Genomic DNA, 1087832 nt, shown 5'->3' on the forward strand with positions numbered 1-1087832 from the left:
GTGAGACCCTATCTCAAAAAATAATAAAATAAATAAAATATAAAATAAAATAAAATAAATGAAGGGGCATGCTGGGGGGTGGGGGTGGGGGGCAAAAAAGCAGAGGCGCCCTGAGCTCACTTCTTCTGTTCACAAGTTTCCACCTGGAACCTCACGGGGCGGACACTGAAGCCTTATAAACATCACCATTTACAAAACGTGAACTAAGAACCCTGCCGTACACAGTTGCTTCCACCTGCATGCAATGGTTCTGGAAGGACGCCTAAGGCAGGAGCTAACACATCTGCCTTTGAGAAGGGAAGCCAGGGGGCTGGGGGATGGGGGTGGGGGGCAGATTCCATGGCCTGCCTTTTCGAACCTTTTAAATTCTGAACTGCAAGGCGTGGGCTTGTAGTAAAGATAAAGCACGCTTCATATTAAAACTGTGAATGAAAACACCAAGAATGCAAATCATGCCCATCGCCAGTTATCAAGGGAACTCTCCTGGAGCACTAGAACGACGCCACCCAGGGAGGGCCAGTAAAGGAACTGGGCGTTTCATGAACTTCAGCACCAGAAAAAGGCCTGGAAAGCAAATGCTAGCCCACCTTGCACAGCGATGGGAAGGTGTCACCCGGGGTCCTCAACGCCACATTTGTGAACTGGCAGCCTACACAGGGAGATGGGGAAGTCGCACTCAGCTGGCCGTTCCAGCGCCTCCAGGACACAGCTCTCCAAGTCCCACAGGTGCCAGCCCTCTGCTGACTCCAGGCCACCACGACCAACAACCTTTGTTTCCCTGCCCCCAGCTCTAGCCAGTCCCCAAATTGAAACGTGATAACTGAAGTTGTCAGGGATCCTTACCTCCACAGCTTCCACTGCCGCTGCTTCCTGGAGGGCTGTAGGGCCCTGGGCCCTGCAACTGGACCAGGACTGCCAGAAAGAGCCAGGGACACAGCCATGGCTGGCAGACCACACCCCCCCACAATCACCATGAGGAGCTGGGGGTCCCGGGTCAGCCAGCCAGGCCCTGACTCCCCGCACCCACTGACCAACAGAGCGGGCTCAGGTGCATCCCCGCAGCAGGCACAGGCTCAGGGCTCCAGATGTTTTCTCCATCAGTCTACAGATGTGGCTGTGACAGTGAGGAGGCCCCACCGCCTGAGTCCTGGCCACCTCAGAAGCCCACACAGGGCAGGAGCTGCTTCTCCTTATTTTACTCCCTAGGATGGAGAAGGCGGATGGGTTCCCAGGACTTACATAGGAAGAACAGCAGATACTTTACCCAAAATAAACAAGAGAGAACAGTCCTTCTGCCAAACCAACCTTTTAATATTATTTAGGCTGGGTGTGGTGGCTCACTCCTGTAATCCTAGCACTTTGGGAGACGGAGGCAGGAGGATCGCTTGAGCCCACTCATAAGAGACCAGCCTGGGCAACATATTAAGACCCTGTCGTTACAACAAATGTAAAAACTAGCCGGGTGTGGTGGTGCGTACCTGTAGCCCCAGCTCCCTGGAAGCCTGAGGCAGGAAGACTGCTTGAGCCCAGGGGGTCAAAGCTTCAGTGAGCCATGATCCCGCCTGCACTCCAGAGCCTAGGTGACAGGGGCAGGCCCTGTCTCCAAAATAAATAAAATAATTTCATTGTTGCTTGTTCCTCATAGTCTCATGCTACCAAGTGACCAGGCCACTTTAATGGATGTGAGGAACTGACAGAGGCCACATTAATTAACAAACCTTTTTTTTTTTTATTGGAGATAAAAACAGCGAAGTCCCACATACCATACCCTACAAGACACAAGGTGCACAGACGAGCCTTGGCCATGTACCGGCGCTGCAGGAAGAGGCTGTCCGCCGGGCCTGGGCTGCTCCAGCTACACGGGGAGGCGGCCCCATTGCAAAGTGCAGTTTCTCCGCAGAGGCGGCGGCGGGTCAGTGGCAGAGGGCCATGGTTTCCATGTTAAGGAAGCGGACGTGCATCTTGGTCTCAATGTCGATCCCCTGCCAGATCTGGAAGGGACGGAGCAGCGTTAAGGGCACATTCCCGCCGCCACCTCACACCTGACCAGGTCCCCGGTCTTCAGCCCTTCCCCACCTACTGTCTCCTGCCACCAACTGTGATGTTCCGGGCAGGTGAAAACCAGAGGGCTGTGTTTCAAGACTATGAGCTAAGTGAGGACAAAAAACTTCCATCTGTCTTTTTTGCTGGTTAATTTGGCTCTGACATTTGGATTCTTTCTGAGATTGTCACAGCAAGTTATTATTAAGTACTGAATCCAAGCTCTTAGCTCCAAGTCATTTGAATCTCACCCACCACTTCAGGTTCTGTGATTTTCATGCAAATTACATAACCCCATTAAGTCCCCTTTCCATGAGTACAGTGCGGGACCCCCAACCTGTGCCGCCCACTTCACAGAATGCTGGGGGCTCTAATGGACCCGTCCTCATCATGGACACATTTTGTAAGCTGTTAGGGGCTGTGTGGTCACAAGGCTTCACTAGGCCATCGTCATCAATTTAAGGATCTCCACAGATCTCTTACGACCTCTCTGGGATAAGGGATCACGTGCATTCTAGAAAGACAAACTCAAGCCCAAAAAGGTCATTTCTACCCAAAGATCACATCGTGGCCCCGTTCCTGGTGCTGGTACTGCTGTTACAGTCCAGCCTGGCCAGGGCCCTGGAGTGGACCTTCATGCTACAAGGCTATGCCCACCAGCGCCTTAGCAAGTCAGGGCCCACGGGGGCCGCAGATGGTAGGATGGGGGGTGCTCACAGGAACGGAGGGACGTGGTGGGCGGGTGACTTCTCACTGCTTCCCGCTTATGTAAGAACTTCAAACTCTCAAGCTGTCACTCTCAGCATCTCCAGGGACAGCCACGAGGCTGGTAACGGGGGAAAGTCAGAGCCCCGTGGGCACCCAGGCGACAGGGAGGCCTTGGGACATTTCTGGCCGCAGCCCCCTGGTACTTCCCGCTTTCCTGAGCCTGCTCTGGGTGTCATGGGGTGTGCAAAGACAGCTCTGGTTCCAGTCGAGCGGCCTCATCCTTGCTGGGTGCACGAGGCGTTCCCAGGGTAACACACATGGACACTCACGGTGGTTTCTGCTAAGAGCCAGGTGGCAACATGGTCACTGAGGGCATTGGAAGGAATCAGGGAACAGGAAGGGCTGGCTGGTCCCAAAAGAGCCCTCAGGGGTACAGGGACAGGCTTGGGGAGCACTAGGGGCCTGGCAGAGGCCAGCCTTTAGGGGAAGGAAGTTGGTTTCGGAGGCAAAGAAATTCATTCTACTCAGCCTGAAGCAGCGATACTTCCTCCCCAACCCTCCCTCCCTCCTCCACCTTCTAGCTCTTCATTCTGTTGTCTTGCTCTGGCGGGCATCACCTTCTCCGGTGACCGGGTCCCCAGCATAGGCCAGAGTGAGCCTTAAGCACAAGTGCAAATTCTGCCTTTTCCCAGTCTGTCCGACCTGCCAGCCCCAGGGTGGGCCATCTGCACGGCAGTCCGGGGTGCCTGCCGACCTCCGCAGTCTCCTTTCAGCCTTTCATTACAGCCGGGCCCTGCTGCCTGCCTCTCCTCTCTCCTGCCGGGTCTAACCGTTGGCTGCCAGGCTCGGCCTCGGCTCCATGGGGCTGTGACCCTGAGGGCCCAGTCCCCCAGTCCTGCTCTGGGCTCCTTGGCCAGAAGCCGTGATCCTTCCTTCCCTAATCCTCTCTCCCCTCTTGGTCTCTTGCTCCCCTGACTTCCTTGTCTTCCTCAAGTCCCCCGAAAGCACTTGGGAACACGGTTGTGATGCCCAGGGCCGAAGTGTGGGGAGGGGGATGGGGGCGGGGGTCCTCTCCCTGCCACTGGGCATCTGATTATCAAAACGGCCAGGAGCAGGTCTTGATTTGCAAGGCCAGCACTGGCCTAACCACCATCCACTAGCAGAGGCTGGAGAAGCCATCAGGGAGGAGGGCAGAGTGGGCCGCTTTACGAAAGTGACATCTTAGGACACAGCGAGGAAGGCCCGGGTGCAACGTGTGCAGTCAGCTCCAAACTGAGCTTCAGAGAAACACTATTTCTACAGACACGGGAAGTTCCCAGAATCCTTGTTCCAACTACAACAGGGCTTTTTTTTTTTTTTTTTTTGAGACGGGGTCTTACTCTATCACCCAGGCTGGAGTACAGTGGCGTGATCTCAGCTTACTGGAACCTCTACCTCCTGGATTCAAGCAATCCTCCTGCCTCAGCTTCCCGAGTAGCTGGGATTACAGGCGCCCGCCACCACACCTGGCTAAGTTTTGTATTTTTAGTAGAGATGGGGTTTCACCATGTTGGTCAGGCTGGTCTCAAACTCCCGACCTCAGGTGATCTACCTGCCTCAGCCTCCCAAAGTGCTGGGATTACAGGCGTGAGCCACCGCGCCCAGCCTACAACAAGGGTTACTTCTGAGAAGTGGCAGTGGGACCCCAGGTGGGAGAGAATTTGGTTTACACTATATACCCTTTTGTACTGCTTACGTTGTTTTGACTACATGTGAATATTACCTTTTCCATAAAAATAAGAAAAACCAGTTTAAATTGCTTTAAAGGCCACGCCCAGGTTGACCCCTTCCTACTGAGATGTTGGTCACCCAGGAAGCCTGTCCCTTGCCACTGTAGGTAAAGAGCCATGTCCTCTCTTGACTAGTGGGCCACATGAGGTCTTCAAGGGTCCCCCGAGGCTCCCACGCCCAGGCCACTCACCTTCAGGAAGTCCTCGAAGGTGATCCCCTCGTACACCTGATCAGGCTCCTGAGGACGGAAGCACAGGGTGGACAGTGAGTAGCATGGGTCCCCACACAGCTTCTGCAGGGGGACGGTCCACCGGCCTCCCCTCCCCACCAACACCCGAATGTAAGTGGTTGAGGCTGTCTGGGAGGAATCATGAGAAGAGGAGAACGTTCTGGATCGTCTGCCTCCAGCGTGGAGACGGTCACCCTGAACCTCCAATATCCTCACATTCATGGGCTTGAGGGCGGGATGGGAGCCAAGTGTTGCTCACCAGGGCCCTGGCAACATGTGGCTCAGAGCAGCCTCCCTCCCCTCCCCCAGCCCCCCAGGGGGAATCCGAGGTGTGGGTGACACAGGGGCACGGGGCTCTCCTTCCCCACTCAGCCCACCTCACCACCAGCCCCCCAGCAGCTGGGCCACCAAGATGGCTCCTGTACCCCCCCAGGTCCGGCCTCCTCACGCCTGTGCTGTGCGGATAAGAAGATTCCAGGCTAATCTAAGCTCACAGACCTCGGGGGAGAGGTCAGGGAAACACAGGGCCAGCCTGTGAGGCCCACGCCACATGCCTCGTTGAGTCACCGTGATAACCCAGGGCCACCGGGAAGGCAGGGCCAGAGGGTGGCCGCAAGGAGCCTCTCCCTGCTGAGTGGGTTTGGCGATGCCAGTCTCCATTGCCTCTGCGTCCTCCCTGCTCTGGGGATGACATCAGGCACTCCTGCCCCTTTCACCGATACTCTCAGGATCCCACCGACAAGCCTCCAAAAACCTCACCCTGCAGCACGCTTTGTGACAGCGAAAACCCGCTGACATCCCAGGTGCCTGTCAATAGAAGGCGAGGGACATAAATCTCGGTCATCCACACTATTGATTCCCACACAACCATTAACCGTTTATGCCTAGTGTTCCATTACTGGAACGCTAAGCTATGGGATTTACTTATATCCTACTGGTCAAGGTCATCGCCAAGGTCCGATTGCAAAAATTCAAAAAGCTGCAACCTCAGGCAAAAATGGGTTAAGAAGGGGTTGATCTATATGTCTCACTATGGAAAAGGCTCTGAGATGTGTACCCAGCAGATAAAGAACAAAAAACAAAACCCACCAAGCAGAAAGATGTCTGCAGGTCTGTGCACGCAAACCTTTCCTCAGACTGATAACCAGACCCCCACCATCTGCCCTGTGGGTGTGTGGGGTCATACGGAGAAAATGGGAAGCCACGTCAGTTCGATTATGTTTTGCATAAATCAAAAATAAAAGACATGCATGTATACATTGGTATATGTAGGAAAAAACCACCAAGAGGGAGTCCCTTTAGGGAAGAGGACCTGGGCTGGTGGGGGAGCAGGAGAGACTCGAAGCTCTGTGACTCTCTGAAATTCTGTACAATGTGCATTTAAGAACACAGGAGGCACACTCTAAGCATGTTATGCACCAGGCATGTATGTCCCAAGTGCCTTCCAAATGGTATTGTTTTGTTTTCATTTGTTTTGCTTTGTTTTTGAGGCAGAGTCTCGCTCTGTCGCCCAGGCTGGAGTGCAGTGGTGCGATCTTGGCTCACTGTGACCTCTGCCTCCCAGGTTCAAGTGATTCTCCTGCCTCAGACTCCCAAGTAGGTGGGATTATTACAGGCATGCACCACCATGTGTGGCTAATTTTTAAATTTTTTAGTAGAGACGGGGGTTTCACCATGTTAGCCAGGCTGGTCTCGAACTCCTGACCTCAAGCAATCCACCCGCCTGGGGCTCCCAAAGTGCTGGGATTACAGGTGTGACCAAATGCTATTGTTAGCATTTAATGATAGATGCCAATCTCACGACCTGCCCTGAGTTGGGTTCTAGTCTCTCTCCCGTATTACAGATGAGGGAAACAGAGGGGAACTGCCTGTCCAGCTGGGAGCATCTAGCTGCCTCCAGGTCCTTGAGGGCTGTTTCTACTGGCAGGACTTTGCAGGCTTTTTAGTTTCTTCTTTATACTTAAAAAATTTTTGGCCAGGCACAGTGGTTCACATCTGTCATCCCAGCACTTTGGGAGGCCAAGGCAGGAGGAGTGTTGGAGGCCAGGAGTTCGAGACCAGACTGGTCAACATAATGACATCTCTTTTTAGCAAAACATCTCTTTTTTAAAAAACTTCAAAAAATTAGCTGGGTGTGGTGTTGTACTCCTGTAGTCCCAGCTGCTCCAGAGGCTGAGGTAGGAGGATGGCTCAAGCCCAGGAGATGGAAGCTGTAGTGAGCTATGATCATACCACTGTACCACTGCTCTCCAGTTTGGGCGACAGAATGAGACCCTGTCTCTTAAAAAATAAATAATAAATTAAAAAAAAATGAAACCCAGCAGTTCTCGGCTAGCCTGGGCCAGCCCTGTCCCTAATGGCTCCTTCCTCCCTGTCTTCCCTCTCACGGGCACAGTGGCTACCCTCCCTGCCGGGCCACCCTAGGTTCCCAGGCTGGCCAAGGGGAACTAATTATAGAAAAGGCTCCCGTGGCCAGAGTCTGGGGCTGGAAAGGGGGTGATCGGTGCAAGGAAGGAGGGCGGGGAGTCGGGGAAGCAGCCCCGGCTGAATGCCCAGTGAAGCAATTCCCCCATCAAGCATCCACGGGTGTGACCTCCTGAGAAAGCACTCTCAAAAGATCCGCGGGCCAGCGTGCAGGCTTATGCCTGGAATCCCTGCACTTTGGGAGGCTGAGGTGGGTGGATCACTTGAGGTCAGGAGTTCGAGACCAGCCTGGCCAACATGGTGAAACCCCGTCTCTGCTAAAAATACAAAAATTAGCCGGGCGTAGTGGCACATGCCTGTAATTCCAGCTACTCGGGAGGCTGAGGCAGGAGAATCACTTGAACTCAGGAGGTGGAGGTTACAGTGAGCCGAGATGGTGCTACTGCATTCCAGCCTGGGTGGTAGAGTAAGACTTGGTCCCAGGAAAAAAAAAAAAAAAAAAGAGAGATCCCGCCTCAGTCAATAACTGGCTTTGGAAGTCCATTAAAGTGGGGACCATGGATTGTTTGTCTTCGGCGGATGGCACGGTCAGAACGGGAAGTGTCCTCAGAGGCCGGGCAGGATTGAACCGATGCAGCTGCCCCTTGCCCCCAGCTCAGGACGCATACACAGCTTGGTCCGGGTTTATCTGGCCGAGGTTTACACCAGAAGCTATTTTAAAAGCGCCTGGAGGACCCATGAGTGAAGAAAGAGGTGGAGATGAGCCCTCGGCCTTGCAGCCGCCTTCCTGGTTCCGGGGCTACCTCCACCTCATGGGGGCCGGTAGGCAGCGGGTGCGCCCCGGAGCCCGGCCTCCGCCCCGAGATGCCTCTGCTTCCCAGGCTGCGGGGGTTTTATGCAGATCAGCAGCTGGCAGCTGCCAGCAATTTCACTACAGCAAATTAAGAAAACTGTCGCCAATTGAAACTGGAGTGGGACAGGGAGCAATTTGAACAAGGAGAGTGTAATTAAATCAAATGGGAATTTGGCCCGACAACCCGGCGGGGGATCCCTGCTCTCCCCACCGAGGTCACCAGCCCTCTCCCGTGGTGGTTAATCTGCTGAGTGTGGAGGTTTCACCCAAGCCAGAAGCTTCCCCCTGGGCTCCAGAGACAGACAGACAAAGTACACGTCAGGAAACCAACTGACCACAGCCCCCGCCCCTGGGGGCAGGCCCGGGCCGGTGGCCTCATGTCCCTCAAGGACAGGCTTGGGGCACAGAGAGCAGGATCCAGCATGCATGAACACCCTCCACTCCAGGCTGGGTAAACACAAAGCCATCAGGGTGTCTAGAGACACAGCCACTTTAGACACACAGGGGCAAAGGGCTGACTGCATCAGAGGGGCCATCCAAACCCCTCAGGGAACATACAACACCCAGGTGGTCACCTGCCTGCCTGAGTGGTCCCCAGAGGCTTAGAGCCTCAGGGCTGGGGGCTGGTGGGGCTGCACCTGTCCTTACAAGAGGAAATCCACCCTGCACAGGAAAGGTCGCAAGGTCTAGAGGATTCTCTATGCTCTCTGAGCCTCAGTTTTCCCACCAGTCAAAATGAGGCAAGATGTAAGAAACGATGAACATGGGAAGGCCACTTCCCTCTCTTCTGTGTCATTTACACACCAGCCCCCACCTCGGCTCCTCCACCTGACCCCATGCCATCGGCTCTTGTCAGCCCCCAATAGGGCTCCCTACTGACCCCTGCTTCGAGGCCAGAAGTCGCCTCTGAGTCATTTGTTAAGAAATAAACTAATTAAGGCCAGTCTGTGCCATGTGCTACCCAGGCCTGGCCCCAGGGCCAAGTGCTGCTGTGAGCACTGACTGAAGCCAGGGTGGGGGGTCAGGGGGCTATGCAGGTGGGGGCTCCTGGACCCCAAAGCCTGGGATCTCGAGCTCTGCTTCCCTGCCTTGTGCAGCTCTCTGGGGATTTGGACCTTCAGTCTCCTGGGGGACAGGAAGGGCTGGGAGAGGTTCCTGAGCCCCACAGGCCACAGGTAGAGCAGGTGGCAGAATACACCTGGCCCCTGCCCCGTGAGGCTTTCCAGAAACGCAGACCATAAGCGGGAAAGGCACTGTGCGTCTCGGGAGGGCTGCAGGGGCGCTCACCATCTGCCCCATGCACACGCTGGCTGCCTCCATCATGGCCCCGTCGGCGATGGAGCGAGCGGACTCCTTCTCGATGTGAGGGTTTCCCGAGAGAAGCTCCTCGACCACCTGCCAGGTGGGGCGGAAACAAACGGTGACCTTGGGCCTCCATCAGGGTCGTGGGGGGCGAGGGGGAGGCGCCAGGAGCCCAGGGCGGGCCAGAGGAGCATACTTTACATTTCGATATTCTTCCAGAGTGATGCGGCCATCGCTGTCCGAGTCGTACATGTGGAACAGAACTGGGGTGGCAGGGGAGAGAGGGGACTCCGTCAGGCGGGGCCTGGCCCCTGCCACCCCCGAAATGTACACTAAACCAAGCAAAAGATACCAATAACCAAACCTCAATGCCAAAGCCAGAGGGGTCAGGGCATGAGCTGTGGGACCAGACTGACCACTTCCTACTGGGTGACCTTGGGCCCATGACCTAACTTCTCTGAGCGTCAGTTTCCTCATCTGTGAAATGGGAATAACAACAGTGTCTACCTCGTGGCCTTAGGAAGGCTGGGAGCTAGCGCTGTGGCGTTAGGGCCTGGCAACTGCCCCGTGAGCATGAATATGATGACAGTAAGCATTACCCGTTAACACAAGTAAAACGGTGTCAACACAAGTAAAACGGTGTCGAGTTCAAAATATTGTTCCCACAGCCCCTGGAGGGCACCATCGTCTCACCCATGGCAGGTCATGGTCCACAGTGCTTCTGATCTGGGCCCGACTGATCTAACATGGGCAGCCCCAGGCCTGGCATCAGGGAGGCGCTGGCCGGGAGGGGGCCTCTCCATGTTGTTCCCAGCATGGCCTTGGGAGCTGGAGCTCTCCCAGGTCTTCTGTGTTGGCATTTTTTTTTTTTAATGTATTTATTTTTTCGAGATTTAGTCTCACTCTGTCACCCAGGCTATAGCGTAGTGGCACGATCTGGGCTCTCTGTAACCTCTGCCTCCTGGGTTCAAGAGATTCTCCTGCTTCAGCTTCCTGAGTAGCTGGGATTACAGGTGCACGCCGCCATGCCCAAGTAATTTTTGTATTTTTAGTAGAGACAGGGTTTCACCAGTTGCCCAGGCTGGTCTCAAACTCCCAACCTCAAATGATCTGCCCACCTCAGCCTCCCAAAGTGCTGGGATTACAGGGGTGAGCCACCGTGCCTGGCCAGCATTTATTTATTATTGTTATTATTTTTTTCAGAGATGTGGTCTCACTCTCGCACAGGCTGAAATGTAGTGGTGCAATTGTAGCTCACTGCAGCCTCCATCTCCTGGGCTCAAACAACCCACCCACCTCAGTCTCCTGAGTACCAGGGACCACAGGCATGCAGTACCACTATGCTGTGCTAATTTTTTTATTTTGCAGAGGCGAGTGTCTTTCTCTCTGTTGCCCAGGCTGAGCCCTGAACTCCTGGCTTCAAGTGATCCTCTCCACTCAGCCTCCTAAAGTGCTGGAATTACAGGCATGCACCACTGAGCCCAGCTGGCATTTATTGAACACTGACCAGATGCCCAGGTGTGCAAAGCGCTTCACAAACCTCTCAGTCTCCCTCTCACCCCAAGAGGCCAGGGATGCCTGAGCCCTGCCTCCCAGACAGACTGTCAAAGCTCACGGAAGCATTAAGGCGTTTGCCCACGGCCACACCACTAAAGGACAGGAATCCAGGGACTTGGACCTGAGTCCGTCCTGTTCCACGCCCCTTGGAGCAGACAGGAAGCCAGACTCACACCAGGGACGCTCCCCCCGCCCCGGGCTGTTCCCAGCAGCCCCACATACACATTCCAGTGCTAAATATAGTGAAGTCCCATGTTTACATTTTCTTGATGAGGAGGCTGACCTGGGGCAGGGCACAGAGGGATGTCAGGAGTCATGGGAAAGGCCATGGGAAAAGGAGATGTGACTTGGGCCGCTGCCTGGGACCTGTGCGGCTGGCCAGCTGGGACCACAACTGAACCCACTCGGGAGCCAGAACATAGTGGGGCTGTTCTCAGGAAGCCAGCAATAGCACAGCCCACGGAGAAGGGACAGGAGGAAACTGACTTTAGGGAGCACTTCCTGCGTGCCAAAGGCTGACTGTGTGATCTTACCCAGCGCTCAGAACCATGCATGATCGGCATACCCACGTTCTGGGTCAAGGTTCAAGGTCACATGGCTGGTGAGAGGGGCCACATTGGAACCCAGGTCTTTGCATCAAGGGCCTTGTTTCACATCCACCGCACAACCCCCTTCTAGTCCCAGGAAGCCACAAGCTGCTGAGGAATGTTTAGGATGAGGGCGCTGGGAACGGGAGACAGCAATGCCAGCCTCACAGGTATGAGGGCTGGTGTCCCCAAGCCCTCCAAGCCCCCAAGCCAATGCACATCCAGCCTCCTGCTGCAGGGGCGCCTTGCATTCTGAGGACTGAGGGGAGGCTGCACCCCAGGTGTGAGCAAGCGGACTCAGTGGCACGCACATCTCAGCTTCTCCTTCCGGGACAGCTCCACCTGTTCCTCGTCCATGGTGGTGTCGATGGGCCGGAAGTAGGACATGATGGTCAGGAAGTCCTCGAAATTGATCTCATCAGCCAGGCCACTGGGTCCCTTGCGCAGGTTCCTACGAGAGCAACAAGGAGGGTGTTGGAAATAAATGAAGAACTGGATCTCGTCCTCTTGCTACCATTAGCTCCCAAAAACTCCGCTCTCAGGGTGCACACTGGACCCACGATGGCTGCTCTCGCCTTGAGTCTGTGCCCCAAGAACCTGCTTTGTGGTGGAGCTGAGGGCTCCGGAAGCTGAAAGCTCAGCCCCTGCCCTGCCCTCACGGAGCTCACCATCAGGGAGGTGGAAGAGAGAGAGACAACTGCATGACTGTTGATTCGGGCGGGGACAGAGGGATGCATGGGTGTGTGATGGTGCACACAGGCGAGCACTTATGAGGAAACCAAGCAATCCAGTAACTCACCAAGTACATCTCCCGATCCTTTCCTTTAGCTCAGGGGTTGGCAAACAGCCCATAGGCCCAATCTGGCCTGTCATCTATTTTCATACAGCCCATGAACTAAGAAGACTTTTCGGGTCAGGCGCGGTGGCTCACACCTTTAATCCCAGCACTCTGGGAGGCAGAGGTGGGCAGATCACCTGAGGTCAGGAGTTCGAGACCAGCCTGGCCAACATGATGACACCATGCCTCTACTAAAAATACAAAAATTAGCCGGCCGTGGTGGTGTGCACCTGTAGTCCCAGCTACTTGACAGGCTGAGGCAGGAGAATTGCTTGAACTCAGGAGGTGGAGGTTGCAGTGAGCCGAGATCACACCACTGCACTCCAGCCTGGGTGACAGAGGGAGACCCTGTCTCAAGAAAAAAAAAAAAAAGAAGACGACTTTTATCTTAATTTTGTCAGAGTCAGGGTCTCACTGCATTGCCCAGGCTGGAGTTCGGTGGTGCAGCCTCAAACTCCTGGGCTCAAGCCATCCTTCTGTCTTGGGCCTCCCAAAGGGCTGGGACTATATGTGACAGCCATGTGCCTGGCCGGTTTTCACATTTTTAAATAGTTGAAAAAATGCTTGCCAAAAAAAAAAAAAAAAGTCAAAAGAATAGTATTTCATGACAAGTGAAAATTACATGAAATTCAAATGTCAGTGTCCATAAATAAAATTTTATTGGCGCACAGCCATGCCCATTCATTTATGCTTGTCTGCAGAGCTGAGTAGCTGCAACAGAGACTGCGTGGACCGCAAAGCCTAAAATATTTACTCCTTGTCTTTTTACAGAAAAAGTTTGCCAACCTCTGCTCGCTCTCACTAGTTAAAAATTTTAGGATGGTGATTGGCTGCAAGCATCTCTAAGTAATCTGTTTATACCCAAATACAAAGTTTGCCAATGATTGAAAGTTTTGTGATAAGTTAGGGCAGGTTTGAGGCTGGCCATAAAAATGTGCTTTTTGGAGGAGGCAAGAAAGGGCTGGTGTTCCGGGGGATGGGGACACAGGGAGTTCATGCCCCATGCCCGGCACAGTGCCTGACACCCAGATGAGGGACTCAGAAATGTGTGGTCCAGCTCGGGTCTTGGCAGTTGTTAAGAAAATAGCTCGGAGGCCAGGCGCAATGGCTCACGCCTGTAACCCCTGCACTTTGGGAGGCTGAGGCAGGCCAATTGCTTGAGCTCTGGAGTTCAAGACCACCCTAGGCAACAGGGAGAAACCCCGTCTCTACAAAAAGTTAGATGGGTGCGGTGGTGTGCACCTGTAGTCCCAGCTACTTGGCGGGCTGAGGTAGGAGGATCGCTTGAGCCCAGGAGGCCGAGGCTGCAGTGAGCGAAGATCACGCCACTGCACTCCAGCCGGGGTGACTAAGTGAGACCCTGTCTCAAACAAAACAAACAAAACAGCCTGGAGATGACTCCAAACCCAAGCTCCTGACCCACTGTCGTCAAACCCTTATCGCTACTGGACTGTGACCGTGAGCGCCCGAGGCTGCTGGGGCAGGCTGTCATATGGCTGGCAAGCTCAAAGTTCTGCCACAGCCTCTCACTGTGGCCCTTTGGAAGGGGCAGTGCCTAGCTGGCCCAGGGTGGCTAACAGTTAGTGGTTAGTGCTTGGATATGTTACTTGGGTCCCACCCAGGGCATGACTGCACCTCCATGTAAAGGAATACGTTTGCAATTCTCTCTTTAGAGGTTCATCTACTACTCCTTTTCAGCACCCAGCAAATACACTAACACCCACATGACAGCCTCTAAGTGTCCCGGGAACTCCCGCTTTTTTATTTTTCTCTTCCAGGAGATTTTCCAGGGAGAGGTGGGGTCCCAAGTCTGGATTAGGGAAGGCGGATCAAGAAACTGCCCATCTGCGGGATGAGATCCATCCTTCCCTGGGCTCAGGAAGCCCCATCTTTATGTGTTTTCACAGGTCTCTCTTCTCTCTCTTATCGCATGAAGCTCCCCACCGCTCCTGCCACAGGCTTTAATAACCTCGAAGTTCTCACTGTGGGCGGCACAGACCAAATTTACAGAGCATAAAAATAGCCCCCGGACTTATCAGGCTGCTCTGAAAGCCCTTCCCACAGCGACTGGCTCACACGTCCTTCCCAAGTGGTTTAGGCTGCAGCAAGAGGGATTAAGATTAGCATGGGTGAAAATGTGACAGGCTCCTGGGGAAGGCAGGTGTGTGTCCTTCTCTGGGAACGTTGAGACCTGCACTGCTTCAGCCTCAGGACCCAACTCAAGGAAGGAGGGTCCCTTCCCTTCCGAGTGCTCCCACAGGTCTGCAGAGACCAACATTCTGGTCTCCAAAGGCAATGAGAGCCAGCGCCAAGGAAACCCAGACAGAGCACCTGGAACCAGCCCGACTTGCTCTCCATTCCATTTTTTAAATAAAAGTTTTTTTTTGTTTTTTTTTTAAGAGATGAGATCTCTCTATATTGCCCAGACTGGTCTTGAACCCTGGCCACATGCAATCCTACTGCCTCAGCCTCCTGAGTAGCTGGGATTACAGGCGTGTGGCATCACATCCAGCCCTCTAACTCCCATTTCTAAAATGAGCACCAGGATGAAGATCAGTGGACAGAAAACAGGGGCTACATCTAAATCTGCAACCCAGCAGGAGGGCGGGCCATTTTCACTCTTTTTGCAAAGATGCCCCCTTAACTTTCCAATTCCCCTGTAAGGAATGGGGCGCCGGAGGTGGGGATGGGCTCTGCTCAAAATACCCCTTCCCTAAGACCTGTTCCCAAAGAGTCTTAGGAACAAAGGCTGAGGCTTGTATTTCTTGAAAGGAAAATCCTGTTTCCAGCATCTCCTCTGAAATCCTCCTCCAGCTTCTTCTCAGCATTTACAGGATGTGACGTGAAGCCCTTTTCCAATAGCTACAGGCTCCCAGCTATAGCCCACGAAGTTGTTCTGGGTGCAGGCCAGAGGAAACCCTTTTTAAAATCATCCCCTCCCTCGGTGACTTCTGGGCCAGCCTTAGTCACTGGCACCTCCCTTTCTCCACACCAGGTTTCTCTAAGGAGCAGCCGGAGGCCGAGGTCCAGGGACCTATAGGGGAGGCTCTCACCACCCCATACCTGGCCACTGCCCTCCACTTCCGGCTCGGCCCAGGAGATCCCTGGCCATCTTTCAATGGCAGCTCTGTCAGGCAGGCACAATGACAGCTGCCCTCAGCTCCAGACCTGGAGTCTCCTGGATGCCCCCCCACACCCCCACGCCCAACCCACCCCCAGGCTCACACCTCTAGTCAGTCCCCCTGGGAACCTTCCTTTTCTCTCCTGGCCTCTGCAGCTGCCTGGCCCAGACCCCACCTTCTCGTGCATTCCAAGTGCAGCCGGAATGAGCTTTGCAAAATGCAAATCGCAGCCTGTCGCTCCCCTGCTCAGCACCCTCCTGGGGCCTCCCCAGTTCTCCTGGTAATCCCCAATCCCACCTGGTCTCCCAGGCCTGCAAGGTGGTCTCAGCCACCCACACCAGCCCAGACCTCACCGCCCCCTTCCTGCCTAGCTCCCTCCTGAGTCCCCACAGGCCTGTTCCGCCCGGAGTCCCCCTGAGACGTGGCCACTTGTTTCAATGTCCACCTTCTGGACACTCAATATTCCCCAATGACTGAGGTCCCTGCCCCCCTCCTTCGGGGGCACCACGCCTGTGCCAGTTCTCCCACGGCTCTGGCCTAAATCAGACCCTCCAAAGGAGAAGGAGGCTACTGCCTCCGTCTGCCTGTCCCTAAGTCTGGCAGTGGCATGCCCAGTGCACCCTCTTGTCTTCTGAAAACAGAGAGGCGTCTGCCCCAGCCCTTTCCCCACACCCTGTCTCCTGGAGAGCGGCTGTTCATGGAAAACAGCCTGGCAGGTGCGTGAATTCCACCCCAAGAGCCGAAAACACAACTTCTAGGTCTGTCCAGGATCGTGAGGCAGACAGACCCGAGTTGGAATCCCAGTTCCTACAAGTGACAGCTGACAGCCAAGTGACCTTGGGTCAAGTTTTTTTTTTTTTTAAGGGATAAGAGCATACACTAAAATGCACAGATCTTGTGTTTGGACGAACATATGCCCTTGTAAAATCCACCTCTCATCCACCCCAGAAGTTCCCTCTTCCAACTTCACAACTGGCCAAAGTTGCACCCAAGCCTTCTGGAAACAAACCTCGCACCTACACACACCCCTACACGTGCACACATGCTCCCTCTGATGTGTGCATGCGCGCGCGCGCACACACACACACACACACACACACACACACACACGCGCAGGCACCCCCTGGGCTCTGGTCCCCTGTACCATCTTCCTGTCAGTGCCTCCAACTCTAGGTCCCCTGTCAGGGGCAGCGCCTCCCACCCTGACGCCTGCTCTGGCTCATTTGGGGACTGGCCTAAGACGCACTGCCCACCTCTGAGTCCTTTCTCTGAGAACCAGGATTTAAAAGGAGGTGAGGGCACCAGATTCCACTCTTATCTTTGCCACTGACTGTGCAACTTCACACACTTTACAGTCACTTAAGCTCCACAGGCCCCTCCTCTTTGGCAAACATGACAACTGGCTGTGAAGATTCCTGCAGTACCAGGTCTCTCATCCCAACTCCCGGATCCAACCCTTCCTCCTCATCTATAACCTCCCAGGTGGCTCAGAGCTGCCTCCTGCTCCCCAGATCCTCAGGGCACCCCGACCCAAGGGAAACCATGATTCACTTCTCCCTGGCCTCCACCTCCCATTCTCACCCCTACAACCAACCAGCAGCCACAGCACCCTCTACAAAGTGCAAACCTGGCTCACCCACCCCCTCACACCCTCACCTTAAAGTCCATCAGCGCCCCCCATCTTGGCTCCAGAAGACCCCTGTTGCTGGTCCACAGATGCTGTCCGATGCAGCCTGACCTCCCCACACCACACTGGCCTCTCTCTGATCCAGCTAGGTCTGCCTCTCAGCTCCCCAAGCTCCCTGTGCCACAGGGCCTTTGCACACACAGTTCCCATCGCCTGGAACCTTCTCTCCCTGCTTTTCCGGTTTAACTCTTGGTCACTCTCTCGCCAGGCCTTGCCCCATGGGCCACAGAGGAAGGCCCCTGCAACTCCAGGGGCAGCTGAAGGACCCCTCTCCCTGTGAGCAGCACCCCCAGTTTCCAGTGGGACTCAGGGAGGCTCAGCACCTCGCCCAGGGTCCCACATCCCTGGCAGAACCAGGGTGAGTGGTTCATCCCTGCACAGCTCAAGACCCATCAGGGAAGCTCCATGGTCTCATCACCACACCACACCTGTTCCCGTCCTTCCTCTTTCTGGCCATCCTCCGTTTCCCAGCCATCTTTGCAGACATAGGGACATGGGGTCAAACAGGCTGGTGGGCCTCAGTGTGTCTGCCACAGGCCCCAGCAGCATGGGGAGGGTATACCCACCCCTTCATCCCCCGCTAGAGTTCCAGACACCTCTAGGCTCCATCCCGGTCACCCAGGTCTTTCACCTTAAACAATATTGGACACTGGGGCAGGAGCTCTGGCCTGTGCCTCAGCTCTGGGACAATGGCCAAGGTGCACACCTCTTTGTCAGCCACGGCAATGAACATATGAATAGCTTTGTAAGCCACAGCAATGAACATATAAATAGCTAACCTCACTTCACCACACATCCCCTCAGTGCCCCTCACAGCAACCTGCTAGGCAAGTGCTATGATTATCTCCACTTTATTTTATTTTGAGACAGAGTCTCATTCCGTTGCCAAGACTGGAGTACAGTGGCACAATCTTGGCTCAGCGCAACCTCCACCTCCCGAATTCAACGGATTCTCCTGCCTCAGCCTCCTGAGTAGCTGGGATTACAGATGTACGCCACCACGCCTGGCTAATTTTTGTATTTTTAGTAGAGACGGGGGTTTTACCATGTTGACCTGGCTGGTCTCGAACTCCTGACCTCAAGTGATCTGCCAGCCTCGGCCTCCCAAAGTGCTGGGATTACAGGCGTGAGCCGCCGGGCCTGACCGATTATCTCCATTTTAGAGATGGTGAAACTGAAGCATCCTCCCAGATGGCCCCCCAAATCCCTGCCTCCGTAGTCATGTCCCTGTGCTGTCCCCTCAAGACGGGGTTGATCTAGTGACTCACTTCTAACGAAGAGACACAGCAGGAAGGGCCCAGGAGATGCCAGCAGCCAGCAGCCGCAAGGCTGAAACAGAGCCTCCCTGGCTGAGCCACGAGGCAAGACTTCAGCCCCAGCTAATGCCTTGGCCTTGGCTGAAGCTCACGAGGCTTTGAGACCCCCAGCTAATTTGCACCCAGGTTCCTTTCCTGACCCAAAGAAATGGTGAGATAATAAATGCTTTCCAGTTTTTTTTTTTTTTTTTTTCTTCTGAGATGGAGTCTCACTGACTCTCACCCAGGTTGGCAGTGGCACAATCTCGGCTCACTGCAACCTCCGCCTCCTGGGTTCAAGAGATTCTCCTGCCTCAGCCTCCTGAGTAGCTGGGATTACAGATGTGCACCACCACACCCAGCTAATTTTTGTATTTTTAGCAGAGACAGGGTTTCACCATGTTGGCCAGGCTGGTCTTGAACTCCTGACCTCAAGTGATCTGACCACTTCAGCCTCCCAAAGTGCTGGGATTACAGGTGTGACCCACTGTGCCCTGCTAATTCTTTTATTTTTAGTAGAAACACAGTTTCACCATGTTGGCCAGGCTGGTCTTGAACTCCTGACCTCAGGTGATCTGCCCACTTTGGCCTCCCAAAGTGCTGGGATTACAGGCGTGAGCCACTGTGCCTAGCCTTGAATTTTCTTTTTTAAAAAGTCTTCCTCAACAGTTGTCTTAGAATGTTTCTAAGAGAATTATTCTAATTGTTATTTTTCATTTTATTATTTTTTAGAAACAGGGTCTCACTCTGTTGCCCAGGCTGGAGTGTAGCGGTGCGATCATAGCTCACTGCAGCCTCGAACTTGTGGCCTCAAGTATCCTCCCACCTCAGCCTCCCCAGCAGCTGAGACTATAGGTGTGCACCACCATGTCTGGCTATTGTTTTAAACTACTAAGTTTTGGGGTAATTTGTTACACAGCCAGAGACAATGAATACAGAGGCCTAGAGAGCTTGGGTGAGCTGCCCAGTCACCCAGCTATGAATCCAGAATGGTCCAACCCCAAACCTGTGCTCACCCCTACCCAGCTCAGCCCCCTCTTCTGGGCATCAGCTCAAAGGGCCATTCTGGGCAACGAGTACCACGAGATGTTACACAAGACAAGGGTGCCTGCCACTGGGCTGGTTCAGGGGAAAACGCCCACCTGTTGTCGAAGAAGGCACGAACAATTTTGGATCGGATGGGGTTGAGCTCCAGGTCCGGGACATTGTTGAAGTTCTCCTTGCTGGTTTCCAAGAAGGAGAGATACCGGGAAAAGAGTAAGGAAAGACAGCAGATGTCAGCTGGCATTTTCATCCTGTATCAAGCTGTATTTTGGATCCCCAACAGGTCCCCACAAGAATAGTTCAGAGTTAGGAGACAGAACTGGAATACGCTTCACTTATCTGCCCCTTCCTCTAACCTTTAGACTGGGCAAGGGCAGGGAGGATTTGGAGGCTCAAGATACTTTTCCTTTTTGAGATAGAGTCTCACTGTCACCCAGGCTGGAGTACAGTGGTGCGATCATAGGTTGCTGCAGCCTCCACCTACTGGGCTCAGGCAATCCCTTGCCTCAGCCTCCCAAGTAGCTGGGACGACAGGTTCACGTCGCCATGCCTAGCTAATTTTTAAAATTTTTTGTAGAGACAAGGTGTTGACATGTTGCCCCGGCTGGTCTTGAACTCCTGGGCTCAAGTGATCCTCCTGCCTCAGCCTCCCAAAGTGCTGGAGTTACAGGTGTGAGCCACTGGCCCAGCCTTGAGATACTTTTGAGAATCCAAGAGGTGGACTGGACATTCATCTCCAAACAAATGCAGAGATGTGGGATTTGTGTCCATTCTGGGGATTCAGAGACTGCCTGAAGCCCATCCTCAAATCCCTAGGTCAGTATTTAGAGCAGTGGAGTGCTGGCTTGGAGCTCTGGAAAACAGTCTGGCAGGTCCTCAAAGGTTAAACACAGAGTTAATAGACGACCCAGCAATTCCACTCCTAGGGATATGCCCAAGAGAAATAAAAACCTGTGCGTGAATTTCACAGCAGCATTGCTCACCCATAAAGCAGAAACAACCCAAACATCTGTCAACTCATAATTGGAGAAATAAAATGTGGTCCATGCAATGGAGTTTTTTTGTTTGTTTTTTGAGATGGAGTCTCGCTCTGCCGCCCAGGCTGGAGTGCAATGGTGCAATCTCGGCTCACTGCAACCACAATGGAGTATTTTTTAGCCATAAAAAGGAACCAAGTACTAACACATGCTACAACACAAATGAATCTAAAAAACATGATGTTAAGTGAGGCTGGGCGCCGTAGCTCGCACCTGTAATTCCAGCACTGTGGGAGGCCGAGGTAGGCGGATCACTTGAGGTCAGGAGTTCAAGACCAGCCTGGCCAACATGGTGAAACCCCATCTCTACTAAAATACAAAAATTAGCCGGGTGTGGTGGCACACATCTGTAATCCCAGCTACTTGGGAACCTCTGGCACAGGAGTTGCCTGAATCCGGGAGGTGGAGGTTGCAGTGAGCCCAGATCTCACCATTGTACTACAGCCTGGTAGACTGTAGTCTCAAAAAACTTTTGAATTTTGAGACTCCGTCTCAAAATACAAACAAAAAAAAACCATTATGCTAAGTGAAAGAAGCCAATTCACAGATGACCACATATTACATAATCTGGAATAGGTAAATACACAGCGGTAGAAAGGAGATTGGTGGTTGTCAGGGGGTTGGGGAAAGGGGAATGTGGCATGCCAGCTGAGGGTACAGCTTTCTTTTGGGAGTGATGAATATGTTCTAATATTGACTATAGTGCTGGATGCAGAACTCTGTACATACAACAAATGTCACTGAATTGCACATTTTAATGGTTGAGTTGTATTATGTGAATTACATTTCAGTAAAGCTGTTAAAAAAAAAAAAAAAAAAAAAGCCAGCCAGGTATGATGGCATGCGCCTGTAGTCCCAGCTAGCAATCAATGCAGGAGGCTGAGGCAAGAGGACTGTTTAAGCCCAGGAGTTCAAAGTTACAGTGAGCTATGATGGTGCCACTGCACTGCAGCCTGGGTGATACAGTGAGACTTCAATCTCTTAAAAAAAAAAAAAAAGGCAAAAAAAGCTTGGCTTGGGACAGGGGAGGGTGAATTTCACAGGAGAACACCCTGTAGCTGGCACAGGTATTGCTGAGTCCTAGAGGCTGCAGGTTTGCAGGCAGGGGCGTCAGCCACTCCCTCACCTGCCTGCCCTCCTCCCCTGCCCTTCACAGAAGGCCATCCTGGGTTCTCTCAATCTGCTTCCTGCTCACCTTTTCCTTCTGCTCCATGGGCCTCCACGGGCAGTGTCTTGGGAACGACCCAGCGCACAGGCTGGTGATCCTAGGGAAAAAGGTGTCAGGCCCAGGTAGGGAAGGCGGAGGGTATCAGCCCACTGAAAATGAGGACGTCCGGGTGAGAAGTGATGACGGGACAGTCATTGGGAGTGGGATTCAACACTGGGACAGACAGATGCTGGAGAGGAGGAGGCAAAACAGACGCAGGGGATTCTACGCTGTTTGGGTTGGAAGATTTCATGAACGCCTCGTGGCCCCTGTGCTGCCCCGCCTTACACATTGGAGGGGTGGGGATGGAGGCATGGAGAGGCACAGCAGGACCTGGCCCCGATTCCCGGGTCCCTCTGTGTCCCTGGCATGGCCTCCTGTCCCTCCCACCCAGGCCTTTCAGCTGGGCTCACTCATGGCCTCTGGCCAAACTCAGTAGCCGTGTCAGGGCAGACCCATGTTTTAGATTCCCAGGAACCCAGTTCCAAAGGAGGCAGACTCGGGACAGCTGGCCCAGAGAGATGGGATGTCATTTGGCCATGAAAAAAAATAAGATTATTTTTTGGCCATAAAAAGGAACAAGGTTTTTTGTTTTGGTTTTTTTGAGACAGAGTTTCACTCTATTGCCCAGGCTGGAGCACGGTGGTGCGATCTCGGCTCAATCTCCATGGGCCTGCTCCATGGTGGATCTCGGCTGCAACTTTCACCTCCCAGGTTCAAGTGATTCTCCTGCCTCAGCCTCCCGAGTAGCTGGGATTACAGGCGTGTGCCACCACGCCCAGCTAACTTCTGTATTTTTAGTAGAGGTGCGGTTTCACCAGTTGGCCAGGCTGGTCTCAAACTCCTGACCTCAGGAAATCCACCCACCTCGGCCTCCCAAAGTGCTGGGATTACAGGTGTGAGCCATTGCACCTGTCCAGGAACGAGATTCTCATCCATGCCACAGCACGGATGTACCTGGAAGACATGATGCTCAGTGGAAGAAGCCAGACACAAATGGTGTACGATGCCATTTATAGGAAACATCCAGAAAAGAAAAATGCAGGGAGACAAAGTGGAGAGATGCAGTTTCCAGGGGCTGGGGACAGGGTGATGGCTAATGGGTGCGAAGCTTCTTTCTGAGGTGTTCTAAAATGGACTGTACACTTTCAATGGGCGAATTTTATAATATGTGAATTACAGCTCCATAAAGCTGTTAAAATTTTCTAATAAGTCTTTAAAAAAACAAAAAAGAACCACTGTGCTACTGCACTATGACTCCATTTATGTAAAGAACAGAAAGTGACAACACGAACCTCTGCAGTCGGGGTGATAAACCGCCCCAGAGTTCGGGGTGACTGAGAGGGAATATGGGGGCCTTTTGGGAGCCGGGAACATTCTGTTGCATGTTCCGTCTGTGAAAGTCCCTCTGTGTGTGACACACGCTTTTCTGTATGCAGGTCACACCCTCACTGCTCGCAGACAGCTGGATGCCCTGCCCTTTTTCCTCATTAGTGGGAGGCGACCACAGGAGGGGACAGAATAGAGAGACCAGAGCCCTGAATGAGTCAAGGTTACCAGGGAGATGATCTACGAAATCACGATCAGATGACAATGACAGCTACAGCTCACAACCACGCAAGCGACTTGGCCGCAGCCATCTCGCTTCCCAGTGACCCCACAAGGGCTCCTATTATCCCCAACGCTTGAGGCTCAGCACAGACAGGTTCAGCGACCTGCCCCAGCTCACCCAGTGAGGGCGTGGAAGAGTCAGCTTGGAAGCCAGGTAGCGTACAGCCATGCTCTCACCAGACACCTGCTGCCCGACTCTCCCTGGCCATCTGAACAGAATCCATTTTCCAAGGCCCAGATCCCTGAGAAAGGGACCACATGGAGCTCCAGAGGGAATCTGGGAGAACAGAGAAGCCACTGGCTGCTATGCTGCTAGCCAAACCCTCTCTGACTTTCACTGGCTGTTGCTAATCCTTCCTGTCAGTTTTCTCGTCTGTGAGGAGGGCATACTGATACTGACGGAGGATAAAGGGTACAGCCTCTGGAATCACACTTGGGCTCTACCCTGCTCTGCTACCTGGGTCAAATGGTGTTGCCTCACCCAGCCTCCGTCTGCTCCTTTGCAAACAGGAACCTCACAGGGTTGCTGTACAGTTTAGAGGAGATAAAGTCCGCAACATGTTCAGCACAGTGTCTGGAGAACTGGGAGTGCACCACAGATGGCAGCTTGCAGGATGGGGACCCTGTGATGTCCACAGCACCCCATCCTCAACGCCTTACACTGCTGGGCTTGGCAAGGTGATCAATAAATGGTTTGCTGAGTGAATAATGAAGGTGGCTGCAGGCAGGGCTTGCCTCTTTGTCTGGTCCATCCTGAGGCACTGCCCTTCCCCAGGTGCCTTCCCCAGGGCCCAGGTGTCCAGACCCTGGAAGGAGAGCAGACCCCAATGTCCCAGGAGAGAGGGAGGAGAGGTAAGGGAGAAACCACCTAGAAGAGCCTGACCCATGTGCCTGAAGAAGAAATTAACTCAACACAAGAGGACTGTCCCCATCCAGCAGCAACAAGACATGCTTGACTTGCTGGGAACTGAGCTAGGGACACAGTGTCCCCAGGTGCTGGCTTCACAACCCCCAGTGGGCGTGTAAATGGCTCTGAAGCCCGCTGCCTCTGCTCTCTCTCTCTCTCTCCATAGGCACCTGCTACACCCACACCTGACTCTCACCTCCCCCTCACCACTGGTGCCTGACTCTTGGAGCCTCAGTTTCCTCATCTGTGAGATGGGTGCAGACCTAATCCTTCCCATATCAAAGGGGATGGTTCAGGGTCAAACACAAGATGGGGAGAGGGGTGCTGGCCCAGGCTCTGCCCCTTACCAGGCACATGGTTTTGAGTAATCACAGCACACCTCCAAGCCGTGATTTCTCTCTCATCTGTAAAATGGGGATCACAGGAATATCCAGGTAACATGATGGGGCTAATGAGATGATCAAATGAGATAAATCCACATAAGATGTTGAGCAGACTACCTGACACAGGGTGAGCTCTTCATTTTAAAATAATAACAGTAATAATGGCGGCAGCAGCAGCAGTAACAGTAATCGCTGCAGCAGTATTAATAGTAGTAATAATAATAATGTAACAGCAGCTAACCTATGTACCCTCAAAATGGAATGAACTATTTTAAGAGCTTTACATTATTACATAGGGCTCACAACAACCCTATAAAGTAGGTATTTATGCCCACTTTATTTTCTTAGTTTATTTTATTTTTTGAGACAGAGTCTCACTCTGCCACCCAGGCTGGAGCGCAGTGGCGTGATCTCTGCTCACTGCAACCTCTGCCTCCTGGGTTCAAGTGATTCTTGTGCCTCAGCCACTGGAGTTGCTGGGATTACAGGTGTGCGCCACCATGCCCAGCTAATTTTTGTATTTTTAGTAAAGACGGGGTTTCACCATGTTGGCCAGGCTGGTCTCGAACTCCTGACCTCAGGTGATCTGCCCTCCTCAGCCTCCCAAAGTGCTGGGATTACAGGTGTAAGCTACTGCACCCGGCCTGTGCCCATTTTAAAGATGAAGAAACTGAGGCAGAGAGATGAAGCCACTTCTCATTGTTAAGAATGATACTGGCGGACCCAGGCAGTGGCATGGTGGTGCCTGGCCTTCAGGGACTTTCCCTAAAACCTGCCAATGTCCGTTTTCAACAAGGAGAGTGCCGGCCTTGAGTCCAGTGCTTAGGACGGGCTAACCTTTTCATTTCATCAGTTTCATGCTCCATCAATACTCGTGTCAGTTTTGTTTTCCTTCCTCCCCAGGTCCTCGCCAGGCTGGATGAACCGGCTCGGCTAAAGGTGTCACAGTCCAGGCTGCAGCCATGGGAACGGGCTCTGCCTCACCTCAGAGCCCAGGGCTGATGGCAGGTCACTGCCCTCAGCCAGAGCCGATTCTCAGTGGCCAGTGGTGCTGCCCCAGTGACCATCAGGGTAGAGGGGATTGCCCAGTAGGGCTCCAGGGCCACACACCTTCCAGGCCTCCTGCGGGACAGCTTGAGCCCTCGGGGCTTCAGAATGTCCCCCTGGAGTCATGAAGGGCTCTCGCGACATCAAGCTGTGCTAAGCACTGCAACAATCACCCCACATAATCATGAGTGGCAACAGTGATGATCCTATTTTACAGACCAGAACACAAGGCCCAGAGAGGCAAGGAGACTAAGCCCCAGTCACACAGCTAGAGTTGGCGCGGAACTCCAGCTCTGTCTCCAGGCTGGCTCGAACCATCTTGCGCTTCCTCACTCTCACCACTTCCTTCCTTCCGGTTGTGCATTTTTACCTTAAACAGAGAAAGAGTGAGGCAACTGCTCTCACCCAGCACCCAGCCCCCAGCCCGAGAGGCCCCATCTGGGACCCAGGAAGAGGGCAGGACAAGCATCAGGCTGACAAGAAGGGAAGGACCAGGCTCAAAAAACCGCCGAGGACTGTGCCAGGCTCTTCCTCAAGCCTCGTGGTGTGGGTTGGTTTCCGGCGGCTTTCGGGGCCCAGCTCAGTTGCAAAGTTCTCTCTAGGGGTATTGAGCGTGGAGCTGCCCAACCCCCACCAACCACTGCAAGGCTAACCGACCTCCAAGGTGAGGGTGCAGCCAGGCCCCAGATTCTCAGGCTGGAACTTCCACCGCTCCAGGGCTCCCCGCACTGAGGGAGGCCACTTTGCCGGGCTGCCTGCCCAATGTCCCTCGGAGTTCCCCTTCCTGCACTGCCTGCCCAGTGCCCCTCTGATTCCCCTTCCTGCACTCACTGTTCAGCATTTGGTGTCCCCCACAGTGGGGAAGCTGAGGCCCCATGGGGACTCTTGAAGGCAGAGACTGCGTGTCGCTCAGCACGTGTCTTCCCAGTAGCCAAGATACTCAAAGTGTGGTTTCTGGGCCAGCAGCATCTGCATCACCTGGAGCTTATTAGAGATGCACCATCTCTCCCTACTCCAGACCTACTGAATCAGAACCTGCATTAATACGGTGGTGCATTCATGGCTCACTGCAGCCTTGAACTCCTGGGCTCAAGTGATCCTCCTCAGCCTCCTGAGCAGCTGGGACTGCAGGTGTGCACTATCACACTCAATTTATTTTTGGTAAAGACAGGGTCTCACTATATTGCCCAGGCTAGTCCTGAACTCCTGGGCTCAAGTGATCCTCCCTCCTTGGCCTCCCAAAGTGCTGGGATTACAGAACCTGCATTTTAACGCAGTCCCCAGGGCATTCACGTGCACGTGAATGCATGAGAACTGCTGGCCTCTTAATCTCTCAATGTTTCAAAGCACCTGGAATTGCCCAAATGTACCAGGAAATTCTCCTATCCACATTTTTGCACAGAAGATTCTGGCAAGAAAGGCCTGGTCCTTTTTGCTCCTGGCAAATGCTTCTTTGAAAAGCTGGACAACATCGCCAAGACCATTCCCCCGGGCACACACCTTCTCATCCCTGTCCCTGCCCCATGTCAGTCCCCCACTTTCCCTGACACCTGGCATTGACTTCTTACAGTGAAAGTAACTCAGTGACAAGTATTCGAGCCCCTTCGAGGAGCCAGGCACTGTTCTAGGTGCCAGCTGCAGAGGTAAAGACAGACATGATCCCTTATGGGGAATCTAGGAGAGCACAAAAGAGATGGGAAAGAGTATCTCAGGGAGTGATGAGTACTTTGCAGAGAAATTCAGCAGAGAAAGGGAAGGGGACTGCAGGAGGCTGGTACAAGTTTAAATGAGGCTGACCACAGAAAGGCCACAGGGAAAAAAGTGACATTTGAGCAGAGACCTGAAGGAGGGGAGGTTCTCGACTCCCATGTGTCCAGCTGGTGGGGAGGGTGGGTGGAGGCCAGGGATGCTGCTCAGCACCCCACAGTACCCAGGACAACCCCCAGCGAAGAATCATCCAGCCCCAGAGCCCAAGCTCAAAAACCCTGCTCTAGGGGAAAAGCATTCTAAGAAGAAGGAACAGCATGAGCTAGAGCCCTAGGGTGGGGAACAGAAAGAATGTTCATGTAACTTGGGCAAAAATAATTGGGGAGATGGGTGTAGCAGGGGCCCAACCGTACAGGGGCCAGAAGGACACTGAGAGGCCTCAGCGGTGGCTCTGACTCCCAATGGGTGAGACAGAACATCTTCAGCAGAGAAGAGACATTCTCATAGGACCCTCCCACATGGTACTGTGAGCCTGGATGGTGGACGGGCAGTGAAGACAGACACAGGGGGACCAGGGAGGAGGCTGTTGGGGCAGCCCAGGCCAGAGACCATGGCAGCTGGATGAGGGCAGGGGTTGGGGGAGCAGAGGAAGAAGGGGAGAGAAGTAGCAAATCCCGGGCTTGTTGGGAGGTAGAAATGGCAGCGTTTGCTGATGAACTGGAAGCAGGGCTGAGAAAAAGGGAGGAATCAAAGGTGACCACTGCAGGGAACTGTGAGGCTGCTGTTCACCGCAGAGGAACGGGGGGCCTCTGGGAGGGAAGAGGGGGTGCTTGCTTTGAAAGGGGCATGTTAAGTGGCATGTCTTTTGGATATTAAGTGGATGGGCAGTTGCTACCTGAGTCAGGAGCTCAGGGGAGAGGTCCTGGGAGGACATACAGATGTAGGAGCTGGCCGGGCACAGTGGCTCACATCTATAATTTCAGCACTTTGGGAGGCTGAGGTGTGTGGACTGCTTGAGCCCAGGAGTTCAAGACCAGCCTGGGCAACATGGCAAGACCCCATCTCTACAAAAAATACAAAAATTAGCTGGGCATGGTGGTACATGCTTGTAAGTTCCAGGAGGCTGAGATAGGAGGATCGCTTGAGCCTGGGTGGTTGAGGCTGCAGTGAGCCGAGATCGAACCACCACACTTCAGCTTGGGCAACTGAGCAAAACAGCAACAAAAAAGTAGGAGCTAACGTACAGCTGGTGTTTCAGGCCACATCTGTGCATTTTATTTCAAGGACAAAAGGAAGCCCAAGTCATCACTAGGGCAAAGGCAAACCCTCTGTGATCTGCCCCCAACTCTCCGATTCTCCTCATGTGCTGGGCCCTCTGCCTGGAGCTCCCCTCCCTCTTCTCTTCACACACCGGCTCCTTCTCTCCTGGTCTTATCCCAGATGTGGCCTCCTCAGTGGCACCTTCCGTGACCACCTACCCCAAGGACCCTCTCCTCCCCTCTCCTCCCTAGGGTTCCAGGGGATGGCTGTCTGCCCTGTTTCCTTCCTTTAGCGTGTGTGTGTGTGTGTGTGGTGTGTGTGTGTGTGTGTGTCTGTGTGTCTGTGTGGCAGGGCTTCACTCTATCACCCAGGCTGGAGTACAGCGGTGCGATTTCGGCTCACTGCAGCCTCCACCTCCTGGGTTCAAGAGATGTTCTTGCCTCAGCCTTCTGAGTAGCTGGGACTACAGGCGCCCGCCACCACGAATGGCTAAATTTTTTTTTTTTTTTTTTTGAGATGGAGTCTCACTCTGTTGCCCATGTTGGAGTGCAGTGGCATGATCTCAGCTCACTGCAAGCTCCGCCCCCGGGTTCATGCTATTCTCCTGCCTCAGCCTTCCGAGTAACTGGGACTACAGGTGCCCGCCACCACGCCCGGCTAATTTTTTGTATTTTTAGTAGAGATTCACCATGTTAGCCAGGATGGTCTCGATCTCCTGACCTCATGATCTGCCTGCCTCAGCCTCCCAAAGTGCTGGGATTACAGGCATGAGCCACCGCGCCCGGCCTAACTTTTGTATTTTTAATAGAGATGGGATTTCACCATATTGACCAGGCTGGTCTGGAACTCCTGACCGCAAGTGATCTGCCCACCCCAGCCCCCCAAAGTGCTGGGATTTCAGGCATGAGCCACTGTGCCCAGCCAACCTTAGTATATTTCTCGTGTTATAGCATGAACTGGCTGATGTGCTAGTTTTCTCTCCGATTACCCCTCACGCACGTAAGCCTCAGAATAGAAGCGCCCCAGGAGGGGAAGGGGAGCCTCCCCTTCTCAACCCTGCAGGATCATCAGCTCTAAAACCCATCACGGAAGGCCCTGGACATTTGCAGGCTTGTAAGCAAGAACCATGTCAGTATCAACCATCCTGGGAAAAAAATCTCTATAAAAGCTTTATATGTGAGTACCTGCTAATAAAACTAAGACCGTTTAGAAAGCTGCCTTTTGCCTCAGGAACGCCTCCGCACCTTTTCACACCAAACTACCCCCTTGGTGGCTCTCCTCACGTCTGCCTTAACGCTCTCACCTAAGCAGATGTGCAAGTCCAGCTGCCTCATGCCCGCTGTCTTTTCTGGGCATCTTTACAGCTACCGTAGCAGGTTTTCCTCTTTAAGTGAATGTGCATCATCCTAGCTGAGGCTTTTAAAGGGAGGCCTCCCTGCCTCTTGGAATATATTAAATTCTGATGGTGGAACAGCCTGCTGAGCTAGGTAGGGCCTCAGCAGCTTCCTTATGAGTATAGTATTTCTAAAAAAAAGCTGTTGAGGCCAAGCATGGTGTCTCATGCCTGTAATCCTAGCACTTTGGAAGGCTGAGGCAGGAGTATTGCTTGAACCAGGAGTCCGAGACCAGCCTAGGCAACCTAGCAAGACTCGCATCTCTATGAGAAAAACAAAATTTTTTTTTAATTAGCTGGATGTGGTGGTGCATACCTGTGGTCCCAGCTGCAGCTCAGGAGGCTGAGGCAGGATGATCGCTTGAGCCCAGGAGTTGGAGTCTGCAGTAAACCACGATTGCACCACTGCACCCTAGTCTGGACAACAGAACAAGATCTTGCTCCCATCCCCTCAAAAAGTGGTCATATCATAGACAGGTTAAAAGCAAAGCAAAGTGACTGGGTTAAAAGGGGATTTAATTCTGGTGAAGAGCAATATCACTGCAGTGGTTTGAGGCTACACCTCTTGCACCAGCCAGCTTTACTTTTGAACTGAGGCCCTACTGTGTAATTTTAACCTCTTCAGCCTCGGTTGCTTAATCTGCAAAACGGGGATATTAATGTCAACCTCAGAGGGTTCCTGAGACCATGTGAGCGTTGAGCCCAGTGCCTGGCACACGTTAGCACTCTGCTGATGGCAGCTGGGCTCCCGTTTCTGCTCACAACCCTGTGCTTTTTTTTTCTTTTTGAGAGAGTCTCGCTTCATCACCTAGGCTGGAGTGCAGTGGCGAGACAAGTTACTGCAGCCTCATCCTCCCAGGCTCAAATAATCCTCCCACCTCAGTCTCCCGAGTAGCTAGGACCACAGGTGCATGCCACTATGCCCGGCTCATTTTTAAATTATTTTTGTAGAGACAGAGTCTCACTATGTTGCCCAGGCTGGTCCCGAACTCCTGGATTCAAGCAATCCTTCCACCTCGGCCTCCCAAAGTGCTGAGATTTTACGTGTGAGCTACCACACTGGGCCAACTCTGTGGTAACTTAAAAAAATGACAGAGCAGTGGTAAGAACACTGCTGAGGGGCTGGGTGTGGTGGCTCACACCTGTAATCCCGGCACTTTGGGAGGCTGAGGCGGGCAGATCATCTGAGGTCAGGAGTTCCAGACCAGCCTGGCCAACATGGTGAAACCTTGTCTCTACTAAAAATACAAAAATTAGCCAGGTGTGGTGGTGGGTGCCATAATCCCAGCTACCTGGGAGGCTGAGGAAAGACAATCACTTGAACCTGGGAGGGGGAGGTTGCAGTGAGCCAAGACTGCGCCACAGCACTCCAGCCTGGCTGACAGAGTGAGATTCTGTCTCAAAGGAAAAAACAAAAGGAACACTGCTCAAGGAAGAAAAACAGGACCTGGAGTTAGGACACTTTGCTGACGCCCCGCTGTCTGGGCTATCAGGACATGGGGCTGCACGTTGATGGCATTCGACATGGAGCATGGAGTCCCTTTTTTTCTCTTCCCTGTGTACGTCTGTGGTTGCATTTACCTCCGGAATTACTCCACATTCAATGGCTTGATGAATCTAAAAATATTTTTTGTAACGTGGCTTTATCTAATCATACCTCCTAATGGCCTGCACCATTACGTCTGAAGTATTCCATAGCGTCTATTTCTGGCATTTATAAGCCTGCCAGCATGCTATCAGGAAATTAAAAATTGCTGTTTAAAACGTTTACCAGTTCAGGGGCCCAAAAAGAGAAAGAAAAAGTGCAAGAAGCCATTTCTGTATTTTCTTCATTATTTAAAATTCTGACCTTTTAACAGGTTTACCTGTGGAGGTCTCCTCTGCTAGATGGAAAATTTCTGAGGACAGGGGAAGAGCCCCCCGCATGGTAGGTGGCTAATGAATGTGTTAGAATTAGATAGACATTCCTTTTTTATTTTTCTATTCAGGCATTTTGCCGAGAGGCCACAGAAATTCAGTGCTTTGTGGTCTGGATGAATTCAGGTCTTGAGGATCCTGAAGCATATACAATTTGGGGGTGCCCTCTTTTAAAAAGGGAACATAACAAAATGAATTTTTTTTTTTTTTGAGACAGAGTCTCACTCTGTCGCCCAGGCTGGGGTGCAGTGGCACGATCTCAGCTCATTGCGACCTCCCCCTCCCAGGTTCAAGCGATTCTCCTGCTCAGCCTCCCGAGTAGCTGGGATTACAAGCACACACCACCACGCCCAATGGATTTTCGTATTTTTAGTAGAGACAGGGTTTCACCATGTTGGCCAGGCTGGTCTGGAACTCCTGACCTCAAGTGATCCACCAGCCTCAGCCTCCCAAAGTGCTGGGATTACAGAGCGAGCCACCGCGCCCAGCCAACAATACGAATGTCTAAAAAATCAGGTACTGGGCTGTGTAAAGAACCCACGCAAAAGTAAGGCCTTTAAGTGGGACTTTCAATGCCACAAGACAAACTCTCCCCTAGATGTCCTGAGATGACTTCTGGAAAGAGATGGGACCAGGCCCAACACAGATAAGAAATGGTGGCTTAAAAATAAAATCAATTTTGGTCCATCAATTGCCTCATGAGAGTTTGTAAAACTATATTCAATTTGTCAAGCCACACATTTAGAAATCCAATTCTTTAAACTTTTAAGTGCAACTTACAAATCTTATTCATCTGCATCTAAAGCCTGTGGTTCTGAATGATCATTTTTAAGGGGACTTTTGCATTCAAGGTCTTCACGAGCCTCCTGTGGGATCCTCATAAGCACGTGGGTCCTTCGCTGTCTGAGCAGGAGGGGGCAAAGGAGGTGGCACCCTCTCCCCCATTGCAGATTGTAGTGGGGTGCCAGGGGCCTTCACTAGGAACCCCAATCAACGCCATTTCCATGTGGGGGAATGTCCCCAGAAAGAAAAGGAATTTTGTCCATGCTCTGAAAACTCAGCACAGCCCAGGGCCTGCTGGACAGCTTCCAAGATGTGCCAGGGATCTGAGAGGTTGAAGACCGGGCCTGGGATCACTTAGAAAACCCCTGGCAGAGAGGGGACAGCACTGGGGCCCAGTTCCCAAGCCAGGGCTGCTCAGGGGAAGATGGGCAGGAAAAGGCCAGGGGAACCTTGAAAAGCTACCTCATCTCCCTTCTCTAGGCCCTGGAGGGTGGATTAGGATTAGGCAAAGCAGTTCTGGGAGGCTGGAAGGAGGCCCTTCCTGTAGGCCTGTTTGCATAAGAAGCTGTGGTCAGTCACCTCCTTCCTGCAGGCTGGGCTGGGGCTGTCACTATGTGCAGCTGACACGAACCTCGAAGCCGACTCTGAAGCTCTGAGACCAGGGTGGTGGTGACGGGAATTATGAACGCACCTCCCCCACCCCCAATAGCAGGGCAGGGAGACTGAGGTCCTCAGAGATCACTTGCAAATCAAGGCAATGCCCCTGGCTTCCTGCAGCAGAATCTTGGCACTGGGTTCAAACCCCAGCTCCTCCACTTATGAGCTGTGTGACTCAGGGCCAGGTACATGGCATCTCTCTCTAGCCTTACTTTCCCATCTGTAAAACGGGGAGAGTGAGCATCCCTACCTCTACTTCCTACCGGGTTCTGTAGGACTGAAGTCAGCCTGGGCGACGTGGTAAGACCTCATCTCTACAAAAATACAAAAAATGAGCCAGGTGTGGTGGCACACACCTGTAGTCCCAGCTACTCAGGAGGCTGAAGCAGGAGGAGCACTTGAGCCTGGGAGGTCAAGGCTGCAGTGAGCCAAGATCGCACCACTGCACATCAGCCTGAGCAACACACGAGACTCTGTCAAAAAATAAAAAAAAGATTGAAGTAACACACTCCTGCTGTGTAGCACATAAAACACGTTCAAATAATAAGAGCTTACACTTGTGAGCTGTTTCTATGTGCCAAGACTCCTGCTGAATTCTTTCACCTGGATTACGTCAACCTAACAAGGAAGTACTATTAATGACAACAGGCCTCACGTAGGCCATGCTTCCTGTGCTGGAAAGAACTCTGTTAGTCATCATATTCACTCCTCATTCCTTTGTTCTTTCATTCATTCATTTATTCATTCATCCCTTCACTTGTTCATTTGAGCACTCTCACAGCACCTACTGTGTTACAGGCCCTGGACTCAGCACTTTGGCCAAGGAAAAAGGCGATCAGTTCCTGCCCCCCAAGAAGCCACAGTCTGCTGGCGTAAGGGGATGTGGGGGCAGTTATAATTCTGTGCTGGGAATGTTGGGATGGGGCACCCTGGGGTAAGGGGATGAGGGGCAGTTATAATTCTGTGCTGTGAGTGTTGGGATGGGGCACCCCCAGGAGGAGGCTGTGGGGCTTCAGGGGGCAGGAGACGTGCCTTGGAAGATGTGGTCCACACTGAGGCCTCAGCAAAGCAGAAGCCAACATCTACACACCTGTGTGAGTCCCACATAAAGAACACAAAGATGACCTTGATGACACTGGGTAGCCACAGAGGGCTGTTGGGCAGAGGCTGTTCACTGGCTCCTTTGAATGACCCTGCCAGGCAGGCACACTGAGGGCTTGTGCAAGGGTGCTACATATGAGGTCCTGGGGATGGGTGTGCAGGAGAGGGGCAAACAAGGTTTGGGGTGGCAGGGCAGGACCAACGGCTCACATTTCTAAGCTGAGCCTGGGCAGGTGAGGCCTGGGAGGTAGGAGCCCGGTGCCATCAGCACAGAGTGGCCACGCCAGCTCAGCTCCTGCAGGAGGAGGACGCTCCACCTACTCAACCATGGAGGACCTACTGTGTGCTGTCCATGGTGCTGGGCAACGGAGGCACTTGTTAGAAATGCAGAGTCTCAGGCCCCACCCCAGAACTGCAGAAGCAAAACCTGCATGGCAGCAAGATTCCCAGGTGATTCGAGCACACTCAAGTTGGAAAAAAATTGTAGGGAATGCCATTTTAGTACGTCCCCTCGTAAGCCTATGATGGGGTGCTAGGCAATGCATCAGGGCTCAGTGCCTAGAACCTAAAAGTGGGAGGGGCCTCCAACGGCATCATATCCTCCTCCTCACACAGCACCTGGGCCCCCACCACACTCAGATTAGACCCTCAGGATGGGGGTGGAAGAATAGCCCCATTTGCCAAATGCCTATGAACCCAGCTTAGATCTAAATTGCTCTGCTTGCACCTGCTTTTTTTTTCCCTAGAGATTGGGTCTCACTGTGTTGCCCAGGTTGGGCTCAAGCGATCCTCCAGCCTTGGCCTCCCAAAGTGCTGAGATTATAGTCGTGAGTCACAGTGCCCGGCCCACTGCTCATTTTTAATGCTCAGATCAAATCCCAAGTGACCATGCTCACTTTCCAGATGAGGAGACTAGCTCAGCAAAACAAAGTGACCAGCCCGAAGCCACACAGCCAATGGCATGAAGGATTCTAATACAGCTGGACTCTGAAGCCTGGGTTTTTGCCTCTGCATCTCTATGCATGTAGAATATGAACCTAAAGTTCACCACCCAAGGTTGGATGGATCTAACATCAGATGCATAACAATAAGTCCAAGGCAGTGTGTTACAGGGCTGGGGGCTCCACTTGCTGGAAAACTGTCTTGAGGACAAAGGGGCTCTGCCTTCCCACATCCTCCACTGTGAACTCCATAGTGGCTGCATCTACCAGCATAGGTACCAAGCACCTGGCACAGAGCAGATGCTCATGACCTTTTTAAGAGACAGGGTCTTGCTCTGTTGCCCAGGCTGGAGTGCAGTGGTGCACTCATAGCCCACTGCAGTCTTGAACCCCTGGGTTCAAGTGATCCTCCTGCTTCAGCTTCCCAAGTAGTCAGAACTACATGTGTGCATCACCAGACCTGGCTAATTTTTAAACATTTTGTAGAGAAAGGGTCTTGCTATGTTGCCCAGGCTGCTCATTAACTTCTGAAGGAACAAGCAAAGCATGCCATTGACACTATTTTCCAACATCCAGTGTCCATATATGCCACCTCCCCGTTAGATCTCAGTGCCTGTCTGACTTGTGTCATGCTACACACTCCTCAGCCTGTGGCCCAAAGAGGTTTCATCTTGCCCTGGTTGAAACCACCCGCCCTCCATCCCTGTCCTTGGAGGAAACTGACCCCAGGCCCCATGCCCTTATAGTTCTAGGGGAAAACATTTGTATGTCTGGTCTTTGGCCACGGCGATTGGCTCACTCAGGCCCGTGACCCCATCAGAGCCAATGAGAAGCCAGCTGACTCTTCCGCTGGGCTCAGGTTCTCTCTCCTCCACTGGGCTTGGTGGGCAAGATGTGTAGAATTAAAGGTATAAATCTTAATTGTCTTTAAGTCGGCCTTGGATGCAATCAAACTGAGACCAGAGGCCACAAGAATCATGAGACCGTCAGAATCTGAGCTCTTGAAATTAAGAATGAAATATACTGGATTAACAATATGCTTGTGTTTAGACACACAAGAGAAAGTGGACATTTATATGTCAGTTTCCATAAAACCTAGGGGAAATTTAAGTCTGTTTACTAAGAAGGAAGTTTTCCTGGAGTATTAAAAGGTTTGTTTCAAAGTTCCAACAAGCTGTAACCTTGAGACTCTGAATGCTTATTTTAGGAAACTACATCTGTTAGAAGTTTATGGTAGAAATTTGTTCAACTTGAAGCTTCCTCATGAACTCTGTGACGATCAAGTCACTGACAAGGACCTCTCACTAACCTAGCTGTAAGTAACTCAAGCAGCACTCGCTTGTAATCCCAGCCACTCAAGAGGCTGAGGCGGGGGGACTGCTTGAGCTCAGGAGTTCAGGACCACCCTGGGTAACATAGCAAGACCATGTCGCAAAAAAATACAAAACAATTAACAGGTCTGGTGCAGCAGTGCACACCTGTAGTGCCAGCACTTTGGGAGGTAGAAATGAGAGGACTGCTTGAGGCCAGGAGTTTGAGACCAACCTGGGCAACATAGTGAGACCCCCATCTCTACAAAAACTTTTAAAAATTAGCTGGTGTGATGGTGCATGCCTGTAGTCCCAGCACTTTGGGAAGCTAAGGCGGGAGGATCACCTGAGCCCAGGAGTTCCAGACCAGCCTGAGCAACACAGCAAGACCCTGCCTCTACGAAAATAAAAATAAATTAAAAAATCAGCTGGGTGTGATGGCACATGCCTGTGGTCCCAGCTGCTTGGGAGGCTGAGGCAGGAGGATCACTTGGGCCCAAGAGGTTGAGGCTGCAGTGAGCTATGATCGCAACACTGCACTCCAGCCTGGGCGACGGAGCGAGACCGTGTCTCAAAAAAATTAAAAATACCCAAATAACAAATAATTCAACCAGAATACAGTTTAAGGCATTCCTCTTCATTAAAAAGCAACCTAAAGCTATCTAAAAGATTAACAAAACATAATGCAGAAGGTTGATTTTCCTTAACAGAAATTTGAGGCGGCCACCCCCATCTTGCCTGAGGCTGGAACTAACCCTAAAGAAGGAGAGTCAAAAGACAGAGGTCCTGATGACAGCCCGAGCCCCTAAGTCGGGCTGCACCACAACTGATTCATCTTTGTGTGCCCGGCAGTTGGAAGGATCCTGGGATTTAACAGGTCCTCCATATGTGTCTGAGATTCCAAGCACATTCCATCCGAGGAAGTCAGGGTGAGGCAGGGGGTGGCTGAAGAGCCCTTCCTCGCTTCCACGCTAGTTATAATTTATAATTGCGGGATCCTCATAGAAACAGAAGTGGTTCTTTCCTTACTGTTTGGGAACATCTTGTCTTAGAAGAGACCAGAAGCATTAAAACAACTACAGTTGGCCCGGCGCGGTGGCTCATGCCTATAATCCCAGCACTTTGGGAGGCCGAGAAGGGCGGATCACAAGGTCAGGAGATCGAGACCATCCTGGCTAACACGGTGAAACCCCGTCTCTACTAAAAATACAAAAAATTAGCCAGGCGTGGTGGAGGGCACCAGTAGTCCCAGCTACGTGGGAGGCTGAGGCAGAAGAATGGTGTGAACCCAGGAGGCAGAGCTTGCAATGAGCCGAGACAGCACCACTGCACTCCAGCCTGGGTGACACAGCGAGACTCCATCTCCAAAATAAATAAATAAATAAAAAACAACTACCCCTGCCACTCAGCACTCAAGGAAAGAAACAGGACAAGAAATTCACAAGGGCATGGCCCCACCCAGCACCCAAACCCGCTGCCAATCTTACCGAATGGTAGGCTGGTCTCCACTTAGCTGCTTAAATCTCCGATGGAGCTGCTCGATCTGATCCGATGAGACTGAGAAGTGGGGGAAAGAGAGAAAAACAAGACAGAAAAAAAACATCACTGACTGTCAGAGGGAGGCTGCAGATATTCTTCCGCCCCATCCCCACTGGCTGCCGCATCCCTTCTCAAAGCATCTCCCACCATGGCAAAAGCGAGTGCTGGGTGAAGCAGCAGAGAAAGGATTTCCCGTTCTTCCCAGAAACGGCTCTGCAGTGATCAGTTCCAACTGGCTTAGTAATAATAATACAACTATTACTAATAGCTCCTGAGACGGGGCAGTCACGAAGCAGGCCATTCTCCCAGCCTCTGACCTTCCCCAGCCCACTAAAGAGAAACTTTGTTTTTCTGTGGCAGGGTTTCACTTCTATCACTCAGGAAGGAGTACACTGGCATGACCTCGGCATCTCAGCTCACTGCAGCCTCCACCTCCTGGGCTCCAGGGATACTCCCACCTCGGCCTCCTGGGTAGCTGCAACTACAGGCAAGTGTCACCATGCCAGCTAATTTTTGTGTGTGTATATATATATACACATATACATATATATACACACACACACATATACATATATATATACACATACATATATATACATATATATATAGCTAGATAGATATAGATATCAATTTTTTTTTTTTTTTTTTTTTTTTAGAGATACAGGGTTTCACCGTGTTGCCTAGGCTGGTCTCAAACTCCTGGACTCAAGCAGTCTGCCCGCCTCGGCCTCCCAAGGTGCTGAGATTGCAGGCATGAGCCACCATGCCCAGCCTAGAGAAAATTGCATCTGGTTGTCTGACTCTTCCTCTTCCACTCCAGAAGATGAGTTTTATCCTACCTGAGAAAGGGGCTTTTTATAGTCACAGACTCAGAGTCAGATGAGTAGCGAGAAGAAATAAGGGTTCAGGCTGGTGTTGAACATGATCTGGGAAACCTATACTGAGAACTGTAAGGAGAATCTGGTGGAGCAAAGAAATGGAAGGACTCCAATCTGGGTGACGGGGTAAGACCCTGTCTCTAAAAAACACATAATATTAAACAATGATCTGCATTTCTCACTTCATTATCAAAACAACTCAGTAAGTGAGTGGATATTATCTCAGGTGTTTTGTTTGTTTTGAGACAGAGTCACACCCTGTCGCCCAGGCTGGAATGCAGTGGTGCAATCTCAGCTCATTGCCACCTCTGCCTCCGTGTTCCAGCGATTCTTGCGCCCCAGCCTCCCAAGTAGCTGGGATTACAGGCACGTACCACCACACCCAGCTAATTTTTGTATGTTTAGTAGAGATGGGGTTTCGCCGTGCTGGCCAGGCTGGTCTTGAACTCCTGACCTTGAGTGATCCGCCCACCGCAGCCTCCCAAAGTGCTGGGATTACAGGTGTGAACCATCATGCCTGGCCGTTATCTCAGTTTTATAATTTGAAAACTGCGGCTCAGAGAGCACTTAAGATCCCACAACACACAGCGGCAGAGCTGGGACTGAACTCTAAGTCTGTGCGACCCCAAGGCCAGCCTTCACCACGAAGGAATATTGCCTGTCTGCCCAGAGTACCTTGGCGCTCAAGGCCTTTAGGTCTGGTTCCTGAGGACTATATACAGTTCACGCAAACCTTTCCAAAACACAGGCTGGACTGCGGAGCTGTGACCTCCCACCTCAGTCCTCCCAGCATTCCCTACCCCTAAGCACTGTTTTGCTCCTGTTACAGAGGCAGCTAATTTCTGGGGCCAACTGGTCACCTCACTTCCTGCTCATTGTTTTTTGGCCTCAGGCTCTTCAAGAATCAACAGCTCAGTATTCTCAAGAATCAACTGCTCAGTATTCTCAAGCATCTCCAGCAGCTCATTAAGGCTGCCAACCCAGACTGAGGGCTCCCTACTTCCTGTGGGCACGGCTCCAATGATTAGCTCATCTCTTCCTCCCAACACTCTAGGAGGGGGCTGTATCCTCTTGTTACAGATGTAGCCACTGACACTTGGAACAGTTAGGTGAATCATCAAAGTGCAATTTCTACCTTTCTGCAGGAAAATATGGCGATTTATATCATAGGTGTCTCAGCAAGGACACTGGCATACTTCATGGCCTAGCAATTCCACTCCTAGGTATATACACAAATAATGCATACTTCTGTTCATCCAAGCATGCGTACAAAGACGTCGTGGCGGTGCCACTGGAATCGCCCTAAACGGGAAACTACCCACATGCCCAACAATGGCAGAGTGCTAATGTGTAGTATAGTCAAGCAATGGAATACCACACAGCAGCGAGAATGAACAATATAATCACAGACAAAAGCAACCAGACAGGAAACTGTACATATTTTATGATTCTATTTGCATAAAGTTCAAAAACAGGCAAAATTCAACTACAATGTTAGAGGTCAAGATTGTGGCTGCTCTTAAGGGAGGCATCGTAGATGATGCTAACATTGTAAATGACTTTTGGAGGATGAGATAAGCAGGAGTAACTTGAATGGAGTGCAAAGGGGAGCTCTGGGTTCTAGGAATGTGCCATTTCTAGATCTCTGTACACTTTACATAGTCGTGTTGTCGGAAACCTCAAAGAGCTGTCTGTATGCTTATGAGTGATGCACTGTTCTGGATGTGCACTATATCACGACAAAACATTTACTAAAAAAAAAAAAAATGTTATTCCTCCCTGACTAAAGGAGATCTGGGAAGAAAAAAGAAAAATGAATAAAAAGTTTTTAAAATTGTAATTCCACTAGGCAGGAATGTATCCTAAAAACAATAGATGCAACAGGTACAAAAACATGAATACATAAATGTGTTCAACTTTGTATTCTTTAAAATAGCTTAAAATTCGACTTGCCCTAAGTGACCATCAAAAGCAGATTGGGGCTGGGCACGGTGGCTCACGCCTGTAATCCCAGCACTTTGGGAGGCTGAGGTGGGCAGATCACTTGAGGTCAGGAGTCTGAGACCTGGCCAACATGATGAAACCCCGTCTCTACTAAAAATACAAAGATGAACCAGGCATGGTGGTAGGTACTTGTAATCCCAGCTACTTGGGAGACTGAAGCAGGAGAATCGCTTGAGCCCGGGAGGCGGAGGTTGCAGCGAGCCAAAATCACGCCACTGCACTCCAGCCTTGGCAAGAGAACAAGATTCTGCCTCAAAAAAAAAAAAAAAAAAAGCAAAAAACAGATTGGTCGAACACTTTTTGGTATGTTTAGCCAATTTTTTTTTTAAAGTATACCTTTAGAGTGCAAGATGGAGAAAAAAATTGTTTTTAGGTATACTGCCTTTAATAGTGACAGTTGTGTATTTGCAGAGAAATACATTCCACATATACTGCCTAAAAACAGCTTGCTACCGAGACAGCACAACTCTATGTTGTGGAAAAGACATAAAAATATACAAATGTGTTTAAGTAACTTAAAAATCCTATTTTCCCCAAAATAATAATTATTTCTCATCTCAATACCTGGATTAAAGACTGTTTTGCTTTTGGTTCATCTATATTTTCCAATTTTTCTCTAATGTACAATGTATATGTATAGTCTTGTGATGAAGTTTTTCAGCCTACATGATCCTATCTAGATGGCTGAGAGATCTCATAAATATCGATATTAGTAAGTCATTCACTGGCTGAGTACTGTGTCCCAGGCACACATCATCTTCTTTAGTTCCTTCCATGACCCTATGAGGGACATACTATTCCCATTTTATAGAAGAACAGAGGCTCAGAAGGGATGTAACTTGCTCAAGGTCACTGACCTTGATAGAGGCAGACCCACAATTTGAACTCAGTCTGGCAGAAAACGTGTAGTTCTGTGTTTTGTTTTCTTTTTTTGTCTGTCTCCTTTTGTATGATCACTTAACCCCCAAAACACACTGATCTGATGATAAATGATAAGAAATTACAGCTAAACAAGTGCACCTAAACAACCACTATTAAAGATGAGTTACGGCTGGGTGTGGTGGCTCATGCCTGTAATCCCAGCGCTTTGGGAGGCGGAGGCGGGTGGATCACTTGAGGTCAGGAGTTTGAAACCAGCCTGGCCAACATGCCGAAACCCCATCTCTACTAAAAATAAAAAAATTAGCCGAGAGTGGTGGCAGGCACCTGTAATCCCAGCTACTCGGGAGGCTGAGGCAGGAGAATCACTTGAACCCGGGAGGCGGAGGTTGCAGTGAGCCAAGATGGTGCCACTGCCCTCCAGCCTGGGTGACAGAGCCAGACTCCATCTCAAAAAAAAAAAAAAAAAAAAAAAAAAAAAGCGTTACCTTGAAAGCATCCTGGTGTGTGAAAGAGGCCACTGGAGAGGACACACATTGGATGATTCCATTTGCATGAAATGCTCAGATGGACAAATCCTTAGGAACAGAAAGTACATCAGTGGTTGCCTGAGGCCAGGGAGGGGAGGGGCTGGAGAGGGAGAACAGGGGGACACTGCTAATGGGCACTGGAGGTTCTTTTGGAGAGAGATAAAAATGTTCTAAAATTATATTGTTTTGATGGTTGCATAACCCTGTGATTATACTAAAACTATGGGGTTCAATTTAAATGGGGGTGAATCTAATGGTGTGTGAATTATATCTCAATAAAGCTATTTTAAAAATAAATTACATGCATAATCATAACAAGGGCAGACATTAACGAGCATTTACCGTTTCCTGGCCTCTGTGTTCAACTCTACTTGGATAAGCCTGGGCTGGTACAACCCTCTCCTGAGTTCTGTTAGGTAGGTATGATTCTACGCCCATTCTAGAGATGAGAACTCCGGGATGTGCCCAAGGTCCCACAGCTAGGAAGAGGTATATAAATCATCCTAGATGAAGTTTATCTAATGAAGAGTTTCCAGTTAACGGCATCCAAAGTGCATGCAAGGCTGCGCGCGGTGGCTCACGCCTGTAATCCAGCACTTCGGGAGGCTGAGGTAGGTGGATCACTTGAGGCCAGGAGTTTGAGACCTGCCCGGCCAACATGGTGAAACCCCATCTCTACTAAAAATGCAAAAATCAGCCAGGCATGGTGGGGCACATCTGTAATCCCAGCTACTTGGGAGGCTGAGGCAGGAGAATCACTTGAACCCGGGAGGCAGAGGTTGCAGTGAGCCGAGATCACACCACTGCACTCCAGCCTGGGTGATGGAAAAAAAAAGAACATGCACACACATGCAAATTCACATACACATACTCCCTCTGTCCTGCCTGATTGAAAGCAAAGGATTAGGAAGACAACCTCCCACCTTTGGGGCCCTCTTTTTACCCAAATCCCTGGAGCCAAGGGCTCAGCTCACAGCACAGGCAGGACTCCTCCGGCACAGTAACTGAGAGAAAGGATGATTTCTGAAGCCTCAGGAACTGACTTTCAGAACACCCCAGGCTCTGGCAGGTGGAGCTGGTCTAACCCAACATGACTGGTGAGCTGCTTCCTCCTAACCGCGCCCCCCCACCACTCCTTGCCCGCCCCCACCCCTGGGCTGACCGTGGGCCAACAGGGCCCCTCGCGTAAGCACCTGATGCATGTCTGCCTGCATCAGGGCCCCAAAGCCCACGGAAGAACCTGCCTTTTCCTCAAGGGTTCCTGGGTTGGAAGCTTTTCCAGCTTCCTTGCTCCTCACCTCTGAGCCCTTCTCCAGGGCCCTGAGGTCACAGTTCCCATGGGGATGATGGGCAGAGATGGGCTTTGGTTCCTGGCAGCTGGACCTCATTATTTCTGGTTTTAGATTTCAACCTGAGGGAAATGCACACCAGTCCATGGGGCTGGTGGGAGTTTAACTGGCCTAATCTTTTGGGGATGGAAGTGAACTGTCACTTTGTATCAAAAACTTCAATGTGAAGGAACACACCTGCCTGTCCAAGTGGCTGCTAAGCCCTTGAAGGTGGTGAGCCCAGACTGAGATGTGCTGAAGTAGAAACCACACACCAGCCTGCCAAGACTAAGTACAAAAAAGAACATAGATGACTGCAATAACTTTTGATATTGATCGTATGTTAAAAATGATATTTTAAATATAATGGGCTAAATAAAATACACTATTAAAATTCATCTCACCATTAATTTCTTTGTCTTAACGTCGCCATGAGAAAATTTAGAATTACATTACATAATGTAATTACATTACAGCTACTAGAAAATTTACCATGATTACACCTCACATTATTATTTGTGTTGGGCAGCGCTGGTATATACCCTTTGAATCAGAACTTGATCCCTAGGAACAAATCCTGAAGAATTAAGACAGGCGTATAAAGATGAACAGACGAGGGTAATCATGGTTGCCTGTTTAGAACAGTAAGAAATTGGGGGGCTGGGTGTGGTGGCTCACTTCTTTAATCCTAGCACTTTGGAAGGCCGAGGCTGGTGGATCACCTGAGGTCAGGAGTTTGAGACCAGCCTGGCCAACATGGTGAAACCCCATCTCTACTAAAAATACAAAAATTAGCTGGGTGTGGTGGTGCATGCCTGTAATCCCAACTACTCAGGAGGCTGAGGCAGGAGAATTGCTTGAACCTGGGAGGCGGAGGTTGCAGTGAGCCGAGATCGTGCCACTTCACTCCAGCCTAGGCAACAAGAGCAAAAACTCTGTCTCAAAAAAAAAAAAAAAAAAAGAAATGAAAAAAATTGGGGGAAATGGGCCAGGTGTGGTGGCTCATGGCTGTAATCCCAGCACTCTGGGAAGCTGAAGTGGGAGGATCACTTGAGCCCAAGAGTTCAAGACTAGCCTGGGCAAGACAGGAAGATTCTATCTATACAAAAAAAAAAAAAAATTTCAAAAAATTAGCTGGGCGTGGACTAGTGAGGCTGAGGTGGGAGGATCACTTAAGCCTGGGAAGTTGAGGTTGCAGTGAGCCAAGATCGCACTCCAGCATGAGCAACAGAGCAAGGGGCTGTCCCAAAACAAAAAGAAATTGGCTGGGCGCAGTGGCTCAAGCCTGTAATCTCAACATTTTGGGAAGCTGAGGCGGGTTCATCACCTGAGGTCAGGAGGTCTAGACCAGCTTGGCCAACGTAGTAAAATCCCATCTCTACTAAAAATACAAAAATTAGCTGGGCGTGGTGGCAGGTGCCTGTAATCCCAGCTATTCAGGGGGCTGAGGCAGGAGAATTGCTTGAACCTGGGAGGCAGAGGTTGCAGTGAGCCGAGATCGTGCCATGACACTCCAGCCTGGGGGACAAGAGCGAGACTTTGCCTCAAAAATAAAAAAAGAAAAAAGAAAAGAAATTGGGGGAAATGCTGAGCCACAGAAAACAAGACAGATTAGTCCTGGTACATCCTGAAGTCGGAATACTACACAGCCTTTATAAATATTTTTTAAATATTGTGGGACATCGGAAAATGTCATATGGCATGTTGTCGCATGGAAAAATCCAACAGACCAATATCTCATTTACACGCGAAAGTTCATATTGATATACACATGTGCACAAGAAAAAACAGAAAAGGGTATACAACAAAATAATAGTAGTTGGTTGTTTTCAGATGGTAGAATTACAGAACATTTCTTTCCTCCTCCCTTTGACCCTAAATTTGGTTATCTGTCCCTTAACTTTTCTGCAATTTATGGAGATTACTTGTATAATTGTATTTGGGTTAAAATCTTTTTAACCATGATGACTAGAATGATAAATAAAAGAAATAATAGATGTTGATGAGGCTATAGAGAAACTGAAACTCTCATACATTACTAGCGAGGATTTAAACGGTACAACCACCATGGAAAACAGTTCGGTAGGTCCTCAGTTAATTAAACATAGAATTACCATGTAATCCAGCAATTCTACTCCAAAACAATTCTTTTTTTTTTTTTTTTTTAAACGGAGTCTTGCTCTATCGCTCAGGCTGGAGTACAGTGGCACAATCTCAGCTCACTGCAATCTCCGCCTTCTGAGTTCAAGTGCTTCTCCTGGCTCAGCCTCCCCACACTGGGTGGCATGCGCCACCACTCTTGGCTAATTTTTGTATTTTTAGTAGAGATGGGGTTTCACCGTTTTAGCTGTGCTGGCCTTGAACTCCTGACCTGAGGTGATCCACCCACCTCGGCCTCCCAAAGTGCTGGGATTACAGGCGTGAGCCACTGCGCCTGGCCAACAATTCCATTTATACCCGAGATAAAAGAAAATGTTCGTCCACACCAGAAGCCTGTAACCAATGTTCAAAGCAGCACTGTTCACAAGTGCCAAGAGGTGGAAACAATCCAAACGTCCATCAACAAAGGAATGGGTGAACAAATGCGGCACATCCAGATGACAGAATATTATTCAGCAAAAAAAGAAATGAAGCATTGGTAAATGCTACGGCATGGATAAACCTTGAAATAATCACACGATGTGAAAGAAGCCAGACATACAAGGCCACACAGTGTATGATCCCATTTATACGAAGTGCCCTGAACAGGCAAATCTAGTGAGACAGAAAGTAGATTGATGGTTGCCAGGGGCTGGAGGGTGTTGGGGGAATGAGAAGTGACTGCCAATGGGTATTCTTTTGGGGGTGATAAGTTATTCTAGAATTAGGTAGTGGTGGCCAGGCACTGTGGCTCACACTTGTAATCCCAGCACTGTGGGGGGCTGAGGCGTATGGACCACGAGTTTGAGACCAGCTAGGCCAACATGAGACCCCGTCTCTACTGAAAATACAAAAATTAGCCAAATGTGTTGACACACACCTGTAGTCCCAGCTTCTGGGGAGGCTGAGGCAGGAGAATCATTTGAACCCAGGAAGCGGAGGTTGCAGTGAGCTGAGATAGCACCACTGAACTCCAGCCTGGGTGACAGAGCAAGACTGCATCTCAAAAAAAAAAAAAAAAAAAAGAATTAGACAGTGGTGATGTTTGTATAACTTTGTGAATATACTAAAAGCCACTGAACTGTACACTTTTAAATGGTGAATGTCATGAGCTGTGAATTAGGTGTCAATGTAAAAACTGTTTAACCTTGAGGATGAAGGGGCAATAGAAGCCAGTTCCTTCCTCAGATGCTGTCAAGGTGGGGTTGAGAATTTCAGTGTCTCCAGGGTCAGAAAGGCATGAAGTGAGAGAAGGGGCCCGTGCAGGCATGAACTGGAGCCCCACCCTGTCGAAGGGGCTGCCACCGTTCCCTCCAGCCAGTTGCTGCCATGGGAGGCCAGATTTTCCCCTTTCATTAAAAGGAGGCAGAAATCTGCTGGGTTAAAAAATATTGGCAATTGACTGCAAAGGGTTCTGAATGCTGGGTTAAGCACATTGCCTGCCTGGCTCTGGCCTCCCCCATCAGGCTGTGGGGATCTGCTTGCAGCCCTGCAGTGCTGAGCAAGGCATCACCCATGGGAGGAGAGCCACATAGGGTAGGGGGTCAAGGACAATGGTCCAGAACAGGGAGGATGGGAGGGGCCCAGGGGCAGAGAAGCAGGCCTGAAATCCATCCTGGAGTCCAGCCTCCCTCCCCTGACTCAGGAGGAAAGAGAATGTCAGCACACGCTCCCATCCATTTTGGGGCACCAGGACTCTGTGAGCCTGTAGTCCCAGGACCCAGGTGAGGGGCATGCACACCATTGCCTGCTCTTCCCACAACCCCTGCTGGCCCCCGGGAGTGTGTGGGCCCTGAGGGGCACCCCCAAGGCCCCACCTGTGCTTGCACAGCCCTCTGAGCACCTCTGGTTTACTAGGTGCTTGCTAGAGGCCAGGGAAGCAGATGCAAAAAGCGTGGCCCCATTCTGCTGGAAATGCACATCCCCTCGCCAGGATCCAGGACGGTAAACGCTGCTTCAACTGGCCAAGGGGCACCAGGGTTGCAGTGGAGGTTCTAGGCCACGGGGATGGGAGCAGGAGATGATGCCCAATGGGGTTCTGGGGTGGGGTGGACAGGGCTGGCAGAGGGCATAGCCTTGGCAGGGGCAGAACACACAGGGCTCAGGGAGCCTCGGGCTCTTCAGTGTGGGTGGAAGACAGGCAGGGGTGGTGGGGCGTGAAGGCCTCATCCATCAGGCCAGGACATTTGGACTTGCCCTGAGTCTACAGAGGACGCCAAGCCAGGGAACGAGCTCTGAAGTGCCTGGCAATAGACCGTGGGTGTGGATGAGACTGAGAGACAGCAGGTGCAGCCGCCCAGGGTTAGGGTGGGAAAGGGGGAAGGTGGAAGGGCTCAGGGCAAGGCCCCGCTGGAAGAAGCAAGCACAGCTGAGAGCCTTCTCACATGCCCCAGGGACTTCCCAAGCCACCCTGCCTCCTGCTGGCCCCACTAGCTGTGCCAGCCTGGATACCAGCCCCAGGACACCAAGGGGCATCAATGGGAAGGTCTCAGTAACTTCCAAGACCCCCAGCTCTCTCCTGCTTGCCATCTCTTGAAAGATTGGCCAGGACTCAACCCAAACATTGGGGAAATCCCAGAATACAGAGGCGAGTCAGGCCGGATGGAAAGGTGAGCTCCTGACAGCGCTGCTGGGGGAGGCTGCTGTGAGTCTGCTACGCATCCCACTCAGCTGTCACCTTGAACTCATGAGGCTGCTTCTTCCTCCGTGATACAGAGGTGACAACGGGACTTCCTCCCTCGTGACGTTGTTCATGCCATGAAAAACCACCACAAGCTATTCACAATCACAACCACCAACGTGGCAACTACTCAACGTCCAACAACTGGTGAGTGCAAAAACAAAATGGGTATATCCAGGTGATGAGATGTTATAAAGCAATACAAAGGGAGGCAGCCCTGTCACACTCCAAGAAGGGATAATACTAGATATACAAGGCGGGCCTACTGCAGGATGCCATTTACATGAAATGCCCCAACAGGCAGATCCACACAGGCAGAACGCAGATTAGTGGTCACCAGGGGCTGGGAGAGGAGGAAATGGAGAGTGACTGCTAATGGGTATGAGGTTTTTTGGAGGGCGATGAAAATGCTCTAGAAATAGATATGGTGATGTTTTCATATCATTGTGAATGTACTTAATGCCAATGAATTATACACTTTAATTTTTTTTTTTTAATAGGGATGGGGTTTCACCATGTTGGCCAGGCTGGTCTCAAACTCCTGACCTCAAGTGATCTGCCCACCTCGGCCTCCCAAAGTGCTGGGATTACAAGCATGAGCCACTGCTCCTGGCCTGAACTGTATACTTTAAAATGGTTACAATGTAACTTTTTTTTGAGTCAGGGTCTCTCACTCTGTCACCCAGGCGGATGGAGTGCAGTGGCATGATCACAGCTCACAGCAGCCTCAAACTCCTGGACTCAAGTGATCCTCCTGCCTCAGCCTCCCAAGTAGCTGGGACTACAGGTGCACATCACAGCACCCAGCTAATTTTTTTAATTTTTCTTTTGTAGAGACAGGGTCTTGCTATGTTGCCCAGGCTGGTCTCTAACTCCTGGCCTCAAGTGATCCTTCCACCTTAGCCTCCCAAAGTGCTGAGATTACAGGTGTGAGCCACAGTGCCCAACCTAAAATGGTAAATTTTATATTACATGAATTTTGCATCAATTTTTAAAAAGATCTAGCACAGGATCTGGTAGAAGACGTAGGAGACGCAGGAGACGCTGGGGTTGCCAGGACTGTTATTATTGTCCCCTAAGTAATCCCTTGATACCATCGTGGCTGTTCAGCTGGATCCAGGCTCACCAGGGACGCAGCAACTTGCATGCCTCCTGTGGCTACAGCCAAAACAATGACTAACCCTGGGCCTTGGGAGGGAGACAGGGAGGAACAGCCTCCTTAGCCTTGCAGGGGCCACTCCACAGGGGACTACCCTCTCATGCCTGGCACATGCTGGGCGCTTCATGATGCTGAATGCCAGCTCCTCTCCTTCACCTGCCTTTTCCTTGGATGCCATGTGCTGAACTCGTATACATCATAGATCACTCTTAGCTGCTGGGATGTTAAAATTAACCAAAGATGCATTTGGGTGCACTTGGCCTTGAGAAGGAAGCTCTCAAACCCAATTCTGTCCTTCAGAGCAGCAGCAGCAGCTCGAAGATTAATTGCTGGCATTTATGCAGCACCTTAATACCCTTTTCACGCCAACTTCAACCCACTTTGTAAGTGTGAAAGCCAAGGAATTCCTGGTAAGAGCTGCCTCAGGCCCACGTCAGCAGTGTTTCTTTCAACCTCAGATACCAAGGGTCCTGTTAGGATCTCTGTGGGTTTTTTCCTACCCTGAATGAATCCTCCAATTCTCAGGATTGAAGGGGAAGCTGGGACAGAGTGAATTGACTTTAGAATCTACTCTTCTCTCATGAGCAATAAGGCAACTGAGAAAGCTGTCAGAGTGGGTGCTCGTGACTTTAAAAATCACAGTCTGTTTTGCTCATCTATGTTCCCTTCCTACAGCTATGCTCTGTTCTTTACCATGCGCCTTATAGCAGCAATAATAACCACCACGTGCTTTAGCTGGGCGTGCTGGTGCACGTCTGTCATCCCAGCTACTTGGGAGGCTGAGGCAGAACCGCTTGAACCTGGGAGGTGGAGGTTGCAGTGAGCCGAGATTGCACCACTGCACTCCAGCTTGGGTGACAAAGCGAGGCTCTGTCTCAATAAATAAATAATAATATAATAACCACCATGTGTTAACATTTACCCAGAGGCTAGGAATCAGCCAAATGCCTGGAATTATCTTAGTCCTTGCTTTTAGGGTGCCTCCCTTTAGGGCCGTGCCTCCCTTTTAGGGTGGTAATCACACCCATTTTATAGATAAAGAAACTGAGTCTCAGAGAGGCTAAGTCACTCCCTGAAGGTCACACAGCTAGGAGCAGCAGAACTGGGATTTAGACCAAGGTGCAGGACTTTAGATTCTATTTGCATAGCCATTGGCTAGGCTGTATGCCCAAACTGAGGAGGGATGGAACAATAAATACATATCATTTATGTAATTAGAGAAAAATTTCTCCATTTTAATAAAAAGACTAAAGATGACGAAGGGGAAAAAAAGCAACAGTGAATCAGGAGAGATTTTGAGAGTGGGCGAGTGGGTGTCTTTCAGAGCATCTAAGAAACAGGTTTTCACAGCCTTCCAGAACTATCTTCAGTTCCAGATTTATCCTGAGGCCAAATCAAGTAGAAACAGGCTTATCTAAAGTACAAGGTTGGCTGGGCACAGTGGCTCACGCCTGTAATCCCAGCGCTCTGGGAGACTGAGGCGGGTGCATCACTTGAGGCCAGGAGTTTGAGACCAGCCTGGCCAACATGGCAAAACCCCGTCTCTACTAAAAATAAAAAAAAAAAATGCCTGTAATCCCGGCTACTCAGGAGGCTGAGGCACAAGAATCACTTGAACCTGGGAGGCGGAGGTGGCAGTGAGCCGAGATTGTGCCACTGCATCCCAGCCTGGGCGACAGAGTGAGACTCTGTCTCAAAAAAAAAAAAAAAAAAAAAAAAAAAAAAAAAAAAAAAGTACAAGGCTTACTTCTTACTTCAGTAGGACACTTAGATCAGGAATTTCAGGTCCTGCTACTCGGAGCTAATACAGATTCTGCCTTCCATTACAAACACTGGATAAAACAAGAAACAAATGTAATGTCCAGCTAAATGGAAGGAAAGGGCAACACCCAAGTGCCAGGGCCAAGGAAGAGACCAGGAACCAGCAGGGTTAGTGACAGATGCTGCTGAGGTGGCCCAGGTGTTAGAATGGTTTCAGGCTCCAACAGCTAAGGGTCAGGGCTTTAAGTCCACTGAGTGACAGAAGAGGCCTTGGGTCTGCATGAGCTGGAGCTGAGCCTCCTCTAAAAAGCTGAAATACAAAAGGCTGCCTCTGCACATCAGGTGGGTCAGAAAAAACGTTCCCCACTGGCCCGGAGAATAATAAGAAAGCCATCTCTGCTAGGGAGATGGCAGGGGAAAGAGCAGGCTTCTGCAATGAATCCAAACTCCAAGACTGAGCCACACATTGGTGAAAAATCCAAGTCTTTGTGGGGCAGGAGACCCAAACCGAGGAGTTAATGTGAAAAGTGTTTTCAGACTGGTGAAAACCTTGAGATACCTAGCACAAGAAATTCAAATGCACTGTGTAAGGCTCTTCTAAAACCCAGGGCACACAGGAATCCTGTGGGGTGGTAGGGGGAAGGGCCAAGGGGAGTCGGGAAAAAGCCCAAAGATGAGCTTATAATCAAAAACCAAACCATACAAGCAAATGAACCACCATAAGGGAGAATCAGCAGACACAATTAACAAAAGGAATAGCACTCCAAGAAGGCAAAACAGAAGAGACTATATAGTAGGCTTTAAATTATTACAAACAACAGAAGAAGCATACCCTATGAAAAAGAGGTGAATTTGAAAACTATATAGCACTTATAAACATTTTTTTTACAAGTCATTGCAATTTTTTGAAATTTAATAGGTTAAGGCAGCAAGGTTATAATAGCTGAAGAGAGAATTAGTGAACTGGAAGATGGATCTAAGGAAATGAGCCAGCATATGGCACAGAGAAATAAAAAGAAAATACGAAAGAAAGATTAAGAGGCATGCAGACAGAATGAGATGAACCAACATTTTTCTAATAGGAATTACTAATGAAGAAGATAAAGAGAAAGGGGAGAGATAATATTTTCATAATGGAAGATATGAACTTTCTTTAGAATCAAACAACATAAACCATTCCCAGGATAAATAAAAATAAATCCACACCCAGACATAGCATGTACAAAACACCAAAGACAAAAATTTTAAAACAGGGAAAAGGGAAAATAGGTTTCTACAAAGAAATGTCAATTAGACTAACAGCTGATTTCTCAACAGCAACAAGACCAAAAACAAATCACTGAAAAAAAAAATATCCAGCAACCTTACATTTTACACCCAGCCAAATGTTCATTCATGCATGCCTGCAAAATAACAATATTTTCAAAGTTTACAACTCACAGAGCCTCACTGAAAAATCTACAGAAACATGCATTAAATAAGAAAACTATATCCATAAGGAAGAGTGGTTGCAAGAATTAATAGTGTCTGCATAGAATAATAATGAATATGTAGGTTCTTAAATACTATAGAGTGATACAAATTAAAGTACATTAAGGTCCCCAATTATGAGCACAAGGGCAGAGATGGTGATTAAGTTTCGGCATGTCCAAGATAGCAGACATATAAAAAATGAAATGAATTACTAAAAAAAGTTATAGCATGCCCTTTTAAAAGGAGATACGTAGCCAGCTCCTGAAATGCTCCCAGCTGAAATGATTAGTAACTGCCAGTAACTCTCAAGCACTGAGGATGGGTCACAATAGCAAAGACTTGGAACCAACCCAAATGTCCAACGATAGACTGGATTAAGAAAATGTGGCACATATACACCATGGAATACTATGCAACCATAAAAAATGATGAGTTCATGTCCTTTATAGGGACATGGATGAAACTGGAAAACATCATTCTCAGTAAACTATCGCAAGGACAAAAAACCAAACATCGCATGTTCTCACTCATAGGTGGGAATTGAACAATGAGAACTCATGGACACAAGAAGGGGAACATCACACTCCGGGGACTGTTGTGGGTTGCGGGGAGGGACAGCATTAGGAGATATACCTAATGCTAAATGACGAGTTAATGGGTGCAGCAAACCAACGTGGCACATGGATACATATGTAACAAACCTGCACGTTGTGCACATGTACCCTAAAACCTAAAGTATAATAATAAAAAAAAGAGCTTTGCCCAGATTCTAACTTAATCCTCGCAACATTCGGTGACACAGGTTCTATTTTTGCTGTCATTTAACAGATAAGGAAACTGAGGCTCAGGGAGGCAAAGTGCTTTGCCTAGACAGTAAGAAGCAATACCATGATATAAACCCACATCTATCTGCTGGAAAAGGACAGGCGGTGAGAAGCCACCTGTGTGCCATACTGGGACTCTGGCTGAGGTCCTTGGGGGAATGCAGGCAAGGGCAAGACAGGGGACCTCCTTAGAACTACCAGGTGGGTGAGGCCTGCAAAGTGCTGGGCATCTGCTCAGGGTTCTCTAATCATTGGGATCCTGGCATAGGTGCTCAGAAGGAGCTTAGGGAACCCTGTTCCAATCTCAGCACATGGGGCAAGCTGGCCTCTACAGCCCCCCTTTGGGGACTGCTGTCTCCGGCCTGGCCACCTGCCCTCCCTCCTGGAGGCACCTGGGCCCTGAGACCTCCACTAACCTGCCAGGGAACAGTGCCAAGAACGGAAGGCTTGCTCCTGACAGAGTGCCGGTCTGCAAAGGTCACACCGCTGGGACGACAAAGAGCCTTTTTGTCCTAGTGCTCCGTGGCCACCACCACCAGCGGAAATCACCCACTCGACCTTCTGGTTTTATAAATTAATAATTAAGCTGGAGCAGGCAACAGGAAGGCTGGCAGGACCAGGGGTGCCCAGGCCCTCACCCTGTACAGTCACACCAGCATGGACAAAAGAACAAAAGAGGCCCTGACTTTTCTTCCCAGAACCGTGGGCCCTTCTGAGCCGAAAACACCTCATTCCCTCAGCTTGAGATAACAGATCCTAAAGTGCTTTGCAAAGCGAAGACCATCTTATCAACACCCAGGTTATTCTGTTTGTCTTACTGGGCCGTATGGCGTGTCTGAGCATTGATTAAATTTCCACGATGCATGCTGGAGACCATTAACTCACAAAAAATTATCCTGCCAGGGTGGCGGTAGAGGAGGCAAGAAAGAAAGATGCATCGGGGATCTAATTACCACTAATCTGCGGAGCGAGGACACCTTGGAGAGGACTGCCAGTGGCTTGCACAGAGAAAACACAAATTCTTCTGAAACAGACCTGAGCCCACCCAGTGAGACCCTAGGAAACAGAGGGGGCAGCACCCTCCTGCCTCTTCCTCCCAGCTGTGGTCCCCACTCCCCTCCCACTGCCCACTACTGAGCTTGTTCTCCCTGGGGGCAGCCCACCTAGATTCTAGAACTTTCCACATCACCCAGAACCAACCCTATCTGCCTCAAGGTCCAGTTCTCCCCTTGCCGACTCGGTAAACGATGTGTGGAACTCTACTGAGGAGGTTGTGGGGTAACAGCATGGCCTCCCGCAGATCATACAGATACGCCGACTCTCAGAGTCTCCGTCCTGAGCATGTGGGGTTCCAGGCATGCAGGAGAGGCGGTTTCTCCCAGCACTTGCAAATCCCAGTAGAAGGCCTGGTTTTGAGTCTAGGTTCCCTAACCCGGCAACTAAGTGACCTTGGGCAGTCATTTCCTGTGTCCAAACCTCAGTTTGCCCATCTGTAAATTGGCAGCAATAGTCCCACCCTCAAAGGGCTTTTCGGCAGATCAGATGATTGACAAGTGCTCAAGAAAGAGCAGCTGTCGCCTCATTCACAGCTGCCTGCGTTTTTTAAGAAGCGGGATTGGTGGCTCAGAGAAGGACACAGCCTGGATGAGACATCTGAGCAAAGTGGCACAGGACGGCTCCAGCGCCGAGCTCAGTGCACATGGAACACCAGCCTCCAGGGTCCTGCTCTGTGGCTGCTGCAGACGGTGAGATGATGGGGCCCAGGTGAACAGAATGAAAAATACCAGCACGGGCTAGAGCAGGCAGGTGCCTTTGTTTGATCCCCAGCCCTTTGGGAAGCTTCCACAGCGGGCCTTCTCCTGCAAATTTCCCCTGTGAGCCCCCATAGAGGAGGGCAGGGGAGGCCTGGAAGCCCCCATCCAATCAAGGCAGAAAGGGTTCCAGAGGCTGGGGGTCCCGTGATCTGGACCACTCTGTGGATGACTCCAGGCCAGGATCCGCCCCCTCCCCTGCCCCAGAGCTCAGCCTACAGGACTGGTCCTCCCCCACCCCCAACCCCTGGTTTCACAGACATATTCATTCCTCCTCTACTGAGGAGCCACTGTCTGAGGAGGGAGCCTGAGGTGGGAGGATCACTTGAGCCTGGGAGTTAGAGGCTACAGTGAACTGTGATTGCACCACTATGCTCCAGCCTAGGCAACAGAGCAGGGCCATCTCAAAAACAAATTAATTTTAAACAATCAATAAAAGTAATTGTTTGAATCATTTTCTTACTGAGGCATGATTTGCATACAATGGAAAACACTTCACTGTTTAGAGACTCTGATAAGGGCAGAGGGCCCTCCCTAGAGGCACTCAGACAATTCCATATCCTATTTAATGGGGTTCACGGACTCCCTGAAGGTCCCAGGGGAAAAGCCACAACCTAGCCCAGACGAAGAGAAAAGGTGCGGGTGACTTTGGCTGGCTGGCTGTTCAGCTTACCAAGCTTTGGTGGATGACGAACAGTGTGGAGCTGGCTGGTCCACCCCGGCCCATCAGACCCTTCCTCCCGCTATGCTACAGTTGTTGGGGTGCTCCCCTGTCCCCCTCGAACCCCTGAGCTTCTGGAGGGCAGGGACTGCATCTGGTCCACCCTGGTAGCAGAATATGGCAAATGGTGAATGAGCCAAGGCCACGGTCTGGGGCCACTTAAAGACTTTAGGACCAAGAAGTATTGCCCAGGGGTGAGAATGCAGTGGAAAAACCAGCGCCACCCCCACCAGCCACGCTTGGCCACATCAGTCCTCCCTGCCATCTCTAGTTCCTTCTCCAAATGAGATTAGACCAGGAATGCAATCCGACTCTCTACTTCTTTTTTTTTTTTTTTTTTTGGAGACAGTCTCACACTGTCACCCAAGCTGGAGTGCAGTGGCACCAACTCCTGGGCTCAGGTGAACCTCCTGCCTTGGCCTCCCAAAGTGCTGGGATTACAAGCATGAGCGACTGCACCAGCCTGTGACTCTACTTCTCATTATGATGCCTGTGGCCTTGGGCAGTCACCTCCTCTCTTGAGCCTCAATGCCTGCATCTGTAAAATGGGAAACCAACCGTGTTCCTGGGAGGATTCCATCAGCTACTGCGGATACGCTGCCTGGCTCAGCTGAACGTTTGGCAGATGCCATGCGCCCGAGAAACATTAGCTCTTACCATCATGAGGTCTGAACTCTAGGTCTGGAGATTTTGTTTTTTTGTTTTGTTTTTCCTTTTCCTTCTGGCAGCTTCTTGGCATCAACATAGACATGCCTGAAGAGCTGTTTTGGAGCCTGAAGGAAAAAACAGACCCTCCACCTTTCCCAGAATCCTCTGTCTTACTACTTCCTTTCCAACTCCAGGAGCAGACACGAATGGGGGGGGGGGGGGGAACAGGAAGTCGGGCCACCTCCAGGCCATCCAGGCCAGCTCAAGGTGGTGAAGGACAACTGACTCAGGTGAATGATTCCCAAAGAGCCCTTCTCTCGGTCAGGGCCCACTTTGTACCTTGGTCCACACACCAGACACCACTCGGCTCCTGTCACCAAGGGTGCGTGGGGAAGGTGAGCTCAAACACACCCCCGGGACGCCTTCGCTCGGGCTTTTCATATGAATCTTAACAATCTAGATGTGAGCTTTCTTGGCTCAGAAAAGATTCCTGGGAATACTCGTTTCTGGTTTAAATCAATCAATGAGAATCTAACAGGCAGGGAGAAGGAAGGTGGGCACGCAGACCTGACGACGCCCTGTGTGGCGAGCTGCTGCTCAGGCGTATTTTTGGTGGGGCTGGCTCACTGCTGATGCCAAAAGGGTTCATCGCGAAGGGAGGGAACCGGAGATGCTGGGAGGATTGGCAGCCGAGGACAGCTGGTGAGGGTGGCACCGGGTTTTCCAGTGGCTTGCCTGTTCCTGAACAATACATCTTGAGTTTTAAAGTCCCCAGGGACTGCGCCCCTTTAACGTGAGCCTCTTGTGTTCTCACTGAACCACCAAGTGCATACAAAGGTGAACAAGACACGTTCTTTCTGCTCTAGGGAGCTCCAAGTTTTGAAGGGGTGGCAGGTGACAGAGTTGACAAGTATAACATGGTGTGATGCCTGCTATTGTGGGAGAGAAGGAAGGAGCTCCAGGAGCCCTGAGGATGGGTGTTTAACCCTTAAAGGTTGGATGGAGAGATGGCTTTCTGGATGGCAGCAGCAGGTAAGCCAACCCCTGAACAATAATGAGCATTCGTTTCATAAAGAGACAGGGTTAAGGCTGTGCGTGGTGGCTCACACCTGTAATCCCAGCACTTTGGGAGGCGGAGGCAGGCGGATCACTTAAGGTCAGGAGTTTCAGACCGCCTGGCCGACATGGTGAAACCCTGTCTCTACTAAAACTACAAAAATTAGCCGGGCGTGGTGGCGGGCGCCTGTAATCCCAGCTACTCACAAGGCTGAGGCAGGAGAATTGCTTGAACCCAGGAGGCAGAGGTTTCAGTGAGCTGAGATCGCGCCACTGCACTCCAGCTTGGGCAACAAGAGTGAAACTTCATCTCAAAAAAAAAAAAAAAAAAAAAAAAAAAAGAGAGAGAGACAAGGTTAAGAGGAAAGGTTTGAGTTTGTTTTTTCTTGTTTTTGTTTTTTGTGAGGCGGAGTTCACTCTGTCGCCCAGGCTGGAGTACAGTGGCATGATCTCAGCTCACTGCAACCTCTGCCACCCAGGTTCCAGCGATTCTCCTGCCTCAGCCTCCCGAGTAGCTGGGATTACAGGCGTCTGCCACCGTGCACAGCTAATTTTTGTAGTTTTAGTAGAGACAGGGTTTTACTATCTTGGCCAGGCTGGTCTTGAACTCCTTACCTCATGATCCACCTGCCTCGGCCTCCCAAAGTGCTGGAATTATAGGCGTGAGCCACTCCACCCAGCCTAAACCTTACCCTGGGTGGAGACAGAGAAAGGCTCCCATGTGTAAACACCTAATTGTGCACATCAAATGAAAACAGTGCTCCAGTAAGAGGAAGAGCTTTTGTGCAAAGGCCTGAAGGTGAGAAAAAATACGGGCAGTCTTTTCCTATCCCTTCTTGGTTCCTAGAAATTCAAGTAGCAGCTACACACAGTGAAAGCATGCTGGCAGTAAGAAAGCAGTCTTGGGGCCAGGCATGGTGGCTCATGCCTGTAACTCCAGCGCTTTCAAGAGGCTGAAGTGGGAGGATCGCTTTGAGGCCAGGAATTTGAGACTAGTCTGATCAACATGGCAAGACCCGTCTCTACAAAAAAATTTAAAAGTAGCTGGTGTGGTGGTGCACACCTGTAGTGGTAGCTACTAGGAAGGCTGAGGTGGGAGGATTGCTGGAGCCCAGGAGTTTGAGGTTGCAGTGAGCTTGATCATGCCCCTTGCCCTCCAGCCTGAGTGGGAGAGCAAGACCCTGCCTCAAAAACCAAAAATTAAAAAAAAATTGTAAAAAAAGAAAGTAGACTTGGGGATCCTATGACCTCCAATTCCTCCCCTTACCAGCTGTGGGACTGCAGGCAAGCTGGTTTACCTCTCTAAGCCTCAGTTTCCTCACCTGTAAAATGGCCCTAACACTGCCTTCCTGGGGGATCATTACTATAAAAAGAGTGTTATGCAGAGAGCACCAGCGTGGAGCCTGATGCTCAGCAGGTGCTTGGGGAATTATGTTCATTATCACCAGCCTCAGCCTGACCTTCTGGTCCTTTCTGGATGGTGTTCTCAGAAAGGGACCAAGCTGATTCCTCCCCAGGAAGTCAGAGGTCATCTTGGTCCTCAGGGAGGTGGGGGAGTCAGCAGCCCTGTGGGCTCAGTCTATCCTCTGGCCACCTTACCCTGAGGCTCTTCTCCCTTTTTCTCAGGGAAGATTCCCAAGGGAATGGCCTTGGAGGAAGGGCCCTGCCTGACCCACTGGGTCTCTGGGAGCTGACGTTCCCATGCCAAGCCAATCGCCTCGCATACATATGTACGTAACCTTATTGAATCCACACGATGACTTCAGGATCCAGGTGGGGGTACTGAGGCTCAGAGAGGTAAGATGACTTGCCCAAGGTCATGTAGCTCAGAGAGATGGGACCAAGACTCAACTCTCAGCTATGGCTCGGAGTGACCAGGACATACAAGAGTGTTTAAAGCATGGTCAATAACAAACACGTACATGTGTTTGGTCTAACTACTTCATGTAGATTAACTCAATACTTCCCAACGACTTCAAGGGAGGTACTATGACTATACCCATTTTATAGTAGATAAAACTGAGGCTCAGAGAGCACAAGTGACTTGCCCAAGGTACCTGGCAAGGCCCCTGAAGCCAGGCTCCTGCCACAGCCTGAGCCCTGACGACAGCTGTGTCCTCATCTCATGCATTCTCATTTACTGTTGCTAGCTTGTCCCTGCCACAGGGCCTCTGCATTCGACGTCCCCTCGGCCCAAGATGCCCTTTCCACTGATTTGCACACCCCTGGCTCATGCTTACTTGGATTTCTGTTCCATTATCACCTCCTCAGGGAGGCCCTCCGGATCCACCCTAAAGCTCCATTCTCATGCCACCCTGCTATGCCTCGTTCACAGTTTAACACCTGTGGGGCATTTTGTTTACTGTGTGTCCCCCTTCAGGAACAGCAGCCTCTCCGAGTCATCTCTAAATCCCCAGCCCCTGGACTATAAATATTTGCTAAGTGGGTAAAAGTGACCGAATTATGCAGTCCCTTTCGGAGGACTGGGGGCAACTTTCCACCTACCTAAAGTTCCACCTGCCTACTCTGGTCTAACCTCAGAAACTCCTCTCCGACCCTCTCTATCTCCCTTGGGTTATGAAATCTGAGCTCTGGGCAGCAAGAAGGGAAGCCGCTGAAGCTACATCTAGGAAGGTTACAGAGCAGGAACACAGCATCTGTCATCCCCGTGGGAGGCTGGACCCAGGAAACTGACAAGACTCCCAGCATGCTCTGCAGCCCCTCCTCCCTGTCAAACCCACAACCAGGCGGAATTCCCGAGTGCCCCGTGGGCTGCCAGAGAGCCCACCCTTCCAGCGGGGATCCCAGCCACAGAGAATGCCCATCGACACCCATCCAGATTCAAAGCAGTGGGAGGCGAGGAGAGGGCACGAGAGAAATAATAAAACCAGGGGAGACCCAAGCAAGTAAGAGCTAGAGGAATCCTTCCTTTCTCTCTCATATTAGTCTTCGGATTGAAGTGCATAAAACTTTTTGAGTAAGTAAAATATTCAACATAGTTCAAAATGAACATATAAAAACGTTTACAGAGAAAAAGCTCACTCTCCCTTCATCCCTTCCACTCTCCCTGCAACCCCCACCAAGCATCCATTCGTACTTTCTGGTGGATTCTTCCAGTCTGCAAATATAGCAATTACAAATGTATACTCTTATTTTCCCGTTTTTACATTTTCTATTTCTTTTTACTTTGCAGCTCCAGCTCAAAGGATCCTTTTTTAAAAAACAGAAAAAAAGGATACCATATTATATATGCTGAGCCACACCTTTTCCTTCCCTAGTTGGATATAATTCTATATCTCTACACAGAGATACAGATATAGATGTATAAGTGCGTGCATACACACACCAGTTATTAATGGTTTTCTGCAATTTTCATCCAGTTCTCCTGGAAAGGGGTATTTAGATTGGGGGTCAAGAGGGGTTGCTTTTCAGCTGACACACAAACAGCTGGGCCACCCTTCTTGGTGATCAATACTGGACGCTGGTTCTCTGCACTTGAAGCAGGTGCCAAGGGCTAGCTCTTTCCCAAAATATCTGCAGCTCCCATTTCCTGAGCGTCCACGAGGTACTAGGAGAACTCTTACAACAGGGAAGGAAAGCTGAGAATCAGAGAGGTAAAGTGACTAGCCCAAGGTCACACAGCCAGGAAGTGGAGCTGTCAGGGTTCACAGCCGGCCTGTCCCTCGCCAAAGCCAGTTTGCCCACACACCTGGCCCCCGCGGTCTCCAGTTCACACCCTGGTCCACAGCTAGAGGCAGAACTGGCCATGCCGAGTTCAGGACCCAGGGCCAAGTCCCCAGCCCGGCTGAACTCGGGCAGACAAGCGCTTTCTCCGCCATTTCCCTGCGGGCAGCTCGGCCGGGCCGATGCGGGGCGCGCAGCCTTTGCTGGTCCCGGGAGACTCAGCGAACTCGGGGGAGGACGCTGGGCTCCAGGCAAAGTGCTCTGCGGCCGCTGCCTCGCTAAAGCCTCCCAGCCACCCGCGGGGATGAGGCCTCCTGAACCCATTTTACAGATGCGAGGACGAAAGCAGGCGCGGGGAGCCAGCTCTCCCGACTAAGGTCACCCGGCCGGGGAGCGTCGGAGACCGGTTCCCACCCAGGTCCGCCGACTTCAAAACTTTCCGCTCTTGCGCTCACGAATGCAAACGACTCTCAGGTGCGGGGCGCGCGCACCAGCCGGGCTGCCTGAGGGACTTGCCCGCCCGGCCCGAGGCACCTGCCCTGCGCTTGGGAAGCCTGGGCCCCGCTCCCTCCCCGGTCCGCAGTCCCCCGGCCAGGGAGTTCCCGGGCCAGTCCGAGGCTGAGCGGCTGCGGCACTGAGCGTCGCCGCGGAACTCCTCGCCGCAGCCCGCGAGGTGGCCGGCGGGGACCCATTTGAAAGAGGAGGAGACTGAGGCGCAGAGAGGGCCCGCCACTGGCCCAAGGTCACACAGCGCGGCGGCGGGCCGGGGCCCCCAACAGTGGCTGTTCGGAGGTCCTGCCCCGGTCCCCGCGCCGCCCCCCGCGGGTACTCACAGCCGGTCTTGCCCTCGAGCTCCCGCACCTCCTCAGACGCGGAGTGGGCAGCGCCCATGGTGCCCGCGGCGGGGGCCCCGGGGCGCGCGTCCCTCTCAGGCCCCGCACTGTCTTCGGCTGCGCAGCAGCGGGACTGGCCTCAGGGCTGGCCTCGGGTCCGACCTCGGGTCGGGACGCCGGCGAAAGCTCGGAGCCGCGGGTTCCGCGTGGGGCTGGAGCGGGGCCTCATATAACGGCGGAGGGCGGTGCGCCGCGGTCCTAGCGCACGCCGGTTTCGCGCACTGCGCGGCTGGGGGAGCGCCCCGCCCCGGCCCGGAAACCGCCGGAAGGGGACCCCGGAGCCCACCGCTCCGGGTTCCCAGTCCGTGCAGCAGCGGCCACGCACCTCGTCCCTTCCGCACCCCTGCTGGATCGGGAAGGAAGCAGGTGTGAACAAAGTTGGGGGCGTGGGTAGGAGGGGTGGGACCCCTGGGAGGTGCTATGCCCACTCCCAACCCATCCCACCTTACATCCTGCAGATCTTAGGAGGGAAACTCCACTGAGATAGTCAAGGAAGTCAGCGAGCATGAATTAGCTCTATGGCGAACAACAGTAATAATAATCCTATTTGAAAATGCACCATGCGCTTTGGTTTATTCCAGGAAAGCCCCAGCACCTTCCGAAGTGAACACACCCACGTGGCGGCCCGTGTGGGCCCTGCACAGCCCGGTGGCTGAGGGGCACCTCAAACCGCAGGAGCGGACTGGGCGCGGTGGCTCACGCCTATAATCCCAGCACTTTGGGAGGCCAAGGCGGGCGGATCACTTGAGCTCATGAGTTCGAGACCAGCCTGGCCAACATGGTGAAACCCCCGTCTCTACTAAAAACACAAAAATTAGCCAGGCGCGGTGGCACATGCCTGTAATCCCAGCTACTCCGGAGGCTGAGGCAGGAGAATCACTTGCACCTGGGAGGTAGAGGTTGCAGTGAGCTGAGATCTTGCCACTGCACTCCAGCCTGGGCGACAGAGCAAGACTCTGTCTCAAAAAACAAACAAACAAACAAAACTGCAGAAGCGGGCCCAGGAGGCTGCATTTGGGACAAACTGCTGGAGAGAAGGCAATGCCGGTGGTCCCCATGCCCATTAGGGAAGTTCTGGGTTAAGATGGCTTAAGGGGTTGGCTCTCCATCCAGTTGGGGTGACTGGGGCTGATGCTGTTGCCTGTGTAATGTGATTCCTCCTCCTTAAAATAAGGATAAGTTAATGAGATGTCCACCAGAGGGCCTGGCATGGACACAGCACATGGCCACAGAGGCTGCTGGGCGCTATGGAATCTTGTCCCCTGGAGAGGCACACAGCCAGGGCAGAACATCAAGGTCAAGGCTCTCCTGAAGGCTTTACAGTGCTTAGTGACACCACCATCAGTGACCATCAGGTATCAGGTCTGTTCTGAACGTTAGGCTCGATGATAAATGTTGGGGGGGAAGGGGGACAGGGTAGCGGGCAGGAGTTTTTCGGTGCCCACAGAGGGGACTTGGGTAGACCTACCTCCATCAGTTTCACAGGCTGCTGGGAAGGGGGCTGCTGAGAACTGCTGTTCATTCCTGTAGACTACCTTGGCTCAAGCCAAGGGTCACAGCCCTTTCCAGGGGCAGGAGGTGTCTTTCAGAGCCCGAGGTAGAGGGTGGGAGTTGGTCCTAAAACCTCCTAGAGCAGCAGAATCAGCCCCTTCCTGGTTGCAAATCCAGCTTTTGGCCAGGTGCAGTGGCTCATGTCTGTAATCTCACCATTTTGGGAGGCTGAGACAGGAGGATTGAGCCCAGGAGTTTGAGACCAGCCTGGGCAACATAGCAAGACCCCAGCTCTACCAAAAATTAAAACTTTTTAAAAATGAGCTGGGCACAATGGTGTGCGCCTGAAGTCCCAGCTACTTGGGAGGATGAGGCAGGAGGATCGCTTGAGCTCAGGAGTTAGAGGCTGCAGTGAGCTCTGATTGCACCACTGCACTCCAGCCCAGGCAACAGAGCAAGACCCTGTCTCTAAAATGGAAAATCCAGCTTCCTCTTACACTGCCTGTCTGCACTCGTAGAGCTAAGGCAGCACCTGCAATCTGCATTTTAAAGCACTCTCCAGAGGGCAGTGCAAGACCTGATCAAGGTGGAAAGATGTTGGGTGTGGGTCATCAGCTGGTCTGAGCCGGCAGGACAGCTGACCTAGGGACTGCATTTCGGGTTAGAAGGATTCTGGAAACAGGCAGGCCTCTGGGATCAGGAAAAGGATCCCCAGTACCCCTGTGAGTTCTGGGAACTCTGAGCCAGCCCATTACATACAGCTGCTGGGAGCAATTTTATTCCATCTTAAAATGTCAGTTCCTGGAATTGTATTATATTAAACTAGTCAAGGATTAAATGATGGAGCTCTCTGATGTGGGGGATAGGAAGTGGCATTCTCTGGACATCAGCCCCTCCTGCTTGGCACAGTTGCTTCGGTGGGGACAAAAGCCCTGGGACAAGGAGAAGGGCACATGGCTTCACACTGTCCCTTGGCGATCTCGAGGAAGCCCCTGGTATCTAGGATGAAGGGAGTCTGTCCTACCCGATCACCTGTCTACCCTGACCCACTGACCGCTGTTAGCTACTAGACAAGCACTTGTACTTGTTCCTTTTGCCGGAAACTTTCTTCCACTCCCGCTTCCTCTTCAGACCTCAGTGGAAACTCACATCCTCAGGGAGGCCTTCTCAGAGTCCTCATCCCCTCTCCTGGGTCCACAGCCAAACAAGCCACCATCACCAGTCAGCAGGGAGCTGGGAGGGAGGAAGTCTTGCGTAGGATGACAGAGGAGGATTTATTCCTAATTGCAGGGCTTGGAGAAGTCATCAGGAGATCCTTGGAGCAGCACGAAGGCAGGAAAAACCAAGGCACAATTTATGCATTTGTTCAATCATTTATTCATTGCACATTTATTGAGCACCTACTATATTCAGGGCTCTGGCTGGGTCCTAGAGCCACAGCCAGGAATAAGATGCCACCTTTGCTCCTGAGGAACTCCTGGTGGGGTGAGGAGACAGACACACGGGCAGTGACAAAGCAGATGGGTAAACAAGGTCTGATGTGATGGAGCCCACAGAGAGATGGAATGTTCAAACCAGAATGGGCCCCTGGAAAGATCTGTCATCCCTAACGCTGAGCTTCAGGAAGTCCAGGACTGTCCCCCAACTATGGTCCCGAAGGGATACAGCAAAGCCAAATTCTTGGTGGACAGATGTCTCTGTGTGGGCCCCTGCAGTGGCACCCGCCATCTGCCCGGGCTCTGCCCTCCTCTGGCAATGATGGGCACACCGCAGGGCGCCCTCCACGCAAAGCCAGCCGCTGCCTGTTCCAGGACGTCATGGCTTTCATTCAAACCTACCAATGGCTCTGCAGGCGTCAACAAAGCAAGAAGCAAGAATGAGGTCTGCAGCTTTGCATGGGGTCTGGCCAGGGCTCATTGGATTTTTTGTCTAGAGCCCTGGAAGAGGGGCACTCTGTGGGGGGGCAAGCTTTTCCCCCCCCAGTAACACAGTATGACTTTTGGAGGACTGGGAAACACTTGAGTCACCAAGCAACTGCGTCTTTTCTCCCAGAGGACCTCCTCCCGGAGGAGCTGATTAAAATTGGTGGCCGCAATTCATATAGTTGGTCCCTGTGAAGCCGCAAAGGGCAGCTGAGCCCAGAGATGGCCAGGACGGTCTTCACTTGGCTCTCCCACCTTCCTGTCACGGAGGGCTATGAAACCATACTTGGGCAAGTTAACCTCTCTCATCCTCAGTTTTCCCATCTGTAAAGTGGCAACAACATTGTGAGGGTTAAATGCAGATTCATATATGTAAGGTGATTCATATATGTAAGGTGATTCATATATGTAAGGTGATTGTGAAGGTTAAATGCAGATTCATATATGTAACATTGTAAGGGTTAAATGCAGATTCATATACTGAAGGTGCTTAAAACTGCCTGACACCGTTAAGTGCTAGCCAGTGGTGAGCTGGTAAACAAGTTCTCTGAAAAGGGCAGGAGCGGGGGAAGTCCTAAACTGTAGCAGTTGCCAATTTCTGTGTGTAAATACTCCTACCGTAGTCAATTTCAAGTTACTGATAATTTAACAATAGGCTTGCAAAATCCCTGAACTTTGTTTTTTACATATGAGGTCTCACTGTGTTGCTCAGGCTAGCATCGAACTCCTGGGCTCAGAGGATCCTCCTGCCTCAGCTTTCCAGGTAGCTGCGAATACAGGCATGTGCCACCATGCCCGGCTTAAAATCCCTGAATATTTAACCATTTGCTCTTGCAAGCTAGTCAAGACCAGGAAACTACTACCCAGTTGACTGTCATATGTTCGTTTATTTGTTCATTCATTCACTATTGAGTGCCAGGAGTTTGGACACTACAGTGGAGACAGTCCCTGACCTCAGGGATCCCAAAGTCTGCAAGGAAAGAGATGTGAACAGAACATCATGGTATGCTAGCCAGTACCAGTCACTGCAGGGGCCTGGAGGAGAGGGACCCAGCACATCTGCGTTTTATTGATAGAAAAACCAAGATGTTCCCAAAGGATTGTAAACCAGAATCAGAGCGTAGACTTGAAGGTGTCTGAATAGCAGTTTCTGTAATTCACCTGCCCCTTCTAATGGTTTAGCTTGGGGTAACTCCCAAGGTATGGTAATGTTCTAGGAGCAACAATACATTTTTCTTAGCATTTGAGCCACTGACCAAGAGATTTATGGGGACTCCAAGTACCATTGAGACTGCCTTTGCAAAAATTATAACAGAAAGTTATGACACTGAGAGAGATCTGATCTAATCAACCCTCATCTTGCCTTGTAACTTTCAAAATGCCCTTGGTCATTCCTGGGCTTGAGCCAAGCTAACTTTGGGAGAAATTTAATTTATAGTTTAAATGAGAATAGCCCTTCCCCAAAACTAAGCTGCCTTCATAAAACTAATGAAAGGCTACTGGGTGACCGGGCACAGTGGCTTAAGCTTGTAATCCCAGCACTTTGAGAGGCTGGGGTGGGAGGATCGTTTGAGCTAGGAGTTCAAGACTAGCCTGGGCAACTTAGTGAGACCCTGCCTCTATAAAAAAAAAAAAATTAGCAGTGCATGATGGCATGTGCCTTTGGTCCCAGCTACTCAGGAGGCTGAAGTGGGAGGATCACTTGAGCCCAGGAGTTTTAAGCTGCAGTAAGCCGTGATCACACCACTGTGTTCCTGCCTGGGGGACAGAGTAAGAACCTCTTAAAAAAAAATGAAAAGAAAAGAAAGGCCACCAGGTTAGGAGGATGAGAAGGGCCTGAATTTCGCTAAGACGCAGGCATAGTTAAATGACAACCAGCCATTATTCCAGAGGACACAAGATTTGCAACTGCCCCAATTCACTATTGCGGAACCTAAGATTGGCCTTTTGAGATGTCTTTACCTGCATTTCTGATGACCGGATGGCCCCACCCAGACCTTCAACTCTTGGCTCAGCCGGTCCTGGGGACCCCGTCCAGAAGTGGACTCAGTGCACAAGGACCATTTTCCACTCCCTTATGATTGCACCCCCAACCAATCATCAGCCCCCATTCCCCAGCCCCCTGCCCACCAAAGTATCCTTTAAAAACCCTAGCTTCCAAATTTTCAGATTGATTTGATTTGACACAGGGGTGCCCAGCCTTGTGTCAATTAAGCTCTTTCTTTATTGCAATGCCATCGTCTCAGTGAATTGGTTTTTTCTGTGCAGTGGGCAGGAAGAACTCATCAGGTGATTACATCATCTTGCTTGGCCTCTTAAAGAAGACCGCACCTAAACCACATCAAACAACCAATGTGTGGTGATGCTGTCATAAAGTAGGTCCAGGGAGAGGGAGACCGCACAGGTGGCCTGCATCAATGATTTGGCTCTGACACAGACGCTTTTTCTCATAAGGTCATTCAGTCTCCTTAGGCTGGTTTCATATGTCATGGTCTCTTGGTTTTCATGTCAATGGGATCAGAGATTTATCTGCAATTTGCATTTTGAAATTAAAGTTATCGTTTTGATTTTCTTTTGAACAATCTTTTTTCCCCGAGGCACCCTGATCTTCCCCCCCATAGCCGTGGGCATGCTATAGATGGATTCAGATCTGAGTTGAATCCTGGCTCTGCCCACTCCCTGGCTGTGTACCATTGGGTTGGTTACATTGCAACTCCAAACCTCAATGTCTTCATCGGTATAATAGGCCTCACAATCCCATCTTTGAAGAGTCGGAACAAGGGTGAAATGGGTGGCATAGAGCACACCCTTCCCAATTGTCTGTTCCTTTTTTGGGGAGGATAGTTGGATATCAAGGACTTTATAGCCACCCTGACTCTCCTGTCTCTTCTAGCCTCCCGTCTCTCCTGGCCCCGTGACTCCCAGTGCGACACATCAATGAAACTCAGACTCGAATCTCTGTCCAGCTCCCACTTCTTACAGAATCAGGTTTGGTCTTGGGAGAATGATCGCAGCAAGGGGGTTTTAGAATAGTTCCTTCTCTTCATTCTCTGAGAGCTTTAAACTCAACCTTGAGTTAGAAAATCACCCTGGCCCCTTCCTGGGTGGCACAATCACTGCTGTCATCAGCATCGTTGCTTCAGCCCATGGCTGGAGCTGAGTGGCCCAGACCTCAGAGGGATGCTGCCCTATAGGAGGGCAGGCTGGCTGCCTAAAAATAGGAGAAGGAGACTGGGCTTTTGGGGAGGGCAGCTTAAGCTTGTTTTTCTATTATTTATATAATTATAAATAGTGACCAATTACCGGAACTTGCAGGGGGCAGATGGAATGTTGTCCCTGGATGGGCTTCAAACTCTGCATTGTTGTCCAAGAAACAAAGTTACCAAGCAGAAAGAGGTGGCAAGGGCCCCAAATCTATTTTCACTTCACCATCACTTTACATCAAGCCTGGTGGAGGAGGCTGGGCAGGGGCCAGGGGGGTGGGAGCTGTCGAAGAAGACAGGAATAATCAGCATTTGGAAGACTCTGCTAGGACCTCTTCTCAGGTAGAAATGCAACAGCCCTAGGTAGAGATGCTTTTATTTATTCATCATTTGTGATTTGAGGAGAGGCATCCTACACCATTAGACAGGACTGTGTGGTAGGCAGAACGTGGCCCCCAAAGACGCCCACGTCCTAATCCCTGCAACCTGTGAATATGTTAGGTTACATGGCAAGAGGGAATTAAAGGAGCAGATGGAATGAAGGTTGCTAATCAGCTGACCCTGAGATGGGGGAGATTACCCTGGATTATCTGGGTGGGCCCAATATAATCACAAGAGTCCTTATATGCGAAAGAGGAAGGCAGGCTGGGCTCGGTGACTCGTGCCTGTAATCCCAACACTTTGCGGGGCTGAGGAGGGCAGATGGCTTGAGTCCAGAAGTTCGAGACCAACCTGGGCAACATGGTGAAACCTCATACGTACAAAAAAATTCAAAACAATTAGCCGGGCATTGGTAATGCATGCCTGTCGTCCCAGCTACTCAGGAGGCTGAGGTGGGAGGATCACCTAAGTCTGGGAGGCGGAGGCTGCAGTAAGCCATAATCATGCCACTACACTCCAGCCTGGGTGACAGAGTGAGACCCTGGCTCAAACCAAAACCAAACCAAACCAAATCAAAGAGGAAGGCAGGAGGGTCAGAGTCAAGAGTGATGTGATATGAGAAAGACTCAATCGGCCATTGCTGTTTGAAGATGGAGGAAGGGCACCAAGGAAGCTAGGCAGGCTCTAAACTGGAAAATGCAAGAAAACACATTCTCCTCTAGAGCCTCTGGAAAGAACACAGCCCCACTGACACCTTGATCTTAACCCAGCAAGACCCATTTTGGACTTCTGACCTCCAGAGCTGTACTTGGGCAATTTTTTTTTTTTTTTTTTGAGACGGGATTTCGCTGTCCCCCAGGCTGGAGTGCAATGGTGCAATCTTGGCTCGCTGCAACCTCTGCCTCCCAGGCTCAAGCGATTCTCCTGCCTCAGCCTCCCGAGTAGCTGGGATTACAGGCAGGTGCCACCGTGCCCAGCTAATTTTTGTATTTTTAGTACAGACAGGGTTTCACCATGTTGCCCAGGTTGGTCTTGAACTCCTGACCTCAGGTGATCCACCTGCCTCGGCCTCCCAAAGTGCTGGGATTACAGGCGTGAGCTTTTGTTTATATAAGCCACAGAGTTGGTAGAATAATTTGTTGCAGCAGCAACAGGAAATGAATACACACACTGGGTTTGCACTTGGAAAAATACAGTGCCAAGGAGACAGCGTTGACCAGACTGTCTTCCTACAGGGATGATTTTTTTTTTTTTCTTGAGACAGGGTCTCGCTTTGTTGCCCTGGCTGGAGTGTAGTGGCATGATCACAGCTCCCTGCAGCCTCAGACTCCTGGGCTCAAGCGATCCTCCTGCCGCAGCCTCCTGAGTAGCTGGGATTACAGGCACACACCACCAAGCCTGGCTAAGTTTTAAATATTTTGTAGAGCCAGGGCCTCGCTATGTTGCCCAGGCTGGTTTTGAACTCCTGGCCTCAAGCAGTCTGCCTCAGCCTCCCAAAGTGCTGGGATTACAGGCCTGAGCCATTGGCCCAGCCCTAAAGGGATGATTTAAGTTCTGTGTGCATGCGATCACCTTGGTTCTTATTTAAATTCAGATTCTGAGGTCCAGGTGTTGTATCTCAGGAGGCCCAGGAATTCATTTTATTTTACGTTTTGTATTTTTATTGATATATCATAGTAGCAAATATTTTGGGGGCATGTGATATTTTGATACATGTATACAATGTGTCATGATCAATCAAGTTAATTGGGATATGCATCACCTCATTTTTTCTTTGTACTGGGAACAAATTTTTCTCTTCTAGCTATTTTGAAATATAAATTACTGTTAACTATAATTATAATTCCCTACTTACTATCAGATTCCCTACTATCAAATACTAGAACTTATTGCTTCTATCTAATTGTAATTCTGGACCCATTACAGGAATGCTTTTATTTTATTTTATTTTGAGACGGAGTCTCACTCTGTTGCCCATGCTGGTGTGATCTCGGCTCACTGCAACCTCCACCTTCCAGGTTCAAACGATTCTCCTGCTTCAGCCTCCTGAGTAGCTGAGATTACAGGCGCATGCCACCATGTGCCTGTATTTTTAGTAGGGACAGGGTTTCTCCATGTTTGCCAGGCTGGATTCAAACCCCTGACCTCGGGTGATCTGCCTGCCACGGCCTCTCCTCTCAAAGTGCTAGTATTACAGGTGTGAGCCACCGAGCCTGGCTTTTTTTTTTTTTTTTTTTTTTTTAGATGAGATCTCATTCTGTTGCCCAGGCTGGAGTGCAGTGGTACAAACATGGCTCACTGAAACCCAACCTCCTGAACAACTAGCACTAGAAGCCCACCACCACGCCTGGCTAGTTTTTTAATTATGTGTAGAGACAAAAGCTCACTATGCTGCCCAGGCTGCTTGAACTCCTGGGCTCAAGCCATCCTCCTGCTTTGGCCTCCCACTGTGTTAGGATTACAAGCGTGAGTCACTGTGCCCAGCCAGGAGTGCACTTTAAATGAGAACTCCAGGTGATTTTGATGGAGATGGTCTTGTGTGTGTTGTAATGGCTTTGAGATATTACCCACATACGACACCTCTATTTAAAGTGCACAATTCAATGATTTTTCGTATCTTCAGAGTTGTGCAGCCATCACTACAATCAATTTTAGAACATTTTTGTCAACCCCCCAAAAAACCCCATACTCCCTGTCACCCCTCAATTCCCCCATCCTCTCCGGGTTCTGACAACCACTAATCTCTTCTGTCTCTGTGGATTTGCCTATTCTGGACATTGCATATAAATGGAATCATACAATATGTGGCCGTCTGTGTCTGGCTTCTTTCACTCAGCATAAGGTCTTCAAGGTTCATCCACATTATAGCACCCGTCAATGCTTCATTCCTTTTCATGACTAAGTAATATTCCACAGATAAACTGCATTTTGTTTATCCATTCACGGGTTGATGAACACTTGGGTTGATTCCACCTTTTGGCTCTTATGAATAGTGCTGCTGTGAACACTAGAGTACAAGGGTCTGTTTGAGTCCCTGTGACAACCTCATTTTGACACCCATGGACACAGTGGCTGGGGAGTCATTTTCCTTTCTGTATGCATCACTTCCAGAGCAGGGACAAGGGGAGTGAGTACAGGGAATCACTGGATGAGGAGGTTCTATACGTGCCAGTAACTGTACAGCTTCCCTCAAAGTATCTCACGTAACTGTCATGGCCAAAGATAGAGGCTTGGGCAATTAATCACACTGTGTTGCCAATGTGGAACCAGAGACTCATGGAAGCTCAAATCACTTACTTGAGTTCACATGGTCTGCAGATGACACAGCCCTGGTGGGTCCAAGCCCCTGACCCACAAAGCAGTGATACTTCTCACAGGTGCCTATCTCCACCGGAGGTTACCTGGCTGGCAAACAGGAAGAAAGTGAAAAATCCATTTATTTCATCTGCTGGATTGGATGACCACAATTTAGCTTCGAGTAATGACTGAAGAATTCCCCTTTGCAGATTACTAAGCACTTTCTAGATTCTATGAGCTTTTCTGCCTCCTGAGACAACACTACAGAATGTGCATTCTTCACATCTCTGTTATGAGCACAAGGAACTGAGGCTTGGCAAAGCGACCCCAGGCTGCCACATTGGTTCTCAAATGGTTTTGTGCCGTAGGATTCCTTGTGTAAAAGGGGGCCCAGGAACCTGCATTTTAACAAGGATTGGCCAGGTGCGGTGGCTCACGCCTGTAATCCCAGCACTCTGGGAGGCTGAGGTGGGTGGATCACCTGAGGTCAGGAGTTCAAGACCAGCCTGGCCAACATGGCGAAACCCTGTCTGTACTAAAAATACAAAAATTAGCCGGGCATGGTGGTGCACACCTGTAATCCCAGCTACTTGGGAGGCTGAGGCAGGAGAATTGGTCCAACCCAGGAGGCAGAGGTTGCAGTGAGCCAAGGTCACGACACTGCACTCCAGCCTGGGTGACAGAGTGAGACTGTCTCAAAACACAAACAAGGACTGCACCGGGAAAGGGACGGTTAAGAGCCCCCTTGGACTAAGACGCTAGCTTCTCATGGCCTCACTGTCCCTGGACACCTGCAGGAACAGACTCCACACTCAGGTGCAAGGAGGGAGATCCTTCCTAAAGGGCCACCTCTGTGACCACAAAAGGGCACAGACCGGGAGGAAAAGCTATGACTTAGCTGTCCCCTCGGCTGTCTGGCCTCCAGGCAGGCCCACACCTCCAGTGTGCTAGTTAAGTGACAGGGCTGGAACTGAATGCTAAGTTGGCCGCCTTTGGGGACCATGAGCTACCCCATGGGGCGATGCAGCTGGCTGTGGAGCTGTGAGCCAATCTCAGCACCTCAGTCACCCTGGCACCTCCCCAGCCAGGGAGGCCCAGCCCCAGCCATCTCCTCCCTCCCCCACTTCCCTCCTGGGATGACTGCAATAACCAATGAGACCGGCTGAGTGCCTGGGAGGCAGGGATGATAAATATATGTTGGGGTTCACAGTTGGTGCAGTTGATAATTTGGGGCTTACTTGGGAAAGCAGGCAGCAGGCACCTACCATTTTGACCAGCTGGGGCAGGCAGCTGGGGTGGGAGACTGTAGAGGTAAGAGGTGGGGCCCGGAGCCCTGAGGCTCCCCAGCCCTGCCTGGCCATGCTGACTCAGCAGAGCTCAGAACCCACTCTCCGCTGACAAGGCAAGCGTGCTCTTCTCAGCTGGCCGCTCTCAGCTGTCTCTTCAAACCCTCCCAGGAGGGCTGCGGAGAGCAGACACAGGAACCACACCTGGCTTCCTACCTTCATGCAGGAAAACAAGGAGTGGGATGTAAACAAAAGGCGGGAGGCTTCCCAGCTGCCCTTTAAGTAGAAGCTTCACCTGTGCCAAGGAGACCATGTGGTTAGTGGGTAGGGGAGAAAAATGCTTTGAGGGTTTCTGGGTCCCAGCTGCCTGCACAGGCAGGTGAAAGTCCTGCACCAGGTTCGTTATTTTGACCTGATACAGGACCCTTCCAGGGGAGAAAACCTGGAGAGAAGTTCTCCCTCCCTCCGTTCTTTCCGTAGGAGCTGAACAGCTGAACTTCTACTGAAGTTGGGGAACTCAAGGCAGGGCTGACAAGCCCCTCGGAATTGGCTAGTTCTACCCTCTCGTTTCCCTTCGTATTTTTTTTTTTTTTTTTTAAAGAGTCTCACTGTGTCACCCAGACTGGACTGCAGTGGCGGGATCTCAGCTCATGGCAACCTCCGCCTCCCAGGTTCAAGCAATTCTCTGGCTTCAGCCTCCCAAGTACCACCACACCTGGCTGATTTTTGTATTTTTAGTAGAGATGGGGTTTCACCATGTTGGCCATGCAGGTCTCAAACTCCTGACCTCAGGGGATCCACCCACCTTGGCAAAGCGCTGGGATTACAGACGTGAGCCATCATGCCTGGCACCCCCTCTCATTTTCACAGAGGAAGAAACAGAAGCTCATAGTGGTCACCCAGCAAGGATATAACTGGCTGGATCTAGATCAGGTCCTGAGACTCAGACAGGGGCACAGGGGGACTCTGCAAGTGTGGATTCGGTCAGGTTCTCCAGCATTCTAGTATGAAAAGGCAGGTTCCTGGCTGGGTACGGTGGCTCATGCCTTTAATCCCAGCACTTTAGGAGGCCAAGGCAGGCAGATTACCTGAGGTCAGGAGTTCAAGACCAGCCTGGGGAACATGGTGAAACCCCGTCTCTGTTAAAAATACAAAAATTAGTTGGGCATGGTGGTGGGCACCTGTAATCTCAGCTACTTGGGAGGCTGAGGCAGGAGAATCGCCTGAACCCAGGAGGCAGAGATTGCAGTGAGCCGAGATCACGCCACTGCACTCCAGCCTGGACAAAGAGCAAAACTCCATCTCAAAAAAAAAAAAAAGACGCAGGTTCCTGGAACCTATTGAGAGAGAACTACTGAGCTGGCTCCTCTGTACATTCAAATCTGAGAGCCTTTGCTCCAGAGACCTAGACAGATCTGGGGTCAAGTCCTGTCTTTGGCCTTAGGCAAGTGACTTCACCCCTCCAATCCTCGGTTCCCGTATGCGGCCCGTGAAATGGGCACACAGATTTTACATGAAGTGCTGCCATATGGAAGGTGCTCAGTAACAGACAGGTGTGGCCCTGGTCATCGGCTGGCTCAGGGCCTGCTGCTCCAGGTGCAGTTGCTGGGCCTGGCTGGGACTCAGTGGGGAACGATGGCATCTCAGGAGGCTCCTGCACAAGCTGATGAGCATGGGGCACAGTCCACAGAGATAAGTTCTTCTCAGGTTGTGTGCTGCAGGAGATGGGGAGGACAATTTGGTGCCTGTCCCCTGGGGGCAGGTCCCAGCCCCTCAGAAGGAAGAAGCATAGACAGGCCTGAATATTTATGAAGCCTGGGGCTCAACCCCAGCCACAGATATCACAGGGTGAAGAGCGGGCCTGTCCATTTCTAGGTGGAGGAAGGTGGGTGTGGATAGGCATGAACTCAGCACTGAGGCACCCCTGTGGGTAGGTCAGCAGGAGGTGGGGAGGGTCCCAGGAGCAGGGGCGCCTGCAGGAGGCATCCTTCCCAGGACCTCAGTCAGAGGTGCAGGGGCAGAACTGAGGACAGATGGCATTACTGCAAAGTTCCCCTTCCCTCTGTGTCTGTCCACAGAGCATGGCAGAACGGGGGATACCTTCACGCCACTCACACTGAGGCTTCATTTCCTATCCAGGAGGACGTGGACAGAAGGCCCATGGCTTTGGATCAGCCTTGACATTCAGAAGTCAAAGAGAATAGAATTTTCTTGAGATGCATATATATTTAGAAGCAGCAACATGAGGCTAAGGTCTTTCTGGAGGACTCAGGAAGTGAGAGCCCTCTGTCTGCTGAGGTACGGAGAGAGCCCAGGTGCAGGATAAATCAGAGTGGCAGTTCTTGAACCTGGCCTCACATTAGAACCACCTGGGGAGTATGTAGAACGCCTGATGCTCGGGCCACACCCAGACCCCATGTGAATGAAGGCTGAGGGGTGGGAAGGGCAGCATCAGTGCTGTTTTTATTTTTATTATTATTATTTTTTTAATGTTTTTAATTTTTTTTTTTTGGAGATAGAGTTTTACTCTGTCGCCCAGACTGGAGTGTAGTGGCATGATCTTGGCTCACTGCAACCTCTGTCTCCTGGGCTCAAGTGATTCTCCTGCCTCAGCCTCCTAAGTAGCTGGGATTACAGGTGTGTGCCACCATGCCCAGCTATTTTTTTTTCTTGTATTTTTAATAGAGGTGGGGGTTTCACCATGTTGGCCAGGCTGGTCTCGAACTCCTGACCTCAAGTGATCCACCTGCCTTGGCCTCCCAAAGTGCTGGGATTACAGGCAGGAGCCACCATGCCTGGCCAGTGCTGTTTTTAAATCCCCCAGGTGATTCCAAAATGCTGTCAAGTTTGAGGACAGACCATTGTCTCTACCCTAGCTGCAAAAGAGACCAACCTGGAGAGCTCTAATCCCAGGCAGATGAAATTAGAATCTTTGGGGGGGTAGTAGGGGCCCAGGTGGTGGTGTCTTTAAAGGGTATATACAGGGTAGAGAATCACAAATCGAATCAACCCAGTGGTATGATTCTGCACCAGCTGGCATGGTGTGTGTCTGAGTGTGTATGTGCGACAGTGTGTTCTCGGAGAGTCCCGGTGTGTGACCTGGGGCTGAGATCAGGCACTTGGCAGCTGTGCTGAAGCCATAGCTCATTAACCCCCATAACCCAGGGATGAGAGTGGCGCATTAGCCAGGAGCGGCTCACAGGTGGCACCTGCACAACGGCTCCTCCGAGGCTGCCTGTCGCTTGCCCATCGCTGCCTCTTTCAACTCAGGTTGCATTTAGGGCCTCATAGGGAAGAAACGTTTCCTTTCCTCAGTAAATCAGTCTGGAGCTGCTCTCTTTGGGGACAACACTGGTAAAGGAAACCTTCGGAATTTGGGTGAATGCAGCGTGTCTCGCAGGCACATCACTTCTCTGAAGCACTTCCTTCCTTTCTTTCTTTATTATTATTATTATTTTAAATGTAGTTTCACTCTTGTTGCCCAGGCCAGAGTGCAATGGCACAATCTCTGCTCACTGCAACCTCACCTCCTGGGTTCAAGTGATTCTCCTGCCTCAGCCTCCCAAGTAGCTGGGATTACAGACACACGCCACCACGCCCAGCTAATTTTTTTGTATTTTTAGTAGAGACAGGGTTTCCCCATGTTGGCCAGGCTGGTCTCGAACTCCTGACCTCAGGTGATCCACCTGCCTCGGCCTCCCAAAGTGCTGGGATTACAGGTGTGAGCCACTGTGCCCAGCCCTTTATTTTTATTTTATTTTTTGAGATGGAGTCTCACTCTGTCACCCAGGCAGGAGCGCAATGGTGTAACCTCAGCTCACTGCGACCTCTGCCTCCCCAGGCTCAAGTGATCCTCCTGCCTCAGCCTCCCGAGTAGCTGGGACTACAGGCATGTGCCACCACATCTGGCTAATTTTTTTGTATTTTTAGTAGAGACAGGGTTTCACCATGTTGGCCAGGCTGGTCTCGAACTCCTGACCTCAAGTGATCTGCCCGCCTCAGCCTCCCAAAGTGCTGAGATTACAGATGTGAGCCACCACACCTGGCCTGTGTTTCCTTTCTTTAAAGAAGAAAAAAGACGAATCTCCTCTTGTCCTCTTGTCACAGTGCATGTGAGTAAGTGTACTGGGCTCTCTGCAAGTCAGCTGTGATGAATTTTTAAAAGATGACCTATCCACAGATGTGATGCTCGCACCTGGAATCCCAGCACTTTGGGAGGACTGCTTGAGGCCAGGAGTTCGAGACCAGCCTGGGTAACATAGCAAGACCTCCATATCTACAAAGCAAAAAGCAAAAAAAAATTAGCTGGGCAAGGTGATGTGGGCCTGTAGTCCCAGCTATTCAAGAGGCTGAGGTGGGAGGATCGCTTAACCTGGGAGGTCAAGGCTGCAGTGAGCCGTGACGGTGCCACTGCACTCCAGCCTGGGCAACAGAGCAAGACCCTGTCTGAAGAAAAAAAATGACTTATCAAGCTTCTATGTGGTGTAAGAAGGCAAAACCCCACTGCAGAAAGAGGGAAACTGAGGCCTATGGAGCAAAGTTTAGTGTAGCCAGGGTGCAATGTCAACATCATGGGCAGCCATGACACCCCTTAAAAATCTCCTATGGGGACCACAGAGTATTGCACTCAGAGCTTTATGTGCCTAACCAGGTACAGGAAATTATGTGTACTATGGATGGTCAAATGCCCAGGAATGTACTGTGCATAAGAGCCTGCCTATGGCAAGTAATAATCTGAAACAGTATTTTTGTGGTTTTTTAAGAGACAGGGTCTCCCTCTGTTGCCCAGGCTGGAGTGCAGTGGTGCCATCGTGTCTCACTGCAGTCTCCACCTCCCAGGTTCAAGTGATCTTCCCACCTCAGCCTCCTGAATAGCTGGGACTACAGGCCTGCACCACCTCGCCCAGTTAATTTTTTTTAAATGTTTTGTAGAGATGAGGGTCTAGCCATGTTGCCCAGGCTGGTCTCGAACTCCAGGCCTCAAGCAATCCTCCTGCCTTGGCCTCCCAAAACATTGGGATTACAGGCATGAGCAACTGGGCCTGGCCTAAACCCGTATTTTCTATTGACTTTATATGACATTTATTTTTCCAGTTTTATTGATTTATAATTGACAAAAATCGCATATATTTAGGGTGTATATTGTGATATTTAAATATATGTCTATAAGTGAAATGATTATAATAGATAATTATTTCTATGATAATTAACATATCCATTAATATATCCATTTCAAGATAATTAACATATCTATCCCCTTATATGCTATTTGTGTGTGTGGTAAGAACATTTGAGATCTAGTCTCTTAGCATATTTCAGGTATACATTATTACTAATTACAGTCACTAATACAGGCCTCAGCCACCATTCTTAGTCTCAAGAACACACCTCCACCATGCTACTGTGGTCACTAGGTCTCCAGTACCTATTCATATTATGCTGAAGGTTTGTATCCTTTGACCAATATCTCTCCTCTCCCCCTGCCCCAGCCCCTGGTAACCAACATTCTACTCTCTGCTTCTATGAGTTGGACTTTCTTAGATTCCACACATAAGTGAGGTAATGCAGTATTTGTCTCTCTATGTCTGCCTGATTTCAGTTAGAACAATATCCTCCAGGTTCAGCCACGGTTTTGAAAACGGGAGGATCTCCCTTTTTTTTTTTTGTTTTTTTTTTGAGACACAGTCTCACTCTGTCCCCCAGGCTGGAGTGCAGTGGCACAATCTCGGCTCACTGCCACCTCCACCTCCCAGGTTTGAGCAATTCTCCTGCCTCAGCCTCCCAAGTAGCTGGGACTACAGGCATGTGCCACCATGCCCAGCTAATTTTTGTATTTTTAGTAGAGATGGGGTTTTGCCATGTTGGCCAGGTTGGTCTCAAACTCCTGACCACAGGTGATCCACCTGCCTCAGCCTCCCAAAGTGCTGGGATTACAGGTGTGACCACTGTACCTGGCCAAGGATCTCCCTCTTTTTGAAGGCTGAATAATATTCCTATGTGTGCGTTTCACATTTTCTTTATCCATTCATCTGTTGATGGACACTTAGGTTGTTTATCTTGGCTACTATGAATGATGTTGCAATCAACATGGAAACTGATTTCATTTCCTTTGGGTAGATACCCAGAAGTGGAATTGCTGGATCCTATGATAGTTCTATTTTTAATTTTTTGAGGAACCTCCACATTGTTTTCCACGATGGCTATACAAATTTGAAACAGCATTTTAAGTTACCCATTTAAACTGTTACCCTTTCCGTCTTCCCTCACCCCCCACCCCACATCCCTCTAATATCTCCACTAAAAGCCTACAGCTCCTGGTAGGGACCACAATTTAACCTTGGCTTGATTTAATCTTTGCAATCTATCCCCATAATTTATTTCCAGTCCAGAAAAAAGCCAGTGGTCACCTGTTGGGGTTTTGGACAAGTTCTGGGTTGAAATTCTCCTTCTTGTAGATTACAAGAGTTCTAGGCCGGGCGCGGTGGCTCATGCCTGTAATTCCAGCACTTTGGGAAGCCGAGGTGTGTGGATCACCTGAGGTCAGGAGTTCGAGACTAGCCTGGCCAACATGGTGAAACCCCGTCTCTGCTAAAAATACAATTAGCTGGATGTGGTGGCACATGCCTGTAATCCCAGCTACTCAGTAGGCTGAGGCAGGAGAATCACTTGAACCCAGGAGGAGGAGGTTGCAATGAGCCGAGATCGCCTCTGGTGTCGCAGGAAGGGTTGGGGACTTTGGGGTCAGTACCTGTTAGAAACCCCCAGGTGATGGTGAGGTTGGGGTGAGCAGGATGGCAAAATACTCTGCCACCCCCTGCTAGGAAAGGGATCTAAATCCAAGGGCTGCCCAGGGACTTCGCAGCCCCTCCCCTGTGGGCCTCTGCTCTTTGTCCCCATCCTTCTGTTCAGGCCAGATGACCACCCTTCAGCAAATAGTGGGAGGGGGAAGTGGCAGATTAGAGACCTCTAGACTCCAGCTAAGACCTGCTCGTTGGGGTCACCCATCCCTGTCCCACACCTGCCTCAGTGCCCAGGCTGAGTGCCGCCCTCTCTGAAGGAACCAGGGTGGGCCACCTCGGTGAACTGGGGTGAACCGGCAGCTGTGGCTGAGCCGGGAGACAACTCACACTCCCTCCAAGCTGCTGCTGCTGGCTGGAAGCAAGGCTGGGATGCTCTGATGTCACCAGAAAGCACCTCCTGTCAGGCCTCAGCCACTATTCTTAGTCTCAAGAACACACCTCCGCCTGTTAGAAGTCTCTCGACTTCAACAGGCTCTTTATAAATAACTTAGAAACTGGTAGTGTGCAGGCTGCTTGCTAAGAACTTCTTTCTTTTATTCAAGATGTTCCAAGGGCCTCAGTGGTGGGCACACCTCCCTCCCGGGGAGCCCTGTAAATGTTATGATCTCAGGAACGGACACTTCCATCCATGGGTGCTGCCGGCCCAGCTGCGCACTAACTAAACGCCAAGCAGTTTCACAGGCAGTTTCAGAGCAGCTGGACGACCTGGGTTCAAATCCTGGCTCTGCCACTTCCTAACTGTGTGAACTTGGGAAAGTCGCTTTGCTTGTCTTTGCCTCTTTGACTGCATCTACAAAACCAGGGCAATGAGAGTTGTGACAGCCCTGGGCTGTGACAAAGAAGAAAAGAACTGAAACACACAAAGTGCTTAGAACAGCGCAAGCCAGCAGCCATCTGGGTGTCTGCCACTGTCTTACTGTTGCTACTGGTGTCCTTAGGAAGCACTCGTCCAGGAGAGACCTTTATCTCCATTTTATCCACAGGAAACAGAGACCCCTGCCCCCAGGTTAAATGACTGGCCTCATTCACCCGCCCTGTTAGTAGCCAAAGCAGGACTTGAACCCCAGTCTATTCCACTGGGAATCTCACGGTAAATTATAAAACTCTGCTGCCCCCTAGAGCATGAGGCGGATCAGGCACAATCAAGACTAGTGGGGCTTCTCACCTGTGGGAACCTGTGACCAGCAGGAAAATCACTCCCTGGACCCTGCTGGGGAAGCTACCCTCCTCCACCCTCCTCCACCATCCTCCTCCAACATCTTGAGACCTTGGGCAGCTCAGTGTCCCCTCACTGAGCCTCAGTTTCTTCATCAATAAAATGGGTTTATAGTAACAGCATCTACCCTGTAGAGTAGTATGACAATTAAAGGACATGAGCTTTTAGGCCGGCCGCAGTGGCTCACACCTGTAATCCCAGCACTTTGGGAGGCAGACGCAAGTGGATCACTTGAGGCCAGGAGTTCGAGACCAGCCTAGGCAACATAGAGACCCTATCTCTACTAAAAATACAAAATGTAGCTGGGTGTGGTAGCATGTGCCTGTAATCCCAGCTATTCGGGAGGCTGGGGCATGAGAATAGCTGAACCTGAGAGGCAGAGGCTGCAGTGAGCTGAGATCGCACCACTGCACTCCAGCCTGGGCAACACAGCAAGACTCTGTCTCAAAAAAAAAAAAAAAAAAGGGACGTGAGTTTTTATAAAGGCACCCTCTCCCATTTTTTCTCTGGCCAAATTGGGGTGAGTCCCATCAGCTTCCTGGATATGGCAGGCCCCCTCCAAGACCAGCTGATCTCTCCAAGATGTGCCAAGGCTGGGGTCGCTCACGTCTCCCTCCAGGTCACCTTGGGGAGTTCTCAAAACTTCATCTTTGGCACAGATTCTCTGGTGACTTGAGCTGGTTGTTTATGTGCATAAATGTCCCCTTACCCCACTGATGGATGTTAGGGTTCTTCTGATGTCCTCCCCCGAGCAGGTGTTCCAGTAGGGTAACTGCTGAACCTGATGTTTCTCCTCCTCCCCCTCACCACCCACCCACCCCTAGTCATTGTGGAGCCACTCACTTGGCGTGGAGAAGCACCATCTGGTGGCTTTTTCCAGGCGTTTTCCATATTTGCTATGGGACACCACGCTTGGTTGAATTCACAGGAGGGCCAATGCCTCTGGGGGCCTGGAGGTGACGTGCTGGTTCCAGGAGGGAGTCAGGAATAGGAGATCTCCATTTCTCGTGTTAACACTTCCTTGCCAGGCCCCTACCAGACAATGTAAGAGGAGGAGCTCCATTGTGATGCAATCAACAGAGGGGTGCAGCCTGCTCAGAAGGCAGGGGAGGCTGGGCGCGGTGGCTCAAACCTATAATCCCAGCACTTTGGGAGACCAAGGCAGGTGGGTCACTTGAGGTCAGGAGTTTGAGACCAGCCTGGCTAGCATGGTGAAACCCCGTCTGTACTAAAAATATAAAAACTTGCCAGGCATGGTGGTGGGCACTTGTAATCCCAGCTACTCGAAAGGTTGAGACAGGAGAATGGCTTGAACCTGAGAGGCGGAGTTTGCAGTGAGCCAAGATCGCGCCACTGCATTCCAGCCTGGGAGCAGACCAAGACTCCGTCTCAAAAAGGGGTCGGGGGGGAAAGGCAGGGGAAAGCAAACAGTATGCCTGGGCTAGTAATTTATTCATCAGACTAGAATGAATTCCCTTCACCTCACTTTTCACCCCTCTCCTGTTGGTGCATCCTACAAAGGCCAGTTTTTTAAATTCTCCTTTTTGGAAATCTCCCACTGTCCTCAACTCACAGCAGCCTTTTCCTTCTCTGAAATGCTACAAGAGTAAGAGTAACAGGAAGCTGGGGGCTGCAGGATCAGTGGGTGCTATGGAACAATATATCTATGGGTCACGTCCTTTGCAGAGGTGGTGGGGGAAGAATTCAGGAGAGAAGGAAGCAGTAAAGGCAGATGGCACATTCACTCGTAAGGCTAAGAGGAAAAGGGAGGCCTGAGATTCACACTGGGGAAGAATTAGGATTTCTGTCATCAGACCCAGGGAATCTGGACTTTGAGAGTACTACCCCACATGGAGGGAGAAAGGGCCTTGATATCTGCCATCAGCACAGTGACTATAATTAGGGATCAGCTGAGGTCCTTGAAAAAAAATCCATTCTTCCTTCCTGGCCAAGCAGCAATCTGCAGCGTTGTGTACTTGGTGGGCACCGCCAAGTTTCTCAGGATGGCATGGTGTTGTCCTTAGTCAGAATCTTTAACCCCAGAAGGTTTAGCATTAAGTACAGAAAGGATGAAGTAATGCAGAGTCATAGCTTCCTTTTTTTTTTGGTCCTGTATTATATTGAAAAGTAATCTACGTATATTGGTATACTTTCTATTTTAGGGGTTTGAAATGTTTAAGAGAATTTGGCATCATCTAACAGAAAGGCCTTGTGATTCCAATTTCGAATGAATTGAGTAATCAATTATGGCCAGATATTTTTGTAAATTGTGGTAAAATATACACAACACAAAATTGACCATCTTAACCATTTTCAAGTGTGCAGTTCGGTGGTACTAAGTATATTCACATTGTTGTGTCAGCCAGATTTTAAGCTGGAAGTTATATGAGAACTTAATATTAAGTTTATAAACAGAACGCTGCTCTTTAAGAGAACTTAAAATTTGCATATTTAAAGTTCAATTTATTAGATGTATAAAAATTCATAATGAAGTACCTAGGAAGGTTCTGAAAATTGCTTAAGAAGAAATCATATTAAATATATATGTATATTAAATAAATATACATATAAATATAATAAAATATATTAAATTCCTTAGTATACTTAAAGTATTTAAGGGAATTTATTGAAGTAACTTTAAAAAACCCTTTAAAATGATTGTAAACTACAGTCTATTTATAAAGAAAATAGGGATATTCATAAATTCAACACAAAGTATTAGGGAAGAATTGGTGTTTCAAATTTATATTTGTAACAAATAGAATATTAATTGAAAAAAAAAAAAAAGGCCAGGTGCAGTGGCTCACGCCTGTAATCCTAGCACTTAGGGAGGCTGAGGTGAGTGGATCACCTGAGGTCAGGAGTTCGAGACCAGCCTGTCCAATATGGTGAAACCCTGTCTCTAATAAAAATACAAAAATTAGCCAGGCCTGGTGGTGGGCGCCTGTAGTCCCAGCTACTCAGGAGGCTGAGGCAGGAGAACTGCGTGAACCTGGGAGGTGGAGGTTGCAGTGAGCTGAGATCACACCACTGCATTCCAGCTTGGGCGGCAGAGTGAGACTCTATCTCAAAAATAAAATAAAATAAAATAAATAAATATTTTTTAAAAACTATAAAGTATCCCCTGAATAATCTTTCACAACAGGCTTTGAGAGCCGAGTGTGGTGGTGCTCACCTGTAGTCCCAGCTACTCCTGAGACTGAGGCAGGAGGATAATCTGAGCCCAGGAGGCCACCCTGGGCAACACAGTGTCCCTGTCATCAGACCCAGGGAATCTGGGCTTTGAGAATACCAACCTACGTGGAGGGGAAAGGGGCCTTGAAATCTCACTATAATTAGGGTTTACAATCTCACTATAATCTCATCAGCACTATAGTTGGTTTTTAAAAATTTCTTTTTAAAAATGGAAAGCCATTAAGGCCACCAGTACCCCATGCTGACAAATCAAGCCATTTGTATATAAAATACCTCATGACTGAGTGGTTCCCAAACTTGAGTGTGTCTCTCAGAAGCCCTCGGAGGACTTATTAAAATACATGTCACTGAGCTCCAGCACCGGGGCTTCTGATTTGGTGGGGCTGGGTTCAGAAATCTGCATTCCTGACAAGTTCTCGGGTGATTGCAGTTGGTCTAGGAAGAGACTTTGAGAAGCACTCTGCTAAATGCAGAGAGGTCGTGTGTTTCCACCATCATTCTCTGTTATCTGAGCTGCCTTTCTTTGGGCCTTAATTCTCCTATCTCTAACTTGAGAATAAGATAGTAGCACTTACCCTGCGGGGCTGCTGGGAGGATGAGAGATATGTATGTGAAGTGCCCGGCATGTGCTGGGCTCACTGTATATGGTAAATATGTGATATGGTTTGGCTGTGTCCCCACCGAAGTCTCACCTTGAATTGCAATAATCCTTGTGTCGAGTGCAGGGCTGGGTGGAGATAATTGAATCATGAAGGCAGTTCCCCCATACTGCTCTCGTGATAGTGAATAAGTCTCATGAGATCTGATGGTTTTATAAATGGGAGTTCCCCTGCACAAGCTCTCTTTCCTGCTGCCATGTAAGACGTCGCTTTGCTCTTCCTTTGTCTTCCGCCATGATTGTGAGGCCTCCCCAGCCATATGGAACTGTGAGTCCATTAAACCTCTTTCCAAGTTACCCAGTCTCAGGTATGTCTTTACTAGCAGCATGAAACGGACTAATACAATATGACTTCATTACTGTTACATGCCCAACATGGCTAAATAGCCTGGGTGTCTGTTATATGTTCCATGCACCTAGCATACTGCTATGCACATGGTAGGAGCTCAAAAAATATGAATGTAGGTAGAGTGAGTTCCAGGCAAAGGAAACAGCCTGTGCAATGGCCCAGAGGCAGGAGGGTGTAGGGAAGTCAGGGAGCCTCTAACTTGTGGCAGAGGCAGAGGCAGAGTCTGTGTGCAGGAGGGTAATACACTGTGCTTAAAAGTTGGACTTTGTTCTAAGGGCAACAGGAAGCCATCAAGCAAGGGAGTCATTCCAAGAGATACAGATTTTAGAAAAACCAGGTAGGAGGCAGGTGAACTTGCCAAGGTAAGGGACAGTGGTGGCTTGGACCAGGGTGGTGGTGGCGGGGAGGCACAGAGGTCCAGTGTGGTCCCTAGAGCAGGACAAGGTGATGGATGATCCTTGAAGGGTGAGAGAAGGGGTGAGCCCCAGGGCTCATTTTGATGAATGAGAAAGAGGTTTATCTTCATTCAGGAACTCAACGGACTCCCTTAGGGCCTTTGCCAGAGTGTGAGGCCAAATAACTGATTTCTTTCCTAAGGCCCTACCAGTCTACTCAGTGAGTCAACCTCCTCGGGTGTTAGAAACAGCCACCAATGTAGAAATGGTAAGTTGCTCGCAACCTGGATGGTTCTAGGTCTACGTGGGCATAGCTGGTCCTGATCCATGGGCAGCAGGAGGAAAGTCCAGGTTTGGTCTACAAACAATAGCCCCATGGCAGTATTTCTGAAGCCACAGCCCTTCTCCCAGCCTGCTGTGTTCTTGTGGATTGCTGGCACATTCCACCAAGGCAGTAAGCCATGGCCGAACACCTCATATCCCATCCTGAACCCCCACACCTCACTGGGCCACTAAGAGGCGGGAGCATTTTAATTTAAAATGAAAGGACAGCAGACCATCTCCAGGCAAACCAGGGGGCTCCAGACAGATAATGAGGCTTCTGAAGTGGGGAGAGGGAAGTGAATCTTGAAAAGAATAGATCAAGGGGTTGGGAGAGGAGACACATCTCCCTCAGCCTTTGATCTGTGCAGCCCAGCAATGACAGAAGTAGTAACACAAGCTGGGAACACATTTTGCTTTCATATGACTCACTCAGGAAAGGAAAATGGAAAATTACCACTCTCCTCTCTCTCTTTCCCAAATAGGAACAGGTGCTTTTCCTTGGTGGGGAAGCTGGCGGGATACCTGGGCCATCTCGTGCAGCCACTGGCTCCTTTCTCGCTCTCTTGGTGCTCCCTGTTCAACAGAGGCTTTTCCAGGCAGGGCGCACACAGCCAGAGCTTAATGAGCTTTTAAGATTAGAGAGGCTATTCGCCTGGGGTTGCTGTGCAGCCTAGACTGAGGGTGACTCATGCCGAATATATCCTGCCTAGACAGTGACAATTCGCAGCATCTCTCACTACTAAACTACAAAATGTTGTTCCCTTGCTCTCCCTCACCCTGGGCCATCTGTTTGTCTCTATTACTGGGTACACAGTACTGTCAGGGGACTTCTGCCCCCTCCTACATGGCTCACTTCAGGGCTGCCACTCCACACATTACAAACCTACACATCTAAGACCCGGAACCAGCCCTTCTGTTCAGCAGCAACATGTCCACTCCCAGCTCCAAGCTGGGGAGCGAATTAAAGTGATTAACAAATGGTAAATGGTGCTCAACGATTTCAATGAGTAATTAAGAGAAAGAAGATGGAAGACCTAGCTGCAGAGGAGATATTAGGTATTGATATATGACATTGTTATAAACTGTCACATCACTGTCACCTGTCACATGTCACCTGTCACTTTCAACCTGTCACCTGACTCATGCCACCTGTCACTGTCACCTGTTACATGTCAATGTCACCTGTCATTGTCAACCTGTCACCTGTGACTCATCACCTGTTGCTACCCATCGCTCTCACATGTCACCTGTCACTAATCTGTCACCTGTTCTGTCTTGTCACATTTTGCAAAAATGCTACATGTGGTTAGCATGTTAGCTTGGCACAATTCACAAGAATGCCTGCTGTACTAAGCATGTCACTGGCATGTCACATGTCATTAGCATGTCATAAGTATTAAATGGCACATGGACGTCACTAGTATATTGCAAGTGTCATATATGTTGCACGCATTTTGCAAGCATGTCACATGTTGCAAGCATGTCATGTATGTCATGCATGTCACATCATGTTGAAAGTCACATGTGGGTCATAAAGCACAACATGCTTGTCAAACATGTCACAGAGCACCTATGTCACAAACACGTCATGTTGAAGTGACATGAAATGTGTCAAGACGACATGCTGCACGTCATATGCATGTTATGCCTTTCAGAATCATGATATGCATACATGCATATCATATGCACAACATAGGCTATATGGTACATGCACAATATATATGTAATATATGTGATGTTACATGCAGAACATTTGTAATATACACGTTACATACATGTGTTATATACATATTACACAGAACATGTGTAATGTATAGGCAGGACATAATACATGTATGTTATGACATGCAATATGTAATGTGTGTAGAACATATGTGACATCATACATATGTAATATAAATTCTATATGCACATTTATGTAATATGTGATCTACACAACGTGTGACATATGCATGACATGTAACATGTTTAATGTTACAACATATATGTAATGTGTGATGTTAGATGCACATTTTATATATGTACAATGTTATATATACATGCTATGCACAACATATATAATGCTATATTTTACATGTTACATGTACAACACATCATGTGCATAATATATGTAATGTATGTTACACAACATATACGTTCTATTACACATGTATATGTATATACGTGTATAATATATACATGATATATGTTACATATAAATGTTATGTGTCACACATCTATGTTAGCTATTGATAAATACAAACACACGTATATATATGAGTCACCATCTTGAGAAACCAAGAATTCAACAGGTGATCCTCTGAAGATTTTTGCCTGTCAACTTCTAATTCCTTCAAAGGCAAAATGATAGTATTCATACGAATAAATCATGCTGACACAATGGCACAAAGTTTGCCCTAAGCTTACCCCTCTGAGTTTCACAACTCAACCAAACTCTACCTGCTGCAACTCTGTCATAAACAAGATCACCGAAAACCACAGACATCTCTACAGGGGAGGACTGCCTTCTTCTGTTTCCAGGGAGATGAGGATTAAAGCAAACTCAACCATGGGAGTTGCAAAAAGCAGCTTGGGTTTTGGAGTCAGGCTGAGCTGGGTTGTGATCTGGGCCTTGTTATTCAGTAGCTGTGCTGTCTTTTGTTTTGTTTTTGAGACGGAGTCTCGCTCTGTTGCCCAGGCTTGAGTGCAGGGGTGCAATCTCGGCTCACTGCAACCTCTGTCTCCTGCGTCCAAGCAATTCTCCTGCCTTAGCCTCCTGAGTAGCTGGGATTACAAGTACACACCACCATGCCTGGCTAATTTTTGTATTTTTAGTAGAGATGGGATTTCACCATGTTAAGCTGTGCTGCCTTGGGCAAGTTACTCAACTTCTCTGGGCTCTGGTTTCCTCAGCTGTAAAGTGGAGAATTCCAGGTATATGTGGCTGGCACAGAAGAAGGGGTCAGAACAGCATGAGCTTTACACAGAGTGGAATGTTTGTGCTTTTTGGCAAAGGGTGTCCTGTCACAGGAAGGTAAAGCTGACTTCATCTAACATTCCAGAAAAGTTTGCCTGCCGATTATGTCAGCGGCTCCAGCTCAGGCAGGAGCAGGGTATGAATGCTGACCTTGGGAGGTGGTAACTGACATGCCTCTGAGGTCCGTGGGAAAGAACAGCAAGGCCTTCCCTACAGCAGAAGCCTCATTGGAATGATAGACCCAAGCAAATGGGGTTGGATGAGCTCCTTGTTCCCCCGAGCTGCTGTGGTCTAAATGGCTACTCCATGACACCTTGGCCACCTCGATTCCAAGTCACCCACCACCTGAATGGGATTATCTCACACTTGAGAGGAGAGTTACATTTGGTTCTGAAGCTGCTGATGGTGTTTTCCACATTTTGGGATACAGGTCCTGAAGGCAGGGCAGACATACCATTGCAGAGACCTGTGGCCCCAAGCTGAGCCAGCCACACAAGCCGAGAGACCACTGGCCCAAATGGAGTCAAATGCGAATGAGCTAAGCTGAAGGTTTCAGGAACAGTCTCAGGCAAGCCCCGGCACACAGTATCTCCAGCCCTTATAAGACTCTGATCTCTCAAGACGGATGCCTTAAAGGCTCTATAATCCGGAGGCTCTTGGAGGAGTGTCATGTCTCTGTTTCTGTTATCCAGTGCTCAGAAAAAACAAAGCTCCTTGAGTCCAGAAGTGGGAGGATGGTGTTCAAAAGCATTCAACAGGGCATTACAAGAGACATAGCTGGCTGGCTTTCTTTCTTTTCTTTTCTTTTTTTTTTTTCGAGACAGAGTCTCACTCTGTCACTCAGGCTGGAGGGCAGTGGCACGATCTCGGCTCACTGCAACCTCCACTTCCTGGGTTCAAGCGATTATCCAGCCTCAGCCTCCCGAGTAGCTGGGACCACAAAGCGCGTGCCACCACACCCAGTTAATTTTTGTATTTTTTTTGTAGAGATGCGGTTTTGCCCTGTTGCCTAGGCTGGTCTTAAACTCCTGAGCTCAAAAAAATCCACTCAAAGTGGGTGGATTACAGGCATGAGCCACCACACCTGGCCTTGGCTTGCTCCTTATAAGAAATAGCTGTTGGCACTCATATCAATGGCTACATATCCTCAGTGGGCTGAGAGGGGCAGAAGCTTAAAGGAGGCTTAGGGGTGACAGCATGGACATTTCAATGCATTAGTACAGTACTGGCTCATTCACACCATGAGGCAGGCGCAGAAGAGAGACCGTTATGTTCTTTGCAGATGATGTTGCTGAGTACAATCCTGTCCCATACAGAAATAAATCACAGCCCCCAGAGCAAACTCAGAGGGGCTTTTTTTTTTTTTTTTGAGACAGAGTCTCACTCTGTCACTCAGGCTGGAGTGCAGTGGCGCGATCTCAGCTCACTGCAGCCTCTGCCTCCTAGGTTCCAGCAATTCTCCTGCCTCAGCCTCCTGGGTAGCTGGGATTACAGGCGCATGCTACCACGCCCGGCTAATTTTTGTATTTTTTTTAGTGGAGATGGGGGTTTCACCATGTTGGCCAAGCTGGTCTTGAACTCCTGACCTCAGGTGATCTGCCCACCTCGACTTCCCAAAATGCTGGGATTACAGGCATGAGCCACCGCGCCCAGCTGATGGGCTATTCTTATACCTCAGCCCAAATCATTTCTCTTAGCCATTGCAGTACGTTGAGTCAAGGTCTTAGATACCACTAATTTAAAAAGTAAGCCCCAGCATGCTGGCTCACGCCTGTAATCCCAGCATTTTGGGAGGCTAAGGTGAGAGGATTGCTTGAGCCCAGGAATTTGAGACCAGCCTGGGCAACACAGAAAGATCTTGTCTCTACAATAAATAAATAAAAACTAGCTAAGCGAGGTGGCAGGCACCTGTAGTCCCAGGTACTTGGGAGGCTGAGGCGGAAGGATCACTTGAGCCCAGGAGTTCAAGGTTGTAATGAGCTATGATCATGCCACTGTACTCCAGCCTGGGCGACAGAGCGAGACTGTGTCTCTCTGTCTCTTTTTTTTTTTTTTTTTTTTTGAGACGGAGTCTCGCTCTGTCTCCCAGGCTGGAGTCAAGTGGCGCCATCTCGGCTCACTGCAAGCTCCGCCTCCCGGGTTCACGCCATTCTCCTGCCTCAGCCTCTGGAGTAGCTGGGACTACAGGCGCCCGCCACCACGCCCAGCTATTTTTTTTTGTATTTTTTAGTACAGACGGGGTTTCACCGTGTTAGCCAGGATGGTCTCGGTCTCCTGACCTCGTGATCCGCCCGCCTCGGCCTCCCAGAGTGCTGGGATTACAGGCATGAGCCACTGCGCCCGGCCGACTCTGTCTCTTAAAGAAAAATAAAGTAAGGAAACCGCAAGATTATGTATGGGCCTTTATAAGTGAACTCTGCCATCCCCCTAGTCTGCCCAACTCTGTGAGGGTAGAGCCAGTACTGACCTAAGGAAGACAGGGACGAAACGCTGATTCCGCGGGCTCCCGCTGAACTTCGATGAAAAAGGATGATGCCCCTCCCTGTTAAGGCAAAGGATTTAAAGACATTGTTTCCAGCTGGGCGCAGGGGCTCACGCCTGTAATCCCAGCACTTTGGGAGGCCAAGGCAGGAGGGCTGCTTGAGCCCAGGAGTTTGAGACTAGCCTGGGCAACATGGTGAAATTCCATCTCTACTAAAAATACAAAAAATTAGCCGGGCATGGTGGTGCGCGCCAGTAGTCTCAGTTACTTGGGAGGCTGAGATGGGAGAATCACCCGAGCCAGGGAAGTCAAGGCTGCAATGAGCCGAGACTGCACCACCACACTCCAGCCTGGGCAAGAGAACAAGACCCTATCTCAAATTAAAAAAAAAAAAATTGTTTCTACCGAATTTTATATCTGTAGCAAGAGAACATTTTGGAACCCCAGCTTACCTGCAATAGCAGATATTTTGTCAGGCAGTTGCAGGGTTTGCCTTGGGCAAACGGATTTAGTGTTGAGTGATTTTAGCTATCTTTTCTTTTTTTCTCTTTTCTTTCTTTCTTTGTTGTTTTTTTTTTTTTTTTTGAGACAGAGTTTTGCTCGTTGCCTAGGCTGGAGTGCAATGGTACGATCTTGGTTCACTGCAACCTCTTCCTCCCGGGTTCAAGTGATTCTCCTGCCTCAACCTCCCAAGTAGCTGGGGATTACAGGCATGCGGCACCACACCTGGCTAATTTTGTATTTTTAGTAGAGGCGGGGTTTCACCACGTTGGTCAGGCTGGTCTCAAACTCCTGACCTCAGGTGATCCACCTGCCTCGGTCTCCCAAAGTGCTGGGATTACAGGCATGAGCCACTGCGCCCGGCCTTACCTGTTTCTTTGACAACTTCTACTCTATTGATTCCAGCTATGAACAGGGTGGTATTCAGAAAATTGAAGTGCTGTAAGGTTCTATGATAAAACTGGTTGATCCTCAACATCCAGTTTCGTCTTATTTAGGATGCACTGTTTGCATCACTATTTTCTTAGGTATGATTGATACTGTGCTTAGGTAGGGAAGTGCCCCTGTTCTTAGGAGATGCATGCTGAAATATTTAGGAAGCAGTTTCAAGCTGCTTGAGACACTTTCGAATGGTTCAGGGAAAAAGCACACATACAGGAAGAGGGAGATAAAACACAACAACTGCTGAGTCTTGGGGGTATCTTGGTTTCCATTACACTATTTTTTTTTTCAATGTTTTGGTGTTGCTTAGACGTCTATTAAAAGAGCACTGTTTAAATGAACTTTACAGTAGGGGTGAGGACACTACAGCCTGTGAGCCTAACCCAGTCCACGGCCTGGCTCTGGACATAAAGGTTTAAGGAACACGGCCAAACTCACTCGTATTGCCTATGGCTGCTTTCCCGCTACGATGGCAGAGCTGAGTCACTGCAACAGAAACCATATGGCCCGCAAAGCCCAAAATACGCACTGTCTGGCCCTTTACAGAAAAAGTGTGCCAACCCCGGCTTCAGAGGAAATTGTATTTTCAGAAGCAACTTCCTTTAGAAGTCTTTGTAGGCTTAGAATAGGTTTTCCCCAAACTTCAAGAGCGCACGTTGCTGAGATGGTGAAGGATAACACTTCCTCGCTTTCCTTCTACAAAGTAAATGTGAGTGACAAGACAGAGTGCTGTATCTGGCCAGGAGGCTGCCATGTACAGTTAGTGAGAAAGAAATAACAAGGCTTGGCAGGGCGTGGTGGCTCACGTCTGTAATCCTAGCACTTTGGGACGCTGAGGCTGGTGAATCACTTGAGCCCAGGAGTTTGAGACCAGCCTGGGAAACATGGCGAAACCCCATGTTTACAAAAAAAAAAATTTTTTTAAGTAGCTGGGCATGGTGGCACATGCCTGTGGTCCCAGCTCCTCAGGAGGATGAGGCAGGAGGATCACTTCAACCCAGGAGTTGGAGGCTTCAGTGAGCCTTGATGGTGCCACTGCACTCCTGCTGGGGTGACAGAGCAAGACCCTGTCTCAAAAAAAAATAAATAAAAATAAAAATAAAATAAAATAAAATAAAATAAATAATAAAAGAACAGGCTTTGAATCATTAAAGGATGACATTGTTAGCAAGACATTTTCTGTAGGACAAGAAAACCCTACAGAGAAAGCAATCTGGGGCAACAGAAACACCCCTGTGATCAAACCCAAAGGCCCAGGCTGGGACCCAGGTCTCAGACATTGGCCAATCAAGTCACTTAACCCCTCTGGGCCTCCTTACTTGTATATGTAACATATCAGGAATGGATGCTCTAGCAGTTGATTGTTAAGGGGCTTTCAAATTCTCTAATCTTTTTTTTGTGTCGCTCTGCCACCTAGGCTGGAGTGCAGTGGTGTGATCACGGCTCACTGTGCCTCAAACTCCTGGGCTCAGGCGATCCTCCCTCCTGCCTCTGCTCCTGAATAGCTGGGATTACAGGCGGCTGCCACCACACCTGCCTAATTTTAAAATATTTTTTATAGATGGGGGTCTCACTATATTGCCCAGTCTAGTCTCAAACTCCTGGGCTCAAGTGAACCACTCGCTTCAGCCTCCCACAGCATTGGAGTTACAGGTGTGAGCCACCACGCCTGGCCCAATTCTCTAATTTTGTGGCAACTATTGAGTAAATAGTTCCATACAAAAGTAGTCATTACTGCCAGGTGCGGTGGCTTAGACCTATAATCCCAGCACTTTGGGAGGCTGAGGCAGGTGGATCACATGAGGTGAGGACTTCAAGACCAGCCTGGCCAACGTGGTGAAACCCCATCTCTACTAAAAATACAAAAATTAGCCTGGCATGGTGGCACACGCCTGTAATCCCAGCTACTTGGGAGGCTAAGGCAGGAGTATCGCTCGAACCCAGGAGGTGGAGGTTGCAGTGAGCCAAGATCATGTCACTGCACTCCAGCCTCGGTGACAGGGCGAGACTCTGTCTCAAAACAAACAAACAAACAAACAAATAAACAAACAAAGTAGTCATTACCTAGGATGTCTTGTAACGCACTTTCTTTTTTTTTTGAGATGGAGTCTCGCTTTGTCTCCCAGGCTGGAGTGCAATGGCACGATCTTGGCTCACTGCAACCTCTGCCTCCTGGGTTCAAGCGATTCTTCTTGCCTCACCCTCCCCAGTAGCTGGGATTACAGGCATCTGCCACCATGCCTGGCTAATCTTTTGTATTTTTACTAGAGATGGGGTTTCACCTGTTGGCCAGGCTGGTCTCGAACTCCTGACCTCAGGCGATCTGCCCACCTCGGCCTCCCAAAGTGCTGAGATTATAGCCGTGACAAGCAACCATACCCGGCCTTATTTTTAGTAACAGATTTTAGGAGATCTGGGGTGGGTCAAGTCAATATAATAAGCAAAGATTACATGTAAAAAAAAGTCTTTGGAGCATACATTTTAGCCCTTATAAGCGACAGAAATGTACTTCTGCATGTACTACAGCTCCTGGCACCAAGAAAGGTGGGTACATTAAAAGGCACTCAAAGATACCAATGGTCAACCAGTGAGCAAGAACAGAGAGCAGCTGTTCCCAATACTACCGCCCAGGTGGAGCTTGCATTTTCAAAGAGGCAATATCGCCCCCAAGGGGGAGTGAAAAAAAGTATGTGTATTTATGCTTTTAATGTATAAAGCATATATATATATATATATATATATATATATACACACACACATATATAATACATAAGCAGTTTAGTTTATCTTTGGCAGTAACATTTCATGGAGCTGTGCACAGTGGCTCAAGCCTGTAATCCCAGCACTTTGGGAGGCCGAGGTGGGCGGATCACTTGAGGTCAGGAGTTCGAGACCAGCCTGGCCAACATAGCGAAACCCCGTCTTTACTAAAAGTAGAAAAATTAGGCCAGGTGCAGTGGCTCACACCTGCAACCTAGCACACTTTGGGAGGCCAAGTCGGGCGGATCACCTGAGGTCAGGAGTTCGAGCCAGTCTGGCCAACATGGTGAAACCCTGTCTCTACTACAAATACAAAAATTAGCTGGGCGTAGTGGTGTGTGCCTGTAATCCCAGCTACTCAGGAAGCTGAGACAGGAGAATCGCTTGAACCCAGGAGGCGGAGGTTGCAGTGAGCCAAGATCGTGCCACTACACTCCAGCCTGGGTGACAGAGCAAGACTCCATCTCAAAAAAAAAAAAAAAAAAAAAAAAAAAAGGAAAAGAAAAATTAGTTAGGCGTGGTGGTGCACACCTGTAATCCCAGCTACTCAGGAGACTGAGGTAAGAGAATCAAATGAATCCAGAAAACGGAGGCTGCAGTGAGCCAAGATTGTGACACAGCACTCCAGCCTGGGCGGCAGAGTGAGAATCCATCTGAAAAAAATAATAAAATTAAATTAAAAATTAAAAAAAATCATTTCATGGAGGGCTCACAGCAGCACTATTCACAATAGCTAAAAAGTGGAAATAGCTCTAATGTCCATCAGTAACTTAATGGATAAACAAAATGTGGGCTGAGGCAGGCAGATTGCTTGGGCCCAGGAGTTCCAGATCAGCCCGGGCAACATAAAGAAACCTCATCTCTACAAAACAAGTAAACAAACAAATAAAAAACCAAAACAAAATTAGCCTGGCATGGTGGTGCACACCAGTGGTCCCAGCTACTCGGGAGGCTGACGTGGGAGATCACCTGAGCCCGGGAGGTGGAGGTTGCAGTGAGGCAGAGGCTGCAGTCAGCCATGACTGTGCCACTGCACTCCAGCCTGGGCCACAATTTTTATTTCAAAAACTAAAAATAAAATAGACCAGGTGTGGTGGCTCACACCTGTAATCCCAGCACTTTGGGAGGCCGAGGCGGGCAGATCACCTGAGCTCAGGAGTTCTAGATCACCCTGGGCAACATAGTGAAACTCCATCTCTACTAAAAATTCAAAAAATTAGCTGGGCGTGGTGGTGCGTGACTGTAGTCCCCGCTACTCGGGAGGCTGAGGCAGAAGAATCGCCTGAGCCCAGGAGGCAGTGGTTGCAGTGAGCTGAGATCACACCACTGCACCCCAGTCTGGGCAACAGAGCAAGGCTCTGTCTCCAAAATAAATAAATAAATAAATAAAAAGAATAAAAACAAAACAATGTGGTGTATCCATAAATATTTAGCCATTAAAAGGAATGAAGTGCCAATACATGCTACAAAGAGGATGAACCTTGAAAGCGTGATGCTGAAAGAAACCAGGCACAGAGAGCCACCTTGTGTGTGATTCCATGTATATGAAATGCACAGAACAGGCAAATCCAGAGACAGAAAGCAGACTGGTGGGTGCCACGGGCTGGGGGAGGGAAGAATGGGGAGTGACTGCCTAATGGGCACGGGGGTTTTATTTTAGGGTGATGAAAATGTTTTGGAACTAGAGGTGGAGGCTGACAACACTGTGCATGAAGTAAATACCAGTGATATGGTTAATTTCATATTAGATGAATGTCATCTCCATAAAAAAAAGTCAAAACAATTTCGCGGGGGGGGATTAGGAAAAAAATAGCCTAAAAAGGCTCCTGGAGCAGGCAATACTGGAAAGAAGGTTGAGAAACCTTGGGGTGGAGGACAGCACAGATACTGGGCACAGAGCCCTCTGCACAGTAACAGACACAACTGGGAAAATCGTCCTACAAAAACTGATAAGATTATTAAAGAATCCTAGGATTGCGAGATTATAATGGTTTAGAAATAGGAAAACCATAACTTTCATTCAAAGTATGAATTTCTCCCAAATTCAATAACTTGAATATGAACATTTCTATAAGAATTCTTTCATTTAAAAAGTAGGTGGAGAGCTGGGCACAGTGGCTCATGCCTGTAATCCCAGCACTTTGGTCGGCCTCCCAAAGGCCGAGGCAGGCAGATCACTTGGGGTCAGGAGTTCAAGACCAGCCTGGGCAACATGGTGAAACCGCGTCTCTACTAAAAATACAAAAATTAGTCGGGTGTGGCGCCACACGCCTGTAGCCTCAGCTACTCGGGAGGCTGAGACACAAGAGCCCAGTAGGCGGAGGCTGCAGTGAGCCAAGATTGTGCCACTGCATTCCAGCCTGGGTGACAGAGTGAGACTCTGTCTCCAAAAAAAAAAAAAAAAAAGTAGGTGGAAATTCTTTTTTTCTCTTTCTTTTTTCTCTTTTGAGATAGTCTTGCTGTGTCACCCAGGCTGGAGCGCAGTGGCGCCATCACAGTTCACTGCAGCCCCGACCTCAAGCAATCTTCCTGCCTCAGCCTCCTGGGTAGCTGGGACTATAGGCGCAAGCTATCACGCCTGGCTAATTTTTAAATTTTTTGTAGAGATGGGGGTCTTGCTATATTGCTCAGGCTGATCTCAAACTCCTAGCCTCAAGCGATCCTTCCACCTTGGCCTCCCAAAGTGTTGGGATTATACAAGCCACTGTGCCCGGCTGGAAATTCTAACCATGCAAGGATTCTATAATGAGACTACCTAGTTCATTCTCCCAAAATTTCTCCTTTCTGTATTCTGTGCAACTTCCTTCCTTGCATTTACTAAACGACGTGTAGCTCTTCCCACTCCCAAAGACTTGAATCATTGTTCTTAGTTTTTTTTTTTTCTTAATTGCATGGCCAAATAGGAAGTAGAACTTCCTATGGAAATACTAGCCCACTTTAAACTTAATGATGATAATAATAATAAAAAACAAACAAAACCATTGAGAGGGGCACCACTGTATAAAAACCCTAAACTCTATGGTGTTAGCCTAGCAGTCAAGTGGGAAGGAAACACCTCCTGGGGAGGCCGGAAGGCTGGAGAGCTCTGTTTGGGGATCAGACTTGGTAGAATTGTGGCTTTCAGTTTGCAAGCTGGAACCACTGGCCCTGCAGCCAGTCTAGAGAAAGTAGCCAAAAGAGACAAGGAATACAGTGTGTAAATTGCTCTTTGTTGTTTATCACCAGGGAAGACAAGAAAAACAGGAGTGAAGCAAAAATGTGCTGGTTTGAGAACTAAAATGGAAAAGAGACTGAAATCCCAGGTGTCCTATGTGGAAAAGGCCACTGCTTCTACACACCAACAAGAGAGGAAAATGAAAATCGGCCGCGCAGGTAGCTCACGCCTGTAATCTCAGCATTTTGGGAGGCCGAAGCAGGTGAATCACTCAAGGCTAGGAGTTTGAGACCAGCCTGGCCAACATGGCGAAACCCCGTCTCTACTAAATATACAAAAATTGGCTGGGAGTGGTGGTGCACACCTGTAATCCCAGCCACTTGGGAGGCTGAGGCACAAGAATCACTTGAAGCCAGGAGGTGGAGGTTGCAGTGAACTGAGATCACGTCACTGCACTCCAGCCTGGGTGACAGAGCAAGACTTCGTCTAAAAAAAAAAAAAAAAAAAAGCCAGGTGCGTGGCTCACACCTGTAATCCTAGCACTTTGGGAGGCTGTGGTGGGTGGATCACAAGTTCATGAGATCGAGACCATCCTGGTCAATATGGTGAAACCCTGTCTCTACTAAAAATACAAAAATTAGCTGGGCGTGGCGGCACACGCCTGTAATCCCAGCTATTCGGGAGGCTGAGGCAGGAGCATTGATCGAACCAGGGAGTCCAAGGTCGTGCCACTGCACTCCAGCCTGGGTGACAGAGCGAGACTCCGTCTCAAAGAAAATCACCGAACAACAAAGGCCCATTAAATGCCTGTAATCAGCACTTTGGGAAGGCGAGGCAGATGATCACCCGAGGTCAGGAGATTGAGACCAGCCTGATGATTGACATGGTGAAACCCCATCTCCACTAAAAATACAAAATTAGCCTAGGGTGGTGGCACGTGCCTGTAATCCCAGCTCCTTGGGTGGCTGAGGCAGGAGAATCGCTTGAACCCAGGAGACAGGTTGCAGTGAGCTGAGATTGCGCCACTACACTCCAGCCTGGGCAAGAAGAGCGAAACTCTCAAAAAACAAAAAAAAATTTTCACTTAAGCAGCGAGCCTCACCTTTGGTTAATATCAGATGAAGGCAGCCACAATAAGCCACGTTAAGTCAGGGGGAAGGGAGAGCCAAGAGGTGACAAAGCTGGCCACGATTACTGGCACCAACAGGTTAATAGCCTGCTAAGCTTTAGAGGGAATTATTGCCAGAAGAATCGCAAGCTTGTTGTACACATAAGTAAATAAAAGTCTTGGACAGCCCCCTAAAGCTGCACCCGGCAGGAAGTGGAGTGTGAAAGTTGGCCAGCACCCCGGCAGGATGCACCCGACACCCACTTCTGAGGAGACCAGAGAGGATGAGATTTGAGGAAGAACTTCCCAGAGGGCAGGGAGTTCCTCCAGGAGAGCAGTCAGGGCTTATGCAAGAAACGTCACCCCCGGCCATGACAAAGGCAGGGGTCTTAACAAGGTCCCCGCGAGTGGGATTTCATCCCTGCTAGAGACCAGCAACTTCTGTTTCATTCTTTCTTTTTCTCAAATGGGAGTTCTTATTGCAGCTGCCGTCCCTGCTTCACCTCTTAATGGGAATTGGGGGTGGGGGATCCCGGAGGCACCACGCTGGGCTGATGGAGGGAACTTGCACGGCCCAGGGAAACTGGGCTGAGTAGGATGCAGGGACTGCGGAGGGCTCTGGGGGTGAGGCACACACGTCGGTGCCCACCAAACCTTTTCTCTTCCTTTGGGGCGCACAGGAAACCATTTGGCACCTCCTCTGGAACGAAGGCATGGCCAGGCACTTGAGATCTGGCTGTTGAGGCAGACGTAGTGCACGTGACCTACAGGGTGAGGTCTGCTCCCCGCTGCTGCAGCCATCTGCGGTGGAGACCGTGAGTGTACACAGGCAGTGCCGTCTGAAGGGAACTCCGCTGCCTCTATGTGCTACTGAGGCAGGGGTGACTGAGCCGGAGACTGGAGAAATGTGTTCGTCCCCACGGACAGCCTGGCTTAGCTGTCCGTGGCTGTCTCCTGCCGCGGAGAAGCACACTGGAGTGGCCCATGCAGTGGACCAGAGCTTCCACCCACACTGTGTTCTGTCTCCTTTCCTAGAACACAACTGGACATTTCCCGCCTCCGTGCAAAATGAGAGTGGACATAAGGGGTGCCACTTCCACACCTGGCTCATGGAAGCTCCCAGATGGTCTCGGCCCTCCATGCTCCCCGCTACTTCAGGCTGGATAGAGACGGACGGCTCAGGGTGCTCTGTCTCTGATGCCTGCATGAGGGCTGCCCTGCTAGCCCATTCCCCTGCCCAATATTATGGAAGCAAAAAAGTTCTATGGTGTTTGAGCCATTGTTGCTTTTTGGGTCTATTTATTACAGAACTAGCATAGCCCTAATACAGTCATTGCTACATGACCATAATACATGTATTCTATAATTGCACATAATTTTATTCACCGAAGGGATGTCCTTTACTTTCAAGATTCTAAATTTTTCAGAAATGCAACATTCAAGGTTAAAGTTGCTGCTAGACCAAGGCTAAACCATGGCGAGGTAGTTGCTTGCGCCGGAGAGTGTGGGTGTGAACAGCTGGAGCTCAGTGGTTCCTGGCGACTCAGGGACCACCTGTATTCCACATCCGGCTTTCCACCCACGCACACGCAGTATGACCTGGGTTTCCCCTTTATACAGTGGAATGCTAAGTGCCTACACCCTAGCCGGGGTCAGCCAACTATGGCCTGTGGGCATCATCCCGCCTGCAGCCTGTTTTTGTACAGCCCTTGAGCTAAGAATGTGGTTGACACTTTTAAAAACAGAGAACATGTGGCAGTCTGTACGCGGCCTGCAAAGCCTAAAATCTTCACTACCTGCGTCTGCCTTATAGGATTGCTGGGAGGATTACAAAGAGTTTATTAGGCCAGTGCCCGGCTCAAAGTTAGCATGCCACACGAAATAACAAGTACAGTACAGCTATTCACGTCTCCAAAAAGCAATTGTCCCACATCCAAATTTTGCATTTTGTCCAGTTGATGTCTCTCTTTCCCTCCAAAAAAAAAAAAAAAAAGACAAAAACATGAAGAGCTGCATCTTGATCATCATGGTCACAGATACTTTTCAGTTAAAAAGTTGCTGGTAGTCTGAGTTCACTTACTTGGAGTATGGACTAAGGAGGGGAAAGCAAAGAGACACGACATCAGCAGCAGAAAGCCTGCGACACGGCAGCTCTGCTGTTTTCTCCGTGGGGAAAGACCGGAACACTTACAAATTAGAACGGGACTTTAAGTAGATAGTATGCAACGGAAAACTGAGCCAGCAACTTAATGCTGGTTTTCATTAAGTACAGCAAACCAGTACTTAATACTGGTTTTCTCAACAAAATCATTTTGCTGTGTAAATGCGCTTATAATGGGGATCTGTTATGAGTCTCAGGCAGGCGACATGAAAGCCGGCCTTTCAAAATCTGATTAGGTGGATAATGTTTGCAAACATGACGCCTGGCAAAACCGGTCTGATTCTAAGGTAAACTCATTTTGGACATAACTGATTGTCTCACTGAGATAGCTTTTCAAAGCATGTCTGCAAGCATCTGACCCCCAGGGATGGTGCGTGCGTGTAGGGGAGGGAAATTCCACGGTTTAATGTATCAAGATGACACACACGCTGCACACTTCTCTTAGAAAGTCACGACGCACAGTGCTGTGCATTACAGGTATGGAGAAACACCACCATAGAGTCAGTTGACTTTGTTTAACCTATAACCTTTTTTCCTCCCACATAGTAGGTAGTAACATCACACAGAAACAGTGGTCTGGAGACATTTTGGACACATTGTATACAGCGCAGCCATTCAAATCAACGGCAACAGAACGCACGAAGAACCTGGTTTTCTTTCAAAGCATGAGCAGTTCTCATTTTACAACATGTGTTTTAACATAATTCAAAAAGTGCAATCTTTGCATGACAACCAGATAATTCTCAAAGGTTACTAGTGAGCTGATAAATTAACGTCTGGCAAGGAGGTCATGGTTTACAGGTAGGCTGTCCGCTCACCAATGCTCAGAAAAATTCAGCGGAACATACTTTTCATATTTAGATCCAAAGAGAGGTGAGAGACATTCTACTCAAGTCATGGCTGGGCTTTCTGTCCTGAAACGAAATTGGGCAGGCCATTTGCGTGGTTTCTCTGGATAAGTTCCATTTATTAATCATTGTACAAAAAAACTTGGCATTCATTTGGAGAGAAAAGAAGTTGCTATATCCAAATATTTAACATTTTAACATTGTGAAAGTTCAACTTTTATAACAGGGCTTTTTAAAATGGAGAAAAGTTTTGGAAAATTTTTAAAAAGAAACTTATGATTTATTAGAGTACAGGATCCAAAACACGTTTTTAGAAAAATATAAAGTGCCCAAATACCAACTTACACAGGTGATACAGGCTTCCTGGAGCCCTATGAAGCATTCATGAAGAAAGACATTTAAAAACAGTCTAGATACATATTTACAGCTGGGTCAGTAAAGGTAAAACCATCTTTCTTGGCTTTGATGTGTCTAAGAAAAAAGGAAATCAATCAAACCAGAAAACCAACAATTGCAACTCTCGGCATGCTCAGGTTCTTATTAATGCATCTCATTCATATTAATTAATCCCATATTATCAAACTTTCCCCTTTAAATGAGAGTAGTGTACAATCCTCCCAACCTCGGCGGGCCAGGTGCTGTGAGTGGTCACATTTCCAGATGCAGGTTCAAATCCTTTGACTTTGGATTTGACTGATGAGGAACATGGACAGTGGATAATAGCTCATTTAGGCTGGAGGAGCCAGGGGCCAAATCCCCATCTCTTTCTAGTAACTGCTTAAAGCCTTCCCTTGCTATGAAGTGGTCTCAGGTGGCTTTCCAAACCTTGGTCACCCCAGGGTTTCCAAAAGGTAAACAAGCAGCAGGCATTCAACATGGGTGAGAATACTGCATGCAGATGGACAGACAGGTGCACAGACAGGGCCCTAACGCCCCATTCACTAGAGCAACTGCATTATTTTAAACGTTGAGAGCAAAGTAACTAGGTTCTAACTTCAGAAGTTAGCTTCTACCAATTAATGACAAGATTAGCTCGCTTGAGAACTGGCAGGCCGAGAGTTGGGAGAGCTCCAGAGCTGCACGAAGGCGTGCAGTTACTCTGGGCTCAGTTACTGAGAACTTCGGAAAAGAGCCAGTGCTGTCTGAACACACGGTCAGGCTTTCCCAGAAGACGCCACAACAGGCTTCATCCTGCTGCCGTCAGGACCCTGGCGGCTTGGAAAAGCAGATTCCAACACACATATCTCCTTTCACCCAAGTCCAACACTCTTCAAATGAAAGACATTCTCTCTCTTTCTAACCTGCCACATTCGAACAGGCCTTGAAGTGACTCTAAGGAATAACAAGAGGTGTGAAACCACTTTTTTTCCCTTCAAAACCTTTTTTTTTTTTAAGGTTCATTAAATTTTTTTTTTCCTGATTACAAAAGCAAAACCTCATTTTTTGGTCTTTGGAGACCATGGTGTATGACTTCTAAGAGCAAACATTAACATCAGATTTGTATGTCTCACTACAAAAAGAACCCATCACTGATGCAAGACCTACTCATGATACTGAAGTAGATTTTTTAAATTAAAAAATAAAGTAGTCATTTAAAATGGAGGAATTGTAGATGAGTATGGAAAAATCCATTCACAAAGTTCACTATTTGCATTTTCTCAAAGAATTGTATGTAATAAAATAGAAAACTAATGATTTATAGAGATGTGCATAAACTCGAGAGAGGAATACGGAAGGGAAAACTGTGTTATAGTCCCATTTAAAATTAAAAAAAAAAGATAAAACACTTGAAATCTGTGTTTCGCATATTAGAAAAAAATAAATTCAAATGATTCTAATTACCATTAGCTTGTTAATGTCTCCATCTCTAAGATGCTGCCAAGATAGCACGCAACTTTACCTCTGAATATGCAACTAAATTCAGGGTAAAAAGACACACAGTCCTCACTCGGGACCGAACATGTTCCACAGAGAAATCAGAAGGAAATTATTGCAAATGCATAACCCCATCTGTCCAGCCAAGGAAATGTTCTGAGACAAATGCAGACAGACGGGGGAATGGAGTGAATACAAAGAGTGATTACAGGAGCGTCGACTGTGAGACCTCATGAAGACAGAATGTCACAACTGTCACCACAGGACAAGCATACAAGCCATGCCACTGACACAGTGCCTTTCAGATTAATTCACTAGTGTAGGCGGAGAGCAACATTGTCTTTGCAGCTGGGGAAGAGCACACGGTATTTAAACTTAGTAGGAGGCAACCAGCACTACTGGTGGAGTGGCTTTCCTGGTGCAGCGGGTCCCGAGGGCTCCGTGGAGACGTCTTCTTCCGGAGTCCCGTTCTCTTGGAAGATAGCAGCAGCAGCAAAGGTGCAATGTCCTCTCTAGACTTTACTCATCTATGTTCTCTTTCTTTGCACTGTAAATATTCTGCACCGTTTCATAGACAAACTCCAGATCTTCTGGATACCGGATCTCCAGCTCTGCGTTTGGGATGTAGTGAGTGCCAGTAAACTCTGAGAAATAGCGTCCCACGTCAGGGTGTGAGATTTCTTGAGGCTCCACGTTATATTCCAAGTTTTCTGTTGGTAAAGAGGCACACGGGCATTCTCATTACAATGTCCATTGCTGCCACACCTTTCATCCAGAGAACCTCCCATCACCCCTTCCAGGTGGCATTTCTGGGGTGAAGGGAAGACTGAAGATGTTTATGGAGTCAGGAGAGGGTAATGGGAAAAGCGCAGCAAGTGGAAATCAGGAGAAGGTGGGTGGTGGCATGGGTGTCCCAAGAGCTCCCCACGGAACAGCAGGATTTTCCTCATCTCTGAGCAGGATGTCTGGCTCCAGCAAAACTCCAAAGGTCTCTTGGGGACTGGCAAACTAGAGACTCAACAGGTCTCTCTGACTGGACAATGGGACAAGATTATCCCTGCCTGCTCTTTTTTTGGCAGTGGCTAAGTTTCTGAAGTTGCTATGTCACATGGTGACAAGTCTCGTACCTGCCACCCCTCTCCTCTATTCACAGGAGCCCCTCACGCAGACCACACTTTCCACCCAAGCTCTTTCCAACACTGGCCCTTAGCTTCCAACAGCGAGCAGCCTCTTTCCAGGGCTGCTGTGAGACTGTGGGACGAATGGAAGGTGGCTTGCGCCTCCAGACCCCATGTGGATATCAGATGTTATTATCTGTACCATCTCTTGGGAAAACCATGCTACCTCTTCTCTCTGTTCTCTATTTTGCCACTAGAGAAACAGAAAATAAGGCCGGGGGCAGTGGCTTACACCTGTAATCCCAGCACTTTGGGAGGCTGAGGCGGGAGGATCACCTGAGGTCAAGAGTTCGAGACCAGCCTGACTAACATGGTGAAACCCCGTCTCTACTAAAAATACAAAAACTAGCCAGGCATGGTGGTGCACTCCTGTAGTCTCAGCTACTCAGGAGGCTGAGGCAGGAAAATTGCTTGAACCTGGGAGGTGGAGGTTGCAGTGAGCTGAGATTATGCCATTGCACTCCAGCCTGGACGACAAGAGCAAAAGTCCGTCTCAAAAAAAAAAAAAAAAAAAAAAGAAAGAAAGAAATAGAAAATAAGACTGAAAAAATGGAAAAACAAACAAAAAAAAAGAGCCAGGCGTGGTGGCTCATGCCTGTAATCCCAGCACTTTGGGAGGATGAGGTGGGGGGTCATGAGGTCAGGAGTTTAAGACCAGCCTGGCCAAGATGGTAAAACTCCATCTCTATTGAAAATACAAAAATTAGCTGGGCGTCGTGGCGGGCATCTGTAATCCCAGTTACTTGGGAGGCTGAGGCAGAGAAATGCTTGAACCTGGGAGGCAGAGGTTGCAGTGAGCCAAGATCACACCACTGCACTCCAGCCTGGGCAACAGAGCAAGACTCCGTCTCAAAAAAAAAAAAAAAAAAAAAAAAAAAACAAAAGAGAGATAATACAGGCAAGGTATTTAAAAGGCTTGGTTGCCCACCTCCCCAGAACAATTGGAACAAGGTTCCTCCATGAGGCCAGTTAAAGGATGGTGCTTTGTGTGCCCTTCTTTGCCGCCCACGGAGGCCTGGCCCAAGACTGGGTGTGGCCCCTGATGCAAGAGAAGCCCAGCCATGCCCTCCATGACCTGGCACCGGAAGGGAGCTGGGCTGGGCAGATCCTCCTATTGTGACTGTGTCCCCAGGGCACCCCAGTTCCGATCACTCTGAAGCCATCCTTGGCACTGCCCATCACTCTAATGAACGCAAATGGGTCTATGAATTAATACCAGTAAGGCCAACGATAGGCTCACTGACACAAACAGTGTGGCCTATTATTTCTTAAACAGCTGGGTTAAACGTCCTGAAACACAAAGTCAGGGCATCAGAGGCCCTGCATCCCCAAAGTACACAGGATGAACGCAGGCATCTTTCTGAAGCACTGACTTTAACTGGTAGTCTTTGGGGAGAGGGGGAAGGAGTTATAGGACTCAATCTGCAGGGTTCTTTTTAAACCACAAAACAGGAAGAGCTGAAGAAATGTGAGAATATGTTGTTTTAGGCTGCTTCTGCAGACTGTGACCAGGGACAGAACTGTCTCAACAAATCAGTACCGCTGAGGAAGTTACAGACACGTCATGTGCAGAGATGAATGTATGGAGGCTGTTTACCTTAACAGTACTTATGCTAGAAAAATGGAAGAGCAGTGTAAACGTCCAAGTGTAGGTCACTGTGTGAATAAATGATGGCACATTAATTCAGCAAAGCAGGAGGAGGCCATGAAAATGAGCAACCTGTTTGTAAGATCCTCCAAGAAAGGTGGGGGTAGAAAGGCTGTACCACTTAGAAAGGGCCTGGAAGACCATGGATCAGGGGTTGCTCCATGACGTGGCACAGCGGCACAGAGTTTAAACTGGGCACTTACAATGTGCCAGACCCCACAGTGGTGTCACAGGCACCCCTGACACGTAACCCTGGAAGGAGCCCCCTTCTGCTGTTCCGTGGGCTGCCCAAGGATTTAACCCCAGACTCAAACCAAACAGTCCCAATCCAGGGCTGAAGGGAACCAGATGTAAGAAAAACCGAACAGTCAGGAGACAGCGGGCGGGGAGGGGGCTGGGTAGACTCAGAGAACGCCGCTGCCCCCAAAGGGACGCTCCAGCCCACGTTACACACAGGAGCCTGTAGTTTCAGGACCTCCCACTTTTCCCAGAAGGAAACTGAGTCATCCACTAACTCTGATCTCTCTACTGTCACCAGGTCTCTAGAGATGATTTTCTCTTGGGAAAAATCAATAAATGTTAAAAAACAAAATGCTGCAAATGTTTCAAAATGCCACTGGCTAAGATGCCCTTTCCTGTCCACCCACTGCTGCCACCTCCCTCTTCACATCCAGTAACAGGAGGAACCAACTAGCAAAGCATATTTTCCTTGAGGAGGCTTACGGGGACATGACCACAACCTGGTATCTTAACCAGGCCAGCTGCCAGGGCCCTGGCCTTTGGATTTTCTTTTCTTTTTTGTAGAGACAGGGTCTCGCTACATTGCCCAGGCTGTTTTCAAACTCCAGGGCTCAAATGATCCTCCTGTCTTGGCCTCCCAAAGTGCTGGGATTACAAGTGTGAGCCACCATGCCTGGCCATGTTTGGATTTTCTTGCAGAGCTGCACAGAAATAGTAGAGGGAGGGTAAAGAAGCTGGGAATACCATCGAGACAAAAATCCCCTTTGCTCTAAGGGAACCACTGTTACCTGTCATTGGTAAACAGGACATAGGTATCTGAAGTACAGAATTCAAGCAGGTAGTTTAGAATAACTGCTTTGTTGCCAGTTCGTCTGGAGCAGTTCTCATCTGGGGGCTCTTGCTACTAAAGCGACATCTGGTAAGGTCTGCAGACATTTTTGGTTGTAATTGAGAGCTGCTGCCAGCTTGCAGTGGGTGGAGGCCAGGGATGCTGCTAAGTACCCTATAACGCACAGGATGGCTCCCCACAAATGGTTATCTTGACCAAAATGTGACTAGTGCTGGGCTGAGAAGCCCTGCTCCAGAGACCCAGCCCTGTGTTTCAGCATTGTTCCCTTCTCCTCCACTTTTTCCTTTCTATGTATTATCGAGGAACAGCCTGGTGTTGGTAACATTCAGCTTCTGTTGGGAGGAGGAAAGAAGCGGAAACTCAGGTTATCATCCACAGATCTGCCAGGGCAACGTGACCCAACAGCTACTACACAGAATTCTGAACATGGGCCCAGAACAAGATGCATGCGAAGTCCAGGCAGGAACGGTGGGACACCAGGCAAGAGGTAAATGACAGTCCACGAGGGCGCTCCCAGCCCCGCTCCTGGCTGTTAGAGAAGAACAAGGACTGGATTTGGTGCATTTACTGGCCTGAGCTCCTAGCTTGCTAAGAAGCAGAACAGGAAGAAATTAACAACATAATGAAGTTGGCAACTACGTATTATGAAAGAAAAATAAATGCCAATCCACTAAGAAGATTTTCACAAAGTTTACTTGTAAGAAAAATGATAAATCTAAGTAACACAAAACTTAATTGAGTAAAACATGAACCAGGCACCACTTAAAAGTTCTGAAAAATCCTGAGAAATCTTCCTGTTTTCTCTTCAAGTTTTCAGAGAATCTGTCTGCTTATTTTAACGTTCAGCTACCCCAAAATATATGAATAAATACTATGGAAACACTACCCATGAGTCCTGTGTGGGCACCTGTCCTGTTCTGATCCAGTCCTCCTCTCCAAGAGAAAAGCACCATCGGTGCCAGTGTGTCTTTCCAGTCCTTCTCCTATGAGCACACACATAGGCAGCTGGATACCCTAAGTATACTTAAAATTTGGTATTGCTTTATGTGTGTGTACTTAAACAAAGCGTATTCTAACCACTCGCCCACAACTAGCCTATTCAATTGCAGCTTAGGATTCATTCCAGTCTGCATAGACCCCAGGCTACTAGAAGACTCCTTGTGAATGACAACTGTCTTGCTATTTTAAAGAAGGGGCCAAAGGCCTCCTTGTACACGTGTGGAGGGATCGAGGTGGAACTGCTAGGCTGGAAGAGAAATGTGTGCTTGAGATTTTTACAATTTGAAAGTGCGGGCCAAAGCACCCTCTGACATGTCTGTGCCACTTAACACCCAACCCCGCCCCCATGCAGGGGCTCCCCATTCACCTCACCACACTTGCCAGCAGGTACAGCTGGCCATGGACTCTGTGTGTGTGTGTGTGTGTGTGTCGGGCGGGGAGGACTGTATGGGTGGAAAGTTGAGTTTGGAAGTATCAAAGAAGTTATGGAAAAGGGAACCAACGTTTGTCGAGGACATGCCATGTACCAAGCATTGTACAGGTGCCTTACCATTACAGACAAAACTTAAGAACGAGATTTTCACATGGTAGTTGAATTCCTGGCCTTTCAATACGGCGGCTGACCTAGACTCAGGAGGCGGGACAGGAGCGGCACTCTCCCACCCAGAGCCATGAAAGTATCAAAGTGCGCCCCCTAGTGGGAACACAACATTACACACATGCAAGATGCCTGTCATCCCATTAGGGTTTAGGTGAGATAGAACACATTGGGGGAAGAATTCTCTTCATTGTACAAACTAAAACTATTTGAAGATGTCATATATGTATGTGATTTCTAATTCACTCTTCAACTCTCTGTGCAGAGCCAGTAATTAGAAAAGCATTTTGAATCCTGGGCTAATAGGATCACTGGAGTCAAAGGCTAGAAATTTAGATCAGGACAAGTGTTTAAAAAAATACATTTCATAAAAACACATTAACCCAGAAATGTTCAAATATTTAATATGTGTTTTTAAAATCTGGCCTCTCACTGGCTAAAAATGGGCAAATGTGAGCATAAAATTGTCCCATGTGATTGTAACACATTGAATAAATAAAAATCCAGGAATCTATGGCAGAGACAAGGGCAGGGGAGGAGAGATAGGGAGGGGGAAGGGAGAGGCAGGGAGGAAGAAGGCAGCTCTTGTTCATTGAAGTAGAGAGAATAACAGTGGTGGAAAAATCACCACTTGGCAATTCTCATATAAAGATTTAGGCAAGGATTTTCAAAAAGTGCCAAAACCACGATCTTCAAGGTCACTGGGGAACAGGATCTTTTTTTTTTTTATTTTTATTTTTTTTTATTGAGACGGAGTCTCGCTCTGTCGCCCAGGCGGGAATGCAGTGGTGTGATCTCTGCTCACTGCAAGCTCCGCCTCCCGGGTTCACGCCATTCTCCTGCCTCAGCCTCCTGAGTAGCTGGGACTACAGGCGCCCGCCACCGCGCCCGGCTAATTTTTTTGTATTTTTAGTAGAGACGGGGTTTCACCGTGCTAGCCAGGATGGTCTTGATCTCCTGACCTCGTGATCCACCTGCCTCGGCCTCCCAAAGTGCTGGGATTACAGGCGTGAGCCACCGCGCCTGGCCCGGGAACAGGATCTTCACAGGATGCTACAGAGTGACCACGTGGATTTCTTAATTGAAATAGTGAGTCACTATCTTAGCCAAGTGACCAAACTCAGTATCACTCACAGGGGGCCCCTGATGAGACCCAGTGGGAAGCACACAGCGAGGGATGTGAAGTATCCTCCCCAAGAATTCTTATCCCGGTCTTATCAGGACTCAGACTTCACTCCCAGCTGGCAGACATCATACAGTTAAGGAACCAATGAGGCAAATCCAAAATGTTATACAATTTACAAGACAATGGCCAGGCACAGTGGCTCACGCCTGTGATCTCAACACTTTGAGAGGCTGAAGCGGGCAGAATGCTTGAGTCCAGGAGTTCGAGACCAGCCTGGGCTACATGGTGAAACCTCGTTTCTACACAAACACAAAAAACAGCCAGGTGTGGTGGCGCATGCCTGTAGTCCCAGCTACTTGGGAGGCTGAGATAGGAGGATCACTTGAGCCCAGGAGGTTGAGGCTGCAGTGACTCATGTTTGCACCACTGCACTCCAGCCTGGGTGACAGAGCACCCTGTCTCAAAAAATAAAACAAACAAACAAAATTTACAAGACAACCAGTCTGGATTCTTCAAAAAGTCAAAGCCGCCGGGCGCGGTGGCTCACGCTTGTAATCCCAGCACTTTGGGAGGCTGAGGCGGGTGGATCACGAGGTCAGGAGATCGAGACCACGGTGAAACCCTGTCTCTACTAAAAATACAAAAAAATTAGCCGGGCGTGGTGGCGGGCGCCTGTAGTCCCAGCTACTCGGAGAGGCTGAGGCAGGAGAATGGCGTGAACCCAGGAGGCGGAGCTTGCAGTGAGCCGAGATCGCACCACTGCACTCCAGCCTGGGCGACAGAACGAGACTCCGTCTCAAAAAAAAGAAAAAAAAAAAAAACAAAAAGTCAAAGCCATATGAAAAAGGGGGAAAAAAGATGAAGAATGAGAAACTATCTTTAATAAGAGAGACTAAAGAGAAAAAAAAAACAACCAAATGCAGTGAATGAATTCTGGTTGGATCCTGATTTTTAAAAAACAGCAAAAAATAGGCACAAAGTTATTTTGTGACAATTGAGAAATTTGAAAACTATTAGATATTATAAAATAATTGTTATTAGATGTGATAATGTAATTGCGGTTATGCAGAGGAATCTCCTTATACTTAGACATAATTCAGTATTTAGGTCATGTCTGCAATATTCTTTCAAATGGTGCAGGAAAACGGTAAAATCTCTATAGATAAAGCAAATATGGGAATCATTCACTGTTGAATCGACCGGAGAGTAAATGGGGGTATTTGATGTATTCTTTTAACTGTTCCACGTGTGTGCAAGAATGATGACTTCAAGGAAGACGAACGGAAGTGGGCTGGAGTATGCCAGGCGTGGGAACCGTGCTGGGGCTGTAAGGGGAAGGCCAGATCCCTAGGGCCTGGTAAAGCATTCTGGACTGCCTGCTGATGAGAAACTCCTGATGGTCAGTCAATTCAAGCAGCAAGTGGTCTGGTCCAGGGACACGCTAGGAAGATCCTCTTGCTGTTGCTAAGGAAAATGCCTGGTTGGGGACAGACCTGGAGGCAGGTGCCAGTTAGGAAGTAGGCGAGCAGAGACCACCAGAATGGAAATGGGAAACACATGAGATAGCAGTGGGTGTATGGCGAGGGTGAGGGCGAGGGGAGAAGAGCAAGACACGGCCCCCACGTGGTGTCACTAGTGAGATGGGGCAGGCAGGAGCAAGGGGGGTATAGGGACACATTTTCTTTCTTTACAGAGATAATCAAGTTAAAACAATGGGTTCAGTGAGTCGGGGGTAAGAACGTTGGAGAGAAGACCCCTGAGAGCCCTCCAAGCACACATGCCCAGGGGCTGTTACAGAGTTGGGCACAGAGCCCAGAGAAGAGCTCAGGATAGAAACACGGCTCTGGGAGTCATCAGCACATCTGCAGACACCCCAAGGGGGAAGGAGATGAAGGCCTAGAGGAGAGTCCCCTGGAGAGGGAGGACCCTGAAGACAGCCACATATCAGGCATGTTGGGGGAGATCTGCCCCTCAGCCCAGGACTCAGAGTCCCTCAGGAAATGCTTGCTGACGGAGTGCTGATGGAACCGCTGGCAGAAGACGGGAACTATCATAGTGTAGGAACAGCTTTGAAGTTCTACATTTTAAATTCAAGAAGCCAATTTGCTAACATTACCCATCATTTAGTTCCATCTCAATTTAAGAGATGGTAAAACCAACAAGCAGATATTAATTTTTTCAGTAATGACAATTTTATGACTAAACCTTACATTGCATGTTTACCTAGATATGATTAGAGATCAACTTCTGAAGTGAACAAATCACAACCCCTAAAACCAAATACTAAGACCAACCCTAAACACTGAATAATGATGCCATGTGGTAAAGCCATAGACACTGGCCCACCGTGTTGTTGAAAAGAAAATGCTCATTTATTCTTGTGAACGCCACAATGTTGTAGGGTATCAAGCACTTACCAGGTGACTCATGCTGGCACCAGTGGCCCAGTGAATCAGTCAATCATGTCCAAATCATGTGTTGATTTTTAGAGATTGCTTATATTCGACACAGCTTCAAAAGTTACATAACATTACCGTTGGTGCCTCCGTCTGCCACAGGGAGCACATAAACCCCTTACACCGTCCCCATCACACTGAGACAGGGCAAGTGACCTGCAGTTTCAACAAACATTTATCTTGATGCTGCTGTTCCAGGGGATCCTTTCAGTTTCTGATTAACTGACAAAAATCATTATTTTCCAGCCTTTTATTTGGAGATGAGGTCTCACTCTGTCACCCAGACTGGAGTGCAGCAACACAATCAGAGCACACTGCAGATTTCACTTCCCAGGCTCAAGCGATCCTCCCAACCCAGCCTCCTGAATAGCTGGGACCACAGGTGTACACTACTCTGCCTGGTTAATTTTTAAATTTTTTTTGTAGAGATGGGGTCTTGCTGTGTTGTAGCTGGGAACACAGGTGCACACGACTCTGCCTGGCTAATTTTTAAATTGCAGAGATGAGGTCTTGCTGTGTTGCCCAGGCTGGTCTCCAACTCCTGAGCTCAAGCAATCCTCCTGCCTCACCCTCTCAAAGTGCTGGGATTATAGGTATGAGCCACCTCACCTGGCAATTTCCAGCCTTTCAGAAAGTTCTGAGATTTTTATACATCCCATATTTTGATTATTGGATTTATCAGAACATAATATTGAGTTAGGTCAAACCTCAGACATGAGCAGGTACAGCATGATGGATGAAGAGGAGGCTCTGTCAACCTGCCTGGCTTCAAATCGTGTTCTCTAAGTTAAAATCTCAATGGCTTCCCTGTGCCTCAGTTTCCTCATCTAGAAAATGATGGTGATGATGTTTCTCAAATGGAGTTAATATACATTAGAATGATGCCCGTCACAGAATGGCACTACATTAGCATTCACGTTCATTTTTATTAATAAATGTGAATTATTAATTAATCAATGTGAATGCTTTGACAGACACACACTGAATTCATCCTATTAAGTGGAGGTGAAATTCAACAGGAACAAAGAGAAGGAAGACTCACACTGAAGGCATTCTTGTCTCTTACCAGCTTTCACAGGCTCCGTCAGTTTCCACCTCAGCCTTGCCCTGGGCTGGCACCTGCCGGGGCGGCAGTGGCCCGGACGCCTACCCAACCTTACTGCACACTTGCGGGCTCTCAGGTGCTCCCAGGGCCGGCCCTGCGGGCTGCAGTTCCCACAGGTGGCCACACGAAGGCGTCTCCGGCATCAGCCGGCAGCCATAGCCTCGGGAGGCAAGGGGGCACTAGGGGGCCCCTAAGTGTTCACCGGGTTCTCTTCTAGTCTGGGAGGAGCCGAGAGCAGGGTCCAGGAGGCAGGACTTACAGGAATTTGATTGGCATAGACAGTGGCCAATCAGATGTCCGGGCTGTGGGAGCGGAGGCCCTGGGGGAGGGTGAGTGTGACTACTGACCCCTCGCCAGGGCTACACCTGTGCAGACCCAGCTACGTTGAGCTGACTGTGGGCCTGAAGGAGGCTGGCCATGGGGTGTCGGCCGCCTCTGAAGGCACCGATGGCCCACGCCCACATTACCTACCCGAGGGCTCAAACGTGTGCTGAAAACACGCCTGGGGGGCCGCTGGCACAAGCGGAACCCTCCGCTTACCTTGGGCTGCGTATCGACAGGAGCCGTCCTCCACCAGCACGTTATAGAAAGGCTGGTGGTGGCCGTGCGGCAGGCTGTGGACGTTCATGTTCCGGATCCACTCGTGTCCCATCATGCAGGTGGGGTCCCAGCCGTAGATCACACAGTTATAGCCATACCTAGTTAACACAGGAGGCGCAGTCAGTCCCTGCAGACCCGGCCGCAACAACCTCCAGACAACCGCGTGGCTTCTCAGCTCACATCCTCAGTTACCTGCTTTACTCCACGGTGAATCATTTTTCAGGACACCCCTAACCCCTTTTATAAACACCTCTTATTATCAACATAGCACTTTATCTGGAAAAGAATAAACTTTTCAACAAAAAGTGATTAGATGACAACTGGTTACCCAAAAGAAAAAGGTATGGGGACCTGGCCTGACAACAGCACACCAAATTCAATTCTCAGTACAACCAAGACTCAGATGTTTAAATGCAGAACTTCTAAAATAGAAAGTATCTTCATGACTCAAGATAGGGAAGGTTTGTTAAAACAACGCTCTAAAAATACAGCCCGTAAAGGAAAAGACTAACCAATTTGACATCACTAAAACCAAGAGACTAACAAATCCTGATCCAAACATTTAAAAATATGAGACAACTGGGGAAATAGGAACTCTCACTAGATACTGCATGAAGTTAAGGAACTGGGGTTTTCTAGATGTGATAACAAGATGTTAAATACGAAAAGACAGAGAAGGAGAGAGCGCCCCTGCCTTTTAGAGGTACACACTGAAATCGCTACAGGTGAAATGGCACCTGGCACTTGTGTCAATTAACCCAGGGAGGAAGGTCTGGACGGTGCAGGGGAGAGTAAGATTCACCCCGCATGGCAGCTGTTGAGGCTGGATGACAGGAACACCACCTGGTTCCTTGTAGTCCTTTCTCTCTTATAAACCTTTGCAAATTTCCATTTAAAAGTTAAAATAAAATGCAATAAAGAATGAAAACCACCAGCCAAAAACTGGGAAAAGATATTTGCAACTTATCGTCATGTAGAGACTGATACACAGAAGAACAACTACATATCATATTAGGGAGGACTAATAACTCAATAGAAAAAAAAACACGAAATGGGCCGGGTGCAGTGACTCATGCCTGTAATCCTAGCACTTTGGGAGGCCGAGACGGCAGATCACTTCAGGTCAGGAGTTAGTGACGAGCCTGGCCAACATGGTGAAACCCTGTCTTTACTAAAACACAAAAAATTAGCCAGGCATGGTGGTGTGCACCTGTAGTCCCAGCTACTTGGGAGGCTGAGGCATGAGAATCGCTTGAACTGGGAGGCAGAGGTTGCAGGTGAGCTGAGACTGCACCACTGCACTCCAGCCTAGGCAACAGACCCAGACTCTGTCTCCAAAGGAAAAAAAAAAAAGAAAAAAAAGAAAAGAAAAACAAAATGTTTGAAGAGGTGCTTAATAAAAGGAAACTTGGAACTTGGATAGCCAGTAAATATATGAAAAGAACCTCAACGTGTTTAGTAACCCAGGAAACAGAAATTAAAACCACAGTGAAGCACTATTTGCCCTTTATCACATAAGGACATTTTTAAAGGTCTGGCAATAGCACCAGGTGAGAATAGGAACTCCAGGCTCCTAGCCTGCTGGTGGGATGTAAACTGCTCCAATCATTTTGGATACAGTTTAATTTTGCCTGGTAAATAGACCAAGTGCCTACCAGATTTGAAGAGACCGAGATTAAGTGACAAGATATAAGAACAATGAGGAAATGAGAGAAAAAACTTTTGGCTTACAAAGTTACTTCCATGTTCCCACACAGAGAAGGGTCAAACATCTAAAGGCCACTAAAAACACTAGAAGATCTCTCAGGAAAGTAAGTTGCTGCTTAAAAAACACAAAGGTCAAAGACACGGTTCAAAAAGAAAAAAAAAAGAGGTTCAGCTTTCTGTCTTCCCCGCGGTGCGCACTCGGGGGATAAGTGATCCAGTCAGCTCCTCCTCCACTGTGTCCTGGGGGCTCACCAGGTGCATGTGTGTCTCCACAGCCCCTCTGGAACGGACACTGCAGGACAGACGATCCTGGGCACTCACCTCTTATGCTTCATAATGAGCCCGATGGAGTAGCAGACATCTCTGTGCTTCTCATCGGAGCGCAGCTTCACCTCTACGCCCACCTCCTCCTTTTTGCGCTCAATGTGCTCTAGAGTGTGCTGCACCAGGTAGCCCACCGCCCCGTGCTGCCCCGGGTCTAGGGTTTGGATGTGCTGGAGGATGTCAAGCACCTTCAAAACAAGACAGAAAGACTAAAAGATAATATTTTCAGCTAGGCCTTTTCTTTTTTGCGGCGAGGGATTTAGACCTACCTACGTAACCTAACAAAGGACCATAAGGGGTGGCTATGCCCTGATCGCCCTGGCCCAGGTCTCTGGGCCATTCTCTGACAGACCGCCACCAAATCGGCACTGCAGATGCCCAGGGCTGGGCTCTACTGTAACACTGGCAGCTGGCCCAGGACACCCCAATTCAACCACTGTCAACCTGAGGAGTTCTTTGGAAACCAGTGTCCTGGGATAAGCGCTGGGGACGCAGGCGAGGGCCCGCCACCTAGGGCACTCTGGATGAGGTGGGCTCTAACAGCACCTAGCATGCTTGGTCGGCATGGGAAATGTGAGAATCCACATTTTTTCAATACACAGGAACGATTTTCACTTGCCACTCATGAATTCAGAGGGAAAAAAAGCGCTAAATTGCTTTAATCGAGACCAAGAGGATGTTTGACACAACTGCCTCAGTGCTGGAAAAGATGGAAAAGGTCACAGAGTGGGCACCAAAGGGATGCATTCGTTGAGTTTATGAAGCTACACTAGAAGGAGGGAGCCACGTATATCAGAGTTCTAAAATCCTGCTGGTCACTTCAGTGATCTTAACTCATCATGGTATTTGGTATCCAGCAGGCAGCAGGAGAAACTACATCTATGCAGAGGTTAAACTAGTAGCACAGAGTAGCAGGTCTGTCTGACTCCACTATTACCGCCTCTACTGCACACAGTGCCTCTGTGGAAAAAACTCCACGTTTAAAAAGACACAGACATACAATTATTTCGCACCCATTATGTTTACAGCCCTTAGCATAGAATTTCTGACAAGGTTCTCCTTCCAGTTGAGTGAGTCCTGGATTACAGCCTGCTTAGCACATTACAGCAACCTGGACTCTAGGCCCAGATCTGTCAGACTAGCTGGTGTTTTTACCTCTGAATTCCTTTCTTAGCTTATCAAATCATGAGTAATCACTGTCCTATTTGCTGATGCAGTGTGAGCCTGTCAAAGTATTGTGAAAACTCCAGTTTTATGCACCATGTTATTATCTTGCCTTTCAGACTGAGACGTGCTGGACCTCAGCATTTACTGAACACTATTCTCTGCTGGTCACTGTGCCAAGTCCATCAGGTTTTTTGTTTCACTTAATCCTTCCCATTTGAAGGTCAGTAATTTCTTGATCTTCAAATTGGGAGGATTAGGTGGGGAAAAAAAAAAAAAAAAGCTTTTAATCACTTCCCAAACAGGACTCAGGCTTAGTGAAGTGACTTGCCTGGGGTCACAGGGTTGTGGAGAGATGGAGTGAGGCTGTGGCTCTGGGTGTGAAGATCAACTCTTGGTCTCAACCAGTGTCATACCCTAGCAAGAGTAGGAGCATTTTAAATTAACTACTACAAAAAGTTCCAAACACATAAAAATGGACAAAACAGTATAATCTCAAGTACCCCAAACCCAGTTTTGACAAGAATCAACAGACGGCCAATCCCCCTGTGCCTGTAACTCCAGCCGGATGCTTTTAATTCTGGGACACTCTCAGATTTACCCTTTACGTAAACAGGAAGCGCCTACTGACAGTGCCTGCATAATGGCTGTCCTTGTGGCCTGAAAGAGTACCAACAAGCCGCTTTTTCTGCCCCTCCACACACACACACAGCTCCCCTTCTCTCCTAGCAGCCACCTCCCCACCAGATAAGTAAAACGGTCAGAACTTGGCATCGTCACAGAACAGAGGAAGTCTAGATAAGGTCAAGGATAATTACCCCCACCTTCGCTGGATGTGTGGCTGAGAGCGAAGGGAGAGGGCAGAAACGACGACATTGTGCCTCAGGTCCTGGTGTATTTGCAGACAGTGTTGACCCAGGCACCATGCCGTCCCCACCAAATATTCTAGGCCTAGAATGCCCCAAGATCACCATTTCTGGGACGGAGATCCTGGATTGGGGTCTATTACCCATGATGCATTTCCCTATACTGCTCTTCTCCCTCTAGCCTAGGGGTTGGTAAACTTTTTCTGTAAAGGGCTAGAGAAGAGACACTAGGCTTTGGGGGCCACACAGTCCCTGATTTAACTACTCAACTCTGCCACTGTAGCTTGAAAAAAGCTACAGATAATAAGTAAACAAACACAACTTATTCACAAAAACAGGCTTTGTGAATCTGGCCCACAAGCTGTAGTTTGCTGGCCCTGCTCTGTCCCTGAATTCCCGGTTCCCTCTAAGGTTCTCTCGGAAGTTCCTGGCTCTGCTTTCTTGAGATCCACTGTCTATGGGATCCGCTACTTCTGGGGCTTCAGTTACCAGATGCTGATGCTGGGAGCTCCTGCTAAAGGCTGCTGGGCATCTGCACTCGATGGCTTCAGGTCAGGACGAATGCATCATACCCCACACAGAACACTCTCCTACTACCAAAACAGGCCTGCTCTCCAAATACCTACTTTCAGAGTGGCATAAACTGCCCCGCGTTGAAAAATCTGGACATCCTCTTTGAGTCTTCTTTATTCATATCTAATGAAGTTCTGCCACATTTTTTTTGAGACAAGGTCTCACCCTGTCACCCAGGCTGGAGTGCAGTGATGTGATCATGGCTCATTGCAGCCTTGGCCTTGACCTCCCAGGCTCAGGAGATCCTCCCACCTCAGCCTCCCAAGTAGCTGGGACTACAGGCACATGTGCGGTTACTTTTTGTATTTTATTTTGGTAGAGACCGGGTTTTGTCATGTTGCTCAGGTTGGTCTCAAACTCCTGGCCTCAAGTGATCCACCTGCCTTTGCCACCCCAAGTGCTGGGATTACAGGCGTGGGCCACTGCACCTGGCAGTCATTTCTTAATTATTCATTTAAACAATTTTTTGAGCTCCTATCATGGGCCAGGAATTGTGTTGAGAACATGGGAAAGGTGACAGTTAGGAACAAGACCTGGTCCTGGTCCTTAAAGAACATGTTCTAATGGAGATGGATGACGGAGCAGCAGCTACCACAGACTGGACGAAGCTCTAGGAAGGGCAAGCACAGGAACGACGGGAAAACATGACCTGGCCGCACACAGGAACCAGGCCTGGAAGGGGTTTCAGAGGAGGCAGAAGTCTAAGCTGACAGCTGGGCAGAAGTGAGCCAGCAAATGGAGTTGAGGATGAGCAGAGGCCCTGGGCAGAGACGCAGCACATGCAAAAGACTGAAGCAAGACAGCGCAGGGACACAGACAAAGTGGTGGGTGCAGCAGAGGACCAAGGAACTCCACGGGAGGCGAGGAGCAACAGGCAAGCAGGGCCAGACCGCTGAGAACCTAAAAGCCACACGGAGGAGAGCAAGTCTGGTCTTCAAGGCAACAGGAAAGCCACCCTGAGGGGTTTAAGCAGTGAAGGGACCTAACTGATATTTTGTTAAGATTCCTCTGGCCCTCATACAGAGCGGGTTCACAGGGGCTCAGAGTCGAGAGAGGGAGGACAAGCAGGAGGCCAGGGCACTGCTTCGGGCTGCAGAAGTGCTGGTCTCAGCGGGTCGACTTTCACTCGTCTGGGAGACAGAGTCACGTGCAGGGGTGTAGCAGTTGTGTGGATATGCTGGTCTGGAGCCCAGGGTCCAGGCAGGGGTCCAGTGCTCCAGCAGCCACAGCAGACAGGCAGAAACTGACACAAGAAGAGAACTGTCCTAGGGCACAGGTGCAGGGTAGAAGACGTCTAGAAACCATCCTTCAGCCTTGAAGGGATGAACTAGCAAGAGCCTGAGAACCAGAGACCACAGAGCGAAAGTAACTTAGTGTTCCCAGAAGGGAGTAGCCCGCAGTGACAGGGCAAGATACAGAAAGAAAAAGTATCCACTGCATTTATCAACGAGGAGAATGGTTTCAGCCAAAGAGGGTCACTGGCTTCCTTGGCAAGAACAGTGCCTATGGAGGAGGCATGGGAACAGGTCCTGATGTTCTGGGGAGTGAGTGGGAGGCAGACTAAGAGCTTCAGCTCTGGGGGAGGAGGAAAGGTGGCAACCCAGGGAAATTCCTGCAGGGCGGACAGGGAGTTTGCCTTGGGAAATTGGAGGGATACCTTTTCCACTGAAAGGAAGAGAAAGAGGGAAAGGAGAACTATGGATCATGATGAGGACGAAGGCCTGGCAGCAGGAAGGAGGAGGTGCCTGTGTGCTGGCTTCTTCAGAAGCGCTCTGGCCTTGGCCCACTGTACCACGGGATGCCGCGTGGGGTGGGCTCGGGCATCACCTTGCCTGCACTGAACTCCTGGTGCCGTCACGGCATGTGCAGGAGACCTGGCTAAGTTATTTAACTTCTCACTGCCTCGGTTTCATTATTTCCAACATGGCAAAAAGAAAAATAATATCTACCCTATAGGGCTGCTGAGAAGATGGAAGGAGGCGTTCAGTCAGTACTCCTGACTTAAAATCTCACCATCCCGCCCTCTCTATGTCCATCACAGTCATCACAACCCTGGATTACTGTGACAGTGAGCAAGGGGGCTGATGTTTCTTAGCTCTTCCTGATTTAATTCAATTAACAACAAGGCAACCTTCAGGCCTTCCCAGCTCAGGAATGTCTCCCTTTCACTTGATGAAGTCACAGCCTTCCACAAACTGGTCTCACACTCTGTAACAATTTTATACACACATATGTAAAAATACACCTCACACTGCACACTCATCAGCATATAAATCCGTGCTAGGCTGACATCTGCAGGCGCCACACCCTCCCACCCCTGGACCACGTGCAGGCTGTTCCCACTGACTGGAGTCATGTACTTTTCTGCCCTCTGAAGTTGTTTTTCATTTCTCAAGGTCATACCTCAAACCCTTCCTCTGGAGAGGAACCTTGTCCGATTTCTTCAGCACCCCCTGGCTTCTTCCGCACTGGGAGTCCCACAGTTTTCCGTGGCTGTCTCAGGGGCCCTAGCTGGATTATGCATTTATTAAGGGTAGGCAGTCACGCGTGCGCTGGCAATGAGCCACTTTTCTCCCCTAATCTCTGAATGAGGGGTCACCCAGGAGATGGACCCCAGCAGCAAATGTCATGAGGGAAAATGCTCTGCGTGTGGCGATTTTGGAACTAGGGAGGACACCAACGTTAGTCCCCAGTAAGTCTGTAAGCCCAAGTACTAAAATGAGTCCAGTGTGGAAGGTAACGACACCTCAGCTTCTGCAGATTTCCCCCTAAAAGGGGATGTTAATAGCATCACTTCTACAATGACTCAAAATTTAACTATCAAATTTACATTTAAAGAAACTTGCAGGCCAGGCACGGTGGCTCACACCTGTAATCCCAGCACTTTGGGAGGCCAAGGCAGGTGGATCACTTGAGGTCAGGAGTTCAAGACCAGCCTGGCCAACAGGATGAAACCCCGTTTCTACTAAAAATATAAAAATTAGCCAGACATGGTGGCACGTGTCGGTAATCCCAGCCACTCGGGAGGCTGAGGCAGGAGGATCACTTGAACCTGGGAGGCAGAGGTTGCAGTGAGTCAAGATTGTGCCACTGCACTCCAGCCTGGGCAAGAGAGTGAGACTCTGTCTTGAAAAAAAAGAAAAAAGAAAAAGAAAAAAAGAAAGTTGCTTTGCTCTGCATCTCATAAAAACTCCTTAACAAGTCTAAAGTAAAAAGTGTATGTATATCCTGGTATCAAAAATAAATAGGCAGGGGGTGGGTGCGGTGTCTCAGGCCTGCAATCCCAGCACTTGGGGAGGCCAAGGAACGCGGATTGCTTGAGGTCAGGAGTTCGAGAACAGCCTGGCCAACATGGTGAAACCCCGTCTCTACTAAAACAGATACAAAAATTAGTCAGGCATGGTGGTGTACCTATAGTCCCAGCTACTCGGTAGGCTGAGGCAGGGGAATTGCTTGAACCTGGAAGGGAGAGGCTGCAGTAAGTTGAGATCGTGCCACTGCACTCCAGCCTGGGCGACGGAGCAAGACTCCATCTCAAAAAAACAAACAAACAAACCCCCAAATAAATAAATAAATAAATAGGCAGGGTGTGGTGGCACACACCTGTAATCCCAGTGCTTTGGGAGGCCAAGATGGGCTTGAGCCCAGGAGTTCAAGGCCAGCCTGGACAACATGGTGAAACTCAGTCTCTATTAAAAAAAAAAAAAAAAAAAAATTAAAATACATAAATAAATGAAAATAAATGATTACATCTTGGACAACTAGTTGGTAACTTCGGTGGAAAGTTTTCTTTTCCAATAATTCCTCTACCACATTACACAGATATTCTGGGAGGGCATTTGCTATGTGGGCTACTGATGACATCTTTTCTTTTCTTTTTTTTGAGACAGAGTCTCGCTCTGTTGCCCTGGCTGGAGTGAAGTGGCATGGTATCGGCTCACTGTAACCTCCGCCTCCTGGGTTCGAGCAATTCTCTTGCCTCAGCCTCCTGAGTAGCTGGGATTATAGGTGCCCACCACCATGCCCAGCTAATTTTTATACTTTTAGTAGAGATGGGATTTCACTATGTTGGTCAGGCTGGTCTTGAACTCCTGACCTCAGGTGATCCACCTGCCTCAACCTCCCAAAGTACTGGGATTACAGGCATGAGCCACCATGCCTGGCTGACATCTTTTCTTAAAACAGGAGCCTTGGGGTTTTCCTACTGATGCATCATTTCTTAGAACTATTTTAGATCTCCGAAGTTGTGAATCAGTGAGACTTTAAATTTAAGCAATGTAGAGTCACTTATAATATTTACTTTTTCAAGGAAGATTTTACCCCTCTCTAATGACACAGGGAGATGAGTTTATGTTGATGGCCTGTGAGACCTCAGAATTAAATTCTGCTCTAAACAAACAAAAAGGACTATTCACATATTTCCAGAGAAGAGCCAGGGCACGGTGGGAATGTGCAGCTGGCTCCTGCACCATTATACACAACGGGCCTCTCCACGTGCTGCATCCACACAGCTCATGGAGGTCAACACCGCAGCCTTCTGAAAAGGCATGCTGCCGCCCAAAGGGGGCCATTAAAAAACTGAGAAAATTCAAGTGAAGCAAGTGTCAAAATTCAATGGTTTTCAAAGAGTCCTTCTCTAGTCCAGTGGCTGGACTTGAACATATCTAAGATCCAATTTTCCTGTGCAAACAGGAGTACTTATTCATGGCCAATGTAGTTGCTAACAGTACAGCTAGAGGTTGACTATTTACAGCTTTGCTTTCCCTTGCTGAGTGAGGGTGACTCGGAGAAAATGATCTGAGGGCCCCAGTGGTTGAGTATCGGGGACAGAGGCTTTGTGGTTCTAGGGTTTAAGGAGCTGACCACAAAGAGAACAGGCAATTCCTGGCAGTAGAACCAATTTTCCTTAGAATAAGAGAAGTAAAGAAAATCTAGCAATGGGTTATGATTGGGAGACTGAATAAATTTGTCTTTATTCCCCATGTTAACACAAAGATAAGCTTGTGAGGGGCACCCTTCAATCTAGGACTTCCCTTTCTAAGGCAAGTGCAAAGCATCAAAGTAAAATAATTACCTTCTCTGGCCAGATTCCCAGGTGGAAGTAAAGCCTGGCTTGGAGGAGGAGAAGCTGCACCTGGTCCGGGTACATTGCCAGATAGAGATCCAGCGAGTCTCTCAGGAGCTGGTATGACTGATCGATGCCTTCCCTAGCAGAGGAAAAACAATCTTTGTCTTATCCTGCTTGTTTTTTCAGCAAAGACTCTTTTTTTCGAGGCCCAGGTTTTAAATATAATTGACACAAATCCCAAATGATTTCTGATTCTGGTATTTCTTCTCTGCTCAACAAAGAGATACAATGCTCTTAAGAAAAAAAAAATACACAATAAATATAAATCTTGTGCCCTACTTTGGTGATGGGTACAAATTAAAATCAGAAGCATTTTTACTAAGCAGTCACTGCAATAACACTGTACATAATTAAGAATGAATTCTGAAGGCTGGGCGCAGTGGCTCACACCTGTAATCCCAGCACTTTGGGAGGCCAAGGCAGGCAGATCACCTGAGGTCGGGAGTTCAAGACCAGCCTGACCAACATGGAGAAACCCCGTCTCTACTAAAAAAACAAAAATTAGCTGGGCGTGGTGGCGCATGCCTGTAATCCCAGCTACTCGGGAAGCTGAGGCAGGAGAATCGCTTGAATCCAGGAGACAGAGGTTGTGGTGAACTGAGATCACGCCATTGCACTCCAGCCTGGGCAACAAGAGCGAAACTCTGTTTCAAAAAAAAAAAGAATTCTGAGTAGGCGGAGCACAGAGGATATTTTTGGCCAGTGAAACTACTCTGTGTGATACTATAAAGGGGGACACATGTCATTATGTGTTTGTGCAAGCACACAGAATATATGACACCAAGAGTGAACCCTCATGGAAACTGGACTCTCGGTGATAATGATGCATCAGTGCAGGTTCACTGGCTGCAACAAATGCACTGCTCTGGTGCGGATGTTGACAGTGAGGGAGGCTGTGCATGTGTAGGGCAGGGAGGATATGGGAACTCTCTGTACTTTCTGCTCAATTTTGCAGTTAGCCTAAAACTGCTCTAAAAAATAGTCTATTAAAAAAAGAATTCTGTCATTAGACATAAAACTATTACTATAATATACAGTCTACAACTTTCTACTTTCCCTGTAGGACAAATTTCCTTGGACTTAGAAACAAGACAGTTTCATATTTTTGTTTTCTTATCTAACGATAGGAAGGTATAAATTAAAAGACGGCAAAGCATTTGGATATGAGAAGATCTTGCCCTTGAAAAATAATCTTTCCCAGTCTAAGATATTCTTGTTACTGAAGAATGCTTTCAGTACTCGCAAAGAGAACTTCTCAGTGTCTACTGCAAAGATCTCAAAGAAAAGTCACTTGGCACATCTCAAACACAATTCAAGCCTCTAAAGACACGTGCTCTGCAGAAGTACTAGAAAACCAAGAAAACCTTACCGCTTCCCGAGGCTTAACAGGTTTCCCACCATTCTCTGTAACACCTTCTTGACATTGACCACCCCATACAGTGCCGCAGTCACGTGCTGGCCGATCAAGTACTCGCATTCTTTCACTGTCAGCTGCTTGCCTTTCCCAAAAGCATCTATGTAGATGTAGTCAAAGATGTCCAGGGTTGCCCTATCCAAAGAGCCAAATATCAGATGAGAGCTGAACAACTCATTATTTTAAGTCTCCACAATAAGTAGTTCAAATCATGGGCTGAAGGTTGAGACCATAACATTTCTACTTACAATATGAGGGTCTTGTCCAAGTTTAAAATCTGACCCCTTTGTGCAAGCTCTGCTAAGACCACAGCACACTGACATTTAAGAAACAGCACCAATGTATGTCATCTAATAGCGTTCTTTAGGAAGACTAAAACTCACTGCCAGGAGTATATACAAGTTCAGCTAAGATAAAGATTCATGGAATGCCTGAGGCAGTCTGTTAATTCCATAGATTAGCAGCAGGTAACCGTCTGCGGATCCTGGGCCCTGGATGATCTGATGAAAGTTACAGCACCTCAGCCGGGCACGGTGGCTCACACCTGTAATCCCAGCACTTTGGGAGGCTGAGGTGGGCGGATCACAAGATCAGGAGATTGTGACTAACATCCTGGCTAACACGGTGAAACCCCGTTTCTACTAAAAATACAAAAAAATTAGCCGGGTGTGGTAGCACGCACCTGTAGTCCCAGCTACTTGGGAGGCTGAGGCAGGAGACTGGTGTGAACCCGGGAGGCGGAGCTTGCAGTGAGCGGAGATCACGCTACTGCACTGCACTGCACTCCAGCCTGGGTGACAGAGAAAGACTCTGTCTCAAAAAAAAAAAAAAAGTTACAGCACCTCACACCAGAAGGATTCGGCCATCAGTTCTGCTGATACGCTGAGGTGGTCAGAGACCTGCTGAGCCTATCACAGCCTTGGGCTGGGAACCCTGTGCTAGAGCACAGAGAGCTGTGCCCCTGGCCTCGATCACACAGCTCTTCTTGCAGGTCTGCCTTCTGTGACCTGCACTTGAACTGCACTAGTATGCTGGGGCTGGCCCTGGCTAAGCACAATGCTGAGCAGCGGTCACATGATGCAAGCTCTCACTGCACCGCCAGGCCCACTGTGAGGACTCATGGAGGGATTCAGGTGGCTCTGTTTCAGGGATACTAGTGTTTCTTATGAGCTATTGTTTCATCTTATATTTGAAGCCCACTACAAATCATAGCATATTCCTCTCTTTGGTTGCTAAAAAACTCCAATCGAATTTCTTCCTTGAGTCATATTTATAACCTACCCTTAGCAAGGATATGGCTGGGTGCGGTGGCTAACGTCTGTAATCCCAGCACTTTGGGAAGCCGAGGCAGGCAGATCACGAGGTCAAGAGATCTAGACCATCCTGGCCAACACTGTGAAACCCTGTCTTTACTAAAAATACAAAAATTAGCTGGGCGTGGTGGTGCATGCCTGAAATCCCAGCTACTTGGGAGGCTGAGGCAGGAGAATCGCTTGAACCCAGGAGGCGGAGGTTGCAGTGAGCCGAGATCGCACCACTGCCCTCCAGCCTGGGCAACACACTGAGACTCCATCTCGAAAAAATAAAAAACAAAAATAAAATAAATAAACCTATGAGGAAAGCACACAAAAAAATAAGAATTACATAAATGTTCTAGAAACAAGGAACTCTTAAACTCTTTCTATGAGGCTAGAACTTCCTAAGGACAAATGTACAAAAATTTCTAGGCCAAGATCATTTATGAGCTATCATAAATGCAAAAATCCTGGATAAAACATGAGTAAATCACATGCAGCAATGTATTTTACAAATAAGTAATTTAGATGTGCCACAACAATGGAAGGAGAGTTGAACATGAAAAAATCTATTTTGTAACAGATGCTAGGGAGATTGTGGAGAAAAAGGAATGCTTATACACTGTTAGTGGGAGTGTAAATTAGTTCAATCATTGTGGAAGAGAGTGTGGTGATTCCTCAAAGGCCTGAAGACAGCTAAACCATTTGACCCAGCAATCCCATTACTGCGTGTATACCCAAAGGAATATAAGTCATTCTATTATAAAGTCACATGCACACATATGTTCACTGCAGCACTATTCACAATAGCAAAGACCTGGAATCAACCTAAATGCCCATCAGTGATAGACTGCATAAAGAAAATATGACACATATACACTATGGAATACTATGTAGCCACAAAAAAGAACAAGATCATGTCCTTTGCAGGGATATGGATGGAGCTAGAGCCATCATCCTTAGCAAACTAACAAAGGAACAGAAAACCAAATACTGCATGCTCTCACTTATAAGTGGGAACTATGTGATGAGAACACACAGACCTACAGTGGAACAACACACACTGGGGCCTATCAGAAGGTGGGCGGTGGGAGAGGATCAGGAAAAATAACTAATGGGAACTAGGCTTAATACCTGCATGAAATAATCTGCACAACAAACCCCCATAACACAAGTTTACCTATGTAACAAACTTGCACATGTACACCTGAACTTAAAAGTTAAAAAAAGAAATTCTATTACAACAAAAAAATCTATTTCTAAACATATGGACTAAAAGAGAAAAACCTTATCATATGAGTAGACACAGAAAAAGAATTCTGAAAAAAAAAAATCGAATGCCTAGTTATTAATAAAACTTAGCAAAGTAGGAATTTAGATGGTAGCTTTCATAATCCCTAACTGCTCCCAACAGCATGCCTGATGGTGAATTTTTGTTTTCTTTTTCTGAGACAGGGCTTTGCTATGTTGCCCAAGCTGGCCTTGAACTACTGGGCTCAATCAATCCTCCCACCTCAGCCTTCCAAGCAGCTGGGACTACAGGCGTGCGTCACCATGCCTGGCTTTGAAATTTTAAAAGCATTCCATTTAAAGTCATACCCAAGGCAAGAGTCCCTGCTATCTTTGTTTTTATTCAACTTTGTACAAAAAGATCTAGGCAGCAGAGTAATGCAAGAGAAAGAAACAAATATATAGGAGTTACAAAAAAGAAGAAACCAATTTGTCACTATTCACAGATACTATGATTATCCACAGAGAAAAGCCAGGAATGGACAAATTATTAGCACTAATGATTTATTCAGCCAAGGCACTGAAGATCAAAACTGTATCTAGATAGCAACCACATCTCTGTATATCATTAATACTTAAAAAATGTAATCTTAAAAATTACCATTTTCATCCGAAAAAAAAAATACCAAAGGAAGGTACCTAAGAATAAATCTAACAAGATGTTAGCTTGATGAAGAAAAAGATAAAATCTTTTTAAGGCCAGTAATGACAACCTAAACAGAGTAGGTCCATGTTCACAGAAAGACTGATAGTGAGACATTGGCAATGTCCCCCTATTAATCTAGAACTCCAATTCAAAGTAATCCCTGGCTCCAACCAACAGACACACAGGGTTTCCAAAGAACCTGACAAAACTGATTCTAAATCTATATGGAAAGCAAAAGCTAAGAACAGCCAAGGCAATTTTGAAGAACTAGCTGGAGTTTCATCCTACCAGATATCAGGGATAATTATAAAGTTACAGTGCTTAAGAAAATATGGTCTTTCTACAGGGACAGAAAAAAGTGGCCAAAGGCAGAGAGCAAAGGGCAGAAAGGGCCATAGCCCAGCAGCTCCTGCCTTGTCCCTGAGGGCTGAGTCCCTTATGGGGCTCAGTGCTTGTTTCTGTCACGTGTCTGGGGGGTATTAAATTATTTCATTGTTCATTTGCATTATAGTATATGTCCACTGTAGCGCAAGAAGGAAAAATGATGTTAACTGCATACAATCCTACCCTGTAGTAAGTTATTGTGGCAAATGACATGGTAATTGGTGTTTTAAATGTTTTATATTGTACAGAAATCTTTGGTGGATTATTACATAGGCATTTAAGAATATTTTGGAGATACTTGGGGAGATTGGTTGGGTTATTTGGGGAGGGGGAATGGGATGAAAAATCATTTTTCCCACTTAAAATAATGGAAATTGGGTCCCCACTATCCAAAAATTAAACCATCCAGTACATCCTCAGAAACACATATCTGGAACACAAGGGAAGCCTGTACGGGTATTTAAGGCAACATACATAAGTAATGAACCATCAACATTTGCATGGAAATAAACACGGCCAGGCGCGGTGGCTCACGCCTGTAATCCCAGCACCTTGGGAGGCTGAGGCAGGCGGATCACTTGAGCTCAGGAGTTCAATACTAGCCTGGGCAACATGACGAGACCCCGTCTCTACAAAAAAATTAGCCAGGTGGTGGTGATGCATGCCTGTGGTCCCAGCTACTAGGGAGGCTGAGGTGGAAGGATGGCTTGAGTCCAGGAGATGGAGGGTGCAGTAAGCCAAGATTGCGCCAATGCACCCCAGCCTGGGTGGCACAGCCAGACCCTGTCTCAAAAAAAAAACAAAAAAAAACCAGAAATAACAAACACTTTCAAACTGGTGGTTAGCTCTGGAGAGGAGAAAGGGATGAGGAGGAGTACCTGGGAGGCTTCAACTAAATACGTAATGTTTTATTTCTTAAACTAAGAGGTAGGAACAGAGACCAATTGTACTTTTTTGCTATGTCACATCAGAAACTCTCCTGGGTATATAATACACTGGGTGATCTCATTTAATCTTCCAAGCTGCTTTATAAAAAAACATTAATCTATTTTACCAAGGAAGAAACTGAGGCCTCCTCAGAGGAAGGCAAAGTTTGAACCCAGTTTGACTATAAAGCTCTGGTACTTTCTATCACACAATTCATCTAAAGGTTATCAGAGTTAATCATTAAGACAGAGTTTCAAAGATCAAGACATAGGTAAATAACTTTTTTCTTTTCCCCCTAAATTGTAGATTTAATGAGAATATATTTCTACCTGTTGAACTATTTCTTTCAGAAAAGCTAGACTGTAACTGAAAAGGAGCTTTTTGCCCTACAGAGCACTAGGTTTAAAAAAGAACAAAACAGAACGCAGTTACCAGGTCTCTAAAATTCTCATCAGTCACCAACCTTGCCTGAAGGGGAACGTGGCCACCCTGTTCAATCTCCCCTGCTTTCTTTCCCTCCCTTCCTCTCCTCCTCTCCCACTCATGTGGGACAAAGGGGGAGATTTTACGGAAACATGAAAAGAAATAATTTCTTTAAGAACTCTTTGATCTGATCTGCTTTGGAACAAAGGGACTCTGAGAACCACATAAGACCCTGAAATCAGAGTCTTATCTTTTTTAAATTAAACTTTTTGAGATAAAGGTAGATTCACACATGCAGTTTTAAGAAATACAGAAAGATCCAGAGTACCCTTTACCCAGTCTCCCCTGATGGTACCATCTTAACTGTTACAGTATAATAACACAACCAGAATACTGACACTGATACAGCCAGGAAACAAACAGTTCCATCACCACCCTAGTCCATTTTTAACCTGTGTGGTAACACCCAACTTGATGTTGAAAATCAGACTGCCTCTCAGCACAGAGGGACCAAATCTTCAGGACCACAGATAATGTGTCACGGATGCTCACCCTTCTGCACCTTGGCACCACCTTAATAAGAAGTGACTTGGGAAGTTGACAGGCTCCAGTGGGACTCCCAACTGCCGAGCAATTGTCAAATAGAGCAGAGACATGCTGATTGGGATTCCTGTTCTGCGAATCAAAACCTAAAGCAGAAAAAATGCTTTTATTTCACTGGGATGAACTATACGTTCTCATTCTTTCAATAAACATTCTCATTAGGCACCTATTGTGCATTGGGCATGATGCTCATCTGTGAGGCTTAAGTGAGTATTTCACTTATTTAGGTCAGGGGTCGGTAAACTATGGTCCATGGCAATTCCGGTCCACCGACTATTTTTGTACAGCCTATGTAAGAAGAAGTTTTATGTTTTTTAATGTTTGAAAAAATAGTTAATACTATTCAAAGACATATGAAAGTAACATGAAATTCAAATTTCAATGTTCATATACACAGTTTGGACACAGCCACGCTCAGTTGTTTTTATATTATCTGTGTCTCCTTTTACACCACAGCGGCAGAACTTGGTGGTTAACAAGAGAGACCACATGGCCCTCAATGCTGAAATACTTTTTTTTTTTCTTTTTGAGATGGAGTCCCGCTCTGTTGCCCAGACTGGAGTGCAATGGCGTGATCTCGGCTCACTGCAACCTTCCGGGTTCAAGCAATTCTCTTGCCTCAGCCTCCCGAGTAGCTGGGATTACAGACAACCACCACCATGCCTGGCTAATTTTTTTGTATTTTTAGTAGAAACAGGGTTTCGCCATGTTGGCCAGGCTGGTCTCGAACTCCTGACCTCAGGTGATCCGCCCACCTCGGCCTCCCAAACTGCTGGGATTACAGTGTGAGCCACCATGCCTGGCCAAAGCTGAAATAATTTACTGACTGGCCTTTTACAGGAAAAGTTGGTCAAGCCCTGATTTAGGCCCTCCTTCTTCCAGAAAGTATTTAAGACTGTTTCAAGGAAAAGTGTGTATGATATAACAAAATAAAATGAAAGTAGCAGACAGGGCAACAAAATAAATATGAAAATGGAACTAGGCAGAAAGCAAATAAAAAATAACAGATGCAAACTTGACATAGCTGGGCCACAGGTTCCCCCAAATGGCTAGAGGCCAGTGCAAAGAGGACCCTGATTAGTTCCACAGTTTAGTGTTCACGAGATACAAACTGACCAAACAGAGTCAGAGAAATATCTATTTTTAGTCAAAAATTTATCTCAAGGGTTTGCATATGGAGGATACTCCATGAGGAAACAGATAAACTCCACAACAATATCCTTACAGCGGAAGGAAAAATAAGTTTCATCGAGCACTCAGAGACGGAAGGCATAGTACTGACCTTCAAGAATGTACGGTCCATCAGAGAGAAGCTTAAAAAAATACACATAGGATGGGCACAGTGGCTCACACCTATAATCCCAGCGCTTTGGGAGGCCAAGGCAGGAGGATCACTTGAGGTCAGGAGTTTGAGACCAGGCCGGGCAACATAGCAAGACCTCATTTCTACAAAAAATAAAAAATTAGCCAGGTGTGGTGGCATGTAGTCCTAGCTACTCAGGAGGGTGAGGCGGCAGGATCGCTTGAGCCCAGGAGTTTGAGGCTGCAGTAAGCTATGATCGTGCCACTGCATTCCAGCCTGAGCAACAGAGCGAGACCCTGTCTCTAAAAACAGAAAAAAAAATTACTATACCTATATTACTATACCCATATATTACTGTACCTATATTTACCTGATGCATATATAAGTTTAGGGCATTATAGTAATCCATTCGATTCCCCTTGAACTTCAGTTGGTCGTAAAGGACATAGTTCATGGCATCCAGCACCTGGCTCTGGAGTTCTATTTCCATTATCATGGATGATTCACCTGAAACAGAGATCTACTCTGGGACCCAAGCACAAAAAAGGTTGTGACAGGTGCCCCAAACAACTCACAATATGAAGACATTGGCAATGGCCTAACAATATTAATCAAGTGTTGCCAATCTAGGAAGCAGAAGGCAGTATGTATTTGAAGTGCTTTAGGTTCAACACTTCAACCAGGTAAACACGTGGTCACGTCATTTTATCACTTTCTCGTGACATAATGGGAGCACACTAACAAATCTCTCAAATTAACCAATTCCTCTAGATTTTCTTTTGTAAATACAGCTGGATCCAAAGCAATGCCACACCTGCCTTGAAGGCCAAGCTGGGGTGGCGACTGTTTATGCCCCGAAGGGCTTTGCAAACAAGCTCCACGATGCTGTCAATTTGGGCCTGGATGTCTTTGAGGCTGATGTCGGAGAGAGGATTGCAGTACTGGTCAATATATACAGCACCTGAAAATGAACAAGAATTACCAAATAAATTCTTACATTACCCTTTTCTTATTAGTTTGCAATTTTACCCTGGACATCCTGGGACATGGCTCTTTACACTATCCCACTGGATAAGCTTCATGTTTTGGCCACGGACCTTGCTGCTAACACACTGAGAAGGAGCAACAAACATTTTCATAACAAAGTAGCTTAAACTTTAAAAAAAATAAATACATAAATCAAACTTCTCTCAGAAGTCATGGACTAAAAAACTGCGTGGTATGTGGCGCAGTCTCATGTTCTATTACAAAGAGAAGTAAATGACATCAAGGAGATCTTTTCAAGCTACTTCTGTCTCCCTAGCTGTTATAGGTTCCAAATCCAACAACTCTGAAAACTTAATGGTATAAGGCAGTTCCTTTAAAACAAACAAAAAAACAACAACTTGAAAGCCCTCCATGACAGATGTGCCATTTCAACAAATTACACGTCTCAAGGGTGAACAGTAAATGGACTCTGGAGCTAACCCTACTTTCCAATGAGATAAACAGTTATGCTTGGGGAACCTACAGCTGAAAAGCTGTGCAGAACACACTGCAGACAGTCTCTTAAGAATCACTCCTCTTCACAGTCTTAGGTAATTTTGGAAGCAGAGACTGAAGGGCTAACAGCATCATTTGGATAAGGACACCGTTATGTGGGAAGCTCTTGAGTCACCTTAAATTCAAGAGATCTCAGACCAGCTCAGAACCTGGACTCCCTTACCAATGCTCCAGAGCTCAAAGCAGTTGAACGGGTGTCAAGACACCTCGATCCCAGTCCCAGTGTTGCCACCAGCCAGGGACGGTCTCCTGGGCCTCCGTGGGCCGCAGCTTCCCCACCTGGAGGCTGAAGCAGTTTATGCTGCACATTTCTGAACTCCGTTCCTTCCTAATGCTACGATTCCCAGACTTCTTCGATGACATCAGCATTATTCTAGTCAGTCACCAAGGATCAGAAACTTGGAGAGCCAACTGTCATTCACTCAACTACTAAACAACTTCCAATGGCTTCTCAATGCTTATGACACTGATGTGGAAGTTCTTTGAAACTTCTAATGTTGTATTTAGAAAATGAAAAAGGAGTATTTGTTTTCATACATAAGCTACAAAAAAAATACTATTCTTAACTGTGAAATAAACAGAAGATAGAATGCTTCTCAACTCCAGTATACAGATGAGGGGATTCTAGGGTGGTGAGAATTTATTTTCATCAACTGAAACAGATGTTTCATTTCCTTTTGGATGATACTAGGTTTTTATACACTTGATAAGCATTTACACTAAGCATTGTGGGGTATACAGTGATCCTAATACAAGGACCACAACACAAGAAGCTTAGGGACTAGTTACAGAAACAAATGTATACACAGGAAACAAAAAAATGCAAGACAGCTTACTTTTAAATGCTACTGTAGCTCTGAGGTGAGTAAAATCTCCAAGTAGTCAGCGGAAATTTAATGGAAGTGAGGCTTGAGCTGAATTATGGACGGGGACTAGGATTTTCAAGAGGGATTATGAGAAGGAGGGATATCATGAATGAGGAAGTGAAGCCAGGTGTATTTGTGGGGCACCAGTCTAGACAATGGCCTGGCTGGAGCAAATGGGACATCCTGGAGAGTACGGAGCAAAGGTCTGGACCAGATTATGCAGGGCATTGAAAAGCAGGTAGAGGTTTAATATAAAAGGGAAATCAGTTGTCCACATTGCAGGTTTCACATGCAGTGGTGAAGGCTAGATTTCTAATTGGGCTGGCACTGGTATTTTGGCTGACTTGGAGGGAAGAGGGGGTAATGTTCATGAAAGCAAGTATTACTCAGAAAGTTGTTGCCAGGAGAGGTGGCCACAGACTGCATGAGACTAGTTACAGAAGCCAGCCAGGTGTGGTGGCACTTGAGCACAGGAGTTTGAATCTAGCATAGGTGACATAGCAAGACCCTGTCTCTAACAATAAATAAATTTTTTTTAAAAAAGGAATAATAACAGAATGGGAACATGACTACGAGATAACACTGGAATGGAAAAAAATCAACAATCTGGTAAATGACCGGAAGTAGGGAATAAAAGTAAACGACCAGTCATATTTACATTTCATAACCATAACTTATGGGAATGTTTGTGTAATATTGTAGGAATTCAAAATCATGTTAAAAAAATGGAAGTCTCACTTTGTTCCTGTTCAACTTAAGAACAAAAAGATTCTCCACTCCCTTCATCTTGCCTGTCCACTCAACTTCTTCCTTCTCACCTTTCATTATGGACAAGCAGACTCACTGATGCCCAAGAACATTCTGTCCTCAATAAACTCCAGCCCAAGAGGTTAAGGGATTTACTCAAGGTCACAGGGAGACAAAATTGGATACATTTACTTCTGATTTGGAAATGATCATTAAAGCTCGGAAAAACAGGAATTTACTTCATTAGCTAAAGTATCACTCTTACATTTTAAGCCAATGATGCATCTTTAAAATCACTATTTCTTTAGTGGACTTTGATAAAATCTTAGCTCTAATTTTAATAGTTTGAACTATCTCATTGGTCAGGCCCTATAATCCAACCTGCAGAAGCCCACGCAACATGATTTACTTTTCCACTTCTTTACCACAAGGAACACAATTCCCTCTGCTGGTCTTAAAAAACTAATCAGTTACCTACAGAAATACTACTGTCCACATATACGGGAAAAGACTCACCTTCAAGATATGACTCATAGTCATCTGGCTGCTGAAGAAAGGCCTTAAGATTATTTAAAATTTTCTGTTGCCGCAGGTAGTAAAGAATTTTTTTCGCGTAGTATTTCCAGGTCAAAGCTTTTCTGGAAACAAAAAGTCAGTAAGAATTAAGATTTGAAAACTTTCGGTTATCTATTTTTACGTTACACTAACATACCATGTAGTTTGCTTAACAAGAAAAATATAATTGGTTCATTATCTTATAATAATTATAATGGAAGTAGATAGCAGTCTTTGAATTGTAATACAATACTAAATTAGTTGTACTGAAATCTGAGGAACAGTTATCTGCCTGGCTTCAGACGTACTTGCCTGTATCTTTGGTAAAAGGAAACGGAAGAGCAGCCTGAAAAAGGAATTGAGCTGGGGGAGGTTCAGAAGATGGTGAGGCATCTAGAACCTTTTGCTGGTCCCCCTGCTTGGGCCACTTGGGCCTGGGCACTCACTGCCACGGTAAGTTCCTCATGGTTTCACATATTATGAAAACTCCTATTTTCCAGACCAGAGTTCTCTCTTGAACTCTAGACCTGTGTATCAACTACTATCCATCTACTCCACATCCCACTCAGATAGCTGAGCACCTTCATCTTTCTTTCCCTCACAGAGTCATCCTCATCTCAGATCAAGGCATCTCCATCATTCTAGTGAGGCATAAAACCTGCGAGTCATACTGGATGCCTTGCTTTCTCTCATAAGCCATACTTAAGACCTGTCAGCCAATGCTATCAGTACTATCTTCAAATTACATCCAAAATGTGCACACTTCCCAATTACTCCCACACACCACCATCAGCATTTCTGTGTTGCAGCAACATCCTCCTACCTCAGCTTCCCGCTTCAGACCTGGCCCCTCCACAGTCTATCCTCAATACGGCAGCCAGAGCACTCCAGTAACACATAGTCATGTCACCCAATCCTCGCCTCCAAGTCTCCAGCGGTTTCCCACCTTGCTCCAAGAAAAAGCCCAAGTCCTAAGGAGGACTGAAAAGGTCTCTTGAACTCTCGCCCCATTACCTCTCTGACCCCAATTCCTGCCACTCCCCCTCAGTCCAGCCACCCAAGCATTCCAGCTGTCCCTTTACTGTCTGGTGGGTGCTCACCTTAGTGCCCTGCTCCTTCTGCCTGGAACATTCTCCCCAGAGATTGCAGTCTGTTCTCACCTCCTCCTAGGTTTCAACTCAAATGTCCCCTTGAGTAAGGCCCCCTACATTATTTTAAATGGCACCCCCTCACCATTACCACTCCCCTGCCTTCTTCCCCGATTATGTTTCTCTATAGCATGTTTCATTTTCTAACGTAACCAATTTCTTATTTTTCTTAGCGCCTATCTCCCCCACTACAGTATAAGCCCCATGAAGGCAGGGATTTTTTTTGTGTTGTTCACTGCTGTATCCCTAGTGCCTAGAATAGCATCTGGCACATAGTAGATGTTCCATAAGTTGTTAGTAGATAAAATTCTTCACCACATATCCCAAATATATATGGGGATTATAAGAAGGAGGAGAGAGACAGTGATGAAACTTATCTGGCTGACATCATGAAGTAACAGACAACTTGCCAATCTTGAGAGAGGTCAATGAAAATCTGCAGAATGATCTATGTTTCATCTACTTTTTAACCTTTGAGTTGTAAAATATACCAATCTAGAAAATTGTGTGAAACAAGTAGCTTAACGAATCATCATAAGGCACATTCTTGGATCTACCACTCTTGCCAGAAAGAAAACTTTGCAAACAGCCAAGAAGCCCTCCGGGGCCACCCCCCGCAACAATCATCACAAACCACACCTCTATGGTCATCACTTTCTTGCTTTTCTCTTTAGTATTACCATGAAATATGCATCCCTAAACAGGTGAGTCTGTTTTGATGCCTTCTAAATCTCTTAATCTACAGGATCCTCCTCCATCTTTTTTTTCCCTTGCATTTTATTTGTTGAAGAACCTGGGTTGTTTGACCTGCAGTTTCCCATCGTCTGGAATTTGCTGACTGTACCCACATGATGTAGTTTAACATGTTCTTCTGTCTTCTGATCTCCTGTAAATTGGATGTAGAGGCTACATGAGATACAGATTCCATTAATTTAGCAAGATAATTTCATAGAAGGTAGTGCATTCTCCCATCAGGAGGCAATAATGCCTGGGTGTCTCTTTTGTGATGTCAGCAGCACTGCTACTCAATGTCTTGATCTGTTCATTCATCTGAGGTTACGAAGTGGTGATATTAGAATTCAATCAACCCTTCTTAATTCATTAGCTGGGATACTTCTATAAGGAAACCCCCCCCCCCCATCTATTATTTGATCCCCCATGATACAGTACATGGAAAAGGCAGGATAAATGCTCATATCTTCTATTTACAATTTTTCAAAACAATGATATGGGTTTGTTTATCCTTCAAAGGTGACCAATTAATTTTTTTAGTATTATTATGGACTCAGAGAGACAAGCATATTCGACGCATTTCAATCCATTCCTGTTATTATCCACACTGATGCTCTAACTGTCACATCTTTGGCCACTGGAAGCCTCTTCATATTGGTTCCTCAGTACTTCCGACATAAAGTAGTGTCAGTTTTCTTACTATCTGGTTAGGTTTCCAGGATGCTCCAGGCTCATCTTTTAAAATCCTTGCATTGGACATACAATCAGTCTTTCTCCAAAAACCCTGGCTTCTTTTGTGGAAAATGTTGTATCAAGATGACAATCTGGATACGAGGGAAGATCAATTCCACTAGGTTGGTTATTATTTCTAGATCTTTTCAGCAGACAGACCTAGGAAGCCTAGTGTTGATGTGCACGTGTGTGTACATGTACATATGCACATGCACTTACGTATACCTACACGTATTTAAATATAAAATACCTTTTGAGTTCACACTGGCACTTCCAATTCAAAAATATATGGCTCTGACCTTCTTCTATCTTATGTCTTCTTTATTCCAGGAGAATTCTGCTTCTCCAGGATATCACAGGTGATAAAATTAGAATATCACATCATTATTCATTTACTTCATTCCACATCTCTCTCTCATACACACACACTAGCCCTCAGAATAACAAGACTAATGTTCTCATCACTTTTTTTTTCTTTTGAGACGGAGTCTCGCTCTGTCGCCAGGCTGGAGTGCAGTGGTGCGATCTTGGCTCACTGCAATCTCCGCCTCCCGGGTTCAAGCTAGTCTCCTGCCTCAGCCTCCCAAATAGCTGGGATTACAGGCGGCATCACCACACCAAGCTAATTTTTTTTTATGTATTTTTAGTAGAGACGAGGTTTTACCATGTTGGCCAGGATGGTCTCGATCTCCTGACCTTGTGACCCACCTACCTCAGCCTCCCAAAGTGCTGGGATTACTCATCACTTTTATGATTACTGAAAACAGCTAAATATTTTGCATATGTTCTCCCCCACTGTCCATTCATTTTTTTAAACAGATGCATTGTATTTATACTGACATGTCTTATAGACGTTACACATGCAATACTTTCTCCCCTAGAACCCTCATTTGAATTTAAATCTAAAAATACAGATTTAGTGCTCACTGCCAGTCCTTATATCAGTGTTTCTCTGTTTAGTTTTGTTTTTTTTTTTGGGTGGGGAGTGGTTTTTGATCATTTGAAATTCATTTTCCAGGAGATCTCTCAGGAAGGACTGAAAAGTCACTGAATTCTTGTTAAGTTGTTAAGTTTCTGTGCAGTCTTCATATCTGGAAGTCAGTTTGGCTGGATATAAAAATCCTTGGCTGACATTTTCCTTAGATCATTGAGTATCTTAAATAAGTTATTTTTTCCTTTGGCACAAAAAATTCTGTTGAAAAGTCTGATGATATTCTTATTTTCTTTTCCTTATAAATGACTTTACCTTTTCTGCTTGGATGCTCAAACGACTTTCCTGTCTTTAAAATCCAGCAATTTTACTAAAATATGTCTCAGTATTGGTCATTCTGTGACACTTTTCTCGGGTACAATGTATGAATCAATCAATCAATCAATCTATCTATCTATCTATCTATCTATCTATCTATCTATCATCTATCTATCTATCCATCCATCCATCCATCCATCCATCCATCCATCCATCCATCCATCCATCCGAGACAGAGTCTCACTTTGCCACCCAGGCTGGAGTGCAGCGGCACAATCTCAGCTCACTGCAACCTCCACCTCCCAGGTTCAAGCGATTCTCTTGCTTCAGCCTCTTGAGTAGCTGGGATTACAGGTGTCTGCCACCATGCCTGGCTAATTTTTTGTATTTTCAGTAGAGACGGGGTTTCTCCATGTTGGCCAGGCTGGTCTCGAACTCCTGACCTCAGGTGATCAACCCGCCTCAGACTCCCAAAGTGCTGGGATTACAGGTGTGAGCCACTGTGCCTGGCCCAGTGTATGCCCTTTTAATATGCTGTTTCTAATCTTTATTGTAGGACATACTCTTTTTTAAGACCACATAGCACATCATAAACACAAACTGATTTCAAACTGATGCTTTAGCATTTATGGAAACTACATTTTTTCCTTCCCATGCTTTCCATATCCAAACCATAAGCATTTGCCAGGAATGAAAAGAAACAGGGTCCTCCATAAAAACTGGTATCCCCAAATATTTTTAAATGCGGGGTATTCTATCATTTAAAAACAACTTTATTTGTTGGCTCACACTTATAGTCCTAGTACTTTGGAAGGCCAAGGTGGGAGGATCACTTGAAGTCAAGAGTTCAAGACCAGCCTGGGCAACATAGTGAGACACAGTCTCTACCAAATAAAAATTAGCCAGGCATGATGGCACATGCCTGTATTCCTAGCTACTCAGGAGGCTGAGGCCAGAGGATCCCCTGAACACAGGAGTTCAAGGTTACAGTGAGCCATGATTGCACCACTGTACTCCAGCCTGGGCAACAGGATGAAACCCTGTCTCAAAAAACAAACAGGGCTGGGCGTGGTGGCTCACATCTGTAATCCCAGCACATTGGGAGGTCACGGCAAGAGGATCCTTTTTTTTTTTGAGACCGAGTCTGTCGCCCAGGCTGGAGTGCAGTGGTGCAATCTCAGCTTACTGCAACCTCAGCCTCCTGGGTTCAAGCAATTCTCCTGTCTCAGCCTCCCAAGTAGCCGGGATTACAGGCGTGTGCCACTGTGCCCAGCTAATTTTTGTATTTTTAGTAGAGGCAGGGTTTTACCATGTTGGACAGGCTGGTCTTGAACTCCTGACCTCAAGTGATCTGCCCGCCTCGGCCTCCCAAAATGCTGTGATTACAGGCGTGAGCCACCATGCCTGGCTGGGAAGATCTCTTGAGGCCAGAAGTTTAATATCTGCCTGGGCAACAAAGCAAGACTCCATCTATACAAAAAATAGAAAATATTAGCCAGGTGTGGTGGCAAATGCCTGCAGTCCTAACTACTTGGGAGGCTGAGGCAGGAGGGTCACTTGAGCCCAGGGGTTTGAGTCTGCAGTGACTTATGATTGCGTCATGGCATTCCAGCCTGGGTGACAGAGTGAGACTCTGTTTCTAAAACAAACAAACAATCCTTTTTTAAGGTCAAAATATGTGTGTTGGGTAACCTATTTGTATTTATTTCTAAAAAGACTATAATATATGTCTTTACTAGCTATGCATTTTTATCTTTTTTGGGAACCTGACACATAAAACGGCAGTATTTCATTGCTGTTTAACACTTTTTTTTTTTTGAGACGGAGTTTCACTCTTGTCGCCCAGGCTGGAATGCAACGGTGCGATCTTGGCTCACTGCAACCTCCGCCTCCCGCGCCTCCCAGGTTCAAGCAATTCTCCTGCCTCAGCCTCCCGAGTAGCTGGGATTACAGGCGCCTGCCACCAAGTCCAGCTAATTTTTGTATTTTTTGTAGAGACAGGGTTTCACCACGTTGGCCAGGCTGGTGTCAAACTCCTGACCTCAGATGATCCAAGGACTTGGCCTCCCAAAGTGCTGGGATTACAGGTGTGAGCCACTGCACCCGGCCTATTTAACACTTTTTGAATAGTGTATTACAAGGTTTTTTCCATGATTGTTAGATGTTAGGATTTGTTCTTCTGTGAATGCCATCCTCCTAACCTTTGAACATTTTTCAGTATTTCTTGAGTTCTACTGACTTTGTTCATGCTCTCTTGGCCATATAGAAGTGTCTGCTCTTTCACAGCCTCCACACTGTCATTCTTGGTTAAGGTGGTCTCCCTTAGACTACACAAAGTCTCCTATTTTCTTGAGGAATGTTCACTGTGATCATTTAAAAATTTCAGTTGTTTAATTCTTTGGAAAAATGTTTGCATATGATACACGTTTTCCTTTCTTCCAGATGGATATTCAGTGATGTCCAGTACCACTTCTTTAAAAATCCATTTTTTTCCCTCTGAGTTTAAATATATTAAATTATCTTTTATTCTGGGATGCATTTGTCAATTATCCTCTGCTACTGCTGCAGCTATTTTTATTGAATCACTGTGCTGTTTGGACTGTAAGTAGCTTTATAAGATGGCCTAATATCTAGTGATGCCAGTTTCCCATTATGATTACTAAAAAATTGTTTTCTGGCTCTTCTTGTGAATTTAGTCTTCTGCATATATTTTATGACATCCAAATGAAAGGAAAGAAAAAGGCAAAAGAACTCCCCCTGCTCACCACCCCCCACAAAAATACTCTGAATCCTAATTGGAATGACACTAGGTTTATACATTAATTTGGGGAGAACTGACATTTTCTGTGATAGCAAGTCTTCACATTCCAGGACATGCTATCTATTTTATGTCTTTCAATAACATCCTGTAGTCTGAACTGGGAAACCCGTTCCCAGGACTCTACTGCCTAGAAACATCACTCCTCACAGTAACACAAAGTGGAAAAAAAAGTGGTTGTCCATCTATAGGAAAATTTAATGTAGGCCAGGCACGGTGACTCACGCCCATAATCTCAGCACTTTGGGAGGCCGAGACCAGCAGATCACGTGAGATCAGGAGTTTGAGACCAGCCTGACCAATAGGGTGAAACACTGTTTCTACTAAAAATACAAAATTAGCTGGGTGTGGTGGTGGGCACCTGTAATCCCAGCTATTCAGGAGGCTGAAGCAGGAGAATCTCTTGGACCCAGGAGGCAGAGGTTGCCAAGATCGTGCCATTGCACTCCAGCCTAGGCTACAAGAGCGAAATTCCATCTCCAAAAAATTAAAATAAAAATAAGTAACTAAATTATGTAACATACCACAAAAGAGTAAGTAGACATTAACATACCACAAAAGAGTAAGTAGACATTAACAAAAGTGATTTTCATGTTTTACCCAATGAAGAGGATGGATTTCCATAAGGTACTGTTGAAAGAGAAAAAACAATATAGAAAAGTACCTATTATGTGATCCCAATTTTGTGCAATAATGATCCCTTCCCATACTCATCACTGTCAGCATGAAGAATGCAACCTGGGCTGTTAGCAAGAATTACAGAGGTGGGGGCAGGAAAGGACAATGTAAACAGAGGGAATGGGGAGGAAAAAGGAAACAGCAAAAGAAAAAAAACCAGGTCTGTACTAAGCACCAAACCAAAACAACCAACAAAGTATGTATGAGGTCCCATTTATGTATTTTAAAGTACATATACACGTTAAAAAACACAAGTCAGCTTTTATTTTTAAGACTGCACAATACTAACTACTAGATCATACTTCAATTCATTTATAGATAAACCAAAATAGAAATGGAAAAATGACCTCTGCATCTGAACTCATCCAAGATCTAGAATAGTGACACATCTTACCTCTACCCACAGTTTTTCCACTGATAGATATTTCTCTCTCCTAAATCCCCTTTAAAAAACAACAGAAATATTTTATGCCTTGTTTGTGAGATATTTCGCAAAGATTCCTTTTAAGGAAGATGTTAAACTAACATTCTTATCTTCCATCACTAGAAAGTTTTCAGAACTTTTAGAGCAGAAAGTCTTTTCCAGAGGAAAGTTAGGCTGGAAGCCCAGTCATCTTTCAGGGAAAAACTGGAAATTAACCTTCACAGCAGAAAATAAAAGGCATATGAAATTTTAAGCAATAACCAAGAGATAAGGGGTTCTTCTTGATCAAGTAAGTCCCTAAGTACGCAGTGTTCTGACTGGAAGATAAAAGAAAGGCTCACCCAAAGATCTACAGTGTTCAAAGAACAAAGTAGATTATTTTGTACCACAATTCAGAAATTGTAAAAAATCATCCATTAAGACATGCCTAAGAAATTATTATTTTTAAATTAAAAGATTCAATTCATGACAGGCAAATTTGATAGTAAGTGGAGAGGTAATAATGAAGGAAGGATGATTTCTATTACCAGAAGGTTTCTTTTTTTTATGAGACAAAGTCTTGCTCTTGTCCCCCAGTCTGGAGTGCAATGGTGCGACCTCGGCTCACTGCAACCTCCGCCTCCCGGGTTCAAACGATTCTTCTGCCTCGGCCTTCTGAGTAGCTGGGATTACAGGTGCGTACCACCACACCCAGCTAATTTTTTGTATTTTTTTAAGTAGAGATGGGGTTTCATCACGTTGGCCAGGCTGGTCGTGAACTCCTGACTTCAGGTGATCCGCCCACCTCGGCCTCCCCAAGTGCTGGGATTACAGGTATGAGCCACCGTGCCCGGCCTATTACCAAAAGGTTTCTAAACAACACAACAGATACAAGGGTCTGGGGCACAGTATTTGACCCATAGTAGTGCTGAACATTAATTCCATTTTCTTTCCAAAAGGATTTTTGTAAGGTTTCTTTATATGTCAATTGTCTTGGTGTATGTACCTAATATACACAGAACTTTTCAAAACTGTAACTACGACAAGGCGTGAAATATTTGGAATCACATATTCCAGGGTTTAGCCACATAGAAATTACAGCAATTTATTCTGGACTTATTAAAACAAACAAATCCCTGCTAAAGCTATGGCTTACCTTCCTTCCATATTTAGGATACACACCAGTTCATCCTCAAAAAAAATCTCTGGTCCCTCAAGGTTCTCAATGTCACTGAAGCCATTACAAGGAACCTATGAAGAAGACATATACAAGTAGGCCTCAATTATGAGTATTGATGCAACTCTCACTCTCACAAATCTGAGCTGAAATAAAGATGTCCACTACTAAAGACAGTGCTAACAGTTATTCTACACTACCTTGCACTACCAGTCATGGGTAGAAAATAACATAAAGTAACAATAATTTACTGAGATTTTGTTGTTATTTGTAATCAATGATATTTTCATAGACTGGAATTTCTGAAACTGACAACTCAGAGTTCTAACGTAAAGAAAACTAGTTCTGGCCGGCATAGTGGTTCATGACTGTAATCCCAGAACTTTGGGAGGCCAAGGCAGGCAGATAACCTGAGGTAAGGAGTTTGAGACCAGCCTGATCAACATGGTGAAACCCCGTCTCTACTAAAAATACAAAATTAGCCAGGCATGCCTGTAATCCCAGCTACTTGGGAGGCTGAGGCAGGAGAATCACTTGAACCCAGGAGGCGGTGGTTACAGTGAGCCAAGATTGCGCCACTGCACTCCAGCCTGGGCAACAAGAATGAAACTCCGTTTAAAAAAAAAAAAAAGAAGAAGGCGGCGGCGGGTGCAGTGGCTCACATCTGTAATCCCAGCACTTTGGGAGGCCAAGGTGGGGGGGAATCACCTGAGGTCAGGAGTTCGAGACCAGCCTGACCAACATGGAGAAACCCCGTCTCTGCTAAAAATACAAAATTAGCCAGGCGTAGTGGCGCATGCCAGTAATCCCACCTACTCGGGAGGCTGAGGCAGGAGAATCACTTGAACCTGGGAGACAGAGGTTGCAGTGAGCTGAGATCACACCATTGCACTCCAGCCTGGGCAACAAGAGTGAAACTCCGTCTCAAAAAAAAAAAAAAAAAAAAAAAAAAAGAAAAGAAAAGATCTTCTGAGTTTAAAATTCTATGGCTTCTCTCAGTTTTCTTTTTGCAAGTAGCCAGAACATTTCAGGTCAACCTGTGTGCGTTCTGAGAACACAGGAATACCAAGATCCTGGGCCAAAGCAATCACCCACCCACAGATTAATGTTAAGTATGCTCCCGCTGTGTTCAAAGTCCTTGACATACTTCTAATTAAGCAGCGGTACAGGAAAAGGGGGAGCTGAGGAAAAAACACAACAATCCATCATTATTACACAGAGGCACAGACTGTTCAAAACATACACAAAACCAGCTGGACTAGAAATGGAGGTTGCAGGCTCATAGTCCATGACCAACTGCACCAAACATAGCTAGTACCAAAATCTACGTATGTGCAAACACATTCAGATCAGCATTTACAATTTGTGATTATGAATGCTTTTAGCCAGGGCATGGCTTCTCCAAAGTAGAATACAAATTTTGTTTATTCTAACACTAATAAATATTTATAGAAACCAATTACACTAAGGAATGTCTATTTGTATTCTCCATAGAGGAAAACATTCAAATTTGTCCAAAGTTCAAATTTTCCCTTTCAAAACTTGAAAAGCCTTGAAAACATTTCAAATTATGAACTCCATTAACTAACAGTAATTAAAATTAGAGAATCCAAAGGAGTCTTTAGGAAAACAAAAAAGTGAAATAAATCAGATTGGCTCTATTTCTAGAACCCCAACCAGAAATAAAGATCTAATAGTTTGTTGAACTCAAAACATGAGTGTGGATTATTTTCCAGAGTTACAAAAAGGGATCAGGAGCAGATACAGAAACTTCCCTGAGGCCAGGCGCGGTGGCTCACGCCTGTAATCCCTACACTTTGGTTTATCGAGGCCAGCGGATCACTTGAGACCAGGTGTTCAAGACCAGCCTGGCAAACATGGTGAAACCGCATCTCTACTAAAAATACAAAAATTATCCATGCCTGTAGTGCCGGCTACTTGGGAGGCTGAGACATGAGAATTGCTTGAGCCCAGGAGCAGGAGGTTGCAGTGAGCTGAGATTGCGCCACTGCACTCCAGCTGGGGAGACAAAGCAAGACTCTGTCTCAAAAAAAAAAGAAAAAAGAAAGAAACTTCCTGAGACATTTTGAGGAAAGAAAGAAAAAACAACAACAAAAAAACCCAAAAAACCCACCATGTTATTTCAGCAATATTTAAAAAAAAAAAAAAAACTCAAAAACTTTTCAGGGATAATGAATGCAAGACAATTTATTTCAGGGAGTAATAACTCTGATTTATAGGTAGCTTTTAATCCTCTGTTACCTTAACAAATAATGCAGTTCACTACTGGGTAGAACCTGCAAAGCCAGAGAGAAGAACCACATTAATTTCGTCAACCCTTCTGGGAAAACAACCGGGAGAAATGTACAGTGTTCAATCATTGATGATTCCCCAAATAACGTAGGGGTTGCACAAAAATCCGTTGAACCCATTTGAGAAATAATGCTGATCTGGACTCCGTCTACATTGTGCTGCGTGGGTCCCTCCCTGCTCCCTCCACCCCCATTCTCTCTCTGGCTTTAGAAAAGTAAAGCTGGCACAGACAAATGGCTTCGTGTTGTTGGATAGGAGAAAAAGGACACAATGACTCTTGCAGCCATCTAAGTGAGTAAGGGATTGTGAGAGCATTGAAAAGGGAGATACGAAAAAGAGCTGGATGAGCTCATGCCTGCAGACCCAGACACATACACCAGCAAGCCAAAGCTTACAGCCACATCAACAGATCCTTACGTGTTCTGAAAAGAACCTCTTTGAGAACGAGCCTACAATCTTCCGCGCTTCTAACCCAGCTTTTTGCCGAACTTTATACTCTTCCAACCAATTGACGTAGTCGGTGGGGCTGTAGTGTTTCATAAGGGAAGGCCACCTACGAGGAGAGAAACACCCCCTCAGCTTAAGAGAAACTCAAAGGCAGGCGGCCACGAATCCAAGGCAGCCTTGGAAACAGGGACAGCAGTGGCGTCCAGTGGTAAGAGGGACCCCGGCGAGGGACCTAGTTCAAAACCCCACCGGCATTCACTCACTCACTCCCGGTGTGACCTTGGCGTAGCGGCATGAATGATGTCTCCATTCCCCATCTCTAAAATGGGGACAGTTGTAATAACAACAATAATAATAATAATGACAATGACAGTGAGCACTGATTGAGCGCCTCCTAGGAGCCGGGGCCCTGCGTGCGTGCCTCCCGCACATCATCTAATTTAATAAACACGGTGAAAGGTAGGTCTAATGATTACCACCACTCAAAGTCTATGAACGAGGCTCAAAAAAACGACAGTCGCTCCCCCCAAGGTCACAGAGGGAGTGTGCAGGGCCAGATTTCATCCCGGAGACACGCTGAAATCTGTGCCGTCCACAACCAGCCCCGGGATGCTGCGCCCGCCCGATCGATGCATCACTGGGTCCATGTAAACATTTCAGCCCAGAATCGGGCACAAAAGAAGCGCGCAAAAGGGACGAGCCGCGCCGCCGCCAGCGTCACCCTTGACGGAGGACCCGGCTGCGAGGCGCTCCTAAATGCGCCATTTGGGGACTCGGGGGTCTGCCTGGCGTGGCCCCGCAGGGTCCGGGGCCTGGAGCCTTTGTCTGTCCGCGGGAAGGGGTCCGGGGTGGGGTCCGCGCGCGGGGCGGCCGCGGGGAGTGAGCGGGGCGGCTGCCCGGCCCCGGGGGGCGCGGGGCGGTGGGCGCGCAGCCGGGGCGCGGGGCCGCTGGCTCACCTCACCCGGAACTGCTCCTTCCACACCTTCCCGCTGCTCTGGCACAGCTCGCGCAGCCGCCGGCAGGTGCTGGAGACACGGCCGATGTCGGCGGCCGTCAGCGAGCCGCAGCACAGGATGTACTCCAGCACCTCACCAGGCAGGCTGACGAGGCAGCTGAGGCCCGCTACCTCCGGCGCGGCCTCCTCCGCCAGCGCCGGCACCACCTCCATCGCGCTGTCGACTGCTGCCGCCGCCATCTTGTCCGCGTACCTGGGACGCCGCGCGCGCGCGCGCGCGCGAGTGCCGGGGCGCCCCGCCTGGCCCCGCCTGGCCCCGCCTAGTGGTCTTGGGGGCGAGTCCTGAGATCGCTCCGCCCATCCGCGGGCCACACCTCCCCTGCATCGGCCGGGGGCCGCGCGGGTGGCAGCGCCGCGAAAGGGAGGATATAATTGCGCTCTGTGCTTGGAGCTGGCAGCGCAAGCCGCCTCTAGTCCGGGACAACAATAATAGCATTGATTCTTTTAAACGTAATTAATGTTTAAAATTAACAAATAAAAATGGTATCTATTCTCACGCGTGCTGAGCGCTTTCTGTGCGCATTGGACCTTCCCCAATTACCCTACGAACTTTCTCCCCATATTACAGATGGGGAAACTGAGGTTCGGAGAATGAGAGGGCTTGCTCAGGATCCCTTGTCTTGGATTTTTTTTCTCCCTTTAGGAAGGAGTCTTGCTCTCACCCAGGCTGTAGGGCAGTGGCGCTATCTCGGCTCACTGCAACCTCTGCCTCCTGGGTTCAAGCGATTCTCCTGCCTCAGCCTCCCGTGTGGATGGAATTACAGGCGCGTGCCACCACTCCCAGCTAATTTTTGTATTTTTACTTTTTTTTTTTTCTTTTTTGAGACGGAGTCTCACTCTGCCACCCAGGTTAGAGTGCAGTGGCCGTGATCTCGGCTCACTGCAACTTCTACGTCCCTGGTTCAAGCAATTATCCTGCCTCAGCCTCCCGAGTAGCTGGGATTGCAGGCGCCTGCCACCACAGCCGGCTAATTTTTGTATTTTTAGTAGAGACAGGGTTTCACCATGTTGGTCAGGCTGGTCTCGAACTCCTGATTCGAGATTACGCTGGGATTACAGGCATGAGCCACCGCGCCCAGCTCCTTGTCTTGGATTCTATTTCAGATCCACTTGACTTTTGCTTGTCGGTAATCTTAACCATATGATGTAATAATAACAATATTCTTGAGTGGGTGCTATGGTAAGCCCTCTATGATAGTGTAGGGGAGTAATAATAATCCTCAAATCTGTGCCCTGATTTTAGGCTAATAGAGGGCAGGCAGAAAGCTCTCCTGTACTGGTTTCTTAATTGTTTCCAGCTCAACAATCCTTCATATTTGGAGAGCATAGTCTGACCTCCCACAATAGGTACCACAGTTATACCTATTCTACAGAAAAGGCCAAGTTCTTCCAGGTGGCAGTCACTGGTTCAAAGTCACAGAGACAACAGTGCTAAAGCCTGGATTTGAGTCTTCAAAGCGGGAGTTATCACTCAGGATTGGGTGGGTAGTCTCGGGATCTGCACATTTAAAAAAAAATTCAGTTTAGTTCAGTGACAAAGCCCTGTATTGTGTGCCCTGGGGATACAGGGGTGAGAAAAATGGAGTCTTTGCTTCAAAACCTCAAAGTCCAATTACAGTTAGAAGGATCTGTTGTCAGTACATGGAGGCTCCAATGAAGTACTCCTGGCAACTTGGAAATCAACATGCCCCGAGAGAGCTGAACTAGTAAAGTGACTCTCAATGGATGGCGTTGAGCCATCCGTGGCTCCCTATTGCCCGTAGAAATGAATGTGACATCCCAAACATTGTTGCAAAGCAGCAGACTCCACCTCTTCTTACCTATCTGAAGTCTTTCTCTCTCACTAGCCAAGCATACCCCAGCAAGGCTGGTCATCTCTTTCCTCCCATTTCTGGCCCTACATATACTATTCCTGCTGCCTGCAACGCACTTCATGCAGTCCTCCCCCTTCCAGTAGCTCCTTCCCTTCCTCCAGGACTCAGCTTAACCTTTCCAAATGCTCTCCCTTCCCTCGCCCCAGCACCAGCACCAGATATGGCTCCTGCCCAGCATTTTGCAGTCTTGTAATAACTTACAACTATTCAACATGCATCTTTCCCACTAAATCTGAAGGGAGTTCAGTGCTAGGACTGTGTCTGAGTCACCTCTAGAAGCCTAGTTACTTGACCCATGCCCTGCACAGAGCAGATTCTCAATTATCTATTGATTGCAATAGTCTAATCAGCTGTTTGACTAGGGAAGTTACTTAGCCTTTCTGAGGCCCAGTTTTTCATCTGTAAAATGGGAATAATAATTAATAATAATAATGCCTGTCTCCTGGGGCTGTTATGAGAATTAAATGAGGAAATTCATGTGAGGGGCATAGAACCGTGGCTGGTATAGAGAAAATCCTTGAGCTGGATGCAGTAGCTCACACCTGGAATCCCAGCACTTTGGGAGGCCAAGGCAGGCAGATCACCTGAGGTCAGGAGTTTGAGACCAGCCTGACCAACCTGGTGAAACCCCATCTCTACAAAAAATACAAAAACTAGCCAGGCATGATGCCAGGTGCCTGTAATCCCAGCTACTTGCGAGGTTGAGGCAGGAGAATCGCTTGAACCAGGGAGGTGGAGGTTGCAGTGAGCCGAGATCATGCCTTTGCACTCCAGCCTGGGTGACAGAACAAGATGCTGTCTCAAAAAAAACAAAACGAAAAAAAATTGCTTGATAAAACTGTGCGGGAAGCAGGGAGAAATGGCTCAATGGATATGGGTTTTCTTGTTTGTTTGTTTTTTGAGATGGAGTCTCACTCTCTTGCCCAAGCTGGAGTGCAATGGCACGATCTTGGCTCCCTGCAACTTTGGCCTCCCGGGTTCAAGAGATTCTTCCGCCTCAGCCTCCCGAGTAGCTGGGATTACAGGAGCATGCCACCATGCCTGGCTAATTTTTGTATTTTTGTAGAGACAGAATTTCACCATGTTGGCCAGGCTGGTCTTGAACTCCTGACCTCGTGATCTACCTGCCTCGGCCTCCCAAAGTGCTGGGATTACAGGTGTGAGCCATCGTGCCTGGCCTGGATATGGATTTACTTTGGGGTGATGGAATGTTTTGGAACTAGATAAGGTGGTGGTGGTGGTTGCACAGCATTGGGAATATACTAAATGCCACTGAATTGTTCTCTTTAAAATGATTAAATTTTACCAGCATGGTGGCTTAAACCTGTAGTTCCAGTTACTCGGGAGGCTGAGGTGGGAGGATCACTTGAATCTAGGTGTTCAAGGTTGCAGTGAACTATGACTAAACACCATTGCACTCCAGCCTGGGCGACAGAGCAAGACAAGACAAGGCCTCTGTGACTCCACTGTCTCCTGGTTCTCCTCTCACCTCTGGGGTGCACCTTCTCCATCTTCTTTGCAGCCACTCAGATGTTACATGTTGAGGTATCTTGGGCCTCAGCCAGCCCTCTTCTTTCACTATCTTGCCTCTGTCCACAACACGAATGACGATCCAAATCCAATTGAAATATCCACGTTTCTCTCTTCTGCCCCACCTGCTCCTCTGGGATCTAGTCTGGCTTAGCCTGCTCACCTGCCATTCCTTTGGGCCCTTCAAACTCAACTTATCCAGGAGGGAACTCATGATCTTTGTTCTCCACTTTACCTTGTCTTCTCTTAGTAGTTCCTGCCTTAGGAAGGGCTACTCATTCATCCATTCCTATAAAACATGAACTTGTCACCATCCTTGCTACCTCTTTCTCCCTCACCATCCATAACCAAATGCCCAACAGAGGTTAATTTCTGTAAGCCTCAGTTTCCTAATCTATAAAATGGGGATAACAATCAATCTTCCTATTAAATAAGACATATACATCAGTTAGTATTGCTGTGTAACAAATAAACCCAAATTTAGTGACTGCTCTGTTTTTGGTAATGTGGGTACAAAGGTGAACAGGGTAAAGTCACAAATGCCCTGGTCACAGAGCTGAGATATTAGCGTAGGTGACAGTGGATACTGCCAATACTATCAGGACTCATCAGTGCTATCCTTAGGCAGTGATAAGTACTGGGAAGAAAGAGATAAAACAGAGGAAGAATATGGAGAATGTGGACAGTGGCAGTCTCCTTTTTCTTTTCTCTTTCTTTTTCTTTTCTTCTTTCTTCTGTCTCTCTCTCTCTTTCTTTCTTTCTTTTTTCTTTGTTTTATATTTTTTTATTTTTTATTATTATACTTTAAGTTTCAGGGTACATGTGCACAATGTGCAGGTTTGTTACATATGTATCCATGTGCCATGTTGGTGTGCTGCACCGATTAACTCATCCTTTAGCATTAGGTATATCTCCTAATGCTATCCCTCGCCCCTCCCCCCACCCCACAACAGTCCCCGGAGTGTGATGTTCCCCTTCCTGTGTCCATGTGTTCTCGTTGCTCAATTCCCACCTATGAGTGAGAACATGCGATGTTTGGTTTTTTGTCCTTGCGATAGTTTACTGAGAATGATGATTTCCAGTTTCATCCATGTCCCTACAAAGGACATGAACTCATCGTTTTTTATGGTTGCATAATATTCTATGATGTATATGTGCCACACTTTCTTAATCCAGTCTATCGTTGTTGGACATTTGGGTTGGTTCCAAGTCTTCGCTATTGTGAATAGTGCCGCAATAAACATACGTGTGCATGTGTCTTTATAGCAGCATGATTTATAGTCCTTTGGGTATATACCCAGTAATGGGATGGCTGGGTCAAATGGTATTTCTAGTTCTAGATCTCTGAGGAATCGCCACACTGACTTCCACAATGGTTGAACTAGTTTACAGTCCCACCAACAGTGTAAAAGTGTTCCTATTTCTCCACATCCTCTCCAGCACCTGTTGTTTCCTGACTTTTTAATGATGGCCATTCTAACTGGTGTGAGATGGTATCTCATTGTGGTTTTGATTTGCATTCGTGAAAATGGCCATACTGCCCAAGGTAATTTATAGATTCAATGCCATCCCCATCAAGCTACCCATGACTTTCTTCACAGAATTGGAAAAAACTACTTTAAAGTTCATATGGAACCAAAAAAGAGCCCACATCACCAAGTCAATCCTAAGCCAAAAGAACAAAGCTGGAGGCATCATGCTACCTGACTTCAAACTATACTACAAGGCTACAGTAACCAAAACAGCATGGTACTGGTACCAAAACAGAGATATAGCTCAATGGAACAGAACAGAGCCCTCAGAAATAATGCCGCATATCTACAACTATCTGATCTTTGACAAACCTGACAAAAACAAGCAATGGGGAAAGGATTCCCTATTTAATAAATGGTGCTGGGAAAACTGGCTAGCCATATGTAGAAAGCTGAAACTGGATCCGTTCCTTACACCTTATACAAAAATTAATTCAAGATGGATTAAAGACTTACATGTTAGGACTAAAACCATAAAAACCCTAGAAGAAAACCTAGGCATTACCAATCAGGACATAGGCATGGGCAAGTACTTCATGTCTAAAACACCAAAAGCAATGGTAACAAAAGCCAAAATTGACAAATGGGATCTAATTAAACTAAAGAGCTTCTGCACAGCAAAAGAAACTATCATCAGAGTGAACAGGCAACCTACAAAATTGGAGAAAATTTTCGCAACCTACTCATCTGACAAAGGGCTAATATCCAGAATCTACAATGAACTCAAACAAATTTACAAGGAAAAAACAAACAACCCCACCAAAAAGTGGGCAAAGGACATGAACAGACACTTCTCAAAAGAAGACATTTATGCAGCCAAAAAACACATGAAAAATGCTCTTTCTTTTTTCTTTTCTTTTTTTTTTTTTTTTTTTTTTTGAGACAGAGTTTTGCTCCTGTCACCCGGGCTGGAGTGAAGTGGCATGATCTCTGCTCACTGCAACCTCCACCTCCCGGGTTCAAGAGATTATCCTGCCTCAGCCTCCCAAGTAGCTGGAATTACACACATGTGCCATCACATCCAGCTAATTTTGTATTTTTAGTAGAGATGGGATTTCACAATGTTGGCCAGGCTGGTCTTGAACTCCTGATCTCAGGTGATCCACCCACTTCGGCCTCCCAAAGTGCTGGGATTACAGACATGAGCCACCATGCCTGGCTGGCTTTCTTTTTTTTCTTTCTTTCCTTCCTTCCTTCCTTCCTTCCTTCCTTCCTTCCTTCCTTCCCTCCCTCCCTCCCTTCCTTCCTTCCTTCCCTTCTCTCTCTCTCTTCTTTGTTTCTTTCTTTTTTCTTTATTATTTTTTGAGATGGAGTTTCACTCTTGTTGCCCAGGCTGGAGTGCAATGACCAGTTCTTGGCTCACTGCAACCTCTGCCTCCTGGGTTCAAGTGATGCTCCTGCCTCAGCCTCCCAAGTGGCTGGGATTACAGGCATGCACCACCACACCTGGCTACTTTTGTGTTTTTAGTAGAGATGGGATTTCTCCATGTTGGTCTGGCTGGTCTCGAATTCCCAACCTCAGGTGATTCGCCCACCTTGGCCTCCCAAAGTGCTGGGATTACAGCATGAGTCACCGCGCCCGGCCTCCTTTTTTTTTTTTTTTTTTTTGAGAGAGAGTTTCACTCTGTCATCCAGGTTGGAGTACAGTGGCATCATCTCGGCTCACTGCAACCTCTGCCTCCTGGCCTCAAGCCAGCCTCCCACCTTAGGCTCCTGAGTAGCTGGGGCTGCAGGCACACACCACCACGCCCAGCTAATTTTTGCATTTTTTTTTGTAGAAACAGGGTTTCACCATGTTGTGCAGGCTGGTCTCCAACTCCTGAACTCCCACTTCGGCCTCCCAGAGTGCTGGAATTACGGGTGTGAGCCATGGCGCCCAGCCTTCTTTTTCTTTTGTTTTAACTTAAATTGTTTTCCTTGATTTATATTTGCAATATGAAATAGAAGCTTTGCACAAACACACACTCATGCCAGCCTGGGGAGAGAGGGCTAGGGACAAGATCACTTGGCAGCAGGGCTGGTACCCCAGACGCTTAGGATGGCAGGAGGGGGAACCCGAACCCTCACCCAGCCCCTCCCACCCTGGGGTCCATGAAATGTACAGAAGTGGAGAAGGAAGTATGGGATATTGGTGAGAGTGTCCAGGGCCCGGTGGGATTGTATAAAAGAATGGCGCACACACAAAAGATTTATGTACCTATCAAAGGGACAGAGGATATAATTACAAACACAAAATTTCTCAAGGAAATTCTCCAAGAAAGGAAGAAGGGAATGAGTCTCTTTCCTTTTTGGCATAGGGAAAACTCTATTTTTAAATTTTCCCCTGGGATACCCTTTTGCTGAACTGGCCTCACGCCCTGACTATATCCAGCTGGTCCCCTCAACCCTAGTTGAACCTAATTGGGGTCCACTTGACTTGCACAGCAAAGCCAAACACTGACATTGGGATTGCAGCAAGGGAAAGTGAGGCATTTATTGCAGGGCCCCAATCAAGGAGAATCGGGCAGCTCATGGTTTAAGACCCAAACTCCCTGATGGCTTACCGGTAAGAGTTTTTTAGTTTGTTTGTTTGTTTGAGATGGAGTCTTGCTCTGTTGCTCAGGCTGGAGTGCAATGGCGCTATCTCAGCTCACTGTAACAACCTCTACCTCCCGAGTTCAAGCAATTCTCTTGCTTCTCAGCCTCCTGAGTAGCTGGGATTACAGGCATGCGCCACCACACCCGGCTAATTTTTGTATTTTTAGTAGAGGCAGGGTTTCATGGTGTTGACCAGGCTGGTCTTGAACTCCTGACCTCAGGTGATCCACTTGCCTCGGCCTCCCAAAGTACTGGAATTACAGGCATGAGCCACCGCGCCTGGCCACAGGTAAGAGTTTTTAAAGGCAAGGAGGCAGAGGTTACAGGCAAAGCCATAAATCAATTACATGGAGGCTATCCATTGGTTTGACCTAAAAAGGCGGGACATCTGGAAGCAGAGGCCCACAGGTCATAGGTAGATTCAAAGGTTTTTTGTTGTTGTTTTTTTTGTTTGGACAACATGGTGAAACCCTGTCTCTACTAAAAATACAAAAATTAGGCAGGTGTGGTGGCAGGCACCTGTAATCACAGCTACTGGGGAGGCTGAGGCATGAGAATTGCTTGAACCTGGGAGGCGGAGGTTGCAGTGAGCAGAGATCGTGCCATTGCACTCTAGCCTGGGCGATAGAGTGAGACTCTGTTTCAAAATAAATAAATAAATAAATAAAAACTTACTTATTGTCCCTGTCCTTCTTCTGTAATGTGAGTGCTACTGGTTGATCTACCAGAGTCTGCCACGTAATAGGTCCTTATTCTATTTCTATGGAATGGATGAATGAGTCCTACAAGTGCATCAATTGAGCTGACTGTATTTTGTGTGTGGGGTGGACATGAATCATTGGGAGCCAGAGGATGGGCTGTGTTAAGCTGGAAATGATCCCCAAACATGTCCAGTTTCTAATGCCCGAGAATTGTGAATATGTTACCTTATGTGGCAAAAGGGGTCTTTTCAGATGTGATTAAGGAATCTTGAGAAGAGGAGATGATCCTGGATTATCTGGGCGGGTCCAATGTCATCCCGAGGGTTCTCATAAGAGGGAAGCAGGAGGGTCAGAGGCAGAGGATGAGGTGGGATAATGGAAGCAGAGGTCGGAGTGATGCTGGGCTGTGAGTCAAGGAATGTGGGAGGCTTCCAGAACCTGGAAAATGCAAAGAAATGGATTCTCCTCTAGAACAGTAGCAACAGTCAACGAATACAGATTTAATTCATATTTTGTATTAGCTTTCCTTTTTCTTTTTCTTTTTTTTTAAGGAGTTTCTCTCTTGTTGCCCAGGCTGGAGTGCAGTGACTTAGATCTCTGATCACTGCAACTTCCACTTCCCAAGTTCAAGCAATTCTCCTGCCTCAGCCTCCCGAATAGCTGGGATTACAGGTGCCTGCCACCATGCCTAGCTAATTTTTTGTATTTTTAGTAGAGACGGGGTTTCACCATGTTGGCCAGGCTGGTCTTGAACTCCTGACCTTAGGTGATCCACCTGCCTCGGCTTCCCAATGTGCTGGGATTTCAGACGTGAGCCACCGTGCCCGGCCTTAGCTTTCCTTTCTCTCTCTGTGTGTGTGTGTGTGTGTGTGTGTGTGTTTGTGTTTGTTTTGTTCTGAGACAGAGTCTTGCTCTGTCACCCAGGCTGGAGTGCAGTGGCACGATTTCAGCTCACTGCAACCTCCATCTCCCGGGTTCAAGCAGTTCTCCTGCCTCAGCCTCCAGAGTGGCTGGGACTACAGGCGCCCACCACCATGTCTGGCTAATTTTTGTATTTTTAGTAGAGATGGGGGTTTCACTATATTGGCCAGGCTGGTCTCAAACTCCCGACCTTGTGATCCGCCTGCCTCGGCCTCCCAAAGTGCTGGGATTATAGGTGTGAGCCGCCACGCTTGGCTAGCTTTCCGTTTTCTTTTCTCTCTTTTTTTTTTTTTTTTTTTTGAGATAGGGTCTCACTCTTTTTTCCAGGCTGGAGCGCAGTGGTATAATCATGGCTCACTGCAGCCTTAGCCTCCTGGGCCCGAGGGATCCTCCTGCCTCAGCTTCCCAAGTAGCTGGGACTACAGGCGTGAGCCACCATGCCTAGCTAATGTACTAGCTTTCTTCAGTTACTCTAACAAACTACTACAATCTAGTAGCTTCAAACCATGCAATGTTATTATTTTATAGCTCTGTATGTCAGAAGTCCCCAGTAGCTCTTTTCAGGGCTAAAATCGAAGTGTTTAGCAGAGCTGTGTTCCCACTGGAAGCTCTAGAAGGACATCTGTTCTTTGTCTTTTCAGCTTGTGAAGGCCACTCACATTCCCTCGCTCACAGCAGTATCCTTCTAACCGCTGCAGCAATAATGCAGTATGCCAGGGAGATTTTGTGGCTGTTTGTTACTCAGCATTAGTGTGGCAAGAGCTGACTGGTACAAAGAGGCAGACAGGACATACGCACAGACACGTACACAGACAACTATTGCCAAGCAACACTTCCTGGGTGCAAAGTGATTGGTATAGAAAAGCAGCATAGCCAGAGCTATAGGCAGGCACACAAAGGGGCTGTTTGAATCAAACTCTCAGCAATAGAAATGGTATCAACAGAAATAAGAGAGGAAGGTGGGTTTCCAGGTAGTGGGGAGTGGCAGAGGCAAAGGCCCCATGGGAAGGAAAAGAAAAGCTGTGTTTAGAACCACTGGGGTGAATCAGCCCAGAAAGGTAGACTTGAGTGGAGCTGAGGAAGAAAGGGAAGACAAAAAGGGCCATGTGTGGTCACACAAACATTGACTGTTGGCCAGAGGGGCTGGCCCTTCCTCCTCTGATCCCTAGTGGCACCGAATGACTTTGAGCAAAGGCATGACAGGATGAAAGAGATGTTTTAGGAAGGGCAATCTGGGGGGCAGCATGTGCTTTCCAAGGAAGGCAATGCCACCAGCCTGCAGGGAAACGGAACAGGTGTCTCTCTCCCCATAGACTTTGCCGGCAACGTTCTGCTAATAACAGCGTTTCCGTTACAGACTCTTTTCGAAACGTTCAAAACTAAACGGATTTGGTGACTCACTGCACCATGTTTAATTAATGCCACAGATACTACACTTCGAGTTTATTGCATGTCTCTGAGGCTTTCTCAAACTTGTTTTTTTTATTTTGAGATGGAGCCTCGATCTGTCGCCCAGGCTGGAGTGCAGTGGCATGACGTTGGCTCATGGCAACCTCCACCTCCTGGCTCAAGCGATTCTCCTGCCTCAGCCTCCTGAATAGCTGGGACTGCAGGCGCACACCACCATGCCCAGCTAATTTTTGTATTTTTAGTAGAGACAAGTTTTCACCATGTTGACCAGGCCGATCTCAAACTCCTGACCTCAAGTGATCCGCCTGCCTTGGCCTCCCAAAGTGCTGGGATTACAAGCATGAGCCATGGCACCCAGCTGTCTTTCTCAAACTTAATTGTTGCTTTATCTGGTAGTTCCTTTCATTATGAGAAAAGGAATTGAAGGAAAGAGGAGGAGAGTGGAAAACATCACCCCTGAATATCTTAAAATTCTTGGTCACAGTAAATTAGCAAAGGGCCAAGAGAGTGAGGCTTCCCATGTCAACTCCGGGTTCCAGCAGAGAAAACCTAGATGCATGAAGGCCAGGAGATCACTCACCTCTGTACCCCCATCCCTGAGTCTAGTAATACAAAGAAATTTGAGGGTTTTTTTGTTTTGTTTTTGTTTTTTAAATCACTTTACCTGGCTGGGCGAGGTAGCTCACACCTGTAATCTCAGCACTTTGGGAGGCTGAGGCGGGCGGATCACCTGAGGTCAGGAGTTTGAGATCAGCCTGGCCAACATGGCAAAAACCCGTCTCTACTAAAAATACAAAAATTAGCCAGGTGTGGTGGCGTGCATCTGTAATCCCAGCTACTCGGGAGGCTGAGGCAGGAGAATCGCTTGAAACCCAGGAAGCGGAGGTTGCAGTGAGCCGAGATGGTGCCATGGCACTCCTGCCTGGGTGACAGAGCAAGACTCCATCTCAAATAAAAATAAAAATAAAAATAAACAGATAAATAAATAAAACAAATCATCACTTAACTAATTACTCAGGTCTCAACTCTTCTGCTGTCTGATTAACGTAACCTCATTTTCTTCTAGAGGCCATCACTAAAGTGATTTCCTTTTAGTGATGTGTATCAAACACGATATTGATTCACCTGGTTGTAAAGACTTTGCCTGTTTTTGATTTCCTGGTAATCTTGCGGAAGGTACCACAAACAAATAAACACATTTTGACTCTGTAAGGGGCTGTGAAGCTCATATTCTATGTTCATTTGCAGTGACTCAAAGATATTTTTATATTCCCTCCCCCACCACTTGTTTCCCACCTGCTTCTCTTTCTGATTTGTACTTGGGAAGGTTCTGTTTTGGTGTAGACTCAGGTTTTTTACGTGGTTGCCAGGAAACAGAAGCTATTTGGTTGAAATGCATATAATGTTAAATTGTTCCCGACTGCCTCCGGGGCGGAGCCTGTTGAAACTCCAGTGTGTATATAAGTCATGCTGAGATCTGGTTAGACATGAAGACATCCGAGCCTTTCCCTGGATAGGTCAGGGAGATGCCCAGGCACTGGCTCTTTTTTTTTTTTTTTTTTTTTTTTGAGACGGAGTCTCACTCTGTCACCCAGGCCGGAGTGCAGTGGCATGATCTTGGCTCATCACAACCTCCAACTCCTGGGTTCAAGCAATTCTCCTACCTCAGCCTCCCCAGGAGCTGGGACTATAGGCACACACCACCACGCCTGGCTAATTTTTGTATTTTTAGTAGAGACGGGGTTTCATTATGTTAGCCAGGCTGGTCTCGAACTCCCGACCTCGTGATCCACCCGCCTTGGCCTCCCAAAGTGTTGGGATTACAGGCATAAGCCACCGTGCCTGGCTTCACCTGCTTTTAAAAGGAGAGATCCCTGTAACTGCAGGTGGTCCGAGGAGGCCTAAGAAACTCAGTGCTTAAGTATCAAATAACTTCAGGATGGGCTGTTGGAACTTCTAGAAGACACAAAAGCTGAGAAGGCTGGAAGGCACCAAAGCTGGGGCCTTATTTTATCTACCTATTCTACTCCATTCCATTCCATCCTGTCTTGCCCTAAGCATATTGCAAATATTAACTCATTTAACCCTATCGTAAACCAATGGCGTAGAAACAATCAGAACCTATTTCACAGTGAAGAAATGGAAGTATAGAAAGGATGGGTAACTTACCCAAAGTTGCACAGTTAGAAAGTAGAGGAGCTGGGATTTGAGCCAAGACAGTCCGGGTGTCTTAGTGACAGCACGGGGTGGTGGATAGGAATGCAGATTCTTCGGCTGCACAGCTTGGGTTCAAATCTCACCTCTAACATCTACATGCTATGTTGGCCTTGCATAAACTGTCTGATCCCCTTGCACGTCAGTTACCCAAGCTTTAAATTGGAGGAGAGTAAATAGTAACATGTCAAAGCATTCTTGTCAAGACTAGGTTTTTTTTCTTTTTTTCTTTGTTTGCCTGACTCGCTCTGTTGCCCAGGCTGGAGTGCAGTGGCATAATCATGGCTCATTGCAGGCTTGACCTCACAGGCTCAAGCAATTCTCCCACTTTGGCCTTCTGAGTAGCTGGGACTATAGCTACACCTGGGACTATAGCTACACCTGGGACTACAGGTGCACACCACCACACCCAGCTTTTTTTTTTTTTTTGAGACAGATTCTCGCTCTTTCACACAGGCTGGAGTGCAGTGGTGTGATCTCGGCTCACTGCAACCTCCGCTTCCTGGGTTCGAGCGATTCTCCTGCCTCAGCCTCCTGAGTAGTTGGGGTTACAGGTGTGTGCCACCACACCCAGCTGATTTTGTATTTTTAGTAGAGATGGGGGTTTCACCATGTTGGCCAGGCTGGTCTTGAACTCCTGACCTCAGGTGATCCACCTGCACTGGCCTCCCAAAGTGCTGGGATTACAGGCATGAGCCACTGTGCCTGGCTGTATTTTGTATTTTTTGTAGACAGGGTCTCACTATGTTGCCCAGGCTGGCTTGAACTCCCGGGCTCAAGCAATCCTCCCACTTCAGCCTCCCAAAGTGCTGGGATTACAGGCATGAGCCCCTGTGCCCACCAAGACTGCCTTTTAATAACTGTTAGCCCTTCTTAAAATTGGCTAACACATTGTTGTAGGACAGTAAGTATGGCATGGAGTTCCCTGACTCCTGCTCTGTCTCTGATCTTCATCCCACACTTGAACTTAGGCGTGAGGCTCAGGGATGGGATGGAGGAGTCAGGAGTGATGTATGTGTGCAGGTGGGGTGGGCAATGAGTTGAATAAGCTACTTGGTAATTTTAAAAAAGCTGAATGTCGGCTGGGTGCAGTGGCTCACGCCTGTAATCCCAGCGCTCTGGAAGGCTGAGGCAGGCAGATCACCTGAGGTTAGGAATTTGAGACCAGCCTGGCCAACATGGTGAAACCCCATCTCTACCAAAAATACAAAAAAAGTAGCCGGGTGTCGTGACGGATGCCTGTAATCCCAGATACTTGGGAGGCTGAGTCAGGAGAATCATTTGAACTTGGGATGGATGTTGTAGTGAGTCGAGATAGTGCCCTGCACTCCAGCCTGGGTGACGGTGATGGAGGGAGAGTCTGGCTCAAAAAAATAAAAAATAAAATAAATAAAAAAGCTGAAATGTCTAGTCACAGCATCCAAATCGCCATGTCTGGAAGGGCACGATGAAGCCTCATCCCCCTGCATCAAACCCAACTGCTAGTTTATTCCTTTATGGTCACAAACCTGTCAGGCATTTGACATCAGCGCTTCTTCATCTATTCTTTTTTTTTTTTTTTTTTTTTTTCCTAGATGGAGTTTCTCTCTTGTTGCCCAGGCTGGAGTGCAATGATGTGGTCTCGGCTCACTGCATCCTCCGCCTCCCAGATTCAAGTGATTTTCCTGCCTCTCAGCGTCCTGAGTAGCTGCGACTACAGGTGTGCACCACCACGCCCAGCTAATTTTTGTATTTTTAGTAGAGATGGGGTTTCGTCATGTTGGCCAGGCTGGTCTCAAACTCCTGACCTCATGTGATCTATTCGCCTCGGCTTCCCAAAGTGCTGGGATCACAGGCATGAGCTACCGCGTCCGGCCTCTTCATCTATTCTTTTACTGCTTTTGAGGTCCCTTTGTTTTGGAACTGGGCCTGAAACCAGCCAAGAATTAGAGTTTAGGGTCCTCAAGGAGGAGGGCCCTAAATGGAAGAGGACTGAGGGTGAAGGTCCTACTGTTTCTCTGGGGCCCTGGCTATGGATGCAGCTGTGCTGGAGGAAAGGGGGTGTTGGGGAGGAGGGCGGAGAGGATGCTCAGCTGCGCCACCCAGATCTGCACTGGGAATCAGGCACGAGTCCCCTGGCTGCTGGGAGCACCCTCAGCCTTCAGCCCCTTGGGTATGGCTTCTGCTGGTGAGATTTGCCTGACTCAAGACCGACTGATGTAGGGGTCTAAAATCCTGCCTTCCAGTCCCAAATCAGGACACCTCTGAAAGGTCACCTTTAGAATGCCCTGCAGGGCTGGCTGAAGCTTCTGTTGAGATTTATGGCAGCTCAGCTTTGCCTCTGACCAGAGAGGCCTCCTCCCCTCCCCTCCTCTCCCCCTGCCCTTCCTTCTGCCTCCTCCTTCCCTCCCCTTCTCTCTTTTTCCCTTAGCTTTCTTCTCCCTCCTCTTTCCTCTCTTTTTTTTCCCTCCTCTCCCCCCCCCCTTCTGCCTCCTCCTTCCCCTCCCCTTCTCTCTTTTTCCCTTAGCTTTCTTCTCCCCTCCCTCCTTTCCTCTCTTTTTTCTTTCCCTCCTCTCTGCTCCTTCTCCTCCTCCTCTTTTCTCTCCTTCTTCTCCCTCCTCTACCCTCCCTTCTCTTCCCTTCTTTTCCCTCCCTCCCCTCCTACTCCTGCTCCTTCCCTGGTCTTTCTTCTCCCTCTCCCCTGTGCCTTCCTCTCTCCCCTCTTCTCTCGTCCCCTCCCCTCCCCTCTCCTCCCTTACCCTCCCCTCTCACTCCCTCCCCTCCCTTCTCTTCCTCTCTCCTCCCCTCCACTCCCTTCTCCTCCCTTCTCCCCTTCCCCTCCCTTCTCCCCTTCCCCTCTCTCCCCTCTCCTCCCCAAGAGCACTCCCTTGTCAGCCTCCTGCCAACTCCATCTCAGACCAGGCTTCTGGGGCACCCAACCCAGGACAGCAGGCCAAGGTGTGAGAAACTCCAAGCAAATCCAACAGAAGACAGCAGCCAGCCAAGTTGAATCCACTTTTTAATATTGTAACCATAATGCAAACAAGCATAATAGGCTTTTGTTGAATCCCATAAAATTGGAAGATGAGAACTATACAGAAGAAGAGCATGCGACAAACACAGCCTGGACAACCTCGCAAAGAGCGTGGGGTGGGCGTCAGTCCTTCAAGGAAGGTACTGGAGCACAGGGACACTTGGCAGAGATTAGCAGCATCGAGAGCTCAGAGGTAGGGGGGACGGCCGAGTTTCTGACAGCGTGTGTGTGTGTGTGTGTGTGTGTGTGTGTGTGTGTGTGTGTGTGGTGAGATGCAACCAGGTCTGCCCACCTCCCCAGCTTCCCAAGCCCGGAACGGACACTGTGACGTGGGGTGCCCGGCACCACTCTTTGGGCCTTCTGGAAAACCACTGCTGAGCCAGGAGTGTGAGTCTTAATAATCACAACGAGAACACAACAATGAAAACAGTGGCGGCAGAGCACAGGACATGGGAGGGGACTGAGACCCAGCTCAAGAGCACTGGATCTCAGTGGATCTTAATCAGAACCACCACCAAGGACATAGTGTTTTATCAAAACGGACTGCCATCCTCTGTTCTGGCATGGGAGGGCTTTTTTTTCCCCCCCCACAGGGTCTCATTCTGTCAACAAGCTGGAGTGCAGTGGCGCCATCTCGGCTCACTGCAGCCTCTACCTCCTGGGTTCAAGTAATTCTCCTGCCTCAGCCTCCCGAGTAGATGGGATTACAGGTGCCCACCACCATGCCGGGCTGATTTTTGTATTTTTAGTAGAGAAGGGGTTTTGCCATGTTAGCCAGGTTGGTCTCTAACTCCCGGCCTCAAGTGATCTGCCAGCCTCCGCCTCCCAAAGTGCTGGGATTATAGGTATGAGCCACCACGCCTGGCTTGGGAGGGGTTTTTGAAAGGATGCTGCCCTCCCCATGCCCCCTCCCCCAGATATCCTCAAATCCCACTTTGGCAGCAGATAATGGAAACAACCATTGGGCTAGGCAAAGTTTCTGCTGCTTGTTCCGGGAAATCTATAATGAGAAGTCCTGGGGTAGCCAGCAGAGATTCTCTTGACCGTGAAGTACAAGAGAGGGGTGTTGCCCCCTGGGGACGTTGGGCAATGTCTGATGACATACTTGATTGTTACCATTGGCAGGATACTGCTACAGGTATCTCGTGGATGGAGGCCACGAATGCTGCTCAGCTTCCTACAGTGCCCAAGACGGCCCCCACAAGAAAGAATTATCCAGCCCCAAATGCCAATAGTGCTGAGGTTGACAGACCCTGCGCTAGAGTCTCCTAGAACTTAGGAGTCAAATCTGGGCACTTTGATGTCCTAGAGTCATTTTCTAAAAGACTACAGGACGCAGTGCATGGAGGCAGCTTTGTTCCTGCCTGCCAGGGCCATCTCGTTACTAACGGACTGTGTTTTGGACCAGACAGGCAAAGCCCCGCTTGACCAGAACTGTTCGGATATTTTAGAACAAAACAAACTCATATAAACATACTAAGGCCTATTGGCACCTGACCACCTCCCTCGCACGTGGCTTTGATAAGTATTAATAGGAGACAGACTCTCAACAGACGCTGCTTTCCATGGGTGAAAGTGTACCTGGGTCCTTACATTTGGGGAAAGGCAGCTTTTCTTTTGGGTTCCCTTTGCCACAAGGCAGGGACTGGCAGTGGGCCAAGGATAGGGAGTGTGAGATAAAGGGCAGAGGCCAGGCCAGGTTGGCCTCCAAAGGTCAAATCTCTGTTCATGGGGAACATCTGTGTTGACTCCCTGGGAGGCAGGTCCCTTCCCTCAGACCCTCAGACCTGTGTTTCCTCAATCTCAGTGCCTAGTCTTTCATTTTAATTTTTTTTTTTTTTTTTTTAGAGACAGGGTCTTGCTCTGTCACCCAGGCTGGAGTGCAGTGGTGTGATCCTAGCTCACTGTCCCCTCGAACTCCTGGGATCAAGTGATCCTCCTGCCTCAGCCTCCCAAGTAGCTGGGACCACAGGAGCAAGCCACCATGCCCAGCTAATTTTTTTTTTTTTTTTGGTAGAGACGAGATTTCGCTATGTTGCCCAAACTGGTCTCAAACTCCTGGCCTCAAGTGATCCTCCCAACCTCAGTCTCCCAAAGTGCTATTACAGGCATGAACCACCATGCCTGGCCTACTTTTTGAGCCAAAGAGGACATTTGGATGCAGGAGACTATGAAGGTTGGGGACAGCCAGAGGGTATGAATGGGTTATAAAGGAAGACTAGTTAGTGTTTCTCTCTCCTTGTTGCTTCCTGGCAGTCTCAGACTACCTTCCTGATATAGACAGAAGGCTTTGAGGACATGGTGGCCACAGCGGCATGCTGGGTATCTGGGGCAGCGGGTAGGGAAATATACAAGGAAACATGGCTGGCTTAAAACCCAGGCTAGAAGTCCATGGATTTCCAAATGGCATGAATGAAAAGGCTGCATTAGGTGCTGGTGCTGTAGGAGTGAAGGGGCTCAGGCATCTGGATTGCCCATCCTGTCAGGACCATTTGCCCCATGAGCTAGTAGGTCAGGACACCTCTCACTTGTTTTGAGCTTAGGGCAAGACCTGACCTCTTTCAAAGTCCAGAGCAGGCAGCTGCTGAAAGCGTGTTTGGTCAGAAGATTCCGTGTTCTTAGCCAATGTCTACTGGCTGGGGGTCAGTTTTCCCTCCGGGCATCTGGGCATGGCTGGACTTGGGAAGGATTCACCCTGTCGACTCCAGAGAAGCTGACTATCACATCAGCTCTGAAAACTCATCTTTTCCTTGAGCCTGCTCTTCGGAGACCTCTCTCTCAGCTAGGGGCAAGATGTTTTATTTTATTTTATATTTAATTTAATTTTATTTTATTTTATTTATTTCATTTTGAGATGGAGTCTTGCTCTGTCACCCAGGCTAGAGTACAGTGGTACAATCTTGGCTCACTGCAGCCTCCATCTCCCAGGCTCAAGCAATCCTCCTGCCTCAGCCTCCCAGGTAGCTGAGACTACAGGCGCGTGCCGCCATGCCCGGCTAATTTTTGTTATTTTCTTAGTAGAGTCAGGATTTCTACTAACTGGCCGACTGGTCTCCAACTCCTGACCTCAGCTGATACACCTACCTCGACCTCCCAAAGTGCTGGGATTACAGACATGAGCTACCGCGCCCAGCCTGCAAGATGTTTTAATTTCTCCTTTGTTCTCACCCTCTACAATGGATGGGGCGCCAGGTACGCTGATTCAGTTCCTGGAGTCTCTTTATCACTACATCTGCCTGTTTCCTCACTCAAGCCTTGGTTGCAGCAATAACCCCCCAACAGCTCAACGGGCCATGCTCTATACTGTGGCCAGAACTTTCTTTTCCAAGCATAACTCCAGTCGCCTTAATGTCCCCTTTTGAAAAACACTCTTAGGGACTCCCTGTTGCCTTCTGAATAAAGCCTAAATTTCTTGTAATGCCACTCACCTCTCCCCATGGTCTGGTCCCAGCCCACCTTTTCTCACCCTCCAAAGCCCACCTCAATTTATCTTACATGCTCCCTGTGAGTGCCTTTCCTCTCACTCTTCCCAATTCCTGGCCAACTCTTACGTTCCAGAAGCTACCAGTGAAATCCCATCCATTTCTCAAATCCCAGAAATTTATGTCAGTTCCAAGACGGGTGTCTCTCTCCATCAGATTATAACCTTTGGCCAGGTGTGGTGGCTCATACCTGTAATCCCAGCACTTTGGGAGGCTGAGGTGCGTGGATCATTTGAGGTCAGGAATTCAAGACCAGCCTGGCCAACATGGTGAAACCCTGACTCTACTAAAAATACAAAAATTAGCTGGGCGTGGTGGCAGGCGCCTGTAGTCCCAGTTACTCAGGAGGCCAAGGCAGAAGAATCATTTGAACTGGGGGAGGCAGAGGATGCAGTGAGCTGAGATCGCACCACTGTACTCCAGCCTGGGTGACAGAGCAAGACTCTGTCAAAAAAAAAAAAAAAAAAAAAAAAGATTCTAACCTTCTGCACGAGAGGAACTGTGTTTTGCTTATCTCTGCACACTCCCTGGTGCCTTCCACACACGGGAGAAGCAAGACATGTTATAAGTTAAGTGAAAAATTAAAATGCAGTAAGTTTTGAACCAGGTACTGTAACTGGGCATTTCGTGGGCATCATCTCGTTCAATCCGCCTTGTTATACAGGTGGGTATGCAGATCTTAAAAGGTCAAGTGCGCCGCCCACAGCCATCTGCACCAGCAGGGGCAGAATTAGGATTTGCACTCAGGTCGGCTCCCAAAATTCCATTCTGACGGGTCTGAAGTGTCCCCCCGCAAAAGAAAGACACCTGGCTGTCTCACTCCAGGGAAACCAAAAGAAGCCCTCTCTCCTCCCAGGGAGTTTAACATCATCTCTCTGCTCTTTCACGACACAAGCTGCGGGAACTGGATGCATAGCGATGGCAGGTGAGCATGATGTTCCGGTGTTCCTATTTCAGGAGACATCTTATTCCTCCTAGCCAAACTCACTTTTGTGAAACGGGGCTGGAGCTGCTACTGGCCAATTCAGGGGGAAGAGGAAAACAAACAGGCCATAACCCGAATAACCCCCAAATACCTTGTCAGCCCTATTTTGCTTACCCATTGCTTAATTCTGTTTTGCACTTACAGTTGGCTACGAGGCCTGGATGAAAACCCACCACGAGAGGGCAGTATTTCCCCACTCTTGATCTGAGCGTAACTCTAAATCTTGATTCCACTCTGGTCCTTGATAGGTTACTCAACAGAGAAAGGCTTTTGGTATCAGGAATTCTGGCAAATGAAAGAAACACATCAGATTGCTCTCCTGCCTTCTGCCTGGAGTTGTGAAGCAGCTTGTGTTGGGGATTGAAAGGTGTTTACTTAAAAAAAAATCTTTCTGGAGAAGAAGGATGAATCCTGGTTTTATAATCATTTCTTTGGACTCCTTGACAAAACGAGACAATGTTTCTGTCTGTCTGCTACTAGAAGGGCAGGGACATGCAGAAAGGAGGTGCCTGGCACACTGTAAGCTCTTCTAAGTATTTATTCCCTGATGGAAAAGCATTCCTGCATAAAGCTTGACTTAGAGTGGGAAGCACTGACCAATTTCTCTTCAATGGGGATTGGACACAGCAGTTTCCTTCCCTGGGGAATTGGGGAGGCGTCTCCAAAGGTATAAAGGATTGGAAAGAAAGCCTTTGGGAGGAAAGCTACTAGGAGCTGGAAATGGGTTTGCAGGAAAGGAGTTTAGAATGGGCTTCCCTTCAGGATAGAAGGGGTGAGTGTGGGATGCTAAGTGTTTGTTCTTTATATCTGTGGAAGAATGAGCAGGGGAAATTGAGATTAAAGGAAGGCAGGGGAGATTATAGCTGGCATGAAGTCAAGCTCCATGTGGCAGGAACAGGACACCGGTGGGGGCTGCCGGGGATGGTAGAGCAAGGTGAGTCATAGATTGCCTTTTCACTTTAACAGTCTCCTGGCCTGGGCCCTTTGGGGTCTTGGTGCCGCCACTGTAAAGCCCTTTCAAAGAGGGCCAGTGCACTTCCTCTTTAGCAGACACCCAAACTGAACACCAAGATATGCCCATGCACAGTATATAAAAGAAATGTGGTTTTTCTGTATGGCAAGACACAACAAACAGGGTAGAACCAGCAGAACGTTCCCTTTCCATCCTTGGGGACCCTGCAGTCTGGGAGGCCACTAGGATTTCTTGTCTCTTTCTAGGAACTGCCTGACACTAATTTGTAGTATTTAAAAAAGTATACAAAGGGATCCCTTCCCACCATTTACTCTGAGAGAGTAAATTCAACAGGTTGCCTCTTAAGGAGAAATTGCACCGGCCCCAGTTCCTACTGAAGACTTGGCTGCCCATTTTTGATCTGAGTTGAGGGTAATGTATTTGTCAAAATTACTTTAACAGGTTTAAAACTTTGGAGATCAACTGTAGAGGGCAACAAGCCTGAGGGCCAAGTTCTTCCCACCCCAAGTTGCGGTTCCTAGCGAAGAAGCCACGTGGGACCTCATCATGGCAACTCTCTCCAACCTCATCCACTTTAACCAGCTTCCATTATTTCATCCCCAAGGGTGAAGAAGCAGCAAAGCCCCCTTTGGGGGAATAAAAAAATAACAATCACATTGTTACTTGATATTGTTTCCAGGCACCAAAGCTTTAACATTTAATCCATTCATATTCTTTAGGTTCGTATGACATTATGACTAGGAACCATGGAGGACAAGTGACCCATCCAAAGTCACCTGGTGGCAAAGTGGGAAGATCCTTATTGCCACCAGGCTTCTTTGAACCACATAACTTCTGGGCCCCTTGGATGCTATTGCTGGAGGAGGGGGGAGTCAATGGATGTGGCCAAGTGATTCTGGCTGGGATGGGTGGGTTTGGGGAGGGGATTTGCCCAATCCATTGGATGGGTTCATGTCACATGAGGGCTCTGCTCACTGGTATCAGAATCTAAATGCAGCAAATTCTGGGAATGACTCTTTCATTGGGAGACAGCCCCTTTAATCAATTTCCCACTCCTCTCCCCATGCCCTGAACCCTTTCTAACTAGAACAATTATGGGGCTTCCAAATGTTCCAGGTACATGGGCATGGACCCTTAATTTTGGACACACGAGGGATTAATATGGGCCAGGGACATGTTTCTTGGCATTGAGGGTCTCCAATGAAAGCAGTGGCGATCTAAGATCGACACACTTGTGCAGGGAAGAGGACGGACAGAGACCTGGCCCATCATACACACACACACACGCACAACCAAAATGTCATCATAAAAAAGGAGAAAGAGGGACTTCAGTGGCTGAGGGACTGGCTCAGAGAGCTTGTGCCTAGTTCCTGCAGCCTTTCCAGGGGAACCCCAGAGAAAAAAACTCCCACAGTGACGGCCATGTTCCAGTGGTTTCATGCACCCGTGAGTTGCCCTTGTCAGCAAGAGAGGGAGTGGGAACAGAGTTTTGTAAGAGCCACTGCAGATTAGAAAAGCATTGCATTGCAGCAGGAAAACTCAAGGAGTAAACCCAGGAGGGCCGAGGAAACCACTGAGGGGCGAGAACCCCGAGGAGAGAAACCAGGGCACAGCGACAAGGACAGGAGGCAGAGCGAGGGCCACGCGGGGTCCCAGAGGAAAGGTTCAGCAGTGTCTGTCCGCGCTTACAAAACTTGCAGCCGGCCGGGCAAGAGGGTCCAGTTAGGAGCTGAAAACCCTGTGGAAGGAGAGGTCAGGGGGCAGTTAGTGCCGCAGGGGTGAGGCTGCTGTTTCCTCTGAGTGCCCCAGAGAAAATCACCCATGCTCTGGGTTCCGGGGCTTCGTCTCTTTCTATCTTTTTTTTTTTTGAGATGGAGTTTTACTCTTGTCACCCAGGCTGGAGTGCAGTGGCTCGATCCCAGCTCACTGCAACATCCACTTCTCACTGAAATCCCAGCAGGGTTCAAGCAATTCTCCTGCTTTAGCCTCCCAAGTAGCTGGGATTACAGGTGGCTGCCACCACGCCTGGCTAATTTTTGTATTTTTAGTAGAGATGGAGTTTCATCATGTTGGCCAGGCTGGTCTCAAACTCCTGACCTCAGGTGATCTGCCCGCCTCAGCCTCCCAAAGTGCTGGGATTACAGGCACCCAGCCCGTGTCTTTCATTTATTCTGTAGCCCTAGTGTCTTGGACAGGACCCGGCACCTAGCAGGGGCTTGTTTTGAAAGAATGAATGAATGAATGAATGAATGAATGCTCACAAGTACAACTGGCCAGGAAGAGAAACATTTAAAAGGACTTTTTTTTTTTTGAGACTGAGTCTCACTGTGTCACCCAGGCTGAAGTGCAGTGATGAGATCTCGGCTGGCTACAACCTCCGCCTCCTGGGATCAAGTGATTCTCATGTCTCAGCCTCCTGAGTAGCTGGGATTATAGGCACATGCTACCACGCTTGGCTAATTTTTGTGTTTTTAGTAGAGACAGGGTTTTGCCATGTTGCTCAGGCTGGTCTTGAACTCCTAGGCTCAAGTGATCCACCCATCTTGGCCTTCCAAAGTGCTGGGATTACAGGTGTAAGCCACTGGGCCTGGCAAAAGGGCTTTTTTTTTTTTTTGAGACAGAGTCTTGTTCTGTCACCCAGGCTGGAGTGCAGTGGTGGGATCTCAGCTCACTGCAAGCTCCGCCTCCCAGATTCACGCCATTCTCCTGCCTCAGCCTCCCGAGTAGCTGGGACTACAGGCACCCACCACCATGCCTGGCTAATTTTTTGTATTTTTAGCAGAGATGGGGTTTCACTGTGTTAGCCAGGATGGTCTCGATCTCCTGACCTCGTGATCCACCCGCCTCGGCCTCCCAAAGTGCTGGGATTACAGGTGTGAGCCACCGCACCTGGCCTTTTTTTTTCTCTTGAGACACGTTCTTGCTCTGTTGCCTAGGCTGGGGTGCAGTGGTGCCATCATGGCTCACTGAAGTCTCGACCTCCGTGGGATCAGGCCATCCTCTTTCTTCAGCCTCCCAAGTAGCTGGGACCACAGGCGTGTGTCACCCTGCCCTGCTAATTGTTAAATTATTTGTAGAGACAGGGTCTCCTTGCGTTGCCTGGGTTGATCTTGAACTCCTGGGCTCAAGCAATTCACCCACCTCAGCTTCCCAAAGTGCTGGGATTATAGGCCACCACACCTGGCCTTAAAGCCTTTTGACAACCCAGGGACTTGTGGCCTTAAAGGCAATGATACGAGTCTACTGGCCACGACAGTGTGTTTTCGAGACTGCTGTGTCATCGTAAGGGGAAAACAAAGAAGATGCCAAATTCAAGAAATGAGTGTATGCCTTGTGCTGCTGAAAAAAGAGACAGCTGAGTCCCAATTTAAAGTAAAGGGCATCCAGGGGTGGTTTCCAGGGCTTCTGTGGCAGGGACTGGGGCAGGCAGCATTGGGAAGTGAAATTACGATTGAGGTTGCTGTGCCATGGAATTCAAGTAAGGTTTAAATCATGAGACCCGGTCACAGCCTCCTGGTGCCTTAGCCTGTTTCCAGCAATTTCTAGAGGTTCAGTGAAATTGTCAAAATCATATGAACTGTAATTCGTGTTGATGAGAAAGCACCCAGCCATTTAGGGGATGAGAGAGCCGGTGGAAAGGACACAAAAACTGAGTGCCGGACCTCCACCTAGCTCCAGGGGCGATCCCATTCTTCTCCCCACTTTCCTAAATGAGCAACGTTCAAACACTTTTGTAGAAGAAACCCTTGCCCTAAATCTGATGCTAAACTCCAGTAGGTAAAAAACAAACAAGAAAGATACTTCTGGTAGAAATGTCACAGATCCGGCCGGGCACAGTGACTCACACCTATAATTCCAGCACTTTGGGAGGCTGAGGCGGGCAGATCACTTGAGGTCAGGAGTTTGAGACCAGTCTGGCCAACATGGCGAAACCCCGTCTCTACTAAAAATACAAAACTTAGCCGGGCGTGGTGGCGCACTCCTGTAATCCTAGCAACTTGGAGGCTGAGGCACGAGAATCGCTTGAGCCTAGGAGGTGGAGGATGCAGTGAGCTGAGACTGTGTCACTGCATTCCAGCCTGGAGTACAGAGCAAGACTCCATCCAAAAAAAAAAAGCAACTTCCCAGAGGTAGGAGCCATCATTCCACTAGGGGGTGCCCCAAACAGAAGCCGGCACCCAAAGCAGGGGTTTCCTCCCACACTGGACGGGGCCTCAGGGTTCCGCTGGAGGATTTGTTAAAATGCAAACTGCTGCATCCTAACTCCTGAGTTTCAGATCCAGCAGGTCTGGGGTGGCCTGGGAATTTGCATTTTGAACATGTTCCCAGATGCTGCTGATGCTGCTGTTCTGGGGACCCTACCGTGGGAAAGCCAGACACCCCTGCCCAGTAGGACCTAGAAGAGAGGGCTCTTCCCGCCCCTCACCCAGGGACGGAGCCAGCTTACTCATCGGTGTCTTTTTTGCTCTCTTCAATGAAGGCAATGGACTCAGATCTAAGGCGGTTGGTCACTTCGTACGTTCGCAGGGTGACTCCAAATATATCCTCATGGTATCGGTTGTCATCCTAGAGGACAGAAACAGCCAGAAAACAGCTCTCAAATGCCAGATAAAGGCTTGGAGCAGGGGCAGACTCGCCTGACATCTGGAATGGAATATCCCTAAGGAAGGTGGTTCCTAAAGAGATGAGGTTGAAGCCAGTGTCCCTGAGGTACCTTTGATCTCGAAGACTCTGCTCAGCAAAACTGTTCTCTAGGACGTGGGGCAACTGTTCTCTGGGATGTAGTCCAGTTGGCAAAGAACATTTAGGTTGCCATCTGGAAACACCGCTGCTGCTTGGTGGATTCTCAGGTGAAAAGGAGCGATGAGGTCAAATGGAAACCTCACCATTCCCCCTTTCCTCCCTCCCTCCAACGTGCTCCTGCAAGTTCAGGTCTGGGCAAAACTGGGTTTAGTGTGAAATAGCCCATAAGACCAGAAGAAAGGGGAGGAAGGAACAAGCGGCCGCTTAGCACCCAGGGAACTCCCCACAGCTGCCCACAGTGGAGACTCCTTGGGCATGCATGAGTTTCTCTGAAGATGAGCCTCTTTGCTCAACATTGCCCAGAAAGAATCAAGCAAAGAGAAGAACCTCCCTGGAGTCTCAAGAAACAGCCCAAGTGACGACTGACTTGTGACAGCTGAGAATTTACCAAGCTATGGGAGCTCCTGTGGTGGGCAGTCAATATTCTCAAAGGGCAAGGGGATCAAACAAGGGGAAAATGCATCTCAGTGCCGAGGAAGGGCAGTGGTTGGGAGTGTGCATCTGGCAAGCCAGGCATAATCGTGCACTAGGTTCCAGCCTCCCTTGGTCCTGAAGGTTTTGAAGAAAGTCACCCATCTGTAGAGTGGGTTCATTTTCAGTTGGGATGAGTTTTGTTGTTGTTGTTTTTGTTTTTTTTTGGAGACAGAGTCTCGCTCTGTCACCCGGGCTGGAGTGCAGTGGTGTGATCTCGGCTCACTGCAACCTCCACCTTCCGGGTTCAAGTGATTCTCCTGCCTCAGCCTCCTGAGCAGCTGGGACAACAGGCATGCACCACTACGCCCAGCTAATTTTTGTATTTTTAGTAGAGACGGGGTTTCACCATGTTGGTTGGCCAGGATGGTCTCGATCTCTTGACCCCATGATCCACCTGCCTTGGCCTCCCAAAGTGCTGAGATTACAGGTGTGAGCCACCGCACCTGGCCTTTTTGTTTTGTTTTGTTTTGTTTTTTGTTTTTTGTTTTTGTTTTTGAGATGGAGTTTCACTCTCGTCGCCCAGGCTGGAGTGCAATGGCACGATCTTGGCTCACTGCAAACTCCACCTCCCAGGTTCAAGCAATTCTCCTTCCTCAGCCTCCCGAGTAGCTGGGGCTACAGGTGCCCACCACCATGCCCAGCTAATTTTTGTATTTTTAGAAGAGACAGGGTTTCACTATGTTAGTCAGGCTGGTCTCGAACTCCTGACCTCAGGTGATCCTCCCACCTTGGCCTCTCAAAGTGCTGGGATTATAGGCGTGAGCCACTGAGCCCAGCCGGGGTGAGTTTTAAACTCTCTTCTGCAAAATCCTGGGGAATCTTTAAAAGTGTCTCTTGAGGGTCATACTAAAGAGACTGAGTGTGTAGAGGGCTCCACAGTTCTCCTCAGATCTCTTTGTGCAGTGCCCAACCTGCGCAACTACACGGGGCAGTGCTGCAGCTTCTGGGACAGGAGAAGTTAGGTTAGAATGGTTTCTGTCTAGCTACCAGAGGTCCACTCACTCGTTATTTTCACACACAGCCTCCAATCATATTTACTACACCTGCCTGCATGCCCAGCCATCCTTCTACTTTCTCTGTCATTGTTTGGGACCACCTCTACCCTCAGTGGTAAGTGCAACGAATGGGAGCAGGGATATCATCGTGGCTCCCCTAATCATCAAGACAGGTTGGATGAAAAAGGGGGGATAGGAGAGTGGATGTAGGAAAAGGGACTTGCGAAGCCAGCCTGTCACGCACCCTCATCCGGCTGATGAACACGCCGGCGTCCTCTGCGGAGAGCTTCCCCTGCTGGGTCATGATGCGCTGGATGGCTTTGAGGACATCAGCGGCCATGGTGACGTCCCCACAGACGTAAATGTGGCCCCCTTGCTCCTTCAGGGCTTGGTACACAGACTCCGCCAGCTGCTCCTGCAGGATGTCCTGCACGTACTTCTGCAAGGAGCAGACAGCAGTGAGAAGGGGCTGGGCTGTGCAACGTGCCTGCCATAGCCAATGTCCTCCCAGGAAGCAGAGCCTGACTCAGGGGCTTGTGGGCAGGTAGGATCTTTTGTGAGCTGATCCCAGGGAACAAGAGTGAGGGACTGGGAAGAGTGAGATAGGGAGGGCGGGAAAGTCAATTGGAGGGTGAGGGAATACATCGCTACCCTCTTTGGACAACTGGAGCTCAGCTCTGCTAAGGACCCTCCAGGGAGCTGGATAGACTGCTTCTCAGAATCATCCCCCGGAGAGGGGAAAGACGGGGAGCATTCACTACCCACTTCTCTCTCCTGGTGGCCAGTGGTCACCGGGTGTTAACACCTGCACATTTCCAGGAGTGCAGCTGGTTATTGCAGGCATCCTATGTTACAGTGCCAGGGAAGCCCTGGGCCGATAGCAAGAGATGGGGGTGAGGTAAAGGGCCGCCAGCTTCCACCTCTGCAAAGCCGGCTGCTGTAGCGATAGCAGAAGGAAAAGGTGGGCTAAGGGGGTGTGAGGTGGGCACAAGGGGTGTCTAGTACAGCTCCAGGGAGCTCATTTGTTCAGGATGTCTTTAACTTGTCCAGGAAACTCCCGCTCTGAAGCTGATATTCAGCTGGAACAAGCTGGCACAGCTGTAGCGACTCTTAAGACTGACATACTCCCACCCTAGTTGTCAAACAGACACTGCCCGGACTCTCTGAGTGCCCCTGCAACCTGCCGCGATGTCCTGACTCCTTCTCTGGGACCCCCAGACCTCCCCAAGATCCAATGGAGCTTTAGTCCCGTGGCCTGTGTCCATTCTGACTAGTATTGCCTCTTAAGGGCTGTAAAATTTATTTGTTTGTATTTATTTATTTATTTTTGAGACAGAGTCTCGCTTGTTGCCCAGGCTGGAGTGCAGTGGCATGATCTCAGCCCACTACAACCTCTGCCTCCCAGGTTCAAGCCTTCCTCCTGCCTCAGCCTCTTGAGTAGCTGGGACTACAGGCATGCGTCACCACACCCGGCTTTTTTTTTTTTTTTTTTTAGTAGAGATGGAGTTTTACCATGTTGGTCAGGCTGGTCTCAAACTCCTGGCCTCAAGTGATCTACCCACCTCGGCCTCCCAAAGTGCTGGGACTACAAGAATGCGCCACTGTGCCCAGCTAATTTTTATATTTTTATTAGAGATGGGCTTTCACCATGTTGGCCAGGTTGGTCTCGAACTCCTGACCTCAAATGATCTGCCCGCCTTGGCCACCCAAACTGCTAGGATTACAGGTGTGAACCCGGCTTAAATTTATTTTTTTAAATTTCTATTTTAAAATATTTTTAATTTTTATTTCTAATTATTTATTGTTTAGAGATAGAGTCTTGGTCTGTTGCCCAGGGTGGAGTGCAGTGGCATGATCACAGCTCACTGAAGCCTTGACCTCCCAGGCTGCCCTCCCGCCTCAAGCTGCCCACCTGCCTCAGCCTCCCAAGGAGCTGGGACCACAGTCATACGCCACCATGCCCAGCTAACTTAATTTTTTTTTTTTTTTTATAGGGACAGGGTCTTAGTATGTTGCCCAGGCTGGTCTTGAACTTCCAGACTCAAGTGATCCTCCCACCTCAGCCTCCCAAAGTGCTGGGATTACAGGCGTGAGTCACGGTGCCTGGCCCCACATTTTTCATTATGGTAAAAACGTCATGTCACATTTACCGTCGTAACCACTTTAAAGTGTACGATTCAGTGGCATTAAGTACCCTTCTGGGTGTTATGGGATCATCACTATCTGGTTCCAGAACTTTTTTCTTTACCCCAGATGGAAACCCCATGCCCATTTGCAATTACTCCCCATTCTCCCCTCCCTCAGCCCCTGGCAACCACTAATCTACTCTGTCTCTATGGATTTGCCTATTCTGGATATTACATATAAGTTGAATATTATAATATAGGCTGTTAAATATTTTATTTCATCACATCTATATTTTTGAGATGGAGTCTCACTTTGTCACCCAGGCTGGAGGGCAGTGGTGTGATCTCAGCTCACTGCAACCTCTGCCTCCTGGGTTCAAGTGATTCTCCTGCCTCAGCCTACCAAGTAGCTGGGACTACAGGTGTGCACCACCATGCCTGGCTAATTTTTGCATTTTTAGTAGACAGGGTTTCACCATGTTGGCCAGGCTGGTCTCGAACTCCTGACCTCAAGTGATCCACCCGCCTTGGCCTCCCAAAGTGTTGGGATTACAGGCGCTCGGCCTGTTAAATATTTTACATAGATATTTTCCCTATCCATGCTTTCTGAAGTACAGAGCAACTTCATAGAGGGGAAATCGGGAAGCTTAAGAGTGAGGGTGAGGGGTTTCTGAGAGTGGAATGTGCAAGCGTGTACACACATGAGTGTGTACCAGTGTGCATGTGTGTTGGGCTGGGCTAGGGGGTGGGCTGCTGGGGGTTACCTTTGGTTTGTCTGGCTCCCGGGAGTAAGCCGTGTACAGCTCTCTGAAGACCCCCTTGTTCTTGGCCTGCAGGGTCTCTTCCCTGTAGATATGATCTATCTTGGATTGCCGGCACCCGAAGACCAGGACCATGGGGCAGGGGTTCATTCCTGGGGACCAGGAAGACCTTATGTCACTGACGGCTCTCTGCCTGATGTGCAGGGTGGCTGAGGTGCCAGGGATGGGGTACTGAGACCTTAGCGTGCGCCATGCAGATAGAGGCTCATGAACACTGGGGCAGGCAGATGTATGCGGGCACACACATGTACACAGGTGCTCACATGCACGCACATGCACACACATGCACATGCACACACATCCACATGCACATACTGAGGAAGGAGGTGAAGTGTGTTCAGATTTTAGTGGATCTCCCTCCCAGGTCTCAATCCTTCCTTCTGCTCCTTGACTACTTAGGAGCCCCCACCTGATGCCCAGACTCTGGGCCTAAGAGCCCAGACTCTGGAGCTAGACAGCCAGTGTTGAAATCTCAGCTCTGTGATGAATAACTTACTCAACTTTTTTTTTTTTTTTTTTTTTTTTGAGATGGAGTCTAGCTCTGTCACCCAGGCTGGAGTTCAGTGGCGCAATCTCGGCTCACTGCAACCTCTGCCTCCCGGGTTCAATCGATTCTCCTGCCTCAGCCTCCCAAGTACCTGGGATTACAGGCACCTGCAACTGCGCCTGGCTAATTTTTGTATTTTTAGTAGAGACGAGGTTTCACTGTGTTGGCCAGGCTGGTCTTGAACTCCTGACCTCATGATCTGCCTGCCTTGGCCTCCCAAAGCGTTGGGATTATAAGCGTGAGCCACTGTGCCTGGCCTTTTTATTTATTTATTTATTTATTGTTATTATTATTATCATTATTATTTTAAGATGGAGTCTCACTATGTCACCCAGGCTTGAGTGCAGTGGTGTGATCTTGGCTCACTGCAACCTGCAGAGTGAAACCTGCAGAGTTTCACTCTTGTTGCCCAAGCTGGAGTGCAATGGCACTATCTCGGCTCACTGCAACCTCTGCCTCCTGGGTTCAAGGGGTTCTCCTGTCTCAGCCTTCTGAGTAACTTGGATTACAGATGTGCGCCACCACACCTGGCTAATTTTGTATTTTTAGTAGAGACAGGGTTTCACCATGTTGGACAGGCTGGTCTTGAACTCCTGACCTCAAGTGATCCACCTGCCTCAGCCTTCCAAAGTGCTGGGATTACAGGCGTGAGCCACTGCACCTGGCCACAACGTACTCAACTTTCTAAGCCTCTGCTTCCCTATTTGCAAAATGGAAATAACAGGACTGTTGTGAGAAATGAACATGAAACATTACAACTCTGCCTGATACCTGGCAAGTACTTTATAAATGTTAGCTGTTCCGCTAGAATGACAGTTCCATAGGGGCAAGTTTTTACTGACTGATTGATGGATTGATTCATTTTTGTAATCATCCCTCAAATCAATGGAAAGGTTTTCATTTCTATTTTAGTTGTTTTTCTGTCTTGTTCACTGCCATGCCCCAAGGCCTCCAATAGTGTTTGGCACTCATTAGGTGCTCAATAAATCCTTGTCTAATGCATGCCACAATTTGGGTTTCTTTCTCTCTCTCTCCTCCCAGAGCTGATCTGCTGTGTCTTTCACACAGCACTTGCTCTTGAATAACAGTCTTTGAAATAATTACATAAGCATAGCCATTTGATAAGGACTAATGTTTATCTTTTCCAGGCTATTGGATTTTTTTTTGAAGAGATCACATCTTAACAGTCAAAGACATGTCCTCTGGGCCTGGAATTTCAGGCCCCTGGGACAGGCTGTTTGGATTACACCATGAACTTCACCTGTGGGTCAGGTTGGTGCTACATGCCCCAGCTTTTCTGAGGCAGTGACGCCGTGGAGAGACACCTTCGCTGTTCTCTAGGGCTGCTGAGACACAGCTGGACCTCCCCAGGTCCGGGGGTGGGAACCAAGTGGCCGCTGGACTGTAACCCACCTTTGTGTTGGATATCAAATTGCCGCTGTTGCCAGAAACTTCGGAAAGGGGCAATGCCGGTGCCCGGTCCAACGAGGATGCAGGGGACTTGGGGGTTCCGGGGCAGGTGGAAGCTGGGTGCTCTGGGCAAGGAAGAGGGGGTCAGAAGTTTTGCAGAGCTCAAATCCAATCAAGAACAATTGAATCTTAGGTAGACCAGGTGGCTATCTTCGGTAGACATACAATGAGACTTACAGCTCTTCAGCCGGGGCCAGGTGCCCCTTTTCAGGGTGGGAGTCTCACCGATTAGGGGAATTCCAAAAATGGGGGGTCCTCAAGTTCTGGCTATTTCTCCATTCCCCAATTCTTCTCACTGCTGAGCTCAGCAAATTCAACCCAGGGTATCTCTACACTGGCACCACTGTCACTTGGGGTGGACACTCCTCTGTCGTGGCACTGTCCTATGCATTGTAGGGTATTGAGCAACATCCCCGGTTTCCACCCACTAGATGCCAGGAGTACATGTGAGTTGTGACAACTCAAATGTCTAAAGACATTGTCAGATGTCCCTGGGTGGCAGGGGTGGGGTGGAGTGCTGTAAAAATCACCCTGGTTTGAGAGCCACCATTTTTTTTCTTTCCTTTTTTTTTTTTTTTTTGAGACGGAGTCTCACTCTGTCACCCAGGCTGGAGTGCAGTGGTGTGATCTTGGCTCACTGCACTCCACCTCCCAGGTTCAAGTGATTCTCCTGCCTCGGCCTCCCAAGTAGCTGGGATTACAGGCACCCGCCACCACCCTCGGCTACTTTTTTTTTGTAGTTTAGTAGAGATGGGGTTTCGCCACGTTGTCCAGGCTGGTCTCGAACTCCTGACCTCAAGTGATCTGCCTTCCTTGGCCTCCAAAAGTGTTGGGATTACAGGCGTAAGCCACTGTGCCCAGCCCAGAGCCACTCGTTTAACCAACCATGAAATCTTTAAATCAAGGAGTCACAGACTTCAGTGTGTAAAAGAATCACCTGGGGATGTTCAAGGTGCAGATTCCTGGGCCATGAACTACATCTGGGCTCAGGACTCTATGTTTGAAACAGCCCAGAGGACTCTGATGCCAATGATATTTAGATCATTATCAATGGCATGTGGACCATATTGTGAACATTCTAACCTCAATGGTTGAGAAAAATGATTGGCCAAAGCCAGTGTTCAGGTAGAGAAGTTATTGATCGACAAAACAGGTTAACTATAACTGGTCTAAGATCAGCTATAGCCTTTACAGCTGAGTTTGGGAGGAAAAGCTCCAATGAATGGGGGTGATTGGATTTTTTCCATCTCTAGGAAACTGGGACTGATTGGGAGTGAGCAGTAGAATTTGGCTAGAATTTCCACTAGCCCATATGGTCCATGAAGGTGGAGACTGTATTTGCATGGTTTTCCCCGATAGCTCCAGCATCTAGCCCAGTACACGCCCAAGTGAAATGTGTGTTGCATTGACTTGACATTGACCGGAGGACTTGCCTAGCTTGCTATGTTGCTCTGATCTTGTTTCCTTAACAACTAAGAGAGACGCAGGACATTGGTCTCCATCGTGTGTCACCCAGCCATCTCCCTAGAGCCCTTCAGACTGGTCCACCTACCCCAACGTGCGATGTCAATATGCAGATTTGAGGCAATTGCTCATTTTTCTTCACTTATTACTCACCCTCTCACGAAACAGGGGACCACTTCGTCAGCCTGTATCCGGTTGAGCCAGGAGGAGCACACACCATGGTGAATTGGTCCTTCTCCATCTAGCAAAATAACCAAGGCAGTCAGGGCCACCCACTGCTCCCAAGCAAGGCCTCCCCTCCTCCCTCCAATGCAAATGCCCACAGGCCCAGGGCCAAGTTTATCCTTTGGAATTCCTCCCCAGGATCCCTTCCTCTGAAGGGTAAGAGGAAGTGGTATAGCTGGGGTGACTTCGTGCCTGTGCAACCACCCAGGATTCTATTGGGTAGGGGTGGGTTGGATTCGAATCCTTCCCTATTGAAGGGTGCTTTTGGTGGCTTGCTGGGCTCCTGGGACGGGCACTGTGCATTTTAATTGCTTTATCTAGGAGGAAAAATACAGGGCAGAGCTTGGGTTATCTCACTTACAACCAGCTGGGCATGATACAGCAGAGCGCTGTCCCAGGGAGTGAGTAGTGGTGACTTGTTCCAGTTGCTGCTTTGGGTATATTAGGGGGCGCCATTGTAAATACACATCTTGCCTCTTTCCTAATTCTGCTCAGGCTTGGCTCTGCACCAGGGGACAGTTCACCTGCTGCTTCTTCCCCCCAGTTTTCTGGTCTTGGGGGTGAGTTTCTTCCCAGGGATTTGGGATTTAGCCTGCAGGCAGTGGTTTAGGGAGCCCTCCAGAGGCCCCTTGGGGGAAAATGCAGCCAAGGAGGCTCTCCCAGTGCCTCCGCCCACCTCGAGTGCGGTAGGAAACGATGGCCACAGTGAGGTGCACTTCATCAGGGTACATGTCTGGGGAGGAGCTGATGGAATAGTAGCGGGGCTGCAGCAGGGACAGCTGGGTCAGGAGCAGGGTGGCCGGCATCTGGATGGATGGGAACTCCTCCAGCACCTCCACGATGGTGGGGTTCTTGCCCCATTTCCATTCCTCGTACTCCTGCAAACCCTGTGCCAAGGAGATGGACAGAGACAAGCTTGAACCCAGCTGCTACATACTTCCCATGAGGACCTGAGGGGGTCCAGGAAGAAGGCAAAATAAAAGTAACAGTTGGCAGGTGTGGTGGCTCATGCTTGTAATTGCAGTGCTTTGGGAGGCCAAGGAGAGAGGATCACTTGAGGCTGGAGTTCAAGGCCAGCCTGGGAAACACAGTAAGATCCTGTCTTTACAAAAAATTAAGAAAAATTATCGGGATCTGGTGGTGAATGTCTGCAGTACCCCAGTTTCTTGGGAGGCTGAGGTGGGAAGACTGCTTGAGTTCAGGTGCTTGAGGCTGCAGTGAGCTATGATCATGCCACTGCACTCCAGCCTGGGTGACAGAGTGAGACCCTGTTGACAGACAGAAAGAAAGAAAGAGAGAGAGAGAGGGAAAGAAAGGAAGAAGGAAGGAAGGAGAAGGAAAGAAAAAGAAAGAGAAGAAAAGAAAGAAAGAGAGAAAGAAAAGAAAAAGCGAGCAATAATAGTTAACACTTGAATAGTAATTATTCTGTGCTAAGTTTTGATTCTCATGAGGACCTTATGAAACAGGTATTACTGTTTCCCCATTTTATAGATGAGGAAACTGAGGGTCATAGAGGTCCCATGGCTACTAGGTGGTGATGCTGGGTGAAACTGATCCTTGCTCTAGACAGTGTGTCCTCAGAATCTGTGTTCCTAGTCACTACACACTCCTGAAGTCAAGAGAGACGCACTATGGAAGGCAGTCATGACTCATGCAGGGAGTGGCAGGTATTCAGTAGAGACCTGTGATTTGTTGGTTGCAGAGTGTGGAGATGCATCTTTGGAGAGCTTGGGTCATGTTCATGACGGTGAGTGACAGCCCTGGAAAATCAGGTTGGGGTGTGTGGAGGACCATGTTTGGGGACGTGTTGACAGCAAAGCCCAGCTGTAACCAGGCAACAGAGGAACTCTCTGGAGCTCTGGAGTTATTTTTCCTTAATCTCAGAAGATGCCCTAGGCAGTCTCTGATTGCTGGAACAGAAGGCTCAGTTTCTGAGACCAGGGTGCGAGTGCACTGTGTAACAAAGATTTTTACCATGTTCCTAAAGACTGTCCTGGCCTTATTTATTTATTTTTAAATTTTTTTTAAATTTATTTTTTTTGAGATGGAGTCTCACTCTGCTGCCCAGGCTGGAGTGCAACGGCACGAACTTGGCTCACTGTAAGCTCCGCCTCCCGGGGTTCACGCCATTCTCCTGCCTCAGCCTCCCGACTAGCTGGGACTACCGGTGCCCACCACCACGCCTGGCTAATTTTTTGTATTTTTAGTAGAGATGGGGTTTCACCGTGTTAGCCAGGATGGTCTCGATCTCCTGACCTTGTGATCCGCCCACCTCGGCCTCCCAAAGTGCTGGGATTATAGGGGTGAGCCACCGCGCCCAGCCTGTTCTGGCTTTATTAATAGGCGATGGCATCCTTGACATTGTGCTTCTCAGACCTCTAGCTTGACTGGCCTGCAGTTGCAGGAGCAACATGGACCAAGAGCCCTGGCCTCTCAACTCTTTGAAACTGACATCACCTGAAACTGACATCCATCACCCTGTTGGTGCCAGGCCTGGCTTCACACAGGCTGCTCCCTGCCAATAACCAAGCACAGGGCTACTCAAGGACCTTGCTGGGCCTTCCTTAAACTGCACTGCAGTCTAGAACATTCCCGTCCAACCTTTCTTCCTTTTCCTTTGGTTGGGGTTAAATTTGTTTTGAGGTCTGATGGTTCTCCCAGCCTTGTCTGATCCCTATTTTCTGTCACACAGGTGTTTCCCCTAATAAAAATCCTTGCTCATTTAATCCTGTCTTGAAGCCTGCACTTTTTGGAAGAAATGAACTAATACATATGGGTTATATCAAATTCTACTATCTATCTATCTATCTATCTATCTATCTATCTATCTATCTATCTATCTATCGACAGATTCTCGCTCTGTCACCCAGGCTGGAGTGCAGTGGCATGATCTCGGCTCACTGCAAGCTCTGTCTCCTGGGTTCAAGCAGTTCTTCTACCTCAGCCTCCTGAGTAGCTGGAATTACAGGTGCCCACCACCACACCCAGCTAATTTTTGCATTTTTAGTAGAGACAGGGTTTCACCATGTTGGCCAGGCTGGTCCCAAACTCCTGACCTCAGGTGATCCGCCTGCCTTGGCCTCCCAAAGTGCTGGGATTACAGGCGTGAGCCACTGTACCTGGCCTATTTATTTATAGAGATGTGGTCTTGCTTTATTTATTTATTTATTTATAGAGATGGGGTCTTGCTCTTTCACCCACGCTGCAGTACAGTTGCAAGATCGTGATTCACTACAGCCTCGAACTCCTGGGCTCAAGTGATCCTCCCACCTTAGCCCCCTGAGTAGCTGGGACTACAGGCATGTGCCATGATGCCCAGCTAATTTAATTTTTTTGTAGAGATGGGGTCTATGTTGCCCGGTTGGTTCCAAACTCCTGGCCTCAAGCAATCTTCCCATCTCTGCCTCTCAGAGTGCTGGGATTATAGGCATGAGCCACTGTGCCCAAATTCTGCTTTAAATAAGGTAAAAACAGTACAATCTAATAAGGTACCAACAGTGCAATCTATGATCCTTCTTCCTATCAGCCACCCTCCCCCATTAATTAAAAGTTTTAAATCAAAATTATACTTGCAGATAGTCTAAAAAGTTAAATAACTTTGTAAAGCTTATGATTAAAAATAATGGTCTCCTGTTCTACCTCTGCCATCTGCTTCCAACTCCCCGGAGGTAACTACTTACAGCTCTTTAAGTGTTCCTTCTGGTATTTATTTTCACATTTCTAAATACTACGCACTCATTAATTAGCCTCTTCCTTGCTGCCCACCATTCAATCCCCTCTCCTGGACGGCAGAAGAAAGCCAAGCCATCCTGTGCTGGGGACTTGCTTACTGGGAAGGAGCCCCCATTGGGAGCAGCGTGGGTGATTCTCCTGGGTAGAATTCTTACTGAACAAGGCTTTGCAGCGGGCTGGGGCAGGTGATCCCAGGGTTTCTAAGCAAGGTGGTAGAGGCTACGTTTGGTTCATTTTACAGAGACCTCTGATCTCTAGCAGTCCCACCTGCAGCTCCTCTGCATTGGCAAAAGCTCATCATTTGCAGCCACATGCACGGAACTGGAGGACATCATGTTAAGTGAAAGAAGCCAGGCACAGTAAAACAAATTTTGCACGTTCTCACTCATTTGTGGGAGCTAAAAACTAGAAGCAAATAAAGTCATGAAGATGGAGAGTAGAAGAGGGCTACCAGATGCAGGGAAGGGTAGCTGCGAGGGGTGGGGGAAAGCAGAGATGGTTCATGGGTACAAAAATACAGTTACATAGAATGAATAAGATCCAGGCCAGGCGCGGTGGCTCATGCCTGTAATCCCAGCACTTTTGGGAGGCCAAGGTGGGTGGATCACTTGAGGTCAGGGGTTTGATGGTGAAACTCCATCTCTACTAAAGAAAAAACTACAAAAATTAGTTGGCCATGGTGGCAGGCACCTGTAATTCCAGCTGCTCGGGAGGCTGAGGCACAAGAATCCTTTGAGCCCGGGGAAATGGAGGTTGCAGTGAACCGAGATTGCAACACGGCACTCCAGCCTGGGCTAGAGAGTGAGACTCTGTCTCAGAAAAAAAAAAAAAAGAATAAGATCTAGTGTTTCCTAGATCTAGACAAGGTGACTATAGTCAACAACAATTTATTGTATATTTAAAAATAACTAAAAGAGTGGAACTGGAATGTTCCCAACACAAAGAAATGATGAATGCTTGAGGGGATGAATACCCCATTTGCCCTGATGTGATTATTATACATTGTATGCCTGTATCAAAACATCACATGTACCCCATAAATATATATACCTACCAACCAAGTACCCATAAAAATAAAAATTAAAAAAACAAAAAACAAGAAAAAACCTTATCTTTAAATCAAGGCGTGGTGAGATCCTGTTTCTTTTTCTCCTAAGCATGGGCTAAGATGGCACTAATGGAAGCTCAAGGTTCCAAAGGAAGACAGAAACAGTTAGAATAGCAATTTCTGTTGTAGCCAGGGAACTGCTGATTCAAGGGAGTCACTCTTGCTCTGCCAGGCCTTAGAACTGGTGGAAGACCAGCCACGTTGGACCAGCCAATATGGCGACCTACAGCAAATAATGGCCCCCTTGGCTCAAGACTTCCATCTGCTGGAAGCCTGGAAATAACAGTTTTCAATTCTTTAATGACAAGGAGGTGAAAGGCACCCCCTAGGGTTGTGCGAAGCCTGGGGACCCACCTTGCTGAGGACGAGCAGTTGCTGCTTCTCCTTCTCGCTGGTAGCTAGGGAGGCAAACTGCTGCAGCTGCAGGGGCGTTGGCGGCGTAGTGATGTCCAGGTAGTACTTGAAGGCCTGGAAGATGGTGCAGGGTGGGAGGCGGTGCTCGTCTGTCCAGTTACTGATGACACCTGTGGAGGTACAAGGCAGGTGAGGGGTGGGTGTGGGAGGGCTTGAGTCCAAGTCGGGGGTTTAGGTCTGCTCCTGGAGCAGAGGATGGGGCCAGGGGAGGAGGGTAGCTCCAGAGCCAAGCAACCTTCTAGCTCTCCACCTTTCATGCCCGGAATCCAGGGGATTTCATGTGTGCAAGAAGCAAATCAAAAATTAGGCAAATGAATCCAAAAATTAAGAAAAATACATGAAGAGAGGAGAAAAATATTAAAATAGCATGACATAGTCCACTGGCGTTCTATACAACGAGCCCCCAGCTGCGCATGACAGAGATAAGCCTATTTCAGCCCCACGTATCATGGCATAGTATCAGCCTCTCACCCCCTGAATGGGATGTTAGTGTTTGTCATTATAAACACTAACACTTACCTAGCACATTCTATATGCCAAGTACTATTATTAGTATTTTATATTAACTCATTTAATCACCACAACAATCCAAGACAGTGTTATTCTTCTCCCCGCTGAGAAAAATAGAAGCACAGAGAGGTTAAGAAATTTGCCTGAGGTCACACAGCTCATAAGCATGAAGTCAGGCAGTGTGGCTTCAGACCTTGTTCTAACTACTATAATGTACTCCCTCTATATACTCTTCATCCAGTATGTCCCTAAATATAAGCCTCTCCTCCAACAGGGGTTCAATCCCAAATACAAAGCTCTATTTCAACACAGAGGAAGTACTGTCTGGGTTGGATTTATTTTTATTTTTATTTTATTTATTTATTTTTTGAGACAAGGTCTCACTCTGTTGCCCAGGCGAGTGCAGTGGTGCGATCACAGCTCACTGTAGCCTTGAACTCCTGGGCTCAAGTGATCCTCCCACCTCATGCTCCTGAGTAGCTGGGACTACAGACGTGTGCTACCATGCCTCACTAATTTTTTTTTTTTTTTTTTGAGATGAAATTTCGCTCTTGTTGCCCAGGCTGGAGTGCGATAGTGCGATCTTGCCTCACTGCCACCTCTGCCTCCCGGATTCAAGCGATTCTCCTGCCTCAGCCTCCCAAGTAGCTGGGATTACAGGCATGTGCCACCACGCCCGGCTAATTTTTTGTATTTTTAGTAGAAACGGGGTTTCGCCATGTTGGCCAGGCTGGTCTCGAACTCCTGACCTCAGGTGATCCACCCGCCTCGGCCTCCCAAAGTGCTGGGATTACAGGAGTGAACAACCATGGCTGGCCTGATGCCTGGCTAATTTTTGTATTTTTTTGTAGAGATGCAGTTTTGCCACGTTGCCCAGGCTGGTCTCGAACTCCTGGGCTCAAGTAATCTGCCTGCTTCAGCCTCCCAAAGTGTTGGGATTACAGGCGTCAGCCACCTCACTCAGTCAGGATTTATTAAGAGAGGGTATGTCTCAGCCGGGTGCGGTGGCTCATGCCTGTAATCCCAGCACTTTGGGAGGCCAAGGCAGGTGGATTACCTGAGGTCAGGAGTTTGAGAACAGCCTGGCCAACATGATGAAACCCCGTCTCTACTAAAAATACAAAAAATTAGTTGGGTGTGGTGGCACGTGCCTATAATCCCAGCTACTCAGGAGGCTGAGGCAGGAGAATTGCTTGAACCTGGGAAGCGGAGGTTGCAGTGAGCCGAGATCGTGCTACTGCACTCCAGCCTGGGCAACAAGAGCAAAACTCTGTCTCAAAAAAAAAAAAAAAAAAAAGAGGGTATCTCTCTCTAAAGTAGTGCGTTCCTGAGAGGTTTTCAGCAGGGCTTTGACTACATGCTACTTTCACGTTCTATCCTGACTTTACATCCTAGCTCTTTTGTAAAAGTGACAGTCCTGTATTGGTCTGCCAGGTAAGGTCACTGCAGTTCCTTGTACCTGACCCCTGAGCCCACCTGTGCTCCTGGATGAAGTACTGAGACCCATTTGCCTTTGAATGTTCTTCAATATGAATGTCAAGGATGGACACTCAAGCAGGCGAGAACTTGATCTAATGAGGTAAAAAATGTGGGCTCAATCCCTAGTTGGCCATCGAGCTTCCTATAGTACCTTTTGATTGTAAGAGGAGGCAGGATCAGACTTCTGCTGTTATTTACTTGGTGGACAATGGGGTACTAGAGATTTTCCTGAGGGCTAGTGGTGAGGATAGAAAGTGAAAAGAATGGCTACTGCTAAAGTCTGTGTCTAGTCAATGAAGGAAGGTAGCAGCCCCCTTCTCCCAATGGTGAGCCATCAGTGGCCTGGCACTATGTGCATTTATTTGCTCAGCTGGTTGGGCCAAGGTTGATCAGTCATGAGAAAGGGGAAAATCTTTAGTCTCATAGGCTGTTAGCAACAGAGACCCACTCTCCTGCCTGGACTGGTGATTGGGAAGAAAGGGTATCTTCTTCCCCAGGCACCCAGTGCCTCTGCAGCTCCCTAGAGCAGGGAAGGGCCCCCGGGAATGTTACCTAAAGCCGTATTCCGCTCCTCCAGCAGTTCCACTTTCACCATCTGGTTGACAGGGGGCGCGTCCTCTAGTCGCTCGATCAGGGCATTCACGAGGTCCTCGTGGTTGCCAGGGAAGACACCCAGGTGGTCCCCAGGCTGGTACTGCAGCTCCTGATTCCCGTTGGTGTGGAGACGCACGAAGATAGTTGACCGACTGCAGGAAATTGCAGAAGAATCATAGGACGAGGGCCAGCAACTACTTCCTCCTTTTTTTGCTCTTCTGTCTGTCCTTGTTGGCTGCAGTTCTCCTCCTTCCATTCTTGTTGGGGCCTGTGCTAACCAAGCCTATGCTCCCATCATTCTATTATTATTATTATTATTATGATGGTGAGACAGGGTCTTGCTCTGTCGCCCTGGCTGGAGTGCAGTGGTGCGATCACGGCTCACTGCAGCCTCTATCTCCCAAGCTTAATGATCCTCCCACCTCAGCCTCCCAAGTAGCTGGGACTATAAGCAGGCACTGTCATGCCTGGCTAATTTTGGAATTTTTTGTACAGATGGAATTTCCCTATGTGGCCCAGGCTGGTCTCAAACTTGTGAGCTGAAGCAATCTTCCCACCTCGGCCTTCCAAAGTGCTAGGATTACAGGTAAGGGCCACAATGCTCAGCCATCATTCTACATTGAGGCTTTTATCAAGGTCACCAGTGAACTCCTCACTGCAAATCCAATGGCTGGTTCCTAGGGTTCATCTGGATCTGGAAGCAGTATTGGGCATAACTACTCACTTTCTCCTTCTCAACTCCCTTCTTTTGGATTCTAGCACCCCATTCTCAGTACTAATAGGGGTTCTCTCAGTGTCTAGCACTTCACTGGGACCACAGGCTGTGGTATCCCCAATCTGTGAAATTCTATATCTCCTAGGAATTCCAAGCCCCACTCCCTTTGGCAACCAGCGTTCCTCGTATTGTTATGGTAAAGGAAAAAAGACTTAGCTTTAAGATTGGGTTCCTCCTATGCATAAATTCATCAATATTACAAAATTAAGAGATCTATAAAGAAAACACGGAAGGAAACTTATTGATGCCTACCGGGTTATAACCTTTCGGCATTGATTTTCGTGTTTCAAGTTCAAGAGGCCTGTGCTAATCCAACAGCTTTCAAGAATAAACTCTCAGAATGTGATTATTCTGGTCCTTTAAAAAATTTCAGTACAGGCTGGGCACGGTGGCTCATGCCTGTAATCCCAGCACTTTGGGAGGTGGAGGTGCGCAGATCACCTGAGGTCAGGAGTTTGAGACCAGCCTGGCCAACATGACAAAACCCTGTCTCTACTAAAAATACAAAAATCAGCTGGGCATTGTGGCACATGCCTGTAATCCCAGCTACTTGGGAGGCTGAGGCGGGAGAATCACTTGAACCCAGGAGGTGGAGACTGCAGTGAGCAGAAACTGCACCACTGCATTCCAGCCTGGGCAACAGAGCAAGACTATATCCCCCTACCACCACTCAAAAAAGAAACAAATCCCACAAAAACCTTTCAGTACAGATATACTGCATTTCCCACAACACCAGCAAACTCTAGGATCGATTACACTTTGAGAAATCAAATCCTTTGCACCCTTTGAGCTATGATTGCTTTTTCATATCTGCTTTTTCTTCACTGCCAATTAATTTTCAGTGGCTAGAGACGCTTGATATTCAACATGAAGTTTCTATATTCTCTATGGTATGTAAATCAACACTTGAATAGCCCAATGGGACTCGCTATTTAAAGGAGTTTTTGGCTCAACTGAGAACCCTTTTGTGCTACAAATAGCCATCATTTTTAAAAAGAGTTGAGCGGGCACATTATTTCGGGGGAGGAAAGGGTGTCAAGTATTTTCTTGAAGCAAGGCATCCCCGCCCTTAGCATAGTGGGGAACTTAGCGACCATAATTGTGAATGGCAGTATTAGGGTCTGGAGTCCCACTGGCCCTCCCTGGGCACATCTTGCCCTGTCTGGGAACGTGCACGACTGAACCTTCTCAGAGCTCACACCAGTCTTTGGTTCCTGGGGAGCAAAAAGACATCACCTCCAGAGAGCTGCAAGAAGGAAATCGCAGAAGCCGGGGCCAGCAGGGGGCGCTGTGGGGTTTCTAATTTGGGAGCCTCCTAAGTCTACCCAAAGGAAGCCTTTGAAAGGCCCGCAAATCAATTCCCGCTTTCTTCCCAGATCATCACGATTTGTACAAAATAGAAATGCAGAGGACCTAAACTTGCTGAGCTAGCTCACGAGCACAGCCACCTCCCCCAAAGTCCTCTTGAACGAGGCAGAGGGTGGCCGTGCAGACAAGGAGCAGGCAGGGGAACGTGGCTGGCAGGTGGGCTAGAATAGAAGGTGGGCCCAGGCTCTGGCCCTGCTGGGAGTTTAACCAAGGGGACTGACTCTGCATGTCGCTTCCTGAGAACCCAGGCGGAATGGCTGCGGGGCCCCAGGGCACCTTGGTGGACTGGTCTTTGATGCTTTGCTGGGAAGCCGACCCTCTGGGGGATAGCACTGGCTCAGAACCAGTTGTCTTAAATCTCAGTTCTGGTGAGCTTTGTAAGTGGAGAATTTTTAACATTTTATTATTATGTTTTATTTTTTTTTAAGATGGAGTCTCTCTCTGTTGTCCAGGCTGGAGTGCAGTCCACCTCCTGGGTTCAAGAGATTCTCATGCCTCCGCCTCCTTAGTAGCTGGGATTACAGACGCCCGCCACCATGCTCGGCTAGTTTTTGTACTTTTAGCAGAGACAGCGTTTAACCATGATGGCCAGGCTGGTCTCAAACTCCTGATTTCAGATGATCCACCTGCCTCAACCTCCCAAAGTGCTGGGATTACAGGTGTGAGCCACCACACCTGGCCTATTTTTTATTTTTCTTAAAGCTTGGGACACATATGGGCATATGAGAAGTACAGGGAAAGAGGCAATGGAACAGCAGCAGCCATTTGGGCCCTATTCCCTTCTCCCTGAGTGTCCCTCTGTGTACTATTTCTAGCCACATCCAGAAGCATCACATACACACACATGCTTGGTGGTGGCTCAATGATAGGTTTGCAGATAAAAGAATAATTTGCTAATGTCCAGCATTAAATGGAAAAAAACCCCCCAGAAAATGTGCATTCTTCAGTGAAAAGAGTAAATATTGTCAGCTGTGAACTACTCAAGTTAACAAGGTTCCTTCAATCTACACCTATACATTGCGTGCCAGGCACTGTTCTAGCCACTGGTGAGAGAGGAGAAGGACAGCAAAGTGCCCTATTCTCATTGAGAAGTCACTTAAAAGATCTCAGGTGGGGTTGGTGGTGTGGATGAGTGGGTGGTGATGGGTTGAGGGGAGTAGGCTATGTCAGATAGGACGGTCAGGGAGACCTCTCTGGCGATTTGACACTTAAGCAGAGACGTGCAAAGACCTGCAGGCACAGCATTCCAGGGATGGGGAAGAGCACGTGCAAAGGCCCAGAGGCAGAGAAAAGGTGGCATGTTCAAAGAAGGGAAAGAAGGCTGGAGTGTTTGTTTGGAGGGTGCTAGTGGCCAGATCACAAGAGCCTCATGATGACCTGTCATGGCAAGGAGTTTGGAAGTTTCCTGAAGTCCAGCAGGAGACCATCAGGGGCTGTGAAGCTGGGGAGTGACAGGCTTCAATTTATGGTTTTAAAAGATTCCTCTGTCTGAGGACCCGCTCGCATAGTAAAAGATTAGGGTGGGGGTGGCCAGAAATTCACACCCTATACAAGTAGGACACCTAGTCCTAACCAGTTTTTCTCGCCCTATCCAAATGGCATGCCTGGTCCAACCACTATTTTGCGTCCTATGTAAATCAAACACTGCCTCCTCACCAGGCATCTATAAACCCCCCTGCATTTCACCGTGGATCTGGCAACCCATTTCTCCAGGACCCCTCTGTGCAGCAGAGAGCTATTGTTTCTTTTCTTTTTTTTTTTTTTTTTTTTTTTTTGAGACGGAGTCTCACTCTATTGCCCAGGCTGGAGGGCAGTGGTGTGATTTTGGCTGACTGCAACCTCACCTCCAGTTCAAGAGATTCTCTGCCTTAGCTCCTAGTAGCTGGATACAGACGCCCCACCATGCTCGGCTAGTTTTGTACTTTTAGCAGAGACAGCGTTTAACCATGATGGCCAGGCTGGTCTCAAACTCCTGATTTCAGATGATCCACCTGCCTCAACCTCCCAAAGTGCTGGGATTACAGGTGTGAGCCACCACACCTGGCCTATTTTTTATTTCTTCTTAAAGCTTGGGACACATATGGGCCATATGAGAAGTACAGGGAGAAGGGGAAGAGGCAATGGAACAGCAGCAGCCATTTGGGCCCTATTCCCTTCTCCCCTGAGTGTCCCCTCTGTGTGACCTATTTCTAGCCACATCCAGAAGCATCACATACACACACATGCTTGGTGGTGGCTCAATGATAGGTTTGCAGATAAAAGAATAATTTGCTAATGTCCAGCATTAAATGGAAAAAAACCCCCCAGAAAATGTGCATTCTTCAGTGAAAAGAGTAAATATTGTCAGCTGTGAACTACTCAAGTTAACAAGGTTCCTTCAATCTACACCTATACATTGCGTGCCAGGCACTGTTCTAGCCACTGGTGAGAGAGGAGAAGGACAGCAAAGTGCCCTATTCTCATTGAGAAGTCACTTAAAAGATCTCAGGTGGGGTTGGTGGTGTGGATGAGTGGGTGGTGATGGGTTGAGGGGAGTAGGCTATGTCAGATAGGACGGTCAGGGAGACCTCTCTGGCGATTTGACACTTAAGCAGAGACGTGCAAAGACCTGCAGGCACAGCATTCCAGGGATGGGGAAGAGCACGTGCAAAGGCCCAGAGGCAGAGAAAAGGTGGCATGTTCAAAGAAGGGAAAGAAGGCTGGAGTGTTTGTTTGGAGGGTGCTAGTGGCCAGATCACAAGAGCCTCATGATGACCTGTCATGGCAAGGAGTTTGGAAGTTTCCTGAAGTCCAGCAGGAGACCATCAGGGGCTGTGAAGCTGGGGAGTGACAGGCTTCAATTTATGGTTTTAAAAGATTCCTCTGTCTGAGGACCCGCTCGCATAGTAAAAGATTAGGGTGGGGGTGGCCAGAAATTCACACCCTATACAAGTAGGACACCTAGTCCTAACCAGTTTTTCTCGCCCTATCCAAATGGCATGCCTGGTCCAACCACTATTTTGCGTCCTATGTAAATCAAACACTGCCTCCTCACCAGGCATCTATAAACCCCCCTGCATTTCACCGTGGATCTGGCAACCCATTTCTCCAGGACCCCTCTGTGCAGCAGAGAGCTATTGTTTCTTTTCTTTTTTTTTTTTTTTTTTTTTTTTGAGACGGAGTCTCACTCTGTTGCCCAGGCTGGAGGGCAGTGGTGTGATTTTGGCTGACTGCAACCTCCACCTCCCAGGTTCAAGTGATTCTCCTGCCTTAGCTTCCTGAGTAGCTGAGATTACAGGCACCTACCACCACGCCCACCTAATTTTTGTAATTTTAGTAGAGGCAGGGTTTCACCATGCTGGCCAGGCTGGTCTCAAACTCCTGACCTCGTGATCTGCCTGCCTCGGCCTCCCAAAGTGCTGGGATTATAGCCATGAGCCACTGCACCTGGCCCTTTCTTTCACCTATTAAACTTCCACTCTTAACCTCAAATAAATAAATAAATTAAATAAAAGAAAGAAAGGAAAGATTCCTCCATCTGCTCTTCGGAAAATGATATTTTTAGAGAAAAGCTCAGAAACCAAGAGACAAGTTTGGTGGCTATTCCAGTCACTCAGACCAGAGACGCCTATGGCTTTGCTCAAGGTGGTGGGCCTGAGATGTAGTTGAAAGACAAGGCCAAGGGCACCTGCTGAGAGACTGCATGACCCAGGCGAGGGAGAGAGAGGAGTGAGGATGACACTGGAAGTTTTGGCTGAAGCCAAATGTTGATGTCCTCTGTTGAGATGGGGAAGGCTGGAGAGAAGAAATTTTACTTGAGGGGAGATGAGACTGAAGCATTCTCCCCATCAAGAACTCTCCATTGTAATGCCTGCCGTTCTCCCAGACATCCTGGTGCTGACCTGGACTTCTGCTGTTCTTTCTTCCTGGACCCCCCTCCTCTCTCCTGCCTTTCTAAAGCCCACCTTCCCTTAAGAGGTTCATCTCAAGTCCTGCATTCCCCTCTTGCTCCTGACTTCTAGAACTTAGTATCTACACCCCACACATTAGCGATCCATTATGTTCTCTCTTCTGTGTCGTTTGCTAATTGTTGTACGTGCATTAGAAAATTTATTTCCAGGCTGTGATGGTGACTGCGGTCACTCTTCTCTTTAGATTTTCAAGGATCATCCTCAAAAGGCTGCCTACTTCCTCATAAGCACTTTGCCTGCAATTAATGGTCTCTTGCAGAGGGATTAGTGATATCTTGGTTGTGGCCTTTTGGGCCAGACAGCCCAACTTCAGCCTTGGGCGGGAAAAAACAGGAGAGTCATGCTTTTCCACTCAATTATCCTTTTTCTTCTTCTTCTTTTTTTTTATAAGCCTTATGAAGCTGGAAATGGTATTAAGCTTGAAAATAGGTAGTGCTTTTAAAGCACTTTAAGCTTGAAAATACAGAACATGCTTTTTAAGAGATAAACACAGAGGTATGACTGGGTCCTTTTTGTGCTAATTCATAACTTATTTTAATTCTACACTCCAGTTCTAACCTTGTTTGGACTATTCTCTTGCTAGTCACTTTTAGACCCGTAGCTTAGAGTCAGGTGCCTCCTCTGGATTGGCGGGGGTGGGGGCTGATTTTGGGACTTTTGGTTCCACTTAGCATCAAAACATTTGCAAGTTTCCTTGCTACTTATGTACTATGGCTTTTGGAGTAAATTCTGTAAGCTGGTCTTTCACAGTTTGTTGCTGAAAGAAATTTCCAGTAGATTATTAGGCCTTCTCATGCAATGCTACTTAAATCATCCCTTCCCACGGGACCAAAATAAGTAGTAAGAGATATATTTCAAATACGGAGCCCCTCTCTATATCAGGGACCATTATGCTCTGAATTGCACTTAACTAATTATTCAGAGATTAATTTCCCACTCCATTTCTTTAATGTTTGAGAATCTAAGAGAGAATATGAGAGCCCTGGGGCTCTGCTCTGTTGATCACTTTTATCAAAGGTTTGGAAGATTACATAGAAAGCACTCACACTAAATTTGCAGGTGACATGAAGCAGGGATGGATAAGGAATACTGACGGGACTCTATGATATGCTAGTTGCTTTATGTAGCTTATTTTTAATACTCAGCAGCCTTGCAATGCTGGTGAGGCCATCTGTGTAGCCATTTGGCACACTGACTTTGGAGTCAGATAACCAGGTCGGTGTGACCTTGAGAAAGTCACTTGTATTTTCTAGCTGTCATTGTTCCTATTTAAAATGTGTATGATAAGGGTGCCTGCTGCCCAGGCTGATTAGAATTATAAAAGATCCTGGACAGAGGACTCAGCACAGTGCTTGGAACACAGAAAGCTCTAGAAAAACATTAGCAATCTTCATAGCTATCATTCCCATTCTGTAGGTAAGGAGACAGGGGCTCAGACCACCTAAATGACTTGCCAAGCCCGCACAGCTAGTGCATGGCAGAGCTGGAGTTAGGACCCAGGACTGCTCAACTCAAGAGCCTACTCTTAGACATCACATCTCAAATTGATCAAACTGGGTCTGTCCATCCATCTCTCTACTTGTATAAGTAATTTTTCTTTTTCTTTTCTTTTCTTTTTTTTTTTTTTTGAGACAGAGTATCACTCTGTCACCCAGGCTGGAGTGCAGTGGTGCAATCTTGGCTCACTGCAGCCTCCGCCTCCTGGGTTCCAGCGATTCGCCTGCCTCAGCCTCCTGAGTAGCTGGGATTATAGGCCCCCACAACCACACCTGGCTAATTTTGGTATTTTTATTAGAGACAGGGTTTCACCATGTTGGTCAGGCTGGTCTCGAACTCCTGACCTCGTGATCCACCTGCCTTGGCCTCTCAAGGTGCTGGGATTACAGGTGTGAGCCACTGTGCCTGGCCAAGTAATTTTTCTAGCACTAATGAAGGTCTTTGCATTGGTTCCCATTGAATGGAATGTTTTTCACTTTGTAGTTACAACAGAAGATCTTTTCAAGTCTTGATTCTTTGAACAGCATAGTTCACTGCACTACGCTTCGTTCACCGGGTTACCCACCTCTGTTCCCAGAGCAGCAAGGGGGTCTTTATGGCACTTTGCAATGATTGGAAAACAGCCAGTCCTTGGAATCAACAAGAGCTTGTCCTTTATTGTGGGTGGCACCTGGGAGCAGAGGTGGGTAACCTGGTGAACGAAGCACAGCGCAGTGAACTATGCTGTGCAAAGAATCAAGACTTGAAAATATCTTCTGCTGTAACTACCAAGTGAAAAAGATTCCATTCAACAGGGATCTATGCAAAGACTTTCATTAGTGCTAGAAAAATTATTTATACAAGTAGAGAGATGAGCAGACCTGGTGTGATCATTTTGAGAAGACGTGATATCTAAGAACAGCAGTGACCGCTTTTAATGGAAGAGCAGAATGGCCATTAGAACCACGCCTGCGATCTCAGGCAGCATTAGCGCGTCCTGTTCAAATTGGTGATGGTAATAATAACCTCAGCACATTTGGCAGTGATCACATGCTCTCCACTGCACTGTGACCAGGTGAGAGTGACATTTTCAGCAGGACAGAGTGTGTCCTTTTACTAAAGCCAGAGGCTTGGGAAACCATGTCTTAGGAAGAATGACTTGAAGGAATCAGGCCCCACAGGAGACTGGTCAGTGTCGTTGGCTACTTCCAGGTCTCTCATTTGGAAAGAAATAAACTTATTTTAGGTGTCACCAGAGAGTAAAACTGGGTTTAAAATAAAGTACTTGGAAGACATGCTTTGGTTACATTAGATAAAAAGGTATTGGTTATATTGGATATTAAGCTAATTTCTAACACTTAGGACTTCAAAACACAGAGCAGGCTGTTTTGTGAGGTAATGAACCTCCCATCAACCCAAAGAAATTTAAGCACAGGGTGGGTAGCCACTTTTTAGCACTCCATTAAAAAAATTATCCACAATAGGAAATACTTGGACTAAGTGATTTCCAGCTAAGATGCTGTGGTACAATGAACATGTAGCGAATCTACAGGGGTGTGGTCTACTGTTAAAAATTACTCAGAAAACCTTTTTCTTTCCTCTTTTCATGAGATCAACACCATCTCCTTTTCTCATTCCTTCAGGTTGGAGCTGGGCAAAAGGAAAGCAGGAACCCCAGACACTATAAAGCAGCAAGGGGGTCTCTATGTCACTTTGCCATGATTGGAAAACAGCCAGTCCTTGGAGTCCACAGGGCTTGTCCTTCATTGTGGGTGGCACTCGGGAGAAGAGGTAGGTAACCCAGTGAACCAAGATGTTCCTACCTTGATTTAGGGCTCTGGAGGTTTTGACGGCTAAGGAGCCGGGCAGCTGAGACTCGCTTTTTGTGGACATTGGATAGACCTGTGGGGAGAAAAACGACAGTCTTCCTGAGAAGGGGTTGAATGTTCCATTAAAAACTCCCCAGGTGGGGCAACGTGGCTCACACCCATAATCCCAACTACTTAGGAGGCTGAGGTGGGAGGATCACTTGAGGCCAGAAGTTCAAGACCAGCCTGGGAAACATAATGAGATCTCGTCTCAAATATTAATACAAACAAACACTCTGCAGCATTTTATTCACTCTCTACTGACACTTCCACTGCTCTCTGGAGTAGAATGAGAGACAGAAGAGAGGAGATGAGGCAGGTAGTGGTTGGGATGGGTGGGGTGGTTATGGGTAGTGCAAAACAAAAAGAAAATATAGTTGAATTAAGTTGAGAAGAGGATGGTTTGGAAGAACACAGTATATTACTAGAGAGAGAGAGACAGACATTTCCCAGCACTTGTTTTACCGAGTGTGGGAGAGCAGCAAAGTATTCATTTTGGTAGGACTGCACTAAAGGGAGATCAAAGCAATGAAGCCCATCTTCTCTAAGCACCTTCCAGAGGTGAGATCGCTTGCCTTTCCCCCATTGTCATGAATGCCTCCCTGGAAGGGTTGTGGGAGGTACCTTGTGTGAGTTCTGGAGCTTCGGCCACATAGGTGAGGCGGAACTTGTTTCTCTTCCAGCTGCGGTCATTGCTGATGAGGGAATTGTTCGCCTTTTCAATGTTGACATCATCTCCCACACAGAAGACATCACAGGCTGCCTGTGGTGTACACAAGGCTTTCAGTGACCTCTTTCAGCCAAGCGGATCTCCTCTCCAACAGCTCCAAGTCATGGCATGTATCTCTCCATTCACCCATCCATCCATCTATCCAACCATTCATCCGTCCATCCATCCATCCATCCATCCATCCATCCATCCATCCATGCATCCATCCATCCATCCATCCATCCATCCATCCATCCATCCATGCATCCATCCATCCATCCATCCAGCCAGCCATCCATCCATCCATCCATCCATCTGGTAACCCTTCCCTCCTTCCCTTCTTCCTTCCCTCCCTTTCTTCCCTCTACCCTTTCATTGTCTTCCTTCTATCCATTCACCCATCCACTCATCTACTCTTCCATTCATCTATGTTTCCACCCTCCCGTCCATGTATCCATCTTTCCATCCATCCATCCATCCATCCATCCATCCATCCATCCACCCACCCACCCATCCATCTTTCCATGCACCCATCCTTCCATCTATCCACCCACTCATCCATCTTTCCATGCATCCATCCTTCCATCCACCTACCCACCCACCCACCTATCCATCTATCTTTCCATGCATGCATGCATCCATCCATCCATTCATCTATCCATCCATCCATCCTATATATTTTGAGTGTCTGCGATGTGCTGGACACGTCAGATTTGACATTGACTTTAGGACCTAAACTGTACTTAAGATATAATTCTATTGTGTCATTTATTCCTAAAACTGATGTGTGTAGAGGTTTAACATTGAAGAAGAAAGTAAACATCTCGGAATTTCCCAATCCATCTTCCTCTAAATATTTAAGAATTATATAAAGGCAGAGCATATTGAATGTCTGGATGACTGCAAATACATTTTTCTTTCTTTTTTGGTCAAGCTCACTTGTTCTTCAATTTTAACAATTCTAAGAATTGCTGTCCTTATTTATTTATTTATTTATTTAAGACAGAATCTCACTCTGTCACCCAGGCTGGAGTGCAGTGGTGTGATCTTGGCTCACTGCAGCCTTGATCTCCTCCTCAGGTTCAAGTTATTCTCATGCCTCAGCCTCCCAGGTAGCTGGGATTACAGGCATGTGCACCACGCCCAGCTAATTTTTAGTAGAGACAGGGTTTCACCATGTTGGCCAGGCTGGTTTCAAGCTCCTGGCCTCAAGCAATTTGCCTGCCTCAGCCTCCCAAAGTGCTGGGATTGCAGGCACGAGTCACCATGCCCGGCCAATGTCCTGATTTACTTTTTAAGATAAAACCACAGATAATTCAAAATAATAACTTTTAAGAGTAGTTTTTACCATTGTTTGACCTTATGTTGACTTCAAAACAATCCAAATATTCATCAGTGGATGAATGGATTAACAAGATTTGACACATCCATACAATGGAATATTATTTGGCTATAAAAAAGGATGAAGTTCTGATACATGCTACGACATGGATGAACCTTGAAAACATTATACTAAGTGAAAGAAGTCAGTAACAAAAGACCACATATTATATGATTCCATTCATACGAAATGTCCAGCACAGGGAAATCTACAGAGACAGGAAATAGATTCGTGGTTGCAAGAGCTGAGGGTGGGATGGGAGGACAGGAGGTTGATGGCTAAAGGGTACAGTGGCTTTTAACAAGCCTTGCTTCCTGGTTGCTCAGTCAAGGTTGGCTGATGGAAATCAAGCAACAGAATTATCCCAATGGGTATAAAAAGCCATTATCTCATCTCTCTTTGTCTGGGAGGAAATGCAGGAACAGGCTGATGAACACGGCCTCCCCACCTGGAAATCTTTATAGCCCAGGGACCTCAGCTTCCCCATTTGCTCTCTACCTGCATTTGCTTTCAGGATGAAAAGTGCCAATTGAATGACAGAAGGTTGCATAGTACCCTTCCCCCTGGGGTTGCTGAGGAGAATGTATTCCAAGGCTAGGATGGAGTGGGTAAAACTGGCACAGTCTACATTCATTACCACCTCCCACCCCAGAAGGGCCAGTTTAGTCCTCCTCATATGCAGATAGAAGGCCATGCATGGTTCATTTATTCTCCTGTGGCCTTAAATTTAAAACAGCTCTGGCCAATAGGATGTCTTATCATGATGGAAAGGTTCTGCACTGTCTAATAGGGTAACCCCTACCCCTGTGGCTACTGAGCATACAAAATGTGCTTATTGCAACTGAGCAATGGGATTTTTTTAAAAATACTGAAGAAAGATAACAGTTTATTATAATTTATTTTATTTAACAATCTAGGAAGTTCACAGCCATCGGCAGTTCCAGTGCAATTTCAGGTATAACTGGGGATTCTGGAATCTCAGTGGAGCTGTGACTGTAGTGAACGTTGTATGTAAAATGCGTGCCACGCCTGTAATCCCAGCATTTTGGGAGGCCCGGCGGGCAGACTGACTGAGCTCAGGAGTTCATGACCAGCCTGGGCAACACGGTGAAACCCCATCTCTACTAAAATACAAAAAATTAGCTGGGCATGGCGGCAGGTGCCTGTAGTCCCAGCTACTTGGGAGGCTGAGGCAGGAGAATTGCTTGAACCCGGGAGGCGGAGGTTGCAGTGAGCCGAGATTGTGTCACTGCACTCCAGCCTGGGTGACAGAGCAAGACTCTGTCTCAAAAACAAAACAAAACATGTATATTTTTGGTAATATAGGGATAGGAATCGCTCTCTCAAATTAACTTCATTTGTTTTATTTTCAGCAAACTGACCTGGGCCACTTAACTTGGCTTTTATCATTCCTGATATTAGCACATGTTCTATTTTTACAGTACATTCCTGATCATCAGAAGGTATCAATTAGACATGCATGGCACCAGGGACTTCACAGCCACCATAGGCTTTCTCCTCTCCATCCATTATGTTCTAATGAAATTCTACTTTGCTTCCCCAGGAACTTTAGTAGTTCCCTGGTGAGGTGGGGATGCAGAGTCTGTTGCTCTATTCTGTCTGAAGGAAGTCAGGAATGGGATTTTAAACCTGTTTAATTAAATTAATTAATTATTTTTTTAAGCAGACGAGGTCTCACTATGTTGCCCAGGCTGGTCTTGAGCTCCTGGGCTCAAGCAATCCTCCTGCCCTCGCCTCCAAAAGTGCTGGGATGACAAGCATGAACCACCATGCCCAGCCTTATTTGATTTTGTACTATATAGATAGGTATAAATGTAATTCATATAACATACAACTCACTGTTTAAACATGCACAATCCTGTGGCATGTAGAACGTCCACAAGGTTATGCAACACTTCCCACTATCTGCTTCCAGAACATTCTCATCACCCCCCCACACTGAAAAACTTTTTTATCTATTAGCAGTCACTTCCATTTCCCATCCCCATAATCCCTAGCAGCCACTAACCTGCCTTCTGTCTCTATGGATTTTCTGATTCTGGACATTTTATATAAATGGAATCCTGCAATACATATTCTTTTGTGACTGGCTTCTTCCACTTAGCGTAAAATTTTCAAGGTCCATCCATGTTGTAGCATGTATCACCACTTCATTCTTTTTTATGGGTGAAGAATATTCCATTGCATTGATGTACCACATTTTATTTACCCATTCATCATATTGAATTTTAATTAGTTTAAGTTTAAATTTAAATGGCTATGCGTGGCTTGTGGCTACCATATTGGTTAGTGAAGATCTAGTACAAGAGGGGTAGGCTTGTCAAAGTTGGTAGACTGCCAAGATCTTAAGTTTAGTTTGGTTGACCAACTCTGTTTTCTTTGTGTACCTGTACACCAAATGGGAATGACGGATGGCTTCCTCCCAGCCCTGACATTCCAAGACTCTACATAATTTTTTTTATGGACCAACTCCTTGCCCATAATGTAGAATGTTGGATTCTGGGTAGAAAATATGTGTTTTCAGGACACCCAAATTTGTCTGAGCTGTTTAAAGCTGTATCTTGGCTGGACACATGGGAGAGGTACTGAGGGTTCTCTCAAGTTTATTCTCTTCTTGATGGTTTAGGTGCTGTCTTTGGGGGTGTGGGGAGCATTACTTCTTCCTATAGGTCCATGAGATCCAGATTACCTTGAAGACCTTCTTGGCCCAGGTCCTGAAAGCCTCTTCCTGCCCACAGAGCTCATCCCCTTCCCTCATCTTCAGGATCCTCTCCCCTCCCAGTTCTTCCAGGAGGGTGTCCACAGCATGTCCGAAGGCACAAAAGTGAGGGTATGCTCGTGAGCCGAGGCCAAAAACTGAGAACCTGTCAAGGAGACGACAGAATGTTCATGCTAAGGGACTGTGGGGAATGTGGGGAGTGTCTGGTGTAATGGGCTAAACTGTGTCCCCCCAAATTTCATATATTAAAACTCTAATCTCCTTACAACTGTATTTTGAGATAGGGCCTTTAAGGAGGTAATTAAGGTTAAATGAGGTTATAAGGGTAAAGCCCTGATCTGATAGGATTAGTGTCCTTATAAGAAGAGGAAGATCCTGGCTAACACGGTGAAATCCCGTCTCTACTAAAAATACAAAAAATTAGCCGGGCATGGTGGCAGGTGCCTGTAGTCCCAGCTACTTGGGAGGCTGAGGCAGGAGAATGGTGTGAACCCGGGAGGCGGAGCTTGCAGTGAGCCGAGATAGCGCCACTGCACTCCAGCCTAAAAAAAAAAAAAAAGAAAAAGAAGAGGAAGAGACACCAGAGTGCTCTCTCTCTCTCTCTCCTCTCTCTTCTCTCTCTAGCTCGCTGTCTCTCTCTCTCTCTCCCTCTTTCCTTTCTCTCTCTATCTCTCTGGACATAGCAAGAAGGTGGCCATCTGCAAGCCAGAAAGAGAGACCTCACTAGAAAGCAACCCTGCTAGCACCTTGATCTTGGACTTGTGGCTTCCAGTACCATGAGAAAATAAATTTCTATTCTTTAAGCTGTCTGTGAGTTCTAGAATTACAGCCAATACCACTCAGTCTGTGGTATTTTGTTATGGCAGCCTGAACTAATATATCTGGTATCTCAAGAAGAACAGTGTTTAGCTGTTGGTGGTCAAGCAACCCCAAGCTCATCTGTGGAAGGGCACTTGAAACCTAAGGGCTCTCAAGGGTTTCTCTTCCTTTCTTTTGGTCTCTTCTAAGTATCGCCATCATCAGGAGAATATTCTAATTGGTTCTAAGGAGGACGAGTTAGGGATAGCAATGACCTGGAACCACTGGCTGTTTCTTGCATGCTTCTAAGCTGGACCAATTGGGGAAATTAGTCTATGCTAGTGGAAGGCTTGAATTCTACAAGTGACATAACTAGATTAGTTTTAAATATGAAGATAATGAAACTATAATATAATGGTCCTCAGGGACTTGTATTAATGAAAAGACCAGAAGAAATTGTCATCAACACATCAAACAGGTTCTTCTAAAAGGGGATGAAATAGTTATAAATATTCTGGTTCCATTCCTTGTAAGGTCTATGAAATTAATTTGCTTCACAGACCCTCTGTGCATAGATGCCACCAAGAAAATGTTGGTGCTTGAACCAGTGGGGTCAAATTCATGAGCTATTTCTCTACGTTGAGGTGGGGACACTTTGACTGAAGTATGGAAAATAGAGGGCTGTGTCCTAGATGGCTCCTGTAGGGCTGGTACACAGTCCTTCAGACACTTTCTGCTACATTTCCAGAACCTGGTCTTGGCTGTAGGTCTAGACCTCACAGGGACAGGAACAACAGGTTCACGAATGGGACAAATACACCCCATCTTGCCCCAGTTTTTAAGGTCAGAGTGTTCTGCTGTAGACTGTCACCTCAGATAAACCATGGAGTGGGGCTACTTAACCTACTCCATACAGGATCAGGCCCTGCCCCTGAATCTCTTTTTTAGGATGATGGGGACAAAATGGTAACAGATTGAGATGGGAAGGAAGGAAGAAGGTAGAAGTTGGAAAGGCACCCTCCATCATTGGAGTATGAACTTGGGGTGGGTCCAGGTGCCTCACAGGTGAAAGTTAATGTAGGTTAATATCCACTCCCCTCAAATCCACACTCATATTGTATCATTTCATCTTCCTTTTCTTCCTTGCCCTCCATTCCCTAGAATTCCAGAGCCTTTCCAAATAAAGTATGTGGGATTAGATAGCATTTTGCCATTTACTTCTTTTTTTTTTTTTTTAGACAGAGTTTTGCTCTTGTCACCCAAGCTGAAGTGCAGTGGTGTGATCTTGGCTCACTGCAACCTCTGCCTCCCAGGTTCAAGTAATTCTCCCACCTCAGCCTCCAGAGTAGCTGGGATTACAGGCCCCCACCACCACACGTGGCTAATTTTTGCATTTTTGTTAGAGATGGGGTTTCACCATGTTGGTCATACTGGTGTCAAACTTCTGACTCAGGTGATCCACACACTTTGGCCTCCCATAGTGCTGGGATTACAGGCATGAGCCGCCGTGCCCAGCCCGCCATTTACTCCTAACCAATGATCTTCCTGGATCTAAAAACATTACGCTTTTCTTGCAGGGTGGCGGCCTGACAGGTAGACAGAGATGGTGACTGGGTGTGGACTGACTGGAGGGGTGACAGGAAAGGGAAACCCTGCCCAAAGCCACCTGCCTCAGCCTTAGCCCAGTGCAGATCTGGGAACTTCCAGCACTAGTCATGCCTTCTGGTTAAGGTGTTGTTTCCCGAATCTCTGTGATTTATGTTGTGATGTCTGCCATATTCGATTCCGACTGACACTGTCAATCACTCATTTGTGTTTTTGAACTTGCTTTTAATTTTTCCTCACTAGCTCATCACTCCTATGGTCTGAAGGTTTGTGTCTCCCCCAAATTCATAGGTTGAAACCTAATCCCCAATGTCATGGTATTAATGGCCTTTGGGAGATGATTAGGTCATGAAGGTGAAGGCTCATGAATGGGGTTAGTGCCTCATAAGGGGCTGAAGAGACCAGAGTTCTTCCCTTCTGCCATGTAAGGACACAGCTGGAAGGTAATACCTATGAGCCAGAGAGTGAGCCCTCACCAGACACTGAATCTGCTGGCACCTTGATCTTGGACTTCCCAGCCTCTAGAACTGTGAGAAATAAATTTCTGTTGTTTACAAGCCACCAGTTTATGGTATTTGGTATAGTAGCCCCAATGGACCAAGGCTCCCAACTCTTGTGTTCACCAACAGATGATGATTCAGGTGGTTGATTCATTAATATTCTTCTTGGTGGGCCTGAGGACCTAGACTACAGTCACTTCTAGTCACATTTCCATCACAATCTTCAGCTTATGATTTCAAAATACCTATTTTAAGCCTGGAAACCAGGAGTTGGCAAACTCTTTTTTTTTTTTTTTTTGAGACAGGGTCTCGCTCTATCATCCAGGCTGGAATGCAGCAGTAGTGTGATCATGGCTCACCGTAGCCTTGATCTCCTAGGCTCATGCAATCCCCACACCACAGCCTCCCAAGTAGCTGGGACTAAAGACATGTGCCACTATGCCCAGCTAATCAATTAATCTTTTTCATTTTTTTTTTGTAGAGATAGGGTCCCGATATGTTGCCCAGGCTGGTCTTAAACTCCAGGGCTTAAGTGATCCTCCCACCTTGGCCTCCCAAAGTGCTGGGATGGTAGGCGTGAGCCACCGTGCCTGGTCTTGGCAAATTTTTTTTTTGAGACAGTTTTGCTCTATCGTCCAGGCTGGAGTGCAGTGGTGCCATCTCGGCTCACTGTAACCTCTGCCTCCCAGGCTCAAGCGATCTTCCCACCTCAGTCTCCAGAGTAGCTGGGACCACAGGTGCATGCCACCATGCCCAGCTAAGTTTTTATATTTTTAGTGGAAACGGGGTTTTGCTATGTTGCCCAGGCTGGTCTCAAACTACTGAGCCCAAATGATCTGCCTGCCTTGGCTTCCCAAAGTTCTGGGATTACAGGCATGAGCCACTGTGACTGGCATTGGCAAACTTTTTATATGTGGGGGTCAGACAGCAAATATTTTTAGGCTTACAGGCCAAGAAGCAAAATTGAAGCTATTACATAGGTACTTACAAAACAAGAAAGAAAACAAATTCCTGAACATTTTCAACTGATAAAATTAAAAACATAATAATAACAATTAAGCATACTTTAACACAGGTCTACTATGAGAAGACTGGAATTCATTTTTTGGGAGAGAATAATAACATTTTCTTTACTGGGGTTCAAAGGTAATGTTTTCTACCATCAAACTAATTACAAATGTTCATCGGTAAGAAAACCATTATTAGCTCATGGGTTGTAAAAAATATGCAGTGACCAGGCTGGATTTGGCTCACAGGTGTTAGTTTGCCAACTCTTGCCATGATAGACTTAATAAGGGAAAAATGGGTCTGACTGTCAAACTCCAGAACTGACGTTTCAATGTTGAGCTGAAAAAAGTACTGATGTCAAAACCTATAGAATGTTCAACACCAAGAGTGAACCCTAAAGTAAACTATGGACTGTGGCTGATAATGATGTGTCATTATAGGTACATCAGTTCTAACAAACGCACCACTCTGGTGTGGGATGCTGATAGGAGGAGAGACTGTGCGTGTGTAGGGACAGGAGGATGTGGGAACTCTCTGTACTTTCTGCTCATTTTGCTGTCAACCTAAAATTGCTTTAAAACGTAAAGCCTATTTTAAAATGTCCTGGAGGACATAACAGATATTTCAATAGCTAGCAAACCAGTGATCTGTATCATCTACTAAGCATTGCTCTGAGTAATTACGGAGAAGGCTCAGTTAGTGAAGGTCTGAGAGATTTGTGGCCAGGCCTGAAGGTTCTTCCTACAGGGCAACTCACATCAGTCTTGTCTTGATCAATATCCACGAAACCAAGGGTTTGACATCCCAGTTTTCTTTCCTTCCAAGAACCCATTAAACTGAATACACAACTATTGTAATACAAAATATCTGTCCATGTGCCTCCTAAAATTATCTCATAGTATGTGACTATGCCATGAGATAATGTGAGGTTAGGGCAGTATTTGTGAAATCTGACTGCACATTAGAGTCAATTGGAGAGACTTAAAGAAAAAAGCAACACATGGGCCCAATTCTAGATCAATTCCATCAGAATCTCTGGAGATGGGTCTTGGTTATTGTATTAGTACACTGCAAACCTCTCTAGGTGATTTTGAGGAGCCTCCAGGATTGGGAACCACTGGGTCATAGGTTGTCTACAGAAGCTTCTATTAAGTATACACCGTAGCTATTGGGAAGGGCAGCTCATTGAGCAATATCCAGGGATTGATATCCTTCAGCACAAATAATGGGGTGAATCTTGGGTAATGGGGCTCTGAGGGAGTGTATACACGGAAAGAAGTCACAGAAAGGATGAAAAATGGTGCACAGGAAGACCAGGCAATGTGACTTAATGGGTGGGAGGGGTCCCAGACAGCCAGGATGCAGCTGGTTTTATGAGAAATGAATGGACATAGAAGGGAGACTACCTCCCCACAATGAAGAGCTCACTTTGTAACTAGGTCAAGCTCCCCAGGAGCCTTAGTCTTCCCTGACCCCCGACCCCCTTATCCCCTTGCTCACCTCACATTGGCCAGGGGTCCAGCACTCTCAAAGTTGTCTCTGAGGTCAGGCCCATCGCCTGATGATTTTTGGGAGTCAGAGTAGGAGGAGACGCTGTTGAATCGGACCTTGTAGCTCCTGCCAAAACCAAAGAGAACCTGTGAGCTCTGGCCTGGAGCTCCCTCCTGAGGTCAACGTCCTTGATGGATCTTCAAGTGACCAGTCCTGATTCTAGGGCCTTCTCTTGTATGTTGAGTCAAACCATAAAACTCCCATGGCTTCTTCTATAATCTACTAACTTACCCATGTCCACCACAGTGGTAACTGTTCATCTGCATTTGGTCTTACTAGTACTGAAAATGTTTCTGGCCATGCTTAACTCAGGAAACCTGAGACCCATAAAGTTAAAATGATTTAATCAGTAAGAAGTCAGGAACAGAACTAACTACTCCCCTAAACCATGAGACCATGCTTTCTTGTTTCTCAAAAAAAAAAAAAAAAAAATTTTTTTTTGAGACAGAGTTTCACTCTTATCGCCTGGGCTGGAGTGCAATGGCACGGCCTCGTCTCACTGCAACCTCTGCCTCCCGGGTTCAAGTGATTCTCCCGCTTCAGCCTCCCAAGTAGCTGAGATTACAGGCATGTGCCAACACGCCCAGCTAATTTCGCATTTTTAGTAGAGACAGGGTTTTACCACATTGGCCAGGCTGGTCTCGAACTCCTGACCTTAGGTGATCCACCTGCCTCGGCCTCCCAAAGTGCTGGGATTACAGGCGTGAGACACCGCACTGGGCTGTTTCTCAAATTTTAATGTGCACAAGAATCATCCTGGGATTTCCTTAAAATGCAGATTCTGATTAAGTAGTTCTGGGACCTGGCTTGGGGTTCTGCGTTTCTAACAGGCTCCCAGGAGATGCCAGTGTCTCCAGACTTCCCTTTAAGTAGCTAGAAACTAGACCATGCTGTCCAAGATGGCAGCCATTGGCTAAGTGTGGCTACCTAAAGTTAAATTAATTTGAGTTAAATACAAGTCAATGTGGTTGGTACACTGCAAACCTCCCTAGGTGATTCTGATGTGCACTCAGCTTTGAGAACCGCTGGGTCATAGCAGGGTGTCACTTGCACCAGCCACATTTCGGGGCTCCAGAGCCATGTGTGGTTAGTGGCTGCTATAGTGGACAGCACAGATATAGAACATTTACATCTCTCTAGAAAGTTCTTCTGGACAGTGCTGGAGTATCCCATTCAATACTGTCCTTCCATAAAGTTATGGTCCTTAGACATTTCAGGACTCTGTCAAGTTTCATATTTCAAGTAAATATGAACAATGTTCAGCACTGACACCTGGCGTGGAAAGAGATTGCATTTTTTAAATTAAATTATTTTGAAGGTGAAGGAAGATTTCATCAGGACTCAAATCTCAGCATGAGAGGCTCAGGAACCTTGAGATTAAAAAAAAATCCAATTCCTCAGTTTTCCTCTAAAAGTGGTAAGTTGTGCTCTCAGGCAAGGCAAAACAAAGCAAACAGAAACAAATAAAAAATCTGAGACCAAACAAACAAGCAACCAAAACTCCAAAACAAAACCCAAAACTCAAGAAGCAAACCCAACACACAAATCTAATTACAAAAAAATTAAAAAGAAATGAGAAAATGAAAAAAAGAGAGAAAAAGAAGAAAAGAAAAGAAATTGTGCATTCTGGCAGCAGGGTTTCTTAGCTGGATGTTCTTTAAAGTTTTCGCTCCAGCATCAGGAAAGTTCTAAATATATGTAAGTGTATTTTCTGCCCTAAAATAGTCTCACATTGAGTCATGCAATATATCAGGGGGTGGCTGTGTCGTTAGTGTGGGAGGAATGGTTGATGGTTGTGGGTAAAAATAACAGCACGTGCATTTGTATGAGGTTGGAGGTTTTTTCAAATGCTTTCCTTTTTGTTATTACCCTTTGACCCTGCCAATAGGCCACAGAAGTGGGTGGGGCAGAGCTAATTTCTCCCCATTTGGCAGATGAGAAAGACCAAGGCCCACAGGGGTTAAGTGACGTGCTCAAGGTCACTTAGTGAGTTAGTGACACAGCCCAGGTTAGAACTCGGGTCTCCTTGAGACCTAGATGTGTGGCCTGGGATGTTCAGGCATTGGGCGTGCATGCATACACTCGCACACACCTGCGTGTACACACATGCACACTACCTGCGCTGGCTGTCACGGGCTGCAGCCAGACCGTGGACTTCTGTGTCACCACTGGGGAGGGGAGGCCCTTTACGGGGAAAGAAACGCAAGGGTTCCGGGTACCTAGAGGGGAGAATCGATGGTGCCCTATCTCTCCCTGAAGGAGGGGTGAGAGGGAACCTGCTGGGAGGCCATCTAGGATGGGGTGGGAAGGAGAGGGGTAGGGAGAATGAGGACTATGATGCTGGAGTTGGGCGTAGAACCAGGGCTGACCACAAAGGACTCAGCAACGGTCAGTCTCCTGGGTATCAAACTTATGTGAATATGGCAGCACGTTCTCTGCACAAAGAAAATCAGAAGGCATTTTCCGTTTTTCTTTTTTTTTTTTTGAGATGGAGTCTCACTCTGTCACCCAACCTGGAGTGCAGTAGTGCAATCTCGGCTCACTGCAACATCCGCCTCCCAGGCTCAAGTGATTCTCCTGCCTCAGCCTCCTGAGTAGCTGGGATTACAGGCACACACCACCATGCTCAGCTGATTTTTATGTTTTTAGTAGAGATGGGTTTCACCATGTTTGCCGGGCTGGTCTCGAACTTCTGACCTCAGGTGATCCTCTCGCCTCAGCCTCCCAAAATGCTGGGATTAGAGGCATGAGCCACTGTGCCTGGCCCCAGAAGGAATTTTCTGCTTAACACAGCCAATAAACACCAGCCAGCTAGAGCATTTGATGTTCACCTTAAGACACAGGGATCTGCTTGCTCCATGCTGGAGCAAATACTGAGTTGGCCTCATGAAAGGCAGCTCAGTGTGCACACACTGTGTGTCCTATACCTTATGGGGGATGCAAGGGCTTTTCAAGGGTAATTAACAAAAAATTTTTTTGGCAGGCTGTGGTGGCTCACGCCTGTAATCCCTGCACTTTGGGAGGCTGAGGCAGGCAGATCACCTGAGGTCAGGAGTTTGAGACCAGCCTGGCCAACATGGTGAAAGCCTGTCTCTACTAAAAGTACGAAAATTAGCCAGGCATGGTGGCGTGTGCCTGTAATCCCAGCTACTCAGGAGGCTGAGGCTGCAGAGTTGCTTGAACCCAAGAGGCGGAGGTTGCAGTGAGCCGAGATCGTGCCATTGTACTCCAGCCTTGGTGAGTTTTTGAAACTTCATCTCAAAAAATTTTTTTTTATTTTTATTTTTTAGAGACAGGGTCTTGCTCTGTTGTCTAGGCTGGGGTGCCGTGGTACAATTATGGCTCACCGTAGCCTCAACCCCCTAAGCTCAATTGATCCTCCTGCCTCAGCCTCTGGAGTAGCTGGGACTTCAGGTGCACGCTACCACGCCCAGCTAATTTTTAATTTTTTTGTAGAGATGGGATCTTGCTATATTGCCCAGGCTGGTTTGAATTCCTGGCCTCAAGCCTCAAGCAATCCTCCTGCCTCAGCCTCCCAAAGCACTGGGATTATGGGCATGAGCCACCGTGCCCAGCCATCAATGGTAAGTTTGATTAGATGCTTTTTTACTTTACCAAATACCTTTAGAACTCAATCCCACATTAGATGCAGCTCCATTACAAACATATTTTTGACTACAGGCATGTTTTGTCTTACAAGGTATCTTATCTTTCGAACTCAACTTCTAGATTAGCTGCAACTTCACTGTGAGCATCAGACAGGAAGCTTCCAGGGAAAGAAGCTCCATTCTTTGATTTTAACTTTTTTTTTTTTTTTTTTTGACAGATCTGGCTGTTCAGGCTGGCCTTGAATTCCTGGGGTCAGCCTCCAGAGTAGCTGAGACTACAGGTGTGTGCTACCATGCCTGACTGCCTTGCACTGATTTTGAATGTAGGTTCCCAAAGAGGGAAAAAGAATAAGAACAATATTTACACAGTGCTTTTTTTTTGAGATGGAGTTTTGCTCTTGTTGCCCAGGCTGGAGTGCAATGGTGCGATCTTGGCTCACTGCAACCTCTGCCTCCCAGATTCAAGTGATTCTCCTGCCTCAGCCTCCTGAGTAGCTGGGATTATATGCATGCACCACCATGCCCGCCTAATTTTTGTATTATTAGTAGAGACAGGGTTTCACCATGTTGGCCAGGCTGGTCTCGAACTCCTGACCTCGTGATCTGCCTGCCTCGGCCTCCCAAAGTGCTGGGATTACAGGCGTGAGCCACCACGCCCAGCACACAGGGCTTTTACATCTAGTTTGTGATTTGATTCTTACTAATTAGAAAGTCAAGGCAGGTGCTATAATCTCTATTTGATAGAAAAGGAAACTGAGGCATAAGGCTGTGAAGTGACTCAGATACCAAAATATTGGCCCCAGTAGACTGCAGACACCTCACAACTAAGACCCATCACAAATGGACTTCAGAGTACAGCCACCATCCAGAACTCAAGTGTGAACCCCAGGTGCCAAAAGTCAATGTCCAGTTACCCTCAGGGGGTGGCAGGTGACGTCGGAGGGGTCGTTCACTTACTTCCTTTCTTCCTGCACAGAGTTGGGGTGCCTCATTTCCATCAAAGCACAGCCGAATTTCTGGAGGCCAAAACATATGGGTGAAATTAGCACATCTTAGTACATGGGAAATCAGGTGGGGCACTGAGGGTCTGGGGTCCTGGCTGTCAAAGAGGAGACTGATGCCCGGAGGCCAGGTTGTCAGGAGTGGTCAGGGGCTCAGGCTGGACAGTAATGCCTGGGTTACAGACGAAGTGGATACACCTGCTATTTAAATGACTACAGGTGTAGACTCCCTACCCCCAGCACACAACTTCCCTTTGGAGCCTTCCTTCTATAAAAATATTGTACCCACGTCCCTCATCTACATCAGGTGACACCAAGCTCATGATAGGAGCAGCCATTGCAAACAAATAGCTCACTTAGGTGACAATATTTTCACCAGGGACTTGCTAACTAGCGGACACCAGTAGACTGAGTACTTGGAATTGTCCAACCTTTGTATAACGTGGATCCAAATGGAAATTACTGGCTTTGAGGCTCTGGGAGGGTTTGCTACTGAATAGCAGGTGTAGGAAGAGTCTCAACTGTGCCCCCCACTTCTTCCCGATGATGGAACCACACTCTTGAACAGGTAAAAGCTCATCTCACCTCCCCATTCTCAGGGGGATCTCCGTTGCCAAAGGTGCTGGTAACCACGAGGACCAGAGTTTCATGTTCCAGGTGCACGATGTCATATTCTTCCATGGACATCACCTAGGTGGGTGGGGCACAGGTATAGGATGGGGAGAGGAAGAAGGGGATGAGGAGAGAAAAGAGGTGGTAGAGACAAAAAGTGATGGGGGAAGGGGAAGAGGAGAGAAAGGAAAAATTCAAGTCATTTTGAGTCATCTCCTTTGGAAGGAGAACCAAAAGATCTGGGGTGTTAGTATTTCGGTGGACTCAAGTGGGTAGAACCAAACGCTTTTTGGTAGCGTGGGACCTTGCTATGGTCACTGTGGCCTGAAGGGTTGTGGAGCATCTGGAGCAATGGTTCAAGAGATTGGCAGACACTAGAAACAGAGCTTGATGGAATCCCGTGGGATTCTTACAGTCAACTGGTCTTGGATTCTTCTTGACCCCAGTTAGGCTGGGAATGATCTGGCTAGAGCTGACTAAGTCTTCTCAACCTCCTCTCTAATCCTCCCCCCAGCAGTGTGCAGCACCTGGCCAAACAAGTCTGAGATATCTGCCTTCTGGAAAGATGATTGCCCTGTGTCTCATCATCGTCTGAGCAACATTTCTCAAAATAGGTTCTAGAAAATCCCAGTCTCCTGAGATGCTCCATGAAAACAAGTGATCCACGATCAAACATGTTTGGGAAACGTCTATATTCTATCCTTGCCTCTTTTGGAGATTAGAACACATGCTTATAGATTACAGGCTCTGGGAAGTCCTGCCACAGCAATGAAAACCATTGAGCTGGCCGGGTGCGGTGGCTCACGCCTGTAATCCCAGCACTTTGGGAGGCCGAGGCGGGCGGATCATGAGGTCAGGAGATCGAGACCTTCCTGGCTAACACAGTGAAACCCCGTCTCTACTAAAAATACAAAAAGTTAGCCGGGCGTGGTGGCAGGTGCCTGTAGTCCCAGCTACTCGGGAGGCTGAGGCAGGAGAATGGCGTGAACCCGGGAGGTGGAGCTTGCAGTGAACCGAGATCGCGCCACTGCACTCCAGACTGGGCGACAGAGTGAGACTCCTTCTCAAAAAACAAACAAACAAACAAAATCATTGAGCTGTACTTCAGGCAAAGCTTCCCAAAATGACCTCAGAATGGTTTCTTTTCTTATAAACCTCTAACATTTTGCACTAAAGAGGGGAATTTCATTTTGTGACTCCTGGACCCATGGGGAGAGGGATATCACAGTCCCCTGAAATTTATGCATATGTGTATGTGAGCTGATAGGCATCGTCAGATGTGCTTTCATCCTTTGCTGAAGGCTTCTTCTCTGTTGACCCTCTCTCCTCTTCCTGCCTTAATTTACCATGAGAAGCTGGCGGAGCTAGGGCTACCCCCTACCTACCTTGGCATCAAAGGCGTGTTTGAAGATCTCACACAAGGTCTTGGCATAAGCTTGCGATTTGCCTGTCTCCGTGGCATAGAGGATGGTCGCTTTGACCCTCTTGGCCATAGCCTGCCCCATCAGCTTGGCCGAGAACTTGACAGCTCTGGAGGGAAAAGGATGGAGATGAAAAATGGGAAACAGAAAAGGGGAGAGAAGATGCTGGATTGGGACTTTCGTGCAAGAACCAGGATCCATGAAATATAACAGAAGAGAACTCTCTTGATCTTTGATGGCTTCAGGGGTTTCCTCAGAGGCATTTGAAGCCCTTGTGTTTAAGCACCGTATTATTAAAGTATTATTAAATCCTTTTATTTTTTTAACTTCTCTAGAGATAATACTGGACATTAAATCCTTTATTAAATCCCATCAGAGGCCGGGCATGGTAGCTTATGGGTCTGTAATCTCAGCACTTTGGGAGGCCGAGGCGGGTGGATTGCCTGAGCTCAGGAATTTGCCACCAGCCTGGGCAACAAGGTGAAACTCCGTCTCCGCTAAAATACAAAAAAATTAGCCGGGCATGGCAGTGTGCGCCTGTAGTACCAGCTACTTGGGAGGCTAAGGCAAGAGAATTGTTTGAACCCGGGAGGCGGAGGTTGCAGTGAGCTGGGCACCACTGCACTCCAGCCTGGGTGACAGAGTGAGACTCTGTCTCAAAAAAAACAAATCCCACCAGAGCAATTAGTCATGAGTTAAAAGGAGTAGTTAGTTTTGTTAGCTTGCTACTTGATTGATCCCAGGCTTAAGAACCTTGGTTTGCCAAGCTTTGCCTCAAAATATGATTGTTCATCCATTTCCTCTCTCTTTCATTCATCAAACATTTATTAAGTGCCTAACCATGTGTCAGTATTGTTATAGGAACTGGAGACCATAGAGAACATAGCTATGGCATGCAGCTGTCATGGGGCTCATATTCTAATGTGTGTGTGTATGCACATGTGTGAATGAGAGAAAGAGAGAGAGAAATGAATCACGAATAAGTCACCAGGCACTGAGTTTGATGGGATTTTAGAGGTTTATTGGTCCACAAGGGAAGGATCAGGTCTGATTTATTCAGCAATGCATGTCAAGGGTCTTGCACAGAGCCTGATACCCAATAGGCACTAAATAAATACCTATCAAAAGAAGTTATGGGATGGGCATAGTGGCTCATGCCTGTGATCCTGGCACTTTGGGAGGCTGAGGCGGGAGGACCACTTGAGGCCAAGGGTTTGAAATGAGCTTGGTCAACAGAGCGAGACTTTGTCTTTACAAAAAAGAAATAAAAGAAGTTATGAATTTGAAAAGATGCTGCCACTGAGACCCTGGGGAGTCTAAACATCAAATCCAGCCTCTTTCTAGCTAAACAGAGAAGCCCAAACCAGTGTCTCTTCCTTCTGCTCTACTGGGCAGGGCGAGTTCCAGGGGCACGAAGCAGACAGGCCAGAGGCTCAGAAATACCCTGGCTCGACCCCTTAACAAGCCTCCCTGTTGTAACTAGAAATCTCAGTGCAGACAAATCGATAACTTTCCCCCATCTGGGATTATCGGCATTAAGTTCATTATTTTTTAGAATCAGGGAAACCGCCCATGCTGCAGGAAGACTTAGCTTAGGGGAAGAAACAGAAAGGAATAAAAGGTACCTGGAGGGTTCCCTTTGAATAATTTGAGCCTAAAGATGCATCTATAATTAATTCCCATTGTTACTACCCAAAACTTAATAGTGCAATTAATGTTTTAGATTTCTCCCTCCCCTTTCCCCCCAGAGACAGTGGAGCTGAACTGAAGCCAACAATTGCCCTCCCTGAGAATATCTGAGATATGCTTGTTAGGGAAATGGTGGCTGCTGATGTGTTCTTGCTTGGCTGGGGGATGGGATTAGGGTGGAAGGAGAGACAGGGAGGGGAGGGAGGGAGGGAGAGAGAGAGAGAGAGAGAGAGGAGAGGGAGGGAGGGAGGGAGAGAGGGAGGGGGAGGGGGAGAGAGAGAGAGAGAGGAGGGAGAGAGAGAGAGAGAGGAGGGAGAGAGAGAGAGAGATTGATTGATTGATTGATTCTATGGGCTCTATTAATGGAGCCAGGACCTAGGTTTGGGTCCCTGCAAAACCCACCAGTGTCTTGCCTCTGGGGCCCATGGCTTAGATGACACCTGTTGTACAACTAGTTATCATACATAGAGAATCCTGGACCTGAGGGAGCTAAGGAAAGACAGTAGTGTCTTCTGACAAAAAGTTAGCTCCAAACAGTGGTCTTTGGTAAGTGGATCAGTGGGGTTCTCTTTTTTTTGGGCAGAAGGCTGACATCCCCATTAAATCAACTTAGTTAACCCCACCCTACTTGTCAGCTGGTCCCCTGGCTGGTCAGGCATTCTTCAGGAAAATCACTCCTCAGTAGTCTCAGGCCATAACCCCTTCCTTTCCCTCTTTGTTTGAACTTTGTTAATCTCATTCTTTAGCTCAATTGTCACCTCCTCTGGGAAGCCCTCCCTGACCTCCCAAACTCCGTGAACCATTATTATTTCCAGGAACCATTCCTCAATGGTACCTTCCACAGCTGCCATGTTTGCTGTATTTGTTGATTCTTTGACAAAGGAATGGCTGTGAGCTTCATGACAGCAGGGACAGCATTTGTCTAGCTTGCCATGATCCCCTTGAAGCCTCACACGGTGCCTGGCACAGAATCTGAATAGCTAGGACTACAGGCGTGTGCCGCGACACCCAGCTAATGAATGAATGAATGAGTAAATGAATGAATGAGTAAAATTAGGGGTCAGCCCTGAACGAGGGTGCTCTCCAGGCAGTAGTGTGCTGGAGCCAACTAACTCCAGCTCCTCCCTACTCTGGGTTCAGTGACTTCCTAGGCCAGGTGCAGTGGCTCACGCCTGTAATTCTAGCACTTTGGGAGGCTGAGGCAGGAGGATCACTTGAGGCCAGGTGTTCGAGACTAGCCTGGGCAACAAAGTGAGACCCCTGCAGCCTGGGGAACAGACTCTATCTCAAAAAAGAAAGAAAGAAAAAAAAGAAATTGGTCATAGTGGGAATGTTTACATCATGGAAACTGGCAAACATGAAAATCAAGGTATTACTATTACTATTACTGTTATTATTATGATTATTCTTAGGAGGGCTGGTTCACCAACACACCATTGTCCCCAGGACAAGAATTTAGGAAACCGGGGTGAGGAAAGTGAGGCTGAGAAGGAGAAGAGTTGGAACGCCATTCACAGCTCAGACTCAGAGGCAAAGAAGGGCACAGGCAGCCGAAGAAGATGAAGAAATCATTCTACAGAGAGGTCAGAGGGCACAGGAGTCTGCCCAGCCTCCTTCTCTGGGCTCTCTGGGTTTGTGGGCACATCCACCCCACCTGCCCACTGCAGGAAACTTACTCTGCTAGCTTCTTGAAGCCAATGGCTCGCCGCTTTGTGGGGGTCCCGTTGGTGCCTTTCCAGACATGGGTGTTCCAGGGATCAGGCTGGGAAGAGAAGGAGAGGGCTATGGTCACTCACTGCAGTGAGGGCATCTGGCTCCTGTTGGGGATGCTCAGGGCCACCTGGGGCTTGTGACTGCCTGACCCTCGGCCTCTGAAGGGAAGAATTCTGCCCAGTGGTGACCACCATGGGGGAAGGGATGCAGGTGGGTGGGGGGGTCCTTGCCGGGGGGGGGTCCGGCCTTGGCAGTGTCCTGCTAGCTCTTTCCCCTTGGCCCCCAGTCCCTCTCAAACTCTGTCCTTGTGACCCCTGACTACTCACTCTCATTTTATCCCTCTTTCTCTCTCTTAAGAGACGGGGGTCTCACTCTGTTGCCCAGGTGGGAGTGCAGTGGTGTGATCATAGCTCACTGCAGCCTTGACCTCCCTAGCTCAAGGGATCCTCCTATCTCAGCCTCCCAAATAGCTGGGACTACAGGTGTGTGCCACCACACTTGGCTAATTTTCTTATTTATTTTCTTTCTTTCTCTTTCTTTCTTTTCTTTCTTTCTTTCTTTCTTTCTTTCTTTCTTTCTTTTTCTTTCTTTCTCTTTCCTTTTTTTCTTTTCCTTTTCTTTCTCTTTCTCTTTCTTTCTTTTTCTTTCTCTCTCTTCTCTCTTCCTTCCTTCCTTTCCTTCCTTCCTCCCTCCTTTCTTCCTTCCTTTCTTCCTTTCCTTCCTTCTTTTCCTTCCTTCCCTCCCTCCCTCCCCTTCTCTCCCTCTCCCCACTCTCCCTCTCTCCCTCTCCCCTCTCTCCCTCTCCCCTTCCCCCCTCTCTCCCTCTCCCCCCTTCGTCCTCTCCATCTCCCCCTCTCCCTCTCCCTTTCCCTCTCTCTCTTTCTCTCTTTCTTTCTGTCCCACTCTGTTGCCCAGGCTGGAGTTCAGTGGCTTGATCTTGGCTCACTGCAACCTCCATCTCCTGGGTTCAAGCGATTCTCTCATCTTGGCCTCTTGAGTAGCTGGCATACGCCAGGTTAACTTTTTGTATTTTTAGTAGAGATGGGGTTTCGCCATGTTGACCAGGCTGGTCTCGAACTCCTGACTCAGGTGATCCACCTGCCTTGGCCTCCCAAAGTGCTAGGATCACAGGTATGACCCACCATGCTCAGCCTGCTAATTTAAAAAAAAAATTTTAGAGATGGGGTCTCACTATATTCCCCAGGGTGGTCTCAAACTCCTGGCCTCAGGCCACCCTCCCGCCTCAACCTCCCAAATCACTGGGATTATAGGCATAAGCCATCATGTCGGCCTCATATAGTCTCTCTTGTTCTTTCAGCTAGACCTGCGCTGTGCAGTATGGTATAGCCACCAGCCACATGTGGCTATTGAGTGTTCAGAGCGCTAGCCTGGGTTGAAATGAGCCTAAATGTGACACACACACCAGATACAGGACACTTAATATGAAAAGAGGCAGGGACAGGGAAGGACCTGGTATTCGAAGGAGGGGGTGAGCCGGTAGTTGAGCATCTCCTGGTGGAATACAGGGGTGATGCTGCCGGACATGGGGGGCACGATCCACACCCAGTCGGCAGGGCAGCCCCCCCGGCAGCGGTACTCATTCTCCATGTGCTTAATGAAGGACTCGGTGGCGGAGTGATGGTCAACAATGGTCACTTTGTCACTCTGTGGGAGGAGAGGGGACAGGGGTCAGGAGGTATGAGAAGCTGGGGTATTTTGGGACTCCCTCCCCCAAAGAGCAGCATTTCCCAAAGGGTGGTTCCTGAGATGGTTTAGAGCAGCGTGAAGTGAGATGGTGATTCTCTTTGCATTTCTTGTCCAGTCCTTCTACTTAGACTAAGGAGAAAGTCTTTGTTGGGTGCCATTGTGTCTTTAACACCTTTCTTGCTGATCTTGCCAATCTTCCTCTATCCCATCCCACCCCTACCTTCTTTCTTTCTTTCTTTTTTTTTCAGAGTCTTGTTCAGTTGCCCAGGCTGGAGTGCAGTGGCTTGATCTCGGCTCACTGTAAGCTCCGCCTCCCAGGTTCACGCCATTCTCCTGCCTCAGCCTCCCGAGTAACTGGGACTACAGGCGCCCGCCACCATGCCCGGCTATTTTTTTTTTGTATTTTTAGTAGAGACGGGGTTTCACCGTGTTAGCCAGATGGTCTTCATCTCCTGACCTGGTGATCCACCCGCCTCAGCCTCCCAAAGTGCTGGGATTACAGGTGTGAGCCACTGTACCCGGCCTTTTTCTTTCTTTTTATATTTTTTAATTTTTATAGGTTTTTGGGGAACAGGTGGTGTTTGGTGACATGAGTAAGTTCTTTAGTGGTGATTTGTGAGATTTTGGTGCACTCATCACCTGAGCAGTATACACTGAACCCAATTTGTAGTCATTTATCCCTCACCCCTTCCTACCCTTTCCCCCTTAGTCCCCAAAGTCCACTGTGTCATTCTTATGCCTTTGCGTCCTCATAGCTTAGCTCCCACTTATGAGTGAGAACATATGATGTTTGGTTTTTCATTCCTGAGTTACTTCACTTAGAATAATAGTCTCCATTCCCATCCAGGTTGCTGCGAATGCCATGAATTCGGTCGGTTCTACATTTTTAGCAATTGCGAATTGTGCTGTTGTAAACATGTGTGTGCAAGTATCTTTTTTGTATAATGACTTCTTTTAGGTTTTTTTTTCTTTTTTTTTTTTGAGATAGGGTCTCACTCTGTCGCCCAGACTGGAGTGCAGTGGCGCAATCTTGGCTCACCGCAACCTCTATCTTCCAGGCTCAAGTGATTCTCCTGCCTCAGCCTCCTGAGTAGCTGGGATTACAGGCACATGCCACTACTGCCAGGCTAATTTTTGTATTTTTAGTAGAGATGGGCTTCACTATGTTGGCCAGGCTGCTCTTGAACTCCTGACCTCAAATGATCTACCCTCCTCGACCTCCAAAAGTGCTGGGATTACAGGTGTGAGCCATGGCGCCTGGCTAGTTTTCACTATTCATCTCAATTACATCCCTGTTGTCTCTGGCTTGACAGACTTCGTACCAGTCCATCAGGCCACATGCCACACTCCTGAAACCTCATTCTCCATGGTTAAGACAGAAGGGAGGTGGCCTCCTTCCCTCTTGCCCTGTCTCAACTTGTCCCTTCCCTTTGACATTCCTCAGTGCACCCACTCCATCCACATCTGACATGGGGACCTATGGCTTCTATTCCTATCCATCCATGGCTTGATTTAACACATTCATTCTGCTGGCTGTGTGTGCCTCTCACGTGCATCTATGGCGGTCTAGCTGCCTAGACTGGAAGCTCCCAGAGGACAGTGATGGTCCCTATTATAGAGAGCAACTTCTAGTTTCTCAATCTCCTGGTTGGCCCAGGAGAATCCTAATTGATGCCCATTGTCCTGGCATAGTTATTACTAGTGTCCCCCCTCTGGCTCTCAAAAGTGTTGTGGTGGCCAGGCAAGATTCACGCCTGTAATCCCAGCACTTTGGGAGGCTGAAGCAGGTGAATCACCTGAAGTCAGGAGTTCAAGACCAGCCTGGCCAACATGGTGAAACCCCATCTCTACTAAAAATACAAAAATTAGCTGGGCGTGGTGGAAACCCCATCTCTACTAAAAATACAAAAATTAGCTGGGCGTGGTGGTGGGCACCTGTAATCCCAGCTACTCAGGAGGCTGGGGCAGGAGAATTGCTTGGACCTGGGAGGTGGAGGTTGCAGTGAGTCAAGATTGTGCCACTGCACTCTAGTCTGGGCGACAAGAGTGAAACTCCATCTCAAAAAAAAAAAAAAAAAAAGTGTTGTGGCTTAGTTGATACATTTTCCAGCCATCCTGCTATAATGCCATTTAGCACAGCCTCATGCATTTAGAAGCCTATATGTTTCTGATGATGTTGAAGAGTATTTGTCTCTGTTATGTGATAGTCTGAGGCCCTAAGAGATGACAAGACAGAGAGGATGCCTCTTGTTTGAATTCTAAAGAACTCTAAGCAACAAGACAGAACACTCCCCTACCCCTGCCACCATCTGTTCATCTCTTCATCAAATGGTCCCCACCCAAGATCCACACTGGAGAGGAGGGCATGCAGGATGGAAGCTAGACCATACTCATGCACACTATCCCCCCAAAGGTGGTGTCTGGCAGTGAGGCCTCTTGATCCTCTGCCTCAAGGCTCTGAAAGGTTTGAACTCCCATTTGAAGCCTGACCCTCGTGGCGCGGGCCCTGGTGTTACCTGGAAGCTGTAGAGAACCGCGATATTGATCTCCACCAGCGCCTGGTCCTTCCACAGGGAGGAAGTCTTCCTCATGTCTAAGTTCATCTTCTTGGCCACTTCCTGAAAGAGGAAGGAAACACAGATATACAGGCTGGGATATCTGTGGATTTCAGATTGAAGAGGGACAGGTCTAGTGGCATGAAATAATTTTTTCTTTTTTTTTTTTAAATGGAGTCTCACTTTGTCGCACAGGCTGGAGTGCAGTGGCGTGATCTTGGCTCACTGCAACCTCTGCCTCCTGCGTTCAGGCGATTCTCCTGCTTCGGCCTCCTGAGTAGCTGGGATTACAGGCATCTGCCGCTACGCCTGGCGAAGTTTTTGTATTTTTAGTAGAGATGGGGTTTTTGCCATGTTGGCCAGGCTGGTCGCAAACTCCTGGCCTCAAGTGATCCGCCCGCTTTGGCCTCCCAAAGTGCTGGGATTACAGGCGTGAGGCACCTCACCTGGCCAAGAACTTCTTAATTAATTAATCAACTCATTCATAGACTAATTAACTCACTCATTCAAAAATGTTTTATTGATCTGTTGGACTAGGTATGAAATAAAAATGTAAAAAAATTTAAAAAGTTAACATTTTTATCGAGAACCTAGCAGCAGCAGGAAACTAGAGACTTGGCTGGCCCTTTAGTTATTAAGCTTGCGTTGTAATGGGGGAGAGAGACACTTAATATAGTGGTAGATGCTAATTCTTAGGAAGAAAATAAGGAAATGGGATGAAGAGGGATACGGGGGCTGGGCTAATTCAGCCAGGGTAGTCAGGGAAGGCCCACTGTGGAGACAGCATGCAAGGCGAGCCCTAAGTGATGAGAAGAAGCCAGATATTTGCAGATCTGGAGAGGGCGTGCTCTAGGCAGAGGGCGCAGCAAGAGCAAAGGCCCTGGGGTGGGATCAGGCTTGGGCTATCTTAGATATGGAAAGAAGACCAGAGGGTGCTTGGAGGGTGGTACGTAAGGGGTAATTGGTGGGAGTGAGATCAGGACTAGCCGGTGTAAGATCTTGAAAGACATGCCAAGGAGTCAGGATATTATTCCAGATGTGATGGGCACAGGGGGCAGGATCTCTGGAGGATTTTTTTTTTAGACAGAGTCTTACTCTGTCGCCAGGCTGGAGTGCAGTGGCGCGATCTCGGCTCACTGTAACCTCCACCTCCCGGGTTCAAGTGATTCTCCTGCCTCAGCCTCCTGAATAGCTTGGACTACAGGCACACACCACCATGCCCAGCTAATTTTTGTAATTTTAGTAGAGACGGGGTTTCACCATGTTGGCCAGGATGGTCTCAATCTCTTGACCTTGTGATCCACCCGCCTCAGCCTCCCAAAGTGCTGGGATTACAGGCGTGAGCCGCTGCACCCGGCCTCTGGAGCATTTTAACAGAGATGTAGGTCTGTGAGTGCATCATCTGCTTTCTAGTAGGAAAGGCTCTTCATCCATCCTACTCTACCCCCAGAGTGGTCATGACTTAGCATCTAGGCCATGGGTGCTCTGAGCTCATGAGGCTCCTGCCAGACTCTGACACATGGGGAAACTGAGGCTCAGAGAGGTGCCTGGACTTGTCCAACGTCCACAGAACCAGTTGGCCTCAGAGTTGGAGCCCAGGGAGATGCCTAATGTCTAAGACCTTGGAGCTGCTCTCTAAGCAGCTGACGCCTTTGGCAAAATTACTTGCAGAAAAAGAACTCATGACATGCATGTTACAGCCAAGGCAGAAGCAGGAGCTGGTGTCAGGAGCAGGGAAGACCCAATAGCAAGTGCATTAATTAAAGCCCTGCTTTTCACTTCTTCTGTCAATACCAGTCACTGGTGGGAATCCAGGTCTCATTATGGGGCTAGAATGCAGCAATTTCTTTGCTTTGGGTAAACGGCTCCTAGACCCAGCTATCAACATTTGCACATAATGGCAGGTGGAATTGGAGGGTTGGGGTGGGAGAGAGGCTCATTTCAGTTACCTGGAGACTACTCTTTGCAACTGAAATGTAAACAGAGATCAGAGAGCGGACTTATTAACTCACTCTTTGAGGCTGAGGCATTAGTTTCTGCTTGGGGTCTCTACCAGCGACACAGTTGTGGTAAGTAAGACATTTGATGCTGCTTTCCTAAATACATATAAAACTGGAGTGTATGACAGAGGAAAGTGTACACACACAGAGGAAAGTATGTATAGAAGAACAATGCTATTGTTATTCTATAGCATTATTTGCTTAAAAGAATAGAAATTAATTGCAAGGAAAAAAAAAAACTCCTTAAAAAATAATCCCCAAATGCAACTTGAGCCACATCTACGAAAACTGGCTGAAACATTTTTTCCTTCCTGCCAGAAGTTTGCACGCATTAGTGGTTGTTTAGGCTGTGTGTGGTGGCTCACCCCTGTAATCCCAGCACTTTGGGAGGCCAAGGTGGGTGGATCACCTGAGGTCAAGAGTTCAAGACTAGACTGGCCAACATGGTGAAACCTCATCTCTACTAAAAATAATAATTTTAAAAATTAGCCAGGTGTGGTGGTGTGTACCTGTAGTCCCAGCTACTTGGGAGGCTGAGGCAGGAGAATTGCTTAAACCCAGGAGGTGGAGGTTGCAGTGAGCCAAGATTGCACCACTGCATTCAAGCCTGGGTGACAGAGTGAGACTCCATTCCCCTATACCCGCCCCCCCACCGAAAAAAAAAAGAAAGAAAGAAAAAAGTTTGCATGCATCAGTGGTTGTCCAGAAGAATCTCCTGGGGAACTTTGCAAAATGCAGATACCCAGGGCCCACCCCAGACCTATGACATCAGAACCCCGATGAGTGGGATCTGGGCATCACGAAGCCCCCCAGGTACCCTCTGATGTGTGGCAAAGCTGAGGATCCCTGGCATCTGTTTTTCACAGTGATACCGGTGGCTTTTTTTTTTTTCTTTGAGACAGAGACTCGCTCTGTCACCCAGGCTGGAGTGCAGTGGCGCAATCTCGGCTCACTGCAACCTCTGCCTCCCTGGTTCAAGCAATTCCCCTGGCTCAGCCTCCTGAGTAGCTGGGATTATAGGCAAACGCCACCATGCCTGGCTAATTTTTGTATTTTTAGTAGAGACGGGGTTTCACCATGTTGGTCAGGCTGGTCTTGAACTCCAGGCTGTGATCAGCCTGCCTCGGCCTCCCAAAGTGCTGGGATTACAGGCGTGAGCCACCGTGCCCAGCCAACCGGTGGATTTTTAACAACACAAACCTGATGCTCGGTTCTGGGTTCTAATCTTGATTCTGTGTCTTAGCTCCTGTGTGACACAGGCCCGGCTGGTGCTTAACTTCTCTGTTTCTCAGTGCCCTCTTTTGAAACAAATCCAACAGCAGCAGAGTGTTGTTAGAGACATTTGCTGACAAAAACACAGCAATCATGATGCTTTCACCAAAATTGGGCTTCAGGAAGCACCGCTCCAGCACTTTTTAGTAGATACGGATGACTCAGCCCGGGAGGGAATCAGACCCTCCGCCGAGAAATGCTTAGAGTGGGGAACCACTGCCAACCCTCCTCGCTTGTTTTTTAGAAAAGACACTAAATATGTCCCAAGTTTGTCAGTCATCCTCAAGCTCTTCTAACAAGATTTAAGACCGAGAGGCAGTGGAGTGCAGTGGTAATGAACTTGAACCATAAAGTCAAAGTCCCAGCCCTGCTGCCCACTAGCTGTGTAACCTTGAGCTTGTCATCTGTCGAAGGGGGATTCTCATACCTCAAGGTTCAGGTGAGGATTAAATGAGAATGGAACACAGAAACATTGCTTCGAATGGTGTTAGCACGTGCTATGTGCTATGTGTGTGTTTGTTGTTACTTTCATCATTGTTAAAGACATGGATGCCCCTGGCATTTCCAGGGGCTTCTCTGGGATTGCAATTCTATTCTAATCCCTTCAAGTTTCCAAGCCACCAAGCTCGCTGTGGGGAAGGGGACTGCTGGGCTGGCACCCTCTGCTATGTGCTTTTCCCTTGTGGTGACCAGAGAGGGCCCTTACCTCCAGGATATTGTAGCGGGAGTTGTCACAGTAGTCGCGGACACCAATCTCTGTGCCCATGTACCAGCCACTGAAGGGACAGGCGCTGAACTCCAGGCCGCCAATCTCCAGGAGCATGTTGGACACAGCGGGGAGGCCGTACCACTTCAGCCCCAGGTCCTTGAACCACTCAAACCTGCAGGGAGCAACAGGTCTCAGCTCACCTGGAGCAGGTGTCTCATGGGCGGGACAGCTTGAATCTAGAGACGCTGAAATGCCAAGAATGGACTGGGACTGACAAGGTCAGAATATGGTTCCTGGGCCCTGCTTCACATCTGTGGAATCACAGGTTCTGCAGCTGGGGCCTGAGAATGTGCATTTTAATGTATTTCTCAGGGGCTTCGGATGGATATCCAGGCCTGGAAACTACTGCCTTAGGCTGCCGTTTCTCTCCCAAACCCACCCTGAAAGTGAGTCTAGGCGAAAGTGTGGGGACTTCTCTCCCCCTCCCCTTCCCTGACTGAGCACCTTCCTACCCTCAGGGCCTTTGCACAGGCAGCCAAACTTCAGAGCCAAACTCTGTCACCCAAACTTTTTCTTTCTTTCTTTTTTCTGGGGGGTAGGGGAATGCAGTCTCACTCTGTCACCCAGGCTTCCTCCTGGGATCTTCTCCCTTCCTTCTGTGCTTCAGCTCTTACTCATACTTTAATTTTCAGCTAAAATTATGCTTATTCTGGAAAGCCTTCACTGAGGCCCAGCTGGTCAGGGGATTTCATCCTAGGCACCATACATTTCCTTTGCAGCAGTTTATTAAAATTAAGTGGTTATTTGAGTAATTATGTGTGTAAGAACTTCTCTTCCTTCAGATCATAAGCACCATGGGGGCGGGGATTGAGTCAGCCCCAAAAGCTAGCACAATGCCTGGCCTGCATGGGGAACTGTGTTGGATGAGCCAATAAATGAATGAATAAATGTAGGCTACATTTCACCAAGGAACTGGGTGAGTCCCCAGATATCAGGCAGTGTCAGGAGCCTCAGGACACCTGCCTCCTCTCCAAGGCTGGGATTAGGGTGAAGCAGGTGTGGCACTATCCTTGGGTGTAAAATTTAAGTAGGGGGAGCTATTAGGTTGATGCAAAAGTAGTTGTGGTTTTGCAATTACTTTTGCACCAACCGAATAGTTTCCCCCTCTTAAGTTTACTTTTGCCATTAAAAGTAATGGCAAAAACCACAATTACTTTTGCATCAACCTAATAAAAACTCAATAATTAAGATCAACGCTATTATTTATTTATACAATATTTTAAATTAATGCAACATTTAAAAAATCAAAATTTATGTATATATATGATGAACAATAACGTAGGATTCCGCCCTACACTTGTATGACACCTTGTTCATCTCACCCTAATCTCAGTCCTGAGCTGGATTCTATCTTTATTGAAAATGTTGATATATTGTTCATCATGTGCTGTTTTTTTAAAAAAATTAACTTTGAGACCAGAAACTATAAAACTACTAGAAGAAAACATCAGGGAAATGCTTCAGGATATTGGTCTGGGAAAAGACTTTATGAATAAGACCTCAAAAGCACAGGCAACAAAAGCAAACATAAACACACAGGATTATATTAAACTAACAAACGTCTGCAGAGCAAAGAAACAAGCAACAGAGTGAAAAGACAACCTAAAGAATGGGGGAAAATATTTGAAAACTATTCATCCACCAAGGGATTAATATCCAGAATATACAAGGAACACAAACATCTCAAAAGCAAAAAACCCAAACAATTGGATTAAAAAATGGGCACTTGCTCAGAACAGACATTTCTCCAGAGAAGATAGATAACCAACAAATACAGGAAGAAATGCCAACATCACTCATCACCAGGGATATGCAAATGACACCCACAATGAGATAACATCTCATCGCAGTTAGGATGGCAAATTATAAAAAGACAAAAAATAACAAATGCTGGCAAGGTTGCAGAGAAAAGGGAACTCTTATACACTGTTGGTGGGAATATAGGCTAGTACAGGAGTATGCAGAACTGTATGGCAGATCCTCAAAACACTGCAAATAGAATTACCACGAGATCCAGCAATTCCACCAGTGGGCACTTATCCAAAGGAAAGGAAATCAGGCCCGCCGCAGTGGCTCACGCCTATAATCCTAGCACACTGGGAGGCCGAGGCAGGTGGATCATTTGAGGTCAGGGGTTCAAGACCAGCCTGACCAACATGGTGAAACCCTGTCTCTACTAAAAATACAAAAACTTAGCTGGGCGTGGTGGTTCGTGCCTGTAGTCCCAGCTACTTGCGAGGCTGAGGCAGGAGAATGGCTTGAACTTGGAAGGTGGAGGTTGCAGTGAGCCAAGATTGTGCTACTGCATTCCAGCCTGGACTGGAGTGAGACTCCGCGTCAAAAAAAAAAAAAAAATGAAAGGACATTAACATGCCAAAGTGATATCTACATCCCTGTGTTTATTGAAGCACTATTCACAGTAGCCAAGATATGGGATCATATTTGATTGTCTAACAACGGATGAATGGATAAAGAAATGTGTGATATTTTATATATACTGTGCGATAAAAAGAAAATGTGTGATATGTTATATATGCTGACTACAGTCAATAATACCATAATTGTATGTTTCAAAATAACTTAAAGAGTGTAATTTGATTGTTTGCAACTCAAAGGATAAATGTTTGAGGGGATAAATACCCCATTCTCCATGATGTGCTTATTTCACATTGCATGCCCATATCAAAACATCTTATGTACTGCATAAATATATACATACATATATATATATATACACACCTACTATCCACCCACAAAAATTAAAAGTAATAATTAAAAAAAAAACTCTACCAGGTCTGGTGTGGATCAAGTTCAAAAGAAATTTGGAGTCATGAACTCCAAATTAATTCTCTCTCTCTCTCTGTCTCTCTCTCTCTGTATCTCTCTCTCTCTCCCTACACTGGAATACCATTCAGCCATAAAAAAGAATGAAACCATGTCACTCACAGCAACATAGATAGAACTGGAGGACATTATGTTAAGTGAAATGAACCAGGAACCGAAAGTTAAACACTGAATATTCTCACTTATAGGTAGAAGCTAAAAAAGAGTTGATCTCATGGAAGTAAAAAGTAGAACAGAGGATGCTGGAGGCTGGGAGGGGGAGGGAGAAGGGGGAATGGGGAGTGATTTGTTAAAGGATACAAAATTATAGCTAGAAAGGAATAAGTTCTAATGTTCTACACCACTGTTGGATGACTATAGTTAACATTAATATACATTTTCAAATAGCTAGAAGAAAGGATAGTGAATGTTTCCAATACAAAGGATAAGCATTTGAGACAATGGGTGTATTAATTACATTGATCTGATCACTATACATTATATGTATTAAAACATCATTATATATCTCATGAATATATGCAATTATTAGACATCAATTAGAAAAATAAAACGAAACATTAATTTTGATTAAAAAAATATTGCACTCTTGTATTTATCTTATTATTGAGTGTGTTAGCAACTCCCCTTGATTTTATTCAATCCCAGGTTTGGGTCTAGTGCCTCACGGTGGATGTCCTTTACTCTCAAAGGGCAAATGCTGTTTGTGTTGCTGGCCTGAGACCTTGCAGCAACTTCATGACTCCAAATTCCTTTTGAACTTGATCCATACCAGGTTCTGTAGAGTTTTTTTAATTATTATTTTTAATTTTTGTGGGCACATAGCAGGTGCATGTACTTATGGGGTACATGAAATGTTTTGATACAGGCATGTAATGTGAAATAAGCACACCATGGAGAATGGGGTATCCATCCCCTCAAGCAGTTATCCTTTGAGTTACAAAGAATCCAATTACACTGTTTATTTTAAAACATACAATTATGTTATTATTGACTATAGTCACCCTGTTGTGCTATCAAATAATAGGTTGTATTCATTCTTTCTATTTTTTTTTGAGATGGGGTCTTGCTCTGTTGCCCAGGCTGGAGTGCAGTGGCACAACTTGGGCTCACTGCAACCTCCGCTTCCCAGGTTCAAGTGATTCTCCTGCCTCAGCATCCCAAGTAACTGGGATTATGGGCATGTGCCACCATGCCCAGGGAATTTTTGTATTTTTAGTAGAGATAGGGTTTTGCCATGTTGGCCAGGCTGGCCTTGAACTCTTGACCTCAGGTGATCCTTCTGCTTTGGCCTCCCAAAGTGCTGGAATTACAGGCATGAGCCACCATGCCTGGCCTCTATTTTTTTTTTGTACCTCTTAACCGTCCCCATCTTCCCCTCACCCCCTCCACTACCCCTTCCTAGCCTCTGGTAACCATCCTTCTACTCTTCATGCCCACGAGCTCTATTGTTTGGATTTTTAGATCCTACAAATAAGTAAGAACATGTGATGTTTGTCTTCCTCTGCCTGCCTTATTTCACTTAACATAATGATCTCCAGTTCCATCCATGTTGCTGCAAATGACTGGATCTCATTCTTTTTTATGGCTGAATAGTACTTCATTGTGTATCTGTGCCACATTTGGTTTATCTATTCATCTGTTGATGGACATTTAAGTTGCTTCCCTAGTGTTGCAGTTATTGTAAACAGTGCTGCAACAAACACAAGGGTACAGATATCTCTTTTATACACTGATTTCCCTTTTTTTGGGTATATACCCAGCAGTGGGATTGCTGGATCAAATGGCAGCTCAATTTTTAGTTTTCTGAGGATCTCCAAACTCTTCTCCATAGTGGTTGTACTAATTTACATTGCCACCAACAGTGTACAAGGGTTCCTTTTTCTCCACATCTTCACCAGCATTTATTATTGCCTTCTTTTGGATAAGCCATTGTAACTGAGGTGAGATGCTATCTCATTGTGGTTTTGATTTGCATTTCAATTGAGAGAACTGTTTAAAACTCTATCTTGATCATCAGATCCTATAGAGTTTTAAACAGTTCTCTCAATTGAAAATGTGGGTCAGGTACAGTGGCTCATGCCTATAATGTCAGCACTTTGGGAGGCTGAGGTGGGAAGATCACTTGAGCCCAGGAGTCCAAGACCAGCCTGGACAATGTGGCAAAACCCCATCTCTACTAAAAATACAAAAATTAGCCAAGCATGGCGGTGTGTGGCTGTAACCCTGTAATCCCAGCTACTTGCAGGGGTTGAGGTGGGAGGATCACTTGAGCCCAGCAGGTCGAGGCTGCAATGAGTCATGTTTGTGCCACCGCACTCCAGCCTGGGCAACAGCAGCAGACCCTGTCTCAAAAAAAAAAAAAAAAAAAAAAAAAAAAAGAAAAAGAAAAAGGAACAGGAAAAGAAAAAGTGTGCTCACAACAAGACAGTATGGTGCTTCTGCTCTTTCAATGCTTAGGGCTGGAAGAAGGGCAGGTCCTTGTTAATGGCTTAGGAGTGAGATGGTTCAGAAAAGGTGGTGGTCCCCAGGCTGGTCAAAGAGGTCTTTTTGCTCCTTGAGGGAACTCACTCTGCCCAAGCCCGCAGTAAGGACAGGAACCAAGCCCCCCCTTTCCCCTTTTAGCTTCTGTCTGGACTAGAAAGAAAGCCAGGGCGGATGGGGCTGGACAAAGAGGGGCACTGGGCAAACCCACTCACCCTCTCCCACCCCTTGCCGGTCCTTCTTACTTGGGGTGCCTGATGGGAACTTCCAACACCAGCTCTGGAGGAATCTGGAAGAGCTCAGGGTCATTGCCGTTGGCCTGAAGCAGGAGTGGCAGGACATCGAAGCGGCCTCTCGGCGGTTTCCAGCCCTGCTGTATGCAAATCTGCAAGCAGACCCGGCCAGGTAATGCCACTGTACCCCACACCCTACAAACACGACCCTTATGTGGGAAGCGGGGGTGGGGTGGACAGAGATCCAAATGCAAGCCCCCAGGAGACAGTAATTGCGGGTTTTGCCATTACTTTCAATAGCAAAAACCACAATTACTTCTGCACTAACCTAGTAACTAGCATGAGTTCTCATAGGCCCACAGGACAGAGGGCAAACCCTTCCTCTGGCACTGAGCTTTGTTTTCCGGGTCTTCCCTGCCCACTGGAATTCCCAGAAGGCAAGGGCTGAACCTGACTAACAAGTGCATCTGCAGGCTGCCAGCTCCGTGTTTGTATTAATATTAGGTATTGTAAGATACAAAGAAAATCTGCTGAATTTGATGAAGGTAGATGTATTAGAATTACAGTATATAATGCATTTATTAGAGCTGTCCAATAAAAATATAATGCAAGCCACCTAAGTAATTAAAACTTTCTAGTAGCCACATTAGAAAAAAAAAAAGGTGAAAATAATTTTGACTTTATCTTTTTTTTTTGCTAGGCTTCTTCAAATCATGGGAGAAAATGATATTAATAATATACTCATCTTAAAGTTCAACAATGTCCTTGATATTAACACTAATTTATTAATAGTAAATTAAAATATGACTATCATATATTCTAATTATATATTTGACATTAAAATTAAATATGTAACATACTTATTCATCCAATATATCAAATACATTAAATATCAACATTAATTTATTAATAATAAATTATTAATATGAGTGTATTTAAATAATATATTTAACATTAAAAATAAAAATATGCTTATTAATCCAGTGAATCTATTAATTTGTTAATAAATATATTACCCTAATGTATCCATATTATTACTATTTCAACATTAAAAACGATCAATGGGCCAGGCGCGGTGGCTCACGCCTGTAATCCCAGCACTTTGGGAGGCCGAGGTGGGCGAATCATGAGGTCAGGATATCAAGAGCATCCTGGCCAACATGGTGAAACTCTGTTTCTACTAAAATACAAAAAATTAGCCGGGCGTGGTAGCGCGCATCTGTAGTCCCAGCTACTCAGGAGGCGGAGGCAGGGGAATTGCTTGAACTCAGAGTTGCAGTGAGCTGAGACTGCACCACTGCACTCCAGCCTGGCAACAGAGCGAGACTCCGTCTCAAAAAAAAAAAAAAACCAAGATCAATAAGTTATTTCTCTCTCTTTTTTGGACCCAGACTTCGAGATCCAGTGTATATTTTCTCTTATGGCACATCTCAACTAGGACGGCCACATTTCAAGTGATCAATAGCCACATGTGTCCCTATTAGACAGGGCAGGGTTAGAGTGTTTCAAGAGGTAAAATTACATGGTTAGGTTTGGAATGATTCTTTGTGCTTAGTAAAAACAGGAAGCACCAAATCATGCAACAGGAGAACATGTCCCGCTCAGCAAGGTTTCCAGAGATGGAGCGAGAGGAAGAGGTTGGGGCGTTTATGTTCTGGTGACCACGAGGACAAGGTCAGCCAAGTACACAGTTAGCGCTCAGCCAAGTGGAGCAGGGAGTCTGAGCCTGAGCCTGGCTGCCTCTAAAATGGCACAGGTGCAGCTCCTGGTTGCCCTGGTTACAGTCCCCTCCTCATGAGAATAACATTTTCATAAGAAAAGCCACATGCAAATGAAGTCGGCAGCCAGGAGGGAGTGCAGCGGCCCTTAGCCTTGCCAGCTACATCTTCAAGGAGGTACCACCTGGGAGGGGCTTCAGCAAAGGACAATGGTGAAATTCAGCGGGGTATGAGTTGGGTGATAAAGGAAAGGTGGTAGCAGGCCTGTGTGCCTGAGATCATTCTAGACACGGGATGTGCTTGTGCTGTCATGTGGGCATGGTCTGTATAAGCTACCATGTCTTACCTGTGCTACCTGCCCGCGCTACCACCTGGAAGGAACTCTGGGCAGAGAGATGGTGGTAGTCACTTTCCTGGTGGCTTTTATGAATTGACTTGGGCTACCAGTAACTGTAGTGATGCTGGTGACAGACAAAGTCAAGCCTACTCAAAGGCTTGGGTGGCTCAAATTGTTGTATCAACAAATGAATGAATGAAATGAAACTGACATTATCTCGTAACTCAGAAAAGGTGGATGCCAGATATGGCTTCCATTTCTTGGGTCTTCCCTTCCTGGTGAGAGGCAGGAGATTTGGACTGTAGTTCTAGCTTTTCTTCTCTACTCATTTAGCAGTCTTGAGTAACTCACTTGGCCTTGGTGAGACTCGGTCTACCCATCTGTGAAATGGGAGAACAGTTCCCATAAGGAGGGCTGAGTGAGGTAATGGCATGAAAGTGACCAGATGTCCAGCTGTAAAAGAATTAGAATGGGGAACAGCCTGATGGAGAAGCAGGTTTGGAGAAGACTAATCGACCCCATTGGCGGCTCTCCCTGTGATGATAGTATTAAGCCCGAAAAAGTCTGCGGGTAAAAGTCTGGGGACATAAGAGCCCCTGTTAGGGCAGGGTAGGGGGCGGCAACACTCGCACCTCTGTGAACTGCACGTTGGCCGGGTCCCCCAGGGTGGAGCCGTCGGGCTGCTTGTAGCCAGCGTAGCGGATGAGCTGGGAGTTCCAGACTCGGAAGTCATGCTTGCCGTCTGTCCTCTGGGGGAATATGGTGATGGCAGACCTGTGGTGGAGAGAGGGGAACATCCGGCATCAGGGCGGGACTTGCGCTGTGGGAACATACTAAACATGGCGCCACCCAGGGCGACAGCTGCTTGAGGCTCAGAGTGGATTACTTCCGTGCCAAGGTCCCCAGGGCCAATGGAGCAGCGGTCGGAAGGGAGGGGCCGGGCTCTGTTCCTTCACCGGAACTATGGTGTGAGGAAAACGGTGGAGGGGGTGGGTGGCCCCATGCTACCATGCTGAAGGAAAGAATCTCTTTCTAGCTGGAGACTTAAATAATATTGACTTGAGCCAGTCTTCCAAAGAGTTCTTTTGCAGCCAGTCATTTCCATGGAAACAGCAGACCTTGTTTCCCTTTAAGAATGCACTATGCGCCGGGCACCATGGCTCATGCCTATAATCCCAGCACTTTGGGAGGCCGAGGCGGGTGGATCAGGAGGTCAGGTGTTTGAGACCAGCCTGGCCAACATAGTGAAACCCTGTCTCTACAAAAATACAAAAAGTTAGCTGGGTGTGGTGGCACACACCTGTAATCCCAGCTACTTAGGAGGCTGAGGCAGGAGAATCGCTTGAACCTGGGAGGCAGAGGTTTCAGTAAGCCAAGATCACACCACTGCACTCCAGCCTGGGTGACAGAGTGAGACTCCATCTCAAAAAATAAAATAAATAAAAATAAAAAAAGAATGCACTACAGGCCAGGCATGGTGGCTCATGCCTATAATCCCAGCACTTTGGGAGGCCAAGGCAGGTGGATCACGAGGACAAGAGATGGAGACCATACCGGCACACATGGTGAAACCCTGTCTCTACTAAAAATACAAAATTAGCTGGCTGTGGTGTCAGGTGCCTGTAGTCCCAGCTACTCGGAGGCTGAGGAGAATCGCTTGAACCCAGGAGGTAGAGGTTGCAGTGAGCCGGGATCACACCACTGCACTCCAGCCTGGCAACAGAGTGAGACTCCATCTCAAAAAAAGGAAGAAAGAAAGAAAAAAAAAAAGAATGCACTACAGAATACCGATTCCAGTCTTCTCCCAGCCATCATTAATTCTCATCCACTTTGCCCACCCCCCTTACCAAACCAAAGTTTATAGACTTATGATTAAAAAGCAATCAGCTTGCATTTGTATTTACATATATTTATTTAAAAGAAAACTGCAGGTCACCAGCCATTGGCTTCGCCTGCCTAAATAGGCAACAGTGAAGGCTGTATTCTTTTATTAATTGTGGAAAGATGTTGTCTGCTGTGAAGGTCCTATCTGGAGCCCTGGTCTCTCTGTTAAAAGGGAGATCAGCAAATATTAGGTGTTAACAATATCTTAGTACCAAACTGAGCCTTTCTCCTCGACATCATCATCAGGATTGGAAAAAAAAAAAAAAGGAAAGGAAAATAACTTTTTCACGATGTAGTTCAATGTCATCTCACAGCAGGAGCTCTTGCCAGCTGGACTCGTTGGTCCCCCATCCCAGGCTATGGAAACACAGTCCTGGCTTCTTGTGTCAACACAAAGATGGCATCTCGGGTCCAATTCGCTGCTTATAGATCTTCTCACATATACATTTCTGTCCAGAACTGTGTCCCTGCTGATCCCCTTGGCTGGAATCCCCCTCTTCCATTTACGTCCAAGTTCAAGACCTGACTCAAATCTGCTTCCTCCATACAGCAACCCCTGTCTCATCTAGTTTCATAGGGCCTTCTTTCTGAGCACGGTTTTTAGGTCTTACTCTCTACACAAGACAATGTAGCATGTAATTCTGCTGGGGTGATGCATCGCAGCTGAGGGTGAGTCTAGAATCCAGGCTGAAGGCCAAAATCACATAGGGTCAAAGATGCTCTTAAAGATCTCTTAACAGAGGCACCATCTTGGAGATAAACACAGAGTGAGTCAAACAGCTTTCCCTCCAGCACTAAAACACATTGCTGTTTCTCCGGTTGAACATCCGATAAAGGGTGTTTGTGTAATGTATATATTTTAAAAGTGTGTTTAGAAACACCAGAATCACACACAGTGAGTGGGGTGTGATGCCTACTCTATGTGCAGAAACTGAGACCAACAGAGGAACCAGAACACACATCTATGCCTCTACTCTCCTGCTTCCCTGAGCACAGGGTAAACCTGCATCTCTCCCTCTCTTCTTCACTCTGCTGTCCTTCCCCTCTTATGCATAGATTATTCCTATAACGTGATATAACATTATATATGTATATATAATATATATATATTTTTTTGAGACGGCCTCACTCTGTCACCCAGGCTGGAGTGCAGTGGTGCAACCTCGGCTCACTGCAACCTCCACCTCTTGGGTTCAAGCAATCCTCCCACCTGAGCCTCCCAAGTAGCTGGGACTACAGGCACACTCCAGCACATCCTACTAATTTTTTGCATTTTCTGTAGAGATGGGATTTCACCATATTGCCCAGGCTGGTCTCAAACTCTTGAGCTCAAGTGATCCATTCACCTTGGCCTCCCACCTTGCTGGGATTTCGGGCGTGAGCCACAGCGCCTGGCTGCATGGTACACATTCTTATACAGTTCTCATCGCTTTCAGACATGAGGGTTAAAAATTATAAAAAGAGAAAGAATCTGCTGAATGTTTTCTTTAATAGAAGATCTCGCAAAGACCCCCTAATACAGCAGTGAAAAAAGTGGAGGTGCACTGCTGGGACTGGGGTGACCCATGCTCAGAGCCTGCTCAGAGCCCCATTTGAAAACTACCAGAAGAGACTAAGCATGGTGGCTCACACCTGTGATCCCAGCACTTTGGGAGGCCGAGGCAGGTAGATCAGCTGAGGTCAGGAGTTTGAAACCAGCCTGGCCAACATGGTGAAACCCTGTCTCTACTAAAAATACAATAATTAGCTGGGCATGGTGGTGTGTACCTGTAATCCCAGATACTCAGGAGGCTGAGGCAGGAAAATTGTTTGAACCTGGGAGGTGGAGGTTGCAGTGAGCCAAGATCGTGCCACTGTACTCCAACCTGGGTGACAGAGCAAGACTCTGTCTCAAAAAAAAAAAAAAAAAAAAAGGAAATCCACCAGAAGAGCCCATAAACTCTTTGAGGGCCTAACCTTGACCAGGTCCGGATACACAGGAAGGTTCTTTAATATTCTTTAAGGGGTGAGGTCTCTTGGAAAAGAGTTGTCTTGGGAAAGAGACCTAAATACCAATTCCTCATGCAGGCCCAGGCTTAGATTACAGGCCCTTTTCTTACTGGTGGACTCAGAAAATTGGCGAACACCATTTCCTTCTTACGGGAGAGAGGAGACACATCTAAGAAAACTCATATTTCATGCAGAGAAGCCACTTTTGGATGAACTCAGTGAAGCCCGGGGGCTTGTGGGAATATCTCTGCAGTGATCCTGTGTGGCTCCAAGATGGGACTGGTGCTCAGTGGCTGGGAACAGATGCCGTGGCAGCAGTGAGCGAGCAGAGTCAACAAGTGTAGCCGGCTGTCTGTGGGGCCCCAGCTGTTTACTTCCACCTGTCCCTCTCCCAGCTGAGACTTGCCAGCGTGGCCGCCACCAGCCACATGGATGTCTGCCTGCCTCGGCCTGCTCCCTGTGGCTTTGTTCTTTGTATTGGTGAAGAGGAGTCCGAGGCATGGCTTGGCTGGGTGGAACCTGAAGGGGCAGTTCCCATTTTATCAGCAAGAGAAATTGCCTTTTAAACCAAGGGAGATTTGGTTTGGTTTGTCTCCAGGCGACAGAGCAAGACACAGTAAAAGCAGGTCACCGCCAGCAATAGGATTTTCTGATTCCCAGGAATCTCAACTATTTGTTCCCGTCCTCTCCAGGAAGGATACTGAACTGTGGGTTGAACGTGATGTTTGCTGCTGTAGTTTTGCAAACCACACAGGAATCCACTTGCCCCAGAAAAGAAGGAACATGGAATGGTGTATGGAATAAAGATGCCGGGGCCAGGCGTGGTGGCTCATGCCTGTAATCCCAGCATTTTGGGAGGCCGAGGCGGGTGGAGCACTTGAGGTCAGGAGTTTGAGACCAGCATGGTCAACATCATGAAAGCCCGTCTCTACTAAAAATAAAAAAATTAGCCAGGTGTGGTGGTGGGTGCTTGTGGTCCCAGCTACTTGGTAGGCTGAGGCAGGAGAATCGCTTGAACCTGGGAGGCAGAGGTTGCAGTGAGCCGAGATCACGCCACTGTACTCTAGCTTGGGCGACAGAGCAAGACTCTGTCGCAAAAAAAAAAAAAAAAAAAAAAAAAAAAAAAAAAAATGCCAGGACACCTCTCCCAGCTTGGCCCGTGTCCCTGAGATGAGGAGCATTTCCCTGGCAGGTGAGCTGACTCCAGAGTCGAAGTATAATGCTGTGGGGACTTTTGACCCCCTGCTCCCCAGTGCCCAGCTGGTCAGCTCACCTGAGGTTCCCTTTGTTGGTGGCATACTTGACGTGGTTACAGATGTAGTTGAACATCCCATGGGCCGTGGTGCAGTCGCGGGCATCGAATACCTGGAAGAGGTGCAGGGGGGGACTGATTGCCTCTTCTTTCCTTCCCCAGCTCCCCCAGTGCAATCTTCCCATTTTAGAAGAACCCAGATCCCACTCCAGCTGCTGCTCCATTGGTAAAGTGGGCACCTCATTACTGAGTCCCAGGCTGCATTTTATATTTTCTCTTTTCTATCCTAATAACCAAGGCCAATTTGATCAGAAAAAAAAAAAAATCCCCTAAAAGTAGGCATGGCATGTAAGTGAATGTGGGAAAGGAATGGTAAATGAAGGAGGGGGTTTAGATGGACTGGTTACATTTCCTGTTAGGTTACTAGGGATTAGGGATTAAAAAACAGAACAAAAATCAAACAAAACCCCCTGATCTTGATAACAAATCTGCTTCCAACTTTAAACTATTTCCTAAAATAAAATAATAACCAAGGGACACAGAAACTAATGCCTTCAGGGAGTAGGCAGATAAATAAGCGAAGTAGGTGCAAGACAAAAGGGAGTGGTGAGGTCTGTGGTCAACTGAAAAGTATAAGCCCTCCCTTCCAAGAGATATGCAAGTTCATTTTTGCAAAAGCACTGCGTTGGCTAAATAAGACATGATTATCATCTAGAGCTGGCTGTGATCTTGGAATGTGGGACCCCGTGACCATCATCTGATAGGTCACCATGGCCACCAGGTACCCTTGGTAGAAGCTTATCCTTTTTAAAGCTCCATCCACTCCCCTTCCCCTCTTCCCTCATTTAAGGGCTCTTCAAGGTATCTGACTTCACCACCTACCTGCAGCTTGGACCACTGGATCCTGCCCACACAGCGCGAGGCATTCCGCCAGGCGTGCTTGGCCCCATAGATGAGCTCTGTGTCCTTGAGCTGGTAGGTGCTAGTGGTTTCGATCTCTTTGTTCACCTCTTCCAGCCTTTCCATGTGGGCTTTGGAGCCAAATCTGAGTGAAGAGGAAGGGACATGGGAACATCACCCCCTCTTCTGAATTAGAAGTTGGTGGAAGGGGAGAGCTATTCCAAGAGGCTGGAAGCTACAAAAAATTCCAAGTTGATTTCTGGATAAAACAGTTTGATTTCTGGATGCAAGATAAAGCAGACACTGTAAACTCAAATGTCCACAAAGGCTGAACATTGTACATATAACTCAACCAGCTGGGTGGGGACTGTGGCAAACAAGTGAGCCAGACCTTGTCCAAAGGGGGCAGCCATGACTCCACTCCTGTCAGTTGTCACCTGACAGGAGTGAGGGCCCAGGACTGCTAAATCTTTCCAGAGAAACTGGAAATCTGAGTTTTAAAGGGAACTCATAATTTTTAAATGTTGGCAATGAATTCAATTTTAGAAAGTTAGAAAATTTTTTGGTTTACAAAATGGTATACAGGATAATATAATAAACTCCCATGTCCCAAGCCTAAAAAATACTATAATAGTTTCTTGGGGAATACATCCCCACTGTAGCCCATTCTCTCCCCAGAAGTGACTGTTATCTTGAACCTGGCATTTACCATTCTCATGCACTTGTTTATATCTTTGCCACATGTATATCTATCCTTCAACCATGTACAATGTCATTTTGCATGTTTAAAGCATTCATATAGGCATATAGGCCGGGTATGGTGGCTCACACCTGTAATCCCAGCACTTTGGGAGGCCGAGGAGGGTGGATCACTTGAGGCTAGGAATTTGAGACCAGCCTGGCCAACATGGCAAAACTCTGTCTCTACAAAAAATACAAAAATTAGCTGGGTGTGGTGGCGTATGCCTGTAATCCCAGGTACTCAGGAGGCTGAGGCAGAGAATCGCTTGAGTCTGGGAGGCAGAGGTTGCAGTGAGCCAAGATCATGCCACTGCACTCCAGCCTGGGTGACAGAGCAAGACTCTGTCTCAAAAAAAATAAATCAATAAAAAAATTCATATAAATGGTGCTATACTAGATGTATCCTTTTAAAATTTATCCTTTCTTTTGCTCAAAGTTAGCTATGAACATGAACTTCAATTCCATTAACATGCAGAGTGCTAATCCCTTTGATTTTTACGGTTGTATATTATCCCATCACTGGAATATACCATAACTTACCCATTCTCCTGTTGATGGTGTTTATGTGGTTTCTTTCTTTTTTTTTGAGATGGAATCTCATTCTGTTCGCCCAGGCTGAAGTGCAGTGGTGTGATCTTGGCTCACTACAACCTCCACCTCCCGGATTCAAGCAATTCTCATGCCTCAGCGTCCCAAGTAGCTAGGATTATAGGTGTGCACCACCATGCCCTGCTAATTTTTGTATTTTTAGTAGAGGTAAGTTTTCACCATTTTGGCCAGGCTGGTCTTGAATTCTTGGGTTCAAGCAATCTGCCCGCCTCGGTCTCCCAAAGTGCTGGGATTACAGGCGTGAGCCACTGCGCCTGGTCTCTTGTTAGTTCTTTAATTTAATTTTTTCCTGCTATAAACAATGTTTCAGTGAACATTCTTACTGATGGTTTCTTGTGAACAGGTGTGAGAATTTCTTTAGGGTATGTATCTAGGCATGGAATTGCTTGAAATCTTTCAAATTATAAGCAACCCTTTGCAGGTGAAACAAAAGCACTTCTGGGGAACAGATGTCACCTATGGGCAGCCAGTTTTAAGCCTCTGTGTATGGCAGAGGCCTTGTGCTTTGGCCTTGGTTTGCAAAGTTGGGGCTGACATCTTTGTCTCCAGCATGTGATAACTTACCTCAGGCTCCCCAGAATTGACACACACTTGCCTTTTAATTGATGAATAGTATTGATCAATAAACTCTTTGGCGAGAGGGAAGAGCTGTTCTTTTGTGCGGACATCTTCAGGCCTCCTTGTATGCTGAGAAGGATGCATGATGGAGCCCATGCAGATGTACTCAGTGCATCCCGTTTCCTGGACGATCAAGAGATTTGGGCTATTGCTTGGTTTTACCCAAGAGTGGCAGGTGTTAGGCTGTGGGCTTGGATCTCATACTCATGGTTGAGTTTATCTGGCCCTTAATTCCCAGAGGCAGTTTCTCAAGTACCAGCTTCAAATCCTTGCCGGATATGGTCATAGTCATGTTAAGGAACAATAAGTAGCATTTTAAGGTTCCTAAAGTATTTGCTCCATCCATCTTGGGAACAGAAGCTTTTTGGCTAGGAATCAGAATCATTGGTACTAAAATCGGAAATATTTTTAGATCTTGCATGATGATCAAGGAGGAACTAATAGAGTGGCCACAGTAACTCATTTGAATGCATCTATGATAGACTGATTGCAAAACAGGACCCTAATTTTTCCCCTCCCTGTATTCACACCCTTTGTGATGTGGCTTTACAGCAATCCTCCATGAAGAAGTGGAGCCTATCCCTTAACCCCTTGACTCTGGGCTGGTTTTGACCCTTAGGATGTGGCAGAAATGACCCTTTGACAACTCTGAGTCTAGGCCTCAAGAGTTCTTGCATGTTTCTGCTCATTCTCTTAGAACCCTGCAACTACATGTGAACCAGCCCAAGCTAGCTTGCTGGAAGAGGAGAAACCACATGGAACAGGGCTGAGTTATCTTAGCCAGGACCATCCTAGACCACCTTGACCTTAGTTGACCCCTCAGAAGTAACTACAGATGCATGAGAAAGCCTCACCAAAATCAACAGAGTCTGGACCAGATCACTGATCTACCCAGCCAATCCGTAGAATTTTGAAAAATAATACGTAGTTTTAATAGTTGTTTTCAGCCATTAAGTTTCAGGGCAATTTGTTACATTGTAATAGCTTGCAGATACCATTCCTCCAAGAGGCCCAGGTTCAACAAAAATTTAAAGCAATATAGTGGTTTGTTGACTATTAAAAATATGAAATAAAAATATTGAGGACACACTGTGAAATCAAGGAAGGGTTTGTTTAATACTCCACCAGTGGTCAGACTGTGAGAGACAGAGATGGTATTCACAAGCAGCAACTCTCCTTAGATTCTTTTGTGTACTGGGTTCACAAATAAAAAGCATTTACATAAGAGAGTGAGAATCCACCAGTGGTTCTCAAACAGGGGTGAATTTCTTGCCCAGGGAATGTTAGGTAATGTCTTGGAGACTGTAAGAGTTGAAGAAGGTAGAAAGAAACAGGAAAAGTGGCTTAACAATCAGAGACAGGTTTATTTTAAAGAATAAACCTGAGAGGGGCTTCTGGCCAAGTTAGGTTAGGAGCACTCTTTATTTTTTTTTCTTTAAGTTCTGGGATACACGTGCAGAATGTGCAGGTTTGTTACATAGGTATACATATGCCATGGTGGGCACCTATCAACCCATCATCTAGGTTTTAAGCCCCGCATGCATTAGGTGTTTGTCCTAATGAGGAGCATTCTTTTTTACAGGCTAAGAGTATTTAAGGGTTTAGGGTGGTAGAGCTTATCACAAGCTTGGAATGCTTCTGTGTCTCTTTGTCTTGCTTATCTGGGAGGGAGAGTTTTTGTGTCTATTCCCATACATTTTCCTGCAGCTGCAGGCATACCCCGCAAGTCTGCTTTTAGCTTCCCTATCTTAGTGCATCTAAAGGGAAAGGAATATGCTTATTAAGGCCCACTGTTTCACTGGAGCCCATTGTATGAGTGTGAAGTTTGGTGGTTACCCAAGAGACTTTCCCCCCTCCCTGTGTGCCCGAGCTGTCTTATCTGTGTTTTACTATCTGCTTTTTCTGCTTGTTGTTAGAAGGGAGGTGATTTCCTTGAAATACATGAGGTTAGAAAGGGAGCTGGAACTTAAAATGGCAGTGTTTGCCCAAGATGGCAGTGCTCCTGCTCTGTCAGAGACATTTTTGGTTGTCACAACCTGGAAGGGGGCATACTGACATCTAGGGGGTATGGGTCAGGGGTGGTGCTCAACACCCTACAACAGAGGACAGCCCCCACAACAAAGACTTATCCGATTCCAAATGTGGATAGTGATGAAGCTGCCACCCTCTCATCTACACCCTGCTGGGATACTTACCAATGTGCTCTTAAGGTGGAGGGTGTCAGTGAGAACCACGTCAGTCTCCCAGTTCTTGACCTTGAGGAAGCGTGGACACTTGGAGGGGCTGCCATTCTTTGTGGGGGACTGTTTTCCTGAGGCAGGGGGCTGCAGGAGAGAATGAAGGTGGAAGATGAGGCAGGGCCTTGGGTGGACTGTAACACTGTCTCCACAGAGGCTGGGAGAGCCATTGTTCTTCCTGGGATCTGCCTTGAGTCACCAACTGTCTACATGCAGATTAAGATCCAGCCCTCCCTGGTTGACATGTACAAGGTTCCTGGGAACCTGATTTCCCCACCTACAGGGAAAGAAACACCATGGAAAAGCCTCTAGGGCTCTGCTCTGGGGAGAGGGGTCAGGAACTCAAAGGTGGTCTCTCTGGTTCAACTGGTCTGACACACTGAGGAAGGACTCAACGAATATTTGTTGAATGAATCCATGACTGAAAGGACACCATCAGCCTCTTTGAATGATAATAGCCCCCAGCACCGAGGAATCAAATCTAAAGCTGGGTCGATTTACTTGGATTTCTAGGCCTTTCTGTGACAGTCCAAACTCACCATTTCTGGCGAGTACTGAGAAAACAGAAAGATTTAAATTGAAAAATTTTGGGCCAGGCACAGTGGCTCACACCTGTAATCCCAGCACTCTGGGAGCCCGAGGCGGGCGGATCACTTGAGATCAGAAGTTCGAGATCAGCCTGGCCAACTTGGTGAAACCTTGTCTCTATTAAAAAATACAAAAATTAGCCGGGTGTAGTAGTGCACACCTGTAACCTCAGCTACTCGGGAGGCTGAGGCAGGAGAATCGCTTGAACCCAAGAGGCAGAGGCTGCAGTGAGCCAAGATCGCACCACTGCACTCCAGCCTGGGAGACAGAACGAGACTCCATCTCAGAAAAATAATAATGAAATAAAATAAAATAAAATAAAATAAATTGAAAAAATTTGAAGCAAAGAATATTGTCCCCAGATTTCTGGTTTCTGACTTTTAAAACTTCCAGGCTTGTTCCTGCCTCAGGGCCTTTGCACTTACCGTCCCCTCTGTTTTGAATACCTACATGGAAAGAAACCATGGAAGAGCCTCTTTATGGGGACCGTTAGTCTCCCATTTGTCTTCACTCTGCAAATGATTTGGCCAGTAGGTGAGGGGGGATAAGTCTCAGGCTGACCAGTGTTGGCCCATTCATTTTAGACCTCACTGATAAGGATTACATCTGTCTTTTTTTTTTTTGAGATAGGGTCTTGCTCTGTCACATAGGCTGGAGTGCAGTGGTGCAATCATAGTTCACTGTAGCCTTGACCTCCTAGGCTCAAGAGATCCTTCCACCTCACCCTCCGAGTAGCTGGGACTACAGGTACGTGCCACCATGCCCAACTAATTTTTTATATTTTTTGTAGAGACAGGGGTCTCACTATGTTGCCCAGGCTGGTCTTGAACTCCTAGACTCAAGTAATCCTCCTGCCTCAGCCTCCCAAAGTGTTGGGATTACAGGTGTGAGCCATCGTGCCTGGCCTAGGATCACATCTGTCTTGGATGCTCCTGGGTTATTGTCTACCTGCCTGGGCACAGGCACACACATGCATCAGGCAAGCATTGGTCACTTAGTAACTCTAAGGGAGGGGCAGCAGGTGCACCGTGATGCGAAAGCCAAGCAAGATCAGGGAGAAGATGAGCCAATGTTAAGTGACACTCATGCAAAGAGTACATCAGTGCACAGTGACCTTGAGTCAGGGCATTCATACATTCAACTAGTATTTATTGAGCACCTATTAAAATACATGCTCCACAAATACACTGGGGATTCAGCAGTGAAGAATACAGACAGGGACCTTGCCCTCTGGAGTGTTATGTGGTAGAGGTGGAGATAAACAGTAAGTAAACTAATATAGGGTCAGTATAATTCCAGGTGATGATAATAATAGAAAATGGGGAGGTGACTGTAACTAAGTAGAGGGGAGAAGGGCAAGTGCAAAGAAACTGATGTGGGAATGAGCTTGTTAAGTTCAAAGGACCAGCAAGGAGGTTCAGTGTGGCTGGAGTGTATGCATGAGGGCAAGTGTAAGGAGATAAAATCAGAAAGGAGGCAGGGCACTCATCTCACTGGCCTGGAGGAGCTCAGGCTGGTGAGGGTAGCTGTGAATTATGATCAAATGGGCTGGATCAAAGTCCAGGATAGAAGTCACAGAGAACTGCGAAGGACTAATACTGAAAACTAACATTAAATGAGCACTTATTATGTGCCAAGCAACAACCTTATTATCTCCATTTTACAGATTAGGAAACTGAGGCACAGAGAGGTTAAGTTGCCCAAGATCGTAGAGCTAATAAGCTGAAGAAAGGAGTCCAATCCAGGCAGTCTGGCTCCCAAACCATGCCCTTAACAGCTTGACTATCCTGCCTCCTGGCCATTAGGAATAATTCACTCATTTAACATATGTTTATTGAGTAGTTCCTATGTGCCAGGTGAGGCAGCAGAGACCAAGACTACAGTGACAAACTAGATGGATGTGATCTCTGCTCCCATGGTGTCACAGTCCTGTAGGGGGTGATGAAAACTGAATGAGCCATTGCAATCGATTTAGCACAATGGATGCCATTACATGGGACCTTGGCAGCACAGGGGAGGTGGGAGCACAGAGAAGACACATCTAACTTCTAGGTCAAGACCAGAAGATGAGTACGTGCCAGCCAGGCAAAGAAGAGGAAGCAAGGTCTTACAGACAGAGAGAACAGATCATGCAAAGGTCTTGAGTTAAGAGAACTATCATGGCCACCTTTGAAGCCAGTGGAATAAGAGTTCTGTGTTAAAGCATTCATGGCGCCATGTTGGAGCCTGGGCAACAGGAGGTGGGAGAAGAGCGTGCCACTGTTAAAGATTGCTCCGGAAGAGTGCAGACTGTGGCAGCACAGGCAACACATGGAAGGTGCTAGGATTCATAAGCTTCCACGTCTCCCCGCCCTGGCCAGATCTGGTCCTCCTCAGTGCCGGGCACTACCAACCATCTGTGCAGGACAAGCCACAGGTGGGAGCTATCTTAGTCATCAGCCTCTTCTCTATCTCCCACACCCAACTCATCACTGACGCTCCCCCATTTTAGCTTTTTAACTAGCTCTGGAATCCATTCACTCCTCTCCCCTTCCGCTGGCCAGCACCCTGACCAAGTCATCTCTTACTTGGATGATCACGATCACCCCCTAAATGTTAGCCATTGCTTATTATTATAAATGTTATTATTATGTGACTACTAGCCCAATTTACAGTATTAGAAGTATAAGTATTACTTGTAGTACTGCAATACTTCTGCAAGTATTACTACTTGTATTACTTGTATATTATTACTTGTATTATTATTACTACTTGTATTACTATTATTACTTGTATTATTATTACTTATATTATTACTTGTATTACTATTATTATTACTTCTGCAAGTATTACTACTACACTACCACACTGGGAGCATGATAAAGGTTTGGATGAGTTCTTTCCTTTGTTCCTCATTTATACTTTCTAGCCTAAGTTATTGTGCCCATGTTTCCCTAGGAAGTTGCATACAAACAACCCCACTTTGTTCGAAGGCCTGGCCAGGCACCCTAAACACTTCTTTAGGATCCTGTCTCCCCTCCTGTGTCTTCCAGGAGGAGTCTTGGAGGTGATGAAAGTCACATCTGGGCATGGCTTGTAGTAAACACATCCCTCTGATTGTGCCAACAACCTGTATCATTGAGAAAAAAAATAAACAATCCTACCTTGCCCACAGGAAGGCACCCCAGCCATTCTCCCTACATACCTAGTTTCACTCAGCCAGTTTAGAAACCCTCTCGGCCACCCATGTGAACACTGTAGAGGCTGAGGAGCAGCTGAAATCCCAGGGTGGGGATGACAGATGTGGTGGTGACATCGGGTCTGGGCCCAGGACTCAGAGGGAGGGGTCCAGGCATGAGGAGGAGGAGCACGGTGTGGCCTGTGGGCAGCAGCCGACAGTCTTCATCGACAGGGAGGGGGAGGAGCAAGATAATAGGACTAATAAAAGAGGCCATCTGCGGAGGTCCCAGATGTGCGAGGGGTGGTCGTTAAGAGTCAAGTAATTGGCTGCCTGAGTGCGAGCCGTGCCACCCTCCGCCCTGGGTTTCACTGGATTGCACACTTGAAACCAGGCATTAGGAGGCTTCTGGCAGGGCTGTTGTACTTGGCGCTTTGATGTTTTAATTAGCCAGCAGCAATATTAGATGACTCATGAGGGGAGAAACAGGGAGATTAATATAGCAGTCAGGGGCCCTGCATGCAGGATGCAAATGACTTTTCTGAGTGGGCACCAAAGTTCTCCTGGTCAAAATGCAGATTAGCAGCACTTGTGAGTTATTATGTTGGGCACAGGGCACAAGTGGGCTTTGGGCTGTGGCTACATACACCCTTTTCTGGCTTTATGTCTGCAGTGGGGACAATGGAAGCTTTTAGGTGGGAGGAGACATTGGCTCGCTCTTTGTGGACCCCTGGGACACCTGCCCCTGAGTGTGCAAAGGAGGCCATGAGCTCATGGGCATTTTCATAGCCTTGTCAACACCTCTTTGCCTAGGAAGTTTGCAGAGGCCCTGAAGGAATGAAAGGAAATGGTCCTGCAGCCAGGCTCAAAACGAGGCAGGGAGGTGCGGTCATGTCAGCCTGGGCTCTGGAGCTGAGAACGCCACTTCCAAGGACTGCTGAAGCTCTGATTCCTTTTCCCCTCTCTCCTTTTCTCCCTTCTTTCTCCCCTTCAACAAGTGCATATTGAGCACCTACTATATTTTGGGGACTAGTATTCTAGGACTCAGCAGCCACTGAATGACTCTCATCCCACAACTGGGAAAAGCATCTTACAGCTGCTTCTTCTAAAGCAGAGATCTGCAGACGGCATGGCCCACTGTCTGTTTTTATACAGCTCCTGAGCTAAGAAGGATTTTTTCCATTTTTGGATTATTGAATGCAAAAATCAAAAGGAGAATATTTTGTGACACATGAAAGTTATATGATGTTCATATGTTAGTATCCATAAATAAAATTTCATTGGGGCTCATTTGTGTCCATATAGCATGTGGCAGCTTTGACATGACAATGTCAGAGCTGGCTAGTAGTTTTGATAGAGTTCAGGGCCATGTGGCCCACAGAGCCAAAAATATTTATCTTGTCCTTTAGATAAAAGGTTTGTAGACGCCTGATGTAAAGGGTTGAATTCCAGTGGCTGACCCTGATCACTGAGTTTGCTCAAATGCCGTCATGTTAGAGATCTTTCCTGATCATCTGGTCATTCTTTTTTTTTTTATTTTTTTTTGAGACGGAGTCTCACTCTGTCACCCAGGCTGAAGTGCAGTGGTGTGATCTTGGCTCACTGCAACCTCCATCTCCTGGGTTAAGTGATTCTCCTGCCTCAGCCTCCTCAGTAGCTGGGATTACGGGCATGCACCACCATGCCTGGCTAATTTTTCTATTTTTTTTTTTTTTTAGTAGAGACGAGGTTTCACCATGTTGGCCAGGCTGGTCTTGAATTCCTGACCTCAGGTGATCTGCCCACCTCAGCCTCCCAAAGTGCTAGGATTACACGTGAGCCACTGTGCCGGCTGTGATCATTCTTTAAAGCAGTGTCACCTCCTTGTCATTCTCTGCCCCCAATCACCCTTACCATGCTTTGTTTTCCCCATAGCACTTAACACTACCTGTGGTCATCATGAGCATGTATGTACCTGGACATGTATGTGCATATCTACAGTTCTATATCTTGTAGATATAGATTTACATATACCTATATAGGCATTTCGATAATACTTGTTTTCTGCCTACCCACTGTTCAGTTTGTTCTATCCCTGAAACAGTACCCAGCACACAGTACATGTTCAATAAACATATGAGATCTGCATGAGACTGCATTCTGTCCTTCCTCCAAATTTATTTGAAGCCTGTGATAGTTAATATTGTGTGTCAACTTGATTGGATTGAAGAATGCAAAGTATTGTCCCTGGGTGTGTCCGTGAGGGTGTTGCCAAAGGACACCAACATTTGAGTCAGTGGACTGGGAAAGGCAGACCCACCCTCAATCTGGGTGGGCACCATCTAATCAGCTGCCAGTGCAGCCAGAAGAATAAAAGCACCAGAGGAATGTAAAAAGACCAGACTGGCTTAGCCTCCGAGCCTATACCTTTCTCCCGTGCTGGATGCTTCCTGCCCTTGAACATCGGACTCCAAGCTCTTTAGCTTTGGGACTTGGGCTGGCTTCCTTGCTCCTCAGCTTGTAGATGGCCTATTGTGGAACTCACCTTGTGTTCGTGTGAGTTAATACTCCTTAATAAACTCCCCTTTATATATACATCTTTCCTATTAATTCTGTCCGTCTAGAGAACCCTGGCTAATACAAAGTCCTAACCCCCATCCCCCCACCCCCATGTGATTTTGTTGGGAGATAGAACTTTTAGGAGATAATGAAGGTTAAACAAGGTCATAAGGGTGGGGCCCTAATCTGATAGGATTGGTGGCCTTATATGAAAAGGAAGAGAGAGCTCTTTCTCTCTGTCTGCCATGTGAGGACACAGAGAAGGCAGATGTCTGCAAGCTGACAAGAGAGCCCTCACCAGAACCTGACCATGCTGGCACTATGATCTTGGACTTCCAACCCCCAGAACTGTGAGCTGTAAATTTCTGTTGTCTAAGCCACCCACACAATGGTCCTTTGTGATTAAAACCTGAGCAAACTAACACAAGGTCTTAAAAGTTTCAACACTGTAGAGTTCCTTAAATGCTAAGCCAAGGACATTGGCCTTGATTTCATAGAGAATCACGAGCCCTGAAGCTGCCTGCCTGAGTGAGTGATCTTATCTCAGCTGGGTTTTAGGAAAGACATGATTGCAAGGATTGCGGGAGGGAGAGGGTCAAGGCAGAGAGACTCATGAGGAGGATGGTGCAATGAGGCTGGGAGTAGCCATGAGGTGGGAATGCAGCTGCAGGGGCAGCAGGACTGGAAGCGGGGAACTGAAGGTTGGGGGCTCCGGAAGTGGAACTGAGAGTCTCTGGGTAGGAGAGGATCGGGGCAAAGGATAAAGTCAACATGGGTTGGGTAAGTGGAAGGACGGTGGGTTTTTTTTTTTTTTTGAGATGGAGTTTTGCTCTTGTTGCCCAGGCTGGAGTGCAACGGTGCGATCTCGGCTCACTGCAACCTCCACCTCCCGGGTTCAAGCGATTCTCCTGCCTCAGCCTCCTGAGTAGCTGGGATTACAGGCATGTGCCACCACGCCTGGTTAATTTTTGTATTTTTAGTAGAGACGGGGTTTCTTCATGTTGGTTGGGCTGATCTCGAACTCCTGACCTCAGGTATCCGCCTGCCTTGGCCTCCCAAAGTGCTGGCATTACAGGTATGAGCCACTGCACCCGGCTGGATGGTGGGCTTTTTAGCAGATGCTAGGAAGTAAGAAGCAGGTGTGCTGGGCAGTGGACGGAGGGAGATTTTTTAGGCAAGAAGACAGAAACTCAGCACCAGAACTCAGAACACCTAGACACAGAGGCCAAGCACCTGCCCTTCCCCAGTAGTGGCTGTCACTGCCATGAGCCTCACAGTGAAACCAGGACTGACAGCTACACCAAGGGAGGCAGACAGGCACCTCCAAGACATACAACATCTTAGAAGCTATTATGGCAGCAGTCCTCAACCTTTTTGGCACCAGGGACCGGTTTTGTGGAAGACAATTTTTCCATGGACCGGTGGTCGGGGGCATGGTTTCAGGATGATTCAAGTGCATTACATTGATCATGTGCACTATTTCTATTATTATTATATTATAATACACAATGAAATCATTATACAGCTCACCAGAATGTAGAATCAGTGGGAGCACTGAGCTTGTTTTCTGCAACTAGATGGTCCCATCTGGGGGAGATGGGAGACAGTGACAGATCATCAGGCATTAGATTCTCCTAAGTGCAGGCAGCCTAGATCCCTTGCATGTGCAGTTCACAATAGGGTTCCAGCTCCTATGAGAATCTAATGCCGCCACTGATCTGACAGGAGGCAGAGCTCAGGCGGTAATGCGAGCGATGGGGGGCGGCTGTAAACACAGATGAAGCTTCACTTGCTCGCCCGCCGCTCACCTCCTGCTGTGCAGCCCAGCTCCTAACAGGCCAGTACTGGTCTGTGGCCTGGGGTTTGGGGATCCCTGTATTATGGGCTGAACCATGTCCTCTCTCCCCATCCCCATCAAATTCATATGTTGATGTCCTAAACTGCCTCGGAATGTGGCCTTCTTTGGAGTTAGGGCCTTTACAGAGGAAATCAAGTTAAAAATGAGGTCATCAGGGTGGGTCCTGATCCAGTAGGGCTGGTGTCCTTACAGAAAAGAGAAATTTGAAGGCAGATGTGCTCACAGGGAGAACGCCCTGTGAACATGAAGACGGCCACCTACAAGCTAAGGAGGGAGGACTGGGTCAGCTTCTCCCTCCCAGCCCTCGGAAGGAACCAGCACTGCCAACACCTGGATTTTGTATTTCTGGCCTCCAGAACTGTGAGGCAATCCATTCTGCTGTTTAAGCCACCCGGTTGTTTACAGCAGCCCTAGTAAACTAATCTAAGAGCTAATGCCTAAACTTGTATAAAGCAAGTCGCTTCTTATTCTTATGCTATCAGCACCAGTGACAGCTCCTCTCTTAGAGGCCTGCAGCAATCTGCCCTGTTTGGCTTGTCCTGAAATGAGGGCAGCACACTGGGGCTGAGCTGGGCAGAAGGCCATTCACACCAGGGGCCAGACGCCACACACTGTGCCTTTTGCTGCAGCCCTGGGCAGCACCGCATCCACCTGTGGGTACCACCTCTCCCGGGCAGCAAGTGTAACCCAGTTACAAGCTAGGGTAGCTCAGGGTCCAGGCCCACAGACTCACAAAACCAGAAGGTACCCACTTATCCATAGAATTAAAAAATTGCTATGTATAGAACTTAACCAAGTGTATTTAGTACTTTGGAATATAATTTCCTTTAGTGTATTCAAAGCACTATGTCTAAAGTGATTCGTTCCTTAAGATAACTCAATGGAAACTTGACATTGCTGGCCGGGCACGGTGGCTCACACCTGTAATCCCAGCACTTTGGGAGGCTGAGGTGGGCAGATCACCACGAGGTCAGGAGATTGAGACCATCCTGGCTAACACGGTGAAACCCCGCCTCTACTAAAAATACAAAAAAATTAGCCGGGCGTAGTGGCGGGCGTCTGTAGTCCCAGCTACTCGGGAGGCTGAGGCAGGAGAATGGCGTGAACCCGGGAGGTGGAGCTTGCAGTGAGCCGAGATCACGCCACTGCACTCCAGCCTGGGCGACGGAGCGAGACTCCGTCTCAAAAAAAAAAAAAGAAACTTGACATTGTGACATTGCTTACTCTGTCCCCCTCTCTCTCTCTTCTGTAATTCAACAGTCTGTAGAGGGTGATTAAGAAAGGGGGTGCTTGGGAGTCAGACTCATCTCAGTTAAGGATTCAGGGTGATACTGGAGACCTCTGGAGGACCAAGAGGCATCAAGGCTGAATTTTTTAAGCTTTCTCCAAACTGCCGTGATATCACAGTATAGCCAGATGTTACTGGACAACTTTCAGCTTGGTCCTATTACCAGATCAGAATGTATATATACACTAGGAATTAATCTGAACATCAACCCTGTAATTATCTCGTGGCCTGCCCTACGATACTGCATTGTACCGTGTTTGTCTGTTGAAAGCCTTAACTTGCTAAATGCAAATATTGAAAATGCACAACAAGTTGCATGTTTATGTTTTGGCCCTTTTATCTTAGAAAATCCTGGGAACCTCAGGAAATGGAAGTAGGCTGGGGCTGTTGACATGTAAGAGCCTCTGTTTGGTTGGGGGTTGGTTTTGGCAACTAATACCAATTTACAGAGAGGAAGAAAAATGACTTTCACCCAACTTGCCCTTTTTGATAAAAGCATTTCAATATGGGGTGACGCAGTGAAGGAGCATGCAGAGTGGTGTCACTGATTGTGAACCACAGTGTCATTGTCAGACCTGGACAACGGTCGGGACAGCCTGCATTGAATATACTCACTCTTGAACAGTTGGCAAAATATGTGGAAATTCCAGCAGGGCTGAACCCAAACACCAGTCAATTCACGCACCACTTCCTGGCTCTGACCACCCAGGACAGCAAGCTTGGTTGCTGGCCTCTTGGCTCAGTGACCTATAAAGACCTGGGAGTCACTGGGCAGGCAATGCCTCAGGTGGAAGGAAGGAAGATGCCTCTGGGATGGAGAGAGACTGTTCAGTATATATCCTTAGAAAGCATCTTGTTGGGGGGTCTGCTGGTTTGAGGGCACCCTGGGAATGTTGGATCACCCTAGGAAGTGGGGCACTGAAGATGCTTTTGGGAAAATCCAACTTGGGTATCTAGACCAAGGCAAGGGATACCTGACCTAACTGAAGTAGGGGCAAAAATGGGTTGGACCACAGCTTAGAACTAGGGATTTGGGGCATCCTCCTACAGAGGGAAATTAATCTCAAAATGCAAAAGGTTTCTCAAATGCTTCGAGAGAGACTTAGGGAAGGGAGTAACCAAGAAGCACCCTGAGATGTCAGCCTCAAGGGAGCCAAGGGACTCTGCCAAAGCCAGCCAAGGGAGCTCTGTGGGTAACATCTGTGCATGAGTCTATGAAACCCCAAATATCACAATACGATGACTACTGTGTGTATCTCCATCTGTAGTTTGTCTTGAAAGTAGAAGTTTTCAGAAGTTGAGGTGCATATTAAATGAGAAGAGGGGATGGCTCAGCTGTGAACTGCTCCAGGGCAGTGATCATACTCAATTTCATTTCTTTTGAGATGGAGTCTCACTCTGTCACCCAGGCTGGAGTGTAGTGGCACCATCTTGGCTCACTGCAACCTCCGTCTCCCAGGTTCAAGTGATCCTCCTGCCTCAGCCTCCCAAGTAGCTGGGATTACAAGTGTGTGCCACCACACCTGGCTAATGTTTTTTGTATTTTTACTAGAAACAGGGTTTCACCATGTTGGCCAGGCTGGTCTCAAACTCCCGACCTAAAGTGATCCACCTGCCTCAGCCTCCCAAAGTGCTGGAATTACAGGCATGAGCCACCACACCCGGCCTTCATTTCATTTTGAGTAACATTCAGTAAATGCCTATTTGGTGCCTGACCTGGGCTAGGCCACTGCACATCCATGGGCTCATTGAATCCTCATGGTAACTCATTCTTCAGATCAGAAAATAGAGGCTGTGAGAGGTGATGTGGCTTTCCCCAAATTAATGAAAAACAAGCAATAGTGCTGGGCTTGGAATCCAGGCTCTCAAAGTTCCCCACTTTCCACTCAAGGCCCTCCTGCTCTTTACTCTGTGGGTTTCCACAGCCTGGCCCCCAGGAGGCATAAACCACATCTGTCCCATTGGTTTCAATGACTGACAAAGATGACGATGTGGTCATAAAGGGGAAGAGATGCAGCCTTGTCATGACTCAATGGGTGGTCACTTTGGGCTTTGGGTCACTCGTGGGCCACAAGGGTTTCATCCGTAAAATGGGCAAAGTGCTTCTTATCTGCCTCAAATTAGCAATATATTATTTAGCCAAATAAGAACAACAGTAATTACCCCAACATTTTTGAGCATTTATTCTGTGCCAGGCCCTGTAGAGTGGGCTCAGGGCTCCATGGCCTGGGTTCAAATCCCATCTCCATCACTTACTGGTTATGTGACCCTCGTTGAACCACAAAACCCTCTGTGATTCTCAGTTTCCTCATCTGTAAAATGGAGACAATCACAATATTTCATTGGGCTGAGCTGGGGGTTCAGTGAGACCATGGACCTAAAGTGCTTAGCACAGTACTGATATTGCTCAATAAATATATTAGGTCCCATTGTTATGGTTGACATCATTATCTCATATGTTATCTCATTTCATCCTCCCCACAACTTGATGAGCCTATTAGCCCCTATTAGGAAAGGGAGGCTTAGCACAGATGCTATGAATCATTAGTTGTCTGACCAAGGTCACCAGCTAGCTGCTGGACTCCTGGCCTCAGTGCTATGGGCTCGTGAGTCCAAGGGTTAAAATGGCTACCCACCTGCACCGTGATATTATTATCACTGTTACTATTTTTTTATTTTTTATTTTTTTGAGATAGGGTCTCACTCCAATGCCCAGGCTGGAGTGCAGTGGCGCGATCTCGGCTCAATGCAACCTCCGCCTCCCGGGTTCAAGCAATTCCCCCGCCTCAGCCTCCTGAGTAGCTGGGACTACAGGCACACGCCACCAAGCCCAGCTAATTTTTGTATTTTTAGTAGAGACAGGGTTTCACCATGTTGGCCAGGCTGGTCTCGAACTCCTGATCTCAAGTGATCCCCCCCCTCATTGGCCTCCCAAAGTGTCGGGATTACAGGTGTGAGCCACCGCGCTGGGCCATTGTTACTGTTATTTTCTATCCTGACATCATTACCGTACAATGAGTCAGGGCTGATTTAGAAGGCTTCCTGGTGAGCACGCTGGGTTGTCTCCAAGAGGCAGAGCATTTTACTGGTTTGCCTTCATTCAGACCCAGGCCGGCTGGAGCTGGCTACACCCTTTTGGTTTTCAGCAAGGCCAGCAGTAGCAGGCCAGTTGGTGTCACCCTGGTGACCTTGGATCCCCTAAGATTGGGAAAGAAATGGCCCGCAAGCCTGTCCCCCACCTTTCTCATAATTTAGAGCTCTCTAGAGAAGCTGGGGGGTGCTGTCATTTACCTGGAAATAGGGAAAATCTTCTCAACAGATTTTGACATTTTGAAAGCAGCTAGCAAGCCCTGTGTCCTCAGGGGAGAGAAAATGCCATGATCCTGAGGCGGCTGAGCTTGGGGAGTGGGATTTCGATATAACAGTCATCTCTCTATCTGATCGCCTTTACCAGCCAGAGGCTGGAGGGAGGGGCAAGGGCAGTGGGAAGGATGGAAAAGAGGAGAGAACCCCAAACGGAAACACCACTTCCCCAGGTCCAGCCCTGTCCCCACTCGAAGCTCATACTAAGTGTTTGATTGACGCTTAATTGGTATCTGAAAATAGATGTTCCGTCCCCAAACAGGGCACGGTTCTACCCCTTCTCTTTTAGGAAGGCAAACCAGACAGGTAAGGGAAACAGTTGCTTAATAAGAAAGGCAGGCAAGAAGGGCTTGATTTGAATCCTAAGTTTGTGCAGGGAGGATGGCCCGACAGCAGGTCCTCATATTATTTATCTAGGGCAGCTTTTTACTTAAGACGATTATTATGATAAGAGCCTTTAGGATGATGTTAAAACTCAACATGTGTCTCAGGTGGTGTTAGCACCAAAGACAACCTCAGAGAACTAATAATGATCCTTAGCGAAAAAAATAAAAAGCAACGTATCAGCCACAACCATTCCCTTGACTATAATACCTTTTTCCATTTTCTTTTAGGCAAACTTCTACCTGAGCTTCAAAATCCAGACCAGGTGTCACTTCTTGGGGTAAACCTTCCCTGGTACCTGCTTGCTGAGGTAATTATGTTCCCAAAGCATTTTGTGTTCCTCTTTATTTCAGCACTAATTGAACTAATTATATGAGTCTCTCCCCACATGCAGCCGTGAGCGTCTCAAGGGCAGGGAGGTCTGTGTTTGCTCAGCTTTGCGTCTACCCCAGAACTATGCACATGGCAGGTTATCGAGTGAATGGTGACCCGTGAACTGATTTGTTCTATCTACTATCCCAGGCCAGACGCGATTCGCAAGGGGATGGTGAAGATGAGGGTCACAAAGTCACACACACAATGCACTCTGTGACTGGGGACTCGAGTCTCACTGGCCCCACCCACAGTGACCCAGACTGTTGGCAAGAGAAATGACTGCTAGATAAAGATTAATGCCTCAGCCTCCTGAGATGGACTTAAAAGAACATGCCTCTAGGGCTGATTTTCTTTGAATCTTGACAAATAAGAGCATCGAAGAGGGTGGGGATCCCTTCTGGGATTCCCAAGGAGTCAGACCTCACTATTTCCTCCAGGAACTCATAGTCTCCTGTGTCAGGAAGTTCTTCCTCATGTCTAACCTGCATCCGTCCTGCTTCAATTGCATTCCATTGCCTTTTGCCCAGTCCTTGGCAGTTGCTTTGCTGCCTTGCCTAGCTGCTTCTCAACCCCCACCTATCCCTTCCTGTCTCAGGATTGCAGGTAGTGGCTGGGTTCCTCTTTGTGACATTAACAACGCTAGGCCCCCTGTGGATGCTTAAACAAGCCGTAAATGTGGGTTACAACTGGAAGGATAGAAGCTGATTCTGGCCGGCCGGGCGCAGTGGCTCATGCCTGTAATCCCAGCATTTTGGGAGGCCGAGGCGGGTGGATCACGAGGTCAGGAAATCGAGACCATCCTTGCTAACACAGTGAAACCCCGTCTTTACTAAAAATACAAAAAAAATTAGCCGGGCGTGGTGGCGGGCGCCTGTAGTCCCAGCTACTTGGGAGGCTGAGGCAGGAGAATGGCGAGAACCTGGGAGGCGGAGCTTGCAGTGAGCGGAGATCGCGTCATTGCACTCTAGCCTTGGCGACTGAGCGAGACTCTGTCTCAAAAAAAAAAAAAAAGAAGCTGATTCCAGGAGCTCCAGGTACAGTGGCTTTGAGCAGGTAGAGGCGAGGTTAGGAGATAGTCTTTCAGGATGGAAAAAAGAACATTGTGTTTTCTATTAATTTGCTCACCCTGGGAAGCATTTCTGAAGCCGGTGCCTATGGAGATGGCTAGCAGGCAGTAATAGGGCTGTTTCCTTTGCGCTGGAGCTGGGACTCAAATGTATCCGAGCATTAGGGTCTCTGCCTCCTGACAGCTCCATTTCTGAGAGGCATTTGGAAAACTGAATCTCAGACAACAGAGCCAGGATGATTTCGCAGGCCTGTGACTTTTTTTTTTTTTTTCTTGAGGCAGAGTCTCACTCTCTTGCCTAGGATGGAGTGCAGTGGTGCAATCTCGGCTCACTGAAACCTCCAACTCCCAGGCTCAAGCAATTCTTGTGCAGCCTCCCGAGTAGCTAGGACTACAGGTGTGCGCCCTCACGCCTGGGCTCATTTTCGTATTTTTAGTAGAGATGGAGTTTCACCATGTTGGCCACGCTGGTTTTGAACTCCTGACCTCAGGTGATCTGCCCACCTCAGCCTCCCAAAGTGCTGGGATTACAGCTGAGAACCACCTTGACTGGCCTGGCCTGTGGTTTTAAATCTTTTTGGCTCAAATCCTACATTCAGGATTCGATGGTGGGCAAAGATGAACGTAAATCCCAAGCTCTGCTGGTCTATCAGTCATGCACCCAGGAACTCTCTAGGCTAAAACTGCTCGGCAGACTTACTTCACCTTGGAAGAGTCAGTCTTACCCCCTTTCTCCAGCACCCTCAAAGTCCTTCACTTCTCCAAGCAAATGGAATTTCTGTATTAGCAGAGCCTAAGGCAAGCTCTCCATATATCTTCCTTTCCTTTCATCGTCACATCCTGCAAAGGCTAGTGGTCCTCCTTCCAGTGCTGAGTTTGTGCAGGGAGAATGGCCCAGAAGCAGGTAGGTCCTCACGTTATTTATCTAGGGTAGCTTTTCACTTAAGATGATGATTACGAGAAGAGCCTTTAGGATGATGTCAAAACTCAGCATGTGTCTCAGGTGTTGTTAGCACCAAAGACAACCTCAGAGAACTAATAATGATCCTTAGCAAGAAAAAAAAAGCCATGTTATCCGCCACAACCATTCCTTTTTTTTTTTTTTTCAGATGGAGTCTTACTCTGTCGCCCAGGCTGGAGTGCAGTGGCGTGATCTGAGGTCACTGCAACCTCCACCTCCCAGGTTCAAGCAATTCTCCCACCTCAGCCTCCTGAGTAGCTGAGATTACAGGCGCCTACCATCATGCCTGGCTAATTTTTGTATTTTTAGTAAAGACGGAGTTTCGCCATGTTGGCCAGGCTGGTCTCAACCAAACTCCTGACCCTCAGGGCGATCTTCCCTGCCCTTTTGGCCCCTCCTCGGCCCAAAAGTGCTGGGAATATCTCAGCAGTGCGCGGTGAGGTCCCTACCGTCCAGTCAAGGGTTACTGCAGACCAGGAATTACAAACTGATACCTGGAGGTGGTAGGTGGGTAAGCTAAATCAGTAAAGAAGGCTGGGTAACTTCAAAACAGGACATTTAGTTGCATATTTAAAAAGAAAGACTTTTGTATGTGTAGAAATGAAGAATGTTCTTAGGTGCTTTTTTTGGTTTTGTTTTTGTTTGAGACAGGTTCTTGCTCTGTCACCCAGGCTGGAGTGCAGTGGCACTATCACGGCTCACTGTAGCCTCAACTTCCCTGGCTCAAGCGATACTCCCGCCTCAACCTCCCAAGTAGCTGGGACTACAGGTACACGCCACCAGGCCCAGTTAATAGTTTATACTTTTTTGTAGAGACGGGGTTTTGCCATGTTGCCCAGGCTGGTCTTAAATTCCTAGGCTCAAGCTATCCACCTGCCTTGGCGTCCTAGAGTGCTGGGATTACAGGTGTGAGCCACTGTGCCCAGCCAAAAAAATCTTTCTTAAAACATGAACCTCTTGGTCCATCTCTACCTGCCACTTATAAAAATGACATGGGCCCAGGTGCAGTGGCTCATACCTGTAATCTGAGCACTTTGGGAGGCTGAGGCAGGTGGATCATCTGAGGCCAGGAGTTCGAGACCAGCCTGGCCAAGATGGTGAAACCCCATCTCCAAAAAATGTAAAAATTACCCAAGTGTGGTGGCACACACCTGTAATTCCAGCTACTCGGGAGGCTGAGGGGGGAGGATTGCTTGAACCCAGGAGGCAGAGGTTGCAGTGAGCAGAGATAGCACCAGAGACTCTGTCTTACAACAAATAATAATAATAATAAAGACATGGATACAAAAAGATTTAACTTTCCTCCTAGTATAAGAAATCAAAAACACTAATGCTATTATAAATGACAGTGGACACTGGCCTTAATAAGAGGGAGACAATAGGGAGTGGTGAGGATTGTGGCCAACTAGAAAGCCACATCCTGTCTAGAGGGGGCAGCTGCTATTCAGTCTATGCAGATTGTTGCCCCATAAGAATATGGTTGGCTGCACTGACTCACACATATAATCCCAGCACTTTGGGAGGCTGAGAAGGGAGGATAGCTTGAACTAGGAGTTTGAGACCAGCCTGGGCAACGTAGCAAGATCCTGTTTCTACAAAAAAATATAAAAAATTAGCCAGGTCTGGTGGCACTAGCCTGTAGTCCTAGTTACTTGGGATGCTGAGGTGGGAGGACCTCTTAAGTCTAGGAGATTGAGGTTGCAGTGAATAAGCTATGATGGTGCCACTGTACCTTGGCCTGGAAGACAGAGCAAGACCTGTCTCTAAAACAAACAAACAAACAAACAAACAAAAACAGAGTGTAGGCGCAATGTGGTCAGATTATGTAATTTTTTTTTTTTTTTTGAGACAGAGTCTTGCTCTGTCACCCAGGCTGGAGTGCAGTAGTGTGATCTTGGCTGATTGCAACCTCTGCCTCCTGGGTTCAAGCAATTCTCCTGCCTCAGCCTCCTGAGTAGCTGGGATTACAGGCACGGCCATTTTTTTTTTAGATGGTTCCATTGCTTCTCCAAAGTGCTGGGATTACAGGTGTGAGCCACCGCGCCTGGCCATAGATTATGTAAATTTTAAAGAGAAGCTGTAGATATGTTTATGTAAAAATTTGAAACATTAGCAATACATTTAAAATATAGCTATAAATTATCTCTTAATACAATACGGTGTAGACCTAACAAATCAGGTCTGCAGGCTAGATCTGGCCCGAGGCTGCCTCTTGCTGTCTTTCTTTCTCTTGTGAGGGCTCATATGATGACCATACCTCTTTGTTTTCAATTAAGAAAGAAAATATAAAAGAGCTTTGAACCATATTTGTTCATTTAATCATGAATGGGGAATTCTTATTCTTATAAGCATTATTCCTAATGCTTATGGTGTGGTCTTGACTTTTGAGGACAACATAATAAGAGTCTACAGTTGTGCTTTTCCACCAAACACTTCCAGATATCACTGCTAGAGGGACATTTAGCTAGTGGGACCATGGGTCTGACCTACTGCAGAATCCCTGATGTCCTTATCTTCCTGGCCAGCCATCAGCGGCTAAGGAAAGCAGCTGCCACCAAGGCTCTAGAATGTCTCATCCTCCCCGCTGAAGCTGTGTAGAGAACTTTGAGACCTTGTTTAGATGCGCGGGCAGTGAAAGCTGCCATCTGTAGGCCAAGCATCAGGAAAATGAAGCAGGTCATCACTTGCTGAGTCACCTAGGCCACCCCCATGTTTCAACCTCCCACTGGTCACTCCGGCTTCACTGCAATGCAGAGGATGGGTGTGAAATTCACATGATTCCCTAAGGTTGCCCTGGCCTGGCCCATCAGCTTACTGGACAGGTGAGACAAAGGCGCTGCTGATCTCCAGCCAAATCTAGCCACTCTTTGGAAATGATATTGACTTAGCTGTCAAAACACATCTGAACAGATTGGCAGAGACTAAAAAGTTGGATAACAGATGGAGTTGGCGAGGCTGTGAAGAAACAGTCAGTCTCCTAGTTAGCTGGTAAGATTGATCCAACCACTATGGCAAGTACCACCCAAATCACAAATGTATGTGAATTTTGACCCAACAATTCCACTTCTAGGAATTTATTCTATTTTGTTTTTCTGAGACAGGGTCTCGCTCTGTTGCCCAGGCTAGAGTGCAGTGGTGCAGTAATACAATCACAGCTCACTGCAGCCTTGACCTTCCAGGCTCAGGTGATTCTCCCACCTCAGTCTTCAGGATAGCTGGGACAACGGGCATGTGCCACCATGCCCAGCTAATTTTTGGTATTTTTTTTAGAGATAGGGTTTTGCCATGTTGCCCGGGCTGGTCTCAAACTCCTGGGCTCAAGTGATCCTCCTGCCTCGGCCTTCCAAAGCGTTGGATTACAGGTGTGAGCCACCATGCCTGGCCTTTAGGAACTTATTCTATTGATAAGCCTGCCCATGTGCCAAATAAGCACAAGGTCACTCATTACGGCACTGTCATAGCAAAATATTGACAATGGCTCATTATGAAGGACTGATACAATAAATTACAGGATGATCACGCAATGAAATATTACATGGCTATAAAAAAGGAACCAAGATCCTCTTTACCCACCAATGGGGACTAATCTCTAAGATATGTTAATAAGTGAAAAAGCAAGATATAAAACAACATGTGTAATGTGCTCTTGTGTAAAAATATTCAAAAATAATGTGTGTGTTTGTCAATGCATAAAAGACGGCTAAAAGAACACACAAAAGCCATTAATATTGCTTGACTCTGGGGAGGAAAACTATGTGACTGGGATTAGGAACAGATAGAGCTTTTCATCATGTTTCTTTTTGCTTATTTATTTCAATATTTTTTAGAGACAGGGTCTCACTCTGTCACTCAGGCTAGAGTGCAGAGGTGCTATATCACAGCTCACTGCAGCCTTGAACTCCTGTCCTCAAGTGATCCTCCTGCCTCAGTCGCCTGAGTAGCTAGGAACTACAGGTATATGTCATTATGCTCCACTAATGAAAAAAAATTTTTTTAATAGAGATAGGGTCTCACTATGTAGCCCAGGCTGGTCGTCTTTTTTTTTTTTATTTTTTTTTTTGAGACGGAGTCTTGCACTGTCACCCAGGCTAGAGTGCAGTGGTGCAATCTCGGCTCACTGCAAGTTCCATCTCCTGGGTTCACGCCATTCTCCTGCCTCAGCCTCCTGAGTAGCTGGGACTACAGGTGCCCGCCACCATGCCAGGCTAACTTTTGTATTTTTAGTAGAGATGGGGTTTCACCATGTTGGTCAGGCTGGTCTTAAACTCTGGACCTCAAGCTATCCACTGCCTTGGCCTCCCAAAATGCTGGGCTTACAGGCATGAGGCACTATGACCAGCTACCATATATCTTTTATATCTTTTAAATTTGGAACCATGTGAATGCCTTTCCCAGTAGAAACAGAATTAAAATGTGCAAAACGGCAAGCTCACAAACAATACCAAACCACACAAAAACAAAGTCGAGGTCCACGTCCGAGGAATAGCGCTCCTGGTCTTGGCCTCCCAAGTTCTCCAGCCACGGCGGCTGATTTCCATCATGACACAGGTTAGGATTTAGCTTCCCCACCCTCAGCTTCCCACCTGGGAGGGGGTCGAGAAGGCGTGGGAGGCAGTGGTACCAGCTTGGCATCAAGCACTTACCTGCTCCTTCTCTGAATATGGGTTGTTGAGCACGACAGGCACATTGCCTTTCCCCCATAGGTCATTGAAGACTCGGTCGTTCTCCACACCGAGGGGCAGAGGTTTGTGTGACTTGCCGTCCAGCTCTCTGAAAGGCAAGGTGGGGCAGGTGAGGAAGGGGACATCAGGAGGGACTGCTGGTTGCTTTGATCTGGAAGTCCTGAGTCTGTACAGAACCTCAGTGGCTCATTCACATAACTCCATATGAGCCAGCGAGCTTTGGGTACCCAGCCTGCTGCTTCATAAAGATCGACAGTGACATGTGGGAAGGCAGCTCTGGGTGTCAATCACAATGGGAGCTCACCCAAGGTGACCTTGACAGCTGTTGTATCCCTATCTTTGTGGACATCATTTCAGGATGGCAAGGAGAAGGATTTTGCTTGTCCCTCTCCCTTCTTCATTCCATGGATCTGGGAACACAGGAGGCCTGTTTCCTAGTAATACTCCATGTACCATGAACCCCTGGACAACTTAATGCTCATGACACCTACCAGTGGAAAAAGCAGGAAGCAGGAAGGATAGAGAGGTCCTGTGGGCTTTGGGTAATAAGTTATTCTGACCCTGACTAAGACTTTCGGCTTTGAACAATAGCAGCTCAGGACAAACAGAATGATTCGGAAAATAAAGGGAACATAATGACAAAAATAATAATACTATTAATAAGGAGAGATAGCATTTATTAAGCACTTACTATGTGCCAGGGACTTTACATGTGGGTTTTTAAAAGACATTATTTTATTTATATTAGACACAGGTTCTCCCTGTGTTGGCCAGGCTGATCTCTAACTCCTGGGGTCAAGCGATGCTCCTGCCTCAGCCTCCCAAAGTGCTGGGATTACAGGCGTGAGCCACCATGCCTGGCCATGTGTTTTAGTGCATTTAACTCTTGTGACAACCCTTTGAGGCAGGAATGACTGGTTTTTGTTTTTTTTTCCCAGCCTTGTCCTGTCATCCCAGCTGGAATACAGTGGCACAATCACAACTCCCTGCAGCCTTGATCTCTTGGGTTCAAGTGATCCTCCTGCCTCAGCCTCCTGAGTAGCTGGGACTACAAGGGTGTACCACCATGTCTGCCTAATTTTTTTTTTAAATTTTTTGTAGAGATAGGGTCTCACTACGTTGCCCAGGCTGGTCTTGAACTCCTTGGTTCAGGTGGTCCTCCCACCCCAGCCTCCCAAAGTGCTGGGATTACAGGCGTGAGCCACTGAGCCTGTCCAGGAATGATTGTTAATCACCATTTTATTGATGGGGTAAGGGAGACAGAGAAGCTAAGTTGCTCAAGGTCACACAGTGGCAAAGCCTAGTATTCCAGCCCACTCATCACATCCATTCTAAAGTAGGGGCTGTCACTATCATCATCATCATCACCACCACCATCACCATCATCTTTATCACCACCACTACCACAATCATCACCATAGCCACCATCATTCTCACTGTTACCATCATCATTATTGTAATCATCATCATCTAACTTTCCTCATCAGCCTCCACCATAATCACCATCACCATCATCATCACCATAATCACCCTCATCATTGTCATCATCAACCTCATCATATCCTAATCTTCATGATCAGTGCCATCACCTTCATTAGCAGCATCACCATTATCACCATCCTCTTCCTCCTCCTCGGCATCATGACCACGCCAGCATCTTCATGACCACCAGCATCATCCTCACAATCATCATCACATGAGGAAACTATAGTTCAGAGTGGCTAAGTCACTAGCCTAAGTCACACAGCTAGTGATGGTGGATTCAAACCCAGGCTTGTTCTGGATGCTAGAGCCTGACTTTTTTTGGAGACAGTCTCGCCCTGTTACCCAGGCTGGAGTGCAGTGGTGCAATCATAGCTCACTGCAGCCTTGACCTCCTAGGCTCGAGTGATCCTCCCACCTCTGCCTCTCCAGTAGCTGGGACTACAGGCGCGCACCACCCTGCCTGGCAATGTTTTAAATTTTTTGTAGAGACAGGGTCTCACTGTGTTGTGCAAGCTGGTCTCAAACTCCCAAACTCAAGTGATCCTCTTGCCTTGGCCTCCCAAAGTGCTGGGATTACAGGTATGAGCCACCATGCCCGGCCAGAATCCAACTTCTTACCTACTAAGTTTTCCTGGCTTCCTGTCCCTGAACTCTAACGGGCTCAGGATGAGATGATCTCAGCTAGGTTCCACAGGCTGACCACCCTCTGAGATGGAGATAGGAGTTGGCACCAAAATCCAGATGGCCTCATCAGACCTGTCTCACTCTCTGAGTCCTTCTACTCTCTGAGTACTGCCCTCCTACTTCCCAACAGCCTTCTCCTTTTGGCTCTCCTATCCAATTTGACTCTGACCATGGCCTCTGTCTGTTCCCTAACTGGGCAATGCAGCTTGCCCTGTGGCTCATCTTGGTTTGGGTCCCAGGCATTAAGACTGGCCCTTGTCTTGCCCTCTGTTCTATGTTCCTAACTTTGGGGACTCCTCCAACCCCCAATCTGGTACAATGACAGTCATCTGGGATGAATCAGAAGCCACAGTCCAAGCTCTGAGAGCGCGATCCCCAGTGACCCCTCCAGCGGCTCCCTCTGGGCCACCCAGATCCCCTGCCTGCAGTGTTCCATGCCATCCCTGTGGCCCACATCAAAACCACTTCCACTCTTCTGCCTGGAGAGGTTTGCATTCATCAGAGGGAACATTCTGTTTTACCCTCTTTAAAATGTCACCAAAACATACCCAGAGTGGCTCTTGATTACAGGAATTTCCCAAGTCAATGGTTACCTACATGATCATAAACAGAAGTATGGTCTGTTGAGAGTGCTGCTCTAAATGTCACTCAGTTCCCTTTCAGCTCTGAAACTACTGATCCTATATCACATGACCATAAATGAGGATTCAGCAGAGAAGGGAGGAGGTTAATGCATTTGGAGCCTCTATAACACTGCGGGTACTTGCACAGAAGTTATTTCATTTAATTTCAACAGACATTAAAAGCCCCCATTTTACACAGGACAAAACTGAACCCAGAGGGGTTATGTAAGTTTCCCAAGGTCCCACCATAAGCATATAGTACAGCTGGGATTTGAAACTAGGTGTGACTGGTGGGCTGCCAAGATCCTTCCTTTTTTATTTTTGAGAAGGAGTCTTGCTCTGTCACCCAGGCTGGAGTGCAGTGGCGTGATCTCGGCTCACTGCAACCTCTGCCTCCCACGTTCAAGCGATTCACCTGCCTCAGTCCCCAGAGTAGCTGGGACTATAGGCGCACACCACCACGCCCAGCTAATTTTTGTATTTTTAGTAGAGATGGGGTTTCACCATGTTGGCCAGGCTGGTCTTGAACTCCTGACCTCAGGCGATCCACCTGCCTTGGCCTCCCAAAGTGCTGGGATTACAGGAGATCCTTCCTTTTTTAAAACAGAGGTAGAAAAAACTGGTTAGGATGCTCATTCTAAGCCAGAGGCTACAGAGCAAGTAACCCAACATCTGCTGCTGAGTGAAGCCAATTTACAAAAATTACAAGCTACAATTACCTAGGCGACTTGGAAATGATCACATGGTTCGTCTTATGTGAATTTGAATTTGCAGAGAGAGTTTCTTTTAACATCATTTTTAAAAAAAAATCCATTAAGACTTTTGTTTAAACAATGCAGTTGAAGTGTTTTGCCAACAAAAACTTAATTTTGGAGTCCTGTGTGATGAGCACATAAAATTTTTATTATTTTTTTTTTAGATAGTCTTGCTCTGTCTCCCAGGTTGGAGTGCAGTGGCATGATCTTGGCTCACTGTAACCTCCACCTCCCAGGTTCAAGTGATTCTCCTGCCTCAGCCTCCCTAGTAGCTGGGATTATAGGTGCACACCACCACGCCCAGCTAATTTTAAAAAATTTTTTTATTTTTAGTAGAGACAGGATTTCACCATGTTGGCCAGCCTGGTCTTGAACTCCTGGCCTCGAGTGATCCACCCAGGAAGGGTATTTTTAATATGGGACCATGAGAAACATCCAGGTTGAACTATTTGGTTTCCCTTCCCCCAGCAGCAAAATCAGAAGTAGATTTAGTTTGATTCTCAGCCCACAATCTGTCAGTGATAACCAGGTCTGAGGGAAATATCTGGCTTATTGCCACAAATCTGTTCAACCTGGATCCACCTGTTTGCTGGGGTTGCAGGAGCAGTGTAGCATGCTGGTTAAGGATGTGGCTGTGGATTGGGTGGAACTGGATTCAAGTCCTGGCTTTGCTGGTTATAAACTGTGCAACTTTGGATGCTTCATGTCTTACACTCAGTTTACTCATCTGTTAAATAGGGTCAATAATATCTGCAATGATTAAAGGAGGTAAAGCTTATAATACTTAGCAGTGTGGCACCTGCCATCACTCTTACTGCTTATGGAGGATCAGAAAGAAACAGAGAAAGAAACTTCTAGCTCTGCGTAGAACACTGACTCTTCCTCTAAGTCATCACTGTCTAGTAGAACTTCTTGCGATGGTGGAAATGTCTCATATCCGCACAATCTCATGTTATAGCCACTAGACACATGTGGCAATTGAGCATTTGAAATGTGGTTATTATCACGGAGGAACTAAAATTTAAATTTTATTTAACTTGGATTGATTTAAATTTAAAGAGCCATATGTGGCTTAAGGCTATATTGTCAGACAGTGCAGCCGCTGGAAACCTTAATGTCTCCAAAGACTGGGAATCGAAGGCACACATGGCTCCAACCAGGGGGCATCTTTGCTGGGGGCTGGGACACACGTGGGGAAGTCTACACTCAGACACTTTCTAAACTGCCATGTCTTGTTCACAGAGCCCAGGAATTTGATAACTCTCTACTTCCCTTCCAGACTCCTACCTCCTATCATTCTTGGCCCTGATCTCTTGACTCCTCCCTCTTCCCGAGGAGCACACCATGTCCACCCTTACCTTTATACTTAAGCTCCCCAGGTTGCTCTTTCATGTTCCCTCTGCTGAGAGCCAACTCCTACTCAGCCTTGACGGCCCACTTCATGTCCCACCTGTCATGGGAATTTAATGAGATCATGCATGGAAAATGCCTAGCACATAATCGGCACTAACTAAACATGAGTGATGAATATTTCCATTTAGAACTAAGAAAACGGATGCCCAGAGAGATTAGGTAATTTGTCAAAGGTCACACAGCAGGCAACAAGAGCTTGCAGATGAGATGTCTCTTCACTGTTGTCCCAGCTGAGAGTCACTGTGTATAGGGCTTATGTGGGGGGCCTCTGGGAGGGCAGCATTTGGTTGGACCTCATATCTGAGAAGAACCTCAAACTTGGATGTTAGATGTGCTCTCCAAATGCGGTAGATGTGTTGAATATACTCATCTGTGAAATATAAATTTAGTAACTCTGTTTTATTATTATTATTTTATTATTTTGAGACAGAGTCTCAATCTGTCACCCAGGTTGGAGTGCAGTGGCACGATCTCAGCTTACTGCAACCTCCGCCTCCTGGGTTCAAGCAATTCTCTTGCCTCAGCCTCCTGAGTAGCTGAGGTTACAGACGTGCACCACCAAGCCTTGCTAATTTTTGTATTTTTAGTAGAGACGGGGTTTCACCATGTTGGCCAGGCTGGTCTCCAACTCCTGACCTCAAGTGATCCATCCGCCTCAGCCTCCCAAAGTGTTGGGATTACAGGTGTGAGCCACTGTGCCTGGCCTGTTTTATTATTTATTCACCAAAAATATATTGAGAGCTCACAGAAGGAGATGGACAGGGCCTCTTTTGACTTCTTGAGATGTCTGGATGGTAACTCCCCTTTAACAGTGCTCATGAGTCTTGGTCTTGCCCAGCTGCCTGGAATAATCTCAGTTTAGATCAGAGTTTCTCTGCTTCCACACTACTGGTATTTTGGGCCTCATAATTTCTTGTTGCCGGGACTGTCTTGTGCATTGGAGGATGTTTGAGCAGCATTCCCGGCCTCTGCACACTAGATGCCAGTAGCACCCCTATCCCCAAAGTTGTTACAACCAAAAAAATGCTTCCAGATATTGCAAAGTGCCCCCTGGGAGGCAAAATTGTACTCCTAACCATTGAGAGGCACTCTCAGTGGTTTAGATGTGGCTGAGCATCTCAATGCAATGCTTCCAAGTTCCTCCCCATCCTTGCTCTATGCTCACCCAAGGATCTGCAAGGATTTATTTACCAGCTGTCTCTTGTTCCCAAATGGAATTGAGGAGTTCGCCTTCATTAAATGGCCCTCACCCACCCCTCTCAGGTGTCCTTCTCCCTCTGGAAAAGCCATCCCCCAATGAGCTTGGCATTCTGGTGGCCAGTGTCCCCAGGGCTATCAGGTGGTCACATTTGGTGATTCTCAAACTCCAGGGTGCATCCAAATCAACTGAGGGGCTTGTTAAAATTCAGATTCCTGGCCAGGCATGGTGACTCATGCCTGTCTTTCCAGCACTTTAGGAGGCCGAGGTGGGAAGTTTGCTTGAGCCCAGGAGTTCCAGACCAGGCTGGGCAACAAAGTGAGACCCTGTCTATACACAAAATGAAAAAATTAGCTGAGCGTGATGGCACCTGCCTATAGTCCCAACTACTGGGGAGGCTGAGGCAGGAGAATCACTTGAGCCCAGGAGGTTGAGACTGCAGTGAGCTAAGGTTGTGTCACTGCACTCCAGCCTGGGCGACAGAAACAGACCCTGTCACACACACCACACCCCCTTCAGATTTCTGAGCTCTCCTCCTAGAGAGTTTGAGTAGTGGGTCTAGGAGGGAACCCTAGCATCTGCGTCATCAGAAGCACCCCAGGTGGTCCATGGACACACTGGGAGACCCATTTCCCTGGGAACTCTCTGGCCCAGGCTCTAGCAGTAGGCAGCAAGGTTCCTTCTGGGTTAGAGATGTCAGCCTTCCCTTTCTCCTTTCCTTTCTTCACTCCCGTCCTCCTATAAGGCCAGGTGTGGAGCTCTGCCTCCCTCCTGGCAAGCATTTTCTATGCTTTCTGGCAAGAACAAAACTAAATCCTTTTTTCTTCCACTTCACTAGCTGGATGATCATACGCAAGCCAAAAGTTGCTCTTGCATCTCTAAACCTTCTGAGAATCTTTGCCAGATCCTTCCAACTGAGGCTTCCTAAGAACCAGGTTCCCCGACCTCTTGCATGGAAGGAAAAGGGGTCCTGGGCTTGATTCCCCAGGAAGTTTGAAGGTGGGTCGATTGACCCGTTGCTGACCACTTACGGACCCCAAGGACCTGGGAGAGGAGCAGGTGGGCCAGGCCTGTGTGCTGGGCACAGGGAGGCGGGGGCTGCTGCCTGTTCTGGCCAACCAGACAAGGAGGCCGCCGAGGAGCAGCTGGTGCTGGCAGGAGGCCCTGACCACATTTCTCAGCAGACGCTACGCTCTCTCTGACTCCTGCTTCTCCTGGCCCTGCACGCTCCAACAGCCTTGGTTTCTGCCTCCACCTGGTCTGGAATGCTGGGAGCTGAGTTAAAGTAGGAAGACTTGGAGGCTGTGGAGGCTGGGTCTGGGGTCTCTGCAAAGCTTTTCTTCTAGATTTCATCATGCTTGGAGTGGGAGGAGTGGGAAGCTCTTGTTAAACAGAAAAGTATGCTTTATTATTATTAGAGACAAAGTCTCTAAAGTACAGTGGCATGATCATAGCTCAATGCAGCCTCGAACTTCTGGGCTCAAGTGATCCTCCTGTCTCAGTTTCCTGAGTAGCAGGGATTACAGGCATGCATCACCATCCCTGACTAGTTTTTAAAATTTTTTGTAGAGATAGGGTCTTGCTCTGTTGCCCAGGCTGGTTTTAAACTCTTTGGCCTAAGCAATCCTCCTGCCTTGGCCTCCCAGTGCTGGGATTACAGGCGTGAGCCCCCACACCTGGCCAAAAGTATGCTTTCAAGAGGAGGAATTCAACCATGAATGCCGCAGCTGGGAAGTGAGGAGAGGGCCTTTGGGCTCTGTCACAATCATGACTTAATTGCTAATATCACCAAAGCTGGGCAGGATTCTCAAACTCACATGTCTGCAGAAGACAGGCTGGTGAGGTCAATGTGTGGACTGGGCTGTTTGGATGCTGGAGGATAAGAGACCCCACAGTGTCCCCTTCCCAGCTCCTGTCACTGGTTGCCTCAGGAAGATGTAGATTCTGTGTTAACAGTTCTTTGGATTTTTTTTTTTTTTTAAGAGGCTGGAAACTTGATTTTGCCGCAAATTCACTTTTCTAGAAAACTGCAGGCCAAATAAAACTCATGGGAGAACTGTGTGTGGTCCTCAACCTTGTTTGCAACCCTTGCCCTAAAAGGATGTTTTGAGTTCCTCTCTTTGGAGGAATGTTCCAGAGAGGTGGAATGGGGTAGTTCTTACGATCCAGGTGTGGTCTGGCCTGTGATGAGTGTGCCAGCCAGTGGCCCTCACGAGGAACCTGAACACTAGTTCTGGGAGAAACCTTAAGGCTCACCTGGTCCACATCTCATTTTTAAAGATGGGGAAACTGATGCCCAAAGAGGTCAAAGGGCTTTCCTGAAGTACGTAGCTGGTGAGACGTAAAGTGGAAGGAGGGGCTAGAAGCAAGGTCAGTGGACTTAGTCCAGTGAGACCTCATAGGGATGGCAAGAGGGACAGCCATTGGTTAGCCCAGGGCCGGGCCACAGCATTGCTCAATGGTGTTGGTTAGATGAGTGTGGTAGGCTGAATAACGGCCCAAGGATCTCAGGTCCTAAACCCTTGAACCCGTATATGTTTCCTTAGATGGAGAAAGGGTCTCTGCAGATATGATGGGATGTTACAGATCTTGTGATGGGCAGATTCCCTGGAGTTATCTCCGTGGGCCCTCAATTTAATCATGTGTCTTGATAAGAGGGCTACAGAGGGAGCTCTGACTACAGAGGGGATGTCACCACGGAAGCAAGATGCTCTGCTCCTGGCTTTGAAAATGGAGGAAGGGGCCACAAGCTAAAGAATGCAAGGAACGCAGCTTTAGACCCTGGAAGAGGCAAGGAAATGAGTTCTCTTCAAGAGCCTCCAGGAAAGAACACAGTCCTGCTGATACCTTGATTTGATATCAGCCCACTGAGACCACTTCAGACTTAAGACCGTCAGAATGATAAGGGAATAAAGGTGTATTGCTTTCAGCCGCCAAGTTTGGGGTGATTTGTTATGCAGCCATAGGAAGCTGATACAATGAGTGAATGGGGGCGGGGACAGGGATGACAGTAGAGTGGTTGATCGGCCCACCCATGTGTCCAGCCTCACTGCCCACCACTCTCCCTCCACTCACTATGCTCAAGCCCCTCGAGCTTTCTGTCCTTTGCACGTCCCAACCCTGTTCCTGTCTCAGGGCCTTCGCTCCTGCTGTGTCTTCTGCTAGGAACACCCTTCCCTAGATGTCACATGGTTGGTATCTTCTGGCCTCAGTACAAATGTTGTCTTTTCAGAAAGCCCCTTCCTGACCCCCCTATCTAATGCTCTACCAAACCCCAACCACTTTTCTTCAAATTACTGTTTTATTTCCTTCATAGCATGTACCACTATCTAAGATGATTGCATGTGTCTATTTATTTATTTATTTAGCGATGGAGTCTCATTCTGTTGCCCAGGCTGGAGTGCGGTGGCATGGTCTCGGCTCACTGCAGCCTCTGCCTCCTGAGTTCAAGCGATTCTCCTGCCTCAGCCTCCTGGGTAGCTGGGATTACAGGCGTGTGCCACCACACCTGGCTGATTTTTGTATTTTTAGTAGAGACGGGGTTTCACCATGTTGGCCAGGCTGGTCTCGAACTCCTGACCTCAGGTGATCCACCCGCCTCAGCCTCCCAAAGTACTGGGATTACAGGCATGGGCCACTGCACCCGGCCTACTTATTTTTGATTTCTTGTCTCTGATATGATTCTCCAAGGGCAGAGGTTCACCATGGAATTCCCAGGGCTGAGTACAGTATCAGGGGCAGAATGGATGCTCAGTAAACATTCATTCCATGAAAGGCAGTGAGAAGCCCCCAGGTTACTCATCATTTTTGGTGGGCAGGCAGGCTTATCCCATGGCTCTTCCTCAGAATAAAGGGCTGGGTACCCACCTGGCAAGACGGCAGGGACACAGATGGGGAGAGGGTACAAAGCGAGAGTAATCCCCGGGAAGGGTGGATGGGGAGCTGCTTACGTTCAAGTGGGCAAGATCAGAATAAAAGGTGGAAATTCAGGTTGAAGGCTAAGTTACTGGGCTTAGTTCCTTAATTGAAATATGCCCCAGCAGAGGGATTCCAAGCTCTGAGATACATCAAGTGTGGTCTGGGAGGAGTGCTTCTGACTCAGACAGTCCTGGAATCAATACTGCCATTGGTCATGCTGAGGTCAGTTCTAACGGAGAATTCTAACTAGCGTGAGTCCTCTAAGCAAAAACTGAGCCAGTCAGTCATCTTCCCTGCGGTAGAGAAAGCCATAGGGGAACAGAATCTTTCCTTCCTTCCCGCCCTCCCTCCTTCCTTCCCTCCCTCTCTTCTTCCTTCCCTCCTTCCCTCCCTCCTTCCTTCCCTCTTTCCTTCCTTCCTTCCCTCCTTCCCTCCCTCCCTCTCTCTTCTACCTTCCCTCCCTCTCTCCTCCCTTCCCCCCCTCTCTCCTCTCTTCCCCTTCTCCTTCCTTCCCTTTCTTTTTCCTTCCTTCCCTCCCTCCTTCCTTCCTTCCTTTTCTCCATCTTTCCCTCTCTCCTTCCTTCCCTTCCTCCCTCCTTCCTTCCCTCCCTCCTTCTTTCCCTTCCTCTTTCCTTTCTTCCTTCCTTCCCTCCTTCTGTCCCTCCATTTCCTTCCCTCCCTCCTTCCTTCCTTCCCTCTGTCCCTCCTCCCCTCCCTCCCTTGTTCCCTCTCCTTTCCCTTCCTCCTTCCTTCTCTCCTCCCTTTCCTCACTCCTGCTTTCCCTCCATCCTTCCTTCCCTTCCTTTCTCCCTTCCCTCCTTCCTTTCCTCTCTCCTTCTTCCCTCCCTCCTTTTTCCCTTCCTCCTTCCTTCGCTCTCTTTCCTTCCTTCCCTCCCTGTCCCTCCTCCCCTCCCTCCCTCCTTCCCTCTTTTCTTTCCCTCCCTCCTTCCTTCCCTCCTTCCTTTCTTCCTTCCTTCCCTCTCTCATTCCTTTCCTCCTTCCTTGCTTCCCTTCCTCCTTCCTTCCCTGCTTCCTTTCTTCCTTCCTTCCCTCCTTCTTTCATCTCTCCTTCCCTCCTTCCTTCCTTCCCTCCCCACTTCCTTCCCTCCTTCCCTCCTTCCTTCCCTCTCTCCTTCCTTTCTTCCTTCCTTCCCTCCTTCTTTCATCTCTCCTTCCCTCCCTCCTTCTTCCCTCCCCACTTCCTTCCCTGCTTCTTTCCCTCTCTCCTTCCTTTCTTCCTTCCTTCCCTCCCTTCCTCCTTCCCTCCTTACCTCCTTCCTTGCTTCCTCCTTACTCCCACCCTCCCTCCTTCTTTCATGCGTTCTTCCTTCCCTCCCTCCCTCCCTCCTCTAAGGCCTACCCTGGGGTCAAGCTTGGAACTAAATGATGGGGATTCAGAGAGGAATGGAATGTGGTGCTTAAATGGTGAGACCATGGGTGGGAACCAGCCTTGGATGAAGAATGGGCTTTTTCATCCCATCCTCCACCTTCTCTCCATCTGTGCCCCTGCCATGTTGTCAGGTGGGTACCCAGACTTTTATTCTGAGGAAGAGCCATGGGATAAGCCTGCCTGCCCACCAAGGTTGCAGTGAAGAAGAAAGGGCATGAGGACCACAGAGCAAATGAAGGGGCCCTTCCATAAATGGGGGAGTCCCTCCTGTTGCTTGAGTGAAGCTGGGTCTTGGGCATCTCAATGTCGGGCATCCCTCAGGGTGATCTGCATTAGCTACAACAGGCCAGGGGCACTTTCTTTAGTAGATGGCACCCAAGGCCTCAGTTTCCCTTTCAGACTCTGAGAAAATATTCCAGCGTCCTCAAAAATGTGATGGCTAGAAGCCAAGTGCACTGTGGCCAACAGTGCAATCTAGAAATTCAGTAGAGGCCAAGAGTATGAATTTGGGGTCAAGTCCTGGCTTTGCTACTTGCTAGCTGTGTGATCTGGGACAAGTGACCATACCTCTCTGAGCCCTGGTTTCCCCATCAGGAAAACAAAGTGCTGTGCAGAGAAAACGAATTAATTGACATACAGACTGTAGCATGGACTCAGACTCACTTCTAGTGCTCCACAGAGATTGACAAGCCTAATAATGATAAAACTTAGGCTTGCCAGAGAAGGAGCTTTCTTCTCTGCCTCCGACAACTGAGCTGATTCTCTGGGGTTGAAATTGACTTCTGTTCCTCCAGCCACATTCTCTTGCCTAGCATCCCTTTAATATTTTATTTTATTTTGTTATTTTATTTTGAGACAGAGTCTGGCTCTGTCACTCAGGCTGGAGTGCAGTGGGGCAATCTCGACTCACTGCAACCTCTGCCTCCCAGGTTCAAGCGATTCTCCTGCCTCAGCCTCCCAAGTAGCTGGGACTACAGGCATGCATCACCACGTCTGGCTAATTTTTTTTTTTTTTTGATTTTTACTAGAGATGGGATTTCGCCATGTTGGCCAGGCTGACCTCAAGTGATCCACCTGCCTCAGCCTTCCAAGATGTGGGAGTACAGGCGTGAGCCACCACACCTCGCCTGTCTCTTTAGTTCTAGACACTCACTATGAAGCTTCTAGGTAGAACCAGGAGAGCATCCTGTGGCCAGTGCTGTGTGACCCTGGGAAAGTTGTTTACCTCTCTGAGCCTCTGTGGTGGCTGAAACCACACATCCTACTTATGGGGCAGAATTCAGACACTCTCGGAAGAGGCTGACAACTATTGTGAAGAGACTTTGTAAGTAACCAAGTGCTCTACAAGTGGGAGGGGTTATCAGCGCAGGGTGAGGCTGACCTGCTGGTCCAGATGGACACTGGATCGGGGACCTTGGCCTCTTTGGAACCCTCCTTCAGGGCAGCAAGCTGAGTAACCTGGATATTCTTTTACATGCAGCATTTTAAAGTGACCGCTCCAGCCAGGCACAGTGGCTCACGCCTGTAATCCCAGCACTTTGGGAGGCTGAGGCAGGTGGATAATTTGAGGCTAGGAGTTTGAGACCAGCCTGGGCAACATGATGAAACCCTGTTTCTACAAAAAATATAAAAAAATTAGCTGGGCATGGTCTCAGTTACTTGGGGAGCTGCGGTGGGAGGATCACTTGAGCCCAGGAGGTAGAGGTTGCAGTGAGCCATCATGGCGCCACTGCACTCCAGCCTGGGCTACAGAGCAAGACTCTGTCTCTAAATAAATAAATAAATAAATAAAGTGACTGCTCCCAAGTACAGAATGTGCTGAAACTTTGGGATTCACTATCTCCCTTCCCCAAACCCCCTCGTATTGCTGCCACTGCCTGCTGGAGCCACCTTCCTCCTGGGATGAAGGGATAAGACTGTCTTCAGAGTAAACATCACTTCTCCTCCCAAATAAGTACCACCATCCCGAAACTACAGGGACGCCCCATGGGAGAATGGAAGAGACGTGGCAGGAGATTAAGACTGTTGCCAAGAGGAAAGAAAAAAAGAAAATGGGGACAACAGAGCAGGAGAGACAAGGCACTGCTGAGAAGCAGTGATGGCTCCCACCTCAGCTTGGCTCCCCGACTGGCATGTGTGCCCTGGATCTGGGGCTCTGGGACTGGTGGGCTTCACTGTCACCCAAGCCCGTGGGTTTTCTTGGGCCAGCGACTTCACCCAGCATCCAGGATGCCAGTGCTGATGCCCACCTCCACATGCAGCCTGGATGGAGAGGTCACTGGGAGGATGAGCATTTTCCAGGCAGCAGTGTGCTCTAAGCGGCTTGAATCAAGCCAGGACTGCCCGTCACAAGAGTGACCCCAAAGAGCATTCTAGCTCTGGGATTCCAATTCCTGACCTGGGACACTGATGCCTAAAGAGGTCCTTATTTCAGCCCCTAGGAGGCCATTTGGTAATTTGTGGAGGTAGTTTTGGTTGTTACAAGGATGGAGGTGGGGGTGCTCCTGACATTGTAGTAGGAGGGAGGTGGCATTAGGAGTGGTGGCCATCCTGCAACACCAGGAACATGAAGGAAGAGAGTCTTGCATGCCACACGATCTCTGGGACTTCACACATATGAAAGGCAAGCTTATATTCCTGGGCTGAGATCCCAGCTCTCTCTTGTATAAATATGGCTTTAAAACAGACTGAATTTTCCGTGCAGTAAATCCATTGCGTAAATTAAGGAAAGATTGATTTACCCATTGTTTTATCAGGAGTCATTCACCATTTTGGAAAATTGCATCACCAAGGCGATGCTGCTCATGGCATTTGAGTTGCCAAAACAACACACCTGTGTCGGTCTCTGCTTCTGATGCTGTTGTGTTTGCTGCAGTTCTATGCTTAGGCGCAAACATCTGATCATTCCAGTGCAGTTGTGTCTGAGCACTGATATGTTAAATTGCAGGCTTTTGAAATTATAAGTTACTTTTATGAGGTCCCCTTCATTTTATAGTTAATGGCATTATATTAGATTTTAAAAATACGAAGTGCGAGTAGGTTATATGATCCATGAATTAGCATCCAGTTAGTAAAGACATTTAAAAATATGTGTTAAGAAATGGGTGTGCTGGCCGGGCATGGTGGCTCACTCCTGTAATCCCAGCACTTTGGGAGGCCGAGACGGGCAGATCACCTGAGGTCAGGAGTTCAAGACCAGCCTGGCCAACATGGCGAAACGCTGTCTCTACTAAAAATACAAAAATTAGCCAGGTGTGGTGGCACATGCCTGTAATCCCAGCTACTCGGGAGGCTGAGGCAGGAGAATTGCTGGAACCTGGGAGGCGGAGGTTACAGTGAGCCAAGATCATACCACAGCACTCCAGCATGGCGACAAAGCAAGACTCTGTCTCAAAAAAAAAAAAAAAAAAAATAAAAAAAAAAAGAAATGGGGGTGCTTTGAGTCCAAGCCATTGAGCAAGGAGGACACACACTATTATTATATATCACTCATCCTTAGAACTGCTCACCTAAGTGGGTTTCACAGAGCCCTGTACTTGCTCTAAGCCACCTTCTCTAGACCTTGTCTCTCCTCTGAAGCAGGGTTTTTGGCCGCTTTCAGGCAAACCACCTCATCATGGTCACAGCTGAGATGGGTGACTAGTGGGAAGGCCGCAAGGGATGAGGGAAGCTGAGAGCTTGGATGCAGCCTTCTGAGTTGGGAAAATAGGTCTGCAGGGGCAGGACTCCATGGCAGGCCAGCTTGTCCCTCCCTCTTCCTTGGGGAAACAAAGGCAGGAGATTGCTTTCTGAGATGGCGTTTGGAGAGGAGCCCCTTGGTGCTTGGTGACACGAGGGCTCCCATGAAGTCCTCCACATCACACCCAAGCCTAGAGTTCTGCACCAATCCTTGTGTCCCAGACTGTCGGCTGGGGGGGAGGATCAAACGAACTCCCTGGAGGGGAAGGACCCGGCTCCCAGTTCTGGAAGAGACGGTGCACTGGGATCCTCTGGGGGACATCTCCACATCGCATACAGAGATTCAGACTCCTGGGGTTCTGGGGGTGTGGCTGAAATAGAGCCCTTCAGAACTCTGATACTCACCCCTCCACGCCCACCTGATGCCCAGTTGAGAATTGCAATGAAGTGCATGGACATTAGATACGGCTGGGATTCAGGTGCCCATGGGAAGGGGACTCTGCTTATATAAAGTAAGACAGAGCTCCCACTCTGGTGCTGCTCTTCTCAGGAGAGGGAGCACTGAGGGACAGGGAGCACTGAGGGACAGGGAGGGTGGTAGAGGATTGGGAGGCAGAGGTGGTGCTTGGGGGCAGCCTTTTGGGAGGGACACTTCCCAAAGCCTCCTGGCAAACAAGGCCAATGCCTTCCGTTCTGGATCCTACAGCTGCCTTAGGATTTAACTCCATGGCATGAGCTGGACTGCTGGGAGACACAACAAGGCCTCAAGATGCCACCTCCACTGGATGTGCTGCTGGAGGGACCCACGGGCAGTGGCAGCTCCCTGAGGCGCGGGTTCCAGCCTGGGAGGCCTCCTGTGCTAGTTGTGGGTGAACCAGGCTTCAAATCTCCCCCAGCCAGCAGAATCTTGAAGACTAATCCCGGCTACCCACTCTGGAAATGGACATCCAATGCCACAGAGTTCCCCACGCATGCATCTACCTCACTGAGACGTCACACCATGCTGTGAGTATCCGGACCAAGACTCTTGGTCTTCCTCCTCCTGGGGATGAGGACCAAAGGTGCAGGGAGGACTCCAGGCTGTCCCCAGGGAATGTACAGAGGAAAAAAGGAGTAGGTTGGAGGGAAGGGGCTTAAAGGGAGGCCAGTGACCCTGGTTTCCCCTCTGCCCAGGGACTTGTGATGGAGCCCCTGTCCTACTCCTTGGGGGGCTCTGGGGTCTCGCTGGAATTGGCCCCATTTTTGTCCAGGTGTGAGAAGTTAGGAAAACTCTGATGCACTGGCAGGCTGAGGTGGGCTGCCACAGACTGAGGGGCCACCAAAGGGCAGTTTGGGAGGAAGGTGCATGCCATGCAGTGCCTCAAACATGTTAAGCACACTCCTACCTGAGGACTCTGCACAGGATCTTCTCTCTACCTGGAGTGCCCATCCCCTCTCCCACCCCCTAGAAAGCTGCCAGACTCCTTCTCTCCCTTGCTCCAGGCATTTAATTAATTAATTATGAGACGGAGTCTCACTCTGTGGTCCAGGCTGGAGTGCAGTGGTGCGATCTCGGCTCACTGCAACCTCCGTCTCCCGGGTTCAAGCGATTCTCCTGGCTCGGCCTTCCAAGTAGCTGGGATTACAGGCACCCACCATCACACCTGGCTAATTTTGTATTTTCAGTAGAGATGGGGTTTCACCATGTTGGCAGGTTGGCCTCGAACTCCTGACCTCAGGTGATCTGCTCGCCTCAGCCTCTCAAAGTGCTGGGATTATAGGCGTGAGCCACCTTGCCCGGCTGTATTTAAATGTTGCCTTCCTAGTGAGACCTGCCCTAGCCTCCCTATTTAAAAGTTCTCAATATTTCTGATCCCATCCTTCCCTGTTTTTTTTTTCTTTTTTTTGAGATGGAGTCTCGCTCTCGCTCTGTTGCCCAGGCTGAAGTGTAGTGGCGCAATCTCGGCTCACTGCAACCTCTGCCTCCCGGGTCCAAGTGATTCTCCTGCCTCAGCCGCCTGAGTAGCTGTGACTACAGGCATGTGCCATCACACCCGGCTAATCCCTTTCCTGCTTTCTTTATCTCCTTTACATATATCCCTAACAGATGGTCACGCATCACTTAACGATGGGGACACATTCTGTGAAATGCATCATTAGGCAATTCAGTCATTGTGGGAACGTCATAGAGTGCACTTACACAAACCTGGATGGGAGAGCCTACGCCACACCCAGGCTATGTAGCCTATTGCCTCCAGGCTACAGACCTGTACAGCATATGACTGTACGGAATGCTGCAGGCAACTGTAACACAATTGTAAGGATTTGTGTATCTAAACATATCTAAACATGGAAAAGGTACAGTAACAATACAGTTTTATAATCGAATGGGATCCCTGATACATAAGCGGCCCTTTGATAACTGAGACATCATTATGCACCTGTAGCGCATGACCTCATTACATATTTTATATATTTATCTTATTTATCACCAGTCCTCCCCACTATACTGTGAGCTCCCCAATGGCAGGGGATTTGTTGATTTCATTCATTGCTCTACCCTAGAGCGTAGGACAGTGCCTGAGACACAGTAGGGCCTCAATGAACATTTGTTAAATGAGTGAATGCAGGGGCCTGGGGAGCTACCTTAATCCAGGCCCCCAGGTTGTGGGGGGCGGAATGTTCCTGAAGATCTCTAAGTGCTCTGAGGACACTTTGGGGTTCTTGGGGAAAGGGTTGGGAAATCTTGGCCTGGATTTTTTGGTGGCCCCAGACTGAGCCTCCCTCTGGGTATGCTTAGACCCACCTTGGCGGCATTAGGGGCTGTAGCATCAGTGCCAGACCTAAGATGCAAATGGAAGGGGGACAGAGAAACTCTTCTCTGTGTTTTGTCTCCTGACCCATTATTCTCTGACTGCCTGGCCCAGCTGCTGATTTCTCCCCATAGAAGGAGCTAGCATCACCCACTCTGTTGCCAGCTCTCCTCCTGCAGAGAATTGAAAACATTAATCTGGCAAACATAGACGGCTGGTACCCAGTTCTTTACGTTCTAGTCCCAGCTCCCACATAATCCCAGCAAGACTGCGGTTTTTAGGAACCGGGGCCAATTCTAGACTTTGATTCCCTTCTCCTCCTTTAGAATTTTACACATCCTGGACTGGCTGCAATGAGAAGAAAGCTGATTTAAGCTAAGGGTTGCCCAGAGCTCAGCTCTTCCCTCCTGTCTTCCAAGGGTTTTTGCAGAGCCACACACCCCAGGGTGCCATGCACACATGCCTCCCACTTGCTAGGCAACCTCAGGAAGGGCAGCCTCCACTCCGAGCCTCCGTCTTCTCACTTGTGAAACATAGATTGCAAAAATGCAAGTAAGGTTCCTGGAGGATTATAGGGGATAAAGATGAGAAGACACACTGTCTGCTACCATGATGATTAATTCGCTTTGGGTTTTGTGACAAGAGAAGCATCCTAGAAGCTATGATCTCTGGCCTCTTGCGAATGTAATTTTAAGTGAAGATCAAGGGGGCCGTCAAGTGGTTATGCAAAAACAGGTGTCTGAGACAGCCCAGGTTGGCTTCTGGGCTATGAGGCTGAGTCTCAGTAGATGCACATGTACACACACAAGCATGCACACACACACATACACACACACACACACACACACACCCCTGTGGAGCTTACCTGTCCACCTGGATTCCCATATCTTTCATCTCTGCCTTGGCAGGTGTCCCTCCCTTGACCCCTCTGCTCCCACTGGTGAGAAGGCTCAGCACAGGCTCTATCTCCTTGAGCAGTTCATTGTTCTCCCCTCTGCCTTGGAGGCCGACTCTGGTTGCTTTCTTCGCAGGGTCCTGGCCTGGGGGCCTGGGGGCCAGGCCATTGGCATGGGGGAGCGAGCCAGCCTCCTGCCCATCATCGTAGGCATGCTGAGGCCCATTCCCGGGACCTGAGGCCCCATCCACTGCCAGGGGCTGTTCTTTGCCGGCCGATGGCTGGTGGGACAGATCCACGGCTTTGGTGGGGGGACCCAGGGGCTGTGTCACCCGGATGGTCTTGGGGGTCCCGTCACCTGTAAAGGTGGTCTCCAGGTGCGTGGTGAAACCTTCAGGGCCCCTCAGAATGAGGACCACGTGGGTCTCGGAGGCAATGCCTCTGAGTACCTCCAGGGCGCTGTCATAGCTCAGGTCCACCAAGGGCCGGCCGTTGACCGCAAGAATGATGTCTCCGGCCTGGATGAGGCCACTCTGCTCTGCGGCGCCCCCACGAATCAGGTCAGAGATGATCACGGGCGGCTTACTGACCCGCTCCTTCACCAGGAATCCCAGGCCCCCAACTTTGCGCTTGAAGAGACGAACAGAAATGACATTGGGCTGGATTTGCTGAACACCGAACATGTGATCCTCCATGGTAACCAGCTTCCGAGGGGTCCTGTCTGGAGACCTCACGATGCTATCAGGCCAAGATGATTTCACCAGGAGGAGCCAGGCTTCAGGCTACACCGAGAGCAGGAGCCGTGGTGACAGGTGCTGACAAGGCTTCAGCCCTCTCCGTCTTTGACGTCAGCTCAGCGTCACCCACTCATGGCTGGTGGCCCGTCGGTGGCATGATTTCCTGCGTCCGCCTCTCTCCTTATTCTCTAAGGAAGTGATGGTTGACCAGGCAGACGTCAAGAGAGGCGGTGGGATGTGTCCCTAAGGTCAGGCAGAAAGGGAAGGAGACGCGTCTGGTGGCTGTGTCTAGAAGTGATGCATGATAGATGTGAACTATTCTCTGGGTATCTTCATTGCCAGCCTGTTAGATGCGGATCAGATCTGAGGCATCATGAGCTGAAGAGGAAGAACAGGAAGGGGATGAAAAGAATTTAAAAAAAGAGATTGAAGTAGAGTGCCCAACACCACCTTGAAAACTGAGATAGAAAATGCAGCCAATTGACAGTCTAGCCACAAGACACTCCAGAATTCAAGCCAACCTAGAAACAAAATCCTTCTTCCTGGAGGGGCCACCTTTCAAGGTTAGCTGCAAATTACCTAGTTTCACTTCCATGATCAAAGCCCTCTGGGACGAAAGGGTCTCCCTGGGCAAACACGGACATTCAGCCCCAGAAATCAAGTGAGAGAATTAAAAGACCTCTCTTATCTCTTTCCCACCACGAGAAGTCATCAGTCCAACTTGTCAAGCATCCTAGTTGCTCTCTGTGTCTTGTATACATTTTCCATCCATAGCTCAGGGGCTCAGCTGGCACAGATTTTTGGGCTCTCTGTTGCAGCCACTCCCAAAGCCCAGTGGAACGGGAATGACACTGCCTTCCATGGACCCAACGATGACGAATGTCAGTTGGCCTTCATAACCATTTTTGTAATTATTAGTTTGTTCCATGTTCAAAAGGATAGCCTTAGTCACACTACAAACATAAATACTAAGAAGATGGGTCCACATAAAATTGTGGAAGACACTTGTGCTCCACAGACAGCTGAAACTCTGATGGAGAAACCTTAGGAAGAGTAGATTTTATACTCCTAAGGGAAACATAGGAACATTGTAGGCACTCAATGAATATTCGTTGACTGAAGAAGGAAAAACCCCAAAGACTAAACACGGCAGACACTTTTTGAGCATGTTCGCTCTTAACACATATTTGTTATTTCTCCTTTGATCCTCACGATAACCCCTCAATAGAAGAGGAAAGGGAAGCTTGGGAAGGTTCAGTAACTTGTCCAAGGTCACATAGAGAATAATGGCAGGGGGAGGATTTGACCTTGAGCCTGAACTTTTAAACTTATACTCTAGCTCTTTCAAATTTATATTCTCGTACCGGTATGGTGGCTCACACCTGTAATCCCAGCACTTTGGGAGGCTGAGGTGGGAGGATCTCATTAGCCCAGGAGTTCGAGACCAGCCTGGGCAACATAGCGAGACCCTTTCTCTATTTATTAAAAAAAAAATAAATCAGGCCGGGCACAGTGCCTCACACCTATAATCTCAGCACTTTGGGAGGCCAAGGTGGGTGGATCACCTGAGGTCAGGAGTTCGAGACCAGCCTGGCCAACATGGTGAAACTCCGTCTCTACTAAAAATGCAAAAATTAGCCGGGTGTGGTGGTGGGTGCCTGTAATCCCAGCTACTCGGGAGGCTGAGGCACAAGAATCGCTTGAACCCAGGAGGCGGAGGTTGCAGTGAGCTGAGAGTACGCCATTGCACTCCAGCCTGGGCAACAGAGTGAGACTGTCTCCCCTGTCCCCCCAAAAATCAAATTTATATTCCAGTTATTTTCTCAACTCCTAACTTTCTCCCTGAAATGCTGGCATCTTCCAAGTCACTGGCTCCCTCAGGCTCAAAGAAATGGGGTCTGGTTGGGGTACCAAAGGCCAACAGGGGGCCCAGCTGGAGATGCTGTGGCCCAGGTGAGGGGCAAGCACCTGTAGCATGTGCCCACGGGGTGGTGTACATGCACGGTGTGGCACATCTGGGGTGGGGAAGGTGATCTGTGGGTGTGGGTAGGGTGGGAAGTAGCCGCCCATCCCTACTCATAATTATTTGTTTGTTCCAAGTTCAAAAAGATAGGTTTGGTCACACTACAAACATCAATACCAGCAAGATGGGTAGTGGACATCAGAGAACCCTTCCATCTCTTTCCCTACTCCCCACTCAAGTGCTACTTCCATCTCTGTCCCAAAGCCCCTTCCTGCCGGCATCCTCACCATGCTTCAGCACCAGGAGGGAGCCCCCATCTGCCATGACTAACAAACTGACACTCACTTCCTCGTTTCCCTTTTAGCGACTTCCCAGGGTCACCCTGGGGCTGAGGCAGCTGACAAGCTCCTGCTGCCTCTGAGAGCAGGATGTGGGTGCAGAGACCCCTCCCAGAAGGAGGTGCCACCTCCTGGATCCCCTCAATGGGGGGGTGTGTGGGGTGGTAATTAGCAAGTTCAGCCTCCCCTTTGCAGCCTGCATTACGTAACTTTGAAAGCCCCTCTGTGTGGGTGAGGAAATAATGAATCCCCGGGCTCAGCCCGGGCTGCATTCTCCATCTGGCGTTGCTCTGTGTGTGTGTTTCTCTCTGTGTATTCATGCGTCGCCCGCGTGCTGTGTCATTTTTCTGCTGTGTGTGGCCCGGGTGTCGAGCGGCTGAGTGTCTTTCAGCATGTTGCTGCTGGGGTTCTGGTTTGCAGGGAAACCCATCCAGGACCGCTGTGCCCTTCTCTCTCCTTGCTTCCTTAACCCTCCCCAAACCCCATGTCCTGCAGGTACCAAACCCAGGATGCTCACTGTTCAGTTGGTGGCAGAGACAGCCGGGATCTCCAGAGCTCTCTTGAGCATCCCGTTTGGCATTAGGGCTTAATTCTTTAATGAAAGAAGCAACTGAAAGGCCACCTCTTGGGGTGGCAAGGCCCCCAAGCTCACTTCCTCCAGACTCTGGCTTGGGCCAGACCTTACTAAAGGACAGAGGCGGGAATTCGCCTTTGGTGTACTTTGCTTAAGGAAAAAAGAAAACAGAAATGAAGCAATTGGCAACGGCCCCTGGCCACTCTCAGCATGTTCTTCTCTCTTTCTCTGCTGCATCCTAGAATCAGGGAGGGCTCTGGGCTGGTGCTTGGGAAATTGGTGCGCTGTTTCTCTCTCACACCTTGGCCTTAGAAAGGAAACTTGATCTTTGGAAGGAGTTGGAAAGAAGCTGGGCTGGGGAGAGGCAGATATATTTTCTGTCTGCTGAGAGACAGAGACAGACAGAGAGGGAGGCAGACAGCAAGCTCTGGGTCTGAGCTCTGGGTTCTGAGCGCTCTTCATTGTCAATCATCTTCTTTTTTTTTAGACAGAGTCTCACTCTGTTGCCTAGGCTGGAATGCACTGGCACGATCTCAGCTCACGGCAACCTCCGCCTCCCGGATTCAAGCAATTCTCTAGCCTCAGCCTCCTGAGTAGCTGGGATTACAGGCTCCCACCATCACACCTGGCTAATTTTGTATTTTTAGTAGGGATGGGGTTTTGCCATGTTGGCCGGGCTGGTCTCGAACTCCTGACCTCAAGTGATCTGCCTGCCTCGGCCTCCCAAAGTGCTGGGATTACAGGCATGAGCCTTCGCACCTGGCCGTCAATCATTATCTTAATAACAATTCCACAACACTTTCTCTGCCTCCTTTTCCTCCCGCAAAACATCCTCATCTATCATATTTTTCATCCTTACCCTGACCAACATCAGGTTCGGCTGTCCCCCAACTTTACAGATGAATAAATTAAGCTGCTATAAGGACACCCGCTTATCCCGGTTTTTGAATGTCCAGTTTCCATGAGGCTCCGTAGGGAGAGCTGGCCACCTCCTGCCCCAGGGAAGAGTTTTAAGGTCCTTCTTGGTTCTATCCGGGTGTTTCTGGGTGAGTTCTTTATTTTCTCTGAACCTCAGTTCCAAAATGCGGTCATTTTAATCACCTTGTCTCTGAGTAACGGAGAGGGTTAAATGAAACAGTAAATGCAGAGAACTAGGCAATGTCATAGAGTAGTGAGAGCTCAGAAAAGTGGCTTCCTATTATTGTTATGTAATAGATAACGATTTGGACTTCCTGGCTTTTAATTCAGTGCACTTTCTACTCTGTCACTGTCCAGCCAAAGGTACTTCAGGCGCCACGTAGAAGGGGGCCCTTCCCTTGAAATCACACCGAGGCATCTCACGCCGGTCTGGGTGGGGGGCACCGTCTACAGAGAGACGGCTGCTGGATAGAATCGCCTGACAACCCTGCCTCCGCCCTTGGGAGCTGGGATTTTAAACAAATCACATATGCATGCTTGCCAGGGTACATACCATGGAAACAATACTTGGACCCAAGCCTCATTCAAGTAGTTCAGTGGCTTCGGGTGTATTTATTTCATTTACCTTGCTGTGAGGAAATTAGTAGCTGACTATCGGGGATGCCTGCCAGTGAGAGGGAGGAAGCCCAAATAGGCCAGCGTCTGCTACTCCCTCCTCTCTGTGCAACCTTGGCCAAGCCCCTCTCCACCCTGAACCTCATTTCTGCAACAGAAGGAAAGGAAACAGCAGCAGCCTCCTGTGGTTGAGAGCTTACTGTGCACTAAGCATTGGTGCCTGAGCCCTCTGCGTAGGGGTTTTATTTAATTGTTACAGACTATATGAGAGAGAGAGAGAGAGAGAGAGAGAGAGAGAGAGAGAGACAGTCTTGATACTTTGCCCAGGCTGGTCTCAAACTGTGTGCCTCAAGTGATCCTCTTGCCTTAGTCTCCCGAGTAGCTAGGACTACAGGTGCATGCCACTACACCAAGCTAGTTGTTTTCATATTTGTAGAGACAGAGTCTCACTATGTTCTCGAACTCCTGGGCTCAAGCGACCCCCCTGCCTTGGCCTCCTGAGTTGCTGTGTCTACAGGCATGAGCCTCCATGCTGGGCCTTGTAAGCGCCATTTTTATCTGCACCTTATGGATGGATAAGGCAGATGAGGTTCAGGGACATAAATCAAGGAGGTAGATCTGGGTCTAAGTGAGTGGTCAATCACAGTCCTGAAAATAATCTCACAACACTATGCCTCCCTCCTTTTCCTCCACAAAGCACATCCTCGCCTGCGGATCTGGGTCATATTCGATTGCCCCCATTTTATAGATGAGAAAACAAAGCTCCCACAGGGAAGCCTGCTTGTCCTGGTTTACCCGTGCTTTCCATTTTTAGCATTGAAAGATGAAGAATGTTAGGATGAGGAGGAGCCACCAAGCCTATCTAGTCTAGCTTCCTCATTCAGAAATGAGAAAACAGAGGCCTGGAGAAGCAAAGGGCTCATTCAACATGGACCAGCCATAGCTAGAGCATCCAGACCTGTACTGTCCAATATGGCAGCCGTTTGACACACATGGCCATTGAGCACATGGACTGTGGCTGGTTCGGTTGCAATGTACTGCAAAAGTAAAGTGCACATTGATTTTCAAAGACTAGTATGAGAGGTGATGGGTGCACCAAAATCTCAGAAGTCACCACTAAAGAACTTAGTCATGTAATCAAACACCACCTGTTCCCCAAAAAACCTATTGAAATAAAAAATATTCAAAAACAAAAAACAAAGACTAGTATGAGAAAAAGAACATAAACATCTCCACGATGTGGAGCATTTGAAATGATGCTGTTACGGATATATTGCGTTAAATAAAATTATTATGAAAGTTAATTTTCCTCATTGCTTTTCACTCTTCTTTTTTTTGTGAGACAGAGTCTCACTCTGTCGCCCAGGCTGGAGGGCAGTGGCACAGTCTCGGCTCACTGTAGCTTCCACCTCCCAGGCTCAAGTGATCCTGCCACTTCAGCCTCCTGAGTAGCTGGGACTCCAGACACACGCCACCATGCCCAGCTAATTTTTGTATTTTTGTAGAGAAGAGGTTTTGCCATGCTGTCTAGGCTGGTCTTGAACTCCTGGGCTTGAGCAATCCTCCTGCCTCAGCTTCCGAAAGTATAGGGATTACAGGCATGAGCCACTGTACCCAGCTGCTTTTTACCCTTTTTTTTTTTGTTTGAGACAGAGTCTTGCTCTGTCGCCCAGGCTGGAGTGCAGTGGCGCGATCTCGGCTAACCGCAAGCTCCGCCTCCCAGGTTCACGCCATTCTCCTGCCTCAGCCTCCCAAGTAGCTGGGACTACAGACATGCCCCACCACGCCTGGCGAATTTTTTTGTATTTTTAGTAGAGACGGGGTTTCACCGTGTTAGCCAGGATGGTCTCAAGCTCCTGACCTCATGATCCGCCTGCCTTGGCCTCCCAAAGTGCTGGGATTACAGGCTTGAGCCACCATGCCCGGCCGCACTTTTTACTCTTTTTAATGTGACTTATAAAGCCAAACATTACACATATGGCTTGCATTATATTGCCATTGGGCAGCGTGGGTCTAGAGTGTGACCGTTGTTCTTTCTGTAGCCTACCATCCCTGGATCTCCTCAAGAACCTACTGGTAACAGCCAGGCAGAAGACACTTCTTAAAGTTTTCCCTTTTAAAGAAACCAGAAAAATGACAAAGAGGGTTTGCAAATATCACGTCACCTTTTGAAACTGACCTCTGGGAATAGGCATGGTGGGGGTAGCATGGAGAGAGAGAAAATCCACCCAGAACCATATGAAGAGAGAGGTCATAGTAGAATGTTGCCTGGGCTAATAGTCCAGTCTCCAAAATCTTGCTTCCAAGTGTCAGTTGAAATCTAACCCAGGACTGTCATCCCAGCACTTTGGGAGGCTGAGGCAGGCAGACTGCTGAGGCCAGGAGCTCAGCCTGTGCAACATGGTGATATCCCATTTCTACAAAAAATACAAAAATGTGGCCATGCGCGGTAGCTCACACCTGTAATCCCAACACTTTGGGAGGCCGAGGCAGGTGGATCACTTGAGGTCAGGAGATCGAGACCAGCCTGGCCAACATGGTGAAACCCCATCTCTACTAAAAATACAAAAAAGTTAGCTGGGCATGGTGGCAGGCACCTGTGATCCCAGCTGATCAGGAGGCTGAGGCAGGAGAATGGCTTGAACCTGGGAGACGGAGGTTGCAGTGAGGCGAGATTGCGCCACTGCACTCCAGCCTGGGCGACAGAGTGAGACTCTGTCTCAAACAAAACAAAACAAAACAAAACAAAATAAAAATTAGTCAGGCATGGTGACACATGCCTGTAGTCCCAGCTATTCTGGAGACTGAGGTGGGAGGATCAATTGAGCCTTGGAGGTTGAGGCTGCAGTGAGCCAAGATAGCACCATGGCACTCCAGCCTGGGTGACAAAACGAGACCCTGTTTCAAAAAAAAAAAAAAAAATCTAACTCATCTGTACAATAAATGTGTCATTAAAAACAATGAGGCAGATCTCTATCTGCAAATAAGAAATGAACTCCAAGGTATACCATTAAGGTGCAAGCTAATTGGTTCTGTATATGTAAATACAAAGATTATTCTGGAGGAAACGGATATCAATGGTTGCATCTTAAGATAAATGTTAGAAGTCAGTAGGAGGGAGATATACATTGTATTGAATACCTTTTTATCTATTTGAGTACCATGTAAATTTCTGAAATCACATATATATTACCTTTTACATGAATAATATCAAAGAAAACAAAACCCAGCCTGCCTGTGAAGTCTTGACTGTTTTCAGTTTGTACACCCACAAAATCTCTGATGGAGTTTCAGCCCTGTTTCCCATCTCCCTCCAATCTCATTTAAAAACAAACTCCAAGTCCTCCAAGTCTTCAAAAACAAAACAAAATACTGCCACCCCCAACACAAACAAAAGACTGAAAGCGTAAACCCAACTGTGCTCTTTTTAAAAATGCAAAACCACCAACTTCTTTACATTTCCTGAACTGCTAATTTGCAGTCTTTCCCCAGAGAGATCACCACCCAGGAATCAAGCTGAAGTGCTTTCTCCCACACTAGTAAGTCATGGCGGCAAACCCACAAGTCACCACAAATCTGGGGGGTAAGTTGGCATTCTGTGCCTTGGGGATCCCAAAGACACAAGCATCCTGAGTCTCCCCAGCCATGGAATTCCCCCAGTTTCATGGCTACAGTTTGCCTATGATGACGTCAATCTTCCCACCTCTGGTGCCCATATCTCAGAGGTAGTAACAGGCTCAGCTTAGAGTTACAAGCACGAGCATTAATGATTGTTTAAAATGTGACACACACTCTGTTGCCAAGGCTTTGGGAAACCCCACTCTCTTACATTGCTGCTAAATACAACCTCTTTGAATGACAGTTTGACAATATCTACCTCCAAATTTAAAATACATAAACCTTGGCCGACAATTCAAATTTTAGGACTTTCTCCTGCAGGTAACCTGAGACGAACATCCTAAAACACACACAAAACTCTTCTTTGCAGCGTTCTGAATATCTGAATATCAAGAGATTGAGAAAATCTTAAGTACCCATCAATAGAAGACTATTAAATCAACTATGGCACATCCATACAATGGAATTCTGGGCAGGCATTAAATAAGCAGGGGATTAGAGCTAAAAAGACCAGACCGATGAGGAATGATCTTAAAGATACAGTGTTAAATTTATAAGCAAGGTGGAGCTTATCCATTTAGAAATATAATTATATGTCCAACCTACAGCTTCATCATGCATTCATGCATGTTTCCACATAAGCTTGGAGATGCACTGAATAGCTCTGGAAAATTATTCAAGATATCAGTAATAGTGGTTACTTTTAGGAAAGGGGACTGGAAGGCTAGAAATTGGGTGGGAAGGAAGCTTACTTTTTATTGTATATTCCCATATTAGATTGCTTTTATTTATTTATTTATTTATTTATTTTTGAGACAGGGTCTTGCTTTGTTGCTCAAGCTGGAGTGCAGTGGTGTGATCATAGCTAACTGCAACCTCCAAGGCCTGGGCTCAAGTTATCCTCAAGCTTCGGCCTCCTGAGTAACTGGACTACAAGCACACACCACCATGCCTGGCTAATTATTTAACTTTTTGTAGAAACGGTGTCTCACTATGTTGCCCAGGATGGTCTCAAACTCCTGGCCTCAAGCAATCCTCCCACCTTGACCTCCCAAAGTGCAGAGTTTATAAGCATGAACCACTGTGCCTGGACTAAATTATTATTTTTTAACAATGTTTTTTGCATGAATTTTAAGAGAAGAGTAAGGTCTTTGAAGTCAGACTGTTTGATTCTCTATTTGGCTTTGTGATTGTGGGCAAGTTACTTACTCTCTCTGAGTCATAGTTTCTGCATGTATTAAATAGGGGTGATAATAGATAGGGTGTTTGAGGATAGAAAGAGATAATAGTTAATGTTTTCTCTTTTTTTTTTTTTTTTTTTTTGAGACGGAGTCTCGCTCTGTCACCCAGGCTGGAGTGCGGTGGCGCAATCTCGGCTCGCTGCAACCTCTGCCTCCCAGGTTCAAGTGATTCTCCTGCCTCAGCCTCCTGAGTAGCTGGGACTACAGGCACCCTCCACCACTCCTGGCTAATTTTTGTATTTTAATTTTTAAATTTCTATTATTTTTATTCTTTTTTGAGACTTAATCTTGCTCTGTTGCCCAGGCTGAGTGCAGTGGCGTGATCTTGGCTTACTGCAACCTCTGCCTCCCAGGTTCAGGTGATCCTCCCGCCTCAGCCTCCTGAGTAGCTGAGATCATACCTGGCTATTTTTTTTTTTTTTGTATTTTTAGTAGAGATGGGGTTTCGTCATGTTGGCCAGGCTGGTCTTGAACTCCTAACCTCAAGTGATCCACCTGCCTCAGCCTCCCAAAGTGCTGGGATTATAGGCATGAGCCACTGTGCCCAGCCAATAGTTAATGTTTTCTAAGTCATTACAATGTACCATAGACTAGACAAGTGCCCAGGAAATGGATCCTTTTACCACCACTATTACTAATTATCATCACATAAGCAGTCATTTTTTCTATTGAGCATCTGTAGTGTCCGGTGGATGCATTGCTTAAAGCACTTTGTGTTGAAGGACCAGGTAAAAGGTATGGACACGTGGACTGGTCCTGTCTCCCACGGGAGTGGAGGACTCTCACTGGCTCTTTTTCGGAATGCTGCAAAAGCAGGATTCAGTTTGTCGGAACACGGCAAATGAGAGATGCATCCAGAAGCACTGAGGCCCCAGAACTTGGTGGTGAGTCAACACCACTAGGGCGGGATGAGGAGGATGGTCTGGTTCATCATAAGGAGAGAGCTGCAGGGCTGTCATCTCGATGTTAGACTAGATCTGGGGAATCATAGAGTCTTCATTTCAGCTTCGTTTTGCAGAGCTCATTTACATGAGCTAGTTTGGCCGATGGAAGACCAGTATATCCATCCATCATATGACAGAAAATTTCAGGGTTTGGGGCTAAGGTTCTTAAGTTCCTTCTATCCATGGACACTTCAGTGGCACAAAAGCACAAAAGTGGCACAGATGCACTTCTGCCTCCCATCCTTGCCCCTACATACATGCCCCATTGCTGTAAATGCTGTGTGGGGTCAAAGGCATGAATTTGGAGCTAGAAAAATCAGGGTTCGTGACCCACCTCTGCTGCCTATTAGCCTCAGATTCCTCATCTGTAAAGTGGGAACAATTCTGGTTTCTGCCTTAAAGATGGAAACCAATAAATCACGTGGAATAATTTAAATGGAAGTGCATTAGAGGGGATAATTCATCTAAAGCATGTGGTACTGTTGACTATTATTTTTAGAGTCACTTTAGATTACACATCAAGATAATTGAACCATTTCAGGCTAGATATGCAAACATAATCATGGCCAAGAGGACAGCCTCATTACTATAAAAAGGAAACATATTATCAGTGGTCTTGGAAACTTTTCTTAACAATCATTAAAATAAGATGGCACATATTTTCTACCCCCCATCAACCTTATACTCTTTTACTTTTTTTCCTCCCTCCCTCTTTCTCTCCTTTGCCTCCTGTCGTCTTTCCTTTTCTTTCATTCATGCCAACCATTCATTTGCCTACTCATACATAGCCCTCCCCAGGTCAGGGCAGTCAGTGTGGAGCTTGCATTGGGATTACAGGGGTGGATAAGATAGACAGCATCCCTGCCTTCAAGCTTACAACCTAGGGTGGACGTAGTTGGAGAGAAATATTAGTGATAAAAACAATGAGTAGAACAAGAGGGAAAATACAGGGTGCTAATGAGAGCTTGCATAAGGGACATAACATGGTCTGGGTGGTGGTGGTCAGGGAAGGCTTCCTGGAGGAAGAGTCAGGATCCAGAGTTGGCCAGATAAGAAGGTGGATGGAGGAAGTGAGAAGTGGAGGACAGAGACCAGCGTGTGAGAAGGCACTGTGGTAGGATGGAGCTGGCATTGTGGTGAGAGAAGAAAGCCATGTCACGAGATAAAGCTGGAGAGGTCATCAGGGGCTGGATCATCAGGTCTCTTGAAAGGCAAGTTAACAATTTTGGACTTTATTCTTAGAGCAATGGCAAGCATTGGAGGGTTTTGAGACAAGTACAGTGGTCAGATTTAGATTTTATGAAGATTACTCTGGCTGCTGCTGGATGGAAAACGGGTGGGAAAAGCAAGGCTGGGTATGGGGCTGCTGCAGGCCAGAGATGAGCTATGATGGTGGTTAAGGATCAGGTGGTGAAAGGGAGGAAGGAAGGAAGTGGGTCGATTTAAGAGATGTTTACAAGATTGAGTCAACAAGATTTGGTGACTAATTGGATACAAAGCTAACAGAGAAGGAGGTGTCTGCAGTGACCCCCCAGCTCCTGGCTTCCACTAGTAGAAGGAGTGTGAAGGATTTCCTGAGAGAAGGAAACCTGAACAATGGGGTAAAAATAGGGTGAAAGGGCTGGATGCCTGTAATCCCAGCACTTTGGGAGGCTGAGGCGAGAGGATTGTTTGAGGCCAGGAGTTCAAGACCAGCCTGAGCAATACAGTAAGACCCCCATCTCTACCAAAAAAAAAAAATTAACTACGATTGTGCCACTGCACACCAGCCTGGGTGACAGTGCAAGACTCTGTCAAAAAGAAAGAAGGAAGGAAGGAATGAAGGAAGGGAGGGAGGGAGGGAGGAAGGAAAGAAGGAAAACGGGGGTGAAAGAAAGAATAAGAATGAATGAAACTCATTTAATAGAACTGTCTTTCATGAATAGTAATAAGTAATTTAGTTGTGGTCTAGTATATTGCAAGAATCAACATTTCCTAATAACGTCATTTCCATAATTCTGAGAATTCAGCTACAAAAAATATGCTCAATTTGGCTCAATTCCAAGCTTTGCCATTTATAAGCTATTTGATCTTGGATAAGTCATTTAACATTTTGACTCTGAATTTCCTTTTGTGAAATTGAAACGGTAATAACAACTAGTTGCCAAGGCTTTTGTAATGATTAAGCGAGATGGACACTGTAAAGGGGACTTTGTAAACTATAAATGTCAACTATAATGACAATGTTGAGTGTTTATTTTTCAGGGAACATCAATAACTGTTTTCTCCAAATTGCACATCAATGTTAACTTGAAGCTCAACCAAATTTCTCCTCTCATGCCTGCCATGCTTGGGTGCTTTCTGGTGTAGGGGAGCTGAGTCAAAAAGCTGACAAAAGGTGCTCAGGGAAGAAAAAAGAAGTAAGAATAACTATTTTAAGAGAGCAGTAATAATATTTGTTCCCTTCACTTGAAAGTTCCCTTTAAATAGATCCACAACATCCATATAGGCCTGAATCAGTTACAAATGAATTTCAGTAAAGGGAAAACATGTTAAATAGAAAACATAAACTACAATGGCAGAAATAATTCCACATATGTCAGATATACCAGTAATAACAATAAATGTAATTGGGTCAAACTTGAGTAAAAGATCAAGACTCTTCAATTGTATAAAATGTATATGCAGTTGCCCTACCTTAGCATGAATGTGTAGACTAGTACCAAGGACAGGAGGGAAAATATTCATTAAGGCAGGCCTGAGCCTAGTATACATTTGCTGGCCACTTGGAGCTAAAGCACCACAGGTCTGCTTTCATCTGCACAATATAATTGACTTTCTTCTTAGAATATGTTAGCACCTAGTAAGCATGAAATAAGTGTTTGGTGAATAAGTGCTCAACTATTCACACTGAGTACTTATTAGGTTGAAATATATGAAATTAACAGTTTTGCAAAGATCAACTTTTTCAATTTCGTACAGTTCAACTTAATATTTTGAACATTTTTATATGTAAGCACTTTATTGGAAGATCTAATTTTCATTCTTGCAATACGATATGAACGTGACATGACATTATAATTCCCATTTTATAGATGTTAAAATCGAGGCTCAAAGACATTAAGTCATAGGTTATGCAGCTAGTGTCAGTGGTGGGGACTCAAGTCAAGTTTGTCTGAACTCAACGTCTTTGCTTTTCTGATGTTCTAAGTACTGCTATATATTTTTAGATCAATTCTACAATTTTAGTAATTGAAAGTTGAAAGAGATGCTAGGGACTTTCTACTCCAATTCACAATATTGATTTTATAAACCTCCTACAGGGCTCAGGGAACCCTGAAAATCCTGAAATTGTGTGTGCAACTTTTGTGATACGTGCATTTATATGGGGAAAACAGGCCATGGCATTAATACAATTTTCCAAGTATTCCATTACACAATAAATAATAAGGGTAGAAGTCACTGGGTTAACATTACATGTGGTAGATGAGGAGCTACAGGCTCATAGTTAGGAAAGGACTTGCCTAAGATTCTTAGAAACAGAGTCAGAATGAAGATCAAACTTGGGCTATTATGATTCATTCTTGCTTGCTTGCTTGGTTGCTTGCTTTCTTTTTTTTTTTTTTTTTTTGGCAGTGTCTCACTCTGTTGCCCAGGCTGGAATGCAGTGGCACAATCTCGGCTCACTGCAACCTCCGCCTCCTGGGTTCAAGCAATTCTCCTGCCTCAGCCTCCTGAGTAGCTGGGACTACAGACGCCTGCCAGCTAAGTTTTATATTTTTAGTGGAGATGGGATTTTGCCATGTTGGCCAGGCTGGTCTCGAACCCCTGACCTCATGTGATCCGTCTGCCTCAGCCTCCCAAAGTGCTGGGATTACAGGTGTGAGCCACCGCGTCCAGCTGCAAGATGCTCTTTCTGTCTTGTTATGCTGGAGCTTAACAATTTAAATTATTGCCCAAGCAGTCAAATACTGGCTCACCTCCCTTCCTGGTGAAATACCTCCAAAAATTATCTGCCTCCTGAGGATCGATAACAGGGTATCTGAAGATACCACTACAAGTGAGATGAGGGGACAAGGCTAACAGATTCTAGTCACTTGTCAAAGTAAATGTTTAAATAATCAATTTCATAATTAGGATAAGAAGCTTAAAATATATATTTAGTGCTGTAAGGGAACCATAGATGATAATGTACTTTTTCAAATAAAAAATCAAATAAAAATAATGATTATGGTATCAGAGACGTCTTCATTTACTCAGCTTTTATCAAGTAACACTTAGGGCTGGGCTCAGTGGCTCATGCCTGTAATCCCAACACTTTGGGAGGTTAAGGCAGGAGGATTATTTGAGCTCAGGAGGTCGAGGCTGCAGTAAGCCATGACTGTGCCACTGGACTCTAGCCTGGGTGAAAAAGTGAGACCTTGTCACAAACAAACAAATAAACAAAAAACAAAACAAAACAAAACAACCAACTGTGCATAGCACAGGACTTGGCACATAATAGGTACTCAGTGAATCAGGGTCTCAATCTCTAAGTCTACAGCTATTGAATGAAGCAGCCCTGTGAGAGGTGAGAGGGAGCAGTGGGGACTGTAGAGAACTGGAGGGCCCATGCCATGTCTGGAGAGCAGTTCCAGCCAGTGGTTGCCATGCAGAAAGCCAAGGCTGGTCTCACTTCACTTCCTGAAAGCAGCTGCAGGGAGGTGATGGCATGGCCCATTACAAATGAATGAATGAATGAGACTTCAGACACTTGGTTAACAAAACTTGGATTCAGGCCAGGTGCTGTGGCTCACGCCTGTAATCCTAGCACTTTGGGAGGCTGAGGCGGGCGGATCACCTGAGACCAGGAGTTTGAGACCAGTCTGGCCAACATGGTGAAACCCCGTCTCTACTAAAAATACAAAATTTAACCAGGCGTGGTGGCAGGTGCCTGTATTCCCAGTTACTCAGGAGGCTGAGGCAGGAGAATGGCTTAAACCCGGGAGGCTGAGGTTGTAGTGAGCCAAGATCACACCACTGCACTCCAGCCTGGACCACAGAGCGAGACTCTGTCTCAAAAAACAAAAACAAAACTTGGATTCAGAAAAAGGAAAGACAATGTGGGGTGGGTCTTAATGGAGTTTGCAAAACCACCAGCGATGAACATGGTCTAATGCTTTGCTACCCAAAGTGTGGTCTATGCGCCAGCACCATCAGCATCACCTGGGAGCATGTCAGCACTGCAGAATCCCAAGGCCCAGCCCAGACCTATGACTCAGACTCTGCATTTTAGGAAGATCCCCCAGTGGATTTACATGCACACTGGAATTTGAGAAACACTGGTACAGTTTGCTTCTAAAGCCCGGTGTGACTTTTTGTGACCTACACAAATGGCCATTTTAAAGGAAATTTCAATTCCAACTCAAACTATCACCTGTTCTGCACAAAAAAATGCTTCAGATCCAGTATATCACATTCTTCAATCAGGCTCTGGTCAGATTCTATCAAAGACAGCCCATAGGTATACAAATGAATTGTGTTTGGTTAATACAGTTAAATTTTTCCCCCCAACATTTGTTACCACCATTTAAAAACTGGAGGTTTCAGGCCGGGCATGGTGGCTCACACCTGCAATCCCAGCACTTTGGGAGGCTGAGGAAGGCGGATCACTTGAGGTCAGAAGTTGAAGACCAGCCTGGCCAAGATGGCAAAACCCTGTCTCTACTAAAAATACAAAAATTAGCTGGGTGTGGTGGTGCACACCTGTAGTCCCAGCTGCTTGGGAGTCTGAGGCAGAAGAATTGCTTGAACCTGGGAGGCGGAGGTTGCAGTGAGCCAAGATCACGCCACTGCACTCCAGACTGGGTGAAACAGAGTGTGACCCTGTCTCAAAAAAAGGAAAAAAAAGAAAAACAAACAAACAAACAACTGGAGGTTTCGTCAAAGACAGAAATTTCTGGCTTTCTTGGAACCATGGAAGATATGTTTATACTGGGCCTGTGTTCCTGAGTACAGTCCAAACAGCTGGAGTAGGTGGTGGCACCCCACCTTTAGGTGGGGCATGAGCTCTCTGGTTCCCCTGCAAAACCCTGTGGCCCCCATCATTCATTTGTTTCTTGCAAATAAGTATTTCGCTATAGGCCTTTGACTGTGGGACCCCTGCTAGAGAGTGAGTTTTAAAGGGCAACAAGGAAGGTCACCTTCAGAAGCTACTCAATGAAGGCACAGCATGCTCAGTGATTTGGGTCTTGTCCTAGGTGGTCCTAGTCGATCCAGGTGTTTGATGGGATGCCTACCTCCGCATGAGATCACAGCATCCACCCCAGCTTGTGCCCTGGGGCTGATGCTCAACCCTGACCTTATTCTCCCTGGGTTAAATCTACTGAGAGTGATGCAGCACTTTGCACGATCATCATCTTGATGTCTGTATCTGTTTCTTCTTTCACCTTGGGTGTGCACCGAAGCCCTTCCTGGAGTGACACCTTTCTATCTAAATTGGGCTTTTTCTTTTGATGTCAAACCAGTCCTTGCATACTCATTGTAACAGGAGCTGAGTGGAATGCAACTTCCTTCCTCCATTTGGAGGGAAGATTCAGTCCTAGATCCCCTACAGTTTTTTTTTTTTTAGTGACTCTACCTGGGGGTTACCTGAACTGGCTTGGTCTTTATCTCATGTTGCACCAGCACACCTGGGAAGCCCTTGGAGGACACCCTACCTCAACGCTGCGGGACACATCCCCACCTGAGTCAGCTTTACTGAACAGAGCTCTGCAAATAGCCCCTGAAATAAAAATCACAGAAGAGAACGGTGTCACCTTCAACAGTCTATAAGCTGATGTCGCAGAGGTTGGAAGGAAGAGTTAAGGGGGAATGTCACGGTTTAAGATCACAGGCACGGGATTCAAATCCTGATTCTGCCATTTACTGACATGTGAGTCGGTCAAGGGCTTCAGCATCTTGGTGCCTGTTTCTTCATCTATAAAATGGAGAAAAACAATAGTCCTGAATCTACTTTGCAGGGCTCTTGTGAAGATTCCATGAGGTAACGTCATGTTTCCCATGCTGCTCTTACCAACATCATATCTTTGCACCATACCCGTGTCTCACCTATGCAATTATTTATTTAATATTTTCCCTTACAATGAACTCACTTTCTATCTTAGATACTATAGCCTCATCCTAAAAGCTAATATCCATGAAATCATGGTATAAATTTGCTAGCTGCTTTTTTTCTATGATCTATCAAAACAAATATTTAATGAGTAAATTTAAAAAAAAAATGGCTCCTTGATCTAATCATGAAAACACATGGAACAAATTCACACAAAGTGGCACTGTAACTGACCAGTCATCTTCAAAAGTGTCAAGCCCACGGGAGACAAGGAAAGACTGACAAACTGTCACAGATCAGAGGAGGCAGACAGAAATCAGCGCCGAAAGCAATGTGGGATCCTGGAACAGAAACAGCACAGTAGCGGAGAAAGTGGTGCAATTCCAATAGGGTGTGTCGTTTAGTTAATATCATGCCATTGTCAATCTTCTGTTCTTGATAATTAGATTATGGTTATGTACATTAACATTGGGGAAACTAGGTCAGGGTATAAAGAAACTCGTTGTACCATATTGCAACTTTTCAGTGAATCTAAAATTACTTCAAAATAAAAGTTTTTCAAAAAATGAGTATCAGTAAAGTGACTGTTCCCCTTTTCCCCTCTCCTTACCCCCTGGCAACCACTAATCTGCTTTCTGCCTCCGTGGATTTGTCTATTCTGGATACTGCATATAAATGAAATCCTACAAGATGAGGCTTTTTGTGCCTGGCTGCTTTCACTCAGCATCACGCTTCTGAGGTTCATCCATGTTACAGCATAGATCAGCACTTCATTTCTTTTAGTGGCTGAGTAATATTCCATTACATAGATGGATAAGCCACTTTTAGTTTATCCACTCATCCATTGAGAGACATTTGGGTTGTTTCCACCCTTTGGCTATTGTGAATAGTGCTATGAACACACATGGAAAAGTTTTTGTTTGAATACTTGTTTTCAATTCTTAAGAAGTACAAGGTTCCCTTGGTGGGTAATGGAGATGTTTTGGAACTAGATAGAGGCAATGATCACACAACACTGGGAATGTACTAAATGCTACTTTAAAATGGTTAATTTTATGTTACATGAATTTTACCTCAATGAAATAAAACAATAAAAAATGGGTCCCACCAGCGGAGTAACCACCATATTTTGGAAACCTGTGCTTATACAGGACCAGGGCTTAGCATGGTACCTAGTCTGTAACAAGTACATGAAGAACATTGGCTGGTGTTATTATTTATTATTTTGAGACTGGGTCTTGCTGTATTGCCCAGGCTGGAGTGCAGTGGTGCGATCATAGCTAACTGCAGTCTCGAACTCCTGGGCTCAAGGATCCCCCTGCCTCAGCCTTCTGAATAGCTGGGACTACAGGCACGAGACACCACACTTGGTTAATTTTTTATTTTTTTGTAGAGATGGGGGTTTTGCTACGTTGCCTAGGCTGGTCTTGAACTCCTGAGCTCAAGCGATCCTCCCTCCTTAACCTCCCAAAGTGCTGGATTTACAGGCGTGAGCCACTGTGCCTGGCCGGCTGGTGTTATTATTACTGCCAGAGACACACAAACTCTCAGCTCCCACTTCAGAGTTTTTTTCTACAGCATCATTGTCATTTCCACCAAGAAAGTTTCTCCAAGTTTAATCTACAACTCTCCTTGGAAGTCAGCAGTAAAATCTCAGGATGCCTGAGATGCTATCATTAGAAAACCTTGCTTTGAAATCTAAGAACCTTTTGTGCTTTGGTAAGACTTGCATGCCTGGCTAGCAGAGCACAGCACGCCATCGTCATGGGACGATGTGTGACATGCTCAGGGACAATGCAGAGTGGGCATTCAACAGGCACTTACTAGTTACCTGTTGACTGCACACCAAAGCTATTTCAACAGATTATTCAATGAGTCACACCTCCTCAATTAACTGGGTGCTTTATGTAGGACTCCACCCTACAATTTGCAGGCTAAGTTGCAATGCCCTGGCACTGTTCACTTGATTTTATAGTACCCACTCCCATTTTCTCAAAGTACCTTGGGTGTTTGAAATGAAAGCAAATGCCTGATTTATTTTGAGGATTTCTTAAGGACCCTACAGAAAACTGAAGACACACCAGCATGTCCTGGATCCAGGAAGCAAAATGGAGACATTCCAGGATGTCCCAACTCAGGGAAACTTCTTTTTGCTCAGAGCTGATGAACTGGGATTGGTCTCACTCACCATTATTGGTGAGCTCTTCCTCTTTCCCCCCCATCTGTGCTAGTTGTGCTCCATCCTTTGCCCCCAGATTCATTCTCCAAAATTATCTGGGCTCCCGAAGAGGCTGACCTCTATGGACATCAAAAGGTCTCTTGGCCGGGCGCAGTGGCTCGAGCCTGTAATCCCAGCACTTTGGGAGGCCGAGGCAGGCGGATCATGATGTCAGGAGATCGAGACCATCCTGGCTAACACGGTGAAACACCGTTTCTACTAAAAATACAAAAAAATTAGCCGGGCGTGGTGGCGGGCGCCTGTAGTCCCAGCTACTCGGGATGCTGATGCAGGAGAATGGCATGAATCCGGGAGGCAGAGCTTGCAGTGAGCTGAAATCGCGCCACTGCACTCCAGCCTGGGCGATGGAGTGAGACTCCGTCTCAAAAAAAAAAAAAAAAAAGTCTCTTGCCCTCTGGCCATCTGATTGGGTTTGGCCAATGGGACGTGGAGACAGGAGATGAGGGAGAAGCAGAGAGGCCAGGGTATTTCTGTCTCTGTTCTCTCCCTCTCTTAGTGCTGTAGTCTGGCAGGGTCTGCATTCCCTTCTGAGTATAGCTTCTACAGGGACCCTTCCCTTCGCCAGCACCCCCACTCCATTCCATGACCCAAAGGGCTTCGGTAACACTGTTGCTTCCCCCTGCTCTTTCAGGCCTGGAGTGGCAACTGCTGCCCTGGTTGCTAGTCCCTGAGTACTTCAGCACCCCCTTGTTGGTGCCTTAACAACTGTGTCCATAAGCTGCTCCTTAATTAAATTATCTTGGAAATCCCAGCTGCAGGTGCCTTCTGTTTCCTGCTTAGACCATGACTGACAAATCTTCACCTCCATTGCCTGTTGGGAGGAGGGATGAGGAATATCAGAAGGAACCTGGATAGTCAAGGGCATGACATGTCTAAGCCAAGTCATCCTAATCACCAACCTCATCCTTGCCGAGAAACTGATGGAGTAGCCTGCATGTGCCAAGCATTTAATGGTCTCAATAATGCAGTGAAGTGGAATTATTCCTGTGTTTACAGAAGAGGAAAATGAGATTTACAGAGAGATTAAATAATTTGCCAAGGTTACACAGTGAATAAATGGCAGTGGTTGGATTTGAACCCAGCTTTGATGGCTTCAAAATCCTGCCTCTTCTCCATCATCCAGGGGGGTCTAAAGTGTTCAAGAACCTGCTGAGCATGGTGGCTCACGCCTGTAATCCCAGCACTTTGGGAGGCCCAGTTGGGTGGATCGCTTGAGCCCAGGAATTTGAAACCACCTTGGGCAATATGGTGAGACCCCGTCGCCAGAAAAAATTAGCCAGGTGTGGTGGTGCACACCTGTAGTCCCAGCTACTCAGGAGGCTGAGGTGGGAGGATCACCTGAGCCAGGAAAGTTGAGGTTACAGTGAGCCATCATCACGCCACTGCACTCCAGCCTGGGCAACAGAGTAAGACCCTGTCTCAGAAATACATACATACATACATACATACATACATACATACATAGTGTTCAAGAGCCGATGTCATGGCACTGAACACTCTGGAGGGGAGAGGCATGGGCCTGGGAGAAAGCTCGCTATCAGTGAGAAGGAGGTCAGAGATTCAGTTTTGCACAACCCTCTCGAGCTCAAGTGCATTCAGGCACGCCCGGGCTATACCGCCAGCCATGGAAAAACCAACTTTGGAAGCTATTCCAGGAACAAACCTCAAGCTCATTTCTCAGTCCCTCAAGAGGCCCTGAGCCTGTTCTGTTGCTGACAGAGGGAACTGTCGCCTGCTCACTGCTCAATGCCCCTGATGTAATGAGCACCGCCAAAGAGGGCTCGATTGGGATGCTAAACAGCCGTAAATGACATTGTCACCAGCCTTCATAAAGCATGGTGACTCACAGTGCTAATTAAAATGCTGAGGGAAAAATGTAAAGAGAAACTGCCATGAAAAACAGTGACATTCTGCTAAACTGCAGGATTATTTCTTCCAGGAAAAAAGAGGGAGAGAGAGATGTGTGTGTTCATGAGTGTGCGTATATGCGTGTGCACATGTATTCGTGTGTGGGAGGTGAGGGGATAGAAACGAGAGGCTAAATATTATTCTGCTAAGAAACTTGGAAAAATTTAACATGGAGGAAAGTTGAAAGCCATTCTTGCCTCCCAACTTTTTTATGATAAAGTATTTAAACAGAAAATGTAAAAGAATGGTGTTTAATTCAACAGCTATTAGCATTTTCATATTTACCTACTTGTCTTTCTCTATCAGTCATCTATCTATCTATCTATCTATCTATCTATCTATCTATCTATCCATCCACCCACCTACCTATCTACCTACTTACCTATCTACCTACCTAGCTATCTATCCATCCATCCATTCATGTACCTATCTATCTACCTACCTATATACCTATCATCTGTCTATCCATCTATCTACCAATCTATCTACCTACCTATCATCTGTTATCTATCTATTCATTTATCTATCTACCTATCAATCATCTACCTACCTATTCTATCCTCTAGCTATTATCTATCTATCCATCTATCTATCTATCATCTATCTACCTACCTACCTCTCCATCTATTATCTACCTATCTACTTACCTATCTTCACAATGAACCATTTTAGAACAAGTTGCAGAATCATGATGTCTCAGCTCTAAATTCTTAAGCACACATCTTCAGCGTAGAGACAGACTCCCACAAAACCCACAGTACCATTATTACACCTAAGAAAATTAACTATATACTGTACTTGCACAATTTCCCCAAATACTCAGTTAAGGTTGTTTTCTAAACAATGACAATTCAAGTCATAAATCTCATCCCTGTTGGTTAGGAGAGAGAAGCAGACAAGCTGCTTCCCAGAAATAGGTGTCAAGGGTTCTTGCGAAGGAAGAGTTTTAGCGTCGTGGAGGCTGGTTCCCATCATCAGAGTCATCAGATGAAGTACATGGGGCACAATGCTTGACTTAGATGTCAGTTTTGAACCAGATAGGGAATCCTGATCACACCATATTGTTTTTTTAAAATAGCCCTCCTCCAAACTAAAACTAAATCTCCACATTTTGGGCTGGGCTCATGCCTGTAATCCCAGCACTTTGGGACGCTAAGGCAGGGGGATCATTTGAGCCCAGGAGTTCAAGACCAGCCTGGGCAACATGGTGAGAATCCATCTCTACAAAAGCAAAACAAAACAACCGTGAAAAAACCAACCAACCAACCAACCAACCAACAAACAAACGAAAACCAAATTTCTACATTTCATCCAATGTCATCACCCATTTTAGCCAAAAAAAATGTGGCTCTCAATGACTTCTTGCGGTTTCTGAAATTCAACTGCATCCTCAAAAGCCCAATAAGATATCACTAGTAGGGAGATTCAGAAAGAAATATCATGCTTTCTGAAGGCAAGTCTTGAAGAAGGGACCCTCAAGAAATCCTAGACCTTGCCAGCAGCTGGAAGTGAACACATTTATCTACATATATGAGTTTGGCATGTTTGTTACAAAGATCATCAAAATCAATAAAAATATCAAGCCAAGAAACCCATCCAGTCCCATTATTTTATACCATGCTTTGGGAGAAAGAAAGAGATTCCACTGCGGTGACTACCATGATATTAGAGGCAAAATGATAACTGAAGGTATTGCCAGCTAAGACTTATAACGAACAAGCACATAGATGCTAGCGATTGTGTTCATTACCTGATTTCTGGCACATGAACATAATTGGCTTTCATTTTTCTTACTGAATATTCCAGAGCTGAGATACTGCTTCAAAAAAATTAAAGAGAAAAATATGCCCAAAATATGTCAGTTGCTATCGAGTACTATTCTGATTTATCCCCGGAGGTTACGTTTTTTTAATGCTGAAAATTCCTGGAAATGACATAGAGCCCAGTGTGATCCATGTGGCTGTTTTACTGACTAAATAGGATGGACTGCCCACATCATTTACCCCACTACACCTAGTTATTGGTGAGTGGATGCCTGTTTTGGACACCATGAGCTACCTTGAGTGTAGGGACTCTGTCTTCCTTTTCTTTATGCGGAAGCCTCTCTTGTGGGGACTGGCACAGAGCTGGGAGCTCAGGGTGTGTTTGTTAAATGAAGTGGTTAACTTCAATCTCGTTTATGACAAGAAATACTTTAGCTGGGAAACGACGGTTGTACACGGATACTATCTGAAGTTGCGTAAGCTTTTTGAATTCACGATATTCCTTCTTCATTTCCAACTGGAAATGGGTTTCAGAAGGGCTTACCTTTTTAATCCTCATGGTAGCAAAATTTAGCTGTCAGGTTTTGAATAAAGAAGAGATTCTCGAGTATTATTTAATGCCAGTGGGCAAATGTTCCCAGCAGAAGCTGAAACGCTTTTCAGGACACCTCTGAAAATCTGTAGGCTCCTGAAGCATCGTGGATGGTCAAAAAGAAAAGGCTCATCGTTCCCAGGAAATCCCAGTCTTAGTAGGTAACAGAACATGCAAATAAGAGGTGGGAAATGCCCAGGCTGGAAATGGGAACTTTGCCCCTTGCAAAGGACTTCTGTATTTTCCACCTGAATAGGGCCACCTTTCTCTTAGGAAATGTCAGCAGAAATCATAAATGCAATTGATGGATGACAATTGGGCCAATGTTGCTCTCAGGTAAGGCAGAAGATGTTAAAGCTGAAAAGGTCTTTGAGGGAAGTGTGTCCTGGGGTTGTAAACTAAAATGCCTTGAAGGGCCGGACAGGCAAATTAAACAATATTGAATGGCGAGGCTGGTGACCTAAAGGAAAAAAAAATACTCTCCAAACAAAACCCAACAAAACAACACCCCCAATCCAAACAAACAGAAAACAAAAAAAGCCCTCTGCCAGACTAACAGAACATAACTGCACGTCTCTCAAGGGAGATGCCCTTTAGTTCCAACTCCATTTCACAGATAAGAAAACGGAGGCTGAACAAGAGAAAGGGGCTCAGACTACACCAACTGACTAACTCTTTTTATTTTAAAAAATTAATTAATGAATGAATTAATTTATTTTTGAGACAGGTTCTGGCTCTGTTACCCAGGATGGTGTGCAGCAGCACAATCTCAGCTCACTGCAACCTCTGCCTCCTGGGCTCAAGCTATCCTTCCACCTCAGCCTGCTGAGTAGCTGGGACCACAGGTGCACGCCACCACACCTGGCTAATTTTTTTGTAGAGATGGAGTCTCACTCTGTTTCCCAGGCTGGGCTCGAATGCTGAGCTCAAACAATCCTCCTGCCTCAGTCTCCCAAAGTGTTGGGATTACAGGCGTGAGCCACTGCGTCTGGCTGGCTAACTCTTTTTAAAATTTCTTTTCTTTGTTATGATCACTGAGATGGGCTCAATGCTGTTTCCTTTCCAGAGTTATGCACACACACTACCCCATTAAATCCTCCTAACAACCCCCTGTAGTACTTATAATCTCTGCTGTATGAATGACATGCCGGAGAGTCAGAGATGTTAACTCTCTCACTCTGAGTCACAGAATCCACAAGTGCCCAAGCCGGCCTCTGACGTTTCCTAAGATGATTCTCAGTGTGAGGCCCTGCCTTTCAACCTGGCTGATGCTGGCCCGGTTTGGCACCAGGGACCCCATCCCTGAGAGGGTGCCACAAATCAGGCTATGGGCTTTGATGCCACCTCCTCTGAGAAGTCCTCCCTGATTCCCTCAACCACCTGTCCTGGGTCCTACCACAGCACCTCACCTCCACCTCTCTCGCAGAAACTTCACACCAGGTACAGGGCTTGTCTGGTGCTCACCGCTTAGCCAGACTGCAGGCTTCATTAGAATGGGGCTCATACCACCTTTATCTGGGCACCTGCCCTTGGGGCCCAGCACTGGCCTTGCCATTTAACATGTATCATGACACATACGATAAATGTGCTGACGTCTGCTGCCGAACGGCCCATGATAACTGCTGTTCACCCTTAGCATCATATGACTGTGCCAAGACCCACGTCCACTATACCCTGTTAACCATACTTAAATTAGAGACTTAGGGGCACTTTCTGTTGATACATCATTTTCATTTAAAAGATTCGAATGGGCTCAATTTTCCAGCATTGCCGGGTGCTGCTCATCATTCTTCTACCTTAAGAACAGGCATGTGGGCAGCATAAACATGCTTGCAAAGCCTGGGTGGAAGGCCGATGGGCTGTTGAAATGAGCTCAAACCAATGGCTTTGGTGAAATCAATGGTAGTTAAACTGGGTTTATTAGCTCTGTAATTACTTCTTTGCAGAAGTTATACCTGATAGGTCACTTATAAAAGGAATTTTTCTAGGCCTGGCATGGTGGCTCACACCTGTAATCCCAGCACTTAAGGAGGCCGAGGCAGGCAGATGGCTTGAGCCCAGGAGTTTGAGACTAGCCTGGGCAACATGACAAAACCCCGTCTCTACAAAAAATACAAAAATTAGCCTGATGTGGTAGCACATGCCTGTAGTCGCAGCTACTCGGGAGGCTGAGGAGAGATGATCATTTGAGCCCAGGAGGTCGAAGCTCCTTCCCTCTGAAAGAGAGAGATCAAATAGTGGGGCTAATGTCCAAGATTAGATGTGAACTCAGGGCTGACACCCAGCAAGGTCAAGGTGGGAGGAATTATTTTCAGTTTCCTCTGAGCAGTTGGTCTAATTTAGAATGACAACCAGAAAGATGAAATTAAATTTCTTGAAAGTCCGGCATTTACGGGGCTCGTACTGAAGGAAACATGAAGTTATCATCGATGAGGATTGGACAATGAGTCAAGACACTGAAGTTCTATCCCAGCTTTGGCAGTAATGTGCTGTGTGACTTTCATCGAATCACATGCCTTTTCTGGGCCTCAGTTTCCCAATTTGTACAAGGGGGGTGACAGACAAAAACTGAGGGTATTAGAATCTCCTGGAGCAGCCTTGTTAAAAACATAGATATTTGCAGTCTCCCCCCGGGATGCTGATTTGGTAGATTTAGGGTGGGGTCTGGCATCTTTGCTTTTAACCAGTGACTTGCTGTATTCTGACACTAAAGGTCCACTGGGCTGATGTTTGGCGTTTGCTGGATTAGATGACGTTTAAATGTTATCATATATTAGAACGAGGAAAATGGTCATGTCTGTAACCTATGTGGTGTTAACCACACAAGCCCACACTGATCCGTGGCAGGAAACATGCCCCTCTGTTCAAACAGTCCAGATTAAAATGGGTCCTGAAATGCCAAATTCAACTTCCACAAATTCCAGTTTCTAACGGGAAAAAGCCCCAGTTCTCATGTGCACGGATTGTTGCCTGTGGCTTTTAACCACATTCCAAGCCCTGCACAGACCCACAGAACCTGAGTGACAGGCAGCACATGAAGTCTTGTCATAAGACACCCCAAAACATCTGCAGATTGTGAGTGCAACAGGCACAGCCAAACCCATCTGTGCTCACAATATGCAGGCAAATTGACCTCCAAATCTTCCTGCCTCCCGGGAAATCAGCAGCCCCCCAGTGGGGAAGTTTCTGGACAACTGTCTGAGTGGTACCTCAGACAACTCTTCGCATCTTACTCACAGAGACCCACTGGGAGCAGCCTAACCCATCACAAAACCCCCGCCCTCTCACTCTTCTCCGTGCGGTCCTTCCCCAAGGAAGACAGAGACTCCTGGGGACTGGCTTTGGCCATTTGGGAAAAATAAAGAGACAGAAAGGGCAAAAAGCGGGCTGCTCTGAAAGCCACGATAACACTATTGGCCCCAAATGGCTCCATGGGACACTCTTCCCTCTGTTTTGGGTTCCCTTCCTTCCTTACAATCACCAGTCTTGGCATACCAGCATTGTTTCCAGAACCCTTTTCACATACATAATCACAAAGTCTTCAAAACAGCCCCGTGTGGGAGTTACTGTTCTCATTTTACAGATAACAGAACTGAAGCTCAGAAAGGTTAAGTGATCAACCTGAGGTCACACAGCCATGGAGTGAGCTAAGCTTGGCCTGAAGCTGAGGTCTTCACCAGGTCTCTCTACCACATCGCTCACTCTTTCTCTACATGATTTGAGACTTCGGGGAAAAGAATCACACAATTTGTGGAGACAAAGCCATGCCCCTGACCATAGCGTTGGCCTCTGGCTGAACAGATGTTATCAGGAAATACAGCTGTGTGTGCTAAGGCTCGGGCACATGCCAGACTGTGTAGGTGCCCAGATGCATGCAAAATGCCCCCAATTAAGAAGCCGAAAATTGGGGTTGAGGTCTCGGGTAGTGCCACTTACCAGCTAGGTGACTATGGGTAGGTAGTTTGGTTTGCCCCACCTCAATTTCCGCAGCTGCAAAATGGAATTCAGATGGCTGCACTGGCAACCTGAAAGTTGTTAAGAGGCTCCAGGTGAATAATATGTGTGACAGTGCCTTGGAGCTGTCAGTGACAGAGCCATGCGCCCCTCAGGGCGCTTCTGAAATACAGGCTAGTGGAAAGGGGCCGGGGCCTCCGTGGCGGTGCTGGTGGGGCAGACACCCCCTCCTCCTTCAGAGACCTGCCGAGGCTTCTCAAACCATCCGCTGAGATGCCTTGAGGGAAGAGAATGGACGCGACCCCTGCGCACTTGGGGAGCTGCCACAAGAGCCCTTTTCCTATTTTATCTTCAGTTCTGAAAAAATAACGGGGAAAAAAAATCTATGCTCCACAGCTGCGTCAGTGTTCCCTGGTGTTTACGAATTTCTTGCGTTTCCCCGACCCCAATTAGAGAAGCACTGAAGAAAGGGAGCAATTTTCCCTCATTCCTCTCGGGAGGAGCGGTCTGGGGGCTCCTTTCTGCTGTTTCCCAAGGTCCTGGGCCGCCAGAGGTGAGATGAGGCGCCTATGGGCGCGCTCGCCTGCACCGCACCCTTGCCTAGTGGCGTCCCTGGGGACCCTCCTTCTGTGGTGGCTGCGTGCGCGCTTTTCTTAGGCCTGAGCGCAGGGTTTGAGCTGGGCTATGGGAGTAGAGGGAAGAATCCCATGCGTCTTCCCCAGGATTACTGGGGTAGAGATGGAGGCGAGAGCAATCTTCCGCAGCCTGTAGTACCCTGTGGGGTAGACCCCCCAGTTCCTACTGGCGGGAAACCCCAGACCTGCGTGTGAGTCTCCCAGATCCGGATCCAGAGCATTACAATAATGGTAAAATGTATATATATAATCAGCAACACTTCCTGCGTTAAGAACGCTTACCCTGACTTCATATTCACATTTATGATTTTTTAAGGTCCTCACGACAGCCCCACGAAAAAGGTACTGTTTCTCCATTTTACAGATGAGAAACTGAGGCTGGGAAAGATGAAGAGACTTACCGAAGGTCGCGCAACAAGTAAAGGGTCGATCTAGGACCAGAACCCAGGGGAATCACTGGAAAGGTTCCTGCCCTCCTCGACTGCCTTCTCCGTGAGAGCCTCTCCTCTCTGGATGTCTACTCCAGACAGCCTGATGCGGAGCTTGGAGAGCCATGAGCTCTCTGGTCACAGTGCCCTGGGGGTGGGGGCGAGCGTCTGGCGTCCTCTGGGGCGCAGTCCCGAGAGAGCCCCTTCTGGGACCTCGGACGCAAGGCCCCTGAGTGGCCCTGGAAGTTGGATCCCCCGGGGACCCTGCTCCGACCCTCGGCCACCTGGAAGCAACCTCATCGAGCGCTCGTGCCACTGCCCAGCCCCGAACCGCGGCGGAGCGCGCCCCTTGGCCTCCCTAGAGCCTCCTTCGCGGGAGAAGCGCAACTTTCCCAGGTTCTGGAGACGGCGCTCTTACACCCCAATCTCGCCCAGACGGAAGAAGTGAGAGGTGCGGGCGGCCCCGCCATGACCGCGGGAGGAGAGCGCAAGGAGGCTCCTCACAAAGTTGGAGGCCAGGCCGGAGCGATGTTCCGGGGAGCGGAGCCCTCCCAGCCTCGGGCCCCCAGCCGCGGACAGCTGGCGGTGCCAAAGACTCCGCCATTACCTGCGGCTCGCAGTTGTGATTCGGCCGCAGTGTCGGGCACCGAGGAAGGCGTAAAGTTGAGCTTGGGCCGGTACAACGGTCCCCAGGGACTGGCATCCCCCAGCCCGGGCTGCCCGCGGGAGGGTAGCGAGCGGTGCCAAGGGCTCCGCCATTACCGCCAGCGCACAGCTCGGAGCCAAGCGCGCGGCTGAGGAACGACTGGGGTCCTGCAAAGTTGGAGCCTGGGCGCGTAGACCCCCGGACCGGAGCCCCCGGCCTGAGGCCGCCCGCTAGGAGGAAAATGAGGCCGCCCGAACCAAGTTGGGACCCGCAGCAAAGCCCAAGCCTTCCGCGCACACCAGGGGCTCGGGAGGGAGCGGGGAGCCCTGGGGACTGAGAAGGGGCGCGGGACGCCTGGATCAGGAACTCACCTGCCGCCGAGCCGGGCAGCGCCGAGGCTGCCTCTTCGCGCTGCGCACCCTCCCGCCCGCCTCCTACTCCTCCTCTTCCTCCCGGGCGCCCGCGGCCGCCGCGCTCCGGGTTCTGAATCCTCCGAGTCCGCCGCCCCGCGCGGCTGGAGGGCGCCGGTTGCACCCACTCGCCTCCTGGTAGGAGCCGCGCGCGTCCCTCCTCTTCCCCTCCGCTTTGTGCCTCCAAGATCCCTCCCCGCCCCCTCTCCCCTATCCCCCACTCCTCCCTTCTCTTCTGCCCTCCTTTGCGTCCCCTCCCTCAGCCTCGGCGAACCCAAGTTCGGGACGGAGGCTGCGGGCTTTCCCGGCGCAGTGCTGGGCGCTCCGCGCGCGCCCCTGGCTCACCCCGTCCGCTCGGCCGCTGCTCGCTGCCCGGCCGCCCCTCAGAGGAGCCGCGGCGCTAAGTAGCTCCTCACCCAGCGGCTGGAAACGCGGCATAAATATGAAGGGACTGAGCCGTGAGCTCAGCGAGGGTCGTGAGGGGGAATTTATTTCTTAATGTCCCTCCTTTATCCTATCATCGCTGAAACGAATTAGCAGTGACGTCCAACCCGACTGGTTTATGGGTGTGGGGAGGGAGACGTCGCAACCCTCATTAAAAGAGCCGCTCTGGTCTCCAAAGCATACATCTTTTATATAACCTAATTTCCATTTTTTTTTCTATCAGGAAACACACACACACACACACACACACACACACACACACACACACAATGACAATTTCTGGGAAACTGGAGAGGGTTGAATGTAGTAGCCACGCAAGGGAGGGCAGGTCTATTTGTGCAGAGAAGGCCCCATGGGAGGCAGGGATGGTTATTTCTGCCTCTACATCAGGTTGGGATAGCATTCCTTAATGGGACAGTGGAACACACAGCCCCCCAGGTTGGGCAGTGCTGGGAGCCCCTCCCAGGAGCCCGCAGAGGTTGCAGCCTGGGTTCTGGCCTTGGCTCTCGGGTGGACAGACGGAGAAAGGCAGCCTGTTCAGGAAATGTTGCCTGGTTCTGGTATTTTCTGGAGCCACACTCAGGCCTGGCATCTGGGGAGGGGGAAGGATGGAGGGCACATGTTCATCCGTGGCCTGGGAGCCCCACAGGTGTGGAGAGGCCAAGGTCTGGGCTGGAGGAGGGAAGACACAGAGAACGCAGCTTCCCTTCCTTTCTTAGGGGCCCTAACATATGGGTAACCATATAAATCCGACTCAAAAGCTGTCTTTTCCTGGGCAGATTGCAAAGGATTTTGCATCTCCCCATTGCTGTTGCTGCTGCTCACACAGTCTTGGGAAAACGGGGGAAAATCAAGGAAAGAGAGGACAGACACACGTGTGTGCGTGCACACGCACAGACACGCACACACACTTGGCACCTGGCTCTGGATGACTTGATCTTTTCCTCCTCCCCAGCCTTGCCAAGTGGAGCAAACCCACTCAGGCTTCGAGTTGTGCAGAGAAGAGGCAAAGAGGAAAACCACCAACCCCTTTGTCACTAATAAATGCTTTTCAGATCGTCTTGCACATCCAGCAGGGGAGGGGGTGTGTGACTTTGGGGGCAGGAAGAGGGGCGTGGGGGATGAGGAGGGGAGGAAGGAATAAAGAATAAGCTGACGAGGGTGCCTGGAGGTCTATGCTGTCTTCCACATGCTGGAAGGAGGCCTGGAGAAATGCCACCAGCCCCAGGGCTCTGCCACTTCCTGGCTGCCACAAGGGCAAGTTTCAGAGCCTGTTTCCTGAGCCATGGATGGGCCTGGGGATGTCGTGAGGATATACACAACGAGATGATGCTGGTGAAGCCCTTGACATGGTGCTAGACATATAGTAAATGCTCAGGAAACAATTGCCAACAATAATGATGATTTTGATGATGATGAGAATAATGCAGCATACAGGCTGGATATGGGGCGGGTCCCAGAAAATTGAGGCTGGAGCTGAGTCCTTGCAGTCTGGTCCCCTCCTGTTTTGGGTCCAGCGCCCCTTGCCTGAACCATTGCAAAGTTGAGCGCTGGGTTTCAGTGGTGTCATTCTCAGAACGCTGCTCCCTCAATTACCATGGCAACTGGGGAAAATCAGGAAGCCAGGGGAAGGGAAGCTGCTCTTCCACTGGGCTGGCGGTTCACCTGCTCAAAACAGAGTCCACGTCTGCCTATGCGTGGGTCGAGGCCAAAAGAAGCTCAGAGTAGGGGCACTTCCTCTCTGGGAGCACAAGCTGTTTTGAAATTGGGGAGAAGGGTGGTTGGGAGGGGATGCATGGCCACGAGATGGTGGAGATAGTGGGGTCAGGGCCAAGGCTGGCTGTGCCTGCAGAAGGCAGCGTTGGCTTGGGTTTGGGGAGGGGGGGACAGTAACCCCATTCCCCTCAGTTCTCTCCTCACTTCCAGGTGCCTTGGTGGAATTAAAAGCAAAGCATTAGAATGTAGCTCTTGAGACACAGATCTGGGAAGACAGCCTCAGAGCCCACGGGTGGAGCCAGGGAGCATGAGGGGCCCTCTGTGTGTGTGTGTACATGAGAGAGGAAGACAGACAGACAGACACACACTCACACACACAAACAGAGAGAGTCAGAGAAGAGAGAGAGGCAGAGAGATATATAGACAAAGAGAGACAGAGACAGCAGAGGACTGGCAGAGACAGTGAGAGACAGAGATAGAAAAACACACAGACTGGCAGAGAGAGAGAGAGATTGGCAGAGACGGACATAGAAAAAGCACAGAAAAAGAGAGAGACAGAGAGATTGACAGGAAGACAGAGACATATTGGCAGAGACAGAGAGAAAGAGAAAACAGAGGGAGACAGATTGGCAGAAAGAGAGTAAAAGAAGAGAGAGGCAGAGGGATTTGCAGAGAGAGAGAGAAACAGATTGGCAGAGACAGAAAGAAAAAATACACAGAGAGACATATTGGCAGAGAGAAAAAGAGAGTAACAGAAGAGAGAGAGGCAGAGGGAGATTGGTAGATTGACAGAGAGATTGGCAGAGAGAGAGAGACTGGCAGAGACAGGAAAGAGAGACAGAGATACAGAGAAAGATGGACAGTGACAGACAGAGCCAGAGACTTCCCTTCCCTCCCTCTGGTGGTTTCCCTAGGATTAATGGGAACTAGGGACAACACTGGTTGCGGCAGTAAAGAGAACAAGGGCCATCTTCTATTGACCACTTCTCATTTTGCTGGTTTTGAGCCAGGCATTTAATAGGTATAACTCACTGAACCATCATAAAAATGGTAAGAGATGACTCCCTTTCTTATTCCCATTTTACAGAGGGAGAAAATAGAGGCTCTGGAGGCAAAGTGACTTGCTCCAGGTCACCCAGGTAATCGGTGGTAAAGCAGATATTAGAACTCGGGACCCCAAAGTGGAGCTTTTCCTGCCTCCTCGCCACTGTCTTGTGGAGAAAGAGGGAGAGTGAGGATGTCGGAGCCATACGGGGAGTGTCTAGGGTTTGGGGAGAGTGGCTCCTGGTGTCTGGGGACCCCTACCACATGAGTATGGGCAGTGTCTCCAGAGATCCCCAGCAAGTGGAGGGAAGAGACTTTTACCATCAACCAGGTGGCCTTGGGACAGTCCCCAAAATGCCCCTTGGCTGTAGTGCCTTGGAAACTCCTCTGGGCTGTCACAATAACCTGATTCCACCAGGACCTCTCTGGGGTCCAGGGGGAGATGAGGGTTGTGCCACCCTTCTCTCGAGCTAATGGAAGATCAAACCAGCTGAGACCCGTCCAGGCATCAGCGTAGGGCAGGCACTTCATAAATGGTCACCATGATAACAATTATTCTTGGCCCTTCTCTCAGGACCACACCCCTCAACCCCTGCATGGATGGTGGATGGGTGAAAAGGGTGTCCCTTCCCCTCCACCTCCCAGCCATTCTGGACCCTCACTGGTGCCCACCCCTCAGTGCAGTGGTGGACCCCAGGGGAGTGGAGCGCTCTGGTGGAGCCCTGGGCAGGAGCAGGAAGGGAGGAGGCTGGCCTCACTGATGTGGCTGTCACTGAGGGGGTAATACATTATCCAGGGCTAATGAAAACATAATTATCTTCTTTTGGCTGCAGAGAGGGGCTAATTTAATAGGCTGCGATCGAAAGGCATCTGCTGAATTCACCCAGCAGTGAAAACACTTGAAGCACTCCAGTGGGGGAAATGGACAGAGTGCGGCTGGCCAGGCCCGGCGGCTGTGTCCAGGTGGCAGCTCCCTTGGGAAGAAGGGGGTTCCTGGGGGTGCAGCAGAGGGGATGTGGCTGCTGGTAGGTGTCCTATGCACAAACAGACCTGGGCTTCTTTCTTGCCATGAGTTCTCAGGCCACTTATTTCTCTCTCTCAGCCTCACCTTCCTCAGCTGTAAAATGGGCGTTAATCCTACCTTCCTGACATTGACTGGGAGGAGCGGATGAATGATATGAGAGAGAGCCTGGCACAGTCTAAGTAAGTGTTTCACAAAATTGTCATCCCTCTTCCTGGGCTGGCTCTACTCGGCCTTCAAGACTTAGCGTGAACTCCCTCTCTTGGGAGCAGCCCCAAGCACTCTGCACATCCGTCTTCAGAACATACAAGTTCTGTGATATTTACTCGTTCAATGCCCTCACGAGGGCAGGGTGGTCTGTCTCATCCGTCACTCCAAGGCAGTGGTTCTCAAAGCGTGTTCCCTGCATGATGAGGTCAGCATCACCTGAGAACTTGCTAGTGATGCTGATTCCAGGTCCCCACCTCAGACCACCTGAATTAGACACTCAGGGTGGGGCCCTGCAATCTGCATTTTAAACAAGCCAGCCAGGTAATTCTGATGCATGCTCAAGTTTGAGAACCTCTGTTCCCACCAAAAACCGAACAAATGTTTGTTTAAGTAAGTAGAAGAAGAGTTTACTATTAAGCTGGGATTCAGCTATGTGATGACAATGTCTCCCTTATTAGACACCAACTATATACCTAGTCCTCTGCATTATGCCCTTGAACCCACCAAGCCATCCCTTTATCCGTCACTTACCATTTCCCACACTACTTCATCCCCAAGAAACGCCCCTTGGTCTGCCCCATTGTCCTGCCTTGCTGGCCCGTTGGAGGTGTTGGAAGACCCATGGGGTGCCTCCTCTGTGTCCTTCCTGTTCCCATGGTGCGTAGGTCCCCTCTCTCCCTTAAGCAGCCCCGTCCACCCAGGGCTTCTGATTCTGGAAAGGAATTTAGCTTTTGACCCTGTCTCTGGGTATTTGGCTGGGAAAGTGATTTGGACATGCTTGTTGTGAAGGATGGCACCCATTGGTCAGTTTTGCAGTTAGAGTAAGGAAGGGCCCTTGGAGATGGCTGCCTCCAACCTAGCGTTTTACACTGCAGAGGCCAAGATCCAGGAAGGTTTGACAATTCATCATCCAGGGGCAGCAGCCTATCAGTGACAGATCAGTTTCCTGTCCTAACTCCCAGTTCAGGATGCCGGGTCTGAGCCTCCTAAGAGCAAAGGGGGTGTCACTAAAGTGGCCCCGGGGGCATACTTCTGTAGGACTCAGGAACAATGAACAGCGAACAGGGTTGTCTGAGAGCCCAGAACCCCCAGGAGAGGAAGGAGCATTATAGTTTCTGGGCATGTCAAAGACTCCTACAGATATTTACAGGACTCTTGCAGAGAAGAAAGAGGGAAGAACCCTTTAAGGCTTAAAGAAGCAGCCTGAGCATTAAAAACACTAGATTTGTGGCTGGAACACCTGCTTTCCAGACCTGGCACTTCCGCTAATGTGCTATGTGAGCTCAAGGAAACTCCTTGGCATCTCTGGGTCTCAGAAGATCTTAGCCTGAAGATGGCCAAGTCCCTGGAATTATATGCAAAATCAATTGCAAGTGAGTTTTGCTGGGGTAGAAGGTTCATAAGTGTGCAGCGGCTTTTTAAAGGGTGTGAGACCTTGGAAAGGTTAAAAACAATTTCTTGCCTGAGAGCCGGCTGGCAAGTTTGCAGATGCCTGAAGCTCTATGCAGCCAGTTTGGCAGAGATGCAGTTTCCGAAATGACCAACAGATGGCGCGCTAAACCTTCGCTGTAGCCTTCCTGTTTTCCCGGAGACCAGCCAGGTAGGTCCATGGCTTCCTATATTCAGCTTTCAGGACCAGAACCTAGGTCCCCGCTAAGCTGGGCTGACCTGGTGGGTTGAGAATGCTGGATCACCCCAGAAACTGTCTGCATCTCCTGGTTCCCAGCGTCTGTCCACATAGAGAAGGCATTAAAAAGAATGTGAGGGCATAGGCAGGAAACGGGGTGGGGGTTGCAAGCACACCGGAGGACCAAGTAAAACTTTGAGAGGAGTCCTAAGTTTGCTCTTCATACCCTCAATTTAGTCCTTAGGTTCTTCCCTTCACCCTCATTACAGAATTCCCTGGTCATCTCGCCCCAATTAAAGGCAACACATTGCAAAAATTCTCTAAGCCTGGAGTTCTGATGGTCTAAATTGCACTGGGGTATGAATGGCTGGTCAAAGTATTTGCATTTTGAAGGCACTGTTAGGGAGAAGCCAGTGCTAACGGGTGTTGTGAATGTACATACTTGCAGGGAACATGAAGTGGGCTGGGTGGGAGACATCAGGGAGTAGTGGAGCCTGTGGCTAACTGGAGTACATGCCCCTCCTAAAGGCATTCACATTCAGATGTTTCCAAAGTAGCGTTCCATCCAACTAAATCACTTGGGCCACTAGTATAGGAGCTCTGACCAAGGAAATAGGTTTCAGCCTGGTTAGTGGAGCTGTTTGAGTGGCAAAGAAGGTCTTAATCAGAATGTAAAATAGTGACTCCCAAACTCTCAGATGTATAAGAATTCCCTGAGAAGGGGAACACCAGCTCCTTGACCCTGCCCTCAAAGACTGGGAGTCTATAGCTCTTGAGTGGTACTCAAGAGGCTGTATTTTTAATAAGCTCTCCAGGGGAAACTGAGGCAGGTTGTCTTCTGGTTCTAAGTTGGCTACCCTGTGCTGGTAAGGCCACCCCAGTGTGTTGGACTGGGTCCTTACCCTTGCTCAGCAGATAACTGGAGTTCAATGACAGAGCTTCTTAGCACCAGTGACATCCCCTCAAGATAAAAGCAGAGATCTCTTACAATTCCGCCCTCCCCACCATACCACAGACATGTGCAAAAAAGATGACATAGGTTGACTTATTTCTAAGAATTAGGCAAATTCTGAGACCAGTCCCTAGGGGAGGATAATGGGGAGGTGGTTGAAAGAGGAAGAGGTAAGTGTTCTGGAAAGCTCCCAAACCAGAGCCTGGGTACCTGACTTCTTTATTTGACCCCAGCCTCCATCTGCTGTGTGACCTTGGGCAAGTCCCCTCCTCCCTCTGGGCCTTAACTTCACCATGTATAAAATTAAGAAGGGGTAGACTGGAGCACAGTTTCCTCCTCTGTTCTAGGACCACCTTGGGCTCTCCAGCAGTGTCTTGGGGTCTGCCTGTCATGCAGGTCAAGGGGGAAGGTTGGGGAGCTGAGCTCTGAGCTCACTCAGAGCTGTTCTGTTTTTAATCTGTCTGTGTATCTGGCTTCTTCATTCAGCTTTCATTGAGAGCTACTGGCCTGGCATCTTCTAGCATACATATAATCATTCTCTTTCCCCTCTTTCTGGTGGTCCACATGCCTGGCACTATGCCAGGGGGCTGGGGCAACCAAGACCTCCAGGCAGGCTTCTGGCTCATGAAGCGCTCAGTGCTAATGGGGAAGTCAGATGAGCTCATAGTCCATAGGCCGTAACAACCAAGCCTGCTAGTGTGCTGACGCTTTGCAGCCTACACTGCCCAGAACAATGGAAAGGGATCCTGCTGGCCTCACCCTGACTTTTAAAGCCTTAATGAGAGAACCCACTTTCTTCTCCACAGCCTGACAGCCTAGAGCTCTGTTAGCTTCATAGGCTTTGACATTTGATTTATTCAAACAGACATGCGAGCAAACTGTCTTAGACTCTTCTCTAATTGTGTGGAAGAGGGGAGGGCACAATGATAGGGTGTGATGTAAAAGCTTTGGAGTCAGTCCCAGGCTTTGCTACTTCCTAGCTGTGCAATCTTAGGCAAGTTAATTACCCTTTCTGAGCCTCAGCTTTCTCATCTGGCAAAACTGGGGAAAATGATAATCCCTACTTCATAGGATTGTGCTGATTAAATGAGATAGTGGATTTGAAGCCCTTAGCACAGCATTTGGCACATAGTACATGCACAACAAATGGTAGCTCCTTCTCCTCCTATTATTACTAGTGTGAGGGTCTTGCCTCTGTTTTGAGATAAGGAGCTTTTTGAGGGGTAGGAGCCATGTCCGAATCTATTCTGACATTCTCTAGTATGCCTAGCAGTTTGCCAGTACATCCCAGGCATTCAGTTACTGAATTCAATTGCATTGAGGAATTGGACAATTTCTCTAGACCAGTGGCTCTCAAAGTATTTTCCCCAGACCAGCATTACCTGGGAACTTGCTAGAAATGCAAATTTTATGAACCCACTCTAGACCTAGTGAATCAGCAATGCTGGGCATGGGGCCTGGCAATCTGCATTTTGAGAAGACTCCAGTGATTCTGGTGTACTTTCAAATTTGGGAATCAGTTATCTATATCAATTTTCAAACTTGTTTTACCTGGGGCATTAAAAAATATTCTAATGGGATTGTATGCAGAAGCCAGTATATAAAATTGGTGAAAGGGAAGCTATTGAGGAATCATGAAGCAGGGGGCAAGATTCTTGACTGCCCTGTTCTCCTCCGCGGAGCCCCTGGAGCACTTAGGACTTCCAGAAACACAGCTTAAAAAGCACTTCCTCACAATTTTTCATCCTCCTTCTCATCTACCCACCTATCCATTCAGCCACCCACTGGCCCATCCATCCATCCATCCATCCATCCATCCATCCATCCATCCATCCATCCATTTATCCAACCATCCATCCGTCCATCCAGCCACCAACCCATCTGTCTGTCCAACAATTCACCCATCTATCCATCCATCCACCAACCCAGAAGTTCATTCACCAATCCATCCATCCATCCATCCATCCATCCATCCATCCATCCATCCACCCACCCACCCATCCATTTATCCAGCCAGACAAGCCACCAACCCATCTGTCTGTCCAACAATCTATCCATCTATCCATCCACCAACCCAGAAGTTCATCCACCAATCCATCCATCCATCCATCCATCCATCCATCCATCCATCCATCCATCCATCCATATCTGTTGGGAGATTATGTGTCTCTTGCATTTCTCTATGTCTTGCCAGCAGAGGCACTGATTGCCTTTTTTTCAGACTATCCTTTTAAGGATGCTTATATACAGAACATCTTTGGAAGACAGAAATAATGTTTCAATTCAGAGCAAAGGGCAGGCATGTGTACTTTCCAGTATGATAAATATACTATCTCAGGAAAAAAGGGCAGGTTTGTCCAGTATACAGGATGGGGTTTCCTCTCTGGTAATCCAATCCATGTCACCTGATCCTCTTTGTGTTGGGGATTGAGGAACTGGCACAAATGCTGATACTCTGGTTATTACTATTGCTGTGAGTAATAAAATCCTATGTCTCTGACCCAGGAATCTCATGTCTTCTGCCAACATCCATAAAACTCGGCAGCTAAATTGTTGGCTTGCATGTAGGGTAAAGTCTCCAGTCCTTCACACTTCTTGACACTAGTCAGCCTCCCTCCCCATCACTCTTTCATTCCTTCAGCACAGCATGTTGGCTACTCCAGGCATGGAAAAGAAAATCATCTCCTAGCCTCAGAGGGCTTGCAGTTGGCTTGTCAAGGTGAAAGATAGAGACCCACTGAACACTCTAGCCATGCTGTCAGGCAGCAAGTGGGAGCTTTTTGGAAGAATGAGAAGTCTGGACTTGGGAGACAGCAGAATGTTCAGAGGAGGGCACATCTGTGAGGAGTCCACAGGGAAGGTCTCTGGGCAGGACAACAGCATTCTTCTGCCCCTCCCTCTGTCCCCGCACTGCTCTGTGTTCACTCTCATCTGTCTCTGCTTCTCTACCTGGCTGCGCACTCTTTGGAGCAGAGACCACATTTTCTTCATCTCTTGGGCCCCAGCACTCTACCCAGTGTTTGGCACACAGTAGGTGTTTAGAAAAGGTTTGCTGACTCACAGGAAGAATTTCAGGTAATATTAATGATGATGATAAAAGAAATATGATGATCATAAACACTTAGTAGCACTTTAGCACTCACTATATGCCAGGCACGGTCCTAAGCTCTCACCCACATGGAAAGTGTTATATTCATATATTGGTATATTTGCTGTCACATACTTGGTGAGTGATATATTAGCGTATTAGCTGTCACCCACTTAATGAGTGGCAGAGCCAGGATTTGAACCCAGGAAGACTGGCTGCAGGGTCTGTGCACTTAAATGCTACACAATGATTGCTAAAGTTGAAGAGGGAATGATTAGAGGGGGCAGCTTGGGACACAGGAAGATGGGGTAGCAACTAAAAAATAAGCTAAGCATCACTTCATCAATATCACCATGGTTACCATTTCTTGAGCACTTACTATGGGCCACGCTAATCCTCCTTATTCTTCATAGCCACCCTATTAGTTAGGTATTATTGGTCTGTTTTGGGGGAAACTAAGGCATAGAGAGGTAGAATTACTTGCTCAAGGATACCTGGCTAAGCAGTGGCAGCTGCAGAATTGGAGCTCAGGTTGGTTGGACTGCAGAGCCCAGTATTCTTAAAGGGGAAAGTCTGGTTGAGGTGAAGCCCTAGAGGGTTGGGGTGACCTCAAGGCAAGGGGTTCCACTGACTGGACTTTGAGGCAAGGTTAAGCTGACCTAGGTCTGGAGCCAAAGAGAAGAAAATGAGAAAAATGGGTGCCCTTCCTAAGCTTTCCAGCCAGGGTATCTACATCACTGTTATATCCAACTGATCAACGTTATGAAAAGAGAGAGAGGGTGGGCACTGAAGCCAGGCAAGACTCAGCCCAAATCCAGCCTCTGCCTCCAGCTAGCTGTGTGACCTTGGGCAAGTTACCTAATGTCTCTGAGCCCCAGAATCTACCTGCCTGTCAAAAGCCTTGAAAATCACATGAACTAACAGCTCCAAGATACCTAGTATGTACTAGGCACCCAACCAATGTCCATTCCTTTATTTATTCAATAAATATTTACTGAAGCACCTTCTGGTGGTGCCCCACCCATATCACCTTGACACCTACCATTCCCATGCATGCTGATCTAGCCGCCAGCTGTCAGCATCTGCAACTCTTTTGCTAAAAAAAATCATGAAATTCATACTCTCCCACCCCCCTCCTCACCCAAGAACACTTAACCAGTGATTGACAAGATTGGGAATATAAATACCTGAATACTTCCTTGCACCTTGATATGGTTTGGCTCTGTGTCCCCGCCCAAATCTCACCTTGAATTGTAATAATCCCCACCTGTCATGGCAGGGACCCAGTGGGAGGTAATTGAATCATGGGGGTGGGTCTTTTCTGTGCTGTTTTCATGACAATAAATAAGTCTCATGAGATCTGATGGTTTTATAAAGGGGAGTTCCCCTGCACAAGCTCTCTCTTGCATGCTGCCATGTAAGACATTACTTTGCTTCTCATTCACATTCTGCTGTGATTTGAGGCTTCCCTAGCCATCTGGAACTGTGAGTCAATTAAACCTCTTTTCTTTATAGATTACCCAGTCTTGGGTATGTCTTCATTAGCAGCATGAGAGCAGACTAATACACCCCTTGAGTGGACTAACTCTGAGATGTGTTTTCTACATTGGTTCCCATGACTGATAATACATCCTTCACTGGCTCCTTGCCTTCTCTGTCTCACTTCTCCATTCTCCTATCTGTGTTTCCCGAGATCACCTCCCAAAGAAATTCCTTGCATCCCAACCCTCCTCTTGGAATTGGCTTCTGGAGGACTCAAACAAAAGTGAAGCTAAGACATGTACTAAACTCCTATCATATGCCGCTCACTGAACTCCATCTCATGCCTGGATTAACCAGACAGATACAGTCCCTGCTGTCAGGGTGCAAAGACTCAGGCCATCAGAAAAATCAATCACTAAATGAAGAAACTCATAAAGGATTAGCTGGAGGCTGGGCACGGTGACTCACCTCTGTAATCCCAGCACTTTGGGAGGCCGAGGTGAGAGGATCACTCGGGATCAGGAGTTCGAGACCAGTCTGGCCAACATGGGAAAACCCCATCTCTATTAAAAATACAAAAAAATTAGCTGGGCGTGGTGGCACGTGCCTGTAATCCCAGTTACTCAGGAGGCTGAGGCAAGAGGATCGCTTGAATCTGGGAGGTGGAAGTTGCAGTGAGCTGAGATCACACCACTGCACTCCAGCCTTGGCAACAGAGCGAGACTCCATCTCAAGCAAGAAAAAAAAAAAAAAAAAGAATTAACTGCAGGATATGAGGCCCGTTTTCTTCCCTTTCTCTGTCTGTCAGAGAATGTTAAGGCCCCTGTCTTAGGATGCATCTGATTCTTTCCAGAATTGTAATAACTTTTCATGCCTTTTCTTGACCACTCAATGAATAAGCATTTTGAAGCCAGAATCATGTCTCATTGTTCATATTTTTTTTTCCCCTGCAAAATGCCTGGCCCATCGCTTTGTGTTCATTCATATGATAAATATTTATTGAGCATGACTGTATGTCCTAGGCCCTGGGGAGACCACAATGAGCTAACAGAAGCGGACCCAGCCTTCATGGAGCTGATATTCTAGCTAGGGAAGCAGACCATACACGAATAAAGACATCAATAATATAAAAGTCCACCAGTAAACAGATAATGTAACGTCAAATGATGATGAGGACTCTGGCAAAAACACCAGGACAAAGGGGCTGAGAGGGGACTGGGCTGGAGCCAATTTTAGAAAATGTGGCAGGCCCCTTGGAGGATGTGCATACAGTTGGTGCTCCATAAAGTGTTGTTAAATACAGGAAGTATCATCTTTAACTATCCAGCCAGTGAATAATACTACAGATGAGGATAACACCCTTGATGTAAAAGGGAAAAGGGGCCGGATGCAGTGGCTCATGCCTGTAATCCCAGCACTTTGGGAGGCTGAGGTGGGTGGGTCACTTGAGGCCAGGAGTTCGAGACCAGCCTGGCCAATGTGGCGAAACACCATCTCTACTAAAAATACAAAAAAATTAGCCAGGCACGGTGGAGCACGCCTGTAGTCCCAGCTACTTGGGAGGCTGAGGCCCAAGAATCACTCGAACCCAGGAGGCGGAGGTTACAGTGAGCTGAGATGGTGCCATTACACTCCAGCCTGGGCTACATTTATCTGTAAATTAACAAATTTATCTGTAAATAAATAAATAAATGGGAAATGGCCATGTAGAATTTTCCAGTCATTCAGAAATCTGTTGGGTCCCCAGTGCACACAGTTTTTGTGCCAACTGACACCCCCCATCACCACCACCAGAGGAAGGTGGCATTGATAATTGATCAATACTAGTAGGAGAGCTGCCAGAATCAACGAAGGAGCCATCTGAAGTCTCAGGAAACCACAGGCGCTGGTAAAAACAGAGTCTGCAACAGATTCTGTGGTAAGTCTTATGACCGAGAAGTGGCTAAGGCCAGCAATAGCTGATACTTCATGTCTGCGTCCTCTGCTGTAGGCTTCACGCTAAGTACCTTATGAGGGCCGCACCATTAAGGCTCTGATAACCCTGTTAGGCAGCTACTATTATAACCCCATTTTCCAGGGGATGAGGAGATTAGTAACTTGCTCAACATCGCACAGTGACCATGCAGTGTGTTCAGGGCCATGATGGGAAATGGTGGTGAAGGAGGCACAGAGGAGGCATGCCTACCCAGCCTGGGGCAAATCAATGCCTACCTCCTGGACATAACTTCTGAGCTGAAGGCTGGAGAAGGATTGGGGTTGGCTCAGGGAAGGTGAGCAGGGAGGAGGGAGAGGAACTCATTCTAGAGATATGCAAAGATCTGGAAGTGTTGGCACTTTTAGAAACGCCCAGGAGCTTATATTTTGCTGAAGGTGAAATTAACCCCTTGTCCGATAGTTTGTGCAGCTCAGGGCTTGGCTGGATGAAAGTCACGTTTCTGGAGCCATGGTGTAGTCCTAGGCTTCCCCATTCCCCAGGGAAATGCTGTGTGGGGGGTGTGGGCACCTCCCAGGTGATTCTCTGTTCCTTCTTTGGGCAAGCTTAGCCTTGTGCCCGTCTCCCTGGGCCAACAGAGTGGAAGATCTCTGGGGTCAGTGACTGGGCTACTATCATCCCGGCAGCTAGAGGGGTCTTTATACCAGCTTATGGGATTGGCTTGCATCTCTGGGTTATCGGGGGCCTTGGAGTCAACAGCTGTGGTGGCTTAAGGGTGGCTGCAGGGTCTGACAAATTTGTTAGCACATGCTGATGCTGATGCTGGCATCTAGAGCACCTCAACCTCTACCCAGGGCTGCAGCCTCCCACCCAAGCTCACCAACAGGGTTCTGAGCTGTGGTTATCAGCTTAATTAACTATCATACATATAAAGTCCCAAAGGCTCTGACCCCATCTTTCCTTCTCTATAAACACTCTGCAGTGTGAGCCATCTTCCTCGCCTGAGCCATGCCACCAGCCCCAACAGGCTTCCCTGATCCCTGCAATCCAATCTCCCAGCCCAAGTCAGCAAGATCTTTCCAAGGTGCAAATCTGACCATGCCATCTCCAGATCTGGAAGTACTTCAGAGTCCCCAGTGACCTCTGGATAAAGCCCAGATTCTGTAACATCCCTTGGTTCATTTATTCTTCCAACCCACAAATGCTGATTGAGCACCAATATATGATCCTTATTAGGTTTGATGAGGCATTCGCTTCTCAACTGACATCGTTTCATGTTCTTTTTGGTAGGAAGGAGCCTAGTGAGAACATTTCTTATTTTCGTAGGCTCAGCATTTGCATCCTTTCTGCAGCGGCACCCTAATTTTCTTTGGGGTGCCTCCACCCTCCTTCACTCACACTCTTGGGACTCTGGTTCCCGTCCCTGAGGCTCAATTTTTCAGCTTTTCCTCAACATCTTGGTGCTACCTCAAATCCCTCCAGTACACTCCTTCCTCCCTTTGCTGGAGTTTTCCCAGAGTCAGTTTATGGTGCTTGAAACCAAAGGAATCCTAACGAATGGGGCCACCTCTCATCTTTCAGCCTGGAAGGGGCATGGGCAATTGTTGGTTTGCCCCTCCAGGTCAATTCACTACACTTCTGCACTATGCTAGGTGCCCTTGGAGGCTGACTCAATCAACAGTCCTCTCTTCCAGTTGGACTCAGTCAATAGAAAACATTGGTAGGATAATGGGGGGTGGGAGGAGAGTGAGGTTGGGTTTATTCCCTCTTGGGTTTCTGCTGTGGGCTAGAAAGAGCAGTGGCTCTGTCCCTCTGTTAAAGGCTGTCTTTGCTACATAGCTCATTACCAAGTTCTGCTAGGTGCTCTCTCCCTCTCATTCTTTGAGGTGCCCTATGGTCCTGAGTCTTGAATATTCCTTGTTGGTTTCCCTTGCCCCTGACCACACCTTTGTAAACTAGCCTTTCATTCATCTGTCCTCAATTACATGGTTTGAGTGCATATCCCTTTCCTGCCGGGGCCCTGACTGATACGGGGGAGGTCTCTGCCATGATCCATGCCTGCTTAGGATCTAGAGGAGATGGGAAGCTGTGGTGAGTCTCCCAGGCTCCTGGGAGGTAGCAATAGGATAGAAGGTCTGGAGGTAGCAATAGAATAGAAGGTCTGGATGTAGCAATAGAAGCAACAGAATAAGCACCAGCATCAGACAAAAAGTCTCTGAAAGTACATGCAACGGGAAGCTCTAAGTAGAGCTCCACTAGAAAGAGCTTGGAGCTGTAGGTCAGAGGACAGGGGCCCAACACTTCCTTGCTGTGGGGCCCTGGAGAAAATCACCTCCTGTCTCTGAGTCTTATCTTGTCATCTGTAAAATGGAAATGATAATAGAGCCTACAGTATTGAGTTGTACTGGGGAGTTTATGACATCATGTCATTCATTCACTCAATTATTCCTTCATTCAACAAATATGTATTGTGTCCTCCTATGTGTCTGGGAATGTGCTGAGTGCTGGGCACACAGTAGGGAAGAGAAGAGGTACTGCTCTTACCCTCAGGGAAAGAGATGTAAGTAAGCAAAGAGCCGCACAAATAAATATCCAGTTATTCACTGTAAAAAATCCCCTTGCAAGGGGCTCCATTTGGATGGAAAAGTCCTCTCTGAGGAAGTGACAGATGTTTGAGCTGAGTCTTGGAGGAGAAGGTTAGCCAGGTAGGAAAGGTGACCCAGTATAGACAACAGAACATCCCAAGGTGGAGGTGATTGTAGGAGGAACCATGAGTGATGGGGAAGTAGAAGATGGTGGCAGGTGGCAGGAACCAGGCCAGTGAGGGCCTCGTACACCTCAGTGAGGGATCTGTATTTTATTCTGAGTGCAAGGTCTGATTTGTGGCTTGAAGGACCACTCTGGTGGGTATGTGAAGGACAGACTAGGGAAGGGAGAGGAATAGAGTCTGGGAGACCAGCAGGGACTGCCACAGTTGCCCAAGTGAGACTTGATGGTGGCTTAGACCTGAGTATTGGCTGTGTAGGTGGAGGAAATAAACTGAAGCAGAGTTGGTTGTCAGTCCCCCAAGGGTTCAGACTCTCTGTTTCCCTAGTTTATAGTTGTGGCTGGGAAGCAGCCAGAGACTACATTTCCCAGAGTCCTTTGCATCTGGATGAGGTCATGTGACTGGTTGTCACCAGTGAAATGAGAGCAGAAGTGATGGCATCACCTCTGGGCTGAAGTGGTTAGGAGCAGGTGTGTCTTCCCTGCCTTCTCTTTTCCTGTCTGTTAGTTGGAGGCAAAGGCCATAGGGGATGGCAGAGCCATAGATGAGAGTTCCCTACATCCTTGAATCACCACCTGAACCCTTCATTAGATTTCACTTGGTTGCAGAATAAACTCCTATCATATTGAGTTACTGAGATTACAGAGTCTTGTTTGTTACAGCAGCTAGCCCTACTGTAACCAACCTATGGACAGATTAGTTGAATATATGGAACCAGCAGGACTTGGTTATTGTGAATGAGCAAGGAGGTGAAGAATAACTTCTAAGTTTTAGCTTGAACAACTGTGGAGATGGAGTTGATGTTTTCTGAGCTGAAGATGATATCAGAGAATTTGTTTTTTCTTTTTTTATAGGACTCAAGAGTCAAGTTTAGAACATGGATGTTTGCAATGTCTGGGAGACATCTGAGTGGATATATCAAGTAGAAAGATATAAGGATTCAAAAGAGGTCTGGGCTGGTGACGTAGTTTAGGGATTTGTTGCTTGTAGGTAGTATTTAAAGTACTTAGTAGGTACTCAATAAACATTCTTTGAATCAGATGATGTAAATCATCTTTTCCTCACTTCTACCGAGCCTTTGGAAGTAGGTGGGCAAGAATCATCCAAAAGTGATTTAAACGCCCCCCAAAAACCCTGCAGCAAGCTGAAGGACTATCAATTCCTTGCTTTGCTATTGTATGCCCATTGAAGAGCCTCTCTGAGCTCAGAGGAGCCTGAGAATCCAGCTATTCAAAGGCTGAATGAAGGTAATGCTGATGATGCTTAAAACCGCCTTCCCGCTGCATTGGGTAAAACACTCATCTTTGATGCAATGAAAACCACTTGAATGTCTGCCTTTTATTCCTTCAGACAGCTTCACCTCATAGACCAGGATTTGAAACGGTGTAAAAAAGGCAAGGCTGGACTTCACCTGCCTCTGGCGAGGCCTCTTGTCCCCTTCCCAGGCTACAGGTATTTTACTCCATGGGGGTTCTGGTGGGATTCTGGGTAGGCCAGGAAGCAGTGTGGCTAGGAAGAGACCTCCAGGCAAAGTTGACGCTGTCACCCAGATGGCCTATAATCCTAGGGTACTAAACTCAGACGCTTGCAGGAGTCAACCAGTCAATGGGTCAGAGAAATGGGTCACATGGGGACCTTAAGAACCAGAGAGCTCAGGTCATGGATAATTGGTACAATTTGGCTCCAGCCCATTTGTTACCATGTGGAACACAAGTCCAGTGTTGGCGGGTCTTCTGAATTTTCAAAAGAAGCCCCAAATTCAGATTTGATATGAAATTTTCTGAGTTTTAAATGCTGGCAAAGGGTTACATTTTAAAAAGTGCACTGGGGGCCAAACAAAGAATTTGTACATGGTGCCAGTGATGCCTGGGCTTGCAACCAGCCTGAAACCCTTGGGGAGCTGTGGAGCAGACGTGTGCCTCCTTCTCAATCAGTTGTCCAAGGGGACATACCATTTGGGAATTGTGATTGAACCAACACACGCTCTTTGACTCAGCCACAGAAATTGCGAACTATAATTATGGTTCTTTTAATTCCTCCTTTAATTAGGTAAACATTTAAAGTTTTTCAACAAGTGAGAAAAAGAAAAGATAAAGACTGAGAAAGAACTAGAATTCAAGAAAGAGCTAGAATTTGAACATGGGGGCTATGTATGTCTTATCCACTGCTGTAAGCCAGGGCTGGGTGCACAAAAAATGTTGCTGAATAAAGTATTGAATGAAAGGAAAGGTGAATAAAAGTAGAAAAGTCACAGAGTCAAGTTTGCATGTTTCAGGGTGTGGAAGGGTGGCCCAGTGGTTTCCCAAGCCCCACATTTTAGTTCTATTACATCTAAATTATTCTCTGAAGAGGGCGTCTATAGGATGCTGGTGCAATGTATGAATGTACCATGGTTCCCATTGAGGAGCATGAACTTAGTGTTACCAAGGTCTGTGTGTGGCTGACCCGGCATTCTCTTGTCCCTTCTCTCCCCGCTAGAATTCCCCTCCAGCCTTTAAATTGTAGCTCCAGACTGTACCACATATGAAGCTTTTATTGACTCCCTCGGACAATAATAGCAGCAATAACAGTCCCATTTAATGAACAACTACTCCCTGCTAAACATTGTCCTGGATGTCTGTACTGATAACATTTTAGACACCTGGCCATAGTGGTGAGTACACATGACTAAGGCCTGGCCAATCATAGCACCTAATACCCTTCCCCTAAAGTGACTGGTCTGAAAGGTAAGCAAGTGACTCAAGCAGGGCCAATCAGGCCTCTTCCCTGGAACTAATATACTGTTACTGGGTGAAGGAAGCTGTCTTCCTGCTGAGACTGCTAAGCTGAAGCTATTAGTGGTATTGTTACTGCTGCTTGGGAAAGGCTCATCTGCAGGAGAAGAGACTGAGGTTTATACAAATCAAGAGAAGAGACAAGCAGAGAACAGAGGAAACTGTGGATGCAATGCATTCCTTTATCTGTCTCCTTGGAGTGGGGTTTTTGTCATTTACAACCAAAAGAATCCTGACAGATACAGCCCATTATATACATTGTCATACTGAACTGTCTTAAGAACCCTGTGACACTGATATTAATAACCCTCATTTTATAGACTAGGAAATTAAGGCTCAGAGAGGTGAAGGGACTTGCCCAAGGCCACACAGCTACTAAGAGGATGGTTCGATGACTCTGGATGCTCAATTTCCATTGTGTTGCTCTGCCTGTCTTGATAAACCAGTTGTCTGGGTTAGAGCAAGCTAACAACACAAAATATCATTATTATTCCTGTAGGGCAGGAATGTCTCCCCAACTAAGAAATCTACTGTTTCAGGGTTAGAAGGAACTTCAGAGTTCAGCTGAGGTTCTTTGGAAAGAGCAGGGAACTTGGAATCAGGAGGCTTCTAGGGGAAGTTCTGGTTGTTACTAGCTGGGAAAGTCAGTCACTCAATGTCTCTGTATTTGAATGCCCTCATCTGTGAAAAGAGGATAATACTCAAGATAACAAGATTGTTATGACAATTAAAGGAGATAAAGTACACGAAACTGTCTTAGACATGTCAAGCCCTATATAAAAGTAAGGTACTAGTACTATTATTTACCCCATGATGCTTATGCCTCATCTCAGTCTATGCCTCCATACTCCCACATATAGGGAACTCACTGTCCCTCAAGGCAGTTCTTGCCTCCTTTGGACTATTTTGATTATTATGAAAGTTTTTCATATTCCAAGTTGAGATATTTTCTCCTTGGACTTGTGTTCATTGATTCTATTTTATCCCCATGGGTTTCTTCTTTTTTTTTTTTTTTAAATTGAGATGGAGTCTCCCTCTGTCACCCAGGCTGAAGTGCAGTGGTGCAATCTTGGCTCACTGCAGCCTCCATCTCCTGGGTTCAAGTGATTCTTCTGCCTCAGCCTCCCGAGTAGCTCGGACTACAGGCGCATGCCACCACACCCGGCTAATTTTTTTGTATTTTTAGTAGAGACGAGGTTTCACCATGTTGGCCAGGCTGGCCTCCAACTCCTGACTTCAAGTAATCTGCCTGCCTTGGCCTCCCAAAGTGTTGGCATTACAGGCGTGAACCAGTGTACCTGGCCTCCCTTGGGTTTCATCCATCCATCAATCCATCCATCCATCCATCCATCCATCCATCCATCCATCCATTTTCCTCCCTCCCTCTCTCCCTCCCTTTTTTTCTTTCTTCATTCCTTTTTTGCACCCATCAATCCACTGAGGTAAATACTGAAGGAAATTGGAGAATCAAGAAGATACAGTGCATGTCCACACTGGCTTCACCCCACCTATCCAATTCTCCATCCAACAGCTGGAATAATTTTCTAACACAAATATAATTCTGTTACCTCCTTACTTCAAGCCCACCAGTGGTCATCCATGGCCCTCCTGATAGAATAAGCTGCAGACTTCTGTCTGACATGGCCTCTGCCCACCTCTCCAACCTCTCCCCCTCCCATCTCATGACTATCCTCAAACCGAATAGAGTGATCCAGCTGAAAAGAGTGACTGACAGTTTTATTGGGATGGGCCACTGTCTTCCCCCACTGGGCCTCTGCACAAGCTCTCCTCTATGCCTGGAATACGCCCCCCACCACCCCTACTCTTTACCCAGCTCAATCCTACTTATCCTTCAGATTTCAGTTGAGACAGCACTTCCTCCAGGAAGCCTCTCCTACCTCCAAAGACTGGGTGAAATAGCCCCTCTGGTATTTCCAGAGGCCCCTGGGCTCACCTCCAGCCCAGCATAGATCACAGTACAGTTGGTTCCCTGGTTGCCTGTCTGTTTTCTGTCTCGGTGTTATATTGATATCTGATTCTCCAACACCTAACAGAGTCTCAATAAAGAGTTTTAAATGGATACCATCTCTCCTTTCATTTCTGTCTCTTGTCACTTGCCTCCATCCCTCAGGACCCTGTGAATTATAAAGAGAGCTAATGACTCCACTACAGTAGGGATGAAAGGCTCTGGAAGGGGCCCCTGTCTGCAGTAGCTCTAGCTTACCACAGTAGCTGAAGCACTACCATTAGCAAATCATTAAGGTAAGCATTGCCCTCTTCTGAGGGATCCTCAGAGACCCATAATAAGTGAAAGGTGTGTGTGCGTGTGTGCGCGCGTGTGCATGCTCCTCACTGCAGCACTGCAAGGGTCCCAAACTCCTACTTTCCAGCATCAATACTGCCAGGGGCCAGGGTGAGAGGCTGCTCATAGGAGGCTGTGTGGCACAGTGGTTGTCTCCTGTAACTGTGGTGTTGACTTCCTGGGTTTGAATCCTGACTCTACAACTTCCCAGCTGGGTATCCTAGCGTAAGTCATTGAATGCATCAGTGCCTCAGTTTCCCCCTCTGTAATATGGTCTTGATAATAACAATATTAACTTTTGGGGTCAGGATGAGGGTATTCAGCAACACGATGCCAGTAAAGTGTTCAGTACAGAGCTGGGGCAGAGTAAGAGCTTAGTAGAACTCAGTTATTATCATTGTTCTCCTTTAAATTTAAATTATTCTGCTTACCCAGAAGTCCTGGCATCTGGTCCCAGCTCTGCTGCTAACCCTATGGATGGCCCTGGATAAGTCCTTTTCCCTCTCTGCACTTCCCCCTCTTTCTTGAATTCTCCTGCCTCAGAGCTTCAGGTGACTGGGCTTTACTGAGAAGCCGTGAAGTGGCAGTTGGACTGCCTGGCCCTGAGCCTGCCCTTTTATGGGGGATGAGAAGGTAGGCAGTGGGCCTGAATCATCCCAGGATGATTTGCCTTCAGAAGCACAGGAGGGCATGGGTAAAGGGCCTGTAAGCTGAGAGGTCATAGGTGGAGTGACCAACCTTGCTGATGTGCCCAGGACTTTTTTGGCTTTAGCACTGAAACTTCCATGTTCCAGGTACCCTCTCTGTTCTGGGATCAGTAGATGTCCACTGAGCAGGATCATCATGTTTCTGGGAAATTGATCTGGGGATAATGAGGTTGGGACAGGAACTGGAGGCTGGGGAGGGGCTGTCCAATGCACCTGGCACTGCTGGCTGGGGGTACATAGAGGCAGGATATGGTCTCAGCAAAGCAAAGGAGAAAGTAGAGGGAGAGGGGGAAGGGCTGCTGCTACCCTTTCTCTCTCTCTCTCTATATATATATATAATATATATTATTTATATATCATATATTTATATATGATATATATATTATTTATATATATCATATATATTTATATATATGATATATATATTATTTGTATATCATATATATTTATATATAATATATATTATTTATATATCATATTTATATATTTATATATTATATATATTTATATATTATATATATTTATACATATTATTTATATATTATATATTTTTATGTATTATATATTTTTATATATATTATATAGAATATATATTATATATTTTTATATATATTATATAGAATATATATTATATATTTTTATATATATTATATAGAATATATATTATATATTTTTATATATATTATATAGAATATATATTATATATTTTTATATATATTATATAGAATATATATATTTTTATATATATTATATAGAATATATATATTTTATATATATTATATAGAATATATATATATATTTTATATATATTATATAGAATATATATTATATATTTTATATATATTATATAGAATATATATTATATATTTTATATATATTATATAGAATATATATTATATATTTTATATATTATATAGAATATATATTATATATTTTATATATTATATAGAATATATATTATATTTTTATATATTATATAGAATATATATTATATATTTTATATATTATATAGAATATATATTATATTTTTATATATTATATAGAATATATTTTTTTTTTTTTTTATTATTATTTTTTATATATTATATAGAATATATATTATGTATTTTTATATATTATATAGAATATATATTATGTATTTTTTATATATTATATAGAATATATATTATGTATTTTTGTATATATTATATAGAATATATATTATGTATTTTTGTATATATTATATAGAATATATATTATGTATTTTTGTATATATTATATAGAATATATATTATATATTTTTGTATATATTATATAGAATATATATTATATATTTTTGTATATATTATATAGAATATATATTATATATTTTTGTATATATTATATAGAATATATATTATATATTATATGGAATATATATTATATATTTTTATATATATTATATAGAATATATATTATATATTTTTATATATATTATATGGGATATATATTATATATTTTTATATATATTATATGGGATATATATTATATATTTTTATATATATTATATGGGATATATATTATATATTTTTACATATATTATATAGAATATATTATATATTTTTACATATATTATATAGAATATATTATATATTTTTACATATATTATATAGAATATATAGTATTAGAATATATATTTATATATTATATAGAATATATATTATATAGAATATATATTATATATTTATATATTATATATATTATATATAATATATATTTATATATATTTATACATTATATATTTATATATTATATATTGATATATTATATATTTATATATTATATATATTTATATATGTTTATATATTATATATATTTATATATATATATATATATTTTTTGGATAGGGTCTTGCTCTGTTGCCCAGGCTGGAGTGCTTTGTCAAAAACAGGGCTCCTTGCAGCCTGGACCTCATGGGCTCAGGCGATCCTTCCAACTCAGTCTGCTGAATAACTGGGACCACAGGCATACACCATCATGCCCAGCTAATTTTATTTGAATTCTAGTAGAGATGGGGTCTCCCTATGTTTCCCAGGCCGGTCCTGAACTCCCGAGCAAGTGATCCTTCCTCCTCGACCTCCCATAGTGCTGGGATTACAGGTGTGAGCCACCGTGCTTGAGCTGTTTCTATTTCTGCACATCTCCTCCAAGTATCAGCTGCCCTGTGTGGGATGAAAGCGGGGGCTTTTCCAGCCTCTGGCTCTTCCTGTACCCCCTCCTGTTACCTACTTAGGAACTGGGCCCATATCTATATCCTTCCCAGGTTGCCTTGTAGCTCTCCATATATGTTTGATGAATGAACACTGAACCACACTACAGGTTTCAAAGCCTCATTTGACTCTCTAGTCTAGGGGGGACTAGAAAGGTCTTTTGGCAAGACAACAACAATAATAACTAATGTTTGTTGAGTCTTTCTGTGTGCCCGTGAATGTTCTAAGCACCCTACAGCAGCGCAGGTTCTTTTAACTCAGAAAATCGTTGCCGGCCCCAGGTCGTCTCCATCCATCAGTGCTGACGTGGCACTACACAACAGGAAACAGGCTACCCCAGTAATTCTCAACAGGATGACTTTGTGCCCCAGGAGACTCTTGGCAATGCCTGGAGACATTTTTGGTTGTCACAACTGAGGGAGAGGTGGAGACCAGGGATGCTACTTAATACCCTACAGTGCGCATGGCTGCCCCCACCACAAAGAATTATCTGGACCATTATGTCAGCAGTGCAGAGGTGGGGAGACCCTACATGACATGTGTTATCTCCTATTTTATCCTCTCAGTGGCCCCGTGATGTGGGATCACAGAAGAGGAAACTGAACGTCGGGAAGGTTAGGCAAATGCCCAGTGGAGCCAGGACATGATCGCTGGTTGATTGGCCCTCAAATCCCGTGCTCTTAGCCCCTGCTCTGGGGAAGCTGACTGGGAGATGAGGGCAGAGAGGCTGCCTTGGGCAGGGGCAGGGGGGCCGCTCTGCTGGAGGGCGTGGATCCTCCGGATTGCTGAACACAGTCCTGTCTGAGGGTCACTGGAGGGTCGAGGCGTGGCAGAGTGGCTTGTCCAGAGCCCAGAGACAGCCTGTGGGGAATTTTCCTGGCTGGCCAGAGCAGCCACCAGATGGGAGACTGAGCAGAATGTAATATCTGGCCATCTGCAGTCAGCAGCCCCCAAATGCAGCAGGCAGCCCCTCCCGGCGGATGAGAAGATTCTTCCTGCAACCCCGTGTGCTGGATTTGCTGCTGGTCTAGGAAGACAGGACTTTGGGGAATAGAGCGTCTCACATGCGATTGATACATGCATGTGCTCATGTGCACACAAGACACATGCCTGCACACGGCCTCTGCCTGTCAGGTGCCAGGGGCTCTGACGGGCACTGAGACCACTGGTGACCACAACTGTTGGACCATTCACCTCTCTGTCATATGCCTGCTCTTTTCTCTGTGCCTCTCCTTAGGAAACTGTCAGGATTTACCTACAATGGAGGATTTCTTTGCCCCCTGTGCCAAGCAGAAGGGAAAACATCAAGATTGCTATGAGTGGAGGCACGATGCATTCAGGAGGGCATGCAGGGTGGCAAGGGGGCAGGTCACTCTCACCTGTCCTCAGTCTACCCTGTGCCTTCAGAATACCTGTTCTCCTGTCAGTCCTGTGGGTCTTCAGCAAGTGCTCCTCTCCTCTCTGATCTGCTTCCAAGGAAATACAACCAGCTTCACTTTTTGGGACCCAAGAGAGTCTTTATGAGTTACAGAATCATCCGAGAACAATGAGAACTACCATTCACTGAGGATTTAAATCAGGCACCAGGGGCTGTGATGCAATGTCTCCTCCAAGTCTTGTGATAGCTCTGAGAGATGTTGACACAAACCCCGTTTTCTGAAGCTCAGAGAGGTGAAGTCTTTCTCCCAAGGTCACAGAGCAAAGTACATTATTTCAGGGTTTTCTAGGAAGTTGAGACTTGCCGTAGATCAGGCAGAAGAGTGCAGAGCAGGGCGTATGGCAGGCACCCCAGATTCATCTATGTCCTTGTAGGGGATTAGGGAACCCTCTTCAGCGACAGACAAGAGCTGCTCATAACCAGTCTCACACAGGGCTACCTCTCAGGTGTTGGGGGGCACGTGGCTTTTTGCAGTGGTTAAAATACACTCTTATTGTCAGGTAAAGAGGAGATAAACATTGTTAACTCATTTGGTCAAAGCTTTCTTTAAAAATTGGAGCATGACCCACTTCATATGGACTCAACATCTGAGAATGGCTCAAATTCTTGGATTTGCATCCTCCAAGCCTTCACCCAGTTCAGAAATTGCATTCTTCCTTGATTATCTCCCTGATTAACTAAACGTGACTGTGGTCCAAGTCTGAGCCTGGCATGAGGAACACAAACATGAAGGCACGGGGTGGTGGAGCTGTCCATTCACCGAGAAGGGTGACTATTTATAAAGCACCTACTACGTGTTGAGTGGCTTTGCAAGCTCGCCACTTCCTTATCCTCATGGTGGTCCTGTGAGTTTAGATAATCATCACTTTTATTTTGAAAATCAGGAGACTGGGGCTTGGAAGCGTTTTTGTGGCTTGATCAGGGTCCTGCAATCACATAGTGGCAGGGGTGGGATGGGGACCCAGGCCTGGCTGGGGCATAAGTCCTTATCCCTTCTGGGTACGATCTCTACCCACATGTGGAAGACTGCCCTGGTCTGAGCTGGGGTCAGGATGGGGAGGGCCTCTTCATTTGCCTCCTGGGTTACACTACTTAGCTTTGCTACCTTCGGGGGTTCAAGGCTGTTTTCCTCCCAGTGGGATTAGCTCTGTTCTGATTTTAACCCAAATGGAAATTTCTGGCTACAGTCATTAAGGGCCCTTCAAGTCTCCAATGAGACCAAGCCAGACAGGCCAAGGAGTTTGCTCCCCTAGCCCAGAACACCCAGTCTGCCCCAGGCAAGAAAATCACATTACTGAATTACGGTTCATTTGCAAGGCTCCCCTGTGCAGCCAGGATGCTGGCTTCCTGACCCCATTAATCAGATATTCACCTTTCCAAGTGCAGGGCGGCCTACACAGTCCATGGTAGTTGTCCCAAGGACCACGGCCTGACCCTTGTGGACTGAGATGCTAACGCTGAAATCAGGTTTGAATTCCAGCAGCTCCTCCCAATTTTTAGGCAATTATCTAATAACTTCTCTGAGCCTCAACTTTCTCACCTACAAAATAGGGATAGTCATGGTGTTTGGCAGGCTTTTCTTTTCCTTTTGTCTTTTTTGCTTTTTGGCTAGCAATCCGTGTCCCCATATTTTTAAGGAGAGAATTCACCTTTTTCTCTGTTGGATGATCACGGGTTCTGCTCTTCCCAATCCAGAGGCAGGTACTATTCACCCCATGGGGTCATAGAGAGGATTAAACAGGGTGATGCCTACAGTGGGAATATTTGAAAACCTTTCTTCCAGCTTTTTTGTTTGTTTGTTTTTTGAGACGAGTGTTGCTCTGTCACCCTCACCCAGGCTGGAGTACAGTGATGTGATCTCAGCTCACTGCAACATCCACCTCCTGGGTTCAAGTGATCCTCCTGCCTCAGCCTGCTGAGTAGCTGGGACTGCAGGTTCCTGCTACTGTGCCCAGCTAATTTTTGTATCTTGGGTAGAGACGGGGTTGCACCACATTGGCCAGGCTGGTCTCAAAACTCCAGACCTCAGGTGATCTGCCTGCCTTGACCTCCCAAAGTGCTGGGATTACAGGTATGAACCACCATGCCTGGCCCTTCCAGTGATTTTGAAAAGCATTTACCCAGGGCCTGGCACTTGGCGTGGACATTAACTGTCCCTCAGGGGTAGGCAGCCTTCAAGATGCCCCGGCTCAGTCTTGCATATGGTCACACAGCCAGGTATTCACAGCCAGACCCCTTGTGACTCCTTTCCCTTCAAGTGTGGGTGGGACGTTGTGACTTGCTTCTAATGAATTGATACAGCAAAAGTGAGGGGCTGGTACAAAAAGATCGGGTGACAAAAAGGCAGTGGCTTCTGTCCTTTCCTCTTGCCATTGCTCTCCTAAGAGCCCTGGAAAAGCAAGAGGCCAGGTTGTGAGCTGCCCTAGGGAGAGGCCCACGTGGCACGGAGCTGATGCCTCAGGCCTGCAGCCAGAGAGCACAAACCCGAGGCTTGCCAAGAACCACGTGGGCGAGCTTGAAAATGAAGTGAGCTATCTGCTTCCTTTTCCCCACCTTTGGGAGAATAGATGGTATTCTGTAAGCTCTGAAACCCTCTGTGATTTTTGCTATTTTTCTGTTAACTATTGCTCTAGCAACTGCCAGCAGCAAGCCCCACTGGCCACATGCTTTCTATGTGCTAGGCACTGTGTTAAACCCATTTGTCTACTTTCTTTTTGAGACAGAGTCTCACTGTGTCGCCCAGGCTGGAGTGCAGTGGCATGATCTTGGCTCACTGCAACCTCCACCTCCTGGGCTCAAGCAATTCTCCTGCCTCAGCCTCTCGAGTAGTTGGGACTGCAGGCACCCACCACTGCGCCCAGCTAATTTTTGTATTTTTAGTAGAGATGGGGTTTTGTCATGTTGGCCAGGCTGGTCTTGAACTCCTGACCTCAGGTAATCCTCCTGCCTCAGCCTCCCAAAGTGCTGGGAATACAGGCATGAGCCACCACGCCTGGTCCATTTGTCTACTTTTTTTTTTTTTAGTCCCATTTTTACAGAGGTGACACTGAAGCTTGAAAGGGATGAGTCTTGCATATGGTCACACAGCCAGCACATGGCTGAGCGGGGGGCCCAAAGCAAAGTCAGCCTGACTTTTTGGCATCTGCTTCTGGACAGATGTAGGCTGAGGCTTCTGAGAAAGGAGCCCCAAGAAGCCTTTTATGCACTCCGGGGAGCACCCCTGACTGCGGCAGGGTTGTTGGGGGTGCCAGTGTTGTTTTGCACCGAGGGTCATGCAGAGCTGAGACTGTTCTGGAGAGACTCAGAGATTGGGGGTTTGCAGCATCTTCCTCTTAGTTGGAGGACAGCATGGGGGCAGGCCTGCGTGGGGGCAGTGGGATGGCTGAGTTGGCCTGCCTGAGCTTTGGACACTCCAGGTTTCTTGGCCATGCGCTTTGGTTCCTGAGCTCAGAGGCCCTGGCCACAGGCTTCTGGCTATGGGTCTCTGGCGACTCCTGTGGGAGAGGGGCCCCACCTGTGTGACTGAAGAAGACAAGGACCCCCCGTGGTCATTCCCCTTCCCAGGGAACCGCCTCTGAGCCAAAGGTCTGTGGCTGCTGTGACCTCATCCTCTTGCGCCAGTTCCTGCTTCCCTGTAATTTATGGCCACGTCCGCATTAATTGATGCTGCAGAGGCCGTGAACTGGGCTAATTGTTTCCAAATATCAAATTGCAGGGTTTCTTGGCCGATTACAGGGGCATTAGAGTGGAAAGTGGCAAGGTTCTGCTGTTGTGATAATGAATGATGGACCCCGGGGATGCCATCTGCCCGGATGAGACTGAGAGACCTCCGCGTGGCGCAGTCACCCAGCAGGCTGGGACACCTCCAACCCCTGGCCATGAGAGGGGCACATTTCCTGGAAGGAGCTGGGGGAGTTCTTCTCTATGGCGATGTCTTCAATGTCCCCCATTATCCCGTGGTGATAATGGGACAGACAGGGGCCTAGCGATGCACTTCCAGGCCACAGAGGAAGCAGATGCTTGCTAGATCATCAACGTCATCATCATTACCTTATAATAGCACCTACTGCGTGCTAGGAGCTATGCCAGACCTCTCCGTAGAGCTCACTTATTTAATGCATCATCGCTATGCAGAAGGTACTCTTTCCACTGCCATTTTACAATGAGGAAACTGAGGCACAAAAAGGTGACATCACACAGCCAGTAGGTGGTGGAGCTGGTCTTTAACCCTGTGTAGTCTGACTCTAATACACACGCTCTTAACCACCACACCAAGAGTCTCTCCAGGGGGCTTTGTGCCAGCCAGACGAGCTTGTATCTCCAGTTCTGGAAGCTTTGGGGTTGGCTTTTTAAACTCCCCATTGTTTTCTTTTTGCTCTGTGCCCAGGCTAGAGTGCACTGGTGCAATCTCGGCTCACTGCAACCTCCGCCTCCCAGGTTCAAGCGATTCTCCTGCCTTAGCCTCCCGAGTAGCTGGGACTACAGGCATCCGCTACCACTTCCGGCTAATTTTTGTATTTTTAGTAGAGATGGGGTTTCACCATGTTGGCCAGGCTGGTCTCAAACTCTTGACCTCAGGTGATCTGCTCGCCTTGGCCTCCCAAAGTGCTGGGATTACAGGCATGAACCACCGTGCCTGGTTCCCATTGCTTTCTAATTGTTTCAATTTCCATTCATTTCCAGGTCAGCCCCTCTGCACTTCTCTTATCCCAGTTACTCCAGAGCCTTCTTCCTTTCCTTCCTGACTTCTCACCTCCTCAGTTTGGGTGGATTTAGGACAGAGTGGGAAGGAGGGAAGTAAGGCTTACTGAGTTCCTACTACTTATGAATAATTTTGCAAATATGATCTCATTTAATCCTTAAAACCTATGTGGTTATTTTTTATTTTTATAATAAGATAATGAAAAAACTGAGGCTGAGAGGTATTTGGCTTGCCCAAGATTACCTAGTTATAGAAGTGGTAGAGCCAGGAATGGTCTGACCTCGGTCTGTTTTCTTTTTTCTTTTTTTTTTTTTTTTTTGAGACGGAGTCTCGCTCTGTGCCCCAGGCTGGAGTGTACTGGCGCGATCTCGGCTCACTGCAAGCTCCACCTCCCAGGTTCACACCATTCTCCTGCCTCAGCCTCCCGAGTAGCTGGGACTACAGGCACCCACCACCACAACCAGCTAATTTTTTTGTTTTTGTTTTTAGTAGAGACGGGGTTTCACCATGTTAGCCAGGATGGTCTCGATCTCCTGACCTCATGATCCACTGCCTCGGACTCCCAAAGTGCTGGGATTACAGGTGTGAGCCACCACGCCTGGCCAACCTCGGTCTGTTTTCATAGTGACATGTCGCCTCAGGACGATCAGTCTGTTATTGCTTTGCATCTATTTCTAGCTGGGCATTTTTCACAGTGTTAACCATTTGATCAGGTGTGGCAAGTATCTGTCATGTGTACACAACCTGCCCTTCTCATGTCCCTGGCAGACATTACTAGTGGATCACAGTACACTCTCCTGCTGAGCCTGGATCTGCTCTCAACACTGTGGTCTAGGCCATCATTACCAAACCCTTTGAGATAACATTTGGTGTAAAAACCAGGCTGGGTGCGGTGGCTCACACCTGTAATCCTAGTGCTTTGGGATGCCAGGGCAGGAGGATCTCTTGAGTCCAGCAGTTGGAGACAAGCCTGGGCAACAAAGCAAGGTCCCATGTCTACAACATTAAAAAATAAACATTAGGCCAGGCGTGGTGGCTCACGCCTGTAATCCCAGCACTTTGGGAGGCCGAGGTGGGCAGATCACAAGGTCAGGAGATCAAGACCATCCTTGCTAACATGGTGAAACCCCATCTCTACTAAAAAATACAAAAAATTAGCCAGGCGTGGTGGCAGGCGCCTATCGTCCCAGCTACTCAGGAGGCTAAGGCAGGAGAATGGCATGAACCCAGGAGGTGGAGCTTGCAGTGAGCCAAGATCGCACCACTGCTCTCCAACCTGGGTGACAGAGCGAGATTCCATCTCAAAAAATAGATAAATAAATAAATAAATAAATAAAATGAAAATAAAAATTAGCCAGGCATGGTGGTGCATGGCTGTAATCCCTGCTACTCAGGAGGCTGAGGTGGAAGGGTTGCTTTAGCCCAGGAGTTCAAGGCTGCAGTGAGCTATGATCGTACCATTGCACTCCAGACTAGGTGACAGAGAGAGACCCTGTCTCTAAAAAAAACTCCAAACAACAACAACAAAAACAACAACCAAAACAACAACAACAACAAAAAAAACCAAACAGATGCCACTCTTGTGATGGTCATCTTGAGGAAAAGGCAACAACTTCTTATTCCTTGGTCTCCAATCTCAACCTCAAATGGCCTACCAGTAACAAGGGGCAATCAAGAAACTCCTCAATCTTGCTGAAAATAAACCCAACCCAAGGTTTAGCCTCCTCCCCAAACACAACCAGTTTTGGAAGTTGCCCTTTCTGGATTAAATATTACCTCAGTGCTATTAAATTGCAACTCTCAACTTTTACTCTTCAGAGACCTGCAAAGACAGACGAGGCTAAGCATTCTCATGAGTGTTCCTAGATTTCAAGGTTGGAAAAACATTTTGCAGAGAAGTAAAGCAGTTTAGTAGCTTGTAGCCACCAGGGCTGCCAACTCCCACCAGTGACAGCTTCATGGTGTCAGGCATGTTGTGGCTGAAATAGGACAGAAGGTAGGTGCAGTCCCCTGTGTATCTACCCATGGTGAGTCCACGTCCTTTCTTCCTGCTCAGAAAAGCTTGTCAGTGACTGAAAGTGACATTTCTTTCAAGGACCTCCTAGAATCTGCTCTGATTTCTCTAGAATCAAGTATTTGTGTTTCAAGCAAGTATCAAGTCTTGTGTGCTCTGGCACCTCTTGATTGGTCCTGACACATCAATGTCCCACCCCAGCAGTGAGAACCATTGCCCTAAGCCAGGAGGCCAGAAATGACCACTTCCCTCTCTAGTGCCCAGAGTCTCTTCCATGATGCCTGGTACTGAGTCCTACACACCGTGAATACTTGCTCTAGAAGTGAAATGGATCCTTGAGCCTGTTGCCTCCACAGTCTAGCTTAAGACAGTTCCTGAGTTTTCCTGACCAGCTCTATCCCCCCTCTTTCTGATAACGGCACCCCATTTTCCTTGGGAGAACAATTCGGCTTTTATTTTCATGGCCATGGGATTGGTTGAGGAGAAACAAGTGCCTCCAGGCAGGGCAATCAGAGGCAACACACACTAATTGAGTTCTACCACACCCCTTCCAATACTCTCCAATTCCACCTCAATTATAATTGTTTCAGAGCACTTAGTAGGGTCTGACTATTGTCTGCCCACTAGAATGTAAGCTTTAAGATGGCAAGGACACAGTCCATTTTGATTACTCATGATGCCTCCATTCTTACAATGGTTCCTAGAACATAGTAAGTGCTCAATAAAGACTTGTCAAATGAATAAATGGTGACTTGACTTTGGCAAAAGAGAGTCTAAAGGAGAGCCTTTCTTTCCACTGGCGTTGTTAAGGGGATAGAACAAAAATCTGCCCTGAGAAGAGCCTGCTTGAGAATGAAGACTGCGTAGAAGAAAGAAGACCTGAGAGATGAACAGAGAAAGATTCCTGATAACGCTGGTCATCTGGATCCTGCTGTGTCTGAAGCCAGAACTAGAACCACTGCTTAGATGGCTGCTTTCTCATTTATTCTACTATGAGTAATTCACCTGTTAGGTGCTGGGTAACACTTTGGCAAATAAACATCCATGATGCCTGCCTTCATATTCCAGAGGAGGAACAAGACAGCATAAAAGCAAGCAAATTAACAAAAGCTATAACCATTAGCCATGATAAAGGCTGTAAAGAAATGTCATATGATGGCTAGGTGCAGTGGCTTAGGCCTGTAATACCAACATTTTGTGAGGCTGAGGTGGGAGGATCGCTTGAGCCCAGGAGGTCAAATCTGCAGTGAGCCGTGATCATGCCACTGCACTCCAGCCTGGGTGACAGAGTGAGATCTTGTCTCAGAAAAAAAAAACAAAAACCCAAAAAACTTGAAGATTTAGAAGTACCCCTGCTCCACCAATGAAGAGGAGGTGTTCCAAGCAGAAGCATATGCAAAGGCCCTGAGGTTGGAGGAAGCTTGGTATGTGTGAAGATGCCAGAATCCTGGCACGTACAGAGTGAGGGAACACCTGGCTTGAGACAGAGCTGGACATTAGCATATATCTTAACCTAGAACTTGGAGATCAAGGTGAGGCATTTAGATTTTCTCTGGTGTGCCCTGGTAAGTGACAGAAGGATCTGGAACAAGGAATGACAATCACCTTGTGTCTAGACAGATTCCTCTGCCTGCTTAAGGCAAACGCATTGGGACACAGGGTGAAAGAGGACGTAAGGGCTCCAGGTGAGAGAAGACAGTGGACTGGGTGAGCATGGTGATGCTGGACAAGGCAAGGAGTGGGCAGAGGTGAGGACTGTGGTCCAGCTGAATTTTCAGAGGCCTCTCATGTGTGCCCACTCTTCAGAATCATTCTCATAGATACCCTATGGGATGCCCACCCCCCAGCCTGGCCCCGCGTCACACTGAGTCATATCTAATCATATGCTCCCAGGGTGATTTCCTTACCTGCTTTTTTCTGTGTTTTTAAGCTCTTCATTACTTTCTAATTGTCCTGATTTTAGTTCTTTCTTGTTCTTGTCAAATACCCATTTAGAAAATGAGTCATCATTAACTGCATGCCACTCTTCATTTAGAATTAGGCCCATTTCACCCTTTCTCTCTCTCTTTTTTTCCACTTCAAAAAAACTGGGGGATTAAAAAAATTACACTTTTCTGACATCCTTTTTTTTTTTTTTAATCTCTTTTGCTAGCGCAAATGCTATTGGCTGCTCAACTGCCTTAAGGGTTTCTTCTGCAGCCCAAATGAACAGCTTTGTGCTTCCAGCCTTTGAAAGCTCCTGGGGGTGTTGATCACTGAGCCAAACCTCCAGGTCTCAGCCTCTCATAGTGGTCTGCTCAGGCATGAGTCAAATCGAGACCAGACCATCAGAGGACAAGAAGCTACTGCTCACCTTGCAAGTGAAGCTGGCCTGGACTTGAGCCACTCCCTGTGCAGTAATCCTAGGCACTTCTAATGTTGCAACTCCAAAACCCAGCAAGACAGGTGCTAACATTCAGTCAATCAACAAACATGTCTACTGGGTCACAAGGCCTCCACTGGGAGATAGGACAGAGCTAAAGGTAGGCTCTAGATTCAAACTGCCTGAGGCTGCTTTTTTATAGCTGGTAGAATTTGGGACAAATGACTTAACCACTCTGAAGCTCAGTTTCCTCATCTGTAAGTTGGTGGAATATAAACACTCTACTTACAGTGTTGCTTTGTGAATTGAAATGGATGCTATGGAAGACATTGTCTAGCCATGGGTGATGAGATCTTGAGAGAAATGTACTTTACACAGAGGAAGAGGGATAGACATCAGCTAGTGTCAATGGACATGGTCACTCAAGCTGAGTTTTCAGATGGGATGAGAAATAAAAAATAAATTGGTCAACTCTCAAGAAGGGGCCTACGGCACAAAGAGAACATATTGTATGATTCTGTCTTATGAAGTTCAAGAGGAAGAACACTACTGATGGTGGCAGATGTCAGAATGGTGGTGACCCATAAGGGTGGGTTATTTTTTAGTATTTTTCTGAGACAGGGTCTCACTCTGTTGCCCATGCTGGAGTGCAGTGGCACAATCATAGCTCACTGCAGTCTCAATCTCCTGGGCTCAAGCAATCCTCCAGCCTCAGCTTCCCAAGTAGCTGGGACCACAGGCATGTGCCACCATGCCCTGCTAATTGTTTTGATTTTTTAGTAGAGGTGAGGTCTCACTATGTTGCCTAGGCTAGTCTCAAATTCCTGAGCTCAGGCAGTCCTTCTGCCTTGGCCTCCCAAAGTGCTGGGATGATAGGCGTGAGCCACTGCACCTGGTCAAGGGGTGGGCTATTGATTGGGTGGAGCACAGGGATATTGTAGGGTGTGTTGGAAATGCCCTGCATCTTGATGCAGGTGGCAGATACACAGGAGCCTTGTTAAAACCCACCAAGGGTGTACCTTTAATATTAGCACACTTAACTGGGTATAAGTTATGCCTATAACTCTCCTTATAACTCTTGGTATCAAACACCTTATCTGCTGCTTCTACCCAGTTATTTTTCTTCCATTTATCCATCTATTCATCCATCTATCCTTCCATTCACCATTCATTCATCTACCCATTCATCCTTCCTTCCATCTATCCATCTTTCCATTATCCAGCCATCCATTCATTCACTCCTCGATCTATCCATCATGTAGTCATTCACCCTCCATCCATATTTCCTTCCTTCCATCTTTCCTTCCTTCCTTCCTTCTTCCTTCCTTCCTTCCTTCCTTCCTCCTCCCTCCCTTCCTCCCTTCCTTCCACCCACCCATTTGTCTTTTGGTCCATCCATCCACCCACCCATCCATCTATCCTTCTATTCATCATTTATTCATTTGTTCACCAATTAATCCATTTATCCTTCCTTTCTTCCTTCATCCATCCTTTTGCTCCTTCAGAAACTAGTAATGGCCCCTACAATATGCCAGGCATTGAACCAACTCAACTAGGAGGATGCGACGATGAAGAAATCACCATCCTCGCCCTCTTTCAGCTCAGCTCAGGAGACAGAACCCAAATCCACCTCTACAATGCATCATGGAAAGTGCTACAGGGGTGAAATGGAGCCCTGTGCTTACAGCTAGGGAGTCTGGGGAAAGGGATGTGTTTTTCAGAGGAGCTGATGTCTTGGATGAAATGTGAAGGCTGACCTGGTGTTTACTAGGGTAAGGAACGGCAGTAGCATTCCAGGTGGGGGGAAGAGTGTGTGCAAGGCATGGGGGATGAAGGAGCAACTCAAGTTCTAGGACTTGCATATTCAGCCTGCGAGAGTATAAGGAGTGTGAGCAGAAGACTTACAGGTCTTGAGGCTAGCAGGGAGGACCACGTGGTGGAGGATTCTGTGTAGGAGCCAATGGGCCCTGGCTGCATTAACTGCATGGTACTTAGGGAAGGAGGAAACTATTTCTAATGCAGGGGCCAGCCCCAGACCCTTCTGACATATATAAACAAAAGCCCTTCCAAAGCTATACAGGGACATCTATCTCTTTTCTCAAAACCTGAAGATGTCTGAGGTCTGGAGGAAAAACAGGCCCTAGGCCATGATTAAATATCTACGATATGCTTAGTTATGTGTGCAGTTTAGATTTAATAAGAGGGCTCCTGGATTGTATAATAAAATACAAGGAGCATGTTACCAGGTGAGGCCTGATCTTTATTTAATTAGATGCTAGCTTCATGTGGCTTCAGGGAATGAGAAAAGGACTTATGGGTTAGGGGATGAATTTTGCAGTAAGATTTATCTATGTCCCTCTCTAGGGCATCTGTTGAAATTACCAAACGAATATACAAATCAGGGAAAGCCTTTATCATTGCTGGAAACTAGGGAAGATTGGCATCCATATAAATTCATATAATTTATGCAAAATAGAGTGTGGATGAGATTTGACTGAAAGAAGGTCTGAACAGATTTGTAGAAGGTCATGAAGGAGTAAGTCACCTTCCAATTAGTGGAAGAGACCCCAGAGCATACAACTGTCAGGAATGGGAAGTAACAAATAGGTTCATTTAAATCCAGCTGGTGCCTCTGGGAAGGATGTAGTATGGGCCACCATGTTGTGGGGAAGCCCAAGTGAGTGTTAATCCTTGGCTGGTGGCCACGGAGGGAAGCCAGGCTCAGCAGACAGTAAGGGCATTGCTTTCATTATTTCTCTGATTCCACAATCACCAGAGAAAAGACACCATTTGGCCCAAGACTGAGCCTTCTGCTGAGGTTGCCCACGATAACCGTCCCCCACTCTGCTTTCCTCAGGGGCTGGAATCCCCAATTGGAAATGTTCAACTGTGATTAGTCCAGTTTTCCCCTTCTGTTTCTGTTGGCCTTGATAGGATTAATAGGGCTCATGTAACCTTAGAAACATGGAGGATCAATTCAGATATTATGGAAGAGGGAGTAGAACAAAGGGAAAAATAATTTTAAAAAATAGAAAACTTTCTTGAGGCTTCAGTCTATAATTGGCTGAGCCGAGTGAGTACCTCAGCCAAATTGAACAAAAATCAATATCAGGAATTTCAGAATAAGAAAAAATTTCTGCAAGTATTTAAGAAAAAAAATAAAGCGAAACCAAACCCCAAACCCCAAACGACCACCACCACTACCCAGGTGATCTTTATAAAGGAACAGAATCAGGCTTGCCACAGATTTCTAAAACTTGATACCACAAGCAAAAGAAGCAAATAGGCAAAAGAGTTGAACAGGCACTTCATGAAACAATATATCCAAATGACTGGTAAGTAAGCATATGAAAAGATGTTCGAAGTCATAAGACATTAGAGAAATACAAATTAAAACCACAGTGAGCTCTCTCTACACACCTGCAATGGCCCAAACCAAACAAAATAAGAATTTAAACCCTGGCAAATTCCAAGGGTCGACAAGGACATGGAGCAAGTGCAACTCTCATGCATGGATGGTAGGAAATGGTGCAGGCATGTTGGGAAACTCTTTGACAGGTTCTTACAGTGTTCACCTCCTATATGATCGAGCAATTCCACACCTACATACATACCTGGGGAAATGAATTCAGTGTCTACAGAAAACACCTGTATAATAACAGTAATCCCAAACTGGAAACCACCCAAATATCTATCATGAGGAAAATGGATAGACAAACTGTGGTACAGTCATTCAATGGACTAATACTCAGAAAAAATAATTTAAAGGGACAAATTAGTGATATACACAACATAGGTGAATCTAAAAGAAATAAGACCTAGTGTTCGATAGATCAGTAGGGTGATTATAGTTATCAATAATACTATTGTACATTTCAAAATGGCTAGAAGGTAATAAAACAGATGTTCCTAGCATAAAGAAAAGACATAGCCTGGGCAACATAGTGGGACCCTGTCTCAACAAAAAATAAAATAAAATAAATAAAATAAAATAAAATAAAATAAAATAAAAAATTAGCCAGGTGTGATGGTGGCATGCACCTGTAGTCCCAGCTACTCGGGAGGTTGAGGCAGGAGGACCCCGGGGCTTGAGAGACCGAGGATGCAGTTAGCTATGACTGTGCCACTGCACTCTGGCCTGGGTGACAAAATGCCCTGTCTCAAAAAAAATAAAATAAAGAGTCAAGGTGCTGAATATCCCTATTACCCTGATTTAATCTTCACACATGGTATGAAATGTAACAAATGATCACACATATGTGAAAATGTGTACATCTATTATGTATCAATTAAGAAAAACTTAATGTGGAGTAGAATAAGCCAGATGTAGGGTCCAGACTGTGTGATTCCATTTATATGAAGTTCAAGAATAGATAAAACTAAATTGCTATGATCCTCAGGGTGGTTGCACCTGGGGGTGGAAGAATGCCTGCAAAGGAGGATAAGGGGACATTCCTGGGTCATGAGAATCGTATTAATCTGTTTTCATGCTGCTGATAACGACATACCTGAGACTGGGTAATTTATAAAGAATAAGAGGTTTAATGGACTCACAGTTCCATATGGCTGGGGAGGCCTCACAATCATAGTGGAAGTCAAAGGAGGAGCAGAGGCATGTCTTACATGGTGGCAGGCAAGAGAGAGAATGAGAGCCAACCATCAGATCTCACGAGACTTGTTCACTACCACAAGAACAATATGGGGGAAAATGCCCCCCTGATTTAATTATCTCCCACCAGGTCCCTCCCACAGTGTGGGAATTATGGGAGCTACAATTCAAGATGACATTTGGGTAGGGACACAGTGAAACCATATCAGGAATATTCAGATTGTGGTCCAAGAATTCTCCACTCTTGTATTTACCTTTCAGGTGCCACGAATGTATTCTCAGACAAAAACTTGGAAAGTCTGCCACTTGTGTGCCCTCAAACAAAACAAAATGAAAAACTCAAGTGCAAGCCCTTGTTGACCCAACAATAAATCAAAACAAATAATCCAAGAATGGGGAGACCATGGATTTAAAGAACTGATATTGAGCAACAAAACCAGAAAAATGAAAAATAAATCTATGTATATTTTTGTTAATAGTTACTGGCAATGCAAATATAAAAATAATTATCTAAAGTGGGGTCTTTAAATAAAACTATTTTATTAACACTAATAATTTGAATCTAAGCTCCTAGAATACAATGAAAGAAATTCTGAAACTAGGGAAAGGAGAGAAGAAATAAATCTTAAGGAAATAAACAGATACAGGAAAAAAAGATGGATGTTCACGGAGAGTTATGAAGTTATTGACCAGACAGAAGAAATGATCTAAATTTTCATAATGGAGGACTATATGACAGAATATTACACAGTCCATAATATTATGTCCTTTTTCTCATCTGGACTCTTTCAATTATAGGGTAGGTGACCTCAAGGGAGCCTCAGATTCCTCATTTGTAAAATAGGGTCATTCATTCATTCCAAATATTTATTGAGCACCTACTAAGTGCCAGGCACTGTGGAAGGTCCCCAGAACACAGAACGAACACACCAGGGTCCTGCATTCATGTAGCTCACATTCTAGTGTGTAAGGAGGTAATGGTGCTGCAGAGAACATTACGACAGGGTAGAGAAACAGAGGGGGACAGGATATGCTGGAGTGGTCAGCAAATACCTCTTTGAAGAAGAATCACTTCATCAGAGACCTGACAGAGATGAGAAAATGAGAAAATGAGGAGCCCTTGGAAGGCTTTGAGTAGGGGAATGATGTCATCCAACTCCTATTTTAATAGAATCCTTCTATGTGGGATCATAAATGTAGGGTCACTCAAGGATTCATGGACAACGGGGTCAAGGGATTGACAGAATATGGTACACAACCATCATGAAATAAGGGTTTTTGTTTTTGTTTTTTGACACTGGGTCTTGTTCCATCACCCAGGCTAGAGTGCAGTGGCAGGATCCTAGCTTACTGTAGCCTCGAACCCCTGAGCTCAAGTGATTTTCTCACCTCAGCCTCCTGAGTACCTGGGACTACAGGTGTTCACCACCATGCCTGGCTAATTTTTAAAAAAACTTTTTGTAGAGACAGCATCCTGCTATGTCGCTCAGCCTGGCCTTAAACTCCTGGCCTCAAATTATCTTTCCTCCTTGGTCTCCAAAAGTGCTAGGATTACAAGTGTGTGCTGCTACACCCAGCTGAAAGAATATATTTGAAACTCCCCACTGCTCAATGAAATAAAAGAGGATACAAACAAATGGAAGAACATTCCATGCTCATGGGTTGGAAGAATCAATATCGTGAAAATGGCCATACTGCCCAAGGTAATTTATAGATTCAATGCCATCCCCATCAAGCTACCAATGACTTTCTTCACAGAATTGGAAAAAACCACTTTAAAGTTCATATGGAACCAAAAAAGAGCCCGCATCGCCAAGTCAATCCTAAGCCAAAAGAACAAAGCTGGAGGCATCACGCTACCTGACTTCAAACTATATTACAAGGCTACAGTAACCAAAACAGCATGGTACTGGTACCACAACAGAGACATAGATCAATGGAACAGAACAGAGCCCTCAGAAATGATGCCGCATATCTACAACTATCTCATCTTTGACAAACCTGACAAAAACAAGCAATAGGGAAAGGATTCCCTATTTAATAAATGGTGCTGGGAAAACTGGCTAGCCATATGTAGAAAGCTGAAACTGGATCCCTTCCTTACACCTTATACAAAAATTAATTCAAGATGGATTAAAGACTTAAATGTTAGACCTAAAACCATAAAAACCCTAGAAGAAAACCTAGGCAATATCATTCAGGACATAGGCGTGGGCAAGGACTTCACGTCTAAAACACCAAAAGCAATGGCAACAAAAGCCAAAATTGACAAATGGGATCTAACTAAACTAAAGAGCTTCTGTACAGCAAAAGAAACTACCATCAGAGTGAACAGGCAACCTACAGAATGGGAGAAAATTTTCACAACCTACTCATCTGACAAAGGGCTAATATCCAGAATCTACAATGAACTCAAACAAATTTACAAGAAAAAAACAAACAACCCCATCAAAAAGTGGGCAAAGGACATGAACAGACACTTCTCAAAAGAAGACATTTATGCAGCCAAAAAACACATGAAAAAATGCTCATCATCACTGGCCATCAGAGAAATGCAAATCAAAACCACAATGAGATACCATCTCACACCAGTTAGAATGGCCATCATTAAAAAGTCAGGAAACAACAGGTGCTGGAGAGGATGTGGAGAAATAGGAACACTTTTACACTGTTGGTGGGATTGTAAACTAGTTCAACCATTGTGGAAGTCAGTGTGGCGATTCCTCAGGGATCTAGAACTAGAAATACCATTTGACCCAGCCATCCCATTACTGGGTATATACCCAAAGGACTATAAATCATGCTGCTATAAAGACACATGCACACGTATGTTTATTGAGGCACTATTCACAATAGCAAAGACTTGGAACCAACCCAAATGTCCAACAACGATAGACTGGATTAAGAAAATGTGGCACATATATACCATGGAATATTATGCAGCCATAAAAAATGATGAGTTCATGTCCTTTGTAGGGACATGGATGAAACTGGAAAACATCATTCTCAGTAAACTATCTCAAGGACAAAAAACCAAACACCGCATGTTCTCACTCATAGGTGGGAATTGAACAATGAGAACTCATGGACACAGGAAGGGGAACATCACACTCGGGGGACTGTTGTGGGGTGGGGGGAGGGGGGAGGGATAGCATTAGGAGATATACCTAATGCTAAATGATGAGTTAATGGGTGCACCAAACCAACACGGCACATGGATACATATGTAACAAACCTGCACATTGTGCACATGTACCCTAAAACCTAAAGTATAATAACAAAACAAAAATAAATAAAAAAAAGAATATATTTGAAACTCCATTTGCACCTAGGAGACAGTAGAGTTCTTTCTGTTGTGGCAGATGGGAAGGGAGGCAACTAAAATCTTGATTTGGTCCATTGTTTTCTAGTTTTGCTCTGGAGACAGGGCTCTGCCTATGCTGAGACTGTTTCTAATGGACACGGCATGATTTGCTCTGTGCAGCTTCTGCCAAGCTCTCTGCAACCCACTGGTAGAAATGGACTGAGGGGTCCATTTCTACCAACTCCATTGGTAGAAATGACCACGGAAGGATCATTACCACATAGCCTCTGATGACCTTTCTGCAGGCAGAGGGTGACAACACTTTCCTGAAGTCCCCTGCTCTTCCCTGCCTCACCAGCAAAGGTGTCAATGCCTCAGGAGTACTGGCCTGCTGGGACCCCTCCCCAGGGGCTTGGTGAGAAGAGGATGCTGTGTCATGAAACGTTCCCCCAGGGATTCTCCAGAGGTCCAACCCCTTTCTCCAGCCTTCGAAGCCTAGCTGCTCTAGAGCTGAGACTTCTTTAACTGAGACCCCTGCTTCCTCTCTTGCTGTCCCTAGGGATGGGAGTCAGGAGGGTGCCTGGAAGTACTCTCTTCCTTCATTCACTCATTCATAAATTTATTTACTCAATGCCATCTAATGCACAAACTCAACAGGTTTAACTCCCACAGGGGAAGTGCTGGGGCACAATGGGGAAGACCATGGACTCTAGACTCAGCCAGCCCTGGGTTCGAATCTTGGCTCTGCCATTTACTCCCTGGGTAGTGTTAGGGAAGTCACTTTATTTCTCTGTGACTCAGTTTCCTTTTCTGTAAAATGGAGATCCTAGTGGTACCTTCCTCGTAGAGCTGATAGATTTGTGCACATAAAATACTTAGCCTTGTAATTGGCATATGATGATAAGACAAAATGGTAACTATCATTGTTATTATTATTATTATTTTTGCTAAATCTGCCTGAATTTGAATCCCAGTGATGCCAGTTACTTTTGGGTGACTGGAGGGTTATAAAACCTTCTTCTTTAGGGGTGTTAGAGGCGTCAATGAAATAATTCAGGGGAAGTATTTGGAAGAGGGCCTAATATAAGTAAGAAAGTAGTAAGTGTGAAATCAGTACAAAAAGGCCGGCTGGGCACGGTGGCTCATGTCTGTAATCCCAACACTTTGGGAGGCTGTGGCGGGCAGATCATTTGAAATCAAGAGTTTGAGACCAGCCTGGCCAACACGGTGAAACCCCATTTCCACTAAACATACAAAAATTAGCTGGGCGTGGTGGCGTGCACCTGTAATCCCAGCTGTTCGGGACACTGAGGCAGGAGAATTGCTTGAACCTGGGAGGTGGAGGTTGCAGTGAGCCGAGATCACGCCACTGCACTCCAGCCTGGGCGATAGAGCAAGACTCTGTCTCAAAAAAAAAAAAAAATTAAAAAAAGTTTTTAAAAGGGCAAATTTTCCCCCAGTGTTTCATGCCACACTGACACCAGGAGAAGAAGGGCAGAGTCCATTTGACTTGGAGGAGGGTGGAGAGAGTGGTGGTTTGGGCCCCCCACTATGGAAAGAACCCCTCGGAGTGACCTATCTGCTTTGCGCATACCTGTTTGTAACCTTCCCACACCCCGCCCACAGGCCTAGACTGTTATGCAGTCAGCAGAGTTGAAGGGGGCACGGTGTAGCCACAGAGAGCATGGACTTCAGAGCCAGACTGACCCAGTTTGAGTCTTGACTCTGCTGCCTCCTAGCTGTGTGACTTGGACATATGCTGTCACTCCTCTCATCTGTAAAATGGGGACGATAATAATGGTGCCTGTCTGGTTGGGTTGGTGAAGGATTAAATGAGATCATTCCACACTGCCTGCACCTCCTATGGGCTAGGCCTAATGGAAGGCACCAGGGAACATCAGTGAATAGGACAGGTATGGTTCCTGGCCTTGAACAGGGGACACTGTCACAGTCAGCTTTCAATAACCCTCATCAATCATCATAATAACTATATGACGGTGTTTGTTCTCTTGCATCTGCTCCAAACAACACAAATAGCCAAGGGCTGGATTAATCGTCCTCTTCTTTGAACACTTCTGATCTCAGTTTTCCCAGGCTTGTGAGATGCTTGGTGGCTGATCACTGGCACTCTTGTAGGAAAGTCACCAGGCACCAAGATGGCCTGAGACTCCTCTACCAACCTGGCTGCACTCACGGAGGACATGTTTCTTTCCTGCATCTTAGAACCTGTGGCTATGAGACATCTCAGAGCACACAGGCTGTGTTTATTGAACGAAAGCGAACCTTTGCCTGGGAAAGGGGTTCATTGAGAATGGTTTAGGCCAAGAAATTTCAAAGTTTGCTTTTAGACCAGCTAACAGAATTATCGAAGGGGCATTTGGCTGATGCTTAGTATTTAAGCTCAAAAAAAAAAAAGGGTCGTGAGAGTTTCTGGCAAAATCACTTGGGTTTTTCCTGGGAAAATAGACAGGAGGATTGATGGAGGATCCATCAGGGGCTTGCCAGACCTTGGCTACTGATAAATTACAGAGAACTTGGCTCGGAGGGGAGAGATACCTGCCTGCGCCCAGCAGGAGCAGTCGGGCCTCGTTTTGTTTCAAGGACTGATAATAAATTAATAGCCCCTTCTACCTCTACTATTTACCTGAGCTTTCTGACAACTTGTGAGGCAGGCAGGTTAGGCATAATTTGCCTGAATTATAAATGAGGAAACTGAAGCCCAGAGAAGCTAAGGAACTGCCCAAGGCCACATAGCTAAGTAATTGACAGTTTCTTAGCGCCAAATTGCATGCTGGTGCCACTAACTGTGAGGATGCTAAATAAGTGCATGAACTCAGCCTGGAAGGAAAATGTCACTGTGGTACATTGCAAAAATGATGACAATAGTCTGTGACTCCTCCTACTAAGGGGGGAAGTATGTTTCCCCATCCCTTGAATATGGGCTTGTCACGGAACTTGCTTTGACCAGGAGAATACAGCAGAAATGATATTTCTCAGTTCCCAGTGTGGGCTTCAAGAGTCTGTGTAGCTGCTCTCATGCTCCTAAAATGCTGCCACTACCACATATACAAGCTTGGACTAGAAGGCTGGAGGATGAGAGACCACGTGGAGCAGAGATGACCCATCTCAGCTAAGAAATGTTTGGATCAGCCAGGCTGCAGTTGACCTGGTAGCTGATCACAAGCACATGAGTGAGCCTATCTGAGACCAGAAGTACCACTCATCTGACCTAGCCCAAACTGCCGACTTGCAGAATCGTGAACTTAAATAACTTCAAATAACAAGCATTGGCATTTTGGGGTGGATTGTTACACAGCAAATGCTGACTGATACATGGAAAGGAGAGACAGTTTTGAAGGACCATCATTGACCCAACATGTCAGACTAGGAGTATCCATAGAGATAGGACCTTCCTCTCTTGGGAGGTCAGAGCCTCGATACATGCCGTCTTATATTCAGCCTTCTTAGAGATCCCCCAATCTGCTTCCAAAGTTACGACCACAAATGCCTCTTGCACAATGAACAGATGTTTTGCAGCATGCCTGAACTCTACCTGCTAGACACCAGTAGCACCATCCACCCAAGCTGTGACAACCAAAGGTATGTCCAGACATTGCTAAATATTCCTTGGGGGGATACAATTGTCTCTGGTTGAAAACCACTGACACAGCCACCCTCTGATGCCCAAGAAACAGGGCAGAACTTCCTCCATGGCTGAGGACGGCAGAAGGTGGAGAGAGGCAGCTAAAAATAACGCTGCCCAGTCAAGAATTATAAACCCCCGTGAAGAGAGTGCTCTCGCCCAGATGATGCCATCTGTTTCCAAGTTGGTGGTGGAGGTGCCTGGGTAAGCTGGCCTGGAGGGGAAGGCAGAACAGGGAAGAGATGGGGAAAGTGGGGAATAAGTGGAACCAAGGTAGGAGGGAGGGGGATTCGGAAGGCTGAGATGAAAAGAGATAGTGTCTTGGGTTGGTTTCCCCAGAGGCACACTCTGAGATGAAGATTCCTGCCACTGTGATTTACTGGGAAATGTCCTCAGGAAAAATGACAGAGAAGAGGGGGAAATAGAACCATGAAGGGAAGAGAGCCAAGCAAGCCTGTGATAGCAGCCAAGTCCCCTGGAGGCTCAGTCCTGGAGGGCAGTACTGCAGACAGCATAGGCGATACCCCAGAGATGTTCTTGTTAGTGGCAAGGGAGCTGCACCCCCCAGTCACTGAGGTTCACCCTTTACGGGTCACCCATAGAAGAATGCACATTCCTAGGAACTCAGGGTCAGGGTCTCTCCCAGGCAAAGCCTGAGGACAGCCCGCTGCAAAGAGATGCGGCTGCCAGCTGTTGGGAGTAAAAACGCACCAGGAGCTGGTATGTTATGCAAACATGGTGAAGAAATCTTAGTGACTGTGCACAGGTAATGACAGTGTCTGCTGTAGACACCCAGAGAAAGAAGTAGACTGAAGAGCAAGAATACGTATGCAGCTGCCTTTTATCATACTAAGTGCCAGGTACTGTGCCTGTCACTTAATGTATGATCCCAGCTCATGCCCATGATAAGCCAATGAGTTGGTTGTCATTGTTCCCGTTTATAAATGAGCTTCAGGGTAAATGACTGCTCAAGTCACACCTCTGTAAAGTGCCAAAGTAGGATTTGAACTTAGCTCTTCCTGGCACTAAATTCTTTTTGTTATTGTTGTTGTTGTTGTTGAGACAGAGTCTTGCTCTGTCACCCAGGCTGGAGTGCAGTGGCATGATCTTGGCTCACTGCAACCTCCGCCTCCTGGGCTCAAGCGATTCTCCTGCCTCAGCCTCCTGAGTAGCTGGGATTACACATGCCTGCCACCATGCCTGGCTAATGTTTTTTGTATTTTTAAGAAGCCAGGTTGGTCTCGAACTCCTGACCTCAGGGGATCCTCTCACCTCAGCCTCCCAAAGTGCTGGGATTACAGGCATAAGCCACCGTGCCTGGCCCCTGGCACTAAATTCCGACTACTGGGCTATGGGGAAGAGAAAGAGAGATACAGATGAAGAAGTGGAACCTTAGATGAGGCAAAAAGAGAGGCTGGGGCTGCTGGGATCCCAGCCTTTCCTTCCATGTCCTCATTCTCCTGCCCTTGCTTCCTTCTGTCTGGAAAAATTAAAAGCTGCCTTGAACCAGTGTCAGCCAGCCTGGCCCATGCAGAGCAGCTCCAGACCAGCTCCTTTAGGTGAAGGGGCCATAAGGAATGGTTGACCCCCAACCCCGCAGTCCTCAGGATTAGGACCTAGGGGAGGCTGGATGAGCACTCGGGGTGGCAGGAAATAAGGTGACTTGTGGTGTCATGGAGGCTTCCAAGGCAGGGACCCCAGACCCTGATGCCTCTGGGAGCCAGGCTGGGTGGCCCCCGGAGGCATTGGGGTCTGAGGTCATTTACACCGAGGTGCAAATTAGGAAGTGGGTGAGGTTAGGGACTGGAATGAACTGGAGAGCCTATGACCTCATCTACGGTGGGCACCTATTGCTGCCCTTCCACTTTGACTGCTTGTCCCCAGGTGGGAACATGGAGCCTTCAGTGTCATCAGGCTCTCTGATTTTTCACAAGAAGCTGGACACCTAGATTATTTTGTTAAAAATGTGAAATCCCAAATTATAAATCTTGACGGCTAACCTCTAAAAGCAAACCCAATCAGGCAAAACATTACAGTGTACATGAAACATGCCCACCTGAGAGCTACTTACATGTGACAACTGGCTTATTGGGTTGAAGAAATGGGGATAGTTCGATGGCAGTGGAAATGGTGAGACCACAATGGTAAACCTTACTTTATAGGACCCTAACTTTAAGAAAACCAGTACCTCTTTCTCTCTTCATTCCCTTCTCCTCTCTCCAGCCGGCCCCACCCAACCCCTGCCACCTCCTTTTGCCAGAAATTTTGCAACTGATGAACTTTTCACCTTGCCTCAAATACACCACAGTCATTTCACACCTCTGTACCTTTGCACATGCTGTTCCCTTTGCCTGGAATGCCCTCTGTCACCCCCTTCTTCTCTGGCTCAGTGTCTGTTCATTCTAAAGAGGAAATCAGGTGTTAAGCTGTTGGGCCCAGCCCTCATCACCTCTAATACAGAACGTAATTCCTGTTATTGTAACCTGCTGTTTAATGGATTTATGTCCCTCTGTTTTCCCCATCCTTAGCTTTAGGAGGGCAGTAACAATATAGTGCCTGCCACGGAGAAGGTGTGCACCAAAACTGTGAATGAACAAACCACATCCCCTCTCGGTGGCTTCCTAGTGGCTGGCTGGCACAGTGGCTGATCGTATCGTTAACAAGGCCAAGGTGAGGGTTTCATTTCTTCCTTACGTGCTTGGGAACCTATGTCAGGGTAGCTAAAACCTCAAGTGAGCCCTGAAGTTATCTCAGACTCCTGATAACAAACACCCCTGATCATTCTGCTTTTCTGTATTTCCTAATTCATTTACAAAGAATACACATGTATGCAATAAAAACAAAGTCTTGATAGATCTGTAAGTACAGAAAGTCTGGCTGAATTGACTTCAGGAATGAAGGTTCCAATCCCCAAATATAACTAAGAGTCTTTCCTTCTTTGCCTCTGCCTACCTGCGTCTCCCTCCTCTGCCCTCATACCAAGGCGCCAGACTTATCTGTCCATTGTCTGCCCTCCTCCACTTGGCTCATGCTCATTTATCCTTCACGTCCCAGATTAGATCCACCTCCTCCAAGAAGTCCCCCAGGCTTTCCCAGGCAGGTGAGAGCCTTCCTCCATGCTCCCGCCGTGCACTGCCTCATCCAATCACATCTCTTAGGTCCCCACACCAGAAGGAGTCCCTCATGTCTTTCTATGACCTGCCCACAGGTCTTGCCAACTGCAGGGAATGGGGGTCTCAAACCCAGGCATCTGGAATTATCTCCCAATGTGGTTATTCATACAGTCACCAAAATGCAGCAGTAGGGTCCCAAGCAGATGACATTTATCAAACAAGTTTTAACTTCTGCCCTGTCCCAGACTTTGCCAGCTGTAATGCACTATGAATTAATATTTAAAGCGAATCCTGTCACTTTCTTATGACCAGCATCCTCCTATCACGTTGTGGAACGCCGTGCAGCGCAGTCTCATGAGTGCATTTCAAGGATTAAAAATCTAGCAGCGAGTTTGAAAACGCTGTTTTGAAACTCCCTCATTTTTTCGTATACCAGGAGCTTCAGGAAGTGGGAGCGGTCTGGATCTCTTTCAAACTCCGAGAGGCCCTGTTCTTGGTTCCTGCTTCCAATTCCTCTCTGACCATTCAGACCTCCCCCCTCTTCCCCCAGGAGCTGCTTTTGATCTTTCCAGTGCCCACAATGGGCATTTGCCTAACAAAATACAGACCCTGCCCAGGATCGCAAGACTGGTGGTGCCAGGGCAGGCCTCACCGAGGGTTCGGGACAGCACAGAGTCTTGGCAGAAAGCCCCTTCCTACTGGGCCGGATGACTGGAATCTTCCCTGCCCGGGCCTCCTACCTGGCTGAGGCCGCCGAGTCCCTCCAAGGCTCCTCCTTTTCCTCCTCCTCCTCCTTCTTAGGGTCCGGGCAGATCCTGAGGTCACCTCTGCCTGCTCTCCCAGAGGCCTGGCCTTCTCAGGCTCCTGGCAGCCTGGCACTGAGCAGGTCTGACCCCTGGCCTCAGCGAGCCCTCCCCTTCCAGGGCTCTGGGCCGTGAGAATCAGCCCAGGTGCATCCCGGGGCCCTGTCACCTGGGCCCAGCTGTCCCCACGCTCCAGGGCTGCACGTGAGGCTTGGGGAGAAAGTGGAGCTGAGACGTGGCTCACTCACCCCAAGGCTCGTCCGCCCATCACAGATTCCCAGTCTGAATGGGTGTCTCCAGGAGGGTTCCAGAAATCTGTGTTTTTAACAGGTGTACCAGCAATTCTCACAATTTGGCAAGTTAGGCAATGGTGAAGGAAAATTCTGGGAAGGAGCCTGGAACCCTTGAACCCTGTGGGCTGGCCCAGGCTGCTAGCTAGACAGAGAAGTGTCAGGAGAGGTTGGTAGTCGGGACCAGCTAGTGAAGAGTCAGCCAGCCAGGCTACAGCCTGGTTGGTTTCCCTGAGTCTTAGACCTACTTGCAATTATACAAACACTTATATGTTTGTTTACTTTGATGCTGTGCCCTCTACTAGAATGTCAGCCCTAGGAGGCTGGAACTGTGCCTGACTTGTTTGTTGCTCTCTCCCAGGACTAGTACAGTGCCTGGCACATAATAGGTATTCAATAAATACTTGTGGAATAAGTGAATGAATAAAATAATGGATGTGTGAGAGGATGGACAGGCAGGGAGGTGGATAGAGGGATGAATGAGTGAATGGAGGGGTGGAAGGTGGATGGAGAGATGGATGAAGGGAGGGATGAATGGATGGGTGGATGGATGGATGGGTGGAAGGGTGTATGGAGGGATGGTGGATAGAAGGATGGATGGGTGGATGGATGGATGAGTGGATAGAGGAATGAATGAGTGGAAGGGGGATAGAGGGTGGATGAAGGGGTGGAGGGGTGGATAGAGGGTAGATGGATGAATGGATGGGTGGATGGATGGATGGGTGGATGGGTGTATGGAGGGATGAGTGGATAGAAGGATGGATGGGTGGATGGGTGGATCGAGGCCCTGAGGGGCCCTCAGAGCCTTGAGACTGCCTCCACTCCCTCTGCCAACTTGGCCCAAGTCCCTCCAACTTCCCCAGCAGCCTGCCACTCCCCTTGTCCATTTCCAGACAAAGAAAATCTACTCAGAGAGAAAAGCTGCCCCTGGGGTCATGCCAGAGAGTTCTGGGGGCCAGGACAGAGCTGTCCTGAGCAGACCTGGAAGCATCAGACCCAAAGCTGAAGGGTGGCTGGAGGCCAGGGCTCATTTCAGCCACTGAGGCCCCAGGGAACCACCCTAGCCCTGCCTTCCAGCCTCAAAGGTGGGGAGGGTCTGGAATTTTTTAAAAGTACAAAAATGTACAAAGAATAAAAATAACTCTCCCGCATGGTCCCACCCCAGCACTAACCTGGGTTAATATTGTGCATGTTTGCATCCAGCTTTTTTCCTAGGCAAATGCTTTTTAAAATTACATCAGTAGTGTATGAACACATTATCCTCTAAAAACATGACTAGCATTAATTGAATACCTACCCTATGCCAGGAGGTGTTTTATGCATTTTATATAAATTATCTCTTGTCATCCTCACAACAACTCTATCATATAGGTATTATCAGTTCCATTCTACAGATGAGGAGACTGAGGTTGGGATGAATGAAGTAACTTGTCTTGGGGCCAGGATCAGAACTCAGGCAGTCTGCCTTCAGAACCCATGCTCTTAACCACTATGCTGGAAAAGAATTCGGATATTATAGGTAAAGCTAAAGTCCCTTTTAACTCCCAGCTCTGACTCTGGTCCTCTGTATCCCCTCCCCAGCAATGGGCACCAAGGGCGGGGCTGAGGGAGTAACCTACCCTGGTTGCAGGTAATAAGGGGCTGGGCTGTCGGTAGAAAAATGTACAACAATCATAAAACTGACAAAAGTCAGTCTGCTTTTTCTTATCACCATGCACTGGCTGTTTTAAACAATATCAGGGATCAAATATTTCACCCTGAGAAAGTATTCTGTTTGTCTAAATTCTAAACCACTGCTGCATTATTACTAAGTTTTACTAATAAGCTTCAAATTAGTACATTTAAAAAACCGATACATAATATTTGTGCATATGTATGGGGCACATATGATACTTTGTTACGTGCATAGAATGTGTAATATCAAGCCATGGTATTTAGGGTACCGATCACCTAGAGTATTTATCATTTCTGTGTGTTGAGAACAGTTCAATTCCTCTCTTCTAGCTATTTTGAAGTACACAATACATTGCTGTTAACTATCGTCGCCCCACTCTGCTATCGAACATTAGAACTTATTCCTTCTATTGGACTGTATGTTATTATCTCACCAACCTCTCTTCACCTCTCCGACTCACACATCCTTCCCAGCCTCTGATAACCATCATTCCACTCTCTACCACCACAAGATCAACTTTTTTAGCTCCTACATGTGAGTGAGAACATGCGATATTTGTCTTTCTGTGCCTGGCTTATTTCACGTAACATAATGACCTCTAGTTCAATTCATGTTACTTAATTAGCACATTTTTATTAGTTATTCTTTTTTTTTTCTTTGAGACAGAGTTTCGCTCTTGTTGCCCACACTGGAGTGCAATGGTGTGATCTCGGCTCACTGCAACCTCCGCCTCCCCAGTTGAAGTGATTTTCCTGCCTCGGCCTCCCAAGTAGCTGGGATTACAGGTGCGTGCCACCACGCCTGGCTAATTTTTTGTATTTTTAGTAGAGACGGGTTTTCACTATGTTGGCCAGGCTGGTCTCAGACTCCTGACTTCAGGTGATCTGCCCACCTCAGCCTCCCAAAGTGTTGGGATTACAGGCATGAGCCACCACGCCCCGCCTAGTTATTCTTTAATGAACATAGTACATTATTCTACATGGAAGCGAATTCAGAGAAGCCCCTGGTTATACACAGGCAGACTCAACATGCAATTATTTCAAAAGTTGGAAAGTTCAGAACCGTTTGGAATTGTTCAAAGTCACTGAGGGCCCAGTCTGTGTCTTCGGCCTCTGGAATAATATACCTTCCTTTGTTTAAACAATGGATTCAACATACACAGTGATTATAGACACAAGGAAGTAGCACTTGAGTTAATTCTGTCATTCTTTGCCACCACTGGGAATGCTGTTTAACATTTATTTCTGATTAAAATTTAAAATGGTGAAATGGGGTACAAGCTGTGAGGTATTTTTTTTTTTTTTTTTTTACTTTCAACCAACTCCAAAGAAATTTTTTGGGTTTTTTGTTAGGCACAAATTTATAGTTTACACACAATCTATTTTACTGAATTTGAATATAACTTTAACATAGAAATGTATTGTTTTTAAATAATCGGGTTTAAAACCAAAGAACAAGAAACTGAAAAGAATACTTATTATTAGAGGATTATTACTGAAAATAATTTTGTCATAGAGAGGAGGGGAGTGTTAAAAAATGATCCTCTCCAGGTGTCCTCCAATGTCACTGTTTCCCAGAGGTAATCTATGCTGTAAGTTTCCTGTGATCTTTCCAAGCTTGCTTCCTACTGATACATACGAATATATGCACCAGCATAGGATAGATAGCATCATTCTGTAGATGGACGAATGTTCGAGCATATCTACATATTATCACCTTTTAACCTTATTCTACTGCCTCCTTTTCTCACTCCAAAGGATGTGTTTGAGATCGGGTCATGTGGATACTTACAGATCTAGCTCTTTCTTTTAACTTGCCATATGCATGATAGAGACCACATTTTACTCATTTGCTCCTAGATGGGCACTCAGGCTATTTCCGGTTCTTCACTGTTACGATGTGTCCCTGGGGTAGGGTTTCTCTACACATGGAAAGGTCAGAGGCAGACATAGTTCTCAGCTTAATAGATCCCGTCAGGCGCCCTCCTGAAGGCCATCCCAACCTGCAGCTTCTCTCGCTCCGGGGTTATTTTCACCCCTGTCCTTTTCCACGAGGCCCAGGGCCAGGCCAGACCCAGGATGCCTTTCTCAACTGCAGTGGCACCTCCGGCAGATCCCGTGACCCTCACATGTGGCTGTCACTAACCCTATGCCATGAGCCCTGGGATCTGTGCTATTTAGGTAATTATGCATGCATATGTGTGTGTGTGCACGTGCATACACACACACACACACACACACACACACACACACAGACTGCATCCGTTGTTCTCTCCATGCCAATGGGAGAATTCCAGGCCCGATCATATTACCCTGCTCTGTATTTCCTGGGCTGGCAACTAGAGCTGGGGATACCAGGGGCTGTTCCCACTGTCTGTCTACACACGTAGTTTTTCCTCTTTCCAAAAGCATTCCCTTGGCCATTGCCCCAGCCTGGGAGGTACGCCAGGCATGGCTGATTCTCCTCTTCCTTTTATATAAGTGTCTATCTCTCCAACTAGCCTGTGATATCCTTGAGGGTATGGAAAACATCTTGCTCACCAGGTCCCCAGAACTTGGCACAAAGGAGGTTCTGGGTCATTGGAGAATTAACGATTGATCAATGAAACACTTACAGCTGCTGTGTGTGGGGCCCTTATTCTGTTGGGCACCATACTTTTTGTGTATTTTCTCATTTAATTCTTACTTGGCCTTATGAATAGAAGGCTTTATACACTGTTACAATTCTTGTGAGGTAGTAAAATAGTCCTTATTTTGTGGTTGGGAAACCCAAGGCTCAGAGACCTTATGAATTTTGCTCAAGGTCACATAGCAAGTACCTCTGTGGCCAGGATTTGAACTAGTGTGTGCCTAACTTCCGCTGGTGACTAGGTGAAGTTTGGGAGTTCAGAGGTAAGATGGGCATCATTTTAAACCCCAATTCCTCAGCCCTAATTGAAAGCCTTAGACCACCACCAACTCTGGTGAGGATGATGGTGAATGCCTCTTAGCTGGTCTATTGCCTGCTCTTGTACCCCCACTGAAGTTCTTCACAGCAGCCAACATGGTCTTTCTGTAGCATCAGTCTGAATCTGTCTCCCCTTGCTCAAATTCCATCCATGGCTCCCTATTGCCCACCCTCCTAAAGACGGCTGATGGCCCTCTTTGACCGAGACCTGCTTTTGTCTCCAGGCTAATTTCTCCTCATCAGCCCCCTCCAGCCTCCCTAGTCCAGCCAAACCCAGCTGCCTTCAATTCTGTACTTATATTTCCCACTCCCTCACTTCAGGGACTTCGCACATGCTGTTCCCTCTGCCTGGAGCACTCTTCCTTCCTTCCCTTTGCTGACTCAACTTTCAGATCTCAGCTTAGAGACCATGCCCTCTAAGAGGCCCTTCCCTGTCTCCCCTAGACTGATTTGGTGCCCCCTGTACCTCAAGCACAGCACTGATCACATTCTATGGTAATACCCCACTGTAGATATGGGCTGCTAAAAACCATACAGAGGGCCGGGCGCGGTCGCTCACACCTGTAATCCCAGCGCTTTGGGAGGCCAAGGCGTGCAGATCATGAGGTCAGGAGATCAAGACCATCCTGGCCAACATGGTGAAACCCTGTCTCCAAATACATTAGCTGGGCATGGTGGTGCACGCCTGTAGTCCCAGCTACTGGGGAGGCTGAGGCAGCAGAATTGCTTGAACCCAGGAGGCAGAGGTTGCAGTGAGCCAAGATCATGCCACTGCACTCCAGCCTGGTGATAGAGTGAGACTCCATCTCAAAAAAATAAAATTAAATTTAGAAAAAAAGCCATACAAAGATATTTATCATCATGGGCCGTGGCACATAGTAGGCATTCAACTAATATTTAGTGAATGACTAAGTAAAAAATTAAACTCCTGGGCAAGAGTCCAGGAAAGTGAAACTGGGTGAGCTTGGGTAGTTTAGTTCAATCCTTTCCATCTCACCTATCCCTGCCCCCTAACTCCTAGAAATGCCACTGCAAGCCCATTCTCTTAGGCCCCAGTGACCCAAGCGGCCCCTCCTTCCTCCTCCTCTTCCTGGCTCATAGCATCCAGCATTTTACTGCCTTTCCCTGCCCCCGACTGCTGCTTGGTTTCTCACTGAAAGGAGGGTCTGCTTCTTGTTACCAAGGTGTAGCCTCGATCGGGGGTTCAACATCACCTGACTGTCCACCATGGGGATAGCTCTTGTCTCAGCTGAGGGGATGATAGCTCTAGATCTAGATTACGGTTGGGGAAACCAGGGCTCAGAGAGCTTAAGCGTTTTGCCCAAGGCCACACAGCAGGTTCCTCCATGGCCACGATTTGAACTGGGGTGTTCTCCAACAGTGATGTACACACCGGCCACATGGGGGTCTTGCTCACAGGCAGGGTCTGACTCTGTGGGTCTGGGGCAGGGCCAGAGTTCTGCGTTTCTAGCCAATTCCCAGGTGACGCCGATGCTGTGAGTCTATGGCTCCTGCTTCAGGAGCAAGGCACAAGCTAAATGCTTTTCAAATGTAGCAACAAAGCCCCCTTTTTCAAATGCAGTCCTATGCCCTATGCGTCTGAAGAATGCCAATTATTCTGATCTTAAGATCCCTGGTAGGCTGCAGCGAGCCCACACTCCAGCCTGGGCAACACAGAGAGACTCTGTCAAAACAAAAACAAAAACAAACAAAACAAAACAAAACAAAAAACAACACCTTGTAATCTTCTTTAAAAGTCTGTGGAATGAAAAGTAACTCCCTAAAATCAACACACATTTATTGAGAACTTACTATGTCCCAGACCAGCCAGGCAGGCCCATGTCCGTGACCTCTGACTTAGTTTCCCAGGACTGTCCTAACACATTGCCACAAACTTTGTGGCTTAAAACAACAGACACTTATTCTCTAAGAGTTTGGAGGCCAAAAGTCCTCAACCAAGGTGTTGGCAGGGCCAGACTCCCCGCAAAGGCTCACGGGAGAATCCATCCCATGCCTCTCCTAGCTTCTGGCAGCAAGCCTTGGAGTTCCTTGGCATGTAAATGCATCAGTTCAATCTCTGATTTCATTTTCACATTCCGTTCTTCTCTGTGTCCTAAATTTTCTTCTCCTTCCTCATAAGGATACCAGTCATAGGATTTAGGGGCTACCCTTAGTCCAGATAATCTCACCCCAAATCCCTGACTTAATCACATCTGCAAAGACCCTATTTTCAAATAAGGTCATATTCACAGGCACCAGGCATTACATGCATCTATTTTGAGGACACTGTTCAACCCATTTGCAGCCTCTCTTAGCAGGAGGTGGGGCTAGGAAATAGAATTAAAAACTTGCAACTCGGCCCGGTATGGTGGCTCACGCCTATAACCCCAATATTTTGGGAGGCCAAGGGTAGCGGATCACCTGAGGTCGGGAGTTCAAGACCAGCCTGACCAACATGGAAAAACCCCATCTCTACTAAAAATACAAAATTAGCCAGGCGTGATGCTGCATGCCTGTAATCCCAGCTACTTGGGAGGCTGAGGCAGAAGAATCGCTTGAACCCAGGAGGCAGAGGTTGTGGTGAGCTGAGATCGCGCCGTTGCACTCCAGCCTGGTCAACAAGAGCAAAACTCCTTCTCAAAAACAAAAAACAAAAAACTTCCAACTCAATTCTGAAGCCTACTGACTTGGTGACAGCCTCAGGTGACCCCCAGCTTCACCAGGAGACCCCAACAGCAGTGGGTCCAGCTCACACCAGCCTTCCCTCTCTACTCCCCACCCCTCAGTGCTGATTACAGCATCTCATGTCCTGGCAGTTTCCTACAGAATCAAATATCACTGACAGGGCTGCAGGCTCCTGGATAGTGGAGGCTGGGACCTTGGAATGACTTGGTTTCCAACTTTGAACTTCTCTGCTGTCCAAGACCAGGCCAAGAAGAGCCGGACTGCCCCCCTGAGGGTCCAGCTGCATGCTGAGCAGGTGGTTCTGGAGTCAGGGCTTGAGGCTAGGGTGGTGATTGGGAGACACAGCATTCCTTGCTACCTGGGGGCGGGTGTCAAAGGTTTGCACACCTCCAGCATCAGCATCAGCAGTCAGGATGCAGAGACTGGTCACTGCTCAACCTCCCCCACCGCCCCCCGGCAACAAACTTGAGAAAATCCCTTCTTCATTTTCTGGCATTGGGCTGGACCACTGCTGGCTAATTCGAGCAGTGGGAGATAAGGACCATAAGGAAGCACCCCTTGTCCATCAACCTCATTTTGCTTTATTCTTTCATGTTAATTACCCACGCCCTCCACGCACCAGGCACTGGGAGAGATCCGATGGCAACCACAGGCTTCTGAAAGAGGACTGGCGATTTTCAGACCCAATCTTACGTATGGATCCTCTTGAAATTCCAGGGCACTCTTTCCTCCTTGGAGTGTCCTGGTGCAGGGTCTCTCTAAAAATGGTGCCTGCAATGCCACCTGCCACCTGTGATGCCTGCTTGACTAGATTTCATAGGGGACAACAGTTGTTGTCCATCTTCCCACATGGGAAAATTACACAGAAAAGTCAGGCTGACCTTCCTGATATCCCTCTGTGGTAGACCTAGGCCAAATCACAAATTGGTTTAGGACTTGTGGTTGGTGAAGGGCTGAGAGTTCAGGGCACAGACATTTGTCCTTTGGGCTCTGCCACATCCCTCTCCAGAGGTGGGAGAGGCAGAGGCTGGGCTTCAGGTATCACCCTTCCCCCAGCTGCCTCCAGGACACGAAGAAGAAGGGACCCTCTTCCACAGCATGGCCATGTCCAACTCTGAAAGTAGCTCTTACATCTTTCTGGCCACAGTTTTCAGAACTACTTTTAAGAGATTAGTGGGGAGGGAGGTTGGTCGGGAAGCTACAGCTCAAACCCACTTACCCAGAAACCTCCCGGAAACTTCCCAGCTCACCTTCTGTGCCAGACCATCTGCCAAGGATGGTCTGCAGCCCCCTGCACCACAATCACCCAAGGACCTGGTGAAATGCAGATTCCAAGGCCCCACCCAGATCTTCTGAATCAGAATCACGAGCCTGTGACCTGTGCAGCTGCAGTTGCTGTCCTAAAATTCTTATTAGTTTTTGAACTAATTTTCATTTTGCATGGGGCCCTGAAAATTATGTAGCCTGTCCTGATTAGCATCTCTGGAAGTAGGGATCAGAAAGCTCCTTATTTTTTTTTTTAAAAAATAGGCCTCTGGGTGAATCTGATGCATGCTAAAATTTAAGAGCTACTGCTCTGCGGAACCTACAGTAGGCAAAAAAGGAGATTTAAAATTCTCCCATTGAAAAAGGTAAAATAAATTGAACACCATTTTTTTTTTTTTTCCCAAAATTTCCAACAGCTTCCTTTTGCCCACCTGTCCCTGGTTACCCAACTCCCTGGTCTGTGGCAGGGGCAGTGACCATATATATATTATATATTCTCTTTCTTATAAAGGAATCAGCCTCAAAATGCCCAAGTACTTCATGTTCCACTTATTTGAAGAGAGGGAAGGTAGAGAGGGAGGAGAAAGGGGAGGAGGGAGAGGAGGGGGAAAGAGAAGGAGAGAAAGGGGAGGAGGAAGAGGAGGGGGAGAGGGAGGAGAGAAAGGGGAGGAGGGAGAAGAAAAGAGGAAGGAGGGGGAGAGGAACCACAGCAGAGTTCTAATGAAGAGCCTTGTGTGTTTTACTTAGGTTCTGTAAGTTCACTTTTTTTAATTTTAATTTTTAAATTTTACTTATTTATTTTTTGAGACGGGGTCTCACCCTGTTGCCCAGGCTGGAGTGCAGTGGCATGACTTCAGTTCACTGCAACCTCCACCTCCCGGGTTCTAGCAATCCTCCCACCTCAGCCGCCCGAGTAGCTGGGACCACAGGCATGTGTCACCATGCTTGGCTAATTTTTAAATTTTTTTTTGTAGAGACAGGGTTTTGCCATGTTGCCCAGGCTGGTCTTGAACTCCTGAATTTAAGCAATCCACTTGCCTTGTGATATGGTTTGGCTGTGTCCCCACCCAAATCTCATTTTGAATTGTAATTCCCATAATCCCCACGTGTCGTGGGAGGGGCCAGGTGGGAGGAAATTGAATCATGGGGGCAGTTACCCCCATGCTGCTGTTCTCATGGTAGTGAGTGAGTTTTCATGAGGTCTGATGGTTTTATAAGCGGCTTTTCCCCCTTTGCTCGGCACTTCTTCCTCCTGCTGCCCTGTGAAGAAGGACGTGTTTGCTTGCACTTCTGCCATGATTGTAAGTTTCCGGAGGCCTCTCAAGCCATGCGGAACTGTGAGTCAATTAAACCTCTTTCCTTTATAAAGTATCCAGTCTCCGTCAGTTCTTTATAGCAGCGTGAGAATGGTCTAATACACCTTGGTTTCCCAAAGTGCTGGGATTACAAGTGTGAGCCACCATGCCCAGACTGTACATTCATTTATAATCACATTCTCTCCTCTCTCCAATCCTCCTTTCTCCTTATCTCCTTATCTAGCTCTTGACCACTTAAGGAAGGGATGACAGATTCTAAGGCCATTCTTACACATTCCTGAATTGCTGTGAAGTCCCCTCTTGTTATGGGCTGAATTCTGTCCCCCAACCCCCAATTCATATGTTGAAGTCCTCACCTCAGTACCTCAGGATGTGACCTTGTTTGAGAAAATGGTCACTGCAGATGTTATTAGTTAAGATGATGTCACACTAAAGTATGGTGGACCCCAATCCCGTATGACGAGTGTTCTTACAAAAAGAACACCGTGTGAAGAGACAGACATGCATAGAGTGGGGAGGATGTGAAGACGCAGGGAGAAGGAACACTACGAGTTAAGAAACACCTGAGGCTGCAGAGGCAAAGAGGGAGGCTTGGAGAAGATTCTTCCTCATGGCTCTCTGAAGGCATCTGCCCCCGACACCTTGCATTTGAACTTCTGGCCTCCCAGAACTGTGGAAGAAGAAATTTCTGTTGTTGGAGCCACTTAGTTTGTGGTAGTTTGTTAGGGGAACCCTAGGAAATTAATACATCTCTTATCCAAGACGGTCAACATCTCACATCCCAACTGCAAAGTGGATTGTGACTGACCATCACATTTCAGAGGTGAGACCACGGGCACCCGGAGATGCCAATCACATGTCTGGTGTCCCATAGCACCTCCAGGCTTGAGGAAGGGTTGGGCTTGGAGCATGTCTGGGCAGGAACAGCCTGGAATGGGTGGGGTCTGCCTCTTTTCTGTCTTTCTTCTTTGATGCATCCCCTATGTCCCCATGGGTGTAGACAACAGTGGGAACAAAGCATGCAGTAGCAAAGGCTCTAATTGGCAGTAGCTAATTGTTCAGGTGAACCGCCCTGTGGCTGGCAGCCAAGCTCCCAGGAGGGGCCCTAGACCAAAGTCACCCACTACAGGGGGTCTTGTGGCCTTGTGCGTGGGAGGACATCTCTATCAGGCTGTCAGCCTGGTACTTCTTTGCCCATCAAAGTCACAGTGGAGAAAACCCGCTGAAGCGTCACTTCCAGGAGACAAAGCCACTAGGCAACAATTACCAATGACTCTATGGCCCACTGGTTCCTCCTATTATTAGACAGTCTCAGAATTCTAGGAATGAGACTGGCCATCTAATTATGGGATGCCCATGTGCTGTCATTAATGAGTTTGTCTCGCCTTTCTCTGCCACTGTGAGAAAAGCAGTGTGACACTTATCACGGACATGGAGTGCCCTACTCTGGAAACCTTGAAGGACTTTGAGAGTGATGGCCTCAAAGAGGTGAAGCTCAGCAGCCACCCCTAGGATGTGTTCAAAGGCTGAGCACAGAGCATCAGCCGGCGTCACCACAGCCACCTCTAAGATCTCACTGGGGAGTGCTACCATATCCAATGGCTTCTGATCTAGCCCCATGAGCCATCTTACTACGTTTACCTCTGGGTGTGAGTGACAACTGGCCCTAAGTAGAATCCCCTCACATTAAGACCATGACTTCTAGAATTAAATGGACCCAGGTTCAAATCCTGGCTGTGCCACTTACTGAATGACCCTGAGAGTAACTACACCTCTCTGAGCCTCAGGGTCTTCATCTGTAAAATGGGGATTATAGGGGGGATTGCCTCATCTTTTCAAAGATACTAATGCAGTTGAACCTAGAGGACGTTATGGTAAGTGAAATAAGCCAGACACAGAAAGACAGATACCCCATGATCTCATTTATATGTGAAATCTAAAAGAAAGTAGAATACACAGAGATAGAGATAAAAACAGTGATTACCAGGGATGAAAGGGGTAGGAAGTAGGGAGATGTAGGTCAAAGGATACAAAGGGATAGATATGTGGGATGAAGTCTAGAGATCTAATGAACAACATGCTGATTATGGTGTATTGTATTGTGTTGTACTGTATTTGGGATTTTTGCTAAAAGAATACATTTTAGGTGTTTTTGCTACAGGAATAAAAAGGGTAACTGTGTGAGATGATGGATGTGTTTATCTGCTTGACTATCGTAATTATTTCAGTCTCTCTACGTATATCAAAACATCATGCTATACACTTTATTTTATTATTATTATTATTATTATTATTATTATTATTGAGACAGGGTCTCACTCTGTTGCCCAGGCTGGAGTGCAATGGTGCGATCACAGCTCACTACAGCCTTGACTTCTTGGACTCAAGGGATCCTCCCACCTTAGCCTCCCAAGTAGCTGGGAATAGAGATGCACGCCACCATGCCCAGCTAAATTTTTACTTTTGTAGAGATGGGGTCTCACTATGTTGCCCAGGTTGGTCTTGAACTCTTTGGCTCAAGCAATCCTCTTGCCTCAGCCTCCCAAGGTGCTGGGATTACAGGTTTGAGCTACTGAGTCTGGCTGTACATTTCAAATATATACAATAAACTTTTTGAAAAATTGAAGGGGTAGGAAAAAATGCTAATATATATAGATGGCTTAGCATAGTGCCAGAAACACAGGAAATGTCCATGCAATGGTGATGGTTTTTTTTAAATCAATTCACAGATAATTTAGAGCATTTTCTTGCTTGTCCATAGAGAGGCTTTCAAACCAGAGCATCCATGTTGCCCTTGGTTTCCAAAATCCAAGATCACTCAAATGTTAATGTGAACAACTGCATGATTCCAATTTTAGCCCTAAGACCAGGAGGTCTGACCCTGGGCCCACAGAGGTCTGCAAACCTCCTTTGCAAGATGCGAGAAACAATTCAGGGTATGCATGTGTTTTTCTGCAGAGAAAGGCTTTCACTGTTACCAATTCTCAAAGGGATTCTCCATCCACAAAAGGATCAGCTTGTGAGGATGATGTGAGCAGGCTGCTTATGTCCAGGAGCCAGAGGAAGGGACCCACTCTTTACTGACCCTCCTAAGTGCCAGGCTGACGTACACTATCCCCATACGAACAACAATCAGACAACGTAGGCATCATTACTCCCATTTTCTAGATGAGGAAGCTGAGGCTCGGAGAGCTCAAATTAGGAGACAGACACTGAGCTCTATCACTTACCCTACAGCTGGTACAGGGCTGGGATTTCAGCTTGTGTCTATATGATCCCAAGCTGGGTCCTGTCCTTGGTGCCATGCAGCCTCTGGGGAATGGAGTGAGGTGATCTAGCCAGGAGATGCATGCCTCGTCTTCTGTCAGAGCCCTCAGGAAACCAGGCTTTGAAGTTTCAGAGACCACCTCTTTAAATCTATGAGTAACTACTCTCAAATACACAGAATGTCCCACCCAGACTCTGATATCCCCTCCTGGGTAAAGTCTCTGCCTTTCCTCCAATAAGAGTCCATTTCTCTCTTCTCCATGTTCCTCTGGTATGTGGCTTATACCCCTCTTGGTTCCTCTCTCATGGTCTGGCTGTGTGCTATGTCAGAGGCCATGGAGTGGTTAAAAACCTGGGTCTTGGAGGCAGGTAGAGTTCTGGGTCTGCCACTTATCAGCTATGTGACCTTGAATTATTCACTTAACCCCTCTGAGCCTCACTTTCTACACTTATGAAATGAAGCTAATAGGACCCACCTCACATGATAGGGTATGATATTTTTCTCTTGTACTCTGTATCAGGGGCATCCTCTCTTCATTCTCCGTCTACGTCCTATTCTCCTATTAGTTAGAACTTAATAAATGGAAGCAACGATCTCAGCTATTGTCATTGTGTTATTATTAGCTGAGTGCACATTTACATCCGCCACTTCCCCCAGACCCTAAGCTCCCGGAAGGCAGTGATTTTTCATTTCCATATCTCTAGCACCTGCCATAGTTGCTGGAGCATAATATATCCTTAGGAAATGTTTGTTGCTGAATAAGAAATTCAAAAAAGTCCCGCTTACACAATTGATAATATACATGTAACATTCAGAGCTCCAAATCTGCTCCATAAAAGTACAAGTTCCAGGAAGATTCAGAGACTTTTTTTTTTTTTTTAGACAGGGTCTCGCTCTGTCACCCAGGCTGGAGTGCAGTGGCATGATCATAGCTCATTACAACCTCAACCTCTGGGCTCAAACAATCCTCCAGCCTCAGCCCCCTGAGTAGCTGGGACTATAGGCGCATGCCACCATACCTGGCTAAGTTTTGTATATTTTGTACAGGCAAGATTTCGAGCCCATGTTGCCCAGGCTGGTCTTGAACTCCTGGGCTCAAGTGATCTACTCTCCTAGGTCTCCCAAAATGCTGGGATTATAGGCATGAGCCACTGTGCCCAGCCCAGAGATACTTTTGAGTGAAAGATCCTCCATGGGTTACTGGGAGAGCTGGGGAAAGTTAGCGCATGAACTTAACCTCCGGGCTACATGCAATAGGGCCAACTGTTACTCCATGATGTGTGTTTTGATGGCACTTGTCCACTTTATCAGGGAGCAGAGGTCATGTGCCTTCCATCTTTCCAACCGGTAACCTTTTCACCCATTTGTGTATCCATCCCAGCCTTCCAGTTATTTATGCAACCATCCCTTCATCCACTCATCCATCTATCCACGCATTCAAACAACCATCCCCTTCCACCATCAATTCATACATTTATCCACTCATACACTCATCACAAACATCTTTATTGAACACTTTCTAGCTTCCAGGCACTGTGTTAGGCATTGTTGTGACCTAATGCTGAATATCATATGAATTTCATCTTCAAGGAATTTATACTTTAGAGGGGGAGACCATTGAGTAAATAGATCATCTCAATTCAATGATGTAGATTATGATAGGGACGAGTTCAAGAGGCTGTGGGAGGATACAGGACCTAGGAGGCCTCAGGGAAGGCTGGCAGAGGTGCTGTCTATGCCAAGGTAGGAAAGACAAGTAGGGGATGCTGCTGGGGAGGAGAGCTTTCCATGTAGAACAGCAAGGGCAAGAGGATGTCTACTGATCTGGGGAAATTGCAAGTGGTTATATTTGGTTTGATTATGGGAGGTGAACCTGGAAGGAACAGGGTTGGCTAGAGACCAGGGCTTGGTCGCAATGGGCCTTGGGTTGAGTTTGGATTTGGACTTTATCCCAAGGGACTGGGGAGTCTTGGATTGATATCAGAGGCTTGAGTGAAGAGAGCAGGCTTTAGAAAGATCTCTCACACATGAGATTTCTCTTGTAGGAAATAGATTCTCTTTATGAAGCAGGAACAGCACCCGGGAAACAAGTCATCAAACTCGGGAATGATAGCGAAAGCCTTCTTCCTTCTGACATCTGGTCTTGCTGTCTCCTTTTCCAGGACCATTTTATGCCTGGCTGAAAATCTAGTGATGCTGGTGGGAGGGAAGCTAATGATTCGGACAGTCATTAATATTCTCCCTGAAGAAGCTTCCTTGAAGCTCTAATGGGAAATCAGACCCCCAAGGCCAGGAGAATTTCTGTAGTGTGTAACTGCGGGCAATAATAGCCCCCATGACTATGCTTTGGCCAGTCAGTGGGGATGGGCTTGCATGCATCGTATCAGCTCCACTCCTTCCCCTGGCTATAGTGGTGGCTGGGGGCTCATTTTCCAGATCGGCAGCCAGGTTAGCGGGCACATATTACAGCCAAAGGGCAGAGCACGGGACACAGATTTACTGCACACCTAGTATGTGCCATTAGATCCACTTGAGATATAAGAGAAATCAAACCAGGTCCCTTGCTTTCCAGGAGCTTATAGTTATATTAAGTGTACAGGACCTATGCATCAAAAGAAAGATGTCAACATTTTTTCTTTTTTCTTTTCTTTCTTTCTTTTTTTTTTTTTTTTTTTTTTGAGATAGGGTCTGGCTCTGTCACCCGGGCTGGAGTTCAGTGGCATGATCTCATCTCACTGCAACCTCCACCTCCCATGCTCAAGTGATCCTCCCGACTCAGCCTCCTGAATAGATAGGACCACAGGCGTATGCCACCCTGCCCTGCGAAATTTTTTTAAAATATTTTTTGTAGAGATGGGATTTCGCCACATTGCCCAGGCTGGTCTCAAATGTCTGAACTCAAGAATCCTACTGCCTCAGCCTCCCAAAGTGCTGGGATTTCAGCTGTGAGTCACTGCAACCAGCCAGTTGTCAATATTTTGAAATGCAGAGAAAGGGGAAGAACAAAGGAAGGTGAAGCACCAACATCTCATCTGAAATAGTGTGGAGTCAAAATATAACACCTGTAGTGGATGAAATAAGAAATGGAATCATAAAGGCATTTGTAAGAGTTGCCAAGGTAACCAAGGTAGAACTAAAAATAGTGATAAACCTATTTTGAGAGGACAGGGTAAGAAATGTCAATAGATGAGGTCTAAGGTCTGTAAATTAATAAATACCATGTTTTAGCATGGTGCTTAGAGATTTGGAGATAACCACGGAGGAAACAGCTAGAAAACTTAAGAATGGTAGCCCTTGGGAAGCAGAATAAAAGTAGGAAGAAGTGGGGGGAGAACTGTTTCCTGTTGTATGGGGTTCTCTCTCATTTGATTCTTTTTTTTCACCATGTGCATGTTGGTAGATAAAAATAATTTTGAATGTTCAAATAGAAATAAGTCTTAACTAAATGGAATCAGTAGCATGAGGCAGGCAGCACCATTTGATTTGTAGCAAGGGGTCTGTGGATACAATTCAGAGAAGCTGTGAACCTGGATGGGAAGAAAAATACATCTTTATTTTACATTAACCTCTAACTGAAATGTAGCACTTGCTTTCATTATGAACATAGACCAATAGCCACAGTAGTATTATCAGGACCTGTGACTTTATCACCAAAAGAAATCACAAGTATTTTCATATCACCTTACAGTTGTTACAAATATCTTGAAATGTTTATGTTCATTACTACTTCAAAATTATAGAATCTGTTAGACTCACAGCTAGCTTGTTTTTTAATGCGTTAATAAAGAAACACACATGTTGGCTGGGCGCGGTGGATGACGCCTGTAATCCCAGCACTTTGGGAGGCCAAGGCAGGAGGATTGCTTGAGCTCAATTTGAGACCAGACTGGACAACATGGTGCAACCCCATCTCTCCAAGAAACACAAAAATTAGCTGGGCATGGTGGCCCAAGGACCTCTGGTTCTAGCTACTCAGGATACTGAGGCAGGAGGATTGCTTGAGCCCCACTGAGCTGAGCCGCTCCACTGTACTCCAGCCTAGGCAACAGAATGAGACCTTGTCTCCACAAAAAAGAAAAGAAAAGAAAAAAAAATGTGGTACATATAAATTGTGGAATACTACACAGGCATAAAAAAGAATGAAATCACCTTCTTTGCAGCGACATGGATGCAGCTGGAGGCCATTGTCCTAAATGAATTAATGCATTCTCCTAAGCGAATTAATGCAGAAACAGAAAACCAAATACCACATGTTCTCACTTATAAGTGGGTGCTAAATATTGAGTACACATGGACACAAAGAGGGGCACAATAGACACCAAGACTTACTTGAGGGTGAAGGGCGGGAGAAGGGTGAGGTTCAAAAAACTACCTATCGAGTACTTATGTTCACTACTTGGTGACAAAATCGTGTGTACACCAAACCCCAGTGACACACAATTTTCCTATGTAACAAACTTGCGCATGTGCCCTCTGCACCTAAAAAAGAAGTTGAACTTCATCCATGTCCCTACAAAGGACATGAACTCATCCTTTTTTATGGCTGCATAGTATTCCATGGTATATATGTGCCACATTTTCTTAATCCAGTCTACCATTGTTGGACATTTGGGGGGGAGGGAAAGAAGTTGGAAGAGAAAAAGAAAGAAATAAAAACCTTATTCTGAGAAAGAGTCTGTAGGTTTCACCAGACTACCAAAGAGTCTATGGCATAAAACAGGTTGAGAACCTGCATTAGAAAAAGGAGAATAGCTGTGAGGTAAAGGCACTGGACAAAGTCTTCATAGGCAGAGAAGCAGGATTCACATGTTGAGGGAAGCTAGGACCCAGAATGATGGAGAGATAGAGAAAGCTGGTGAGGGAATGATGATGATGGTAACACGTCATCATTGATGATATGAATGAGGTTGATGGTAACAGTAACACAGCAGTTATTATTTACTGAGTGGGTCACAAAGTTTCAGACGCTGACCAAGCCCCTTGCAAACATGATCACATTCACTTTTGACAATAACTGTACAAAGGTGTGAATGCTATTTCTCTTTTACAGCCTAGGAAACACAGCCCCAGATATGTCCAGGGTCTACTCTTGGGTCTCCTAGCTAGCAAGTCGTAGAGCTAGAATTCAGGCCATGGGCTGCCTGATTTCCCAGCTTGTGCCCTTACTCACTTGTCCATTCTGCCAAGTGCAGGGAAGGTCTTATTCTCATTTAACCAATGAAAAAACTAAGGCTCAGAACGAGTAAAGTGAAGCCAAGCCCAGGATCTCAATATGCTTAGGAAAAGCAGCTGAGGTTTCCCCCTTGCTTCGCTGCTACTGATTTCCTTCCTCATCTCTGATGGCACCTCTAGGGCCTGGGCAGCTCAAGGAACCTCATGCCAGTTCTCTGGGCATCACCATCAAAGCTCAAATCCTGCCTAGTCTTCCTTTAACACAACACATGGCTCAGATTCTTCCTTCCAATTTTTTTTTTTTTTTAGATGGGTTCTCACTCTGTCACCCAGGCTGGAGTGCGGTGGCATGATCACGGCTCACTGCAGCCTTGACCTCCTGGGGCTCAAGCGATCCTCCCACCTCAGCCTCCTGAATAGCTGGGACTACAGGAGCATGCCACCACACCTGGCTAATTTTTATTTCTATTTTTTTGTAAAGACAGGGTTTCGCCACGTTGCCCAGCCTGGTCTTTAACTCCTGGATTCAAGTGGTCCTCCTGCCTCGGCCTCCCAAAGTGCTGGGATTACAGGTGTAAGCCACCACACCTGGCCCTTCCTTCCCATTTTAGCCATTGAAGCCCTCCTGCTATCAGGCCTAAATAACGTCATAGCCTCTTAATTCAGCTCCCCAGTTCTAATCCATGCTCCCCATGAATGCGAGATGTGTCTGAACATGAGTTTCTCAAATTGGGGTCCCCTGGGCGTCCACAATACACTATGATCACGTTGTAATTGCTTTAAGTTACAGGATATTACCATCATCCTTTTCTGAATTAACTGATCACTATCTAATCATCATGCATTGCCACATGATTCTGGTGTCTGTTCTGCATTTGTGTTTGTGATGACAACTGTGCTGAACCGTCTCACTTTAATTACTGCACAATGACAAGAAAATACCATGGGCATGATACAGAAATGCTCTTCTTTGTGCCTGGTAAAGGCTCAAGAATGGAGTGTCACGCTGTATGAACAGAAGGTTCACAGAAGTCTGAGAAGGGGGAAGTGGAAAATCACAGAGGTCCTCAGAGAGGCAGGGGAAAATCAAAAGAACTCTCTGGAATAAATACATTTTTAAAATGATATGTGCTGATGAAGCGCTTGAAAAAAGAACTGTCTGTGGAGTGTGTCCACCATTCAGATTGTGAGTGGCAGTTTTGTCTCAGCAAAACATCACCGTGCCCACCACAGACATGTTTTTAATTTGAATTTTATTAGTTTTGTAATTGTGGTCATATTTAATTTGCAGATTTGTTTTTGTTTTATAGTAGTAGATAAGGTATAAGTGAAGAACTTATATCTGCTTTTATGCCAACATACATTAAAAAACATCATAATAGAAATATTTTATGGCGACATTGGCCAAGGGGAGGTGTCTGTGAGAATAGGTACCCTTTAAAAGCATCCCATGTTAGCCGGGCATGGTGACGCATGCCTGTAGTCCCAGCTCCTTGGGAGGCTGAGGCAGGAGGATGGCTTGAGGCCGGGAGGTTAAGGTTGCAGTGAGCTGTGATCATGCCACTGCACTCCAGCCTGGGTGACCAAGCAAGACCCTGTCTCAGTTAAAAAACAAACAAACAAAACAAAATGGCCAGAGGTCACATGGTAGCTCATGCCTATAATCCCAGCCCTTTGGGAAGCTGAGGTATGTAGATTGAGCCCAGTAGTTTAAGACCAGCCTGGGAAACATGGGGAATCCCTGTCTGTACAAAAAAATTAAAAAATTTGCCAGGCATTGTGGAGCATGCCTATAGTCCCAGCCACTGTGGAGGCTGAGGTGGGAGGATCACCTGAGCCCAGGCTGCAGTGAGCCATGATCATGCCATTGCACTCCAGCCTGGGTGACAGAGCAAGGCCCTGTCTCAAAAAAAAATTAAAAATTTTTAAAAGAATTTTTAAAAAGCATCCCATGTTTGGAAGATGCTGACCCGCTTGCCACTTTGCAGATTACATTTACTGTTCAAATCGTCACCCATTTGGAGTTAATGCTTCACGTGCTTCACCTGGCCTCTGTATCCTGCTGGGTTGGTGAACAGATCCTCTGCTTCAGTCAAATGGGTAGATATAACACCCTTTGAGTCGTCTGTGCGGTACTTTCACCTACAGTTAAGGATGGGGTGTGCTGAGTGCTCATACTAGCACCTACAACATTGATCAGTGCCTCCTAAGTGATAACCACTATTCATATGAGCATGGTCGCCTCTTCAAGAGAATGCAGAAAGAGATGTCACATCTGCTGGCATAAACCCCCCTCTCCTGATGTTCCTGTCTCTGCATCTTACAGCCTGATCATGAGAATAGAAGAAAAATTAAGGTAAATGTGTTATCCAAAGTAGAGAAATGCCTGGAAATGAGTTTTGGGAGGCTCCATCATGTTGTGGGAAAGAACATTCTGGATTAGGGAATAGAGAGACTTAAGGGTAGGGCCCAGCTCTGTGTGCCCTTGGACAAGACACCTAGCCTCTCTGAGCCTCTAGCTCTGCTAATGTTGAATAGGACAAAGGATCATTCTAGCCCTGCTCACTTCATGGAGCAGGCGGCAGGATCAATGAGGTCAGGGATGTGGAAGGTGGAAGTGACAGTGACCTGAGGGGCTGCCATTATTATTGCTAGAGTGACAGTGATGAAGCAGAGTTGGAGAGATGCTCAGAGAGCTGGCAAAGGAGGGAAAGACAGAGACAGAGAAGAGTAACTCTATTGCCTTCGCTGTCTGTCTTTTCTCCAGAGCTAACTCAGGCACACACAGTTACTATAAATTTTCCTCCTAGCCTCTTCTCTCAACTGGGTTCAGCTCACACAGACTTTCTAAGGCTGCCTTGGTGGCAGCTGAGGTCCCAGTACAGAAGCTGGAATAGTTACCTTGGAGCACCATAGGAAGAAGAGGGAGGACACGGGTGAGGGGCACGGCTGCTCAGAGTGAAGGGTGCCCATGGCTGAGTTGTGCTCAGCTCAGACCACACTGGGCTCACTGAGGGCCTGCAGCTCAGCATTGACCCTTGGTTCATCCCAGAGACATGTGCCCCAGGAGGGCCCTTCTCTCCACATGTCTCACTTCCTCTGTGGAGGAGGAGATGGAATGAGATGCTCTTTTTAAAGGCACTCAGAATGTGAGCGACTTGATGGGAGTGGGTGGGGAATGTCTCATCCATTTCTGCAGTCTCGAGCCCAGTAAGACAGGATGAGAGTAAATGTTTAATGCATGTTGCGTGAAATAAATGAGTAGATGGAAAGATGGATAGGTGGATAGACGGATGGACAGAACAACAGATGGATGGATACATGAATGGGTGATGGATCAATGCATGAGAGGGTGGACAGATGGATAAAAGGACAGACAGTTGGATGGAGTGAAGGAAAGCTTTAACACAGCAGGTCTGAGACAACTCTCCTGAGAACCCTCCTTGCAAGGCTCACCCTTGGCTCACAGCTGGGAAGTTGGATTTTGAGAGGGTTTCCAAAGTTCCTAGAAATGATAAGAGTAGCTCACTATGGTTTATGTTAAATGTCCATTTGTCTTCTGAGAGTCTGGAATTTTGGTATATTTTAGGCAGAGTGTGCCTACATGGCCCGCCCCCGTAAAAACCTTAGGCACAGTCTCTAATGAGCTTCACTGGCAGAAAACATTTCACAAGTGTTGTCACAACTTGTTGCTCCAGGAATTAAGTGTGTCCTGTGTGACTCCACTTGGAGAGGATTGTTGGAAGCTTGCTCTTGGTTTCTCTGGACTTTACCTGGTGCATCTTTTCCCTTTGCAGAGTTTGCTTTGTATCTTGCACTGGAATAAATTCACGAGTGCAACTGTATACTGAGTCCTGAGTCCTCTCAGAGATTCAACAAACCTGGGAATGCTCTTGGGGACCCCAGTTACAGACAGATGGATGGATGGACAGATAAACTAATAAATGGATAAATTAAAGGTAGATAGATGAGTGATGTCTGATAAGCTATTGATAAATGTATGGATGAGCAGATGAACAGGTGGATGGACAGATGAATAACTAGGTGGATGGATGGACAGAAAAATGACTAGTAGGATGGGTAGATGTATGTATGTATGTATGGATGAATGGCATGCATGGAGGGTTAGCTGGATGGATAGATGGCTGGAAGGATGGATAGATGAATGCAAGGATAGATGGATGGTTGGCATGCATGCATGGGTGGATGGATGGATGCATGGACGAATTCATGGATGCATGGATGGATGGATAGATGGATGGATGCATGGGTGGATAAATGGTTGGATGGATGGATGGGTGGATAGATGGTTGCATGGGTGAATAGATGGTTGGATGGATAGATAGATGGATGCATGCATGGGTGGATGGTTGGCATGCATGCATGGGTGGATGGATGCTTGCATGGATGCATAGATGGATGGTTGGTTGGATGGATGGATAGATACATAGATGGATGGATGGTTTCATGCATAAATGGATGGATGGATGAGTGGATGCAGAGTGGCTGGATGGTTGGCATGCATGCAAGAATGGATGCATGGGTGGATGCATGGGTGGATGGATGGATGCATGGGTGGATGGATGGATGCATGAATAGATGCATGGGTGGTTGGATGGTGTGTGTGTGTGTGTGTGTGTTGGTGTGTGTGAAGGGTTAGAAGGAGTGACCTAAATCTTTCAGATGCTCTAAAGGCCACAGATTTTAATGGCCACGAGAGTTCCTCAAAGGCTCAAGACTATTCATACCTAACTTCGTTGTCAGGAATGAGTCAGAGCCTGGGGGGTTTTTGCTTGGCGAGATCAGAATTTAATATAGTCACTGCTTGTATACTCATATGGGCATCTAGAGGATTAACTATATGTATAGTAGTGCCCGTGATGAATAGGAAGGTTGGTTTGGGGCATAAGCTCAGAATGCAGGAGCAAAGGGAGTAGAAAAATGCGTCTGGTTTCCCAAATCTGTGGGTATTACTGGCCAACAGCACTACCAGCTTCCCAAAGACTGAATTTGTTTTCTCTGGTTTGGGTTTGACTCTATAAAAATATTTGGTCTTTATTTGAGATCTTTTGTTTTCCCTTGCAAGTATTAAATATCTCTTTATGATTCATTGCTCTGGAGGAGTCATGGTGAGCATTGCAAACCCATTTTTTCCTGTTTTCTTTCTTGAATGATGAACTCTACTTTGATTAAACATTTTTATAATAATTTTCCTCTTAATTGAAAAGTGATTTTAAAAATGCATTTGGCAGAGGGGGACAGGGGATGTGTTAAAGTTACAGTCTCATTTATTCCTAATGAAGTGGAAGGGAAATGGAACCCAGGGGAGGAACAGGATAAAAAAAGAATGCTGGAAAGTAATAGAACCGAAGGAGGAAAGAAAGAATGCGATGAATGTGAGTGGGCTTTGAATAGGCATCTTGTTTTGTATGTAAGCACTCCAGTTAGAAGAAATAGAGAAACGAACAGTCGGAGCTGCTACCTGGCCAAAGACCAATTCTCTGTGACTCAGAGGCGCTGCCACCATCTCCCTCTGAGCCCATGGGCCTCAGTTTCTACATCTGTCAATGGGGTGAAGCCATGTTCATATAGCTGCTGAGGGACTCAGGAAAGGATGAATGGGAAAATGCAAGCTGTAGGGTGCCACACGTGGGGTGGGTGGGTGGAGTGAGTGGGGTGAAGAAGGTGGGGTGAGCTTCCAGACTCTCCTAGCCCTAAGAATCCTTAAGTAATGAAAATACATGGGTGTGTATCACACTCACAGATTTATATTCTCTCACACACAGTTACACATGCACACACCTCTCACACGGATTCTCACACATCTCACACAGCCACACCCTCTCTCACACACATGCAGACACTCACTATACACACCCTTCCACACCCATAGACACACCATTAAATACACACACCCTCACACAGATACCAACTCCTCACACACACACCTTTGCACATGCTTCACACATACACACCCCCTCACATGCACACTCTCAACATCACTTCTCACACATACCCTTAAACGCATCTTTGCATGCACAGAACCCTCACACACACACCCTCACACACACACTTTACACCCCCTTACACACACTCCATACACACACTCCCTCACATGCACACTCTCAGCATAGCATCTCACACACACCCTTAAACACATCTTTGCATGCACGGAACCCTCACACACACACAGCTTCACACACACACACCCTCGCACACACACACTTTTCACACACACCTTTACACACACTCCATCAACGCACACACCTTCACATGCACACTCTCAATATAGCCTCTCACACACACCTTTAAACACATCTTTGCATGCACACAGCCCTCACACACACACCTTCACACACATACATCCCTTCATACACTTTATATACACACACATCCTCACACACACTCCATACACATCTTCACATGCACAGTCTCAACATAACTTCTCACACACACCCTTAAACACGTTTGCACGCACATAACACACACACCCCCTCACATGCACATTCTCAACATATCTTCTCACACATACCCTCAGACACACTCCACACACACACACCCTCACATGCACACTCTCAACATAGCTTCTTACACACACCCCTAAACACATCTTTGCATGCACATAACCCTCACGCACCCTCACACACACACCGACACATCCATACACACACACCGTCTCACACACACCAACACACTCCATATACACACATACACCCTCACATGCACACTCTCAACATAGCTTCTCACATACACCCTTAAGCACATCTTTGCATGCACAGAACCCTCACACACACACACCCTCACACACACTCCATATACACACGCACACACCCTCACATGCACACTCTCAACATAGCTTCTCACACACCCCTTAAATACATCTTTGCATGCACAGAACCCTCACACACACACACACACACACACTCTCTCTCTCTCTATATATATATATACACACGTAGGGTGCTACATGTAGGGTGGGTAGATGGGGTGAGCTTCTAGACTCCCCTAGGTCAGTCTAAGAATCCTAAGTGATGAACATACATAGATGGGTATCACACTCACAGATTGACACTCTCTCACACACAGTTACACATGCACATACCTCTCACATGCATTCTCACACATTTCACACAGCCACACGCAGACATACACACCCTTCCACACCCATAGACACTATTAAATACACCCTCATGCAGACACCCCCTTCTCACACAAACACCTTCACACACACACCCCCTCACGTGCACATTCTCACACACACCCTTAAACACATCTTTGCAGGCACATAACCCTCATACACACACCCTCATACATATACCCCATATACATACACCCCTCACATGCACACTCTCCACATAGCTTCTCACACACCCTTAAACACGTTTGCACATACACAACCCTCACACACACACCTTCACACACGCACACACCCTCACACACTATATACACACACATCCTCACATGTACATGCTCAACATAGACTCTCACACATACCCTTAAACACATCTTTGCATGCACACAGCCCTCACACACACACCTTCACACAGACCTCACACATGTTCCCCAACAATCCATCACATGCACACAAACTCTCATACACAGATTACCCACAATCCTCACGTGTTTGCTCACACGTACCCTCACACATATGCACGCAACCTCACACACACACCTCTCACACAAATGCACACACACTCATACTCCTCACGTCCATGCAGCCACCCCCCACACAGCCTCACACACATCATGTCCTTCAAATCAGACAGCCACTTTGAGGGGTTCGGCCAAGCTATGGTGGAGAACAGTGTCTGCTCACTCTGCCACCAGGCCTCTGCCCCATGGATGCCCAGAAACTGCTCCTTCTGGGCTTCCAATGACCACATGGAACCAAATTTCAATGGACACCCATATGCTGTCACTCTCCTCACCTGTGGGTGATGTCGCTCTTTCTTCCCCATCCTTGGTATCTGATGACCCCAATCATGAACTTTGAGCTCCCTGAGCAAAGGGGCCCTTTCTGTCTTATTCATATATGTATCCTCAGAGACCGACGATCAATAACTATTTGCTGAATGAGACGGAACGAGGGTGTGAGGCGCGGAGAAAGAGATGATCTACCTAGGGTAGGGTTTGGGGCTCTGGGAGTGAGGTGCAGGGAGAGGATGTGAGGGTGCCCTTCTCAGCCAGTTTCAAGGCTTCCCTCCCTCCCCAGCTCTCGGCTAAGCCCTAGGCCCCTCCTGAGCCAGATCCTCCTCCCTATATACATCCCATCCTTGCCTCCTCCTGAATGACCCCAAGTTCTGGAAATATTTGGAACCTGCCTCCAGCAGCCATTTCTGACTCACCTCTCAGGGCTTCCCAGGTCCCTCTGGAGTTTGGTGGGAAGGGACCTAGCTTCGTTGGGAACGCAGGCCTTCTGTGATCCAACCCAGCCTCAATACACCCACACCACCATCTTCATTGCCCCAGCAGTTACTACGTGCAGGAACTGGGCTATGTGATTTGCACACAAATCCTCCCAACCATCTAGAAGGAAGGCCCTGGTGGCAGCCACATCCTAGAGTTAGGGAAATAGAGGCTCTAAGAGCAAAGTCTTTGGCTGAAGGTCAACAATGGGCAAGTGGTGATTCTGGGATTTGAACTCGGGCCCCCAGCTCTTCCTGGCCAAGTTTCCTCGACTTCCCACCCTGGGTCTGACACCCCCTTCTGGGCTTCCCCATCCAAGCAATGCACCTTCCTTGCTATCCTCATCTGTCCCCTCACCTGCCTCCCCCACTGAGCCAGAAACTACTCAGGGGCAGTGGGATGGACAACAGTAGTGTCTTTGCTAGGCCAGGGCAATGCCTCAGCTGGGAATTGCCTTAGGTCAGGAAGCTGGCTTGCCTGGGAGATGATGACACCTCCCCCACCTCCCCCACCTTCCCAACTGAGGACGGCCTAAGTCAATGACTGATTGACACAGGCGTACAAAAACCCCGGCCCCCTTTTGTTTTCTGTGTCTACCACCTCATCATGAGGGCCTAGACCAACGCCTGGCACACAGCAGGAGCAGAGTGAATGTTTGTTGAATGAATAAATGAATGTCTCTTCTTCCCCCCACCTAGACATCTGCATTTCTCAATTCCTATCCAGGTCTTCTCTAAATCTTCAAGGCCATCCTCTCCTTACCTGCCAGGTATCCTCACCTGCTTTGTTCACCCCGGCTGGCCTTGATTCCATAGCAAAGTGCTTTGACAGCTGCTTGTACACCTCAGGAATTCAGCTGCATATAGGGGGTGAGAGGGAGTCTGAGCTGAGGGAGGCGGTGAGACCCCCCACCCTAGCTCAACCTGGAACACTCTGCCTTTATCAATTTCTACAAGGTTTTGTTTAGACAAAAGTGCTCTGCGCCTGCAAAGACTGAGAAGCCCTTTGACATGTGTTTTCCTTCTGTCCCACCCACTCCCTTGATGGGGAGCACACCCTTCCTCACGCTGCCTCATCCAAATTTTGTAGAAAATTGCTTCTGTCCCATCTAGGCTGGAACTCCTCAAGGAGAGCTGCAGCCTAGAGGTTGAAAGTGTGCACTCTGGAGTCACAAAGACCTTGGGCAAGTTATTTCACCCCTCCTAGCCTCCGTTTCTGTAGCTGTAAAATGGGAAAGTAATAGAACTAGTATCTGAGCACTGGGCAAGAGTTTAACAAGATTAATCATCTCAGGCCAGGTTCAGTGGCTCACGCCTGTAATCTCAGCACTTTGGGAGGCCGAGGCGGGACGGTCACTGGAGCCTAGGAGTTAGAGACCAGCCTGGGCAACATGGCGAAACCCCATCTCTACAAAAAATACAAAAATTAGCTGGGCATGGTGGCGTGCACCTGTAATCCCAACTACTCAGGAGGCTGAGGTGGGAGGATCACTGGAGGCTGGCATGTTGAGGCTACAGTGAGCCATGATCGCACCACTGTACTCCAGCCTGGGCAACAGCACAAGAATCTGTCTCAAAAAAACAAAACAAAACAATAACAGAAGATAAAATACAAAACAAAAATAATGAATCATCTCATGTGCTAAACGCAGCGCCTGGCTCATGGCAAATAATAAATGGTACCTTCTAGTATTTGTTAAATTACCCAAGCAAGTGCCTTGGGCTTGCCTAGTAATTAATTATCAAAAATTATCATACTTTCCTTTGGCAAAGGAAGTTAAACCATGGATGTACGTGAAGCTCAGTTTGCTCTGGTGTGGTTATTTCCGAGAGGCCTAAAAGGGTATGTGATAGTCATTATCCCTGGCCTCTAGCAAAAGCCACTAATTCTGGGTGGACATTGGAGACATTCTGCATGGTATTGCCAAGTGGGGCCTCATCCTTTGCTACAAAAAGAATCCCATGTCCTGCTGTTTCTTAGGCATCTAGATTTCCACTAGATCCAGGCGTAGCGTGCAAAGACAGCTGAGAAAATTGGAAGAGGCCATGGTTTCTCATATCCCAGATCTGCCCGTGTATCTGCCGCAGCTAGTACGGGACTCACTCATAGTGGATCCTCAATAAATGCCGTGGAGTGAACAAAGGAATACAGGAATAAATGGATTTGAGATCTCCCATGTAATTTCAGCATCCAGCATTAGGTGTTTCTTGATAAATATTTTTGGAATGAATGAATGCATTCTAGGTTTGCCATCATATCCTCAGCGTTGGGCCTAGGTCCTAGCACAGAGGCCTCTGATGAATATTTATAGCAGAAATGAACTAGATCCACTATTTCCCAGAAAGCAGCTGAGCTTCCCTCGCAGTTGCCCCCAACCCTTTCCTCTTGTCTCATACTCACAGTCCTCAGGTCAAGCCACCAGCCTGGCTTGGCGTTAGCCAACTGGGAAAGGAATCTGGGAGAGAAAGCAAGTGAAGCTCCCCAAGATGCACAATTGGGAGAGTCTCTAGCCAGCTCTCCAGGAAGCTCTGGGGGGCGCTGCTCTCGGGAAACACCCCAGATAGACTGAGCTGGAAGGAGCTGTCTGTAGTGATTCAGTGACACTGTCATGGAGCCCTCCTCTGCATGGCTTTGGCATCAAATGCAACCACACACATACCACACACACACACACACACACACACACACACACACACACACACACACACACACAGAGCAGGCACTATGCCCTGCCGGACAGAATGGGCTGCAGGGATGTGCATGAACAAAATGCACCCCAGACAGCACGTGCATGCGGACGGACACTGTCCCCAGGCCAGGCCCTGCCATCCTATCTCAAATACACTTTGCCTCCACCGAGGCAGGCAGTGGCCACAGACCACCAGGTGGCACCACCAAGTGATGACACTGTCTGTCAACACGGGGGACCCTCTCATGGATAACGGAACCTCTCCCAGCCAGGAGCTGAGGCTCAGCGTTTACAGCCAGTGCAGGCCCAAGGACGAGTCATGTGTCCCCCCCCCCCCCACTTCCTGGAGGCATTGGTGAGCTTTCCCTGTCTGTGTCCCGCCCGCCCACATCTGTCCCATGAGCAGGCAGCCACCTCCTCCTCTGTCCCTGCTGGGATCAACTCTCCACTAGGAACCAGGAGGTGGCTCAGATCCTGCAGAGTGGCCCGGTGTGCAGGCTGTACCAGTGTCCCTAAAAGCATCTGTGGGTCCTGGCCAGGGCCCTCCTTGGCCCTCAGTCGTGCTCCAGGACAAGTGGCCCTCTGAAGCGCGTGGCCTCCCCCTCAGCTCCGGCCTCCAGTACGCAGCCTCTCCGTGCCTGCTTCCCACAGGGGTCCCATGCCAGCCGAGCAATGGTGCCACCCACAGCATGAGCTCTGAGGCTGGCAGGTTGGAGGGACCCAGGCTTAGAGTCCCAGACAGGCCAGCAAGGAGAACCAGCTCTGTTGGGGGTGATGAGGGCAGAGCTGAAACCCTAAAGCCTCATCTGTGCCGACTGATCCCTCCTTCACCCATCAGGTCTCCTGACACTGTCTGGGGGGAGCCCCTGCGGCTGCGTGACCAGAAGGGAAGGACACGGGGCTGGCCCGTGGTCCCCTTGGGTACCCTTCATGTGAGGCTGAGGTGACGGGGGTCAGGGATGCTGACGCTTCAGGAAAATGAGCCCTACGGTAAGCCCCCACCCCACGATGCCCAGCTCGGGCGCACCAGGTCCTCGTGCCTGGGGAGCTGAGCCCCCGCCTGGGTACTCACCAGCTCCGGCAAGGCCTCACCCTGGCATGGTGGCGGTCACCCCCTCTCAGACAGTGCTCCCCATCTGGAGAGGCCAGCGGCACTAATCAGCCGCCTGGCGTGGTGCAGGCCGAATGACTGGGGTTTAATTGACACCAGGTGGCCCCTCCCCAGGGGCAGGCTGGGAGGCGGCTCTGCCGGGTTGGGAGGCCAAGCCTTGGGCAGGGGGGTTGCACCCAGACCAGGCCAGTTCAGGCTTCCCTGGGAGAGACAAGGGCAGTCAGGCAGTCGCCGGCCACCCCTCCCTTCCTCTCCTGCCTGCTGCCTCCATGGCATGGCCCTGGCTTCCCTAGGCTCTGACCTTTCTTTCATTTAGAGGTGGCAGCGGCAGTGGCAGTGTCTGCCCAGGAGGAGGGTGGCTCAGGTTTCCCCCCCAGCTGGCTGGGGACAGCCAGGATCAAGTGCACTGTGTCTGCAGGGACCAGGCTGTGCCCGCTGGATCCTGAGTGAGGCCACCGACAGCAGTCGCAAAGGATCCCATGAACTATCTTTTATTGAACACTTACTAGGCACCAGGCCAAGCGTGGTGCCCACACTGCCCCCTCTTAAATCTCATGTGCCCCCAAAAGGTGGGCATTTATTAACCTACTTTGCAAGATGAGGAAACAGAGACTCAGAGAAGCTAAGCTTCTTCTCCAAGGTCACACAGCAGAAGAGCCAGAACACACATTCAGCTGTATCTGACACTGAGTCAGGGATTTTCATGGCCACTTGCAAAGTAGATAATGTCATCCCCATTTTTGAGATGAGGAAATCGAGGCTTAGAGAGGGGAAGCCAGTTTTCAAAGTCACACAGCAAAGTACAGAACGTGGATTTGCCAGTAGGTGTGTTGGGGCAGGTTGCCAGGGAAAGTAAAGTCCACTGCTAAAATATAAGCCTTCTTCTCTGACCCACATGTGTTCCTGCTTATATTAGGGCTCCAGGTTTGAGCCGCAGTTTGGGGTTTGGGAGAAAGAGCACTGGACATAGAGTCAGAAAACCTGCGCCCAACCTGCTGTGTGACCTTTAGCAAGTTACTCCACCTCTCTGGGCTTGGCTGCAGCTGCTGTGAACCTCAAATGGGACATCCCATGGAAAAGGCTTTGTGACTTGGGTGCACAGGGCAGGATGAGGGAGTACCAAAGTAGCCCCACTCTGCCCTGGGAGCCCTTCACAAAGGCCCCCAACCCTGTTCTTTCTCTTTACTGCCAGCAGCGGGACTCAGCAGTGAGGGGCACACAGGTTCCGCAAGTGCACAGGGTTCAGATCCTGGCTCTGATCTGAGTCTCACAAACTGCATGACCTTCAGAAGTCATTTTACTCTCTAGTCTCAATTTCTCCTTTCTAAAAATGCTCCCGGGCGCTCCCACCCTGCCTGGGCTGCGTGAAAATAAATGAGATAACACTCAGCACCTGCCTCCTTATTCAACAACATTTATTGAGCACCTGCGAGACATGGGTCACTGTGCTGGGGATATAATTTGTACAGGAACAAAGTCAGTCGGCCAGATGCGGTGGCTCACACACTTTGGGAGGCAGAGGCGGGCAGATCACCTGAGGTCAGGAGCTCGAGCCCAGCCTGGCCAAGATGGTGAAACCCTGAAAAAAATTAGCCAGACACGGTGGTGGGCGCCTGTAATCCCAGCTACTCAGGAGGCTGAGGCAGGAGAATCGCTTGAACCTGAGAGGTGGAGGTTGCACTGAGCCAAGAACATGCCAAACAAACAAACAAAACAGAAAACCAAAGTCAGTCATTCATGCCCTTGTGGTGGAGACAGACAAATGTAAAAACCCCACAAGAATAAATATGTGATTCCTTGTGTTACGTGCTCAACAAATAGAAGTAGCTATTATTGTTGTTGTTCACGCATTTATTCCACAAAAGAACTCACTGAGCACCTACTATGTGCCAGGTACTCTTCTAGGCATTGGGGATATAGCAGTGACCAATACAGACAAGGCTGTCCACTTGAATAATTAACCATGACAATAAATAGCAATAATTAACCATGACAACATATAGCAATAATAATTATTATATTACTATTCTCAGGCAACCCAGGTTCTCCCCAACACATTGGATGCCCTGGTTTTCTCACTGGTAGAATTACATACTTGTCTGCTGCCATCTGGCCCTCTGGGAGCTCCAAGCTGGAGCATGGGATTCCAGAATGTTCTTAGGGCTGATCTTCAGTGAAGCTCATGGGCTCTTTTTGGTCTGACTTGTGGGCACTCTGGCAGGCGGCTCATCCGCCTGGCATAGACCCAGACCCCACGTGGGTTGGGAGAAGCTGAGCCCGTGACTCAGCCAGCCTGGCTTGTCAAGCAGAGATGAGAAGGGAGCAAGCAGCTGGCTGGGCTGTTAGCCATGGGGCCCTCCCAAGCCAGGCATAGGGCAGGTGCCTGGGGGACAGAGTGGGGCTTTGAGATGACAAGGGAAGGGCTCTAAGCTCAGGTGACTGCACCCTGGTGGTGGTGACTGTCTCTAGTAAAGATAATTTTTTTTTTAGACGGAGTCTCGCTCTGTTGCCCAGACTGGAGTGCAATGGCACGATCTCTGCTCACTGCAACCTCTGTCTCCCAGGTTCAAGCGATTCTCCAGCCTCAGCCTCCCAAGTAGCTGGGATTACAGGCATGCACCACCATGCCTGGCTAATTTTTTTGTATTTTTCTTAGAGACGGGGTTTTGCCATGTTGGCCAGGCTGGTCTCAAACTCCTGACCTCAGGTGATCCACCTGCCTCAGCCTCCCAAAGTACTGGGAATACAGGCATGAGCCACCACGCCTGGCCAAGAATATTCTTATAAGAATCACAGAGTACGCTGCCTTGTAAGGGAATAAGCTTCTCATCAATTAAATAACTCCAGCAGGATGCTATAAAGGGGACTCCAGAGTTGCCTGTTCATTTGTCAGATATATCCATAAGACTGAGCTCTACCTCCTAGGTCTTGTTTACACCATCATACCTCCAGTGTGTGGCACAGAGCACATCACATAGCAGTCAGCAAATATTCCTTATATTCATATATGCACAGATCAGAATGTTCTTTCTGGCTTTGACCACATGAGACTTTGACAACAAGTAGCCCTGCCATTTTATTCATTTGTCTCTTCATTCAACAAATATATCCCGAGCACCTACTATGTGCCAGGCACTCTTCTAGGCACTGGGGATATAGTAGTGATCAAGACTGATAAAAATTTCTGCCTTCGTGAAGTCTACCGTCTCATGATTGGACTTCCATTTTTATTTTTTAGAGATGGGGTATTAGTCTGTTCTCACACTGCTCATAAAGACATACCCGAGACTGGGTAATTTAGAAAGGAAAGAGGTTTAATGGACTCACAGTTCCACGTGGCTGGGGAAGCCTCACAATCATGGTGGAAGGTGAAGGAGGAGCAAAGTCACGTCTGACATGGCAGCAGGCAAGACAGAGCTTGTGTAGGGGAAGATAAAACCATCAGATCTCATGAGACTTATTCACTATCATGAGAACAGCATGGGAAAGACCCACCCCCATGAATCAATGACCCCCCATCGGGTCCCTCCCACAACATGTGGGAGTTATGGGAGCTACAATTCAAGATGATATTTGGGGGAGACACAGCCAACCCATATCAGACAGGGTCTTGCTTTGTCACCTAGGTTGGAGTGCAGCAGTGTGGTCATGGCTCACTGCAGCCTCAAACTCCTGAGTGATCTTCCCACCTCGGCCTACTGAGTAGCTGGGACTATAGGCATGTGCCACCACGCCTGGCTAATTTTTTCATGTTTTTCAGAGATGGGGTCTCACTCATGACTGGACGTTTAACTAGGTAATTTCCACAGGTGTGAATCATATTAATCACAATGATAGCCATTGCCTTAGGTTTCTGAACCTTGGCCCTATTAACATTTGGCTGGATAACTGTGGCAAGGGGCTGTCCTGTGCATTGTAGGATTTTAGCAGCGTCCCTGGCCTCTACCCACTAGATGCCAGTAATAACCTCCCTTCCGCCTCCACTTATGACATCCCAAAATGTCTTTAGACATTGCCAGCGACCCTGAAGGAGTAATAACATTGTCCCTGGTTGGAAATCACAGTCATCTAGGGATAAGCACCAACTATGCGACAGACACTTTGCATTCATTAATTTACTTGATCTCTAAAATAACTCCAGGAGGCAGGGATAACTACTATTTCCATTTTACAGAGGAGGAAACAGAAAAGACCAGTCACTTGCTTATGGTTCCCAATCGGTGCACCTAGCCCTCTGATGCGCAGCTGCCAGCCCCTCCCATGCTGAGCCCATGCGCAGCTGCATAGACCAAGCCTACAGCAGCGTGTCTCTTTCCTGGACTTTTGCAGATTTCTCTTCCGGTTCTACTCTGTGGCCTCTTGCAGAGCACAGGGATTGGGACCTCCAGAGAAGCAGCGACCACTAGAAAAATACTGCAAGCTGCAGATATAATTGTAAGCTTTCTAGTAGCTGCATTCAAAAGGTAAAAAGAAACAGGCAGCATTAATTATAGTAATTAATACACTTCAATCCAGTATCATTGAGAACTATCATGTCGGTGTGTAATTAATTAAAATTTATTAATGAGCTAGTTTAGTCTTTTTTGGCACCTCATCGAAATCTGGTGTGTGTTTTGCACTTGCAACTTGATTCAGACCAGCCACATCTTAAGGGTTCAGCAACCACGTGTGGTCAGTGGCTCCCGATTGAGGAATGCGGATCTGGAAAGTTTTGTTGACTGAGGGAATGAAGACAGGAGGCAGGATATTCTCAGCAAAATGGGCAAGGTGGCCCTGAGCCCACAGATTCTGAGGGTTGCCACACTCTACTGTCACTTTCCATTATTTGTCTCTCTCTGCTGCTCGGCTGGGCTCCTCTGTGTTTATCTGTCTGTCTGTCCCTGGAGCTGAGCTCCATGGTGGGCCTTTGTAGGAGAGGCAGTTTGGAATCAGAGTGGCTGGAATCAGAGGCCAGGGCGCCATCCTGGCTTTATCATACAGGTGCCTGAGCCACAGCCTGTTTCCTCATCTGTGAATTGGGGATGAATTGCTATTCCCTAGAACTTTCTGCCGTAATGGACACATGGACACCAAGGTGGTAGCCACTAGCCACACATGGCTATTAAACACTTGAAATATGGCTGGTGTGACAGAGGAACTGGTTTTCAAATTTTATTTAATTGTAATTAATTTAAGTGGAAGTAGCTGCCTGTGGTTCATGGCTAGTGCATTGGACAGCGCAGCTTCAGAGAGTTACTGGAGGATTAAGTATAAAGCCCCGTGGCACAGAGCAGGCGTTCAGCACCTGGTGCTTTATTCCCGTGGTGGGTGGGTCCTCAATGATTGTTTGTGGAGGTCCCCTTGAGGGTTCAGCTGACTGCTGATGGTGACTGAGAGGTAATTGCCCACGGCTGGGGACACCATCTGAGGGGATTAGAGGAAACAGCCTCTCACACAGTCCTGGGAAGAGTGCCTGTTGCTACGAGCCAGACTGGAAAGCCTCATAATTCACAGAGCATCGGTCAGATTCTTCAGAAGGGTCTTGCCTGAGTAGTGGGAAATAATTAGCCCTAAATGAAATGCAGCCCTGAGTCTGTCTCACACATCTTAAAAGCAATGCTTTAGGAGCGCAGTCTGGCATTCAGACCCCAGCTCAAATCCCAGTTCTGCCTGCTGTATTACCTGCTGTGTGACTTAGAGCAAGTCGGTTCTCTCTAAGCCTCAGTTTCTTCACCTCTCAAATGGGCATGTATAACAACAGTGCTTACCTCATGGGGCCTTTGAGAGGACTCAATGAGCCCTCAGCAAAGTGTTCAATAAATGGTAGCAATTATTGCTGTTTGATTGCAATGGAATGCAATGGAATTTATGTTTAAAAAGCGCTTGGTGGATGGGCTCGTGGCTTGGGCCTGTAATTCCAGCACTTTGAGAGGTCAGGTTGGGTGGATCACTTGAGGTTGGTAATTCAAGATCAGCCTGGCCAATATGGTGAAACTCCGTCTCTACTAAAAGTACAAAAATTAGCTGGGCATGGTGGCATGTGCTTGTAATCCCAGCTACTCAGGAGACTGAAGCAGAAGAATCGCTTGAACCCAGGAGGTGGATGTTGCAGTGAGCCAAGATCGTGCCACTGCATTCCAGCCTGGGCAGCAAAGTGAGACTTCATCTCAAACAAACAAACAAAAAAAACCACACAAAAAAAGTGTTCCTATGAGAATTACAGGAGTGGCTGTTAGAATGTTAGAAGCAAAAGCCTGCAGAGGTGGGGGAAGGGCACACATAAATGGCAACCTCTAAGTGTCCCAAGTCAGTGAGACTAAGAGCTGCGGTTCAAACCCCTGGTATCTAAGTCCAGAATCCAGGGACTCTAAAAAACGTTTTAAAGTTGATACATAGTATTTGCACATATTTATGGTGTAGGTGTGATATTTTGTTACATGCATAGAATGTATAATGATCAAAGTGGCCCCCAAACACTTGTCTATGAACTGCTGTTTCCACCTCACTGACATTTGGAGAAACGAGAAAATATAAGAGCATTTCCATTTTTATTCTTCAAATGAAGGCCGTACTAATCTTGGGGTAATAGCCTTTCTTTTATGAAACAATGTTGATACTAAGTTGGAAAGATCATGTTTTTGTTTTGCTTTGGTTTTTTTAATGTCTTTACTTGGCAAAATAAAAAGCTGAGACAATATATCAGTATCTCTAAACTTTCTTTTTTTTTTCCTTTCATCTAGTGGTCCAGGAAACATGGACTATTAGGCTGCCTGGTTTGTAAAAGGTCTCAGAATATACTTTGAATTTTTCCCATGTCTGAGAGCAGTGTTTATCAAGGCGTTCCACGGAGCATGAATCCACCAAGAAATAGTGAAAAAAGGGTTCTGAAGCCAAGTCAGTTGAGAAACCTACCTACTCTAGCCTCTCCTAAGGGAGTTATAACGTTCATGGGCATATTAAAGACTGACAGACTGGGCACGGTGGCTCACGCCTGTAATCCCAGCATTTTGGGAGGCTGAGATGGAAGGATTACTTGAGGCCAGGAGTTGGAGACCAGCCTGGCCAACATGGTGAAAATCCACCTCTACTAAAAATACAAAAATTAGCAGGGTGTGGTGGGTGGCACATGTCTGTAATCCAGCTTCTTGGGAGGCTGAGGCAGGATAATCTCTTGAACCCGGGAGGCGAAGGTTGTGGTGAGCTGAGATCACACCACTGCACTCCTGCTTGGTCAACAGAGCAAGACTGATATGATTTGGCTGTGTCCCCACCCAAATCTCAACTTGAATTGTTATCTCCCAGAATTCCCACGTGTTGTGGGAGGGACCAGGGGAGGTAGTTGAATCATGGGGGCCAGTCTTTCCTATGCTGTTCTCATGATAGTGAGTAAGTCTCACAAGATCTGATGGGTTTATCGGGGCTTTCCGCTTTTGCTTCTCTTATTTTTCTCTTGCCGCCACCATGTAAGAAGTGCCTTTTGCCTCCCACCATGATTCTGAGGCCTCCCCAGCCATGGGGAACTGTTAGTCCAATTAAACCTCTTTTTGTTTGCAGTTTCAGGTATGTCTTTATCAGCAGCATGAAAATGAACTAATATGAAGACTCTGTCTCAAACAAAAAGTCTGACAAGTCCTGCTGCAAAGAGCCAATTTAACTTAGTTTCACTTAGTGCCCTTTTTCTTTCTTTTTTTTTCCTTTTTTTTGAGATGGAGTTTTACTCTTGTTGCCCAGGCTGGAGTGCAATAGTGCCATCTCGGCTCATTGCAACCTCCGCCTCCCTGGTTCAGGCAATTCTCCTGTCTCAGCCTCCTGAATAGCTGGGATTACAGGCACCTGCCACTATGCCTGGCTAATCTTTGGTATTTTTAGTAGAGAGGGGATTTCACTATGTTGGCCAGGCTGGTCTCGGACTCCTGACCTCATGTGATCCACCAGCCTTGGCCTCCCAAAGTGCTGGGATTACAGGTGTGAGCCACCATGCCCGGGCCCCTTTTGCTTTTTGACCATATTCACTAACCTCTCATGGACACATTTCAGGAAAACGCCAAGTCCTGGATGAAGCCACTGATCTTGGAGCTTAAGGATGTGTGTTTCCTTGTTTGGCTTGTTAGCTGCTGAGATGACATTTTCCATGTTCATAAACCCCCAGGGGAGCTCCAGGAGTTATAAATGGTGCAGGAAAAACAATGACCCAATTGTCAAACACTACTGTAATTTGGAGCCCTGGGAAGGGCAGGGACTTACATTTAGAGCACTCCCAGCTGCCTGCCTGCAGTCATGGAACCAGCAACTCACCCCCAGGAGCAACCATTGCAGACTGCTTAGACAAACAGTTATTGTTGGGCATGTTTTGGAAACTAATGTTAATGTCAGGTGAGGCCTGCAGGGACCCAGCCCCAACCAGAGGGCAGTGGTGGCCAGAGGTAGTGGGGAGGGATTGGCGTGTAAGAGTGTGTGGGGTGAGCAGTAGGAATTTACATGTCCTGAAGTTGGGCAAGTGTGGATGTGGGTGTGCATGTGGATGACAGAGTGTGTATCTCTGTGCACACATGTGTGTGTGCATGTGTGAGCATATGGGTCAGCTCCCTGAAGGTAAGGCGGGGACTTGAGGGTGGGGCCATGTCTGGAACCTGTAGGCATATGAGAAGAGGGTCCCAGCCAGGGGTGAGAGTCCCCGCTTTGGCCAACCCCACCCTTACCTGGAGCTCCAGCCACCTGCACAGGCCATACCTGCCTCACCCTGGACATGACCCTACCTGAACTCCCTGGAGCCTCTTGGAAGATGTATGAAATGCTCAAGGGGGACAGTCTTCTTCCCCCAGAGCTCATTTCAGGATGGGGGAAGCACAGCTCGCACCGTGCATGTGGGGTTTGTATGGCTGACCACATCAACTGACTGGCCGCCTCTGGACCACCACTGCCTATGAGCCTAAGCCCCAAATTTTAGCCTGGCATTCGAGGCCCTCAACAAACGTCCCCCATCCAAGTCCAAATCCTGCTTCCCAGAATGCCCTGAAGTAAAACATGCACTGAAGTCTTACTCTGTCCTAAGCACTGAAAGTTTTTTACATCAAGTCAATGAGGATTCACAACTTTTTGAAATAGGCACTTTCATGATTTCTATTTTACAGATGAGCAAGCCAAGGCTCCAAGAGGTGAAATGACTTACCCAAGGCTACACAGCAGCTAAGTGGTGTTTTGGCCACAACATAAACTCATATTGGGGGTTTCCTGACTGTGCATACAAGATGCTTCTGCTCAGAGGTGGCGGCAGTCTCCCTGAGGTTAGTGTCTTTGGTTTGCTTTTCTGAAAATGTGACCATGCAAGTGACAGGAGACCCAGGTTCAAATCCCAGCTCTGGCCCTTTCTAGCTGTGTGGCTTTGAGCACATAGCACATGTCTCTGAGCCTTGGCTTCTGCAACTACGGAATGGGGATGACTGTTTTCAAGGGTCTTGACTAAGCTGGGCAATGTCTGAATGAATGATCATTAAATGTGTGAGCTGGTAGCATCCCTGGCCCTATGCCCACTGCAAAGATGGTGTTTAGGAACGCTGGCTTGGATTTCAGTCTGTCCCTTAGCAATTTACATCACTTCTCTTGCTGTGTCTGTAAAGTGAAAGCAGATGACTTGCTCTCCAACCAAGGTCTTTCAGTTCTTCCGTGAACACTGTCCAATTGCTCCCCACTGTAACCCAAGCCAGTGTGCCCCCCCATGCCCTGTACTTGCAGGATTTCTCAACCCCAGCACCACTGGCATTTTGGGCTGGATAATTCTTGTCGTGGGGGGCTGTCCCATGCATTAGAGGATTTGAACAGCATCCTGGGCCTCTAGCCATTAGATGCCATTAGCATCCCTCAGTTGGACATTGCCAAGTTCCCTGGGGGGCAACATCGTCCCTGGTTGAGAAGCATTGATTCATTGCAATGGCTTTTCGTTGCCTCTTGTCTTCCCTGGAAGTCATCAAGAATTGCAATTCAGGCCAGGAGAGGTGGCTCATACCTGTTATTGCAGCACTTTGGGAGGCTGAGGCAGGAGGATCACTTGAGCCCAGGAGGTCGAGACCTGCCTGAGTAACACAGAGAGACCTCTGTGTTACAAAAAATAAAAAAAATTAGCTGGGTGTGGTGGCATGCACCTGTAGTCCCAGCTTCCTGGGAGGCTAAGGTGGGAGGATCGTCTGAGCTCGGGAGGTTGAGGCTGCAGTGAGCTGAGATGGTACCACGACACTCCAGCCTGAGCAACAGGGTGAGGCCCTGTCTCAAACAAAATAAAACAAAACAAAATAAACAAAAAAACCAAATTGCAGTTCAGAGCATGGGCCCCAGATTCAAATGGTCTGGGTATGAATCTCGGCTCCACACTTCCCACTGTGTGATGTTGAGGAAGTCACTTAACCTCTCTGAGGCTCAGGAGCTTCATCTGCATAACAAGAACAATACTGCATTTGCCACTTGGGACCATGGTGAGGGTTAAGTGAGATGAGAAATGTAATGTGCTTAGCACTGTTCCTGGGAACTGAATGATGGGAGATGGGAGATGTGGGTGGGCTCTGGAGAGTCTCATTCTGGGCAAAGGTGAAGAGGAGTCCAGGACTAGAGGGGTTTCAGAGGCCTTGTCCCTGCCACCCAGGCAGCTGGGCAGGCACCTCATCTGTGCCTGTGTTTCTGGTTACCAGGCACTTGCCCTGAAGCCTGTGCACAGAGGTTAATGAGCTGTTTAGTTCCGATTACTCACAAGGTTTCCCTCACTCAGCTCAGCACCTGCTGTGCCTGATTGATGGCGACCCCATGGCTGCAGAAGACCACAAGCCAGAACCAGGATAATCAATTAGTTCCAGGCCCCAGGAAAGACTCTTCCCCTTCTCTTATGACTGCAAAAGGAGAGAGGAGGATGGAAGGTTCTGGTATTGTCTCACACCGCCTCCCCACGTCAACACTCTCCCAGAGCTAAATGTCAGATCTGGGCTTGAAATAGCTAATGTGTATTGGTTGTTTATGCCAGAAATTGTGCTAAATGTTTTACCTGCTTTTAATCCTGACCACAACTCTCTGAAATGAATGTAATTATTATCCCAATTCTACGGTAGAAAAAAAAAAACTGAGGTTCTGGGAGTTGATGTCATTGCCCAGTTGGGTCACCCGGCTGGTCTGAGTGAGATAGCCCAGGACAGACATGCAGGTACTGTAGGAGACTTTCACTATTTGCAACCTCAGCTTCCCCTTGTGTAAAATGGGCCAACTCATACACCCACCCCATCTGAATGTGGTAAGTGGGAATAAATCATGCTTCTGGAGGTGGGTCAAAAAGTTTACAGTGCTAGATACCAATTGCTATTCTCTGAGAGATTGAGGGTGAGACGGGTGTGGGGTAACTCAGCAGAGATTCGCATTCTAGGGTGCAGACGGTCACTCATGGTGGAGTTTGCCCTTAGGCAGTAATGTTAGAAATGAACCACAGTCATACTTTTTTTTTTCTTTTGAGACAGAGTCTCACCCTGTTGCCAAAGCTGGAGTGCAGTGATGCGACCTTGGCTCACTGCAACCTCCACCTCCCAGGCTCAAGAGATCCTCTTGCCTCAGCCTACCAAGTAGCTAGGACCACAGGCGCCCAGCACCATGCCTGGCTAATTTTTTTGTATTTTTAGTAGAAATGAGGTTTCACCATGTTGCTCAGGCTGGTCTTGAACTCCTCCTAAGTTAAAGCGACCCACCTGCCTCGGCCTCCCAAAGTGCTGGGATTACAGGTGTGAGCTACCACGCCCAGCCTAGCAATAAATATTCAAACCAGCAACTCATGTATTTAAGAACACTTACTAGGTGCTGGTCACTGCTCCAAGTACTGATGTTAATTCATGTAAGCCTCATAACACTGGGAGGTAGGTACTACAGGTACAATAATTATGCCCATTTACAGATGAGACAACGGAGGCTCAGAGCAGCCAAGCGACCTGGCCATGGCAACATAGCTTGCACGTGGCAGTGCTATTTAACAGAATTAGACTCCAGCCTGTCAATCTGCTCCCTTCCAGCGCATGCTGAGAAGGACTTACCAGGACAGATGAGGCCAGTTCTTCCATCTCTCAGCGGCAGCTCCTCTAGGGAGGGGCCTGGGAGTTCCAGTCAGATTTGCTGGATAGCCTGTTTCTCCATCTTCAGTTATTCTGCTGTTGAATGAGTTGAATAGTCCCAGCCTCACTGGTTTTCCAGGTCAGGTGAGATCTTGTTTCATAAAAGCACTTTATAAAGTGGCTTTTAAAAACCCAAGGTACTTAGAAGCCCGTCATGCTGTGTGTGGCCCCAAGAGGGCTATGAGCTTTGGGTTCTGACCTTGGGCTAGCCAGTTACTTCATCCCTCTGCACCCAGCCTTCCCATCTATAAAATGGAATTTCGTAGTTGTGGGGATTAATCTGGGCACAGATCACACGCTCAATGTGGAGAGCTGTAGTTGTGTGCACATCCGTGTATATTTCTGCATTCACACGACGAATTCATGGACGAATTTCTGCATTTGTCCCTAGGGAGAGAATGCATTTTTGCCCGGCTGGCTGGAAGAATACTTGGCCAGGCTGTGATAACTTGGATTACAGTGCAGGAAACATTCATTTCCTTCCCCCTCCCACTCTGGGTGGAGTTTACAGTCCTGTCCTATTGAAAGGCTCAGTTATTTGACTTGCTTGACCCAATGAAATGTTAGTGCATATGGTTTGAGATGATGTCGTGAATGTGTCTCTACAGGCTGGTTGGCTTGGCTTTTTTTTTTTTTTTTGAGACAGGGTCTTGCTCTGTCACCCAGGCTGAAGTGCAGTGGCACAATCATGGCTCACTGCAGCCTCAACTTCCCAGGCTCAAGTGATCCTCCCACTTTTGCTTCCTGAGTAGCTGGGACTACAGGTGACTGCTGCCATACCTGGCTAATTTTTTTTTTTTTTTTTTTTGTAGAGATGAGGTTTCACCATGTTGCCCAGGCTGGTCTCAAACTGCTGGGCTCAAGCAATCTGCCTGCCTCAGCCTCCCAAAGTACTGGGATTACAGACTTAAGCCATCACTCCCAGGCTTGTTTGGCTCATATGTTCTGATGATCTTTCACGGGAAAAGCATGCCTCAGGGAGTTTCTTCTTCAGCCTGGCCCCTGAAACAGGGAGACATGTGGAGCTGACTTGAACTTGATCTGAAGCCTAAAGAGAAGCCTCTTAGGTAAACCCAACCTAGAATCGCAGACCCACGAGCACGAGGATAAATGTTAGCTGTTGTAAGCCATGGAGTTTGGGGGAGGCTTGTTACACAGCATTACTGTGGTGATAGCTGGCTGATACACTGGCCACTGTCATAATTCGAGCTTCTTTCTGTACAACAGACAACAATAGAATTCAGACCTGTCTTGGCGGTAGTGCAATGCAGTAATTCTCAAATTTTTTATTGGCATAAATAATTCAGACGTTGGTTTCTCACTAAACATTGCACTAAACACAAGAAACAACAGGCTTGCCGGCTCAGAGGCACACAAACTGTCCAACAGCCCAAGTTAGAAATACTTTTTTTAGAAGTGTAGAAAACTTTATAAATGATTCTGTACAAATATACACAGTGGACCCTCCATCCATCTGGCCTTTCTTTCCTGGATGGCAACTGAATAGAGTGTTCTTTCTCAGCAACAAGACATTGGCAACAAGTGAGAAAGAGAGAGACAGAGACGGAGACAGACAGAGATAGAAACGGAAAGGAAAAGAAAGAAGTGGCCCCAAAAAAGAAAACATGAAACCACCTTCTTACATCAACTCATTCTGCAACAGTCGACACAAACAAACATGGAGAAAAGAATATGGACCATTGGTCCGCGTTGGTCTGTACAAGAATTAGTCTTTATATATATAATATATATGTATAATATTTATAGGTCTATATACTTTGTGTATAGAAAAAGATAACAGCATAATTTACATATAGAGAAAGCCTTTTTACAATTGAGGAATTTTCCTAAGGTCAGTAACTTCAAGAGTAATCAATCAAATGAATCATGCGTTAAGTCTGTGGAGTGGATCCTGGTACAAGATCAAGTCTCAGAGAGAGCGAGAAATGAGAGGCTTGGGGTGGAAACGTTGACCACCTAAGTCTGGGATCTTCTCTGCCTGGTCCAGGTATGGTCAAGGGCATAGACGTGATGTGACTTGCCTTATCTGCCCCAGTGAACTTCTGCTTTGGGATCTGGAGGAAGAATGTTCTGTTTCTATGAGGACTTTGGTGGGGTGGGGGCTGGTCTTGCCAGAGACTCTCTCGCATCCTAAGAGACCTCTGCCTTGTAGACAGGGGTAGGGGGTGTCCTTATGAGACTTGGGCATCCCTCCCCATGTTCACCAGGACACAAGTATCTAAATAAATGGATGACACCCACCACCTCTCTATTCTAGTCCCTTATTTTTTCAGGAATGTCCCCCTAGAGGTGGGATTCTGGGGGAAGTTCATTTGCGTGATTGAGAAGAAAAGCCACATTGATGAAGCACCTACTGTGTGCCAGGTATTGCGTAACGTTATTGACATTCATTATTTCGTTCACTCCCTCCAATAAACTCAAGGGTTAGTGATAATATTAAGTGCTCGTGGGCTGCACAAAGCTAAGGAAATTCAAGGAATACTCTGGAGGGGCTGCTGATGCTGAGAAAATGTTGATGAAATCATTATCCACAATAGACAGTGGCTCAAGAAATGCAAATTGAGTCAAGTTGAAGCAGATAAACAAGCCTCGCTAATTTGCAGTAGCCACATACACCCTGGGAGTCTGGCGGTCAGCAAAGATGCTTTGTTTTCTGTCTTTCAAACCCTGACATATATTTATAGGGACAGCAAACACACCATTCCATCAACAGGACTGATACATTCTTTTCCACACTTCAGGCTGTATTGCAGACTTGGCCTGTGGCCCACTATGGCTCCTAGGTCTTCTTCAGTCGTTTCCGTCACAAACCAGCATTTTGCCCATCATACCTGTAATGTGTAGTTAGGGTCTTTCCATAAATACATTTCCACATTCACGCTTGTCCTTGACCTCAACACTTCAGGGGCCTATTCATAGAGTGATATGAACTGTCCAAGAAAGAGGACATGGTAAGACTGCTGAAGGAGGTTTTTTGGTATGGCAAGACAGAACTGGGGGCCCCAGAGACATCAGAAACACAGGTCGCAAGAGTTGATAGAGGGAAAGTAAGCAAAAGAGGAACAGGAATGAAAATGCATTAAAAAGAAGGGCTCATGGCCAACCCATCTATAGCCAAGATGCCCATGGACTTCAGAACCCAGTGCAGGGCACTAAGAAATAGAGACATATCCTTCACTGTGTGGAGGCAAGCAGAGACAGAGACAGAGACAGAGACAGAGAGAGAGAGAGAGACAGAGACAGAGAGAGAGAGGTCTGTAGAGCCAGAGAGGGATGCAGAGCAGGCCTGAAGTGGCCTGAGTACTGGTCTGACTCCAGCAAGCACAAAACTCTCCTCAGACATCTTCCCCCACAGGACACTAAGGCTAACAGTAGGAACCAAAGCATGCTGGGGAAAGAAGTCAAGGTCTCCACGTCTGAGCCTGGGCACCCTCTGTTTGGAGATGGAGCCTCCAGGGTCCCAAAATCAGGCTTTGGGGAAAGCAGGGAAAGGCAGGCAAGTGCCAGGGGGTATGATTTTAGCCACTTGCAGTTACCCTCAATAAATCATGATCTTGCCTCTGAGTCCACACATAGGCTGTTCCTTCTGTCTGACACACCATTCCCTACCATTCTACTCAAATTTCAAGACATGGTTCAGAAGTCTCCTCCTCTGAGAACCCTTCCCGGAGGGTCTTTTTCTGGGTTGGGAGCTCCTCTGGGGCGTCAGGACCCTACTGGAACTCCTCCCTCTCTTCACCGGACTCCTAGTACCCTGAAGGCAGCACCCACTTTTCTCCATTTTTTCCAGAATCACAGGAGGCACTTAACAAATATTTACTAAACGACTATATAAAATGAAGCTTTGGGGAATGAAGGGACAAGGTTGCTCCATGCTGGGCTCTGCTGAGGGTGTAGTGAATGGGGCTGGGGACATGAGCATTTGAAATACAGGGAAGATTTTCTTAGAATCCTTTGGCTGCTCAACTGGAGGCATTTGAAATCCACCAATGTACCCAAAAATAGGGCTATGAGGAAACTAGAGGACCATGGCCCAGAAGCAATGCCTTGTGGAATATGGGACAGCTATGGGAGCTCATGGAGAACAGACTCCAAATTGGATGCCATCTTGGAAGTGGAGTCAGAGAAGCTCGGGTGACACCATGCCTGACATGCCACCATATGGGCTTCTTGCCTCTATGCTCCAAGCCTTGAGGCTTTATGAGGATTGAATCCAGACAGCAAAGTCAGGGTGTGTTTTGTTGGGGTGGGGAGTACAATCTATGATATTCCTTGATAGGTAGCGACCACAGGGGTCCTCAGGAGGAGATAGACTTCTGAAAAGAAGGACGAAGGGGCCAGGCAAAGATTTATGCATCTCGCAGTTGTGCAGAATCCTGACCAAGGGCAGCCCCTCCCTTAATTCTCCAGTCGAGCCAGACTGTCCAGATAGCTTTGAAGGGGCAGGGTGTGCAGTGCTCCCTAGAAGGCTGGCTAGGAGGGAAAGGGGGCCGGGGCAGGGGGCCTCGGTATGGCAGGGCAAGTACCTTAGAGTACCTTGATGCCCATGCTGTAGCTACATAGCAGTTACTTGAACTTACACAAGTTCATATGTACCCATTTAAAAATTATTACTTGTAACACATATAGAAAAATAAGCAGAGGAAAATGGCTAGAATCTTACAGGACCAATACATTACATTAATTGCCCAGGACGCACTTCAGCTGCCAGTGCCCCAACCTGGGCAGGGCTGTGTTGGGGAGAGGTTGACCCCATCCGGGGCAGAGCCCCAGCCAACTCGATTGTCTTCTTGGAAGGTGTCCCAATTCCCAAAGCAATTTTCCAAGATCTGGTCTTTTGTGCCCGACTCTTCCTCTCTGTTACCCTTCCCAATCCTGGGACTGCTGGAAGCCCCAGGGATTTGATTCTAGGGATAAAAGAGCAGGACCTACAGAGGCCATCCTCACCCACTGCCTGTCTCCATGCCCAAATCAGTCACACAGGACTGGACGGAACTGCCACATCTTGTCCAGACTGTCTATGTTGTTGCTTCGTTGCCACCAGAGACAGCCATTCTAACCTGGCCTGACTCTCTTCTTCACAGTGAACTGGGAATTGCAAGGAAGGTAGAAAAGGCCCTTCACTATCTGGGAGACTTTCCTTCCTGGGAAATACAGAAGGGCTTTCCCCGAGTAGCCTCAGACAGCAACACCAAGATTGCTGGATGCAAGTCTCAAGATTTCAGCTCAGCAAGAGGATCTGCTTCTTAGAAGGGCCGTGGAAGGATGGAGAGAATGACTGGAGATTTCAGCCCCTGTCCATGCAGACGGTGAAAGGCAAGTCCACATTCTCCTTACCTAGACAGGCTTCAAACCACTGGTGACGCTAACTAGTGCTTTAAAAACCTATTTCCTTGCCATGTTCACTCAAGGAGTCCCCTCCTTGTGTTTTCCTGCTCCCCTCTGATTTCCTTTCTCCCATGGAAGGTTGCAGATGGCAGGATGCTGGATTTGAATCCTAGTCGTGTGGCCTGGAGACAACTCAGGGGACATCTGGCAATGTCTGGAGATGGTTTTGGATGTCACACTTTGGATGTCAACTGGAGGCTTTTGAAATCCACCAATGTACCCAAAAAAAGGGCTATGCTGGAACTAGAGGACCGCGGCCCAGAAGCAATGCCTTGTGGAATATGGGACAGCTATGGGAGCTCATGGAGAACAGAGACTCCAAATTGGATGCCATATCAGAAGTGGGGGTCAGAGACGCTCAGGTGACACCATGCCTGACATGCCACCATATGGGCTTCCAGCCTCTGTGCTCCAAGGCTTGGGGCTTTATGAGGATTGATTCCAGACAGCAAAGTCAGGGTGTGTCTGGGGATGTTTTCAGATGTCACCAGTACCAGGTGCTACTGGTATCTTGTGGGGAGAGTTGAGGAAGCTGCTTAACATCTCCAATGCCCAGGACAGTCGCCGCCTCAAAGAATTATCTGGCCCCAAATAGCTCAACAGTACTGAGGCTGAGAAACCCTGGCTTAGAATGATCATCTCTTTCTCCTTCTCTTCCTTTAGATCTTGACTTAAATGTCACCTCCTCAGAAAGACCTTTGCCAGCAGCTGTCCCACAGTAGTGCCCTCTCCCATGTTTCTGGTCCCCCGTGAGTTTTCTTTCCATAGATCTACGTGAGTTGCAAATTTATATATTTGCTGTTGGCTTGGTTCTTGTCTCTCTTCCCCATTGGGCTTTAGGCATCAGAACAGATGAGACATTGTATCACTCATCGCTGAATGCCCAGCGTCTAACACATAGTAGATGCTCAACAAATCACCCATTGAATGAAGGGTTGGTGAAGAAATCTCTGTCAGAGAGGACAGAGGTTCACTGAATTCCAAACAAACCCAGAATGCCAGCATCTGTGTGAGGACACAAAGACCTCCCTTCTACCCTGATCATCCCGTCGCCCACCACTCAGAAAAGGCCTCTCTGGTTATTGTTGGCCTGTATTTATTTCCTCCTGATATCCTGGTACCAGCCTTTCCAAAATTCTCACTGTAGTGCTGGAGGTCAGGGTATTTTTAAACTGGAAGAACTAGCCAAGCTGGTATTTTTTTTAAGTGGTGGGAAAGAAAAACTAAGATTTGTTTTTAATCATTAGACTTTCAAATCTAAGAAGGCGCAATGCAAATAGCGTGTTGGCATAAACAATTGCTGCCTGCTCAATGAAGGGAGGGAGCCGTTCTTCTGAGCTAATTTAAGCTAAATACATGGCAGCTATTTTTCATCTCTACAATTGTGCAACTTTCTCCTCAGTTTACAATACAGGGGAGATATTATCGGGCAGAAAGTAGATGGGGGATAAGTGAAGAGGAGAAGGAAAAGAAGAGGCAGCGGACAAGAAGGTACTCTCAGCCACTGAGCTGGTGATTAGAGGTATTTCAAGAGCTCAGGAGTAGAGCTGGTGGTCCAATAGGACCTCAAGATCTTATCTGGGTGGAAACTTGATTTTGAACCTTCCATTCAGGGAAGAAACCGAAGAGCAATTGGAGTCAGGCTCCTTTTCCTGCCCTTTATATGCAGCACCCCCTGACTTTCCAGAAGCCCAGACTGAACTGCAGAAATTTTACAAACCTCCTCAAGAAAGAAAAGCCCTTGCAGCTCTCCTGCACACCACCATGCACACTGTTATTCCTTAAGGCCCCCATATGCCATGACTTCCAGCCCAGCTGTTACTAGACTGGGGGTAGCATTCAGGCCTTGTGGTGAAGCCGTCCCAGAAGATAAATGATTTTTCTCCAAGCAGGCAGATTACCGAGTAGGATCATACACAGAGTCTTAGAGACAGAATCTTTCTTTCTGCATTTTCCAAGTTCCCTGAGAAGAAACATCTGCAAGGCCCTGATAGACTGTCCACCAACTACAGCCCAAATGGCTTGGCTTCTGGAAGTTTCTGAGGCCTGAGTTCTAAACCTACCTCTGCCTCTTAGAAGGGACCTGACTTAGGGGAGTTTATTATAGCTTCCCTCTCTGGGCCTCAGATCCTGCTTCTGTGAAAGAGGAGAAGTATTACTCATATCCATCTTAAGTGGTAACTCGAATGCCCTGAAGCTACATCTGTGATCAGTGGGAAGGCATGCTGTGATGGATTAGCGATGTCTGCCAAGAGTACAGGAGGGGACGCTGGTGGTAGATCCATTACATATTTGTACTCCTTGGACCAGATCTTTATCCTTCTAGATCTTATAGATAGAGGTCCTTCTAGATCGTCAACCCAATGACTTGCTTGAAGATGAAAACTCAGGTAAAAACTTAACTAACCCTTCTGAGGGTGTTACATCTTATATACTTTTCACATTGGCCTCCAAGCCATGGTACGTTGGAGAAGCCACCAACACACAGCAAATTTGACCCCTCCATTGGAAGACACCATCAGCCAGATGTGGTGTTCTTATTCATGGAAGCACTGTCCACATGCATGGAATCGGGGTCTAAGCTACCTTTCTCATCTCCTAGCAGGGTCTACGAATGCTAGTGGTCAGCTCTTTTCTGTGGGCCAGTGCATTGACATTGCCTCCTTCAGTACCATGTAAGGTATCAAGTCTCATTTGCAGAGGTTGACCTTGCTGGAGATTCAGAGACAAGCCTGGGAAAGCTTGGGAAGAACAGCCTCCTATCAGCCATTTAGAGATTCAACCACACAACAGTGTTTTAAAAGTTCTGATAAGTCCTGCAATCAAGAAGTTAGTTTCATTTTACCTAAGCATTTCCAATGCATACTTGTCCCAGGACCCTTTCAATAATGCAAATCCAGCTAGTTTTCCATGGAATGAAAGGTCTATGGGACTTGCTTGGGAATCAAGGGCTTATTTAGATCAGGCACATTCTAGACAGAGTCCGTCTCCTCCAGCTCAGTCCTCAGTGGAAGGAGGGCAGCCATTCTCAACCCCATGAGATGAATCCTTCATATTCTTGGTGTTAGGAAATGGGAGCTGCATGATCCCAGTGAGTGGGAAGCAAGGGCCCTTTCCCACCCCGAGAGGGAAGAGCACTCACTGATGTCCACCTCTCAGGAACACAGGACCATAGTTCAACATCCAGCGGGAGAGAGGGAGGGGATAGGAAGCCTGGAGCAGGGACGCTGGAGGGACCCAGGAGGGGCTCTGCCAACCCAGATGTACATTTCCTGGAAATCCGGGCTGCTGCTGGCAGCCTGTCAGTTTGAGAACATAAGTGCAAGCTTCCGTGCAAACTCCCAGAGGGTCCCTGCCGGCCCCTGCACCCTCCCTTCCACAACTTCCTGCTTTTCCTCTCTCTCTCCTGGTTCCAAGTTGCCATTAAGTCTCAGAGGCTGGGACTGTAACATCCCCATGAGCAGCTGGGCATGAACCCCTCGACCCGGGGGTGGGTTCCCAGGAATGGATGAGCCCAATGACTTATTTTTAAAATGCTGGGTCTGCAATTTGGAGGCTGGTTTCTGTCCCTGTACCACAGTTGCCCCATTGAAATGAGAATAAGACTGCCTATCTCCCCAAACCATCACAGGAATTCCAGCCTGGCATGTAGTAAGTGCTCTGTGAATGGAGGCTGTTCAGGGTAGATTGTTACTCTGCCCCCTAGACATCCTGGGCCACCTGACCCAATGGGTCGCTTCATAAGTCACAGATATTAAGCCTGGCAAACTGGCTGGGCACAATGGCTTAGCCCTGTAATCCCGGTGCTTTGGGAGGCTGAAGCAGGGAGATTGCTTGAGACCAGGAGTTCAAGACTAGCGTGGGCAACGTAGCAAGACCCTGTCTCTACAACAAGTAAAAAATTAGCCAGGCATGATGGTGTGCACCTGTAGTACCAGCTATTGGAGAGGCTAAGCTGGGAGGATTGCTTGTGGCCAGGAGTTTGAGGCTGCAGTGAGCTATGATCATGCTGTACTCCAGCCTGGGTGACAGAGCAAGACTCTAACTCTAAACCACAACAAACCTAACAAGCTCATTGGGGTTGATATGGCGCCCACAACATGGTCTGTCAAAGGGGAATCCCGATATCACCCAGCCCTGCCAATGGTGCCCTTCTAATTCCCTGTGCCAGGGTCTTACTCTTACCCAGCAACTCTCTCTGTCTGCATTCTGTAAACATTTCTTGAGCACTTACTATGTGCCAGGCGCTGCTAAGACAAGTCCAGGAGGCCACTGGGACCGCAGATTCTCCACCAACTTCCTGCCCCACTACTGGTTTCAAAATTCAACTGGTAACAGAATGGGTATGGACTGCAGGGCCTCGAGAAGGGAGTCTGGGCTTTGGGTTAATATCATAGTCAGGCACTGACCAGAGGGGACAGAGGTTCACTGTGGCTCCACATTCCAGGACCCAGACTGACATTTGCTGCCTGTCACTCCCCTTGGAGTTCAAAGTGATTCCCTTGCAGGTGTGTGCAGGTGAGGGGGAGGTGGATGGGAGGAGGCGAGGCTGGGAGCCAGGAAGAGTGGCCACGTCAGTCTGTCTGGGAACTTCCCCACATCACAGGCAAAGCCAAAAAAGGAAACAGCAAAATGTAGCTCATCAAAATCCACTCCTTTGTCAATGAACAAGAGTATAGATAAAATCAGATGCTGTGTCACCAACCGCTTTGGATAGGGTCATGAGGCACATTCAGGGGTAAAGTGACAGTCCTGCTACAGGCAAGCCACTTACACACAGGCTGTTCCCATACAGCCACAGAACTGAGATCCAGAGCTGTTGGAATTCAGTGATGGGACGTGTTGATTGGGGCAAGCTTGGTAAGCATGACAGCAACAGCCTGACCTTGTAGACCAGGAATTCTGGGGAATCTATCTTTCAGGGGACCTGGGTTCTACAGTGGAGGACCAGTCAAGGCACAGGAGAAAACGTCTTAGAGGGTGTTATGAGTTGTGGTCTCCCCAGATCCTTTCCCCAGCAAAAAAAAAAGACATGTTGAAGTCCTCATTCCTAGTACCTCAGAATGTGACTTCATTTGGAGAGAGGGTCTTTGCAGATATAATTAGTTAAGATGAGGTCATACGTAAGTAGGGTGGGCCCCTAATCCAATGTGACTCGTGTCCTTATAAGACGGCCATATGAAGATAGGGACACACAGAGAGATGATGAGGGCAGGGATTGGACTGACATGGCTGCAAGCCAAGGAACGCCAGTATGACCAGGAAAGCACCAGGAGTTCAGAAGCCGCCAGGAAGGATTCCCTTACAGATTTCAGGGGGAGCACGGCCCTGCTAACGCTTTGATTTTGGACTTCTGGCATCCAGATAGGTGAGAGATGATATATCTGTTGTTGCAGGCCCCAGTGGGTGGTGGTTTGCTGCAGCAGTCCTGGGAGCCTCACGGAGGTGAGGGGGGCTTGGGGATATGGTGGCACAGTGGAACAAGACCAGCCTGCAGGGGATGGATGGGTGAAGTGAAGGTGGGCACAGGATGAGGATAGGGAGGGCATATTTTGGGAGTCAAGACTGAGAACCAGTGTGGGGAAAGAAAGCCAGGGATGGGAATAAAATCACGGAGCGTTGGAACCCTAATCTAATAAGATTGTTGTCCTTATCGGAAGAAGAGATACTGGGGATGTGCAGTCACAGAAGAAAGGCCACATGAGGTCATGATCAGAGGGCAGCTGTCTGCAAGCCAAAGAAAGAGGCCTCACCAGAAACCAACCCTGCTGACACCTTGATCTTGGGACTTCCAGCCTCAAGAATTGTGAGGAATAAATTGGTGTTGTTTAAGCCACTCGGTGTGTGATATTTTGTTATTATGGCCACCCTTACTTAGCAAATGAAGAGTTTTAAAGTCCAGGGAGTTGATCCAGCCTTCAGGGCCTGAATTGCCTCCATATCACACAGGCCAAGCAGTCAACACCTGCTCCACCCTATCCAAGGACAGGGAGTTCTCTACTTCCTGAGGCAGCCCACTGCATCTTGGGGCAAGCTGTCCTTCTTCCGCTGAAACAAGTTCTCTCCCCCTCCAACTTCCTGTTCCTCCCCTGACAGCCATATCCAACCCTCTCTATCAAAGGCTCCTGTTCCTCCCCTGACAGCCATATATCCAATCCTCTCTATCAAAGGCTAGCAAAGTTACGAAAGGGCCAGATTGTAAATGTTTTTGACTGTGTGGGCCACATCGTCTCTGTTGCAAATAGCCGGCTCCGTCACAGTTGCATAGAAGCGGCCATGGTTGTGTAAATGGAGAGGTGATTGTGCTCTGATAACATTTTGTTTATTGACATGAAATTTGAATGTTACAGAATTTTCATGTCATGAAATATTATTCTTTTGACTTTTCCTCAATTAAAACATGTAAAAACCATTTGGCAGGCTGGATATGGCCTATGGGGCATAGCCTGCCAGCCCCGGGTTTAGATTTCTCAAGATAATGATTGGCCTGAGCGCTGTGTCTACTACTTCCTCTGTTTGCCTTTGATGATCAGCTGTAGCTGGGGATGGGAATGGTGGAAGGTGAGATAAGGCTGGTTTTGTGTGTTTGTGGGGAGGGGCATGTTGTGTGTATATGGCATGGGAGGTGAGAAAAAGGGAAGAACTAGGTTCCCTGGATACAAAAGTCTAGTGATCAATATCAGTCAAGGGCTTCTATTGACTGACAATCCAAGGTAGCTGTGGAGACAAGTGGATGGGGTGAGGATGGGGGGTCCATGGCAAGATGAAAACTTTCTCTTTGATCAGTAAAAGGAATACCAGGACAAAATGGATCTAAGTAATGACTTTGGGTTTCCAGATTGGCTCTGGGGAGGGGGACACACGGGGCATGTCCTCCCACAGGAGGCCAAGAAGGAAGCTCCTTGGTTTTATGAACAATCTGTATCCTGGAAGAGTTGGGTGAAATTTATGTGCAAATCCACATGCCCTTTAAAGAAAGCTGAGATGTTTCTCTCTGCAAAGCCAAGGCTTCCTGGTGAATCTTCACCCTGTGGACTGGTCCCCTTGGGAAGCCCATGTATATGAGGGTTTGCTAAAAGCAAGACAGACTGGAACAACTCGCTGTTGAGTCAGTGACTTATGTGTACAGGGCACCTGCGTGCAGCTGTGATGGGACAAGGGCAAACACACAAATCTTGGTTGTGTGGATTGTATAGAATGAGTTGCAGGTGAGGCTGGTAATTATGATGTGAAAATATACAACCTCTTTCCTTTTTTTTTTTTTTCCTCCCTGCGTAAGATGAATATAACCTCCTCCCAAAACTTCATCAGTGAATAAAGATGGAAGCCAGCGGGGAAAGCAGTGGTTTGGTTCTTCCTGGATTTAAATGTGTGCAAATTAAAGCTGGTTTCTCAACAAGTCAGGGCAGTGTAGAGGGGACAGGGTAGGGGTGTCAGGAAGGGACTGAAGGCCAGGAGCCTGGCCTGGCTGCAGCAGAGACCAATGCAGGTGGGGACAGAGTAGTGAAGTGGGGAAAGATCGAGAAGTCAAGAGCAAGTGACACAGATTCAGGGATGGACCCAAGGTAGCCTGTTCCACAAAGGGCTGGGTTTTCCCCCTGGATCACTCAGGCCCTGTCCTTAATCCCAAACTGGTGCTCATGAATGAATGGAAAAATCAGCTGTTGGAGACCATGCTAGGCCTTGCAAAGGCTGTGGCTGGACATTTTAGCTAATTCTGGAAATGGGAGAGGCAAGAGTGAGAAGGTGCCAGTTCTTGTGGACATTTCAGCTGCAGGGTAGTAGACCCTGGCTGCCTCTTCCCTTCCTCATATCCTGTCTCTCGGCACAAGGGAACATGACAAGGACTGGAGCCCGTGGACCCAAGAAGTCCTGGTGTGATGGAAGAGAAGTGAGTGGTTGGGTTTCAGGCACTCAGTAGGCTGCTGGGCAGAGCCAAGACAGGTGCAAGTCCAGGCCCAGGGCTGGGACACAGAGTGTTGTGTTGGGATGGGGAGGTGTCCATTGACAAGAGCCATCCCCAGCAACCCCGGAGTGGCTGGGGCTCAAGCAAACATGTATAAAATGCCTCCAAGACACACACACGTCGTCAAGCCAAGAGCCATAGATGTCCCCAGAAGAGCAGTGTCCACTCAGGAGCAGCCCAAGCCGGGGTCTTTAGTCCTCTAGTCCCAGTAAGCTGGGAGAGTTGGAAAGGCAATTCAGGAGGGCCCTTTGGGAAACACAGGGGTTTCCTGTAGCCAGGCTCCTGGGAAGCATGACTGGTCTCACCATTCTTCCCGGTTTGGAAGCAGGTTTGGCCCCCAGAGCATGAACCAGTCTGGGAGCCACACAAGGTGGGGAAGAGATCCCCATAGGTCTATTTGGATTTTGAAAGTAAGATCAGGCAGGGTTTTTGAAGTTCCAGTTCCTCTCTCTGGCTCTCTAGGAGGGAGATGCCTGGATAGATAGTAGCTACAAGAAAACTAAGGCCCAGGTAGTACCCAGGAAATACAGAGGGGCTGTGGCCGCCCTGGGCTTCCTGTTCACTGCCCAGATACTCCTGTTATTGCTCTGCTTGGGGACACATTTCTCTTTTGTGCCAGGTCACATCCAGGGGGTCAGGGCTTTGAAAACATGGGCAAATGACCCAGAGGCTCTCCTCTCCCATCTGCATGTCCAGCCTGCTCTCGGCATCCTTCCTACAGAACACCAGGGGCTTCCCCAACATGGTCAGGAAGAGTCGCCGGCCCAGGTTGGGATCAAGAGGAGGGAGGGAAGGTGGGGCACTGAGGGAACACACACAGGTGAGGGACACAGGCTTCCGACGGGGAAGCCACTTGAGGACCCCGCACCAGGCTAGAGCGAAGAACGCAGAACTGTAACAAACATCCTCCCTTTGTGCTCCCCCAACAGGACTCCTTAAGGGTGACAGGCAGGGATATCTTTCGCAAATGTGTTATCATAGGTACAACCACATAACCCAACATAAACGTATCCCAAGGACCCGCATCCACCTTGGTGGGGGAATAAGCTTCACTGGTGTGAGTAGCAGAGAAGAAGGAAGAAAAGGAATGTCCTAGAACTCCCTGCCCAGAGCCCTGATTTTCTCAGGGACCAGACTTCAGAGGGTGCCCTGAATGACGGTGAGCTCTAAGCAGCCCCTCAGACATCATCTTGGCTTTCCAAATGGCAAGGAGGTGGGGGCAGTGAGGCGAAAAGGGATGCTACTCTCAGAGAACAGGAAAAAACAGCAGAAATGGGGGAATAGGTCCCCCAGAGAGACCCAGAACTCAAAAGACATTCTAACCTTCCTACTGTACTTCAGAGCTCTATGCAAAGGTGCCACACGCCATGACAGGCTTGGGTTGGGGTGTCTGAAAACAGGTATTTCCAAAGGAACGAGCTTAGCCACTCTCGACCTTCCCTACTCGATCTTGGCTCAGTAGCCTTGACTAAGCTGCCACTCGGCTCTGTACCCTTCTCTTAGCTTCCCAGATGGCACAGCTGGAACCCACCACACACAGACAGAACTGAGGGGTGCCCCATCATTGGGACAGTCTGGCTCTTGCTTGTCAAGGTGAAACAAGAGTGAACAACGTCAAACACAGACACACACACACACATAGCCCCGTCTGTGAGCCTGCCCACGTGGGGTCTCCTGTCCTAGTCCCATAGCCCAAAGGCACCACATGCAGCCTGCAGTGCTCTCATTTGTGCTGTCCCCTGGGCCGCACTGATCAATAATGCATCACCCTGGCTGGTCCGGTTCAGTCCTAGCTCGGGGGTCCCCAACACTGCCCGAGGAAAAGGGCTCAGGTCTGAGGTGCAGGGAGGCCGCCGAGCAGTTGTCCAGTGCTCCCAGGTCGGTCGGGGTGGGTGCCCTCTGATGCTGAGTCTCTGGCCTCCTGAGCTGGCAGAGGACAGAGTAGGGAGGGAGAGGTGACGGGAGCCCAGGCAGCTGGGTGCCGTCCCGAAGTCCAAAGGTCACAGCCTGGAGTGGGGAGAGAAGGGAGAGAGCAGCGAGAGGTCACAAGGCTATGATGATATCATCCGTTGTGAATGAGCACCCTCTCAGAGGGCCAGGTGGCTTGAGATGAACTGTTCCTGTCTTCTGCAAGAAGACGTGGAAGAGATTTCTGCTAACTGAGTTCTTACTATATGCTGGGCTCTGCACCAAGTGCCACACACACCTCATCCCATTTAAGCCTGAGATGAGCCTGCAATATAGGCTACGAATATTTTCAAAGATGAAAATAATCAGAGACGAACTTCTATGATGGAATCATACAATTTCACAGATGAAAACACTGAGGCTCAGAGAGGTTAAGTGTTTTGCCCAAGGGCACACTGCCAGGAAGCAGCAGGGTCAGGATTTGAACCCAGAATTTTTCCCACTTAGGCATGGACTAGGAATGGTCATCTAGTGTGTGGGGCTGGGATAAAGCTCTGTAACAGCTAGAGAGGCAGGAAGAGGGCGTGGGAATGGGATCCACACTGCAGCCTCCTGCTATGGGCAGACTTTGCTGTCCACTGCAGCAAAAGGAACTCATTTATTTTGTTGACTGCTGTATTCTCACTCTTAGAACAGTGTCTAGCACATAAAAGATGTTCAGTACACATGGGCCGAATAAAAAAAAAAAAGGAATGAATGGAAGAGGGAATGAATGGAAAATTCCACTGAACCCAGCATCCCATTCTGCTAGACCACAGGGTTTCTGGTCCTGTGTTTTTTTTTTTTTTTTTTCCAGCCCAACTCCACAATAAAATATAGAAAAAGGAACCTCCTGCCTTTGCCTCCAACCAGTAAGCTTTAAGTCCCTCTCTTTAGTTGAACTGCTGGGTCCTGCCTGGAGCTCCAACACTAATTCTCGAACTTGCCAGCACTCCTTTAGCTGGGCAGAGTTTTTGCTTGTTAAAGCTTCCTTCTGTCTGTTTTCATATCCAGTCCATTGTACATCCTGCCAGGCTGCCACAATAGGGCTCGGTCTCCCTCTTGGCAGATGACAGCAGCTGAGCTACAGTGAGTGCCTGCTATGTGAGAGGCACCTGCTACCCAGGTGCTCTACACGTGGCCACATGGGACTTGCACAGCATTTCTGCTAGAGCAGTTTCACTGCCCTCACCTTTCAGAGCATGCAACTGTAGCTCAGAGAGGCCAAGTGATGTGCCCAAGACCACAGAGCTATTACGCAGTGGAGTGGGAATTCCAATCTATGTCTGTCTGTAAAGTTTATGCTCCTTCCAGTGGTCTGGGGAAAGGAGAAGCCCCTGGGGAAAGAAGAGATTCCATCCTTCAGGTTCAGCAAGCTCAAATGGCAGGGGAAGGGAGTCAAAAAGAGCCTCCTAATGTCCACAGCCCCTGGGGACATCTGCTTTTCAGGACGCTGCCTTGGGGAACTCCATGGGAAGACTCTGACAGTGGCTGTGGTACACCACACACACAGGTGGGAGTATCTGCATCTGTGGGTACTGCTTGTCTTTAGTGGGTAAGCCATGGCAGTGCAAGTGTGTATATACACATCTTCATGTAGCATGTAATGTGATTGTGTACCTGTGTGTGTATGTGTCTGAGTCTGCCTATGTATGCAGGCTTCCGTGTAGGGGTGTGTATTCATGGAATGTTTTTGTATATGGACATGTGTGAGTACAGATCTGAGTGCGGCTGTGTGTGAATGAATTTGTATAGAGGTATGTTTTTAAGTACTGCTCCTGTGGCTGCATGAGTGTGAGTACCTGAGAATGTCTGTGTGAGTGTGCCAACCATGAATACCTGGGAGCAACTGGCAGAGCCATGGGGGGCCCTCAGTAGCCTCATCTGGGCCTGTCTCACTTTTACCTTCTAGAGAACTCAGTCATGGAAGCTGGGGCTGGTGAGGGAGGTCCCAGAAAGAGATTCCACACTCATTATCTCAGATAGAGCTACTGATCTCCAGCCAGAAACAAGGGGGAGGGGCATGGTCTGGAGCCTCTTATGAGGAAGCCAGAGATACTTCTGGTAAGAAGCTCAGAGCCTTTCCTGCTCTGGCATTCATGCAATAGAGAATGCTGGAAGCTGTGATCTGCCATGAGAGGGGCAGGCTGCTGGCCCATAAGGAAGAGTTCCAGAAAGCTGGGCCTTGTGGAGGGGTACTCTGAATACCTGACATATGGAGGGCTTGGCAGATTCAGGCATCACCTCACTGCATGATGCTCAGACTCATCGGGGCATCGATCTTCATCAGGAAGAGATAAGCAATGAGAAACCCAGGGTAGCTACCCGAACGAAGACCCATAGGACAGAATCCAGGACCCAAACCCCAAAACAGATTCCACTGAACAGAAACCTAGGAGGGAAGGGTGGTTGCCGAAGGGTGGGCACATGGATAGGAGCTTCTTGGGAGAGGAGTAAAAAAGATGCAGAGGGGATCAAAAAGGTGACAAAGGGCAGAGGACAAGGCAGTGGGGAGAGATGCTAAGGGAGAAAACCTACTCTGCAGACTTCCAGAAATGTCCAGGGTGAGACAGGCGGCGGTTTCGCTTTGGCAGTTTCTCCAGCATGTCCATGAGCTTGGTGAAGGTAGGTCTCTCTTCTTGTTCAAAGGCCCAGCAGAAGAGAAGAATGTCCTAAATGAAACCAATGTGTGGTGATTACACATAAATGGTGATTTCTTGATTACTCTTTGGCATCACATTTGATCTGCCAATTTGTCCACAAATCTGCCCCATTTCCATATTCCTCCATCATCCATCCATCCATCCATCCATCCATCCATCCATCCATCTGGCACGTATCTACACATCTACCCATCCATATCAATTCACTCTTCCATCCTTCATCCATCCATCCACCCATATATGATCCATCCATCCATTCATCCACTCATCCGCCCATCATGCATGCATCTATATATCCACCCATCTATGCCAATTCACTCATTCATTCTTCATCCTTCATTATCCATCCATCCATCCATCCATCCATCCATCCATCCATCCATTTACCATCCATCCATCCTTCTTCCCATGTACTTTCTGAGCCCAAATAACAACCAGGTAAGCTCTATTCTAGAAGGTCTAGGATACACTGAGATCAACAATACTTCCCAGTTTCTTGACATTTTTCTTAAGAGAAGGGACAAAAGGGAAACCTGGGGTCTCCATCCATATCTCAATACTATAAGAGCCCTTCAAAGTCAGAGGAGAAAAGTTACTTTTAGTAATCTCTTCATCACCTAGGTGCAGGTAATCTTTAGAAACATATCACATAATTACTCCTTCTCTGACTTATGTGTCTTCTGATCAAAAGAGAGGATTCCTCCTGCTGTGTTTTAGAGGAAGATTGTTAATATATACCCAGGCTCCTCTGTTTCTGTATGTCTTGTTCTAAGTTAGATAATGCCTTACAATTATTATGTAGATGCAAATAAAATTAGAACCATTAATATTTGTGATGTTTTAATTCATATCTTTTAAAAATACCAGAAAAAGAGGGATATATTGGTTCTACCTAACTCAGCAACCCATAGCTAGGAAAAACCTGACCACGTGTTACTGTGCCCCTGGTGGCAGGTACCTGAAATTGCAGGCACAGTGCAGCAGCCTTGCCTTTGAAGCTTCAAACTGCTACCTGACAAGGTTGCAATGCATATTTTTTTGGTCACTCTATGGGAAAGCATTTGTAACCTTAACACATAATAAAAAGAAGGCCCATGACTGTGTCTGTGTCTCCCCTCATCCCCCAAGTCTGGCCCTATCTTGGGACTTACCGAGATTTCTTTTCCCATGCCAATCTGGCTGAGGTTGGGTTTCATGCCTGTGCCCATTTGCCAGATTATTGCCTCTGCTGGTTGGGTCTTGAAAGGCCATTCCCTGGCGTGGAGTTCATACCAGATTGTGCTGTTGGCAGACGTTGTTAAAGGGGTGTTGGTGTGGTGTGTCACTTGCAACCTTGTACCTCCATTATTAGCACACACCCGCCCAGCCAGTCTCCTGGCACCCATTCTCCCCAGTTTCTTCCTCATGGGGTTGGTATTTTGCCATGTGGGACACACCTAAAGCTTTCTTAATGTCTTAGAAGTCATGTTTATCCCAGGATATCTTCTAATGAATAGTTAAATATAATGTGGTTAGGATCTCTGTCCCTGATTCTACTTGCAATGATTCTAGGAAATCATTGCAAATAAATAATGAGGGATACAAAAATTTATTTATAAGGATATTCTCTAGAGCATTATATATAATATTGAAAAAAGTAAAAATAACACAATTGTCCAGTAAGAGGAATTGGTTATATGCATTATGGTAAATCCATAAAATAAAATGAAATGCTGTATTATTATTAAAACATTTCAAATAAATTTTGCTGACATAAAAAATGCTCAATATATAACCTTAGGTAAAAAAAAAGCAGGATATGAGACTGTATGTAAGGTTTGATATTGCTTTTTAAAAAACCATTATAAATATATATGAACAAGAGAATAAAGTAAAGCATAGCAAAATGTTGAAAATAACTAACTCTGGGTGACAGGTTAGGATTTTTTTTCTTTTATACTCGTTCTTTTTTTCCTAAGTATAAACCATCCTGCGGAATGGTAGAAAGAAAAAAAGAGGTTTGCGAGTGACTTGGGTTCAAGTCCTGATTTTATTTATACTAGTAGTATAACAGGGTAGGTTTCCTGGTATGTCACTTCACTTCTCCAAATGCAGGTTTTCTTACCCGATAAATGAGAATAATGATAACATCACAGTGGAAGGATGTTTATCTGGGACTCCGAATGCCAAAACAAATCCATGCTAGGATTATTCTAGAGGGATTTACCACATTATTTTCTGCTTCATAAATCGTGACATTGTAATTAATGGAGAAAGGATTGCTCTAGTGAGTAGCATGTGCCATGAATAGGGTGATGGGCCAGGTGGTGCCTAAATGATGCTGTGAAGCGTGAATAGCAGTGAGGACCGCAGTGGATGAAACATGATGCTAGGGTGTCACTGAGCTGTACCATGGGGACAGATCTCAGCGCTTTGAGCACAAGTTATAATAAATAATAATGCTTATTGAGGTTTTACTCTGCACTAGGCACTATTCTAAGTTTTTTTGCGGAGGGGGGTCTATTCAGCATGTCTTTTTATTCTGATGCTTTGACTACTTGGGACTCTGCTGACCCTGGAGGGTCTGCCCCTTCCAGGAACAGCCAATTCCTGGAAATAGTAAAGCGCTCACCTGTGAGCACAGCTTCCACAGGCTAATCAGATAATCCAGAGCTCACACTCATACTGCCAACTACCTCCTTAATTGGGCATTCAAGTTCCAGGCCAGTATTCCCCAGCCCCTATATGCCAGAGCCTGCTGAAATCATTCAAACAAGCCAATCCTAAGCCTTCTTGCCCTGCCTCTCCTGCTCCTTCCCAGGAGCCACAACAAAGGCTCTTCCCAATGTTTTCCTCACATTTCCTCTGCCTCCAGACCGACCCTGGTGCTGCCCCCTGTGGACACTGCATGGTGTGGCACACCCCCTCTGGGAACTGTGAGTAACAAACCATCTTTTCAAAGGCTACTGTTGGCCTCATGCTGCCTGAATAATAACAAAACCTACATTTTAAAACAGGAGGCATTATTATTAATAGTATCCCCCTTTCATAGATGAGGAAACTGATGCCCTGAAGGTTGTGTGTCTTTCCCAAGATAACACAGCAAACAAGAAGGGCAGCCAGAAGCTGAACTTAGTCCATCTAACTCCAAGACGGTGCCACTGGCCAACGTGCTATCCTAGGAAGCTTAGACTCCATCCTATTTAAGAGTCCTTTGTAATCAGGAAAGTGCACAATTTGGGAGGTGTGAGCTTGTGGTTGGTGAAGGAGGCATAGACAGACTCATCCACCACTCATGTGAAAGGGGGAAGGGTGTTTTGAGTTATTCCCTGTGCTGGGTACCTTACAAATGTTTTCTCACTCAATTCTTAGAACACCTCAATGGATTTATTATCCTTGATTTACAGTTGAGAGAAATAGGACTTTGAGTGGCAAAATAAATCCCAAACCCATCCGGGCTCTATGGTTAAAAGCTCCAACTCTAGAGTACAGGATATTCCAGGTGAATCTCAGCACCATCATTCATCACTGTAAGGCATGTCACTAAGCCATCTGAAGCCTCAGTATTCTCACCTGTCAGTTGGGAGCAACATGGTATCTGCTTTGAAGGGTGCTCGTAAAAATTGTGAGACAGTGCACCTAAAAGGCTTAACACAGTGCTCAATCCTCTTTAAAAAGTTCATTTTTGTTCTAAGTCATTTCTGAGCACGAGGTTCCCAAGCAACAGGATGCACCTAATTGGCAGGAAACCAGAGCGCCGGGTCCTTCGGAATTCAGCAGTGTCAGAAATAAAAGCCTCATTAAAACTTCCTTTGAAACCCAACTTTCAAGAGAAACTCACTTTAAGGAAAAAAGATTTGCTGAAGATGAAAACTCCAGCAGAAAACCAATTATTCTGGTACATTTTGTTAATCACATTTTTTTTTCTTTTGCTAAATTTACACTAAACTATACCAACTTAATTATTGCAATTTGGTTTCAGATAACAATATCTAACTAGATAAAGATTTGGGCATAAAATAATCAGGCCAACTGACATCCTCTAAAGGGGCCCAAGCAACAGATGTTGAGAATTCTGATCTTCCAGAAATATCTCCTCAGGGTTTTTCAGTGAGGACGCGGTGGGGGCCCTTTTCCAAGGAAGACTGTCTCTGTAACATCTCTCGGTGGTGCTAAGTCTAATTGCACTCATCTGCAGGCCTGCAACTTTCCCAAACAGCTTCCCCAGTGTTATCTCCCCCAGCCCTTGCAACCACCTGTAGACAAAGTTAGGCAAGGATTTGCATGGCCATGGGAGCCTAGAAGCCTTTCTGGCTATATTTTCTCAGGGCACTCTGCCCTGCATCCTGGCACTGTGTCCTGGGCCCTTCTTCTCCTTCTGTACTTCCAAAGACATCTCATTCTGTCTGTGGCTGCACTTACCTATTTTCTGACAAGTCCTAAACCCCTGTTTTCTACACTAGTCATGTAGAGGCAGCTGTGTTTTGGTGGTTCCATTTGTCATCTCCACGATAGCTCAAACTCACTGTGTCTAAACCTGACCTCTTTGCCTCCCTGGCATGCCCAACCCTGCTGCACCTCCATGGTCTCCACCTTAGTGAATGATGCCACTCTCCACCTGGTTGCTTAAGGCAGCTATCTAGGCACCACCCAAATTCAATCCATGATCAAGCTCTATTGCTTCCACCTCCTATGTGTGCTTCTGATGTCCATTCTCAGCTTTCATACCCATAGGCTCTGATTCAGTGAAGGCTGCCAGCATTTCCCTGTGTATTGGACAGCCGGCCCCCATCCTCTCCTTCTTCATTCCAATCTCTACTCAGCAGCCACAGTGATCTGATTGATCTAAAACTCAAATTAGGATTATGTCACTCCCCCTTCCCCCAGAGCTTAATAACCATCAATGGCTGCTTAGTGCACTGAAGATGAAATGAAAACTCCTTAACTCAACCTTTAAGTCCTTAACTCAACCTTTAAGTCCTCGCAGGATTGACCGTGCTTCCCTCTCTCGTCTCTTATCTCACCACCCCCAGCCTAATTTTTTTCCTGACTCTTCATCCATCAGCTCCCTTTCCTCCCCCAACCCTTCTATATATTCTTCCATGTGGGCAATGTGTTCTCTTTTATTTTTGAACCTTTTTGCACATTCTTTTGATCTGGAACACCTCACCCTGCCCTTGTACTCAACCTTTAACTTAAGCTCAGGATTATTATCTCCTGGAAGCCCTCCCTGACCTCCCAGATGGGATTTGGTTCCTGTTTTATTCCCACAGTCCTGTGTTTATTCTCAGAATAGCATTTATCATACTTTGCTAAAGTTGGATGTTTCCTTATCTGCCTTCCACTAGAAAGAGAGAGTAGGGGCCTCTGGTGGTTTTAAATATGTCCAGTATATTCTTTGATATTCCATTATGTATAAGATAGAGCTTAATTCTTCTCCCCTTAGGTGTGGACTGGATTTAGCAACTTGCTTTTAACAAACAGCATATGATAGAAGCAATGATATGTAAATTTCTGAGACTAGATCATAAATGACAATGAGGCTTGTAGCCACCATGTTGTGAAGTCATTCAAGTAACCTATACACAGGCCCAAGGGTTGTGGAACTGAGGCCTCCTTCCAACAGCTGTGTGAGTGGGCCACCATGGAAGTGGATCCCCAGCCTGCTGAGCCTTCAGATGAGACCACAGCCCTAGCCAATATCTTGACTGCAACCTCATAAAAGCCCACTCAGAACCACTCAGCTAAGCCACTCTCAAATTCCTGACCACAGAAACTTGAGATAAGAAATGTTTTCAGTGGCTAAGTTTTGGGGTAATTTGTTATGTAGTAATAACTAAGACAGCACTGAATCTTGTATCCCCTGCATCTGCTACAATCCTAGCACATAGTAGGCAGCCAGCAAATAGCTATTGAGTAAGTAAATGAGTTGGGTAACTTGTTACAGCCACATAATCCATTAGAAACCAGGCACACAAGTTTGTTAGGGTCATTCTTTCTAGCGTGCCCTACTCAGGTTCCTCCATTCTCACCCAAAAACCAGCCACCTTGGCCCTGTAGACAGGTACACCCTGGCCCTTCCAAAAGCATTGAAAGACTTGAGAAGTGCCCCTCTGCCCAGGCTGTGGCTCTCAATGGCCAGGGCAGGGCCCACTTACCCAAGGGCAAAGACATCAGAGTGCTTGGAGAAGGGGAGCTTATCCTCCTCTGTGTCGGGGGACAGCTGGCGGATGATCTCTGGTGCCAGGTGGCACAGCCAGCCATTCTGGATGCGCAGTTTGTCCTCCCGCCTGGAGAAGCAAAGCACAGGATGAACTCTGTTTCATAGCCCAGGGCAGACCAGTCCCCCTGGCACTGACCCCACATCCCTGGAGCCATCTCTGCTGCCCTTCTTGCTTCCCCCATTGAGCACTGCCTGACCACCTACTGGAGGCCGAGACCCAGTAATAGGTGCAGGGAAGGCTTCTCTAGAGAAACACTCAGGACCCAAACCATCATCGAATTCCATTGCCTCTGAGGCACCCACCTTCTTGCCCATCTTCATTCAATGACACTGGATTCTTGTTATTCATGGCAGTTACGTTCTATAAAGTCACTGGAACACGGAATTAGCAGAATACTGAATCATTGCTCCTGGGGAAATATGTACACATGTACACATCCCTCACATAGTTTGTAATTTTAACCCCTAAAAACAACTTATCTGATAGATTCTGTTTTATTTTACATAATAGACTATGGGGCTCAGAAGTGTTAAGTGACTTGTCTGAGGCAGCCCTACTAACAGGTGCCAGAGTTGAGATTCAAATCTCATTCAACTGGCCCCAGAGTTAGAGCTTCTTATGCTACCCCGCGCTGCCCATTCTGTCTCAACCTCCATCCTCAAGGCTTCTCTGTATGAGGCTGAAACAATGAGGCAGAGCATCCTCCTGTTTGACCTAAGCTGGAAACATGTGCATTGAGCAGCTCAAACTTTTCCCCACTCTGCATGTCCCTGAATAACTGTGAAAGTGCTGTGAGTGTTGATTTGGGGTATTACAAATACATTTCAGTGAATCCACAAATAATGATAATCTATTGTGTTTTTCTATCACCTATGATGCCTAGGTTCTGTGCTTGGCACAGAACAAGACCGACAAGGTCCCTTCCCTCCTGGAGCTTGCACTTTGATAGGGAAAGGAGACAACAAATGAGTTCAATACATAGGAAAAACTAAAGATCGTGATAAGCATTGTACAAATAATTAAAATAGAGGATGCATCAAAGATAAGATGGATCTTACTGCAGGTAAACTGTGAGCTAAGATCTACGTGACATAAAGGATCCAGCTATGTGAACAAGGAGGATATCTAGGCAGAAGGGGAAGCTAGGACAAAGTTCCAACAAGGGCCCCATTCTGGGTGTTCCAGAACCCTAAAGAACACCAGTGTAATTGGAACACATCATCCCATCCTATGTATCAAAGTGTATGCAACCAACTCTTTGCTGATGGGCCTTGGGCGGATGGTTCGCTCTTCCGCCATTATGAACAATGCTGCTAAGAACATCTTTGTGTAGATACGGGGAATATCTCCCTTCATCCACGTTAATTTATTCCTTAGGTAAATTCTTAGATGTGGAAGGAGGCTGGCTCCCTTCTTTCACTGGAAGTCCTTAGCAAGGCAGAGCTTTCCATGTGGGTCTGAAATCTAAGCAGATCGCCTCTGAGATCTTCACTGACTCAAGACTCCTAGGAACTGGCTCATTAACACAGGGGAATGGAGCAGTCAGCGGGAGAGGGGGTGCATATCTCAAGTCATCATCAAAAGTGAGGTCATGCAGGAAGACAGCCTCCAGCATGAAGGTCCCTGTGGGGACCTGGGGCTGGCTAGATTTTCTAGAGAGGGTTTCTGAGATATAGAAGTTGTGACATGCTGCTCCCTCAAACACACTCATTCATATCCAACAATCATGATTTTTGCCATATCTAAATACCTTCAAGAGCAGCATTATACAATAGAACTTTCCATTATGACAGAAATATCCTCTATATGGTTAGTGGCAGCCACTAACCACCATGACGATTGAGCACTTGAAATGTGGCTTACAACTGAAGAACTAAACTTTTAATTTTTTTTTTTTTTAAATTTTAGAGACAAGGTCTGCTGAGACAGTCTATCACCCAGGCTGAAGTGCAGAGGTGAGCTCGTAGCTCACGGCAGCCTTGAACTCCTGGCCTCAAGCGACCCTCCCATCTTCAGCCTATGAAGTAGCTGGGATTACAGGCATGAGCAACCACACCCTGCTAATTTTATTTTATTTTTTTTAGAGATGTGGTCTTGCTATGTGATCTTGCTATGTTGCCCAGGCTGTTCTCAAACTCCTGGCCTCAAGGGATCGATCCTCCAGCCTCAGCCTCTCAAAGTATTGCAATTATAGGCATGAGCCACTGCTCCTAGCCCTGAACTTTCATTTTAATTAAAGTTAAATTTACGTAGCCACATCTGGCTAGTGGCCACCAAATTGGACAACACTGTTCTGGACTATTATATATTAAGAAATGCATTTTTAACTTAAATATGTTTCAATAGGTCACTCTTTAGTGTGGCCATAAATGGAGACTAGTGATTTTCTAATACACATTAAAATTAAAATAGAAAATGTTTGTTCATATCCTCCCTCCCCCAAATCAACTTGCAGATTACACCTCTAGAAACACTGGGTGGAAGAAAGATCCCTGAATGAGGCTCCAAGAGTTTAGGGCTCAGGGTTCCAGTGCTGCAGTGACATTCACTAGCTGGGTAGGGCTGGATGTGTCCCATACATGCAATTCTTTAAGATCTCTTTCATTCCCCCCTCCATCTTACGCATGAAGGTAGCATCCATTTGGATATACTTAACTTTTTGTAGAACCCAAAACAGGGACTGTAGGAAAGGAAGCAACGCTGGGTAACTGCTGCAATCACAATTCTTAATTGCATTTGGATGGTGGCTTACCACAGGTATCCCACCCTGGACCACCCATCCACCTTCTGCATTCCCAGGCTAGGAGCAGACTGGCATGCATGCAACAGAAAGCAATGTGGCCAGGCAGACACCATTAAATTTGTTTTAATTTAGGATTTCTCAGCCTTGGCACTATTGACATTTGGGTCTGGGCAGTTCTTTGTTGTTGGGGGACATAGGGGCTGTCCTGGGCATTGTAGGATGTTTAGCAGCATCCCTGGCCTCTACTCACTAGGGGCCATTAGCACCCCCTTTCCCCAAATCATGACAACTGAAAATGTCTTCAGACATCATCAAATGTCCCCTGGAGGGGAAAAATTGCCCTGGTTGAGAATCACTGTTCTAATTTATACAAAATAAGGAAATGGTCCAAATCTCAGTGTTTCAGGATTAATAACACACGACTTACTCCTGCATTCTACACAAAAGACATGATACAACACATCCTGTGCTAGAAACTGCTACTCAAACTCACTAGCAAACACTTGAGTCGGCAGAGTTAAATCAGCTCTTGCTTCTAGAATCAGGAACACCCACAGATGTTGAAGGCTCCATTTGTTGCTCACTATCTATGGAACCTTGAGCAGATCCAAATTTCTATTTTCCTATCTGTAAAATGGGCACATTAATTTGTACTTCACAGAGCTGTTGCAAGGATTAAAATGAGACAGTACATGGCACAGGACTGTGTCAGCTGCCAGAGACACACAATTACAGGACATAATCATTACACATGTATATATGTGTGTGTGTGTATTTTTATCTTGAGGACTCAGAAGTGGAGTTGAGACTAGAGCCCATAGTAGGAATGTTCTCCATGAAAGTCTTTGGCATAGGCCAGCCAACATTCTCCTGCAATGACTGGGCCATTGGAAGTGGGGTGGGTTGGGGTGCCCCTGCCAAAGGGAAGCTTCTCTGCTCCCACCTTTTTGCAAACACCCCTGCCACCTCTTCCTGACTCATGGGGTCAGCAGAGAACTGGCATTTTGGAGCCAGGGCAGGAGATGGAGTGGTGACCACGCAAGAGCCATCAGCCTGGGGTGGGTGTGGTAGGGGGCCGGGAGCCAGGCCTGGCACTAACACCCTGGGGTGCCCCATTCCTATGGCGATGGGCCCACTGATGACAAACCCAAATCATCTTCATTATGGTTATTATGATTAATAACAGGCTTTGGGAGGCTGGCATGACAGCACTGACATCTAAAACGATACCTTTTCTTGACAACGGCAGAACAGCTGGATGCTGGGGTCTGTCTGGATGTGCAGAACACACTCACATCACTGGGCTGCCCCATCCCTGCCTCGGGCTTGGTGGGCGGGGGGGTCTCTCCCTGCTGGGCACCAAGGGCTATCCATACCCCAAGCTCTAACTGAGGGGAGGGCAGGAAGGCAAGTGACTCCTGCTGAGTGCCTACTGTTTGCCAGATTGTCCATCCCACTTAGACCTCATAAGCCCACAATCTGAGGGCTATCATCCTGTTCTGTGGATAAGGAAACAGAGGCTCAAAACATTTAGGTGACCTGTCCAAAGGGACAGAGCTGAGATCTGTTTGAACACGTCTTTAAAACCCCAGGGACTAGGCACCTCAACCCAATTCTACAAGAATTTCTGGAGAAAACCATTAAAGAGTAAAGCCCAGCTGGGCATGGTGGCACATGCCTGTAAGCCCGGGACCTTGAGAGGATGAGGAAGGAGGATTGCTTGAGCCTCGGAGGTTGAGGCTGCAGTGAGCTGTGACTGCACTACTGCATTCCAGCCTGGGTGACAGAGCAAGAGATCCTGTCTCAAACAAACAAACAAACAAAAAAGAGCAAAATGCTAAACTAAGCCTTCCACATCTCTATCCCATTTAATCATCAAAACCTCCCATTTTACAGGTGAGGAAACTGAGGATCAGGGAACCAGGTGTGTGTTAAACACAAACAAGTTTCTGGAATCTATCTCAAAGTATTATAGACTGAATTTTATCTCCCCCAAATTTATTATGTTGAACCCCTAACCCCCAATTTGATTGTATGTAGCGATAAAGCCTATAGGGAGGTGATTAATGTTAAATGAGATCGTAAGTCCGAGGCCCTAATCCAATAAGATTGGTGTTCTTATAAGAAGAGGAAAGACATCAGAGACCTCTCTCTCTCTATTTCAGTGCACAGAGAAGAGGCCATATGAGGACACAGTAAGAAGGTGGCCATCTACAAGCTGGGAAGAGAGCCCTCACTAGACACTAAATTTGCCAGCACCTTGATTTTGGACTTTCAGCCTCCAGAACTGTAAGAAAATAAATGTCTGTTGTTTAAACCCCTGAGTCTGGTATTGTGTTATAGCAGCCCAAGCTGACTAATACATGCACTCCCTAATTATTTGCTGACTGGCTGAGTGAGTAATGAATGAGGGAACTTCCAGGCCTATCTCCTGAGAGATAGTGGCCCTGCTTCCTGCAACGCCCAAAGCCTGGCCAGCTCCCTTCTCTCTCCACTCCTACAATCCAGCCCCCAGGGTGCTGATCAGGGCCATAGATGCCCCTTATTCAAGGGGTATCTCCTGGCCTCTGGCAGCTGCACTGGGGGCTCCAGGCTGCAACGGGGGCAGTTACTAAAGATGCCTTTTCATGAACAAGAGGGAGTAAATGGACCTGAACCCCTGAGGGGACCCTGTGGATCCCTAGAGCTACACTGGCAGTATTCATAAATATTGAGGCAAATCTACTACCTGGGAAAGGTCCTGGGATTCATGGGACACCCCAGAGTTCCACCTCCCTTCATGGTATGCAACGTGCTTGCTTTGGTGGAACCCAGTTGCTACATAAGGAGTTTGATTACCCTGAGACTGCCATGGTGTGAGGAAGCCCAATGTAGTCAAGCAGAGAGGCTGCATGAAGAGGGAAAAGCAGGGAGATGAGAGAGACCCCATCAGCCCCCAGATGTTTCAGCCAGCCCAGCCCAGCTGTGTGAATGTGGAAGCCTTCAGATGTCTCCAACTTCACCCCCCACCCATCCGATGGCACCTACAGGACAAACTGAGCACAAGAGGTCAGCTGAACCCAGTCAACCCACAGAACCATGAGGGATGACAATACCTTGTTTTAAGCCACTGTGTTTTGAGATGGTTCATTGCACAATAATATGTAACTGGAACAAGGATAAAAGCACAAGAAGTCATTGATGGCTACTTGTGGGTGGCCAGGAAATGTGAATTTCTTCTTGGGAGATGTTGCTGAGGGCACTCCCTGGGTTTGTGTTGACAACCTGGCTGGGGCAGGGGTGGGAGGGGCTGCTGTCTGGACAAGGAGACTAGAAGCCACCTTGCCCTTGACTTGGTTGAACTAACTTCCTGGTTGACACTGGGTCTCCATGAATGAGCTAAAGGAAGGGATGCCCGAGGCATTCCATTCCATTCCATTTCTTTTTCTTCCTCTTCTCCTTGTGGCTTCAGAAAGGAAGAAAATCAGAGGTCCTGCACCCCTTTCCTCTACCTCAGGGAGAAGCCACTGTTGATGAGAAAGAGAGAGGTGTGGACATGCCACCAGGAGGGAAGAATGTCTGCTTTTTATAAAACAGCCCAGAAGCAAGTTCGAGAAAACTCTTACTGGGCCTCCTCTTGTCTTGATGCAAATACTTGGGTTCACAGTGAAGTCACCCAACATTGCGTCCTTGTAGTTCCCCTGGGAACTGGGAAACTGGGAAGGGTATGAGTTCCCTGCCAGTGAACCAGGAACTTAACTGCTGCTGGGGAGTCAGAGGGAAGAAGGGATTCTACACAGTCTTGCCCTCCCAGGCTTCTTGGGTTCCAACTGGAGGGACTCTCTCCAAGTATCTATTGATATATTTGTATATTTACTGCCTACTTACTGCCTTATCTTAGGGACTACAGATAGTTTTGTAGACTATGGTTAATCTTTCTTGGGTGGAGTAAAATCTGAAAAAGAAAGAAGCGCCTGTTTGGTCCTCATCACATAGAAACAGCTACGTGAAGTTTTGTCAAATTCCAAATGGTCCAACTTATAACAGATTCAAGGTGTCGTATAACACAAACAAGATTCACTTTGTCCGGGTCCCTGGGGCATTCCTCAAAAAAAAAGAAAAAAAAATCAGTGGTTCTCAAAAGCAGCTGAAACTGAAGTAAAATGAGAGAAACTGTGGGGCTTTCTGGAAAGATGCACCATCCGTTATAAAATGCAGGATTATAAAAAACATGCAGAGGTTTAAAATGAGAGAGAGAGAGCGAGAGAGAGACAGCAAGAGAGAGAGAGGGAGAGAGACAGCGCAGTCCAAATTAAAAGTCACAAGGGTAGACTTTCTGAATTATGGGTTGTTTATTTGAGATCAAGCTGCTTTTCACGTGGCCAACTCAATGCGGCTTGCTCTAGGGTGAGTAGTGGCTGAGAGTTAATTACTTAATGACGGTTAATGATTCTCTTGGGTGATACTGGGAGGTATATGCAAATTAATACTAATTACAACAACTCGGCAGCAGCTACCCGTTGTGGAGCTTTTGAGGTGCATCGGGCCCTGGGTGGATGCTTGATGCGTGTTCTCATTTTATCCTCACAAGAACTGATGGAGGAAGGCATCATCAAACCTACCACTTTTCTTGCAGACAAGGAAACTAAAGTTCAGAGACGTTGTTCGGCTTGATTAAAGTCGCATTTAATAAGTGGAAGAGCTGTGTCAGGCCATGGGTGCCTCTGACTTTAAGTCCCTTGCTGTTAACTGTACTCTTCCTGTACTAAAATCAATTAATTCCTAAGAAAACTTTGAGCAAGGCCTCTTGGGTGATCTCAACTTCCAAGTGAATTACTTAGGGTTACAGGAGAGTCCTCCAGTTAAATTAAAGAGTAGGGGCTTTGAAAGGTCTGGGGATGCTCTGTGTCCAATCACACACACTCAAAGACAAGACAGGTGAGCAAGGTGCTGGCCTCCCCAGGGGGAAACAGCACGGCCTTGGCATCCCGCATCGGTAGAGCAGCTGACCCACTCAGCTCAGCAACCTCAGGACCAACTCTGAGTCTAGGTCACTAAAGCCGTTTGGACTAACTTCCCACCTCCTGACCATCATCTGTCAGGAAACTCTCCGGGCCCTCCGACCACCTCTCACCTGCCAGCCTGCAGCACCCCAGAAATGCTGAAGAGTCCAAAGTCCGTGATGACCACTTTGCCATTGTCATAGAAGACGTTCTTTGACTTGAGGTCCTTGTGTAGGATTCCCTTGGCGTGGAGGTAGCCCATGCCCTGCAAGAAGCAAGGAACAGGGAGTTGCCAGAGAAAAACCTAAGAGCTTGCTGCCACCCTGGCTTGAGTTCACATTCCTTGTCCTGAAGACTTGGCTCCCTAATGGGACCACACTCAACAGTGGCAGGGCCTGGGGTCTGACCGTGGGTCCTGGGGGTGAGGTCGGGGAAGGCATGGCAAGCGGGAACAGGCAGGGCCCCCAAGACACAAATCCATTGCCACTCTCAGACCACAGAAAGGCCATCCCCATTTGCTCATCTGACTCCTGAAGAAGAAACAAAAAGATCCCCAGGGAAAGGAATTCAACCAACCATTTGCATCCACTTCCCCTTTAAAGACTAACTCTTCTACAAGACTAGATAGTCAGATCTACTTAACCTATGCTGCTGCAGAAGGTAATGAGTTCCTAAAGAGATGGTCACAACTGCTCATTAAGAACACACAGAAGAGTCTATCGGAGGCCTCGTTCAAGGGCAAACATCTAGAGTTGTGGTGGTTTCTTTTTTTTGCCTTTGTGAGCAGTCACATCTTTTATTTCCTCTTGTAGCTCAGTCCTAACACCTCCAAATGAGAAATAAAAGCTTGAGTACAACTGACTAATAAGGCACCTGCCAGAAAACACAGAATGTTCTTGTTTGTTTTAATCCAAAACAACATCCAACGATTTGATGTTTCCCTAGCAGCAGTGGAGAGAGATGGTTTCCACTCATGGGAATTCAAGGACTCGAGGGATGGTGGATCCTAACCAAGAGGGCTGAATAGCTTGTATGTGACCCCTGGTCCTTGCATAGGTCCAAGTACCATAGTGATGAGACACCAGATGGAAACCAAACATTGGTGGATAGTTTCTAAAGATCGTATCGAGGCAGAATTCTTACTTACACATGGCCTGGTATTTTTCAGGTCAAGTCTAATTTCTTTTAAGTCCAGATTGGTAGTCTGAAATCCAACCATGAATCTTAGGAGTCCTGGGGTAGGGGGGCTTCTCTGGGGGAAACTGGGTCTTTCAGAGATTTAGGTAGGAGGCCCTAGAGCCGACAGTACCTTCACAATTTCTTGAGCAATCTGCCTGGTTTTGTTGACATCCAAGACGATTTTGGCGTCCCTCACAACTGAATAGAGCGTCCGTCCCTTACAGAGGCTGAAAAGCAAAAGGACAAGAAAAATTAATGGCAGTCGTTCAGAAGAGGATGACCCACGACAGTTACTACAAGTGACAAATGATGGCATAGACTCGTGGACACGCCACTATTGTGCTTATGAGATAATAAGTCTGGGACTGGACTTCAGATCTGGTTCTGGGATGGAGATCTGGGAGGAAGTTCTTGTAGATTCTTTAGAAACTCGGCCAATGTGGCTGACCGACAAGGACACCCACAGAATCTAGCCTAGTCCAGAAATGGGTTTGCCACGTCCAGTCCATCCCAGAGGCTCACAGGTGGAAAGCAGCACATAAATCAACAACTTCTGGGTGCTTGGACGCCACTCAGACAGCATTCTGTTGGCCATTTACGCCAGCTGCACGCACTTGCCAGGAGTCAGTGTGTGAGGACAGTGATGAAAGACCAGCAAAGTGGTGGCTGATGTGTACTAAGTATCATCAGCAAATGATGCAGTCAATTGTTTGGACGGGGATGTGTAAACACCAATAATACCACCCCCAAACCAGACGCCTGTCTAGATAAAGAGTTTTTCAAACTATGTTCAGCCTCATTGAGTTCATTTCGAGGACCAGTAGTTTAAGATGAATGACAGGATGAAAAAGGACATTATGCAGTGAAAGTAACACCTTCTCATTTAGTTGCCTGTATGCTCATCCGTCCTGTTCCTCTGCAGTGAGCATAATTCCCAGCACGCACAGAGCAGGCACCCACAAGCCGCCACTGAATGAATGAATTCTAGATTCATCATGGCACTCCCAGCCCCTAGCACTGTGACTGGCTCAGAGTATCCAATATGCGCCAAAAGAAGAAAGAACGTCACTGTGAAAATCAATTTTCCATCTACATCAAAATCACAGTTTGAATTTTCCTCTTTTAACCTATGATGTTATTGCTAAAATACTCCTGGCATTGTGTTCATTCATTTGGTATTTACTGAGCCCTTGTTGTGTACTGGGCTTTGCTGAGATTGTATTTCCTGTGGCTGAAGTAAGAACGCTGGTATCAGAGGGATCTCAGAGTCCCAGCTCTGCTCCTTACTTACTGTATGTCTTCAGGTGGGTTACCTCACCTCTCTGGGCCTCAGTTTCCTCATCAATCAAAGGAAACTAATAATACTTAACCCTGTAGTTGAGTATGAGGATTGAATGAGATGCAGAGTTGGAAACAGGCCTTGGCATCCAGTGGGAAGTATAGCACAGTGGTTAGGAGTATGGGGGCTTAGAGTAGGACTAAGGGGTTAGAATCCTGATCTGTCATTTAGTGGCTGTGTGACCTTGGGTGGGTGCATTAACCTCTCTGAGCTTCAGTTTTATTATCTGCAAAATGGGGCCAACAGCTCCTGCCTTTCTGGGTTGTCAGGAGAACCACATGAAATCAGGCAAGTAAAGGTGTAGGCACCTCTCTATGCCTAGTACATTTCATGGTAACTTTCCATGAGATCACTGGCTATTATAAAAAGTTGTAAGTGATTAATAAAATAGTAAACAGACACACATACACTTGTACAAATATATATAAGTGATATATCTATACACATATCACAACTGTTTATCTGTCCACCCATCTGTATACTCATCTAAAATGCCACTGATAGCCACCCATGATCTTTGACTAACATTTTTTTCTTCATCTGCTTAAGGCGACAGTCCCCGGGTAGCTGACTCACAGAAAGTCTGATTCATGTGTCCGAGGAGGTTACCCAGCCAGTTGGCAGGAGGCAGCCCAGAATGAGTCAGGGCTGACCCTGCATCCCCCAGGTTGCTGTCCCAGGCAGGGCATTTGCTGTGGCTGCTGGAGCAGAGGTGGAGGAAGGGTGGGCAGAGCAGCTGATTACTCCATGTTGACATTTCAATATTTGAGATCCTGGGCGGATTCCCTCCCCTGGATACTTTGTTCCTGAACAGCCACCTACACTCATCACAGGCCAGATCCCAGAAAATACCTTCCCCACTGCAGACCGCGGAGCAAATCACCACCAACAGGCTCCAAGATTCCCCGGACTCTCCTGGGTCAGGGTAACTGCAGGAAAGTCTCAAGCTTCAGATTTCTACCCGTAGTCTTCTTTCCCTCCTTACATCCTCCTTCCCTTCAGCAGCTGCTGAAGTCTTTGCTTCTCTCACTCCTGTATGGCCTCAGGAGCTTCTGGAGAAACTACTGCACCAGTTTGGCACAGCTACTAAAGTGAAATATACATACAAAGAACCCTGATATGGTTTGGCTGTGTCCCCACCCAAATCTCACCTTGAATTGTAATAATCCCCACGTGTCAAGATGAGGGGCAGATGGAGATAATTGAATTATGGGGGCAGTTTCCCCTATACTGTTCTCCTGGTATTGAATAAGTCTCATGAGATCTGATGGTTTTATAAAGGGGAGTTCCCCTGCACAAGCGCTCTTGCCTGCCACCGTGTAAGACGTGCCTTTGTTTCTCCTTTGCCTTCCACCATAATTGTGAGGCCTCCCTAGCCATGTGGAACTGTGAGTCCATAAAACCTCTTTCCTTTATAAATTACACAGTCTCCAGTAGGTCTTTATTAGCAGCGTGAAAACGGACTAATACAAATCCATAACCAGCGATTCTTCCTCTAAGTAAGTACCCAACAGGTACGAATTCCCATATTCACCCCTACACATGCATTAGAATGTTAACAACAACCTATCAACAACCTATCTGTTGAAATCCCAAACTAGAACCAACCTGCAATGGATCGAATGTTTGTGTCCCCGATTCCGTATGTTGAAATCCTAATCCCAATGTGACGGTATTAGGAGGTGAGGCTTTGGAAGATAATTAAGTCATGAGAGCAGAGCATTATGAATGGGATTAGTGCTCCTTTAAAAGGGACTCCAGCTAGTTCTCTTGCTGTTTCCCTGCCATATGAGGATACAAGGAGAAGTCAAAAGTCTGGAAGACGGCCCTCCCCAGAATCTGCCCATGCTAGCACTGGATCTTTGACTTTTCAGCCTTTGGAACTGTGAGAAATACATTTCTTTTTTTTTTTTTTTTTTTTTTTTTTTTTTGAGATAGAGTCTTGCTCTGTCATCCAGGCTGGAGTGCAGTAGCGCAATCTTGGCTCACTGCAACCTCTGCCTTCTGGGTTCAAGTGATTCTCCCGCCTCAGCCTCCCAAGTAGCTGGGACTACAGGAGCAATTTCTGTTGTTGCTAAGCTACTCAGTCTGCAGTACTGTGTCACGGTAGTCCAAACTAAGACGCAACCCAAATGTTCGTCAACAGAAAAGTGGATAAAATATGATATATACATATAACAAAATATGTTCATGCTGTACTATATAAAAATAACCAAACTACTGCTAACTGCAAAAACCATGGATAAAGCTCACCAACATAATGTTGAGTGAAGGAAGCCTGACACCCAAGACTACTCCATTTATATAAAGTGCATAAGCAAATGAAACTGACCTAGGTGCTGAAAGTCAGCACAGTGATGGCCCTTGTGTGTGTGTGTGTGTATGTGTGTGTGTGTGTGTGTGTGTGTGGTGGGCGGGGGTGCTGGAAGGAGCATTATTAGGGGGCTAAGGGAAGGCAGTGTTCTGTGTTTTGATTTGGGTGCTGGTTACATGGATACATACTTAGTGGAAACTCACTGGGCTGTTCTTTTATGATCTGGATACTTTTGCAGATATGTTATCCTTCCAAAAAATGTTTTCAAAAGTCATAGCCTGGGCAACATGGCAAGACCCCAATTCTACAAAGGATACACAAAAAAACTAGCTGTGTGTAGTGGCACATGCCTGTAGTCCCAGCTATTTGGGAGGCTGAGGAGGGAGGATCTCTTGAGTCCAGGAGGCAGAGGCTGCAGTGCATGGAGATTGCACCACCATAATCCAGCCTGGGTGACAGAGTGAGACCCTGTCTCAAAAAAAAAAAAAAGTAAGCAGGGAAAGAATTAACAATTAATATAATTAATATATGGTGTTGAAATCTGTAAAAAATCTAAAGCAGCACTGATACCCAAGGTATCCTTTTCTAAAGTCTTTACACAGTGAAGAGTATTTGCAGATGAGCAATGTCTACAGAGGAATTTGGGACTCCAGGCCTGGCTGTGCCCACCTGGGTGTTTATCAAGAGCTAAGCCGGAGACAAGTTCAAGACGAAAGCTGAGTTTAAAGATGAGCAGGCCTCAGGCAGATGTCCAGGATGACTGAGGCTAGGATGCTCCCAGCAAGTCAGTCCAAGCGTCCACAGCAACTGCTCCGAGCTTGGAATTCTTCATGACTAATAATGGTGGCCTAAAAGCCACTCGCAGTGTGGGATGTGGGGAAAGGAAGGGAGAAGAGGATGAAAGTTTACTGAGCATGTGCTTAGGACCTATATCACCTCCATGATTCCTTCTAGCAATGCTGCAACCCCTACATATAATAGCAAACCCTATTATATCTATTTTATGGGTGAGGATATGGACACCTAGAGGACCAGCTCATGGATGCATAGCCTTGACGGGAACCCATTCCTGATCTTCTTCCTATCTTCTCCTCCACTGTGTGGGTGCCCAGTTATCAGATATGATTCTTGAGACATTAATTAGGTATCACAGCTAAGGGAACAGAGGAGCACAAACGGAGTCCAAATCCCGACTCCAGCATTTACTACTTGCTGGGTGACCTTCGGAAATGACTTCAACCTCAGTTTCCATGTCTGTAAAATGGGTACAGCAGAAACAATACAAGCTGACATGTCCTGGGCACATTCTATGTGCCAGGCACTAGCCTAAGGATAAGAGCCTTACAAAGTGGGTATTCTTGCTATATCTCATTGATTCCAAAGATGCACCTCTCTAAAATCAGAATGTGTCCCACAATCATTGACAGATGATCATAGTTTCATTGGCACTGTATTTCTTTCTTTGTAGCACATAAAATAAATGGTGAATATTCTTTTCTTTGAGATGGGGTCTCACTACATTGTCCAGGCTGGTCTCAAACTCCTGGGCTGAAGTGATCCCCCTGCCTCGGTCTCCCAAAGTTCTGGGATTACAGGGATGAGCCGCTGTACCCAGCCTAAATGGTGAATATTCTAATTGAAGGTATCTTCAATGATTTAATGAAGCATGGTATCAATCTCATTTTATAGATGACAAAATTGAGGCTCAGCGGTTAAGTAGAGCTGGGATGAATTTAATTTAACATGTAAAAATTGTACATATTTATTGTGTACCACATGATGTTTTGATATATGTATATATGTGGAATGGCTAAATCAAGCTATTTCATTTATGCATTATCTCACATTTTTTTGTGTGCGGCGAGAACACTTAAAATCTACTCCCTCAGCAATTTCAAGTATATAACATATTGTTATTGATTATAATCACCATGATGTTCAATAGATCTCTTGAACTTATTCCTCCTGTCTAAATGAAGTTCTGTGGCCTTTGATCAAAGTCTCTCCACTCCCCACACTCCCCAGCCTCTGGTAACCACCATTTTACTCGATTTCTATGACTGACTTTTTTAGACTCCACATATAAGTGAGATCATGCGGTATTTGTCTTTTAATTTATGTATTCCTTTTGAGACGGAGTCTCACTCTGTCACCCAGGCTGGAGTGCAGTGGCGCCATCTTAGCTCACTGCAACCTCCGCCTCCCTGGTTCAAGTAATTCTCTTGTCTCAACCTCCTGAGTAGCTGGGATTACAGGTGCCTACCGCCATGCCTGGCTAATTTTTGTATTTTTAGTAGAGATGGGGTTTCACCATGTTGGCCAGGCTGGCCTTGAACTCCTGACCTCAGGTGATCCCCACGTCTCGGCCTCCCAAAGTGCTGGGATTACAGGCCTGAGCCACTGCCCCTGGCTGGTATTTGTCTTTTTATGCCTGCCTTATTTCACTTAGCATAATGTCCTCCAGGTTCATTCATGTTATCACACACGATAGGATTTCCTTCTTTTCTTAAGGCCGAATAATACTCTGTTGTATTTATATGCCACATTTTCTTGATCCATTCATCTGTTGATGGATTCGAGTTGATTCCATATCTTGGCTATTGTGAAGAGTGCTACAATGAGCCAGGGAGCACAGATCTCTCTTCAACATGCTGATTTCCGTTCCTTTGGATAAATAGCCAATCGTGGAATTGCAGGAACTGGGGTTTGAATGCAGGCCACCTGGGTCTGGAGGCTATACTCTTAAAACCCATCTTTTGCTTCTTAACAACTTTCTCTGTCATAAGCCCTCAGAAAGTGGTAGCTGTAATGTCACTATCCCCATCGCCTATGGCAATGAAGATTAACAAGGCCTGCTGGTAGTACAGTCCATCCGGAGGTCAGCAGAAAGTGTTTTAGTGGCTCAATAGTGCATTAAGTATCTCTCTGGCTTCTAGTACACATGCACACATGCACCTCTCAGTATCTCTGTACACCAAAAATCATCTTTCTCCAAGAAGAGGGGCAAGGCCTGGGAATTCTCCATCTTATCTGTAGGCTACCCCACCTCTCCCAGCCTGGCCTCAGGCAGTACCCACAAGGCTGCCCTTTGAGCCCCTATCTCAGGTGACACAGAGAGCCTTTGGCTAAGATGGCACTGTGGGTACAAGATGTTTATTATAAACCAACCTAAAAGGGGCTTGTCAGAAGCAATTAGATAAAACCATCTAGAAGGTTTGTCCCTGAAGGCCTCTGTCCAGACTGGCTCATTCTGCCAAAACAGTGGCTGGGACAGAAGTCTGAATGCCTGTGGCAGCCATGTCCTTTCCCTCTTCCAAACACCTCACCACCAAGCCCAGGCACCTGGACCAGGTGTGAATAGTGGGGAGCAGGTGCTTTTTCTGGGAGCAGCCACCTCTGAGGACTGACACCCTGGCTCCCAGCCCAGCTCTGTCACCTCAAGCCCCCATGGTCTTGGGGCACACTGCATCTCATGGGGGCACAGGCTCTGCCTCTATAACCAGGAGTGTGGTGAACTGAATAATGGCTCCAAAGATGTCCACGTCCTAATCCCTGGAACTGGTGAAAATTTACCCTTCAAGGCAAAGGAGACTTTGCAGATGTGATTGAGTCATACTCTTGAGATAGATAGATGATCCTGGATTAGCCAGGCAGGCCAGATGGATGTAATCATAAGGGTCTTCAAAAGCAAAGGGGGAGACAAAAGAGAGAGGCAGAAGGAGATGTGATAGAAGAGGGGGCTGAATGGATGTGATGGGGGAGAAGGACTCAACCCACCATCGCTAACTTTGAAGATAGAGAAGGGGGCCACGAGCCGAGGAATGCAGGCAGCCTCTAAAAAGCTGGAAAAAGGCAAGAAAATTGATTCTCCCCTAGAACCTCTAGAAGGAGCACAGCCCTGCCAACATCCTGATTTTAGCTCCATGAGACCCACTTTGGACTTCTGACTTTCAGAACCATGTTCTTGTTGTTTGTTGTTTCAAGCCACTAAGACAGTGGGGCAGTAAGTGCCGCCTCGTGAGCAGGTGTGAGGTTGAGATGAAAGCACACAAGTGCTTCATCCAGTGTCCAGCTAAAGCGTCTACTCCTTCACCAGCTTCTCATATTATCGCCACTAATATTACCATGAATATTATTGCTAATAATATTCTTCCTGAATGATGACAACTGTTTCTCACTGTCTCTCTGGCTTCCCCAATTCATTCTGCGTCCAGTACTATGAGCAATTGCTTCAAAATGCAAAATTGATCAGGTCACTCCACTGCTACAATGACTCCCCAGTGCTCTCTGGATAGAGAGTCTCCCAGTGCCTGGAGGTCCCATATAGTCTGGCTCCTACACACCATTTTCCCTCTTCTCATATGACTCTCCCTGTCATTCGCGGAGTTCCAATCACACCAGCCCATCTCCGAGCCTTTGCCTCTGCCATTTCCTTGGCCTGCAATGCTTTTCCCACTTGCCTCAAAAGCCTCCCGTGGCCTCTCCAACTAGGTCACTCCCCCCAGTAGGTCCCTGAAGCACTGTGGATCCACCTTTGCAACACCTGTTGTAGTTGTAATTGAACAGGTGTTGCCTGGAGCCTATGATGATGAACTGTCTCCCCTTCCAGACTGTAAGCCCTAAGAGGACAGTTATATGGTTTAGTTGTGTCGCTACCCAAATCTTAACTTGAGTTGTATCTCCCAGAATTCCCATGTGTTGTGGGAGGGGTGCCGGGGGGAGGTAATTGAATCATGGGGGTGAGTCTTTCCTGTGATATTCTCGTGATAGTGAATAAGTCTCACGAGATCTGATGGGTTTATCAGGGGTTTCTGCTTTTGCTTCTTCCTCATTTTCTCTTGCTGCTGCCAGGTGAGAAGTGTCTTTCACTTCCTGCCATGATTCTGAGGCCTCCCCAGCCATAGTGAACTGTAAGTCCAATTAAACCTCTTTCTCTTCCCGGTCTCGGGTAGGTCTTTGCCAGCAGCATGAAAATGGACTAATATAGGCAGGGACTGGGTTTATCCAGTTAATGTTACAAGTGCTGAACACATTAATGAATGAATGAATGAATGAATGAATGGATGCAGTGCCTTAGGCTGCTTCCCACGGCCAGACCTTTCCTTCCAGTATTCCAGGGAGTGAGATCCCCACCATGGTATGACAACCAACAAAACATAACAGCTTCTATGTGGGTCTGCACCTGCAGTCTCCTTTGCCACAGTCCTCACCACTCTGCAGTGTACCACACCTGGTCTACTTCCTGCATTTACAGCACCTACATAGACCCTGTAGGTGTTTAAACACCAGGCCAATGGTTAACAAACCTGAGCAGGCACTAGAATCTCCTGGGGAGCTTTGTTAAAAAAAAAAGGTGGCTGGCCCTACCCCAGCCACCTTTAACTTGCAAATACAGTTTCTGATTTGCATTTCTAACAAGTTTCCAGATAATGCTGATGCTGGGAGTCCAGGGAACCCCACTTTGAGAACCACCACTCAAGCCCACTCTCCTTTTATGGAGGCCCAGAGGTCATCTCTTAAGTTCAAAATCCACTACATGGGTGCCAGAATGGTCCTGGCACAGTGTTCTAGGTGCAGAAGATACTGTACGCACGACAGACCTGGTCCTTAATCCCACAAGCTGAAGGTCCAGTGGAGAAGGAAGGCAATAAACAAATCAATGAGACTTCAGAGAGGTACAAGTGCTGTAAAGAGAATGCAGAGACTTATTGGATAGAGAGCAGATGGAGTTGGGGGCATGTTTAGCCAAGGTGCCCAGGGAAAGCCACTCTGGGGAGGTAACCTTTATTCTGAGAGCTGAATGAAGAAAAAAGCCAGGCATGTGGAAATCTGGGGAGAGAACTCCAAGCTGGGGAAACCAGCCAGTGCAAAGGCCCTGAGGTAGGACAACGTGTGGCATGCCTGAGTAACATGGCAAAGGCCATCTGGCTGGAATCCAAAGAGTGTCTCCCAGTGGCTACTCTCTACAGGTGTTTACCTTCCAAATAAAAGACATAGATAGCTGGGTGCAAATAGTCCCCGGCGCTGCCTGACTTGAGCTCCCAAGGCAGTTGGTTTCAAAGTCAGCTGTTATGTTAAAAAAACACTCAAGCTGTCAGAGGGATTTACGACTCCTCTGCTGCTCACTCCCTTTTAAGCATTCCCCACTTCTCGAAACTCAAATCCCACTTAATTGTCCCATGCTCTTTCCCCCTCCCTTGAGTAAATAAATCACATTCCAAGTTACAGGTCGCACACTCCATCAAATTCCAGCCTCCGGCAATCTCTAACTTCCAAGTTGCTCATGAATCTAACACTCAAGATATTAAACCTTGGGACTCTGGGGCTTTATAATAAAAAATGCCAGGTTAGCTTCCTATAAAAATGGGACATGCCAGAAAGCAAGTGAGAAATGCCAGCTGTCTGCCACCTGCTTAACTCAACGTGTGTTCAGGAAATGAAGAGTTATAGAGTTCCATTAAGTAAGGGGCTGGCTGGGGAAGGCTCACATCCTAGCCAGACAAGAAAGATGACAGTGGCCTGCCAGTCATCAGAATATGCAAAGACAGAGCCTAGCTGCCCACGAGGGCACTGAGCTTTTGTTAATGCATGCCCTCCCTCCCCTCCTACAGCCTCTGATATTGTTGCAAAGCTCAGAAATGGGGAGGGAAAAAGGAAGCGTAGACTCTCTTTCTGTCTTGCTGAATTCTCCCCAGAACTGAATCTGATTTTGCTAAGTCAAGAGGTCAGAGGCGGCTGGGCGTGGTGGCTCACATCTGTAATCCCGGCACTTTGGGAGGCCGAGGTGGGCGGGATCACAAGGTCAAGAGATCAAGACCATCCTGGCCAACATGGTGAAACCCTGAGCAAAGAGTCAGCCCTTCTTGTCACCTGCACACACCATCATTGTGACAATAAGGAAAACATCTTTGGCCTGGCACAGTGGCTCATGCCTATAATCCTAGCGCTTCAGGAGGCCAAGGCAGGTGGATCACCTGAGGTCAGGAGTTTGAGACCAGCCTGGACAACATGGTGAAACCCTGTCTCCACTAAAAATACAAATATTTTTTGTATTGAGACCAGCCTGGACAACATGGTGAAACCCTGTCTCCAGTAAAAATACAAAAATTAGTCAAGCGTGGTTGTGTGCGCCTGGAGTCCCAGCTACTCAGGAGGCTGAGGCAGAAGAATTGCTTGAACCTGGAAGGCAAAGGTTGCAGTGAGCTGAGATCACACCACTGCACTCCATCCTGGTGACAGAGGGAGACTCTGTCTCAAAAAAAAAAAAAAAAGAGGTCAGAGTCTGGCTGCTCTGGGCTCTGCAAAGACTGAGATGTGGGGTTCTGCCCATTAGGGGCTGTCCCTTCTGCCCCGGCCTGTATGACTCCAAGCTGCTGGGCATCTGGGTGACCTTCTGCCCTCTCTGGTCTAGGTTTCATAGGGAGGGAGTATTCCCACCCCACAGGCAGCCAACGGGGAGGCGTGAGCCTCCAGGTCACTCTAGGAAGAATTGCAGGGAAATGGTAACCTGGCATTCCTCTACCTCTTGTCACATTGTGGGGTCCAGCCTGGGACCTGCTCTTGTTGACACTGTCCAAAGATAGCCTGAGACATGCTCTTCCCCAATCCTGCATCATATTTTCTCAGCATCTCCTAAGGGTAGGGCTGCACACATCTCATTCAGTATCCTTCACCTTGCAATCATTCAAGATCCACCCACTTGTATTTATATGAATTTGCCAGATCGGCCAACTCCTATTTATCACTTAATAGCTTTTGATAAATGTACTGCCCTTGGGGGAAAAATCAGTGTATTTTAAAGAGATACTTTCTGTCATTACCTTCTATCATTGCCAGATGGAAAGCTAGAATCCCTAGCCCCAGGTAAGAGTAAAAATAAATACAATGAAAACAAACATATATTAAAAAACAAAGTGAAATCCTAGTTTGGCACTGTGGTCTGCCAAAGGCCCTAAGTTTGAGGGCTCCTCTTTTTGTAAAAAAACAAAACAACAAAACTAGTTTAGCAAGTTAGAGTTACAAGCTAGTATCAAATACTAGCACTGAACAGAGATGTTTTCTTTTTCTTTTTTTTTGAGATGGAGTCTCGCTCTGTCACCCAGGCTGCAGTGCAGTGGCACAATCTCAGCTCACTGAAACCTCTGCCTCCTGGGTTCAAGCGATTCTCCTGCCTCAGCCTCCCAAGTAGCTGAGATTACAGGTGTGTACCACCATGCTTGGCTAATTTTTGTACTTTTAGTGGAGATAGGGTTTCACCATGTTGTCCAGGCTGGTCTCAAACTCCTGACCTCAGGTGATCCACCTGCCTTGGCCTCCTGAAGTGCTAGCATTATAGGCATGAGCCACTGTGCCAGGCCAAAGATGTTTTCCTTATTGTCACAATGATGGTGTGTGCAGGTGACAAGAAGGGCTGACTCTTTGCTCGAATGAGCTGACATTCTCATGGGGAGACAATATGCAAATAAAATAATTGCAAGTTTTAATTAGGGCAATAGAGAAACAAACTAGGTGCTAGGTGCTTCCATGAATAGGATCACCGGGGTAGGTATCTAAGGAGAGGCAGCAGGGGCCCCCTTCCCACTACATTGTGTTCTTTCAAGGCAAAGACTCTGCATTAACTTGTGACAACTTCTAGCATAATACTCCTTATCGAATCCCTCCACGCAGGGCAGCATCATCATCCTGTTTAGGATGACGACCATCTTTAGAGGGCCTACCAGGATGCCAGGTACAGAGGCAAAAGGTTTCTGGGCAGCGCCTCATTACATGCTTCTTATAACTCTCTAAAGTGGGTACAGACCAGGAGACTGGGGCAATAAGTCAGCCTAGTTAGGAGCATACACTTTAGAATCAGAACCACATGAGATAATCTGCCATTTCCTGGCTACGTGATTTTTGGCAAGTTACCTAAAACCTTTGGAACTCACAGTGCTTTGTAACCTCTGAGGTGGGGGCATACAGTCTGAACGGAATTCATATTCCCAAGGGGCTCAGCCTTGCTTTGGAGACTCCCTAGCTGTTATTTTTTGAGGGCAGGCAATAAGCATCTTGCCACTTCCGTCTTTTGCAGAGGTGCGTGTGATTTTATGTCCAATTTTAATGCCCACTACTCGGCAGTACTTGCAGGTTAAATGAGATAAGATGACGGTCTCCGTTGATGGAGTTTTCTCCTGCAAGGCACTGCCCTGAGAACTTCTCACACCATCTCCCCTAGTAGGAGAGACGTGATTTACAAATGAACAAATTCATGTGCAGGAAGGTAAAAATTACCTGCGCCAGGGTCCTACAGTGAGTAGGCAACAGGGTCAGCATTTGAGTTCAGGACTCAAACCTTCACCTCTTTTCAGGATTTCGTAAGATCGCCGGGAAAAGATGACTTAGCAGAGCAGGTGACTCCGGAGATTCAGAGAGCCTGACCTCTGAACCCTCATTTGCTCATTGAGCCCAGCTGAGAGTACCCTGCTCCAACTCTAGGCCTTTCCTTCCGCCCCCAAATTCAGAGCAGGGCCATGTTAATCCTTATGCATTTGCTGCTTCTGTTTGGGAATCCTCAGCTGCTACCCAGAGACAAGCAAAGCAGGCTGCAGGTGGCTAGAGCTAGAAGGTCTCAGAGCTGCTGGATGCATGCTTGTCCACACTGGCCGAGGGGAGGGGCTGAGGAACTGCTCTTAGAATGAGTGCATGGATAAACAGAGGAATGAATGACTCCTATCCTCTGTCTTCTTGGGGATAAGCATCCTGTGTCCGCTGTAGCTCAAGAGGGCTGTGTTTCATGCCAAGTAATACGATTTGGCTGTGTCCCCACCCAAACCTCATCTTGAATTGTAGCTCCCAACATCCCCATGTGTTGTGGGAGGGACCCAGTGGGAGATAATTGAATCATGGGGGCAGGTCTTTCCCGTGCTATTCTCGTGATAGTGAATACGTTTCACAAGCTCCAATGGCTTTATAAAGGGGAGTTTCCCCGCTCAACTTCTCTTCTCTTGTCTGCTGCCATGTGAGATGTGTCTCTCACCTTCTGCCATGACTGTGAGGCCTCCCCAGCCATGTGGAACTGTGAGTCCATTAAATTTCTTTCTTTTGTAAATTGCCTAGTCTCAGGTATGCCTTCATCATCAGTGTGAAAACGGACTAATATACTAAGATACGCCTTTACCTGCTGTCTTAACACATGAAATAGACCATGAGCCAAGCCCAGATCAAATTAGTAATGAACGTTGAGCCTCTTCCATGAGCAAGGTACCACAGGGGCAAAAAGACCAAATAGACCACTGGTCCTGCCCTCTAGGGCTAGACATCAAAGGATATCAAAACACTGAGTTCTTTTTGTTGACTCACCAGAACCACACTTATTTTTCAACTCAACAGTAGCCTGAATTACTGTTTGAAAAACTGTACACCTATATCACCTAATTCATATGCATTAAAAATCCAGTGAGAGGATAGCCCCCAGGGTGTTAGCAGAGCTAGCTCTGGCTACTGGGATTAGGAGGTTTTATAAGGTTTTTTTCCCCCTTGCTGCTTATCTTTCTTTCCTAATTTTTCCTCCAACAAATGCATGTTCCTTTTGTAAATCTAGAAAAAAGGAAGAAATGAGAAAAGCACCTCTGACTTCTGACTAGAGTAAAACCAGACACATATGTTTATTCTGTAGACGGTTTGGAAAATATTGAACCAGTGGGGAACTGAGATGAGAAAGCGGAGTCTGAACCAAATTCATACTCCAAGTAGCTCAGCCTTGCTTTAGAGACTTCCTGGCTGTTACTCTGCGAGGAGAGGAAGCATTTTTGCTCCTTCTGTCTTTTGCACAGGGTTTAGCCCACTCTAGTCCTCTTTGGAAGTGGGCACACAACAAATGCTTGGTGATTACGGAGAAACCTAATAACACTCTTGGCCCAGGAAAGTTCGGTACCTAATGAGGAAGACAGAGTTTACTGCTCAATTTTTTTTTTTTCTAATAACTGTGTAGCTGGTAAGAGACAAAAGGGCAGGCAGATGCGTGGTAGGCATAACCTCCACCTCAAATGGCTGTGTTCTTTCCACCCATGGGCCCCACAGCCCAAAAGGGCACAGGAAGGGAGGCTGAGGACACTGGGAGGAGAGCCTGTGTAAGGCAGTCAGCTGGGGTGGAGTGTGGGGGGCATTGCTCCCTTCTGCTATTGGGGCTGAATCAACCCTGGACCTGTTGGTCAGGTCTGTTCCTTGGTGAAGGAGATGGGGAGATAAGGAGATGGGGAGGGAAGTGAGAGGAAGGGGAGGCTGGGAAGTTATCTGAGCATGGAAGCTACCTGGCCATGGTGTAAAACATCACGTGCAGAAGAGAAAACAGGCATAGAAATGTTTTGAACTCAGGTTGTAGACCAACATTAGAAATTACTGGATCTGCTCCTTTCACAGCGGAGATGGAGAAACCGGAATGCAGAAGGGGGATGGAATTTCCCAAGGTTGTGTTTTGAGTGACACAGGCTGGCTACAACCCAGCTTTGTCTGAAGCTAAACCCAATGCCTGTAGACATAGAGCTATGCTGCCTTCTCAGAATAATAAATGGCATTTGTGAACCTCCCCACGAGGACTCTGCTGAAGGTTTTACGTAAATCATATCCATAGATTGTAATCCTAACCTAACCCCATAAGGCAGGTGTTATTCCTATCCAACAGATGGGGAAACTGAGACTCAAGGAGTTCAGGTCACTTGCCAAGGTCATGTAGCTAAGATATATGAGACAGAACTGGCATTCTACCCTCATTCTATTCGATACTGGGGTCTTATTCTTAACCACTAACCTACACGGCCTCTTTGGAAATGGAAGGAACAGAGGCTGAGGAACAAGGGAATCAAAGTTTTCCAAGCTCCTGAGATAAGCCTTGTACTCATTCTACCCACACAACAGCCCTGAGGGGGAACTTTTCATCCTCCTGTCCCTCCAATGAGGAAGTAGTGGCTCAAGAGGATGAATGACTTGCCCAGTAATCCTCTCTGCCAGGACATGCAGCAGGAGCTGGGTCCAGTTTGCCCAAAACCCCTGGGCCTTCCACTGCCTCCCCCTTTTCTGAGAAGGCCTCGAGTGCTGGGCTTCTGAGGTGGGAGTTGCAAACTATGGCCTGCGGGCCAAATGTAGCCCAAAGCTTGTTTTTTGCATGACCCATTAGCTAAGAATGATTTGATACTCCTTTAAATGGTTGAAACAATTTCAAAAGAAGAGTAATATCTTGTGCCATGTGAAAATTATATGAAATTCAAATATCAGTGTTCATAGTAAAGTTTGATTGGAAGACAGCCATACTTTTTTTCTGCAAATTGTCTACAGCTGTTTTCATGTTAAAATAGCAGAGTTAAGGAGTTGTAACAAAGACCATATGGCAAAGCTGAAAATATTTACTGTCTAGCCCTTTACAGAAAAGGTTTGCTGACCCCTGCTCTAAGAAATCAGGGTGGAGCCAACAGAAATTGGGCTACTCAAACTAGAAGGGCTTTCTTCAATTTCAGCCATTCTCCTCTGCATTGGGGTGCGGTTAAGGTCACGTGGATTTTCCATTCATTCACTTGCTCACTCAGTCAACCATTTGTGCCTCTATGCATGTGCTGAGCTAACACTTCCAGAGGCCTGCCAGGCACTGTGCCAGGTGTGGGATACTGAGTCTGGTGGGCAGGCACATATTACATGAGAAAGTGCCAGCAAGTGTCATAGGTCCAGGGACAAGGTTTTGCTTAGGAGTGAGTTGGGCTAAAGAGGGAGAAGGAACTTGAACTCGGGCCAGTGCATATGCAGCCAAATAAGGGAGCTTATCTGCAAGCCTGTGTTATGCAAGGTGGAGACAGACTGAACTACCCGCTGCCACCCATCAGGGAGGGGCATGCCCCAGCCACACAATCACTCAAACGTGGAAGCATATGTCAAGTCCATGTTTTCTGCCTCTTCCTTTCCCTAATTCCCTGCCCAAACTCCTATATCACATCCTCACAGAGCCTTCCCAGGCAGCTCCTGGACATTAAATTAGCTGGACAAATGTTCACCCAAGTGAGACAAATCCAAAATTGCTTTAGAATGTCTTTCTTACAGGCCACTGACTTCAAAACGGCCATCGGGAGGAAATGACCTGACCCACTGTCGCCACACAAAGAATCACTGTAACTGGATCAAAAGCCACGAGTGTGACATCTGTCTGTGCACACAGGTATTTACATGGGCATTCTTGTTTCTGAGTGCAGGTGTATGTCTGCCTCTGTGACTATTTATGCACACATGAACACACGTAAAGACATGTCAATGCATGCATGTGCATGACTATAGGCGCATGTGTGTGTACATATGTATGTGCATTCACGTGTGTAGGGGTCTTTGCATTTATGTGTACATCTATGTCTATGTATCTATATGTTTTTTGTGACCTGACTTGGGGACAGCAACATGGGTTCCATCATGCCAACTGCAGAACTGGCCTTTCTCATCCCTCAGAAAGCACTCTGGGTCTGCATTTTCCCTGGACTTTGAAATGCTCCAATAAAAAAATCAATTCTTTGTCTAAAACTGGAACTTCAGGTTGCCTAGGGGTGGGGGAAGTTGGGAGGAGCGTAGTGGGGAATGACTGGTAATGGGTATCGAATCGATTCCATTTTTTTTGAGGAGAGAGAAAATGTTCTAAATTAGATTTTGGTGATAGTGGCACAATTTTGTAAATATACGAAAAACTATTGACACTGTGTACACTTTAAGTGAGTAAACTTAGGGTATATACATTATATATCAATAAAGTTGTTTTAAAAAAGAAAAAAACAAATGGAAATTTACAAAAATCCCAACTCACTTTTTGTTGCTTTTGCTGAGGAGCCCTGAGCTGGGCAATGGGTAAAAATAAAACAACCTGATTTCACAGCTTTGTCAACCAGGGAAGGAACTTCTTCCAGTTTCGACAACCCATGCCTCTGCTGGCCTGACAACAAAGAACATTTCTGTTCTTTGCCCTCAGAGCTTTGTAAATAGAACTTGAAGGACCTAGGAGATTTGAGGAGGCCTGGGTGGGCAAGATATTAAGGTGGACATTGAGAGGAAAACAAACTAGCGTTTCATTACCCCAAGAGGAATGGAGAAAAATCGAAGCCAGGGGAGTGTGCTGGCAGGAATCATTTCTTTTAGAAGGAGGAACAGAAATGAGAGTGGAGAGGGGAGAGAACTTATTAGGGGAGATAGTAGGACCTAGAGGTTAGGAGCTTGGAATTGGAAGTCAGAGTCAGGTTTCAGACCCAGTCTTGATACTCTTTACCTATGAGCTTTTGGGAAAGTTGCCAAAATCAATGCAGGTAGACAGACCAGAATCTATGTCATAGGTCTGGAAGGGTTAAATTAGAAGATCCATGTGGTACAGACAACACCAGTGTTCATCAGATCTTGCTCCATGTTGCTTCTAGGCACTTGGGAGACTACACTTTCCAATCTCTTTGCAGTTATGTTGTATATGTGACTGGCCCTGGCCGGTGAAAAGTAGGATGTTTTTATTGGCCTGGTTGGGGTATTTTGAAGTGCATTGCTCAATCCCCACTTTCTTTTCTTGTGCCACCCATGCCCAAGGAGGCTCCAGGATAATATGCAGACCCACTAGATCAGAACAGCCTGAATCCCTGAGTGACTGCATGGAAGAGAGCTGCCCTGGAGGATTGCCCAATCTATAGCCAACTTTACATAAGTGAGAAATAAACGTTCTGAGTAGTGAGAAATAAATGTTCCCAGAGATTTTAGGGTTGTTTGTCATTGTAGCATAAGCCTATCCCATCCTACCTAAAAGGACATGCAAAGAGGTTGGATCATTAAAAGCACTCAATAAATATTGACAATTACGGTTGATTGGTAGACCCCAAAATACAAAGTGAGTGAGGCCATGAGAAGAGAAGCCGGACAGGGACAATAGCAAAATCAGCAAAAATAAGAGACTGTAGTAGCTAGGATCAAACTTCCACAATAAACATCACTATTTTGGGAAACCAAACTCTGGGATGGGAGTTGTATTTTCCCTTGTGTTGAAAAAACATAGTTCTTTCCCAAATGCCCACAAACACTTACCTCTATTTGTACATAAATGGGCAGCACAATGATTTTAAAAACCAACAGGCAAATGGGAATCTGTGCTTGGTGAGATTCAATTTCATTTTTTTGTTAATAGCTTTCTCCTACTTCTCACAGATAGAAAGCAAGCCACTCTAGGGATGTGACCTCACCTCTCAATCATTTAAAAACAGAAAATAAATGTCCAGAGAGATTAAAAACATGGGTTCTGTGCCCCAAAAGGTTGTCATGTGACAATGTTGCATCTTCATGGGAAAGATGAAAACTCCACGTAATCCTATTACGAATATTTCCATTAGCCACCAAGCCTCACCTTGGTAATCTGTTCCAATTGAAAGTCCTGTCATTCCCCAAAACCCAATTTAGAAGGTGCAGGGACAAAATATAAGTTTGTGCCAATTTCTCAAAGATGGGCAAAAATCATCACTTGAGTTCATCTGGGATTCTTTTTTCCCTTAATCTCTTAACTCTGGGGCACTAAACGAATTCTTTCCCAATGTTCACCAAGGTAACCTTGTCCTCTCAGGCCTCCTTAAATTCCATAGGCACTCCAGCTTCTATCTATGAAGTGTGGAGGGTGGAGATATGGGGATCTTAACAAGCAAATGCCCAGCTACCTGGATATCCAAGGTTCCTGTGCTTTTGGATGCTCTGGGAAGGTTAGTAGGAAGGGGTGACTGGGACTGGTGCCACAGTATATACAAAAAGAGTCAAGATCAGCCAGACTGTTCAAACAGCCCAGCACCAGAATCTTTTAAAAAAAACTTTGTTAAAATTTCAGTAGCTTTTGGGGTACAAGTGGTTTTTGGTTGCATGGATGTATTATACAGTGACAAATTCTGAGATTTTAGTGTACCTGTCATCTGAATAGTGTACGTTGTACCCAATATGTAGTTTTTAATCCCACACTCCGCTCTCCCATTCTCCCCATTCCGAGTCTCCAAAGCCTATTATATCACTTGTATGCCTTTGCATATTCATAGCTTAGCTCCCATTTATAAGTGAGAATATATGGTGTTTGGTTTCCATTCCTGAGTTACTTCATAATGGCCTCCAGCTTCATCCAAGTTGCTGCAAACGACATTATTTAGTTCATTTTTATGGATGAGTAGTATTCCATGGTGTATATATACCACATTTTCTTTATTCACTCATTGGTCAATGGACACTTAGGTTGGTTCCGTGTCTTTGCAGTTGTGAATTGGCCCGCACTAGAATCCTGACCTTGTGTCAGTCCTTATGCAGTCCCCTCACCAATGCGGAAGCTATCACATCATATCGACAACATTGAAGGCGGGTGGGAATAGCTGGCCCCATTGTCCATCAAGGAAACAGGTTTAACTCAAACCCTAGAGGCAGCACATGGTGGATGTTGCCCTCCCTCCAAGACCAAAACCCGAACGTTTTGTTTTCACGCCCTTGTATTTTTCATCAGATCACCCCAGCCTCTTGCTCAAACAGAATTGTGCTTCTGTTGCTTACACCCATGGAACCCTGGGCAAATAACATTTCCTGGAGTCTGATCTGTAAAACAGTGACAATCATATTCTCCTCTCAGGTTGCAAGCATCCAATAGTGTAAAGTATGTATAATGTGCTCAGCACACTGCATAGCACCTGACAAGGCTCAACTATCCACTCTTCTTATTACAATTACTCATCCAGGAGAGTCGGGATACATTAGGATTTGGTGTCCCTCACTGCACATCCCCCAGTTGGCACCATTTGCTCCAACTCAACTGAGCTATTTGAAGTTTTCCAAATGTGACCTCTTCTTTCTGCCACCTTCTTGCTTCTGTCTATGCTGTTCCTTACACCAAGCACACCCTTCCTCTAATCCCCATTTCTTCCAAAATGTCTCATTCTACAAGAAACAGCCAATTTCACCACTCAGTCAGTCCCTTTCTCTGAATTCTCTTCATGCCCTTTGCACACCTCTGTTTCAACACTTCTTTCCCTGTATAATGATTCCTGAATTCCTATCTTCCCCATGGCTGAGAGGCTACTGAGGACAAGCATGTCTTATAAAGCACTGCAGCTCCAGTACCTACTACCTCCTGGCTATGTTGGATGAATGACTGGACAAGCGAATGAATGGATACACAAATTATTAGCAAAGTTATTTCTGAACATTTTGATCAGGGGACACAGATCTTGATCCTCTACTACTAAGAAAGAATCTTCAAAGTCAATACACATGTCACCAGTATTGGGCCCAACGAAACATCTTCTCTGTCAAAATTAGGAGCTAAATGTCAAGGCTTTCAGATGCGATTTTGTAAATTATTTCAACCAGGCGGCTTGGAAGAATTAGACTATGAATTTTATTGGTTCTCCATATTATATATTAATACTCTTTTTTGGCAGCCTGAAAATGACATTTCTCTTTCCAGCCAATATCGCCTCTTTCTCTACTTAGCAAACATTGAAATTTTTTTTTCCTGAGTTGTTAATTTCAGGTTGCAATTTCCATCCCTGTTTGGTGCATACATGTGACAGTCTGTTTGCTTCAGAGATTGAGAAATAAAATCCTCTGGGTGTCAGAAGAGTTTTGGGTCATCTACAAGCCTGACTGTTTCCTCCCAGCATAGCTGCCAAGACCACACACCTTTTTAGAGAATAAATGTAGTAGCCAGGAAGTGACAGAGATGGGGTTGCACCAAAGTCTATAGGATTCCAGAGTGCTATGCAGTTCTGACTCTGAGATGGGAGGAAAGAGAAATTTAGTTTGGCATGGCTCATTCTGGGAATAGTTCAGTGGTTCCCAGTCCTGGTTCCATAATAGGATTGCCTGGAGATAGATAGATAGATAGATAGATAGATAGATAGATAGATAGATAGATAATCGATCTATATATAGATAGATTTCTTTATATATGTATGTGTGTGTATATATATACATACACATATATAAATAAAAAATCCACCCCAGATGGACTGAATCAGGATCTTTTGGGGTGGAGGGTGGAGCCCAGGCATCACTTAGAATTCAAAAGCTTCCAGGTAATTCTAATGTTCACCCAAGGTTGCAAACCACTGGAAAAGCTGAAAACACTCATTTTGATTCAATAAAGGAAAAAAGTCTCTCATTTTCATTAAAATCCACCTGAAACACTATTTGCCCCTCACATCTGCTTTGTATTTTTCTGTTTACAAAACACTTTCACCTACATGATTTAATCTACTGCTTGAACTCTGTGGGATGGGCAGCAGCGTGACCGTTCTACACAGCAGGAAGCTGAGGATCACAGAACCCAAGTGACTTGCCCAAGGCCATTCAGCACCCGGATGGCAAACTAGGTCTTCTAACCTCAAATCCAAGAGGCTTTCCTGAAATGAAAGGACCCGAGATCTTTAAGTCACTTATAGAAGGCCGTGGCCATTCATCTCCCATAAGGGAATGAGTTTAAGGGTCCTGGTTTTGAGACTTGACCCCAAAGGACATTCATTCTTTCTAGGGTTGACCAAAGGCTTTTACTAGGCTACTGAAACAGCTAACATAGAGCCAAATGTCAAATTCAGACTGAATGGGGCAGAAAGAGGCCAAGATATACTCCTTAGAGACTATTTTGAGATAAAGCGAAGGCTTCTGGAGTTGCAAAGCAGGGGCTGTGAAGGCTGGCTAGTGTCCTTCTGTCACCAGCACCCCCATCTGCCTTCAGACAGTGAATGTGCTGAGGCTTTTATTCTGATTGGTTTTCTTGAGTGGGTTAAACTACCCCCCTGCGATCTTGTTTGAACTACTGATTTGCTTAGCAAACACTTTGTCTATAAATAATGAGTAAGTAAACTCCAGCCTGCTGCTGATTGCTGATAAATTCTTATGAGTTGGGAGTTAATGGGGTATAAAATAGGCAGTGAGCAGCCCCCACCCCCACTCCTATTGGAAATCAGGCTGAACTACCTCAGGGCCTGCTAAATTGGCACCTTCTCTCCCTGTCCCCATGGCCCAAGCCTATCCTCTTCCCCTCCATTTATTATCACCTCCCGGGCTGAGATAAAAAGCCACCCTCCCTTGTCATCTTCCCAGGGTTATAGACCTCTACACTCATCAGCCTTGAGTTCCACAAAAGTTAGACCCAAAGGGAAGGAAACCTGCAGGAAAAGACAATTCTAATTATTTTAGTCCTGCTGCCTGTATTTTCCTTTGAGGGGGAGCCTGTTTTGTGTTTACATCAGGGAATGTGATCCATAGATGTGCAGTTCACTAAAATTCCCATCTACTGATGCTCCCCTGGACTTATTTGTTGTTGGCTCTAAACACGTGATACCAGAATGATGCTGACCACAGCCCTTCCATGCTACTGGCCATCATGCCTTGCCTCAAGGAGTTGGCTTTAATTGTGACACACTGCCTGCTTCTATCACATCCCAGAAGAAAAGCCCCACTCACAAACTACTAGCACCTGGGATTACACGTTAGAGAGTAAGATTTTGACAACTATTTGCTGGACAGCTAGGTGGCTAGAGTAATGATGGGTGAGTGGATGGGTGCATGAATGGATAGGTGGGAGGGTTGGAGAGCGGGAAGATGGATTGATGGATGGATGGATGGATTAATGGTGATTAGACAGATGGGTAGGTAGGTGGGTGGATAGCTGGATGTTGAACAGATAGATGGGTGAGAGGGTAGGTGAATGGATGGGTGGATGGCTAGATTAATGGTGGGAAGATGGATGGGTGGGAAGTGGATAGGTGGACTGACAGGATGAATGGGTAAATGGATAGGTGGATGTTAAACAGATGGATGGATGAGAGGGTGGGTGCATGGGTGGATAAATGAGTGGATGGGTAGGTTAATGGTGGGTAGATGGATGGGTGGCTGGATAGGTGGTTAGTGGATAGGTGAATTGACAGGATGAATGGGTAGATGGATAGGTGGATGTTAAACAGATGGGTGGATGTGAAGGTGGGTAGATGGATAGATGGGTGGATGGATGTTGAATAAATGAATGGATGAGAGGGCGGGTGGGTGGATGGGATGGATGAGTGGATGGATGGTAGGTGGGCTTATATTGAATAGATGGATGGTTCAAAGGGTGACTAGATGGGCAGGGGGACGGGTAAGGGGTCTGGGGGATATAAGATGGTTGAATTGATAAGACGGTAGATGGATGAGTGGTCATTCACTTCTGAGGGTCCAGCTTAGGTCAAACAGGTCCAGACAAGGAGGTACATGGTCCAGCCAAAGATAAAGCAGACAATGTTATAATCATTTCAAAAACAAGAAAACAGAGCTAGAAGGTTGAAAGGCTTGTCTAGAGTCACATAGTGGTAGAAGAAGAACGTGAACTCTTGGCCCCCTCCTCTATCCATCCCCTTCCCTCTTTGTATTCAGCACCTGATGGAAGGCCCAACCCTCCGAATGCCGGGCAAAAGCACCATGTTTTCACCTCCAATTCAGGAGCCAGGTGGTGAGATAAGGCCTAGGGATAGGCCAGCACCAAGACTGGAAAAGGGACCGAAAGAAAGAGAGCAGGGAGGTGGGAGAGCACACAAACCAAACCCTGCAGAAGGAAGGGCTGCAAGGCCAGCAGAGCCTAGCAACTGCAGCTTATTGACAAGATAGAATAATAATCCACTGAGCTTCAGTCCTGTGTCTCTAGCTATGAGAGCTTGTCAAAGGCAGCCCTTGTTGCTCAGAGAGAGATCAGACCCAGGGAACTGAGACGCTCTGACAGTCCTCAATGGTCTACAAACACTTCCAAACAAGTCCACCGAGAATCCTTGATCTGCGCCTCCAAGTCCCGAAGGGCTGTGCTAGTAACAGCCATGGAGGGACTGGCCTCAGCTGGGGAAATTCTGAGGATGCTTGTGACCCTCTTCTTTGCCTTTGAAGATACCTGATCTGTTCCCTTCTCGAGGTTCCTCTCAGTCTTTTAAACACCTAGAAGAAACAATCTTCTTTTGAAGAGGACTCGAAGTCAAATCTTTTGATTTAAAGCAAGAGTGACTTCTCAGTTGCACACTTTCTACTGCCATCAAAGGGAGAAGATGACAAGAGGGCTGGGGAGAAGGGCCTCTGCTTCTCATCACTCAGTCTCAGAGCAAGGACAGACACTTCCCTGGAGACTACTGAAGGGCTTGAGTCCCAAGAACGGAGGCGCTGACTGTGGGTCCCCTCAGTTGCAGTTCTAACTTCAAATTTTGGTCACCTACACCTGCCAACTCAAGAAGAAAGTTCTCTTCGGCAATAAGGTGCTTATGTATACTTGCTTTGACAACAGCAGGCATGAGCTCAAATCCTAGTTCCATCAATACCAAAAGCACCAAGCCCACTGATATGTGAAAAAAGTCAAAGTGCTTAGAACAGTTCTGGACACATAGTCAATACTTCATAAACTATTATTATTACCACATGATTTAAAAGATTATCCCACATTTCTGTAGTCTTGGTCACTTTATGAAGAATTTTCAGTTTTGCCTAACCACCTAGAGAAATGCACACAGTTACCTCTATTTGATAGATCAGAACACTAAGGCTAGAGAGGTGAGGTGATTTTGTCCAAGGTGACACAGCTAGCAAGTGACAAGGCTAGAACATTCATCCAGGACATCTAACTCCATACCCAATATTCTTTCTACTGCAGCAAAGGACAAGAGTGTTGTATTTACATCACCTCCATTGAGTACCTGTGGTGCAGTGCTAGCAGTAACAATATCTGCAACAGGCCGGGAGCAGTGGCTCATGCCTGTAATCCCAGCAGTTTGGGAGGCCAAGGCAGGTAGGTCGCTTTGAGCTCAGGTGTTTGAGAACAGTGCCATTTCACAAGGAAGCCCTCTTTCATGTTAAAAATCATCCGCCCAAATGACCAACTTCCCTTCCGTATTTCTAAAGGACATTGGTGGCAAACATCAATGATCACTTTGGAAAACAATACTGCTCAGTCCCCAGAGAGGACATGTCTCCTGGAAGTGAATGCATTTCCTGTCTCAGCGACCCCACACTGCCATTCTGGTGAATTTTAGCTCTTTCCTGCTGGGAACTGTTGCTGGGAAAGGATCTTCCAGTTCTGTCCTTGATCCCTCCGATGACTCCGATAACTGAAATAGTCCCACTAACCTGGTTCAGAGGGTGAAGAGCTCCACTCCCAACTGAGAGTGGGAGAACAGGCTGGGCAACATGGAGAAACCCTGTCTCTACCAAAAATACAAAAATTAGCCAGGCATGGTGGCATGTGCCTGTGGTCCCAACTACTCGGGAGGCTGAGACTGGAGAATTGTTTGAACCCAGGAGGTGGAGGTTGCAGTGAGCTGAGATTGCACCACTGCATTCCAGCCTGGGCAACAGACTGAGACCCTGTCTCAAAAAACAAACAAACAAACAAACAAACAAACAAACAAAAATCCGAAACAACAGCAGCAGATGTCAACACTAATCTAGCACTTGATGTGTACCAGGCACTATTTTCAGATCCAAATCTTAAAATTTTACCTAATTCATTTAATCTTCACATTTATCCCACCAGGTAGGGACTGTTAGACTATTACTACCTCCATTGAACGGATGCGGAAACTGAGGCTCAGACAGTCTAAGTGATTACCAACACAAAAGAAAAACTTGTGGGCCGGGCACGGTGGCTCACGCCTGTAATCCCAGCACTTTGGGAGGCCGAGGCGGGTGAATCACAAGGTCAAGAGATCGAGACCATTCTGGCTAACACGGTGAAACCCCGTCTCTACTAAAAATACAAAAAATTAGCCGGGCGTGGTGGCGGGCGCCTGTAGTCCCAGCTACGTGGGAGGCTGAGGCAGGAGAATGGCGTGAACCCCGGGGGGTGGAGCCTGCAGTGAGCCGAGATCGCGTCACTGCACTCCAGCCTGGGTGAAAGAGTGAGACTCCGTCTCAAAAACAAACAAACAAAAAAAAAAACTTGTATTAGCAAATCTGCACTGAAGTTCAATTACTCAAGACCCAGAACAACTAGCAAACCAAGAATTCCCCTACAGGCTTTTTTGGTGACCTTCAGCTTCTGCTTCCTGATGATCCACAAGGCCAGGCACTGGCGGACACACAGGTGCTCAACTCTGATGTGGAAGAACATTTCTTTCCAGTTCAAAATTTCTATATGGCAGAAGATTCTTACAAATTTTACTTTATACCCAAGAGTAAGAGAAGTGGCCAGACTACGGCAGTGACCTTTGAAATTCATCTTGGGAAGGCATGGAGAATAGCCAGAAAGAATAACCAAACAAAGATTTTATGCATTCTTTAAGATGACACAGTACAGCCTGGCAGGGTTAGGACTCAAGCTCTGAAATCAGAGGTCAAGGTTATGCCCTAGCTTAGCCTGACACCAGCTATATGTCTTTGAACAAGCCACCTTACCTCTCTAATCCCTAGCTTTCTCATCTGTAAAACAGGATAACGATTTTAAAAAGCAGTATCTACAAACTCCTTAGCACAGTGCCTAGTGTGCAGTAGTTGCTCAAGGAATCTGTTCCCCTTAATAAATATCCATAGTGCCATTTCACAAGGAAGCCCTCTTTCATGTTAAAAATCATCCGCCCAAATGACCAACTTCCCTTCCGTATTTCTAAAGGACAGTGGTGGCAAACATCAATGATCACTTTGGAAAACAATACTGCTCAGTCCCCAGAGAGGACATGTCTCCTGGAAGTGAACGCATTTCCTGTCTCAGCGACCCCACACTGCCATTCTGGTGAATTTTAGCTCTTTCCTGCTGGGAACTGTTGCTGGGAAAGGATCTTCCAGTTCTGTCCTTGATCCCTCCGATGACTCCGATAACTGAAATAGTCCCACTAACCTGGTTCAGAGGGTGAAGATCTCCACTCCCAACTGAACGCTAGCCCTACACTGGAAATGTACATGGTATGCAATTACAGGTTGAATTATCAAGTTACAGATTGAGTTGTCAAATGTCACTGGGCAAGTGAATAAAGGAAGTCTGCATGCAGTGGTAAAACCACAGCCTAACAAGATGTTAAGGCTGCAAGAATTCTGAGGGACACTTTTCTAGTTGCATCCCATTTGTCCTTTCAACACCAGCCTCTAAGCTGCTGACCACTCCCCTTGCTGGACACTGAGTGTCCCAAGCTTCCATGACAATACCCTCTCCTGGTTTTCCTCAATTCTCTGGTTCCTATCAGTCTTCCTTGCAGGAATGCTCTGTCCTCTTCTCTTCTCAGCTTTTTCTTTCCCCCAACAAAGCTGCTGGTTCTCAAAGTGGGGTCCCCAGACCTGCAGCATCCGTATCACCTGGGATGACTGTTAAACATTGTTAAAATGCACATTCCCAGGCCCCTCCCAGACCTACTGAATGAGAAACTCTGGGGGTAGGACCCAGCAATCTGTGTTTTCAAAAGCGCTCCATGAGCTTCTGATGCATGTTTCAGTGTGAAATCCATGCCTTCTAATACTGTCTAATACCCACGCTTTCTAATACCACCCAGCATGGATGGCTCCCAGGCTAATATCTCCAGTCTAGAACTCATCTCTGAACAGTGAGATATCTAAATGTCTACTTAACATCACCTCTTAATAGACTTAGACTTAGAGGCACCTCACATTCAACATCCCCAACCAAAGTCTCTTGATTTTGCTTCCTGAGCCTAACTTCAGTAGTCTGGTCCCAACCTTTCCCTCCTCCATCATGTCCCACCTTTCCCTCCTCTATTTTCTTCCAGTGACACCAGAAAGCCAAACATAGCTTGGCTTCCCCCATAGGCAGAAGGGATTTCTGGGCACTGGACATCTAGACAACAAAAAAGTTTCTCTTGGAGGAAAACCTCTCCTAGGATTTCTGTAGTTCACCGCCCACCACCCCAAAAAATCGGTGAGTCTGGGGATACTGAGTCATTCTGTCTGTCCTCCCTCCATCTCGTTTCCCTCTTCTGCCAAACAAATTCTTACTTCACAAAGATATATGCTCTCAATGCATATATTAATATATCTATTGATTTTCCTCTTGCCAGTCATTATCAAGATTTATTTATCCTCACAGCTCCCCATTGATTGAGGAAAGCAGTATTCCCAGTGGTCAATCAATCCTGATATACTCCATGACAAGGAGTCAATATCTATTTATTATTTGATTTATGGACTTAATTATCTTAAACATGATCAGGCAGGGGGCAAGGCCAAAGTTGAGCAGTGATCAAGCAACTGGAGCCAGGTTGGGAATACATCAAACCAAAGCCTGGGGCCCAGCAAGTTTCTGAACAGTGCAGACACACTGACTTTGCCCTTCCCACACTCACCACCCCAGCATCTGCCGCTGGGGAAAGGGAGGGAAAGTGACAAGTGGCAGGGTTTCAATTTGTGCCTGCTGCCAACTCAACAAGTCACAAGCCAGGCAGGTTTGGTGGTTTGGACAATGAACCTGATTTGGAGGCAGGTCAGTTGTCCTCCCCAGGGAATAGGACCCAGCAGTGGGGCGTTCCTAAGGTGTCCGTGGGGCATAAGAAAGTGGGATTGACTCAGGCACGGCTAGAAAGGGAATGAGGACGAGAGGGTGGGTGGATACAAGCTTCAGTATGAATCAGACAGTCTCTTCCTAGCTTATGACCTTGGGCAAAATCATAATTAAAAGCTGATTCCCTGCAATCTGACCAACCTGTGTGCATTACTGGTTTTTCTGTCTTTTGAATCCCTTTCACGATCCCTTGAAGTAGGTACCGTTCAATTCCCCTATTTACAGACAAGGAAATGGACTGCATGGTACCTACTTCAGAGGGTTGTTAATTACAACGTTGTCTCCCTATGTAAAGCTGTCCCCATACTCCCAAATCTTTGTTTAACCACTGCCTGCCGGCAACACTGAGGAAACCATTCCTTTGCTTTCTGGAACACATGTTAAGGGCCCGATGTTGCCCACACTTGCCTTCAAAACATGCAAATGCAGCTGGCTATTTTTAACGTTGGTAAATAGTGAAAGCTGTTGAAAATGCCTTCGTTTCCAAAGGCCTGCCAACTCCCTGTTGCTTTCCCCTACGGGAGGCATGCCAAAAATCTCTTAGAACCTAGGGCATTAAAGCCTGCATTTGTTCCTGCTAATGTCTGATTAGGAGCAACACTAACCCTCCACACCATTTTTGGAGGAGGGGAATACATCAACAACCATACTGCAAGCTCTCTTAAGAAGAAGGAATGTCCCAAAGTAGTCTTTATAAAACGCAAACCAGACTGTGTCCCTCCTCTGGTTTAATCCCTGCATGGCTCCCCTGACTGCCTTTGGGAGAAAGGTTCAAGTTCCTTAGCCTGACTTGAAAGGTCCTTTAAGATCTCTTCGGTTTCTCTCTCTCTCTCTTTTTTTTTTTGAGACAGGGTTTCACTCTGTTGCCCAAGCTGGGGTGCAGTGGTATGATCACGGCTCTCGCACTGCAGCCTCAGTCTCCCAGGCTCAAGCGATCCTTTTGTCTCAGCCTCCCAACTCTCTGGGACTACAGGAGCACACCGTCACATCTGGCTAGTTTTTGTAATTTTTGTAGAGATGGGGTGTTCCTATGTTGCCCAGGCTGGTCTTGAACTCCTGGGCTCAAGAGATCTTCCCACCTTGGCCTCCCAAAGTGCTGCCATTACAGGTGTGAGCCACCGTGCCTGGTCGGACCTCTCTAGTTTCATATCTCTTGCTACTCCCCATATACATCCTCTACTCCAGCTCTTGCCCCTCCCCTGGCCTTGCTACCTCCTACCTCTAAGCCTTTGCTTATGCTCTCCCCTCCATTAGGAATGTCACTCCCTTCTTGTCCATCTGCCTAATTACTTGGTTGGATAAGGGGCAGGTTCCAGGTCCCCATGTACCCCTGGGATCTTATTGCAGAGATCACAACACTGTTGGAGAATCATCCCGTTAATTTCCTTGTCTTTGAGTTCCATGAGGGGCAGACATCATGCCTTCCTCTCTCTATTTCCATCATCAGGCACTGGACCCTATACACAGTAAGTGAGTGGGGCAAATACTCCTTTATTGCATTGTTACAACTTACATCATATACTTGGCATCTCTTTTCTTTTCATCACTGTTACTTCTCCCACATCCTATAGTCATCCCTCCAGTGCGTACTATATTTTCCTTATGTCTACTCATTTCTCAGTGATGTAAAAAGCACCATTCATTGTCTGCTGCTACACTTGCCTAGAGGAGCAGGCTGTGCTAATGCGTGTGAACGTATTTTTGTAAACTTATTCATCCATTCAACAAGTATGTATGGAGGACCTAGTATTTTGGGGGCTGGGGATACAGAGGTGAGTCAAATAGCTGAGATCCTTGCTCTCCTGGGGCTTATGTTCTAAGGTGGGGGAGGGGATGCAGGGGAAAAAGTAGGTGAGCAAACACAGAAGAACAAAATAATAATTATCTTGTGATGAGAAGCACCTTGATGAAAATAAAATGCAGGCCAGGCGCGGTGGCTCACGCCTGTAATCCCAGCACTTTGGGAAGCTGAGGCGGGCAGATCATTTGAGGTCAGGAGTTTGAGACAAGGCTGGCCAACATGGCGAAACCCCATCTCTACTAAAAACACAAAAATTAGTTGGGTGAGGTGGCACGTGCCTGTAATCCCACCTACTGGGGAGGCTAAGGCAGGAGAATTACTTGAATCCAGGAGGCGCAGGTTGCAGTGAACTGAGATTGTGCCACTGCACTCCAGCCTGGGTGACAGACCGAGACCCTGTCTCAAAAATAAAATAAAACCCAGCAATGTAATAAGAGGAGACAGAGATGGGAGAAGCTGCACAGCGGGAACAATTTGGGGTTGGCTTCCTGACTTCATGCTGCTCTGGTTGCCTCTACCATCCAGCCACTTCTTCTTGGTCCCCTTGCAGAATTTCCCATCTCAACCAGGCCACAATGATGCAGGTGTTCCGGGCTTCAGGTGCTCTGGGCTTCGTCCTCAGGCAACCCCCCTCTTTTCCCCAGATGACCTCAGCTTCAGCAGAAGTCCATGACTTCCATCACCACGTCCATGCAGATGACTCATACACGGTTATTTCTAGTCCCAACCTTTCGTCCAAGCTTGAGACCAGGATACCTAGCTCCCTACACAAGATCTCCCTCTGGATGGCTCAAAGCTTAGAGAGGTCCAGTAACTTGGCCAGGGTGCAAGCCAGGAGCACAGCTGGGACACAAATCCAAGTAATCAAACTGCAGCCACTGACTCCTATCATTTGATATTATAATAAACACAAAACACTTGCTGTTTGTAGTGTCAAAGATGTTTTGGCACCAGAGAGAAAATATATGACTTCTACCATTTGCTGCTACCATTATTATTATTGTTGTTATTATATCATTATTATTATAGCATCATTTTATAGGAGATAAAAGTTATTGAGCACTCCAGTTACAGGAGGCGCTATGCTATAGTCTTTTCATATACATCTCTAATTCTTATCACCATCTTGCAAAAGAGATCAATGTTATCCCCATTCTATCTGTGGAGAAATTAAGCAGGAGTGAAGAAATTTGCAATAGACCCAAATGCCAAAGGGGAGTGTTCCATACACATTGTTTAGTGAATATAGCAAGTCATGAAACAGGGTTGTTGGTAAGAGTCTGTTGCTCATGGGAGAAGAAGATCTATCCATAAAGATGAATGTGTGTCTCAGAGCTCCTGGCTGTTCATAAATCCCACTGTTTTCCTCCTGAGAATACAGTTAGCTATTTTCCAGCCTTCTTTGCAGTTAGGTATGGCCAACAGACTCAGCACCAGCCAATGGCACATAAGTGAAGTGATGTGTACCACTTGCAGGCGGCTCACAGACCACCCCCTGTCCGTAGGATGTTCCATGCCCCTTCCTTTTTCCTTAGCTAGAGGCAGAGGACTGTGCAGCTTAGAAGAAGGCAAATCCAAAAGATGGACATGGTTTGGATCCCCCCATATGTGGAGAAAAGCCACCTACCATCCAAAAACTTGCATCTTGGACTATTACATGAACAAGAAATAAACTTATATTGCATTAAACCACTTCATGTTTTAAGGCTTATTTGTTACAGCAGCTACCATTACCCTGACCAATACAAAGTGTGAATTTACACATATTCTGGGACAAATGCCTGGATGGATATAACTAAGATGTTAATGTCATTCTCTCTGGCTGGAGGCATTGTGGGTGAATTTCATTTTCTTCTTTCTGCTGATCTGCATTTGCAATTGCAAACAAGTCATTCACTTGTGTAATAAGACACATAATTTTTTAAAGTGATGACAGATGTCACACGTGCTAATTCAGGATCTTTGAGATTTGAGGAGAGTGGTGGCCAGTGGTGAGGTCTTCGGCCATGCAAATCGCAAATCCTCTGCCGCTTATAGGATGTATTACACAGGCGTATGCAATGTACATGAGATGATGCTGATAATAATAATGATAATGATGCTGTACATTTATAGCGCTTCCTTCACAAAAGTCCCAGGGTGCTTTACATTTCAGCACAATTAAAGGCAGCCACAGACAAAAAACCTTTTCAGCTGTGCTTTATAAAGGGAAAGCGATTCAGCTTTTTGAACATAAAAGGAAGCCGCTTCCACTCGATGATGGGGACGGAATCTTCATGCGCTCAGGCCCCCCAACTCCTGTACGTTATATTTAGGACAATCAAACTGGCCTGAAGGGAAACAAAAATCAGAAAGACCGCAAGTACAGGAGTTAACAGAAAAAGCAAGTTGATTGAGCTACCACCTTAACAGAAGGCAGGGTTCTCCATGCGTCTGTCTGTCAAATATAGCAGCTTGGTGCTATTATATTTGAAAGCATGGAAAACAGGAACTGATTTGGAGTTGGAAATAAATAATCTATTAAGTAGTTCCTGATGTTTACTGGATTTAAAAATGCAGTGCAAATGAGGCCCCATGGGATTTCATTACTACCTTGTCCCTAGGAGATGGGTAAGTGCTGGATATTTCATGCACGCGGGCAACAGTTAACCTCACATAACTGAGAAGATGCCTCTCAGACTCTGGGAACCCAGCGAGGGGACTGGTGACATGCGCCAAATGAGAAATTTTTAAAATCATCCTGGGGGGCATGGGGAAATCCAGTTCTTCCTTCCTCTTTTTTCCTGGGGCACACAGTCTGAGCCCCTCAATTACGAGATGTTTAGGTAATGCCCCTAATACCTCGCCCCATCCTACTCCAATTCCTGGGAGAGGATCCTGATGAAATTCACTGGTATCGTTCCTGAGAGCCCCACACAGGTGGAAATGGCAAACTGACAGTCAGGACACCCCAGCGCCTTTTCTCTCGGCTTGTGCCCTTTGGCGCTGGGTTTCCTTGATGCCATCACTATTCTACGCCGTATGCATTTTGACACATTGAACCAACCAGCTGAGTGCAAGAGGAGGTAGGATTTTGGCCATCAGGAAACCCCCAGAGTAGTGTGGGCAGCTTCCATTTAAAACCTTACGTGGGCTTCCCATTGCCTTAGGCTAAACGCTACATTCCTTTCTATGGCATTCAAAGCCTTGCAATTATCTGGCCTCTGCAGGCCCTTTCTAGAGCTCCTCAAACGTACCAATCTCATACCTACCCCAGGGCCTTTGCACCTGCAGTACCTCTACCTGAACCGCTCTTTCTCTGCCTCTTGGCATGGCCATCGCCTCTTCATCGTTAGATCCTAGCTCAAATGTCACTTCCCCTATGAAGCCCCCTCTGAGCCCCTCTTCAAAATAGCCCTCCCATCACTCTGACCCATCGATCACCCTGTCTGTGGCTTTCACAGCATTTATTACAGTGCTTTAATGATCTTATGTGTTTGTTTAACTTGTTATTGTCTGTCTCTTCTGGAATGCAAAGTCCACAGTACAAACTGTAGACACTGTGTTCTGAGTGTCTGTCATGTGGTCTGGCACTGTGCCGGGGTCCGATGAATGTCTGTGGAAGGCACGTTAGTGCAATGTGCTAGCACTGAAGCTAACAGATGGCTCTCAGGCCCCTGGAGGTGCTGATATTGGGTCATTCTAGGCCCTCACCCATTTTGGACTCAGCTGCACACCTCTCAGTAGTGCCTGAGAGAAGAGGTTTCCAAGGTGTGCCCGAAGCTCTTGGCAGTCGTAAAAGCAGTTTGTTCCAGATGGGAAGAAGGACCCACTTTCTTTAAAGCAGCAGGTCTCACAATTGAGCATGAACCAGAATTCCGTATAGGGCTTCTTAAAACCCAGCTTGCTGGACACACCCACAGAGGTTCTGATTCAGCAGGGGAAGGTGGGAGAGAGAATTAACATTTCTAACAAGTTCACAGGTAAGGCTGGTTTAGGGAACCACATGATAAGAAGCACAGATTTAAATAATTTTAGAGTTCTACAAAATGATTTGGGGAGTGGGGAAGGGGGTGAGGTGGGGGCTTCTGTGAGGGACTGTATGTTCTCTGAGTTCTGCACAGCAGTTTTGTGAGTTGCCAATATTTGTGGAATGAGTGTTTTGCAGGGAAAGACAGTGTGTGCATTTCTTTGAGGGGATGTGGGAAAGAGAACAGGAGAGAAAGAAGAGAAGAATTGGTGTGTAATTTAGGGTATATGTGGAAGAGGAGTGAGTGTGTGTGTGCACGTGTGCACGTGCATGGTTGTGCTGGTGCCACAGGAATTTACAGGGTATTGGAGAAGCACATAAACACCAGAAAATCAAAGCTACAAAAATGAAACTCAGTTCTAATAGGCCAGTGGTTCTTAAACTGTGGTGTGAACAAAATCCCCTGGCACTTACTAAAAAGGATAGAGGTCCAAGCTAATTGAAGTAGGATGGGGCCTCAGCCCTGAATTGTGATCAGTTTCTCCAGGTGATTGTGATATGACCAAAAATGCTGAATCTCTGTGCCATGAAAGTGCTCACAGATGAAGCCCATTCCCCTTGATGTAGCTAAGGCAGCCATTGGCAAAGAAGGAACTTACTAGTGTTCAGATATACATTTGCTTATTCCCAGTTCTGCCAGTTATTTGTTCTACGATTTGGGCAAGGGCTCCCTCTGCCTTTCTGACCTCAGTTTTCTCATCTGTAAAATAGGCACAAGGATAAACAGAACCTCACCACGCCTGGTCTGAAGCAAAGCACTTGCTGAAAGCTGATGGAATCTGTGGCTTTTTTGGTTTATTTTTGAGGGCTCTGCCTTGGTTCTACCCCAAAACCAGGGAACTGATTTCAGCAAAAAGGCTCAGCCATGCCACCTAGCATGGCTTGGCTTCTGCTGGTTCAGAGCCTCACCCACTGTCAAAACAGCAACCCTAATATGGTGATCTTCATAACACAGGGTTTGCCAGTCTGACCGAGGGCAGCAAAATGGGGTAAAAGCAAGGACACTGGGTGTCCACTAAGATCATCAGCTCTTTGATTACAATGGGAAGTTTGGGCAGATAAACGGATCATTTCCTTGAACTGTTGTTGCCTTTGCTCTAGGCAAAATATCTCCCTTTGTGCACCCATCCTTTATTTTTGAGGCCTCCTCATTCTTTTCCTCCAACAACACCATGTCGCACCCCTGCCTACAGCCCTCCAACGGCTGCTCACTGCCCTTGGCATAAAATCAGGACTCCTCACTGGGGATTCTACAACTGAGGGTTCAAACCTGGCTGTGTGATGGAGTCCCCTGCACTCTGGACAATGTCTCGGGGGCATTTTTGGTTGTCACAACTTGAAGCTTAGTGCTACTGGCATCTAGTGAGTAGAGGCCAGGGATGCTGCCAAACATCCTGCAGTGCATGGGACAGTCCCCACCACAAAGGCTTTTCTGACCCCAAATATCAGTAGTGCTGAAGATGAGAGACTCTGCTCTGGGACAGGGCCAGGCACTGTTACTGTATTAAAAGCTCCCCTTCCTCCACCAGGCTTGAGAACCCCTGCCCTCTCCAGTCTTGCTCCTGACAGCTTCTCTACCCTCATCTTCTCCCCTTTGCCCTCACCGGCCACCATCACAGTCTTTTTTCTGGAATCTGCATTTTTACACCTTTCCTCTCCTAGGACTCTGGTGCAGGAAGGTCCAGGTACACCATCTTTGAGATGCACTGTTCCCAGCTGCTTCTCAAACACAGCTCATTATCAGACAAGTAAAGAATACTGTCAGAGTTGGCAGGACACTGCGAGGAACATCTGCTTCCACCTGCTCATTTTACAGAAGGAGAAACTGAGGCTTGTGAAACCCTAGGTAGCAAGGTAGAAGGGTGAGAGACACTTTCACTCAACTCTATTGGCTTTCAGATTTCACCTGGAGTTTTTAACATGAGTGATTGTGCAGACCGTCGATAGCTTTGCAATAATCCCATAATGACCCAATTGTGAAACAATTTAGCAATCCTGCTGCTAATAGCATTTGTGGCTATAGCAATTGGGTAACTAGTTGATTATTACTCATTCCCCAAGAGCCACATATATTGCATTTCAAGGAAGCTAATCTTAGAAATACTTGTTAACTTCGATGATAATTACTAAGTAATTGGCTAGAATGCGCCATTGTGAATTGATCCAGAATATGCCAGGTAATTATCTGGTCTTATGTTCCCTGTAAAATAAATCTAGGGTCCAAAAATGGTTCCAGTTGGTTGGCTATTGTCCAACCATCAACCTCTGCCAGCCAATCGTGCGAATGCAAGTGATTAATCAAATTACTCAAATATTTGGTTTCAAACTGAACGTGCAGATAAGAAACCTGGAGAGCCAACAAGTGGACAGTGCTGAACAGAGAGAGGGATGCACAGAGCCCCTCCCTACGATAAATATATAACAACACAATAATATGGAATCAATGCCACTTCTTTGGGGCTCATCTGGCATCCTCACACAAAATACCAAAACACTTCAGAAACCAATTACACATCCCAAAGCTGCAGAGTCTTTATCGTGGTGCCAGGAAAAGGCTGGGCTATTTGTGAAATCTGTAGGCAGTTATGGCGCTTGGGGAGGGGGGCTCAGAATTCTGTACATAATAGAAGAGGGCCGCAAATGCAGCTGGCTTGCAGGATGAGCAACACATTTTCATAATGACCACTCGTTTTTCGAGGATGGCTGCTGAGTTTGTCTATTTCCAACTTGCTAGCCTTTGAGAAGGGGGTGAGGGAGGCATGGGGATGAGGCTCCATAGATAATGCTGAACAGGGAGGCAGGAGGGTGGTAAGGAACTGACCAGAGAGAAAGATGGGGTACGAGCTTAAGATGGGAGCAATGGAGAGAAGGCCAGGGGTAGGGAAAAGACCACCCTCCAACCAGACTTGTGTATCCCAAGTAATAGGCTATTGACTGCTGCTAAAAGATGATGATATATACTGGGTAAGAAAGGGAAGGAAAGTGAGCTAAGGGCCTCTCTGTAGTAAATCGCAAAAATAGCCACAGATTGTCCCCACCCTGCATCCATGTCCTTGCAGCAGGACATTGCAGATCTTCCCAATCAGAAGTAGAGGCTGTGTCTCCATGCCTGGAATCTAGTGGAGAATAGGAGTTGCTTTGGCCAACAGATGTAGGTCTTGACCTCTCGCTGCACTTGGAAACCTGAGACAGCCATGAGAATGAGCCTGAGCTAGGCTGTTGTGGATATCCCCTGACAGTCTGCCAACCAGCAGACACATGAATGAGGGCATCTAAGACTGACTATCCCCTTGTTGACCCAGAGCTGACCATAGCCAACTACAAGAACCCATCTACTGAGTCTGGCTCAGCCCAGAACTATCCGTAGGATAGACAGAAACCACTGAGTTGTGGAGTCATTACTCAGCAAAAGCTTACACTCAAAACAGCTCAGGCCCTGAAGATTACCTGGGCTCATTTCTTCAGAGCCACTTCTGTCTTGTGCAGAGTTGAGAACCATCATTTTTACCCTGATTTAAGGAGGCTTGGAGGCCCATCCCTAGAACTCTAATCTTTTACCAGTGCTTATCATTCAAAGCACGAGTCACTCCAGTCAACCCACCATCTGCATCATCTATGGATACAGAATATAATGTACCTTCTACCAATCACCAAGTTCTTATAAGTGGACTCAAGAAGGTTTTGTCTCACAAGGGAAGAGATCAAAGACACACCAGCCCTTCTCTGAGCCCACAGCATCTGTTCTGGGCCTGCTAAGATGCAAGACTTGTGCATTTGGGGTCTCACTGCTTGAGCTGAGTAGAGGAAGGAGGGAGCTCCTAACGGGCCCTTGGCATCACAGGTCATACTAAGAATGCCACTGCAGAGGCCAGTCCTAATGTCACAGGAGAGTCAATGCCAGAGTTTAAAAACAAACCAAAGGATTGTTTCACAACTGTTCCATCAAAACCAAAGCTATTTTTCTCCCAATGCCTCAAGCCTCTGGGAGAGGCCAGAGAGCAAATCCGAGAAAGTCCGAGAAACATTTTCGCCATGTTAGTTCTTTATGAACAATCCCTTCTGTGTACTCATAGACCACAGATCCTGGATATTCCAAACCAAAAAGACTGCAAATGTGCTCTGCAACTTTCATGAAAACCAGAATAACAGTTATCAGAATCTTGGCTCATGCTTGTCATCCCAGCACTTTGGGGGGCCAAGGCGGGTGGATCATCTGAGGTCAGGAGTACAAGACCAGACTGACCAACATGGCGAAACCCTGTCTCTACTAAAAATACAAAATTAGCCAGGCATGGTGTTGCATGCCCGTAATCTCAGCTACTCGGGCGGCTGAGGCAGGAGAATCGCTTGAACCCGGGAGGTGGAGGTTGCAGTGAGCCGAGATCGCACCATTGCACTCCAGCCTGGGCAAGAAGAGTGAAACTCCGTCTCAAAAAGAAAAAGAATCTTAATCCGGGGTCTGCAGACTACGGCCCATGGGCCAAATACAGCCCACTCCCTGGGTTTGTAAATGAAGTTTTATTGGGACACAGCCCTGCAATTTCATTTGCAGATTGTCTATAGCTGCTTTCAGACTACAGTGGCCGAGTAGAGTAGCTGCTACAGAAACTGTACAACCCACAAAACTGAAAATATTTACTATTGGGCCCGTTACAGAAAAAGTTGGCTGACTCCTGATTTAGTCGAATATACTCATTTCACATATGGAGAAAGTGACTCTTTGAGAAGCTGTTACACAAATACTTGGAATAGAGGGGGAACTAGACCCGATGTTTCTGATTCCCCATTTAGTAGTCTTTGGTTTTGCTAAAGAGTTTTAGCATTAAAAGTATTTTCTGGGGTTAGGCGTGGTGGCTTACAGGCCTGTAATCCCAGCAGTCTGGGAGGCCAAGGCAGGAGGATCGCTTGAGGCCAGGAGTTTGAGACCATCCTGGGCAACATATCAAGACCCCATCTCTACCAAAAAATGAAAAAATTAGCCAGGTGTGATGGCACACACCTGTAGTGCCAGCTATTTGGGAGGCTGAAGCAAAAGGATCTCTTGAGTCCAGGAGTTCAAGGCTGCAGTGAGCTATGATCGCACCACTGCATTCAAGCCTGGGCAACAGAGGGAGACCCTGTCTCTAAAAAAACAACTAAATAAATTAAGTATTTTCTGGAATCTTAAGTCTTAAACCATGTAAGTAAACTGTGCATGGTAGAACTGGAGATGGTCTATTAACCAGAGTGGTCAAGTAAGCAGAAAACCATTTCTCAACCATGCCAGAAGCAGAGTTTCGCCAATCCCTGGGTGGAAGCCCAGGTGGAACTGACCTGGTGATGATGGCCAGGTGAGGCGGGCTCATGCAGGCGCCCATGAAAAGCACCACGTTCTCATGCCGCGTCTGCCTGTAGGCCATCACCTCCCGCTTGAAGGCTTTGAGCTGGTCCTCGTTGTCCCTCTCAATGTCAATCAGCCGGATGGCCACCTCGCCGTGCCAGCGGCCGTGGTACACTTGCCCAAAGCGGCCCTTTCCAATGAGCTCGCCGATCTCCAGCTGCTCAAAGGGGATGTCCCACTCCTGAAGGAAGATGCTGGTCTGGCTGGCCTTGCGTGGGAAGCTCCGGGCCGAGAGGAGGGACAGGTTCATCTCCTCAAAGTCATCCTCTGACTCCTCGGCCTCATCATGGACCTCTTCATTCTGTGGCCGGAGTGCGAGAGAGGTCAGAATTGTGTTTGCCGCTGCCCCAGCCTCCCTCATGGTCCTGCTGGGTCCCGTGCGCATGCGTAGGTCTGGACACATCTCTGCGTGCATTTGGAGCTTGTGCAGACACACGTCCCTCTGTCTCCCCAGGTCTAGAATCTGGTCTAGAATCATACTATAGTGAAGGTGCTGATAAGGGAGATCATGATCATCCACCTCTCTTGTGCTAAACGGGGGGATACTGAGGCTCAGAGAGAAGTGTTATGGGGATCGCCCATTCTAGTTTGCTGGAAGCTTCCTGGTTTTAGCACTGAAAGTCCCATATGTTGCCCTGGGAAGTGACTCACTCCAGGTCATGCAGCCAGGCAGAGGAGGGACTAAGATCCAGGTCTCTGGACTTAAATATCCAGTGGCCTTCCTATTCTTCCATAGTCTTCTGGTTTGGCTGTTTATGTGCATGTGATAAAGTTGACAGGCTAGACAGGCTAAAACAATGGGTACATTGTGCATCTGCATGTAACACATGACAACCGCCAACATGGAGTATCTTTTGCTTCCCCCAGGGAATTTGGAATTGATGATTCAAAAATTGGGAGAGGTCAGAGCTACAATCTAGATGTCTGAGGCTCCTGCAGCAGCTGGGAGAGTAGGAGACATGAGAGTGAGGGGTTAACAGAACGGTCTTAACAATCAGACAAAGGGAGCTGAAATCTGGCCTCTGTATGACCTTGAGCCAGTTGCTTTACTTCCCTGAGGCTGCCTTTCCTCATTGTAAAGTGGGGGTAATAAAATCTGCCCCAGGGCTGGTGTGAGGTTTTAAATGAAGGCCTGTTAAGTTCTTTGTACAGACCTGACCACCTGTATTAAACACCCATTGGGAGGCCCGAGAAAATGCAGATTCCTGGGCCCCACCCAGGCACTATTGGATCAAAATACCAGCAGGCCAGGACCAGGAATCTGCATTTTTATCACGCATACCCACATGACTCAGGCATACTTCGGCGTAACTACCACTAGAGTTAAATGCTCAAGGTGTAGGGACCCACCTTATCGGCATGATATCTAGGGGTGCTTGGGGGCTAATTGCCTCTTGGATTCTCCTGCGGAACTGTGGGAGCAGCAGGTGCCAGGGCCAGCGGGGATTCCCAGAGACCCTGGGACCTGATGAAATAGGCTGAGAAGGTGGCCTCTTGACTGGGTACAGGTCTTCCTGACCCAAAATACCTGAGCAAGCTGCCCCCAGTGGCACACTCAGGAGAAACAATACAGGGGACATTGGTTTCTCCAGGGATCATTTTTCAACAACCAAAATAGTCCCAGAAAAGAACACGATTTTCCTTGGAAGCCCTGACTCGCTTCCTTTCAGTACAAGACACAGTACGGTGGCAGAGCTGAGGGGCCAGGACTCCATGGTTCCCAGCCAGGGCACTTCATGTATTTCTGCAGCCGCTTAGGCAGGTGGGAAGAAGCCCCAGAGCATTCTCAACACTTCCAAGCCCAGCATCCCTGAGGCCCCCACCTCCTCCCACATATTCTTTCCGAAGGCAGTAGGACACATCCCCCTTGGTATTCACCCGGCCCTGAGCTGATCTTTCAACTAAGAATGCAAATCTCTTGACAATTTCCACACAACTGGCTTTTCCATGATGCATGCCATATAATGGCCCATTAGGCTCAGTGCTGGGAGGGGCCACTGCTTGCTAATTGTCCCAGAGTTAGAACATCCATCAGTCAGGGCCACCACAGCCCCCACCTGACCCAAGCCCTCTGCGTCATCCAAAACGTCAGTCGGCTTTGCCAAGTTCTGGGCAGTCCCTGGAAAATGTCGCTTCACTGCTCTCTGATTCTCACCTCCGACGTTGGCTCCACTTCAATTTGAAGTAATGGATTTCCTTCCAAGCTGTAAAGAAAGAAAAATAAACGTGATCCGTAGGTGAAAAGGTAGGTCTATATGTTGAGTTTAGCTATGTACGAAGAACCCCCAGATGGGAAGTCTTCACCACCAAGCCTTTATCTCACATTTCATTTCAACACGTGTGTCTGAAATAATCCATAACCTCGACACACACACACAACACAGTGCGCAAGGACCTTGTTTTAAGTTGATTTTCCGGTCTGCTAGGGCTCATTTTTCTTTATTGCTTTGGTTTCAACTAATCTAGCAGCTTTCTTATAAATTGGCCTAAATGCCCTGGGTAGACAAGTCCTCAGAGCTCTATGTGTTTGCCAGGAAAGAATTAATCAGATCTCCGAAGTTCACACAAATTTGGAATTTCTTGGAAGGATCTCAGTGTTCTTGTTTGTCTGTTCATTCATGCATTCATGCGACTGTTTAATAGATGTGTGTGCCAGGAACAGTGTTAGGCCCTTGGAGGGATATAGAATTGAAACTGGCACGGCTTCTGACCTTCAGGAATATCGTGTTCCTACTGAGGGAACTAAAGCCAGTACGTAGATACTATGCAGGGAGGCTAAAAGTAACAAGGCCAAAAGTTAGGTATGAATTGGATAAATGGAGTGTGGTGGGAATTCCAAGATGAGAGAATTACTGGGTGTATTTGAAAGTTCCCAGTGTTTGAGGTAGGTCTTGCCAATCACATGGAATTAGGATGTGTGGAATGAAAATAAAAAGACCATATTGAACTGGAAGACACAAATGTGTGTGTGTGTGTGTGTGATGCATTCATAAGCTCATGAGCTGCAGTTCTGTTCTTAGTAAGCAAACATGTTGGGTATTATGGGATGTGCTTTGTGCAGGGTTGTCTTGTGTGCATGTGAGTTGGGTGTATACACAGGATGTCAAGGGGGATGCTGTATGCCGATAGTCTAATTGGGTGTGCATTAGAGGTGTGAGGGGACTGTCAAATGCACGTGACATTTGACATGTGATGGATGTTGGGCACAGTGTGCATTAGAGGTGTGTTGCGGGGTTTAGACTTGAGTATGTGCATGTGTTTTTGAAGTGCAACAGGGAGACAGAACTGGGCTATTGAAGACATGGAAGAGCTGAGACAGGTGAGAAAAAAGAATCACAATGAATACCCCACCCCTCCTTTCCTATTTCCCCAGTAGATTCCCCCTTCCCCGTCCTCATTTGGGGGATCTCCCCTATCCTGACTCTCAGATCGCAGGAAGTGGCTGACTCCACAGAGTCAATCCACTTGCTGGATGGGGTCCTGGTGAGAGAGAGTCTGAAAGACCACAAGAACTAAAAGAGAATGAAAGGTCAATTCCAAAGTGGCATTTGCCATGGTATTAACCAATTACTCATAGCACAGCCTGGGAAAGTGGACTGAACCTGCACGATGAGCTGACATGCTGGGAACTTGATGCCCTGGGGGAGACTTGGCTGGGACAATGCAGCTGGAGTCCCTCCTCATGCCCAAAACCAAAACAGGCCACCCTCCTCTCTGCATCAAGGTACAATTCCAGCAGCCAGGGCTACAATTATTTCCCTCTGCAAAGAGTTGCCATCACTCCACGCACATTTAAGCAGATCGCAAACAGCTATTGACTCTGTTTTTTGCTGGTACCTCTGGACTGTCAGTTAATAACCTGGAGTTCATCTTGCACAAATTGTAGAATTGGTTATGTGAAGCAGAGCAATGATCTCGAGCTAGATGTCAGCACCATATCCCTTGGCAAGTTTCTGCTCCTTTGATTTCAGAGATGTACCATGTAAGTCTTTAACAAAGTCCGTAAGACCAGTCAGAAAAGATGAAGCAGTGGGGACCCAGAAGAAAAACTAAGTAGGCACAAAGGTGAGTTAGGAAACTGGTCAAATCCTAGCAAGCCCCAGGCTTCCATCACAACCAAAGAAGTTAAGGAGGTGACTTTGTGACATCACTTTTTTTTTTCTTTAGACAGAGTCTCCCTCTGTTGCCCAGGCTGGAGTGCAGTGGCACAATCCCACCTCACTGAACCTCCACCTCCTGGGTTCAAGCAATTCTCCTGCCTCAGCCTCCCAAGTAGCTGGGATTACAGTTGTGTGCCACCACGCCTGGCTAATGTTTGTATTTTTAGCATAGACGGGCTTTCACCAGGTTGGCTAGGCTGGTCTCGAACTCCTGACCTCAGGTGATCCTCCTACCTCGGCCTCCCAAAGTGCTGGGATTACAGGCGTGAACCACTGCACCTGGCCAGGGTGACTTCACTTCTGCTGCACAAGCAATAAACCACCTGGAAAGAGGGTCTGTTTCCTAAGGATGCTACACACAATGATGTTCATTGCAGCATTATTTACAACAGTGAAACATGGGAAGCAATGTAAAATCCAGCAATAGGAAAATGGTTAAGAAAACTATACTACATCAATATGTCATTTTACAGCCATTAAAAACAATGTCGGACAGGTGTGGTGGCTCATGCCTATAATCCCAGCACTTTGGGAGGCTGAGGTGGAAGGATCGCTTGAACCTAGGAGTTTGAGACCTGCCTAGGCAACATGGCGAATCCCTGTCTCTACAAAAATAAAAAATAAAAAAAAATACAAAAATTAGTTGGGTGTGGTGGCACACACCTGTAATCCCAGCTACTTGGGAGGCTGAGCTGGGAAGATCACTTGAGCCCAGGAGGCTGAGGCTGCAGTGAACCGTGATCACGCCACTGCATTGCAGCCTGGGTGACAGAGTGAGGCTCTGTCTCAAAACAAACAAACAAAAAACAAAAACCAACAATGTCCATGGAGAGGCTAAAATAATATTCATAAAATGTGATGTTCAGCATAAAGATAACAAAGCAAGATGGTAGCTGCTTGCATATAGTGTGGGTCATAACTATGTAAAATATAAATGGAAAGAACACATAGAAGTTCTAACAGTGGTGAGATCATGAGTGATTATTTTGCCTTTCCCTTTTTAAAGAATAGCCCAAATTTTCCAAAATTAGCTTACATTATTTTTATAATAATATAAACCAGAAGTTAGCAAATTTCTTTCTGCAGAGGGTCATAGAGTAGCTATTTTTGGCTTTGCAAGCCATACAGTTTCTATTACAACTACTTGACTCTGCTGCTGCATGGAGAAAGCAACCATGCACAATACATTGTAAACAAATGGGCATGGCTGTGTTCCAATAAAACTATATAAAATCAAGCAGGAAGTTGAATCTGTCCCATGGGCTATAGTTTGCTGATTCCTGGCATAAACCTAAATGAGACTTTTGAAAGTTATTCCATGTGCAGTGACATGGAATAATTGCCCTTTCATTAAGTACTAGCTATCGCCTGGGGAAAGTTGTCTTCCTAATCATATAGGGGGTTATGGGTCCTTAGGAAACGGTCTAGCCCCTGGAAATTGCATTTGACAGGCAGGGGCAGAGACACAAGGCATAGCTGCTCATGAGGAACAGCACTGACTCTCTCTCCACCTCTCTGACTGAGCTGTCACATTCTTTCTCTTTGCCTAAGTTATTCCCTATGTCTCTCTGGCCCCCTTGTACATCTCCCTCTGCCCCCAACTCCATCAGTTGCAGGAAGAGGAGGAAAGAAGACAGGGAACCTGAGTGGATTGTAGGACTGGGGCTGGGAAGCTCGGGGAAGGGGGAAGATGTCTCTGTCCCACTTACATTGGATTCGAGGTCACCGGATGCAGGATGACCTGGGGCGCCCGGGTCGGCGTCTCTGGCACCGGCACCACATCTGAAAACCAGAGATTGGACATTCAGAAAACAAATGTGAAGTCCACAACCCCCACAAAGGCCTGATTCCTGGGTGACATGGCAGCCAATTTTTCACCAGATCTTGGATCTCTGCCCTTGGCCAATCTCCTTTCTCCTTTCCTGGACCACCTGGACTCTACCTGCTCAGCTGGACCAGGGTTCTGGATGACATCCTCAACAAAATTCCTCATTGTTGAGTAGGGGGCTGCCAGAACCCTCAAACATCTAGCCTGAAGCATTCATTGGTCATCTCTGAATCTTCCTTTCTCCTGGGTTCCCTTTGGGATGATAAGGCCCCTTGGTTTCACATCTTCTCAGTACCCAGCTCAGGACCCTATGACCATCTTTTTCCTGCCACATGGCTCTAGACCCCTCCTCGTGCTTGCCCAGTGTTCCAGAGGGTTGCCCAGGCACTCAACCCTCTCAGGCCTTTCCACGGTGCCTTGGGACCTCCTTGGGTCCCACTGTGCCCACTCTTTCTTCTCCACTTCCATGTTCAGCCATTATCCTGGAGTGTGGTGACTCCACTACCCTCTTTGATCTTAGGCACCCCCACAACATCTGCCTCCATTCATCCCAGAAACTCCTGCAACGCAGCGGGGCTTGTTCAGAAGGGGCTGCTTCCAGCTCACATGAAACTCACCTGGGAAGATGAACTGCTGCTTGTATTTGTAGTAGTGGGATGCTTGCAAAAGAAAGAAAACATCAAAGTGAGTGTCCCCAAGGAGACATCCCTTCAGGGACCAAATTGAGCTCTTACGGCCACCACATGGTCATTCTCTGCCCACCTTCAAGAGTTTCCATACTTCTGCAGACATCCCTGCAGACAAGGGACTGCAAACATGTGTAAAGAAACCAGAACTCTCAACATCCATGCCAACCCTCCCATCTGACATCTCACACTCCCTAAAATCAGACTGCTCCAACTCAAACAGACATTCTGACTACAATACCATTTTTGTGAAATGCATAATTACACACACACACACAGAAAAACTCTGCAAAGCCATAATCCAAAATATTAATTTTTTCCCCTTTTGGCAGAATGATTACAGTGGCCTAAAAAATCCCTTGTGCTTTTTCTGTACTTTCCTAATTTTCTGCAACGAGCATCGTATCAGTTTTCTTTTTTGTGGCTGTAACAAATTACTACAAACTTAGTAAAACAACACAAATGTATCCTCCTACAGTTCTGGAGGACAAAAGTCTGAAATAAGTCTTAGAGGGCTGAAATCAAGCTTAGTTCCTTCTGAAGGCTCCAGGAAAATCTATTCCTTGTCTTTTCCATTGTTTGAGGCTGCCTGCATTTGCTGGCTCATGGCTCCATCACTCCAACCTCTGCTTCTGTTGTGCCATCTCCTTCTTCTGCCTTTGACCTTCTTGCTTCCCTCTGATAAGGACCTTTGTGATTATATTTAGGGACTGCCCAGATAAACTAAGATAATCCTCCCATCTCAAGATCCATAACTTAATCATATCTTCAAAGTTCCTACTGTCCTGTAAAGCAGCATCTTCCCAGATTCTGAGATCAAGACATGGACATCTTTTGGGAATTATTCTACCTACCACAAACATGAATTAACTTCTGTATTTAGGAAAAAATTATATAAAAGAAATTTTGTGGACTTCACTGCCAGTTCCCTGACAATTCCTTTTACCTCTAATCTACTTGCCAGAGGCCAGGGGTCTCAGACACTTAAAGGTTTCTAACATTAGCACTTACTCCATTGGGGAACAGTGCCTGGAATAGGGGGCCAAGGGGTGTTGGAGCCAGGGGACACAGAGCTTTGTGTCCTCAAGTAAATGAAGAGGGCAGGGATATAGTCAGATGAGTCTGTATTGGTGAACCCACTTCCAGAAACAATTTGATGACATTCAGGGACAAGCCACCACTGGAGTTGGTTTATCAAATATTAGCACAGTAGCTCACAGCCTAGAGTCTAGAAGCTGATCCCCTGGGGTCAAATCTTTGCTCTGCCCTTGGCTATTTGTAGAAGCTCCAAGTCTCACTGTACACATGTGTAAAATGAGGATAATAACAGTCTCTTCCTCAAAGGGCAAGGACCATCATTACGAGATAAAAGTGTATTGAAGGTGCTGAATTCGTATTAGCTGTGAGATAAATAAACACATTTCTAAGCTCTCTTAACTAATAGACAAGAATGATTTACAGCCAAGAGACAATCACATAGTTCCAAGTGCTAACGAAACCTTCTGCTTTGGGGAAGCAGACGGAACACTCTCCCTGAGGTTGAAATTTATTGATAGATTCTTTCAGGATAGGGAGTAAGTCCTACTATCTCAGGACCTCAAACTCCTGGTTCTGTGCCTTGCACCAATCAGTGTGCAACACACATTTGTTGAATTAACCAACTCTCTTTATCATAGATGAAACAGCAAAAACCTTGGGCTTAGTCCAATTCCAGATTATATCAAATAGTTGAGTCTATTTTTGATTCTGGAAAATGGGATGTCCAGGGCAAGAAGCAGCTTATTCAAGGTCACAGAGCAAAGCTTTAAAAGAAAATCACCCTCCATTACTTCAGGGACCGTTTTACTATTAGATAACACAAGTTTTTTATTGCTTGCAACTACTTTATTAGTCAACAAGGGGCTAAAATTAAAACAGGAAAAACTATCCAAGGCTCTCAAGAGGCTTAGCTGATCTTTTCCCTCCCCAGCTCTGACAGTGATGGGGGATTCGATGTCTGCAGAAAAGGTTCGCTGACAGCTATGTTCTTTTTGGAAGGGAGGGGTTGGGCAACGGAGAGCAGGAGCTGCTTCAGAGATTCTGAGAAGGGACAGGTGTCAGGCAACAGGACACCAGCAAATGCCTCCACACCTGAAGCCAGCGCCCTCCTTGACTCCTCCCCATGTGCCATGGAACAACTCGTTCCTGGTGACTGAAAGGGAAACACATGGCCAGAAGAGGAGGAAAGACATTGTTGGGAGACCTGTTCTTCCTGCTGATGACAGACACCATCAAGAAGTGGCTCTAAAGAACAGCTGGTGACCTTGAGTGGGCTGCTCAGGAGAGCCGAGTGGCTCCTGGCTTTCTGGCATCCAAGATGACTCAGGACCTGGGAGGCTGCAGATGAAGTCAAAGAGACAAGCAGGCCACTCTGAAGGAGCTTCCCCTCTGGAGCTCCCATGCCTACCCTGAGGCCTCCCAAGAGAGCAGCCAGAGTGATCTTCTTAAAGGAAGGAAGAAAGGTCAAGTCGTTCTCTGCCTAAACCTTTCAACTGCATCCCATGGAGTCTCACATAAAATCTAAAATCCTGCCAGGCCCAGACCCTGTAGCTCTCAGTCTCTCTGGAGGCCACTTTCCCTTGTTTATGGCACTCGGGCCCCTTCTTGTGGCTGGGCCTTTGCCTTACTTCCCCCACCTGCAGAACTCAGCCATCCAGTGACCCTCCAACCTAAATCTGTTCTCTTGCATTTACTCAAGGGCTCTTGCAAAGGCTCTTAGCCATCACTGCCTTCATCAAAATCTAGAATCCTATTTTCATGCATATGTTTATTTGGTTAACACCTTTTTTTCTCACTAAGCTATACTTTTCAGGAGAACTGGGGCTGTTGTAGGCAGAATAATGCCTGCCCCTGCCCCCACAACATGTCCAGGTCCTAATCCCCGGAAACTGTGAATCTATTTCATTACATGGCACAAGGGACTCTTTGGATGAGATTACTTAAGGATCTTGAGGTGGGGAGATTATCCTAGATCATCTGGGTGGGCTCAATGTCATCACAAGGGTCTTCCGAAGAGGGAGGCAGGGTCAGAGAAGGAGATGTGATCATGGAAGCAGAGGCCGGAATGAGGAGGGGCCACAAGTAAAGTAATGTGGGCAGCCCCTAGATGCTGGGAAAAGGCAAGGAGACGGATTCTCCCTGAGACCTTCTAGAACAAACCAGCCCTACTGACATCTTGGTTTTTAGCCCAGTGAAGCCCGTTTTGGACATCTGGCCTCTAGAACCGTAAGATAATAAACCTGTGTGCTTTTAAGCCACTAAGTATGTGGTCATTTGTTACAATAACAATAGGAAGTGAATCCAGGGGCCATGTCTGGTTTGTTCCCTGCTCCAAACCTAGTGCCTAGTACAGTAGCTGGCACACAGTAGACGCGTAATAAATACTGTTAACAAAATGAATGGATGAACACAGTCTGAGGGCCAAGAAGAAAATTTCAAGAGAAAACAATGCAGCCCTGGGCAGTGCATGAAATTCAGGTCATTCATTCATTCAACAAACATGTAATGAGTGCCTTCAGTTGCAGGCAACATGTTGGGCTTTGAGTGTAGAGTGGTGACTGAAGACACATTGCCTAGTCTCATGCAGCTGGCATTCTGATGGAGGAGACAGACACTTAACAAGTAAGTATGTAAAAAAGACCATGGCACAGAGTGATGAGCATAAAAGAGGGACTCGGGAGAGACTGATGGAAAGGGGAAGGGAGGAAACACTCTCACAAGCCCACATGGCCCAAGTGAGGTCTCAGAAACCCTGCAAACTCCACCAAAGGCAGATTCCACCTCCTTTCTTCTCCCTTTGAGCCATTAGAATTTGCCATTTCCTGGAGTTGGGTGTGTGTGTGTGTGTGTGTGTGTGTGTGTGTGTGTGTTTCAAGATGGCTCTAGGTGGCTCCAAAGAAAGAAGGTATTTGAACACTCCAGCCTCAGAAACCCATACGACAATCATTTTCAGAGCCTTTTCATCTACCTTGCCATGATGGATGCTACCACAACTCTGCTCACTGGTAGCAGTGAACTAGCCCCATGTTACTGATGAGAAACAGTCCTAAACAGAGGCAGTACAATGCTCAAAATCACACAGCTAGGAAGGAGCAAAGCTGGGATCCAACTCCAGGTCTGTCTGTCCTAGCAACACTCTTGATGTCACCTTATACTGGGCCATGTCCACATGGCCCCAGGACTCAGGGAAAGGCGGATAACAGGAGGTCCACCCAACTGGCAGCACAGAGTCACAAATACCACTGAGGCTGCACACGCCATGCTTGGGGTTCTTATATCCTTTTCACCACATGTCCTGAGGTTAACAGATGAGTTAAATGGCTGGTCAACTCCCCCAGCTCCTTTTGGACAAGAATGTTCTAGATGAATCAGTGCTGGGGACATTGTTATGCCTAAGCTTTAGCTTAAATAGCCTTCAGAAAACTCAACATCTGGCAGGGACCCACAGGCAAAGTTCCATTTTTCATCAGCAGAAGCTCCCAGTCAAGAGTGGGACAGCCAGCCAGATCTTTGTACAAAGACAACAGGTACTCATGACCCTGGGAGTGTTTTGCTAAAACCACCTAAGACACAGAGTAGGTCCAACTGTACTTCCAAAAGGTTCTGTTTTGTTTTCCATTTCAGCACTGAATTTTATTATTATTCGATTCTAAAATGGATGCACACTCATATACATCATAGAAGTGCATGAGATAAAGTCCCTTTCCTCAACAGCCACCATGAAGTTCTTCCAGACTTTACGCACACATGGGAACACATATATACACACTGGTACACAGACATATGTATATGTAAATATTTTACAATAAGTAGAATATTATAATGATGACTTTGCAAATCACTTATTTTCTACTTAAGAAACATTATGGATATCTTTCCATGTCAGGAAATCTGTATAGAGTACTACATTCCTTTGAAAGTTTGCAGAATATTTCATTATACGGATATATATGTGTATTCAACCATTCACCACCCACTCTTGATGGGCATTTGGGTTAATTTCAGTTTTCACTGTTACAATGAAGTCCTTACACACAGATCTCTGCACCCTAGTGTAAGTGTTTCTGTGTATAAATTCCTAGAAGTGATAAAATGGTCAAAGGAATGCACATTTAAAACTTTAACAGGGCTGCGTATGGTGGCTCACGCCTGTAATCCCCGCACTCTGGGAGGCCAAGGTGGGTGGATCACCTGAGGTCAGGAGTTCGAGATGAGCCTCACCAATATGGTGAAACTCTGTCTCTATTAAAAATACAAATATTAGCCGGGTGTGGCGGTGTGCACCTGTAGTCCCAACTACTCAGGAGGCTGAGACAGGAGAATTGCTTGAACCCGGGAGGTGGAGGTTGCGGTGAACCAAGATCGCACCACTGCACTCCAGCCTGGGCAACAGAGTGAGACTCCATCTCAAAACAACAACAACAAAAAACTTTAACAGAAAATGCCAAATTACCTTCCCCAAATGTTGAGTTCAGTTCATACTCCTATGTCAAGGTATATCGGGATTTCATCTTTCATTCTGCAGTTCTGTCTAGGCCCCCATATTAATTAGCAGTGATGATGAGAAATGCAAATAAAGGCAGCCACTGTACTTTATTATTATTGTGTTTAATAATAATCCAAGGAGCCCAGATTTGTTGAGGCCTTCAATGAAACTGTCACCCTGCTAAGCTTTGTCTATGTATTATGACATTTCTTTCTAAAACAATTATCTAAGATGGGTACTATTATGATCTCTACTTTATAGACGAGAACACTGAGGCCCAGAGAGGCGAGTTATTTGCCCAATATCACACAGACATTAAGTGGTAAAGCTGAGATTTGAACCTAAGCAGCTTGGCTGCAGAGCCCATACTCTAACTGCCATGCTGAAGTGGTTTTACCCAAAGGACCCCTTAGCCCAGTCCCCAAAGAGGGCCAGGACCTTGTCATGGCCTGTCATGGAGCAGATGGGGACATAAGGTGGCACGCTAGAACAGCAAATTGTCAGGCACCCCTCCTTGAAGACTCTGGCTGAGGGGAGGAAGGAGCTAAGGGACACCCTGATTACTCCTGGCTAGGCAGGTCTCTTATCTGAAGATGCCAGCAGATTCTTTAAGGGATGAAAAGAGCTGTGGTCCTTTTGTGCCCTTCCCCATCCCTTGGTCCATAAACAAGTGCCAAACAATTTCAGAGAAAATACTCCTGAAGTCAGTGTCTCCAGGGAGTGAAGTGGCTATTGGAAAGCATCGGGCCCACTTCCCCCAAGTGTGGGTGGTCATGGGAAGTCTAAGAGTCTTTTTTTCCCTTCATCCCCTTCTGAAGAAGTAAAAATGGACAACCCCGGAGATGGCGGTGGGAGCCTTCTGTCTGTGGAAATGCCGGGCAATGAATCGGTGGCACTTACTAAGACGATTCAGCTGGTGACTCACATTGCAGTCCTTGATGGCTGCCAGGTGAGTGGCCCCCACACTAGGTGGATATCAGACTGTTAAGTTCAGACTTGAACTTAACAAAAAACCCAAAGTTCCAAGAATTCAAAATATGCGCCATCTCTGTGGACATAACCCAAATCAAAACAGTGTGGGCAGGTGCTGTGATTGGTTTGTCCTCAGATGGATGGATGGTTGCATGTGGGTGCTGCCCAGGTGTGGGGCGGGGCCTCCATTGGCCTCCTGGCCATTCACTCATGCCTGGCTAAGCTTAGAGGTGTGAGCTGTGGCCAAGGACCTGGGATTTTTTTCATAGTGTGAAGCTTGTTGACTCAGGAGGAAATCAGGTGCTAGACCAGAGCATCCAATGGAACTTTCAGTGATGATGGAAATGTTCTACGCCTGAGCCATTTAGTATGGCAGCCACCAGCCACATGTGGCTACTGAGCCCTTGAAATGTGGCTAGTGTAACTGATAAGCTAATTTTTAAATTATATTTAATTTTAATTCATTTAAATGTAAATAGCCACACATGGCTAGCAGATACCATATTGAACAACACAGATGTAGACCCTGGTTCCAACTGGCCATGCCAGTCCCACCAGCCTTCTTCTTGAAGCCAGCTGCAGTGCCTACAAATATGGCTGAGTTGGAAGCGTTCTTAGGGCCCTAGCACAGGAACTGGGCCAGGCTGGACCCTGGAAGAGATGGGGAGATTCTTAGGTCTCATCTACCTGAAGGAAGAAAAATATCCCATTCTTAGGTCTAATGACAAAGGAGGTCAAGAAGCCACAGTGTCCCATGGGTGGCTTCTCTACTATCATCTCATAGCCCAGTGCATACTCCCTGGTCAACAGCCCAGGTGCCTTGGAATTCCTGAGCTAGAGGAACCTTCCAGATCATCCTGTCCAACTATATCTTTTCAGAGGTGAGACACAGCAAGAATGCAATAGACCTGGATCTTGACTCCAGGAGTCCAGACTGCTCAGTGACAGCCCTGTCCTCACATCTGGGTTAAGACTCAGTATGCAGCCCTGCTCAGACATGTGCCCCTAAGATCTCCAGCACAGGATCTTGCTGCCAATTTTAACCAATTTAGCTCATAAGACAACTGTCAGCTCCAGAGCCAATGGCTCCCTTCTGTGATTTAGACTTAGGCGAAGACCCTGGGTTGTAGCTTGCCAAAAGATAGAGTCTCTAAGAGTTCCTGCACCTCTTTGAGCCTCTGTTTCTCCATCTGTAAAATGAGCTGATAATGCTTACCTTGTGGCTGTTCCAAAGATTAAATAAGTGATATAGGGTAATTGCTTAGGATACGATAAGGGTCGGTCCACATACTTCCTTGCCCCTCTCTGGTCATTGACCCATTCGCTTTCCAGCAGAGACTTGCTGCATCGGGGCTGTGGCGTGAACCCACCCCCTCCCTAATCTCTGCCCCTCCAATGCTGCACCCCCATGTCTCCCCAAGCATGGAGGTACCTGGCAGGTTGAAGTTCTTCTGCTGCCGTGTGCACTGCGGGGAAGGGTGTAAGGGAGAAGGCGGCGTGGCACTAGGAGGGAGGGGGGGTGCTGGCGAGGAGGGCGTGGAGGACGTCGTGGAGGAGGGGTTGCTGCTGGAGTCTGGCTGGTAAGGGACAGGGATGTGGTCCTGCAGAGAGAAAACAGGGTAGGAGTCAGGGACAGGCAGGGAAGCAGAGACACAGCAGAAAGAGTGGGCTGAGCAGGAGAGGCCCCCACCCCAGCCCCCGCAACAATTCTTGCCCTTTCCTCAGCCACCAGATCCTTCCGAAGTCCCTCCTGCTTCATCAGCCCCACTGGGCTGCATCCGGCTGTGGAAGGAACAGCCTCTGGAGTCGAATTCCTGTCCACCGCTTGGACCCCAGAGTGAAAGGTGACCACGTAATGAAAACCACACAGGTGACAGCCACTCACCCTGTGCCTCTTTGATTCTGAAAAACCCCATGCAGAGGTGGCCAGAGTACCCCTCCCATTCCAACCCCTCTCCTCCCAAGTGTTTATTAAAGAATCAACAGTCTGACAGCTCCAGAGAGAATGTGAGAGTGAGCCTTCAGCATCTTAGCTCGCGTCACAGCTGGAACCAGCACTGCCTCTCCTCACCCCAGACCAGCTCAAAAACAAGGAGAGATAGAATCCATGTGTGCATTTTTGGAATGGCCAGCTGGGGTGGACTTCTGAGCAGAGTAGTGGGTTGAACGGTGTCCCCCAAAAGACGTCCACCCAGGATCTCTGAATCTGATCGTATTTAAAATAAGGGTCTTTGCAGACATAATTTAAGGTAAGGATCCCGAGATGAAATCATCCTGGATTTGGATGAGTCCTAAATCCAGTGACAAATATCCTAAATCCAATGACAAATATCCGAATCATCCTGGATTCAGGTGAGTCCTAAATCCAATGACAGACACATGGAGAGGAAAGTCACATGAAGATGGAGGGAGAGATTGGAGTGATGCAGACACAAGCCAAGGATTGCCGGAGCCACCAGAGACTGGGAGAGAGGCATGGAACAGATTGTCCTTCAGAGCCTCTAGAAGGCAACCCTGCTGGCATCTTGACATTGAATTTCTGGCCTCTAGAACTGTGTGAGAATAAATTTCTGTTGTTTCAGCCACCCAGTTTATGCTCTTTTAAAAGTTACAGCAGCACAAGGAAATTAGTATCAGCAGGATCCAGAGTCAGGAAAACCTGGACTCAAATTCCACAGCCACCTCTTTTCTGTACATCCTGGGCAAAATGCCCAACCTTTCCGTTCCTCGATTTTGTCCTCTGTAAAATGGGAATAACGATAACACCAAGTGCACAGGGCTGCATGAAGATTAAATGATGTGGAGGAATGGGAGGCACGGAGGCAGGCAGGGCGGAACAGTAGCTGATGTGGAGGCATGGGAGGGAGGGAGGCAGGCAGGGAGGAACAGTAGCTGTATGCATTTGCAGGCATGTTCTCCTGGAAAGGGATAGATTGGTGCCGCCTGAACCTTGAAAAGCATTTCACCTCTTTGGGACTTTTTGCTTTCACCAGATGGCAAGAGATGAGCAAAAGCAGCAAACCTCCACATGACATAAAAGGGATTCCTGCCTCTCGAAGCTAGCAGAGCTAAGTGTTCCCAGGAGAGCCTTCATCTGTTCACCCACAGGGCAGTGGTCACTTGATCCCTCCATTACTCAGAGGTCCACTACTCATGTGGACCAGGTACCCAAAGATGGTTTAGTGTGGTCAACAGGTATGCTTATCTGCCAACTCCAAGAGTAGATGAGGCGAACACCCAATAGCAAAGGAGGTCAAGGGCAGAGGGGAAATGGACATTCTCTGTCTAGATGCTTACTGGGTGTCCAGCCAGGTTGTACATTTCACTCTCCCAAAGCCCACTCCACTGCCACTAGATCCACACTGCTTCTGGGTCATTGAGTCACTCCTTATCCTTTTTATTAATTTTATTTTTATTTATTTATTTTTGTTTTTTGAGACGTGGTCTCATTCTGTGGCCTGGGCTGGAGGGTAATGGCACGATCATGGCTCACTGTAGCCTCAGCCTCCTGGGTTCAAGTGATCCTCTCACCTGAGCATCCTGAGTAGCTGGGACCACAAGCATGCACCACCATGCCCAGCTTTAAAACACCTTTTTTTGTAGACACAGGGTCCCACTATGTTGCCCAGGCTGGTTTCAAACTCTTAGGGTCATGTGATCCGATCCTCCCACCTCAGCCTCCCAAAGTGCTGAGATTACAGGTGTGGGTCAATGCGGTCGGCCTCCTTATCCTTAACATGGGCTAAGAACATCCACTTTGTAGGTCTGTTGTGAAGTTTAAATGAGTTATGTAGGTACCCACCTCCTTCGTATTGAGTAGAGGTGCTTTGTCATCAATAAATGGTAATTATGTTAATGATAGTATGTTTCTATAATTAAACTTTTTATTTTGAGATCATTGTGGCTTCACATGTAGTTGTAAGAAGAGAGAGATCTTATGTTTCCTTTACTCAGTTTTCTCTACTGATAACATCTTATGAAACTATAGTACAATATCACCGCCCAGATACTGAACTGATACAGTCAAGATACAGAACAGATCCATCAAAACAAAGATCCCTCATGTTGCCCGTTTATAGCCATACCCATTTCCTGCTCTCTCCTCACCATCCTCCCCCTATATTTAACCCCTGGCACTTCTAATCTATTCTCCATATCTGTCCAGTATAATAAACACTAGCTGTATGTGGGTTTTTTTGAGATAGAGTCTTGCTACATTACCCAGGCTGGTCTCAAACTCCTGGGCTCAAGCAATCCCATTGCCTCAATCTCCATCCCAAGTAGCTGGGATTAGAGTTGTGCACCCTGGTGCCCAGCTCTATTCTCTGTTTCTATAATTTTATCATTTCACTGTTTTATAAGTGGAATCATACAGTATGTAACCTTTTCAGATTGCCTTTTTTCACTCAGAATAATTCTCCATAGATTCATCCAAGTTATTGCATGTATCGATCGTTTCTTCCTTTTGATTGCTGAGTTTCTTCCTTTTGATTGATTGCTGAGTAGTACTCTATAACATGGATGTACCAGAGTTTGTTTAACCATTTACCCACTGAAGGACATCTAAGTTGTTTTCTATTTTTTGCTATTGTGGATAAAGCTGCTATAAACATTTATTAACATGATTTATGTGAACATATGTTCGTATTTCTCTGGAATAAATGCTCAGGAGTGCAGTTTCTGGATAATATAGTAATAACATATTTAGTTTTAAAAGAAAATGCAAAAACTGTTCTCTAGAGTAGCTGCACCATTTTACACCAGCAATGTAGGAATGATTGATTTTTCTCTGCATCTTAGCCAGTGTTTGGTATTGTCACTATTTGTTATTTCAGCCTTTCTAATTGGAGTGTAGTGATATCTCACTGTGCTTTAATTTGCATTTCCTAATGGCTAAGATATTGAACATCTTTTCGTGTGCTGACTTGCCATCTGTATATACATTTTGGTCTTGATGACTGTATCTATATAAGAAGTCTTGAGATCAGGTAGACTGATTCCTCTCACTTTATTATTTTTCAAAAGAATAAAGCTATTGTAGATATTCTAGTTCCTTTGTCTTTTCACATAACTTTTAGAATAATCGTGTCTTTATTTATAAAAATAATCTTTCTGGGATCTTGTTATAAATTGTGTTAAACCTATATATGAATTTTGAGGAGAACTGACTTCTTAACTATGTTGAATCTTCCAATCCATGAATATGGTATGGGTATCAGTTTCCTAGGGCTGTTGTAACAAAGTACCATAAACTGAGTGGGTTAAAACAACAGAAATTTATTCTCTCAGAATTTTGGAGGCCAAAAGTCCCAAGTCAAAGTACTGGCAAAGCCATGTCTCAGGATCCCTCTGAGACTTTAGGTAGAATCCTTCTTTGCCTCTTCCTACCTTCTGGTGGTGGCCAGCAATCCTTGTCATTACTTGGATTGCAGTTGCATCACTCTAATCTCTGGCTCTGTTGTCACATGGCATTCTCCCTGTGTGTCACTGTTTCTCTTCTCCTCTTCTTATAAGGCCAAAAGTCATATTGGATAAGGGACCACTCTTCCAGTATACCCTCATCTAAACTTGATTATATCTGCAAAGTTCCTATTTCCAAAGATCACATTCACAGGTCCTGGAGGTTAGGACTTTAGCATATCTTTGTGGGGAATACAGTCTGACCCACAGTGGTGTCTGTCTCCATTTCTTTTGATCTCTGTTTCCTTTTGCCAGCATTTTGCAGTTTTCAGCATATAAACCCTACATGTTTTATCAGATATACACCAAAGTATTTCCATTTTGTTCAGCAATTGTAGATGGCATGTTTCCATATGTTAATTGCTAGTATATAGAAATATAACTGATTTGGGCCAGGCACAGTGGCTCACACCTGTAATCCCAGCACTTTGGGATGCCAAGACAGGCAGATCATGAGGTCAGGAGTTCGAGACCAGCCTGGCCAATATAGTGAAACCCCATCTCTATTAAAAATACAAAAATTAGCCAGGTGCGGTGGCACACACCTGTAGTCCCAGCTACTTGGGAGGCTGAGGCAGAAGAATTGCTTAAACCTGGGAGGCAGAGGTTGCAGTGAGCCAAGATCATACCACTGCACTCCAGCCTGGGTGACAGAGTGAGATTCCATCTCGAAAAAAAAAAAAAAAAAGAAATATAACTAATTTGTATTGATTGTGTATTCTGTGACCTTGCTGAATTCACTAATTAGTTCTAAGAACTTTTTAAAAAATATATTCTTTGGGATTTTTGTATTTTCTTTGGGATTCTCTACATAGACGATGATGTCATTTGCAAATAAGGACATTTTTATTTCTCCCTTTCCAATCTGCATGTCTTGTTTCCTTTTCTTGCCTTACTGCATTGGCCAGAACCTCCAGCACTGTGTTGAATAAGAATGGTGAGAGTGGACATCCTAGCTTGTTCCCAGTTGTAGAGGAAAACATTCAGTTTTTCATCACTAAGTACAATGTTAGCTGTAGTATTATTTTAGGTGCTTTTATCAAGTTGAGGAATTTCCTCATTTTTACTTTTCTGATTTCTTTTATCATGAATGGTTGTTGAATTTTGTCAATTTTTTGTATCAATTGATATAACCACGTTATTTTTTATTCTTAGCTTGTTAACATGGTGAATTATGTTAATCGATTGTTCAGATATTGAACCAGTCTTCTATCCCTGGAATAAACTCCACTTGTATATATTGCTGAACTCTATTTTCTAAATATTTTGTTAAGAATGTTTGCATCTATATTAATGAAGAATATTAGTCTGTAGTTTTCCTTTTTGTACTCTGGCTTTAGAATCAGGGTAATATTGGTATATATCATGAATTGGAAAGTATACTCTTCTATTTTTTGGAAGAGATTGTGTACAGTTGGTGTTAATTCTTCTTTAGACATTTGGTAGTATTCTCCGGTGACACCATCTGGAGATTTCTTTTTTCGGAGTAAGATAGTTTTAAAATTACAAATTCAGTTTCCTTAATGTTTACAGGACTATGCAAATTACATATTTCATATTGGGTGAGTTGTGGAAGTTTGTGATTTTCAAGAAACTGGTTTATTTCATTTAAGCTGTAAATGTATATGTGTAGCATTGTTTGTATATTCTCTTTTTATCCATTTGATGACTGCAGGGTCTGTAGTGATGTCCCATCTCATTTGTGACAATGGTAATCAGAGTTTTCTCTTTGTTGGTCTTGCTACAGGTTTGTCAATTTCATTTTTAATTTCTGTTTTATTTTTCCTGCCTTCCTGTGAGTTAGTTAAACATTTTTTAGAGTTTCATCTTGACATAGCTGGAGTATTTTTGAGTGTATCTCTTTGTATAGCTTTTTAAATGGCTGCTGTAGGTATTATATTATATATGCATAACTTATTGCAGTCTACTGGTATTGACATTTTACCAGTTTGAGTGAAGTGTTCCTTTATGTCCTTACCCTCCCCTTTTAATAATTGTCTTAAATATTTCCTGTACATATACACAGAACCACATCAGAAAGTGTTATAATTTTTGCTTCAACTCTCAAGCATAATTTAGAAAATTTAAGAGGAGAAGGTATGTGTACTATTGTATCTAATCACATTTGTACACTTTTTATTGTTTCCTGATTTTCCAAGATTCTTTATTACTTCTTTTCTGTTTAGAAAATACTTTTCAGTTATTCTTTCAGGGTAGATATACTTATGACAAATAGTCTTAGTTTTCCTTCATCTGACAATGTCTTGATTTCTCTTTCATTTTTGAAGAATATTTTCACTATGCATGGAATTGAAAACTTTTCTTTCAGCACTTGAAAAAATGCTGTGCCACTTTCTTCTAGCCTCCATGGTTTCTGATGAGAAATTTGTTGTCATTTGAATGGTTTCTCCCATAGCTAAAGTATTGTTTCTCTGTTGTTGCTTTCAAGATGCTTTTGTCTGTCTTCAGTTTTCAGAAGTTTGAATGACATATCTTAGCACGGATTTCTTTGAGTTGATCTTCTTTGGTATTTTCTGAGATTCTTTAATCTGTAGGTTTATGTCTTTTGCCCCGTTTGGGAAGTTTTCAACCATTACTTCTTCAAGAACATTTTCAGCTCTGTCCTCTTTCTCCTCTTCTCTCTTTCCAGGACACCAATGACACCAATGTTAGATTTTTTATTATAATCCCCAAGGGTCTTTGATACTCTGCTCAGGCAATTTTCTCTCTGTTATCCAGACTGTGTAATTTCTATCACTGTATCTTCAAGTTCACAAATTCTTTCCTCTGCCCCATCCATCTTGTTAGTGAGTCCATCCATTGAATTTTTTATCTAGTTATTGTATTTTCTAATTGTATGTTCTAAATTTTCTAAATGCTTCTTCTTTTTATCTTCCGATTCTTTGCTGACACTTTCTGTTTCTTTTCAGGGACTTCTTATGTTTTCATTAGTCTCAAGAATGCTCATAATTGCTTATTGAAGTATTTTTATAATGAATGCTTTAAAAGTGTCATCAGATAATTCTAAAATCCCAGTCATCTCAGCATTGGCTTCTATTGATTGTCTTTCTTTTTCTATTCAGCTTGAGATCTTTCTGCTTCTTGCTATGACAAGTAATTTTCAACTGAAGCCTGAACATGTGAGTATTATGTTGTGAGACTCTGGGTCTTATTTAAACCTCTTGTTTTTACTGGATTTCTGTGACATTGCTCTAGCACAGAAAGGGGAGGTACTGCCTTGCTATTGCCAGGGATGGGTAGAAATCTAAGTTCTCCATTCAGCTTATGTTCGTCCCTGAAGAGGGGAGGAGTTCCTCATTATTGCTGGGCAGGGGTTGAAATCCAGCTCCCCCATAGACCTTCGCTGATACCACTCTTGCTGGGAGGGGTAAAAATGCCAAAAATCAGGGAGCAGCCTTGTTAATGATGGTGGTGGTAAAAGCTCTGACTCTCCACTAGGTCTCCTCGAATCCTACCTCAGCAGGTGTGGGAGGAAGTGCTGCATTATTGCTGGGTGAGGGGGGTGTTCTTTCCCACCAGCAGGGATGACAGTCCCTACCCAGCCTTCTCTAACACCAGCCTGGCAGGAGGACTGGGATGCCAGGGTTCAGCTTGACAAGGATGGGAGTCTAGACTCCCTACTTGATCTTTGTTGTTACAGGTAGGTAGGGCAACAGATTTTTCTGTGGTGTTTGGCTGGGGTAGGATGGTTATTGGGTAAAAGTATTCTTGCTAAGCTGTCCCTTTCCTGGGCCTTTGACTAGATGGGGCAGGTTTTTGTTGGGGCTTTTTTTGTTTTTACTCATTGACACATCCAGGTTGCCAGCTTCTTCAGTTCTAAGTCTGGGATACATGAAGCTAAAAGAAGTCTCAGGCGGCCAGGCGCAGTAGCTCACACCTGTAATCCCAGCACTTTGGGAGGCTGAGGCAGGTGGAACACAAGGTCAGAAGTTCGAGACCAGCCTGGCCAACATAGTGAAACCCCGTCTCTACTAAAAATACCAAAAAAAATTAGCCGGGCATGGTGGCAGGTGCCTGTAGTCCCAGATACTTGGGAGGATGAGGCAGGAGAATCGCTTGAACCTGGTAGGCAGAGGTTGCAGTAAGCCGAGATTGCGCCACTGCACTCCAGCCTGGGTGACAAGAGTGAGACTCCATCTTAAAAAAAAAAAAAAAGTCTCAGGGAACTCGCCACTGTGTCATTGTTTGGGTCCCTAGCTGGTCTGCCTTCTTCTGCCCTGTTTCAGAGTGGTCTTATGTTTATTTTATATACAATGTCCATTGTTTTTAGATGTACAGTTGACCCTTGAACAACACAGGTTTGCATTGCACTGGTCCACTTATATGTGAATTTTCTTCCACCTCTGCCACTTCTGAGGCAGCAAGAACAACCCCTCCTCTTCCTCCTTTTCCTCAGCCTACTCAACATGAAGACGACAAGGATGAAGACCTTTATGATGACCTGTTTCCACTTAATGAATAGTAAATATATATTTTCTCCTTATAATTTTCTTAATAACATTTTCTTTTCTTTAGCTTACTTTATTGCAAGAATATAACATATAAGACATAGAACATACAAAATACCTGTTAATAAACTGTGTTATTGGTAAGGCTTCTGATCAACAGTGGGCTATTAGTAGTTAAGGTTTTGGGGCATCAACAGTTATATGTGGATTTTCAACTGTTGGGGGTGGGGTTGGCATCCCTCACCCCCACATTGTTCAAGGATCAACTGTACTTAGTGGGAGGAATACGGAAAAGTACAATTACTCCATCTTCCTGGAAGCAGAGTAACTAATATTGTTAGTTCATTTAGTCCTGGCAGCAAACCTGCAAGTTAGGTGTTACCTCTGGAGGGAGAAACTGGACTCTCTCCAGAGAGTCTCCGAGACTCAACTATGATAGTTGAGGGAGACTCAACTATGATTGTGTAAACAGAGAAACGGATACTGGCCCCATGGACAATTAACATTCCCAAGCTATAGAATTTTCCTTGGAGTAACAGATCTCCCCAGTTTGGACTCTGACCCCGCGTGGGAGAAATAAATGTGAGTCCCAGTAGAAGGCAGGGGACATCTGACCACTTGGACATAGTCTTACTATTCTAGGCAAGGCTATGCTCTAGTTCATTCTAACCACATGCCAGGCAAGACCACCTTGAAGGTAACTCTGATCCAACATCAGTAGAAAAGCATCAGGAACCCTTCTCACTCTATCTTAATTTATCTAATGGTAATTGCATTTCCATAACAATGGACATATTAGTGTAAGGAATAATATGTCAGCGACATGTGGAGTGAAGATTTATCATTTATAACTATGATATAGAGAGAAGCTCCCGCTCAGCCCAGGGGGCAGGTGAGGTTTTTCAAGGAAGTTGGGGGCCAATTATATTATATGAGGAAAATAAAGGCATCTATCCACCCTCCCAAGCCTTGCTCTTTGAACTTGCTGGCAAATTTCAAGAAGTTTCCACAGATGCTCTGCAAAAAGATGGTCATTGTCTAACTTTAAAAAAAAACCATATAGGCTTGTACTTCTACATGGACATTTGTCAGCTTATCTGTCTCATCCTCTAGACTAGGCACTCCCTGAGGACAGGGAGTATGTTATATGCATCAGCACTTAGCAATGTGCCAGTCGCATAGTCACATGGTGGCCCCTCAATAAATGTGTGCTGGATGAAGGAAAAAAGAAAGAAATGAAAAGAGGAAGGGTTGTTGGATGAAGAGGAGAGAGGGATAGAGGAGGAAGATCTATTTTCATCCACTAAACTGTTACTTATTCATCTTGAAATCTGCAAAACTAAACAAAGAAACAAAAACATAGGAGGTAACTAATCAATGTTATATGAATGAATGAATGAACTAAGCAATTGAAAGGAAGAAAGGATAGATGGAAAGAGGGAGAGAAGGAGAGAAAATTGGTGGAAGGACTTTATGGTGGAAGGATTTATCTCTACCTCTTTGAGGACAGACTCATTAATACATATGGTACTCACTTTTCTTGGCAGAATTGTTACAACAGGATGGAAAATCTCTTCTGCAGGTCAAACCCAGATCTGTGTCTGAATGGGACCAGCAGCTGGCGGTTGTGTTCCATCAGAAGGAAACTTATTAAACTCTACCAGATCATGCAGGGAAAGGCTAATGGCATAATTCCTCTTTCTGAACATAGATGAGAGCTGGAAACATCCATCAGAGACCATTCGGTCCAACTACTTCATTCTGTAAGAGGGGATGCTGAGACTCTAAGGTGGGAGGAATGGCCTCCTGGAGTCACACAGAGCATTGGCCCAGGTCCCAAGTCCTGGTTCAGAAGCAGAAATACAAGGTTGTGCCAAGTAATAAGAAATTCACATCTGACTCTGGAACTCAAACAGAAGCACATTTATCACCCAGGTTTCGACTTCAACCAGCTGAGCACTGATTTGGACATGGTGGTGATGGTCACTGTTCTGCCATGGACACTTTCTAAGGAAACTGTCCTCGCCCTCCAACCCAACAGCCTTTGTTCGATGGACTGTCCTAAACAGACATACTTGTCTATGACCTCCATAGCCCACTCCCAACACAGGACCATAGGCCAGAGCCTAATGGCAGCTGACCAGTGACCTATAATATGGGATGGAATGATGAGATAGGCCATTAGGAAGAAAAGCAGAGAGTATTAGGAGAAAAGGCTGAGATAAGAGGAGGTTCAAAGAGAACAGGGGAGCCACAACAGGCCAGAAAACAAAGAAGCCAAAGGTCATAAGGAGTAGGAACTATATAGAGATGCAGCAATGATAGAGGAAAGAAAGACAAAAGTAGAAGATAAGGAAACCAGCCAACAGTAACAACACATCAGAGCAGACCCACAAAGAGTAGCTGAGTCAGGGTCATTATGGAAGACCAGAACAATGGCCCATGGGCTTGCTTTGGGTCCAAGGAGCTGGACTGAGCTCAAGGCCATCCTCCATATCTAGTTTCATGAGGCCCAGCTCCTAAATGATGATTTCCCTTTCTCTGAATTGCCCCCATGTCCATCCTTTACAAACAACAACTCATTTTGCTGAGCCAGCCTAGGCGGGTCTCTGTACCTTGCAACCAACCAACAAAAGCAAGCCAACATGCAACCACTTCAAACAGCTTGAATACAGCAGGCAGAGATTCAGCCTCTGCCACTACTGCAGATGGTATTTTTGATGCCTTGATGTGGAAGTACAAGGGTTGTAGCTTGGTCCCATAAGGAACTGGCAGATGCTACTGCTGCTGCTTCTCCTCTTTCCCCCTCCTTCATTCTCCTCATCCACCCCACTCTGTCTTCCTCTTCTTCCTTCTTCTTTCTCCTTCTCTTCCTCTTCCTCCTTCCTTTCCTCCTCCTTCCTTCTTCCTATTCCTCCTGCCTCTTCCTTCTCCTCTTTCTCTGTCTTCTTCATCATCAAGCTACTTCTATGCCCTGAGTATTCAGAATTTGACTAAAATCCTTTATACATATCATACATTTAATCCTGTCTGCAACCCCAATGATACCTCCTATTATGTCTATTTTACATAAAGGAAAACTAAGGCAGACAGATCTTGAGATAACTGGCCCACAGTCATACAGCAAGTTAAACAGCTGAGTTGCAAGCTCAGACTTCCTGACTCCAAAATCTACACTCTAACCACTGTGCTAGGTGAAAAAGCAGCGCCTTTGTGAACCTGGATTGACTGAACTAGACAGGAGACAAGACAAAGAGCAGTGAAAAAAAAATCTTCAGACCACATTGGCTCAGAAATTTATTGCACTAACCACATCATTGCCTGACAAGAAGAATCTGTGTGAAGCCAGTGAGAAGGGAAAGAGGGGAAAAAATAACCCAGCCCTATGATAGATCTTGTCCACCTTCATGTCAAAGCTGCTTTCTTAATAGAGGTTAATTTATTTCCCTTATCAAATTCTCCTGCTGGCAGACAAGCAGAACGATGTCACAGTCACTGATCTATCTGACCTATGTTTCAGTCTCATCTGACACCAAGAGGCTCATTGTACCTGTAAAGCCAGAGAGAAAGGTCTCAAGGTGGTTCTGAGCTCCTTGCCCCTCAAAATGTCACAAAGGAAAGAATGGGTTCTAAGGGATGCAAAATTATTATACTTCCCAGAAGCCTTGCCATTTGAATTTGCTCAGCCCTCCCAGCAGTGGGGATCCCATCTCCTAGAGACCTATATCTTTTGCAAATAACAAAGGAAAAGTGGGCATGGCCTGATGTTTTGATCAGAGGCCCCCAAATTTAAGCTGATAATAATGGGTAGAATCTCCTGGATGTTAACTATGGGCCAGGAAGTACACTGAGTACATTTAAATGTTGATTATTGAATTCCATCCTCATAACAACTATCTGAGGTTGGTGTTCTTATTGCCTGCCACGGGCTCTTTAAAACATGACTACAAATCCGTGGACTCTTCCCACTAAGAGTTGAGGTCTGTGTTTCTTCCTTTTGAATCTGAGCAGGCTTGTGACTGCTTCCATCAGTAAAGTGCAGCAGAATTGACACTGTCAAAGTTCCACCTGTTTGCTAATTCAGTTGCTCTTTGAGCCATGAGCTGCCATGTAAGAAGCTCGACTACCCTGAGGCAGCCATATTGTGAGGACACCCAAGCATTACAGCAAGTCCATATACAGGTGCTCTAGTTGACATCTCTGCTGAACCCAGGCTTTGACTCAACCCAGCCCAGGCCCCAGACATGGAGTGAAAGAGCCTCTAAATCAGGGGTCAGAAAACCTTTTCTGTAAAGAATTTGACAGTAAATATTTTAGGCTTTGCAGGCCATGCAGTCTCTGTCATGACTACTCAACTCTGACATTATAGCAAAAATGCAGCCACAGAAATATGGGTATGGCTGTGTTCCAATAAAATTTGATTTACAAAAGTAGGTTGTGGGCTGGAGTTGGCCTGTGGGCCATAGTTTGTCAATCCCTGTTTTAGATAACTCCAGCCCTTATCTGTGTGAGTCTTCCCAGTTGATTCCCATTATGGAGCAGAGACAAACCATTCCCTCTGCTCTCTGTCCTAATTCCTGACCTACAGATTCTGTGAGTATAATAAAAGGATGATCGTCGTACGCCACTAAGTTTGGGTCATTTGTTGTGCTGCAGTAGATAACGGGAACAGCCCCATTTTACATACAGGAAAACTGAGGCTCAGAGAGATTAAGTTACTTGCTCAGTCTCACAGCTAATAAGCAGAGGAAGCCCTGGCTGGCTGCCAGGTTTGCCTGATTCCAGAAGCTGCTGAAATTATGCCACAAGGAGCCAGATGGTAAATGGCTTCAAGATAAAAATGGCGGGTGAGATAGCTCAAGAGCAAACGGACACACGAGCTTTGTGGGGAGACTTGGAAGGAGAGGTCAGAGATAGAGGAGGCACCAAATTATGCATGGCCTTTCAGGCTGCAGTAGATCTGCTTTGTTTTCCAGATGCAGTCGAAAGCTATTGGATGGTTTTTAAGCAGGGCATGACATAATTCAAATTACATTCATTAAGTATCACTCTGGCTGCTGTGTGGGAAATGGATTGGGAAGGGGGCAATCCTCTCTCTGTGTGTTTCCATTGAATAGTGACTCAGCTATCATGATGTTCCTCTAGGACCTGAACACAGGTCAGTGCCCTCCCGATCCTTGGGCTGATGAGCTTTTTCCACTGACATAGTTTGGATATTTGTCTCCTCCAAATCTCATGTTGAAATTTGAACTCAATGTTGGAGGTGGGGCCTATTGGGAGGTGCTTGGGTCACAGGGGTGGATCCCTCATGAAGAGTTTGGTCCCTTTTTTTGCAGTAATGAGTGAGTTATCCCTCTATTAATTCCTGCTAGAGCTGGTTGTTTAAAAGAGCCAGGCACCTCTCTTCCTTCCCCTCCTCTCCCTTCCCCTCCCCTCTCCTCTCTCTCTCTCTCTCTCATGTGCGTTTCTTCCTTCCTTTCGCCGTGTGATGCCTGCTTCCCTTCACTTTCCAACATGAGTGGAAGCAGCCTGTGGCCTCCCCAGAAGCAGATGGTGGTGTCAGGCTTCTTGTACAGCCTGCAGAACTGAGAGCCAAATAAACATTTTTCTTTATAAATTACCCAGCCTCAGATATTCCTTTATAGCAATGCAAATAGACTAAGACATCTACCTTCAACATAATGCATGCAAGCTTTGAGATGCTTGGGAAATCACCTGCTAGTGTGTGCAACCTTTGCCTCCGACTGTGAGGCTGGGCATACCCCCAGAATAGATTTGGTACAGCCCCATCAGCAGACCAAATAAGGGATGTGGAAATCAGGCCAGAAATTTCTAGGCCACAATTGAAAGAAAGATGCACAGAGGGGCCCACTGCTGACCACCTGTCTGAGGGTAGAAGCCAACCAAATTGCCTGTTGCTCAGAGCTCAGGGCCCCCAAAGAAAACTCACCCATCCAGCCTCTACCAGAAGCTCAGAAATAGACCCCTATTCCTTGGAGGTCTGATCCGACAGATGTGTCAGAAAGCCCAGAACCATCTGCAAAGTTGGTCCTGGAAGATGGTGTTATGGTTTGGCTGGGTCTCCACCCAAATGTCATCTTGAATTTTAGCTCCCACAATTCCCACATGTCATGGGAGGGGCCCAGTGGGAGGTAATTTAATCATGGGGGCTGGTCTTTCCTGTGCCATTCTCGTGATGGGGAATAAGCCTCACAAGATATGATGGTTTTATAAAGGGGAGTTTCCCTGCATAAGCTCTCTCTTGTCTGCCACCATATAAGATGTGCCTTTCGCCTTCTGCCATGATTGTGAGGCCTCCCTAGTCACACAGAACTGTGAGTCCATTAAACCTCTTTTTCTTTATAAATTACCCAATCTCAGGTATGTCTTTATCAGCAGCATGAAACAGACTAATACAGATGGCAAAACCTCTCAAAGGGCAAAGCAAGTGAGGTCTGGACCACCAAGGAAACTCCTTTTAAGTCTTTCCTCCCATCCTTTGTGCCTTCCTGGACACCCTCATCCATTCTCATTCCAACATGCCCTCTCTCTAAATTAGATTTCTGGCACACAAATCTCTTCACTGATCTCTGGATGTCCCTCAAGCTTTACTCAACACAAACATCACAGAATTAGGGGAGCCGAGATGGGCTAGGAGGGAGCGCCATACTCCCAGATCAACCCTTCCTCCCTCCTACCCCTCACCCAGCAGTGCCAGCCCCACATGCCGAGACCCAGCGGAAGCCCAGCCTTACCTTGTTGATTTTGTTGGTTTTGGGGAGCGTCTGACTGATGTGCAGGTCTGAATACCGAGGTGGCTTCCGTAGAGGGTTGTTGATGTCACATGGAACGGACTCTGTCCGGACTAACCTTGCTGGATCCGTAGGGGTAAAAACATTGATTTGGGAGTTTAAGTATCACTTTGTCTTTGGTTATGCCAGGACAGCATAGCTCAGATCCCACCTCTTAGGCCCACCCTCCAGACTGGAGGACAATTCACTAAAAATGATAATCATTCTGTGGTGGGATCAGGGTATTCTCTGCGGTTCGCAACATATTTCTATTGTCCATATATGACTTTTGACAATTAAGATGATAATAATAAAACTAAAGCTATCGGGTTTTTAAAAAATACCATAATTGTTTCATATTAGCAGACTCAAAACTCATTTTAAATACACGAGGTTCCTGATTTCTCAGGGCCTGTGATGAGTGGACAAGCTCCTCACGGTGCCCTGTCCCTAACTTTCTAACCTCTATGTTAGGATCATCTTTCATTCCTTTTGGGATTTCTCAGGCCTAAGCAGCCTGCCGCACATTGAAACACTTTGTCCTAAACAACCTTGGATCCCTGAAAGACAGCTGTTCCAGGAAGCTAGGCACATAGTAGATGCTAAATAAATGCTTCCTGATCCAAATCATATCGCCCAAGCCCCTCTCCCTTCTGTTATTTCTGTTACAGGGAACACAGCAACGGACAAAAATGAGAAGCTCAAAATCAAATTTGATGCCTGGTATTGTTACTTGTTAGCTGTTTGTTTGTTTGTTTGTTTTTTATTGAAGTGGTGAGGGAAGGGTGTTGGTTGAGAAGTTTAAGCTCCGGATTGACCCAGGGATTTCATTTCTCTGCTTAGCCTGAGCTGCCATCACCATGGAAACTGACTATATTTTCAACTTCCAACCAACGGAGAGAAAAAGCAAGAAGCTGGTGGATTTCTGCAAAGTTCAGTTCGCTCTGTATGTACAGACACCTGCCACCTTTGAACAAAAGGCGGCATGGCCTTGAGGGTGGGTGGGAGGGAGCCCTTCTTCAAATGTCAGCCTCTGAGAGCCATCACCTTCCAGCAGGCTGCTTCTGTCCATATGGGAATCAGCCTCTAGCAGAACCCTCTACAGAGGAGAATTTGGTGGGAGGCAATTTTTCCAATGAGGCTGACCCAAGGCAGGTCTCAAGAGAGGTGAGAATTCAGGTTTTAAAAGAGCCTCATTGAGTGTATACAGTTATTCAAGGAACAGATGGTTCTCAATTAAGGATGTGGGGTGGGAAGGGCAAGAGAAGGGAGCTGAAGACTTTGCCTTCACTTGCAATTTTCTCTGTTTTTGGAGATAAACAATGCAAAGATCATCGAAAACCAACTGCCTGTTGGCCTTGGGACACATCACAGTGCTTTCAGCAGCAATTTGCCTCCTTCTTTAAGCTTCCCTTGGGTTCGTTCTAAATTAGGGCAGATTCCCAGGAATATGCACTGATCAAGGCCAGGGGAGATGGGAGTGGGAAAGTGAGAGGACAGGGAAGGAGGACTCAGTGTCAGATTAGCAAGTTGCTGTACCCTAAAGTTGCTCCCTGGTGATTTGAAGGCTCTGTCCATCCTATAGATGAGGGGCTTGCAGGGAAGCAGCCAGCATGACTTTAAAATATTTTAAGAAACTGCTTACATTTAAAAATAAGCATATGGGCCAGGCGCAGTGGCTCACGCCTGTAATCCCAGCACTTTGGGAGGCAGAGGCAGGTGGATCACCAGGTCAGGAGTTCGAGACCAGCCTGACCAACATGGTGAAACCCTGTCTCTATTAAAAATCCAAAAAGTAGCTGGGCGTGGTGGTGGGTGCCCATAATCTCAGCTACTCAGGAGGCTGAGGCGGGAGAATCGCTTGAACCCAGGAGGCAGAGGTTGCAGTGAGCCAAGATCACACCACTGCACTCCAGCCTGGGCAACAGAGAGAGACTCCGTCTCAAAAAACATTGAATAAATAAAAAATAAGCATATGGCACATAAAATTCTCTATTTGGGCTTTTGTTGGAAATGTCAGAAATGCTGGCAATGTAGGTCCACATAGTTGGAGTGGCTGGCTATCCTCTCTAGATGGCACTTGGGTTTTCCAGTGTCCCACAGCCTGCTCTGGCCAACTTCTCTCATTTAGGACATCTACTTGGCCCTCGTAGGCATCTTAGTTTATGTCTGACTCCTGCTCTAGAGCAGTGCTTCTCAACTTTAAGGTGCATAGGAATTCCCTGCAGATCCTGTTTAAAATGCAGATTCTCATTCAGTAGGTCTGAGGTGGAGCCATAAATCGTGCATTTCTAACAAGCTCCCAGGTGATCCTGATGCTGCTGGTCCATGGACAATGCTTTGAATAGCAAGGATCTGGCCTATGATGTGCAGTAGAACTTTCTGCAATCAAAAAAATGTTCTATATTTGTACCAATATAAGCCCTTGAAATGTGGCTGGTGTGACTGAGTAATTAAATTTGTGTTTTTATTTGATTTTAATTAATCTAAATGTAAATAGTCAAATGTAGCTAGTAGCTACTGTATGGGGCAGCACAGGTCCAGAAAGTCCCTCAGAGATAATTTTCAATATGGATAATGGAGTTTGGGGGTGATCACCCCATAGGGCAAGGATCAGGGAACTATTTTGAAAGCTGGACTAAAGAGTTCCCAAGGCAGTGTCCCTTATAAGTAAGCCCTTGGCAGCCAGGGAAAAGCCTTTCCTTCTGTCTTTCCTTCTAGCCAGATTCGTCTTGCTTTTGCAGTGGAATCCTGGTAGTGGCTCTCCCAGGGCTGCTATTTCCCTATGTGGACAGGTTGGCCCAGACACTCCTAGAGCCCCAGGAGATGGGACACAAATGGCCCGATCCAACAGGCTCAAGGCATACCCCTCCTCCTGCCTAATTTTGCAAAGCCAATTTATTAAATCTAGAGAACACACAATGGAAAAACACCCAGCCAGTGCTCTTTTTTAGTGGGAAGAAAAGCAATGGGATTGGTAAACAGAAGAGGCTAGAAATTAGGAGAGGAGACAGGATGAGAGAGTAGCGGTTAAGTGGGGAGACAAAGGGGGCTAAAGTGTCAGAGGGGCAAGAAATAGGGAGAACAGGCATAGGGGAGGATAAAGGAGACAGCTGTCAGGAAGAATGGTGTCAGAGAGAAAGAAACAATGCTGGAAATATGTGGGGATCAAGAGGTATTCAGAACCAACCTGATGGGACAGCTATGTGGGGGACCTGCAGGAGCCCCGCCTCACCCCTACCCCTAGGGCAGTAAGTGTTAAATAGTTACCTCCTCGGTGGATGATCAGAAGATGACAGGGTGGGGCTTCTTTGGTGCATTTGTTGTGGCACTTTAACCTGAGAAAGATAAAGAAAGAGAAAGATGGATAGGTGAATGGCTGAATGAGTGGGTAGGTGGGTAGGTGGATGGATAGATGGATGGGTGGATGAATGGATGGATGGGTGGATGGGTGGATGAATGGATGGGTGAATGGATGGGTAGATGGATGGGGGATAGATGGGTGAGTAGATGAATGGGTGAATGGATTCACGGATGGATGGTTGGGTAGGTGGATGCATAAATTGGTAGATGGATTGATGCATGGGTGGGTAGGTGGATGGTTGGGTGGATAGATTGATAGGTGGCTGAACAGATGGATGGTAGATGGAAGGATGGATGAATAGACGGATAAATGGGTAGGTGGATGGGCGGGTGGGTGGATGAGTGGGTGGACAGATGGACAGACAGATGAATAGATGAATGGATGGGAGATGAATGAACAGATAGATTGATGGGTGATGTGTGGATAGATGGGGAAGTGAATGGATAAATAAATGGATAGATGGATGGATAGAAGGATGGATGGATGGATGGATGGATGGATGGATGGATGGATGGATGGTTGATGGGTAGGTAGACGGATAGGTGGATAGATGGGATGCCCCCAGTGGTCTGGAAAGCTCTGGGTGCTGTGGATACTAAGATGTGAGATGAGATGGGGCAGCTACTGCAAAGGCATATCCTCAGCAAACCAGGAAATTAACTCTGGAGAGAGGCTTCTAGTAGCTGTAGGACACATTCAACCAGGGCTTCCAATTATAATGAAATCGGTGCCAGGTATTAAGTTTTAGAGGAATAAAGTTGAAGAGTTTAGAATGATAATGTCTTCCTTTGAGAGGAGCCAAAGAGTACACCTTGCTCTTTCCCCTGGAGTTGCCTGACTTCACAAGGATAATAAAAATCACAAATTACTGCAGCCTGGCTTTGTCCTTTTCTGTTAGAGTTTTATGTCAATAGGATAGATACACGCTATGGAAGATGCCATAAGTGCCCCATTCATATTCCCTTGGATTCTCTTACCATTTTGCACATACCAGTCTAACTTCCAGCAGCCAACATCTTTGCCAGATGGTGGCCCTCAGGCTGCTTGGAGATTTAGTGTTAAAATAGACGTACACACTAAACTCAGAAGTAGGAACTTTACAGTTGCCCCCTACTCTCTTCCTGATTTGATAGTTCTCTTTAAAATGATGGTTGGAATATGCAGACTCAACATTGATTCCTCCAATTAGTCTAGTTCAGTGGTTCTGAAAGTAGCGTCCTCAGACCAGCAGCATAAGCACCACCTGGGAACTTTTCTGGGGCCCCCATGGCAGTTCTGCTGAATCACTCCTCGGAGGCTAGGCTGCAGCAGGCAGCACTCTGGGTCTGAACCAGCCCTCTAGGTGAATTGGATGCAAGCTCAGGTGTGAGAACCACCAGCCTAGCTGATTGTTTTGGAATATTTGTGCACATTTCCCTAGTTTTTCTCGTTTGGTCTTTCATGGCTCTGATGGGGCTCTGAATTCCTCTCTGAAAAAGTTAGACCTGCGACCACCAAGAGTGCAGAAGGGGAGCAAGGAGGGACATAAGCAATATGAGACAATGCTGAATCACAGGGTGAGATGTAAGCCCCTCTCCAATTCTCTTTCAATCTGATGGCACCAGAGAGGTCTCTCCAACACGTGCTATCTCCAGTCCCAGATTTCGACAGGTAGCAATATCCACAGGGAATTTTATCAAAGATTTTTCCATTTGAAAATTTGCTTTTTCCAGGTTGCCTTATGAGATGGTTTGAATATTTGTCCCTTCCAAATCTCATGTTGAAATGTGACCTCCAAGTTGGAAGTGGACCTAGTGGAAAGTGTTTGGGTCATGAGGGTGGATCCTTCACAAATGGCTTGGTGCCTTCCTTATGGTAATGAGTGAGTTCTCACTCTATTAGAGACCCTGAGATCTGATTGTTTAAAGGAGGCTGGCATCTCCTTCTATCTCTCTTGCTCCCTCTCTCACCATGTGACACCCCTGCTCCCCCTTCTCCTTCTGCTATAAGACCTTACCAGAAGCCAACAAGAGGCTGGTGCCATACTTGTACAGCCTGCAGAACCATGAGCCAAATAAACTTATTTTCTTTATAAATTACCCAGCCTCAGGTATTCCTTCATAGCAATGCATAACAGACTAACACACCTTATATTAATGGCAAATGATGTTGATTTTTCATTTATGATAATGAGATACATTTTCATCTTTCAATAAATTTAAGTTTAAAAGGGCCATAAATAGAAAATAAGTAAAAATGGTAGAGCGGATATGTAATTATGATAAAATCATGACAGAGTGTTAGACAAATGTCTGAGTTAGACTGGAAAAAGTTGACTTAGACATTTTGGAACCTACAAAAAGAGGACACAGCTCTTGGCACCAGGAAGTGTAAGATGGTTGAAAAACATTTGGAAGTGCTGTTGGTCATGAATGTCATAAAGACTGTAGGATGCTGAAAATAACAAGAACTAACACGTATGATGTGTCAGGTAATATCCTCAGTGCTTTACATCATTCACTTAATCCTCATAACAGCCCTAGGAAGTAGCAATTATTGTTAGTCCCATTTTACAGAGTGAGAAACTCAGGCTCATCAAATTTGGATAACTTACCTAAGGTCAAATGGCCAGTAAGAGACAGAGGCCCCAAGCCCAACTTTTAACCACAATGCTAAATGCCTTCATAACTTGCACTCTTTTTGCTTTTACATCTTGGGGGTAGGTGTGGGTAAAGCAGAAGGTTCCTGGGAGCTATAACTACCTGAGTCAAAATGCCCTTCTTTGAGACAAGCCTAAGATAACACCTAACTCTTCCTAATACAAATGCTTGACTTCACAAGGATAATCAAAATCCCAAGTTACCGTGACCTGGCTTTCTTTGTCTTTTCCTTTTCTGAGACCCTCAGACTCTCAGACTTATGGGAAAGGTCCCAGCCCCCATGGGAAAGCTCATGATGCCTCAAAGCCCTGATGCAGAGCTCTGCTAAATGTGAAACGGGCTTTCCATTCATTCAACACTGAGCTTGGCCTGGAGTGCCCCAGATACTGGAGATTCACAATGAACAAAACTAATGCAGCCTCTCTGTTTATGGGGAGGGATGATAAATGTATAAGCAGATAAATCAAATAATTGCAGATGTCATAAAATCATGAAAAAATATTTCAGGGAAATGGGATGGGGGAATGATGGGGTATGAGGGAGGTCCTTGGGTAGGTGTCAAGGGTAGGGGAAGCTGAGTTCCAGCACAAAGGTTTGGAGGGCAGGACAAGTGTGGTGAGTTCAAGGGTCAAAAGTTAAAGGTCAATGAGGCTTTTAAAGCGATGAGAACTTTTAAAGTGAAGAGAACAACACGAATGGTGGGGACACGAGGAAGGGGAGGTGGTGGGGACCCCAAAAGCTAAGGCAAAGGGTCTGCATTTGAATCTGCAGGTGCTGTGAAGCCACTGAAGGTTTCTGAGGACAATGACATGGTCAGACTGATGTTTGGGAAGCCCTGAGCTGTGGGGAATCTGATGTCAAAGGGGAGTCGGTCCAAGAAGTTTCTGCACTTGGAATAGCCAGACTCCACCCCAGAAACTTCAAGAAAGAATTTTTTTCCTTTCTAACACCCTCACCTATAAGTCATCTCTAATAAACCCAGCTGGAAGAGTGCCTTGCAGATGCAAAGAAGCCCTGTTGGTATCTCGTGGGCAGCACTTTGAATCAGGGGCATGCAATTTAGTTTAACCTGTAGACCACTGCTAACCCAAGACAGGACAGGTAAGGCTGCCCACGACCTTGGCCTGTTTCCTGCTCTCCTCCTGGGCATTTTTCCTCTCCAGAGTCCCTTATTGCTTGTCTCTTGCAGTAATGGAAAAGCCCTCCTTGACCTCTGTCCCAGGAGTGGGAGACCAAACACTCTTCCTTCCAGCCAGGGGCTTCAGTGGGCAGCATTAGCAGTGGAAACACAGCCTTGCTCATGCAGAAAACCCCAAGAGAAATATCTCCAATGCCCAGGCACTTAAACCTTGCACGGAGGTTCAGATGTCAAGAATGAGAGCCTGCACATTCAGGATCTGCTAACAGAGTTGGCAGGATTAGACAAGCCCTGAAATTACACAGACTCTGGAGACAGAGGGAAGAGGGACCACAGCAAGGCTTTGCAAAGCACACTATGTCTCACTTAATGGAAACTGTTCTTCCAGCTGGAAATGTGCATCGTTTTCCCAAAAGGTGACTTTTCCTTTTCCCTACCCATGGAAGAAAGAGCTACTAGCATATAATTTACCAGGAGACCACCTGCTTCAAAATTAGATTCCCAGACCTCACTCCCAGGTCCTGACTGGGTAAGTGTCTGTTGGGAATGCAAATTTTAAGCAAGCACACGTGAAACTTGAGAACTACCATATCAGAGGAATACATTCTACTTCCCAGATGAGAGATGAATGGGAGCCTGAATCTTTTGGAATACAATGTTCTCCTCCGAAAGGAAAATGGAGAAAGTATATAGAACAAACCTAGGTTCAAATCCTGATACCACCACTCCCTGGCTGTGATAACTTGGGCAAGCTGTCGATCCGCTCAGAGCCTCAGTTTCCCCATCTGTAAGGTGGAGACAATGGTAGCCTCTTGCCTCTCTGGGTTGCAGTGAGGACTAATGATATAATGCAAGTAAGGTGCCCAGAACAAATATTTGGCACACAGTAGAAACTCAAGCAGTGGCAGGTGCTATCTTTTTTATTATGGTAGTTACCATAATTATTGCTAGTTTGTGCAGCAGCTTTCTACAGCAAGCCCCTAAGATCCTCTGCTGGAGGACTTTCTAAGGCTGGAAACACGGGCTGGCTAGAACACTTGGAGACCTCAACCAACTATAGGTGGGCATTGGTTGATGGATATTCCAGCCCCCTCTCTCATGGGTGGCATGACCCAGAGGCATGCTCATTTTAGGACTGCACCCCAATCCCCCCAAGCACCTGCTCTTTGATGCACCCATTACCAGCTGCCTTAACTCTGTCTCACTTCTCCATTCCTCTATTGGTGTGGCCTGGGATCACCTCTCAAATAAACCACTTGCCCTCACATCCTTGACTCTGGGTCTGTGGAAACAGGGGAGCCCAGTTAAAACACCAGGATTATTAACAGAAATTCAGAGCACAAACGTGGCCTTCCCCACGGCTCTCACACCAAAACCAAGCCTTCTGCCCCCTGGCTCCTCGTGCGTCTCTAGCTGTCAGTCCTTAACGAATTTGGTTCTCCAGGTGCTCCATTCCCGAAGGAGAATGTGAGCCAGGAGGAGCCCCATGTTTCAAGATGGTGGGTCTGAAGGATTCCCAGGCACCAGGGAAGGTCCTATATGGTTCCAGAAATGGTCAAAAGTTTGCGCTGTGGAATCAAGCTGACCTGAGCCTGAATCACAGGTCTGCCCTTCCTGACAGGGCAAGAGAGCATCTAATGAGAGAATGTCTAAGTAGTACCACATAGGCACCAAATAGGTCAACGCTTTAGCAGGCAGGGATATGACCCACTCTGAGCACAGACAGAAAATACCCTGCCACCTCATAGAGCCTGCAAACCTGGAAAGGATTTATTTAAAACTTTCATTGCAAATAGGTAACTTCTTTTTTCTTTTAACTTCTAAGGTTTAATAGGATAAGCTTCAGTTATCGGGAAAAGTTGCTTATGAGGAACATCTCATTCCCCCAAGGGAGTTGCTGGCTAAATGAGACATCGTCTCTGTCTGAAAATTAAATATGTGAATTTATCTTGAGGGCAGAATCTAGGTCTCCCTCATGTGCTACCTCCCTTTCCTTTCCTCCTTCATTGAAAGGTGGCTGGTGCTTATTACCTGGTGGGTAAGTATCAGAGAGATGGAGGGAAAGAGGAGGAAAGAAAAAGAAGAACAGGTGGAAGGGGAAATCTGTCAAACACTGCAGATTTAGAAACATTCTAATCCCTATCAAAACGTTTTTGAAAGGCTTTTTCTATTTCTTATAAATCGTATCCCTCTTTGTTTGTGAAATGCAATGATGCCCCCTCTGCATTTCCTTCTTTCTTCCCTCCCTTCTTCCCAGAGTGGGGCTGCGGAGAAGGATTTGACCAGAAGCAAACTGGATCTCCATGGGAACTGCGGGGGACAAATGGTCTCTTTCACAAGCAGCTCGGCTGTTTTCTTGAAAGATGTGTCATGGCCCCCTGTGAAGCAGTCACAAGCCTAGAGCCTGGCACGGAGCTGGGATCAGAATGCTGGCGTTCACAAGAGGGACAGGCAAGACCCCTCCTAGGGAAGACTGTCACGTCAATTTCTCACTGTTCATTGGGCGATTCTAACCAGCAGATGAAAATTTGCTCTGATCAGCTTTGATCTCTCATTTCTCCTACTTTTTCTTGTTCCATACCAGCTAACTTTACAATAATCTGTTTGAGTAGGGCCCAGTCTTTCCTTCCAGAGTGCGCATGGAACATTTTAAAAACCTGGCTCCTAATATCCAATTGAGGAAACATTAAACAAGCACGAACTTTGAGCCAGGTGCTAAATTACACAACCCGTTTCCCCTGAACAGCAATCTCTTAACAGGTGGATATTGTTACACCCATGTAATATGTGAAAAGTACTGAACACCTAGCTTTTGTTGGCTTACTTTTGTTAATAAAATAGTGGATATCAATTTATATATGGCTATGGAATCACAATATTGACAATGAGAATAGAAATAATAATTATTTCCCTTTACCATGTGAGATAAACTGTGCGAAATGTTTTACATATATTTTAACCCTTATTAGCTTCTGTTTGAGATAACTTCTCTGTTTGTTTACTCTCACTGCAGATCTAATACATTCATTTTCCTCACTCGTTCTTCAGAAAACAGAAGTGATAAATCCTCATAGATGTGCCCCCATTGTGTAGTCATGTGTAATCATGTGATATATAATTCTGTCTTCTATGTGCATGGTTTTAACACCTCAGTTCAAGTTATAGACTGCAATCAAGTTTAAGACTTGAAGTTTAAGACTCTTTTTAACTGTTATTTTCCCCCCCAGTATTTTCTTTTGCTTTTTCACTTTTATTTTAGGTTTGGGGGACATGTGCAGGTTTGTTATATAGGTAAATTTATCTCGTGCCACGGTGATTTGTGTACAGATTATTTCATCACCCAAGTACTAAGCCTAGTACCCAGTAGTTATTATTTTTTTTTTTTTGCAACCTCTCCCTCCTCCCACCCTCCCTGCTCAAGTAGGCCGCCATGTCTATTGTCCCCAGGCTGAAGTGCAGTGGTGCGATCTCAGCTCACTGCAACTTCCGCCCCCAGTTCAAGTGACTCTCCTGCCTCAGCCTCCCGAGTAGCTGGGATTACAGGAGTGCGCCACCATGCCCAGGTAATTTTGATATTTTTTGTAGAGACAGAGTTTCACCATGTTGGCCAGGATGGTCTCAAACTCCTGACCTCACGTGATCTGCCTACCTTGGCCTCCCAAAGTGCTGGGATTGCAGGTGTGAGCCACTGGGCCTGGCCTGTCCCCCTCTTTCTGTCTATGTGTTCTCATCATTTAGCTCCCACTTATAAGTGAGAACATGTGGTATTTGGTTTTCTGCTCCTGCGTTAGTTTGCTAAGGATGATGGCCTCCAGCTCCATCCATGTTTGTGCAAAGGACATGATCTCGTTCTTTTGTATGGCTGCATAGTATTCCACGTACACCCATTTTCAAGTCAAGAAGACTGGGGTCCAGTAACAAGCTCAGTCATTCAGATAGTGATGGGCAGAATTGAGACAATTCATCCATGCAAGTCCACAAGGAAACACTGTGTTCCTCCTCTGTGCCTAGGGCTATGCTAGGCACTGGGAGTATAATAATTAAATAAGACAAGAATTCTTTCTTTAAAGATCTTGCAGTCTAGCAAGAAATTTACCGTCCAAGAATGTAAACCCATCCTTGTGGCTTTAAGCATGAACATCTTTCTACTCATCCTACTGCCCCCAAATTGCCTCTTAGAAATGAGCCCACCTGGATTTGAACCAGATTCGGAGGGCTTGTATTGGCAAGAACCGCCCTCTCTCCAGAGGTCCCTACTGAGATCTACTCAAGCAACAAGTATTTACTGAGCATTTACCATGTGCCAAGCACTGTGCTGGCGCTAGAGGTTTAAACAGTGAACAGTCCAGAAATGAGATGCCCTGCCTTCAAAGAGTTTAAAAGTCCGGTCAGGAAGACAGGCAGGTAAATAGACAAATAAAACATAGTATTATGTAACATCGTGTGACAGAAAAGGGCAGAAGGTGGCACTTCAGATTTGAGGGGAGTCAGGGAAGGCTTCCTGGAGGAAAGTGGTGGCTGAGCTGAGCTTGAAAGATAAATAAGAGCCAGCAGAGGTGTGCAAGAAAGATCCAGGCAGTAGCAATGGGGTGCAAAGACATGTCAATGAGTGGGCACACGGCCTGCCACAGGGATTGATGGCTCAGGGAAGCTGCAGCTCTGGGCACGAAGAGGGGAGAGATGTGAGGGGAGAGAAGAGTAAGCAAACATGGCGCACGGTCTCATCATGAAGTTGGATTTCGCGGAGAGCAAGGGGGAGCTAATGAAGGATTTTAAACGGGCTGGGAATGCTGGCTAAGCACTTTGAAAAGACCCCCTCTGGCAGCAGAAACTTGCAATTAAAGGGCAGCAAAGTTCCCCTCTCATTATCTTCCCTACTCTCTGTACCTGCTTTCCTTTTCCAGGTCACTGCATTAAGTGTTCCTGAAGGCTTCTCGCAAAAAAAAAAAAAAAAAAAAAAAAAAAATCACGAAACCAAATCCTTGCCCCCTTCGCAGCAGGGCTTGGTTCACTGCATACCGCAACTGAGCATTCTGGTCTCGTGTGAGTTCCCCTGTTGTCTCTTGTTTGAACCAATGCTTCTAGAAATGCCTCCGTATGCTCCAAGTGCAGGATATCAAAACACCCTTTCCCTCACTGCTAACAACTCGGTGGGGTCTAGCTCTTTAGCCTATCGCTAACCACAATATAAATGAGCAAAGGGCAGTAGGGAGTATTGACATATAAATCAGACCTTGGATATAAATCAGACCTCAGGCTCCAGGGACATGAAAAATCACCAGGAACCTCCCGCACTTTTCTCTCCATAAGAGGACACTGTAAGGGAAGCTGTAAATGTATTACTTGCTGTACCCTCCCTCCTCCCCTCTCCCTCACCTTCCCTGAAAAAGAAGAAAGTGACTGTAGAGTCTTCTTGGCTCTCTGAACCCAGAGGTGTTCATCAGAACGCAAAGATCCATTTGTCGTCTTTCAGTTCAAGAAAGGATGATGGGAGCGTGTGGCAGGCTGGGGGAGGGATGAGGAAAGCTTTGGTCCAGGTTGGAATCGAGACCAGATTCTTATACTCTCTTCTGCTTGTTTAGTTAAAGGGCAAGCAGAGTGATGTGTAGCATTTGTTGCCAGCCTGCTGTGTAGCCAGCCCTTTGCCCGTGTAAAGTAGTTAAAAGTCTGGGATCTTGAATCAGAGCGATCAGTGGGCTTGAGTAACAGATCCACCCACCGTGACACTTCGAGCCAGCTGTTTACTTCTGAAGGCCTCTGTTTCCTCGTCTGTAAAATGGGGGTAATAATAGACCCTACCTTCCATAGTTGTGGCAAGGATTCAATGAGATCACGCATGTAAAGTGTTTAGCAAAATGTCTGGCACCTGGGTGAGCCCCCAATACATGATAGCATCATCATAATTATCATCATCATTATCACATCTAATCCCACCTCAGCCCCCAGTAGAATTATAAGCATCCCTCAGATACAACTATAATTAGACCTAAATTTTTGCTTATCATAGGTAAAAACGCATATATAGGATGATTAACTCCCATTATAATTATTGCAAAAACTGAAGTGTTTCTATTAATAGAAAAGTAAGTTCAAGATTCAAGCTGGTGATCTCTGAAATACTTGCTCATAATTATATCCTGCCAATATCCTGCCTGTTGTACAAACTCCCGAAGCTTCCAGGAACTTCGCAGCAGCTGCGACATCAGCACTCATCATTTCCCCCACTTTTTAAAGGTCTGGGTAAATTAGTGCAATGGTGGCTCAAACCAGCCATGGCTTACTTCACACTTTTATCTCCTCATCACCTGTGGCTGCAGCCGTTTTGCAAAAAGATTGGACATTTTTAGGTAAAACATATTTTGATGCAAGAACATAGGAGAGCAGAATGCACCGGGCAAGAGGAAACCCAAGATGTGCTTGGTTTTGCTGTGTTATTGGATATTTTCACTTGGATTTTGATGTGTACGAATCCAAGTGAAAAGATCCACTAACACGGCAAAACTCAGTCGAGAAGTGCATGGCGTATTTAAGTAAAAATTAGTAAAGTGATTGTTTACATAAAAAGAAGTAGGTACAAGCATGTCTGGCCAGCTACTGCAGGCAGGAGGAAAGAGGACTCGTATAAAGGCCATGAAAACACCACTGAAATACACTGGAAATCTTGCGCTGGTTAACGCAGGCTTCCAAACACCATGTCTTACCTTACTAGGGGAACGATCATGGGTCTCACTCCTACAGAAGTGGGCAGTGACCTCAACTGGAACATTGGAACATATAAAATGTTTTTAGTTAGTAAAGACCTACGTCTATCGTAAGGTGGCTAACCTAGCCTGACCGAAAGGTTTCTAGGCACTTGGGACTTTCAGTGCTAAACCTCAGACAGTCCCAGGCAAACTGGGATGGTTGACCACCCCCTTGTATAATAGGGATTATAATGCCTATATCACCCTATAATTATAGAGTGGATCAGCCTACAGTTCACCCTATAACCTGAAATATATACAAGGACTCACCCTATAAGTTGACTATTAGAGTAATGAGTCCAAGCTCAGGTCAAGCAACTGCAAGTTGACAATTCTAAAACTGAATAATGCACGCCATAGTCCCATGGCTTAGGAATGAGTAGCTCTCTCCTGGGGGCAGTTTGGACCCCCAGGAGACATTTGGCAATGTCTGCAGATGTTTTTGATGGTCACAACTGGGAGTGAGGAGGGGGTGCTACTGGCATCTAGTGGGCAGAAACTATAGATGGTGTTAAACATCCTCCAATGACAGGACAGCCCCCACAACAAAGAATTATCTGGCCCCAAATGCCAATAGTGCCAAGGTTGAGAAAAACTGAAATAAACCCTATAACATGTCTTCCAAGAAGTTGGCTGATTCAGAAAGTTCTGAAAGAAAAGCAGAGAACAAGAACTACAGAAAAGGAGAAAATGGGCTAAAATTTTCCAGAACTTCGATGTTGCTTCAACCCATGGAAGCGATGTAGTGGGTCTGTTTCTTTTTATACTTCGCATTCATATAAAGTCGGGTTTTGCAATGAAATAAATGCTGAACAATGTATTTAAAGATTCTAATTTGAAAGAATTCTCAAGTCATTATTATCGGGGCATGAACATATCTCATCACATGGAATGAATGTGTTAGCCTCACTGTATATCAGAGAGGTTTAGAAACCTTCCCAGAGTCACACAGCGAGAGAGTGGCAGGGCCAAGACCTGAATTCAGCTCTCTCTTTGCAGTCTGTATCCTTGCTGTTGTTTCACTGTCATAAGTTGAGTTTTGTAGAAGCAGATCCTGAAATGGATATTCTTGCAAATGATTTATTGAGGGAGTATGCTCAGAAGAAACCTATTCCAGCCAGGCACGGTGGCTCATGCCTGTAATCCCAGCACTTTGGGGAGCCGAAGCAGGCAGATCACTTGAGGCCAGGAGTTTGAGACCAGCCTGGCCAACATAGTGAAACCCTGTCTCTACTAAAAATACAAAAATTAGCCAGACATGGTGGTGGGCACTTGTAATCCCAGCTACTCAGGAGTCGGAGGCAGAAGAATTGCTTGAATCCGGGTGGTTGAGGCTGCAGTGGGCCGAGATCATGCCTCTGTACTCCATCCTGGGCAACAGAGTGAGACTCTGTCTCAAAAAAGAAAAAAAGAAACCTATTCCATTGTGCAGGAAGCAAGATTGTGAGTAGGGAGAAGCCAGGCATGGATGTGGTTTCAGGTGAATCCAGTCTCAGCCTGATCCCATGGGGATCTCTGCAGGAAAAACTGTACCATAAAATCTATTTGTCTCAAGGTAAGGAGGCTGGAATTTTGCACCCCTGAAAAAGGTAGTCACTGGCTCTGAACCACTTAGGGAAGGGGGAGCGGCTTAGTCCCAGATACCCAGGTGAGGCAGCTGCAAGGTACGAGCCATTTGCTGCAGCCTCCGTAGCAGCGGCTGGTCAAAGAGATCACTGGAAATCTGATCAGAACACAAGATGGAAGTGGGTGAGGTAAGACTGTGACCATTGGCCACTGAGTTTATAATAACATCCTGTCTTCAAAGCAGAGGAGTGAGCTCTCCTTGGTCCTAGGGAAGAATAAGCCTCAAGCATCTATGAAGTACTCTGAAATCCCTTAGTTGATCAGACCCTTCGAATCTAAGGCCCTGAGAGCAGGTGACTCAGAGAATATCACAACTCCTAGTGTGTGTTCTCACTCTGCCACTCACAGGAAGGGTAATCTTGACACCAGCATGCTCCTCCCCATGGCCCTGTCACTCTTGAGATGATGAGAGCCTGGGTCCAAGATTGCTTTTCCAGGAGTGGGTCTGGATGGGCACAGAGCAATGCCTCCCACACCCATCCTATCCCTGCCTGGAGCCTCAGGTGGCAGCAGCCTGAATCATGGCAATAACTGGCCCACCCTGCAGGTGCAAAGCAGAATCCATCTCTGCTCTCCCCCAGTCCCTGCCTGGTGCAAACAATTGCAAAATATGCTCAAGGCCTTTAACGTCCCAGTCCAAGCTTTTGCTCAGGCTGTTTCCTCGGCCCAGAGCACCCTGACTCCCCTTCACCTGGCTAACTCCTCTTCCTTCAAGACTTAGCTTCAAGGTCCTCCAGCAGAGTACCCTGATGTGCATTACTGCATCCGCCCGACCTTGATGTAGCACCACAGTACTTCCACACTTAAGTACAAATACGAAGTATCTTGGAGGCTCAGTAAAATGCATGTTTCTAGGCCTTATTTATGCTCAGCGCCTGGTCCAGGAAATCTGCAGAGGGGCTCAGGAAGCTGCAATGTTAAGCTTGCACCTTGATCCCGAGACAGGTAGGGCCAGGGCACACCTTGAGAACTGACAGTGACTGTGAGCATCTCGAGGACAAGTTTGTCTTTTTCACCCTCATACTCCGAGTGGCAGCACAGAATCCCCACATGCTCAGAGATGGCTGAACTAACCAGAACCAAAACAATCTGAAAAGAGAAAATGGGTAGCTAAAACAAGCATAGGAGACAGTCAAAATGCTACTTATCCACTGGTGGCTTTGGAAGATGTGCCCCTCTCTTCCACACTCCAGCCCATGGAAAAAAAAAAAAAAGCACCTCCAGCCCATGAGAAAAAAAAACCTCTCAAACTCTCATTTTCTAGAGCAGGTGTCACCCAAATCACTGTTGTCCATTTTCCTGCCAGAAATGCAGATGGGGTAGAGAGGTTTCTAAGGAACCAGATCTTAGCTCTGCAGAAACTTGTGGAAGGACCCCGAGAAGGGGAAAGAATGCAGATAACGCATGATTGAAGGCTGGGAAATCCACCAGCATCTTACTGCAAAGGCAAACTTCTGCCAGCTGAATCCAGTTATCAGACAATATGTGAATTGTGCTGACATTCTACACTCAGAGCTAAACTCCATTCTGCTCTCATGAACCTATTAGATGAAAACGCCTCAATTTAGATAACTGCAAATTGCTTTCGGAGTCTTAATTTCCTATTAGTTCATTAATCTCTCTATTCAGAATGCCAACAAGACAGCTAATGATAATTCCGGAGGAAGTAGGCATTAAATCAGAGCAGGAAGGAAGGGGGTTAGACATGAAGGAGATGTTTCTGGCTTTCTGGGTGGAGGGGTACCCCAAAGTTAATTCATAAAGTTAGTAATAGCATTAGCTTACATTCGTGAAACACTTCTAATGGACTGGGTACCAGGATGAACATGTCATTGAACAATTACCTTACTTGTTTTTTGTTGTCGTTGCCGCTGTCATTAAGCAATCTAGTAAGGTGGATATTATTATCCCCATTTTACAACAAAACTGATACTCCAAGGAGCCACACAACCAGTTGGCAGCAGAGTCAGGGTTCAAATATAGGCATGTCTGACCTGCAGCCTGTGTTCCTATCACGCGTTATCTCTTTTTTTTTGAGATAGAGTCTCACTCTGTCACCCAGGCTGGAGTGCAGTAGTGCAATGTCAGCTCACTGCAACCTCCACCTCCCAGATTCAAGTGATTCTCCTGCCTCAGCCTTCTGAGTAGCTGGGATTACAGGTGCCTACCACCAAACTCAGCTGATTTTTTGTAGTTTTAGTGGAGACGGGGTTTCACCATGTTGGCCAGGATGGTGTTGAACTCCTGACCTCAAATGATCCACCCGCCTCAGCCTCCCAAAGTGCTGGGATTACAGGCGTGAGCCACCCTGCCTGACTCCTAATCACATGTTATCTTTTAGGCTCATCACACCAATATTTACTGGATGAATTTGCTGGGGAGATGATGATGAAAAAGATTCCTATCTATAGAGTGCAGCTAAGGCGTGTAAGAACAGAAGAGCCTGAAAAACCATCAGCAAAGACTTACACAAACATCTCGCGTTATGACATGTCCAGCTGGACAATAAAGCTTGATTTGCTTTTTTAAACTACTACTTCTAATGTAGAGTGGTGGTTTGCAAACTGGGGTCCAAGGGCCAGCAGCCTTAGCATGGCCTGGGAACTTGATAGAAATAGACATTCTAGGAGTCTGCCCCAGAGGTATTGAACCTGAGATTCTAGGAGTGGAGCCCAGAAAGCTGATTTTTTTTTTTAATAAACCCTCCAGGGGATTCTTATGCACACTCAAGTTTGGGAACCATCATCTAGAACATGAAAAGTAGCTCAGGAAAGAAATTTGGAGATCACCTAGAGAAGTGTTTCTCAAATGTTAATGTGCAAAAGAATCACCAGGACTGTATTAGCCTGCTTCCGTGCTGCTGATAAAGACATACCTGAGACTGGGTAATTTATAAAGAAAAAGAAGTTTAATGGACTCACAGTTCCATGTGGCTGGGGAGGCCTCACAATCATGGTGGAAGCCCAAAGGCGGCGAGACAAGAGAGAATGAAAAAAATCAAGCGAAAGGGGTTTCCCCTTATAAAACCATCAGATCTCTTGAGACTTATTCACTACCACAAGAACAGTATGCGGGAAACGGCCACTACAATTCAATTATCTCCTGCCGGGTCCCTCCCACAACACGTGGGAATTATGGGAGCTACAATTCAAGATGAGATTTGGGTGGGGACACAGCCAAACCACATCAAGGACCATCTTAAAATCAAATTCTGATTTGGCAGGTCTGGAGTGGGCCCCGAGAATGTGCATTTCTAGCCAGGTGTCAGGTGACGCTGATGGTGCTGGTCCAGGGACCATGTGTAGAATAGCATGAGGCCAGTCCAATCCCTGTCACCCAGGGAGTTTCCGGCAGTAACAGAACTGGATTTGCTCTGGGTGAAAAAAAAAAAAAAAAAAAAAATTCACTCCCTCCAGGGAAGGTTCAAATCCAGGCTTCGGGAGGGGCTTTCAGAGGACAGGAAATGACCCAGATCACACACTACTACTTTTGCCAAGTTCTCACTCAGGTATGAGACCATCCCTGAACACTTTAATTGAAATTGCAGCCCCCATCCTGATCCTTCTCTGCTTTGTCCATCTTCTTAGCATTTTGCATCATCGTATCATATGACCTAATTTACTAATTTACTTACTGTCTGCCCAACTCCTACCCATGCCCCAGCATAGAAACTAGGGAAGGGATTTTGTCTCTTTTATTCACTCTTGTTTCCCCAGTGTCTAGAATTGTGCATGGTGCATATATAGCAGGTGCTCAATAAATATTAGTTGAATAAGTGAACAGATGGTTCCGCTCATTTTCTACAAGAAGCTGCCGCCCCATCCTTGGTGTCACCTCTCTGAAATGTCACCTGTCACCGCTCTTTATGTGTACACTTTCATTTTGTTGACATTCAATTTCCATAAGTGTGTCTCCTCTGAACTCCTTGACAGTGGGGTCTGTACATTTCCCATTTCTAGCCCTCATCCAACCCTTCTATCAGCTCATAAGTGCATCCAAAATTCTGCCAAACATATAAATAACCCTCTATCCTCACTATAACTAACGCAAAAACTGCAGGAATTTAGTTGTAGAACACATCTCAACTTCAACTGGTGATATTAGCAATGCATGCTCATAATTATGTACTGGAGATAGCTATCAATTCTGTTGTAGTTTCTGCAAGCACCATGTCAAAACTCCTGAAGCATGTCAGATCTTCATGTTTTGAATTTTTGGTTTTGAATTTTGCCTCTTATTTGCCAGGAGTCATTTTTGCACAAGACAGAATAGGGAGGAATGTTCTCTGATAAAACATTGCAATCTGGAGCATGGACATTCAATTGACTCCTTCCAACAGCCCTGTGGTGGGCACTAATGTCACACTTGTGTTGTAGAGAGAGACACTGAGCCCTATGATGGCACACTTCCGCTTAAGCTCACACAAGAGTTTAGTAATGGAGCTGGGACCCAAACTCAGTTCTGGCTGCTTCCAAAGTCTGTGTTCTTGAAGCTTACCCACCGCCCCACCCCATCCCTATCCTTCCCACAACCTCCTCTCCCAACCCTTGGCAGGGCCTAAGGCTTTGCTCATGACTTTTAGAACAGAGAGCACTAGCAAAGGCTACTTCTGAGTTCTGCCTCTAGTGCTGAAAATTAAAACGGCTTGGGAGGTGTTCAGCCTCACTACCCCAGCTACATCCCTGTCATCTAATTACCTGCCTTCAAAGCCTCCACACGGCAGGTATGAGGATGTAAGAGTTGCCATTACCCCCACGGAATGTGGTGGGGCTAGATACAGATGAGACGGGTCTTCAGAGCTGCTGGTGTATGGAGAAAATCAGTCAGCCTGGAGGCCAGACCTAAAGGCCTAGCCTTGTGCCTTTTGTTGTCAGAAAGATCACCTGAGAGCCTAGGTTCACAGAGGACCAAGGAAAGGAAGGCAGCCTTGAAGTACTAATGCTTGGTAATTATTGCCCCTGCTTCTCCTTAAAAAAAAAATTTTTTTTTGAGACAGGGTCTTGTTCTGTTGCCTAGGCTGGAGTGCAGTGGTGCAATCACAGCTCATTGCAACCTCAAGCTCCTGGGCTCAAGTGATCCTCCTGCCCCAGCCTCCCAAGTATCTAGGACCACAAGTATGTGCCATCACTCCTGGCTAATTTTTTACCTTAATTTATTTTGTAGAGATAGGGTCTAGTTCTGTTGCCCAGGCTGATCTTGAACTCCTGGCCTCAAGTAATCTTCCTGCCTCAGCCTCCAGAGTAGCTAGGACAAGAAGCATGTACCATCATGCCTGGCTAATTTTTAAATTTTATTTGTTTGTATGTGTGTGTGGATGGGGGTCTCACTATGTTGCCAGAGCTGGTATCAAACTCCTGGGCTCAAGTGATCCTCCTGCCTCAGCCTCCCAAAGTGCTGAGATTACAGGCATGAGACTCTGCATCTGGCCTGTGCTTCTCTTTATACCAGTGGGGCTTAAGGCTCCCCACAACTCCAGGAGGAAAGGATGCTCAACCTTATCTTCATTACTCAGGTGAGACTGCCAGGTGGAAGGTATGGACAGGGGTGGGGCAGAGTGGGTAGAGTGAGAGCTTGCCCTTGCCACTCTCTTGCTTCTATCTTGGGGCAGGGATGTGGGGAGGCCTGAAAGGGCCTAAATGAGAGGCCTCTGCCTGGACTAGACAAGGAAGAGCAAGCCTAGAGCAGAAAGAGGAGTTCTCAGAATCTTTTAAACTAAATGACTTGTAGAAAGCAAACAGATGCACATTCATTTGTAACTATTACATAAAGTTGACTGTTACTGACTATTTTATAGTATTGGACCTGGAGGGGTATGTAATACGTGTTTACAGAAGGAGGGGGGGGGTGGGGAGAGATTGAGGCCAGACAGCAAGGCACTGCAATTTCTTACAAAGGACTGGACTGAGCCAGGCACTGTGTTATGTCCTCAAGTGTGCTGATTTATCAAATGCTCACTGCCACCCAAGGCAGGCAAGATTATTATATTAGTCTGTTTTTATGCTGCTGATAAAGACATACCCATGACGGGGTAATTTATAAAGAAAAACAGGTTTAACGGACTCACAGTTCCATGTGGCTAGGGAGGCCTCACAATCACGGTGGAAGGCAAAAGGCACTTCTTACATGGCAGAGGCAAGAGAGAATGAGAGAACCAAGCAAAAGGGGTTTCCCCTTATAAAACCATCAGATCCCGTGAGACTTATTCACGACCACATGGACAGTATGAGGGAACCACCCCCATGATTCAATTATCTCCCACCGAGTCCCTCCCATAACATGTGGGAATTGTGGGAGCTACAATTCAAGATGAGATTTGGGTGGGGACACAGCCAAACCATATCAATTATTATTCCTTTCACACAGATGAAAATACTAGAGACAGAAATGTGAAGTGACTTGCCCAAGGTCAGGCAGCTGCCAAGTGGCAGAGCTAGGATTTAAAATCAGCTTAGTCTGACTCCAGAGCCCACATCTGGTGTCTCAGTTTTCTTCTTCCTCCCTACCTTTTGCCAGCCATGACCTTGAATGGGGGTGTGGAAGAGAAAGGAAGCTTGGGGAGGCGGAGCTTGGGCAGTCTGGCCTTCTCAGCAAAACTCCAGACCAATATGATACTACAGAAAGTGAGCAGAAAAGGAGTTAGGGATCTGGGTTCAGGTCCTGACTGTCACTTCTTCACAGTGACTTTTCATTGCTAGACTCAGTCTTCACATCTGTAAAATGGGAGAATTACAACGCTCGTTTAAAAAGGTACCATGAGGAGAGAAAGGCTTGGGAGCCAGGTGCGGTGGCTCCCGCCTGCAATCCCAATACTTATGGAGCCTGATGGGGGAGGATCACTTGAGATCAGGAGTTCGAGAGCAGCCTGGCCAACACGGTAAATCCCTGTCTCTACTAAAATTACAAAAAAAAAAAAAAAAAAAAAAAAAAAAAGCCAGCATGGTGGCTCAGGCCTGTAGTCCCAGCTACTCAGGAGACTGAGGCAGGAGAATTGCTTGAACCCGGGAAGTGGAGGTTGCAGTGAGCCAAGATCACACCACTGCACTCCACCCTGGGTGACAGAGCAAGACTCTATCTCAAAAAAAAAGAAAAGAGAGAGAGAAAAGTAGTTGGCAAATTCTAACTCAGGGATCAGCAAAGTACAGCTGAGGGCCACAGCCAGCCTGCAGTCTGTTTTTGCAAATAAAGTTTTATTAGAATAAATGAAGTTGTCAAGACTGTTTCTGTATTGTTTACGGCTGCTTATGGTCTGCAAAGCCTAAAATATTTACTGTCTGGTCAACTCAAGAAAGAGTTTGCCAACCCCTGGCCTTAGATGCTATGAAAACGAGAAGTACCACTGTGCCTCAGCACACAGCATTAGGCATTTCCAGCATCTTCCATCAGCTCTGGTTCTTATTCAGAATTGCTCTCTCCTGACTGCCTACCCAAACGTAGAGGTGCATTTCAAATCTATTTCTGAAAAACAAAGCAAACAACTCTCCCAAGAGTGAAGAAATCAAACTCCCAAAGGCTGTTTCAGTGCCCTGCACGGTTCTAGCTGACATCGGGTGCTGCGAAAAGTCACTGCAGGGCACCATCACTTACTTGCAGTTTTTACACTTGAGGCCAAAAAGCATCCCTTTCCCACAGACTGTGCACGTCTGAGACATCCAGTACTTGGTGGAAAACCTGTAGAAAAGAGACAGAAAATGTTCAAGGTTAAGGAAATGGCGACTGACCCATCTCTAGAGGGATGAAGTACCTGAAGAGCAAGCACATGAACCCTGGATTCCAGTCCTGTTTCTTCCGAGCTGTGTGACTTAATCAAGTTTCTTAAACCACTGGAACCTCAGTTTCCCCATCTGTAAAGTCCAGATAATAATAGCATTGACCTTGTAGGTTCCTGGGGAGATTAAACAAAGTCAGGCACGTCAAGGGCTTCTACAGTGCCTGTTACATAGTAAGCACTCGATAAATTGGGTTGTGACTATACTATTACCTTGAACTTTCATAAGAGTCATTCACTTCTTTAACAAACATTGCCTGGTGGCCTACTGTATGCCAAGGTCAGTTCTGGGACAGAGCAATGGATAGGGCTGGAACTGCCTGTAGAAAGCTACAAAGCAAGGTGGAGCCTCCTGAGGGACCGGCTGAACCATCTCCCATCACTTGCTGGTCACATCACCTGGGGAGTATCAAAGGGAGCCCTCCCCTCCCGAAAGAGCTGAGACCCCAAACTTTAGTGGCAGAGAAGAGCCCTTGAAAGTGAAAGCCATTCAGACCATCAGCTCACCTCGCTCTCCAACCCCATCCACTTGCTGCAAGCATGGGCAGTTTGGAGGTCTCCTGTGTACAGCTATAAACCAACTGGAGCAGAGGTGCATTCGATTAACTCCTTGGGCACATCTCCCCTCGATATTGCCAGGGTGCTTTCTTCCCCAAGAGATATGAGGCAGCAGCAGGACTGGGCCCAAGAAAAGTACTGAAGGTTGCCAGGTCACAGTTAATTTTAATTTTCAATTTGTGTCACCGTCAGCAGGAGTTGTATCTAATCTCCACTGCCTCAGAGTGTCAAAAGGGAAATCGGAAGTGATTATATAACTTGGAGTCTGAGAATTTCGAGGGAAAGGTTGCATCCCTCTGCTGGACCGTTTTGCCTGATTTGGGTCAGTCACTCTCCAAACAGAATAAGCCACAGCCCAAAGCCTCCAAATCTAAGCAAATAGCAATATTCCAAGCAAAGACGCTTACTGCCAAGAAAACTCTCCCTCTCTGGTTTTGGATATGTGAGTTGGTCAAGCCCCTTTCTCTCCCTTCAGCAGAGCCAGTGAGTTTAGCAGACTCTGTTTTGCAGAATTTGGCAGCTCTGGGGAATGGCGGCGAAGGAGCGTGTATTTCACTCATCAGCCAGCCACACAGGAGTGGCGGGCAGGCTTCATAAGCAGTGGGTGACAGTTTTTTCTCCTTTCCAGACCTCTCTTGTGCTTGGGATCAGCTCTGCCTCTTCCCCAGCTCTGGCTGAAGTGACTCTGATGGCAGCAGATGGGATTTTAATTTCATTTCTTCACCAAGGCTGGGGTGAGTCCAGTTCTCTCTACCTCCTGGCATTAAGCCCAGGGAGAAACACAGGGAGAGACTGAAGAGTAGCAGGTCATCCCAAGTCTCAGCAACTCTGGGAAGACATTCCTAAAATTAATAGGTTGTCTCCCTCCTCTGGGCATCAGCTTTTGAATCTCGGGGACTACCAGAGAGCCTGGGGGCTGGGCGATCTAGGGGGTGGGGCTGAGCCAGGGGCATGGCCAATCCAGGAGCCGAGCTGAGCCAGAGGAGTGGCTGACCCAGGGGTGTGGCCGAGCCAAGGGCGTGGCTGAGCCAGGGGCATAGCCAATCCAAGAATGGGGATGAGCCAGGGGCAGGGCCAGTCCAGGGGACACGGTCGATCAAGGGGCGTGGCCAATCCCGGGTGGAGCAGGGCCAGAGAGCGGTGAGGAGGAAAATACAAAAAAAGGCCCTTGTCTTTGATGCCTTTCTCTCTGCAGCTCAAGGCCTGACCATTGACGTGTCTATCACACACTTCTCACTGCTTCCTCCAACGTTTTCTCATTTAAGTCTTAACAACTATCCCGTCAACATACTTCTTTCAAAAACTGTTGACGAGATGCCATTCCATGAGTCCCCATCGTGAGAATGCTCATCTCCGCCATGCCGCCAGCTATGGTGATGCATCTGCCCCTGATGTCACCCCACCTTGTCACCCTGATCTCTCCATACTGTCGTGGTCTGTTAACTATCTGACCCTCCCCTAGACCACAGGCTCTCCAGGGGAACAGGCCTTATGTCTTGGTCAGAGCTGCAACCGTGGCATAGAAACTCTGTAAATATAAGTGGAAAGAATCGATGAATGAGGGAACAGTTCCCCCAGCGAGTTTACAGAGGCCCCGGTGCTAGGAAAACTCAGCAGGGTGTCAAAAGAACACGAAGTACTGAGGCTAATTAGCTTTTCGACCTATCGGTTAATCTTCCAGGGCCTCAGTTTGCCTATCTGTCCAGTGGCCATGAGCACACTTGCCCCGCTCACCCTGCTAAGTTTGTGAGGAGACTGGAACTGCCAAGACAAAATGGGGAAAGCTAAATTCGGGGAGTTAAAGGACTTCTTATAAGGGATGCCTGGTATATGCAAACCCCCCTCCCCAAAAGGGCAGGTATAGCCCTGGAGAGGTTGTCGCATGCACCCAGCAGGGCTAGAGTTCTGGACTGACCTCCACCACACCAGAGAATGAGCACCTGCAATCTTGTGTATTCTGGGTGAGGAGACCAAAAATTAGGACATAAAGCATTAATCTTAAGAATGATACTGTTTATTAGGTATTTGTTATGTGCCAGGTCCTTTGCTAAGCACTTTACATATATATTATCTCATTTAATCTGCACAGTCACCCTATAGATAGGCAGAATTATCTAAGGAAAAAATTGAGCCTCAGAAAGGTTAAGTAACTTCCTCAAGGTTGCAAAGCGTTACTAGCTGGGATTGGAACACAGGTCAGTCTGACTCCAAAGCCCTGGCTTTTAACTGCTATGTGCTAATTTTACAAGGGTCAGATTAGTAAGAAGCAGATGTCTCAGTGCCCTGGTTGCCACTTTAAAGTTTAGCCTAGCAGAAGAGAAAGGGACATGGTGATGTAGGTGCTGGAGCTCAATAGCCCAGCCTTGTCTCACCCCAGGGCAGCGGCCAGAGCCCCCATCCCTCACAGGGCTGGGAAGTAGGCACCAGTGCACACAGGAATCCAGCCTACCTGTGCTTGATGGAGTTGCCGAGATCTCTGCGAGGGATCTGCGGGGACCAGCGTGGCACTGACAGTGTGTCTACAGAGAGAAGAGAACAGCCTGTTACACAGAGGGTCAGAGACTGGGGTGGGCTCTGGCAAGCCTTGGAAGGAAAAGGGGGGCTCGTCACTCTCAGGAAGGACACCAGTTGCCATCACTTGCTAAACCAAAGCCAAGTGGAACACTGGTTTAGCTTGTCACCTCAACTGACGTAAGGTCCCCTGGGCAGGGCTGCCAGGGGATGCCTTAAATGAAGCCAGCTGTGGAATGAATAAAAGTGAGCATCACTTCCATTTACGGAGTGCTTGGTGTGTGCCAAGCATGTGCTAAGTGATTCACATGCCTTAGCTTGCTACATTCTCAAAACAACCCCAAGAATAGGGGTTGCTGGCATCCTCACCTTACAGAAGAAAAAACTGAGGCTTGGAGAGGGGAAGTCACTTGCTCTAGGTCATATACCTTAGAGGCTGCACAGCAGCTGTGATTTCGGGTTTGAGGAACCTGAAATGAACATGTGCCCTTGCATGAAAGTTAGAGTGCAGTGGATTCCCAGTGCCAGCCATGCAAGTGATGCTTTTCTCATTTCTGCCATGCCTCTGTACAACTGCCAAGTTATTTATTTAACAATTTAGGCTGACTCCAATTTTTTTTATCTAAGTACACTCATTTTAAAAGCAAATCCTATGTGGAAAGCCACATCAATTTCTGTATATTATAGATAATTATTTTAATAATGTCCAACCATGTACCACCTAAAGTTATGCCAGAGTAAGTAGGTGGATGGATGAGTGGATAGATGGGCAGGATGGATAGGATGGATGGATAGGCAGGTGGGTGAGTAGATGGATGGATAGGTGGGTGGGTAAGTGGATGGATGCATGGATAGATGGATAGACAGGTGGGTAGATGGAGAGGTAGGTGGGTGAGTGGATTAAAGGATGGATAGGTGGGTGGGTAAGTGGGTGGATGGATGAATAGATGGATAGATGGGTGGGTGGATGGATAGATGGATGGATGGATGGGTGGGCGAGTGGATGGATGGATGGATAAGTGGGTGGGTAGGTAGGTGGATGGATGAATAGATGGATAGATGGGTGGATGGACGGATAGATGGATGGGTGGGTGAGTGAGTGGATGGATGGATGGATGGATGGGTGGATGGATGGATGGGTGGATGGATGGACATATGGGTGAATGGAAAGATGGGAAGGTGAGTGGATAGACAGGTGGGTGGGTGGATGCATGATGAATGGGAATGAGGAAGAAACAAAAAAGTGACTTCAGATGAGATGCCTGTCCCCATCTGGTCTTTTCTTTCATCCCTTAGGCTAAATCTCAGCAAACTGTACTATCACTCCATTGCAGACTGAGTTCTGGTTTTCCCGCAGACCCTGTGCACCAGGTCCCACCTCCACCCTACTGCCCATTGCCCACACCATCCTCCTGGCAGAGCCTGCAGGGCTTCACAGAGAGCTGTGAAACAATGGCAACAAGGAACTAGTCCTGCCTGTGGAATCTCCACCGGACAGAGAGAGAAGAAGCAAGTGCTTGACCCTACATGCCAGTTCTCATTTCTCAGGCCAGATGGATGGAGCCAGCTCCCTGTTTTTGGAGCTGCAAATGCATGCTTCATTTTTCACAGCAATTGTTATGGAGTGGCTCTCTCTTCGGGGAGCCGGGCATGTCAGAACCCATCACAGAGCATTTAACCCCCAACCTACTTGCTCCTCTATTCTGTCTAATGACACCGTTGGCAGCCGTCTGAAAGCTGTTTCCAGAAATCCCAATTCTGCCCTTGTAAAGCTGGGATCCTTTATGAGACAGCTAATGATTTTCCAAGCCCCAAAGGGCAGAGAAAACCTAAGAGGGAGACAGCATGATTTATCAATCAGAATTATAGCCTGTGGGATTCCTTTAGTTTAACTAAAAACTAAATGTCATCAACCTCAAGCACGTTTTACTACTTGTTTCCATTTCTGAGGGAAATAGAAAAGACAAGAGAAAAAGAAATTTTTTAAGAGAGCATTCTTTCCATTCCTATCTCTTTTGGGGACTGAAGTGAGATGTGGGAGGAGGGATTCCACCCATTAACTCCTTAAGGTGCTTTCTCCAGTGCGAGGGGTGGATGGGAATGGGAGGACGGCGCTGGAGAGGAAGGGTTAGCGTCCTCACAAGGAAATCTACAAAACTAGGAGTGCTAAATGGGTTTCATTTCAGGGGCCACTAGTAGTGGCTGCCCAAAGAAGTGTGTTAAAATGGATTCTGAGGCTCAACAGGAAAGGGCACTGAAACCGATTAGCAATGTCTGCCACGGGTGAAGAATAAGATTGTACCAAAAGGTCCACATATATTTTCCACCTCTGCAAGAGCTGGAACCACATCTCATCTTTCCATCACCACCTCAAAGAGTAGTGCCTGAAACAAAGTACTTAATACATGTTTGCTGAATCCAAGATTATTATAATAGAAACACCGAGTTTATTGATTACTCAATAGGTGCTGGGCATTATGCTATGCATTTTATACCTGGAAGCTATTCCTCTGTGTGGTCAGGCTATCATTATTTCCATTGTGCAAAGGAAAACAAAAGGAGCTCAGAGAAGTGCAGTGACTTGCTAAAGGCCACACAGCCAGGCACCTGCAGATTCTCAATGAATAACTCTGCAACTGTTTGAAAGTCTCCCAGGAGCCCCTGCACCCCCGTTCTCAACCAGAGGAGTGCTTTTCCCCCTAGGGGATATCTGGCAATGTCTGGGGACATTTTTGGTTGCCACACTGTGTGTCTGTGTGTGTGTGTGTGTGTGTGTGTGTGTGTGTGTGTGTTACCAGCATCTGGTGGGGAGAGAGCAGGGATACTGTGTAACATCTTATAATGCACAGGGCAGACTCCCATAATAAAGAATTAAACAGCCCAAAATGTCAATAGCACCAAGGTAGAGAATTCCTGATCTAGATGTTTCTCTGCTTCTCTAGCCAACTCCCTCCCTTACTACCACCCCTCCACCAAAAATCCCCCAGATGGTGCTTCTGAGGCTCAACTCAGCAGAGAACAAATCCTCTTTTATTATAAGCACATCTCACTATCAGGTTCATAGCCTAGTTATTCAGTTATTCTCAATTATAGCTCCTTTTCAAAAAATAGATGTAATTAAGTTTAGTAGTTTGGTCTCATTTCCCAATATCTGGTTGAAGGGGTGAATTCTGTCAATTACATTAAGCAGCTGCAGCATCATTAGTCTCAAGCAATAATAACCTCCACACGGCTTCCTACGTGGGCGTGAAGATTTGAACTTTGAGATCCTCTCTTTGCTTTCTTCGTTTGGATTTTATTAAACTTGCCAATGCAAGCCTTAAAGCAATGGAAAACTGTTGAAAGGGAAGGGGAAAAAATATATGAAAATCCAGGCCTTATCATAACAGAGAAGGCAAACAACATTTACAGCAATTAAACCGATACAGAAACTTCTGCTTAACAATCAAAGCACCTATTAAGATGTCTCCATAGCTGAACAAAAGCTTCTTTTCTACTCTAATTTTCTGATAACAAGTCATGCAGACACAGAGGCAGAATTTTGTGCATCCCTGGTGCCTACGGTCTCAGGAGTAGAATAACAGACATTTTTCCGTAGACATTTTCATTTCTAGTGCACAGAAAGAGAGAGAAGTGGAAGGAGGGAGGATTCTTCTCCCCTTGCACACGTCTAGCTGTTGATGTCTTCCGAGAAATGCATCTGCCCAGAAGGGGCTTTGCACAGAAGAGGAAAAAGCCAGGAGCCCTGGTCTTTGGAATCACCTTAGCAGTCAGAGGGACAAACAGAAGGCCCAACAGAAGGAACCAACATTAACAAAGCATCCACACGACACACAACTTCTTGCTGAAAAATCAGGCTCTGACCTGGTGAATTTGAAAGCTCCCTGATGGATGAGCTAGGCACGGGAAAAATACGTGAGGATACACACAGAGACACAGGTAAAAATGGGTGATGATGAAGGAAAGGAAGAGGAGGAGAAGAAAGAAGAAAATAAGAAATAAGAAAAACATGGCTGGGTGCGGTGACTCACACCTGTAATCACAATACTTTGGGAGGCCAAGGCGGGTGGATCACCTGAAGTCAGGAGTTCGAGACCAGCTTGGCCAACATGGTGAAACCCTGTCTCTACTAAAAATGCAAAAAATTATTTTTGTATATGGCGGGCACCTGTAATCCCAGCTACTCAGGACGCTGAGGCAGGAGAATCACTTGAACCTGGGAGGCGGAGGTTGCAGTGAGCCAAGGTCGTGCCAATGCACTCCAGCCTGGGCAACAACAGCCAAACTCCGAAAAAAAAAAAAAGAAGAAAGAAAGAAAAAAAAGAAAGAAAGAAAAATAATAGTAGATCTGCTGTCTGTTGTGTTACCGTGTGCCAAGCACTACTGTCAAACAGACCTTTGACATATATTATCCCATTAATACAAACATACAGAGTATACACACATGTGGCGTATCAGCCATGATCATTAGTGCCATTTCAACAAGGAAATTAAAAAGTTATCCCTACTGCCCAAGGTAAATGCAAGTAAATGCCAGAACAGGGATTTTTAATTGAGCTGTAGCTCAATTAATGGAAGTAAATTTCATCTCCCTTTCACAGATGGGAATATTGAGGCTTAGAAGCAATATGCAATTGTCTAGAGCTGATAAGTGACTGAGTTGGGATTTAAACTGCAGACAGAAATAAACTGGATGCTTTTAGTCCAGACTTCCCTCCAACACCCTGCTCAACCCATCCTATACTGCCAAGGCCTCCTACCTATCTCTGTCTGGGAAGGACCAAGGAGGCCTGGGAAGTGATGTAATAACATAATGCTCCTCTCCCACCCAAAAGATGCCCATGTCCTAATCCCTGGAACCTGGGAGTATGTTATCTTATCCAGCAAAAAGAGATGCTGAAGATGTGATCAAGTTAAGGATCTTGAGATGGAGAAGTTACCCTGGATTATGCGGGTGAGCCCAATGTCACCATAGGGCCCTTATAAGATGGAGGGAGGAGGGTGAGAGTCAGAGGTCAGAGAAGTGGACGTCACAGTGAAAGCCGAGGTCAGAGGGATGCAACTGCTGGTTTTGAAGGAGGAGGGGGGACAGCAGCCAAGGCACATAGCTAGAAAAGGCGAGAATGGATTCTCCCCTAGAGCTTCCAGAAGGAACCAGCTCTGCCGACACCCTGATCTTAATCCCATTGGCATCCATTTCGGACTTCTGACCTCCAGAACTGTAAGATAATAAATCTGTGTTGTTTTCAGCTGCTGAGTTGGTGGCCGTTTGTCACAGCAGCCACGGGAAACTGACATAGCACCTACCAGGCATGGTTTCAAGGGGATATGGTGAACAAGATAACCATGTTTTCCAAGTTTAGAGTCTACAGGGGGAAATCAGAAAGTAAATGAGCCAAGAAATAAGAGTCCATGAGGAAAATGAAACAGTACCGACGCTAGGGTTGTTTTAAGGCAATGGGAGCCCCCATGCGCCTTAGAATGGAAGAAGCAGGACACTGTGCTGGGCAGTATGGATTTATGAGCTCCCTCTGGCGGGCGAGGGGAAAATAGCCTGCCAGGCCGTAACTGGAAAAAACAGGGAGGGCCTCCTCACCTCCCTGTCCCCGCATCAATGCTCCATCACCCCAACGCCTACCCAGGTCCAATGCTACAGCCCTAACCCCGACAAGACCATTCCTTCCCAAGGTCATTCTCCCAGCCCAGGCCTTTCCCACTGGAGCTGTCATGATCCCACCCACAGCCTATCATAAAAAATGCACATCCGATCACGCCTCAATGTCCCCGGGAAAAGCAAAGGGGGTGTACTCATTGGCCCCACAGCCTGTATTATTTTTCAGAAGCTAACAGAGTATTTTTACTCCCTTGGCCGTAAAGAAGAGCTTTGTTCCAAACCTACCAACTTGTAGCACTGGAATATCTGCTGTGGCATAGACTGATCTTAGAGGACAGTTCCTGAAGAAATTTTCATGGGATTTGCATTCCCAAACCCAAACAGGGGAGGATAAAAAGGTAGCCATGGGAAGAAGGCAAAGCCAATTTTAAAAAATTATTCTTTGCAATTTATCTGCTATGGGGACAAACGATACTAGGCTGGGAGCTTTGGGGGTTTGGGCCTGGGTCTCATCTGTCACTGTATCCCCGAGTGTCGAGCTCAGGATCTGCTCAAAGAATATTAAATGCGTGTTTAATGGACAAATGAATGAATGAACAAATGAATGGACCGATAGTCAAGTCCTGGCTGAACCTGGTGTTTTTCTGGTTAATGAGAAACTTACATGGCCCTGGGAGATCTTAGAGATAAACTTTATCAGACTCAGAGCAAATCTGAACTTATTTCTCCTCAAAATACTCTGCGCGGTAGGGAAGAAAGTACACATTATAACTATTTCACAGACGGCAAATTGAGGTAGATGTGGGATGTGACCTGCTGTATGTCTTTGGGCAAGTGACAACCCCATGAGCTTCAGTGTTATCAGGCAAAAACTGTGAATAAATATCAATGCCCACTGTACCTCATTGTGTTGTTTGAAGACTAAGTGGGATAATGCACACAGAGTATTCTGAGCATGAGAGCAATGCTCAGACATATTTATTGTATGTATCTTGCAGCTATGTCTTCATTTAATCCACACAATCTTATGAGTTTGTATCCCCAGTTTACAGATAACGAAAGTAAGGATAACTAAATTGTTCAAAGTCATATAGCTAAAGTTCACCACATATCGTGAACTCTAGAGTTGAACCCAGTTTCCTATAAAATTAAAGCCTTCTATCCAGCTCCATACCATGTCCCCTTCTGAGATAAATGTAAAAATTATCTTAAAAGCCATGCCAGTCTAGAGTTGAAAAGGACCACAAGAAATAGTTTACTGCAGTCTTTGAATCTCTAAACCCTGTTGGATAAATAAGGAGCTACTCTACCCTAAATGTTTCCATGGAGATAAAGACCTCTGAGCACATAATATTATTAAAAATAATAGCTAACTTTTATCAAGTACTTACTACACAGTGGGACCTAGATTATGTGATTTAGATGTATTATTTCACTTAGTCTCCATAATTCCCTTTTAGGTGCTAAAGCTCAGGTTTGAACCCAAGAGCTCATCCTCAGAAATACCACAAAGGAACTGGAAGTTCCAAACTGCCCTTAAGCTTCCAGCCCAGGGACATGACAGCCTGAGTGAGAACTCAGCAGAGGTGTTGCATTAAAATCAACTAGCAAATTCATTGAGCCTAAAGGTAACTGAAACTAATAAAACTTAGATCATTAAACTTTTCTTTGGAGTCACAGGCCAGTCACCAGCTAAAATCCCACTGATTTATCCAAGGCGCCAACCAATCCTAGACTAAAGCTGCTCATGATATCATTCACATAGCAGAGGATAACTCTATTTGCTTTAATATCCAACTCAAATACATCAGATCTGAAAGTATTTTAATTATGTGCAGTTTCTAAAGGTTACAGCTCCATGTTGCTTCAGGGCCAAGCGTTTCTTCATGGAGTTGGACACAATTTTCTCCCTGAAATAATGACAACTCACCTCCCAAGATTCAGACATCATCATCTGGGGCCCTTGATGGCTATGGAGGCTTCCATGGAACCCCTTCGCACTGGTGAGTGCATAGACCAGGGTGGGCTTTGGTTTCATGTCATCGGGGAAGAAATAAGGCAGAAGGGACTGACAGTGATACGAGATGCTAGGGGTGAGCAAGGATTCTTGATGGAAGGGATCATATACAGGGATTTCAGAGAAGTTTCCTGGGGCCCCCATGACACTGAGACAAAACAATGGGCAATGGCTAAGCTATTGAGACTATGGCCTCAGTTCCTGTCCATTGCAGGAATGCAAGTATTAGGGTCAACACAATCCATGCATGTGTGGAGTTTAAGTTAGAGACAAGACCTTGAGTGTGGACCTCCTCTGGAGACAGAGTAGCATACTTTATTTCTGAACAGGAAGGGCCTCAAGGGCAATCAGCTTGCCCAGTGGAGTGTGGGAGAGAGAGCATGGGACTTTGACGTGAGCACACCCGTGACAAACACCAGCTCTGCCACTTACGAGCTATGGGATCTTGGTACTTTTACTTTTCTGAGGCTCGATTTCTCCTATAAAAAAGAGATCATTGTATCTCCCTCATAAGATTGGTAGGAGGATTAAGTGGGGTGATATAATTGGAACAGTGCTCTGCCGAGTGCCTGATATAGTATTGTTATTATTGTTTTTGTCATTGTCATCATCACTCTGCCTCTTGAATTTAACATATCAGTTAGAACATGACAAAGCTCTGTATGGACTATGACGTAGAGCCAGAGTTGGCAAACTTGACCCTCAGGCCAAATTCAACTCATTGTCTCATTTTATAAAGTTTGATTGGCACACAGCCACACCCACTCATTGACTTTACTGTCTATGACAACAGGAGTAGTTGTAACAGAGACAGAATGGTCCACCAAACAAAAAATAATTATTACCTGTCCCTTTAAAGAAAAAGTGTGCCAAGTCCTGATTTAGAGCTGTGAAATTCATTTTCTTGGCTAATCAGCAGAAAGATTTTTTCCATGGAGCCAGAAGACCAGGGTTCAAGATCCCCTTCTGCCACTTACATGGTAGGAATCCTTGTCTCCAAGCCAAAATATATATAACCACTTGGTGTCACCCCACTGCCCACTTAATCCTAGCACGCTGTGAGGTGAGTTGTTTTGATCCCCGTTTTGCAGAAGAGAAGAGCTAGACAAGGAGGACTTGCAAGCAGCCCAGTCAAGATGATAGCCCAAGACTGTGTTCTTTCAATCCCTCACTGTCTCTTGGTAGAATAATCCATGAGGGGGCAATGTCTCTACATGCAACTTCTGAAATCTGGGTCAACTCATGTGGGCAGAGGAAAAGAAAAATTAACTCTCTCCTCTCACTGCTTCTGTCTGGATTAAAGAATTTGATTTTCTAGTTGTCACTCTATCAAAGCAGAGAGAAGACCTGGAGGAGTCTTCCTCCAGGGGAAGGAACATGCTGATCCCAGGCAGAAGAGGAAGAAATGCCCCATGCATCTGATAAAGCAGCATGACATAGCTGAGACCTGGGGGAGTCTTCTCTCTAAGTTACAATTGGAGGCAGTGGTGGTGGTCACGGATGAGATGGAGATAGAAGATGCCCTGCCAGGAGTGTCTCCAGGTAGCAGCTGATATTGGTAGGACCAGTGAGTGGTGAGGGCACTGCACCAATGGCAGCAAAGCAGATGAAGGGCTGGTATGTGGGGGCTAGAGGTAGGACATTGGAGAGGATGTGAGGGATGACATCACAGGAAAGGTGTCATCACCACTCTCTCCATCACCCATTCCACCTGGTCCCACCCCTGCTTAAAAAAAAAAAAAAATGATGCAGTGGCTCACGCGTGTAATCCCAGCATTTTGGGAGCCAGAGGTGGGCGGATTGCTTGAGGTCAGGAGTTCAAGACCAGCCTCACCAACATGGCGAAACTCCATCTCTACTAAAAAAGAATACAAAAGTTAGCTGGGCGTGGTGGCTCATGCCTGTAATCCCAGCTACTTGGGAGGCTGAGGCATGAGAATCGCTGGAACTCAGGAGGTGGAGGTTGCAGTGAGCTGAGATTGTGCCACTGGACTCCAGCCTGGGCAACAGAGTGAGATTCTGTCTCAAAAAAAAAAAAAAAAAAAGATTATACTAAACTAGAAACACCTTCAGGATCTAGTGAGGATATATGAATGTATTTATTCTAATATTCACATATTCACCCTCAGAATCACTTTCCCCCCAACTTTTTTTTTTTTTTTTTAGATGGAGTCTCACTCTTTCACCCAGGCTGGAGTGCAATGGAGCAATCTCCACTCACTGCAACCTCCACCTCCCAGGTCCAAGTGATTCTCCTGCCTCAGCCTCCTTAGTAGCTGGGATTACAGGTGCCCACCACCACGTCCGGCTTTTTAGTAGAGACAGGGTTTCACCATGTTGGCCAGACTGGTCTCTAACTCCTCACCTCAGGTGATCCTCCCGCCTCGGCCTCCCACAGTGCTGGGACCACAGGTGTGAGCCACCGTGCCCGGCCCACTTCCCCTTTTTGAAAAGACTACCACCACCTCGTGTCTGAGTCCTGGCAGGTAACCGTCAAGCTGGGATCCCCTTAATTTGCACTAAATCAAATGTGTGGACAGTGATAACATCCCTCCCTCTCCCAATGAGAAATGCAAATCCTAGAGTCATCACCTGTGATTTATTTCAGCCTTTCTCAGATGGCCTCAATTAAGTTTCATTGCCGGCAAAGAAAGAAAAGATGGCTGAGGCATTTAATTACAGTTTCATAATGTGCTCACTGCTGAATTTATTAAAGTGCATCAGGGATTTTTAACCTTGTAACCAAACAATGGGAGACCTGGGTGCCATAGGAGTAATTATCTTCCTTGTGGGGATGATGGATGGAGAACCCAAGATGTTAACAGTAGGTTGGGTAGGCATGCAAGGGGCGTGGGGATACTGGTGGCCAATCAGGGGGTGGAGCACAAGACATCATCCCATGGATCAGAGAGGGGAGTGTCATTAATTATCAATCTTCATTTGAATCTAAAGATGAGACATGTTTGAAAACTTATCTTTCTTCCCTCTCCTGGCCCCACCCCCCAACCTTCCCTTCGAATTTCCCCTTGATATAATTTTACCGCTATGGTCTGGAAAGAGGAGGGGAATATGGTCTGGAAAGAGGAGAGCAGCCCTGAGAATGTGCGGAGGCAGCTTGGAGACCTGGAGAAGCATGGGGCCTGGCTAGCCATGCAGAGCCATCTCAACCCACACAGATACAGGACTGTCTCCTTGACCCAAAGGAAAATGCTAATTGAAAGAAACTGGCTTCCCCTGCCTGGCTCAGGCTTAAATGAGGACAAAACAAGAGTTGACAGAGGCCCCACACTGCCATCACTGCAAATGTCCCTGTGAAGGGAGAAAAACAGCCAGCCCTGTGCTCCATCAATTTCCATTGTAAATAGCCTCACGTTGAAATAAACCAAAAGAAACAGCAGTAGCTTGACAGGTGCGGGGTTGGGGGAGACGGGAGACATGCAGACCACAGCCTGGAATCTGCAAGTTGGGCTTGACATTTGGACCCAGAAACTGGTCAAGACTTGTTTGTGGATTGCATGTTCCCAAATCCAGGCAACTGGGGGGACGCAAACCCCCTCTTTTGCCTGAGTTGGAATGGGCAAAATGGAATTAATTTACAGATGCAGGCCTGAGTCAGAATTCTAGCTCTGTGCTTGTGTGTCCTATCATCTGTTTCTTTCCCTCTGTGCATCTCCTCCTCTGTAAAATGGGGGCAATGAAATCCATCTTGCAGGGTTTACCTGAGGATCAGACACTGGGAAATGAAGCAGGTACCTGGCAATGGTAGGTGTGCATTAAGAGGCAGATGGCCCCTAGAGCAATTCAGCTGCTTGTTTTTAGCATTTCTTAGCTGTCTTTCTTCCTGGCTGGAGAAGACAAAATAAGGGAAGAGACTCTTTTGGGAAGGAAGCCATGACTGTAGAGAGAAGCTGCAGTGAGTTATGCAGAGGACAGAACTGTCTAGGTCCTTCTGACCATTTATTCCCCTTCTATCATCCTGTTCTCAGAGCGTGTCCACAGCCCTTGCCTGCCTGGGTGTGATGGATGGGTCTTAAGTTCCTCACACACTACATCATCAATTACTTACATATTTATCGCCTTGAACTGAGTTTATGGATCTTAAATCAGAGCCATTCGGAGTTGTCTGAGCTAAAATTCTCCCCTGATGGAAATATGATGTTTCTCATTATGTAGCCACCCTCTAGTTAATGTTCAGTGGAAGTTAATTGTCCGGAGAACAAAGGGCTGCTGAGACGTTCCCCCTCCAGAACCATTCTGTGGAATTTACTGCCTGGATGGACTGCTCGGGGACAGACCAGACAAGCTTCTTGCCAAAGACCCCAGCCAGGCTTTCAGAAACCCGAGACACCAGGCATCGTGGGGCTCTGAACTTCAGGCAATAGATTGCCTCTCTCAAGTGCCATCCGAAGAGATGTCACGCTGTCTGTAGTTTGCAGACATGGTGGGGACAGCCTCGTGATAAATAATATACAAGTTCAAGACTGGGTGTCCATATTCCAAAGCCAATCTTTCTGAAGCACCCCCAAGTGAGGCCAGGAAGCCTGCTGAGGTGACAGGGTTGTGACAGGTGCTGATTGCATCCCTGAAAGTGAGACCTCTGGAGCAGGATACCTCTGCTGCAACAGGGCTACGGTTTATCAGTGAGAGGTGTTATCAGTAGAGGGAGGATACAGAGAGTCCCCATACCCCCAAGAACTTGGAGATAAGGAAGGAATTCCCCCCCAACAAGAGTTAAACCAGCCCAACCCCTAACACATAAACAAAGTTAACCTAGAGCAACAGTTCTCAATCGTGAGCACTGTTGACCCCTAGGGGACATTTGGCAATGTGTGCAGACATTTTTGGTTGTTACAACTTGAGGGGGAGGAGTGGTACTGGTATCTACTGGGTAGAGACCAGGGATGCTACAAACAAACAGAACGGCTTCCTCCAACAAAACATTGTCCAGCTCCAAATGTCAATAGTGCCTAACTGGAAATCCCTGCCCGGAAAGACAGGAAGGGACCTAGATCTCCATAGCCTGACACAATCCATTAAATGCATGGACAGTTCTAAAAACAGGCTCAGTCACCGTCAAAGGAGAGGCAGAGCCTGACCCTCCCAGCTCATCCAGGGGACAGAGCTCTTTGGCTCTGGACACATGCACAAGCTCATGAGCCCATTCCTCTTTCTTCAAAACACCTACCTAGACATCACCTCGCAGCCCAACACAGTGACAGGGCCTTCTCGCTATCGGGTCTCCTACAAAGAAGTTTATTTATTTACTTACTTACTTATTTTACATATTCTCCTGGGTATAAACAAATTTACACTAATTAATTCACACCAGTGCCACAGAGCCCTAAACATTGCTAGATCAAATTCTAATGTGACCGTTTAAAAGCAGACAGTGCTCCACTGGGTTAATACATCATAATTAACTGACAGACAATACTTTGAAGACCACCTGATTAAAATCTCCTAGTAAGCCTGTCCCTCTTATCAATTACTTTTGAAGAAAGTAGCAGCAGCCTGATTTTCCACTGGGAAACTACCGTTCCAATGTCCCATAGCAGGCTGAGTCCCTTCCAGTCTCAGAAGAGGGAGTTTGACCAAGGCTTGGTAAGGCCACAGCATTCTGACCACGGTGATTGGTTCAGGCAAAGACATAGGAACGAAGGGCTAACACATCATTTGAGCCCCTGGAGCTTCTCCAGTTACCCACCCACCCTTCCTTCCTGCCTTCCTTCCTTCCTTCCTTCTTTTTCCCTTCCCTCCCCTCCCCTCCACTCCTCTCCCCTCCCCTCTGTTCTCATGCTGCCAATAAAGACATATCTGAAACTGGGTAATTTATACAGAAAAAGAGGTTTGATGGACTCACAGTTCCACATGGCTGGGGAGGCCTCACAATCATGGCAGAAGGCAAAAGGCATGTCTTACATGGCAGCAGGCAAGACAGAATGTGTGTAGGGGAACTCCTCATTATAAAACCATCGGATCCCATGATTCTTATTCACTATCACAAGAACAGCAAGGGAATGATCTGCCCCCATGATTCAATCACCTCTCCCCGGGTCCCTCCCATGACACATGGGAATTATGGAAGCTACAATTCAAGATGAGATTTGGGTGGGGACACAGCCAAACCATATCACCAGGCATCTCACTCTGACAACCAATGGGTAGTGTCTGCCACTTCCCACCTGCCATAACGCACCAACGAACACCTACCCAGACATCGCCTCGTAGTGAAACAGTGTCAGGACCTTTTCACTATTGGGTCTCCTACAAATGAGTCATTTATTTATTTATTTATTTATTTTACACATTCTCCTGGGTATAAACAAATTTACATTAATTAACATCAGCGCAACAGAACCCAAAACATTGGTAGATCAAATTCTAATGTGGCAATTTAAAAATAGACAATGCTCCACTGGGTTTATGAATCATGATTAACTAAGAAACAATACTTTAAAGACCACATCATTAAAATCTCCTAGTAGGCATGTCCCTCTAATCAGTTACTGCTAAAATAAGGGTCATAACAGGAGGAAGAGCAAGCACCATGCTCACTGTTGCTTTGATAAAGCCCTGCATTACTGGACTGCTTTGACAAAGCACTGTGGTTCGCAGATAAACACTTCATATCTTCCCTTCAAGTTACTGAATCTTTCTTTTTCTGGAATGGTGATTTTAGCCTCTTCCGTACACCGTTTTTGGGCTTAGATTTTTTTCTCCATGGCCAGTACTGCCTCCTTTTTCTTTCCTACGTATCTCCCATACAAGGGCACGGAAAACATCATCAATGTAGTAGTGGTATGCAGCAGATGTCTCAAACAAGAGACAGCTGAATTCTTGGGTCAAAGCCAATCCTTCTTCCTTGGTGACCTGAGGAGTTTATTTATAGAGTGGCTAATGACTTTAGTCACTGTGGTAGACTGAATAATGCCCCAGCCCCGCCAAAGATTGCAGATGCTAATCACTGGAATCAGTGACTGTTATTAGGTTCATGGGAAAGTAATGGCAAAAATCGCAATTACTTTCACACCAACATAATACTTTATATGGCAAAAGGGACTTTGAAGATGTGATTAAATAAAAGATCTTGTGATGGGGAATCCTCCTGGATTATCCAGGTAAGCCTGAGATACAATTATAAGGATCCTTATAAAAAAGAGGCAAGAGGATCAAAGGAAGAAGACGGTGATGTGGCCACAACAGGGAGGAAGGGAGAAAATGTGAGGCAAAACCATGAGCCAAGGAAGGAGCGCCGCCTCTGGAAGATGGGAAAGATGTAGAGGCTCATTCTTCCCGAGTGCCTCTGGAAAGAAGCTGCTGCCCTGCCAATACCCTGATTTCAGTCCCCGCAAGACTTGTTTTGGAATTACGACCTCCGGAATGATTAAAAAATATGTTTGTGTTGTTTTCAGCCACTGATTTTATGACAATTTGTTGCAGCAGCAATGGGAAACCAATGTAGCCATGTACTAAATATTCACCAGTTACTTTTGCATCAAGCTAATATTACTTTTGCACCAACCTAATACTTCCCAACTCTTTCAAATAACATGCATAAATGGACATTTATTTATCAAGCTCCTATTCCACGCCTGGTGTTCTATGTCCAGGATCCTCACAGCAACCTGAGGGTTCAGGACTATCTCCCGTTTCACAGGAGAGAAAACCAACCGGAGATCAGAGAAGTTCAGGAACTTTCTCAACACAAGGAGGAGTGGGGAACTTCTCTTTTTTTATTTCAATATATTTTGGGGGACAGGTGGTTTTTGGTTACATGGACAAGTTCTTTAATGGTGATTTCTAGATTTTGGTGCACCCATCACCCAAGCAGTGGACATTGCACCCCACCTGTAGTCTTTTATCCCTCAGCCCCCTCCCATTCCCTCTGGGTCCCCAAAGTCCATTATATCATTCTTATGCCTTTGCATCCCCATAGCTTAGATCCCACTTATAAGTGAGAAGATACAATATCTGGTTTTCCATTCCTGAGTTACTTCACTCAGAATAATGGTCTCCAACTCCATCCAGGTTGCTGCAAATGCCATTATTTCATTACTTTTTATGGCTGAGTAGTATTCCATGGTGTATACATATATACCACATTTTCTTTATCCACTCGTTGATTGATGGGCATTTGGCTTGGTTTTGTATTTTTGCAATTGCGAATTGTGCTGCTATAAACATGCATGTGCAAATGTCTTTTTCGTATAATGCCTTCTCTAGTAGGATTGCTGGATCAAATGGTGGTTCTACTTTTAGTTCTTCAAGGAATCTCCATACTGTTTTCCACAGTGGTTGTACTAGTTTACATTCCCACCAGCAGTATAAAAGTGTTCCCTTTTCACCACATCCATGCCAACATCTATTATTTTTTGATTTTTTGATTATGGCCATTCTTGCTGGAGTAAGGTGGTATTGCATTGTGGTTTTGATTTGCATTTCCCTGATCATTAGTTATGGTGAGCATTTTATCATATGTTTGCTGGTCATCTGTATATCTTATTTTGAGAACAGTATATTCATGTCCTTTGCAGAGGAGTAAGGAATTTCTTGCTACTTTCTTTTCAGGAATTTCCCACAGGAAAAAAAAAAAAAAAGTCTGCTTATCCTGTATGTGACCTAGCAGCCTGAAGTGATGGGTCTGCCCTGGTAATATCTGTGAGTAAGATTCAATATTCCATGAAAATCAAAACAAATGTAGTCCTCCCCCGATCTTTCCTAGAAATAAACAATTTAATCTACTAGGTCCACAAGGGAAGGCGCCACCAGAAAAAACCAAAGGCGTGCTCTCACCTGTAACAGTCATTTACCAGTGTTTTAATTTACCTAGAAAATGATTTGGCCTCTCAGACTGATAAGAGGCACTGATGTTGAGTGTTAGCTATTTGTATAATGGCAAAAACTGCAATAACTTGTGTGCCAACTTAATAATTTGACACTGTTTCAAATGGGATGGAAACACGATAGGGATTGAGAAGCTGGACTCCAAAGTCAGTTGCATCTCAGCCATTTGATGAAACCCCCACCTGCAACTGCCTCTCTTGGCCTTTTATAATGACTCCAGGTCACTGGTTCCCAAACTTCATGCATCAGAGTCCTGGGGGAAGGGTAGGTTGTTAAAACATCGATTGCTGGATTCCTCCCCCAGAGTTGCTGATTCAGTGAGACAAAGAATCTGCATTTCTAACAAGTTCTAGAAGATGAATGATACTAATGGCACTCCTCTTGGGACTGAACGTGGAGATCCACTGACCTAAATCAAGAATTTCCCAACCTCAGCAGTGTTGACATTTGGGGCTACTCCATTCTCTCTGGTGGGGGCTGTCCTGTGCATTGTAAGACAGTCAGCAGCATCCCTGGCCTCTTACCTACTAGATGCCAGAAGCACTGTCCTCCCTAAGCTGTGACCAAGAAAAATATCTCTAAACATTTCCAAATGTCTCTGGGGATGGAGAAGCAACATTTCCCCAGACTGAAAACCACTGCCCTAGATCAAACATATCAAGAATTCACAAGAAGGAGGGAGATCATTGAAGAAGACTCCAACATCTTAAAGCTCTTGACTGTATCGCCAACTATTTATTAAGCAGGTGGGCTGAACAGTGACCATGGTGCGGGAGACAATGGAAAGAGATGGGGAACAAGGAAATATCACAAAAGATCCCACCTAATATTGTTCAGACCTGGAGCAAGCCTGGGTACTACAATGCCTAAGCCTGTCACTCCTGTAGCCCTCCCAGGTCGGTCAAGCTGCCACAGGTTTTACCAGACAAATGACTCATTGTCTTCTTTGAGTGACCTGCAAGTTCTCAGAGCAGCCACCACTCCCAGCTGTAGTGACTCAGCCTTGTACCTAAGGACAAAATGGCCAATCCTGGCTAATCACTGAGAAATGGGTCTGAGCCCAAAAAGGAACTCAGGGCCAATGCTCAAAGATGGTCTGATTGCAACTATCCAGGAGGAAAACAAATTCACAAAGCAGTCCCAGGTTGCCAGTTCTCAAAGTCAGCAAACCAAATCCTAACGTGCAATCTTCCCAGGTTTTTCAAAAGCCATGGGATTGATAGTCAGTGGGGAAAGGAAGGGGTGTCGAATCTGGGCCTGATGGATGGGTGCAGATGCAATCAGACGTGTTTTCAGAGCCACTGTGCTCTGACACCTGCCCCCATTCTCCACGGAGTTTGGCTCTGAATGTGTCCCTGGACCACGCCCTCCGTCTCCTTTACCTGGCGTTCCTATTCTTGTAGAAAGGAACACAGCCTAATGATGGATTTGTTCAATGTGATCATTCTCGCTTATGTACAAAACAAAGGCAGGATTGATGAACTCCTAAAGAAGCACATTCACAGGCCTGATCTATGCTTCTTACCTTGGAGCAGGCAGCAAGTACAGCCTCCAAGGGAATGTCAACATCTTTGCACTTTATCAATAGGACCATGATTCTCTAAAGGCTGAAAGGTGTTTTCATGGGTGAATGCTTAGAGCCAGCTCAGTGTTTTCCAAACCCCACTCAAAGCTTCCAGATGACTCTTTGTGCATCTGTTAGCTTCTTTCATCCCTAGATATCACTCTAGGGAGAGGGCAGGCAAAAGATGTTCTCTGTACTTGCAAGGAAGAAATGGTAAAGGCATGGGGGTCGAGCGGGGGCTGGGGACTCCTATGTTCTGGAAAGAGCGAGGTTACCGTCCTGAAGTTACATCTCAGCTTTGCCCCTGGATGAGTCTTTTGCCCCCTCTAAGACTGTTTACTTACTTACCTGCAGTATGAGAATTTAAGCAGCAACCCTGCCTGGTGGCTGTAGGATTACATAAGCATGTGGAGTCTAGTTGCTGGGGTTGGCATCCTAGTTCTGTTACTTGTCAGCTATAAAACTTTGGGCAAGTTCTTAAGTTCCTCATAGGATCAACCAAGTGCTTAGAACAGTGCCTAGCACTTAGTAGGTGCTTAGCTAATATTTCTCTCTCTCTCTGCTCATTTCTACTCAGCCTCCAAGTGCATCTGACAAGACATAAATTGTCTGTGCTTACTTGTTTAGAATCAAAGATCCCTGTTGGGGGGGTACCTAATTACTAGATTAAATAGTGTCCTTCCCCGAAATTTACATTCACCTGGAACCTCCAAATGTGACTTTATTTGGAAATAGGGTCTTTGCAGATGTAATCAAGTTAAGATGATACCATCCTGGGTTTGTGTGGGCCCTAATCCAAGACTTCTTAGCACAGGGGAAAATGGACACAGAGACCCGCACAGAGGGAAGAGGATGCAGCAACACAGACAGGGAGAACACTACGAGACCACGGAGGCAGAGACTGGAGTGATGCATCTACAAGCCAGCGAATGCCAAGGATGCTGGCCACCACCAGAAGCTGGAAGAGGCGAGGAAGGACCCTCCCCTAGAGCCTTTGGAGAGAGCATGGCCCTGCCCACGTCTTGATTTTGGACTTCTAGCCTCCAGGACTGTGAAAGAATAAATGTTGTCCTAAGCCACCCAGTTTGCAGTACTTTTGGCATCAGTCCTAGGAGACCAATACACCTAATACCAAAGGCAGCCTGTTTGTCCAGCTCTCTGCCTCCAGACAAGAGCCTGCCAACCTTCCAATCTCTCCAGAATTCCCACCTGACTTCCATCATCTGGCTGGGAAGGATCTAGAGCTAGGCCCAGCAAACATTTTCAGTACAGTACCAGATAGTAACTATTTTAGACTTTGCGGCCTAGACAGTCTCCATCCCAAATATTCAACTATGCTGTGATCACATGAAAGCAGCCATAGGCGGTATGCAAATGCATGAGCATGGCTGTTTTCCAATAAAACTGCATTTACGGCCACTAAAATTTAATTTCATGTAATGTTCACGTGTCACTAGATATTCTTTTGATTTTTTTTCCACTTACTTAAAAATGTAAAAACCTACTCTTAGCTTGTGGTCTGTATAAAAACAGGGAGTGGGCCAGGTTTTTTTTTTTTTTTCAATTGAAGCAAAATTCACATAAAATGAAATTAGCCATTTAAAAGTGTATGATTCAGTTGCCTTTAATACATTCACAATGGTGCACAAACATCACCTCTATATAGTTCCAAACTATTTCATCACCCCTTAAGGAGACCCTGTACCCACTAAGTGACCACTCCTCATTCCTCCCACCCCAGCTTCTCCCAGTCCCTGGAATTACCAATCTGCCTCCTGTCTACATGGATTTTACTATTCAGGATATTTCATTTAAGTGGAATCATATAATATGAGGCATTTTGCATCTGACTTCTTTTACTAAGGATAGTATTTTTGAGGTTTATCGATGTTGTAACATGTATCAGTACTTGATTCCTTTTTATGGCTCAATAATATTTCATTGTGTGATACACATACCCACACAGCACCATTTGTTTATGCATTCATCTGTTGATGAACATTTGTGTTGTTTCTACCTTTTTGCTATTATAAATATGCTCCTATGAATATTTGCATATAGGTATTTGTTTGAAAACCTATTTCCCCAGAATTATGGCATTCTGGAGACTAGAAATGATTTGATGAAGCTTGCAGACCTCCCTTATTTGGAATCCCACTGGGCCTGGGCTCTTTTTCATTGCCAAAGCCCTGTTGCTAAAACTATATAGAAGTACCCTCCCTCTAGGCCCAGGAACTGTCTTGGAAAAGGTGGGTGTTGAGATTGTAAGGGCTGGTTTCAAGGGATAGAATTAGTTCAGTCTGCAAATCAAGGATAGGCACACAGATGCCTAAACAGCTGGCAAATTGAGGAACTTTGCTTCCTTGGACATTATGTGGCCTCTTTTCCATTCATCTCAATCATGGAAAAAGTCCTACTTTCCATAGAATTGAAAGAAAATTACCAAGAGGATATCAAGATACCTGGTGACAGAGCCTTCTGGGTATAGTTGTTCCAAGTTATGAGATTTATGCAAATAGAAATATGATAAGAAATTTTTCAGCCACCTTAGCACAAATTACTACAGTGACTTCAAAAAGCATTGTAGCACAACAAAAATCTCTAACTTCTTTACACAACAAAAGTCTCCAACCTCCTTAGCTTAAGTGATTTTAGCAAATGTTTTATATAGGTAATTGCTATAAGTCTAACCAAAACCAAGATTACAGTAGCTCTATGCACAGAATTTATAGATAAGTCAACTTTGTAACCTTGTTTTTGGCTTTGATTTTTGTCTCTTACACTGCCGAAAAGGTTTTCAGGGTTGATGAGTGCTTGCCCACCGCCCTTCCTGTCTGGCCTGGAATGTTTAAATCGGCTGTCAGTCTTTTGGCTCTAAATCCGTTGGTCATAGGGGACCCACCAAGGGCCAGGAAGGATCCAGGGCAGGCAGCCACACCACCCCAGCAATGATATGGGATGAAATAGAAGTTTAGCCATCAATGCTGCCTCTGGCAAAACTTGGCCAAAAGGGGCAAAATCAGAAATAAAAACAAAATTCTAACCCTCTCCAAAACCAACTGAACAGACTCCCTCTTGACCAAGGGGACCCCAAAAAAACCTTGAAAACTGAGTTCTCAGCCAGGACAGGGTGAGAGGTCAGACACGCCTCATTAAAACTCCTGCCTTGCTAACTGTCTTAGGCTTTCTTCCCTAAGGGCTAAACAGAAACCAGCCCTTTCAACAGACTCCACTGCTGATATCAACCATCTGGCTGCTACCCCCTCCTTTTGCAATTTCAACAAAGCAACCAACCAACATTTCTTCCTGAAAAGAGATCACCAACCATGGAGTGGTTCTGCCTGGTCTATGGAGAATGCACATTGGGGTTTCCATGTCTTCTGCTTCACTTACTGACATCAGAGGGCCAAAAACTCTACCTTCAGATCAAACACTGCCATTTTTTTGACATGGGACCCTTGAAGGGGCATGCGGCTCAACTGCACATGTGCACAGTTCTCCTTTCATAAACATTCATGACTCCTCCTAAGCTTATTGAATAGGTATATTCGGCCACCCCACTCAGCATAAATTCCTGTTCCCTTTACTTCTCCCTTAAAGTGTCTGTTTCCAGCTTCTGACTGGAGGCTACGCTTCCCAGCATGTCAGAATGGCCACCCTGCCAGCTGCAAAGCTTTGTGAAAAATAAAACTCTCCTTTCCAAATCAAAAAGAAAAAGAAAAGACAATCTGTTTTCAATTATTTTGGGTACATAAGAATTGAATTAGGAGTGAAATTGCTGTGTTGTATGGTAATTCAAAGTTTAACTTTTTGAGGAATCACCAAACTGTTTTCCATACAGTTTGCTACTCCTTGCCCTAAAGCAAGGGTAAGAAATCTCAATGCCTAAGAGTTAGAAAAATGAAACAGACAAGTTAGACAATAAAAAGCCAAGTTTTTTCATGATAAAGGGGGATCCTCTCCATCTACCCACAGTTTTCCTAATTTTTATAGAAGCAGAGATGCAGGTAATTGTTAATGAATATGTTAATTCAACTATATATAATCTTTTTATATAATATATAAAAATTGCAGTGTGCATGTCATGCTAGGTTGGTATCTGGCATTCTGCCTCATTACTGGAGATGCTACAGGAAGACAGGAAGAGTGGGACTGCAGCAAGTTGGGGACCATGCACCCGTCTGACGGGGGTGGCCCGCTGCTCAGTTCCAGTTCATTGTGGCCAAGCAAGAATGAGGGTCCAGGGTCACTGCATTTTCTCATTCTTTTTCCAAGAGAAGCCAGAAATTCAGATTTTTATATAAAATTTCTCAATTTTTAAATATTAGCAACTAATTCAGGGGAAAAAATGAATTACCTGAGCCAAGCAAAAAAATATTTGCAGTCTATATCCAAGGATTCTAATCTCTTGTGCTTTCTTGTAATTGTGTTTGTGGCTTTTTCTAAAGAAGAGATGGAATGAATTCACTGGGCTCTCAGGGGATTTTGGTCTCTGTGAGGAATGGGGTGTTCTAAGGTTCTCCCAAGTATCTGTGGATGGACAGATATGGGCATCCTGAGTTTAAATGAGTGTGGCTGTGACCAGCTCATTGGTGTGGGTTTTAAGGACACTCTCTCCAACCCAGGAAGACTCTTATGTTCATTAACCCTCCTCCAATGTTGCTGCAAAGACCACAAATGTCCGACCTCAACAGGAGGGAGGATACACTGAGCTAAATTAATTTTTTTCATTTCATAATTTTTATTTTATTTTTTAAATTCCAGACTACATGTGCAGGATGTGCAGTCTTGTTACATAGGTAAACGTGTGCCACAGTGGTTTGCTACACCTATCAAGCCATCACCTAGGTATTAAGCCCAGCATGCATTACCTATTTTTCCTAATGCTCTCTCTGCTTCCCCACCCTCCCCTGACAGGCCCCAGTATGTGTTGTTCCCCTTCCTGTGTCCATGACCCAGCAATCCCATTACTTGGTATATACCCAAAGGAATAGAAATCATTCTATTACAAAGATACATGCACGTGTATGTTCACTGCAGCACTATTCATAACAGCAAAGACATGGAATAAACCCAAATGCCCATCAATGATAGACTGGATAAAGAAAATGTGGTATATATACACCATGGAATACCATGCAGCCATAAAAAGGAACGAGATCATGACCTTTGCAGGGACATGGATGAAGCTGGAAACCATTATCCTCAGCAAACTAATGCAGGAAGAGAAAACCAAACACTGTGTGTTCTCACTTATAAGTGGGAGCTGAACAAAGGGCTTATTTTATGCCTCAGTTAGATTCCAGAAACGAGAAAAAGAAACCAAAGAAGAAACAATGGGCCCAAAGAGTGGAAGATTCACCCATAAAAGGAAGAAGGGCTCTTCTTAAGTGTTACATCCCAGGGTGGTGACCATGGCTGATGGGAGATGCTGTGATTAGATAATGCATGCACAGTGCTTAGGACAGGCTTACCTGGCATGCAGGAATTGATAGGTGAAAGTTAAATGTTAAAAAGTTTAAATACAGCATTAAGGCCCTGGTATTCAAGCAGATATAGACAGTTTCCTTAGTGATTGACTCCTAATGACTTTCAAATTGCTTACCTTTCCTCCCTCCCTTCCTCCCTCTCCCCTCCTCCTCCCCTTCCCTTTCTTCTTCCTTCCTTCCCTAGTTTCTTCCTTCCTCCTTCCTTTCCTTCCTCTCTCCCTCCCCTCCTTCCTCCCTCCTTCCTCCCTCCCCTCCTTCCTTCCTCCCTCACTGCCTCCTTTCCTTTCTTCCTTCCCTTCTGCCTCCCTTCCCTTCTTCCTTCCTTCTTTCCTTCCTTCCTTCCTCCCTTCCTTCCTTCCCTCCTCCCTCCCTTTCTTCCCTACTTCTTTCCTTTCTTCCTTCCCTCCTCCCTCCCTTCCTTCCTCCCTCCCTGCCTCCCTTCCTCCCTCCCTGCCTGCCTCCCTTCCTTTCTTCCTCCTCTTCTTCCTCCCTTCCCTTCTTCCTTCCTTCTTTCCTTACTCTCTCCTTCCCTTACCTTCCTCCTTCCCTCCCTTCATCCCTTCTTTCCTCCCTCCCTTCCTCCCTTCCTTTCTCCTCTCTCTCCCTCTCTCCCTGTTTTCCTCAATGAAGAAAGTGATGACGGCTGTGAAGATACAGTCACAAATAAACACAGGACTGGGAAGAAGGGGAAAAAGAGTCCCTGGCTTAGGAGAGAAGAGACCACTGAAAGATTCTCTCTGCCCATGCAGACTCCTGTTGCCATCGCAGACTTCTGACCTCCCTGGAGTCCCTGGGGAGTTCCGTAGGTGATGGGAACACATGTAGCCGATCTTGTCCCTGTGGGGCACCTGCAGTGTGATTTGTCCACTGGCTCATTGAGCTCAATGACGATGAGCTCTTCAAGGGCAAGGGACATGTCTGGTTCATCTCAGCCTCTCCTGGGCCTGGCCCAGGGCCTGTCTGGCTCAGAGCAGTCACTAACGAAGACCTAGTTGCATTAAACTAAGGTAGGGCAAGGCTAGTTTACATACAGAGGAAATTCCCCTAATATGAATTAAGGATAAGAACTTAGATGCATTCACTGTGCTAAGGGCTGTGAGGCCTCCTCTAGTCTTCTCCGTGACTGTGGGGAAAGAGATATAGCTATTCCCCATCTTGCAAATAAAGAAATGAGCCCAGAGAGATGCCCAGCTGGTAGGAGGCAAAGCCAGAACTGAACCCAAACTGGGCAGTCTCCGAACTGCTGAGTCTGCACTGCCCTCCATCCCATCAGCCAGCGCTGGAGCTGGGAACCCTGGACTCTGCATGCCTCCCTGGGCCCCCTTTCTCCACCAGTGGGAGAATCTCCAAGAGGAAATCAGAAAAAGCTCAGCACTATCTGAGCTCATGCTCCACCACCCTGCCTGCATCCACAGACCTCCCAGAGAGGAGAGGAGAGGAGAGGAGGGGAGAGGAGAGGAGAGGAGGGGAGGGGAGGGGAGGGGGGGGGGGGGGGGGGGGGGGGGGGGGGGGGGGGGGGGGGGGAGGGGAGGAGGGAGGGGAGGGGAGGGGAGGGGGAGGGGGAGGGGAGGGGAGGGGAGGGGAGGGGAGAGGAGAGGAGGGGAGGGGAGAGGAGGGGAAGGGAGGGGAGAGGAGAGGAGGGGAGGGGAGGGGAGCGGGAAGCACAGAGGAGCAGGAAGCAGCCTTGATGAGCAGGGGTGACAGTGCCAGGCGTTTTGCTGACAGGAGATTAACCTGGGGGTTCTACAGATCTGAGGCCGACAGACAGGTGTGACAGGAGGGCACAGGGTTTCTGACACCACTGGTGCCCTTTTGGAGACAGCAGGGCAGAGTCGGGGTACAGAAGAGGCTTGGTTGTCCCCAGTGCCACTGAAGCGTGAGCAGCGGCTCCTTGCTGCTCAGGCACCTGCCGGTCCTCAGCACTGCAGCCCGGCCAACGGGAACGGAGCCCCACATGGGGTCAGCTCAGCTCTGCAAGACAACCACTCCTTGAGGCGAGGAAACTGGATGCTTTTATCAAACTGTGGAGAGAAGGCAGCAAGGCACTGGAGCAAACAATTAGGGCTTGAATGCCAGCTCTGCTGCTTACAAACAGGGAACAGTACTTAACCTCTCTGACCCTCAGTGTCTTCATCTGTACAGTGGAGCCAAAAATAGTATCTCAAGTGTCTAATGGTGTCCAATGCTTGTCAGAGTTTTAATATAAGCTCGCCTAGCCCACAGGTTCCTTGAAAACATGGCTGTGTCTTACGCAGTGCCCAGAGAGGTATCAGCCATAGAGTAGCTGTTCAATTAAGAAAAAATATCCACTGAACAAAGAAATGTGCAAACAAATGTACAAAACCACAGATGATTTTATCATCACCTCCAGACTTTGGGTTAATAAGGCATCACTATTATAATTTTTAAAACAAGGAGATATCAGCTCAGAGAATAAAGAAACTTGCTCCAGAATGCAGGGCTTTGCAGCTGTTACATGCTTCCAGAACTATAGGGAATAGAATCAGAGTGGCCTCTCTCATCAGCACCGGAGGCACAGTGGCTGGGGCCCACCATATATATAGGTGCCCATGAAAATCCTTTCATTTTCATTTATTTTACAAACAAGAAAAATTAAATAAAATAATAATGAGTATGGCAAAATGAATCCAGGATGGATTGTATGATCTTTATACCAACATAGTTTAAAATATAATTTTTAATTTTTTCCTTTTTCCTTTTTTAATGGAGAAGGAACAAATGAAAGCCAAAGTACCTTGGGCCCACACTGAACAGCATGAGGCCTCTGTGGGGAAACATCCGTGAAAAACGGCATGGAGCTCTGGGTGGGCTAACGAATAGGGTTAAGCACTGTGGGAACTGACATGTGCACAGTTGGGGGGGTAATAGCTCAGACTTGGGGTGCACAGGGAATTCTGGGGGGTTGTCCACAGCCAGGGAGTCTCCCCCACTATATTCTGTCCACAGGTAGCAGCCCCTTCCCTTACTCATATTCCCCTTGGTCTATCCCTCACCACATCTCCACTTCGCACCTTGGTCCCAACCTGAGACAGATACATCCAGGCTTGGGGAGGAGTCATACAATTTTGGAACCAGGTGGCCTATAGATTTTACACCCTGGCTCCAGAACGGGCCACACCTGGCTCAAATCCCAGCTCGGCCACTTCGCCGCTGAGAGATATTGAGCAAATGATTTCACCTCTCTGGGCTTCAAGTTTCTCATCTTTAAAATGGGGATAACAACGTTCCACAGGGTTGATGTGAAATGAAACAAGATCAGAATCCGTGTACAGTGTCTGGCCTATAATAAATGCTCCATGAAGAATATCAGTTGCCCCAGCTCATAGAATCTCCAAGCATTAGAATCTAACTAACCCAGAGGTCAGCTAACTTATGGCACCAAGGCCAAATCCAGCCTGCCACCTGTATTTTTTATTTTTTATATGGCTGCAATCTTAAAACGGTTTTACACTTTTAATGGTTTGCCTAAAAACTTTTAAAAGAATCATATTTCGTGACATGGAAAATTTATATGAAATTCTAATCTCAGTGTCCATCAACAAAGTTTAACTGGAACACAGTTGCACCTGTTCACTTTTGTGTTGTCTGTGGTTGCTTTTGTACAACAATGGCAGAGTTGAGTAGTCGTGACAGAGGCCATACGACAGGGCTCTCAAGAGTCCTTCAAGGGTGGCACTAGCGATGTTTGGGGCTGGATGATTCTTCATGTTGGAGGACGGTGCTGGGCATTGTAAGATATTGAGCTGTATCCCTGGTCCCATCCCACTGGCATTCCACTGCATTCTCTCCCCAGCTGTGACAGCCAAAAATGTTTCCAGACACTAGGAGTGGAAAATCGCTCCCAGTTGAAAACTACTGCCATATGGCCCACAAAACCTACAATACCTACTACTTGCCCCTTTATGGAAAAAGCTTGCCAACTCCTGAGCTGACCCAACTTCCTTTTTGCACAAAAGAGAAACTGAGGCACAGGGACACATGCATGACTCGCCCAGATACACTCTGGATGGCAGCAGCTTGGGGTCTGCTTATATCATTTTCTTATTTTTATATTTTTTTTCTGAGTATGCTTTCTAGATATTACTCAGCCTCCTGGGTAAGAAGATTTTTGGCTTTCAGGGAGTATAAATCAATGAAATTTTTATAGGATAATTTGGCAATATAATTCAATAGCCTTGGAAATAAGCACACTCTATGACACAGAAATTACTCTTCTAAAAATGCCACCTAAGGAAATAATCACGGATGCTCGCAAAGCTCTGTAGCTGGGCAGATTGTTTTAGAATTACAGAATTGTTTAAAATGCCCCCAAATCAGAAAACAACCCAAATTTCAAACAATAAAAGAATGAGTAATAACACACAGGGTGTATTGTGAGATATATGCAGCCATTAAAAACGATCCCAGTTATGACCAGGCGTGGTGGCTCACGTCTGTAATCCCAGCACTTTTGGAGGCTGAGGCAGGCAGATAGGCAGATCTCTTGAGGTCAAGGGTTCAAGACCAGCCTGGGCAACATGGTGATATCTCGTCTCTACAAAAAAATACAAAAATTAGCCTGGGGAATGGTGGCATGTGCCTGTGTCCCAGCTACTTGGAAGGCTGAGGTGGGAGGATCAATTGAGCCCAGGAGGTCGAGGCTGCAGTGAGCCATGATTGCACCACTGCACTCCAGCCTGGGTGACAGAGTGAGACCCTGTCTCAAAAAAAAAAAAAAAAAAAAAAAAAAAAAAAAACAGATCCCAGTTAGAAAATAAAACACACACACACAGTATTCCGAATACATGTATAAGTAGGTAGGTAGACAGAGAGAGAGAGAGACAGACAGACATATAGATAGATAAAGAGAGAGAAAAACCCTGGAGACATATATATTTCAATATATTATTAAGAACTCTAGTGAAACTACTTCTGCAATAAATCATAGTATTGTGTAAAAAATACACCAATGTTGCCAATTCTAATTTTTAAAATATGTCTGGTTTTAATAACAATGATTTGTACAGGCTGCATAGTTTACGCTACTGTCTAAGATTATATCACCTAAGTCCTTATAAAAGTTATAATAATCTCCTGCTAAAAAATTTGTTGTCTACAAACCTAAAATAGTAATGACAATGACTTAAAAATGTTCTGATTCTAATTTTTTAAAAGAATATGACAATCATCTCTCTTTCCTCTCTTCCTCCTAATCTCAGCACCCCTGTGGGCTTGGGAGTTGTGAGATGAACTCTGGGAGAAGCAGGAGCTCCTGGATGAAGCTTGATTGCTTCTAATTTACTCAAGAAAGCTTAGAAAGTCACACTGGGTGTGGCAAGACCAGGGTTGGATATGGGATCTAAGACAGTTTCCAAAGCAGTCAAATCAAGGTGTGCATCTGAGCTCCACAGAATGTTGTCTTTACTTGAAAAGGCACATGCACGCACAGACACACACACACACACACACACGTATCCACTGCAGATTACCTGCTATCAGTAAGCAGGGTGACGAGTGGATGGGACGTAGCATGGTTATGTTTACATTATAGAAAGCTTATGTTCATGGGGAATACGATGGGGAAAGTGAGTGGACATCTGGGGTACTCAAGAGCCAAGATTCATGATTGCCCAAGAACAGGCCCCGAGTAGAAATGACAGCTGAGCCCAGCACTCAAGTAGCAGCTGGGAACCTCTTATAACAATCATTTCCGGAACCCATATTCTACTGGAGAAGTACAGATAATCCTAACCAGTGATAACTTAAAATCACCTTTGTGATTTCAGCCCTAAAAAGAAAGGAAATTCTGACACATGCTACAACATGGATGAGCCTAGAGTTCATTATGCTAAATGAAATAAGCCAGTCACAAAAGGACAAATATTGTATGATTCCACTCCAATGAGGTACCTAGTCTAGTCAAATTCATAGAGACAGAAAGTCAAATGGTGGCTGCCAGAGACTATGGGGAGGAGGGAATGAGGAGCTAGTGTTTAATGAGTACAGAGTTTCAGTTGGGAAAGATGAAAAAGTTCTGGAGGTGGATGTTAGTGATGGTTGCACAACAATGTGAATGTACTTGATGCCATAGACCTGTATTCTCAAAAAAATGGTTAAAATGGTAAATCTCATCCAGGCGCAGTGGCTCACGCCTGTAATCCCAGCACTTTTGGGAGGCCGAGGTGGGTGGATCACGAGGTCAGGAGATCGAGACCATCCTGGCCAACATGGTGAAACCTCGTTTCTACTGAAATACAAAAAATTAGCCGGGCATGGTGGTGCACCCCTGTAGTCCCAGCTACTCAGGAGGCTGAGGCAGGGGAATCGCTTGAATCCAGGAGGCGAAGATTTCAGTGAGCCAAGATCGCACCACTCCACTCCAGCCTGGCAACAGAGCAAGACTCCATCTCAAAAAAAAAAAAAACAATGGTAAATCTTATGTTACATATATTTCATCATAATAAAAAAAATTTAAATCACATTTGTGTTTGCCTTTGGAAGGCATGATGCAATTCTTCCTGCCAGAAAGTTTCCTTTTTCAAAGGCCAGCCAGAACAATACCTAAATGCCTCAGTACTCCCTGAAAAAATTTAAAAAGCAACCCAGAAGGTTGCTAGGAAATATGAAATTTAACTTGTTCTGAGATATACAAATAAGCAATTTGCAGAAGAAAAACCAGTGGCCAATACACCTATGAAAAAAATTCTGAACCTCACTATAATAATGGCAGTGCTATGGTTTGGCTCTGTGTCCCCACCCAAATCTCACCTCGAATTGTAATCCAGGTTTCGAGGGAGAAACCTGTAGGGAGGCAATTGGATCATGGGGGCAGTTTCCCCCATGCTGTTCTGGTGATAGTGAGTGAGTTCTCACCAGACCTAATGGTTTTTTAAGTGGCAGTTCCCCCTGCTGTCTCTCTTTTGCTGCCGTGGAAAGATGTGTCTTGCTTCCCCTTTTCCTTCTGCCATGATTGTAAGTTTCCTGAGGCTTCCCCAGCCATGTGGAACTGCAAGTCAATTAAACCTCTTTTCTTTATAAATTACCCAGTCTCTGGGAGTATCTTTACATCAGTGTGGGAACAGACTAATACAGACAGATTAAAGCAAAACCATTTTTCAGCTCTTCGGCTAGCAAATCCTGACAAAGACTGATAGTATCCAGAGTTGGTAACAGTATAGGAAATAACTCTCTCATACTTCCCTAGTGGGGCTGTAATTCCATGTAACCTCACTGGAAAGCAATTTGTTGCAATCTGTCAAAGCTCTATATGCACATACATTTTGACCTAACAATTCTACTTCTGTTATATCACATAGAAATAGTAGTGTATCAGACTCAGCTCCCCCATTGGCCTCCCCAGAATTCCCCAGGCTCAGTCCCAGACCCAGCTGAGTCCCAGAATTTCAGCTACTGGCCCTGTCTAAGTTGTCACCCTGCACCCCAACTCCATGTGGCCCATGTGGTTTTGCCACCCGAGGCTGATCAGTGGCACCTCTAGAGTCTCTGGCCCCTCCTGCACTGGACTCAGATGAAACATGAAACCACAGGGCATAGGATTTGGCCTCTGTGAGCTATTGCCACATGGGCTAGCTGACACAACCTACAAGTGAGGGAGAGTTAATGCCCTGTGGGGTGAACCTTGGTCACTGGAAGACAGGATGTAAAAAGCAGTTGGGTAGATCCATTTTCTCTCCCTTCTTCTCTTCGATGGACTATTCTTGAAGCATGGTTTCTCTGCATAGCCTATCCTAAGGACATCACATGTGGATGAGCTGATGTACCTGCTAATGGACTGGCTGTGTCTCTTTGTGGCTCACAATGAAGTGGTGGCCAGTGTGGTAATGCATCATCTTGTACGGTTTTCCCTGCTTCTCCATCCTTCACTCTCCATGCCCTTGAATTGTACCTCCCAAGTAATGTATTAGCACTTCATCCTTGCCTCAGGCTCTGTATTCTGAGGCAAACTCAAGCAATTAGCATGATGTTTAGAGATCTATATGCAAGCCATTGTGGTACTGAGACAGTGAAAAGTTCAGCAAAATAGGGTAGCAAATAAATAAATGATGGTACATCCACAGTACGAAATATTACATGTTGTTAATGCCATATACATATATATACTGATACAAAAAAATATATTTAATATAGTCATAGGTGACAATAAGCAAGGTGAAGAATAACACATATTTTCATATTAAATTAATAGAACACTACTATATGTACAGAAAAAAACTTAAAAAGGATGTACCCAGACTGGTTTCTAACTGGACGTATTCTGGTGGCAGAATGTGACCTTTTTACTTTATATAATTGTGTATTGTTTTAATTTGTTGCAATAAGCATAAATTACTTTTTATAATTTAAAAAAGGAGTGAGTCCTAAAATCTAGAGAAAGCTTATTCTAAGGATAAGATACATGGAAGGATACAAATGAATAATTAAGAATTGAATGGATTTGTTTGGGCTAAATAGAAAGTGCTCTGAAACTCTCTGGACCATATCTCCCTGGGTGGGCTGTTCAGAACTCCAGTTCATTAGCTGATAAAATGTGAATTTAATATCACTATTAGGAGTAAATGATGAATCTGGTTGAAAAAGGAACCTAACAGAAGATAAAAGGGGAGGCCATTGACATCTCCATGTGGAGAAAGGTCCCTTAATAGTTTTCCATCATACTTCTGTGCATTCAACTGTGGAAACTTGGGGAGAGGAAAATGAATCGACATTACAGGACTGTCTTTTAATTTACACCTGTGAAATAATTTTGACGATTGTTCATAAGTGTTTAACTAATGTTTGTTCTGGAAATGTCACCATTGCCTCTGGAATTTACTTTGATATTCTCTGAGTGTTATCTCTCTATTAATATGTGAGCCTGGAAAGAATTGCTCCCTGTTTTTTGTCCTGACATCTTTTTTGATGTGCTAAGACTTGGACTGAATTTGATTATAATGGTGGCGGTTGAGGGGAAAAAAACTATCTTAAAAGAAAATCTATTCCATGCTCTATCTTTCAGAGACCTAGGATGCCGTCCCTTCTCCTCCCACCACAGCCACACTGGAGATATCCAGGGCACCCTTGGCCCCTAGGGTGTTCTCCTCTCTAGTCTACCCACTTTGGGAGCAAGAATCTTTGTAAGACAGTAGAGGTGAGCACCCACTCTCTTCTCCTGGTAAGACACACTCAGAGTCCTGAGGAAGCATGTTCCCTTCTCTCTTCAGTTACACACACACACACACACACACACACACACATCAGATTCCTCTTTTGTCTAGAAAAAGGTGTAGTGCTTTAAAGATGTTGGGGAAGCTCAGGCAGGAGTTAAATCCTGCCCATTAGCTCAAACCTTGAGGAAGGATGACATCTGCCAACCAATGTTAAATGCTTTGTTTTCTTTGCTACCAGCCCCCATTACCTACCCATCTCCAAGTCTTCAGTCTTCAGTAAGCTCATGACTATGACACAATCAGCTTATTACTATGTCCACCTAGTGACAAAGAAGATGAGAGCCATGCATTGTGGAAAGATGGTGACTAGCTCCTGTGAAACTAGGGCTCCCATGTCTTAAAGACACTCAAGGAGACCAATAGAAAGATTCATGTAGAGAGGAACTGAGGTCTCCTGCCGAAAGCCAACACCAACTTGCCATCCATATGAGTGTGTCATCCTGGAAGTGGATCCTTTCAGCCTCGGTCAAGCCTTCAGATGAGACTGTAGCCCCAAGCAACATATTGACTGGATATGAGAGACACTTATCCAAAACTGCCCAGCCAAGCTGCTCCAAAATCCCTGACCCATAGACGCTGTGGGGTAATAAATGTGTATTGCTTGTTAAGCCACTAAGTTTTAAGATAATTTGTTATGCGGCAGATAATACATACAGATTTTAAACAGATCCCAGCACTTTGGGAGGCTGAGACAGGTGGGTCACTTGAGCCCAGAAGTTTGAGACCAGCCTATGCAAAATGGTGAAACCCCACCTCTATAAAAAAACACAAAACTTAGCCAGGTGTGGTGGCACATGACCATAGTCCCAGATACTCGGGGGGCTGAGGTGGGAGGAGGATTGCTTGATCCTGAGAGGTTGAGGCTGCAGTGAGCCATAATCATGCCACCCACTGCACTTTAGCCTGGATGACAGAGTGAGACCCTGTCTCAAAAAAAAAAAAAAAAAAAAGCAGATTTTATAAAGAAAGAACTTTTAGTGCCTAGTAAATTAAAAATATTTTTATAAGTATTTAAATAATGATGACTCAATCAATCAATTTGGAAAAAAAGAGAAGAAACAGATTAGCAAAAGTCACTATAAGTAAGTAGCTGTCCAGCCCCCAAGGCCTACGAGGAATTGCATTTTCTCCATTCACATATTTGAGATCTTAAGTTATTTCGCATGGCTGTTCAATAACTAAATAACTTCAGAAGGCTACAGGACTTGGGATGCTAGGTTCCAGTGCCTGCTCTTTTCTCTGGAGATGTGAGGCACCATCCAGATATCCCTTCCAAGTACCTGCCCTTGACTAAAGAAAACAGCCTTGCCCAAAATCACTCTCTCCTTGGGGTCAGCCCACTACTAAATACTGGTCAGTGAGGTCATATAAAGACCTGTGCCTTTTGTCCCAATTCAGAACAACTCTGCATTGCCAGCTCAGCTCCTGAGCACCCTGTGAGGTTGGATGAGGTCTTTACTGAGACTGTATCACAGCCCAACTTCTTCTGCCCAACCTTGCTTCCTTTACTCCCCTTGCTGTTGATTCCAACAGTGTTTCCTAACAACCTTCTGATATGCTCATTTCTTTCTCAGATTCTGCTTCCTAGGAAACAACTTGAAATATTTGGCAATTCTTGCATAGAAAGCCAGGCTCCATGATTCATCTTCTTATTCTTCCTTCTCTCCTTGCTTTCTTTCATTCTTTTGTTCATTCATTCATTCATGTGTGCATTAATGTAATGAACAAAAGCTAGGAGCCCTGCATTAAGCAGAAATTCATTTCAGGGCACTGGGTCTAGTAGTTTTATGAAGATGTTTGTGGATGTGGTTTCCTTTGTATTTATCTTGTTTGGGGTTCAAGGTACTCCTTGAAGCCGAAGCTTGATGTTTTTTGTCTTTTTTGGAAAATTCTTGATCACTATATCTTCAAATTTTGCTTTTCTCCCTTCTTCTTCTCCTCTCCCTCTGGAATCTCAATCAAAAAGACCTTTTCAATGGGTCCTATATGAGTCGCACATATTCTTTTCAGTATTTTCCATCTTTCCCTCCACTTTTTGTTTCAATCTGGGTATTTTCTTCTAATCCTTCCTCTAGTTCACTAACTATCTCTTCAAGTGTGTCTAATCTTCTATTAAACCCATGGATTGAATTCTTCATTTCAGTTTTTGAATTTTTCAGTTCTAAAATATTCATTTGACTTTTTCATAATTTCTAGATCTCTGCTGTAATCCTCTGTCTAGTCATCTAATATCTTATATATCTTAATCATATTAATTAAAGTTCATGTCTTATAATAAAATAGAGTAATTAAAAATAACAAACTACTGATAAATACAACAGCATGGATGTATTTCAACGGCAAAATGCTGAATGAAAGAAGCCAGATGCAAAAGAGTATATACTGTATGAAGCAATTTATATGAAATTCCAGAAAATGTAAAGTAATCTATAGTGATAGAAGACAGATAAGTAGTTGATGGGTCTAGGAGGACGAAGTGATTGCCCAGGGAATGAGAAAACATTTTGAGGTGATTAGAAGGTTCTGTTTCTTCATTGTGGTAGCATTTACAAAGGTGTATGCACTTGCCAAAACTTATGCAACTATATATGGGTACAATTTACTATACCTCAATAGTGTTGCTTTAAAAAACCCATATTAAACCTAGACAAGTTGAGGAGATAGCTCCCAATTCTGGAAAATCCCAGAACACAAGAATTAAGAATAAATTAAATTATGATAAAAGAAGATCAAGTCCATGTTTAATAAACTCAACTATCTGGATCTCTTCAGGGTCTGAATTTTGCTCCTGGTTTCCAGTCATGTCATTTTATGTCCTAATATTTCTGGTAACTTTTTATTGAATTCTTAAAATTGTGCATAAAAATTTGAGGAGATAATTTGAGTTTCTGGATGATGTTATCTTTCTCCACAAAGGATTTAAATTTTCCTTCTGGCAAGCAGTTAGAAAAGAGGAAAATAACACTAATTCAATCAAGGATTGAGCAGATTTGATACTGGACTTCATTTTTATAAGCACTGGTCTAATTCTAGTTTACCCTTACTCCCAGAGTGTAGCCCCTCAGAGTCCCTACTGGACACATTGATATTTACCAAGGTCCCCTTCTGCTTGATGGAACTTGAGCGCCAACATTTGTCCCTCAGCAACATGACATGCAGGAAGTTCTGTTCAGCTTCTTAGTCTCTCAGCCGCCATTTTGGAATTAGCAAGTATCTTGAGAGGAAATGCAGCATTGAACTTTGGGATCTTTCCTCTGTGCCTCCTTTCTTTCTGGAGTCATGGCCTGATATGGTTTGGCTGTGCCCCAGCCCCCAAATCTCATCTTGAATTGTAGCTCCCATAATTCCTTCGTGTTGTGGGAGGGACCCAGTAGGAGATAATCGAATCATGGGGTTGGCTTCCCTGATACTGTTCTCATGGTAGTGAATAAGTCTCATAAGATCTGATGGTTTTATAAGGGAAAACCCCTTTCATTTGGTTCTCTCATTCTCTCTTGTCTGCCACCATGTAAGAATGTAAGACATGCCTTTCACCTTCCACCAGGATTGTGAGGCCTCCCCAGCCAGATGGAACTGTGAGTCCATTAAACCTCTTTTTTCTTTAGAAATCACTCAGTCTCGGATATGTCTTTATCAGCAGCGTGAAAACGGTACGTGGCCACACTCAAGCCCTCACTTCCTCGGTAGCTTGGTAATACCTTCAAACATTTAAAAAAAAATATTTTATCCAGCTTTTCCAGTTAGTCTTGGTAGGAGGATTGGTCTGCAGCAAAACAACTCACCATTTCTGGAAGCAGAAATTTCTGCAGGACCCTAGGGGGACACAGATCCAAAGATAACTCCTACCTTCAAGAAACCTTCTAGGAGACCTTAAGAATTACTACAATGCTGTCTGCTAGATGGGCAGGCTACCAACCTGGTGCAATAGCTCTTCCCTGGCAACATTTCTTGTGTGCAGTCAGCCACAGGAAACAGTCAATGTTCTTTTTTTTTAATTCTACTTTAAGTTTTAGGGTACATGTGCGCAACGTGCAGGTTAGTTACATATGTATACATGTGCCATGCTGGTGTGCTGCACCCAGTAACTCGTCACTTAACATTAGGTATATCTCCTAATGCAATCCCTCCCCACTCCCTCCACCCCACAACAGGCCCCGGTGTGCGATGTTCCCCTTCCTGTGTCCATATGTTCTCATTGTTCAATTCCCACATATGAGTGACAACATGCAGTGTTTGGTTTTTTGTCTTTGCGATAGTTTGCTGAGAATGATGGTTTCCAGCTTCATCCATGTCCCTACAGAGGACATGAACTCATCATTTTTTATGGCTGCATAGTATTCAACGGTGTATATGTGCCACATTTTCTTAATCCAGTCTATCGTTGTTGGACATTTGGGACATACTGTATATGTGAGTGTTGTTATTAGTATTTTTAACATTGAAAATTAATGTTAAACACACACATATACAGTATGTCAGAATGCCTTATATGAGGCCAATTAATCAACTCATGTGAGCCTCAAAATTGATACTTTTTATAAAGACAGCTTTATTGAAGTATGATGTAAATATAAAATTCACTCATTTTAAGTGCACAATTCAATCATTTTTAGTAAACTTGCAGAAATGTGACCATCATCAAAATCCAATTCTAGAATATGTCCATCTCCCCAAGAAGACACCTTGTGCAAAAGTTACTCAGTATTCCCAACCCTAGCCCCAGACAACCATTAATCTACTATCTGTCTCCATATATTTGCCTTTGCTGGGTATTTCAAACAAACAAAACCCTACAGTGTGTGGTCTTTTCATCTGCCTTCTTTAATTTATCATAGTTGATCTTTAATGTAGGTATTATTAGCCTCACTTTAGAGATGAGAAAATGGAGAATTGGAGAGATTAAAAGACTTGCCTGAGGTTAATCAGCTGGTTAATGATAAGGACACCAAGATCTGAACCCACGTCTAAAAGCTTTTTCTCCCTACAAAACCACCTTCATCATATGTGAGCTTCCTGGGAGTCAGAGTCATATTCTATGGGCTCCTAGACCCTGGGTGGTGAGCAAAGGGTCTGCCCCATTGTGGATATACGGGAGTTATTTGTTAAGCTGAAACAAATTTATCCTATATTAGTTCCTGCTTCTACCCCAATTCACCATCCCCAAACACCATTTTGAGTGACCTCCTGTTGCCTGCCATTAGTTGATGTTTGCTTAGGGACCACACATTTGTGTTATGGCTGACAGAAGAAAAACACAAAGGAAACAAAAAAAAAAACAAAGACACTATGGAAGTACACGCAGCACAAACAGTTTGTGAGTTTACCACTATTGAAGCTTATGTACTCTAGAGCTACCAGTGAGCAGATATCCATGCCCTGACAGAGATGAATTAGGGTTCTCCCTAGCTCCAATATCAGCAGCAAAGGCTGGAAGAGTGAACTCATTCTCTGCTTACATGGCTCAAATGTAGGTCAAGATACCTCTCTGTGAGCTGTGACCAATAACCAATGTGTGGGTATTTATGATTCTTCTTTTTTTCTGATTATGCCATTCCTAGTTCTCATGACTTAGACTTAACAATAAGTTCTGGGAAAGCAGGGAGAGACCACACCAGTCATATTCCATTGATCCTACTTATATATTCAATACATACACACAAAACAAAACCTAAAAATGTAGTAAGCCCCTTCCATCTATAAATTACTGTGGGAAGATTAGAGGATATATAATCTGAGTCTGTACTTCTTTTTTTTTTTTTTTTTTTTTTTGGAGATGGAGTCTCGCTCAGTCGCCCAGGCTGGAGTGCAGTGGCTCAATCTCGGCTCACTGCAAGCTCCACCTCCCGGGTTCACGCCATTCTCCTGCCTCAGCCTCCCAAGTAGCTGGGACTACAGGTGCCCACCACCATGCCTGGCTAATTTTTTTGTATTTTTAGTAGAGACGGGGTTTCACCATTTTAGCCAGGATGGTCTCGATCTCCTGACCTCATGATCTGCCCGTCTCGGCCTCCCAAAGTGCTGGGATTACAGGCGTGAGCCACCGCGCCCGGCCTGAGTCTGTACTTCTAAGGAATTTTATTATTGAATTTGGAGGCAGTTGATATGGTTTGACTCTGTGTCCCCACCCAAATCTCATCTCGAATTGTAATCCCCACGTGTCAAGAGAGGAAAGTTACTGGATTATTGGGGTGGTTTCCTCCATACTGTTCATGATAGCAAATGAATTCTCATGAGATCTGATGGTTTTATAAATGGTAGTTTTTCCTGTGCTTTCACATGCTCTCTCTTGCCTGCCACCATGTAAGACATGCCTGCTTCCCCTTCCACCATAACTAAGTTTCCTGAGGCCTCCCCAGCCATGCAGAGCTGTGAGTCAATTAAACCTCTTTTCTTTATAAATTATCCAGCCTCTAGCAGTTCTTTATAGCAGTGTGAAAATGGAGTAACACAGCAGTAAAGAAGAAAGATTAAAAGCACAGGATCTGGAATCAGATTTTGGCTGACCCCACCACTTACTAGCTGCATTCACATAGGCAGGTTATTTAACCTCTCTGTGCCTCAATCTCCTCATCAGTAGCATGAGGATAATTACAGTATGTGCTTCATAGGGTTGTTACAAGGATTTAAATGATATAGGCATGAAAAGGGGCTGGTACAGAGCAAGAATTTAGTTATTGCATCCACATATCAGTGCATGTCAGCAACACAGACCTTCTCTTGTAATTTAGTTAATGGTATTATACCAATGCCATTTTCTTGTTCAGGTAATATACTGGATGATGTAAGACAGTATCACTGGGAGAAACTGGGTGAAGAGTACATAGGAACTCTATACTATTTTTGCAACTTCTTGTGAGCCCAAAATTATTTCAAAATAAAATATATTTTTAAAAATTTCAAAACCAAATATAAAAATAATAAGCATAATGCAGACCTTCTCCCCACGTGCCAACCTCTACCACTGTTGCCTATAGCTCCATGCTTTAGCTGTACAATACAAATTTGCAAATGATGAAAGATAAAGGGACCATCCACATCCCATGGGCACCTTATGGAGGCATTTGCACATCCTATTACATTAACTTAGGGAGCTAAGGAATAATCTCACTGAGCACATGAAAATTATGTAACTGCTTTGACCTCACAAGCAAGATGGCACCAGTTGGCAAACTCTTGATGGGGCAGTTGATGGGAGAATTTGAGACCATTTTCATCAGTGACTCCCAATGTGACCTTAGGCGTATCTCTACATCTCTCTGCACTTCTATATATTGTTTTTGTTTAAGTATGGTGGAAAAGTGCCTAATCCTCTTGGGAATCCAGGATTTGGGATGTGATTCACTCAGGATTAAATCATCATTTCCTGCATCTTATTTTACATAATTCAAGAACTCAGAGAGTCAACACTGTTGAAATTTACAATCAGCCTTCACAGACTCTGCACTCAAAACATCTGCAAAGCAAAAGAAAGAGTCTATCTCAGAGAACCTCTTTGATAAGACAATAAAAGTTACTTTATTCAACTGGCATCTTATTCTCAATGAGCCTATTTGTGCAATTTGAGTGTTGTGCAATTTAGTTATCAAGGTTCTTTTTTTCCTGTCCCTGGCAGACAAGGTCAAGCAGGATGTGCATGTTAACACCTTCCACTGCCTTAAACAAAGGTAACACCAGGTCTAACCCACATTGGTTGGAGAGATTCTCCACACAAAATCTTCTGGAGAGATTTTTCTGCACAAAACTTCCAGGTCCACTCTGTGCCATAAAGCTTCAATTCAATGGGATTTCCAGAATCTTGAATTGTTTAGAAATGTCATTTACTCCACTTTTAGGAATAAGAGGAGATAATTTCCCAAACCCATCCAAGCTGTTACACACTCAATAGATATTTCTTGAACCTCTTTTATATTCCATATATGGTGCTGAATGCCAGAAATATAAGAAGCAAAGCATGAATACTGCCCTCTTGTTATGCATTGTCGGGTCTGGGAGAAAGACAAATAGCCCTAAAATTATAGCATATTGAGGTAGGCGTGCACTCCAGTGGAGGAAGTTTAACGTAGTGACTCAAAGCACAGGTATTAAGAGTCAGAGCTGACATGAAAACCAGACTCTGCCAGCTGCTGGTATGAGGCTCAGGGGAAGCTACCCCACCTCTTTGAGACTCATTTTCCTCTGCTTTAAATTTCATAATGCAAATTTGATAATGTGCTTCACACATGGTAGATACCAGTGAACACTCAGAGGTGAATACTAGTTAAATTCCATAACAATACCTCACATTTACACATTTACTTATTTATGCCTTTGGGTTTTTTAAAAATTATTATACTTCAAGTTCTAGGGTACATGTGCACAACATGCAGGTTTGATACCTAGGTATACATGTGCCATGTTGGTTTGTTGCACCCATCAACTCATCATTTACATTAGGTATTTCTCCTAATGCTATCCCTCCCCCAGCCCCACACCCCCTGATAGGCCCCAGTGTGTGATGTTCCCCGCCCTGTGTCCAAGTGATCTCATTGTTCAGGTCCTGCCTATGAATGAGAACATATAGTGTTTGGTTTTCTGTCCTTGTGATAGTTTGCTGAGAACGATGGTTTCCAGCTTCATCCATGTCCCTGCAAAGGACATGAACTCATCCTTTTTATGGCTGCATAGTATTCCACAGTGTATATGTGCCACATTTTCTTAATCCAGTCTATCATTGATGGACATTTGGGTTGGTTCCAAGTCTTTGCTATTGTGAATAGTGCCACAATAAACATATACATGCATGTGTCTTTATAGTAGCATGATTTATAATCCTTTGGGTATATACCCAGTAATGGGATTGCTGGGTCAAATGGTAATTCTAGTTCTAGATCCTTGAGGAATCGCCACACTGTCTTCCACAATGGTTGAACTAATTTTCTCTCCCACCAACAGTGTAAAAGCGTTCCTATTTCTCCACATCCTCTCTAGCATCTGTTGTTTCCTGACTTTCTAATGACTGTCATTCTAACTGGTGTGAGATGGTATCTCATTGTAGTTTTGATTTGCATTTCTCTGATGACCAGTGATGATAAGCATTTTTTCATGTGTCTGTTGGTTGCATAGATGTCTTCTTTTGAGAAGTGTCTGTTTATATCCTTTGCCCACTTTTTGATGGGGTTGTTTTTTTCTTGTAAATTTGTTTGAGTTCTTTGTAGATTCTGGATATTAGCCCTTTGTCAGATGGGTAGATTGCAAAAATTTTCTCCCATTTTGTAGGTTGCCTGCTCACTCTGATGGTAGTTTCTTTTGCTGTGCAGAAGCTCTTTAGTTTTTAGATCCCATTTGTCAATTTTGGCTTTTGTTGCCATTGCTTTTGGTGTTTTAGTCACGAAGTCCTTGCCCATGCCTATGTCCTGAATGTATTGCCTAGGTTTTCTTCTACGATTTTGATGGTTTTAGGTCTAACATTTAAGTCTTTAATCCATCTTGAATTAATTTTTGTATAAGGTGTAAGGGATCCAGTTTCAGCTTTCTACATATGGCTAGCCAGTTTTCCCAGCACCATTTATTAAATACAGAATACTTTCCCCATTTCTTGTTTTTGTCAGGTTTGTCAAAGATCAGATGGTTATAGATGTGTGGTGTTATTTCTGAGACCTCTGTTCTGTTCCACTGGTCTATCTCTCTGTTTTGGTACCAGTACCATGCTGTTTTGGTTACTGTAGTCTTGTAGGATAGCTTGAAGTCAGGTAGCGTGATGCCTCCAGCTTTGTTCTTTCGGCTTAGGATTGTCTTGGCAATGTGGGCCATTTTTTGGTTCCATATGAACTTTAAAGTAGTTTTTTCCAATTATGTGAAGAAAGTCTTTGGTAGCTTGATGGGGATGGCATTGAATCTTTGGGCAGTATGGCCATTTTTGTGATATTGATTCTTCCTATCCATGAGCATGGAATATTCTTCCATTTGTTTGTGTCATCTTTTATTTCACTGAGCAGTGGTTTATAGTTCTCCTTGAAGAGGTCCTTCACATCCATTGTAAGTTGGATTCCTAGGTATTTTATTCTCTTTGTAGCAATTGTGAATGGGAGTTCACTCATGATTTGGCTCTCTGTTTGTCTGTTAATGGTGTATAGGAATGCTAGTGATTTTTGCACATTGATTTTGTATCCTGAGACTTTGCTGAAGTTGCTTATCAGCTTAAGAAGATTTGGGGCTGAGATGATGGGGTTTTCTAAATATACAATCATGTCATCTGCAAACAGGGACAATTTGACTTCCTCATTTCCTAATTGAATGCCCTTTATTTCTTTCTCTTGCCTGATTGCTCTGGCCAGAATTTCCAACACTATGTTGAATAGAAGTGGTGAGAAAGGTCTTGTGCCAGTTTTCAAAGGGAATGCTTCCAGTTTTTGCCCATTCAGTATGATATTGGCTGTGGGTTTGTCATAAATAGCTCTTATTATTTTGAGATACATCCCATCATTACCTAGTTTATTGAGAGTTTTTAGCATGAAGGGCTGTTGAATTTTGTCAAAGGCCTTTTCTACATCTATTGAGATAATCATGTGGTTTTTGTCATTGGTTCTGTTTATGTGATGGATTACTTTTATTGATTTGCATATGTTGAACCAGGTTTGCATCCCAGGGATGAAGCTGACTTGATCGTGGTGGATAAGCTTTTTGATGTGCTGCTGGATTTGGTTTGCCAGTATTTTATTGAGGATTTTCACAATGATGTTCATCAGGGATATTGGTCTAAAATTGTCTTTTTTTGTTGTGTCTCTGCCAGGCTTTGGTATCAGGATGATGTTGGCCTCATAAAATGAGTTAGGGAGGATTCCCTCTTTTTCTATTGATTGGAATAGTTTCAGAAGGAATGGTACCAGCTCGTCTTTGTACCTCTAGCAGAATTCGGCTGTGAATCCATCTGGTCCTGGACTTTTTTGGTTGGTAGGCTATTAATTATTGCCTCAATTTCAGAGCCTGTTATTAGTCTATTCAGAGATTCAACTTCTTCTTGGTTTAGACTTGGGAGGGTGTATGTGTCCAGGAATTTATCCATTTCTTCTAGATTTCCTAGTTTATTTGCATAGAGGTGTTTATAGTATTCTCTGATGGTAGTTTGTATTTCTGTGGGATTGGTAGTGATATCCCATTTATCATTTTTTATTGTGTCTATTTGATTCTTCTCTCTTTTCTTCTTTATTAGTCTTGCTAGCAGTCTATCTATTTTGTTGATCTTTTCAAAAAACCAGCTCCTAGATTCATTGATTTTTTGAAGGGTTTTTTGTGTCTCTATCTCTTTCAGTTCTGCTCTGATCTTAGTTATTTCTTGTCTTCTGCTAGCTTTTGAATTTGCTTACTCGTGCTTCTCTAGTTCTTTTCATTGTGATGTTGGGGTGTCGATTTTAGATCCTTCCTGCTTTCTCTTATGGGCATTTAGTGCTATAAATGTCCCTCTACACACTGCTTTAAATGTGTCCCAGAGATTCTGGTACATTGTGTCTTTGTTCTCATTGGTTTCAAAGAACATCGTTATTTCTGCCTTCATTTTGTTATCTATCCAGTAGTCATTCAGGAGCAAGTTGTTCAGTTTCCATGTAGTTGTGCAGTTTTAAGTGAGTTTCTTAATCCTGAGTCCTAATTTGATTGCACTGTGGTCTGAGAGACAGTTTGTTGTGATTTCTGTTCTTTTACATTTGCTGAGGATTGCTTTGCTTCCAATTATGTGATCAATTTTAGAATAAGTGCGACGTGGTGCTGAGAAGAATGTATATTCTGTTGATTTGGGGTGGAGAGTTCTGAAGATGTCTATTAGGTCTGCTTGTTGCAGAGCTGAGTTCAGGTCCTGGATATCCTTGGTAACCTTCTGTCTCATTGATCTGCCTAATATTGACAGTGGGGTGTTATAGTCTCCCATTATTATTGTGTGGGAACCTAAGTCTCTTTGTAGGTCTCTAAGGACTTGCTTTATGAATCTGGGTGCTCCTATATTGGGTGCCTATAAATTTAGGATAGTTAGCTCTTCTTGTTAAATTGATCCCTTTACCATTACGTAATGGGCTTCTTTTGATCTTTGTTGGTTTAAAGTCTCTTTTACCAGAGACTAGCATTGCAACCCCTGCTTTTTTTTTGCTTTCCATTTGCTTGGTAGCTCTTCCTCCATGCCTTTATTTTGAGCCTGTGTGTGTCTTTGCACATGATATGGGTCGCCTGAATACAGCACACTGATGGGTCTTGACTCTTTTTTTTTTTTTTGAGATGGAGTCTCGCTCTGTCGCCCAGGCTGGAGTGCAGTGGCACAATCTCAGCTCACTGCAAGCTCCGCCTCCCGGGTTCACGCCATTCTCCTGCCTCAGCCTCTCCGAGTAGCTGGGACTACAGGCGCCCGCCACCACGCCCGGCTAATTTTTTGTATTTTTAGTAGAGATGGGGTTTCACCGTGGTCTCGATCTCCTGACCTCATGATCTGCCCGCCTCGGCCTCCCAAAGTGCTGGGATTACAAGCATGAGCCACCATGCCTGGCCGACTCTTTACCCAATTTGCCAGTCTGTGTCTTTTAATTGGGGCATTTATCCCATTTATATTTAAGTTTAATATGTGTGAATTTGATCCTGTCATTATGAGGTTCACTGGTTATTTTGCCCATTAATTGATGCAGTTTCTTCCTAGCATTAGTGGTCTTTACAATTTGGCATGTTTTTGCAGTGGCTGGTACCAATTATTTCTTTCCATGTTTAGTGCTTCCTTCAGGAGCTCTTGTAAGGCAGGCCTGGTGGTGACAAAATCTCTCAGCATTTGCTTGTCTATAAAGGATTTTATTTCTCCTTCACTTATGAAGTTTAGTTTGGCTGAATATGAAATTCTGGGTTGAAAATTCTTTTCTTTAAGAATGTTGAATATTGGCCCCCACTCTCTTCTGGCTTATAGGGTTTCTGCTGAGAGATCCACTGTTAGTCTGATGGGCTTCCCTTTGTGGGTAACTTGACCTTTCTCTCTGGCTGCCCTTAACACCTTTTCCTTCATTTCAACCTCGGCGAATCTGACAGTTATGTGTCTTGGGGTTGCCCTTCTTGAGGAGTATCTTCGTGGTGTTCTCTGTGTTTCCTGAATTTGAATGTTGGCCTGCCTTGCTATGTTGGGGAAGTTCTCCTGGATAATATACTGAAGAGTGTTTTCCAACTTGGTTCCATTCTCCACATCACTCTCAGGTACACCAATCAAACATAGATTTGGTCTATTCACATAGTCCCATATTTCTTGGAGGCTTTGTTCATTTCTTTTTACTCTTTTTTCTCTAACCTTGTTTTCTCGCTTTATTTCATTAATTTGATCTGCAATCACTGATACCCTTTCTTCCACTTGATCGAATCAGCTATTGAAGCTTGTGCACGTGTCACGAAGTTCTCGTGCCATGGTTTTCAGCTCCATCGGGTCATTTAAGGTCTTCTCTACACTATTTATTCTAGTTAGCCATTCGTCTAACCTTTCTTCAAGGTTTTTAGCTTCCTTGCGGTGGATTCGAACATCCTCCTTTAGCTCAGAGAAGTTTATTACTGACCTTCTGAAGCCTACTTCTGTTAACTTGTCAAAGTCATTCTCTGTCCAGCTTTGTTCCGTTGCTGGCGAGGAGCTGCAATCCTTTGGAGGAGAAGAGGCGCTCTGATTTTTAGAATTTTCAGCTTTTCTGCTCTGCTTTCTCCCCATCTTTGTGGTTTTATCTACCTTTGGTCTTTGGTTTTGGTGACCTACAGATGGGGTTTTGGTGTAGATGACCTTTTTGTTGATGTTTATGCTATTCCTTTCTGTTTTTTAGTTTTCCTTCTACCAGTCAGGTCCCTCAGCTGCAGGTCTGTTGGAGTTTGCTAGAGTTCCACTCCAGACCCTGTTTGCCTGGATATCACCAGCAGAGGCTGCAGAACAACAAATATTGCTGCCTGATCCTTCCTCTGGAAGCTTCGTCCCAGAGGGGCAGCCACCTATATGAGGTGTCTGTTGGCCCCTACTGGGAGGTGTCTCCCAGTTAGGCTACACGGGAGTCGGGGACCCACTTGAGCAGGCAGTCTGTCTGTTCTCAGAGCTCAAACGCCATGCTGGGAGAACCACCGCTCTCTTCAGAGCTGTCAGACAGGGACGTTTAAGTCTGCAGAAGTTATCTGTTGCCTTTTGTTCAGCTATGCCCTGCCCACAGAGGTGGAGTCTAGAGGCAGTAGGCCTTGTTGAGCTGTGGTGGGCTCCGCCCAGTTCGAGCTTCCCAGCTGCTTTGTTTACCTACTCAAGCTTTAGCAATGGTGGCTGCCCCTCCCCTAGCCAGGCTGCTGTCTGGCAGATCGATCTCAGACTGCTGTGCTAGCAGTAAGCAAGGCTCCGTGGGCATGGGAGCCACCAAGCCAGGCATGGGAGAGAATCACCTTGTCTGCCGGTTGCTAAGACCTTGGGAAAAGCACAGTATTTGGGTGGGAGTGTCCTGTTTTTCCAGGTAGTCTGTCATGGCTTCCCTTGGCTAGGAAAAGGAAATCCCCCAACCCCTTGCGCTTCTCAGGTGAGGTGATGCCCCACACTGCTTCGGCTCACCCTCCATGGGCTGAACCCACTGTCCAGTGAGTCCCAATGAGATGAACCAGGTACCTCATTTGGAAATGTAGAAATCACCGTCTTCTGCACCAATCACGCTGGGAGCTGCAGACCAGAGCTGTTCCTATTTAGCCATCTTGGAATGCTTTCTATGCCTTTGGTTTATGTCAGAATATACTTAAAACTGCTTACATTCATACATTACAGAGAAAAAAGGTTTTTTTTGCGCTCTAATGAGAAAACTGGACAAGAAGGAAACAAGAGTAAGAAAAATATGTGAAACCAAAAGGGAGAAAAGAACACAAAATCTGTGCTGACAATTGTAATAAAGTTGGCCACAGATTTGATTTTGAGCTTCCTCGTGATCACAGCAAAAAGGAAAACACAGCAGTTATCTGACTCAGTCACTAGTTCCATAATCTGCAAAACAGGAGTGCATGAGAATCAGAACTCTTCCTGTTCGTGACATCAGAAATAAATTACTCCTATATGTCCTCAACAGGACACTAGTTACTACAGCAATCAACATCCTCAACAACTCTTGGAATTGTCTTAAAATGTCCTTTAATTAATAGTGAAGAATATAAGAACCAAGGTGTAAGTCTGTGGAAGTAGTTCAACGAGAAGTTAAAATAATGCAGCTCTGACATCACACAAAGACTAATTCTGGCATAACAAGAAGAGTTGTACATATCCTCCATAAAGTCTACTCCCATCAGTCAACCTTTAGCAAAACAAGCATCAGCAAGTCCCCTACCAAGTGGCCTGCCAGCAGCTTTACCAAGGATGCTACCATCTGCTTTATTGTTCAGCCTGCTGGACTCATGCAGAAGTGGCTCATGGGAGTGCTCATGGACAGGCCAACAGGATCATTCTGAAGTGGCTTTGGATTCCTTCCCCCGCAGAGGAAGAAGCAAGAAAAATCCCTAGGGTCTAAGGAACAGGTGCTGCACATGCCTAATGTCCTCCCACTAGTGACATCTCTCAGCAGCCCAGTGATTCTCATTTGTGGAAACACTTATCCCCCAAACTGCAGGCCAACAGATGACACATACTGTAGGTGCTTGATGCTCAATTGTGTTCTAGACAGAGAGAAGAGCATGTGCAAAAGCCCCGGGGTTGAAGACAATATGGTGGTATGCAGAATGGCAGTAGGGGAGGAAAGGAAGAAAATGTGTGTGTGTGTGTGTGTGTGCATGTGTATGTGTGTGTGCACACGTGTGTGCATGTGTAAAGGAAGAGGGGTTGGAAGGTTGGGGGAGATACGGTACAAAATGAAGCTGGAGATGTAGGCACTAGTGCACACAGAGCCTAGTGTGCCAAGGACCGAGTTTTGTACAGCCATGGAAGGATTATAAACAGGGGCTACCTGATCGGATTTGCCTTTTCAAAGATCTCGTTGTCTGCAGAGTGGGGAATGAATTGGAAGAAGGCAAAGGGAAAGGAGGAGTTAGGAGACTGTGGGCGGTGGTGATGGTTCTGACCCAGCAGTGGAAAGGTGGATGGAGACAAGTGATTTGAGAGCTAATTAGGAAGTGCAAATTGGCAGAGGGTAGGGACGCAAGGTTCTCTGGGAGTTGCAGTCATTGAATGGATGAAAGAGATTGGGACCAACGAGTGGTATTGGTCCCAATACCAATGGGACCAATGGGTGGTATTGATGGGTAGAGAAACTGGGGACTGGGGTTACATCTTCTGCAAAAAGCAGGAACCCTGCTGATAAAGGACAATGGTACTGTTTCCTGTGGGTATGGATTCTCCAAAGACCTGAGGATTCACAATCCAAGCCAATGAGCTCTGTGAGAAGTAAAAATGCTCCCCAAGCTGACAAGAGACTGGCTGTAGAATAAGATTCTCAGTAAATATTTGTTGAGTAAGCCAGGCGTGCTGGCTCACACCCATAGTCCCAACACTTTGGGAGGCTGAGGCCAGGAGCTCAAGATCAGCCTGGGAAACAGCAAAACTCTGTCTCTACAAGAAAACTTTTTTAAATTAGCCAGGCATAGTGGCTTGTACCTGTAATCCCAGCTACTTGAGAGGTTGAAATGGGAGGATCACTTGAGCTCAGGTGTTTGAGGCCGCAGTGAGCTATGATCACTCCACTGTACTCCAGCCTGGGCAACAGAGTGAGACTCTGCCTCTAAATAAATAAATCAAAATTTGTTGAGTGATTAAATGACTCCTAGCTGAGTTGAGAGCTGCCAGAGAGATGCAATTTTAAAACGGCAAGCCTAGATGATGGGCTGACCTCCTGTAACTACTTCTGTGCTTGAAAAATATCTTAGACTTTTATTTTACGACTAAACAACAATTTCATGATTCTTCTTTGTGATTATCATAAATCTAGGTCTTTTATTTCTCCATCAGAGAAACAATCTTGACTTTTATCTACATTTTTCATGCCTAATTATTTTTCTTCATCCATATTCCAATATGCTAAATATTATGATAATATAGCTAGATAATCTTTAGTTGGTTCCTTTTCAAGCATACCAAGAGTTCATTAACAACCAGAATCCAAATGAAACCCCAGTGTTTGTCATGTACTGATCAATAGGAAGAATCGAGTGACTTGAGGGTAAAGCAGGGATAATTATCGTTATTTATCAAATGAAATAATACACAAAAAGTACTTTTAAACCAAAAGCAGTATGCAATATGTGAGCTGTTATTATCATTCATTAAACAAAATTGCAAAGTATAGAGTCCCCATAAAACATTTATTTTGAGCAGCAACAAGTTCCTGGTATACCCACAAAAATAAACTAGTTGCAAATATATTCCTGGTACCAGGACGGAGTAATACAGTACAAAAGACCATTAACTAAAAGTCAGAAATATAGGAAGTCATCTGCCAAAATTCTGACTATTTTTTTCATAGCTGTCCAGGAACCTTTAATTTTGGCTAGAATTATTAATAGGAGAGGCTAGTTGTCTATTAAGACCATTCTCAATTTACGGCAGTAAACTACATTATTCAACAACTTCATTAAACCAGTATCGAGTCCTTTATATGACAGGCTGTAAGACAGTGCTTATGGCTCTAGTCCTACTCCTTTTTTTTTTTTTTTTTTTTTTTTTTTTTTGAGACGATATCTCATACTGTCGCCTGGGTTGGAGTGCAATGGTGCAATATTGGCTCACTGCAACCTCCGCCTCCCAGGTTCAAGTGATTCTCCTGCCTCAGCCTCCCAAGTAGCTGGGATTACAGGTGCCCGCCACCATGCCTGGCTAATTTTTTTTGTATTTTTAGTAGAGACGGGGTTTCACTATGTTGGCCAGGCTAGTCTCAAACTCCCGACCTCATGATCCGCCTGCCTTGGCCTCCCAAAGTGCTGGGATTACAGGCGTGAGCCACCATGCCCTGCAACCTACTCCTTTTTCTAGCTTTGATTTCAGGTTCAGGGGTACACGTGCAAGTTTGTTATATAGGTAAATTGCGTGTCATGGGGGTTTGGTGTACAGATTATTTCATCACTCAGGTAATAAGCATAGTACCTGACAAGTTGTTTTTCAATCCTCTCCCTCCTCCCACCCTCCACCCTCAAGTAGGCCCTGGTGTCTGTTGTTCCCTTCTTTGTGTCCATGGGTGCTCAATGTTTAGTTCCCAAGTATAAGTGAAAACATGCGGTATTTGGTTTTCTGTTCCTGCATTCGTTCACTTAGGATAATGGCCTCCAGCTCCATCCATGTTGCTGCAAAGGACATGATCTCATTCATTTTTATGGCTGTGTAGTATTCCATGGTATACATGTACCATATTTTCTGTATCCAGTCCACTGTTGATGGGCACTGAGGTGGATTCCATGTCTTTGCCTTTGTGAATAGTGCTGGAATGAACTGCTGCATTTTTAGTTGTAGGAGAGCTTTCATCCAATTTTTCCAAGGGGGAATAAAGTCATTCAGGTACAATTGTTAAAAGGCTGGAGCATACCCCTTTTGCATGGCTACTGGAAATAGTGATGTGATTTATCAAAAGATGTTTTCATCAACTCCTGCCTTCATAATGTTACTTAAGTTATAATGTTCACTATCCTCCAGTGATGTGGATTTCCTTTCAGTTCTCTAAATATTGTCAACCTCTTTCCTGCTTCAAGTCCCTGGAAGTTCCACTTCTCTCCGCTGAGAACCCTCTTCTTCTGGTTCTTCTCATATCTGGCTCCTCCTTAATCTTCATGTCTCAGCTTGAATGTCTCCTTCTCAGCGGAGCCATCAGGAACAGGTGTGTGGGTTGCGCCTTGCCCAGGGGCTCCTGGGTCAGGGGAATATCAGTGTCCCAGAACTACAATAACAGAAAATCACAAACTATGTGCCTTAAAACAACAGATATTTATTCTCTCGCGGTTCTAGAGAAGTCTGAAATCAAGGTGTTGACAGGATTGGTTCTTTGTAGAGGCCCTAGGAAGGATAAATGCCATGCCTCTCTTCTATCCCCTGATAGGTGCTGGCAATCCTTGGCTTGTGGCTGTATAACTCCAATCTCTGGCTCTGTCTTCACATGGTCTCCTTCCTGTGTGTCTCTCTGCGTCTTTTTGCAAGGACATCAGTCATTGGGTTTAGGGCTCACTTAATCCATCGTGACCTCACCCTAATTCATCACATCTGCAAAGACCCTATTTCTGTTAATAAAATCACACTGTGGGGTTCTGCATGGATTTAAGTTTTGGGAGGATGCTACTCAACCCAGTACAGGGAGACAAATTGGGGGTGGAATTTCAGCTGCACTGTGCTCCTCCAGAAGTGCCCCAGTGTGGGCTGATGCTGTGCATGGAAGTATGTTTTTCTAACTGATGCTATATGAACCAGGCAGCCCTGCTTGACTCTGCTTCACATAATTTTGGAACTATCTGGATGATTTGTTTTCCCATTTCCTATCTGGCAATCACTCCATAAAGGCAGACGCTGTGTCTGTCTTACATACCCAGAGCCTAGCCCAGCCCCTAGCGTGTGGTGGGTGATCCATGACTATACATCAAATGAGTGACAGTTCAGGTTCTATCCAAGAGTCAGCAACCAAGGTCCAGACTTGACCTCTTACAGCTTATCCCATAACAAATCTCTGTCCACAAAAGCCAAAAAGAAAGGTAGCTCTGATCAGGTAGGAAGACGGAGGGAGCCTCGTTTAGAGGAAAACTACACGCACTGAACTGGTTTGAAGTTGTCATTCATCTAATGGAAGGAGAAAGACAAAATATGCAAGACGGAGCTTCCAAAAGCCATTGCATGCATCAGATCCTCTGTAGAATGTGAAAGCCCCTGAGCCTACCTGGCCCTCCTCAAGTACCAAACTTTCACAACACCCATGAATTCAGTCAGTTGCCAGACCAAAATTAAAACAAGAAGAAAATTCACTCCGAGCGTAAAAGGGCTAGAGTGAGGTGCCCCCAGGATAAAGCCTTATGGGAGTCATCCTTTTCCCAGGTTCACACACACAAGCGAGGAGGAATTGCCCTCTCTGGTGACACTCGCATGGCTAAGAGAACCGGCCGCAGGGAAGCAATGTCATTAGGCAGGAATCAGGGCTGGATCCCATCAGACAAGCCCTGTTCAGCACTCAGAACTCCAGAGACGACTGGCCTGCCCTGAGAAATCTGAAATCAACCAGGGTTACTTCTGAGTAGATGATATTTTTCTTGGCAGGGAGAATGTAAATGTTGAGACAAATCATATTCAACTTCCTGGGAAACAGAGTCAGGTCCAGAAGGCAGACCCTCTGGCCACCCCAAAGATGGAGATGTGAGAGAAGTTATCCAGCCTAAGCCCACTCAGCAGAGGTTAGGGAGGCCCAAATGCAATGGCTCCAGACACCTGAGCCCTGGAATGTCAAGGAGGCAATGCCACATACGAGACCTGCCCAAGGTATTGTGGAGGCTGCTGTTCCAGCCGATCAAACATCTGCACACAGCAAATTGCAGGTTAACCCACGGCCAGTCTCCCAGCATGGAGGTTCTCTGGAAAAGTCAGAGTTTGCTGCTAAAATTCAGGAGCAGAAGGAAGCAAGTCTCCTGTCCCCTCATTCATGATAAGGACTTGCTCTTTCCTGTCTTCTCCACAGCCAGACTTTTTCTGCTATTAAAAACACCACGAAAAATAACGGACTACAGACATAAAGGGGCAGAGGAAAGAAACACCCTATATTTTAAATAACAAAGGGAGGGTAGGTGATTATGAAGTGATTAAAACTAAGAGCAAACTAAAAGATGAATACCCTAGAAGTTAAAAATGAGTTAGAATTCCAATAAATAGAAGACATTAACTGTTTTTCCTCTAACTAGTGAGATAAAAGAAAAGGAATTTACAATAACAAAGATCGCCAGTCGATGAAGCCAAAATTTAAAAGATGAAAGGCAAAAGAGATAAAAGGTTAAGATACATGGTTTAAACGCAAGAGATGATCAGTATAAAATGCCAGAGTAAGTGATGGATTTAAGGATTAAGAAATAAAGAACAGGAAATATAATTTTTTTAATGAGATAAATATTTTTAATCAAGGTTTACATTTTGGAATACTTTCAGATTTACAGAAAAGTTGCAGAGATAGTACAAAAGAGTTCTCATATACCCTCCACCCAGTTTTCTGTAATGTAACCTCTTACATAACCACAATACATCTGTCAAAACAAAGAAACCAACACTGGTATGTTACTTTTTTTTTTTTTTTTTTGAGACAGAGTCTCGCTCTCTCACCCAGCCTGGAGTGCAGTGGCGTGATCTCAGCTCACTGCAACCTCCACCTCCCAGGTTCAAGCGATTCTCCCACCTCGGCCTCCTGAGTAGCTAGGATTATAGGCACACGCCACCACGCCTGGCTAATTTTTATATTTTTAGTAGAAACAGGGTTTCTCCGTGTTGGCCAGGCTCGTCTTGAACTCCTGACCTTAGGTAATCCACCTGCCTTGACCTCCCAAAGTGCTGGGATGACAGGCGTGAGCCAGGGTGCCTGGCCAGTGTGTTACTACTTTTAAATGCTAGACTTTATTTGGATTTTACTCGTTTTCCACTAACATCTTTGTCTATTGTAAGATCCATTCTAGGATACCACATTTCATTGAAAAGAGAAATATTCCACTGCTGGGTATATAACCAAAATAACAAAAAAAGGAAATATCAGTATATCAATGAAATATCTGCACTCCCATGTTTGTTGGAAAAATAGTTAAAAAATAAAGAAATTAAAATAAATCTTATGTACTCCAAATATATATATATGGAGATATATATATATGGATATATATATGGAGATATATATATATATGGATATATATATGGAGACATATATATATGGAGACATATATATATGGAGATATATATATATGGAGATATATATATATATATATATATAATAAGAAAACATTTAAGATCATCCAGGTAGATATGAAAGAGGAAAACTGAAATAGAGAAACTAGTCACACCCAAGAGAACAGAATAGAGAGTACAGGAACAGTCCTGAGTGAAGGTAGACACCTGATCAATGACAGGTTGACATGACAGATGAGTAGAGGAAGGAAGGTTATTCAGTAAATGCCACTAGACAACTGGTTATTCATCTGGAAAAAAAATACGGCCCTAACTTATACCATATTCTGAAATCAATTCCAGGTTGATTAAGAACTTAAATGTGAAAGGCAAAACTTCACAGATTTCAGAAGAATATATAGAACAATATGTTTATGACCTCAGGGAAGAAGAATTTGTTAAATAACATTTTTTAAAAGTCGATACCATAAAGGAAAGAAATGATACATTTGACTGCATTAATGTTAAGAACCCCTATACATCAAAAGAGACAATAAAGAAAATAAGGCACACTACAAACCAGCAGACATTTGCCACATATATACCAAAGCATTACAATTCAGAATACTTTTTTAGTTTCTAAAAGTCAATAAGAAAAAGAGAGGCAATTTAACAGGAAAAACTGGCAAATGACAGAGACATTTCACAGGTAATGAAACCTAAGAAGCCGATAAACTTGGGAAAAGACCTTCAACTCCATCAGCAATTAGGGAAATACAAACTGAAATTAAACTGAGGCACCATCTCCTTCTTGCCTCCTTGGCACAAAAGTTAAACAGCCTGGCCAAATGAAAGTTAGCAAGGATGTGGAGCAACCTAAACAAAGTTGGTGAGCATATAAATTGATGCAACAATTTTGTCAGCCAATTATACATCATTTGTTCCAGTAGTTCTCAACTGGGGCTGATTTTGACACTCATCCCCACCTCGGGGCACATTTGACAATGTCTGGAGACATTTTGGTTTCATAAGTATGTGTGTAGGTGGTAGGGGAAGAGTGCTACCAGCTTATAATGGTAGGTGCCAAGAATGCTGCTACACGTCCTGCAAGGCTCAGGGTAGCCCCTACCACAAAGAATTATCCATCTCAGTTGTCAATAACGCTGAGGTTGAGAAACTGATCACATCCAGTTGCAGATGTGCAGACTCTCAGACTAAGCAGATCTATTTCCAGGAGTATTTCCTAGATTGATATTTCCAACACTTTTCCTGATAAAAATTAAGAAGGGTGCTTGAATCAATGACTAAATCTCAGTCATGTCCCTGGGAAGGCTGATTCAAGAGGCTAGAAATGGGACCCAGCAATCAGTTTTTTTGTTTGTTTGTTTTTTGAGACGGAGTCTTGCTCTGTTGCCCAGGCTGGAGCGCAGTGACACCATCTCGGCTCACTGCAACCTCCGCCTCCCAGGTTCAAGCAATTCTCCCGCCTCAGCCTCTGTATTTTTACATAAATGCCTAAGTAACTGGTAACACCAGAGAAGTTTGCAAAACTGTCCTAAATGCTCAAGTGTGCAAGAAGAATGTCCAAGAATGCCTCAAGGTAAAAAATAAATACATACATACATAAACAGAAAAAACAGGAAAGAATCCAAATGTCTTTCAACAGAGGAATGCTTACATTAATGGTGGCCTATTCACAGAATGAAGTGTTACTAAATTTCCTCCACTCTAACACGACATTGACTGAAGTACATCACTAATTCACAAACCACTAAGATAAAAAGAGGCTGCCAATTAATCTAGGACACACTGCTTTCTCATACTTAACATTTTTGCCTAAGTGTTATTTTAAAATCTTTTTGATTTATTTAGATCTATTTTATCATATATTATGCTGCTCTGTTCCCATGTCTTCCTGCATAGACGATATTATAGGTGATTTTTTGTTTTAATGCCAAGTTACAGTGTAATAGTTTTGAAGTCCTTTTAAATTCTGGTTAAACTCATGTAAGATCAACAATGAACAACACAACTGAAGTGATAACATGAAGAGCCACGTCCATGGGCCCTGGATGGGCAGGCAACGACAGCTACACCCTCACCATGCTGGGCAGACAGCCACTGTGGGGTACCACACAGTGCAATTCACAGCCCTATTTCAGAGATACTGAACTGTTCACATAGCCCTGAACAAATCTCAAAAACAGTCTTCAGGAAAAAAAAAGCTGCAGAATATGTGAAATATGATCTCATTTCTATGAAGTTCAAAACCATGCAAAATTAAAACATTTACTATTTAGGGACACGTACATGTGAGGTTTCCCACAGGGGAAAGTGAGACCTGGTCAGACAAACTCAGGATGATGCTATCTCTGTAAGGAAAGGAAGGGGAAGGCAATCAGGAAGCGCACATCAGGGCTTCCAGGAGCTTGTGATACTCCATTTCTCAAGTTCAAATTCAGGACTGAGCACTCAGGTGTTCATTTTATCAGGGCTGGGACTACCATGAGGCAAGTGAGGAAAAACCTCCAACACAAAATTTAAGGGGATATCCAAAAAATTCAGGTATCAGGATAAAAATATTTTAATGCAATAATTTTTTTAAAATCAAAATGCATGCCCCCCAAAACTCCATGATCAACAAAGTACGGTCGATAAAGGCTTTTACATAAAGACGGGATTTAGCCCTGCACCTACCTGACCCGACCCTCATTCAAATAAAACTGTATCTTACAAAAACAGGCAGCTGGCTCACGTACATTGCCCACTTAGTTTTTGAAAATATTGTATTAAAATATTTTCATCTTGATATCTGAGCTTTGGGGCACCTCTTACATTTTGCATCCAAGGCAAGCCTTTATTCCCAGCCCCACCCTAGTCCTGGTCCTGCATTTTATCTTTAAAGTATACATATTAATACATTATAAACATACACATATAAGCACATATACACATGTGTGTATGTAGACACACTAGTTTATTATTATTATTATTATTATTATTATTAGAGACAGAGTCTTGTGGTGTTGCCCAGGCTGGAGTGCAGTGGTGCGATCTCAGCTCACTGCAACCTCCGTCTCCCAGGTTCAAGCAATTCTTTTGCCTCAGCCTCCCAAGTAGCTGGGATTATAGGCACCTATCACCATGCCCGGCTCATTTTTGTATTTTTAGTAGAGACGGGGTTTCACCATGTTGGCGAAGCTGGTCTCGAACTCCTGACTTCAAGGACTCCACCTACCTCAGCCTCCCAAAGTGCTGGAATTACAGGCATGAGCCACCCCACCCAGCATATTATTATTATTATTATTTTAATATTTTACAGAAAGGGAAAGCCAGCGAGAAAACTCAAAACAATACTTGAGGTGGGAGGTCTCTCCTGTGGCACCCTACCTCATGGTGGGAGAAATGTCCTCCTCAGATGTATCTGTCAATACCAGTAAGACCAAGGGGCGTTTCCCACCACAAACTCCAAACAGATGGATCAGGAGCTTCACCGCAGCTTCTGCCAGCCTGGGTTAGGAACCTTCTCCACCACCTCCCCCACAGTAGAATAGCATTCTTCAACCTAGAAGCCACTCTATCTTGCATTCCAGAGCTTAAGCTTTGTCACAATGCTGCAAGGGAAGTGGAAAAATCCTCATTTTCCTGATGGGGAAACTGAGTCTCAGGGAGGTTGACTAACCCAGCCAACATTGCACAGCAACGGATGGCAGAGCCCGGCTCCTTGGTGGTATGGAATCCACTCAATGTGCATTCCATCATGGCCAACTGACAGGTGGCCTTTCTGAATCAAGACACGCTTCACCTAGTTTACTATTACATCAGAAACTGGGGTGACAAGAGGAAGCAAAGGGGGGGTTCTGATGAAGCTCTTTTTTTTTTCCTTTTTTGAGATGGAGCCCTATTCAGCCTTGAAGGCTCGCTCTGTCACCCAGGCTGGAGTGCAGTGGCACGATCTCAGCTCACTGCCACCTTCACCTCCCAAGTTCAAGTGACTCTCCCACCTCAGTCTCCCCAGTAGCTGGGATTACAGGCACGTGCCACCACGCCTGGCTTAATTTTGTATTTTCAGTAGAGATGGGGTTTCACCATGTACACCAGGCTGGTCTCAAACTTCTGACCTCAGGTGATCTACTCGCCTTGGCCTCCCAAAAGTGCTGGGATTACAGGTGTGAGCCACCGTGCCCAGCCTTGATGAAGCTCTTTTAACTGGGAAAATAGTTTCATCCGAAGAGCGTGTTCCCACAGCGTGGCAGGCAGTATAGACTCATGCACCTGAGGTTGGGCAGCAGCAGCAACAGTCATGTCTAACTGGCTCCCACCCCTTCCTCCTCCCTGGACCCCCATGGACAGCACGTCCAGATTCCCCTCCATGGCAAACAGCCGCCCAGAGCAATGGGCCATTTTGGGAAAGAGTATGTAAATCTTTATGGTCACTGGGGGGCCATCTGCGAGATGATCACTCGAACACATTGACTGATGAGCAGTTTCACAGTTGAGAAGAGCTCATGTCACTTCCCCCCAAAAGCACCCAGTTTACTCCCAGACTGATTATACAGTCACTGGGAAACGGACTCATTAGCATGCCACTTGCTAAGTCAAGGCTGAAGACATGCCCCTGACAGACAGTGTTAGTCTCCTAGGCTGCTGTAACAAAGTACCACAAACTGGATGGCTTAAAACAGTGGAAATGCATTCTTTCACAGTTTTGAAAGCTGTAAGGTTTTGTTTTGTTTTGTTTTTTTACTTTTTTGTTTTTTGTTTTATTTTGTTTTGTTTTGAGATGGAATCTCACTCTGTCGCCCAGGCTGGAGTGCAGTGGCACAATCTCGGCTCACTGCGACCTCTGCCTTCCAGGTTCAAGCCATTCTCCTGCTTCAGCCTCCCAAGTAGCTGGGATTACAGGCGTGTGCCACCATGCCCAGCTAATTTTTGTATTTTTAGTAGAGATGGGGTTTCACTATGTTGGTCGAGCTGGTCTCAAATTCCTGACCTCAAGTGACCCACCTGCCTCTGCCTCCCAAGGCTAGAAGTTTTTATTTTTCAAGGTGCCATCAGGGCCACACCCCCTCTAAGACCACTAGTAGAATCTTTCCCTGCTTCTTCCTAGTTTCTGGTGGCTGTCCTTGGCATTCCTTGACTGGCAACTGTGTCATCCCAATCTCTGCCTTTGTTGTCACATGACCTTCTCTCTGTGCATCTCTGCATCTGAATTTCCTTCTTCTTATAAGGACATCAGTCATATTGAATTAAGGGCCCGCCCTACTCCAGTACCACCTCACCTTAACTTGCCTAATCATACCTGCAAGGACCCTGTTTCCAAATAAGGTCACATTCCAAGGTATTGGGGGTTAGGATTTCAACATATCTTTTTTAATGGGGGGCGCAATTTAACCCATAGCAGACACACCTGTCAGGTAGCAAAAGTTGCCCTTTAAGAGAAGAATAGAAACAGCACGGTTTAGTTAGCACCTGAGGCTAAGGTTGCAAGCTTCCCTCAGGTCTGAGATGAAAGCCTGGATACTAAACTAATATCTGGGTCTGGCTCCCACCCACCTCTCCAGTCCCACCTCTAACATTCTCTCTCCCCTGCTTCATCCACAGAACCTTCTGCATTCCTGAAACCTGCCAAGTTCTTTCAGCATAGGCTATTCCTTCTGCCTGAAATGTACTTCCATCCCATTCCCATTCATCATCTGGCTGGCCCTACTCAGCCTTGAAGCCTTGCAGTTGAATGGCACTCACTCTTGGAAGCCTCCCCTGATCCCCAACTAGATTAGGCATCCCTGTCCCCTCACCATTGCTACTCCCCTGTTGTAGATTTCTGTAGCATTCTGAACTTCCACTTTGCAGCTCTTAACCCTGTCATAATCGGCCCTTTTGTATCTGTGTTTCCAGCAGCCTGGGTGTTCTATGAGAATGGAGATCTTGGACATCAATTCATCCGTTTCCTTGGTGCCCATCACAGGGGGTGAGCACTCAAAAAATATTTGTGATTGGACGAACAGAAGGAGGAATGACTCTTGAAGATACAGACTTGGAAGTTGTCCTAGGGGAAAAGCCATAGTTGCTGTATATTTTCAAGGCTTCCTTCAAGGATCCAGAGCCAACTTCGTAGCATCAGAAAAAGCAGAAAAGAGCTCTGGACCTCAAGGTAAACGTACCTGTCCCCGAATCTGTCCTCCCTCTTGGTTGACCCTGAGAAAGCCGTTTAACTTAGCTGGACCATGTTGTCCTCATTTACAAAAGGAGAAAATCAGACTCCACCTTCCCCCAAGGTTGTTACAGAGAAGACCATGCCCCTTAATACCTTACCAGGCTCTAAGCCATACTGGAGTTTGGGTGGACCTTTTTCATTAATCAATGATACGCTGATCTTGTGATGACTGAACTCAAATAGGAATTAGAAGTTTAGGGAAAATACTTTCCTTTCTAGAGCCTTGAGTTTCCCATTTATAACATTCAAAGAAATTTCTAGGAGAGTAGTTTCCAAGTTGAGTTTTAAGGAGGAGGTGTCTCAGGGGCCACTGTTGTTAGGGAATGGAAGGAAGGGGAGGCCCAGGGGATGGGAAACCAGGCCTCCAGGCTCCATGTAACCCACAATGATTCCACTTTTATCTGCTCATTCATATACTGAGGTTTTAGACAAGATTCTTTTAGAAGAGAGGTTTTATTGCTAAATAAGAAGAAAGTTTTAAAATGCCAATCTAGAGATAATGGTTTCTGACTTGGATTTTATGCACCCATGAAGTTAATAAATAGGGGACTACCTAGAGTTAGCAACTTTTCTTTCCTAGTAAGGACACTAAATAGAAACCACCAGCCGGGCACGGTGACTCACACCTGTGGTCCCAGCATTTTAGGAGGCCAAGGTGGGCGGATCACTTGAGGCTGGAAGCACAAGACCAGCCTGGCCAACATGGTGAAACCCCATCTCTCCTAGAAATAGTAATACAAAAATTAGCCGGGCATGGTGGCGGGTGCCTGTAGTCCTAGCTACTTGGGAGGGTGAGACAGGAGAATCGCTTGAACCCAGGAGGCGGAGGCTGCAGTGGGCCAAGATTGTGCCACTGCACTCCAGCCTGGGCAACAGAGCAAGATTCCATCTCAAAATAAAACAAAAACAACAACAACAAAATAGCCATTTATCATTATCATCATTTCATGTTTAAAGGGCATTTAACACCAAAAAAGGATGCAGGATGTGATCTTAAACTAAAAGTTTGCTTATTAAGTGCACGAACATACTTTATGGAAACACTCACTACATTGCCATGATTTTCTCAGGTGGTTGGCAGTTGGTGAAAATCATCACCAGGTCCTAACCCTGGTCTGCAGACTGGTCTCTGCATCCTAATTCCATGAGTGCTTGTTAAATAGCCCTCCGATTCCGAGCCCAGCCTCAGAGACTGGGATCAGCAGGTATAAGACGGGAAAGAGATTCAAATACAATGGATCCGCAGAACCAGCATTTAGGAACCGCCAGAGCCTCCTCTCACTCTAAATCTTAGGTATGGGCTTAACAATTTTATTCTTAACACTACTGCAGGATGCCTGACTTTGCAGATCTCCCATAAGCATCTGTTGAATGAATGAATGAATGATCCTTGGATGGGGTGTGGCCGATGTTTTAGGCCCTCTGGACAGCTGTTGAAGCCTCCTCTTTGGCCGTGTCCCCACAGGCTGATCTGTCTGTCGTCCACCCCAGGAAGCACAGTTGTGTATGTAGTTCTTGCCTGCCTGGCCACTCACTGTCTCCGTCTCTGCAAATGTGGACTCAAGGGGCTGAGCAGCTGCCTTGGTGTCAGTTCGGCTGAAGATATAGCAAGCAGACCAGATAATCTGACAGTAATCAGTGTGTTAGTAAGCAGGAACAGCACTGCTGAATTATGGCCCTAGTGAGGCCTCTGCACCTGTAAATTACATGGATCATATCACAGTCTAAAACCTGTTTTCTATTAATTTCTAGGGCTTGGATATGGTTTGAGATGAGAAGAAAAAGTTCGCAGCACCTACATGGAAGTCATAGGTATTCAGAAAATCCTACTAGAGTTTAGCTCCACCTGTCTAGGACAGCTGCTCAATATGCAGGCTACTAAAGCAGGATCAGTGGTTCTTGATCTTGGCTGTATGTTGCAATCACCCAGGGAGCTTTAAAAAGTACTGACCCCCGGACCCTATCCTCCAGGGGCTCTGATGTCATTGGACCAGAGTGCAGCCTAGGGATCAGAATTTTAAAATGTATCCCAGGTGATTTGAATGTGAAAGCAAGGTTGGAAACCACAAGGCAAGAAGCGCTTTCTTCTTGTTTCATGGTCAGTGGAAAGCACATGGTGAAAGTGGGGAAAAGAGGGATTCCTGACACTCTCTCAAAGTACACTCTTGAATAATCAGAAAGAGAAATACTCATCAAACAGGTTCATGCTCCTCTTTCGAATTAATAATCATTCATAATCCCCCCTGGCCACTCCACGGGGGGAGAAACAAATGACAGCATGAATCACAGGTGCCCAACCCACAGACCGGCTGGTATTTATAGGCAGCAGTTGCTCTCACGTGCTCAGCATCCCTATTCTGGTAATTACATCACCCTGGTCTTTGGAAATCCACTCCCCTTGATTGCAACCCAGTTGGTTCAGTGGTGTTCATTCACTCCATGGCTTCAAGAGTGGACCAATAACTTGGGCCACAGTTGGTTAGAGTGATCAGTTCAGGATAAACATGTATGTGTTCCCATCCATCTAATCAGAGCTAATACTGAGATTCTTTTTCTGATACACTTAGAACTGTGAAGATGGACGTTTGGAGCAGTCAAGAGCTACTATGAAGAGGAAGCTTAACTGAGAATAAAACTCACAAGGAGGAAAACAAGGCTGTGAGATGAAGAAAGAGAAAGAACGTGTGCTGATGACACTGAGCTCCTGGATCCAGCCATTCCTGATGCCTTTATTCTAGAACTGTTTTTTTTTTTTAGTACATGAACCATCATGTACACTTGTATTTGCTGAAACCAGTATGTGGTGATTCTCTGTTACTTACACCAGAAAAAGTTCTACAAATGCAATCTTGGAGGCCTCCATGCCAGGTGTCCCTCTTTTGATAACAATCCCCACTCCTCTGCCCAAGTTCTATGGGATTTCCCAAAGGGAAGGAAGTTAGCTAAGTAAGAAATCATCTCCTCACTATAGACCCCTGAATCCCAACCTCAACCACATACCTGCTACCAGAATTGAGTTTATACCCATGTAGAGGTCATATTGTTCCTTGGGCAAACCTCAATTTCACAATCTGCCTCCCCACCCAATGTTCCTGGAAGCAAAATCTCTGACTGTTTGGAAGGGGCTGTGATGGAACAGTGTGGCCAATCTTACATCAACGCCTTAGTTTCTCATGAGGGCTAAGCATGAAATGTTCTCATCAAATACAGTGGGTGGAGAAGCCTCATCAAAAACCACTCTGCTTGAACTCTTCTTACAATTCCAAATATAGCACCAAAAACAATTATGTCTTCTGGAATGTGCGTGTGTGTGTGTGTGTGTGTGTGTGTGTGTGTGTGTATAGCTGTCCTTCAGTATCCATAGGGGGTTGGTTCCAGGACACCCCACATATACCAAAATCCAAGATGTTCAAGTCCCTGATATAAAATGGCATAGTCTTCATATCTTAATAACTTACACAAAGCCTCCTGTATACTTTAAATCACCTCTAGATTACTTATGATAACTAATACAATGTAAATGTTATGTACATAGTTGTTACATTCTATTGTTTAGGAAATAATGGCAAGAAAAAAGTCAGTACATGTTCAGTACAGACATAATTATCCAGTTTTTTCAAATATTTTAGATCTGAAGTAGGTTAAATCCATGGATGTAAAATCCATGAATACAGAGGGCCAGGGCTATTGTCTTGCAAAGCTGAAAATACTTGTTATTTGGACCTCTGCAGAAGCAGCAGCTGACCCCATGCAGCCATTTCCAGCCCATAACATGCAGTATCAGCTCATTGGGTCCTCGTGGCAGCTCTGCGAGGCCGGGAACACTTACATCATTAGTCCCATTTTATAGATGGACAAACAGACAGGTGAGGTGGCAGCCTAAGGTGACCCTACCGGGGCTCTCAGCCTCCCAGAAAGAGCTGCTGCAGGACAAGGCGCTGTTTCCTAGGGTTTTCAGAGAACGCTGCAGCCAAAGCCTGGAGGGTTTGGGGAATAGAAAGTAAATACTCCAGCTGGAAGCAGGCCAAGGCATGCCAATTAACCCCCGGGATCCAGGACCCCAGGCTTGTCATGATGGAGTCAGCATCGAGTTTCTCCTGAAGGAGTGCACCAGCACCTGCCCTACAGAACTCCTCCTCTGCCATCTGCCCCCTCCTTCTCAATCCTCAGTATTTAGCATCAAAGCCCCGGCATTGCTCCCAAAGAGACAGATGCTCTGACTTTTGAGGGGGGTTAGTCTTCCCTCCCTCCCGCAGTCCCCCAGCCACCACCTCCAAGTCTTCTCTGTCAGCGGCAAGGGTTTTTAAGGAATGCAGCGCAGAAGGGCTGCCAGTGTTCATGAGGCTGTGAAGGGTGGATGATTACAGCCAAGAGGGAGAGGAGAGGGAGAAAGAGCCAGGGAGAGGCAGAGACAGAGACAGAGATGAGAGATGTGGTGACCAGGAGAAAGAAAGACTGAGAGGGTGAAAGCCACACAGAGAAAAGCAAGAGGAAGACAGGGCTCAAGGAAGAAAGTAACAGAAAAAGAGACTGGATGATCCAGACAGACAGACCCGAAGACAGATGTGATGGAGGAAGAGAGTAAACAGAGGATGGTTTTACTCTCCTTGTTAAGGTAGGAGGGAGAGAGGGGCGCAGGAGCTAAGCGCCCACCTACGCCTGCCTGGTCATGCCCTGACTTTTAGCAGAGGAAACAATGGCTTTAACAGAGGCCTTCAACAGAGCAGCATGGGGCACAGTAGAACACTTGCCACTTTTATCCCTGGCCAAGAAGAATTTGGCCTGAGATGAAAAGCAGGGTCTCAGATCCTGCTCAGAGACTGATGGGGCCAAGCCTCAGAGTGCAGGTATGTGCCAGGAGCCAGCACGGGCCCAGGGTGCCATGGGTGGGGGGCTGTGGCACGTCCACCCGAGGCCTAGGAAGCAGCCTGTTATTTGGAGAAGGAAGAGTCCCTCCATTCAAAATGAGTAACAAAGAGGTAAAGTCCCCAGGGTGAAAATCCGAGTTATCAAAGCTACATCCTAGGGGCATAATCATAGCCGGGAGGACAGGCTTTTGTGGCATGTTAGTGATGCTGGAGATCAGGAGAGAGGCCAGAAGCCAGTCCTAAGGATGAGAAGGAAGTCTGACCCATCCGTTTTTGTTCTAATTTTTAGTGACAGAGTCTCACTCTGTCACCCAGGCTGGAGTGCAGTGGCGTGATCATAGCTCACTGCAACTTCAATCCTGCTGCCTCAGCCTCCTGAGTAGCAGGGACCACAGTTGCACACCACCACGTCTGGCTTTTTTACTTTTATTTTTTTGTAGATATGGGGGTCTCAGTACATTGCCCAGGCTGTTCTCCAACTCCTGGGCTCAAGTAATCCTCCTGCTTTGGCTTCCCAAAGTGCTGAGATTACAGATGTAAACCACCACACCCAGCCTAACCCTGTCTTTTTAAAGACAAAAGTTCCAGTTACAAGAACCAGCAAGGGACATACCATTTATGGCAGGACCAATGGTCACAAACCGGTGGCCCCCATATATATACTGCTTAACCTGTGATGGTTTTTATAAAAAACATTTTAATCCATTTCCAGTATTTTAAAAATTTTGAGATTACCTACAAAAATCTAGATGTCTGGCTTCTCTCAGAAAATTTGGATAATGTGATGACAATTTTTTCCTTTCCCATCGAGCAATGACTGACTTGGACTGGACGTTGACTGCCTTCTTTAGAAGTGGAGGAGGAGGGGATCTCCTGTTTGCCACAATCTTCACCCCTCCCTATTGTCTGACACCAACTGCATCCTTCATCTCTGATGACCCCTAACGTCCTCAATCTGGATTCACTGAATAACCACTGTGCCCCTAGCATAAGGCATTGGGGCTTCATTTATGCATTCAAAACATACTTGTTCAGGGCCTATGATGTAGCAGGCTATGGATATGAGGATATGGCAGTCAACAGAAAAGATAAGATATTGTCTTTACAGAGCACAGTCTGTGGATGGGACAGATCATAACCCTTAACATTTCATTTCCTACAGTCTTCACCATAACCTTGCCAGGAAGGTATTGCTATCACTGTATACATCAGGAAACTGAGGCTTGAATATTTTCTTATGCTTAGTGAGGTAGGTGCTTGTGTTTAGGGGTGTTACTGAAAATATTTAACCACCCTTATGGGGTGGCATGGGCCAAACAGAAACATATCCAACCAATCACGCCAAGCCAATGAGGAAATATGCTCAGCCAAACAGAAAATATGCCCAGCCAATCAGAAAATAGGCCTGGCCAATCAAAATATACACTCAACCAATCAGAACACACACCCAAAAACATGCCCAACCAATCAGATTGAACAGTGCTACAGATGCGCAACAGTTGAATGTCTGCCCTGCCTGTCCGTTTGCTGTCTTACTAGGCAGGGATAATGATACTTTGTCCATCTGAACAATTTCTAGTTTCCAAATGGTGATCACACACCTCCCAACAATCAATAGTTTTGTGAGGTAGGCAGATGGCTTCAATATACACATTTGCCAGATGAAGAAACCAAGGCTCTGAAATGTTGAGTGATCTAACAAGAGCCAGACAGCCAGGGGTAACAGCCCTGAGAGGAAAACCAAGATTTCCCAACTCCTGGCCCAGAGTTTCACCTGCATCCTAGAGGGCTTCTAACCAACTCGACTGCAAGTTCACCAAGGTCAGGGACTGTGACATACATTTATTTGACTCCTCCCTGATACTCAGTATCTTATTTTACATTTCAGATGTTCAATCAATACTGATCATGATCTGTATTGTACATCTCAGATGTAATTTTCAGATCAATGATCTGAATGATCGCTGCATTCAGATATGCTGTAGGGTGGGGCGATATCCAACAGAAACCAATGAGGATTAAAGCTGACCTAAATCCAAACACCATACAACAGTATCAACAACCACAACACTTAGGTACTGCTTCCTATGCAGCAGGCATAGTGCTTAGGATCCCTTCATTTCATCCCAATAATCAATCCATGAGAAAGAGATATGATGCCCAATTTTAAAGAAGGAGAACTTGAGGCTTGGAGCTGGTAGGTAATACATGGCAGAGATAAGATCTGAACCCAGGCTTGTCCAACTCTCAACTGCCTGCCCGACCAAAGCCAGGATGCCATGGCTTTGCCCTGGGAGTGGGGCTGAGTCTCTACTTGGTACCATGATTAACTTTCCCTAGAAGGCTGTGTGCTTCCTAGAGGAGTGTCAGGGGATGGGAGAAAAAAGAAACTCCTTTCCAGGGATCACTGGGGAATACAGCCCAACAGAAACAGAGAACTGAAATGGTTTTCTGTACAATGGTAGAGACACAGCCTGCTAATTCAGGTCATGAACTGATCTGGCCTGGGGTTGGAGGAGTGCTCCTCAAAGTCTTTGAAGACAGGGACCCCACATTATTCATGCTTGTTCTAGTGAACACTGATTGTCAGCCTCCCCAGCATTCATTCTCTCTTTTAAGCAAATGTCATGGTTAATACTGAGTGTCAACTTGATTGGATTGAGGGATACACATTATTAATCCTGGATGTGTCTGTGTGGGTGTTGCCAAAAGAGTCAGTGGGCTGGGGAAAGCAGATCCACCCTTAAACTGGTGGGCACAATCTAATCAGCTTCCAGGGAATATAAAGCAGGCAGAAAAATGTGAAAAGGAGAGATGGGCCTAGCCTCCCAGCCTACATCTTTCTCCCGTGCTGGATGCTTCCTGCCCTCAAACATACAACTCCAAGTTCTTCAGTTTTGGGACTAAGACTGGCTCTCCTTTCTCCTCAGCTTGCAGAGAGCCTATTGTGGGACCTTGCAATCGTGTAAGTTAATATTTAGTAAACTCATATATATCTCCTATTAGTTCTGTCCCTCTAAGAGAACCCTAATACAGATTTTGGTACCAGGAGTGGTTTTAGAGGAACAGAATATAAGAATGGAGTTCTTTCATTGATTTGGGGGTTTCTGGAGTTGGCTGCTTAATATGATTAGAACCAAAAATGCTAAGGACTCTACTTCTAATAGTATAGAGAACACTGATAGTCCTTGGCATGAACTGTTTAGAGTTATGCAAAATAAATGCATTTGAGACTCCTGATTCACTGCTTATGAAAGGCAAGGAGTTTAGTGACGCTATACATAATACCTTTGACCATATGTTGAGAACCAAGGAACAAAATGAAGCTGGTTGGCTGCTCCTAAGTTCAGTAGACAAAGTGATGAAATAAAATTATGAAAGAAATTATGAACTGAGGGATTCTGTCTCCCAGCTTCAGAAACAGATACTGAACCTCAAATCTACTAAGATTGCCCTGAGTGAGTCTTACCTCCTGTAGAGAAAGAGCTGAAATTGTGGAAAAACAGACATAAGCTCTTACCATGTGAGTAGCTGACCTGCAGCGACAGGTGCATGGACAGCCTCACCAGGTGTTTACTGTTAAGGTGAGGGCATTGATTAGAAAAAAATGAGTCCCTGAAACTTGGAATGGGGATTTGTGGGAGGACCCTGATGAAGCTGGGGACATCGAGTTTGTAAACTCTGATGGACCCTTTTTGCCAGAAGGAACAACTTCCCTATCCCCAGAAATGGCGACATCCCCTCCCCAACCCATGCTGCCATCAGCCTTTCCACCTTTGTCTGAGGAGATAAACCCTGCCCTGCCTGAGGCAACAGTGATGGCCTCCCCTGAGGCAGTTGCCAGGCAAAATAATGTTGATTCTCCTCATGAGCCACTCCCAATACCCCTGTTTGCTTCTAGACCTATAACCACACTACAGTCCCAGTGGGTCCCTGGAGGTGAGGTTGAGAGTGTGACCCATGAGGAGTTGCACTATGCTCTAAAAGAACTGTTTGAGTTCTCTAATTTATATAAACAGCAATCTAGAGAACAGGCATGAGAATGGATATTAAGGGTGTGGGATAATGGGGGAAGGAACACAGAGTTGGATCAGGCTGCATTTATTGATTTGGGCCCACTAAGTAAGGACTCTGCATTTAATGTTGCAGCTTGGGGAGTTCAAAAAGGTTCTAATAGTTTATTTGCTTGGTTAGCCGAAATATGGATTAAAAGATGGCCCATTGTGAGTGAGCTGGAAATGCCTGATCTCCCTTGGTTTAATGTAGAGGAAGAGATCCAAAGGCTCAGGGAGATTGGGATGGTGGAGTAGATTAGTCACTTTAGACCTACTCATCCTAGCTGGGAGGGTCCAGAAGATATACCCTTGACCGATGTCTTACGAAATAGATTTGTGAGGGCAGCACCTACATCTTTGAAGAGCCCTGTAATTGCTCTTCTCTGTATGTCAGATCTAATGGTAGGAACCACAGTCACTCAACTACAAAATTTACTTACAAGGGGAATAATTGGATCCCAAAGTGGCAAGGGCTAAGTGGCAGCACTCAACTGTCAAAGGCAAGGTGAGCGTAGCTACCGTAATGGACAGCAGAGGCAAAGTGGCAATCAGAATACTCTGACCCTAAGTGAAGTAACTCAGGAATGGAAAACCAAACATCATATGTTCTCACTGATATGTGGGAGCTAAGCTATAAGGACACAAAGGCATAAGAATGATACAGTGGACTTTGGGGACTCAGGGGCAGTGTGGGAGGGGGGCAAGGGATTAAAAGACTACAAATATGGTACAGTGTATACTGCTCGAGTGATATGTGCATCAAAATCTCACGAATCACCACTAAATAACTTACTCATGTAACCAAATACCACCTGTACCCCAATAACTTATGGAAAAAATAAAAAATAATAATTAAAAAAAGAATACTCTGACTCATGTAGATCTCTGGCATTGGCTAATTAATCACAGTGTTCCTAGAAGTGAAATTGATAGGAAGCCTACTGCATTCCTACTTAAATTATACAAACAGAAAATTTCTAGGTAGGATGGACAAAAGACTAATTTGATTATAAAAACAGAGAATCACAGCCCCTCAGTCAATTTCCAGACTTGAGCCAGTTTACAGACCCAGAATCCTTTGAATGAAGGGGAGGCTGGGTCCTTTGAGGAAGGACCCCACTACATTACGGACAATCTATGCAGTGAATCTTTCTCCCATCCTTCCCCAAGGAGACCTCCAGCCTTTTAACAGGGTAACTGTGCACTGGGGAAAGGGAAATGATCAGACATTTCAGGGACTACTGGACACTGACTCTGAGCTGACACATTCCAGGGAACCCAAAAACGTCATTATGGTCCTCCAGTTAAGGTTGGAGCTTATGGAGGTCAGGTAATTAATGGAGTTTTAGCTCAGGTCTGATGTACAGTGGGTCCAGTGGGTCTCTGGACTCATCCTGTGGTCATTTCCCCAGTGCCAGAATGCATGATTGGCACAGACATACTTAGCAGCTGGCAGAACCCCCACACTGGCTCCCTGACTGGTAGGATGAGGACTATTACAGTGGGAAAGGCCAAATGGAAGCCATTAGAGCTGCCTCTACCTAGAAAAATAGTAAATCAAAAACAATATTCCATCCCTGGAGGGACTGTGAGATTAGTGCCACCATCAAGGACATGAAAGACACAGGGGAGGTGATTCCCACCACATCCCTGTTCAACTCTCCCATTTGGCCTGTGCAGAAGACAGATGGATCTTGGAGAATGACAGTGGATTATCATAAGCTTAACCAAGTGGTAACTCCAACTGCAGCTGCTGTACTTGTACCAGATGTGGTTTCATTGCTTGAGCAAATTAACATATCTCCTGGTACCTGGTATGCAGCCATTGACTTGGCAAATGCCTTTTTCTCCATTCCTGTCCATAAGGCCCACCAGAGGCAATTTACCTTCAGCTGGCAAGGCCAGCAGTATACCTTCACTGTCCTACCTCAGGGGTATAGAAACTCTCTGGCTTTGTGTCATAATCTTATTTGGAGAGACCTTGATTGCTTTTTGCTTCTGCAAGATATCACACTGGTCCATTACATTGATGACATTATGTTGATTGGATCCAGTGAGCAAGAAGTAGCAAACACATTGGACTTATTGGTGAGGCATTTGCATGCCAGAGGATGGGAAATAAATCCAACTAAAATCAGGGATCTTCTACCTCAGTAAAATTGCTAGGGGTCCAGTGGTGTGGAACCTGTCAAGATATTCCTTTTAAGGTAAAGGATAAGTTGCTGCATTTGGCCCCTCCTACAACCAAAAAAGAGGCACAACGCCTAGTGGGCCTATTTGGATTTTCGAGGCAACACGTTCCTCATTTGGATGTGTTACTCCAGTGCATTTATCAAGTGACCCAAAAGGCTGCCAGTTTTGAGTGGGGTCCAGAATAGGAGAAGGCTCTGCAACAGGTCCAGGCTGCTGTACAAGCTGCTCTGCCACTTGGCCATATGACCCAGCAGATCCAATGGTGTTTAAAGTGTCAGTGGCAGACAGGGATGCTGTTTGGAGCCTTTGTCAGGCTCCCATAGGTGAATCACAGCAGAGGCTTCTAGGATTATGGAGCAAGGCCCTGCCATCTTCTGCAGATAACTACTCTCCTTTTGAGAGACAGCTCTTGGCCTATTACCAAGCTTTGGTGGAAACTGAACATTTGGCTATGGGTCATCAATGTGACCTGAACTGCCTATGTGACCCGAACTGCCTATCATGAACTGGGTGCTTCCTGACCACGTAGCCATAAAGTGAGTCGTGCACAGCAGCATTTCATCATCAAATGGAAGTGGCATATATGTGATTGGGCTCGAGCGGGTCCTGAAGCACAAGTAAGTGACATGAGGAAGTGGCTCAAATGCCCATGGTCTCCACTCCTGCCACACTGCCTTCTCTTCCCCAGCCTGCACCGATGGCCTCATGGGGAGCTCCCTATGATCAGTTGACAGAGGAAGAGAAGACTATGGCCTGGTTCACAGATGGTTCTGCACAATACGCGGGCACCACCTGAAAGTGCACAGCTGCAGCACTACAGCCCCTTTCTAGGACATCCCTGAAGGACAGTGGTGAAGGGAAATCTCCCCAGTGGGCAGAACTTCGAGCAGTGCACCTGGTTGTGGACTTTGCCTGGAAGGAGAAATGACCAGATGTGTGATTATATACTGATTCTTGGGCTGTAGCCAGTGGTTTGGTTGGATGGTCAGGGACTTGGAAGAAGCATTATTGGAAAATTGGTGACAAAGAAATTTGGGGAAGAGGTATGTGGATGGAACCCTCTGAGTGGTCAAAAACTGTGAAGATATTTGTATCCCATGTGAGTGCTCACCAATGGGTGACCTTAGTGGAAGAGGAGTTTAATAATCAAGTGGATAGAATGACCCATTCTGTGGACACCACTCAGCCTCTTTCCCCAGCCACCCCTGTCATCGCCCAATGGGCCCATGAACAAAGTGGCCACGGTGGCAGGGATGGAGGTTACGCATGGGCTCGGCAACATGGACTTCCACTTACCAAGGCTGACCTGGCTACGGCCACTGCTGAGTGCCCAATTTGCCAGCAGCAGAGACCAACACTGAGTCCCCGATATGGCACCATTCCTCGGGGTGATCAGCCAGCTACCTGGTGGCAGGTTGATTATATTGGACCTCTTCTATCAGGGAAAGGGCAGAGGTTTGTCCTCACTGGAATAGACACTTACTCCAGATATGGGTTTGCCTCTCCTGCACACAATGCTTCTGCCAAAACTACCACCCGTGGACTCACGGAATGCCTTATCCACCATCATGGTATTCCACATAGCATTGCCTCTGACCAAGGCACTCACTTTACAGCTAAAGAAGTGTGGCATGGGCTCATGCTCATGGAATTCACTGGTCTTACCACGTTCCCCATCATCCTGAAGCAGCTGGATTGATAGAATGGTGGAATGGCCTTTTGAAGTCACAATTACAACACCAACTAGGTGGCAATACCCCATCATCCTGAAGCAGCTGGATGAATAGAACAGTGGGATGGCCTTTTGAAGTCACAATTACAACACCAACTAGGTGACAATACTTTGCAGGACTGGGGCAAAGTTCTCTAGAAGGCCGTGTATGCTCTGAATCAGCATCCAATATATGGTACTGTTTCTCCCATAGCCAGGATTCGCAGGTCCAGGAATCAAGGGGTGGAAGTGGCACCACCCACCATCACCCCTACTGATCCACTAGCAAAATTTTTGCTTCCTGATCCCACGACATTACGTTCTGCTGGCCTAGAGGTCTTAGTTCCAGAGGGAGGAACGCTACCACCAGGAGACACAACGATTCCACTAAACTGGGAGTTAAAATTGCCACCTGGACACTTTGAGCTCCTCCTACCTTTAAGTCAACAGGCTAAGAAGGGAGTTACAATGTTGGCTGGGGTGAATGACCCAGACTATCAAGATGAAATCAGTCTGCTACTCCACAACGGAGGTAAGGAGGAGTACACATGGAATACAGGAGATCCATTAGGGCATCTCTGAGTATTACCAAGCCCTGTGATTAACATCAATGGGAAACTACAACAGCCCAAACCAGGCAGGACTACAAATGACCGGACCCTTCAGGAATGAAGGTTTGTGTCACTCCATCAGGAAAAAAACCATGACTTGCTGAGGTGCCTGCTGAAGGCAAAGGGAATACAGAATGGGTAGTAGAAGGTAGTCATCAATACCAGCTATGACCACGTGACCAGCTGCAGCAATGAGGACTGTAATTGTCATGAGTATTTCCTCCTTCTTTTGTTAAAACCATGTTTGTGCATGTATACACTTGTACTAAGAAAATATCTTCATTTTATTTCCTTTTCCTTTATCATGTGACATGATAAAGGAAACATTTAAGTATTGTTAACTTTATGTAATAGTATTTGGGTTAGAGATTGGTGCGTTTCTGGTTATATGAAGGATAGTTGTGGCTGGGCACGGTGGCTCATGCCTGTAATCTCAGCACTTTGGGAGGCCGAGGTGGGTGGATCACCTGAAGTTGGGAGTTTGAGACCAGCCTGACCAACATGGAGAAACCCCACCTCTGCTAAAAATACAAAATTAGCTGGGCGTGGTGGCACATGCCTGTAATCCCAGGTACTCAGGAGGCTGAGGCAGGAGAATCGCTTGAACCCGGGAGGTGGAGGTTGTGGTGAGCCGAGATCATGCCATCGCACTCCAGCCTGGGCAACAAGAGTGAAACTCCATCTCAAAAAAAAAAAAAAAGATTAACGTTTGAGTCAGCGGGCTAGGGAAGGCAGATCCACCCTTAATCTGGTGGGTACAATCTAATCAGCTTCCAGTGAATACAAAGCAGGTAGAAAAACATGGAAAAGGAGAGATGGGCCTAGCCTCCCAGCCTACATCTTTCTCCCGTGCTGGATGCTTCCTGCCCTTGAATATCAGACTCCAAGTTCTTCAGTTCTGGGACTCAGACTGGCTCTACTTGCTCTTTAGCTTGCAGACAGCCTACTGTAGGACCTTGTGATCATGTAAGTTAATAATTAATAAACTCCCCTTTGTGTGTGTGTATGTGTGTGTGTATATCTATATATGTGTGTATATATATATAACATAGGATACATATATATATATATATATCCTATTAGTTCTATCCCTCTAAGATAATCCTGACTAATACAGCAAAACTCTCCATTTCTAAGCCCATAGGTTAGATCATGGCCCAAATAAAGCCAGTAAGCATGTATCTCATTTCTCTGGCCCTGTTGATTGGTTCAGAGATGAGTATACAGTCAAGCCTGTGGATTCAGAGTGAATCTCAGATCTAAACAATCTTACTTTGCCGCTATGGACTAGAATAGGGGAGACTGCTGGGGCCATCTTGTCACCACATAGAGCATAAAAGTGAAGCTATCCATAAAAGAGCAGGGCTGAGAGATAGAGACTAAGTCACAACATGAACAGAGCCCTTAGATCCAGCCATACCTGAAGCCTACACAGCCTATGGACCTTTTAGTTACATGTGTCAATAAATTACCTTTATATTTAAAAACAAAACAAAACACTTAGGTTGGGTTACCTGTCACTTGTAACCAACCATGAATCCCAATCACCGTCACCACCATGCAGTGATGAAGAGCTGCTTATTTTTCAATCAACAAAATGGTTTTGGGGGCAGTTTTTCTTGGACACTTGCTTCCCTAGTCAGTTAAGCAGGAGAACCATCCATAAATCCAAAGACTGCATCCAAATCCCGAGACTTCAGTTCCTGCCTGGGTGAAGCCAAGCCCAGCCAGCCCTGCAGCTCAGGAGGGCAACAAGTAGAATTCTTTGTCCTTTGCCATCTAGATCCTGAGTAGCTGAAGGTTCACAGTGCTGGACACAAAGTGAATGCTCAAAAATGTTCATTGCTATCTATTCAAAACTATTTTGTGTGTGCTAGCTCCATGCCAGGCACAGTGATAAACAAGACTGACGTAGTCACTGCCTTCATGGAACTGATATTAGAGGAATGAGGCATGAAACAAATACTCATATAAGTACACATATACCTGCACATTGTGCTAAGTGCTTCTAAAGAAAAGTATAGAGATGAGAAACGGTGTAACTGATCTAACTTAGAATGTCAGGCAATGCTTTCCCAAGGAAACATTAATTCAGATGGAAGTGATAATAATGAGTGGGTGTCCATTAGCCTAAGAGTTCATGGCAAGAGAGAGCATAGTTCATTGAAGGAATTCATGTGACGGGGCAGAGAGAGAAAAATGAAGCTAGGGAGAGCACAGGAGCCAGCCAGGGTCTGGCATGACACGTTAAGGATCTGGGCTGTAGACTATGAACAGTGGGAGATTGTGGTAGAATCTTATCTTAATTGGGGTTGAGAGCCAGATTTTCACTTTGGGAAGATTACATCAATGGAGTGGATTTGGGTCAAAGTGGATACAGGACGATCCATTTGGAAACTATTACATAGTTTGGACAAGGGTGGTGATGACGGAGGTGGAGATGAAAAAAAGTGGACGGACAGAGGTCACAGTCTACATCCCACGAACCAAATCTGGCCCTCCGCCTGTTATTGTGTCAAGTTCTATGGAAACACAGCCACATCCATTTGTTTTGGTATTGTCTCTGGATGCTTTGTGTTACAATGGCAGAGTTAAGTAGTTGTCACAGAAATCATACAGCCTGCAAAACTGGAAATATTTACTATCTGGCCTTTTACAGAAAAAGGTGGCTGACTCCTGATTTAGAAGCCTCACTCAACAAGACATGGAAGATAGGCCATCATGGAAAAGAACGGTCAAAGTTCGCACCTAAATATAGACTTACCCAGCTGGATAGATGGGCAAGACGAGGCTGCCAGAAGAGGACCAGGCTTGTTGGGGAGGAGGGTAAATTTGATTGAAACAAACCAACCCCCCCCTGCAACCCTACCACTTCATAGAAATGAGGTCAGGCCAAGTTGTGTGCAGAAAGAGCGTGCAACCTGGTGTCTGAAGGCGTTATGGTCTTTAGTCTTGCCTCTCATGCACTATGTAACTGCCAGCCAGGAATTTTCCTCTCTTGGAACGTGAGTTTTCTCATCCACAGAATGGGGACACAGGGGCATGGATAAGGAATACGAATGCCTTGTGCACACCGTACAGTTCTATCGCAGATAGAAATCAGCTGATGTTTTGAAATCAGCTGATGCTCAAGAGAGGGGTTACTGGGACAAAGGCAGTAACAATCAGACACAGGTCCCGATGAGGGGGAATGGGATTGCCCACTCTGACAGCATGTACCTGACCAAGGATCAGGACTTAACTCCAACAGACACAAATGGCTCCTTTGCTTTCTAACGCCAACCACTTACCTATCAATTTTGGTCGCCACAACTCCTGGTGAGAGCAATCATAACAAAAGGTCTGAGGTTGTCTATTGCATGCTGAGCCCAAACTGTTTTTGCTGGGGCAAGAAATACAAAATGTGTAGGCAGGGACAAGAGAAGACTGATGATAAGAACCCAGAAGTCGCCTCTCATGGAACATACACACCCACACATGCACACACATATACAGCTAATGCCCACATGCTTCAGCAGCCCTCCATACACACAAAAAGTGTCACCATTTAAACAAAGACACACTAACTTCCTTTGAACTTCCACCACCTTGTTGCTGAGCACTTTAAGTGGCAGCAGAGACTGCTGTTCTGCAACCCTCTTGATATAATGGAGAGAGCCATTGGTTGGCATCAGGAGACTCAGGTTCAAGCCCCAGCTCTATAGCCCTGGGCAAGTCCTTTCTACTCTCTAGCCTCAGTTTCCCCACCTGTAAAACAAGGGCCTGGACTCAGTGATTTCTGAGGCCCTTTCTAGCTCTGACATCTATCCTAGAACAGAGATTAAAAATTGGGAGCCCCCAAACAAAATGCAACCCACAAACCTGTGGAGTTATCCAATATGGGCTTATACAATGTCAAAGGATGTATAATTGGTTGCTAACATTTTTAAACTGGGAGAGTGCTTGTAAAAGTCAGGATCTCCAACTTCTGAAGAAATCAAACAATCTGGCAGCACAGTGCTGGGCCCTTATCTCCACGGGGCCACACCTGCTGGGGCTGGAGAGCAGCTGCCCCTGCCTCACCTCTTTCTTCTCTCCCCCACATCAGGCTGCTACACTCTTTTCAGGTACTTCTCAGAACCCAGTAGGTATCTCAGAGAAAAAGCCCTGTTCCAGCTGGCATTTAAGGTGACACTGAGATTTTGAATAGGTATTGACTTGCCATGATTATACAGATTGGCCCTGGTACCGCCTTTCCTTATTCTTATTTGGAAAATGAGGAGGAGGTCTGCGTTGGTTTCCTAGGGCTGCTATAATAAAATACCAAAAGCTGGTGGCTTAAAACAAGACGGGTTTATTCTCTCACTGTTCTAGAGGCCAGAAGTCCAAGATTAAGGGGGCTCTTGATTTTCAAAGCAGGGTTGGTTCTTTCTGGAGCCTCTCAGGAGAGCATGTCCTCATGCCTCTCCCAGCTTCTGGTGGCTCTGGCAATCCTTGACGTTTCTTGGCTTGTAGACACATCACTCCAATCTCTGTCCCTATCTTTACCTGGTGCCATCCTGGCATCTCTGTCCAAATCTCCCTCTTCTTATGAGGACACCAGTCATACTGGACTAGGGCCCATCCTAATGACCTCATTTTAACTTGATCACACCTGCCAACACCCTATTTCCAAATAAGGGCACATCCACAGGTGCGTGGCGTAGGATTTGGGCACATCTTTTTGAGGCCACAATTCAACCCATGACAAGGCCGAATCTACCTCATTAAACGGGTGGAAATGAACACACAACACAAGAGGCTGAAAACTCCTCTGAAACATAAAGATATTTAATAGATACATCTGCAGACGAATCATGACAATTTGACACACGTGCAGTCACTTAAGGCCAATTGCTTACATCCAGGCTTTATCTTCTGTGTCAGTTTCTTGCACATTGAGAGAAACTTACATCTGGAATAACTCCCATCCCATCCCAGAGAAGCACCAGGAAGGCTGAGGCCTGGGCTCCTGGCTTCCTGGAAATCTACGGGGCAAGTGTGCAGGGCACAGAAGGACCTTAAGTCTCCTGATCCCACACAGTGGAGTTGTCTATAAAGACGTGATATACTAAGAAAGATTCAACGCCACTTATGTAGGCATCCTGCCAAGGACATCTAGCCTGAGTCCAGCCAGGAGGAAACATCAGGCAGACCCGAATTGAGAGATGTTCTATAAAGTAACTGACCCCTCCTCTTCAAAGAGGCCAAAGTCATACGCAACAACAAAAAAGGCTGAGAAACTGTTCTAGCTTGCATAACAGCTAAACGCAATACGGGACCTCAGATTCGATCCTGTACCAGAAAAAAAAAAAATTGCTCTAAAAGATACTATTGGGGCAATTGCTGAAATTGGAATCCGGCGAGATGAAAGTACTGATTCAATGTCAAGTTTACTGAAATTGGTAACTCTACATGGTTATGTAAGAGAGTATACAGCCTAGTCCCAAATGGTTCACAAAAATTAGAGAAAGAGAAAGAAATAGGGAGAGAAAAAAGCAAATGTAGGAAAATGTTAAAAACCAGTGAATCTAAGTAAAGAGGGGCCTGCAAGTCCCCTGTGTTGTTCTTGCAACGTTTCTGTAAATTTGAAATTACTTCAAAATGAAAGCTTTAAAAAAAACTGTCATATAACCCGGGGATTCTGAAATGCCAGCCTGCACAACTCCCTGGAGAGCTTGTGAAAACTCAGATTGCTGGACCTCTCCCCAGAACTTCTGATTCAATAGGGCTGGAGGGGAAGAGCAAGAATTTGCATTTCTAACAAGCTTTGGGATGCTGCTGCTGCTGGTGATGGTGGTCTGGAACACACTTTGAGAACCCCTGGTAGAACCTGGTTTAAATTGTGGTTGTGATCCCCAAAATAACTAGCAGAAGGAGTTAAGCTGGCTGCTTCTGGGAAGCAGGATTGGGGAGGGATAGAGCAAGAGATCAGTGCTTTTCTTTAGGAACTGTTCTGCAGCATTTTGTTTATTTCCAGGTGTATATATTTTAATGCCTGCAAATCATCTACATCCTGCCTGGCATGTAGCAGGTGGTCAGCACCCATTAAAAAGCTGCTGGGGCCTGAGTTTCTAAAAGATGCCAGGCAACGTGGTACCTCCTGTGTCTGCTGAGTCCCCAGGGGAAGAGGAGATCCGAGCACCAACCCCAGCTCATTTTGGGGGAGCAAAGTCCTCTGGGTAACTCCATAGGATATCTAATTTCCCTCTTAGAATTGGCACCACTGAGTCCGGTCAAATGCAAACTGCTCAAAATATCTTCCAATTCTGAGACAAGACTGTGGTTCAGCCAGCAAACTTCTGTCAAGACACGAGCCTCTCCTCCCTCTCTTCTGGGGGGTAATGAACCTTGGCCTTAAGCCTCATTAAACTCCATTATATAATCACCCCCATCCTGAGTCTCTTTATAACCCTTCCAGCGGCCGCTTTCTTGGGAGTAGGCAGTTCTGCTCCATCAGTCTTTATTGCTACCTGCTGCCTTCCTCGACAAACCAGGCTTCTGACTCAGCCTCAAGGTACACGCAAGGCCAGGCTATCAAAAGAGGGTCAACTCTCTCTCAGCTTGTCCCCAGGACAAAGAGCAGGAGTGGCTTAGAGTAGGGATGGGCAGAGGGGCTGCCATCTTTCAAGACACCTCATGAAGGACAATATTTCGTAAGACCCAGGCCTTGTGGGTAACTCCAGCTGGGGTCATTATGACCAAGATGGGGAAGTTCTGGAACCATCAGTCACTTGTTCCCCTTGGTAGCTGCTGCCCTGAAGCTGCTGCACCTGGTAGCTGTGTTCTCCCAATCTCAAGCCCCACCCAGAGCTTCCAAAACCAGCATTCTAAGTGAGTCATGGGCAGCTAACAAAGAAACACCCAGAAAACTGCAGGTGGCAAAATTACTATGTCATTCCTCATCTTCCACCAGAGATGTCCAGGATGAACGAGTTGCAGGGGCTTCCTGCAGCTTGTAATTTTGGCTACTTTCTGCAACTCCCTGGCCCCTACAGGGATGGCTACAACCTGGGACAACAGATCCCTAGAATAATAACAACAGCGTCCAGGTGGAGTAGCAAATGGTTAGTCTACGTGTGTGCTGCTTTCTAAGTGAGCACAGCACACTGACAAAGAGGCATCCTTTGAGCGAGGCTGTCACCCGCAACACACTCCCCCAGTGATGCAAGGGCATCGGAGGGAAAACTTGAGCATGTTCAGTTCCCTACCTAATGAGCAAGCAAGTTTTAATGAAGATGACATTGCAAATTCACAACCTAGCATTGCAGAGGGGAGGATTCAAAAGGATGGCAAACTTCACCTCTTTCCTGACCTTGTGACCTTGGGCCAACTGCTTAAACTCTCTCAGCCCCAGTTTCTTCATCTGTAAAATGGGGATAATAGTAGTACCTACCTTATAGAGGATGGTGGAGTTTAAATGAAATAATAAAAGTAAACTGCTTTGTGCAATGCCTGGAACATTGTCAACACAATACAGGCCGAATGCTATTATTAACATGGTTTTCATCATTGTTGCAAGCCACTTCATCATGTAACATACAGCAATAGCTCCCAAAGCCACCCTTTATTGAGACTCAGTGCTCTAAGTATCCGTCCCTATGCTAGGGAATTTACATGCATTTCTCATTGTATCCTCACCGCATTGTTGCTGGGTAGAAAATAGACTCAAGAGGTTAAGTAATTTGTCCAGTGACTTAACAGCATCCAGTTAGTTGCTTTAAACCCGAAGTCACTTCTACCAGCCGGTAATGAATGATGACAATTATTCCTTCCATCTATGTGGCACTCTTTCATTCTGAAGTAGCCTTTCTTTAGGGGATTTAAGACAGTCTGACCTCCATCAGCTGGGATCAGAGATAGCCTAGAAGGAGCCCACAAGCTTGCAGATTGGTGGAGTAAAGATGATCCACTGGTGAAGAGCACCTAACCAAACCACCAGAGCATGGTGGCCCACCCAAATACAACACACAATAAATACAGCAAGGGTAGAGATATAAGTCCACTGCTCTCTATCTCTCTGGGAAGCAGGTTCATTTGAGTCAATATCTCCCATGGTGAACAGAAGCGTCTGACATCTTTCATTCTAGCCCTACCTGAGTGAGGCTATGAAACCCAAGGGCTGGTGAACCTTGGAGACAGATTCCTCCATCAGTGAAGGCTCCTGCCATTCCCCTCCCTCCCTTTCCGCACTCGCCACTCCCAAGCCAGGGGAGTAGGGTAAGCCCCAAGAAGGTGATGTCCTTCTCGCAGCCCACTCAAGGTGGCTGGGCACCCTGAGGCTGTGAGGCTTGGCCACACTACAGCCAGATCTGCCTAACGCTGTCCCCAGGCGTTACCATCATGGGGTAACAAGATGGCTTGTCACCACCCTTCACAGTGCAGACCAGAGCCAGAGCCGACAGTGACAAACAGGCAGACAGACTGAGCCTGGCAGGGATGCAGCCCCAGGGGCCCCCTTGGCTGGCTCAGCAGGAGGAAGGCTGCCACCAGGGCCCAAAAGCAGGGAGTTCTCTTCTGGAATTCACGGTGGCGTGGGAATGGGAACTATTACAAACGAGGAGGAGTGGGCACCCGGTAGCTGTGTTCTCCCAACCCCAAGCCCCACCCAGAGTCCCCAAAACCAGCATTCTAAGTGCATCAAAAGATTTGCCTAGGAAAACTCAGTGGCTAGACCTCAGAGTCACTGAAATGGACCCTCAGGGAGTGCATACCCCTGGGGAAACTGAGACCCAGATAGAGAAAGGAACTTGCCGTGTTGAAGTGATACAATGCACGCTAGATTGGATCTGGATTCAGACGGGACCCCATGGACAAGTTCATGCACCATTCTGAGCCTGTTTCTTGACCTGTAACATGGGAATTCTAGCACCTGCCTCACAGACTGGGGTGAGCCTTAACTGAAATAGTGCAGCTGACACACCAGGCTGAGACAGCGGCCACAAAGGCAATCGGCGGCAACACTGAGATTCCAACAGAGAGCATCTCGTTTCCCAAACTGGAACCTGCCTGCCCCACACCAGGCTGCCTTTGTTTCTGTTACTTGTTAAAATCAACAGATAGGGAACTGGTCCCTGGGATTTCAGCTAATATTTGGGTTACACACTCATTCTTCCACTGAGACTCAAATGCTATCTTTCTTCTTTCTGGGAGATCAGAGAGCAACTTCTTGGAAGAACCAAGACTGTCCAAGGGGCAGTTGTGCTCCTGGTGCCTCTTACTGCTGGGAGCCACCTTTTAATTAAAGACTTTGCTCCTGTCCACAGGCAAGCAGAAAAACTTTTCCTCTTAGGTGGAGACCAGGGTGGGAACAAAAAGTTAGAAGCCACAATGAATCCTCAAAAACTCTTTGGTAGGGACGGGGGCTCAAATGTTCAAATCCATGTTTTTGTTTGTTTGTTTGTTTGTTTTTTGAGACGGAGTCTCGCTCTGTGGCAAAGGCTGGAGTGCAGTGGCGCAATCTCGGCTCACTGCAAGCTCCGCCTCCCGGGTTCACGCCATTCTCCTGCCTCAGCCTCTCCGAGTAGCTGGGACTACAGGGGCCGCCACCACACCCGGCTAATTTTTTTGTATTTTTAGTAGAGACGGGGTTTCACCGTGGTCTCCATCTCCTGACCTCGTGATCCGCCCGCCTTGGCCTCCCAAAGTGCTGGGATTAAAAGCGTGAGCCACCGCGCCCGGCCTGTTTTTTTTTAAAGCAGGAAGGAGATGTTTTTACTCTGGCCAAAACTAAAGTGCAGAGCAGTGGCCAACCCCTGGAGGGGGCCCGGTTGACATTCACTCATAGGATGGCAATGACCAAGGACAGATGGCTGCTAGAGGCAGCCACCCAGAGTCATGCCAAGGTAAATGCCAAGTGCTCTTAGAGCCATGGGGAAGTGGGGAGGGGAAGTAAACTGCAAGGCATTTAGCCACAGAAGCCCCAAATTAACCATCAGACCACAGGCTGTAAATGATTCAAGAATAAAACATCATCATAAAAGCCACCATTTATTATGCACCTACTGTGTGCCAGGAACTGTGCAGAAGGCTTGGCATGCATGAGCTTATCTAATCCTCACAACTATCTACAAGATGAACCTCTTATTGTCCCCATTTTACAGATGAGGAAACAGGTTCAAAGGCTTTGAACTCACTTGAGGTCACGCATAATTGCTTAAAAGTAGAATAACTGGGGTTCAAACCCAGGCATCTGTTCCTGGTCGTGACATCTGCCTCACCTGGCTGTTGCTACACACTGGACATGTCACTATCATGTTTTCTTCATCCACGCTCATGCAGCCACTCTCTTTGACTACCATGCAGGCCCACCCTCATGAAGGGCGCTCTCTCCGGCAGTGACTTCTGTGGACAAATTAATAAATTGGCCTTCTGGTGTGGACCTGGGAGTCGTGGGTGCTATTTTAGTTTGCTCGATTTAGAGCCTGCCTAACCTGGGCACTGAGACAAGGCAGTCTCTGGACTGACTCCTAATTGATGTCCACATGGTTTGTCAGTCTATACCCTCAGCTGATTCCTACCATGGATGCACCATAAACACCCATGGGCTATAAACCAAGCTCATTATTCGGGCCCCAGCCTAACCATCTAGCGGGATGTTGGATATTACACGTGCCTTTTTTTCCAGGCACAGAATTAATAGATCTTGTCAAATTCTCAAAGTGTAAGAACCCTTAGGTAAAAGTAATGAAGAAAACCCCATATTTAGAGAAAGGCATTCTGCTGGGTATTTGAGCAGTCATGGTTATCAAATGATGTGTGACATGTTAGAAAGAACCGAATTCAAATCCCAGCTCAAACACTCAACACCTATATGACTTTGAGCAAGTTCTTTGACATCCCTGGGCCTCAGTTTCCCCTTCTGTACAATGGGAATAATCCATCTGCACGAGGGATTATTGCAAGAGCTAAATGGGGCCCTGCCTGTGAGTGATCAGCATGTATCAGTGCTCAGTGAACACGTCTCATCATTTCTCAGAGCAGCAACACAACATGCACAGCCTGTGGCTGAATTAAGGGCCGGGGGTTATTTCTTCTACATTCTCAGAGCCCTTCCTTCTCTTGAGCAACCAATCAATAAAAGTTGCTGTCTTGGCTGGAGGACTGGCTGGGCTTTATTCAGGGGGGTGCCCCTCTGACCACGTCTGTGCCTGTTCAGCAAATCGGGCCTCTGGATAGAGAAGATTAAACGCCTTCTGAAACCTCAGCCCTCCATCACCAAAAAGTTCCATTTCCGCTCCAAGTAATAACCACCCTGTCTCCAGCAGAAATTCGTAAGAGCTGAAAGTAAACCACCTCAGGCATGCTCAACCCCATTTGAACCCAAATACATCTTTGAGATGTAAAGGTTATATATGTTGACCTGAGTGGCGAAAAAAATACAAAACTTAATCATAGATGCCTTAGCCACAGCGGCCAAGAAAAATCCTGTAATCAGGCAGCTGAGAGACAGCCAGGAGGAGGGAGAGAGAGGGCAGGTGCCTCCCTGAATGCCTGCTTGCTTTCCTCTATCTTTCCTTCACACCTTCAGGGGAAACAGCAAGAACCGGGGACCAACAACACCCAGTCAACCTCCCCAGGGTCAATTATGCCCCCCCCAAAACCATCCAAATGGGCGTGAGTGGCATAGGCAGATGGGGGGGGGGGCCGTGGGCAGGGGATGGGTGAAGCTCTATCAGTGAGCATTTCACAAGCCCTAGAGATAAAGAAAAGAGAGTTTGCACCTGGCACAGAGGACAGCAGGTGCTGGGGAGAAGGAGGTAGCGCGGCAAGCGTTCCCAGTGCAGCCCGGCGGGTGACTTACTTGCGGAGAAGTTGGCCTCAGTGTGAACAGGAGGGGTGGAAGGCAGGAAAGGTGCGTGTCCCACAAAGAAGGAGCGGAGGGAGCGCTCGGACAGCAGCGGGGAGCGCTGCTGAGAGGGGATGTTCTCGCAGCTGCCTACGCTGCTGTGGATCTTGAGGTTCAAGGGTTTGCTCTTCTTCTTGGCTCTGAAAGGGAGACAGAAAAGGAAGAAAAGGAAATATATCCATAGGTGCACAAAGTTACAGCAGGGAGGCCCAGCCTTGTGTTTCCCATGAGGGGTCCAAAACCCACAGGGAGAAATTAGAAGAGCCCACAGGCTTTTAGGTAGAGACACAAGGGCTGGGCAAAAAGGGTTTACCCTCTCACCCCTAGGTCCCCCTAAGAAGCTCATTTTAACATGGAGCACAAGCAAACACTTCAGCCATTCTTTTTCACCCAGCTCCCTAGAGAAGCTCTAGAGAGCCAGGGTCAAGTTCGGCTTCCAACTCCAATTCCACAACTTTTGCCTAAACATCTCGAGTCCCCAGAGCCCCAAGCCCCCAACCCATGGCCAAGCTGCCCTTTGGCCATTTGACAAAAACAGCAAATCCCAGGCTGTCCTCAAGTGAGTCCAGATCTGTGTCAAGGTGGCATTCACCATCTACGTGTTTAATCCCCAAATCCACTGCCCTTCCTCCATGTAACAATCATCAGTGTATTTCTGTAGATGTTGAGCCTGATGACTTTCAAGAGATCTAAGTAGACTAAGCCTTTGGTAGGATCACAGGGCCTCTTCTGGAAATGCTTCCTCTTGCTCAGGACTCCTGGTGCTGGGCTCCTTCTTCCCAGCCCACCCACGGCTCTGTCTAGCTCTTGGTCCAGTGCCTACCAGGAGCCTCAGATGGTGCCCACCTTAGGAGTTCAGGAAGGAGGCTGCTCCCCCAGATCATAGGCTGGATCCGATGGGGTGCCTCACAGCCTCACAGTCAGCTGCCAGAGATCAGAAGAGTGATATAGACAAGGCACCCTGTGTGCCCCCACCCTTCATCGCTGTGTCCACCATAGCAGCATTGCTGGAGGACAGCAGGTGCAGCTTGTAGGAATTACACTATTCTGGGGCCAGACTCCTGAGATTCAAATAACTGGTCTCACCACCCCAGGGTGAGTCCATTAAACTTCTCAAGCCTCAGTTCTCTTGCCTACAAAAGAGTCCTTCTTTGGAGAATTGTGGAGAGGATTAAAAAATGCCCGTAAGTGAATTAATACAAAGTATAAACATGAATTATTATTATTATATTATGGAGATCTGTCTGATAGTTCCTTGAGAAGAAAGAATCTGCAGCTGAAACCAAGCAGAAGCTTGTGGAAAGTTTGGTTCTTCTCTTGGGGACTCTTCAAAACCCAGGAGATTGAATGGTATTCTTTGTACACTCTGTGCCCAGGAAAACGAGTCACATAGAGCAGGAATTTAAATATTTGTTGAATGATCTCTAAATGGTAAAAGGAAGGAAGGTAAAGAAGAACTCTCCCAGGGACCCTTCAGCTCACAGCATTTGATCCATGGCCAGTTACGGATTCACTCAAGAGAATAGAGAGGGGTGATGTCTGATCTCAATCCTACACACGGGCATTGGTCTCACCCTACCAGTGGGTGAGCATCTGCCTTCTGCCTACAACATGGTGCATTCATGGCAACAATTGTGCAATAAAGCCAGGGGCTCTCCCTTACACAGAATCATAAAGGTAAGGAAATGTATAGGTAACTCACTGAAATGGGTAATGGTATGATATTTAAACCATTAATTAATAGAAATGTGTTATGAGTGCAAGTATCCATCAGAGTTAAGCTTATGACAAAATTTGATACTATCAAAAAAAGTGCAATATATACTGAAGGCTGAGAATAACTACGTCCTCAAGAATGGATCTGTCACATCCTGGCCATTTCTTAGTATAGAGCTACCCTGTCCAATAACAGAGCTACTCGTCCACATGAGCATTTGAATTGTGGCAAGGCTTGACTGAAATAGGCTTAGAATGAAAAAAATAATAATAATGGACAATACCTAACAATACTTTTGTATGTATCAGATGTTGGGTTAAATAAAATACATTGCTAAAATTAAAAAAAAAAAAAGAGGGCTGAGTGCAGTGTCTCATCTCTGTAATCCCAGCACTTTGGGAGGCCAAGGTGGGAGAATAACTTGAGGCCAGGAGTTTGAGACCAGCCTGGGTAACATAGCAAGACCCTGTCTCTATAAAAAATTTAAAAATTAGCTGGGTGTGGAGGCATGTGCCTGCAGTCCCAGGTACTCAGGAGGCTGAGGTGGGAGGATCACTTGAGACCAGGAGTTTGAGGCTGTAGTGAGCTATGATTGTACACTGCACTCCAGCCTGGGTGACCCAGTGAGACCCTGTCTCTAAAATAACAATAATGATAATAATAAAATTAAAAAATGATAAAGAAAGTGAGGAGTTTGGCAATTATTCACAGTCTGTTGCTGAAATAAAAAAATTGCAGGGTATTTAAGATTCTTTTTGAATTGTTTCTTTTTTTCTAGGCATCTTCCTTGCCAACAGATTATTAGGAGCTGAAATTATTCCATTTCCAACAGGACCTCTCATACTGAGAAAGAAACGGAAAGGAGACACTAAAAACAAGGATTCCAGCAAGGTGCTGATTAAGCTTTGATCTGAAACGGAGAGAAAACAGCTTTGAAATTATAAGCATAAAACATGGACATTTAAATTTTTTCAACTTTATCAAACAGGAGGCTTCATCATGATAATAACAGCAACAACAGCCACTGTTACTGCTGCTTTGATTTGAGTGCCAACCATGTCCTAGGGACTGTTATCAAGTGCTTTTCATGTATGCCCTCACTTAAGCACCATAGTAACCTTAGGTGGGGGATGCTGTTATTATCTTCTCTCCAATGATGAGGACACCAAAGCAATGAGAAGATAAGGGATGTGGTGAAGGTGGTGCCAGCCCTGAAACCAGGCAGTATGGCACCAGGGTGCATCTCTCAACTGCACCCACACCAGACCCTGCATGTCAGTCCCAACCCCACATCATCACCCACCCCGAGGCCACTATCCTGAGAAGTTCGATTTGGGACAAGCTCAGGTCAGAGGCACTGGGGTGGCCAAGAACTGAGCCCCAAATCTTCACTTTTGCTTCATCCACCTCTTTCTTGGAACCCTTTCACCAGAACCACCCAGAAACCCCACGCAGATATTTCCCTTTGCTCCCCTGTCTCTAGCACTGAGCCCTTTTGCTCTGGAGTAAATAAAGAGAAAAATGCTGTAATAGATGAAGGAGACAGGGCAGGAATCCAGGAGAGTCCCTGTTCAGTGGCCCCCACAGAACGGCAAAGCTGCCCCTTACAGAGTGTTTCTACCATTTCTCTCCCTCCTCCATCTGGTGAACCCCTACACATACTCCATGGTCCATTTCAAATGTTACCACATGTATAATGCCCTCTCCTACCCACAGAGTCAGGGTAACTTATCATTCCCTCACCTCACTCTCTTAGGACCTGCTTTTCCATCACATGCTGGAAAAGACCCAATTTCCTTAACATGGTACCCAATATCTACCCACACACACACCTTGGTCTGACCCTGGGGCCTTCTCGCTCTTTGTATATGCTGTCTCCACCACCTGGAATACCCTCCGTTGCTTTGCCTGGTTAAACCCTATTTGTCTTTTATGACTTGGCTCTGATGTCCTCTCCTCCAGAAAGTCTTCCTTGATACCCTAATTCATTTCAGCATGGGTTGGGTGTTCTTCCTCCAGGAAGCATTCCCTAAGACTCCCTCTTCCCTCCTAGACTGGGTTGGGTGTTCCTTCTCAGTTCTCTCTCTTGATTGATTGATCATTAGATAGATAGATAGACAGACAGACAGACAGATTGATGGCTACAGTTTCCTATTTTTTCAAATTTGCTGTCTTCCAAGTAGACTGTGGTCTTTGAGGGCAATGACTCTGTGCTGTTCATTTTCCTATCCTTGGCAACCAGCACAAAGCCTGGCACATAGTAGGTGCTCATTAAATGCTTACTAAATGACTGTTCTGGATTAAGACTCTGGCACACATCACATTCCCTTCTAATTCTTTGCCTTCCACACATGACTGTAGGCTCCTTGAGGTCAGGAACCATGTGGTTTTCCCTGTTGGATCCTTCATCCCTTAGCTTGGTACTAGTTGAATGAAGTGAAACTTTTCAGTGGGCTTGAAAATATTTCTTCCCTTCCCAAGGAGTGTGCTTAAGAGCGCTTGGTTCAAAACTGCGTCCAAAAGGAATCTCTCAGCTCCTCCCACCCACCTCCCCAAAACTCCCATCCTGCCTGCCCGGGAGGGGGGCGCCCTCTTGTGGCCAGAGCACAGCCTCCTTGCAGATTTTCAGAATCCTGGATGGAGAGTTCAGAAAAATCTGTTGGTTTAAGCCTGGGGGCATCCCACACAAGCAGGTTAAAAGCCCCACTGTGCAGGAGGCCTGCTGCTTGCTGGCTTGAGGGAGTCTAAGCATGCCTGCAAAGTCTGCTTAGTGCCTGCAACGCCAACTCTGCTTATCTCCCCAGGGGCCCACGGCGAGGACCAGAAAGGAGCTTCCAGTTATAGCAGCACATACTGGCGGACTCTTTCCTGCCCATGGTCAGAGAAGAAAGGAAAGCAAAGCGGCGGGGGGAGGGGTGCCATTTCATCCCACGCAAATGCTCAATGTTGAAGATTCAAAGAAACATCCATACACGACACAAATGACTGTTCCTAATGACTGTGACTGTGTAGCTAAGACTTAGTGAATATTTTGCAGCATATCCCACAGATGCAGTGTAATTTAGTGGTTAAACTCATAGGCTTTGGGGTCAGAGAGACCGGGACTTAAGTCCTGATTGTGACCTTGAGAAAGTGATCTCAGTTTCCTCATCTGGGAAATGAGGAGAATACTAACACCAATCATAGAAGGCTATTGTGAGACTTCTATGAGATAACAGGCTTGGCACGGGACCCAGCACGGAGTGAGGGTTCAGGTGATGTCACCTGCTATTAAAGTCCCTATGACCAGGTCAAATCAGATGTCTGTATAGCTATAGAAATAGACTAGAAGAAGCCAAAATTGAAGCCAAGCTGCAATTTTTACCCGAAATATCCAACAAACTTTTTTTTTTTTTTTTTTTTTTTTGAGATGGAGTCTTGCTCTATCACCTAGGCTGAAGTGCAGTGGTACCATCTGGGCTCACCATAACCTCCGCCTCCAGGGTTCAAGGGATTCTCCTGCCTCAGCCTCCCAAGTAGCTGGGACTATGGGCGTGTCCACCACACCCAGCTAATTTTTGTGTTTTTAATAGAGATGGGGTTTCACTATGTTGGCCAGGCTGGTCTCGAACTCTTGAACTTGTGATCTGCCCGCCTCGGCCTCGGCCTCCCAAAGTGCTGGGATTACAGGCGTGAGCCACTGCACCCGGTGATATCCAACAAACTTTCAATCTACCATGGCCCTTAGTGAGTGAGGAGGACACAGCAAAACCCTCTGGTGATAGATAACCACCATCATCTCCGAAACCCCGACAGGAGCCGTGAGGCACTGAGCCAAGTGACAAGACCAGATCCTCCCGCAAGAAGAACCACGTCTGACCCAGCACAAGTTTAGCAGGAGCTTAATGACCTCAGAGTCAATCTGTTTTACCAACCACGGCCACAGATGGAGGGGAGAATGGGTATATCTAAATAAGGGTTGGTTGGACAGAAGGATGGATGAAAAGATGGATGGATAGAAGAACGGAAAGAAGGAAGGAAGGGTGAAAAGTGGAAGGATGGAACTGATGAAGGACAGAGAGGATGGGAGGATGGGAACACAGATAAAAGGAAGGGAGGATGGGGGAAGAAGATGAAAGGATAAATGGATGGAATAAAAGTGAGAATGGGAAGACAGAAGAATGGATAAAGGAATGGAGAAGAATGGGAGAATGGAAAGATGGACAGATGGAAGGAGGAAGGAAGGATGGAAAAGGGAAGAATGCTGGGATGAAAAGATGGAGAGAAAGAAGGGTAGAAGAGAGAATGAGAGTAAAAGAAAACGAGAGAATACATGGCTATTTGATTAGAGTAGGGTGGAAAGAAATCCCATATTGCTTCCTACCCATCAAGGAAGCCTTCATGGACAAGATGTGGGATTCACCTTTCCATCCACCCTTATTACCAAGGCATGGTCAGAGGGGAAAAAACAGACACAAATGACTGTTTCTAATGACTGTGACTGTGTACTTAAGATTTAGTGAATATTTTGCAGTATATCCCACAGATGCAATTAAAAAGAACATTCTTTCCCGTGATCTTTGTAGGATATTAGATATCTGTCACACAGATGTCTCATCTGGAAATAAGGCCAATTCAGAGAAAACCAACAAAATGAGGTGGCACAAAACATTGGAAAGGGAAGCCCCATCCTCTGGGGCTATATCAGCCCTGGGTATACCATGGTGCTTTCTGGATGGGCCAGCAAGTCAGGGCTCCCTGACAAGGTCAGCTGTGCAGAGGGGCTGGGCTAAGCCAAGGCTGCACATCTACGTTAGGGAAAGACACTCAGCTTCAGGCCATCACCTATGCTTAGGAAAATGCATTTGTTTCCCAAGTACAGCAAAGGACTCTTCCAGTGTTGGAATCTGGGAAAACTCTTCCCACTTTTCTGATGCCCAATTTCTGATGCCCAATAGAGTATCAAAACTAAAAGGATCCCGAGAAATCTTACATTGTCGGGATGTAATTATCTTACATGTCAGGAGAGTTCACTACTCTCCATCTCTAGCCCCACTGTTCTGGTCCAAGCCACCACCTTCCTCTCACCTGGGCTGCCGCTGCCTCCTTGCTGGAATCCCAGAATCTCTTACCTTTGGTTCCATTTTTGCTTTTTTGTTATGTTAAGGGGAAATTCACATAACATAAAATTCACCATTTTAAATTGAATAACTGAGTAGCATTAAGTTCATTCATAATACTGGAAGATCACAACCTCTATCTAGTTCCAAATGCTCACCACTTCAAAAGGAAATCCCTTACGCATTAGTCACTCCCATTTCCCCTTTCCTCCAGCCCCTGCAACCACCAATCAGCTTTCTCTCTCTATGGATTTGCCTATTCTGGACATTACATATAAATGGAATCCTACAAGATGTGGCCTTTTGTGTCTGGCTTCTTCACTCAGTACAATGTTTTTGAGGCTCATCCATGTTCTAGCATGGATCACCACTAAATGACTTTTCATGATCGAGTAATTGGATCCCACTTTGGATTCTTTACAATGTATTCTCTACCCAGCAGTCAAAGGCAGGCTTTAAAAAGTATACATGGTATCATGTCACTCCTCTGCTTAAAACTCCACAAAGGTTTCCAGTTGTTCTCTCTTCTTGTGGTCTATAAAAGCTTCCTAGGACCCTCCACACCTACCCTCCAACTTCTTGTGTCATCTTGGACTCTAGCTGTTCTGGTCATCTTTCTGGTCCTTGACCATATTAAATTCTCTACCTCAGGGCCTTTGCATATGCTGTTCCTGCTGCCTGGGACTTTATTCCCCATTCTGCTTGTTAGTGGTATCCTACTCATCATTAGGGTACCACTTCCTTAGAGATGCCATCCTTAACTCCCAAACCAGCCAGATCTCCTGGTTACACCTGCTCCCAGCACCACCTGCTTTCCTTCTTAGAATGCATCCCAGCTGGAATTGTACATTTGCTTATGTGGTTACTAGAGGAATGTCTGTCTCCCTAGGGCCCATGCCCATCACACAAAAAGGGCTTGTATCCTCACCATCTAGCATAAGGCAGGGACCCAGAAGCTGGGTCTACAGATGCTCACCCCAGCCCATGTATCCCACCTCAAGCAAGGACGATGTGACATCTTCTATTTGTGGGGAACTCTAAAGGAATGTGACCCTGTCTCCATCTGCAAGTCAGGAAGGCTGATTTAGCAGCATCTTCCCAGTTAATTCTCAAGCAAGGGCTCTTCAAGGACAGAAACACAATTTCTTTTTCTTTCTGACAGTTTCTTTTGTCAGCCCCTGGCCACCCTTGGCCTAGGTCTGGCAGGTGGTGGCACATTCAGAAAACTGAATCGATACCCTTTTGCCAGCCCACCTCTCCCAGCCTTCATCACAGAGATCGTCAAGGGAAGCCCCAAACTGACGTTTAGTCTTTGCACCATTTCCTCTTCCCAAAGTGTGCTGGGGTCTGAGTGAAACGGAGCCGCCGGCTCACATGGCCTTAGCCTCCTCGAACGTGTGGGTTGTGTCCCCTTGAACTCAAAAGCCTTTACGCAGCCAAATCCCTCAGCATCTCATTAACTGTATCCGGAGCATCTGGCCCAGCCAATTGGGAGGAAATGGCAGGGCTGGGAACAGACAAGCTCCTCACAAGCCTGCTTTGAGGACAGGCAAGAGCACACATTCTTGCAGACCGCCCTGTACGGCAAAATGCTAATCCAGTAACCATTTCCCCAAACAGGAAAAATGCCCACTGGTCTTACACAGGGCTATGAGTTGTCCCTATCAAACTGGCCCTTTTAAATCCTTTGAGCTTGGGCTGATCCAATGACCCAAGAGGAGGCCTCCAGGAAAGACTTTTCAAAATCAAAGAATGCACGATGTTCTGGGACAGCAGAGCTTGCGAGCCCTCAGCTCAGCTGCTCAGAGCCCAGGAAAGGGAGTAGTTTGGAAAAGCAAAGCCCCGTTAAGGGTAACATCGAGGGGATGTTTACTGAGAATCTGTTCTGTTATTGGCCACAGGTGATAGCCCTCATTTCTGCCTGGAGCATTCCCCAAGCATGGCATTAATCAACCAGGGTTCTGGCAAAAAAAAAGGGGCATGATGAGCCAGTGAAATAGCACAAGCTGCATTTCCCCAAGTGTGGAGGAATACGCAGTCCTTTTAGAGGAGACATGGATGCATCTTTTTGCATTTTAATAAAATTCAAGAAATAGCCTTTGCATGTCAAATCTATAATTTCATAGAAATTATTTTCTATATGCAAAAGATACTAAGAAGGAGAAAAAGAAGAAGGGAAGGAGGAAGAGAAAGAAGGATGAGAAAAAGGAAGACAAAGGAGAAAAAGGAAGAGAAAAAGAAGAATAAGAAGACAAAGGAGGGGGAAAAGATGTTGGCTAAAAAAATGTTAAGTAAACTACAGTATAGATCCCACCCAAATGGCTAAAAATAGACTGACAGTTACAAATGTTGGCAAAGATATAAGGCAACCAGAATTCTCCTAAAATACTGGTAGGAGTGTAAATTGGTACAACCGTTTTTGAAAAATGACTTGGCAGTGTCTACTAAAGCTGAAAGTAAGCTCTGACCCAACAATTTTACTCCCAGGCATGTATCTAACCAAAATGAGAGCCCATGTCTGCAAAAAAAAGACCTTTGTAAGAATGTTCATGGCAGCATTATTCATAAGGGCCACACAAACACTGGGAACATCTCAATGACCATCAATAGTAGAAGGAATAAATAAGTCATAGTGTATAAACGCTATGACTTGAATTCTCAAACGCACAAAGTCTGAGAATGACACTGACAAGTGGAGGAGGGTGTCCATCATCGGAAGAAGGTGATGATGCCAGGCCTGGGAAGCATGAAGCCTTCCTTGAAGAAGGGAGCATACAACAGCATCATCAAAGGCATCCAGAGAAAAGGTGTGCAAGGAATACTTGGCCAAAGTGCCCCTTCTCCCCACACTGCATTTTTGGTCTTAAGACATTCTCTTGGTTCTCACCATCAATGCATGTTATGGGCTGAATTTTGTCCCCCTCAAGTTCCTATGTTGAAGTCCTAACCCCTAGGACTTCAGAATGTGGCTGTATTTAGAGATGGAACCTTTAAAGAGGTGACTAAGCTTAAATGACATCATAAGGGAGAGCCCTAATCCAATAGGATTGGTGTCTTTTTAAGAAGAGGAGAAGACACCAGGGATGTATGGGAGCTGCCATGTAAGGACACAGCAAGAGGATGGCCATCTGCAAGACAGAGATAGAGGCCTCAGGAGAAACCAACCCTGCCAACATCTCAATCTTGGACTTCTAGCCTCTAGAACTGTGAGAAAATACGTTTCCATTGTTTAAGCCCCTCTGTCTCTGGTATTGTGTTATAGCAGCCCTAGCAGAGTAATACAGTACCCTCATCTCAAGGGATTCTTTGGTGCCATAACTAGAACAAGAAAAATACCTACCGCTTTTAATGGGATAGTTACTAGGGGCCACACACAGGATTCTTATTCTAGCGGTGTCTGGATTTATTTATTTGCTCTCTGTCTGCCAACTAGAATATGAGCTCCATCTCAATCTTGCTTACTAATGTTGTCTCCAAGGCCTAGAAAAATGTCTGACACACAGCGTGTCCTCCAAAACTATATTTTGGATGAATGTACAAGTGAATATTAACATCAAGCCTTGCAGGCGGTTCCATCTTACAGATGAAGAAACTGAGTCCAGAAAGTTCTGAGCTCCTTTTTTTTTTTGAGACAGAGTCTAGCTCTGTTGACCAGGCTGGAGGGCAGTGGCGTGATCTTGGCTCACTACAACCTCCGCCTCATGGGTTCAAGCCATTCTTCTGCCTCAGCCTCCCAAATAGCTGGGATTATAGGCATGTACCACCAAAGCCCAGCTAATTTTTTTTTTTGTATTTTTAATAGAGATGGGGTTTCACCATATTGGCCAGGCTGGTCTTGAACTCCTGTCCTCAAGTGATCCACCCACCTCACCCTCCCAAAGTGCTGGGATTACAGGCATGAGCCACCGCGCCAGGCCAGTACTGGGCTTCTAACCCAATTTGTCCAGATCCAGAGCCCAGGCTCTCACAGCTACATGAGGCTCCATCCCACTCTGGTGCCAGAAAGAGGATACTACCCCACCTCGCCCCCACCAACCCTTGCCAAGCTTCGGATCGCAGACCTCTTCATGTACTAGGAGTTAGGATATTGGGGCTCTCTGGGTGAGACTTACACGGCTTCCTCCTCACTATGACCCAAGAGCTTGACCACAGGGAGATTTGGACTGAAGAACAGATTTCTTGCAAGAAGCAAAGGAGTTTTCCTCCAGGTACAAAACAGAACTGCTGAGGTACCTCAGAGGTGTTACTTGCATCTTTCCTCTCAAACCAAGCTCCCATGACACAGGATCTGGCCTGGGAGGAATATGGTTCCCCTATGGTCATGGGATCTGTTTGGGGGTGATGCAGCTCTCAGAGACTGAGCCAAGCAACCCCCAAGGGACCTCTGTAGTGCAAAGGCAGGTTTTCTGTGGGTGAGGACAATGGACAACATGATGTGGGCAGCAGGGACTGAATTCCAAATGGCCCTGGATGATGGTCCTGCTCCCCTTATACCAGCTGTGTGGTCTTGGACAAGTCACTTCTCCTTTCTGGGCCTGTCTCCTCATTTCTTTAAGAGGGATATCGCCCAAGTGTGATGATGGTCACATGAGACAAGGTCTGCTGAGGGGTCTGCAAGGGGTGGGGCATGGCATCAGTGGGCGAGACTGGTATCACCTTCTTGGCATGAATTTGTATTGCTTATAGTAAATTTCCTACTTCATGAAGGCACATGGCCCAGACTTTGTTTCCCCATCTCCTTTCACCTTGAACCTACTCTGGCTCAGCTTCTCTGTGCCTTCACTCTCCTAGGACCCAGTGCCGTCTTCTCTCCGTGTATCCTTAAAGGCTGAACTCAAGTCTGAGCTCCCTTGAATCTCCCAGAACCATCGAACCTTAGGTTGCTATTGCCAGCACTCCATGCGCATCAGCACCACGTACTGAGCATTTCCTATGATCCAGGTACCAGCTCCCCATGTTCATTAACTCATGCGGTCCTCACAACAACCCTACAAGGAAGGTACTGGAGTTATACCCATTTCATAGATGGGGAAACTGAAGTTCAGAGAGGTTATGCAGCACTCGGTTAAAAATTCAGCACACACCAAGTACACTCTAAGTGTGATGCACTGTGTTCTTACACTTCAGAGATCTAAGGGGAAATAGAAGACACAGCTTCCATTGTCAGCAACCCTGACTTGTGTATCACATCTGCACCAGCACAGACCTGGCCATGAGGCAGGAGTCTGTTTGACACCTGCTATAAGGGTATGGGTGTCTCAAGACACAGCAGAAATCTCAAATCAGATGTGGTGAACCAGTAACTGATTCACTGAGACTAGGTCATCCATGCTGTCTTTTAGCCCATCTGGGTGTGTAAAACTCAAGAATTCCTGGGTTATGGCTAGGGCTTGGTTCTCCCTTCGTTCTCAGGAAGATTGCCTGGTGGTCTGGACTGGGCACCTCTAGCCAGGTTCTTCTAGAACAGGGGTTCTAGAAGAACTATGGGCCAACCAGTGGCCAAATCCAGCCCTCATCTTGTTTTGGTAAATAAAGTTTCCTTGGAACACAGTCATGCCTATTCATTTATATATATATTGTCTGTGGCTTCTTTTGCCTGACAATAGCAGGGTTAGTTGTGACAGAGTTGGCATAACCCCAAGCTGAAATATTTATTATCCGACTCTTTATGGAACAAATTTGCTGATCCCTGTTCTAGACTACCTGTCCACAGATATCAAGAGCAAACTTGTAAGAGAGCCTGCTTTAAGGGTCTGCTTGGGATTTATTTTCCCTCAACATACAGCTTCTCTCTTGACCTTCTGTGTCTAAATAATGAACATTCTCTATTCCTGTTCACTCCTCTCCCCATATGCCTGAATTGTATGCCACTGTGACTGGGTTATGGGGAGGGAAGTAAACAGGAACATTCTTTAATGATCAGTATAAATCCCTTTGTCTAAATCTATGCTGTTCTTTACAGATATCAACATTTTAATTAAAGCAAGACAAAATTTAAAATTCTTCTCATCAGCCATTACATCCATGATTTAAATGCTCAAAAGCTACATGTGGCTAGTGGCTACTGCACTGGACAGAGCAGGTAGAAAACATTTCTATCATTTCTAACATTTCTTTTGGACGTGGCTGCTCTAAACAATCCCTGCCCCCAGCATGGAAGGGTGAGATGATGCATTGTTCTGCAATTAGATCATTTGCTCCACCTCATCTCTCTCTCCTCTCCTCCTCTCCAAGTCTGGTTTTCACACCCTTCCCAATAATAGTGAAATTAACTGTGCTTAGCAAAAGACTGGAGGCAGCTGAAATATGCATTATAGTGGACTGGTCGATTAAATTATGGTAATTCCATTTGACGGAAACTATGCAGGTGTTAAAAAAGAATCAGGAGAGAGAGAACACCAACATTTATTATAAAGTGAAAGTGGGAGGAGAAAAAAAACAATGGATATGATATGGCCTCATTGTGTCTTTGAAAGATATATATTAATTCAAAAAAAATGACCTGGTAAGTGTTACTAAGACAGTAAAATAATTGGATTCTAGCAATGAAGGAGGCAGACAAGAGCTATACTTTCCTTGGGCTTATATCCTGATGGGGCAATACAGATAAACAGAGAGCAACGAGCAAATGCTGCTTAAGAATAAGAGCTACCACCAGGTGTGGTGGCTCACGCCTGTAATCCCAGCACTTTGGGAGGCCAAGGCAAATGGATCCCTTGAGCTCAGGAGTTTGAGACCAGCCTAGGTGAGATGATGAAACCCTAACTCTACAAAAATTAGCCAGGCATGGTGCACACCTGTAGTCCCAGCTACTAGGGAGGCTGAAGTGGGAGGATCATCTGAGCCCAGGAGATGGAGGCTGCAGTGAGTCAAGATCGTTCCACTGCACTCCAGCCTAGGTGGCAAGGCCAGAACCCGTCTCAAAAATAAATACATAAATAAATAACAATAAGAGCTTCTACATAGAGAACTAAAATCCAGTGATATGGTAGTGAGTAACTGGGTGGGAAGGCAGACCTGGCATTTTGGCTGAGACCTGAATGTCAAGGAGAAGCCAAATTTGAAAGATTTGAAGGAAGAAGGATCAGGCAGCCTGAGGCATGGGGAATGTCGCAGAGTCCACAGAACTGGCGCAAGGCCAGGACAGGGAAACTCAGAGTGAGTGACGAGGAGAGGGGCAGAGGTGAAGTCGGGAGGCAGCAGGGCCAGATCACTGCAGGTCCTTGTTAGGAGGTAGGGTTTTATTCTGAGAACCTTGGGAAGCTGTTGGAGGACTTTAAGAAGGAAGATAACGGAATTGGATTCTGCTTTTAAAAGATCACTTTAAAGTCTTTAATCGACCTTGAGTTGATTTTTGTATAAGGTGTAAGGAAGGGGTCCAGTTTTAGTTTTCTGCATATGGCTAGCCACTTCTCCCAGCACCATTTGCTAAATAGGGGAGAAATAGAAACACTTTTACACTATTGGTAGGAATGCAAATTAATTAAACCATTGGGGAAGACGGTGTGGCAATTCCTCAAAGATCTAGAACCATTTGACCTAGCAATCTCATTATAGGGTATATACCAAAAGGAATATAAATCATTCTATTATAAAGACATATGCACACGTATGTTCACTACAGCACTATTCACAATAGCAAAGACATGGAATCAACCCAAATGCCCATCAATGATAGACTGGATAAAGAAAATGTGGTACATACACAACATGGAATACTATGCAGCCATAAAAAGAAATAAGATCATGTCCTTTGCAAGGACATGGACTGAGCTGGAAGCCATTATCCTCAGCAAACTAATGCCAGAACAAAGAACCAAACACCACATGTTGTCACGTACAAGTGGGAGCTGAACAATGAGAACATGTAGACACAGGGAAGGGAACAACACACACTGGGCCTATTGCGGGGGCGGGGGGAGAGAGAACATTAGGAAAAATAGCTAATGCATGCTGGGCTTAATACCTAGGTGATGGGTTGATGGGTGCAGCAAACCACCATGGCACATGTTTACCTATGTAACAAACCTGCATGTCCTGCACATGTACCTCAGAACTTTTTTTTTTTTTTTTTTTTTGAGACGGAGTTTTGTTCTTGTTGCCCAGGCTGGAGTGCAATGGTGCAATCTCAGCTCACCACAACCTCCACCTCCCGGGTTCAAGCTATTCTCCTGCCTCAGCCTCCCAAGTAACTGGGATTACAGGTGTGCACCACCACACTGGGGCTAATTTTTCATATATTTAGTAGAGACGGGGTTTCTCCATGTTGGTCAGGCTGGTCTCAAACTCCTGACCTCAGCTGACCCGCTGCCTCAGCCTCCCAAAGTGCTGGGACCACAGGCGTGAGCCACCGCACCTGGCTGTACCTCAGAACTTAACATTAAAATTAAAAAGATCATTTTGCCAGATGTGTAGAGAGTTGACCAACAAGAATGGAACAAGAACGGCAACAAGAATGGAATCGGGGGATGTGGAAAGGAGGGTGTCGTCACCCAGGCAAGAGAGGATGGTGGCTTGGAGCAGGGTGGAGGTCATGAGGGTGGAGGGAGGGGACTCAGCTCTCCTAGGACTTGCCAGCAGTTTCAGTGTGTTGGGGGTGAAAGGCAGAGGAGTCAGATGCCTACTAAGTTGAAGCTTCAAATAGATGCACAGTCTTAGATGCACGCACATATGTCTCAACACTTTCTGGAAAGACAGGCAAGAGGCAGTTGGCAGGTGAGGGGGCTGTGGATTTGGGGAGTAGATACTTTGTTACTTTTAGACTTGTCTCTGCCATTTGAATTTAGTAACAGAAGCATTCCTTTATAAAAATAAAACAATTTTTAGTTATATAGTAGTCACATATAAATAGTATATGACATATACTATTTTTTTTGCCTAGAATATTTTCTTTTTATTTTTGTCAAAGGAAAAACATTCTAGAAAACAGAGAAACAGACATTAAATAACGGAGTCAACTGCTATTTAATATTTTGATGATATTTCATTACTTTTTCAAGAAGTTACACATTGAAGATCAAATTTGAGTTGGATTTTTGTTTCCTAAATGGCTGCTAGAAGTCAGCTGGTAACTGGTATTTGGCAAAAATGAAAATGTAGTTATGTATAAATTCCTAGAAATTAAACACATATCCTATACCTACATAAATGTATAAATTATATGTATATTGGAACATTTACACCTGAAAAATATGCAAGATGTTTTAAGAACAGCTAGATAGTGCTTATTTTAGAGATTAAACTTCGCTCAGTGACAAATCATCTGTTGATACCTAACAGACATTCGACCAAGGCTAGATTTGAAGAATGAAAGAAATGTTCCTTAATTATGTACTCCCCTCTTGTCCACTAAGACACTGCTTCAGATCTAGGGCAAGAGAGGAATAAAGAAAGGGAGAGGAAAGGAAAGATGTCCTGATGCAGAGGTTGCCAAATCTTTTCTGCAAAGGGCCAGAGAGGAAATAGCTTCGGCTTTGGAAGTCACTTGCTCTCTACTACAACCCTCCGTTTCTGACTTTGTAGCAGAAACTCAGTTGCAGACAATGTGTAAGTGAACAGGTATGACCACGTTCCGATAAAGCTATTTACAGAAATAGGCAATGGGCTGAACTTGGCCCCTGGGCTAGATAGTAGGTTGGGTAGTTTCCCAACCACTGTTCTAATAGGATCTAGACTTACCTGAAAGTAGGGAAGTGAAAACAAAACACTAAGAGTAGCCCCTGAACCCCACTTCCCATCACCTGGCTCCCCCAGAGCCCTCATCTCTGCCACTGGGACTTTATCTAGTGTCTCTCCTTTCCTCACCCTGACCCACCCCTCCTGGGATGGGTTAGGTCTCCTCCACCGCTCTGACCACAGTTTTGAGGTACACACTGGTTTTTCTGATGACTTGATGAGTATGGGCCTCTCCCACTGGTTTGGGAGTGCTGGGAAGGCAGGGGTTGTGTTTAACTTCTTTCTGGCTCCCAGCACCCAGCACAAAGCCTGGCATATAGTAACAGCTCCATAAAAACAGTTTAACTAAACAAATACATGAAAATCCAAGTGTTTCCACTGTACTATTACATGAATGCTCACAGGCTTTCCATGGAAATGAGCAGGGAGGGGGCGGCATTCTAGTGGATCCAATTTTCCTTGATGCCATGAGAGAGGCAGGGCAAGCACCCATCCTCTACACGTATTTCCAATAGGAGGCATTGACTGCGTAGAGTGGCTATGTGGGGTTTAGCTGGCAGGAGAGGTAAGCGCCTGTACCAGCCCACCTCAGGGAGGAAATTCCAATTCTCATACAAATGCCTGTGTCAGCACCAAGATCTCTCTGTGTCACATGCCAGGGCCAGGCACCGTGCTCAGGACACATTATCTCATTTGGGGTTGCAGCAATTATGACTTCCATTTTGCAGTTAAGGTAACCGGCGTTCCCAATAATTAATTAACGTACGCAGATCACAATTCAACACAGGCTGGAGTGTGATGGCAGTTCTGGCTGATTTCAAAGCCAGTTCCTAATCACTCTATTAATTCTACCCTAAGAGTTGATCACATATATTCCCATTTCACAGAGGTACCTGTGCAAACAGGTTGTCAATTTCAGGGTTAGCCAAGGAGAATCAATCTTAGACTTGCAATCTGGGATGGGAGGGGTAGGGGCTGGTCTCAGCCAGTTCTTTAACTGGACGCTGACAATGCTACCTCTGCCCCATGGAATAATCCAGAAGCCCATGGCTCCCTCTTCCAGTGAAGACCCACGCACAGCACAGCCCAGCCTCCTCCACCATGCCCTGAGCTCATCCAGACAGCGACCCGGACTTTGACTCTTAGGCTTGATCTGTGTTGGCGTCCAGGCCCGTTGATTTTCCTGCATCCCTGTGATTAGTGACTAATCTTATTTTTTTGTTCCCAAACCCATAAATCAGTTACTGACCAAATATTTACACAGGCCATCATTTCCGACTGAACCAGAGCTCGTGACAGCTCTCATTATTAAAAAGGATGACTGATTTTGGGCAGAGATTTCACGGCCATGTGGCTGGATGTTTTCTTTTAGGTTTCCTTCCTCCTCCCCTTGCCTGAAGAAAAGACAATTTCCAAGATAAATTGGCGCAGAGGTCTGCTCTCACTGTCTCCCCGGGGCCGACGATGTGGGCAGCCTTCCGTCAGCCCAGTAAGTGATGGGCCCCTGGAGAAATGGCCAGTGCTAGCTTCTGCCCGCATCTCGTGGCCTCCCTCTGGGGCCAAAGAGTGGAACAGGGAGTCATTTGACTCACAAACATTCCCTGAAATTAGAGGCTATAAAGAAGACAGCAGAGGGGAGGGGCCCAGAAGAGGAAACAGCTGCATCCCCACCTCCAGCCCACGTGACCCACAGGGCAGGCAGCGGTTTGGCCTGTCCAGGTGTCCCACCCCAACCCACCACCAGAGGCCACATGTTGAGTGGGCAAGATCACTGGATGGAGAAGCAGGAAGATGAATTCCCGACCTAGCTCTGTCATTACCTAAATTACCTTGGACTTCAACGCTGATTCCCCTCCTGTAAAAAGCAAAGATTTGCGGAAGGTCCCTTTCTATCCCTTTTTGCTTCAGGTACCTTCGTCCTAATTATGACAGCTGCCATTCATTTCACCCTTACTACATGCCTGGCTTTGTGCTAAGCATTTTAGAGGCATCAGCTCATTTTATTCTTTTTTTTTCTTTTTTTGAGACAGGGTCTTGTTCTGTCACCCAGGCTGGAGCGCAGTGGTGCAATCACAGCTCAGTGCAGCCTCAGTTTCCTGGATTCAAGCCATCCTCCTGTCTCAGTCTTCTCAGTAGCTGGGACCCCAGGCACATACCACCACACCCAGCTAATTTTTTTTATTTTTTATTTTTAGCAGAGATGAGGTCTTGCTATGTTGCCCAGGCTGGTCTTGAACTCCTGGGCTCAAGTGATCCTCCTGCCTTGGTCTTCCAAAGGGCTGGGATTACAGACATGAGCCACCACGCCTGGCCTCATTTTATTCTTTATGATGGGATCTGTCATCTGCAGATGAAGAAACAGAGGGTCAGAGAGGCTAGGTGACTTGTCTAAGGTCACACAGTATATAAGGGGCAGAGCCAGGATTTGAACCGGGTTCTGTCTGACCCCAAAGGTCTTAATCCTAAAATATGTCACAGACTCCCTAGGACTTGGATTTGCTTGTAACACCTGGATAAAAAAGATCATTGTCATCTGGATTCTCAACACTCCAGCATCTCCATAGGAAAGCACCCAGAGTCAGTGTCCTAAGCAAATGCAGCATTGATCATTGTCTACTCAGGTGGTAAGCCCGTAAAGACCCTTCTCTGTGCAAGCAGGAGGTCAGCCGGAAATATTTTACTCAAGGAAACTGATCATTTTGCCACCTATGGAATATTTCACAGATGCTTCCTTTATCCTGGGAAAAAATAAACAGAGAGTGAATCCTTACAAACATGCCTAAATTGGAATATATTTCAATCTATGGTTCTGTGAGATCCACGCTGAAATCCATCCATCACAGCCCGAGAGACAGACAACGAACAGTATCTACCAGTTCCTAAGGGCTTGGAGAGGACTCAGAAGATGCTGGGGCGGGCTGGCTGGCTGGCTGGGTGCCCAGGGCTAGTTGCTTAACCTCAGTGAACTCTTAGCTTCCTCGCTTGTAAAATGAGGGGCTTAGAGCAACTCATCCTTAAAAGCTTATCCACCCTCAAAGTGGCCATTCTGTGATGCTGCTCCCTCTTCTCCAAGCTTCCAGCACGACCTTGGGCAGGTCAGAATCTGTGTGGTTTCAGGTCTTCTTATTTATACAACGGGATAACCTCTCCTGCCTCTTTGTCTGCCCCTTGCTTCTGTGGGGGCAAATGAGGCAGTGTGAGCTCAGCAGAGAGTGCAATTAAACATCAGCAAGTATGATCCCACCCGTGTGGAATTTCTAATAGTTCAGTCGTGGCTCTCCTACTGTGACTCCAAGAAACAAAGTCTGAATCTCTTTTTCCACGAGAGTTTGAAGAACTGTTGCCTGAAATTAGTGGGTTTCTTCAAAGCCAGGCTTTTGATGTGCTTTCAACTTTTGCATCCAGCATGAACTTGTTAGGGTAGAAAATTTGCTTATTTGGGATCAAACAGTATAGAGGGTGGGCTCGCTGCAAATTGTCACTTAACATGTTCATCTATGTAATTATTCCTGCTCAGCCGAACTCAGGTATTTCAATATCTGAGCCAGCAGCCTGTACTGCTGTCTTGCAGAGGACACTGGTTTTGTGACCATCTAGCATTCACCCCACTCCACCTCCGGGAATTCTCTCTCCTACTCTGTGCACAACCTTATTGGGGGTGTCATCTAGGGGACACTGCCTCCCCCTAACTCACGAGGTACCAATCAGACCAATCTGAATCTCTCTTGGGAATATGAATTTTGAACAGCATGACACACGATGGGAAAAAATATTTGAAGCTCAGTTTAATTAGTGGTGGTTCCTCCCAAAATCAGCTGTCAAGTCATTCCTGCTACTTAGAGCCCAAAGACGCCTGGGTCCTGCCCCTTTCCGAGCCTGGGTCTCCAGCTTTCCTGTCAGTCCTGAGAGTTATCCCATAATATCCCAAACAAGTTCATGTTCAGCCTACGTTAGCTAGAGTTGGCTTCTGTTGTTTGCAACCAAAGATCTCATCGCTAATGTATTCTGAGACCTTTAAAGCTGAATTACCTTTTTTAAAAAAAAGTCTATTGGCCAGGTGTGGTGGCTCACGCCTGTAATCCCAGCACTTTGGGAGGCCAAGATGGGTGGATCACTTGAGGTCAGGAGTTCGAGACCAGCCTGGTCAACGTGGCAAAACCCCATCTCTACTAAAAATACAAAAATTAGCCAGGCATGGTGGTGGGTGCCTGCAATCCCAGCTACTTGGGAGGCTGAGGCGGGAGAATCACTTGAACCCGGGAGGCGGAGGTTGCAGTGAGCCATCACGCCACTGCACCCCAGCCTGGGTGACAGAGCAAGACCTTGTCTCAGAAAAAAAAAAGTCTATAGCTCAATTTTTTCACTAAATCAGACTAAGTACCCTCAACTCCAAAGTTTCTCAAGTCCTTTGGGGTGGGGCCCACAAATCTGCATTGTATCATGCTTTCCAAAGATCATTTCCAGCTCCCCAGAACCACTCTCTGCATCAGAATTCTACACCGATAACATCAGCCAGTGTCCAATTGGCAGGTTTGACATCGGCTGATGCTCTGGAGCAAAATACTTTTCACATGCTAGTGTCTGCTCAGGCCCTCCAAGAACCAGACTCTAAGGCCTGAAGGTTTAGTCCATAGAGGCTCGATCAGGGTTCGAGTGTGCCAGAAGCAAGGAGAAAATGTGCTGCCAAAGGACACTCTCCAGGATGGCCATAGGGATACAACTGCACATGCCATGAAGTCACTGCTGCTGTAAGTTTTGAGGACAACTCAGATTCCTCTGCCTTCCCCACTGGAAAAGTCCATAGAGTTTATGTCAAACTCTAGACACCCTGGTCACAACTCATTTAGCAGATCCCCTTCTTTCCTTCCTTCTCTCCTGCCTCCTTTTTCCTTCCTTGCAAATGACACATGCACTACACACATAGTACATATTTTCATTGTAAGAGATTCACACACATAGTCAAATCTGGAAGTTCCTCCAACCCCCTTACTCTCACTGCCTGTCTCAGTGTAAACTCTTCTAACTCTTCTGTGGCCATAACTACCTAATACCAACATACAATGAATACGTCCAAACATTATATAAATGTATATATACATATTTATGTTTATATTTATTTCTCTTTGTAGAAATACGATCATACTATATGTGCTGTTTGGCAGTTAGTTGTCTTCACAAATCAATGTATCTTGGAGTTTTAAACATCTCTTTGTGTAGACCAGGGGTCATCCCCCAAAGGCCGTGCCAGGTGCAGCAAAGCAGAGATGTCTTAATAAGACAGTGATTTAATAAAAATATGACACATCCATATAGAACACTATTCAGTCATTAAAAAGAATAAGGTGGTTCTATAACAGGGGTGAAAACATTCTCTGTAAAGCGCCAGATAGTAAATATTACAGGCTTTGCAGGCCATGCAGTCTCCATTGCAACTACTCAATTCTGCAGTCCTAGGCATTATATAAACAAATGGGTGTGGCTGTATATTAATAAAACTTTATTTACAAAAACAGCAGGCCAGATTTGGCCCAGGGGGGCATGGGTGGATGACCCCTGGTCTACACAAACAGATGTTTAAAACTCCAAGATACATTGATTTATGAAGAAAACCAACTGCCTAACAACACACATAGTATGATCATATTTATACAAATAAATATAAATATAAATATGTACACATGCATCTATATAATGTTTGGACACATTCATTATATGTTGATATGAGGTAGTTATGGTCACAGAAAAAGAGCTAGATGGGTTTAAACTGAGAAAGATAGTGAGAGTAAGGGGGTTGGGGGAACTCCCATATCTGACTATGTGTGTGAATCTTTTACAGTGAAAATGCCTAGCATGTGTGTAACGCATGTGTGATTTGGAAGGAAGGAAACAGGAAGGCAGGAGAGAAGGAAGAAGAAAAGGAAGGAAGATGGAAGAGAGAAAGAAGAGGGAAGAATGAATGGAGGGAGGGAGGGAAGGAGGGAAGAAGACAGAAAGCTGTGTTCCAATAAAACTTTATTTACAAAAACAGGCTGTGGGCCAAGTATGGTCCATGGCCACAGTCTTCCGACCTCTGGTTTAGAATACCAAGTCCAGGAGGGCAAAGTCCTGGAAATCTTATTCACCATTATATCCCCAGTCTATAGAACAGACCCTGACACACAACAGGAGCTCAAGAAATAGTTGCTGAAAGAATGGGGGAAAAGGCCGGGCACGGTGGCTTGCACCTGTAATCTCAGCACTTTGGGAGGCCGAGATGGGTGGATCACCTGAGGTCAGGAGTTCGAGACCAGCCTGGCCAACATGGCAAAACCCCATCTCTATTAAAAATATAAAAAATTAGCTGGGCGTGGTGGTGTGTGCCTGTAATCCCAGCTACTTAGGAGGCTGAGGCAGGAGAATCGCTTAAACCTGGGAGGCAGAGGTTGCAGTGAGCCGAGATCACACCATTGCACTCCAGCCTGGGTGACAGAGGAAGACTCTGTCTCAAAAAAAAAAAAAAAAAAAGATAAAAGAATGGCGAAAAAAATAAAACCGCACAGCCTTTCCCTATCAACTTGGAAAACTAACAACTCAACTATTATTCTAAGCCCTTGTCATGAGCATGTGTAAAGGAATATGCTGTGTCTTACTCATTTAAATGTCTTGAACTAATTGCTGCCAGCACACAGGTTAATTAAATGGCAGTGACCTCAAAAACAACAACAAAAAAAAACGAGTTGTCATCCTCACATTATCACATCAAAGGTGGTTCACTCTGTGGTACTTCAGTGGCTGAGAAAACCTTTTGCTCTGTATCCAGAGGCCTATTTCTCTGTTCTTACCATGCACAAAAGCTGGTCTGTGGTCCTGCAGCCTCTCAGATCTGAAGGTAAATAGTCCCATCTCCAAGGAAACCACATGTCTAAATGCACTGCAGTGTTTTCCGATCACAGGCAAACAGATTCTGATGCAGAAGAGAAGTGGCAAACCTGCTCTCAAACACAGGGACAGGGCTTCAAGTGGGACCCAGCATGGGTTGACAATGTTGCAAAAGTGACTTTCAAAAGAATCTGGGCTGCATTTTTGAGGGGATAAGAGGAGAAAGGGAAGCTGTACAAGTAGATTTTAGAGGAGAAACAACATTGCTGCATTTTTGGACGCTTTGTTCCACAGTGCCCTGGAATCCAGGGTAACGGGCATCCCAACTGGTGGACTCAGGGAGCAATGTCAAATACAACCTTTAGGTCCTTAGGAAATGACACAACCCAGAGTTTTACTGCTGCAAAGAAACATGGTGCCAGGGGACACTGAGTCACTGACCCTCGCCTTGAGCCACAGGCACCTAGGAAACAGGATAAGAGCCTCCCTTCTCCCTCCCACTTAGGCAAACTGTCCTGTCTTCTGGTTCTGCTGCCTTCGGTGTGAGTTCCAAGCCATGTTCATCATCAAGCACCAAGATTAATGAATTATGCATCAGTGAGGTTTGGCAGGTTGACATAGACAGCCGGCTGCCCACCGAAGGCCATGCCGGGTGCAGGCCAGAGCCATCACATCAAGATGTTCCAAAAGGCTCCCTCCTGCCTCCAGTTCTCTGTGGTGCAGAATCTCTACGCTGTGTGGCTGGCTCCAGCACTATCTACAGCATCTATCCCAGATCTCTGATGGATGCTAAGGCATCCAGCAAGGTAGTATATCTCATGGGTCATGCTGTAGCTGCAAATTAAGCCAAGCAGGAAATAAAATCAAGCTAGGAAGAAGTGTTCATGTCTACTGGGGGCCCTCCCCACACTAGGTACTGGGATAAACATTTCCCCTAAATTACCTCTAATCTTCAGAGACCATATAGGTGATAGAGGATTCCCCATTTTACAGATGAGAAAATTGAGGCACAGATAATGGAAGCTGCTTGCACAAGGGCACATAGAGGTGGCATTCCATCCAGACCTGGCTGGCAACGAGTCTGTGTTCCTTTGCCTCTGTGGGGTGTCACTCCTGTGCTATCAGGCTGGTAGAGGCTTAAGGGAAGGGGAGGTTACAAATATGGATCAAAAAGAGGAAAGGTAACAGAAAGACAATCCAGTTAACATATGGCAAATGGCACGAAGAGATGGTTCTCCGAAGGAGATATATAAATGGTGGCCAACAAGTGTATGAAAAGATGCTCAACATTATTAGTCATCGAGGAAATGGAAATTAAAACCACAAGGAGATACTACTTCACAACCACTAGGGTGGCTATAATTTTAAAAATGGAAAATAATAAGCATTGGCAAAGATGTGGAGAAATATGAGCTCTCACATATCACACGTGAGGATATAAAATGGTGCAGCTCGCGTGAAATAGTTTGGTGGTTCCTCAAAAAATTAAAGATAGAATTACCATACAACCTGGCAACTTCACTCATCTATATATACACACACACATATGTATACACATACATATATATATGAGTTGAAAATAGGTACTTAAACAAATACATGTACACCTATGTGCATAGCAGCATTTTCACAGTAGCTAAAATATGGAAACAACCCAAATGTCCATGAACAGATGAATAGATAAACAAATTGTGGCATATCCACACAATGGAATATTAGCCACCCATAAAAAAGAACACAATTTGAGACATGACGAATCTTGAAAACATTATGCCAAGGAGGTAGCAGTCACAAAAGGTCACATATTGTTCGATTTCCATTTATATGAAATGTCTAGAAAAGGCAAATCCACAAAGACAGAATGCAGACTGGCAGTTGCCATGGGGATAGGAGGAAGCTGGGGAATTGAGAGTAACTGTTTAATCAGTATAGGGTTTCTTTTGGGGTGATGAAAATGTTCTGGAACTATTTAGAGGTGGTGGTTGTGCAACATTGTGAATGTACTAAAGGCCACTGAATTGTTCAGTTTAAAGTGGTTGATCTCACGTTATGTGAATTCCACTTCAACCATTTTTAAAAAGACCATGGAATCCAAAGAAATGAGGAGGCCGGATAGTTGCCTAAGAGGAAGCCTGGGAGGCTGAGGTTCTGGAGGTCTTTACCACCAACCTGCCACCCCATCCTCAAGCAGCCAAGACTGACCCCCAAAGTGAAACAGAACAAATAAATAAAGACAAATGAAAACACAGTGTGAGATAAATACCAAGTGTCTGTTGGCCTTGTTTAATTGAATAAGGATAGAATATTAATAGAAGATGTTTTAGAGTAAGAACCAATCTACAATGAACCACCTATGGGCCACAAATGACTTCCCATTCACCCTCCATGGAAGCCTAGAGGATTGTGCTGACTTGGTAGAACATTCCTAAACTAGAAAGGGAAGTTCATTTTCCAAAAACTACACATCCTCCTCCCCCACATCTCTGCTCAGGTCACTGAAGATGGGTGGCTTCTTCAAAAGACCCTGCATCTCAAGGTCTGGGTCTCAAGAAGCAACAATCGTAATAGACAATAGTCATGTCTGTGAATGCCCAAGCCTAGCATGTCAGCATGGCCGTCAGCACACAGTAAGTTGTGCTTGATAAGTTCTGGCTGGATAAATACCTCCTTTCCATAATAGTGATGTTCTGAGAGTGCTCATGTACTGCCAGGCCCTATGCTAGATGCTTTATATGCACAATCTCATGGAGCTCTCCCAACCCCAGGAAGCAGGTCCTACCGTCATCCCCACTGACAGATGGTACACTTGCAGCTCACAGGGGAGACTCATTTGTCAAGTTATCTGCCCACTGAGCAGTAAAATCAGGCTTCTAGAAGTCATGCTCTGACGCCTATGCCCTTAAGTTAATCACTCTGCTCTTGCCTCTTGAATAACTTACTTTCTTCCAGTTCCATATTCTTTGGTCTACAACACTGATTGAAGCATCATCACTTGGCCACTGAACTTTGTTTTAGGTGATAAATGAAAGAGTTAACCAAAGGACGCTAAAAAAAGGTGTGGAGGAGGTGGAGAAACAGGAACCCCACTGCATGGCTAGTGGGAATGTGAAGTGGCGCAGCTGCTGTGGCAAACACCATGGCAGTTCCTCCAAAAATTGAAAACAGAATTACCATATGATATGGTTTGGCTGCCTCCACACCCAAATCTCACTTTGAACTGTAATAATCCCCACAGGTCAAGGGCAGGGCCAGGTGGAGATAACTGAATCATGGGGGACGTTTCCTCCATACTGTTCTCGTGGTAGTGAATAAGTCTCATGAGATCTGATGGTTTTATAAATGGTAGTTTCCCTGCACAAGCTCTCTCTTGCCTGCCACCATGTAAGATGTGACTTTGCTCCTCCTTTGCCTTCCACCATGCTTGTGAGGCCTCCCCAGCCACATGGAACTGTGAGTCCATTAAACCTCTTTTTCTTTATAAATTAACCAGTCTTTGGTATGTCTTTACTAGCAGCATGAGAGCAGACTGATACCTCATATGACCCAGCCATCCCACTTCTGGGTAAATACCCCGAAGAACTGAAAGCAAGAACTTGAACCGATACTGGTTCACAGCAGTTCACATGTTCACAGCACATGTTCACAGCAGCATTATTCACAATAGCCAACAAATGGAAGCAACCCAAGTGTTCACTGACAGATGAATGGATGAACAAAATATGGTCTATCCACACAATGAAATATTATCCAGCCTTAGACAAAAAAGGAAATTCTGACACATGCTCCAACATGAATAAACCTTGAAGACATTCTGCTAAGTTAAAAAAGCCAGTGACAAAAGGACAAATGTTGTATGATTCTACTTCTTTTTTTTTTTTTTTTTTTTTTTTTTTGAGATGGAGCCTCACTCTTTTGCCTCAGGCTGATTGTGCAATGGCACAATCTCAGCTCACTGCAACCTCCACCTCCCAGATTCAAGCAATTCTCCTGCCTCAGCCTCCTGAGTAGCTGGACGACAGGTGCACACCACCACACCCAGCTAATTTTTGTATTTTTAGTAGAGACAGGGTTTCACCATGTTGGCCAGGATGGTCTCAATTTCTTGACCTCGTGATCTGCCCTCCTCAGCCTCCCAAAGTGCTAGGATCACAGGCATGAGCCACCACACCCGGCCGTATGATTCTACTTCTGTGAGGTACCTAGAACAGTCAAAATTGTCAAGATAGAAAATAGAGTGATGGTTGGCCCAGACAGGGGAAGGGGAATGAGAAATTTAATGGGTACAGAGCTTTAGTTAGGAAAGATGAAGAGGGTTCTGGGGATGGATAATGGTGATGGTTGCACAACAATGTGAATGTACTTAATGTCACTGAACTGTACACTTAAAAGCGGTTTAAATAACAAATGTTATGTATATTTTGCTGCAATAAAATAAATGTGTTGGGGCTGGGCACCATGGCTCACACCTGTAATCCCAGCACTTTGGGAGGCCGAGGTGGGTGGACCCCTTGAGCTCAGGAATTCGAGACCAGCCTGGGAAACATGATGAAACCCCATCTCTACAAAAATAAAAAAAAAATAACAAAAATTAGCTGGATGGGGTGGCACACACCTGTAGTCCCAGCTACTTGGGAGGCTGAGGTGGGAGCCCAGGAAGTTGAGACTGCATGAACTGTGATCACACCACTGTACTCCAGCCTGGGTGACAAAGTGAGATCCTGTCTCAAACAAACAAACAAAAAAAAAAAAGGAAAAAAGGAAAAGAGATCTGTTGGCAAGGAGATAACCCACTCTCTGATAATGAAGGCCTGAAATGGGGAGAAAGAGTCCTGTGGGGAAGAGAGAGAAAGACACTGGAGAGTTCGCTGCTCTTCTTCAGGAAGGCCAAAGAGAGTGTCACCAAGACCCATGGCAGGGACAGGACTGCCTTCCGTTGGGAAATGGAAGCTGAACTTGTGAAAGTGAAAGCTGACAGCCAGCACAGTGACCAAAGCCATCAGCAGGCTGGGCTGAGGCTGGTTCCCTTCTACCTTCTCTGCAGCTGTTAAATATCGTTTCTAGCTGTGGGCTCTCCACTTGCTCAGAGCCAATTTAATTAGAGGTTCAGGACTCTCCAAGTACCAAAAGTAAATGCCAAGTTTATGACCATTAGCAACGGAGCCATAAAACTCCGGCGCACTGAAGTACAGCTCAAAGCCACCTGCCACCTGCCACTCCAGGGAGGCTGTTGGGCCCCGGCTTGGGTTTCTCTGAGGTCCCTCTCCACCCATGATCCACACATTACCTGGGTCATAAGAAAAGCAGTGGACGGTGAACCCCAAAAGGGAATGAAGCACAAAATGTACACATTTTCAAAAGTAATCATGGCAGTAAGTGTCCTAAGATACCCTGAGCTGTCCTTAAGGATAAATTTTACAGTGGATGCCAAGAAAAAAACAGGTTTAGAGACAAACTTGGAATTTGTTTCTCTGCACCTTAGATTTCTCTTCTGCAAGAAGAGATGACCTACATCCTAGCACTGGTGGAGGGAGTATCATGGTCTTGTGCAGAGTAGGGGCTTGGGAGTTGGAAGGGGATTCAGACCCAGCTCTGTGGCTGACCAGCTGTGATATTTTAGTGAAGTTAATCTTTCTTGTAAAGGCATTGCATTGGGTTAGATAGTGCCATTCTCCCAAAGGGCCCTTAGAGCCCAAATCTACCCTAAAACTACCTATTATGTTCATTAATGAGTGATTACCAGGCATCCAAGGACTTCTGTGACTTCCCCTTGCCAGGCCCAGATGACATCCACAAAACACCTAAGAAACTGTTCCTAGGAAGTCACCTTGAAGAGCCTCAGCCGCACCTATAAAATGGAACTAGAAGCGCCTGCCTCCCTGGGTCGCTGGGAGGGTTTCCTGAGACTGGACGTGTTAAGCTGGGCTCTTCAATCTTTTTCACATCACGACACACACAGGAAATGACATAATCTGTGCACTGGGGTGAACAGATGAGGGGACGCCAGCTGCCCCAGGGCATCCAGAGTTCTGAGCGCACTGATATTTCAATGCGCCTTTAACCATTTTGCAGGACGCTAGTTTGGGAAGCTTCTTTGAGAAGCACCCAGCACAGAGAACAAACGAAGCTGCTTTCCTCCCCCTCGAGATGGAAGGTTCCCTATCAGCTCAGGAAGGACAGCGTCCCTAAACTTAATAATATGAGTCTTTATTTCCAAGTTTAATTTGCAAGTTTTATTGTAAAAGTAAATCCACACCATTTTAAACATGTTAAAACAGTATAGGAAGGTACCTATTGAAAAACAGAGACCTCCTCCACCCCCGGAGGGCTTCTGGAGGGCCGAAAATGTTGATTCTTGATCAGGGAGCTGGTTACAAAGGTGTGTTTATTTAATGAAAGTTCAAGACGCTGTCTGCTTAGGAGTGTGCATTTTCTGCATATATGTTACACTTCAATAAAAAGGTTTCAGCCAGGCACTGTGGCTCACGCCTGTAACCCTAGCACTTTGGGAGGCCGAGGCGGGCAGATCACAAGGTCAGGAGTTCGAGACCAGCCTGACCAACATGGTGAAACCCCATTCTACTGAAAATACAAGAATTAGCCAGGCATGGTGGCACATGCCTGTAATCCCAGATACTCAGGAGGCTGAGGCAGGTGAATCACTTGAACCTGGGAGGCAGAGGTTGCAGTGAGCCGAGATCGCACCACTGCACTCTAGCCTGGGCAACAGAGCGAGACTCCATCTCAAAAAAAAAAGGTTTCAGTGGCCCCTGTTATTTGGGTTCAATTGTGCTTTCTCAAAATATAGTGAAGTCCCCTAACCGCCAGTATCAAAGAATATAATATGATATGGAAATAGGGTCATTGCAGCTGTAATTAGTTAAATTTAGATGAGTTCATAACTGGAGTAGGGTGGACCCCTCCAATATGACTGATGTCCCTATAAAAAGGGGAAACTCGGACACAAGAGACATGCACAGAGAGAACACCATGTGAAGATGAAGGCAGAGACCAGAGTGATGCTTCTAGAGGCCGAAGAACACCAAAGATTACCAGCACATCACTAGAAGCAGAAGCTAGGCAAGAAGCATAGGACAGATTCTTCTTCCAGCCCTCGGAAGGAATCAACCCTGCTCCCACCTTGATTTCGGACTTCTGGATCCCAGAACTGTGAGACAGTAAATTTCTGTTGTTTAAGACATACAGTTTATGGTACTTCGTTACAGCAACTCTAGGAAATGAATATATCCCCTTGGTCTCTTCCTCTCTTAGTTGAATTCCTGAGAGGTCCCACTGTTAATGGCTTCTTGGGTACCTCTCAGATTTTTTTTTTTTTTTTTTTTGAGATAGTATCTCACTATAGGCTGGCATGCAGCGGTGCAATCACAGCTCACTGCAGCCTCTACATCCTGGGCTCAAGTGATCCTCCCACCTTATCCTCCCAAGTAGCTGGGACTACAGGCATGCACCACCACTCCTGGCTAATTTTCTCTTCCTTTGGTATTTTTTGTAGAGACAAGGTTTTTCTATGTTGCCCAGGCTGGTCTCAAACGCCTGGGCCCAAGCCATCTGCTCAACTCAGCCTCCCAAAGTACTAGGATTATAGGCATGAGCCACTGTACCCGGCCAGATTTTTTCTCTTAATCATTACATCTGTCATCCCTTCCTAGCTTCATCCACAGCACATACACCCGGATCCAGAGCTCCAAACCCACTTCCAAACCCTGAAAGCCTCCAGCAGTCCCCTGTGTCATGTTCCATCCACTCGTCAGCTTCATTTTCCTCCTTGTCTTCTCCTAGCACCACTTGACATTATATTTCTTCTTGCTTATTCATCTTCTGATTATCTCCTGACTGGGCCCATCAGAGTCTTACTGGCTGCCCTAGGGCCTTTGCACATACAGTTCCCATGGCCTGAAATCTTCTTCATGTAGAAATCCCCATGGCTTGCTCCACCACTTCATTCTCTACCTAAATAAGCCCTCACAGAGAGGACATCCCATCCTCTCCATCTAAAAGAGCAGCTCTCTCCTTAACACTTTCTACCTCTTGACCTTGCTCTCATTTAGTGTTCAGCAATGATCTTCACCTGACATTGTGTCTATTCGTTGGTTTATGTGACTTTTGTCTATCTCCCCCATCAAGCTATGCGAAGACAGGGCCTTTGGATGATCTGTTCTGCTTTAAGCCCAGCTCCTAAGGTAGTGCATAGCATGTGCTCAGCATTCAATAAATACCTCTAAATGAATCAATGGTATGGCATTTATGTAAAATGGCAGAGAGAATTATGATTACCCTTTTATGAGTATTATCCATGCATTATCTCATTTAATTCTCCCAGCAGCCCAATAAAGTAGGTAAATACTGAGTATTATCCGTGCATTATCCTCATTTAATTCTCCCAGCAGCCCAATAAAGTAGTCATGCGTCACTTAATAAGAGTGATACATCCTAAGAAATGCATTAGGTGATTTTTGTCATCTTGCAAACATCATAGAATGTACTTACACAAATCTAGATGGTAGAGTCTACTACACACCTGGGTTATGTAACCTATTTCTTCTAGGCTACAAATCAGCACAGCATGTTACTGTACTGAATGCTGTGGACAACTGTAATACAATGTTAATTATTTGTGTATCCAAACATCTAAACATAGAAAAGATACAGGAAAAATATGCTATAAAAGATTAAAACGGTACACCTGTATAAGGTATTTGCCATGAATGGAGCTTGTAGGACTGGAAGTTGCTCTGGGTGAGTCAGTGAGTAAGTGGTGAACGAATGTGAAGGCCTAGGACATGACCGTACACTACTGCAGGATTCATAAACACTGTACACTTAGGCGACACTAAATTAAAAAATAAAGCAACTACACTGCAAGGTTACAATGGCTATGACGCCACTAGGTGATAGGAATTTTTCAGCTTCATTATAATCTTTTTTGATTTTTTTCTTGAGATGGAGTTTCACTCTGTCACCCAGGCTGGAGTGCAGTGACACAACCTTGGCTCACTGCAACCTATGCCTCCCAGGTTCAAGCAATTCTCCTGCCTCAGCCTCCTGAGGAGCTGGGACTGCAGGCGCCCACCACCACTCCTCACTAGTTTTTGTATTTTTTTTTTTTAGTAGAGACTGGTTTCACCGTGTTGGCCAGGCTGGTCTCAAACTCCTGACCTTAAGTGATCTGCCCGCCTCAGCCTCCCAAAGCACTCCATTATAATCTTACAGGACCACCATCGTATATGCAGTCTGTCATTGACCAAAACGTCGTTATGTGGCCCATGACTGTATCGTTATCCTCATTTTACAGATGGGATACAGAATGGTTGGGACTTACCCAGGCTATACAGCTACAGGATGGTAGAGGCAGGATCTGACAACAGGACCTCAGACTCTGGAGCCCACAGACTCAACCACCTGCCTAGCTCCCTCATTCAGCCTCTCCTACGCATTCCATGTGACAGCGAGGTCATTGTCCATCTACCACTTTGCCTATCCAGCCATGATCTGACCGCAGCATTGTAATAGAACGAGGTCCTTAATGAAATGCACATGAAGTGCAACCAACAGTGAGCACCGAATTGCCTTCCTCATGTATTTTTCCTGCATAGGACAAGTTTGGTTATTATAAAAAAAAAAAAAATCACTGAAAAATAATGATGCTTCACGGATGCTATGGAGATATATAAAGTCAGCCTGTGCTATAATTGCCTTCCTGCCTCTGTATGTGCTTAACTTGGTGAAGATGCTATTAACCGCAGTAAAGAAAACATTTATTCACAAGAAAGCCATGTAATGAGGAGAATCCTCAACATGGGAGCAAATGTCAGTATCTCTCAGATAAGAGAGAAAGGTTCATTCAGACAACCGAAACATCCTCTTAGCAGGTTTTTGTACAACTCCCAATGTCGGTGCTACCATGCAGGGCAACACCGAATAAATGATTCCAGATGGTCAAAAGGAACTCCCATTGTATTTCCTAAGTATTTCTTGATTCTATCCATTTCTCAACATTACCCCTCTCTATCAGCCCAGGAGATAAGCTACCATTATCTCTTGCTAGATGACCAGGGTAAAACACAAACCAACTAACCTTTTAGCTCCACCTGACTGCTCATCCATCCTCCATCTGCACAAGAGAAGGAAAACTTTGTTTGTTTATTTATTTATTTATTGAGACAGAGTCTCGCTCTGTTACCCAGGCTGGAGTGCAATGGTGCGACCTAGGCTCACTACGACCTCCACCTCCTGGGTTTAAGGGGGTGGATTCTCCTACCTCAGCTTCTCACCTAGCTGAGACTATGGGCACGCACCACCACACCCAGCTAATTTTTGTATTTTTAGTAGAGACAGTGTCTCATCATGTTGGCCAGGCTGGTGTCGAGCTCCTGATCTCAGGTGATCTGCCTGCCTCAGACTCACAAAGTGCAGGGATTACAGGTGTGAGCCACTGCGCCAGGCTGGAAGACTTTATAAAATCATAAATCTGGTCATGCCAACACCTTCGCTGAAAATCCTTCAGCATCTTCCCAAAGCATATAAAATAAAGATCAAATTCTTTAGCATCATCTCTGTAGTGGGCTGAATGGTGCTTCTCCAAAAAAGAAAAAAAGGCTACTGGGACTTGTGAATGTTGCCTTATTTGGGGGAAAAAGGGGGTCCTTACAGATGTAATTAAGTTGAGGATCTTGAGATGAAATCAACCTGCATTGTCCAGCTGGGTCCTACATCCAATGACAGGTGTCTTTATAAGAGAAAGGCACAGAAGATTTGACACAGACACAAGAGGAGAAGAAACAGAACAGAGAAGAAGGCCTTGTGAAGACAGAAGCAGAGATTGGAAGGATTCAGCCACAAGCCAAGGAATGTCAAGGATTTCTGGAGCAACGGAGGCTGCATGAGGCAAGGGAAGATCCTCCCCTAGAGGCTTTGGAAGGAGCAAGGACCTGCTAACACCTTGCTCAGACTTCCAGTCTCCAGAACAGAAAGAGAAAAAATTTCTATTGCTTTCAGCCATCAAATTTGGGGTAATTTGTTACAGCAACCACAGGAAACTAATACTGCCTCCAAGGCTGCCATGTGATCTGGCCCTTCCCACTTGCTCTTTCTCCTCAGCCACACCACCCTTCTTTGTCACTCAAGTGCAACTGCAACATGCTCCCTTGCCCACTCCAGGGCCTTTGCACATGCTGTTGCCCTTGTCTGCTCCCCAGTAGTTCCCACACCTCAGACAGCAGTTCTATCCTCCTTCCCCTCAGTAAGCCTTCCCCAATGTCACTGGGTCAATGTGATTCCCTGTTACAGGCCCTCCCAACACCAAGCACCTCGCATTGGTAGCCTTTGTCAGTTCCATTGCAAAGGTGTGAGATTCAATCGTCTTATCAGATCTGTTCCACGAGGGTGGGGACCATGTCTATCTTCTTCACCCCTATCACCGGGCTACCTCCACAGCGCCTGATGTGTAATAGACACCTAAATATTGGAATGACTGTTGGAATGAAAGGAAGTGCAATTTAGTGAACCTCAAAAATTGAGTCTCTAACCAAATATCAAACAGATCCATCAAACTGAAAAAGGAAGGAAACAGAAAGGGTCCGGGGGTGAATAGGTGGTTTAGCCTGATTCATTTTCCCCATAAACCATATCAAAGTTTTCAGAAACAACTTCAGTGCCTATGGATGGCGTCAAACCGGGACATTGACTTTCACACTCCTCAGTGTTGACAGAACTATTTTCCCTATTAAGGATCACTTTTATCCATGGATCCCCTCTTCCCCCACCGAGCTGGAATATTCCCAGACACTAAGCCAAAGTCTCCAATCACTTTCAAATGGACAGAAATTCAGTGAAACGGCTAGAGCTGGTGGCCAGTACACCGTGGCCCTTTTGAAAGCTCCTCACTGGCTAATGGGATACTTAGCTCAGAATGAGATCCTCCAGATCTAAGTTATTACAGGTTTGCGCCATTTTTCTCTTTTCACAGCTGGACAACTGACTGGAGTGGACGCCAGCCAGCTCCTCAGGGAGACCAAGGGGGAAAATAGTGAGGAAGGACAGTTTTCCAGCAATAAACTTGTTTCCTTCTCATTCTCACCAGACTCAGACTTATCAACTCTTTGGAAAAGCCCACCCAAGAAACGAGGGCGAACAGAAGAAAGCCAGGATCAAACCAGGGTCAGAGAGAGAGAGAGAGAGAGAGGGGGAGAGAGAGAGACAAAGAGAAAGCAGATGGCTCTGGAGTCAGGCCTGGGTTCAAATCACACATTCAGAAGTTGTCATTTGCCAGATGTTAGGCAAATTATTTCACCTCTTTTAGTCTCACTTCCTTACATAGAAGAGGAATTGATTTGTCCACTCAACAAATACTAAAGGAGCAACAACAGTGTGCTAGGTATGACTATGAGAAGGGTAAGGTGCGTGAGGTGCCTGGGATACTAAATTTAAGTTGATACTCTCAGAGACATACCCAACTTTGAGAGTGGGCACCTCCCTAAATGCCACCCCTGATGTCCCTCAGTTGCCTCCCCCTGGCCCTGGTGCTGGATGTTGGGATCCACTAATAAAAACATCACGGCCATTTCTCTGCTATGAAGTCTCCAGGCTAGAAGGAGAAAACTTTCCTAAACTTCATGACACTGATCTCCTGGTCACAATAAAAACAGCAAAGAAATTGAACGTTGAAGTTCTTAAAAGGTCAATTCCACCTCCCACTGAAAAACCACTTGTGTGTCTTAAGTGACGCTGAATTTATCAAACACACACAGCTACCCAGCAATCCTCCCAGAGAGCAGGATTACAGGCCAAAAGAAATTAAGGCAAACAGGCTCCATAAATACCAATCTCTTCCAGACCTGCTCTGCCGGGGCACACGTCCTCCCAATCAGGACGCTGAGAACTCCAACTGCATGAGGTATGGACTGTGAGCCCTGAAATTACCCCCCTCCATGCAGTGTAAATAAAACAGGATGAAATCAGCGAGTCTCTTTACTTTGCAAAGAAACTGGGGAGAAAAAGGGCAAAAGCACATACCTACAACTGGGATGCATTAACATAAACAGAAAGCATTTGGGCAATTTCTGGGTAAGAGCTTAGCCTTATTTTCAGGGCGTTATTTGATCTGTGCACTGCTTCCTATGGGGTTCCAATAGAAGACCTATAATCTTCAAGATTATCTGAAATTGGGGAGGGCATTTCATATGCATATTCATGGATGGAAGAAATGCATATTCATGTCTTGGTGATAAAAGGTTCCTGAGCTGCAGGTGCCCCTGAAAAGTCTTTCATATCAACAGTCTTTAGTTATGGAAACTCAACTTTCCAAATAGCTGCAGCCACTAAGATTGTATCCCACCTACCGCTGTCTCTGGCCAAGTAGGCAAATGGAAAAGCATGTTTTCAGTGTGGAAGGAGAAGCTGGTAATGGGTAAAGCCAAGAAAATCCAGTTGCTACTGATCTCAGAGCTTACTTCTGCAGTCTCTTTAATAATTGATTAACACAGCCTCACCTGCAACCTAGACCACTGGGGAGGGAAGGGATCCCCCAAAACCCTGGTGAAACAGAGCCTGTGTGACCCATAAAGCCTAAAATATTTACTGTGTGGTCCTTTACAGGACAAGTGTGCTGATCTCTTCTCTATACCAAGCTCAAGACAAAATGAAGGGCCAGGTGCGGTGGCTCATGCCTATAATCCCAGCATTTTGGGAGGCCAAGGCAGGTAGATCACTTGAGGTCAGGAATTTGAGGCCAGCCTAGCCAACATGGTGAAACCCCATCTCTACTAAAAATACAAAAAATTAGCCGGGCGTGGTGGCACACACTTGTAATCCCAGCTACCTGGGAGGCTGAGGCAGGAGGATCACCTGAACCCAGGAGGTGGAGGTTGTAGTGAGCCAAGATTGTACCACTGCACTCCAGCCTGGGTGACAGAGCGAGACTTCATCTCAAAAAAAAAAAAAAAATACACAATGAAGAAGGATCTGGATCTGGGGATGAGACTATTTTAATTAGGAGCTACTAACTCTAACTTAAAGAGTGGGACAAGGTCGAAACGACTCATTTGTCTGAACTTTTATTCAGTCACCTGTCCCACAAATATTTATTAAGGGACTCCTTTGTGCCAGGCTCTGGGCTAGGATATGCTGGGATATGACTATCAGATAGGCAGGCCAGGGGCTGCCTCCAAGGGACTTAGAATCCATCCTATAAAGGATGAGTTCATTACACTGAATGTGAATGCTACAGAAGGGCAGTCGTGGGTACTCTGAGAGCTGACAAGATGCCCATAGCCTAGCGAAGGGATCCTGGGAAGTTCCCCCAGGAAGCTAAAACCATACTAGAGAGTAGGAACTGGTCAGGCAACAGACACTCCCAGAGGAGAAGATCCATCTCTCAACCCGCACTGAAAAATGCCAGCTCCATTCATTTGCTCCAACACTCTTCTGGTTATGCGGCAGGCCCACTTATTTACTGAGGGCCTATTAGGAGCCTGGAATCGGAGACACAAGACACCAGACAATGGGTTCAGAGACACCCTTTCCTCACCCCGCTAGGCACAGTGGCAGGTGCACTGCTTGGGCCCCCAGGGGACACCTAGCAGAGGTCTCTAACCCAGTCCTTATGCCAATAACTTCAGGTCCTACAGCCCCAGCCTCAACTTGGCCTTGGCTTGACATCGAACAGCTGAATGTGCCTTGTGCTGCCTTGTGACAGGTTCCATTTGCTTCATTACTGCCAGTCCCCAGAAAGCAGGCTTGTAGCTAAGTGCTCTGAGCCCTAATTGGTTCCTGATAGATTGGGCCGTAACAAAGCACTTAGAACCTGCCAGACAAGTTGAGGATGAAGAGGGGATGCTCCTGCATGGACCAGGAATGCTCCCCTCTTTGGGAATTCTTGCTGGGAAATCTGGGCAGCTGGAGAGGTGGATAGGACTCAGGCTCCTGAATCCACCAATCTGGAATGCATTCCCAGTATCGTCACTGACCGCTGTGAGTCTCAGTGTATTCTTCTGTAAAATGGGGCTGGTGACAGCTGCCTCACAAGCTGTTCAGACAAAGTGAGGTGCTGACCGTGGTGTTTGTGGTTAACTGAGTGCCTGCCCTGTGCAGAGTGGTCGGCTGAGTGTTGTTGAGTCTTTTTTTTTTTTTTTTTTTTTTGAGACTGAGTCCGCTCCGTCACCCAGGCTGGAGCACAGTGATGCGATCTCAGCTCACTGCAACCTCTGCCCCCGGGTTCAAACAATTCTCCTGCCTCAGCCTCCCGAGTAGCTGGGATTACAGGCACATGCCACTACACCCTACAGATAATTTATGTATTTTTAGTAGAAACAGGGTTTCACCATGTTGGCTAGGCTGGTCTTAAACTTCTGACGTCAGGTGATCCGCACGCCTCGGCCTCCCAAAGTGTTAGGCTGAGTGTTTGGAATGCATCCGCTCTTTATAATTTCTAATCTTGTTAATCACCTACAATTACCAACCCCATTTCACAGATGGAGAAATGGAGCCTCAAAGAGGTGAAATCACCTGGCCAAGCTGCCTGTCTTCTGTCCACATTCCCATAGTGGACATTCAGAAATGGTAACCTCTTCTCTCTCTGCATTAGCCATTCTGCTTGGGTAACAGATATAAAAGTAGCTCAGTCACAAATGTAGACAGACAGAAAGCCGATCAGTGGTTGCCTGGAGCTCTGATGGAAGTAAGGATTAGCTGCAAACAGACATGAGAGATCTTTTCAGGGTGACAGACATGTTCTAAAACTGGATTAAGACAAAGGTTGCACAACTCTGGAAATTTACTAAAATGCATTGAATTCTATTTCTTAAAATGGTGATTTTTATGCCATATATATAAATTATACCTTAATAAAGCTGTTAAGCAAATAACTAAACACAATTGTACTTCAAAAAAGTGGCCTGGTCAACATATTGTCTATAACAATAAAATATACATTGTAATAAACAGGAGGGTTACAAGAGATATGGAAAAATATGTCCACACAAAATCTTGTACATGAATATTCATTGCAGCAATAATTGCTAAAAAATTGAAACATCCCAAATGCCCATCAACTGAGGACTGGATAAACAAAAGGTGCTATGCATGTATGTATATAGGTATGTGTGTGTATTTGTGTGTGTGCAAAATGGAATGTTATTCAGCCATAGAAAATGCATGCTACGTGAATAAACTTTGACAACATTATGCTGAATGAAAGAAGTCAAACACCAAATACCACATATTGTATGATTCCATTCATAGGGTAATATTCCGAATGGGCAAATCCATAGAGACAGTAGATTAGAGATTGCCTGGGGCTAGTTAGGAGCAGAGGCGTGTAGGGATGGGGGTAAAATAGGAAGTGACAGTCAAGATATTTGAGGTTTCTTTTCGGGGTGATAAAATGTTTTAAAATGGATTGTGGTGATGGTTGTACAACTTTGTTAATATACGAAAAAACCATTGAATTCTATACTTTAAATGGATTAATTGTGTGGTGTGCTAAGTATATCTTGATAAACTTGTTTTAAAAAGAAAGGAATAAAAAGGAAGGGTTAGTTGTAGTCTTGGACAGCCAGGGTTCAAAGCTGAGCTGTATCACTTTCTAGCTGTGTGACCCTGAGCTAGTGCCTTGGCCTGTCTGAGCCTTGGTTTCCTATTATATAGAAAGGGATGGGTTATGAGGCATAAGAGTATTTTGGCATGTCGCTTGTGCAGAAAACAAATGAAGTTACTGCACAGAGAGTACTAAGCATCGTGAGCCAGGCCTCCGGCCTTGAGAAACAGAGGAAAGTCTTGAAGACAAACAAGAGAAAATGAGGACACAGAGAGTCATCTAGACTAGCCTCACAGTAACCCATCTATTTCAACTGGTATTCGAACTCCAAAACCAGCACCAAGGTGTGACTGTCTGGGAGGGGATAGGGGTTGCAAATATGCCTAAGCTTGCTCTCCAAGGCTTCCTGGATCAACGATCTCTGGTCGTATTTCCCCTAGGGTGATCCTTACCATACTGGCTCCAAGAGATGCTGATAGATGTTGCATGAAAAAGGAGTGCCCGATGCAAATTATCTTGGGAAATTCAAAGTGTAAATGAAGTGAAATGAACATCTCTGCTGCCAGCCTTGTCAGAGCCTTTAATTCTCCTATTTGTGCACTGGATATCTAAACAAGGATATAGCACCCAGAATTTTCAAAATTAACGTAGTGACAAATCATTCTTGAGAGTTTCATATGGTATGACAGTTTGGCAAAATAAATGTTAGGAGACAGAGGATCCATGGCTTTAATTAAACCACTGTGATTCTGCTTTTGGGTGTTAAGTCAGATAGTGATAACTGAATCTATTAAGTCAGATCCGGAACTTGAGGACTCCAGGGTCCAGTGGAGTCCAGTGGTTCTAGTGTCAGGCTCTCTGTGCCTTATCTCATGGGAACCTTTTGAGAACCAGGAGGTAGTGGCTGAGATTTCCCCCACTAGAGATGAAGGGACCTGCCTTGGTTAATTAGTAGTAGCACTGGAACCTGAATCTAGCCCAGACTAGACCCAAAGCCAGTGATTCTAATCACCATGCCTCATTACTTACTAATCACATAGTAGCTAATACCTAGTGTAGTGGATACTGTAATGTGCCACTCAGGTCCCCCTGAAAGAATGAAGGATTCACACCCCCAGCTGATTAGAGTATCACCAGAGAATATCTCTCTGCTGTCAGCCTCTCCAACAATTGACTAAGGCTGAAAACAACTGCCTTGCCCAAGGTCAATTTCCTTCCAGGAACCGCCCACATCTAATACTGATTGTTTCAACGTGCAACAATACTAAAGGGTCATTCCAGCAGGAGACCTGGCTGTAAGGTTGGCTAAGGCCTCTGTTGAGACTGCATCACAGCTCGCGTTTTCCCACTTCCCAGTCGTATTCATCTCCTGTTCCTGCCATAACAAATCACCACAACGGTAAACGGCTTAAAACCACACACATTTATGACCTTATAGTTCTAGAAATCAGAAGTCTAAAATGGTAGGCCGCTCGCATTCCCTGAATCATGGCCCCTTCCTCCAACTTCCAAGTCCATCACTGCAATGTCGGCTTCTATCATCACATCTCCTTTTTTCTAATTCTGATTCTCCTACCTCCCCCTTATAAGGACATTTGTCCTTATAATCTCCCCATCACAAGATCCTTAACTTAAACACACCTGCGAAGTCCCTTTTACCATGTAAAGTAACACAATAAATTCACAGGTTCCAGGGGTGCAGACATCTTTGGGGGAGCTGATATTGTTCCTCTCACACCCATTTTGCTTCCGTATTTCTCTTCCACTGGTGTTAATCCCCAAAGCACCCCCTAATTAATTTCCTGCATCCTATTCTCCATTTCAGAGGCTTCTCAGGGAACCTGACGTGCACCCAACAATCACTGGGCTATATGTTTTATTTTTGTTTTCTGAGACAGGGTCTCACTCCATCACCCAAGCTGGAGTGCAGTGGTGCAATTATAGCTCACTACTCCCGGGCTCAAGTGATCCTCCCATCTCAGCCTCCAGAGTAGCTGGGTCTATGGGCATTTACCACCATGCCTGGCTTATTTTTTTACTTTTTGCAGAGACAGGGTGTTACTACCTTGCTCAGGCTGCTCAGAAGGCCTCAAGGGATCCTTCTGCTTCCACCTCCCAAAGTGCTAGGATAACAGACGTGAGCCACTGTGCCTGGCAGCTCTCTGTTTTATCTACTTCAGTGCACCAGGTTGGGGACACAGGGGTTAGAAAAACAGCTGCTCACAGGAATCACGGTCTAAATTCAGGTTTTATCAGCCTCAGCACTGTTGACATTTGGGGCCAGATAATTCTTAGTTGTGAGGGGCTGTCCCGTGCATCGTAGGATGTTAGACAGCATCCCGGGCATCTGCCCACACAATGCCAGTAACACCCTCACCCCAAGTGACAACCAAAATGGACTCCAGACATTACCCGCTGTCCCCTGGGAGGGGGCAAAATCACCAAGATTGAGAACCACTGGACTATGGGAGAGAAGATCCTAAGTGCACTTGACTGTAAAAAGTCTTGATCTACACTGGTTCTCATCCTAAGAAAGAGGGTCAGGGAGTGAATCTACTCCCAGCTCTCGAGGCGATGGATCTGGACAGGACCTTTGGCATCCCACTGGTATTTGAAAAACCAGCTGCAAGAATGTTGCAATATTGAATCTGAGCCCTGAATCTGAGGAGAGAAATGAGTGAAAAAAATAGCGAGGCCCGACAGGTAATGATGCAATTTGAATATGGCCTCTTGCTCCGAACCATCAAACCATCGCTGCTGTTTTGTTTAAAGAAAAAAAAATGACCAACAGGAAAATTGGCAGGTGACATAGAAGGCCTCGAGGGCATCTGGATTTCATTATCCGCCTCTCATCTTTTATTTAACAAGGAAATGGGAAAGTTTCAGAGCATTTGGGAGCATGGAAATAATGGAACATTCAAGTGCATTACAAAGCAAAGTGTGTATTAGGGCTGGGCAGAAAGCTTTGTCCTGAGGTGGATTATCACACAGTCTGGGGTACTCACACCTCCCTATACTGGACGCTTTGGCAGAGGAGCGTGATGATGGAGCAGAGTGTAGACAGAGGCAAGTGTTTTGTGGTATCTAAAAGCTTTGGAGTCACGGGTTCAAATCTGAGCTTCACCTCTGCCAGCTGTATGGGTGGGGTTTTGGGCATGCAAGTTAACCTTTGGGGACTCAGTTTCTTCATTGGTGCCTTGAGAATAATCATATCCATGGTTGTAAGAATTAAAGAAGCTATATAAAGCTTTTAGCTCAGGGTCTAATACATAGTAGGGCTAAATAAATGGTCAGTACTATCATGATGGTGATTTTTTTTTAATGCATGCTCTGCCCCCTTCATAATTCCCTGGTGCAATGTCTCATATTCCTCCCACACCCTGTTTCATCCATATTGACCTTCTTTCAATGAACATTCTAAAATCATTCCTGCCTCAAGACCTTTGCACATGCTGTTCCCTCTGTCTGGAACAGTCTTCACTCCATTCTCCACTTGGCTCATATCTACAATCCTTTAGAGCTTGTCTCAAATGTCACCTAATCAGAGACACCATCTCCAACCATTAGTCTAAGTCAGATCCTCCTCCTGTCTTCATTTCTCATTGCACTCTTCATTTTCTTTCCTATCCCTTATCACAATTTAATAACTTATATATCTCTTTGTGTAATTATCTATTTAAAGGCCATTGCAGCCTCCAGACCCCAAATTCCAAGAGGGCAAAGACATGAGATAAATAAAACAATTTTAAAGTGCCTCGCATGCCATTAAGGAAACACGCTGGGAGCTGAGATTGAGGATGTCAGCGTGGTCAGGATGAGTGGCTGAAACTGAGATCAGAAGGATCAGAAGGAGTCAGCCATGCAAAGAATGGGGATGGGGAGAGAGAAGACACGTGCAAAGGCCCTGAGGCAGGAAGCACTTGCAGGCTGCAGGAACTCATGGAAGACCAGTGTGGCTGAAGCTCTCTGGAATATGGCTTGGAGGAAGGCAATCGTGGTTGGAGGGAAGCACATGGAGATGTGCGAATGCTGGTGGCCTGGACAGAGCAATGAGAATGGACACACCAAAGGTAGATGGAGTTGAAATAGATTTTGGAGGTGAAATTGACAGGCCTTGCTAATTACCATTATGTGTATTGCTATCCTTCCTAGGAAGACAGGAGACTGGGATGCAGAAAGATCTATGGGTTATACAGGCCAGAAACTCTGAGGACTTTGGCTATACTTCTTGCCTTGATTTCTCATGGAAGGATCTTTCTGAAATTCTCCATGGTTCCATGTATTCAACATCACCTTAAGCTCTTGCAGAGATGCCCTTAGCTCTCTGCTATAATATACAAAGCAAAGGGCAATCCTGTGGTTAGAAAGAAGCCCCAGGGACCCCTCTGTGGTTGGGTTGTTACATGAGGAGTTGGCCCAGAAGTGTGGGGATCAGGGAGACACCGCTGAGCCACGCCCTTTTTTCAGGTTCTCCCATGGCTGTCCTGCATGGAGGCAGAGCTGGCCTCAGGGCAACGCTCCATCCCCTGGGGACTGCCTGCATGTGAGGCACCTAAGATCCAGGTTTGAATCACCCAAGCCAACCCTCCCAGGTCCAGTAAAGGGGCTTCAAGTGAGCTCATGCATGTCTCACTCCCATGTCAGCAATGACCAGGCTTCTTGGTCCTTGTTCTCCTAGGCGAGAGGTGGCAGGTGAGGTAGAAACCCAAGATGTGGCCTCATTCCTTATTTTCCATCAGCAATACCCTCACCTCTACTAGTAACAAGATGCCTGCACCCTCCTCTCAAGGGGGTAGACTTCTCTGAAGCCTTGGCTTTGGGAAGTAGTGGAAAATCTTCCCAAGAAGGGAGGAAGTCTGGGGACAGGGTCTCAGGCCAAGGAAGCAGATGGGGAAATGTGGGGGAAGCCACAAATACCACACATAGGAACAAGACAGAGGGTCAGCTGCTGAGAACCTCAGCCGTGACAGAAACACCACTATCCAGAGTCATAAGGGGCCGCTCCTCCCTGCCCAGATGCCCACCCAGCAACAAGACATTCTCACCTGCTCCTTCTTGGGCCTCACTCCCTCCACCTGTAAAATGGGGCAATGAGCTTGGTCCCTACCTCCTAGAGTGCTTATGAGGAGTACATGATAAAATGTATTTAAAAGGCTTAACATAGTGTCTGGCACATGGTAAGGAATTCTACTTCTAGAATGCCTTCAGACTCAAGACTTCAACATCAACTTCTGCCAGGCCGCTGGAAAACTACCAGGGCTTACAGGTTTGGGTCAGTCACATGAGCCAATTCTTGAAAATCAATCTCTCTCATTCATTCAGAGATCGATAGATACAGACATATCTATATCTAGATAGATAGCTACCTAGATAAATATAGATATATCTAGATAGACAGATGATAGCTATAGACATATCTATATAAAGCTATATCTTTAGATAGAAGCAAGATACAGATATATCTCATTCTTTTCTCATTCATCTATATCTTTAGATAGAAGCAAGATACAGATATATCTCATCCTTTTGTCATTCATCTATATTATCTAAGTAGATATAGATACAGATGTATCTAGAGAGAAATATGTATATAGATATCTAGACAAATATATAAATATATCTATATATACTTATATAGATAGATGATAGATATAGATATAGAAGGATATTTGGATAGATACATATAGATATATGTATATCTAGATAGACAGATAAAAGATAGTAGATATAGATATATCTGGATGGATAGTTATAGATATATCTATATAGATATATATAGGTAGATAATAGATACAGATATATCTAAGTAGACAGATGATTGATAGATACATGATAAACAGATATAGCTATATTTATTATCATTATCCATATCTATAGATAATAGATACAGATATTTAGATATAGCTAAGTAGACAGTAGATAGATAGATAGGTAGATAGATATAGAGATGTCTCCTATTGCTTCTGTCTCTTTGGGGAACTGTGATACAGATATAGATTTTGGCACCTTAGTTATTATTCTTCAAAGGAATGTGCAACAAATGTTAAGAGAACACATAATAAATGTTAAGAGCAATGACTTCGGGACTAAAATTGGGGCAGGAGGGAATGGGGGCTTTCACTGTTTCACTCTATCTACATTTGTGTAGTTTGTATTTGTTACACCAGCACAGATTACTTTTATAATTTAAAATAGGCAAAGTGAGGGACAGAGAAGGGACAGTAAGAGGAAGGACAGAACAGGACAGGAAAGAAAAAGTCCTTCGAGCCTCCAAAATTCTGTCCTCTCACTCTCTCCTCTCTCCTATTTTCTGTCAGCCCTAATGAGAGCTGGAGAAGGGCTTCTGGAGTGAGAGGTGAGGTGGACCTGCTCCCTAAGGGATGAGGCAAAAACACAAATTACTTCCTGAGGCTGAGTCAATTTCAACAGCTCTGGCTCCAGCTCCCTGATGCCAGCAACCCATTGCTTCTAAGTCAGAGTTAAATGAGTTCAGCACAGCATCACCTGTGATGTTTGGGGGCTGAGGAGTGCAAATTATTCCCCCAAATTATATTTCATCCTTTTCTCATTCATCTAAGAGGTCAGAGTGAAGAAGAGGAATTTTCTTTCCTGATTTGGGGGCGGGATGGAGTGAGGGGGGGAGCAGCAGCTCTTCATTATCAAAGTCTGGCTCGTTAAATATTCATTCAAATGCCTGTCACTGTTCCAGGAGGATGAGCCGATTTAAGGTTCAAATCTTACTGATCTATTATTCTTTTTGGAGCGGCAGGTGGAACTCTTTCATCAGGCTGCAAATGATAAACTGCACCATTCTCTGAAGGGAACTTTAAGTAATCAAATGCAACTTTTTCTTCACCCCAACATGTACGCCTCTTATGCTGATTCTCCTGAGGAAAGGCAAGAAAAAAGAGCAGAGGTAAAAAACCTCGGGGAAGATTGCACCTGTTTGCCCCCTAGGGAGCAGCAAAGGGGGGAAAGATTCTCAGAGCCTGGGAATAAGAGCGAAAAGGAAGAGGAGGAGAGGAGAGGGGCCATAGGGAGAGAAAGAAATGGCACTGGCAGAGAACCTATTTTGTGCCTGAAACTTTGACAGCATTTCATCTTTACTACAACCTTTGAAGCAACAATTCTCTTCTGAGAGGTGAAGTGACTTGCCGAAGGTCACACAGCTAGCAGCACGCACTCTGGGGATTTGAATCCAGTCTCTCTGACTTCTCAGCCCAGTCCTCTGTAACAGCTGCCTCACGACTCACAAAGTCCCTGTTCTCAATGGGGACAAATTTGCCCTCTAGGGGACATTGGACAATGTCAAAAGACATTTTTGGGTGTCACAACTTGGGCGCGGGAGTGCAACCGGCATCTAGTGGATAGAGACTGGAGAAGATGCTGAACATCTACAATGCACAGGACAGCCACCACCATGAAAAATTATGCAGCCCCAAATCTCAGCAGTGCCAAGGTTAAGAAATTCTATGCTATGCGGAGGGCATTTGCAGTCACCCCATCATGTGTCCTGGCTTCTGGCTGTCACTATAAGAATCTAGAAATTCCACCCAATGCTCTGATATTTTTTTCAGAGCCCCAGAAAAACACTCACCTGGTGGTGAGCAGGTATTTTGGGGATTCTTGCCTCTCTGTGTTGCCCCTGGATACATAAATTCTCATCTAAATTCATGCTCACATTCACAATTCCACAGTGGCAAAAGAGACACAATTTTCTCATTAAAGGGCACAGTCTAAGTTTCTCTCCACTGAGGCAATAAGAATCTGTGCTCCCTCAAAATGAAGCAGAGCTGTAATTAACATTTATGAAACCCCCTTAGTCGACCCACCTGGGGATCCCTGCGGCAGGGTCTATGTGCTATGGACAACTCCATTCTAGCTCGCAGCCCCCATGAAAATAAAATGCAACATTCAGGAATAATTGAGGGACCCACAGAGGAAACTCAGTCCCCATTTCAGCTGCCTGTGAACAAGAAAGGTGCCCAAGCACTGGAGCTGGAGCCCAGAGAAAGATGTGGAGCAGAGCACAAGGGAGAAAATTCACCTTTGTTGCGTGTTGTACCAAGGGACAGCTACTGGGACAGGCAAGAGATATCCTCCTCTCATTTAATCCCCATACAGTTGTTTACAGAAGTTATTATTTTCCCCATTTTATAGCTCTTAGGTCAGCCTTCTGTTAAGGGCCAGATAGTAAATATTTTAGGCTTTACAGGGTGTAGGATGTCTGTTGCAATTACTCATTTCTGCTGCTGTCATACAAAAATAGCCACAGACAATACAAAACGAATGCATCCTTCTGCCTGTCCATAACTCTATCTATCCATCCACCCATCCATCTATGCAACAAATATTCATCAACAACCTGCCATATATCTGGTACCTTGGATATCAAGGCAGTTGAGTCTCTTTCAAGGCACCCTCCAAATAGCCCCAGTCATACTGTTCTTCATTAAGTTCCTAGAACATGCAAATGCTTTCCTGCCTCAGGGCCTTTGCACACGTCTTCTCTCTCCCTGGAACATGCTCCTCCATCCCCCCGACACCCTCACTCTTTGTACAGCCTCTTCTCTGACCTCAGCTTCAGTGGAACAGAGAGGTCTTCATGATCACTCTATCAGTCTCAATCTCAGCACCCTGTCTACTTCTTTCATAGCAGTTGGAACACTTTGAAATTATTGTATTTACTTCCTGGTAAATTTGTTTTGTGTCACCCTCTTCCATTAGCATATGCCTTCCGTGAAGGCAGAAATCAAATATTTCTCATTTGCCATTTTATCCTCAGCATCTGGCACATAGTGTATGCTCAGTAAATAGTTATTGAACTAAATGAATGAATTGAAACCCAGAAAAATTTACTCCGAAGTATGGCCTCCACCCATTACACCAAGCACAGCCTAGACTGTGCCACCCAATATGGCATCCACTGGCCACATGTGGCTAGAGGGCACCTAAAACATGGCTAGTCTGAATTGAGATGTACTCTAAGTATACAATGCACACCAGATTTTGAAGACTCCACATGGAAAAAAATAATGTAAAACATCTCAAGTTTTTAAGTTGATTACTTATTGAAATAACATTTTGGATCTATTGGTAAAATAAAATAAATTATTAAAACCAACTTCAACTGTTTCCTGTTTCTTTTTACTTTTCTAATATGGCTATCAGAAATTTTTAAATTACATACGGTGTTTGTATTACATGTCTGTTTGGTAGTGCTGGTCTAGAACTGCCTATATTCTATTCCCAGACTTCTTACTAATTAGCTCTCTGACCTTGGTCCAGTCAATTAACCTCAATAAGTCTCAGTTTCTTTATGTGACAAATGAATATAAGAATTTCTGACCTGCCAACCACGCAGGATTGTGATGTAGCTCAAATGAGATAATGGATATGAAAGTGCCTGGGAAAAAATTATATACAAATGCAAGCTCTTCTGTAATGAGATTTTCTGGCTTTGTTTCTAAATCTCCAAGTGTTTTATTTCCTCCCACGCTGGCTCCTGGATATGACCCAACTTCCTCCAGCTTTCCCAACTTCTGATGCTCATAGTTTGACTTTTCAAGTCTATCAACTCTTCTTCCAGGTAAATTTCAGAATTGCAGAAGCTGAGGAGTTTGGCAAGACAAGTCCATTGTCAGACTCCTCAAGTTCATCAAAGTTGGTGTGTGATCCACTCTCCCAGCCCACCTTGGGGATAATCTTTCCAGTAACAATGACGCCAAGGAAACTTGATGATTTAGACATACTCCTCTTGTCTTATAATTGCACATTGCCAACTGCACTTTTTAGAGAGCCCAAGGCCAGGTACAGTGGCTCATGCCAGTAATCCCAGCACTTTGGGAGGCTGAGACAGGAGGATTGCATGAGTTCAGGAGTTTGAGACCAGTCTGGGCCACATAGTGAGACCTCATCTCCACAAAAAAGCAAAATTAGCTAAGCATGGTGGTACATGCCTATGATCCCAGCTACTCAGGAGGCTGAGGTGGGAAGATCGCTTGAGCCCAGGAGGTCAAGGCTGCACTGAGCCGAGATTACACCACTGCACTCCAACATGGGTTGACAAAGCAAGACCCTATCTCAAAAATAAAACATAAAAATAAAAAAAAGAGGGCCCTATATGATTTAGCCTGACTGGGAGTTGAAGTTTTCATTATTTTAAAATGTAGATGACATCTGTTACTTTAGTCTGTCTACCATCCATCCATGTGGCATGTGTGGGGCAGACAGGTGTTTGTGTGTGTGTGTGCGCGCACACACGTGCATGCGTGTGTGCCTGTCCCAATAGGCTTACTCCATCCCTCTGGACAGAAAGATGGTTTCAGGATAGGCAAGAGGCCCAAGATGACTTACAAGGGTCCAATCTCCGGACTTTTGCAGAAACCTTAGAGAAAGAAGTTTCTCTTTCCACTGAGGCAATTGAGTCTCTTTCTGGAACTGCTTGAGACACAGAGGGAGGGGGAAGGCAGCTGGCCATAATGAGAAAGCAAAGCTACCAAGGAGCAAGGGGCTGAGACAGACAAAGTTTCTCCAACATTTGTTTAAGCACCTAGATCCAACTGTACCTAAAACCCACCATTCCTAAGCACTTTGCAGTTACAAAGGCCAACAAAGACATTTTTGTGGGAGAAGCCAGTTTAAGTTGAGATGTAATCACTTAGAAAGAGATTTAAAAAATGCATTTGAAAATTACTTTTATGACTTTCAATTCATATAGTAACTTCATCTGGATTAACAGAGTATTGTCTAGAGGTGCTGCTGAAAATCTTTTATAACTAGATTATGAATTAAATACAAACAAGCTCTTCTAAAGTTTGGGAATGCAAAGAGGATCATAACAAAGGCATTTCCTCTGGAACCACTTTACTGACACCCTGTTGTTCACTGTCCACGGAAGGAAAGAGATTGCTCAGCAAAACTAAATTTTAGACAAGTTCACTCCAGTTGGAATGATCCAGAACTGGATTAATGGTCTTTAAATAAAAGTGGCTTTCAGGGTTTTATTCTTGCTGCTTGGCAGAATAAAACCACCTGTACCCTGAGGTCCTAGTCCTCGTCACCTCCTCAGGCAGACCATGAGGTTGGTGAATGAGTGGCTCAGGGGCAGATGGGGAAACTGAGGCTCGCACATGCCCAGCTGGAATTAAATCATATGCATTGGAAGCTCAGTTTTGTCCTCTAAGTCAGGCACTCTGCCATGAAGATTAATGAGGTGACAGTTGTCTAGGGCCTGGAAGTAGTTACGACAAAGCAGCCACCCAAACACTTGGGACTATTTTTAGCCTCTTAGGCAGAGGGCTTAAATACACATGCCAACCTCTGGAAAGGCATGGCCATTCAGCTGCGTGTTGATCCCCGCTATGTCCCCTCTGCCACACCATCATGAACATGGAGACTCTGGCTGACAAGATCTAAGGTGATGATTTAGAGTCACCATCTCCCTAAAAGGAGAGGACTTCCAATCTCCCAAACAACCGCTCATCAATGGACCCAGAGGGTTTTCTGTTTAGGTGGACTTCAAAGAAAACTCTATTCCATGGATTTGTAAGGTTTAAATTTTACTATGCAAAGCGATGGCCTGTGGAGAAACATCTGGAATGCAGACAAACTTTATTTGGCTCATACAAATCTTAAATGTAGATTTATTGGCAACATTTATAAAAACAGGAAAATTTCACATTAAAAATTCCATGCTTCCGCTTTTTCTTGATAAATTGAAACAATTCAGGTCCTTTTTTTTTTTTCCCCAGTCCAGGCTGGAGTGCAGTGACACAATCTTGGATCACTGCAACCTCCACCTCCCAGGTTCAAGCAATTCTCCTGTCTCAGCATCCTAAGTAGCTGAGATTACAAGCATGTGCCACCATACCTGGCTAATTTTTTGAACTTTTAGTAGAGACGGGGTTTCACCATGTTGGCCAGGCTGGTCCCGAACTCCTGATCTCAGGTGATCTGCCCACTGTGGCCTCCCAAAGTGCTGGGATTATAGGTGTAAGCCACAGCACCTGGCCAACAATTCAGTTCTTGCATTCAATGTGGCAACAGTCAGCTAGAAAGAAGGAGTGGCTTCCCCCTTTAGATGAGGCATGGGTGCTCCAGTTTGCCCCACTCCCCACCATTCCCTGTTGTAAATCATTGAGCCTGAAGCCAAATGTCAGTTGCCATTTGTCATCTTATGCTAGGCCCTGTTCAACCATTTGAGTTTCCTGCCAGGTCCTATTAGGTATTAGAGTTTGCAAGAGATTGCAAAATCAACACGTATTAATTGCATAATAAATTGTTTAGCCAAATTCCAACAAGCAATTACAAAGAAGATGACCCTTCTAAGCCTCCTTCAAACATTGGTCTTGTGTGACTATATGAACAGAGTCTGAGAATATTAGAACTGTAAGAGTCTTCTGAGGTTAGTGTATTGGGGGAGAAGGGCAATGCTTCTCCTTACCCTCAATGTCTTTTTCCATGTAAAAGAAATTCTGCCAGCATCCCTCTCCTGGCCCTTCTCCACTCCGTCATCACTCCTTCCATGCAGAGACAGAGTGACTCAATAATTTGAAGTTTGGAAGCTTGGGAGAGAAGCTGGGTATAGGGAGCATTTCTCATTTCTTATTCTTCTTTAGACAGGGGCAAAGTGCCTGGAGGAAGTGCAGAGTCAAATTTCTATAGATGGTTCATCCTTGCTGAACCAGGCATGCCCTGATTGGGCACAGCCAGGGACTGGGTGAGTAACTCTCTTCAATTACAGGGAAGCAGGGCTGTTTCTTAGGGGTTGTAAAGACCACACCAACGATCTAGGCTGATGGCTGTTATCATTTACAAGGTTTGCTACCCTCTTCAAAGATCTCATGATGGAAGCCATGGACCCTCTACCACCTTCCTCCCCAGGTGCACCTGTCTGCACAACACTTGTATATACAATGTTAGGATGTTCACCGACCCTTGAAGCCCATTAATACGCTCCAGATATTTTTAACCCCTAATTTGGCCCCATGCCTAAAAAGGAATTGTTTAAAGTAACACGATGCAGAGGCAAGATCGATAAAAGACCCAGCATCCTGATTGGCATACCTGTCACTTTGCATCAGATGTGTTTATTCATTCAACAAAGTCTAACTGCTTGTGTGCCAGTCAATGGTAAGCTCCACCCTTTGGTCTTATCCAAGGGCTCAAACATCAGACTGCTTATTACACAGATGAATGTCTAATCATACATCATGATAAATGCTATGAAAGAAAGAACAGGTCCCTATTCTTGACAAGGGGGTCTGGCTTATTTGAAGGTGATAGAGTGAGAAAACATTTCTCAGCAGACGTGATCTCAAGCCCAGACCTGAGATCTCAGGGAAAAAATAGGAATTAATTACAAGGAAGAAAGGAACACAAAGAACAGGCACAGAGGAAAGCATAAGCAAAGTCCCTGAGGCAGGAGGGAATGAGATGAAGCTGGAAAGAGGAGAGTTGTGTATATAACACAGATGACAGTGACAGGAATTGACTACAGATCCTCTTAAGTCCCATTCAGCCATCAGACCTGTAATTTGTAAGGGGAGGGGAGTTTAAACTTTGACAAAGAGTTAAGTTCATAAGCTCAATACCTTTCCTACTTCTAGGAAAATTTCTCCAAAGAAAAGAAGTTGTCAAAAGCAAGAAGTTTTATGCACCAAGATGCCCTCAGTGGTGCTACTGGAACACCAAACCTCTGGAAATAACGGAAATCTTTACCTGAAAGAGAAATAGTCAGAGAACCATGGATACCAAAGCAATGCAACATTATGTGCCCATCTAAAAATGGAAACTCCCAGTTGAAACAGATATGTGGGTAAATGCTTACAATATAATGAACAGCTATCTATGAATGTAGGTGAGAAATGGAAGGTCATATACTTCCATAGTTGTAGAAAAGTATAGAAGGCTATATGGTCAGAATAATACTATTAATGATAACACTGTAATTGGCTATCAAGTGGGATTTCTACTGTTGTCCCAGACTTATAGTTTATACCCAAATCTAAAAATAAGACATAAAAAGAGCTACCTGTGAGCCAGAGCTGAGACCAAACTCCTTCCCACAAGGATCCAAAGAGGGGGCAGATTGAGCCCCACATCCCAATGACCACTGCTGCCTCCTCCCCAGAAGAAGAGGAGGCAGATGGGTTGAGTTTTGGTCTTTGACCTTCTGAGGGCATAGGATTCACAAACAGAGTACATTCCTACTCCCCAGGGGTGTCTACAAGAAAAGAAACTGGCATCTTATTTCCTCAGTAGATGTCTGCTGAAATTATGGATCTCATGGCCATCCACTGGTACCACCCTCTAAGCAGAGAGAGGTGGGGCAGTTCTTAGAAAAGACTAACATGGGTAGCCATAAGATGGGGGATCTATTATTTACACCAGCAATGTCCAAAAGAACTCTTTATGATAATGGAAATGTTTTATATCTGTGCTGTCCAATATGGCAGCCACCAGCCATATATGGTTATTGAGCACATGAAATACAGCTAGTGCAACTGAGAAATTAAATGTTTAATTCCATTTAATTTTAATTATTTTTTAAACATTTTTTAAGGGTCTCGCTACGTTGCCCAAGTTGGTCTCAAACTGGGTTCAAGTGATCCTCCCGCCTCAGCCTCCTAAGTAGCTGGGACTACAGTTGCATGCCACTACACACTAATTTTAATTCTTTGAAATTTAAATAATTAACACCTACAGCTAGTGGCTACCATACTGGACAATGCAGGCCTAGACATTTCTGCAGGTGGGGGAACGCTAGATGACCTACATCCAAACAGCTTGAGGGTATCAGAGGCGTGTGAATCAGAGCAACTCCGTCTTGAATAGGAGCTGGGTAAAATGAGGCTGAAACCTACTGGGCTGCGTTCCCAGACAGCTAAGGCATTCTAAGTCACAGGATGAGATAGAAGGTCAGCACAAGATACAGGCATCAAGACCTTGCTGATAAAACAGGATGCAGTAAAGAGGCTGGCCAAAACCCATCAAAATCAAGATGGCCACAGAGTGACCTCTAGTCGTCCTCTCTGCTACACTCCCACCAGCATCGTGACAGTTTACAAACGCCATGACAACGTCAGGAAGTTACCCTATATGGTCTAAAAAGAAGAGGCATGAATAATCCACCCCTTGTTTAGCATATAATCAAGAAATAACCATAAAAATGGGCAACCAGTAGCCCTCAGGGCTACTCTGTCTATGGAGTAGCCATCCTTTTATTCCTTTACTTCTCTAATAAACTTGCTTTCACTTTACTGTATGGATTCACCCTGAATTCTTTCTTGCACGAGATCTAAGAACCCTCTCTGGGTTCTGGATCAGGACCCCTTTCCTGTAATAGGGGGACACGGAAGTAGTGAGTCAGAGGAGGCAATGGGGATACTTCCCACTCCATCCCAGATCTCTCCATACCAAGAGAGTGTGAGAAGTATCCTGTATTCCCATGGCTGCAAGGGAAAGCCTGAGGGCTAGTGGATGGCAGGAGTTCTCTGTGTCTAGGTGACCACCAGAAAAAGGACCAAAGGGGGTGCCATCCAGGGAGTCAATGAGACCAGGCTGCCCCTCAGTGGCAGGGGAGGTTATCAGGATGACCCTGAAGACAGGCCAGAGGAATCCATCCTCACCATTCACAGAGAGATCACTCACAACCGAAGAATCGAACCAAACCACACCAACACCAGGGAGACCTTCTCTGCTTTAAGCTCTTCCAGCCAAAAGTGAATAAATCTGTCCAAGTTGTCACTAAAAACGGAAAAGAAGACATTCCACATATCTCAATTAAGCTAAAAGTAAACTGCTTTCTTCATTTTATACTTCCATGAGTTTAGATTTTTCAACCAACCCATCACAACAGTTCCCAAGCATGATATACCCGTATAAGTCATTGAATTTAAGCCTCACAACAACCGTAAGAGGCAGATATTATCAACTCCATTTTACAGAGGAAGAAACTGAGGCTCAGAAAACTTGGATGGATCATCCATGACCTCACAGATAAGTGAAAAGGCTGGAATGGGAACTCGTATCTTTCTCACTCCAAAATTTTCTTGTATATTGCTAGGCCATTTTTGGACAGTAAAATCATCATTAAAAAAAATAAAAGCTCAAAAAATGCAAGTAAAAAAGTAAAAATTGGTGAAATCCAAATAAGATCTGTACCTAAGTCAACAGTATTGTACCAATGTCAATTTCATACTGTGGTTATGTAAGATACTGTCACTGGGGGAAAGTTGGGAGGAGGATACAAGGAGCATCTGCACTATTTCTTGTCAGTCTTCAACCATTTCATAATATTATTTTTTTAAAAAATCTAACATGGGATTTTTGAAGTTATGCAAATAACATTTATTGTGTATTTCTCACATCAAAGTACTAGTATACATACCAAGAAAATCTCACATTTTGATAAGTAGTTTAAACTCAAGCTGTCTTTAAATCCTGTTCTTACTATTTATTTCAATTTACTCTTTAAAACATAATATGTTTTAAAGGTAGGATTAAATATATATCTTTCAGGCTGGGCGTAGTGGCTCATGCCTGTAATCTCAGCACTTTGGGAGACTGAGGTAGGCGAATCACTTGAGGTCAGGAGTTCGAGACCAGCCTGGCCAACATGGTGAAACCCCATCTCTACCAAACAATACAAAAATTAGCCGGGCATGGTGGTGTGTGCCTGCAGTCCCAACTACTTGGGAGGCTGAGGTGGGAGAATTGCTTGAATTTGGGAGGTGGAAGTTGCAGTGAGCTGAGATCGTGCCATTGCACTCCAGCCTGGATAACAGGACAGAGTGACACCCTGTCTCAAAAAAAAAAGAAAAATAACATATATCTACCAAACTATACCTAAAAATAAGTAGCAATGTTCCTCAGATACTGAGGTGTTAGCCCAGGTTCTGATCCACCATTTACAAATATTAAAACTACACTTTTTCTAAATAATGATGCAATGGGCAATATAATCTTGCCATTTTGTTCTGAAGAGTCATGAGACTTTAGGTGGCTTTGCTGCTGGTAGCTACACAACAAGCATCATCTCTCTGGATCATCAGCAAAAAATAACCTGCCCCCCCACCCCCCACCACCTGCTTACCCCTCACCCCATGCAGTTCTGGACTGTTGGATGCTCCATGATCCACATCAAACAGGCAGGGGGGCTGTGCAATCCCAGGACATAACCAGCAGCATCAGCCCAGATGCACAAGAACATGCCAAGAATAAATGGGAGGAATCCACAGAGACAAGACCCATTTTTGATCCCTTGTAGCGAGGGTTGTTTGTGAGTGTTCAGTCCTGGCTTGCAGAGTCACTCATTAGGAAAGAAGAAGTATGACTTTTTTTTCTGTTGATTCCAGGAAGACTTCGACTGGGAGTGGGGGATTTCAAGAAGTCAAGAGAGTCAAAGACAAGGGGAGGAATAGACTTGGCCAATCTGTTTAGACTGGATGCTCTTGGGGCAAGTGAGAACTTAGATGCTGAGTGGAAAACAGGAAACAGGAAAGAAAACTGGTTAACAAGAACAGGGATGCTCGGGGCAGGCATCTGGTATTTTTATCCCTGGCTTAATTCTCATTCGCTCTCTCTCTCTCTCTCTCTCTCTCTCTCTCACACCCACACACACACTCCCAAAACAGAAGATGGCAAAGGAGGTGGACTGCAAAAAGGCATGAGAAATAACAAGAAGCAAAATATAGCTTAGTTTTTGTCTCCCAACTGCACTCACCCCCAGCCCAGTGAAAGAGGGGAGGTTGAAAGAGTAAAAAGCAGAGGAGACAGATGAAAAGACAAGAGGCCAGAGAGATAAGACAGTGTCTTCAAGGCAGTGTGATATTGCCTTCAGAGCAGGCAAGTAGATCAATGGAATGGAACAGAGAGTCTTGAAGTAGACCCACATGCATACGGCCAACTTACATCTGATGAAGATATCAAGTCATTCAATGAGGAATAGGTGGTCTTTTCAACAAATGGTGCTGGAATACCTGGATATTCATATGGAAAATAAGGATCTTCCATCCTTACTTTACATCATATGCAAAAATTAATGTGAGATAGATAATAAACCTATCAGAAAAGCTAAAAACTATAAAGCTGCTAAAAGAAAATAGAATATTGACAACTTTGGGATTGGCAAAGATTTCTTAGGGCACAAAAAGCACTGAACATTAAAACATTATTAGGCTGGGAGTGGTGGCTCACACCTGTAATTCCAGCACTTTGGAACGCCTAGGCAGATCACCTGAGGTGAGGAGTTTGAGACCAGCCTGGCCAACATGGTGAAACCCTGTCTCTACTAAAAAATACAAAAATTAGCCAGGCATGGTGGTGCACACCTGTAACCCCCCCCTACTCAAGAGGCTGAGGCACAAGAATCACTTAAACCCAGGATGTAGAAGTTGCAGGGTGTGGTGGCTCATGCCTATAATCCCAGCACTTTGGGAGGCTGAAGCAGGCAGATCACTTGAGGTCAGGAGTTCAAAACTAGCCTGCCCAACATGGTGAAACCCCGCCTCTACTAAATATACAAAAAATTAGCTGGATGTGGTGGCACACACCTGTAATCCCAGCTAGTAGGGAGGCTGAGGCAGGAGAATCGCTTGAACCTGGGAGGTGGAGGTTGCCGTGAGCCCAGATAGCATCACTGCACTCCAGTCTGGGTGACAGAGTGAGACTCCATCTCAAAATAATATAAGATAAAATAAAATAAAAATTTTTTAAAAAAAGATAACCCAATTTAAAAATAAGCAAGAGATTTGAATAGATAATTCACATACTCACATAAAATGGGAGAGAAATGGCCAATAAGTCCAAAAAAAGATGTTCACCATATTTAGTCATTAAAGAAGCATAAAGCAAAACATGATGACATTTCATACCTATTAAGATGAATAAAGTTAGATGCCTGACAATTTTAAGTGGTAGGAGGGAGATGGGGCGGGATTTCTCAACCTCAGCCCTGTTGATCTTTCCAGCTGGATAACCCATTACTGGGACCTGGGAATGGGGGCTGCCCTGTGCATTGTGAAATGTTTGGCAGCATCCTTGGTCTCTCCCCAGGTGCTAGATGCTAGCAGCACTGTCCCCTCCACTGCAAATTATGGCCAGCAAAACTGTCTTCAGGCATTGCCAAATGTCGTCTACGGGACAAAATTCAAAATTGCCCCATATTGAGAACTACTGATGATACAGAGCAACTGACTTGTCACACCTGCTGGTGGGATTGTAAAATATGCAAGCACTTTGGAAAACAGTTTGGCAGTTTCTTATGAAGCCACATAAAAACACATATGCTAGGATCTAGGGATTCCACTAGTAGCTATTTACTCAAGAGAAATGAGAATATATGTCCACAACAACAACAAAAAAACTTGTACAAGAATGTTCTAAGTAGATTTAGATTTACTCTCAATAAGCTCAACCTGGAAGCACTCCAGATGAAATGTAGCCCCAAGAAATGTATGTTGAAGACTTAACCCGCAGTAACTGTAAATGTGACCTCATTTGGAAGTAGGGTTTTTGCAGATATAATCAAGTTAAGGTCATACTTGATTAGGATGAGCTCTAAATCTAATGACTGGTGTTCTTATAAGAAAAGAGGGCTTGTGTGCTGGCTTACACCTGTAATCCCAGCACTTTCAGAGACCAAGGTGGGAGGACTGCTTGAGCCAAGGAGTTTGAGACCAGCCTGGGCAAGATGGTAATACCCCATCTCTACAAAAATAAATAAATATATAAATAAATAAATAAAAAATAACCAAAAAAATTAGCCAGCCGTGATGGCAGGCACCTGTAGTCCCAGATAGGAGGCTGAGGTGGGACAATCACTTGAGCCTGAGAAGTGGAAGCTGCAGTGAGACGTGATTGCACCACTGCACCCCAGCCTGGGTGACAGAACCAGACCCTGTGAAGAAAAAGAAAAGAAGAAAAAGAAGGAAGGAGCAGAAAAAGAAGAAAGAAGAAGGAGAAGAAGGGGAAGGAGGAGGAGGAGGAAGAGGAGAAGGAGGAGGAAGAACAAGAGGAGAAGGAGGAGGAGGAGTGGAGGAGGAAGAGGAGGAGGAGGAACACACTGAGGGAAGATGCCATGTATGGCAGAATTTAGAATAACGTAGCCTCAAGACAAGGAAGGAACACCAAGTATTGCCAGGAGCCATCAGAAGCTGGGAGAGGCAAGGAAGGATCTCCGCCTAGAGCCTTCAGAGGGAGCACATCCCTGCCCACACCTTGACTCAGGACTTCTGGCCTCTGGAACTGTGAGACAATAGAATTCTGTTGCTTTAAGTCACCACGTTTGTGATACTTTGTTACAGCAACCCGAGGAAACAAATAAAATGAGAATGGACCAATAAATGGTGGTATATTCACACAAGAAAATATTAGTAACATGTAGCTATAAAATAATACAGAAGAATGCACTGATACAACACATGGATGTATCTCAAAAACATCATGTCGAGTGAAAGAAACTGGATACAAAAGGGTACACACTGTATGATGGCATTTACATGAAGTTCTGCCAGAGATCTAAGCTATGTGCTAAAAAGCAGAACAAGGGTTGCCTTCAGGGCGGGAAAGATGATCGGAGAGGGACATGAGAGAACTTTCTGCGGTGGAGGAGAAATATTCTGTCTTGATTGTGGCGGTGGGTATCTAGGGATATACCTCCATCATAACTCATCGAACTCACAATCTGTAGTTTTTATTGTATATAATTTATACCGCAGTTTTTTAAATGGTAAAGAAGCTAAAGAGAAGAGAAAGGTAAATCAGGAAGCATGTCCTCTTCCATAAAGAGAAGGGGCAAATAAGGGTCATATGAGAAAAAGACCAACACACTGACAACTTCTGTCATTTTGTTACACCTGTGCTCGCTATGGTTAAGTAAGCTCACAAATTCTTCACTGGAGGCCAAGTTTGCAGAGATGCTCAAAGCAAATTGGCCCAGGCGGACATCCCAGCTGCTGTCCATTATAACCTGGAATGGAACATTAACTTCTGAGAGGCCCCTCTGGCTCCCAGAAAGCCCCTAGCTGCCCCGCACTTCAGGAATAATCTTGAAAACCTAAATGGACAACTGAGAAAAACTCAGAACCCTGTGTCTGGTGGGCAACCTGTGCGTTCCCCCAGCACTGCAAAACACGCCAAGCATGGATAACGGCTGTGCCGCCCTCACCACTCAGCTGCACTAAGCTCTCATCTCAGGCGATGCGGGGACTTGGGCTGAGCTGCAGACTCACAGGCTCTCAGTAGGGAAGAAGTGGCCTTAGACAAAAGTCCTCTATGCTGTCCTTACTCAGGGCCAAGCCATGCCAGGGGGTCACTGCAAATGTGACAAAGGGTTGAATATCATGAACTTTTTTGGCATCTGACAGTCCAGAGTTCAAGTGCTGAGACTTGCTTCTTACCTGGGTTCTTGATGCCAGCTCTTCATCTGACAAATGGGCGAAACGATAATTTGTTGTAAGAGATACACGCATGTGAGGAACTGGTACTCCATAAATGCGAGTTTCCTTTTGCAAAATGCAGTTAGCAGTACCCACTTCAAAACGCTGCTGGGAGGCCAAACTCAGTGCTGTGCATGAAGGTGTTTTTCAAATGCCATGGCTACAGAAAATGAAGTCACCAGCAGGAAACTTTTTTTTTTACCAGTAAGAAATAGAATCAGTGCCCCTCGGGAGTCTACAACCTAACATTGAGGGTGATGCTGCTGGTGCTTCTGCGTGAAATTCCCAGCTGACCTGGGGAAGAGCACCCCTCTCATGCATTGACTGCCTCAGCTCTAGGGAAGGGACCACATGAATTTACATTCAAGACTCTGCTTGCCATGGGGGTGACAAATATTAGTTGCGTACGACAACAGGGTATTAGTAATGTTCAGAGTCGAAATTACAGGCAAGGACAACTCTAAGAGATCTGTCGAAATGAATGATAAAGAATGTTTCCTCTGGCTTCCAGGGACCTCCACATTACTCTGCCTGGCAGGATGAGGGCTGGAAATGATGGGGCTGGTATCTTCAGTCAACACAGTTTCATTCACCTCCATCGCTACCTAAGGTCTCTCATTATGAAGTTTCTCTCATGTTCACTCCATAATGGGGAGAGCACTAGACTGAGAGTCAGCTTCCAATGCTGGGAAGGCTGTAAAAACCATTTAACTATCCATCCATCCATCCATCCATCCACCCACCCATCCACCCATCCATTCATTCATTTTACAAACATTCATTGATCCTTTAACAATGTGCCCAGTGCTGTGTTAAACCGAGAAATGAAAGAGATGAATAGGACAGGGTCCTACTCTCAAAGAACTCATGGTCCAGGATTCTGGAAAACAACAGGGACCTAAAACCTGCTGTATGAACAAGTGGTAACATAGAAATGGTAACATAGACGCAGCGTAGCACTGATGATCATGACTTCAGCCTCTGGGTCTGAGGAACCTAGGTTTGTATCACATTTGCCACTTATTAGCTAGGATAGGAGTCTGCAACCATTTCCGAAAGGGCCAAATGGTAAATATTGTAGGCTCTGTGGGCCATATGGTGTCTGTTGCAACTTCTCCAGTCTGCCATAGTAGTATGAATGCAGCCAAAGAAAATATGTCAATGAATAGGAGTGGCTATGTTCTAATAAAATGTTATTTACAAAAACCAGTGGTGGGCAAGATTTGGGGCTCAGGTGGTACAGTGGTAGCTTGCCAATCCCTGTGCCCTTGAGAAAGGAGATGTGATCTTGAGCAAGTTATATAATCCTCCATACCTCAGTTTCATTCACTACAACAGATGATGATAAAACCTACCTCGTGGGATGGTATAAGCTGATACTATATATAAGGCATTTAGCACAACGCCCATAACATGGTAAGAATGCAATATATCCTGTCTCTATTATTATTATTATAAAAGTGAAATCAAAGCTGGTGTCAAGCTCAGATCCCCTGAGGCGCCACAGTTCTATCTCTACCCCCAGGTGCATCCCACTCTGAGTTAACAGGTAAAACCCTGGTCGTGAGGTGGTAACTGCTAAAATTGTGCCTAATTCAGCTGATGGACACAGAAAGGCCACCTCTTTAATGTACGAGTGACGATCCCAAAACACGACTAGAATGGGAGGGATGACTTGGTGTCTGCTTCCTGAATTTTTTTTTTTTTTTTGAGTCAGCATCTTGCTCTGTCACCCAGGCTGGAGTGCCATGGTGCCATCTCTGCTCACTGCAACCTCTGCCTCCTGGGTTCAAGCAGTTCTGCCTCAGTCTCCCAAGTAGCTGGGACTACAGGCACCTGCCACTATGCCCGGCTAATTTTTTGTATTTTTAGTAGAGATGGGGTTTCACCATGTTGGCCAGGTTGGTCTCGAACTCCTGACCTCAAGTGATCCGACCACCTTGGCCTTCCAAACTGCTGGGCTTACAGGCATGAGCCACGGCGCCCGGCCCTGAAAATTACTGAGCAGCACTTAGAAAGTGACCCTCACCTGCTCTCCTTGAAGCTTCTGGGAAGTGGATCATGCTGGAAGGAGGCCTCAGCTGGAGGCCTAGAGAGTTGTTAATATTTTTCTTCTTCCTCTATTAATTTGAGTTAATAAATGCCTCTAGCCTAAGGGGAACAGGAGGAGGAGGTGAAGGCCTCATTACCAGTGACCAGACAGCCCCTGACCACAAGCGTTTTAAATTACTGAGTCCTAACGGGGTCCATCAGAAGGGATGTAGGCCAGGAGGCCATCAGAGGAGATGCATGCAGAGCAGTGCCCTGCCCTGCAAGAGGGTCCAGGGCTCCCTCCTCTGCCATCAGCCGCCAGGAGCAGATGGCAGTGCCTCCCATTGACTTCTGCTCAGCTGCGTCATCAGAGCCACGCTCTGCCGTGTCCTGGGAGGCACACTGCATACCTGCAAGAATTAATTAATGGAAAATAGGAAGAAAGGGGCTCAGAGCAACTAGACTGAGGCCTTGAGGCCACAACACACCATGGCTTAAATGATGCATGACAGGTCCTGTCCCTCCACACTGAGAGCCATTCTAGGGGGCTTCCTACTGACTGTCCTCAGGATAAACTCAGAACTCCAAAACAGCCCCTCCGAATCCTTCTGCCACCTCACGCCATACCACACATGCATGCTATAGTCCAGCCAAACAACCATTCGTAGTTAATATTTTTCTTCCAAACAGCTCTAGCTCCCGGGCCATGATACTTGCTGTTCTCCTGCCTGAACACGTCCTACGCTTTACCTGGCCATTCATTTCCCACTCACTCTTTAGGCCTTATCTTAGATCAGGGGTCAGCACATTTCAGCCCACAGGCCAAACCTGGCCCACCACCTGTTTTTGTAAATAAAGTTTTATTGGAACACAGCCATGCCCATTTATTTGCATACTGTCTATGGCTGCTTTTGCTCATAACAACAGAGCTGAATAGATACAACAGGGACCATATGGCTGCCAAGAGCCTGCTGTATTTACTCCCTGGACCCTTACAGGGAAAATTTGCCAGCCCCTGTCACAGATGCTAATTCCTTCAGAACATTGTTCCTGGCTCACTAGAATGTTTTAGGGGCCCGAATCTTACTTCCCCTACCCCAGCCCTTTCCCCTCTGAGTCATAATTGATATTTTCAGTCTTTCTCTTCTAGACTCTGAGCTCCTTATGAGGAAGGCTGGTCTTTTGCAACTCGATGCCCCAGGCCTCTTACACAGACCCTGAACCCCTCACAGGAACTGAAAAATAAGTTTGCTGAATGGAAGAATGAGCAAATGAAGGAGTCTTTGAATGCAGTGCTGGAAAGCCCAGTTATGTCACTAAATAGAGTTCAACTAACTCAGGCTATTGATGAATGTCAAGAGACTACACAGGTTCAGTGTGGTGGCTCACGCTGGTGTCCAGCACTTTGGGAGGCTGAGGCAGACAGATCACTTGAGGTTAAGAGTTTGAGACCAGCCTGGCCAACATGGTGAAACCCTGTCTCTACCAAAAATACAAAAATTAGTTGGGCATGGTGGCATGTGCCTGCAGTCCCAGCTACTCGGGAGGCTGAGGCAGGAGAATCACTTGAACCTGCGAGGTGGAGGTTGCAGTGAGCTGGGATTGCGCCACTGCACTCCAGCCTGGGCAATAGAGTGAGACTCCATCTCAAAAAAAAAAAAAAGAGAAACTACACGACTACACAGAGGCATTATTTCTCTGAAATGTACAGAGAGAAAACGAAAGGCTTAAACATTAGCCCATCCAGTGATTAAAGAGGCCTCAAAAATGTCTCCTGGGGAGCTTCTCCTAGACCAAACGCAAGGGAGAAGAGATGAAAATCTCACTAACATCTCACTAACAGCTGGGGCCCGGGGTCCTCCAAGACTATTCCAAGTTAAAATCCATACTCCAAATTCTCTGGTTGCTTCCAAGTCAGCCCCATCGCTCCCTCTTAATCCTTCTCATTGTACATTGTTCTTTCAGTCTGCTGACTTATCATTCTTTTCTGCTGAACTGTAAGTTCTTGAAAGGCAGGGTCATTTGCTCACCAGAGAATCCCTGCTGAGACCTGGCTTCATGTAGGCCCTCCTAAAATGTGTGATGGATGCATGCATGCATGGATGGATGGACGGATGGATGGATGGATGGATGGATGGAATCTAACCTTCAAGTCCTTCCATCTGGAATACAGTGGTACAGAGTGCCAGGTAGGGCCTGATTTCACTCTGGGGTGAACCCAGGATTGGCCCCCAACCCAGTAGAGAACACAGAGGAGCTTCATTTAAGGATGGTCTTGACTGTTTTGTGGTTACTTTGTACCTATCATGCCGAAGCCACACAGTTAGTGTTGAGCAGCTTTGCCCTCATGGCTTCCACTTTCTGGGTGTGTTTCTGGGGCCTCAGCTGTCTCCAGACTTGTTCCTGCCTTCCTCAGTGTGACTGCTCCACCCCAGCCTGGCCCCCATTATCCTAAATCAAAGTGCCGGGCACTTGCCCTCTCTGACTCAAGTTGCCACCCAGGAGCCAAAGCACAGTGGAGACGTTGGCCCTGCAAGGAATTGTTCTGTCTCCCCATTTATCATACTAAAGGGTCATTTCAAATTGTACTAAACAGGTCAATAACAAGATAGAGAGCAGAGCCTTCTCTTTCTGTTTTCCAGAAATGACACCACCCTCTAGAGTGAATAGATCTGGGGCATTTAATTTGGCAACCAAGTGACATTCCCTCCCAGAAGCCTGGCGCCTGCCAGTGGCCAAGCAGAGAGAGAAGGGAGGAGAAGCAAGAACTCAACACGATTATCACAAAGAAAGATAAAAAGAAACCATAAATTCTACAGAACTAATGATGTCCCTCAGGAAACCCTGCATTTTCCTGTACACAAGACTGGCTTTTTTGTTCCTAGGGACCTCATCTCTGAGACTAATTCTAATGCTCCTTCTTTTTTTTTTTTTTTTTTCTTTTTTTTTTCTCATAATTGTTTTTTTTTTTTATTATACTTTAGGTTTTAGGGTACATGTGCACAATGTGCAGGTTTGTTACATATGTATCCATGTGCCATGCTGATTTCCTGCACCCATTAACTCGTCATTTAGCATTAGGTATATCTCCCAATGCTGTCCCTCCCCCCTCCCCCAACCCCACAACAGTCCCCGGAGTGTGATGTTCCCCTTCCTGTGTCCATGAGTTCTCATTGTTTAATTCCCACCTACGAGTGAGAACATGCGGTGTTTGGTTTTTTGTCCTTGCGATAGTTTACTGAGAATGATGTTTTCCAGTTTCATCCATGTCCCTACAAAGGACATGAACTCATCATTTTTTATGGCTGCATAGTATTCCATGGTGTATATGTGCCACATTTTCTTAATCCAGTCTATCATTGTTGGGCATTTGGGTTGGTTCCAAGTCTTTGCTATTGTGAATAGTGCCTCAATAAACATACGTGTGCATGTGTCTTTATAGCAGCATGATTTATAGTCCTTTGGGTATATACCCAGTAATGGGATGGCTGGGTCAAATGGTATTTCTAGTTCTAGATCCCTGAGGAATCGCCACACTGACTTCCACAATGGTTGAACTAGTTTACAGTCCCACCAACAGTGTAAAAGTGTTCCTATTTCTCCACATCCTCTCCAGCACCTGTTGTTTCCTGATTTTTTAATGATGGCCATTCTAACTGGTGTGAGATGGTATCTCACTGTGGTTTTGATTTGCATTTCTCTGATGGCCAGTGATGATGAGCATTTTTTCGTGTGTTTTTTGGCTGCATAAATGTCTTCTTTTGAGAAGTGTCTGTTCATGTCCTTTGCCCACTTTTTGATGGGGCTGTTTGTTTTTTTCTTGTCAATTTGTTTGAGTTCATTGTAGATTCTGGATATTAGCCCTTTGTCAGATGAGTAGGTTGCAAAAATTTTCTCCCATTCTGTAGGTTGCCTGTTCACTCTGATGGTAGTTTCTTTTGCTGTGCAGAAGCTCTTTAGTTTAATTAGATCCCATTTGTCAATTTTGGCTTTTGTTGCCATTGCTTTTGGTGTTTTAGACATGAAGTCCAACAAGAAATGGGGAAAGGATTCCCTATTTAATAAATGGTGCTGGGAAAACTGGCTAGCCATATGTAGAAAGCTGAAACTGGATCCCTTCCTTACACCTTATACAAAAATTAATTCAAGATGGATTAAAGACTTAAATGTTAGACCTAAAACCATTAAAATCCTACAGGAAAACCTAGGCAATACCATTCAGGACATAGGCGTGGGCAAGGACTTCATGTCTAACGCTCCTTCTTTTATCATGTTAATAATAACTGTAATCATGCATTTAAGATACCAGTGTCATGCAAAATGTATCATTCGGCTTGTGGTAAAACAGTTCTTGGTTTGCATCAACAACAGGCCTGTAGGATGACACTTCTGGGTGACTTGGAGAAAGTGTATCTATAAGATAGTCACAGCACCATAAAACCACAGGGTGCCCTATAATAGTAGTGAAGAAATACGCTTAACAGCTTAAAAATGACACTCTTCCCCAAGCATTTTCTTATCTCCCTGCATTTCATCTTCTAAGACATATCTCCGTTAAGAGAAAAACTATTTGCTCCAAATGACAGAATTTAGGGCTTTGGGAAAGGATAGAAATAAGATTAATTGAACATGCCCCTTATGGATGACTTAGAGTAATTTTCCCAGAGTGTTGTGTTGAGAAGGATTCTGAAGTCACACTGGGATCCATGAAGAATGTCTGCCTCCAGAAATGGTAGGGAAATGGTCAGCCTTACACACACCAGATATGCCAACCTGACTTTTGGTCATTTGACCACAGTTGAATCAAGTCAAAATAAGTACTGAAATTTTTACCCATTTCTCTAGGCCCAGCCAACTCAAATACATCCCCCCGGGCCCTGTTAAAATGTCCCCCAGGTCATTTATTCACTTTGTTTTCCTTGGTACTGTTCCCTTCTGCTCAGGGAAATGAAACAGTCCCTTGCCTGTTCAAAAATGTAAAGTGATCAAGTCTGTAAATTCCACAGCTTTCCCTCCTTTAGTACTTCATAAACTGACTGGAGGAATTTGCCTCTCTGTCTGTCTCCTCTTCTGGCAAGAGCCTGCCCCATCCATCTCTGAACTCCCAGTGCCTGGCCCATAATAAGGACCCAGTAACTATTCGTTGAATTTATGTTTCATCTGAGTAAGTCTCATCCCATCCTCGTCTCATCCAAAAACTTTGAAAACTAATAAAGAGTAAGAACCAGCTGGGCACAGTGGCTCACACCTATAATCCCAGCACTTTGGGAGACCAAGGCAGGAGGATGGCTTGAGTCCAGGAGTTCAAGTCCAGCCTGGGCAACATGGCGAAACCCCGTCTCTACCAAAAAAATTACAAAAATTAGTTGGGTGTGGTGGTGCATGCCTGTAGTTTCAGCTACTCAGGAGGTTGAGGTGGGAGGATCGCCTGAGGCCAGGAGGCAGAGGTTACAGTGAGCCAAGATTGTGCCACTGCACTCCAGCCTAGGCAACAGAGCAAGACCCTGTCTCAAAAAAAAAAAGAAAAGAAAAGAAAATTAAAAAGAGTAAACATCAGTTTACAGAGGGGAAATTGCCACTGCAATGAGCTTATTCCAGAATAGGAGAGTTTTCTTCTCCCTACTAAGAACCTGGCTCCATGGCTCAAAGGGGAGAATGGGAATTAACCCTCGAAGAAGCACAGGGAAAACTGCATGGCTCCCAGCCTGTTATCCAACGACACTTAAATCTTCTATAATATATACAACTTCAAACACAATTTTCTACCTGTGTGGCCTCATGAGTGTTTCATCCACACTGGAAAATTCAATCCAATCCTTTGTGGTGAGAGTATGACTTCAAACTATTTCCCATTTGCCCTGAGAATACTCTTGTCTCTAATCCTAATGTAACATCATATACATTTCCATCATGTTAGGATTAGAGACAAGTTCTGTTTAGAAATAACTCCAAGAATAGTTTTTATATTTTATTTTCACACTGAAAATCAGTCAGATTTGCTTCAGCCTCAAAGAGTGTGTTTACGTAAGATTAAAAGACTGCTGGCAGCACACTGCATTTTTTTATTTCTAAACAGGAAATGGGTTAAGGTGGTACCTTCCAAACTTCGGTCATTCCGTAAACCATCTTCTCATGCTCTGTCATATCTAAGAACCATCTTATTTACTGGTCATTTCTTTAAATTGACCTTTTGAGGCCGGGTGCAGTGGCTCATGCCTGTAATCCCAGCACTTTGGGAGGCCGAGGCAGCCAGATCACTTGAGGTCAGGAGTTTGAGACCAGCTTGGGCAACATGGTGAAACCCTGTCTCTACTGAAAATACAAAAATTAGCCGGGCGTGGTGGTGCATGCTAGTAGTCCCAGCTACTCGGAATGCAGAGGCACGAGAATGGCTTGAACCCAGGAGGCAGAAGTTGCAGTGAGCTGAAATCAAGCCACTGCACTCTAGCCTGGGTGAGAGAGCAACATCCTGTCTCAAAACAAAAAGACTTTTTGTTAAAGCCTTATCTTAAGCAACAAACACATCTGATGAATACTGAATCCAATGTGTCAGCCACACTTTTTTTCTAATAACACTAAAATGTTAACATAATTTTAAATGTTTAAGGTTGGCCAGTGTACCTCTTAAAGTCACCTCAGCTGCAACAGTTTGAGTCCCAAGGTGTGCAAGTCACTGCCCTCAAGAACTGCTCTACAGGCACACCCTGTCCCCTCCACAGGGCTCCAATCACAGCAATTAAAACCCACGTTGTTATTGGGCAGAAGATAACACTATCCTGGAAGTAAGATTCAGCAATTGAGAGTAAGGGATTTGGAGTCAGAGCTGCATTTAAACTCTGGCTCCCACATACTAGCTGCAACGGGAAGCAACGTTTCTACCAACTCTGAGCCTCAGTTGCCTTATCTGTAAAATGGGGACACTATCAGCATCCACTTCATATGGGATAATGTGGGGATTAAATAAGAAAATACATTCTATGTACCATCATGCAACACTTAACGACAGGGATGCACTCCAAGAAGCGCATCGTTAGAGGATTTCATTGCTGTGCAAAACATCATAGAGTGTACTGACACAAACCTAGATGACGTAGCCTACTACCCCCCCAGGCTGTGTGGTGTAGCCTATTGCTCCTGGGCTACAAACCTGTTTAGCATGTTACTCTACTGAATGCTGTAGGCAATTACAACACAATGGGAAGTCTTGGTGGATCTAAACATATATAAATATTAAAAAGGTACAGTAAAAAAATGATATTAAAGACAAAAAATGTGGCTGGGCATGGTGGCTCGTGCCTGTAATCCCAGCACTTTGGGAGGCCAAGGCGGGTGGATTACTTGAGGTCAGGAGTTTGAGACCAGCCTGGCCAACACAGTGAAACCCCGTCTCTACTAAAAATACAAAAATTAGCTGGGCATGATGGCACACGCTTGTAGTCCCAGCTATTCAGGAGGCTGAGGCAGGAGAATCGCTTGAACCTGGGAGGCAGAGTTTGCAGGGAGCCGAGATTGCGCCACTGCACTCCAGCCTGGGCGACAGAGACTCTGTCTCAAAAAACAAAGGATTAAAAAAAAAGTTACACCTGTGCAGGGCACTTACCATGATCTGAGCTTGCAGGACTGGCAGCTGCTCTGGGTGAGTGAGCGAGTGAGTGGTGAATGAATATGAAGGCCCATGATGTTACTGTAAACTATTGTAGACTTTATAAACACTGCACACTTAGGAGACATTAAATTTATTTTAAAAATAAGGTAATTGGCCGGGCGCAGCGGCTCACGCCTGTAATCCCAGCACTTTTGGAGGCCAAGGTGGGCGGATCACAAGGTCAGGAGATTGAGACTATCCTGGCTAACACGGTGAAACCCCGTCTCTACTAAAAATACAAAAAATTAGCCGGGTGTGGTAGCGGGAGCCTGTAGTCCCAGCTACTCGGGAGGCTGAGGCAGGAGAATGGCATGAACCCGGGAGGTGGAGCTTGCAGTGAGCCGAGAGTGCGCCACTGCACTCCAGCCTAGGCGACAGAGCAAGACTCCATCTCAAAAATATAATTAAATAAAATAAAAAAATTAAGTAATTGCACTACAGTGTCATGGCAGCTACAACATCACTAGGTGAGAGGCAATTTCCAGCTCCATTATAATCGTAGAGACCACCGTTGAGATAAGCAGGTCATCCTTGCCCAAAATGTCATTATGCAGTGCATGAGTATAATTAATGCCAGGCACATCACTGGCACTCAATAATGATGTTATTAACAGCATCATAAATGCATTATCACTAGCAACATTCATTCATTCAACAAACATATATACAGCATCTGCTGTGTTTTCACTGAGAGCTCAGTGGTGAGCAAGACATGTAGGGTCCTTGAGGAGCCTGGGTCTGGTGGCAAAGACAGTCTAGGGAAGAAGAAAGACTAGAAACAACTGGACAGGTTGCTAGAGACAGGATGAGGTAAGATAGGGGTGCTGGGAGTTGAAATAGACCTCCCAATCTCAGCCAAGGCACAAACTCAGGAGGTAGTTCAGGCACATGGTTGGACTGACATATTTTGAGTGTTACTGGATTTTTTTTTTTTCACTCCTAGAAAAGCTTGTATTTTTTTTTTAATTTCTTATTTCCATAGGCTTTTGGGGAACAGGCGGTGTTTGGTTACATGAGTAAGTTCTTTAGCGGTGATTTGTGAGATTTTCTTGCACCCATCACCCAACAGTATACACTGAACCCAATTCGTAGTCTTTTACCCCTCAGTCCCCTCCCACCCTTCCTCCCGAGTCCCCAAAGTTCATTGTATCATTCTTATGCCTTTGCATCCTCATACCTTAATTCCCACTTATGAGTGAGAACATACAATGTTTGGTTTTCCATTCCTGAGTTACTTTACTTAGAATAATAGTCCCCAATCCAATCCAGGTTGCTGCGAATGCCATTAATTCATTAATTTTTATGGCCGAGTAGTATTCCATCATATATTTTTATATATATTATATATGTATATATATATAATATATGTAATGTATATATTTTTATATATAATGTATATATATAATATATGTAATGTATATATATTTTATATATAATGTATATATAATATCTGCATATATTATAGATAATATACGTATATTATATAATATATGCATATATGTATATTATATAATATAATAATGTATCTATATTATATATAATATATGTATATATAATATATACATACACATTATATATATATAAAATATATATATACATACACATATACACCACAATTTATCCACTTATCGATTGATAAACATTTGGGCTGGTTCCATATTTTTGCAATTGCAAATTGTGCTGCTATAAACATGCATGTGCAAGTATCTTTATTTTTCATTGATAGAACTTGGCACACTCTGCCAGGTGATGATAATGACAATGGCAATCATACCAGCTCAATGCAAACACTCCCAAAAAGACTGCTGGATAGGCCACCATGTCTGAGGCCCTCATGGCAGATCTTCCTGGGGGAATCCCCCATCTCATCATCCATCTGAGATGAAGAGGAAGCAGTGAGGAGGGAAAGATACAGCTGCCATACCACTTATTCACACTTCTATCTCTGAAAACTTACTTGACAGTCAAGGTTAAAGGGTACATCCTGAGAAAGATGAGAACATGTTTAAAGGATGCAGTGGCCAGCTAGAAGGGGCTTCTGCTGGCCAAATCTGGGACAATTTGAGCATCAAAATAAATAGCGATAGTAAAGGAGTATAACCTATTGAATGAAATAAGAATCTATGAGTCTACACTGATACAAATAGAGAGCTGGGTGTGGTGGCTCACACCTATAATCCTAGCTACTTGGGAGACTGAGGTGGGAGGATTGCTTGACCCTAGGAGTTCAAGACCAGCCTGGGCAACATAGCAAGACCCAGTCTGTACAAAAAATAAAATTTAAATTAGCTGGGCACTGTGGTGCACACCTGTCAAGTCCCATATACTCAGGAGACTGAGGCAGGAAGATCACTTGAGCCCAGGATGTCGAGCCTGCAGTGAGCTAGGATTGCACCACTGCACTCCAGCCTAGGTGACAGAGCAAGACCCTATCTTTTAAAAACACACATAAACAAACAATACAAACCACATCACTACAAAAAAGCTCAAACATCTCTTGAGTCCAGAAGTGGGGATTACAGTGAGCTATGATTGCACTCTATCCTATATTGCCCAGGCTGATCTTAAACTCCTGGTCTTGACAGAGAAAGACCCCAGTCTCTTAGAAAAATAGTATTACCATTACTAAAAATAAAGAGGGAGAAGGGAAAGGTCATCCTTTCAGTAGAACTAACTAATAAATGTGGAAGAAATGACAAAATTTGAAAATCACCATTTGGAAACCATCATAATTATAACTGATTCAGGAAAGAATCATCAGTGGATGCTAAAACTCATAGTGAAATTTTGAGAAGTAACAGAATATTTACATAGTTTAAAAATATCTCCCCACAAGATACTTATTAATTTCAACTGGTGAAAGAGTAACTGGACAGTGAAGAAATGTGGCAGACAACACCTTCACCAAATGATCACAGTTAGTATCACCAGTCATGGGTCAGATCGACAGGTGTTCCCTGCTGTGAGGCACTGAGAAGAATACCACTTCGCTTCTATAGCATCCCTGTTAAAACTGTATAACCTGAATCATCATAAGGAAATCTAATCTAATCATAAGGAAAAAAACAAGTTGAAAGATGGTCTGCAGGAGAAAGCAAGTCTCAGGAATTTTTCCTGATTAAAGGAAACTGAGGGGTCAGGATAACTGAATGCATTGCATGATGCGGATTTTTCTTTCACTGTCAAGGGTGTTATTGGGACAACTGAAATCTAAATAAGTTTGGAGATTAGATCACAGTCTTTTATTTTTATTTTCATCAATGTGAATGTTCTGATTTTGAGAATTGTACTGTGATTCTTTAAGAGAATGCTCCTGATTTTAGAAAATATTCGCTGAAGAAGTTAGGAGTAACAGGGCATTACGTCTGTAACTTAATCTCAAATGGTTCAGAAAACATATGGATGGATGGATAAAATGGATGGATGGATGGGTGGGTGGATGGATGGATGGATGGATGGATGGGCAGAGAGATGAACAGAGAGATAAAAGGGTAAAGTGGGTAGAATAAAATATTGACATTTGGGAATCTGGGTGAGGGGAATTAGAAAGGAATTCTTTGTAATGTTCTTGTAACCTTTTTGCAAGTCTGAAATAATGTCAAAAACAATTTTTAAAGAGGTAGAGGTTCCAGACTTTTCCTGGCTAAGTATTTTGAAGGCTTAACCAACCTTGAATTTGAATCTTTAAAAATTAGACATGAGTAGAGCAGAAAAAGAAGACTTGTCATTCAGAGACTCTCTCCTCTTAACAAAAGCCACCACCCTCTCTGCAAGAATAGTTATGTCATGAAGAAATCGACATATCATTGAGTCACTGGGCCTAAAGCTGTGGTCAGGGTGTGAGTGATAAACATCTCCACCTCTACACAGTGTGGTTAGTCTGGTGAGCGCTTTCCTGGGACCATCACTTGTATCCATTGCCTATATAAACTACTGAAAGGGTCCCATCACAGATGAGCACCCAGCTAGACCATGCCCTGGCAAGAGCATCCGACCTCCAGCTTCACCAGGCCAAGGGCCTGCTGCTCCCATACAATCCAATTCACCAATCACCATCCATCTTAAACAACTAAACACAAAAATAAGCCTGCCAATAGAACTCTTCATTACACCGTTTAGGCTTTCAGCCCAACTCCCCATTACTAACTCTTCCCGAAGAAGCAAGTGCTCTTCGTCTTCATTAACCAGGACTTTGATCACCCTCCATTTCTTTAAATGGCAATGGCATGATCTGTCTTGGGATTCCCATTCTACTGCCACTGCAGCCTTGCTTAATGTGCTCCTGGAGGGAAATGGGAAGACCATAAATATGGACAACCAAATGACAAGTGGAGAGAAGTAGAGAGAAAGCAGCAAAGGTCTCCTTCCTTGACTTGAGGTTTTCCAAAACATGAACTATGCTATGGCACAATATACACAATGATTTCTGTGAGTATATTCCATGCACACGCATGCGCACACACTCACATGTATACACTCACTGCAGTAAATCTTCAACAACTCTGTACTATAACTGCTATAATGATCTCTATCTTGCAGAGAAGGAAACTATTGCTCAGACAAGCTAAGTCATTTTTCCAAGGAAATTTGGCCAATGGGTGGCATGGCTGGGATCTGTTCAGCTTTATTTCCTATGCCCTGAACCTTTACACTACCCTGCTTTTCTGTCATTGGTATACAAATGCACTCTAAGTGGCAAGGACCTCAGATGCACTTAGCCAATCACCAGGCATCTTAAACAATGCAAGGTGAAGTCCTTTCTGTTCTGGAGGAGAGAGAGAGAAGCAGAAGATTCTTCAACGCCTGGCTGCTTTCAGTGCCTGGCCTCCGGATTCCAAGCCAAGATGATGACCGGGGAGGTGCCAAGAGTACCCCATGAATTCTCAGCTCCCTTCACTTCATTCTCATCACTCCTAGTGGTTCTGTCACTGGTCCCAAGCCAGCACACAAGCTCTGCATGCCCTCTCTTCCATCTGATTCCTATAGCATTTGATTTCTGTGCTGTCTAGTAGGCATAAGCCCCATCCATCATGGCACAGTGGAAAGACCTCTGGTGGTAGGCTGGGTTCCCATCCTGCCTCTGCTGCTTGAAAAGTTGCATGGCACTGGTCAACCTCTCTGAGCCTCAGTTTCCTCATCCACAAAATGGGGCTAATAATAACTACTTCTCCTGTTTACTGTGAGAATCAATTACCCTAAAATACGTGGAGTAACAGGCCCACCTTATGTATTAAAAAATTGTTGGTTCCCTGTCTCCTTGAACATAAAGTGATAATCTTCCCATGTGTCCATGTGTTCTGAGTAACAGGACCCATCACAACTGTAACTGGGTTAAAAACTGTTGGCTGGTAGACATAAGCCTTTATGAGCCTTTTCTTCCCCAAGAAAGGAAATGAAAGGAATGCCTGAATTAAAGCCTGATAAGAGATTCTCCATGGTTCCAACCTAGAACTTTGTTTATAGAGGGTCCAAGATCTAGCAGAGAGGTTTTCTAAGTTGGCTAGCCGGAAGGGAAGGAACAAAGAAAAGCAATCCATCACTCTGCGGCCACTGACAGCCGCCCTGCGTGGAAGCACTTAGAGCCTGGGGGTGGATGCAATAAATCTGTAAGTTTTTCTCTACTTCCAAATCTGTTTTCATGCTTGATCCATTATTAACTTTACATCTTAACAATAAATATCTCTTGTTTTCTCAAACTAGACTTGAAGCTCCTTAAAAGCATTGGGGGTTCTATCAGATCCTTTCTCCTATCCTCCACAGTGTTATTGATTAACTGATCATTCCCCTGCAGGAAACCTACTAGTAACCGAGGTTATATTCACAGATTCTGAATAACAACTAGGAATAATATTTTTTAAATAATGATGATTGGCAGCACTAGTTTAGCGTTTACTCTGTGTCACTTAACTCCCCCCAACAAAACTATGAACTAAGTGCTGTTATGAGCCTCATTATATAGATGAGGAAACCAAGGCTCAGAGAGGGTAAGTGACATGCCCAGGGTCACACAGACAGGAAGGGTGAAAAGAGGAGGCAAACTCAGGCCACCTGGTTCCAGAGCCCCTGCCCCACCCCTACCCCAATGCTGCCACAGACTTTGGGTAAAATGGAATCCCCTCTGATTCTCAGTGTAAATTAACTTGGACAAGGTATACTCTCTTACAGCCTATTTTCTCACCTATAAAATAGGACTTTCAGGACTAAATAAAATAAACCAAGATATGACTCTAAAAGCACAGGCAATAAAAGCAAAAATAGACAAATGGGATTTCATCAAGCTAAAAAGCTTCTGCACAGCAAAGGAAACAATCAACAGAGTGAAGAAATGACTTATGGAGTAGGAGAAAATATTTGCAAGTCATACATCTGATAAGAGGTTAATATCTAAAATATATAAGGAATTCAAACAACTCAATAGCAAGAAACCAAATAACTCATTTTAAGAATGGGCAAAGACCTCTCTCACCACTCCTATTCAACATAGTATTGGAAGTTTTGGCCAAGGGCAATCAGGGAATAGAAAGAAATAAAGGGTATTCAGATAGGAAGAGAGGATGTTGAATTGTCTCTGTTTGCAGATGACATGATTTTATATTTTGAAAACCCCATCATCTCAGCCACAAAACTCCTTAAGCTGATAAACAACTTCAGCAAAGTCTCAGGATACAAAATCAACATGCAAAAATCACAAGCATTCCTATACACCAACAATAGACAAGCAGAGAGCCAAATAATGAATGAACTCCCATTCACAACTGCTATAAAGAGAATAAAATACCTAGGAATACAACTTACAAGGGATGTGAAGGACCTCTTCAAGGAGAACTACAAACCACTGCTCAAGGAAATAAGAGATGACACAAGCAAATGGAAAAACATTCCATGTTCATGGACAGGAAGAATCAATATCATGAACATGACTTTACTGCCCAAAGTAATTTATAGATTCAATGCTATTCCCATCAAGCTACCATTGACTTTCTTCTCAGAATTAGAAAAAACTACTTTAAATTTCATATGGAACCAAAAAAGAGCCCTTACAGCCAAGACAATCCTAAGCAAAAAGAACTAAGCTGGAGGCATCACGCTACCTGACTTCAAACTATACTACAAGGCTACAGTAACCAAAACAGCATGGTACTGGTACCAAAACAGATATATAGACCAATGAAACAGAACAGAGACCTCAGAAATAATACCACACATCTATAACCATCTGATCTTCGACAAACCTGACAAAAACAAGCAATAGGGAAAAGATTCCCTATTTAATAAATGGTACTAGGAAAACTGGCTAGCCATATGCAGAAAACAGAAACTGTACCCCTTCCTTACACTGTATAAAAAATTAACTCAAGATGGATTAAAGACTTAAATGTAAAACCCAAAACCATAAAAACCCTAGAAGAAAACTTAGGCAATACCATTCAGGACATAGGCAAGGGCAAGGACTTCGTGACTAACACACCAAATGCAATTGCAATAAAAGTCAAATTTGACAAATGGAGTCTAATTAAACTAAAGAGCTTCTGCACAGCAAAAGAAACTAGCATCAGAGTGAACAGGCAAGCTACAGAATGGGAGAAAATTTTTGCAACCTACCCATCTGACAAAGGTCTAATATCCAGAATTTACAAGCAACTTAAACAAATTTACAAGAAAAAAAACAACCCCATCAAAAAGTAGGCAAAGGATATGAACAGACACTTCTCAAAAGAAGACATTTATGCAGCCAAAAAACATATTAAAAAAAGCTCATCATCACTGATCATCAGAGAAATGCACATCAAAACCACAATGAGATACCATCTCATGTCAGTCAGAATGGTGATTATTAAAAAGTCAGGAAACAATACATGCGGGTGAGGCTGTGGAGAAATAGGAATGCTTTTACACTGTTGGTGGGAGTGTAAATTAGTTCAACCATTGTGAAAGACAGTATGGTGATTTCTCAAGGATCCAGAACCAGAAATACCATTTGACCCAGCAATCTCATTACTGGGTATATACCCAAAGGATTATACATCATTCTACTATAAAGGCACATGCACACGTATGTTTACTGCAGCACTATTCACAATAGCAAAGACCTGGAACCAACCCAAATGCCCATCAATGATAGACTGGATATAGAAAATGTGGCACATATATATCATGGAATATTATGCAGCTATAAAGAAGAATGAGATCATGTCCTTTGCAGGGACATGGATGAAGCCGGAAGCCATCATTCTCAGCAAACTAACACAGGAACAGAAAACCAAACCACCACATGTTCTCACTCATAAGTGGGAGTTGAACAATGAGAACACATGGACACAGGGTGGGGAACAACACACACCGGGGCCTGTTGGGGGGTTGGGGACAGGAGGAGGGAGAGCATTAGGACCAATACGTAACGCATGTGGGGCTTAAAACCTAGAGGCCGGGTTGATAGGTGCAGCAAACCACCATGGCACATGTATACCTGTGTAACAAACCTGCACATTCTGCACATTCTCCACATGTATCCCGGAACTTAAATAAAATAAAATAATTAATTAATTTAAAATAGGCAAAGAACCTGAATAGACATTTCTCAAAAGAAAACATGCAAATGACCAATAGATTTATGAAAAAATATTCAACATCACTAATCGTCAAGAAATTGCAAACTAAAACCACAGTGAGATCTCACTTCATACCTGTCAAGAATGGCTTTTATCAAAAAGACAAAATTACCAAGTCATAGAGAGGATGTGGGGAAAAGGAACCGTTGTACACTGTTGGTGGGAATGTAAATTAGTACAGCCATTATGGAAAACAGTGTGGAGATTCCACAAAATACTAAAAATAGAACTACCATAAGATTCAGAAATCCCACTACTGCATATGTATCCAAAGCAATTGAAATCAGTATGTCAAAGAGATATCTGCACTACCATATTTATTGCAGCATTATTCACAATAGCTGAGACATTGAATCAACCTAAGAGTCCACCAGTGGATGAATGGATAAAGAAAATGTGGTATATACATGCACACTGGAGTACTATTCAGCCTTAAAGAAAGAGGAAGCCCTGTTATCTGTGACACCATGGGTGAACCTGGAAGGTACTATGCTAAGTGAAACAAACCAGGCTCAGAAAGACAAATACTGCATAATCTCACTTTAAAAAGTCAAACTCATAAAAGTAGAGAGTAGAATGGTGGTTACCAGGACCTGGCAGGAAGGAGGCAGTAGAATGGGGAGATATTGGTTAAAGGGTACCAAGTTTCAGTTAGATAGGAGGAATAAGTTTTTCAGATCTATTGCACAGCATGGTGACTTTAGTTAATAATAATATACCACATATTTCAAAACTGCTGAGAGTAAATTTGAAATACTCTCATCACAAAAAAAGATAAGTATGTAAGATGATAGATATGTTAGTTAGCTTGACTTGAATAATTCCACAATGTATACATACATAAAAACATTACACTGTACTCCATAAGTATGTACAATTATTTGTCAATTAAAATAAAAATAGTAAAAATACAAATAAACGATGCAAAGTATCAGCATACGATAAGCCTTCCATAAATGACAGCTATCACTTATATTCTAATAACAAATCAATCAAGAAAACTTTTGTGTTAGTGAAAATGTGTCCACATAGCTGTGTAAGAGCTTAATGCAATTACACTTATGATGACCTTTATCCCTGTCTTAATTTGGGTTCCCCCAAAAGCAGACCCTAAAGCAAGGTTTGGGGTCCATGTAGTATATTTGAGAGGTGATCCTAGCAGCAGGATGAGGAGATGGAGAGGTGAGGCAGGGGAGAAAACATAGCCCAGAAAGGGTGTTATGGGGAATGCCTCTGGGGACAACTGGGGCTGTCCCTCTGGGAAGCCTTCAGGAGGGGTATAGAACACATAGCAGAATGGGCCCTCTGAGGGCATATTTATGCACTAGCTCTTGTCCTTCAGCAACTGAAGGTTGTTCCCAAGGACAACACCAAGCCCCTGACATTTCCAGCCGGCCCTGCACTCAGATTGAACATGCTCCACTGGCAAAAAAATAAACAAACAAACAAAACCTCCCAGGCCGAGACACAGGTACTTGACATGAGAAGCCCTCGGTGTGTACAGAAACTGCCCACCACAGCTGCAGGTGACATCCTGAGTAGAGCTAGGGAGTATAAGGAGACCTCATCAGCTCTGAGAAGTGGGCAGACACAGCCTCCACACTGCTGGAGCATCAATTCCTAAGTGACGTATTTGCAGTCACAAGGCTAATTAGTAGCCAAGGTGGGATTCACCTTGGGCTCCTTCTAAAACACCTAGGAAACTCTCAACTCCTTGAAAAGAAACAACAAGAGAGGAAGGCAGGCCCTAGGTAAGTCAAAGCACTTGACATACCGTAGGAAAAAATCTCACCAGCATAATATCGTCGGTTTGTTTCCTGTAAATAATGAGGGACTGCAAACTAAATACTGTTACCCGACCCACAGAACACTTCACCACAAAAATTCATCAAGAAGCACATTTTGGAGCTAATTTTCCATTGTGGAACTTCAGAGCTGCTGTTTCAATAGGAATGTGACTATAGATGATTCATTAGTGCTGTCTGTATAAGCCTCTGGGGCAAATACCAAAAGACAGTCCATTTGATATTTAGAAAGCCAAACATATTTTAAATGAGCCTCACTGGACTGAATCTCTCATCACAGGCCTGAAAGATTCAGCAGCTAGCGGGTTGTGGCATGGTCTTAATGGAGGCTGGGGCAGGGTCTTTAAGAGGATAAGGACCTATTCTTGCTCCACAGCTAGGGAAGAGGGCCTGGAATCCAGGATAGGGGGTACCAGATCAATGCTCAATGGGGATCTGGGGGCTCAAATAGAACTTTCTGGATGGGCGTGATGGCTGACACCTGTAATCCTAGCACTCTGGGAGGCCGAGGCAGGTGGATCACCTGAAGTCAGGAGTTCGAGACCAGCCTGGCCAACATGGTGAAACCCCATCTCTACTAAAAATACAAAAAAATTAGCCAGACATGGTGGCATGCACCTGTAATCCCAGCTATTCAGGAGACTGAGACAGGAGAATTGCTTGAACCCAAGAGGCAGAGGTTGCAGTGAGCCAAGATCGCACCACTGCACTCCAGCCTGGGTGATAGAGTGAGACTCTGTCTCAAAAAAAAAAAAAAAAAGAGCTTTCTTATGCAGAGTAATAATAATACTTAACAAAAATTTCTCAGGAGCATAAATTTTACTAGAAATAATTATGTTATAGAATATGTATATATATATATATACAATACTATTAACATAAATTATAAAATACCTTGTGAAAGATCTCATCAATTCAAAATAAGACATTCAACATGAATTGGTGAAAAGTCTACATTATAAGATTTTTATTTTTTAATTTTAATTTCAATTTTGTATAATTTCAACTTTCATTTTAGGTTCAGGAGGTACATGTGCAGGTTTGTTACATGGGTATATTGAGTGATGATAAGGTTCAGGGTATGATTGACCCATCATTCAGTTAATGAGCAGAGTACCCAATAGTTTGGTTTTCAGCCTTTGTCCCTCTCCGTTCTCTCCCCTATCTAGTTATCCCCAGTGTCCATTGTTGCTATCTTTATGTGCATGTGTACACAATGTGTAGCTCCCACTTATAAGTGAGAATATGTGGTATTTGGTTTTATGTTCCTGTGTTAATTTGCTTAGGATAATGGCTGCCAGTTGCATCCATGTTGCTGCAAGGGACATAATTTTGTTTTTTTATGGCTGTATAGTATTCCATGGCATATATGTACCACATTTTCTTTATCCGATCCACCATGGATGGGGACCTAGGTTGATTTCATGTCTTTAGTATCATGAATAGTGCTGCAGTGAACAGAAGAGTACATGTGAAGCTGTGTGATACAGTTTGGCTGTGTCCCCACTCAAATCTCATCTTGAATTATAGTTCTCATAATCCTCACGTGTCATGGGACAGACGAGGTGCAGATAATTGAATCATGGGGGCAGTCTCCCCCATCCTGTTTTCATGATAGTGAGTGAGTTCTCATGAGAGCAAATGGTTTTATAAGGGGCTTTTCCCCACCTTCACTCTCCACTTCTCCTTGCTGCTGCCATGTACCTTCGCTCTGCACTTCTCCTTGCTGCCGCCATGTGAAGAAGGATGTGTTTGCTTCCCCCTCTGCCATGACTGTAAGTTTCCTGAGGCTTCCCCAGTCATGCTAAACTGTGAGTCCATTCAACCTCTTTCCTTTATAAATTACCCAGTCTCGGGTATATCTTCATTAGCAGCGTGAGAATGGACTAATACACTCTATGTAAAGGATTAACACAATCTTTTCCTTTTCTGCATGAGAATTTAACCCTGGGTTAACTTTCCAGCTCTGATCTGCTGAACACCTGATAAAGAGGAAACGTCACTGTGCTAGAGGGCCACAGTGCTCATCAAAGTGCCCCTTGCTGGTAGACTGCATCTGGACTGGGAGCTCATGGAATGAATCTGAAATAGCTAATGAGGAATCTACAGCTTTGGGAGTCCTTAAGTAGCATGACTGTTGTAACAGGGCATGTCCCCTGCAGACACCCTGGCAGCCATGAAGATAGAGTTGTTACAACAGCTATTGTCCCGTAAGACAGGATAGTTCCCACACCTGCTTAATGTGGGTCTCATCACTTTGTACCGAACTGCCACTTGGAGGTAGGGGGCAAAAAAGAATGGCCCCTGAGGACCCACAGAAGAGATGCCCAATGCTGCCTGCATCCTCTTAAGTCAGTATGGTGCTGAGCATGTCTGAATGCTTAGTTAGCCTAAAAGGAATTATCAAATGAGTATGGCAGAAGTCTTCCTATTTTAATGAATACACTATTACCCACAGACTAGTCATTCCTCTCTTGCCCTTATAAATATATTAGAGATCCTTGTAATAATTAGCACAATGATTTGTAGGTGTGAGATAGTGAGTTTAGGTGCTTATACCTAGTTTTCTAAAACAGACAAAAATATACCTCCTGAAATCTTATTTACATAATGAATCTGTTAGGCAAAGCCTCTTTCCATGCAAACAACAAATGATATAGCCTAGGCCATGCATGAAATATGAATTAGTTGGAACAGAGAGAATGGGATTTGAGTGAAGGCATAATAAACACGTGTTCTGTGGCTCCTATCCAGCCTGGTTCTCTCTGCTCACAGGACAGCTGAAGTTTTTGACATACTGCTCCATAAGGGTGGAGGTGAAATGTGTTCACTCACAAACTACGCAGGTCTGAACACAGAGACATGTACCAAGGAAGGTTCTAGATGTGCTTTGGGGAAAACAGAAGAATTTCCAAAGAAGTAAATTGTGAAAAGGTCATAAATGGAATATCTGTATTTGTGCAGGACTAATAAAGGCAAGTCACATTAATAAAAGCATACAGTGTGGTTCCAATAATGAAGAAAGGGAACTAGATCTATTTCATATATACCTACAAACATGAATAATGCACACAAGGATTTATATCAAAGTATTAATAGCAGTTATAGTAGTTCTCCATGACAAGGGAAATGGAGAATTTTACCATCTATTGCTTACATTTTATTTTGCTTGTATTTTCAGAATAAAGATACATCTGCAAATTACTTCTGTAATTACAATTATAATTGAAAAATCACCTTTAATAAGGATTTGAAAATATATATATGTGATAGAATTCCTTTTTAATACTGAGCTTCTCCTGCACATTTAAAATGTAATTCAGTTTACAGAAATGCAGTTTACCCTTTCAGATCTTCTGAAAAGAAGGAACAAGCCATTTGTATCATGGGCAGACAAATGAGAAACTCCGAAGACATACAAATCATTGCACACATAGAATTGTTAGGATCTTTCTTCCCCCAACAATGTGGCTGTGGGTGTGGGATCCTTGGGATGAAGATCAAGATAACCAGAATCCCTGAGATCATTCCCTCTTAATTTTCTGAACAGCTCACTATAAGGAATCAGTGCCTGTTTACCCTTCGAAGTATGGCCACAAAGCCAGAGGGAAAACAAAGGCTAATAAGAATGTCAGAGAGATTCTTGATAACTCCCCATGCCTATGGCTAACTGCATTTATAGGATTAAATCCATAATCTATGTCAGTGTTTCTCAACCTGTTTTCTATTATGGCTCCTTTGGGAACCTTTTCAGATTTTGTGGTTCCTAATCTCCATCCCCAACCTCCAGTGAAATTTTCATAAGCACAGATATGGTGTATCTCTGTTTATGTACGGTGGCTCCTTGTGAAGGAGAGGCACAAACTATTGTAAAAATCCAAGATTTTTCCTGTCTTCCCCCAATAACCAACCTTTGTCCCCTCAGAGGTGATTTCAGCCTCATTGAGAATTCATGCTCTATGTATATCTATGTATATAAGTATATGTGGTGTATATACACTGTGGAATACTACACAGCCATAAAATAGAACAAGATCATGTCCTTTGCAGGAACAGGGATGGAGCTGGAAGCTATTATCCTTGGCAAACTAATACAGGAACAGAAAACCAAATACCGCATGTTCTCACTTTTAAGTGGGACCTAAATGATGAGAACACATGCACACAGAGGGGAACAACATACACTGGGGCCTTCCGGAGGGTAGACGGTGGGAGGAGGGAGAGGATCAGGAAAAATAACTAATGGGTACTAGGCACCTGGGTGATGAAATAATCTGTACAACAAAACCCCATGACACAAGTTTACCTATGTAACAAACCTGCACTTGTACCCGTGACCTTAAAATGAAAGTTAAAAAAAAAAGAAGAAAGAAAACAAGAACATCAGCACATACTTCCCACTCTCTTCATCACGTTTCCAAAGTTGTTTCAACTTCCACAATAATCAATCTTTACTTTTACCAGGGAAAGTATAGAGCGTGTGTGTGTGTGCGTGCGTGCGTGCGTGCGTGTGTGTGTGTGTGTGTTTTAGGAATGCCAGAGGAATAAAACCACATACTTAAATGCAAAAATAAAAAGAAAGGAAAAGAAGAAAATAAACGGTTCTTTGAGAATGAACACAAAACAGGGGAAACGGCTTTGATTAGACTAATCATAGCAGTTCTAACATATTCCAACACACGTAGATAGCAAATCTCCCAGTGGAGATGACAGACATGCTATGGCTAATATATTCTTGTTTTCTGGTCATGCTCATTCTGAAAAAGCACGTGAGATACTACTGGGGACAGGAAGAAAACCCAAACAGATCATCTGATAAACCCCATCACGGGTGTGCCTGAGAGCACCAAGGATAAAGGGCCTAAAAAATAGCCTTCCTCGGCTGGGCATGGTGGCTCACATCTGTAATCCCAGCACTTTGGGAGGCTGAGGCGGGTGGATCACCTGAGGTCGGGAGTTCAAGACCAGCCTGATCAACATGGTGAAATCCCATCTCTACTAAAAATACAAAAATTAGCCAGGCATCATGGCACGCACCTGTAATCCTAGCTACTCAGGAGGCTGAGGCAGGAGAATTGCTTGTACCCAGGAGGCAGAGGTTGCAGTGAGCTGAGATTGTGCCACTGCACTCCAGCCTGGGCAACAGAGTGAGACTCCATCTCAAAAAAAAAAAAAATTCGTCTGGGAAGTGAGGAGCCCTCTGCCCGGCCACCCTGTCTGGGAAGTGAGGAGCGCCTCTGCCCCCCCGTCTGGGAAGTGAGGAGCGCCTCTGCCCGGCCGCCCCGTCTGGGAAGTGAGGAGCCCCTCTGCCCGGCGCCACCCCGTCTAGGAAGTGAGGAGCGTCTCTGCCCAGCCGCCCCATCTGGGAAGTGAGGAGCACCTCTGCCTGGCCGCCCCGTTTGGGATGTGGGGAGCGCCTCTACCCGGCTGCCCCGTCTGGGAGGTCTACCACAGAGGCCAGAAGCAATGTGGGGGCTGGACGTGGTGGCTCACGCCTGTAGTCCCAGTACTCTGGGAGGCCAAGGCGGGTTGATCACTTGAGGCTAGGAGTTCGAGACCAGCCTGGCCAACATGGCGAAACATATGAAAAATACAACAGACAAACCAACCAACCAACCCAGCGACAACAAAACAGGTCTACCCTGGAGTCATACTCTAATTTTTTCTATTTTCCTCCCTTTCTGATCCTTTATCCCACTTTCTTTTTCTTCCTCTTCCTTCTCCTTCTTCTTTGTCAAATAGAGGATTGAGTTATTATCATTGATCCATACAAAGTCCTTCTCTCATTTATTTTCTTTAATTCCCACCCCCCATTTCTATTCCCCGTCTTCCCATGTGCAACCTTCCTAATATGTTTGATATGCATCTTTTTGTTTGTATGTACTTTTAGAAAATATTTATTGTTTTGTGTGCAAAAAAAAAATTAATAAAAAAAAAAGAAAAAAAAATTAGCTTAGCGTGGTGGCAGGTGCCTGTAATCCCAGCTACTTGGGAGGCTGAGGCAGGAGAATCACTTGAACTTGGGAGGCGGAGGTTGCAGTGAGCTGAGATCGCGCCATTGTACTCCAGCCTAGGCAACAGAGCAAGACTCTATCTCAAAAAATAAAAATAAAAATAGCCTTCCTAGCCTTCCTCCAACTCCAGACCTCCTTTGGTATTGTATGCTTGAAAAATCACAGGAACCAACAGTTTTAAAAGCTTTGGAAGCGTTCACAAAGACTTGTGACTGTTGAAACTCAGATTCATTCCATTCAGAGGAAATAAAAGCAGACTGAATACTAGTTAGCCACAGAGATGGTTCCCAGCAGGACTATGGGGGTGAAGGAGAGAAGAAACTAGACATGAAAGAGAGATAACTGGAACCAGAATGCACTGAATAGCTCTGGAACTATCTCTGGCTACATTTCACAGAAGAGAGGGCAAAGGCTTCTCAAACCTTCTCACCTACTCCCTGATGGGGTTTATTCTAGAATCAAAGCTGTTCAGAGTAGGAAGAGACTCCAGCGGGAAAAAGAAAAGGACATACAGGCATATCTTGTTGTATTGCACTTCACTCCACTGCACTTTGCAGACATCACATATTTTTACAAATTGAAGGTTTGTGGTAACCCTGCATTGAACAAGCCTCTCGCTGCCACATTTCCAACAACACAAGCTCACTTCATGTCTCTGTGTCACATTTTGGTCATTCTAGCAATATTTCCAACTTTTTCATTATTATTATATCTGTTATGGTTATCTGTGATCAGTGATCTTCCATGTCACTATGGTAATTGTTTTGGAGTGCCACAAACCGTGCCCATATGACAGTGAAATAAATCGATTAATGTTGTATGTGTTCCGACTGCTCCACTAACAGGCTATTCCCTATCTCTGTCTCCTTTTCCTGGGCCTCCCTATTTTCTGAGACACAACAATATTGAAACTAGCCTGATTAATAACCCAACAATATCCTCTAAGTGTTCCAGTGAAAGGAAGAGTTGTACATCTATCACTCTAAATCATATGCTAAAAATAATTATGCTTAGTGAGGAAGATACGTCAAAAGCCGAAATGAACTGAAAGCTAGGCTTCTTATGCCAAATGGTCAAGTTGTGAAGGCAAAGGAAAAGTTCTTTATCTTAAGGAAACTAAAAGTGCTATTTCCATGAGCAATGAATGATAGGAAAGTAAAACAGCCTTATTGCTGATATGGAGAAAGTTTTAGTGGTCTGGACAGAAGATAAAGCCAGACACAACAGTCCCTTAAGTCAAAGCCTAATCCAGAGCAGGGCCCTAACTCTCTTCAATTCTATGAAGGCTGAGAGAGGTGAGGAAGCTTCAGAAGAAAATTTGGACACCAGTAGAGGTTGGCTTATAAGGTCTGTGGAAAAAAGTTGTCTCCATAGCATAAAAGTACAGTGAAGCAGCAAATGCTGATGGAGAAGCTGCAGCAAGTTATCTAGATCTAGCTACGATCATTGATGAAAATGGTTACACTAAATGACAGATTTTCAATGTAAATGAAACAGTCTTATATTCAAGGATGCCATCTAGGACTTTCAGAGCTAGAGAGATGAAGTCAATGCCTGGCTTCAAAGCTTCAAAGAACAGGCTGACTCTCTTGTCAGGGACTACCACAGCTGGTGACTTTTAAGCTGAAGCCAATGCTCATTTATCATGCCAAAAATTCTAGGGCTCTTAAGAATTATGCTAAATCTACTGTGCCTGTACTTTATAAATGGAACAACAAAGCCTGGATGATAGCACTTTTGTTCATAGCATGGTTTGCTGAATATTTTAAGCCCACTGTTGAGACCTACTGTTTAGAAAAAACAAGATTCCTTTCAAAATATTATTGCTCATCGACAATGAGTCTGCTCACCCAAAACCTCTGATGAAGATGTACAAACAGATTATGTGATTTTCATCCCTGCTAATACATCCATTCTGCAGCCCATGGATTAAGGAGTAATTTTATCTTTCAAGTCTTATTATTTAAGAAATACATTTTATAAGGCTATAGCTGCCATAGATAGTGATTCCTCTGATGGATCTGAGAAAAGTAAAATAAAAACCTTCTGGAGGCTGGGTGCAGTGGCTCATGCCTGTAATCCCAACACTTTGGGAGGCCGAGGTGGGTGGATCACCTGAGGTCAGGAATTTAAGACCAATCTGGCCAACATGGTGAAACTCCATCTCTCCTAAAAATGCAAAAATTAGCCAGGCATGGTGGTGGGCATCTGTAATCCCAGCTACTCAGGGGGTTGAGGCAGGAAAATTGCTAGAACCCAGGAGGTGGAGGTTACAGTGAGCCAAGATTGCTCTATTGTACTCCAGCCTGGATGACAGAGTGAGACTCCACCTCAAAAAAAAAAAAAAAAAAAAAAAAATCTTCTGGAAAGGATTCACCATTTTGGATTCCATTAAGAACATTCATGATTCATGGAAGGAGGTCAAAATATCAACATTAACAGGAGTTTGGAAGAAGTTGATTCCAACCCTCATGGATGACTTCGAGGGGTTCAAGATTTCAATGGAGGAAGTAACTGCAGACGTGGTAGAAACAGCAAGAGAACTAGAATTAAAAGTGGAGCCTGAAGATATAACTGAATTGTTGCAATCTCATGATAAAACTTAAATAGACAAGGAATTGCTTCTTATGGATGAGCAAGGAAAGTGGTTTCTTGAGATGGAATCTACTCCAGGTAAAGATGCCTTGAACATTGTTGAATTGACGAGAAACATTTTTGAATATTACATAAACTTAGTTGACAAAGCAGTGGCAGGGTTTGAGAGGATTGACTCTAATTTTGAAAGAAGTTCTACTAGGCTATCAAACGGCATCACATGCTACAGAGAACTTTTTTGTGAAAGGAAGAGTCTATCTATGTAGAAAACTGCATTGTCGTATTTTAAGAAATTGTCACAGTCAGCCCAACTTTCAGCAACCATCACCTTGATCAGTCGGCAGCCATCAACATTGAAGCAAGACCTTCCACCAGCAAAGAGTATGGCTCACTGAAGGCTCAGATGATCATTAGTGTTTTTTAGCATTAAAGTATTTCTAAATTAATGTATGTACATTGTTTTTTAAGACATAATGCCATCATACACTTAATAGACTACAGTATGGTATAAAACATAACTATTGTATGTACTGGGAAACCCAAAATTTGTGTCATTCACTTTAGGATCTTTATTGTGGTGGTCTGGAACCAAACTCACAATATCTCTGAAGTATGCCCGTACTTACTGAAAACAAGTTTTACAAAACAACACTAAAATGCTTACCATATGCAACGTGTTCCAATATACTCTAGTCTAGGCTAGTCTATTTCATTTTTTTAATGCTGGTCACAAGCCACTAAAATAATGCTATCAACCACAAATGGGTCATGACCACAAATTTAAAAACACAAATGTATTCTAACCTCTTGGGTCCACAGCTGAGAAAGCTAAGATTCAGAGAGGTTAAATCCAAGGTCAAAAGGCTACTTTCTGGCAGAATCAGGACTAGTTTAGACCCAGGTAAATGACGACTGTTGTTATCAGTCTAATAATTGGGACTCACCTCAACTAACGCCTCCTTTATAAATCCTGATCAGAATTCACCTCTACCCATGACCCCCGCTGCCAACATTATTCAGGTTGCTGTTGTTTCTGTCTTAGTTTTTTTAACACCCCCAGGCCTGCTGCCCTGATATCCCTGTGAACCTGGAGGCATGGTCCCAGGCTAAGTGGTCCCACGGCATTTTCCACATCACCAAACTGACCACTCTCTTCCTCTCCTCTACTGCTTCCTTGCCATGAACCACAGCATCCCCTAAGGTGGGCCAGGGAACTACCAGCCTTGAGGAAGTGATGAGCTTGCTAACTCAGCCAGAAGAAACCTGAAGGGCAAAGCTTAACGCCACCTGAGTCCTGATATACAAATTCCAAAAAGCACTAAAGGTGGCCAAGTCAATTTGGAAGACCTTGAAGAAGTGGGCCATTCAACCCTATCCAGGCAGAATAAATCCTTCAGGGGTCTAGGGAAAGGATCGCATTTAAAAACCAAAGGGCAGCCTCTCTCACTTGGCCTCCATCTTGCAGATTAAAAGATGATGTGTCTGGAGAGTCGGCTTTCTGATCAAGTTTCGCCTTACTAGGTGGTGCACCCTGGGAAAGGGACAGGGAGAAGCACAAAGTGTGGGGCCACCATAGCAAGCAAACCCCAAATGCCTCTTCCACCTTCCACCTCAGCAACCTGTACTCCCAGCCTTCCTGGAACTCTACCCCATGTCTTCACCTTGAGGTTTCAGCAGGTCCCAATCTCTGTGGCTGTCACAAAACCATGCAAATCAAATACAACTCCAATCAGAAAAGCATCTATCCTCTGCTTCACCCTCAGAGGTCTCAAACATGCATTCTACGTCTTCAAGCTAGATTTCACACAGCAGCTTAAATATGACTGTTGTAAAATCATATGTTCCACGTCAATCACTGTAGGGCATTCCCAATGCTTCAGAAAAGAGATCACTCTCTACACTACAGCTTCAGACAGGGCTTGGTAAATCATAGTTCATGGGCCAAATTGGTACCTGTTTTTATAAATAAAGTTTTATTGGAACACTGCCATGCCCATTTGTTTACCTATTGTCTGTGCTGGTTTTGTGCTACATGATAGAGTTGAGTAACTGCAACAGAGACTGAATGGTTTGCAAAGCCTAAAGTATTTACTATCTGCCCCTGTACAGAAAAAGTGTGCCAACCCTTCACTTACAGAATCCTGCCTTTTTTTAATGGTGATAAAATATACATAATATAAAATTTACCATCTTAACCATTTTGAAGTGTACAGTTCAGTGGTACTAATTACATTTGCATTGTTGAACAACCATCACCACCATCCATCTCCAGAATGTTTTCATCATCCCAAATGCAAAGTCTATATCCAATAAATAATAACTCCCCATTCTCCCTCCCCTCAGCCCTGGCATCCACTGTTCTACTTTCTGCCTCTATAAATTGTCTACTCTAGGTATCTCATATTGGTGGAATTATACAGTATTTGTCGTTATGTGTCTGGCATATTTTACTCTTAGCATGCTGTCTTCAAGGTTCACCCATGTTATAGCATATATCAGAAGTTCCTCCCAGGTCGGGCATGGTGGCTCATGCCTGTAATCCCAGCACTTTGGGAGGCCAAGGCGGGCAGATCATTTGAGGTCAGAAATTCGAGACCAGTCTGGCCAACATGGTGAAACCCTGTCTCTACTAAAAATACAAAAAATTAGCCAGGCGTGGTGGCGCAGGCCTGTAGTCCCAGCTACTTGGGAGGCTGAGGCAGAAGAATCACTTGAACCTGGGAGGCAGAGGTTACAGTGAGCTGACATCCCACCACTGCTCCAGCCTGGGCAACAGAGCCAGACTCCGTCTCAAAAAAAAGAAGTTTCTTCCTTTTTAAGCCTGAATAATATTGCATTGTATGGATAGACCACATTGTGTTTACTCATTTGTCTACTGATGGACACAGGTTGTTTCTACTTTTTGGCTACTGTGAATAGCACAGCAACCTGCCTAATCCTCGAGTCTCACCCAACATCACACACCTGCTCTCTCCCCCAAAGGGGTCCTCTGTCAATTTCCCCAATGTGTCCTGCTTCCTACCACCTTCAACTGAGATGAGCCGTGGATATAAAATACACATTCAATTTCAAAGACTTTGTATTTTAAAAAATGCAAAATATCTCAGTAATGATATTTTACATTGATTCTTTGTTAAAATATTATAATTTTGATATATTGGGTTGAATGATGTATTATGAGCATTAATATCACTTGTTCCTTTTCATTCTTCTTAATGTGACTACTAGAAAGTTGAAGGTTAATATATGCCTCGTATCCTACTTCTAGGAGCGGCAATAGACTAGACTCTGCAGGGGTTGGCAAACGTTTTCAGTAAAAAGCCAGATGGTAAATATTTTCAGCTTTGTGGGCCGTTCTCACTCTGCATTGTCACACAAAAGCAGCCATAGGCAACACATAAAGGAATGATCATGGGCGTGTTCCAACACCTTTTATTTACAAAATCAAGCCGGGTATCAGATTTAGCCCCTAGGCCATAGGATATTAATCGCATTTTTTAAACGGCCAGTTCTGGGAAATTCTGTTATATTCATTTGCTCAGAACCCTCTGTGAAAAGCCATTTTTCATTCAACCAGAGTCTGGAACGCAAGTCTGTTCCCGGCTTCCCTGACCTGGGCAGCTCCTGGGACCACGGGGCAGCCCCTCGCAGGTCGGGGCTCGACCGCCCCAGGGCACCCACCGAGCGCACTCACTTGGGCGTGTGGGCCTCATCCACGCGGTGCCCCAGCTGGAACTCGTGGGATTTGCTCCGATGCAGCGCGGTGAATCCCGGGATCAAGTGTATCAGTTTTCGGGAGGAGGGCGGTGGGGTCCCCGGGGGCTTCAGCTTGTTCTTCTTCCTCATGGGCGGCGTGCCCGGCGGGGTCACGGTGGTGACGATGTTGGGGGTGCGCGGCGGAGTGCGGACCGCGTGCCGCTGCCGGGGCGATGGGGGCAGGGAACGGTGGCCCGACTCCAGTGGCGGGGGCGGGCACAAGCCCGGGTAGGGGTCCACGGTAAGCCTGTCCACGTGGGTGTACACAGGGGCCCCGGGAGTGGGGCTAGTGTGACAATAGTGCTGGACGCACTTGGACGGGACCCTGGGGCTCTGGGAGAGATGGGTGCGGATCCACGGGGTGGGCTCCGGGGGGCACACGGGATTGTTCTCCTTCCCCGTCTCTGTGGTGGGCCACTGGATGGTCCAGTCTTGTTTGGAAAGGTTGCCTCCTGAGTTGGGACAGAAGAGCAGAGACAATGGGTAAGCCATGAGAAAGCCAGGTGAGTTACCCCATACACACCATTACATCATACACACATTACACTACGTGCCCATTACATCATATGCATGTTACACTATATACCTGTCACATCGTATGCATGTTATCTCATATGCAAATTATATCTTATGCACATTACATCATGTGCCCATTACATCATATGCACGTTACACTATATACCTGTTACATTGTAAGTATGTTATATCATATGCACATTACATCATATGCATGTTACACTATATATCTGTTATGTTGTATGCATGTTATATGGACATATCATATGCACATTATATCATATGCATGTCACATTATATGCACATTACATCATATGCATGCTATTTCATATGCCCATTACCTCTTATAGACATTCTATCAAATGCATGTTACATCATACCCACATTACATCATAAGTACATTTACATAAAGCCAACCACCTCTACTTGGCCCCTCCAAAAAGAAAATAAAATCCCTTTGTTGACCCTGTTACCCTATTCCCCATTCAACAGCCTTGTCTTCCACTGCCCCATAGCTGGGAAGACCCCACAGCCCAAATGCTCAGAAAAGGAAAGAAGTTAATTCTCACCTTTTGAGCTTCCCAAGTTCCCAGTTCCGGCAGCTTCAAAGTGATTTAAAGTACTTTAAAGGATAACTTTTCCCTTACATGGAAATTTTAATACCTAACCCTCACGTGAGATACACAAATTCCAAGGAAGTCAAGTTCATCCTTAATCCCTCCCTGACCACTTCCTCGGCCATCGCATACTCTTTCCAGATCTATGTCGCCATGTTCTCATTCATGCATTTGTCCAGTCAACATCCTGTGAGTGCTAACTATGCCCTTTGCTTGGAAAAGACACAGAAGCAACACAGACGAGACCCTGGTCCCCTGGACTTACGTTCTGCCAAAGCAGTCATGATAGACAAGAAAACATGCTCACTGAAGGATTTCACATGGTTATTGGTGCTGGGAGGGAAATAAACAGAATGACATGATAAAAAGAATACGGGCGGCTGGGCACGGAGGCTCACACCTGTAGTTCCAGCAATTGGGAGGCCGAGGTGGGCAGATCACTTGAGGTCAGGAGTTCGAGACCAGCCTGGCCAACATGGTGAAACTCCATCTTCACTAAAAATGCAAAAAATTAGCCAGGCATAGTGGCATGCACCTGTAATCCCAGCTACTGGGGAAGCTGAGACATGAGAATTGCTTCAACCCAGGAGGCAGAGATTACAGTGAACCAAGATTGCATCACTACACTCCAGCCTGGGCTACAGGCTCACTCTCAAACAAACAAACAAAAAAAACAACAGAATATGGGCAACAGAATGGTTAACCAGACAGTGCTACATACAAACCATGTGCTACACAGCTCAGCCAGGAGAAGGCATCAAGTGCCAAGTCACACAAAAACCTGGGCAAATCTCCAGAGAATTAGGCTGAGTAAAAAATGCCAATCACCAAAGGTTACATACTATATGACTCCATTTATACAGTATTTTTGAAATGACAACATTTTTGAAACAGAGGATAGATTGATGGTTGCCAGGGGTTAGGGATGGCAGAAAAAGGGGTAGGAGAAAAGTGGATAGGGGGATAGCGCAGCAATACAAGGGAACCCTGGAGTGCTAGAACTCTCCAGCATCTTAACTGTGGTAGATACACAAACCTACACAGGTGACCAGATTACATAGAATTAAGCCCATTGTGCACATAGACACCATGGAATACTATGCAGCCATAAAAAAGGATGAGTTCATGTCCTTTGCAGGGACATGGATGAAGCTGGAAACCATTATTCTCAGCAAACTATCACAAGGACAGAAAACCAAACACCACATGTTCTCACTCATAGGTGGGAATTGAACAATGAGATCATTTGGACACAGGGCGGGGGATATCACACATGGGGGCCTGTTGTGGGAGTGGAGGGCTGGGGGAGGGATAGCATTAGGACAAATACCTAATGTAAATGATGAGTTGATGGGTGCAGCAAACCAACATGGTACATGTATACCTATGTGTCAAACCTGCACATTGTGCACATGTACCCTAGAACTTAAAGTATAAAAATAAAAAAAAAAAAAGAACTAGGCCCATGGTGGTGGCTCTTTCCTGTAATCCCAGCACTTTGGGAGGCTGGAGCAGGAGGATCACTTGAGCCCAGGAGTTCAAGACCAGCCTGGGTGACATAGTAAAACCTTGTCTGTACAGAAAGTAAAAAAATTAGCCAGGCATGGTGGTGCACTCTGTAGTCTCAGCTACTTGGGAGGCCGAAGTGTGAGGATTGCTTGAGCCTCAGGAGGTTGAGGCTGCAGTTAGCCATGTTCATGCCATTGCACTCCAGCCTGGATGACAGAGTGAGACCCTGCCTTAAAAAGAAAAATACATAGAACTAAATACACACACAGGCACAGGCACACACACACACACACACACGAGTGAAAATAAAGCTGGGGAAATCTGAACAAGATGGTGGATTGTAACCATATCAATATTCTGTGATACTGTATTGTACAGTACAGTAGTACTATAGTTTTACAAAATGTACCATTGGAAAGAAAAATGTACAAGGAATGTCTGTATTATTTCTTACACCTGCATGTGAATCTACAATTATCTCAATCAAAAATTTCTGTTAAGAAATTAAAAATAAAATACAAGAATACGGGGGGTCTACTTTAGTAGGGTGATCAGGGAAGGCCTCCTAAGGAAGTGACATTCCTGCTGGCATGTGAAGGACAGGAAGGGGATGGTCACACTGAGCACTAAGGACAGAGCACACCAGGCTGGGAAACAACAAGGGCTAAGGCCTAGAAGTAGGAAGGGCTTTTGTTGTTTTTTTTTTTAAGTCTTCCAATAGCTTGTTAGAAAGACAAGACACTTTTTTAAATCCCCACTGTTATGAATTTGAATTGAGGTTTTCATCTTTGGTATAAACTCAATTAAAAAGAGAGAAAGAGAGACAGAGAAACTTAAAAATCCAATGGTAGGCCGGGTGTGGTGGCTCACACCTGTAATCTCAGCACTTTGGGATGCCGAGGCAGGTGGATCACCTGAGGTCAGGAGTTTGAGACCAGCCTGACCAACATGATGAAACTCCATCTCTACTAAAAATCCAAAAATTTAGCTAGGCGTGGTGGCATGCGCCTGTAATCCCAGCTACTTGGGAGGCTGAGGCAGTCAGAATCGCTTGAACCCAGGAGGCAGAGGTTGCAGTGAGCTGAGATCGCACCATTGCACTCCAGCCTGGGCAACAAGAGTGAAACTCTGACTCAAAAAAAAAAAAATCTAATGGTGTATTAATATTTTTCATTCATTTGCCATATTGACAGTGCAATTACAAATTTGGTCTAAAGATACAGATTCTCATGCAACTATGTAAAGCCTTTCTGCATCCTCCATGCTAAGAGCTCTAAATGCATAAAGATCCAACAATACCAAATGTACAGGCTTCAAAACCATCTAAGTTAGGGCAGTCACTTTCCTAGGTCTCTTTCCTGGGTGCCTGCGTGAAGGTGGTGTTCACAACCGTGTGATGACAATGGGGTGACGCTCAAGGAGAGGCTGAAGGGACAGTTGAGAACAGACTGCCAGGTCTGTGGGCTAAGGTGCAGATTGGCTTTTATACCAAGTCCAACAGGAAGCCATTGGGAGTTTTGAGGCAGGGGAGGCATGGATTGAATGTTCATTTCTCAAATATCACTCAGGCTGCTGCAGGGAAAACTAGAGCCCAATTAAGGGGTATCTCAGGGAGTTGCAAGAGATGATGCTGGCTCTGGTTTGGGTGGTGGCAGCAAAGATGGAGAGAAGTCAGCCAGGTGTCAATGAAGGAAGACCTACCAGAACCCAGAGGAAGGTAACCACGTGGGCACTTCCATGATGGGCCGAGGAAGGAGATTTGGGGCGGAAAGAAATTCCTAGCTGACTAGCAATAACAATAATAATTACTATAACGACCATAACAAGAGCTAATTTATATCACATTTGATGGTTTCCAAAGTGCTTTCATGAACACTGACTCACTGTCTCATTTTTAATTAAAACAACTCATTTTGTTATTATATATTCAGTACAGAAAAATTAGAAAATTGAGATAAGAAAAAAAGGCAATGCTGTTCTACAGCCTAGCCATCATCCCTATCAATATCTGATGGTAGAGCCTTCCAGATGGTTTGGGGTGGAATTTTTTTTTTTTTTGGAAAAAAAAATCCATAAGACCATATTTAATGGTTCATTGTCTGTTTTCTTCACTTGTTATATTGGGACTGTTTTACATCTAACTTAATTTTTGTAACTCTGTGTGCAAAGGGTCATTTTGATTTCCATTTTGTAGGTAAGGAAACTGATGCAAAGAGATGAAGATGTGCATAAGGTCACAAGAGAGATGGTAACTGGCAGCCAGATTCAAACCCAAAACTTCGGCCACCTCAACAAGCAGGGCATGAGGCTGTCTGTGAAAGAGAACTGGGGCCTCCATTTGCCATCATAGATCATTCAAACGGGAAAAGATACTGAAACAAAGGCTCATTTCTCAAAATGAGCCTCCTCCCAGGATTGCCAGAAGAACACTCTACCAAAGTCACCATCATTACACTATCTACTCTCAAATATTGACACATACCCATTAGCCCAGTGAGTAAGCGAGTCAACGCTGGAGTCTGATGACTTGGACTCCAAATCTGACTCCCCAACACTTACGGCTATGTGACCTTGGGCACTAATCTAACCTCTCTGAGTCTTAGCTTTGTCACCTGTGCAATGGGACAATAATCAAACCTAATAAAACTCAGGGACTACTATGAGGACCAAATGCACAAATACAAGCAATGTGCTCAGCACAGCTCCCAGCACACAATAGGCACACCATAAATGCTAGCTACTGGCATTGTAATTCTCAACACTGTGGTAATACATCAATATCTGCTATTTAAAGAGTGTGTAGTGGTTCTGACAGCTTTACTATTCTCACCCTTTGTACAGTGAGGAAGTGACATTTAGCTGAAGCTAAATAGCTCTAAGAGCCAGGAACAGAACAGAGAATCAAGTTAAGACAAGTTTCTCCATTGCACAGTAAGCTCCGGATTGATGTATTTGCTGAGGGAATACAAGCTCATTGTCAAGTTAGCCTAAGTAAAGCCTGTTTAAGAAAGTCAATCTATTTTCTAAGCTGTCTTAATCAAATACTGGACCATGAAGCCACAAAGTAGTGCTTTTGGCATTATCATTACAAGCTGTTGTCCATCCTGAATGAAACGGAAAGAATATGGGATTGGGAACCAGACGAACCCAATAGAATTCTGGTTAAACCACTGACCAGCTCTGTGACCTTGGGCAAATTACTTAACCTCCCTGAGCTTCAGTTTGGGGGCTCATAAAATGGGAATAATTATGGCTTTGTTGGAGGGTGCAGTGAGAATTAAATGTATTTATTTCACAAATATTTGAACACCCTTTATGTACCAGGCACTGTTGTGGACACCAGAATAGAACAATAAATAAAACACACACACACTCAAAAAAACCTGTTTTTGCAGAGCTTACATTCTTAGTAGGGAAACAGATGAAACAAGTAGATGAACAAATTTATCATATATGTAGTGATAGTAAGTCTTCTAGAGGGAAAGAAAGCAGGGCACAGAAACAAAAAAAAAGTGTTGGGGGCTATTTTAATCGCAAAAGGATGAGGAGGTGACAGTGGACATTTGAGCAGATATCAGAGTGAAGTGAGGACTGAATTAATAAGATAAAGCAATCAAACCATCAGACAGAGCCTGAGCCATCATGTCAATGCCAACAAATGGCAGATGACTGAAGATGGGTGAAAACATCTATTCTGGGTGCCTTGTGACTCATCCCCTTTGTCCCCCAGCATTCACTATGCCAGCCCCTGTCCTCAAGATGCTCCCAGTCTAGTGAAAATGATGAATAATCAAAAAACTCTCACTGCAGTTCCATCCTGGGTACAGACCCCAAATAATTGAAAGCAAGGACTCAAATACTTGTAGACAAATGCTCACAGCAGCACTATTCACAATCGCCAAAAAGTGGAAACAACCCAAGTGTCCATCAACTAAGGAATGGATAAACAAAATGTGGTATGTCCATATAATGGAATATTATTCACCCATAAAAAGGAAAGAAGTACTGATTCATGTGGATCAACCTTGAAAAACACTATGCTAAGTAAAAGAAGTCAGACACAAAGGGTCATATATCATATTATTCCATTTATATGAAAAATCCCAAAGAGGCAAATCTATAGGGAAAGAGAGCAGATTCGTGGTTGCCAGGAGCTGGGGCTGGTGGGGAATGGGGAGTGACTATTAATAGGCATGGGTTTTTGAGGGGGTGATGAAATAGGTTTGGAACTAGAGGTGGTGGTTGCACAATCTTGTGAATGACCTAAATGTCACATCTTGGTTTACTTGGAAATGATTAATTTTATGTTATGTGAATTTCCCCTACATAAAGTGAAACAATAAGTACTCACAATACCAAACACAGAATCTTAAGTTAGAAAAAGTACAGGAGCATACGGGGCACAGAAGAGAGGAACCCCACTGGCCAGGAGGTGGGGGTGGGTAGGAGAAGGCAGTCTGGAGGAGCTGGCACCTAAGCCCAGAACTTGAAGGTGAACAAGAGTTCCTAGGAAAGGTGGCAGCAAGATGGGTGATAGCAGAAGGATGGTGACAGAGAGAACAGCAGGGTCAAGGGCCAGGAGACGAGGGACGTGGGAGTTTGGAGAACTGCCAGTCGTTCAGTATGGCTAGAGTTATTTTTCCGGGGTGAGGAGGTGGGGAGACAGAGTCTTGCTCTGTCGCCCAAGTTGGAGTGCAGTGACACGATCTCAGCTCCCTGCAACCTCCACCTCCTGGGGTTCAAGCGATTCTCCTGCCTCAGCCTCCTGAGTAGCTGGGACTACAGTGGCCTCAAGTGATCCACCAGCCTCAACCTCCCAAAGTGCTGGAATTATAGGCATGAGCCACCGCGCCCAGCCAAGCTGGAGTTATTTTGAAAGAGGAAAAAATTCGGCCGGGCGCGGTGGCTCACGCCTGTAATCCCAGCACTTTGGAAGGCCGAGACAGGTGGATCACGAGGTCAGCAGATCGAGATCATCCTGGCTAACATGGTGAAACCCCGTTTCTACTAAAAATACAAAAAAAAAATAAATTAGCCGGGCATGGTGGCGAGCGCCTGTAGTCCCAGCTACTCGGGAGGCTGAGCTGGAGGCTGAGGCAGGAGAATGACGTGAACCCGGGAGGCGGAGGTTGCAGTGAGCCGAGATCATGCCACTGCACTCCAGCCTGGGCGACACAGCGAGACTCCTGTCTCAAAAAAAAAAAAAAAAGAGAGAGAGAGACAAACAGGTGCACAAAAAGGAAATGAACCTCTGGGGAAGATGATTGTGAAGGCTAGTTAAAGAGGCTGGGCGCAGTGCTTCACAATGTAACCCCAGCACTTCGGCAAGCCAAGGTGGGCGGATCACTTCAGGCCGGAAGTTCAACATGGCGAATCCCCGTCTCTACTAAAAATACTAAAATTAGCCAGGTGTGGTGACCCACGCGTGTAGTCCCAGCTACTCGGGAGGCTGAGGCAGGAGAATGGCGTGAACCCAGGAGGCGGAGCTTGCAGTGAGCCGAGATCGCGCCACTGCACTCCAGCCTAGGCGACAGAGCGAGACTCCGGTCTCAAAAAAAAAAAAAATATTTGAACCAGGCTGGAGAAGAAGTGACGGGAGGACTTCCCACGGATTTGCTCTTCTAGGCGGAAGGGAACGCTGAGAACTAAGGGCCAGTGTGACTGATCCCCTTGCCACTGGCCTCCCAGAGAGGGAGGTGGTCTCCTCCAGAGCTCCTGGAGATCTGCTGCAGCTGAGGGCTTGTGGCAGTCAAACTTGGTAATGGGTGTGGTGGAAGCTCTGGTCCACCACATCACACAGCTGCTTCAAGGCTGAGACCCTAGTCCCGTGGTCATGCCAGGAGAGGAGCTGAAACTCCCCTAATCATAAATGATAATGGGATGGAAGCTAACTTTCTGTAGGGGCAGATATTACTATATCCTTGAGGCTTGGGCCCCAAACTCCTGCTCATGCCAAGGAAGGGCTGGCTCTCCCAATGGGCAAATGCAGACAAGTGGATTGGAGCTGGAGGCCAAGCATCTGCCCACAACGTTGCTGCTGAATGCCAGCTCCTGATCATACCAGGGAGGGGCTGGTGTTTCTTTGATCATATGGCTTAAAAGCCACACAGCCCAATGGATGGGATGCATGGAGTCCTCCTGGAGCCCAGTGTGCTGGCCCAGGGTGCAAAGGACAATGGTGAGTGGGGACTATATACCTGCCACTCCTGTCCATGTGTGATTAAAGCTGTCCCAGAAACCCTGGTGCACAGGCTGTGTGGGCATCCGTCCTTGCGGCTCAACAGGGCTCCTGTGTGTAGGGAAGCTGAGCATCATGGAAACATGTCTCTGACCATGGTGTGGAGAAAGGATTGGACAGGGCCCAGGCAGCAGCAGGAGCCCAGCCTGAGGCTCCTGGAAGCATCTGGATGGGAGATGACATGGACCTGGGATAGTTGTGGCAGTGGAGATAGAGAGAGGTGGAGTGACTGTATATTAGAAGAGAAAAAAGGAAAAATAGCCAACATTTATGGAATTTACACATAAAAAGTTATAGACCCATGGAACCATCCAACACAGTGGGTGGAATTTACTCTATCTTACAGATGAGGAAACTGAGGCACAGAGAGGTCAAGTGGCTTGCTCGAGGTCCCAGAGCCTTGTCCAAGAAGGACATGTGGGGTTTGGGTCTTCACCTGACCCATAACCAGGACACTAAGTCCAGACTGATGTCCCAGTTGCTAGCCTGGGTCACACAGTGGCCGGTGGTATTGATCACAGTGATAAGAAATGCAGGAGAAGGAAATTGGGCACAGAGGAGGTGGCAAGCTCAGGGTCAGACAGGCTGAGTCTGAGTTTCCTGCAGGTAACCCAAGAGCAGATTCTGGGATGCAGCTGAACCTCAACTTCTCCTTCTCCCAGGAACCCCGGGATCACTCCCCAGGAAGAAGTTATTTTTCTAGCCTGAAAAGATTGATCATGAAATCCTAAAATCTCGTCTTAGTGGGGTTTTTTTTTTTCTACAAAGACATGATGATTTCATCACATTCACCTACTGTTCCTCTCCCATCTGATCTCTGAATCTCCAGAGTAAACATCCCATGACCCTGAATTTCATGCTGGTAATGCAGGTCTGGAAGAGGGGGGATCATGAGCCTGTCACTCACTGACTAACTCCCCCAGAAAGGAAGATACCTCTGCATATGGAAGACTTGCTTTCTGAACTGAAAGAACAAGAGTTAATTCTCCTAAGTCAACGCCAACACTTAGACATGAATTTGTCCCTAAAATTCCTCACTGTGACTCCGTTTCTTCATCTGTAGAATGGGGATAACAACAGAGCTTTCCCCCGGGATTGCTCTGAAGATTAAATAAAACCATGCAAACAGAGCATTTAGCTTCATTCCCTAGCACACAGTCAATGTTGTATAAATGTACATGTACAAAGAGTGTAAAACCATCTGTTTCACAGAACGCCACTGAGGATTAAATAAATGCATACAGTGCTTTTCATTTTGAGCCTGACACAGAGCTCGCACTCAAGAATCATCCAGTCCTGCCAGGCGCAGTGGCTCACACCTGTAATCCTAGCACTTTGGGAGGCTGAGGCGGGTGGATCACCTGAGGTCAGGAGTTCAAGACCAGCCTGGCCAACATGGTAAAACCCCATCTCTACTAAAAATAAAAAAATTAGCCAGATGTGGTGGCACATGCCTGTAATCCCAGCTACTCAGGAGGCTGAGGCAGGAGAATCGCTTTAACCTGGGAAGGTGAGGTTGCAGTGAGCTAAGATTGTGTCATTGCACTCCAGCCTGGGTGACAAGAGTGAAACTCCATCTCAAAAAAAAAAAAAAAAAAGAATCATCCAGTCCTTATTCCTGGTCTTGGCAGGTGCTAACTCTGACAGAAAGAAAGCTCAGGGTATCAGAGGCCACTGAGCCTTTATTTTGGGTTGAACTGCAGCCTCCAGTACCTTATTTGCATATAGGATCTTTGCAGATACAATCAAGTTAAGATGAGTTAATACTGGATCAGGATGCATCCTAAGTCCAATGGTTTGTGTCCTTATAAGACGAGGAGAAGACACAGAGGAGAATGTCATGTGAAGACAGAGGCAGGGGCTGGAGTGATGCAGCTACAAACCAAGGAGCACCAAGGATGGCCAGCCACCCGCTGCAGCCGCGGGACGACAGGCAAGGAACCGATTCTCCCCCAGAGCCTTTGGAGGCAGTGTGGCCCTGCCAACACCCAATTTCAGACTTGCAAGCCCCTAGAACTGTGGGAAAGTATGCTTCTGCTGATTTAAGCCATCTAGTTTGCGGTGGCTTTTTTTTACAAAAGCCCTAGATAACTCATGCATTTGCTGGACACTGACTGGGGGATTGCCACATAAAAGCCTGCATGTGGAGTGCAGCCGAACTGGTGCTGATCTCACCTGCCCTGTAAAGTAGATGTTATTGACAGCTATCGGTTGGGCGCGGTGACTCACGCCTGTAATCCCAGCATTTGGGAGGCCGAGGTGGGCAGATCATGAGGTCAGGAGATCGAGACCATCCTGGCTAACACGGTGAAACCCCGTCTCTACCAAAAATACAAATAAATAAATAAATAAATAAATAGCCGGGCATGGTGGCAGGCGCCTATAGTCCCAGCTACTCAGGAGGCTGAGGCAGGAGAATGGCGTGAACCTGGGAGGCGGAGCTTGCAGTGAGCCAAGATCGCACCACTGCACTCCAGCCTGGGCGACAGAGCAAGACTCCATCTCAAAAAAAAAAAAAAAAAAAAAAAGACAGTTATCAACAAGTAATGTTATAAAGCACTTTCTGCATGTATTCAATCCTCCGTGGCATCCTGTGAAATAGATGCTTTTACCCCCTTTATACATGAACATTTATACAACATTGTGAAAGGAAAATAAATCTTGGAAGCCCCAAAGTCACTAAGCTAAAGGGAAAAGTCAAGCTGGGAATTGCTTAGGACAAACCTGCCTCCCATTCTCCTCAAAGTCATCTCTCTGCTCACTGAGATAAATGCATATCTGATTGCCTCCCTTGGAAAGGCTAATCAGAAACTCAAAAGAATGCAATCGTTTGTCTCTCACCTACCTGTGACCTGGAAGCCCCCTCCCTGCTTGAGTTGACCCGCCTTTCTGAATGGAACCAATGCACATCTTACATATATTGATTGACGTTTCATGTCTCCCTAAAATGTATAAAAGCAAACTGTGCTCTGACCACCTTGGGCACATGTCATCAGGACCTCCTGAGGCTGTGTCATGGGCGTGCATCTTCAGCCTTGGTAAAATAAACTTTCTAAATTAACTGAGATCTGTCTCAGATTTTCAGGGTTCACAACATTGGCTGTGTGCTTACTGTGCTTGTGATGGGGCTAAATGCTCTAATGGCATCGTTTCATTTAATCTTCGGAATAATTCAGGGGTAAAGCTCTGCTCTTATCCCCATCCTACCGATGAAGAAACTGTAATGTTATCAACAAGTAATGGATAAGTGACAGGTCATGGCTAAAGTCTTATAGTTGGTAGTAACCTACACCCTCACTTTCCCCTTAATCACATGGCATCCTGCAGCTGAGCTGGGACCCACCCCTCCCCATAGTCTACAGTTCCCCCAAAGACACACAAACACACACTCACACATACACACCATTCCACCAAAGATGCACACACACTCACACATACACACCATTCCCCCAAAGACGCACAAACACACATTCACACATACACACCATTCCCCCAAAGACGCACAAACACACATTCACACATACACACCATTCCCCCAAAGACACACAAACACACACTCACACATACACACTATTCCACCAAAGACAGACACACACTCACACATACACACTATTCCACCAAAGACACACAAGCACACACTCACACATACACACCATTCCCCCAAAGACACACACACACTCACACATACACACCATTCCCCCAAAGATGCACAAACACACACTCACACATACACACCATTCCACAAAGACACACAAACACACTCACACATACACACTATTCCACCAAAGACGCACAAACACACACACATACACACCATTCCCCCAAAGACGCACACACACTCACACATACACACCATTCCCCAAAGACGCACACACACACACACCATTTCCCCAAAGACGTACAAACACACACACTCACACATACACACCATTCCCACCAAAGATGCACAAACACACACTCACACGTACACACACCATTCCCCCAAAGACACACAAACACACACTCACACATACACACCATTCCACCAAAGACACACACAAACACACTCACACATACACACCATTCCACCAAAGGCGCACAAACACACACACATACACACCATTCCCCCAAAGACGCACAAACACACACTCACACATACACACCATTCCCCCAAAGACGCACAAACACACACACACATACACACCATTCCCCCAAAGACGCACAAACACACACACATACACACCATTCCCCCAAAGACGCACAAACACGCACACATACACACCATTCCCCCAAAGACGCACACACACACATACACACCATTCCACCAAAGACGCACAAACACGCACTCACACATACACACCATTCCACCAAAGACGCGCAAACACACACTCACACATACACACCATTCCACCAAAGACGCACAAACACTCACACATACACACCATTCCACCGGGGCCACGGGAACATCAACTCGCCCTCAAGTTTACTTTCTTTCCTTAAAGTTTGTTCAAAGTCTGAGAGAGAAGCAGAGAGGAAGAAAAGTCTTACCCTCTGCCAAATTATCTTTCCCATGAAATTATCTTCCTCTCCACCCCTACACTTCAAAACTAGAAGTTTGGGGCTAAAAATGCAAAAAGTCTCATTTCATTATCCAAATTACCGGCTTCTAAATTGACAGGGATTCAACTTCTCTCTGCCGAAGCTTCAGCAGCGTTTCACTGATGAGCTGTATTATATCAACTCTTCCCTCTCTCTTTTGATCCTCTTTTTAATAAAGTCTGAGGGAAATAGGTAATTTATCATTTTAAATAGGAAAGGTGTGGTAGCAGGGGGCTCTGGGGGTTATTAATTGTCACCCTCGCTATCTTGTCATCCGTTTCTGGAAAATCATTTTATTTCAAGTCTTGAAATGGGTAGGGAGAAGGGAATAGGTTTTTAAGAATTGAAAGGTCTGAAGATTGATTAAAGACATTTCAAAGTGTAGGGTTTTTCGCTTGACATTCTCTGATAAGGGACTAAGAGAAATAAAAGCCATTCTCAAGGGAAAAAGTGATTTTAGAAAGTCTAAGCAAGTGTCTAACTTCTTTGTCCCTTCCCATTAAAATTTTATAAACAGGCAATCGTGTGGCTTAAATTTGTCTGAATTTTGGAGCCAGCATTGGAATCTACACAGTAGATTCTTTAGCTCTTCAGAGGCAGAAGTGACAGAGTCTACCATTCCAAGATCAACACTGCTTATAACTTTTGCGAATACTTCAATGCACTTGTTAGTTTAATCCTCAAAACTTTCTAGCAAGAAGCAGAACTTTTAGATGCTGGCTGAAAATATTAGACTGAAGTCATTGGTAGAAGAAAAAACTGTTTTTTGGTTTAAATCCTCATAACTTTCTGGCAAGAGACAAAACTTTTAGACACTGGTTGAAAATATTTGACTGGAATCATGGGAAAAGCAAAGTACAGTAAGTACTAGTAGTACAAATAACAATTACTGTTTGCTGCGCACTTACCATGTGCCAGATACTATTCTAAGTATTCACGTGCATCACCTCATAGTATCCTCACAAGACCCCATGAAGAAAATTCCGCTATTGTCTCCACTTTACAGTGCTAGGAACAGATAATTATTTGAAAGACTGAGTTGCCCTAGGTTACACAGCTAGTAAGTGGTAGATCAGGGTTTCTGATCCAGATCTGTACCATCGAAGGGTCCTCTGGAGCCCCCTAACCCCTCAGGAAATGAGAGACCCGTCCAGAAAGCCATTGGAAAGCTGAACCATTATACACAGGCTGGTGGGTCAGCACCTGGGGCAGCTCCTTCTGACCTCCCGAAACTCAAATAGGACATTCATTTTAGCCACAATCCCAGAAAGCCTGAAACCGAAAATCCAGGAAAATTTTTTGAGTTTCGAGTTTGTCATCCTTGCAAAAAGAAGTGAATAAGGACAAATGAAAAACATACAGTTGCCGAAGTAATTCAACATTAGCAAGAATCTTAATCTAAGACCTCATTAATGAGCTTGGCATTCAGCAGAACGCTGGGTCCCGTTGGGCACTAGCCCCGCCCCAGGACGTCCCCAAGTAGAACCAAACAAATGCACTGACCCTAGTCTGGGCAGGTCACCTGGGAGATGGGACAGGGCAGGGAGCACAGGCTCTGACCCCGTAATGCCTCCCAGGTCCTGCTCTATGAGATTAGTGATTTTATTACCCACCAAGAGACTGGGAAGATTGACCTTCGGTCACTAACTTTAGGATAGCTTTTCTGTTTTAACAAAGCTCTTTTTAAAAAAAAATTTATTGAGGTGAAATTCACATTAACCATTTCAAAGTATAGAATTCGGCACCACTTAGTACATTCACAATGCTGTGTAACCGCCACCTCTATCTAGTTCCAAAACACTTTCATGACACCCAAAAGAAAACCCCATCCCCATTCGCAGTCCTTCCCAATTCCCTTCTTCCCCCAGCCCCTGGCAAGCCCTAAGCCATTTTCTGTCTCTGTGGATTTACCTATTCCAGCTATTTTATATGAATGGAATTCTACACTATGTGGTCTTTCGTGTCTGGCTTCTTTCCTTTTGCATAATGTTGTCAAGGTTCATCCAAGTGTAGCATGTATTGGCCTTTCGTTTCTTGTTATGGCTGAATAATGTGCATACACTACATTTTGTTTAACCATTCCTCAGCTGATGGACATTTAAGTTGTTTCTACCTTTTGGCAAGTGTGCATAGTGCTGCTATGAACATTTGTGTACAAATATTTGTTTGAACATCTGTTTTCAGTTCTTTGGGTCATATATCTAGGGGTGGAATTGCTGGGTCAGATGGTGACTCTGTGGTTAACCTTCTGAGAAACCACCTGCTGTTTTCCACAGTGCCTGCATCATTTTACATTCCCACACAGCAACATATAAAGGTTCTGACTTCCCCACATCCTCACCAACACTTGTTATTTTTGTTTATCGTCATCGTCATCATAGCCATCCTAGTGGGTGTTTAATAAAACATTCTTAGTAATGGCCATAGCTAACATTTATTGAGCACTTTACTGTGGGCTGGGCATTTGCAGCATCTCCTCTCATTCTCACACCTTATTTCATTTAATTCTCATAACAATCTTGTGAGATTGAGAGGAAATTACAGCTCTGGAAAAGTGGAGTCACTTGCCCAAGGCCAAGATTCAAAGTGAAATTCAAAACCTGGCAGTCTGACCACAGAGCGAGTTCTCTTGGCTGCTATAAACATACTGCACATGTGAATAGGAGACGAGTACCCAGGGGATAGGAATCATCAGCCCCATGTTTCCGATGGAGAAACTAAGCCAGAGAGAGGAGTAGAAACTTTCCCAAGAACCACCCGTCTAGAATGTTACTCAGCCATAAAAAGGAATGAATGAATGGCATTCACAGCGACCTGGATGGGACTGGAGACTATTATTCTAGGTGAAGTAACTCGGGAATAGAAAACTGAACATCGTATGTTCTCACTCATAAGTGGGAGCTAAGCTATGAGGACGCAAAGGCATAAAAATAATACAATGGACTTTGGGGACCCAGCGGGGAAAAGTGGGAAGTGAGGGAGGGATAAAAGACTACAAATTGGGTTCAGTGTATACTGCTCGGGTGATGAGCGCACAAAATCCACAAATCACCACTAAAGAACTTATGTAAACAAGTACCACCTGTTCCCCAAAAAAAACTATGGAAATAAAAATAAATTAATTGAATTAAATTTTTTAAAAAGATCCACCCATCTTGAAAGTTCCAGGTCCATCCATCCATCCAGCCCCAACCCCATATTCCTTCCCCTCCACTGTGTAGAATTGTTTTACAATATTTAGCATTTTAATTGTCAAGTGCAATTAAACCTGGGACTCAGCTGCTTCCAGTCTCTGGAATGAAGAGAATGATTATCATCATTCATTGGACATTTTAAACTAAAACATGAAGCCCTTCCTGGTTAAAATCACAGTTAAAATCTACATCAGGAATACTGCAATAAAACACTGCCTAGCATTGCAATATTGCAATAAAATAAACCCTATCTTAGAGTTGGAGTATTTACTACAAGTCATAAAACTATAAACTGCGGCCCAGACTCACATGGGGCCAAACTTGGGGGACCAAGGATAAAAGAAACAGTCAAGACACCATCCTCAATAACCCTTTTCAAGTATATCTACATTGCTGGGGGTAACTGGATCTGACATTGGAGACCACAGGCCCCTGGAAGTTATGGATATAAACCTTGATGGTCGCTATCATCTCACTACAGCCCTAAACAACCTAATATGGATGTTAGGGCAGGGTCAAAGGCACAATACCCTGGACATCAGGATTCCCGGGTTCCACGGTGGCTTGGGCACATGCAGCTCTGAGCTACTCTCTCATTCCTCCTCCTGTTTCATTTGCCAGCTACTCTCTCATTCCTCCTCCTGTTTCATTTCCTCGTGGCCCTTACCACTCAGTGGAACTGTTTTGTTATACAATCAGTTCTTGTTATTTGTGGCAATTGTGTTCTCTTCCATAAAGTCACTGCAAATACTGAATTGGCAAATGCTGAACCATTGTGACTAGGAGAGATATGTGGTTAGGTTCCTGCGAGCCTCTGGTCATATTATCATCCACTCATCCACACATAACCCTGTTTTAGGTGTGTTCCTGTTTCAAGACACTATTTTATATATATATATATATATATATATATATATATACACACACACACTATATATATATATATATACACTATATATATGTATATATATAGTTGATTCATTAACATTGAACCCACAGCCCACAGCACTGTCACTCAAACCTAAACCAAGAATATCTAACACAGGTATTTTCTCCATAAGGCACAGCACACACAGCCTTCTTACTCTTAGGAACACTAGAGAGCACTTCAGCACTATGCTTCGGGGCCATTGTAAACAGCAAGATCACCCACACAAAGTACAAACAAAATGTGAAAAACATAGCATTCAGTTTAAGACCACAGAAAGGACACTGCTTACATCATGAGAGCTGAAAGGAGAGGGCAGAATGCTGCCCTGTTCAACCTCAAGGGTTGTGCACATCAGGCGACTGAAAGTTTTTTACCACTCTGCAAATGCAAGTGTTGATTTAAGGGTTACAAATACATTTTAGCCTGTAGGCAAATTCACAAATACAGAATCCACAAATAATGAGGATCGACTGTTGTTATCTGTTTATCACCCATCTTTCCCACTGGAATATAAGCTCTAAGAAGGCAGAGCCCTAGACTCACCTTCTCACCACTGTATCACCCACTGCCTTGCAATAAATAAACATTAATTTTTGGCCGGGTGCAGTGGCTCAAAATGCTGTAATCCCAGCATTCTGGAGGTTGAGGCTGGTGGATCACTTGAGCCCAGGAGTTTGAGACCAGCCTGGGCAACACAGCAAAAACCCCATCTCTACTAAAAATATGAAACATTAGCTGGGTGTGGTGGCATGCACCTGTAGTCCCAGCTACTTGGGTGGCTGAGGTGGGAGGACTGCTTGAGCCTGGGAGATGGAGGCTGCAGTGAGCCACGATTGTGCTACTGTACTTCAGCCTGGATGTCAGAGTGAGACTCTGTCTCAAAAAAAAATTAAAATAAATATAATTTTTTGTCTCAATGCACAAATTGTATGTTGCTTTAATACATATTTGTGGAATGAAACAATTCTTTTTTACTTTTTTTGAGATGAAGTCTCTCTCTGTTGTCCAAGCGCCATCTCAGCTGACTGCAACCTCCACCTCCTGGCTCATGCCTTAGCCTCCCAAGTAGCTGGGATTACAGGTGTGAACCACCATGCCCAGCTAATTTTTGTATTTTTAGTAGAGATGGGGTTTCACCACATTGGCCAGGCTGGTCTCAAACTCCTGACCTCAGGTGATCTGCCCGCCTCGGCCTCTCATAGTGCTGGGATTACAGGACTGAGCTACTGCACCTGGCTGAAACAATTCTTGAACAGTCATAAATTAAAGCTGCCATGATGGATAACAGTATTTGTATCATGCACCTTGAATTCAGGCAAGAAATTAAGTGGGACACAACTCGCTATAGTCAAAATTCTATTCATGCATAGGGCTACCCTAGATGAATAGTCTTGAGAAATGAAGGCCTGGTGACCAGAAGAAAGGGTTGAAGGTCATCCTTATCTTGATCCTGCCTCCTCTGGCTCTGCATCCTCTGAGAAACAGCTGTGCCTCCACCCTCTGGGAAGAATGGGCTGTCCCATGGGCCTCTGAGGGAGGGAGAAGGAGGTGAGAAGCTGAGAAGGCCCATCCAGCTCAGGCTGGCTCGCACGCATGCTTGCACAAGAGAGTCCACACCAGGAAAGCCACATTAGAGAGGGATGACCTCTGAGACGCTCCTAATTCCAGAACCCTTTGTTGCTCTATTGCTCTGTCTCCCTTGAGTGACAGGCATTATATTAGTTTTATAACCTCTTGTGTTGGCAAATTCAAGAAAGCTAAAAGTAGCATTCGATGACCTTATGTGCTGCAAAGTGCCCTATTTTTATCTCCCAACAACTGACTTGAGGCGCAGGTTTTCCAAATCCCTTTGGCTTTCCCCTCCCTGTGCAGATTCAGCGGGGCCAGCACCTGCCCTGGTTTCTCTCCCAATTTCCCTCTGCAAAGACAGTGCTTGTGAAGCCTTCAGAGCCAGGTGTGCCAGGAGGTCAATTTGCTCAGGTTATCCACATAGTCTTGACCTAGGGGCAGAGAGAAATGTGGATACTTCTAAGAGAAAGGTGCTGTGTAAATGTCTATGAACCTTTTTAACTCCTCTTAACTAAGGCAGACAACTGCATGGGCACCAGGTGGCTTTTCCAAGACATCTAGATTTAATACCTGCCAACATAACTTCTTGCCACAGGATGTAGAACTCAGCAGGGCCAGTGAGCTGGGTTTGAATCCCAGCTCCACTACTTACTAGCTATGTGACTTGGGGTAAATTTCTTAACCTCTCTGAACTTCAGTTCATGCATCTAAAAAGGGAATAATAAAAGTACCCTCTTCTTAGGGTGAACATGAAACACCAAGCAAGCAGTGGGCCTGCTATCTTTTTTTTTTTTTTTTTTTTTTTTGTGACGAGTCTCGCTCTGTCTCCCAGGCTGGAGTGCAGTGGTGCAATCTCGGCTCACTGCAAGCTCCGCCTCCCGGGTTCATGCCATTCTCCTGCCTCAGCCTCTCCAAGTAGCTGAGACTACAGGCGCCCGCCACCACGCCCGGCTAATTTTTTTGTATTTTTAGTAGAGACGGGGTTTCACCGTGGTCTCGATCTCCTGACCCCGTGATCCGCCCGCCTTGGCCTCCCAAAGTGCTGGTATTACAAGCGTGAGCCACCGCGCCTGGCCCCTGCTATCTTTGTTACTATTTGATATGGTGTGGCTCTATGTCCCCACCCAAATCTCATCTCGAATTGTAATCCCCAAGTGTCAAGGGAGGGACCTGGTGGGAGGTGATTGGATCATGGAGTCGGTTTCCCCTGTGCAGTTCTCATGACAGTGAGTGAGTTCTCTTGAGATCTGATGCTTTAAAAGTGTTTAGCAGTTTCTCCTGTCCTCGCTCTTTCCTGCTGCCTTGTGAAGGTACTTGCTTCTCCTTTGCCTTCTGCCATGATTGTAAGTTTCCTGAGGCCTCCCCAGCCATGCAGAACTATAAATCAATTAAACTCTTTCGTTTGTAAATTACCCAGTCTCGAGTATTTTTTACAGTGGTATGAAAACAGACAAATACACTATTGTTGCTATCATTAGTAGTAATTCTGTTCCCTTCCCCAGGCAGAATGTGTGCATGCATCTTTTGATCAGACACCTACTTATACACCAGGTACTTTGATCTGAAGATGCACAGTTTCTCCATTCACACAGAATTCACACCCTACCCAGCAGGTTATGAGAACATAGCATGAAAAAAGTAATATAGCTCATTAATAATTTTTACATGGATTACATGTTGAAATGATCATATTTTGGAAATATTGGGTTAAATAAAATATATTGTAAAAATTAATGTAATTCCTCAAAAAGTTAAACACACAATGACCAATTGGCAATTCTACTCCTAGGTCGATACCCAAAAGAATTGAAAGCAGGGACTTAAACAGATATTTATACACCAATGTTCAGAGTAGCATTATTCAGGATAGCCAAAAGCTGGAAACAGCTCAGTGTCCATTGATGGATGAATAAATAAACAAAATGTGATATATCCATATAGCAGATTATTATTCAACCTTAAAAAGGAATGAAGTTCTGATACATGTTACAACATGGATTAACCTTGAAAACCATATGCTAAATGAAATATGCCAGACACAAAAGGACAAATAGTGTATATTTCCACTTACATAAGGTATCTAGATGATGCAAATTTATAAAGACAGAAGGAAGAATAGGGGTTACCAGGGGCTGAGATTACTTAATGGCTATAGAGTTTCTGTTTGGGATGATGAAAAAGCTCTGAAGATGGATGGTGGTGATGATTACACAACCTTGTGAACATGTTTAATGCCACTAAACTGTACACTTAAAAATTGTTAAAATGGTAAACTTTGGTGTGTTTTGCTACAACAAAAAATTAATGTTGGCTGATTTTTTAATGTTTTTAAATGTAACCACTAGGAAATTTAAAATTACATACATGGTTCCCATGATCTTTCTCTTGGACATACAATATCCAGCACAGATCTGGAAGAAGAGATGGGCGCCAAACAAGGAATCACATCTCGCAACGTCATAGAGGTTGTTGCAATGTAACCCAGAGCTGATGGTTAGGGAGAGGCTTCCTTAAGGAAGAACATTTGCACTGGGGTCTTGATATGCTTTGGCTGTGACTCCACCCAAATCTCACTGAATTGTAGCTTCCATAATTCCCACATATCGTGGGAGAGACCCAGTGATAGGTAATTGAATCATGAGGGCAAGTCTTTCCCATGCTGTTCTCATGGCAGAGAATAAGTCTCACAAGATCTGATGGTTTTATAAATGGGAGTTCTCCTACACAAGGTCTCTCCTGCCCGCTGCCATGTAAAAAGTCCCTTTGCTCTTCCTTCGTCTTCCCCCATGATCGTGAGGCCTCCCCAGTCATGTGGAACTGTGAGTCAATTAAACCTCATTCCTTTATAAATTACCCAGTCTCAGGTATGTCTTTATTAGCAGGGTGAGAACAGACTAATACAAGTCTGGAGGTTGAGTGGCAGTTAATTAAGCAAAGAAAGAGGGACAAATGTCCCAGCCAGAACCAGTCTGTCCAAAGATGTGATGCACTGGAGGAGGCTCAGAGGGACAGAGGAGGTAGAGTGCAGATGATGGGGAGAGGGAAGGGGGAAAGTGAGGCAGAGAAGACATGGACAAGTCAAAGTGGAGAGCTGAGGATTTATCCAGAGGACAGTGCCATGTGCAATGTCATGGCACCAATGATCACCCCTCACGAACCAAACCCACTGCATTTGAGTTGTAAACTTGTCTGTGTCTTCAACTGGTCCTGATGCTCGGGACCATGTCTTGGTATCTTCTGTATCCTCAAACCATCTGAGCCCCTGGCACAAAATTTACACCAATAAATATTTTACTGGCTTGACCTGAAGGAAGCCAACACAAGTGGGTCCCCCTAGCAGCTGACCCTCCCTGGCACCCAGCCTGCCTCTGGAGCCCAAATGTCAGGTTGACAATGCTTCCAAAGGATATCTCTAAAAGGAGATGCTGCCAAACCCAGAGATAAAGAACAAATGCAAAACTAAAAATATCCCTGCAGGTCTAAACAATAATTAAACCATTGAAACTGATAAAAAAAATCATCAGGTAAAGTGGAACTAAGCATGTTTAGATATTAGCAACAGAGATGTTCACGCTTAACATCATTCCACCCCTAGTTACCAACCCTGTAGGGCAGTCTGATGCTGGGAGATAGGGCATCAAATTTGAATTGTTCTGCTGATTATTCTTTCTACATGTCTTTGTTGAGTGCGTACTATGGAGCAGGTACTTTTGAGATGCTAGAAGCCTTGGTCAGCTTTTGGCCAATCGTATCTGGACCAGAACTCCCCTCCTGTACCTAGAGTAACTCCTCTCATACTGCAGCTGAATATCTTATTGTCAAATGTTAATGAGGAAACTAACAGGTTTTTTTGAGACGGGGTCTCACTCTATTGCCCAGGCTGGAGTGCAGTGGCACAATCGCAGCTCACTGCAGCCTCAACCTTGTAGGCTCAACCAATCCTCCCACCTTGGTCTCCCAAGTAGCTAGGACTACAGGCGTGCACCACTACACTTAGCTAATCTTTTTTATTTTTTGTAGACACAGGGTTTTGCCATGTTGCTCAGGCTGGTCTCGAACTCCTGGACTCAAGCGATCCATCCACCTTAGCCGCCCAAAGTGTTGGGATTACAAGTGTGAGCCACTGTGCCCAACCAGAAACAAACATTTTTAAAGTATCTACTATGTGCCACGAGCTATGCTAGACATTTTGTGGGTACCACCTCATTGTAATTCTCACAGCAACACTGTGGGGTAGACTCTATTCTTCACAAAGTATATATGAGATTCTAGGAGTCTGTGTTTTACCTGTTCTAAGCTACAAACCTCCTAAGTGAAAAAGCCAAAATTTGAACCCAGGGCTCCTCTTATTTCTCGATAAGGGAGAAGTGAGAAAAGTCCAACTTGAGCAAGAAAAAGAAGAAAACAGGAAATGCTGTAGGGTAAGAATTGGATCAGGACATCTAGACCCCTCCTGCAGGTCTAAACAATAATGAAACCGTTGAAACTGATAAAAAATCATTGGGTAAAGTGGAACTAAGCATGTTTAGATATTAGCAACAGAGATGTTCACGCTTAACATCATTCCACCCCTAGTTACCAACCCTGTAGGGCAGTCTGATGCTGGGAGATAGGGCAACGTCCTGTGGGTAGAATGGGGGACTACACATAATAATGGCAAAAAATGCTCATGGGTTTCTAAAAGAAACAACAAAGTAAGATCAGTGGTGTTTAAGGATAAAAATGGTTTCACCAAGGACTGAACTTAATAAATATTTACTGAGCCCTACCCTATGCCGATTGCTGTGCTGTCAGCATTCAATATCCAAGGAAAAAATAACAATGACAATGATCATGGTCAACCTTTTTTGGAAAGTGTACTGTGTGCCCAACACTATTCTAAATACTATACATATATTACCTAATTCAACCCTTACAATGGCACTACAAGGTAATTATTAATATTTTCTTGATTCATGGATGAAGGACAAGTTGGATGTAGTCCCTGACCCCAAGGGTCCCATGGTGGGGTAGGGAAGATAAGGCACGCAAGGAAACAGCCTCCGCATCATGTCAACGCATTGAGCAAGGTGCCAAGTAGCATGACAACAGCATTCGGATGAGGGCTTAGATCCTGATTCACTTCTCAGAGCCTCTGTTTCCTCATCTGTAAAATAGGGATAGTGTCACCTACCTCATAGGATTGTTTTGAGGGTCTAGTGATTTTATACTTAAAAAATACCCATCCCAGGTTTGGTTCTGGCCATGATAGAGCAAGCCCACCAAAGCCTATCTTTCCCAAAAATTCTGGGAAAAAAATGCAAAAGGCAACAACCTGAGGATTCCTACAAGTCAATGACAGCAGGTGGGTAGGGCAGGGGAGTCCACATCTGAAGCATGGCCAATATGGCAGTGGTGAGTTTCCTTCATCTGTCAGTTTTGGCCAAAAGGTTGGCAGGATTTAGGAACTGTGCTTTGGAAATGAGGAGTAAACACTTCAGAGTATCCCATATTTCTGGCCAGAGGACCAGGAAAGGAAGATCTGTGAGTAGGAGAGTATGGGCAGAATCCTTGGGGTTTTTATGTGTGTGTGTCTTTTTTCTCTCCCAGTCATGCCCCAAACTCAGCCCAGACACAAAACTGCACTCATATGACACAGAAACAGCACAGGCACCAAAGACCCCAAAAGACATCCCATTCCTTTGGACTGAGAAGCTCAGAATAGAGGCCAATGTTAAGTGAATAAGGTAAGGAAGAGTACATGAGATTTTTTTTTTAAATTTTTAATAATTTCAACTTTTGTTCTGGATTCATGGGTACATGTGCAGGTTTGTTACAGGGGTATATTGTGTGACGCTCAGGTTTGGGGCATGAATAATCCCCATCACTCAGTGATATGGTTTGGCTGTGTCCGCACCCAAATCTCACCTTGAATTGTCATAATCCCCACATGTCAAGGGCGGGGCCAGGTGGAGATGATTGAATCATGGGGGCAGTTTCCCCCATACTGTGTCTCATGATAGTGAGTAAGTCTCACAAGATCTGACGGTTTTATAAATGGGAGTTCCCCTGCACAAGCTCTCTTGCCTGCCACCATGTAAGACATCCCTTTGCTCTTCCTTCATCTTCTGCCATGATTGTGAGGCCTCCCCAGCCACGTGGAACAGTGAGTCCATTAAACCTCTTTCCTTTATAAACTACCCAGTCTCATGTATGTCTTTATTAGCAGCACGAGAACAGGCTAATACAGTCAGGTAATTAGCACAGTACCAAATAGGGAGTTGTTCAGCACTTGCTCCCTCCCCGCTCTCTCTCATCTAGTGGTCCCCAGTGTCTGCTGTTTGTATCATCTTTAAGTCCATTGCACCCATGGGTTTTTTTCTCTCTCTTTTCTCTCACCACTTTACCCCAATGAGAGGACCTGTCATTCAGATCTGTGCAACAAGGCAAGAGGCTAAAACTCTAACAGAATCCTATCTTTTTGGCCAAAAGAACTGGAGAAAGAGGCCCCTGAAAGCCAGAGAATGTGCAAGTTATCTCCAAAAGAAAAGAACTGGAGAAGGAGAGCCCTAATCTGTGTGAAATGCTGCCCACACTTGGAATAAACCCTAAGAAGCATGGCAAAGGCTTTGGGAACTCAACCGGCATCGGAGCACCACCTATAGAAGACAAGACAGAACCAACAGTCTGACTCTAACCAGACTACTGACTGCTTAAGAAAAACAAAACAAGCAAACCAAAAATCAATATTCTCCAGAAGGAAACCCAGAGTCTCACAAAAATATTCAAAATCTCCAGGAGATACTCCAAAACTGCGTGATATGCCAAAGACCAGGAAAATCCTGACCAATTTTCAAACGCAAAAGCAATCAACAGGCTGGGCATGATGGCTCACGCCTGTAATCCCAGCACTTTGGGAGGCCGAGGCGGGTGGATCACCTGAGGTCAGGAGTTTGAGACCAGCCTGACCAATATGGTGAAACCCCATCTCTACTAAAAATACAAAAATTAGCTGGGCATGGTGGTGGGTGCCTGTAGTCCCAGCTACTTGGGAGGCTAAGACAGGAGAATTGCTTGAACCCCGGTGGTGGAGGTTGCAGTGAGCCAAGATCCTGCCACTGCACTACAGCCTGGACAACAGAGTGAGACTCACTCTCAAAAAAAAAAAAAAGAAAGAAAGAAAGAAAAAGCAATCAACAGGTGGCAAAACTGAGATGAGACAGATATTAGAATTACCAGACAAAAACTTTAAAGCAGGCATTATGACCATGCTCCATAAGATAAAGGTAACCACTCTTGAAATGAAAAGATAGCAATTTTCATAGAGAAACAGAAGCTATTAAAAAATAGCCAAATGAAAATTTTGGAATCGAAAAATACACTATCCAAAATTCACTGGAAAATGTTCTCATTTACTGGATGAGCTCAATATCAAAATGGAGATGACAAAGGAAAGAGTCAGTGAATGTGAAGTTAGGTGAATAGAAATTATCAAATCCAAAGAACAGAGAGGAAAAAAGATTGATTTCTTTAAAAAAGCCCCAAGGAGCAATTAGACAATATCAAAAGATCTAACATTCATGTCACTGGAGTATTGAGAAGGATTGGTGCAGAATAAAAACAACAAAAAAACAAAACAAAACTCTTAAAGACATAATGGCTGAAAATTCCCAAATTTTGTGAAAAACATAAATTCACAAATTCTAAAAGCTCAGCAAACCCCATATAGGATAAACTCAAAGAAAACCATGCCTAGGCACATCATAATCAAACTGTTGAAAGCCAAAGAAAATCTTGAAAGCGGCCATTAAAAAAATAGTAATGATTCATTACCGATAAAGGGACAACAATTTGAATGACAGGAGATTTCTTATCAAGACTATGAAAGACAAGTTACTAGAACATCTTTTTTTTTGCAGATAAATTTTGACATTTATTCCATTGTAACAACATTTAAGAAAGAAGTATATTTTTTCAATCGTATTTTCCACTTTTTACTAAGCAGACATTCAAGCTGTCCCACTCACTCATATATTACCCATGATACTAACATATTTTTGATTTTTTAAACTTTTACTTTAGGTTCAGAGGTACATGTGCAGATTTGATGTATAGGTAAACTTGTGTCACGGGAGTTTGTTGTACAGATTATTTCACCACCCAGGTACTAAGCTTAGTATTCGATAGTTCTTTTTTCTCATCCTCTCCCTCCTCCCACCCTCCACCCTTAAGCAGACCCTAGTATCTATTTAGAACAACATCTTTGGCTGGGCATGATGGCTCACGGCTGTAATCCCAGCACTTTGGGAGGCCAAGGCAGTCAGCTCCCCTGAGCTCAGGAGTTCAAGACAAGCCTGGCCAACATGGTGAAACACCGTCTCTATTAAAAATACAAAAATTAACTGGGCGTGGTGGTGGGCGCCTGTAATCCCAGCTACTCAGGAGGCTGAGGCAGGAGAATCACTTGAACCCAGGAAGCAGAGGTTGCAGTGAGCCGAGATTGCACCATTGCACTCCAGCCTGGGCAACAAGAGTGAAACCCACTGAGGTCGGGAGTTCGAGACCAGCCTGATCAACATGGAGAAACCCTGTCTCTACTAAAAACACAAAATTGGCCAGGCGTGGTGGTGCATGCCTGTAATCCCAGCTACTCAGGAGGCTGAGGCAGGAGAATCGCTTGAACCCAGGAGGTGGAGATTGCCATGAGCCGAGATCACGCCACTGCACTGCAGCCTGAGTAACAAGAGCAAAACTCCATCTCAAAAAAAAAAAAAAAAAAATTATGTATATCAGCTCTCAGCTTAAACATCAAGCTTCCTTCCCGGACCATCTCATCTGAGTTTGTCCCTACCCCACTACTCTCTGCCACTGCCTCTCCACTCAGCACAAGTTTAAAGTGTGTATTTATGTGTTTATATGATCATTGCTCTTCTCCCTTAGAGACTGTAACGTCTGTGCAGATCAGTTTGGTCTTGTTCAGTCTTGGCTCTGTAGCATCTTGTAGATACCAGGCACAGAATGGGTACTTGAAGGTGCGTGGAATGAATGAGTAAATGGGTAAATGAGAGATAAGAAGAAAGCCAGTAGGCCGGCTGCAGTGGCTCACATCTGTAATCTCAGCATTTTGGGAGGCCAAGGCGGGTGGATCATCTGAGGTGAGGAGTTTGAGACGGGCCTGGCCAAGATGGTGAAACTCCGTCTCTACTACAAATAAAAAATTAGCCAAGCACAGTGGCACATGCCTGTAATCCCAGCTACTTAGGAGGCTGAGAGGCAGGAGAATTGTTTGAACTCGGGAGGCAGAAGTTGCAGTGAGCCGAGATTGTGCCACTGCACTCCAGCCTTGGCAACAGAGCGAGACTCTATCTTAAAAAACAAGAAAGCCAGTCAATTGGTTGGTCAAAGTAAAGTGCAAATATAGTTTAGGAGTGGAAGGGTAAGTAAACCATGTGGCTACGCACAAGGAGCTTTCAGATGAGCAAAACCACTGGACTCACCAAAACAGACTAACCAGAAAGACTGTGATCTCCCGCAGATCTTTACTAATAGGATGAACTACCATCTGTCTCAGATAGATGAAGTAGACATAAACTACACCAAACCTGAAGATACTTGAGATACCTTTCGACTCAATAATAAATATTTGCTCCTTGTAATCACTCTTTGAAACTGTACATGGGAAAGAAGCCACTTTAAAGAAGCAATTTCTAAATACTTCACTAGCTTAAAAAGTCAGACCATGTCTATGGGATGGGAACCAGAAAAGAGAAGTCTTGGGAAGAGATGGAGAATGAACAGCTGTCTTCCTGCTGCTGTCAGGCAGAAGGTGAATTAGTCTTGTTCTAGGAGGTTCCAGGACTCAGAGGTAAAACCAAGAGGAAATTAAAGGAAAACAGATTTAGCTTACTGTAAGGCAAATGCTAACAGTTACCAAGATCTCCTCTGAAACAAAAGAAATGGATGACCTCATAAGGTCAGCAACTCCCTATATCTAGAAGGCTTGGAGGAAAGACTGAATAACCAGAAATTTACAGAAGGTAACTTCAAATTTTCCACTTGGTGGGAGATTGGACTAGATCTGTGTTTTCCAAACTGTACCATGGGATATGAGTCCTGAAAGGAAATCTGAAAAAGACTGCATGCTATAACCCTCCCCTGGAGATTAAAAAAGCACATTAGCATATTATAAGCTTTGAAAAATCCTGCAGGTAGGACTTGAGCTCCAATGTCGTACAGAACTTTTTTTTTTTTTTTTGAGACAGAGTCTCATTCCATTGCCCAGGCGGGAGTGCAGTGGCATCATCTCAGCTCACTACAACCTCTGCCTCCCAGGTTTAAGCAATTCTCCTGCCTCAGCCTACCAAATAGTTGGGATTACAGGTGCGTATGACCACGCCTGGCTTTTTTGTTTGTTTGCTTTATATTTTTAGTTGAGACAGTGTTTCACCATGTTGGCCAGCCTGGTCTCAAAATCCTAACTTCAAATGATCCACCTGCCTTGGCCTCCCATAGTGCTGGGATTATAGGTGGGAGCCACCTTGCCTGGCCTCCAGAACACATTTCAAATGACCTGGACTAGAAGACAACGCTGATCTTCTCAAATTGAACATTCTAAGATTCTCTCTCCATTAAAAAGGAAGCTCTAGGCTAGTGGATCTCAAACTTGAGCATGCACCTGAATTCCCTGAAGAGCTCATTAAAACAATTTTAGGCTCCACCCCTAAGTTTCCCATACCTGGGATCTGGGGTGAGGTCTGAAATTTTGCATTTGCAACAAGTTCTCAGGGGTTGCTCTTGCTGCTGGTCCAGTGATCTCATTTTGCAATTTGTCTAGACTTGGAGATGAAGAACGTCCAGGGTTTTAAAAACTTGAAGTTGCTAAACTTCATATATCTCACTGCAAATTAGTCTCCAAGCACCTATAATTCTGACCTTTTATTCTCACTCCATAAAATGGTAGGTGGATGCCTTCTGTAAGGCAAAAGAGAAATCTGATCCTTAATGAAGTAGATACCGTCTGCAAAGCCCTCTCCTGTCAGTAATTGTGACCAGAGAAGACCCAGGTGGCATTATTAGGGGAGGCTGCATGGAGCCAGCCTTGCTCAGACCTTTCAGATTTGAATTCAGGCACATACTTACTTTTCCCCCAGACATCCTGAGATGCTTCCACCTCTGTTGCCTCATGCATCCACCAGGGAAACCTTACTAGGCAGCTACCACGATTCCCTTTTAACTGGTGGCAATACTGAGGCTCAGAGAAGCAAAGTATGTTGGCCAAGGTCACACAGTAGAAAGAAACAGAGCTAGGGTTTGAACCCAGATCATTTAACCCTACGTTTGGATCTTTTTCTGTAATATGACTCTTCCTGACAACTTGCATGCCGGCCTTTTTCCTATCCTTCAGTCCCTCCCTATCCCTCACATTGGTCAAAACGTACTGCTTGAGGGAAGCCCCTCCCCTCCACCTATTCTTCCTATAAAAAATTCCATTTAGTTGCACAAGGCACTACTGAGTGTCAGGTACCTGGAGATACAGCAGGGAACACAACAGACAAGGTCCCCATCCCTGCTGAGTACACAGCAAAATTAGGTAAACAGACAACTCATAAAGCCTGCAAAATATTGTCCACACACAGACATACAGCATGTCTGGCTGGTCAGAAGGGTTTCTGGGAGGAGATGACGTTTTTGCTAAATCTTAGAGGTATCTGGAGGAAGACACGCTGGACCCTAGACCAACGCCCTGGGCTGACACTTCCACCATCACACCTGGACCCCTGCCAAGCTCCCAAGCTTCCCCAACTCCATACATAGCACTGCCTTCCACTCCACTGCATGGGACCAAAACATAACAGTTGTGAGCCCAAATATCTGAGACAGGTCTCAACCAATTTAGAAAGTGTATTTTGCCAAGGTTAAGGATGTGCCTGTGACACAGCCTCAGGAGGTCCTGATGACATGTGCCCAAGGTGATCAGGATACAGATTGCTTTTATGCATTTCAGGGAGATAGGAGACATCAATCAGCACGTGTAAGAGGTACATTGGTTCAGTCCAGAAAGGTGGGACAACTCGACGCAAGGGGCAGGTAGGTGATAGACAAAAGGTTGCATTCTGTTGAGTTCTTGATCAGCCTTCCACTAAATATACAATTGAGTCTGGCTCCGTGAATCTGCATTTTTACATAAACAATAGGGCAGAGGAAGCAATCAGATATGCATTTGTCTCAAGTGAGCAGAGGGATGACTCTGTCATTGGTGAAGATCAGCTATCCATTTACACTGCCAGGGTGAAATTCAACAGAACTGTTTTAGGGGAAAGATCTTGTGGGCCACAATGAACAAACTGTGAGAGAGGTATGTCGCTTTTTAATCTTTGTAGCTATCTTATTTCGGAATAAAATGGGAGGCAGGTTTGCCAGCTTGACTTCTGCCTTAGCTTAGTGATTCTGGTAGCCCACGGTTTATTTTCCTTTCACAGGTCATCCTTGATAAATCTCCTTCCTCCCATCCACACTACCTCTGTGCACATTCCTGGAATCCATCTATTCTGTCCATCAGCACTGCTGTGACCCAGTCCCAGATACCCTCACCTCGCACCTGGACAACAGCGGCAGCCTCCCAACTGGTCTCTCTGACTCCCCTCTAGCTCCTCTATAACCCATTTGACTAGAACAATGGATCTTTTGTAATCATGTGTCAGACCTTCACTCCCCTCCTGTCAACCTTAATGGCTCCCTATTCTCTTAGAATCCAAATTCTTTCTGATTGCCTACAAGTCTCTCCCTAATCAGAGCATAGCCCACATCTCTCCCACCTCACCCACCTCTACCCTTCCCCAACTCTCATCTCCTGCCACACTGATCTTCCTTCTTTCCTTTAAGCCCACCAACTCACCCCAGGGCCTTGTCACTTGTTGCTCCCTATCTGCAAAGCTCTTCCTCCAGACCCTTCAGGAGCTTGCTTCCTGTCGCACAGATCCTTAGCCTACATGTCACCTTCTCAAGGAAGCCTCCCTTGACCTCCCAGTCACTCCCGATTATATCAAAGATGTATTCTTTTTCACAGCCCTGAGTCATTCTCTGATATTTTCCAGTTTATTCATTTACTATCTGTCTCCCCCAACTGGAATATAAGCTTCTTAAAAGCAGAAACTTTGTCTGTCTTGTTTATTGCCTAGAATGGAGTTTGTTACATTATAATGGATCCTCGAATATTTACTGAGTGAGTGAATGAATGAATGGCAAAAAAAAAAAAAAAATAGCTCAGTGTGATTGGAACATCAAGTCTGTGGAAATGACACTGACGGGTTTGCAGCCAAGGAGTGACATGATGAGAGGTGCTTTCTAGAAAGGTCACTCTGGCTGCTGGAGGAGATGGGAGGAGAGCAGAGGCATCTACCAACTTGAAGGACATTTGAATGGGACATGGTGATGAGTGAGACACACAGGAGGCTGAGGAATGGAGGCATCAGCGATCAAAAACTCCACTGCAGTGCATCCTACACTGCCCAGATCCATGGATTGTGTTGCAACCAATATCAACATTTTAATTCACCAACTAAATGTACTTTGTGTATTTCAGACCAGAAACTTCTTTTCTACTTCTCTCTCCATATTTCTCTCTACTCCCAAAAGATAGATTGCACAGCACTATACCCACAGTGAGTGCCCACTGTATAAATCCATGGAGCTTCTAGAAGGTGAAAGATCTGACATTCCCTCCGTAAGATGCAAAGGAAGCAATGATAAAGCATTGCGGTTTTGGCCAAGCGCAGTGGCTCATGCCTGTAATCCCAGCACTTCGAGAGGCTGAGGCAGGTGGAACGCTTGAGCTCAGGAGTTTTGAGACTAGCCTGGACAACATGGTGAGATAGAGTCTCTACAAAAAAAGAATAAAAATTATCTGGGCATGGTGGTGTGTGCCTGTCCTGTAGTCCCAGCTACTCGAGGGGGCTGAGGCAGGAGGATTGCTTGAGCCCGAGAGGTCGAGGCTGCAGTGAGCTGAGATGGTGCCATCGCACTCTAGCCTGGTTGACAGAGTGAGACACTGTCTTAAAAAAAAAAAAAAGAAGAAGAAGAAGAAGAATTGCAGTTGCAGTTCTAGAGTCAGACAGACCTGGTTACGCTACATGCAACACCTGGGCACGTTGGTTAGCTCTGGGGCCTCGGCATTTTCATCTGTAAAATAGGGGTATTGGGAGCCTCTATCTCAGAGGATTCTCGCAAAATTACAAGGGATCCTACATGCAAAGTGTTCAGCGCTGTGCCAGGCACAGGGTAAGCGCACAAGAGCTATTATTAGGGATCTCAGTCACTTAAGTCAAATCAGCAGCCTCTCCCAGCCCTGCAGCCCCTGCCCTCTGCCTCTGTCCCTGTGTCTGAATCATCCTACTCCCTTTTCCTGTCTTGACTGCTGGTTGGCTGCTATTTCTCCAGACCTGGGATATGTCATAATGTGATTGATGCACCCAATCATAAAAATAACCAGTTATTTTGATGTGGGGTGCGTCATCCCTAAAAATAACTGAGAGCTGTGGAAGTGAAGGCACCAAGGCAAATATTGGTTTGCATTGTGTGCACACACACAAAACATGCAGACCCTCACACCAACATGCACACACACATCAACGTGCACACACACACCATGCACACACCCTCACACCAACATGCACACACACACCAACGTGCACACACACACCATGCACACACCCTCACACCAACATGCACACACACACCAACGTGCACACACACACCATGCACACACCCTCACACCAACATGCACACACACACCAACGTGCACACACAACATGCACACACTCTCACACCAACATGCGCACACACACACCAACATGCACACACATACACACACCAACAGGCACACTCTCACATCAACATGCACACATGCTCACATCAACATGCACACACACACACCAACAGGCACACTCACACATCAACATGCACACACTCACACCAACATGCACACACGCTCACACCAACGTGCACACACACAAACATGCACACTCACACCAACATACACACACACCCCAACAGGCACACACTCTCACACCAACAGGCACACACTGTCACATCAACATGCACAGACACACCAACAGGCACACACACACCAACAGGCACACACACACCAACATGCACACACACTAACATGCACACACACCAACATGCACTCTCACACCAACATGCATACACACCAACATGCACACACTCACACCAACATGCACTCTCATACCAGCATGCACACACACACCATGCACACACACCAATGTGCACACATACACACCAACATGCACACACCCTCACACCAACATGTACACACACCAACATGCACACCAACACACAACATGCACACACCCTCACACCAACATGCACACAACCACATACCAACATGCACCCATACCGACGTGCACACATACACACCAACATGCACATACACCAACATGCACACATACAACATACACACACCAACATGCACACATACACCAACATGCACACACCAACATGCACACATACACCAGGGACACACACACCAACATGCACACTCACACCAACATGCACACACACCAACATGCACACATACACCAACATGCACACACACCAACATGCACACACCCTTACACCAACATGCACACACACAACATGCACACTCACACCAACACGCACACACAACATGCACACTCACACCAACATGCACACACACACCAACACGCACACACACACACCCACACCAACATGCACACATACACCAACATGCACACAACACCAACATGCACACATACACCAACATGCACACTCACACCAACATGCACACATACACCAACACGCACACACACACACACACACCAACATGCACACTCACACCAACATGCACACATACACCATGCACACACTCACATCAATGTGCACGCACTCATACCAACATGCACACACACAACATGCACACATGCACACCAATATGCACACACTTATACCAACATGCATACACACACCCAACGTGCACACACACACACACAATAGTCACTTTAAATAGGATGGGGAAATACACCAACTTTAATCAAGGGGGAGAAAAGCCTCGCTACGACCCACCCCCCCATCACTCTTACAGCCAGTTGATGATGCTGACAGCTAATTAGAGGGCTCTTGTCCAGAGGCGGCCCAGCAAGGGACAGAATGAGACAGCCTAACTACAGTATCAGAGAACACTGCTAATGGTTTTCCCCAAGCTGCAGCAAAGTGATTGACTTCCAGCCCCAGTAACTTCCAGGACTTCATTTGCCACAAGAGTGCCCCTAATTCTAAGTTGGTGTCATGCTTCTTTCCTTTAGCAGAGAAATGCCCCCAAGACATATCATTCTGACTTGCACGGCAAAGGACACCGACTCATCATTCTTCCAGCCTCTGGAAATGGGTCCCTTGCTGTTGACAGTGCCTCGGAAGAAATTCATTCTTTATTGCTGGGACCATTTTCTTCTTCCCTGTACACTTCAGGGATGATGGGCACAAGGTTTGAAAAACCTCTAGACTTTTTAGAAATAGACGAAATCCAACTTGCCAATGGTGTCACCTTCCTGGCGACATCATCTTTGCCTCCTCCTGGCAGATACCACCTCAGCCTTCTGGAAGATGATGCCACCTTTTCACACGGAGCTCAGCATGCCAAGTGGAACAGACTGGAATGCCAGAAGAGCACAAGATTCAGAGAAATGGCTCAGGATTGTCAGGACACCAAGACCCTCTGGAAGGGACCCAGAATCTTCACAGATGTCCCCAGCTCCCAGAGAATGACATTTGCTTCCAAGACGCAGGAAAGAGGTTGTGACAGCTTCCTGGCAAGAATTCAGAGTGAGTGAAGGTTGGAGACAGAAGCCTGTGGTTTTTATTTATTTATTGAGACAGGGTCTTGCTCTGTTGCCCAGGCTGGAATGCAGTGGTACAATCATAACTTACTGCAGCCTTGAACTCTCAGGCTCAAGCAATCCTCCCGCCTCAACCTCCTGAGCAGGTGAGGCTACAGGTGTGTGCCATCAATTTTTTTGTAGAGACAGGGTCTCACTATATTACCCAGACTGGTCTCAAACTCCTGGGCTCAAGTGATCCTCCTGCCTCAGCCTCCCAAAGTGCCAGGACTACAGACATGAGCCGCCACATCTGGCCAAAGCCTGCGTTGTTGTTGCTGCTGCTGCTGTTGTTGTTGTTGTTTTGAGACAGGGTCTCTCACTCTGTCACCCAGGCTGAAGTGCAGTGGTATGAACACAGCTCATTGCAGCCTTAACCATCTGGGCTCAAATGATCCTCCTACCTCAGACTCCTGTGTAGCTGGGACCACGGGTGTGTGCCACCATGCCTAGCTAATTTTTTAATTTTTTGTAGAGATGGGGGGCTCACTGTCTTTCCCACGCTGGTCTTGGAGCTCCTGCTCCTGGACTCAAGCAATCCTTCTGCCACGGCTTCCAAGGTGCTGGGATTAAAGGTGGAAGCCACCATGCCCAGCTGGCCTGTATTTAAATACAAGCATTGTCTCTTACTAGTTAGGCCTTTGTGAGCAAGTGCAGGTGTGAGCCTCAGTCTCCTAGTGTGTAAATTGGGGAGAATAATACCTACCTAGGAAGGTGATGGTGAGGACTAAATGAAATGATCTCAGGAAATTACATCCCAGGCATAAGGTAAAACACAAGTTGTCATTATCATCAGCATCACATTAGACAAACGTGGAAGGGATATAAGCTGCCCTATAAATTTCCAAACCCATGCTACATTCCTGGAAGCTCCCAGTGATATTTTACACCCAAAGGAATCTCATCGTGTTGGGCGAAGACTGTGGACTTCACAGTCAAACAGGTCTAAGTTCAAATCCCAGCCCTGCCCATTACCAGGCATGTACCCTTGATTTCCCCAAGGCTCAGTTTCCTCAGCTGTGAAATAGATGTGGAGTTTCCAGAGTAGAGGGGATGATAAACATGCCAGGAAGGGCTCGTAAGATGTGACTTACCTCTGCTTCCCCTTAACAAGGTGGCTTAAGGAAAACAAGAAACACTATGGCTCAATTAACCCTGGAGATCTCCAGCTCAACCCATATGTTGATAGAACCCCCATGGCATTCAGTCCCAGACCTGCTGCCCAGCCTCCAAAATGCCCAGCAACTCCATAGCCAAGGAGGCCAGCCCAAAGTCTCTTAATTCCCCTGATCACTCATTTAACAAGCATTCACCAAGTGCCTACTGAGTGCCGAGCTTTGAATTGGAGCCTGGGAACATAAGAACAAAGCCAACCCAGCCCCTGATCCCCAGAGCTCACCATGCGGATGGTGAAGAGATCATCACACAAAGACTGGCTTAGGGCTCCTCAAAAAAGTGAAACATAGAATGACCACAGGACAGCAATTCCACTTCTGGGCATATACCCCACATTAAAAACAGGTGCTCAAACAAATCCTGGTATGCAAATGTTCACAGCAGCCCTATTCACAATAGCCAAAAGCTAGAAACAACCACCATGTCCATCAACAGAGGAATGGATAATAAAATGTGACTTATCCATACAATGGAATATTATTCAGCCATAAAAAGGAATAAAGTACTGATACATGCCATAGTTGGGTGAATCTTGACAATATTTTGATAAGTGAAAGAAGCCAGATGCAAAGTGTCACGTCTTACAGGATTCCACTTACAGGAAATGTCCAGAACAGGTAAATCCATTGAGACAGAAAGTAGAAGGGTGGTTGCCAGAGACTGCGGGAAGGAGGGAATGAGGAGCGACTGTTCAATGGCTATGGGATTTCTATTTGGTGTGATGACAATACTGTGGAACTAGACAGAGGCGTAATGGCACAACACTGTGACTGTACTAAAAGCTACTGAATTGTTCACTTTAAAATGATTAATTTTATATTATATAAATTTCACCTCAATTTTTTTTTTGACACAAGGTCCCATTCTGTTACCCAGGCTAGAGTGCAGTGGTGCAATCATGGGTCACTGCAGCCTCAAACTCCTGGGCTCAAACCATCCTTCCACCTCAGCCTCCCAAGTAGCTGGGACCACAGGTGCACACAATCATGCCTGGCTAATTGTTTTTCTTATAGACAGGGTCTCACTATGTTTCATAGTCTGGAATTGAACTCCAGGGCTCAAGCAATCCTCCTGCCTCAGCCTCCCAAAGTGCAAGGATTACAGACATGAACCATCCACCCAGTCTGTCACTTTGATTTTTTAAAAAGACTGGATGACGTAGAACAACGGTAAATGCTTTGACAGGAAAGTGTGAAGTGCTGTGGGCAGCATGGGGGCCCTAATCCCGTGTCACTGACCAGATTGACTAGTTATCTCAAAAGGTAATTTTTTTCTTCTCACCTTTGAAGCATCAAATGGGATCTTCCTACAGCCCATGCCTGAAGACTGCATTCCTAAGAAAGCAAAGGCACCAGGGGTGGGGCTAGCTGTCCTGAAGGGAAAAGTGGAGAAGAAGCTGCCCTGCCTGGTGCCAGCTACTCAGTCTCTCATATCCGTGCTTCTGCCTGGACTGGTTCCTGTTCCAGCTGCAGGCTAATCAAGTCTTGAGAGGAGGCTCTAAGAAGTTCCTAAAGAAACAGAGGAAGCTGGGTGCGGTGGCTCACGCCTGTCATCCCAGCACTTTGGGAAGCCAAGGCGGGCGGATCACTTGAGGCCAGGAGTTCGAGACAAGCCTGGGCAACATGGTGAAACCCCGTCTCTACTAAAAATACAAAAATTAGCTGGGCATGGTGGCACACGCCTGTAATCCCAGCTACTCAGGAGGCTGAGGCAGGAGAATCACTTGAACCTGGGAGGTGGAGGTTGCAGTGGGCTGAGATCGCACCATTGCACTCCAGCCTGGGCAAAAGAGCGAGACTCTGTCTCAAAAAAAAAAAAAAAAAAAAAAAGTTACTAAAGAAACAGAGGAGGAGGAAAAGAGGGAGCTAGGCAGAAAGTCCAAAACAAAATATATATATATAAACAGAAAATAACTGAAAACAGAGACTCAAACAGATCTTTGTACATCCATGTTCATAGAATAATTATTCACAACAGCCCAAAGGAAGAAACAACCCCAGTGTCCACCAGTGGAAATATGGATAAACAAAAGGTAGTATATGCATACAATGGAATATTATTCAGCCTTAAAAAGGAATGATGTTCTAACACATGCTGCAACATGGGTGAACCTTAACAATATGATGCTGAGTAAAGAAGCCAGACACAAAAGGCCACGCAGTGTAGGAGTCCCCTTATCTGAAATATCTAGAATAGGCAAATCCATAGTGGATTGCCAGGGGCTGGGAAAAAGAGAAGAATAGGTATCAAGTGATTCCTTAATGGGTACAGAGTTCTATTTGGTGTGATGACTATGTGTTGGAAATAGATAATGGTGATGATTGCACAACATTGTAAATATACTTAATGCCACTGAATTGTAGACTTAAAAAATGGTCAGAATGGGCTGGGCACGGTGGTTCATGCCTGTAACCCTAGCACTTTGTGAGGCCAAGGTGGGCAGATCAACTGAGGTCAGGAGTTCAAGATCAGCCTGGCCAACACGGGGAAACCCCGTCTCTACTAAAAATACAAAAATTAGCTGTGCGTGGTGGCGCACACCTGTAATCCCAGCTACTCAGGAGGCTGAGGCTGGAGAATAGCTTGAACCAGGAGGCAGAGGTTGCAGTGAGCTGAGATCACATCACTGCACTCCAGACCGGGTGACAGAGCGAGACTCCATCAAAAAAAAAATGGTCAGAATGGCACAATTTTATATTGTATCTATTTTACCACAATAAAAAAAAATTTTAATCATAGACGATGGATGGACATTGTCCTTATTCTTTCTAACAGCAAAATTAAGAGGGTTGGGATCAGGGATCAAGCAGACTGGTATTGAAGCTCAGCACAGTCACTTCAAGCTGAGTGACCCTGGGCAACTCTCTTAACATCTCTGCGCCTGTTTTCTAATCTATAATAGCACCCATAACTAAGGGTGGTTGTGAACATAATGGATGCAAACCACAGTCCCCAGCTCTTAGTGTTGAATAAATAGTGATGATTGTTAAGACCCTGGGGCACCTAAAAGGCACCAAAATTCTTTTCCACCTCCAGGAGCTGTCCTAGGTTGAGTAGAGGCGATAATTCAGTGACAATGGCTCTACATAGAGACTTCAAAGAAACATCCAAAGGACATCTTCCAAGGTTGGGTACATAAAGAACATCAACCTTTCTGAAGGCCCTTTGTATGTGCATTGCCCAAACACCACCTGTGACTAGGCTGCTTTGGGGGCCTACAGCTCACCTCTGGGGAGGGCCAGGAGGAAGAAGGGCAGAAGCCGGAGGGGCCTGCTGGACACCATCTCAGATGGCCACAGGAGTGAGGGACCAAGGTTGCTGCTATGAGCAGGTTTACTGAGCCCACCATACATGTTGGGCGGGTCCTGGGGGGTCTCTGTGGCCCTTCCCCACAGGGCCAGGTTCCTGTTTGTGGTTCCTCATGTGCTATTTTTAATTATTCTGCCCCCCAAAGCCTAAAACGTCCAAGAGTCTCAGAGGCCTGGGTGCTTATTCCCTGGGGAAAAGAAGCCTTGGGGAGCTGGAGAAGCCAAGCTCAGTGGCTACTCAGCTGGAGAAAAGCAGATTCCAATAGGATAGTGTATTAGTCCATTCTCACATTGCTATTAAGAAATCCCTGAGACTGGGTGATCTATTTATTTTCATTTTTTAAATTTTATTTTACTTTAAGTTCTGGGATACATGTGCTGAATGTGCAGGTTTGTTACATAGGTATACATGTGCCATGGTGGTCTGCTGCACCTATCAACCCGTCACCTAGGTTTTAAGCCCCACATGCATTAGGTATTTGTCCTAATGCTCTCCCTCCCCTTTTTCCCCACCCCCCAACAGGCCCTGGTGTGTGATGTTCCCCTCCCTGTGTTCATGTGTTCTCATTGTTCCATTCCCACTTATAAGTGAGAACACGTGGTGTTTGGTTTTCTGTTCCTGTGTTAGTTTGCTGAGCATGATGGTTTCTAGCTTTATCCACGTCCCTGTAAAGGACATGATCTCATTTTTTTTTTATGGCTGCATTGTATTCCATGGTGTATACATGCCACATTTTCTTTATCCAGTCTATCACTGATGGGCATTTGGGTTGGTTCCGAGTCTTTGCTATTGTAAATAGTGTTGCAATAAGCATACGTGTGCCTGTGTCTTTATACTAGAATGATTTATAATCTTTCAGGTGATACGTATTTTATTTATTTTTTAAGACTGAGTCTCACTCTGTCACCCAGGCTGGAGTGCAATGCAGTGGCATGATCTCGGATCACTGCAACCTCCGCCTCCTGGGTTCAGGTGATTCTTGTGCCTCAGCCTCCTGAGTAGCTGGGATTATGGGCATCTGCCACCATGCCCGGCTAATTTTTTTTTTTTTTTTTTTTTTTTTAGTAGAGACGAGGTTTTGTTATATTGGCCAGGCTGATCTCAAACTGTTGGCCTCAAGTGATCCACCCACCTTGGCCTCCCAAAGTGCTGGGATTACTGGCGTGAACCACCACACCTGGTCAAGACTTGGTATTTTATGAAAAAAAGAGGTTTCATTGGTTCACAGTTCCTCAGGCTGTCCAGGAAGGATGATGCTGGCTGGCATCTGCTCAGCTTCTAGAAAGGCCTCAGGAAACTTACAATCCTAGCAGAAGGCAAAGAGAGAGCCAGCACTTCACATGGCCAGAGTGGGGTTGGATGGGGAGGAGGTCCCACGCACTTTCAAATGACCAGATCTCATGAGAACTCACTCACTATCCCAAGAACAGCACCAAGAGGGAAATCTACCTCCATGATCCAATCACCTCTCATCAAGCCCCACCTCCAATATTGGGGATTATAATTTGACATGAGATTTGGGCAGGGACACAGATCCAAACCATATCAGATGGAGAAGGGGCCAGGGAGGTCCAGGGAAGCAGGAAGTACCGTGGGCTGGGGGAAGAAGAACAGCACGTGGCCTGGGATTCCCAAGAGGCCCTGGGGCTGAAGAATTGTATATGACCAGGGTTGCTCACCATGAAAACTTGTCCCTAAGAAAAGGGTGACTGAAAATGCAATGGAAGGGGTATGGGATACATTTGCAAAAAGGCATGGTGAGCAGTGCCACTCACTAGCCATGTAACCTCAAACAAGTGTGTAAGTTTCCTATGACAATAAGATTAGGGGCTTAATACAACACACATTCATTGTCTTAAAATTCTGGAGATCAGAATTTCAAAATAGGTCTTACTAGGCAAAAATCAAGGTGTCATGAAAACTGTATTCATTCTGGGACCTCTAGGGGAGAGTCTGTTTCCTTGTCTTTTCCAGCTTCTAGAGACCACCAGTATACCTTGCTCCTGGCCCCTTCCTCCCTCTCCCAAGCCGTTGGTGTAGCATCTTCAGACCTCTCTCTCTGACTCTGACCTCTGACCCTCCTGCCTTCCTCTTTCCCTTATAAGGATCTCTGGGATGACTTTGAGCACCCCTAGATCATCCATGATAATCTCCCCATCTCAAGATCCTTCATTTAATGACATTTTCAAAGTCCCTTTACTATGTAATATCACATATTCACAGGTCACATACAGATCACATGTTCAGAGATTCCCTGGGGGTGAGGGCATGGGCATCTTTGGGGAAAGGGGGTCATTACTACTACAGCAAGGAATTCCCTCCTCCTCTCTGAGCCTCAACTTTCTCATCTGCAAAATGGGGCTAATAATAATAGCACTGACATCTGGGGTTTGTCTGAGGACGACACCAGGAATAGAAGGATCTCTTAGCAGGGCCCCTGGGAAAAATCAAGTGGGGGTGGGCGGGGCGGGGGGCGGTGCTGGTCAGGGTCCAACTCTTTCTTTCCCCATCCAACCCCTTTTCCCCACAGATACCCCAGGAGGCCTGTCGCATCTTTGGAATCGGGGTTTGCCAATTCCTTGTCCAAGTGTGAGGCTCAGGAGAGAGTGACATATTGACTTCCAGCCCCAGCTCTGACAAGAGGATATCATTCTTCATATAAAAGTGAAAAATGAATCTTCACACCCCCCAATCTGGGAGTAATGGGATTTTTCAGGCAGGCTTCATTACTGTGCCTTGGTGCCATTTGACTGATAATTGCATTCTGAAGCTGGAATTGATAAATTGCCCATGCATTGTCATTACTGGATGTTTACCTGATCTATTTGATGAATATTAATTCACAAAAAAATATTTCCATTCCTGAAGCGATTCCAGGCAAAATGATGCCTTTCTCTCTCCTACCAGGGATTGCCGAAACAATGTACAGAGTTAAGTAATAACAAGCCCTTGTCAGAGTGATTTATTGGGCATGAAAACAAAGAGAGAGGAGGACTTCAGCCTCTCCTTTATTAAGCAACACCTGGGGGAAGGAACACTGCGTTCCATTCCAGAGCTGGGAGCAGACGGCAGAGAGGTGACATTTGAAGGCCATAGAGAAAAGAGTTTATATGATATATTCACCTTTTGCCAAGGTATCTTCCAAGGAGCGCCAAGATGTTTCCTATGTATTCCTGACCCCATGCTGCAGAGTTTCAAGAGAGAGTTGAAATTGGCCGGGCGCGGTGGCTCACGCCTGTAATCCCAGCACTTTGGGAGGCCGAGGTGGGCAGATCACGAGGTCAGGAGATTGAGACCATCCTGGCCAACATGGTGAAACCCCGTCTCTACTAAAAATACAAAAAATTAGCCGGACGTGGTGGCGGGAGCCTGTAGTCCCAGCTACTCGGGAGGCTGAGGCAGGATAATGGCGTGAACCCGGGAGGCGGAGCTTGCAATGAGCTGAGATCGCACCACTGCATTCCAGCCTGGGTGACAGAGTGAAACTCCGTCTCAAAAAAAATTAAATTAAAAAAGAAAAGAGTTGAAATTTATGGAGCATTAGCTACGATTCTGTCTTTCTGGCCACGCATTTAATTCTCACTACAAACTAGAGAGGCTGGGCCCATCATTGTCCCCATTTTACAGAGCAGTACACTGGGGCTCAGAGAGGTTAAGATCATACTTATCCAAGGTCATACTGGTTGAAACTGGCAGAGCTGCATCTGGAACCTAACTCTGACTACCAAAGACAGTTATCTTTCCACTGTATAAGGGGTCGGCAAACTATAGTCCATGGGCTATTTTTGTAAACTGAGTTTCATTGAAACATAGCCATATTCATTCATTTATTGTTTTTTGGGGTTTTTTTTTGAGACAGGATCTCGCTCTGTCACCCAGGCTGGGGTGCAGTGATGCAATCTCGGCTCACTGCAACTTCCGCCTCCTGGGTTCTAAGTGATTCTCCTGCCTCAGCCTCCGGAGTAGCCGGGATTATAGGCATGTGCCACCACGCCTGGCTAATTTTGTATTTTTAGTAGAGACAGGGCTTCACCATGTTGGCCAGGCTGGTCTCGAGCTCCTGATCTCAGATGATCCACCTGCCTTGGGGTCCCAAAGTGCTGGGATTACAGGCATGAGCCACCGCGCCTGGCCATTTATTGTTTATACCTGATTTCACACTACAATGGCAGAATTGAGTAGTTTCAACAAAGACCATAAGGCCTTCGAAGCCTAAAATCTTTACTACCTGGTCCTTTAAGAAAAAGTTAGCTGACCCCTGCTCCTATACCGTTTGCCAGCAGGTTTAGAGTCCACCTGGAGACCCTACACTGAAAACGCAGTAAATGGCAGCCGAACAATAATTACTATTGTTGCTGTTGTTGTTTTAGTATTAAAATATTATTATACTTCTTTTATCATCTTTATCTCCTTGAGAAAGACAAAGAAATCTTTCCAGCCACCCCATTAAGGAACCGGCCTTCAAGATAATAAGTGTTGTGTTTCCTGCAGTAAATCATAAGATCCTTAAACATATTTAATAATATCTTAGGTCTTTCAATGTTTCCAGCTTCTTAATGAGAATTTAAATTGCAACCACATCCTTCAACAAGCTCTTCTGTACAGAACATTCTAGAGATGTCCAAAGGCACACAGTTGGAAAAGGTCCCAGTTATTTACCAAGACATGGGTGGGAATAGTCAGACCACTTGGGGTACCTTAGCCCATCTTTCCCTGCTGCCCAGAGCCCACTCAGCATCCCTGAAGCCATGAAAGAACTCCTGGGCTCTAAGTAGGGTGACCAACCATCGTGGATGGACTGAGGGATTTCCAGGGATGTGGGACTTTCAGTGCTAAGACCAGGAACACTCTGGGTAAACTGGGATGAGTTGATCACCCCCTCTCCAAGACATTTGGCATTCACCCCACCAGAAACAGATGGGAAGCCCAGCTGAAGTCAACCACAGATCTTTTAATTTGGGAGAACTTCTTGTCAAACTCTAATCTCCCACACACACCTTTTTAGGGACTAACTTGGCTGTGCTGTATTTAGACTCTGAATATTACTCAAGCCATCTTTGAACCACCTTGGGCCAAGACACACAGGTGTGGCCTTCCCTGGTAACTTCTCTAGAGACCAAGAAGGGTAGAAATTAAGAACACAGATTCTACACTCGCTAGTCATATAAACGTGGGCAAGTTACTGCCTGCCTCTGAGCCTCAGTTTCTTCATCTGTAAGATGGGGACAATAGAAATACTTGCTTCAAAGGGTTCAGGTCATGATGAAATAAGTTAAAACAACCAGAGCCCATTCAACAGAGCCTGGTACCCAATAACTGTTTTGTGCTGACTATGCTTCAAAATCTCTGAACCTGAATTTGCACCATGCGGATTTGCTTATATTTTAGACCCTGGCTAAGTGTGGTCCCCTAACCAGCAGCAGCAGCATCCTCCAGAAGCTGGTTAGAAATGCAGGTTTCCAGGCTAGGCGCAGTGGCTCACGCCTCTAATCCCAACACTTTGGAAGACCAAGGCGGGCAGATCACTTGAGGTCAGGAGTTCGAGACCAGCCTGGCCAATATGGTGAAACCCCGTCTCTACTAAAAATACATAAATCAGCCAGGTGTGGTGGTGCGTGCCTATAATCTCAGCTACTCGGGAGGCTGAGGCACAAGAACTACTTGAACGCAGGAGGCAGAGGTTGCAGTGAGCCAAGATTGTGCCACTGCACTCCAGCCTAGATGACAGAGGAAGATTCTGCCTCAAAAAAAGAAAGAAGAAAAAAAGAAAGAAAAGAAATGCGGGTTCCATGCCCAATCCCAGACCTGCTGCAGCCAAATTAATGTAATATGATCCCCAGCTGAGGCATATAAACATTAGGTGTGCGGAGCGCTGTTTTAAACAACGTCCGGCATTTCCTAAAAGTTAAGGCTCAGGAGGGAGATGAGTATAAGGACAGATCACAGCATGGGAGTATGGGATTCCGGAGGCACTTGCTCTGGCCCCGGGGCTTTGCTGCTCACATGCGGCATATTCCAATCCCCTGCAAGTTAGAATTACCCAGGATGCTTTTTAAAATCCTGGTCCCCAGACGCCACCCCAGCCCAATTAAATCAGCTCTAGGAGTGAAGCCCAGGCAGCCAGTTTCAAAGTTCCCCCGGTGACTAACTGCAACCAGGAGTGAGACTCATGGCTCCAGCCTAGACCAGATCCTAAAATTCGTCTAGGGCTCCATTTCCCTCTTTTTAAGTTGGCAGAAGCAGACTAAGGACTTCAATATAGACTTAAGGAAATTTACAAGACATAAAATTGACCATTTTCACACAGACACTTCAACGGCATTTACAGTTAACAATGTGGTGCAACCACCACCTCTCTCTACTTAAAAACACTTATATCACCCCCAGAGGAAACCCCAGACCCATTAATAACAGTCACTCCCCATGTCCCCTCCTCTCAGCCCCTGGCAACACCAATCTGCTCTGGCTGTATGGGTTTACCCATTCTGGACATTTCATAGAAATGGAATCCTGCAGTACAAGCCCTTTTGTGTCTGGCTTTTTTCACTTTGTCTAATCTTTTTGAGGTTCATCCACATTGCAGCATGCACGCATATCTCATTTCTTTTAAGTTACATTGAGACGCTAGTGTTTGGTGAACCGAATCGAAACTCCAATTCATCTGCTGTACAGGCTGGGGCCTCAAGAACAAGCCTCTCACTTCCCAGAGTGCCTGTCCCCACGCCCGTCCCCTGTCAGGATCCATTACGGAGGGACCAGGATGGAGACACAGGCGCCTGTTCCGTTCAGCCCCGCTCAGCGTCAGCTGGAGCAGCTGTGACACTTCCTTTTCATGGTGGGGAATCTGCAGTGCCACCGGGAAGCTGCAAGCCCCTGATCAAACCTGACAGGAGGGAAGCTGGGCAGCGAGACAGCCTTACTCTCACCTGACGACCTGCTCAAGAAACAAAGCCGGGAGAAAATGAAGCAGGCGATTCCCAGGCCTCTTGGAAACCGAGGGTATTTTAGAAAACCACCTCCAAATTCCACCAACCACCAGGGTATCTCCCCTCCATCTAAAAACCCAGAGTGAGGGCTTGGATGCAGCTAGAAAAAAGAGAGAGAGAGAGAGAAGAGACATAAGAAACCTACTGTCACTTTCGAACATTTCCATAAACTGGGTTCCACCGAATAATACTATTCCACAATGTGTTAACAGGTTCAATGGGGAAGAGAGACCCAATGCTCTAATAAGTTTGGGTTATCACCAAATATCAGCTCCCATTTTTGGAGATTCTCCAAGCAAGTTTGCAAATTAAAGACTCTGAGAAGTCCTGCAGGAAAGAAAACTATACTCATTTATTTAATACATCTGATCAAAGAAATATTTCTAGGGGAGGAAACTCACTGACCTATAAATGCATCATAAACATCCCTACACATCTTGAATTCTTTGTTCAACAAATATCTATTGAGAACCTACTATGTGCCAGGCATGGTTTCAAGGACTGAGAATGCGGTGGTGGAAAAGATAGTTGTGATTCCTGCACCCCAAAAAGTCTACATTTTAGTAAGTGGAGATAGGTAATTAACAAGCTAATAAGTAAACAAGAATAACAACACCTGAAATCCGCTCTTTCAGTGTCTGCTTCAAAGTTCCCTTCATTCAAACCTTTCCAGCCCCCTCCAGTCAAGAGTGATGTCTCCTTCTTTGAGCTCCTACAAATTTATGGTCTGCACCATTCAGGAGGTAATAAATTGTGCTCTGCCTGTGACAGCTCCCAAATAATTATATTGAACTTTCATAATGGATTGATAAAGTTCCAGGCTTTATGTCTTGTTTTCTCAGCCACATTGCATGTTCCTTGGAGGAAGGAAAGGAGTCTCTCTGTTTCTCTCCCCTCTTGACTCTAATTGTGTAAAGCCCAAAGTATGGCATTTCCTTGGGCCACTCTGGGTGGATTATAATGAGTCTAGATGTCATGTATGGCCCTGTCCAAGGGCCCCTTGAACCTACCAAAGCAGAACTACAGAGGCAGAGCCCAGAAATCAGTGTTTTTGCAAAGCATTCCAGGTGACTCTGATGCACAGCCAAGCTTGAGAACCTCTTAGCCTACAGTATCCACCCCTGCCTCCTAGATCCTGGGATTAAATCCCGGCTCCAACCTCGATAAGTGGGAAATCAAGGTTGGAAAGTCAAATGAGGAAGTTATTTAACCCCTCTAAATCTCAATTTCCTCATCTCTAAATTGGGAGTAATAATAGTGACTACCTCAAAGAGTTGGTATGAGGATTAAATGAGATTTTCCTTTGGAAAAGGTTTAGCCCAGGGCCTCGTCCGCAGTTGGGACCCAATCCCTGCTAGATCTCACTAGCATGATTACTTCCATGACCACTAAGAAAACGTAGCATGTCTAATTACATCTCAATCTGAAGCCTCTGCCCATCTCTCCATCCTCAACTCCTACACTCTTCTCCTCTCCCATCCATTCCAGCCCTGGTGAATTCTTTACCATCCTTCCAATGAAACCCACTCATTCCCACTCTGGCTAGCTGACCACAACAAGCTCCTTCCTCCTAGGCCACATCTAGATGACATTTCCAGCCTCCTTTGCAGTTAGAGTTCTGGCCAATGGAATATGGATGCAGCAAGTTAGAGCACTTCTAGACATGGTCAGTAAGAACTCCTGTGCAATCTTACACACCCTCTCCTTTTCCCCTCCCCTTCTCCCAAGTGTACCTTCTGGGTGTCAATATCCAGGGCAACCCTGGTAACTACACATTGAAGATAGTAGAGCGTGGGTCCTGGGCTTCCTGAATGACCATGTGGAGCAGAGTCCCCACCCCCCACCTCTAATCCAGAGCACCCATTTTTAGACTTTACCTAAGTTAGAATTAAACTTCTACCATATTCAGCTGCTGAGACTTTAAGGTTTATCTTTTACAATAATCAGCATTACCTTAACTAATACATCACCAGAGGGGCTTAGATGTGCTATTCCCTCTTCCTGGAAATTTATTCCCTATTCATACCTCTACGCCAAGGTTTCTCAACTTCGACATTGTTAACTTTTGGGTCTGGCTAATTCTTTGTTGATGGGGGTTGCACTGTCCTATGTATTGAAGGATGTTAAGCAGCATCCCTGGTTCCTACCCACTAGAAAGGGGAAGTAGCATCCCCTTCCCCATTTGTGACAAGCAAACCTACCTCCTGAGACTGCCAAATGTCCATGGGGGAAGAAAAGAGGGGTGCAAAATCACCCCCAGTTAAGATTCACCAATCTACATAAATGTCAGCTTCTTAGAAAGTACTTTCCTGGCCACTTAAACTAAAATAACCCCCTTACCTCATCAACATCACTCTCAGTTGCTTTGCCCCACTTATTTGTGGTTGTCCACAGAACGTGCCACTCACTGAAATTATATTATGAATCAGTTGACTGGTTTGCTGGCTGTCTCCCCAGCTTGCACATAAGTCTCACATGAGCAGGAGCCTTGTCCATTTTGTTCTCTGCTGTATCCCTCACACCCAGCTCAGCACCCAGCTCCTAGCAGGAGCTAAAAAATAAATAATCCAATAAATACTTAATGAATGAGAGGCAAATCAGATGCCAGCCATGAGAAATGGATGGGGATGGGAGGATTAGAACTCAGGGGATGGACAGTATAATTTGACCCCAATTTACTTAGTGATTCAGAAAGCAGAAAGTGATTCAAGTGACTGAAGAGAGAGTAAAGATGAATTTTGGAGGCTGTGGGCATTTGTGAGGTTCAGTCTCTGCAGCTCTGTCAACAGCAGCTCTCAGCTGAGAGGAAGTAGAGCCCAAACGAGCCTTTGCTGAGGCCCCCACCCCTCAAGGACTGGCCACCAGTGAGCTGCTAACCAATGGAATCTAACAAACTGATCTGGGTTTGTTTTTTTGTTTTTGTTTGTTGGTTGGTTTTGTTTTTTTGTTTTGCCTCACTGCAGTCATATAACAAAGAACCCACATAATTCAGGAACTATCACTCTATTAATCTGCACTCTACAGTATCTCCATCAACTGCCAGTTTAATATGAAAATAAATCCTCTCTCAATTTTATTTTATTTATTTTTGAGACAGGGTCTCACTCTGTCACCCAGGATACGGTGCAGTGGCACCAATATAGCTCATGGTAGCCTTGACTTCCCAAGGTCAAGCAATATTCCCACAGCCTCCAGAGTAACTGGGACTTACAGGCAGGCATCATCATGCCCAGCTGATTATTTTAATTTCTTGTAGAGATGAGGTCTCACTATGTTGCCCAGACTGGTCTCAAACCCCTGGGCTCAAGAGATCCTCCTGCCTTGGCTTCCCAAAGACCTGGGATTACAGTCATGAGCCACTACATCCAGCCCTTTCTCAATTTTAAAGGTGATATCTGACTGGCAATTAAATTATCATTTCTTAGCCCTCATCCTAACATTCCAAGCTAATATGCAGAAGAAATGAAAGACAGCTGCTGCAGTATGAAGATGGTTAAACTGTTTAACCATCCCAGACCTCCAGCTTGTCTTTGTTTTGTTTTGTTTTGTTTTGGGGGTGGTGGTGGTTGCTTTTAGAAAAGGGAAAATAGAAATGAAAAGAGATGAGTAAAGTTAATGAGCTTATAAAAACAAAGCCAAAAATAAATGAAGACATGAGAATGATGATTGTGGAATGAAATAAAATTAAGTTAAATTGAAATTAAAATGTTCTGTGATATCTTTCAAAAAGGATCAAACTTGATAAATTGATGAGTCTTCATCAATTGCATCAAAAGACCCATCAATTGGTTGCTTCCCAACCAATGCCTGGGTCTCGGATGAAACTCTTTTGGTGACAGGTGCTTCAGAAGTCCTGTACTTGGAGGGCAGGCCTGGCAAATATAAAGTTCTTGCTTTAATGAAGCCCAAACTATGGTCAGGGTGACTTCTGCCCTCCTGGCCCTGCTCTGCCCTCTACACCCACGCAACACAGCCTCCTCTGCCCCACAGAGCCCTTCTCACAGGTGACAATGAGATGTGACTAAACTCCTCCCCACTTCTGTTTCAGGAAACTATCTCTAGTTCCTTCAACCATACTAGAAGGGATACAATTTGGGGGAAGGAATAACTTTAGCACAGTGCTTCTCAAAGTGTGGCCCCCTGTCCAGCAGCATCAGCAACACCTGGGGACTTGCTATTAATGCAGATTCCCAGGCCCCGCCCAGACCTATGGAGTCAGAAATTCTGGGCATGAAGCCCAGCGATCTGCGTTTTCACCAGTCCTCTAGGAGATTCTGATGCATGCTCAAGTTTGAGAAGAACTGCTTCCCATTAAGACAGAACTTAGCAAATTAACCTCTCTGTGCCTCCACTTCCCCTCCTTAAAATGGGGCAATTAGAAGTACCCACATCACAGAGTAATGGTAAGAAATTAGTGAGATAAGGTATGTGACAGAGTTTACCGGGACCCTGGTAAGCCTGGAGCTTACTGAGGAGGTCAGTAAAAGATAATACTGGTTATTAATGTTGTCACGACAATTAGCTAAGGTTTGATAGCTATAGAGAGGACAGCCCTAAATCTGGTCAAGCTCTACTTAGATTCACCTGCTCAGAAAAGGAGATGTTTTGGAGGTTCTGCAGGGACCTGAGGCAACTCCCAGGCAGCACTTAGAAGTTCACAACCCACCTGCTGCCTGAATTTAGAAAAAAGTGTGGTTATTCTTGCCTCCTTCAGCAGGCCAGCAGAGAATGCCAAGTGACAGTCTCTGCTGGGGGTTAGAGCACTGATCTTGGGCTCAAGGAGCAGGCAGGATTTTTCTGGGAAAAAAAATAAGGTTCCAATGTGAGAAGATTCTTGTTGGCATTCATTTTCACCAACTATCTGCCTTTGAGAGCTCTACCCTCTTTGACAGCTGCCCTGTCCAATAGGGTAGTCACTAGACACATATGGCTACTGGACACTTGAAATGTGGCTAACCAAATTGAGATGGGCTGTAAGTATAAAATACACACAGATTTCTAAGACTTAACACAAAATGAAAGAACTTAAAATGTCTCCGTAAAAATATTTTATATTGATGACATGTTGCGATGATTCTATTTTGGATCTACTGGGCTAAAAAAAACCATACTGTTAAAATGAATGTCACTGGTTTTTTACTTTTTTACTTTTCTAGTACCAAAAATGCTACTAGAAAAATGTTAAACTATTCATGGCTTGCTTTATATTTCTATTAGAGAGTTGATCTAGACAGTTGAGCACACAGGAGAGCCAAGTCCAATTCATTCCAAGCGAAGCCTTCAGCTCCTCTTGAATTTATTATAATGAATTTCAGATAGTAAATGGTCCTGTACTCTCCGTTTCCCAGCATCATCATTTACTAGCTAAGAAGAGTCCTCTCTACAAGGAAAGCTATAAAACACTGAAAAAAGAAACTGAAGAAGACATGAGAAAAATGGAAAGATATCCCATGTTCATAGAATGGAAAAATTAATATTGTTAAAATGTCCACAGTACCCAAAGTGATCTACAGATTCAATGCAATCTCTATTAAAATACCAATAACATTCTTCTCACATAAATAAAAAAAAATCCTAAAATCTGTGTGGAACCACAAAAGACCCCAAATAGCCAAAAAAAAAAAAAAAAAAAAAAAAAAAAAACAAAGAACAGAATAAAAAAAAAAAAAAAAAATCCTGAGCAAAAAGAACAAAACTGGAGGCATCACACCACCAGCACCAGACTTCAAAATATACTCCAAAGTTACAATAACCAAAACAGCATGGTACAGGCATACAAACAGACATCAGACACATAAGCCAATGGAACAGAATAGAGAACTCAGAAATTAATCCACATATCTATGGACAACAGATTTTGACAAAGGTGTCAAAAACATTCATTGGGGAAAGGGCAATCTCTTCAATAAATGGTACTGGGAAAACTGGATAGCCACATGCAAAAGAATGAAACCAGACCCCCATGTCTCATTCAATACAAAAATCAACTCAAAATGGATTAAGGATCTAAATGTAAGACTTCAAATTTAAAACTACTAGAAGAAAACATAGGCAAAAGGCTTCAGAACATTGGTCTGGGAATGGATTTTATGAATAAGTCCTCATAAATACAGGCAACAAAAGCAAAAAAATTGACAAATGGGATTATATCAAACTAAAAAGCTTCTACATAGCAAAAGAATCAATCAACAAATTAAAGAGACAACCTACGGAATGGCAGAAAATACTTGCCAATTATCTATCTTACAAGGGACTAATAACCAAAATAAGAAGCTCAAACAACTCATTAGCAAAAAATAATAATAATCTGATTAAAAATGGGCAAAAGACCTAAATAGACATTGCTCAAAAGAGGACATACATATGGCCAACAGGTATATGAAGAAATGCTCAGCACCACTAATCATCAGGGAAATACAAATTAAAACCACAATAAGATATCATCTCACACCAGTTAGAATGGCTACTATCAGAAAGACAAAAAATAACAAATGCAGAGAAAAAGGAACTCATACACCGTTGGTGGGGATGTAAACTAGTACAGCCACTACGGAAAACAGTATGGAAGTTCCTTAGAAAACTACACATAGAATTGCCGTATTATCCAGCAATCCCACTACTGAGCATTTATCGAAAGGAAAAGAAACCAGCTTATCAAAGAGGTATCTACACTCTCATGTTTATTGCAGCACTATTCACAATAGCCAAGATATGGATTGACCCAAGTGTCCAACAAGAGATGAATGGATAAAGAAAATGTGGTATATATACACAACAGAATACTATTTAGCCACAAAAACAATGAAATCCTGCCATCTGTGGCAACATGATAGAACTGGAGGACATTATATTAAGTGAAATAAGCTAAGAACAAACACTACATGTTCTCACTTATAGGTGGAAGCAAAATAGTTGATCTTATAGAACTAAAAAGTAGATGAGAGGGTAACAGGCTGGGAAAGGTAAGGGGAAGAGTGGGATATGGAGAGATTTATTAAGAGATACATTATAGCCAGATGGGAGGAATAAGTTCTAGTGTTCTATACCACTGTGGGATGACTACCGTTAACAATAATATATACAGTTAATAATAAATAGCTAGAAGAGAGATTGAATGTTCCCAAGACAAAGAAATGAGAAATGTTTGAGATGATGAATATGCTAATTACCCTAACCTGATCACTATACATTGTACGTATCAAAATCCCATAAATATCTACAATTATTATGTCAATTAAAAATAAATAAATAAGAGCCTGGAGCATGGGAGGATGGGGGTGGGAGATGTGGTGGTCAATCATCTTGCCAACAGGATACAAGGGGTGGGGGGCTCTGCCACTTTCACTGTGACAACCCCTCCCAAACACCAAGACCCCTGACAAAGGGCAGAGATTAAATAAACTGTGCAACGGATATCTCAAAATATTCCCAACCAGGTAAAAAGAAGTTCCCTTTGGAGATCTTATCTCCCCAAAATGTTCCAGCAGAACTGCAATCCTCCACAGAGGTTCCATTCAGAGAGCACTTGGGAGGCGTCTAGGGGGCATGAGGAGTGAACTCCACCTCGGTGCCTTGTGCTAACCACAACAGGATCCCTAGTTTAAGCAGGATCCCTCAAAGTGTGGGTCCTGAACCATCTGTACTTGAATCACTCAGGTACATGTTTAAGATACAAATTTCCAGGCTCTAGCTCAGACCAGCTGAATAAATATCTATAGGAGGAAAAATATTTGCTACTCATGTCACAGCAAAAGGCCAATATCCTAATAAGTAAAGAGTTCTTACAAATCAATAAAAAGACAAACAATCCAGTGCTAAAATGATCAAAGGGTATGGCCAAAGGGCTCACAGAAAGGGAAATACAGATGGCTCTTAAATATATGAACATTCTTAACCTCACTCATAATAACAGAAAGGCTCATTGAAAGCTTGGGAAAGAGCACTCTTAGACCTAGCCACAAAGGTCAGTTTGGCAAGACCATCCAAATGCAAAACACACAAGCCCTTTGACCCAGCAACTACAATTCTATATTTCACACATGTGAAATCATAAGCATAAAAAGATATTGCTGAAGCTGTGTTTGTAACAGCAAAAGATTGCAATCAACCTCAATGCCCATCAATGGGAGACCAGTTGGATCATTACACAATTATGGATCATTACACAATTAAATACTAGAAAGCCATGAAAAAGATCAAGACTACTCTATATGTCTTGATATGGAACAGTCTCTGTGATACATGTATAAGAAAAAAAAGCAACATGCAGAATAGTGTGTATAGCACTCTACCATGTACATAATAAAACATTTATAAATATTCATTTATTATTAATGTTACCAAGTACTACTATGTACTAGGTATTTTGCTAGATGCTCAGGATACAGTAATAAATCAAATAGACAAAATCATTATCTTCACAGAGCTTCTACACCAAGAATGTGAGTATTACGTAAACAGTATATATGCTAAAGAGTGTATGAAAAAAAAGTAAGTACTATGAAAAAGTATGGTGGGAAGGGGTATACAAAGTGTGGGGAGGGGGCCAGACGCAGTGGCTCAGGCCTATAATCCCAGCACTTTGGAAGGCAGAGGCAGGTGAATCACAAGGTCAAGAGTTCGAGACCAGTCTGGCCAACATGGTGAAACCCCGTCTCTACTAAATATACAAAAATTAGCCAGGCATGGTGGCATAGGCCTGTAATCCCAGCTACTCGGGAGGCTGAGGCAGGAGAATTGCTTGAACCCGGGAGGCGGAGGTTGCAGTGAGCCAAGATGGTGCCACTTCACTCTAGCCTGGGCAACACAGCAAAACTCCGTCTCAAAAACAAAAAATAAAGTGTGTGTGTGTGTGTGTGTGTGTCTGTGTTGGGGAGGTGAGAAGAGGGCAAGGTTGCAATTGTAAACCAAGAAGTCAGGGAAGGCCACCCCTTGATCTTGGGCAGGAGTTTGTGACTCCTTCAACCAATAAAGAATGGTGGGAATGACATTATATGACTTACTAGGCTAAATTATAAAAATGCCATGCACCTCCTCCAGGTTCTGTTGGATCACACACTGTTGGAGCCCAGCCACCATGCTGTGAGGAAGCCCAAGCAGCCACCTGGAGTTCTGCGGAGGGCCCCAGCTGAGGTTTTAGCCAGTAGCCAGCATCAACCTCCAGCCATGTGAATGGGTGAGCTTTTAGATGATTGCAGCACTCAGCTATCACGGCACAGAGACAAACTATCCCCTCTGTGTCCTGTCCCAATTGCTGATCCACAGATTCCATAGCATAAGAAAAAGGTTACTGTTTAACACCACAAAGTTTGGAGTGGTTTGTTGCAATAACATTTTACAAGTGTCTGTGACCTGGCTTTGTCTTTTCTTAGTCATCATAGAACCCTGGGAAGGCCATGATGGCTGAGGGCACAGACCCTGGACCCTAGCAGGTACAACTCTTCATCATACTAATTAATTTCCACATCACTTTCCTCTAGAAACCTGTGTCATCCTTAAAGGCATGGTCATCCTTTGATCCTCAGTGCACAGAAACTGACCCAGGGTAACAGCTACCTCCACTCAGTGTTTACTAGAAGGCAGGGCATTATTTTGGTTAATTCACACAACCATCCTGTGGCAAAGAACGATCATCACCCCCACTGTGCAGATAAGGCAACAAGGCTTCCAGAAGTAAAGTGGGTCTGCCCATAGTTCATTAGCTCATAAGTGGCAAAGAGCGGAAATTCCAACCCAGGGCTGTTTGGATGGATTCCCATGTGATTCCATTACACAAGGCAGCACATCCATCTGGCTGTTCATCTTTCCGTTGGCTTCTTCTTTCCATTTGGCTTTCCCAGGAAGCCAACAGAAAGACGAACAGCTGGATGGCTGCATTTCTGTTTGCAATGACCAGGCCAGGGGAGGGGAATATCGTTTTGCCAAATCTTTCCAGAAATCCCAGAGCACAGTTTTCAACCAACTTCAACTCTTATTCATGAAAAAGTTCCAATAAGCCATTTAAGGACTGTTACAGCCTTTCCGTGAAAGTCTCTCTTCCTCCAGAAAATAAAGTTTGCTGACAAAGAGCAGTCCCTTAAGACCTACTGTCTATTTGCATCTGAATTTCAAAACCATTCTAGCAAAACTTCATTAGACTCTGAGTGTGTCATAAGAGATAATGATTTGTTCTCTCTCTCTTTCTCTCTCTCTCAATCACCCCCCCACCCACACCGATGTTCCCAAGTAAAAACAGCACGGGAAATTAGACGGCTCTAATTAATGACTCAATAAATAGAGAGAAAAGGAAAAGGTTGGCAGAACACTTACCCCAGATCACACATTTCGGCTGGTAACAAGTTACCTTCCCACAGCCAGCTCACCCCTCCTTAAAGAAAGGACTCCGCTCCAGGATCTGACCTCATGATAATATTACCTGATAATATTATTTATATATACTAATAATATAATATTATTAACTCTTGCTATTAATGGCCCCAACACCTGTCCCCATATTTGTGTGCCAACATTGATTAAAAACATGCTATACACAAGACCTGAATTAAATCTCAGGAGGCTATGACAATGGATAAAGAGAGATTCCTTTTCCCTACAGGGGCTGGGATCTCCCCCATTCAAATCCCTTTCTTCAAGATGTTCCAGGCCGGGCGCGGTGGCTCACACCTGTAATCCCAGCACTTTGGGAGGCCGAGGCAAATGGATCACTTGAGGTCAGGAGTTTGAGACAAGCCGGGTCAACACAGTGAAACCCCGTCTCCACAAAAAATACAAAAATTAGCCAGGCGTGGTGATGCGTGCCTGTAATCCCAGCTACCTGGGAGACTGAGGCAGGAGAATCACTTGAACCCAGGAGGCAGAGGTTGCAGTGAGCCAAGATCACACCACTCCACTCCAGTCTGGGTAACAGAGCGAGACTCTGTCTCAAAAAAAAAAAAAAAAAAATGTTCCAATGGTTTGTCCAATATGTCCCCCAAATCAGAGGTAGAGAGTAGAATAGGGATCAGTGGGCAATCTCTAGGGTCACGCTGCTAGGACCAAATCCTAATATCACCATTTGGCCCTGGGAAGATTTCCGACCCCACTGATCACTGATCCTTAATCCCCTCACCTAGGAAATGGGAACCTTAGCAGAGACAATATGTGCTCAGAGGCTACAACCAAGGACTCTGAGGGTTTGTGTGGCCAAGGCACGTTATATGGCCTAGGACACATGGCTTAACCTCTCTCTCCCTCAACTTTCTCATCTGTAAAGTGAGAAGAATAAAAATGGCAAGGTTGCTATGAGAAAGAAGGGAGCTAAGAGACACAAACGACTCACAGCACACCGTATGGGTGAAAGGTTGGCTCAGAGGTTTGAGCTCATGTTGTGGCTGGGAGAATGCAGTGAATGAGCCCATAGCAAGTGCTTAGTGCTGGCCATGCCACCTGAGAAGCATGTGATAAATGGTCATGGGTGGCGGTGTTTTCATTGTGGTTATTGTCATTTCTAAGCCAGCCTTTGATCCTGCTGAAAACGTTCTGTGGCTGGAGGAGGAGGAATGCCTGCTGTCATTGGCTGCATGATTAGGCAAATGTCCTTGGAGATGGGGATCTTAGTGTTCTCCAGCTGCAGGTGCAAAGATGACAAAAGAGCAGGCGGGAGATGAAGAATCTGAAAATCCTGCCCAATGGAGACATGGGCCAAAGACCAGGGAAGAGAGAACGACAAAGAGGCATAAAAGGCTATCATGAAGCATGACATGGAGGCCTTTGCTGACCAGGGCAGCCCCCAAAACACCAGCTCCCCACCACAAGTTCTTATAGCTCTTACACCCCTTTTTTCCAGAGCATTGCTCACCCTGAGGTTCAGTCATGATTTACATCATTAGTTGTTCAACGTCCATCCCCACCAAGAAACCATGAGCTCTATGAGATCAGGGGCTAGGTCTGTACTGCTCCCTCACTGTGGCCAAAATATGTAGCATCAGGCTCAGGGGAATAAGGCCAGTCTGAGCTCAATCAAGGATTGACCACCCAGAACAAGCTAGCTGTGGAAGGGGACTGAGTTATTTGGGAGTAAGTTCCCCATCACTGCAGGTGTACACCAGGTAGGTATCTACACACCCAGCAGAGTTTAAGTTACATTCTTTCATCCAGCAACCATCTACTACGGCATCTTCTAAGTGAGGGGCATGCCCTAGAGGGTGTCCTAGGTGCCTCATAGGGATCCAGGGTTGCTGAGAGCCTCCTAGACCTGGGAGGTTATTTCAACACACAGAACAAGGATGCTGGAGGGCACGGTGGGGGTAAAATCCATGTTCACTCTTTTGATTTATGGTGATGGTTTCCTGGGTATCTACATATGTCAAAGCTCATCAAATTGCATACTATAAATCTGGGCAGCTTATTAAATGTTGATTATATCTCAGTTAAGCTGTCAAAAAATATCTCACGTTCAAAAGAAGTGGAATGAGAATAGGTAATACAAAAATATTCAGAGCAGTAGTGTCAATAATAGCAAAAATAATCACTCGCTCAAAAAACAACAGCAAAAAGAAAAACCAAAAAGCATAATATAACCAAAACCCAGTACTTATGCAAATTCCCCCTGTTCACAGGAAGGAAACAGGGTATAGCTATTAAGCGTGATATTTTCAAAAATTAATGACATGGCCCTCCAAAAAAAAAAAGAAGGGAAGGAAAAAGGGCATAAGATAATCAATATAATTTGATACCATTTCTGTTTTGTTAAAAATGCATAGGAAAAAAGCCTGAAAGGTATTATAATTAAAATGTAATCCCTTTACTTGGGTAATTTTGAAAGCATTTTTAAATATTGAAAAGACTCGCCGGAAAATGCGAATATGAGCAAGATTATGGGTGATTTGGCTTTCTTTTTTTTACGTATTTCTTCATTTTTCAAAATTTTCACAAACAAAAACCATTTTAGTATCAAAAAGAGAAAGAAATGTTACTTTAAAACAATAACTAGAAGACAGCTAAGGGTTCCCCCCTACCCAGTTCTATGAGAGGGAGAAATCAGAGGAGCGTTAAAGTCAAGGTGACCTTGGACCCCCTGAAGATTACCTCCCTGCGATCTCTTCTACACTCCAGATAAAGGTTTGGGGGCACCGAGGTTATCGACAGGAGGCGGGGGATGTTCTGCCTAACGCAGATGCTGATTGGATTAGGGTCTGGTTCTGTTTTCCTCTAAGTAGATTATGCTTTTCTTGAACTTGCTCCAGTGGGTCCCGGAAATTCAGCCCAGGACAGACCTGCGGTTCGTTTTCAGAGCTCACTGGAATATGTTTAAGCATGTAATAAATACATTTAAGCCTAATCGGATAAATCACTAAATCAGATCGTTATCTTGCAATTTGAAAAGCAGGCTCTGGCTCCAGACCCTGGGGAAGGAGGAAAAGGAAGAAATAGGAAGACTTCGGGCAGGTGCCGAGGTCATCTTCTGACCCAACACCACCCGACATCACCCAACACCACCCAACACCAAAGACAAAGAACCTCCCTCCTTTCCCCACAACCCAGAGGTTCATCAACTGACAATGACCTCAAATATGCAATAAAACCTGGCAGCAGTCAGAGTCAGTGTGAAAAAAAAAATCCAGGTGCTACCAGCAATTCAGGACCTTTCAAAATACACCAGTATTTGAAGCCTACATGTGGTCCATCTGCTCTATTCCCTGTCTCAGGCAAGACCTCTGGAAGAGCCATGTTACTGAGTCTCTGTTTCTGAGGTTTGGTTACATTAAAGCCCTAAAGAGTCAAGGTTAAGGGGTAAAAGCTTGAGAACCAGACAGGTCTAGGTTCAGATCCTCTGCCACTCCCTCTCTGTGAGACTCTGGGCAAATGACAGCTTCTCTGAGCCTCAGTTTCTGCATCTGTAAAATAGACACAGTCATAGCACCTAGTTCATAATGCTGTTGGGAGGATTAAATGAGATAATGCCTATAAGACACTTAGCACAATCCCTGGCATAGAATGATTAATCCACGTTAGATACTATTATTGTCTGAATTATTTTTAATAGAACTTCCACCTAGTATACACTTGATCCTAGAACAACACAGGTTTTAACTGCATGGGTCTACTTATATGTGGATTTTCTTCTGACTCTGCCACCACTGAGATGGCTAAAGCAACCCCTCCCCTTCCTCCTCCTCCTCAACCTACTGAGCATGAGGATGAAGACCTTTATGATGATCTACTTCCACTTAATGAACAGTAAACATATTTTCTCTTCCTTATGATTTTCTTGATAACATTTTCTTTTCTCTACCTTACTTTATTGTAGGAATATATATATTCATAACATATAAAATATGTGTTAACTGACTTCATATTATCAGTAAGGCTTCCAGTCAGTGGTAGGCTATTAGTAAAGTTTTGGGGGAAATCAAAGGTTATATGTGGATTTTCAACTGTGTGAGGAGTTGGTGTTCCTAAGCCCTGTGTTGTTCAAAGGCCAACTGTACTTTTCATGTGGACATACAATATCTTTATGAGATCTAAGCTGCCTGATAACATTTCATTTTATTTTAACAAATATGAATTGGAAGCCAGGCTCTGGGAGAGACAATAGGGACACAGTGCTGAACAAAAGAACATGGTCTTTGGTCTCAAGGAGTCTGAAGTATTATTGTCAGAGGCATTTGAACTAGAGCAACTCCATCTTGAACCGAAGTTGGGTAAAATGAGGCGGAAACCTACTGGGCTGCATTCCCAGACACTTAGGCATTCTAAGGCGCAGGATGGGATGGGAGGCTGGCATGAAATACGGGTCATAAAGACCTTCCTGATAAAACAGGTTGAGTAAAGAAGCCAGCTAAAACTCACCGAAACCAAGATGGCGACAAGAGTGACCTCTGGTCGTCCTCACTGCTACACTCCCATTAGCTCCATGACAGTTTACAAATGCCATGGCAACATCAGAAAGTTACCCTATATGATCTAAAATGGGGAGGCATGAATAATCCACCCCTTGTTTAGCATATCATCAAGAAATAACCATAAAAATGGGCAACCAGCAGCCCTTGGGGCTGCTCTGTCTATGGAGTAGCCATTCTTTTCTTTCTCTCCTTTCTTAATAAACTTCCTTTCACTTTACTTTACAGACTCGCCCTGAATTCTTTCTTGCACGAGATGCATGAACCCTCTCTTGGGGTCTGGACCCAGACCCCTTTCCTGTAACATATGACACAGATGTTAAATAAACACACAAATAAATGCAGACGCTCCTCAGCTTACAAAGGGGTTTTGTCCAGAAAAACAAATCATAAGTTGAAAATACCCTAAGTTAAAAGTGCATTTAATACAGCCAACCTACCAAACATCATAGCTCAACCTAGCCTACTTTAAATGTGCTCAGAACACTTTCCATTGACTGGAAGCCTTACCGATAATATGAAGTCAGTTAACACATATTTTATATGTTACGAATATATGTATTCCTACAATAAAGTAAGGTAGAGAAAAGAAAATACATGAGATATTTAACGCTTGACTATAAAATGGGGTTTGTGTTAAATGATTTGGCTCGGGATCATGAGAGAGTAGTACCATACTGCATATTGCTAGCCTGGGAAAAGATCAAAATTCACAATTTCAAGGACATTGTCTCCTGGACGTGTATTGCCTTCACACCATCATAAAGTAGAAAAATCCTAAGTTGACAGTCAGGGACCATCTGTGTGTGATTAGAAACTGGGACATGTACTACCAAGAAAAAAAAAAGGGTTATCCCAAAAGAAAACAGAGAAGTGCTATTTTGGGCCAGGGGACAGAAAGCCTTTCTAAAGAAAAACACATTTAAGCCAGAATATGAACATCCAATCAGAATCAGCTAGGGAAAAAGAAAAGAATGTTCCAGACAGAGGCTACAATATATGCAAAGGTCCTGAAGTGAGAATGGCATTCAACGAACTCAAAAAAAAAAAAAAAAAAAGTGTGGCTGGAGGGTGTGGAGTAAGAGAGAAAATAGAAGGAAACATGGCTGCCAAGGTAGGAAGGAGTGGACTGGGTCTTGTAGATGGAGGGTCTCCAGCAAGAGTCACATGATTTGCTTTGGGATTTTAAGAGATGAATCTGGTTCCAAGTCCAGAAGACATTGAAGGGGAGCAAGAATGGATGCAAGGAGGCCAGACAGGAGGCTGCTGCAGTCATCCGGGCAAAAGCTTGGGGTGGTAGTCATGAGAAGTAGGCAGATTTGAGATACAATTTGAAGACAAAATGAATGTGAGTTGAGTGCATATAGCATTTGAGGAGTGAGGATCAGGCTGGAAGCAGGAGGCTCCCAGGTTTCCAACTTAAATATCTAGAGAGAAGGTGCTACCATTTACTAAGAAGAAAAAAACGTCAGGTGGAAGGGCAACTGTAGGGAAAAGAGGAGCAGTTCAGTTTTAGGCATGATGCTAAGTTAAAGGTGCAAATGATACATCTAATGAGTGGCAAAGAGGTAGGAGGAAGACCAGGAGAGTGTGCTTTCTTGGAAACCAAGAGAAGATATCATTTCCAAAAGGGAGAAGTGGTCAGTGGTCTCCTTGCACATACTGATAGGAGATCAAGTAAGAGAAGAGAGATGTCTCTGATTCACCTTGATATCCAAAAGTGCCTGACATATAATTAGGACAGCCACTCTGGAGAACAGTATGGAGTTTCCCCAAGAAACTAAAAATAAAATTACCATCTGATCTAGCAATTCCACTGCTGGGTATACATCCAAAAGAAAGGAAGTCAGTATATCAAAGGGCGGCCTACACCCCCAGGTTTATTGCAACATGATTTACGGTAGCCAAAATATGGACACAACCTAAGTACCCATCAATGGATGAATAGGTAAAGAAAATGCGGTATATATACACAATGGAATATTATTCAGCCATAAAAAGGAATGAAATCCTGTCATCTGCAGCAACACGGATGGAACTGGAGGTCATTTTGTTCAGTGAAATAGGCCAAGCACAGAAAGACAAACATCACATATTCTTACTCCTATGAAGCAGCTAAAAAAGTGGGTCTCATGAAGATAGAGAGTAGACTGGTGGTTGCCAGAGGCTAGGAAGGGGCAGGGGGAGGGGGAGGGTGTATGAAGACAATTTGGATTAATGGGTACAAATATTCGATCTGATAGAAAAAAATAAGACCTATTATTCAACAGATCAGTAGTGTGACTATAGGTTACGAGAATCTATCATACATTTCAAAATAGCAACAAGAGAATAATTCAAATGTTTCTAGCATAAAGAAAAGACAAATATTTAAGGTGATGGATATTCCTACACTTTTTGATCTTTACAAATTATATGAATGTATTAAATTGTCACATGTACCCTGAAATTATGTACACCTATTATGCATCAATAAAAAATTATTTAAAAAAAATTTTAAGCCGGGTGCGGTGGCTCACGCCTGTAATCCCCGCACTTTGGGAGGCCAAGGTGGGCAGATCACGAGGTCAGGAGATCGAGACCATCCTGGCTAACACAGTGAAACCCCGTCTCTATTAAAAATACAAAAAAATTAGCTGGGCGTGGTGGCAGGCGCCTGTAGTCCCAGCTACTTGGGAGGCTGAGGCAGGAGAATGGTGTGAACCCGGGAGGTGGAGCTTGCAGTGAGCCGAGATCACACCACTGCACTCCAGCCTGGATGACAGAGCAAGACTCCATCTCAAAAAAAAAAAAAAAAAATTTAAACAAAGTGCCTGACAAAGCTGGGAGCAGTGGCTCATGGCTGTTATCCTAGCACTTTGGGAGGCTGAGGTAGGTGGATCACTTGAGGTCAGGAGTTTGAGACCAGCCTGGTCAACATAGCAAAACCCTATCTCTACTAAAAATACAAAAAAATTAGCCAGGCGTAGTGGTGCACACCTGTAGTCCCAGCTACTCAGGAGACTGAGGCAGGAGAACTGCTTAAACCCCAGGAGGCGGAGGCAGTAGTGAGCCAACACTGCACCACTGCACTCCAGCCTGGGTGACAGCAAGACTCCATCTCAAAACAAAACAAAACAAAGTGCCTGACACATATTAGGGTGCCAATGGATGACTGATGGGTACACAGATGGACATAAGATGGGTGCATGGATCGTACGTATGGGTGCGTGGATGGGTGTGTGCATGGAAGATTGGTAGGTACGTGGGTGGATGGATGGAGGGATATATGGTTGGGGACATAGATGGGTAAATGTGTGCAGGGATGGATAGGTGCATGGGTCAGGGCATAAATACAGTGGTTCCAGCCATGCAGGACTCTAGTTAGTTTTCCAAGCAAAAAATACTTTCCTTCTTCATGTAACCATTCCCTCTGTCTTGAGCACTTTTTCTGCCATCCCTTCTCTCCTTTGCATTCTTCAGATCTCAGTTCAATATTACTTTGTCAGAAAGACCTTCCCTAACTACCCTAGCTAGCTAACATGGCTCCCTCACTATTTTCTTCACAGTATTTGTCAGATTCTCAAATCATCTCATTGTTTTGCTGGATGGTTTATTGTCTGTCTCCCTTGTTAGATGGTTCAGTCCACAAAGGAATGAGCTTTTTTCATCATTTCTAAATCTCTAGCACTCAGCAGGGTGCCTGGGATATAGAAGGGGCTCAGTGTCTATATATTAGATGGATGGATGGACAGATGGAAGAATGGATAGATGGATGGATGGATAGGTGGATAAATGGGTGGGTGGGTTGATGTATGGACGGATGCATGCATGATGCATAGATGCATGGATGGGAGGATGGGTGGATGGGTGGATGGGTGGGTGGGTAGACGGGTGAACAGGTGGGTGGATGGGTGAGTGGATGGATGGATGGATGGATGGATGGATGGATGGATGGATGGATAAATGCATGAATGGGTGGGTGTATGGATGGAAGGAAGGAAAGAGCAAAGGGGAGATGGATAGAAACAGAAGAGAATGAGAGGGAGGAAGAATGAGTGAGTGAGTGAATGAATGAATGAATGAATGAATGAATTCACACCACTTCCTTCTGATCCATGCTCAGGAAAATTACTACCCTGACCTCTCTGGATCCACCTCTGCTCAGCCACCATCTGTCAAAGCCTACAAAGGCTTGCAAAGAAGATGTACACCCTCCCAGGTGCTAAAGGACTTAAATTCTCTCTTTGCAAAGCCCACAGCAGTCCTGCTGTGCAGCCTCAGCCAGAGCTGTGGCAACATCCTGTTCCTGGGGGTTGACGTTAGCTGTTCCTGCTATACTGTCTTCAATAAGCAAGGCAGGGTCAGGCTACTGGGCACTGGGAAGGAGGAAAAAAAAGATCTTTTTGAAGACTAAGGGGAAAAAAACACACTAATAGGAGAATAAACGACAAAAAAAAAAAAAACACTTAAAAAACACTGCTTCTTAGAGAGAGGGTCAAGCTTCCACTCTCAAAATATTCAGAGAATGACAAGCAAGAGACACATGAAGTGTAAAGGGTGACCTCTGTGAAGCACTGCCTGACATTAGCAGATGCAGGTATTAGCATTTAGCAAGATCTTTTTAAAAATATACACATACACACACAAACACACACAGAGAGAGACAGAACTGATTCAAGGATGAGGGCTCCAGTTTTCCTGCACTTTTTGTTTAAACATCATGGACAGCTGGGCGCAGTGGCTCATGCCTGTATTCCCAGCAATTTGGGAGGCCAAGGTGGGCAGATCGCTTTAAGCTCAGGAGTTCAAGAGCAGCCTGGGTAACATGGCGAACCCCATCTCTACAAAAAATACAAAAAAAAATTAGCTGGGCATAGTGGCACGTGCCTGTAGTCTCAGCTAGTGAGCTGAGCTCGCACCACCACACTCCAGCCTGGCCGACACAGTAGACCCCGTCTGAAAAAAAAAAAAAAAAAGGCATAATCATCGTGGGCAGTAGCTCTCTTTTATAGATGTGTTCTTGGGATTTCTGAGCTCTCCTCCTGACTTCAAAAAGCCATTGTAAAAACTGAAGAGGAGGAGGAGGAAAAGAGAATGAAGTCTGCCTTTTTGAAAGGAAAAAAGAAGGCATACCTTTTCCTGGAAGTCTGAGGAAGAAAGACTGGACTTGGGTGATCTTTAGAGACATTAAACCAAATGCAGCCAGATCCCCTTTGCAGATGCAGGACTTTCCTCTCCCTTCCCGTCTATAAGCTGAGCCTCCACCTGGTAAACATGTCCTGCCTCTACAATCGCCTTATCTACACAGGGCTGGGATGGAAGTTAAGATCTCAGGCACTGGCGTCAAACAACCTGGCTCCAATACTTACACACTGTGTGCTCTTGGCTGTGACTTAACTCTAAGCCTCAGTTTTCTTATCCATTCAATCAGGATAATAATAATTACCACATAAAGTCATTGTGAGGAATAAATTAGACAACCCATACAAAGTGCCTGGCACAGATCAAATAACTGATCAATGTCAACTTGGTTTCAAATAGTTGATCACAGATCAAATAGTTGATCAATGATGTTGGCTGCTACTATTGATATTGTGGATAATTTATTTAGCACTTACAATATTTAACACAATAGGTAAGTGTTAAATATTGGGCACTTTGACAGGTCAGTGTCCTATAACTTGTTAAATTCTATGAGGTCTAAACTCATTAAACCCTATGAGGTAGTAGTAGTATCCTCGTGTCATAGAAGGTGATGAAAGCACGGGGTTAAGTAACTTGCCCAAGGTCACACAGCTAGTAGGCAGCAAAGCTGGTTCTCAACCCTCAGCCAACTAATTCCAGAGTCTGTGCTCATCACTCTGGCATTATTCTTATGTATGACCCTTCCACAATTCAGCTTTTTAAAACCCCACCCAAACCGTTATCTCATATTATCTTCCCTATCTCCTGGGGAGAAAAAAATGTAGCAGGGACTCACATCATTTCTATTTCACAGACTTGAACACCAAGGAGCAGAGCAGCCCAGGGCTCTGGCTACTTCTTGTATTGACTCCAGGGCCATCACCAAACTCCATGAGGATGGGAAAATGTGCTACTTGTTCACTGCTGTGTCCCCAGGGCCTACCCAGTGTCTGGCATGCAGTAACACTCGGGAAGTGTCACCTCAACACCAACTCTTCCCTGAAACGATACATCCCACAGCCTGCTTCATAATCACTTGTCTCAACCTATGATCAGCAAAAACAGAAAGCCACAGCCAAATTCAGGTAGAATCCTGGTGTTATGTAATATCCAGAACACGGCAGCAAGTAAAAGCCCTCAACATCCTTTGGAACGTGCCATCCTGAATAGTAAACCATTAGTAGCCATACAAATGGCTACTAAACCATTTTTATTGAGTGCTTACTGTATATTAAGTATTTGCTTTATATATTATAACTCATTACATACTTAACATAATCCTAAGAAGTGTGTGTTATAATGATCCCCATTCCCAGATAAGGAAGCACAGATCACTAAGCCCTTTTATGAAAGCAAATGTACAAACCCTGGACCTGCCCTTGCAGCCAGGCTGTCCTGAGTTACAAGGGCAGACAGCACCCAAGGCCAACTGGTCTGTATCTTGTTAATTTGGGGGCCCCTCAGCCCTGGCCTTAGGCTCCCAAAAGGCATCCAGTATCCATACCACCTGGATGTCCCTCTGAAACTTTCTGAGACCTTCTGTGGGATGCACCAGACTCTAGGTCCTTGTCCCTTAGCTAGCCTCCCAACTGCCATCTGTGTCCCACTGTGAAAACAAGAACTGTGCCTTGGAGAAGTCTAGTGCTCACATTCCCATTGGCCTCAGAAGGTGGGGAGTCAATTCCAAAAGGATGATGTGGTTCTGAAGAGACTGGGACAGCCAACTGGGTCCAGGTCAGCCAGCTTCAAAGCTACCTGCGAATGGGGTGACCTTGGGGTAACTCCAGTATGATGAACTCAGTCAACCACACACCACCCCTTAAGTTGCTCCTTGAAGCTAATCACCATGGAAGATGAAGACATAAGAGTCACCATTCCTGTCCTTAGAATCCTTCCCATATAACCTCTCACCTCCCTCCCCAACCTCATCTCCTCTTCTCATCTCCCTAATCCTCTTCCAGGTTGACTTCCAACTCACGCTTTATCACAACTACGTGCCTCACTGCAGGCTTTTCCTTATGCCTGAGCAGACATGTTCCCCCAACCAATTGGTAACTTTCTGGTTTTATACCCAACTCAAATATCTCCTTCATTCTAAAGGCTTCCCTAACCTTTTCCTATGCTCAGCCTCCAAAACAGTGCTTGTTTTACCCTCTGTGCCACCACTGCAGCTGACACAGTTCTCTGTATCTTATTCCATCACGATAATACCTTAAAGACAAGAAGTGCATGTGCTCATCTCTAAACCTCTTGTACCTAACATGGGGCTTGGCACAAAGAAAGGGTTCCCAAAATGCTTGATAAATGAATAAGTACATGGGCCTACTTGTTTACAAGCACTCACATCAGAAACTGATGAAAAACAACAGAGGGCCAAAGTCAAGGCCTAGGACAGAGGTCCACAAACACTTTCTGTAGAGGACTAGACAGTAAAGATCTTGACTTCATGGACCACACAGTCTCCGTTGCAACTAATCAATTCAACCGTTGTGGTACAAAGGCAGCCACAGACAATGCATACATGATTAGATGTGACTTGTGTCCCAGTAAAACTTTAACTAGGCAGCCCACTGTCGTTCACTGGCTCCTGGATTAGACTATTCAACACATTTCAAAGTGGCATAAAGCAGACAGGCTCATGCTTAGCGAGTCATCCTCTATTTTCCTCTAAAGATAGCTGGCCAGCATTATCCTAAGTGAACTAACACAGGAACAGAAAATCAAATATTGCATGTTCTCACTTGTAAATAGAGCGTGGTGGCTCACGCCTGTAATCCCAGCACTCTGGGAGGCTGAGATGGGTGGATCATTTGAGGTCAGGAGTTCGAGACCAGCTTGGCCAATGTGGTAAAACCCCACCTGTACTAAAAATACAAAAATTAGCCAGGCATGGTGGTGTATGCCTGTAATCTCAGCTACTAGGGAGGCTGGGGCAGGAGAATCACTTGCACCTGGGAGGCAGAGGTTGCAGTGAGCCAAGATCAAGCCATTGCTACTCCAGCCTGGGCAACAGAGTGAGACTCCAACTCAAAATACAAAACAAAAGTAGGAACTAAACATTGGGTACACGTGGTCATAAAGACGGGAACAAAAGGCACAGGGAACTCCTAGAAGGGGGAAGGAAGAGGACAAGCTCTGAAAAACTATTAAGCACTACGCTCCCTACCTGGGCGATGGGATCATCCATATCCCAAACCTCAGTGTCATACAATATACCCATGTAACAAACCTGTACATGTACCCTCGAATCAAAAAATAAAAGTTGAAATTATTAAAAATTAAATTAAATTAAAAGAATAGCCAACCAGGCTAGAATAGAAAAGGAACACTGAAAAGGAGAGAGAGAAAGAATATACCATCTCCTAAGAAAGCCTGCATCATTTCCAGATGATTGAAAAGATTTTCTCAGAACTCTATCAGACCTCAAGCCTCAAGCCCTTGAGGCAGATGTGGGGAGAAGCAAATTTAAGCTATGAGTTAGCAACCAATTCCTCTAAGAAGACAGCTGCAACTTTGGCCACAAACTGGAGATCAGAGAGAACATGATACTGTTTGGGTTTTATGATGATTTTTACTATTATTATTACTAATGCTGTCATTTCTATTGATAAAGTCTGCCTACTGATAAAATTCTGCCTCATTTTCCTTGAGAAAGAAGGAAAACAGATGAGAAAATTAGCTCAAAGGAAAAACCAAACTCCAAGGAAATTTAATTAAATAAATAGATTTCTTGGCTGTGAGAGAAAAGAGATGTGACATGTCCCCAAATCCAACTTCCTCCATGTTCCTGTCTCCTGGGGAACCGGCAGAGCATGAAAAATCCAAATACCTCCCCCAGAGCAAGAAACGCTGATATTATTATCAATATGCCCTTGCCGCTTTAAATCATGTCTGTTCGGGCAGAACTTGCTTCATTTCACTCTTTCTTTCTCTTTCCCAATAAATGCACTTGGAAAGGAAGTTTGGATTATTTTTTAGCTCTTTCTTTTTCCATCCTGGTTCTTAACTGATGCTATCTCTCCAACAGCTTTGAGCAATTTCTTTCTCTCGAGGAGAAGTTTCCCGCTTGTTCCACGTGGGCAGAAATCTCCAACCTGGCCCACCTTGCTAGAAGCAGGGGCAGGACAGCCCAGGGCACCTCTTCTTTGCCTTTTTGAGACCTGAATCAGGTTGCTTGGCAGCTGCCCTACTTTCCTCATCTATAAATTGGGGGCAGAAATGCCAGGCACTTAATTCACACAGGAGACAGCTTGGGAAAATGAAGTCAAGTTGAAAGCAAGAGGGAGAAAAATCCTTGCAAGACTGCTGCAAGGATTAAATGAAATCACATAGGCAAAGACACCTACTAGTAACAATAATTATCACCCAATAATAATAACAGCAAGGTATTAGTTATCAGGCACCCACAGCAACTCCATGCAAGACACTGGACTTTGTATATTTGATTTCACTTAATCCTCAAAACAACCCAAGAGGTAGGGACAGTTATTATCTGAATTTCCACACACGGAAGTGATGGCTCGGAGAGGTGAATTCACTTGCCAAAGGCCACACAGCCAAGTACCCCACACAATCCAGGAACACAGAAGGTACTTAATAAATGCTGGTTAAAGCTGAATGCATAGATCAACTGCCCACTAAGATGTCATCATCCTTTGACTGCCATAACTTCTAGGGACAGTTAACCTGGTTCTCTTTTCAAGGGAGCACCATTTAAGATACTTGAGGGTGGTTTTCTCCCCCCCTATAAAACTTATACTGTGGCCGAGTGCAGTGGCTCATGCCTGTAATCCCAGCACTTTGGGAGGCCGAAGCGTGCAGATTACCTGAGGTCAGGAGTTCGAGACCAGCCTGGCCAACATGGTGAAACCCCGTCTCTACTAAAAATACAAAAATTAGCTGGGCGTGGTGACGTGCACTGTAATCCTAGCTACTGTGGAAGGTGAGGCAGGAGAATCCCTTGAACCCAGGAGGCGGAGTTTGCAGTGAGCCAAGATCATGCCATTGCACTCCAGCCTGGGAGACAAGAGCAAAACTCCATCTCAAAAACAAAACAAAACAAAACAAATCTTGTACCATGTCCACATCCACATGTTTTAGGGGAGGAAACCAGAGTTACAAGGCAATTTATTTCAACAGAGAAATTCCCCCCTCTTCTTTGCTAATGGCTACAGATAAAGCTACAGACCCAGCATCATCAACAAAAGTAGCAGTTGACATTTGTTGAGCACAGAGAATACAGCAGGGCTGAGCTGCAAGCTTTTATCTGCATCAACTCACTGTGTCCTCAACGCCACCATCTAAGGAAGATGCAGGTATTGTTGCAGTGTTCCTGTTACAGAGACCCACGGAGGTCAGGCCAGTAGCTGCCTGATGTCACAGAGCAAGCTGGAGGCAGGATGGCATCAGCATTCCAATCTGCCCTTTCCAGAGCCCTAGAGAGCAGGGTGCTCCTTCAGACTCCAGGCCTTATCGCCAGCCCTTCCTAGGTCATCTCACTTCTCCCTACTTCTCACCTTCTGCCTTGGGTCCAACCTACTCCTAGGCTATGAAGCCATCCACCAGCCTTACCTACGCACAGGCCAATGTACTGCTGCCTGGGACAACAGGTCACTGCACATGATGGGTTTACGTCCCTTGAAAATCAATCTGAACTCTTGAAGTCCACGGGCTTTCAGACAGACCCAGCAGAGATCAGTGGGATGACCCTGACCAAGTGGCTTCTGCACAGCACGTGGGCTCCCAACAAATACCCTGCCTTCCTTTTGCTCTTTCAGAGCCTTCGTGGGGCGGGGTGGGGGCAGCGGAGGCGGGAAGGTAGGGCGGTACGTAGTGGTGGTTTCACCCTAAGTTCTGAGCGCAATGCTAGCTTTGTGACTTACCCAAGCTGTGCGGCCCAGGCACCTCTCTGAATTCTATCTCCTCCCTTTTTTACAAGGGACGGGGCAACTCATAGCTTAGAAAGTTGTAATAAAAATCAAAGGACGTCATCCATGGAAATTCCTCACACGTGATGTGTCTAGCACACTGTAAACGTGGACCGATGCCTTATACATGGTAGAGGAATGTTAAACATCTGTGGTGCAGAAACCCTTGGGACAGGAGTGCATTTGGGGGTGGGGCTTGGAGTTTTCTTAGAGACAGGGTCCTGCTCTACCACCACGCGGGAGTGCAGTGGCATGATCATAGCTCACTGCAGCCCCGAACACCTGAGCTCAAGAGATCCTCCAACTTTGGCCTCCTGAATAGCTGGGACTACAGGCACACACGACCAAGCCCAGCTGATTTTTTTATTTTTTGTAGAGAAGTGGTCTTGCTACGTTGCCCAGGCTAGTCTTGAACTTTGGCCTCAAGCAATCTTCCTGCCTCGCCTCCCAAGTCACTGGGATTACAAGTACGAGCCATTGTGCCTGGCCAGGGGTGCATTTTAAATCCTCTTTTTCCACATTCAGTGGCATCATGAATATTCAGAAAAGACCACCGGACACTAAGTCCTTCCTTCATGAAGAAATCTACAAGCTCTTTCATCTCAACCTCTTTTTGAACCCACCTTGATGTCATAATTCCCCTACCATGATTTCCCAAAAAATCACAGTATCTTGTCTTAGAACTGGCAACATCTGGCGGGGCACGGTGGCTCGCCTGTAATCTCAGCACTTTGGGAGGCCGAGGTAGGCAGATCGCTTGAGCCCAGCAGTTCAAGACCAGCCTGGACAACATGGTGAAACCCTGTCTCTACAAAAAAAAATTTTTTCATTAAAAAAATTAGCCAGGTATGGTGGCATACCCCTATAGTTCCAGCTACTCTGGGGGCTGAGGGAGGAGGATGGCTTGAGCCTGGGAGGCAAAGGTTGCAGTGAGCCAAGATCAGGCTACCGCACTCAAGCCTGGGCGAGAGTGAGACCCTGTCTCAAAAAAATAAAAAAAAACAACTGGCATCACCCAAGATTCCGAAGGACCTGGCTGAATAAAGACCGTGATCCGAAGTTAAAAGGAGTTTCAGGTAAATTCTGCTTCTACCCTCTGGTCACTGGTACAAAGATCAAAGGAAAGTGGATGTAGTTGAGTATGATTCCGTCCTTCTTTCCAAAATCCAAACAAAACAATTACACCTTTCCCAGGGCACCGTATGTTACTGACTTCAATACTGAAAGTTTGCAGGCAGCTTTGACGTCACAAAATGGTCCAAAAAGATACTGGGGGTGGGGGTCGGGGTGGAGGCGGGGTGGGGGTGGGATTTTTTTTGAGCTATGATGATTTGAATGAAAAAAGAAACTGTCCTGAGTAGATTGGTGATTCGGCATTTGATAGGCAATAAAATAAAATAATCAACCCAGGAGGCAACAGGAGAAACCCAAACATAGCATCTGAACTCAATGGAGGGGTTTCTTCTCCTAGAAAACTTCCCCTGAACTTGCTCGAGCTGCACTGAGAATCCTCCCCTGGGCTTCCCAGCCCCTGCGCTTCCCCAGCCTGAGAAGAGCAATGAGAATCATCCTAATAGGAATATATGATAATCACACTAATACCATACATTGAGTACTTCCTACAGCATTTGAGCAGAGACCCAAATAACGAAAAGGAGCTGGCTCACAGAAAGACTATTGCAGGCAGAAGAAACAAATGCAAAAGTGGGAATTAATTTTTTTATGTTCAAAAAATCCAAAAAAGGTGTCACTGAGTGGATATAGGGATCAATGCAGTAATAGTAATAATAGTTAGAAGCTGTGGGGGTAAACCAGAGAGCTGTCGTCGAGGGCAGGGATGCGGTTACTGCTGGCAGCTCACTGGCTGGGCATGAAAATTGAACTTGAGACACAGAGTCCAGGGAAAAAGGGGCTTATGGGCCATCTATCCTGTCCTCAGGCATTTGGCAGACCAAGACACCAGGCTCAGTGAGGCCATGTGGCTGATCCAGGCTCCCATAACCAGATAAGTCAGGGGCAGAGCCAGAACCGAAGCATCCTGCCTCCAGCCCTGAGCTCTGTCCGCTGTTGCCCCCTTTCATGGGTGATCAGGAGCTGTTTATCTGCAAAACTGATGGAAGTTTTAACAAGGTCCCTGGGGAGACAGGGAGAGATAGTGCATGTATGTGTGTGCATGGCAAGTTGGAGGGAGGGTGGTATATCACGGCTCCTCGCTTTCATCTGGTTCCTGTTAATTGGACTAAAGACCGCTGGGAAAACCATGCTCTGGGCATGATAAGCCAAACCCCAACTCAGCTATGGTTTTCTGTGCTTTACAGAACCTCAGTGTTCACAAAAACTCCTGGCTTTCATCTGGCCTCGGAATACTGAAGTTGTCATCAGCCGTAATCATCCTCCTCCTCCTTAGAACCACAGCAGCTCTGTTCCTGGAGCGCTTAGGGTAAGTCAAGCCGGTGGCTCTCAGCCCAGAGTGATTTTGCCACAGGGGACATTTGACAGTGTCTGCAGGCATTTTTGATTGTCACAACCAGGGGCTGGGGGGTTGGATACTACTGGCATCTAGTGGGTAGAGGCCAGGGATGCTGCTAAACATCTTCCAAGGCACAGGACAGTCCCCCACCACAATTTTCCAGCCCCAAATGTCAATAGTGCCAAGGTTGAGAAACCCTAGGGTTTCCAGCCCTTTTCGTGCTGTAACTGGAGACCACCAAGAAAACCTCCTACTTGGGACCTGAGATCTAATGACTGACATCAGAGAGGATTAACAATGATCACTGTTGTTAAGCAAGGCCCCCCACCCTACAGCCTCCAGACAGTCTGCAGTCAGGAAGTACCCTCTGTAAACCAACAGCCCCCTACAGAAAATCCCTTTAGTCTAGAAACTTGCCCACTCTTGGGGAGTATAGTCATATATTTCCATAAAAGACTATTGGGAGACTTTTCCCAACCTCCCAAATATGTTAAAAGAAGATCGTGATTGGGTGCTAACTTTTTTCTGCTCCAAAGTACTAGAAGGGGTCAGAACACTGTCTTCCATCCATAGGGCAGTAGCACCATCAAGTTGAGGGCCTGATGGAAGTCACAGGCAACACCCTCAACTGTCGGTACCCATCATGGAGTGGACTTCAATAGCTCTGGGGCCCCAAGACCATTCAGCTCCTGTGGAATCTACCTTCCAGAAAGATACCGGAGGCAGAACAGGCAACGCCAACACCATACTTATTAGGAAACAGACAGAAACCTTTCACTTCACCATTCTCTTTGGGCTGTATGATTTCCAATTCACTCCAGCCAAAAGGAGCACAGCAAAGTCCCGCTCAGATGGTGAGGTGGTCCCAGACAGAGGCAAAAGCACACATCACCTCCCTTAAACATCACAACAACACTAAAAGGCTCGGTATCATGATGCCTGTTTCAAAGACAGAGGTTCTGATAGGGAAGAGGCTGGACCCGTGGCCCAGGCAGGACTCACATCCCAGGCTCAGGACTCACATGCCTTCCTGACTGCACCACAAACCAACTAGGGCATCTGAATGACGCAGCCGGGAGGCCCAGCCCCTTGCCAACTGTGGCCCATGTCTTTTTTATCAATGCCCCCCAGTGCAGGGAATGTGGCAAGCACTAGAACACTGATTTCAACTGAAGCCAGTCCAGCCACTTCTCATCGTAGCCATTCTTTAGATAGCCTCTCGGGAGGGTTCCTATGCAGCTGGGGGTGCCCCTGACCCGGCCCCAAGCTCTTTCCAGATGTCTTCATTCCCTTCATTCCAAGGGAATGAAGCCACTGCCTAGAGTTTTTTCTGTCTCTTCGGAGCTCCCTTTGCATCTCCACTAATTATTATTTGGAGGCTGCATTTCAATGTTCCTTCTTTACAGTTCATTTTCTCCTCTTAATTGGTCTTGCAGTGTGGCAGGGAGACCAACGCGAGAGCATCATGACATGAATGCGGAAGGAAGGTTAGTGGCAGCAAGGCCCTCTCGGAGTAGGCTGCTCTGATAGATGCCTCTCCTGTTCACTACAGGCCAGCCGGGAAAGAAACCCAGGGTCTCCCCTGGCTTCCAGCCTGTCTGCCGAGAATGCTCAGTCTGTAAAACAGAATTAAGCTAGCATTAGTTCCTGCTGTAGCTGGGTCAAGCCCGTCTCCTCTCTGAGACTCAGTTTTTCCTTACTTGAAAGTTGAGATGATCAGACCGAGGTTCCTGCCAGTTTCTACATTACTATGCATCTTTTGCACCGATTTCAAGTCAATTTTGACGTCTCCGCTAAAGGAAGCTTATCGGACAGCGCCTCCTGGTGGCCAAACATGACACTGCGCCATCAAGAGGTGGCCCTGATCGGATGGTGTCCAAGAAAATAAACACTGGGAGGAAAAGGCATCCCAGTGTCTACAGCCAAGCAGCTACGTGCCCCTAACTTTTTCAAGCAAGGAGCCTAGGATTGAAAGCAACAATACAGCCCTGACGCTCAGTTCCTCCACCCTCCGTGATCATGAGGGCACAAGGTCTTTACAAGTGGAGCTTGAAAAATCTGTCAGCCCCAGCCACTGAGAGCATCCTGGTATCCGATTACAAAGCTTGTCCGCCACATTTCTCCTCCACAAAGTACCAGATAGAGAAGGAAAAAAACAAAGGCGCTAAAGAAAGAAAATGATCAGATGATGAAGCTAAACTGAGCTCTGTTCCCAAGGACAGGGCTGATGTGGGGGGTAGGGAAGTGCCGTCTCCCACCCTCCCAACTCAAAGCAACAGGTTCTCTGTGTGGGGAAAGGAGGACCATTTAGGGTTTCCTGTTTGAAGAGTGAAGTCAGTGGGGGAAATTTAGAGTGTAGAGCAACCCCACATTTCTGAATCCCATCGGGATGGTGGTCACACTCACCCAAAGAAAGCCACAGACTCCTATATAGGAGTGACCTTCAGAGAGTACTATCCAGACAGCATCTGTGTACAGCACTGCAAAGACAACAAGATGTGGTCCCCACTCCCCAAAGAACTCAGTCTGATGAACAGACCCCAAAAATCAGCACAATGGACCAAGCATAAGGTTTTGGGTTTGTTTTTTGAGACGGAGTCTCGCACTGTCACCCGGGCTGGAGTGCAATGGCACGATCTCAGCTCACTGCAACCTCTGCCTCCCAGATTCACAAAATTCTCCTGCCTCAGCCTCCCGAGTAGCTGGGATTACAGGCGCACACCACCACACCTGGCTAATTTTTTGTATTTTTAGTAGAGACGGGGTTTCACTGTGTTAGCCAGACTGGTCTCAAACTCCTGACCTTATGATCCACCCGACTCAGCCTCCCAAAGCGCTGGGATTACAGGCGTGAGCCACCATGCCCAGCTAGGACCATGCATAATGAAAGTTTTGGGTGAAACTGATGTGGGTTTGAGCACAAGCTCTACCAGGTACTAGCTGTGTGACCCTAAGCGTCTTACTCTCTCTGGGCATGCGCCTCCTTCCTGCCTTCCCCTGAGCACTTACTATGGGAAGTTCTTGATCAATTACAGCCCCCTATACATGTTGTACCACTTGTGCAAATATTCATTCACCCCCACTACAGAGTTCCCCACAGTCAATGCCTCCCCAGCCTCTTCAGGTATTTATTGCCCTCCTCCAAAAGGAAGTTCTTTACATCAGACCAAAACCTCCCGATTTAGACATGTATGTATTTGTTTTAATTGACACTCACTATTTCTAGCTTGTCTTTTACAAAAAGGGTCAGCAAACATTTTCTCTAAAAAGCTTGACAGTAAATATTTCCGGCTTTGTGGGTCATACAGTCTCTGTCACACTACACAATTCTGATGTTGCAGAGTGAAAACAGCCATAGACAAAGTGGAAACAAACAGGTATAGCAGTGTTCCAATAAAACTTTATTTACAAAAGCAGGTGGAGGGCTGACTTTGGCCCGTGGGCTATACTTGGTCAACCCCTGTTTTAGAAAGAAAATCTCTCATTATCTGATCGTTATCCCTCCCACACGATCTCATCCCTGATACACAGGCAGAAAGTGCTTTGGCTTCACTTCTCTCCCCTAGGGCAAATCTATAAATGCTTCAACCTTCCCCTCCAAGGGCATAATTTCTGTGATTAGATTATGACAGTTCATTTGTTCGTTAATTCATTCAATGATACTTTTGCAACTGTGCTAAGTAGTTTGTAGGAAACGAACAAAGTGCTGCGTTTAGAGTGTATGGTCTGGAATCAGCCCGAGCTCAAGTGCTGGTACCCTGCAATTTACCAGCCATGTGACCATGGTTGGGTACCGTGGTTCACCCCTCTGTGCCTTCATTCTCTTATCTGGAAACTGGGGAATACAAAAGTCCCTATCTCATGGGGATATCTGATGATTAAGTGAAATAACCCTCAAAATCAGCTCAGAACACTGCCTGACAGTATGTTTTTAATATTTTGTCGTTATTATTTTGGTTATTAAAAGATGGCTCTTGCTATCTAGGAATTTCCAATCTAATATGGGAGATTTAGATATCAAAGCAACTACAAGATAACTGCCCAATGATTATGGCAGAAGATCGACGCAGGTGCAATCAAGGAAATCCTCCCCGCAGTGGTCAGGAGTTGCCTAAGCCGTGGGAAGGTTTACTTTAGGAAGATGCAGCCCAGATAGTTTTTCCTTTTGAACAGATGCAAAGGGGTGGTGAATCAGTGAGAAAACCATTGAAACCTGGGACCAGCAGCAGAGAAGAAAGTATCACAGTACAGATGAAAGTAAGCAAACGGGGTTCCAGGAGGATTCTTTTCCTTCAAACTTTCTCATTTAAGTTACACAACTACTTATTTGTTGCCCAGAGAGACAGAAAATGCAGAAGGGCAAAAGAAAAACAAAATCATCACCCTTAACCAAAGAACAGCTATGCTAAATATCCAAGTGGATTTCCTTCCAGACTTTTTTTCCCATTTTATTTTACTTTATTTTATTTTATTTTTTTTGAGATGGAGTCTCCCTCTGTCACTTAGGCCGGAGTGCAATGGCGCAATCTTGGCTGTCTGCAGCCTCCACCTCCCGGTTCAGGCCATTCTCCTGCCTTGACGCTCTGAGTAGCTGGAACTATAGGCGTGCACCACCACGCCTGGCTAATTTTTGTATTTTTAGTAGAGATGGGGTTTCACCATGTTGGCCAGGCTGTTCTTGAACTCCTGACCCCAGGTGATCCACCCGCCTTGGCCTCCCAAAGTGCAGGGATTACAGGTGTAAGCCTCCACACCTGGCCTATTTATTTATTGAGATGGAATCTTGCTCTGTTGCCCAGGCTGGAGTGCAGTGGCATGATCTCGGCTTACTGCAGCCTCCACCTCCTGGGTTCAAACAATTATCCTGCCTCAGCCTCTCGAGTAACTGGGACTATTGACATGCACCACCACGCCCAGCTAATGTTTATATTTTTAGTGGAGACAGGGTTTCACCATTTTGGCCAGGTTGGACTCGAACTCCTGACCTCCAGTGATCCATCCGCCTCGGTGTCCCAAAGTGCTGGGATTACAGGCGTGAGCCACCACGCCTGTCCCCATGCAACCATTTAAAAAATACTAGGCCGGACGCGGTGGCTTACGCCTATAATCCCAACACTTTGGGAGGCCGAGGTGGGCGAATCACGAGGTCAGGAGTTCGAGACCAGCCTGGCCAACATGGTGAAACCCCGTCTCTACTAAAAATACAAAAAATTAGCTGGGCATAGTGGTGGGTGCCTGTAATCCCAGCTACTTGGGAGGCTGAGGCAGGAGAATTGCTTGAACCTGGGAGGCAGAGGTTGCAGTGAGCCGAAATTGCACCACTGCAATCTAGCCGGGGTGACAGAGTGATTCTGTCTCAAAAAAAAAAAAAAAATTACTAAGTAACATACCAATGTGGATGCAAATTATGGACAATACAGTGCTTTCTTTTTCTCTCCCAAACAATTGCTTGGGTACTTCTCATATGAGAGTATAAGTTGGTAATCAGGGAAATAATTAGAGAAAGCAAAAGGCCACCTGAGTGAAAATCATGACTATAATGAACTGGAACCATCTCCCCTCGGCATATTTTAGAGGAAGGCAAGAATAATTTTGCTCCAAATAATAACAAATATTTTCATCCTCCTTGCCCTTCCTGCCCTCCCCCTGCATGTTCCCTGCAAGTTTCAAACATATTCACGCACCCACGGAAGCCTCCCATCCTCGCTCAGGACCATGGCCGGAAAGGACAGAGATACTGACGGACAGTCAAATCTGCTGGGAATGTTCCCATCTGTGAAACTGGGCACGCAGCCTAATCTGCCCACCACTCATATGGTTGTGAGGCTAAAACAAGATCACCTGCATGCAGGTGCTTCCTAAAACTGAAGGTGCTCTGCAAATGTACAGTATTATTTGATATTTACATGCAGCCTTTAAATAATTTCTTTTTATCTCAGTTCCAGTGTAAGCTGGTACAAAAGCCCCAAAGGGTTGCTCCCTCAAGCTGAGCAAATGGAAACACAGGGACCACCCAGAGTTAAGGAGAAAGCCATTCATTCCCACCACTTTTTTACATGGGAAGCCTGCGCTTAATAGGAGTCAGACAGAAATGAGTTCAAACCCTGCCTCTGACACTTAGTTGCTGTGTGATTCCCCCCCGCCCCCCGGCCCCAGGCAAGGGCTCTACCTTTCTGAGCCTCAGTTTTCTTATCAGAAAATAGGAGTAATAACCCTATGGACCTCATGAGGTTGTTGAAGAATTAAATGAGCAGGTGCTGTGTGACTTGGCCCAGTAAGAACTCAATATTTGTCACTGCTGTTATCATCAACCACTAGCATTCCCTCAGTCACTCCGTGACTACTTCTTGCATTCCAACTCTGAGCCAGATGCTGAGAGAATTCCAACACAGGGGTTCTCAGAGCGTGTTCCCCAAACCAGCAGCACCAGCATCGCCTGGGAACTTGTTAATGCAGATTTCTGGGCACTGCCCCAGACTGGCTGAAGCAGGAAATCTGGGGGTGGAACCCTCTGGGGGATTCTGATATATGTTAAGGTTTTGAGCACCACTGTTCTTGTGGAAAGGGGCATGAAAACAAACAAATAAAATCATTTTAGATGTGCTAGAGACTATGATAGGACAGAGTGGCCAGGATGGAAGTGGGACTCTGAGAAGCTGGTAGTTGGGCTGAGTCCAAAATGACAAGGAATCAGCCAGAGGAAGATTGAGGCAGGGTATTCCAGGCAGAAAGAAGGGCCGTGCAAAGGCCCTGGGGCAGGCGTTGTGAAGAAGAGAGGGTAGCTGGGTACAATGAGCCAGTGAAAACATCAGCAGATAGGGACCAGATCGGGAGCCCAGGGACAGGACTGGGGGTCTCATTCTAAGATGTAACAGTCTGTTTGGATCTGACTCAGTTCATGTAGTTTCATGGAACCCACAAACCTCAAAGAGTTCAGTCCCTGCCAAGCACAAGTTCAATGTCAATTCTGCACCCAATTCTTCTGCTCAGCACCTCGTGGGTGCCAGGAATAAAAAGAGAAAGTGACTACAGCGCTGATCAGAGATGACAGCCAGAGAGTCGGGTTCTTTTTGTTCTCATTGGGGGGTTTCACAAAAGCCAGGTGCTGGACACATGAAGCAGCAGGTGGGCAAGACAGAGGGGCCCGGGGTGGCCTGCAAGAAAGAGAAAGTGGGCTGCAGGGGGACAGGACAGGTGAATGAAGCCTTGGACCAGGTCGCTCAACAGGGGTTCTGCTGCAAGACAAAGGCTGGAGAGGAAAGCATCCTGCCCTCCCTCCACCCCTGCCTTAGTGGGGACCAGTCAGTGGCTCTGTAGGAAGACTGCCTCGGCTCAGATTCAGCTTGGGAAGGCGGCAGGAGGAAGGAGGGAGGGAAGCTGACTTTAAAAACAATAAAAATAATCATAGTCCAGTACACATTCAGTGCCAAATTTGCCAGACAAGTGTTTATGTGAACACAGTGTTTATATGACTTCATTTCTTTCCTTGCAACAACTCCGTGAGGATGATACAACTAGCATCCCCATTTTACAGATGAGGAAAGCAAGGTAGTTAGACAGAGAGGGAACACTGAGGGATGAAGGAGGGAAAGAGGAAAGGAAATTGACTTATGGATTTAGTTTAGCCTAGAACGAGTTAAGTGAAATCCAACCAAGACCCTTCCCTTCTTTAATCCCCTCCAGTGGTTTCCCATTCTACTAAGAAGCTGCCAGCAATGGCTACAAGGGGCCTCAGGAACTGGGCCCCAACCATGTCTCTGACCTCATCTCCTATCTTCTGCATCCTCTCCCAGCCATGGATTAGCCCACTGACAACTCAGTTACGCTGGCACCCATGCTTCCATGGCACCCACGTTTCCAGCATCCCCTTCTCTGTATGGTTCCAGATTAGAGCTGGCCAAAAGTGAAGTTGTACAAGACTTGTGTGGCAAAAGAGAAGCAGCCATCATACCCTGAAGAGTAACATGGGTTGAAGGCAATGGGGAACAGAGGCTGGGGTGCTGGTCCTGTTTAGCCTCCATCTTCCCCACCTCACAGCCAACTCTTCCTGACAGTAGTCCCTCAATGACCAACAGCCGACCTCAAGTTCACCACCAGATGCTTCATGACAAACTCGCAGAGGCAATAGCCACAAAGGGCCAATTACTTTCCCTGGGCATCTACCCAAGCCCATCTGCATGGTCCCTTCCAACAGCTGGACGTATTGGCTGCCAGATGTCCCTGAAACTGCGGGCTGCCTTACCTATGTCAGGGTAAGTTCGAGACCTTTCTCTGAATCTTAAGCTTCCCTTTCTGAGCTTGTACTTCCCCAGCTCTTCCTATGGTCATATAAGTCTAACATCTAATAAATTCCATTTTTTCCATTATACTCACAGTAATTTGGCTTCCCTGATTGACCCATCATTGAGACCATCACCAGCAGAAGGGATACTATTCCAGAACTAGCAGCCCCCATTTCCTCCTCCTTGGGATGTGTGTTGTGAGAAGCCCATGTCACATAAAAGGCAACATGTGGGCACCCCAGCAGATAACCCCCAACTGAACACCCACTCAACAACTAGCACCAACTGCCATCCATGAGCATGCACCATCTTGGATGTTCCAGCCCAGTCAAGCCCCAGATGACTGCAGCTCCAGCCAACAACACACAGAACAGAAGAACCACCTAGCTGAGCCCAGCCAATCCCTGAGCCCAGGGAATTATGATAATGAAACTATACCCTAAAGAGTTAATGAAACCAGTGACAGAAATTACTGAGTTTGCAAGATAACCGATAAGAAAAAAAACAACTTGCTGAGATGCTGAAACTCCCTCCCTCCTATTTTTTTTTTTAACTCACAAGTTTTTTAAAAACATTTGGCAGTGGGCTAAAATCAATGGGAACCAGGATGACCAACTGGAGTTTGTGCACAAGTTTGCTGACATCACAGCCCAAATTTCCACCACATATTTCATACTAACTCCTCCCAAATTTGCATACGCAACCTATGAAGTAACATAAAGAAATAACTACACACACCCAAAGACTTTCCAGACTTCCCCTTTCCCTCCACCAACCACCTGCTGATCCCAGTATCTACCCGCTAAGCCTTTCCTAATAAAAATACTGCCGTGAAGCCAGCCCAGGGTGACAGATTTGAGCTTGACTCCTGTCTCCTTGGGAGTCAACTTTCAATATGAAGCTTTTCTTTTCTCAAAAACCTGGCCAGGCACAGTGGCTCATGCCTGCAATCCCAGCACTTTGGGAGGCCGAGGCAGGCAGATCACAAGGTCAGGAGATTGAGACCATCCTGGTGAACACGGTGAAACCCATCTCTACTAAAAATAGAAAAAATTAGCCGGGCGTGGTGGTGGGTGCCTGTAGTCCCAGCTACTTGGGAGGCTGAGACAGGAGAATGGCATGAACCTGGGAGGCGGAGCTTGCAGTGAGCCAAGATCACACCACTGCACTCCAGCCTGGGTGACAGAGCGAGACTCCGTCTCAAAAACAAAAAACCAGTGTCATAGTATTGGCTTCTAGTGCTCCAGACAGCGAGCCCTTTTTGCTCAATAACAATGAGAGATAACAAGGCAGTTGTGTTGAGCCACTAGGTTTTGAAGTGCAGGTCTGAGACCGGATCCATGCAGCCATGGGTCCCCAGAACCACTGGCCAGGGAAGCCTGCCTTCTGCTTCTTAAAAGTGCTTCTGAGACATGCATTTGAGACCTGTTTGCTCTCAAAATGCTCTTCCCCCAGATCTCCTCCTGTCTGATTCTTTCTTGTCATTCAAGTCTCAGCTTAAATGTCATCTCCCCAGAGAGGCTCGCTGTCAGTTTCAGTGTGAACTTGGTTAAGCGATAGACCCCAGTTATTCAATCAAACAACAATCTAGGCAACAGGTGAAGGTTTTCTGTTGCTGTGATTAAAGTCTATAATCAGGTGACTCTAAGTAAAAATTATCCTCTATAATCTGGGTGAGCTGATTCAACCCATTGAAATGGAAATGCCTTAAGAGCAGAACTGAGACTACTTTTTTTTTTTTTTTTCTGGGACAGGGTCTCGCTCTATCACTCAGGCCAAAGTCCAGCAGCGCAATCTCGGCTCACTACAGCCTTGACCTCCCAGGCTCAGGTGATTCTCCCACCTCAGCCTCCTCAGTAGCTGGGATTACAGGCACGTACCACACCTAGCTAATTTTTTGTATTTATTTATTTTTTTTTTTTTCAGTAGAGATGGGGTTTTGCTGTGTTACCCAGGCTGGTCTCAAACTCCTGCACTTGAGCAGTCCACCCTCCTTGGCCTCTCAGAGTGCTAGGATTACAGGCGTGAGCCACCGCACCCACCCAGAACTGAGAAAAAAAGAAATTCCACCCATAGACAGAACTTCATTTCAGGGGCCTTCCCTTCCTAACAGCCTGCGCTTCCTAACAAACAGCCTGCCCTTCCTAACAGCCTGCCCTTCTTCCTAACAGCCTGCCCTTCTTCCTAACAGCCTGCCCTTCCTAACAGCCTGCCCTTCCTAACGGCCTGCCCTTCCTAACAGCCTGCCCTACAGATTTCAGACCTTCCCAGCCAGCCCCCACCACTGTATAGGCCAGTTCCTTGCAATAAATCTCTTAATATAATATATCTTATTGGTTCTACTTCTCTGGCTGAACCCTGACTGACCTGCTCTGAACAGCCCATGAAAGCCAGCCACAAAGCCACCATTGTTTCACTTCAGTTTTAATTCTTGCATAAAACCTATTTTACCATTTGATTTTTTTTTTTTTTTTTTTTTTTTTGAGACAGAATCTCACTCTGTCGCCCAGGCTGGAGTGCAGTGGCATGATCTTGGCTCATGGCAGCCTTGACCTCCCAGGCTCAGGCAATCCTCCTGCCTCAACCCCACAAGTAGCTGGGACTATAGGTGTGTGCCACCACACCCAGTTAGATAGATTTTTTTGTCTATTTTTTTGTAGAGATGAGGTCTTGCTATGTTGCCCAGGCTGGTCTTGGACTCCGGGAGTCAAGCAACCCTCCTGCCTCAAGCCCCACAAAGTGCTAGGATCACAGGCATAAACCACTGTGCCCAACTTGATATTTTTCTTATTCATTGTTTCTTCCAACATATTCTAGAGCAGCACTGTCCACTAGAATATTCTGTGATGATGGGGATGTTCTAGAACTGTGCTGTTGCAATAGGGCAGCCGCTAGCCACCTGTGGCGATGAACAACTTGAAACATGGCTCCTGAGAATGAAGAAGAGAATTTTAACTTTTATTTAATGAATATAAGTTTACCTGGTCACACGAGTCTGGTGACCGCTGTACTGAATAGTGCAGGTCTGGGACACAGACTGACGAGAGCCCACAGCCAGCCGGCCTTCCCCACCACTGTATCCCCAACCCCTCCTGGCAACTGACACAGGGGAAGTTCCATCCGTGTTTGCAGAATGAATGAATGGAGCCATTTGCGCCTAAGCGCGTTCGCATCAGGTTTCTGCCGCTTGTAAGCGAGAGTCCTAATTTGATGCTATCTACATGTAAGGGATTCCTGAGCGCCTACAAAACAGGAGGGCTGGAGCAGTTACGGGGAAAGGAAAGACATCAGCGTCAACACTAGAACATATGAGACCCTGTGGGCTTCGGGGGGAGCAGCTCTTCCTCTGCCAGCCCAGCCTTTCCCAAGTTAGAAGCAAGTAGAACAATAGGGCAATCAAGACCCACTCTTACTCTTTGTTCCAGTCAAAGGAAGACCGTACGGTGGCAGGCGGCATTCTGGGGGGCTTCATTCAAAGCCCAAACTGGGAAGAAGCCAGAGGGCATCTGAGGCTGTCCTATTTCGGGGGCCACTTTGCATCCTGTTTTTCTTCTGACTGCCAGTTCTCCCCCTTGATACTCAAGAGAAGAAGCCAGAGGAGGGCCCGGGCAGGCAAGCTCCCGGGAGGTTGCAGGGGTGCAGGGGCACCTGCCTGCCTGCAGCACCCTGGCCTCCACTCTCTCCCATTCGTGGCTCCGTGAGCCCCGGAAGGATTCCCAGCATCTGTCACCTGCTGTAAGCCACCCATTGACTCTGCAGCCAGAGTGTTATTTGAAAACCGGATAAGAGATCCAGGCACCTTCTGTTCAGCCTACCCTGCTTACTCTGCAGTGTAAGCTCCTTGCCGTGGCCCACCGTGGGGGCTGCCACTGCCCACCTGTCTGGCTCCAGCTCCCACCGCTCATCCCAGCATCCCCACTGGGCACCCGTGCTGTTCTCTCTGCGCCTGGGATGCTCCCCTTCCTGCGGTCTCAAGGCACTTCTGAGTGTTCCCATCACTCCCAGTCATTAAGACTTCCCCACCCCTTCAGGTCTCAGTTCAATCCTGAAGTCCTGAGAAAGTCCCTGAGCCCTGGAACCCAACACTGTGTATGCCAGATGCAGAGAAAGTGCTTGATAAACACGAGTGGGAGGGGGAAAAGGAGGGAAGGTAGAAAAGAAGGAAGGGGAGGAGGAAGGAAAGCAAGATCTCCCATTATCCTTACATAAGCATATTCATTTTAAAAAAGGAAAACAATATCCACATCAGAGATCTTCCATTATCTTGACCAGAGATTTTTCCTCGGGAAAGGAAAGATACAGATGACCACAAATTATGAGGCTGAAAACCATCAAAATGCCAAAAAGAAGAGGAGACAGAGAAAAAGAACAGCAGAGAAGAGGAAGAAGGCCACAGCAACAGCACTCTGATAGCTGGGCCACATCTCCGCCAGGCTGTCTTCTGATAAGACAGCTGTGGCCTGGGAGAGGAAGGTCTAGGAAGGGACCCTGCTGTCCTCAAATGCTGAAGTTCCCAGTCTTGGAATGGAGCGGGAGGTGGAGACAAATGGTGAGAACGTGCTCTTCCTGCAGCCAAATCAGTTTCACCCTAGGACCTCAGCTCTGTAGTAACCACGGGGGAAATCTAGGGCTGTGTCCAGAGGTTTTGCCTTTATTTTGTGGCCTTTATTTTGTGGTTTGAGGTTTTGCCTTTATTTTTGTGGCCAGGGAATGGCAGGTTACCTCTGGAGAACAATCAAGCCAGACAGAAGGAGAGTGGTCTCAAAAGAAGCAGCAGTGCTGAGGGAGACCGTGGCTCAGAGGGAAGGGAAACAAAGAATGAGAGAGCTGAATTAGAAAGGCTAAAGCCCCTTGGAAGGGCCCCTTGGAGGAAAAAAGAGAGGAGGATGAGGAGAAGTGGAGAAAAGTGAGCTGGGGGGAAGAAAAAGGCTGGAGGAGCCTGGTGATGGTGATGATGATGATGATGGGTAATAATGATGGTGGTGGGTGATGATGGTGGTAACGATGGTGATGGTGGTAGTGGTGGTGGTGGTGAAGGTGATGATAATGGTGTTGGTGCTAATAATAGTGGTGGTGGTGATAATGATGGTGATGGTGGTGATGGTGCTAATAATAGTGACAGTGGTGGTGATAACGATGGTGATGGTGGTGGTGATGGTGCTAACAATAGTGATGGTGGTGGTGATAACGATGGTGATGGTAGTGATGGTGCTAATAATTATGACAGTGGTAGTGGAGATAACGATGGTGATGATGGTGGTGATGGTGCTAACAATAGTGATGGTGGTGGTGGTGATAACGATGGTGATGGTGGTGGTGATGGTGCTAACAACAGTGACGGTGGTGGTGGTGATTTGCCTTTATCATCTCATGTAATGCTCCCAACAACCAGTGTGGCCCAAATGATCATCATCCCCATCCTGCTGCTTAGGAAACTAAGCACAGAATCATATGTCCTTATCCACAATCACACAGCTAATAGGTGGCTGAGCCAGAACTTAAACCCAAGTTTGTTGGGCTCCAGATTCCACAGTCTTAGAAAATGATTGAGGACTAAGAAGGAGAAAGAGAATGGAGCCTGCCCTAGCCGCCTTATTTAATATGATGACCAGTCCCTCCATTCCAGAGGGCACTACCAACCCCGCTTAGCCTGCTGCATGTCTTCTTTAATCCACAGCACTTATTCTCACACACTGCATAAGGTACGTGATCATTAGGACAATAATTCATTGTCTGTGCCCCAGCCCCCCACACTGGAAAGTAAACTTTATGGGGACACACACCTCAGCATGCATTTCTAGAGATCAGAAGAGCACCTGGCATAGAATAACCATGCAACCAATTTCGTTGAATGAGTGAATAATGGTTTTTTGGTTTCAGGCCATAGCTGCCATGATAAGGAAAGGTTAAGCTATCCTGGCTCTCGGATCCTTTGATCTTGCTAAATGAATGAATGAGTATTCTTTGGTTTCAGGCTAAGGGTGATCTAACAAGCTATGGGAAGAGAAAAATGAGTTAAGATTTCCTATCTTCGGGGCTCCTTGGGCACTGGAAAATAAAGATATCCCTAAAACCCAAGAAGAAAACTAAGATTAGCATTAACATCTCTAAAATAAAGCTACCTCCATCCTCTGAGAAAGAGAGAGAGAGAGAGAGAGACACAGACACAGACACAGAGACAGAGACAGAGAGGGACGGAGGGAGAGAGATGACATTCTTGGCCAGGCGCAAAGCAGCCTTGCTGCCATATCCTTGGTCTCCATATGAGTTCCTCAATACAACTTGTCTTCTGTCATTTAACAAACATGCATCCAGCCCTCACTTTGGGCCAGAATTTTAAAAATCTGATTTCATCACTGTAAGAAACACCAGCTCTGGGTTGAGCTGGGGCTATTAAGATGAATACACTATCACCCTCAAGAAGTAAGAGTATGATGGGAAAGATACTAGTTTATTCCTCAGTCTGGGATAACATTTTTAGTTAAAGTAAAGGGAAGCCATCCAACTCCCAAGATGGTTAGAAGCTTCAAGGAACCAATTATTATTTTTGAGGGAAGAAGGAAATTCTAAACATGAAGGATACTTTGAGGATGGCTCACTGGTTCCCCCTGGTGGACATTAACAGCAAGCACATCACACAGCTTTTCAGAGGTAGGGAGGGGCTCAGCGGTATAGAAGTATCTGGTGTTTGGGTAGCCAAGGGCAAGCGGTCAGCTCAGTTTGCAGAGCCCAGGAAAGGCCTCATAGAGAACCAGGCTTTGCACTGGGCCTGGGGATTCACCAGAAGGACAAAAGGAAAGAAAATTCTAGGTAGAGAGATGTGAGTACCAAGATGTGAAATCCAAGCCTCATCTAGAAAACTCTTAAGTAATTCATGAATTTAGCAGATATTTAGGGCTTGAAGGGAAAATGTGAATGGTCAGACTTCACGTAGGAGCCAAACCCTGGGATGTTTTGCAATCCATGAGGAAGACTGTGTTCTTTAAGCCACTAGTAAGTTTTCATGGATTGCTTGAGCTCAGGAGTTCGGGACCAGGTGGAGCAACATGACAAAACTCTCTCTCTACAAAAAATACAAAAAAGTTTGCCAGGCATGGTGGCACACGCCTGTAGTCCTAGCTACCCAGGAGGCTGAGTGGGGAGATCGCCTGACCCCAGGAGGTAGAGGCTGCAGTGAACCAAGACTGTGCCACTATACTCCAGCCTGGGCAACAAAGCAAGGCCCCATCTCAAAAAAAAAAAAAAAATACATATGTATTGAACTGCTGCTATTGCTAGATATTGATCTTCATCCTGGGAATCAAATAGCGAGCAGAAACAAGTATGATCCCTGCCCTTTTGTAGCTTACAGTCTAGTGGAAAAGAGAGGCATTCGTTTAAAAACAAATCACTCCCCAAAAAAGGTAAGCATTAAAATGTTTTTAAGTGGCAGCATCACCTGCAGGAACAGCATAGGTGAAGCACAGTGTTAAGGATCAGAACTGGGTACACAGTTCTCTACTAAGAAGTCTGAGTTGAGCTGACTTCAGTGCTAAGTGCTGTAAGAATGGGTAAAAATGGAGCACTTGGTCATTGCTTTCAAGGTCCCAGTGGCCCTAAGGCTGGCATCTGAGGCAGGACATAGAAGACTGAGTCTTAGCAGCCTGGGAAGAGTCCAGAGGGAGGCCTATGTGGAGGTAGGAGATCAGTGCAGGCTCAAACCATAGTGAGGTGTGTAATGAAAGTGCTGCTTGACCAAGCATGGGGACGCATGCCTGTGATCCCAGCACTTTAGGAGGCCGAGGCAGGAGGACTGCTTGAACCCAGGATTTCAAGACCAAACTGGGCAATCACAAGGCGAAACCTAGTCTCCACGAAAATTAGACAGGTGTGGTGCCATGCACCACACCTATAGTCCCAGCTACTGGGGAGGCTGAGGTGGGACAGTTGCTTGAGCCCAGAAGGTCGAGGCTGCAGTGAGCTGTGATCACATCACACCACTGTACTCCAACCTGGGTGACAAAGCAAGACCCTGTCTCAAAAAACAAAAAGCAGTGGCAGGCCAGGCACGGTGGCTCATATCTGCAATCCCAGCACTTTGGGAGGTCGAGTCAGATGGATCACCTGAGGTCAGGAGTTTAAAACCACCCTGGCCAACATAGCAAAACCCCACCTCTACTAAAAATACAAAAATTAGCTTAGCATGGTGACACAGGCCTGTAGTCCCAGCTACTCAGGAGGCTGAGGCAAGCGAATCACTTGAATCCAGGAAGCAGAGGTTGCAGTGAGCCGAGATCATGCCACTGCACTGCAGCCTGGGCGACAGAGAAACTCCATCTCAAAAAAAAAAAAAAAAGAAAGAAAGTAAGTGGCCATTACTAGCATCTGCTAAATGATATAGAATAGAACAGGAATGAATTTACAACGTCTTCTTTCATCATGCATAGGAAGGAGGAGTATTGTTTCACGAAACATGCTATAATTGTGTATGTGTATGTGTAGCTATGTGTGTGTGTGTATGTGTACCTATGTGTGTCGGGGGGGTCACAATATAAATTGTACTTGTACTGTCCATCTGGATCAAAAAAATTTTGAAAAAGATCAGAGGACAGGGCCAGGTGTGATGGCTCACACTTATAATCCTAGCACTCTGGGAGGCCAAGGCAGGCGGATTGCCTGAGCTCAGGAGTTCAAGACCAGCCTGAGCAACACAGTGAAACCTCGTCTCTACTAAAATACAAAAAAAAAACTAGCTGGGCATGGTGGCATGCACCTGTAGTCCCAGCTACTCGGGAGGCTATGGCAGGAGAATTGCTTGAATCCAGCAGGCAGAGGTTACAATGAGCTGAGGTCGCACTACTGCACTCCAGCCTGGGCGACAGAGTAAGACTCCATCTCAAAAAAAAAAAAAAAAAAAAAAAAAATCAGAGTACAAGACCTTTCATGGTCTCGCATAGCCCAGAATGTCACAAAAAAAATGACTATTCTTCCCCATAAGGCTGACATAAATGCCTGGAAAAACTGGAATCTCACTCTACTTTTAAGGATGCTGCCAAACGCAGTAGTGCCTCTCGGATGAGACAACGTGAATTCTGAAAAGCAATTAAAAACCTAACCTCAAACGCTCAGTGTCAGGGATTGCGCAGGCATAAATTGGTACAAATTCTCTGGAAAGCAATATGACAATGTCCACCATAATTTTTTAAATATGGGGTTTTTTTGTTGTTTTTTTTGTTTTTGAGATAGAGTCTTGCTGTCACCCAGGCTGCAGTTCAGTGGCACAATCTCAGCTCACTGCAACCTCCACCTCCCAGGTTCAAGAGATTCTGCCTCAGCCTCCCAAGTAGCTGGGATTACGGGCATGTGCCACCAAGCCCAGCTAAATTTTTGTATTTTTAGTAGAGATGGGGTTTCACTATGTTGGTCAGGCTGGTCTCAAACACTCCTGACCTCAGGTGATCCACCGGCCTCGGCCTCCTAAAGTACTGGGATTACAGGTGTAAGCCACCACATCTGGCCAAAATATGCAAATGTTTTGCTGCAAGACCCCTCTCCTATGAATTCACTGTAAAGGAACAGCCACGGGGGTCCCCAAAGATAACACTCAGGGGTATTCACGGCAGTGTTGCTTATGATAGGAAAAATATGGATATTTCCAAAAATAGGAGATTGGTTGAATATATTGTTAGTATTCAGGTATTAAAAATAAGAAGTGAATGCATTTATTGACAAAGGAAGATGTTTATGATATAACGCTGTAATTTGGTGCAATTTTTTTTTTAAGACAGGACCTCGCTCTGTGGCCCAGGCTGGAAGTTCAGTGGTACCATCTCAGCTCACTGCAGACTTGACCTCCAGGACTCAAGCAATCCTCCCACTTCAGCCTCCCAAGTAGCTAGGACTACAGGCGCATGCCACCACACCCAGCTAATTTTTTTTTTTTTTTTTTGGTAGAGGTAGAGTCTCGTTATGCTGGATTACAGGTGTGAGCCACCATGCCTGGCCTGCAATTTTTTTTTAAAGAGAGAAAACTGCTATCTGCTTCTCATCGTGGGTAAAGAGAGAAAGTCACCTTTGGAGCAGATTTTGTATGTACTGAGTGACTGAGAGGCCCCTCCCTGTCAGCCACACTCATGTTCGGTGAGTCAACACCATTGTGCTAGAGGTAAAGAGTTAACATGACCTTTACAGCTCATCAGCCAGGAGTGATTTTGCCTCCCTGGGAACATTTTGAAATATCTGGGGATATTTCTATGTGTCATGACTTGGAGTTGGGAGATGTTACTGGTATCTCATGGGCAGAGGTCAAGGATGCTTCTAACCAAACATCCTTCAATGCATAAGGCAGCCCCCAGTGCATGGTCTGACCCCCACTTTATTTTTAAGACAGGATCTTGCTCTGTCACCCAGGCTGGAGTGCAGCAGTGTGATCATGGCTCACTGAAGCCTCAATCAATGTCCTGGGCTCAAGTGATCCACCAGCCTCAGCCTCCCGACTAGCTGGGACTACAGGCCTGTGCCACCACACATGGCACATTTTTTTGTAGAGATAGGGTTTCACCATGTTGCCCAGGCTGGTCTGGAATTCCTGAGCTCAAGAGATCCTCCTGCCTTGGCCTCCCAAAATGCTGGGATTACAGGTGTGAGCCAGTGTGCCTGGCTGCGTGGTCCCTTTTGATGCTGACTATACCTGAATCAGGATCTGCCAGCAAGAAAAAATACAAAAGGGCATGTATGGAGGACTGGGCCAATGACCTGTTTCAAGTATGTTCTGTTTTGTTCACCGCTGCCTCCTCAGCCCTGCTGGCACCCCATAGCCACTCAGATTAGAAGACTTCTCCAGGTCTAGAACAATATTCAACAAATGCTTGTTGAATAGAGCAAGTTGAATCAAGCAAGGGCATCTGTGAACCTCCACCTGACTCTGTCAGACTGATGCTCAACAGTGACACCCTGTGGTGGGAACTGAAACAACCGTGCTGATGGCCACTAACACTTCTCTGTGGCTGGCATGTCCCTTGGGACAGAAAGGCACCAGAATTTGCAGAAGAATCATGAGGCTAGAGAGAAGCAGAAAGCCTCAGGAAGATGATATCTGATGTTCTGCTAATAAAGACAAACAGGTATCTGAGCAACAAATGGAAAAGATCCAGGAGGGATGACAATATATCTGGCCCCCAAACTGATAGAACAAGTCACAGAGGTTATTTTATTAGGTGAAAAAAAAATGTTTAAGCAATATGTGTGGATAATTCTAATTCTATTTTTTTAAGTATACATATATCCATTTGTCAGGAAAAATTATACCAAAATGACAACAGCAGTTACCTAGAGGGTGGGGATTAGGGTGAATTTTTTTTAATCTATTTTCTGGTTTATGTTACAATTAATGCAAATTACTTCTGTTAAAAAAAAAATAGAAGCTAGACATTGACCCAAAATGCAAAGCCACCTCAGCATGTCTAAAGCAAAAAGACCTTGGTCTCCTATTCACACTCAACATTTTCATATCTGGACCCTAATTATCCACAACCAGATACCCTAAACGTCAGCAGGTCTTCCTGGGGCAAGAGTTCAAATCCAAGAGCTACCCTTGCTGGCATCTTCTGGCCTCCAAATCCCAGGTCCACGCTGCCTCTTCCTGCGTTTCGGATTTGCCCCCCAGGGTTGACTCTGTCTCGTCCTGGCCTGCAGTGGCGGGCACGGGATGCCGAGGGGCCGTGGCAGCTGTGCTGGGGACAAGTCTCCACATCCCCGACCCCAGGGCCTGCTCACCTGACATGTGGACATTCCTGAGGCAGGAGAGGGAGGCGTTGAGGCGGGCACACTCCTCCCGGTTGGCTCCGTATTTCTCCACGGTCTCGCACACCTGTTCATCCGTCATCTCCAAGAGGTCCTCCAGGCTCAGCTGGCCGGGGGAGATTTCCTAGAGGAGGGGAGAGAGGATTGTCAACCGTCCGGCAGGAACAGCATCTCTGCCTCCACGCTGCCCTCTAGTGGTGCCTAGAGAAGAACACTCCGCAGTGTAAACGCTTTGCCTGACAGTGGGGTCTCCGAATCTCGGGTTTGCCACTCACTATCTAGATAACCTCTGACCAGTCGCTCAACCTCTCTGGGCCTCACTTTACTCATCTGTAAAGTGGGACTCCTAAGTGTCCATACTTGGCAAGGTAGCGCAGGTGCTTAGTGCTATTATAATTACTACCCTGTCTGGCGTCAACACTGTGCCTGTGTCTCGAATGTTTATAAGGCAGGGCCCCATTTTTTCATGTTTGCATGGCTCTCAGTGCCTCCCACTCTGCAGGGACTCATCTAAAATCCCAGCACAAAATCAGAGCAAGCACAGGACAAGGCAGGTGTGCTGGTGGCTGGGCCCCACTCTCTCTCTGCTTCCTGTCTTCTCTGGCTGCAGGGTCTAGGGCTCACAATGGTCTTCAGAAACGCTAATGGGAAAGGGGCTGAAAGTCTGTGCTCCATGCTGGAAACGAAACTAGGTTTGTTTTTGAGCCCCACGAGGCATGGCTTTGCATCCTAAGGCAAAGTGGAAACGGTGGAGTATAGCGTGGAGTGGGAGAAAGGGACCTAGAAAAGGTAGGATTCCCAACTTGATGTGTTGGGCAGGTGAACTTTCACCGCCACCCCATGTTCCCAAAACAGTGTCTCCCTAGACACCATCATATGGACATACCTCAAAATTTGTCAAGCCTCTATATTTATGCATCTGTATCTGTATGTATATATGAGTCTTCTTTTATAGTACTTACTACTCAACATTTTAACATATATTGTTATTACTTAAGGGTTTTTTGTCTTTTTTTGTTTTGTGTTTGTTTTGTTTGTTTGTTTGTTTTGAGACAGTCTCACTCTTGTTTCCCAGGCTGGAGTGCAATGGCGCGATCTCAGCTCACTTCAACCTCTGCCTCCCGGGTTCAAGCGATTCTCCTGCCTCAGCCTCCTAAGTAGCTAGGATTACAGCCACCCACCACCACGCCTGGCTAATTTTTTAGTAGAGACGGGGGTTTTTAGTAGAGACGGGGTTTTTTTAGTAGAGACGGGGTTTCACCATGTTGGCCAGGCTGGTCTCAAACTCCTGACCTCAGGTGATCTGCCCACCTCAGTCTCCGAAAGTAAATAAGGGTGAAATAGCCTACGGATGGTGATTCTAGGGCAGTATTGCAGAATACATCTACCCTCTTGTGGTCATGTTTGTGTATTACATGTTTGTGTATCACAACAAGATACAGCTCCCACATTAAACTGATAGCCAGAAAGAAGAAAACTGTCTCAGTACAAAAAATTATCTTCAAAAATATGAGCTATGGGGCAAAAGTCGAAGCCCAATCAGTGCCTTTTCAACTCACCCGGGCAGGCAAGGGGCAGAAAGAGAAGAAGAGTGGAGTCACTTGGAGGCTTTCTCAAATAGGGACACATTGCTGGTGAGCCCCTTTAAGAAAGGTGATGACCAAGGATCCGTTTATTTCTGGTTGTTGTTTTTCTTAAATAGAGACAGGGTCTCCCTCTGTCACCCAGGCTAGGTGCAGTGGCGCCATCATATCTCACTGCAGCCTCAAACTCCTGGGTTCAAGCGACCCTCCCACCTCAGTCTCCTGAGTAGCTGGGACTACACGCATGCACCAACATGCCTGGCTAATTTTTTAATTTTTCTGTAGAGACAGGATCTCACTATGTTGCCCAGGCTGGTCTCGAATTCCTGGCCTCAAGTGATCCTCCCACCTCGGTTTCCAAAAGTGTTGAGATTACGGACATGAGCCACTGCACCCGGTCCAGGATCCGAAGGTACAGAATGATTCACGTTCGAAGGGGGTGATTCATAACATAAAAGGATTCTCCTCTTTGCTTCAGGATTCACTTGTGCATTTTAATCTTATGATTTATATATGTATATATTTCAATTTACTCTGAAGTTTAAGATCAGAAAAAATCATAAAAGTAACATTTTTATAACATCAAAAATGGAGAAACCCTTAAAAACTTAGGCCAAAAAGGGCAGAAATGGATGGAACACTGTTTTAAGGTTTTTGATAGATTTCCTGTTAGTATCACAAAGACTACTGAAAGTAGGCACCTTTATCATCACCACTTACAGACTGGGACAGTAAAATTCAGAGAGGTTAGACCACTTGCCTAAGGTCACACAGCAAGTAACTGGTGGAGCCAGGATTCAAACCCAGCTGTTTTACTTTGGAGTGTTCTCCATACTTCAGTCACTTCACAGAAAGGGGACCTCTGGTGGACACATACCTGAACTTCAGACAAAGAGCAGAAACTCCACGTCTTCTCCCACCCACTCCCTGGGTCCCTGGACTCAAGATGCTCACTGACTAAGGCAAGAGCCAAAACTCAGGTACCGGCAGGCCAGGTAAATGTAAATGAGCAAATCGCTGCCAGACAGGAGCTCAGTTCAGCATGGTCAACATTTCTGATTTTGTAAGTGAAGCCAGAGATCCGGGTTTTTTAGGCAGACTCTTTTGGTTTTTAAGTATTGGCTCAAAATAAATGTCCTGACATCATATTAACCAAACAACAACATGTCTGCGTATCAGAACCAGCTTGAGGGCCACCAGTTTTCAACCCCTGGTCAAGAATCGTTTCTGCCTTATTTGCCCCCACAAGTGGCACTTGATAAATGAATGATCCTGAAGCCTCCCAAAAAAATGCCCTGAGCCATGCAAATACAACCCTGTCTATCCTTGTACAGGACCATTCATTCTAAGGATATTCGCAAGAAACTCATCTGGGCTCTCTGGCCATGCTGGGAATGAAATAAGGAAATACGGAATTGCGCATGGTCTGCTGTGCATATGCAAGATGGGGTGGGGTGGGGGCCTGGAGGAATGGAGCGGGGTGATGCTGCATCTAACTTGGGATTCTTAGATCTGGTGGGGCTGGGTGAGATTCTTGTCCCTGCGGACAAGGTCTAAAAAAGACAGGAAGCCTCTTCACGTAGGAAGCAGGGAACACCTTGAGAGAGGACTCTTGGTTTCACTGGCAGGGAGGCAAGCTCCTCTTCTGCCCAGCTCAGGGGGACCCAGGCAACAGGAAAACAAGGCTAATGCACAGTGCGTCCGACCTAAAGCTTTGCCGTCCATCTGAGCTGGACATCCTGCTAGCCCCATCCACTTACCAGCTAGACTAGTCACTTAGCTCTGAGCCTCAGTTTCCCACTCTGTACAAGGGGGATAACAGTCACCCTACTCAAAAGGTCATTGTGAGGAGGCTGAACAGTCTCAGCAGTTGAGATCCTCAGTGCAAAACCCTTAGCACAATGCCTGGCGTGAAACATGCAGTGCTGTCTGCTGGGTTTATTAGGTTTGGCTTGGCCCTGTCACTGCAAACGAGTCGGTCTCTGGAATCCCAGGGTGTAAGAAAATCTCAGTATTCTCAAGATGTTAAGAACGTGGTCTAATCTGTGAGAGCAGACATAAGATGTCAGATGCTCACAACAGTAATAGGCTGGCATCTGCTGAATGCTGTCTGGTGCCAGAATATGAGCTGAACTCTTTTTTTTTTTTTGAGACAGAGTCTTTCTCTACACCCAGGCTGGAGTGCAGTGGTGCAATCCCAGTTCACTGCAACATCCGCCTTACAGGTTCAAGCTATTCTCCTGCCTCAACCTCCCGAATAGCTGGGACTGCAGGCATGCACCACCATGCCTGGCTAATTTTTGTACTTTTAGCAGAGACAGGGTTTCACCATGTTGGCCAGGCTGGCCTCAAACTCCTGACCTCAAGTGATCTGCCCAAACTGCTGGGATTACAGGCATGAGCCACTGCGCCTGGCTTTTTTTTTTTTTTTTTTTCAGACAGGGTCTCACTCTGTCACCCAGGCTGGAGTGCAGAGGCATGATCATAGCTCACTGTAACCTCAACCTCCTGGGCTCAGGTAATCCTCCTGCCTCAGCCTCCTAAGTAGCTAGGACCACAGGCATGCACCACCACACCCAGCTAATTTTTGTATTTTTTGTAGAGATGGGGTTTCGCCATGTTGCCCAGGCTGGTCCCAAACTCCTGTGCTCAAGCGATCCATCTACCTTGGCCTCCCAAAGTGCTGAGATTACAGGCATGAGCCACTGCGCCCAGCTGAGTTTAACATTTTATAAAAATCATCTCATTCTACGATGTCGGCTATTTAAGAAGAGATGGCAATCATTATGCACATTTCACAGATGATAATATTAATGCTCTAAGAAAGTATTGTTCAATATGGCAGCCACAGGCCCCATTAATTAATGTTAAACACAATTTAAAATCTTAATCACATGTCCTCATCACAAGTGGCTACCACATCCGGCAGCACAGATAGAAGATATTTCCATCGTAGCAGAAAGTTCCACTGGACAGCGCTGGACTAAGAGGTGAAGTGATTTGGCCACAGTGACTCTGAATATGTGGCAGAGCTGAAGGGTTCTAACTGACTCTGGAAGCACACTCTCAATGACCCCATTCAGACAGCATCAGTGATCCTGAATGTTTTCGTCCAGCCCATATTTATTGAGAGCCTGCTATGTGCCAGAGACTGTGCTGGGCACAGCCAGAAACCTGCAGCTCAAGAGCAACACAGGGGGTAGCTGCTGGCCAGTAAGGGGTAGGGGACACAGGGGCCCCCCAGGTCACCTCCAGGACTTCCTTGCGCACATCGACGATTCGGAACCAGTGCCGTAGCTGGGGGAAGCCGTCCAGCTCTGCGTTGCGCTCCTGCAAGGCCACCTTCTTTTTGCAGGACAGCTGCCGGCTGAAGTACTTCACCAGCTTACTCTGTGGAGACACAGACGAGGACAGAGGACACATCTCAGAGGCAGCGACACGAGGAAGAGAGGCGAGAACCCCCTGCGAACCCCCACCCTAAACCCAGCCAACTCTGTATTTTAAAGACTGGTTCTGCTACAGTGAGATCCAGTTTGGCACCCATCTTTCCACCTCGTTGGTGAAGATGGTCAAACAGGCGGCTCCAGCATCTCGCTTGGGGTTGGGGAGGTGGCGCACATTAGTACCAGTTCAGTGGAGGGCCTTTTGATCTCACAATTGCACACATCTTTTTCTGTTTTTGTTTTCTTTTGTTTTGAGATGGAGTTTCACTCTTTCACCCAGGCTGGAGTGCAATGGCGTGATCTCTGCTCAGTGCAACCTCCACCTCCCAAGTTCAAGCAGTTCTCCGGCCTCAGCCTCCCGAGTAGCTGGGATTACAGGTGCGCACCACCACGCCTGGCTAATTTTTGTGTTTTTAGTAGAGACGGGGTTTTACCACGTTGGCCAGGCTGGTCTCAAACTCGTGACCTCAGGTGATCTGCCCGCCTCGGCCTCCCAAAGTGCTGGGGTTACAGGCGTGAGCCGCCACGCCCGGCCTGCACACATCCTTTGATCCAACAATTCCACTTGCAGGAACTCCTCCAACAGACACGATCCTGTGCAGAATGACTGTACAAGAGGCTACTTCCCTATAGTTCTGTTTGCAATAGCAAAGGACTGCAAACATTCTGAGAGTCCATCAGTAGGAGACTCGTTACATAAAGGACGCTACAGCCAACAAAGAAACTTATGCAGCTCTAAAATCAAACCACGAAGCAAGCTCTGTACTGCCAGAGAGCAGTCTCCAGAGTACACTGATAAATAAAAATAAATACTCTCCCATTCATAAGGAAATGTTTCCCTGTATATATCTTTGTAAATATAGAAACTCTGTCCACAAGGACTCCCAATTCTTTTTTTTTTTTTTTTTTTTTTTTTGAGACGGAGTCTCGCTCTGTCACCCAGCTGGAGTGCAGTGGTGCCATCTCGGCTCACTGCAAGCTCTGCCTCCCAGGTTCAGGCCATTCTCCTGCCTCAGCCTCCTGAGTAGCTGGGACTACAGGCACCCGCCACCACGCCTGGCTAATTTTTTTGTATTTTCAGTAGAGACGGGGTTTCATTGCGTTAGCCAGGATGGTCTCAATCTCCTGACCTCGTGATCCGCCTGCCTCGGCCTCCCAATGTGCTGGGATTACAGGTGTGAGCCACCACACCCAGCCCGGACTCCCAATTCTTTAGGGGAGGGAAGAGGAAGGGTGGGGAAAAAGGGTGGGGGAAACATTTTATTTAAACTCTTTTGTGCTGTTTGAATTGTAAGTCCTACCAAAGCATCCAAAAATTACTCTTTTAAAATGAGATAGACCTGAATCTAGGCTTCTGGAGGGATCCCATGACATGAGAAAAGAAAGCTTTTTACTTCTGGATTTGTAAAATCTCACAACATTAGCCAAAGAAAGGCAATACTTGTGTGTCTGAGCAGAGAAAACAATTTGGAAGAATAAACTCCAGGCTTCTAACTTGGGTCAAGTATTTCTTTATATACATTTTTTGTATGCATTCAGTAGTTACCTGAGGTATAATACGTTATCATCTTTTTTTTTTTTAAGAGACAAGGTCGTGTTCCATTGCCCAGGCTGGAGTGCAGTGGTGCAATCATAGCTCACTGCAGCCTCAAACTCCCTGGCTCAAGAGAGCCTCCTGCCTCAGCCGCCCAAGTAGCTAGGACTACAGGTGAGTGCCACCAAACCTGGCCTATATTATCATCTTTGTAATTTAAAATGTATTTAATAAAGATAATTAAATAAAACAAAATTAGAATTAGGTATAGAGGTGCCTGTGGCATTTCAAAACACAGTCAACCAACATTTATCAAGAACAAAGTCTGAATTCTGGGATCAAAAAATTCGGAGGGCCAGGTGCCGTGGCTCACACCTGTAACCCCAGCACTCTGGGCAGCCAAGGCGGGAGGACTGCTTGAGCCCAGGAGTCTGAGACCAGCCTGGGCAATATGGTGAAACCCTGTCTCTACAAAAATAAAATAAAATAAAAATCCTCACTCAGGAGGCTGAGGTGGGAGGATCACCTGAGCCCAGGAGGTGGAGGCTGCAGTGAACCATGATCATACCACTGCACTCAACGCTAGCTGACAGAGTGAGACCATCACTCAAAACAAAACAAAACAAAACGTGGAGCCTGAGATGGTTGTCATGGGTTTCTGTTGCTTTTGCTATCTGGTCTCCATCCCCCCCACCCGTTTTTTTCTTTTTGAGATGGAGTCTCGCTCTGTCGCCCAGGCTGGAGTGCAGTGGCGCGATCTCGGCTCACTGCAAGTTCCACCTCCCGGGTTCACGCCATTCTCCTGCCTCAGCCTCCCCGAGTAGCTGGGACTACAGGCACCTGCCACCACGCCTGGCTAATTTTCTGTATTTTTAGTAGAGACGGGGTTTCACCGTGTTAACCAGGATGGTCTCAATCTCCTGACCTCGTGATCCGCCCGTCTCGGCCTCCCAAAGTGCTGGGATTACAGGCGTGAGCCACCGCTCCCAGCCTTCCATTCCCCCTTTTACCGAAAAGAACATGTCAACTTTCTTTCAAGGAAGCTCCCTTCTTTGGCCCGCAGTCCATCCAGCTGATGTGAGGCTGTTTCCATTTATCACCCCATCACAGCTGCAGGGTGCGCACGTGCCCCAGGCCCCACCAAACAGCTGTACTTGGGTCAAGGGCAATCACGGATCCAGCTGGGCCACTGAGACCCCACCAGGACCTCTTCCAAGCACTCAGGACATAGCCATAGCACACCCTAAAGAGCTGCCAGGTGGTGTCATGGAAGACAGGAGCTGCCTAGGCCATCTTCCCTGCTGCCATCTGGGAGCCTCCTGACACTGAAGCCCATTTAGAAGAGAGCAGAGCCAAGAGATGGAGTCACATTCCCAGCCACACCCATCATCTGAGCCCCAGCAGTGAGCGGAGAAACCAGATCTCCCTGGACTCTGCAGTGATGTGTGCCAATAAATTCTCTTCTTTTGCTTAAGCTGCAGTGAGCTGGATTTCTGTTGCTAAAGCCTCCTGACTCAAAGGGAAATTAAAGAACATCGAGTCCACCTCCCTGAGGGAGTCTTGGCAACCCTGGTATACTGGTTTCCTGTGGCTGCTGTCATGAATAACCACATACTAAGTGGCTAAAAACAATACAAACATACTGATCTCGCAGTTCTGGAGATCAAAAGTCCCAAATCAGTCTCACGGGGCTAAAGTCAAGATGTCAAGAGGGCTGGTTCCTTCCAGAGGCTCCAGGCAAGAATCAGTTTCCTTCCCTTTTCAGTGATCAGAGGCCACCCGCATGCCTTGGCTTCTGGCCCCTTCCCCACATCACTCCACTTCCTCCATCACCACATCTCCTGCTACTGCCCCTTACCCTCCTGCTTCCCTCTTATACAGACCCTTGCAATGATCTGGGGCCCACCCAGACAACCCAGGGCAATCTCCCCATTTCAAGATCCTTATCTTACATCTGCAAAGTCCTTTTTCCTATGTATGGTCACACAATCACAACTTCTGGGGATTAGGAGGTAGAAATGATTGGGGGACTGTTATTTAGCCCACCACACCTGTGCACTTACCCGGGCAAGTGGTTCAACTCTACCTGGAGGAGAGGGGAGGGGCTGAGGAAAGGCAGCCCCAGCAGAGGTCAGGGCCCCATGAGACAACTATCCAAGAAGAGCATCCAGAAATAGCAATGGCCCAAAGAAGTGGGGAGATTAGGTAAATACAGAAAACTGAGCAAATAAATCTATTGAGCATTATTTTTCTTACTGTCTGAGAAGAGTGACACAGATGTGGGATGGGAAAAGCTAGACCAAATCCTGTGGTATTGTTTGGGAAGAGTTATCCCATACATATAGATATAAAAATAAATGTTGATGTAAATGTGTGTATATGTATACATACATGCATTGCACACACACACACATATATATAGCCTAGATTGTCCACTGAAGGGACTGAGATTTACCCCAAAAGGTGAGTTCTGGGCTACATTAGTTTACAAGGACTGCTGTAACAAAGTACCACAAGTTGGTACTCCAGTCTCGCAGTTCTGGAGGCTTGAAGTTTGAAATCAAGGTGTCGGTGAGGCCATGCTCCCCCTGAAGGCATTGCGGAAGGCCCTGCCACAGGCCCCTCTCCTCGCTTCTGAGAATCCCGTGGCTTGTGGCAGCCAAACTTCAATCTTCACATAGCATTCTCCCTTTATGTGTGACTGTGTCCAAATTTTCCCTTTTTACAAGGACACCAGTCATATCGGACTAGTATGAACTCATCTAAACTAATTACATCTGCAACAACCCTATTTCCAGATAAGGTCATATTCTGAGACATTGAGGATTAGGATTTCAACATTTGAATCTTGAGGGATCACAACTCTAACCCTCAAGATTCAAATCTTGAGGAGTGAAGCCCTGACCACCCCAATCTGACCATCTGTCTGCAAAGACACTGCATTCATCCTAGATAAGGGACCTGGGTGACAGAGCGAGACTCCATCTCAAAAAAATAATAATAATTAATTAATTTAAAAAATAAAATAAAAAACTAATCAGGTTTAAATTACTAAACATTCTTTAAAAGCCAAATATATCATTTATCTAGTTTGTTTAAAGTACAGGTTACAGTTATACTGCAAGAGAACGTACTTTTAATCGGATAGAAAACTGTGTCTTCCTAATTTGTAATTTAAGTTCTGATTTTGAAATTAGTAACGTTTAATTTAATCCATCCTATTTATAGAAATTACATGAAAGATATACAAACTTACGTCATTGGCAATATCTGCAAATCGGGCTTTGTACCAAGTGGTTTTCCTCAGCCTTTTCTTCTGAATAAATGACGTTTCACTGTTCATTATTCTATATGTATGTATGCCTATGTTGTATTTCAAATATTGCAAAAGAAATAAGGATCTGGTCTCTTTAAAAAATAATAATAAATGATCATGCTTTATCAACTTCTTTTCTTTTCTTTTCTGAGACAGGGTCTCACCATGCTACCCAGGCTGGTCTTGAACTCCTGGGCTCAACTAATCCATTCACTTCAGACTCCCAAGGTGCTGGAACTACAGGTGTGAGCCACCATGCCCAGCCTCAATTTCTTATATGAAAGAGGTAATATCAACTTGGAAGCCAGTGACGTCATGCCTCGTACCTTTAAAAAAGTCACAGAAAATTGAAAAACTAGGCTAAGACCAGAAGTTAAATGGCAGGACCAGTGGAACCATGGTACTACCTTATGCAAACATCTGTTGGAGAATAGTAGTGTTTCCCAACTGTGGGTATCACTGATAACTTGAGAGGTGGTACCCAGGTGTAGTGTTAAATAACATCATATCATACAGCATAGCGAGCACTTTCTTCTCTGTCCAAATTTTTCTCCAGCCCTCTGACTATATCAAGGAGACTGTCTCTGTTGAATGATACTGTGTCTTTAACAACTCTCTAACCTCTGTAACACTTGCTAATCTCTCTCTCTCTTTTTTTTTTTTTTTTTTTTTGAAACAAGTTCTCACTCTGTCGCCCAGGATGGAGTGCAGTGGCATGATCATGACTCACTGCAGTCTCGACCTCCTGGGCTCAAGCCATCCTCCCACCTCAGCTTCTCATGTAGCTGGGACAACAGGTTTGTGCCACCATGCTTGGCATGGGCCACCACACCATGCCTTTTTTTATTTTTTGTAGAGACAGGCTTTACTTGGTTGCCCAGGCTGGTCTCTAACTCCTGGACTCAAGCAATCCTCCTGCCTCAGCCTCCCAAAGTGCTGGGATGATAGGCATGAGCCACTGCTCTCTTTATAATAGAGCACAGGACACAGTCTCAGAGCCTTGGGCAGATAACAATATGAAACACAATTTCATGACACTTGTGTTTACATTGTATTTATTTTCTCCATTGCCTTCCATTTATGGCAAGTGATACTAGTTTTCCATTACAATAGTTGCACATGGTTTAATTTTTAAATCCATGTATGTTAAAAAATTGAGTTGATTCGGCCAGGCGCAGTGGCTCACGCCTATAATCCCAGCACGCTGGGAGGCCAAGGTTGGCGGATCACCTGAGGTCGGGAGTTTGAGACCAGCCTGACCAACATGGAGAAACCCTGTCTCTACTAAAAATACAAAACTAGCCGGGTGTGGTGGCACATGCCTGTAATCTCAGCTACTCGGGAGGCTGAGGCACAAGAATCGCTTGAACCCAGGAGGCGGAGGTTGCAGTGAGCCAAGATCGTGCCATTGCACTCCAGCCTGGGTAATAAGAGCAATACTCGGTCTCAAAAAAAATTTTTTTAAACTTAAAAAAAATTGAGTTGATTTAAAGAAAATACACAGATATGGCAAAAAGTATGACGGTGGCATCAAACTGATGCATTTGGAGAAATACTGTCCTACAAAATAAAGTTCTGACTCCTTAAACTATTACTTGGGGCTTAATCCCTACTCCACTTCTCCTTCCTTGCCTCATTCATTTCCATGTAATTCCCTAAACAGGGCCAGGCACAGTGGCCCAAACCTGCAATCCCAGCACTTTAGGAGTCCAAGGTGGGAGGATCACTTGAGCTCAGGAGTTCGAGACCAGCCTGGCCAATATGGTAAGACCTCGTCTCTACTAAAAATACAAAAATGATCCAGGCATGGTGTTGTGTGCCTGTGGTCCCAGATACTCAGGAGGCTGAGGTGGGAGGATGGCTTGAGCCTGGGAGGTCGAAGCTGCAGTGAGCTGTGTTCATGCCACTGCACCACAGCCTGGGCAACAAAGCGAGATCTTGCATTTAAAAAAAAAAAAAAAAGAAAGAAAGAAAAATTCCCTAAACACATGCAGGACCTCAAATGTCACCTCTCTGATTCCTCCTACCTGGAAGTCCTTTCCATGCCCACCTGAGGAAGGCTATAAAAATGACCTGAATCCTTTACACCCCTCCTGTGTCCATACCCTTTGCAATGTCACTTTGCAGTTAATTCACCAAAGAGGTGCAGTCTGTGTCCATGCCTTTTCAATACGCTGGCTGTGTGACTTGCCTCAGCCAATAGAAGGAGGCCTGTGTGCTTCTACTTGCTGGCTTGGACCCCTGTCATCTTCATGAGAATGTGCCCAGGCTAGTCAGTGAAGGATAAGAGACTACACGGTGCAGAGTCAAGTTTTCCCAGACGTCCCAGCCAAAACCATCCTAGCTCAGTTGACAGCCAACTCTAGCCTGTCTATTGGCTATAAGTGAGGCCATCCCAGATCAGATGAGCCACCAATCTACTGCTGATCCCAGAGGCATGGCCAATAAATGCTTATGTTATGTGCCACTGGGGTTTTGTGTTTGTTACGCAGCATTATGGGGACGTGTAGCTAGCTGATACACCACAACATCAACACATGAAAATCTGAATTTTTCTCCAAAGCCCACCTCAAACGCCACCTGCTCCAGCAGAACCTTATAAATTCTTTCTTGGGACTTTATTTGTACACACTGTATTATAGAATTATTCACAATTTTTCTTGCATTATAACTGACTAAGAAGACACTAGATCCCTTAAAGGGTTAAGGTGTCCTTGCTAGATTTGGAAGAGTAAATGAAATAAATATAACAGTAAAAATACGGCTGGGCACGGTGGCTCATGCCTGTAATCCCAGCACTTTGGGAGGCCGAGGTGGGTGGATCACCTGAGGTCAGGAGTTCGAGACTAGCCTGGTCAACATAGTGAAACCCCATCTCTACTAAAAACACAAAAATTAGTCAGGCATGGTGGTGCACGCCTGTAGTCCCAGCTACTCGGGAGGCTGAGGCAGGAATCTTTTGAACCCAGGAGGTGGAGGTTGCAGTGAGCCGAGATCACGCCACTGCACGCCAGCCAGGGCAACACAGCGAGACTCTGTCTCAAAAACAAAAAAATTAGAAAGAAAAAACAATAAAAATAAAAATACCATTACTGGGCTCTTCCCCCATGTGTCAGGCCCATGCTGAAGGTCACACATGCATTATTTCAATATACCCTGACGTTCCCAGGAACTAGGTCCTATTAACATCTACATTGTGCCAAAGAAGAAACTAGGCACAGAGAAGTTAAATCATTTGCTCACAATCACACAGCTAGTAAGTGCAGAGCCAAGATTCAAACCCAGTCTAATTCAAACACTCCAAAGTTACAGAAAGGATAACCTCATTTTAATTTACTTTAATTATTTCATAAATGCATGCATATATTTTCTTTTCTTTTTTTTTTTTGAGACAGAGTCTCACTCTGTCGCCCAGGCTGGACTGCAGTGGCGTGATCTCAGCTCACTGCAATCTCTGCCTCCAAAGTTCAAATGATTCTCCTACCTCAGCCTCCTGAGTAGGTGGGACTACAGGTGCGTGCCACCACACTCAACTAATTTTTGTATTTTCAGTAGAGATGGGGTTTTGTGCCACACTGGCCAGGTTGGTCTTGAACTCCCGACCTCAGGTGGTCCTCCCATCTCGGCCTCCCAAAGTGCTGGGGTTACAAGAGTGGGCCACCATGCTCGGCCGCATATATTTTCCTTGTAAGAAAGTTAGAACATTTCAGGCCAGGCACGGAGGCTCACGCCTGTAATCCCAGCACTTTGGGAGGCCGAGGTGGGCAGATCACCTGAGGTCAGGAGTTTGAGACCAGCCTGGCCGACATGGTGAAACCCCGTCTCTACTAAAAATGCAAAAATTAGATGGGTGTGGTGGCGGGTGCCTATAATCCCAGCTACTTGGGAGCCTGAGGTAGGACAATTGCTTGAACCCAGGAGACAGAGGTTGCAGTGAGCCGAGATCATGCCACTGCACTCCAGCCTGGGCAACAGGGCAAGACTCCATCTCAAAAAAAAAAAAAAAAAGAAAGAAAGAAAGTTTGAACATTTCAGATAAGGCCAGAGCTCCCTTTGACCGCTCCCAAGAATGCAGATCCCCATCCCTGGAGGTAGAGCGGGTAATCACTGAGACTAGTTAGGTGCCCATCTTTCCAGACGTTGATCTGTGAATTTTCACAAATACGTACAGATCTGTTGAAACTCTGCAATGTGGCTTTATGTGTACGATTTCTTTTTTCCTCTCACATAAATGATATCACACAGCATGCACTTTTGTGCACTTGCTTTTTTCACTTAGTAGTAAGCCCTGAGGGTCTTTCCACGTTAGTTCATACAGATCTGCCTCGTTCTTTTTAATCTTCTGCATGAAGGATTCCTTTGATACCTGGGTGAAAAGCCCACGATGTGAGCAGTTCTGTGATGTCTGCTGGGACGTCTTTGTCAACGACAATAAAGTGTTTTCAGGAATAACAGCCACCATCGCAGCTGCCATGTACTAAACATTTACAGTATGCCTGGCATCGTGAGCCAAGTGCTGTGAATGTGTTTGTTCCTTTTAATCCATGTGACAATGCTAGCTGTGAGGCTGGTACTTTCAGCCCATTCTACAAACAGGAAGACTGAAATTTCAACAGGCTAAATCATTTGCTGAGATCCACGGAGCTATTGAAGTGGAAGCACCAGGGTGTGACCCCAAAGCTCTGTCTCTTTACCAGGACACTACGCTAGGAGCTGTTCACGGCTCCTTCCCACTGACCTGCAAGTGCAAAAGTTGGGCATCGACCCCTCAGGGGCAGAGAGAGGGCCTTATTCATCTTAGGAAGCCTTCTAAGCGAATTCCCGAATTCTAGCTCTGAGGTTTGGGCAAGTCACTTCAACTCTCTGAGCCTCCACTTTCTCATCTGTAAAACAGGTGTATTCCACCTTCCCTCGGTCTGCTGGGGCATTACATAAGATATTCTCAGCCAGACGCGGTGGCTCACACCTTTAATCTCAACACTTTGGGAGACAGACGGGGGTGGATCACCTGAGGTCAGGAGTTTGAGAGCAGCCTGGCCAACATGGTGAAACCCCGTCTCTACTAAAAATACAAAATTAGCCAGGTGTGGTGGAACATGCTTGTAGTTCCAGCTACTCGGGAGGCTGAGACAGGAGAATCACTTGAACTTGGAGGCAGAGGCTGCAGTGAGCCGAGATCGCACCACTGTACTCCAGCCTGGGCAAGACAGAGCGAGACACTGTCTCAAAAAAAAAAAAAGAAAAAAAAAATTATCTGTGCAGTAGATACCGCATACACCCATGTCCTACTTGTTGAAGGGGGATGTGGATTCTGGGGAGGTGTTTCCCAGGTCACCAAAAGACTGAGATCCTGCACTTGCCAAGGAGTTAGAACCAAGGGGTACTCCAATTATGATACATTAGAAATGGGAGGAATGAGTTTAGGAAGCAGATGGAGTGAAGGAGACAAGTGGGGACAGTGGCCTCGAGTTCCAGCCTTGCCCTTGAGGCAAAAGGGACTGAGAATCATCTTGGGGGACAAGAGTGTACTCAGCTGAGCAGGGAAAAACCCAGAAAACTGCACAGAGTGTGAAGCTGTGCTGGGCAGAGATCGAGCAGTGCTTCCCAAACAGGGATCCTGGAAAAGAGCAGCTCTTTCTCCTGGTTTCCTAGGACTAATGTCGCAGAATAACTGTAGCTGTCAGTTAACAGGGCTATGCTTCGAGCCAAATGCTGTAATGAGCATGTTTTATGAATTATCTTCTTTAATTTTGCACAACACTGGAGGATTGTGATATGGGTCCAATCACTGTCCCCATTGTACAAAGGAAGAAATTGAGACCTAGAAATGTCAAATAACTTGCCCAAGGTCATCAAGCTACTAAGTGGATAAACTGGGATTTGAACCCAAGTCTAACAAACTCTTATTAATTAACACACAAGGAATGTCATGCCAGGCCAAGCGCGGTGGCTCACACCCATAGTCTCAGCACTTTGGGAGGCCAAGGCAGGAGGATCACTTGAGGTCAGGAGTTCAAGAGCAGCCTGGACAACATGGTGAAACCCCATCACTACTAAAAATACAAAAAATAGCCGGGTGTGGTGGCGTACACCTGTAATCCCATTTACTCAGGAGGCCGAGGCACGAGAATTGTTTGAACTCAGGAGGTGGAGGTTGCAGTAAACCAGGAAACCGAGATCATGCCACTGCACTCCAGCCTGGGCGACAGAGTGAGACCCTGTCTCAAAAAAAAAAAAAAAAAAAAGAATGTCATGTCAGATGAAACCACATAGCAGCCAAAACAAAAGGTATAGTATAGCCCTAGTTTCTGAATGCAAAATGCACTCATACATATATATATATATATATATATATATATATATATTTGCACACACAGAGAGAGAGAAAAGAGAAAAAAGGTTGGCAACTGCATCTCTGGGTTATATAGGTGAAATTTATTTTCTTATTTCTGTTCTTCTGTATCTTATAATTTTTCTATAAGATACGGATTTTTTTTAAGAGAGGGGGTCTTGCTATGTTGCTCAGGCTAGTCTCAAACTCCTGGCTTCAAGCAATCCTTTCACCTCAGCCTTCTGAATAGCTGGGATTACAGGCACAAGCCACTATTCCCCGTTTATTTTTCTATAAGCCTGAATTGCCTATATGATAGTAAGTAACAAATCACATGAAAATCAGACATTTGCCAATCATAAAGACACATAGGCCATCCTTAATGTCAGCCATCTCATTAAATAAGTATGACAGGCATTAAATAAATATGCTGGGCATTCTGCTACATACTTGATACATTATTTCACTGAATCACCACAGTAGCCTCAATAATAACCCCATCTTATTTACAAACGCAAAAACAGAGAGCCACAGGGTTTAAGCAGCTCTCCCAAGATACTAGATAATTTCACATTATTTCCCTCTTTCCTCAGTTTTCAAAATCATAAGCTTCATCTGAAGATGTCTGTTAAAAATCAAACATTGCTACTCGGGAGGCTGAGGCTGGAGGATCACTTAAGGCCAGGAGTTCAAGACCAGCTTGGGCAACACAGCAAGACCCCCATCTCCACCAAAAATTACAAATCAGTCAGGCATGGTGCTGTGCACCTGTAGTCCCAGCTAATGCGGAGGTTGAAGCGAGAGGATCCCTTGAGCCCAGGAGTTCGAGGCTGCAGTGAGCCATGAATCGCACCACTGCAGTCCAGCAGGGACAACAGAGCAAGACCCTGTCTCCAAAAAAAAAAAAAGTTCAAATTTCTAGGCCCATCTCTTAGAAATTCTGATTCAGTAAATCTGAGACAGCCCAGGAATCTGTGGAAACACCGAGGACTCCAATGGTTCCAAGGATCAGGCAAGCATGAGAAACATCCCTCTACGGTCTGAACGATTGCGTAATGAAAGTAGTTTCTCAGTCAAGCCAAAGGATCTGGGTCCTTGGGCAATAAACACAGGGCAGAAACCCCATTCTAGAAGCCAGGGTTCAGCACCCTCAACAATCAGTCCCCTTTCCAAGGGCTGTGGGCTCATTCGTACAACAGGCTCATTTTCCAAGCAGCTTCCAAAGCAGTCAGCACCTTTCCAGGCCTGAAGGGGCTCCCAGTGGGCAGGGAAGACAGATGTGCAAATGCAAATCACAAGGCCACATGGCAGGAACCAGAACAGAAGGGCAGCCAGGGTTCAGTGCGAGCATCAAGGATGCCAAGTCAAGAGAGACACCTTTTAAAAAGCCATGTTCCCGCCAGGTGCAGTGGCTCACGCCTGTAATCCCATCAATCTGGGAGGCCAAGGCAAGCAGATCACCTGAGGTCAGGAGTTTGAGACCAGCCTGGCCCCCATGTGAAACCCCATCTCTACTAAAAATACAAAAATTAGCAGGGCGTGGTGGTGCATGCCTGTAATCCCAGGTACTCCAGAGGCTGAGACAGGAGAATTGCTTGAAACCGGGAGGCAGAGGTTGCAGTGAGCCGAGATGCACCACGACACTCCAGCTTGGGCACCAGAGCAAGATTCTGTCTCAAAAGAAAAAAAAAAAAAGCCATGTTCCATATAATAGGATAATAATAATGGGAGCTCCATGTTTATTCTAAGAGAAGCAAGGCCTCATTCGTTCATTTAAAGATGTTTGTGGTGCTTTTTTTTTTTTTTTTTTTTTTTTGAGATGGAGTCTCACTCTGTTGCCCAGGATGGAGCGCAATGGCATGACCTCGGCTCACTGCAACCTCCACCTCCCGGGTTCAAGCAATTCTCATGCCTTAGCCTCCCCGGTAGCTAGGATTACAGGTGCGTGCCACCATGCCCAGCTAATTTTTGTATTTTTAGTAGAGATGGGGTTTCACCATGTTGGTCAGACTGGTCTTGAACTCCTGACCTCAAGTGATCCGCCTGCCTTGGCCTCCCGAGGTGCTAGGATTACAGGCATGAACCACGATGCCTGGCCAAGGTGCCTTCAAAATACAGACAGCAAGGGATACAAAAATCAACTACACACCACCCCTGCCTTTAAGGTGGGCTATTTCAGGTGGGTGCTGAAGACAGGTGCCTTTTCTGTACCTTTGGATAAGCACAGAAATCAAGAGAGAGCATTTAGATACTTTTATAGCTATTTGATGGAGTAATCTTATGTCTGTTCAATCTAATTTTTTCAAAGTGAGCATTGGATGTTGTTTGGGTTTTTTTCCATTTCATTTCCCTCGTAAATCATCTTTATTCTATTTCACAAAAGTATTGGCTGCAAAATGTCAGAAAAGATAAAGCTGATTCTTTACCACAGAAGGCGGGAAAGGCACTGACCCTTCTACTCGGTGAATTTCAGGTATTCATCTTAATCTACCAACATCTCTAAATAAATTATTTTCCGGAATTGTTCCTTGAGTATCATGACAATGCTGAAGTGAGTGTTCAATTTTTTTTTTTGTTTTGAGACAGGGTCTCTCTGTCGTCCAGGCTGGAGTGCAGTGACACAATCATAGCTCACTGCAGCATCAACCTGCTGAACTCAAGCAATCCTCCCACCTCAGCTCCCAAGTGGCTAGGACTACAAGTGTGTGTCACCACGCCCAGCTAATTTTTTCATTTTTTGTAGAGGTGGAGTCTTGCTACGTTGCCCAGGCTGGCCTCAAACTCCTGACCTCATGCAATCCTCCTGCCTTGGTCTCCTAAAGTGCTGGAATTACAGGCATGAGCCACTGTACCTGGACCGATTGTGAATATCATTCTACAGATGGGGAAACCAGGCCTTGGAATTGCTGGAATCGTGCCTGTGATCACACAGATAAAGCAGCATCGGGATCGTGATTTGAACTCAGGACCTCTAGCTCCCAGTCCCGTGCTCTCTTCACAATTCTCTGCTGAAACAGACCATCAACGGTTGAGAAGCACAACTGGAAAAGGGCCTCTGTATGGCTTCACCCTGCCAGGCGGCCTAATTGATTTTTAGGTCGACCTCAATTCAAGTCCATGCAGAGCCAAACTGAAGAAGAAAAAAAAAAAAAAAAAGCCCCAAAGCTTCCATCTTCAAATAAAGAAACACAGGACTTTTGGAAATAGCACATCCAAGCCGAGCCCACCGTCTGACTCTGCACTGCCCAGGTGTAGAATAAGGTCCCCTGGGCCTGGGGTTAGAGGGATCACAGGTTGCGGAAATCCGACAGAGCTGGAGCCCGAAGGTGTAATTTTCCATCTCCACACCAGGGGGCAGCCTGGCACCTTCTAAGATAGATGGAAAATTTTTCAGGCCTTGGCCCATCTGAGCATCCGCAGCGCCTTATTACTGTACTCTGTATTAGCATGGCGGTAAATTTAGCAGCATAAACAAAAAAAAAATCAAAAAGTCAAGACATGTGACAGAGCTAAAAATAATTGTGTCTGAAATCCCTAATGTGAAATGGGGAACTTTTCACTCCGAATCTAAACCCAAATCGAACCCAGAGACCTCCGGGAACGTCTTGGCCATTGGGTTTGACAGAGCTCCAAATCCTCACCCCTTAGATGCTATTTTTTTTTTTTTTTTTTTAGAACGAAAGCGGAGTCCGTGAAAGCTGGAAGGGAATGCAGGACACCGTGGGGGCCTTCTAGGGACCAGGCCCTTGCGAGAACCATCCCTGGTGTAAACCTCGCAGCAGCGCCAAGGGAAGGGGCTTGGATCTCAGCCCGTTTTACACACGAGAAAACAGGCTCAGTAATGGAACAGGGCTGGCTTTACGGTCACACACATAAAGAGGCAGGCTCCAGAGCCCTCTGTGTCCCTCAGGACTGCCCATCAGCACCCCGTAATCGCCGCCTTCTCCCTAAAGGTACAGATGAGCAGCAAAGAGCTCCAGCCTTTGAACTTGCTTGTCCCACCGGCCAGAGCTTTTCTGTCAGCTTTAGGCATAAACAGCCCTTTCCGTTTCTTCAGGTGTCACCTCTGCCCGAGCCCCTCTCAATGCCACCATCACGCCGCCCTGCTTTCTTTCCTTGGTGGCACTTTGCTATCTCACAAATCATCCTGTTTATTGGTTTCCATGGTTACGCCTCCCCCCCCCCACCACCACCACCACACACCCATCATGTCAGCTCAAGAGAGCACGGGCTTTGCCTGTCATTTCCCCCAACGTTCAGATCCGTGCCTGGCATACAGTCAGTGCTCAATACATTTTTCTTGGTCTTTCAATAAACCAACATCCTTGGTGGTTAAACGCCAGGCCACTAAAAATAAATCCCAAGTCCTTTTCCAAGCGGGCACAGTGCACCTGCAGGACCAGGTCCCTGGTTGTGTTATTAAGGTTCTCGAGTGATCAGACCCCGTGCGGGTAATGAAATCGCGGCAGCCACAGCCAGCAGCCCCGACGCCTTCCCGCCGTTGCCAGGGAGACCATTGTCATAACATCCCTGGCGCTTGGCGGCCCAGCTGACGGGGGAGAGAATTATTTGACTGGAGAACGTCTCAAGTAACCGGCCAATTTGCATCCACAGGAAAATCCCCTGCTGAGGGAGGGCTGGAGGCCTGGGAGAGGCGCCCTTCCTTCTCTCCCTAGCCCTGGATCCCAATGAGAACCGGATCCCTGAGGCCAGGCAGAGGGACCTAACAGTCTGGGGCAGTCCGGCCAAATGCTGGAACACAGGCAGCTGCCTCTGCAGGAAGGAAGAGCCCCTGTCCGCTGCCTCACTATTGCTGATGGTTTTTCCTTTTCTCTACGTTATTACTGCTGATGGATATTATAAACAATAGAAAAAAGGGTTTATATATTTAATGAACACTTACTAGACAGCAGGTCCAGTAGTAATAACTTCTTTACATGATCCTTATAAACATTTACACAGTAATACATTATGTCATATTTATACTATATATGTATACTGTATAATGTCATCATAGTTGTAGTCATAGATCTCCCATATGTGATAATTCATATATAATACACAATAAAATTTGAAACATATATATATTTGTATATATATATAACAATATTTATATTATGCAACATACACAGGTTGAGTATCCCTTATCCAAAATACTTGGGATCAGACATGTTTCAGATTTCAGATTTTTTTCAGGTTTTGAAATCTTTGCATTATACATCATGAGCTATCTTGGGGATGGGACCCAGGTTTAAACACGAAATTCATTATGTTTCATATACACCTTATACACATAGCCTGGAGGTAATTTTGTACAATATTTTTAATGTGTTGCATTAAAGAAAGTTTGTGTTAAGTTTTTATGTGTGGAATTTTCCACTTGTGATGTCATGCCAGTGCTCAAAAGTTTCCGATTATTGGGAGGCCGAGGCAGGTGGATCACTTGAGGTCAGGAGTTCGAGACCAGCCTGGCCAACACGGTGAAACCCCGTCTCTACTAAAAATACAAAAATAAGCCGGGCATGGTGGTGGGAGCCTGTAATCCCAGCTACCTGGGAGATTGAGGCAGGAGAATCGCTAGAGCTTGAGACGCAGAGGTTGGAGTGAGCCAAGATCACACCACTGCACTCCAGCCTGGGCGACAGAGTAAGACTCCATCTCAAGAAAAAGGTTTCCGATTATGAGACATTTTAGATTTTAAATTTTGGATTAAGGATGCTCAACCTGTATTATATATTTATCATAATAAAACTGACATTTGTTGATCGTTTTTATATGCTAGCCCTGTGCCTACTGCTTTGTGTTAATAATGCTGTTACTGATAAATTATTATACAATATATTCATAATCACAATCATAGCTAAGTCTTATTGAGCACTTACTATGTGCTAAGTGCTTTATGAATATTATCTAATTGTCATATGCACTCTAAGGGCTAAGAACCATATTATTCCCATTTCGGAGATGAGAAAAAGAAGCACAGAGTAACAATGGAGCTTGCCTAAGGTCACATGGATAAAACACAAGGAGGGAGGCTGCCCCCAAGCCTGCCCCCTTCCTTATTTCCATAGCACAGTTCAAAGTTGTCAAACTTGAGCTTGTGGCAAGATCACCTGGGGAGCTTGTTAAAAATACACATGCCGAGCCCCAGCTTCAGCCCCAACCCAAGCCTAGGGAATCAGGCACTCCTGGGGACAGGGGCTTCTCTTTTCTTTTTCAACAAGGTCCCCAGATAGCTCAGACAGAGGCAGAGTTCAGAACCACTGCATGGGGCTTTGCTGCCTGGCCCTATGAGAGATGGGTTCTTTATTTGTTGTAAATATCACAATTCCCATTGGGTGATCTGATTAAATGAATGAGTCTTGAGGGGCTGAGATGTGGAGAGGGCAGCTTTGAGTTGGGTATGCAAGACCAAGAATCCCAAAAAGAAGGAAGAGAAGCAAGGGGCAAAATAAGAATTCAGGCAAACTTAACTTGCACTAATCACTCCCAGCCTTTTTGGAACCAAAGAGCCCTTCATGAAAAGTAAATCAATAATAACACATGCTTTCATCCAGGGCTGGCTTTTGCGGGGCAAAGCCAACCCACCTAAATTCCCTCCCACTGGTCACCACCCCACATAACACACACACTACCTGCCTCCTCTTAACCATTCACCAGGGGCCAAGCTGGACAGAGAAATATCAGCTTGCAGGGTGGGGACCCACCCTCAGCACCCACATTTTGAACCATGGGACCTCCTGGAAGTGAAAAAGATAGATGATGTTGTTAAAAATAAAATAAAAATTGGTGGCAGGTGCTGTACTAGGGGAGGCAAGGCTAGGAGGAGGTAGGCAGAAGTTCTGAGACTTCCACGCCTGTGGCGCCTGCACTGCTGGGGGTACTGAGAGCTGGACACCAAGTAGCAGCCAGAGAGACATGCTGCTGGGTCTGCTGTAAGCAATACGTTGCCTTATTAGCTATGGTTGAAGTAAGAAGCAAGCAGAGTTAAGATCCCAGACTCGAGGTAAGAGCAGATGAATCTGGGATAAAATACACATGCCCTGAAAGCAGGTCTCACTGCAGCAATTGCTAAGCAGCTTCCCACTTTGGCCACAGAGGCTGTTACATTTAGAGCTGCAGAGAGGGACTCCTCCCAAGAGAGAGGCAACTTACCACGTACGGCTATTTACCACCACGCTGGAATTAACTAAAGTTACATAAACAATCAACATAGTGAACAAACAAGGGCCGTAGATGCATAGTGAATCAACATGCATCCTATCAGGGTCATGGATAAAAAATCCAGACAACACGCCCACCGAAATCACTGGTCATTATGTGACCTCAGGCAATCAGGGAATTCAACTCCCCTCCTACTGCCTGGAAAAAAAATTCGTTAGAATTTAATCCTAGAATTGTGTGACATAACCCAGTATTCTTAATGGGGTAGCATCTTTAAGTTCTAGGAAGATCCAGAATGAATTATAGGCATATTTCAGATAAATAATCCCATGATATTAATATTTGAATTAAAGAGATCATACATTTTGGGTATTTTATTTTATATTCTTTTAATGTTATATAATTTAGCCAGTTAGAGTAAGAGTTCACCTTTCTAAGTCTAATTTGAAATGTGTAACTGAATAACTAATTTAGACATGTATTTTAAACTGAAATTCTATTCAATTTATGTACAATATTATTAATAGAAAGCAACTTAAGGCTAGGCATATTTATAAGTTTAATTTTTCAGGCTTATGGATTATATAAGTAGTTGAGAAGGCTTGTCTGTCAACAATTAAAGAGTAGTTTTTAAAAACTCCTGTATATCCACCTGGGCAACGTGGCAAAACCTACTCTCTACAAAACATAAAAAATAATTAGCCAGGTGTGGTGGCACACACCTGTACTCCCAGCTATTGAGGAGGCTGAGGTCAGAGGATTGCTTGAGCCCAGGAGGTGGAGGCTGCAGTGAGCCATGATTGTGCCACTGCACTCCAGCCTGGGCGCCAGAGCGAGACCTTGTCTCACAAACAAAAAAGAAAAAAAAAACTGTATATCAAATTTATAAATGCAGTTTAAATTTTTTGAAGATGTTTAATTAACCAACGTTGTAATTGGGAGCACACATTATACAAAATCTCCTTATAGCTGATTGCCGGATTTTGTTAGATTTATATGAATAGGTCTGGGCACGGTGGCTCACGCCTGTAATCCCAGCACTTTGGGAGGCCGAGGCAGGCAGATCACCTGAAGTCAGGAGTTCGAGACCAGCCTGACCAACATGGCAAAACCCCATCTCTACTAAAAATACAAAATTAGCCAGGCATGGTGATATGTGCCTGTAATCCCAGCTACTTGGGAGGCTAAGGCAGGAGAATCACTTGAACCTGGGAGGCAGAGGTTGTGGTGAGCTGAGATCATGCCATTGCACTCCAGCCCGGGCAACAATAGCGAAACTCCATCTCGAAAAACAAACAAACAAACAAAAAAGATTTATATGAATAGAACAATACTGTGTGAAAGCATAGGAATAAATAGAATGAATTTTTTGCTTTAATAAATTAAATATTAATTTCTAAAACCGAAATATAATTACATAAAAGTAAAAATTCAGTTCCTTGATCACACCAACTATCTTTCAAATGCTCAATAGCTGCTTGTAGCCAGTGGCTCTTGTACTAGACGGTGCAGACACAGAATATAGCCATCGTCTCATGGGGAGTTTCTTCTAAATCTGCAGACAATTTTTTAGCAGATCTCTTAGGAAAAAGCACCCCAAGACCCCCCCAAAGAGACAATTTAACTCTATTATATTCAGAACTGTCCTAATGGAAAATACAGGATCCTGAAGAAAATGAGACAAGTTATGAGGCAGACCTGGGCTGGGAGGGATGGAAAACAAGGCAGAGAATGCTGACCATGAAATTTACCCTAGGCCAAGGACGACCCAGAAAACCTGCAGGAGGAAGCCATAAATAACCACAAACCCCTCCTCATATTATTTTATGGCAGAATTTTACCAGATTCTTTTTTTTTTTTTCTGAGACGTGAAACCTCCACCTCCCAGGCTCAAGCAATTCTCCCACCTCAGCCTCCCAAGTAGCTGGGATTACAGGTGCACACCACCACACCCAGCTAACTTTTTTGTATTTTTGGTAGAGACGGGGCTTCACCATGTTGGCCAGGCTGGTCTCGAACTCCTGATCTCAGGTGATCTGACTGCCTTGGCCTCCCAAAGTGCTGGGATTACAGGCATGAGCCACCATGCCTGGCCTTTTTTTTTTTTTTTTTTTTTTTTTAAGACAGAGTCTCGCTCTATCACTCAGGGCAGATTTTGGAGCATTCTAATTAGGATACTCGACCTATACCAGATTTCAAGTATCTCAAGGGCAGGGGCCTTGTTTTTGTCATCTTTGCATCCTCCCAACAATGAACATGATGAGTTTCCCCGGAATAATTAAAACTATGGAATGGATTCATGAATAAATGAATGAATGAATGATGTGCAAGAATGAAGGCCTTTTCCGTAAGCAACAACCACAAATGCCTAATTGGTCCAGGGTTCAGATTCATGGTCTCAACTCTGGGTTACTTTTTGTTAGTGTTTGTTTTGGTTTGTTTGGGGCTACAGAGGGGGCTTGGTGAGGAAGAGACAGAAACACTACAGACCGGCCACTCCAACCAGCTGCTCCTACGCAGATCTGAGGTGTTGTCAGCAGACAGAAGTGAAAGCAATTCTTTCCAGAGACAAAGATCCTTTTCACCATGTAACCCTTGTAAGTATGGTGACTGTCCCACCAAGTCTGTGCTATAATCCCCGCTGTGTCATTTCTCCCAAGAATCTCAACAGCTAGAAAGTGACAACAACATTCCCCATTTTGCTCAGGCTCTTTTTGTATAATATCTTGAATTCTTCTTATGAAATTCTTATGAAACTATAATGTTGGCCACATTATCCTCATTTTACAAATGAGGAAACGGAGGTCAGCTGACTTGCCTTGCACAATGCCGGCTGGACAACAGCAGAGCTGACCCCAGCCTGTCTGGCTCCAAAGCTGCTGTCTTTCCACAAGCCATGGTGACCATCTGAGTTAGGAAGAGACAGAGCCATAGGCCAAGGTTGAGAATTGCAGTCCAGCAGGGTCTGTTAGTGACTCAATGCATCTTTGCCCAATTAATATTAATATTTCTCGAGGTTGTGAGAAGAGAGAACAGAAGACTGAATGGCTTAGGGCCCCACACCCAGCACCAAAGTCCTCCTATTCGGGGCTGCTCCAAAGAGATGTTGGAGTGTCCCGCGCATATTTACAGAAGGATATACATTTCCCTGAAATCTCAAAAGCAACTATAAGTCTCAGGATGGAAATGCCATGGCAGTTACAGAAGGACAGACCACTCTAAGAGGAAAGTACCTTGCACTTTCCAACAAGGCTCTCAAGGGGCTCAGAGTCCAGTGGAGCAGACAGGCATGTGCACAGCTCCCTCAGCAGACTGCAGGGGGCAATAGGCACCATAGTAGTAGCACAGGCCAAGTGTTCAAAGGACAGGGAGATGACTTCTGGGAGAGACAATCTGAGAAAGCTCTCTGGAGGAGGTGGCATATAAGCCAGGCCTTAACAAGCACTCATAACTTCCCATTTACAAATTGCCATTCAACTACCATCTACACACACAAACACACCCAAACTGGCTTCTACCTGAGCAGAGATGAGTCACATTTGGATAGGAATGTTGAACTGCATGAACCTTGAGGTTCCTTTTAACCCTGGAATTTTATGGTTACAGGGATCTGAGAACTAACCATTCTTCCATCCAACCATCCATCCATCCACTCATCCATGCAACCATACATCCACACATCTAGCCATCTATCCATTCATCCATCCAACCACACATCCAACCATCCATCCAACAATCCATCCATCCATCCATCTATCCATCCATCCATACATACATACATACATACATACATCCAACAATCCATCTATCCATTTATTCATCCAACCATCCAACAATCCATCCATCCAACCATCCATCCAAGCATCCATCCATCCATCCATCCAACCATCCATCCAACAATCCATCCATCCAACAATCCATCCATCCATCTATTCATTTATTCATCCATCCAACAATCCATCCATCCAATCATCCATGCAGGCATGCATCCATCCACCCATCCGTTCACCCATCCAACAATCCATCCATCCAACCATCCATGCAAGCATCCATCCATCCATCCATCCAACCATCCATCCAACAATCCATCCATCCATCTATTCATTTATTCATCCATCCAACAATCCATCCATCCAATCATCCATGCAGGCATGCATCCATCCACCCATCCGTTCACCCATCCAACAATCCATCCATCCAATTATTCATGCAGCCATCCATTCCATCCAACCATACATCCAAGCAACCATCCATTCAATCCAACCATACAGCCAACCATCCATCCATTCATCCAACCACTCATCCATCCATCTCTCCCTCCCTCCCTCCTTTCATCTATCCATCCATTCATCCCTTCAACCATCCATCCATTCAGCTATCTATCCATCTGTCAAATAAAAGTATTTCACTTCTGGTACCCACCTAGCACCATATATTAAAAACATAAGGAAACTGGGATTGACTATCATCCTAAAAGCCAATTACATCACATCGGGCATAGCCATGCAGAACTGTTACACCCAAGTGATACAAATTATAATTACTGTTATTAATAATAAAAATAGTTTGTAACCAAACACATAGTAGAATCATATGAGATAATGTTTCTAAAATGCCTCTCACAGTGCCTGGCACATAGTAGATGATGAAAAGTTGATTTCCTGTAAGTGTCAACCATTGTGCTAAATCCTGAGATGAAATTATGAACAAGACAGGCTTGGTCCCTGCCCTCATGGAACTTCTATTTGCTAAGTGCTATGGTTGCAGCAAAGAGCTCAGAGCATATAACAGGGAAGGACAGTTTATTACCTGGACCAACCAAAGAAAGTCTCCCTACAGAGGGGATCAGGCAGCCAGACACAGAAAGGTGTGCAAAGGCCATTGCACACCTTGAGGTGGGAAAGCACTTGGTATGTTTCAGGAATTGAGAGCTGGAATCTTATGGGCAAAAGGGAGATAAAAAGGAGTAAAACTCCATCGCTACTAAAAATACAAAAATTAGCCATCTGCAATCCCAGCTACTTGGGAGGCTGAGGCAGGAGAATTGCTTGAACCCGTGAGGCAAAGGTGGCAGTGAGCCAAGATCGCACCACTGCACTCCAGCCTGGGTGACAGAGCAAGACTCTATCTCAAAAAAAAAAAAAAAAAAAAAAAAAAAAAAAAAAGGAAATGAGGTCAAAGGAGCAGAGACAGGGGCTGAGTAGAACCTACTGCAGTCACGGAAAGCAGGTGAATTTCATTCCTATGCCGTGTGGAGCTTCAGAAGTTCTTTAAACAGAGAGTGACATTATCTGATAAAACAGGAAAATAATGCCATTTGTCCTGCAAAGCAACCTAGTGAGAGATGGGTCTGGCCAATGTCATCGTGCCCATCTTACAAATAGAAAAACAAAGGCTCCAGACAATGAAGGGCTTCCTCCATGTCTTCAGGACCTCAAACTCTGAACTCACCTAGGCTGGAGGTCTGCTCTCCGCTTCCGTCTCTAAATGGTAGCGCCCCTCCTGCCAATTACATCTCGGCACAATTCCCAATCCCAGAGCAAAACAACACAAGCAAAAGGAAGAAAGAAAAAGGGACATGAAAATGAGAATGAGACCTTGCCAGGTCTCAGCACAATGTTCTCTGTGACATATACTCAAGTTGGCATGAACCCTTTCAGCTCTGCATCAGAGAGGCAGAATCCTCCACCACACAGTCTTCTGAAAGGGAAATTTCTAAAGTTCTCTTGCTTGTAGCAGCAAGGGGGAGAAGCATCTTGGAATCCTGATGACCAGCAAGCTCCAGATATGAAGTTTCCATCAAAAGTTGATACTCAGAAGAGATGCCAAAAACACTGCCTTGAGACCAAAGAAACACACAATCGTCTAATTCTGGTGGATGTGCAAGTTGTTATACCTTTATGAAAAGCAATCTAGAAAGAGCATTACAAACTCAGATGTCCTTTGACCTCTGTGGCTGTGGTATAGCGAGTGGAAAGAAGTGATGGAGAGTCCAAGTGCTGCACTGCCGAGACCGCTGTAAAACCCACTTTGGGGAAGGAGGCACTAGAATTTACCAGCCGTCTCTGTTTCCTTCTTCTCTACCATCTGCTCCATTCCTCTTTACTTTAAACCTCACCAGCAACAAATGGATTAGAAACAACCATAGCACCTGCCGTGTAGGAAAACTGCACAGAACCAACACCTTTCTGTCTTCCCCACCAACACGCAGCAGGTAACACCAGAGGACGCTCCTGCCCAGAGGAGGGAGCACGGATCCAAGCCGAATATCCTTGGATACGTTACTTCACCCACCCGGGCCTCAGTTTCCACTGCCCTGGGGACACTCACAACAGCCCTGTTGCATGTGGATGATGAAGCCCAGGTCACTTAGAGGCTAAGTGACCCCTCTAGGGTTCCACAGCTGAGAGTGACGTGGCTGGACCTGGAATCCAGGTCATTCCAATAGAGATCTTAGGAGTCACTATTGCCCCTATTTATTGAGTGCTTTCTACATAGAGGGCATGATGCCAAGCACTTTCCATGCAGATCTCATTTAATCCACACAATAACTCTGTACACTAGGGTTCATGATCACTTATCACATTTTGCAGATAAGGAAACTGACACAGAGAGGCTAGGCAGTTTACCCAAGATCACACAGCCAGGAAAGGTGGAGCCAGAAAATGAATCAGGTCTAGCTGAGAACCCAGGCTCCTAGCCACTGTACCACCCTGCTGGGGTTATCTCTGAGGAAAATTGTGTCTGTTTTTTTATAATATGCATATATTTATAGGTGTGTATAAACACATATGTAATATATACTTACATGTGCATGCTTATATACCTATAATTATATATGTGTATTATATGTAATTATATGTATATAATATATACATATGTATTGAACACAGGGAGGGGAACAATACATGGGGCGGGGGGTAAGGGGAGGGAGAGCATTAGGACAAATACCTAATGCATGCGGGGCTTAAAACCTAGACGACAGGTTGACAGGTGCAGCAAACCACCATGACACACATATACCTATGTAACAAACCTGGCCAGGCACGGTGGCTCACTCCTATAATTCCAGCACTTTGAGAGTCCAAGGCGGGTAGATCACAAGGTCAGGAGATTGAGACCATCCTGGCTAAAATGGTGAAACCCCATCTCTACTAAAAATACCAAAAAAATTAGCCAGGCAGGGTGGCGGGCGCCTGTAGTCCCAGCTACTCGGGAGGCTGAGGCAGGAGAATGGCGTGAACCCGGGAGGCAGAGGTTGCAGTGAGCTGAGATTGTGCCACTGCACTCCAGCCTGGGCCACAGAGTGAGACTCCATCTCAAAAAAAAAAAAAAAAAAAAAAAAAAAAACCTGCACATTCTGCACATGTATCCGGAACCTAAAATAAAAATATACATGTATATATATTATATGTATGTATATATGTGTATATATAATATTTGTATAGGTATAAATAATACATATAGGTATATATAAATATATTATATTTTATATATAAGTATATTATATATGTTTATATACCTATAAATATATGTAATTATACAAGTATATACCTACAAATATACGTAGTATATATTTCATATACATAATTTACACAGATATACAGTCATGCACCCCATAACGATGTTTCTTTCAGTGACAAATCATCTATATGATAGTGGTCCCAAAAAATTATAATACTGTACTTTTCCTGTGCCTTTGCTATGTTTACACACACAGATACCATTGTGTTACCACTGCCTACAGTATTCAGTACAGTAACATGTTGTGCAGGTTTGTGGCTCGGAGCAATAGGCTCTATCATATAGCCTAGATGTGAAGTAGGCTATGCCATCTACGCTTGTGTAAGTGATGTTTACACAATGAAATCACCTAACAATACATTTCTCAGAACGCATCCCTGTCATTTAGCAACGTATGACAGTATACATATAATTATATATAATATAATCACATATGTAAATGTACATAATATACACGTCTATTACATGATATCTATACATAACAATATACATACACACATGTAGATGTTGATATGTAATTGTTACATCCTTCTTTTTCTGTTTCTTTTTTGCTATGTATATTTTATCTCATGTGCATGTATTACCTGGCTTATTAAAAAAAATAGTCATCCCCTATGAAAGAGAGGTGACACCTTTTCTTCTTTTTTCATTGTTATATTTTTTTGAGACAGAGTCTTACTCTATCACCGAGGCTGGAATGCAGTGATGTGATTATGGCTTGCTGCAGCCTCGACCTCCTGGGCTCAAGCAATTCTCCCAGTTCAGCCTCCCCAGTAGTTGGGACTACAGGCGCTCATTGCCACACCGGGCTGAATTTTTTATTTTTTGTAGAGATGGAGTCTTGCTCTGTTGCCTAGGCTGGTCTCGAACTCCTGGGCTCAAGTGATCCTTTTACCTCAGCTTCCCAAAGTACTGAGATTACAGGCCTGAGTCATCATGCCCAGCCGGATTTTTTTTTCTTTTCTTCTTTTCCGTTTTTTTGTTTTGTTTTGTCTTGTAGAGACAAGGTCTTGCTATGTTGCCCAGGCTGGTCTTAAACTCCTGGGCTCAAGCAATCCTCCTGCCTTGGCCTCCCAAGTGCTGGGATTACAGGCATGAGTCACTGCACCTGGCCCCTTGACTTCTTTTCCATCAAGAGACTAAGAATCAGGCCAGGAGGGAGAGGTTCAGGTAAGTTTACATGCAAAACGAACTAGGTCAAATCCAGCATACCCAGACCTGGTGGAACCACATGGAGCAGCACAGGCCCTTGACCGGTCCTGAGAATCCAGTGTTTCAACAGGAGGTTCTGTGTTAGGGAACTAAAAATCCTCCTAAAAGTGGCTTCAACAAAGGAATCGTTTAGTTACAGAGCAATAATCCAGCAGCATGGTGGCTGCCAGGATTGCCTCACTCAGTGGCTCATCAGCAGTGTCAAGGGCCCTGGTGGGGTTCAGATGGCTGTGGCATTTCCATGTGGGCATTGACAGAAGAATGCCCATTTTCACCAGTGTTTCCTTCCATGCATTTAAAAAAAAAAAAAAAAACACTCTCCTCCACTGGCCACCCCTCATATCCCACTGGCCAGGAGTGGGTAGCCACATGGCTATGATCAACCAGTGATTGCAAAGGGAACGTCATTGGCCTAGACCAGTTATGAGCGACCTTGTCTCAAGAGCAGGCTGCTCAGGTGAGCAAGAACGAAACTGGATTCAGGAAGCAAGGATGACTTTGGATAGGCAAACAGAGTGTCTTCCACACCCAGTGCCTGCCTGAAGAAGGGCTTAATGCTTGGGAACAATATTTCCAAGTGTAGCCTTTTCTGCAGCCCCAAAACCCTTTTGAGAATAACCATCAAACTGCCAGCATTTTTCAGTTTCCATTTAGATATTTGATCTTCAGTTTTTACCCACGGCACTTTCAACCATTCTATCGGAGGCCAGATTCAACCCTGGACAATGCTTCTGGGAATATTCAAAGACACAAACACAAATTTGTATATTTGTATTCAAATATACAAATAAATGTTCCACCATATCAAAAGTATGCTCTCCAAAAGGACAAATACTCTATGACTCCACCTACATGAGGTGCCCAGAATTGCCAAATTCACAACAGAAAGTAGACAAGAGATTAGGATTGGGAGTGATGGGGAGTGTTCTGAATGTGTGTCCCCAAAAGCCATATATTGAATCCCTAAGTCTCACTTTGATGGTATTTGGAGATGGGGGCCTAGGGAGTGATTAGCTTTAGATGAAGACCTGAGGGTGAAGCCTCCATGATGGGATCAGTGTCCTTCTAGGAAGAGGAAGAAAGCAGAACTTTCTCTCCACCATGTGAGGACACAGAAAGAAGGTGGCCGTCTGCAAGCCAAGAATAGAGCCCTCACCAGAACCTGGAAACTGACCATGCTGGCAACCTGGTCTTGGACTTCCCAGCCTCCAGAACAGTAAGAAGTAAATTTCCATTTTTTTCTATATATGGGAAAATAAATTTATATTTTATTTCTATTGCTTAAGCCATCCAGTCTATGGTATTTTGTTATGGCGGACCAAGTTGACTAAGTCAGGGAGTTAGTGAATTTCATTTTGGGGTGATGAAAAAGTTTGTCATGGATAGTGGTGATGGTTACACAACAACGTGAATGCACTTAATGCCACTGAACTGTAAACTCAAAAATGATTAAAATGGTAAACATTATGTTACATATAATTTACCACAATATTTAAAAATGAATGTTCCCACAGGTCTTATAGTGTCTGTCTTACAGGTATGGAAACTGAAGTGCAATCAGGCACTTGAATGATGTGCCCAGCATCTTCCATGCAAGTTATGGGTGGAGGTAGAATTGGAACCCAGGTCATCTAACTCCAAGGATGGTGTGCCCCTTCCGCAGCTCAGATGCCTCTCCCAACTCAGGCCACATGTAGAAGGAAAATCCAAGCATGAGAGACAGTTCACCAGCAACGGAAACCAGATCTCTTGTGGTTATTATTAGCAGGGCGAGCAGCCGGGTGTGGAGGGGACCAGCTGTGAAACTCTCACGGGAGGGGAAGCCAAGGTGAAGTGGAGGGAACTCGTGCCCCCACATCACAGCAGCAAGCTCTGCAATTATAGAGACCTCAAACTTTCCACCAACAATCCTCACTTGCAGCCTCTTAGCTCTTGGGGGAAAATTAACACAGGTCCCAGGGCTGAGATTTTCCATGTTTAGTTTCAACCCAAAGGTAAATTTTGTTAGAAAGTTGAAAGAGTGTGACTATTTTTAAATAACAAGACATGGGGCCATAGTGTCAGCACACTCGAAAAGGTAAAAAACATTTGTACCTTGCTTTCTTCCACCCTCCCCTTCAATTCAGATGGATAGACTGCAGAAGAAAATAAGGGAAGTTAACACTTCATTCAGAACTTGCCAAATGTCAGGAACTTGCTTTATCCTAGACCAGCAGTTCTCAACTATAAGTGATTTTGTCCTCCAGGGGACTTTGGCAATGTCTATAAATATTTTGGTTGTCACAACTTGGGAGATGGGGAGCTGTTACTAAAATCTAGTGGGTAGAGACCAGAGTTGCTCTTCAACATCTTACAATACACAGGACAGATCCCACAACAGGGAGGTATTCACCCCCGAATATCAGTAGTGCCGAGGTTGAAACACCCTCTTCTACTCTAAGAATCCTCAAACTTGAGCATGCATTAGAACGCCCTGGAGGGCTTGTGAAAACACAGATTGCTAGAATCCCCCCAACCCCTATACCCTGCCATAGCTGCTGACTCAGAAGGTCTGGGGAACCATCCAACTTTGCATTTCCAACAAGTTCGCAGGTGACGCTGACGCTGCTGGTCCAGGGACCGCATTTTGAACAGCACTGTATTGGATCATCCTTGAAAAGGTCTTGAGACAATGGTACTATTCTTCCTATCTTATGTCTTTGACATCTAAGGCTCTGAAGGAGAAGTGTTACCTAAAGTCACCCAAGTCACACTATGTCCCATAAGCTAGTAACTAGTTTGATCTTCATACCAAGATCAGTATAATCTCCAGCCTCTAGGGGTGTCCACAGGCTTTAGTGCCCAGCCACATGTCCACAGAGCACCAGACAGTACCTTTGGTGTGAATCTTCTCTGACATTTACCATCCTCAACAAATGGAGCTTGTGAGCTCCAGAATAAAGGGAACAACCTTAGAATTCTACAGTAGTGCTCTCCCGAAAACACTGCCTAGAAGTCTAGTCTTTTTAAATAAGCTCACTATTTAAAGGTCCTCTCTGTGTTAAAGCCTTTTGCAGGTTCTAAGAACTTTTCATAGAAGAACCATATTTGTCCACGCTTCCATGCCCAATTTACTTAATGGGAAGACCTATGCATTTGGCAGATCCATTTGATTGCATTTGATTGCATCTGATCCATTTATTGCATTGTTTATGTATCCATAAGCTAGAAATTTTTTCTTCCCACGTAGATGCACCGTGGGACATCTCTCTGCCATATCTTGCATCACACTTGGATGGTGTAATGGAAATAACATTAGACTGGGAGTCAGGAGACTTGGGTTCCAGCAGAAGGGAAAAAGAAGTCTCAGAGTGGAATATTGCAACATCCCATATTCTCCCGAGAAGGGCTGCTGGATTCCCTTGCTGATGAGGAATTACCATGGGGTCACCTTGCTACATGGTTCATCACTGTCATCCCTCCCTTCAGAAAAATTAAATCATTCAAAGGTCACATAAGAGGTCAATGGCAGAATGAAGGCAGCAGGGGACAAAAAAATGTAAGTGAAATTCCCAAATTTTTAGTCTTCTAGTTCAAATTACTAGACAATAACCCCTTCACTAGAAATGTCTTCTTATGGCTGGGTGCGGTGGCTCACGCCTGTAATCCCAACACTTTGGGAGGCCAAGCCAGGCAGACAATATGAGGTCAGGAGTTCAAGACCAGCCTGGCCAAAATGGTGAAACCTGTCTCTACTAAAAATATAAAAAATTAACCAGGTGTGGTGGCACATGCCTGCAATCACAGCTACTTGGGAGGCTGAGGCAGGAGAATTGCTTGAACCCGGAGGGCAGAGGTTACAGTGAGCCAAGATTGTGTCACTGCACTCTAGCCTGGACGACAAGAGCGAGACTCCATCTCAGAAAAAAAAAAAAAAAAGAAAGAAAGAAAAGAAATGTTTTATTAGACAGGTGGGTGTAGTGGCTCATGCCTGTAAATCCCAGGACTTTGGGAGGCAAAGGCGGGAGGATTGTTTGAGCCCAGGAATTCAAGACCAGCCTGGGCAACAGAATGAGACTCCATCTCTATAATAAATATTAAATTTTTTTTTAAATGAAATGTTTTATTATAATGAATATGACTTTTTAAAAAATCAATTGCTCAGAAGAAAGCATGGGATGAAAATCAAACAAACAAACAAAAGAAAAACAATTAGGCTGGGTGTGGTGGCTCATGCCTGCAATCCCAGCACTTTGGGAGGCCAAGGAGAGAGGATTACTTGAGCCCAGGAGTTCAAGACCAGTCTGGGCAACATAGGGAGACCCTGTCTCTATAAAAACAAAACAAAACAAAACAAAATATTAGCTAGGCATGGTGGTGCACACCTGTGGTCCCAGCTACTTGGGAGGCTGTGGTAGGAGGATCACTTGAGCCCAGGAGGTTGAGGCTGCAGTGAGCCATGATCGTGACACTGCACTCCAGCCTGGGTAACAGAGTGAGACCCTGTCTCAAAAAAAACCACACACGGCCCAGCGTGGTGGCTCACGCCTGTAATCTTAGTACTTTGGGAGGCCAAGGCAAGTGGATCACCTGAAGGTAGGAGTTCGAGACCAGCCTGGCTAACATGATGAAACCCCATCTCTACTAAAAATACAAAAAGAAATTAGCTGGGCGTGATGGTGGGCACCTGTAATCCCAGCTACTTAGGAGGCTGAGGGTAGGAGAATCACTTGAACCCGGGAGGCAGAGGTTGCAGTGAGCTGAGATCGTGCCACTGCACTCCAGTCTGGGCAACAAGAGCAAGACTCTGTCTCAAAAACAAACAAACAAAAATACACACAGAAAAACCAATTGGAATATCTTTGTCTTTCTCATTTGTCCTTATGCCTCTCAAACTAAGAGCTCTCACAACACATTATCTCCACTTCTTCCATTTCTTTCTTTTAGAACTCTTCTCTTTTTATCTCCAGCCTTTCAAGATTCCATCTTCATAGGCCAATTTCAGACTTTTCAAAGCATCTTTTCCCATACTGGCTTCTGGGAAAAGGTAGAAATTCCTATATACCAAAAGTCAGCAAACTACTGCCCAGAGGCCAAATCTGGCCCTTAGCCTATTTTTGTAAATAAAGTTTTATTGGAACACAGCCACTACCATTAATGTATATATATCATCTGTGGCTGCTTTTGTGCTCCAACTGCAGAGCTAAGTAGTTGCCACAGAGACTGCATGACCCAAAAAGCTTAAAATATTTATTATATGGCTCTTTAAAGAAAAGTTTGCTGACATCTGTGCTATGTGCAAAAAAAAAAAAAAAAAAAAAAAATCAATCTCATGAGAAGTTGCTTTTAAAGTGAATTTTTATAAACAGTATTGCATTTCTACTCCAAATGCAGGACTGTGGCTGCCTTGTCCCATGTCCTAATCAGCACAAGACAAGGCACCCAGCTGGACTCAATAATTATTTGCTGAGACAAATGAATGAATTACTAATGAAACAAAGGGGGAAACTGGGATGAGACCCTACGTAATTTTTTTTTTTTTTTGAGACGGAGTCTTACTCTGTTACCCAGGCTGGAGTGCAATGGTGTGATCATGACTCACTGCAGCCTTAACCTCCCAGGCTCAAGCCATCTTCCCACCTCAGCCTCCCAAGTAGCTGGGACTACAGGCGCATACCACCATGTCTGGCTAAGTTTTGTATTTTTGGTAGAGATGGGGTTTCGCCATGTTGCCCAGGCTGGTCTCAAACTCCTGGGCTCAAGCAATCGTCCCACCCTGGCCTCCGTGGTGCCGGGATTACAGGCATGAGCCACTGTGCCCAGCGAGACCATATATAAACTAAAAATGTCTTTTCAAAAAAGTGACCCAAGTCTCCAAAGAATCAGTGAGGCTCAGTTTTCTCATCTATAGGTGAAAAACCAACATTTTCCACCCTTTGTACTTTGCAGCGTAGGCTGTGGCCCGTGAACCTGAAAGTGTCATACACCCTAGCAGGTGCTAAGCACATAATCTCTCTGCATGAAGACCTGGGTCCAAATCCGAGTCACCACCCACTACCTGTGAGATTTGGCTCAAGTCCCACATCTCTCTGAACCTTGTATCCTCATCTATAAATTGAGAATTCTATCACCCACCCCAAATGAACTGTTGTGAGACGCAGATAGCATAAAACAAGATCAAGGGAGCACCTAGGAGTACCCAGAACATAGTAGGTGCTTGCTTTTCACAATATCTGGGAGACAGGTAAAATAAAGACCAAGAATAGGGTAAGAAGAGTGAGGCATTCACTTTGGGTACAAAATTTAAGGAGGCTCCAAAAACTCAGTAACCAAGATAAATATATTTTAATGCAGCATTTTAAAAAGTCAAAATTTATAGCCAGAAAAATCCACAAAGAACAAAATTCAAAATTCTTAAATAAAGACAGGATCTAATAGTGCCAGCATTAGGATGAGGAGAGTGAGATGAATTGTACAAGTGCCAGGTCACAGGCTGTGTCTTTGTAAAATGTCGACGTTTTGTTTATCATGAACTTTTGTATTAATTTTTAACTTTAAATAGTGCATTAAAATATTATATGGCTGGGCACAGTGGTTCATCCCTGTCATCCCAACACTTTGGGAGGCCATGGTGGGAGGATTACTTGAGGCCAGGAGCTCCTGGCTAGCCTGGGCAACATAGAGAGACCTCATCACTAAAAAAAAATTAATAAAAAATTAGCTGGGTGATATGGTTTGGCTCTGTGTCCCCACACAAATCTCATGTCAAACTGTAATCCCCACATGTTGGAGAAGGGACCTGGTGGGAGGTAATTGAATCATGGGAGCAGACTTCCCCCTAGCTGTTCTCACAAGACCGGGTTGTTTGAAAGTGCGTAGCACTTCCCCCTCCCTCTCTCCCTCTCCCCCTCCCCTTCCCCCTCCCTCTCTTCCTCTCCCCCTCCCCCTCCCCATCTCCCTCTCCCCCTCCCCCCTCCCTCTCCCCCTCCCCTTCCCCATCTCCCTCTCCCGCTCTGGATACATGAAGACCATGCCTGCTTCCCCTTTGCCTTCCGCCATGATTGTAAGTTTCCTAAGGCCTCCCCACCAATGCTTCCTATACGGCCTATGGAACTGTGAGTCCATTAAACCTCTTTTCTTCATAAATAACCCAGTCTCAGGTATGTCATTATAGCAGTGTGAGAATGCACTAATATCCCGGGCATGGTGGAGCTATGCCTGAAGTCCCACCTACTCGGGGGACTGAGCCAGGAGGATTGCTTGAGTCCAGGAGTTCAAGACCAGCCTGGGCAATACAGTCAGACTCTGTCTCTGCAAAAAATTTAAAAATTAGCCAGGTGTGGTGGCACACACCTGTGCCTGTAGTTCCAGCTACTCGGGAGGCTGAGCTGGGAAGATCGCTTGAGCCCAGGACTTTGAGGCTGCAGTGGCCCATGATTGCACCACTGCACTCCAGGTTGGGTGACAGCAAGATCCTGTCTCTAAATATCTATATAAAATATATATTACTGACATTTTGATGCCTCCACACAAACATTGTGCCCAAGGGGAGTGCCTCGCTGGCCTTACCCTACTCCAGGCTCTGGGTAGAGGCTTACCAAATATCTCACTTGTACAAGTAAGTTCCCCTAGCCCAGTGGTTCTCAAACTTGGCTGCACATGGAATTCAACCAGGGGAATTAAAAATATAATAATAATAAAACCAATTACTCAGCATGGAGAGATGTGGGGGCAGTGTTGGAATTTGGCATTTTTTTAAAAGACCTCTAGACTTTATACCTATTAGGATTTCACACCTCCTAGGATGGCTATAATCAAAACCACAGACTGTAACAAGTATCCGTGAGGATGTGGTGAATGCAGAACCCTCCTGCATTGCTGGGGGAATATAATATCGTGGAGCTGCTGTGGAAACATTTGGCAGTTCCCCAAAATGTTAAACATAAAGTTATCATATGACCTAGAAATCCCACTCCTAGGTATATACCCAAGAAAACCAAAAACATCATATAAAAACTTGTACATGAGGCAGGGCATGGTGGCTCACGCCTGTAATCCCAGCACTTTGGGAGGCCGAGGCAGGGGGATCATCTGAGGTCAGGAGTTTGAGACCAGCCTGGCCAACATGGTGAAACCTTGTCTCTACTAAAAATACAAAAATTAGCCAGGTATGGTGGTGGGTGCCTTTAATCCCAGCTACTCCGGAGGCGGAGGCAGGAGAATCACTTGAACCCAGGGGGCAGAGGTTGCAATGAGCCAAGACCATGCCATTGCACTCCAGCCTGGGCTAAGAGTGAAACTCTGTGTAAAAAACTTGTACATGAATGTTCATAGTAGCACTATTTATAACAGCCAAAAAGTAGAAGCAACCCAAATGTCCATCAACAAATGAATGGATAAATAAAATGTGGCAGAGCCACACAATGAAATATTATTCAGCCATGAAAAAGGAATGAAGTACTGATACATGCTACAACATAGATGAACCTCAAAAACACTATGCTGAGTGAAAGAAGCCAGACACAAAAGGCCACATATAGTATGATTCCACTGAAATAAAATGTCTAGAAAAGATAAATATATGCAGACAAGAAGTAGATTAGCGGTTGCCAGGGGCTGGTGGGAGGTGGACTAGGGAATGACTGCTAATGTGAGGATCCTCTCAGGACGATGAAAATGTTCTAGAATTAGTGGTGGTTTTGCACAACATTTTTTTTTTTTTTTTTTTTTTGAGATGGAGTTTTGCTCTTGTTGCCCAGGCTGGAATGCAAGGTCGCCATCTTGGCTCACTGCAACCTCCGCCTTCTGGGTTCAAGCAATTCTCCTGCCTCAGCCTCCCAAGTAGCTGGGATTCCAGGCGTGCACCACCACGCCTGGCTAATTTTTGTATTTTTAGTACAGATGAGGTTTCACCACATTGACCAGGCTACGCTCGAACTCCTGACCTCAGATGATCCCTCTGCCTCGGCCTCCCAAAGTGCTAGGATTATAGGCACGAGCCACCACACCTGGCCTGCACAACCTTATAAATATATTCAAAAACCATAGAACACTTTAAGAGGATAAATTTTATGGTGTATGAGTTATATCTCATTTTTTAAAAATTCTCCCCAGGTGATTCTAATATGGAGTCAAGGAACGCAGTCTCCATCTTTATCAAATGGGTAGGCAGTTGTCACCCTCTTGTTAGGTGAGGGCTTCTCTGAGGTTACGGATCCAGTGTTCACACTGGAAAAGCCTGACAAGACAGGCGCTGTGCCAAGCAGGGCAGTGACACTTCATCCGCCTAACCAGGAGGTGTTAGAGTGAAGAGGTTTCTTCCTCTCTGCTCTGTTCCTCTTCGCCCAAGTCTACAGGGACTGATGGTCAGCTTGAGGGAGTAGAGGAGCGGCCACACGTTCGTCATCAGGAATTATTGTTTCATTAACATCCAACTCCCAAGCTGTGACAAATGCCAGTTTCAGGCCATATTATGCACATCAGAAATGATCTGGAGGGGGGACACATACCAGGGCAGGGGTGCCAAGGAAATACTTGCCAACTAAGAATACCTTTGGCAGTCAGCACGCTATGCTGAAAGGTGAGAAGGTTGCTTTCCCTGACCCAGCAGGTCTGAGATCTCAGCTTCTTTTAAGAAAAAAAGAAAGCACTCCAGCCTACCCAGCACCCTCCATTATCAGGAGGCATGAAAGGTTCACTAGGAAACCACATCAGCTTTGCAGCATCCAAAAATGTAATCAAAGCTTACTGGTGTCTCCTGTGATTCCCAGGAGAGGGGCCGCACTCTGTCTTCACGCTGTCCCCATTAGCTGGCTGAACAGACATGTCTTTGAGGTAACAATGGCCTTCTGGAACAGGGAAGGAAAATTCTCCCTCTGTGGAAATCCCCTTTGGTACAAAAATAAGCACGAGGTTGGTAATTTTCCTATTTTTTTAAATGTGAGCTAGGTGACTTGGGTGCTAGCTCTTTGCAAGGCTAAGAAACCTGCTGATGCGAGATCCTGAATGCAGCAGAAACCACCAAGCAGATGCCATACAAATATAATGGGCTTAATTCCCCAAATTGTTGGGAATATTGTTTTATTTTCCTATGAAAACACCCCCACAGAAGTTTTAGTTGGCTTGAGAATATAGCCACCCACGCGAAATGGTTGGCAGTCTATTGTACACACCGTCTGTGTGTGTGTCTGTGTGCACTCATACACGTACACACACACAGTCATATGGTATACTCTATCAGCAACCTAACCACTCCCAGGTGACTTCCTGGCCAATTTCAACAGTAAGAAACACACCAAACAGCCTCCTGTGAATGCTTCCAGCCTCCTGCCCATCAACTGCCTGCCAACCAGTTACCCATCTTGAGGGTTAGGCGACTCAAAGGCGCTTCAAAAGAGTAATGGGATCATGAACACTTATAGCGAATGGTCAAACTTCCCCTTAAAATAACTGTCTTGGTACAGAGTTAAATGCAATCACATTCCAAAAGCCCTCTGGTTTGAGAAGAGGTCAGTGAAGCATTTTGTCTTCCACTTTCTTTAGGAAAACAGTAGGAGGTTTTTATGTGGCTGTTTGTCTCCTTTTTTTTTTTAACTTTTTTTTTTTTTTTGAGACAGGGTCTCACTCTGTTGCCCAGGCTGGAGTGCAGTGGTACAATCTCAGCTCACCACAACCTCCACCTCCCGGGTTCAAGCGATTTTCCTGCCTCAGCCTCCTGAGTAGTTGGGATTACAGGCACCTGCCACCATGCCCAGCTAATTTTTGTATTTTTAGTAGAGATGGGGTTTCACCATGTTGGCCAGGCTGGTCTCAAATTCCTGACCTCAAGAGATCCACCTGCCTCGGCCTCCCAACGTGCTGGAATTACAGGTGCGAGCCACTATGCCTGGCCTTTTTTAACTTTAAAAAAATTTTTTCTGGGTACATAGATGTATACATTTATGGAGTACAGTGTCCATCAACAGTTGAATGAATAAAGAAAATATGGTATGGATACACAACAGAGTACTATTCAGCCAAAAAAAAAAAAAAAAAAAAAAAGAAAAGAATGAGATCCAGTCATCTGCAACAACGTGGATGGAACTGGAGATTATGTTAAGTTGAATAAGCCAGGCACAGAAAGACAAATATCACATGTTCTCAGTTATTTGTGGGATCTAAAAATCAAAATAATTGAACTCTTTGTTTATTTTCGTTTGGATGGGGTAAGGTCTAGCTAACATAAATTCCTACTTGGAGGCAGGGAGCAGGGCCCGACAACCTTAGAAGTTTCTTCTTTCTCTTTAGACTGTTTATTTAAAGTCCCTCCCTTCATAGAATCTTGGCGCAAATGATCTCATTACATCTTCGGTATGTACATCATGAATATATCACTGATACTTAACATGTGAAAAATACCTAAAAATCTCTGCTTACCCCAAAGTCAAGCTTCCATCAACTCCCGCCCTATATTGGGATACAACCGTGAAATAAACTGTAGAAAAAGGCCTATGACAAGTTAAACAGGGTTGGGCATGGTGGCTCATGCTTGTAATCCTACTCTTTGTGGGGCTGAGACTGGAGTATCACTTGAGGCCAGGAGTTTGAGACCAGCCTGGGCAATATAACAAGACCTTGTCTCTACAGACATAAAATTAACAATAGTGTTGGCTACCATGTATTGAAAATGTACTGTGTGCCAGGCACAATGCTAGAGACTTTATATATATATGTTTCATCATCACAGTAGGCATAACAAGTTAATTATTATTAATTGGGTTTCCAAGATATTAGAGACAGGCAAACCCAACTTACAACTTGTGACCCACTGCTTTTTACTGTCTTTCTTAAGAACATCTGCATCATGACCCAATCCCATATTTAAGAATGCACCCAACATGATAATGTGTTGAGTCACACACTCACTATAGCGGCTAGTGCCTCTATATTATTAACTGTGAAAAGCAACCATGACGTGTAAGGTGGATACATTCTGGATTGCATGCATATTTGATTGGATACAGTCAATTCACATGCCTCCAAACCAAGCAGTGATTTTGGCAAAGACACCTTTTCTCTTCAAAATCCTTAGAACAGCATGGCAAGACATCAAACCATTAAGACCAAAACACGGTTTCATCTTTCCCAGCAGAGAACCTGGTGGCATAATAATTTCAGCATCAAGGATTCTTCCAAAAAAAGTCAGCTTGACATTGGAGAAGAGGAGATTAGCATTGTGACAAACGCTTATGAATGAAACAGTGCACATTGCGTCATGGAAGGAGAGGAACCAGGGCCGGGTGACACAAGTGAGGCACTCGGCTTGGGTGCAAAATGGGAGGGCTGCCAAAAAAACTCAGGGATATGATAAATAAATAATAAAGTAGACAATAAACATATGATACAATAAGTATACACCATAATACAAATAAACTATGCGATATTTTAATGCAATACTTTTTTTTCTTTCTTTTTTTTTTTTTTGAGACAGAATCTCACTCTGTCACTCAGGCTTCAGTGCAGTGGTGCAATCTCAGCTCACTGCAACCTCCACCTCCTGGGTTCAAGCAATTCTTGTGCCTCAGCCTCCCGAGTAGCTGGGACTACAGACACCTGCCACCACGCCCAGGTAATTTTTTGTATTTTAGTAGAGATGAGGTTTCACCATATTGCCCAGCCTGGTCTCAAACTCCTGACTTCAGGTAATTGGCTTGCCTAGGCCTCCCAAAGTGTTGCAATTACAGGCATGAGCCACCATGCCTAGCCTTAATGGAATACTTTTAAAAATTGAAATGCAAAAAAGAAAAAAAAATTATGACAAACAAAATATTCAATTTTTTAAAATATGGGGTGTGGTTGGTTGGCTGTTTTAAGACTTCGCATTACCATGCAATAAGAACTGTCATTTCCAGTCAGCCCATTATTCCTAGACCTGTGAGGCCATCACATATGCCGCTGGGTGTGTTTACGAGGGTTCACCGTGGCGTACAAACAGGTTAGACAAAACAGGGCTTTATATATAGTCATTTTTTTAATTGTAGAGCTTTATTACCTTTTCCACTCAGGTCAAAATATGGGAGGATATTTTAATAGGTGTACAGATGGGCAAATATTTTTTCTTTGGCCTCGTGATCCAATATGATTTCTTGGCTCCAGGAGAAACTGTCAAAACTACCTTTCTCTCAGCCAGCATGTAGTCACCAGTCAAGGACTTCGATCTTCATAAATCCTGAATGGCCAATTTCTAAGTAAATGAATGTGATTTCGAACTCAGTTTAAAAATTTGAAAATTCTCAATGTAGTAAAATATGTTTATGCTTGCTAAATGAGAATTACCAGGTGGCCGGGTGTGATGGCTCATACCTGTAATCCCAGCACTTTGGGAGGCTGAGGCAGGTGGATCACTTGAGGTAAGGAGTTCGAGACCAGCCTGGCCAACATGGTGAAACCCCGTCTCTACCAAAATTACAAAAATTAGCTGGGCGTGGTGGCGCGTGACAATAATCCCAGGTACTTGGGAGGCTGAGGCAGGAGAATCACTCGAACCTGGGAGGTGGAGGTTGCAGTGAGCTCAGACCATGCCACTGCACTCCAGCCTGGGCGACAGAGTAAGACTCCGTCTAAAAAAAGGAGAATTACCAGGTAAGTAAAAGGGAACCACCTTCAGTACAGATGTCATTAGACTCGTATTTTAAGATGTCTCTGCAGGTTCAGGGATAGGGGAGGGATAGCATTAGGAGAAATACCTAATGTAGGTGATGGGTTGATGGGTGCAGAAAACCACCTTGGCACGTGTATACCTATGTAACAAACCTGCACATTCTGCACATGTATCCCAGAACTTAAAGTATAAAAACAAAAAAGTATCTGCTAAGCCAGCTCCAGTAAAAACATTTCTTTCTCCAAAAGTGCAAACATTTTATTTATGAATTCACCAGAAACATACACTGAACAATGCAGAGAGGACGACAGCACATTCTCTGGGGTCAGATCACCTGGATGTGAATCCTGACTTTACTGTCTATGAACTGCGTGACCTTGGGCAAGTTCCTTAACCTCTCTGAGTCTCCGAAACAGAGAGGATAACTGTTGTTTTTACTTCATAGGGCTTAACAAATTGATACATTTTAAGCACTTAGAATAGAGCTTTGAACATAGCAAGACCCCCACAAAGGTGAGTCGTGTTAATGTAGGTGAGAGTTTGATTTCCATACTGAATGCATAGTTATAAGGTTATTTCCATTTGATTTTCTTTCAGTTACATTTTGTCATCAGGTTTGATAGAATTATGGTAAGAATAACTGTAATTCATAAACAAAGTACATGTGAAAATAAGAGTTTCTCTCATACTTTATGACCATCTGGAGTCATAAATCAGGGCTGGCCCACAGCTGGCTATAGGTTACACAGCAAAGGAATAGAAGAGTGTGGATTTGCATATAACAGTATAGTGACAAATAGGGTGTGGCCATTGAGTCGCCCGAGTTAGCAAATAAAAATAGAGGATGTCCACTTAAATTTGATTTTTGAATAAACACTTTTTTAGTGTAAAGTATATCCCAAATATTACATGGGATATACTTATGTTTTATTTAAGTGTTCATTGTTTATCTGAAATTCAAATTTTACTGGGCTTCCTATATTTTATCTGGCAGTCCTGCCTAGGGGCAAACAGCTCAAATATCCCAGTCAAACCTCTACCATATCACTATGGGAGAATGCTTACAATCTATATCACTGATGGTGACCAGAACAATGTTTTACATCATCTTATCTATTTAAAGAAGCAACATATTTTTTGAAATATGTACATTTAAAAAATAAGACTTTGAGGCCGGGCACTGTGGCTCATGACTGTAATCCCAGAACTTTGGGAGACTGAAGCACAGAGTGCTTGAGACCAGGAGTTTGAGGCCAGCCTGGGAAACACAGGGAAACTCCATTTCTACAAAAAAATCAGTTGGGCGTGATGGAGCATGCCTGTAGTCCCAGCTACCTGGGAGGCTGGGGTGGGAAGACTGCTTAAGGCCAGGAGTTCAAGGCTGCAGTGAGCTACGATCATGCCACTGTACTCCAGCCTGGGTGACAGAGCAAGACTCCATCTCAAAAATCAATCAATCAATCAGTCTTTGAATGGCTTGGTCAAAAAAGATTCTATGATATCTTGTCTCTAAAAAAAAATGAAGAAATCAAAAGTTTAAAAAATGGTTCACACAGTAGTCCCTGAAAGAGAAAACATCGACGGTCAGGTAGACGAACAAGAAATATGTCTGCCGCCCTGATGCTATACAAAGAAGCAAGAGCTGTGATCATCGGGCCCCTTAATCAGACCCTCAGGGGTTCATATCCGGGACACCAGCCTCACAGGAATCTCCTCCATACCTGGAGGTGCTTCTGAAATATTCAGTATCTAAACTCGTTGAATGAGTTTGAAATTCTAAGAATGGTGTCACTGGAAGTGTCTGGTATAGAGTTCCGCCAGTTCTCAGCCAACCAGGTGGAGATTGACATTACAGGAGAATTCAAAAGTGCAGCCTGGGCCATTCGTATTAACATTTTCCACATCAACACTTGGTTTAAATGCAGACGGTCTTTAAGCAACTAGAAAATGGATTTCAGTGGCCTTATTACCCCTGTTCCACACTAAATAAAAATCACAGTCCCTTCCGAATATTGGACACCCACTATGTGCTGGTACCCTACTAAGTGTTTTATATACTTTTCCTTGTTCAATTCTCCCCATCACCCTGGGAGAGAAAAAATATTATTATTCCCATGTTATGGGTGAGAACATAGTGGCTTTAAGTATGCTGAATCACTTAGCCATGGCCACAGAGCTGATAAGTGGCAGATTCCAAACTCAAACCCCGCTGTATTTAGCCTCCAAGAAGATGATCTTGGTGTTTCCAGAACTTATCACCTGCACACCGTCCTTCTGACCTTTGCCAAAACCACTGCTGTTAATTTAAAATCAGCAATTGTTACTTATTTAAAATGTGTATTCTGGCCGGGCACAGTGGCTCACACCTGTAATCCCAGAACTTTGGGAGGCCAAGGCAGGTGGATCACCTGAGGTCAGGAGTTCGAGACCAGCCTGGCCAACATGGTGAAACCCTGTCTCTACCAAAAGTACAAAAATTAGCCAGGCATGGTGGTGTGCACCTGTAGTACCAGCTACTCAGGAGGCTAAGGCAGGAGAATTGCTTGAATCTGGGAGGCGGGGGTTGCAGTGAGCCAAGATCACACCACTGCACTCCAGCCTGGGTGACAGAGCGAGATTCTATCTCAAAAATAACATAACGTAACAAAACAAAGCAAAATATAATGTGTATTCTTCCTGTAGGAGATAGCTTATGACAAAAAATAAATAAAAACGTGTATTCAAGCTAACACGGACCTACTATCACTATTTATTTTAGCTTTGTACTAAATAATAATATCTGGGAAGTCATATGTTGATAGTTACGTTTGTTATAATACAAATAAAATAAGCACGTAACTATTAAAATGCAAAATGTTTTGCCCGCGGACTCCACTCTAGCCCCAAATCACTTCTTGCACCATCGGTGATCAATGCACCACATTATGGGACGCCTTCACCTCTAGAACCAGCAAAGACAATGAAAGGAGGCAGGTGTTCAGAGGAAGAAACAAGAAAAGCTAATGAAGTGTGCAGGTTACATTCCACACCTATGGTATATAGGCTATGAAAAAAGATGCAGAACTAAGAATGGCTGTGATTGTATCTGCTTCCCCGAAGGACAGTGTGGTGCAGCAGGAGAAAACACTTTGCCTGAGAAGCAAGTGACGAGGGTTCAGATCACTGCTCTGCCTTATGCCTGGGGACAAGACACTGGTCCGTGATACAACGAAAATAATAAAATAACCACAAAAGAGAAATTGTATACCCTTGTCTTTCTGAAAAGATTTGAACTAAATTACACCAAGTTCCCTTTTTTCTGCTTTGATTCCATGATCCGGAAAAAAAAAAAAAAAAAGTAGGAAGATAGTACATAATAATTAACAAAAAAATTGATTCTAGTAGTGATCATACTAGTTAATATTCATTCATTCATTCATTCATTCCACAAATATTTGTTGGGTGCCAAGTATGAGCCAGGCACTGTTCCAGGTGCAAGAGATACATGGATGAAAAACATTTAAAAAAAACCGCTTGCCCGCTGGGTGCAGTGGCTCATGCCTGTAATCCCAGCACTTTGGGAGGCCGAGGCGGGCGGATCACCAGAGGTCAGGAGTTCGAGACCAGCCTGGCTGACATGGCAAAACCCCATCTCTATAAAAATACAAAAAAAATTAGCCAGGCATGGTGGTGGGCACCTGTAATCCCAGCTACTTGGGAGGCTAAGGCAGGAAAATCGCTTGAACCCTGGAGGCAGTGGTTGCGGTGAGCCGAGATCGGGCCATTGCACTCCAGCCTGGGTAACAAGAGCAGAACTCCGTCTCAAAAAAAAAAAAAAAAAAAAAAAAAAAAAACTTGCCTTGATTGCCTGAGATCAAGTGTTCGAGACCAGCCTGGCCAATATGGTGAAACCCCATCTCTAAAAATACAAAAATTAGCTGGGCATGGTGGTGCATGCCTGTAGTTCCAGCTACTTGGAAGGCTGAAGCAGGAGAATCACTTGAACCCGGGAGGCGGAGGTTGCAGTGAGCCAAGATCACACCATTGCACCCCAGCCTGGGCTACAAGAGCGAAACTACTTCTCAAAAAAAAAACAAAAAAACAAAAAACAAAAAAAAACTGCTTGCCTTCACACAGTTTCTACTCTAGGGAGGTACAAGCTTTTGATGTGCTCACGATTCTCTTGCTGATTCCTTACAGCAGCAGTTCTCAATGTTCAGTGAGCATCAAATCCCCTGGAGGGCTTGTTAAAATACACATCACTGGCCGGGCATGGTGGCTCATGCCTGTAATCCTAGCGCTTTGGGAGGTGAAAGTGAGAGGATCACTTGAGGCCAGGGCAACATAGTGAGGCCCCCATCTCTACAAAAAAATAAACAAAATTAGCCAAGTGTGGTGGCACACGCCTGTAGTCCTAGGTGGCTGAGGCAGGAGGATCACTTGAATCCAGGGAGGTGGAGGCTGCAGTGACACACTGCACCGCGATCGCACCACTGCACTCCAGCCTGGGTGACAGAGCAAGACCCTGTCCAAAAAGATCCAAAAATCTGTATCTCTAACAAGTGCTTATGTGATGCTTCTGCTGCTGCTGGTCAGGAACCCCACTTTGGGAACCACTGCCCTTCAACAATTCTATGAGGGAGGTCCTTTTATTATCCCCCCTTTGGATACATGGGGAAGCTGATGCTCATGGAGATTAAATTACTTGCTTACATGAGAACTGTAAGTAAGTGACAGCACCAAGATTCACACCTGGTTCTTTCTAACCCAATGTCTAGATGAGCCATTACACTAAACTGCCTTCGTTCTGGATGGGGGCGTCCTGACATGCGGACGCCACAGAGACGAAACAAGTGCACTCTCTTTGAGCCAGGATTTATAAAGCTCAAGGAAATGAGTCCTCCATCCTGTGAATCCAGGTGTGCTGGGTCTGCGTGCTCACGACGACGCTCAGCAGGTATCTCAGGTGAGATCTGGTGTCTAGGTGAAGGCACAACAGCTGCACCCCTCTCCCAACACCATCCGCTAACTAATCTACGGGGCTGGATTGACGTCAGCCACAGTGGAAACTGCTCTCCTGCCCTGACCTGTTTAGAGATTAAGAGAGCACAGAACACAGAGAGAGAGAATATCAGAAAATGTGAATGGAAAAATCTGTAAGGAAACCAACCACCTGTAAGAGTACAAGGCTGAAGTGAGTTAACCTTACACTATTTAGTCATGAAATGCAAATGAAAAGAAATTAATGTGCTGGCTTTCCAGAAGTATCTGAAGGAGGAATTGTAACCACGTCAATTTTTTTAGGTTTTTTTTTCTTTTTTCTTCCTATAAAGCTATATAATATGAGCTTCGTAATCATCTTTTCACTGCCCCTCTTTGAGAGCTGACAATTTACTGAAAAGGTATTCAAAATAATCACACTGCTTGTCTTATAGAGAGGAAAAAATCAACTAGAAGTTTCTACTGAGGGCTGGAAGATATTGGAAGATTCAGGTTGGGTAAAACTAAAGGGATAATTAGTTTCCAAGAAGAAAGAATGTAAATAAGAAAAGGAAACATTTGGGGTGGTGATTTGCAAGAAGGTGATTGACAGTGATCGATATACAATATAGCATCAATATCTTTAATTCATATTTCGTGTTGAAATGAAAATGATTTATATATGGAAAAGCTAAACAGAGAACATATTTAAATGAACTTATCACATATCTCATATATCCATTTACATATATTTCTGAAAAACTCAGGAAAAATAATTTAAAAACTCATTAACTTTGGCTTTGTTTGAGCCTTTTTTTTTTTTTAAGGCTAATTATTTACCGAGTTTGGCTTTCTTCTGGATTACATTGTAGAATCCACTGGGATGTGTACTGAGCAAGGCTGCTTTGTGAGAAATCTAAACAAATGCATAAATACACCTCCACCTTCACCTTTAAGGAACCTCGTCAAAATAAAATATTCCTAAACAACCAGCCACAGGAATAGCACAATTCGTGAAAGCTGCCCTTTCTACTATCTGGAGAATGTCCACAGCTTAGATCGTTACATATCTCTGTAACACCAATATGCAAAGTTAATCTTTGGGATCTGAACGGAGAATCCACAGTGATTCTAAGGCCAAAGATAGTTCAATGTGCTGTCACTCTTACAAGAATGAGAGTGCATTGCATGTGAAGTCATACAACTGCAAGAAACATGCCAACATTCTAACGCAATACAAAGAAAAGTATTCAGTTGATGCAAAAGTAATTGCGGTTTTTGCCATTAAAGGCAAAACACATCAAAGGCATCCAAGGCAAAAACTGCAATTACTTTTGTACCAACCTAACACTTCAAATATGTCACACTCAAGTTTCCACAGTGAGTCGCAGGATGTTCTCTTGAGTTATTAAGGCAATGAGGTAGTTGAGCAGTGAAATGTCCTACTCAATTTCAGTATTTAATTTATCCTGTATCACTACATTGAGTATTGAAACAGAAAGTGAGCCTTTGAAGACCTCTAGTCCAATCCAATTTTGCAGGTGAATAAATTAAGACATAGAGAGGTGGCTTCAATAGGCACAGCTAAGAAGCAAGTTAGTTCCACCACCAAGACTCAAACTTAATTTTTATTCCCAAGACCAATATGCATGTCCTTATACCAGTGGTTTTTGAACTTTGGGGTCCCGTGCTGGAATCCAGCAGGCAGCATTCCAACACCCTCAACTGCTTCAACCCAATTACTTTACTTTTACCTACTTTATATATAAGGGTCTTCAGTAAGATTTCACTTGGAAAGGGGACTCTTCAGCCTGACTAAAATTTGAACATCACTTCACTACCCCACTGTTGTGTCCTTTAAAGCAAATTCACTCTGAAGCTAGCTTCTCCCTACCAGGTCTAAGTCACCTGACATTGTTTGATAAGAGCATGGTGGTAAGGCTGGAAACAATGCTCACACTGGCGCTTCAGTTTTCCTTCCACCGCCCCCCAACTATTATGACTTTAAACTAGCTTTATCCTCCAGCACAATTATCCAAGATATTATAAAAGTGTGGTATGTGTATGCCTGTTAATCTCAGGGAATATTTTAGCTGGCGCACTGACACGGCATTAACCGTGAATCCCATAGCACGTAAGTCATGTTTTTTCCAATTCTTTTTCAATTACATCAAGATTATACCAAGGGAGGGTGTGGTGGCTCATGCCTGTAATCCTAGCACTTTGGGAGGCCAAGGCAAACGGATCACTTGAGGTCAGGAGTTCAAGACCAGCCTGGCCAACATGGTGAAACTCCGTCTCTCCTAAAAATACAAAAAAAAAAAAAGTTAGCTGGGCATGGTGGTGCATGCCTGTAGTCCCAGCTACTCAGGTGGCTGAGGCAGGAGGATCACTTAAATACATTAGCCAGGCATGGTGGTGTGTGCCTGCAGTCCCAGCTACTCTGGAGGTTGAGACAGGAGGATTACTTTAGCCTGGGAGTTCGAGGGTGCAGTGAGCAATGATCACACCACTGCACTCCAGTCTGGGTGACAGAGTGAGACCCTGTCTCAGAGAAGAAGAAGAAAAAATAGAGTATGCCAAGAAAGTCTCAGTTTAGTGCCATTAGATCCTTAACGACTTCCCAATGCTTGCTAACCTTCTGTCTATTAACCAAGAGAGAGTGCCCATTTCCTCACTTGTAATAAAAACACCTACCTCACAGACTGGTTGTGAGGTTCCAATCAGGTATGAAAAGTGCTCAACACAGTACCTGGCATAGAAAATAGTCAACGCTGGCAAGCGAGAGTCTTGCTTTTTACCTGCTCCTGTATAAGGATCAGGAAATCACAGTTGAATGAAAGTGTCCCTGCCCTCAAAGAGCCCCAAGTCATGGCACTATTTTTTATGTTACCACAATTAAACTTACTTTGCTTTAGAAAAGCTTCATGATTTCACAAGCTCCTCTGGAGACAACTAGAGAAATTCTTGGAGTAGCAGGGCCAGGCACTCACCTGTACCCTCTTGCTATGGTGCAGTATTATATAGCGTCATGGGATCCCCAGAGAGTGCTGGAGTATGTTGCTTTGGAAACTTTGTTTGAATGTCAGTTTAGAAGGCAGGCATGAATCTAGCATGTGGCACACTATAGCACAGTCCTAAGAAGAGGGCATATGTGGGCTCAACTCTGTTCTTTTGTCATGAGCAAAGGGAAAGCTATCACTCACAAAGACCACAGTTCAGTGCCTCCCAACTTGATCCTGTGTGAAATTCACTACTAGACCAACTAGAGCAAGGTCATAGGTCATAGTATTCACTACTCTGCCTTTAAGATACCATATGTTTCTAAACTTCCACACATAAGTCACGCCTGATGAACTTCTATGCATCCTTCAAAACCCAATTCAAAGGTCATCTCTTCTGTTAAACCTTATCTATGGTAGATCATTTTACTGTTCTGCAAATATTCTCTCTCCCTCTCTCACTTGCACACATTCTTTCTCTCTCTCTCTCTCTCTCTCTCACACACACACACACACACACACACACACACACACACACTCATGAAATGAGAATAATTCTGCCTACTCTACGGATGGTGGGCTTGGTCATGTGACTTGCTTTGGCCAGTGGAATATCAGATGACATGATGTTTGCCACATCTGAGCCAAATACTTAGTTTGGTTTGGCTTCTTGCATTCCTGTCATCTGTCATGAGAAGAGGATGTTCAGGCACCTGCTGTTCCTTCCTCCTGGGTCCAGAATGATCATCCTATGGAGCAGACTTGAACCCAACCTGCAACCTACTACAGAGCTGCTTCAGTGGCCCACAGACTAATGAGCAAGAAATAAAGGATTTGTTGCCGTAATCACTGAAGTTGGGGATTATTTGTCACTGCAGCAATAGCTGACTAATACATTCTGCAAATAAAACCTCCCTCCTCTGCTCTGACAGCACTTGGACATATCTCTATCAAGGACTTCTTGTCCTACTTTATTTTTTTTCCCTAGAAACCCATGTCCTCACCAGACACTTAACTCCTTGAGGGCAAGAACCATATCTCTTCCCATCTCTTTTATGGCAGGCATTCAATATACTTGCTGAATAAATGACAGTATTGACCAAATACCACAATTCATGAGGATCACAAACTCTCAATCACTACAGGCATAAGTAACATACATAAAGAGCATTTTAAACACTCCAACATATTGCTGGGCAAGAAGCCAAGGCTTATGCTTCTCCGGGCCAGGAGAACCACTTGCCCTGGGCCACAAATCCAGAAGGGACCTCAAATTTAGACATCTGATGCTATCTCCAAAGGACGTGAATCATCAGTCACTAACGTGTGTTAAACATGCTGATCTCCTAAGTGAAAACATTGAAAACATATCACTGACTTGCATAATTCTGGTTTGGCATTTAAAAATTTTTTTTATTTTCAATATATCAGGAAACTCAAAGAATGAAAGTGGTGTAAGGCTCTCTCAACCTCTAAGAGGTGTTGTGATAAACAAAAGTCCTGGATTTTTCAGAGCCATTATGTACTAAATATGAAAACCAAGTTCTCCAAGACCAAATTAAGCAATGATTGGTAACAGCCAAGGTCAATGGGAAAAGCTACTTCACTGGTATTTAGCTACTTGGATCTCTGACCCTGCTTAATGCTATATCTTGGCTTCCTTGCTAAAACAGAATTATATGATTCAAATGATGGTATGTTATATTCCTCTGGGAGACACAAAAAGTGTACCTGTGACCTTAAGACCATTTGAAACTATAGAAACATACAGCAAACCTTTGCCAGTAAAGAACCATGTTATAATTCATATGCCCTTATGGAAAACCATAATTCTGTTTGTCCACAGGAATTCTAAAGTTGTCTGAGAGTTTTGAAAATGAAGAAAAATTACATTTACAAATAATCATGTAAGATTAAGCATGAAAAAGAAGATGCAAAGTATTCCATCCAGATGTCCTCAATGCCAAAAATGTTTCAGCAAATGCCTTGGCCTGGTGGGATTACGGGACTCTGTTTTGTACTTTGTAACACTTCTACATCCTGTCCAAATGCTCAACAAGGAGCTGGATTTAAAAATATAAAAAAGGAAAACATAAATTAAAAAGAAAAGTGATTTGATCTTAACACTTCAGAGAAGACAGTGTTCTCTGATCACAGCTCCTCCGATGTTGTATTTTAGGAAGACGGCAAGTAGGGACCCGTAAAGATAGTGAAATGCCAACTAGGGAAGCTTACCTAGTTAAAAAAGAAACAAATCATTGGCAGCCAGTCCCCTCAGGGCAGACACTGTTTCCAGCCAGTTCTGAAAACAGTTTGTTCCAAATTAACCTTTTGATATTAGTCTCCAGCAGGCCCAGGGGTGAGAGGCCCTACCCGGGGCAGGAAGCAGGAAGGTGGGGACAGGGAAACCGTGACATCTCCAACTAGAAAATCAATGGCGTATCCTGTCCGTTCCCAGGTTGGCCTCAGAAGAAGGATGCTCCACCCCGAGGTGGCCCCAGAAGAGAAATCTCCTGGGATTTGCACAGTGAGTTTCTAGACCAGGACTCAGGGACCTAGTTTCTTTAGGCTGTTGCTAGCCGTTCACGTGTCAGTGTGTTAAGGGAAGCGTAAGAGGTCCCCACTCCAAGGAAGCAGTCATCACTGCCAAGCCCCATGGAACCGTAATGACCCCTGGACTTATCTGTCCTCTACCTTTCCACATATCTAACCTCTCCCACTGTCCATCCCACCATAGTGGCTTGAATACCATCTCCCCTAAATTTATGTTCACGCAGAAACTCAGAACGTAACTTTATTTGAAAAATAGGGTCTTTTGTAGATGTCATAAGGTAAGAGTGAAGAGGAGATCATACTCAAAAGGGTGGGCCCTAAATCCAATGAAGGCATCCTTGTAAGAGACAGAAATAGGAGACACAGAGAGAAGAAAGCCATCTGAGGATAGAGGCAGAGATTGAAGAGAAGCAGCCACAAGCCAAGGAACGTGAGGAGCCCCCGGAAGCTGGAAGGGGCAAGGAAGGGTGTCCCCTACAGCTTTCGGAGGAAGCTTGGCCCTGCTGACTTCTTGATTTGGGACTTGTGGCCTCTGGAACTGTAAGACAATAAATTTCAGTTGTATGAAGCCACCCAGTTTTGTACAGCAGCCCTAGGAAATTAACACACATACGTCTCCCCCAAGTTCTCCACCCTGGCGTCTCCGGACCCGCCAGACGACTCTGCAGCATGTTTTATTGTCTACCCACGTCGTATCCAGCATCCAACACACCAACCTCTCCCATGACCTTTCCTCTCTGTCCGTCCCTTCACTCTCAATGGGGCAACTGGCTCCAGAGGGTTCCCAGGGGTCCCACCACTTACTGGCCATGTAATATGGAAAGAGTATACCTACCCCTCTGTGTATCCAGTTTCCCGTCTGAAAACTGGGAAGAATAATATTCTGGGTGTACACTGTTATCAGGAGAACCAAAGAAGTCATCTATGGCTGGGTGCGGTGGCTCACGCCTGTAATCCCAGTACGTCGTGGGGCCAAGGTGGCCAGATTGCTTGAGCCCAGGAGTTCGAGACCAGCCTGGTAAACATGGTGAAACCTTGTCTCTACTAAAAATACAAAAATTAGCCAGGCATGGTGGCACACACTTGTAATCCCAGATACTTGGGAGGCTGAGGCACGAGAATCGCTTGAACCCAGGAGGCGGAGGTTGCGGCGAGTCGAGATCACGCCACTGCACTCCAGCTTGGGCGACAGAGTGAGACTGTCTCGAAAAAAAAAGCCAAACAACAACAACAAAAAGAAGTCATCTATGCAAAGCTCTTCAGCATAGCACTTAGAGTTTGGAAAATACTCAACTGGTTTTATCTGTCATAATCAGTAATTTACTTTACGAGACAGGATCTCTATCACCTAGACTAGAGTGCAGTGCTGTAATCGTAACTCACTGCAGCCTCGAACCCCCAGGCTCAAGCCATCCTCCCACCTCAGCCTTCCAAGTAGCTGGGACTACAGGCGTGTGCCACCACACCTGGCTAATTTTTAAATTTTTTGTAGAGACAGGGGTCTTACTATGTTGTATAGGCTGGTCTTGGACTCCTGGCCTCAAGTAATCTGCCCACCTTGGCCTCCCAAAGTGTTGGCATTACAGGTGTGAGCCACTGTGCCCGGCCAATAAATTTTTGTATGCATAAGTGAACACAGTGTTAACTGAGGCTGAACACGGTGTGAGCTGAGGGATCTGAAACTGTGAAAGGCTGTAGGCAGCAAAGCATCTCAGAGAAAAGGAAACCAAGAAAGGACACACTCAGGTACTTAAGATCTCAGCTATGCAATGAGGGTCAGGCAACACCAAATGTTAGCAGGGGTACAAGGTCGCCTAAAGCTGTACCAGCAACAGGCTGTGTCTGTATTAACTTTTTTTCTTACCCCAAAATGAAGATTCAAGATCTGATAAGCCCCAAGACACTTACTATCTCAGTTCAGGCTTTTATAACAAACTACCACAGGCTGGATGGCTTATAAACAACAGAAATTTATTTCTCACAGTTCTGCAGGCCACAAGTCTGAGATCAGGGGCCAGCAGGGTCATGTTCTGGAGAGGGTCCCCCTCACAAGGCTGAAGAGGGCAAGTGAGCTCTCTGGGGGCCCTTGATGAAAAGGCACTAATCTCTCTAAATGAGGGCTCCACTCTCATGACCTAATCACCTCCCAAAGTTCCACCTCTTACTGCCATCACATTAAGGGTTATAATTTCCATATGTAAATATTGGGAAGACACAAACATTCAGTCCATTACACTTAAGAAGACATTGGGGCAGTTTTCAGCTGGGATGACAGTCCATTCGTTCCTTTAACTGATATTTAACTGAATACTCATTCGGGTCATGCAGTGGGGAAATAGTGACAACTCAGATGGGGCCCCAGCCATCAGGCTGATCACAGACAAAAATCCCAGGAAATCCCAGGAAAACAGTCTTATCACCATCTCCTCCATGGATCCTGACAAGTTTAAAAACTTTGGCTTGAGATATATTCTAAAAATATCACCTCTTTCAAAACCTGATTCAGATATCACCTCCGCCTTGAAGGCTTCTCCAAGACCTGAAGAAGATTAAAGTCTTCTCACTCATTTTTTAAAAAAGTTAAAAAGTTAGTTGGGCATGGTGGTGCATGCCTGTAGTCCCAGCTACACCCAACGCACCCTACCACCAGCTCCCCACACCCAGAATTAACAAAACCTTCTCTACCCTCAAGCAGACTTTGAGGAAATTTTTCATTTTTCCAACTAAAAAACTAGCAAATCTTTCTACTTCCATTTCTTTTTTCCTAGCCCAATGCATTCTGATATCCTCATTCATGCTCCTCAAACTAGGTCACATGAAACTTTGAAGGGCCGCAGATGAATTCTTGGGGGTCTAAAAGTTATCTACAAGACGTTTTAAATTTTGAGTTTTTATTTCTTTTTTTTTTTTTTTCGAGACAGAGTCTCACTCTGTCACCCAGGCTGGAGTACAGTGGCGTGATCTCGGCTCACTGCAACCTCCATCTCCCCAGTTCAAGTGATTCTCCTGCCTCAGCCTCTTGAGTAGCTGGGACCACAGACAGGCACCACCGCACCTGGCTAATTTTTGTATTTTTAGTAGAGATGGGGTTTCACTATGTTGGGCAAGCTAGTCTCGAACTCCCAACCTCAGGTGATCCTCCCGCCTTATCCTCCCAAAGTGCTGGGAATACAGGCATGAGCCACCCCACCCAGTCAAACTTTGAGTGTTTATTTCAAAGGTAATTTTTTAAATGGAACACGGTGTACGCACCTGCTGGATCATCTGGATGCCTGCTTTATAAAGCAATACTGCCTGGTAATTTCAGTGGTTATAAATTATGATTCTTTTGGTGCCAAGTTGCACTGATTTAATAATCACTGCCTAATCAGAGTAGAACCAAGGCACATTTAATACTTGGTTCTATAATAGGTCCCCCATAGTGAAGGCCAATGAAGTCACTCCTACCACTCTTTCTTCCTCATGCCACAGGATAACTAAGCCACCAAAGACACATACCTGAGGCTCACCAAAGACAAAATAATGTGCACAAGAATAGAAGCAGCCCCATTCAAGTTTCAACGCACCATTTACTTTCACTAAAATATCATTTCCATCACTGATGTCATCTACTAGAATGTACTGGTTTTGCAAAATAGATCGTATTTAATGTTTGCAAATTTGTTTTGTCTGCATAATTGTTTGATATCTATAAACATAAGACATTTACAGCTAGGTTTGTACATGGGTTTTCAACCTGGGCCCTAATGATGTTTAGGGCTGGATAATCCTTTGCTGTGATGGGCCATTCAGTGCACTGTAGGATACTAATCAGCATCCCTGATCTTTACCCATGAGATGCTAGTAGCACATCATCCTCCCCAAAGTTGTGACAATTGAAAAATGTCTCCAGACATTGCCAAATGTCCCCTGGGAGAGGGCAAAATTGCCCCCAGCTAAGAACCAGTCTTGTGCTGATAGATATTTAAGTAACATTATAGTAAAATTAAGACTATACAATACATCTAAAAGTCTTTTCCAGGCTGAGCACAGTGGCTCGTACCTGTAATCCCAGTACTTTGGAATGCTGAGGCAGGAGGATCCATTGAGGCCAAGAGTTCGAGACCAGCCTGGGCAACATAGCGAGACCCTGTCTCTAAAAAAATTTTTTTTAATTAGTTATGTGTGGTGGTGCATGCCTGTAGTCCTAGCTACTCAGGAAGATGAAGTGAGAAGATCACTTGAGTCCTGGAGTTTGAGGCTACAGTGATCACGTCACTGCACTACAGCCTAGATGACAGCAAGATCCTGTCTCTAAAAAAAAGTTTAATAAATGAATACAATAAAAGTCTTTTCTCTTTATAAAAGGAACACGTCTCAAGTTGAAGAAATACCAGGGAATGGGGGGTAGGGGGCTATGTGTTGCCATGTTGCCCAGGCTGGTCTTAAAGTCCTGGCCTCAAACTGTCAATATAATGCATGCACCCACGGATGAATATATTTACCTGTGGATATATTACAATATGGTCAATACTGTGAAGCCTTACTGTACATGGCTGAGCCGTGCTCCATTCTCCTCCAGCACCCGAGGATGAAAATAGGCAACTCACAGGCCAGATCCAGCCCATAAAAGAGTCCTTCAGCTTTTGCTTTAGTTACTAGACTTTGAAAATTAGGAGAGAGAACAAAACCTGAATGACTGGCTTCTCTTGAAAAACAAGCAGAAGATCTGACCATGCTGAGCCCACATTTCTGGATGAAAACCTCAGCTGGAACTCAGTAGTGGCTGTCTCCACTTCTCAGTTCATCCCATCTCTAACTCCCCACCTCCCACTGCTTATTTCCTCAGACTCAGGCCATGACAACTGCAATAGAAATGTATTTCTGATTGAAAGAGGAGGCTGATAACTGACCTGACCTTCTTGACCTAGCCAACAGGCAGTTGCCTTTCACACTATGTTTATTTGGGGGGACACAGCTTCATTCATTATGGCTTCCCTGGCACCTCTGCGCATTTCAGTTTGCAAACCTAAACTCAACATGGTGTTTGTGCAAAATCCTAAAACATGTCTCTAATCTGCCACTCTCCTGCTCAAGAACACTAGCTCCCATTGCCCATCACAGTATTTTCAAAGCTTGTGACAATATGGCCCCAGTCTTGATAGCCAACTTCCCTAAACTACAGCAACAAGCTCTGAACTTCCTTGCCCCTATCACCTGCTTGCCTGCCCTATTCCTTCTCCTCTACTATCTCCTAACTATCTTTTAATACCTATTTCAAATATTGTCTCTTGGCCAGGCACAGTGGCTCACACCTGTAATCCCAGCACTTTGGGAGGCCAAGGCAGGCAGGTCACCTGAGGTCGGGAATTTGAGACCAGCCTGATCAACATGGAGAAACCCTGTATCTACTGAAAATACAAAACTAGCCGGGCGTGGTGGCGCATGCCTGTAATCCCAACTACTTGGGAGGCTGGGGCAGGAGATTCACTTGAATCCAGGAGGCGGAGGTTGTGGTGAGTAGAGATCGTGCCACTGCACCCCAGCCTGGGCAACAAGAGCGAAACTCCGTTTCAAAAATAAAAAAATAAAAAAAAAAAGTCTCTTTTAAACTTTTTCTGCAGGCGGGGTAGCTCACACCTGTAATCCCAGCACTTTGGGAGACCAAGGTGGGAGGACTGTTTGAGGCCAGGACTTTACAACCAGCCTGGACAACATGGAAACACATAGCCCCCTACTCCCCACGCCCTGGTGTCTCTACAAAGAATAAAAATTTTAAAAATTAGCTGGGTGTGGTGGTGCACGCTGTAGTAGTCCCAGCTAACTCAGGAGGCTGAGGCGAGAGGATCGCTTGAACCCAGCAGTCTAAGGCTGCAGTGAGCCATGATCATGCCACTGCACTCCAGCCTCAGCCACAGAGCAAAACCTCCTTTCAAAATAAATAAATAAATAAACAAACAAACCTTTTCTAGTCCTTCAAACCAGGCATGTTCTTGCCCCTGCTTGGAACAACTCCTGTGCTTCAACTGTAGCTTGTTAGTGAACAAGTCCGAGAGTCCCTAGGCTGTGCAGACCCTTAACAATGAAGAGATAGTCCAGATTTCTACTCTGGCCCTAAGCACAAGGTTGCTTTGCAGGACTTCTGCATCTTTTTGTAGCTGTCAACTGCTTTGAATATAGGATCATAGGTAAGAGGAGCATTCCAAGGAATAAGTGGAGGGACCATCAGCTTTGAACACAACCCGGCAGAATGTGAATCTTCAAGGAAGCATATGCTAGGCTGTTTGTTGCAGTACTGTTTGTAATAACAAAATGATCAGAAGTATCTAAAATGACCTTTCATAAGAAAATGGCTAAATAAACTATGGAACATCCACAGTCACTAATGCTACTCACTAATTCCTGTTTTGTTTCTCACAAGAAATTACACTTCCCCATACCCTTTAGTGTAAGGCATGGTCATGTGACTTATTCTGGGCAATGAATCATGAACAGAAATGACACATGCCACATCCAAGTGGAAGCCTTTAAATGGGAGTCTCCCCATCGCCTTCCTCTGCCTTGGCAATTGTGGAGTTGAAGCCTCTATTAGCTTAAGCCCATGAATAACTCTGAGTAGCAGAGACCTGGAATGAACACGTGGCATAAGAAGAAAATAAACTTTTGTTATGTTAAGCCACTGAAATTTGAGGGTTGTTTACTTCTGCAGCATATCCTAGCCTATGCTGATTGGTATACATTTATAGATTACAATGTAGCACTTTAAAAGATGGGACTAACAATTGTAAACATATATGTACCTAACAACAGAGCCCCAAAATACATGAAATTAAAATCCACAAAATTAAAGGAATAGGCTGGGCATGGTGGCTCATGCCTGTAACAATTGTTAACAATTCATTTTGAGACAAGGTCTCACTCAGTCACCCAGGCTAGAGGGCAGTGGCACAATCATGGCTCACTGCAGTCTTGACCTCCCAAGCTCAAATAATCCTCTGACCTCAGCTTCCCAAGTAGCTGTGACTAAAGGTAGGAGCCACTATGCCCAGCTAATTTTTTCTATTTTTTTTGTAGAGATGAGTGTCTCACTATGTTGCCCAGGCTGGTCTCAAACTCCTGGGCTCAATCTCCCAGACTCCAAAAGTGCTAAGATTACAGGGCTGAACCACTGTGCCTGGTCTTTTTTTTTCTTTTTTTTTTTTTTTAACAATTTTAATGAAAGAAAAAGAATATAGGTCTTATGATGGTGGCTTTGAAATGGAATAAGAAGAGAACAAGACCATCTCCTAAGTTAAAACAGATAAATAATGCTAATACATTGATGTCATTTGTTGAGCATTTACTATATGTCAAGCATTAAACCAGCTACTTTACATGAATTAACCTGAAACCTCACAATAGGCCCACGGGGGAGATACAGTTACAATTTCTGTTTTTTAGATACAGAAATTGTAGCTCAGAGAGGTGAAATCTTTTTCCCAAGAGTATATTCTATAACCCAGTCTCTTAACTTCTCTAAGTAAACTCAGTGCCTAGGCAGCTTCCCAGTGTGGCTGCCCACGCTACACAACAGGGTGGAGGGGAGGAAGGATTCAAGCATAAAGATGCAAGAGTTTCTGAATTTGGCACCCACCTGGCTTCAAAGTGGGTTTGCAGCCAACAGATGGCTAACTCCTGGGTGGCAAACTTGAGAAAATGTGGACTCACTGTAGGTAGAAACACAACCCTCCTCACTCTAAATTACAGCTATCTGCATACCGTTCTTAGTTTTGATACTAGTATTTTATCTTTGAGAGGCAATAACAGTGTAAGGGTCTGGTTCAGAGACCCCAGCACCTGCATATTTATTTGAACCCAGGCTTTGCAATTTGCTCACTTATGTGACTTTAACTTCTTATTTAATCACTCTTGGCCTCAGTTTCCTCATCTGTAAAATAAGGGTAATAATCAGACTTACCTCAAAGTTTATTAAAATAACTGCATGAGCTAATATACATAAAGTCCTCAGAACTTTACATGTGCCTCCGTGTCAGGCACATTAAATATTAAATGACTGTCAGATGCTATTGTTATCCCTAATTCTGCAAATGTCAACCATGGTGGCATATATACTTATGTGATAAATGTTCAGTAAATATTAAGCAAATTGAATACAGTTGTCTTTGAAGCCACACACAGTGAGATCTTATTAAAGACACGCTTTTCAAGACACTTTTTTTTTCCCCTAGAGATGGGGTCTCACTACATTGTCCAGGCTGGTCTCAAACTCCTGGCCTCATGGGATCCTCTTGCCTCAGCTTCCCAGGACACTTCTAACCAAAGCATTTAACACACAGGCTTTGGAGTCAAGCAGACCTAGACTCTGCCACTGATGGACTGTGTGACTCCAGGGAGGTTACTTCACCTCTCTGAATGTCAGCTTCCTGATTTATAAAAGAGGGATGTTGATACTACCCCCTCAGAGCTGCTATTAAGAACTAAATGCAATCAATGCAATCAATGTAAAGCTCTTAGTGCCATGCTCAGCACATAATACATGCTCATTAAATGACAGCCATCATTACCAGTAACTCGGTCCCCTTGCATTGGGCTCACTTACCCCTTTTCCATCCCAGATAATATTAGAATGCACCCACAAGAAGATGCAGAGCTAGTAAAGTGGTTTGACAAAAAATAAAAAGAAGTAATCGGTAAATAGTAGATGCTCTTCTTACATATATAAATGCAAATCCCTGAAGAGTTTAGCAAATGTATGTTTGTGTGACAGCTATTTATGGAGGCTGTATACTTTTATTTGCCTAGAATTTGATGCACTAAATGTAAACAAAGCATGATGAAGACTCTAATAGAAGCAGTCCCCAGACAGAAGCCAGGGCTCTTTCCCAAGCTCTCTGGAAGGTTGGCTTCTCTGCAGGCGTGTTGATGCGGTATATTTAGGCTGTTAATCATACCCAGAAGCGTTCCCACCTATCTGAAGACAGGGCAAACCCAGCAAGTCTCAAATTAGCAACATCCTACAAAATTTTCATCAGCCAATCTAATGCAAATGCTTTAACTTCTTCCCAGAGAAATTCTGTGAGAAATTCTCCCTAACAGGCTAAAGTTCATGGCTCAAGATCAGTTATCAGGACAACATGATGAGCCCCTTGGTCAAAGCCTGCATGGCTGGAAAAGTGCATGTCAATCAACTTTGGGGTAAAGGTAAGCACCATTCACATATATTAGCAGAGTTCCCTATTTAAAGAAAATCTGGGTCGATCACATGGTGGGGTAAATAACAGTCATAAATAAAGCACTTGGGGACATTTTATATCAGGTTGCGTTCATGTTAAATATTTCTAAAGACCCAGAACCAGTAGATTTGATAGATCTGATGACTCAGTAGATTTGACAGATCTGTGCCTGACGAACGCTCTACTGAGAAAGAAACTCATTTCAAAAGAAGGGAAACACACCTAAGCCAAACACAAATATTTAGAGCTTTAAGATCCAAAGCAAAAAATATCCACTCTTCCTTGGGGATTCACTCATCCATCTACCACATACAAGATGCACAACAGCATGATCTTGCCCCTCATGGAGCTCACAATGGAGTGGAGAATGGAGAATAAAGAAAATAGTCCGTCCTCATTATTTGTGGATTATTCCATTTGGAGATTTGTCTACTCATCGAAATTTATTTGTAACCATCAATACACATGGTCTTTTCACGATCATTTGCGGACAAATGAACATACAGTGAAAAACATGAGCTGCCCAACATACATGATGCCAGCTGAGATCCAGAAAGGTGACGCTCTGCCTTACTTCATATTTTTGTACTTTTTTGGTGACTTCACTATTTAGAATGCCCCCGATTAGTGATAAAGTGCTACCTAGTGTGTTCCTAAGCTCAAAAAGGCTGGAATGTGCCTTACAGAGAAAATATGTGTGTTAGATAAGCTTCATTCAGGCATGAGTTATAGTGCTGTTGGCTATGAACTCAATGTTAATGGATCAACTACCTATCATCTATCTATCTATATCTATCTATAAAATAAGGTGTCTTTAAACAGAAACACATATAAAACGATGTTATGTATTAATCGGTTGGTAAATTTCGGGCCAAAGGCTTGCAGAAACCTAACCCTGTTATCTCCCTTGCAGATTCAATATTCGTCAACTCAGGATTCAGGAAAATGTTATAGAATATAACTGCCATGATGCCGGATGTAGTGGCTCATGCCTGTAATCCCAGCACTTTGGGAGGCCAAAGTGGGAGGACTGCTTGAGGCTAGGAGTTCAAGATCCCATCTCTACTAAAAAATTAGCCAGACATGGTGGCACATGCCAGCAGTCCCAACTACTCAGGAGGCTGAGGTGGGAGGATCACTTGAGCCCAGGTGGTCAAGGATACAGCGAGCTATGATCACACTACTGCACTCCACAGACTTTTGAGATACTGTCTTAAAATATATATATATGTGTGTATATATGTATATATGTATGTGTATATATACATATATATAACCACCATGGATAATGAGAATTGACTGTAATCCAAATCTATAAACATAATGAAATAACTAAGTAAAGAAGAAAACAGGGGTGTGCTACTTTAGAGTATTCAGTATTTGTAGTATTCTATGTTTTATGTAACAAAGGGGTTGACATTAATATATATCTGCTTTTTTTTTTTTTTTTGAGACGGAGTTTCGCGCTTGTTGCCCAGGCTGCAGTGCAATGGTGCAATCTCGGCTCACCACAACCTCCACTTCCCGGGTTCAAGCGAATCTCCTGCCTCAGCCTCCTGAGTAGCTGGGATTACAGGCATGCGCCACCATGCCTGGCTAATTTTGTATTCTTAGTAGAGACAGGGTTTCTCCATGTTGGTCAGGCTGGTCTCGAACTCCCGATCTCAGGTGATCTGCCCACCTCGGCCTCCCCAAGTGCTAGGATTACAGGCATGAGCCACTGCGCCCAGTCTATATTTGCTTTTTTAATAGAGGTTAAAACTTAAAACTGAAAAACTAAAATAAATCAATCTATTGTAGATATCAAGTTGGTGACATAACTACACAGAAAAAAAAATTAGGCCAGGCACGGTGGCTCATGCCTGTAATCCCAGCACTTTGGGAGGCTGAGGCAGGCAGATCATGAGGTCAGGAGTTTGAGACCAGCTTGGCCAATATGGTGAAACCCTGTCTCTACTAAAAAAATACAAAAAAAATTAGCTGGGCATGGTGGCAGTTGCCTGTAATCCCAGCTACTCGGGAGGCTGAGACAGGAGAATCGCTTGAACCTGGGAGGTAGAGGTTGCAGTGAGCTGAGATCGTGCCATTGCACTATAGCCTGGCTGACAAGAGTGAAATTCCATCTCAAAAAAAAAAAAAAAGAAAAGAAAAGAAAGAAATATGGGCATGGAGGAAGAAGTTAAACCATGCCCCGAAGGAGGCATAAAAAATCTATAGTACAAATGACTCCGTTTCTTCAACAAATAAGTCATGTGGGGAAGAGGGAGGTGGAACTATGGAAATTAAAAACTTAAGAGACATATGAACCAAATGCAATGTAAGATCCTTGTACAGATCCCAATTCAAACAAGTCAACTGCAACAAGACATTTTAAAGACCTGGAGATATTTGAACATGGACTGGATATTAAATGATAGACAAATTAATGTTTTGTTTTATAAGCTGTGGTAATAGCTTTCTGTAACATTATTTTAAAAGGTCTTACCTGTTTGAGATGCATACTGAAGTATTTACAGATAAAAATCTATGACCTCTGGGATTTGTGTCAAAACACTCCAACACACACACAAGTAGGACAGAAACAAATGAAACAAGATTGGCAAGATGTTGATTATTGTTGAATCTGGGTGGTAAGTACAAGGAAGTTTGTTATACTATATTTTCTTTCTTTTTTTTTTTTTCAGACAGGGTCTCACTCTGTTGCCCAGGCTGGATTGCAGTGGTTTGATCTTGGCTCACTGCATCCTCCACCTCCCAGGCTCAAGCAGTCCTCCCACCGCAGCCTCCTAAGTAGCTGGAACTACAGGCTCATGCCACCATGCCCAGCTAAGTTTTGTATTTTTAGTGGAGATGGGGTTTCACCATGTTGCCCAGGCTGGTCTCGAACTCCCAGCCTCAAGCAGTCCGCCCACCTCAGCCTCTCAAACTGCTGAGATTACAGGCATAAGCCACCACATCCAGCTTATATTTTCTTTTATATTTAAATTTTCCATTTAAGAAAACTTTTTAAATGGTCTCTTACTGACCTTACTCTTTAAAGGAGAAGATCATTAATGCTGACAGTTTTTAATCAATTACAGAGTTGTTCACTATTATTTTAATATATGGTAGTATTTTACATAATAATAATTCTAGTAATGACAGCAGCAATGGCTATTAATATTATTACTTACTGCATGTCTGATATAAGGCTAAGCATTTTACATGTATTATTAAATCCTAACCCTGATAGGTAGGTCTAGTATGATCTATATTTTACAGATGGCAAAAACCGAGGTACACAGTTGCCCAAAGATGCATGGCTAGTAAGCAGCAAATCAGATCTGAACCCAGGACTGATTCCAAAGTGTGTGCTGGGGTAGGGGTTTAGCTAGTATGGGACAGGGCCCAATGTAGCCTTTTCAGAAACAAAGTAATGGGTGCCTATGGATCTTCTTCATGTAGATCTGGAATCAAACAACAGAGAAAAGCCTGTAATCCCAGCACTTTGGGAGGCTGAGGTGGGCAGATCACTTAAGGTCAGGAGTTCAAGACCAGCCTGGACAACATGGTGAAACCTCATCTCTACTAAAAACACAAAAATTAGCCTGGCGTGGTGGTGCGCCCCTGTAATCCCAGCTACTCAGGAGGCTGAGGCAGGAGAATCACTTGAACCCAGGAGGCAGAGGTTGCAGTGAGCCGAGATCACGCCCCTGCACTTCCAGCGTAGGTGACAGAGTGAAACTCCGTCTCAGAGAAAAATAACAACAGAGAAAAGGGGAGGAGAAAACTCAGCTCTCTCCCCATCCCAGCCTTGGTTTTCTACTTAGTGAACCATGTGAACCTTCACTAGTCCATCTTGTTTTCTGCTACAAAAACAGAAGTCCTGATAACGTGTTCACAGGGACGCTGTAAGCACCAAACATTACGTGCAAAGCACCCCAAGGATGACGGATGCTCCATAATTCCTAATTAGCATCTCTCAATTAGGAAGCTGGAAGCTGCTGCTCTGGAGGTGAATTGCAAGTCTGACTTGCAGATATCAGGGCTGCTTCAGATGAGGAAAACGGTTGGCCTCTCTTTCTGGAGGGACTCTGTGGGTGGCCCTTCTAAGAGCTCTTTTCAGCACTTTGGAAGTTTCTCTAAAGATCCATTCTCCTTGTCATATGTTTGCATGCATCCAGAGGAGAAAAATCACCCAGCAGCCACCAGCAGTGACAGCCCCAGATGGCCTTGCTCTTGGCAGAGACCGCCCAATGACCTTCACCACCCACCTCTGTCCCTGCAATGTGGAGGCACAATTAAAACTCTAAGGGTGGCCTTGCTAGACCGCCTTTTAGCGGGTATCCTGGGAGATGGCACAGCATGGCCTACAGGACAGCAGAGACTGAGGTTCTGAAATCTTGCTTCCAACAATTCCTAGTTGTGTGTCCTTAGGGGAATTACTTGATCTTTCTGGGCCTTGGTTTTGTCATTTGTCAAATGTGATGTTCCTACCTCCCAGGACTGTTGTAGGTATGAAACTATATATGGAAAGTGCTTAGCTCAGTCTCTGGCACACCGTTGGCACCCAATCACACACTGATCATTTTGGGGTAATGATTTTATTGTCATTGTATAATTTTTAAAAAAGAAAAAAAAAAAAGGACCATGGCCGGGCGCGGTGGCTCTTGCCCGTAATCAATCCCAGCACTTTGGGAGGCCAAGGCGGGTGGATCACTTGAGGTCAGGAGTTCACAACCATCCTGGCCAACATGGTGAAACCCCGTCTCTACTAAAAATACAAAAATTAGCTGGGTGTGGTGGCGCATGCCTGTAAACCCAGCTACTCGGGAGGCTGAGGCAGGAGAATCACTTGAACCTGGGAGATGAAGGTTGAAGTGTGCTGAGGTCACGCCACTGCACTCCAGCCTGGGCGACAGAGCAAGACTCTGTCTCAAAAAATAACAACAACAAAAAAAGGACCAGGCCTTGGCTGGGCACGGTGGTTATGTCTGTAATCCCAGCGCTTTGGGAGGCCGAGGCAGGTGGATCATTTCAGGTCAGGAGTTCAAGACCAGCCTAGCCAATAAGGTGAAACCCTGTCTCTACTAAAAAATACAAAAATTAGCCGAGTGTGGTGGCATGAGCTTGTAATCCCATTTACTCGGGAGAGTGAGCCAGAAGAATCACTTGACCCTGGGGGACAGAGGTTGCAGTGAGCCAAGATCACGCTACTGCACTCCAACCTGGGTGACAGAGCAAGACTCTGTCTGGAAAAAAAAAAAAAAAAAAGGAACCAGGCCTTTCCTAGGCACCCACTAAAAGCTGGTATGTGAAAGCAAAGTCATCAATGTATACTAGTATAAAATTAGCATCTAGAAAGTCATTCTGCCCTCCTTGCCCCCTTATTATTCTGGTAAAATATATATAACATAAAATACACCATTTTAAGTGTACAGCTGAGTGGCCTTAAGCACACACACAGTGTTGTGTAACCATCACTACCATCCATCCATAGAACCTTTTCATCCTCCCAAACTGAAATTCTGTACCCATTAAGCCATAACTCGCCACTGCCCTCTCCTCTCAGCCCCTGGCAACCACCGTTCTACTTTCTGTCTCTGATTTTGACTACACTAGATATTTCACTTAATTGAAATCATACAGTATTTGTCCTTTTGGATCTGGCTTCTTTCACTCAGCATCATGTTTTCAAGGTTCATCCATGTTGTGTAGCATGTGTCAGCACTTCATTCCTTCTTTTTTTTTTTTTTTTCTTTTTTTTTTGAGACAGGGTTTCCCTCTGTCACCCAGGCTGGAGTGCAGTGGTGCAGTATCAGCTCACTGCAACCTCTGCTACCTCCTGGGCTCAAGCAATCTTCCCACCTCAGCCTCCCAAGTAGCTGGAACTACAGGCATGCACCACCGTACCCGGCTAATTTTTTGTAATTTTAGTAGAGATGGGGTTTCACCATGTTGCCCAGGCTGGTCTTGAACTCCTAAGCTCAAGCAATCCACCCACCTTGGCCTCCCAAAGTGCTGGGATTACAGGCATGAGCCACCATGCCTGGCCTTCATTCCTTTGTAAGGCTAAGTAATATGGGTATATCTATAGTATGGTATGGGTATATCATATTTTATTTATCCATGTATCTGTTCGTGGACACTTGGGTTGGTTCCACCTTTTAGCTATTGCAAATAATGCTGTCATGAACACAGGTGAACAAATAACCAGTTCAAGTCCTTGCTTTCAATTCTTTGGGGTATATACCCAGAAGCAAAATTGCTAGATCATATGGCAATTCTACATTTAATTTTTTTGAAGAACCTCCTTATATTTAATGGAAACCAATATTTGTTGAATATTTACAAGCCAGGCACTTGAATTATTTTTTTCACATTTAATCATCTCAACAATCCCCATGAGGTAGACATCGCAAATGGAGCCAGAGATTGGGCAGATAATTTGCCTACGACATCATGCTTAGCAAAGGCAAGTGCCTGGATTTGAACTCAGATCTGGCAGACTTCAATGCCAACCTTTCCCACAAGCTGACACTGTCATCTCAAAAAAGGAAGGAAAACACTGATCCTTCGCCTTAAGGCAGTCTTGCATGTGTCCTTTGGGATCAATGGAAGGGAACAAATAAACCCAGAAACCCAGCACCATCACCTAATAGTTGTATGACTTCAGACACACATCTCTGCATCTCAATTACTTCATATCTCTGCATCTCAATTACTTCAGGTTAGAAACAGCATTAATATCTGTAGGAATACACTCTAGGATTTGAAAGCAGATACTTGTACACCAATGTTCACAACAGCATTGATAATGGTTTGGCTGTGTCCCCACCCAAATTTCATCTTGAATTCTCTCACGTTGTGGAAGGGTCCCAACTGGGAGATAATTGAATCATGGGGGTGGTTCCCCCATACTGTTCTCATGGTAGTAAATACATCTCACGAGATCTGAAGGTTTTATAAGGGGAAACCCCTTTCTTTCGGCTCTCATTCTTCTCTTGTCTGCAGCCATGTGAGACGTGCCTTTCACCTTCTGCCATGATTGTGAGGCCTCCCCAGCCACATGGAACTGTGAGTCCATTAAACCTCTTTCTGTTGTAAATTGCCCAGTCTTGGGCATGTCTTTATGAGCAGCATGAAAACAGACTAATACAAGCATTATTCACAATAGCCAAAAGGTGAAACCAACACAAGTGTCTGTCAATAGACGAATGGGTAAATGAAATGCAGTGTATCTATACAATGGAATATTATCCAGCCATAAAAAGGAACGAAGTAGTGATATGTGCTGCAATATGGATGAAACTCAAAAACATTAGGTTAAGTGAAAGAAGCCAGACACAAAAGGACAAATACTGTTTAATTCCATTCATATGAGGTACCTACAACAGGCAAATTCATAAAGACAGAAAGTAGAATAGATGTTACCAGGAGCAGGAGGGAGGGGAAATGGAGAGTTCTTGTTTAATGAGGATAGAGTTTCTATTAGGGATGATGAAAAACCTTTGGTGATGATGTGACAAGTTATTACACAGCACTGTGAATGTATTTAATGTCACTGAATTGGACACTTACAATTAAGTAATAAAGATGAAGTAATAAATATTATGTACACAGACCTCAATTTAAAAAAAAATATTTTTTTTGAGACAGAGTCTCACTCTGTCGCCCAGGCTGGAGGGCAGTGGTACAATCTCAGGTCACTGCAACCTCCACCTCCCAGCTTCAAGTGATTCTTGTGCCTCAGCCTCCCAAGTAGCTGAGACTACAGGCACACACCACCACGTCCAGATAATGTTTTGTATTTTTAGTAGAGAAGGGTTTTGGCCGTGTTGCCCAGGCGGGTCTCAAACTCCAGAGCTCCAATAATCTGCCTGCCTCAGCCACCCAAAGTGCTGGGATTACAGGCATGAGCCACAGCACCCAGCCAAAAAAAATTATTTTTAAATAAGTTGTTCTTCATTATACTGGAGTTGTTCTGAGGACTAAACTGGTGTTCTCAAACTTTAATATGCACAGAAATCACCCAATTGTATTACAATGTAATTCCATGAGGCTGGGCCAGGTCCTGAGATGTGGCACTTCTAATTAGCTCCCAGGTGGCACAGATGCTACCTGCCCATGGGCCACACTTTGGGTAGCCACATACATAAAGCTCCACTGAGTGCCCAGCATATAGTAAACACTAAATTCTCGCTATAGTTATGAGATTAATACTAAAGTTGATGTAGGCTGGGCGCAGTGGCTCATGCCTATATTCCCAGCACTTTTGGAGGCCAAGGCAGTTGGATCACCTGAGGTCAGGAGTTCGAGACCAGCCTGGCCAACAGTGAAACCCCATCTGTACTAAAAAGACAAAAATTAGCCAGACATGGTGGCACATGCCTGTAGTCCCAGCTACTTGGGAGGCTGAGGGAGGAGAATTGCTTGAACCCAGGAAGTGGAGATTGCAGTGAGCCAAGACCGCACCACCACACTCCAGCCTGGGCAACAGAGGAAGACCCTGTTTCAAGAAAACAAACAAACAAACAAACAAATAAATAAATAAATAAATAAGGTTGATGTGGATCTTTCAAACATCTTTGTCTTTCACTAGTAAATGCTCATTTCAAGAAGAAAGCAGCACATTTTGATCTGCTCTGAAATCTTAAAACCCCCAAGCACACTCTTTTTACAGAAACTCCAAGAGAGTCGTGCGGAGCAGAGACTTCAGCGGCTGTGTCTCCCACAGACATCTAAAAACATTTCTCTCAAAGTGTCATGTGGATAAAAACACCAAGCTTGAAAAATATTTTCATTTTAAAGGATCTCAACCAAAAAGAAGCAAGCATAAGACACAGATAGCACCTTGGCCTAGCTCAGTCCATGCCCTGTTCCTAGGCAGCCCTCAAATACTTCTGATGACCTGGGAGTTCATTTTTAACTATCTCAGCCATTTGTTCGGGGCCTGCAGGTGAAGAATAGATAAGAATAGTTAGGGACCAGGGCTTCAGAGAATGACTCAAAAAGAAGGATATCACCATGGCTTCAGGTCATACTCCTGTATCCAATCTCCCTTGCTAAAGAGGTCATGCCCGCCTGGATATGGGGCACAATCTTGAGTCAAGACTGCCACGATCATGCCCACCAATTCTAGGAACAACCCAGTCCAAACCACTGCTAGACGTTCTCTCTTCCCATCCCTCACCCTTCCCAACAATTTAGAGCTGAAAGCTGCTCATACGTGTCAAGATTCAAGACTGCATCTTGTTATTCTGCTTTAGGAATTCAATCTGCTAGGCACAGAGCCCAAACCATAGGAACAATACAACCAGAAAATTTCCAAATAGAGCTGAGAAGTTCATTTGGAAAACCAAACCCAGGTTATTCTAGACCAGCCAGATTAATTTCTATGGATTTACTATAACTGCAATGGCTAACATTGAGTGCCTGTCACATACAGGACACTGAGCTGAGCACGTTGCACCTATTGTCTAATCCTCATGCCAACATTAGGAGGTAAACATCCTATTTTTACAGATGGGGTTTCAAAGACATGGGGGACATTATGCTCAAGGTTATGGCTCCGTAACTTAAGGAGACAACACTGCTATCTGAAACTTAAACCTGGCCAGGTGCGGTGGCTCATGCCTGTAATACCAGCACTTTGGGAGGCTAAGGTGGGTGGATCGCCTGAGGTCAGGAGTTTGAGACCAACCTGGCCAACATGGCAAAACCCCGTCTCTACTAAAAATACAAAAATTAGCTGGGCATGATGGTGGGCACCTGTAATCCCAGCTATTCAGGAGGCTGAGGTAGGAGAATTGCTTGAACCCAGGAGGCAGAGGTTGCGCTGAGCCGAGATAGTGCCACTGCACTCCAGCTTGGGTGACAGAAGCAAGACTCTGTCGCAAAAAAATTAATTAATTAATTAAACCTATCTTAAAATGATACTTAATCATGGTGTTATAAAGTTGACATATGTTTACAAGAAGCACAGGCCAAATTCTAGAACTCATACTTGATCATAACACTACAGTCAAAAATAAGAACAGGCCAGGCACAGAAGCTCATGCCTGTAATTTTAGCACTTTGGGAGGCTGAGGTGGGAGGATCACTTGAGCCCAGGAGTTCAAAGCCAGCCTGGGCAATACAGCAAAACCCTATCTCTACAAAAAAATACAAAAAGTAGCCAGGTGTGGTGGCGCACACCTGCAGTCCCAGCTACTCAGGAGGCTGAGGTGAGAGGATCACCTGAGCCCAGGAGGTCGAGGCTGCAGTGAGCTGTGATCACATCACTGCACTCTGGCCTGGGTGACAGAGTGAGATCCTGTCTCAAATAAATAGGCCGGGTGCGGTGGCTCACACCCATAATCCCAACACTTTGGGAGGCTGAGGCAGGCAGATCACCTGAGGTCAGCAGTTGGAGACCAGCCTGACCAACATGGCAAAACCCCATCTCTACCAAAAATACAAAAATTAGCCAGGCATGGTGGTGGATGCCTGTAATCCCACTACTCAGGAGGCTGAGGCAGGAGAATTGCTTGAACCTGGGAGGCGGAGGTTGCAGTGAGCCCAGATAGCGCCATTGCACTCCAGCCTGGATGACAGAGCGAGACTCCGTCTCAAAATAAATAAATAAATAAATAAATAAATAAATAAATAAATAAAAACAAAAAGATCATGCACACCCAATCGGAAAATACTAGTGATGTCTACCATTTGGGGGTTCTTCCCGATGTTAGCATGAAGTGGCTGTCAGGAGATAGTAATGAATGGTCGGTGATAACACATTCCACTTGTTATGATCACCTAGATTTGCCAGAGTTAGCAAATAAAAAGACATTTGGTTAAATTAGAATGTCAGATAAACAACAAATAATTTTTAGTAGTATGTTCTGTGCAGTATTCAAGCATACTTATACTAAAAAAGTATGCATTGTTGGCCGGGCGTGGTGGCTTATGCCTGTAATCCCAAAACTTTGGGAGGCCGAGACAGGCGGATCAGGAGGTCAGGAGATCAAGACCATCCTGGCTAACACACTGAGACCCCGTCTCCACTGAAAATACAAAAAATTAGCTGGGTGTGGTGGTGGGCGCCTGTGGTCCCAGCTACTTGGGAGGCTGAGATAGGAGAATGGCGTGAACCCGGGAGGCGGACCTTGCAGTGAGCTGAGATCACGCCACTGCACTCCAGCCTGGGTGACAGAGCAAGAGTCCGTCTCAAAAAAAAAAAAAAAAAGTATGCATTGTGTATCTGAAATTCAAGTTTAAAAGAGCATCCTATATTTTATCAGGAAACCCGATAAACAGTAAAGTCATAAAGTATTCCTAGTAATGGCACACTACAACCAAGCCCTAACTTGCGGGGCCACATTTCCCAAGTACTTTAAAAATCTTCTTACCCTTGATCCTCCCAGTATCCTGTGGCTCAGTAAAGTTATGTAACTTACCCAAGTGACACACAGCAAGAGGGTGGCAGAGCTGGGACCCAGCACCGTGCTCCAGTTCTCCATCCACTCACCATCCCAAAAAAGATACATGGCGCCTCTTAAATGGGAGGGCAGATGTATGACCACACTTGGCTTCAGAGTGCATGAGTGGAGGGAGAGCTATTATTTAAATCCAGCCGACATTGCAAACTCTGAAACATCCCACTCTGAATATCCAGACATTCCTAGTAATACGTTCTTTACCCTTTTGATCCTTATGTCCTACTTCGAATTTTCTGCATTTGCTGGAATTCTGGGTTAAGAATTCTGGCTACACTGGAACAACAGAATCTACTGTATCCTCCAGCCAAGCTTATTATCTTTGAGTAACAGCATCCCAGCTTTTGTTTGGAGAACATTCCTGCTTGGTCCACAGGGCTTGGAAGGGACTGATCTCACTCCCTGGCTCCAGAACTGATCCATGAGAACACAGCTCCCTTCTGACTCCAGGAGTAGAGAAATGAACCCCTCCTGGCTGGTGAATAGGATACCCCAGAAATTTGTTGGAGCCACTGAGAAATAATCACGCTCTTCCTACAAGCAAGATGATAAAATGCAAGTGTGGCACTTCCAGTGGCCATTCTGCCACCCTAAGGAAAGACTGTTTAGATGAAAGCAATCCAGAAAGAAAGCTGAACTGAGAGGTGTAGACAAGCCTTTGCTTTTTTAAGTACCTGGATCTAGCCACGCTGAAGCCAGTGCTACCCATAAACATCTCAGTCCCACAAGCCAAAGAACTCCCCATTTTTGTTGAACCAGTTTGAGATAAGTTTCTCACACTTGCAAACAAAGGGGCTCAGATTAATACAATCAGTGAATACTATCACATTTTCTATCAGTCAACAGGCAAGGTCAAAAACATCTGGAAATCCTGTTCACTGTAAGTTCTAAATATACCCAAAATCCAACCATGGCTCACCGGCCTGGTGCAAGCCACAGTCGTCATCTTCTTCTATTTATATTTAAAATTTTTTTCTTTTTGAGACAGGGTCTCGCTCTGTCACCCAGGCTGGAGTGCAGTGGTATGAGCATAGCTCACTGCAGCCTTGAACTCCTGGGTTCAAGGGATCCTCCCACCTCAGCCTCCTGAGTAGCTGGAACCACAGGCGTGCACCACCACACCCAGCTAATTTTTACAATTTTTTTGTAGAGACAGGCTCTTGCTACCTTGCCCAGGCTGGTCTCAAACTCCTGGGTTCAAGTGATCCTCCTGCTTCAACCTCCCAAAGTGCTGGGATTACAGGTCTGAGCCACCTTGCCCTGACTTCTTATTCTTCTTTTTTCACACAGGGTCTTGTCTTGCTCTGTTGCCCAGGCTAGAGTGCAATGGCCTGATCACAGCTCACTGCAGCCTTGACCTCCTGGCTCAAGCAGTCCTCCCTCCTCAGCCTCCCAAGTAGCTGGAATCATAGGCATGCACCACACCACACTTGCGGTCTTCTAACTCATCCACCTGCTTCTACTCAGGCCCCTGGAGTCTGTTCTCAGCCAGTGACTAGAAAGATGCTGCTAAAACTCAAGTCAGATCCCACTCCTCCTCTGCTCAAAACCCTCCGATGTGCTCATTTCATGGGGTAAAATGTTTACACTGGTCTAAAAGGCTCTCATGGGCCGGGCGTGGTGGTTCATGCCTGTAATCCCAGCACTTTTGAGAGGCCGAGGTGGGTGCATCATTTGAGGTCAGGAGTTCGAGACCAGCCTGGCCAACATGGTGAAACCCCACCTCTACTAAAAATACAAAAATTAGCCATTCGTAGTAGTGGGCGCCTGTGATCCTAGCTACTCAGGAGGCTGAGGCATGAGAATTGCTTGAACCAGGAGGTGGAGATTGCAGTGAGTCAAGATTGTCCTACTGCACTCCAGCCTGGGCAATAGTGTGAGACTCCATCTCAAATAAATAAATAATAAATAAAGGCTCTCATGATCTGGTCCCACTCCACTTCTCTGAGCTGATCTTCAACACTCCACTCTGGTCACACATGCTTCCTAGCTGTTCCTCGGAGACCTCAGGGGCTTGGCATGTGCGGTGGCCTCTCTCTCAGTGCTTTTCCCCCCAGAGGTCCCTGGGATCACTCCCTCAGTTCCTTTAAGTCTTTGCTCAAATGTCACCTTTTTCATGAAGCCTGCTCTACTTTTTTCTTTTTTCCATAGTACTTGTCACCTTCTATCATCCTTGATAGCTTCCTTATTCCATTTATTAAACTTTTTTTTTTTTTGAGACAGGGTCTTGCTCCATCACCCAGGCTGGAGTGCAGTGGTGTGATCTCGGCTCACTGCAACTCTGCCTCCCAGGCTCAAGTGATCCTCCCACCTCAGCCTCCTGAGTAGTTGGGACCACAGGCAAGATCCACCATGTCCAGCTAATTTTTCATAAAGATGATGTTTTGCCATGTTGCCCAGGCTAATCTTGAACTCCTGAGTTCAAGCAATCTGCCTGCCTTGACCTCCCAAAGTGCTAGGATTACAGGCATAAGCCACCACACCAGGCCTAAATTATTTTATTTTTGAGACATGGTCTCAATCTGTTGCCCAGGCTGGAATGCAGTGGCGCAAGCATGGCTCACTGCAGCTGCAAATTCCTGTGCTCATGTCATCCTCCCACCTCGGCCTCCAGAGTAGCTGGACTACAGGTGCACACCACTGTACCTGGCTACTTTATCATTATTTTCTTTTTTATTATTATTATTATTATTTGTAGAGACAGGGTCTCGCTTTGTTGCTCAGGCTGGTCTTGAACTCCTGAGAGATGCTCCCATCTTGGCTTCCCAAAGTGCTGGGATTAGAGGTGTGAGCCACTGTGCCTGGCCAGCTTCCCTATTCAGTGACTGTGAAAACAGCTTTTATTTGTTTGTTGTCTGTCTCCCTCACCTAGAATGTGTGCTACAAGAACACAGGGCTCTTAGCCTGTTTTGCTCTCGGACGTATATCCCTAGCACCTAGAACATTGCATGGCACACCGCAGGTGCCCCATACTGGGAAACTATGAGTTGGGATGAAGCTGACCCAGGAAAAAGGAAACAGGTCTGAAAAACAGAAGGGTGGTGTCCGGGAGACTAGACAAACATGAGCCAGAGCCCAGAGAGTGCCCAGGGACGCCTCCTCCATCTGCCCCCAGTCTCAAGGTGGCATCTGGGCTCAGCCCACCCTCTCCCCTCTTGGTTCCACCTTACTGAAGACCCGAGCTACCATCTTAGCAGACAAGTAAGGGCAACTGGCTGCGAGGAAATGTGATTATACACATATGACTAAATAGTAGCAGGGGAAAGTTCTCCTCTTAATCTGAGTTAATTTCAGACTGCTCTTATTATAGTTAATCTGATCAAACAATGACCAGCTTCTCAGACCTGTAGCATGCTACTAATGAATTTTTCATAACTCTGCAGAGACATTTTCTGCCCTGTTGTTAATCATAAACCACAAAGCAGGAGATTTCAAATCTATTTCCGTTTCACCACCTCTTTTCTCCTAGCTTTATTTCCCCTCCCTCCCTCCACCTTACCCTTCTCAAGATCTTGCCCATCTATTATTATTATTATTACTATTATTATCATTATGAAGTGGCTTGTGTTTGTTCTGGTGTTAAAGAACCTGCCTCTACCTTAGGGGACCAATAAATTAATGTTATATTTTCAAATCATATTTGAGAAGTGGAGATCATATATTAGAGAGTTTGATTCAATTTGGCAAATGAGACTGCCTTATTTTCCTATAATAAGGAGATGAGGCAGGAAGGAGACGCAAAGGAACCCGGTTTAAAGACAGGAAAATGTGTGGTCCTATCCCTTTGTCTCCAGATGAGCCTGAGCCGGGCACAGTGGCTCACCCCTGTAATCCCAGCACTTTGGGAGGCTGAGGTGGGTGGATCACTTGAGGTCAGGAGTTCGAGACCAGCCTGAGCAACATGAAGAAACCCCGTCTCTACTAAAAACACACACACACACAAAAAAGTTAGCCAGCCATGGCAGTACACACCTGTAATCCCAGCTACGCGGGAGGCTGAGGCAAGAGAATCTCTTAAACCAGGAAGCAGAGGTTGCAGTGAGCCAAGACAGTGCCACTGCACTCCAGCCTGAGCAACAAAGATAGACTCTGTCTCAAGAAAAAAAAAAAAAAAAGCCTGAAACATACTAGACTCCTCCCATGTTGGACTTCATTTGGTTCCTCAAATGCCCCATGCTATTTCCTAACTCTAGGCTTTCGTGCATACTGTTCCTGCTGCCTGGAACATCATTTCCTCATCTCTAGCTAATGCCGTCATCCTTCAGGTCTTAGCTTTAGCATCACGTCACCAGATCCATGACGTGAAGGCATGTATTCTGTGTCCCAGTACCCAGCACGGTGCCTGATGTGCAATACATATTTGTACATCATAATTTCCATACACGCCAGACTGACATTTGCGTATCTAACGCATTTAACATAAAGTGGAATAAATGAAGGACTGAATGAATGCTGAGCTCATCAACCAGGTTGCCTTTCAAAGCAGACATCATAGGCCAGGTGTGGGGGCTTATGCCTGTAATCTCAGCACTTTGAGAGACAGAGGTGGGAGGATCGCTTGAGTCCAGAGGTTCGAGATCAGCCTAGGCAACGTAGAGAGACCTCATTTCTACAAAAAATTTAAAAATTAACCGGGCATGGTGGTGCATCCCAACAGTCCTAACTACTCAGGAGGCTGAGGCAGGAAGATCACTTGAGCCCAGGAGTTCAAGGCTGTAGTGAGCTCATAATCATGCCACTGCACCCCAGCCTAGGCAACAGAGCAAAGCTGTCTCTAAACAAACAAACAAAAATAACCACCAAGTAGACATTATAAATGGCTGAATACTTATCCCAACATCAAAGCTATGACCCTGCTTCTTGAGTTCCCTTTCAGATACCGTTTCTAGAACATTGTCGTGATCATCATCAATGGCAGCACATCTTGTTAAGAGTGGACTGGACTATTTATGCATTTTAAATGAACAAAAATCACTGGGAGTCAGTCAAGCAGACACAGTAAATGCTACCATCTGGGGTCAAAAAAAAAAAAAAGAAAGTAAATAGACTTGTTTTCCTGTAAAGTGACTGAGGACAGCGTGTAAGAATATTTTAAGTACTGCCAGCAGAGCTAGGGCAAGGCAGATATAATCACAGCGACGACTTCAATAAATACGGTCCTCTTTTGTGTATAAATATTTCATTTTGTTGTTTCAGGAAATACCTGATTGAGGAATTGTTGGTGTGACAATAGCATTGGATGTGCTTAAAACATAGTACTTACTGTTTATGAGAAATACATATTGAAATGTATTGAAGATGAAATGAAACAATGGTTTGGGAATTGCTTCACAATAATCCAGGGAGATTTTTGACACGGGGAAGCATTGATTGACCATGATTTGATCATTGGTGAATTTGTGTGATGGGGACATAAGAGTCCATTTTGCTATTCTCTCTACTTTTGTATAGATTTGAAATGTGGCTGGGTTGGGCACGGTGGCTCACGCCTGTAATCCCAGCACTTTGGGAGGCCGAGGCAGGTGGATCATGAGGTCAGGAGTTCAAGACCAGCCTAACCAACATAGTGAAACCCTATCTCTACTAAAAATACAAAAAATAGCCGGGCACGGTGACAGGCGCCTGTAATCTCAGCTACTCGGGAGGCTGAGGCAGGAGAATCGCTTGAACCCGGGAGGCGGAGGTTGCAGTGAGCTGAGATAGCACCACTGCACTCCAGCCTGGGTAACAGTGCAAGACTCCATCTCAAAAAAAAAAAAAAAAAAAAATTTGAAACGTGGCCAACATGGTGAAACCCCCATCCCTACTAAAAATGGAAAAATTACCTGGGCATGGTCGCAGACACCTGTAACCCCAGCTACTCAGGAGGCTGAGGTAGGAGAATTGCTTGAACCCAGGAGACGGAAGTTGCAGTGAGCCAAGATTGCGCCACTGCACTCCAGCCTGGGTGACAGAGCGAGACTCCATCTTAAACACACACACACACACACACATATACACACACACACTTTAATTAACAGGCATGATGGTGAGGTTCTTGATCAGATGGTAATGAGGTACTGGGGACTGTCTGCTTTTTATGAAATACCACAAATATAATTACCAGTTTTTGCCAGAAACAAAGGCTCAGTCATATTCCCTTATAAACATCAGTACTGGATGTCCTTCAGGAACCACTGATTGTAAGTTGTTGCTCTGGCCTCAAGGTAACTTCACCAAGGATATCACAAATAACATTACTTGGAAAATCTACCTAATAGGAAGTCTCTCTAATGCCATATCTTCAGTGACAAGACAAGGTTGAATTTCTAGGTAACTTTTATTCACACCCCAGCAAACTCTTTGTTTTGTAGGTATCTCAAAACAAAGGTATCTCAGAGCAATTGCAAGCCATTTATTTATTCAACTTATATCTATTCTCTACTATCCATGTGTGTAACATATATTATAGAAACCCATGGATTTTGATTGTGAGGCACAATTTCGATTGTGAGGTACATGAACCTGGGACGCAATCAGCCTTATTTTCATCTGTATTTGAAAGAATGAGAACAATTCTTATTTTTCCCAGGGATTGAATTCAGTTGTGTACTGCAGTATTCACAAACATAATGTATAAACCTTTTGCCACTTTTCACCAACCACATTCAATACCAATTTAAAATAGTCAAGTAGTCAAGACTGAAATTAAAATAAATTTTTGTTTGTTGGTTTTTAAGGCATATGGCAAAGAGCACAAAGTGCTCATGGGCTGAATCCAACCTACGGGTATGTATTTTTAACTTTTATAGCATTTTTTGTTTTGTATGAAAAATTTCACACTTAAGATTTTGATTTTTGGGCCAGACGCAGTAGCTCACACCTGTAATCCCAGCCCTTTGAGAGCCTGAGGCAGGCGGATCACTTCAGGCCAAGAGTTTGAGACCAGCCTAAAAATACCAAAATTAGCCAGGCATGGTGGTGGTCGCCTGTAATTCAGCTGCTCAGGGGACTGAGGCAGGAGAATCACTTGAACCCAGAAGGCAGAGGTTGCAGTGAGCCAAGATCGTGCCACTGCACGCCAGCCTGGATGAGCAAGATTGTGTCTCAAAAAAAAAAAAGATTTTTATTTCTGGGGTTATATTGAAAAATGGAAATACTTGACAATGCTAGGTCCAAATCCTATTCATTGCCAACACCTGACATCTCTAAATGGATGCTGCCCAGTTCACCATGACCTCCCCGCCATGTCGCCCCCGAAGATTCCACTCCTGCCCCATCTTCCTCCTGTGGGTTTCCCGCCTGGCCCCCAGAATCACTGTGTGACCCCCTGGAAATCAAGCAGCCTCATCCATAAAACTCACACCTCTTTCTGATGCCATTTGGGGGAAAAAAATCATCTTAAATTAGTCTTCCTTGTCATTGACATGATTCAAAATCTATTTATTTCAACTCAAATGTACATTTTTTTTAAAACCAAGCCTGCTTCCAGCCTCTTAGCTCATCTGATCAGTTGATGCACAGATGTAGTAAAATGACTTTACATATTTTTATTAAGTTTCAGATTTATTTGAAACATTTGCCTCTACAGTTGTCATTCCTGAAGCTATAAAATCACAGGCTTTACTTTTTTTTTTTTTTTTTGAGATGGAGTCTTGCTCTGTCACCCAGGCTGGAGTGCAGTGGCACGATCTTGGCTTACTGCAGGCTCCGCCTGCCTGATTCAAATGATTCTCGTGCCTCAGCCTCCCAAGTAGCTGGGACTCGGGCATGTGCCACCACGCCTGGCTAATTTTTTTTTTTTTTTTTTTTTTAGTAGAGACGGAGTTTCACCATGCTGGCCAGGCTGTTCTCAAACTCCTAACCTCAAGTGATCCACCTGCCTCAGCCTCCCAGAGTGCTGGGATTACAGGCATGAGCCACTGTGCTCAGCCTACTCTTTTAAACTCAGAAGGTTATGAAGTAGAATGCTCTTTCCAAGGGATCATTAGGCCGTAGATGAACAAAAGTCTTACATGCATGCATTCATGCCACTTCTAGGTATATTTCATTCTCTTTTTGCTTACTTTTAATTTTTATGTATACATAATAGTTGTACACATATATGGGGTTCGTGTGCTATTTTAATATAAGCATACAATGTGTAATGATCTAATCTGGGTAACTAGAATATTCATCACCTCAAACATTTATCATTTATTTATCATCTCTTTGTGTTGGGAACATTCCAAATCTTCTCTTCTAGCTATTTTGAAATATACAATAAATTATTGCTAACTGTAGTCAGCCTACTGCGCTATCGAACACTAGATCTTATTCCTTCTATCAAGCTGTATTTTTGACCCATTAACCAATCCACTTCATCTCTCCTTCCCCACAACCCTTCCCAGCCTCTGGTAACCACCGCTCTATTCATTATCTCCATAAGATGAATTTTTCAAGTTCCCTGTACATATATTTCTTTTCCTTTTTTTTTTTTTTTTTTGAGACAGGGTCTTGCTCTGTCACCCAGGCTGGAGTGTAGTAGTGGGATCATGGCTCATTGCTGCCTCAGCTTCCCAGGCTCAAGCAATCCTCCCAGTTCAGCCTCCCAAGTAACTGGGATTTCAAGTGCATGCCACCACACCTGGCTAAATTTTTTTTGTATTTTTTTTTTTTGGAGAGACAGAGTTTTGCCATGTTGTCCAAGTTGGTCTTGAACTCCTGGGCTCAAGCAATCCTTCTGCCTTGGCCTTCCAAGGTGCTGGGATTACAGGCATGAGCCACCCCACCCAGCCTATATTTCTTAAAGAAACAAATAAGAGTGCTTTACAAAGATTCCATTTCAAAAATATTTATTAAGGCTGTGTTTATGAGAGTGAAAAACTAGAAATAATCTAAGTCACTAAAGGGTGTCGTTCAACTCAATTATGCTGTACCGTATGCTGGAATGTTATATAGCCATTAGAAATGCTATAAAATATAGTTTTGACACTGAAAGACATTCATGTCTTAAGTCAACTTTTCAGGGGAAATGAGGAGACTACAAAATACATACCATGCAGTTACTCTTAAGACACATAAACATACATGTTTGCATGAGGAAAACCCTTTAAGATTCTGTAACAAGGTGTCAACAATGTCCATATGGGCTTGGTAGGATCATAACAGCATTCATTTTTCTGACTAAGTACATATTCTGTTTTTTCTACAGTAAAGTACTTTGCCTTAATGACTATTAATTTCTTAAAACGACTATTTTCTCCATTTCTGAAGTCAGTACGAACAATTCATAACCTGGTATATATAACCTGAATAGCCACTCAAATACCTTTAAGAGCTCCTGGGAATTGTCACATCGAACCATCATATACAACTGCAAAAGCTACAGAAGAAACTTCTGACTCTAGAGATCCTAACTGTGCACCGGCCTGAACCTGGGGACATTAGTTTGCTATAGAGGACATTCCTCCTTATGTGTCCTTATCCACCTAGCCAAAAAAAAAAAAGAAAAAACTCATAGCAGAACTATTCTCAAGAGCCACAAGGTGGAAACAACCCAAATATCCATCAACTGATTAACAGATCAACAAAATGGGCAGATACATACAATGGAATATTATTTGGTCATAAAAAAATGAAGTACTAATACATGGGTGAAACTTGAAGACATTATGTTAAGTGAAAGAAGTTGTAAACAAAAGGCCATTGATATGGTTTGGCTGTGTCCCCACCCAAATCTCATCTTGAATTGTAGCTCCCATAATCCCATATGTTATGGGAGGGACCCAGTGGGAGATAATTGAATGGTGGGGGCAGTTTCCCCCATACTGTTCTTGTTGTAGTGAATAAGTCTCACAAGATCTGATAATTTTATAAGGGATTTCCCCTTTCACTTGGTTCTCATTCACTCTTGCCTGCTGCCATGTAAGACGTGCCTTTCACCTTTCGCCATGATTGTGCCTTTCACCTTCCACCATGATAGTGAGGCTTCCCCAGCTATGTTGGAACTGTGAGTCCATTAAACCTCTTTTTCTTTATAAATTACCCAGTCTTGGCCCGGCGCAGTGGCTCATGCCTGTAATCCCAGCACTTTGGGAGGCTGAGGCAGGTGGATCACCTGAGGTCGGGAGTTTGAGACCAGCCTGACCAACATGGAGAAAGCCCGTCTCTACTAAAAATACAAAATTAGCCAGGCATGGTGGTGCACGCCTATAATCCCAGCTACTCGGGAGGCTGAGGCAGGAGAATTGCTTGAACCCGGGAGACAGAAGTTGCGGTGAGCCGAGATCATGGCATTACACTCCAGCCTGGGCAACAAGAGCAAAACTCCGGCTCAAAATAAATAAATAAATTACCCAGTCTCGGGTATGTCTTTATCAGCAACATGAAAACAGACTAATACAGCCACATATTGCATGATTTCATTTATATGCGATGTCTAGAAAATCATTCAATTGTACAGTTTAAATGGTTAAAAGGTTGAATTTTATGTGAAATGTTATCTCAGTTTGTAAAATCCTGAAAAAAAAAAAGATCAGGTGCAGTGGTTCACACCTGCAATCCCAGCACTTTGGGAGGCCAAGACAGGCAGATCTTTTGAGCCTGGGAGATCGAGACCAGCCTGGGCAACAAAGCAAGACCCCCATCTCTACAAAAAAATTTAAAAATTAGCCGAGCGTGGTAGCACACGCCTGTAGTCCCAGCTACTCAGGAGGCTGAAATGAGAGGATCGCTTGAGCCTGGGAGGCCGAGGATGCAGTGAGGTGTGATCTCACCATCACACTCCAGCCTGGGCAACAGAGTGAGACCCTGTTTCAAAAAATAAATAATAATAATAATAATAAATTAAAACCTAAAAAACTAAAATCTGGAGTGACCATATTATATCTGAGAAAACAGTTTTCGGAGCAAGGAAAATTACCAGGGATTAAAGAGAACTCTAAGTAATGACAAAGGATCAACTGACCAAGGAGACATAATCACCCTAAATGTGTACACACTTAACAAAATATCTCAGAATACATGAAGCAAAACAGATGGAACTGAAAAGAAAAATGGACAAATCCACAACTACAGTAGGAGACATCAACATTTCTCTCTCTGTAATCAATAAGACAACTAGAGAGAAAATCAGCAAGGATATCAAGGATCTAAACACCATCAACCAACTGGATATAACTGACATTTATAGAACACTCCACCCGTCAACAGCAGAACATGCGTTCTTTTCAAGCACACATGGAACATTCACCAAGAAGGAACATATCCTGAGTTAAAAAAGAAACCTTAAACATTTTAAGAGAATTGAAACCATAAGAAATGTGTTCATTGATCATAATTGAATTAAACTGGCTGAGCACAGTGACTCACAACTGTAATCCCAGCACTTTGGGAGGCCAAGGCAGGTGGATCACCTGAGGTCAGGAGTTCGAGATCAGCCTGGCCAATGTGGTGAAACCCCGTCTCTAAATACAAAAATTAGCCGGACATGGTGGCGAGTGCCTGTACTCCCACCCAGCTACTCGAGAGGCTGAGGCAGGAGAACTACTTGAACCCAGGAGGTAGAGGTTGCAATAAGCCAAGATCATGCCATTGCACTTCAGCCTGGGTGACAGAGTGAGAGTCCATCTCCAAAAAAATAATAATAACAATAATAATAATTGAATTAAACTAGAGGAGCGATGTCAGCAAGATGGCTGACTAAAGACACTTGGCACTCATCCTCCCACAAGAAAGGACCAAGGCAATGAATTAATAGCTAAGATTTGATTGGCATATCAAAGGGAGAGTGCTAGCGTGCAAAAAAAGGAAAGGAGATATACTTCTGGTAATTGGAAGTCCAGCAGGGCAGCGTAGAGGTCACTGGTCTCTGCAGCCCCACCTACCTCACCCAGATCAGCCTAGAGACCAGAGAGGCTTCCTGTTGTGGGGAAAGGTAAGGAGAAGAACCCAACCAGCCCCTCTTGCCACTGAAAACACCTAACAGTCCTTATTACAGAAGAATCTCACAGTCCTTGCAAGCTCTGAGCCCAGTTGGGAGAGGTGCTGGGAATTCAAGCAGCTTCCTTGTCCTGGGTTAGGAGCACAAGGTAGACACTCCCCTTCCCCTACTGATCCCATAAGCCAGGCTGCTGCAGCACAGCACCATCTTGAGACCAGAGCCACCTCTGGAACGTCCCCTGCTCTGGGGGCCACAAGCCACTGCAGCTCTCCAGCACTGGTGCTCCATCCTCATTCCACCAAGCCCACATGAGTGGCTGAACACAGCAACCCCAGCAGTGTACAGCCTGGGCCCAGGATCAGCTGTGAGTCTGGTCCTGTCCAGCAGAGAAACCAATAAACTAGAAATCAGTAACAAAAATATAATAAAATATATCCAAGCACTTAGAGATTAAACAACAGACTTCAAAAGAAAACATGCATCAAAGAGGAAGCCTTAGAAAAAATTAGAAAATATTATGAACTGGAAGACAATGAAAATATATCAAAATTTGTGGGATACAGCTAAAGTAGTTCTTAGAGGAAAATTTATGGCAATACTTACATCAGAAAGAAAAGAGTTCTCAAGTCAACTAGTTCTCAAGTCTTATCTATTAGCAAGTATCTGCCTCAACAAAACAGGAAGAAAAGGGCAAAATAAATCTATAGTAAGCAGAAGAAAGAAAAAATAGTAAGAATGAAAATCAATGAAATTGAAGACAGAAAAACATTAAATAAATGAAGCCGAATCCTGGTCCTTTGAAAAGATGAATTAAAATTATAAACTTCCAGCCAGACTAACAAAGGAAAAAAGAGAGAAAAAAACACACATTACCAATATCAAGAATGAAAAGAGGAGTATCACCATAGATCCCATGACGTTAAAAGAATAATAAAAGAATACTGGAGACAACTCTATGCATGTAAACTCAACAATTTCAATAAGATGTACCAATTCCTTAAAAGCCACAAGCTACCAAAATTCACCAAGAACAAATACACTACATGAATAATCCTAAAAACATTAAAGAAATTGACTTTGTGGTTAAAAACTTTCCACAAACACACAAAAAATTACTTAGGCCCAGTATTATCCTGATTCTTAAACTAAACAAAGGCAGTACAAAAAAGGAAAACCACAGATCAATATCCCTCATGAACACAGACAAAAAAAATTCTCAGCAAAATACTAACAAATCAAATCTAACAGTATATTCAAATAATATACCATAACCAAGTGGAGTTTATCCCAGGAACGCAAGGCTGGTTCAAAAATTTTACATCAAACATATTAACAGTCTAAAGAAGGTAAATCATATTAATAGTTTAAAGAAGATAAATGGGCCAGGTGCAGTGGCTCACACCTACAATCCCAGCAATTTGGGAGGCAGAGGCAGATGGATTACTTGAGGCTAGGAGTTCAAGACCAGCCTGACCAACAGAGTGAAACCCTGTCTCTACTAAAAACACACAAAAAAATTAGCTGGGTGTGGTGGTGCATGCCTGTAATCCCAGCTACTCAGGGGGCTGAAGCAAGAGAATCACTTGAACCCAGGAGGTGGAGGTTGCAGTAAGCCCAGATCGCACCACTGTACTCCAGCCTGGGTGACAGAGCTACACTCTGTCAAAGAAAAGAAAAGAAAAGAAAAGAAAAGAAAAGAAAAGAAAAGAAAAGAAAGAAGATAAACCACATGACTATGCTAATTGATACAGAAAAAGCATTTGACAAAATTCAGTATCCATTCATTATTGAAAACTCTCAAGGAGCCAGGAATAGAAAGAAACTTCTTAACCTTATAGAGAAAAGAGCATCTACCCAAATAAACAAATAAAAAACAAAACAAAAAAACTAAACCTAACATCATTATTAATGGTGGAAAATTTGAACACTTTCTCCTTAAGACTGAGAATAAGGCAAGGATATATACTCCCACTATTCCCATCCAACATTGTAATGGAAATCCTGGCTAGTAAAACAAAAACAAATACAATTTTTTAAAAATCAATTATCCCTATTCTCAGACAACATGATTAACTACGTAGAAAAATCCATGGAATCCAGGGAAGAAAAGTTCCTAGCACTTATAAGTGTGTTTATCAAGGTCACAGGATACAAGGTCAACACAAAAATCAATTATATTTTTAATACTAAAAATAATCAGAAATCAAAATTTTTAAAGTAAATACATTTACATAGATCCAAAAAATGTCAAATACTTGAGTATAAGTCTAACAAAACATATTAAGAATCTATATGCTGAAAACTACAAAATGCTGATAAAAAAAGAAAAGAAGACTTAAATAAATGGAGAGACATACCACGTTCATAGTTTGGAAGACTTTAGTTAGTTAATACAGTTAATATGTCAATCCTCCCTGAATTGAGATACAGATTTAATGCAGTTGCAATAAAAATCAGATATTTATTATAAATATAGACAGGCTGATCCTAAAATTTATATAAAAAGACAAAATAACTAAATAGCTAAAATAATTTTTGAAAAATAATAATAAAGGTGGAACTCACGCTATTCAACTTTTTTCTTTCCTTACCTAGATTTGACTGGTCAATTTTAAGAATTACAATAGGCCAGGTGCAGTGGCTTATGCCTGTAATCCCAGTACTTTGGGAGGCTGATGCAGGTGGATCACCTGAGGTCAGGAGTTCGAGACCAGCCTGACCAGCATAGTGAAACCCCATCTCTACTAAAAATACAAAAAAATTAGCTGGGCATGTTGGCATGTGCCTGTAACCCCAGCTACTCGGGAGGCTGAGCCAGGAGAATTGCTTGAACCCAGGAGGCAGAGGTTGCAGTGAGCCCAGATCGCACCATTGCACTCCACGCTGGGTGACAGAGCGAGACTCCGTCTCAAAAAAAAAAAAAAAAAAGAATTATAATAAAGCTACAGTTACCACAAAAATGTGATATTGACAAAGGAATACACACATAGATCAGTGGGACAGGATGGAGTCCAGAAGTAGATATAAATACAGACAATTAATTTCTTACAAAGGTGTAAAGGCAATTTAGTGGAGAAAGAAATCACCTTTTCAATGAATGGTGTAGAAAAAAATTGTACATTTAAATGCACACACACAAAAAATGAACTTCAATTTAAACTCACACTATATACCAAAATGTATTAGGTTGGTGCAAAAGTAATTGGAGTTTTTGCCATTTTAAAAGTAATGGCAAAGGCCAGGTGCAGTGGCTCACGTCTGTAATCCCAGCACCTTGGGAGGCTGAGCAGGGTGGATCACCTGAGGTCAGGAGTTCAAGACCAGCCTGGCCAACATGGTGAAACCCTGTCTCTATTAAAATATAAAAATTAGCCGGGCATGATGGCGGGTGCCTGTAATCCCAGCTACTCGGGAGGCTGAGGCAGGAGAATCGCTTGAACCCGGAAGATAGAGGTTGCAGTGAGCTGAGATTGCACCACTGCACTGCAGCCTGGGAGACAAGAGTGAGACTCTGTCTGAAAAAATAAATCAAAATAAAAACATATATAAATAAAAGTAATGGCAAAAACTGCAATTACTTTTGCACCAACCTAATACTAAACATGAATCATAGATTGAATGTAAATCATAAAAAAATAAACATTTTATGAGAAAATAAATTTAAAAGTGATAAATTGGACTTTATCATACTTTAAGTTTTGCTCTGCAAACAGTACTGTTAAGAGGAAAAAAAAAGAAAATCTTCAGAATGGGAGAAAATATTTGCAACTCACATATCTCACGAAGAATTGTATCCAGGATACATAAATAACTCTTGACATTCAACAGTAAGAAAATAAATAGTACAATTTTGTTTCATGGGCAAGAGACTTCTCAAAAAGACAAAGCTATGGTAAAGGAGAATAGATCAGTGGTTGCCAGGGGTTAAGAGTAGAAATATATTGGGGAAGCTTGAAAGAAATTTTGTGGGTAAAAGAACTATTCTGTATCCTAAATTGTGGCAGTAGTTACACAAATGTATACATTAATTAAAGCTCACAGGACTGTACATCCAAAAAAAGTCAAAAATAAAAAAGTACATGATGTATGATTTCATTTATATACAGCTCTTTTCCTTAGAACAGGCCAAATTCATCTATGGTGGAAAAAGAATCAGAAAAATTGGTTGATTTAAAGGTGGAGGGAGAATTAGCTACACGATGGTAAATGTTCTATATCTTGATGGAGGTTTAGGTTACAGTGGTGTATACATTTGCCAAAACTCAGTAAGTATATGCTTAAGATCTGCGTGTTTGTTAGTCCATTTTACATCAAAAGAATAAATACTGAACTAATTAATGATAAATATACAGACATATATGGACAGAAATGCACTGATGTCTGCAATTTACTTTTTTTTTTCTTTTGAGATAGAGTCTCGCTCTGTCTCCCAGGCTGGAGTGCAATGGGGAGATCTCGGCTCACTGCAACCTCCGCCTCCCAGGCTCAAGTGATTCTCCTGCCTCAGCTTCATGAGTAGCTGGGATTACAGGCACATACCACCATGCCCGGCTAATTTTTTGTCTTTCAGGAGAGGCGGGGTTTTACCATGTAGCCCGGGTGGTCTTGAACTCCTGAGCTCAGGCAATCTGCCCGCCTCGATCTTCCAGAATGCTGGGATTACAGGCGTGAGCTACTGCGCCTGGCCTGCAATTCACTTTTAATACATCAAACAATAAGATAGATTCATGGACAGAGAAAGGGATGGATGGATGAATAGATATGTAATAAAGCAAATATAGTAAAATGTTAATGGCACCAGGTGGCAGATGCTCACTGTAAAGTGCCTTCAACTGCTATATGTTTGAAGTCTTACATAAATGTTGAGGCCAAGCACAGTGGCTCACGCCTATAATCCTAGCACTTTGGGAGGCTGAGGCAGGTGGATCGCTTGAACCCAGGAGTTGGAGACCAGCCTGGGCAACATGGCAAAACTCGTCTCCACAAAACATACAAACAAAAAAAAAATTAGCCAGGCATGGTGGTGTGCACCTGTAGTCCCAGCTCCTCGGAAGGCTGAGGTGGGAGGATCACTTGAGTCCAGGAGGTGGCGGTTGCAGTGAGCCAAGATCGCACCACTACATCCTAGCCTGGGTGACAGAGCAAGACTCTGTAAAAATAATAATAATAATAATAATAATAATAATAATAATGAAAAAAAGTAAAAATATATTGGGGAAAACAAAATTATTTAGCATTCATTTCTATTCTTCTGGTATAAGCTATTAGGTAAGCGTGAGAGTGTTTAAGGAAGGTCCTGCCAACCAGCGGTTCTTCTTATTTATTTATTTATTTTTTGAGCCGGAGTCTCACCCTGACGCCCAGGCTGGAGTGCAGTGGTGCGATCTGGGCTCACTGTAAGCTCCGCCGCGCAGGTTCACCCCAGTCTCCTGCCTCAGCCTCCCAAGTAGCTGGGACTACAGGCACCCACCACCACATCCAGCTAATTTTTTTGTATTTTTAGTAGAAACGGGGTTACACTGTGTTAGCCAGGATGGTCTCGATCTCCTGACCTCATGATCCCCCCGCCTTGGCCTTCCAAAGTGCTGGGATTACAGGCGTGAGCCACCGCACCCGGCCGCAACCAGCAGTTCTTCTAAGAGGGCTTTCTTTGGAGCTGGTGGTAAGAAACTCATTCTTGCAGCTTAGGTTTTAAGCATATTTCTTGTTGAGTTTATCACAAAACACTGCTTCTCCAAGTCAGATAAAGATAAAATAAAAACAATGGCATCTAAACTTGCTCTGCCTCTTGATAAAAACAACGTCCATAAGTACCCACTTAACAAGTTCTTTTATACCTATTGGCTTCAGTGCTCAAGTCCAAGCCACCAATCCTGACCAAGGGTCACCCCAGTGCCTTCGTGGGTGGGCACACAGAGAAACACATGACTATTTCTGATTGGTGTGATACTCTGGGTAGCGGAGGTGGACAGACAAAGGGAAATTCACCATTCCAACAACTCCAGACCCCCCAGATGGATTAAGAATGGAACTCACACAGAGCAGGGGAGAGCAGGGGGATGCTGGCTGCAAAGTTTGGATCAGAGACTCATCAGAGGTCTTCGGGAGTGGCCCTCTCTTGTCTCTACCTGGTAGGTTCCAGATCTAGTCTTCTTGAGACTATTTCCTCAACTAAAGGGGGGACTGGCCTCATTCCCTCTTCTCCAGAGAGCAAAATCAAAGGAGGGAGGTTCCCAGGGAGCGAATCCAACTCAACAGAAGGAGGACAATTCTAACCATCACAGGTTATCCAGATCAAAAGGCTGCCTTGTCATTCTGCTAAGTGAAATAAGGCAGACAGAGAAAGACAAATACAGTATGATTCTGTATGTGGAATCTAAAAAAGTCAAACCCATAGAAATAGAGTAGAATGGTGGTTGCCAGGAGCTGGAGGAGAAAATGGGGAAATGTGGTCAAAGGATACAACCTTTCTGTTATGAGATGAATAAATCCTGGGGATCTAACATACAACGTGGTGACTACAGTTAATAATACCATACTGCATACTTAAAATTTGCTGAGAGTAGATCTTAAATGTTCTCATCACACACACATACACATACGCACACACACATGCACAGCAACTGTGAGGTGATGAATGTGTTAACTTGATTGTGTGATCATTTCACAATAGATATCAAATCATCATATTGTACACCTTAAATACATGCAATTTTATTTGTTAAGTATGCTACAGAACAGCTGAAAAATTTTAATTTAAAAAACTTTTGGGCCGGGAATGGTGGCTCATGCCTGTAATCCCAGCACTTTGGGAGGCCGAGGTAGGCGGATCACCTGAGGCCAGGAGCTCAAGACCAGCCTGGCCAATATAGCGAAACCCTGTCTCTACTAAAAATACAAAAATTAGCCAGGTGTGGTGGCATGTGCCTGTAATCCCAGCGACTTGGGAAGGTGAGGCAGGAGAATTGCTTGAACCTGGGAGGCGGAGGCTACAATAAGCCAAGATTGTGCCACCGCACTCCAGCCTGGGCAATAGCAAGACTGTCTCAAAAACAACAACAACAACTTTTGGCCGTGTGTGGTGGCTCACACCTGTAATCCCAGCACTTTGGGAGCTGGAGGCAGGAGGATCACCTGAGGTCAAGAGTTCAAGACGAGCCTGGCCAACATGGTGAAACTCCGTCTCTACTAAAAATACAAAAATTAGCTGGGCGTGGTGGTGCACACCTGTGATTCCAGCTACTTAGGAGGCTAAGGCAGGAGAATCACTTGAACCTGGGAGGCAGAGGTTGCCGTAAGCCGAGATTGCACCACTGTACTCCAGCCTGGGCAATGGAGTGAGACTCCATCTCAAAGAAAAAAAAAAAAAAAAACTTTTAAAGGCTGCCTTGTGAAAGGACTTGAACAAACATTTCTCCAAAGAAGCTATACAAATGGCCAATAGGCACATGAAAAGATGTTCAACATCATTAGTCATTAGGGAAATGCAAATCAAACGCACAATGAGATACTACTTCATACCCACCAGGATAGCTATAATTTTAAAAATGAAAAATAACAAAAGTCATCAAGGATGTGGAGAAATTGCTGGTGGGAATGTAAAAAGGTTGCAGCCACTGTGGCAAACATTATGGTGGTTCCTCAAAAAATTAAAAATAGCATTACCATATAACCCAGTGATTCTGCCCCTAGGTATACACCAAAAAGAACTGAAAACAAGAACTCAAACAGATACTCGTATACCAGTGATCATAGCAGCATTACTTACAATAACCAAAAGGTGAATATAACCTAAAAAATGTTCAACTTGATAGATGAATACACAAATGCCAACTATTCATACAATGGACTATTATTTAGCCATAAAAACGAATGAAGTGCTGATACATGATGAACCTTGAAATTGTGTGCTAAGTGAGACACAAAATAACAAATATCATATGATTCTACTTACATGAGGTACCTGGAGTATTAGGTTCATAAAGAAAGTGGGATGACAGTTACCATGTGCTGGGCCAAGGGATGGGAGTACAGGGGAGTTACTGCTTAATGGATACAGAATTTCTGTTTGAAACAATAAAAAAACTTTTAGAAGTTGATAGTGGTGATGGTTATACAACATTATAAGTGTACTTAAGGCCACTGAATTGTACACTTAAAAATAGTTGAAATGGGCAGGGCACAGTGACTCATGCCTGTAATTCCCAACGCCACTTTGGGGACAAGGTGGGAAAATCACTTGAGCCTAGGAGTTTGAGACTGGCCTGGGCAAGATGGCATAGACCCAGCCTCTACAAAAAATTTAAAAATTAGCTAGGCATGGTGGTGTGCACCTGTAGTCCCAGCTACTCAGGAGGCTGAGGCAGGACAATCACCTGAACCCAGAAGTTTAAGGCTCCAGCAAGCTGTGATCACGCCACTGCATTCCAGCCTGAGCAACAGAGCAAGACCCTGTCTCAAAAAAAAAAAAAAAAAGTTAAAATGGTAAATTTTATGTATATTTTCCATAATCAAAAATTGATTTAAAAAATCATTTAGGGTGAGCCTGATGAGGTAGCACTCACCTTAAATCTGGACACTGGGCAAAGATGGGGCTGGACAACCTCTGAAGGGTCCCCCCTACCTTTACAGGATATGCTTTTCGGATGCTCAGACATCAGAGTTTTTAACTCTTCACCATGCAAGCTTAAGACAAGTCTAGAAGTTGTAAGGCCCAACCCCATACTTTGTTATCCAGCTTAGAGCTGGGATGAGCATGTGGTTTAAAGACTAAGGCCTGCCAGCCACTGATGGGAGGTGCATCGTCTGTGGGCAAATTCAAAGATCCACACGGAGTGTCAGGAATCTTGTTCCCTTCTGTCACCTGCAGCCTAGTGGGTGTGCCACTATGCTATAGAAGCCTTCTAGGGGTTTCTTCTTCTCACACACTGGGGGCTCAGCTAACATTTACTGAAAAAATGAATGATACATGCAAGGACGGTATCTCCCCAGATGGCACTGCAGAGCTCAGCCCCACACAGGGCTCAAGTACCCTCAGCTCCCTTCTGCCAATCTGCAGTGAGGATGATCATCAAATTTGCAAAGTCAAGAATTATTAAGAATTTGTAGCCGGGCGCAGTGGCTCACACCTATAATCCCAGCACTTTGGGAGGCCAAGGCAGGTGGATCACTTGAGGTCAGGAGCTTGAGACCAGCCTGGATAACATGGTGAAACCCCATCTCTACTAAAAATACAAAAAGTTAGCTGGGCGTGGTGGCATGAACCTGTAATCCCAGCTACTGGGGAGGCTGATACAGGAGAACCGCTTGAACCCAGTACACGGAGGTTGCAGTGAGCTGAGATCACGCCACTGCACTCCAGCCTGGGCAAGAGAGCGAGACCCTGTCTCAAAAAAAAAAAAAAATTTGCCATGTAACAGGCACTCGGCTCTACTCAGCTCCTGAATGCATGATTACATTTAATCACCTAACAACCTCATGTAAAATGATCATTTTATTTATTTTTGAGACAGGGTCTCACTCTGTTGCCAGGATGGAATGCAGTGGCACAATCATGGCTCACTGCAGCCTCAATCTCCCCGGGCTCAAGTGATCCTCCCAACTCAGCCTCCCAGGTAGCTGGGACCACAGGCATGCACCACCACACTCGGCTAATTTTTTATTTTCTGTAGAGACGCTATCTCCCTATGTTGCTCAGGCTGCTCTCAAACTCCTGAGTTCAAGCAATCCTCCTGCTTTGGCCTCCCAAAGTGCTGGGATTACAGGTGTGAGCCACGATCCTGATTTTATAAACAAGGAAACTGAGGCTTGGAAAGGAGAGATCATTTGGAACAGGGTTACTTAGCTAGTTAAGTCCTAAACCAAACTGGAACCCAAACAATCTCACCTCAGAGCTCAAGCCCTCCTAACTACTAGTCTATATTGATTAAAGAACCCATTTGAATTTACAGGGAGTCAGGTTATTATTTCTGAGTCTTGATCTCACTTTTCTGGTTCAGGAAAATCGAACACATCCATCTTTGGAATGCACGCACTGCTTTAATCAATGGCTGCCTGGTAACTCCCGGGGGATCAGATTTTCAGTCCTCATCAAGACTAAGATTTCCATTACAGCAAAACAGGGAAATCGCTTCAGTGCTCAAAAACAGCTCTGTTCTGTAGCAATATACGGTGAGCCACCTTTGTAATTTAAATTTTTCTAGTAGCCTCAGGGGAAAAAAAAAAGGAAAGAACATACAGGTGAAATTAATTTTAATATATTTTATTTAACCCAATATATCTAAAATGTTATCATTTTAACACGTCAATATAAAAATTATCAAGGCCGGCCGGGCGCGGTGGCTCATGCCTGTAATCCCAGCACTTTGGGAGGCCGAGACAGGTGGATCATGAGGTCAGGAGATCGAGACCATCCTGGCTAACACGGGGAAACCCCATCTCTACTAAAAATACAAAAAATTAGCCAGGCGTGGTGGCGGGCGCCTGTAGTCCCAGCTACCCGGCAGGCTGAGGTAGGAGAATGACGTGAACCTGGGAGGCGGAGCTTGCGGTAAGCCGAGATTGTGCCACTGCACTCCAGCCTGGGTGACAGAGTGAGACTGTCTCAAAAAAAAAAAAAAAAAAATTACCAAGGCCAGGTATGGTGGCTGATGCCTGTAATCCCAGAACTTTGGGAGACCAAGGCAGGAGGGCTGCTTGAGCCCAGGAGTTGGAGGCCAGCCTGGGCAACACAGCAAGACCCTCATCTCTACAAAAAAATTAAAAATTAGCCAGGTGCGGTGGCATGTACCTGTAGTCCCAGTTACTTGGGAAGCTGAGGTAGGAGGACTGCTTGAGCTCAGGGGGTCGAGGGCGCAGTGAGCCATGATTGCACCACTGCACTCCAGCCTGGGCGACAGAGCAAGACTTTGTCTCGCTAAAAAATAAAAAATAGAAAATAGAAATTATCAATGCAATATTTTACATTTTTTTCCTTCATACTAAGAGTTTGGATGGGGGGTGGTTGCTCATGCCTGTAATCCTAGCACTTTGGGAGGCCAAGGCAGGAGGATCATTTGAGCTCAGGAGTTCAAGACCAGCCTGGGCAACATAGTGAGACCCCCATCTCTCTTAAAAAATTTTTTTTTAATTTTTAAAAAGAGTTTGGAATCTGGTGTATATTTGACACTAACAGCACATTTCAACTAGGACTCACCATATTTCCGTTGGTCAACAGCGACATGTGGCAAGTGGCTACCATACTGGACAGCTCAGGTCTAAAATATCTCCCTCTCTTTATCTCATCCTCCCCTGTCTCTATGTTTCTACTTTGTTTCTATCAGTCCTCTATTTCTCTCAAATAATTGTCATCCATAATAGTCACCAAAGAAAGCATTTTAGTGACAGAGTAAGTATATTCCATCATCGTGATTGTCATTAATCCTGTGGCTGCCACCTCTAATCACATCATCACCATTAACGTCTACACTTCCCCTTCGCCCTCCGTTTCTCTTCATCTTTCTTTCTTCTCTTCCAGGAAATTTCACCTTTGGGGAGTCCACAGGACAGCAGTAAACCTCTGTCTGTTACTGTGTCTGCGGCTGCCTTACTCGGTCAATTTGGGTCAAATTGGTGACTTTAAACCTCAATAAACCTGCCTGTAAAGGAGCAACAACCACGGTTGTGGCCATGACCCATTGGAAAGACATTCCAAGCATCACAGAAGCCCTGCTGAAGAAAATCGTTCTACTTTTTTACTTTCTTCTCCTATTTTTGTCCCTTTTCCCTTCCCATCCTTCAGCTTCTCCATCCTCCTTCCTGGCCACCATGTGTCTCCTGTCCTCCTCAGCCTCTCAACACCTCCCCTGTCCCCACACCCAGAGCAGCACATGGTGGGCAAGAAGGAAGGCCAGGCCCTATACCACTTCCCAACAGTTGGGACCACATGGGTGGAAGCCCAGGAAATGACCCATTCTCTGGGGGTGGAAAGATTTCCTAGTTTTCTACTCATTGAAAGGCGATGGATTACAAATTCCCTGGTAGAATCCACTCCTAAAACCCAGAAGGAGGAGTGAACCCTTCAGACATAACATTTATCATGACTTAGAATTGTGAGTTACACACACACATACACACACACACGCACACCTTTATGAACACAAGGCAAAAGGAAAGGGCCAGGTCCTCACAGGCTGACCACCTTTTTTTTTTTTTTTTAGAGCAAGTCTCACTCTGTTGCCCAGGCTGGAGTACAGTGACGCAATCTCGGCTCGCTGCAACCTGCACCTCCTGGGTTCAAGCGATTCTCCAGCCTCAGCTTCCCCAGTAGCTGGGATTACAGGCATGCGTCATCACACCAGCTAATTTTTTTGCATTTTTAGTAGAGACGGGGTTTCGCCATGTTGGCCAAGCTGGTCTTGAACTGCTGGCCGCAAGTGATTTGCCTGCCTTGGCCTCCCAAAGTCCTGGGATTACAGGCGTGAGCCACTGCACCCAGCTGAGGTTGACCACTTTGTGCAGAAAACCAAGTATTCCCCATTACCCCAGGTACCCAGGCCCTACCCAGTTAAAAACAGTAAAGATCACATTCTGACCTGAGACAACAGCCTCCTCAACCCTGAGCTCTAAGACATCAAAACACTCACACTCAAAAAATAAAATAAAAAATACACCTGTGCCGAGGGTATGAGGAAATGAACCCTTTCCAACACTGCTGGTGAAGGGCAACTTGGCAAAACCTGTGGAAAGTCCTAAACTTTTGCATATCCTTTGATCCAGCAGTTCCATTTGTAGGAGCTGAAAATAAGAATTAGCCACAAGGACATCCACTGTGGCATTGTTATAAAAATGTAAAAGTATGAACATAAGCACCTGACAATAGAATTTTGGTTAAAGAAATGATGGGGGCCGGGCATGGTGGCTCACGCCTGCAATCCCAGCAATTTGGGAGGCCTAGGCGGGCAGATCACTTGAGATGAGGAGTTCGAGACCAGCCTGGCCAACATGGTGAAACTCCATCTCTACTAAAAATACAAAAATTAGCTGGGTGCGGTGGAATGCGCCTGTAATCCCAGCAACTCGGGAGGCTGAGGCACAAGAATTGCTTGAACCCAGGAGACAGAGGTTGCAGTGAGCGGAGATCACGCCACTGCACTCCAGCCTGGGTGACAGAGTGAGACTCTGTCTCAAAATAAAGTGAGAAATGATGGGGCATCCATGTCATACTATGCAGCCATTACAAATAATACTTTTTATAGATACATAAAAAAAAAGACCTAGTGTTGAATAAACCAGTAGAGTGAGTATAGTAAACAATAATCTATTGTATATTTCAAAACAGCTAGAAGAGAATAATCCGAATGTTCTCAGTATAAAGAAAAGATAAACATTTACGGTGATGGACAGCCCAGTTACCCAGATTTGATTATCATACATTATATGAATGTATCTAAATATCACATGTACCCTGAAAATATGTACATCTATTATGCATTAAACAATAATAATATTTTAATAATTTGAAAAATTGGTTCATGGTCTATTAAGTGAACTTCGTATCTCCGGCCTTCTCAGAGCTCCAAGCTCACACATCCAGCTGTCTACTTGACAAATGTAGCATGTCAAACAGGACTTGACTGTCAAACCCAATCTATTTCACCTCCAGTCTTCACATTTCAAACAAGGGAACCCCCATTCTCCTAGCACTTAAGCCAAACACCTAGGAATAATCTTAGATTCTTGATTCTCCTTCACCTCCACATCAGATTCATCAGCACCTTCCATATACTTGACCTTCTGAATCCAGCCACCTGCCCTATCCACCCTACAACAATCCTACCAGTCAAAAGCACAGTCATTGAGGGCTTGGACTTCCACAATAACTACCAACTTGTCTCCCTGCTCTCATTCCTACCTCCTACAGTCTGTTTACCTTGCAGCAATCAGAAGATCATTTAAAAATATAACCCCTGGTTCAAAGGGCTCCTATCACAGTTAGAACAAAATCCAAGGCTGGGCATGATGGCTCACACCTGTAATCCCAGCACTTTGGGAGGCCGAGGCATGTGCATCACTTGAGCCCAGGAGTTGGAGACCAGCCTGAGCAACATAGGGAGACCTCATCTCTACAAAAAATTTTAAAATGTAGCCAGGCATGGTGATGCACATCTGCAGTCCCAGCTACTCAGGAGGCTGAAGTGGGAGGAAGGACAGAGCCTGGGAGGTCGAGGCTTCAGTGAGTCACGACAGTGCCACTGCACTGCAGCCTGGGTGACGAGTGAGACCTTGTCTCAAAAGAAAAAAAAAAAAAAACTTCAAGTACCTTAGCATCTTAGCAAAGCCCCCTGTGACCAGCTTCTGTCTCCCACTGTGTCCCTCCTCATCCTTTCCCTGCCCACTCCCTGCACTCCAACCACAGTGGACTCCTTGGGGTTCCAATAACATGCCAAGCATGTTCCCACCCAAGAAGTTTGCATCTGCTGTTCCCTCTGCCTGGCACACTCTTCCCCCAAATATTTCATGGCTTGCTTCCTCAAGTTAGTAAAACCTCCATGAAAGAGCCTTTGCTGATCATCCCATATCTTTCCCTTGCACCCCTATGCTCTTTTTGTTTTGGTTGATTTTCATGGCTGTGGTATATTGTGACATTAGATTGTTCATTAGCCCCCCAATAAACCACACCTCCTGGAATCCATGGCCACACTGACTCTGGGCTTATCTATGTAACATGCTCTGGCAAAGAGGACATTAGCAAAGGTTGCAGAACCAGAGGCTTAGGAAGGGCTTGTGCACTGGGGCCTGTCCTCTAGGGACACCGTTGCTGCCACCATGTAAGAAACCCGGGCTATCCTGCCAGAAAAGCCATGGAGCAGAGAAGTGAGGCACTGCAGCCAACCACCAGCCATGTGAGCAGGGCCATCTTGGACCCTCTAGCCACAGTCGAGCCATCAGATAAACACAACCACAAGTGAGTCGGGCAAGATCTGCAGAACTGGCCAGCTAAGTCCATACCTAACTTCAGGCACCTGAGCAAATGATGATTGTTTTAAGCTACTAAGTTTTGAGGTAGGTTGTTCTATAGCAATACATAACTGATATGACAGCTTATCATTAGCTGTGGCAGAAACTACTAGCTATTCCGCATATTTTCCTTTTCCTTTTTCTTTTTTTTTTTTTTTTCTTGAGACAGGTTCTGGCTCTGTCACCAAGGCTGGAGTGCAGTGGTACAATCTCAGCTCACTGCGACCTCCGCCTTCCAGGCTCCAACCATCCTCCCACCTCAGCCTTCCGAGTAGCTGGGACTATAGGCACGTGCCACCACACCTGACTAATTTTTGTATTTTTGGTAGATATGGGGCTTCACCACATTGTCCAGGCTGGTCTTGAACTCCTGGGTTCAAGCAATCCTCCCACCTTGGCATACCAAAGTGCCAGGATTAGAGGTGTGACCCACCACATCCAGCCTATTCTCTCTTCTTCCTGAGCCCACAGCTAAACTTCATTCTCCATCTTCTTTGCAGTGTTGTGACTAAATGCTAGCTAAGGGAATGCAAGCATAAGGGAATGCACTGATGAGGGCAACTTTGGGAAATAAGGCTTTGTCTTCTCTGCACTTTCTCCCCCTTCTAGATGCACCAATGATAATGCTGCAGAGGGGAAGGGGTCTGGAGCATGAGAGAATGGCCCGCCACCTGCCAACCAAGAACACCCTCCTTGGACTGTTTAGCAAACAAGAAAAAGACCTTTAGGGGTCTATTTCTTACAGTCTGTCCTAATTAATACACTAACTTTGCAGCTTCTCTGACCAAGATGGGAGTCTATTTCCCCATCCTCTATACCCAGGCTGGCCATGGGACTTATATTATCTCACAACTCCAATGGAAGTAACATTCTGTGATTTCCAAATACCAAGACTCCTTGCCACTTTCCCTCTTGCTCTCTAGGAACACTGGAGACCTGTAAGAAACCCAAGCTATCGCACCAACAGGCCGCAGGGAGAGAAAGTCTCAGCTTTCCTATCCTCCTCCCTTTCCACCAGCTCAATGTGGCCACATGAGTGGAGCTCAGGCAAGACCAGCAGAACCCTCCAGCCAAGCCCAACCCACAGAATCATGAAAATAACAAATTGTTGTCTTAAGCCCAAAGTTTTCCAAATGAAATTAAGTTTAAAGATAGTTCATGACACAGCAATAGAAAATTGAGATGGAATATATGAAGAGCAAAGAAATGATAGGAGGCCGGGCGTGGTGATTACACTGGTAATCCTAGCACTTTGGGAGGCCAAGGCAAGAGGGTGGCTTGAAGCTAGGAGTTTAAGACCAGCCTGGGCAACAAGGCAAGACACTGTCTCTATAAAAAATTTTTCAATTAGCTGGGTGCAGTGACATGTGCCTGTAGTCTCAGCTACCCAGGAGGCTGAGACAGGAGGATCACTTGAGCCCAGAAGTTCAAGGCTGCAGTGAGCTATGATCGCACCACTATACTCCAACCTGGGTGACAGAGCAAGACCCTGTCTCTAAAAAAAAAAAAAAAAAAAAAAAAAAAAAAAAAAAAAAAAACAAAGCTACGATACCCTTGCTATACAAGGAGATTCCATACTTGTTCAACCCCAACTCCTAATATTTTTTTCCCCTTGCAATTTAACTAAAACAGAATCCAGCTCAAAACTACCTCTACTTGGCTAGTACTCTCCCATTCTAGTGTCACTTGCTCACCTTAGGATGGTCTCTGTCTTTCAGAGTTTTTCCCCTCTCATCTATCCTAGAGCCTAGGGATTAGCAAGCTACAGCCCATGGACCCAATATGACCCATCACCTGGGTTTTGTTTTGCTTTCTTTTGTTTTTTGGTGTTTTTTTTTTTTTCTTTTTTGAGATGGAGTCTCCCTCTGTCACCCAGGCTGGAATGCAATGGCGCCATCTTGGTTCACTGCAACCTCCACCTCCCGGGTTCAAGTGATTCTCCTGCCTCAGCCTCCCAAGTAGTTGGGATTACAGGTACCCGCTGCCATGCCCCACTAATTTTTGTATTTTTAATAGAGACGGGGTTTTGCCATGTTGGCCAGGCTGGTCTCGAACTCCTGACCTCAAGTGATCCACTCACTTCAGCCTCCCAAAGTGCTGGGATTACAGGCGTGAGCCACTGTGCCTGGCCACCATCACCTGTTTTTGTAAGGCCCAGAAACTACAGTTTGTACGACTATAAACATCAAAAAAAAAAATCAAAAGAAAAATATTCATGACATGCAAAAAGTATATCAATTTCAAGTTTCAGGGTCCATAAAGTTTTATTAGAAAACTGCCCCACCAGGCCCGGCTTGATGGCTCACGCCTATAATCCCAGCACTTTGGGGGGCTAAAGTGGGCGGATCACTGGAGGTCGGGAGTTTGAGACCAGCCTGGCCAATAGGCTGGTCTGAAACCCTGTCTCTACTAAAAATACAAAAATTAGCCAGGCGTGATGGCGCAGGCCTGTATTCCCAGCTACTCAGGAGGCCGAGACAGGAAAATCACTTGAACCTGGGAAGCGGAGGTTGCAATGAGCCGAGATCACGCCACTGCACTCCAGCCTGAGCAACAGAGCGAGACCCTGTCTCAAAATAAAAAGAAAACTGCCCCACTCATTCATGTATATACTGCCCATGGCTGCTGTATGCTACAGCAAAGAGTCAAGTAGCTTTGATGAAAATTGCAGGGTCCACAAAGCCTAAACTCTTCACTATCTGTCCCTTTCCAGAAAAAGTTTGCCAGCCTCTGCCGTAGGCTGCCATCGAAGGCAGGTGAATCGCTTGAGCCCAGGAGTTCAAGATCAGCTGGGGCAACATAGCAATACCTTGTCTCTATTTTAAAAATACAAAAAATTAGCCAAGCGTGGTGGCGCATACCTGTAGTCCCAGCTACTCAAGAGGCTGAGGCAGGAGGATCTCTTGAGCCCTGGAGGTCAAGGCTGCAGTAAGCCATGATTGTGCCACTGCACTCCAGCCTGAGTTACAGAGTGGACCCTGCCTCAAAAAAACAAAACAAAAAAGCTTATACTTTTCTATTGTATTCATTCCAAAACCTTTGAAGACTTCTATCTCCTTCCGCAAAGGGATGAAACGTTGTTGGTCTGACTCTCTAATCTTTAGCTGGATCCCAGAAGTTAGTGGCCTAAATTCATTTCCTATGACAGGCTACCAAGTACCCTCCATTCTGGGCAAAATGGTCTCTAGGCTGCCCCATGAAGGCATTCAAATACCTTCAGCTGGTTTGTTGTTCTTGTCCGGCATGCTCTCCCCTTTTGCTGCAATCTAAACCCTCCTCATCCTTCACTCCAAATCCCCATCTCCCCAACCAAGAAGGTCTCCCTGCTTTGCCAGATGTTTTCCCAGGTGTATTCTATGGAACAAAAATCCCAAGAGAAATCCTTGGGCCGGGTGCAGTGGCTCACGCCTCACTTTGGGAGGCCGAGGCGGGCAGATCACCTGAGGTCAGGAGTTCGAGACCAGACTGGGCAACATGGCAAAAGCCCGTCTCTACGAAAAATACAAAAATTACCCGGGCGTGGTGGCGGGCATCTATAATCCCAGCTATTTGGGAGGCTGAGGCAGGAGAATCACTGGAACCCAGGAGGCAGAGGCTGTAGTGAGCCGAGATTGCGCCACTTCACTCCAGCCTGGGTGACAGAGCGAGACTCCGTTCTATCCTCTCTTGGAGGCCTAATACACATAGGTAGCATATTAAAGGCTCTGAGAAGTCCTGCAGTAAAGATGCCTGTTTCCCTTTGCTCAACTCAACCCTTCCCAAACTTATTAACCATAGAATTTGTTTTGTCCACAGAACACTTATTGACTACCAGCATTAAGTACAGTGCCTGGATGTCAGCATTTGTTGAAAGAATGAAAAACGCTAAGATCCCATAGATTTAGAGTTCTACAGAACATACTTTGGAAATGCTACTCAAGCTCTTCCTTCTCTCTGTCCGATCTGAACTGCTCCCTTCCATGCCATCTAGTCAACACCATGTAATGCCAATCATTATCATCATCACAGCTGTCATTCATTTAGCACCTGCAGCCACTCTGTTCCAGATAGTGCTAGACCCTTGAAAACGTTATCTCTTTCAATCCTTATAACCATCCTCTGAAGTAGGGAATATTATTTAATTATTGCTGTTTTGCCAAAAACTTAAAACTATAAATCAGAAAACTTAAATCACTAGCCCAAGATAAAGTAAAAAGAAAAGCTAGGATTTACAACTATATCAGTCTGACTCAAAGTTCATGAACTTTCTTTTCCACCAAAATATCTTCTGATATTGTGCCATGGCTGCCATCGCTGGCTGTCCACTTACTTAATATCTACCTGTGCCTCCTTCCACACTAGCAGAGCCCTGATTTTGCATGGAGTGGCAGCATGTCATTTCAGGCAATGGATGATGATCCATCTAAGCTGATCCTGGTAGTGTTCCCACTTCCCCACTTCCCAGGCTCCCTTGCAGCTAGGACTTAGTTCTGGCCAAGAAGATATAATCAAATCATCTGCAAGGTGAGGAGGAAGAGATGTCCTGTGGAACCCTTTATTCCTTCACACTCACCAGGTCCTCCTCTTTCCTACCTTGAACTCAGATGTAATCGCTGAAGCTGCAGGAACCATCTTGCAACCACAAGAGAAAAGCCATGAGAATTCCCAAAGACATCAGTCCTGGTATTACTGACCCACTGAGCCAACTGAAGCAGCTATATGTCTCCAGAATTCTTGGTACATGAAGAGAAACCATTATTTGCCTTACTGCTATGATTGGGTTTTCCATTTCATGCAGCTGAACACATGCCTAATGGGCTCACACATTGTCCCCCATATTATTTACCACTTAGACTTTATCATTATTTCACATACACATTATTATATCCTGAAGTATGCTTCCTGAAGGCCAAGTCCACCTTGCGTATGTTTGTTTCTACAGAAGTGTACACATGCTATTAAGTGCTGTTCATTATCACCATTTTCAGGGATCATCTATTCAACTTACTAGTTGCATTAGTGTTAGCAAGCAGTGAGTTTTCACCATTAAATAGCTGAACTATCACATCTTTCTCCTAATGGATTAGCATCTCAAAGTGTCCATTTGAAAACATGTATCAGAAATACCTGGACTGTTTATTAAACGCAGATTCCTTGGCCCTCTTGCTAATCCCAGCTAAATTAGAATCTCTAGGGTCAGAGGCTAAGAATCTGCATTTTAACAAGCACCCTCATATGGTTTTGATATACAAAATTAGAAAATTCCGTGGACCCAGATGTTAGGGTTGGCTGGACTTGGCTGGACCCTAAGCTACCAGCCCCTTGGCAGGGGCCCTCCCCAACCCTACAAATCTGGGAAATAGAAATTGGAATAATTGCTCAAGACCATTCCCTGGGCAAGATGGATGAAAGTGGTTGGCATGCTCTGTAGCATACTGGGACGAGAGAACTGAAAACAGATGCATTTCCTACAACTGCAACTCCCCCATAGCCATCCTACCAGTGCCTCCATCCCCCCAGTTTAAAAGGAAAACCACTAGGCAGAAAGAAGGCAATGCCCACTGCGGCACATCCCCATCCAGGAAGCTATCAGAGGATGGAGCATGTTTGAAACAAAAAAAAAAAGAAAACTTCAAAGAAACTTACACAGGAATACACAAACTAGAATTTGGGATTCCTGACTCAGAGGAACAGAAGAGAGCTCAGGTGGCTTTTTTGGGGTTATTTATTGACTGCATGCAGGTCTGAAGAGTCTGCTCTTGGGCACTGTTCAGGCAGAGACAGAAGGCTGGATCAGAACATCCCACACTTTTTCTTCCAGCAGCAGAGCTCCAGCCTCACCTGCTCTCCCAAGCTCCAGGAAAGGCAATACCTGTGCCTCCCAACACAATTCCCACTCTCCCGATACACCTTGACATTGATCTTATTTCGTCTCTGAGGATCACATTTCCAGATGACAGGTGCACACAGACATGCATCCTAGGGTAGCAAACAGCACGTTCTCTCTCTCTTTCTCTCTCTCTCTCTCTCTCACACACACACACACACACACACATGCTCTCTCTCTCTTTCTCTCTCTCCCTCCCTCTCTCTCTCCTGCCCTGTCTCTCTCTCTTCTTTCAAAAGGATGACCTCCTGCATGTTGACATCCAGCCAAATTTAAAATCACAGAAGAAAAAGAAAGACCCAAAGCGAATCCGAGAAAAGCACCCGACCAGGCTACAACAGGGGCAGGAGGGCTACAAGATTCACTAGGGACTGACGAGTTCAGGCCTTGGGAACTCATATGCCAGGACCAAGATGAACGTCTCAGTACTGCTCATGCCCACTAGACCACAGAGGGATCCCCTTTTCTCCCAGCCCCACTGCCCCCACCCTCGGCAGATGCCAGCTAATGGAAGTTCCCAAATTTAATCAACCCATGTGTATAGCTGGGTTGGTTTGAGAGAAGGAAGTGAGTTGAACCCTTCAAACATGTTGAACAATGCAGATGTCCAGTGATCTCGTGGACACCAGGCATTTGGAATTTCCTAAGGCTCTTTAAACCTTCCTCCTTTGACCAAATGGCCTTCAGAAAAAAATAATTTCTGCCATCTTCTTTCTGAGTAACTTTGCATCCATCCCTCATCCCATCCCACTCCCCCAAAAAACTGTTTCAAACTCCCCCTCAAGTTCTGCCGGAGAGAATGTTACAAGAAGCCAAAGATAACTCCTCCTCCCCGACCCCTTTCCTCTTTCCTCACAGTCCCACTGAGATTCAGGAGTATTCTCCCACACCACCTATGTGTGCTGATTGAGGCATATTTTTTTTTCCTTTTATACGTTTTAGGCCTGCAACAGCTCACTGCATCAAAACGATTGGATTGGAAATGGGTAGTTCCATAGGGATTTTTTTTTTATGCATCTTGCCTCCTGACATGTATATCACTGATTAAAAAAAAAATCTAAGGAGCAAAAGGAGGGCGGGCAAGAAGGCCAAGAGAAGAACAGGTCTACACTGACAGGCGGCCCCATTCTGCGAGCAAAAACCACCTTTTGACCACCTGCAGAATGCGCAAGGTCACGTGGGTTCTCTGCAGCTCCTTCATGTATTACCCGGCACACAAGCCCCCGTGGCATATAAACAAATCCACAAGCGGAAAAAAGAGAGAACTCCCTCCTCAGCGAGGAAGCGAATGATAACGGTAACAGCCGCAACAATAATAATAAATAAAGAATAACAATTACTACTACTACTACCACCACCCAGCCAAGCGCAGAGGACAGCAGCACAGTAAAAGGATATCCAATGCAGGCTTTGCAAGGAGAGAAATCACAGAAAAGCAAAATGTGCCCACCTTGCTTGCCCACACCACCACCCCCAGCCCCCAATAAACAGAATCAGAGGGAAAGGGGACCGTGGGGAGAAAGGAGGAGGAAAGAAGGATTGCTTTTTTTTTTTTTTTTTCTCCGTAGGCAACACCTACCTCCAGGGTCCGGATTTCTTTTTGTGTGAGGTCGTTGGAGGTAGCACATTTGGTCCTAAGCCCTTCCAGGTTGGAGATGCTCAAGTCTATCATGTTTTGGACCAGTTCGCACTGCTGTAAGGCTTTTTGCAAACTCAGAGGCTGCTGCTCCTCGCTTTTCGTCATGTTTTCCTCATCCATCGCTTGCTCTGCAACCCCCTTCCCCTCCTCCTCCTCCCAGAGAGAAAAAAGGGGGGGGGAGTAGAGGTAGTCTACCCTCCGCCTCTCCAACCACTGCGACTTCTCAACAATGTCTCATGAAGAAGAAATCCAACATCTCACACAGGGTTGAGGGGGTGGGAGTGGGAGGAGGGGACAAGAGCCAAAATTTATTATTTTATTTCGGGGTATCAAGCGGACTCCATTAGAAGAATGTCTCCTCTCTCTCTGAGTCTCTGGTCCCTGAAAAGGAGAGATGCTGTTTCTCAGAAGCAAACCAGGTGATGTGATGCTGTCTGTACACTTAGGGAGGAGGAGGAGGAGGAAAAAGAAGAGGAGAAGGAGGAGGGAGAGGAGGAGGAGGGAGAGGAGGAGGAGGAGAAGGAAAATAGCGCTCACTCTTTACACACCGGCTCCTTGAAGGACAAAATTATATATTTTTGGCTGGCTTGCTTTTATGTCAAAAAAAATCTGGTTTGCCCCCCTCCCAGTTGCAGGGACACGGCATGGTCCACGGTTTGGAGTGCTTTAGCGTGTTCTCAAGGTGCTGTCTGCATTGCTCCCGCGGCTGCGGCGGCTACTGCGGCTGGCTGCTGTCTCCTCCCCGCGCTGCTGCTGCTGCTGCTGCTGCTGCCGCCGCCGGGCTCCGGGGGTGACGGTTGCTGCAATCGCTCCTGCCTCGCTCCACACCGACATCTTGCCTGTCAATCAAAGGGCGGGAGGGAGCGAGGGAGCGCCGGAGAGGGATGGAGACCAAGCGAGGGACCTGCAGGGGAGCGGGTTGGTGGAGAGGCGCCGTGCGCGCAGCCGCCCCAGCCGGGCCCCGGCCCCGGCGCGCCAGGGACCCTCCGGAGGAGACGGAGGAGGAGCGCGCAGGCTCGCGCACCTGGCCGGGGGGCGGGATTTCTAGGGGCTGCGGAGCTCGCGTGGCAAAGTGAAATTACTACCGGGAGTGCGTGCGAGCGAGCTAGCAAGCGATCGGCGGGCGGGGGCGCGGAGACAGCGCGCGCATCGGGCCCAGCCTGCTCCCGGGGGCGGCAGAAGAGGCCGGCAGTGTGCCCGAGCCTGGAGGCTGGGCGAGGGGGCGGGGAGAAGGATTTGCTGGCGGGGAGGGGGTGGGGGCCACTACTCCTGCACCGCTCTCGCGAGACCGGGCCGGAGTGCTGCTCAGCAGGTGCGCTCCGGCTGGGAGCAGGTGTGCGCCCAACTTTAAAACCCTCGGTGCGCGCCGGAGAGGCGTCGGCGTGAACCTGGGCACGTCCTGTCTGTCTTTGGCTCGGTGTGTGTGTGTGTGTGTGCGCGCGCGCGCGCGTGGGTGCCTTTTTTGTTCGTTTGTCCTTTCTTGTTACTGGGGAAAAAATAAAGCGAACCTGATGATCTTCCGTGAATTTCAGGAAGCTGCCTCCTAGACTTGGTACCCGGTCCCGCCCTGATGGCTTTCCATTTGGCGGGGGAAAGGGCCTTTGCCTTATTCTGAGTATTCCCATGTCCTACAAGGGTCTGTGTGGCCTGACCCCAGCATACCTAACTGACGTTATATCAGCAAACGATGGCTCCACAGTTAAGATGGTTTTTTACCTTTTGAAATGTTTGGAAGCCTGGCGAGGTGGCTCATGCCTGTAATCCGCAGGACTTTGGGAGGCAGAGTCAGGAGGATCACTTGAGGCCAGGAGTTTGGGACCAACCTGGGCAACAACATAGCAAGACCCTGTCGCTACTAAAACTTAAAAAATTAAAAATGTAAATAAAATGGTTGGAGAAAAAAGAAAATATTTTGTGACACGTGAAAATTATGTGAAATTCACATCTCAGTGTCCACAAGTAAAGTTTTATTGGAGTACCACCACCCATCTGTTTATTGTCTGTGGTTACTCCTCCTTGTAAAGCAGAGTTGAGTAGCTGCAGCTGAGACCGGTGGTTCACAACACCTGAAAGATTTACTGTCTGGCACTTTACAGAAAAGTTTGCTGACTCTTGATTAAATCTTTGTACTCTATGTCCACCGTGCTCAGAACATGCTTCACCCTAATCCTCTCCTGGTGGGTTTCTTCTTGTCACTGTTAACTCAAATATCATCTTAACTCAAATATCATCTCAGAGAGGCCTCATCTCCCTAACCACCTTATCTAATAGTATTCCCAACACACATTGCCCAACAGATGTAATTAGAATAATTAGCAAAAAGCACCTCTTTCTCCAGGTGAACAGAGCCCTGTGCTGAGGACTGAGTAAGGCGTGATACTCAGAACACATGGTATAATATGTCACTCTTAAATGAAGCCACTTGAAAAGCAGAGAGAACAGGAGCCAGTGGTGGCCACACTGAATGACAAACTTTAAGTTCTGGGGTAAATGTGCAGGATATGCAGGTTTGTTACATACGTAAATGTGTGCCATGGTGGTTTTCTGCACCTGTCAACCCATCACCTAGGTATTAAGCCCAGCATGCATTAACTATTTTTCCTGATGCTCTCCCTCGACACACTTTTTTTTTTTTTAAGACTGCAAGCTGACCCGGGGTGGTGGCTCCCACCTGTAATCCCAACACTTTGGGAGGCTGAAGCGGGTGAATAGCCTGAGCTCAGGAGTTTGAGACTGCCTGGCCAACATGGTGAAACCCTGTCTCTACTAAAAATACAAACAATTAGCCAGGTGTGGTGGCAGGCGCCTGTAATCCCAGCTACTCCCAGGCAGGAAAATTGCTTGAAACCGGGAGGTGGAGGTTGCAGTGAGCTGAGATTGTGCCATTGCACTCCAGCCTAAGCAACAAGAGCAAAACTCTGTCTCAAAAAAAAAAAAAAAAAAAAAAGAAGAAGAAGAAAAAAAGTACTGTAAGCCATGGGATTTTATAGCTATACAGAACTGAGTCAGTATTTTCAACATCTGTTAGTGAGCAGGTGAAGTAAGTTCTCTATGTTCTCAATCTTTTGGACCATGAAGTTTATGAATTCCGATTCTCTGGTAAAATTATCTCTTTTCATCTATTTTCTCCATCTTTTTGTTTTTCTTAAACATGTTAATTATGGTTATTTTAAAGCATTTGTCTAACTCCAAAAACTTGATCACCTGTGGGTCTCTTTCTATTGACTATTTTTCCCTTTATTTTCAGTGATATGGTCCTGTCTCTTGGCAGGCCTTGTAATTTTTATTGAATGTCAGACACTGAAAAAATGTACAGTCTCCAGGTGATAATATCTAACTCTGGAGAGGACACACTGTTTCTCTGCAAGACAAATGGCATACAGATCAATTATCTTAATCCAAACGGGCTGAGCTGGGTGGAGACTGGGTTATAGTTTTGATAAGACACTACTTCACTCTGTCCCCTACCTCTAATGCTTTGCCTTTCCAGGGTTCCAACTGGGAAACTTGGGTGTTCACTAAGGCCCCTCTCTCTGGTCCTGAGCTCTAACCCTTATCTTCACAGCATGGCGAGACTGTGGGAACGGCTGTGTTTTTCAGGGACCTTCTGCTTGGCTTCTTTGCTTCTTGCCCTGCACTATTTCAAACTTTGCCAAATATCTTGAGAGGAAACCACCATCTATCAGGCTCACTTTTCTGCCCCTCTCTTCTCCCTGGGATAATGGCCTCTTAAGTCTCCAGTTTTGTCTTTCTAGCCCTATGAGGTTGCTAAAAGTTTTGTCAGTTTCTCTGTTCCCCCAAGGGGACTCTTCATGCCTGGGAAGAGTCTAGAACCTTGGCCTCTTTCCCTGTGCCCAAATGTGCAAATATCCCCAGGGAAAAATCGGCTGCAGAATATCAGCTCACCTCACCACGGTGTCCCTGTCTCCAGAATCTTGGCCCCTTTAGTCCTGGTTATTTCAGCAGTTCTCTGAATGTCTTTTAACAGATGGTGATGATAATGATGATTTAATCTTGCTTTTCTAGTTGTTCTCAGAAGAAGTGGAAGTTTAAACAATGAAAGTAGCCCATGGGTCAGATGTCATCAATGGGCAGGGCTGTAAGCAGCACACAAATGCATACTCTTTCTATGTTTGGAAAATGCCTCACATTATGAGTTCCACCTTTCCCTCAGAGAAGCCAAAGCACTTTTCCAGAACCTTCCTTGCAGACAGGTCACATGTGATCTAGGCTGTGCCATTAGAAGATCACATGAGATTTCTGCCAGGAAGTAAGCAACAAAAGGGAGGAATCTATCTGATAGTGAGCCTGGCAGCCAAGCCATCTGCTTCCAGGTGCTCCACCCCTGTGTAAGCTTGGTGTCCATGGTGAAAGGCATGTCATGTGTTCACAGGGCCAGCCCCACAGCTGGTTTGGGAGTCATTTCTGGCTGCACAGACAGAACCTGGCTCTCTCGTCCTCCTGGAGATTCTACAGAGTTTTCAACCACCTGTCTTAGTGGCTGCCATAACAAAATACTGGGTGGCTTAAACAACAGAAATTTATTTTCTCACTGGGCACGGTGGCTCATGCCTGTAATCCCTTTGGGAAGCCGAGGTGGGCAGATTACAAGGTCAGGAGTTCAAGACCAGCCTGGCCAACATGGTGAAACCCCATTTCTACTAAAAATACAAAAAAAAAAAAAAATAGCTGGGCATGTGGCAGGCACCCATAATCCCAACTACTCAGGAGGCTAAGGCAGGAGAATCGCTTGAACCCGGGAGGTGAAGGTTGCAGTGAGCCAAGATCACACCACTGCACTCCAGCCCAGGTGACAGTGCGAGACTCCATCTCAAAAAAAAAAAAAAAAAGAAAGAAAGAAATTTATTTTCTCACTATTCTGGAAACTGGAATTCTGAAATTGGGATGCCAGCATGGTCAGGTTCTGGGTTCTGATGAGGGCTCTCTTCCTGGCTTGCAGATGGCCACCTTCTTGTTGTGTCCTCACATGGGAGAGAGAGAGAGAAAGATCTATCACTCTCTCTCTCTCTTCTTCTCTCTCATCCTCTTCTTATAAGGCCGTAGTCCTATTGGATTAGGCCCCCACCCTTAAGACATCATCTAACCTTAATTACCTCCTAAAGATCCTATCTCCAGATACAGTTACATTGAGGGTTAGGGCTTCAACATATGATTTGGTTCAGGGAAGAGGGACCACAATTCACCACCCTATTAAAATACTTCTGCTTAAACTACCTAGCGTGGATTGTGTCATTGGCAACAAAGAACCCTGACTAATGCTCTTGACAGTAGTTCCAAAATTAAGACATGCTACCCCAAAAATGCAGATCTCTGGCCTTTCTGGAAAAATGGGAAGATCCGGCTACATTGGGCAACAATTGGTTGGAAGAGAGATAACTGTCCTTTCAGATGGGGCATAGACTCTCCACTACAGTGCCACCCAGTCCTCTACATTCATTATTTGTATCTCCTCCCTGGCTCCTGTAGGGATTTGAGTTTGATGCCTCTGGTGTAGGGTTTTGCACCTCAGACTAATAAGAATGTCATCAATTTCAAAGAACGGGAGCTGACAGGTGATAATTTTGTTGTTGATGATGATGTTGTTATTGTTGATGTATTTCACTTTAGAAACTGCATCTTAACTCTGAAGGCCACATGTCTCAGAGTGGCTTATTAATAGTGGGAATAAATTATTGTTACTGGGCTACTGAATAAGCTGGATTTGGCAGGAGGAGAGACAGGTGGGAATCAAGAACCAGCTTTCTTTTCCTTCTTCCACTGCTTGTCAACCCTAAGATCCACTGTCAGGGCTCTCTCCTATGCCCTGGGCAATATCTCAGTAAATCTCTTAGCTTTTCAGTTAGTTTCAACTAAGAGTCTCATCAGACATTAGAAGTCCAGTCCAGGCCGTGAACGGTGGCTCACACCTGTAATCTCAGCACTTTGGAAGGCCAATTTGGGTGGATCACCTGAACCTGAGGTCAGGAGTTCGAGACCAGCCTGGTCAACATGGTGAAACCCCATCTCTACTAAAAAAAAAAAAAAAAAAAAAAAAAAAAATTAGCCAGGCGTGGTGGCGGGCACCTGTAGTCCCAGCTACTTGGGAGGCTGGGGCAGGAAAATAGCTTGAACCTGGAGGGTGGAGATTGCAGTGAGCCAAGATTGTGCCACTGCACTCAAGCCTGGGAGACAGAACGAGACTCAGCAAAAAAAAAAAAAAGTCCAGTCCAATCAAAACTTCATTCTCATATCCAGTTTAATACCTTGTTCCCTGCCCCTTCCAGCCTCACCCATGGATGGCTCAGGAATCTGCAGTGGAGACTAGGGTGTGTGTGTCCTTCTCCTCCTGATCTCCATCTCACCTTGCAGGAGAGCAGGAGCTGAGGGCTAAGTGGAAAAAGTACCCTTAACTGAGAGCAGGTGAAGGGAGTCAGATGCCCTACCATGTCCTGCCAGGCACTTGCAGGCTGGCTTTTGAACATGTGGCACACTGGGGGAATCTTTGGAGACCCTCATGGGGACCTTATTGGGACTCAATGCATACACTGGTTGGCCTTTTGCAGACCAGTTTTCGATTCATACTCCAGCAAGTACCCCACATCTTCTTTCTGAGGTCCCTTTGCTAAAAGGATGCTCTCTTGGGTAAGTCTTTTCAGGATGGCTCAAGCCCAAGTGTGCTCAGAGGTAGTCACCTGACTCACAGAAAACAGGACACACCTTTGCCCTGCAGAATGGTAATCGCAGGCTATTCCTCCTGCTGCCCTCTCTCCGCACCCTGGCTATCTTGGGCAGCCCCAGGCAGCCTTCAGCCAGCAATGAGGTGCCAGCATATCCGCTTGGTGCACCCAAGTCTCACAAGTGACCTTTCGTTGAACCCCCTTCTCTTGGCTTGTGGTTGGGAGAGGAAAAGAAAATCTCCTACAAAGACCTGTCAAGGAAACCTCTTCTGGACAAAATCTTGATCTTGTCTTACATAGGCTGGAGGCTGATGGTTATTGATGGTCAAAGGACCAGTCTAGCCACCTCTTAATAGAAGGAGGAAGGGTTGTCACCCACTGCCCTCACCTTTGAAGCTTTAGCTGAAGTTCTGGGTCAACAAGAAAACTCTCATTCCACATCCAGTTATGTTAGCTATGAGCTGGCCCCAGTATTTTCAAAGTTGCATTGTGAGGATGCAAATGGGAAAATGGCAGATTAGGAGGAGAGGGGGCTACCAATGCCCCTGGAACTAAACAAAACTAATATTGACTTGTCCTTGAAGAGTTCACCATATTGCTTTCCCAGGGAATTTTTTTCTTTTTTTTCCATTAATAAATTTTGCAGAGACAGGGTCTTGCCAGTGTTGCCCAGACTGGTCTCAATCTCCTGGACTCAAGTGATCCACCCGCCTTGGCCTCCCAAAATGCTGGGATGACAGGTGTGAGCCACCATGCCCGGCCTCCTTTTGTCTTTTTCTACTGATTTTTGTGGGGAGAAAAAAAAATCTCAGAATGCTATTCCCTAAGAGACAACCAAATCTTCCATAGCTGTTAGAGGATTATTATTGTTTCATTCTAACTCACTGATCCTTGAAACATAAATGATTTCTTAAAAATACCTTCTACATGCTGGCCAAGCGTGGTGGTTTTCGCCTGTAATCCCAGCACTTTGGGAGGCCAAGGTGGGCAGATCACTTGAGACCAGCCTGGCCAACAACTCCATCTCTACTAAAAATACAAAAATTAGCTGGGCATAGTGGCAAGTGCCTGTAATCTCAGCTACTCAGGAGGCTGAGGCAGAAGAATCGCTTGAACCCTGGAGGCAGAGGTTGCAGTGAGCCAATATCATGCCACTGCACTTCAGCCTGGGGGACAGAGGAAGACTCCATCTCAAAAAAAATAAGAAAACAAAAACAAAATCTTTCTACTTGGGAGGCTGAGGTGGGAGGATCACTTGAGCCCCAGGATTCGAGGCTGTAACGTGTTGTAATTGTGCCTACGAATAGCCATTGCACTCCAGCCTGGGCAACACAGTGAAACCCTATATCTAGGAAAAAGAATTACCTTTGATGAGGGCAAGCAGAAAGTTCCTATCTTTAACCTTGTAAGGTTTTTCTAACATCAGAAAACTGATTTTTCACTCCAGCCTGGGCAACATAGTGAGATCTCATCTCCAGAAAAGAAATTACTATTGATGAGGATAGGCAAAATGTTCCTATCTTGAACTTTGTAAGGTTTTTCTTTACAATATCAAAAAACTTACTTTTCTAGAGTTCTTCTTCTTTTGGCTTTTTGCCTCATTGTCTCTTTATTTCCATTGTGAGCAAGGCAACTAGATCACTCTCTTGATGGTGAGATAATTTGAGCTCACAGTAATGGACAATTTAGTCCAGTAATTTATGCTAGCTTTACAAATTAAGCACTCAACGATGCACTGTGAATTTTCAGATATAGCACCCTCAGGAAGGGAGAGGATGTGTACTGTGGTACTCTCCAAGTACTTAAAGATGTACAGCAAAGAAATATCGTTGAAAATTGCAGTAAAGTAATGCCATCAACACAACTCACTCACTTCTTACGCCATCTTGTCTATGAAGTTCAAGATCAGCATTAGCCTGAACGGCGTCTTTGTATGAAGCAGAAAAAGGCATCCACTTTGAAAAAGTACCAGAGGTCTCAACCTAGCGGGCAGAGCACAATCTAGATTTCAGATTTGCACCCCAATCTGGGCACCCTGTGCAGGCACAAGTTGTGTGGCATCCATCCGAGACAGCCCTGATGAAATTCCTGATTATGTTGTTTTTATTGTGGTAAAGCATGTATAAGATAAAGTTTACCACTAGTGACTTTTAGTACATTCGCAATGCTGTGCAACTATTGCACTACCTAGTTCCAGAATGTTTTTATTACCCTGAAAGAAAATCCTGGCCGGGCATGGTGGCTCACGCCTGTAATCCCAGCACTTTGGGAGGCTGAGGCGGGCGGATCACGAGGTCAAGAGTTCAAGACCAGCCTGACCAATATGGTGAAACCCCATCTCTACTAAAAATACAAAAATTAGCTGGGCGTGGTGGCACATGCCTGTAATCCCAGGTACTCGGGAGGCTAGGGCAGGAGAATCACTTGAACCTAGGAGGCGGAGGTTGCAGTGAGCTGAGATCATACCACTGCACTCCAGCCTAGGCAACAGGGTGAGACCCCATCTCAAAAAAAAAAAAAAAAAAAAGAAATGCTATACCCTTAAGCAGTCACACTGCTTATCAGCCTGTAGCAATCACTGATCTGTTTTCTGACTATGCATTTTCTATTCCAGACATTTCATATAAATGGAATCATACAATATTTGTACTTTTGTGGCTGGCTTATTTCACACAGCATATGTTTTCAAGGTTTATCCATGTCATAGCGTGTATCAGGACTTCATTCCTTTTCATGGGAGAATAATATTCTATTTTACGGCTAGACCACATTTTGTTTATCCATTCTTCTTATGATGGGCATTGGGGTTGTTTTCATCTTTTGGCTATTTGAATCATGCTGCTATGAACGTTTGTGCACAAGTTTTTGTTTGAACACTTGTTTTCAATTCTTTTGGCTATATATGCCCAGGAGCAGAATTGAAGGGTCATTTGGTAATTCCATTTAACATTTTGAGGAACAAATGTTTTCCACAGCAGCTGCATTATTTTACATTCCCGCCAGCAATGCATGAGGATGCTATCTTCTCCATATTCCCACTTCCTGACTCTTTATGCACGAACATTATTTCATTACTAAAAAAAAATTAGGCCAGGCGCGGTGGCTCAAGCCTGTAATCCTAGCACTTTGGGAGGCCGAGGTGGGCGGATCACGAGGTCAGGAGTTCGAGACCATCCTGGCCAACATAGTGAAACCCTGTCTCTACTAAAAATACAAAAAAATTAGCAGGGCGTGGTGGCAGGCGCCTGTAGTCCCAGCTACTCGGGAGGCTGAGGCAGGAGAATGGCGTGAACCTGGGAGGCGGAGCTTGCAGTGAGCCGAGATGGTGCCACTGCACTCCAGCCTGGGGGACAGAGCCAGACTCTGTCTCAAAAAAAAAAAAAAAAAAAAAAAAATTAAAAACCATAGCAATGGCATACTTCTTAAAAAGCATGCATGCAGCCGGGCACAGTGGCTCATGCCTGCAATCCCAGCAATTTGGGAGGCCGAGGCAGGAGGAGGTCAGGAGTTTGAGACCAGCCTGGCCAACATGGTGAAACCTCATCTCTACTAAAAATACAAAAATTAGCCAAGCGTGCTGGTGGGCACCTGTAATCCCAGCTACTTAGGAAGCTGAGGCAGGAGAATTGCTTGAACCCAGGAGGCAGAGGCTGCAGTGAGCTGAGGCTGTGCCACTGCACTCTGGCCTGGGCAACAGAGCAAGAATCTGTCTCAAAAAAAAAAAAAAAAGCATGCATGCATTGACTTATACATTTCCTGAGTGGCTACAATGTGCCAGATATGATGCAGTACGTGTGAGATTAAAATATTAATAACGAGTATGCATTAGTATTCTTTTAGTTGCAAGTAACAAAACCCCAACACACCAGTTTAGGCAAAAGAAAGTAACTCACATAATCAAGAAGTTTAAAGATGACTCTTACTCTGGACAGGCACATTTCTTTTCTGTCTGCATCTCTCAGCACTATTTTGTTGTTGGCATCATTTTTAGGTGGCTTTTTCCTAGATGTAACAAGGATGACCACAGAATGCTGAGCAACCCTATCAGGGATACAGTCTCTCTCCCATTAGTTCTAGCATAAATTGCATGACTAACTTGCACTGACCTGGTTCAGGACACATATATACTCCTGAGCCAGTCACATTGACCAAGGGGATGGAATGTGTGTGTGGATGGGCCTGGCCTGGGTTGTAGGGCCACCCTGGAACCTAGGAAGTGGCACTGATGCTACCCAAACCATGTGGTATGAGATCAGGAGAGGGCTGATCTTTCCCTCCAAAAAGGCGGAGATGCTGATATCAGAAGGAGCATGGATGCCTGGTCGCGGTGGCTCGTGCATGTAATCCTAGTACTTTGGGAGGACGAGGCAGGCAGATTGAGCTCAGGAGTTCAAGACCAGCCTGGCCAACATGGCGAAACCCTGTCTCTACTATAAATACAAAAAATTAGCTGGGTGTAGTGGTGCACACCTGTAATCCCAGCTACTCAGGAGGCTGAGGCAGGAGAATTGCTTGAACCCAGGAGGCAGAGGTTGCAGTGAACTGAGATCACACCACTGCACTTGAGCCTGGGTGACAGAGACTCTGTCTCAAAAAAAAAAAAAAAGAAGCATGGATGGATGTCGGAAAGACTAAAACATCAGCAATATTCCACCATCCTTGGGGAAGTCATAGTCTAGTTGGGGGACCCGTGTAAACAGAGCCTGTAATTATAACAAATTCTGAGAATAAAGGAGAGGAGTCCTTTAACCCCGGAAGGAAAAGGGGAAAGATTCTGAGAAGGCTCTGGCGAGATGATCCAGAAGCTAAGATTTAAAAAGGAATGGGAATCGTTCAGGTACACATAGAGGACCTGGCTTGTGAGTTCAGAAATTGTTGGTGATCACAATCACAAGAAACATACACTTATCACTTTTTTTTTTTTCTTAGATGGAGTTTTGCTCTGTCACCAGGCTAGAGTGCAGTGGCATGATCTCGGCTCACTGCAACCTCCACTTCCCGGGTTCAAGCAATTCTCCTGCCTCAGCCTCCCGAGAAGCTGGGATTACAGGCGTGTCCCTCATGCCTGGCTAATTTTTTGTATTTTTAGTAGAGACAGAGTTTCTGGTTGCCATGTTGGCCAGGCTGGTCTCAAACTTGAACTCTGACCTCAAGTGATCCACCCTCCTCGGGCCTCCCAAAGTGCTGAAATTACAGGCGTGAGCCACTGCGCCCAGCCTTGTCACAATTATTTTTAAAGTTGCAACTGAAATACTAATCTATCAGGTTCTATCTTAAGAAGGATTATGTTGGTGCATCACATGTGGCAGTCTCATACCTTGACTCTGAACTGGGATATTTCGCTGATTAGCTTAAGCTATATTGGTCACTACAGGGTGACCAGTCATCCTGGTTTACCTGGGACTAAGGGGGTTTCTAAGATGTGGGACCTCCAATGCTAAAGCTGGGACAGATGAAGGCAAACTGGGACAACTTCTCCATCCTAGAATTAAGTCCCCAGTTCACGAGCACCTAGAGTGTGCATGGAGTTGGGATCAGTGCTACCAGAGCACACACCGTTATGTATGAATGATCCCAGCATGCAAACAAAACTCGTACATGAATGTTCATGACAGTACTATTCACAATAGCCAAAAGGTGGAAACAATCCAAATGTCCACTGATGGGCCAGGCACAGTGGCTCATACCCGTAATCCCAGCACTTTAGGAGGCCGAGACTGGCGGATCACCTGAGGTCAGCAATTTCAGACCAGCCTGGCCAACATGGTGAAACCCATCTCTACTAAAAGTACAAAAATTAGCTGGGTGTGGTGGTGCGCACCTGTAATCCCAGCTACTCTGGAGGCTGAGGCAGGAGAATCTCCTAAATCCGGGAGGCAGAGGTTGCAGTCAGCCAAGATCATGCCACTGCACTCCAGCCTGGGCGACAGAGCAAGACTGTCTCAAATTAAAAAAAAAAAAAAAGAAGAAGAAGAAGAAAAAAGAAAAAGAAATGTCCATTGATGAATGAAGAAAAAATGGCCTATATATACAAGGGAATATTATTCAGCCATCAAAAGGAAGTTCTGATACCTGCTACCATATGGATGAACCCTGAAAACACTATGCTAAGTGAAAGAAGTCAGTCACAGAAGACCTGACTGTATAGTTCTTTATATGAAATATTCAGAATAGGCAAATCCATCCAGACGGAAAGCAGATTAGTGGTTGCCAGGGGGCAGGGGAAGGAGGGTGGGGAGTGACTGCTAAAGGGGTATTGGGTAATGAAAAACTTCTGGAACTATATAGTGGTGATGATTGCACAATATAAATGTGCTTAATGCCACGGATTGTATACTTCAGTTAAATGATACATTTCGTAAGTGTATTTTACCACAATAAAAATGTAAGAATAATTTTTAAAAGAGTGAACCCTGCCTCTCAAAGGGTTTATTAACTAGATACACTAACAGGCAGCCCTCAGGGTCAAATTTAGCCTACATATGAGTTTCATTTGGCTACACAGAGTTTTAAAAGAGTCTGAGTTTGCTGCTAACATTTAGGAAATGGGATATTTCACCTAAAAATTCTGACCACCAGTTTATTTTGAAAAAATCCCAAAACCTGGCCCCACTTGAGCTGCATTTCCCGCTAGCAACATCAGGATGCGGGTGGAGTGGCTTCTCCCTTTGGGGACAGATGCTTTCCAGTTGTTTTAATCCCCTTCCCCCAACCCTCACTTTGGCTCCCTCCCACCTCTGCTGTTACTGCCTGGTCCCCATAGGCACTGAAGTGTAGAATTTCCAGTACTTGCACAAAACAATTAGAAGACAGATAGATAATCAAGTATAGAAATGAAACAAAACGCATGGTGACTTCCATTTTTATTCCTTTCTAAATGAGATGTCAGTGGGTTACCATTTCACCTGAAATGCTATATGACTGTTGAAGTCCTTACCCTGTAAGGGGTAAGAAAATTTCCCCCTTAAAGCAGCAGCTCATCACTTTAGCTGCACTCTGGAATCACCTGGGAAACTTGATTTTTATTTTTTATTTTTATTTTTTTGAGACAGGCTCTTGCTCTGTCACCCAGGCTGAAGTGCAGTGGCATGATCACAGCTCACTGCAACCTCGACCTCCTGGGCTCAAGTGATCTTCCCACTTCAGCCTCCCAAGTAACTGGGAATACAGGTGTGTGGCACCATGCCTAGCTATTTATTTATTCATTTTATTTATTATTTTATTTTTTGTAGAACCAGGGTCTCCCCTGTGTTGCTCAGAGTGATCTCCAATTCCAAGGCTCAAAGCAGCCGTCCGTCTTGGCCTTCCAAAGTGCTGGGATTACAGGTGTGAGCCACCATGCCCAGCCAAGGAAACGTTAAAAACTATCAATGCCTAGATCCTACCCGCTAAAGAGTCTGATTTATTTGGTCTGGGGTACAACCCAGGCATCAAAATTTTTCAAAACTCCCCGGTGATTCTAATGTGCAGCCAAACTTGAAAATGACCACTTTACAGCTTCCATTTATTTATTTATTTGAGACAAATTCTTGCTCTGTCACCCAGGCTGGAGTGCAGTGGCGCCATCTCTGCTCACGGCAACCTTCGTCTCCCAGATTCAAGCGATTCTCCTGCCTCAGCCTCCCGAGTAGCTGGGATTACAGGCATCCGCCACCACGCCCAGCTAATTTTTGTATTTATAGTAGAGACGGGGTTTCTCCATGTTAGCCAGCAGTGGTGCTCAGCCAACTTCCTTTTATTTATTTACTTACTTACTTACTTACAGAGTCTCGCTTTGTCCCCCAGGCTGGAGTGCAGTGGTGTGATCTCGGCTCACTGCAACCTCTGCCTCCGGGTTCAAGCAATTCTCCTGCCTCAGCCTCCTGAGCAGCTGGGATTACAGGCGCCCGCAACCACACCCGGCTAATTTTTTGTATTTTTAGTAGAGACAGGGTTTCACCATGTTCGCCAGGCTAGTCTTGAACTCCTGACCTCCAGTGATCCACCCGCCTCGGCCTCCCAAAGTGCTGGGATTATAGGTATGATCCACGCACCTGGCTCCAACTTCCGTTTAAAAAATTGTCTTCTGTTGGCCTCAGATGACAAGGACCCAACTACACACAAGAATCTTTGTAGTTTCGCTGGCATGGTGGCTCACACCTGTAATCTCAGCACTTTGGGAGGCCGAGGCGGGGTGGAGAATTGCTTGAACCCAGGAGGCGAAGGTTGCAGTGAGCTGAGATTGCGCCATTGCACTCCAGCCTGGGCAACAAGAGCAAAACTGTCTCAAAAAAAAAAAAAAAAAAAAAAACTTTCTAGTTTCAACTCAAGTGTGTTTTGTTGTTCTTGGTATATACCTTTACAGATACATTCTATCTTCAGCTGCCCACCAGGCATCTTGGCAGATACAAGAAACATATGAATAATCTATTTTCAGATTTTTTTTTTGGAGGAGAATCTGTTGATTCATTATCACATACAGCATTTGGCTGTGGCTCATGCCTGTAATCCCAATGCTTTGTGAGGCTGAGGCAGGAGGATCACTTGAGCTCCAGAGTTTGAGACCAGACTGAGCAACATAGTGAGACCTCCCCACCCCTGTCTCTACAAAAATTTTAAAAATTAAAAATTAGCCAGGTATGGTGGTGCATATCTGTAATCCCAGCTACTCAGGAGGCTGAGACAGGAGTATTGCTTGAGCCCAGGATTTTGAGGCTAGAATAAGCTATGATCACACCACCATAACTCCAGCCTGACTGAAAGAGCAAGACCCAGTCTCTAAAAAATACATAGTGTTTATTTATTCAATTATTTAAGAAAAACAGCATCTAAAGCATCTCATAAAATCTGAAAGTTACCCCACGCTTGTTTAACTGGTATGAACAACTCTAGTCCACAGTGTGCTATATTCTTTTTTTTTTTTTTTTTTTTTTTTGAGACAATCTCACTCTGACACCCAGGCTGGAAGTGCAGTGGCACGATCTTGGCTCACTGCAGCCTTCACCTCCCAGGTTCAAGCGATTCTCCTGCCAAAGCCTCTCAAGGAGCTGGTATTAATTTTTGTATTTTTAGTAGAGACAGGGTTTCACCATGTTGGCCAGGCTGGTCTCAAACTCCTGACCTCAAATGATCCACCCCCCTCAGCCTCCCAAAGTGCTGGGATTACAGGCATGAGCCATGTAATTTACATGGTTTGTCACGTAAATACACGTGCGCTCTTCCAAGTGGTCACCCCTTCTTAAAGTGCAACCGTGACACAATGGCTGATACCCTGGACATGCATCTTCCACGTGCTCCTGCCTGTGAGCTCTCTCCCAGCCCACCGGAGCTCTTCCATGGTACATGATAGCAACTGCTGGAAGAAAAAGCAAAACCTGTGCCATAGTCTGGACATATTCAAGGTATGCTTTCTACTGTAATGCAGACCTTTCCTGCAGCCAGCTGTGCCCTGGTCAGAGAGGAAGCCTGCATCTGCCCTGCAGCTCCCATGTGTGTTGTCTGCCTGGTCGGTGAAAGCAGAAAGTGCCTCCTCTTTGCACCCCATCACAGCTGTCTGCATCTCGCCTTGTGGCACAGTGTTGACTCGGCTTCCAGCACCCATCTGTGACTTGGCAAAAAGAAAAAGAAAAAAGAAATGCATATAGTGTGAGGACAAAAGAGCCCATAGAGTCCTGGATGAGCTCAAATCATCCCAAATTTGACTGCCTTCTGTACGGTACAGACCCAGGGTTTATTAAGAACTCTCCTGGTACTCCAGTCTGACAAACTGAACTGAAGGTCCTTTACAAGGATCTTCTGCAAGTTTTCAATTTTCCTTTTCTTTGGGAAAAAAAATGGGGGGAGGAACTGAGAAATGCTGAGCTGAGCAGGTCACAGATTTTCCTGTTTTGTGCTTTTCTGCACAGAATCAGAAATCAGTTACCAGGTCAGTTTTCTTGGTAAATGGAGAACACTTTTTATTTTCATCATAGGAAATACACATGTTGGCTTTTCTTTTTTCAAGACAGACCTAGTCCATGATTTCCATTGTGGAAGTAGGTGTGGCGATTCCTCAGGGATCTAGAACTAGAAATACCATTTGACCCAGCCATCCCATTACTGGGTATATACCCAAAGGATTATAAATCATGCTGCTATAAAGACACATGCACACGTATGTTTATTGAGGCACTATTCACAATAGCAAAGACTTGGAACCAACCCAAATGTCCAACAGTGATAGACTAGATTAAGAAAATATGGCACATATACACCATGGAATACTATGCAGCCATAAAAAATGATGAGTTTGGCCGGGCACGGTGGCTCACACCTGTAATCCCAGCACTTCGGGAGGCCGAGGCAGGCAGATCACGAGGTCAGGAGATCGAGACCATCCTAGCTAACACGGTGAAACCCCATCTCTACTAGAAATAGAAAAAATTAGCCGAGCGTGGTGGTGGGCACCTGTAGTCCCAGCTACTCGGGAGGCTGAGGCAGGAGAACGGCGTGAACCCGGGAGGCAGAGCTTGCAGTGAGCCGAGATCGTGCCACTGCACTCCAGCCTGGGCAACAGAGCAAGACTCCATCTCAAAAAAAAAAAAAAAAAATGATGAGTTCATGTCCTTTGTAGAGACATGGATGAAGCTGGAAACCATCATTCTCAGCAAACTATCGCAAGGACAAAAAACCAAACACCGCATGTTCTCACTCATAGGTGGGAATTGAATAATGAGAACACATGGACACAGGAAGGGAAACATCACACACCGGGGACGGTTGTGGTGTGGGGGGAGGGAGGAGGGATAGCATTAGGAGATATACCTAATGCTAAAAGACGAGTTAATGGGTGCAGCAAATCAACATGGCACATGTATACATATGTAACAAACCTGCACGTTGTGCACATGTACCCTAAAACCTAAAGTATAATAATAATAATAATAATAAAAAGAAAGTTTATAGTCCTCAATCCTGGGATGTCCCTGATTCATTAATTCATCCAATTCAAATATTGCTAAATTTCTGATTGCAAATAGTCTGATTATCAATGATAGGATTGAAGTCAGACTGACAGGCTAGAATGACAAGAGGTTGTAGAATTGGAGGGGGTGATGAACCTTCATCATCACAAATAGAGGTGGTGATCCAGGAGAGGAAGTTGAGCATTGCAGGGAGGAATATTGGCCCTAAGCCAGAGGGCTTGAGTTCAAATCCCAGCTCTGCCACTTCCTGACTTTGTGACCTCAGGCTAGTGGTCTCATCTCCTGCATCTGAGTCTCCTCACCTGTTAAATGAGGGTAATAATAGAACTTGCTTCAAAGGGTTGTACCGAGGATTAAACATGTGTAAACTGCTTAGAATACTGCCTGAAAATTACATGTAACTGCTGCCGCCTGGCAACAAAACCCACTATAGAGGCAGAAGCATATCTGTGGCATGACAGATTTATATCCAGCTAGCATTCTTGCCAATCTATTAAAAAATTTGGCCAGGTGCTGTGGCTCATACCTGTAATCCCAGCATTTTGGAAGGCCAAGGCAGGCAGATTGCCTAAACCCAGGAGTTCAAGACCAGCCTGGGGAACATGGTGAAAGCTCATCTCTACAAAAAACATAAAAATTAGCTGGAGTGGTAGTGCACCTTTGTGGTCCCAGCTACTCCAGGGACTGAGGTGGGTGGATTGCTTGAGTCTTGGGAGATGGAGGTTGCAGTGAGTTGAGATCGTGCCACTGCACTCTAGCCTGGGTGACAGAGCAAGACCTTGTCTCAAAAAAGAAAAAAAAAATCTAAATTGAGTTAAAATGGGAAAGTCTTGTTCAGAATTTCTCTTTTTTTTTAAATTGAGACAGTTTCACTCTCGTTGCCCACGCTGGAGTACAATGGCACAATCTCAGCTCACTACAACCTCCGCCTCCCAGGTTCAAGCTATTCTCCTGCCTCAGCCTCAGGAGTAGCTGGGATTACAGGTGCCCACCACCACGCCTGGCTAATTTTTTATGTTTTTAGTAGAGACAAGGTTCACCACATTGCCCAGGCCAGTCTGAAACTCCTGACCTCAGGTGATCCACCCGCCTCAGCCTCCCAAAGTGCTGGGATTACAGGTGTGAGCCACCACACCTGGCCTCAGAATTTCTTAAAATGTCATACCAGTTGTACTAGAAGCACCTGGATTGCATATGAGAATTGCAGGTGACACACTTCAGACCTACTGAATCCAGCAGCTATGGTCCGAATGTTTATGTTCCCACAAAATTCATATATTAAAATCCTAACCCCCCTAGGTGATGGTATATTAGAGGGGGGGATTTTGGGAGGTGTTAGGTCATGAGGGTGGAGCTTGGAGACTGGTGCCCTTATAAAAGAGGCCCCAGAGAGATCCCTTGCCCCTTCCACCATGTGAGGGTACAGTGAGAAGATGGCCAGCCGGGCATGGGTGACTCACACCTGTAATCCCAGCACTTTGGGAGGCTGAGGTGGGCGGATCACTTGAGGCCAGGAGTTTGAGACCAGCCTGGCCGACATGACTAAACCCTGTCTCTACTAAAAATACAAAAATTAGCCAGGCATGATGATGCATGCCTGTAATCCCAGCTACCCGAGAGGCTGAGGCATGAGAATCACTTGAACCTGGAGGCAGAGGTTGCAGTGAGCCAGGATCGCGCCACTGCACTCCAGCCTGGGTGACCAAGTAAGACTCCATCTCAAAAAAAAAAACAAAAAAAGAAAAAGAAAAGGAAATTCAGCAAGGGCTAGAGAGGTATTACAGGCTCACTAACACCACATGGAGACTTTCTCCTTGATGAAATGATTGCAAGGGAATTAAAAGGGGAATCACCTCCCCCTTGGGTGATTCAATGTCATTTAGTGTTGGGTCTAAGCACCACCTAAAATCATTTCCTAGTGAGTCACAGCTTACGCTTTGTGGAGAACTTCAATAAAGTCTTTGAAAGTTTACTGACTCTGCATTTGCAAAAAAAGAAAGAAAAAGAAAAAAAAAAAAAAAAAAACAAGAACAAAACTAAAAATGACCCCAGGATTGGAGACACCACTGGTAGTCATGGTTCCTGTAGTCCATAATTCTGTTGCCACGAAAATTTAGAACTTCTCTCAGATGTCATTCTCAAAGGGTGAGAGCGTCAAAAGGATTTGGGTTAGGATCTGACCACCCACTTACTCACTGTGAACTTAAGCAAGTCTCCAGAAACCTTAGTTTTTTCACAGCTACAAAAAAAGCTGATGCTTGTTCAAGCCAAGATGAAATAAAATGATGTATGAAAAGCCCTACCACAGCGGAGGACACATAGTTAATGTTCAACAAATGGCAGCTTTTAAAAATTACCAAGGCTTTATATTTTTAACCACTTTTACTAGTACTCTTTGTAAAGCACTGTTCTACTTCCTAAATGCAGTGTAACTACTGGATGACTCACAGTTATCATTTCTGAATGCTTCCATAGTCACTTTCTTGTCATTTGGATATATTTCAAACAACTTCCCATATTCGCCCTCCTTCTTGGCCATCTTGAATAAGCAGTGGGCTGAGAACCAAGCTAAGTGCCCACCAATAGAGAACGGATTAAGTCAAGCATGGCAACATTACATAGGTAACAAATAAAAATGCAAAATATACTTCACTAGTCATCAGAAAAATATTAATTAAAGCAACAAGATATTTTTGTCCATCAGCATAGCAAATACTAAAAAGTGTAATGTTATTTAAGGTTGTTGAGGATACGGCAAATAAGCACTATCCTACACTAATGGTGGGGGTATCAATTGGTACAAACTTTTTGGAGGACAATTCGTTAGATGCATCAAAATTTAAGATGTATATAACATTTGACCCATCAATTGCGCTTCTAAAAAATCTATGCAACGGGGTCTGTTCCACATGGACACAAGAATGTATGTGCAAAAACACAAGTGTTAGTTGTTGAAGCAGAGAAATTAGAGCCTTTGTGCATTGCCAGTGGGAATGTAAAATGGTACAACCACTATAAAAAACAGTATGGCGGTTCCTCAAAACATGAAACATAGAATTATCATAGGATCTAGCCATTCCACTTTTGGGTACATACCCAAAAGAACTGAAAACAAAGACTTGGACAGATATTTGTGTACCAGTCACCAAGGTCCATACAGCATTATTCACAAGAACCAAAAGTTGGAAACGGTCAGGCGCAGTGGCTCACCCCTGTAATCCCAGCACTTTGGGAGGCCAAGGCAGGTGGATCACCTGAGGTCGGGAGTTCGAGACCAGCCTGGCCAACATGGTGAAACCCCGTCTCTACCAAAAATACAAAAAAATTGGCCAGGCATGGTAGTGCATGCCTGTAGTCCTGGCTATCACTTGAACCTGGGAGGTGGAGGTTGCAGTGAGCCACAATCATGCCACTGCACTCCAGCCTGGGTGACAGAGCAAGACTCCGTCTCAAAAAAAACAAAACAAAACAAAAAGTTGGAAACAACTCAAATGTTCATCAATGGATTAAATATATAAAGTACATATAATGGAATATTATTCAGCCTTTAAAAAAGGTAGGAAATTCTACAGAATGCTATAACATGGATAAACCTTGAGGACTGATATAGTTTAGATATTTGTCCCACTCAAATCTCATGTTGAAATGTAATCCTCCCACCAAAAAAGAAATGAGATCCCTAATGTTGGAGGTGGGGCCTGGTGGGAGGTGATTAGATTATTAAAACAGTTTATCATGAATGCTTTAGCACCATCCCCTTGGTGCTATCTGAGACAGAGAGTGAATTCTCCTGAGATCTGGTTGTTTAAAAGTGTGTGGCACCTCCCCTCCCTCTCTCACTCTCTCTCTCTTTTACTCCTGCTTTCTCCCTGTGATCTGCCTGCTCCCCCTTTGCCTTCCAGATGATTGGAAGCTTCCTGAGGCCTCCCCTGAAGCAGAGGCTGCCATACTTCCTGTACAGCCTGCAGAACCATGAGCCAGACAAATCTCTTTTCTTATGACTTACCCAGTCGCAGGTATTCCTTTATAGCAATGCAAGAATGGCCTAATACAAGGACATTATGCTAGGTGGAATAAGCCAGTCACACACACACACACACACACACACACACACACACAAAACACCAATACTGTATGATTTTTTTCATATGAGGTACTAGAGTAGTCAAAATCACAGAGGCAGAAAATAGAATGGTGGTGGCCAGGAACGGGCAGGAAAATGAAGGAAAGTTAGTGTTTCAGAGAGTCCAGTTTGGGAAGATGAAAATGTTCTGGAGTGGATGGTAGTGATGCTTGCACATCATAAATGTACTTTATTTTATTATGTTTTTTTGAGATAGTCTTTTCTCTGTCGCCCAGCCTGCAGTGCAAAAGCGCCATCTCAGCTCACTGCAACCTATGCCTCCTGGGTTCAAAACATTTGCCTGTCTCAGCCTCCTGAGTAGCTGGGATGACAGGCGCACGCCACCATGCCCGGCTAATTTTTTGTGGCTTTTTTTTTTTTTTTTTGTATTTTAATAGAGATGAGGTTTCACTCTGTTGCCCAGGCTGGTCTCGAACTCCTGAACTCAGGCAATCCACCTGCCTCAGCCTTCCAAAGTGCTAGGATTACAGGTGTGAGCCACTGCGCCCAGTCTGTTTGTTTGTTTGTTTATTTGTTTATTGAGACGGAGTCTCACTCTGTCACCCACACTGGAGTGCAGTAGCACAATCTTGGCTCACTGCAACCTCCACCTCCCATGTTTAAGAAACTCTCTTGTCTCAGCCTCCCGAGTAGCTGTGACTACAGGCACACACCACCACACCCGGCTAATTTTTGCGTTTTTAGTAGAGACGGGGTTTCGCCATTTTGATCAGGCTGGTCTTGAACTCCTGACCTCAGGTGATCCGCCTGCCTCAGCCTCCCAAAGTGCTAGGATTACAAGCATGAGCCACCACGCCCAGCACTATGTTGGTGTTTTTTTCTTTTTAGACAGAGTCTCACTCCGTCACCCAGGCTGGAGTGCAGTGGCGTAATCTCAGCTCACTGCAACCTCTGCCTCCCAGGTTCAAGCAGTTCTCCTGCCTCAGTCTCCTGAGTAGCTGGGATTACAAGCGCATGCCACCAGGCGTAGCTAAGTTTTGTATTTTTAGTAGAGACAGGTTTCACCATGTTGGTCAGGCTAGTCTTGAACTCCAGACCTTGAGATTGGTCTGCCTCGGCCTCCCAAAGTGCTGGGATTACAGGTGAGCCACCACTGCCTTTTTTTTTTTTTTTTTTTTTGAATCGTTTCCTCTGTTGCCATGGAGTGCAGTGGCAGATCTCAGCCACTGCGCCTCCCCCCCTGACCTGCCTCAGCCTCCCATAGCTGGGATCACAGCACGTGCCCCCCTGGCTATTTTTTTTTTATACTACTGAGACGGTTGACCATTGGCCAGCTTCTCAACTCTGACTCAGCTGATTGCCCCTGCCTCCCAATGCTGGATTACAGGTGTGAGCCAACATGCCCAGCCATGAACGTACTTTAAAATGGTTAAAATGCATCCAGTGAAAGTTTACTATCCAGAATCTGTAAGGAACTTAAAGAATTCAACAAGCAAAAAACAACCTCATTAAAAAGTGGGCAAAGGACATGAACATACGCTTCTCAGACGAAGACATACAAGCGGCCAACAAACGTAGGAGAAAATGCTCGACGTCACTAATCGTCAGAGAAATGCAAATCAAAGCCACAAGGAGATACTATCTCACTCCAGTCAGAATGGCTATTATGAAAAAGTCCGGGGCTGGGCGTGGTGGCTCACACCTGTAATCCCAGCACTTTGGGAGGCCGAGGCAGGTGGATCACCTGAGGGCAGGAGTTCGAGACCAGCCTGGTCAACATGGTGAAACAAAGACACACGTACTTACATGTTCATTGCAGCACTATTCACAATAGCAAAGACATGGACACAACTTAGGTACCCATCAATGGAGGACTGGATAAAGAAAATGTGGTATATATATGCCAGGGAACACTACATAGTCATAAAAAATAAAATCATGTCCTTTGCAGCAATATGGACGCAGCTGGAGGCCATTATGCTAAGTGAGTTCATTCAGGAACAGAAAACCAAATACTGCAGTTTCTCACACATAAGCAGAAGCTAAACAAGCACATAGACATGAAGATGGGAAAAATAAACACTGCGGACTACTAGAGGAGGGAGAGAACAAGGAGGGTAAGGGCTGAAAAACTACCTATTGGCGATTATGCTCACACATGGGTGATGGGATCATTTGTGCCCCAAACCTCAGCATCACACAATGTACTCACATAACCAACTTGTACATGTACCTCTGAATCTAAAATAAAAGTTGAAATTATAAATAAATAAATAATAACATGGTTAAAATGGTAAATTCCTTTTTTTTTTTTTGAGACGGAGTCTTGCTCTGTCGCCCAGGCTGGAATGCAGTGGCACAATCTCGGCTCACTGGAACCTCTGCCTATGGGGTTCAAGTGATTCTCCTGCCTCAGCCTCCCGAGTAGCTGGGCTCACAGGCGCCCACCACCCTGCCTGGCTATTTTTGTATTTTTAGTACAGACGGGGCTTCACCATGTTGGCCAGGCTGGTCTTGAACTCTTGTCCTCAGGCAATCTGCCCACCTTGGCCTCCCAAAGTGCTGGAATTACAGGCGTGAGCCACCGCACCCGGCCTAAAATGATAAATTTCATGTCAAGTATATTTTACCATAATTTAAAAAAAAATTGATCCTACACCAAAGAGTGTTACTTTTAAACAGAACTTTGATGATCTGGGAATATTTTTCTTCTAATTGCAGGTTCAACACTATGTGCAATAAGAGAACGAACGATATTGGAAATCGGGTCTCGAAATAAGCAGAATGTTACTGGGTTTGTCTGTCTTTTTTCACTGTTTCTCCTATTCATCTTTATTTCCATAAAAACACAAACAGAATTCTGCTGTTTATTAAACAGTTAATAATTTAAAAACTAGACACTGTGATAACTATGCTCTTCACAAAGCTGACAGATTATGAGGATTCAATAAGATAATACATATAAGGCTAGGCACAGTGGCTCATGCCTAAAATCCAGCACTTTGGGAGGCCGAGGTGGGTGGATCGCCTGAGGTCAGGAGTTCGAGACCAACCTGGCCAACATAGCAAAACCCCGTCTCTACTAAAAATACAAGAATTAGCTGGGCAAGGACAGGCGTGGTGGCTCACATCTGTAATCCCAGCACTTCAGGAGGCCGAGGCGGGTGGATGACCTGAGATCAGGAGTTCGAGATCAGCCTGCCAATATGGTGAAACTCCATCTCTACTAAAAATACAAAAATTAGCCAGGCATGGTGGCGGGTGCCTGTAATCCCAGCTACTCAGGAGGCTGAGGCAGGAGAACCCAGGGGGCAGATGTTGCAGTGAACCAAGATCACGCCGCTGCACTGCAGCCTGGGTGACAAAGCAAGACACAGTCTCCAAAAAATAAATAAATACAAATAATAATAATAATAAAATAACATGTATAAAGTGCTTTGTATAATTAATTAGGTATTGCTATTTTTATCTCATTTAATTCTCAAAACATTCCTATGACATTGTTATAACAATATGATTATTATTATCCCCATTCTGCAAGCAAAAAAAAAAAAGGCTCAGAGAAGTTAAGTGATTTGTCCATGTTCACACAGCATATGGCAGAGTTGAGGCTAAAAGGCAAGCTGTCAAGAGTCCAATGTCTACCTGCTTGACCACTGTGCTGAAAATATTTTGTCAAATCTTTTGATTTCCTGAGAATATTCTAACCATTGATAACATGCACCAAAGCAAGTTTTAATTAATTTTTTAAATTTGAAAATATTATTGGCCAGGTGCAGCAGCCCATACCTGTAATCCTAACACTTTGGGACGCCAAGGAGGGTGGATTGCCTGAGCTCAGGAGTTTCAGACCAGCCTGAACAACATGGCAAAACTCTGTCTCTACAAAAAATGTAAAATAAAAAAAAAATAGCCAGGCGTGGTGGCACATGCCTATAGTCCCAGCTACTTAGGAGGCTGAGGTGGGAGGATCACTTAAATCTGGGAGGTGGAGGCTGCTGTGAGCTGTGTTCACGCTACTGCACTCCAACCCAGGCGACAGAGTGAGACTTTGTCTCTCTCTATATATAGATATAGATTTAGATATAGATATGCTTTTTACTAGCTCATTACTGTAGTCACACATAGTATATATCACTATCTTCAAAGTATTAAATGATGTACTCGAAATAACATGGTTCCTGGCTGGGTGTGGTGGCTTACACCTGTAATCCCAACACTTTGGGAGGCTGAGGCGGGGGGATCACCTGAGGTCAGTTAAAAATACAAAATACAAAAATTAGCCCGGCATGATGGCGGGCGCCTGTAATCCCAGCTACTCCAGGGAGGCTGAGGCAGGAGAATCGCTTGAATCCGGGAGGCGGAGGTTGCCATGAGCTGAGATGGCACCATTGCACTCCAGCCTAGGCAACAAGAGAGAAACTCCGTCTCAAAAAAATAATAATAATAACATGGTTGCAAAGTGCATTATTTAAAAGACCCTGCAATTCTATCCTTCCCCAGCCTATCTTTCATGTCCTGCTCCCCAGAGGCAGCCACCCTCAAACCTTATACCTTTTCACCTGGTACTTATCGCCATGCTTCTAAATAAGAAAGTTATACTGCAATTTCTTGACATAAATTTTTTTTTTTTTGAGACAGAGCCTTGCTCTGTTGCCCTGGCTGGAGCAGTGGTGCAATCTCAGCTCACTGCAACCTCTGCCTCCCAGGCTCAAGCGATTCTCCTGCCTCAGCCTCCCGGGTAGCTGGGATTACCAGTTGTGTACCACGCCTGGTCTATTTTCACTTTTTAGAAATGGGAGTATGCTCTTATTTTTCCATTTAGGAATGCACAGTGGATCTAGTTTCAAGCTTGCTTTCTTTTTACTGTTTAATTCACCTATTGATGTTCATCAAAATTGTTTCAAGTGTTTTCCCCCAAAATTTGCAGAGTACTAACTTCCTTTTGCAGTTTAAGTCCTGGTTACAACAACCTTGAAGAGTGACAGGTCTACCCCTTATTAAATCATCTGGGCCAGGTGCAGTGGCTCACACCTATAATTCCAGCATTTTGGGAAGCCTCACTTGAGGCCAGGAGTTCCAGACCAGCCTGGGCAACACAGGGAGACCCTGTCTCTACAACAACTTTTTAAAAAACAGCTAGGTGTGGTGGTGTGTGCCTGTAGTCCCAGCTACTCAGGAGGCTGAGGTGAAAGGATCACTTGAGCCCAAGAGTTTGAGGCTGCAGTGAGCTATGATTGTGCCACTGCACCCATTGTGACAGTATGGGTGACAGAGCGAGACCCCGTGTCAAAAAAACAAAACAAAAAACAAAACAGAACCATAAGTGTGACAATCTCTCCTATCCCAAATTTTCCCCTTGTCTATTGCCTACAGGACAGATTCAAATCTAAACTGCTCAGTCTAGCATACAAGGTTGTTCAGAATCTGGCCCAAAAAGCCTTGCATTGTGACAATCTACACATACATCCAATGACCCACAGGCTCTCTTCATTCAGCCTTATTGGTCTTTAGACTTTCAAATGCATCAGCCTGTCTTGAATCTGGATCTTCCAACACACTCTCTTCTGTGTCTGGACAACTTTCTCTACTCTCTCAGCACCAGGCTAAATGCTACTCATTCTTCAAGTCTCCATTGAAATATCACTTCCCCAGGGTCTTCCTTGATTTTCCTTCACCCTCGTCCATGCATCTTCACATTTGTAATTAACTTACTCAGTGTCTGTTTTGTCTGCAATTCTCCATGCAGACAAAAGGAGGGTCTGTCTCCTTTACCCACTATATCCCTAGGGCAATGTGTCACAGTGGGTGGCACATTGCAGATGTCAATAATTTTTTTGCTGAACCAGTGATGCTGAGTGATTCATTGGGAAATTTTACTGCTTCTAGATAATACCCAAGCACATAGGTGCAGTTTCATGTTGAATATTTGGTTCCAATGACAATGATAAGAAAGACACAAATCACTTACCAAAATAAAAGTATTCTAGTTTCTTTCTCAAAAGTGCGTTATACATTTTAAGAGTTGCAATTATTTTCTCATATTTATTAATTTATTTATGACTCTATCATTGTCAACCCATTTATTTTAAATGAGTCTTTTATAATCCAGTCATCTGAAGTAATTGAGATCCAATGTTTATTTCTACTGCCTCTTACTCATGGTGGAGTGTTCCCTTGTGTGCTTTGTAATTTCAAACGTGTAGATCTCTATCTGTGGGAATCCCACACATGGAAGCTGAAGTGTTGTCATTCCCAAGTTTGTGTTTAGTTAATTTCTTGGCTTGGGGTTTCCATAGCATAAATTTGAACTCCAAATCTGCGTAAGTATAGTCTTATTTTCTCATTCTAAAATATTTAATTAACAAATAAAGATTGGCTGGGTGTGGTAGCTCACACTTGTAATCCCAGTACTTTGGGAGGCTGAGGCAGGGGGATCACTTGAGCCTAGGAGTTTCAGACCAGCCTGGGCAATATAGTGAGACCTCGCTTTGTCACCCAGGCTGGAGTGCAATGGTGCCATCTTGGCTCACTGCAAACTCTGCCTCGTGGGTTCAAGCAATTCTCATGCCTCAGCCTCCCAAGTAGCTGGGATTACAGGCATGTGCCACCATGCCTGGCTAATTTTTGTATTTTTAGCAGAGACAGGGTTTTGCCATGTTGGACAGTCTGGTCTTGAACTCCTGGCCTCAAGTGATCCACCCCTCCTCGGCCTCCAAAGTGCTGGGATTATAGGCTTGAGCCACGGCGCCCAGGCAAAAAGAAAAAAATAAATAAATTAGCTAGGCATAGTGGCAGACACCTGTAGTCTCAGCTACTCGGGAGGCTCACCTGAACCCAGGAGGCAGAGGTTGCAGTGAGCTGAGATCTCACCATGGCACTACAATCTGGGTGACAGAGAGAGACCCTGTCTCAAAAAAAAAAAAAAAAAGCACAAAAAAAACAAAAAACAACAAATAAAGACTGTGCATACATATTCAAGGCATACAACATGATGATTTGATGTATGTATACGATATAAAATGATTGTCACAATCAAATTAATTAACACATCCCTCACCCACCATGGTGCACATTAGATGCCCAGAACGTGCTCAATTTATAACTGAGAGTACAATCGTATTGTGACAAATGTAGGGGGGGAGTTTTTTCCACCTAGGACCCAGAATAAGACAGATAAGCTTCCTTGTCATCTCCCTACACTGGGTGGACAGATTTTCATGACCATTTTCCTTAAGGGTGTAACTCTTTGAGGGTCCTTATTTGGGTGGAGGTTGTAGTTCCAGTTCCACCAAAGCCTTGTCCCCTCCCTTTAGGAACCTTTAAAACTCAAACTCCGGCCGGGTGCGGTGGCTCATGCCTGTAATCCTAACACTTTGGGAGGCTGAGGCGGGCGGATCATGAAGTCAGGAGATCGAGACCATCCTAGCTAACACGGTGAAACCCTGTCTCTACTAAAAATACAAAAAAAAAATTAGCCAGGCATGGTGGCGGGTGCCTGTAGTCCCAGGTACTCGGGAGGCTGAGGCAGGAGAATGGCGTGAACCCGGAAGGCGGAGCTTGCAGTGAACCGAGATTGCGCCACTGCACTCCAGCCTGGGTGACAGAGCGAGACTCCTTCTCAAAAAAAAAAAAAAAAAAAAAAAAAAAAACAAAACTTCAAACCGCTGTCACCTCCATAAGGACCCAGTTCATCCTCACAGTTCTGTTTTTGTTCGTTTGCTTGTAGAGACAGAGTCTCCTGTCACCCAGGCTGGCGTGCAGTGTTGTGATCATACCTCACTGCAGCCTCAACCTTCTTACACTCAAGTGATCCTCCTGCCTCAGCCTCCTGAAAGCTGAGACTAGTTTTTTTTAAAAATGTTTTTGTAGAGACAGGGTCTAGCTATGTTGCCCAGGCTGGTCTTGAACTCCTGGGCCAAGAGATCCTCTCAGCCCTGCCTCCCAAAGTGCTGGCATTACAGGCATGAACCACCGCACCCAACCCAGCTCTGGTTTTCACATCCTCTTTTTCTGATTCCTGAGGATTATCCCCATTTTCTGGCATTTAAGAGTGTGTTTGCTATATCTGGCCGGGCGTGATGGCTCACTTCTGTAATCCCAGCACTTTGGGAGGCCGAGGTGGGTGGATCATTTGAGGTCAGGAGTTCGAGACCAGCCTGGCCAACATGATGAAACCCCATCTCTACTAAAAATACAAAAATTACCCAGGGGTGGTGGTGCACACCTGTAATCCCAGCTATTAGGGAGGCTGATGCAGGAGAACTGCTTGAACCCGGGAAGTGGAAGCTGCAGTGAGCCAAGATCACACCAGCTCACTGGGTGAGCTGCTCTGTCACTAGCCTGGGTGACAGAGCAAGACTCTATCTCAAAAAAAAAAAAAAAGTGTGTTTGCTCTATTTTATCCAGCATTTCTAGATGATTATTGGTATGAAAGTTTTTAGATTATCTGGCTCAAAATATTGCCAAAAATAGAAACCCAGTAGACTAATTTTTAGGCTTTTCCTCATTCCATGTTCATGAGTCTATTTTTATAAAAAGTCACTTTGTTCTCCTCTTATTTTTTATATATTTACCACTTTTCTCATATTTACAAGTTACATTACAGAAAGAAATGCCCTATGCTAATCATATTCCTTGTATAAACTATTCTTTCTTCCCCCTTAGTATTTGGTTATCATTACTGGTTTTATTTCATCTCTTTTCCTAACAATGCTTTTATATAATTTCCAGTAAACAGGCACCTAATATAGCTAGTATTTGATCTGCTAAAATTGCCTTTTTTCAAAGAAAATACAATCCCAATCTTGCACGTTAAAAAAATACATATATTGGCTGAACACAGTGGTTCACGCCTGTAATCTCAGCACTTTGGGAGGCCGAGGCGGGTGGATCACCTGAGGTCAGGAGTTCGAGACCAGCATGACCAACATGGTGAAACCCTGTCTCTACCAAATACAAAAAATTAGCCAGGCGTGGTGGTGTATGCTTGTAATCCCAACTACTTGGGAGGCTGAGGCAAGAGAATCACTTGAACCTGGGAGGCAGAGGTTGCAGTGAGCTGAGATTGTGCCACTGCACTCCAACCTGGGCAACAGGGCGAGACCCTATCTCAAAAAAAAAAAAAAAACATATATTGATGTCAACAAAACTGCTAGCAGTGTTTCCATAATACCATTGTCAAAATGCTGGCAAACTTGGTAGCACTAGGTAGCTAAGTTTTTAAAAATTCAATACCAGTATTGCAAGTCATATTTATAATTCTTTTTTATTTTTTGAGATACTATTTCATATGTCGCCCAGGCACGATCTCGGTTCACTGCAGCCTCCCAGTCCAGGGTTCAAGCGATTCCCCTGCCTCAGCCTCCCGAGTAGCTGGTATTACAGGCATGCACCACCATGCCCGGCTAATTTTTGTACTTTTAGTAAAGAATGGGTTTTGACACGTTTCCCAGGCTGGTCTGGAACTCCTGGTCTCAAGAGATCCACCCACCTCGGCCTCCCAAAGTGCTGAGATTACAGGCGTGAGCCACCGTGCCAGGTCACAAGTCATATTTATAATTCTAATGAAAATTTTGACTTGCTTAAAACTTCCTTTCGGGCCCAGATAAGTTTCTTTTGCTCTTAGATCTAAGAATGTATGCATATAAATATTTCTATTGTTATACAAGTATATCAAGCGTACTTCATACAGATAATATTTGCAGTCTAGGAGTGCCATAGTAGGGCACCCAGTTATTAATACTGCACATTCTTACACATAGCTTACTTGGAATTTCTCATTTACGTGACACCAAGTGAAAATTAGTTAAGTACTGCAGTGACTGCTTTTGTTACTGCTATCATCAAAGTTACACATTAACTAACTTACAAAGAAATCACTCTTCATGACAGAAACACTTGCAGCTGAAAGTTTGTAAATGCATCTATAAAGCTTTTTCAAAACGACCTTAAAAAAAAAGTCCTTACGTTATGTCAGTTTGGGTCAATTAACATTCTACATTCTACCTACTTCATCTATAGAGAGAGAGAGTCTCGCTTTGACGCCCAGGCTGGAGTGAAGTGGCGCAATCTCAGCTCACTGCAACCTCCACTTCCAGGGTTCAAGCAATTCTCATGCCTCAGCCTTCCGCGTAGCTGGGTTTATAGGCATGTGCCACTATGCCTGGCTAATTTTTGTATTTTTAGTAGAGATGGGTTTTCACCATGTTGCCCAGGCTGATCTCGAACTCCTGACCTCCAGTGAGTTTGTAAATCCCAATTTTAAGGATTTAGAAAATTGTCATTTTAATCAGTCATCTATTGCTGCATAACAGACCACATCTAAAGATAATAGTTTAAAAATAAAAATTAATTTATGTTATTTTATACTCATTTAGGGACAGGGTCTTGCTCTGTTACCCAGGCTGGAGTGCAATGGTTCAATCACAGCTCACTCCAGACTCTAACTCATGGCCTTAAGTGATCATCCCACCTCAGCTTTCTAAGTAGCTGGGAACTACAGGGATACCACTATGCCTTGCTAATTTTTGTTACTTTTGGTAGGGACAGGGTCTCACTGTGTTGCCCAGGCTGGAACAACTATTTTATTTGCTCATAAGTCTGTGGGTCTGGGACTCTGGCTGAGCTCAGAGGGGCAGTTCTGTGTTGATATGGTTTGGCGGTGTCCCCACCTAAATCTCATCTTGAGTTGTAGCTCTCATAATTCTCACAGGTTGTGGGAGGAACCCACTCAGAGATAACTGAATCATGGGGGCAGTTTCCCCATACTGTTCTCATGGTAGTGAATAAGTCTCACAAGATGTGATGGTTTCATAAGGGGAAACCCCTTTTGCTTGGTTCTCATTCTCTCTCTGGCCTGCAGCCATGTAAGACGTGCCTTTGTTCCTCCCTGCCTTCCACCATGATTGTGAGGCCTCCCCAGCCATGTGGAACTGTGAGTCCCTTAAACTTCTTTCCTTTATGAATTACCCAATCTCTAGTATGTCTTTATCAGCAGTATGAGAACAGACTAATACATGTGTTCCACATGGTGTCAGCTCTAGTGGCTTCCTGTGGGGCTGGTAGATCCAAGATGGCCTCGCAGGGCTGTCACTTCAGCTGAACTGGCTCCAACAACTGGGCACTGGTGAGGATAGCTGGGCTTCTTTTCTTGTGGAGTTGGCTGGACTTCCTCATGAGCTTGGGGCCTGGGTTCTGGCTGTTATCTGGGCTCCCCTTTACTTCACCTCTTTCCCCAGTAGGATGGCATGGGCGTTCTCACAGGGCAGACGGCATTCCCTAGAGTTACAGTAGAAACTTCCAGACCTCAGCTTGGAAGTCCCAGAAGAGCAACAGCATTTTCACTGCAATCCATTAGCCAAAGCAAGTCAAAGGCCGGCCCAGATTCAAGGAGTGAGGAAAAAGATTGCACTTCTTGAGAGAAAAAGCTGCACGCACCCACTGGGATAAAGGAATTATTGGCGGCCATCTTTGCAGACCAATCTACCACAGTCACTTTCCTCCAATAAGACAGCAGCCATTCTATTAAAAAGTTGCTACCAATCAAAGGGGATGTTTATTAACTATAGTTTAGTACTAGTATTAGGGTAGTTTGTAGTACTTTCTTTTTTTTTTTTTTTTTGAGACTGAGTTTCACTCTTTCGCCCAGGCTGTAGTGCAGTGGCACGATCTCAGCTCACTGCAACCTCTGCCCCCCAGGTTCAAGCAATTCTCCTGCCTCAGCCTCCTGAGTAGCTGGGATTATAGGTGCCCAGCACCACACTGGTCTAATTTTTTTTTTTTGTATTTTTGGTAGCGACGAGGTTTCACCATGTCGGCCAAGCTGGTCTGGAACTCCTGACCTCAGGTGATCCACCCACCTCAGCCTCCCAGAGTGCTAGGATTACAGGCGTGAGCCATCGCACCTGGCCAGTTGATAGTACTTTGACTAAAGACGTCAAGGTACTTTCCCAGTAAAAACACATTTAGGGCAGTGTTCGAATGTCACTGTTATTTTTTAACACTTACAATTTTCAGTGAGAAGGAGCAATCTCACTTAATTAACGTTAAAGCTTAAGCTAAATTCTCCTAGTCTTTAGGATCTGAGGGGTTACATTTAGTTTATTACCTCTGTGTGTGTCTTCTGCCTGGTGGTCACTTAGGAGTATGGAAGACATGAATAAATTATCTTGTTTTCTTGTGTTTTGTTTGTTTGTTTGTTTGTGGAGACAGGGTCTCGCTCTGTTGCCCAGGCTGGAGTTCAATCACAGCTTACTGCAGCACTGACCTCCTGAGCTCAAGCATTCCTCCTGCCTCTGCCTCCCGAGTAGCTAAGACCACAGACATGCGCCACCACGCCTGGCTAATTGTTAATTTTTTGTAGAGATGGGGTCTCACGTTGTTGCTCAGGCTTACCTGGAACTCCTGGGCTCAAGCCCTCCTCCCGCCTTGGCCTCCCAAAGTGCTAGGATTACAGGCCTGAGCCACCATGCCCAGCCTTGTTTTCTCATTCTCATAATACCATATTGCAGACTTGGAATAACTTTCTAATCCCACTAATTGTTTTTAAAGAGAAAACACGATTTTGATTTTGCACATTTTATCACAGCAAGTTCCCTACATTTGGGTACACCAAGATCTTACCATTGAAACCCTTCCTGGTGTTAAGCAGATGGATAATTTTGAAATATGTATGTATGGAATTAAAGTTCTGTGACTATCCAAATATGCCAGCTTCTTCCGTGGCATTTGGAATTATGCAATAGAAAATGTTTTCAGTGATGCCCTTTTATGTGTTAATTTTGCCAAATTTATTCTCAATTATAATTTCAAATCACCTGAGCAACAGAAGAAAACTAGAAGTTGTATCAAAACCAAGAACTTATTCGAGTTTAGCATGAAGGGCAGATTTTTAATTAATTAATTGGCTCAAACTGACGATAACCCATATTCAACAAGCCAGTTCTGGTTGACATTTCTCAAAATATGACATATTGAATATGTTATTTTTGTCCAATATCTCTTAAATTAAGAAAAAAACTAAAGCAGAGGATATAAAATGATTTACTCTCATGTGACTCAGGAAACTTTAGTTACTCTTTTAAGAAAGAAATTTGCTTTTGTTAAAATTTGTACTTTAAATGATCTTTAAATTTCAAGACCTAATAAATAAAAACTAGCTGAGTGTGGTGATATGTGCCTGTAGTCCCAGCTACTAGAGAGGCTGAGGTGGGAGGATGGAGCAAGACTGGGGGATGGTGCCACCACTGCACTCCAGCCTGGGTGACAGAGCAAGACCCTGTCACAAAGAAAAAAAAAAAAAAACTGCAGCCTGGCCCAATTTTCAATGCTTACTCTCTTGCTGTAATTTTCAGCATTGCATTTATTTAAAATGTACATTTTAGGGACCACGTGTGATGGCTCATGCCTGTAATCCCGGCACTTTGGGAGGCTGAGAGTGGGTGGATCACTTGAGGTCAGGAATTCAAGACCAGCCTGGCCAACACGTTGAAACCCCATCTCTACTGATAAATACAAAAATTAGCCGGGCATGGTGGTACACATTTGTAATCCCAGCTACTTGGGAGGCTGAGGCAGGAGAATCACTTGAACCTGGGAGACAGAGGTTACGGTGAGCCGAGATTGCACCATTGCACTCCAGCCTGGATGACAGAGACAGACTCTATCTCAAAAAAATAAAAATTAAAAATAAAATTAAGAATTAAAATATGCACTTTAAAAATCACATTGCCTGGCCGGGTGCAGTGGCTCACAACTGTAATGCCAGCACTTTGGGAGGCCGAGGCAGGTGGATCTCTTGAGCCCAAGAGTTCAAGACCAGCCTGGGCAATATGGTGAAACCCTGTCTCTACAAAAAATACCAAAATATTAGCCGGGCATGGTGGCATGTACCTGTGGTCCCAGCTACTCGAGAGGCTGAGGTGAAAGGTTTGCTTGAGGCCAGGAGGCAGAGGTTGCAGTGAGCTGAAATAGAGCCACTGCACTCCAGCCTGGACAAGAGTGAGACCCTGTCAAAAAAAAAAATGCCATTAAACTTGGGCCAAATGCTTTGAAAGAGTGAGTTTAGAGGAACTGGAGGAATGGGATAAAATGTCTATCAACAGCCATTCTTTGTGTAGCATCTACTATATAATAAAATGTTGTGTAACTCTGCCATGCAACATAAATAATGCTAGTGATTTGCATTTTCTTATTACTTGGCGTTCTCGAATGAATTCTACAGTCTTTTGCCAGTATTAAGGTCTATTTCTCACTTCCTTACATCCCCAGGGTCCCTAATATGATGGCAGAGGGGCAATAAACTGTCCCCTTGTTGTGCACACAGAGCTTACAATAGGTATGCACCCAATTGCTTTTTCATCTCTGCATTTTCTTTTTTAATTTAGTTACTTTTTTTTTTTTTTTTGAGATGGAGTCTCACTCTGTTGCCCAGGCTGGAGTGCAATGGCACGATTTCGGCTCACTACAACCTCTGCCTCCCGGGTTCAAGTGATTCTTCCGCCCCAGCCTCCTGAGTAGCTGGGATTACAGGCACCCGCCATCATGCCCGGCTAATTTTTGTATTTTTGTAGAGACGGGGTTTCACCACGTTGGCCAGGCTGGTCTTGAACTCCTGACCTCAGGTGATCCGCCTGCCTCGGCCTCCCAAAGTGCTGGGATTACAGGCGTGAGCCACCGTGCCCAGCCCATCTCCGCATTTTTAGTGTCACAAACCCAAAAGCTGTGTGGTCTCAGGCTGGACCACTGCCCAACACAGCCAGGATAATGTAAGTACACTTTGACCACATCCTTATTAACACCTTTTTGTCTTTCTCAGTCCCCACGACTTTGGGGTTTCCAGCAATTACACGGGATTCCATGTAGAGAGAATAAGGGAAAATTTCAAAATAAATCTTTTTTAAATTTTATCAGCCTAGAGGGACTATTATTAGTGTCACAGAATAACATGGTTGAGAAATTAACTAGACTTATTACTATTTACTGCTGTAGACTCAATACAAAAGACTAAGGAGGATTTCTTCCCCACAAGCAATTAAGCCTTAGAGTTCTGGAATATTGGGCTTGCCTAGTCCAGGGGAACTTGAAAGCCTAGAAACTTTGGGACTCAAATTAGAATTGTCAAAACGCCAGGCTCTTCGAGGGGAGGAGGTGGGAGTGTTATATGAGAGCAGAGTGGCCCAAGTCCCTGAAGAATTCACAGTGAGTGTGTAGAACAGGCTTGAGAGGCAGGACGGTGGGATAGAGATATCAAGTTGGTGCAAAAGTAATTGTGGTTTTTGCCAATGGCAAAAACCTGATACAATGCAGTGGTATCTGGGGCTTGGCAACTGAAGTGTGCTTACCAGTTGCCTGGAGACCTTGTTACAATGGAGATTTGGATTCAGGAGGTCAGGAGTGGAGCCAGAGACTGCACTTCTAAGAAGCTTCCAGGTTGTGTGAAGGCTGCTGGTCCCTGGACCTTGCTTTGAGTAACAAGAGTGCAGATCACGTCCTGTCTTCATAGATTAATACTTCTCTTGGAGGAAAAGGAGGGGAGAGGTGATAAGAAGGACTTTGAAAGACGAGCACAGGGAAGTCTAAACCCCAAACTCTTGTGGCACTGGGTGCAATGACAAACGTTCTGGGTGGGTAAGTTGTACACTGAGAAAACCAACACTATTACCCACAGAGCTGCTGATCTTCAAAGGGATCGTTCCATCCTGCACAAAGAGCATCTATTACAACGGACGATATAAACAATTGAAGACCTATAATCCCAGCACTTTGGGAGGCCAGGGCAGGTGGATCACCTGAGGTCAGGAGTTCAAGACCAGCCTGGCCAATACGGTGAAACCCTGTCTCTACTAAAAATACAAAAAAATAGCCAGGCGTAGTGGCGGATGCCTGTAATCCCAGCTACTCAGGAGGCTAAGGCAGGAGAATTGCTTGAACCTTGGAGGCAAAGGATGCAGTGAGTCGAGATCGTACCATTGTATCCCAACCTGGGCAACAAGAACAAAACTCCGTCTCAAAAAAAAAAAAAAAGAATTGAAGACCAACTGGGCCCAGTGGCTCATGCCTGTGATCCCAGCACTTTGAGAGGCCAAGGCAGGAGGATTACTTGAGCCCAGAATTCAAAACCAGCCTGGGCAACATGGTGAGACCCCATCTCTACAAAAAATTTAAAAGGCTGGGCACGGTGGCTCACGCCTGTAATCCCAGCACTTTGGGAGGCTGAGGCTGGCGGATCATGAGGTCAAGAGATCGAGACCATCCTGGCTAACACAGTGAAACCCCGTCTCTACTAAAAATACAAAAAAAATTAGCTGGGCGTGATGGCAGGCACCTGTAGTCCCACCTACTCAGGAGGCTGAGGCAGGAGAATGGCGTGAACCCGGGAGCTGGAGCTTGCCATGAGCCAACATCGCATCACTGCACTCCAGCCTGGGCCACAGAGCGAGATTCCGTCTCAAAAAAAATAAAAATAAAAAATATTTTAAAAATTAGCGGATGTGGTGGCACGTGCCTGTAATCCCAGCTACTTGGGAGGCTGAGGCAAGAGGATCACCTGAGCCCAAGGAGGTTGAGGCTACAGGGAGCCGTGATCAGGCCACTGCACTCCAGCCTGAGTGACAGAGCGAGACCCTGAATCGAAATAAATAAATCAAAGACAGCTGGGCACAGTGGCTCACACGTGTCATCCCAGCACTTTAGGAGGTCAAGGCAAGAGGATCACTTGAGCCCAGGAGTTCAAGACCAGCCTTGACAACATAGTGAGACCCCATCTCTACAAAAAATTTAAAAATTAGCCAGGTGTGGTGGCACATGCCTGTAGTCTCAGCTACGTCAGAGGCTGAGGCAGGAGGATCACTTGAGCCCAGGAGGTTGAGGCTGCAGTGAGCTGTGATTGCACCATTGCATTCTATCCTGGGCAACAGAGTGAGATGCTATCACTAAAATTTAAAAATAATAATAATAATAAAAGAATTGAAGACCAAAAGCCTTTCTCCAAATTTTCTGGCCTATTTCCACAACCTCCTAGGCATCTTGAATGGCCCCAGGGAAGGGAAGAAACCCAACCCTTCATTCCCAACAGAATCAATTTCCAAAATACCTTAGCTTGAGAGGGCAACAGTGAAGGACATTAAGCCGGATATATTTAACTGAGAAAAACAATGGAATGTGAATTTTCTTGAGCCCCAGTATGTGGAGCAAATTCATATGAGTTAACCCTTCCTATCTGAAAATTAGAATCAGATTCAGGACACGGTAAATAACCATCTATTAGTTACTTAATCAACACATGTTAGAGGATGATGAACAAGAGAAAGTTTCTGACAAGAGAAAGTAGTGGGGGAAGGAACACCTCAGGTCTTTGAGTCCTGATCAGTCAGTCTAGGATTTTGCCGTGGCCATCGAAGACAATGGATGTTCCCATTATACGCACTCTTCAAACTGCCCTTTGACATGTTTTTCTCCTTCAAGTCCTCCCTGTTTATTTAAACATGATTTCACCTGTATAAACACATTCAGGAGAAAGACCCAGTTTGATTTTCTTCTGCCAGCATCTTCCAAAGATAGCCTTGAATCCCATTCTCATAAGAAGTCTTAAAAATAAATAAAAGCGGCCAGGCACGGTGGCTATAATCCCAGCACTTTAGGAAGCCAAGGCGGGCAGATCACTCAAGGTCAGGAGTTCCAGACCAGCCTGGCCAACATGGTGAAACCCCATCTCTACTAAAAATACAAAAATTAGCCAGGTGTGGTGGTGGGCACCTGTAATTCCAACTACTCGGGAGGCTGAGGCAGGAGAATTGCTTGAACCTGGGAGGCAGAGGTTGCAGGGAGCCAAGATCACGCCACTGCACTCCAGCCTGGGTGACAGAGCAAGACTCTATCTCAAAAAAAAAAACTAAATAAATAAAATAAACAAAGGCAGTAAGTGCTTTGTCCAAACTCAAGTTTCTTCCAAAGCTGAGAGTAGTGAAATCCCGGACTCCATTTCTCTAATCCAATATTAAGAGCAAATGCCTTGTGTTGGTAACTTTGCTTATAATGTATGATCCTGCCATCTCCAGGACTTGATGTTTTATTAAACTGTTTCCAAATCGGATGGTGATTATATAAGAAAAGTTTGTACTTGTGCTCATTAATGTTACAATTCACACAGAGATATCACCTTTACTTGCCAGTAATGCCCCAGAAGGGCTAAACCACAGGCAGAAGGGGAAAGTAAAAAGAAATGACTACATCTTTGCCTGATCATCTGTCCTTGACAAACTGGAAGTCACAAAGTGATCCATATAGTGTTTGTGCCTGGCCAGCGGTTTTTAATTAGTTACCAATATTTAATATACAAAGATTTCATATAAAATCCAAATTTCATCCAGGCACCATGGTTCACACCTGTTGTCACAATGCTTTGAGAGGCCAAAGCAGGCAGATTACTTGGGCTCAGGGGTTCAACACCAGCCTGGGAAACATAGGGAGACCCCATCTCCACCAAAAAAAGTTTTTTAATTAGCAGGGTGTGATGGTGCATGCCTATAGTCCCAGCCACTCAGGAGGCTAACGGGGGAGGATTGCTTGAGCCCAGGAGTTCAAGGCTTCAGTGAGCTAGGATTCCATCACCCCACTCCAGCCTGGGCCACAGAGACCCTGTCTCTAGAATAATAAATAGACTTGGTGAGGTGGCTCATGCCTGTAATCCCAGCACTTTGGGAGTCCGAGGCAGGAGGACTGCTCAAGCCCAGGAGTTTGAGACCAGCCTGGGCAGTAGAGCACAACCCTGTCTCAAAAATAAAATAAGATAAAACCCAAATTTCTGATTTTGCTTGAAAAATCCGAAGAACTGGCAACATTTGACTATAATCCCTCATGGCGGAATACTGGTGTGATAAACACCTGTGATACCTTCAGTCACCAGCTTTTGAACCCCTCTCCTTTATTCAAGGATGTCTCCAATTCATAAGTCTTGGTGGGAGGTAGATGTCATTTCCCACTGTTGGAGCAATATACCCGATACTTACCAGCATGCACCAGGCTTGGCCAATTAAGCGTGTCTCCCAGGCTTATAAATGGGGTGCTAATTTTAGGAAGAATCCAGGACAAGAAAGAACTGGTGAATTATTTCTGGCAGTGGATGGTGAAAGCAAAATCCAGTTTCTAGGAACAGTGAGGGCGGTAGGGGCAGTGGTATTCCATGGTTGGCAGCAGCAACAGTTTCTTAACTGGCTTGATTTGGTGGAGTAATTTTGATCATGGTTTCAGTTGCACAGCATGTCTGCCCCATTTTCCAAGCTCAGTACTCCAGCCTCGTATAATAGTGATTATGTGGCCGGGTGCAGTGGCTCATGCATGTAATTCCAGCACTTTGTGAGGCCAAGGCGGGCGGATCGTCCGAAGTCAGGAGTTGAAGACCAGCCTGGCCAACGTGACGAAACCCCGTCACTACTAAAAATACAAATAAATAAGAAATAAAAATAAAAATAAGAATTAGCTGGGCGTGGTGGCAGGCGTCTGTAGTCCCAGCTACCCAGGAAGCTGAGGAAGGAGAATTGCTTGAACCTGGGAGGCGGAGGTTGCAGTGAGCTGAGATTGCGCCACTGCACTCCAGCCTGGGTGACAGAGTGAGACTCTGTCTCAAAAAAAGTGCTTATACGAGCTATCCAATATTTCATTATTACATTCCCCTTCTGCTTAAATCTTATATTTAAAACTTCAGCCCCTGGCCGGGTGCGGTGGCTCATGCCTGTAATCCCAACACTTTGGGAGGCCGAGGCGGGTGGATCACGAGGTCAGGAGATCAAGACCATCCTGGCTAGCACGGTGAAACCCTGTCTCTACTAAAAATACAAAAAAATTAGCCGGGCATGGTGGCGGACGCCTGTAGTCCCAGCTACTCAGGAGGCTGAGACAGGAGAATGGCATGAACCCGGGAGGTGGAGCTTGCAGTGAGCCAAGATCACACCACTGCACTCTAGCCTGGGCGACAGAGCGAGACTCCGTCTCAAAAAAAAAACAAAAAAACTTCGACCCCCTTGAGGCACAGCATAGTTTCCACACAACCCTCTAGAGTCCTTTATAGATTAACTTCCAGGCTACTTAGAGACATGTGAGTTTGCCACTCCAGTCTTTCTCTCTTTGTCTTTACAGTGAAAGCATTTGGTACTTACAGAGAAAGTAAAGACCACCTAGTGCAAGAATCAGCAAAGTAATGAGAAAATGCTTCCCGAAAGCCCCTCCCATCATTTCATCTTACATCAGAATTGGGCAGAACTGGGTCACATGCACATCTATTAAGCCAATCACGAGCAAGAGGTCCAGGATGGCTGTGATTGGCTTTATTTAGCACAGTAGTTCGACTTTGGCTGAATATTATAATCACCTGAGAAGCCTCTTTAAAATGCCAGGCCAGGTGCGGTGGCTCATGCCTGTAATCCCAGCACTTTGGGAGGCCGAGGCAGGCGGATCACCTGAGGTCAGGAGCGCGAGACCAGCCTGACCAACATGGAGAAACCCTGTCTCTACTAAAAATACAAAATTAGCCGGGCGTGGTGGTGCATGCCTGTAATCCCAGCTACTCGGGAGGCTGAGGCAGGAGAATAGCTTTAATCTAGGAGGTGGAGGTTGCGGTGAGCCAAGATTGTGCCATTGCACTCCAGCCTGGGCAACAAGAGCAAAAACTCTGTCTCAAAAATAAAAAATAAAAAATAAATAAAATGCCAGTGGAGGCTGGATGAGGTGGCTCACTCCTGCAATCCCAGCACTTTGGGAAGCCGAGGCGGGCAGATCACCTGAGGTCAGGAGTTCAAGACCAGCCTGGCCAACATGGTGAAGCCCCATCTCTACTAAAAATACAAAAAAATTAGCCATGTGTGGTGGCCGGCGCCTAGAATCCCAGGTATTCGGGAGGCTGAGGCAGGAGAATCGCTTGAACCTGAGGGGCTTAGGTTGCAGTGAGCCGAGATCACTCCACTACACTCCAGACTGGGTGACAGAGCGAGACTCCATCTCCAAAAAATAAATTAAAAATAAATAAATAAATAAATAAATAAATAAAATAAAATAAAATAAAATGTCAATGGAGGGTCCCACTTCCAGAGGCCAAGTTTAATTGGTCTTGCTGAACTTCTGATAATGGAATTTTTTTTTAAAGATCTCCAGGTGCTTTTAGTGTCAGCCCGGGCTAAAAGTCACTGATCTAGTCCAGTCCCTACCCCTGCCCATTTTACAGATGTGAATACTGAGGTCCAAAGACAAGTTAAATAACTTGCTCAAAGGGCTATATCTTTAATTAACAGCAAAAACAGAAATAAGCAAAACCACACACGCAAAGACATTTAGTAGGAAAACTTGGCTAGGCACTGTGGCTCATGCTTTTAATCTCAGCACTTGGGGAGGCCAAAGCAGGAGGATCCCTTGAGGGCAGGCATTTGAGAGCAGTCCTGGCAATGCAGTGAGACTCCACCCCCACAAAAAAAATTTTTTTAATCATAATATTACTAGAACAGCTTTGTTTTTCTGGAATAGACATGTGAGTACTGTTAAATGAAATTTATGGTATGAACCTGACATGTTTTCAGAAAATTAAAATTAAAAATTACATAAAACTTATGAGAGGCATTGTTTGGACTAAATTCCTGCACTAGGCCTTGATAGACCAGACCAAACCAAAATGGAGTCACCTACGCTAACTGCCATGCAATCAAATGGAACTTTAAAATGGGCCAGTTTTCAACTGGGCACAGTGGCTTATGCCTGTAATCCCAGCACTTTGGGAGGCCAAGGCAGGTGGATCACTTAAGGCCGAGGCAGGTGAACCACAGGAGTTCAAGACCATTGTGGCCAACATGGTAAAACACCAATTCTACTAAAATACAAAAATTAGCTGGGTGAGGTGGCAGGCACCTGTAATCCCAACTGCTAAGGAGGCTGAGGCAGGAGAATCGCTTGCAGCCAGAAGGCAGAGGCTGCAGCGAACCGAGGTTGCACCACTGCACTCCAGCCTGGATGACAAAGCGAGACTCCATCTCAAAAAAAAGAAAGAAAGAAAGAAAAAGGCCAATATTCAAAAAACCAGATTTACAACAACCAATCCAAAAGGGCCCAGTCAAGTTGAACAAGCATAACAATGTCTCCTCTGCTTTAATCTTATAAGGAAAGTAGCTTTGAAATGATCAGTTCACTTTCTAGCCTGTGTTTCTGCCTTCTTTAGTTCTTCTGCATATAAAACCCGTCCCTTGCTCAGCTCGCTGGAGCACCTTTCTGTTTTACAGATGGGATGCTGCCCAATTCATGAACTGAAAATAAAAGACGGCTGGGCACAGTGGCTCACGCCTGTAATCTCAGCACTTTGGGAGGCTGAGGTGGGCGGATCACCTGAGGTCAGGAGTTTGAGACCAGCCTGCCCAATATGGGGAAACCCTGTCTCTACTAAAAATACAAAAAATTAGCCAGGCACGGTGGCAGGCGCCTGTAATCCCAGCTACTCAGGAGGCTGAGGCCAGAGAATCACTTGAACCTGGGAGACAGAAGTTGCAGTGAGCCAATATCGCCCAACTGCACTCCAGCCTGGGCGACAAGAGCAAAATTCCGTCTCAGAAAAACAAAAACAAAACAAAAAACAGAAAATAACAGACAATGAGATCATTAAATTCAATTTGATAAAATTTTGTTTTTAGACAGCATCCATTGTGTTTCTTAGAAAGTGAAGTCCTGGGCCGGGCGCGGTGGCTCACGCTTGTAATCCCAGCACTTTGGGAGGCCGAGGCGGGCGGATCACGAGGTCAGGAGACAGAGACCACGGTGAAACCCTATCTCTACTAAAAATACAAAAAAATTAGCCGGGTGTAGTGGCGGGCGCCTGTAGTCCCAGCTACTCGGAGAGGCTGAGGCAGGAGAATGGCGTGAACCCGGGAGGTGGAGCTTGCAGTGAGCCGAGATTGCGCCACTGCACTCCAGCCTGGGCGACAGAGCAAGACTCCGTCTCAAAAAAAAAAAAAAATAAGAAAGTGAAGTCCTGGGGCTGGGCGCAGTGGTTCATGCTTGTAATCCCAGCATGAGCCACTTTGGGAGGCAAAGGTGGGTGGATTCTTTGAGCCCAGGTGTTCAAGACCAGCCTGGGAAACATGGCAAAACCCTGTCTCTATAAAAAATACAAAAACTAGCCGGGCATTGTGGCATGCGCCTGCAGTCACAGCTACTAGGGCGGCTGAGGCGAGAGGACCACTTGAGCCCTAGAGGTGGAGGTTGCAGTGAGCCGCGATAGTGTCACTGTACTCCAGCCTGGGTCAGCCTGGGTGACAGAGTGAGATCCCTCTCTCAAATAAATAAATAAATAAATAGGAAATCAAATTCCTGGAGTGCTTGAGGACTGAGAAGCAGGGTAGTGTAGTGATATGATTCTCAAACCTGAGCGATTCAGAATCCCCTCAAGGGCTTGTCACAACACAGATGGCTGGGCCCCACCTGTGAAGTTTAAGATTTCTTGGGTTTGAGGTGGTGGGAAGAATAATTAGAACGTCTAACAAGTTCCCAGGGGCTGCTGTTGATGCTGTTGTTCCAGCATGGGCTATATAGAATCAGACTATATTAGCAAGATCCAGTTCTGCCCCTTACAAGTGAGAACGTAAGCAAGGCACCTAACATATCTACAAAATGGGGCCAATGATAGTAACTTGGGCTTCTTGCAACAACTGAGTGATCATAATAAATGTAAAGTGCTTAGAACAGTGTCTCGGCCATAGTAACTGCCTAATGGATATGAGCCATTTTCATTCATTCATTCATCAAACAGTCATGAATTGAGTGCTTCCTTTGAGCCAGGTAATGTTTCAGGCACCAGAAGTACAGTGATGAGTAAGTCAAAGGTTCTCCTCCAATGAGCTTACGTTCCACTGGGAAGGCATACAATAGATGACTTTGCAAGGTATAATCTAATGTCAACACAGGAGAAATCTACATTTCAAGTTAATGGAACAGCAGATGCACACAGAGTTTTATGATAAGTTGTTCTGTTCTCGTTTGAATCTTCCAGCTCAAGGAGGTGGCAACATTGTGCTTCTAATGCAAAGGTCCTTAGAAGGATGGCTCTTACCATGAACGGCTCCTACCATGATGGTAAGGATGGCTCTAACCATCAATAAGGGCAGATTATGGCATAGTTCCACTAGCCAATCCTTTGGGTTTTGTTTCAGAGGACAAATTTGAAACCAGAACAGTTTGGGTGGAGAGTGTTAGGAGAGAAGGGAAGAGTAGGGTGGCACTGTGTTGGATGCTGCACATTTGTTCTTTCATTTAATCCTTACAACAATCTTTGAGTAAATATTATTAGATAAGGAGAGAAGCAACCTGCCCAAGGCTAAGTGGAAAAAGTGGCATCCCACCCCAAGGGTACCTAATGCTTGGCAAGGAGCAGAACCACTGAAGGGAGAACAAATCATGAACAAAGAGAGAAGGATCCAGAGTCCACGTGGCCATCTTCAAAAGTTTGCCCTTGCCTTGTAACTTAAATTGCCTTTCTAATAGAAGCAAAAACATTCCAACACACCATTTTCCTGGCATGAAGGAATGCTTTGGTCTACATGTTCACTGCACTGATTCTAACAATTCTTTAGCCTTTATAATTCTTTTCATTCTCCTGGAACACTTAAGGATTCAGGGACTTGCTTAGGTTTCTCTCCATAGGCTGTGTAAAGATTTTCAGAGTTGAACTGATTCGAGGCAGTCTTCTGACAGCCAAAGCAATGCTTTCTTGATGACTTCTCCTTTAGTTTCAAAAGCCACTGTATTAGTCCATTTTCACACTGCTATAAAGAAATACCCAAGACTGGGTAATTTATAAAGAAAAGAGATTTAATTGACTCACAGTTCTACATGGCTGGGGAGGCCTCAGGAAACGTGCAATCACGGTGGAAGGCGAAGGGGAAACAGGCACATTCTTCACAAGGCAGCAGGAGAGAGAAGAAAGAGCGAAGTAGGAAGAGCTCTTTATCAAACCATCAGATCTTGTGAGAACTCACTCACTATCACAAGAACAGCATGGGGAAAACCACTCCCATGATCCACTCACCTCTCTCCCTGGACACCTGGGGATTACAATTCAAGATGAGATTTGAGTGGAGAAACAGAGCCAAACCATATCAGCCACCCTTTAGGATTTTACCCCAGTGTGAAGCCTGCCTCTCAACAATTAGATTGTTGGTGAGGAGGGTATAGCACCATTTATTTCTTTAGTAATCTTTCATAATTTTGCTTAGTTATCATATCAGTTGTTTTCTAAAATTGTATCAGCTGTTTTCCTTTATACACCCATCACTTGTATTTTATGCCTTTTAAAAAACAGGAGTGGGCTGGGTGTGGTGGCTCATGCCAATAATCCCAGCACTTTAGGAGGCCCAAGGCAGGCAGATAGATCACTTGAGCCCGGGAGTTAGGGACTGTAGTGAGCCATGATTGTGCCACTGCACTCCAGCCTGGGGGACAGAGTGAGGCGTTCTCTCAAAAACGAAACAAAACCAAACCCCAGGAGTGTTCAAAGACCCCAGAATTTGGCAATACATGACAAATATTTAATGTGTTTCTATAACTTTAATTCAGAGGCATCTATATCTCACCTCAGCATGTGTCAGCAAATTAATTGTAAACATGTGCTGATTTTTAGCCTTAGTATTTAAGAAAAACTTGTTAATCATTTATGATTCCCTTCCTGGAGATAAAAATGAATAAAACCAGTTTTATCTTAAAAGAAAGAAAGAAAAGTTTAAAAATGGCATGCTAATGAACTAAGCCCCCAGTGTTAAAGTTTCCTGGGAGCAAGCAGAGTAGGGGCACTGTCACATCACAAGCCCTAGCTGATCCCCTTCTTCGGGGTCCCCAGGCAGGGGCTAGGGTGAAGCCATAACTGCCATCACATACTTGCCACTGTCCCTCTGCTGTGTTCCTGAAGCAGGTGACAGTGATGTAATCCGATGCAAAGAGTACTGCTACCTCCTAATCAGAACACTGCTGACCTCAGGCCAGCCTCAAAAATCCTCCCAGGATTTTTGTCTTCCTCATCATGCTAAAAGAAAAAAAAAAAAGAAAAGACTTCAATATGGATGCTTTGCATGCTCATTGCTGGAAAATACAGACCAGGCCACGCGCAGTGGCTCGTGCCTGTAATCCCAGCACTTTGGGAGGCTGAGGTGGGTGGATCACTTGAGGTCAGGAGTTCGAGACCAGCCTGTCCAACATGGCGAAATCCCGTCTCTACTAAAAATACAAAAATTAGCCAGGCATGGTGGCGCGCGCCTGTAATCTCAGCTACTCTGGAGGTTGAGGCAGAGAATCGCTTGAACCCGGGAGGCAGAAGTTGCAGTGAGCCGAGATAGCGCCACTGCACTCCAGCCTGGGTGACAGAGCAAGACTCCAAAAAAAAAAAAAGAAAAGAAAATACAGACCAACAAATAATTAGAAAATAAAAGTGATCTAGAATTCTCCTCACCTCAGAAAAAAAACCTAAAATGTTGATATCGATTCTCCTCAGTATCTCAGATCACAAGGACCCTGTCCTCTGTGTTCATGAACTAGACCCTTCCAGCGACACAGATTAACCCAACTGGAAGTTTCTGTTTGTTTGTCTCTGGAGTCGTTTTCTGGAGGTTGGTTCCCTAAATTTTGTTGGGCGAGGGGCACGGATTCCGGAGATAGGTAGGTTGCAGTTGTGTTTGTTTGGGGTTGTTTTCATTTCCAAATATTCACCTCCCAGCTTTGGGGCCGAGAGGTATCGCGAGCCTCCTTTCGCAAGGGCATCTATATTCAAGACCCAGCCGTTTTACTCGGGGTTGTTTTTTTTCTTAGAATTTTTTTTTTTTTTTTTTGAGCCCCGGCAGCTTTTGTTCCTTTGAACGTAAGTGTTTGAAGCTTGGCGATGGCAGGAATTGGCTTTGGCCGTGAGATCTTAATATGTAATGATGACTGGGGCTGCAGGGGGCCCTGCCTCTCCCGCTGCCCTGGTCTGGAAGCGCCTGGGTATCTGAGAGCTCAGAGCAGGCTGGAAGGGCGGAGCTTGGAGGAAGGCTGGCGGCCTGCGCCTCCTGGTAACCTAGCAACCGGCGCCCTAGCAACGCGAGGGGGCGGGACCCAGGAAGGAAGTCGGAAACTGGTGGCCGCGTCTCGCGAGAGTTGCTTTTGCGCGCGAACTGTAAGTGCCAGGGTCTCAGGGTCAGGTCGCGGCTGGTCACTGTGCAGGCGCTTGGGTGACGCGACGATCTCAGCGGATCTGGTCACCTTCGTCTCCCCGCCATGGAGACCTCAGCGCTCAAGCAGCAGGAGCAGCCCGCGGCGACCAAGATCAGAAACCTGCCCTGGTAGGAGGAGGCCGAGCGGCGGCGGTGGGCAGAGGGGGCCGGGCGGCCGCGCGGGGAGGAGGTGGCTGGGGTGGCAGGTGACCGGACCCCAACCCGACCTCTTCCCGTCGTCCCCGGGCCTGCAGCCGGGACCGAGCTGCAGAGGTTTCCCCCGACATCCCCCAGCTCCCCAGACTCGTCCGTTCTGTTTAGGACTTTTGCCAGTTCTCACCCTTTCACCCCCAGCTCCATTTGCCGAAGAAGAAGGCGGCTTTCGCACCTGGTGACAGCACAGGGGTTCGATCCCGCGTCTCCTGACACCTGCAATGGCCTCCATGCCAAAATGCCCTCTTCCCACTCTTCAAAACCTGCGATGTGACTATTGGTCACATTTTAAACTAGTAATAACGCTCCCTGGTCAACTTTTATTGAATGGCATATTATTAGATTAGCAGACGCCCTGTTACATGTTCGATCCTTACAAAGACCGTAGGACGTAGGCACCGCTTCAAATTTTACACAGGAGGAAACTGCATTTTAGAAAGGTTAAATGACTTCCCTGTGGTCCAAGGCTAGAAAATTGGCTTGGAGGTGAATCCAGGAAGTCCGAATTCAGAGCTTGTACTCTTAACCATCCTACTTCAACAGCCGTGTTCTAGCAATGCTTCCAAGACTTTGAAGCAATTTGGCTTGGCTTCGAAAAGCTCCAAGTTGTCATTGTCTAGTAACTAGTTGAATTTGTCTTTACTATGGTTTAAAAAACCCAGAAGATTGACAGTTGTAACTATTTTATGTATTTACGTATTTATTTTTTTAGAGACAGGGTCTTGCTCTGTCGCCCAGGCTGGAGCGCAGTGGTGTGATCACAGCTCAGTGTAACCTCAAACATTGGGGTTCAAGCCATTCTCCTGCCTCAGCCTCCAAAGAACTGGGACTTTTAGAGGCGAGCTACCAAGCCCATCCTGTAACCATTTTAAAATGTACAATTCAGTGGCATTAAGTACATTCAGAATGCAGTGTACTGTTGTGGAGTCTTCCCGCTATCTAGTTCCAAAATTTCATCACCCCAAATGGAAATCCTGTACCCATTGACAGTTACTCCCCATTCTCCCCTTCCTCTAGCCCCTGGCAACCACTAATCTGCTTTCTGTCTCTATGGATTTGCCTATTCTGGACATTTCATGTAAGTGGAATCCTACACTATGTGGCCTTTTGTGTCTGGTTTCTTTCACTCAGCATCATGTTTTCAAGGTTCATGCATGTTGCTGCTTGTATCAGTAGTTCATTTCTTGTTATGGCTGAATCATATTCCATTGTATGGACAGAAGAGAAATAGTTGAAGGCTATTTGGGTAGGAGTTCAGTTTCAAATGCACTTTGAAATAGTACCCATCAGGTTGAGATTATAGGCAAACAGCTGGAAAGATGAAATTAGAACAGAGTTTTCAACCTCAGCACTATTGACATTTTGGGCCAGATACTCTGGGTGGGTTTGGGGGAGCTGTCCTGTGCACTGTAACATGTTTAACAGCATTCCTAGAGACTACACACTAAGTGCCATAGGACCCTCTGCCCACCTGTGACAACTAAATATGTTTCCAGATATCACTAGATGTTCCTAGGAGGACAAAATCACCCGTGGTTGAGAACCACTGGTCTGTGTTCAAACTTAAAGTGCTTTTTTATTCTTCCTTTTTAAATTAGGATATGAAAGGATTCTTTTTTTTTTTTTTTTTTTTTTTTTGAGACAGGGTCTCACTCTGTCTCCCAGGCTGGAGTGCTGGAGTGCAGTGGTGCAATCTCGGTTCACTGCAACCTCCGCCTCCCGGGTTCAAGCAATTCTCCCACCCCAGCCTTCGGGGTAGCTGGGGCTACAGGGGAATGCCACCATGCCCAGCTAATTTTTGTATTTTTTTGGTATTTTTTATTGAATGTCATATTATCGGGTTAGCAGATGCCCTGTTAGTTGTTCTATCCTTACAAAGACCCTAGGAGATACACATAGAGACAGGGTTTTGCCATGTTGGCCAGGCTGGTTGGTCTTGAACTCCTGACCCCAAATGATCCACCCACCTCGGCCTCCTAAAGTGCTGGGATTACAGGCATGAGCCACTGTGCCTGACCTGCAAGGATTCTTTTGCACATAAAATATTCTTGCATTTCTATATGTCATAATACATACTAAATTGTATTTCAGGGTTGAAAAATACCGGCCACAGACCCTGAATGATCTCATTTCTCATCAGGACATTCTGAGTACCAGTAAGTATCCATGTGTCAGTTGCTCTTGTCCTGGTTGAGGGACTCGTATAAATTTCTTGGTGATGTTGTCTCTCGTAAGTAATAACTCCAAAGAATCTGATTGAGCTTTGTAGAATGTGGCTTTAAGATCATTCATTCATTTTCTTCAGGTTGCTACAGTCTAGTGGGTAAGTCACAAACATGAGCATAAAATTGCAACACAGTGGAGTAAAAATAGCATTACAGAGAATCATTTAAGTTCACAGATGTTGCCAGCATCCAGAAAGGTGCCTGTAACACAGTAGGCACTCAATAAATACTTGTTGACTGGCTGCACTTTTGAGTGAATTCCAATTGCCCCAGGAAAGCAGAGATGAGGCCCCTGCATCAACTTACATCTGCCTCTGATTTGGACATTGAATTGAGTTGAAGAGCTTTCAGCCCAACTCGGGGGCCCAGGGTGAATGAGGCAGCTCCCAAAGACTGATGGTGCCCTTCTTCCTTCCTGATCCTCAGTTCAGAAGTTTATCAGTGAAGACCGACTGCCACACTTGCTTCTCTACGGTCCCCCAGGGACAGGCAAGACATCTACCATCCTAGCCTGTGCGAAACAGCTATATAAAGACAAAGAATTTGGTTCCATGGTCTTGGAGGTAAATAAGATTGTTCTTACTCTACAAATAACTTAGGACTCCAGTCTCTTAATTTCAGTTCTGCTGGTTTTATTTTACTTTAAAAGTAAGTTGCCCCATAGACAGTTAGGAAAGAAGTAAATTTGAAATAAGATATTTTCATTCCCTTTTTCCTATAATGGTCATTTTGGTCTGGATTAGTGTTGGTCAGCTAGCGGGCAGTTGTAGGGTTAGGCACCTTTTTCTCTGCTATTGCCAACTTCTCCCTAAACCTTACTTTATGGTGACTTGGTTACTGCCTGTCTGCCATGGCCCCTCTAGATCAATTCTCCACATTTCTTCACCCTATTCCTGCCTGGAAGGCTGAGCTCTACTGACTATAAGCTCACTTACCCTCTGGCTCCTGGTTGGGTTTGGCCAATAGGGGCCTTGGCAGGGGTAGGGGAAGGAAGTGAGTGATGCCTGGACCTTCCCTGGCGGCTGACACAGGCTGGCAGCATGGCCCACCTGTAGGGTACATCTCACAGGTGGTACTTTTCCTGCAGCCCTCTCCAGGTGCCTACAGCCACTCCCTTCACTAACCCCTTCAGGCTCAAGGGTGACAGGTATTGCATAGCCCCATGGTTTTCCTATATCACACCTTTAAAAAGATCTTGTTTAATTCTCTTCAAATTGCTGCATTTGAGTATGCCATCTGTATATTGCTGGGACCTTGACTAATATACTTAGATTCAAAAATCTGAGTATTGTCTATTGCAAGAAAAGTTTAACTTACTTTTTAGACGCAGGTCTCAGAACTTTGCTGCTACTAATGTCCTTATTTCCATTTATTAAGAACTTGGTAACTTAGGATTGTGGTAGCTGAAATTCGTATCATTCTGCTCATACCAGAGGTGCTGTTCAGTGTAACCATACCAATTAATTATTTCTCCAGTTTATGTCAGTCATTGTCCTCAAAGGGTGGGGGTAATGTAGCCATCTTTATTGATTTAGTGAGGTTTGTGTAAAACTGATTTTTTATTTTATGATGATCTCTTAGCCATCATTAGACATAGAGATCTAGCCTGCTGAGCTGGACTGATGAGGAAATACACTAACACCAAGAACTCACAGATAGCACAGCAGCATGGTTTTTGTTTTGGCTTCTGTCTTCCACATTTAGCTGAATGCTTCAGATGACCGAGGAATAGACATCGTTCGAGGACCGATCCTGAGCTTTGCTAGCACAAGGACAATATTTAAGTAAGAATTATTTGTGTAATTTCACTCCCTTGATTTTGATTAGTAAGATGATATGGCTCAATTTTTTTAATCCTCTCCTTAGCCAGTTTATATGGGTTGAAAAAAAAGTGACTTTGTCCAAAGCAACCATGGAAAAGAGATAAAGGAGAGCGATGATAGTAAGAAGCGTTATAATGCAACTGTTAAAATAAAATGTTGTCTACACTTGTATTAGCAAGTTTTTTTTTTTTTCTTTTTTTTTTGGAGACAGGGTCACCCTCTATCGTACAGGCTGGAGTGCAGTAGCATGATCTCGGCTCACTGCAACCTCCACCTCCTGGGTTCAAGCAATCCTCCAGCCTCAGCCTCCTAAGTAGCTGGGACTACAATCGTGAGCCATCACGCCCAACTAAATAAATAAATAAATAATTTTTGTATTTTTTAGTAGATGAGGTTTTGCCATGTTGCCTAGGCTGGTCTCGAACTCCTGAGCTCAAGCGATCTGCCCACCGCAGCCTCCCAAAGTGCTGGGATTACAGATGTAAGCCCAGCCTGTATTACCAAGTTCTTTAGGGGAGCATTAACTTCATTTTTAGTTCCTGAGAACTGGTTAGATTACCCTAAGACTGGATGAGCTAGTTTGAATTTAAAAATAAATTGAGATCAGGAAGGACAACTAGGATGGTGGCTAAAAAAAAAAAAAAAAAAAGAAAGAAAAAGGGTGAGGGCCGGGCGCAGTGGCTCACACCTGTAATCCTAGCACTTTGGGAGGCCTAGGCAGGTGGATCACCTGAGGTCAAGAGTTCAAGACCAGCGTGGCCAACATAGTGAAACCTCGTCTCTACTAAAAATACAAAACTTATCTCGGCATGGTGGTGGGTGCCTGTAATCCCAGCCACTCGGGAGGCTGAGGCAGGAGAATCGCTTGAACCCGGGAGGCAGAGGTTGCAGTGAGCCAAGATCGCGGCACTGCACTCCAGCCTGGGCAACAGAGCAAAAACTTCATCTTAAAAAAAGCAAAAGGGTGAGAGACTGAGGCGTGCGTGAGGGAGATGGGAAAAGCAGTAGCATGGTAGGGTGCTACGTGGAGGAAAGTGAAGATGCCAGAGCACACAGCGCACAGAAGTAGAGAAGTCTCCTCCATTCCCACCAAGGGTTGAAGGAGTGATGGGGCATTTCCTCCCTGAGTGGCCAAAGATGTCTGCCTTGGCCAAAGTTCTAGAAGAAATTGTCTTTCTGAGACAGGGCCCAATGGCACAATGGGAAGATGTAGGTTTGAGCCCAGATGCTGAGGTGAGATTGAAGAAATCTTTAGACAGCACCATTTGTTTTTCTAGGAAAGGCTTTAAGCTAGTGATCTTGGATGAAGCAGACGCCATGACTCAGGACGCCCAGAATGCCTTGCGAAGAGGTAAGCAGAGGCGCTGTGGAGTGTTTGGGCTGGCGCGCACACTGGAAGGAGAATTAGGAACTTCGTGTTTGTTGCTGTTGTTATTGTTTTTTTTGGTGGGGGGGAGTTTTTTTTTTTTTTTTTTTTTTTTTTTTGAGTCAGAGTCTTGCTCTGTCGCCCAGGCCAGAGTGCAGTGGTGCGATCTTGGCTCACTACAGCCTCTGCCTCCTGGGTCCAAGCGATTCTCTGACCTCAGCCTCTCGAGTAGCTGGGATTACAGGCATGCACCACCACACCCGGCTGATTTTTATATTTTTAGTAGAGACGGGGTTTCACCATGTTGGCCAGGCTGGTCTCGACCTCCTGACCTTGGGTGATCCACCCACCTCGGCTTCCCAAAGTGCTAGGATTACAGGAGAATTAGGACGTGAGATATGGCTTGGCTTGTTTTCAGTTTTCATCTTCTGGCCCAGAGAAATCTCTATGCCTTTCTCTGTGTCTCCCATCTAATGATACAGGCTAGATACCTCTGTAGTGGGAACTTCCCCTTCAGCAGCCTAAGGGCTAAGCCCTGTGGGGACTTTTAAGTCTGGCCAGTCACTGGTGTTCAACCTCCTTTGACACTAGGTTCAACTTCAGAGTTGGGAATTCATATCTTTCCATGGGATGGGGTGTGGAAAATCTTTCATCCTTAAACTATCAGATAGTCCTTTCTGCTAATAGTACCATTTCCTTTCTACCAATGGTACCCTTTGAACCACAATAGCTAGGAAAAGCGTATCTGAAGTTGAGGTGCTCAGAGAGCTGATATTACTTCACTGCTTGCCAAGTGAATGATTTGGCAGGGGGAGGGAGAGCACCCTGCGATTTGTCTGTCTTCAGGGGCCTAGAGCAGTTCTTTTCTCTTAAAGGACACTTGTCATCTCTTATTAAGATTCCAAGTGAATCAGCTTTGAGAGAAGAACGATCTTTAGGAGTTTGTGGGGAGGGAGTAGATGGCAGCACATGTTTAAGAGAAGGACGGGGGAAGGGGGAGGAGGAGGAGGGGGAAGAGGAAGGGGTGAGGAGGAGAAGGGGAGGAGAAGGCAGAGGAGGAGGTTAGCGGGAGGTGGAGGAGGAGAGGAGGGGGAGGAGGAGGGAGGAGGAGGAGGAGGAGGAGGAGGAGGAGGAGGACAGTGAGAATATCTTCTGGTCCTAGAAACTTGGCAGCCTTTCTTCGGCATCTTGTTCTGCCGAGTGACTGTCATTCTGGGCAGATCCCCATGTGAGAACACTGGGTACCTACAGAATGGAACTGGTGTCATAAGCAACTCTTTGTTCTGGTTATTGCTCCCTTGAGTGCTCTAAGGCCTCCAGACAGTCTCCATGGAAAAGTCTGCAAAAAGACACCCCCCTCCCTGCCCATAGAAGGTGAAGAATCATCAACCTGCCAAATATAATTTTATGTAAAAGGAGGTCTCATAATCTTAATGGGATTACATGGCAAAAGTGCCAGAATCATGGCAAATGGTAAAAAGGAAGCATTTCGTAAAATCCCACAGAGGCATGTTTACCAGTTTGTGAAAGAGGAGTGGCTAGGTAGGGCGCAGTGGCTCACACCTGTAATCCCAGTACTTTGGGAGGCTGAGGCAGGCAGATCACTTGAGGTCAGGAGTTCGAGAACAGCCTGGCTAACATGATGAAACCCCGTCTCTACTAAAAATACAAAAATTGGCCTGGCACAGTGGCTTATGCCTGTAATCCCAGCACTTTGGTAGGCCAAGGCGGGCGAATCATGAGGTCAGTAGATCGAGACTATCCTGGCTAACATGGTGAAACCCCGTCTCTACTAAAAATATAAAAAATTAGCCGGGCATGGTGGCACGTGTCTGTAGTCCCACCTACTCGGGAGGCTGAGGCAGGAGAATCGCTTTTACCTGGGAGGCAGAGGTTGCAGTGAGCCAAGATCGTGCCACGCACTCCAGCCTGGGTGACAGAGCGAGACTCTGTTTCAAAAAAAAAAGAGGAGTGGCTAATCTCTGATCTGAACAGGCCAGCACTGCCCTGTCTTGTCGTAGGCTGCATCCTCACTTGTTTACATTCTTTCCTTTTTGAGACAGAGTCTCACTCTGTTGCCCACGCTGGAGTGCAGTGGAATGGTTTTGGGTCACTGCAACCTCCACCTCCCGGATTTAAGCAATTCTCCTGCCTCAGCCTCCCAAGTAGCTGGGATTACAGGCATGTGCCACCACACCTGGCTAAATTTTGTATTTTCAGTAGAGGTTTTGCCATGTTGGCCAGGCTGGTCTTGAACTCCTGATCTCAAGTGATCCTCCCGCCTCAGCCTCCCAAAGTGCTGGGATTACAGACGTGAGCCACTGTGCCCGGCCAACATCCTCACTTGTTTACAGTCTTGAATCTTTTCGTATACCCTTGTGACCACAGAAAAATTCAAGTTTTCTGGGCTCTCTGAAAAATCAGAATGGACTTTGACATGAGGTGGTTTTATTTTCTCTTACCAGTAATTGAGAAATTCACAGAAAATACCAGATTCTGCCTCATCTGTAACTATCTGTCAAAGATCATCCCTGCCTTGCAATCCCGCTGCACAAGGTTTCGGTTCGGTCCCCTGACTCCCGAACTCATGGTTCCCCGCCTGGAACATGTCGTGGAAGAAGAGAAGTGAGTATTTTGCGGGCCTTTGGGGATGGAGTGTAGTAGAAACAGGCTTGTGGGATGACTGGCTGGTTCGTATGTAGAGGAGAGGATGTTGGAAAACGACTTTGCAGAGTGCCTAGCACAGGGGAGGCACTGGGGACCGTTCACTGCTATCATTTTCTCTGCTGTGTCAAGGCCATTCCTCATAAAAGTCATTTGGTACTTCATTTTTCTTGATTCCATCCTCCTCCCCTGGAAGCTGTCCCAATTTCCTCCTACTTTTCTTTGTCATTGGAAACTGCAGGCTGCTGAGTCCCTTCTGCAAAGATGCTTCCAGCCTTTTTAGACTAGAAGGGAAGGTTCTAAGACATCACATTCTGTGTAATCAGATGCCAAGCAAGTAGCCGACCTGAGCAGCTGCTTGTTGTAAAGGAGGAGTTTCGGCTGTGTGATCATGGCTTGTGCCAGGCCTCTGTCCTCCCCAGAGAGCAGAATTCAAGGCGACTGGCTCCATGGGAGAATGCTTGTTCCTAAATACAGGCTGTTCTCGATTTTGGTTGGCTGTGACTTCTAATGTGAAGCCCAGGTCCCTAAAAACCAGAGTGAATTCTAGATCATATAGATCAGGAGATTATTAACTCTGTTCCTCTCTTTCCTTCATTCCTTTAACGCCTTAATCATTCCAGGCCATCTTGTTCCTTTGGTGAATGCTGGTGCTCTCAGGGGGCCTCATAAATCCCTTTTGCTTATTTCTTTCAGAGTTGATATAAGTGAAGATGGAATGAAAGCACTAGTCACTCTTTCCAGCGGAGACATGCGCAGGGCTCTGAACATTTTGCAGGTATGGTCTCAGCAAATCCTTTTTTTTTGTGACAGAGTCTTGCTCTGTCACACAGGCTAGAGTGCAGCAGTGCAATCGTGCAATCTCAGCTCACTGCAACCTCCGCCTCCTGGGTTCGAGCGAATCTCCTGCCTCCTGAGCAGCTGGGATTACAGGTGCCCACTACCACGCCCTACTAATTTTTGTATTTTTAGTAGAGATGGGGTTTTGCCATGTTGGCTAGGCTGGTCTCGAACTCCTGACCTTAAGTGATCCATCTGCCTTGGCTTCCTGAAGTTCTGGGATTACAGGCATGAGCCACCATGCCCGGCCTGGTCCCAGCAAATCCTGAGTCATTGTTTTGTAATAGTTTTTTAAGAAAGACCTAAGCAAAGGCATGATCAATCTGAAAATTTAGAAATCTACAGCTGGTAAGACCTTGATCTCATAACCTGCAGGATTCCTCCTCCTCACTTTGTATTTTGATTAATTGAAAAAATCACTTGTTGCAGGCCAGGTATGGTGGCTCACACCTGTAATCCCAGCACTTAGGGATGCCGAGGGAGGTGGATTGCCTGAGCCCAGGAGCTGGAGACCAGCCTGGGCAACATAGTGAGACTCTGTCTCCACTAAAGAAACATGAGCCAGGTGTGGTGGTGCACGCCTGTAGTCCCATCTACTCAGGAGGCTGAGGCAGGAGGGTGACTCGAGCCTAGGAGGTCGAGGCTACAGTGAGCCATGATCATGCCAGTGCACTTCAGCCTGGGCAACAGAGCAAGACCCTGTCTCGAAAAACAAAGAGAAAGCAAAAGAAAATGTTTTAAAAACAAAAAGAATCATTTGTTGCAAAGAAGGCAAAGGGAGGGAAGGATTTGGCACTGCAATAGCCAACAGGCTGTGGCATCCTCTGATGAGATGACTCTCCCGTGTTGAATATGTGGGTTCCCATTGCCTTGTGCCCATGGAACTTTGCTGCCCACCTGCATTGCTGCCTTGGCAATTTCTTCTTGGCTCCCTGCAGCTTGGTGGCGGCTGTGACAGCCACTGTGATCTCCCCTTTCCCCCTCTATCTGCACAGAGCACCAATATGGCCTTTGGGAAGGTGACAGAGGAGACTGTCTACACCTGCACTGGGCACCCGCTCAAGTCAGACATTGCCAACATCCTGGACTGGATGTTGAATCAAGATTTCACCACAGCCTACAGAAGTATCCTTTCTCATGACCTCCTGGCCACCGAGACCTGAAGGTGGCCCCAGGAGTTCAGGTTGCAGCCAGCACCCACACCTTGCTGGCAAAGGATGACTGGCTGCAGGCAACTCTGGTCAGCTTGTTGTGGGGGTGAGATGTCTGTAGGTGGAGTGGGTACTTGTCTTTAGCACTTCAGAGTTGTTCTTGGAGGACTCTGACCTTCAAGTCAGGGTAAGGCTTGAAGCAGCTTCACTCACAGATGGGAGAAAACCTTAGGCCTTGGCATTGAAGATGCAGGAATTTTCAAGTGGTCAGTGATAGTGATAAGCTCTTGTGCTATAAAATTAAAGGCTAGGAATGGTGATACGAAGCCTTTTTGAAAATGCATTTGGGGCTGGGTGTGGTGGCTCATGCCTGTACTCCCAGTACTTTTGGAGGCTGAGTCAGGTAGATCACTTGAGGTCAGGGGTTCAAAACCAGCCTGGCCAACATGGCGAAACGCCGTCCCTCCTAAAAATACAAAAATTAGCCGGGCGTGGTGGGGGTGCCTGTAGTTCCAGCTACTCGGGAGGCTGAGGCATGAGAACTGCTTGAACCCGGGAGGCAGAGGTTGCAGTGAGCCAAGGTCATGCCACTGTACTCCAGCCTCAGTGACAGAGGGAGACTCCATCTTAAAAAAAAAAAAAAAAAAAGAAAGGAAAAGAAAATGCAGTTGGCTTTACTCTCTACTAGAAGGAGGTACAACTCTATCTTTCAGAAAGCCCTTACTGAAGATGAAACAAAGAAAAATAAAGAATTGGAGTCCAACACATACAGCTTCAAGTTGAAAGAGAAACAGTTGTGTTGGGATTAAAAGCCCTACTTTAAGAAGTCTCTTGCCCGGGTTTGGATTCAAAATTCTCTGCAGTGTATTTGTTCTGGAACTTGTTCCCTTTGCCTTAACTGCTCCTCTAGATATTACAGAGTTGAAAACTCTGAAGGGGTTGGCACTGCATGATATCCTGACAGAGATACACTTGTTTGTGCATAGAGGTAACTTACATTATCCCCCAGCTGAGAAGCTGTGGAGAAGGTAGCCTGCTTTGGGATTAAGGATGGTTAGGACAGGAGGCTTCATTCTTGAAGTAAAGAAACTAATGAAGTGTAAATCAGACCCTTCTTGTTAGCAGTTCTGTCTTGCCACTGTTTAAAATTTTGTTCCAGAGCTGGGTACGGTGGCTCAAGCCTGTAATCCTAGCACTTTGGGAGGCCGAAGCAGGCAGATCACCTGAGGTCAGGAGTTCAAGACCAGCCTGGGCAACATGGTGAAACCCCATCTCTACTAAAAATACAAAAAATTAGCCCACCGTGGTGGCGCATGCCTGTAATCCCAGCTACTTGGGAGGCTGAGGTGGGAGAATCACTTGAACCTGGGAGGTGGAGGTTGCAGTGAGCCAACATTTGCCACTGCACTCCAGCCTGGGCGGCAGAGCTAGAGTTCATCTCAAAAAAAAAAAAAAAAAAAACTTTGTTCCATAAACCCTCTTTTAATATCTAGAACTGCTGGGGAAAGTGAAAACTCCTGGAGGCTAACTTTATTTCCTCTAGGGGTTTATATTTTATAGCAGTAAGTAGTATATATTAATTCACATTTCTAAAAAAAAAAAAAAGTCTCTATCTATCTAGATATATATTCCCAGAAAAGGAAGAGAAGATATGTAAACCATGTAAACCAAAGCAGGCTTAAGGAAAACATCTTAAGTTCCACACTTGCCTGTACCTTCTACACACAGAATTGGTTCTCAACCTTGGCAGCAGATAGGGGCGCTCCAGACAAATTAAGTCAGCTTCTCGGAGGACAACCAGGCATCCATATTCTCTGAGCTCTCCAGGTGACTTGTGTAGGCTTTCGGAGAAGCTCTTCCCTCCACAGTGGCCAACTGCAGTGGAGACTTAACTGGGTCAATGAATGTTGGTTCTGCCCAGGCCTTCACAGGCCTCTTCCTGGCTGGCCCATGCCATGCCTTCTGCCCAAGGTATGGTTGGCTCAGGCCCAGCTCTGCACCTTGATTGTGGAAGCTGAGCATAAACCAACTTTAAAAAATCAGTTGTTTGTGCTTGGTTTTTAAATGGGGACAGGATCAGTACGGTGGCTGACGCCTGTAATCCCAACACTCTGGGAGGTCGAAATGGGTGGATCACTTGAGCCCAGGAGTTTAAGACCAGCCTGGGCAACATGGTGAAACCCCATCTCTACAAAAAATACAAAACAGCCAGGCAAGGTGGCACACATCTGTAGCCCCAGTTACTCAAGAGGCTGAGGTGAGGATCCCTCAAGCCCAAGAGGTCAAGGCTGCAGTGAGTCATGATCACGCCATGCCATGGCACTCCAGCCTGGGCAAGAGAGCGAGACCCTGTCTCAAAATAAAGTAAAATATAAGATAAAAACAGCAAGTGGGAACTCAGCATTGAAGTTAACTTGTAGAGCTACCCAGCTGCTAAGAGCAGTGTGATCTTTGGTTCTCTTAGGATCACTTTGGTATCTGCTCATTTTCCTTTTTGACTACCCTATAAAGCACAAAATCGAGTGGGTAAAAAGTATGAAACCAGCACTGTTTCTACTTTCTTAGAGGTCTGGTATCTAGTGAGCAGGCTGAGGCCTCAGGACTAGTTCAGTGTTAAGGATTTGATGTTGAAACTCATTTGTCCTCTGGGTTTTTTGACAGCAGAGAGTGACCTAACTCGTTTGATTTTGTTTTTCCCTCAGTTGACTTTCCATCTTCAGTTCGAATACATTTATTGACCAAAATGGCAGACATTGAGTGAGTACTTCTTGTCCCAGTTTTAATTCTTTTCCTCCTTTTTTCCCCTGTTGTGAGTTATTTGTTTCAACTTTCTTGGTTTCAGTTTTTTTTCCTAAATCGTTCACATACGGTACAATCTAGTCTGGTGATATTAAATGGAATGTGGGGAAGGGTGTGAGCTGCTTAAAGAACATGGGGATAAATTCACAGGTCAAGTACAGATCAGTTACATATCTGAGATGAAGGCCTCTCCTTGGACCTCACAGGCTCGGCCCACATTGATTCTGAAAATGCTCTTATTTGGGAGGCCTTCAACCACCCAGCTGTTATTAAGGCATTTTGGCATACTAAAGCATATTGGGGGGAAAAGTAAACACAAACTCAATTTTCTGCTTTGCCTGGTTCCGTAAACACTGTTATCAGCCCCCAGTGAAGCTGGCAGCTATCATTTAAGTAGACAGAGCATTGGGTTCAACACAGACGTCAGCGTAGGCCAACTCTAATTTGTGGCATTGGCTTTCACAGGCACAAATTAGGTCACCTCTCCTCATTGTATTGTGAATATGACGATTTTGCTCTCAGTGGCTGGGCATTTAAAAGGTGGCGAGATGAACTCCAGTGTCCTGCTTTACTGACTAGACCACAGACCCACCGATATATCAGCCAAACTTCCCAGTGAAATGGCTTAATTAAGAGGAAGGAAATCTCTGTTTTGTTTCCCTCTTAACGTATTTTGCCGACGAAATAATTCTTCATTACATAAATTTTGTATATCTGTATAGTTAGGACAAAGTTAAGTTCAGAACACCACTGTTGATACCTAATAATTTCTTTTTTTTCTTTTTTTGAGACAGAGTCTCACTCTGTCGCCCAGGCTGGAGTACAGTGACGCAATCTCGGCTCACTGCAACCTCTGCCTCCCAGGTTCAAGTGATTCACCTGCCTCAGCCTCCTGAGGAGCTGGGATTTATAGGCATGCACTACCATGCCCAGCTAATTTTTGTTTTTTGTTTGTTTGTTTTGTAGAGACAGGGGTTTCACCATGTTGGCCAGGCTGGCCTCAAGTGATTGGCCCGCCTCCAAAAGTGCTGGGATTACAGGTGTGAACCACCGTGCCCGGCCTGATACCTAATAATTTTTAAAATTGGATGTGTCCTTACGAGTTTGAAACATCACATTTATAGATCAATGTGTAGGGCAGAGAAGAAAATGTTAGGGGGGACACATACAAGATTGCCATCCAGGGTAAATTTGTTTTATCAATTCCCATCCCCACTCCTTCAACAGATTTTCAGCCCCAGATCTCTTATTCCCTTAAGAAAAGGCAGCTGTTTGGTGTCTTTTTTCTTACCCTGTGTTTGGTTTCTCTTAGGTACAGGCTTTCTGTTGGCACCAACGAGAAGATCCAGCTGAGCTCCCTCATTGCTGCATTTCAAGTCACCAGAGACCTGATTGTTGCAGAGGCGTAGATGCTCCGAGGGCCGTTCACAATTCTCAGGGCTCAGCAGTGACGGGAGAACAGAGGACAGTTCCAGGATAAACTGCTGCCTGGGGCTGTGGGATGAACCAGTCACCCCAAATCTTGGAAAAACTCCCTTCCAGGAGAGGATGGGCAGGCATTTAACAAGTACCATTTTTGTGGTTGTTTGGAGCAGGGATGTACAAAATAATTTTAATGTGTAACTCATACTGCCTGTCTTTTATAGGGGAAAAAATAACCTTTTTTATTTTAAAGTTATAAGGTTTTTACCTTTTAGTTGCTTGGATGACAGGGAATTAGCCTACCCCATTTTGGTCTGGAACAGAAGACTTTCAAATTTAATCTGGTCCAAGTGTCTTCCTACTCAAGGTAAACATCATCTCTAAAATTACATTTATGATTCTAATATTTGGCATTGTGTCTGTATCTAATTTAAACAGATGTTAACGGATGTCTGGCCAAAACTATTATACTTTTATAAGATGAGCTGAATCCTCTTGCTTTAAAAACTGGTCTTTTTATTTACCCTCTGTGGTAGAAGAGTTACCAGCAGGTTCCAAATTGATGTGGATGATAGGAAAAAAAACCTTAATTTTAAATATAATACAGAGCCTTAAACTATGCCACTGAGGGGCAGAGGCTGTGTAAAACGCACTTGTTTTCGTGCAGGAGCGGGGCAAGTAAGATTGAGCCCGACAGTAAACCTAGAACTGCGGAAGGGCTGGGACTTTTGTACAAATTTCACATTTATTTTACAGCAATCATGCTGCATTTGTGTTAGTGTTCTTTATAATAAAAAACAAAGCAGCCTGCTGGCTGGCTGTGTTACAAGTGACTCTTCCTTAGACAGCTAGAAAGATGCTGACTTTGTCAAACTTGCATTTATATGAAAACCTGTCTTCTAATATCACAGAATAAACTTACTTTGGATGTTGTTCTTTATAAAGTATCAAATTCTTAAACTGTCAAATGGAAAAAGTCACTATTCCCTTTGTTCATGGAGGACTCACCCTCTTAAGGACAGCGGCAAAGTATGAAGCTAAATCTGATGGCCAACCAGGCCTCAAACCACCCAGAGGCTCAGCCTCTGCTGTACCTGGAACTTCAAAATAACCATGAAATGTAAACGTTGGCCAATCCATTCCCAGCTCTTCCGCTGTACTACTTGTTTTATGTGTTTATTTTTTGAGGCAAGATCATGCTGTGTCACCTAGGCTGGAATACCATGACACGATCATGGCTCGCTATAGCCTCCATGTCCCAGGCTCGAGCAGTTCTCCCACCTCAGCCTCCTGAGTAGCCGGAACCACAGAACCACAGGCAAATGCCTCCACATCCTCAGCCCCCTGAGTAGCTGGGGCTACCGTGCACACTAGCACCACACTAAGTTTTTTGGCTATTTTTTTTTTTTTTTAAATAAAGATGGGGGTCTTATCTCATTCTGTTGCCCAGGCTGATCTTGAACTCCTGGGCTCAAGCAGTCCTCCCACCTCAGCCTCCCAAAGTGCTGGGATTACAGGCATGTGCCGTCACACCCAGCCCTGCTTGTTTTAAAAGGGGACTTTTTTTTTTCTTAATGGAAAAAAATGAAACAGAGAACCAAAAGCTTTTAACTGTTTTTTTTTTTTCTTTCCTTCAATGAAAGCCTCTCATTTTGAAAAGACATGTTTTTCTTCAAGCAACAAAGGTGGTAGAGGAAATTCCTCAACTTTCTCAACGAGTCATGTAACATTACACTGGCCTCCATAAAGCACCGATTAAGAAAGCTAAAGAATAAGATGTTGTATTTCTTTTAAAATAATTTAAAATATATTAAATTTTCCTAAGGCAGGTTTTGTTTGAATGAGGTGTCTTGATTAGATAACTACATGCCACTGAAGGAGAACAGTACTTTTAAGGAGCTATTTTTGTTTCGCAGTAGAGTTGAAACCAGCTGATTAATCCAACGAAGTTAAACAGCAGAGACAGATCTCGTACATAAGAGTATCAGCTAAAGTCATGACTACACCAATTCTTTACACAATTAAGACATCTTTGCAACTGTTCAATTTAAGTACTATGGTTTTTAGATAATCGAGAAAAACACAGCTGTACCTTAACATCTGTTGAGAAAATACAAATAAATATGATGCTAATAAATGGCCATTGATAACTCAGTAGCCATCTGAATAGTCATGCAGTTTAAGAATACATCCTTGTATAATCTGACATACAAATTTGTCATTTCCTGCACATGCACACCATTGTTAAAAAAAAAAAAAAAGAAAAGCCAGTAATAGTGTCTGGATCGGTCAGGAGCACGGCCTGATTCCCCTGTAATTCAGTTAAGCTAAATTAATACCTCATACCAAATGGCTCCAGGAAAACTGTCCTGCAGGTCAGAAGGGAGCCCAAGAAGAAAAGCACTTGGCCAACATCGAAGCAACTCCGACCACAGCAGGAGAGAACTTGAACCAATGCTACCACTGCATCAGAAACACAAGGATAGCTACTAGGCAGAAGCCATCCTTCCCAGTGGAGGGAGCGTGAGCTGCTCTGCCCCTAGAGAGGCTCTGGAGGCCTACTTAGTTGTATAATCAAAACAACATCAGTAACTGCACTTTGAATCAAAACAACCAGAAAGAGTTCAACACTTGCTGTTCGTAACTGGACTGAAGATTTAAGGTAAGGCTCTGTTGCCGTGCAAGTGGAATCTCTTCCTCTAAGACTGACTTTCACATGCCAGGGAGAGAAAGATCCATGACTAGTACACTGGAATCTGGTTTTGCTACATTCTATTCACAATCCCTAAGAAATGCTATTTCAATCCAAGACCAGATGTTTGGCCCATTATTCCAGCAACTCCCTTTGACAGGACGATTTACCCTGCTACAAAGAAGCACAAGATGTGGTGTTGCTTAAAAAGTCCTGTATGTGAGGAACTCTTTCATTTTCTTGGGGATTGGCAGTGCTAGGACTTGGTAAGTTGTTAGGAAACTTCGAAGGGCTTTCCGGCATAAGTGCTTCAGTGAGGACAGGACCCTAGGAGCTGTCCAGAACTGGACATGGCCATCTCTTGTCCTGGAATGAAACAGAAACTGATGCTAACACAGAGCTTGGATGTTCATGTTTTCATGAGGACGGATACTCATGTTTCTATTTTGACTGGAAAGAGCAGGAGACTTCGGAGAGTGAAATGGAACCCTGACCGTAGAAATGGATGTAAAAGTTGTGGTGCTGAATAATTAAAGCTGCTGATAGGATTCGAAAAACTCAAGACACCTGTGATAACAAAGTGCTCTCTCTTGGCACAGCCCTTTCTAAATCTGACCACAGTTGGTTCAAAAGTAATAGGGGGAAGAGTGCCACCTACTGAATTATAGATGTTACCTGTAAAGTGGTCTTTTGGCCCTAAATGGTTTCCCATATATTATGCATCATCTCAATTTTATTCTCCCTTGTGAACTTGGCCCATTAGGTGGCATGACTTACAGGTCTTTAATTACATTTAGGTTAAATATTCAGAGAAAATGGGACACTGTTATTAGCAAAATCAATCATTTGAGTTTTATATAATCTTGAATTGCCTTAAAGGTTTCCTCATAGGCAAGAAAATTCTAGATGGTTTCTTTCCTTAAAAAGCTCCATGGTATACTCAGCAGAAAGCACCACCCATCTGTTCAGCTAACAAATACATACCCTGTGGCAATGACTCCACCATGTGGAAAAAATGTGCAGCAAAGACCATTGGTCATAGGAGCAAATGCAATGGGAGTTTTCAGTTCCAGGGCCCAGATCCTGAGGAGTCTGGATGGGGAGAGAGAACATCTGTACATTAGCTGACCCAGGGCCAGACCAAGAGGGTCTTGCTGCCATTACTCGCAAGCACTTGTTCTGAGGCCATGTAAAGAGAGTTTGTTACCTGTCATCTGCCACCGTGGCAAGGTACAAGCCTTCCGGAGAGAAGCACACAGATCTCAGTGAGCTAATGTGGACATCACTGTCATCCATGGCGGGGTCAACCTGGGTGTGGCTGGGAAGGAAAGAAACAGGATGGCAGGCCTGGAGTGATGGCTGCTTTCCACCCTCCATCGTCACCCCAAGCAGGAAGCCAAACTGCCCTGGCTACAAAAGGGCTCAAGATGCATTGTGTGCCCCTCGTGGAAAAGCTTGGGATTTGCACACTGGAAAAAAAGGGTATCTCAGAAGGCTCCAGGTGTCCTGTGGAGGGGCTGAAGGGTTACTAACACTTCCTTGTGCTAATTTGCTTATGCAAAGTAGGTCAGCCCTCACTTTAATGCCACAATAGAAACTGCAAGTCTTTTTTAGGCTAAGATACATGATAATTATAGGACTGCCTATTATTTGCTTCATAAAACAACAGACACAAAAGGAAAAAGGAGACCAAGTTTGTGAGAACATGAAACTCATTTTGGAAAGCACAGTTTCGATAAGAGGCTCTTTCTGAACTTGTTACTACAGTTATTAGTAAATGGAAATAAAGAGTCATATTGAGGCTTCATAATGCTGATTCCGAAGAAGTACACACAGCTGCCTGAATCGGGAGACTGGAAGACACTCAAAGCTACTTGAGAGGGCTTAATTGACAAGCCATCACTAAGAAGAAATGAACCAGGCCATGCACAGTGGCTCATGCCTATAATAGCAGTTTGGGACACTGAGGCGGTGGATCACCTGAGGTCAGGAGTTTGAGACTAGCCTGGCCAACATGGTGAAACCCCATCTCTACTAAAAATACAAAAATTAGCCGGACCTGGTGGCACACGCTTGTAGCCCCAGCTACTCGGGAGGCTGAGGCAGGAGAATCGCTTGAACCCGGGAGGTGGAGGTTGCAGTGATCCAAGACTGTGCCACTGCACTCCAGCCTGGGTGACAGAGCGAGACGCCGTCTCAAAAGAAAAAGAGACCCACTGTGCCTTTTTATCCAGCTTGTCCCCTCCCATGTCCCAGATTCTAAAAGAGACATGTCTAATCCCAGGCAGTTTCCTCATCAGTCCCCCCACAAAAAAGTCATAGCAGGGATTCAGTCCTTACTGGAGTGACCTCAGCCTTTCGCCGGTGTAGGGGTCCCACATAATCACATTGGTATCGTAAGAAGCCGTGACAAGCAGGGCAGAGTCGGGGGAGAAGTCACAAGAGACAACACTGCTTTGATGGCCCTCTAGCTTCCGAATTAACGTGTAGGACCTCATGCTCCATAGAAAGACCTGTGGAAAGTAAGAAGTGCCTGGTTAGGGCAGAAGCAAAGTGCTTAGGACTCAAACGGAGGGAGGGAAAGGTACCACCACCAAATCTGCAGGCCCTGCGGCCAGGTCAAGCTGATTCTCTATCCCTTTTCTACAGCTCTTCCAGAACCTGTGGTATAGGTTTAAATAAGGTAACTGGTCTGGATTCTTGAGGATTTAAACCAATGGGCATGCTCAAGGAGCTCACTATAAGAGAATAAACCAGACCAGCCTTAGGAAGACCCCCGCTGAAACGCATGTGCAGAGACTTCTGAGTCTGCTTCTGAGTCCTGTTTGCCAATAGGATAGTATGTGCTGATGAAGACCTGAGCCAAGTGCTATCTTATTCCACTTAAAAATAAAGGTCAGCGGCCAGGCATGATGGCTCACATCTGTAATCTCAGCAATTTGGGAGGCCGAGGTCGGTGGATCACATGAGGCCAGGAGTTCAAGACCAGCCCGGTCAACATGGCAAAACCCCTTCTCTACTGAAAATACAAAATTTAGCCAGGCATGGTGGTGCACGCCTGTAAGCCCAGCTATTTGGGAGGCTGAGGCAGAAGAATCACTTGAGCCTGGTAGGTGGAGGTTGCAGTGACCCGAGATCACGTCACTGTACTCCAGCTTGGGCGAAAGAGTAAGACTGTCTCAAATTTTTTTTTTTAAAAGGTCAGAAGTGAAATCCGTGGCCACCCCACAAAGTAGTGGCAGGCTGCCAAGGCATTTTACACCTTCCACCTTGTGTATGGAACCATGGAAATCTGTCCCAAGACTGTGCCTCTGACCTAGCTCATCACTTTAAACCTTTGTGAGAAGCATTAAGAGGATTTTATTTTCATTCCTTTAAGAAAACCCTCAGGCGGAGCGGTGGCTCACGCCTGCAATCCCAGCACTTTGGGAGGCCGAGGCGGGCAGATCACCTGAGGTCAGGAGTTCAAGACCAGCCTGGCTAGCATGGTGAAACCTCGTTTCTGCTAAAAATACAAAAAATTAGCCAGGCGCGGTGGTGCACGCCTGTAATCCCAGCTACTCGGGAGGCTGAGGCAGGAGAATTGCTCGAACCCAGGAAGCGGAGGTTGCAGTGAACCGAGATTGCGTCATTGCACTCCAGCTTGGGCAACAAGAGTGAAACTCTGTCTAAAAAAAAAAAAAGAAAAGAAAAGAAAAGAAAAAAACCCTCCAAACCACAAATAAATGATGAACCACCTGGGCTGTACCAAATAGTGAACTCTCAACCTTCCCTTCAGTCACAGCAAGTGGTTCAACGCAACACAAAATTCAAAGAGAAACTGTTCTCAAATTGTTCTTGGATTTCTAATACCTGTTTGTTTTTTCAATTAACAGGATTTCAGGACAAAGTTCAACAAGTAACTGCACTGACATGATTTGAATTGGAAATCTGAATTAGAGGGATTCAAATTTGATGGTTCAAAGGAAATTTGGATTCATATGTGAGCTGCAACTTTTAAAATATCAGACTCCAAGAAGAAAAGAAATTTAAAAAGCAATGGTTTTCCTATTTTGTAAAGGGAAACAGCCCTCTGATGACAGGAGCAACCTGTTTCCAAATCCCTCCTGTCTTTGGGTTCGTGTTAAAGTGCAAGTCACAAGGGACTTTTGCAGGTGGCGGCCACAGCCCACTCGCATGCCTTCTATTGGGGTAGATTTGCGGACGATTTTGAGAACACTCACACACACCAGGCCACCACTTCAGACCTCCATGTCTCAGTGAATTAAAGCAATAATGCTGGAGACTCACCGACTTCTCTCCAGCTGCAGAACACAGCATGCTGCAGTCTGGGGAGATGGAACAGCAGTAAACCCACTGCAGGTGGCCCGATAACACTTGAATCTGTTTACCTGGCAGGAAAAAGAAGCAGACGATGAGCCAATCCTCAACAAAGCAGGAAGACTGGAGAACAGGAGAACTGGGGTGGTAACAGCCCCCGGCCCAGTATACCCATCAGCTCCTATCAGCTGGGCCCAAGGGTCCAATTTTTAATTCAGAGTAAAAAATATGACCATATTTGTCATTTAAACACCTGTAATCTGTGAATATGATATTCTAATTCCCCATGGAAACCATTACCTATGGCTTCAACACAATCTATAAGATCAGTAAGGGTGAAGGGGTACATTGATCACTTTTTTGTTGTTTGTTTCTGAGATGGAGTCTTGCTCTGTCTCCCAGGCTAGAATGCAGTGGTGTGATCTCAGCTCGCTGCAACCTCTGCCTCCCAAGTTGAAGTGATTCTCCTGCCTCAGCCTCCCGAGTAGTTGGGATTACAGGCACGTGCCACTGCGCCCAGCTGATTTTTGTACTTTTAGTAGAGACAAAGTTTCACCATATTGGCCAGGCTGGTCTCGGATACCTGACCTCAGGTGTTGATCACTTTTTTTATATAATCTTGAACTGCATTAAAGGTTTCCTCATAGGAAACCATATCAAAGGGACCCTTTGATAGCAAAGAATGTTCTTTTTAGGCTCCCCAACCACCTCGAGTGCCCTGAAGCATCAGTCCCAATTTTGAGAGAGTGTTTATCTTCAATTCTCCCTCATTTAAAGTCTGTAATGGTTTCTCTGTAATCACAAGGATCCTGCTCCAGACTGTCCCTGCCCAGCCTTGCCAGGATGTCCAGATGAGCAGTGGTGTGGAGTCATTAGGGGCACACATTCTAGAGTCAGACAGCTTGGGTTTGAATCCTGACTCCCCTGCTAATTCAGCACATAACCCAGAGTGACTCAATCTCTCCAGCTCTTGCTTTAAAAAAAAAAAAAAATGCCCGTTCATATAGGGGATGGGTGAATAAATGGTGGTATGTCTACCCCCTTAATGCAGTTGGAATTAGAGACAGATTTTCCATAGAGTACCTACAGTTTAATGAAAAATGCGAGATGCAGGGAAAAATCGTGAAGATGTATGATTCCATTTTTGTGAAACAATGACCCAAAAGCCATGAATGCAAACATGTGTATGCACAGGATTATACAAGTAGAGAGAAAAATATGGAAGGGTATATACTCCTAACACGAGGTACCAGGATGCAGGGGAAGAAGGGAGGATGGCGACAGCAGGGAGGGCAAGAGAGAGAATTGGGAAGGAAAGAGCCAAGCAAGAAAGAAGAAAAAAGAATTGTTATATGCCTGTACATGGTGAGATATATGAATTTATTTAAGTTTATGCAGATGTATGGATCTATAAAAATTAACATTTTTTATTTTTTATTTTTTTTTCATTTTTTTGAGATAGAGTCTTGTTCTGTTGCCTAGGCGGGAGTGCAATGGCATGATCTTGGCTCACTGCAACCTCTGCCTCCTGGGTTCAAGCAATTCTCCTGCCTCAGCCTCCCGAGTAGCTGGGATTACAGGTACCTGCCACCATGCCCTGCTAATTTTTATATATTTTTAGTAGAGCTGGGGTTTTACCATGTTGGCTAGGCTGGTCTCGAACTCCTGACCTCGAGTGATCCGCCCACCTTGGCCTCCCAAAGTGCTTTAATTAATATTTTTAAAAAGTTAGTCATGGTGCCTGTAGTCCCAGCTACTCCGGAGACTGAGGCAGGAGGATCACTGGAGCCCAGGAGGCAGAGGTTGCAATAAGCCGAGATCGCAGCATTGCAGTCTAGCCCAGGCAACACAGTGAGACTCTGTCTCAAAAAATAAAGGTCAATCATGGTTTCTTCAGCTGTCAAATCTCAGGGTGCTGTGAGTACTGAATACATTAAGGCATGTTAGGTCAGTGGGGCAGCGCCTGGCAGCTGGGAACACAACTTTATTCCCCTCCTCTCCTTGAAAAGCTCTCATAATTGGCCTACTCCATCCCACCAACTCTTGGTCACTCTCACTTGGTCTTTCCTTCCAAGTCATCAAGTGATTTCCAGAGCCACTGCATGGACCTTCCTGAGACGGTGGCAAGCTGCCTTAGTACACTCATTAAGCCAGCATTTAAAAAGGCACTGCCAGCCGAGCATGGTACCTCACGCCTGTAATACCAGCACTTTGGGAGGCCGAGGTGGGCGGATCCCTTCAGGTCAGGAGTGCAAGACCAGCCTGACCTTCATGGCAAAACCCCATTGCTACTAAAAATACGAAAATTAGCCAGGCATGGTGGCACACACCTGTAGGAGGCTCTGTCTCAAAAAAAAAAGAGGCACTGCCTTGGAGAAGCTGTCCTGATCAGCAGCACATCTTAGACTGTGTGATTACAGGTTCCACAGTACTGGGCAGAAGCCACCTACAGTAGGCCAGGCACAGTGGCTCATGCCTGTGATCCCAGCACTTTGGGAAGCCCAGGTGGGCGGATCACTTGAGGTCAGGAGTTTGAGACCAGCCTGGCCAACGTGGTGAAACCCTGTCTCTACTAAAAATACAAAAAATTAACCAGGTGTGTTGGCTTATGCCTGTAGTCCCAGCTACTTGGGAGGCTGAGACACAAGAAGCACTTGAACCCGGGAGGCGGAGGTTGCAGTGAGCTGAGATCGTGCCACTGCACTCCAGCCTGGGCAACACAGTGAGACTCCGTCTCAAGAAAAAATAAACAAACAAACAAAAAAAACACCTAGAGTTATCTTGGTGATCAGATGCCTTCAGATGAGGATGCACGTGCACCGCCTTAGTTTGTTTGACAAGTTGCTATGAACTAAATGTGTCCCCCACACATAAAGCCCTGATCCCCAATGTGATGGTATTAGGAGGCGGGGCTTCTGAGAAGTCAAGAGGTCATGAGGGTGAAGCCTCGGGAATGGGATTAGTGCCCTTAGAAGAAGAGATATGAAAGAGAGAGATCTCTGCCAGATGAGGATGCAGAGAGAAGGTGGCTGTTTACAAGCCAGGCAGCAGGTGCTCACAGACACCAAAACTACTAGCACCTCGCTCACGGACTTCCCAACCTTCAGAACTGTGAGAAATAAATGTCTGTTGTTTAAGCCACCCAGTCTCTGGCATTGACTAAGATAAAAGTTTTCAGCCTCATTGCTAAAAGAGCAGGAGAAAGGTCCCTCCCATGGCTGTGTGGAGCTGGACAGTCATAGCTTGGGAGAGAGTGCCAGTGCCTTCACACCATGGGGACAAGTGGCTTCTTCATGACCCTCCTTCCAATCCCTCTACCCCCTGATCCTCTTCATGACCCTTTACCACTGCTTCCTTCCAATCCCTCCAGCCCCTGAGCCCCATCCAGGGCTGGAGGAATTGGAAAAATGGCATTGCAATAAATTCCCCTTTCTTGTGTCACTAGTTTTTTGTTTTTTGTTTTTTTTTTTGAGACAGAGTCTTGCTCTGTCGCCCAGGCTGGAGTGTAGTGATGCAATCTCGGCTCACTGCAATTTCTGCCTCCCAGGTTCAAGTGATTCTCCTGCCTCAGCCTCCCGAGTAGCTGGGACTATAGGCGCCCACCACCACGCCCAGCTAATTTTTGTATTTTTTAGTAGAGATGGGGTTTCGCCATGTTGGCCAGGCTGGTCTTGAACTCCTGACCTCAGGTGATCCGCCCGCCTCAGCCTCCCAAAGTACTGGGATTACAGGCATGAGCCACTGTGCCTGGCCTCTTATATCACCTTTCTAGTTAAGGATCAAACCAGAGATGTATGGAATTCCTTATTGGGCCACCCCTGTATGTAGTTTGCTCAAGGCAGAATTTCACAAAACCTGACGCCCTGTAGCCTGAGAGAATTATTCTAGGCTTAGAGTCAGCTTCAAAAAGAAAGTCTTTCTTTCTAACAGGAAGCACCCAACAGGGACTTCTAGATCAGTGGTTCTCAACCTGGGGATACCTTGTCCTTCACAGGACATGGGGACTTTTTTGCTTGTCACAACTGGAGAGGATGCTACTGGCATTAAAAGAGAAGAGGCCAGGCACGCTGCTCAGTGTCTTAGAATGCACAGGAGAGCCCACAACAAAGGGTTATCCAGCCCAAAATATCCATCGTGCTGATGTGAAAACCTGTTCTAGATCAAATATTTTTAACAGGGGCAATTCGCCCCAAGAGGGTACAAACTAGTTCTTGGTAGCCAAAAAAATCTTAATATTTTTTTACATACAAAGCATAGACATGCATTCAGCACATAAGTAGATATACAGTATATCTTCGATATTAAAATAGCCTAAATAGACACACAGTATATGTTTGGTATTAAACTCTTTGGTACAGTATTATCTTTGGGGTGGGCAGGAGCGATTAGGAAAAAACTGTCTAAAAAGGCACCTTAAGGGGCAATCACAGAAAAAAACATCAAGAAACACTGTTTTAGATAAAAATGACAGTGGTAAAGTGGAGAAAGCAAATACAGTATTTTTGGAGTTGCCGAGTAGTTCCTTCACTTCCCATACCGTGTTTATTCAGGTCCCAGATGCGAAGAGTCTTATCCCGTGACGCGGAGACCAAAATCAAACTGCCACTGGGTGTGAAGCTCAGATCTCTCACGACATCTTGGTGGCCGGAAAGATTCAAAAGCAGGAGCCCTGGCATGGGAGCAGGGGCACTGAATCAGCCAGAGAGGGGGCATGAGGTGTGCCTGCCATGGCCACACCCCTCGGCCAACACGAGTGGGGCAGGGAGGCAACATAGTCAGAACATGCACCCGAGCCTCCCAGAACCTTGCGCCAGCCAGGAATGACCTACCTGTCTGCACCTCCCAGATCTTGATCTGCCCATCATTGAGTCCCGTAGCAAGAACCAGGCAAGAGATATCGGGCACTTGGGGGTGGTGGCGTGCCCAGAGCTTCCTGCTGGGTGGGGAAGGCCACGGGCTGAAGGCCAGCCCCCAGACAATCTGACCACAGTCCAGCGTCTTCTCTTTTGGGCTGCCCCGCCCTTTCGTCTCATTTTTGCTACTTCGGCTTTTGGCTTCAAACCCTTTAGGGATGCTGGGAGAAGCAGAGATTTCTTAATGAATTTGCAATTGTTACCAAGTTTATCAACTTTTCATCCTGGGACATGTAAGACTTTTGGGGAGTGGAGGGAAGAGTCTGTCACCCAGGCTGGCGTGCAGTGACACAATCATGGCTCACTGCAGCCTTGACCTCCCTGCTCAACTGATCCTCCCGCCTCAGACTCCACCAAGTAGCTAGGACGACAGGCATGTGCCATTAGGCTCTGTTAACTTTGTTTGTATTTTTTTGTAGGACGGAGTTTTGTCATGTTGCCCAGGCTGGTCTCAAACTCCTGAGCTCAAGTGATCTGCCCCTTGGCCTCCCAAAGTGCTGGGATTACTGGCATGAAACACCCCACCTGGCCACATAAGACTTTAAATCCTAGAAACAAGCTGGCCTTTGGTGCAATCTGCTGTGACTTTTCTTTTTGTTTCTTTTTAAGAGTTGTTGTAGGCCGGGCGTGGTGGCTCATGCCTGTAATCCCAGCATTTTGGGAGGCTAAGACAGGTGGATCACCTGAGGTCCAGAGTTCAAGACCAGCCTGGCCAACATGGTGAAACGCCATCTCTACTAAAAAAAAAAAAAAAAAAAAAAAATGAGCCAGGCGTAGTGGTGGGTGCCTGTAACCCCAGCTACTTGGGAGGCTGAGGCAGGAGAATCGCTTGAACCCAGGGGCGGAGATTGCAGTGAACCAAGATCGCACCATTGCACTCCAGCCTGGGGAACAAAGGCAAAACTGTCTCAAAAAAAAAAAAAAAGAGTTGACGTAACACAAGCCATACTGGCCATGGCTCAATCTATTTGCAACAGCCCTGCAATGGGGTAACCTGTCTTGTGGGATAACTAAATAACAGATGCTCCAGGGAGTTAGATGCTTGCTCAGAAAGTTCTCTCGGGTTTTGATGAGTGGAAGGAAAAAGACACTCAGTTTTTCCCATGAGTAAGAAAGCATACTGCAGGTTTGGAACTGGGGCAGAACTTAAAGCCTGAATATCCACCACTCTCCTGCCTGATGAGTTCCCTTACCTCTAGCTTAGAAATCCCCAAAGAGCTGGAAAATAAACCCCCGTCTTGCCAACACCGTTTGTTTGGTACATGTTAATTTCCACCTTCACTCACTATGTTCCAACTGATTAATGAGGCTCCTCCATTTACTTCCGAACTGATGGTAACCCGCACAAGAATCAAACAGCAAGGTAGTCAAGAGAGAAAAGGAATTCACAGGGCTGTATAGAGGTATCCTGTCCTGGAAGATCTCTTAACCCGACCCTCTCCTACAATTCAACTTACAGTGAAACAGGCCCAGATAAGCTAAAACATGAGGCCCTGGCCACCACTGCGCCCAGGAAACAATGTCTCAAATGCACAAGCACTTGGCCGGCCCTGGGGTTCAGCCTGAAAACATGAAGCTTACTGTTTGCGGTACACGGCACAAAGGTCTCCATGTGACCCTGACCACACTCTGGTTGGTTAAACTGGGGAAATGGAGACGAGAAAGCTGAACGCCAGGATGAGGTCAGATTTAATTCCATGAGAAATCCTAAACTCAATGCATACGTAGTTGAACAACTTTATGTATTAATTGGTGCAAAAATAATTGCAGTATTTGCAATTACCACCATTACTTTTGCACCAACCCAACATTACAGATGGCAAAAACCACGGTTACTTTTGCACCAACCCAGTATTATAGATGTTCCTGAAAAATTCTAAGTAAATCACGTTTTTGTCAATTGTGTGGTGAAATACACGAAAGAATTTTAACCAAGCTCATTTACAAAATTAGAAGGGAGGGGCTGGGCACGGTGGCTCACACCTGTAATTCCAGCAATTTGGGAGGCTGAGGTGGGTGGATCACCTGAGGTCAGGAGTTCGAGACCAGCCTGACCAATATGGTGAAACCCCATCTCTACTAAAAATACAAAAATTAGCTGGACGTGGTGGCAGGGGTCTGGTGGCGCATGCCTGTAATCCCAGCTACTCGAGAGGCTGCTATGGGAGGATTGCTTGAGCCAGGAGGCGGAGGTTGCACTGAGCTGAGATCACACCACTGCACTCCAGCCTGGGTGACAGAGTCAGACCCTATCTAAAAAAAAAAAAAAAGGTCTACACTCTTAGCAATTGTCAAGTGTACATTATTAATAACCACAGTCATCATGCCATACAATAGATCTTCTGAACTTACCCTGCTTAGCTGAAACTTTATACCTTTGATGAATACCTCCCCACTCCCTCTCCCACCCCCAGTAACCACCATTCTACTCTCTGTTTCTATGAGTTAGACTTTTTTAGATTCTACATGTAAGTGAGATCATGCAGTATTTGTCTCTCTGTGCCTAGTTCATTTCACTTAGGATAAAGTCCCTCAGGTTCCATCCATGTTGCAGCAAATGACAGGATTTTGTTCTTGTCAATAAAGTTTTATTGGAACGCAGCCACAAGCATTTGGCTAGGTATTGTCTGAGGCTGCTTTCACACTGTGACAGCAGTTCAACAGTCAAGACAGAGACCTTATGGCCCACAAAGCCTAAACTATTTACTTTATAGAAAAAGTTGGCCAGGTGCCATGGCTCACGCCTGTAATCCCAGCACTTTGGGAGGCCGAGGTGGGCGGATCACTTGAGGTCAGGAGTTTGAGACCAGCCTGGCCAACATGGTGATACCCCATCTCTACTAAAAATACAAAAAACTAGCCAGGTATGGTGGGGGGTGCCTATAGTCCCAGCTACTTGGGAGGCTGAAGCAGGAGAATCACTTGAGCCCGGGAGGCAGAGGTTGCAGTGAACCGAGGTTGCACCACTGCACTCCAGCCTGGATGACAGAGCAAGACTCCATCTCAAAAAAAAAAAAGAAAAAAAGAAAGAAAGAAAAAGTTTGCCAACTTCTGGGTCTAAATGGCCAAATATAGGCTGAAACTTGTTATTCTGGCCAAACAATCTGAATGTGACCATGAATGTCATTTCGATCGGCTGCCTCTCCACAGACTGTCCAGACCTGCCTGGCTCTGGCCCTGGCACTGGCCCCTGAGTTTGCTGTCACGAGAAGCAGCACTTAAGAGGCAGGCTATGGGAAGAGGTTTAAGACAGCCTGGAGGGCCGGGCCAGCTTGTACAGATTGGGGGGGGGGGGGGGAGGGAGGAGGTGGTCTTAAATAAAAAATAGGGGGGGGGGGGGGGGGGGGGGGGGGGGGGGGGGGGGGAGGAGGAGATTGACTGATCAGCTGGGAAGAGGAATTAAAAAAAAAAAAAAAAAAAAAAAAAAAAAAAAAAAAAAAAAAAAAAAAGCCTGGAACCACCAGTTAAATTTGTTTTATTTCTTATAAAATCCTGATTACTGTGTATGTTTTATTTATTTTGGTTTTTTTTAGAGACAGGGTCTCTCTCTGGCACCCAGGCTGCAGTGCAGTGGTGTGACCATAGCTTACAGCAGCCTTGAACTCCAGGGCTCGAGCAGTCCTTCCATCTCAGCCTCCTGAGTAGCTGGGACTACAGATGCATGCCACCATACCCAGTTAATTTTTTAATTTTTTGCAGACAGGGTCTCGCTATGCTGCCCAGGTTAGTCACTAATTCCTGGCCTCAAGCAATTCATCCCACCTCAGCCTCCCAAAGTGCTGAGATTACAGGCGTGTGACACCACACCTGGCCCTAATTTCTGTATTTGAATTAAGGAACACACCTGTAGCTACTTTATTCCAAAAGAATTAAGGCATATTTATTATTTCATTTTAATATCCTAAATTTAATTTTTCTAGAAAGAGATACTAAAATCTCCATTTTATGGGTTATTAACTTTCCTGGGGTCACAAAATCAGGGTCTTGGGTATCCTGGCCTAATGCTTCACAAATACTTTGAGTTTGCTAATGAATCAAGGGATGAGTTACGTGAAAAGCAGGGAGGTCGTACCGTGGGAAAGAGCTGATGAGGCAAGACAGATTCATTGGCAGAATTTAGCTTCACTGAAGTTAAAATTCTAAAAACTTTATTTCAAAAAGCAGTATAATTATTTGGTTAATATCAATTATTTGCTCAATATCAAAAGCACTACATAATATGATTTTTAAAAAATGTATAACTACCCTAACTAGAATATAAATGCCCCAAATTCTCTCTTTTAAAAGACTTTTAAAATAGCTATTGTTGGCGGGGTGTGGTGGCTACGCCTTTAGAAAGCTGAGGTGGGAGGATCACTTGAGGCAAGGGGTTCAAAGCTGCTGTGAGCTATGATCATGCCACTGTACTCCAGCCTGGGTGACAGAGCAAGACCTTGTCTCTGCCCCCTAAAAAGCCCAATTATTTTAAATTATAAAAATAATAAATAAGAATAGTAGTGAAACATGGGAGAAATGTGAAAATGAGACAAAGTAAAAATTACCTATAATCCTAACACCACCATTCTAAACATCTCACTATAAATTTTTGTGTATATACACATGTCTTTTAAAAACAAATCCGATATCATACTGCATACATGGTTTCACAAACTGCTTTTTTTTTTTTTTTTTTAAGAGAGCATCTCACTGTTGCCCAGGCTGGAGTGGCCTGGTATGATCAGAGCTCACTGCAGCCTCTAATTCCTGGGTTCAGGCGATCCTCCCATCTCAGCCTCCTGAGTAGCTAGAACCACATGCACGTGCCACCACGCCAGGCTAATTTTTAAAATTTTTTTGTAGAAATGGGGTCTTGTTATGTTGCCCAGGCTGATCTAGAACTCCTAGCCTCAAGTGATCCTCCCACTTCTGCCTCCCAAAGTGCTGGGATTACAGGTGTGAGCCACCGCACCCGGCCATATAGCCTGTTTTTTTTCAATAAGCCTCATACTGCAAACATTTCCTCAGAATACTGTTCTTCAAAATATGTGATTTTGCCAGGTGCAATGGCTCACGCCTGTAATCCCAGCACTTTGGGAGGCCAAGGCAGGTGGATCCCTTGAGGCCAGGAGTTCAAGACCAGCCTGGGCAACATGGTGAAAACTTGTCTCTTCTAAAAATACAAAAAAATTAGCTGAGTGTGGTGGCACACGCCTGTAATCCCAGTTACTCAGGAGGTTGAGGCAGGAGAACCACTTGAATCCAGGAGGCGGAGGTTGTGGTGAGCAGAGATGCGCCTGGAAGACAGAGCAAGACTCGCTCAAAAAAAAAAAAAAAAAATGTGATTTTTTTCTCCAAAACCAGTAACTTCTCGCTTAACATATGAAACAATAACACTTCGCTCATTGTGTTAAATAATAAATATGAAAAAATGGTTAATACTCAAATACCTTTTTCCATTTTCCCTAGTTAATAGTGAAAAGATATATTTATCTATACAAATTTATGTTTTGTTCAGAAATAGGATTTAAATTTATGTTTTGTTCAGAAATAGGGTTCAGGAAAAAAAGAAAGTTGTTACTATTTTCATTTACTGATACCAGTAATTAAAGTAAAGGAGCTTTCCCCAACTAACACATGCTCCACACTAGACCCTGAGCCAGCCACAGTGCCCTTAGGGAGATGCAAGCCCAGGCCCTTCCTTCCACCCGGGAGCAGCTCTAGGTCATGTGACAGAAAAAAAGATATATTTATCTATACAAATTTGAAAACAAGAGTGATTTTCAGGAAACTGACAGATCTTCCATGTTGTGCTTTTTTAAAAAAGCAGACTATAAATTCATATAGTAAATTTACTTATATGTCAAGTCTAGAAATGAAGGTGCATCCCTTGTATTTCAGGTGGGGAATGAGTAAACAGTGTACGACCTTGGCATTATCATTAAACTGACCACAGAAGGAACTGAAAACTCTGATTAAAAACACATAACAAAATTTGATGGCTGCAAAAATATCATATGGAAATGGTAAAATTTTCGTAACCACCCTCTCATCCCTGGATTTCAAACTGTTTCCAATTTTCTTAATATGCAACTAATTTCATGATGAAGATCAGTGTATATAAATAGATGACACCATTTCTGAGATTTCTTTTTTTTCTTTCTTTTTTTTTGAGATGGAGTCTCGCTCTGTTACCCAGGCTGGAGTGCAGTGGCACGATCTCAGCTCACTGCAACCTCCGCCTCCCAGGTTCACGCGATTCTCCTGCCTCAGCCTCCTGAGTAGCTGGGATTACAGGCGCACACCACCACACCTGGCTAACTTTTTGTATTTTTTTAATAGAGACAGGGTTTCACCATGTTGGCCAGACTAGTCTCAAACTCCTGACCTCAAATGATCCGCCTGCCTCGGCCTCCCAAAGTGCCGGAATTACAGGCATCAGCTACCGCGCCCAGCCCAGAAGAACATTTTTCAGGTCCTTGATGCATTTTGCCAGGCTTCCTTCCAGAAATTGCACAAATTTATCCCCCTCGACTCTAGCAGCATGCAGAGTACCTATCTCAACAAACTCCTGTCAACATTCTCTCTTATCAAGGCAAGTTTCATATCCAACTTATAAAAACCTTAAATCTAATGTTATTTATAAAAATGCTTAAAGCAAAATAAATGAGAGCCTCAAGGGCAAGGGCCATGTCTGATTTATCTCAGGACTCTCAGTCCCTAACTCAGTGTTACGCAAAGAAACTATGCAACCAAGGGTGGCCAACATAGTAAAACCCCGTCTCTACTAAAAATACAAAAAAATTAGCTAGGGGTGGTGGCGCACGCGTGTAATCCCAGCTACTCAGGAGGCTGAGGCAGGAGGGAGGTGGAGGTTGCAGTGAGTCGAGATGGCACCATTGCACTCTAGCCCGGGCGACAGAGCAAGACTCCATCTCAAAAGAAAAAAAAGAAACTACGCAACCAAGGCTGGCTGAGTGAATAAATACAGACATAGAGTTGCCCTGGGACAAATGAAAACGTACAGATGCTGGACCATCTGAATGGGAGCTCACAGCATTCTGACACTGGGGCTCATCCATTCCAAAGAAAGAAAAACTAGTATCAGAAACTAAACTTGGCCAAGCACCATGGCTCACGCCTGTAATCCCAGCTACTTGGGAGCTGAGGCGAGAGGATTGCTCGAGGCCAGGAATTCAAGATCAGCCTAGGCGAGACCCTGTCTCTACAAAAAGTTTAAAAGTTGGCCGGGCATGGTGGCAGGCCTGTAGTACCAGGTACTTGGGAGGCTAGGGCAGGAGGATAGCTTGAGCCCAGCAGATTGAGGCTGCAGTGAGCCGTGACTGAGTCACTGCACTCAAGCCTGGACAAGAGCAAGACCCTCTCTCTCTCTCTCTCTCTTTCAAAAAAATAAGTAAATAAAATAAACTTGGTTGATAATAAAAAGACAAACTTAAAAACGAGCAAAGGCTCTGAGTAGACATTTATCCAAAGAACGTATACAAAGGACCAGTAAGCACCTGAAAAGATGCTCAGCCAGGTGTGGTGACTCACACCTGTAATCCCAACACTTTGGGAGGCCAAGGTGGGTGGATCACCTGAGGTCAGGAGTTCGAGACCAGCCTGGCCAACATAGTGAAACCTCGTCTCTACTAAAAATACAAAAATTATCTAGGAGTAGTGGTGTGTGCCTGTAATCCCAGCTACTTGGGAGGCTGAGGCAAGAGAATTGCTTGAACCCAGGAGGTGGAGGTTGCAATAAGCTGAGATCATGCCACTGTACTCCAGCCTGAACAACAGAGTGAGACTCTGTCTCAAAAAAAAAAAAAAAAGCAAAACAAAAAAAGAAAGAAAGAAAAGATGCTTGACATCCATAACCATCAGGGAAATGCAAATCGAAACCACTATGAAATGCCACTTCAACCCACTAGGATGGCTACCTGCTAGGATAATAAAAAAGACAGACAATAACAAGGGTTGGATGTAGAGAATCTGGAACCTGAATCCATTGCTAGTGGGAAAGTAAAATGGTGCAGCCACTCTGGAAAACAGTCTGACACCTCCTCAAATAGTTAAACATAGAAAACACAAGTTTTCTATATAAATGTTCATAGCAGCACTATTTGTAATAACCAAAACATGAAAACAACCCAATGTCCATCAACTGATAAATGTATGAACAAAATTTGGCATCTCCATATGATGCAATAAAAGGAAATGAAATACTAGTATATGCTAGAACACGGATGAGTTGCGAAAACATTATGCAAAATGAAAGAAGCTAGTCAAAAAAGGCTACGTGTTGTATGACTCCATTAACAGGAAGTGTCTAGAATAGGCCAATCTAGAGGGACAAAGTAGATTAGTGGTTGCCTGGAGAGTGCAGGGGGGTTGGGGGATCTAAGCTAAGGGGTACAGGGTTTCTTTTTGAGGAAATAAAGGTATTCTAAAGTTGATTATGTGCCAGGCACAGTGGCTTATGGGAGAAATGTGTAATCCCAGCACTTCGGGAGGCCGAGGTGGGTGAATCACTTGAGGTCAGGAGTTCGAGACCAGCCTGGCCAACATGGTGAAACCTCGTCTCTACTAATAATACAAAAATTAGCCAGGTGTGGTGGTGTGCACCTGTAATCCCAGCTACTCAGGAGGCTGAGGCAGGAGAATCGCTTGAACCCAGGAGGCAGAGGTTGTAGTGAGCCAAGATTGCACCACTGCACTCCACCCTAGGAGACAGAGGGAGACTGTCTCAAAAAATAAATAAATAAAGTAAAATTGATGATGGTGATGGATGCACAACTCTGTGGATAGACTAAAAGCCATTGTATTGTATACTTTAAATGGACAAACTGTGTGGTATATAAATTACATCTCAATAAAGCTATGGGAAAAAAAGCCAACTTGGGGCTAACATAATCTTGACAGAATTGACTTTCACATATACAGAACTTGGGGCTCTGGAAACCCCCATATCAATTCCTGAACCATGAGCCATCTTCCCTCTCTCTGGTTCTTGGGCACCGAGATGGCAAAAGAACAAGGAGTGTTTGGAAATGTGCCGGATGGGGCCCCAGTACGAGAATACTTACAACTGCTCCTCCAGCGGCCAGGGGATCAGTTTGACGATGCAGTGTCCTTGAGACCAAGCGAACCAGGAGCCATCTGGGGAGAAGGCGACGCTCCAGGTTTCACAGCTGGACTTCCAATCAAACTGGTGGGGGCGCCCGGGCTTGAGTTCGGCCAGCAGCAGTGGTTCCTCTGGGGCAGGAGACAACATGCTTCAAACACACACCCCCTTGCTCCCTGACCACCCAGACACAGGAAAGCCACTGTCTCCCTGTGGCAAAGAGCGACACTATCCATTCCCAGAGGGAGTTGTCATTTAAATGACCCAGGGCAATAACAGCAGCCACAGGCCACATTCCACCACGGTTACTCAATCCTGGCACTCCTCACTGCTGGTTAACCATGACTCACAGTAACCTTTGTGCCCGTGAACCCAGTGAATGGAGGCCTCATTTTCCTATGAATACTTTAAGGGGAGGAAAGTGGAGAGATAGCCAGACCAGGAATATGCTAGATGGTGCTGATTATGGGGCCAAAATAGCAAGGCCTTCCAATGCATTTCAGGTTTCTTCAAAAGAACCTGCTGCTGTCAAAGAAGGAATATGTGAAACTCAAAGGCTCTCTCTCACTCGCCTGCATCCTCCCCATCATCAAGGCTAAAAACGTTCAGCCCTTGCCCTGCTTCCTCACACTCCGAAGTATGGATTCCATCTCCCCATCTCTCCCGCTTCCACGTCCTCTGTCTGGGGTTAAACCTTCATCTCATCTCACCCAGATCTTTTGCTAGTCTCCTGATCAGTCTTCCTACCCCTAGAGATGCTGCTAAAGCTGAAATACTCATACCATCACATCATTTCTTTGAAATACATTTGAAAGCTCCCGACTGCCTACATCATAAAGGCAACTGAGCCCAGGATTTCTACCATATGCCGTCTGCCCCAGCCCATCGGTCCGGCCTCCTTCCCTTGTCCCCTCCCTGCACGCCACACTCTGGCCACAAAATCTCCTTGACATGCAAGGGGCTTATTTATGTTCACACCTGGACCCACTTTTTGCTTATGAGAATCCCTAGCTTCTCAAAGTAACAAAAAAGAAAGAAAAAAGTAATAATCCCACCTAGATTCACAACTAAGAAGCGTACCCTGATCTCACACTATCAAAACGGAAATAAGTCGCACCTTGTTTATTTCATTCTCTCTTATGTAACCACTTTATCTCTGCCCCCCGCCCTTCTCATCAGTGTCTAAGCACCTTGTTCCAACACCCAGATCATTTCGTCTTTGTTTCTCCCAGGACCTAGCACACCATCTTGTGAAAGAGTAGGCACCAGATTGGAGCTTCTTCATTGACTCACCCACAGTTCCTAGTTCAGTTCTCTACTCCGATGGAAGATTCTCAATGGCTGATGAAGCTCATAAGTTAAAGGCCTTCAGAATGAATTTGTTGACCATTATGACTGTGATACTTACTAACATAAAAACTGGCTTCCATCCTGAATGAGGTCACTTCCCGATGTGTGCATTCCACACAAGGAATGTGGAATGTGGACAACTTTGACCCTGGCTGTTACCAGATAGATACTCATTTTTAAAACCCGTATTTCATATATTTTAAGACACATCTTTATACATCTTCTTACATTTTGACCTCGCTGAAATCAGGATGTATCTTACAATCAATGACTTTTCATAGTTAAATAGGTAGTATTTTTTTCTCAGTTATACATGATGATAATATGATCCATGGTATCTTGGATTCAATAAAACAGATGGTAGAGATGCATATGTGTATATTTATAAAATACTTTTGCTGGATGCAGTGGCTCACATCTGTGATCCCAGCACTTTGGGAGGCCAAGGCAGGCAGATCACTTGAGGACAGGAGTTTAAGACCGGCCTGGCAAACATGGTGAAACCATGTCTCTAATAAAAATACAAAAAAAAAAAATTAGCCAGGCATGGTGGCGGACACCTGTAGTCCCAGCTACTCGGGAAGCTGAGGCAGGAGAAGCACTTGAACCCAGGAGGCGGAGGTTACAGTGAGCTGAGATCGCGCCACTGCAATCCAGCCTGGGTGACAGAGCGAGACTCTGTCTCAAAAAAAAAAATTGGCTCATGCCTATAATCCAAGCACTTTGGGAGGCCAAGGTGGGCAGATCACCTGAGGTTGGGAGTTCGAGACCAGCCTGACCAACATAGAGAAACCCCATCTGTACTAAAAATACAAAATAGCAGCCATAAAAAATAATGAGTTCATGTCCTTTGTAGGGACATGGATGAAACTGGAAATCATCATTCTCAGCAAACTATCACAAGGACAAAAAACCAAACATCGCATGTTCTCACTCATAAGTGGGAATTGAACAATGAGAACATATTGACACAGGAAGGGGAACATCACACACCGGGGACTGTTGTGGAGTGGGGGGCGGGGATAGCATTAGGAGATATACCTAATGCTAAATGACGAGTTAATGGGTGCAGCACACCAACATGGCACATGGATACATATGTAACAAACCTGCACGTTGTGCACATGTACCCTAAAACTTAAAGTATAATAAGAAAATTTAAAAAAAAAATTGAGTTCAAAAAAGCTTAAATTAATTGCTCATGTAACATGCCATATAAAAACAGAATAAAAACTTCAATTCATGTCTTCTGCACCCAAAAAAAAAAATACAAAATAAGCCAGGCCTGTTGGCGCATGCCTGTAATCCCAGCTACTCAGAGGGCTGAAGCAGGAGAATCACTTGAACCCAGGAGGCGGAAGGCAGAGGTTGCGGTGAGCTGAGATGGTGTCATTGCAGTCCAGCCCGGGCAACAAGAGTGAAACTCCGTCTCAAAAAAAAAAAAATTCTAGTATATGCATTTATAGGAAAATAATAACATAGGTATATCTTGTTATATAAAATAGGTGTGTGTTCCTGAAGCTTCTGTCTTTAAATAGAATGTTAATAAATCATATCAAGCTTTTGTAAACTATTCATTCTCAGAGGTTCTATGTGTAAATTTGGGTTTAATGTATTAGGTCTGGCCAGGCACGGTGGCTCACGCCTATAAAAATCCTAGCACTTTGGTAGGCCGAGATGGGATGATAGCTTGAGGCCAGGAGTTCAAGACAAGCCTGGTCAACATGGTAAGACTCCATCTCTTTAAAAAAAAAAAAAGAAAAGAAAAGAAAAATATATATTTTTATATATATCGTCTGAGTAAATAGCTATTTGTATAGACCCAGGTAAATCCTCCTAGAAATCTGTATGTTTGTATGTGTGATAGTTTCATTTATACAATCACTTGTGTATAGCTATTTCTGTAGACCCAGGGTTCTCAACTGGGGGCTAGTTTGCCCCTTGAGGACATTTGGCAATAACATTTTTGGTTGTCACAACTGGAGTTGCTACTACTGCCATCTAGTGGGTGGAGGCCAGGGATGCTGCTCAACACCCTACAGCACACAGGACAGCCCCCAGCAAAGAATCATCTGGCCCAAAATGTCAACAATGCCAAGGCTGAGAAACCCAGATGCAGTCAAGTATTAAATGACATTGACTGATCTAGAGAAACATTTTCAAATGACCTGGATGGCCTGGGGTAGTGGTTCACGCCTGTAATCCCAGCGCTCCAGGAGGCAGAGGTGGAAGAATTGCTTGAGAGCAGGAGTTCCGGATCAAATGACCAGGATGAAAATTCCTTTCTTTTTTTCCATCCTGATAACATTCACAATTGGTTCACTTCCTCTACATTATCCTTTTTTTTTTTTTTTTTTTTTTTTGAGATGTAGCCTCACTCTGTCACCCAGGCTGGACTGCAATGGCATGATCTCGGCTCACTGCAACATCGGCCTCCTGGGTTCAAGCAATTCTTATGCCTCAGCCTCCCAAGAAGCTGGGATTACAGGCGTGCACCACCACACCCAGCTAATTTTCGTATTTTTAGTAGAGACAGGTTTTTGCTATCTTGGCCAGGCTGGTCTCAAACTCCTGGACTGAAGCAATCCGCCCACCTCAGCCTCCCAAAGTGCTGGGATTACAGGTGTAAACCACCATGCCTGGCCTTTTTTTTTTTTTTTAATCTCCCGTACCAAATCCATTAGCAAGTCCTATCAAGTCTGTTTCCAAAAGACTTGCCAAATCTAACCCCTCTCCATCTCTACTCTCATCTATGCAGCATCATCTCCCGCCTGGCCCAGTAGGCAACCTTCCAGCTGCTCTCCCTGCTTCCCCTCTAGCCCCGCACCATCGGTTCTCCTTGCCTCCGGAGTGGTCAGTTTCAAACACTGTTAGAATAAAACTCTAGTTCCTCACCCTGCCCTCAAAATCCAGCATAATCTGAACCTTCCTGGGCTTGTACTTCTCTCCCTGTCCCTGGCCCCAACACACTGCCCTTCTCTCTACCCTCTGCCAATGCTCAATTAGTTCTGACCCTAGGCCTTTGCACCAACCATTCCCTTCACCTGGAATGCCTCTCCTCAGCTGGCATCTACTCTTATTCAGGTCTGGCTCAAATGACAACTGCTTAGAGAACTCTTCTGACCCCTAGTCAATCTCCTTCACAACCCCTCACTTTATGTTCTTTACAGCCCTATCACCATTTGATCGCCATCTGTCTCCCCTCCACTAGGACATCAACTCTAGGGAGCAGGAACTTTGTATATTTATCCCCAGAGCTGGCAGAATTCCTGGTGGAGGACAGGCAGTGAGTAAATATTTGTCTAATAAATACATATGGTATAACTCTTTAAACAAAAAAGTAACATAAAGCTGGCCAGGCATGGTAGCTCATGCTTGTAATCCCAACACTTTGGGAGGCCAAGGCAGGCAGGTCACTTGAGGCCAGGAGTTCGAGACCAGTCTGGCCAACATGATGAAACCCCATCTCTACTTAAAATACAAAAATTAGCTGGGCATGGTGGTGGGCACCTGTAGTCACAGCTACTCGGGAGGCTGGGGCAGGAGAATCACTTGAACCCGGGAGGTGCAGGTTGCAGTGAGCCAAGATTGCGCCACTGCACTCCAGCCTGGGTGACAGAGCAAGACTCTGTCCCCCAAAAATAAAAAATAAATAAAGCCCCTTAAACTCTGATGATGCTTATGCCAAACATTTCACATGAAATGCTTCTTAAACACAAGCCCTACTCAGAATTCACACTCTATTTCTGTGATTTAGGGATTTAATCTCTTGCTATTTCAGGTTCAGGAATCCAGGAGCTAAAAGAAGAACAAACCCAGTGACTCCTGTCTCTTGGAGTCTGGGCCCAAACTAAACTTGGCTACAGGGAGAGAAAGCCCTAATTAGTGCAGAACTTAAAAACAAAACAAACAAACAAAAACAGAGCTGGGGGTGGGGTATCTAGCTTCAACTGGTGTGGTACTTGCCGACCCTTCTTGGTGAAAAGGCCTATGAATCAGGATTTCTTTGTTTTCTCCTTTTTTTTTTTTTTTTGAGACAGTCTCATTCTGCCGCCCAGGCTGGAGTGCAGTGGCGCAATCTCGGCTCACCGCAACCTCCGCCTCCTGGGTTCAAGTGATTCTCCTGCCTCAGCCTCCCGAGTAGCTGGGATTACAGGCACGCACCACCACGCCTGGCTAATTTTTGTATTTTTAGTAGAGATGGGGTTTCACCATTTTGGCCAGGCTGGTCTCGAACTCCTGACCTCAGGTGATCTGCCCACCTCGGCCTCCCAAAGTGCCGGGATTGCAGGCGTGAGTCACCATGTCCAGCCTCTTCTTTTTTAAACTGATAAATAAAAATTGTATCTATTATGGCATATAACATGTTTTGATATATGTATACATTGTGGAATGGCTCAGTCAAGCTCATTACCATATATGCATTACCTCACATACTTATTTTTGTGTGGTGAGAACACTTAAAATCTACTCTTAGCAAATTTCAAGTATATCATATTCATATATATATATATATATATATATATTTGGGGTTTTTTTTTGAGACCCAGGCTGGGGTGCAGTGGCTGAATCACAGCTCACTGCAGCCTCAACCTCCCACCCAGGTTCAAGTGATCCTCCCGCCTCAGCCTCCTGTGTATCTGGGGCTACGGGGGCGTACCACCGCACTCAGCTAATTTTTTTTTTAACTTAAATTTTTAGTAGAGATGGGGGTCTGGCTATGTTGACCAAGATGGTTTTGATCTCCTGAGCTCAAGCGATCCTCCTGCAGGCATGAGCCATTGCACCTGGCCCTGGATCAGGGTTTTCTAATTAAACAATGGGATGTGTTTGGACAATCGGGCTGAATGGAAAGGTATGTATTATAAGCCTCTTCTAGGCAAAGCAGTTAGCCTTAACACAGAGATGAAAGCTATGACCCCAGCCAGCAGGAAGCTAGGTGATTTTTCCTGTATCAAGACATGTACATTAGATAGTCCACCGGCCTCAAAAGCTTTCCTTAGTTGCTCCATCTTATCATTCAGGGATTGGTCCTCATGTCACCTTCTCAGAGACCATCCTGGCCTCACTATCTAAAGTGACCATTCACTTTCCTTTTTTATTTTTATTTTTTTTTGAGAAAGTGTCTTGCTCTGTCGCCCAGGCTGGAATGCAGTAGCGCCATCATGGCTCACTGCAACCTCGACCTCCCCAGGCTCAGATGATCCTCCCATCTCAGCCTCCCCAGTAGCTGGGACTACAGGCGCATTCTACCATGTACATGCCTATAGTTCTGTATTTTTTGTAGCGATGGGGTTTCGCCATGCTGCCTAGACTGGTCTCAAACTCCTGAGCTCAAGTGATCTACCCAAGTCGGCCTCCCAAACTGCTGGGCCACTGCGCCTGGCACCATTCACTTTCCTTTAACCATCTGATTTTCTTTATAACCATCACTTAGATTTTTTTTTTTTTTTTTTTTTTTTTTGAGATGGAGTTTCACTCTTGTTGCCCAGGCTGGAGTGCAATGGCAAGATCTTGGTTCACTGCAACCTCCGCCTCTCCAGTTCAAGCGATTCTCTTGCCTCAGCCTCCTGAGTAGCTGGGATTACAGGCATGCACCACCAGGCCCGGTTAATTTTGTATTTTTAGTAGAGACGGGGTTTCATTATGTTGGTGAGGCTGGTCTCGAACTCCTGACCTCAAGTGATCTGCCCACCTCAGCCTCCCAAAGTGCTGGGATTACAGGCGTGAGCTACCCCGCACGTTTGGTTGATATTTTCTTGATTGCCTGTCATTTTTACGTATTTATAGTCTATCTCTTTCTCAATCCACCCAAACTTGCCGTTTAACTGCTATTGGGCTACACACTGTCTAATAGGGAAATCACATGTGATTACCAACCACTTGAAATGTGGCAAGTCAGAATTCAGATGGGCTGTAAGTATAAAATACACAACACATTTTGAACACTTAGCACAAAAAAAAATCGAAAACATTACAATTTATTTGATTACATGTAGCAGTAATATTTTAGACATGTTGGATTGAAAGAGTTTTTAAATTGTCACCTAGTTCTTTTTTCTTTTTTTTAATGTGGCTACTTGAACATTTTAAATTACATACATGGCTCACATTAAACTTCTGTTGGTCAGGGCTGGCCTAGAGGGTGCCTGGCACGTAGCAGACACTCAACAAATATTTGTTGAATGAATAAGTGAAGTCTAACCATTGCTCTGAAGATTTCAACTGTTGCCCATTTTATTTCCTTTACAATGGGCTTTATTCCATTTGAAAATAAGTTAAAACTCTGGCCTTTTTTGTACAGTAACTTGGCAGCTCTCAACAACCCTGCCCATACCCTCAAAACGAAGTTGTCAATCTTTAGGAAAACCCCAGAACTGGAAACAGATTTCTGTTAAAAAGGGAGGCTAGCTACAGATTGCTTTCAGATTAAACTGTAAGGAGGCAATGGAAATGAAACGGAAGCTATAAAAAGATTCACATAGGATCTACACAAACAGTAGGGGCCCTTTTAAAAAGAATTATTCGGGTAACACTCACTGAAAAGAAAGCCCTTATCTAGATGGGAAGGGGAGAGAGCTGCTTTTAACTCAATGCCTGACTTCAGCAAACAAAGAAATGTCATTTCCTAAATTAAAAAGTAACACCACCCCAGGGAATACCCAGATTTCAACCTTCCTACCCACAATAACAAGCCATCAGCAATCAGAATCCTCCAGACCAGGATGAAGCTTGAACTTGGCTGCAAGATTACAATGAAGTTCTGGAATAAATTCTGAGCCCTAGGCCTTGACCCTGTTCTGAAAATTTCTCCTAAGGAAATTACATTTAAACACGGGTCCTTCAAGAGCTGGGACTCCCGGAATCAATTCTAAATCTATCCCAAGTTTCTATACAGGTGGGGTTCCGAGGGAAGGTCGTTGGAGGGGAGCGGGCCAAGGCATGCATGCGTCTTGGGTTTTTTTTCCCCTTGCATAAGAGACACACCTTTCCCACTGAGATTTTATGTTCATCTGGGCTGGCTTGAGGTATATCCAATATCCTCTGACTTCCACGCTGTCTTCTGATGGGGATGGCAGTTAACAAGAATAGATGCAAGGTCCCCACCCATCAGTGTATCCTAAATTTCCCTGATCATACATGTCACCAGGGATCAGCATCTCCAGTCCCGCCCCACCTCCACTGAATTAATCTCCAGTGGGAGAGGCTGGGAATAGATTGTTTCAATAGGGAACCCAGATCCCATTTTTATCGGGTCCCAACCACCCTCCGAGGCAGATACTAGAATTATCCCATTTTGCAGATCAAAACTGAGAGGTGGGTGGCGGCGGTTCAGTGGCTCGTCCACTGTCACGACCACACAGCTTTTGAGGGGCAGAGGTGACTCCCATCCAGACATGCGAGTTCGTCCCCTGGCACCTGGGTACCCAGGGGCACCCACCCCCTTGGGGATCTCCGTTTTAGGGCTTGGTGCCCCCCCCCGCCCCGAGTCCCACCCGGGAGCCCCCTCTATCCCCGTCGGGGGATCTCCTCCCGCAGAAGCCCGATCTTCCCGATCCTGTCGCCGGCGGGAGTCAGGGTGGCGGCCACTGACAACGAAAGTGAAACAAAGCTGGTCGCCGGGCGCGCACCCCCGCCGGCCCCGCGCGGACCTCCCAGGCCGGACGCCCCCGCCGCGTCCAGCCCCCGCCCCGCCCCGCCGAGCCCGCCCCGGGGTCGCCTCCCCCCTCCCCGGGGAGAACGGGGCCAGGGCCCCGCCGGGAGGGAACGGGCGCGCCCGGCCCCACTCACCTCCGGCCTCCATGGAGGACGCGCGCGGCCCCCGCGGCAGGCGGCGGGCGCCTCAGCCCCCCGGGCCGCGGGCCCTCATGCCGCCCCCGCGCCGCCCGCCCCGGCCCGGCCGCCGCCGCCGCCGCCCGGAGAGGCCATCAGCTGCTTCCCGTCACATGGCGGTGGGCGCGGGCGGAGACGCGCGGGGGCGGGGCGCAGGGGAAACGGAGGGGGGGGGTGCGGACGGGATAAAAACGGGGGGGGGGCAGTCGAGGGAAAAGATGGAAAATCGGGGGGGGCGGTACGCTGACGGGATAAAAGCCGAGGGGTTGCTGAGGGGAAACGGGGGCGGGGAAGACGCGCGAACCAGATAAAAATGGGGCAGGGGTGCGGGGAGCTGAGCGGAAACTGGGTGGGGCGCGAACGGGATAAAACCCAGGGGTTGTGCGGGGTCCTGAGGGGAACTAGCGCCGGATAAAAACGGGGAAGGGAGGGAGGTGGACAGGGCTGAGGGAAACCGGGGAAAGGGGAGCGATAGAAACCGGAGCAGGGGAAGCCGGCTCAGGGGAAAAGGGGGTGTTGGAGAGTGGGTAGAGCCGGGCCGAGGGAAAAACCAAGCGGGGGAAGCGGCGATCCGGGGAAAACGGAGAGAGTAGGACTGAGGGCGGTGGGGGAAGGGGAACCAAAGGGGCTGAAGCGAAGTCGAGGGGAAGGGCAGGTGAAAATGGAGCTATGCAAAGCCCGATGAGGGGGGAACGAGTAAAAATGGGGGCGGGAGAAATAGGGTGGAGGGAACACTGGCCGAGAAGAAACCTGGGGGAGAGATGGGCTTAGGGGAAAATGGGGAGGGGGTGGAAGGAAGGTGTAATAACCGGGTGCTGGGGGTTGGGGAGGACGTAAGAATTGAGAGGTGCGGCGAGGGTCAAGGCTAGGGTAAAACAAGGGGGGCTACTCAATGGCTCCGGTAATGGGAGAGGGAAGTGAGGAGAAAATGGGGCGGTGGGGAGAGGAGGGCAGGGTGAAAACCGGAGTGGGGGTGGGAACGAGATAAAAAACGGGGCAGGAGCGATTCGGAAGAAGACTGTCCCCTTAACTACCTACTGCGACAGCCTCGCCTGTCCCCGTCCCCCTGAGAAACCTGCTCTCCCTGTCTACCTGCATAGCCTCAAGAAATGGCTCGCTTGGGTCAGACGCCCCCTTGCTAACATTCCAGGGCCAGGGCAGGAGTCATCATGGAGGCTTTTCATGCCTGAAAGACCCCATTTCTTAGTTGTCCGGTCCCCAGTAGGGTCAGTGGCTTGGGGATTTCTTATGAGCTCAGCTCATTGTCCCCAAAATGCCTCCCCTTACCCCCAACTCGAGCGCTTCCCTTTCCTGCTTTGGGCCCAAGCTCTTCCCGCGGTTCTTGGTGTCAGCTTCATTGAAGTCACTCTGCCGCCTCTCGTTCCTTTCTCCCCGCCTTTCTTCACTTCCCTCCAAGTGCCCTCTCCATTTTCTGGTCACTGGTCCCAGAGCTCCGGATCGCAGTGGTTCCATTTTAAACTTCTTTGCTTTCTAAGGCAACCTATGTTTTCTACGGTAACTGAGGTTCCCGTGTTCTTTTTCACCATGGTCTCTCCGTTTTAATGTTTTGGGTTTTTTACCCAGGCCCCTGTTGTATGAGCCCTGGGTACGACCTTCCTGTGTCCCGTTTGTCCTCCTGGGTTACAATCCTGTTCACCCCGCTTGGCCGGTTTTTTTTTTAACCTGCCAGTTTCTCAGTCTCCCCCTTTTCCAGTGGCTGCCTGTCCCTTTCTCGCCGCCCATTTTAACTTTAGCATGCCCCGTTCTCACCCTTCATTTTCCACTGGGTATTTTTTATGTTTCCCAATTTTAAAAACGGCCCAGCGCACCCCTTTTTCTGGGCCTCCACTTTTATCTCTGGCACCAGTGTTGGCCTCCTCCACCTCTGCTCCCATTTAATCGCTAATTTCCTGCCTCCTGAGGACCCCCGTTTTATTGTCCAGCCTCCCCCCTCCCATTTTTCTCTTCTCTAATTTTCTGAGTCTCCCAAATACCTTCGATTCCTGGAGTCTCACAGGCCTCATTTTTATGTACACGTCATGGAAAAGAATAAAAGGGCAAGGGCACAGGGCGCAATGGCTCATGCCTGTAATCCCAGCACTTTGGGAGGCCAAGGCGGGCAGATCACCTGAGGTCAGGAGTTTGAGACCAGCCTGGCCGATATGGCCAAACCCAACCTCTACTAAAAATACAAAAATTAGCTGGGCGTGGTGGCAGGCAACTGTAAACCCAGCTACTCGGGAGACTGAGGCAGGAGAATCACTTGAACCCAGGAGGCGGAGGTTGCAGTGAGCTGAGATCTTGCCATTGCACTCCAGCCTGGGCAATAGAGCGAGACTCCGTCTCGAGAGAAAAAAAAAAAAAAAGAAGCGGGGCTGAGGTGAGGAGAAGAATATTGTTACCAATTTTTAAAAAGCCAGTAAAAAAAAAAATTCTGGGGGGGCAAGTTCGTTTTTCCAAGTCTTTCAATTTACTAATCAGGTCTCAATCAAGATCACAAAAGCACTTACTTAAAAATAGCTTTATTCCATTATCTTTTAAAAAATGCATATGATAACCTCAGAACTAATTTCTCCCAACCTCCCCCCACCACATCTTAAAATGTAAATAATGGAGAAGGAGCTGCTTATTTTTCTTTGCAGCAGTTCCTGGCCAGTCCCAACGTGAGAAATATCAGGTGACACTTACTGCGTCATAATACATTTTACCTAGTAAGGATGATTTTCTAAGTCTCAGTGCATGGGTTATTGCAATTTTCCATCTTGTGTTTTCCTGCAGCAATTATGGGGCTTGTATGTGCTTGTGAGAATTGGAGCTAATATCAAAGCCACAGAATTGTGGAGGCCCCCTTCCCAGGGTCCACCAGGTTTTGAGAAAAACAAGAAAAAAGTCAGTTGCAATGGACCTGAAGTGTTTATCTTCCTGGTCCTGATAAATAGATCTCGTGGTCTCTAAGTTAACAACACATGCAGGGCTGGGCGCGGTGGCTCACGCTTGTAATCCCAGCACTTTGGGAGGCCGAGGCGGGGGGATCACGAGATCAGGAGATCGAGACCACGGTGAAACCCCGTCTCTACTAAAAATACAAAAAATATTAGCCGGGCGTGGTGGCGGGCGCCTGTAGTCCCAGCTACTCAGAGAGGCTGAGGCAGGAGAATGGCGTGAACCCGGGAGGCGGAGCTTGCAGTGAGCCGAGATCGCGCCACTGCACTCCAGCCTGAGAGATAAGATTTTTTTTAAAGCACAGTGTAACAACTTGGACTTTGCCACACAAACTGTAATCCACTGTCAACAAGGTTGTGGATTTGGGCATGGATCATCTTAAAGAAGCCCGAATTCTTCAAAATATCCTTAAAACTTGAAGACCTGGATTTTACCTGACCCAGGATATTAATGTGCACACAGGACTCAGATGTGTGATGGCAGTCACAGCTCAGCTGGTCAAAGATTTATAGTGTTTGGCACCAGGACCATGAAGCTCCCATTTGGTAGTGGAAAAACCCTCAAATATTTCCTATCAACAGATGTGTGTGCAAGAGAAGAGGAAGTTGTGGAAAATATCCCAGTGATCCTACTAAACATTCTCTGTGTTCCTAGCTAGGGTTTTTTTTTCACCTCAACAGTTTTTGTGTTTTCTTTTAATCTTGTTGCCTCTGAGTAGTAGACTCTTCAATTCTGGAATTTGGTTGCCAAAGACTCGAAAGGAAAGACTCACTCAGTAATTCAGTGACTTTAGAAGCAAGCTGAGTATCTCATTCTAAAATGACCCTGATTTACACTGTTGAGAATGGTTAAGTACGTGGGGTACCTTGCAGCAAAAGACAAAAAGCAAAAAACCAGTAGAACTGCAATTCACAGCTATTCCTGAGGGGTGCACATTGCAGCCCACTCTTGAGCTCCCCAATGTTCTGAGCAGAGGACAGGGCATACTTCTAGTGATTTGCTTAGTTTAATCCCTTCATCCAAGAAAACAGACCTTCCCCAACCACACCTGCAGGGTTACTTCAGACAACCAGCTTCTCTAGTCCCAGTTCCTAGAATTGGAGAAAGGAAGTTCCCCTTTAAGCCCCAGGTCCTGCCCACTGGAGCAGATACGCAACATTAAAGAGTGCAAATTCAAGTCAGTTTTTCATATTTAGCAAACATCCATTGCACCCTTATAAGGTCCTCGACTTTAAGAAATTTATATGAAATCAGAAAACTTAAATCTTGAAACTATACAAGGATCTACTGGAAGCATCAGCAGGCTAAACTCATCACATGGTATTTTCATTCCAAATTTAGTGTTATTGATCAGCGTACCCTCAGAATATCCTTAAGAAGCAGGAAGGAAACAAGTTTTCCTCTTCCCATTTCCAAGACTGAGAAACAGTCCAGATGAGCTGGTTTGCCCAAGCAATTCTTATCACCAGATACTCTGTTATTAAACGTGTCTCCTGCCTTCTTTGAAAGCAACAGGAGAAATGAAGCATAGGAAAGTCTGCAAGCTAATAGTGTATCACCTAGGAGGCTTGTGTATAAATATGAAGCTCTGCAAAATGTAGTTATAATGAAAGGCACTTCCTATTACCAGCTCCCTAACTCTTTTTAAAAGAATTCTATCTCCAGGGAAGTAAAACTGGTTAAGACAGTGCTCTGATATGCTTAGTTTAGTTCCTTCATCCAAGGAAACAGACCTTCCCCAACCACACCTGCAGGGTTACTTCAGACAACCAGCTTCTCATTTCAGAGTCCCAGTTCTTAGAATTGGAGAAAGGAAGTCCCCCTTTAAGCCCTAGGTCCTGCCCACTAGAGCAGATACGCAACATTAAAGAGTACAAATTCAAGTCAGATTTTCATACTTAGCAGGTGATCTTACAAAGATATTTTTCAATAAATGGATTATGTTTTTCAATGAATGGATCTTACAAAGATGTTTTTCAATAAATGGAAGGAAAGATGTGTGTGCTTGGTTTTTTTGCTGAGACCCAAATGTTGCCAGTGCAAGCCCCCACTAGGGGTACAGGTCGAATCAAAGCTGAATGAAGAGCTCATCTTCAATGTAGCTTTCCAAGCTTTCAGAACGAGACAACAATAAGTGAGCGATTTCCTCATCTATTTTACAGGTGAGGAAATTGAGGCCAAGAGAGAGGTAAAGAGTTGTGCTCTAGCCCATGAAAGAAGGAAGCAACAGAGCCCAGATTCAACCTCAGGTGTTTCTAACTCCAAAGCCTGAACCAAACTGCCTTCCTCTGATTGACATTGGTACCTGGAACTTCACCTGTTCCAAGGAGCTGATATTTGCAAGGTGGCATGGCTGAGGCAGGAGAATCGCTTGAACCCGGGAGGCAGAAGTTGTGGTGAGCCGAGATCGTGCCACTGCACTCCAGCCTGGGCAATAGAGGGAGACTCCCTCTCAAAAAAAAAAAAAAAAAAAAAGGTGGCAAAAGGCACCAAGACCCAGTGCTTCCCTGACCTCTGCTCCCTCTAAATCAGCATCTATCACAGTAGATCAACCTGGATAAAGCCAGGATTCACAGCAAAAGTGGCACCTCAGACACCAAAGCAGCTTTCCTTCTCAAAGCTTTTAAACATCATTGGGAAAACTAGAGCAAATCAAACCAATGTTTTTCAATACATGGAAGGAAAGATGTGTGTGCTTGGTTTTGTTTTTTGCTGAGACCCAAATGTTGTTAGTGCAAGCCCCCGCCAGGGGTGCAGGTTGAGTCAAAGCTGAATGAAGAGCTCGTCTTCAATGTAGCTTTCCAAGCTTTTGGAGCAAGACAACCATGGACCATCCTCTTCTTCAGACTGGCCTGTCTTCTTCTTGAACAATGTCACTTTGCTCCTCACTGCTGTCATCTGCACAGGGGGGAAATAACCCAATGCTTTGTAGTCAGAGTGTGATTCTATTTCCACTATCAGTCGTCAACTCAGTGATTTCTAGTCCTTTCCTGGTGAGCCACAGAATGGGATCTCGTGGAGAAGAAGGTAGGGTGTGTTTTCCCCTTTTCACCTGTTTTCTACATTCAACACCTCTAGGCGTGCTTGATACCAGCCACCCTTCATGTCCTCGGCTCACACCCCTCCCCTCACCTGAAACACCCTCTCTCCTTTCTGCTTATTCCAACTCAGCCGTCCTAACACCTTGCTTCATGTCCACCTCTTCCACAAAGCTTCCCCTAACCGGCGCACCTCTCCAGGCTCTTATCTTTCTCTGAGGTCCTGTAATTTTTGGTGCAGTGGCACGATCTCAGCTCACTGCAGCCTCGACTTCCCAGGCTCAGGTGATTCTCCCACCTCAGCCTCCCAAGTAGCTGGGGCTACAGGTACATGCCACCATACCCAGCTAATTTTTTGTATTCTTAGTAGAGACACGTTTTGCCATGTTCCCAAGGCTGGTCTCAAACTCCAGAGCTCCAGCGATCCGCCCACTTTGGCTTCCCAAAGTGCTGGGATTACAGGCATGAGCAACTGCACCTATAATTTTTAAATATGCTGTCTATCAGGCAATTAATCAAATATCTTCCTGCAACAGCTCCTCTACTGCTCTCTCAAAATGTTGGTTCAGTCTTGCTCCTGTTTCCATTTCCCCTGTTCCCCTAAACTGGTCTTTTTTTTTTTTTTGAGACAGAGTCTCATTCTGTCACCCAGGCTGAAGTGCAGTGGCACGATCTCGGCTCACTGCAGCCTCCGCCTCCCGGGTTCAAGTGATTCTCCTGCCTCGGCCTCCCAAGTATCTGGGATTACAGGCACCTACCAGGCCCAGCTAATTTTTGTATTTTTAGTAGAGACGGGGGTCTCACCATGTTGGCCAGGCTGGTCTCAAACCCCTGACCTCAAATGATCCACCTGCCTCAGCCTCCCAAAATGCTGGGATTATAGGCATGAGCCACCGCACCTGGCCTGAACTGGTCTTGTAAAGCTTGCTGCATGCAGACACTACCAGTCACTCTTTTCTATTCTCCCACAATGCCCATATTGTTCCTACCCTAGACCAGGACCTTGATAAGTGTTTGTCAATTTGATTTTCATGCTGGTAGTTGACAGTAGTCTCAGGTTCTAGACGAAAGTTTAGCTATCTTCCCCAGCCTTTTAAAAAACCAAACTCACCCCTTAGAGATTTCCTGCTGGGAAGCTCACTGCAGCAGTTCAGAGGTTTGTGGGCTTTTTTTTTTTTTTTTTTTTTTTGACAGATTTCCTACTGCTGCCCAGACTGGAGTGCAGTGGCGTGATCATAGCTCACTGCAGCCTGGACGTCCTACACTCAAGCGATCCTCAGCCTCCCAAGTAGCTGGGATCACAGGTGCACGCCACCATGCCCGGCTAATTTTTCATTCTTTTTTTTTTTTGTAGAGACAGAGTCTCACCATGTTGCCCAGGCTAGTCTCGAACTTCTGGGCTCAAGTGATCTTCACACCTTGGCCTCCCAAAGTGCTGGGATGACAGGCGTGAGCCAACGCGCCTTTTTTTGTTTGTTTTCTGTTTGTTTGTTGAAGGAAAAAGAGCTTACCTTGTAGATCCTGGAATCCATTTCCCATCTGTTCTATGTTCCCATTTACCAAGGCGGTCACTCTGTGAATGTGGTCCTGCTTAGGTCTTTCTTTTGGCAACTCCTCTCTCTCATGTGCTCCCTCCTCTTCCTCTACTGCAGCATCTTCCTGCTCTTCCTCCTCTTCCTCTTCTGAATCCACCAAAACCATGACATCATCCATGTTTTGTCCCCTAATTTCCAAAGGGGAAAAATAATCAAGAAGATTTCTTATTTTTCCCAACTTCAGCCCTCACTGAATAGGAAACACTAGATTATTTGCAACCCCATTCGTAATATGGAAAATTCCTCATGCACGCAGCTTGGTGAAGTAATGAGATGATGGTGTGGTAACCGCAGAGATGCTGCCAAATTGCTTCAGATGATGGTATCTCATGCTGGGTTTATTACTCCCCTGCTCCTTGGGCAGGTGACCATGTTGTCCCAGGCATCTACCATTTCATGTCCCCTTACAGCAGGTAGACAAAGGTTTTTCCTTTTCTGAAATGCCCTCATTCTGCTCTACTTACCAAAATCTCTCCCTCTCCTAATTTTGGAAGACCGAGGTAAAGGTAAAGTCCTCTCCCTCCCACTAACGACCTGAACGAATTGCATTTAGGGTCCACCCTGTAGGTTATTTACCAGCAGCTCACTAGCGCTGCCTACCCAGCCAGACTTTGCATTTCAGACTATGCATTTCTTTTTCTTTTCTTTTTTTTTTTCTTTTTCGAGATGGAGTCTTGCTCTATTGCCCAGGCTGGAGCACAGTGGCGTGATCTTGGCTCACTGCAACCTCCACCTCCTGGGTGCAAGCAATTCTCCTGCCTCAGCCACCCAAGTAGCTGGGACTATAGGCATGCACCACCACATCTGGCTAATTTTTGTATTTTTAGTAGAGACGTGGTTTCAGCATGTTGGCCAGGCTGGTCTCGAATGCCTGGCCTCAAGTGATCCACCCACCTCGGCTTCCCAGAGTGCTGGGATTATAAGCATGAGCCACCGTCCCCAGCCTGGAGTATGCATTTCTTCTTTTTGGTTTTTTTTTTTTCTCTTTTTTTTTTTTTTTTTTTTTTGAGACAGAGTTTCATTCTTGCTGCCCAGGCTGGAGTGCAATGGCACAATCTTGGCTCACTGCAACCTCCGCCTCCCAGGTTCAAGTGATTCTCCTGCTTCAACCTCCCAAGTAGCTGGGATTACAGGCATGCGCCACCACATCTACCATGTCCAGCTAATTTTTTGCATTTTTAGTAGAGGTGGGGTTTCTCCATGTTGGTCAGGCTGGTCTCGAACTCCCAACCTCAGGTGATCCACCTGCCTCAGCCTCCCAAAGTGCTGGGATTACAGGCATAAGTCACCGCACCCGGCCAAACAGTCAAACTTTTTTTTTTTTTTTTTTTTTTCAGACAGAGTTTCACACTTGTTGCCCAGGCCGGAGTACAGTGGTGCAATCTCGGCTCACTGCAACCTCCGCCCCCCTGGGTTCAAGCAATTTTCCTGCCTCCGCCTCCTGAGTAGCTGGGATTACAGATGTGCGCCACGACCCCCGTCTAATTTTGTATTTTTAGTAGAGACAGGGTTTCTCCATGTTGGTCAGGCTGGTCTCAAAATCCTGACCCAAGGTGATCTGCCTACCTCAGCCTCCCAGAGTGCTAGGATTAAGGCGTGAGCCACTGCACCTGGCCTGGACTATGCATTTCTTAAGGAAGAAAGAATGAACACCACAGGTCAGTCACCTGCCCAAGGAGCTGTGTTACATTGTCATTTAATCTTCACAAGCCCCCTGGTGAAACAAATCAGGAGATTAAGGCTCAGAAAGAGTCAGGGATTTTCTATGGGTACAGGGCTTGGGAATGGCACAGCTGTCATTTGAACCCAGGTCCAATGGTCTCAATGCCTTTTCCTACTATACCAAACTGATGCCTCCGGTGAGAAATAAGCCCAGGGAATGACAGACTTACTGAGAGAATGGCCCTCCAATTCAGGGCAGTAAAGGTAATGTTTTGCTAAGAAAGATGGTCCCAGATCAATAATATCCTGTCATTTTGAATAGGTAAAGAACTGTTTTTCCATAGGATCATAGAGAAGAGTACTCTGCTCCCACCCAGAATCTCCTTAGGAAATGAAATACACAAGTTCCATTTGGTTCCTTCACCCCTACTGGGGTTTCCTTTTGAGAGGGGGTTCTGGGCATGCTCATAGTAGTCTTCCAAAACACTGTAAAACTGGCTGGGTGCAGTGGCTCATGCCTGTAATCCCAGCACTTTGGGAGGCTGAGGCGGGCAGATCACTTGAGGCCAGGAGTTCGAGACTAGCCTGGCCAACATGGTGAAACCCTGTCTCTACTAAAAATACAAAAATTAGCCAGGCGTGGTGGTGCGCACCTGTAATCCCAGCTACTCGGAAGGCTGAGGCAGGAGAATGGCCTCAACCTGGGAGGTAGGGATTGCAGTGAGCTGAGATCACGCCACTGCACTCCAGCCTGAGCAAGAGAGAGAGATTCTGTCTCAAAAAAAAAAAAAGAAAAAGAAAAAGAAAAAAAAAACTGTAAGACCATGACTGATTATTTCTTTTAGCTCTTTTTAGAAAATTAAATAAAACAAATGCATGAATGACTGGCTCAAAATGTACACATTGTCTTTCTGTCTCAATGATCGACCTGCAATGTGTCCAGCCCTGAGGTTTGGTGTTGTAAAAGAACACAGACTTTGGAATTGATTAGACCTGGACCTCAAGGAATGCACTGCTGCTTTCTTCCGGAATGAGCTTGCAGAAATTACTTCACTGAGCCTCCATCCCCTTATCTGGAAAATGGAGATGTCACCACCACCCGAAGGAGATGATGAAAGGGTTTATAAGAATACCTGATGAAACCCCTACACCAGTGTCTAGCACATCGTAGGTCCTCAATGGTAGTTGCTATTATTGTTCTTATGAAAGGAAGGGAACAAAACAGAAGTGAAGACAGATGCGGGAATGGGTGTTTGGTTTGATTCTAGGGAACACTCACCTGAAAGTGTTTCCTACTGAAGAGACAAAGGAAAAACCATTAATATCCAGTAACATCCGCTTCAACCTCACAGGTTCTTAATCGGGCTAACATTTACTAGGGGAACAAATAAGAAAACTGACTCAATATGACAGGTGATAGGGTGTCCCGGGATGGTACTTAGGTGACTTATTACTGTATATCTTGACCCAGCAAAGAAGCCCAGAGAACAGAACTTCAGGTGGGAGCATGACAGGGGCCATCCTTCCCCACCCCGCACCTTTTCAAAAGCCTGGAAGAGAAGCTAAAGGACCCAGGGAGCCCTTACCTTTCCAGCAGAACACAGGGCTGTAATACAACAGAAGCCCTGAGGTAATGGCCAGTCCCAGCAGAAGGAGGCTCACAATGGTTCCCACAATCCCCCCGATATTTAAAGGTTCTGTAAAGACAAATCACACCATTGATTCTTCCATCAGATATGTGTGCAATTAGAACAATACCTCCCCTTCTCTGCGTGGATCCAGTTCTTGTCTTATCTTGATTCCTGACCTTGGGTAAGGCTTATGACCTGTCTGTAATGCCAGATAAATATTTTGTCACCCAACCTCAGAGAGTTTGTGGGGATCAGATGGAGCAGGGGATGTGAACAAACAATGGAAAGTTAAAATCTCTCTGTCTACCAAACATTGAGACTATTTCTAAGGCCATGGTAAGTAAGAGTGTGAGAGTTATCAATGCCATGACAAACAGAGTGATCAACGGAACAGAACAGAGAATCCAGGAAGGGGTCCACACGGAAATATACTTGATATATGACAGGGTATTGAGCAAAGGAAGCACTATTTAAGAATTGGTACTAGAGCCTGGGTGCGGTGGCTCACGCCTGTAATCCCAGCACTTTGGGAGGCCGAGGCAGGCAGATCACCTGAAGTCGGGAGATCGAGACCAGCCTGACCAACATGGTAAAACCCCGTCTCTACTAAAAATACAAAATTAGCCAGGCGTGGTGGTGCATGTCTGTAATCCCAGCTACTTGGGAGGCTGAGGCAGGAGAATCGCTTGAACCCAGGAGGCGGGGATTGCGGTGAGCCAAGATCGCGCCATTGCACTCCAGCCTGGGCAACAAGAGCGAAATTCCATCTCAAAAAAAGAAAGAGGGCCAGGCGCGGTGGCTCATGCCTGTAATCCCAGCACTTTGGGAGGCCGAGGCGGGTGGATCACAAGGTCAGGAGGTCAAGACCATCCTGGCTAACACAGTGAAACCCCATCTATACTAAAAATACAAAAAATTAGCCGGGCATGGTGGCGGGTGCCTGCAGTCCCAGCTACTCAGGAGACTGAGGCAGGAGAATGGCATGAACCCGGGAGGCAGAGCTTGCATGAGCCGAGATCACACCACCGCACTCCAGCCTGGGTGACCGAGCAAGACTCCGTCTCAAAAAAAAAAAAGAAAGAAAGAGGAGGGGAGGGGAGGGAAAGAAAAGAAGGAAGATAGGAAAGGGAAAAGGGAGAAGAGAAAGGGAAAGGGAGAAGGGAAGGGAAGAAAGAAAGAGGCCAGGTGTGGTGGCTCATGCTTGCAATCTCAACACTTTGGGAGGCTGAGATGGGAGGATCACTTGAGGCCAGGAGTTCAAGACCAACCTGGACAACACAGTGTGACCTCATCTGTATAAAAAATAAAATAAAAAGAAGTATAGACATATATAGTATTTATTTTTCTAAACTCAAATTTAAGCAGCCATCCTGTTTTTAAAGTTCTATTGCTATTTTCTTCTTTTTGAGGTGGATTCCCGCTCTGTCGCCCAAGCAGAAGTGCAGTGGCGTGATCTCGGCTCACTGCAACCTTCGCCTCCCAGATTCAAGCGATTCTGCCTCAGCCTTCTGAGTAGCTGGGATTACAGGCAACTGCCACCATGCCCAGCTAATGGTCTCGAACTGCCAACCTCAGGTGATCTGCCCATCTCAGCTTCCCAAGTAATTTTGTATTTTTAGTAAAGATGGGGTTTCACCATACTGGCCAGGCTGGTCTCAAACTCCTGGCCTCAAGTGATCCACCTGCCTCGGCCTCCCAAAGTGCTGGGATTACAGGCGTGAGCCACCGTGCCCAGCCCTATCGTTGTTTCCAGATCTGGCCCTGAGACATACAAGTAACCTAATGCATGTTGGTACTATTCTGTATCCTCGGTGGGATGATTGTTTCTTAGGGGTTCATTTTGCTGTTATGCTTTACAACTGACATACACTAGATATCCATTCATTGGTGTGTATAGATAGTATGTAATTTTTGCTGTCTATGCAAATATTAGTGAGTTTAGGGTTGGATAATAATTTCTTCCAGCCACCTAGTCAAGTCATAAGCAAGCAGACACGCCTTCTCCCAGCTGGCAGTGACCCACGTGTAGGGAGGCACCAGGCTGTCCTCATGCTGATGCTTGGTGCTCTGAAGCTCTGAACCCTCCTCCTTCAGGCCCAGTTCCACCACTCACCTCTCACACTCAGCCAGATTTCCACCTCCCTCACCCCTACAGCGCTGTCAGCTCGGCAGACGTAGTAGCCCTCATCCAGGTCCTGGGAGCAGTTGTGGATGGTGAGGGTGGAGTTCTGGCCATCCTGGGTAATAAGATGGCGGCTGCTGGGCTGCATGACCACCTTGGGCTGGGTAAGGTTCCTCAGCCACAGGATCTTGGCAGGGGGGTAGGCCCCAGACACCTGGCATGTAAGTGTCACATTGCCCCCAACGAAGCAAGTCTTCATGGGCTCAGAGAGAAGGGAGGGACCCCCTGGTGATCAGAAGGTAAACAAAGACAAATGTTTAAAGAGATTCAAGTCACGGCCTGAGATCTGCAAGAAAACTATGGTAGTCTTTTTTTTTTTTGAGATGGAGGTTTTGCTCTGTTGCCCAGGCTGGAGTGCAGTGGCGCAATCTCAGCTCACTGCAACCTCTGCCTCCCTCCCAGGTTCAAGCAATTCTCCTGCCTCAGCCTCCCGAGCTGGGATTACAGGCATGCGCCACCACACCTGGCTAATTTTTGTATTTTTAGTAGAGACAGGGTTTCACCATGTTGCCCAGGCTGGTCTCAAACTCCCAACCTCAGGTGATCTGCCCATCTCAGTCTCCCAAAGTGCTGGGATTACAGGCGTGAGCCACCACCTCTGGCCCCAGTCCGCTTTATCTGTGATTTCACTTTCTGAGGTTTCAGTTACCACGGTCGACTACAGTCCAAAAATATTAAATGGAAAATTTCAGAAATGAACAATTGTTTTTTTGAGATGGAGTCTCACTTTGTCACCCAGACTGGAGTGCAGTGGTGCAATCTCAGCTCACTGCAATCTCCGCCTCCCGAATTCAAGAGATTCTCCTACCTCAGCCTCCCAAGTAGCTGGGATTACAGGCGTGAGCCACCACGCCTGCCTAATTTTTGTATTTTTAGTAGAGACGGGGTTTCACCATATTGGCCAGGCTATTCTCTAACTCCTGACCTCAGGTGATCCGCTTGCCTCAGCCTCCCAAAGTGCTAGGATTACAGGCGTGAGCCACCGTGCCCGGCCAATTCATAAATTTTTTATTTTTTCTTTTCTTGCAGTACTTTTAAGTATATTCACTATATTCACAATTTCCTAAGTTTTAAACTGCACACTGTTATGAGTCGTGTGATGAAATCTCACACCATCTGCATGAGCCTTTCTTCATCACAAGAAGGCTGAGTAGATATTTTGAAAGATCACATTCACATACCTTTTATGACAGTATATTGTTATACTCGTCTATTTTTTATAAGTTACTATTGTTAATCTCTTATTGTGCCTAATGTATAAATTAACCTTATCATAAGCATTTATGTATAGGAAAAAGCATAGTATATATATATATAGGGTTCAGTGCTACCCACGGTTTCAGGCATCCACTGGGGATCTTGGAACATATCCCTCGTGGATAAGGCAGGAACACTACATTTCCTTCCTAATGAAGCAACTCCAGAAATTTCTTTTTTTTTTTTTTTTTTTTTTTTGAGACAAGGTCTCGCTCTGTTGCCCAGGCTGGAGTGTAGTGCTGTGATCTTGGCTCACTGCAACCTCTGCCTCCCAGGTTCAAGTGATTCTAGTGCCTCAGCCTCCCAAGTAGCTGGGATTACAGTTGCCCACCACCATGCCTGGCTAATTTTTGTACTTTTAGTAGAAACAGGGTTTCACCATGTTGGTCAGGCTGGTCTTGAACTCCTGACCTCAAATGATCCGTCCACCTTGGCCTCCCAAAGTGCTGGGATTACAGGCATGAGCCACCGTGCCTGGCCAACTCCAGAAATTTCTGCACCACACCTCATCTTACATCATAATAAGCCTAAGATTACTAAGCATTTACTGTGGGCAAGGCACTGTTATGCATATTAACCCAATTCACTCTCATGGCAACCCTGTTATTATGCCCATTTTGCAGATAAGGAAACTGAGGCACAGAGAAAGTTAAGTAATTTGCTCAATGCTACAGAACTAAATAGGCAATGAGGCTAGGATTCAGAGTGATCAACTGTTCCAGTCTGCCCAGGACGTGGAGTATTCCCAGGATGAGGAGTTTTCAGTCCTAAAACCAGGAGAGTTCTGGGCAAACCAGGATAATAAACTGGTTACTGTATCCACAAGCCTTCCTTCTATGCTATACACTTCCACACATAAAAACTGTACTGATCGTATAAAAATGGACACATATCTGACAAGGATTTCAAGGGGACAAGAGGGCAGCTGTATTTGTTTCCAATTGCTGATGTAATCGATTGTGACAAACTTAGTGGCTTAAAGCACATTTATTCTCTTACAGTTCTGGAGGCCAAGAGTCTGGAATGATCTTACAAGGTTAACATCAAGGTGTTGGCAGAGCTGGTTCCTTCTGGACGCTCTAGAGCAAGCTTGTCCAACCTGCAGCCTGCGGGCCAAATTCGTCCCAGGATGGCTTTGAATGTGAGGACATTTTTGTTTATCTGTGGTGATGGATATCATGAAAATTATGCATGGACCCTTTTTTTTTCACTCATCACCTATTGTTAGTGTTTGTGTGAAATCCACTCGCAAGATCCAATTACCTCCCACCAGGTCCCTCCACCAACATTGGGAGTTACAATTCAACATGAGATTTGGGTGGGGACACACAGCCAAACCATATCATGGGGTTTCGCTGTGTTGCCCAGGCTGGTCTCAAACTCCTGGGCCCAAGCAATCTGCCCGTCCTTGGCCTCCCAAAGTGCTGGGATTACAGTCATGAGCTACCACGCCTGACTGATCCTGGCGCTTCTGATCTCTCTTAACTTCCCCCCCTCCTTTTATTTTTTTTTGAGACAGAGTTTCACTCTGTCACCCAGGCCTGGAGTGCAGTGGCACAATATCCGCTCACTGCAACCTCAACCTCCTAGGTGCAAGTGATACTCTCACATCAGCCTCCCCAGTAGCTGGGATTATAGGTGCATACCACCATGCCCAGCTACCTTATTTTTTATTTTTTGTAGAAACAAGGTCTGTGTTGCCCAGGCTGGTCTCGAATTCCTAGCCTCAAGCTATCCTCCCGCCTCTGACTCCCAAAGTGCTGGGATTACAGGCGTGAGCCACCACGCCCAGCCTTCTCCCTTCTTACAAAGAAAGACATCAGTCATTGGATTACAGCCTACTCTAATCCAATATGACCTTATCTTAACTTGATTCCATCTGCAAAGACTCTTTCCGAATAAAGTCATATCCACAGGTATTAGGGTTTGGACTTGAACATATCTATTGGGGACACAACTGAACCCCCAACCTCCATCCAGCTTTATCACTATTTTACACACGACGTCCCAGCCACACTGGTCTTCTCTTGGGTCCTCAAATGCCAAGTTTGTTTCCACCTCAGGGCCTCTGAGTTTGCTGTTGCCTCTGCCAGGAACACTCAGCCCACGGATCTTCACCTAGCCAGCTCCTTCTTATTCTAAGAATAGATTATTACTACCTCAAGGAGACCTCCCTGCCACCCTAGGAAAAGTGCCCCTCTTCTTATAAAGGCCTCCCTTTTATACATACCATTTTATTATCCTCATAATTATTATCATATCTAGACCGATCTTACTTGTTTTTGTACTTTCTGTCTTCCTTCTACCCCCATGCCACCCAGGATATAAACCCTGTGAAAGAGGAATCGTTGTGGTTTTAATATGTACAGACATGGCCGGGCGCGGTGGCTCACGCTTGTAATCCCAGCACTTTGGGAGGCCGAGGCGGGCGGATCACGAGGTCAGGAGATCGAGACCACGGTGAAACCCTGTCTCTACTAAAAAATACAAAAAATTAGCCGGGCGTAGTGGCAGGCGCCTGTAGTCCCAGCTACTGAGAGAGGCTGAGGCAGGAGAATGGCGTGAACCCGGGAGGCGGAGCTTGCAGTGAGCCGAGACTGCGCCACTGCACTCCAGCCTGGGCGACAGAGCAAGACTCCATCTCAAAAAAAAAAAAAAAAAAAAAATATGTACAGACATTCTCTGACACTCCTCCCTTCAAAAAGTGGTGCCCAATTCTTCCCCAGTCCTCTTCAATGTGGGCTGGACTTATTTCTAAGACACAGAGTGTGGCAGAAGGGATCCCATGTAACTCCTGAGGTTAGGTCATAGAAAGGATAGCATCAACTTGACTCACTCCGTCTTGGATCATTTGCTCTGAGGGAAGCCATCCGCCATGTTGGAAGGACACTCAAGCAGCATTATGGAGAATCCCACATGGAGAAGAAATAGTTGCCAGGCATGGGAGTGAGGACTTCAAAAGTAGATCTTTCAGATGATTTCAGCCCTGCAACCTTCAGTTCTTCTGGCTGACACCCCAGACATATAGAGCCAAGAAAAACCATTCCCAATGCCCACTGTGCCCTCTCTGAATTCCTGACCCACAGGAATCGTTAGACAATAAATGGTTATTCTTGTTTTAAGCCACTATGTTTGAGAGTAATTTGTTACATAACTAGATGCTATAGTTTGAATGTTTGTCCCCTCCAAATCTCATGTTTAAATTTGATCCTCAGTGTTGGAGGTAAGGCCTAATGGAAGGTGTTTGGGTAAGTAAATTCTCATTCTATTAGCTTACTGCAAAAGTAATTACGATTTTTGTCATTATTTCCTTTTTTTGAGATGGAGTCTTGCTCCATCGCCCAGGCTGGAGTGCAGTGGTACAATCTCGGCTTACTGCAAGCTCCACCTCCTGGGTTCATGCAGTTCTCCTGCCTCAGCCTCTCGAGTAGCTGGGACTACAGTTGCCCACCACCACGCCCAGCTAATTTTTTTGCATTTTTAGTAGAGACGGGGTTTTACCATGTTAGCCAGGATGGTCTCGATCTCCTGGCCTTGTGATCCACCCGCCTCGGCCTCCCAAAATGCTGGGATTACAGGCATGAGCCATCACCCCCGGCCTGTCCTAACTTTCAATGGCAAAACCACAATTACTTTTGCACCAACCTAATATTAGCGCTGGTTTTTTTTTTGTTTTTTATTTTTTGAGATGGCATCTCACTCTGTCACCCAGGCTGGAGTGCAGTGGCACAATCTCGGCTCACTGCAACCTCTACTTCCCGGTTTCAAGTGATTCTCCTGCCTCAGCCTCCCAAGTAGCTGGGACTACAGGCATGCGCCACCATGCCCAGCACATTTTTGTATTTTTAGTAGAGATGGGGTTTCATCATGTTGGCCAGGCTGGTCTCAGACTCCCGACGTCAAGTGATCCACCCGCCTCGGCCTCCCAAAGTGCTGAGATTACAGGTGTGAGCTACCACGCCCAGCCACTGCTCGTTGTTAAAAAGAGCCTGGCACCTCCCTTCTCTCTCTTGCTTCCTCTCTCACTATGGATCTCTGCATAAGCTGGCTCCCCTTTACCTTCTGTCATGAGCAGAAGCAGCCTGACGCTCTCACCAGAAGCCAAGCAGATGCTAGTGCCATGTTTCTTGCACAGCCTACGGAACTATGAGCAAATAAACTAATTTTCGGCTAGGTGCAGTGGCTCACACCTATAATCCCAGCACTTTAGGAAGCTGAGGCAGGTAGATCACTTGAAGTCAGTTCGAGACCAGGCTGGCCAACATGGTGAAACCCCATTTCTACTAAAAATACAAAAATTAGGTGGGCGTGATGGTGCACGCCTCTAGTCCCAGCTACTCAAGAGGCTGAGGCAGGAGAATCGCTTGAACTTGGGAGGCAGAGGTTGCAGTGAGCCAAGAACGTGCCACTGCACTCCAGTGTGGGCAACAGAGTGAGACTCTGCCTCAAAAAATAATAAAAAAAATTTTTTTCTTTATAAACTACCCAGCCTCAGGTATTCCTTTACAGCAACAGTAAACGGACAGACACAAAAGATGATGAACCTCATCTGTCTTGTTCACTGCTCCATCCTCAGCACTTAGAAACTGTACCCGGCACATAGCAGGTGCTCAATTAGTATTTGTCAAGTAGACAATAGCTTGGACTAGAATGAAGAAGCTTGAACTAAGCATCTCTAAAATTTGAAAAAAATGAAACATAAAGAAAAAGAAAGGAAGGGAAGGAACTCAGTCCACTCTGACATCCAGGGATTTCTTCCTCAGAAGAACTCTCAAATGCTTCTCCTAGGATAAAGGAAGGCAGGGGAACTCCAACCCCAAGACAAAGCAAAACAGACTCACTGATCTGCACCACGCAGCTGGCGCCCGACTCTGGCCCGACTATGTGGTTCGTAACACACTTGAACTTCTTGCCATCGGACAGCTGGGACTCGCTCAGCATTTCCACCCCCAGCTTTGACTTCCCCACGATTACACCTCCTGGCTCTTCTATCCACAGGAAGTCAGGGTCAGGATATCCCCCATCCCAGCGACAGGTAAGCTGCAGCATGAATGATCCTGATACCATCTGTGCCCAGCACTGGGGAGCTGATGGAGGGGGGTCTGCAAAACACCAGAGGAGAGCATGGGCTGAATCACAGACTCTAGGATCAGCCACTGGGCTGGCTCTAAGGATGGCAGAACCAGGGTCTCAGAGAGGCATCAACCCCAGTTAGTGTTAGTGTCTAATAGCTCCTAGCATAAATTCATGCGTGACAACAGTCAGGCTTCCTCTGTTGGGTGTTAAATTTCTGGGGACCTGGGTCTCATTTCTTTTTCTTTTTTCTTTTTTTGTTTTTGAGAAGGAGTTTCGCTCTTTTTGCCCAGGCTGGAGTGCAGTGGCACAATCTTGGCTCACTGCAACCTCGACCTCCCAGGTTCAAGCAATTCTCCTGCCTCAGCCTCCCAAGTAGCTGGGATTACAGGCATGCGCCACCACACCCCGATAATTTTTGTATTTTTAGTAGAGACAAGGTTTTGCCGTGTTTGTCAGGCTGCTCTTGAACTCCTGACTCAGGTGATCCACCCGCCTCAGCCTTCCAAAGTGTTGGCATTACAGGCGTGAGCCACCGCATCTGGCCTCACTTTTGCATTTCTTACTTATTTTTTCTTTTCTTTTCTTTTCTTTTTTTTTCAAATAGAGACAGAGTTTTGCCATGTTGGCCAGGATGGTCTGGAACTCCTGGCCTCAGGTGATCCACCCGCCTCAGCCTCCGAAAGTGCTGAGATTACAGACGTGAGCTACCGTGCCCAGCCTCGCTTTTGCATTTCTTATTTATTTTTTTCTTTTTTTTTAAATAGAAACAGGGTTTTGCCATGTTGCCCAGGATGGTCTGAACTGCTGGCCTCAGATGATCCACCTGCCTTGGCCTCCCAAAGTGCTGAGATTATAGATGTGAGCCACCACGCCCAGCCCCACTCTGCATTTCTACAGGGGTTTTCGTCCAAGATATTTGTGTATGGGAGTGTTTGGTTGGTGTTTCCCCACTCCCGAGATAAAGATTCACGGACTACTTAATCCTAACAGCGCTACAGGGCCCGGTGCCTGTGACAGCCACACTGGATCCACAAAAAGAATGTATATAGATGGATGGATGAACAAATAAATTGTGGTCCATCCATGCAAGGAATGGACTATTATTCAGCCATTAAAAGGAATGGATTACTGATACATGCCTCAATATAGATGAACCTCAAAAACATGAAGCCAGGTGAAAGAAGCCAGACACAAAAAGCCCCATATTGTATGATCCTTTCATATGAAGTGTCCAGAACAGGCAAACCCACAGGGACAGAATGCGGATTGGGGGTTGTCCAGGTCTGGGGAAAAGAGGGAATGAGGGTGACTGCTTATTGGGTACAGGGTTATTTGGGATGACAAAATGGTTATCTGGGATGACAAAAATGTTTTGGAGGGCCAGCCATGGTGGCTCACGCCTGTAATCCCAGTACTTTAGGAGGCTGAGGTAAGCAGATCACTTGAGCTCAGGAGTTTGAGACTAGCCTGGGCAACGTGGGGAGACCCTGTCTCTACTAAAAATAGAAAAGTTAGTCAGACATGGTGGTACCTGCCTGTGGTCCAGCTACTCTGGAGGCTGAGGTGGGAGAACTGAGTTGCTTGAACCTGGAAGATGGAGGCTGCAGTGAACAGAGATCGCACCACTGCACTCTAGCCTGGGTGACAGAGCGAGACTCGGTCTCAAAAGAAAAAGAAAAAGAAAATGTTTTGGAACCTGATGCAGGTGATGGTTGCATAAATGCACTGAACGCCACTGAATTATACATTTTTATTTTTACTTTTTTTGAGACGGAGTCTCGCCCTGTCGCCCAGGCTGAAGTGCAGTGGTGCAATCTTGGCTCACTGCAACCTCTGCGTCCCAAGTTCAAGTGACTCTCCTGCCTCAGCCTAAGTAGCCAGGATTACAGGCGTGAGCCATTGAGCCCATTCAATTGTACATTGTTAAATGGTTAATCCTACGTACTTTCACCTCAATTTAGGGGAAAGAAAAAAAAAGAATGCATTAGTGTCCTTCCGTGGCTCCCAAGCACTCTCTTGCACCCCTGCATAGCAGTAAGCTTCTAGAAGGGATGATTCCCTCCCTGAGTGCAGCAGCCCCGGGTATGTGTATTGAGAGAGCCACAGATACATGTTCAGAAGAATCATGCAGCAGGTACCCCCTTAAAGACAAATGGGAGGCCGGGCGCAGTGGCTCACGCCTGTAATCCCAGCACTATGGGAGGCCGAGGTGGGCGGATCACCTGAGGTCGGGAGTTCAAGACCAGCCTGACCAACATGGAGAAACCCCGTCTCTACTAAAAATACAAAATTAGCCGGGTGTGGTGGCCCATGCCTATAATCCCAGCTACTCGGGAGACTGAGGCAGGAGAATCGCTTGAACCCATGAGGTGGAGATTGTGGTGAGGTGAGATCGCACCTTTGCACTCCAGCCTGGGCAAGAAGAGCGAAACTCCACCTCAAAAAAAAAAAAAAAGACTAATGGGAGAGGCACAAACGTGCAGTTGATAAGTTCATAAAGGGTTAAGGGGAAGAAGTGGGGCAGAGGAGTGCTGCTTACGCACAGTAGACCAGGAGCTCGGTGGTCACCTTTCGATGTCTCTTGCTGAGCAGATTCATGGCCAAACAGGTGTAGTTCCCTTGGAGGTTTGGCGACATTAGTAACAGTGAGAAAGAGTTGACTGTCAGGTTGTGGCCAAAGGACTCGCTGCTGGAATTCAGGGCCTGGAACCACCATTCAACCATGGGTGGTGGCCTGGAGCTGCTGTTGCAGCTGAAGTCCACGTGGGAGCCCCTGGCTGCGTAGAGGGTGCCGTTGGGGAGTGTGCCGGTGGCCACGATGTGGACCTCAATCTGATAGGGGCCGCCTGGGAATGACAGGGGGAATAGGATGGCACTAATTATGTAAGAGCTCATTCGATTGCCTTACCAACTCTAATATATAAATGAACAGGAAATAGCCAATGAAGAGTATGGTATCTATCTAATACTATGTGACAAATGCTATGCCAAGTGCCCTGATACATTATTTCATTTAATCCTGGGTGACTATGTGAGATTTTATTAGGGGGATAAATCTTTACAGAACAGCAAAAGTATACATTGCTCCTTTAAAAAACAAAAAACTGTAAGGGCTAGGCACAGTAGCTCATGCCTGTAATCCTAGCACTTTGGGAAGCTGAGGTAGGAGGATCACTTGAGGCCAGGAGTTCCAGACCGACCTGGGAAACACAGTGAGACCCCATTTCTACAAAAAAATTAAAAATTAGGGCCAGTGCGGTGGCTCATGCCTGAATTCCCAGCACTTTAGGAGGCCAAGGCAGGTGGACCACTTGAAGTCAGGAGTTCAAGACCAGCCTGGCCAACATGACGAAACCCTGTCTCTACTAAAAATACAAAAATCAGCTGGGCGTGGTCGCGCATGCCTGTAATCCCAGCTACTCGGAAGGCTGAGGCAGGAGAATGGCGTGAACCCGGGAGGCAGAGCTTGCAGTGAGCCGAGATTGCGCCACTGCACTCCAGCCTGGGCGACAGAGCGAGACTCCGTCTCAAAAAAAAAAAAAAAAAAAAAAAAAAAAAAAAAAAATTTAGAAATTAGGGCCGGCACGGTGGCTCATTCCTGAATTCCTAGCACTTTGGGAGGCCGAGACAGGCAAATCACTTGAGGTCAGGAGTTCAAGACCAGCCTGGCCAACATGACTAAATCGTATCTCTACAAAAATTACCAAAATTAGTTGAGTGGTGGCACACATCTGTAATCCCAGCTACTCGGGAGGCTGAGGCAGGATTGCTTGAACCTGGGAGGCAGAGGTTGCAGTGAGCCAAGATCACACCACTACACTCCAGCCTGGGCAACAGAGCGAGACTTCATCTCAAAATAAATAAATAAATAAAAAGCCAGGTGTGGTATCACGTGCCTATAGTCCCAGGCCCCCCCAGCAACTGGGACTACAGGTGTATTCCACCATACCCAGCTAATTTTTGTATTTTTAGTAGAGACGGGATTTCGCCATGTTGCCCAGGCTGGTCTTGAACTCCCAGGTTCAAATGATCCACTCACCTTGGCCTCCCAAAGTGCTGGGATTACAAGTGTGAGCCACCACACCTGGCCAAAAAATTTTATTAAAGTTTTGCTGGCCAGGCATGGTGGCTCATGCCTGCAATCCTAGCATTTTGGGAAGATGAGGCAGAAGATCACATGAGCCCAGGAGTTCGAGACTAGCCTGGGCAACATGGCAAAACCCCATCTCAAAAAACACCAAAGAAGGCCGGGCGCAGTGGCTCACGCTTGTAATCCCAGCACTTTGGGAGGCCGAGGCGGGCGGATCACGAGGTCAGGAGATCGAGACCACGGTGAAACCCCGTCTCTACTAAAAATACAAAAAAAATTAGCCGGGCGTGGTGGCAGGCGCCTGTAGTCCCAGCTACTCGGAGAGGCTGAGGCAGGAGAATGGCGTGAACCCGGGAGGCGGAGCTTGCAGTGAGCCGAGATTGCACCACTGCACTCCAGCCTGGGCGACAGAGCGAGACTCCGTCTCAAAAAAAAAAAAAAAAAAAAAAACACCAAAGAATTTGCCAGGCGTGGTGGTGCAGGTAGGTAGTCCCAGCTATTTGGGAGGCTGAGGTGGGAGGATCACTTCAGCCCAGGAGGCGGAGGTTGCAGTGAGCTGTGATTGTGCCAGTACACTCCAGCCTGGGTGACACAATGAGACCCTCCCTATCTCAAGAAAAAAAAGAAAAGGAAAAGCTTTGCCGAATCCTGTTCTAGAACAGTCTACAGCTGCTGCCTTCCTGTTCATTGCTGTCCTCTTTGACATCAGAATTCACTTATTTCCTTACCCACCACAAATATAGGTTGGCCAGTCAAGAGCTACAAAAGGTTCATTTACATCTCAGTATCTTGAATTCCTTGCTAACAGGAAAAGTTAACTTATCTTCAGCTATTTACTCTTCAGAACAGCAATTTTATTCGAAAGTGACTTTAGAATGCACCACACAGTCTGTGCTAATCAGTTAATGTGTACTTCTCCAATGGGATGAGGTCTGTGGGAAAACTTACAGACTGTGGTATTACCTTTATAGGCAAAATCAACAACCCACTTTCTCTTGATCTCCCTAGTGATTGCCATGCAAAGAGCCCATCCCAGCGATCTGCAGGCTCCTATAAGCACCAATCTCTGCTACAGATAAGCTTGGCAGGCCAGGCATGGTGGCTCATCCTGTAATCCCAGCGCTTTGGGAGGCGGAGGTGGGTGGATCACTTGAGGTCGGGAGTTTGAGACCTGCCTGGCCAACATGGTGAAACCCCATCTCTACTAAAAATACAAAAATTAGCTGGGTGTGGTAGAGCATGCCTGTAATCCCAGCTACTCAGGGGGCTGAAGCAAGAGAATCACTTGAACAAGGTCAGGAGATCAAGACCATCCTGGCTAACACGGTGAAACCCCATCTCTACTAAAAATACAAAAAATTAGCCGGGTGTGGTGGCGGGCGCCTGTAGTCCCAGCTACCCTGGAGACTGAGGCAGGAGAATGGCATGTACCTGGGAGGCAGAGCTTGCAGTGAGCCGAGATCGCACCACTGCATTCCAGCCTGGGCAACAGATTGAGACTCCGTCTCGAACAAGCAAACAAACAAAAACAGATAAGCTTGGCAAGACCCAAATTAATCAATCCTTGGGCAAGAATCACCCCACCTTCTGATCAGGCACAAACAAGTTTTCTTCGGTGTACCCAACATTCCTTTTCCCTAGGAGCCTACACTGTGAGAAGGCATAGCAACACCACCACCAACCCAGACAAAGCGCTGCGGTGAGTCCATATCAGACAGGCCCATCAGCCAGGAAACATGGATCTTTCCTGAGATTCCCTTTTTTGGAAGTTTGGAGTGAAGGCCACATCACTGGCTAGAGAGGAGCTTCCCATCCCCCAAACCCAACTGAATCCTAAGCCTCTTGGAGGTCGACACAGACCAGCTTCCTCATTGCTCACGTGCTAGCTGGTTCCATTGTTCCCTAAACACTTGCTTGGCCTGAGAAAAACAGACACAGGGAGAGCCTGGCACTGTGTGCCATGAAATCTGACTGGGGTCTTTCATGGGCTGATCTATCTCTCGGTATCTCAGCTCCTCAAATGCATACGTAAGAGACAACATCTTTTAAAAAAAAGAAAAACACAAAGTTGGCTGGGCACGATGGCTCACGCCTGTAATCCCAGCACTTTGGGAGGCCGACGTGGGCGGATCACCTGAGGTCAGGAGTTCAAGACCAGCCTGGCCAACATGGTGAAACCGTCTCTACTAAAAATACAAAAATCAGCCAGGTGTGGTGGCGCACGCCTGTAGTCCCAGTTACTTGGGAGGCTGAGGCAGGAGAATCATTTGAACTCGGGAGGCAGAGGTTGCAGTGAGCCAAGATCATGCCACTCCTGGGCAACAGAGCAAGACTTCGTCTCAAAAAAAAAAAAAAAAAAAAAAAAAAAAAGTCGGGCCCAGGCATGATGGCTCATGCCTGTAATCCCAGCACTTTGGGAGCCCAAGGCGTGTGGATTACCTGAGGTCAGGAGTTCGAGACCAGCCTGGCCAACATGGTGAAACCCTGTCTTTTCTAAAAATACAAACAATTAGCCAGGCGTGATGGCACATGCATGTAATACCAGCTACTTGGGAGGCGAGGCAGGAGAATCGCTTGAACCCGGGAGGCAGAGGTTGCAGTGAGCTCAGAATGCACCATTGCACTCCAGCCTGGGCAACTAGAGCGAGACTTTGTCTCAAAAAAAAAAAAAAAAGCACAGGGTCAGCTAGGCACAGTGGCTCACCTCTGTAATCCCAGCACTTTGGGAGGCCGAGGCAGGCGGATCACTTAAGGTCAGGAGTTCAAAACCAACCTGGGCAATATGGCAAAACAAAACCCTGTCTCTGCTAAAAACACAAAAATTATTCAGGCATGGTAGTGGGTGCCTGTAATCCCAGCTACTTGGGAGGCTGAGGCAGGAGAATCGCTTGAACCCTGGAGGTGGAGGCTGCCATGAGCCGACATCAGGCCAGTGGGGGTGACCAAGTGAAACCACGTCTCGAAAAAAAAAAAGTGTACCAGGATATGGGAAGGGCTGTGACACCTTCCCTATCTGACCAGCCTGTCTGCAGGTAAACACATGGCTGTTCCAATATCATACCCACTCCAATTTGGAGGTAGCAGGGATGGGTCAACTGATGAAATAAACAGCTGTGTGGCCGGGTGAGGTGGATCATGCCTGTAATCTCAGCACTGTGGGAGGCTGACACGAAAGGATAACTTAAACCCAGTAGTTCAAGACCGGTCTGCTGAGCAACATAATGAGGCCCCGTCTCTGCAAAAACATTTGTTTAATTAATTTATTGATTTACTTATGTATTTTTTTGAGATGGAGTCTCACTCTGTCGCCCAGCTGGAGCTCAGTGGCGAAAACTCAGCTCACTGCAAACTCTGCTTCCTGGGTTCAAGTGATTCTCCCACCTCAGCCTCCTGAGTAGCTGGGATGACAGGCATGTGTCACCACGCCCAGCTAATTTTTTTGTATTCTTAATAGAAATGGGGTTTCACTATGTTGGCCAAGGCGGTTTCAAACTTCTGACCTCAGGTGATCTGCCCACCTTGGTCTCCCAAAGCGCTGGGATTACAGGCGTGAGCCACCACTCCCGGCCTAAATTTAAAAACTGAAAAAAGAAAAAAGAAAGAAACGGCCTTGGCAGCCCTTAACTGCTCTGGACCAAGGGATTTCTGTACATTTAGAAGCAGAGTCCCAATCCCAATGGCAAGACCCTTCAACCTCACCTTTCAATTAACAAGGAGCAGTGCACACTCTTGTTGTGAGATGAGTGATGAATGGACACCACAGGTGCCCATTCCAGGCAGGTTGAATTGCCCTGGGCCTACAGAAAACCTGACCTCCTACAAGACAGAGACACCATGAAAGGGGCCGGGCGGAGACCAAACTACACCGGTCGCGGTCAAGAGATCTTTACTGGAGGTATCGAGCGGTGGAGGTATCAAGTGGCACCACGCAAGGAGAAGGAGGAGAAGAGAGGAGAAGAGAAGAGAAGAGAAGAGAAGAGAGAAAGCTGCTGGTGTGCTGGGTTTTATATCCCTTGGGCCTACGTGGGGTGGGCCCAAGGGAAGGCGGGAGATGCTGCTTTCTGATTGGCCCTCCTTTGGCGGGTTCAGACAGTGCCCGGTCAAGGAGGGGAGAAGAACCCGGAACCGGCGCCATTAAGGTACCCCTGTTACCTAACACACCAAATGCCCACCGATGGACAAGCAGAGGACCAGGGAGTTAGGAGAGAGAAATCCAGCAACCTCCCTACTGCCATTTCCATGTTTCTACAGCATCTCTGTCCATTCACATATCCCCAGCCACTTGCAGATAACAAATTGTCATATCTTGGGATTTGTTCCCCCTAGATTCCAAGGCCATGTTAGAATGTTTCCAAATTGTTCTCCTTAAGAGAAGGAGGGGGCTGGGTAAGGTGGTTCACATCTGTAAGCCCAGCACTTTGGGAGGCGAAGGAGGGAGGACTGCTTGAGTCTAGGAGTTCAAAACCAGCCTGGGCAATATAGTGAGACCTTGTCTCTACAAAAAAACTAAAAAATTAGCCAAGTGTGGTGGCACACACCGTTAGTCTCAGCTACTTGGGACGGTGAGATAAAAGAATCACTTGAGCCTAGGAATTCAAGGCTGTAGTGAGCCGAAATCACACCACTGCACTCCAGCCTCGGTGACAGAGTGAGACCCTGTCTCAAAAAAAAAAGAGAGAGAGAGAGAAGGAGGTAATGTGACCCAGCTAGCAACCACATCAGTGAAAAGATCTGGGCACATAGAGTCCCCAACCCACAGCAAGACCTGTTTGAAAGACCCAAATGAGGCCAGGCGCAGTGGCTCATGCCTGTAATCCCAGGACTTTGGGAGGCTGAGGCGGGCAGGTCATGAGGTCAGGAGTTCAAGAACAGCCTGGCCAACATGGTGAAACCCCGTCTCTACTAAAGATACAAAAAATTAGTCAGGTGTGGTGGTGCACGTCTGTAATCCCAGCTACTTGGGAGGCTGAGGCAGGAGAATCACTTGAACCCAGGAGGCAGAGGTTGAGCTGAGATTACACAATTGCACTCCAGCCTGGGTGACACAGTGAGACTCTGTCTCAAAAAAAAAAAGGACCCAGATATAAACTGGTTGATTGTTGAGAACTTGAGATGGACTATCCCATGGGAATCCCATCGCTAGCTTAACCACTGGATCCAGTTCAAGTGTGCTGAGGGCTACATGAGTTTATCTCATTAATGCATACCACAAATCTGTAACTCGTTCCACCGTTACCCTCGATTTCACAGACAATAAAACTAACGTTGGAGTTCAAGCGACTTTCCCAAGGTCACACAGACAACAACAGCTAATAGAATGTGGATTTGAAACTAGTCATCTGGACCACTCCGCAATACCACTGCCATCCCAGAAAGAGAGGCTGAATCAAACCTAATCTATTTTCCCAAATCTATGCAAAAATGAGGGCCAACTCCAATCAGAGATGTCACGCCCTCCCCGCTGGCCACTGTCGGGGGAGCAACACAGGGTTCCGAGGCAGAGAGGGGTCTGGTGTTTAGCCCAGGGACCTCCTAAGATGAGAACCAGCAGACCAACCCCAGAGGGCTCTGGTGTATTTGAACCAAAGGGTATCTGTGTCTGGTTTTCACAAACAAGCCCTACATCAGTCAAGGACCCCATGTATTTCCAAGTGAAGAAATTTCCATACTATGAATCACAGCATAGTAACTAAGACACGCACAGGACTTCCCTGGAGGGAGTGCAAAGTGCCACTGGAATTCAGTGACATTTTTATTCCTTTTTTTTTTTTTTTTTTTTTTGAGACAGACTCTTGCTCTGTCACCCAGACTGAAGTGCAATGGTGCAATCTCGGCTCACTGCAACTTCCGCCTCCCCGGCTGAAGCGATTCTTGTGCCTCAGTCTCCCACATATCTGGGATCACAGGTGCGCGTCACCACACCTAAGCTTTGTATTTTTAGTAGAGATGGAGTTTCACCATGTTGGCCAGGCTGGTCTCAAACTCCTGACCTCAAGTGATCCACCTGTCTCAGCCTCCCAAAGTGCTGGGATTAGAGGCGTGAGCCACTACACCCAGCCATGAGTTCAGTGGTATTTTTAAAGTTGCAAGTTCACGTTCACTGTAACAAGACCTTGCCTTTATCTCCCTACAGGGCAATCATGAAACTAATCCATCCGCCAATAAACTTAGCCAATGATTAACAACTCAGTGTCTGATCAAGTCATCATAAACTAAAGAGAGTGATGATAAAGAAACAAAAATTTGCAATGTCACCTTACTCCACTGTGGATAAAAGATAAGGTTATTCATTGATGAGATGGACAGGAAGGGATGACTAATTATTTTGGGCAGGTGGACTGAGGGAGACCAGCGAGCACTTGCCCGTAGGCTCACAGTGGGAACCAAACAGTTGGGCCAAGTTGGGTGACATTTTTTTATGCACCCCTTCATTCCTGGCATCACCCAGGAATTTATCTATGGCCTCTCCAGACACAGAAACACTGCTCTAATGGACGATGCCCTAATCTTTGAGAATTGGCAGAAACCTTAGACATCATCCCAAAACCGAGAAGTGTCCTGGAGGCCTCTCTTTCCTTTATCCTCTACTTCTGATCCAGCAGCGAGTCCTGCTGGTCTCCTTCCAAAATATTTTCCAAACCTGTGCATTTTCACCAAGGCCACTGTCACCACCCTGTCTGGTCACCGACTCTGTATACCTCCAATTGGCTTCCCTGTTTTATTTCATCAGCTATTCTTGATACCAAACACATACATTTTCCATGTGCAAATGAAATGGTGCCACACTCCTGCTGGAAACTCCCGCTGGAAGCTCCCGGAGTTTCTCCTGCACACAGAATAAAATCACAACTCCTAGCCAGGCACAGTGGCTCACGCCTGTAATCCCAGCACTTTGGGAGGCCGAGGCGGGTGGATCACCTGAGGTCAGGAGTTCAAGACCAGCCTGGCCAACATGGTGAAACCCCCTCTCTACTAAAAATACAAAAATTGGCCGAGCGTGGTGGTGCGAGCCAGCTACCCGGGAGGCTGAGGCAGAAGAATCGCTTGAACACGGGGCAGAGGTGGTAGTGAGCCGAGATCACGCCACTGCACTCCAGCCTGGGTGGCAGAGCAAGACTCTATCTCAAAAAAATAAAAAATAAACAAATAAGGATATCAGTCAAACTGGGCTAGTGCCCACCCTAGTGATGTCTTCTTAACTTGATTGTATCTGCAAAGACCCTATTTCCAAATAAGCTCACGTTCGTGGATACCAAAGGTTAGGACTTCACACATCTTTCTGGGGGACAGAATTCAACCCATAGCACAGGTCCTACTTGGCCCCAGTCTAGCCTGGCCTCCTGTATTTCACACAGCCTGCCCTCTTACACACAAGGCCCCTGCCACGCCGGCCTTCTCCCTATCTGTGAATGCACCACACTCAGCTCAACCTGTCCTGTTCTGCCTGGAAAGAGAATTGGCAGAATTCTTCTCCTTTTATTTTTTCAGAGACAGGGTCTCTCTGTCACCCAGGATGGATGGAGTGCAGTGGCATGATCATGGCTTACTGCAGTTTTGATCTCCTGGGCTCAAGCGATCCTCCCACCTCAGCCCCTCAAAGTGCTGGGATTACAGGCACGAGCCACTGTGCCCAGACCTACTTACCAATCAGTTTACATGTCACTACTTCAGGCCGGGCGCGGTGGCTCACGCTTGTAATCCCAGCACTTTGGGAGGCCGAGGCGGGCGGATCACGAGGTCAGGAGATTGAGACCACGGTGAAACCCCGTCTCTACTAAAAATACAAAAAATTAGCCGGGCGTGGTGGCGGGCGCCTGTAGTCCCAGCTACTTGGAGAGGCTGAGGCAGGAGAATGGCGTGAACCCAGGAGGCGGAGCTTGCAGTGAGCCGAGATCGCGCCACTGCCCTCCAGCCTGGGTGACAGAGCGAGACTCCGTCTCAAAAAAAAAAAAAAGTTTCAGAAAAATCACATTAACTTGTTTCTCATCTGTCCGCCCCACTAGGCTGCTCACTCCTCAAGGGCAGAGACCTTGTCTGCCTTCTTCACACCTGTGGTCCAGTGCCTAGAACAGTGTCTGGCATCAAGCTCTCAATGAGTCTATGCTGAATAAAGGAATTATTAGGTTCTTTATTTTACAGATGAGGCATCTTGGATCCAGAACAGTGATCACATGGGTATTTCCCTATTTTATTATTATTATTATTATTATTTTTTTTTTTTGAGACAGAGTTTCACTCTTGTTGCCCAGGCTGGAGTGCAATGGCACAAGCTCAGCTCACTGCAACCTCTGTCTCCCAAGTTGAAGCAATTCTCTTGCCTCAGCCTCCCGAGTAGCTGGGATTACAGGTGCACACCACCACACCTGGCTAATTTCTTGTATTTTTAGTAGAAACGGGGTTTCACCATGTTAGCCAGGCTGGTCTTGAACTCCTGACCTCAGGTGATCTGCTCACCTCGGCCTCCCAAAGTGCTGGGATTACAGGCGTGAGGCACCACGTCCAGCCTATTCTATTTATTTTTATTTTGAGGCAGGATCTCACTCTGTAGCCCAGGATGGAGTACAGTGGCACCATCTTGGCTCACTGCAACCTCCATCTCCCAGCTCCAGCGATCCTCCCCACTCAGCCTCCTGAATGGCTGGGACTACAGGTGCATGACACCATGCCCGGTTAATTACTATTTTCTAAACTTTTCGTAGAGATGGGGTCTCACTACATTCCCCAGGCTGGTCTCAGACTCCTGGGCTCAAGCAATCATCCCGTCTCAGCCTCCCAAAATGCTAGGATTATGGGCATGCGCCACCGTACCTGGCCTCCCATGGGTACGTCTACTAAACTACATGCCCCGAATCCAGAGCATGGATGTCCTTCTAACCCAGTGACCAGCAAACTCTCTCTGTAAAGGGCCAGAGAGCAAATAAATTTGGCTTTGAAGCCCATAGGATCTATGTTACAACCACTCACCTCTGCCATAGTTAGTAACAAAGATAGAGATAATATGTAAATGAATGAATGTGGCTATATTCCAATAAAACTTTATTTACAAACACCAACATTTCAATTTCATATGATTTTCTTTTTTTTTTTTTTTTTTTGAGACAGGGTCTTCCTCTGTCACCCAGGCTGGAATGCAGTGGTGTGATCAGTCACAGCTCACTGCAGCCTCAACCTCCCTGGGCTCAAGCGATCCTCCCACCTCAGCCTCCTGAGTAGCTGGAACTACAGGCACACACCATCAGGCCCAGCTAGTTTTTTCACTTTTTGTAGAAATGGGGTCTCGCTATGTTGCCAGGGCTGGTCTCAAACTCCTGGGCTCAAGTCATCTGTCCGCCTCAGCCTCCCAAAGTGCTGGGATTATAGACGTGACCCACTGCACCTGGCTTTCATATGATTTTCATGTCACAAATATCCTTTTTTAAAAAACCATTTAAAAATATAAAAAATATTCATAATCGGCCAGGCATGGTGACTCACGCCTGTAATCCCAGCACTTTGGGAGCCCGAGGCAGGCAGATCACAAGGTCAGGAGATCAAGACCATCCTGGCTAACACGGTGAAACCCCAACTCTGCTAAAAATACAAAAAAAAAAAAAAAAAAAAAAATTAGCCGGGTGTGGTGGCGGGCACCTGCAGTCCCAGCTACTCGGGAGGCTGAGGCAGGAGAATGTCATGAACCCGGGAGGTGGAGCTTGCAGTGAGCTGAGGTCGCGCCACTGCACTCCAGCCTGGGCGACAGAGTGAGACTCCATCTCAAAAAAAAAAAAAAAAAATTCATAATCTGCAGGCCACACAACAGCAGGCGGTAGTTTACAACCTCGCACTCTAAATTCTTTTTTGAATAATTTTTTGTAAATATGGAGTCTCACTACGTTAACCAAGCTGGTCCCAAACTCTTGGCTCAAATGATTCCCCTGCCTCAGCCTCCCAAAGTGCTGGGATTACAGGCATGAGCCACAGCACCCGGCCTGCTGTAAATTCATACATGTGTATCAGCAGATATGATAGACTGTTTTAGGAAAGTGCAATAGGAAAGGTGGCTTATGCCAAGCCCTGTACTTAGCACCGTAGTATAAGAATGTTTGCTATAGCTGGACACGGTGGCTCATGCTTGTAATCCCAGTACTTTGGGAGGCCAAGGTGGGCAGATCACGAGGTCAGGAGTTCGAGATCAGCCTGAGCAACATGGTGAAACCCCGTCTCCACTAAAAATACAAAAATTAGCCAGGAGAGGTGGCAGGTGCCTGTAATCCCAGCTACTTGGGAGGCTGAGGCAGGAGAATCACTTGAACCCAGGAAGCAGAGGTTGTGGTGAGCCGAGATTGCATCACTGCACTCCAGCCTGGGCAACAGAGTAAGACTATGTCTCAAAAAATAATAATAATAAAATAAAAATAAATAAGAGTGCTCGCTACACCTGACAAGGCAGACAATATATTATCCCCCATTAACAAATGAGGAAAACTGGAGCTCAGAGATATGAAGCTACTTATTCAAGGTGACACAGAACTCAGTGACAGCCTTTGCACTGGAATTCAGGCAGTCTGAATTGACTCCATGTTTTTTTTAGAGGCAGGGTCTCCCTATGTTGCCCAGGCTGGAGTGCAGTGGCTATTCATAGGTGCAATTATGGTGCATTGCAGCCTGGAGCTCCTGGACTCAAGCAATCCTGAGTAGCTGGGACTACAGTCCCACACCACTGCACCTGGCTTTGATTATGATATACTGTAACTTTGTTACATAATAAAATGGTATTTTTTTTTTTTTTTTTTTGAGACGGAGTCTTGCTCTGTCGCCCAGGCTGGAGTGCAGTGGCGTGATCTTGGCTCACTGCAAGCTCCGCCTCCCGGGTTCACGCCATTCTCCTGCCTCAGCCTCTCCAAGTAGCTGGGACTACAGGCGCCCGCCACCACGCCCGGCTAATTTTTTGTATTTTTAGTAGAGACGGGGTTTCACCGTGGTCTCGATCTCCTGACCTCGTGATCTGCCCGCCTCGGCCTCCCAAAGTGCTGGGATTACAAGCGTGAGCCACCGTGCCCGGCATAAAATGGTATTAATAGCAAAGATGATATTAACAACAAGCTAAAAATAAAAGTTTATTAATATGCCAGGAGCCTTTTAAAGCACTTTATTTGTTTATTTTTCTTTTTTTTGAGATGCAGTCTAGTTCTGTCGCCCAGGCTGGAGTGCAGTGGCACGATCTCGGCTCACCGCAACCTCCACCACCCGAGTTCAACCGATTCTCTTGCCTCAGCCTCCTGAGTAGCTGGTATTACAGGCATCCACCACCATGCCCGGCTAATTTTTGTATTTTTAGTAGAGATGGGGTATCACCACGTTGGCCAGGCTGGTCTTGAACTCCTGACCTCGGCTGATCTGCCCGCTCGGCCTCCCAAAGTGCTGGAATTAAAGGCATGAGCCACCATGTCTGGCCTAAAGCACTTTATAAACTGGTATCTATTATTCACATCAATTCTAAGAAGCAATAATTTTTTTTTTTTTTTTCTGAGACGGAGTCTTGCTCTGTCGCCCAAGCTGCAGTGCGGTAGCACGATCTTGGCTCACTGCAACCTCTGCCTCCCAGGCTCAAGCGATTCTCCTGCCTCAGCCTCCCAAGTAGCAGGGATTACAGGCGTAAGCCACCATGCCTGGCGAATTTTTTTTTTTTTTTTTTTGAGATGGAGTCTCACTCTGTTGCCAGGATGGAGTGCAGTGGCACTATCTTGGCTCACTGCAACCTCCGCTTCCCAGGTTCAAGCAATTCTCCTGCCTCAGACTCCCAAGTAGCTGGGACTACAGGTGCACGGCACCACGCCCAGGTAATTTTTTATATTTTTAATAGAGATGGGGTTTCACCATGTTAGCCAGGATGGTCTCAATGTCTCGACCTCATGACCCACCCGCCTCGGCCTCCCAAAGTGCTGGGATTACAGGCGTGAGCCACTGCACCCGCCGGCATTTTTTGTATTTTTAATAGAGATGGGGTTTCACCATGTTGGCCAGGCTGGTCTCGAACTCCTGACTTCAAGTGATCCACCCGCCTTGGCTTCCCAAAATGCTAAGATTACAGGCATGAGCCACTGCGCCCAGCCACAGAAATTCTTTTTATCTCCATTTTACAGGTGAGGAAATAGAGGTGTGAGAGGTCCCTCAGCTTCCAAGTGGCAGGGCCCAGAATGAATTCCAGGCCATCCGAACCCCAAACCCATATTCCTGACCATGGTCTCCTCCTTTCCAAGGCTCCGAGCACCTCTCCAGCCCCGGTCCCTGCCAGCCCCACTTACTGGCCACCTGCAGCCACACTTGGAACCACTGAGTCACATTCAGGATCTCCTGGCAGGTATAGTTTCCCTCATCTCCCAGGCTCAGCGACTCAATGTGCAGGGAGGTGGCATCCACTAGAGAGAAGCGAGGCTCAGCTGGCTGGAGGCTAGAGTTGGACGAGAGAAGGAAGACAGGCTCCGAGTCGTTCCGGTACCAGGTCACCAGGCCCCTCAGTCCCGAGATGCTGCCACAGTGCAGAGTAACATTCTCATGAACTTCTCCAATGACAACAGCCTCCAATCCTGTACAAGGCAAGATCAAGCTATTACTACCCTTCTTAATTTCTAAACAATGTCCCTTTTTGGACAGTCCTCCTGTATTACGATTTTTTTAAAAATCAGGTATATGTTTTTTTTTGTTGTTTTTTTTTTCAAGACAGAGTCCCACTGTGTCACCCAGGCTGGAGTGCAATGGCACTATCTTGGCTAACTGCAACCTCCGCCTCCCGGGTTCAAGCTATTCTCCTGCCTCAGCAACCCAAGTAGCTGGGATTACAGGCGCATGCCACCACGCCCGGCTAACTTTTGTATTTTTAATAGGGACAGGGTTTCACCACCATATTGGCCAGGCTGGTCTCGAACTCCTGACCTCAGGAAAGGTCAAGCTCATGCCTGTAATCCCAGCACTTTGGGAGGCCGAGACGGGTGGATCACAAGGTCAAGACATCGAGACCATCCTGGCCAACATGGTGACACCCCGTCAGTATTAAAAATACAAAAAATTGTGGCCAGGCATGGTGGCTCACGCCTGTAATCCCAGCATTTTGGGAGGCCAAGGTGGGCGGATCACCTGAGGTCAGGAGTTCAAGACCAGCCTGACCAACATGCAAAAACCCTGTCTCTACTAAAAATACAAAATTAGCCGGGCGTGGTGGCACATGCCTGTAATCCCAGCTACTAGGGAGGCTGAGGCAGGAGAATCGCTTGAACCTGGGAGGCGGAGGTGGCAGTGAGCCAAGATCGCATCATTGCACTTCAGCCTGGGCAACAAGAATGAAACTCTGTCTCAAAAAAAAAAAAAAAAAAAGAAGTACAAAAAATTAGCTGGGCATGTAGTCCCAGCTAGTTGGGAGTCTGAGGCAGGAGAATCACTTGATCTGCCCTCCTCGGCCTCCCAAAGTGCTGGGATTACAGGCGTGAGCCACCGTGCCTGACCGTATGTGTTCTTAAGATGCAAAAACACATATAGAGCAGCTGGGCATAGTGGCTCATGCCTGTAATCCCAGCACTTTGGGAGTCCAAGACAGGCAGATCTCCTGAGGTCAGGAGTTCGAGACCAGCCTGGCCAACATGGTAAAATCCCGTTTCTATTAAAAATACAAAAATTAGCGGGGCTTGGCGGCACATGCCTGTAATCCCAGCTACTCGGGAAGCTAAGGTGGGAGAATCGTTTGAACCCAGGAGGCAGAGGCTGCGGTGAGCCGAGATTGCGCCACTGCACTCCAGGCTGGGTGACAGAGCGAGACTCGGTCTCAGAACAAAACAAACAAACAGAAAACACGTACAGAACTTCTGGTATGTTGGGACTCTTGGCCAGTCACTGACAATAATGAACTTGCAGTAGGTAACAAACATAGCCCCAGTTGTCCACCCAGCCTGCCCACCATCCATGCCCCACATCACTGGGGGGCCATCCCACTCTTAGTGAGGACTCAGCCATGAGCCCTGTTTTGGCCAATGGGATGTTGGGAATGTGACACAAGCAGAGTCTTTAAGGCGTTTGTCTATAATCACTAGAGAAATGCATATCAAAACTGCAATGAGGCCGGGAGCAGTGGCTCATGCCTGTAATTCCAGCACGCTGGGAGGCCGAGGGAGGCAGTTTCACTTGAGGCCAGGAGTTCCAGACTAGCCTGGCCAACATGGTGAAACCCCGTCTCTGCTAAAAATGCAAAAATTAGCCAGGCATGGTGGCGCACGCCTGTAGTCCCAGCTACTCAGGAGGCTGAGGCATGAGAATAACTTGAACCCAAGAGGTGGAGGTTGCAGTGGGCCAAGATTGTGCCACTGCACTGCAGCCTGGGTGACGGGGCAAGACTCTGTCTCAAAAACAAGAAAAAAGCAAACAAACAAACGCCGGGCTCCACGCCTGTAATCCCAGCACTTTGGGAGGCCGAGGCGGGTGGATCACCTGAGCTCAGGAGTTCGAGACCAGCCTGGCCAACATGGTGAAACCCCGTCTCTACTAAAAATACAAAAACTTAGCTGGGCGTGGTGGTAAGTACCTGTAATCCCAGCTACTCGGGAGGCTGAGGCAGGGGAATCACTTGAACCCAAGAGGTGGAGGCTGCAGTGAGCCAAGATTGTGCCACTGCACTGCAGCCTGGGTGACGGGGCAAGACTCTGTCTCAAAAACAAGAAAAAAGCAAACAAACAAAGGCCGGGCTCCACGCCTGTAATCCCAGCACTTTGGGAGGCTGAGGCAGGTGGATCACCTGAGCTCAGGACTTCGAGACCAGCCTGGCCAACATGGTGAAACCCCGTCTCTACTAAAAATACAAAAACTTAGCTGGGCATGGTGGTAAGTACCTGTAATCCCAGCTACTCGGGAGGCTGAGGCAGGGGAGTCACTTGAACCCAGGAGGCAGAGGTTGCAGTGAGCCAATATTGTACCACTGTACTCCAGCCTGGGGTGACAAGAGTGAAACTCTGTCTCAAATACATAAATAAACAAACTACATGGTACAGACCCAAGTTGTCTCAGTGGCTCCAGCCTGGCCCATTCTAGATCAGCCTTCAGCTAGTCATCGATCCCCAGGCAGATCAGCAGAGCCACCTAACCAACCACCCAAGCCTGTGGGTAATAAGCACTACTGTCATTTTGGGGTTGTTTCTTATGCAGCATTACTGTGGCGATAAATAATTGATACAGAACCCAAGTGGCTTTATTTGCCTAGAAATCCAGAAGGGGTAGAAAGAAGAGGGCTTTGGCTTTGTTTCCACTGTCCCGCTGCTCTCTCTGCCTCTCCCTCTCTCTCCATCTCAAATGGCCATAGAGTTCAAGTTCTCTCAGAAGCTCCATGCAAGAATGGGCTGGCAGTAGGAACTGTGTGCCCACTTTGGACAAGGCACTGGGAATCCCATGGTGGACAAAACACACAGAAACCTCCAAGAGTTCACAGTCTAGTGAAGAAAAGAGAGAATAAACTGGCAAGTACAAGGCAGTGTGATAAACACCAAGCTAAGGCCGCAGAGAAAGGGCTCCTAAGTCCAACTAGGGCAAATGTCAGGAAACACTTCTCCCAGGAAGCCAAACTGAGATCTGATGGACAAGTAGGAATCAGCCAAGAAAAGGTGAGGATGGGTTCCCAGGCAAACGGAGCATGTTCAAAAGCCCACATCAGCAGCCGCATCGTGTTAGAAATACAACTTATTGGCCAGGCGCGGTGGCTCATGCCTGTAATCCCAGCACTTCGGGAGGTCGAGGCGGGCGGATCACGAGGTCAGGAGATCGAGACCATCCTGGCTAACACGGTGAAACCCCGTCTCTACTAAAAACACACAGAAAAATTAGCCGGGCGTGGTGGCGGGCGCCTGTAGTCCCAGCTACTCGGGAGGCTGAGGCAGGAGAACGGCGTGAACCCAGGAGGCGGAGCTTGCAGTGAGCCGAGATCGCGCCACTGCACTCCTGCCTGGGCGACAGAGTGAAACTCTGTCTCAAAAACAAAAAAAAATACAAATTATCAAGCCTCACCCCAAAACACCTAAATCAGAAACTGTGGGAGAGCAGCAGCCCTTTGTGTTTAATTTATTTTTAACAAATCAGCAATTATTTAACTTTTTTTTTTTAAGAGATGGGGGTTGGGGAGGGGGTGTCTCACTCTGTTGTCCTGGACAGTCTTGAACTCCTGACTTCAAGCGATCCTCCCACCTCAGCCTCCCAAAGTGCTGGGATTACAGGAGTGATTCACTATACCTGGCCCAGCATCTGTGTTTTAGCAAGCCCTCCAGGTGATTCTGATGCCCATTGAAGACTGACAGGTGTCCGGGTGTGGCGGCTCAGGCCTGTAATCCCAGGGCTTTGGGAGGCTGAGGTGGTAGGATCACTTGAATCCAGGAGATTGAAGCTGCAGTGAGCCCCGATTGTGACACTGCACTCCAGCCTGGGCAGCAGAGAGATACCCTGTCTCTTTTTTTGTTTGTTTCATGTAAATAATTATTTTTTTCTTTTTTAGAGATGGAGCGGGCGGTGGGGGAGTCTCACTCTGTTGCCCAGGCTGGCCTCGAACTCCTGGACTTAAGCATTCCACTCGGACCCACCTCGGGCTCCCAAAGCGGTGGGATTACAGGCATGAGCCACCGCGCCCTGCCAACCCTGACTCATAAAAAAGACTGACAGGTGCTAACGGGCATTAGACTGTCACTAGGTAACAAGAAGCAAATGCAACCCATTTTGCTGAGAAGTTTCACAATTGTCCAGCCCCCTCCAAAATCAAGACCCAATACAAAGAGGCTGCAGGAATAGGAAGATGGGCAGAACCTGTTGGGGTGATTAAAATGAGGAATTAGTGGTGATGGCCGTATAACCTTGGACTACACTAAAATCCCCTGAGTCGTACACTTTAAAAGGGTGAATTTTGTGGCATGTAAATTATATCTGAATAAAGCTGTTATAGAAAAAATAAACTGCCACCTGCCCCTGGCAATCCTTCCCATTTAAGTGAAAGAGTAATCATTATCTGTATTTGGCCTCTTGTCTGGTTAGAGGGGGCTCCCTTTGAAAGATCTGAAGCCAGCCTGAAGCCCCAGGAAGTTCTGATTCTCTCACCATTTTGGCCACACCATTCCCAAAAGACTTTTCAGCCAAGTCAGGATGAAAAACAAAACAAAACAAAACAAAACAAAACACCAAATTTTAACAACTAAGCCATTTGCTGAAAGGTGAAGAATGCCATCTAATGATAGAGATTCCAAAACAGCAAGAAATGCTTCTGAACAATCACTTTAAAAAGCAGGTGAGGGGCAGGGGCGGTGGCTCACGCCTGTAGTCCCAGCATTTTGGGAGGCTGAGGCAGGTGGATCACTTGAGGTCAGGAGTTGGAGACCAGCCTGGCCAACATGGTGAAACCTCATCTCTACTAAAAATACAAAAATTACCTGAATGGCCGGGCGTGGTGGCTCCCGCCTGTAATCCCAGCACTTTGGGAGGCCGAGATGGGCAGATCAGGAGCTCGGGACCAGCCTGGCTAACATGGTGAAACCCCGTTTCTACTAAAAATACAAAAAATTAGCCGGGCGTGGTGGCACACACATGTAATCCCGCCTAGTCGGGAGGCTGAGGCAGGAGAATCGCTTGTACCTGGGAGGCGGAGGTTGCAGTGAACCAAGATCGCGCCATTGCATTCCAGCCTGGGTAACAGAGCAAGACTCGGTCTCAAAAAAAAAAGCAGGCAAGAATTCTTTTTATTTATTTTTTTGAGATGAAGTCTCGCTCTGTTGCCTAGGCTGGAGTGCAATGGCGTAATCTCGGCTCACTGCAACCTCTGCCTCCGGGTTCAAGTAATTCTCCCGCCTCAGTCTTCTGAGTAGCTGGAATTACAGGCACCCGCCATCATGCCCTGCTAAGTTTTTGTATTTTTGTAGAGACGGGGTTTCACCGTGTTGGCCAGACTGGTCTTGAACTCCTGACCTCAGGTGATCTGCCCGCCTCAGCCTCCAAAAGTGCTGGGATTACAGGCGGGAGCCACCGCATCAGCCAAGAATTGTTTTTAAATTATTAGGACTGGGAACCCAAATTATCCAGTGGCAACCCCCACAATGGAAAGGAAGATGAAATTTAGAGTTACAGATGCAACATGTCTTCATGCGACCTGCAGACCTGCCCCTTGCCTAACTCCTTGGCAAAGAAATAAAGGAACAGTGGCTTGGAAAAAAGCCGTGGTGAAACTTTAGTCTTGGAACTTGAGCTAACATTGTTTTCTCCTTCCAGGCGTAGAATGACATGATCACAAAAGAAACCATTTGAAGACATTTCACTTCTCCTGGCTTGGCTTACTCCATTCTTTTTTAAACCACTGTATCTGAAGGTGACTTTGGAGATCATCTAGTCCAGAGATGTGGCTGCCCTGTGGGCTGGGTTGAAGATGAGATTGAGTCCTGGCTCAGTGGAAAAGAACACAGTCATCGATTAGTGATGTCTGACATAGACATGGAAGGGGGAGTTCTTGCCTGGCAGTCCTATACCTTCTCACTTTACTATTGAGAAAATTGAGATTTAGGAAGATTAAGTTATTCAGTTAAAGTCCCAAGCAAATCACTGGGAGATGTGGGATTGTCACTGAGGTCACTTTACCCTGGTCTCCTGCACCAGACAGGATGCAATGATAAAATACAGTAACAATTTTAGAAGTCATTCGTATGGTGTCCAGAGGGTCCTTCTTGCCCCCCAACCTTAAATGTACAATAGGAAACAGAAGAGGGAGTAACATAAACTCCCTGATGCTGCCCATGTATTATTATTTACAGAGTAAGAGTTATACCCAAACTTTTATTTATTTTTTTAAAGCAACTTTTCTCGGCCGGGCGCAGTGGCTCACGCTTGTAATCCCAGCACTTTGGGAGGCCGAGGCGGGCGGATCACGAGGTCAGGAGATCGAGACCACGGTGAAACCCTGTCTCTACTAAAAATACAAAAAAAATTAGCCGGGCGTGGTGGCGGGTGCCTGTAGTCCCAGCTACTTGGAGAGGCTGAGGCAGGAGAATGGCGTGAACCCGGAAGGCAGAGCTTGCAGTGAGCCGAGATCGAGCCACTGCACTCCAGCCTGGGTGACAGAACGAGACTCCGTCTCAAAAAAAAAAAAAAAAGCAACTTTTCTCAAGAATAACCTAGGATTTCCAATCCAGGGTAGCTAGTGGATGCATATAAGTTGTCTGGCATTGAATGTCAGGAGAAAAATTTTTTCCCCAAAAACTCCCAACTTAAAAAACAAACACATGACAAAAATACGCCAAGCTCAGGAAGCCCCCTGGCATCATACATAAAGGTGAAGCAGGTCTGGGCATCAAAATAGCTGGGCAAAGGCCCAACACAGTGGCTCACACCCATAATCCCAACACTTTGGGAGGCCGAGACAGGAGGATCGCTTGAGTCCAGGAGTTTAAGACCAGCCTGGGCTCAAGCGATTGTAGAGACCGTCTCTACAAAAAAATTTTCGAAATTAGCTAGGCGTGGTGGTGCACGCCTGTAGTCCCAGCTACTTGTAGGCTGAGATGGGAGGATCAGTGCAGTGATTGTGCCACTGCATTCCAGCCTGGGCAACAGAGCGAGAGCCTGGCTCGGAAAAAATAGCTGGCCATAGCAGTGGAGATACGTTCCCCATGGGGCGGGTGGCAGTCAGCCTGAAAGCCAGGTCATTCCAACAGGATGACCTCATCCCAGGGTTCTTCTCACTTCCCAGGTTCCTGGTGTTCATCGTGCAGGAAACACTGCAAACAGCTGGGGAGACGGGAATACTTGACAACCACCTTTCACGTCCAGAGATGACCAACAGGGAACTGTCCTTCTCCCCCGCCACACACACCCCAGCACAGTGATTACTCAGCCAAATGCCTGCAGGGCCAGCAGGTAACACCCATGACTGAAGGTGGGGGTGCAAATATTACAACAGGGAGAGGTGGAACAAATTTGGGCTCACATGCCCTAGATAATAGGATGACCACTGCCCAATTCCAACTGGGAAAACAGGCCCCGTGTTGCCAGACCTTCAGATTTTTCCAGATAAACTGGAAATCTAGAGATGTTATTGTTTTTAAATGGTTGGTTAAAAAAAAGCAAAATAAAATTGTATGAGCCTAACAGTTAGGAACTTTTGGCACTTGTTGCTAAGAAGCTCCAGCATAATTTACAACCCATCTCCAGAAACGTGCAAGAGGAGACCAGTTGGGTGGAGCAGACCCGGGAACACAATAAGTAGCGCTCTGCCTGCATCCTGGCAAACTTCACCACCTCCTGGCTCCATCTCCTCTCCCTGCACCCCAGCCTCCTCCCAGCTTGTCACACTCCCAGCACACAGTAGGCATGCACAGTCGGCATGCTGGTGAATTAAATTCAAATATATATAAATAGTTCAATCTTTTCACATTCTACATATTTTTGTAAGCATCCCTCAATTCTTTTTTTCGTAGCAAAGCAGACCATAGATGAAGCATTTCAGACCTTTTGTCAATCATGTCAAGTGTGAGGGGAAGTCTTTTGTAAGTCAGCCAAGTATTTCAAAATAAAAAGCTTTTCCAAAAGTAAAGGCGGAAGACCCCGCTTTGAAGGCGCTGGTTGGCACAGGAAGACTTGCAAAGGTGTGTAGGGAAGTCCACCGGTTACAGGTGTAAGGCGAGTTCAACCTTGGGCAGAGGGAGGAGAAAAATAAAGTGCGAGTCTCGAGTTTGAGCACCAGCGTATCAGGTATTAATAATACCAGAATGCGAATTTACATCCGACGCTTAAAAAAAAAATCACTTTCCCGGCACAGGTGCCTCTTTATTTTGCCCCCGCACCTCGGCTCGGCTCCTCTGCAGCCTCGCCGGCTGCCCACCCCAGGAGGCTGGGGGTATCTCGCCCTGCACCGGGCGCCCCGGAAAATTCCTTCCTGCAAAGACGGCCGAGCTGCGAGCAGGAAACCGAGACCCTCCTGGGGCAGCTTCTAGGCTGGGGCCACCACGGATCCGGGCGGAGTCGGAGGGAATTGGGTCTCTCGTTGTCCCCTCCCCACCGCTGACTGGGAAAACTCAACTTTTCCCTCCAGATCACGGCCCCTTACCTACGGCGACCCAGCTGGCCAGGAGCGCCCCGAGGCAGACGAGGACGCGGGGCTCGTGCGTACGGCCGCCCGCGGCCATCTCGCCCCAGATCCCGGCTCAGGAAACGCAGGCTCGGGCTGGGCTGGATGTGTGTGCCCCAGGGCCCCGGGGCCCGGGGGACCGAGGGCTCCTCCCAGGTCCTCGGAAAGGCAGAGTGGCCCCACTTTCTCGGCCCCCAGGAAGGATGCTTGGCTGAGCCGGGTGTCCAGGGCCGGGAGCGGCGCTCGGCTGCAGGCTCGGGTCCCTGCTCCCGAGCGCCCTGGCCAGGGAGGGAGGGCGCACCCCGCCCCCTGCGCCCGCCTGCCCACTCCCGCAGGCGGAAAACAACAGGAGCGGGCTCCCTCCCGCCTCCCAGCCAGGCGGGAGCCCAACTTCCTCTACCTTGGCCAGGGAGGAGGGCTTTCTGCCGAGGGCGCGCCGGGCCGGGTCCCGCCGGGCCAGGTCCCGCCGGGCCAGGGGCGGGGCGCGGAGGCTGGGCCCTCCCCTAGTCCACTCCGCCCGGGACAGCAGTACCGAGTCGCGGGGACAGCGGGCGGGACGGAGCCCTGCAGCTGCCGCAGGACGCACCCCCCGCCGCTGCCCCGGGCTGCAGAACCCGGAGGAGGCTGTTGCCAAGCTGCAGAACGCAGGACCCCCCTGGCAGTCCCCGCTGAGCGTCTCGAGGGATTCCCCTCTGTGTCCCTGGGCGCAGGGCGGGCGCCAAGGCCGCCATCGCTTCCTTTTCTTACCCTCTGCAAAAGGGAGCCAGAGAAAGATGATCCCCTGACCTTCAGCCAAAGCAGCCACGGGACTCCTGTTCTCCAGTGAACTGGCTGGGACCACACAGTGAGAGCGAGCGCCAAGGAGTCCTCAGGACGTGTTTCTCAAGAGTTTTGTTTTTGCTTTTCCCCTTTTAGTTCTCCCACCCCCTCCCCAGTCAGATTCCCAGGCTAAGCTCCTCGCCTCCCTGCCATGCCCTCATCCCATTCTGTCCTGGAGAAAATGCGGCTTTGATATCCTCAGGAAGAGCCATCCATAAAACAGACCTAGGAGAAACTTCCTGCTTCGAATAATAATAATAATAATATGGCCAGGCGTGGTGGCTCACGCCTGTAGTCCCAGCACTTTGGGAGGCCCAGGTGGGTGGATCACAAGGTCAGCAGTTCCAGACCAGCCTGACCAACATGGTGAAACCCTGTCTCTACTAAAAATACAACAATTAGCCGGGCATGATGGCGGGTGCCTGTAATCCCAGCTACTGGGTAGGCTGAGGCAGGAGAATCGCTTGAACCCGACAGGCGGAGGTTGCAGGTTGCAGTGAGCCGAGATCGCGCCATTGCACTCCAGCCTGGGCGACTGAGCAAGACTCCGTCTCGAAATAAATATTAAAATTAAAAAAATAAAAAATAAATAAAATCACTCGTTCTGTTGTTCAACGGCCCCTTATTGAAATGCTTCTTCCATGAGGAAATCCTCTTGAAACCACTTTAAAAAAAAAAGTGTTTCTCTGGTGAACTGAGCCATGAAGCTGAACAGTTCTGCCTTTTTTACTTTTCTGTTTTTTATTTTTTTGAGACAGGGTCTCACTGCAGTTGCCCAGGCTGGAGTGCAGTAGCACAATCATACCTCGCTGCAGCCTCAAACTATCAGGCTCAAGTGATCTCCCACCTCAGCCTCCCGAGTAGCTGGGACTACAGGTGTGCACCACCACACCCAGCTAATTCTTGTATTTTTAGTAAAGACAGCGTTTCGCCGTGTTACCCAGGCTGGTCTTGAACTCCTGACCTCAAGTGATCCACCCGCCTTGGCCTGCCAAAGTGTTGGGATTATAGGTGTGAGCCACCATGCTCAGCCCTTTTTTATTCTTTGCTCAAATATTTTAAAATAACTGTTCATCAGCCGAGCACAGTGGCTCACACCTGTAATCCCAGCACCCGAGATAAGGAGTTAGAGACTAGCCTGGCCAACATGGTGAAACCCCATCTCCACTAAAAATACAAAAATTAGCCAGGTGTGGTGGCAGGTGCCTGTAATCCCAGCTACTTGGGAGGCTGAGGCAGGAGAATCGCTTGAACCCAGGAGGCGGAGGTTGCAGTGAGCCGAGATCGCGCCATTGCACTCCAGCCTGGAGGAGAAGAGAAAGACTCTGTCTCAAAAAATAAATAAATAAATATTTTTTATTAGATGATTATTTCTGTGTCCTAAGAAACTTTTGCCTACCTGCAGGTCACAGAGATACGCTCCTGTGTTTTTCTAGAATTTGTATGGCTTAATTTTTTTTTTTTTTTAAATTTGAGACGGAGTCTATTGCCAGGCTGGAGTGCAGTGCACAATTTTGGCTCACTACAACCTCCACCTTCAGGGTTCAAGCGATTCTCCTGCCTCAGCCTCCTGAGTAGCTGGGACTACAGGCATATGCCACCATGCCCAGGTAATTTTTGTATTTTTAGTAGAGATGGGGTTTCACCATGTTGGCCAGAATGGTCTCCATTTCTTGACCTCGTGATCCACCCGCCTCAGCCTCCCAAAGTGCTGGGATTACAGGCGTGAGCCACTGTGCCCGGCCATATGGCTTAAGTTTTATCATTAGGTATGTTATCCTATACAAATTTTTTTTTTTTTTTTTTTGAGATGGAGTTTCACTCTTGTTGCCCAGGCTGGAGTGCAGTGGCGCAATCTCGGCTCACTGCAACCTCCGCCTCCTTGGTTCAAGTGATTCTCCTGCCTCAGCCTCCTGAGTAACTGGGATTACAGGTGCTCAACACCACACCTAGCTAATTTTTGTATTTTTTTAATTAGAGATGGGGTTTTACCATATTGGCCAGGCTGGTCTTGAACTCCTGACCTCAGGTGATCCACCCGCCTTGGCCTCCCAAAGTGCTGGGATTACAGGCATGAGCCACCACCCCCTGCTGATAACAGCTTTATTGAGATATAATTCATACCATAGAATTCTCTCAGTTAAAGTGTACAATTCAATGGCTTTTAGCATAGTCACAAGGTTGTACAACCATTACTACCATAAATTTTAGATTTTCATCACTCCAAAAAGACACCCCATATCCTTTAGCTATCACCTTGCTATGGTTTGAATGTGTCCTCCAAAAGTTCATGTGTTGGAAACTCAGTCCCTCTACCTTCAAGAATGGATTAATGTTGCCATTGTGGGAGTGGTTTTGTTATAAAAGCAAGCACTCTCTGGTTCTTTTGCTCTTGTCCTCTTGCCATGTGATGCCCTCTGTTATGTTATGATACAGCAAGAAGGTCCTCACCAGATGCTTGTTCCATGCTCTTGGACTTCTCAGTCTCCAGAACCATGAGCTAAATATACTTTTTTTCTTTATAAATTACCCTACCCAGTCTGTGGTATATATGCAACAGAAAACAGACTAAGACACACTCACAATTTCCCCACCTCCTCCAACCCCCAGCAATCATGAATCTACTTTCTGTCTCTATGGTTTTGCTTATTCCAGACATTTCATGTTAACAGAAGCAAGCAATATATGTTGTGACTGGCTTCTTTCACTTGGCGCAATGTTCTCAAGGTTCATCTACATTGTAGCTTGTATCAGTACTTCGTTTTATTTTATGGCCAAATTATATTCTGTTGTATGGTGATGTTAGTAGCAGTGAATCCATACGGGTCTGCAGCAACCTGAATCCTTGCCTCCTCAGAAGAGAGAATTCAACCAAGGGGCATAAAGACAGAGTAAGAAACCAAGGCAAGTTTCACAGCAGGGGTGAAAGTTTATTAAAAAGTTTTAGCCGGGCGTGGTGGCTCATGCCTGTAATCCCAGCACTTTGGGAGGTGGGCAGATCACCTGAGGTCCGGAGTTGGAGACCAGCCTGACCAACACGGAGAAACCCCGTCTCTACTAAAAATATAAAATTAGCTGGGCGTGATGGTGCATGCCTGTAATCCCAGCTACTCTGGAGGCTGAGGCAGGAGAATGGCTTGAACCTGGGAGGTGGAGGTTGCTGTGAGCTGAGATCACGCCATTGCACTCCAGCCTGGGCAACAAGAGCAAAACTCTGTCTCAAAAAAAAAAAAAAAAAAAAAGTTTTAGAACAGGAATGCAAGGAAATAAAGTACACTTGGAAGAGGGCCAGTAGGGAGCTTGAGAGATTCAAGCGCATGGTTTGACCTTTGACTTGGGGTTTTATATGTTGGCAGTCTGCATGTACAATGGCCTGCCAGCACTTGGGAGGGGCTGCATGTGAGTGTGTTTACTGAAGCTATATGCGTGCTCACTTGAGGCGTTCTTCCCTTATCAGTTGAGTGTTCCTAGAGGAAGGTCATGTACCAGTTAAACTCCACCATGTTGCCTCTTCATGCACATGCTTAAGCCCACTCACCCAACTCCTGAGATCTTACTGGGAAGCTGCTGATCACCAGTTTCTGGTGTTTCTATCTACTGAGAGACTGGCTTTCCCTGGCATCGGCTGCAACCAATGATTATTTTAGAGAGACAGTTTAACAGCTGCCTGATCATCTCCTGATGGGGCGGAGGAGCCTCTCCTTCCCTGCTCAGATCTGACTAACTACCTACTGCAACAGAGATACCACCTTTTGTATATCCATTCATCTGTTGATTGATAGTCAATGAATATTGAAGCCATGAAGTGACTCAGAACCTGAGGCACTTCTTTCCTAAAGTCCTCCACTCCCTGCCCATCATTCCACCTCTAGAAAGAAATTGATTTTGCTTCCCTTGCTTGCCTTACTGTGAACAGAGTGACATTTTTAAAAGCCTACCTCTCTTTATTTACAGTGGGTTTTCTGGCCGGCCGCGGTGGCTCAGGCCTGTAATCCCAGCACTTTGGGAGGCTGAGGCAGGCAGATCACTTGAGCTCAGGAGTTCGACACCAGCCTGGGCAACATGGTGAATCTCCATATCTACCAAAATACAAAGAAACTAGCCGGGCATGGTGGTGTGCGCCTGTGGTCCCAGCTACTCAGGAGGCTGAGGTGGGAGGAGTGCTTGAGCCTGGGAGATGGAGGTTGTAGTGAGCAGAGATAGTGCCATGGCACTCCAGCCTGAGTGACAGAGCGAGATCCTGTCTCAAAAAAACAAAAAAAAAGATAGAATGGGCTTTTTGTTTGTTTTTCATTTTTGCTTTTGTTTTTTGAGACGGAATCTTGCTCTGTCACCCAGGCTAGAATGCAGTGGCATGATTTTGGCTCAGTGCAACCTCCACCTCCTGGGTTCAAGCAATTTTCATGCCTCAGCCTCCAGAGTAGCTGGGATTACAGGCTTCTGCCACCAGGTCTGGCTAAGTTTTGTATTTTTAGTAGAGACAGAGTTTCACCATTTTGGCCAGGCTGGTCTGGAACTCCTGACCTCAAGTGATCCTCCCACCTCAGCCTCCCAAAATGCTGGGATTACAGGTATGAGCCACCATGCCTGACCTAGAGTGGCCTTTTTGTATGCCAATGCACCTGGCTGGAATTTAGTCAAGCAATACTTTATGCCATTTTTTTTTCTTTTTTCAACAGTTTTATGCAAACTATTTTGGATGTGTAGTTGGAATTCCCAATTTCTTAGGGTCCCAGTGAGACAGGAATAATACAGGGTGGTCACAAGAGAATAGAAAATTCCAGGTGGCAGTTTCACATGACTAGCAAAAGGAAACTTTTGCTGCAGAAGTAAGGGGCCAATAAGACCCTAAAAAACCAGGGTGTGGACCAAGCTGGCTAAGACCAACTGGATCCAACACGGTGCTGGATTTGATGTAGGTTTCACCAAGGACCTCATTATATACTCATTAATATACTAAATCCCACACCCATTGGCCATGGTGGCTCATGCCTGTAATCCCAGCACTCTGGGAGGCTGAGGCAGGCAGATCACCTGAGGTCCAGAGTTCGAGAACAGCCTGGCCAATATGGTGAAACCCCATCTCTACTAAAAATACAAAAATTAGCCGGGCATGGTGGTGGGAGCCTGTAATCCCAGCTACTTGGGAGGCTGAGGCAGGAGAATCGCCTGTACCTGGGAGGCAGAGGTTGCAATGAGTCGAGATTGTGCCACTGCAGTCCAGCCTGGGTGACAGAGTGAGACTCTGTCTCAAAAAATAATAATATAAATAAATAATAAATAAATCCCACACACACCAGGGCCATGATAGTTCCGGAAACACCCATATTTGGTGTAAAAATGGGTAGCACCACAATTCTGAGAAACCTCAGATTCTTCCCAAGAATCTTCATGAATATTCCACTCCTTGGTTAAAGAAACCCAAAAGAGCCGGGCACGATGGCTCATGCCTGTAATCCTAGCACTTTGGGAGGCTGAGGCGGGTGGATCACCTGAAGTCAGTAGTTCGAGACCACCCTGACCAACATGGTGAAACCTCGTCTCTACTAAAAACACAAAAATTAGCCAGGTGTGGTGGTGCCTGCCTGTAATCCCAGCTACTTGGGAGGCTGAGGCAGGAGAATCGTTTTAACCCGGGAGGCGGAGGTTGCAGTGAGCCAAAATCGCGCCACTGCACTCCAGCCTGGGCGACAATGCGAGACTCTGTCTCAGAAAAAAAAAAAAAAAAAAAGAAACCCAAAAGGTAGAAACCCCAAGTCCCGGCCGGGCGCGGTGGCTCACGCTTGTAATCCCAGCACTTTGGGAGGCCGAGGCGGGTGGATCACGAGGTCAGGAGATTGAGACCACGGTGAAACCCCGTCTCTACTAAAAATACAAAAAAATTAGCCGGGCGTGGTGGCGGGCGCCTGTAGTCCCAGCTACTCTGAGAGGCTGAGGCAGGAGAATGGCATGAACCCGGGAGGCGGAGCTTGCAGTGAGCCGAGAGCGCGCCACTGAAGTCCGGTGTGGGTGAAAGAGCGAGACTCCGTCTCAAAAAAAAAAAAAAAAAACCCCAAGTCCCATTGGACGCTGTCTTGTGTCCGCCCGCACTCCCCTTTCTTGAGTGTGTATTTTTCGCTTTGCAATAAATCTTTGTACTTTCATCATTTTCTGACTCACTCTTGAATTCCTTCTCCAGATGGTGTCAAGAGCCTGGATACTGGCTGGGGTTGAGGTCTCACCAGCCTCTGTCTAAAAAAAAATAAATAAATTACAGTTTAGGGGCCATGCAGCCTCTGACTCCAAGAGTTTGAACCTCCCCAAACTATTCCTGGAAATAACATCACTATTGTAAAACCTAAGATCAGAGCTTGGGAAATTTTTCAGACCCTGCACTTGATGGATGGATCAGCTGATACCATCCAGACAGGTAATCTGGCTCAACCAGCTCTGCCATCCCACCCAGGGGCAGAAGACAGCAACAAAAACTCACTTCGATCCCCTGATTCCATCTCCAACCTGACCAATCAGCACTCCCCACTTCTCAAGCCCTCACCTGCCAAGTTATCTTTAAAAACCCTGATCTCTGAATGCTCTGAGAGACTAATTTCAGTAACAGTAAAACTCCGGTCTCCTGCACAGCCAGCTCCGCATGAATTACTCTTTCTCCATTGCAATTCCCGTTTTTGTTTTTTTTTTCTTTTTTCTTTTTTTTGAGACGAAGTCTCGCTCTTGTCCCCCAGGCTGGAGTGCAATGGCGCAATCTCGGCTCACTGCAACCTCCGCCTTCCGGGTTCAAGCGATTATCCTGCCTCAGCCTCCTGAGTAGCTGGGATTACAGGTGCCTGCCACCATGCCCAGCTAATTTTTGCATTTTTAGTAGAGACGGGGTTTCACTATGTTGGCCAGGCTGGTCTTGAACTCCTGACCTCAGGTGATCCACCCGCCTCGGCCTCCCAAAGTGCTGGGATTACAGGTGTGAGCCACTATGCCTGGCCTCCCCTGTCTTAATAAATCCGCTCTGTCTAGGCAACAGGCAGAGCAAACCCAATGGGCAGTTATATTATCGTTTTACAGATGAGGAAGCTGAGGCTCAGGGAAGTGAAACAACGTTCCAGATAAAGTCATAGCCTCAAGTCCATGTTTATAAAATGCTGCCCTGGGTTACAGCATTCCCTACAGTAGTGGCTCTTTTTTTTTTTTTTTTTTTTTTTGAGGAGTCTCGCTTTATCTCCCAGACTGGAGTGCAATGACACGATCTCGGCTCACTGAAACCTCTGCCTCCTGGGTTCACGTGATTCTCCTGCCTCAGCTTCCCGAGTAGCTGAGATTACAGGTGTGCACCACCATGCCTGGCTCATTTTTGTATTTTTAGTAGAGACAGGGTTATACCATGTTGGCCAGGCTGGTCTCAAACTCCTGACCTCAGGTGATCTACCCGCCTCGGCCTCCCAAAGTGCTGGGTTTACAGCATAAATCACCACGCGTGGCCAGTAGTTGTTCTTAAACTGGGGTTGGGGGGTGGGGAGATTAAGAACTTTGTGATAAGCCTGGGCAACATGGTTAAACCCATTTTACAATAAATTAAAAAATTAGCAGAGTGTGGTGGCACATGCTTGTGGTCCCAGCTATTCAGGAGGCTGAGGTGGGAGGATCACTTGAGCCCAGGAATTCCAGGCTGCAGTGAGCTATGATCGCACCACTGCCCTCTAGCTGGGCAATAGAGCGAGACCGTCTCTGCTAGACGAGATGTCAGGGCCCGGCATTGGCAAGTGGTGGGCTCGCAGGTCGTAGGTTAGTAAAAAGAATTTACTGATGTCAGTATAAGTTTGAAAAAGAAAAAAAATATATTAGAAAGAACACTGCATAAAAGTGCTGAGGGACTGAGTGCCCTGCGGTGAATTTCCCTTCCAGGTATTTATGGACCTTAAAGCGAGAGCTTAAGGGTAATTTGGACCATATTAGCTGTGTAGGTCATGATACATGATTATATTTGTAGACATTTTGGTTCCTTAATGTCAGCCAGGGTTTGCACAATGAGTTTTGATATGCATGCATTTCAGAGATGTATAGGAATTCTAGTTACAGTCCAGGCGTGTTGGCTCATGCCTGTAATCACAGCGCTTTGCGAGGCCGAGGTGGGCGGATCACTTGAGGTCAGGAGACCAGCCTGGCCAACATGGTGAAACCCCGTCTCTACCAAAAATATAAAAATTAGCTGGGCATGGTGGTACACGCCTGTATTCCCAGCTACTTGGGAGGCTGAGGCAGGAGAATCGCTTGAACCCAGGAGACCGAGGTTGCAGTGAGCGGATATTGTGCTACTGCACTCCAGCCTGGGTGACAGATCTAGACGCCATCTCAAAAAAAAAAAAAAAGAAAGAAAAGAAAGAAAAGAAAAGAAATTCTAGTTACAAATTTTTTGAGGAAAGAAGCCTGGAACCAGATGCCAGCTTTAGATTAAAAATAAATAAATAAATAAAAAGAAAGAAAGATCAACTCAACAAAAGGCAGATTAATTGGAGAAAAGGCATCTAGATTTATTAATGTGAACAAGAGGGGAAACCACGGAGGAATTACCCACACCTCAAGGGAATGTGGAACATTAAATATCATTTTGAGATTACAGAAAGACAGGGGCTTCCATCCTGGCAAAACCGGTTATTGGAGGGAAAAAAGGAATTCAGGGGGAAATAAAGGATTACTAGGGAAATGAATGGGTCGGGAACTAGAAGAGAAATTAACTTGTAAATAGACGTCTTTGAAATGTGAATGAGCCTGACATTATCTTATGAAAGGATCTGTTCAGGTGTGGTTACCTTCTGGGTCTTCCTTTCTGCAATAGATAAAGAGATAACAGGGAGAGAAAGAAAGAACAATTGTTTCTAATTGGGGGGTCTGGATTTTAGGTAGATAAACATCCTGTGCTTTTGGAGGGGAGGGAATATCAGGGAGATCCTTCTTCAGTTCAGCGTATCAAAGCCTCCATTTCTGGGCCCCAATAAAACAAAAAAGCCAATCCTGCTGGTCTAAACTGGAATTCTAAACTGGGTCGGTCTGGCCCAGGAAGTGGGGGGGAAAAAAAAACTCACTTACAAACTGGAATCACCAGGTGGCGCTCTCGGCCCTGAACAGAATCTGGGTTCCACAACCAAGGTCATCTCAGAGATAAAAGTTGGTGCAAGCTTCATGGAACTCCAAAAATTTCAGATTATTGGTTCAACCAATAGCCTTCACCTTCCAGAGGAGGAAAAGTGTCCCAGAGTTGTTAAACAGCTTGCTCAAGGTCACAGCTCATGGACAAAGGCAGGGCTCACCCGCTTGTCTAATCCTGATATTTATAAAATGTATCACATATAGCTCCCTGACACATTCAACAAAGCACAGTATGCACAATGCAATATTTTCTTGTGATAATTCAAAGAATGAACTTTTGTGTATGAATATCGGGAACATTGGTGTCTGTGCTGTGCTATCTATGGGAACTAGATAGATTAGAGGACCTTTATCCCACACACAAAATGGCTCTGGACTGCTGTTTCTTTGTTCCAACAGCTACCTACATTTTTGTTAATTCCTCCGAGAGGGAGGCTGTGCAGAGGTTTTGGTCCTCCTATTGGTCAGGTTTGTTTATGTTTGTCTGTGTCTTTAGGAAGAGATATTTTTCCCTTCTCTGAGCTTCAGTTTATGGCAGTCAGTAAAAGTTGCCAGCAGGGAGGAGATAATAAATAATTGGTAATTATTAATATAAATACACTTCTTGACATATTAGCAGCCAACAAACATGAAAAAATGCTCAACATCATTAATCATCAGAGAAATGTAAATCAAAACCACAATAAGTCTGGCTAGCTCATGCCTGTGATTCTGGCACTTTGGGAGGCTGGGGTGGGAGGATGGTTTGAGGACAGGAGTTTGAGAACAGCCTGGGCAACATAGTGAAACCTCCATTTTGACAAAAGCTCTGTCACCAGGCTGGAGTGCAGTGGCGCGATCTCGGCTCACTGCAACCTCTGCCTCCTGGGATCCAGGGATTCTCCTGCCTCAGCCTCTTGAGTAGCTGGGATTACAGGCACCCACCACCACGCCCGGCTAATTTTTATATTTTTAGTAGAGATGGGGTTTCACCATATTGGCCAGGCTGGTCTCAAACTCCTGACCTTGTGATCCACCCGCCTCAGCCTCCCAAACTGCTGGGATTACAGGCATGAATCACCACGCTCGGCCGCAAATAATTTTTGTTGCTGGCCTATTTCTGTTCAAAATTCTGCAGCCATAGATTTATTCTTTTGGCTAAACATTGTGCTTCCTGGATTTGTTTTAATTTTAATTTAATTTAATTTTTATTTTTAATTATTTATTATTTATTTTTTTCAGACAGGGTCTTGCTCTGTCGCCCAGGCTGGAGTCCAGTGGTGTGACCTCAGTTCATTGCAACATCCGCCTCCCAGTTTCAAGCAATCCTCCTGCCTCAGCCTCCTGACTAGCTGGGATTACAGGTGCCCTCCAACATGCCCAGCTTATTTTTGTATTTTTGGTAGAGATGGGTTTTTCCCATGTTGCTCAGGCTGGTCCCAAACTCCTGACCCCAAACGGTCCACCTGCCTTGGCTTCCCAAAGTGCTGGGATTACAGGCGTGAGCCACCATGCCTGGCCTAGTTTTATTTTTTTAAAGAGGAAGTCTCTGGAGGAGGCAGCACACTAAATTACTTCAGGATGAACAGTTCTTAGATAAAGTCTTTGTTTGTTTGAGACAGGGTCTCACTCTGTCACCCAGGTTGGAATTGAGTGGTGTGATCACGGCTTACTGCAGCCTGCACCTCCCTGGCTCAAGCCATCCTCCCACCTCAGCCTCCCGAGTACCTGGGACCACGGGTGCATGCCCTTATGCCCAGCTATTTTTTGTATTTTTTGTAGAGATGTGGTGTCACTGTGTTGCCCTGGTGGGTCTCAAACTCCTGGGCTCAAGCGATTCACCTGCCTATGCCTCCCAGGTGTGAACCCCCATGCCTGGCCAATCCTTAGTTTCTTGATGGCAACCAGAAGTTTGACTGGCCCAGGAACCCAAGCAGCTTTGGTCACCAGGGCTCTCTCCTTTTGCATACCTTACTCAAAAAAGCTCCCAGCAGGCCAGGCGCAGTGGCTCACACCTGTAATCCCAGCACTTTGGGATGCCGAGGTGGGCGGATCACCTGAGGTTGGGAGTTGAGACCAGCCTGACCAACATGGAGAAACCCTGTCTCTACTAAAAATACAAAATTAGCCAGGCGTAGTGGCGCATGCCTGCAATCCCAACTATTCGAGAGGATGAGGCAGGAGAATCGCTTGAACCCGGGAGGTGGAGGTTGTAGTGAGCCGAGATCGCGCCATTGCACTCCAGCCTGGGCAACAAGAGCAAAACTCCGTCTCAAAAAAAAAAAAAAAAAAAATCTTTCTACATCTCTAAAGAATACCACAGTTAAGGCCGGGCGCGGTGGCTCACGCCTGTAATCCCAGCACTTTGGGAGGCCAAGGCGGGCGGATCATGAGGTCAGGAGATCGAGAACACGGTGAAACCCCGTCTCTACTAAAAATACAAAAAATTAGCCGGGCGTGGTGGCGGGCGCCTGTAGTCCCAGCTACTCCGAGAGGCTGAGGCAGGAGAATGGTGTGAACCCGGGAGGCGGAGCTTGCAGTGAGCCGAGATTGCACCACTGCACTCCAGCCTGCGTGACAGAGCGAGACTCCGTCTCAAATAAATAAATAAATTAATTAATTAAAAAAAATACCACAGTTAACTATTTGTTTTTTATTCTTCCAGATACGCATTTATGTACATATGCATTATATAGACACATTAACATATATATGTATTTAAAAACATAAATAAGGTCACACACTACATGTTGTTTTTTGAGCCTCTCTCTGTCACCCAGGCTGGAGTGCAGTGGCGTGATCTTGGCTTACTGCAACCGCCACCTCCTAGGCTCAAGTGACCCTCCTACCTCAGCCTCTGGAGTAGCTGGGACCACAGGTGAGGGCCACCACACCTGGCTAATTTTTGCATTTTTTGTACAAATGGGGTTTCGCCATGTTGCTCAGCTGGTCTCAAACTCCTGGGTTCAAGCAATCTGCCCACCTTGGCCTCCCAAAGTGCTGGGATTAAAGATGTCAGCCACTTTGCCAGGCATGTATGTATGTGTGTATATATATATTTTTGTTTGTTTGTTTTGTTTTGTTTGAGACAGAGTTTCACTCTTGTTGCCCAGGCTGGAGTGCAATGGCATGATCTGGGCTCACCGCAACCTCCACCTCCCGGGTTCAAGCATTTCTCCTGACTCAGCCTCTCGAGCAGCTGGGATTACAGGCATGCGCCACCATGCCCAGCTAATTTTATATTATTAGTAGACATGGGGTTTCTCAATGTTGGTCAGGCTGGTTTCGAACTCCCGACCTCAGGTAGTCCACCCACCTGGGCCTCCCAAAGTGCTGAAATTACAGGCGTGAGCCACCACGACCGGCCCACCTCAGCCTCTTGAGCAGCTGGAACAAGAAGCACCCACCACCCCACCAGCTAATTTTTGAATTTTTTGTTCTTTTTTTTTTTGTCATGGAATCTTGCTCTGTCGCCTAGGCTGGAGTACAGTGGCATGATCTCGGCTCACTGCAACCTCCACCTCCCAGGTCCAAGCGATTCTCCTGCCTCAGCCTCCTGAGTAGCTGGGATTCCAGGTGTGTGTCACCATGCGAGGCTTTTTTGTGTTTTTAGCAGAGACAGGGTTTCACCATGTTGGCCAGGCTGGTCTCAAATTCCTACCCTCAGATGATCCACCTGCCTTGGCCTCCCAATGTGCTGGAATTACAGGTCTGAGCCATGGTGCCCAGTCATATTTCTGTATATGTGACATTTGCCCTTCTAGAACTTTGATCCAACTCTAGGGAATTGGCTTGGCAACCCTTTTTAATCTAATCTCTTTGTTTACTTACCTTGAACTTTTGGTCAAATGTTCACTACAGATAAACATGACTAAGTCAAAACAGTTGGGGAAGTAGAAATAAGTTCCAGGTTGATGTGTTTTAATGAATAGTTTCTTAATTTCCGGAGCTTGCGGAAAATTCTGGAGCTTGCAGAAACTCATAACATTTTGATAAGTAGAGATGGAGTCTGTTTTAATTAAGTGGCCAGTATCATACATAATTAATATAAGCTGTGTACACATGCAAGGGGCTTACTCACCTGCTCCTTAGATGCTGCTCTCTTAGGCTGATTAACAAGATCTCTGCATTGGTTGTGCATCACTCATTTGCTACTTGCAGACGACATCTTTTGCTTTTACGTTTCCTACCTGTATTTCTTTTTCTTTTCTTTCTTTCTTTTTTTTTTTTGAGTCAAAATCTCACTCTGCCACCCAGGGAGTCTAGCTCTGTCTCCCTGCCTGGAGTACTGTGGCAAGATCTCAGCTCACTGCAACCTCTGCCTCCCGGGTTTAAGCAATTCTCCTGCCTCGGCCTCCCGAGTAGCTGGGATTACAGGCACCTGCCACAACGCTCAGCTTTTTTTTTTTTTTTTTTTTTTTTTTGTATTTTTAGTAGAGACGGGGTTTCATTATGTTGGCCAGGATGGTCTTGATCTCCTGACTTTGTGATCCACCCGCCTCGGCCTCCCAAAATGCTGGGATTACAGGGGTGAGCCACCACACCCAGCTGTAATTTTGTATTTTTAGTAGAGATGGGATTTCTCCATGTTGGTCAGGCTGGTCTGGAACTCCCGACCACAGGTGATCCGCCTGCCTCGGCCTCTCAAAGTGCTGGGATTACAGGTGTGAGCCACTGCACCCGGCCTTTATTATCTTATAATTTCTATAGATCAGGGGTTCGGGGATACCCGAGCTGGGTCTTCTGCTGACCCAGGGTCTCACAAGATTTCAATAAGCTGTCAGCCAGGTCTCGGGTCTCATTGTCAAAACCTTAGTCAAGCTGGGAGGGCAAGCTGAGGTGTCAGGTGTCCAAGTAGCCAATTAAGCAATAAGCCATCCGCCAGATGCACTGGGCTCACACCTGTAATCCAAGCGCTTTGAGAGGCCAAGGCAGGAGGATCACTTGAGCCCAGGAGTTTGAGACTGGCCTCAACAACATAGTGAGACTCTGTCTCTCCAAAAAAAAAAAAAAAAAAAAAGAAAAAAATTAGCAGGGCATGGTGGTGCACACCTGTAGTCCTAGCTACTCAAGAGGTCGAGGTGGGAGGATCACTTGAGCCCACATGGTTGAGGCTGCAGTGAACCATGATTGCACCACTGCACTCCAGCCTGGGTGACAAAGTGAGGCCCTGTCTCGAAAAACAAAAAAATAAAAATAAAAAAGATAGAAAGCAATAAGCCAAAAATGAAAGAGGTAAGGCTTTATCACTTGACTGTGATGGTATAAGGGCTAAGAGTGGAAAAGTACTAGGTATGAAATCAGAGTAGGAAACAGTGGGTTCAAGGTTTCCCCCTCCCATCCCTAGAAGGAGGCCTTGGCAGAAGCCCCATAGAAGACCTCTGCCCACGGCCCCAGATAAAGAGACCTAGGATTAAAGGTGCTGCCTGGCTAGGAATGCAAATGTGTTCAAGAGCATGGCCGGCCAGGGCCACTACAGTCTCTGACTCCAGTTCCCTTCAGACACTGCAGTGCATAGGCTGGGCACCCAGTGTGGTGTGGGGAGGGCAGCTTTCCCCAGGGCCGGCCAGGGAAAGCCTTCATCATTGCCCACAGTCAGGCAGGCTTGAAGAATCTCACCTAGGTTTTCAGCCAGGACCCGTACTCCCCACTCACCTGAAAGCCGGGCTTTCGGGGGAAGGATCCACTTCCAAGGTCACTCACTGGTTGTTGGCAAAATTCAGGTCCTGGAGGGGTGTTGGGCTACGGCCTCAGGTCCTCGCGGGCTGTTGGCCAGAAGCCGCCCTTGGTGCCTTGCCACATGGGCCTCTGCCACACGATGGCTTGCTTCCCAGAGGCCTGCAAGCTGAGAAAGTAATGGAGAGCGCGTGCTAGCAAGACGGAAGCCACAGCCTTATTTATTTATTTATTTTTGAGACGGAGTCTTGCTCTGTCGCCCAGGCTGGAGTGCAGTGGCGCGATCTTGGCTCACTGCAAGCTCCGCCTCCCGGGTTCACGCCATTCTCCTGCCTCAGCCTCCCGAGTAGCTGGGACTACAGGCGCCCGCCACCACGCCCGGCTAATTTTTTGTATTTTTAGTAGAGACGGGGTTTCATCGTGTTAGCCAGGATGGTCTCCATCTCCTCGTGATCTGCCTGCCTCGGCCTCCCAAAGTGCTGGGATTACAGGCGTGAGCCACAGCGCCCGGCCCTCCACAGCCTTATACAACGGAATCAGAAGTGACATCCTGTCTGCACGTCATGTGTTGTTTGAGATAGGGTCTTGCTCTGTCGCCCAGGCGTGATGATGGTTCACCTGCAGTGGCATGATGATGGTTCACTGCAGCCCTGAACTCTTAGGCTCAAGCTATCCTCCAGCCTCAGCCTCCTGAGTACTTGGGACTACAGGTGTGCCACCACATCTGGCTAATTTTTAAATTATGGGGGGAGATGGGGGTCTTACCATGTTGCCCAGGCTGGTCTTGAGCTCCTGGGCTTAAGCAATCCTCCTGCCTCGGCCTCCCAAAGTGCTAGGATTATAGGCGTGAACTACTGCACCTGACCCAGCCTTATATAACTTAATCAGAAGTGACATCCTGTTTACATGTTATGTTATTGATTAGAAGCAAGTTACTCAAGGGGAGGGGAGCACACGGGGCCATGAATAGCAGGACGTGGGGTTCACTGGGTACATCTTAGAAACTGCCTACCAGAATGGTTATCTGGAAACGTGAAGGGGCAGTCTACCTGAAATTGAAACCACCTGGCCGGGCGCGGTGGCTCACGCCTGTAATCCCAGCACTTTGGGAGGCCAAGGCTGATGGATCACGAGGTCAGGAGATGGAGACCAACCTGGCTAACACGGTGAAACCCCGTCTCTACCAAAAATACAAAAAATTAGCCGGGTGCGGTGGCAGGCACCTGTAGTCCCAGCTACTCGGGAGGCCGAGGCAAGAGAATGGTGTGAACCCCAAGGGGCGGGGCCTGCAGTGAGCCGAGATCGCACCACTGCACTCCAGCCTGGGCGACAGAGCGAGACTCTGTCTCAAAAAAAAAAAAAAAAAAAAAAAGAAATCGAAACCACCCCATAGGTGGAAACACGGGAGGGAGACAGATACCTAAGGTATTAGTTAAGTCCCTGGATCCAGACACTCCTGAAGCCAGTCACCCACCAGCATCTCAGTACATGAACAAATTACTTTTCTTCTTCTTCTTTTTTTTTATTTTTTGAGACTGAGTCTCGCTCTTGTTGCCCAGGCTGGAGTGCAGTGTTGTGATACCAGCTCACTGCAACCTTCGCCTCCCGGGTTGAAGCAGTTCTCCTGACTCAGCCTCCAAAGTAGCTGGGATTACAGGCGCCCACCACCACGCCCGGCTAATTTTTGTATTTTTAGTAGAGACAGGGTTTCACCATGATGGCCAGGTTGGTCTCAAACTCCTGACCTCGGGTGATCCGCCCGTCTCAGCCTCCCAAAGTGAGCCACTGCACCCGACCTTCTTTTAAAATACCAGTTTGTCCAGGTGCAGTAGCTCATGCCTGCAATGCCAGTACTTTGAGAGGCCAAGGCAGGAGATCACTTGAGCTCAGGAATTTGAGACCATTAAGAGCCTTGTGGGGCCGGGACTACAGGCCCATGACACTAGGCCCAGCTAACTCTTTTTGTATTTTGTGTGGAGACAGGGTCTCACTGTGTTGCTCAGGCTGGTCTCAAACTCCAGAGCTCAAGTGATCCTCCCACCTTGGCCTTACAAAGAGCTGGGATTACAGGTATAAGCCACCATGCCTGGCCTTACAAGGCTTTTGATGGCCCCTCTGTAGTCTCTAAGCATCACCTCCATTCTGCATTAGTGCCTACCATTCACAACAGCTGTTTCTCCTTAGGCACCAGTGCTGATTAAAAAGTTGAATCTGACAATGCCATCCCCATCAAGCTACCAATGACTTTCTTCACAGAATTGGAAAAAACTACTTTAAAGTTCATATGGAACCAATAAAGAGCCTGCATTGCCAAGACAATCCTAAGCAAAAAGAACAAAGCTGGAGACATTATGCTACCTGACTTCAAACTATACTACAAGGCTACAATAACCAAAACAGCATGGTACTGGTACCAAAACAGAGATATAGACCAATGGAACAGAACAGAGCCCTCAGAAATAACACCACACATCTACAACCATCTGATCTTTGACAAACCTATCAAAAACAAGAAACGGGGAAAGGATTCCCTATTTAATAAATGGTGCTGGGAAAACTGGCTAACCATATGTAGAAAGCTGAAACTGGATCCCTTCCTTAAACCGTATATAAAAATTAATTCAAGATGGATTAAAGACTTAAATGTTAGACCTAAAACCATAAAAACCCTAGAAGAAAACCTAGGCAATACCATTCAGGACATAGGCATGGGCAAGGACTTCATGTCTAAAACACCAAAAGCAATGGCAACAAAAGCCAAAATAGACAAATGGGATCTAATTAAACTAAAGAGCTTCTGCACAGCAAAAGAAACCACCATCAGAGTGAACAGGCAACCTACAGAATGGGAGAAAATTTTTGCAATCTACCCATCTGACAAAGGGCTAATATCCAGAATCTACAAAGAACTTAAACAAATGTACAAAAAAAATCAAACAGCCTCATCAAAAAGTGGGCAAAGGATATGAACAGACACTTCTCAACAGAAGACATCTATGCAGCCACATGAAAAAATGCTCATCATCACTGGCCATGATAGAAATGCAAATCAAAACCACAATGAGATACCATCACACACCAGTTAGAATGGCCATCATTAAAAAGTCAGGAAACAACAGGTGCTGGAGAGGATGTGGAGAAATAGGAACACTTTTACACTGTTGGTGGAAGTATAAACTAGTTCATCCATTGTGGAAGACAGTGTGGCGATTACTCAAGGATCTAGAACTAGAAATACCATTTGACCCAGCGATCCCATTACTGGGTATATGCCCAAAGGATTATAAGGATATAAATGCCACTATAAAGACACATGCACACGTATGTTTGTTGCAGCACTATTCACAATAGCAAAGACTTGGAACCAACCCAAATGGCCATCAATGATAGACTGGATTAAGAAAATGTGGCACATATACACCATGGAATACTATGCAGCCATAAAAAAGGATGAGTTCATGTCCTTTGTAGGACATGGATGAAGCTGGAAACCATCATTCTGAGCAAACTATTGCAAGGACAGAAAACCAAACACCTCATGTTCTCACTCATAGGTGGGAATTGAACAATGAGAACACTTGGACACAGGGTGGGGAACATCACACACCGGGGCCTGTCATGGGGTCGGGGGAGGGAAAGCATTAGGAGAAATACCTAATGTAAATGACGAGTTAATGGGTGCAGCACACCAACATGACACATGTATACATATGTAATAAACCTGCACGTTGTGCACATGTACCCTAGAACTTAAAGTATAATAGCTTAAAAAAAAAAGGTACACTCATTTTGAAGAAATGTTTGACAGTTTCTTACAAAATTAAACACCATATAATCCAGTAATCCTACTCCTGGATATTTACCCAAGAGAAATTAAGATATATATCCACAAAAAGATAAACTAGAATGTTTACAGGAGTTTATTCATAATAGTAAAAAACTGGAAACAGCCCAAAGTCCATCAACAGGTAAAAGGATAAACTGTGATTTAAAAAAAAAAAAAAGTGGCCGGGTGCAGTGGCTCATGCCTGTAATCCCAGCACTTTAGGAGGCCGAGGCGAATGGATCACCTGAGGTCGGGAGTTCGAGACCAGCCTGACCAACACGGAGAACCCTCTTCTCTACTAAAAATACAAAATTAGCTGGGCATGCTAGTGCATGCCTGTAATCCCAGCTGCTTGGGAGGCTAAGGCAGGAGAATCGCTTGAACCAGGGAGGCGGAGGTTGCGGTGCACCGAGATTGCGCCATTGCACTCCAGCCTGGGCAACAAGAGTGAAACTCCATCTCAAAAAACAAAACAAACAAACAAACAAACAAAAATAGTCAAATCTGGTTGGTGCAGGTCATGCTGTTGAGTCAGGCCATTTCATAGGTGGTTTGAGAAGCCTTTGAATTGGCTGAAGGTGAGAGGGGTGTCAGTGGATGGGCCCTGAGGATGTCCTAGGGGATGTGGGCATGGCATGGCAGGTATTCTGCAGCCTGTCTTGTTTAAGACACGAAGCAAGCCATTCTTCACAAAGATGGTCATGATTCTGGTTTGAATGATCACTAATTCTTTTATTTTTTTTTGAGAGAGGGCCTCACTCTGTCGCCCAGGCTGGAGTGCAGTGGCGCGATCTCAGCTCACTGCAACCTCCACCTCCGGGGTTCACAGCATTCTCCTGCCTCAGCCTCCTGAGTAGCTGGGATTACAGGTGCCCACCACCACGCCTGGCTACTTTCCGTATTTTTAGTGGAGACAGGATTTCACCATGTTGGCCAGGCTGGTCTTGAACTTCTGGCCTCAAGCGATCTGCCCGCCTTGGGCCTCCCAAAGTGCTGGGATTATGGGCGTGAGCCACTGCGCCTGGCCTGAATGATCACTAATTTAATATTGCTAAAGTTTGCATGATGAGGCTTCCCTGAGTTTATGCATGATTTGACATACCTGGTTTCCTTTTGGATGTGTGGTCATCTGCATCAACCAAGGACTGCCAGAGATTAAGTGAGAACACAGGGGTATTTTCTTTTCTTTTCTTTTTTTTTTTTTTTTGAGACAGAGTCTCCCTCTGTCACCCAGGCTGGAGTGCAGTGGCGCGATCTCGGCTCACTGCAAGCTCCACCTCCCGGGTTCAAGCCATTCTCCTGCCTCAGCCTCCCGAGTAGCTGGGACTACGGGTGCCCGCCACCATGCCCGGCTAATTTGTTTATATTTGTAGTAAAAACGGAGTTTCACCGTGTTAGCCAGGATGGTCTCCATCTCCTAACTTTGTGATCTGCCAGCCTCGGCCTCCCAAAGTGCTGGGATTACAGGTGTGAGCCACCGCGCCCGGCCATGGAGGGTATTTTCAAATGCTTTGAAATTCTCAAAGAGAAAGGCAAAAAAAAAAAAAAGTCTCAACAGGAAAAATCTGACAAGTGGAATCCCGGCAACCTGTTAATGGTTAATTCTCAGAACAGTGTCTCAATGCATATCCTTGGCCTTGGCCAGCAGCCAGCACCTCGGTCCCCTGGAGTGGCAGTTCCAAGTCACTGGCATGGCCACAACAGTTTCTGAACTCGAGCTAAGGACAGAACTTTGTTTTCGTCCAAAATTCCCTCATTATTATTT

At 46.0% G+C, this 1087832-nt stretch overlaps 7 protein-coding genes, 1 long non-coding RNA gene and 1 pseudogene across 19 annotated transcripts; 2 read left to right on the plus strand and 7 right to left on the minus strand.

The window, feature by feature from the left end:
• Positions 1 to 1705: 1705 nt before the first annotated feature.
• TESC (tescalcin) lies at positions 1706 to 62947 on the minus strand. The gene is made up of 8 exons (XM_003274439.3): positions 62665 to 62947; positions 38205 to 38274; positions 19555 to 19635; positions 11782 to 11921; positions 9528 to 9589; positions 9312 to 9419; positions 4709 to 4756; positions 1706 to 1991 (listed from the first exon to the last, which is right to left on the minus strand). The coding sequence occupies exons 1-8, from the start codon at positions 62720 to 62722 to the stop codon at positions 1914 to 1916; spliced, it is 645 nt and encodes a 214-aa protein (XP_003274487.1). The 5' UTR covers positions 62723 to 62947; the 3' UTR covers positions 1706 to 1913.
• On the plus strand, positions 62919 to 101419 carry LOC105740404. Its single transcript, XR_001116439.2, has 3 exons — positions 62919 to 63090; positions 63899 to 64086; positions 101324 to 101419. It is a non-coding gene; the product is annotated as an uncharacterized LOC105740404 (long non-coding RNA).
• Positions 101420 to 103309: 1890 nt separating this feature from the next.
• Positions 103310 to 151042, minus strand: FBXO21 (F-box protein 21). 2 transcript variants are annotated; one of them, XM_012510038.2, is made up of 12 exons: positions 150738 to 151042; positions 149752 to 149887; positions 147001 to 147095; positions 138046 to 138167; positions 135189 to 135335; positions 134745 to 134881; positions 133021 to 133157; positions 127459 to 127638; positions 126036 to 126168; positions 118356 to 118567; positions 116268 to 116425; positions 103310 to 106237 (listed from the first exon to the last, which is right to left on the minus strand). In XM_012510038.2, the coding sequence occupies exons 1-12, from the start codon at positions 150974 to 150976 to the stop codon at positions 106047 to 106049; spliced, it is 1887 nt and encodes a 628-aa protein (XP_012365492.1). In that variant the 5' UTR covers positions 150977 to 151042; the 3' UTR covers positions 103310 to 106046. The 2 variants fall into 2 exon arrangements, with proteins under 2 accessions (XP_012365492.1, XP_012365493.1); XM_012510039.2 differs by having other exon boundaries at positions 103910 to 106237; positions 118356 to 118546.
• A 15498-nt stretch (positions 151043 to 166540) lies between these two features.
• NOS1 (nitric oxide synthase 1) lies at positions 166541 to 319011 on the minus strand. 2 transcript variants are annotated; one of them, XM_030821471.1, is made up of 30 exons: positions 318721 to 318907; positions 287751 to 288895; positions 268911 to 269037; positions 248648 to 248776; positions 246430 to 246575; positions 244467 to 244629; positions 243606 to 243697; positions 239092 to 239233; positions 236417 to 236556; positions 230784 to 230958; positions 226767 to 226868; positions 224014 to 224208; positions 222507 to 222592; positions 219106 to 219250; positions 217694 to 217798; positions 217065 to 217123; positions 214617 to 214718; positions 212449 to 212565; positions 207008 to 207182; positions 202832 to 202970; positions 202163 to 202241; positions 192729 to 192922; positions 190128 to 190297; positions 185610 to 185820; positions 184862 to 184949; positions 183188 to 183309; positions 181171 to 181319; positions 178525 to 178719; positions 176456 to 176574; positions 170500 to 173746 (listed from the first exon to the last, which is right to left on the minus strand). In XM_030821471.1, the coding sequence occupies exons 2-30, from the start codon at positions 288473 to 288475 to the stop codon at positions 173731 to 173733; spliced, it is 4407 nt and encodes a 1468-aa protein (XP_030677331.1). In that variant the 5' UTR covers positions 288476 to 288895; positions 318721 to 318907; the 3' UTR covers positions 170500 to 173730. The 2 variants fall into 2 exon arrangements, with proteins under 2 accessions (XP_030677332.1, XP_030677331.1); XM_030821472.1 differs by lacking the exon at positions 214617 to 214718 and having other exon boundaries at positions 166541 to 173746; positions 318721 to 319011.
• Positions 205203 to 205827, minus strand: LOC100597588 (annotated as a pseudogene).
• A 104373-nt stretch (positions 319012 to 423384) lies between the features above and the next one.
• On the minus strand, positions 423385 to 929075 carry KSR2 (kinase suppressor of ras 2). 4 transcript variants are annotated; one of them, XM_030821474.1, is made up of 21 exons: positions 928984 to 929075; positions 928387 to 928827; positions 821968 to 822108; positions 817109 to 817259; positions 721057 to 721570; positions 627278 to 627462; positions 541195 to 541264; positions 538007 to 538090; positions 518183 to 518250; positions 514877 to 515001; positions 499625 to 499793; positions 491628 to 491669; positions 490892 to 490964; positions 487178 to 487226; positions 484956 to 485323; positions 444815 to 444911; positions 443637 to 443770; positions 435715 to 435846; positions 430729 to 430858; positions 429453 to 429586; positions 423385 to 426974 (listed from the first exon to the last, which is right to left on the minus strand). In XM_030821474.1, the coding sequence occupies exons 2-21, from the start codon at positions 928564 to 928566 to the stop codon at positions 426968 to 426970; spliced, it is 2853 nt and encodes a 950-aa protein (XP_030677334.1). In that variant the 5' UTR covers positions 928567 to 928827; positions 928984 to 929075; the 3' UTR covers positions 423385 to 426967. The 4 variants fall into 4 exon arrangements, with proteins under 4 accessions (XP_030677334.1, XP_030677333.1, XP_030677336.1 ...); XM_030821473.1 differs by lacking the exon at positions 928984 to 929075 and having other exon boundaries at positions 928387 to 928870; XM_030821475.1 differs by lacking the exons at positions 423385 to 426974; positions 928984 to 929075 and having other exon boundaries at positions 429332 to 429586; positions 928387 to 928870.
• Positions 929076 to 976944: 47869 nt separating this feature from the next.
• On the plus strand, positions 976945 to 992796 carry RFC5 (replication factor C subunit 5). Of its 3 annotated transcripts, XM_030821481.1 has the most exons (12): positions 976945 to 977022; positions 977364 to 977482; positions 979658 to 979722; positions 980218 to 980354; positions 981496 to 981575; positions 982892 to 982965; positions 985446 to 985605; positions 986341 to 986422; positions 987480 to 987609; positions 988546 to 988623; positions 990338 to 990392; positions 991747 to 992796. In XM_030821481.1, the coding sequence occupies exons 2-12, from the start codon at positions 977418 to 977420 to the stop codon at positions 991841 to 991843; spliced, it is 1023 nt and encodes a 340-aa protein (XP_030677341.1). In that variant the 5' UTR covers positions 976945 to 977022; positions 977364 to 977417; the 3' UTR covers positions 991844 to 992796. The 3 variants fall into 3 exon arrangements, with proteins under 3 accessions (XP_030677341.1, XP_003274494.1, XP_030677342.1); XM_003274446.4 differs by lacking the exon at positions 976945 to 977022 and having other exon boundaries at positions 977291 to 977482; XM_030821482.1 differs by lacking the exon at positions 976945 to 977022 and having other exon boundaries at positions 977407 to 977482; positions 979680 to 979722.
• Positions 992797 to 993242: 446 nt separating this feature from the next.
• WSB2 (WD repeat and SOCS box containing 2) lies at positions 993243 to 1023547 on the minus strand. 5 transcript variants are annotated; one of them, XM_030821479.1, is made up of 9 exons: positions 1023352 to 1023547; positions 1012844 to 1013012; positions 1003698 to 1003942; positions 1003406 to 1003537; positions 998839 to 998939; positions 996889 to 997061; positions 995756 to 995866; positions 995533 to 995640; positions 993243 to 994914 (listed from the first exon to the last, which is right to left on the minus strand). In XM_030821479.1, exons 5-9 carry the CDS (start codon positions 998866 to 998868, stop codon positions 994752 to 994754), a joined length of 585 nt encoding a protein of 194 aa, XP_030677339.1. In that variant the 5' UTR covers positions 998869 to 998939; positions 1003406 to 1003537; positions 1003698 to 1003942; positions 1012844 to 1013012; positions 1023352 to 1023547; the 3' UTR covers positions 993243 to 994751. The 5 variants fall into 5 exon arrangements, with proteins under 5 accessions (XP_030677339.1, XP_012365501.2, XP_030677338.1 ...); XM_012510047.2 differs by lacking the exon at positions 1023352 to 1023547 and adding an exon at positions 1023099 to 1023177; XM_030821478.1 differs by lacking the exon at positions 1023352 to 1023547 and adding an exon at positions 1022023 to 1022201.
• Positions 1023548 to 1025700: 2153 nt separating this feature from the next.
• VSIG10 (V-set and immunoglobulin domain containing 10) lies at positions 1025701 to 1066690 on the minus strand. Its single transcript, XM_030821788.1, has 9 exons — positions 1066612 to 1066690; positions 1057820 to 1058101; positions 1043992 to 1044294; positions 1041214 to 1041474; positions 1035047 to 1035340; positions 1032889 to 1032999; positions 1032582 to 1032597; positions 1029557 to 1029768; positions 1025701 to 1027905 (listed from the first exon to the last, which is right to left on the minus strand). Exons 1-9 carry the CDS (start codon positions 1066688 to 1066690, stop codon positions 1027850 to 1027852), a joined length of 1614 nt encoding a protein of 537 aa, XP_030677648.1. The 3' UTR covers positions 1025701 to 1027849.
• Between the last annotated feature and the right edge of the window lie 21142 nt (positions 1066691 to 1087832).

The sequence above is a fragment of the Nomascus leucogenys genome, chromosome 10 (genome assembly GCF_006542625.1).
Source record: "Nomascus leucogenys isolate Asia chromosome 10, Asia_NLE_v1, whole genome shotgun sequence".
In the NCBI taxonomy this organism is placed as follows: domain Eukaryota; kingdom Metazoa; phylum Chordata; class Mammalia; order Primates; family Hylobatidae; genus Nomascus; species Nomascus leucogenys.

Excerpts from the sequence above, each read along its gene's own strand:
- TESC (XM_003274439.3), bottom strand. The coding sequence starts at position 62,722 with ATGGGCGCTGCCCACTCCGCGTCTGAGGAGGTGCGGGAGCTCGAGGGC. Across the intron at positions 38,275-62,664 it reads GCTCGAGGGCAAGACCGGCT|TCTCATCGGATCAGATCGAG; the intron begins GTGAGTACCCGC and ends CCCACTTCTCAG. Across the intron at positions 11,922-19,554 it reads CGTGCCTTCTTCGACAACAG|GAACCTGCGCAAGGGACCCA; the intron begins GTGGGCGTTTTC and ends TTGCTCTCGTAG.
- FBXO21 (XM_012510038.2), bottom strand. The coding sequence starts at position 150,976 with ATGGCGGCGGCAGCAGTCGACAGCGCGATGGAGGTGGTGCCGGCGCTG. Across the intron at positions 149,888-150,737 it reads AAGGAGCAGTTCCGGGTGAG|GTGGCCTTCCCTTATGAAAC; the intron begins GTGAGCCAGCGG and ends CTCTCCTCGTAG. Across the intron at positions 134,882-135,188 it reads CAGCTTGGCCTTCAAGGCAG|GTGAATCATCCATGATAATG; the intron begins GTGTGGCATTGC and ends TCTCTGTTTCAG.
- NOS1 (XM_030821471.1), bottom strand. The coding sequence starts at position 288,475 with ATGGAGGATCACATGTTCGGTGTTCAGCAAATCCAGCCCAATGTCATT. Across the intron at positions 214,719-217,064 it reads TCTGTGCAGGAAGAAAGGAA|GTACCCGGAACCCTTGCGTT; the intron begins GTAAGTGAACGA and ends TCTCCCCTCTAG. Across the intron at positions 190,298-192,728 it reads GGAGCGGAATACGGCTTTAG|GTGTCATCAGTAACTGGACA; the intron begins GTAACATTCCCG and ends GTACCTCCACAG.
- KSR2 (XM_030821474.1), bottom strand. The coding sequence starts at position 928,566 with ATGGATGAGGAAAACATGACGAAAAGCGAGGAGCAGCAGCCTCTGAGT. Across the intron at positions 627,463-721,056 it reads GATGAGGCCCACACGCCCAA|AGCCAAGAAGAAGAGCAAAC; the intron begins GTGAGTGCGCTC and ends TCTCCCTTTCAG. Across the intron at positions 538,091-541,194 it reads GGCAACTCCATCAAGCACAG|GTTTTCCACCAAGTACTGGA; the intron begins GTAGGCTGGATT and ends TCTTTTCTACAG.
- RFC5 (XM_030821481.1), top strand. The coding sequence starts at position 977,418 with ATGGAGACCTCAGCGCTCAAGCAGCAGGAGCAGCCCGCGGCGACCAAG. Across the intron at positions 985,606-986,340 it reads CATGTCGTGGAAGAAGAGAA|AGTTGATATAAGTGAAGATG; the intron begins GTGAGTATTTTG and ends TATTTCTTTCAG. Across the intron at positions 990,393-991,746 it reads ACCAAAATGGCAGACATTGA|GTACAGGCTTTCTGTTGGCA; the intron begins GTGAGTACTTCT and ends GGTTTCTCTTAG.
- WSB2 (XM_012510047.2), bottom strand. The coding sequence starts at position 1,023,162 with ATGCAGGTAGACAGGGAGAGCAGGTTTCTCAGGGGGACGGGGACAGGC. Across the intron at positions 997,062-998,838 it reads CTGCAGCTGGAGAGAAGTCG|GTCTTTCTATGGAGCATGAG; the intron begins GTGAGTCTCCAG and ends TACTTTCCACAG. Across the intron at positions 995,867-996,888 it reads GAAAGGCTGAGGTCACTCCA|CCACACCCAGGTTGACCCCG; the intron begins GTAAGGACTGAA and ends TTTCCTTCCCAG.
- VSIG10 (XM_030821788.1), bottom strand. The coding sequence starts at position 1,066,690 with ATGGCCGCGGGCGGCCGTACGCACGAGCCCCGCGTCCTCGTCTGCCTC. Across the intron at positions 1,041,475-1,043,991 it reads CACCGAGCTCCTGGTCTACT|ACCCCCCTCCATCAGCTCCC; the intron begins GTGCGTAAGCAG and ends GGTGTTTTGCAG. Across the intron at positions 1,027,906-1,029,556 it reads TGGATTCCAGGATCTACAAG|ATGACAGCAGTGAGGAGCAA; the intron begins GTAAGCTCTTTT and ends CCCCCTGTGCAG.